The following is a 997,500-nucleotide window of genomic DNA, read 5'->3' on the forward strand; positions in this document are numbered from 1 at the left end:
TTAATTTTTAAGATTTTGACACATTCAGCTCAAATGTACAATCATGCGCTAAAAACGCATTTAAAGCAATAAAAAGGTGATTATGGCTGTCAAACCTAAACCAAACGTTGTGCACTCAAATCTTTTGCTGTATTTAGGTTTATTTTGGCATCCGGATGATGATTCTAGCATGAAATTGCTTGGGCACCTGTTAATTTTTAAGATTTTGACACATTCAGCTCAAATGTACACAATTTGCTGATTATGGCTGTCAAATCTAAACCAAACGTTGTGCACTCAAATCTTTTGCTGTATTTAGTTTATTTTGGCATCCGGATGATGATTCTAGCATGAAATTGCTTGGGCACCTGTTAATTTTTAAGATTTTGACACATTCAGCTCAAATGTACAATCATGCGCTAAAACGCATTTAAAGCAATAAAAAGGTGATTATGGCTGTCAAACCTAAACCAAACGTTGTGCACTCAAATCTTTTGCCTGTATTTAGTTTATTTTGGCATCCGGATGATGATTCTAGCATGAAATTGCTTGGGCACCTGTTAATTTTTAAGATTTTGACACATTCAGCTCAAATGTACACAATAGCTGATTATGGCTGTCAAATCTAAACCAAACGTTGTGCACTCAAATCTTTTGCTGTATTTAGTTTATTTTGGCATCCGGATGATGATTCTAGCATGAAATTGCTTGGGCACCTGTTAATTTTTAAGATTTTGACACATTCAGCTCAAATGTACAATCATGCGCTACAAACGCATTTAAAGCAATAAAAAGGTGGATTATGGCTGTCAAACCTAAACCAACGTTGTGCACTCAAATCTTTTGCTGTATTTAGTTTATTTTGGCATCCGGATGATGATTCTAGCATGAAATTGCTTGGGCACCTGTTAATTTTTAAGATTTTGACACATTCAGCTCAAATGTACACAATTGCTGATTATGGCTGTCAAATCTAAACCAAACGTTGTGCACTCAAATCTTTTGCTGTATTTAGTTTATTTTGGCATCCGGATGATGATTCTAGCATGAAATTGCTTGGGCACCTGTTAATTTTTAAGATTTTGACACATTCAGCTCAAATGTACAATCATGCGCTAAAAACGCATTTAAAGCAATAAAAAGGTGATTATGGCTGTCAAACCTAAACCAAACGTTGTGCACTCAAATCTTTTGCTGTATTTAGTTTATTTTGGCATCCGGATGATGATTCTAGCATGAAATTGCTTGGGCACCTGTTAATTTTTAAGATTTTGACACATTCAGCTCAAATGTACACAATTGCTGATTATGGCTGTCAAATCTAAACCAAACGTTGTGCACTCAAATCTTTTGCTGTATTTAGTTTATTTTGCATCCGGATGATGATTCTAGCATGAAATTGCTTGGGGCACCTGTTAATTTTTAAGATTTTGACACATTCAGCTCAAATGTACAATCATGCGCTACAAACGCATTTAAAGCAATAAAAAGGTGATTATGGCTGTCAAACCTAAACCAAACGTTGTGCACTCAAATCTTTTGCTGTATTTAGTTTATTTTGGCATCCGGATGATGATTCTAGCATGAAATTGCTTGGGCACCTGTTAATTTTAAGATTTTGACACATTCAGCTCAAATGTACAAATGCTGATTATGGCTGTCAAATCTAAACCAAACGTTGTGCACCTCAAATCTTTTGCTGTATTTAGTTTATTTTGGCATCCGGATGATGATTCTAGCATGAAATTGCTTGGGCACCTGTTAATTTTTAAGATTTTGACACATTCAGCTCAAATGTACAATCATGCGCTACAAACGCATTTAAAGCAATAAAAAGGTGATTATGGCTGTCAAACCTAAACCAAACGTTGTGCACTCAAATCTTTTGCTATATTTAGTTTATTTTGGCATCCGGATGATGATTCTAGCATGAAATTGCTTGGGCACCTGTTAATTTTTAAGATTTTGACACATTCAGCTCAAATGTACAATCATGCGCTACAAACGCATTTAAAGCAATAAAAAGGTGATTATGGCTGTCAAACCTAAACCAAACGTTGTGCACTCAAATCTTTTGCTGTATTACTTTATTTTGGCATCCGGATGATGATTCTAGCATGAAATTGCTTGGGCACCTGTTAATTTTTAAGATTTTGACACATTCAGCTCAAATGTACACAATTGCTGATTATGGCTGTCAAATCTAAACCAAACGTTGTGCACTCAAATCTTTTGCTGTATTTAGTTTATTTTGGCATCCGGATGATGATTCTAGCATGAAATTGCTTGGGCACCTGTTAATTTTTAAGATTTTGACACATTCAGCTCAAATGTACAATCATGCGCTACAAACGCATTTAAAGCAATAAAAAGGTGATTATGGCTGTCAAACCTAAACCAAACGTTGTGCACTCAAATCCTTTTGCTGTATTAGTTTATTTTGGCATCCGGATGATGATTCTAGCATGAAATTGCTTGGGCACCTGTTAATTTTTAAGATTTTGACACATTCAGCTCAATGTACACAATTGCTGATTATGGCTGTCAAATCTAAACCAAACGTTGTGCACTCAAATCTTTTGCTGTATTTAGTTTATTTTGGCATCCGGATGATGATTCTAGCATGAAATTGCTTGGGCACCTGTTAATTTTTAAGATTTTGACACATTCAGCTCAAATGTACAATCATGCGCTAAAAACGCATTTAAAGCAATAAAAAGGTGATTATGGCTGTCAAACCTAAACAAACGTTGTGCACTCAAATCTTTTGCTGTATTTAGTTTATTTTGGCATCCGGATGATGATTCTAGCATGAAATTGCTTGGGCACCTGTTAATTTTTAAGATTTTGACACATTCAGCTCAAATGTACACAATTGCTGATTATGGCTGTCAAATCTAAACCAAACGTTGTGCACTCAAATCTTTTGCTGTATTTAGTTTATTTTGGCATCCGGATGATGATTCTAGCATGAAATTGCTTGGGCACCTGTTAATTTTTAAGATTTTGACACATTCAGCTCAAATGTACAATCATGCGCTACAAACGCATTTAAAGCAATAAAAAGGTGATTATGGCTGTCAAACCTAAACCAAACGTTGTGCACTCAAATCTTTTGCTAGTATTTAGTTTATTTTGGCATCCGGATGATGATTCTAGCATGAAATTGCTTGGGCACCTGTTAATTTTTAAGATTTTGACACATTCAGCTCAAATGTACAATCATGCGCTACAAACGCATTTAAAGCAATAAAAAGGTGATTATGGCTGTCAAACCTAAACCAAACGTTGTGCACTCAAATCTTTTGCTGTATTACGTTTATTTTGGCATCCGGATGATGATTCTAGCATGAAATTGCTTGGGCACCTGTTATTTTTAAGATTTTGACACATTCAGCTCAAATGTACACAATTGCTGATTATGGCTGTCAAATCTAAACCAAACGTTGTGCACTCAAATCTTTTGCTGTATTTAGTTTATTTGGCATCCGGATGATGATTCTAGCATGAAATTGCTTGGGCACCTGTTAATTTTTAAGATTTTGACACATTCAGCTCAAATGTACAATCATGCGCTACAAACGCATTTAAAGCAATAAAAAGGTGATTATGGCTGTCAAACCTAAACCAAACGTTGTGCACTCAAATCCTTTTGCTGTATTTAGTTTATTTTGGCATCCGGATGATGATTCTAGCATGAAATTGCTTGGGCACCTGTTAATTTTTAAGATTTTGACACATTCAGCTCAAATGTACACAATTGCTGATTATGGCTGTCAAATCTAAACCAAACGTTGTGCACTCAAATCTTTTGCTGTATTTAGTTTATTTTGGCATCCGGATGATGATTCTAGCATGAAATTGCTTGGGCACCTGTTAATTTTTAAGATTTTGACACATTCAGCTCAAATGTACAATCATGCGCTACAAACGCATTTAAAGCAATAAAAAGGTGATTATGGCTGTCAAACCTAAACCAAACGTTGTGCACTCAAATCTTTTGCTGTATTTAGTTTATTTTGGCATCCGGATGATGATTCTAGCATGAAATTGCTTGGGCACCTGTTAATTTTTAAGATTTTGACACATTCAGCTCAAATGTACACAATTGCTGATTATGGCTGTCAAATCTAAACCAAACGTTGTGCACTCAAATCTTTTGCTGTATTTAGTTTATTTTGGCATCCGGATGATGATTCTAGCATGAAATTGCTTGGGCACCTGTTAATTTTTAAGATTTTGACACATTCAGCTCAAATGTACAATCATGCGCTACAAACGCATTTAAAGCAATAAAAAGGTGATTATGGCTGTCAAACCTAAACCAAACGTTGTGCACTCAAATCTTTTGCTATATTTAGTTTATTTTGGCATCCGGATGATGATTCTAGCATGAAATTGCTTGGGCACCTGTTAATTTTTAAGATTTTGACACATTCAGCTCAAATGTACAATCATGCGCTACAAACGCATTTAAAGCAATAAAAAGGTGATTATGGCTGTCAAACCTAAACCAAACGTTGTGCACTCAAATCTTTTGCTGTATTACTTTATTTTGGCATCCGGATGATGATTCTAGCATGAAATTGCTTGGGCACCTGTTAATTTTTAAGATTTTGACACATTCAGCTCAAATGTACACAATTGCTGATTATGGCTGTCAAATCTAAACCAAACGTTGTGCACTCAAATCTTTTGCTGTATTTAGTTTATTTTGGCATCCGGATGATGATTCTAGCATGAAATTGCTTGGGCACCTGTTAATTTTTAAGATTTTGACACATTCAGCTCAAATGTACAATCATGCGCTACAAACGCATTTAAAGCAATAAAAAGGTGATTATGGCTGTCAAACCTAAACCAAACGTTGTGCACTCAAATCCTTTGCTGTATTTAGTTTATTTTGGCATCCGGATGATGATTCTAGCATGAAATTGCTTGGGCACCTGTTAATTTTTAAGATTTTGACACATTCAGCTCAAATGTACACAATTGCTGATTATGGCTGTCAAATCTAAACCAAACGTTGTGCACTCAAATCTTTTGCTGTATTTAGTTTATTTTGGCATCCGGATGATGATTCTAGCATGAAATTGCTTGGGCACCTGTTAATTTTTAAGATTTTGACACATTCAGCTCAAATGTACAATCATGCGCTACAAACGCATTTAAAGCAATAAAAAGGTGATTATGGCTGTCAAACCTAAACCAAACGTTGTGCACTCAAATCTTTTGCTGTATTTAGTTTATTTTGGCATCCGGATGATGATTCTAGCATGAAATTGCTTGGGCACCTGTTAATTTTTAAGATTTTGACACATTCAGCTCAAATGTACACAATTGCTGATTATGGCTGTCAAATCTAAACCAAACGTTGTGCACTCAAATCTTTTGCTGTATTTAGTTTATTTTGGCATCCGGATGATGATTCTAGCATGAAATTGCTTGGGCACCTGTTAATTTTTAAGATTTTGACACATTCAGCTCAAATGTACAATCATGCGCTACAAACGCATTTAAAGCAATAAAAAGGTGATTATGGCTGTCAAACCTAAACCAAACGTTGTGCACTCAAATCTTTTGCTATATTTAGTTTATTTTGGCATCCGGATGATGATTCTAGCATGAAATTGCTTGGGCACCTGTTAATTTTTAAGATTTTGACACATTCAGCTCAAATGTACAATCATGCGCTACAAACGCATTTAAAGCAATAAAAAGGTGATTATGGCTGTCAAACCTAAACCAAACGTTGTGCACTCAAATCTTTTGCTGTATTACTTTATTTTGGCATCCGGATGATGATTCTAGCATGAAATTGCTTGGGCACCTGTTAATTTTTAAGATTTTGACACATTCAGCTCAAATGTACACAATTGCTGATTATGGCTGCCAAATCTAAACCAAACGTTGTGCACTCAAATCTTTTGCTGTATTTAGTTTATTTTGGCATCCGGATGATGATTCTAGCATGAAATTGCTTGGGCACCTGTTAAATTTTAAGATTTTGACACATTCAGCTCAAATGTACAATCATGCGCTACAAACGCATTTAAAGCAATAAAAAGGTGATTATGGCTGTCAAACCTAAACCAAACGTTGTGCACTCAAATCTTTTGCTGTATTTAGTTTATTTTGGCATCCGGATGATGATTCTAGCATGAAATTGCTTGGGCACCTGTTAATTTTTAAGATTTTGACACATTCAGCTCAAATGTACACAATTGCTGATTATGGCTGTCAAATCTAAACCAAACGTTGTGCACTCAAATCTTTTGCTGTATTTAGTTTATTTTGGCATCCGGATGATGATTCTAGCATGAAATTGCTTGGGCACCTGTTAATTTTTAAGATTTTGACACATTCAGCTCAAATGTACAATCATGCGTTACAAACGCATTTAAAGCAATAAAAAGGTGATTATGGCTGTCAAACCTAAACCAAACGTTGTGCACTCAAATCTTTTGCTGTATTTAGTTTATTTTGGCATCCGGATGATGATTCTAGCATGAAATTGCTTGGGCACCTGTTAATTTTTAAGATTTTGACACATTCAGCTCAAATGTACAATCATGCGCTAAAAACGCATTTAAAGCAATAAAAAGGTGATTATGGCTGTCAAACCTAAACCAAACGTTGTGCACTCAAATCTTTTGCTGTATTTAGTTTATTTTGGCATCCGGATGATGATTCTAGCATGAAATTGCTTGGGCACCTGTTAATTTTTAAGATTTTGACACATTCAGCTCAAATGTACACAATTGCTGATTATGGCTGTCAAATCTAAACCAAACGTTGTGCACTCAAATCTTTTGCTGTATTTAGTTTATTTTGGCATCCGGATGATGATTCTAGCATGAAATTGCTTGGGCACCTGTTAATTTTTAAGATTTTGACACATTCAGCTCAAATGTACAATCATGCGCTAAAAACGCATTTAAAGCAATAAAAAGGTGATTATGGCTGTCAAACCTAAACCAAACGTTGTGCACTCAAATCTTTTGCTGTATTTAGTTTATTTTGGCATCCGGATGATGATTCTAGCATGAAATTGCTTGGGCACCTGTTAATTTTTAAGATTTTGACACATTCAGCTCAAATGTACACAATAGCTGATTATGGCTGTCAAATCTAAACCAAACGTTGTGCACTCAAATCTTTTGCTGTATTTAGTTTATTTTGGCATCCGGATGATGATTCTAGCATGAAATTGCTTGGGCACCTGTTAATTTTTAAGATTTTGACACATTCAGCTCAAATGTACAATCATGCGCTACAAACGCATTTAAAGCAATAAAAAGGTGGATTATGGCTGTCAAACCTAAACCAAACGTTGTGCACTCAAATCTTTTGCTGTATTTAGTTTATTTTGGCATCCGGATGATGATTCTAGCAGGAAATTGCTTGGGCACCTGTTAATTTTTAAGATTTTGACACATTCAGCTCAAATGTACACAATTGCTGATTATGGCTGTCAAATCTAAACCAAACGTTGTGCACTCAAATCTTTTGCTGTATTTAGTTTATTTTGGCATCCGGATGATGATTCTAGCATGAAATTGCTTGGGCACCTGTTAATTTTTAAGATTTTGACACATTCAGCTCAAATGTACAATCATGCGCTAAAAACGCATTTAAAGCAATAAAAAGGTGATTATGGCTGTCAAACCTAAACCAAACGTTGTGCACTCAAATCTTTTGCTGTATTTAGTTTATTTTGGCATCCGGATGATGATTCTAGCATGAAATTGCTTGGGCACCTGTTAATTTTTAAGATTTTGACACATTCAGCTCAAATGTACACAATTGCTGATTATGGCTGTCAAATCTAAACCAAACGTTGTGCACTCAAATCTTTTGCTGTATTTAGTTTATTTTGGCATCCGGATGATGATTCTAGCATGAAATTGCTTGGGCACCTGTTAATTTTTAAGATTTTGACACATTCAGCTCAAATGTACAATCATGCGCTAAAAACGCATTTAAAGCAATAAAAAGGTGATTATGGCTGTCAAACCTAAACCAAACGTTGTGCACTCAAATCTTTTGCTGTATTTAGTTTATTTTGGCATCCGGATGATGATTCTAGCATGAAATTGCTTGGGCACCTGTTAATTTTTAAGATTTTGACACATTCAGCTCAAATGTACACAATTGCTGATTATGGCTGTCAAATCTAAACCAAACGTTGTGCACTCAAATCTTTTGCTGTATTTAGTTTATTTTGGCATCCGGATGATGATTCTAGCATGAAATTGCTTGGGCACCTGTTAATTTTTAAGATTTTGACACATTCAGCTCAAATGTACAATCATGCGTTACAAACGCATTTAAAGCAATAAAAAGGTGATTATGGCTGTCAAACCTAAACCAAACGTTGTGCACTCAAATCTTTTGCTGTATTTAGTTTATTTTGGCATCCGGATGATGATTCTAGCATGAAATTGCTTGGGCACCTGTTAATTTTTAAGATTTTGACACATTCAGCTCAAATGTACAATCATGCGCTAAAAACGCATTTAAAGCAATAAAAAGGTGATTATGGCTGTCAAACCTAAACCAAACGTTGTGCACTCAAATCTTTTGCTGTATTTAGTTTATTTTGGCATCCGGATGATGATTCTAGCATGAAATTGCTTGGGCACCTGTTAATTTTTAAGATTTTGACACATTCAGCTCAAATGTACACAATTGCTGATTATGGCTGTCAAATCTAAACCAAACGTTGTGCACTCAAATCTTTTGCTGTATTTAGTTTATTTTGGCATCCGGATGATGATTCTAGCATGAAATTGCTTGGGCACCTGTTAATTTTTAAGATTTTGACACATTCAGCTCAAATGTACAATCATGCGCTAAAAACGCATTTAAAGCAATAAAAAGGTGATTATGGCTGTCAAACCTAAACCAAACGTTGTGCACTCAAATCTTTTGCTGTATTTAGTTTATTTTGGCATCCGGATGATGATTCTAGCATGAAATTGCTTGGGCACCTGTTAATTTTTAAGATTTTGACACATTCAGCTCAAATGTACACAATAGCTGATTATGGCTGTCAAATCTAAACCAAACGTTGTGCACTCAAATCTTTTGCTGTATTTAGTTTATTTTGGCATCCGGATGATGATTCTAGCATGAAATTGCTTGGGCACCTGTTAATTTTTAAGATTTTGACACATTCAGCTCAAATGTACAATCATGCGCTACAAACGCATTTAAAGCAATAAAAAGGTGGATTATGGCTGTCAAACCTAAACCAAACGTTGTGCACTCAAATCTTTTGCTGTATTTAGTTTATTTTGGCATCCGGATGATGATTCTAGCAGGAAATTGCTTGGGCACCTGTTAATTTTTAAGATTTTGACACATTCAGCTCAAATGTACACAATTGCTGATTATGGCTGTCAAATCTAAACCAAACGTTGTGCACTCAAATCTTTTGCTGTATTTAGTTTATTTTGGCATCCGGATGATGATTCTAGCATGAAATTGCTTGGGCACCTGTTAATTTTTAAGATTTTGACACATTCAGCTCAAATGTACAATCATGCGCTAAAAACGCATTTAAAGCAATAAAAAGGTGATTATGGCTGTCAAACCTAAACCAAACGTTGTGCACTCAAATCTTTTGCTGTATTTAGTTTATTTTGGCATCCGGATGATGATTCTAGCATGAAATTGCTTGGGCACCTGTTAATTTTTAAGATTTTGACACATTCAGCTCAAATGTACACAATTGCTGATTATGGCTGTCAAATCTAAACCAAACGTTGTGCACTCAAATCTTTTGCTGTATTTAGTTTATTTTGGCATCCGGATGATGATTCTAGCATGAAATTGCTTGGGCACCTGTTAATTTTTAAGATTTTGACACATTCAGCTCAAATGTACAATCATGCGCTAAAAACGCATTTAAAGCAATAAAAAGGTGATTATGGCTGTCAAACCTAAACCAAACGTTGTGCACTCAAATCTTTTGCTGTATTTAGTTTATTTTGGCATCCGGATGATGATTCTAGCATGAAATTGCTTGGGCACCTGTTAATTTTTAAGATTTTGACACATTCAGCTCAAATGTACAATCATGCGCTACAAACGCATTTAAAGCAATAAAAAGGTGATTATGGCTGTCAAACCTAAACCAAACGTTGTGCACTCAAATCTTTTGCTATATTTAGTTTATTTTGGCATCCGGATGATGATTCTAGCATGAAATTGCTTGGGCACCTGTTAATTTTTAAGATTTTGACACATTCAGCTCAAATGTACAATCATGCGCTACAAACGCATTTAAAGCAATAAAAAGGTGATTATGGCTGTCAAACCTAAACCAAACGTTGTGCACTCAAATCTTTTGCTATATTTAGTTTATTTTGGCATCCGGATGATGATTCTAGCATGAAATTGCTTGGGCACCTGTTAATTTTTAAGATTTTGACACATTCAGCTCAAATGTACAATCATGCGCTACAAACGCATTTAAAGCAATAAAAAGGTGATTATGGCTGTCAAACCTAAACCAAACGTTGTGCACTCAAATCTTTTGCTGTATTACTTTATTTTGGCATCCGGATGATGATTCTAGCATGAAATTGCTTGGGCACCTGTTAATTTTTAAGATTTTGACACATTCAGCTCAAATGTACACAATTGCTGATTATGGCTGTCAAATCTAAACCAAACGTTGTGCACTCAAATCTTTTGCTGTATTTAGTTTATTTTGGCATCCGGATGATGATTCTAGCATGAAATTGCTTGGGCACCTGTTAATTTTTAAGATTTTGACACATTCAGCTCAAATGTACAATCATGCGCTACAAACGCATTTAAAGCAATAAAAAGGTGATTATGGCTGTCAAACCTAAACCAAACGTTGTGCACTCAAATCCTTTGCTGTATTTAGTTTATTTTGGCATCCGGATGATGATTCTAGCATGAAATTGCTTGGGCACCTGTTAATTTTTAAGATTTTGACACATTCAGCTCAAATGTACACAATTGCTGATTATGGCTGTCAAATCTAAACCAAACGTTGTGCACTCAAATCTTTTGCTGTATTTAGTTTATTTTGGCATCCGGATGATGATTCTAGCATGAAATTGCTTGGGCACCTGTTAATTTTTAAGATTTTGACACATTCAGCTCAAATGTACAATCATGCGCTACAAACGCATTTAAAGCAATAAAAAGGTGATTATGGCTGTCAAACCTAAACCAAACGTTGTGCACTCAAATCTTTTGCTGTATTTAGTTTATTTTGGCATCCGGATGATGATTCTAGCATGAAATTGCTTGGGCACCTGTTAATTTTTAAGATTTTGACACATTCAGCTCAAATGTACACAATTGCTGATTATGGCTGTCAAATCTAAACCAAACGTTGTGCACTCAAATCTTTTGCTGTATTTAGTTTATTTTGGCATCCGGATGATGATTCTAGCATGAAATTGCTTGGGCACCTGTTAATTTTTAAGATTTTGACACATTCAGCTCAAATGTACAATCATGCGCTACAAACGCATTTAAAGCAATAAAAAGGTGATTATGGCTGTCAAACCTAAACCAAACGTTGTGCACTCAAATCTTTTGCTATATTTAGTTTATTTTGGCATCCGGATGATGATTCTAGCATGAAATTGCTTGGGCACCTGTTAATTTTTAAGATTTTGACACATTCAGCTCAAATGTACAATCATGCGCTACAAACGCATTTAAAGCAATAAAAAGGTGATTATGGCTGTCAAACCTAAACCAAACGTTGTGCACTCAAATCTTTTGCTGTATTTAGTTTATTTTGGCATCCGGATGATGATTCTAGCATGAAATTGCTTGGGCACCTGTTAATTTTTAAGATTTTGACACATTCAGCTCAAATGTACACAATTGCTGATTATGGCTGTCAAATCTAAACCAAACGTTGTGCACTCAAATCTTTTGCTGTATTTAGTTTATTTTGGCATCCGGATGATGATTCTAGCATGAAATTGCTTGGGCACCTGTTAATTTTTAAGATTTTGACACATTCAGCTCAAATGTACAATCATGCGCTACAAACGCATTTAAAGCAATAAAAAGGTGATTATGGCTGTCAAACCTAAACCAAACGTTGTGCACTCAAATCTTTTGCTATATTTAGTTTATTTTGGCATCCGGATGATGATTCTAGCATGAAATTGCTTGGGCACCTGTTAATTTTTAAGATTTTGACACATTCAGCTCAAATGTACAATCATGCGCTACAAACGCATTTAAAGCAATAAAAAGGTGATTATGGCTGTCAAACCTAAACCAAACGTTGTGCACTCAAATCTTTTGCTGTATTACTTTATTTTGGCATCCGGATGATGATTCTAGCATGAAATTGCTTGGGCACCTGTTAATTTTTAAGATTTTGACACATTCAGCTCAAATGTACACAATTGCTGATTATGGCTGTCAAATCTAAACCAAACGTTGTGCACTCAAATCTTTTGCTGTATTTAGTTTATTTTGGCATCCGGATGATGATTCTAGCATGAAATTGCTTGGGCACCTGTTAATTTTTAAGATTTTGACACATTCAGCTCAAATGTACAATCATGCGCTACAAACGCATTTAAAGCAATAAAAAGGTGATTATGGCTGTCAAACCTAAACCAAACGTTGTGCACTCAAATCTTTTGCTGTATTTAGTTTATTTTGGCATCCGGATGATGATTCTAGCATGAAATTGCTTGGGCACCTGTTAATTTTTAAGATTTTGACACATTCAGCTCAAATGTACACAATTGCTGATTATGGCTGTCAAATCTAAACCAAACGTTGTGCACTCAAATCTTTTGCTGTATTTAGTTTATTTTGGCATCCGGATGATGATTCTAGCATGAAATTGCTTGGGCACCTGTTAATTTTTAAGATTTTGACACATTCAGCTCAAATGTACAATCATGCGTTACAAACGCATTTAAAGCAATAAAAAGGTGATTATGGCTGTCAAACCTAAACCAAACGTTGTGCACTCAAATCTTTTGCTGTATTTAGTTTATTTTGGCATCCGGATGATGATTCTAGCATGAAATTGCTTGGGCACCTGTTAATTTTTAAGATTTTGACACATTCAGCTCAAATGTACAATCATGCGCTAAAAACGCATTTAAAGCAATAAAAAGGTGATTATGGCTGTCAAACCTAAACCAAACGTTGTGCACTCAAATCTTTTGCTGTATTTAGTTTATTTTGGCATCCGGATGATGATTCTAGCATGAAATTGCTTGGGCACCTGTTAATTTTTAAGATTTTGACACATTCAGCTCAAATGTACACAATTGCTGATTATGACTGTCAAATCTAAACCAAACGTTGTGCACTCAAATCTTTTGCTGTATTTAGTTTATTTTGGCATCCGGATGATGATTCTAGCATGAAATTGCTTGGGCACCTGTTAATTTTTAAGATTTTGACACATTCAGCTCAAATGTACAATCATGCGCTAAAAACGCATTTAAAGCAATAAAAAGGTGATTATGGCTGTCAAACCTAAACCAAACGTTGTGCACTCAAATCTTTTGCTGTATTTAGTTTATTTTGGCATCCGGATGATGATTCTAGCATGAAATTGCTTGGGCACCTGTTAATTTTTAAGATTTTGACACATTCAGCTCAAATGTACACAATAGCTGATTATGGCTGTCAAATCTAAACCAAACGTTGTGCACTCAAATCTTTTGCTGTATTTAGTTTATTTTGGCATCCGGATGATGATTCTAGCATGAAATTGCTTGGGCACCTGTTAATTTTTAAGATTTTGACACATTCAGCTCAAATGTACAATCATGCGCTAAAAACGTATTTAAAGCAATAAAAAGGTGATTATGGCTGTCAAACCTAAACCAAACGTTGTGCACTCAAATCTTTTGCTGTATTTAGTTTATTTTGGCATCCGGATGATGATTCTAGCATGAAATTGCTTGGGCACCTGTTAATTTTTAAGATTTTGACACATTCAGCTCAAATGTACACAATTGCTGATTATGGCTGTCAAATCTAAACCAAACGTTGTGCACTCAAATCTTTTGCTGTATTTAGTTTATTTTGGCATCCGGATGATGATTCTAGCATGAAATTGCTTGGGCACCTGTTAATTTTTAAGATTTTGACACATTCAGCTCAAATGTACAATCATGCGCTACAAACGCATTTAAAGCAATAAAAAGGTGATTATGGCTGTCAAACCTAAACCAAACGTTGTGCACTCAAATCTTTTGCTGTATTTAGTTTATTTTGGCATCCGGATGATGATTCTAGCAGGAAATTGCTTGGGCACCTGTTAATTTTTAAGATTTTGACACATTCAGCTCAAATGTACACAATTGCTGATTATGGCTGTCAAATCTAAACCAAACGTTGTGCACTCAAATCTTTTGCTGTATTTAGTTTATTTTGGCATCCGGATGATGATTCTAGCATGAAATTGCTTGGGCACCTGTTAATTTTTAAGATTTTGACACATTCAGCTCAAATGTACAATCATGCGCTACAAACGCATTTAAAGCAATAAAAAGGTGATTATGGCTGTCAAACCTAAACCAAACGTTGTGCACTCAAATCTTTTGCTGTATTACTTTATTTTGGCATCCGGATGATGATTCTAGCATGAAATTGCTTGGGCACCTGTTAATTTTTAAGATTTTGACACATTCAGCTCAAATGTACACAATTGCTGATTATGGCTGTCAAATCTAAACCAAACGTTGTGCACTCAAATCTTTTGCTGTATTTAGTTTATTTTGGCATCCGGATGATGATTCTAGCATGAAATTGCTTGGGCACCTGTTAATTTTTAAGATTTTGACACATTCAGCTCAAATGTACAATCATGCGCTACAAACGCATTTAAAGCAATAAAAAGGTGATTATGGCTGTCAAACCTAAACCAAACGTTGTGCACTCAAATCTTTTGCTATATTTAGTTTATTTTGGCATCCGGATGATGATTCTAGCATGAAATTGCTTGGGCACCTGTTAATTTTTAAGATTTTGACACATTCAGCTCAAATGTACAATCATGCGCTACAAACGCATTTAAAGCAATAAAAAGGTGATTATGGCTGTCAAACCTAAACCAAACGTTGTGCACTCAAATCTTTTGCTGTATTACTTTATTTTGGCATCCGGATGATGATTCTAGCATGAAATTGCTTGGGCACCTGTTAATTTTTAAGATTTTGACACATTCAGCTCAAATGTACACAATTGCTGATTATGGCTGTCAAATCTAAACCAAACGTTGTGCACTCAAATCTTTTGCTGTATTTAGTTTATTTTGGCATCCGGATGATGATTCTAGCATGAAATTGCTTGGGCACCTGTTAATTTTTAAGATTTTGACACATTCAGCTCAAATGTACAATCATGCGCTACAAACGCATTTAAAGCAATAAAAAGGTGAATATGGCTGTCAAACCTAAACCAAACGTTGTGCACTCAAATCTTTTGCTGTATTTAGTTTATTTTGGCATCCGGATGATGATTCTAGCATGAAATTGCTTGGGCACCTGTTAATTTTTAAGATTTTGACACATTCAGCTCAAATGTACACAATTGCTGATTATGGCTGTCAAATCTAAACCAAACGTTATGCACTCAAATCTTTTGCTGTATTTAGTTTATTTTGGCATCCGGATGATGATTCTAGCATGAAATTGCTTGGGCACCTGTTAATTTTTAAGATTTTGACACATTCAGCTCAAATGTACAATCATGCGCTACAAACGCATTTAAAGCAATAAAAAGGTGATTATGGCTGTCAAACCTAAACCAAACGTTGTGCACTCAAATCTTTTGCTGTATTTAGTTTATTTTGGCATCCGGATGATGATTCTAGCATGAAATTGCTTGGGCACCTGTTAATTTTTAAGATTTTGACACATTCAGCTCAAATGTACACAATAGCTGATTATGGCTGTCAAATCTAAACCAAACGTTGTGCACTCAAATCTTTTGCTGTATTTAGTTTATTTTGGCATCCGGATGATGATTCTAGCATGAAATTGCTTGGGCACCTGTTAATTTTTAAGATTTTGACACATTCAGCTCAAATGTACAATCATGCGCTACAAACGCATTTAAAGCAATAAAAAGGTGATTATGGCTGTCAAACCTAAACCAAACGTTGTGCACTCAAATCTTTTGCTGTATTACTTTATTTTGGCATCCGGATGATGATTCTAGCATGAAATTGCTTGGGCACCTGTTAATTTTTAAGATTTTGACACATTCAGCTCAAATGTACACAATTGCTGATTATGGCTGTCAAATCTAAACCAAACGTTGTGCACTCAAATCTTTTGCTGTATTTAGTTTATTTTGGCATCCGGATGATGATTCTAGCATGAAATTGCTTGGGCACCTGTTAATTTTTAAGATTTTGACACATTCAGCTCAAATGTACAATCATGCGCTAAAAACGCATTTAAAGCAATAAAAAGGTGATTATGGCTGTCAAACCTAAACCAAACGTTGTGCACTCAAATCTTTTGCTGTATTTAGTTTATTTTGGCATCCGGATGATGATTCTAGCATGAAATTGCTTGGGCACCTGTTAATTTTTAAGATTTTGACACATTCAGCTCAAATGTACACAATTGCTGATTATGGCTATCAAATCTAAACCAAACGTTGTGCACTCAAACCTTTTGCTGTATTTAGTTTATTTTGGCATCCGGATGATGATTCTAGCATGAAATTGCTTGGGCACCTGTTAATTTTTAAGATTTTGACACATTCAGCTCAAATGTACAATCATGCGCTACAAACGCATTTAAAGCAATAAAAAGGTGATTATGGCTGTCAAACCTAAACCAAACGTTGTGCACTCAAATCTTTTGCTGTATTTAGTTTATTTTGGCATCCGGATGATGATTCTAGCATGAAATTGCTTGGGCACCTGTTAATTTTTAAGATTTTGACACATTCAGCTCAAATGTACACAATTGCTGATTATGGCTGTCAAATCTAAACCAAACGTTGTGCACTCAAATCTTTTGCTGTATTTAGTTTATTTTGGCATCCGGATGATGATTCTAGCATGAAATTGCTTGGGCACCTGTTAATTTTTAAGATTTTGACACATTCAGCTCAAATGTACAATCATGCGCTACAAACGCATTTAAAGCAATAAAAAGGTGATTATGGCTGTCAAACCTAAACCAAACGTTGTGCACTCAAATCTTTTGCTATATTTAGTTTATTTTGGCATCCGGATGATGATTCTAGCATGAAATTGCTTGGGCACCTGTTAATTTTTAAGATTTTGACACATTCTGCTCAAATGTACAATCATGCGCAAAAACGCATTTAAAGCAATAAAAAGATGATTATGGCTGTCAAACCTAAACCAAACGTTGTGCACTCAAATCTTTTGCTCTATTTAGTTTATTTTGGCATCCGGATGATGATTCTAGCATGAAATTGCTTGGGCACCTGTTAATTTTTAAGATTTTGACACGTACAGCTCAAATGTACACAATTGCTGATTATGGCTGTCAAATCTAAACCAAAGGTTGTGCACTCAAATCTTTTGCTGTATTTAGTTTATTTTGGCATCCGGATGATGATTCTAGCATGAAATTGTTTGGGCACCTGTTAATTTTTAAGATTTTGACACATTTAGCTCAAATGTACAATCATGCGCTAAAAACGCATTTAAAGCAATAAAAAGGTGATTATGGCTGTCAAACCTAAACCAAACGTTGTGCACTCAAATCTTTTGCTGTATTTAGTTTATTTTGGCATCCGGATGATGATTCTAGCATGAAATTGCTTGGGCACCTGTTAATTTTTAAGATTTTGACACATTCAGCTCAAATGTACATAATTGCTGATTATGGCTGTCAAATCTAAACCAAACGTTGTGCACTCAACTCTTTTGCTGTATTTAGTTTATTTTGGCATCCGGATGATGATTCTAGCATGAAATTGCTTGGGCACCTGTTAATTTTTACGATTTTGACACATTCAGCTCAAATGTACACAATTGCTGTTTATGGCTGTCAAATCTAAACCAAACGTTGTGCACTCAAATCTTTTGCTGTATTTAGTTTATTTTGGCATCCGGATGATGATTCTAGCATGAAATTGCTTGGGCACCTGTTAATTTTTAAGATTTTGACACATTCAGCTCAAATGTACAATCATGCGCTAAAAACGCATTTAGAGCAATTAAAAGATGATTATGGCTGTCAAACCTAAACCAAACGTGCACTAAAACCTTTTGCTGTATTTAGTTTATTTTGGCAACCGGATGATGATTCTAGCATGAAATTGCTTGGGCACCTGTTAATTTTTAAGATTTTGACACATTCAGCTCAAATGTACACAATTGCTGTTTATGGCTGTCAAATCTAAACCAAACGTTGTGCACTCAAATCTTTTGCTGTATTTAGTTTATTTTGGCATCCGGATGATGATTCTAGCATGAAATTGCTTGGGCACCTGTTAATTTTTAAGATTTTGACACATTCAGCTCAAATGTACAATCATGCGCTAAAAACGCATTTAGAGCAATTAAAAGATGATTATGGCTGTCAAACCTAAACCAAACGTGCACTAAAACCTTTTGCTGTATTTAGTTTATTTTGGCAACCGGATGATGATTCTAGCATGAAATTGCTTGGGCACCTGTTAATTTTTAAGATTTTGACACATTCAGCTCAAATGTACACAATTGCTGTTTATGGCTGTCAAATCTAAACCAAACGTTGTGCACTCAAATCTTTTGCTGTATTTAGTTTATTTTGGCATCCGGATGATGATTCTAGCATGAAATTGCTTGGGCACCTGTTAATTTTTAAGATTTTGACACATTCATCTCAAATGTACAATCATGCGCTAAAAACGCATTTAAAGCAATAAAAAGGTGATTATGGCTGTCAAACCTAAACCAAACGTTGTGCACTCAAATCTTTTGCTGTATTTAGTTTATTTTGGCATCCGGATGATGATTCTAGCATGAAATTGCTTGGGCACATGTTAATTTTTAAGATTTTGACACATTCAGCTCAAATGTACACAATTGCTGATTATGGCTGTCAAATCTAAACCAAACGTTGTGCACTCAAATCTTTTGCTGTATTTAGTTTATTTTGGCATCCGGATGATGATTCTAGCATGAAATTGCTTGGGCACCTGTTAATTTTTAAGATTTTGACACATTCAGCTCAAATGTACAATCATGCGCTAAAAACGCTTTTAAAGCAATAAAAAGGTGATTATGGCTGTCAAACCTAAACCAAACGTTGTGCACTCAAATCTTTTGCTGTATTTAGTTTATTTTGGCATCCGGATGATGATTCTAGCATGAAATTGCTTGGGCACCTGTTAATTTTTAAGATTTTGACACATTCAGCTCAAATGTACACAATTGCTGATTATGGCTGTCAAATCTAAACCAAACGTTGTGCACTCAAATCTTTTGCTGTATTTAGTTTATTTTGGCATCCGGATGATGATTCTAGCATGAAATTGCTTGGGCACCTGTTAATTTTTAAGATTTTGACACATTCAGCTCAAATGTACAATCATGCGCTACAAACGCATTTAAAGCAATAAAAAGGTGATTATGGCTGTCAAACCTAAACCAAACGTTGTGCACTCAAATCTTTTGCTGTATTTAGTTTATTTTGGCATCCGGATGATGATTCTAGCAGGAAATTGCTTGGGCACCTGTTAATTTTTAAGATTTTGACACATTCAGCTCAAATGTACACAATTGCTGATTATGGCTGTCAAATCTAAACCAAACGTTGTGCACTCAAATCTTTTGCTGTATTTAGTTTATTTTGGCATCCGGATGATGATTCTAGCATGAAATTGCTTGGGCACCTGTTAATTTTTAAGATTTTGACACATTCAGCTCAAATGTACAATCATGCGCTACAAACGCATTTAAAGCAATAAAAAGGTGATTATGGCTGTCAAACCTAAACCAAACGTTGTGCACTCAAATCTTTTGCTGTATTACTTTATTTTGGCATCCGGATGATGATTCTAGCATGAAATTGCTTGGGCACCTGTTAATTTTTAAGATTTTGACACATTCAGCTCAAATGTACACAATTGCTGATTATGGCTGTCAAATCTAAACCAAACGTTGTGCACTCAAATCTTTTGCTGTATTTAGTTTATTTTGGCATCCGGATGATGATTCTAGCATGAAATTGCTTGGGCACCTGTTAATTTTTAAGATTTTGACACATTCAGCTCAAATGTACAATCATGCGCTAAAAACGCATTTAAAGCAATAAAAAGGTGATTATGGCTGTCAAACCTAAACCAAACGTTGTGCACTCAAATCTTTTGCTGTATTTAGTTTATTTTGGCATCCGGATGATGATTCTAGCATGAAATTGCTTGGGCACCTGTTAATTTTTAAGATTTTGACACATTCAGCTCAAATGTACACAATTGCTGATTATGGCTGTCAAATCTAAACCAAACGTTGTGCACTCAAATCTTTTGCTGTATTTAGTTTATTTTGGCATCCGGATGATGATTCTAGCATGAAATTGCTTGGGCACCTGTTAATTTTTAAGATTTTGACACATTCAGCTCAAATGTACAATCATGCGCTACAAACGCATTTAAAGCAATAAAAAGGTGATTATGGCTGTCAAACCTAAACCAAACGTTGTGCACTCAAATCTTTTGCTGTATTTAGTTTATTTTGGCATCCGGATGATGATTCTAGCATGAAATTGCTTGGGCACCTGTTAATTTTTAAGATTTTGACACATTCAGCTCAAATGTACACAATTGCTGATTATGGCTGTCAAATCTAAACCAAACGTTGTGCACTCAAATCTTTTGCTGTATTTAGTTTATTTTGGCATCCGGATGATGATTCTAGCATGAAATTGCTTGGGCACCTGTTAATTTTTAAGATTTTGACACATTCAGCTCAAATGTACAATCATGCGTTACAAACGCATTTAAAGCAATAAAAAGGTGATTATGGCTGTCAAACCTAAACCAAACGTTGTGCACTCAAATCTTTTGCTATATTTAGTTTATTTCGGCATCCGGATGATGATTCTAGCATGAAATTGCTTGGGCACCTGTTAATTTTTAAGATTTTGACACATTCAGCTCAAATGTACAATCATGCGCTACAAACGCATTTAAAGCAATAAAAAGGTGATTATGGCTGTCAAACCTAAACCAAACGTTGTGCACTCAAATCTTTTGCTGTATTACTTTATTTTGGCATCCGGATGATGATTCTAGCATGAAATTGCTTGGGCACCTGTTAATTTTTAAGATTTTGACACATTCAGCTCAAATGTACACAATTGCTGATTATGGCTGTCAAATCTAAACCAAACGTTGTGCACTCAAATCTTTTGCTGTATTTAGTTTATTTTGGCATCCGGATGATGATTCTAGCATGAAATTGCTTGGGCACCTGTTAATTTTTAAGATTTTGACACATTCAGCTCAAATGTACAATCATGCGCTACAAACGCATTTAAAGCAATAAAAAGGTGATTATGGCTGTCAAACCTAAACCAAACGTTGTGCACTCAAATCTTTTGCTGTATTTAGTTTATTTTGGCATCCGGATGATGATTCTAGCATGAAATTGCTTGGGCACCTGTTAATTTTTAAGATTTTGACACATTCAGCTCAAATGTACACAATTGCTGATTATGGCTGTCAAATCTAAACCAAACGTTGTGCACTCAAATCTTTTGCTGTATTTAGTTTATTTTGGCATCCGGATGATGATTCTAGCATGAAATTGCTTGGGCACCTGTTAATTTTTAAGATTTTGACACATTCAGCTCAAATGTACAATCATGCGCTACAAACGCATTTAAAGCAATAAAAAGGTGATTATGGCTGTCAAACCTAAACCAAACGTTGTGCACTCAAATCTTTTGCTGTATTTAGTTTATTTTGGCATCCGGATGATGATTCTAGCATGAAATTGCTTGGGCACCTGTTAATTTTTAAGATTTTGACACATTCAGCTCAAATGTACAATCATGCGCTAAAAACGCATTTAAAGCAATAAAAAGGTGATTATGGCTGTCAAACCTAAACCAAACGTTGTGCACTCAAATCTTTTGCTGTATTTAGTTTATTTTGGCATCCGGATGATGATTCTAGCATGAAATTGCTTGGGCACCTGTTAATTTTTAAGATTTTGACACATTCAGCTCAAATGTACACAATTGCTGATTATGGCTGTCAAATCTAAACCAAACGTTGTGCACTCAAATCTTTTGCTGTATTTAGTTTATTTTGGCATCCGGATGATGATTCTAGCATGAAATTGCTTGGGCACCTGTTAATTTTTAAGATTTTGACACATTCAGCTCAAATGTACAATCATGCGCTAAAAACGCATTTAAAGCAATAAAAAGGTGATTATGGCTGTCAAACCTAAACCAAACGTTGTGCACTCAAATCTTTTGCTGTATTTAGTTTATTTTGGCATCCGGATGATGATTCTAGCATGAAATTGCTTGGGCACCTGTTAATTTTTAAGATTTTGACACATTCAGCTCAAATGTACAATCATGCGCTACAAACGCATTTAAAGCAATAAAAAGGTGATTATGGCTGTCAAACCTAAACCAAACGTTGTGCACTCAAATCTTTTGCTGTATTTAGTTTATTTTGGCATCCGGATGATGATTCTAGCAGGAAATTGCTTGGGCACCTGTTAATTTTTAAGATTTTGACACATTCAGCTCAAATGTACACAATTGCTGATTATGGCTGTCAAATCTAAACCAAACGTTGTGCACTCAAATCTTTTGCTTTATTTAGTTTATTTTGGCATCCGGATGATGATTCTAGCATGAAATTGCTTGGGCACCTGTTAATTTTTAAGATTTTGACACATTCAGCTCAAATGTACAATCATGCGCTAAAAACGCATTTAAAGCAATAAAAAGGTGATTATGGCTGTCAAACCTAAACCAAACGTTGTGCACTCAAATCTTTTGCTGTATTTAGTTTATTTTGGCATCCGGATGATGATTCTAGCATGAAATTGCTTGGGCACCTGTTAATTTTTAAGATTTTGACACATTCAGCTCAAATGTACACAATTGCTGATTATGGCTGTCAAATCTAAACCAAACGTTGTGCACTCAAATCTTTTGCTGTATTTAGTTTATTTTGGCATCCGGATGATGATTCTAGCATGAAATTGCTTGGGCACCTGTTAATTTTTAAGATTTTGACACATTCAGCTCAAATGTACAATCATGCGCTACAAACGCATTTAAAGCAATAAAAAGGTGATTATGGCTGTCAAACCTAAACCAAACGTTGTGCACTCAAATCCTTTGCTGTATTTAGTTTATTTTGGCATCCGGATGATGATTCTAGCAGGAAATTGCTTGGGCACCTGTTAATTTTTAAGATTTTGACACATTCAGCTCAAATGTACACAATTGCTGATTATGGCTGTCAAATCTAAACCAAACGTTGTGCACTCAAATCTTTTGCTGTATTTAGTTTATTTTGGCATCCGGATGATGATTCTAGCATGAAATTGCTTGGGCACCTGTTAATTTTTAAGATTTTGACACATTCAGCTCAAATGTACAATCATGCGCTACAAACGCATTTAAAGCAATAAAAAGGTGATTATGGCTGTCAAACCTAAACCAAACGTTGTGCACTCAAATCTTTTGCTGTATTACTTTATTTTGGCATCCGGATGATGATTCTAGCATGAAATTGCTTGGGCACCTGTTAATTTTTAAGATTTTGACACATTCAGCTCAAATGTACACAATTGCTGATTATGGCTGTCAAATCTAAACCAAACGTTGTGCACTCAAATCTTTTGCTGTATTTAGTTTATTTTGGCATCCGGATGATGATTCTAGCATGAAATTGCTTGGGCACCTGTTAATTTTTAAGATTTTGACACATTCAGCTCAAATGTACAATCATGCGCTACAAACGCATTTAAAGCAATAAAAAGGTGATTATGGCTGTCAAACCTAAACCAAACGTTGTGCACTCAAATCTTTTGCTGTATTTAGTTTATTTTGGCATCCGGATGATGATTCTAGCATGAAATTGCTTGGGCACCTGTTAATTTTTAAGATTTTGACACATTCAGCTCAAATGTACACAATTGCTGATTATGGCTGTCAAATCTAAACCAAACGTTGTGCACTCAAATCTTTTGCTGTATTTAGTTTATTTTGGCATCCGGATGATGATTCTAGCATGAAATTGCTTGGGCACCTGTTAATTTTTAAGATTTTGACACATTCAGCTCAAATGTACAATCATGCGCTACAAACGCATTTAAAGCAATAAAAAGGTGATTATGGCTGTCAAACCTAAACCAAACGTTGTGCACTCAAATCTTTTGCTATATTTAGTTTATTTCGGCATCCGGATGATGATTCTAGCATGAAATTGCTTGGGCACCTGTTAATTTTTAAGATTTTGACACATTCAGCTCAAATGTACAATCATGCGCTACAAACGCATTTAAAGCAATAAAAAGGTGATTATGGCTGTCAAACCTAAACCAAACGTTGTGCACTCAAATCTTTTGCTGTATTACTTTATTTTGGCATCCGGATGATGATTCTAGCATGAAATTGCTTGGGCACCTGTTAATTTTTAAGATTTTGACACATTCAGCTCAAATGTACACAATTGCTGATTATGGCTGTCAAATCTAAACCAAACGTTGTGCACTCAAATCTTTTGCTGTATTTAGTTTATTTTGGCATCCGGATGATGATTCTAGCATGAAATTGCTTGGGCACCTGTTAATTTTTAAGATTTTGACACATTCAGCTCAAATGTACAATCATGCGCTACAAACGCATTTAAAGCAATAAAAAGGTGATTATGGCTGTCAAACCTAAACCAAACGTTGTGCACTCAAATCTTTTGCTGTATTTAGTTTATTTTGGCATCCGGATGATGATTCTAGCATGAAATTGCTTGGGCACCTGTTAATTTTTAAGATTTTGACACATTCAGCTCAAATGTACACAATTGCTGATTATGGCTGTCAAATCTAAACCAAACGTTGTGCACTCAAATCTTTTGCTGTATTTAGTTTATTTTGGCATCCGGATGATGATTCTAGCATGAAATTGCTTGGGCACCTGTTAATTTTTAAGATTTTGACACATTCAGCTCAAATGTACAATCATGCGCTACAAACGCATTTAAAGCAATAAAAAGGTGATTATGGCTGTCAAACCTAAACCAAACGTTGTGCACTCAAATCTTTTGCTGTATTTAGTTTATTTTGGCATCCGGATGATGATTCTAGCATGAAATTGCTTGGGCACCTGTTAATTTTTAAGATTTTGACACATTCAGCTCAAATGTACAATCATGCGCTAAAAACGCATTTAAAGCAATAAAAAGGTGATTATGGCTGTCAAACCTAAACCAAACGTTGTGCACTCAAATCTTTTGCTGTATTTAGTTTATTTTGGCATCCGGATGATGATTCTAGCATGAAATTGCTTGGGCACCTGTTAATTTTTAAGATTTTGACACATTCAGCTCAAATGTACACAATTGCTGATTATGGCTGTCAAATCTAAACCAAACGTTGTGCACTCAAATCTTTTGCTGTATTTAGTTTATTTTGGCATCCGGATGATGATTCTAGCATGAAATTGCTTGGGCACCTGTTAATTTTTAAGATTTTGACACATTCAGCTCAAATGTACAATCATGCGCTAAAAACGCATTTAAAGCAATAAAAAGGTGATTATGGCTGTCAAACCTAAACCAAACGTTGTGCACTCAAATCTTTTGCTGTATTTAGTTTATTTTGGCATCCGGATGATGATTCTAGCATGAAATTGCTTGGGCACCTGTTAATTTTTAAGATTTTGACACATTCAGCTCAAATGTACAATCATGCGCTACAAACGCATTTAAAGCAATAAAAAGGTGATTATGGCTGTCAAACCTAAACCAAACGTTGTGCACTCAAATCTTTTGCTGTATTTAGTTTATTTTGGCATCCGGATGATGATTCTAGCAGGAAATTGCTTGGGCACCTGTTAATTTTTAAGATTTTGACACATTCAGCTCAAATGTACACAATTGCTGATTATGGCTGTCAAATCTAAACCAAACGTTGTGCACTCAAATCTTTTGCTGTATTTAGTTTATTTTGGCATCCGGATGATGATTCTAGCATGAAATTGCTTGGGCACCTGTTAATTTTTAAGATTTTGACACATTCAGCTCAAATGTACAATCATGCGCTAAAAACGCATTTAAAGCAATAAAAAGGTGATTATGGCTGTCAAACCTAAACCAAACGTTGTGCACTCAAATCTTTTGCTGTATTTAGTTTATTTTGGCATCCGGATGATGATTCTAGCATGAAATTGCTTGGGCACCTGTTAATTTTTAAGATTTTGACACATTCAGCTCAAATGTACACAATTGCTGATTATGGCTGTCAAATCTAAACCAAACGTTGTGCACTCAAATCTTTTGCTGTATTTAGTTTATTTTGGCATCCGGATGATGATTCTAGCATGAAATTGCTTGGGCACCTGTTAATTTTTAAGATTTTGACACATTCAGCTCAAATGTACAATCATGCGCTACAAACGCATTTAAAGCAATAAAAAGGTGATTATGGCTGTCAAACCTAAACCAAACGTTGTGCACTCAAATCTTTTGCTGTATTTAGTTTATTTTGGCATCCGGATGATGATTCTAGCAGGAAATTGCTTGGGCACCTGTTAATTTTTAAGATTTTGACACATTCAGCTCAAATGTACACAATTGCTGATTATGGCTGTCAAATCTAAACCAAACGTTGTGCACTCAAATCTTTTGCTGTATTTAGTTTATTTTGGCATCCGGATGATGATTCTAGCATGAAATTGCTTGGGCACCTGTTAATTTTTAAGATTTTGACACATTCAGCTCAAATGTACAATCATGCGCTACAAACGCATTTAAAGCAATAAAAAGGTGATTATGGCTGTCAAACCTAAACCAAACGTTGTGCACTCAAATCTTTTGCTGTATTACTTTATTTTGGCATCCGGATGATGATTCTAGCATGAAATTGCTTGGGCACCTGTTAATTTTTAAGATTTTGACACATTCAGCTCAAATGTACACAATTGCTGATTATGGCTGTCAAATCTAAACCAAACGTTGTGCACTCAAATCTTTTGCTGTATTTAGTTTATTTTGGCATCCGGATGATGATTCTAGCATGAAATTGCTTGGGCACCTGTTAATTTTTAAGATTTTGACACATTCAGCTCAAATGTACAATCATGCGCTACAAACGCATTTAAAGCAATAAAAAGGTGATTATGGCTGTCAAACCTAAACCAAACGTTGTGCACTCAAATCTTTTGCTGTATTTAGTTTATTTTGGCATCCGGATGATGATTCTAGCATGAAATTGCTTGGGCACCTGTTAATTTTTAAGATTTTGACACATTCAGCTCAAATGTACACAATTGCTGATTATGGCTGTCAAATCTAAACCAAACGTTGTGCACTCAAATCTTTTGCTGTATTTAGTTTATTTTGGCATCCGGATGATGATTCTAGCATGAAATTGCTTGGGCACCTGTTAATTTTTAAGATTTTGACACATTCAGCTCAAATGTACAATCATGCGCTACAAACGCATTTAAAGCAATAAAAAGGTGATTATGGCTGTCAAACCTAAACCAAACGTTGTGCACTCAAATCTTTTGCTATATTTAGTTTATTTCGGCATCCGGATGATGATTCTAGCATGAAATTGCTTGGGCACCTGTTAATTTTTAAGATTTTGACACATTCAGCTCAAATGTACAATCATGCGCTACAAACGCATTTAAAGCAATAAAAAGGTGATTATGGCTGTCAAACCTAAACCAAACGTTGTGCACTCAAATCTTTTGCTGTATTACTTTATTTTGGCATCCGGATGATGATTCTAGCATGAAATTGCTTGGGCACCTGTTAATTTTTAAGATTTTGACACATTCAGCTCAAATGTACACAATTGCTGATTATGGCTGTCAAATCTAAACCAAACGTTGTGCACTCAAATCTTTTGCTGTATTTAGTTTATTTTGGCATCCGGATGATGATTCTAGCATGAAATTGCTTGGGCACCTGTTAATTTTTAAGATTTTGACACATTCAGCTCAAATGTACAATCATGCGCTACAAACGCATTTAAAGCAATAAAAAGGTGATTATGGCTGTCAAACCTAAACCAAACGTTGTGCACTCAAATCTTTTGCTGTATTTAGTTTATTTTGGCATCCGGATGATGATTCTAGCATGAAATTGCTTGGGCACCTGTTAATTTTTAAGATTTTGACACATTCAGCTCAAATGTACACAATTGCTGATTATGGCTGTCAAATCTAAACCAAACGTTGTGCACTCAAATCTTTTGCTGTATTTAGTTTATTTTGGCATCCGGATGATGATTCTAGCATGAAATTGCTTGGGCACCTGTTAATTTTTAAGATTTTGACACATTCAGCTCAAATGTACAATCATGCGCTACAAACGCATTTAAAGCAATAAAAAGGTGATTATGGCTGTCAAACCTAAACCAAACGTTGTGCACTCAAATCTTTTGCTGTATTTAGTTTATTTTGGCATCCGGATGATGATTCTAGCATGAAATTGCTTGGGCACCTGTTAATTTTTAAGATTTTGACACATTCAGCTCAAATGTACAATCATGCGCTAAAAACGCATTTAAAGCAATAAAAAGGTGATTATGGCTGTCAAACCTAAACCAAACGTTGTGCACTCAAATCTTTTGCTGTATTTAGTTTATTTTGGCATCCGGATGATGATTCTAGCATGAAATTGCTTGGGCACCTGTTAATTTTTAAGATTTTGACACATTCAGCTCAAATGTACACAATTGCTGATTATGGCTGTCAAATCTAAACCAAACGTTGTGCACTCAAATCTTTTGCTGTATTTAGTTTATTTTGGCATCCGGATGATGATTCTAGCATGAAATTGCTTGGGCACCTGTTAATTTTTAAGATTTTGACACATTCAGCTCAAATGTACAATCATGCGCTAAAAACGCATTTAAAGCAATAAAAAGGTGATTATGGCTGTCAAACCTAAACCAAACGTTGTGCACTCAAATCTTTTGCTGTATTTAGTTTATTTTGGCATCCGGATGATGATTCTAGCATGAAATTGCTTGGGCACCTGTTAATTTTTAAGATTTTGACACATTCAGCTCAAATGTACAATCATGCGCTACAAACGCATTTAAAGCAATAAAAAGGTGATTATGGCTGTCAAACCTAAACCAAACGTTGTGCACTCAAATCTTTTGCTGTATTTAGTTTATTTTGGCATCCGGATGATGATTCTAGCAGGAAATTGCTTGGGCACCTGTTAATTTTTAAGATTTTGACACATTCAGCTCAAATGTACACAATTGCTGATTATGGCTGTCAAATCTAAACCAAACGTTGTGCACTCAAATCTTTTGCTGTATTTAGTTTATTTTGGCATCCGGATGATGATTCTAGCATGAAATTGCTTGGGCACCTGTTAATTTTTAAGATTTTGACACATTCAGCTCAAATGTACAATCATGCGCTACAAACGCATTTAAAGCAATAAAAAGGTGATTATGGCTGTCAAACCTAAACCAAACGTTGTGCACTCAAATCTTTTGCTGTATTACTTTATTTTGGCATCCGGATGATGATTCTAGCATGAAATTGCTTGGGCACCTGTTAATTTTTAAGATTTTGACACATTCAGCTCAAATGTACACAATTGCTGATTATGGCTGTCAAATCTAAACCAAACGTTGTGCACTCAAATCTTTTGCTGTATTTAGTTTATTTTGGCATCCGGATGATGATTCTAGCATGAAATTGCTTGGGCACCTGTTAATTTTTAAGATTTTGACACATTCAGCTCAAATGTACAATCATGCGCTAAAAACGCATTTAAAGCAATAAAAAGGTGATTATGGCTGTCAAACCTAAACCAAACGTTGTGCACTCAAATCTTTTGCTGTATTTAGTTTATTTTGGCATCCGGATGATGATTCTAGCATGAAATTGCTTGGGCACCTGTTAATTTTTAAGATTTTGACACATTCAGCTCAAATGTACACAATTGCTGATTATGGCTGTCAAATCTAAACCAAACGTTGTGCACTCAAATCTTTTGCTGTATTTAGTTTATTTTGGCATCCGGATGATGATTCTAGCATGAAATTGCTTGGGCACCTGTTAATTTTTAAGATTTTGACACATTCAGCTCAAATGTACAATCATGCGCTACAAACGCATTTAAAGCAATAAAAAGGTGATTATGGCTGTCAAACCTAAACCAAACGTTGTGCACTCAAATCTTTTGCTGTATTTAGTTTATTTTGGCATCCGGATGATGATTCTAGCAGGAAATTGCTTGGGCACCTGTTAATTTTTAAGATTTTGACACATTCAGCTCAAATGTACACAATTGCTGATTATGGCTGTCAAATCTAAACCAAACGTTGTGCACTCAAATCTTTTGCTGTATTTAGTTTATTTTGGCATCCGGATGATGATTCTAGCATGAAATTGCTTGGGCACCTGTTAATTTTTAAGATTTTGACACATTCAGCTCAAATGTACAATCATGCGCTACAAACGCATTTAAAGCAATAAAAAGGTGATTATGGCTGTCAAACCTAAACCAAACGTTGTGCACTCAAATCTTTTGCTGTATTACTTTATTTTGGCATCCGGATGATGATTCTAGAATGAAATTGCTTGGGCACCTGTTAATTTTTAAGATTTTGACACATTCAGCTCAAATGTACACAATTGCTAATTATGGCTGTCAAATCTAAACCAAACGTTGTGCACTCAAATCTTTTGCTGTATTTAGTTTATTTTGGCATCCGGATGATGATTCTAGCATGAAATTGCTTGGGCACCTGTTAATTTTTAAGATTTTGACACATTCAGCTCAAATGTACACAATTGCTGATTATGGCTGTCAAATCTAAACCAAACGTTGTGCACTCAAATCTTTTGCTGTATTTAGTTTATTTTGGCATCCGGATGATGATTCTAGCATGAAATTGCTTGGGCACCTGTTAATTTTTAAGATTTTGACACATTCAGCTCAAATGTACAATCATGCGCTACAAACGCATTTAAAGCAATAAAAAGGTGATTATGGCTGTCAAACCTAAACCAAACGTTGTGCACTCAAATCTTTTGCTATATTTAGTTTATTTTGGCATCCGGATGATGATTCTAGCATGAAATTGCTTGGGCACCTGTTAATTTTTAAGATTTTGACACATTCTGCTCAAATGTACAATCATGCGCAAAAACGCATTTAAAGCAATAAAAAGATGATTATGGCTGTCAAACCTAAACCAAACGTTGTGCACTCAAATCTTTTGCTCTATTTAGTTTATTTTGGCATCCGGATGATGATTCTAGCATGAAATTGCTTGGGCACCTGTTAATTTTTAAGATTTTGACACGTACAGCTCAAATGTACACAATTGCTGATTATGGCTGTCAAATCTAAACCAAAGGTTGTGCACTCAAATCTTTTGCTGTATTTAGTTTATTTTGGCATCCGGATGATGATTCTAGCATGAAATTGTTTGGGCACCTGTTAATTTTTAAGATTTTGACACATTTAGCTCAAATGTACAATCATGCGCTAAAAACGCATTTAAAGCAATAAAAAGGTGATTATGGCTGTCAAACCTAAACCAAACGTTGTGCACTCAAATCTTTTGCTGTATTTAGTTTATTTTGGCATCCGGATGATGATTCTAGCATGAAATTGCTTGGGCACCTGTTAATTTTTAAGATTTTGACACATTCAGCTCAAATGTACATAATTGCTGATTATGGCTGTCAAATCTAAACCAAACGTTGTGCACTCAACTCTTTTGCTGTATTTAGTTTATTTTGGCATCCGGATGATGATTCTAGCATGAAATTGCTTGGGCACCTGTTAATTTTTACGATTTTGACACATTCAGCTCAAATGTACACAATTGCTGTTTATGGCTGTCAAATCTAAACCAAACGTTGTGCACTCAAATCTTTTGCTGTATTTAGTTTATTTTGGCATCCGGATGATGATTCTAGCATGAAATTGCTTGGGCACCTGTTAATTTTTAAGATTTTGACACATTCAGCTCAAATGTACAATCATGCGCTAAAAACGCATTTAGAGCAATTAAAAGATGATTATGGCTGTCAAACCTAAACCAAACGTGCACTAAAACCTTTTGCTGTATTTAGTTTATTTTGGCAACCGGATGATGATTCTAGCATGAAATTGCTTGGGCACCTGTTAATTTTTAAGATTTTGACACATTCAGCTCAAATGTACACAATTGCTGTTTATGGCTGTCAAATCTAAACCAAACGTTGTGCACTCAAATCTTTTGCTGTATTTAGTTTATTTTGGCATCCGGATGATGATTCTAGCATGAAATTGCTTGGGCACCTGTTAATTTTTAAGATTTTGACACATTCAGCTCAAATGTACAATCATGCGCTAAAAACGCATTTAGAGCAATTAAAAGATGATTATGGCTGTCAAACCTAAACCAAACGTGCACTAAAACCTTTTGCTGTATTTAGTTTATTTTGGCAACCGGATGATGATTCTAGCATGAAATTGCTTGGGCACCTGTTAATTTTTAAGATTTTGACACATTCAGCTCAAATGTACACAATTGCTGTTTATGGCTGTCAAATCTAAACCAAACGTTGTGCACTCAAATCTTTTGCTGTATTTAGTTTATTTTGGCATCCGGATGATGATTCTAGCATGAAATTGCTTGGGCACCTGTTAATTTTTAAGATTTTGACACATTCATCTCAAATGTACAATCATGCGCTAAAAACGCATTTAAAGCAATAAAAAGGTGATTATGGCTGTCAAACCTAAACCAAACGTTGTGCACTCAAATCTTTTGCTGTATTTAGTTTATTTTGGCATCCGGATGATGATTCTAGCATGAAATTGCTTGGGCACATGTTAATTTTTAAGATTTTGACACATTCAGCTCAAATGTACACAATTGCTGATTATGGCTGTCAAATCTAAACCAAACGTTGTGCACTCAAATCTTTTGCTGTATTTAGTTTATTTTGGCATCCGGATGATGATTCTAGCATGAAATTGCTTGGGCACCTGTTAATTTTTAAGATTTTGACACATTCAGCTCAAATGTACAATCATGCGCTAAAAACGCATTTAAAGCAATAAAAAGGTGATTATGGCTGTCAAACCTAAACCAAACGTTGTGCACTCAAATCTTTTGCTGTATTTAGTTTATTTTGGCATCCGGATGATGATTCTAGCATGAAATTGCTTGGGCACCTGTTAATTTTTAAGATTTTGACACATTCAGCTCAAATGTACACAATTGCTGATTATGGCTGTCAAATCTAAACCAAACGTTGTGCACTCAAATCTTTTGCTGTATTTAGTTTATTTTGGCATCCGGATGATGATTCTAGCATGAAATTGCTTGGGCACCTGTTAATTTTTAAGATTTTGACACATTCAGCTCAAATGTACAATCATGCGCTACAAACGCATTTAAAGCAATAAAAAGGTGATTATGGCTGTCAAACCTAAACCAAACGTTGTGCACTCAAATCTTTTGCTGTATTTAGTTTATTTTGGCATCCGGATGATGATTCTAGCAGGAAATTGCTTGGGCACCTGTTAATTTTTAAGATTTTGACACATTCAGCTCAAATGTACACAATTGCTGATTATGGCTGTCAAATCTAAACCAAACGTTGTGCACTCAAATCTTTTGCTGTATTTAGTTTATTTTGGCATCCGGATGATGATTCTAGCATGAAATTGCTTGGGCACCTGTTAATTTTTAAGATTTTGACACATTCAGCTCAAATGTACAATCATGCGCTACAAACGCATTTAAAGCAATAAAAAGGTGATTATGGCTGTCAAACCTAAACCAAACGTTGTGCACTCAAATCTTTTGCTGTATTACTTTATTTTGGCATCCGGATGATGATTCTAGCATGAAATTGCTTGGGCACCTGTTAATTTTTAAGATTTTGACACATTCAGCTCAAATGTACACAATTGCTGATTATGGCTGTCAAATCTAAACCAAACGTTGTGCACTCAAATCTTTTGCTGTATTTAGTTTATTTTGGCATCCGGATGATGATTCTAGCATGAAATTGCTTGGGCACCTGTTAATTTTTAAGATTTTGACACATTCAGCTCAAATGTACAATCATGCGCTACAAACGCATTTAAAGCAATAAAAAGGTGATTATGGCTGTCAAACCTAAACCAAACGTTGTGCACTCAAATCTTTTGCTGTATTTAGTTTATTTTGGCATCCGGATGATGATTCTAGCAGGAAATTGCTTGGGCACCTGTTAATTTTTAAGATTTTGACACATTCAGCTCAAATGTACACAATTGCTGATTATGGCTGTCAAATCTAAACCAAACGTTGTGCACTCAAATCTTTTGCTGTATTTAGTTTATTTTGGCATCCGGATGATGATTCTAGCATGAAATTGCTTGGGCACCTGTTAATTTTTAAGATTTTGACACATTCAGCTCAAATGTACAATCATGCGCTACAAACGCATTTAAAGCAATAAAAAGGTGATTATGGCTGTCAAACCTAAACCAAACGTTGTGCACTCAAATCTTTTGCTGTATTACTTTATTTTGGCATCCGGATGATGATTCTAGCATGAAATTGCTTGGGCACCTGTTAATTTTTAAGATTTTGACACATTCAGCTCAAATGTACACAATTGCTGATTATGGCTGTCAAATCTAAACCAAACGTTGTGCACTCAAATCTTTTGCTGTATTTAGTTTATTTTGGCATCCGGATGATGATTCTAGCATGAAATTGCTTGGGCACCTGTTAATTTTTAAGATTTTTACACATTCAGCTCAAATGTACAATCATGCGCTAAAAACGCATTTAAAGCAATAAAAAGGTGATTATGGCTGTCAAACCTAAACCAAACGTTGTGCACTCAAATCTTTTGCTGTATTTAGTTTATTTTGGCATCCGGATGATGATTCTAGCATGAAATTGCTTGGGCACCTGTTAATTTTTAAGATTTTGACACATTCAGCTCAAATGTACACAATTGCTGATTATGGCTGTCAAATCTAAACCAAACGTTGTGCACTCAAATCTTTTGCTGTATTTAGTTTATTTTGGCATCCGGATGATGATTCTAGCATGAAATTGCTTGGGCACCTGTTAATTTTTAAGATTTTGACACATTCAGCTCAAATGTACAATCATGCGCTACAAACGCATTTAAAGCAATAAAAAGGTGATTATGGCTGTCAAACCTAAACCAAACGTTGTGCACTCAAATCTTTTGCTGTATTTAGTTTATTTTGGCATCCGGATGATGATTCTAGCATGAAATTGCTTGGGCACCTGTTAATTTTTAAGATTTTGACACATTCAGCTCAAATGTACACAATTGCTGATTATGGCTGTCAAATCTAAACCAAACGTTGTGCACTCAAATCTTTTGCTGTATTTAGTTTATTTTGGCATCCGGATGATGATTCTAGCATGAAATTGCTTGGGCACCTGTTAATTTTTAAGATTTTGACACATTCAGCTCAAATGTACAATCATGCGCTACAAACGCATTTAAAGCAATAAAAAGGTGATTATGGCTGTCAAACCTAAACCAAACGTTGTGCACTCAAATCTTTTGCTATATTTAGTTTATTTCGGCATCCGGATGATGATTCTAGCATGAAATTGCTTGGGCACCTGTTAATTTTTAAGATTTTGACACATTCAGCTCAAATGTACAATCATGCGCTACAAACGCATTTAAAGCAATAAAAAGGTGATTATGGCTGTCAAACCTAAACCAAACGTTGTGCACTCAAATCTTTTGCTGTATTACTTTATTTTGGCATCCGGATGATGATTCTAGCATGAAATTGCTTGGGCACCTGTTAATTTTTAAGATTTTGACACATTCAGCTCAAATGTACACAATTGCTGATTATGGCTGTCAAATCTAAACCAAACGTTGTGCACTCAAATCTTTTGCTGTATTTAGTTTATTTTGGCATCCGGATGATGATTCTAGCATGAAATTGCTTGGGCACCTGTTAATTTTTAAGATTTTGACACATTCAGCTCAAATGTACAATCATGCGCTACAAACGCATTTAAAGCAATAAAAAGGTGATTATGGCTGTCAAACCTAAATCAAACGTTGTGCACTCAAATCTTTTGCTGTATTTAGTTTATTTTGGCATCCGGATGATGATTCTAGCATGAAATTGCTTGGGCACCTGTTAATTTTTAAGATTTTGACACATTCAGCTCAAATGTACAATCATGCGCTACAAACGCATTTAAAGCAATAAAAAGGTGATTATGGCTGTCAAACCTAAACCAAACGTTGTGCACTCAAATCTTTTGCTGTATTTAGTTTATTTTGGCATCCGGATGATGATTCTAGCATGAAATTGCTTGGGCACCTGTTAATTTTTAAGATTTTGACACATTCAGCTCAAATGTACAATCATGCGCTAAAAACGCATTTAAAGCAATAAAAAGGTGATTATGGCTGTCAAACCTAAACCAAACGTTGTGCACTCAAATCTTTTGCTGTATTTAGTTTATTTTGGCATCCGGATGATGATTCTAGCATGAAATTGCTTGGGCACCTGTTAATTTTTAAGATTTTGACACATTCAGCTCAAATGTACAATCATGCGCTACAAACGCATTTAAAGCAATAAAAAGGTGATTATGGCTGTCAAACCTAAACCAAACGTTGTGCACTCAAATCTTTTGCTGTATTTAGTTTATTTTGGCATCCGGATGATGATTCTAGCATGAAATTGCTTGGGCACCTGTTAATTTTTAAGATTTTGACACATTCAGCTCAAATGTACACAATTGCTGATTATGGCTGTCAAATCTAAACCAAACGTTGTGCACTCAAATCTTTTGCTGTATTTAGTTTATTTTGGCATCCGGATGATGATTCTAGCATGAAATTGCTTGGGCACCTGTTAATTTTTAAGATTTTGACACATTCAGCTCAAATGTACAATCATGCGCTACAAACGCATTTAAAGCAATAAAAAGGTGATTATGGCTGTCAAACCTAAACCAAACGTTGTGCACTCAAATCTTTTGCTATATTTAGTTTATTTCGGCATCCGGATGATGATTCTAGCATGAAATTGCTTGGGCACCTGTTAATTTTTAAGATTTTGACACATTCAGCTCAAATGTACAATCATGCGCTACAAACGCATTTAAAGCAATAAAAAGGTGATTATGGCTGTCAAACCTAAACCAAACGTTGTGCACTCAAATCTTTTGCTGTATTTAGTTTATTTTGGCATCCGGATGATGATTCTAGCAGGAAATTGCTTGGGCACCTGTTAATTTTTAAGATTTTGACACATTCAGCTCAAATGTACACAATTGCTCATTATGGCTGTCAAATCTAAACCAAACGTTGTGCACTCAAATCTTTTGCTGTATTTAGTTTATTTTGGCATCCGGATGATGATTCTAGCATGAAATTGCTTGGGCACCTGTTAATTTTTAAGATTTTGACACATTCAGCTCAAATGTACAATCATGCGCTACAAACGCATTTAAAGCAATAAAAAGGTGATTATGGCTGTCAAACCTAAACCAAACGTTGTGCACTCAAATCTTTTGCTGTATTTAGTTTATTTTGGCATCCGGATGATGATTCTAGCATGAAATTGCTTGGGCACCTGTTAATTTTTAAGATTTTGACACATTCAGCTCAAATGTACACAATTGCTGATTATGGCTGTCAAATCTAAACCAAACGTTGTGCACTCAAATCTTTTGCTGTATTTAGTTTATTTTGGCATCCGGATGATGATTCTAGCATGAAATTGCTTGGGCACCTGTTAATTTTTACGATTTTGACACATTCAGCTCAAATGTACACAATTGCTGTTTATGGCTGTCAAATCTAAACCAAACGTTGTGCACTCAAATCTTTTGCTGTATTTAGTTTATTTTGGCATCCGGATGATGATTCTAGCATGAAATTGCTTGGGCACCTGTTAATTTTTAAGATTTTGACACATTCAGCTCAAATGTACAATCATGCGCTAAAAACGCATTTAAAGCAATAAAAAGGTGATTATGGCTGTCAAACCTAAACCAAACGTTGTGCACTCAAATCTTTTGCTGTATTTAGTTTATTTTGGCATCCGGATGATGATTCTAGCATGAAATTGCTTGGGCACCTGTTAATTTTTAAGATTTTGACACATTCAGCTCAAATGTACACAATTGCTGATTATGGCTGTCAAATCTAAACCAAACGTTGTGCACTCAAATCTTTTGCTGTATTTAGTTTATTTTGGCATCCGGATGATGATTCTAGCATGAAATTGCTTGGGCACCTGTTAATTTTTAAGATTTTGACACATTCAGCTCAAATGTACAATCATGCGCTAAAAACGCATTTAAAGCAATAAAAAGGTGATTATGGCTGTCAAACCTAAACCAAACGTTGTGCACTCAAATCTTTTGCTGTATTTAGTTTATTTTGGCATCCGGATGATGATTCTAGCATGAAATTGCTTGGGCACCTGTTAATTTTTAAGATTTTGACACATTCAGCTCAAATGTACAATCATGCGCTACAAACGCATTTAAAGCAATAAAAAGGTGATTATGGCTGTCAAACCTAAACCAAACGTTGTGCACTCAAATCTTTTGCTGTATTACTTTATTTTGGCATCCGGATGATGATTCTAGCATGAAATTGCTTGGGCACCTGTTAATTTTTAAGATTTTGACACATTCAGCTCAAATGTACACAATTGCTGATTATGGCTGTCAAATCTAAACCAAACGTTGTGCACTCAAATCTTTTGCTGTATTTAGTTTATTTTGGCATCCGGATGATGATTCTAGCATGAAATTGCTTGGGCACCTGTTAATTTTTAAGATTTTTACACATTCAGCTCAAATGTACAATCATGCGCTAAAAACGCATTTAAAGCAATAAAAAGGTGATTATGGCTGTCAAACCTAAACCAAACGTTGTGCACTCAAATCTTTTGCTGTATTTAGTTTATTTTGGCATCCGGATGATGATTCTAGCATGAAATTGCTTGGGCACCTGTTAATTTTTAAGATTTTGACACATTCAGCTCAAATGTACACAATTGCTGATTATGGCTGTCAAATCTAAACCAAACGTTGTGCACTCAAATCTTTTGCTGTATTTAGTTTATTTTGGCATCCGGATGATGATTCTAGCATGAAATTGCTTGGGCACCTGTTAATTTTTAAGATTTTGACACATTCAGCTCAAATGTACAATCATGCGCTACAAACGCATTTAAAGCAATAAAAAGGTGATTATGGCTGTCAAACCTAAACCAAACGTTGTGCACTCAAATCTTTTGCTGTATTTAGTTTATTTTGGCATCCGGATGATGATTCTAGCATGAAATTGCTTGGGCACCTGTTAATTTTTAAGATTTTGACACATTCAGCTCAAATGTACACAATTGCTGATTATGGCTGTCAAATCTAAACCAAACGTTGTGCACTCAAATCTTTTGCTGTATTTAGTTTATTTTGGCATCCGGATGATGATTCTAGCATGAAATTGCTTGGGCACCTGTTAATTTTTAAGATTTTGACACATTCAGCTCAAATGTACAATCATGCGCTACAAACGCATTTAAAGCAATAAAAAGGTGATTATGGCTGTCAAACCTAAACCAAACGTTGTGCACTCAAATCTTTTGCTATATTTAGTTTATTTCGGCATCCGGATGATGATTCTAGCATGAAATTGCTTGGGCACCTGTTAATTTTTAAGATTTTGACACATTCAGCTCAAATGTACAATCATGCGCTACAAACGCATTTAAAGCAATAAAAAGGTGATTATGGCTGTCAAACCTAAACCAAACGTTGTGCACTCAAATCTTTTGCTGTATTACTTTATTTTGGCATCCGGATGATGATTCTAGCATGAAATTGCTTGGGCACCTGTTAATTTTTAAGATTTTGACACATTCAGCTCAAATGTACACAATTGCTGATTATGGCTGTCAAATCTAAACCAAACGTTGTGCACTCAAATCTTTTGCTGTATTTAGTTTATTTTGGCATCCGGATGATGATTCTAGCATGAAATTGCTTGGGCACCTGTTAATTTTTAAGATTTTGACACATTCAGCTCAAATGTACAATCATGCGCTACAAACGCATTTAAAGCAATAAAAAGGTGATTATGGCTGTCAAACCTAAATCAAACGTTGTGCACTCAAATCTTTTGCTGTATTTAGTTTATTTTGGCATCCGGATGATGATTCTAGCATGAAATTGCTTGGGCACCTGTTAATTTTTAAGATTTTGACACATTCAGCTCAAATGTACAATCATGCGCTACAAACGCATTTAAAGCAATAAAAAGGTGATTATGGCTGTCAAACCTAAACCAAACGTTGTGCACTCAAATCTTTTGCTGTATTTAGTTTATTTTGGCATCCGGATGATGATTCTAGCATGAAATTGCTTGGGCACCTGTTAATTTTTAAGATTTTGACACATTCAGCTCAAATGTACAATCATGCGCTAAAAACGCATTTAAAGCAATAAAAAGGTGATTATGGCTGTCAAACCTAAACCAAACGTTGTGCACTCAAATCTTTTGCTGTATTTAGTTTATTTTGGCATCCGGATGATGATTCTAGCATGAAATTGCTTGGGCACCTGTTAATTTTTAAGATTTTGACACATTCAGCTCAAATGTACAATCATGCGCTACAAACGCATTTAAAGCAATAAAAAGGTGATTATGGCTGTCAAACCTAAACCAAACGTTGTGCACTCAAATCTTTTGCTGTATTTAGTTTATTTTGGCATCCGGATGATGATTCTAGCATGAAATTGCTTGGGCACCTGTTAATTTTTAAGATTTTGACACATTCAGCTCAAATGTACACAATTGCTGATTATGGCTGTCAAATCTAAACCAAACGTTGTGCACTCAAATCTTTTGCTGTATTTAGTTTATTTTGGCATCCGGATGATGATTCTAGCATGAAATTGCTTGGGCACCTGTTAATTTTTAAGATTTTGACACATTCAGCTCAAATGTACAATCATGCGCTAAAAACGCATTTAGAGCAATTAAAAGATGATTATGGCTGTCAAACCTAAACCAAACGTGCACTAAAACCTTTTGCTGTATTTAGTTTATTTTGGCAACCGGATGATGATTCTAGCATGAAATTGCTTGGGCACCTGTTAATTTTTAAGATTTTGACACATTCAGCTCAAATGTACACAATTGCTGTTTATGGCTGTCAAATCTAAACCAAACGTTGTGCACTCAAATCTTTTGCTGTATTTAGTTTATTTTGGCATCCGGATGATGATTCTAGCATGAAATTGCTTGGGCACCTGTTAATTTTTAAGATTTTGACACATTCAGCTCAAATGTACAATCATGCGCTAAAAACGCATTTAGAGCAATTAAAAGATGATTATGGCTGTCAAACCTAAACCAAACGACGTTGTGCACTCAAATCTTTTGCTGTATTTAGTTTATTTTGGCATCCGGATGATGATTCTAGCATGAAATTGCTTGGGCACCTGTTAATTTTTAAGATTTTGACACATTCAGCTCAAATGTACAATCATGCGCTACAAACGCATTTAAAGCAATAAAAAGGTGATTATGGCTGTCAAACCTAAACCAAACGTTGTGCACTCAAATCTTTTGCTGTATTTAGTTTATTTTGGCATCCGGATGATGATTCTAGCATGAAATTGCTTGGGCACCTGTTAATTTTTAAGATTTTGACACATTCAGCTCAAATGTACACAATTGCTGATTATGGCTGTCAAATCTAAACCAAACGTTGTGCACTCAAATCTTTTGCTGTATTTAGTTTATTTTGGCATCCGGATGATGATTCTAGCATGAAATTGCTTGGGCACCTGTTAATTTTTAAGATTTTGACACATTCAGCTCAAATGTACAATCATGCGCTACAAACGCATTTAAAGCAATAAAAAGGTGATTATGGCTGTCAAACCTAAACCAAACGTTGTGCACTCAAATCTTTTGCTGTATTTAGTTTATTTTGGCATCCGGATGATGATTCTAGCATGAAATTGCTTGGGCACCTGTTAATTTTTAAGATTTTGACACATTCAGCTCAAATGTACAATCATGCGCTAAAAACGCATTTAAAGCAATAAAAAGGTGATTATGGCTGTCAAACCTAAACCAAACGTTGTGCACTCAAATCTTTTGCTGTATTTAGTTTATTTTGGCATCCGGATGATGATTCTAGCATGAAATTGCTTGGGCACCTGTTAATTTTTAAGATTTTGACACATTCAGCTCAAATGTACACAATTGCTGATTATGGCTGTCAAATCTAAACCAAACGTTGTGCACTCAAATCTTTTGCTGTATTTAGTTTATTTTGGCATCCGGATGATGATTCTAGCATGAAATTGCTTGGGCACCTGTTAATTTTTAAGATTTTGACACATTCAGCTCAAATGTACAATCATGCGCTACAAACGCATTTAAAGCAATAAAAAGGTGATTATGGCTGTCAAACCTAAACCAAACGTTGTGCACTCAAATCTTTTGCTGTATTTAGTTTATTTTGGCATCCGGATGATGATTCTAGCAGGAAATTGCTTGGGCACCTGTTAATTTTTAAGATTTTGACACATTCAGCTCAAATGTACACAATTGCTGATTATGGCTGTCAAATCTAAACCAAACGTTGTGCACTCAAATCTTTTGCTGTATTTAGTTTATTTTGGCATCCGGATGATGATTCTAGCATGAAATTGCTTGGGCACCTGTTAATTTTTAAGATTTTGACACATTCAGCTCAAATGTACAATCATGCGCTAAAAACGCATTTAAAGCAATAAAAAGGTGATTATGGCTGTCAAACCTAAACCAAACGTTGTGCACTCAAATCTTTTGCTGTATTTAGTTTATTTTGGCATCCGGATGATGATTCTAGCATGAAATTGCTTGGGCACCTGTTAATTTTTAAGATTTTGACACATTCAGCTCAAATGTACACAATTGCTGATTATGGCTGTCAAATCTAAACCAAACGTTGTGCACTCAAATCTTTTGCTGTATTTAGTTTATTTTGGCATCCGGATGATGATTCTAGCATGAAATTGCTTGGGCACCTGTTAATTTTTAAGATTTTGACACATTCAGCTCAAATGTACAATCATGCGCTACAAACGCATTTAAAGCAATAAAAAGGTGATTATGGCTGTCAAACCTAAACCAAACGTTGTGCACTCAAATCTTTTGCTGTATTTAGTTTATTTTGGCATCCGGATGATGATTCTAGCAGGAAATTGCTTGGGCACCTGTTATTTTTTAAGATTTTGACACATTCAGCTCAAATGTACACAATTGCTGATTATGGCTGTCAAATCTAAACCAAACGTTGTGCACTCAAATCTTTTGCTGTATTTAGTTTATTTTGGCATCCGGATGATGATTCTAGCATGAAATTGCTTGGGCACCTGTTAATTTTTAAGATTTTGACACATTCAGCTCAAATGTACAATCATGCGCTACAAACGCATTTAAAGCAATAAAAAGGTGATTATGGCTGTCAAACCTAAACCAAACGTTGTGCACTCAAATCTTTTGCTGTATTTAGTTTATTTTGGCATCCGGATGATGATTCTAGCAGGAAATTGCTTGGGCACCTGTTAATTTTTAAGATTTTGACACATTCAGCTCAAATGTACACAATTGCTGATTATGGCTGTCAAATCTAAACCAAACGTTGTGCACTCAAATCTTTTGCTGTATTTAGTTTATTTTGGCATCCGGATGATGATTCTAGCATGAAATTGCTTGGGCACCTGTTAATTTTTAAGATTTTGACACATTCAGCTCAAATGTACAATCATGCGCTACAAACGCATTTAAAGCAATAAAAAGGTGATTATGGCTGTCAAACCTAAACCAAACGTTGTGCACTCAAATCTTTTGCTGTATTACTTTATTTTGGCATCCGGATGATGATTCTAGCATGAAATTGCTTGGGCACCTGTTAATTTTTAAGATTTTGACACATTCAGCTCAAATGTACACAATTGCTGATTATGGCTGTCAAATCTAAACCAAACGTTGTGCACTCAAATCTTTTGCTGTATTTAGTTTATTTTGGCATCCGGATGATGATTCTAGCATGAAATTGCTTGGGCACCTGTTAATTTTTAAGATTTTGACACATTCAGCTCAAATGTACAATCATGCGCTAAAAACGCATTTAAAGCAATAAAAAGGTGATTATGGCTGTCAAACCTAAACCAAACGTTGTGCACTCAAATCTTTTGCTGTATTTAGTTTATTTTGGCATCCGGATGATGATTCTAGCATGAAATTGCTTGGGCACCTGTTAATTTTTAAGATTTTGACATTCAGCTCAAATGTACACAATTGCTGATTATGGCTGTCAAATCTAAACCAAACGTTGTGCACTCAAATCTTTTGCTGTATTTAGTTTATTTTGGCATCCGGATGATGATTCTAGCATGAAATTGCTTGGGCACCTGTTAATTTTTAAGATTTTGACACATTCAGCTCAAATGTACAATCATGCGCTACAAACGCATTTAAAGCAATAAAAAGGTGATTATGGCTGTCAAACCTAAACCAAACGTTGTGCACTCAAATCTTTTGCTGTATTTAGTTTATTTTGGCATCCGGATGATGATTCTAGCATGAAATTGCTTGGGCACCTGTTAATTTTTAAGATTTTGACACATTCAGCTCAAATGTACACAATTGCTGATTATGGCTGTCAAATCTAAACCAAACGTTGTGCACTCAAATCTTTTGCTGTATTTAGTTTATTTTGGCATCCGGATGATGATTCTAGCATGAAATTGCTTGGGCACCTGTTAATTTTTTAAGATTTTGACACATTCAGCTCAAATGTACAATCATGCGCTACAAACGCATTTAAAGCAATAAAAAGGTGATTATGGCTGTCAAACCTAAACCAAACGTTGTGCACTCAAATCTTTTGCTATATTTAGTTTATTTCGGCATCCGGATGATGATTCTAGCATGAAATTGCTTGGGCACCTGTTAATTTTTAAGATTTTGACACATTCAGCTCAAATGTACAATCATGCGCTACAAACGCATTTAAAGCAATAAAAAGGTGATTATGGCTGTCAAACCTAAACCAAACGTTGTGCACTCAAATCTTTTGCTGTATTACTTTATTTTGGCATCCGGATGATGATTCTAGCATGAAATTGCTTGGGCACCTGTTAATTTTTAAGATTTTGACACATTCAGCTCAAATGTACACAATTGCTGATTATGGCTGTCAAATCTAAACCAAACGTTGTGCACTCAAATCTTTTGCTGTATTTAGTTTATTTTGGCATCCGGATGATGATTCTAGCATGAAATTGCTTGGGCACCTGTTAATTTTTAAGATTTTGACACATTCAGCTCAAATGTACAATCATGCGCTACAAACGCATTTAAAGCAATAAAAAGGTGATTATGGCTGTCAAACCTAAACCAAACGTTGTGCACTCAAATCTTTTGCTGTATTTAGTTTATTTTGGCATCCGGATGATGATTCTAGCATGAAATTGCTTGGGCACCTGTTAATTTTTAAGATTTTGACACATTCAGCTCAAATGTACACAATTGCTGATTATGGCTGTCAAATCTAAACCAAACGTTGTGCACTCAAATCTTTTGCTGTATTTAGTTTATTTTGGCATCCGGATGATGATTCTAGCATGAAATTGCTTGGGCACCTGTTAATTTTTTAAGATTTTGACACATTCAGCTCAAATGTACAATCATGCGCTACAAACGCATTTAAAGCAATAAAAAGGTGATTATGGCTGTCAAACCTAAACCAAACGTTGTGCACTCAAATCTTTTGCTATATTTAGTTTATTTCGGCATCCGGATGATGATTCTAGCATGAAATTGCTTGGGCACCTGTTAATTTTTAAGATTTTGACACATTCAGCTCAAATGTACAATCATGCGCTACAAACGCATTTAAAGCAATAAAAAGGTGATTATGGCTGTCAAACCTAAACCAAACGTTGTGCACTCAAATCTTTTGCTGTATTACTTTATTTTGGCATCCGGATGATGATTCTAGCATGAAATTGCTTGGGCACCTGTTAATTTTTAAGATTTTGACACATTCAGCTCAAATGTACACAATTGCTGATTATGGCTGTCAAATCTAAACCAAACGTTGTGCACTCAAATCTTTTGCTGTATTTAGTTTATTTTGGCATCCGGATGATGATTCTAGCATGAAATTGCTTGGGCACCTGTTAATTTTTAAGATTTTGACACATTCAGCTCAAATGTACAATCATGCGCTACAAACGCATTTAAAGCAATAAAAAGGTGATTATGGCTGTCAAACCTAAACCAAACGTTGTGCACTCAAATCTTTTGCTGTATTTAGTTTATTTTGGCATCCGGATGATGATTCTAGCATGAAATTGCTTGGGCACCTGTTAATTTTTAAGATTTTGACACATTCAGCTCAAATGTACAATCATGCGCTAAAAACGCATTTAAAGCAATAAAAAGGTGATTATGGCTGTCAAACCTAAACCAAACGTTGTGCACTCAAATCTTTTGCTGTATTTAGTTTATTTTGGCATCCGGATGATGATTCTAGCATGAAATTGCTTGGGCACCTGTTAATTTTTAAGATTTTGACACATTCAGCTCAAATGTACACAATTGCTGATTATGGCTGTCAAATCTAAACCAAACGTTGTGCACTCAAATCTTTTGCTGTATTTAGTTTATTTTGGCATCCGGATGATGATTCTAGCATGAAATTGCTTGGGCACCTGTTAATTTTTAAGATTTTGACACATTCAGCTCAAATGTACAATCATGCGCTAAAAACGCATTTAAAGCAATAAAAAGGTGATTATGGCTGTCAAACCTAAACCAAACGTTGTGCACTCAAATCTTTTGCTGTATTTAGTTTATTTTGGCATCCGGATGATGATTCTAGCATGAAATTGCTTGGGCACCTGTTAATTTTTAAGATTTTGACACATTCAGCTCAAATGTACAATCATGCGCTACAAACGCATTTAAAGCAATAAAAAGGTGATTATGGCTGTCAAACCTAAACCAAACGTTGTGCACTCAAATCTTTTGCTGTATTTAGTTTATTTTGGCATCCGGATGATGATTCTAGCAGGAAATTGCTTGGGCACCTGTTAATTTTTAAGATTTTGACACATTCAGCTCAAATGTACACAATTGCTGATTATGGCTGTCAAATCTAAACCAAACGTTGTGCACTCAAATCTTTTGCTGTATTTAGTTTATTTTGGCATCCGGATGATGATTCTAGCATGAAATTGCTTGGGCACCTGTTAATTTTTAAGATTTTGACACATTCAGCTCAAATGTACAATCATGCGCTAAAAACGCATTTAAAGCAATAAAAAGGTGATTATGGCTGTCAAACCTAAACCAAACGTTGTGCACTCAAATCTTTTGCTGTATTTAGTTTATTTTGGCATCCGGATGATGATTCTAGCATGAAATTGCTTGGGCACCTGTTAATTTTTAAGATTTTGACACATTCAGCTCAAATGTACACAATTGCTGATTATGGCTGTCAAATCTAAACCAAACGTTGTGCACTCAAATCTTTTGCTGTATTTAGTTTATTTTGGCATCCGGATGATGATTCTAGCATGAAATTGCTTGGGCACCTGTTAATTTTTAAGATTTTGACACATTCAGCTCAAATGTACAATCATGCGCTACAAACGCATTTAAAGCAATAAAAAGGTGATTATGGCTGTCAAACCTAAACCAAACGTTGTGCACTCAAATCTTTTGCTGTATTTAGTTTATTTTGGCATCCGGATGATGATTCTAGCATGAAATTGCTTGGGCACCTGTTAATTTTTAAGATTTTGACACATTCAGCTCAAATGTACAATCATGCGCTAAAAACGCATTTAAAGCAATAAAAAGGTGATTATGGCTGTCAAACCTAAACCAAACGTTGTGCACTCAAATCTTTTGCTGTATTTAGTTTATTTTGGCATCCGGATGATGATTCTAGCATGAAATTGCTTGGGCACCTGTTAATTTTTAAGATTTTGACACATTCAGCTCAAATGTACACAATTGCTGATTATGGCTGTCAAATCTAAACCAAACGTTGTGCACTCAAATCTTTTGCTGTATTTAGTTTATTTTGGCATCCGGATGATGATTCTAGCATGAAATTGCTTGGGCACCTGTTAATTTTTAAGATTTTGACACATTCAGCTCAAATGTACAATCATGCGCTACAAACGCATTTAAAGCAATAAAAAGGTGATTATGGCTGTCAAACCTAAACCAAACGTTGTGCACTCAAATCTTTTGCTGTATTTAGTTTATTTTGGCATCCGGATGATGATTCTAGCAGGAAATTGCTTGGGCACCTGTTAATTTTTAAGATTTTGACACATTCAGCTCAAATGTACACAATTGCTGATTATGGCTGTCAAATCTAAACCAAACGTTGTGCACTCAAATCTTTTGCTGTATTTAGTTTATTTTGGCATCCGGATGATGATTCTAGCATGAAATTGCTTGGGCACCTGTTAATTTTTAAGATTTTGACACATTCAGCTCAAATGTACAATCATGCGCTAAAAACGCATTTAAAGCAATAAAAAGGTGATTATGGCTGTCAAACCTAAACCAAACGTTGTGCACTCAAATCTTTTGCTGTATTTAGTTTATTTTGGCATCCGGATGATGATTCTAGCATGAAATTGCTTGGGCACCTGTTAATTTTTAAGATTTTGACACATTCAGCTCAAATGTACACAATTGCTGATTATGGCTGTCAAATCTAAACCAAACGTTGTGCACTCAAATCTTTTGCTGTATTTAGTTTATTTTGGCATCCGGATGATGATTCTAGCATGAAATTGCTTGGGCACCTGTTAATTTTTAAGATTTTGACACATTCAGCTCAAATGTACAATCATGCGCTACAAACGCATTTAAAGCAATAAAAAGGTGATTATGGCTGTCAAACCTAAACCAAACGTTGTGCACTCAAATATTTTGCTGTATTTAGTTTATTTTGGCATCCGGATGATGATTCTAGCAGGAAATTGCTTGGGCACCTGTTATTTTTTAAGATTTTGACACATTCAGCTCAAATGTACACAATTGCTGATTATGGCTGTCAAATCTAAACCAAACGTTGTGCACTCAAATCTTTTGCTGTATTTAGTTTATTTTGGCATCCGGATGATGATTCTAGCATGAAATTGCTTGGGCACCTGTTAATTTTTAAGATTTTGACACATTCAGCTCAAATGTACAATCATGCGCTACAAACGCATTTAAAGCAATAAAAAGGTGATTATGGCTGTCAAACCTAAACCAAACGTTGTGCACTCAAATCTTTTGCTGTATTTAGTTTATTTTGGCATCCGGATGATGATTCTAGCAGGAAATTGCTTGGGCACCTGTTAATTTTTAAGATTTTGACACATTCAGCTCAAATGTACACAATTGCTGATTATGGCTGTCAAATCTAAACCAAACGTTGTGCACTCAAATCTTTTGCTGTATTTAGTTTATTTTGGCATCCGGATGATGATTCTAGCATGAAATTGCTTGGGCACCTGTTAATTTTTAAGATTTTGACACATTCAGCTCAAATGTACAATCATGCGCTACAAACGCATTTAAAGCAATAAAAAGGTGATTATGGCTGTCAAACCTAAACCAAACGTTGTGCACTCAAATCTTTTGCTGTATTACTTTATTTTGGCATCCGGATGATGATTCTAGCATGAAATTGCTTGGGCACCTGTTAATTTTTAAGATTTTGACACATTCAGCTCAAATGTACACAATTGCTGATTATGGCTGTCAAATCTAAACCAAACGTTGTGCACTCAAATCTTTTGCTGTATTTAGTTTATTTTGGCATCCGGATGATGATTCTAGCATGAAATTGCTTGGGCACCTGTTAATTTTTAAGATTTTGACACATTCAGCTCAAATGTACAATCATGCGCTAAAAACGCATTTAAAGCAATAAAAAGGTGATTATGGCTGTCAAACCTAAACCAAACGTTGTGCACTCAAATCTTTTGCTGTATTTAGTTTATTTTGGCATCCGGATGATGATTCTAGCATGAAATTGCTTGGGCACCTGTTAATTTTTAAGATTTTGACATTCAGCTCAAATGTACACAATTGCTGATTATGGCTGTCAAATCTAAACCAAACGTTGTGCACTCAAATCTTTTGCTGTATTTAGTTTATTTTGGCATCCGGATGATGATTCTAGCATGAAATTGCTTGGGCACCTGTTAATTTTTAAGATTTTGACACATTCAGCTCAAATGTACAATCATGCGCTACAAACGCATTTAAAGCAATAAAAAGGTGATTATGGCTGTCAAACCTAAACCAAACGTTGTGCACTCAAATCTTTTGCTGTATTTAGTTTATTTTGGCATCCGGATGATGATTCTAGCATGAAATTGCTTGGGCACCTGTTAATTTTTAAGATTTTGACACATTCAGCTCAAATGTACACAATTGCTGATTATGGCTGTCAAATCTAAACCAAACGTTGTGCACTCAAATCTTTTGCTGTATTTAGTTTATTTTGGCATCCGGATGATGATTCTAGCATGAAATTGCTTGGGCACCTGTTAATTTTTTAAGATTTTGACACATTCAGCTCAAATGTACAATCATGCGCTACAAACGCATTTAAAGCAATAAAAAGGTGATTATGGCTGTCAAACCTAAACCAAACGTTGTGCACTCAAATCTTTTGCTATATTTAGTTTATTTCGGCATCCGGATGATGATTCTAGCATGAAATTGCTTGGGCACCTGTTAATTTTTAAGATTTTGACACATTCAGCTCAAATGTACAATCATGCGCTACAAACGCATTTAAAGCAATAAAAAGGTGATTATGGCTGTCAAACCTAAACCAAACGTTGTGCACTCAAATCTTTTGCTGTATTACTTTATTTTGGCATCCGGATGATGATTCTAGCATGAAATTGCTTGGGCACCTGTTAATTTTTAAGATTTTGACACATTCAGCTCAAATGTACACAATTGCTGATTATGGCTGTCAAATCTAAACCAAACGTTGTGCACTCAAATCTTTTGCTGTATTTAGTTTATTTTGGCATCCGGATGATGATTCTAGCATGAAATTGCTTGGGCACCTGTTAATTTTTAAGATTTTGACACATTCAGCTCAAATGTACAATCATGCGCTACAAACGCATTTAAAGCAATAAAAAGGTGATTATGGCTGTCAAACCTAAACCAAACGTTGTGCACTCAAATCTTTTGCTGTATTTAGTTTATTTTGGCATCCGGATGATGATTCTAGCATGAAATTGCTTGGGCACCTGTTAATTTTTAAGATTTTGACACATTCAGCTCAAATGTACACAATTGCTGATTATGGCTGTCAAATCTAAACCAAACGTTGTGCACTCAAATCTTTTGCTGTATTTAGTTTATTTTGGCATCCGGATGATGATTCTAGCATGAAATTGCTTGGGCACCTGTTAATTTTTTAAGATTTTGACACATTCAGCTCAAATGTACAATCATGCGCTACAAACGCATTTAAAGCAATAAAAAGGTGATTATGGCTGTCAAACCTAAACCAAACGTTGTGCACTCAAATCTTTTGCTATATTTAGTTTATTTCGGCATCCGGATGATGATTCTAGCATGAAATTGCTTGGGCACCTGTTAATTTTTAAGATTTTGACACATTCAGCTCAAATGTACAATCATGCGCTACAAACGCATTTAAAGCAATAAAAAGGTGATTATGGCTGTCAAACCTAAACCAAACGTTGTGCACTCAAATCTTTTGCTGTATTACTTTATTTTGGCATCCGGATGATGATTCTAGCATGAAATTGCTTGGGCACCTGTTAATTTTTAAGATTTTGACACATTCAGCTCAAATGTACACAATTGCTGATTATGGCTGTCAAATCTAAACCAAACGTTGTGCACTCAAATCTTTTGCTGTATTTAGTTTATTTTGGCATCCGGATGATGATTCTAGCATGAAATTGCTTGGGCACCTGTTAATTTTTAAGATTTTGACACATTCAGCTCAAATGTACAATCATGCGCTACAAACGCATTTAAAGCAATAAAAAGGTGATTATGGCTGTCAAACCTAAACCAAACGTTGTGCACTCAAATCTTTTGCTGTATTTAGTTTATTTTGGCATCCGGATGATGATTCTAGCATGAAATTGCTTGGGCACCTGTTAATTTTTAAGATTTTGACACATTCAGCTCAAATGTACAATCATGCGCTAAAAACGCATTTAAAGCAATAAAAAGGTGATTATGGCTGTCAAACCTAAACCAAACGTTGTGCACTCAAATCTTTTGCTGTATTTAGTTTATTTTGGCATCCGGATGATGATTCTAGCATGAAATTGCTTGGGCACCTGTTAATTTTTAAGATTTTGACACATTCAGCTCAAATGTACACAATTGCTGATTATGGCTGTCAAATCTAAACCAAACGTTGTGCACTCAAATCTTTTGCTGTATTTAGTTTATTTTGGCATCCGGATGATGATTCTAGCATGAAATTGCTTGGGCACCTGTTAATTTTTAAGATTTTGACACATTCAGCTCAAATGTACAATCATGCGCTAAAAACGCATTTAAAGCAATAAAAAGGTGATTATGGCTGTCAAACCTAAACCAAACGTTGTGCACTCAAATCTTTTGCTGTATTTAGTTTATTTTGGCATCCGGATGATGATTCTAGCATGAAATTGCTTGGGCACCTGTTAATTTTTAAGATTTTGACACATTCAGCTCAAATGTACAATCATGCGCTACAAACGCATTTAAAGCAATAAAAAGGTGATTATGGCTGTCAAACCTAAACCAAACGTTGTGCACTCAAATCTTTTGCTGTATTTAGTTTATTTTGGCATCCGGATGATGATTCTAGCAGGAAATTGCTTGGGCACCTGTTAATTTTTAAGATTTTGACACATTCAGCTCAAATGTACACAATTGCTGATTATGGCTGTCAAATCTAAACCAAACGTTGTGCACTCAAATCTTTTGCTGTATTTAGTTTATTTTGGCATCCGGATGATGATTCTAGCATGAAATTGCTTGGGCACCTGTTAATTTTTAAGATTTTGACACATTCAGCTCAAATGTACAATCATGCGCTAAAAACGCATTTAAAGCAATAAAAAGGTGATTATGGCTGTCAAACCTAAACCAAACGTTGTGCACTCAAATCTTTTGCTGTATTTAGTTTATTTTGGCATCCGGATGATGATTCTAGCATGAAATTGCTTGGGCACCTGTTAATTTTTAAGATTTTGACACATTCAGCTCAAATGTACACAATTGCTGATTATGGCTGTCAAATCTAAACCAAACGTTGTGCACTCAAATCTTTTGCTGTATTTAGTTTATTTTGGCATCCGGATGATGATTCTAGCATGAAATTGCTTGGGCACCTGTTAATTTTTAAGATTTTGACACATTCAGCTCAAATGTACAATCATGCGCTACAAACGCATTTAAAGCAATAAAAAGGTGATTATGGCTGTCAAACCTAAACCAAACGTTGTGCACTCAAATCTTTTGCTGTATTTAGTTTATTTTGGCATCCGGATGATGATTCTAGCATGAAATTGCTTGGGCACCTGTTAATTTTTAAGATTTTGACACATTCAGCTCAAATGTACACAATTGCTGATTATGGCTGTCAAATCTAAACCAAACGTTGTGCACTCAAATCTTTTGCTGTATTTAGTTTATTTTGGCATCCGGATGATGATTCTAGCATGAAATTGCTTGGGCACCTGTTAATTTTTAAGATTTTGACACATTCAGCTCAAATGTACAATCATGCGCTACAAACGCATTTAAAGCAATAAAAAGGTGATTATGGCTGTCAAACCTAAACCAAACGTTGTGCACTCAAATCTTTTGCTGTATTTAGTTTATTTTGGCATCCGGATGATGATTCTAGCAGGAAATTGCTTGGGCACCTGTTAATTTTTAAGATTTTGACACATTCAGCTCAAATGTACACAATTGCTGATTATGGCTGTCAAATCTAAACCAAACGTTGTGCACTCAAATCTTTTGCTGTATTTAGTTTATTTTGGCATCCGGATGATGATTCTAGCATGAAATTGCTTGGGCACCTGTTAATTTTTAAGATTTTGACACATTCAGCTCAAATGTACAATCATGCGCTACAAACGCATTTAAAGCAATAAAAAGGTGATTATGGCTGTCAAACCTAAACCAAACGTTGTGCACTCAAATCTTTTGCTGTATTACTTTATTTTGGCATCCGGATGATGATTCTAGCATGAAATTGCTTGGGCACCTGTTAATTTTTAAGATTTTGACACATTCAGCTCAAATGTACACAATTGCTGATTATGGCTGTCAAATCTAAACCAAACGTTGTGCACTCAAATCTTTTGCTGTATTTAGTTTATTTTGGCATCCGGATGATGATTCTAGCATGAAATTGCTTGGGCACCTGTTAATTTTTAAGATTTTGACACATTCAGCTCAAATGTACAATCATGCGCTAAAAACGCATTTAAAGCAATAAAAAGGTGATTATGGCTGTCAAACCTAAACCAAACGTTGTGCACTCAAATCTTTTGCTGTATTTAGTTTATTTTGGCATCCGGATGATGATTCTAGCATGAAATTGCTTGGGCACCTGTTAATTTTTAAGATTTTGACACATTCAGCTCAAATGTACACAATTGCTGATTATGGCTGTCAAATCTAAACCAAACGTTGTGCACTCAAATCTTTTGCTGTATTTAGTTTATTTTGGCATCCGGATGATGATTCTAGCATGAAATTGCTTGGGCACCTGTTAATTTTTAAGATTTTGACACATTCAGCTCAAATGTACAATCATGCGCTACAAACGCATTTAAAGCAATAAAAAGGTGATTATGGCTGTCAAACCTAAACCAAACGTTGTGCACTCAAATCTTTTGCTGTATTTAGTTTATTTTGGCATCCGGATGATGATTCTAGCATGAAATTGCTTGGGCACCTGTTAATTTTTAAGATTTTGACACATTCAGCTCAAATGTACACAATTGCTGATTATGGCTGTCAAATCTAAACCAAACGTTGTGCACTCAAATCTTTTGCTGTATTTAGTTTATTTTGGCATCCGGATGATGATTCTAGCATGAAATTGCTTGGGCACCTGTTAATTTTTTAAGATTTTGACACATTCAGCTCAAATGTACAATCATGCGCTACAAACGCATTTAAAGCAATAAAAAGGTGATTATGGCTGTCAAACCTAAACCAAACGTTGTGCACTCAAATCTTTTGCTATATTTAGTTTATTTCGGCATCCGGATGATGATTCTAGCATGAAATTGCTTGGGCACCTGTTAATTTTTAAGATTTTGACACATTCAGCTCAAATGTACAATCATGCGCTACAAACGCATTTAAAGCAATAAAAAGGTGATTATGGCTGTCAAACCTAAACCAAACGTTGTGCACTCAAATCTTTTGCTGTATTACTTTATTTTGGCATCCGGATGATGATTCTAGCATGAAATTGCTTGGGCACCTGTTAATTTTTAAGATTTTGACACATTCAGCTCAAATGTACACAATTGCTGATTATGGCTGTCAAATCTAAACCAAACGTTGTGCACTCAAATCTTTTGCTGTATTTAGTTTATTTTGGCATCCGGATGATGATTCTAGCATGAAATTGCTTGGGCACCTGTTAATTTTTAAGATTTTGACACATTCAGCTCAAATGTACAATCATGCGCTACAAACGCATTTAAAGCAATAAAAAGGTGATTATGGCTGTCAAACCTAAACCAAACGTTGTGCACTCAAATCTTTTGCTGTATTTAGTTTATTTTGGCATCCGGATGATGATTCTAGCATGAAATTGCTTGGGCACCTGTTAATTTTTAAGATTTTGACACATTCAGCTCAAATGTACACAATTGCTGATTATGGCTGTCAAATCTAAACCAAACGTTGTGCACTCAAATCTTTTGCTGTATTTAGTTTATTTTGGCATCCGGATGATGATTCTAGCATGAAATTGCTTGGGCACCTTTTAATTTTTAAGATTTTGACACATTCAGCTCAAATGTACAATCATGCGCTACAAACGCATTTAAAGCAATAAAAAGGTGATTATGGCTGTCAAACCTAAACCAAACGTTGTGCACTCAAATCTTTTGCTGTATTTAGTTTATTTTGGCATCCGGATGATGATTCTAGCATGAAATTGCTTGGGCACCTGTTAATTTTTAAGATTTTGACACATTCAGCTCAAATGTACAATCATGCGCTAAAAACGCATTTAAAGCAATAAAAAGGTGATTATGGCTGTCAAACCTAAACCAAACGTTGTGCACTCAAATCTTTTGCTGTATTTAGTTTATTTTGGCATCCGGATGATGATTCTAGCATGAAATTGCTTGGGCACCTGTTAATTTTTAAGATTTTGACACATTCAGCTCAAATGTACACAATTGCTGATTATGGCTGTCAAATCTAAACCAAACGTTGTGCACTCAAATCTTTTGCTGTATTTAGTTTATTTTGGCATCCGGATGATGATTCTAGCATGAAATTGCTTGGGCACCTGTTAATTTTTAAGATTTTGACACATTCAGCTCAAATGTACAATCATGCGCTAAAAACGCATTTAAAGCAATAAAAAGGTGATTATGGCTGTCAAACCTAAACCAAACGTTGTGCACTCAAATCTTTTGCTGTATTTAGTTTATTTTGGCATCCGGATGATGATTCTAGCATGAAATTGCTTGGGCACCTGTTAATTTTTAAGATTTTGACACATTCAGCTCAAATGTACAATCATGCGCTACAAACGCATTTAAAGCAATAAAAAGGTGATTATGGCTGTCAAACCTAAACCAAACGTTGTGCACTCAAATCTTTTGCTGTATTTAGTTTATTTTGGCATCCGGATGATGATTCTAGCAGGAAATTGCTTGGGCACCTGTTAATTTTTAAGATTTTGACACATTCAGCTCAAATGTACACAATTGCTGATTATGGCTGTCAAATCTAAACCAAACGTTGTGCACTCAAATCTTTTGCTGTATTTAGTTTATTTTGGCATCCGGATGATGATTCTAGCATGAAATTGCTTGGGCACCTGTTAATTTTTAAGATTTTGACACATTCAGCTCAAATGTACAATCATGCGCTAAAAACGCATTTAAAGCAATAAAAAGGTGATTATGGCTGTCAAACCTAAACCAAACGTTGTGCACTCAAATCTTTTGCTGTATTTAGTTTATTTTGGCATCCGGATGATGATTCTAGCATGAAATTGCTTGGGCACCTGTTAATTTTTAAGATTTTGACACATTCAGCTCAAATGTACACAATTGCTGATTATGGCTGTCAAATCTAAACCAAACGTTGTGCACTCAAATCTTTTGCTGTATTTAGTTTATTTTGGCATCCGGATGATGATTCTAGCATGAAATTGCTTGGGCACCTGTTAATTTTTAAGATTTTGACACATTCAGCTCAAATGTACAATCATGCGCTACAAACGCATTTAAAGCAATAAAAAGGTGATTATGGCTGTCAAACCTAAACCAAACGTTGTGCACTCAAATCTTTTGCTGTATTTAGTTTATTTTGGCATCCGGATGATGATTCTAGCATGAAATTGCTTGGGCACCTGTTAATTTTTAAGATTTTGACACATTCAGCTCAAATGTACACAATTGCTGATTATGGCTGTCAAATCTAAACCAAACGTTGTGCACTCAAATCTTTTGCTGTATTTAGTTTATTTTGGCATCCGGATGATGATTCTAGCATGAAATTGCTTGGGCACCTGTTAATTTTTAAGATTTTGACACATTCAGCTCAAATGTACAATCATGCGCTACAAACGCATTTAAAGCAATAAAAAGGTGATTATGGCTGTCAAACCTAAACCAAACGTTGTGCACTCAAATCTTTTGCTGTATTTAGTTTATTTTGGCATCCGGATGATGATTCTAGCAGGAAATTGCTTGGGCACCTGTTAATTTTTAAGATTTTGACACATTCAGCTCAAATGTACACAATTGCTGATTATGGCTGTCAAATCTAAACCAAACGTTGTGCACTCAAATCTTTTGCTGTATTTAGTTTATTTTGGCATCCGGATGATGATTCTAGCATGAAATTGCTTGGGCACCTGTTAATTTTTAAGATTTTGACACATTCAGCTCAAATGTACAATCATGCGCTACAAACGCATTTAAAGCAATAAAAAGGTGATTATGGCTGTCAAACCTAAACCAAACGTTGTGCACTCAAATCTTTTGCTGTATTACTTTATTTTGGCATCCGGATGATGATTCTAGCATGAAATTGCTTGGGCACCTGTTAATTTTTAAGATTTTGACACATTCAGCTCAAATGTACACAATTGCTGATTATGGCTGTCAAATCTAAACCAAACGTTGTGCACTCAAATCTTTTGCTGTATTTAGTTTATTTTGGCATCCGGATGATGATTCTAGCATGAAATTGCTTGGGCACCTGTTAATTTTTAAGATTTTGACACATTCAGCTCAAATGTACAATCATGCGCTAAAAACGCATTTAAAGCAATAAAAAGGTGATTATGGCTGTCAAACCTAAACCAAACGTTGTGCACTCAAATCTTTTGCTGTATTTAGTTTATTTTGGCATCCGGATGATGATTCTAGCATGAAATTGCTTGGGCACCTGTTAATTTTTAAGATTTTGACACATTCAGCTCAAATGTACACAATTGCTGATTATGGCTGTCAAATCTAAACCAAACGTTGTGCACTCAAATCTTTTGCTGTATTTAGTTTATTTTGGCATCCGGATGATGATTCTAGCATGAAATTGCTTGGGCACCTGTTAATTTTTAAGATTTTGACACATTCAGCTCAAATGTACAATCATGCGCTAAAAACGCATTTAAAGCAATAAAAAGGTGATTATGGCTGTCAAACCTAAACCAAACGTTGTGCACTCAAATCTTTTGCTGTATTTAGTTTATTTTGGCATCCGGATGATGATTCTAGCATGAAATTGCTTGGGCACCTGTTAATTTTTAAGATTTTGACACATTCAGCTCAAATGTACAATCATGCGCTACAAACGCATTTAAAGCAATAAAAAGGTGATTATGGCTGTCAAACCTAAACCAAACGTTGTGCACTCAAATCTTTTGCTGTATTTAGTTTATTTTGGCATCCGGATGATGATTCTAGCATGAAATTGCTTGGGCACCTGTTAATTTTTAAGATTTTGACACATTCAGCTCAAATGTACAATCATGCGCTACAAACGCATTTAAAGCAATAAAAAAGGTGATTATGGCTGTCAAACCTAAACCAAACGTTGTGCACTCAAATCTTTTGCTGTATTTAGTTTATTTTGGCATCCGGATGATGATTCTAGCATGAAATTGCTTGGGCACCTGTTAATTTTTAAGATTTTGACACATTCAGCTCAAATGTACACAATTGCTGATTATGGCTGTCAAACCTAAACCAAACGTTGTGCACTCAAATCTTTTGCTGTATTTAGTTTATTTTGGCATCCGGATGATGATTCTAGCATGAAATTGCTTGGGCACCTGTTAATTTTTAAGATTTTGACACATTCAGCTCAAATGTACACAATTGCTGATTATGGCTGTCAAATCTAAACCAAACGTTGTGCACTCAAATCTTTTGCTGTATTTAGTTTATTTTGGCATCCGGATGATGATTCTAGCATGAAATTGCTTGGGCACCTGTTAATTTTTACGATTTTGACACATTCAGCTCAAATGTACACAATTGCTGATTATGGCTGTCAAATCTAAACCAAACGTTGTGCACTCAAATCTTTTGCTGTATTTAGTTTATTTTGGCATCCGGATGATGATTCTAGCATGAAATTGCTTGGGCACCTGTTAATTTTTAAGATTTTGACACATTCAGCTCAAATGTACAATCATGCGCTAAAAACGCATTTAAAGCAATAAACAGGTGATTATGGCTGTCAAACCTAAACCAAACGTTGTGCACTCAAATCTTTTGCTGTATTTAGTTTATTTTGGCATCCGGATGATGATTCTAGCATGAAATTGCTTGGGCACCTGTTAATTTTTAAGATTTTGACACATTCAGCTCAAATGTACACAATTGTGATTATGGCTGTCAAATCTAAACCAAACGTTGTGCACTCAAATCTTTTGCTGTATTTAGTTTATTTTGGCATCCGGATGATGATTCTAGCATGAAATTGCTTGGGCACCTGTTAATTTTTAAGATTTTGACACATTCTGCTCAAATGTACAATCATGCGCAAAAACGCATTTAAAGCAATAAAAAGATGATTATGGCTGTCAAACCTAAACCAAACGTTGTGCACTCAAATCTTTTGCTCTATTTAGTTTATTTTGGCATCCGGATGATGATTCTAGCATGAAATTGCTTGGGCACCTGTTAATTTTTAAGATTTTGACACGTACAGCTCAAATGTACACAATTGCTGATTATGGCTGTCAAATCTAAACCAAAGGTTGTGCACTCAAATCTTTTGCTGTATTTAGTTTATTTTGGCATCCGGATGATGATTCTAGCATGAAATTGCTTGGGCACCTGTTAATTTTTAAGATTTTGACACATTCAGCTCAAATGTACAATCATGCGCTACAAACGCATTTAAAGCAATAAAAAGGTGATTATGGCTGTCAAACCTAAACCAAACGTTGTGCACTCAAATCTTTTGCTGTATTTAGTTTATTTTGGCATCCGGATGATGATTCTAGCATGAAATTGCTTGGGCACCTGTTAATTTTTAAGATTTTGACACATTCAGCTCAAATGTACACAAAAGCTGATTATGGCTGTCAAATCTAAACCAAACGTTGTGCACTCAAATCTTTTGCTGTATTTAGTTTATTTTGGCATCCGGATGATGATTCTAGCATGAAATTGCTTGGGCACCTGTTAATTTTTAAGATTTTGACACATTCAGCTCAAATGTACAATCATGCGCTACAAACGCATTTAAAGCAATAAAAAGGTGATTATGGCTGTCAAACCTAAACCAAACATTGTGCACTCAAATCTTTTGCTGTATTTAGTTTATTTTGGCATCCGGATGATGATTCTAGCATGAAATTGCTTGGGCACCTGTTAATTTTTAAGATTTTGACACATTCAGCTCAAATGTACAATCATGCGCTACAAACGCATTTAAAGCAATAAAAAAGGTGATTATGGCTGTCAAACCTAAACCAAACGTTGTGCACTCAAATCTTTTGCTGTATTTAGTTTATTTTGGCATCCGGATGATGATTCTAGCATGAAATTGCTTGGGCACCTGTTAATTTTTAAGATTTTGACACATTCAGCTCAAATGTACACAATTGCTGATTATGGCTGTCAAACCTAAACCAAACGTTGTGCACTCAAATCTTTTGCTGTATTTAGTTTATTTTGGCATCCGGATGATGATTCTAGCATGAAATTGCTTGGGCACCTGTTAATTTTTAAGATTTTGACACATTCAGCTCAAATGTACAATCATGCGCTAAAAACGCATTTAAAGCAATAAAAAGGTGATTATGGCTGTCAAACCTAAACCAAACGTTGTGCACTCAAATCTTTTGCTGTATTTAGTTTATTTTGGCATCCGGATGATGATTCTAGCATGAAATTGCTTGGGCACCTGTTAATTTTTAAGATTTTGACACATTCAGCTCAAATGTACACAATTGCTGATTATGGCTGTCAAATCTAAACCAAACGTTGTGCACTCAAATCTTTTGCTGTATTTAGTTTATTTTGGCATCCGGATGATGATTCTAGCATGAAATTGCTTGGGCACCTGTTAATTTTTAAGATTTTGACACATTCAGCTCAAATGTACAATCATGCGCTACAAACGCATTTAAAGCAATAAAAAGGTGATTATGGCTGTCAAACCTAAACCAAACGTTGTGCACTCAAATCTTTTGCTGTATTTAGTTTATTTTGGCATCCGGATGATGATTCTAGCATGAAATTGCTTGGGCACCTGTTAATTTTTAAGATTTTGACACATTCAGCTCAAATGTACACAATTGCTGATTATGGCTGTCAAATCTAAACCAAACGTTGTGCACTCAAATCTTTTGCTGTATTTAGTTTATTTTGGCATCCGGATGATGATTCTAGCATGAAATTGCTTGGGCACCTGTTAATTTTTAAGATTTTGACACATTCAGCTCAAATGTACAATCATGCGCTACAAACGCATTTAAAGCAATAAAAAGGTGATTATGGCTGTCAAACCTAAACCAAACGTTGTGCACTCAAATCTTTTGCTGTATTTAGTTTATTTTGGCATCCGGATGATGATTCTAGCAGGAAATTGCTTGGGCACCTGTTAATTTTTAAGATTTTGACACATTCAGCTCAAATGTACACAATTGCTGATTATGGCTGTCAAATCTAAACCAAACGTTGTGCACTCAAATCTTTTGCTGTATTTAGTTTATTTTGGCATCCGGATGATGATTCTAGCATGAAATTGCTTGGGCACCTGTTAATTTTTAAGATTTTGACACATTCAGCTCAAATGTACAATCATGCGCTACAAACGCATTTAAAGCAATAAAAAGGTGATTATGGCTGTCAAACCTAAACCAAACGTTGTGCACTCAAATCTTTTGCTGTATTACTTTATTTTGGCATCCGGATGATGATTCTAGCATGAAATTGCTTGGGCACCTGTTAATTTTTAAGATTTTGACACATTCAGCTCAAATGTACACAATTGCTGATTATGGCTGTCAAATCTAAACCAAACGTTGTGCACTCAAATCTTTTGCTGTATTTAGTTTATTTTGGCATCCGGATGATGATTCTAGCATGAAATTGCTTGGGCACCTGTTAATTTTTAAGATTTTGACACATTCAGCTCAAATGTACAATCATGCGCTAAAAACGCATTTAAAGCAATAAAAAGGTGATTATGGCTGTCAAACCTAAACCAAACGTTGTGCACTCAAATCTTTTGCTGTATTTAGTTTATTTTGGCATCCGGATGATGATTCTAGCATGAAATTGCTTGGGCACCTGTTAATTTTTAAGATTTTGACACATTCAGCTCAAATGTACAATCATGCGCTACAAACGCATTTAAAGCAATAAAAAGGTGATTATGGCTGTCAAACCTAAACCAAACGTTGTGCACTCAAATCTTTTGCTGTATTTAGTTTATTTTGGCATCCGGATGATGATTCTAGCATGAAATTGCTTGGGCACCTGTTAATTTTTAAGATTTTGACACATTCAGCTCAAATGTACAATCATGCGCTACAAACGCATTTAAAGCAATAAAAAAGGTGATTATGGCTGTCAAACCTAAACCAAACGTTGTGCACTCAAATCTTTTGCTGTATTTAGTTTATTTTGGCATCCGGATGATGATTCTAGCATGAAATTGCTTGGGCACCTGTTAATTTTTAAGATTTTGACACATTCAGCTCAAATGTACACAATTGCTGATTATGGCTGTCAAACCTAAACCAAACGTTGTGCACTCAAATCTTTTGCTGTATTTAGTTTATTTTGGCATCCGGATGATGATTCTAGCATGAAATTGCTTGGGCACCTGTTAATTTTTAAGATTTTGACACATTCAGCTCAAATGTACACAATTGCTGATTATGGCTGTCAAATCTAAACCAAACGTTGTGCACTCAAATCTTTTGCTGTATTTAGTTTATTTTGGCATCCGGATGATGATTCTAGCATGAAATTGCTTGGGCACCTGTTAATTTTTACGATTTTGACACATTCAGCTCAAATGTACACAATTGCTGATTATGGCTGTCAAATCTAAACCAAACGTTGTGCACTCAAATCTTTTGCTGTATTTAGTTTATTTTGGCATCCGGATGATGATTCTAGCATGAAATTGCTTGGGCACCTGTTAATTTTTAAGATTTTGACACATTCAGCTCAAATGTACAATCATGCGCTAAAAACGCATTTAAAGCAATAAACAGGTGATTATGGCTGTCAAACCTAAACCAAACGTTGTGCACTCAAATCTTTTGCTGTATTTAGTTTATTTTGGCATCCGGATGATGATTCTAGCATGAAATTGCTTGGGCACCTGTTAATTTTTAAGATTTTGACACATTCAGCTCAAATGTACACAATTGTGATTATGGCTGTCAAATCTAAACCAAACGTTGTGCACTCAAATCTTTTGCTGTATTTAGTTTATTTTGGCATCCGGATGATGATTCTAGCATGAAATTGCTTGGGCACCTGTTAATTTTTAAGATTTTGACACATTCTGCTCAAATGTACAATCATGCGCAAAAACGCATTTAAAGCAATAAAAAGATGATTATGGCTGTCAAACCTAAACCAAACGTTGTGCACTCAAATCTTTTGCTCTATTTAGTTTATTTTGGCATCCGGATGATGATTCTAGCATGAAATTGCTTGGGCACCTGTTAATTTTTAAGATTTTGACACGTACAGCTCAAATGTACACAATTGCTGATTATGGCTGTCAAATCTAAACCAAAGGTTGTGCACTCAAATCTTTTGCTGTATTTAGTTTATTTTGGCATCCGGATGATGATTCTAGCATGAAATTGCTTGGGCACCTGTTAATTTTTAAGATTTTGACACATTCAGCTCAAATGTACAATCATGCGCTACAAACGCATTTAAAGCAATAAAAAGGTGATTATGGCTGTCAAACCTAAACCAAACGTTGTGCACTCAAATCTTTTGCTGTATTTAGTTTATTTTGGCATCCGGATGATGATTCTAGCATGAAATTGCTTGGGCACCTGTTAATTTTTAAGATTTTGACACATTCAGCTCAAATGTACACAAAAGCTGATTATGGCTGTCAAATCTAAACCAAACGTTGTGCACTCAAATCTTTTGCTGTATTTAGTTTATTTTGGCATCCGGATGATGATTCTAGCATGAAATTGCTTGGGCACCTGTTAATTTTTAAGATTTTGACACATTCAGCTCAAATGTACAATCATGCGCTACAAACGCATTTAAAGCAATAAAAAGGTGATTATGGCTGTCAAACCTAAACCAAACATTGTGCACTCAAATCTTTTGCTGTATTTAGTTTATTTTGGCATCCGGATGATGATTCTAGCATGAAATTGCTTGGGCACCTGTTAATTTTTAAGATTTTGACACATTCAGCTCAAATGTACAATCATGCGCTACAAACGCATTTAAAGCAATAAAAAAGGTGATTATGGCTGTCAAACCTAAACCAAACGTTGTGCACTCAAATCTTTTGCTGTATTTAGTTTATTTTGGCATCCGGATGATGATTCTAGCATGAAATTGCTTGGGCACCTGTTAATTTTTAAGATTTTGACACATTCAGCTCAAATGTACACAATTGCTGATTATGGCTGTCAAACCTAAACCAAACGTTGTGCACTCAAATCTTTTGCTGTATTTAGTTTATTTTGGCATCCGGATGATGATTCTAGCATGAAATTGCTTGGGCACCTGTTAATTTTTAAGATTTTGACACATTCAGCTCAAATGTACAATCATGCGCTAAAAACGCATTTAAAGCAATAAAAAGGTGATTATGGCTGTCAAACCTAAACCAAACGTTGTGCACTCAAATCTTTTGCTGTATTTAGTTTATTTTGGCATCCGGATGATGATTCTAGCATGAAATTGCTTGGGCACCTGTTAATTTTTAAGATTTTGACACATTCAGCTCAAATGTACACAATTGCTGATTATGGCTGTCAAATCTAAACCAAACGTTGTGCACTCAAATCTTTTGCTGTATTTAGTTTATTTTGGCATCCGGATGATGATTCTAGCATGAAATTGCTTGGGCACCTGTTAATTTTTAAGATTTTGACACATTCAGCTCAAATGTACAATCATGCGCTAAAAACGCATTTAAAGCAATAAAAAGGTGATTATGGCTGTCAAACCTAAACCAAACGTTGTGCACTCAAATCTTTTGCTGTATTTAGTTTATTTTGGCATCCGGATGATGATTCTAGCTTGAAATTGCTTGGGCACCTGTTAATTTTTAAGATTTTGACACATTCAGCTCAAATGTACACAATTGCTGATTATGGCTGTCAAATCTAAACCAAACGTTGTGCACTCAAATCTTTTGCTGTATTTAGTTTATTTTGGCATCCGGATGATGATTCTAGCATGAAATTGCTTGGGCACCTGTTAATTTTTAAGATTTTGACACATTCAGCTCAAATGTACAATCATGCGCTACAAACGCATTTAAAGCAATAAAAAGGTGATTATGGCTGTCAAACCTAAACCAAACGTTGTGCACTCAAATCTTTTGCTGTATTTAGTTTATTTTGGCATCCGGATGATGATTCTAGCAGGAAATTGCTTGGGCACCTGTTAATTTTTAAGATTTTGACACATTCAGCTCAAATGTACACAATTGCTGATTATGGCTGTCAAATCTAAACCAAACGTTGTGCACTCAAATCTTTTGCTGTATTTAGTTTATTTTGGCATCCGGATGATGATTCTAGCATGAAATTGCTTGGGCACCTGTTAATTTTTAAGATTTTGACACATTCAGCTCAAATGTACAATCATGCGCTACAAACGCATTTAAAGCAATAAAAAGGTGATTATGGCTGTCAAACCTAAACCAAACGTTGTGCACTCAAATCTTTTGCTGTATTACTTTATTTTGGCATCCGGATGATGATTCTAGCATGAAATTGCTTGGGCACCTGTTAATTTTTAAGATTTTGACACATTCAGCTCAAATGTACACAATTGCTGATTATGGCTGTCAAATCTAAACCAAACGTTGTGCACTCAAATCTTTTGCTGTATTTAGTTTATTTTGGCATCCGGATGATGATTCTAGCATGAAATTGCTTGGGCACCTGTTAATTTTTAAGATTTTGACACATTCAGCTCAAATGTACAATCATGCGCTAAAAACGCATTTAAAGCAATAAAAAGGTGATTATGGCTGTCAAACCTAAACCAAACGTTGTGCACTCAAATCTTTTGCTGTATTTAGTTTATTTTGGCATCCGGATGATGATTCTAGCATGAAATTGCTTGGGCACCTGTTAATTTTTAAGATTTTGACACATTCAGCTCAAATGTACACAATTGCTGATTATGGCTGTCAAATCTAAACCAAACGTTGTGCACTCAAATCTTTTGCTGTATTTAGTTTATTTTGGCATCCGGATGATGATTCTAGCATGAAATTGCTTGGGCACCTGTTAATTTTTAAGATTTTGACACATTCAGCTCAAATGTACAATCATGCGCTAAAAACGCATTTAAAGCAATAAAAAGGTGATTATGGCTGTCAAACCTAAACCAAACGTTGTGCACTCAAATCTTTTGCTGTATTTAGTTTATTTTGGCATCCGGATGATGATTCTAGCATGAAATTGCTTGGGCACCTGTTAATTTTTAAGATTTTGACACATTCAGCTCAAATGTACAATCATGCGCTACAAACGCATTTAAAGCAATAAAAAGGTGATTATGGCTGTCAAACCTAAACCAAACGTTGTGCACTCAAATCTTTTGCTGTATTTAGTTTATTTTGGCATCCGGATGATGATTCTAGCATGAAATTGCTTGGGCACCTGTTAATTTTTAAGATTTTGACACATTCAGCTCAAATGTACAATCATGCGCTACAAACGCATTTAAAGCAATAAAAAAGGTGATTATGGCTGTCAAACCTAAACCAAACGTTGTGCACTCAAATCTTTTGCTGTATTTAGTTTATTTTGGCATCCGGATGATGATTCTAGCATGAAATTGCTTGGGCACCTGTTAATTTTTAAGATTTTGACACATTCAGCTCAAATGTACAATCATGCGCTACAAACGCATTTAAAGCAATAAAAAGGTGATTATGGCTGTCAAACCTAAACCAAACGTTGTGCACTCAAATCTTTTGCTGTATTTAGTTTATTTTGGCATCCGGATGATGATTCTAGCATGAAATTGCTTGGGCACCTGTTAATTTTTAAGATTTTGACACATTCAGCTCAAATGTACACAAAAGCTGATTATGGCTGTCAAATCTAAACCAAACGTTGTGCACTCAAATCTTTTGCTGTATTTAGTTTATTTTGGCATCCGGATGATGATTCTAGCATGAAATTGCTTGGGCACCTGTTAATTTTTAAGATTTTGACACATTCAGCTCAAATGTACAATCATGCGCTACAAACGCATTTAAAGCAATAAAAAGGTGATTATGGCTGTCAAACCTAAACCAAACGTTGTGCACTCACATCTTTTGCTGTATTACTTTATTTTGGCATCCGGATGATGATTCTAGCATGAAATTGCTTGGGCACCTGTTAATTTTTAAGATTTTGACACATTCAGCTCAAATGTACACAATTGCTGATTATGGCTGTCAAATCTAAACCAAACGTTGTGCACTCAAATCTTTTGCTGTATTTAGTTTATTTTGGCATCCGGATGATGATTCTAGCATGAAATTGCTTGGGCACCTGTTAATTTTTAAGATTTTGACACATTCAGCTCAAATGTACAATCATGCGCTACAAACGCATTTAAAGCAATAAAAAGGTGATTATGGCTGTCAAACCTAAACCAAACATTGTGCACTCAAATCTTTTGCTGTATTTAGTTTATTTTGGCATCCGGATGATGATTCTAGCATGAAATTGCTTGGGCACCTGTTAATTTTTAAGATTTTGACACATTCAGCTCAAATGTACAATCATGCGCTACAAACGCATTTAAAGCAATAAAAAAGGTGATTATGGCTGTCAAACCTAAACCAAACGTTGTGCACTCAAATCTTTTGCTGTATTTAGTTTATTTTGGCATCCGGATGATGATTCTAGCATGAAATTGCTTGGGCACCTGTTAATTTTTAAGATTTTGACACATTCAGCTCAAATGTACACAATTGCTGATTATGGCTGTCAAACCTAAACCAAACGTTGTGCACTCAAATCTTTTGCTGTATTTAGTTTATTTTGGCATCCGGATGATGATTCTAGCATGAAATTGCTTGGGCACCTGTTAATTTTTAAGATTTTGACACATTCAGCTCAAATGTACAATCATGCGCTAAAAACGCATTTAAAGCAATAAAAAGGTGATTATGGCTGTCAAACCTAAACCAAACGTTGTGCACTCAAATCTTTTGCTGTATTTAGTTTATTTTGGCATCCGGATGATGATTCTAGCATGAAATTGCTTGGGCACCTGTTAATTTTTAAGATTTTGACACATTCAGCTCAAATGTACACAATTGCTGATTATGGCTGTCAAATCTAAACCAAACGTTGTGCACTCAAATCTTTTGCTGTATTTAGTTTATTTTGGCATCCGGATGATGATTCTAGCATGAAATTGCTTGGGCACCTGTTAATTTTTAAGATTTTGACACATTCAGCTCAAATGTACAATCATGCGCTAAAAACGCATTTAAAGCAATAAAAAGGTGATTATGGCTGTCAAACCTAAACCAAACGTTGTGCACTCAAATCTTTTGCTGTATTTAGTTTATTTTGGCATCCGGATGATGATTCTAGCATGAAATTGCTTGGGCACCTGTTAATTTTTAAGATTTTGACACATTCAGCTCAAATGTACACAATTGCTGATTATGGCTGTCAAATCTAAACCAAACGTTGTGCACTCAAATCTTTTGCTGTATTTAGTTTATTTTGGCATCCGGATGATGATTCTAGCATGAAATTGCTTGGGCACCTGTTAATTTTTAAGATTTTGACACATTCAGCTCAAATGTACAATCATGCGCTACAAACGCATTTAAAGCAATAAAAAGGTGATTATGGCTGTCAAACCTAAACCAAACGTTGTGCACTCAAATCTTTTGCTGTATTTAGTTTATTTTGGCATCCGGATGATGATTCTAGCAGGAAATTGCTTGGGCACCTGTTAATTTTTAAGATTTTGACACATTCAGCTCAAATGTACACAATTGCTGATTATGGCTGTCAAATCTAAACCAAACGTTGTGCACTCAAATCTTTTGCTGTATTTAGTTTATTTTGGCATCCGGATGATGATTCTAGCATGAAATTGCTTGGGCACCTGTTAATTTTTAAGATTTTGACACATTCAGCTCAAATGTACAATCATGCGCTACAAACGCATTTAAAGCAATAAAAAGGTGATTATGGCTGTCAAACCTAAACCAAACGTTGTGCACTCAAATCTTTTGCTGTATTACTTTATTTTGGCATCCGGATGATGATTCTAGCATGAAATTGCTTGGGCACCTGTTAATTTTTAAGATTTTGACACATTCAGCTCAAATGTACACAATTGCTGATTATGGCTGTCAAATCTAAACCAAACGTTGTGCACTCAAATCTTTTGCTGTATTTAGTTTATTTTGGCATCCGGATGATGATTCTAGCATGAAATTGCTTGGGCACCTGTTAATTTTTAAGATTTTGACACATTCAGCTCAAATGTACAATCATGCGCTAAAAACGCATTTAAAGCAATAAAAAGGTGATTATGGCTGTCAAACCTAAACCAAACGTTGTGCACTCAAATCTTTTGCTGTATTTAGTTTATTTTGGCATCCGGATGATGATTCTAGCATGAAATTGCTTGGGCACCTGTTAATTTTTAAGATTTTGACACATTCAGCTCAAATGTACACAATTGCTGATTATGGCTGTCAAATCTAAACCAAACGTTGTGCACTCAAATCTTTTGCTGTATTTAGTTTATTTTGGCATCCGGATGATGATTCTAGCATGAAATTGCTTGGGCACCTGTTAATTTTTAAGATTTTGACACATTCAGCTCAAATGTACAATCATGCGCTAAAAACGCATTTAAAGCAATAAAAAGGTGATTATGGCTGTCAAACCTAAACCAAACGTTGTGCACTCAAATCTTTTGCTGTATTTAGTTTATTTTGGCATCCGGATGATGATTCTAGCATGAAATTGCTTGGGCACCTGTTAATTTTTAAGATTTTGACACATTCAGCTCAAATGTACAATCATGCGCTACAAACGCATTTAAAGCAATAAAAAGGTGATTATGGCTGTCAAACCTAAACCAAACGTTGTGCACTCAAATCTTTTGCTGTATTTAGTTTATTTTGGCATCCGGATGATGATTCTAGCATGAAATTGCTTGGGCACCTGTTAATTTTTAAGATTTTGACACATTCAGCTCAAATGTACAATCATGCGCTACAAACGCATTTAAAGCAATAAAAAAGGTGATTATGGCTGTCAAACCTAAACCAAACGTTGTGCACTCAAATCTTTTGCTGTATTTAGTTTATTTTGGCATCCGGATGATGATTCTAGCATGAAATTGCTTGGGCACCTGTTAATTTTTAAGATTTTGACACATTCAGCTCAAATGTACACAATTGCTGATTATGGCTGTCAAACCTAAACCAAACGTTGTGCACTCAAATCTTTTGCTGTATTTAGTTTATTTTGGCATCCGGATGATGATTCTAGCATGAAATTGCTTGGGCACCTGTTAATTTTTAAGATTTTGACACATTCAGCTCAAATGTACAATCATGCGCTAAAAACGCATTTAAAGCAATAAAAAGGTGATTATGGCTGTCAAACCTAAACCAAACGTTGTGCACTCAAATCTTTTGCTGTATTTAGTTTATTTTGGCATCCGGATGATGATTCTAGCATGAAATTGCTTGGGCACCTGTTAATTTTTAAGATTTTGACACATTCAGCTCAAATGTACACAATTGCTGATTATGGCTGTCAAATCTAAACCAAACGTTGTGCACTCAAATCTTTTGCTGTATTTAGTTTATTTTGGCATCCGGATGATGATTCTAGCATGAAATTGCTTGGGCACCTGTTAATTTTTAAGATTTTGACACATTCAGCTCAAATGTACACAATTGCTGATTATGGCTGTCAAATCTAAACCAAACGTTGTGCACTCAAATCTTTTGCTGTATTTAGTTTATTTTGGCATCCGGATGATGATTCTAGCATGAAATTGCTTGGGCACCTGTTAATTTTTAAGATTTTGACACATTCAGCTCAAATGTACAATCATGCGCTAAAAACGCATTTAAAGCAATAAACAGGTGATTATGGCTGTCAAACCTAAACCAAACGTTGTGCACTCAAATCTTTTGCTGTATTTAGTTTATTTTGGCATCCGGATGATGATTCTAGCATGAAATTGCTTGGGCACCTGTTAATTTTTAAGATTTTGACACATTCAGCTCAAATGTACACAATTGTGATTATGGCTGTCAAATCTAAACCAAACGTTGTGCACTCAAATCTTTTGCTGTATTTAGTTTATTTTGGCATCCGGATGATGATTCTAGCATGAAATTGCTTGGGCACCTGTTAATTTTTAAGATTTTGACACATTCTGCTCAAATGTACAATCATGCGCAAAAACGCATTTAAAGCAATAAAAAGATGATTATGGCTGTCAAACCTAAACCAAACGTTGTGCACTCAAATCTTTTGCTCTATTTAGTTTATTTTGGCATCCGGATGATGATTCTAGCATGAAATTGCTTGGGCACCTGTTAATTTTTAAGATTTTGACACGTACAGCTCAAATGTACACAATTGCTGATTATGGCTGTCAAATCTAAACCAAAGGTTGTGCACTCAAATCTTTTGCTGTATTTAGTTTATTTTGGCATCCGGATGATGATTCTAGCATGAAATTGCTTGGGCACCTGTTAATTTTTAAGATTTTGACACATTCAGCTCAAATGTACAATCATGCGCTACAAACGCATTTAAAGCAATAAAAAGGTGATTATGGCTGTCAAACCTAAACCAAACGTTGTGCACTCAAATCTTTTGCTGTATTTAGTTTATTTTGGCATCCGGATGATGATTCTAGCATGAAATTGCTTGGGCACCTGTTAATTTTTAAGATTTTGACACATTCAGCTCAAATGTACACAAAAGCTGATTATGGCTGTCAAATCTAAACCAAACGTTGTGCACTCAAATCTTTTGCTGTATTTAGTTTATTTTGGCATCCGGATGATGATTCTAGCATGAAATTGCTTGGGCACCTGTTAATTTTTAAGATTTTGACACATTCAGCTCAAATGTACAATCATGCGCTACAAACGCATTTAAAGCAATAAAAAGGTGATTATGGCTGTCAAACCTAAACCAAACGTTGTGCACTCACATCTTTTGCTGTATTACTTTATTTTGGCATCCGGATGATGATTCTAGCATGAAATTGCTTGGGCACCTGTTAATTTTTAAGATTTTGACACATTCAGCTCAAATGTACACAATTGCTGATTATGGCTGTCAAATCTAAACCAAACGTTGTGCACTCAAATCTTTTGCTGTATTTAGTTTATTTTGGCATCCGGATGATGATTCTAGCATGAAATTGCTTGGGCACCTGTTAATTTTTAAGATTTTGACACATTCAGCTCAAATGTACAATCATGCGCTACAAACGCATTTAAAGCAATAAAAAGGTGATTATGGCTGTCAAACCTAAACCAAACATTGTGCACTCAAATCTTTTGCTGTATTTAGTTTATTTTGGCATCCGGATGATGATTCTAGCATGAAATTGCTTGGGCACCTGTTAATTTTTAAGATTTTGACACATTCAGCTCAAATGTACAATCATGCGCTACAAACGCATTTAAAGCAATAAAAAAGGTGATTATGGCTGTCAAACCTAAACCAAACGTTGTGCACTCAAATCTTTTGCTGTATTTAGTTTATTTTGGCATCCGGATGATGATTCTAGCATGAAATTGCTTGGGCACCTGTTAATTTTTAAGATTTTGACACATTCAGCTCAAATGTACACAATTGCTGATTATGGCTGTCAAACCTAAACCAAACGTTGTGCACTCAAATCTTTTGCTGTATTTAGTTTATTTTGGCATCCGGATGATGATTCTAGCATGAAATTGCTTGGGCACCTGTTAATTTTTAAGATTTTGACACATTCAGCTCAAATGTACAATCATGCGCTAAAAACGCATTTAAAGCAATAAAAAGGTGATTATGGCTGTCAAACCTAAACCAAACGTTGTGCACTCAAATCTTTTGCTGTATTTAGTTTATTTTGGCATCCGGATGATGATTCTAGCATGAAATTGCTTGGGCACCTGTTAATTTTTAAGATTTTGACACATTCAGCTCAAATGTACACAATTGCTGATTATGGCTGTCAAATCTAAACCAAACGTTGTGCACTCAAATCTTTTGCTGTATTTAGTTTATTTTGGCATCCGGATGATGATTCTAGCATGAAATTGCTTGGGCACCTGTTAATTTTTAAGATTTTGACACATTCAGCTCAAATGTACAATCATGCGCTAAAAACGCATTTAAAGCAATAAACAGGTGATTATGGCTGTCAAACCTAAACCAAACGTTGTGCACTCAAATCTTTTGCTGTATTTAGTTTATTTTGGCATCCGGATGATGATTCTAGCATGAAATTGCTTGGGCACCTGTTAATTTTTAAGATTTTGACACATTCAGCTCAAATGTACACAATTGTGATTATGGCTGTCAAATCTAAACCAAACGTTGTGCACTCAAATCTTTTGCTGTATTTAGTTTATTTTGGCATCCGGATGATGATTCTAGCATGAAATTGCTTGGGCACCTGTTAATTTTTAAGATTTTGACACATTCTGCTCAAATGTACAATCATGCGCAAAAACGCATTTAAAGCAATAAAAAGATGATTATGGCTGTCAAACCTAAACCAAACGTTGTGCACTCAAATCTTTTGCTCTATTTAGTTTATTTTGGCATCCGGATGATGATTCTAGCATGAAATTGCTTGGGCACCTGTTAATTTTTAAGATTTTGACACGTACAGCTCAAATGTACACAATTGCTGATTATGGCTGTCAAATCTAAACCAAAGGTTGTGCACTCAAATCTTTTGCTGTATTTAGTTTATTTTGGCATCCGGATGATGATTCTAGCATGAAATTGCTTGGGCACCTGTTAATTTTTAAGATTTTGACACATTCAGCTCAAATGTACAATCATGCGCTACAAACGCATTTAAAGCAATAAAAAGGTGATTATGGCTGTCAAACCTAAACCAAACGTTGTGCACTCAAATCTTTTGCTGTATTTAGTTTATTTTGGCATCCGGATGATGATTCTAGCATGAAATTGCTTGGGCACCTGTTAATTTTTAAGATTTTGACACATTCAGCTCAAATGTACAATCATGCGCTACAAACGCATTTAAAGCAATAAAAAGGTGATTATGGCTGTCAAACCTAAACCAAACGTTGTGCACTCACATCTTTTGCTGTATTACTTTATTTTGGCATCCGGATGATGATTCTAGCATGAAATTGCTTGGGCACCTGTTAATTTTTAAGATTTTGACACATTCAGCTAAAATGTACACAATTGCTGATTATGGCTGTCAAATCTAAACCAAACGTTGTGCACTCAAATCTTTTGCTGTATTTAGTTTATTTTGGCATCCGGATGATGATTCTAGCATGAAATTGCTTGGGCACCTGTTAATTTTTAAGATTTTGACACATTCAGCTCAAATGTACAATCATGCGCTACAAACGCATTTAAAGCAATAAAAAAGGTGATTATGGCTGTCAAACCTAAACCAAACGTTGTGCACTCAAATCTTTTGCTGTATTTAGTTTATTTTGGCATCCGGATGATGATTCTAGCATGAAATTGCTTGGGCACCTGTTAATTTTTAAGATTTTGACACATTCAGCTCAAATGTACACAATTGCTGATTATGGCTGTCAAACCTAAACCAAACGTTGTGCACTCAAATCTTTTGCTGTATTTAGTTTATTTTGGCATCCGGATGATGATTCTAGCATGAAATTGCTTGGGCACCTGTTAATTTTTAAGATTTTGACACATTCAGCTCAAATGTACAATCATGCGCTAAAAACGCATTTAAAGCAATAAAAAGGTGATTATGGCTGTCAAACCTAAACCAAACGTTGTGCACTCAAATCTTTTGCTGTATTTAGTTTATTTTGGCATCCGGATGATGATTCTAGCATGAAATTGCTTGGGCACCTGTTAATTTTTAAGATTTTGACACATTCAGCTCAAATGTACACAATTGCTGATTATGGCTGTCAAATCTAAACCAAACGTTGTGCACTCAAATCTTTTGCTGTATTTAGTTTATTTTGGCATCCGGATGATGATTCTAGCATGAAATTGCTTGGGCACCTGTTAATTTTTAAGATTTTGACACATTCAGCTCAAATGTACAATCATGCGCTAAAAACGCATTTAAAGCAATAAAAAGGTGATTATGGCTGTCAAACCTAAACCAAACGTTGTGCACTCAAATCTTTTGCTGTATTTAGTTTATTTTGGCATCCGGATGATGATTCTAGCATGAAATTGCTTGGGCACCTGTTAATTTTTAAGATTTTGACACATTCAGCTCAAATGTACACAATTGCTGATTATGGCTGTCAAATCTAAACCAAACGTTGTGCACTCAAATATTTTGCTGTATTTAGTTTATTTTGGCATCCGGATGATGATTCTAGCATGAAATTGCTTGGGCACCTGTTAATTTTTAAGATTTTGACACATTCAACTCAAATGTACACAATTGCTGATTATGGCTGTCAAATCTAAACCAAACGTTGTGCACTCAAATCTTTTGCTGTATTTAGTTTATTTTGGCATCCGGATGATGATTCTAGCATGAAATTGCTTGGGCACCTGTTAATTTTTAAGATTTTGACACATTCAGCTCAAATGTACAATCATGCGCTAAAAACGCATTTAAAGCAATAAACAGGTGATTATGGCTGTCAAACCTAAACCAAACGTTGTGCACTCAAATCTTTTGCTGTATTTAGTTTATTTTGGCATCCGGATGATGATTCTAGCATGAAATTGCTTGGGCACCTGTTAATTTTTAAGATTTTGACACATTCAGCTCAAATGTACACAATTGTGATTATGGCTGTCAAATCTAAACCAAACGTTGTGCACTCAAATCTTTTGCTGTATTTAGTTTATTTTGGCATCCGGATGATGATTCTAGCATGAAATTGCTTGGGCACCTGTTAATTTTTAAGATTTTGACACATTCAGCTCAAATGTACAATCATGCGCTACAAACGCATTTAAAGCAATAAAAAGGTGATTATGGCTGTCAAACCTAAACCAAACGTTGTGCACTCAAATCTTTTGCTGTATTTAGTTTATTTTGGCATCCGGATGATGATTCTAGCATGAAATTGCTTGGGCACCTGTTAATTTTTAAGATTTTGACACATTCAGCTCAAATGTACACAAAAGCTGATTATGGCTGTCAAATCTAAACCAAACGTTGTGCACTCAAATCTTTTGCTGTATTTAGTTTATTTTGGCATCCGGATGATGATTCTAGCATGAAATTGCTTGGGCACCTGTTAATTTTTAAGATTTTGACACATTCAGCTCAAATGTACAATCATGCGCTACAAACGCATTTAAAGCAATAAAAAGGTGATTATGGCTGTCAAACCTAAACCAAACGTTGTGCACTCAAATCTTTTGCTGTATTACTTTATTTTGGCATCCGGATGATGATTCTAGCATGAAATTGCTTGGGCACCTGTTAATTTTTAAGATTTTGACACATTCAGCTCAAATGTACACAATTGCTGATTATGGCTGTCAAATCTAAACCAAACGTTGTGCACTCAAATCTTTTGCTGTATTTAGTTTATTTTGGCATCCGGATGATGATTCTAGCATGAAATTGCTTGGGCACCTGTTAATTTTTAAGATTTTGACACATTCAGCTCAAATGTACAATCATGCGCTAAAAACGCATTTAAAGCAATAAAAAGGTGATTATGGCTGTCAAACCTAAACCAAACGTTGTGCACTCAAATCTTTTGCTGTATTTAGTTTATTTTGGCATCCGGATGATGATTCTAGCATGAAATTGCTTGGGCACCTGTTAATTTTTAAGATTTTGACACATTCAGCTCAAATGTACACAATTGGTGATTATGGCTGTCAAATCTAAACCAAACGTTGTGCACTCAAATCTTTTGCTGTATTTAGTTTATTTTGGCATCCGGATGATGATTCTAGCATGAAATTGCTTGGGCACCTGTTAATTTTTAAGATTTTGACACATTCAGCTCAAATGTACAATCATGCGCTACAAACGCATTTAAAGCAATAAAAAGGTGATTATGGCTGTCAAACCTAAACCAAACGTTGTGCACTCAAATCTTTTGCTATATTTAGTTTATTTTGGCATCCGGATGATGATTCTAGCATGAAATTGCTTGGGCACCTGTTAATTTTTAAGATTTTGACACATTCTGCTCAAATGTACAATCATGCGCAAAAACGCATTTAAAGCAATAAAAAGATGATTATGGCTGTCAAACCTAAACCAAACGTTGTGCACTCAAATCTTTTGCTCTATTTAGTTTATTTTGGCATCCGGATGATGATTCTAGCATGAAATTGCTTGGGCACCTGTTAATTTTTAAGATTTTGACACGTACAGCTCAAATGTACACAATTGCTGATTATGGCTGTCAAATCTAAACCAAAGGTTGTGCACTCAAATCTTTTGCTGTATTTAGTTTATTTTGGCATCCGGATGATGATTCTAGCATGAAATTGCTTGGGCACCTGTTAATTTTTAAGATTTTGACACATTCAGCTCAAATGTACATAATTGCTGATTATGGCTGTCAAATCTAAACCAAACGTTGTGCACTCAACTCTTTTGCTGTATTTAGTTTATTTTGGCATCCGGATGATGATTCTAGCATGAAATTGCTTGGGCACCTGTTAATTTTTACGATTTTGACACATTCAGCTCAAATGTACACAATTGCTGTTTATGGCTGTCAAATCTAAACCAAACGTTGTGCACTCAAATCTTTTGCTGTATTTAGTTTATTTTGGCATCCGGATGATGATTCTAGCATGAAATTGCTTGGGCACCTGTTAATTTTTAAGATTTTGACACATTCAGCTCAAATGTACAATCATGCGCTAAAAACGCATTTAGAGCAATTAAAAGATGATTATGGCTGTCAAACCTAAACCAAACGTGCACTAAAACCTTTTGCTGTATTTAGTTTATTTTGGCAACCGGATGATGATTCTAGCATGAAATTGCTTGGGCACCTGTTAATTTTTAAGATTTTGACACATTCAGCTCAAATGTACACAATTGCTGTTTATGGCTGTCAAATCTAAACCAAACGTTGTGCACTCAAATCTTTTGCTGTATTTAGTTTATTTTGGCATCCGGATGATGATTCTAGCATGAAATTGCTTGGGCACCTGTTAATTTTTAAGATTTTGACACATTCAGCTCAAATGTACAATCATGCGCTAAAAACGCATTTAGAGCAATTAAAAGATGATTATGGCTGTCAAACCTAAACCAAACGTGCACTAAAACCTTTTGCTGTATTTAGTTTATTTTGGCAACCGGATGATGATTCTAGCATGAAATTGCTTGGGCACCTGTTAATTTTTAAGATTTTGACACATTCAGCTCAAATGTACACAATTGCTGTTTATGGCTGTCAAATCTAAACCAAACGTTGTGCACTCAAATCTTTTGCTGTATTTAGTTTATTTTGGCATCCGGATGATGATTCTAGCATGAAATTGCTTGGGCACCTGTTAATTTTTAAGATTTTGACACATTCATCTCAAATGTACAATCATGCGCTAAAAACGCATTTAAAGCAATAAAAAGGTGATTATGGCTGTCAAACCTAAACCAAACGTTGTGCACTCAAATCTTTTGCTGTATTTAGTTTATTTTGGCATCCGGATGATGATTCTAGCATGAAATTGCTTGGGCACATGTTAATTTTTAAGATTTTGACACATTCAGCTCAAATGTACACAATTGCTGATTATGGCTGTCAAATCTAAACCAAACGTTGTGCACTCAAATCTTTTGCTGTATTTAGTTTATTTTGGCATCCGGATGATGATTCTAGCATGAAATTGCTTGGGCACCTGTTAATTTTTAAGATTTTGACACATTCAGCTCAAATGTACAATCATGCGCTAAAAACGCATTTAAAGCAATAAAAAGGTGATTATGGCTGTCAAACCTAAACCAAACGTTGTGCACTCAAATCTTTTGCTGTATTTAGTTTATTTTGGCATCCGGATGATGATTCTAGCATGAAATTGCTTGGGCACCTGTTAATTTTTAAGATTTTGACACATTCAGCTCAAATGTACAATCATGCGCTACAAACGCATTTAAAGCAATAAAAAGGTGATTATGGCTGTCAAACCTAAACCAAACGTTGTGCACTCAAATCTTTTGCTGTATTTAGTTTATTTTGGCATCCGGATGATGATTCTAGCATGAAATTGCTTGGGCACCTGTTAATTTTTAAGATTTTGACACATTCATCTCAAATGTACAATCATGCGCTAAAAACGCATTTAAAGCAATAAAAAGGTGATTATGGCTGTCAAACCTAAACCAAACGTTGTGCACTCAAATCTTTTGCTGTATTTAGTTTATTTTGGCATCCGGATGATGATTCTAGCATGAAATTGCTTGGGCACCTGTTAATTTTTAAGATTTTGACACATTCAGCTCAAATGTACAATCATGCGCTACAAACGCATTTAAAGCAATAAAAAGGTGATTATGGCTGTCAAACCTAAACCAAACGTTGTGCACTCAAATCTTTTGCTGTATTTAGTTTATTTTGGCATCCGGATGATGATTCTAGCATGAAATTGCTTGGGCACCTGTTAATTTTTAAGATTTTGACACATTCAGCTCAAATGTACACAATTGGTGATTATGGCTGTCAAATCTAAACCAAACGTTGTGCACTCAAATCTTTTGCTGTATTTAGTTTATTTTGGCATCCGGATGATGATTCTAGCATGAAATTGCTTGGGCACCTGTTAATTTTTAAGATTTTGACACATTCAGCTCAAATGTACAATCATGCGCTACAAACGCATTTAAAGCAATAAAAAGGTGATTATGGCTGTCAAACCTAAACCAAACGTTGTGCACTCAAATCTTTTGCTATATTTAGTTTATTTTGGCATCCGGATGATGATTCTAGCATGAAATTGCTTGGGCACCTGTTAATTTTTAAGATTTTGACACATTCTGCTCAAATGTACAATCATGCGCAAAAACGCATTTAAAGCAATAAAAAGATGATTATGGCTGTCAAACCTAAACCAAACGTTGTGCACTCAAATCTTTTGCTCTATTTAGTTTATTTTGGCATCCGGATGATGATTCTAGCATGAAATTGCTTGGGCACCTGTTAATTTTTAAGATTTTGACACGTACAGCTCAAATGTACACAATTGCTGATTATGGCTGTCAAATCTAAACCAAAGGTTGTGCACTCAAATCTTTTGCTGTATTTAGTTTATTTTGGCATCCGGATGATGATTCTAGCATGAAATTGCTTGGGCACCTGTTAATTTTTAAGATTTTGACACATTCAGCTCAAATGTACATAATTGCTGATTATGGCTGTCAAATCTAAACCAAACGTTGTGCACTCAACTCTTTTGCTGTATTTAGTTTATTTTGGCATCCGGATGATGATTCTAGCATGAAATTGCTTGGGCACCTGTTAATTTTTACGATTTTGACACATTCAGCTCAAATGTACACAATTGCTGTTTATGGCTGTCAAATCTAAACCAAACGTTGTGCACTCAAATCTTTTGCTGTATTTAGTTTATTTTGGCATCCGGATGATGATTCTAGCATGAAATTGCTTGGGCACCTGTTAATTTTTAAGATTTTGACACATTCAGCTCAAATGTACAATCATGCGCTAAAAACGCATTTAGAGCAATTAAAAGATGATTATGGCTGTCAAACCTAAACCAAACGTGCACTAAAACCTTTTGCTGTATTTAGTTTATTTTGGCAACCGGATGATGATTCTAGCATGAAATTGCTTGGGCACCTGTTAATTTTTAAGATTTTGACACATTCAGCTCAAATGTACACAATTGCTGTTTATGGCTGTCAAATCTAAACCAAACGTTGTGCACTCAAATCTTTTGCTGTATTTAGTTTATTTTGGCATCCGGATGATGATTCTAGCATGAAATTGCTTGGGCACCTGTTAATTTTTAAGATTTTGACACATTCAGCTCAAATGTACAATCATGCGCTAAAAACGCATTTAGAGCAATTAAAAGATGATTATGGCTGTCAAACCTAAACCAAACGTGCACTAAAACCTTTTGCTGTATTTAGTTTATTTTGGCAACCGGATGATGATTCTAGCATGAAATTGCTTGGGCACCTGTTAATTTTTAAGATTTTGACACATTCAGCTCAAATGTACACAATTGCTGTTTATGGCTGTCAAATCTAAACCAAACGTTGTGCACTCAAATCTTTTGCTGTATTTAGTTTATTTTGGCATCCGGATGATGATTCTAGCATGAAATTGCTTGGGCACCTGTTAATTTTTAAGATTTTGACACATTCATCTCAAATGTACAATCATGCGCTAAAAACGCATTTAAAGCAATAAAAAGGTGATTATGGCTGTCAAACCTAAACCAAACGTTGTGCACTCAAATCTTTTGCTGTATTTAGTTTATTTTGGCATCCGGATGATGATTCTAGCATGAAATTGCTTGGGCACATGTTAATTTTTAAGATTTTGACACATTCAGCTCAAATGTACACAATTGCTGATTATGGCTGTCAAATCTAAACCAAACGTTGTGCACTCAAATCTTTTGCTGTATTTAGTTTATTTTGGCATCCGGATGATGATTCTAGCATGAAATTGCTTGGGCACCTGTTAATTTTTAAGATTTTGACACATTCAGCTCAAATGTACAATCATGCGCTAAAAACGCATTTAAAGCAATAAAAAGGTGATTATGGCTGTCAAACCTAAACCAAACGTTGTGCACTCAAATCTTTTGCTGTATTTAGTTTATTTTGGCATCCGGATGATGATTCTAGCATGAAATTGCTTGGGCACCTGTTAATTTTTAAGATTTTGACACATTCAGCTCAAATGTACAATCATGCGCTACAAACGCATTTAAAGCAATAAAAAGGTGATTATGGCTGTCAAACCTAAACCAAACGTTGTGCACTCAAATCTTTTGCTGTATTTAGTTTATTTTGGCATCCGGATGATGATTCTAGCATGAAATTGCTTGGGCACCTGTTAATTTTTAAGATTTTGACACATTCATCTCAAATGTACAATCATGCGCTAAAAACGCATTTAAAGCAATAAAAAGGTGATTATGGCTGTCAAACCTAAACCAAACGTTGTGCACTCAAATCTTTTGCTGTATTTAGTTTATTTTGGCATCCGGATGATGATTCTAGCATGAAATTGCTTGGGCACATGTTAATTTTTAAGATTTTGACACATTCAGCTCAAATGTACACAATTGCTGATTATGGCTGTCAAATCTAAACCAAACGTTGTGCACTCAAATCTTTTGCTGTATTTAGTTTATTTTGGCATCCGAATGATGATTCTAGCATGAAATTGCTTGGGCACCTGTTAATTTTTAAGATTTTGACACATTCAGCTCAAATGTACAATCATGCGCTAAAAACGCATTTAAAGCAATAAAAAGGTGATTATGGCTGTCAAACCTAAACCAAACGTTGTGCACTCAAATCTTTTGCTGTATTTAGTTTATTTTGGCATCCGGATGATGATTCTAGCATGAAATTGCTTGGGCACCTGTTAATTTTTAAGATTTTGACACATTCAGCTCAAATGTACACAATTGCTGATTATGGCTGTCAAATCTAAACCAAACGTTGTGCACTCAAATCTTTTGCTGTATTTAGTTTATTTTGGCATCCGGATGATGATTCTAGCATGAAATTGCTTGGGCACCTGTTAATTTTTAAGATTTTGACACATTCAGCTCAAATGTACAATCATGCGCTACAAACGCATTTAAAGCAATAAAAAGGTGATTATGGCTGTCAAACCTAAACCAAACGTTGTGCACTCAAATCTTTTGCTGTATTTAGTTTATTTTGGCATCCGGATGATGATTCTAGCAGGAAATTGCTTGGGCACCTGTTAATTTTTAAGATTTTGACACATTCAGCTCAAATGTACACAATTGCTGATTATGGCTGTCAAATCTAAACCAAACGTTGTGCACTCAAATCTTTTGCTGTATTTAGTTTATTTTGGCATCCGGATGATGATTCTAGCATGAAATTGCTTGGGCACCTGTTAATTTTTAAGATTTTGACACATTCAGCTCAAATGTACAATCATGCGCTACAAACGCATTTAAAGCAATAAAAAGGTGATTATGGCTGTCAAACCTAAACCAAACGTTGTGCACTCAAATCTTTTGCTGTATTACTTTATTTTGGCATCCGGATGATGATTCTAGCATGAAATTGCTTGGGCACCTGTTAATTTTTAAGATTTTGACACATTCAGCTCAAATGTACACAATTGCTGATTATGGCTGTCAAATCTAAACCAAACGTTGTGCACTCAAATCTTTTGCTGTATTTAGTTTATTTTGGCATCCGGATGATGATTCTAGCATGAAATTGCTTGGGCACCTGTTAATTTTTAAGATTTTGACACATTCAGCTCAAATGTACAATCATGCGCTAAAAACGCATTTAAAGCAATAAAAAGGTGATTATGGCTGTCAAACCTAAACCAAACGTTGTGCACTCAAATCTTTTGCTGTATTTAGTTTATTTTGGCATCCGGATGATGATTCTAGCATGAAATTGCTTGGGCACCTGTTAATTTTTAAGATTTTGACACATTCAGCTCAAATGTACACAATTGCTGATTATGGCTGTCAAATCTAAACCAAACGTTGTGCACTCAAATCTTTTGCTGTATTTAGTTTATTTTGGCATCCGGATGATGATTCTAGCATGAAATTGCTTGGGCACCTGTTAATTTTTAAGATTTTGACACATTCAGCTCAAATGTACAATCATGCGCTACAAACGCATTTAAAGCAATAAAAAGGTGATTATGGCTGTCAAACCTAAACCAAACGTTGTGCACTCAAATCTTTTGCTGTATTTAGTTTATTTTGGCATCCGGATGATGATTCTAGCATGAAATTGCTTGGGCACCTGTTAATTTTTAAGATTTTGACACATTCAGCTCAAATGTACACAATTGCTGATTATGGCTGTCAAATCTAAACCAAACGTTGTGCACTCAAATCTTTTGCTGTATTTAGTTTATTTTGACATCCGGATGATGATTCTAGCATGAAATTGCTTGGGCACCTGTTAATTTTTAAGATTTTGACACATTCAGCTCAAATGTACAATCATGCGCTACAAACGCATTTAAAGCAATAAAAAGGTGATTATGGCTGTCAAACCTAAACCAAACGTTGTGCACTCAAATCTTTTGCTATATTTAGTTTATTTTGGCATCCGGATGATGATTCTAGCATGAAATTGCTTGGGCACCTGTTAATTTTTAAGATTTTGACACATTCAGCTCAAATGTACAATCATGCGCTACAAACGCATTTAAAGCAATAAAAAGGTGATTATGGCTGTCAAACCTAAACCAAACGTTGTGCACTCAAATCTTTTGCTGTATTACTTTATTTTGGCATCCGGATGATGATTCTAGCATGAAATTGCTTGGGCACCTGTTAATTTTTAAGATTTTGACACATTCAGCTCAAATGTACACAATTGCTGATTATGGCTGTCAAATCTAAACCAAACGTTGTGCACTCAAATCTTTTGCTGTATTTAGTTTATTTTGGCATCCGGATGATGATTCTAGCATGAAATTGCTTGGGCACCTGTTAATTTTTAAGATTTTGACACATTCAGCTCAAATGTACAATCATGCGCTACAAACGCATTTAAAGCAATAAAAAGGTGATTATGGCTGTCAAACCTAAACCAAACGTTGTGCACTCAAATCTTTTGCTGTATTTAGTTTATTTTGGCATCCGGATGATGATTCTAGCATGAAATTGCTTGGGCACCTGTTAATTTTTAAGATTTTGACACATTCAGCTCAAATGTACACAATTGCTGATTATGGCTGTCAAATCTAAACCAAACGTTGTGCACTCAAATCTTTTGCTGTATTTAGTTTATTTTGGCATCCGGATGATGATTCTAGCATGAAATTGCTTGGGCACCTGTTAATTTTTAAGATTTTGACACATTCAGCTCAAATGTACAATCATGCGCTACAAACGCATTTAAAGCAATAAAAAGGTGATTATGGCTGTCAAACCTAAACCAAACGTTGTGCACTCAAATCTTTTGCTGTATTTAGTTTATTTTGGCATCCGGATGATGATTTTAGCATGAAATTGCTTGGGCACCTGTTAATTTTTAAGATTTTGACACATTCAGCTCAAATGTACACAATTGCTGATTATGGCTGTCAAATCTAAACCAAACGTTGTGCACTCAAATCTTTTGCTGTATTTAGGATATTTTGGCATCCGGATGATGATTCTAGCATGAAATTGCTTGGGCACCTGTTAATTTTTAAGATTTTGACACATTCAGCTCAAATGTACAATCATGCGCTACAAACGCATTTAAAGCAATAAAAAGGTGATTATGGCTGTCAAACCTAAACCAAACGTTGTGCACTCAAATCTTTTGCTATATTTAGTTTATTTTGGCATCCGGATGATGATTCTAGCATGAAATTGCTTGGGCACCTGTTAATTTTTAAGATTTTGACACATTCAGCTCAAATGTACAATCATGCGCTACAAACGCATTTAAAGCAATAAAAAGGTGATTATGGCTGTCAAACCTAAACCAAACGTTGTGCACTCAAATCTTTTGCTGTATTACTTTATTTTGGCATCCGGATGATGATTCTAGCATGAAATTGCTTGGGCACCTGTTAATTTTTAAGATTTTGACACATTCAGCTCAAATGTACACAATTGCTGATTATGGCTGTCAAATCTAAACCAAACGTTGTGCACTCAAATCTTTTGCTGTATTTAGTTTATTTTGGCATCCGGATGATGATTCTAGCATGAAATTGCTTGGGCACCTGTTAATTTTTAAGATTTTGACACATTCAGCTCAAATGTACAATCATGCGCTACAAACGCATTTAAAGCAATAAAAAGGTGATTATGGCTGTCAAACCTAAACCAAACGTTGTGCACTCAAATCTTTTGCTGTATTTAGTTTATTTTGGCATCCGGATGATGATTCTAGCATGAAATTGCTTGGGCACCTGTTAATTTTTAAGATTTTGACACATTCAGCTCAAATGTACACAATTGCTGATTATGGCTGTCAAATCTAAACCAAACGTTGTGCACTCAAATCTTTTGCTGTATTTAGTTTATTTTGGCATCCGGATGATGATTCTAGCATGAAATTGCTTGGGCACCTGTTAATTTTTAAGATTTTGACACATTCAGCTCAAATGTACAATCATGCGCTACAAACGCATTTAAAGCAATAAAAAGGTCATTATGGCTGTCAAACCTAAACCAAACGTTGTGCACTCAAATCTTTTGCTGTATTTAGTTTATTTTGGCATCCGGATGATGATTCTAGCATGAAATTGCTTGGGCACCTGTTAATTTTTAAGATTTTGACACATTCAGCTCAAATGTACACAATTGCTGATTATGGCTGTCAAATCTAAACCAAACGTTGTGCACTCAAATCTTTTGCTGTATTTAGTTTATTTTGGCATCCGGATGATGATTCTAGCATGAAATTGCTTGGGCACCTGTTAATTTTTAAGATTTTGACACATTCAGCTCAAATGTACAATCATGCGCTACAAACGCATTTAAAGCAATAAAAAGGTGATTATGGCTGTCAAACCTAAACCAAACGTTGTGCACTCAAATCTTTTGCTGTATTTAGTTTATTTTGGCATCCGGATGATGATTCTAGCATGAAATTGCTTGGGCACCTGTTAATTTTTAAGATTTTGACACATTCAGCTCAAATGTACAATCATGCGCTACAAACGCATTTAAAGCAATAAAAAGGTGATTATGGCTGTCAAACCTAAACCAAACGTTGTGCACTCAAATCTTTTGCTGTATTTAGTTTATTTTGGCATCCGGATGATGATTCTAGCATGAAATTGCTTGGGCACCTGTTAATTTTTAAGATTTTGACACATTCATCTCAAATGTACAATCATGCGCTAAAAACGCATTTAAAGCAATAAAAAGGTGATTATGGCTGTCAAACCTAAACCAAACGTTGTGCACTCAAATCTTTTGCTGTATTTAGTTTATTTTGGCATCCGGATGATGATTCTAGCATGAAATTGCTTGGGCACATGTTAATTTTTAAGATTTTGACACATTCAGCTCAAATGTACACAATTGCTGATTATGGCTGTCAAATCTAAACCAAACGTTGTGCACTCAAATCTTTTGCTGTATTTAGTTTATTTTGGCATCCGAATGATGATTCTAGCATGAAATTGCTTGGGCACCTGTTAATTTTTAAGATTTTGACACATTCAGCTCAAATGTACAATCATGCGCTAAAAACGCATTTAAAGCAATAAAAAGGTGATTATGGCTGTCAAACCTAAACCAAACGTTGTGCACTCAAATCTTTTGCTGTATTTAGTTTATTTTGGCATCCGGATGATGATTCTAGCATGAAATTGCTTGGGCACCTGTTAATTTTTAAGATTTTGACACATTCAGCTCAAATGTACACAATTGCTGATTATGGCTGTCAAATCTAAACCAAACGTTGTGCACTCAAATCTTTTGCTGTATTTAGTTTATTTTGGCATCCGGATGATGATTCTAGCATGAAATTGCTTGGGCACCTGTTAATTTTTAAGATTTTGACACATTCAGCTCAAATGTACAATCATGCGCTACAAACGCATTTAAAGCAATAAAAAGGTGATTATGGCTGTCAAACCTAAACCAAACGTTGTGCACTCAAATCTTTTGCTGTATTTAGTTTATTTTGGCATCCGGATGATGATTCTAGCAGGAAATTGCTTGGGCACCTGTTAATTTTTAAGATTTTGACACATTCAGCTCAAATGTACACAATTGCTGATTATGGCTGTCAAATCTAAACCAAACGTTGTGCACTCAAATCTTTTGCTGTATTTAGTTTATTTTGGCATCCGGATGATGATTCTAGCATGAAATTGCTTGGGCACCTGTTAATTTTTAAGATTTTGACACATTCAGCTCAAATGTACAATCATGCGCTACAAACGCATTTAAAGCAATAAAAAGGTGATTATGGCTGTCAAACCTAAACCAAACGTTGTGCACTCAAATCTTTTGCTGTATTACTTTATTTTGGCATCCGGATGATGATTCTAGCATGAAATTGCTTGGGCACCTGTTAATTTTTAAGATTTTGACACATTCAGCTCAAATGTACACAATTGCTGATTATGGCTGTCAAATCTAAACCAAACGTTGTGCACTCAAATCTTTTGCTGTATTTAGTTTATTTTGGCATCCGGATGATGATTCTAGCATGAAATTGCTTGGGCACCTGTTAATTTTTAAGATTTTGACACATTCAGCTCAAATGTACAATCATGCGCTAAAAACGCATTTAAAGCAATAAAAAGGTGATTATGGCTGTCAAACCTAAACCAAACGTTGTGCACTCAAATCTTTTGCTGTATTTAGTTTATTTTGGCATCCGGATGATGATTCTAGCATGAAATTGCTTGGGCACCTGTTAATTTTTAAGATTTTGACACATTCAGCTCAAATGTACACAATTGCTGATTATGGCTGTCAAATCTAAACCAAACGTTGTGCACTCAAATCTTTTGCTGTATTTAGTTTATTTTGGCATCCGGATGATGATTCTAGCATGAAATTGCTTGGGCACCTGTTAATTTTTAAGATTTTGACACATTCAGCTCAAATGTACAATCATGCGCTACAAACGCATTTAAAGCAATAAAAAGGTGATTATGGCTGTCAAACCTAAACCAAACGTTGTGCACTCAAATCTTTTGCTGTATTTAGTTTATTTTGGCATCCGGATGATGATTCTAGCATGAAATTGCTTGGGCACCTGTTAATTTTTAAGATTTTGACACATTCAGCTCAAATGTACACAATTGCTGATTATGGCTGTCAAATCTAAACCAAACGTTGTGCACTCAAATCTTTTGCTGTATTTAGTTTATTTTGACATCCGGATGATGATTCTAGCATGAAATTGCTTGGGCACCTGTTAATTTTTAAGATTTTGACACATTCAGCTCAAATGTACAATCATGCGCTACAAACGCATTTAAAGCAATAAAAAGGTGATTATGGCTGTCAAACCTAAACCAAACGTTGTGCACTCAAATCTTTTGCTATATTTAGTTTATTTTGGCATCCGGATGATGATTCTAGCATGAAATTGCTTGGGCACCTGTTAATTTTTAAGATTTTGACACATTCAGCTCAAATGTACAATCATGCGCTACAAACGCATTTAAAGCAATAAAAAGGTGATTATGGCTGTCAAACCTAAACCAAACGTTGTGCACTCAAATCTTTTGCTGTATTACTTTATTTTGGCATCCGGATGATGATTCTAGCATGAAATTGCTTGGGCACCTGTTAATTTTTAAGATTTTGACACATTCAGCTCAAATGTACACAATTGCTGATTATGGCTGTCAAATCTAAACCAAACGTTGTGCACTCAAATCTTTTGCTGTATTTAGTTTATTTTGGCATCCGGATGATGATTCTAGCATGAAATTGCTTGGGCACCTGTTAATTTTTAAGATTTTGACACATTCAGCTCAAATGTACAATCATGCGCTACAAACGCATTTAAAGCAATAAAAAGGTGATTATGGCTGTCAAACCTAAACCAAACGTTGTGCACTCAAATCTTTTGCTGTATTTAGTTTATTTTGGCATCCGGATGATGATTCTAGCATGAAATTGCTTGGGCACCTGTTAATTTTTAAGATTTTGACACATTCAGCTCAAATGTACACAATTGCTGATTATGGCTGTCAAATCTAAACCAAACGTTGTGCACTCAAATCTTTTGCTGTATTTAGTTTATTTTGGCATCCGGATGATGATTCTAGCATGAAATTGCTTGGGCACCTGTTAATTTTTAAGATTTTGACACATTCAGCTCAAATGTACAATCATGCGCTACAAACGCATTTAAAGCAATAAAAAGGTGATTATGGCTGTCAAACCTAAACCAAACGTTGTGCACTCAAATCTTTTGCTGTATTTAGTTTATTTTGGCATCCGGATGATGATTTTAGCATGAAATTGCTTGGGCACCTGTTAATTTTTAAGATTTTGACACATTCAGCTCAAATGTACACAATTGCTGATTATGGCTGTCAAATCTAAACCAAACGTTGTGCACTCAAATCTTTTGCTGTATTTAGGATATTTTGGCATCCGGATGATGATTCTAGCATGAAATTGCTTGGGCACCTGTTAATTTTTAAGATTTTGACACATTCAGCTCAAATGTACAATCATGCGCTACAAACGCATTTAAAGCAATAAAAAGGTGATTATGGCTGTCAAACCTAAACCAAACGTTGTGCACTCAAATCTTTTGCTATATTTAGTTTATTTTGGCATCCGGATGATGATTCTAGCATGAAATTGCTTGGGCACCTGTTAATTTTTAAGATTTTGACACATTCAGCTCAAATGTACAATCATGCGCTACAAACGCATTTAAAGCAATAAAAAGGTGATTATGGCTGTCAAACCTAAACCAAACGTTGTGCACTCAAATCTTTTGCTGTATTACTTTATTTTGGCATCCGGATGATGATTCTAGCATGAAATTGCTTGGGCACCTGTTAATTTTTAAGATTTTGACACATTCAGCTCAAATGTACACAATTGCTGATTATGGCTGTCAAATCTAAACCAAACGTTGTGCACTCAAATCTTTTGCTGTATTTAGTTTATTTTGGCATCCGGATGATGATTCTAGCATGAAATTGCTTGGGCACCTGTTAATTTTTAAGATTTTGACACATTCAGCTCAAATGTACAATCATGCGCTACAAACGCATTTAAAGCAATAAAAAGGTGATTATGGCTGTCAAACCTAAACCAAACGTTGTGCACTCAAATCTTTTGCTGTATTTAGTTTATTTTGGCATCCGGATGATGATTCTAGCATGAAATTGCTTGGGCACCTGTTAATTTTTAAGATTTTGACACATTCAGCTCAAATGTACACAATTGCTGATTATGGCTGTCAAATCTAAACCAAACGTTGTGCACTCAAATCTTTTGCTGTATTTAGTTTATTTTGGCATCCGGATGATGATTCTAGCATGAAATTGCTTGGGCACCTGTTAATTTTTAAGATTTTGACACATTCAGCTCAAATGTACAATCATGCGCTACAAACGCATTTAAAGCAATAAAAAGGTCATTATGGCTGTCAAACCTAAACCAAACGTTGTGCACTCAAATCTTTTGCTGTATTTAGTTTATTTTGGCATCCGGATGATGATTCTAGCATGAAATTGCTTGGGCACCTGTTAATTTTTAAGATTTTGACACATTCAGCTCAAATGTACACAATTGCTGATTATGGCTGTCAAATCTAAACCAAACGTTGTGCACTCAAATCTTTTGCTGTATTTAGTTTATTTTGGCATCCGGATGATGATTCTAGCATGAAATTGCTTGGGCACCTGTTAATTTTTAAGATTTTGACACATTCAGCTCAAATGTACAATCATGCGCTACAAACGCATTTAAAGCAATAAAAAGGTGATTATGGCTGTCAAACCTAAACCAAACGTTGTGCACTCAAATCTTTTGCTATATTTAGTTTATTTTGGCATCCGGATGATGATTCTAGCATGAAATTGCTTGGGCACCTGTTAATTTTTAAGATTTTGACACATTCAGCTCAAATGTACAATCATGCGCTAAAAACGCATTTAAAGCAATAAAAAGGTGATTATGGCTGTCAAACCTAAACCAAACGTTGTGCACTCAAATCTTTTGCTGTATTTAGTTTATTTTGGCATCCGGATGATGATTCTAGCATGAAATTGCTTGGGCACCTGTTAATTTTTAAGATTTTGACACATTCAGCTCAAATGTACACAATTGCTGATTATGGCTGTCAAATCTAAACCAAACGTTGTGCACTCAAATCTTTTGCTGTATTTAGTTTATTTTGGCATCCGGATGATGATTCTAGCATGAAATTGCTTGGGCACCTGTTAATTTTTAAGATTTTGACACATTCAGCTCAAATGTACAATCATGCGCTACAAACGCATTTAAAGCAATAAAAAGGTGATTATGGCTGTCAAACCTAAACCAAACGTTGTGCACTCAAATCTTTTGCTGTATTTAGTTTATTTTGGCATCCGGATGATGATTCTAGCATGAAATTGCTTGGGCACCTGTTAATTTTTAAGATTTTGACACATTCAGCTCAAATGTACACAATTGCTGATTATGGCTGTCAAATCTAAACCAAACGTTGTGCACTCAAATCTTTTGCTGTATTTAGTTTATTTTGGCATCCGGATGATGATTCTAGCATGAAATTGCTTGGGCACCTGTTAATTTTTAAGATTTTGACACATTCAGCTCAAATGTACAATCATGCGCTACAAACGCATTTAAAGCAATAAAAAGGTGATTATGGCTGTCAAACCTAAACCAAACGTTGTGCACTCAAATCTTTTGCTGTATTTAGTTTATTTTGGCATCCGGATGATGATTCTAGCATGAAATTGCTTGGGCACCTGTTAATTTTTAAGATTTTGACACATTCAGCTCAAATGTACACAATTGCTGATTATGGCTGTCAAATCTAAACCAAACGTTGTGCACTCAAATCTTTTGCTGTATTTAGTTTATTTTGGCATCCGGATGATGATTCTAGCATGAAATTGCTTGGGCACCTGTTAATTTTTAAGATTTTGACACATTCAGCTCAAATGTACAATCATGCGCTACAAACGCATTTAAAGCAATAAAAAGGTGATTATGGCTGTCAAACCTAAACCAAACGTTGTGCACTCAAATCTTTTGCTGTATTTAGTTTATTTTGGCATCCGGATGATGATTTTAGCATGAAATTGCTTGGGCACCTGTTAATTTTTAAGATTTTGACACATTCAGCTCAAATGTACACAATTGCTGATTATGGCTGTCAAATCTAAACCAAACGTTGTGCACTCAAATCTTTTGCTGTATTTAGGATATTTTGGCATCCGGATGATGATTCTAGCATGAAATTGCTTGGGCACCTGTTAATTTTTAAGATTTTGACACATTCAGCTCAAATGTACAATCATGCGCTACAAACGCATTTAAAGCAATAAAAAGGTGATTATGGCTGTCAAACCTAAACCAAACGTTGTGCACTCAAATCTTTTGCTATATTTAGTTTATTTTGGCATCCGGATGATGATTCTAGCATGAAATTGCTTGGGCACCTGTTAATTTTTAAGATTTTGACACATTCAGCTCAAATGTACAATCATGCGCTACAAACGCATTTAAAGCAATAAAAAGGTGATTATGGCTGTCAAACCTAAACCAAACGTTGTGCACTCAAATCTTTTGCTGTATTACTTTATTTTGGCATCCGGATGATGATTCTAGCATGAAATTGCTTGGGCACCTGTTAATTTTTAAGATTTTGACACATTCAGCTCAAATGTACACAATTGCTGATTATGGCTGTCAAATCTAAACCAAACGTTGTGCACTCAAATCTTTTGCTGTATTTAGTTTATTTTGGCATCCGGATGATGATTCTAGCATGAAATTGCTTGGGCACCTGTTAATTTTTAAGATTTTGACACATTCAGCTCAAATGTACAATCATGCGCTACAAACGCATTTAAAGCAATAAAAAGGTGATTATGGCTGTCAAACCTAAACCAAACGTTGTGCACTCAAATCTTTTGCTGTATTTAGTTTATTTTGGCATCCGGATGATGATTCTAGCATGAAATTGCTTGGGCACCTGTTAATTTTTAAGATTTTGACACATTCAGCTCAAATGTACACAATTGCTGATTATGGCTGTCAAATCTAAACCAAACGTTGTGCACTCAAATCTTTTGCTGTATTTAGTTTATTTTGGCATCCGGATGATGATTCTAGCATGAAATTGCTTGGGCACCTGTTAATTTTTAAGATTTTGACACATTCAGCTCAAATGTACAATCATGCGCTACAAACGCATTTAAAGCAATAAAAAGGTCATTATGGCTGTCAAACCTAAACCAAACGTTGTGCACTCAAATCTTTTGCTGTATTTAGTTTATTTTGGCATCCGGATGATGATTCTAGCAGGAAATTGCTTGGGCACCTGTTAATTTTTAAGATTTTGACACATTCAGCTCAAATGTACACAATTGCTGATTATGGCTGTCAAATCTAAACCAAACGTTGTGCACTCAAATCTTTTGCTGTATTTAGTTTATTTTGGCATCCGGATGATGATTCTAGCATGAAATTGCTTGGGCACCTGTTAATTTTTAAGATTTTGACACATTCAGCTCAAATGTACAATCATGCGCTACAAACGCATTTAAAGCAATAAAAAGGTGATTATGGCTGTCAAACCTAAACCAAACGTTGTGCACTCAAATCTTTTGCTGTATTTTGTTTATTTTGGCATCCGGATGATGATTCTAGCATGAAATTGCTTGGGCACCTGTTAATTTTTAAGATTTTGACACATTCAGCTCAAATGTACAATCATGCGCTACAAACGCATTTAAAGCAATAAAAAGGTGATTATGGCTGTCAAACCTAAACCAAACGTTGTGCACTCAAATCTTTTGCTGTATTACTTTATTTTGGCATCCGGATGATGATTCTAGCATGAAATTGCTTGGGCACCTGTTAATTTTTAAGATTTTGACACATTCAGCTCAAATGTACACAATTGCTGATTATGGCTGTCAAATCTAAACCAAACGTTGTGCACTCAAATCTTTTGCTGTATTTAGTTTATTTTGGCATCCGGATGATGATTCTAGCATGAAATTGCTTGGGCACCTGTTAATTTTTAAGATTTTGACACATTCAGCTCAAATGTACAATCATGCGCTAAAAACGCATTTAAAGCAATAAAAAGGTGATTATGGCTGTCAAACCTAAACCAAACGTTGTGCACTCAAATCTTTTGCTGTATTTTGTTTATTTTGGCATCCGGATGATGATTCTAGCATGAAATTGCTTGGGCACCTGTTAATTTTTAAGATTTTGACACATTCAGCTCAAATGTACACAATTGCTGATTATGGCTGTCAAATCTAAACCAAACGTTGTGCACTCAAATCTTTTGCTGTATTTAGTTTATTTTGGCATCCGGATGATGATTCTAGCATGAAATTGCTTGGGCACCTGTTAATTTTTAAGATTTTGACACATTCAGCTCAAATGTACAATCATGCGCTACAAACGCATTTAAAGCAATAAAAAGGTGATTATGGCTGTCAAACCTAAACCAAACGTTGTGCACTCAAATCTTTTGCTGTATTTAGTTTATTTTGGCATCCGGATGATGATTCTAGCATGAAATTGCTTGGGCACCTGTTAATTTTTAAGATTTTGACACATTCAGCTCAAATGTACACAATTGCTGATTATGGCTGTCAAATCTAAACCAAACGTTGTGCACTCAAATCTTTTGCTGTATTTAGTTTATTTTGGCATCCGGATGATGATTCTAGCATGAAATTGCTTGGGCACCTGTTAATTTTTAAGATTTTGACACATTCAGCTCAAATGTACAATCATGCGCTACAAACGCATTTAAAGCAATAAAAAGGTGATTATGGCTGTCAAACCTAAACCAAACGTTGTGCACTCAAATCTTTTGCTGTATTTAGTTTATTTTGGCATCCGGATGATGATTCTAGCATGAAATTGCTTGGGCACCTGTTAATTTTTAAGATTTTGACACATTCAGCTCAAATGTACACAATTGCTGATTATGGCTGTCAAATCTAAACCAAACGTTGTGCACTCAAATCTTTTGCTGTATTTAGTTTATTTTGGCATCCGGATGATGATTCTAGCATGAAATTGCTTGGGCACCTGTTAATTTTTAAGATTTTGACACATTCAGCTCAAATGTACAATCATGCGCTACAAACGCATTTAAAGCAATAAAAAGGTGATTATGGCTGTCAAACCTAAACCAAACGTTGTGCACTCAAATCTTTTGCTGTATTTAGTTTATTTTGGCATCCGGATGATGATTTTAGCATGAAATTGCTTGGGCACCTGTTAATTTTTAAGATTTTGACACATTCAGCTCAAATGTACACAATTGCTGATTATGGCTGTCAAATCTAAACCAAACGTTGTGCACTCAAATCTTTTGCTGTATTTAGGATATTTTGGCATCCGGATGATGATTCTAGCATGAAATTGCTTGGGCACCTGTTAATTTTTAAGATTTTGACACATTCAGCTCAAATGTACAATCATGCGCTACAAACGCATTTAAAGCAATAAAAAGGTGATTATGGCTGTCAAACCTAAACCAAACGTTGTGCACTCAAATCTTTTGCTATATTTAGTTTATTTTGGCATCCGGATGATGATTCTAGCATGAAATTGCTTGGGCACCTGTTAATTTTTAAGATTTTGACACATTCAGCTCAAATGTACAATCATGCGCTACAAACGCATTTAAAGCAATAAAAAGGTGATTATGGCTGTCAAACCTAAACCAAACGTTGTGCACTCAAATCTTTTGCTGTATTACTTTATTTTGGCATCCGGATGATGATTCTAGCATGAAATTGCTTGGGCACCTGTTAATTTTTAAGATTTTGACACATTCAGCTCAAATGTACACAATTGCTGATTATGGCTGTCAAATCTAAACCAAACGTTGTGCACTCAAATCTTTTGCTGTATTTAGTTTATTTTGGCATCCGGATGATGATTCTAGCATGAAATTGCTTGGGCACCTGTTAATTTTTAAGATTTTGACACATTCAGCTCAAATGTACAATCATGCGCTACAAACGCATTTAAAGCAATAAAAAGGTGATTATGGCTGTCAAACCTAAACCAAACGTTGTGCACTCAAATCTTTTGCTGTATTTAGTTTATTTTGGCATCCGGATGATGATTCTAGCATGAAATTGCTTGGGCACCTGTTAATTTTTAAGATTTTGACACATTCAGCTCAAATGTACACAATTGCTGATTATGGCTGTCAAATCTAAACCAAACGTTGTGCACTCAAATCTTTTGCTGTATTTAGTTTATTTTGGCATCCGGATGATGATTCTAGCATGAAATTGCTTGGGCACCTGTTAATTTTTAAGATTTTGACACATTCAGCTCAAATGTACAATCATGCGCTACAAACGCATTTAAAGCAATAAAAAGGTCATTATGGCTGTCAAACCTAAACCAAACGTTGTGCACTCAAATCTTTTGCTGTATTTAGTTTATTTTGGCATCCGGATGATGATTCTAGCATGAAATTGCTTGGGCACCTGTTAATTTTTAAGATTTTGACACATTCAGCTCAAATGTACACAATTGCTGATTATGGCTGTCAAATCTAAACCAAACGTTGTGCACTCAAATCTTTTGCTGTATTTAGTTTATTTTGGCATCCGGATGATGATTCTAGCATGAAATTGCTTGGGCACCTGTTAATTTTTAAGATTTTGACACATTCAGCTCAAATGTACAATCATGCGCTACAAACGCATTTAAAGCAATAAAAAGGTGATTATGGCTGTCAAACCTAAACCAAACGTTGTGCACTCAAATCTTTTGCTATATTTAGTTTATTTTGGCATCCGGATGATGATTCTAGCATGAAATTGCTTGGGCACCTGTTAATTTTTAAGATTTTGACACATTCAGCTCAAATGTACAATCATGCGCTAAAAACGCATTTAAAGCAATAAAAAGGTGATTATGGCTGTCAAACCTAAACCAAACGTTGTGCACTCAAATCTTTTGCTGTATTTAGTTTATTTTGGCATCCGGATGATGATTCTAGCATGAAATTGCTTGGGCACCTGTTAATTTTTAAGATTTTGACACATTCAGCTCAAATGTACACAATTGCTGATTATGGCTGTCAAATCTAAACCAAACGTTGTGCACTCAAATCTTTTGCTGTATTTAGTTTATTTTGGCATCCGGATGATGATTCTAGCATGAAATTGCTTGGGCACCTGTTAATTTTTAAGATTTTGACACATTCAGCTCAAATGTACAATCATGCGCTACAAACGCATTTAAAGCAATAAAAAGGTGATTATGGCTGTCAAACCTAAACCAAACGTTGTGCACTCAAATCTTTTGCTGTATTTAGTTTATTTTGGCATCCGGATGATGATTCTAGCATGAAATTGCTTGGGCACCTGTTAATTTTTAAGATTTTGACACATTCAGCTCAAATGTACACAATTGCTGATTATGGCTGTCAAATCTAAACCAAACGTTGTGCACTCAAATCTTTTGCTGTATTTAGTTTATTTTGGCATCCGGATGATGATTCTAGCATGAAATTGCTTGGGCACCTGTTAATTTTTAAGATTTTGACACATTCAGCTCAAATGTACAATCATGCGCTACAAACGCATTTAAAGCAATAAAAAGGTGATTATGGCTGTCAAACCTAAACCAAACGTTGTGCACTCAAATCTTTTGCTGTATTTAGTTTATTTTGGCATCCGGATGATGATTCTAGCATGAAATTGCTTGGGCACCTGTTAATTTTTAAGATTTTGACACATTCAGCTCAAATGTACAATCATGCGCTAAAAACGCATTTAAAGCAATAAAAAGGTGATTATGGCTGTCAAACCTAAACCAAAAATTGTGCACTCAAATCTTTTGCTGTATTTAGTTTATTTTGGCATCCGGATGATGATTCTAGCATGAAATTGCTTGGGCACCTGTTAATTTTTAAGATTTTGACACATTCAGCTCAAATGTACACAATTGCTGATTATGGCTGTCAAATCTAAACCAAACGTTGTGCACTCAAATCTTTTGCTGTATTTAGTTTATTTTGGCATCCGGATGATGATTCTAGCATGAAATTGCTTGGGCACCTGTTAATTTTTAAGATTTTGACACATTCAGCTCAAATGTACAATCATGCGCTAAAAACGCATTTAAAGCAATAAAAAGGTGATTATGGCTGTCAAACCTAAACCAAACGTTGTGCACTCAAATCTTTTGCTGTATTTAGTTTATTTTGGCATCCGGATGATGATTCTAGCATGAAATTGCTTGGGCACCTGTTAATTTTTAAGATTTTGACACATTCAGCTCAAATGTACACAATAGCTGATTATGGCTGTCAAATCTAAACCAAACGTTGTGCACTCAAATCTTTTGCTGTATTTAGTTTATTTTGGCATCCGGATGATGATTCTAGCATGAAATTGCTTGGGCACCTGTTAATTTTTAAGATTTTGACACATTCAGCTCAAATGTACAATCATGCGCTACAAACGCATTTAAAGCAATAAAAAGGTGATTATGGCTGTCAAACCTAAACCAAACGTTGTGCACTCAAATCTTTTGCTGTATTTAGTTTATTTTGGCATCCGGATGATGATTCTAGCAGGAAATTGCTTGGGCACCTGTTAATTTTTAAGATTTTGACACATTCAGCTCAAATGTACACAATTGCTGATTATGGCTGTCAAATCTAAACCAAACGTTGTGCACTCAAATCTTTTGCTGTATTTAGTTTATTTTGGCATCCGGATGATGATTCTAGCATGAAATTGCTTGGGCACCTGTTAATTTTTAAGATTTTGACACATTCAGCTCAAATGTACAATCATGCGCTACAAACGCATTTAAAGCAATAAAAAGGTGATTATGGCTGTCAAACCTAAACCAAACGTTGTGCACTCAAATCTTTTGCTGTATTTAGTTTATTTTGGCATCCGGATGATGATTCTAGCAGGAAATTGCTTGGGCACCTGTTAATTTTTAAGATTTTGACACATTCAGCTCAAATGTACACAATTGCTGATTATGGCTGTCAAATCTAAACCAAACGTTGTGCACTCAAATCTTTTGCTGTATTTAGTTTATTTTGGCATCCGGATGATGATTCTAGCATGAAATTGCTTGGGCACCTGTTAATTTTTAAGATTTTGACACATTCAGCTCAAATGTACAATCATGCGCTACAAACGCATTTAAAGCAATAAAAAGGTGATTATGGCTGTCAAACCTAAACCAAACGTTGTGCACTCAAATCTTTTGCTGTATTACTTTATTTTGGCATCCGGATGATGATTCTAGCATGAAATTGCTTGGGCACCTGTTAATTTTTAAGATTTTGACACATTCAGCTCAAATGTACACAATTGCTGATTATGGCTGTCAAATCTAAACCAAACGTTGTGCACTCAAATCTTTTGCTGTATTTAGTTTATTTTGGCATCCGGATGATGATTCTAGCATGAAATTGCTTGGGCACCTGTTAATTTTTAAGATTTTGACACATTCAGCTCAAATGTACACAATTGCTGATTATGGCTGTCAAATCTAAACCAAACGTTGTGCACTCAAATCTTTTGCTGTATTTAGTTTATTTTGGCATCCGGATGATGATTCTAGCATGAAATTGCTTGGGCACCTGTTAATTTTTAAGATTTTGACACATTCAGCTCAAATGTACAATCATGCGCTAAAAACGCATTTAAAGCAATAAAAAGGTGATTATGGCTGTCAAACCTAAACCAAACGTTGTGCACTCAAATCTTTTGCTGTATTTAGTTTATTTTGGCATCCGGATGATGATTCTAGCATGAAATTGCTTGGGCACCTGTTAATTTTTAAGATTTTGACACATTCAGCTCAAATGTACACAATTGCTGATTATGGCTGTCAAATCTAAACCAAACGTTGTGCACTCAAATCTTTTGCTGTATTTAGTTTATTTTGGCATCCGGATGATGATTCTAGCATGAAATTGCTTGGGCACCTGTTAATTTTTAAGATTTTGACACATTCAGCTCAAATGTACAATCATGCGCTACAAACGCATTTAAAGCAATAAAAAGGTGATTATGGCTGTCAAACCTAAACCAAACGTTGTGCACTCAAATCTTTTGCTGTATTTAGTTTATTTTGGCATCCGGATGATGATTCTAGCAGGAAATTGCTTGGGCACCTGTTAATTTTTAAGATTTTGACACATTCAGCTCAAATGTACACAATTGCTGATTATGGCTGTCAAATCTAAACCAAACGTTGTGCACTCAAATCTTTTGCTGTATTTAGTTTATTTTGGCATCCGGATGATGATTCTAGCATGAAATTGCTTGGGCACCTGTTAATTTTTAAGATTTTGACACATTCAGCTCAAATGTACAATCATGCGCTACAAACGCATTTAAAGCAATAAAAAGGTGATTATGGCTGTCAAACCTAAACCAAACGTTGTGCACTCAAATCTTTTGCTGTATTACTTTATTTTGGCATCCGGATGATGATTCTAGCATGAAATTGCTTGGGCACCTGTTAATTTTTAAGATTTTGACACATTCAGCTCAAATGTACACAATTGCTGATTATGGCTGTCAAATCTAAACCAAACGTTGTGCACTCAAATCTTTTGCTGTATTTAGTTTATTTTGGCATCCGGATGATGATTCTAGCATGAAATTGCTTGGGCACCTGTTAATTTTTAAGATTTTGACACATTCAGCTCAAATGTACAATCATGCGCTAAAAACGCATTTAAAGCAATAAAAAGGTGATTATGGCTGTCAAACCTAAACCAAACGTTGTGCACTCAAATCTTTTGCTGTATTTAGTTTATTTTGGCATCCGGATGATGATTCTAGCATGAAATTGCTTGGGCACCTGTTAATTTTTAAGATTTTGACACATTCAGCTCAAATGTACACAATTGCTGATTATGGCTGTCAAATCTAAACCAAACGTTGTGCACTCAAATCTTTTGCTGTATTTAGTTTATTTTGGCATCCGGATGATGATTCTAGCATGAAATTGCTTGGGCACCTGTTAATTTTTAAGATTTTGACACATTCAGCTCAAATGTACAATCATGCGCTAAAAACGCATTTAAAGCAATAAAAAGGTGATTATGGCTGTCAAACCTAAACCAAACGTTGTGCACTCAAATCTTTGGCTGTATTTAGTTTATTTTGGCATCCGGATGATGATTCTAGCATGAAATTGCTTGGGCACCTGTTAATTTTTAAGATTTTGACACATTCAGCTCAAATGTACACAATTGCTGATTATGGCTGTCAAATCTAAACCAAACGTTGTGCACTCAAATCTTTTGCTGTATTTAGTTTATTTTGGCATCCGGATGATGATTCTAGCATGAAATTGCTTGGGCACCTGTTAATTTTTAAGATTTTGACACATTCAGCTCAAATGTACAATCATGCGCTAAAAACGCATTTAAAGCAATAAAAAGGTGATTATGGCTGTCAAACCTAAACCAAACGTTGTGCACTCAAATCTTTTGCTGTATTTAGTTTATTTTGGCATCCGGATGATGATTCTAGCATGAAATTGCTTGGGCACCTGTTAATTTTTAAGATTTTGACACATTCAGCTCAAATGTACAATCATGCGCTACAAACGCATTTAAAGCAATAAAAAGGTGATTATGGCTGTCAAACCTAAACCAAACGTTGTGCACTCAAATCTTTTGCTGTATTTAGTTTATTTTGGCATCCGGATGATGATTCTAGCATGAAATTGCTTGGGCACCTGTTAATTTTTAAGATTTTGACACATTCAGCTCAAATGTACAATCATGCGCTACAAACGCATTTAAAGCAATAAAAAAGGTGATTATGGCTGTCAAACCTAAACCAAACGTTGTGCACTCAAATCTTTTGCTGTATTTAGTTTATTTTGGCATCCGGATGATGATTCTAGCATGAAATTGCTTGGGCACCTGTTAATTTTTAAGATTTTGACACATTCAGCTCAAATGTACACAATTGCTGATTATGGCTGTCAAACCTAAACCAAACGTTGTGCACTCAAATCTTTTGCTGTATTTAGTTTATTTTGGCATCCGGATGATGATTCTAGCATGAAATTGCTTGGGCACCTGTTAATTTTTAAGATTTTGACACATTCAGCTCAAATGTACAATCATGCGCTAAAAACGCATTTAAAGCAATAAAAAGGTGATTATGGCTGTCAAACCTAAACCAAACGTTGTGCACTCAAATCTTTTGCTGTATTTAGTTTATTTTGGCATCCGGATGATGATTCTAGCATGAAATTGCTTGGGCACCTGTTAATTTTTAAGATTTTGACACATTCAGCTCAAATGTACACAATTGCTGATTATGGCTGTCAAATCTAAACCAAACGTTGTGCACTCAAATCTTTTGCTGTATTTAGTTTATTTTGGCATCCGGATGATGATTCTAGCATGAAATTGCTTGGGCACCTGTTAATTTTTAAGATTTTGACACATTCAACTCAAATGTACACAATTGCTGATTATGGCTGTCAAATCTAAACCAAACGTTGTGCACTCAAATCTTTTGCTGTATTTAGTTTATTTTGGCATCCGGATGATGATTCTAGCATGAAATTGCTTGGGCACCTGTTAATTTTTAAGATTTTGACACATTCAGCTCAAATGTACAATCATGCGCTAAAAACGCATTTAAAGCAATAAACAGGTGATTATGGCTGTCAAACCTAAACCAAACGTTGTGCACTCAAATCTTTTGCTGTATTTAGTTTATTTTGGCATCCGGATGATGATTCTAGCATGAAATTGCTTGGGCACCTGTTAATTTTTAAGATTTTGACACATTCAGCTCAAATGTACACAATTGTGATTATGGCTGTCAAATCTAAACCAAACGTTGTGCACTCAAATCTTTTGCTGTATTTAGTTTATTTTGGCATCCGGATGATGATTCTAGCATGAAATTGCTTGGGCACCTGTTAATTTTTAAGATTTTGACACATTCTGCTCAAATGTACAATCATGCGCAAAAACGCATTTAAAGCAATAAAAAGATGATTATGGCTGTCAAACCTAAACCAAACGTTGTGCACTCAAATCTTTTGCTCTATTTAGTTTATTTTGGCATCCGGATGATGATTCTAGCATGAAATTGCTTGGGCACCTGTTTATTTTTAAGATTTTGACACGTACAGCTCAAATGTACACAATTGCTGATTATGGCTGTCAAATCTAAACCAAAGGTTGTGCACTCAAATCTTTTGCTGTATTTAGTTTATTTTGGCATCCGGATGATGATTCTAGCATGAAATTGTTTGGGCACCTGTTAATTTTTAAGATTTTGACACATTTAGCTCAAATGTACAATCATGCGCTAAAAACGCATTTAAAGCAATAAAAAGGTGATTATGGCTGTCAAACCTAAACCAAACGTTGTGCACTCAAATCTTTTGCTGTATTTAGTTTATTTTGGCATCCGGATGATGATTCTAGCATGAAATTGCTTGGGCACCTGTTAATTTTTAAGATTTTGACACATTCACCTCAAATGTACATAATTGCTGATTATGGCTGTCAAATCTAAACCAAACGTTGTGCACTCAACTCTTTTGCTGTATTTAGTTTATTTTGGCATCCGGATGATGATTCTAGCATGAAATTGCTTGGGCACCTGTTAATTTTTACGATTTTGACACATTCAGCTCAAATGTACACAATTGCTGTTTATGGCTGTCAAATCTAAACCAAACGTTGTGCACTCAAATCTTTTGCTGTATTTAGTTTATTTTGGCATCCGGATGATGATTCTAGCATGAAATTGCTTGGGCACCTGTTAATTTTTAAGATTTTGACACATTCAGCTCAAATGTACAATCATGCGCTAAAAACGCATTTAGAGCAATTAAAAGATGATTATGGCTGTCAAACCTAAACCAAACGTGCACTAAAACCTTTTGCTGTATTTAGTTTATTTTGGCAACCGGATGATGATTCTAGCATGAAATTGCTTGGGCACCTGTTAATTTTTAAGATTTTGACACATTCAGCTCAAATGTACACAATTGCTGTTTATGGCTGTCAAATCTAAACCAAACGTTGTGCACTCAAATCTTTTGCTGTATTTAGTTTATTTTGGCATCCGGATGATGATTCTAGCATGAAATTGCTTGGGCACCTGTTAATTTTTAAGATTTTGACACATTCAGCTCAAATGTACAATCATGCGCTAAAAACGCATTTAGAGCAATTAAAAGATGATTATGGCTGTCAAACCTAAACCAAACGTGCACTAAAACCTTTTGCTGTATTTAGTTTATTTTGGCAACCGGATGATGATTCTAGCATGAAATTGCTTGGGCACCTGTTAATTTTTAAGATTTTGACACATTCAGCTCAAATGTACACAATTGCTGTTTATGGCTGTCAAATCTAAACCAAACGTTGTGCACTCAAATCTTTTGCTGTATTTAGTTTATTTTGGCATCCGGATGATGATTCTAGCATGAAATTGCTTGGGCACCTGTTAATTTTTAAGATTTTGACACATTCAGCTCAAATGTACAATCATGCGCTAAAAACGCATTTAAAGCAATAAAAAGGTGATTATGGCTGTCAAACCTAAACCAAACGTTGTGCACTCAAATCTTTTGCTGTATTTAGTTTATTTTGGCATCGGGATGATGATTCTAGCATGAAATTGCTTGGGCACCTGTTAATTTTTAAGATTTTGACACATTCAGCTCAAATGTACACAATTGCTGATTATGGCTGTCAAATCTAAACCAAACGTTGTGCACTCAAATCTTTTGCTATATTTAGTTTATTTTGGCATCCGGATGATGATTCTAGCATGAAATTGCTTGGGCACCTGTTAATTTTTAAGATCTTGACACATTCAGCTCAAATGTACACAATTGCTGATTATGGCTGTCAAATCTAAACCAAACGTTGTGCACTCAAATCTTTTGCTGTATTTAGTTTATTTTGGCATCCGGATGATGATTCTAGCATGAAATTGCTTGGGCACCTGTTAATTTTTAAGATTTTGACACATTCAGCTCAAATGTACAATCATGCGCTAAAAACGCATTTAAAGCAATAAAAAGGTGATTATGGCTGTCAAACCTAAACCAAACGTTGTGCACTCAAATCTTTTGCTGTATTTAGTTTATTTTGGCATCCGGATGATGATTCTAGCATGAAATTGCTTGGGCACCTGTTAATTTTTAAGATTTTGACACATTCAGCTCAAATGTACAAACAATCATGCGCTAAAAACGCATTTAAAGCAATAAAAAGGTGATTATGGCTGTCAAACCTAAACCAAACGTTGTGCACTCAAATCTTTTGCTGTATTTAGTTTATTTTGGCATCCGGATGATGATTCTAGCATGAAATTGCTTGGGCACCTGTTAATTTTTAAGATTTTGACACATTCAGCTCAAATGTACACAATTGCTGATTATGGCTGTCAAACCTAAACCAAACGTTGTGCACTCAAATCTTTTGCTGTATTTAGTTTATTTTGGCATCCGGATGATGATTCTAGCATGAAATTGCTTGGGCACCTGTTAATTTTTAAGATTTTGACACATTCAGCTCAAATGTACACAATTGCTGATTATGGCTGTCAAATCTAAACCAAACGTTGTGCACTCAAATCTTTTGCTGTATTTAGTTTATTTTGGCATCCGGATGATGATTCTAGCATGAAATTGCTTGGGCACCTGTTAATTTTTAAGATTTTGACACATTCAACTCAAATGTACACAATTGCTGATTATGGCTGTCAAATCTAAACCAAACGTTGTGCACTCAAATCTTTTGCTGTATTTAGTTTATTTTGGCATCCGGATGATGATTCTAGCATGAAATTGCTTGGGCACCTGTTAATTTTTAAGATTTTGACACATTCAACTCAAATGTACACAATTGCTGATTATGGCTGTCAAATCTAAACCAAACGTTGTGCACTCAAATCTTTTGCTGTATTTAGTTTATTTTGGCATCCGGATGATGATTCTAGCATGAAATTGCTTGGGCACCTGTTAATTTTTAAGATTTTGACACATTCAGCTCAAATGTACAATCATGCGCTAAAAACGCATTTAAAGCAATAAACAGGTGATTATGGCTGTCAAACCTAAACCAAACGTTGTGCACTCAAATCTTTTGCTGTATTTAGTTTATTTTGGCATCCGGATGATGATTCTAGCATGAAATTGCTTGGGCACCTGTTAATTTTTAAGATTTTGACACATTCAGCTCAAATGTACACAATTGTGATTATGGCTGTCAAATCTAAACCAAACGTTGTGCACTCAAATCTTTTGCTGTATTTAGTTTATTTTGGCATCCGGATGATGATTCTAGCATGAAATTGCTTGGGCACCTGTTAATTTTTAAGATTTTGACACATTCTGCTCAAATGTACAATCATGCGCAAAAACGCATTTAAAGCAATAAAAAGATGATTATGGCTGTCAAACCTAAACCAAACGTTGTGCACTCAAATCTTTTGCTCTATTTAGTTTATTTTGGCATCCGGATGATGATTCTAGCATGAAATTGCTTGGGCACCTGTTTATTTTTAAGATTTTGACACGTACAGCTCAAATGTACACAATTGCTGATTATGGCTGTCAAATCTAAACCAAAGGTTGTGCACTCAAATCTTTTGCTGTATTTAGTTTATTTTGGCATCCGGATGATGATTCTAGCATGAAATTGTTTGGGCACCTGTTAATTTTTAAGATTTTGACACATTTAGCTCAAATGTACAATCATGCGCTAAAAACGCATTTAAAGCAATAAAAAGGTGATTATGGCTGTCAAACCTAAACCAAACGTTGTGCACTCAAATCTTTTGCTGTATTTAGTTTATTTTGGCATCCGGATGATGATTCTAGCATGAAATTGCTTGGGCACCTGTTAATTTTTAAGATTTTGACACATTCACCTCAAATGTACATAATTGCTGATTATGGCTGTCAAATCTAAACCAAACGTTGTGCACTCAACTCTTTTGCTGTATTTTGTTTATTTTGGCATCCGGATGATGATTCTAGCATGAAATTGCTTGGGCACCTGTTAATTTTTACGATTTTGACACATTCAGCTCAAATGTACACAATTGCTGTTTATGGCTGTCAAATCTAAACCAAACGTTGTGCACTCAAATCTTTTGCTGTATTTAGTTTATTTTGGCATCCGGATGATGATTCTAGCATGAAATTGCTTGGGCACCTGTTAATTTTTAAGATTTTGACACATTCAGCTCAAATGTACAATCATGCGCTAAAAACGCATTTAGAGCAATTAAAAGATGATTATGGCTGTCAAACCTAAACCAAACGTGCACTAAAACCTTTTGCTGTATTTAGTTTATTTTGGCAACCGGATGATGATTCTAGCATGAAATTGCTTGGGCACCTGTTAATTTTTAAGATTTTGACACATTCAGCTCAAATGTACACAATTGCTGTTTATGGCTGTCAAATCAAAACCAAACGTTGTGCACTCAAATCTTTTGCTGTATTTAGTTTATTTTGGCATCCGGATGATGATTCTAGCATGAAATTGCTTGGGCACCTGTTAATTTTTAAGATTTTGACACATTCAGCTCAAATGTACAATCATGCGCTAAAAACGCATTTAGAGCAATTAAAAGATGATTATGGCTGTCAAACCTAAACCAAACGTGCACTAAAACCTTTTGCTGTATTTAGTTTATTTTGGCAACCGGATGATGATTCTAGCATGAAATTGCTTGGGCACCTGTTAATTTTTAAGATTTTGACACATTCAGCTCAAATGTACACAATTGCTGTTTATGGCTGTCAAATCTAAACCAAACGTTGTGCACTCAAATCTTTTGCTGTATTTAGTTTATTTTGGCATCCGGATGATGATTCTAGCATGAAATTGCTTGGGCACCTGTTAATTTTTAAGATTTTGACACATTCAGCTCAAATGTACAATCATGCGCTAAAAACGCATTTAAAGCAATAAAAAGGTGATTATGGCTGTCAAACCTAAACCAAACGTTGTGCACTCAAATCTTTTGCTGTATTTAGTTTATTTTGGCATCCGGATGATGATTCTAGCATGAAATTGCTTGGGCACCTGTTAATTTTTAAGATTTTGACACATTCAGCTCAAATGTACACAATTGCTGATTATGGCTGTCAAATCTAAACCAAACGTTGTGCACTCAAATCTTTTGCTATATTTAGTTTATTTTGGCATCCGGATGATGATTCTAGCATGAAATTGCTTGGGCACCTGTTAATTTTTAAGATCTTGACACATTCAGCTCAAATGTACACAATTGCTGATTATGGCTGTCAAATCTAAACCAAACGTTGTGCACTCAAATCTTTTGCTGTATTTAGTTTATTTTGGCATCCGGATGATGATTCTAGCATGAAATTGCTTGGGCACCTGTTAATTTTTAAGATTTTGACACATTCAGCTCAAATGTACAATCATGCGCTAAAAACGCATTTAAAGCAATAAAAAGGTGATTATGGCTGTCAAACCTAAACCAAACGTTGTGCACTCAAATCTTTTGCTGTATTTAGTTTATTTTGGCATCCGGATGATGATTCTAGCATGAAATTGCTTGGGCACCTGTTAATTTTTAAGATTTTGACACATTCAGCTCAAATGTACAAACAATCATGCGCTAAAAACGCATTTAAAGCAATAAAAAGGTGATTATGGCTGTCAAACCTAAACCAAACGTTGTGCACTCAAATCTTTTGCTGTATTTAGTTTATTTTGGCATCCGGATGATGATTCTAGCATGAAATTGCTTGGGCACCTGTTAATTTTTAAGATTTTGACACATTCAGCTCAAATGTACACAATTGCTGATTATGGCTGTCAAACCTAAACCAAACGTTGTGCACTCAAATCTTTTGCTGTATTTAGTTTATTTTGGCATCCGGATGATGATTCTAGCATGAAATTGCTTGGGCACCTGTTAATTTTTAAGATTTTGACACATTCAGCTCAAATGTACACAATTGCTGATTATGGCTGTCAAATCTAAACCAAACGTTGTGCACTCAAATCTTTTGCTGTATTTAGTTTATTTTGGCATCCGGATGATGATTCTAGCATGAAATTGCTTGGGCACCTGTTAATTTTTAAGATTTTGACACATTCAACTCAAATGTACACAATTGCTGATTATGGCTGTCAAATCTAAACCAAACGTTGTGCACTCAAATCTTTTGCTGTATTTAGTTTATTTTGGCATCCGGATGATGATTCTAGCATGAAATTGCTTGGGCACCTGTTAATTTTTAAGATTTTGACACATTCAGCTCAAATGTACAATCATGCGCTAAAAACGCATTTAAAGCAATAAACAGGTGATTATGGCTGTCAAACCTAAACCAAACGTTGTGCACTCAAATCTTTTGCTGTATTTAGTTTATTTTGGCATCCGGATGATGATTCTAGCATGAAATTGCTTGGGCACCTGTTAATTTTTAAGATTTTGACACATTCAGCTCAAATGTACACAATTGTGATTATGGCTGTCAAATCTAAACCAAACGTTGTGCACTCAAATCTTTTGCTGTATTTAGTTTATTTTGGCATCCGGATGATGATTCTAGCATGAAATTGCTTGGGCACCTGTTAATTTTTAAGATTTTGACACATTCTGCTCAAATGTACAATCATGCGCAAAAACGCATTTAAAGCAATAAAAAGATGATTATGGCTGTCAAACCTAAACCAAACGTTGTGCACTCAAATCTTTTGCTCTATTTAGTTTATTTTGGCATCCGGATGATGATTCTAGCATGAAATTGCTTGGGCACCTGTTTATTTTTAAGATTTTGACACGTACAGCTCAAATGTACACAATTGCTGATTATGGCTGTCAAATCTAAACCAAAGGTTGTGCACTCAAATCTTTTGCTGTATTTAGTTTATTTTGGCATCCGGATGATGATTCTAGCATGAAATTGTTTGGGCACCTGTTAATTTTTAAGATTTTGACACATTTAGCTCAAATGTACAATCATGCGCTAAAAACGCATTTAAAGCAATAAAAAGGTGATTATGGCTGTCAAACCTAAACCAAACGTTGTGCACTCAAATCTTTTGCTGTATTTAGTTTATTTTGGCATCCGGATGATGATTCTAGCATGAAATTGCTTGGGCACCTGTTAATTTTTAAGATTTTGACACATTCAGCTCAAATGTACATAATTGCTGATTATGGCTGTCAAATCTAAACCAAACGTTGTGCACTCAACTCTTTTGCTGTATTTAGTTTATTTTGGCATCCGGATGATGATTCTAGCATGAAATTGCTTGGGCACCTGTTAATTTTTACGATTTTGACACATTCAGCTCAAATGTACACAATTGCTGTTTATGGCTGTCAAATCTAAACCAAACGTTGTGCACTCAAATCTTTTGCTGTATTTAGTTTATTTTGGCATCCGGATGATGATTCTAGCATGAAATTGCTTGGGCACCTGTTAATTTTTAAGATTTTGACACATTCAGCTCAAATGTACAATCATGCGCTAAAAACGCATTTAAAGCAATAAAAAGGTGATTATGGCTGTCAAACCTAAACCAAACGTTGTGCACTCAAATCTTTTGCTGTATTTAGTTTATTTTGGCATCGGGATGATGATTCTAGCATGAAATTGCTTGGGCACCTGTTAATTTTTAAGATTTTGACACATTCAGCTCAAATGTACACAATTGCTGATTATGGCTGTCAAATCTAAACCAAACGTTGTGCACTCAAATCTTTTGCTATATTTAGTTTATTTTGGCATCCGGATGATGATTCTAGCATGAAATTGCTTGGGCACCTGTTAATTTTTAAGATCTTGACACATTCAGCTCAAATGTACACAATTGCTGATTATGGCTGTCAAATCTAAACCAAACGTTGTGCACTCAAATCTTTTGCTGTATTTAGTTTATTTTGGCATCCGGATGATGATTCTAGCATGAAATTGCTTGGGCACCTGTTAATTTTTAAGATTTTGACACATTCAGCTCAAATGTACAATCATGCGCTAAAAACGCATTTAAAGCAATAAAAAGGTGATTATGGCTGTCAAACCTAAACCAAACGTTGTGCACTCAAATCTTTTGCTGTATTTAGTTTATTTTGGCATCCGGATGATGATTCTAGCATGAAATTGCTTGGGCACCTGTTAATTTTTAAGATTTTGACACATTCAGCTCAAATGTACAAACAATCATGCGCTAAAAACGCATTTAAAGCAATAAAAAGGTGATTATGGCTGTCAAACCTAAACCAAACGTTGTGCACTCAAATCTTTTGCTGTATTTAGTTTATTTTGGCATCCGGATGATGATTCTAGCATGAAATTGCTTGGGCACCTGTTAATTTTTAAGATTTTGACACATTCAGCTCAAATGTACACAATTGCTGATTATGGCTGTCAAACCTAAACCAAACGTTGTGCACTCAAATCTTTTGCTGTATTTAGTTTATTTTGGCATCCGGATGATGATTCTAGCATGAAATTGCTTGGGCACCTGTTAATTTTTAAGATTTTGACACATTCAGCTCAAATGTACACAATTGCTGATTATGGCTGTCAAATCTAAACCAAACGTTGTGCACTCAAATCTTTTGCTGTATTTAGTTTATTTTGGCATCCGGATGATGATTCTAGCATGAAATTGCTTGGGCACCTGTTAATTTTTAAGATTTTTACACATTCAGCTCAAATGTACAATCATGCGCTACAAACGCATTTAAAGCAATAAAAAAGGTGATTATGGCTGTCAAACCTAAACCAAACGTTGTGCACTCAAATCTTTTGCTGTATTTAGTTTATTTTGGCATCCGGATGATGATTCTAGCATGAAATTGCTTGGGCACCTGTTAATTTTTAAGATTTTGACACATTCAGCTCAAATGTACACAATTGCTGATTATGGCTGTCAAATCTAAACCAAACGTTGTGCACTCAAATCTTTTGCTGTATTTAGTTTATTTTGGCATCCGGATGATGATTCTAGCATGAAATTGCTTGGGCACCTGTTAATTTTTAAGATTTTGACACATTCAGCTCAAATGTACAATCATGCGCTACAAACGCATTTAAAGCAATAAAAAGGTGATTATGGCTGTCAAACCTAAACCAAACGTTGTGCACTCAAATCTTTTGCTGTATTTAGTTTATTTTGGCATCCGGATGATGATTCTAGCATGAAATTGCTTGGGCACCTGTTAATTTTTAAGATTTTGACACATTCAGCTCAAATGTACACAATTGCTGATTATGGCTGTCAAATCTAAACCAAACGTTGTGCACTCAAATCTTTTGCTGTATTTAGTTTATTTTGGCATCCGGATGATGATTCTAGCATGAAATTGCTTGGGCACCTGTTAATTTTTAAGATTTTGACACATTCAGCTCAAATGTACACAATTGTGATTATGGCTGTGAAATCTAAACCAAACGTTGTGCACTCAAATCTTTTGCTGTATTTAGTTTATTTTGGCATCCGGATGATGATTCTAGCATGAAATTGCTTGGGCACCTGTTAATTTTTAAGATTTTGACACATTCTGCTCAAATGTACAATCATGCGCAAAAACGCATTTAAAGCAATAAAAAGATGATTATGGCTGTCAAACCTAAACCAAACGTTGTGCACTCAAATCTTTTGCTCTATTTAGTTTATTTTGGCATCCGGATGATGATTCTAGCATGAAATTGCTTGGGCACCTGTTTATTTTTAAGATTTTGACACGTACAGCTCAAATGTACACAATTGCTGATTATGGCTGTCAAATCTAAACCAAAGGTTGTGCACTCAAATCTTTTGCTGTATTTAGTTTATTTTGGCATCCGGATGATGATTCTAGCATGAAATTGTTTGGGCACCTGTTAATTTTTAAGATTTTGACACATTTAGCTCAAATGTACAATCATGCGCTAAAAACGCATTTAAAGCAATAAAAAGGTGATTATGGCTGTCAAACCTAAACCAAACGTTGTGCACTCAAATCTTTTGCTGTATTTAGTTTATTTTGGCATCCGGATGATGATTCTAGCATGAAATTGCTTGGGCACCTGTTAATTTTTAAGATTTTGACACATTCAGCTCAAATGTACATAATTGCTGATTATGGCTGTCAAATCTAAACCAAACGTTGTGCACTCAACTCTTTTGCTGTATTTAGTTTATTTTGGCATCCGGATGATGATTCTAGCATGAAATTGCTTGGGCACCTGTTAATTTTTACGATTTTGACACATTCAGCTCAAATGTACACAATTGCTGTTTATGGCTGTCAAATCTAAACCAAACGTTGTGCACTCAAATCTTTTGCTGTATTTAGTTTATTTTGGCATCCGGATGATGATTCTAGCATGAAATTGCTTGGGCACCTGTTAATTTTTAAGATTTTGACACATTCAGCTCAAATGTACAATCATGCGCTAAAAACGCATTTAGAGCAATTAAAAGATGATTATGGCTGTCAAACCTAAACCAAACGTGCACTAAAACCTTTTGCTGTATTTAGTTTATTTTGGCAACCGGATGAGGATTCTAGCATGAAATTGCTTGGGCACCTGTTAATTTTTAAGATTTTGACACATTCAGCTCAAATGTACACAATTGCTGTTTATGGCTGTCAAATCTAAACCAAACGTTGTGCACTCAAATCTTTTGCTGTATTTAGTTTATTTTGGCATCCGGATGATGATTCTAGCATGAAATTGCTTGGGCACCTGTTAATTTTTAAGATTTTGACACATTCAGCTCAAATGTACAATCATGCGCTAAAAACGCATTTAAAGCAATAAAAAGGTGATTATGGCTGTCAAACCTAAACCAAACGTTGTGCACTCAAATCTTTTGCTGTATTTAGTTTATTTTGGCATCGGGATGATGATTCTAGCATGAAATTGCTTGGGCACCTGTTAATTTTTAAGATTTTGACACATTCAGCTCAAATGTACACAATTGCTGATTATGGCTGTCAAATCTAAACCAAACGTTGTGCACTCAAATCTTTTGCTATATTTAGTTTATTTTGGCATCCGGATGATGATTCTAGCATGAAATTGCTTGGGCACCTGTTAATTTTTAAGATCTTGACACATTCAGCTCAAATGTACACAATTGCTGATTATGGCTGTCAAATCTAAACCAAACGTTGTGCACTCAAATCTTTTGCTGTATTTAGTTTATTTTGGCATCCGGATGATGATTCTAGCATGAAATTGCTTGGGCACCTGTTAATTTTTAAGATTTTGACACATTCAGCTCAAATGTACAATCATGCGCTAAAAACGCATTTAAAGCAATAAAAAGGTGATTATGGCTGTCAAACCTAAACCAAACGTTGTGCACTCAAATCTTTTGCTGTATTTAGTTTATTTTGGCATCCGGATGATGATTCTAGCATGAAATTGCTTGGGCACCTGTTAATTTTTAAGATTTTGACACATTCAGCTCAAATGTACACAATTGCTGATTATGGCTGTCAAATCTAAACCAAACGTTGTGCACTCAAATCTTTTGCTGTATTTAGTTTATTTTGGCATCAGGATGATGATTCTAGCATGAAATTGCTTGGGCACCTGTTAATTTTTAAGATTTTGACACATTCAGCTCAAATGTACAATCATGCGCTAAAAACGCATTTAAAGCAATAAAAAGGTGATTATGGCTGTCAAACCTAAACCAAACGTTGTGCACTCAAATCTTTTGCTGTATTTAGTTTATTTTGGCATCCGGATGATGATTCTAGCATGAAATTGCTTGGGCACCTGTTAATTTTTAAGATTTTGACACATTCAGCTCAAATGTACAATCATGCGCTACAAACGCATTTAAAGCAATAAAAAGGTGATTATGGCTGTCAAACCTAAACCAAACGTTGTGCACTCAAATCTTTTGCTGTATTTAGTTTATTTTGGCATCCGGATGATGATTCTAGCATGAAATTGCTTGGGCACCTGTTAATTTTTAAGATTTTGACACATTCAGCTCAAATGTACAATCATGCGCTAAAAACGCATTTAAAGCAATAAAAAGGTGATTATGGCTGTCAAACCTAAACCAAACGTTGTGCACTCAAATCTTTTGCTGTATTTAGTTTATTTTGGCATCCGGATGATGATTCTAGCATGAAATTGCTTGGGCACCTGTTAATTTTTAAGATTTTGACACATTCAGCTCAAATGTACACAATTGCTGATTATGGCTGTCAAACCTAAACCAAACGTTGTGCACTCAAATCTTTTGCTGTATTTAGTTTATTTTGGCATCCGGATGATGATTCTAGCATGAAATTGCTTGGGCACCTGTTAATTTTTAAGATTTTGACACATTCAGCTCAAATGTACACAATTGCTGATTATGGCTGTCAAATCTAAACCAAACGTTGTGCACTCAAATCTTTTGCTGTATTTAGTTTATTTTGGCATCCGGATGATGATTCTAGCATGAAATTGCTTGGGCACCTGTTAATTTTTAAGATTTTTACACATTCAGCTCAAATGTACAATCATGCGCTACAAACGCATTTAAAGCAATAAAAAAGGTGATTATGGCTGTCAAACCTAAACCAAACGTTGTGCACTCAAATCTTTTGCTGTATTTAGTTTATTTTGGCATCCGGATGATGATTCTAGCATGAAATTGCTTGGGCACCTGTTAATTTTTAAGATTTTGACACATTCAGCTCAAATGTACACAATTGCTGATTATGGCTGTCAAATCTAAACCAAACGTTGTGCACTCAAATCTTTTGCTGTATTTAGTTTATTTTGGCATCCGGATGATGATTCTAGCATGAAATTGCTTGGGCACCTGTTAATTTTTAAGATTTTGACACATTCAGCTCAAATGTACAATCATGCGCTACAAACGCATTTAAAGCAATAAAAAGGTGATTATGGCTGTCAAACCTAAACCAAACGTTGTGCACTCAAATCTTTTGCTGTATTTAGTTTATTTTGGCATCCGGATGATGATTCTAGCATGAAATTGCTTGGGCACCTGTTAATTTTTAAGATTTTGACACATTCAGCTCAAATGTACACAATTGCTGATTATGGCTGTCAAATCTAAACCAAACGTTGTGCACTCAAATCTTTTGCTGTATTTAGTTTATTTTGGCATCCGGATGATGATTCTAGCATGAAATTGCTTGGGCACCTGTTAATTTTTAAGATTTTGACACATTCAGCTCAAATGTACAATCATGCGCTACAAACGCATTTAAAGCAATAAAAAAGGTGATTATGGCTGTCAAACCTAAACCAAACGTTGTGCACTCAAATCTTTTGCTGTATTTAGTTTATTTTGGCATCCGGATGATGATTCTAGCATGAAATTGCTTGGGCACCTGTTAATTTTTAAGATTTTGACACATTCAGCTCAAATGTACACAATTGCTGATTATGGCTGTCAAACCTAAACCAAACGTTGTGCACTCAAATCTTTTGCTGTATTTAGTTTATTTTGGCATCCGGATGATGATTCTAGCATGAAATTGCTTGGGCACCTGTTAATTTTTAAGATTTTGACACATTCAGCTCAAATGTACAATCATGCGCTAAAAACGCATTTAAAGCAATAAAAAGGTGATTATGGCTGTCAAACCTAAACCAAACGTTGTGCACTCAAATCTTTTGCTGTATTTAGTTTATTTTGGCATCCGGATGATGATTCTAGCATGAAATTGCTTGGGCACCTGTTAATTTTTAAGATTTTGACACATTCAGCTCAAATGTACACAATTGCTGATTATGGCTGTCAAATCTAAACCAAACGTTGTGCACTCAAATCTTTTGCTGTATTTAGTTTATTTTGGCATCCGGATGATGATTCTAGCATGAAATTGTTTGGGCACCTGTTAATTTTTAAGATTTTGACACATTTAGCTCAAATGTACAATCATGCGCTAAAAACGCATTTAAAGCAATAAAAAGGTGATTATGGCTGTCAAACCTAAACCAAACGTTGTGCACTCAAATCTTTTGCTGTATTTAGTTTATTTTGGCATCCGGATGATGATTCTAGCATGAAATTGCTTGGGCACCTGTTAATTTTTAAGATTTTGACACATTCAGCTCAAATGTACATAATTGCTGATTATGGCTGTCAAATCTAAACCAAACGTTGTGCACTCAACTCTTTTGCTGTATTTAGTTTATTTTGGCATCCGGATGATGATTCTAGCATGAAATTGCTTGGGCACCTGTTAATTTTTACGATTTTGACACATTCAGCTCAAATGTACACAATTGCTGTTTATGGCTGTCAAATCTAAACCAAACGTTGTGCACTCAAATCTTTTGCTGTATTTAGTTTATTTTGGCATCCGGATGATGATTCTAGCATGAAATTGCTTGGGCACCTGTTAATTTTTAAGATTTTGACACATTCAGCTCAAATGTACAATCATGCGCTAAAAACGCATTTAGAGCAATTAAAAGATGATTATGGCTGTCAAACCTAAACCAAACGTGCACTAAAACCTTTTGCTGTATTTAGTTTATTTTGGCAACCGGATGATGATTCTACCATGAAATTGCTTGGGCACCTGTTAATTTTTAAGATTTTGACACATTCAGCTCAAATGTACACAATTGCTGTTTATGGCTGTCAAATCTAAACCAAACGTTGTGCACTCAAATCTTTTGCTGTATTTAGTTTATTTTGGCATCCGGATGATGATTCTAGCATGAAATTGCTTGGGCACCTGTTAATTTTTAAGATTTTGACACATTCAGCTCAAATGTACAATCATGCGCTAAAAACGCATTTAGAGCAATTAAAAGATGATTATGGCTGTCAAACCTAAACCAAACGTGCACTAAAACCTTTTGCTGTATTTAGTTTATTTTGGCAACCGGATGATGATTCTACCATGAAATTGCTTGGGCACCTGTTAATTTTTAAGATTTTGACACATTCAGCTCAAATGTACACAATTGCTGTTTATGGCTGTCAAATCTAAACCAAACGTTGTGCACTCAAATCTTTTGCTGTATTTAGTTTATTTTGGCATCCGGATGATGATTCTAGCATGAAATTGCTTGGGCACCTGTTAATTTTTAAGATTTTGACACATTCAGCTCAAATGTACAATCATGCGCTAAAAACGCATTTAGAGCAATTAAAAGATGATTATGGCTGTCAAACCTAAACCAAACGTGCACTAAAACCTTTTGCTGTATTTAGTTTATTTTGGCAACCGGATGATGATTCTAGCATGAAATTGCTTGGGCACCTGTTAATTTTTAAGATTTTGACACATTCAGCTCAAATGTACACAATTGCTGTTTATGGCTGTCAAATCTAAACCAAACGTTGTGCACTCAAATTTTTTGCTGTATTTAGTTTATTTTGGCATCCGGATGATGATTCTAGCATGAAATTGCTTGGGCACCTGTAAATTTTTAAGATTTTGACACATTCAGCTCAAATGTACAATCATGCGCTAAAAACGCATTTAAAGCAATAAAAAGGTGATTATGGCTGTCAAACCTAAACCAAACGTTGTGCACTCAAATCTTTTGCTGTATTTAGTTTATTTTGGCATCCGGATGATGATTCTAGCATGAAATTGCTTGGGCACCTGTTAATTTTTAAGATTTTGACACATTCAGCTCAAATGTACAATCATGCGCTAAAAACGCATTTAGAGCAATTAAAAGATGATTATGGCTGTCAAACCTAAACCAAACGTGCACTAAAACCTTTTGCTGTATTTAGTTTATTTTGGCAACCGGATGATGATTCTAGCATGAAATTGCTTGGGCACCTGTTAATTTTTAAGATTTTGACACATTCAGCTCAAATGTACACAATTGCTGTTTATGGCTGTCAAATCTAAACCAAACGTTGTGCACTCAAATCTTTTGCTGTATTTAGTTTATTTTGGCATCCGGATGATGATTCTAGCATGAAATTGCTTGGGCACCTGTTAATTTTTAAGATTTTGACACATTCAGCTCAAATGTACAATCATGCGCTAAAAACGCATTTAAAGCAATAAAAAGGTGATTATGGCTGTCAAACCTAAACCAAACGTTGTGCACTCAAATCTTTTGCTGTATTTAGTTTATTTTGGCATCGGGATGATGATTCTAGCATGAAATTGCTTGGGCACCTGTTAATTTTTAAGATTTTGACACATTCAGCTCAAATGTACACAATTGCTGATTATGGCTGTCAAATCTAAACCAAACGTTGTGCACTCAAATCTTTTGCTATATTTAGTTTATTTTGGCATCCGGATGATGATTCTAGCATGAAATTGCTTGGGCACCTGTTAATTTTTAAGATTTTGACACATTCAGCTCAAATGTACACAATTGCTGATTATGGCTGTCAAATCTAAACCAAACGTTGTGCACTCAAATCTTTTGCTGTATTTAGTTTATTTTGGCATCCGGATGATGATTCTAGCATGAAATTGCTTGGGCACCTGTTAATTTTTAAGATTTTGACACATTCAGCTCAAATGTACAATCATGCGCTAAAAACGCATTTAAAGCAATAAAAAGGTGATTATGGCTGTCAAACCTAAACCAAACGTTGTGCACTCAAATCTTTTGCTGTATTTAGTTTATTTTGGCATCCGGATGATGATTCTAGCATGAAATTGCTTGGGCACCTGTTAATTTTTAAGATTTTGACACATTCAGCTCAAATGTACACAATTGCTGATTATGGCTGTCAAACCTAAACCAAACGTTGTGCACTCAAATCTTTTGCTGTATTTAGTTTATTTTGGCATCCGGATGATGATTCTAGCATGAAATTGCTTGGGCACCTGTTAATTTTTAAGATTTTGACACATTCAGCTCAAATGTACACAATTGCTGATTATGGCTGTCAAATCTAAACCAAACGTTGTGCACTCAAATCTTTTGCTGTATTTAGTTTATTTTGGCATCCGGATGATGATTCTAGCATGAAATTGCTTGGGCACCTGTTAATTTTTAAGATTTTTACACATTCAGCTCAAATGTACAATCATGCGCTACAAACGCATTTAAAGCAATAAAAAAGGTGATTATGGCTGTCAAACCTAAACCAAACGTTGTGCACTCAAATCTTTTGCTGTATTTAGTTTATTTTGGCATCCGGATGATGATTCTAGCATGAAATTGCTTGGGCACCTGTTAATTTTTAAGATTTTGACACATTCAGCTCAAATGTACACAATTGCTGATTATGGCTGTCAAATCTAAACCAAACGTTGTGCACTCAAATCTTTTGCTGTATTTAGTTTATTTTGGCATCCGGATGATGATTCTAGCATGAAATTGCTTGGGCACCTGTTAATTTTTAAGATTTTGACACATTCAGCTCAAATGTACAATCATGCGCTACAAACGCATTTAAAGCAATAAAAAGGTGATTATGGCTGTCAAACCTAAACCAAACGTTGTGCACTCAAATCTTTTGCTGTATTTAGTTTATTTTGGCATCCGGATGATGATTCTAGCATGAAATTGCTTGGGCACCTGTTAATTTTTAAGATTTTGACACATTCAGCTCAAATGTACACAATTGCTGATTATGGCTGTCAAATCTAAACCAAACGTTGTGCACTCAAATCTTTTGCTGTATTTAGTTTATTTTGGCATCCGGATGATGATTCTAGCATGAAATTGCTTGGGCACCTGTTAATTTTTAAGATTTTGACACATTCAGCTCAAATGTACAATCATGCGCTACAAACGCATTTAAAGCAATAAAAAAGGTGATTATGGCTGTCAAACCTAAACCAAACGTTGTGCACTCAAATCTTTTGCTGTATTTAGTTTATTTTGGCATCCGGATGATGATTCTAGCATGAAATTGCTTGGGCACCTGTTAATTTTTAAGATTTTGACACATTCAGCTCAAATGTACACAATTGCTGATTATGGCTGTCAAACCTAAACCAAACGTTGTGCACTCAAATCTTTTGCTGTATTTAGTTTATTTTGGCATCCGGATGATGATTCTAGCATGAAATTGCTTGGGCACCTGTTAATTTTTAAGATTTTGACACATTCAGCTCAAATGTACAATCATGCGCTAAAAACGCATTTAAAGCAATAAAAAGGTGATTATGGCTGTCAAACCTAAACCAAACGTTGTGCACTCAAATCTTTTGCTGTATTTAGTTTATTTTGGCATCCGGATGATGATTCTAGCATGAAATTGCTTGGGCACCTGTTAATTTTTAAGATTTTGACACATTCAGCTCAAATGTACACAATTGCTGATTATGGCTGTCAAATCTAAACCAAACGTTGTGCACTCAAATCTTTTGCTGTATTTAGTTTATTTTGGCATCCGGATGATGATTCTAGCATGAAATTGCTTGGGCACCTGTTAATTTTTAAGATTTTGACACATTCAGCTCAAATGTACACAATTGCTGATTATGGCTGTCAAATCTAAACCAAACGTTGTGCACTCAAATCTTTTGCTGTATTTAGTTTATTTTGGCATCCGGATGATGATTCTAGCATGAAATTGCTTGGGCACCTGTTAATTTTTAAGATTTTGACACATTCAGCTCAAATGTACAATCATGCGCTAAAAACGCATTTAAAGCAATAAAAAGGTGATTATGGCTGTCAAACCTAAACCAAACGTTGTGCACTCAAATCTTTTGCTGTATTTAGTTTATTTTGGCATCCGGATGATGATTCTAGCATGAAATTGCTTGGGCACCTGTTAATTTTTAAGATTTTGACACATTCAGCTCAAATGTACACAATTGCTGATTATGGCTGTCAAATCTAAACCAAACGTTGTGCACTCAAATCTTTTGCTGTATTTAGTTTATTTTGGCATCCGGATGATGATTCTAGCATGAAATTGCTTGGGCACCTGTTAATTTTTAAGATTTTGACACATTCAGCTCAAATGTACACAATTGTGATTATGGCTGTCAAATCTAAACCAAACGTTGTGCACTCAAATCTTTTGCTGTATTTAGTTTATTTTGGCATCCGGATGATGATTCTAGCATGAAATTGCTTGGGCACCTGTTAATTTTTAAGATTTTGACACATTCTGCTCAAATGTACAATCATGCGCAAAAACGCATTTAAAGCAATAAAAAGATGATTATGGCTGTCAAACCTAAACCAAACGTTGTGCACTCAAATCTTTTGCTCTATTTAGTTTATTTTGGCATCCGGATGATGATTCTAGCATGAAATTGCTTGGGCACCTGTTAATTTTTAAGATTTTGACACGTACAGCTCAAATGTACACAATTGCTGATTATGGCTGTCAAATCTAAACCAAAGGTTGTGCACTCAAATCTTTTGCTGTATTTAGTTTATTTTGGCATCCGGATGATGATTCTAGCATGAAATTGTTTGGGCACCTGTTAATTTTTAAGATTTTGACACATTTAGCTCAAATGTACAATCATGCGCTAAAAACGCATTTAAAGCAATAAAAAGGTGATTATGGCTGTCAAACCTAAACCAAACGTTGTGCACTCAAATCTTTTGCTGTATTTAGTTTATTTTGGCATCCGGATGATGATTCTAGCATGAAATTGCTTGGGCACCTGTTAATTTTTAAGATTTTGACACATTCAGCTCAAATGTACATAATTGCTGATTATGGCTGTCAAATCTAAACCAAACGTTGTGCACTCAACTCTTTTGCTGTATTTAGTTTATTTTGGCATCCGGATGATGATTCTAGCATGAAATTGCTTGGGCACCTGTTAATTTTTACGATTTTGACACATTCAGCTCAAATGTACACAATTGCTGTTTATGGCTGTCAAATCTAAACCAAACGTTGTGCACTCAAATCTTTTGCTGTATTTAGTTTATTTTGGCATCCGGATGATGATTCTAGCATGAAATTGCTTGGGCACCTGTTAATTTTTAAGATTTTGACACATTCAGCTCAAATCTACAATCATGCGCTAAAAACGCATTTAGAGCAATTAAAAGATGATTATGGCTGTCAAACCTAAACCAAACGTGCACTAAAACCTTTTGCTGTATTTAGTTTATTTTGGCAACCGGATGATGATTCTAGCATGAAATTGCTTGGGCACCTGTTAATTTTTAAGATTTTGACACATTAAGCTCAAATGTACACAATTGCTGTTTATGGCTGTCAAATCTAAACCAAACGTTGTGCACTCAAATCTTTTGCTGTATTTAGTTTATTTTGGCATCCGGATGATGATTCTAGCATGAAATTGCTTGGGCACCTGTTAATTTTTAAGATTTTGACACATTCAGCTCAAATGTACAATCATGCGCTAAAAACGCATTTAGAGCAATTAAAAGATGATTATGGCTGTCAAACCTAAACCAAACGTGCACTAAAACCTTTTGCTGTATTTAGTTTATTTTGGCAACCGGATGATGATTCTAGCATGAAATTGCTTGGGCACCTGTTAATTTTTAAGATTTTGACACATTCAGCTCAAATGTACACAATTGCTGTTTATGGCTGTCAAATCTAAACCAAACGTTGTGCACTCAAATCTTTTGCTGTATTTAGTTTATTTTGGCATCCGGATGATGATTCTAGCATGAAATTGCTTGGGCACCTGTTAATTTTTAAGATTTTGACACATTCAGCTCAAATGTACAATCATGCGCTAAAAAGGCATTTAAAGCAATAAAAAGATGTTTATGGCTGTCAAACCTAAACCAAACGTTGTGCACTCAAATCTTTTGCTGTATTTAGTTTATTTTGGCATCCGGATGATGATTCTAGCATGAAATTGCTTGGGCACCTGTTAATTTTTAAGATTTTGACACATTCAGCTCAAATGTACAATCATGCGCTAAAAACGCATTTAAAGCAATAAAAAGGTGATTATGGCTGTCAAACCTAAACCAAACGTTGTGCACTAAAACCTTTTGCTGTATTTAGTTAATTTTGGCACCCGGATGATGATTCTAGCATGAAATTGCTTGGGCATCTGTTAATTTTTAAGATTTTGACACATTCAGCTCAAATGTACACAATTGCTGATTATGGCTGTCAAATCTAAACCAAACGTTGTGCACTCAAATCTTTTGCTGTATTTAGTTTATTTTGGCATCCGAATGATGATTCTAGCCTGAAATTGCTTGGGCACCTGTTAATTTTTAAGATTTTGACACATTCAGCTCAAATGTACAATCATGCGCTAAAAACGCATTTAGAGCAATTAAAAGATGATTATGGCTGTCAAACCTAAACCAAACGTGCACTAAAACCTTTTGCTGTATTTAGTTTATTTTGGCAACCGGATGATGATTCTAGCATGAAATTGCTTGGGCACCTGTTAATTTTTAAGATTTTGACACATTCAGCTCAAATGTACACAATTGCTGTTTATGGCTGTCAAATCTAAACCAAACGTTGTGCACTCAAATCTTTTGCTGTATTTAGTTTATTTTGGCATCCGGATGATGATTCTAGCATGAAATTGCTTGGGCACGTGTTAATTTTTAAGATTTTGACACATTCAGCTCAAATGTACAATCATGCGCTAAAAAGGCATTTAAAGCAATAAAAAGATGTTTATGGCTGTCAAACCTAAACCAAACGTTGTGCACTCAAATCTTTTGCTGTATTTAGTTTATTTTGGCATCCGGATGATGATTCTAGCATGAAATTGCTTGGGCACCTGTTAATTTTTAAGATTTTTACAAATTCAGCTCAAATGTACAATCATGCGCTAAAAACGCATTTAAAGCAATAAAAAGGTGATTATGGCTGTCAAACCTAAACCAAACGTTGTGCACTAAAACCTTTTGCTGTATTTAGTTAATTTTGGCATCCGGATGATGATTCTAGCATGAAATTGCTTGGGCACCTGTTAATTTTTAAGATTTTGACACATTCAGCTCAAATGTACACAATTGCTGATTATGGCTGTCAAATCTAAACCAAACGTTGTGCACTCAAATCTTTTGCTGTATTTAGTTTATTTTGGCATCCGAATGATGATTCTAGCCTGAAATTGCTTGGGCACCTGTTAATTTTTAAGATTTTGACACATTCAGCTCAAATGTACACAATTGTTGATTATGGCTGTCAAATCTAAACCAAAGGTTGTGCACTCAAATCTTTTGCTGTATTTAGTTTATTTTGGCATCCGGATGATGATTCTAGCATGAAATTGCTTGGGCACCTGCTAATTTTTAAGATTTTGACACATTTAGCTCAAATGTACAATCATGCGCTAAAAACGCATTTAAAGCAATAAAAAGGTGATTATGGCTGTCAAACCTAAACCAAACGTTGTGCACTCAAATCTTTTGCTGTATTTAGTTTAATTTGGGATCCGGATGATGATTCTAGCATAAAATTGCTTGGGCACCTGTTAATTTTTAAGATTTTGACACATTCAGCTCAAATGTACACAATTGCTGATAATGGCTTTCAAATCTAAACCAAACGTTGTGCACTCAAATCTTTTGCTGTATTTAGTTTATTTTGGCATCCGGATGATGATTCTAGCATGAAATTGCTTGGGCACCTGTTAATTTTTAAGATTTTGACACATTCAGCTCAAATGTACAATCATGCGCTAAAAACGCATTTAAAGCAATAAAAAGGTGATTATGGCTGTCAAACCTAAACCAAACGTTGTGCACTCAAATCTTTTACTGTATTTAGTTTATTTTGGCATCCGGATGATGATTCTAGCATGAAATTGCTTGGGCACCTGTTCATTTTTAAGATTTTGACACATTCAGCTCAAATGTACACAATTGTGATTATGGCTGTCAAATCTAAACCAAACGTTGTGCACTCAAATCTTTTGCTGTATTTAGTTTATTTTGGCATCCGGATGATGATTCTAGCATGAAATTGCTTGGGCACCTGTTAATTTTTAAGATTTTGACACATTCTGCTCAAATGTACAATCATGCGCAAAAACGCATTTAAAGCAATAAAAAGATGATTATGGCTGTCAAACCTAAACCAAACGTTGTGCACTCAAATCTTTTGCTCTATTTAGTTTATTTTGGCATCCGGATGATGATTCTAGCATGAAATTGCTTGGGCACCTGTTAATTTTTAAGATTTTGACACGTTCAGCTCAAATGTACACAATTGCTGATTATGGCTGTCAAATCTAAACCAAAGGTTGTGCACTCAAATCTTTTGCTGTATTTAGTTTATTTTGGCATCCGGATGATGATTCTAGCATGAAATTGTTTGGGCACCTGTTAATTTTTAAGATTTTGACACATTTAGCTCAAATGTACAATCATGCGCTAAAAACGCATTTAAAGCAATAAAAAGGTGATTATGGCTGTCAAACCTAAACCAAACGTTGTGCACTCAAATCTTTTGCTGTATTTAGTTTATTTTGGCATCCGGATGATGATTCTAGCATGAAATTGCTTGGGCACCTGTTAATTTTTAAGATTTTGACACATTCAGCTCAAATGTACATAATTGCTGATTATGGCTGTCAAATCTAAACCAAACGTTGTGCACTCAACTCTTTTGCTGTATTTAGTTTATTTTGGCATCCGGATGATGATTCTAGCATGAAATTGCTTGGGCACCTGTTAATTTTTAAGATTTTGACACATTCAGCTCAAATGTACACAATTGCTGTTTATGGCTGTCAAATCTAAACCAAACGTTGTGCACTCAAATCTTTTGCTGTATTTAGTTTATTTTGGCATCCGGATGATGATTCTAGCATGAAATTGCTTGGGCACCTGTTAATTTTTAAGATTTTGACACATTCTGCTCAAATGTACAATCATGCGCAAAAACGCATTTAAAGCAATAAAAAGATGATTATGGCTGTCAAACCTAAACCAAACGTTGTGCACTCAAATCTTTTGCTCTATTTAGTTTATTTTGACATCCGGATGATGATTCTAGCATGAAATTGCTTGGGCACCTGTTAATTTTTAAGATTTTGACACGTTCAGCTCAAATGTACACAATTGCTGATTATGGCTGTCAAATCTAAACCAAAGGTTGTGCACTCAAATCTTTTGCTGTATTTAGTTTATTTTGGCATCCGGATGATGATTCTAGCATGAAATTGTTTGGGCACCTGTTAATTTTTAAGATTTTGACACATTCAGCTCAAATGTACAATCATGCGCTAAAAACGCATTTAGAGCAATTAAAAGATGATTATGGCTGTCAAACCTAAACCAAACGTGCACTAAAACCTTTTGCTGTATTTAGTTTATTTTGGCAACCGGATGATGATTCTAGCATGAAATTGCTTGGGCACCTGTTAATTTTTAAGATTTTGACACATTCAGCTCAAATGTACACAATTGCTGTTTATGGCTGTCAAATCTAAACCAAACGTTGTGCACTCAAATCTTTTGCTGTATTTAGTTTATTTTGGCATCCGGATGATGATTCTAGCATGAAATTGCTTGGGCACCTGTTAATTTTTAAGATTTTGACACATTCAGCTCAAATGTACAATCATGCGCTAAAAAGGCATTTAAAGCAATAAAAAGATGTTTATGGCTGTCAAACCTAAACCAAACGTTGTGCACTCAAATCTTTTGCTGTATTTAGTTTATTTTGGCATCCGGATGATGATTCTAGCATGAAATTGCTTGGGCACCTGTTAATTTTTAAGATTTTGACACATTCAGCTCAAGTGTACAATCATGCGCTAAAAACGCATTTAGAGCAATTAAAAGATGATTATGGCTGTCAAACCTAAACCAAACGTGCACTAAAACCTTTTGCTGTATTTAGTTTATTTTGGCAACCGGATGATGATTCTAGCATGAAATTGCTTGGGCACCTGTTAATTTTTAAGATTTTGACACATTCAGCTCAAATGTACACAATTGCTGTTTATGGCTGTCAAATCTAAACCAAACGTTGTGCACTCAAATCTTTTGCTGTATTTAGTTTATTTTGGCATCCGGATGATGATTCTAGCATGAAATTGCTTGGGCACCTGTTAATTTTTAAGATTTTGACACATTCAGCTCAAATGTACAATCATGCGCTAAAAAGGCATTTAAAGCAATAAAAAGATGTTTATGGCTGTCAAACCTAAACCAAACGTTGTGCACTCAAATCTTTTGCTGTATTTAGTTTATTTTGGCATCCGGATGATGATTCTAGCATGAAATTGCTTGGGCACCTGTTAATTTTTAAGATTTTTACACATTCAGCTCAAATGTACAATCATGCGCTAAAAACGCATTTAAAGCAATAAAAAGGTGATTATGGCTGTCAAACCTAAACCAAACGTTGTGCACTAAAACCTTTTGCTGTATTTAGTTAATTTTGGCATCCGGATGATGATTCTAGCATGAAATTGCTTGGGCACCTGTTAATTTTTAAGATTTTGACACATTCAGCTCAAATGTACACAATTGCTGATTATGGCTGTCAAATCTAAACCAAACGTTGTGCACTCAAATCTTTTGCTGTATTTAGTGTATTTTGGCATCCGGATGATGATTCTAGCATGAAATTGCTTGGGCACCTGTTAATTTTTAAGATTTTGACACATTCAGCTCAAATGTACACAATTGTGATTATGGCTGTCAAATCTAAACCAAACGTTGTGCACTCAAATCTTTTGCTGTATTTAGTTTATTTTGGCATCCGGATGATGATTCTAGCATGAAATTGCTTGGGCACCTGTTAATTTTTAAGATTTTTACACATTCAGCTCAAATGTACAATCATGCGCTAAAAACGCATTTAAAGCAATAAAAAGGTGATTATGGCTGTCAAACCTAAACCAAACGTTGTGCACTAAAACCTTTTGCTGTATTTAGTTAATTTTGGCATCCGGATGATGATTCTAGCATGAAATTGCTTGGGCACCTGTTAATTTTTAAGATTTTGACACATTCAGCTCAAATGTACACAATTGCTGATTATGGCTGTCAAATCTAAACCAAACGTTGTGCACTCAAATCTTTTGCTGTATTTAGTTTATTTTGGCATCCGAATGATGATTCTAGCCTGAAATTGCTTGGGCACCTGTTAATTTTTAAGATTTTGACACATTCAGCTCAAATGTTCACAATTGTTGATTATGGCTGTCAAATCTAAACCAAAGGTTGTGCACTCAAATCTTTTGCTGTATTTAGTTTATTTTGGCATCCGGATGATGATTCTAGCATGAAATTGCTTGGGCACCTGCTAATTTTTAAGATTTTGACACATTTAGCTCAAATGTACAATCATGCGCTAAAAACGCATTTAAAGCAATAAAAAGGTGATTATGGCTGTCAAACCTAAACCAAACGTTGTGCACTCAAATCTTTTGCTGTATTTAGTTTAATTTGGGATCCGGATGATGATTCTAGCATAAAATTGCTTGGGCACCTGTTAATTTTTAAGATTTTGACACATTCAGCTCAAATGTACACAATTGCTGATAATGGCTTTCAAATCTAAACCAAACGTTGTGCACTCAAATCTTTTGCTGTATTTAGTTTATTTTGGCATCCGGATGATGATTCTAGCATGAAATTGCTTGGGCACCTGTTAATTTTTAAGATTTTGACACATTCAGCTCAAATGTACAATCATGCGCTAAAAACGCATTTAAAGAAATAAAAAGGTGATTATGGCTGTCAAACCTAAACCAAACGTTGTGCACTCAAATCTTTTGCTGTATTTAGTTTATTTTGGCATCCGGATGATGATTCTAGCATGAAATTGCTTGGGCACCTGTTAATTTTTAAGATTTTGACACATTCAGCTCAAATGTACAATCATGCGCTAAAAAGGCATTTAAAGCAATAAAAAGATGTTTATGGCTGTCAAACCTAAACCAAACGTTGTGCACTCAAATCTTTTGCTGTATTTAGTTTATTTTGGCATCCGGATGATGATTCTAGCATGAAATTGCTTGGGCACCTGTTAATTTTTAAGATTTTGACACATTCAGCTCAAGTGTACAATCATGCGCTAAAAACGCATTTAGAGCAATTAAAAGATGATTATGGCTGTCAAACCTAAACCAAACGTGCACTAAAACCTTTTGCTGTATTTAGTTTATTTTGGCAACCGGATGATGATTCTAGCATGAAATTGCTTGGGCACCTGTTAATTTTTAAGATTTTGACACATTCAGCTCAAATGTACACAATTGCTGTTTATGGCTGTCAAATCTAAACCAAACGTTGTGCACTCAAATCTTTTGCTGTATTTAGTTTATTTTGGCATCCGGATGATGATTCTAGCATGAAATTGCTTGGGCACCTGTTAATTTTTAAGATTTTGACACATTCAGCTCAAATGTACAATCATGCGCTAAAAAGGCATTTAAAGCAATAAAAAGATGTTTATGGCTGTCAAACCTAAACCAAACGTTGTGCACTCAAATCTTTTGCTGTATTTAGTTTATTTTGGCATCCGGATGATGATTCTAGCATGAAATTGCTTGGGCACCTGTTAATTTTTAAGATTTTTACACATTCAGCTCAAATGTACAATCATGCGCTAAAAACGCATTTAAAGCAATAAAAAGGTGATTATGGCTGTCAAACCTAAACCAAACGTTGTGCACTAAAACCTTTTGCTGTATTTAGTTAATTTTGGCATCCGGATGATGATTCTAGCATGAAATTGCTTGGGCACCTGTTAATTTTTAAGATTTTGACACATTCAGCTCAAATGTACACAATTGCTGATTATGGCTGTCAAATCTAAACCAAACGTTGTGCACTCAAATCTTTTGCTGTATTTAGTGTATTTTGGCATCCGGATGATGATTCTAGCATGAAATTGCTTGGGCACCTGTTAATTTTTAAGATTTTGACACATTCAGCTCAAATGTACACAATTGTGATTATGGCTGTCAAATCTAAACCAAACGTTGTGCACTCAAATCTTTTGCTGTATTTAGTTTATTTTGGCATCCGGATGATGATTCTAGCATGAAATTGCTTGGGCACCTGTTAATTTTTAAGATTTTTACACATTCAGCTCAAATGTACAATCATGCGCTAAAAACGCATTTAAAGCAATAAAAAGGTGATTATGGCTGTCAAACCTAAACCAAACGTTGTGCACTAAAACCTTTTGCTGTATTTAGTTAATTTTGGCATCCGGATGATGATTCTAGCATGAAATTGCTTGGGCACCTGTTAATTTTTAAGATTTTGACACATTCAGCTCAAATGTACACAATTGCTGATTATGGCTGTCAAATCTAAACCAAACGTTGTGCACTCAAATCTTTTGCTGTATTTAGTTTATTTTGGCATCCGAATGATGATTCTAGCCTGAAATTGCTTGGGCACCTGTTAATTTTTAAGATTTTGACACATTCAGCTCAAATGTTCACAATTGTTGATTATGGCTGTCAAATCTAAACCAAAGGTTGTGCACTCAAATCTTTTGCTGTATTTAGTTTATTTTGGCATCCGGATGATGATTCTAGCATGAAATTGCTTGGGCACCTGCTAATTTTTAAGATTTTGACACATTTAGCTCAAATGTACAATCATGCGCTAAAAACGCATTTAAAGCAATAAAAAGGTGATTATGGCTGTCAAACCTAAACCAAACGTTGTGCACTCAAATCTTTTGCTGTATTTAGTTTAATTTGGGATCCGGATGATGATTCTAGCATAAAATTGCTTGGGCACCTGTTAATTTTTAAGATTTTGACACATTCAGCTCAAATGTACACAATTGCTGATAATGGCTTTCAAATCTAAACCAAACGTTGTGCACTCAAATCTTTTGCTGTATTTAGTTTATTTTGGCATCCGGATGATGATTCTAGCATGAAATTGCTTGGGCACCTGTTAATTTTTAAGATTTTGACACATTCAGCTCAAATGTACAATCATGCGCTAAAAACGCATTTAAAGAAATAAAAAGGTGATTATGGCTGTCAAACCTAAACCAAACGTTGTGCACTCAAATCTTTTGCTGTATTTAGTTTATTTTGGCATCCGGATGATGATTCTAGCATGAAATTGCTTGGGCACCTGTTAATTTTTAAGATTTTGACACATTCTGCTCAAATGTACAATCATGCGCAAAAACGCATTTAAAGCAATAAAAAGATGATTATGGCTGTCAAACCTAAACCAAACGTGCACTCAAATCTTTTGCTCTATTTAGTTTATTTTGGCATCCGGATGATGATTCTAGCATGAAATTGCTTGGGCACCTGTTAATTTTTAAGATTTTGACACATTCAGCTCAAATGTACACAATTGCTGATTATGGCTGTCAAATCTAAACCAAAGGTTGTGCACTCAAATCTTTTGCTGTATTTAGTTTATTTTGGCATCCGGATGATGATTCTAGCATGAAATTGTTTGGGCACCTGTTAATTTTTAAGATTTTGACACATTTAGCTCAAATGTACAATCATGCGCTAAAAACGCATTTAAAGCAATAAAAAGGTGATTATGGCTGTCAAACCTAAACCAAACGTTGTGCACTCAAATCTTTTGCTGTATTTAGTTTATTTTGGCATCCGGATGATGATTCTAGCATGAAACTGCTTTGGCACCTGTTAATTTTTAAGATTTTGACACATTCAGCTCAAATGTACATAATTGCTGATTATGGCTGTCAAATCTAAACCAAACGTTGTGCACTCAACTCTTTTTCTGTATTTAGTTTATTTTGGCATCCGGATGATGATTCTAGCATGAAATTGCTTGGGCACCTGTTAATTTTTAAGATTTTGACACATTCAGCTCAAATGTACACAATTGCTGTTTATGGCTGTCAAATCTAAACCAAACGTTGTGCACTCAAATCTTTTGCTGTATTTAGTTTATTTTGGCATCCGGATGATGATTCTAGCATGAAATTGCTTGGGCACCTGTTAATTTTTAAGATTTTGACACATTCAGCTCAAATGTACAATCATGCGCTAAAAACGCATTTAGAGCAATTAAAAGATGATTATGGCTGTCAAACCTAAACCAAACGTTGTGCACTAAAACCTTTTGCTGTATTTAGTTTATTTTGGCATCCGGATGATGATTCTAGCATGAAATTGCTTGGGCACCTGTTAATTTTTAAGATTTTGACACATTCAGCTCAAATGTACATAATTGCTGATTATGGCTGTCAAATCTAAACCAAACGTTGTGCACTCAACTCTTTTGCTGTATTTAGTTTATTTTGGCATCCGGATGATGATTCTAGCATGAAATTGCTTGGGCACCTGTTAATTTTTAAGATTTTGACACATTCAGCTCAAATGTACACAATTGCTGTTTATGACTGTCAAATCTAAACCAAACGTTGTGCACTCAAATCTTTTGCTGTATTTAGTTTATTTTGGCATCCGGATGATGATTCTAGCATGAAATTGCTTGGGCACCTGTTAATTTTTAAGATTTTGACACATTCAGCTCAAATGTACAATCATGCGCTAAAAACGCATTTAGAGCAATTAAAAGATGATTATGGCTGTCAAACCTAAACCAAACGTTGTGCACTAAAACCTTTTGCTGTATTTAGTTTATTTTGGCAACCGGATGATGATTCTAGCATGAAATTGCTTGGGCACCTGTTAATTTTTAAGATTTTGACACATTCAGCTCAAATGTACACAATTGTGATTATGGCTGTCAAATCTAAACCAAACGTTGTGCACTCAAATCTTTTGCTGTATTTAGTTTATTTTGGCATCCGGATGATGATTCTGGCATTAAATTGCTTGGGCACCTGTTAATTTTTAAGATTTTGACACATTTAGCTCAAATGTACAATCATGCGCTAAAAACGCATTTAAAGCAATAAAAAGGTGATTATGGCTGTCAAACCTAAACCAAACGTTGTGCACTCCAATCCTTTGCTGTATTTAGTTTATTTTGGCATCCGGATGATGATTCTAGCATGAAACTGCTTGGGCACCTGTTAATTTTTAAGATTTTGACACATTCAGCTCAAATGTACATAATTGCTGATTATGGCTGTCAAATCTAAACCAAACGTTGTGCACTCAACTCTTTTTCTGTATTTAGTTTATTTTGGCATCCGGATGATGATTCTAGCATGAAATTGCTTGGGCACCTGTTAATTTTTAAGATTTTGACACATTCAGCTCAAATGTACACAATTGCTGTTTATGGCTGTCAAATCTAAACCAAACGTTGTGCACTCAAATCTTTTGCTGTATTTAGTTTATTTTGGCATCCGGATGATGATTCTAGCATGAAATTGCTTGGGCACCTGTTAATTTTTAAGATTTTGACACATTCAGCTCAAATGTACAATCATGCGCTAAAAACGCATTTAGAGCAATTAAAAGATGATTATGGCTGTCAAACCTAAACCAAACGTTGTGCACTAAAACCTTTTGCTGTATTTAGTTTATTTTGGCAACCGGATGATGATTCTAGCATGAAATTGCTTGGGCACCTGTTAATTGTTAAGATTTTGACACATTCAGCTCAAATGTACACAATTGCTGTTGATGGCTGTCAAATCTAAACCAAACGTTGTGCACTCAAATCTTTTGCTGTATTTAGTTTATTTTGGCATCCGGATGATGATTCTAGCATGAAATTGCTTGGGCACCTGTTAATTTTTAAGATTTTGACACATTCAGCTCAAATGTACAATCATGCGCTAAAAAGGCATTTAAAGCAATAAAAAGATGTTTATGGCTGTCAAACCTAAACCAAACGTTGCACTCAAATCTTTTGCTGTATTTAGTTTATTTTGGCATCCGGATGATGATTCTAGCATGAAATTGCTTGGGCACCTGTTAATTTTTAAGATTTTTACACATTCAGCTCAAATGTACAATCATGCGCTAAAAACGCATTTAAAGCAATAAAAAGGTGATTATGGCTGTCAAACCTAAACCAAACGTTGTGCACTAAAACCTTTTGCTGTATTTAGTTTATTTTGGCATCCGGATGATGATTCTAGCATGAAATTGCTTGGGCACCTGTTAATTTTTAAGATTTTGACACATTCAGCTCAAATGTACACAATTGCTGATTATGGCTGTCAAATCTAAACCAAACGTTGTGCACTCAAATCTTTTGCTGTATTTAGTTTATTTTGGCATCCGGATGATGATTCTAGCATGAAATTGCTTGGGCACCTGTTAATTTTTAAGATTTTGACACATTCAGCTCAAATGTACAATCATGCGCTAAAAACGCATTTAAAGCAATAAAAAGGTGATTATGGCTGTCAAACCTAAACCAAACGTTGTGCACTCAAATCTTTTGCTGTATTTAGTTTATTTTGGCATCCGGATGATGATTCTAGCATGAAATTGCTTGGGCACCTGTTAATTTTTAAGATTTTGACACATTCAGCTCAAATGTACACAATTGTGATTATGGCTGTCAAATCTAAACCAAACGTTGTGCACTCAAATCTTTTGCTGTATTTAGTTTATTTTGGCATCCGGATGATGATTCTAGCATGAAATTGCTTGGGCACCTGTTAATTTTTAAGATTTTGACACATTCAGCTCAAATGTACAATCATGCGCTAAAAAGGCATTTAAAGCAATAAAAAGATGTTTATGGCTGTCAAACCTAAACCAAACGTTGTGCACTCAAATCTTTTGCTGTATTTAGTTTATTTTGGCATCCGGATGATGATTCTAGCATGAAATTGCTTGGGCACCTGTTAATTTTTAAGATTTTTACACATTCAGCTCAAATGTACAATCATGCGCTAAAAACGCATTTAAAGCAATAAAAAGGTGATTATGGCTGTCAAACCTAAACCAAACGTTGTGCACTAAAACCTTTTGCTGTATTTAGTTAATTTTGGCATCCGGATGATGATTCTAGCATGAAATTGCTTGGGCACCTGTTAATTTTTAAGATTTTGACACATTCAGCTCAAATGTACACAATTGCTGATTATGGCTGTCAAATCTAAACCAAACGTTGTGCACTCAAATCTTTTGCTGTATTTAGTTTATTTTGGCATCCGAATGATGATTCTAGCCTGAAATTGCTTGGGCACCTGTTAATTTTTAAGATTTTGACACATTCAGCTCAAATGTACACAATTGTTGATTATGGCTGTCAAATCTAAACCAAAGGTTGTGCACTCAAATCTTTTGCTGTATTTAGTTTATTTTGGCATCCGGATGATGATTCTAGCATGAAATTGCTTGGGCACCTGCTAATTTTTAAGATTTTGACACATTTAGCTCAAATGTACAATCATGCGCTAAAAACGCATTTAAAGCAATAAAAAGGTGATTATGGCTGTCAAACCTAAACCAAACGTTGTGCACTCAAATCTTTTGCTGTATTTAGTTTAATTTGGGATCCGGATGATGATTCTAGCATAAAATTGCTTGGGCGCCTGTTAATTTTTAAGATTTTGACACATTCAGCTCAAATGTACACAATTGCTGATAATGGCTTTCAAATCTAAACCAAACGTTGTGCACTCAAATCTTTTGCTGTATTTAGTTTATTTTGGCATCCGGATGATGATTCTAGCATGAAATTGCTTGGGCACCTGTTAATTTTTAAGATTTTGACACATTCAGCTCAAATGTACAATCATGCGCTAAAAACGCATTTAAAGGTGAATGGGGTGATGAGGATTTATTAAACAGAAGGCGTTGTTGAAGGTAGCAGTCCAAGGAACGAGTTGCTGTTCGATGAGCAAGGCCGGAAGCGGAGGGAGTCTAGGCAGGCAAGCGGCAGGGTGCAACAACTGGGGAAAGCAGAGATCAGGTAAGTCCAATGCAATAGGCACAATACAAATAACTAGATAGCTAGAAGCACGAACTCTTTACGGAGTGTGTTGATCTGGCGACGAGGTGGAGTTAGGGACCAGCTTAAATACACAGCACTGATGAAGATGATTGCTTGCACCTGGTCCCAGCTCCACTCGCCGCTTCAATCCTGCTGAGGGACACACCCACACACACACACGCTCAAGGGGCAGAGTCAGGAGACCTGACAGAAACTGTGTTGCTTTTTCACGAACGGAGCAATTAAATTAATTACTGTTACTATCATTACAACGCCGTTAGCGTTACTGATAATGTAAAGTGCCGCATTACAAAAATTTGGTTTAAGGAAGCGCCGCGGTGTCAAGCTTTCACCCAGCTGACAGACAGCTCCACATCAGTTGCAAAAGCTGAGAAGAACGTGACAGTTGAGCATGGGTGGGGCAGGGGACTTAAGTGGTGACGCTGCTTATGATTGGCTAAGAAGTTGTGTGGGCGGGGGTCCCAGCTTAATGTATGCCGCACGCACTTCTATCAAAACACAAGAGAGCTAGGATTGGATCAGAGAGCCTGGGGAATACAAAGGTAGTGTTTTATAACTGGAAGTACAGACAATACTTCTCGCTGATTGAAATTGCTGTTCAGTAGCAACAGCTGGTGACTATGGCTGAACTCACCATTTAAAGGTCAGATTTCACACATTCTCAATTGTTAATTAAGAATTAATTAAGATTCTAAATTGAGATTAACATTTCCATGTTAATCTTGAAACCTTTAGAACACCTTTACAAAGCATAATTTTCATTACAAAGTGGTTATATTGTAGCTGTAAAGCAGTTTAATCACTAAATACAAGTCAGAAGGCTTCCTTGAATCTAGCGTCCTGGCATCCCGGGTGTTTCCGGAGCCGTGACGTTACAGACGACAAAGTTGCCACAGCAGCGTTTGGTTGTATGTGTGGGTTCCCTCCTCCGCCTGGGAGACCCCATGTGGCTTGCATGAAAAGCTTGTGTGTGAGTGTATGAGTGAGTGGTTAAATTTTAAAAAATACATATGCGGTTGTATGCGCTTTGTGTTGAGTTGTTTTCCAGGTCAACGACGGTTTATCGCATCGCATTTGGTTGCACTAATGGTCAAGGGAGTGACAAGAGCTTCTTTAGCTTTCCAAAGGGGGGAAAAAAACTATGTGACCAGTGGATATGAAAAGTCAATCGGCAAGGAAGAAAACATGGTGAGTTATGTTCGCCAACCAAGCAGCTAAAGGTTGTCGCCACATTAACTTTTCATGAACAGCCGACACATTACTATTATTCCCATTAGCACAACGTAGCCGCCTGTTGACGTCTTTCATGCTTTAGTGCTACAGAAAGTTGAGGTTGCTTGAGCAAATACATACAGAACAGAAACAGAAGTGCACAAACATACCAGTCTATATTTCCGATCCGCTCTGCTGTATTGTAGCTTCCTCCATGACACTTTCCACATCTATAACTAATTACTTTTTTTAAAGTAACTTGCCCAACACTGGTGGTGGCCATTCAGCTTGCGAAGGTCACATATGACCAAACTCAGAAAAAATGTGAGCCGCGATTGGTTGTTATTTGAGCCCTGAGTAAATGTGATGTCATTTTCAGTCGACAGCAAGTCGCAAAATGGAGACCACCTTGAGATAACAATGGGTGGATCTTGCTGCTTAATTCATATACCAAAAATACAATATTGATCAGAATGTCGAGTTTAGATTAGTGGGGGCACATACAACAGATTATTCTAAAGAAATTTTGTGGGTTGACTTCACCTTGAAAATGTCATTGACAGTTACATAAATTGTTTGATTGTAGAGACTTTCTTGGGGCATCTGTGGATCCGTTGGTTAGAGAGGGTCGTCCAGTCACCAAAGGGTCAGTGGTTCGATTCTCGGCTCTGTCTGCTGTCAAAGTCCATGGGCAAGACAATGAATCCTAAAATGCCTCTATGTTGGCATTGTAAATGAGACCCTGTTCTCAAATCTTGTTAAACAAAGAAAATCATTATTAAAAGACTGTACTTTTTTTTTTTTTTTTATTAAAAAACAACAACATAATTTTTGTCCAGGTAATGCATTTGTTTGCATTTTGTTTTTAAGACACTTCTGTTGGACCACAAAACTAAAACAATGGCTGTTTTTCATTGGTTAATGGTCACTAAATTTGTAATAGTTGTACCATAAAGTTTGTTCAAATGTATAGTCCTATATTAACCAATTGATAATGAAATATGCTGTTTGCTACCCACTTCCACATTGTGCTTTACAGTATCTTAACATTTTAGAAATGTCTATTGCATCAATACAAAATAAATAAATATTGACTCTGAAAATGATTTGCAAACTTCCCTAATCACAAAACAAGTAATTGCTCAGGACAACTCAAAAAATACTCTTCTGTGATCAGATAAGAGCCCTGACTGGAAGGTAACAGAAGAAGTCATTTTGCTCTTTCCTAACTAGACCATCATTGTGGCAATAAATTGCATCGAGTGGAAGTATTTGTTAAAATCCCTAAACCCAAGGACACATACCATTGAACTACATGCAAAGGATAATTTCTGAAATCTTGGAATGCCTGCAATGTATTTCTGTTCATTGTTCTAGCAACCTGATAACTGATATAGCAAAGTGTGACATGTTTTATTAAAATACTTTTAGCAGGATATGTACACTTTAATATCTCAAAGTTACAAAGTATAAGGACAGACAGAAATGCATTTGTGTGATATTGGTCTTGGAAAGTGAAAAATGTAAAAAAAAATTATTTCCCATCTCATCTTGTTTTTTTTTCTCACTGTTAACTTTAATGTGGAAAAACGGAAGGTGGGACCCAGTTCATGCCTTTCCAGTCACAGTTTGCTGCATGCTACAGGAGGAGTTTTCCATTTCGATGGATCTTTAAAATCTTTCCAAGTCTCTGTTTTGCTGTTGCCATGCCTTTCTTTAGCCGCTTAGCTGTAAAGAGATTAAGATGAGACAATCATATTAGTCTACTTAAGTCATCTCCATTTATATTGCTCTTTTAAACAGCCACAGCTGTCACAAATCACTTGAAGAATACATAAAACATTAACAACTAGAGCTGCGAGCAGCTATAAAGGGCCCTCGCAACCCGGGCCACGTTGGGGTATATGCAAGTCGGGGGACTTGCACGTTGGGGTACTGTTAAATAGACAAGGACCATGGAAAATAGAAATGCATTTGCCGTGCCTTGTGTGTAAAAAGGTGCAGTAAAAGGCCAAAAATGATGCACAATTCCCAAAATAAATTCAAAAGTGTGGACTTTCTGATGTGTGTGCAAAGTTTCATGAAAAGTCGCTCGTTTGATATTCAAAACCAGCATCTGTTTATTTGAAAACATTGCATGGCACAGAGATGGTGTGTGATCAAATAAAAAGCTTTTTGATGACTCTTAATGTGGTGTCGCTGTGCAACACATATGTATTCATGACATAGTGAAGTATTGTGACAGTTTTGTAGGGTCCAGCAAACAGTAAATGTGTGACAGTTATTCAAGAAAAAATGTAGCTTTGAAGCAGGCTAACCAATGACATCATCTAAAGGGGAAAAAAGCACATGAGCAAGCATAGGTATAAGTAGAGGAGAAAAAGAGATGAAAGAAGTGCGAGAGATGGAACAGGAGAGGAATGCAGCTGTTTATGTATAGCTGTTGTAACAGGACAGATTAAATAACACTTTAACCTGGGGTTAACAGCGCCCTAGGACAGATAAACTCTTTAGTGTAAAAGTTTTCTGGGACAGATGAATCCCTTGGGGTCAAAGAGTTTGGGTTAGCACATAGTCTGTCTTAGGATAATGTAACCCCCATGGATGAATTAGTCCTAGGACGCTTTGACCTGCGGGCTAAAACTTCAGGGGGGTTAACCTGTCCTGTTATATTGTGATCATCGTCTTCGTGCATGTCCTCAGTGGCTTCTTCTGTCTGTGTGGCAGCATTTGATACATCTGTAGAACAAAAAAGAATGAAGAATCATGTTAGATCTGTGAAGTTTGGTTGTCTTAGGTGTAGTTTACAGAACAGTCGTGTGCATATTTTTAGCATGGTAGTGTCTTAATACAAATGCATATTATGTAATGCACTGTATATGGATATTACAGATGTAATATTTGACGGTGATCTTATATTCATAGTTTTTGCCCGTTAATAAATAATATAGCTAGTAAGTAATAAGACACGCAAAAATGGTATAGTTGAATCCTCTGGGTCAAAAAGCAATGTTTTAGGATTGTGTGATGAAATGATGAATAAAAGTAAGGATACGACAGGTACATAAATGGTTATGTAAGTGTAAAATTTGGCATGGTGTGTCCAGATACATGCAGGATAAGTATAAAATATTATGGTGTGTGATTGATTTTTTCTTAGTAAAAATTAGTATTGTAAAGGTCAAGTCACAGTATGTCCAAAAATATTTTTTTTAAAAATCTATGGTATAGAAACATCATAATCAGGGGCAAAGACATAAACATAATAATAGTAATTAATAATGATAGAATTTAAATACAATCTTTTCCATGAATATGTCAGTTATTTTGAGAAGATACAGAAAAAAAAGAACTTTGAAGTGTCTATCAGTGGATGAAAGAGGGCAAGATCACAGCATAGCTACATGATATCAGTCACATTTGAAAGTAATCAAGTGTAGTATGTATTCACACTATATACATTGAGAAATTGCGGCTCAATAATCAGTCAGTGTTTTAGTTAACAGTCCAATGTTACCTTCAAGATATTCCTAACAGAAAAAAAGGAACGTGCATTAACAAAAAAATGTAAAAATGTCCATTGTCAAACATGTCATTCATTATACACAATGTGTAGGATGAGGATGCTTGCTGTGTTAGTGTTTGTGTGTCTTCCATGTCATATAGCTTACCATCACGGACAAATGCATCACATGCATCCTTTATATCCAATGCAGTCTGGAGTTCTTTCACAAGCTTGGTTTTGAAGTCTATCTGTTTTTCAAGCGCTCGATTGACTCGAGTCACATGGACTAGTTGGTTCATTTGGGAATGAAGATCAAGGCTGCGCTGGTATAAGTCGTTGCGACTGAAAGCATGATCAATGCATGCATACTGTAATGACAAAGCATTCAATGAAAATCAGTCATGTTAGATTCCATGATTCTAAATAGCAGAGGTAACGTGTTGGTGCAAAACGTTGTGGTCGTGTTGCATGTTACTCAATGGCTGTGTGTGTCAAAACGAGTTTATTTGAAAGAATATACAAATATATACACACGGACATATATATTTATACAGTATAACAGTACCGCATGTATTGGTTTTAAGGAAAGAGTTGAAAAGCAGTGTTCAGAAAAAAGCATAAGACGCACAAAGTACCATTTCACTACATGTAATAAGTTGTCAAGTAGACATGTGAATTAAGTGGTTAAGATAGTGGCTACTGTGCAAGTAAGCTTCAATTGTCTCTAAAAGGTTAGCATATGTGTTCTACATGATATCAATGGCTAGACGTGCTCGAGGAGAAACATTACAAACAGAAAAACACACTAAAGGTGCCTTTAACAAACCTGTTAATAAATGAGAACTTAATACATATATGTATGGCATACTGTATATGATTGAGAAAGTTGTCCTGTTTAGTTTATGTATTGTATACTTACGGAAAAAAGTTGGCAATCTTTGCGTATGGAGATGATTAGAGGGTCTTTATCAAAAGAGAATTTGCTTGTTGATTTGTTCATGTTCTGTAGAAAAGCAAAGGAGTAGAAATAAATACAGTATCATACTTCATAAACATACAAGAAATTTGTAGCTGTATTAACCATTGTTGGTATTTGAAGTGATAATTTAGGAATAGAAGTGTAGTGATTGCAGAATTTATAGAGTGCTTACCTTGTATGACTTTGTAGATGGAAATGTCTTTTGTTGAAAGAGCTCTTTGTTGTCTACTATATATGCAAGGACAAGCATAAGTAGGTGTGGTTATGAAGTACTTGACCATTGAAATAAAGCAGTGGTATCAAATGTATGGACCGTGGTTTGGCTCAGGCCTGCAAAGGGGTTTAATGTGGCACAAGAGATAATCTTGTAAGGTACAAAAAATAATAATAATATAATAGGTATGCCTCTGAGTTTTCACAAATCTAGGTCAAGTCAAGTCATCTTTAGTTATTTTGCGCTTGAATCATCCAATCGGAAATGCTCCATAAAAAATGTATAGAGGGTGCGATTTATTGCAAATTGCACAAGAAATCTCTAAAAATTCATGTTAATGACAAGTCTGATGTGTGTGCAAAGTTTCACGAGTTTTCACACATGTATAGATAAAAAAAAACAAAGCAGCACTTTACTTGGCAACCAATGCATCGCTATAGCAGCAGCGTGCGACAAAATAAAAAACTTTCGATAAATTTGCATCTTAAACATCTTAAGATGAAACACACCAAGTTTGAACACGGTCGGATGAATTTTGTAGGAGGAGTTAAAATATGACCCCTAAAAAAGGCCACAAAAAAAGGCTACAAATCCCATCATAAATCAAAATGGCGGACTTCCTGTTTGGTTTAGCACATGGTTCCAAGAGACTTTTTTGTACATCGTGGGCTCTTATGTATGCCTCTAAATTATCATAGCGCTAGGTGAAACGTACAACCGGGAATGCTTCGTTAAAGAGGAGTTTTTTAGCTCAAAATGTGATGCCCGGCCCCTACGGGACTTCCTGTTGGGTTTAGCACATGGCACCAAGAGACTTTTTTGTACATCGTGGGCTGTTACATTTGTCTCCAAATTTTCGTAGCTCTAGCTGCTTCGTACAACTGGGAATGCTTCATTAAGAAGTAATTTTTTCCTTTGCAAACTGTGCATGCCACGGCAACAGCGTGCGACAAAATAAAAAGCTTTCAATAACTTTTCATCTTCAACATCTTAAGATGAATCACACCAAGTTTGGAGATGATCGGATAAACTCTGTAGGAGGAGTTCGTTAAAATAAGACCCCTATGAAATGGCCCAAAAAATGGCAACACGTTCCAAAGTAAATCAAAATGGGGGACTTCCTGTTCGGTTTAGCATATGGTTCAAAAAGAGTTTTTTGTACCTTGAGGGCTGTTACATATGTCTTCAAATATTGGTAACTCTAGGTGAAATGTACAGCCGGGAATGCTTCATTAAGTTAGAATTTTGAAACACAAAATTTGATGCCTCGCCTCTGGCGGACTTCCTGTTAGGTTTAGCATATGGCACCAACAGGCTTTTTTGTAGATCATAGTCTGTTACATATGTGTACCAATTTTCGTAGCTCTAGATTAAACGTACCACCGGCAATGCTTCGTTAAGTAAGAATTTTGAAACTGTAAATTTGATGCCCCGCCACCGTCATATAGTATGTCAAAAACTTTAGATTTTTTACCATGATGTTGTCCCAGGTGTTGAGATGGTACAGCCCAAGTTTGAAGTCAATCGGGTTAACCGTGTAGGAGAAGCGGGCAAAAGTATGACCCCTGTAAATGTGCAAAAATGGGCCAAAATTGGACATTCAAATACTCATACCTCACTTCCTGTCTATTTTAGGGTACACAAATCAAAGAGGTTTTTGTTCATCTGGATGTGCTACAGGTGCCACACAATTTTCGTAGCCATAGGACAATCGTAGCGGGACAGGGATCCGTTAAACCTATGTAGGTGGCGCTACAGAGCCATTTTTCTGTTATCATGTATGGCGACTTTAAAATATCAAATTTTTCGCCAGACCCGATCTGCGTGTAAAGTTTGGTGAGTTTTCGTTCATGTTTAGTGCCTCAAAAATGTGGTTGTTTGCGGAAAAGAATAATAACAAAGAAAAAGAAGAAGAAGAAGAAGAAGAAGAAGAATAACTAGAGCTGCGAGCAGCTATAAAGGGCCCTCGCAACCCGGGCCACGTTGGGGTATTTGCACGTCGGGGTACTGGCATGTTGGGGTACTGTCAAATAGGAAACCATCTAAATTTTAAACGTTTTTGCCATGCTTTGTGTTTGTAAAGTTTCATGGAAAGGCCAAAAATGATGCACAATTAACAAAATAAAATCAAAATGGATTGGCACATGGCTATATAGAATACTTTTTGAATATATTAGGCATGCCTGCCAATATTCACACATCTAGCTGAATCATATAATCGGAAAGACTTCATAAAAATGTCTAGAGGGCGCTATTGAAGCATTTATTGCAAATTTAATAAGAAATCTCTAAAATATTCATGCTTATGACAAGCCTGATGTGTGTGTAAAGTTTCATGAGTTTTTGCACATGTTTAGACCAAAAAAAAAAAGCAGCATTTTACTTGGCAAACAATGCATCGCCATGAAACGGCGTGCGACAAAATAAATAACTTTCGATAACTTTGTATCTTAAACATCTTAAGATGAAGCACACCAAGTTTGAAGACAGTCGGATAAATTTTGTAGGAGGAGTTCGTTAAAATATGACCCCTAAAAAAGGCCACCAAAAATGGCTACAAATCCCAACGTAAATCAAAATGGTGGACTTCCTGATTGGTTTAGCATATGGCTCCAAGAGACTTTTTTGTACATCCTGAGCTCTTATGTTTGCCTGCAAATTATCATAGCTTTAGGTGAAACGTACAACCGGGAATGCTTCGTTAAAGAGGAGTTTTTTCCTCAAAATGTGATGACCGGCCCCTACGGGACTTCCTGTTGGGTTTAGCACATGGCACCAAGAGACTTTTTTGTACATCGTGGGCTGTTAAATTTGTCTCCAAATTTTCGTAGCTCTAGCTGCTTCGTACAACTGGGAATGCTTCATTAAGAGGGAATTTTTTCCTTTGCAAACTGTGCATGCCACGGCAACAGCGTGCGACGAAATAAAAAGCTTTCAATAACTTTTCATCTTCAACATTTTAAGATGAATCACACCAAGTTTGGAGATGATCGGATAAACTCTGTAGGAGGAGTTCGTTAAAATAAGACCCCTATGAAATGGCCCAAAAAATGGCAACACGTTCCAAAGTAAATCAAAATGGCGGACTTCCTGTTCGGTTTAGCATATGGTTCAAAATGAGTTTTTTGTACCTTGAGGGCTGTTACATATGTCTTCAAATGTTGGTAACTCTAGTTGAAATGTACAGCCGGGAATGCTTCATTAAATAAGAATTTTGAAACACAAAATTTGATGCCTCGCCTCTGGCGGACTTCCTGTTAGGTTTAGCATATGGCACCAACAGGCTTTTTTGTAGATCATAGTCTGTTACATATGTGTACCAATTTTCGTGGCTCTCAATTAAACGTACCACCGGCAATGCTTTGTTAAGTAAGAATTTTGAAACTGTAAATTTGATGCCCCGCCACCGTCATATAGTATGTCAAAAACTTTAGATTTTTTACCATGATGTTGTCCCAGGTGTTGAGATGGTACAGCCCAAGTTTGAAGTCAATCGGGTTAACCGTGTAGGAGAAGCGGGCAAAAGTATGACCCCTGTAAATGTGCAAAAATGGGCCAAAATTGGACATTCAAATACTCATACCTCACTCCCTGTCTATTTTAGGGTACACATATCAAAGAGGTTTTTGTTCATCTGGATGTGCTACAGGTGCCACACAATTTTCGTAGCCATAGGACAATTGTAGCGGGACAGGGATCCGTTAAACCTATGTAGGTGGCGCTACAGAGCCATTTTTCTGTTATCATGTATGGCGACTTTAAAATATCAAATTTTTCGCCAGGCCCGATCTGCGTGTAAAGTTTGGTGAGTTTTCGTTCATGTTTAGTGCCTCAAAAATGTGGTTGTTTGCGGAAAAGAATAATAACAAAGAAAAAGAAGAAGAAGAAGAATAATAACTAGAGCTGCGAGCAGCTATAAAGGGCCCTCGCAACCCGGGCCACGTTGGGGTACTTGCACGTTGGGGTACTGGCACGTTGGGGTACTGTCAAATAGGACAAGGACCATCTAAAATGTTTTTGACAAGCCTTGTGTGTGCAAAGTTTAATTAAAACGCAAAATATTGTGCACAATTCCCAAAATAAATTCAAAATGGCGGACTTCCTTTTAGGTTTAGCATACGGCTACAGAATACTTTTTGTAGGGCTTAAGCTAATAGGTATGCCTCCCAGTTTTCACAAATCTAGGTCAAGTCATCTTTAGTTGTGTATCGCTTGAATCATACAATTGGAAATGCTCCATAAAAATGCATAGAGGGCGCTATTGAGCACAACGTTGGGTTACTTGCACGTCGGGGTACTGGCACGTTGGGGTACTGTTACATGGAACAAGGACCATTTAAAATGTTAGTTTTTTCCATGCCTTGTCTGTGCAAAGTTTCATGAAAAAGGCCAAAAATGATGTATAATTCCCAAAATAAAATCAAAATAGCGGTCTTCCTCTTTGGTTTGGCAAATGGCTACATAATACTTTTTTGTAGGTCTAGCAAAATCATACAATCGGAAATGCTTCGTAAAAATGTCTAGAGGGCGCTATTTATTGCAAATTGCACAATAAATCTCTGAAAATTCATGTTCATGACAAGTCTGATGTGTTTGCAAAGTTTCATGAGTTTTCATGTGTATAAAAAAAAAAAAAGCAGCACTTGACAAACAATGCATTGCTATGGCAACAGCGTGTTACAAAATAAAAAACTTTCGATTACTTTGCATCTTAAACATCTTAAGATGAAACACACCAAGTTTGAAGACAGTCGGATAAATTTTGTAGGAGGGGTTCGTTAAAATATGACCCCTGAAAAAGGCCACAAAAAATGGCAACAAATCCCATCATAAATCAAAATGGCAGACTTCCTGTTTGGTTTAGCACATGGTTCCAAGAGACTTTTTTTTGTACATCATGGGCTCTTATGTATGCCTGCAAATTATCATAGCGCTAGGTGAAACGTACAACCGGGAATGCTTCGTTAAAGAGGAGTTTTTTAGCTCAAAATGTGATGCCCGGCCCCTGGGGGACTTCCTGTTGGGTTTAGCACATGGCACCAAGAGACTTTTTTGTACATCCTGGGCTGTTACATATGTCTACAATTTTTCGTCGCTCTAGCTGCTTCGTACAACTGGGAATGCTTCATTAAGAAGGATTTTTTTCCTTTGCAAAAAGTGCATGCCACGACAACAGCGTGTGATGAAATAAAAAACTTTCAATCACTTTTCATTTTCAACATCTTAAGATGAATCACACCAAGTTTGAAGATGATCGGATAAACTCTGTAGGAGGAGTTTGTTAAAATATGACCCCTATGAAATGGCCAAAAAAAATGGCAACACATTCCAAAGTAAATCAAAATGGCGGACGCCCTGTTAGGCTTGTCTGTGCAAAGTTTAATGAGAAAGGCCAAAAATGATGTATAATTCCCAAAATAAAATCAAAATAGCGGACTTCCTCTTTGGTTTGGCAAATGGCTACATAATACTTTTTTGTAGGTCTAGCATAATCATACAATCGGAAATGCTTCATAAAAATGTCTAGAGGGCGCTATTTATTGCAAATTGCACAATAAATCTCTAAAAATTCATGTTCATGACAAGTCTGATGTGTTTGCAAAGTTTCATGAGTTTTCATGTGTATAAAAAAAAAAAAAAAAAGCAGCACTTGACAACTGTTACATGGAACAAGGACCATTTAAAATGTTAGTTTTTTCCATGCCTTGTCTGTGCAAAGTTTAATGAAAAAGGCCAAAAATGATGTATAATTCCCAAAATAAAATCAAAATAGCGGACTTCCTCTTTGGTTTGGCAAATGGCTACATAATACTTTTTTGTAGGTCTAGCATAATCATACAATCGGAAAGGCTTCATAAAAATGTCTAGAGGGCGCTATTTATTGCAAATTGCACAATAAATCTCTGAAAATTCATGTTCATGACGAGTCTGATGTGTTTGCAAAGTTTCATGAGTTTTCATGTGTATAAAAAAAAAAAGCAGCACTTGACAAACAATGCATTGCTATGGCAACAGCGTGTTACAAAATAAAAAACTTTCGATTACTTTGCATCTTAAACATCTTAAGATGAAACACACCAAGTTTGAAGACAGTCGGATAAATTTTGTAGGAGGGGTTCGTTAAAATATGACCCCTGAAAAAGGCCACAAAAAATGGCAACAAATCCCATCATAAATCAAAATGGCAGACTTCCTGTTTGGTTTAGCACATGGTTCCAAGAGACTTTTTTGTACATCGTGGGCTCTTATGTATGCCTGCAAATTATCATAGCGCTAGGTGAAACGTACAACCGGGAATGCTTTGTTAAAGAGGAATTTTTTAGCTCAAAATGTGATGCCCGGCCCCTGGGGGACTTCCTGTTGCGTTTAGCACATGGCACCAAGAGACATTTTTGTACATCCTGGGCTGTTACATATGTCTACAATTTTTCGTCGCTCTAGCTGCTTCGTACAACTGGGAATGCTTCATTAAGAAGGATTTTTTTCCTTTGCAAAAAGTGCATGCCACGATAACAGCGTGTGACGAAATAAAAAACTTTCAATAACTTTTCATTTTCAACATCTTAAGATGAATCACACCAAGTTTGAAGATGATCGGATAAACTCTGTAGGAGCAGTTTGTTAAAATATGACTCCTATGAAATGGCCAAAAAAAAATGGCAACACATTCCAAAGTAAATCAAAATGGCGGACGTCCTGTTAGGTTTAGCATAAGGTTCAAAAAGAGTTTTTTGTACCTCGAGGGCTGTTATATACCTCTACAAATTTTGGTAACTCTAGGTGAAACGTACAGCCGGGTATGCTTTGTTAAAGAGGAGTTTTTTTTAGCTCAAAATGTGATGCCCGGCCCCTGGGGGACTTCCTGTTGGGTTTAGCACAGGGCACCAAGAGACTTTTTTGTACATCTTGGGCTGTTACATATGTCTACAAATTTTCGTAGCTCTAGCTGCTTCGTACAACTGGCAATGCTTCTTTAAGGATACTTTTTTTCCTTTGCAAACAGTGCATGCCATGACAACAGCGTGCGACGAAATACAAAGCTTTCAATAACTTTTCATCTTCAACATCTTAAGATGAATCACACCAAGTTTGAAGATGATCGGATAAACACTGTAGGAGGAGTTCGTTAAAATAAGACCCCAATGAAATGGCCAAAAAAATGGCAACACGTTCCAAAATAAATCAAAATGGTGGACTTCCTGTTAGGTTTAGCATATGGTTCAAAAAGAGTTTTTTGTAGGTCATAGTCTGTTACATATGTGTACCAATTTTCGTAGCTCTAGATTAAACGTACAACCGGCAATGCCTCGTGAAGTAAGAATTTTTAAACTCTAAATTTGATGCGCCGCCGCTGTCATATAGTATATCAAAAACTTTTCATTTTTCACAATGATGTTGTCCCAGGTGTTGAGATGGTACATCCCAAGTTTGAAGTCAATCGGGTTAACCGTGTAGGAGAAGCGGGCAAAAGTATGACCCCTGTAAATATGCAAAACTGGGCCAAAATTGGACATTTAAATACTCATACCTCACTTTCTGTCTATTTTAGGGTACACACTTCAAAGAGGTTTTTGTTCATTGGGATGTGCTACAGGTGCCACACAATTTTCATAGCCGTCGGACAATCGTAGCAGGACAGGGATCCGTTTAACCTATGTAGGGGGCGCTAAGGAGCCATTTTTCTGTTATCATGTATGGCGACTTTAAAATATCAAATTTTTCGCCAGGCCTGATGTGCGTGTAAAGTTTGGTGAGTTTTCGGTCACGTTTAGTGTCTCAAAAATGCGATTGTTTGCGGAGAAGAATAATAATAAGAATAATAATAATAAGAAGAATTCCTACAAAAACAATAGGGCCTCGCAGCGGCACCGCCGCCGCCGCTGCTCGGGCCCTAATAAGAATTCCTTCAGGAACAATAGGGACCTCGCAGCGGTCGCTGCTCGGGCCCTAATAAGAATTCCTTCAGGAACAATAGGGACCTCGCAGCGGTCGCTGCTCGGGCCCTAATAATGTATTATTGTTACATTGTACATTGTAACAAACATCTTTTTTTCCATTCCTATATAGACTTTGATGTTTTCAGCTGTTATAGATGAAAGCGGGGGATATTAGACAAATTTTGCCGCGTGCATGTGCATCACATCTTTTAAATGCATTAAATCATCAGATAACATCATGTAATTGTTTTAAAAAAAATAAAAAATAAATAAATTAATTAATTAATTCATTCATTCATTCATTCATTCATTAAGAGCTTGTTTTTTTTATCAACTTTGGACACTCTTTTACATTACACTAAATACTGATGAATGACAATAAATTACCTACTTGCTAAATGATGCCTTTTGCTACATTATATCGTGTAGTATTCTTAATATGGCAGTTAGTTTGACTCCCTGCTCCTCATTACCTCACTTCACCTCGACCTCATCTTGTTACCTCGCCTTGTCCTTGGATTTGTTCTAAGTAATTTGTCTTTTACTTATGGATTTTTGTGTGCGCTTTTTGTTTTCATTTTGAACCCTTGCCCTTTTGGTAAATGTTTTCTGTTTCTGTTTATACTTTTTCCACTTTTTCAATTCGTACCCGAACAGTCTGACCAGATGGATATTCAATATTTTTCAATTTGCAGTTCAGATTCTGTCGTAATATAATTCAATTATATTTAATAATTTATAAGCTACTCATTTTCAAGGATTCCTGGCAGAAATTCAAGATTGTTGATTTTTTTTAAATTGAAAGAAATTCAACAGGTAGCATTGAAAGTGTCTTTTTTTTTTTTTTTTTAATTGTGGCTATGAAAAACTTCACTTTCCATGGCCTGTGACTGCATCACAGGTTGATCTCAATTGCCCATCTCATTTGTCTCTAACTGCATAGGTGAGTGTTTGTGTTAGTTCTACTAACAAAACCTCCGTGTCTATGTATAGTGTTCAAATAATTAATCACATTTATGTACATAAAATGGTTTATGCTAACCTATGTAAGCTATATAATTTTAAACTTTGTTACTTTTTTTCCCATCAATATATTTATCTATATTTTAAACATTTTCAACTGCACATGAATGTGCAGGATAACACAACATCTCTCAGACACAAAAGACAATTGTAGTAAAAAAAAACAAAAAGTGACATTGTACATTATTGACACAATAACTGAAATTTTCTCCTGATCATTCAAGTAGGTCAAGGCATCCAGAATCAGTTTTGGACATCCTCTTCGATGTCTGTCAAGTCGGTGTGTTGGGCAAAGAGCATAAATGGTCTCCAAATACTTTCAAACAAGTCCTTTTTCCTTTTTAGTCGATATATGATGCACTCGAATGGAAGTGTCGCTAACATTTGTTTAGTCCACTGCCCAACCTTTGGCCTTTTCTCATTCTTCCAGTGCAATGCAATCAACCTTTTTGCTTGTAATACACACATATCCATGAAAATCTGCTCATTTTTTGTAAACCTTATGTGTTTGGGAAATAAGCCTAAAATTAGAAGTGAAGGTTCTTGTGGTAAATCCTTAAAGATAATATCTTTCACAACTTTCTTTATTTCCATCCAAAATCTTTTAATTTCCCTACATTCCCCAACACAATGGAATAAAGTTCCCTTTTCTTCCCCACATTTTATACACGTATCTGAAATATTTGGATTGTAATTTTACAGGAATAATGTACACATGCATCAGCCATTTGTATTGTAACAATCGTAATTGTGAATAAATAGTTTGCTTATGAGCTTTTCTACAAGCTGATTCCCATTCTTCCAATGACAAATTCAGTTTAAAATCTTTCTTCCAAGCTTCTAATTTCAAGGTTGAATTATCTGAGGAATAGGTCAGCATTTTGTAAAATCGTGCGATGGCTCCCTTTTTTAAATTATTTTTACTAATCACTTCTTCTAGCTTTGACATGGGAGGTTTTGTTAAATTATTTTGCTTCTCTCCAATATAACTTCGAAGTTGCAAATATTTGAAAAAATATTTCCTCTCTATATTGTACTTAAACATAACTATATCAAATGACATCATATAATCTGACCCTGTTGGATATAAATCCTGAATTTTCTCCAGTCCCTTTAGAGCCCATTGCTTAAACACAGCATCAGCCCTTCCAGGGCCAAAGTCCTGATTTCCCCAAATAGGTGTTAGTGGTGACAAAACACCCAGCTCTTTAGTAAACCTCTTAACATCATACCATACCTTAACCATTTTTCTATCTATTGGATTACCTGTTTCCTTAATCAAATTCTTTTCATTATCAGAAAAAAATAAACAGAGGCATTGAGGGGACGAAGGCATTCCATTCCATTTCTGTCCATTGAGGGACATCTGTCTTATTAAAATAGTACCTTATAGTTCTAAGATGAGCTGCCCAATAATACCATAGTATGTTTGGACACCCCAGACCTCCTTCATTGTAGGGCAAGTGAAGAAGGGTCTGTTACAATTCTTATGGGCAAATAAAAGTCCTAGACTAAGGCTCTATTCTAGGACTTTTATTTGCCCATAAGAATTCAAATAGTAATTGTTTTATTTGTTTAAACCAGTCAGTAAGGGTGGCATGGGAATATTCTGAAAAACATAATGCTTTCGGTAGTGTAGTCATTTTGTAAATATTGATTCTACCAACCAGTGATAAGGGAAGAAGCATCCATCTATTTGACATTACTTGTGATTTCTTCTGTGTTTGATAATTACGCTGAACAATCAGGCCTAGATTTGAAAGAATCTGTAAGAATCTGTAAGGTAACAACTGCGGGTGGATTCTCTCTCTATTCTTTGTTTAGCAACAGTATAGAAGATTTAAATCTATTAACAACATACATTGAAATATGACCAAACTCATCAATTGAATTTTCAAAGAAGGAATAGACAAATGTAATCGTGAAAGATATAGTATTACGTCATCCGCATATAATGAAATTCTATGTTGCACATGACCAATTGTGATTCCTGTTATATCTACATGTGACTGTAGAGCTATAGCAAGTGGTTCAATTGCCAAAGTGAAGAGCAAAGGGGATAACGGGCATCCTTGGCGGCATCCACGTCTAATTAGAATTGGTTTAGATACATTTTTAATTTGTTAAGATTTCTGCGGTAGGGTGTAGATACAACAGCCTCACTCATTTCTGAAATATTGGTCCAAAACCAAAGCGTGTCAATACATTGAAAAGATACGGCCACTCCACCCTATCAAACACTTTATCTGCATCCAGGGAAAGGAGGGCCGAATCTGAAGTGTTATCTAATCCTTGAATAACATTGAGGACCCTCCTCACGTTGTGCAACCCTTGATGCCCCAAAACAAAACCATTTTGATCTCTATGAATGATTGATGGGAGAATGTCATGTAGACGAGTTGCTTATAATTTACAGAGTATCTTTAAATCTGAGTGTAGCAGACTTATTGGCCACATGTTCTCACATTTGTTACTAGTTTTTCCCAGCTTAGGCAATAGTATAATTAATGCGCTGGTCATTGATTTGGGGAGTGTACCGTTCCTAAATGCTTCCTGTAACATTTCTAAAATTGGATTAGCTAACTAGTCCTGATTTTTTTTTATAGAAGTCTGTTGGAAATCCATCGGATCCAGCCCTTTTTCCTATGGTCATACAATCTATTACTTTAAGAATTTTCTCTTTGCTAATCTTAGCATCTTAGCAAGTGTTGGCTAATTTCAGGCGTAATGTTCGGTATATTCATATTATCAAGGAAAACATTTTGTGAGTTATCAACTAGATGGCTTTGTGATTCATAAAGTTTTTCATAGTAATTTCTGAATTCTTTATTAATCTCTATCGGGTCCACTACTGTCTCCCCATTTACATTTACTATTGAAGTTATGTTCTTCTGTGCTTCGAGTTGTTTAATTTGCCATGCATAACAGTAGTATATTAGAAGCTGCCCGTTCTGCTGATTTTTTATTATACTGTGCTTTTAACAGCAACAGCTTTTTCTACTAATAAATTGGGTTCTGAGAATACCAGCTCCTAAAGCTTTTTTATTTTTTTCCTTCTAATTGTTGTCTTTTCCTGCATTGCTGCTTTGATTTCGAAGACGTATAAGAAATATGACCCCTAATATAAAGGCTTAAAGGCTTCCCACCTAATACAAGCGGTAGTTTGTGTTGTATTTATACTGAAGTATTCATCAATTTTACTCCCTACATATCCTACAAAAACCTCATCCTTGAGCCATCTTTGGTGTTGACACCATCTAGAAGGGTCCACCAATAAATCTTTATGAACGTATTTTATATTACATGAGGCATGGTCTGAAATTGTAATACTATCATAAGAACAATCCACCATATTGGGAATCAGGCTTGTCGAGATCAGAAAGTAATCTAAGCTAGAATATGTGCTGAACGTACAAGAGTATATGTTACACGAGTGGGATTAAAGTGACGATAAATATCTACCATCTGAAACTCCTTCATAAAATCTTGAATAATTACTGTGCTTTTTTGATGAGTTTGGTCAATTCCAGTTGATCAGTCTAGGACAGGGTTAAGCACACAGTTCCAATCGCCACCTATGATGTTTCTTCCTGGGAGAGAGGAAATAGTCAGAAAAAGAATAAAAAAAATAAAAAAAATCATCATCTGTATTTGGCCTGTATACGTTCACCAAGTTCAGTGTTTCATGTAAGAATAGATCCCTGGATTATCAGATACCTCCCAAATTTGTCTTTTATAACATTTGCTACCTGGAAAGGTATTGATTTATGAATAAGTGTAATAACACCTTGAGCTCTCGGGGTAAATGAAGATGCATAAAGAGACCCTTAATATTACCCTCTTCAAGAGTGGTCTCTTGTGAAAAAAAAAACAAAAAACTATTTTAAAGCCTAGATCTTTTAATTTATTCACAATCTGTTTAATCTTTGCATCTTTTTGTAGGCCCCTACAATTCCAGGAGGTATATTTTAATCTCATTTTTTTTTTGTCATCTAAATAAAATAAAATAACTTATTACACAGTACAAATGTCTGAGAGGTGACAAACGTTAACAGCAATAGAACACCAAAAAAGAAACAAAAAAAATTACAAACAACAAAATAACAACCCACCCATTCCCAGCTATCTGGGTTTTCCCCTGTAGAGCTCTGCTTCCAACTGCTAACATCAACAGATCAATGGATCTACTCTATTGGCAATATTAAATCAATCTGCTGTTCTCCTGCTACACAATTTACCCACGTATCCTTTATAAAACATTGTTTGCCCCTTTTAAACCTAATAAGCCTAACCCTTATATCAATCTACACCATTGTCTCATAATGTTGTAGCATATAAACTTCATTTTATTTTATTTTTTTTAAGTTACTCAAAATAACAACAATATATACTATCAACAACAAAACCCATCTACTAGTAAACCTGTTTCTTCTGATACAAAAATCTTAGACAATGCTTTTTTTTCTTTTTTTTTAAAACCCAAAATAGCAGTAATTTATATTGTCAACAACAAAACCCATCTGCAAGTCAACCCGTTTCTTCTGTGTCCATCTGGATCTTCTGGACAAAAATCTTGGCCTCTGCTGGGGAAGTGAACTTGTGGACTTTCTCCTTGTGTGTCAGCACCAATGTAGCTGGTGAGAGTATGCCATGCCTCACCCCAAGTTTACGCAGTTGATCGGCGAACTGCTTACGCCGTCTGTGCACCACCGTCGCGACATCGATGTAGTACCTCACTCGCTGATTCTTGTAGTAAACATCCTTCTTTGTCTTCGCTGCTTGAAACACTATCTATTTCTGCTTATAGTTGAGAAATCTCATTATTACCGTTCTCGATGGAGCACCGGAATCTCTCTTTGGTCCGACGCAGTGTGCCCTTTCCAAAATAATTTCATACTTGTGAAGTACTCATGCAAATCTCGGTTAAAAAAAAAGAAAAAAAGAAAAAAGAGGGAGCAAGGGAGGCGCGACACTTCGCACTTGTGCGTGAAGCATACTTCTCCTTCACTCTCTACTTCTCTTCTCCAACATGCAAAGCACGGCAGAAGAATTGATTGTACACGGTAGGCGACAACCGAGAGCGAATTACGCGTCGCCTCCCATGTCAAACTGGACACACGGGAAGCGACAAGCAGTTGCTATGGAGGCAGATACTAACGTCATCCTCTAGCGTGGCTTGTTTTGATTGGCTATTAAATTGGAGAGAATCATAGTAAAGGGACGTTCCACTAGTTCGAGGATGAAGATTCACAATACATTACTGGAATATTACTTAACTATTGTTGCTAAGTGTCCTGTTCACGTCACGGAAATCGTTGCGTGAAGTGTCATATAAAACTAGATGGTGAGACCCTGCTAAAATTAAATCCTCCCATTTTGCCGTGTATCGCACTGTCTAGCATGCCCCGCGTTCATTGGCTCATCAATGAAACCTTCGCTGATTGGTTGAAGCCTCAGCGACAGCCTCGGCGACGGGACAAAAGTTGAACATGGTTTATTTATTTTTTATTTTTTAATTTGTTAATGCCTTTATTAATTTCAATATCAACACCCAAACCAACCCACTGAGCACATAGAACAGAACCGTGCTGTCGCGACATGTTTCAACTTTCTAGTATCGCGTCGCGGACCTACGCGTGCGTGTATGCGCGCGATTTTTTACATGCACAAACGTCGCGTGTTGCCGAGGGGGAGGAGGGGAGGCCATTTTTGCCTCGTCGCCTTGCTTCCATAGGAAATGAATGGAGAGCGAGCGACGTCGCCTCCCGTGTGGTGAGCCCCTGAGCCAGCGAGCAGCGGTGAGCATGAATGGCTAGCAACAAGCTACACTACACTCGCTACACTGAGAGGAGAGCAATAAAGAAGTGCAAGCGAGGGGTGTAACCACTACAAATACTTTTCACCATCTAAACAGTGCCACAAATTTAAGTATAAAGTGTGTGTAGCTGCATGCTGCAGGAGCTCCAATCGTAAACCGTCAGTTAGGGTTTGTCATATTTTGTGCTTTTGTAATTATCCTTATTTGCATCTGTTAATTTCTCAGAAAGTGGAAGATATACTGTAATTTTATTTCAGTAAACCATTTATAGTTAACACTGTATATGTGTGTACTTTTCTCGTGAATAGAGCTCAGAAAAAGATCGGCTGATTATAGTTTAGAGGTTATTTTTAAGATATATTTTTATTTAACTGTGCACCTTGTTGAATTGAGTGGATTGAGTAGGGTCAGATGGAAAGCCATATCATGTAAAATGAGATAACAAATTAATGGGCTAGACTCAATTCTTAGTTAGAGACCAATTGGTGTCTGTAGGACCGATAAATCATTCTTTGGCCTCTGGGTGTAGTTCCTCAAAGTAACCACCAGATGCCGCCAAACCTGTACAACTAAGCCACCCACTCAGCATTGCCCGGACATTCCATATAAGATACAAATTGAGTGTAAATAAATGATATCCTGAATTAAGTAATAATACACAACACAATCTATATTCGACAATTGTTAACCTGATTTATGGATCAATGTTTACAGCACATTGAAAGCCAACTATGAAGTTTTGCTGTCTTTCTTTTTCTTTTCTTTTATTTTATTTACAAGCGATACTGTCTTTTATCGCTGATAATATTGCTGTAACTTCATTGAAAAGATTATCTGTATGTATTGTTTGATTTAACAAAGATATATACAAGATGTGCAACAGAGATTAGAATTAACCTGTTAAATTCAAGCTGAGAGAATTTGGGATTTAACATGTCATGTATATACATGTTATTCATGCTTGCTTAATTAATATATCTATGATGTTATTTATTTTAACGTTTATTATTGTCGAATAGAGCTAAGACCTTGACATATTTTCATGTATGACTCATATTTTCATTCAACGTTGTGTGTTCATGACTCATGGGTAAAGTATGTATGACTCATATTTTCATTCAACGTTGTGTATCCATGACACATTTGTAAAGAATGTATGACTTCATGGCTCGTCTGTGGAAAATTACTGAGAATGAGTCCCAACAAGTGCGCTTTGATATTTTTGGAGGCGGAAGGACATTCACCGGAAAAAGTCAGTGGTCTGACCCAAGGGGATAAAAAGCCGTCACCAGCTGCGATCGACGCCCTTTTTTCTTCACCCTGCGATGTGGTCTGGACAGAGTGTATTCCCGAAGAAGGATTATAGCTGCCTGGGACTTTGGATTTTTTACGAAGGACTTGGACCAGCCGTGAATGGAATTATCTTCAATAATTGGTAATGTACAAATCTTTTAGCAATAATGATGTATAATAGGAAGATATGAATGACTAATCGCGTGTTAGGGTAGGGGCCATTTAATACACTCTCATATCTTTAAAATTATTTTTGCCAAAAACATCTTATTGTCAATCAGGTCTTAAGCTTTTCCGAGAAATGATCAATCTTAGAAAGCTTATTGTAAAAGGCTTATATTATTCTTAATCTTCTGTTTTTATTTTATTTTATTTTGATTGAAGTTTTATCATTAAATGTGATTTTTATGATTTATATTGGTTATCTTATTATTGTCAATAAAATTGTTTAAAAGATAATTTTTGAATCAATCATTTTATTGTTTTGTTTTAATCTTTATTTTATTTAGTTTTGATTTTATTTTATTTTTGGACGTTTTATAAGTCCTTATTATTTGTCTTTGATTTGATTTGATTTTTGGACGTTTTATAAGTCCTTATTATTTGTCTTTGATTTTATTTTTATTTTTGGACGTTTTATAAGTCATTATTTGTCTTTGATTTTATTTTTATTTTTGGACGTTTTATAAGTCCTTATTATTTGTCTTTGATTTTATTTTTATTTTTGGACGTTTTATAAGTCCTTATTATTTGTCTTTGATTTTATTTTTATTTTTGGTCGTTTTATAAGACCTTATTATTTGTCTTTGATTTTATTTTTATTTTTGGACGTTTTATAAGTCCTTATTATTTGTCTTTGATTTTATTTTTATTTTTGGTCGTTTTATAAGACCTTATTATTTGTCTTTGATTTTATTTTTATTTTTGGACGTTTTATAAGTCCTTATTATTTGTCTTTGATTTTATTTTTATTTTTGGACGTTTTATAAGTCCTTATTATTTGTCTTTGATTTTATTGTATTTTTTTTGGACATTTTATAAGTCCGCATCAATATTATTTTTTCCCTCTTCGAGGAGGACAACAGCAACGGACGTTTGGGAAAAGGTAAGTGCACTCGAATAACATCTAATGAGTGTCTCCATCTGTATTAATAAAGTCAAATACTCCAGCTTGATATGTAACAAATCCGTATGATTCTAACAAGGATTATTAAATGACTAGGTCAATAACAAATGCAAACAACTTAGAAAAGTGGAGCTGCCAATTTAAGTGAGGTGTTCAGATTATCCTTCCTGGGCTCTTGTGTGTGTGGTTACTCACTCAGGATTGATAGGTGGATGGAAACGGATTGGCCTCATGATAAGAAGACAGTGAACAAACCTAGGTGAATCCACTTTGATATATCGGCTTATCTAATTCCCGTCTCCTCACGCTGACGCCTTAGAGCTGGTGAGGAAAAAGGGGAATTTCTAACCCTTTAATTGGAGAGTCGATCAGGACATATTTCCCGATTTAAGTCCTGCGGGTAAGCGGAAGTTGACATGTGGCGCCCAGACGTGGGGCTCGATTGACTCATTTTTGTCAAAATCGGGATCGATCGAGGCCCAAACCGGAACCCGAGTGAGCGCGGCTCTGAGCGAAGGGCACAGTGCTTGGAGCTGATAGCGAACTCGCTGATAAATTGTCATGTCATACGACCCTGAGCTAACACATAATAGTCTCTTTGATGAATAGTGTTTCATGGAAAAGAGCTTCTTTAATTGTGAAAATCTAGTGTGATTTTTGAGTTGAAGTTGATTGGACTATTTTGTGTTAAAGAAACGGTGACTGGCTCCCCCAGGAGACTTGCACTCTAAAAGAGGTTGAGTGTGAGAAGGCCATTCAAAGTGAATGGGCTTTAACAGCGACCTGCTGCTCTGGTCAGCTGTGAAGGTACTGATAGTGTACTTGGCAGAGCGCGCTGCGCCGCGCTTTCCTGAGGGAGGGGCTGAGTCAAGGGGTGGTTCAGGCCAGTCCACAAAAAGAAGGAGGGCTTGAACAGTTAGAGTTAATGTTGAGAGGCTGCTCGGAGAGAGGCAGTCTCTTTTAGACTTGTGATGTTAAACTATGGTTTGCGCTATTTAGGCTTGCCAGATTGGGTGCGGTTGCCCATTTTATTGGTTTGTTATCTCAGGTATCCATTTGTAGCAAAACTACCATACTCTTTGCTTAGTTATTGCGGGGTGCCTGAAGATATTTATAGTCCCTTATCTTGGATAGCGGACTCAGTGTCAGAGGCTGACGCTGCAAACCTAACCCGGATTCCCTGTCTCTTGCCTTTTCTCCTGGAGTTTTTGAAAAAATTTTACGTTTTCGGTTCCCGACAGGAGTGTCCATTGGCACAAGAAGAAAGTCGTCGAGAACCAAGGAGAAAAGGTAGGGGTTTCCACTAGACTAATGTTCTAGTGGAAGAAGCCTTTTTCGGTTCCTGACAGGAGTGTCCATTGGCACAAGAAGAAAGTTGTCGAGAACCAAGGAGAAAAGGTAGGGGTTTCCACTAGACTAATGTTCTAGTGGAAGCAGCCTTTTTCGGTTCCCTGACAGGAGTGTCCATTGGCACAAGAAGAAAGTCGTCGAGAACCAAGGAGAAAAGGTAGGGGTTTCCACTAGACTAATGTTCTAGTGGAAGCAGCCTTTTTCGGTTCCCTGACAGGAGTGTCCATTGGCACAAGAAGAAAGTCGTCGAGAACCAAGGAGAAAAGGTAGGGGTTTCCACTAGACTAATGTTCTAGTGGAAGCAGCCTTTTTCGGTTCCTGACAGGAGTGTCCATTGGCACAAGAAGAAAGTCGTCGAGAACCAAGGAGAAAAGGTAGGGGTTTCCACTAGACTAATGTTCTAGTGGAAGCAGCCTTTTTCGGTTCCTGACAGGAGTGTCCATTGGCACAAGAAGAAAGTCGTCGAGAACCAAGGAGAAAAGGTAGGGGTTTCCACTAGACTAATGTTCTAGTGGAAGCAGCCTTTTTCGGTTCCTGACAGGAGTGTCCATTGGCACAAGAAGAAAGTCGTCGAGAACCAAGGGGAGAAGGTAGGTGTTTCCACTAGACTAATGTTCTAGTGGAGGCAGCCTTTTTCGGTTCCTAGCAGACGTGTCCATTGGAACAAGAAGACATCCAGATCCCGGAGAAGAGAAGCGGGAAGGATTACAACCGACCCAAAAGGACAACACACCCCACCGTTTGAGAGAGGATATCCGCCGACGAGTAAAGGTAGGAAACCCGAAGGCGGTAGTCCCGATAGAGGTAGAGGCAACGTACACGGGTACGGAGCTGAGTAACCAGGAGCTAAAGTACGTCCCTGAACCCAAAGCGCGCGGGGAAGGCTTCGGAAATAAGAAAGCAAAGCGGGCTATAGAACACGCTTGTGAAGTAATGGAAAGAATAATAGGGAGAAATGGGAGGGGAAAGCCCCCCAGCCCTACAGAGAGGGTAGCAGGTTTAATGCCTGCACCCCATCCTCTAGAACAACCAGATATACCAGTAGTGGTTATGCTACTGGGCGAGGGTGTAGATCGATGGCCACCAGGAGCAAGAAGGCACCTGGAAGTAAACAACCCTTCAATCCGTCCTGCCGACCTCGCAGCTGAGGTGGAAAGGTCGGTGAAGGAAACAGGAGTGTTCGTGACTGAATTTCCCGAAATAATGGGCATAGCAACAGTAGTGGTAAACCACCCCCAAGAGGGATGCACCTCTGGGACGGTGGGCCTTTGGGTCCACTGGTGGACTGTGTTGTTGGATGTGTATAACGTAGTGGAAGTAACTAGCACCGGAGTCCAGTGGGACTCTACGATTAAATCCCTCACCGATAAAATGCATATAAGGGTGGAATTAGCAAATCCCAAGGGGGCTGAAGAATTAAGCTTCAACCTCTGGGAGCAGTCGGGATTTGATCAAAAGCAGAAAGAGTTACAAAAAATGCGGAAAAGGCCAGCTGAGGCCGTTGGTCAAGAGGGCTTTGTTGATATGGGCTCATGTGTCCATGAGGAGGATGCAGGAGCATCAGAAAATGAAAGCCCAGGAAAAATTGTAAAAATGACTCCCCTGATAAGAACGGCGCCCCTGGGTGGGCTGCCGGAGGAAACAAAAAAGGTGTCAATCGGGAATGGTGTAATATTGTGCCACTATGTGGGAAGCCCCTGGCAAATACGGGGGGATGCTATAGTGATAATAACAGATAGATCACTAAAACCGCATAGTAAAGCGCTTGGAAACATTTTAAGGCAGGAAGCGGGACAAGAATATGAATTAGAGGTTAAACAAGAATTACAAAAAGATCATCAGCGGCCAATAATAGCGGCAAAAACTAGTGGCGGGAACACTCCCTACGGCATGATAATACACGTGCCTGGGACAGAGTGGAACCCCAAAATCGATCAGTCACAATATGCGGACGAGATGCCAAAAGCATTGGAGAGGGGGGTCGACAAAGCATTAGGAGAAGGAGCGGAGAGAATAGTGATGGCTGTAAATTGGATTAAAACTGGAAAGATGCAGTGGCAACAGGCTGAGTCCATAGCAGTAGCAGCGTTCACTCTAAGAGCTAAGACTCCTGTAACAACACCATCGGGGGTAGAATTTGTGATAGTAATATCAAAAAAGCAGAGAGAGGAACGAGTTAAATCAGTGACAGACGAGATTTTAACCCGTACTAGACAGATGGATCGTGAACGACGCCAGCTCCAGCAATCAATAAACGGAGAACCCAGGGACTCACCCCAGTCATCATCCCCAGTTAAAACATCTCCCGTGCCTCTCCCGGTAAGTGGAAGGAAGTCAGGAGCTGCCCGGGAGGTGGAGGACGAAGAGCAAGCGGGACCGAGCAGACAAACCCCGAAGGGAAAAAACAAGGCCCCAAGGGGAGCGGTGACCTTTAGCCCCGTCACGTCTACCCCTGGAACAGCACGGGAGCCCTTTTCGGGACAACCCCCCATAACGCCGGTGCCCCTGCCACAGGTTTCGCAAAAAAGGCATATGGGAAATGTAAACCCGATGGGACCGTTAGCGATGCCAGGAGATGGGAGCGAACAGGAAGACGATGAAGAGCAAGCTCCTGTTTCGACCGTGATTGGCGCTAACCCCGCTGACGAAGACCAAGACTCAACCTCATCAGAAGATGACCCGGGCAACCCCGGCCAGAACCCGAAAATAGTTACAAGACCAGTTAGTAAAAGAAAGAAAAATCCTCAACCTACGTTTGACGTGTACCAATCCTCAGCAAGGGTAGCTAGAGATCTTAACCTGGGATGGATCGAGACAAAGGATGGGCGAAAAGCTTACATACCCGAGGCAGGGCAAGTAAATCGCCCCTATCCACCTGCCTGGCTCAATAAGCTAGATAGTAAAATGCCTCTAACTATGCGAATAATTTATCGCGAGGCTATTAACATTTTACAGGCTCCGGCATATACCACATTATTAATTCACCAAGACCTGACTAAGAATTTCAGGGATGGCTACGTGGCGGTGGCACATGATTTTATGTTGAGAAGGCTTAAAAAAGCAATAAATAATAAAGCAAAATGTGAGCTGAGAGCCGACGATGACCTAAATTCAGGTTCTGATAACGATGGAGCAGCGGTTACTGTAACGGTACCAGCCGCCCCAAGAACCTCTTTGAACCAACAGTCCCAATATGTGACACAGCTGGGATCAACTACAATAGTACCAAACCCAGTACCCCAACCACATGACATGGAGGGGGAGGTGCAACAATTTAAGACCTTGAAGGAGTTGGTTCGCCAAAAAGGTAGGCTAGAGACAGCTAAAGAGTATTTAGTTGAGACATGGCCTATGATTAGAGACGCCCCAGGAGGAGATGGTGCTAAGAAACTATGGCTTCAGTACATCATCGCTAGCCCTGTCGGACCAAACGAAACACCACAACAGGTCTACGAAAGATGGGTGGACGGCGAAGATGAGGATGAAGATGCCCATATTAGCAGGGCTAGAGAGCAACTCAAAAGGGATGTTTCACTGCTAAATGTGTGGCACAAAATTAAGGAAGTTATATCACCAAATAGGTATATCAAAGTGCTGCGGATGATTGTCAAGGACAGAGGGAACGAAGCTGTCTTTGTGAAATTGGCCCCAAATAGCACGACGCTGAAAATTGAAGCCTCCGTTAAGAAGTGGGATCGCCTAACTAAGCATAACGCTGAGAAAAGGAGAACCGGACCAGTCGCTAGTCGCACCCGAGGGAGCGAACAGCAGGTCCAGCAGGGAGCTCAGCAACCAGTTCAGACTGTCCCCTACGTGAGACCTCAGCAGCAGAGAACGAACTGGAATCAGAGACAGGCCACCCAGCCAGGAGAGCAGACGAGGCCCCAACCAAGACAACAGCCAGCAGTGCGAAGACCAGGTCCAGCAAATATGCCCAAAGAAGAATTTGACAAACTGAACCCAGAAGAAAGGAAGGCCTTCCTCGAGGCTCGCAAGGCTGCAGCCTCCGGGGGGCCTGGGAAATAATGGAAACAAAGGCACGGGTCACCCTAGAAGGGGTTTACAGAATAGGGGATAACCTTTATGCTAAGGTGGAGGGAGTGCCCTATTTAGTAGACACAGGGGCCGAGGTGTCCATGACCCGTAGAGCCTTAAAACGAATCGGACACCTAAAAGTAATGGTAGCTGATGGCTCGATTGCCAAAATGCCGGTAGGGATTTGGAAGGGAATTGTGTGGGTGTTAGGACCATACAATTTGTTGACATTAAAAGATGCAGAAGAAATGAAGATATCTAAAAATAAAAGGCAAGTTGCGAAAAAGAGATGGGAAAAACTAAAACCTAAATTAGTGAAAGTAGGCCCTACAAAAATAATACCCGACCAAGAATGGTATAAATCAGTAGATGTACCTGCCGTAAAAGCCCAACAAATCCAAGACAGTGTATTAACACTGGAAGGGAAAAAGAAATTAGGTGAAATTCTAGACAAAGCCGCCATCGCACATTTTAAGAATGATTGCGGTGATTTAGGCGCAAATTATGTGCATATTATAATTGGGGGGGTACATCCGCCAGTGAGGCAATATCCCCTCAACCCCGGAGCAGTGGCCGAAATGGAGGTAATTGTAAAAGAATTATTAGCACTTGGCATTATTCGTGAAGAACTAAACCCTATTACCAATAGCCCAATTCAAGCTGTTAAAAAACCTGAAGCGGTAGGAGGGAGATGGAGGCCAGTCATTAACTTTAAAGCTCTAAACCGCCGAACGGTGGCTAACCGAGCGAGCCTCATAAACCCCCAGGCGTCTTTAAAAACATTAAGAGTAAAGAAGTATAAATCATGTATTGACCTTGCAAATGGATTCTTTTCCCTGAGAATTGCCAAAGCATCACAAGGGAAAACAGCGTTTACGCATAAAGGAAAAGCATACGTTTGGCAGAGGTTGCCGCAAGGATATAAGAACTCCCCGAATGTATTTCAATCAGCTGTCTTGCATATTTTGGAAGGTCTCCCAGTCACAGTTTACATCGATGATGTGTTCATCGCTAGTGACACGGAGGAGGAACATTTGGAGATTCTGCAGGCCGTAATCGAACGAGTGACGGAGGCAGGATTAAAACTAAATCTTAAGAAGTGTCAGCTGGCCAGGTTTGAGGTAGATTACTTGGGATTCCAAGTGTCTGAAGACTTGGGGCTGTCGCAAGCGTATCGAGAGAAAATAGAACAGATTTTGCCTCCAACGTCCGAGAACGAGCTACAGAAAATATTAGGACTGTGTAATTATGTTCGAGATCATGTTCCGTATTATCAGAAATTTGCGAGACCCCTTTATGCCCGATTGCGTAAGAATCCTAATGAAAAGAAAACAAAAGATTGGCCTTGGTCAGCTAAAGACCAAGAGAATTTAGAAGGGCTTAAAAACGCAGTAAAAAATGCTATACGCCTCGAACCGAGAAGCTTGGAAGTCAGGTTGGTTGCCGAGATACAATGTGGTGAAGATAATGCAATGGTAAGTGTTAGTAATGAAGGTGCCGGCTTAGTGACACTATGGACTTATACTATAAATAATGTTGAGAAAAAGTTTCCCCAGGAGGAGAGAGAATTAGCGGTTCTTGCTAAATATTGGGGAACATTAAAAGACCTAGCCCAGGGACAAGGCATAAAAGTTATTACGCAGAGTCAAGTACATCGATACCTGCGTAAAGACACACTAGAAAGTACTAAAGCGACGAATGTGAGATGGGGGAGGTGGGAAGATATCCTGCTTGACCCTGACCTAGAGATAGGACCAGCAAAATCCATATCTAAAAAACAGGCGAAAACTGTAAATAGTGAGGAGAGACCATATGAATGGATTCTATACACTGATGGATCCAAAAAGGGTGAAGACCAGTATGCCCACTGGGGCTTCATCCTGAAACACAATGGTAAAGAGATATGCCGCAGGAAAGGTCAGACTCCTGGCAGTGCCCAAGCAGGAGAGGCTACAGCGGTGTTAGAAGGATTGTTGGAGGCCATAAGATTACACGTGAGTCGAGTAAGACTTATAACCGATAGTCACTATTGCGCCCAGGCGCTCAGAGAAGATTTATCCATTTGGGAAGAAAATGGGTTTGAAGGGGCGAGGAGTAAAGAAATCGCTCATGCTGAGTTATGGAAGAAAATAGCCGAGTTAAGGTTAAATATGACTATCGATGTTGTTCACCAGAAAGCCCACGTCAAGGAGGGGGCTCACTGGAGAGGAAATGATGAAATAGATAAATACGTCCAAGAGAGAAGATTGGTAATTGTAGGAGCAGAAAAATGGGACAATACCCCCAAAGGAGGAAAAGTGGTCCCAGATGAGTTTGTGTGTGAGGTGACTAAGGCCGTACATGAAGCGCTAGGCCATGGAGGTGCCTTGCCCACAAAGAGAGAGCTGGAGAAACTGGAACTTTGGATCCCAGAAAAGAAAATCCGTTCAGTTATACGAAATTGCGAGTTGTGTAATAAGTATAATGCAGGACGCCGAGGGCAACGAGTGGACGGATTGACGATTAAAAGCACTGTTCCATGGGCATCAGTTTGCATGGACGTAGCAGGCCCCATGGGAGTAAACGGCACTAAAGGTGAGAAGTATCTTGTTGTGCTTGTAGATTCGATGTCAGGACATTTTGGATTAAAAGCGGTACGTAATGCGAATGCTAATAGCGTACTAAAAACACTGGAAGAGGGTTGTATGTGGTTAGGCATACCGAGAGAGTTAAGAACTGACAATGGAACTCATTTCAAAAACGCTACAATAGACAGGTGGTGTCAAAAGTGGGGAATAATAAGGACTTACTCTCCGCCTTACACCCCTCAAGCTAATGGCGTGGCTGAACGAAACATTGGCCTAGTTAAAAGTTGGCTCGGGAAAAATGCTAATGGAAAAGAATGGAGTGAAAAATTGGTGGAGTTGGTCAAGGACTTGAATGGGAGGAGCAGAGCAGATAGACCTTCCCCTTCAGAAGAGTTAAACCAGCGCCCCTTTGTCGCTCCTGAGGTAGGACGAATGCAAAGTACAGAAAACACTCAGAAAGGAAAGTGCCCATTTCAGGTAGGACAGAGAGTGTGGATAAAATCTCATGGTCCATCTGATAACCAGGCAGTAAAAGCAAAGTATGACCAATCTGACATCATTGAAGAAGTTTTAGACAGAAATACAGTGCGATTAAAAAAGAAGGGACTCCAAGGGGTAGAGCAGCTAAAACCAATGCCAATGGAAGTTGTAGAAGATGTAGCAGAGACGGCGGTTATTGGGATAAGTACAGGGCTGTATGGTTTATTATATGATGTAGGACTATGGTTCCTGCTAGTGTCAGGAATTGTCCTGTCAGCAGTTATAGCTGTTGCAATTATCAAAAGAGGGATCTTGGCATTATCTACCCACCGAAATTATAGAGAGAAAACCTCACCAAATAAGGTTAAAGCTCAGTTATTGGCCAACGAGCTGCAGAAAAAATGGGGGGGCCGACTAAGGGGAAATTATTGAGAAGTGGGGATGGGCTTCAGAAAAGGGCGGGATCGATCCAATTATAGATAAGACGCCCTAGCCCTGACTTCCTCACTTCTCACTGAAATCTTTTGGCGGAACAGTAACCAACAACTAACCATGGCTTGTAATGCTTTGGGTAAAGGTATTATTGGAAGACCAGGCACCCTTCAAAACGTGAGTAATGAAGTGGAATATTGGATAATTTTTTATAATATGGCTTTTTTATTGTTGTGTCGGATATAGCGAACAACTAAGTTAGTAGTGTGGGGAATAATTTTAATTCTCCTTTGGTTATGTCTGGTCGACCACTTGGTTTTAGTAATTTGGGTTTTTATCTATGTATTTTTTTTTTTTTTTACTCTCCCGCCAAGAGGTTCCGCTACTCGGAAGAGCGACCACACCCTCGCTCTCCCGTAGTTGAGGTGTTCCGCATTGATTGAGTAGATGCGGATGGAAACTTAGACCAAGATCAAAATGTATATATTGGGAGCCGCAATATTTTAGGTTTCCCCCAGGTCTAAGAATTATCGAATTGTGTCTATGTGTTTAACAGGATAACCAAGATAAGCCGCGGTGTGTCTTCTGTGGAAGTGATCTCCTCACATCCGCTTGGGTGGTGGGGGATGCTTACTACGGACATTGTTGTTATCCGTTGCCCGCAGTGGATGAGGGTAGAGAAATGTGGCTCATACCAGACGGGCTTTTTCTAAATTTCGTCAGTGATTTTTTCATTGATATCCAGTGTGGTTCCTGGACATGGCCTGGCTTTGCTGACCTCGCGGGCTCAAGTAAGTTGGAAGGTTTGGTTCAAAGTCGCTTGAAAGAGATACGTTATTATTTTAACGTTGAGGGTGAATTTATCGGGGGAACTTTCCCTTTAATGCGCATGATATGGCGCCTGCCTGACGGTGCTCGGCGCTTGACGTTCAACACCTTGGCTGGCTTCTGTGTAGCCGCCACTCCTTTGAGACAGGTCGGATCCAATCGGGATGAGTGGCCCTACGAGCCTGTAACGCCCTCCTCGCCCTTCCTGGACCGGTTTGACGAGCCTGGGGAACCCAGAGCCGCCCGACAGGATGTTCCAGTTGGTAAGGTTGTGCCACTGTTGAGATCACCCTCCCCCACGGTTACATCGACCACTGATGACCTGGAGGGTGTGCAAGGCGAGGATGGGGGTGGAACGGGGTCATCTCCCTCCCTGATGATAGGTGAACTGGGCCTGTGGTCTCCTCTTACTGATCCTCCGTCCGACTCCTTGCCTTCTGAATCCCCGGTGTCTCCGTTGCCGGATGACACAAGGGGGTTGAATGCAGGTGACTGGTTGAATGCAGGTGACTGGTTGGAGCTGGGGGCTTTTGCGGTTGATCAGTTTGGACACCATTGATCTCTAGGAGGGGGTGTTGAATTGAGTGGATTGAGTAGGGTCAGATGGAAAGCCATATCATGTAAAATGAGATAACAAATTAATGGGCTAGACTCAATTCTTAGTTAGAGACCAATTGGTGTCTGTAGGACCGATAAATCATTCTTTGGCCTCTGGGTGTAGTTCCTCAAAGTAACCACCAGATGCCGCCAAACCTGTACAACTAAGCCACCCACTCAGCATTGCCCGGACATTCCATATAAGATACAAATTGAGTGTAAATAAATTATATCCTGAATTAAGTAATAATACACAACACAATCTATATTCGGCAATTGTTAACCTGATTTATGGATCAATGTTTACAGCACATTGAAAGCCAACTATGAAGTTTTGCTGTCTTTCTTTTTCTTTTCTTTTATTTTATTTACAAGCGATACTGTCTTTTATCGCTGATAATATTGCTGTAACTGCATTGAAAAGATTATCTGTATGTATTGTTTGATTTAACAAAGATATATACAAGATGTGCAACAGAGATTAGAATTAACCTGTTAAGTTCAAGCTGAGAGAATTTGGGATTTAACATGTCATGTGTAACAACTATTGCCTAGGTCCATTTCACCCTCTAATTTTTTTTTAAGTTTGCTTCTCCTAAAGCAAATTCTCTGCAGTGCATGAATATTCCACTGCCCAGACAGGATCCAAGCCTGGTCAGCTCGGCAGGTGGCTACCCAGCCACCAACAAAACTCTTTTGAAGCCGCTGACAAAGGAATTTATGCGTCTGCCGAAGGAGTGTATTTCAAGCAGTCTTCTCGGAGCCCGAACAAATGGCTCCAATGGTTTGGAATACACAAATGACCGATCAAAGGAATGTTCATGACTTCTTATCAATCACAAAAGGATACTCTGGCGCCTCGCCCTTCCTGGAACGTCTAGATGGAGCAACAACACCTCCAAGTGGCGAAACTTGGAACTATCCTTAGTGACAATTCACATAAGTAATCGCATTTTACACATTTATATCATGGTAATTCTTGACAGACAACTGAACTACGAATGATTCATGTAATATCTTGTGTGTATGAACATCCTATTTCATGTGTACTCCATAAAGAATGAAAGATAACCAATATCTCTCAGTTCAGTCAGATTAGACAAGTAGAAGTTACCTCACAAGTTAGTTTATGATGCATTAATTACAATGTGTGTTAAACGGGTTGTGTGGGGAAAACTGATTTGCCAGACTGACCAAATTTAATGCCAAATTATTAATCTTTTTAATAATTTTCCTCTGAGAGTCTGCGCGAGCGAACAGAAGGGTGTGCCTTCACCTGCTCGCCCCACCCAGAGACTATAAAAAGGATGAGCAGACCACTGCCCGTTCTCTTGCCCTCTTCCTGCGCTCTTGCCCTCTTCCTGCTCTCACAAGCTCTTCCAAAAAACTCTGGCCCGACTTGCCAGTGGCCCAGCCAGGCTGCTCGAACTCTTTGTTCTAAGAGACTTGCAAACCACGTGGCCTTTTTCTTCCCTAGCAGGATCCGTTAACGAAATCGGATCCTCGCTCCACGCCACGCCAAAGCAAGTCAACTGCAACGCTGACTAAAGACTCTTTCGTTTTTTTTGTTTTTTTTGTTCCACTATCGGTGCTCACCCGCCCGACCTTCTCGGTCCCGGGTACACTTGCAACGCACCGCCGGACTCAAGGTTGTGCACCTAAGCCGCGCACCGCACCTGCTACTCGGTGGCGCTCCGCCGCAGTGCCAACGCACCTCCAACGGCTGGCCTTCCCCGTACGCAGGCGCGTACTGACCGAGCTGCAACACTGGAGCCGGGCAGCCGTCCGGCAGAACCAACCTCGCCAAGTCGACCAACCAATCAAGGGACGAGCCGCGCAACTACGTCAGGCCCCTGGCGTGGCTCCCCTGCTAACCTGTGGAATAAACCTTTTTTTTCTTGCATTTTTCAACGAACATTGACTATTTTTCCCCCTTGTCAAAAGGGCCGCCACTTCTGTTCGTTGCTACGCAACTCCATGTCTCGTAAGTGCGCTTGATTTCTACCTCGGCGTATCCACTGTGTGCCACTTACGTTTGAAACATCACAAATCTGGCAGGTCAAATTTTCTCTTTTCCCTGTTTCTTTATTCATTCGCATTCCTTCCTTATTTTCATTCGCTTTATTTTATTTCTTTTCTTCTGACGGTAGAATAGTTAGATAGGCAGTATTTTGATTCTGTAGTGTAGCAATCGTGAATAAATGCATGTTTTATAAACTTTATTCCGCCTAAATCATCTGTGTTTCCGAGTGGATTATTATTCTTTTGTTAGTACAACGAACCACTGAATATCGAGTGTGGCGACTTTAGATTATCAATGACTGATGAAAGAAGGATTTTGGTCGTTGTTTGCTCCTGTTAACCCAAGCAAATTCAACGTGGTGCCCCAGAGGTTATCGAGGTAAATACCATTTACCTCTGTAACGTCCAGATTATTAATTCGTCCAAAAGACGACCCAATTATCGCTACATAATGGTGCTGGCCGTGTGAGGCTACAAAACATAAGAATATCCACTCGAAAATACAAGACTTTGGACGTGAAAAGTAAAACACATTTCACGTAGGGTACCTAATCATTCGTCTCTGTGTAAGAAGGTAAACATTTCTTCTTACATAGAACTGCACTGACTTTTCCCTTCAGCTTTGAATCAAGCGTCTGTTAAGCCGCCATATTGCGTGTGTCACCACCGCAGTGGTTTGCGATAAGTAAACGAGAGTAACGGGATTGAGTGTTGGAAGTTAGGTAAGAGCCGGTCACCGTTTGAGGAAATGGTGGCTTGTATTTGAAAACGTACGTGATAGAGCTCGAGTTGTGCAACTTTTAGATTTCAGCTGGCTGAATTTGAAGTTGTTTGTCTTTGTGTTGTTGTGTTTCCGGAAATTGTGGGAAGTCACGTGACAGCCTACGTGCGTCGCATTGATCCGACTCGAGTTACGTGCTTCGGAGTAGCTAACCGCGAGCAACGTAAACGACGTCCGAGTCACTTTCCCCGTGTTCCTCCTACACCTAGCTTGTGGGAGAAGTTTGAGTCGTGACTGAGCTTTTGTAGCCGCCGACTCAAAGTTGCAGCTCGTGGCGAGCGGATTAACAGAGCGCTAAGACGTTAGCTGCTTACCTGTACCGTGTACGCATTTCCACAAGGTGGCGCCATAGTCCTTGTGAAGAGCTGTGTGGCTCGTGGAGGCGTGGTTGAGTACCTCCCCCTCCCTTCTCGTTGGCGAGTTTGAGCCACGCCTGCAGACGCCCCGAAGGGGAGTGAGTCCCGCAGGCTGTCAGCTGTCATTCAATGTTTGGAGTGACACAGATCACTCGAGCTTGCTCCACTGTCAATAGACAACTGACGCCCCCCCCACTGCTGCTTTAAGCCGGTGTTCCTGGCTCCGCGATAATTCTGATTCAATGTCACTTCACATTGCTTTTTGAATTGTTTTCCGTGTCGAGCGTTGCACGTAGTGATTGTCGTCACTGTTAGTACGCAAGGATAATAAAAGAATTATCCACGTCCGATTAAACGCAGTTGTAGGCTTAATTGACTGCTTGCGTTTAACGATTATAGTAATAGCCACCGCATTCTAGTCTTTTACGCTGCCTAGCGTGAGAGCAATTACGGTTGCCTCAACAAAACATACTGCTGGGTCAAATTAATATAAAGGAACTATTGACACTGTTGTGTTTTTCTTTTTTTTCTTTTTTCCATATTCCCTCTTATCCAGTTTCATACTAGGCTAACTAGCTGTATTCTCGACTTAACATTCTACTTAATTTAGGGTTTTGTGTTTGTTTAGTTGATTTGGTAGACCTAGTATTATTATTATTATTTCCTTCCCTTTTATTTGTTTTTCTTCTCATTTTTATCCATTATTTTTAATTTTTTCTGTTTTGTTTATTCTTTTGTTTTTGTTTTTCGGTTGTGTCTTAGTTAATAAGAAGGTGTGAGTTCGAATGAGCTATTATTAGAGAGGCAGCTCTAATATTTCTGTACAGTTTTGCAGTTTTTGTGTCCCAAAAACCCCGTCCACAAGACATTTGCATAAAACTGTACTGACACTGTAATCAGTCATTTGACCAAGACTATTAACCCCTTTTAAGTTTATTTTCCCCTTTTTTGCTTTGTTGTTTATTTAATTTAATTTTAATTTCAACTTTTAACTCGACTTCCAAAAAAAAAAAAATTTTTTTTTTTTGAAATTTTTTTTTTGATTTGATTTAGCTTTTGGGATTGACCGCTGTAACATTTCAGAGTTACTCTGTCCCTCATTTAAGCTATTCTTTGCTGAGTGAATCAAGTTGAAGTTAGTATTATAAAAAAATTTTTTCTTCATTTATTATTTTATTTTTGTTGCTGTTTGTTTTTGTTTGTTTTGATAACTGGAATTGATTTTTCACAACTATAGTGTAAGCTGTGGGTTGCATAGCCCACTACAAATCTTTTGCTTTTGTGGCAATTTCCCTTTTGATAATTTGAACCCAGTGTGTATTGTTGACGATAATACTTGATAGCGGTAGTTAGCTAACTGCGTACGCTAATTAACTAACTATTAAACTCTAGTATAAGTTGATCGTCTAAAAGCTATTGACAATATGGCAGCATCCCGAGAGACTTCCAGCCCCTGTGAGAGCTTAGAGACCTTAGCTCAACTGGTGCAGAAGCTGACCAAGGACTTCTTACCTGGATACGCTGAGTCTATTCGGCATGCGGATGTCAATACGCTAAATGATAACCTCGCGCAACTCATGAGCGACGCTGAGACAAAAGCCCTAAAAGACAAATCACTCATTCGAATGCTCGGATGTCTGACTTTGAATCTTGCCGCTCAGTTGAAGCTCAGCGATGCCGAGGATTGTCAAGTGAAACACCAACTTGACATGGCACGACAGCAGAGCCGTGACGCCACGGCACAGCTTGAAGCCGCCCATGACCGAGTGAAGGTCATGGAGACCCAGCTGGACGACGTTAAAGCGCAGCTGGATGAGGCAGAAGCCCGCGCAGATGCGGTACTAGCCGAAAATCTGGGCAGTGATGCAGATGAGTCTGCTTCCACTGACGACTCCCATCAAAAGATTGGTGAGTTAACCCAAGCTCTCGCGTCCGCCGAAGAGACGCATCGAGAGCAAGAACAACTGCTGAGATCCGCGGCAAATGAAATTCACAAACTAAAAGCAGAGGTGACTGACTTGACTGAACGACCGTCAAAAGACCAACTTCGGCTAGCAGAAGCTAATTACTTTCGGGTGAGTTCGTCGCTAGCTCAGTCAACCGATGAAGTGAAGCGCCTCCAAGTTCAGGTACAGACCTTTAGGGAGGAACGTAATGCCGAAGTGGACCGCTCATATGACCTGCGAACCAAATTAGCATTGACTGAAGCCGAGATTACCCGCCTCCGACAATGCCAGCAGGAATATGAGACAGAGTTAGCTCATATTAAACATGAGTTACAACGTGCGCAGCAGTTGCATGAGGTCTCCCGAGGAGCCTCCCGGCCGGGAGCTCCACCCCCACACAGACCTCCTGATCCCAGAGCCACAGCACCACAGCTCAAACTGCCACCTGAGTCCGGAACCGCCTGGAGGACGCCGCCAGTGACCACCGCCGCTTTAGGCCTGGCACCTCCAATGGCCGCCTCCCCACACGCTTTCGGGCCATCAGGTGATGACAGTTTCCAACGTGGACCCATGTCGACTCCCCCGTTGGAGGGACAAATGGGCGTGGCCTGGAAAGATTTGGACAAGCTGGCTCGAAATATAACCAAATTCGAACCGAAACCAGGGGGGTCCCACAACACAACAGAGTACTTGAAAGACATCAACTATCATCTCCAGCGGGTCCCAATGGCAACCGTGGAAGATAAGTTGTACTTGATCAAAATGACGTCCAGCCGAGCAGTCAACAGACTGCTGGAACGGCAGCCCGCTGATGTGTTGTCTGACCCTTTGGCACTGCACCAAGCCATCTCACGCGAGTTTGACGGTTCTCCTGGGTTGTCGGGCATGGAAGCCGCCATGTTCGTCAAACAGGGAAAGCAGGAGGCTCCTCAGGCTTTCTATAGTCGTCTTCGCGATGCCTATTTTGGGACTCGTAACGAGCCCAACATGGAGGAAGATCCTGGTTTTAAAACGTTGTTTGTCCGAAACCTCCAACAAAACCTTAACCACTACTTGGGACTGGCTTTGTGTCCTGAGACACTGAATAGCTCGCAGCTACGTGACTTAGCAGCTAGGGGCTATGCAAAGCTAAAATTATCCACCCCCAAGGCAGGCGACGCAGGAATTTATAAAGTGGACGTGGGTCCTCCTTCAGAGCTGGAGGGAGCTTGCTCCTTTGCTCCGAGGGAAGACCAGACTAAATCAAAAAAGTCAAAACAGTCCCGCGCCCCGCGAAACCGGAAACCGCGCTCCAAAACCGACTACTCGCGTGACGAGAAATCGGACGGAGAAAAGCAAGCTGACGACCGCCGGCGCTCCAAATTTGCTAAAGGTAAGCCCGATCCGCGCTATCATCCAAAACGTGATAAAGTCGAACGCGCGCTAGCAACCGATTCCTGCCGCGAGTCCCGGAACCGCCAAGTCGACTCCGAGACTGACCACAACGCAGTTGCCAACGGCATATTGAAGGCACTCCTGAAATTGTCAAAAGACTCGTCAAAAGACCCGCCTTTATGACTAACCGACGGCCGGACGCCCACTGAAGTGACCCACCAGCAGAGGTCACCAGAGGGGCCTCCAGTAGCCGACACTCAGACGCCGACTAAACTGCCTTCTGACTCAACAATATTGGTACTGCAGGCTGATCCAAATACAGCAGACCCGCATGTATCGGGATCAACCGATGACGTGAGACCGTTCCAACAGCTTTTAGGTGATCTCACCACCAGGGGGATAGCTCGTAAATTCTATCTGAGCGTCACCCTGGAGCGAGCTCTAACCTACGAAGCCCTTGTAGATCCTGCCGCAGACATCACGGTGATGTCCAACACGGTGTTCGAACAACTCCGCGCCGCGTCACAAGCTAACAGTCGACCGCTCCGCCTACGGCGGTGCCCACTCACCGTTAGCGCCTTCTCACCTACTAACACAAAGCTGGAATCTGTCGCGATGGTACACTGGTCTATTGGCCCCATGGAATTCATCCATCCAGTCTATGTGGGACCCATTGAGTCAGTCCCCCTTCTTATTGGCCAAGACCTGTTGTTCCGCTTCCAACCCATCATAGACTACCAGAGACTCCAGATTTGGGCCCAGGTGCGGCAGGCCCTGCCGACATTTCCTTCGGGCCCTGATCAGGCTCAGCTCTGCACTGTGACTCGGGCGCAGCCACCCCACGGGGAAGCAGACGCCCCCACAGGGAGCTGGGACACCACTCAGTCCAAGGCAGGACCCCTCGCGTCCCCGACAAAGGACCGGCTGAGAAGCCATGACACCTTTCTTTGTGACCTTGACCCACCACCGCCTGATGCAGGCTACGCCCCACGCATCATCGGAGGTGTCCACGTGCAAGGTGCACCTGTTCTTGACGCTGTCCTCGCCTTGTGGGCTGACAAGTCAGCCATTTCTGCAGCATTCGCTGACAACTTGCGAGATCTCGACCCGAACATTCTTTTCGTCTCCAAGTCTTGCCGGTTTCCGTTGAACACGGAACCTCCTCTTACAATAACTGCAGTGGGCGTGTGCGCCTTAAACCTTCAGTGGAAGCAGCACTCACTGACCCACTACTTCTTGGTTGTCCCGGACGCGCCTCACACCCTTTTTCTGGGTGCAGATTTGCTTGTTCGTCTTGCCGTCCATGTGGACACCATCAACAACGTGCTTTGGTCCCTCACCAACTCGGAACCTCTAGCTTGTGTTCCCAGTCTTCCAAACATGAAGTCCGGACAGACCATCCCAGATGCTTGCGAAGTCTTAAACGAGGATGAAGTGATCGCTCCGGCGACCACGATCAACATTCCGGTTCGCTTGGTGGCGCGAGCTAACCAGGTCTTGAATGCTAACTCCGCTTTCTTTCAACCTTCATCGGAATTCATGAACCTGTCGTTACTCTTGGAGGCCACGCCCATCGTGGACGCCTCCCTCACCACTCTGATCTTGGTTCACAACCCCCTTTCGTACGACGTTCGCATACCAAAAGCGACCCGTCTGGGCCTACTCATCCGTTCCGACTTCCACGACTTCACTCTAACGGTGCCTGTGGTTGGACACATTCCATCTGACTTGTTCTTGACTGAAGACACCGGTGGCCGAAGACTCACCAGGCCATCTCAGCTTGTTACGGTCAACCCTGCCGGTCCCACCAACGATGAAGACATCGTCCGAGTGGACCTGGGGACAGACCAACAACTGGTGGTTTATGCCTTGAGCGCGTTGCCTCCAACGCCTTCTAGCATTCCCTCTGGAAACCCAGAGAAACCTCAACCAACCACGACTCCAAATGGGGACTTTCAACCGTACCCAGAGTTCGAGGAGCACCTCCAAGAAGTTCTGCACCGCGCCGACGCGCTCCGGTCCGAACAGGACCGCGAACGGTTGCGCACCGTGTTAATGAAATACACAACCTCTTTTGCCAAGGACTCTTTGGATTGCGGGTTGACGGCACTACATGTAGTCCGCATCCCGACTCAGCCCGGCACTCCTCCAACTTTCGTGCGCCAGTACAAGATTCCGATAGCTTCTTACGAACCAGTACAGAAGACTATCGACGCCATGCTGGAAAAGGGCATCATTCGCCCCTGTAACAGCACCTATTCGGCTCCATTGTGGCCAGTCTTGAAGCCAAACGGCACATGGAGACCAACCATTGACTATCGCAAGCTGAACCAACAGGTTCCTCTTTCGCGATGGCCCATGACACAACTTGAACAGGAACTTCCCAAGGTTCGAGAGGCCAAATTCTTCACCACCATCGATGTGGCTTTGGGGTTCTGGACGATCCCAGTAGACCCCAGGGATCAATACAAGTTGGCATTCACCTTTGGCAACAAACAGTACACTTTCAACCGGTGTCCATTCGGCTACGCCAACTCGCCAGCCGAATTTAACATCTTCCTCAACAAGGCGTGCCCTGACGCCGCCGCCAGGGGCAACCTCATTTATGTCGATGACATTATGATGAGGAGCTCCTCTTTGGATGACCATTTGATGGAAATCGACCACGTTCTTGGACAGCTGTCTTCTGCAGGTGCCAAACTGTCCCTCCTGAAAGGTCAGTGGTGTCGCACGAAGGTCAACTACGTGGGGATCTTGGTTGGGCCGAACGGGATTGAACCACAATCCAGCCGTATTCAAGGCCTTCTTGACATCAAAACCCCCACCGATGTGTCAAAATTGCGCAGCTTCCTTGGCGTGTGCAACTATTCGCGCCAGTTCATTGAACACTTTGCTGACATAGCACGCCCTCTTACTAACCTGCTGAAGAAAGACACGCCCTTCGATTGGGGTGACGAACAAAGCAACGCGATGAATATGCTAAAACAAAAGCTGGGCTCCGCCCCCTGTCTCGCGTACCCCGATAGCAACAAGGAATTTTTCTTGGAAGCAGGATTCTCCGACCATTGTTTGAGTGCGGGTCTATACCAAATGTACGACCAGGATAAACGCGTCGTGGCGTACGCCAGTAAAACGTTGAACGGCCCCGAGTTGAAATACTCCGACTGCGAAAAAGCCCTGCTTTCTACAGTATGGGCAATCAAACATTTCTCAAACGACATTGGATGCCAAAAAGTAACGATTGATACTAACCATCATCCGGTTACTTTTCTCAACAACCAACGCATTCGAGACGGTGTCGTAACGAACGCGCGCATTGCCGGCTGGCTTATGGCGTTACAAAGTTACGATGTTCGAGTCCGGTACGCGAAAAACGCAAAGTTACCGCTGGGTACCGATCTAGCGATCTGCCAGAACTGTGTGTCAACTTCCCCGACCCCGCCGACAGACGTCGCCGTGGCACCGATGCCGGAATTCACGCGTCACCGCTATTTTGAGGAACATGTCTGCAAAGACATGCCTACAGCTTACGTGGATGGCTGCTCTTACCACCACCAAACCCAGCTGCAGGCTGGGGTGGGCATCGCTTGGGTCAATGACACACCGTGCAAACCACTGCAATTCCAATTGGGCCCCCACTCTTCTCAATATGCGGAAATCGCTGGCATCCTGATTACACTCAAATTGGCAGTTGAAAACGGTGTCGCGGTGCTGGTTATCTGCACTGACTCAAACTATGCCCGCCTCGCCTTCACCTGTCATCTACCGGTGTGGCGTCGAAATGGTTTCCTTACGTCAGCGAAGAAACCCGTTACACACCGCGACCTCATCTTGACATGCGACCATTTGGTTTCCTCCAATGATATGCATGTCTATTGGAAAAAGGTCCGGGGACACTCAAAAGTCCCAGGACCTGACAAACATTTTAACGACCTAACGGACACGTTAGCCAAACAAGGGGCCCTCAACGGGACTCCTTGGACATTTGATACAGCTTGGCTGCCCACCCAGCCCACCCTGGAGGTCCACGTTCTCACGCGCCGCCGCGCTGCGGCCGCCGCTGAGTCTCGCGACGCCCCCACACAAACCCCTACGGGGCCCGTGGCGTGCGTACCGCCCGTCCGAACCTCCGACTTGGTCGCCCAACAAGCCGGCGACCCCGCGCTTTTCAAAATAATTCAGCACCTTTCTGATCCTGTCGCCAACCCCGTGTCGCCTGACGCGTTGAGTGACGACAGCGACTTCAGAGACTTGCTCTCCGTGCTGCAAAGGCTACGTCTCGTTAAGGGCCTTCTGGTTTATGACTCCGCGTCTCCGCCTGCCCTGCGGTTGGTGGTTCCACGGAGCCAAAGGGGGGTCTTGCTAACATACGCCCACGACGCGCCTTATGCAGGCCACCGCGGATTCAAGGCCACTGTCACCGCACTACAACAGGTGGCATACTGGCCGCGCATGCATAATGATGTAGCAACCTACATCAAAGGATGCCTGGTTTGCTGCCAGTTTCAGCCAGCAAACCCGAGTCACCGAGCACCACTCCAACAGAAAGGAGTCAACTTCCCATGGTCTGATCTCCAAATTGATTGGGTGGGACCACTGGTCAGATCTCTGAACAAATACTTTCTTACAGTAGTTTGCGCGTTCACCAAGTGGGTAGAATGCCTGCCCGCTCCAAACGACACCGCACACACCACTGCATGCCTGCTGATGAACCACGTGTTCTCCCGTTTTGGGTTGCCCTCACGGGTTAACTCAGACAGGGGAACCCACTTCACAGCCGAGGTAATGCAACAACTTTGGCAAATGCTCGGAATCAAGGCCCAGTTGCACATTAGCCATCACCCGCAGTCATCAGGACAGGTGGAGCGGACTTATCGCACCGTGGTAAATTTGCTGAAAAAGTTTGTTGGTTCCAACCATCGGGACTGGGACACCCGACTCCCACTGATCCTCATGGCAATTCGAGCCACCCCTCACGAATCCACAGGGGTGGCCCCCTTTGAAATGATGACCGGACGGCGAATGACGCTCCCCCTGCACCTGATGTATCAGCCAGGAGAAACAAACCTAGCCACGGCATACACGGCCTCCCAGTACTTGGAGGACTTGCAAGCCCACCTCCGAGCCACGTTTGCATTTGCTCAACAACAGCTTAAGCAAAGTGCAGAAGGTCAGAAAACCTACTACGATAGGAAAGCCTCACGAACCGAGTTCGAAATAGGTGATCGAGTATGGTACTACTTGTTCGCGCAACCAAATGCTACTACTCCGCGTGCCCAGAGGGGCATCGCCCGAAAATTTCTTCCCCGGTGGTCAGGACCATACGAAATCGTCGACAAACTGTCACCCGTCGCCTATCAAATTAGGATGAATAAAGGACGTCAGGGGGACCAACTGAGGTGGGTCCACCGAAACCAGATCAAAAGTCACTGCGGTTTTGAACGTCTGAGAACGCAATCGAGCGAATCTCAGGACCAGCATACGCGCGAAACTGACAAAGGGGGGGTCACTAGCTGACTCCGAGTCGGCGACCCAACCGACACCCGCGACAGATGCGACGAACCTGTCGACTCACCCAGCTGACTATGACGACTAAGAGTACTATACGCGGGAAAAGGGGGGGGGGGTTGATACCCCTCTGCACATACTAGACAAAGACAGACTTGTTGACATAGTACCAAGCGAAGCTAACTCGCGTGCTTTTATCTGTTACTAGGAGATGATGCGGACGACGATTCTGATGTTGTGTATGACCGCCGTGGCGAGCCAACCAGGGATGGTTGAACCTGGACCAGCCGCAGGAATTGCCTTGAGAGAACAACCAGGGTTGCTCATGACCAACTGCCGGACTCATACCCAAAGAATATTCGTCAAACTTGACCCACATACAACGTATAGGAAACACTCGGACCATGACGAGAGTGGCACCAGCTGGGCTGGCAAACACTTTGGTATTCGAGCTACGTTCCACGCTGCTGAAGATATTATCCATATGCTACGACAACTCGAGAAATTCGTGGTCACCCAATCCGACCTTAGTGGGGCTCCGAGACGTGAAAAACGATTTATCGGAGGCCTACTCTTGGCGGCCGCGTCAATTGGGAGCCTGTTTAGCATAGGAACATCTACTGTTAACGCCGTTCACTTGAATACTATTCGTAAACAAATTAGCGAACTTCAGGCGGAACTACCAGACATCCGAAGTAATCTGGATCGACAGTCCTCCCAGCTACAAACGCTTGGCGAGACTCTTAAAGGTACGATCCTAGTCCTCAACACACATAGCCTTATGCTGAATCAGACTAAATCGTCCTTGAAATTGCTTGCAACTGTGATTCAAAAAGATATGGCCTACGCTCAAGGCGTGATGATGCTTATGGAGGACCTGCTGCGTGAAGTTAGTTCTTCAGTGGACCAGCTCGCTATGGGAAAGGTTCCCCCGTACCTAGTACCGTTACAATTGGTCCAAGATATTCTTTCTAGAGTTTTAACTAGTCAGGCGACTCCGATTCAAACCCATCTCGCTTTTGCTCTTGGAAGCGCTACCGTATTATATGTTAAACCCCAAGAATATGAAGTAGCTTTTATGATTACTTTGCCGATTATTGATGCACGTAATATCTACCGTCTGAAGGACGTTATTAACGTGGGCGCTTGGAAAGGGGATACTTACGTAAGGGTTGACACGCCTGAGGTGATTGCCTACCACGATTCGAGTCCGAACCTCTATCTGGCCCCAAATTTGCAGATGTGTACGCGCACTAAAGATATCCATTATCTGTGTCCCAGCAAGCCGTTCCTTCGAGATGTAACGGATGGGATTTGTGGTCTCAAACCTTTGGAGGAGGGATCGAAATGTAGAGCCGAGGCCACGCCTCGATACCAAATGACTACAACCCGCGTGGAAATTGTTGGCTCGAAGTGGCTGGTTAACACCCCAGCCTGGACCGCTACTCTGAGCTATGACCAACATGATACCTCGACTAGAATTAATCTGCCGAATCAAACCATGTGGATCGATGTTCCTCGTGATGCCATTCTGCATGTAGATAATATGGCGCTGTACCATTTGGCACCTGAGACTCATCAAAGCGAAATCGAAGTGTCTGACTTCTTTGATCACGACCAACTTAAATTTGATCCCCAGGTACACGACTTGATTCAAGCTGAGGGAACTCAGGCCATAGACTTGACCGCTGTTGAGAATACCCTACAGGCTATTCGTACCACAGCCCGAGCCCCTCCGCCTTCTTTCTCCCAGTCTTGGTCTACAGCCGATAATGCCCTGATAGCCTTGGTTATTCTCGGGTACCTTATGACTTTTGGTATAGCCTACCTGCTCTATAGGAAGGTGCACCAGCTTAATAGCCAGCTACTAGAGTGCTGCGCCAACCAACCTAAGATCTTTCGCCGTAAACGAACACCCCCAGGGGAGAGCCAATCAGATCCACCAGGTGAGGAGATTCTCCTCGACCTCCAGGTGCCTGAAACAGCACCCCCCTCTTCAAAAGAGAGTTAGGGCCCGTGATATAGCCCCGGGTTTTTGAGTTTTAGAAGGCGAAAGCCTCTTTTTCGTTCTCTCTCTCTTTTCTTTAATTTGCTGTTCGTTTTCCCCTAGTTACTCATTATATGACACTAGCCTTATAGCCTTAGGAAAAGTTTTCTTCCTTTTCTTTTGTTTGGAACTTCGCGTCTTGCGTCTTTCCCAGGCCCGCGCCTGTTTTGGGACCCGAGTCCCTCAGTTAGCTGACACAGTACCAAGTTAGACACACACTGTTAACTGAATACACATAGAGACACCTTGAAAACACACAGACATACCCTGCATACACATAACCAGGCAGAGGTTAGGGAAAAGTGGCACCAGTGGTATGTCTTGAGTGTTGCAGCAGAGCGTGAGTGGGACTCCGGCCGTCTGACCGTGGCCTGGACCCTGGCCACGCATCATCTGGACCCGCCAACCTGGACATCCTGAAGATTCATCCCGCTTGACGAAGGGGGGTCTGTAACAACTATTGCCTAGGTCCATTTCACCCTCTAATTTTTTTTTAAGTTTGCTTCTCCTAAAGCAAATTCTCTGCAGTGCATGAATATTCCACTGCCCAGACAGGATCCAAGCCTGGTCAGCTCGGCAGGTGGCTACCCAGCCACCAACAAAACTCTTTTGAAGCCGCTGACCAGGTGACAAAGGAATTTATGCGTCTGCCGAAGGAGTGTATTTCAAACAGTCTTCTCGGAGCCCGAACAAATGGCTCCAATGGTTTGGAATACACAAATGACCGATCAAAGGAATGTTCATGACTTCTTATCAATCACAAAAGGATACTCTGGCGCCTCGCCCTTCCTGGAACGTCTAGATGGAGCAACAACACCTCCAAGTGGCGAAACTTGGAACTATCCTTAGTGACAATTCACATAAGTAATCGCATTTTACACATTTATATCATGGTAATTCTTGACAGACAACTGAACTACGAATGATTCATGTAATATCTTGTGTGTATGAACATCCTATTTCATGTGTACTCCATAAAGAATGAAAGATAACCAATATCTCTCAGTTCAGTCAGATTAGACAAGTAGAAGTTACCTCACAAGTTAGTTTATGATGCATTAATTACAATGTGTGTTAAACGGGTTGTGTGGGGAAAACTGATTTGCCAGACTGACCAAATTTAATGCCAAATTATTAATCTTTTTAATAATTTTCCTCTGAGAGTCTGCACGAGCGAACAGAAGGGTGTGCCTTCACCTGCTCGCCCCACCCAGAGACTATAAAAAGGATGAGCAGACCACTGCCCGTTCTCTTGCCCTCTTCCTGCGCTCTTGCCCTCTTCCTGCTCTCACAAGCTCTTCCAAAAAACTCTGGCCCGACTTGCCAGTGGCCCAGCCAGGCTGCTCGAACTCTTTGTTCTAGGAGACTTGCAAACCACGTGGCCTTTTTCTTCCCTAGCAGGATCCGTTAACGAAATCGGATCCTCGCTCCACGCCACGCCAAAGCAAGTCAACTGCAACGCTGACTAAAGACTCTTTCGTTTTTTTTGTTTTTTTTGTTCCACTATCGGTGCTCACCCGCCCGACCTTCTCGGTCCCGGGTACACTTGCAACGCACCGCCGGACTCAAGGTTGTGCACCTAAGCCGCGCACCGCACCTGCTACTCGGTGGCGCTCCGCCGCAGTGCCAACGCACCTCCAACGGCTGGCCTTCCCCGTACGCAGGCGCGTACTGACCGAGCTGCAACACTGGAGCCGGGCAGCCGTCTGGCAGAACCAACCTCGCCAAGTCGACCAACCAATCAAGGGACGAGCCGCGCAACTACGTCAGGCCCCTGGCGTGGCTCCCCTGCTAACCTGTGGAATAAACCTTTTTTTTCTTGCATTTTTCAACGAACATTGACTATTTTTCCCCCTTGTCAAAAGGGCCGCCACTTCTGTTCGTTGCTACGCAACTCCATGTCTCGTAAGTGCGCTTGATTTCTACCTCGGCGTATCCACTGTGTGCCACTTACGTTTGAAACATCACAAATCTGGCAGGTCAAATTTTCTCTTTTCCCTGTTTCTTTATTCATTCGCATTCCTTCCTTATTTTCATTCGCTTTATTTTATTTATTTTCTTCTGACGGTAGAATAGTTAGATAGGCAGTATTTTGATTCTGTAGTGTAGCAATCGTGAATAAATGCATGTTTTATAAACTTTATTCCGCCTAAGTCATCTGTGTTTCCGAGTGGATTATTATTCTTTTGTTAGTACAACGAACCACTGAATATCGAGTGTGGCGACTTTAGATTATCAATGACTGATGAAAGAAGGATTTTGGTCGTTGTTTGCTCCTGTTAACCCAAGCAAATTCAACGTGGTGCCCCAGAGGTTATCGAGGTAAATACCATTTACCTCTGTAACGTCCAGATTATTAATTCGTCCAAAAGACGACCCAATTATCGCTACACATGTATATACATGTTATTCATGCTTGCTTAATTAATATATCTATGATGTTATTTATTTTAACGTTTATTATTGTCGAATAGAGCTAAGACCTTGACATATTTTCATGTATGACTCATATTTTCATTGAACGTTGTGTGTTCATGACTCATGGGTAAAGTATGTATGACTCATATTTTCATTCAACGTTGTGTATCCATGACACATTTGTAAAGAATGTATGACTTCATGGCTCGTCTGTGGAAAATTACTGAGAATGAGTCCCAACAAGTGCGCTTTGATATTTTTGGAGGCGGAAGGACATTCACCGGAAAAAGTCAGTGGTCTGACCCAAGGGGATAAAAAGCCGTCACCAGCTGCGATCGACGCCCTTTTTTCTTCACCCTGCGATGTGGTCTGGACAGAGTGTATTCCCGAAGAAGGATTATAGCTGCCTGGGACTTTGGATTTTTTACGAAGGACTTGGACCAGCCGTGAATGGAATTATCTTCAATAATTGGTAATGTACAAATCTTTTAGCAATAATGATGTATAATAGGAAGATATGAATGACTAATCGCGTGTTAGGGTAGGGGCCATTTAATACACTCTCATATCTTTAAAATTATTTTTGCCAAAAACATCTTATCTCATCTTATCTCATCTTAAGCTTTTCCGAGAAATGATCAATCTTAGAAAGCTTATTGTAAAAGGTTTATATTATTCTTAATCTTCTGTTTTTATTTTATTTTATTTTGATTGATTTAAAGTTTTATCATTAAATGTGATTTTTATGATTTATATTGGTTATCTTATTATTGTCAATAAAATTGTTTAAAAGATAATTTTTGAATCAATCATTTTATTGTTTTGTTTTAATCTTTATTTTATTTAGTTTTGATTTTATTTTATTTTTGGACATTTTATAAGTCCTTATTATTTGTCTTTGATTTGATTTTATTTTTGGACGTTTTATAAGTCCTTATTATTTGTCTTTGATTTTATTTTTATTTTTGGACGTTTTATAAGTCCTTATTATTTGTCTTTGATTTTATTTTTATTTTTGGACGTTTTATAAGTCCTTATTATTTGTCTTTGATTTTATTTTTATTTTTGGACGTTTTATAAGTCCTTATTATTTGTCTTTGATTTTATTTTTATTTTTGGTCGTTTTATAAGACCTTATTATTTGTCTTTGATTTTATTTTTATTTTTGGACGTTTTATAAGTCCTTATTATTTGTCTTTGATTTTATTTTTATTTTTGGTCGTTTTATAAGACCTTATTATTTGTCTTTGATTTTATTTTTATTTTTGGACGTTTTATAAGTCCTTATTATTTGTCTTTGATTTTATTTTTATTTTTGGACGTTTTATAAGTCCTTATTATTTGTCTTTGATTTTATTGTATTTTTTTTGGACATTTTCTAAGTCCGCATCAATATTATTTTTTCCCTCTTCGAGGAGGACAACAGCAACGGACGTTTGGGAAAAGGTAAGTGCACTCGAATAACATCTAATGAGTGTCTCCATCTGTATTAATAAAGTCAAATACTCCAGCTTGATATGTAACAAATCCGTATGATTCTAACAAGGATTATTAAATGACTAGGTCAATAACAAATGCAAACAACTTAGAAAAGTGGAGCTGCCAATTTAAGTGAGGTGTTCAGATTATCCTTCCTGGGCTCTGTGTGTGTGGTTACTCACTCAGGATTGATAGGTGGATGGAAACAGATTGGCCTCATGATAAGAAGACAGTGAACAAACCTAGGTGAATCCACTTTGATATATCGGCTTATCTAATTCCCGTCTCCTCACGCTGACGCCTTAGAGCTGGTGAGGAAAAAGGGGAATTTCTAACCCTTTAATTGGAGAGTCGATCAGGACATATTTCCCGATTTAAGTCCTGCGGGTAAGCGGAAGTTGACAACCTACAGTCAGAGCTTTAATTTAAAAATGGTTACACAGCATTTATATTTGAACAACTGAGCATTTTTCATGAACCAGGTGAAGAAACCTGCTTATTATTTATTCATTTGATTTAGCCCCTGTTCACTGAAATATCCGGTTTCAATAAAACTATTTGTGACATGTTATATTTAGCTTTGACTCAAAATGTTCTTGCGGAGGGGGAAAAAAAAAAAAAAAAATATATATATATATATATATATATATATATATATATATATATATATATATATATATATATATATATATATATATATATATATATATTATTATATATTATTATTATTTATGTTTTCGTATATCAATGTTAAGCCAAAATATAACGGGATATGAGTTTTGGTCCATATCGCCCTATCCAAGAGTCAAATTTTTCTACTTTAAAATTATAACTTGGATCTAACATTTACAACTAGAATGCCTTTGTGTAATTATAATGTGCTATTTGCCCATATTTATGTTGTTCCAACTTGCTTTAGTGACTTGAATTCTTGTTTGTCATGGTGTAACAACAGCAGCCATTTTGTTGCCGTTGGGGTCAAGTAACTTTCATTTTATGCCTGTTCATCCCCTAAAATGTTTATAGTAGCTCATGTTGAAAACTTGTGTATTTGTCAGCTGGTAACATTTGGTTTTCTCAGCTTCATGTTTGTCATGATGAAAGACCAATGTTTTTGCTAAAAAATTAATACGTTACAAATTACTATCCTTGGTGTGTTGCAACATGTGTACTAAAACTTTTCATACATGCTGGCATGATGAAACAAGCAGTTATAATAATGAATGGGACTTATTTGTCTCATTTCATTCCAAAGACAATCTCTTTGCTTGACACACCTGTGGTGGATATAAAAAAATAAAAAAATAAATAAATTATTTTATATAAAAGTCCTATTCATTAAATTGTTTTATGTTTTAAAGTATTTAGTAGTTGTCGTACCGTAGTTTTGCACTAGAAACTTAAAACTAACTTATACTAAGCATTCCCACATATGTTGTTTCTAACCTTTATTATTATATTATACTTATTGTGGGAATGCTGAAAGCAAGTTTCTAACCTTTATTGTGCTGATTATTATTATTGTGGGATGCTGAAAGCATCCCACATATGTTGTTTCTAACCTTTATTATTATTATTATTATTATTATTATACTTATAGCATTTTATTCTCAACACTTTTTGCAATCAAACTACTCCTACATTATACTTCCGATTTACACCGTTCAAATTTCAACTTAATAATTTGACACAAAATATCTTCACAATAGTGTTTTTGTTTGACCATTTATGAGTTTTTAAAGTTTTAAATGAGCAATTCACATTCAAACCCAAAAACGTTGAATACTTTGCATTTCACTCCCAAACACGTGTACATGTTGTTGTTGTTTTTGTTTTTGTTGTTTTTTTACACAAGAGCAGAGAGAAAGCTTTGACAAGCAGCTTGACAGAAAGTGATGGCTTCAACCATTGGTAGTTATTAGGTTCCATGTTTCAAAATCGGCCAGCAGGTGGCAGCAGAGTATTATCAATCATTCTGCTATTAGCAGTCAGCTAAGCATTCAGCTATTAGCATTCAGCTTTCAGCATCCCACGCAATTTCTTCAGAAATTGCTTAGTCTAGTTGTGGGATGCTGAAAGCTGTTGTTTCTAACCTTTATTATTATTATTGTGGGATGCTGAAAGCATCCCACATATGTTGTTTCTAACCTTTATTATTATTATACTTATACTTAAACTTATTATTATAGCATTTTATTCTCAACACTTTTTGCAATCAAACTACTCCTACATTATACTTCCGATTTACACCGTTCAAATTTCAACTTGCTGACAAAATTCACGCCTTTCGGGCTATTTATCGTTTGACTTCATATTACTTACAGTACTCGCATAATTTAATGTTAAAAATCTACTTTTCCCCATTCAGTTTTAATGGGACTGACACTGAATTTTTTCTAAGTCCCATTTTCCACGCCCACTTCCATACATACAACAGACCATCTTGACTTGCTTTCAGATATTGCTTCGTGGCGCAGTTGGGAGAGTGCATGTACAGTAAGCAGGAGGTCGCAGGTTCAAAGCCCACCGCCGACTGTACATTGCACATATGTCTGTGGCAATTACATAAACAGATATTAAGTATACCAACTGACTATCACACCAGGAAATGCGTTATACTGACATGATCAAACACATGTGTCCCAAATCAGCGCTGATGACTTTCAGCGTCAGGTGACACTTTGAATTACAAATACGCCAATTCGCTCTGCTGCTCACAGGTCCGGTGGCTCACTGGCTTAAGCGCTTGCATAGCAAAGACAGCCCTACGAATGGTTCGCTGGTTCAAACCTCGGATGGAGCAACTTTTGGACATGGACATACTTCTTTTTTTTTTTTAGTTAAAACTAAAACTTTCTTCTTTTCATTTATAATTCAACCATAATTTCTCATTTGTAATTTACAACCAATTTATCTTTCTTTATTTAACATACATTTTATTGCATGTTCAGACACATTCGCTGCTTCCATTTCACAACACTTTAGTGATGCCACCAAGTCTTCTGTGGGTCAGTGGATAGATTGGCAGTGCAGTAGCTCATTGAACAGTAAACAGGAGGTGAGGGTTCAAATTCAATCTAAGACTGGTTGAATTTCAACTTCAGCCTTTTCATTTATAATTCATTCATAATTTCTCATATGTAATTTACAGCCAATGTATCTTTCTTTATTAATTTAACATACGTTTTATTTAATGCATTCTGGTTCAGCAAGACATCTCTCAATTACATTTCACACTTCAATGATAACAATAGCATTCTGCTATTAGCAGTCAGCTTAGCATTCAGCTATTTGCGTCGGCTTTCAGCATCCCACGCAATTTCTTCAGAAATTGCTTAGTCTAGTACTTATTATAGCATTTTATTCTCAACACTTTTTGCAATCAAACTACTCCTACATTATACTTCCGATTTACACCGTTCAAATTTCAACTTGCTGACAAAATTCACGCCTTTCGGGGTATTTATCATTTGACTTCATATTACTTACAGTACTCGCATAATTTAATGTTAAAGATCTACTTTTCCCCATTCAGTTTTAATGGAACTGACACTGAATTTTTTCTAAGTCCCATTTTCCACGCCCACTTCCATACATAGAACAGACCATTATGACCGTCTTTTTGATACTGCTCAGTGGCGCAGTTGGGAGAGTGCATGTACAGTAAGCAGGAGGTCGCAGGTTCAAAGCCCACCGCCGACTGTACATTGCACATATGTCCGTGGCAATTACATAAACGGATATTAAGTATACCAACTGACTATCATACCAGGAATTGTGTTATACTGACATGATCAAACGCATGTGTCCCAAATCAGCGCTGATGACTTTCAGCGTCAGGTGACACTTTGAATTACAAATACGCCAATTCGCTCTGCTGCTCACAGGTCAGGTTAGCTCACGGGGTTAAGCGCTTGAGCCAGTTGCATAGTGAAGACAGTCCTACGTGTGGTTCACCGGTTCAAATCCCCGATGGAGCAACTTTTTTTTTTTTTTTTCTCAGTTTCGTCATAATACAACAAGTTGACATCTATTTCGTTAAATGTCATTTGACAAACCATTTCTTCTAAATTAATCCATATTGCATAATGCATTCTATAATTTCATTGAAGTGATTGAACACGTGGCCCCCATTATTCAGCATCATATGTCACTTTTCAATATAGATACACTGTAAGACATACTTCTTTTTATTTTTTAGTTAAAGCTAAAACTTTCGTCTTTTCATTTATAATTCATCCATAATTTCTCATTTGTAATTTACAACCAATTTATCTTTCTTTATTCATTTAACATACATTTTTTTGAACGTTCGTTCAATGACACATTCGCTGCTTCCATTTCACAACACTTCAACGATGCTACCAAGTCTTCTGTGGGTCAGTGGATAGATTGGCAGTGCAGTAGCTCATTGAACAGTAAACAGGAGGTGAGGGTTTGATACCAGTCTCAGACTGGTTGAATTTAAACTTCAGTCTTTTCATTTATAATTCATTCATAATTTCTCATATGTAATTTACAGCCAATGTATCTTTCTTTATTCATTTAACATACGTTTTATTTAATGCATTCTGGTTCAGCAAGACATCTCTCAATTACATTTCACACTTCAATGATAACAATAGCATTCTGCTATTAGCAGTCAGCTTAGCATTCAGCTATTCGCATTCGGCTTTCAGCATCCCACGCAATTTCTTCAGAAATTGCTTAGTCTAGTTATACTTAATATTATTATTATTATAGCATTTTATTCTCAACACTTTTTGCAATCAAACTACTCCTACATTATACTTCCGATTTACACCGTTCAAATTTCAATTTGCTGACAAAATTCACGCCTTTCGGGGTATTTATCGTTTGACTTCATATTACTTACAGTACTCGCATAATTTAATGTTAAAGATCCACTTTTCCTCATTCAGTTTTAATGGGACTGACACTGAATTTTTTCTAAGTCCCATTTTCCACCCCCACTTCCATACATACAACAGACCATCTTGACTTTCTTTCTGATATTGCTCGGTGGCGCAGTTGGGAGAGTGCATGTACAGTAAGCAGGAGGTCGCAGGTTCAAAGCCCACCGCAGACTGTACATTGCACATATGTCTGTGGCAATTACATAAACGGATATTAAGTATACCAACTGACTATCACACCAGGAAATGCATTATACTGACATGATCAAACACATGTGTCCCAAATCAGCGCTGATGACTTTCAGCGTCAGGTGACATTTTGAATTACAAATACGCCAATTCGCTCTACTGCTCACAGATGAGTGGTTCGCTGGTTCAAACCTCGGACGGAGCAACTTTTGGACATAGACATACTTCTTCTTTTTTTTTAGTTAAAACTAAAACTTTCTTCTTTTCATTTATAATTCAACCATAATTTCTCATTTGTAATTTACAACCAATTTATCTTTCTTTATTTAACATACATTTTATTGCATGTTCAGACACATTCGCTGCTTCCATTTCACAACACTTCAGTGATGCCACCAAGTCTTCTGTGGGTCAGTGGATATATTGGCAGTGCAGTAGCTCATTGAACAGTAAACAGGAGGTGAGGGTTCAAATTCAATCTAAGACTGGTTGAATTTAAACTTCAGTCTTTTCATTTATAATTCATTCATAATTTCTCATATGTAATTTACAGCCAATGTATCTTTCTTTATTAATTTAACATACGTTTTATTTAATGCATTCTGGTTCAGCAAGACATCTCTCAATTACATTTCACACTTCAATGATAACAATAACATTCTGCTATTAGCAGTCAGCTTAGCATTCAGCTATTAGCATTCGGCTTTCAGCATCCCACGCAATTTCTTCAGAAATTGCTTAGTCTAGTTGTGGGATGCTGAAACCTTTATTATTATTGTGGGATGCTGAAAGCATCCCACATATGTTGTTTCTAACCTTTATTATTATTATACTTATACTTAAACTTATTATTATAGCATTTTATTCTCAACACTTTTTGCAATCAAACTACTCCTACATTATACTTCCGATTTACACCGTTCAAATTTCAACTTGCTGACAAAATTCACGCCTTTCGGGCTATTTATCGTTTGACTTCATATTACTTACAGTACTCGCATAATTTAATGTTAAAAATCTACTTTTCCCCATTCAGTTTTAATGGGACTGACACTGAATTTTTTCTAAGTCCCATTTTCCACGCCCACTTCCATACATACAACAGACCATCTTGACTTGCTTTCAGATATTGCTTCGTGGCGCAGTTGGGAGAGTGCATGTACAGTAAGCAGGAGGTCGCAGGTTCAAAGCCCACCGCCGACTGTACATTGCACATATGTCTGTGGCAATTACATAAACAGATATTAAGTATACCAACTGACTATCACACCAGGAAATGCGTTATACTGACATGATCAAACACATGTGTCCCAAATCAGCGCTGATGACTTTCAGCGTCAGGTGACACTTTGAATTACAAATACGCCAATTCGCTCTGCTGCTCACAGGTCCGGTGGCTCACTGGCTTAAGCGCTTGCATAGCAAAGACAGCCCTACGAATGGTTCGCTGGTTCAAACCTCGGATGGAGCAACTTTTGGACATGGACATACTTCTTTTTTTTTTTTAGTTAAAACTAAAACTTTCTTCTTTTCATTTATAATTCAACCATAATTTCTCATTTGTAATTTACAACCAATTTATCTTTCTTTATTTAACATACATTTTATTGCATGTTCAGACACATTCGCTGCTTCCATTTCACAACACTTCAGTGATGCCACCAAGTCTTCTGTGGGTCAGTGGATAGATTGGCAGTGCAGTAGCTCATTGAACAGTAAACAGGAGGTGAGGGTTCAAATTCAATCTCAGACTGGTTGAATTTCAACTTCAGTCTTTTCATTTATAATTCATTCATAATTTCTCATATGTAATTTACAGCCAATGTATCTTTCTTTATTAATTTAACATACGTTTTATTTAATGCATTCTGGTTCAGCAAGACATCTATCAATTACATTTCACACTTCAATGATAACAATAGCATTCTGCTATTAGCAGTCAGCTTAGCATTCAGCTATTTGCGTCGGCTTTCAGCATCCCACGCAATTTCTTCAGAAATTGCTTAGTCTAGTTGTGGGATGCTGAAAGCATCCCACATATGTTGTTTCTAACCTTTATTATTATTATTATTATTATACTTAAACTTATTATTATTATAGCATTTTATTCTCAACACTTTTTGCAATCAAACTACTCCTACATTATACTTCCGATTTACACCGTTCAAATTTCAACTTGCTGACAAAATTCACGCCTTTCGGGCTATTTATCGTTTGACTTCATATTACTTACAGTACTCGCATAATTTAATGTTAAAGATCCACTTTTCCCCATTCAGTTTTAATGGGACTGACACTGAATTTTTTCTAAGTCCCATTTTCCACGCCCACTTCGATTAATACAAACGACCATCTTGACTTGCTTTCAGATATTGCTTCGTGGCGCAGTTGGGAGAGTGCATGTACAGTCAGCAGGAGGTCGCAGGTTCAAAGCCCACCGCCGACTGTACATTGCACATATGTCTGTGGCAATTACATAAACAGATATTAAGTATACCAACTGACTATCACACCAGGAAATGCGTTATACTGACATGATCAAACACATGTGTCCCAAATCAGCGCTGATGACTTTCAGCGTCAGGTGACACTTTGAACTACAAATACGCCAATTTGCTCTGCTGCTTACAGGTCCTGTGGCTCAGTGGCTTAAGCGCTTGCGCAAGGTGAATAGCAAAGACAGCCAGATGAGTGGTTCGCTGGTTCAAACCTCGGATGGAGCAACTTTTGGACATGGACATACTTCTTTTTTTTTTTTAGTTAAAACTAAAACTTTCTTCTTTTCATTTATAATTCAACCATAATTTCTCATTTGTAATTTACAACCAATTTATCTTTCTTTATTTAACATACATTTTATTGCATGTTCAGACACATTCGCTGCTTCCATTTCACAACACTTCAGTGATGCCACCAAGTCTTCTGTGGGTCAGTGGATAGATTGGCAGTGCAGTATCTCATTGAACAGTAAACAGGAGGTGAGGTTTCATATCCAATCTCAGGCTGGTTGAATTTAAACTTCAGTCTTTTCATTTATAATTCATTCATAATTTCTCATATGTAATTTACAGCCAATGTATCTTTCTTTATTAATTTAACATACGTTTTATTTAATGCATTCTGGTTCAGCAAGACATCTCTCAATTACATTTCACACTTCAATGATAACAATAGCATTCTGCTATTAGCAGTCAGCTTAGCATTCAGCTATTTGCGTCGGCTTTCAGCATCCCACGCAATTTCTTCAGAAATTGCTTAGTCTAGTTATACTTATTGTGGGATGCTGAAAGCATCCCACATATGTTGTTTCTAACCTTTATTATTATTATTATTATTATACTTAAACTTATTATTATAGCATTTTATTCTCAACACTTTTTGCAATCAAACTACTCCTACATTATACTTCCGATTTACACCGTTCAAATTTCAACTTGCTGACAAAATTCACGCCTTTCGGGCTATTTATCGTTTGACTTCATATTACTTACTGTACTCGCATAATTTAATGTTAAAAATCTACTTTTCCCCATTCAGTTTTAATGGGACTGACACTGAATTTTTTCTAAGTCCCATTTTCCACGCCCACTTCCATACATAGAACAGACCATCTTGACTTGCTTTCAGATATTGCTTCGTGGCGCAGTTGGGAGAGTGCATGTACAGTAAGCAGGAGGTCCCAGGTTCAAAGCCCACCGCCGACTGTACATTGCACATATGTCTGTGGCAATTACATAAACGGATATTAAGTATACCAACTGACTATCACACCAGGAAATGCGTTATACTGACATGATCAAACACATGTGTCCCAAATCAGCGCTGATGACTTTCAGCGTCAGGTGCATTCTATAATTTCATTGAAGTGATTGAACACGTGACCCCCATTATTCAGAATCATATGTCACTTTTCAATATAGATACACTGTAAGACATACTTCTTTTGTTTTTAGTTAAAGCTAAAACTTTCGTCTTTTCATTTATAATTCATCCATAATTTCTCATTTGTAATTTACAACCAATTTATCTTTCTTCATTCATTTAACATACATTTTATTGCATGTTCAATGACACATTCGCTGCTTCCATTTCACAACACTTCAATGATGCCACCAAGTCTTCTGTGGGTCAGTGGATAGATTGCTATTAGCATTCGGCTTTCAGCATCCCACGCAATTTCTTCAGAAATTGCTTTGTCTAGTTATTATAGCATTTTATTCTCAACACTTTTTGCAATCAAACTACTCCTAAATAATAATTCCGATTTACACCGTTCAAATTTCAACTTGCTGACAAAATTCACGCCTTTCGGGGTATTTATCATTTGACTCCATATTACTTACAGTACTCGCATAATTTAATGTTAAAGATCAACTTTTCCCCATTCAGTTTTAATGGGACTGACACTGAATTTTTTCGAAGTCCCATTTTCCACACCCACTTCCATACATACAACAGACCATCTTGACCAGCTTTATGATACTGCTCATTGGCACAGTTGGGAGTGCATGTACAGTAAGCAGGAGGTCGCAGGTTCAAAGCCCACCGCCGACTGTACATTGCACATATGTCCGTGGCAATTACATAAACGGATATTAAGTATACCAACTGCCTATCATACCAGGAAATGCGTTATAATGACATGATCAAACACGTGTCCCGAATCAGCGCTGATGGCTTTCATCAGGTGACACATTAAAATACAAATACGCCAATTCGCTCTGATGCTCACGGGGTTAAGCGCTTGAGCTAGGTGCATAGCAAACATAATGGCTATTACGTAAACGGATATTAAGTATACCAACTGACTATCATACCAGGAAATGCGTTATACTGACATGGTTAAACACGTGTTCCAAATCAGTGCTGATGGCTCAGCATTAGATGACACTTTGAAAGACAAATACGCCAATTTGTCCTGATTTGCAGCAACCCCCATTCGCTCACAGGGTAAGTAACTTGCCTGCGGTTGCATTTTTACACCCAAGCCCGGGTTCGAACCTCGGTGGGGAATTTTTTTTTTTTGTCACCCCCAACTTTAATTTCAGACATGGATATTTTCTAATTGTTTCACATGATGGAGCAACTTTTCTTTTCTTTTTTTCCCAGTTTCGTCATAATACAACAAGTTAACATCTATTTCGTTAAATGTCCTTTGACAAACTACGTGACCCCATTCTTCAGTATCATATGTCACTTTTCAATATAGATACACTATAAGCCATGAGTTTTGAGCCAGACAAGTTAGGTCAGTGGATAGCTTAGTTGCCTGCCGCATGGAGAACCTGGGTTCGAATACAGTGCGGCTAACTCTTTATTAGTAGGAATGCAATATTTAATACTAATCATTGTCACTAATAATTATTTCACATCCATTACTTTTGATGTCATTTGTCATTATTAAAGTTTTGTTTCTATATTATCCGTTCTATATTCAAGGCAAGGCAAGTTTATTTGTGTAGCACATTTCCCTACACAAGGCAACTTAATGTGCTTTCCACAAGGAAAGACAACACATTAGTATCAACAAACACAGTAGTTAACATTCAGAGCAAAGAAAATAAAAGTAGGTTACATTGACAATGTTAAAACCTTATACAGCAAACTTAAAAAAAAAAAAAAATAGCGCATGGAATTTTAAAATGATAAAAATAAGGGGAAAAAACACAACATTCAAAATTCAATTTCAGTGTAAACAAGCTAACATCTATTTCGTTAAATGTCATTTGACAAACTTTTTTTTTCAAAATTCCTTGCAAAATTGATTACTAAATATAATACTATATATTGTCACGTCACCTACATGTCCATGATAGCTGAATGGTTTAGTCCTCTTCTCCTTCCACTTCATTGGAGAGCTTTATTATGAAGCCATCAACGTGCATACCTCAAAAGTATTTTTTTTAAATATTTTTTACATGTTTGTTGTACTCATATTACTAATTGCGATTTAGTTTTGGTTTTATTTTCAAATGCACTCAACATTTGTTGTTATAAATGTTAAAGGCAACAGTATTTGAGCTAAAAGTTCAAATGTACTATTGGCATAATTGTCTTTTTTGGATTGCACAAGGAATTCTGGTACAAACTGCACTTTAATAAAAGTCGAATGGACTGTTAGTATGTTACCTTTCACGTGTCTTCTTTATTACTAACTTGTACATATATCTCAACAAATTCAAGCTATATGCTAATGATGGTTATATAAGAGTAGCTGCTTGCTTGTCACCCCCTTAAAAATATTGGCCTAAATCGTCAAAATAATAATAATAATAAAAAAAATGCTGGCCACCTTTGATAAAATTGGCTACATCCTTAGTTAAACAGATAGTGTATTATTTTTTGTATATATATAATTATATCCCTGGAATGAAAATGAACACATAATCAGAATGTGTTTCAGTTTTTGGGGTTTTCTGAGGGGGGGAAAAAAAAAAAAAAAGTTGAAAAAAGACTCGGCAATTATTTAAGGAGGCTGACGATCCGATCCGATTAGTCGACTAATCGCGACTACTGTTGGTGACTAGTCGACTAGCAAAATAGTCGTTTTTGGCAGCCCTAGTGGTAAGTATACTTGACCGGGTGCATTACAGAAAACGGAAGTACCCGGTTCGAATCTCGGTGGGGTAATGTTATCCCAACTTTCATTTCAGACATGGACATTGTTCAATTGTTTTACATACAAAATTAATATAATACTAACCCTAAGTGCATCCATCAACTCTGTAAATAAAACGTGGGTTACAGATATCAAGCCCTCGGTGAATCACCTTATTGCTATAAATTTGGAGCAAATCTTCACATGCTTCCTGCGTGGTTGAGCGGATAAATTGCTGAAGCACTAAGAAGTGATCGCACTGATCGCTAAGAACTATGTGGTCACCGGTTCGATCCCAGCAGTGCCCATCTTTTTTTTTTTTTTTTGAGTTAAAACTAAAATCTCTTGATAACAGCCTTTGCTCTTGTCAAAATTGTGGCCTGGTGTAGTGGTAAATGTTAGTGATGTTACGCTCAAAGCAGACACTCGAGACAAGTGTCGAGCGCTGGCGGCAGAAGTATTATAATCGCTCTCGATGGATCTCATGGAACATCTAGTGACGTCACGCTCGAAGCAGACGCTCGGCAAGTGTCGAGCGCTCGCGATGTGTCTCCAATCAGCGTTGCCTTTCAGCATCAGATGACATTTTCAAAGACAAATACGCCAATTCGCTCTGATTTCACCAAGTCAAGTTAGCTCATGTGGGAAGTATACTTAAGCGGGTGCATTTCAAAAACGCGCAAGTCCCTGGTTCAAATCTCGGTGGGGAAATGTTATTTTTTTCCCCCAACTTTGATTTCAGACATGGACATTGTTCACTTGTTTTACATAAAACAGTTAATATTAATATAAATTAATACTAACCCTAAGTGCATCCATCAATTCTGTAAATAAAACGTGGTTACAGATATCAAGCCTTCCGTGAATCACCTGATTGTGTGAGTGTTGGAGCCTGTCCAGCCTCGGGCAGTAGGTGGGCGAACTGAACTGGTTGCCAGCCAATTGCAGTAGTCCGATGATGATCATGAATAATGTTATGAATGGAACGCTGCTGAAGTGACGTGACTTTAATGTGCCATCTGATTGGACGAGGAGTTGTGTTTTGTGCCAAGTAGACTGACATGGCATACTTTTTTTGTGCTGATTTTAGCTTAATTTAGGTGATCATTAGTGTTGTTCCGATACCGTTTTTTTTTTGCCCCCGATACCAATTACATTACCCAGCTTTACAATATCAGCCGATGCCGATACCATACCGATACCTAAGGTTTTTTTTTTTCCCTCGACATGAAAAAGCTGTCTTGCCACTGGTTCAGACCATTCAAGAACCAATAGAATATCTTAGATCGGCATGCAGTGAACCTGTCACATATCAGTGAATGTCATGCCACGAGCAAGACACAAGATGCAGCATCCAAAGTATTATATTAGCGTTGGAATTAATGGTATCTCTTAAAAAAAAGGAATTAATGGTATCGGCATGTTACATGTTAGTACTCACCGATACCGATACCACTGTTTTGATGCAGTATCGGGGCCTCCCCTGATACCAGTATCGGTGTCGGAACAACACTACTGATCATCCCTTTTTAAAACTTTGTAAAACGGCTCCGCAAAGAAAAAAATATTATTTCGAGCCTCGGGCATGGTATATGCAAATTAGAGTCATTTTGAATTAAAAATTATTCATCAGCATACGCAGTGGTGCGAAGAACATGGGCCGCTATGCACGAATACGACAGTGAATTTGCATAGCCTATATGCTCAACTTGTGTGCATACTTGAGTATCAAGACTACACATTTATTAGTGAATGAGGCCCACTGCCACTCAACATGGACACATCAGAACATTGGTCAGCTGCTACAATACGCTGGCATATCAAGTCTTAATCTCTGTGGAGACACACCTTCATTCTCGTGAATGCACACAACTGAGGGCAGGTAAAAATATTAGCGTTGTGAAGCTTATTAGCCCGTAAAAATCCATAAATTAGTCACCTTGTTGTTTAAGCCGCAGGATTTAGTGTGTGAAAACATTTGCGATTTATAGTCCGGAAAATATAATTGTTTGTGTGGTCATAAATTTAAACAGCTAGCCTGTTTTTACATTTTTGATTTAGGTGAAGTTCAGACCACATTTCATGACTAATTTATGCAGAAAAAAAACAAAAAAAAAACTCAAAATGTTCACATGCTTTTCTCCTTCTACTGTTGTAAAAAACTCCACCAGCTTCTACTAATTTGGAACTACAAACTAATCTGACAACAGAATTTTGCATCATCATATAGGAAAGAAGGTTGTGAATATGTATATTGTGTACATTATTTCACAGTCACTCACCTTTAGCATCTGCAGAAACACCACAATCCCCTTTAGTCATAGAGTTGTTGTTCGTAGACGGTTGCCTATGGCTGAGGAACACCCCTGGTGCCATGGGCTGTGACACTCCTGGCAACTTGACTGTTTCGCTGTTCAACTCATGATCTGTAAGGCTGCCATCTTGGCAGTCCTGATTGTGGTTTGGAGAGCTACTATCTTGAGAGATTTTTTGTGACTCCTCCATCACTGGTGTCTTCTTTTTGATTATTTTCCTCTTCTTAGTTTTTTGTTGCTCCTCCTATTGACATTTTTTCCCAATTACTTGATTTTCTGGGCATAATTTGAAATATTATTAAATTACAATTCTAATTATGGCTGAATTTACACACCTGATGAGAAAGCTTTGCTGCTGCAGCAGCCAAGCCTGTTTCTATGGAGGCTACCCGCGCTCCTTCTCTTGCAGGCCTTTCCTGTCGAGGACCTGACGGACCTACACGAGCTTTGAGAACATCGAAATAAAGACTTTTCAATTAAAAAAGAAATGCAGTAAAATGTTAATAGAATGTTATGGACCAACAGTAATCAAGACCTGTAGGGCTGTATGGAATGTCATCACTGTTTTTCCGTTTTTTCGATCTGGATTTGAAAATTGGATTATCCTCCTCAGACTCCAATGATGGATAAACTGATGAAAGATACAACATTTTCCGTTAGAATCATTAGATACTACACACAAGCAATAAAATAATTTTTACTCTTGTTACAATTACCCCCGTTCCAGCCATTTTTTTCTTCCCTCTGTTGGAATGTTTAATCTTTTCCTTTTGTGTGGATTTAACCTCCTGGAGTTCCAGACAATTGGATTAAAGGTTCTTTGAAATGCCAAACAAAGAACACCAAACCCCATTTTTTGTAACACCTCGACATATGGCTAGGACTTTATTCTTCAGGCCCTGCGATGGCCTAGACTTTTGGGCGTTATTCTCCAAATTAGATTTACTGAATCTACATCCTGGCTTCAGACACATTCCTTGGAAATTACATGAACACTGCACCACTTATAATTAATCTCAATTCTACAATTATTGACATATAAACGGACTCTGTATGTAACTGAATGACACCAAGTAATTCATGTTGTTTTCTTTGTGTACAAATGTTAAGCTTACATGTGTAACTCAAAGGAACCATGGGTGTAACTTCTAAAGCAAGTTACTCAGCTGAATAGGGAATTTTGGCAAACTCAATAATAACATATTGTTATGGTTAGCTTTGACATCCTGAGAATGATGTGCGTTTTATGGAAGCACCTAACGTCAATTCTGGCTAATTTTTAAGTACTTTGTACTCCAAAATTGCTTGCTCACCCAAAAAGCCAAGCTTGCTTCTTGAGTACGGAAGGGGCGGAGTTTGGCCACATGGCTACTTTGCATATTGGTATTTTGTTTTTTGCCGGACTTAAAAGCACAGCAGGAACAGAACTCTCTTTCCTGCGGACTCTTTTCCTGAACATCACGCTAAAAACTGCGGTCACTCCTCGGACACTTTAACGCGACCACGTGGCTCCCTCTACTCTGAGCTCGGCCACTCCCCCACCCCCCCAATTAGAATATTGTGATAAAGTCCTTTAATGCCTGTTATACAATTAAAAAAACAAAAATGTCATTCATTACAAATCAACTGAAATATCGCAAGCCTTTTATTATTTTAATATTGCTGATTTTGGCTTACAGCTTAAACAAAACTCAAACACCTTGAATCGTCTAATTAACTCGAAACACTTGCAAGTGTTTCCAAGTGAATCCAAAATGTATGACACTTTTCTTTTTTTTAATTGCATTACATAAAATAAAGGACTTTATCACAATATTCTAATTTTCTGAGACAGTCTTGTATGTATGTATGTATGTGTGACATGTTAAAACATTACAGGATGACAAATTTATAATTGCAATATGAAGGAAATCTGTTAAGATTAAGAGTAAATATTGCGTTGAGAAGGATAAAAAGTAAAACAAAAATGTAAATATTGTGGAACATACAACCATTGAAAATGCTTAAAAAGCTTCATTTATTCTAATATTTTCTTGTTTAGTACACTATTGATGGTTTTTCAGGGATCCCACCACCGTCTGTGATCGAGCGATCTGAGATCGATTGTTTAGGTCTCCATACACCTAGCAGGCGACAGAGGGAGAACTTCCTCACACAGTAAATGTTTGCTGAGGAAGCAACACCACAATCACTGTCGTGATTATTTCTCCCTGTTTTCAGGTATGTTGTGGACTAGAAAGTTAATTTAAGTTGTTAGCCTTTAAACTATAGTACATTGTTCTGAGTGTAGTATCGAATACTGTGTTGGATATATTTGCTTGCTTTCTGTTTGTTATTTGAATGTTCTGTAAATTTTTGCTGACACAGTAAATGTTTGCTGAGGAAGCAACACCACGATCACTGTCGTGATTATTTCTCCCTGTTTTCAGCCAATTCAGGGTACAACATATGTATGTTGCACTCGCTATACGGCTGGACAACCGAATGCGGGAGCGGCAGCGTGTGCGGAACACCGAGCACCCCTACTCTCGTCATCAGCTGGTTGGGAGCGAATCTTGAGGCCCCAGGGGGAATCAAGGACCGGTATGATAGGCCACCGGGAACAAACCCAGCCTCCAGCAAGGAGCCCCTACAGAGTGGAAGAGAGCGGCTCAGCACTGCGGAGCGGCTGCGGCGGGTCCAGACCGGTGACTGCTTCTACTGCGGCCAGACTGGCCACCAGATCACAGATTGTCCACTTCGACCTCCATGCCGAACCAGCCGCCCGACGACGCTAGGGGGCCATCAGCAGACAGAGAGCATGACAGCTGGTCCCGATCCACCGTGTGAGTACATCGAGGACGATACTGAGGTGGTCGACATAGTGTGCGATCTTGAACGTCTTGACTTGAACTCCCAACGGAAATCACGGGTTTTGGCTACCTAGCTAAGATTACCGCGTTGATTGACTCTGGTTCCGATGACTAGTTTTGTTGACCCTGGATTAGTAGAGTTGCTTAAACGTCCTACTTTTGTCCTCTGCAAACCACGACAAATTCTCGATCTTAACGGGCGCCTCCTAGCGGAAATTAAACGTATTACAGCCCCCCTCAGGATAAACTCTCCGGTAATCACAGTGAGTCCCGTCAGTTTTTGATTATGCCCTTGAGCTCAGTCCCACTAGTGTTGGGCCTCCCGTGGCTGAAGTTGCACAATCCTGATATCAATTAGGAAATACCAGTTAATGAGAACAGGAGTGTTTTCAGTCACACACATTGTTTAAAATCAGCAGAGATGAACTTTCCTCCGGCTACAGAAATTGAGTCAGAAGTTATCGATTTAGCGAATGTTCCTCCTGATGCTGATGCTCCATGCTTTAAAGAAGGTATTTAGTAAAGACCGAGCCGAGTCTCTGCAAATCATCGCCTCTATGATTGTGCTATTAACCTGGTTCCTAATGCACCACTACCCAACTCCAAGCTCTATCAAGTATCATAGCCTGAACAGGAAGCACTCCATGAGTATATCTCTTAAGTCACTAGCCGATGGCCTAATTCGCCCCTCTTCTTCCCCAGTTGAGGCTGGGTTTTTCTTTATTCAATTCAATTCTTTATTCCGGACTCAGGGTCCACTCTTAAAAAACAAACAGACAAAACAAGCAAAACAACAAACATACAAAAGGTTAAGAAAATACAGTCGCACATTAAAAAGACAGGCATACCAGTGTTTCCATATGTTTGACTGGTAGCGAATAGCACCATTCAATATTCGTGAGTGACACCAAAATTTCATTTTGAGACTTATTTAGTCTACCAATAAACCTATACATTAAGGTTCTTAGTAGGCCTACAGCTTGCAAAGTGTTCACTCGCGCAGAGACAAACATCTCAGTTGCACTAGTCCAACGAGGCCTTCTCAAGAGCACTCTCAGAGCATCATTATAGGCCACGTGAAGTCTATACATACTTGCTTTTTTATATCTATGCCAAAGGTGAGCTGTATACAGAGGTGTACAAAATGATTTAAACAGGAATAACTTGACATCATCAGAGCATGAACCAAACTTGCGCAGCAACGTATTAGCTTGGGCATACAATACCCTGCATTGTCTGTAGATATCATCATCATCTGCCAAATCAGCTGTGATGATGTGCCCAAGATATTTCACCTTATTTGTTACATGTAATCTCACATTTAACAAATAAAAGTCAGGATAGTTCATGTACTTGTCCTCCCTAGTTCTACTTAGTTCATAATGACACACTTAGTCGTGTTATACTTGATGTCAAAAAGCTCACCATAATCTACACAGATGTTAATAAGATGCTGTAGGCCAGCAGAACTCGGGCTAAAGACAACTAAGTCGTCAGCATACAGTAGATGATTCACAAGCAAATTTCCAGTAAAACAACTAGTTTTACATGTCCTAAGCCTTGTTGAAAGTTCATCCAGATACAGGTTAAATAAAATTGGGGATAAAATACCACCCTACCTGACTCCATTGCTAACACTAAATGGGGCAGACACATCATTCCCCCACTTAACCTGCATAGTTTGCTTACTGTACAGTAAATCAACAGGCGCACAATATATTTGGGAACACCTTTATGTATAAGCTTCATAAACAGCTTTCGGAGATTCACCCTATCAAATGCTTTAGAAGCGTCCTAGAAGCACATAAAAACTGTTAAGTTTTGCCGTTTGTATTTTTTAACAATCTCTTTTAATGCATAGACATACATGTCTGTGCCCATCATAGCCTTAAACCCAAACTGATTATCTGTCGATTTAATCAATACTGATAACCTGTCCAAAAGGATTGTTTCCAAAACTTTTGACACAATGCTGGCCAGAGCTATTGGTCTATAATTGTCAGAATTACACACCTTCCCAGTTTTATCTTTTATGACAGGAACCAATAATACAGTCAACATAGGGTCAGGTAAGAACCCATGTAAGAGGAAGGTGTAAGGCAGATCGAGATCATAGGTGCTAACCTAGTACGAGCGAACTTCAAATGTTCAGCTGTAACCCCATCCTGCCCACATGCCTTATTATCAGCCAGTTTGTTAACAGCTTTGTGGACTTCATTTGGCGTAATTATGTCTGCATGGTCAACATCGAACAGATCACAAGACTCATGCGGAAGACAGTTAAACAATCTGCTGTATTGCTGACGCCACAGCTCTAAGATGTTATCAACTCCAGAGGTGCTATCAATTGCACATGGCAGAGAAGTTTTACAAGTAGTCATATGTTTTACCTCCTTCCAAAAGTCATAAGTGTTGTTACATGAGAGTTTCCTTGCTAATGAGTCAGCTCTCATAGCACGTTCATTTTTAGCTATAAACCGAACCGCATATTTATATTGGGCATTTGTAACACGTTTCTGTTCATAAACCGGCCCATGTCTCGGTTTTCCTGCCAAAAACCACTCCTGAGTAGCCTCTGCAAAATTGTTGGCCACATGTGCATTCCAACTGGGTCGTCCTCTCTTTTTATGGTTTACTTTTTGAAAAGAGTCACTTGCCTTAAGCATCTTTATACATAGCAAGTACAGCATCTCTGTGATTCAGATTTTTACAATTTACATCCCTGCACATCACAGCCTCCTTGGGCAATGAAATCTGCTTTAAACAATTATCTGTATTCACAGAGTAAGAGAAAATTTCCTTTCTCGAAATGGAGCGCCAGTCCACATAAAATGCACCACTTTCATTAATATTAACCTCAGTTAAGGGTAGACACTGACCATTTATTTGCATTTCAAATGGAATGTGATCTGCCGTTGAAAGCTCATAGAATATTTTCATGTCTACCAATGAATCATGTGCATCTTCTGTGGCTATGCAGTAGTCCAACCATGAGGTGCTATGCCAAGCTTCACTAATGTATGAGAAACTACTAGCAGGCAAGAGTACATTAGTTGACAGTATAAAACCATTATCCTCACAATACTGGTGCAAATGATTAGGGAATATTGATGTCATGTCTGCAATATCTGAATTAAAATCACCAATAATAAACACATAAAAAAATGTAAGCCTATTAAAATATTCTGTTTCATTATTATGGCACTCATATGGCATGTATGCAATTAAAATAAGGAAATCCTTACGATTCAGCGTTAGGTGAATTCTTTATTTTATTTTATTTTTTTGAAGAGCTCAGAATTGTTCATTCGGTAGTCTTACCGATTCAACGTCTTGTCATCATTGCTCTTTTTTTTTTTTTTTTTTTTTTTTTTCTTTTTTTTTTGTGTGTGTATGTGTGCGTGCGTTTGCGTGCGTTTGCGTGCGTGCGTTTGCGTGCGTGTGTGCGTTTGCGTGTGTGCGTTTGCGTGCGTTTGCGTGCGTGCGTGTGCGTGCGTGCAAATACGTATAAATTTATACTCATTCATTCACCTAAAACCTTATAAATATCCCATTACCCTTCGCCTTAACCAGGTACTTCAGAATCTTGCCAGAGTCGTGAGATTTAAATGGTCAGGAGACCAGAGAAAAGGTCAGAAAAAAAAGAAATAAAGAGAAAAGAAAGGTAAATCAAAGTGACATCCAGCACCGACCAAACACTTCCTGCCTTCCCCATGATTACAAAATCAAAGTCTTACGCCAACCCCGGAAGCCTCTAAATTCCAGCAAATTTAGCGAGATCTCAAGAGCCCAGAGGAAAAACTAAAGAGAGGAAGGAGGGAAGGATCGATAAGGCAGAGTGAGATCAATAGAAGCCAGTACATCCAATCCATCAAAGTGAAGTCCAGCACCAACAAGACCCCTCCTGCGTGGTTACAAAACCGGAGTCTTATGCCAACCCCAGAAACCTCATACTTCTAATAAATTAAGATCTCAAGTGACCAGAGGAAAAACTAAAGAGAGGAAGGAGGGAAGGATAGATAAAGCAAAGTGAGAACCACAGACACCAGCACCAACTGATTCAAGGGGCTGTGGGAGGGAGAGGGTACTTCTGTTGAGTTTCAGTAGATGCTGGTGCGACGGATCTGGCATGCATAAGGACCACCACCAAAGAAAGAAGCCGTCAACCGCGGTCCAGCAAAGCGAGCAACCCCCCCCCCCCACCCCCCCCGGAATCCCCAGGCCGCGGCAGCACCAAGGCCACCCCCAAGCCACCCGAGCGGACACCGGTCGGCGAGCCGACCCAGACACCCGGAACACCCCCGCCCCAGCCCCGGCCCACACCCCCGAGCCCAAGGCCGCAGAACGAGGCCCAGCGGGCCCCCACAGCGCCCCACCGGTCCCCAGCCCCCATCCCCCCACGACCCCCCCGCACCCCACCCAAACCCGCCATCCACCACGACCCAGGCCCCACCACCCCCGACCCCCAAACCCCCGAACACACCCCGACCCCCAGCACCCAACCCCCCACCCACCCATACCTCCACCCCCCCCCAAACAAGCCGCCCCCCCCCGACGGCCGCCACCCCCCCCCCGCGCACCCGGCCCCCCGCGAGAACCCCCCACCCCCCCCCGGAAACCGGCACCGGGCAGCAGCGCAGAGAGGGAAGATGTGCCCACCCCACCTCCAGCCGCGCGAGATTTGCACAGCGGCGGGAGGGGGGAAGCAGAGGAGGAAGCACCAGGGGAGAAGGCGGAACACCAGAACACCGAGCCCGGTGGGGAGAGGCCCCGGTCGTCACGCCAGAGTACTAGTGACACCTAACCCTGTTACTGAGTCCGCCAGCTCGCCGACTGGCGAGCTCTACCCTTACACCGTGAATGTGGCCCCACCCAGTGTATATACAAGTGTGTGCGTGTGGTGCATTAAAATTGGGAGCAGGTGAGTCGGAGCAGAGGGAAAAAATTTCCCCTACTCCGACACACCCGTATCCCCCCCAAAAAAATGAATATGTATATGTGTGGTGCATTAAAAAAGGGAATGGAGGGACAAAGTGGTGGGGCAGGGACACAAATGGGGGGGACCACAGCGCTGCCAGGCACTGCAGTCCATCCCCTCTGATGGCTCCCCGCCCCAACTCACCCCTCCCCTTGGACGTGAGGTGCATTAAAATTGGAGGGGAGTTGAAGGGTGAAGACGGTGTTTCCACCCTTCCCCACCCCACCAAGAAATGTGTTGTGTGCCCTATGTGTATATTTACAAAGTGTATAGTGCAAGCTAGTGAAGTGAGTAAGAGGAGCGACCAGCGGGGCCTCACCCAACCCGGCGGGTGTAGGTGGCACGCCCGCCCCCCAGCACCCCCACCCCCTGCCGCCCCCCACCTCATCCACCCGGCACCACAATGGGCGGACAGCCAGCGCAGCAGGGCTACCGGACAGCCCACCGGCCACCGGAGCCCGCCCGGGGCGCCAGGAGTTATACCGGAGTGGGGCAGGCCCCAAACCCTCGCCCGGCCCCCGGAGCCCGACGCCCGGGCCGGGGAGGGAGCCCCAGGCCCAGGGAGAGGGGAGGGGGAGGGGCCGCAGGGCAGACAGGGAAGGGGGGGGGGGGGGGGGGGCGGGGGAAGCGGGGAGAAGACGACAAGAAGGCGAAAGGGCGGCTGCAGGGCAGGAGGCGGGGGGGGGAGAGGAGGAGGGAGGGCGACAAGGGAAAAGGGACCGGGAGGCAGAGGAGGATGGGCGGGAGGAGGCGAGGAGGGAGAGGCGACGGGGGGGAGGAAGGGGGAGGGGAGAGGGAACCACGGGGCACACCGGAGGCCCACCCACCCCGAACCGCGCCGCCGGGCACGGAGCAGCGGACCGCGCCGGGACGGCACCGCCCCGGGCACCAGGGGAAGCACCCCAACACCGCACCCCACAGGGGGCCCAGGGAGCGGCCAAGACGCAACCGCCACCGAGCAGACAACGGGGGGGGGGGGGGGGGGGGGGGCAGAACCACCCCCGCCCGACCACAGGGGACGGCGTCAAGAAAATTGACTAATTAGCATGCAGTAACACCAAGTGTTGATGCTTAGTGCCCACTAGAAATAGATCTTAAGGAGTTATTGAGTATAGTGTCGTATAGTGTGGTATGCTCGAGCCCACTAGCAGCAACTAGGTTCCTGACTATATAAAAATAAAAACAATCAGATACAAAATACCAAATACAGGAGCAGCGAAAACAGAAGTTGTAACGATGTGGTGGCTCTCGTTAACAGGCAGAATCTTGGCAGGATTAAGTTGCCAAATTGAGATTAAAATATTCTATGTACATAGACCATATTTGTTTAAATCTTGATACTTGATTTTTATTTAAGGCAGAGATTTTTTCCATTGAGATATAATTTATTAGTAAGTTTAACCAGTGGTCGATATTTAGAGATTGTTTATTTTTCCAATTGACAAGGATTATTTTTTTAGCAATAGTAAGGGCTATAAATATAGATTGAGATTGTTTACATGGTAGCTCAGTTATTGTTAAGTCACCTAGTAAACACAATCTTGGAGATAAAGGAAGCCTACAGTTTAATATATCAGCGAGCTTTCCCAAGATTTTAGTCCAGAAATGCAGCACTGGAGTACATGACCATAAAGCATGAAGATAAGTATCGGCAGTGTTTTGTGAGCACTGGAGACAAATGTCGGAGTCAGAGAGTCCCATTTTTTTCATCATATATTGTGTAATATATGTTCTATGAAGTATCTTATATTGGATAAGTTGCAAATTTGTCTGTTTGGTCATTTTAAATACATTTTCACAGATTTGGGTCCAAAAGTCTGGTTCCGGAACTATAGACAAGTCTTTTTCCCATTTTAAAGTCGGTAAATACGTTTTATTTGTGTATAAAAATAACTTATATATTTTTGATATTTTCTTTATTGTTGTTGGAGAAAGCTTTATAATATCTTTAGCTAAGACAGGCAGTTGGAGCGTATCCTGAAGTGTTGGGATTTGTTTCTTAACCATATTTTTAACTTGCAGATAATGTAAGAAATTTCCCTTTTTTATTTCATATTTCTGGACCAAGTTTGTATACGATATAAACTTATTATCTGAGAAAAGATGATGAAGGTGTGTAATTCCTTTCTGCTCCCATAGGCTTAAATGGAACGACTGATTATTAAGTTGAAAGTCGGGGTTATGCCAAATGGGAGAGAGCCCACAGGGCGCCAATTGGGAGTTTGTAATTTCTAATGCCTTCCACCAGGCAGTCAGGGTGGCGGCTATCATTGGGTTTTTAAAACAATTATGTCGTCTTATTGATTTTGTAATAAAGAGTAAATCTGACAGTCTAAGATTATTACAATCCTTCTGCTCCAATTCCAACCAACAGTTAGTATCTCTGTTGGGTTGTGTCCATAGCACAAGATATTGTAGTTGATTAGCTAAATAATAGTACATAAAGTTTGGTGCCTCTAAACCTCCTTTAGATTTACTTTCCTGAAGAGTAGATAGACTAATTTTGGCTTTTTTTTTATTCCAATAGAATTTTATGATAGCAGAGTCCAGCGATTGGAACCAGTTAGACGTAGGTTTAAATGGAATCATTGAAAATAAATAATTAATCTTTGGTAAAACTTTCATTTTTATAGTAGCTATCCGTCCTATTAAAGAGATCGGAAGATTATTCCAGCGCTCCAGGTCACTACGGATACTATCCAATAATGGTGAAAAATTTAAAGAAGTTAATTCAGTTAACTTAGGTGAAATTTTAACACCTAAGTATTTTAAATTACCTGTAGGAAAGGAGTAGTGTGGATCCTGACTTGTAGGATTCCATGAATTTTCTGTAATAGGTAATAATGTTGATTTTGTCCAGTTAATAGAGTAATCTGATAAGTGAGAGAATTTAGTTATTAATTTAAATGCTTCCCCTAGCGAGATAGCAGGTTCTTCTAAATAGAGTAATATATCATCGGCATATAGATTAATTTTATGTTCTATTGTCCCGGAGTGGATTCCTTGGATCCGTCTATCCTGACGTATAGCTAATGCAAGCGGCTCAATAAATATAGCAAATAATAAAGGAGAAATTGGGCACCCTTGTCTTGTTCCCCTTTGTAAAGTAAAACTCTGTGATGTAATCCCATTAGTAGTAACTGTAGCTTTAGGAGAATCATATAATATTGAGACCCATTGAATGAATGACTCCCCGAAGCCGAATTTATTTAAGACAGCAAAGAGGAAGGACCAGTTAACTTTATCGAATGCTTTTTCTGCATCCAGCGAAATAACAACTGCCTTTTTATCATACCGCTGTGACATACTAATCAAGTTAAAGAGTCTCCTAATATTATTAGTAGAATGACGACCTTTAATAAAACCTGTTTGATCACTATGAATAATTGTCGAGATTACCGTCTCTAATCGAGATGCCAAGGCCTTAGCGATAATTTTAATATCGGTATTAATTAGTGATATCGGTCGGTAACTTGACGGGAGGGTAGGGTCTTTTTCTGGCTTTAATAAAAGTTTAATTGCTGCTATATTCATATCTTGACGTATATCACCTTTACTTTTAATTTCAGTTACTACTCTTAGAAATAATGGAGCAAACATTAACCAGAAATGTTTAAAAAATATAGCCGGAAAGCCGTCTGGACCAGGTGCTCTGCCATTAGGCATACTGTCTAAAGCACGATACAACTCATCTATAGTAAGCGGGGTATCGAGAATATCTTTATGTTCAATAGATAACTGAGGTATATTTAAGCTGTTTAGGAATTCCTCAATATATTCAGGGTTAGGTCTATTAATTTCTGTGTATAGATTTCGATAATAGTTATAAAAAATATGGTTAATTTCTTCTGGTGATTGTGTGCATTCACCATTTATATCTTTAATAGCCGTTATAAGAGATTTTTCCCGATTCCGTTGAAGTTGATTTGCCAGGAATTTACCTGATTTATTATTATGTTCAAAATTATTATATCTCAACTGTTGTATTATAAACTCTGTCTTTTTAGATAACATGTTATCTAACTGTATTTTTATATTCTGTAGTTCTATCCATATTTGATTATTTGGGTTTAATACATATTCATCCGTTAGTTGTTTAATTTTATCTTCCAGGTATTTTTCTAATTTTTGATCCTGTTTCTTTTTATAAGTTGAATATGATATAATTTTCCCTCTAATTACCGCTTTCCCTGCTTCCCAGAGAAGAGATGGAGATATATTTGGAGAGTCATTTATTTCCAAAAAATCTGCCCACTCCCTTCTAATAATTTTATCAAACTCTACGTCTTTCAGTAATGAGATGTTAAAACGCCATATCGGGGGAGGTTTAAAGGTAGAGTCAATTTGTAGAGTGAGGGAGACTGGTGCATGATCACTTATAATTATAGAATGTATTTTTATAGCAGTTTTATCAACAATAGAATTATTTGTAAGGAAAAAATCAATTCTTGAGAATGGTCGGTGCACAGCAGAGAAGAAAGTAAATTCCTTCTTAGTTGGGTTTTGAAGTCTCCAGCCATCGCTGAGGCCAAAATCCTCCATATATTCATCTATTACTTTAGCGGATCGTAATCGCCTTGTATATATCGTATTATTAGAACGATCTATTAACGGGTTCAAGACCGTGTTAAAATCACCTCCAATAATAATAGTAGAATTTGTTGCTAAATCGAGTAACCGAGAGAAAAATTCATGGAAAAAATCAGGGTCATCATTATTTGGGGCATATAAATTACCAATTGTATATACTTTATTAAATATAGTTACCTGGATAATAATATATCGGCCCTCTAAATCTGTTACTATATTATTTAGAGTAAAGAATAAATTCTTATGTATAAGTATAGAGACACCTCTTTGTCTACTATTATAGGAGGCAGAGTAAACTTGACTAAAATTTTTATCTATAAATAATTTTTCTTCTGATTTTTGTAAGTGGGTTTCTTGTAGGAGACAAATATCTGCCTTAAATTTTGAGAGATGGTCTAAAATTTTTATTCTTTTTGCCTGGGAGCGAGCGCCACACACATTCCAGGAGACCAGAACTAATTTCTGCATACAAGCAATATAGACTCAGTCTTATGTATACATCTATATAAGCTGCTTATTAATATTAACATATTGTAGGATAGCAAAAGAGTAATTAGGCAATTTATATAATTTATATAAAGAGAGAGATAGCAAGTAGATAAGTATAATAGTGAAGAAACGTGGGGGGAAGTGAGTGTGAAGGAAATCTGTGGGGGATTCAACATAACAATACACCAGTAAATGGTGACCTAAGCGAGATTATTATTATTATTATTAATTTATTTTTTTTAAGAATATATTTCTATATTATTATTATTATTATTATTATTATTATTATTACTATATAGCCTATGCATAATATAAATTCATATTATATTTCGTAACCCATTATCCATACATATACATACATATACATATACATATATATACATATATACACATATACATACACATACATATACATATACATACGTCAAATAATCACACAATGCTCGGCTCTACCAATTGTCAGTTAGAACAGCCAAGGGGTCGAGGTTGGGTTTCGGAATAGCTGGCCGTCGATATATAATTTATCAACGACCATCGAAGTCCGTTTACCCTCCTGTCTATTTTGTTTCATTATAGGAAACAGTACTTTTCGCCGCTCGTTTATCTCTCTTGGGAATTGATCATTCATCCCGAAAGATGTCCCTTTGAGCTCCCGTCCTTTACTTTTTACCAATTCTTTATGTTTAAAATGTTCGAACTTAGCAATAATAGGACGGGGCTTATTGCCCTTACGAGCTCCGAGCCGGTGTACACGGTGAAAAGAGATATTATTTACCGTCTCCTGTGGGATCTTTAGCGATGATGTCATGAATTTTTTTATCTCACCCTCTGGATTATCTGGAGAATTTTCGGATATACCTGAGAATATTAGATTTTCCCGCATACTACGGGATTGAACATCTAAGACCGTTTCCTTTAGCATTTTATTTTCCTTTTTAATCGTCTCCAACTCGGCTGTGACAGCGACGAGAGAGGAGCGTAGCTCGGAGTTATCGCATTGGAGATCGCTTACCTGTTGGCTAACGAATTCCAAACTTGCCTTTAATTCTTTGACGTCCTCGCGGATAAGACAGAGGACGTCAAGTTTTTTATTTATGGAATCCAGCATACTCACCGATACGTCGGCGGTTGCTAAATCGTCCGTGTCTGTTGACGAGTCATTTTTCCTTTTTTTTTTCGAAGGATTATCCCGACTAGCCGCCGGCTCATCCATCGCGCAGCTATAAAAATGATCGTCAATAAAACGTTCGAGGTCGTCCACACTGGATAATATTTCCGATCTTTCTTAGAAAAGAAAAAAATCGAATTTATCTAATCATTAAATTCGGGTTTAATTAGAAATATAAAGCTAATTCTATTTTAGCAGCAGAGCGCCGCCATGTTAGATTTTCCCAGTCTCGCTACCGGTCACGCGATAGTCACAGCATCTCGCGATGGGAAATGTAGTCGATGTAAACTTCAGAAGTCACCTGATCATGAATCAGGTGTGTTAGTGGCCAGGTGGTGTTAGGTGAATTCTAATACACCAGTCCACTTTAAGTCTTACTATATTAATAAAAGAGTCAAGTTTCTTATTCCAAAGGATGGCAACCCCTCCAGGAACGCACCCGCGTATTATACCATCCCCGATGTCCACACTAGACTCTCCAGTCCCATGAAAGTTCTGATTTACTGAATTCAGACCTTCCAAGTCCCTCTTAGCCAAAAATGTCTCTTGCAAATGCAGCACGTCGCATTGACTCAACAGGTGCTCCACAACAACCCTGCGAGCTATTGCCTCTGCACTCTGCCCCAAGCGGAGGCCACGACAGTTGTAAGAGATAACTTTTAGGTCCATGTCCAGTTTACTGTCCTCCCATTCCACGGGGCAATGAAGCACCGGCTGACTGCGCACTCATCCCAGCTCCGTAGGAGCCATGTGCCATTTTGCTACGTGACTCAAAAAAACGCCGCACATGAGTGCCGACTGGCCAGATCTCCGGATTATACATCTCCTCCACTTCCTTGCACTCGGCTGTAACTTTGAACGAGGCAAATCTACTATTAGCATAGGACAACTTAAAGCATTTCACCTCACGGTGAAATTGACCTTGAAGGTATTCAGCGAGTGTCTCTGCTTCCACGTCAGGTCAGAACTTGCAAGATGCAAAAACACTCACCATTTTTGTCGACACGGTTTTGATGTGGCTCACTACTCCAGTCCCCACAATAGCCACCCGCTGTGACTTACCCGCACCAGAAACAGCGGAGCGCGCTCCCAACTTCCCCGCTCCGAGCTGTCGCTTTCCTCTTTTAACGACAGTCGACCACTTAGGAGAACCAAGAAAATGAGAACTTTCCTCCTTGTGACTTCTTTCACCCCCACTTGCGAGGATTCCACATTCCTCGCTCTCGCTGGAACAAGCAGCACCACCACCGTCGGGCATTGTCACTAGCCTGGATCCAGCAGCCGCCACGTCACAGGAAGGGCCGGCGCCACAGAGGGCATCCAGCACCGCTGGTCCGCATACAGCCAGGCCATCACGCCGTGGCCCGTTCGCAACAGCGGCAGCACTCTCCAGACTTTCCACACGGCGGCTGACATTTGCTGTGATCACATGGAGATCTGCGCATACACCCGTTTGGGCCTTTAGCGTGCCCCCCAATGGCACACACGTCCGCCTGAAGCTGCTCCATTCTCTTGAGCAAGCCGCAAACATCCATGTTTGAGAAAGTCACGGGGGGCAAGTCATCCAAGTAGTGGGATACAAATCGCGGGGCATTATCCCCACATTCATTTAAAATTTTCAGGCAACTCTTGATGTTATTAACATCCTTTTGTGCTCCCTTGTGCGATATTTTACGCTGCGTTGTTGGACACCATTCAAATAAAACTTTCTTCGATGCCTCAATCCACTCGGTGTCAAATGTGTTAACCGCCAATAAGACGATTTCATCTTGGCTCAAAGTCCTCGATTTGACAAAAAGGAAGTTCAAGAGCTCATCCTCTATAACTTTACCATCCACAGTCTGATAGACTTCAGTTTTAAGTCTTGTAGAAGGAGTTGGTGCACATTGTGCAGCACCAGCCGCAGCACCAGCCGCCATCTTTAGTTTCCTACCACAATCAAATATTGATAAGAGAGCCTAGTCTTTACATCCCTGCGTGGATTACCGCGGTTTGAATGAAATAACTATAAAGGATAAATACCCCCTTCCACTGCTGGATTCAGCATTTGCGCCACTACAGTCAGCTACAATATTTACGAAATTGGACTTGCGTAGCGCCTATCATCTGGTTAGCATAAGGGAGGGGGATGAGTGGAAGACGGCATTTAAGACGCCTCTAGGCCACTTTGAATACTTTGTTATGCCTTTTAGACTTACGAACGCGGTGTTCCAAAGGCTAACTAGAGCTGCGAGCAGCAAAAGGGCCCTCGCAGCCCGGGCCACGTTGGGGTACTTGCATGTTGGGGTACTGGCACATTGGGAGCAGAATTTCTTTGAAGATGGCAAAATAATAGAATAGAATAGAATTCAACTTTATTGTCATTGCACTGTCACAAGTTCAGAACAACGAAATGCAGTTTGCATCCATCCAGAAGTTCTTCAGCAAGAATAAATTATATATTTTAAAAATAAGATCGATTTAGTATATACACATTATGGCAGGATACAAATATGTATATAATATTGATAAACAGCAAAATAATTGTATATGACTATCTACAGTATTTACAGATATTTATTTACAGTAGTGCAATTATGATCAGGAGACAGTGTTCAGGAGTCTAACAACAGTAGGGAAGTAGCTATTCTGATATCTAGTGGTCTTAGTCCGGAGGCTCCTGTAACGCCTTCCAGGGGGCATGAGGGTTGTTGAATTGAGTGGATTGAGTAGGGTCAGATGAAACGCCATATCATGTAAAATGAGATAACAAATTAATGGACTAGACTCAATTCTTAGTTAGAGACCAATTGGTGTCTGTAGGACTGAATCATTCTTTGGCCTCTGGGTGTAGTTCCTCAAAGTAACCACCAGATGCCGCCAAACCTGTACAACTAAGCCACCCACTCAGCATTGCCCGGACATTCCATATAAGATACAAATTGAGTGTAAATAAATGATATCCTGAATTAAATAATAATACACAAGACAATCTATATTCGACAATTGTTAACCTGATTTTTGGATCAATGTTTGTAGCACATTGAAAGCCAACTATGAAGTTTTGCTGTCTTTTCTTTTTTTCTCTTTTCTTTTATTTATAAGTGATACTGTCTTTTATCGCTGATAATATTGCTGTAACTGCATTGAAAAGATTATCTGTATGTATTGTTTGATTTAACAAAGATATATACAAGATGTGCAACAGAGATTAGAATTAACCTGTTAAGTGCCGTGAGAGATTTGGGATTTAACATGTCATGTATATATATGTTATTCATGCTGGCTTAATTAATATACATATGATTTTATTGATTCTAACGTTCATCATTGTCGAATAGAGCTGAAGACCTTGACATATTTTCATGTATGACTCATCATTCAACGTTGTGTATCCATGACACATTTGTAAAGAATGTATGACTTCATGACTTCATCTTCATGGCTCGTCTGTGGAAAATTACTGAGAATGAGTCCCAACAAGTGCGCTTTGATATGAGGAGGCGGAAGGACATTTATCGGAAGAAGTCAGTGGTCTGACCCAAGGGGATAAAAAGCCGTCACCAGCTGCGATCGAGGCTCTTCACCCTGCGATGTGGTCTGGACAGAGGGTATTCCCGAAGAAGGATTATAGCTGCCTGTTTGAGGACTTATGATTTTTTTCCGAAGGACTTGGACCAGCCGTGAATGGAATTATCTTCAATAATTGGTAATGTACAAATCTTTTAGCAATAATGATGTATAATAGGAAGATATGAATGACTAATCGCGTGTTAGGGTAGGGGCCATTTAATACACTCTCATATCTTTAAAATTATTTTTGCCAAAAACATCTTATTGTCAATCAGGTCTTAAGCTTTTCCGAGAAATGATCAATCTTAGAAAGCTTATTGTAAAAGGTTTATATTATTCTTAATTTTCTGTTTTTATTTTATTTCATTTTGATTGATTTAGAGTTTTATCATTAAATGTGATTTTTATGATTAATATTGGTTGTCTTATTATTGTCAATAAAATTGTTTAAAAGACAATGTTTGTATCAATCATTTTATTGTTTTTGTCTCTATTCTATTTGGTTTTATTTTATTTATTTTCGGACGTTTTATAAGTCCAAATAAAATGATTGAAAAACTAATTGTGATTTAATTAGTTTATTTTATTTTGTTTTAACTTTTATTTTATTTTTTTTGGACGTTTCATAAGTCCGAGGTCGTTTTATAAGACCTTATTATTTGTCTTTGATTTTATTTTTATATTTGGACGTTTTATAAGTCCTTATTATTTGTTTTGATTTTATTTTTATTTTGGACGTTTTATAAGTCCTTATTATTTGTTTTTGATTTTATTTTTATTTTGGACGTTTTATAAGTCCTTATTATTTGTTTTTGATTTTATTTTTATTTTGGACGTTTTATAAGTCCTTATTATTTGTCTTTGATTTTATTGTATTTTTTTTGGACATTTTATAAGTCCGCATCAATATTTTTTTCCCTCTTCGAGGAGGACAACAGTAACGGACGTTTGGGAAAAGGTAAGTGCACTCGAATAACATCTAATGAGTGTCTCCATCTGTATTAATAAAGTCAAATACTCCAGCTTGATATGTAACAAATCCGTATGATTCTAACAAGGATTATTAAATGACTAGGTCAATAACAAATGCAAACAACTTAGAAAAGTGGAGCTGCCAATTTAAGTGAGGTGTTCAGATTATCCTTCCTGGGCTCTGTGTGTGTGGTTACTCACTCAGGATTGATAGGTGGATGGAAACGGATTGGCCTCATGATAAGAAGACAGTGAACAAACCTAGGTGAATCCACTTTGATATATCGGCTTATCTAATTCCCGTCTCCTCACGCTGACGCCTTAGAGCTGGTGAGGAAAAAGGGGAATTTCTAACCCTTTAATTGGAGAGTCGATCAGGACATATTTCCCGATTTAAGTCCTGCGGGTAAGCGGAAGTTGACAGGGTAAAGTGTCCATGTGCTGGATGACTGGAGTCTTTCGTGATTTTCTTCGCCCTCTTCAGGCACCGCCTCATATAGATGTCCTCAACAGAGGTGAGTGGTGCACCGGCGATGCGCTGGGCGGCTTTAACCACCCTCTGCAAAGCCTTCCGTTTCCATACCAAACTGTGATGCAATTGGTCAAAATACTCTCAATAGTGCAGCGGTAGAAGTTCACCAGAATATGTGAGGACAGATGGTTCTTTCTCAGAGCCCTGAGGAAGAAGAGCCGATGGTGAGCCTTTTTAACCAGCTTGGAGCAGCCAGTTGTCCATGTGAGATCCTCAGAGATATGGACTCCCAGGAACTTGAAGTTGTTCACACGCTCCACCACCATCCCTTTAATGTGGATGGGTGTATGTGGGGCTGCATTCCTCCTGAAGTCCACAATTAGCTCCTTGGTCTTCTCAGTGTTGAGCAGCAAGTCGTTGGAGTCGCACCACTCAGCCAGATGATCCACCTCCTCCCTGTAGGCTGCCTCATCGTTGTCTTTGATGAGGCCAATCACCGTGGTGTCATCTGCAAACTTAATAATGGTATTGGAACCACTGAAAGGTCTGCAGTCATGGGTGTAAAGAGAGTAAAGGAAGGGACTCAACACACAGCCTTGTGGCACGCCGGTATTTATAGTGATGGTAGATGAACAATAATTATCTAGTCGGACATGTTGAGGCCGGCTAGTCAGGAAATCCAGTAACCAGTTGCACATGAGGGGACTGATGCCGAGATCCATAAGTTTTGCAATGAGTTTTGAGGGGCTGACTGTATTGAATGCAGAACTAAAGTCTATGAACAGCATTCTAGCGTAGGTGTTTTTATTATCCAAATGTGAGAGAACAGAGTGCAGCGCTATGGAGACGGCATCCTCTGTGCTCCTGTTCTGCCGATAGGCAAATTGGTGGGGATCCAAGGTGGGGGGAAGACAAGATCTGAGGTGTACCAAGACCAGCCGCTCAAAGCACTTTGCAATGATCGGGGTGAGGGCTACCGGACGGTAGTCACTGAGGCTTGATGGGATGGAGTTTTTGGGTATTGGTACGATGAAGGTGGATTTAAAGCAGGTTGGTACCACAGCATGAGCCAAGGACAGGTTGAATATGTCTGTAAGTACACCTGCCAGCTCACCAGAACACGCTCTAAGAACTCGTCCAGGAATGCCGTCAGGACCCGCAGCCTTGTATACTGTAATCTTGCTCAACATCTCTCCTACATCGTTGGAGGAGAGAGTCAATGGTTGATGGTCCGGAGTCACATCTGCCTTGGTTGCAGTTGTTAGGTTCTTCCTCTCAAAACGAGTATAAAAGTTGTTGAGCTCATTGAGAAATGAGATATCAGAGGAAGCGGGGGAAGGTCTGGTGGTCTTGTAATCTGTGATCGTCTGTAATCCTTGCCACATGCGACGGGGATTGGAGTTGGAGAAGTGCTCTTCTACCTTCTCCTTATAGTGGCGTTTGGCCTTCTTGATGCCCCTCTTCAGATCAGCCCTGGCTGTGCTATAGGCCTGTGCATCCCCTGACCTGAAGGCGCTGTTGCGAGCTTTCAGCAAGAGTCGGACATTCCTATTCATCCAAGGCTTCTGATTAGGGTACATAGTAATCTGTTTCTGGGTGGTGACGCTGTCTATAGTGGTGGAGATGTGGTTCAGTACAGACGAGGCGTACTGATTCAAATCTACGTTGGTGAACACATTCCAGTCTGTGTTTTTGAATCGGTCTTGGAGCACAGCATCTGTCCCAACTGGCCATACCTTTATTGTCCTTACAATTGGTTTCACACGTTGGATGAGTGGTGAATACTGAGGTGTGAGGAACAGGGAGAGATGATCTGATTGCCCGATGTGGGGGAGGGGTGTTGCTTTATATGCTCCAGCCAAATTGGAGTAAACATGATCCAAGATCTTGTCCCCTCTAGTATGGCAGGAGACATGTTGATGGAATCTGGGGAGGACTGTCTTCAAATTGCAGTGGTTAAAGTCACCAGCAACAATGAAAGCACCCTCGGGATGTTTGGCCTGGTGTTTGCTAATAGCGGCATAAAGTTCTTTCATAGCTACTTTAGCATTAGCATCCGGGGGGCTATACACTACAGTGAGTATAATGGAAGTGAATTCTGTAGCGATAATTGGGTCGTCTTTTGGACGAATTAATAATCTGGACGTTACAGAGGTAAATTGTATTTACCTCAATAACCTCTGGGGCACCACGTTTGTTTTTGCTTTGTATTAACAGGAGCAAACAACGACCAAAATCCTTCTTTCATCAGTCATTGATAATCTAAAGTCGCCACACTCGATATTCAGTGGTTCGTTGTACTAACAAAAGAATAATAATCCACTCGGAAACACAGATGACTTAGGCGGAATAAAGTTTATAAAACATGCATTTATTCACGATTGCTACACTACAGAATCAAAATACTGCCTATCTAACTATTCTACCGTCAGAAGAAAAGAAATAAAATAAAGCGAATGAAAATAAGGAAGGAATGCGAATGAATAAAGAAACAGGGAAAAGAGAAAATTTGACCTGCCAGATTTGTGATGTTTCAAACGTAAGTGGCACACAGTGGATACGCCGAGGTAGAAATCAAGCGCACTTACGAGCCCTGGAGTTGCGTAGCAACGAACAGAAGTGGCGGCCTTTTTGACAAGGGGGAAAAAAGAGTCAATGTTCGTTGAAAAATGCAAGGAAAAAAAAAGGTTTATTCCACAGGTTAGCGAGGGAGCCGCGCCAGGGGCCTGACGTAGTTGCGCGGCTCGTCCCTTGATTGGTTGGTCGACTTGGCGAGGTTGGTTCTGCTGGGCAGCTGTCCGAGCTCAGGTGTTGCAGCTCGGTCAGTACGCGCCTGCGTACGGGGAAGGCCAGCCGTTGGAGGTGAGCTAGCACCGCGGCGGGGCACCACCGACTAGCAGTTGAGGTGCTGAGCGGCTGAGGTGCGCAACCTTGAGTCCGGGGTACGTTGCAAGTGTACCCCGGGGCCGCGAAGGTCGGGCGGGTAAGCACCGATAGAGGAACAAAAAAAAATAAACAAAAAAAACCAAAAGAGTCTTTAGTCAGCGTTGCAGTTTGCACTTGCTTTGGCGTGGCGTGGCGCGAGGATCCGATCTCGTTAACGGATCCTGCCAGGAAAGAAAAAGCCACGTGGTTTGCAAGTTTCTTAGACAAAAGAGTTCGAGCAGCCTGGCTGGCCCACTTGCAAGTCGGGCCAGAGTTTTTGGAAGAGGCTTGTGAGAGCAGGAACAGGCAAGAGAGCAGGAGGGCAAAAGAGAGAGCGGGCAGTGGTCTGCTCGTGTTTTTATAGTCTCTGGGTGGGGCGAGCAGGTGAAGGCACACCCTTCTGTTCGCTCGCGCAGACTCTCAGAGGAAAATTATTAAAAAGATTAATAATTTGGCATTAAATTTGGTCAGTCTGGCAAATCAGTTTTCCCACACAACCCGTTTAACACACATTGTAATTAATGCATCATAAACTAACTTGTGAGGTAACTTCTACTTGTCTAATCTGACTGAACTGAGAGACATTGATTATCTTTCATTCTTTATGGAGTACACATGAAATAGGATGTTCATACACACAAAGATATAACATGAATCATTCGTAGTTCAGTTGTCTGTCAAGAATTATCATGATATAAATGTGTAAAATGCGGTTACTTATGTGAATTGTCACTAAGGATAGTTCCAAGTTTCGCCACTTGGAGGTGTTGTTGCTCCATCTAGACGTTCCAGGAAGGGCGAGGCGCCAGAGTATCCTTTTGTGATTGATAAGAAGTCATGAACATTCCTTTGATCGGTCATTTGTGTATTCCAAACCATTGGAGCCATTTGTTCGGGCTCCGAGCAGACTGCTGGAAATACACTCCTTTGGCAGACGCATAAATTCCTTTGTCACCTGGTCAGCGGCTTCAAAAGAGTTTTGTTGGTGGCAAGGACCACCTGTAGAGCTGACCAGGCTGGATCCTGTCTGGGCATTGGCATATTCATGCACTGCAGAGAATTTGCTTCAAGAGAAGCAAACTAAAAAAAAATTAGAGGGTGGAATGGACCTAGGCAATAGTTGTTACAGACCCCCCTTCGTCAAGCGGGATGAATCTTCAGGATGTCCAGGTTGGCGGGTCCAGATGATGCGTGGCCAGGGTCCAGGCCACGGTCAGACGGCCGGAGTCCCACTCACGCTCTGCTGCAACACTCAAGACATACCACTGGTGCCACTTTTCCCTAACCTCTGCCTGGTTATGTGTATGCAGGGTACGTCTGTGTGTTTTCAATGTGTCTCTATGTGTATTCAGTTAACAGTGTGTCTAACTTGGTACTGTGTCAGCTAACTGAGGGACTCGGGTCCCAAAACAGGCGCGGGCCTGGGAAAGACGCAAGACGCGAAATTCCAAACAAAAGAAAAGGAAGAAAACTTTTCCTAAGGCTATAAGGCTAGTATCATATTATGAGTAACTAGGGGAAACGAACAGCAAATTAAAGAAAAGAGAGAGAGAACGAGAAAAGAGGCTGTCGCCTTCTAAAACTCAAAAACCCGGGACTATACTCAGGCCATAACTCTCTTATAAAGACGGGGAGGTTGTCTCAGGCACCTGCGTGTCGGTGCAAATCTCCACCCCTGGGGGTGTTCGTCAAAAAAAAAAAAGTCTTAGGTCGGTTAGCGCGACACTATCGTTGCTAGGTACTTAGCTATCGCGTCTTCCTATGGCGTAATTAAACACCCAAAAAGTCGTGCGTTATCCAAGAATAACTGAAGGGAAAAGGGAAAGAAAGGGAGGAGGGGAGAAAAGGGAGCAAAAGGAAGGAAAAAAAAAAATCAGAGTATCCTTGGCAGTTGCGCTAGACTAAGGGAAGGAAGGCAAAGGGGCTTAGTTAGATTAGCTAGACTCACTAACGCTTTAAAAAGAGTACTCTGACCTGCTTTTGAAGGCCTTAAGTACGGGGGAGCTTTTCATGGCTAGCAAAAACTGATTTCACGCAGCATACCATTCATAAGTATCATAACACCTTGAGTGTACATAATCTTTTGAATTTGAGTTGCAAATCATTTTGTAGTTGTCTAGTCTAGTTCTGCATAATGCTATCGGTGTTACAGCTAGGACCGTATCCTTAAGTGTTGCACCAAGCGTCTGCAAATAAGTAGCAAAACACAGTATGCTAACCTCTCGCAATCAACAAAGACAAGCGGATTAGCGTCGCTCGGTATGGTATCACTGAGGGGTTCGGTAGGTGCAGCGGGGTGTTGACCCCCCTTTTGCACGTGTGATACTTTCAAACATCGTAGTCAGCGAGGTCGGTCGGCGGAATTTGGCACGTCTGTCGAAGGTGGCGGTTGGGTCACTGACTCGGAGTCGGCTGGTGACCCCCCTTTGTCAGTTCCGCACGTATGCTGGTCCTGAGATTCGCTCGATCGCGTTCTCAGACGTTCAAACCCGCAGTGACTTTTGATCTGGTTTCGGTGGACCCATCTCAGTTGGTCCCCCTGACGTCCTTTATTCATCCTAATTTGATAGGCGACGGGTGACAGTTTGTCGACGATTTCATGTGGTCCTGACCACCGGGGAAGAAATTTTCGGGCGATGCCCCTCTGGGCACGCGGAGTATTAGCATTTGGTTGCGCGAACAAGTAATACCATACTCGATCACCTATTTCAAACTCGGTTTGTGAGGCTTTCCTATCGTAGTAGGTTTTCTGACCTTCTGCACTTTGCTTAAGCCGTTGTTGGGCAAATGCAAACGTGGCTCGGAGGTGGGCTTGCAAGTCCTCCACGTACTGGGAGGCCGTGTATGCCGTGGCTAGGTTTGTTTCGCCTGGCTGGTACATCAGGTGCAGGGGGAGCGTCATTCGCCGTCCGGTCATCATTTCAAAAGGGGCCACCCCTGTGGATTCGTGAGGGGTGGCTCGAATTGCCATGAGGATCAGTGGGAGTCGGGTGTCCCAGTCCCGATGGTTGGAAACAACAAACTTTTTCAGCAAATTTACCACGGTGCGATTAGTCCGCTCCACCTGTCCTGATGACTGCGGGTGATGGCTAATATGCAACTGGGCCTTGATTCCGAGCATTTGCCAAAGTTGTTGCATCACCTCGGCTGTGAAGTGGGTTCCCCTGTCTGAGTTAACCCGTGAGGGCAACCCAAAACGGGAGAACACGTGGTTCATCAGCAGGCGTGCAGTGGTGTGTGCGGTGTCGTTTGGAGCAGGCAGGCATTCTACCCACTTGGTGAACGCGCAAACTACTGTAAGAAAGTATTTGTTCCCTCTCAGAGATCTGACCAGTGGTCCCACCCAATCAATTTGGAGATCAGACCATGGGAAGTTGACTCCTTTCTGTTGGAGTGGTGCTCGGTGACTCGGGTTTGCTGGCTGAAACTGGCAGCAAACCAGGCATCCTTTGATGTAGGTTGCTACATCATTATGCATGCGCGGCCAGTATGCCACCTGTTGTAGTGCGGTGACAGTGGCCTTGAATCCGCGGTGGCCTGCATAAGGCGCGTCGTGGGCGTATGTTAGCAAGACCCCCCTTTGGCTCCGTGGAACCACCAACCGCAGGGCAGGTGGAGACCCGGAGTCATAAACCAGAAGGCCCTTAACGAGACGCAGCCTTTGCAGCACGGAGAGCAAGTCTCTGAAGTCGCTGTCGTCACTCAACGCGTCAGGCGACACGGGGTTGGCGACAGGATCAGAAAGGTGCTGAATTATTTTGAAAAGCGCGGGGTCGCCGGCTTGTTGGGCGACCAAGTCGGAGGTTCGGACGGGCGGTACGCACGCCACGGGCCCCGTAGGGGTTTGTGTGGGGGCGTCGCGAGACTCAGCGGCGGCCGCAGCGCGGCGGCGCGTGAGAACGTGGACCTCCAGGGTGGGCTGGGTGGGCAGCCAAGCTGTATCAAATGTCCAAGGAGTCCCGTTGAGGGCCCCTTGTTTGGCTAACGTGTCCGTTAGGTCGTTAAAATGTTTGTCAGGTCCTGGGACTTTTGAGTGTCCCCGGACCTTTTTCCAATAGACATGCATATCATTGGAGGAAACCAAATGGTCACATGTCAAAATGAGGTCGCGGTGTTTAACGGGTTTCTTTGCTGACGTAAGGAAACCATTTCGACGCCACACCGGTAGATGACAGGTGAAGGCGAGGCGGGCATAGTTTGAGTCAGTGCAGATAACCAGCACCGCGACACCGTTTTCAACTGCCAATTTGAGTGTAACCAGGATGCCAGCGATTTCCGCATATTGAGAAGAGTGGGGGCCCAATTGGAATTGCAGTGGTTTGCACGGTGTGTCATTGACCCAAGCGATGCCCACCCCAGCCTGCAGCTGGGTTTGGTGGTGGTAAGAGCAGCCATCCACGTAAGCTGTAGGCATGTCTTTGCAGACATGTTCCTCAAAATAGCGGTGACGCGTGAATTCCGGCATCGGTGCCACGGCGACGTCTGTCGGCGGGGTCGGGGAAGTTGACACACAGTTCTGGCAAATCGCTAGATCGGTACCCAGCGGTAACTTTGCGTTTTTCGCGTACCGGACTCGAACATCGTAACTTTGTAACGCCATAAGCCAGCCGGCAATGCGCGCGTTCGTTACGACACCGTCTCGAATGCGTTGGTTGTTAAGAAAAGTAACCGGATGATGGTTAGTATCAATCGTTACTTTTTGGCATCCAATGTAGTTTGAGAAATGTTTGATTGCCCATACTGTGGAAAGCAGGGCTTTTTCGCAGTCCGAGTATTTTAACTCGGGGCCGTTCAACGTCTTACTGGCGTACGCCACGACGCGTTTATCCTGGTCGTACATTTGGTATAGACCCGCACTCAAACAATGGTCGGAGAATCCTGCTTCCAAGAAAAATTCCTTGTTGCTATCGGGGTACGCGAGACAGGGGGCGGAGCCCAGCTTTTGTTTTAGCATATTCATCGCGTTGCTTTGTTCGTCACCCCAATCGAAGGGCGTGTCTTTCTTCAGCAGGTTAGTAAGAGGGCGTGCTATGTCAGCAAAGTGTTCAATGAACTGGCGCGAATAGTTGCACACGCCAAGGAAGCTGCGCAATTTTGACACATCGGTGGGGGTTTTGATGTCAAGAAGGCCTTGAATACGGCTGGATTGTGGTTCAATCCCGTTCGGCCCAACCAAGATCCCCACGTAGTTGACCTTCGTGCGACACCACTGACCTTTCAGGAGGGACAGTTTGGCACCTGCAGAAGACAGCTGTCCAAGAACGTGGTCGATTTCCATCAAATGGTCATCCAAAGAGGAGCTCCTCATCATAATGTCATCGACATAAATGAGGTTGCCCCTGGCGGCGGCATCAGGGCACGCCTTGTTGAGGAAGATGTTAAATTCGGCTGGCGAGTTGGCGTAGCCGAATGGACACCGGTTGAAAGTGTACTGTTTGTTGCCAAAGGTGAATGCCAACTTGTATTGATCCCTGGGATCTACTGGGATCGTCCAGAACCCCGAAGCCACATCGATGGTGGTGAAGAATTTGGCATCTCGAACCTTGGGAAGTTCCTGTTCAAGTTGTGTCATGGGCCATCGCGAAAGAGGAACCTGTTGGTTCAGTTTGCGATAGTCAATGGTTGGTCTCCATGTACCGTTTGGCTTCAAGACCGGCCACAATGGAGCCGAATAGGTGCTGTTACAGGGGCGAATGATGCCCTTTTCCAGCATGGCGTCGATAGTCTTCTGTACTGGTTCGTAAGAAGCTATCGGAATCTTGTACTGGCGCACGAAAGTTGGAGGAGCGCCGGGCTGAGTCGGGATGCGGACTACATGTAGTGCCGTCAACCCGCAATCCAAGGAGTCCTTGGCAAAAGACGGTGTGTATTTCATTAACACGGTGCGCAAACGTTCGCGGTCCTGTTCGGACCGGAGCGCGTCGGCGCGGTGCAGAACTTCTTGGAGGTGCTCCTCGAACTCTGGGTACGGTTGAAGGTCCCCATTTGGAGTCGTGGTTGGTTGAGGTTTCTCTGGGTTTCCAGAGGGAATGCTCGAGGGCGTTGGAGGCAACGCGCTCAAGGCATAAATCACCAGTTGTTGGTCTGTCCCCAGGTCCACCCGGACGATGTCTTCATCGTTGGTGGGACCGGCAGGGTTGACCGTAACAAGCTGAGATGGCCTGGTGAGTCTTCGGCCACCGGTGTCTTCAGTCAAGAACAAGTCCGATGGGATGTGTCCAACCACAGGCACCGTTAGAGTGAAGTCGTGGAAGTCGGAACGGATGAGCAGGCCCAGACGGGTCGCTTTTGGTATGCGAACGTCGTACGAAAGGGGGTTGTGAACCAAGATCAGAGTGGTGAGAGAGGCGTCCACGATGGGCGTGGCCTCCAAGAGTAACGACAGGTTCATGAATTCCGATGAAGGTTGAAAGAAAGCGGAGCGAGCATTCAAGACCTGGTTAGCTCGTGCCACCAAGCGAACCGGAATGTTGATCGTGGTCGCCGGAGCGATCACTTCATCCTCGTTTAAGACTTCGCAAGCATCTGGGATGGTCTGTCCGGACTTCATGTTTGGAAGACTGGGAACACAAGCTAGAGGTTCCGAGTTGGTGAGGGACCAAAGCACGTTGTTGATGGTGTCCACATGGACGGCAAGACGAACAAGCAAATCTGCACCCACAAAAAGGGTGTGAGGCGCGTCCGGGACAACCAAGAAGTAGTGGGTCAGTGAGTGCTGCTTCCACTGAAGGTTTAAGGCGCACACGCCCACTGCAGTTATTGTAAGAGGAGGTTCCGTGTTCAACGGAAACCGGCAAGACTTGGAGACGAAAAGAATGTTCGGGTCGAGATCTCGCAAGTTGTCAGCGAATGCTGCAGAAATGGCTGATTTGTCAGCCCACAAGGCGAGGACGGCGTCAAGAACAGGTGCACCTTGCACGTGGACACCTCCGATGATGCGTGGGGCGTACCCTGCATCAGGTGGGGGTGGGTCAAGGTCACAAAGAAAGGTGTCGTGGCTTCTCAGCCGGTCCTTTGTCGGGGACGCGAGGGGTCCTGCCTTGGACTGTGTCGTGTCCCAGCTCCCTGTGGGGGCATCTGCTTCCCCGTGGGGTGGCTGCGCCCGAGTCACAGTGCAGAGCTGAGCCTGGTCAGGGCCCGAAGGAAATGTCGGCAGGGCCTGCCGCACCTGGGCCCAAATCTGGAGTCTCTGGTAGTCTATGATGGGTTGGAAGCGGAACAACAGGTCTTGGCCAATAAGAAGGGGGACTGACTCAATGGGTCCCACATAGACTGGATGGATGAATTCCATGGGGCCAATGGACCAGTGTACCATCGCGACAGATTCCAGCTTTGTGTTAGTAGGTGAGAAAGCGCTAACGGTGAGTGGGCACCGCCGTAGGCGGAGCGGTCGACTGTTAGCTTGTGACGCGGCGCGGAGTTGTTCGAACACCGTGTTGGACATCACCGTGATGTCCGCGGCGGGATCTACAAGGGCTTCGTAGGTTAGAGCTCGCTCCAGGGTGACGCTCAGATAGAATTTACGAGCCATCCCCCTGGTGGTGAGGTCACCTAAAAGCTGTTGGAACGGTCTCACGTCATCGGTTGATCGCGATACTTGCGGGTCTACTGTATTTGGATCAGCCTGCAGTACCAATATTGTTGAGTCAGAAGGCAGTTTAGTAGGTGTCTGAGTGTCGGCTACTGGAGGCCCCTCTGGTGACCTCTGCTGGTGGGTCACTTCAGTGGGCATCCGGCCGTCGGTTAGTCATAAAGGCGGGTCTTTTGACGAGTCTTTTGACAATTTCAGGAGTGCCTTCAATATGCCGCTGGCAACTGCGTGGTGGTCAGTCTCGGAGTCGGCTTGGCGGTTCCGGGACTCGCGGCAGGAATCGGTTGCTGGCGCGCGTTCGACTTTATCACGTTTTGGATGATAGCGCGAATCGGGCTTTCCTTTAGCAACTTTGGAGCGCCGGCGGTCGTCAGCTTGCTTTTCTCCGTCCGCTTTCTCGTCACGCGAGTAGTCGGTTTTGGAGCGCGGTTTCCGGTTTCGCGGGGCGCGGGACTGTTTTGACTTTTTGGATTTAGTCTGGTCTTCCCTCGGAGCAAAGGAGCAAGCTCCCTCCAGCTCTGAAGGAGGACCCACGTCCACTTTATAAATTCCTGCGTCGCCTGCCTTGGGGGCGGATAATTTTAGCTTTGCATAGCCCCTAGCTGCTAAGTCACGTAGCTGCGAGCTATTCAGTGTCTCAGGACACAAAGCCAGTCCCAAGTAGTGGTTAAGGTTTTGTTGGAGGTTTCGGACAAACAACGTTTTAAAACCAGAATCTTCCTCCATGTTGGGCTCGTTACGAGTCCCAAAATAGGCATCGCGAAGACGACTATAGAAAGCCTGAGGAGCCTCCTGCTTTCCCTGTTTGACGAACATGGCGACTTCCATGCCCGACAACCCAGGAGAACCGTCAAACTCGCGTGAGATGGCTTGGTGCAGTGCCAAGGGGTCAGACAACACATCAGCGGGCTGCCGTTCCAGCAGTCTGTTGACTGCTCGGCTGGACGTCATTTTGATCAAGTACAACTTATCTTCCACGGTTGCCATTGGGAACCGCTGGAGATGATAGTTGATGTCTTTCAAGTACTCTGTTGTGTTGTGGGACCCCCTGGTTTCGGTTCGAATTTGGTTATATTTCGAGCCAGCTTGTCCAAATCTTTCCAGGCCACGCCCATTTGTCCCTCCAACGGGGGAGTCGACATGGGTCCACGTTGGAAACTGTCATCACCTGATGGCCCGAAAGCGTGTGGGGAGGCGGCCATTGGAGGTGCCAGGCCTAAAGCGGCGGTGGTCACTGGCGGCGTCCTCCAGGCGGTTCCGGACTCAGGTGGCAGTTTGAGCTGTGGTGCTGTGGCTCTGGGATCAGGAGGTCTGTGTGGGGGTGGAGCTCCCGGCCGGGAGGCTCCTCGGGAGACCTCATGCAACTGCTGCGCGCGTTGTAACTCATGTTTAATATGAGCTAACTCTGTCTCATATTCCTGCTGGCATTGTCGGAGGCGGGTAACCTCGGCTTCAGTCAATGCTAATTTGGTTCGCAGGTCATATGAGCGGTCCACTTCGGCATTACGTTCCTCCCTAAAGGCCTGTACCTGAACTTGGAGGCGCTTCACTTCATCGGTTGACTGAGCTAGCGACGAACTAACCCGAAAGTAATTAGCTTCTGCGAGCCGAAGTTGGTCTTTTGACGGTCGTTCAGTCAAGTCAGTCACCTCTACTTTTAGTTTGTGAATTTCATTTGCCGCGGATCTCAGCAATTTTTCTTGCTCTCGATTTGTCTCTTCGGCGGACGCGAGAGCTTGGGTTAACTCACCCATCTTTTGATGGGAGTCGTCAGTGGAAGCAGACTCATCTGCATCACTGCCCAGATTTTCGGCTAGCGCCGCATCTGCGCGGGCTTCTGCCTCATCCAGCTGTGCTTTAACGTCGTCCAGCTGTGTCTCCATGACCTTCACTCGGTCGTGGGCGGCTTCAAGCTGTGCCGTGGCATCACGGCTCTGCTGTCGTGCCATGTCAAGTTGGTGTTTCACTTGACAATCCTCGGCATCGCTCAGCTTCAACTGCGCGGCAAGGTTCAAAGTCAGACATCCGAGCATTCGAATGAGTGACTTGTCCTTTGGGGCTTTTGTCTCAGCGTCACTCATGAGCTGCGCGAGGTTATCATTTAGCGTATTGACATCCGCATGCCGAATAGACTCAGCGTATCCAGGTAAGAAGTCCTTGGTCAGCTTCTGCACCAGTTGAGCTAAGGTCTCTAAGCTCTCACAGGGGCTGGGAGTCTCTCGGGGTGCTGCCATATTGTCAATAGCTTTTAGACGATCAACTTATACTAGCGTTTAATAGTTAGTTAATTAGCGTACGCAGTTAGCTAACTACCGCTATCAAGTATTATCGTCAACAATACACACTGGGTTCAAATTATCAAAAGGGAAATTGCCACAAAAGCAAAAGATTTGTAGTGGGCTATGCAACCCACAGCTTACACTATAGTTGGGAGAAATCAATTCCAGTTATCAAAACAAACAAAAACAAACGGCAACAAAAAATAAAATAATAAATAAAGCAAAATAAAATAAAATAAAATAATAATAATACTAACTTCAACTTGACTCACTCAGCAAAGAATAGCTTAAACGAGGGACAGGGTAACTCTAAAATGTTACAGCGGTCAATCCCAAAAGCTAAATCAAAAAAAAAAATTCAAACAAAAAAATGTTTTTTTTTTTGGAAGTCGAGTTAAAAGTTGAAATTAAAATTAAATTAAATAAACAATAAAACAGAAAAAGGGGGAAATAAACTTAGTCAAATGACTGGTTACAGTGTCAGTACAGTTTCATGCAAATGTCCTGTGGACGGGGTTTTTGGGACACAAAAACTGCAGAACTATACAGAAATATTAGAGCTGCCTCTCTAATAATAGCTCATTCGAACTCACACCTTCTTATTAACTAGACACAACCGAAAAACAAAAACAAAAGAACAAACAAAAACAACAAAGTTAAAAATAATGGATAAAAATGAGAAGAAAACAAATAAAAGGGAAGAAAATAATAATAATAGTACTAGGTCTACCAAACCAACTAAACAAACACAAAACCTGAAATTAAGTGGAATGTTACGTCAAGAATATAGCTAGTTAGCCTAGTATGAAACTGGATAAAAGGGAATACGAAAAAAAAAGAGGAAAAAAAGAAAAACACAATAGTGTAAATAGTTCCTTTGTATTAATTTGACCCAGCAGTATGTTTTGTTGATGCACCCGTAATTACTCTCACGCTAGGCAGCGTAAAAGGCTAGAATGCGGTCAGCTATTACTATAATCCTTAAACGCAAACAGTCAATTAAGCCTACAACTGCGTTTAATCGGACGTGGATAAATTTTTTTATTATCCTTGTGTACTAACGGTGACGACACTCACTAAGTACAACGCTCGACACGGAAAACAATTCAAAAAGCAATGTGAAGTGACATTGAATCAGAATTATCGCGGAGCAAGGACCACCGGCGTTAAAGCAGCAGTGGGGGGGTCAGTTGTCTATTGAAAGCTCAAACGCTGTCTGACAGCTGACAACCTGCGAGACCCGCTCCCTTTCGGGGCGTCTACAGGCGTGGCTCAAACTCGCCAATGAGAAGGGAGGGGGAGGTACTCAACCACGCCTCCACGAGCCACACAGCTCTTCACAAGGACTATGGCGCCACCTTGTGGAAATGCGTACACGGTACAGGTAAGCAGCTAACGTCTTAGCGCTCTGTTAATCCGCTCGCCACGAGCTGAAACTTTGAGTCGGCGGCTACAAAAGCTCAGTCACGACTCAAACTTCTCCCACAAGCTAGGTGTAGGAGGAACACGGGGAAAGTGACTCGGACGTCGTTTACGTTGCTCGCGGTTAGCTACTCCGAAGCACGTAACTCGAGTCGGGTCAACGCGACGCACGTAGGCTGTCACGTGACTTCCCACAATTTCCGGAAACACAACAACACAAAGACAAACAACTTCAAATTCAGCCAGCTGAAATTTAAAAGTTGCACAACTCGAGTTCTATCACGTACGTTTTCAAATACAAGCCACTATTTTTTCAAACGGTGACCGGCTCTTACTTTTATTCCAACAATCAATCCCGTTACTCTCGTTTACTTATAGCACGTCACTCCGTGGTAACACACGCAAGATGGCGGCTAACCAGACGCTCGATTCAAAGCTGAAGGGGAAAGTCAGTGCAGTTCTATGTAAGAAGAAATGTTTACCTTTTTGCACAGAGACAAATGATTAGGTACACTACGTGAAATGCGTTTTACTTTTCACGTCCAAAGTCTTGTGTTTTCGAGTGGATCTTCTTATGTTTTGTAGCCTCACACGGCCGGCACCATTATGTAGCGATAATTGGGTCGTCTTTTGGACGAATTAATAATCTGGACGTTACAGAGGTAAATTGTATTTACCTCAATAACCTCTGGGGCACCACGTTTGTTTTTGCTTTGTATTAACAGGAGCAAACAACGACCAAAATCCTTCTTTCATCAGTCATTGATAATCTAAAGTCGCCACACTCGATATTCAGTGGTTCGTTGTACTAACAAAAGAATAATAATCCACTCGGAAACACAGATGACTTAGGCGGAATAAAGTTTATAAAACATGCATTTATTCACGATTGCTACACTACAGAATCAAAATACTGCCTATCTAACTATTCTACCGTCAGAAGAAAAGAAATAAAATAAAGCGAATGAAAATAAGGAAGGAATGCGAATGAATAAAGAAACAGGGAAAAGAGAAAATTTGACCTGCCAGATTTGTGATGTTTCAAACGTAAGTGGCACACAGTGGATACGCCGAGGTAGAAATCAAGCGCACTTACGAGCCCTGGAGTTGCGTAGCAACGAACAGAAGTGGCGGCCTTTTTGACAAGGGGGAAAAAAGAGTCAATGTTCGTTGAAAAATGCAAGGAAAAAAAAAGGTTTATTCCACAGGTTAGCGAGGGAGCCGCGCCAGGGGCCTGACGTAGTTGCGCGGCTCGTCCCTTGATTGGTTGGTCGACTTGGCGAGGTTGGTTCTGCTGGGCAGCTGTCCGAGCTCAGGTGTTGCAGCTCGGTCAGTACGCGCCTGCGTACGGGGAAGGCCAGCCGTTGGAGGTGAGCTAGCACCGCGGCGGGGCACCACCGACTAGCAGTTGAGGTGCTGAGCGGCTGAGGTGCGCAACCTTGAGTCCGGGGTACGTTGCAAGTGTACCCCGGGGCCGCGAAGGTCGGGCGGGTAAGCACCGATAGAGGAACAAAAAAAAATAAACAAAAAAAACCAAAAGAGTCTTTAGTCAGCGTTGCAGTTTGCACTTGCTTTGGCGTGGCGTGGCGCGAGGATCCGATCTCGTTAACGGATCCTGCCAGGAAAGAAAAAGCCACGTGGTTTGCAAGTTTCTTAGACAAAAGAGTTCGAGCAGCCTGGCTGGCCCACTTGCAAGTCGGGCCAGAGTTTTTGGAAGAGGCTTGTGAGAGCAGGAACAGGCAAGAGAGCAGGAGGGCAAAAGAGAGAGCGGGCAGTGGTCTGCTCGTGTTTTTATAGTCTCTGGGTGGGGCGAGCAGGTGAAGGCACACCCTTCTGTTCGCTCGCGCAGACTCTCAGAGGAAAATTATTAAAAAGATTAATAATTTGGCATTAAATTTGGTCAGTCTGGCAAATCAGTTTTCCCACACAACCCGTTTAACACACATTGTAATTAATGCATCATAAACTAACTTGTGAGGTAACTTCTACTTGTCTAATCTGACTGAACTGAGAGACATTGATTATCTTTCATTCTTTATGGAGTACACATGAAATAGGATGTTCATACACACAAAGATATAACATGAATCATTCGTAGTTCAGTTGTCTGTCAAGAATTATCATGATATAAATGTGTAAAATGCGGTTACTTATGTGAATTGTCACTAAGGATAGTTCCAAGTTTCGCCACTTGGAGGTGTTGTTGCTCCATCTAGACGTTCCAGGAAGGGCGAGGCGCCAGAGTATCCTTTTGTGATTGATAAGAAGTCATGAACATTCCTTTGATCGGTCATTTGTGTATTCCAAACCATTGGAGCCATTTGTTCGGGCTCCGAGCAGACTGCTGGAAATACACTCCTTTGGCAGACGCATAAATTCCTTTGTCACCTGGTCAGCGGCTTCAAAAGAGTTTTGTTGGTGGCAAGGACCACCTGTAGAGCTGACCAGGCTGGATCCTGTCTGGGCATTGGCATATTCATGCACTGCAGAGAATTTGCTTCAAGAGAAGCAAACTAAAAAAAAATTAGAGGGTGGAATGGACCTAGGCAATAGTTGTTACAATTCTCTAGGAAGATAAAAAGGTCTACATTTGACCATTAAAAACTCTACACTAGGTGAGCAATATCTTTCGATCGTGGCAGAGACCATGCACCAAGCTGTGTTAATGTAAATGCACAAACCTCCACCTCTGGTCTTGCCGGAGTCATCTATTGTCCTGTCAGCTCGGTGTAAATGACGTCCTGCTAACTCAATAGCATTGTCCGGGTAGCTATTATTTAGCCACGTTTCAGTAAAAACCATAACATTTGAGTCCATAATCCGTTTATTATTAGCGATGGAGAGTCGTATTTCATCCATTTTATTTGCCAAAGAACGGACATTGGCGAGGAAAATGCTAGGTAGGGGGAGCCGATGTGGTGTTAGCTTTAGCTTAGCTCGTAACCCTCCACGCCGCCCCCGCCTTTGTTTACGTTCTCGGCGCCGTCTGCGTGCACTTCCGCCTGGGCGGGCAGAGTGAGCAGCCTCCGGTGCTCTGGAGATCTCTGGGATGAGTCGGAGATCGGCAATAAAACTGTCAGGAGTTTGAGTCCGAATGTCCAGGAGCTCCTTCCTACTATAGAAGAGCCGCACGGAACAATTCTGGATGAATAATCCAGTCAGCAGTAAGTAAAGAAACGCTAAATAGCAAACTCTGGAGAGACACTGAGCCTCGCGTTGGTCACGCGCCGCCGCCATGTATGGCCTTAAACCTTTACATGTGAATTCTTTTTGCCAGGTGTGATGAATGTGTCAAGCTGAATGGGTTTTGGTGAATGTTAAGATCTGCAAAAATCAGCGTCCTTTTTTATTTTTAGGGAATGATTCGCCCTGATTGGTATATTTTGTAAAAGTATATATACCCATCGTTGCTCATACTCATTGCACAATGTTGTTTTTGTTTTTTGTTTTTTTTGTCCATACAGGCTGTGATGACCCCACACTGTCATCATGCCAGTGGCACTAACTACGCCTGTCTCCCATTCTTTCAATCTTAAGTGCCAGTGATTAGCTGACGTGGAGCACCTGGGCCCATTGCTTCACCTGGCTATATTATGCTGGCCTCGGAGATGTGCCGACGCTCTCGTCACTCCCTGCAGCCGACGCCAGAGCCACACGCAATTTATTTACTTTCTGTTCTACATCATTCAACATGCACCACACTATGTTCACACACTTACATCATGTACACTACTGATATTACAGACAAGACACACGGCATTGTTATTTTTTGATTTTGTATTCTTATTTGTAATAAATTAGTTTGATTAATTTGTAAAAGCGGCTTCCCCTGTCTTTTTGTCATGGTTTTTGAGCCGGGTCATGACAAAGTGGGGGCTCATCCGGGAGATTTTTTCCCATTTTTGTCGCGCAAGTGACATTGCCGTGCTTGAAGTAATTATTACTTGCAGCTTTGGGGTAATTGGTTGCGCGTTTTGGGTTGGGGTTTCCGCTTTTTTGGATGGTGTTTAATTGGTGCTGATGACGGCACGGAAGCGTGTACGTGCGTTAGACAGTTTAGTAGTGTTTGTTTATGTATCGGCAGTGAATACTGGTGCGTCTGGGGCGAGGGGGAGGAGATTTGTAATTCGTTTTCCGCGTGGATCGTGGGCTACAGTTTGTTGCGGGTGGAACGGGAGACCCTCAGGTAAGGCATGTGTTTTTGTGTGTGCTTTAATCGCTTTATGGTGTGGAGTTTTCCCCTGTAGGCTGTAGCGGCGTTCCCCTTTGGGTTCGTTGCATGGGGCTTGGTAGTGTTGTGACGCGTGCGGTTGAAGCTTTGCTTGGGAGCATGTCCGTGGTTCCTGACGGGCGGCTAGCGTGCTAGTCGGTCAGACGGGCCAGCGGTCAGTAGTGCATAAATACCCGCCGCTTAGTCGTTGCATGAAGACTCGGGAGGAGGTAGGTAGTGGGTTTTTTATTAGATAGCGGGAGAGCTCCATACCGACTCGGGTTTCCGAGGGCACACAGTGTTTTTTTTTTTTTTTTTTTCTTGCCTGTCGGCTCCTGTACACGCGTAACGCTGTGGACTCAAATCGATTTTTGGCTTTGTTCCTATTTGTTGAATCATCTTATTAAAGGTGATTTTTTTTTTTAAAGAAGAGGGGGGAAAAAAAGTTAATCGTTGAATAAACGTAATTTAAAATGTATTAAAAAAAAAAAGTTAAAATGTCGGAAGTGGAATTCTTTATTGCGGATCCGTCTGAGGAGAATTTGGAGAAATGTACAAAGGAACAATTGGTGCGACTTGGTGAGCATTATGGTGTTAATTTGGGGGACAAGCGGTTAAAAGAGAATGTTAAGGTGACGTTGAGAAATAAATTGGAAGAAATGGGTGTTTTGGCTATCGATCAGGAAGATCGTCCTTCCGTCTCGTTTTCGGTGTCGACCCAAGGCCCAAACCTTCGAACAGCAGAAGGAACTTCTTCAGCTGCAGTTGCGGCATGATCAATTAAATCGTGAAATGCAAATTAAGAAACAGATTGAAATTGAGCGAATCAGGCAAGAGAAGGAGTGAGAGAGCTCGGTGGGAATATGAGGCGAGTCGTCTCACTAAAACTAAAACGGGCGAGCAACTTGGTGATGCCAAGGAGCCGGAGCCGAGGCATACCTTCGATATAAATAATTTGCGTTTATTGCCGCAATTTAATGACAAGGACCCCGACTCGTTCTTTGTCTTGTTTGATCGGCTGGCAGATGCGAGAGGCTGGCCTGACACTGACTGCGCTCTTATGTTGCAGTGTGTGTTGATTGGGAGGGCGCAGGAGGTGTACTCTTCTTTGAGCGTAGAGGATAGTCGCAGTTCCGATAAAGTTAAGGCGGCCGTCCTGAAGGCATATGAGCTGGTACCTGAGGCATATAGACAACGATTTAGGTAATGGGAGAGGCGTTCTAGCCAAACGTTTGTTGAGTTTGCCAGAGATTTGACATTACATTTTAAGCGTTGGATAATGTCTCTTGATGTTACGACCTTTGATGACTTGTGTGAATTATTGATTTTGGAGCAATTTAAGAATAAGCTTCCATCACGTATTGCCGCGTTTATTAATGAAAGGAGCACAAAAACTGCATCTCATGCCGCTATGATTGCTGACGAGTTCGAGGTACTTTGTAAAACAAATTTTCGCGAACGAAATGTTGCGCGGGGCGATTGTGGCTGGCGGGGAAGGCAGCCGCACGATTTGGGGGAGACATTGCGTCCAGGGGCGATTGGTTCGTTCAAGTCCAGTGATGGGGTGCGCCGCTTTGATAAGGTGGAAAGGATGCGACCTAGTTTTGATAAAGGCAGGATGTGTAATTATTGTCATCAAATGGGCCATTGGAAGGCTGACTGTCCCGTGTTGCAGGCCAGGAGTAAGGTGATCAAACCAAATGTAAAGCCTACAGCGGCAGCAGTGCCTTTCAGTTGCGGGAAGTCTGAACTTTCTGTTGCTGTTTGTGAGCCCGATGTTTGGCTGCTTATGGAGCATTCATTCGGGATGGCTTTGTGTCTCTGGTAGGCAGCAAGCTACCGGTCCCTGTCAAAATATTGAGGGACACAGGGGCTTATGATTCGTACATCGTGGTTTCTGCACTTCCTTTTTCTGACCAGACTGACACAGGAGACCGCATTCTCAGTCGTGGGATGGGTTTGACAGTGCTGCCCATTCCCGTGCACAAAGTGGTTCTCGATTGTGAACTGGTGCGGGGTGAGGTGTCCGTTGGGGTTCGGCCCGCGTTGCCCATAGAGGGAGTCCATTTGATATTGGGCAATGGGTTGGCTGGCAGTAGGGTGTGGTGAGACTCACCCTCTCTACCTTTGACACTCCATTCTGGGGATGATGTGCCCCTGAAGGTTTCTCCTCAACAGGAGATAGTTCCAGCTTGCGTGGTGACACGTGCCATGCTGAAGGCTGTGGCCAGCGAGGATGATGGTGTCATGGTGGAGGTTCCCCCACTGTCCGATTTTCCTCTTGCTGTATCACCCAGTGAGCTGGTTCGAGAGCAGCAGACTGATCCTTCCTTGAAGGAGGTGTTCAGTCGGGTTCTTCCAGTAGCTGCGGTGAAAGACGTGGCCACTGGCTACTGTCTGCAAAATGAGTTGTTATTTCGGAAGTGGATACCCCTCGGTTTTGATTCAGTGGGAGAGGCTGTATTCCAGTTGGTGGTTCCGGCTAAGTACCGTCCCTTGGTGCTGAAGGTGGCCCATGATGATGGTGGACACTTCGGTGTCAGGAAAACATATTTGCATCTTCTGAAACATTTCTTCTGGCCACACATGAAAAGAGATGTTTCTGCTTTTATTAAAACCTGTCATGTGTGTCAGTTGACAGGGAAGCCGAACCAGACTGTGAAGCCCGCCCCCCTGAAGCCGATACCAGCCGTGAGTGAACCTTTTGAACATTTGGTGGTCGACTGTGTTGGCCCTCTGCCAAGTTCCAAATCTGGCAGTAAGTATTTACTTACTGTGATGTGCCAAAGCACGCGTTATCCGGCTGCGTATCCGCTGAGGTCCATCACAGCTAGATCTGTGGTGAAAGCACTTACCCAATTCATTTCTATATTTGGTATCCCCAAAATTGTCCAAAGTGACCAGGGCTCCAATTTTACATCCCATATGTTTGGGCAAGTTTTGAAAATGTTGAAGATAAAACATAACCGGTCCTCAGCTTATCATGCACAAAGTCAAGGTGTACTTGAGAGATTTCATCAGACCCTAAAATCTCTGCTTCGTGCATATTGTACAGAGTTGGACAAGGACTGGGAAGAGGGTCTTCCTTGGTTGATGTTGGCTGCAAGAGAAGCCGTTCAGGAGAGCACGGGGTTTAGCCCCAATGAGCTAGTTTTCGGGCATACTGTGCGTGGGCCACTATCTGTCCTCAAGGAGGATTGGGTTGAAACGGGGCCACCCAAAAACTTGATTGACTTTGTGAATGGTTTTCGCCATCGTTTGTTTGTTGCGGGTGCTTTGGCGAAGGAAAAATTGAATGTGGCCCAGCATAAGATGAAAAAACTGTATGATCGGCATTCTGCGGGACACGAGTTCAGCCCTGGAGATCAAGTATTGGGTCTTGTACCTGTTGTGGGGTCCCCATTCGAGGCGAAGTTCTCAGGCCCTTACAGTGTTGTGGAAAAGTTATCGGATCTCAATTACATAATATCCACACCGGGTCGTAGACAATCCAGAAAGCTATATCATGTTAATTTGCTTAAACCTTACTATAGACGTGAGTCTTGCGCCGTGTTGGGGAGTTCTGAGCCTGTGCGGCCGGCATTTGCCGTGAGCCCTATGTTGGAGGGTTCGGAGGGAGATGGAGTTCCTGAGCCTGATGACAGTTTGATCTATGGCCGTCTGAAAAACTCAGAATCACTTGGAAATTTAGACCAGATTCTGTCACATCTGTCTGAGTCGCAGCGTTGTCAATTATCAGAACTAATTAATGAATATCCATGTCTATTTGGTGATGTGCTATCACGTACCCACTGGATCGAGCATGACATTGATGTCGGTGACGCCCTTCCCATTAAACAAAGATTTTACTGTATGGCATCTGTTAAATTGAAACATCTTGACACTGAAATTAATTATATGATTGAACACCGAATTGCTGAGCCATCATTTTCGAGCTGGGCATCTCCCTGCATCTTGGTGCCAAAAAGTGATAAAACATCTAGGTTCTGTACAGACTTTAGAAAGGTCAATGCGGTTACAAAATCCGATTGTTTTCCATTGCCTAGAATGGACGATTGTATTGATAGAGTTGGTTCAGCTAAATTTGTTAGTAAATTTGACTTGCAGGTTCCCTTGACTAAACGTGCACAGGACATTTCCGCATTTGTTACGTCATCTGGACTATTTTCTTATAACGTGATGCCATTTGGATTGAAAAATGCTCCAGCGACTTTTCAACGACTAATGAATCGCGTGGTAGCTGGCCTGGAGGGTTGTTATTTGGATGACTTGGTTGTTTATAGTGACACCTGGCAGTCACACCTGCAGCGGATTCGAGCGCTCTTTGAAAGGCTTAAGTTGGCGAGGCTTACAGTAAACATGGGTAAGTGCGAATTTGCGAGGGTGACATACCTTGGTCGAGTTGTAGGACAGGGTTGTGTTGCTCCAGTTGAAGCAAAGGTTTCGGCGGTTTCGAAATTCCCTAGGCCTACCACCAAGAAGGAACTGCAGCGATTCTTGGGGTTGGTGGGTTATTATAGGAGTTTCTGTAAGAATTTTTCATCTGTTGTCTTTCCATTAACAGAGTTGCTGAAAGCGAAGGCAAAATTCATCTGGTCTTCTGCATGCCAGCAAGCATTTGAGAATGTAAAGCGCCTACTCTGCTCTTCTCCTGTGCTAGCAGCCCCTTGTTTTGACCGACCATTCATGCTGCAGGTGGATGCCAGCCAAGTGGGTGCTGGAGCGGTTTTGCTGCAACAGGATGACCATGGAGTGGTTAGACCAGTTAATTTCTTTTCAAAGAAATTCAATCATTATCAGAGTAATTATTCTGTTATTGAAAAGGAAACATTAGCTTTGATCTGGACACTGCAACATTTTGATGTTTACGTCAGTGGGGCTCCCCTAGTGGTGTACACTGACCACAACCCTCTGACATTTTTGAAGTCCTTTCGGTCACCTAACCAAAGGTTGGTGAGATGGTCGTTATTTTTGCAAGGTTATGATCTTACCATCTTGCATATCAAGGGTACAGACGACATCATGGCTGATGCACTGTCTCGTGCGCCTGTGCCATGATTGCCTTTTGGTTCCTTTGAGGTCTTTTTGATTGCTGCCTCTTCTGTGTTGTTGTGGCTACTCTGCTCTCCTCTTAATTTGCTTCTCAGGTACCGGGGTTGCTGAGGGTGGACGAGGTTGGCTACGGGACACACAGTGGGGTGAATGCAATCACAAATTTGGTATGGTGTACTAGTTTTTGCTCCTCACAGGTCCTGGTGGTTTGTTTGATCACTGTTGCTGAGGGGTGGGTTTGGATCCGGTGACTCCGTTGCAGCTCTGTTTTTATGGGGTGGGGTGTGATGACCCCACACTGTCATCATGCCAGTGGCACTAACTACACCTGTCTCCCATTCTTTCAATCTTAAGTGCCAGTGATTAGCTGACGTGGAGCACCTGGGCCCATTGCTTCATCTGGGCTATATTATGCTGGCCTTGGAGATGTGCCGACGCTCTCGTCACTCCCTGCAGCCGACGCCAGAGCCACACGCAATTAATTTACTTTCTGTTCTACATCATTCAACATGCACCACACTATGTTCACACACTTACATCATGTACACTACTGATATTACAGACAAGACACACGCCATTGTTATTTTTTGATTTTGTATTCTTATTTGTAATAAATTAGTTTGATTAATTTGTAAAAGCGGTTTCCCCTGTCTTTTTGTCATGGCTTTTGAGCCGGGTCATGACAAGGCTATCAAAAATAAATAAAACAAAATAAAAAAAGTATGTTTGTTTGGATAGGTCTGATGCCAGTGAACATTTTGAGTGGTGGAAAGTAAAATAATATTAATAAACGAATTAATTATCACACTGAGAATGAGTTTACAATTTCTGTAAAAATACCGTAAGTGGGGTATTTATTTTATTTTTATGCCTCAAGGGATAGGGGCGCTGCATATATAACTTAATGTTGTCATAGATATACCTTCTGGCCTCGACTATAAACATACATGTCAAGTTTGGGATTTTTTGGAGCATGTACCGGGGAGTTATTAAGCATATCCTTTTTCATTGCGAAACACAAAATTTGATGCCCTGCCCTCATCATATAGTATTTCGAAAAGTCAAGATTTTTCCCCCTGTCGTTGGCTTACCCGGGATTTACACCGGATGCGGTTGCGGTGCGTTCCGGCGCGTTCCGGCGACGCAAGCAATTAGATTACATTCATTCGAATGGTGCAGTTTACACCGCTTGCGTGTGCGTTGCGTGTCGACTGCGTCTCAGCTGCGGCGTGCCGCAGCCCTTCCGCAAGGATAGACCTATTTTCTATTTTTGCCGGACGCCGCAGCGGTAGGCCTCCGGCAAATGGCAAGCGAGCACAAAACATATCGAGCGGGACAGGAAGACCGACGCAGTTTCAAAATAAATTTCCGGTTACCTTTCAAGATAAAACACTCGCCAGCTCCTATTTCGCAAGCATGTTAGCAAAACGTGATGTGGGCGTAGACGGGCCTGGAGTTAACGTGCGAGGTGCTCATTCACGGTTTAGACAGCACTGAACATGGACGAGGAGAGGTTTATATTGGAGGTAGAAAGCCACAAAATAATAAAAGTCCACCTCTCTTTCTGCTTCTCTGTTGAGCACAGACTTTCCGTGTGTTTGTCGTTGTTTTGAATGGCACATGATCGCGCGCGGTCACACGAGACACGGCGTGAAGTGGTCGGTGACGGAGCTGCCGGACCGCAGCTGTGCGGAGCCGGTGTGGATTGGCCAAAAAATTGACGCGTCCGGAGCACGCAGTCAAGACGCACCACACCACAGCCGCACCGCACACACAACCGGTGTAAACCCGGGGTCAGGTCTTGACATGGTCCAGGTCATGTTTGAAGCAAATTAGATGAAACATGTAGGAGAAGTGGGCAAAAGTAAAAGTAAGTAAGTAAGTAAATGTGTAAAAATTGTTAAAAATGGGATATTCAAAAATTCGTAGCTCACTTCCTGTTCATTTTAGCATATGGGTCCAAGAGACTTTTTTTGTAGGTCTTTGGCTCCCTCATACACCTAATAATTTCCAAAGATATGCTTAAACGTACAACCGGGGCTGCTTCGTTAAAAATGTCTAGGGGGCGCTATTGAATGATTTTTGTAAAAATAGCACAATACACAATAAAATATTGCTAATTTTACCAGGTCAGATGTGTAAAAGTTTCATGAGTTTCTGTGCATGTTTAGACCCTCAAAATTGGCGTTGTTTGTTGGCGAACAGCGCTTAGCCATGCCCACAGCGATTCACGAAAACTCACAAACTTCGTGTTGTGACATCATGAAGGCGGAAACCCTCATCTGAGCAAATATGAGGTAGGTCCAGTTAACGTGGTTGGAGATAAACGTTGAAGAAAAATCGTAAGAAGAAAAATTGCCAGTAGGTGGCGCTATCAGTAAGATGAAATATAAGTTTATAGATGTGTTAAGGGCTGGACTCTCATCAATTGTGTGGAATTTTGAAAAGATAGGATCATCTGGGTCAAGTTAAAGCAGCTTTTATTGTCACGAAAAATCACCAGACTTTGCGGCACCATCACGGCCACGAGCTTTGGCCAAAAGTTACAATATTCGGTGTGGGGCATGATCAACATCTTAAGGCTTTTATGACCAATTTTCAACTGGATCCCTTCAATGAGCTTGGCACAGTAGCAAAAAAACGCAAAGTATGACATTTATTGTTACCTCTAGGTGGCGCTTTATGTATAACTGAATTTTATCATATAGATGTTTTCAGGCCATGACTATTAAGTTGCATGAGAAGTTTGAGATTTTTTGGAGCTTGTACATGGGAGTTATTAAGCATTTGCTCTTTCTGGACAAATGAAATTTTAAAGGCGATATTTGATGCCCCGCCCCTGTCATATAGTATTCCGAAAAGTCAAGATTTTTTGCCCAGTTGTTGTCTCAGGTCTTGAGATGATTAATGCCAAGTTTGAAGTCAATCCGATGAAAAATGTTTGCAAAGGGGGAAAAAGCATGACCACAGTGAATGTGCCAAAATGGACCAAAATTGGACATTCAAAAATTCATAGCTCACTTCCTATACATTTTAGCTACATGGTCCCAATTCACTTTTTGTGCGTCCCGGGGTGCTACACGTGCCTGCCAATTTCCATAGCTCTAGGTCTTGATGCCCCGCCCCCGTCATATAGTATTTGGAAAACTTAAGATTTTTTGCCCAGTTGTTATCTCGGGTCTTGAGATGGCAAGTTTGAAGTCAATTGGATGAAAAATGTTTGCATAGGGGGAAAAAGTATGACCACAGTGAATGTGCCAAAATGGGCCAAAATTGGACATTCAAAAATGTATAGCTCACTTTCTGTACATTTTAGGAAATGGCATCCACTGACTTTTTTTTGTGCGTCTCGGGGTGCTACACGTGCCTGCCAATTTTCGTAGCTCTCGGTCAAACGGGCCGGGATTGGTTTTTATTTTTCTACGCTCGGGGGCGCTATCGAGTTGCGTTGTTATGACAAGTTCATAATATCAAATTTTTCGTCGGGCCCGAAGAGATTGCAAAGTTTGGTGAGTTTTCGTAAATGTTTAGGCCCTCAAAATTGCGATCGTTTTCGGAGAAGAAGAAGAAGAAGAAGAAGCGGAAGAAGAATAATTCTTACAAAAACAAGAGGGACCTCGCAGCGGTCGCTGCTCGGGCCCTAACTAGAGCTGCGAGCAGCTATAAAGGGCACTCGCAACCCGGGCCACGTTGGGGTGCTTGCACGTTGGAGTACTGTGAAATAGGAAACTGTCTAAATTGTCAATGTTTTTGCCATGCTTTGTGTTTGCAACGTTTCATGGAAAGGCCAAAAATGATGCACAATTAACAAAATAAAATCAAAATGGCTTGGATGGTGGCTATAGGATTTTTTTTGTTCGTCTTAGGCTGATAGGTATCCCAATTTTTAAAAACCTAGCTGAATCATACAATCGCAAAAGCTTCATAAAATGTCTAGAGGGCGCTATTGAGCCATTGATTGCAAATTGCACAAGAAATCTCTAACATATTCATGTTCATGACAAGTCTGATGTGTGTTCAAAATTTCATGAGTTTTCGCACATCTTTAGACCAAAAAAAAAAAAAAGTAGCATTTTACTTGGCAAACAATGCATCGCTATGGCAACGGCGTGCGACAAAATAAAAAACTTTCAATAACTTTGCATCTTAAACATCTTAAGATGAAATACACCAAGTTTGAAGACGGTCAGATAAATTTTGTAGGAGGAGTTCGTTAAAATATGACCCCTTAAAAAGGCCATAAAAAATGGCTACAAATCCCAACGTAAATCAAAATGGCGGACTTCCGGTTTGGTTGAGCATATGATTCCAAGAGACTTTTTTTTTTTACGTCGTGGGCTCTTATGTATCCCTCCAAATTATCATAGCGCTAGGTGAAACGTACAACCGGGAATGTTTCGTTAAAGAAGAGCTTTTTTTTTTAGCTCAAAATGTGATGCCTGGCCCCAGGGGACCTCCTGTTGGGTTTAGCACATGACACCCAAAGACTTTTTTGTACATTGTGGGCTGTTACATATGCCTCCAAATTTTTGTAGCTCTAACCGCTTTGTACACCTGGGAATTCTTCATTAAGAAGCATTTTTTTTTCCTTTGCAAAAAGTGCATGCCACGGCAACAGCGTGCGACGAAATAAAAAGCTTTCAATAACTTTTCATCTTTAACATCTTAAGATTAATCACACCAAGTTTGAAGATGATCGGATCAACTGTGTAGGAGGAGTTCGTCAAAATAAGACCCCTATGCCAAAAAAATGGCAACAAGTTCCAAAGTAAGTCAAAATGGCGGACTTCCTGTTAGGTTTAGCATATGGCTCAAAAAGATTTTTTTGCACCTTGAGGGCTGTTACATATGTCTCCAAATTTTCGTAGCTCGAGCTGCTTCGTACAACTGGGAATGCTTCATGAGGAAGGATTTTTTTTCCTTTGCAAACTGTGCATGCCACGGCAGGATCGTGCGACGAAATAAAAAGCTTCCAATAACTTTTCATCTTCAACATCTTAAGATGAATCACACCAAGTTTGAAGATGATCGGATAAACTCTGTAGGAGGAGTTCATTAAAATAAGACCCCTATGAAACGGCCAAAAAAATGGCAACACGTTGCAAATTAAATCAAAATGGCGGACTTCCTGTTAGGTTTAGCACATGGTTCAAAAAGAGTTTTTTGTACCTTGAGGGCTGTTACATATGTTCTCAAATTTTGGTAACTCTAGGTGAAACGTACAATCGGGAATGCTTCATTAACTCTTTGGCCGCCATAAACGTCATGTGACGTTTAGTATAAACCGAGGGTATGCCGCCAAAAACGTTATTTGATGTTAACCATGTTTCTTAATGGAAACGGGTGGAGGAAAGCCTTGGGCAGCTGTGCTCCAAGTATCAAGCTGATCGGGTTACTATAATGAGTATTCCTGGCCACTACATGGCTGTGATGAGTCTTTTGGGCAAGATCGGGTGGAGACAACAGTAGAAGGAGAGAGGCTGCGCTAGAATGTTGATGGGGAGAGAATGGCTAACTTGGCTAAGGGAGTCAAAAAGGCTACAGATGGCAATCAGCTCACGCTTGATCCTTATTTTCAAAGCTCAAAAGCATCGACCAGTGCTCGAGAGCACAGTGCTGGTGAGGTTAAGTCATAGTTGAAGCGGTGACGCGGCCGTTTCGACCACGTCCTAAGGCCCCACCGGCTAGCACTGCTAATAACGTCCTAAAGGCCCCACCGGATAGCGATGCTAACACTGGAGAAAAGTTGTGCACAACGGAGCACGTCTGCACAGATGACGTTTCATCGGACGATGACGACTACTATGGGTCCGATGCAAGACAGTCTTGGACAGTCTTTTGTCCTCCAAAGAACGTGAAGGTAAGCGCTAACATGCTAAGAGATTGCTAGTAAGATTACTTTCCTAACTTTTCGGGCGATCTGCTTGCAGCGTGTGTAAATGTGCTGATATACACTAGAACATCTATTACCTATACAAACGTGAATGTATATTTTATAGATCCTGCTCACAGCAACGTCCGACCGCTGGTTCTACGACAAAGAAAGGTAAAAAAAAAAAAAAAAAAAAAAAACGTTTTCAATTCACCGCAATAATAAAAGAAAAGTCTTCCGATAGTATTGTAATTGTATATGTTTCTTTCAGCTCATACTCATAGTGACCCTTCTCACAGTGAGCAGAACAAAGGTAAAAAGAAAAAGAAAAGATTATCCACTGCACTAATAAAATATTTGATGGTAAACGTCTTCTATAATTTACAGAATGTGCATCAACCAATACATCCAAGAAAAAAAAAGGTAAACTATGCACACACACATTGCATCACACTGCTCTAAAATAATATATGATATTGAAATGTATATTTGCAGATCCCAAAGATTCTGGCTGGCAGCCAACCATCTTCCCCTTTGCTGCAAAACCAGGACTAAGGGATGCTGCAGCAGAGCTGAATTCCCACCTGCCAGCTGACATCCTGGAGCTCTTCATCACGGATGAACTTCTCCAGCACATCGTTCACCATACCAACCTCTACGCAAATCAGTCCATGCAGAAGCAGACCGACAAAACCTGTGGTGCAAGTCCTGCTGCATCCCCCTCGCACGCACGGGATTGCTCCACAATATACCACACAAAAAGAAAAATTGTGTAGTTGAAACATCCACACAATTGTAAATAGTAACACGTACACACACACCACACATGCGCAGTTGCGCACGTGTAAATAGTTTGTAAAGAGTTTCCCAAATAGTTTGTTCGGATTGCTACTATTGAATGTAAATAAACTGTTATTTTGCAATCAAAAAACACTTTTTTATTGTTGGGGTAGTGTTTTATAGAAGTTTAGGTGTTTGTAGAATCACTCATGCAAAAAAAAGTGCCAAATTCACTAGAGTGCATGAAATAACATCGTTTCACAAAAAGCTTGATTTCTCCGTATTTGGGAAGAAAATAGGGGATTTGGGTGAAACGAAGCTGTTTTCTATCTTTGATTACTGAAAATCTGAATAAGGTAGAAACAAACTTTTTTTTTTAGATGAAAGATGAGACTTCAATCTTTCATTTGGTAGTATCCGCGTTTCCATGGTCCTAACACAACATTTTCTGTGGAGCTTGAAAGATCGGTAAAATTCTGTAAATCAGCTGGCACTATGGGGTTACCTTTTCCGAAAATGGCTGGCAGTCAAAGAGTTAAGTAAGAATTTTGAAACGCAAAATTTGATGCCCCGCCTCTGGCGGACTTCCTGTTGGGTTTAGCATATGGCACCAACAGACTTTTTTTTTATCTTTGTAGATCTTAGTCTGTTACCTATGTGTACCAATTTTCGTAGCTCTAGGTTAAACGTACAGCCGATGCTAGCCAATGCTACGTTTAGTAAGAATTTTGAAACTCTAAATTTGATGCCTTGTCCCCGTCATATAGTGTGTCAAAAACTTTCGATTTTTTATTATGATGTTATCCCAGGTGTTGAGATGGTACAGCCCAAGTTTGAAGTCAATCGGGTTAACCGTGTAGAATTCACAATTTCCGATTTCGTAGCCGATTATTCCCACATTATACATTTTCCATTTACTTCCACATTATTCATCCGATTTACTTCATTCCAACTTCAATATATTCCAGTAATTCAGGCCGTGAGCTCTTCCAGCTTTTCAGTTCCATAATTCACAATTTCCGATTTCATTATTCCCACATTCTACACTTTCCATTCAACACCATTCAATATCATTCAACACCATTCAATATCATTCAGTATCATTCAACACCATTCAATATCATACAATATCATTCAACATCATTCAACATTATTCCAAATCATTCCACAGGTATTCATTCAGCTCTCCAGCCTTCACACGCCATTTCTCCAGAAATGGCATTTTCTAGTTTCAAATTGCTCTATCACGGTTTAAATGGGAAGGAAATGGAGTAGGAGTTATCGTGAAGGAGGAGTTTGTGAAGAACGTCCTGGAGGTAAAAAGATAGAGTAGATAGGGTGATGAGCCTGAAGCTAGGAATTGAAGGTGTAATGATCAATGTTCGGGTTGGAGGAGGCCCCGCTGGTCGCTCCTCTTACTCACTTCACTAGTTTTGCACAATACACTTTGTAAATATACACATAGGATACACAACATATTTCTTGTTGGGATGGGAAGGGTGGAAACACCGTCTTCACCCTTCAACTCCCCCCCTAATTTTAATGAACTTCACATCCAGGGGGACGGGCGAGTTGGGGTGGGGAGCCATCAGGGGGGGATAGACTGCAATGCCTGGCACCGCCGTGGTCCCCCATCTGTGTCCCCACACCACAACGTTGTCCCTCTATTTTCTTTTTTAATGCACCACACACATACACATTCATTTTTTTTTTGGGATGCGGGTGGATCGGAGTAGGGGAAATCTTTTCCCTCTGCTCCATCACACCTGCTCCCAATTTTAATGCACCACACGCACACATTTGTATATACACTGGGTGGGGCCACATTCACGGTGTAAGGGTAGAGTTCGCCAGTCGGCGAGCTGGCGGACCCAGTAACAGGGTTAGATCTCACTTGAACGCTGGCGCGACAACCGGGGCCACTTCCCACCGGGCTCGGTGCTCTGGTGTACAGCCCCTCCCCCGGTGCTTCCTCTTCCTTCCCTTCTTCCTCTCTTTAGTTTTTCCTCTGGTCTCTTGAGATCTCTTTAATTTGTTGGAATTTAGAGGTTTCTGGGGTTGGCGTAAGACTCTGATTTTGTAACCATGTGGAAGGCAGGAAGTGTTTGGTTGGTGCTGGATTTTACTTTGATTTATCTTTCTTTTCTTTTTATCTTTTCTGACTTTTTCTCTGGTCTCCTGACCGTCTGAACCTCATGACTCTGGCGAGACTCTTAAGTATCCAGTTAAGGTAAAGGGTAATGGGATTTTTATTAAGTTTTAGGTCGAATTAATGAGTATAAATTTACACGTATTTGCACGCACGCATGCACACGCACGCACGCACAACCCCGCATACACGCACATACACCCCCGCGCACACATGCACACATGCACGTAACAAAAAACAAAAAAACAAAAACAAAAAGAGAGGTAGAGAGCAATGATGATAAGACGAATCAGTAAGACTACCGAATGAACAATTCTGAGCTCTCTCTTAAAAAGAAGAAAAACAAAAATAGAATGTATATAGAAACCCAGCAGAAGTAACATGCAAAAATCAAGGATCACAATGATAGCAAGCATAGCAAAACACACACACAAGAAAACAAGTAAATATTGACAGTCATTCATCATTGCCTGTGCAAGAGAACTAGAGTGCAATAGGCCAGTCTATGAAAAGGAATGTGGGGAAATATACAGAAGAGAGTGAAAAGTTGTGTTGGAGCTGCAACAATGCAAGACCTAACCATAGTTATTACAGTGGCGGATTATGAAGATATAAGATGGATGGGTAGCAGAGAGGGAGGGGGTGTTCATTTAGCAGCCTCACTGCCTGAGGGTAGAGACTATGGGCCAGTCTGGTGGCCCTGGCACGAATGGCCCTATATCTCTTTCCATTATGTTATGTACTCGCTTCAGACAGCGGGTGGTGTAGATGGTGTTAATCTCCGGGAGGCTAGTCCCGATGATTCTCCCTGCTTCCCCAACTTCTGGGTGGTCTGCTGCTCGGCTTTAGTACAGCTAGAAAACCATACTAGAAATCCGCATGTCAGTATGCTGATGATTGCACACTGGCAGAGGTTGATCATGAGCTGCTGAAGAATGTTAGCAAACTTAAGTTTCTTCTATTTGGATATCTCAATATTCACAATAAGGTAATGTAACGATTATCGGCCGGTTGTAACTTTTTGCAAAACCAGTTCCAAAGGAATTCCACTCTTGTGGCCTGGACATGCCACCGTGGGGGGTGGGGAGGACAAGAACATCCCCCACAAACAGCCACACATGTTCTGACTGACACGCGCACACGCACACACACACACACACGTCAGAACAGTAAAAGCCTTCTTAGAAACTTGACTTTCTTATTTTGCAACAGAACAATGAATTATGAAATGTTATGTTTGCCATTTGTGAAATGTTGACTCCATGAAATGTCATAAAAATGTTCCATTGCAGTGGCAGATTCTCCACTAAACTTTCATGTGTATGCACGTTTTAACAATGTAAGCTAGGTAACATTTCATTTGAGGTATTCAATTGTACGTGTTGCATTGGTTGAATTCTGACCTTAGAATCTCAACACACATGGGATCCAGATTCAATCTGATTAGTCTACCAAAACCCTCCCCCAGCTGGTAACTTTCCACTTTGGTCTCACCAGACCCCTGGTGTGGAGGCCGCCGCCCTCCCAATTTAAAAGCACGCTCCCTGCGTGCTGCTCGCTCTTTTCGCTGCTCTTTGGCTCCGCTCTTTTCGCTGCTTCTTCTTCCGGGTCTCCATCGGCGTGGTTGCCAGACAAAGGGCTAGCCCAGCTAGCTTAACCTCCAGCACACGGCAACGCACAGAAGCCATCGCGTGTAGCGACAGGCGCAGCGAAACACGCTGCTTTTAGTCCCTGCAAAGGCTCAACGGATGGTGCTTTTCCCAAGCACCGAGGCCTCAACCAAGAGGGCCTCTTCCCAGCCAGCAGGTTGACCCCGTGACGCTCAGTTGGCCAGCCGGACGACCTGTCTCTCCCTCTCCTGAACTGAACCTTCTCCATTCTATCTTCAAACGGGCTTGGCAAGTCTCCATCCAGGGTCCTGCTTCTCAGACCAACCCCATCTGTAAGTGCAACTGCAGGCCTTCGCCAGATTACAAATTGGTGCAAACTAGGTTGATTGTGGGTCCCATGTTGGGTTGATTTTAGAAATCCATCACCTTGGTTAAGACCGTTTCTCTTTTCTTCTTTTCTTCTCCTTTGATTATTTTTATTATTTTAGTTCTCGTTTCATTTCCTATCATAGTAGTTAGTTTTGCTTCTTTAAATTCTAAGTAGATTATCCCACCTAGGTTAGAGAATAAACGTGCACAAAACTCAACCCCTGGTTTACTGTGTGTGTGTTTCATCAATTTATAGTGACCTCTAAGCTGAACAAAGAACTCACAAAATTGTAGTAAGGGCACAACCTTCATTTTAATGACTGATTCAACGAGGTTCTCATCTGTTATCCTGATAAAATTATCAAAAAGAGATGTGGTGCTCCGCAGGCAAGCTCAACTTAATTTAAATATTAAGTTTGAGTCTCCTTCAATTAATGAGCCAATTGATTATCAATTTAATAATTAACAATTATTGATTTAATAATTAATTGGACCGATTTCCCTTACAGTAACTATTATTATTTAAAAATTACGAACATTGTGTGCTAAAATAGGGAACCGACAGACAGCGGACTGGATTCCAAATAGCCTTACTGAAACAAATTATTAATTAGACCTTGGGCTTTTTAGAACCTGATAATTCTTCCGGCTCTCTCGATAATGAATGATTATATGATTTTTACTTTTTTATATCCCAACTATCCTTTCCTTTTTTCCTTCTATATTTTGATTTTATCTTTATTTAATTTTTGTTATCTGATTTTAATATTTGTATTTTTCCTTTTATTTTTCTTTAATATTTCTTTTTATTCTATTTTTTATATTTTTGATTTTATGATTCTGTGATTTTCTTGATTATCTATTGTACTTCGCACCTGGCTGATACAGTTGGTAATTGATGGAATTTATATGAATTATTATTCTTTATTAAATCTTTTAAATTTATTTTATCGCTATCTCTGGTCATTTTTAAGCTCTTAAGAGCATCCCACCTAACCTCTATACTGAATGTACGACAACGTCTGGGTAGATAAACAAATTTATTGTATTTAATATACAGTTTATTCCGGCAATAGACAAAACAAGCCCATTACCAGGCCTGAACAATTGCAATAATTCCAGGAACACAGCGGCTGTGAGAATGGAGTGATCACTGGAGTGATTATTAGTCTTTGGCTTCGTAAGGTTACTCTTTAAGGACTGATAAGTGAGTGTAGACCGGACTGACTTCAAAGAATTAAAGGCAGTTAGTAACCTAGACGAGTGTGTTCCAACACCGACTTAGAATGAGCTTTTGTCCTCTTATAAGGAAGCATTAGTGCTGTACCAAGAGACAACAGAGAGCTTTGACCCTTTGAAGGAGAGTCTGTCAGGACAAATTTCCCGATTTATGTCCTGGAGGTAAGCGGAATTTAACAGTTGACACCCATTTTTATGACCTGTGATGTATAGTAACGAGAGGGGAGCTGGAATTCTGTGAGATGGGAGCTATTATTTGGCAGGCTTCTTGCTAAGTCAACTGTAATAAGGTACAAGCTAAGAAGTGGCTAGTGTAGTACAGCTATGTCAAACGTGCAATAAGGCCAAGTATGTGGTAATTGCGCTCATTTACAGCACTCTTGGGATGGTAAATTAAGTCATTTTATGTTTTCTATTAAGTGTTTTATGTACATTTTATTTGAAATACATTTGGGATAGAATGAAAAAAAAATATCCACAAGCTATTTCTGTTAAAAGGACTACCGTATTCATTTATTTTTCAGAATATCGGTATGGTTCATGGGCGGCACGGTGTGCGAGTGGTTAGCACGTCCGCCTCCCAGTTCTGAGGACTCCGGTTCGAGTCCAGGTTCCGGCCTTCCTGGGTGGAGTTTGCATGTTCTCCCCGTGCCCGCGTGGGTCTTCTCCGGGTACTCCGGTCTCCTCCAACATTCCAAAGACATGCATTGCAGGTTAATTGGGCGCTCCGAATTGTCCCTAGGTGTGCTTGTGCGTGTGGATGGTTGTTTGTCTCTGTGTGCCCTGCGATTGGCTGGCAACCAGTCCAGGGTGTCCCCCGCCTACTGCCCAGAGCCAGCTGAGATAGGCGCCAGCACCCCCCGCGACCCTTGTGAGGATTAAGCGGTCAAGAAAATGGATGGATGGATGGATGGTATGGTTCATGATTGCAGTTACCAAATTTGATGTGTTTCACGTTTCTGTTTGATTTAATAAGGGCTTAGATCATTTCAAAAATGAAGAAAACTACTGCTGAAATAAAATTTCAGGATTTACATTTTCCTTACAATAGTGCTTAGATATTGAATATGTGGCCTATATGCAAATCAATATTTGATCAGTACAGTTAATAGCCTTGTTTTACAAGGACAAAACAAGTCCGTTACTAGGTCTACAGGATGGTTGTTGACCATTGACAAAAGTTCTGCTGGAGGTGGGCGTTGAAATTCTGACAGGGGACTTCAGACGTTCCCAGCAGACCCTCACAATACATTTGGGTCTGCCAGGTCGGTCTGGCATCTTCCCCCGCCATCGGAGCCAACACACCACCGGGTGGTGATCAGTTGACAGCTCCGCCCTACTCTTCACCCGAGTGTCCAAAACATGCGGACGCAAATCCGATGACACGACTACAAAGTCGATCATCGAACTGCGTCCTAGGGTGTCCTGGTGCCAAGTGCACATATGCACACCCCTATGTTTGAACATGGCATTTGTTATGGACAATCCGTGGCGAGCACAGAAGTCCAGTAACAGAACACTCAGGTTCTGATCAGGGGGGCTGTTCCTCCCACTCACACCTCTCCAGGTCTTACTGTCATTGCCCATGTGAGCGTTGAAGTGCCCAGAAGAATGAGGGAGTCCCCGGGTGGAGTGCTCTCCAGCACACCCTCTAAGGACTCCAAGAAGGCTGGGCACTCTGAACTGCTGTTTGGTGTTGTAGCAACTATGGCCTCTGGCCCAATCCACCCTCTAATTTTTTTTTAAGTTTGCTTCTTCTAAAGCAAATTCTCTGCAGTCGCGTAAATATTCCACTGCCCAGACAGGATCTAAGCTTGGGTAGCTCTGCAGGTGGTCACCCAACCACCAACAAAGCTCTTTTGAAGCCGCTGACCAGGTGACAAAGGAATTTATGCGTCTGCCGAAGGAGTGTATTCAAGCCCGCCTTCTCGGAGCCCGAACAAATGGCTCCAATGATTGGAATATACAAACGACTGATCAAAGGAATGTTTATGAAGTTTCTCATCAACCAGGGGGGACTCTCTGGCGCCACTGTTCCAAACGGGCACTCCTGGAACGTCTAGATGGAGCAACAACACCGTCAAGTGGTGAAACTTGGAACTATCCTTAGTGACATTTCATATAAGTAACCGCATTTTACTCATTTATACCATGACAATTCTTGACAGATAACTGAACTACGAATGATTTATGTTATGTATTTGTGTGTATGAACATCCTATTTCATTCGTACTCCATAAAGAATGAAAGATAATCAATATCTTTCAGTTCAGTCAGATTAGACAAGTAGAAGTTACCTCACAAGTTAGTTTATGATGCATTAATTACGATGTGTGTTAAACGGGTTGTGTGGGAAAACTGATTTGCCAGACTGACCAAATTTAATGCCAAATTATTAATCCCTTTAATAATTTTTTTCTAAAGTCTGCGCGAGCGAACAGAAGGGTGTGCCACCACCTACTGAAGCCCCGCCCATAGACTTTAAAAGGACGAGAAGACCCCTCGCTCTCTCTCTTGCTTCCAAGCCTCTTCCAAAACTCTCTTGCACGACCTGCGAGTGTCCCAGCCTGCTCGAACTCTTTGTTCCAAGAAACTTGCCAACCACGTGGCCTTTTCTTTTCTGGCAGCAACCGTTGCCGAGAGCAGACACTCGCTCCACGCCACGCCAAAGCAGGTGCAAACTGCAACGCTGACCCCAAAGACTCTTTTACTCCCTTTTTCTTTTTTTTTTCTCTTCACCATCGGTGGATTGCCCGCCAGCGGCGGACTCCGCGGCCCCGGCGTACACTTGCAACGTATCGCCGGACTCAAGGTTGTGCACCTAAGCCGCGCACCTCACCTGCTATTCGGTGGCGCCCCGCCGCAGTGCCAGCTCACCTCCAACGGCTGGCCTTCCCCGTACGCAGGCGCGTAGCGAACCGAGCTCCAACACCTGAAGTCGGATAGCTGTCCGGCAGAACCAACCTTGCCGGAGAATCAACCTCGCCGAGTCGCCGACCAATCAAGGGACGAGCCGCGCAACTACGTCAGCCCCCTGAGCGGCTTCCCTTGATCACCTGTGGAATACCCCCTTTTGATTTTCTTGCCTTTTGGAACGAACATTGACTATTTTCCCCCTTTCAAAAGACCGCCCGTTTCTGTTCGCTTCGACGCAACACCTATTCTCGTAAGTCCACGTTCCCCAAATTGGTACCACTGCGTGCAACTTACGTTTGAAACATATCACCAATCTGGCAGGTCGAATTTCTCTTTTCCCTGTTTCCTTATTCATTCGCATTCCTTCCTTATTTTCATTAGCTTTATTTTATTTATTTTCTTCTGACGGTCGAATAGTTAGATAGGCAGCGTTTTGATTATGTAGTGTAGCAATCGTGAATAAATGTATGTTTTATTAACTCTATTCCGCCTAAGTCATCTGTGTTTCCGAGTGGATTATTATTCTTTTATTAGTACAACGAACCACTGAATATCGAGTGTGGCGACTTTAGATTATAAATGACTGATGCAAGAAAGATTTTGGTCGTTGTTTGCTCCTGTTAACCCAAAGCAAAACCAACGTGGTGCCCCGAGAGGTTATCGAGGTAAATATAATTTACCTCTGTAACGTCCAGATTATTAATTCGTCCAAAAGACGACCCAATTATCGCTACATAATAGTGCCGGCCATGTGAGGCTACATAACATAAGAAGACCCACTCGAAAATACAAGACTTTGGATTTGAAAAGTAAAACACATTTCACGTAGTGTACCTAATCATTTGACTAAACATTTCTGCTTACATAGATCTGCACTGACTTTACCCTTCAGCGTTGAATCAAGCGTTTGATAGCCGCCATCTTGCGTGTGTTACCACCGGAGTGGCTTGCTATAAGTAAACGAGAGTAACGGGATTGATTGATGGAAGAAAAGAAAGAGCCGGTCACCGTTTGAGAAAATAGTGGCTTGTATTTGAAAACGTACGTGATAGAACTCGAGTTCTGCAACTTTTAAATTTCAGCTGGCTGAATTTGAAGTTGTTTGTCTTTGTGTGTTGTGTTTCCGGAAATTGTGGGAAGTCAGGTGACAGCCGATGTGCATCGCTTTGACCAGACTCGAGTTACGTGCTTCGGAGTAGCTAACCGCGAGCAACGTAAACGACGTCCGAGTCACTTTCCCCGTGTCCTCCTACACCTAGCTTGTGGGAGAAGTTTGAGTCGTGACTGAGCTTTCTGTAGCCGCCGACTCAAAGTTTCAGCTCGTGGCGAGCGGATGAACAGAGCGCTAAGACGTTAGCTGCTTACCTGTACCGTGTACGCATTTCCACAAGGTGGCGCCATAGTCCTTGTGAAGAGCTGTGTGGCTCGTGGAGGCGTGGTTGAGTACCTCCCCCTCCCTTCTCGTTGGCGAGTTTGAGCCACGCCTGCAGACGCCCCGAAAGGGAGTGAGTCCTGCAGGCTGTCAGCTGTCAGTCAGTGTTTGGAGTGACACAGATCACTCGAGCTTGCTCCACGGTCAATAGACAACTGACCCCCCCCCCCCCCCCCCACTGCTGCTTTAACGCCGGTGGTCCTTGCTCCGCGATAATTCTGATTCAATGTTACTACACATTGCTTTTTGAATTGTTTTTCGTGTCGAGCGTTGTACTAAGTGATTGTAGTCACCGTTAGTACGCAAGGATAATAAAAAATTATCCACGTCCGATTAAACGCATTTGTAGGCTCAATTGACTGCTTGCGTTTAACGATTATAGTAATAGCCGACCGCATTCTAGTCTTTTACGCTGCCTAGCGTGAGAGCAATTACGGTTGCATCAACAAAACATACTGCTGATTCAAATTAATACAAAGGAACTATTTACACTGTTGTGTTTTTCTCCCCCCCCCCTATCTCCTTTTATCCAGTTTTATACTAGGCTAACTAACTGTATTCTTGACTTAACATTCCACTTAATTTCTGGTGTTGTGTTTGTTTAGTTGGTTTGGTAAACCTAGTATTATTATTATTTTCTTCTCTTTTAGTTTTTTTCTTTCATTTTTATCCACATTTTTAATTTTGTTGTTTTTGCTTGTTCTTTTGTTTTTGTTTTTCGGTTGTGGCTAGTTAATAAGAAGGTGTGAGTTCGAACTAACGATTATTTGAGGGGCAGCTCTAATATCTCTGTATAGTTTTGCAGTTTTGTGTCCCAAACCCCGTCCACAAGACATTTGCATAAAACTGTACTGACACTGTAATCAGTCATTTGACTAAGACTATTAACCCCTTTTAAGTTTATTTTCCCCTTTTCTGCTTCGTTGTTTATTTAATTTAATTTTAATTTCAACTTTTAACTCGACTTCCAAAAAAATAATAATTTTTTTTTAATTTTTTTTTTTTGATTTAGCTTTTGGGATTGACCGCTGTAACATTTCAGAGTTACTCTGTCCCTCATTTAAGCTGTTCTTTGCTGAGTGAATCAAGTTGAAGTTAGTATTATTATTTTTATTTTTTTTTATTTTTTTTATTTATTTATTATTTTATTTTTGTTGCTGTGTGTTTTTGTTTGTTTTGAAAACTGGAATTGATTTTTCACAACTATAGTGTAAGCTGTGGGTTGCATAGCCCACTACAAATCTTTTGCTTTTGTGGCAATTTCCCTTTTGATAATTTGAATCCAGTGTGTATTGTTGACGATAATACTTGATAGCGGTAGTTAGCTAACTGCGTACGCTAATTAACTAACTATTAAACGCTAGTATAAGTTTGATCGTCTAAAAGCTATTGATAATATGGCAGCACCCCGAGAGACTCCCAGCCCCTGTGAGAGCTTAGAGACCTTAGCTCAACTGGTGCAGAAGCTGACCAAGGACTTCTTACCTGGATACGCTGAGTCTATTAGGGATGCGGATGTCAATACGCTAAATGATAACCTCGCGCAACTCATGAGCGACGCTGAGACAAAAGCCCCAAAAGACAAATCACTCATTCGAATGCTCGGATGTCTGACTTTGAACCTTGCCGCGCAGTTGAAGCTTAGCGATGCTGAGGACTGTCAAGTGAAACACCAACTTGACATGGCACGACAGCAGAGCCGTGACGCCATGGCACAGCTTGAAGCCGCCCACGACCGAGTGAAGGTCATGGAAACCCAGCTGGATGACGTTAAAGCGCAGCTTGATGAGGCAGAAGCTCGCGCAGATGCGGCGCTAGCCGAAAATCTGGGCAGTGATGCAGATGAGTCTGCTTTCACTCCCGACTCCCATCAAAAGATTGGTGAGTTAACCCAAGCTCTCGCGTCCGCCGAAGAGACAAATCGAGAGCAAGCACAACTGCTGAGATCCGCGGCAAATGAAATTCACAAACTAAAAGCAGAGGTGACTGACTTGACTGAACGACCGTCAAAAGACCAACTTCGGCTAGCAGAAGCTAATTACTTTCGGGTTAGTTCGTCGCTAGCTCAGTCAACCGATGAAGTGAAGCGCCTCCAAGTTCAGGTACAGACCTTTAGGGAGGAACGTAATGCCGAAGTGGACCGCTCATATGACCTGCGAACCAAATTAGCATTGACTGAAGCCGAGGTTACCCGCCTCCGACAGTGCCAGCAGGAATATGAGATAGAGTTAGCTCATATTAAACATGAGTTGCAACGCGCGCAGCAGTTAAATGAGGTCTCCCGAGGAGCCTCCCTGCCGGGAGCTCCACCCCCACACAGACCTCCTGATCCCAGAGCCACAGCACCACAGCTCAAACTGCCACCTGAGTCCGGAACCGCCTGGAGGACGCCGCCAGTGACCACCGCCGTTTTAGGCCTGGCACCGCCAATGGCCGCCTCCCCACACGCTTTCGGGCAATCAGGTGATGACAGTTTCCAACGTGGACCCATGTCGACTCCCCCGTTGGAGAGACAAATGGGCGTGGCCTGGAAAGATTTGGACAAGCTGGCTCGAAACATAGCCAAATTCGAACCGAAACCAGGGGGGTCCCACAACACAGCAGAGTACTTGAAAGACATCAACTATATCATCTCCAGAGGTTCCCAATGGCAACCGTGGAAGATCAGTTGTACTTGATTAAAATGACGTCCAGCCGAGCAGTCAATAGACTGCTGGAACGGCAGCCCGCTGATGTGTTGTCTGACCCCTTGGCACTGCACCAAGCCATCTCACGCGAGTTTGACGGTTCTCCTGGGTTGTCGGGCATGGAAGTCGCCATGTTCGTCAAACAGGGAAAGCAGGAGTCTCCTCAGGCTTTCTATAGTCGTCTTCGCGATGCCTATTTTGGGACTCGTAACGAGCCCAACATGGAGGAAGATCCTGGTTTTAAAACGTTGTTTGTCCGAAACCTCCAACAAAACCTTAACCACTACTTGGGACTGGCTTTGTGTCCTGAGACACTGAATAGCTCGCAGCTACGTGACTTAGCAGCTAGGGGCTATGCAAAGCTAAAATTATCCGCCCCTAAGGTAGGCGACGCAGGAATTTATAAAGTGGACGTGGGTCCTCCTTCAGAGCTGGAGGGAGCTTGCTCCTATGCTCCGAGGGAAGACCAGGCTAAATCAAAAAAGTTAAAACAGTCCCGCGCCCCGCGAAACCGGAAACCACGCTCCAAAACCGACTACTCGCGTGATGAGAAATCGGACGGAGAAAAGCAAGCTGACGACCGCCGGCGCTCCAAATTTGCTAAAGGTAAGCCCGATTTGCGCTATCATCCAAAACGTGATAAAGTCAAACGCGCGCCAGCAACCGATTCCTGCCGCGAGTCCCGGAACCGCCAAGTCGACTCCGAGACTGACCACAACGCAGTTGCCGACGGCATATTGAAGGCACTCCTGAAATTGTCAAAAGACTCGTCAAAAGACCCGCCTTTATGACTAACCGACGGCCGGATGCCCACTGAAGTGACCCACCAGCGGAGGTCACCAGAGGGGCCTCCAGTAGCCGACACTCAGACACCTACTAAACTGCCTTCTGACTCAACAATATTGGTACTGCAGGCTGATCCAAATATAGCAGACCCGCATGTATCGCGATCTACCGATGACGTGAGACCGTTCCAACAGCTTTTAGGTGATCTCACCACCAGGGGGATAGCTCGTAAATTCTATCTGAGCGTCACCCTGGAGCGAGCTCTAACCTACGAAGCCCTTGTAGATCCCGCCGCAGACATCACGGTGATGTCCAACACGGTGTTTGAACAACTCCGCGCCGCGTCACAAGCTAACAGTCGACCCCTCCGCCTACGGCGGTACCCACTTACCGTTAGCGCCTTCTCACCTACTAACACAAAGCTGGAGTCTGTCGCGATGGTACACTGGTCCATTGGCCCCATGGAATTCATCCATCCAGTCTATGTGGGACCCATTGAGTCAGTCCCCCTTCTTATTGGCCAAGACCTGTTGTTCCGCTTCCAACCCATCATAGACTACCAGAGACTCCAGATTTGGGCCCAGGTGCGGCAGGCCCTGCCGACATTTCTTTCGGGCCCTGACCAGGCTCAGCTCTGCACTGGGACTCGGGCGCAGCCACCCCACGGGGAAGCAGACGCCCCCACAGGGAGCTGGGACACCACTCAGTCCAAGGCAGGACCCCTCGCGTCCCCGACAAAGGACCGGCTGAGAAGCCTTGACACCTTCCTTTATGACCTTGACCCACCACCGCCTGATGCAGGGTACGCCCCGCGCATCATCGGAGGTGTCCACGTGCAAGGTGCACCTGTTTTGACGCTGTCCTCGCCTTGTGGGCTGACAAATCAGCCATTTCTGCAGCATTCACTGACAACTTGCGAGATCTCGACCCGAACATTCTTTTCGTCTCCAAGTCTTGCCGGTTTCCGTTGAACACGGAACCCCCTCTCACAATAACTGCACTGGGCGTGTGCGCCTTAAACCTTCAGTGGAAGCAGCGCTCACTGACCCACTACTTCTTGGTTGTCCCGGACGCGCCTCTCACCCTTTTTGTTGGTGCAGATTTGCTTGTTCGTCTTGCCGTCCATGTGGACACCATCAACAACGTGCTTTGGTCCCTCACCAACTCGGAACCTCTAGCTTGTGTTCCCAGTCTTCCAAACATGAAGTCCGGGCAGACCATCCCAGATGCTTGCGAAGTCTTAAACGAGGATGAAATGATCGCTCCAGCGACGACGATCAACATTCCGATTCGCTTGGTGGCGCGAGCTAACCAGGTCTTGAATGCTCGCTCCGCTTTCTTTCAACCTTCATCGGAATTCATGAACCTGTCGTTACTCTTGGAGGCCACGCCCATCGTGGACGCCTCCCATTCTGATCTTGGTTCACAACCCCCTTTCGTACGACATTCGCATACCAAAAGCGACCCGTCTGGGCCTGCTCATCCGTTCCGACTTCCACGACTTCACTCTAACGGTGCCTGTGGTTGGACACATCCCATCTGACTTGTTCTTGACTGAAGACACCGGTGGCCGAAGACTCACCAGGCCATCTCAGCTTGTTATGGTCAACCCTGCCGGTCCCACCAACGATGAAGACATCGTCCGGGTGGACCTGGGGACAGACCAACAACTGGTGATTTATGCCTTGAGCGCGTTGCCTCCAACGCCCCCTAGCATTCCCTCTGGAAACCCAGAGACACCTCAACCAACCACGACTCCAAATGGGGACCTTCAACCGTACCCAGAGTTCGAGGCGCACCTCCAAGAAGTTCTGCACCGCGCCGACACGCTCCGGTCCGAGCAGGACCGCGAACGTTTGCGCACCGTGTTAATGAAATACACACCCTCTTTTGCCAAGGACTCCTTGGATTGCGGGTTGACGGCACTACATGTGGTCCGCATCCCGACTCAGCCCGGCGCTCCTCCAACTTTCGTGCGCCAGTACAAGATTCCGATAGCTTCGAACGAACCAGTACAGAAGACTATCGACGCCATGCTGGAAAAGGGCATCATTCGCCCCTGTAACAGCACCTATTCGGCTCCATTGTGGCCAGTCTTGAAGCCAAACGGCACATGGAGACCAACCATTGACTATCGCAAACTGAACCAACAGGTTCCTCTTTCGCAATGGCCCATGACACAACTTGAACAGGAACTTCCCAAGGTTCGAGATGCCAAATTCTTCACCACCATTGATGTGGCTTCGGGGTTCTGGACGATCCCAGTAGACCCCAGGGATCAATACAAGTTGGCATTCACCTTTGGCAACAAACAGTACACTTTCAACCGGTGTCCATTCGGCTACGCCAACTCGCCAGCCGAATATAACATCTTCCTCAACAAGGCGTGCCCTGACGCCGCCGCCAGGGGCAACCTCATTTATGTCGATGACATTATGATGAGGAGCTCCTCTTTGGATGACCACTTGATGGAAATCGACCACGTTCTTGGACAGCTGTCTTCTGCAGGCGCCAAACTGTCCCTCCTGAAAGGTCAGTGGTGTCGCACGAAGGTCAACTGTGGGGATCTTGGTTGGGCCGAACGGGATTGAACCACAATCCAGCCGTATTCAAGGCCTTCTTGACATCAAAACCCCCACCGATGTGTCAAAATTGCGCAGCTTCCTTGGCGTGTGCAACTATTCACGCCAGTTCATTGAACACTTTGCTGACATAGCACGCCCTCTTACTAACCTGCTGAAGAAAGACACGCCCTTCGATTGGGGTGACGAACAAAACAACGCGATGAATATGCTAAAACAAAAGCTGGGCTCCGCCCCCTGTCTCGCGTACCCCGATAGCAAGGAATTTTTCTTGGAAGCATGATTCTCCGACCATTGTTTGAGTGCAGGTCTATACCAAATGTACGACCAGGATAAACGCGTCGTGGCGTACGCCAGTAAAACGTTGAACGGCCCCGAGTTGAAATACTCCGACTGCGAAAAAGCCCTGCTTTCCACAGTATGGGCAATCAAACATTTCTCAAACTACATTGGATGCCAAAAAGTAACGATTGATACTAACCATCATCCGGTTACTTTTCTTAACAACCAACGTATTCGAGACGGCGTCGTAACGAACGTGCGCATTGCGGGCTGGCTTATGCCGTTACAAAGTTACGATGTTCGAGTCCGGTACACGAAAAACGCAAAGTTACCGCTGGGCACCGATCTAGCGATTTGCCAGAACTGTGTGTCAACTTCCCCGACCCCGCCGACAGACGTCGCCGTGGCACCGATGCCGGAATTCACGCGTCACCGCTATTTTGAGGAACATGTCTGCAAAGACATGCCTACAGCTTACGTGGATGGCTGCTCTTACTACCACCAAACCCAGCTGCAGGCTGGGGTGGGCATCGCTTGGGTCGACGACACACCGTGCAAACCACTGCAATTCCAATTGGGCCCCCACTCTTCTCAATATGCGGAAATCGCTGACATCCTGATTACACTCAAATTGGCAGTTGAACACGGTGTCACGGTGCTGGTTATCTGCACTGACTCAAACTATGCCCGCCTCGCCTTCACCTGTCATCTACCGGTGTGACGTCGAAATGGTCTCCTTACGTAAGCGAAGAAACCCATTAAACACCGCGACCTCATTTTGACATGCGACCATTTGGTTGCCTCCAATGATATGCATGTCTATTGGAAAAAGGTCCGGGGACACTCAAAAGTCCCAGGACCTGACAAACATTTTAACGACCTAACGGACACATTAGCCAAACAAGGGGCCCTAAACGGGACTCCTTGGACATTTGATACAGCTTGGCTGCCCAGCCAGCCCACCCTGGAGGTCCACGTTCTCACGCGCCGCCGCGCTGCGGCCGCCGCTGAGTCTCGCGACGCCCCCACACGAACCCCTACGGGGCCCGTGGCGTGCGTACCGCCCGTCCGAACCTCCGACTTGGTCACCCAACAGGCCGGCGACCCCGCGCTTTTCAAAATAATTCAGCTCCTTTCTGATCCTGTCGCCAACCCCATGTCGCCTGACGCGTTGAGTGACGACAGCGACTTCAAAGACTTGCTCTCCGTGCTGCAAAGGCTGCATCTCGTTAAGGGCCTTCTGGTTTATGACTCCGCGTCTCCGCCTGCCCTGCGGTTGGCGGTTCCACGGAGCCAAAGGGGGGTCTTGCTAACATACGCCCACGACGCGCCTTATGCAGGCCACCGCGGATTCAAGGCCACTGTCACCGCACTACAACAGGTGGCATACTGGCCGCGCATGCATAATGACGTAGCAACCTACATCAAATGATGCCTGGTTTGCTGCCAGTTTCAGCCAGCAAACCCGAGTCACCGAGCACCACTCCAACAGAAAGGAGTCACCTACCCATGGTCTGATCTCCAAATTGATTGGGTGGGACCACTGGTCAGATCTCTGAGAGGGAACAAATACTTTCTTACAGTAGTTTGCGCGTTCACCAAGTGGGTAGAATGCCTGCCTGCTCCAAACGACACCGCACACACCACTGCATGCCTGCTGATGAACCACGTGTTCTCCCGTTTTGGGTTGCCCTCACGGGTTAACTCAGACAGGGGAACCCACTTCACAGCCGAGGTAATGCAACAACTTTGGCAAATGCTCGGAATCAAGGCCCAGTTGCATATTAGCCATCACCCGCAGTCATCAGGACAGGTGGAGCGGACTAACCGCACCGTGGTAAATTTGGTGAAAAAGTTTGTTGTTTCCAACCATCGGGACTGGGACACCCGACTCCCACTGATCCTCATGGCGATTCGAGCCACCCCTCACGAATCCACAAGGGTGGCCCCCTTTGAAATGATGACCGGACGGCGAATGACGCTCCCTCTGCACCTGATGTACCAGCCAGGAGAAACAAACCTAGCCACGGCATACACGGCCTCCCAGTACGTGGAGGACTTGCAAGCCCACCTACGGGCCACGTTTGCATTTGCTCAACAACGGCTTAAGCAAAGTGCAGAAGGTCAGAAAACCTACTACGATAGGAAAGCCTCACGAACCGAGTTCGAAATAGGTGATCGAGTATGGTACTACTTGTTCGCGCAACCAAATGCTACTACTCCGCGTGCCCAGAGGGGCATCGCCCGAAAATTTCTTCCCCGGTGGGCAGGACCATATGAAATCGTCGACAAACTGTCACCCATCGCCTATCAACTGAGGTGGGTCCACCGAAACCAGATTAAGAGTCACTGCGGTTTTGAACGTGATCGAGCGAATCTCAGGACCAGCATGCGCGCGAAACTGACAAAGGGGGGTCACCAGCTGACTCCGAGTCAGCGGCCCAACCGACACCCTCGACAGACGTGCCAAACTCCGTCGACCGACCTAGCTGACTACGATGTTTAAAAGTATTAGACGTGCAAAAGGGGGGTCAACACCCCGCTACACCTACCGAACCCCTATGTGACCCCACACAGAGCGACGCTAATTCGCTTGTCTTTGTTGGTTGCTAGAGGATTGTGTGATATGATGACGACCCTGATATTGTGCATGACCGCCGTGGTGAGTCGGCCAGAAACGGTTGAACCCGGACGTGCAGCGAAAATTGCCTTGATTGAATAACCAGGATTGCTTACGAATGATTGCGAGAAGTTAGCATACTGTGTTTTTCTACTTATTTGCAGACGCTTGGTGCAACACTTAAGGATACGGTCCTAGCTGTAACACCGATAGCATTATGCAGAACTAGACTAGACAACTATAAAACGATTTGCAACTTGAATTCAAAAGATTATGTACACTCAAGGTGTTGTAATACTTATGAATGGTATGCTGCGTGAAATCAGTTTTTGCTAGCTATAAAAAGCTCCCCCGTACTTAAGGCCTTCAAAAGCAGGTCAGAGTACTCTTTTTAAAGCGTTAGTGAGTCTAGCTAATCTAACTAAGCCCCTTTGCCTTCCTTCCCTTAGTCTAGCGCGACTGCCGAGGATACTCTGATTTTTTTTTTTTCTCTTTCGTTTCTTTTTCTCCCCTCCTCCCCTTTTTCCCTTTTCCTTCAGGTATTCTTGGATAGAGCACGACTTTTTGGGTGTTTAATTACGCTATAGGAAGATGCGATAGCTAAGTACCTAGCAACAATAGTGTCGCGCTAACCGACCTAAGACTTTTTTTTTGTGACGAACACCCCCAGGGGTGGAGATTTGCACCGACACGCAGGTGCCTGAAACAGCATCCCCCTCTTCAAAAGAGAGTTAGGGCCCGTAATATGGCCCCGGGTTTTTTAGTTTTAGAAGGCGAAAGCCTCTTTTTCGTTCTCTCTCTCTTTTCTTTAATTTGCTGTTTGTTTTCCCCTAGTTACTCATAATATGATACTAGCCTTATAGCCTTAGGAAAAGTTTTCTTCCTTTTTTTTGTTTGGAATTTCGCGTCTTTGCTTCTTTCCCAGGCCCGCGCCTGTTTTGGGACCCGAGTCCCTCAGTCAGCTGACACAGTACCAAGTTAGACACACCCTGTTGACTGAATATACATAGAGACACCTTGAAAACACACAGACATACCCTGCATACACATAACCAGGCAGAGGTTAGGGAAAAGTTGCACCAGTGGTATGTGTTGAGTGTTGCAGCAGAGCGTGACTGGGACTCCGGCCGTCTGACCGTGGCCTGGACCCTGGCCACGCATCATCTGGACCCGTCAACCTGGACATCCTGAAGATTCATCCCGCTTGACGAAGGGGGGTCTGTAACAACTATGGCCTCTGGCCCAATCCACCCTCTAATTTTTTTTTAAGTTTGCTTCTTCTAAAGCAAATTCTCTGCAGTCGCATAAATATTCCACTGCCCAGACAGGATCTAAGCTTGGGTAGCTCTGCAGGTGGTCACCCAACCACCAACAAAGCTCTTTTGAAGCCGTTGACCAGGTGACAAAGGAATTTATGCGTCTGCCGAAGGAGTGTAATCAAGCCCGCCTTCTCGGAGCCCGAACAAATGGCTCCAATGATTGGAATATACAAACGACTGATCAAAGGAATGTTTATGAAGTTTCTCATCAACCAGGGGGGACTCTCTGGCGCCACTCTTCCAAACGGGCACTCCTGGAACGTCTAGATGGAGCAACAACACCGTCAAGTGGTGAAACTTGGAACTATCCTTAGTGACATTTCATATAAGTAACCGCATTTTACACATTTATACCATGATAATTCTTGACAGATAACTGAACTACGAATGATTTATGTTATGTCTTTGTGTGTATGAACATCCTATTTCATTTGTACTCCATAAAGAATGAAAGATAATCAATATCTTTCAGTTCAGTCAGATTAGACAAGTAGAAGTTACCTCACAAGTTAGTTTATGATGCATTAATTACGATGTGTGTTAAACGGGTTGTGTGGGAAAACTGATTTGCCAGACTGACCAAATTTAATGCCAAATTATTAATCCCTTTAATAATTTTTTTCTAAAGTCTGCGCAAGCGAACAGAAGGGTGTGCCACCACCTATTGAAGCCCCGCCCATAGACTTTAAAAGGACGAGAAGACCCCTCGCTCTCTCTCTTGCTTCCAAGCCTCCAAAACTCTCTTGCACGACCTGCGAGTGTCCCAGCCTGCTCGAACTCTTTGTTCCAAGAAACTTGCCAACCACGTGGCCTTTTCTTTTCTGGCAGCAACCGTTGCCGAGAGCAGACACTCGCTCCACGCCATGCCAAAGCAGGTGCAAACTGCAACGCTGACCCCAAAGACTCTTTTACTCCTTTTTTCCTTTTCACCATCGGTGGATTGCCTGCCAGCGGCGGACTCCGCGGCCCCGGCGTTCACTTGCAACGTATCGCCGGACTCAAGGTTGTGCACCTAAGCCGCGCACCTCACCTGCTATTGGGTGGCGCCCCGCCGCAGTGCCAGCTCACCTCCAACGGCTGGCCTTCCCCGTACGCAGGCGCGTAGCGAACCGAGCTCCAACACCTGAAGTCGCATAGCTGTCCGGCAGAACCAACCTTGCCGGAGAATCAACCTCGCAGAGTCGCCGACCAATCAAGGGACGAGCCGCGCAACTACGTCAGCCCCCTGAGCGGCTTCCCTTGATCACCTGTGGAATACCCCCTTTTGATTTTCTTGCCTTTTGGAACGAACATTGACTATTTTTCCCCCTTTCAAAAGACCGCCCGTTTCTGTTCGCTTCGACGCAACACCTATTCTCGTAAGTCCACATTCCCCAAATTGGTACCACTGCGTGCAACTTACGTTTGAAACATATCACCAATCTGGCAGGTCAAATTTCTCTTTTCCCTGTTCCCTTATTCATTCGCATTCCTTCCTTATTTTCATTAGCTTTATTTTATTTATTTTCTTCTGACGGTAGAATAGTTAGATAAGCAGTGTTTTGATTCTGTAGTGTAGCAATCGTGAATAAATGTATGTTTTATTAACTCTATTCCGCCTAAGTCATCTGTGTTTCCGAGTGGATTATTATTATTTTGTTAGTACAACGAACCACTGAATATCGAGTGTGGCGACTTTAGATTATAAATGACTGATGCAAGAAGGATTTTGGTCGTTGTTTGCTCCTGTTAACCCAAAGCAAAACCGACGTGGTGCCCCTAGAGGTTATCGAGGTAAATATAATTTACCTCTGTAACGTCCAGATTATTAATTCGTCCAAAAGACGACCCAATTATCGCTACAGTGTATATGCACAAACAACAGTCAGGACACGTCCCTCCACCCGAAGGTGGAGGGAGGCTACCCTCTCATCTACCGGGGTGAGCTCCAACACACCACTGAGCCGGGGGGCAATAAGTATGCCCACACCCGCTCTGCGCCTCTCACCGTGAGTAACTCTAGAGTGGAAGAGAGTCCAACCCCTCCCGAGAGGACTGCCCAATCTGTGTGTGGAGGCGAGTCTCATCTGAACCTCTCAGCCTCACACACCAGCTCGGGCTCCTTCCCTGCCAGAGAGGTGACCTTCCATGTCCCAAGAGCCAGCTTCTGTAGCCAGGGATCAGTCCGCCAATGTCTCCGCCCCTGGCTGCCTCCCAGCCTACTCTGCACCCGACCCCATTAGCCCCTCCCACCGGTGGTGAGCCCGTGGGAAAGGGGACCCACGTTGCCTCTTTGGGCTATGTCCGGCTGGGCCCGGCCACCAGGCGCCCGCCAATGAGCCCCACCTCCAGGCTTGGCTCTAGAGGGAGGCCCTGGTGACCCGCGTCCGGGCAGGGGAAATGTGTTTCCATTTTTGTTTTTCATCATAAGGAGTGTTGTGAGCTAGAGGTAAGATCGAACCTAAAAAAATCCAGCCCGAGCCGACCCAGGCACGCGGGCATTAAAGCCCGACCCAGCCCGAGCCCGACCAATTAACTTGATTTGCAGGCCCGAGCCCGAAGCAAACCCAAAATTTCAATTTATCCCATAGTATTTTTGGCAGAAAGAAACGCATGATTTTTTAAGGTTAAAATAATCTACATATTTTTATGATCATGATAAATATATTTGCACAATGAAATAACGCTGGAACACAGAATAAGAGGCCAGGCAAAGAGAGTGCAAGAGAGATCTTGATGCGCACTCGCTTAATTACGTGGAGAAATACTGCAGCGCTGCCTTCTCTGTTTTATCCAAATTATTTATTTACATCAAGTATTCCTTAGTTTAGTATCCACACATCGTTTTAGTATACATTTTTATAAACATATATATATTTTTTTTTTAAAAGTCAGCGAGAAAGAAGCCCGGCCCGACCCGACCCGAACGGAATGATTGACATTTTAGGCCCGACCTGACCCGAATTTCGGGCCGGGTCGGGCTCGGGCTAAAGATCTTACCTCTAGTGTGAGCCGTGTTTAGTCATGAAAATATGGTAAATTAATCGTTATGAGAATAGTTTTTTCATGATAACAAATGGTAGCAGAGAACATGGTAATCAATTGAACATGACGATGTGTTGTCACTTTAGAATAGGGGATAAATAATAGGGGTGGAACAAAAAAAACGATTCGACCGAACCATCGTTCGTCAAGGGGAGCTAAACGACCGTATCAGTAGCAGACTTGTCAATCGATACAAAATCCGCCGGGAATACTTAGATACATTGCTTGTAAAGCTGAGGACCGGATATCGCGTGGCTGTGAATCGGTTGCGAGTGAGGCTTCATGGTTTTCAAAACAATAGCAAGAGTTCTGCGCCGTGCTCTACTTGTTTTGTTTACATTTCAGTAGAATCACTATTCAAGCTCCTTCCGTGTTTACAGAGAGCTAGCAAAGTAGCGCTCAGAGACGCTTCATTCCCCGGATGTTGTAAACATAATGCAAAGACGTTACGCACCTTTTTGGGGGGGGGAGCCTACCGTCAACGCCGTGCTCGCGACACGGCGCGCGCGCGCACAACGAGTGACAACATGTAACTGGAGACAGTTAGCAGAAGCCGGTGCCATACATCTCCCATGGCTCTCGAGTCCTTTCGGTGCACTTGTATGTCCCGGGCCGGCGTTACTGCGCGCGAGCCAAAAAGAATAACTCCCGTGACGATCCAATGCATGGATTCAAACGACACAGGTATGTCCCACAGCCAACACACCAGCTATGCTAAAAGCACACTGCAAGTATCTCATTTCTCAGTTTGTGGCACCCTGTCAATGTCTACAACTAGCATCAGCAGCAGATAGGAGAACTGAGACGTGCCCGCGATTACGTCATCAAACTCAAAATGAACGACAGCCCAAAAAACAAAATATAAACAGTAGTGATTCTGTGGTCATCATCGTGTCTCAGATTAAAAAAACGAAAAAAGATGTCATACATTAACCAAAAATGAATGTGATGGCAAAAGAAAAACAAAAATTGTTATAAACAAAAATTGTTAATTAAAAAGGGAAATGAACTTTTGGAAATATTTTTGCATATATTAAGTGGTTAAAATGTGTTTGATAGATTTATTGTTCCATAAGGTGGCTTCATATTTCTTTTGGCTGGATGGTAGGTTTATTTCATGTCTTAAATTTAGGTTTCTGAAATAATTCACAATGTGCACATATTCTGTTTAATTGTGTTGGTGTCTGTCTAAAGGTTAAATATTTATATTTAACATTAAATTATCAACCTTTTGTTTTCCTGATCCTTATTTTGAAGAGAAACCCCCCCCCCAAAAAAAACAATTATAACTGTCACTAACTACTAATAAATATTTAAACTGATACATTTTTCAGTCATATCGCCCAGCCCTTTGTTGCGGTATATTTAAATAATTGATTCAAAATATAAAATTATAGAAGACATATTTGTTGTTGTTCTTTTTTAACACATTTGTAGATACTGTAAAAATTTGTGGTGTTTTAAGATTAATGTTTACAAGCAACAAATGTCACTATAAGTTTTGAATATTGAAATCAATCATATCGAATCGAAAATTGTATCGTTCCCAAACTTAATCGAACCGTATCAAACCGTTCTGTTCTGAAAGATAATAGTTTTTCAATCGAATCGCAACCTGTGTATCGAGATACATATCGAATCGGCCTCATTTCAGAGATTCCCACCCCTAATAAATAACAATTAGTAAATGTGTTGTTGACGTGAATAGTTTGTTCATGATAACAAATGGTAGCAGAGAACTTGGTAATCTATTGAACATGATGATGTGTTTAGATTAGTGGTTGGATTAGAATTAGATTAATGATTAGAAGTGGATATTTCTTAATAATGAGTTATTAGTTCATAATTCTCCAAACGTAAATGAGTTCATTTGTTTTTTTGTTTTTGTTTTTTTCACTTTCTTTGTTGTTGGTTTCTTGCTCTTTGGTGGAGCCTGATACCTACCCATTGTGTGTTTTGAAATTGCCTGACACAAATAATAAAATACAAATACAATACAATATAATAGCTCATCATGACTTCATCTTTTGTTAATGCATTTACAAGTTATTAGCTAACAATTTGTCAATTATTTATTCCTAATCTTTTATTATTTCCAATTTATTAGTTCAACATGAGTTCTTGTGACTTCATCTTTAACTAATGTATTACAAATGATTAACTAACAATCGTTACTGAATAGGTATTTTTCAACAGCGATTCGAATTCTGTTTGGTACTGCTGCTACAGTTTTCATGTTGGTGATTTGCTTTGCATTTTGTTGCAATATGGACAGATCAACTTCCATCCATTTATTTTCTTAACCGCTTGCTCCTCACAAGGGTCGTGGGGGGTGCTGGAGCCTATCCCAGCCAGCTTCGGGGAGTAAGCAGGGTACACTCTGAACTGGTTGCCAGCTAATTGCAGGGCACACAGAGACGAACAACCATCCACACTAGCGAACACACCTAAGGACAATTCAGAGCGCCCAATTAACCTGCCATGCATGTCTTTGGAATGCGGGAGGCGACCGGAGAACCCAGAGAAGGCCCACGCAGGCACGTGGAGAACATGCAAACTCCACTCAGGAGGGCCTAAGCCTGGACTCGATCTTGCGTCCTCAGCACTGGGAGGCGGACGTGCTAACCAATCAACCACCGTGCCACCCGACAGTTCAACTTATATCTGAATTTTAAAACAAAAAGTCTCTGAAAATAAGGGTTGGCATTTTAAGCATTACATATTTTGCATGTTTGAGTGAAATTCATATTATAGTGAAAAAAATGTCACTACCAAAACCTTTGGGCACAGCTATCTATGTTCATCAATGAACATAAAATGAAATGAAAACAAAAGATAAGCATGTCCACAAGAAAGGTCCACGTACACAGTCCCCACCCCCAACATTAATCTTCTGTGGCTGAATCTCACCTGTGGATTCTCTTGGTCAGGATTATGGAAAGGAACTAAGCGACAGGGATTACTAGTGAAATATTGATAACAACCACGAGGGTAACCTTGAGAGGTGATAACCTGCCTGGAATATTATGTCCATACAATGGACAGAATCAACAGGTTGAGAGCTCAAATCATCCCGTAATTTTTGCAGATTTTTAGTTGACATTCTGGGTCTTTGACGTTTGAAATGAAAGTGAAATGTTTACATGTTGAATCAGTGAAGTGTATTACGTGTATTGGTACTAGGTACTCCTAGCAGCCCATGGACCATGTTTATTTTGGGCCTTACCATAATCTGAGTCTTTAAAGCATGCATCCATGTGATCCTGGTCATCATAGTCGAGACTCTCAATACTGCTGCTCCTCTGAGGTTTCTTCAAGAGGTGTTTAGTAGACTGCTTGCTGTTGCTGCTGCGACCAATGCCAACTCCTCTGCTGACCTTCTTACTAGTCAGTGAACTCTGCATTTGCCAGATATTCTTTGTCTGACTATTACTGCTGCTCCACTGTTGTTCCAAGTTGTCTGATGATGACAGGTTGGCCATAGACAGCATGCCCTGAATGGCCTCCTGTGTGCTGGGAGATGCAGGTGGCTGACTGTGAATGTCAATAAGAAACAGAATACAGAGCCATTACAGAACAGTCACACCTCTGGCAGGGCCATGTAAATATAAAAACTTCTGTCATTGAGCACCATTATAATTTTTCATCATGTATGAGTATACTAAACTGTAAGGGCAAAAACTGTTAATTTGAATGCAATCACATTTTTCGGGGCCAGAAATCACTCTTATTTAATAGATTGCTGGTCCTCCAACTCATACTCATGTGCAACTTCTGGTGGCTGGTAATGCATCTGAGGTATTTATCAATTGCGTCGAAGAACGTCGAAGAAATGAATGAATAAGAAAAATGGAAGAAGTGGAAGAATAAATGGAAGACGAAAAAGAAATAGTAGCCTGTGCTTCCATTCCATTCATTCAGGAGTAGCGGCCCGCCATTCCTGAATCATAGCCACTGTTCCTTCCAATTTCTAATTGTGGGAATGCATGTTGTTTCTAACCTTTATTCGTATTATTATTATTATTGTGGGAATGCACACATGTTATTGAGATTCTTTATTCTTACTTATTGTGGGAATGCTGAAAACATTTAAATACAAATACACCATTAGCCATGAATGTGAATATCTTGCTTAGCTCATGAATAATGTTATGAATGGAAAACTGCTGAAGTGACGTGGCTTTAAGGTGCCATCTGAGTGGACGAGGAGTTGTTTTGTGCCAAGTAGACTGACATGGCATACTTTTTGTGCTGCTTTTAGCTTGAAGTTTGGTAATTAGTGCTGTGAAACGATTAAATTATTTTTTTTCCACAACTGTTTTTATTCTTTTTTTTTTCCCAAAACAATGCAAATACAAGCCAGGATATCATACAATACTTACATAATAAACAAAGAAACAAAAACTGAAAACAAAATAAGCACCCATAACACTAACTAGAGCTTGTATTCTTATACAATTTAAATAACCATAAATACAATCTATTTAACATCATCATTCCTTTATGAATGAAATAAAAGGCTTCAAGTGCTTGAAATTGCTTCAAATATGTCCTTTTTGCCCTTCAACACATATGTCATTCTTTCTAATGGAAGAGTTGCCAACATTTGGCGTTTCCATTGTTCCAACGTTGGTCTGTAACTTTTCTTCCAAGAAAGGGATATGCATCGTTTGGCATTGAGCAAACATAAGTCCAAAAGTATCCGTTCATTGTGAGAAAATGTATGTCTCTCAGGGTAAAGGCCGAACAAAAACAACTTGGGATCTATTGGTACAGATTTAAGGATAATCTTTTCCATTACATTTTTAACTTCCTTCCAAAACAATACTATTTTCTGACATTGCCACATACAATGCAGTAATGTACCCCTATGTTCCACACACGTTGGACAAGTATCTGGAATGTTTGCATTATACCTGTGTAGGTCTACCGGTGTCACATACACCCGCATTAACCATTTAAATTGAATGAGTTGAAGTCGTGTATTAATAGACCTGGTGTGTGCCAGAGTACATGCTCTCTGCCAATCTTTCTCTGACAGAACCAAAGGCAAGTCTAAATTCCAGGCTCTCAACTTATCATTGGAGCTTTCTGAAACATGGGACATTAGAAAATTATACAAGTCAGAAATTATACCCTTTTTTAGCCCATCTCTTGTCAACATTTTTTCTAACGCTGTTCGTGTAGGTTTAATCAACTGATCATTCAGGTTCTGTACCTAAAAAAATTGTCATTACTCAGCTGAAATTTATGTTGTAGCTCCTGGAACCTCATTAGCACCTCAGATTGAGGTAAATAGCAATCTTGGACTGTTTCTATTCCACTGTTGCACCACAATTTAAAGGCAGCATCAACTTTGCCAGGCATAAACTGTTGGTTACCCCAAAGTGATAAAGTAGATAAATTATTTGAATTATGTAGAAATGTCTTAACATTCCCCCATATTCTAATCACATTTTTAAGCTGTGGATTTTTCGTATTTTTTACCAATTTGCCAGTAGAATTTGAATATAAATACGAAGGAATGTTAATTTCAGCCCTTGCGATTCCATTTCTGCCCAATGTGGTAGCTCTGTACTCACAGAATAAGAATAGTAAAACATCATGGATTTTAGCTGCACAGCCCAAAAGTATAGCTGTAAATCCGGACATTTTAGTGCCCCTCGGTCATAAAGCAAATAAAGTAAGGACAATCTAAGTCTAGATCTTCTATTTTGCCATATGAACTGTATCAGCATCTTTCTGAAATGTGCACAAAATCCAGGATGAGGTGGAAGTGGAATATTCTGGAAAATATAGAGAAATTTAGGTAGTATATTCATTTTTACTATGTTAATTCTACCAATCATCGATATTGTTTATGGCATCCATCTATCAATGGAGTCTCTCATTTCTGCCATTATGCGATTATAATTTATTTCTACAAACTGATCGAGTCCGGGCAAAATTTGTAGTCCTAAATAATTGAATTGCGTTACTACATTAAATTGCAGTGCCTCAGGGATCGGATTCAACCTGTCATCAGTATTCAGTAATAAAATGGAAGATTTTTTTTTATTAATTTTATAACACCAAATTTAGATATAATTTGCAATATATATTGTAAGGAGCTGCTCAACTTTGAGAGAAACAAGATAACATCAACAGCAAATAGTGCAATGCAATGATCAGTAGGACCAACAGTTATACCAGTAAGATGAGGATGAGAACGCACCGCAATTGCCAGAGGCTCAATAGCCAGTACAAACAGCAATGGTGAGAGTGGGCAACCTTGCCTACAGCCCCTTTTAATGGCAATGGGCTTTGATAAGTTTCTATTTGTTCTCACTTCAGCAGTAGGGCGAGCATATGAAATTGTAATCCATTTTATAAAATTTGGGCCACATCCAAATGTCTTCAAAACCTCAAAGAGATATGTCCATTCAACCCAGTCGAATGCCTTCTCGGCATCCAACGACAGAAGGGCTGTGTCCGTTACACCCTTGTTACCATAAATTACATTTAACACTCTCCTTACATTATGGAATCCCTGTCTCCCCTTTATAAAACCATTTTGATCCCTGTTAATCAAATTTGGTAACAACAACTGAAGTCGCTCAGCGAGCATTTTAGAAATTATCTTCAAATCTGAATTCAACAAACTAATTGGTCTAAAATTTTCACATTTGTTTAACGGTTTGCCAGGTTTAGGTAAAAGAGTAATCATAGCCATATTTAGTGATGGAGGAAGACTGCCACTTTAATTTGAAGGTCCTTAATTTTAGATTCTAAATGCTGTCTAACTAAACGAGTCTTTTTGCTTTTAGATCCTGTGTAGCTTATAATATGTCCTCTAAGAAAGGCCTTAAATGCTTCCCATTTAATGCTCGCTGATGTTTGGGTTGTATTGATTTCAAAGAAGATATCTATTTGTTCATTCAAATAACCAATTAAATCTACATCATGTAACCACTTGTGTTGAAATTGCCATCTTGAAGGATCTTTTCTCAGTTTATTATCGGAGTAAGTCAGGTAACATGGAGCATGATCTGAGATCACTATGTTATCATAAGAGCAATCAGAAATTTTGTGTTGTAATGCTATAGAAATTAAAAATAGGTCGATCCTAGGTACAAAATGTATTCGAGTAGCAAGAATAAGTTTTAGTGTCAGGGTTCCTTTCTCGCCATACATCTAACAATTTCAGGTCTTTCATAAATCTCTGGATTGTCGTTCTATGGTTATTATGAGTTTGATCTACGCCAGTAGATCTATAACTGGGTTCAAGGCACAGTTTAGATCTCTCCCTATTAAATGTAAACCATTAAGTGAGGACAATGTTTGAAAAAGATCACTATAAAAACTACTATCATCTGCATTAGGCCCGTAAACGTTTGTCAAAACCAGGTGTTCCGATAGGAGAAAAATTTGAAGAATGAGGTATCTTCCTATTTTAGCCTTAATAATATGTACCATGAGTGGAACTGATTCATGAATCAATGTCATCATTCCTCTAGACTGGGACGTAAATGGTGCTGTAAATACATTTCCTTTCCACCTCCTCCTCACAGCTAAGTCAGTCACATCCAGAAGATGAGTTTCGGTAACACTTTATAATAACTACCCGTTATAACTAGTTAATAGACCATTAGTAAACTGTTAATTAATGAGTTATTAATGACTTATTAAATGTTTGTTAACTGTTTGTTAAGGTTTTAAAATGATGTCTATAAATAGTAAAAAAAATATTTTTAAACTGTTAGTTATTGAGCTCTAAATGACTTGTTAACTGTATAGTAATTATTCATAACTATATTTTATAAATTAGTAATACATCGTTAACAAGCTATTAGAAAATTACTTACTAATGACTTGATAAGTATTACTTCATAGTTTGTATAGGTTATTGGGACGTTATTATAAAGTTGCCACTATTCCTCATTTATTACGTGTTAGTAAATGTGGAGTAGTTGCAACTTTAGAATAACGTCCCAATAACATAAATAGAGTAATAACTAATATTTAAGTTGTAGATTAACTCACTTCTTTACAGCAGTTGTTAATAGTTTGTTAACCATCTACTAATACTATACCAGTGAAACTTTGTAGAGGAGCACATGAGTGGAAAAAGTTCAATGGTACGGAAAATTGATATTTAGGCATGGTAAGGCATAGTAATTTTATATTTTAAATTTCACCTTCAAATTCTGTACTTTCAACTTGTTCCACCTGTTTGTTGTTTGACAAAGTTTCATAGTTATTAGTAGATGGTTAACATCTACTATGTAAAGAATTAGCTAATATATAAGTTAAATATTAGTAAGTAGTAGGGGTGTTAAAAAAAAAATCGATTCGGCGATATATCGCGATACTACATCGCGCAATTCTCGAATCGATTCAATAATCGGCAGAGTCGATTTTTTTTATTTTTTTTATTTTTTTTATTTTTTTTTATTTTTTTTTTTATTTTTTTAGGATTCACACCTTGAGCATGGAAGAATGTTATATGAACGGAACATTAAGCCTTAATATTTAATTTTAATGCTGTTCAAACATGAAACAGATTACAACCTCTATAAGACTGAAATTTCAGATAAATAAATAATACATTTTCATATAAATCTTACACTCTACAAGCTTACTGATTAGTATTTTCTAAATTTGAATGAAAAAAATTGCAACAATTGACTTATAAATTCGTATCGGGATTAATCGGTATCGAATCGAATCGTGACCTGTGAATCGTGATACGAATCGAATCGTCAGGTACTAGGCAATTCACACCCCTAGTAAGTAGCTAATTTATACTATTGGGATATTATCGTAAAGTTGCAACTGTTCCTCATTTAATAACAGTTAATAAATGAGGAATAGCTATCACTTTAGAATAACGTCCTAATAACAGATATAAACTATTAACTGATACTTAACAAGTCATTATTAAGTAATTTACTAATAGTTTGTTAACTTAGTCTTACTAATTTATAATATATAGTTACAAATGATTAATATACAGTTAACAAGTCATTTATAACTCAATAACTAACAGTTTAATAATGACATATTAACTGTTTATAGTCATGAGTATAAATCCTTAACAAACAGTTAACAAACATTTAATAAGTCATTAACAACTCATTAATTAACAATCAACTAATGATCTATGAACTACTTATAACGGATAGTTATTATAAAGTGTTACCTGAGTTTCTTGCAAAAATAAAATTTTTGCTTCCATATCTTTTAATCTATTCATAACTTGTTTAACTTTATGAAGCTTCTGGAGGCCTCGGCAATTCCAAGAAACGATTTTAAATTTGCCTACCTGGGAAATGTGATAAATTTAGTAGAATGGTTATTAGGGCCCGAGCAGCGACCGCTGCGAGGTCCCTATTGTTCCTGAAGGAATTCTTATTATTAGGGCCCGAGCAGCGGCGGTGGCGGTGCCGCTGCGAGGCCCTATTGTTTTTCAAGGAATTCTTATTAGGGCCCGAGCAGCGGCGGCGGCGGCGCCGCTGCGAGGCCCTATTGTTTTTCAAGGAATTCTTATTAGGGCCCGAGCAACGGCGGCACCGGCGGCGGTACCGCTGCGAGGCCCTATTGTTTTTGTAGGAATTCTTCTTCTTATTATTCTTCTTCTTCTCCGCAAACAATCGCATTTTTGAGACACTAAACGTGAACGAAAACTCACCAAACTTTACACGCACATCAGGCCTGGTGAAAAATTTGATATTTTAAAGTCGCCATACATGATAACAGAAAAATGGCTCTGTAGCGCCACCTACATAGGTTTAACGGATCCCTGTCCCGCTACGATTGTCCTACGGCTACGAAAATTGTGTGGCACCTGTAGCACATCCAGATGAACAAAAACCTCTTTGATAGTTGTACCCTAAAATAGACAGGAAGTGAGGTATGATCATTTGAATGTCCAATTTTGGCCCATTTTTGCACATTTACAGGGGTCATACTTTTGCCCACTTCTCCTACACGGTTAACCCGATTGAGTTCAAACTTGGGATGTACCATCTCAACACCTGGGACAACACCATGGTAAAAAATCTAAAGTTTTTGACATACTATATGACGGCGGCGGGGCATCAAATTTAGAGTTTCAAAATTCTTACTTAACGTAGTATTGCCGGTTGTACGTTTAACCTAGAGCTACGAAAATTGGTACACATATGTAACAGACTATGATCTACAAAAAAGTCTGTTGGTGCCATATGCTAAACCCAACAGGAAGTCCACCAGAGGCGGGGCATCTAATTTTGTGTTTCAAAATTCTTAATTAAAGAAGCATTCCCGGCTGTACGTTTCACCTAGAGTTACCAAAATTTGAAGACATATGTAACAGCCCTCAAGGTACAAAAAACTCTTTTTGAACCATATGCTAAACCTAACAGGAAGTCCGCCATTTTGATTTACTTTGGAACGTGTTGACATTTTTTGGGCCATTTCATAGGGGTCATATTTTAACGAACTCCTCCTACAGAGTTTATCCCATCATCTTCAAAGTTGGTGTGTTTCATCTTAAGATGTTGAAGATGAAAAGTTATTGAAAGCTTTTTATTTCGTCGCACGCTGTTGTCGTGGTATGCACTGTTTGCAAAGGAAAAAAATCCTTCTTAAAGAAGCATTCCCAGTTGTACGAAGCAGCTAGAGCTACGAAAATTTGTAGACATATGTAACAGCCCACGATGTTAAAAAAAAGTCTCTTGGTGTCAAGTGCTAAACCCAACAGGAAGTCCCCCAGGGGCCGGGCATCACATTTTGAGCTAAAAAACTCCTCTTTAACAACGCATTCCCGGTTGTACGTTTCACCTAGAGCTATGATAATATGCAGGCAAACATAAGAGCTCAGGATGTACAAAAAAGTCTCTTGGAGCCATATGCTAAACCAAACAGGAAGTCCACCATTTTGATTTACGTTGGAATTTGTAGCCATTTTTCGTGGCCTTTTTTAGGGGTCATATTTTAACGAACTCCTCCTACAGAGTTTATCTGATCATCTTCAAAGGTGGTGTGTTTCATCTTAAGATGTTGAAGATGAAAAGATATTGAAAGCTTTTTATTTCGTCGCACGCTGTTGCCGTGGCATGCACAGTTTGCAAAGGAAAAAATTCCTTCTTAATGAAGCATTCCCAGTTGTAAGAAGCAGCAAGAGCTACGAAAATTTGTAGACATATGTAACAGCCCAAGATGTACAAAAAAAGTCTCTTGGTGCCATGTGCTAAACCCAACAGGAAGTCCCCCAGGGGCAGGGCATCACATTTTGAGCTAAAAAAGTCCTCTTTAACGAAGCATTCCCGGTTGTACGTTTCACCTAGCGCTATGATAATTTGCAGGCATACATAAGAACCCACGATCTACAAAAAAAGTCTTTTGGAACCATGTGCTAAACCAAACAGGAAGTCCGCCATTTTGATTTATGATGGGATTTGTAGCCTATTTTTGTGGCCTTTTTTAGGGGTCATATTTTAACTACTCCTACAAAATTCATCCGACCGTCTTCAAACTTGGTGTGTTTCATCTTAAGATGTTTAAGATGCAAAGTTATCAAAAGTTTTTTTATTTTGTCGCACGCTGCTGCTATAGCGATGCATTGGTTGCCAAGTAAAGTGCTGCTTTGTTTTTTTTTTATCTATACATGTGTGAAAACTCGTGAAACTTTGCACACACATCAGACATCACACACACACATTGTAATGAACATGAATTTTTAGAGATTAGGGGTCTTATTTTAACGAACTCCTACAGAGTTTATCCAATCATCTTCAAACTTGGTGTGATTCATCTTAAGATGTTGACGATGAAAATTAATTGAAAGCTTTTTATTTCGTCGCACGCTGTTGTCGTGGCATGCACTTGTTTGCAAAGGAAAAAAAATCCTTCTTAATGAAGCATTCCCAGTTGTACGAAGCAGCTAGAGCTACGGAAATTTGGAGACATATGTAACAGCCCACGATGTACAAAAAAAGTCTCTTGGTGCCATGTACTAAACCCAACAGGAAGTCCCCCATTTTGTGCTAAAAAAAAACCAAACTCCTCTTTAACGAAGCATTCACGGCTGTACGTTTCACCTAGAGCTATGATAATTTGGAGGCATACATAAGAGCCCACGATGTACAAAAAAGTCTCTTGGAACCATATGCTAAACCAAACAGGAAGTCTGACATTTTGATTTACTTTGGTATTTGTAGCCACTTTTTGGGGCCTTTTATAGGGGTCATATTTTCTGCAAAACTTATCACATCGTCTTCATTCTTTGGCATGTTTCATCTTGATTTTTAAGATGAAAAGTTATTGAATTTTTTTATTTTGTCACACACCTTTGCTGTAGCGATGCATTGTTTGCAAAGAATTTTTTTTTTTGAGAGTCTAAACATGGGCAAAAACTCACAAAATCTCTCACAAACATGAATATTTTATAATTTGTTGTGCAATTTGTAATAAATGGCTCAATAGCGCCGTCTAGATATTTTTATGAAGTACATCCGATTATATGGTTCAGCTAGATGTGTGAATAGTCTCTTGAGATCTCGCTAAATTTGCTGGAATTTAGAGGCTTCCGGGGTTGGCGTAAGACTTTGATTTTGTAATCATGGGGAAGGCAGGAAGTGTTTGGTCGGTGCTGGATTTCACTTTGATTTACCTTTCTATTCTCTTTATTTCTTTTTTTTTCTGACCTTTTCTCTGGTCTCCTGACCATTTAAACCTCACGACTCTGGCAAGATTCTGAAGTACCTGGTTAAGGCGAAGGGTAATGGGATATTTATAAGGTTTTAGGTGAATGAATGAGTATAAATTTATACGTATTTGCACGCACGCACACGCACGCACGCACGCGCACGCACGCACGCATACGCACGCAAACGCACACACGCAAACGCACGCACGCACGCAAACGCACGCACACATACACACACAAAAAAAAAAAAGAGCAATGATGACAAGACGTTGAATCGGTAAGACTACCGAATGAACAATTCTGAGCTCTTAAAAAAATAAAAAATAAAAAAATAAAAAAAATAGATGTGTGAATATTGGGAGGCATACCTATCACCCTAATACTTCCAAAAATTATTCTATAGCCATGTGCCAATCCATTTTGATTTTATTTTAATTGTGCATCATTTTTGGCCTTCCATGAAACTTTGCAAACACAAAGCATGTCAAAAACATTTACAATTTAGACGGTTTCCTATGAAACAGTACCCCAACATGCCAGTACCCCGACATGCAAATACCCCAACGTGGCCCGGGTTGCGAGGGCCCTATATAGCTGCTCGCAGCTCTAGTTAGGGCCCGAGCAGCGACCGCTGCGAGGTCCCTATTGTTTTTGTAAAAATTATTATTATTAGGGCCCGAGCAGCGACCGCTGCGAGGTCCCTATTGTTTTTGTAAAAATTATTATTATTATTAGGGCCCGAGCAGCGACCGCTGCGAGGTCCCTATTGTTTTTGTAAAAATTATTATTATTATTAGGGCCCGAGCAGCGGCGGCGGCGGTGCCGCTGCGAGGCCCTATTGTTTTTGTAGGAATTCTTCTTCTTATTATTAGGGCCCGAGCAGCGACCGCTGCGAGGTCCCTATTGTTTTTGTAAAAATTATTATTATTAGGGCCCGAGCAGCGACCGCTGCGAGGTCCCTATTGTTTTTGTAAAAATTATTATTATTATTATTATTATTTATTCTCCGCAAACGATCACGATTTTGGGTACCTAAACATTCACGAAACCTCACCAAACTTTGCACACTCCTCAGGCCCGGCGAAAAATTTGATATTATGAAGTCGTCATAACAACGCGACTCTATAGCGCCCCCTAGCGTAGAAAAATAAAAACCAAGCCCGGCACGTTTGAGCTAGAGCAACAAAAATTGGCAGGCACGTGTAGCACCCCGAGACGCACAAAAAAAGTCTATTGCGACCATGTAGCTAAAATGTACAGGAAATGAGCTATGAAATATTTTATGTCCAATTTTGGCCTATTTTGGCACATTCACTGTGGTCATGCTTTTTCCCCCTTTGCAAACATTTTTCATCCAATTGACTTCAAACTTGGCATTTATCATCTCAAGACCTGAGAGAATAACTGGGCAAAAAGTCTTGCCTTTTCGAAATACTATATGATGGGGGTGGGGCATCAAATATTGCCTTTAAAATTATGATGATAAAATTTAGTTATACATATAGCGCCACCTAGTGGTTACAAAAAATGTCATATTTTACGTTTTTAGCTACTGCGCTGAGCTCGTTGAAGGGATCCAGTTGAAAATTGGTCAGAAAAGCCTTAAGATGTTGATCATGCCCCACACCGAATATTGTAACTTTTCACCAAAGGGCGTGGCCGCTACGGTGCCGCAAATTCTAAAGATTTTTCGTGACAATAAAAGCTGCATTAACTTGACCGAGATGATCCTATCTTCTCAAAATTTCACACATTTGATGAGAGTCCAGCCCTAACGACATCTATGAACTTATATTTCATCTTACTGATAGCGCCACCTAGTGGCAATTTTTTTTCTTACGAATTTTCTTCTACGTTTTTCTCCAAACACGTTAACTGGACCTACCTCATATTTGCTCAGATGAGGGTTTCGGCCTTCACGGTGTCACAACACGAAGTTTGTGAGTTTTCGCGAATTGCTGTGGGCGTGGCTAAGCGCTGTTCGCCAAGAAAACAACGCCAGTTTTGAGGGTCTAAACATGCACAGAAACTCATGAAACTTGGCACACACATCTGGCCTGGTACAATGAGCAATATTTTATTGTTGATTGTGCTATTTTAAAAAAAAAGAATCAATAGCGCCCCCTAGAAATTTTTAACGAAGCAGCCCCGGTTGTACGTTTAAGCAAGAATGACGAATATTTTTAGGTGTATGAGGGAGCCCAAGACCTACATAAAAGTCTCTTGGACCCATATGCTAAAATGAACAGGAAGTGAGCTACGAATTTTTGAATGTCCCATTTTTTATGATTTTTGCACATTTACAGGGGGCATACTTTTGCCCACTTCTTCTCCACGTTTCATCCGACTGAGTTAAGACTTGACTTGGACCATGTCAAGACCTGAGCCAACGACAGGGGGAAAAATTTTGACTTTTCGAAATACTATATGATGAGGGCGGGGCATCAAAATTTGTGTTTCGCAATGAAAAAGGATATGCTTGATAACTCCCCGGTACATGCTCCAAAAAATCCCAAACTTGACATGTATGTTTATCGTCAAGGCCTGAAGTTATCTCTATGACAACATTCAGTTATATATGCAGCGCCACCTAGCCCTTGAGGCATAAAAAAAAATACCCCACATACGGTATTTTGTACAAAAAATGTAAACTCATTCTAAGTGTGATAACTAAGTCATTTATGAATATTCTTTTAGTTTCCACCACTCAAAATGTTCACTGGCATCAGACTTATCCAAACATATATATATTTTTATTTATTTTTGATAGCCTCTATGGACATTAAAAGCAATATCGTGAATGAAGGATATGCTTAATAACTCCACGGTACATGCTCCAAAAAAAATCCCACACTTGACATGTATGCTTATAATCAAGGCCTGAAGGTATCTCTATGACAACATTCAGTTATAAATACAGCGCCACCTAGCCCTTGAGGCTTATATAAAAAAAATAAAAAATACCCCACATACGGTATTTTGTACAAAAAATGTACACTCATTCTAAGTGTGATAACTAAGTCATTTATGAATATTCTTTTAGTTTCCACCACTCAAATTGTTCACTGGCTTCACACCGATCCAAACGTATGTACGTTTCCATTTTGTTGTATTCATTTTTGATTGCCCCTTTGGACAATAAAAGTAACATTGTGCAATGAGTACAACGAGCGATGATGTGTATATACACTTTTACAAAAAATACCAATCAGGGCAACTCATTGCCTAAAAATAAAAAAGGACGCAGATTTTTGCAGGTCTTAACAATCACCAAAACCCGTTGAGCTTGACACACACACTGGCAAAAAAATATTCTACATGTAAACGTTTATTATGCCATTTTCAAAGAAATTTTGCTTCCAATATGCCAGTACCCCAACATGCCAGTGCCCCAACGTGCAAGTACCCCAACGTGCAAGGACCCCAACGTGGCCCGGGCTGCGAGGGCCCTTTATAGCTGCTCGCAGCTCTAGTTATTATTAGGGCCCGAGCAGCGACCGCTGCGAGGTCCCTATTGTTTTTGTAAAAATTATTATTATTATTATTATTATTATTATTATTATTATTATTATTATTATTATTATTATTATTCTTTATTCTCCGCAAACGATCGCGATTTTGGGTACCTAAACATTCACGAAAACTCACCGAACTTTGCACACTCCTCAGGCCCGGCGAAAAATTTGATATTATTAAGTCGTCATAACAATGCGACTCGATAGCGCCCCCTAGCGTAGAAAAATAAAAACCAAGCCCGGCACGTTTGAGCTAGAGCAACAAAAATTGGCAGGCACGTGTAGCACCCCGAGACGCACAAAAAAGTCTATTGGGACCATGTAGCTAAAATGTACAGGAAGTGAGCTATGAATTTTTTAATGTCCAATTTTGGCCTATTTTGGCACATTCTCTGTGGTCATGCTTTTTCCCCCTTTGCAAACATTTTTCATCCAATTGACTTCAAACTTGGCATTTATCATCTCAAGACCTGAGAGAACAACTGGGCAAAACATCTTGCCTTTTTGAAATACTATATGACGGGGGCGGGGCATCAAATATTGCCTTTAAAATTTCATTTGTCCAGAAAGAGCAAATGCTTAATAACTCCCATGTTCAAGCTCCAAAAAATCTCAAACTTCTCAGGCAACGTAATAGTCAGGGCCTGAAAACATCTATATGATAAAATTCAGTTATACATATAGCGCCACCTAGTGGTTACAATAAATGTCATACTTTACGTTTTTAGCTACTGTGCTGAGCTTGTTGAAGGGATCCATTTGAAAATTTGTCAGAAAAGCCTTAAGATGTTGATCATGCCCCATACCGAATATTGTAACTTTTCGCGAAAGGGCGTGGCCGCTACGGTGACGCAAAGTCTGAAGATTTTTCGTGAAAATAAAAGCTGCATTAACTTGACCGAGATGATCCTATCTTCTCAAAATTTCACACATTTTATGAGAGTCCAGCCCTAAAGACATCTACTGACTTATATTTCATCTAACTGATAGCGCCACCTAGTGGCAATTTTTTTTCTTACGAATTTTCTTGTACATTTTTTCTCCAAACACGTTAACTGGACCAACCTCATATTTGCTCAGATGAGGGTTTCGGCCTTCATGATGTCACAACACGAAGTTTGTGAGTTTTCGCGAATCGCTGTGGGCGTGGCTAAGCACTGTTCGCCAAGAAAACAATGCCAGTTTTGAGGGTCTAAACATGCGCAGAAACTCATGAAACTTGGCACACACATCTGGCCTGGTAAAATGAACAATATTTTATTGTTGATTGTGCTATTTTTACAAAAATGGCTCAATAGCGCCCCCTAGAAGTTTTTAACGAAGCAGCCCCGGTTGTACGTTTAAGCAAGAACGACGAATATTTTTAGGTGTATGAGGGAGCCCAAGACCTACAAAAAAGTCTAATGGACCCATATGCTAAAATGAACAGGAAGTGAGCTACGAATTTTTGAATGTCCCATTTTTGACAATTTTTTCACATTCACAGGGGGCAGACTTTTGCCCACTTCTCCTACATGTTTCATCTGACTGAGTTAAGACTTGACCTGGACCATGTCAAGACCTGAGCCAACGACAGGGGGAAAAATCTTGACCTTTCGAAATACTATATGATGAAGGCGGGGCATCAAAATTTGTGTTTCGCACTGAAAAAGGATATGCTTAATAACTCCCCGGTACATGCTCCAAAAAATCCCAAACTTGACATGTATGTTTATCGTCAAGGCCTGAAGCTATCTCTATGACAACATTCAGTTATATATGCAGCGCCACCTAGCCCTTGAGGCATAAAAAAAAAATACCCCACATACGGTATTTTGTACAAAAAATGTAAACTCATTCTAAGTGTGATAACTAAGTCATTTATGAATATTCTTTTAGTTTCCACCACTCAAAATGTTCACTGGCATCAGACTTATCCAAACATATATATATTTTTATGTATTTTTGATGGCCTCTGTGGACATTAAAAGCAATATCGTGAATGAAGGATATGCTTAATAACTCCACGGTACATGCTCCAAAAAAAATCCCACACTTGACATGTATGCTTATAATCAAGGCCTGAAGGTATCTCGATGACAACATTCAGTTATAAATACAGCGCCACCTAGCCCTTGAGGCTTATATAAAAAAAAAAAACCACATACGGTATTTTGTACAAAAAAATTTAAACTCATTCTAAGTGTGACGACTAAGTCATTTCTGAATATTCTTTTAGTTTCCACCACTCAAATTGTTCACTGGCTTCACACCGATCCAAACGTATGTACGTTTCCATTTTGTTTTATTCATTTTTGATTGCCCCTTTGGACAATAAAAGTAACATTGTGCAATGAGTACAACGAGCGATGATGTATATATACACTTTTACAAAAAATACCAATCAGGGCAACTCATTGCCTAAAAATAAAAAAGGACGCTGATTTTTGCAGGTCTTAACAATCACCAAAACCCGTTGAGCTTGACACACACTGGCAAAAAAAATATTCTACATGTAAACGTTTATTATGCCATTTTCAAAGAAATTTTGCTTCCAATATGCCAGTACCCCAACGTGCCAGTACCCCAACGTGCCAGTACCCTAACGTGCAAGTACCCCAACGTGCAAGGACTCCAACGTGGCCCGGGCTGCGAGGGCCCTTTATAGCTGCTCGCAGCTCTAGTTATTCTTTATTCTCCGCAAACAATCGTGATTTTGGGTACCTAAATATTCACGAAAACTCACCGAACTTTGCACACTCCTCAGGTCCGGCGAAAAATTTGATATTATGAAGTCGTTATAACAACGCGACTCTATAGCGCCCCCTAGCGTAGAAAAATAAAAACCAAGCCCGGCACGTTTGAGCAAGAGCAACGAAAATTGGCAGGCACGTGTAGCACCCCGAGACGCACAAAAAAGTCTATTGGGACCATGTAGCTCAAATGTACAGGAAGTGAGCTATGAATTTTTTAATGTCCAATTTTGGCCTATTTTGGCACATTCACTGTGGTCATGCTATTTCCGCCTTTGCAAACATTTTTCATCCAATTGACTTCAAACTTGGCATTTATCATCTCAAGACCTGAGAGAACAGCTGGGCAAAACATCTTGCCTTTTCGAAATACTATATGGCGGGGGCGGAGCATCAAATATTGCCTTTAAAATTTCATTTGTCCAGAAAGAGCAAATGCTTAATAACTCCCATGTTCAAGCTCCAAAAAATCTCAAACTTCTCAGGCAACGTAATTGTCACAGCCTGAAAACATCTATATGATAAAATTCAGTTATACATATAGCGCCACCTAGTGGTAACAATAAATGTCATACTTTACGTTTTTAGCTACTGCGCTGAGCTCGTTGAAGGGATCCAGTTGAAAATTGGTCAGAAAAGCCTTAAGATGTTGATCATGCCCCACACCGAATATTGTAACTTTTCGCCAAAGGGCGTGGCCGCTACGGTGCCGCAAATTCTAAAGATTTTTCGTGACAATAAAAGCTGCATTAACTTGACCGAGATGATCCTATCTTCTCAAAATTTCACACATTTGATGAGAGTCCAGCCCTAACGACATCTATGAACTTATATTTCATCTTACTGATAGCGCCACCTAGTGGCAATTTTTTTTCTTACGAATTTTCTTCTACGTTTTTCTCCAAACACGTTAACTGGACCTACCTCATATTTGCTCAGATGAGGGTTTCGGCCTTCACGGTGTCACAACACGAAGTTTGTGAGTTTTCGCGAATTGCTGTGGGCGTGGCTAAGCGCTGTTCGCCAAGAAAACAACGCTAGTTTTGAGGGTCTAAACATGCACAGAAACTCATGAAACTTGGCACACACATCTGGCCTGGTACAATGAGCAATATTTTATTGTTGATTGTGCTATTTTAAAAAAAAAGAATCAATAGCGCCCCCTAGAAATTTTTAACGAAGCAGCCCCGGTTGTACGTTTAAGCAAGAATGACGAATATTTTTAGGTGTATGAGGGAGCCCAAGACCTACATAAAAGTCTCTTGGACCCATATGCTAAAATGAACAGGAAGTGAGCTACGAATTTTTGAATGTCCCATTTTTTATGATTTTTGCACATTTACAGGGGGCATACTTTTGCCCACTTCTTCTCCACGTTTCATCCGACTGAGTTAAGACTTGACCTGGACCATGTCAAGACCTGAGCCAACGACAGGGGGAACAATTTTGACTTTTCGAAATACTATATGATGAGGGCGGGGCATCAAAATTTGTGTTTCGCAATGAAAAAGGATATGCTTGATAACTCCCCGGTACATGCTCCAAAAAATCCCAAACTTGACATGTATGTTTATCGTCAAGGCCTGAAGTTATCTCTATGACAACATTCAGTTATATATGCAGCGCCACCTAGCCCTTGAGGCATAAAAAAAAAATACCCCACATACGGTATTTTGTACAAAAAATGTAAACTCATTCTAAGTGTGATAACTAAGTCATTTATGAATATTCTTTTAGTTTCCACCTCTCAAAATGTTCACTGGCATCAGACTTATCCAAACATATATATATTTTTATTTATTTTTGATAGCCTCTATGGACAGGTTAATTGGGCGCTCCAAATTGTCCCTAGGTGTGCGTGTGAGTGTGGATGGTTGTTCGTCTCTGTGTGCCCTGCGATTGGTTGGCAACCAGTCCAAGGTGTCCCCCGCCTACTGCCCAGAGCCAGCTGAGATAGGCGCCAGCAGCCCCCGCGACCCTTGTGAGGAATAAGCGGTCAAGAAAATGGATGGATGGATGGATAGCCTCTATGGACATTAAAAGCAATATCGTGAATGAAGGATATGCTTAATAACTCCACGGTACATGCTCCAAAAAAAATCCCACACTTGACATGTATGCTTATAATCAAGGCCTGAAGGTATCTCTATGACAACATTCAGTTATAAATACAGCGCCACCTAGCCCTTGAGGCTTATATAAAAAAAATAAAAAATACCCCACATACGGTATTTTGTACAAAAAATGTACACTCATTCTAAGTGTGATAACTAAGTCATTTATGAATATTCTTTTAGTTTCCACCACTCAAATTGTTCACTGGCTTCACACCGATCCAAACGTATGTACGTTTCCATTTTGTTGTATTCATTTTTGATTGCCCCTTTGGACAATAAAAGTAACATTGTGCAATGAGTACAACGAGCGATGATGTGTATATACACTTTTACAAAAAATACCAATCAGGGCAACTCATTGCCTAAAAATAAAAAAGGACGCAGATTTTTGCAGGTCTTAACAATCACCAAAACCCGTTGAGCTTGACACACACACTGGCAAAAAAATATTCTACATGTAAACGTTTATTATGCCATTTTCAAAGAAATTTTGCTTCCAATATGCCAGTACCCCAACATGCCAGTGCCCCAACGTGCAAGTACCCCAACGTGCAAGGACCCCAACGTGGCCCGGGCTGCGAGGGCCCTTTATAGCTGCTCGCAGCTCTAGTTAGGGCCCGAGCAGCGACCGCTGCGAGGTCCCTATTGTTTTTGTAAAAATTATTATTATTATTATTATTATTAGGGCCCGAGCAGCGACCGCTGCGAGGTCCCTATTGTTTTTGTAAAAATTATTATTAATATTATTATTATTAGGGCCCGAGCAGCGAACGCTGCGAGGTCCCTATTGTTTTTGTAAAAATTATTATTATTATTATTATTATTATTATTATTATTATTATTATTATTATTAGGGCCCGAGCAGCGACCGCTGCGAGGTCCCTATTGTTTTTGTAAAAATTATTCTTCTTCTTCTTCTTCTTCTTCTTCTTCTTCTTCTTCTTTATTCTCCGCAAACGATCGCGATTTTGGGTACCTAAACATTCACGAAAACTCACCGAACTTTGCGCACTCTTCGGGCCCGGCGAAAAATTTGATATTATGAAGGCGTCATAACAACGCGACTCTATAGCGCCCCCTAGCGTAGAAAAATAATAACCAAGCCCGGCACGTTTGAGCTAGAGCAACGAAAATTGGCAGGCACGTGTAACACCCCGAGACGCACAAAAAAGTCTATTGGGACCATGTAGCTAAAATGTACAGGAAATGAGCTATGAATTTTTTAATGTCCAATTTTGGCCTATTTTGGCACATTCACTGTGGTCATGCTTTTTCCCCCTTTGCAAACATTTTTCATCCAGTTGACTTCAAAATTGGCATTTATCATCTCAAGACCTGAGACAACAACTGGGCAAAAAACCTTGACTTTTTGAAATACTATATGACGGGGGCGGGGCATCAAATATTGCCTTGAAAATTTCATTTGTCCAGAAAGAGCAAATGCTTAATAACTCCCATGTTCAAGCTCCGAAAAATCTCAAACTTCTCAGACAACGTAATAGTCACGGCCTGAAAACATCTATATGATAAAATTCAGTTATACATATAGCGCCACCTAGTGGTAACAATAAATGTCATACTTTACGTTTTTAGCTACTGCGCTGAGCTCGTTGAAGGGATCCAGTTGAAAATTGGTCAGAAAAGCCTTAAGATGTTGATCATGCCCCACACCGAATATTGTAACTTTTCGCCAAAGGGCGTGGCCGCTACGGTGACGCAAAATCTGAAGATTTTTCGTGACAATAAAAACTGCATTAACTTGACCGAGATGATCCTATCTTCTCAAAATTTCACACATTTGATGAGAGTCCGGCCCTAAAGACATCTACGAACTTATATTTCATCTTACTGAAAGCGCCACCTAGTGGCATTTTTTTTTTCTTACGAATTTTCTTCTACGTTTTTGTCCAAACACGTTAACTGGACCTACCTCAGATTTGCTCAGATGAGGGTTTCGGCCTTCATGATGTCACAACACGAAGTTTGTGAGTTTTCGTGAATTGCTGTGGGCGTGGCTAAGCGCTGTTCGCCAAGAAAACAACGCCGGTTTTGAGGGTCTAAACATGCACAGAAACTCATGAAACTTGGCACACACATCTGGCCTGGTAAAATTAGCAATATTTTAATGTTGATTGTGCTATTTTTACAAAAATGACTCAATAGCGCCCCCTAGAAAATTTTAACGAAGCAGCCCCGGTTGTACGTTTAAGCAAGAACGACAAATATTTTTAGGTGTATGAGGGAGCCCAAGACCTACAAAAAAGTCTCTTGGACCCATGTGCTAAAATGAACAGGAAGTGAGCTACGAATTTTTGAATGTCCCATTTTTGATGATTTTTGCACATTTACAGGGGGCATACTTTTGCCCACTTCTTCTCCACGTTTCATCCGACTGAGTTAAGACTTGACCTGGACAATGTCAAGACCTGAGCCAACGACAGGGGGGAAAATCTTGACTTTTCGAAATACTATATGATGAGGGCGTGGCATCAAAATTTGTGTTTCGCAATGAAAAAGGATATGCTTGATAACTCCCCGGTACATGCTCCAAAAAATCCCAAACTTGACATGTATGTTTATCGTCAAGGCCTGAAGTTATCTCTATGACAACATTCAGTTATATATGCAGCGCCACCTAGCCCTTGAGGCATAAAAAAAAAATACCCCACATACGGTATTTTGTACAAAAAATGTAAACTCATTCTAAGTGTGATAACTCAGTCATTTATGAATATTCTTTTAGTTTCCACCACTCAAAATGTTCACTGGCATCAGACTTATCCAAACATATATATATTTTTATTTATTTTTGATAGCCTCTATGGACATTAAAAGCAATATCGTGAATGAAGGATATGCTTAATAACTCCACGGTACATGCTCCAAAAAAATCCCACACTTGACATGTATGCTTATAATCAAGGTCTGAAGGTATCTCTATGACAACATTCAGTTATAAATACAGCGCCACCTAGCCCTTGAGGCTTATATAAAAAAAAAGAAAAAATACCCCACATACGGTATTTTGTACAAAAAATGTACACTCATTCTAAGTGTGATAACTAAGTCATTTATGAATATTCTTTTAGTTTCCACCACTCAAATTGTTCACTGGCTTCACACCGATCCAAACGTATGTACGTTTCCATTTTGTTTTATTCATTTTTGATTGCCCCTTTGGACAATAAAAGTAACATTGTGCAATGAGTACAACGAGCGATGATGTGTATATACACTTTTACAAAAAAATACCAATCAGGGCAACTCATTGCCTAAAAATAAAAAAGGACGCTGATTTTTGCAGGTCTTAACAATCACCAAAACCCGTTGAGCTTGACACACACACTGGCAAAAAAATATTCTACATGTAAACGTTTATTATGCCATTTTCAAAGAAATTTTGCTTCCAATATGCCAGTACCCCAACGTGCCAGTACCCCAACGTGCAAGTACCCCAACGTGCAAGGACCCCAATGTGGCCCGGGCTGCGAGGGCCCTTTATAGCTGCTCGCAGCTCTAGTTATTATTAGGGCCCGAGCAGCTACCGCTGCGAGGTCCCTATTGTTTTTCGATCGGATTATTATTATTATTATTATTATTATTATTATTATTATTATTCTCCGTAAACGATCACGATTTTGGGTACCTAAACATTTACGAAAACTCACCAAACTTTGCACACTCCTCAGGCCCGGCGAAAAATTTGATATTATGAAGTCGTCATAACAACGCGACTCTATAGCGCCCCCTAGCATAGAAAAATAAAAACCAAGCCCGGCATGTTTGAGCTAGAGCAACGAAAATTGGCAGGCACGTGTAGCACCCCGAGACGCACAAAAAAGTCTATTGGGACCATGTAGCTCAAATGTACAGGAAGTGAGCTATGAATTTTTTAATGTCCAATTTTGGCCTATTTTGGCACATTCACTGTGGTCATGCTTTTTCCCCCTTTGCAAACATTTTTCATCCAATTGACTTCAAACTTGGCATTTATCATCTCAAGACCTGAGAGAACAACTGGGGAAAAAATCTTGCCTTTTCGAAATACTATATGACGGGGGCGGGGCATCAAATATTGCCTTTAAAATTTCATTTGTCCAGAAAGAGCAAATGCTTAATAACTCCCATGTTCAAGCTCCAAAAAATCTCAAACTTATCAGGCAACTTAATAGTCACGGCCTGAAAACATCTATATGATAAAATTCAGTTATCCATGTAGCGCCACCTAGTGGTAACAATAATTGTCATACTTTACGTTTTTAGCTACTGTGCTGAGCTCGTTGAAGGGATCCAGTTGAAAATTGGTCAGAAAAGCCTTAAGATGTTGATCATGCCCCACACCGAATATTGTAACTTTTCGCCAAAGGGCGTGGCCGCTACGGTGCCGCAAAGTCTGAAGATTTCTCGTGACAACAAAAGCTGCATTAACTTGACCGAGATGATGCTATCTTCTCAAAATTGTACACAATTGATGAGAGTCCAGCCCTAAAGACATCTACAAACTTATATTTCATCTTACTGATAGCGCCACCTACTGGCAATTTTTTTTCTTACGATTTTTCTTCAATGTTTTTCTCCAACCATGTTAACTGGACCTACCTCATATTTGCTCAGATGAGGGTGTCGGCCTTCATGCTGTCACAACACGAAGTTTGTGAGTTTTCGCGAGTCGCTGTGGGCGTGGCTAAGCGCTGTTCGCCAAGAAAACAACGCCAATTTTGAGGGCCTAAACTGGCACAGAAACACACGAAACTTGGCACACACAGCTGGCCTGGCAAAATGAGCAATTTTTTATCGGCGATTGTGCTATTTTTACAAAAATGACTCAATAGCGCCCCCTAGAAATCTTTAACGAAACAGCCCCAGTTGTACGTTTAAGCAAGAACGACGAATATTCTTAGGTGTATGAGGGAGCCCAAGACCTACAAAAAAGTCTCTTGTACCCATATGCTAAAATGAACAGGAAGTGAGCTACGAATTTTTGAATGTCCCATTTTTGACGATTTTTGCACATTCACAGGGGGCAGACTTTTGCCCACTTCTCCTACACGTTTCATCCGACTGAGTTAAGACTTGGCCTGGACCATGTCAAGACCTGAGCCAACGACAGGGGGAAAAATTTTGACTTTTCAAAATACTATATGATGAGGGCGGGGCATCAAAATTTGTGTTTCGCAATGAAAAAGGATATGCTTGATAACTCCCCGGTACATGCTCCAAAAAATCCCAAACTTGACATGTATGTTTATCGTCAAGGCCTGAAGTTATCTCTATGACAACATTCAGTTATATATGCAGCGCCACCTAGCCCTTGAGGCATAAAAAAAAAATACCCCACATACGGTATTTTGTACAAAAAATGTAAACTCATTCTAAGTGTGATAACTAAGTCATTTATGAATATTCTTTTAGTTTCCACCACTCAAAATGTTCACTGGCATCAGACTTATCCAAACATATATATATTTTTATTTATTTTTGATAGCCTTTATGGACATTAAAAGCAATATCGTGAATGAAGGATATGCTTAATAACTCCACGGTACATGCTCCAAAAAAAATCCCACACTTGACATGTATGCTTATAATCAAGGCCTGAAGGCCTATGACAACATTCAGTTATAAATACAGCGCCACCTAGCCCTTGAGGCTTATATAAAAAAATATAAAAAATACCCCACATACGGTATTTTGTACAAAAAATGTACACTCATTCTAAGTGTGATAACTAAGTCATTTATGAATATTCTTTTAGTTTCCACCACTCAAATTGTTCACTGGCTTCACACCGATCCAAACGTATGTACGTTTCCATTTTGTTTTATTCATTTTTGATTGCCCCTTTGGACAATAAAAGTAACATTGTGCAATGAGTACAACGAGCGATGATGTGTATATACACTTTTACAAAAAAAATACCAATCAGGGCAACTCATTGCCTAAAAATAAAAAAGGACGCTGATTTTTGCAGGTCTTAACAATCACCAAAACCCGTTGAGCTTGATACACACACTGGCAAAAAAATATTCTACATGTAAACGTTTATTATGCCATTTTCAAAGAAATTTTGCTTCCAATATGCCAGTACCCCAATGTGCCAGTACCCCAACGTGCAAGTACCCCAACGTGCAAGGACCCCAACGTGGCCCGGGCTGCGAGGGCCCTTTATAGCTGCTCGCAGCTCTAGTTATTAGGGCCCGAGCAGCGACCGCTGCGAGGTCCCTATTGTTTTTGTAAAAATTATTATTATTATTATTAGGGCCCGAGCAGCGACCGCTGCGAGGTCCCTATTGTTTTTGTAAAAATTATTATTATTATTATTATTATTATTATTATTAGGGCCCGAGCAGCGACCGCTGCGAGGTCCCTATTGTTTTTGTAAAAATTATTATTATTATTATTATTATTATTATTATTATTATTAGGGCCCGAGCAGCGACCGCTGCGAGGTCCCTATTGTTTTTGTAAAAATTATTATTATTATTATTATTATTATTATTATTATTATTATTATTAGGGCCCGAGCAGCGACCGCTGCGAGGTCCCTCTTGTTTTTGTAAGAATTATTATTATTCTTCTTCTTCTTCTTCTCCGTAAACGATCGCATTTTTGAGGGCCTAAACATTTACGAAAACTCACCAAACTTTGCAGTCTCTTCGGGCCCGGCGAAAAATTTGATATTATGTAGTTGTCATAACAACGCGACTCTATAGCGCCACCTAGCGTAGAAAAATAAAAACCAATCCCGGCCCGTTTGAGCTAGAGCTACGAAAATTGGCAGGCACGTGTAGCACTACGAGACGCACAAAAAAGTCAGTGGAAGCCATTTCCTAAAATGTACAGGAAGTGAGCTATGAATTTTTTAATGTCCAATTTTGGCCTATTTTGGCACATTCACTGTGGTCATACTTTTTCCCCCTATGCAAACATTTTTCATCCCATTGACTTTAAACTTGGCATTTATCATCTCAAGACTTAAGAGAAAAACTAGGCAAAAAATCTTGCGTTTTCGAAATACTATATGACGGGGGCGGGGCATCAAATATTGCCTTTAAAATTTCATTTGTCCAGAAAGAGCAAATGCTGAATAACTCCCATGTACAAGCTCCAAAAAATCTCAAACTTCTCAGGCAACGTAATAGTCACGGCCTGAAAACACCTATATGAAAAAATTCAGTTATACATATAGCGCCACCTAGTGGTTACAATAAATGTCATACTTTACGTTTTTAGCTACTGTGCTGAGCTCGTTGAAGGGATCCAGTTGAAAATTGGTCAGAAAAGCCTTAAGATGTTGGTGATGCCCCACACCGAATATTGTAACTTTTCGCCAAAGGGCGTGGCCGCTACGGTGACGCAAAGTCTGAAGATTTTTCGTGACAATAAAAGCTGCATGAACTTGACCGAGATGATCCTATCTTCTCAAAATTTCACACATTTGATGAGAGTCCAGCCCTAAAGACATCTACGAACTTATATTTCATCTAACTGATAGCGCCACCTAGTGGCAATTTTTTTTCTTACGAATTTTCTTGTACATTTTTCTCCAAACACGTTAACTGGACCAACCTCATATTTGCTCAGATGGGGGTTTCGGCCTTCATGATGTCACAACACGAAGTATTGTGAGTTTTCGCGAATCGCTGTGGGCGTGGCTAAGCACTGTTCGCCAAGAAAACAACGCTAGTTTTGATGGTCTAAACATGCGCAGAAACTCATGAAACTTGGCACACACATCTGGCCTGGCAAAATGAGCAATATTTTATCATGTATTGTCCTATTTTTACAAAAATGACTCAATAGCGCCCCCTAGAAATTTTTAACGAAGCAGCCCCGATTGTACGTTTAAGCAAGATCTACGAAAATTTTTAGGTGTATGAGGGAGTCCAAGACCTACAAAAAAGTCTCTTGGACCCATGTGCTAAAATGAACAGGAAGTGAGCTATGAATTTTTGAATGTCCCATTTTTGACGATTTTTGCACATTTTCAGGGGGCATACTTTTGCCCACTTCTCCTACACATTTCATCCGACTGACTTTAGACTTGACCTGGACCATGTCAAGACCTGAGCCAACTACAGGCAGAAAAATCTTGACTTTTGGAAATACTATATGATGAGGGCGGGGCATCAAATTTTGTGTTTCGCACCGAAAAAGGATATGCTTAATAACTCCCCGGTACATGCTCCAAAAAATCCCAAACTTGACATGTATGTTTATAGTCAAACCCTGAAGGTATCTCTATGACAAAATTCAGTTATATATGCAGCGCCACCTAGCCCTTCAGGCGTGAAAAAAAAATACCCCACATACGGTATTTTGTACAAAAAATGTCAACTCATTCTAAGTGTGATAACTCCCATGTTCAAGCTCCAAAAAATCTCAAACTTCTCAGGCAACGTAATAGTCACGGCCTGAAAGCATCTATATGATAAAATTCAGTTATACATATAGCGCCACCTAGTGGTAACAATAAATGTCATACTTTACGTTTTTAGCTACTGTGCCGAGCTCGTTGAAGGGATCCAGTTGAAAATTGGTCAGAAAAGCCTTAAGATGTTGATCATGCCCCACACCGAATATTGTAACTTTTCGCCAAAGGGCGTGGCCGCTACGGTGACGCAAAGTCCGAAAATTTTTCGTGACAATAAAAGCTGCATGAACTTGACCCAGATGATCCTATCTTCTCAAAATTTCACACATTTGATGAGAGTCCAGCCCTTAAGACATCTACGAACTTATATTTCATCTCACTGATAGCGCCACCTAGTGGCAATTTTTTTTCTTACGAATTTTCTTGTACATTTTTCTCCAAACACGTTAACTGGACCAACCTCATATTTGCTCAGATGAGGGTTTCGGCCTTCATGATGTCACAACACGAAGTTTGTGAGTTTTCGCGAATCGCTGTGGCCGTGGCTAAGCACTGTTCGCCAAGAAAACAACGCCAGTTTTGAGGGTCTAAACATGCGCAGAAACTCATGAAACTTGGCACACACATCTGGCCTGGTAAAATGAACAATATTTTATTGTTGATTGTACTATTTTTACAAAAATGACTCAATAGCGCCCCCTAGAAATTTTTAACGAAGCAGCCCCGATTCTACGTTTAAGCAAGATCTACGAAAATTTTTACGTGTATGAGGGAGCCAAAGACCTACAAAAAAGTCTCTTGGACCCATATGCTAAAATGAACAGGAAGTGAGGTACGAATTTTTGAATGTCCCATTTTTGACGATTTTTGCACATTTTCAGGGGGCATACTTTTGCCCACTTCTCCTACATGTTTTATCCGACTGACTTATGACTTGACCTGGACCATGCCAAGACCTGAGCCAACAACAGACGGAAAAATCTTGACTTTTGGAAATACTATATGATGAGCGCGGGGCATCAAAATTTGTGTTTCGCACTGAAAAAGGATATGCTTAATAACTCCCCGATACATGCTCCAAAAAATCCCAAACTTGACATGTATGTTTATCGTCAAGGCCTGAAGGTATCTCTATGACAACATTCAGTTATATATGCAGCGCCACCTCGCCCTTGAGGCAAAACAAAAAAATACCCCACATACGGTATTTTGTACAAAAAATGTAAACTCATTCTAAGTGTGATAACTAAGTCATTTATGAATATTCTTTTACTTTCCACCACTCAAAATGTTCACTGGCATTAGACTTATCCAAACATGTACTTTTTTATTTATTTTTGATAGCCTCTAATGGACATTAAAAGCAATATCGTGAATGAAGGATATGCTTAATAACTCCACGGTACATGCTCCAAAAAAATCCCACACTTGACATGTATGTTTAGAGTCAAGGCTTGAAGGTATCCCTATGACAACATTCCATTATATATACAGCGCCACCTAGCCCTAGAGGCATAAAAAAAAATACACCAACTTAACGGTATTTTTACAAAAAAAAAAAAATCCACATGTCAAGGTTTATCATGCCATTTTCAAAGAAATTCTGCTTCCAATGTGCCGTACCTAAACTTGCCAGTACCCCAACGTGCCAGTACCCCAACGTGCAAGTACCCCAACGTGCAAGTACCCCAACGTCGCCCGGGCTGCGAGGGCCCTTTATAGCTGCTCGCAGCTCTAGTTATTATTATTCTTCTTCTTTATTCTCCGCAAACAATCGCGATTTTGGGTACCTAAATATTCACGAAAACTCACCAAACTTTGCACACTCCTCAGGTCCGGCGAAAAATTTGATATTATGAAGTCGTTATAACAACGCGGCTCTATAGCGCCCCCTAGCGTAGAAAAATAAAAACCAAGCCCGACACGTTTGAGCTAGAGCAACGAAAATTGGCAGGCACGTGTAGCACCCCGAGACGCACAAAAAAGTCTATTGGGACCATGTAGCTAAAATGTACAGGAAGTGAGCTATGAATTTTTTAATGTCCAATTTTGGCCTATTTTGGCACATTCACTGTGGTCATGCTTTTTCCCCCTTTGCAAACATTTTTCATCCAATTGACTTCAAACTTGGCATTTATCATCTCAAGACCTAAGAGAACAGCTGGGCAAAACATCTTGCCTTTTCGAAATACTATACGACGGGGGCGGAGCATCAAATATTGCCTTTAAAATTTCATTTGTCCAGAAAGAGCAAATGCTTAATAACTCCCATGTTGAAGCTCCAAAAAATCTCAAACTTCTCAGGCAACGTAATAGTCACGGCCTGAAAACATCTATATGATAAAATTCAGTTATACATATAGCGCCACCTAGTGGTTACAATAAATGTCAAACTTTACGTTTTTAGCTACTGTTCTGAGCTTGTTGAAGGGATCCATTTGAAAATTGGTCAGAAAAGCCTTAAGATGTTGATCATGCCCCACACCGAATATTGTAACTTTTCGCCAAAGGGCGTGGCCGCTACGGTGACGCAAAGTCTGAAGATTTTTCGTGAAAATAAAAGCTGCATTAACTTGACCGAGATGATCCTATCGTCTCAAAATTTCACACATTTGATGAGAGTCCAGCCCTAAAGACATCTACTGACTTATATTTCATCTAACTGATAGCGCCACCTAGTGGCAATTTTTTTTATTACGAATTTTCTTCTACGTTTTTCTCCAAACACGTTAACTGGACCTACCTCATATTTGCTCAGATGAGGGTTTCGGCCTTCATGATGTCACAACACGAAGTTTGTGAGTTTTCGCGAATTGCTGTGGGTGTGGCTAAGCGCTGTTCGCCAAGAAAACAACGCCAGTTTTGAGGGTCTAAACATGCACAGAAACTCATGAAACTTGGCACACACATCTGGCCTGGTAAAATGAGCAATATTTTATTGTTGATTGTGCTATTTTTACAAAAATGACTCAATAGCGCCCCCTAGAAGTTTTTAACGAAGCAGCCCCGGTTGTACGTTTAAGCAAGAACGACGAATATTTTTAGGTGTATGAGGGAGCCCAAGACCTACAAAAAAGTCTCTTGGACCCATATGCTAAAATGAACAGGAAGTGAGCTACGAATTTTTGAATGTCCCATTTTTGACAATTTTTGCACATTCACAGGGGGCAGACTTTTGCCCACTTCTCCTACACGTTTCATTTGACTGAGTTAAGACTTGACCTGGACCATGTCAAGACCTGAGCCAACGACAGGGGGAAAAATCTTGACCTTTCGAAATACTATATGATGAAGGCGGGGCATCAAAATTTGTGTTTCGCACTGAAAAAGGATATGCTTAATAACTCCCCGGTACATGCTCCAAAAAATCCCAAACTTGACATGTATGTTTATCGTCAAGGCCTGAAGCTATCTCTATGACAACATTCAGTTATATATGCAGCGCCACCTAGCCCTTGAGGCATAAAAAAAAAATACCCCACATACGGTATTTTGTACAAAAAATGTACTCTCATTCTAAGTGTGATAACTAAGTCATTTATGAATATTTTTTTAGTTTCCACCACTCAAAATGTTCACTGGCATCAGACTTATCCAAACATATATATATTTTTATTTATTTTTGATAGCCTCTATGGACATTAAAAGCAATATCGTGAATGAAGGATATGCTTAATAACTCCACGGTACATGCTCCAAAAAAAAAATCCCACACTTGACATGTATGCTTATAATCAAGGCCTGAAGGTATCTCTATGACAACATTCAGTTATAAATACAGCGCCACCTAGCCCTTGAGGCTTATATAAAAAAATTAAAAAAATACCCCACATCCGGTATTTTGTACAAAAAATGTACACTCATTCTAAGTGTGATAACTAAGTCATTTATGAATATTCTTTTAGTTTCCACCACTCAAATTGTTCACTGGCTTCACACCGATCCAAACGTATGTACGTTTCCATTTTGTTTTATTCATTTTTGATTGCCCCTTTGGACAATAAAAGTAACATTGTGCAATGAGTACAACGAGCGATGATGTGTATATACACTTTTACAAAAAAATACCAATCAGGGCAACTCATTGCCTAAAAATAAAAAAGGACGCTGATTTTTGCAGGTCTTAACAATCACCAAAACCCGTTGAGCTTGACACACACACTGGCAAAAAAATATTCTACATGTAAACGTTTATTATGCCATTTTCAAAGAAATTTTGCTTCCAATATGCCAGTACCCCAACGTGCCAGTACCCCAACGTGCAAGTACCCCAACGTGCAAGGACCCCAACGTGGCCCGGGCTGCGAGGGCCCTTTATAGCTGCTCGCAGCTCTAGTTATTATTATTCTTCTTCTTCTTCTTCTTCTTCTTTATTCTCCGCAAACGATCGCGATTTTGGGTACCTAAACATTCACGAAAACTCACCGAACTTTGCACACTCCTCAGGCCCGGCGAAAAATTTTATATTATTAAGTCGTCATAACAATAAGACTCGATAGCGCCCCCTAGCGTAGAAAAATAAAAACCAAGCCCGGCACGTTTGAGCTAGAGCAACAAAAATTGGCAGGCACGTGTAGCACCCCGAGACGCACAAAAAAGTCTATTGGGACCATGTAGCTAAAATGTACAGGAAGTGAGCTATGAATTTTTTAATGTCCAATTTTGGCCTATTTTGGCACATTCACTGTGGTCATGCTTTTTCCCCCTTTGCAAACATTTTTCATCCAATTGACTTCAAACTTGGCATTTATCATCTCAAGACCTGAGAGAACAACTGGGCAAAACATCTTGCCTTTTTGAAATACTATATGACGGGGGCGGGGCATCAAATATTGCCTTTAAAATTTCATTTGTCCAGAAAGAGCAAATGCTTAATAACTCCCATGTTCAAGCTCCAAAAAATCTCAAACTTCTCAGGCAACGTAATAGTCACGGCCTGAAAACATCTATATGATAAAATTCAGTTATACATATAGCGCCACCTAGTGGTTACAATAAATGTCATACTTTACGTTTTTAGCTACTGTGCTGAGCTTGTTGAAGGGATCCATTTGAAAATTGGTCAGAAAAGCCTTAAGATGCTGATCATGCCCCACACCGAATATTGTAACTTTTCGCCAAAGGGCGTGGCCGCTACGGTGACGCAAAGTCTGAAGATTTTTCGTGAAAATAAAAGCTGCATTAACTTGACCGAGATGATCCTATCTTCTCAAAATTTCACACATTTGATGAGAGTCCAGCCCTAAAGACATCTATGAACTTATATTTCATCTAACTGATCGCGCCACCTAGTGGCAATTTTTTTTCTTACGAATTTTCTTCTACGTTTTTCTCCAAACACGTTAACTGGACCTACCTCATATTTGCTCAGATGAGGGTTTCGGCCTTCATGATGTCACAACACGAAGTTTGTGAGTTTTCGCGAATTGCTGTGGGTGTGGCTAAGCGCTGTTCGCCAAGAAAACAACGCCAGTTTTGAGGGTCTAAACATGCACAGAAACTCATGAAACTTGGCACACACATCTGGCCTGGTAAAATGAGCAATATTTTATTGTTGATTGTGCTATTTTTACAAAAATGACTCAATAGCGCCCCCTAGAAGTTTTTAACGAAGCAGCCCCGGTTGTACGTTTAAGCAAGAACGCCGAATATTTTTAGGTGTATGAGGGAGCCCAAGACCTACAAAAAAGTCTCTTGGACCCATATGCTAAAATGAACAGGAAGTGAGCTACGAATTTTTGAATGTCCCATTTTTGACGATTTTTGCACATTCACAGGGGGCAGACTTTTGCCCACTTCTCCTACACGTTTCATCTGACTGAGTTAAGACTTGACCTGGACCATGTCAAGACCTGAGCCAACGACAGGGGGAAAAATCTTGACCTTTCGAAATACTATATGATGAAGGCGGGGCATCAAAATTTGTGTTTCGCACTGAAAAAGGATATGCTTAATAACTCCCCGGTACATGCTCCAAAAAATCCCAAACTTGACATGTATGTTTATCGTCAAGGCCTGAAGCTATCTCTATGACAACATTCAGTTATATATGCAGCGCCACCTAGCCCTTGAGGCATAAAAAAAAAATACCCCACATACGGTATTTTGTACAAAAAATGTAAACTCATTCTAAGTGTGATAACTAAGTCATTTATGAATATTCTTTTAATTTCCACCACTCAAAATGTTCACTGGCATCAGACTTATCCAAACATATATATATTTTTATTTATTTTTGATAGCCTCTGTGGACATTAAAAGCAATATCGTGAATGAAGGATATGCTTAATAACTTCACGGTACATGCTCCAAAAAAAATCCCACACTTGACATGTATGCTTATAATCAAGGCCTGAAGGTATCTCGATGACAACATTCAGTTATAAATACAGCGCCACCTAGCCGTTGAGGCTTACATAAAAAAAATAAAAAAAATACCCCACATACGGTATTTTGTACAAAAAATGTACACTCATTCTAAGTGTGATAACTAAGTCATTTATGAATATTCTTTTAGTTTCCACCACTCAAATTGTTCACTGGCTTCACACCGATCCAAACGTATGTACGTTTCCATTTTGTTTTATTCATTTATGATTGCCCCTTTGGACAATAAAAGTAAACATTGTGCAATGAGTACAACGAGCGATGATGTGTATATACACTTTTACAAAAAAATACCAAACAGGGCAACTCATTGCCTAAAAATAAATAAGGACGCTGATTTTTGCAGGTCTTAACAATCACCAAAATCCGTTGAGCTTGACAGACACTGGCAAAAAAAATATTCTACATGTAAATGTTTATTATGCCATTTTCAAAGAAATTTTGCTTCCAATATGCCAGTACCCCAACGTGCAAGGACCCCAACGTGGCCCGGGCTGCGAGGGCCCTTTATAGCTGCTCGCAGCTCTAGTTATTCTTCTTCTTCTTCTTCTTCTTCTTCTTCTTCTTCTTCTTCTTCTTTATTCTCCGCAAACGATCGCGATTTTGGGTACCTAAACATTCACGAAAACTCACCGAACTTTGCACACTCCTCAGGCCCGGCGAAAAATTTTATATTATTAAGTCGTCATAACAATAAGACTCGATAGCGCCCCCTAGCGTAGAAAAATAAAAACCAAGCCCGGCACGTTTGAGCTAGAGCAACAAAAATTGGCAGGCACGTGTAGCACCCCGAGACGCACAAAAAAGTCTATTGGGACCATGTAGCTAAAATGTACAGGAAGTGAGCTATGAATTTTTTAATGTCCAATTTTGGCCTATTTTGGCACATTCACTGTGGTCATGCTTTTTCCCCCTTTGCAAACATTTTTCATCCAATTGACTTCAAACTTGGCATTTATCATCTCAAGACCTGAGAGAACAACTGGGCAAAACATCTTGCCTTTTTGAAATACTATATGACGGGGGCGGGGCATCAAATATTGCCTTTAAAATTTCATTTGTCCAGAAAGAGCAAATGCTTAATAACTCCCATGTTCAAGCTCCAAAAAATCTCAAACTTCTCAGGCAACGTAATAGTCACGGCCTGAAAACATCTATATGATAAAATTCAGTTATACATATAGCGCCACCTAGTGGTTACAATAAATGTCATACTTTACGTTTTTAGCTACTGTGCTGAGCTTGTTGAAGGGATCCATTTGAAAATTGGTCAGAAAAGCCTTAAGATGCTGATCATGCCCCACACCGAATATTGTAACTTTTCGCCAAAGGGCGTGGCCGCTACGGTGACGCAAAGTCTGAAGATTTTTCGTGAAAATAAAAGCTGCATTAACTTGACCGAGATGATCCTATCTTCTCAAAATTTCACACATTTGATGAGAGTCCAGCCCTAAAGACATCTACTGACTTATATTTCATCTAACTGATAGCGCCACCTAGTGGCAATTTTTTTTCTTACGAATTTTCTTCTACGTTTTTCTCCAAACACGTTAACTGAACCTACCTCATATTTGCTCAGATCAGGGTTTCGGCCTTCATGATGTCACAACACGAAGTTTGTGATTTTTCACGAATTGCTGTGGGTGTGGCTAAGCGCTGTTCGCCAAGAAAACAACGCCAGTTTTGAGGGTCTAAACATGCACAGAAACTCATGAAACTTGGCACACACATCTGGCCTGGTAAAATGAGCAATATTTTATTGTTGATTGTGCTATTTTTACAAAAATGACTCAATAGCGCCCCCTAGAAGTTTTTAACGAAGCAGCCCCGGTTGTACGTTTAAGCAAGAACGACGAATATTTTTAGGTGTATGAGGGAGCCCAAGACCTACAAAAAAGTCTCTTGGACCCATATGCTAAAATGAACAGGAAGTGAGCTACGAATTTTTGAATGTCCCATTTTTGACAATTTTTGCACATTCACAGGGGGCAGACTTTTGCCCACTTCTCCTACACGTTTCATCTGACTGAGTTAAGACTTGACCTGGACCATGTCAAGACCTGAGCCAACGACAGGGGGAAAAATCTTGACCTTTCGAAATACTATATGATGAAGGCGGGGCATCAAAATTTGTGTTTCGCACTGAAAAAGGATATGCTTAATAACTCCCCGGTACATGCTCCAAAAAATCCCAAACTTGACATGTATGTTTATCGTCAAGGCCTGAAGCTATCTCTATGACAACATTCAGTTATATATGCAGCGCCACCTAGCCCTTGAGGCATAAAAAAAAAATACCCCACATACGGTATTTTGTACAAAAAATGTAAACTCATTCTAAGTGTGATAACTAAGTCATTTATGAATATTCTTTTAATTTCCACCACTCAAAATGTTCACTGGCATCAGACTTATCCAAACATATATATATTTTTATTTATTTTTGATAGCCTCTGTGGACATTAAAAGCAATATCGTGAATGAAGGATATGCTTAATAACTTCACGGTACATGCTCCAAAAAAAATCCCACACTTGACATGTATGCTTATAATCAAGGCCTGAAGGTATCTCGATGACAACATTCAGTTATAAATACAGCGCCACCTAGCCGTTGAGGCTTATATAAAAAAAAAAAAATAAATACCCCACATACGGTATTTTGTACAAAAAATGTACACTCATTCTAAGTGTGATAACTAAGTCATTTATGAATATTCTTTTAGTTTCCACCACTCAAATTGTTCACTGGCTTCACACCGATCCAAACGTATGTACGTTTCCATTTTGTTTTATTCATTTATGATTGCCCCTTTGGACAATAAAAGTAAACATTGTGCAACTAGAGCTGCGAGCAGCTATAAAGGGCCCTCGCAGCCCGGGCCACGTTGGAGTCCTTGCACGTTGGGGTACTTGCACGTTAGGGTACTGGCACGTTGGGGTACTGGCACGTTGGGGTACTGGCATATTGGAAGCAAAATTTCTTTGAAAATGGCATAATAAACGTTTACATGTAGAATATTTTTTTTGCCAGTGTGTGTCAAGCTCAACGGGTTTTGGTGATTGTTAAGACCTGCAAAAATCAGCGTCCTTTTTTATTTTTAGGCAATGAGTTGCCCTGATTGATATTTTTTGTAAAACTGTATATATACATCATCGCTCGTTGTACTCATTGCACAATGTTACTTTTATTGTCCAAAGGGGCAATCAAAAATGAATAAAACAAAATGGAAACGTACATACGTTTGGATCGGTGTGAAGCCAGTGAACAATTTGAGTGGTGGAAACTAAAAGAATATTCAGAAATGACTTAGTCATCACACTTAGAATGAGTTTAAATTTTTTTGTACAAAATACCGTATGTGGGTTTTTTTTTTTTATATAAGCCTCAAGGGCTAGGTGGCGCTGTATTTATAACTGAATGTTGTCATCGAGATACCTTCAGGCCTTGATTATAAGCATACATGTCAAGTGTGGGATTTTTTTTGGAGCATGTACCGTGGAGTTATTAAGCATATCCTTCATTCACGATATTGCTTTTAATGTCCACAGAGGCTATCAAAAATAAATAAAAAAATATATATGTTTGGATAAGTCTGATGCCAGTGAACATTTTGAGTGGTGGAAACTAAAAGAATATTCATAAATGACTTAGTTATCACACTCAGAATGAGTTGACATTTTTTGTACAAAATACCGTATGTGGGGTATTTTTTTTTTATGCCTCAAGGGCTAGGTGGCGCTGCATATATAACTGAATGTTGTCATAGAGATAGCTTCAGGCCTTGACGATAAACATACATGTCAAGTTTGGGATTTTTTGGAGCATGTACCGGGGAGTTATTAAGCATATCCTTTTTCAGTGCGAAACACAAATTTTGATGCCCCGCCTTCATCATATAGTATTTCGAAAGGTCAAGATTTTTCCCCCTGTCGTTGGCTCAGGACTTGACATGGTCCAGGTCAAGTCTTAACTCAGTCAGATGAAACGTGTAGGAGAAGTGGGCAAAAGTCTGCCCCCTGTGAATGTGCAAAAATTGTCAAAAATGGGACATTCAAAAATTCGTAGCTCACTTCCTGTTCATTTTAGCATATGGGTCCAAGAGACTTTTTTGTAGGTCTTGGGCTCCCTCATACACCTAAAAATATTCGTCGTTCTTGCTTAAACGTACAACCGGGGCTGCTTCGTTAAAAACTTCTAGGGGGCGCTATTGAGTCATTTTTGTAAAAATAGCACAATCAACAATAAAATATTGCTAATTTTACCAGGCCAGATGTGTGTGCCAAGTTTCATGAGTTTCTGTGCATGTTTAGACCCTCAAAACTGGCGTTATTTTCTTGGCGAACAGCGCTTAGCCACACCCACAGCAATTCGCGAAAACTCACAAACTTCGTGTTGTGACATCATGAAGGCCGAAACCCTCATCTGAGCAAATATGAGGTAGGTCCAGTTAACGTGTTTGGAGAAAAACGTAGAAGAAAATTCGTAAGAAAAAAAATTGCCACTAGGTGGCGCTATCAGTTAGATGAAATATAAGTCAGTAGATGTCTTTAGGGCTGGACTCTCATCAAATGTGTGAAATTTTGAGAAGATAGGATCATCTCGGTCAAGTTAATGCAGCTTTTATTTTCACGAAAAATCTTCAGACTTTGCGTCACCGTAGCGGCCACGCCCTTTGGCGAAAAGTTACAATATTCGGTGTGGGGCATGATCAACATCTTAAGGCTTTTCTGACCAATTTTCAAATGGATCCCTTCAACAAGCTCAGCACAGTAGCTAAAAACGTAAAGTATGACATTTATTGTAACCACTAGGTGGCGCTATATGTATAACTGAATTTTATCATATAGATGTTTTCAGGCCGTGACTATTACGTTGCCTGAGAAGTTTGAGATTTTTTGGAGCTTGAACATGGGAGTTATTAAGCATTTGCTCTTTCTGGACAAATGAAATTTTAAAGGCAATATTTGATGCCCCGCCCCCGTCATATAGTATTTCAAAAAGGCAAGATGTTTTGCCCAGTTGTTCTCTCAGGTCTTGAGATGATAAATGCCAAGTTTGAAGTCAATTGGATGAAAAATGTTTGCAAAGGGGGAAAAAGCATGACCACAGTGAATGTGCCAAAATAGGCCAAAATTGGACATAAAAAAATTCATAGCTCACTTCCTGTACATTTTAGCTACATGGTCCCAATAGACTTTTTTGTGCGTCTCGGGGTGCTACACGTGCCTGCCAATTTTTGTTGCTCTAGCTCAAACGTGCCGGGCTTGGTTTTTATTTTTCTACGCTAGGGGGCGCTATCGAGTCGCATTGTTATGACGACTTAATAATATCAAATTTTTCGCCGGGCCTGAGGAGTGTGCAAAGTTCGGTGAGTTTTCGTGAATGTTTAGGTACCCAAAATCGCGATCGTTTGCGGAGAATAAAGAAGAAGAAGAAGAATAATAATAATAACTAGAGCTGCGAGCAGCTATAAAGGGCCCTCGCAGCCCGGGCCACGTTGGGGTCCTTGCACGTTGGGGTACTTGCACGTTGGGGTACTGGCACGTTGGGGTACTGGCATATTGGAAGCAAAATTTCTTTGAAAATGGCATAATAAACGTTTACATGTAGAATATTTTTTTTGCCAGTGTCTGTCAAGCTCAACGGATTTTGGTGATTGTTAAGACCTGCAAAAATCAGCGTCCTTATTTATTTTTAGGCAATGAGTTGCCCTGATTGGTATTTTTTTGTAAAAGTGTATATACACATCATCTCTCGTTGTACTCATTGCACAATGTTTACTTTTATTGTCCAAAGGGGCAATCAAAAATGAATAAAACAAAATGGAAACGTACATACGTTTGGATCGGTGTGAAGCCAGTGAACAATTTGAGTGGTGGAAACTAAAAGAATATTCATAAATGACTTAGTTATCACACTTAGAATGAGTGTACATTTTTTGTACAAAATACCGTATGTGGGGTATTTTTTTAATTTTTTTTATATAAGCCTCAACGGCTAGGTGGCGCTGTATTTATAACTGAATGTTGTCATAGAGATACCTTCAGGCCTTGATTATAAGCATACATGTCAAGTGTGGGATTTTTTTTGGAGCATGTACCGTGGAGTTATTAAGCATATCCTTCATTCACGATATTGCTTTTAATGTCCACAGAGGCTATCAAAAATAAATAAAAATATATATATGTTTGGATAAGTCTGATGCCAGTGAACATTTTGAGTGGTGGAAACTAAAAGAATATTCATAAATGACTTAGTTATCACACTTAGAATGAGTTTACATTTTTTGTACAAAATACCGTATGTGGGGTATTTTTTTTTATGCCTCAAGGGCTAGGTGGCGCTGCATATATAACTGAATGTTGTCATAGAGATAACTTCAGGCCTTGACGATAAACATACATGTCAAGTTTGGGATTTTTTGGAGCATGTACCGGGGAGTTATCAAGCATATCCTTTTTCATTGCGAAACACAAATTTTGATGCCCCGCCCTCATCATATAGTATTTTGAAAAGTCAAAATTTTTCCCCCTGTCGTTGGCTCAGGTCTTGACATGGTCCAGGCCAAGTCTTAACTCAGTCGGATGAAACGTGTAGGAGAAGTGGGCAAAAGTCTGCCCCCTGTGAATGTGCAAAAATCGTCAAAAATGGGACATTCAAAAATTCGTAGCTCACTTCCTGTTCATTTTAGCATATGGGTACAAGAGACTTTTTTGTAGGTCTTGGGCTCCCTCATACACCTAAAAATATTCGTCGTTCTTGCTTAAACGTACAACTGGGGCTGTTTCGTTAAAGATTTCTAGGGGGCGCTATTGAGTCATTTTTGTAAAAATAGCACAATCGCCGATAAAAAATTGCTCATTTTGCCAGGCCAGCTGTGTGTGCCAAGTTTCGTGTGTTTCTGTGCCAGTTTAGGCCCTCAAAATTGGCGTTGTTTTCTTGGCGAACAGCGCTTAGCCACGCCCACAGCGACTCGCGAAAACTCACAAACTTCGTGTTGTGACAGCATGAAGGCCGACACCCTCATCTGAGCAAATATGAGGTAGGTCCAGTTAACATGGTTGGAGAAAAACATTGAAGAAAAATCGTAAGAAAAAAAATTGCCAGTAGGTGGCGCTATCAGTAAGATGAAATATAAGTTTGTAGATGTCTTTAGGGCTGGACTCTCATCAATTGTGTAAAATTTTGAGAAGATAGCATCATCTCGGTCAAGTTAATGCAGCTTTTGTTGTCACGAGAAATCTTCAGACTTTGCGGCACCGTAGCGGCCACGCCCTTTGGCGAAAAGTTACAATATTCGGTGTGGGGCATGATCAACATCTTAAGGCTTTTCTGACCAATTTTCAACTGGATCCCTTCAACGAGCTCAGCACAGTAGCTAAAAACGTAAAGTATGACATTTATTGTAACCACTAGGTGGCGCTATATGTATAACTGAATTTTATCATATAGATGTTTTCAGGCCGTGACTATTACGTTGCCTGAGAAGTTTGAGATTTTTTGGAGCTTGAACATGGGAGTTATTAAGCATTTGCTCTTTCTGGACAAATGAAATTTTAAAGGCAATATTTGATGCCCCGCCCCCGTCATATAGTATTTCAAAAAGGCAAGATGTTTTGCCCAGTTGTTCTCTCAGGTCTTGAGATGATAAATGCCAAGTTTGAAGTCAATTGGATGAAAAATGTTTGCAAAGGGGGAAAAAGCATGACCACAGTGAATGTGCCAAAATAGGCCAAAATTGGACATTAAAAAATTCATAGCTCATTTCCTGTACATTTTAGCTACATGGTCCCAATAGACTTTTTTGTGCGTCTCGGGGTGCTACACGTGCCTGCCAATTTTCGTTGCTCTAGCTCAAACATGCCGGGCTTGGTTTTTATTTTTCTATGCTAGGGGGCGCTATAGAGTCGCGTTGTTATGACGACTTCATAATATCAAATTTTTCGCCGGGCCTGAGGAGTGTGCAAAGTTTGGTGAGTTTTCGTAAATGTTTAGGTACCCAAAATCGTGATCGTTTACGGAGAAGAAGAAGAAGAATAATAATAATAATCCGATCGAAAAACAATAGGGACCTCGCAGCGGTAGCTGCTCGGGCCCTAACTAGAGCTGCGAGCAGCTATAAAGGGCCCTCGCAGCCCGGGCCACGTTGGGGTCCTTGCACGTTGGGGTACTTGCACGTTGGGGTACTGGCACATTCGGGTACTGGCATATTGGAAGCAAAATTTCTTTGAAAATGGCATAATAAACGTTTACATGTAGAATATTTTTTTGCCAGTGTGTGTATCAAGCTCAACGGGTTTTGGTGATTGTTAAGACCTGCAAAAATCAGCGTCCTTTTTTATTATTAGGCAATGAGTTGCCCTGATTGGTATTTTTTTGTAAAAGTGTATATACACATCATCGCTCGTTGTACTCATTGCACAATGTTACTTTTATTGTCCAAAGGGGCAATCAAAAATGAATAAAACGAAATGGAAACGTACATACGTTTGGATCGGTGTGAAGCCAGTGAACAATTTGAGTGGTGGAAACTAAAAGAATATTCATAAATGACTTAGTTATCACACTTAGAATGAGTGTACATTTTTTGTACAAAATACCGTATGTGGGGTATTTTTATTTTTTTTTTATATAAGCCTCAAGGGCTAGGTGGCGCTGTATTTATAACTGAATGTTGTCATAGAGATACCTTCAGGCCTTGATTATAAGCATACATGTCAAGTGTGGGATTTTTTTTTTGAGCATGTACCGTGGATTTATTAAGCATAGCCTTCATTCACGATATTGCTTTTAATGTCCATAGAGGCTATCAAAAATACATAAAACTAAATAACAAAAATATGTATGTTTGGATAAGTCTGATGCCAGTGAACATTTTGAGTGGTGGAAACTAAAAAAATATTCATAAATGACTTAGTTATCACACTTAGAATGAGTGTACATTTTTTGTACAAAATACCGTATGTGGGGTATTTTTTTTTCATGCCTCAAGGGCTAGGTGGCGCTGCATATATAACTGAATGTTGTCATAGAGATAACTTCAGGCCTTGACGATAAACATACATGTCAAGTTTGGGATTTTTTGGAGCATGTACCGGGGAGTTATCAAGCATATCCTTTTTCATTGTGAAACACAAATTTTGATGCCCCGCCCTCATCATATAGTATTTCGAAAAGTCAAAATTTTTCCCCCTGTCGTTGGCTCAGGTCTTGACATGGTCCAGGCCAAGTCTTAACTCAGTCGGATGAAACGTGTAGGAGAAGTGGGCAAAAGTCTGCCCCCTGTGAATGTGCAAAAATCGTCAAAAATGGGACATTCAAAAATTCGTAGCTCACTTCCTGTTCATTTTAGCATATGGGTACAAGAGACGTTTTTGTAGGTCTTGGGCTCCCTCATACACCTAAAAATATTCGGCGTTTTTGCTTAAACGTACAACCGGGGCTGCTTCGTTAAAAATTTCGAGGGGGCGCTATTGAGTCATTTTTGTAAAAATAGCACAATCAACAATAAAATATTGCTCATTTTACCAGGCCAGATGTGTGTGCCAAGTTTCAGGAGTTTCTGTGCATGTTTAGACCCTCAAAACTGGCGTTGTTTTCTTGGCGAACAGCGCTTAGCCACGCCTACAGCAATTCGCGAAAACTCACAAACTTCGTGTTGTGACATCATGAAGGCCGAAACCCTCCTCTGAGCAAATATGAGGTAGGTCCAGTTAACGTGTTTGGAGAAAAACGTAGAAGAAAATTCGTAAGAAGAAAAATTGCCACTAGGTGGCGCTATCAGTTAGATGAAATGTAAGTTAGTAGATGTCTTTAGAGCTGGACTCTCATCAAATGTGTGAAATTTTGAGAAGATAGGATCATCTCGGTCAAGTTAATGCAGCTTTTATTTTCACGAAAAATCTTCAGATTTTGCGTCACCGTAGCGGCCACGCCCTTTGATGAAAAGTTACAATATTCGGTGTGGGGCATGATCAACATCTTAAGGCTTTTCTGACCAATTTTCAAATGGATCCCTTCAACAAGCTCAGCACAGTAGCTAAAAACGTAAAGTATGACATTTATTGTAACCACTAGGTGGCGCTATATGTATAACTGAATTTTGTCATATAGATGTTTTCAGGCTGTGACTATTACGTTGCCTGAGAAGTTTGAGATTTTTTGGAGCTTCAACATGGGAGTTATTAAGCATTTGCTCTTTCTGGACAAATGAAATTTTAAAGGCAATATTTGATGCTCCGCCCCCGTCGTATAGTATTTCGAAAAGGCAAGATGTTTTGCCCAGCTGTTCTCTTAGGTCTTGAGATGATAAATGCCAAGTTTGAAGTCAATTGGATGAAAAATGTTTGCAAAGGGGGAAAAAGCATGACCACAGTGAATGTGCCAAAATAGGCCAAAATTGGACATTAAAAAATTCATAGCTCACTTCCTGTACATTTTAGCTACATGGTCCCAATAGACTTTTTTGTGCGTCTCGGGGTGCTCCACGTGCCTGCCAATTTTCGTTGCTCTAGCTCAAACGTGTCGGGCTTGGTTTTTATTTTTCTACGCTAGGGGGCGCTATAGAGCCGCGTTGTTATAACGACTTCATAATATCAAATTTTTCGCCGGACCTGAGGAGTGTGCAAAGTTTGGTGAGTTTTCGTGAATATTTAGGTACCCAAAATCGCGATTGTTTGCGGAGAATAAAGAAGAAGAAGAAGAAGAAGAAGAATAATAATAATAATAATAATAATAATAATAATAATAATAATAATAATTTTTACAAAAACAATAGGGACCTCGCAGCGGTCGCTGCTCGGGCCCTAATAATAATAATAATAATAATAATAATAATAATAATAATTTTTACAAAAACAATAGGGACCTCGCAGCGGTCGCTGCTCGGGCCCTAATGAGTACAACGAGCGATGATGTGTATATACACTTTTACAAAAAAATACCAAACAGGGCAACTCATTGCCTAAAAATAAATAAGGACGCTGATTTTTGCAGGTCTTAACAATCACCAAAATCCGTTGAGCTTGACAGACACTGGCAAAAAAAATATTCTACATGTAAATGTTTATTATGCCATTTTCAAAGAAATTTTGCTTCCAATATGCCAGTACCCCAACGTGCAAGGACCCCAACGTGGCCCGGGCTGCGAGGGCCCTTTATAGCTGCTCGCAGCTCTAGTTATTCTTCTTCTTCTTCTTCTTCTTCTTCTTCTTCTTCTTCTTCTTCTTCTTTATTCTCCGCAAACGATCGCGATTTTGGGTACCTAAACATTCACGAAAACTCACCGAACTTTGCACACTCCTCAGGCCCGGCGAAAAATTTTATATTATTAAGTCGTCATAACAATAAGACTCGATAGCGCCCCCTAGCGTAGAAAAATAAAAACCAAGCCCGGCACGTTTGAGCTAGAGCAACAAAAATTGGCAGGCACGTGTAGCACCCCGAGACGCACAAAAAAGTCTATTGGGACCATGTAGCTAAAATGTACAGGAAGTGAGCTATGAATTTTTTAATGTCCAATTTTGGCCTATTTTGGCACATTCACTGTGGTCATGCTTTTTCCCCCTTTGCAAACATTTTTCATCCAATTGACTTCAAACTTGGCATTTATCATCTCAAGACCTGAGAGAACAACTGGGCAAAACATCTTGCCTTTTTGAAATACTATATGACGGGGGCGGGGCATCAAATATTGCCTTTAAAATTTCATTTGTCCAGAAAGAGCAAATGCTTAATAACTCCCATGTTCAAGCTCCAAAAAATCTCAAACTTCTCAGGCAACGTAATAGTCACGGCCTGAAAACATCTATATGATAAAATTCAGTTATACATATAGCGCCACCTAGTGGTTACAATAAATGTCATACTTTACGTTTTTAGCTACTGTGCTGAGCTTGTTGAAGGGATCCATTTGAAAATTGGTCAGAAAAGCCTTAAGATGCTGATCATGCCCCACACCGAATATTGTAACTTTTCGCCAAAGGGCGTGGCCGCTACGGTGACGCAAAGTCTGAAGATTTTTCGTGAAAATAAAAGCTGCATTAACTTGACCGAGATGATCCTATCTTCTCAAAATTTCACACATTTGATGAGAGTCCAGCCCTAAAGACATCTACTGACTTATATTTCATCTAACTGATAGCGCCACCTAGTGGCAATTTTTTTTCTTACGAATTTTCTTCTACGTTTTTCTCCAAACACGTTAACTGAACCTACCTCATATTTGCTCAGATCAGGGTTTCGGCCTTCATGATGTCACAACACGAAGTTTGTGATTTTTCACGAATTGCTGTGGGTGTGGCTAAGCGCTGTTCGCCAAGAAAACAACGCCAGTTTTGAGGGTCTAAACATGCACAGAAACTCATGAAACTTGGCACACACATCTGGCCTGGTAAAATGAGCAATATTTTATTGTTGATTGTGCTATTTTTACAAAAATGACTCAATAGCGCCCCCTAGAAGTTTTTAACGAAGCAGCCCCGTTTGTACGTTTAAGCAAGAACGCCGAATATTTTTAGGTGTATGAGGGAGCCCAAGACCTACAAAAAAGTCTCTTGGACCCATATGCTAAAATGAACAGGAAGTGAGCTACGAATTTTTGAATGTCCCATTTTTGACGATTTTTGCACATTCACAGGGGGCAGACTTTTGCCCACTTCTCCTACACGTTTCATCTGACTGAGTTAAGACTTGACCTGGACCATGTCAAGACCTGAGCCAACGACAGGGGGAAAAATCTTGACCTTTCGAAATACTATATGATGAAGGCGGGGCATCAAAATTTGTGTTTCGCACTGAAAAAAGATATGCTTAATAACTCCCCGGTACATGCTCCAAAAAATCCCAAACTTGACATGTATGTTTATCGTCAAGGCCTGAAGCTATCTCTATGACAACATTCAGTTATATATGCAGCGCCACCTAGCCCTTGAGGCATAAAAAAAAAATACCCCACATACGGTATTTTGTACAAAAAATGTAAACTCATTCTAAGTGTGATAACTAAGTCATTTATGAATATTCTTTTAGTTTCCACCACTCAAAATGTTCACTGGCATCAGACTTATCCAAACATATATATATTTTTATTTATTTTTGATAGCCTTTATGGACATTAAAAGCAATATCGTGAATGAAGGATATGCTTAATAACTCCACGGTACATGCTCCAAAAAAAATCCCACACTTGACATGTATGCTTATAATCAAGGCCTGAAGGCCTATGACAACATTCAGTTATAAATACAGCGCCACCTAGCCCTTGAGGCTTATATAAAAAAATATAAAAAATACCCCACATACGGTATTTTGTACAAAAAATGTACACTCATTCTAAGTGTGATAACTAAGTCATTTATGAATATTCTTTTAGTTTCCACCACTCAAATTGTTCACTGGCTTCACACCGATCCAAACGTATGTACGTTTCCATTTTGTTTTATTCATTTTTGATTGCCCCTTTGGACAATAAAAGTAACATTGTGCAATGAGTACAACGAGCGATGATGTGTATATACACTTTTACAAAAAAAATACCAATCAGGGCAACTCATTGCCTAAAAATAAAAAAGGACGCTGATTTTTGCAGGTCTTAACAATCACCAAAACCCGTTGAGCTTGATACACACACTGGCAAAAAAATATTCTACATGTAAACGTTTATTATGCCATTTTCAAAGAAATTTTGCTTCCAATATGCCAGTACCCCAATGTGCCAGTACCCCAACGTGCAAGTACCCCAACGTGCAAGGACCCCAACGTGGCCCGGGCTGCGAGGGCCCTTTATAGCTGCTCGCAGCTCTAGTTATTAGGGCCCGAGCAGCGACCGCTGCGAGGTCCCTATTGTTTTTGTAAAAATTATTATTATTATTATTAGGGCCCGAGCAGCGACCGCTGCGAGGTCCCTATTGTTTTTGTAAAAATTATTATTATTATTATTATTAGGGCCCGAGCAGCGACCGCTGCGAGGTCCCTATTGTTTTTGTAAAAATTATTATTATTATTATTATTATTCTTCTTCTTCTTCTTCTTCTTCTTCTTTATTCTCCGCAAACAATCGCGATTTTGGGTACCTAAATATTCACGAAAACTCACCAAACTTTGCACACTCCTCAGGTCCGGCGAAAAATTTGATATTATGAAGTCGTTATAACAACGCGGCTCTATAGCGCCCCCTAGCGTAGAAAAATAAAAACCAAGCCCGACACGTTTGAGCTAGAGCAACGAAAATTGGCAGGCACGTGTAGCACCCCGAGATGCACAAAAAAGTCTATTGGGACCATGTAGCTAAAATGTACAGGAAGTGAGCTATGAATTTTTTAATGTCCAATTTTGGCCTATTTTGGCACATTCACTGTGGTCATGCTTTTTCCCCCTTTGCAAACATTTTTCATCCAATTGACTTCAAACTTGGCATTTATCATCTCAAGACCTAAGAGAACAGCTGGGCAAAACATCTTGCCTTTTTGAAATACTATACGACGGGGGCGGAGCATCAAATATTGCCTTTAAAATTTCATTTGTCCAGAAAGAGCAAATGCTTAATAACTCCCATGTTGAAGCTCCAAAAAATCTCAAACTTCTCAGGCAACGTAATAGTCACAGCCTGAAAACATCTATATGACAAAATTCAGTTATACATATAGCGCCACCTAGTGGTTACAATAAATGTCATACTTTACGTTTTTAGCTACTGTGCTGAGCTTGTTGAAGGGATCCATTTGAAAATTGGTCAGAAAAGCCTTAAGATGTTGATCATGCCCCACACCGAATATTGTAACTTTTCATCAAAGGGCGTGGCCGCTACGGTGACGCAAAATCTGAAGATTTTTCGTGAAAATAAAAGCTGCATTAACTTGACCGAGATGATCCTATCTTCTCAAAATTTCACACATTTGATGAGAGTCCAGCTCTAAAGACATCTACTAACTTACATTTCATCTAACTGATAGCGCCACCTAGTGGCAATTTTTTTTCTTACGAATTTTCTTCTATGTTTTTCTCCAAACACGTTAACTGGACCTACCTCATATTTGCTCAGAGGAGGGTTTCGGCCTTCATGATGTCACAACACGAAGTTTGTGAGTTTTCGCGAATTGCTGTAGGCGTGGCTAAGCGCTGTTCGCCAAGAAAACAACGCCAGTTTTGAGGGTCTAAACATGCACAGAAACTCCTGAAACTTGGCACACACATCTGGCCTGGTAAAATGAGCAATATTTTATTGTTGATTGTGCTATTTTTACAAAAATGACTCAATAGCGCCCCCTCGAAATTTTTAACGAAGCAGCCCCGGTTGTACGTTTAAGCAAAAACGCCGAATATTTTTAGGTGTATGAGGGAGCCCAAGACCTACAAAAACGTCTCTTGTACCCATATGCTAAAATGAACAGGAAGTGAGCTACGAATTTTTGAATGTCCCATTTTTGACGATTTTTGCGCATTCACAGGGGGCAGACTTTTGCCCACTTCTCCTACACGTTTCATCCGACTGAGTTAAGACTTGGCCTGGACCATGTCAAGACCTGAGCCAACGACAGGGGGAAAAATTTTGACTTTTCGAAATACTATATGATGAGGGCGGGGCATAAAAATTTGTGTTTCACAATGAAAAAGGATATGCTTGATAACTCCCCGGTACATGCTCCAAAAAATCCCAAACTTGACATGTATGTTTATCGTCAAGGCCTGAAGTTATCTCTATGACAACATTCAGTTATATATGCAGCGCCACCTAGCCCTTGAGGCATGATAAAAAATACCCCACATACGGTATTTTGTACAAAAAATGTACACTCATTCTAAGTGTGATAACTAAGTCATTTATGAATATTTTTTTAGTTTCCACCACTCAAAATGTTCACTGGCATCAGACTTATCCAAACATATATATATTTTTATTTATTTTTGATAGCCTCTATGGACATTAAAAGCAATATCGTGAATGAAGGATATGCTTAATAACTCCACGGTACATGCTCCAAAAAAAATCCCACACTTGACATGTATGCTTATAATCAAGGCCTGAAGGTATCTCTATGACAACATTCAGTTATAAATACAGCGCCACCTAGCCCTTGAGGCTTATATAAAAATAAAAAATAAATACCCCACATACGGTATTTTGTACAAAAAATGTACACTCATTCTAAGTGTGATAACTAAGTCATTTATGAATATTCTTTTAGTTTCCACCACTCAAATTGTTCACTGGCTTCACACCGATCCAAACGTATGTACGTTTCCATTTTGTTTTATTCATTTTTGATTGCCCCTTTGGACAATAAAAGTAACATTGTGCAATGAGTACAACGAGCGATGATGTGTATATACACTTTTACAAAAAAATACCAATCAGGGCAACTCATTGCCTAAAAATAAATAAGGACGCTGATTTTTGCAGGTCTTAACAATCACCAAAATCCGTTGAGCTTGACAGACACTGGCAAAAAAAATATTCTACATGTAAACGTTTATTATGCCATTTTCAAAGAAATTTTGCTTCCAATATGCCAGTACCCCAACGTGCCAGTACCCCAACGTGCAAGTACCCCAACGTGCAAGGACCCCAACGTGGCCCGGGCTGCGAGGGCCCTTTATAGCTGCTCGCAGCTCTAGTTATTATTATTCTTCTTCTTCTTCTTCTTCTTCTTCTTCTTCTTTATTCTCCGCAAACGATCGCGATTTTGGGTACCTAAACATTCACGAAAACTCACCGAACTTTGCACACTCCTCAGGCCCGGCGAAAAATTTGATATTATTAAGTCGTCATAACAATGCGACTCGATAGCGCCCCCTAGCGTAGAAAAATATAAACCAAGCCCGGCACGTTTGAGCTAGAGCAACAAAAATTGGCAGGCACGTGTAGCACCCCGAGACGCAAAAAAAAGTCTATTGGGACCATGTAGCTAAAATGTACAGGAAGTGAGCTATGAATTTTTTTATGTCCAATTTTGGCCTATTTTGGCACATTCACTGTGGTCATGCTTTTTCCCCCTTTGCAAACATTTTTCATCCAATTGACTTCAAACTTGGCATTTATCATCTCAAGACCTGAGAGAACAACTGGGCAAAACATCTTGTCTTTTTGAAATACTATATGACGGGGGCGGGGCATCAAATATTGCCTTTAAAATTTCATTTGTCCAGAAAGAGCAAATGCTTAATAACTCCCATGTTCAAGCTCCAAAAAATCTCAAACTTCTCAGGCAACGTAATAGTCACGGCCTGAAAACATCTATATGATCAAATTCAGTTATACATATAGCGCCACCTAGTGGTTACAATAAATGTCATACTTTACGTTTTTAGCTACTGTGCTGAGCTTGTTGAAGGGATCCATTTGAAAATTGGTCAGAAAAGCCTTAAGATGTTGATTATGCCCCACACCGAATATTGTAACTTTTCGCCAAAGGGCGTGGCCGCTACGGTGACGCAAAGTCTGAAGATTTTTCGTGAAAATAAAAGCTGCATTAACTTGACCGAGATGATCCTATCTTCTCAAAATTTCACACATTTGATGAGAGTCCAGCCCTAAAGACATCTATGAACTTATATTTCATCTAACTGATCGCGCCACCTAGTGGCAATTTTTTTTCTTACGAATTTTCTTCTACGTTTTTCTCCAAACACGTTAACTGGACCTACCTCATATTTGCTCAGATGAGGGTTTCGGCCTTCATGATGTCACAACACGAAGTTTGTGAGTTTTCGCGAATTGCTGTGGGTGTGGCTAAGCGCTGTTCGCCAAGAAAACAACGCCAGTTTTGAGGGTCTAAACATGCACAGAAACTCATGAAACTTGGCACACACATCTGGCCTGGTAAAATGAGCAATATTTTATTGTTGATTGTGCTATTTTTACAAAAATGACTCAATAGCGCCCCCTAGAAGTTTTTAACGAAGCAGCCCCGGTTGTACGTTTAAGCAAGAACGCCGAATATTTTTAGGTGTATGAGGGAGCCCAAGACCTACAAAAAAGTCTCTTGGACCCATATGCTAAAATGAACAGGAAGTGAGCTACGAATTTTTGAATGTCCCATTTTTGACAATTTTTGCACATTCACAGGGGGCAGACTTTTGCCCACTTCTCCTACACGTTTCATCTGACTGAGTTAAGACTTGACCTGGACCATGTCAAGACCTGAGCCAACGACAGGGGGAAAAATCTTGACCTTTCGAAATACTATATGATGAAGGCGGGGCATCAAAATTTGTGTTTCGCACTGAAAAAGGATATGCTTAATAACTCCCCGGTACATGCTCCAAAAAATCCCAAACTTGACATGTATGTTTATCGTCAAGGCCTGAAGCTATCTCTATGACAACATTCAGTTATATATGCAGCGCCACCTAGCCCTTGAGGCATAAAAAAAAAATACCCCACATACGGTATTTTGTACAAAAAATGTAAACTCATTCTAAGTGTGATAACTAAGTCATTTATGAATATTCTTTTAATTTCCACCACTCAAAATGTTCACTGGCATCAGACTTATCCAAACATATATATATTTTTATTTATTTTTGATAGCCTCTGTGGACATTAAAAGCAATATCGTGAATGAAGGATATGCTTAATAACTTCACGGTACATGCTCCAAAAAAAATCCCACACTTGACATGTATGCTTATAATCAAGGCCTGAAGGTATCTCGATGACAACATTCAGTTATAAATACAGCGCCACCTAGCCGTTGAGGCTTATATAAAAAAAATAAAAAAAATACCCCACATACGGTATTTTGTACAAAAAATGTACACTCATTCTAAGTGTGATAACTAAGTCATTTATGAATATTCTTTTAGTTTCCACCACTCAAATTGTTCACTGGCTTCACACCGATCCAAACGTATGTACGTTTCCATTTTGTTTTATTCATTTATGATTGCCCCTTTGGACAATAAAAGTAAACATTGTGCAATGAGTACAACGAGCGATGATGTGTATATACACTTTTACAAAAAAATACCAAACAGGGCAACTCATTGCCTAAAAATAAATAAGGACGCTGATTTTTGCAGGTCTTAACAATCACCAAAATCCGTTGAGCTTGACAGACACTGGCAAAAAAAATATTCTACATGTAAATGTTTATTATGCCATTTTCAAAGAAATTTTGCTTCCAATATGCCAGTACCCCAACGTGCAAGGACCCCAACGTGGCCCGGGCTGCGAGGGCCCTTTATAGCTGCTCGCAGCTCTAGTTATTCTTCTTCTTCTTCTTCTTCTTCTTCTTCTTCTTCTTCTTCTTCTTCTTCTTCTTCTTCTTCTTCTTCTTCTTTATTCTCCGCAAACGATCGCGATTTTGGGTACCTAAACATTCACGAAAACTCACCGAACTTTGCACACTCCTCAGGCCCGGCGAAAAATTTTATATTATTAAGTCGTCATAACAATAAGACTCGATAGCGCCCCCTAGCGTAGAAAAATAAAAACCAAGCCCGGCACGTTTGAGCTAGAGCAACAAAAATTGGCAGGCACGTGTAGCACCCCGAGACGCACAAAAAAGTCTATTGGGACCATGTAGCTAAAATGTACAGGAAGTGAGCTATGAATTTTTTAATGTCCAATTTTGGCCTATTTTGGCACATTCACTGTGGTCATGCTTTTTCCCCCTTTGCAAACATTTTTCATCCAATTGACTTCAAACTTGGCATTTATCATCTCAAGACCTGAGAGAACAACTGGGCAAAACATCTTGCCTTTTTGAAATACTATATGACGGGGGCGGGGCATCAAATATTGCCTTTAAAATTTCATTTGTCCAGAAAGAGCAAATGCTTAATAACTCCCATGTTCAAGCTCCAAAAAATCTCAAACTTCTCAGGCAACGTAATAGTCACGGCCTGAAAACATCTATATGATAAAATTCAGTTATACATATAGCGCCACCTAGTGGTTACAATAAATGTCATACTTTACGTTTTTAGCTACTGTGCTGAGCTTGTTGAAGGGATCCATTTGAAAATTGGTCAGAAAAGCCTTAAGATGCTGATCATGCCCCACACCGAATATTGTAACTTTTCGCCAAAGGGCGTGGCCGCTACGGTGACGCAAAGTCTGAAGATTTTTCGTGAAAATAAAAGCTGCATTAACTTGACCGAGATGATCCTATCTTCTCAAAATTTCACACATTTGATGAGAGTCCAGCCCTAAAGACATCTACTGACTTATATTTCATCTAACTGATAGCGCCACCTAGTGGCAATTTTTTTTCTTACGAATTTTCTTCTACGTTTTTCTCCAAACACGTTAACTGAACCTACCTCATATTTGCTCAGATCAGGGTTTCGGCCTTCATGATGTCACAACACGAAGTTTGTGATTTTTCACGAATTGCTGTGGGTGTGGCTAAGCGCTGTTCGCCAAGAAAACAACGCCAGTTTTGAGGGTCTAAACATGCACAGAAACTCATGAAACTTGGCACACACATCTGGCCTGGTAAAATGAGCAATATTTTATTGTTGATTGTGCTATTTTTACAAAAATGACTCAATAGCGCCCCCTAGAAGTTTTTAACGAAGCAGCCCCGGTTGTACGTTTAAGCAAGAACGCCGAATATTTTTAGGTGTATGAGGGAGCCCAAGACCTACAAAAAAGTCTCTTGGACCCATATGCTAAAATGAACAGGAAGTGAGCTACGAATTTTTGAATGTCCCATTTTTGACGATTTTTGCACATTCACAGGGGGCAGACTTTTGCCCACTTCTCCTACACGTTTCATCTGACTGAGTTAAGACTTGACCTGGACCATGTCAAGACCTGAGCCAACGACAGGGGGAAAAATCTTGACCTTTCGAAATACTATATGATGAAGGCGGGGCATCAAAATTTGTGTTTCGCACTGAAAAAGGATATGCTTAATAACTCCCCGGTACATGCTCCAAAAAATCCCAAACTTGACATGTATGTTTATCGTCAAGGCCTGAAGCTATCTCTATGACAACATTCAGTTATATATGCAGCGCCACCTAGCCCTTGAGGCATAAAAAAAAAATACCCCACATACGGTATTTTGTACAAAAAATGTAAACTCATTCTAAGTGTGATAACTAAGTCATTTATGAATATTCTTTTAGTTTCCACCACTCAAAATGTTCACTGGCATCAGACTTATCCAAACATATATATATTTTTATTTATTTTTGATAGCCTCTGTGGACATTAAAAGCAATATCGTGAATGAAGGATATGCTTAATAACTCCACGGTACATGCTCCAAAAAAAATCCCACACTTGACATGTATGCTTATAATCAAGGCCTGAAGGTATCTCGATGACAACATTCAGTTATAAATACAGCGCCACCTAGCCCTTGAGGCTTATATAAAAAAAAAAAAAACCCACATACGGTATTTTGTACGAAAAATGTAAACTCATTCTAAGTGTGATGACTAAGTCATTTATGAATATTCTTTTAGTTTCCACCACTCAAATTGTTCACTGGCTTCACACCGATCCAAACGTATGTACGTTTCCATTTTGTTTTATTCATTTTTGATTGCCCCTTTGGACAATAAAAGTAACATTGTGCAATGAGTACAACGAGCGATGATGTATATATACACTTTTACAAAAAATACCAATCAGGGCAACTCATTGCCTAAAAATAAAAAAGGACGCTGATTTTTGCAGGTCTTAACAATCCCCAAAACCCGTTGAGCTTGACACACACTGGCAAAAAAAATATTCTACATGTAAACGTTTATTATGCCATTTTCAAAGAAATTTTGCTTCCAATATGCCAGTACCCCAACGTGCCAGTACCCTAACGTGCAAGTACCCCAACGTGCAAGGACTCCAACGTGGCCCGGGCTGCGAGGGCCCTTTATAGCTGCTCGCAGCTCTAGTTATTATTCTTCTTCTTCTTCTTCTTTATTCTCCGCAAACGATCGCGATTTTGGGTACCTAAACATTCACGAAAACTCACCGAACTTTGCACACTCCTCAGGCCCGGCGAAAAATTTGATATTATTAAGTCGTCATAACAATGCGACTCGATAGCGCCCCCTAGCGTAGAAAAATAAAAACCAAGCCCGGCACGTTTGAGCTAGAGCAACAAAAATTGGCAGGCACGTTTAGCACCCCGAGACGCACAAAAAAGTCTATTGGGACCATGTAGCTAAAATGTACAGGAAGTGAGCTATGAATTTTTTAATGTCCAATTTTGGCCTATTTTGGCACATTCACTGTGGTCATGCTTTTTCCCCCTTTGCAAACATTTTTCATCCAATTGACTTCAAACTTGGCATTTATCATCTCAAGACCTGAGAGAACAACTGGGCAAAACATCTTGCCTTTTTGAAATACTATATGACGGGGGCGGGGCATCAAATATTGCCTTTAAAATTTCATTTGTCCAGAAAGAGCAAATGCTTAATAACTCCCATGTTCAAGCTCCAAAAAATCTCAAACTTCTCAGGCAACGTAATAGTCACGGCCTGAAAACATCTATATGATAAAATTCAGTTATACATATAGCGCCACCTAGTGGTTACAATAAATGTCATACTTTACGTTTTTAGCTACTGTGCTGAGCTCGTTGAAGGGATCCATTTGAAAATTGGTCAGAAAAGCCTTAAGATGTTGATCATGCCCCACACCGAATATTGTAACTTTTCGCCAAAGGGCGTGGCCGCTACGGTGGCGCAAAGTCTGAAGATTTTTCGTGAAAATAAAAGCTGCATTAACTTGACCGAGATGATCCTATCTTCTCAAAATTTCACACATTTGATGAGAGTCCAGCCCTAAAGACATCTATTGACTTATATTTCATCTAACTGATAGCGCCACCGAGTGGCAATTTCTTTTCTTACGAATTTTCTTCTTCGTTTTTCTCCAAACACGTTAACTGGACCTACCTCATATTTGCCCAGATGAGGGTTTCGGCCTTCATGATGTCACAACACGAAGTTTGTGAGTTTTCGCGAATTGCTGTGGGTGTGGCTAAGCGCTGTTCGCCAAGAAAACAACGCCAGTTTTGAGGGTCTAAACATGCACAGAAACTCATGAAACTTGGCACACACATCTGGCCTGGTAAAATGAGCAATATTTTATTGTTGATTGTGCTATTTTTACAAAAATGACTCAATAGCGCCCCCGAGAATTTTTTAACGAAGCAGCCCCGGTTGTATGTTTAAGCAAGAACGACGAATATTTTTAGGTGTATGAGGGAGCCCAAGACCTACAAAAAAGTCTCTTGGACCCATATGCTAAAATGAACAGGAAGTTAGCTACGAATTTTTGAATGTCCCATTTTTGACTATTTTTGCACATTCACAGGGGGCAGACTTTTGCCCACTTCTCCTACACGTTTCATCTGACTGAGTTAAGACTTGACCTGGACCATGTCAAGACCTGAGCCAACGACAGGGGGAAAAATCTTGACCTTTCGAAATACTATATGATGAAGGCGGGGCATCAAAATTTGTGTTTCGCACTGAAAAAGGACATGCTTAATAACTCCCCGGTACATGCTCCAAAAAATCCCAAACTTGACATGTATGTTTATCGTCAAGGCCTGAAGCTATCTCTATGACAACATTCAGTTATATATGCAGCGCCACCTAGCCCTTGAGGCATAAAAAAAAAATACCCCACATACTGTATTTTGTACAAAAAATGTAAACTCATTCTAAGTGTGATAACTAAGTCATTTATGAATATTCTTTTAGTTTCCACCACTCAAAATGTTCACTGGCATCAGACTTATCCAAACATATATATATTTTTATTTATTTTTGATAGCCTCTGTGGACATTAAAAGCAATATCGTGAATGAAGGATATGCTTAATAACTCCACGGTACATGCTCCAAAAAAAATCCCACACTTGACATGTATGCTTATAATCAAGGCCTGAAGGTATCTCGATGACAACATTCAGTTATAAATACAGCGCCACCTAGCCCTTGAGGCTTATATAAAAAAAAAAAAAACACATACGGTATTTTGTACAAAAAATGTAAACTCATTCTAAGTGTGATGACTAAGTCATTTATGAATATTCTTTTAGTTTCCACCACTCAAATTGTTCACTGGCTTCACACCGATCCAAACGTATGTACGTTTCCATTTTGTTTTATTCATTTTTGATTGCCCCTTTGGACAATAAAAGTAACATTGTGCAATGAGTACAACGAGCGATGATGTATATATACACTTTTACAAAAAATACCAATCAGGGCAACTCATTGCCTAAAAATAAAAAAGGACGCAGATTTTTGCAGGTCTTAACAATCCCCAAAAGCCGTTGAGCTTGATACACACTGGCAAAAAAAATATTCTACATGTAAACGTTTATTATGCCATTTTCAAAGAAATTGTGCTTCCAATATGCCAGTACCCCAACGTGCCAGTACCCTAACGTGCAAGTACCCCAACGTGCAAGGACTCCAACGTGGCCCGGGCTGCGAGGGCCCTTTATAGCTGCTCGCAGCTCTAGTTAGGGCCCGAGCAGCGACCGCTGCGAGGTCCCTATTGTTTTTGTAAAAATTCTTCTTCTTCTTCTTCTTCTTCTTCTTCTTCTTCTTCTTCTTCTTCTTCTTCTTTATTCTCCGCAAACGATCGCGATTTTGGGTACCTAAACATTCACTAAAACTCACCGAACTTTGCACACTCCTCAGGCCCGGCGAAAAATTTGATATTATTAAGTCGTCATAACAATGCGACTCGATAGCGCCCCCTAGCGTAGAAAAATAAAAACCAAGCCCGGCACGTTTGAGCTAGAGCAACAAAAATTGGCAGGCACGTTTAGCACCCCGAGACGCACAAAAAAGTCTATTGGGACCATGTAGCTAAAATGTACAGGAAGTGAGCTATGAATTTTTTAATGTCCAATTTTGGCCTATTTTGGCACATTCACTGTGGTCATGCTTTTTCCCCCTTTGCAAACATTTTTCATCCAATTGACTTCAAACTTGGCATTTATCATCTCAAGACCTGAGAGAACAACTGGGCAAAACATCTTGCCTTTTTGAAATACTATATGACGGGGGCGGGGCATCAAATATTGCCTTTAAAATTTCATTTGTCCAGAAAGAGCAAATGCTTAATAACTCCCATGTTCAAGCTCCAAAAAATCTCAAACTTCTCAGGCAACGTAATAGTCACGGCCTGAAAACATCTATATGATAAAATTCAGTTATACATATAGCGCCACCTAGTGGTTACAATAAATGTCATACTTTACGTTTTTAGCTACTGTGCTGAGCTCGTTGAAGGGATCCATTTGAAAATTGGTCAGAAAAGCCTTAAGATGTTGATCATGCCCCACACCGAATATTGTAACTTTTCGCCAAAGGGCGTGGCCGCTACGGTGGCGCAAAGTCTGAAGATTTTTCGTGAAAATAAAAGCTGCATTAACTTGACCGAGATGATCCTATCTTCTCAAAATTTCACACATTTGATGAGAGTCCAGCCCTAAAGACATCTATTGACTTATATTTCATCTAACTGATAGCGCCACCGAGTGGCAATTTCTTTTCTTACGAATTTTCTTCTTCGTTTTTCTCCAAACACGTTAACTGGACCTACCTCATATTTGCCCAGATGAGGGTTTCGGCCTTCATGATGTCACAACACGAAGTTTGTGAGTTTTCGCGAATTGCTGTGGGTGTGGCTAAGCGCTGTTCGCCAAGAAAACAACGCCAGTTTTGAGGGTCTAAACATGCACAGAAACTCATGAAACTTGGCACACACATCTGGCCTGGTAAAATGAGCAATATTTTATTGTTGATTGTGCTATTTTTACAAAAATGACTCAATAGCGCCCCCGAGAATTTTTTAACGAAGCAGCCCCGGTTGTATGTTTAAGCAAGAACGACGAATATTTTTAGGTGTATGAGGGAGCCCAAGACCTACAAAAAAGTCTCTTGGACCCATATGCTAAAATGAACAGGAAGTTGGCTACGAATTTTTGAATGTCCCATTTTTGACTATTTTTGCACATTCACAGGGGGCAGACTTTTGCCCACTTCTCCTACACGTTTCATATGACTGAGTTAAGACTTGACCTGGACCATGTCAAGACCTGAGCCAACGACAGGGGGAAAAATCTTGACCTTTCGAAATACTATATGATGAAGGCGGGGCATCAAAATGTGTGTTTCGCAATGAAAAAGGATATGCTTGATAACTCCCCGGTACATGCTCCAAAAAATCCCAAACTTGATATGTATGTTTATCGTCAAGGCCTGAAGTTATCTCTATGACAACATTCAGTTATATATGCAGCGCCACCTAGCCCTTGAGGCATGAAAAAAAAATACCCCACATACGGTATTTTGTACAAAAAATGTAAACTCATTCTAAGTGTGATAACTAAGTCATTTATGAATATTCTTTTAGTTTCCACCACTCAAAATGTTCACTGGCATCAGACTTATCCAAACATATATATATTTTTATTTATTTTTGATAGCCTCTATGGACATTAAAAGCAATATCGTGAATGAAGGATATGCTTAATAACTCCACGGTACATGCTCCAAAAAAAAATCCCACACTTGACATGTATGCTTATAATCAAGGCCTGAAGGTATCTCTATGACAACATTCAGTTATAAATACAGCGCCACCTAGCCCTTGAGGCTTATATATAAAAAAAAAAAAAATACCCCACATACGGTATTTTGTACAAAAAATGTACACTCATTCTAAGTGTGATAACTAAGTCATTTATGAATATTCTTTTAGTTTCCACCACTCAAATTGTTCACTGGCTTCACACCGATCCAAACGTATGTACGTTTCCATTTTGTTTTATTCATTTTTGATTGCCCCTTTGGACAATAAAAGTAACATTGTGCAATGAGTACAACGAGCGATGATGTATATATACACTTTTACAAAAAATACCAATCAGGGCAACTCATTGCCTAAAAATAAAAAAGGACGCAGATTTTTGCAGGTCTTAACAATCCCCAAAAGCCGTTGAGCTTGATACACACTGGCAAAAAAAATATTCTACATGTAAACGTTTATTATGCCATTTTCAAAGAAATTTTGCTTCCAATATGCCAGTACCCCAACGTGCCAGTACCCTAACGTGCAAGTACCCCAACGTGCAAGGACTCCAACGTGGCCCGGGCTGCGAGGGCCCTTTATAGCTGCTCGCAGCTCTAGTTAGGGCCCGAGCAGCGGCGGCGGCGGTGCCGCTGCGAGGCCCTATTGTTTTTGTAGGAATTCTTCTTATTAGGGCCCGAGCAGCGGCGGCGGCGGTGCCGCTGCGAGGCCCTATTGTTTTTGTAGGAATTCTTCTTATTATTCTTCTTTTTCTTCTCCGCAAACAATCGCATTTTTGAGACACTAAACGTGAACGAAAACTCACCAAACTTTACACGCACATCAGGCCTGGCGAAAAATTTGATATTTTAAAGTCGCCATACATGATAACAGAAAAATGGCTCCTTAGCGCCCCCTACATAGGTTAAACGGATCCCTGTCCCGCTACGATTGTCCGACGGCTATGAAAATTGTGTGGCACCTGTAGCACATCCCAATGAACAAAAACCTCTTTGAAGTGTGTACCCTAAAATAGACAGAAAGTGAGGTATGAGTATTTAAATGTCCAATTTTTGCCAATTTTTGCACATTTACAGGGGTCATACTTTTGCCCGCTTCTCCTACACGGTTAACCCGATTGACTTCAAACTTGGGATGTACCATCTCAACACCTGGGACAACATCATTGTGAAAAATGAAAAGTTTTTGATATACTATATGACGGTGGCGGCGCATCAAATTTAGAGTTTAAAAATTCTTACTTCACGAAGCATTGCCGGTTGTACGTTTAATCTAGAGCTACGAAAATTGGTACACATATGTCACAGGCTATGACCTACAAAAAACTCTTTTTGAACCATATGCTAAACCTAACATGAAGTCCACCATTTTGATTTATTTTGGAACGTGTTGCCATTTTTTTGGCCATTTCATTGGGGTCTTATTTTAACGAACTCCTCCTACAGTGTTTATCCGATCATCTTCAAACTTGGTGTGATTCATCTTAAGATGTTGAAGATGAAAAGTTATTGAAAGCTTTGTATTTCGTCGCACACTGTTGTCATGGCATGCACTGTTTTTAAAGGAAAAAAAATATCCTTAAAGAAGCATTCCCATTTGTACGAAGCAGCTAGAGCTACGAAAATTTGTAGACATATGTAACAGCCCAAGATGTACAAAAAAGTCTCTTGGTGCCCTGTGCTAAACCCAACAGGAAGTCCCCCAGGGGCCGGGCATCACATTTTGAGCTAAAAAACTCCTCTTTAACAAAGCATACCCGGCTGTACGTTTCACATAGAGTTACCAAAATTTGTAGAGGTATATAACAGCCCTCGAGGTACAAAAAACTCTTTTTGAACCATATGCTAAACCTAACAGGACGTCCGCCATTTTGATTTACTTTGGAATGTGTTGCCATTTTTTTGGGCCATTTCATAGGGGTCATATTTTAACAAACTCCTCCTACAGAGTTTATCCAATCATCTTCAAACTTGGTGTGATTCATCTTAAGATGTTGAAAATGAAAAGTTATTGAAAGTTTTTTATTTCGTCACACGCTGTTATCGTGGCATGCACTTTTTGCAAAGGAAAAAAAATCTTATTAATGAAGCATTCCCAGTTGTACGAAGCAGCTAGAGCGACGAAAAATTGTAGACATATGTAACAGTCCAGGATGTACAAAAAAAGTCTCTTGGTGCCATGTGCTTAACCTAACAGGAAGTCCCCCAGGGGCCGGGCATCACATTTTGAGCTAAAAAACTCCTCTTTAACGAAGCATTCCCGGTTGTACGTTTCACCTAGCGCTATGATAATTTGCAGGCATACATAAGAGCCCACGATGTACAAAAAAGTCTCTTGGAACCATGTGCTAAACCAAACAGGAAGTCTGCCATTTTGATTTATGATGGGATTTGTTGCCATTTTTTGTGGCCTTTTTCAGGGGTCATATTTTAACGAACCCCTCCTACAAAATTTATCCGACTGTCTTCAAACTTGGTGTGTTTCATCTTAAGATGTTTAAGATGCAAAGTAATCGAAAGTTTTTTATTTTGTAACACGCTGTTGCCATAGCAATGCATTGTTTGTCAAGTGCTGCTTTTTTTTTTTTATACACATGAAAACTCATGAAACTTTGCAAACACATCAGACTCGTCATGAACATGAATTTTCAGAGATTTATTGTGCAATTTGCAATAAATAGCGCCCTCTAGACATTTTTATGAAGCCTTTCCGATTGTATGATTATGCTAGACCTACAAAAAAGTATTATGTAGCCATTTGCCAAACCAAAGAGGAAGTCCGCTATTTTGATTTTATTTTGGGAATTATACATCATTTTTGGCCTTTCTCATTAAACTTTGCACAGACAAGCCATGGAAAAAACTAACATTTTAAATGGTCCTTGTTCCATGTAACAGTACCCCAACGTGCCAGTACCCTGACGTGCAAGTAACCCAACGTTGTGCTCAATAGCGCCCTCTATGCAATTTTATGGAGCATTTCCAATTGTATGATTCAAGCGATACACAACTAAAGATGACTTGACCTAGATTTATGAAAACTGGGAGGCATACCTATTAGCTTAAGACCTACAAAAGGTATTCTGTAGCCGTATGCTAAACCTAAAAGGAAGTCCACCATTTTGAATTTATTTTGGGAATTGCACACCATATTTTGCGTTTTGATTAAACTTTGCACACACAAGGCTTGTCAAAAACATTTTAGATGGTCTTGTCCTATTTGACAGTACCCCAACGTGCCAGTACCCCGACGTGCAAGTACCCCAACGTGGCCCGGGTTGCGAGGGCCCTTTATAGCTGCTCGCAGCTCTAGTTATTCTTCTTTTTCTTCTCCGCAAACAATCGCATTTTTGAGACACTAAACGTGAACGAAAACTCACCAAACTTTACACGCACATCAGGCCTGGCGAAAAATTTGATATTTTAAAGTCGCCATACATGATAACAGAAAAATGGCTCTGTAGCGCCACCTACATAGGTTTAACGGATCCCTGTCCCGCTACGATTGTCGTATGGCTACGAAAATTGTGTGGCACCTGTAGCACATCCAGATGAACAAAAACCTCTTTGATATGTGTACCCTAAAATAGACAGGAAGTGAGGTATGAGTATTTGAATGTCCAATTTTGGCCCATTTTTTCACATTTACAGGGGTCATACTTTTGCCCGCTTCTCCTACACGGTTAACCCGATTGACTTCAAACTTGGGCTGTACCATCTCAACACCTGGGACAACATCATGGTAAAAAATCTAAAGTTTTTGACATACTATATGACGGTGGCGGGGCATCAAATTTACAGTTTCAAAATTCTTACTTAACTAAGCATTGCCGGTGGTACGTTTAATTGAGAGCCACGAAAATTGGTACACATATGTAACAGACTATGATCTACAAAAAAGCCTGTTGGTGCCATATGCTAAACCTAACAGGAAGTCCGCCAGAGGCGAGGCATCAAATTTTGTGTTTCAAAATTCTTATTTAATGAAGCATTCCCGGCTGTACATTTCACCTAGAGTTACCAACATTTGAAGACATATGTAACAGCCCTCAAGGTACAAAAAACTCTTTTTGAACCATATGCTAAACCGAACAGGAAGTCCGCCATTTTGATTTACTTTGGAACGTGTTGCCATTTTTTGGGCCATTTCATAGGGGTCTTATTTTAACGAACTCCTCCTACAGAGTTTATCCGATCATCTCCAAACTTGGTGTGATTCATCTTAAAATGTTGAAGATGAAAAGTTATTGAAAGCTTTTTATTTCGTCGCACGCTGTTGCCGTGGCATGCACAGATTGCGAAGGAAAAAATTCCCTCTTAATGAAGCATTCCCAGTTGTACGAAGCAGCGAGAGCTACAAAAATTTGGAGACAAATTTAACAGCCCACGATGTACAAAAAAGTCTCTTGGTGCCATGTGCTAAACCCAACAGGAAGTCCCGTAGGGGCCGGTCATCACATTTTGAGGTAAAAAACTCCTCTTTAACGAAGCATTCCCGGTTGTACGTTTCACCTAGCGCTATGATAATTTAGAGGCATACATAAGAGCCCACGATGTACAAAAAAGTCTCTTGGAACCATCTGCTAAACCAAACAGGAAGTCCGCCATTTTGATTTACGTTGGGATTTGTAGCCATTTTTTGTGGCCTTTTTTAGGGGTCATATTTTAACGAACTCCTCCTACAAAATGTATCCGACTGTCTTCAAACTTGGTGTGCTTCATCTTAAGATGTTTAAGATGCAAAGTTATCGGAAGTTATTTATTTTGTCGCACGCCGTTTCATGGCGATGGATTGTTTGCCAAGTAAAATGCTGCTTTTTTTTTTTGGGTCTAAACATGTGCAAAAACTCATGAAACTTTACACACACATCAGGCTTGTCATAAGCATGAATATTTTAGAGATTTCTTATTAAATTTGCAATAAATGCTTCAATAGCGCCCTCTAGACATTTTTATGAAGTCTTTCCGATTATATGGTTCAGCTAGATGTGTGAATATTGGCAGGCATGCCTAATATATTCAAAAAGTATTCTATATAGCCATGTGCCAATCCATTTTGATTTTATTTTGTTAATTGTGCATCATTTTTGGCCTTTCCATGAAACTTTACAAACACAAAGCATGGCAAAAACGTTTAAAATTTAGATGGTTTCCTATTTGACAGTACCCCAACATGCCAGTACCCCGACGTGCAAATACCCCAACGTGGCCCGGGTTGCGAGGGCCCTTTATAGCTGCTCGCAGCTCTAGTTCTTATTATTATTATTATTCTCCGCAAACGATCACATTTTTGAGACACTAAACGTGACCGAAAACTCACCAAACTTTACACACACATCAGGCCTGGCGAAAAATTTGATATTTTATAGTGGCCATACATGACAAAAGAAAAATGGCTCCTTAGCGCCCCCTACATAGGTTAAACGGATCCCTGTCCCGCTACGATTGTCCGACGGCTATGAAAATTGTGTGGCACCTGTAGCACATCCCAATGAACAAAAACCTCTTTGATGTGTGCACCCTAAAATAGACAGAAAGTGAGGTATGATCATCTGAATGTCCAATTTTGGCCCAGTTTTGCACATTTACATGGATCATACTATTGCCCGCTTCTCCTACACGGTTAACCCGATTGACTTCAAACTTGGGCTGTACCATCTCAACACCTTGGACAACATCATGGTAAAAAATCAAACGTTTTTGACATACTATATGACGGGGACGAGGCATCAAATTTAGAGTTTCAATACCTTTACTTAACAAAGCATTGCTGGTTGTACGTTTATTCTAGAGCTACGAAAATTGGTACACATATGTAACAGACTACGACCTACAAAAACGTCTTTTGGTGCCATATGCTAAACCTAAGAGGAAGTCCGCCAGAAGCAGGGCATCAAATTTGTTGTTTCAAAATTCTTACTTAATGAAGCATTCCCGGCTGTAAGTTTCACTGAGAGTGACCAAAATTTGAAGACATATGTAATAGCCCTCAAGGTACAAAAAACTCTTTTTGAACCATATGCTAAACCTAACAGAAAGTCCACCATTTTGATTTACTTTGGAACGTGTTGCCATTTTTTTGGCCATTTCATAGGGGTCTTATTTTAACGAACTCCTCCTACAGAGTTTATCCCATCATCTTCAAACTTGGTGTGATTCATCTTAAGATGTTGAAGATGAAAACTTCTTGAAAGCTTTTTATTTCGTCGCACGCTGTTGCCGTGGCATGCACTTGTTTGCAAAGGAAAAAAATTATTCTTAAGGAAGAATTCCCAGTTGTACGAAGCAGCTAGAGCTACGTAAATTTGTAGACATATGTAACAGCCCACAATGTACAAAAAAGTCTCCTGGTGCTATGTGCTAAACCCAACAGGAAGTCCCCCAGGGGCCGGGCATCACATTTTGAGCTAAAAAACTCCTCTTTAACGAAGCATTCCCGGTTGTACGTTTTACCTAGAGTTACCAAAATTTGAAGACATATGTAACAGGCCTCGAGGTACAAAAAACTCTTTTAAAACCATATGCTAAACCTAACAGGAAGTCCGCCATTTTGATTTACTTTGGAACCTGTGGCCATTTTTTGGGCCATTTCATAGGGGTCTTATTTTAACGAACTCCTCCTACAGAGTTTATCCGATCATCTTCAAACTTGGTGTGATTCATCTTAAGATGTTGACGATGAAAATTTATTGAAAGCTTTTTATTTCGTCGCACGCTGTTGTCGTGGCATGCACTTGTTTGCAAAGGAAAAAAAATCCTTCTTAATGAAGCATTCCCAGTTGTACGAAGCAGCTAGAGCTACGAAAATTTGGAGACATATGTAACAGCCCACGATGTACAAAAAAAGTCTCTTGGTGCCATGTACTAAACCCAACAGGAAGTCCCCCATTTTGTGCTAAAAAAAAACCCCTCCTCCTTAACGAAGCATTCACGGCTGTACGTTTCACCTAGAGCTATGATAATTTGGAGGCATACATAAGAGCCCACGATGTACAAAAAAGTCTCTTGGAACCATATGCTAAACCAAACAGGAAGTCTGACATTTTGATTTACTTTGGTATTTGTAGCCACTTTTTGGGGCCTTTTATAGGGGTCATATTTTCTGCAAAACTTATCACATCGTCTTCATTCTTTGGCATGTTTCATCTTAAGATATTTAAGTTGAAAAGTTATTGAATTATTTTATTTTGTCACACGCCTTTGCTGTAGCGATGCATTGTTTGCAAAGAAATTTTTTTTTTTGAGAGTCTAAACATGGGCAAAAACTCACAAAATTTTGCACACAGATCAGATCTCTCACGAACATGAATATTTTATAATTTGTTGTGCAATTTGTAATAAATGGCTCAATAGCGCCGTCTCGATATTTTTATGAAGTATATCCGATTATATGGTTCAGCTAGATGTGTGAATATTGGGAGGCATACCTATCAGCCTAATACCTCCAAAAATTATTCTATAGCCATGTGCCAATCCATTTTGATTTTATTTTAATTGTGCATAATTTTTGGCCTTCCATGAAACTTTGCAAACACAAAGCATGTCAAAAACATTTACAATTTAGACGGTTTCCTATGAAACAGTACCCCAACATACCAGTTCCCCGACATGCAAATACCCCAACGTGGCCCGGGTTGCGAGGGCCCTTTATAGCTGCTCGCAGCTCTAGTTATTATTATTATTATTCTTCTCCGTAAACGATCGCATTTTTGAGGGCCTAAACATTTACGAAAACTCACCAAACTTTGCAGTCTCTTCGGGCCCGGCGAAAAATTTGATATTATGTAGTTGTCATAACAACGCGACTCTATAGCGCCACCTAGCGTAGAAAAATAAAAACCAATCCCGGCCCGTTTGAGCTAGAGCTACGAAAATTGGCAGGCACGTGTAGCACTATGAGACGCACAAAAAAGTCAGTGGAAGCCATTTCCTAAAATGTACAGGAAGTGAGCTATGAATTTTTTAATGTCCAATTTTGGCCTATTTTGGCACATTCACTGTGGTCATACTTTTTCCCCCTATGCAAACATTTTTCATCCCATTGACTTTAAACTTGGCATTTATCATCTCAAGACTTAAGAGAAAAACTAGGCAAAAAATCTTGCGTTTTCGAAATACTATATGACGGGGGCGGGGCATCAAATATTGCCTTTAAAATTTCATTTGTCCAGAAAGAGCAAATGCTGAATAACTCCCATGTACAAGCTCCAAAAAATCTAAAACTTCTCAGGCATCTTCTCAAAATTTCACACATTTGATGAGAGTCCAGCCCTAAAGACATCTACTGACTTATATTTCATCTAACTGATAGCGCCACCTAGTGGCAATTTTTTTTCTTACGAATTTTCTTGTACATTTTTCTCCAAACACGTTAACTGGACCAACCTCATATTTGCTCAGATGGGGGTTTCGGCCTTCATGATGTCACAACACGAAGTTTGTGAGTTTTCGCGAATCGCTGTGGGCGTGGCTAAGCACTGTTCGCCAAGAAAACAACGCTAGTTTTGATGGTCTAAACATGCGCAGAAACTCATGAAACTTGGCACACACATCTGGCCTGGCAAAATGAGCAATATTTTATCATGTATTGTCCTATTTTTACAAAAATGACTCAATAGCGCCCCCTAGAAATTTTTAACGAAGCAGCCCCGATTGTACGTTTAAGCAAGATCTACGAAAATTTTTAGGTGTATGAGGGAGTCCAACACCTACAAAAAAGTCTCTTGGACCCATGTGCTAAAATGAACAGGAAGTGAGCTATGAATTTTTGAATGTCCCATTTTTGACGATTTTTGCACATTTTCAGGGGGCATACTTTTGCCCACTTCTCCTACACATTTCATCCGACTGACTTTAGACTTGACCTGGACCATGTCAAGACCTGAGCCAACTACAGGCAGAAAAATCTTGACTTTTGGAAATACTATATGATGAGGGCGGGGTATCAAATTTTGTGTTTCGCACTGAAAAAGGATATGCTTAATAACTCCCCGGTACATGCTCCAAAAAATCCCAAACTTGACATGTATGTTTATAGTCAAAGCCTGAAGGTATCTCTATGACAAAATTCAGTTATATATGCAGCGCCACCTAGCCCTTCAGGCGTGAAAAAAAAATACCCCACATACGGTATTTTGTACAAAAAATGTCAACTCATTCTAAGTGTGATAACTCCCATGTTCAAGCTCCAAAAAATCTCAAACTTCTCAGGCAACGTAATAGTCACGGCCTGAAAGCATCTATATGATAAAATTCAGTTATACATATAGCGCCACCTAGTGGTAACAATAAATGTCATACTTTACGTTTTTAGCTACTGTGCTGAGCTTGTTGAAGGGATCCATTTGAAAATTGGTCAGAAAAGCCTTAAGATGTTGATCATGCCCCACACCGAATATTGTAACTTTTCGCCAAAGGGCGTGGCCTCTACGGTGACGCAAAGTCTGAAGATTTTTCGTGAAAATAAAAGCTGCATTAACTTGACCGAGATGATCCTATCTTCTCAAAATTTCACACATTTGATGAGAGTCCAGCCCTAAAGACATCTACTGACTTATATTTCATCTAACTGATAGCGCCACCTAGTGGCAATTTTTTTTCTTACGAATTTTCTTCTACGTTTTTCTCCAAACACGTTAACTGGACCTACCTCATATTTGCTCAGATGAGGGTTTCGGCCTTCATGATGTCACAACACGAAGTTTGTGAGTTTTCGCGAATTGCTGTGGGTGTGGCTAAGCGCTGTTCTCCAAGAAAACAACGCCAGTTTTGAGGGTCTAAACATGCACAGAAACTCATGAAACTTGGCACACACATCTGGCCTGGTAAAATGAGCCATATTTTATTGTTGATTGTGCTATTTTTTACAAAAATGACTCAATAGCGCCGCCCTAAAAGTTTTTAACAAAGCAGCCCCGGTTGTACGTTTAAGCAAGAACGACGAATATTTTAAGGTGTATGAGGGAGCCCAAGTCCTACAAAAAAGTCTCTTGGACCCATATGCTAAAATGAACAGGAAGTGAGCTATGAATTTTTGAATGTCCCATTTTTTACGATTTTTGCACATTCACAGGGGGCAGACTTTTGCCCACTTCTCCTACACGTTTCATCCGACTGAGTTAAGACTTGGCCTGGACCATGTCAAGACCTGAGCCAACGACAGGGGGAAAAATTTTGACTTTTCGAAATACTATATGATGAGGGCGGGGCATCAAATTTTGTGTTTCGCAATGAAAAAGGATATGCTTGATAACTCCCCGGTACATGCTCCAAAAAATCCCAAACTTGACATGTATGTTTATCGTCAAGGCCTGAAGTTATCTCTGTGACAACATTCAGTTATATATGCAGCGCCACCTAGCCCTTGAGGAATAAAAAAAAAATACCCCACATACGGTATTTTGTACAAAAAATGTACACTCATTCTAAGTGTGATAACGAAGTCATTTCTGAATATTCTTTTAGTTTCCACCACTCAAAATGTTCACTGGCATCAGACTTATCCAAACATATATATATTTTTATTTATTTTTGATAGCCTCTATGGACATTAAAAGCAATATCGTGAATGAAGGATATGCTTAATAACTCCACGGTACATGCTCCAAAAAAAATCCCACACTTGACATGTATGCTTATAATCAAGGCCTGAAGGTATCTCTATGACAACATTCAGTTATAAATACAGCGCCACCTAGCCCTTGAGGCTTATATAAAAAAAAATCAAAATACCCCACATACGGTATTTTGTACAAAAAATGTACACTCATTCTAAGTGTGATAACTAAGTCATTTATGAATATTCTTTTAGTTTCCACCACTCAAATTGTTCACTGGCTTGACACCGATCCAAACGTATGTACGTTTCCATTTTGTTTTATTCATTTTTGATTGCCCCTTTGGACAATAAAAGTAACATTGTGCAATGAGTACAACGAGCGATGATGTGTATATACACTTTTACAAAAAAATACCAATCAGGGCAACTCATTGCCTAAAAATAAAAAAGGACGCTGATTTTTGCAGGTCTTAACAATCACCAAAACCCGTTGAGCTTGACACACACACTGGCAAAAAAATATTCTACATGTAAACGTTTATTATGCCATTTTCAAAGAAATTTTGCTTCCAATATGCCAGTACCCCAATGTGCCAGTACCCCAACATGCAAGTACCACAACGTGCAAGGACCCCAACGTGGCCCGGGCTGCGAGGGCCCTTTATAGCTGCTCGCAGCTCTAGTTATTATTATTATTATTATTAGGGCCCGAGCAGCGACCGCTGCGAGGTCCCTATTGTTTTTGTACAAATTATTATTATTATTATTATTATTATTATTATTATTCTTTATTCTCCGCAAACGATCGCGATTTTGGGTACCTAAACATTCACGAAAACTCACCGAACTTTGCACACTCCTCAGGCCCGGCGAAAAATTTGATATTATTAAGTCGTCATAACAATGAGACTCGATAGCGCCCCCTAGCGTAGAAAAATAAAAACCAAGCCCGGCACGTTTGAGCTAGAGCAACGAAAATTGGCAGGCACGTGTAGCACCCCGAGACGCACAAAAAAGTCTATTGGGACCATGTAGCTAAAATGTACAGGAAGTGAGCTATGAATTTTTTAATGTCCAATTTTGGCCTATTTTGGCACATTCACTGTGGTCATGCTTTTTCCCCCTTTGCAAACATTTTTCATCCAATTGACTTCAAACTTGGCATTTATCATCTCAAGACCTGAGAGAACAACTGGGCAAAACATCTTGCCTTTTTGAAATACTATATGACGAGGGCGGGGCATCAAATATTGCCTTTAAAATTTCATTTGTCCAGAAAGAGCAAATGCTTAATAACTCCCATGTTCAAGCTCCAAAAAATCTCAAACTTCTCAGGCAACGTAATAGTCACGGCCTGAAAACATCTATATGATAAAATTCAGTTATACATATAGCGCCACCTAGTGGTTACAATAAATGTCATACTTTACGTTTTTAGCTACTGTGCTGAGCTTGTTGAAGGGATCCATTTGAAAATTGGTCAGAAAAGCCTTAAGATGTTGATCATGCCCCACACCAAATATTGTAACTTTTCGCCAAAGGGCGTGGCCGCTACGGTGACGCAAAGTCTGAAGATTTTTCGTGAAAATAAAAGCTGCATTAACTTGACCGAGATGATCCTATCTTCTCAAAATTTCACACATTTGATGAGAGTCCAGCCCTAAAGACATCTACTGACTTATATTTCATATAACTGATAGCGCCACCGAGTGGCAATTTTTTTTCTTACGAATTTTCTTCTACGTTTTTCTCCAAACACGTCAACTGGACCTACCTCATATTTGCTCAGATGACGGTTTCGGCCTTCATGATGTCACAACACGAAGTTTGTGAGTTTTCGCGAATTGCTGTGGGCGTGGCTAAGCACTGTTCGCCAAGAAAACAACGCCAGTTTTGAGGGTCTAAACATGCACAGAAACTCATGAAACTTGGCACACACATCTGGCCTGGTAAAATGAACAATATTTTATTGTTGATTGTGCTATTTTTACAAAAATGACTCAATAGCGCCCCCTAGGAATTTTTAATGAAGCAGCCCCGGTTGTACGTTTAAGCAAGATCTACGAAAATTTTTAGGTGTATGAGGGAGCCCAAGACCTACAAAAAAGTCTATTGGACCCATATGCTAAAATGAACAGGAAGTGAGCTACGAATTTTTGAATGTCCAATTTTTGACGATTTTTGCACATTCACAGGGGGCAGACTTTTGCCCACTTCTCCCCCACGTTTCATCTGACTGAGTTAAGACTTGACCTGGACCATGTCAAGACCTGAGCCAACGACAGGGGGAAAAATCTTGACTTTTCGAAATACTATATGATGAAGGCGGGGCATCAAATTTTGTGTTTCGCACTGAAAAAGGATATGCTTAATAACTCCCCGGTACATGCTCCAAAAAATCCCAAACTTGACATGTATGTTTATCGTCAAGGCCTGAAGCTATCTCTATGACAACATTCAGTTATATATGCAGCGTCACCTAGCCCTTGAGGCATAAAAAAAAAAATACCCCACATACGGTATTTTGTACAAAAAATGTAAACTCATTCTAAGTGTGATAACTAAGTCATTTATGAATATTCTTTTAGTTTCCACCACTCAAAATGTTCACTGGCATCAGACTTATCCAAACATATATATATTTTTATTTATTTTTGATAGCCTCTGTGGACATTAAAAGCAATATCGTGAATGAAGGATATGCTTAATAACTCCACGGTACATGCTCCAAAAAAAATCCCACACTTGACATGTATGCTTATAATCAAGGCCTGAAGGTATCTCGATGACAACATTCAGTTATAAATACAGCGCCACCTAGCCCTTGAGGCATAATATATAAAAAAAAAAAAAAAAACACATACGGTATTTTGTACAAAAAATGTAAACTCATTCTAAGTGTGATAACTAAGTCATTTATGAATATTCTTTTAGTTTCCACCACTCAAATTGTTAACTGGCTTCACACCGATCCAAACGTATGTACGTTTCCATTTTGTTTTATTCATTTTTGATTGCCCCTTTGGACAATAAAAGTAACATTGTGCAATGAGTACAACGAGCGATGATGTATATATACACTTTTACAAAAAATACCAATCAGGGCAACTTGTTGCCTAAAAATAAATAAGGACGCTGATTTTTGCAGGTCTTAACAATCACCAAAACCCGTTGAGCTTGACACACACTGGAAAAAAAAATATTCTACATGTAAACGTTTATTATGCCATTTTCAAAGGAATTTTGCTTCCAATATGCCAGTACCCCAACGTGCCAGTACCCTAACGTGCAAGTACCCCAACGTGCAAGGACCCCAACGTGGCCCGGGCTGCGAGGGCCCTTTATAGCTGCTCGCAGCTCTAGTTATTAGGGCCCGAGCAGCGACCGCTGCGAGGTCCCTATTGTTTTTCAAGGAATTCTTATTAGGGCCCGAGCAGCGACCGCTGCGAGGTCCCTATTGTTCCTGAAGGAATTCTTATTAGGGCCCGAGCAGCTACCGCTGCGAGGTCCCTATTGTTTTTCGATCGGATTATTATTATTATTAGGGCCCGAGCAGCGACCGCTGCGAGGTCCCTATTGTTTTTCGTTCGAATTATTATTATTAGGGCCCGAGCAGCGACCGCTGCGAGGTCCCTATTGTTTTTCAAGGAATTCTTATTATTCTTCTTCTTTTTATTTGTTATTATTCTTTTCCGCAAACAATCACATTTTTGAGACACTAAACGTGAACGAAAACTCACCAAACTTTACACACACGTCAGGCCTGGCGAAAAATTTGATATTTTAAAGTCGCCATAGGTGATAACAGAAAAATGGCTCCATAGCGCCACCTACATAGGTTAAACAGATCCCTGGCCCGCTACGATTGTCCGACGGCTATGAAAATTGTGTGGCACCTGTAGCACATCCAGATGAACAAAAACCTCTTTGATGTGTGTACCCTAAAATAGACAGGAAGTGAGATATGAGTATTTAAATGTCCAATTTTGGCCAATTTTTGCACATTTACAGGGGTCATACTTTTGCCTGCTTCTCCTACACGGTTAATCCAATTGACTTCAAACTTGGGATGTACCATCTCAAGACCTGGGACAACACCATGGTAAAAAATCTAAAGTTTTCGACATACTATATGACGGCGGTGGGGCATCAAATTTAGAGTTTCAAAACTCTTACTAAACGTAGTATTGCCGGTTGTATGTTTAACCTAGAGCTACGAAAATTGGTACACATATGTAACAGACTATGACCTACAAAAAAGTCTGTTGGTGCCATATGCTAAACCCAACAGGAAGTCCGCCAGAGGCGGGGCATCAAATTTTGAGTTTCAAAATTCTTACTTAATGAAGCATTCCCGGCTGTACGTTTCACCTAGAGTTACCAAAATTTAAAGACATATGTAACAGCCCTCAAGGTACAAAAAACTCTTTTTGAACCATATGCTAAACCTAACAGAAAGTCCACCATTTTGATTTACTTTGGAACGTGTTCCCATTTTTTGGGCCATTTCATAGGGGTCCTATTTTAATGAACTCCTCTTACAGAGTTTATCCGATCATCTTCAAACTTGGTGTGATTCATCTTAAGATGTTGAAGATGAAAAGTTATTGAAAGCTTTTTATTTCGCTGCACGCTGTTGTCGTGGCATGCACTTGTTTGCAAAGGCAAAAAATTCTTCTTAATGAAGAATTCTCAGTTGTACGAAGCAGCTAGAGCTACGAAAATTTGTAGACATATGTAACAGCCCACGATGTACAAAAAAGTCTCTTGCTGCTTTGTGCTAAACCCAACAGGAAGTCCCGCAAGGGCCGGGCATCACTTTTTGAGCTAAAAAACTCCTCTTTAACGAAGCATTCCCGGTTGTACCTTTCACCTAGCGCTATGATAATTTGGAGGCATACATAAGAGCCCACGATGTACAAAAAAGTCTTTTAGAACCATATGCTAAGCCAAACAGGAAGTCCGGCATTTTGATTTACTTTGCTATTTGTAGCCATTTTTGGAGGGCTTTTTATAGGCCTCATATTTTCTACAAAACTTATCAGATTGTCTTCATTCTTTGGCATGTTTCATCTGAAGTATTGCCGGTTATACGTTTAATCTAGAGCTACGAAAATTGGTACACATATGTAACAGACTATGATCTACAAAAAAGCCTGTTGGTGCCATATGCTAAACCTAACAGGAAGTCCGCCAGAGGCAGGGCATCAAATTTTGCATTTCAAAATTTTTACTTAATGAAGCATTTCCGGCTGTACGTTTCACCTAGAGTGACCAAAATTTGAAGACATATGTAACAGCCCTCGAGGTACAAAAAACTCTTTTTGAACCATATGCTAAACCTAACAGGAAGTCTGCCATTTTGATTTACTTTGGAACATGTTGCCATTTTTTTGGCCATTTCATAGGGGTCTTATTTTAACGAACTCCTCCTACAGAGTTTATCCGATCATCTTCAAACTTGGTGTGATTCATCTTAAGATGTTGCCGATGAAAAGTCATTGAAAGCTTTTTATTTCGTCGCACGCTGTTGTCGTGGCATGCACTGTTGGCAAAGGGAAAAAAAAATCCTTCTTAATGCAGCGTTCCCAGTTGGACGAAGCAGCTCGAGCTACAAAAATTTGTAGACATATGTACACATTTGTCCACATATATATATTTACATATGCATGTAAAAAAATGATGTCAGGCTAAACTAAATGGTTGATTAGGCCCCACACATTTTCACCTTACCATACCCGGCCCTCTTTGCAAAAGGTTTGAACACTCCTGGCCTAAACCTAGGTGTATACTCAAACTATGCACGCACATAAAGCCTGGAACAAAATGTGTAATTTAGAGGGTTCTTGTTTTGTTTTTTGTATTCCTTATATTTCATGTCATTATACTTGACACACTATTTTTACTACTCACTGAATCAGTTATAAGAACATTTAATTGATACAATCCAATCACATCCTAGAGAATTGAAAACACATTCAATCATGAGGTTGTTAAGACACATTTACTTCTGTAGCACTTAACCACAAACAAGTTGCGACATCCCCTGATCTAACCCTCCAACCGGGCAAGGAAAAACTTTCAGGGGTCATATTTTAACGAACCCCTCCTACAAAATTTATCCGACTGTCTTCAAACTTGGTGTGTTTCATCTTAAGATGTTTAAGATGCAAAGTAATCGAAAGTTTTTTATTTTGTAACACGCTGTTGCCATAGCAATGCATTGTTTGTCAAGTGCTGCTTTTTTTTTTTTATACACATGAAAACTCATGGAACTTTGCAAACACATCAGACTTGTCATGAACATGAATTTTCAGAGATTTATTGTGCAATTTGCAATAAATAGCGCCCTCTAGACCTTTTTATGAAGCATTTCCGATTGTATGATTATGCTAGACCTACAAAAAAGTATTATGTAGCCATTTGCCAAACCAAAGAGGAAGTCCGCTATTTTGATTTTATTTTGGGAATTATACATCATTTTTGGCCTTTTTCATTCAACTTTGCACAGACAAGGCATGGAAAAAACTAACATTTTAAATGGTCCTTGTTCCATGTAACAGTTGTCAAGTGCTGCTTTTTTTTTTTTTTATACACATGAAAACTCATGAAACTTTGCAAACACATCAGACTTGTCATGAACATGAATTTTCAGAGATTTATTGTGCAATTTGCAATAAATAGCGCCCTCTAGACATTTTTATGAAGCATTTCCGATTGTATGATTATGCTAGACCTACAAAAAAGTATTATGTAGCCATTTGCCAAACCAAAGAGGAAGTCCGCTATTTTGATTTTATTTTGGGAATTATACATAATTTTTGGCCTTCTTCATTAAACTTTGCACAGACAAGGCATGGAAAAAACTAACATTTTAAATGGTCCTTGTTCCATGTAACAGTACCCCAACGTGCCAGTACCCTGACGTGCAAGTAACCCAACGTTGTGCTCAATAGCGCCCTCTATGCATTTTTATGGAGCATTTCCAATTGTATGATTCAAGCGATACACAACTAAAGATGACTTGACCTAGATTTGTGAAAACTGGGAGGCATACCTATTAGCTTAAGACCTACAAAAAGTATTCTGTAGCCGTATGCTAAACCTAAAAGGAAGTCCGCCATTTTGAATTTATTTTGGGAATTGCGCACCATATTTTGCGTTTTGATTAAACTTTGCACACACAAGGCTTGTCAAAAACATTTTAGATGGTCCTTGTCCTATTTGACAGTACCCCAACGTGCCAGTACCCCGACGTGCAAGTACCCCAACGTGGCACGCCTTTGCTGTAGCGATGCATTGTTTGCAAAGAATTTTTTTTTTTATATGATTCAGCTAGATGTGTGAATATTGGGAGGCATACCTATCAGCCGAATACCTCGACAAAGCATTCCATAGCAATGTGAACAAACACAAAAAGCATGGCAAAACATTTACAATTTAGACGGTTTCTTATGAAACAGTACCCTAACGTGCCAGTACCCCGACGTGCAAATACCCCAACGTGGCACGGGTTGCGAGGGCCCTTTATAGCTGCTCGCAGCTCTAGTTAGGGCCCGAGCAGCGACCGCTGCGAGGTCCCTATTGTTTTTGTAAAAATTATTCTTCTTCTTCTTCTTCTTCTTCTTCTTCTTCTTCTTCTTTATTCTCCGCAAACGATCGCGATTTTGGGTACCTAAACATTCACGAAAACTCACCGAACTTTGCACACTCCTCAGGCCCGGCGAAAAATTTGATATTATTAAGTCGTCATAACAATGCGACTCGATAGCGCCCCCTAGCGTAGAAAAATAAAAACCAAGCCCGGCACGTTTGAGCTAGAGCAACAAAAATTGGCAGGCACGTGTAGCACCCCGAGACGCACAAAAAAGTCTATTGGGACCATGTAGCTAAAATGTACAGGAAGTGAGCTATGAATTTTTTAATGTCCAATTTTGGCCTATTTTGGCACATTCACTGTGGTCATGCTTTTTCCCCCTTTGCAAACATTTTTCATCCAATTGACTTCAAACTTGGCATTTATCATCTCAAGACCTGAGAGAAAAACTGGGCAAAACATCTTGCCTTTTTGAAATACTATATGACGGGGGCGGGGCATCAAATATTGCCTTTAAAATTTCATTTGTCCAGAAAGAGCAAATGCTTAATAACTCCCATGTTCAAGCTCCAAAAAATCTCAAACTTCTCAGGCAACGTAATAGTCACGGCCTGAAAACATCTATATGATAAAATTCAGTTATACATATAGCGCCACCTAGTGGTTACAATAAATGTCATACTTTACGTTTTTAGCTACTGTGCTGAGCTTGTTGAAGGGATCCATTTGAAAATTGGTCAGAAAAGGCTTAAGATGTTGATCATGCCCCACACCGAATATTGTAACTTTTCGCCAAAGGGCGTGGCCGCTACGGTGACGCAAAGTCTGAAGATTTTTCGTGAAAATAAAAGCTGCATTAACTTGACCGAGATGATCCTATCTTCTCAAAATTTCACACATTTGATGAGAGTCCAGCCCTAAAGACATCTACTGACTTATATTTCATCTAACTGATAGCGCCACCTAGTGGCAATTTTTTTTATTACGAATTTTCTTCTACGTTTTTCTCCAAACACGTTAACTGGACCTACCTCATATTTGCTCAGATGAGGGTTTCGGCCTTCATGATGTCACAACACGAAGTTTGTGAGTTTTCGCGAATTGCTGTGGGTGTGGCTAAGCGCTGTTCGCCAAGAAAACAACGCCAGTTTTGAGGGTCTAAACATGCACAGAAACTCATGAAACTTGGCACACACATCTGGCCTGGTAAAATGAGCAATATTTTATTGTTGATTGTGCTATTTTTACAAAAATGACTCAATAGCGCCCCCTAGAAGTTTTTAACGAAGCAGCCCCGGTTGTACGTTTAAGCAAGAATGACGAATATTTTTAGGTTTATGAGGGAGCCCAAGACCTACAAAAAAGTCTCTTGGACCCATATGCTAAAAGGAACAGGAAGTGAGCTACGAATTTTTGAATGTCCCATTTTTGACAATTTTTGCACATTCACAGGGCGCAGACTTTTGCCCACTTCTCCTACACGTTTCATCTGACTGAGTTAAGACTTGACCTGGACCATGTCAAGACCTGAGCCAACGACAGGGGGAAAAATCTTGACCTTTCGAAATACTATATGATGAAGGCGGGGCATCAAAATTTGTGTTTCGCACTGAAAAAGGATATGCTTAATAACTCCCCGGTACATGCTCCAAAAAATCCCAAACTTGACATGTATGTTTATCGTCAAGGCCTGAAGCTATCTCTATGACAACATTCAGTTATATATGCAGCGCCACCTAGCCCTTGAGGCATAAAAAAAAATACCCCACATACGGTATTTTGTACAAAAAATGTAAACTCATTCTAAGTGTGATAACTAAGTCATTTATGAATATTCTTTTAGTTTCCACCACTCAAAATGTTCACTGGCATCAGACTTATCCAAACATATATATATTTTTATTTATTTTTGATAGCCTCTGTGGACATTAAAAGCAATATCGTGAATGAAGGATATGCTTAATAACTCCACGGTACATGCTCCAAAAAAAATCCCACACTTGACATGTATGCTTATAATCAAGGCCTGAAGGTATCTCGATGACAACATTCAGTTATAAATACAGCGCCACCTAGCCCTTGAGGCTTATATAAAAAAAAAAAAACCACATACGGTATTTTGTACAGAAAAATGTAAACTCATTCTAAGTGTGATGACTAAGTCATTTCTGAATATTCTTTTAGTTTCCACCACTCAAATTGTTCACTGGCTTCACACCGATCCAAACGTATGTACGTTTCCATTTTGTTTTATTCATTTTTGATTGCCCCTTTGGACAATAAAAGTAACATTGTGCAATGAGTACAACGAGCGATGATGTATATATACACTTTTACAAAAAATACCAATCAGGGCAACTCATTGCCTAAAAATAAAAAAGGACGCTGATTTTTGCAGGTCTTAACAATCACCAAAACCCGTTGAGCTTGACACACACTGGCAAAAAAAATATTCTACATGTAAACGTTTATTATGCCATTTTCAAAGTAATTTTGCTTCCAATATGCCAGTACCCCAACGTGCCAGTACCCTAACGTGCAAGTACCCCAACGTGCAAGGACTCCAACGTGGCCCGGGCTGCGAGGGCCCTTTATAGCTGCTCGCAGCTCTAGTTATTCTTCTTCTTCTACTTCTTCTTCTTCTTCTTCTTCTTTATTCTCCGCAAACGATCGCGATTTTGGGTACCTAAACATTCACGAAAACTCACCGAACTTTGCACATTCCTCAGGCCCGGCGAAAAATTTGATATTATTAAGTCGTCATAACAATGCGACTCAATAGCGCCCCCTAGCGTAGAAAAATAAAAACCAAGCCGGGCACGTTTGAGCTAGAGCAACAAAAATTGGCAGGCACGTGTAGCACCCCGAGACGCACAAAAAAGTCTATTGGGACCATGTAGCTAAAATGTACAGGAAGTGAGCTATGAATTTTTTAATGTCCAATTTTGGCCTATTTTGGCACATTCACTGTGGTCATGCTTTTTCCCCCTTTGCAAACATTTTTCATCCAATTGACTTCAAACTTGGCATTTATCATCTCAAGACCTGAGAGAAAAACTGGGCAAAACATCTTGCCTTTTTGAAATACTATATGACGGGGGCGGGGCATCAAATATTGCCTTTAAAATTTCATTTGTCCAGAAAGAGCAAATGCTTAATAACTCCCATGTTCAAGCTCCAAAAAATCTCAAACTTCTCAGGCAACGTAATAGTCACGGCCTGAAAACATCTATATGATAAAATTCAGTTATACATATAGCGCCACCTAGTGGTTACAATAAATGTCATACTTTACGTTTTTAGCTACTGTGCTGAGCTTGTTGAAGGGATCCATTTGAAAATTGGTCAGAAAAGGCTTAAGATGTTGATCATGCCCCACACCGAATATTGTAACTTTTCGCCAAAGGGCGTGGCCGCTACGGTGACGCAAAGTCTGAAGATTTTTCGTGAAAATAAAAGCTGCATTAACTTGACCGAGATGATCCTATCTTCTCAAAATTTCACACATTTGATGAGAGTCCAGCCCTAAAGACATCTACTGACTTATATTTCATCTAACTGATAGCGCCACCTAGTGGCAATTTTTTTTATTACGAATTTTCTTCTACGTTTTTCTCCAAACACGTTAACTGGACCTACCTCATATTTGCTCAGATGAGGGTTTCGGCCTTCATGATGTCACAACACGAAGTTTGTGAGTTTTCGCGAATTGCTGTGGGTGTGGCTAAGCGCTGTTCGCCAAGAAAACAACGCCAGTTTTGAGGGTCTAAACATGCACAGAAACTCATGAAACTTGGCACACACATCTGGCCTGGTAAAATGAGCAATATTTTATTGTTGATTGTGCTATTTTTACAAAAATGACTCAATAGCGCCCCCTAGAAGTTTTTAACGAAGCAGCCCCGGTTGTACGTTTAAGCAAGAATGACGAATATTTTTAGGTTTATGAGGGAGCCCAAGACCTACAAAAATGTCTCTTGGACCCATATGCTAAAAGGAACAGGAAGTGAGCTACGAATTTTTGAATGTCCCATTTTTGACAATTTTTGCACATTCACAGGGCGCAGACTTTTGCCCACTTCTCCTACACGTTTCATCTGACTGAGTTAAGACTTGACCTGGACCATGTCAAGACCTGAGCCAACGACAGGGGGAAAAATCTTGACCTTTCGAAATACTATATGATGAAGGCGGGGCATCAAAATTTGTGTTTCGCACTGAAAAAGGATATGCTTAATAACTCCCCGGTACATGCTCCAAAAAATCCCAAACTTGACATGTATGTTTATCGTCAAGGCCTGAAGCTATCTCTATGACAACATTCAGTTATATATGCAGCGCCACCTAGCCCTTGAGGCATAAAAAAAAAATACCCCACATACGGTATTTTGTACAAAAAATGTAAACTCATTCTAAGTGTGATAACTAAGTCATTTATGAATATTCTTTTAGTTTCCACCACTCAAAATGTTCACTGGCATCAGACTTATCCAAACATATATATATTTTTATTTATTTTTGATAGCCTCTGTGGACATTAAAAGCAATATCGTGAATGAAGGATATGCTTAATAACTCCACGGTACATGCTCCAAAAAAAATCCCACACTTGACATGTATGCTTATAATCAAGGCCTGAAGGTATCTCGATGACAACATTCAGTTATAAATACAGCGCCACCTAGCCCTTGAGGCTTATATAAAAAAAAAAAAACCCACATACGGTATTTTGTACAAAAAAATGTAAACTCATTCTAAGTGTGATGACTAAGTCATTTCTGAATATTCTTTTAGTTTCCACCACTCAAATTGTTCACTGGCTTCACACCGATCCAAACGTATGTACGTTTCCATTTTGTTTTATTCATTTTTGATTGCCCCTTTGGACAATAAAAGTAACATTGTGCAATGAGTACAACGAGCGATGATGTATATATACACTTTTACAAAAAATACCAATCAGGGCAACTCATTGCCTAAAAATAAAAAAGGACGCTGATTTTTGCAGGTCTTAACAATCACCAAAACCCGTTGAGCTTGACACACACTGGCAAAAAAAATATTCTACATGTAAACGTTTATTATGCCATTTTCAAAGAAATTTTGCTTCCAATATGCCAGTACCCCAACGTGCCAGTACCCTAACGTGCAAGTACCCCAACGTGCAAGGACTCCAACGTGGCCCGGGCTGCGAGGGCCCTTTATAGCTGCTCGCAGCTCTAGTTATTATTCTTCTTCTTCTTCTTCTTTTTCTTTGTTATTATTCTTTTCCGCAAACAACCACATTTTTGAGGCACTAAACATGAACGAAAACTCACCAAACTTTACACGCAGATCGGGTCTGGCGAAAAATTTGATATTTTAAAGTCGCCATACATGATAACAGAAAAATGGCTCTGTAGCGCCACCTACATAGGTTTAACGGATCCCTGTCCCGCTACGATTGTCCTATGGCTACGAAAATTGTGTGGCACCTGTAGCACATCCAGATGAACAAAAACCTCTTTGATATGTGTACCCTAAAATAGACAGGAAGTGAGGTATGAGTATTTGAATGTCCAATTTTGGCCCATTTTTGCACATTTACAGGGGTCATACTTTTGCCCGCTTCTCCTACACGGTTAACCCGATTGACTTCAAACTTGGGCTGTACCATCTCAACACCTGGGACAACATCATGGTAAAAAATCTAAAGTTTTTGACATACTATATGACGGTGGCGGGGCATCAAATTTACAGTTTCAAAATTCTTACTTAACGAAGCATTGCCGGTGGTACGTTTAATCTAGAGCTACGAAAATTGGTACACATATGTAACAGACTATGATCTACAAAAAAGCCTGTTGGTGCCATATGCTAAACCTAACAGGAAGTCCGCCAGAGGCGAGGCATCAAATTTTGTGTTTCAAAATTCTAACTTAATGAAGCATTCCCGGCTGTACATTTCACCTAGAGTTACCAATATTTGAAGACATATGTAACAGCCCTCAAGGTACAAAAAACTCTTTTTGAACCATATGCTAAACCGAACAGGAAGTCCGCCATTTTGATTTACTTTGGAACGTGTTGCCATTTTTTGGGCCATTTCATAGGGGTCTTATTTTAACGAACTCCTCCTACAGAGTTTATCCGATCATCTCCAAACTTGGTGTGATTCATCTTAAGATGTTGAAGATGAAAAGTTATTGAAAGCTTTTTATTTTGTCGCACGCTGTTGCCGTGGCATGCACAGTTTGCAAAGGAAAAAATTACTTCTTAATGAAGCATTCCCAGTTGTACGAAGCAGCTAGAGCTACGAAAATTTGTAGACAAATGTAACAGCCCACGATGTACAAAAAAGTCTCTTGGTGCCATGTGCTAAACCCAACAGGAAGTCCCGTAGGGGCCGGGCATCACATTTTGAGCTAAAAAACTCCTCTTTAACGAAGCATTCCCGGTTGTACGTTTCACCTAGCGCTATGATAATTTAGAGGCATACATAAGAGCCCACGATGTACAAAAAAGTCTCTTGGAACCATGTGCTAAACCAAACAGGAAGTCCGCCATTTTGATTTATGATGGGATTTGTAGCCTTTTTTTGTGGCCTTTTTTAGGGGTCATATTTTAACTCCTCCTACAAAATTCATTCGACCGTGTTCAAACTTGGTGTGTTTCATCTTAAGATGTTTAAGATGCAAATTTATCGGAAGTTTTTTATTTTGTCGCACGCTGCTGCTATAGCGATGCATTGGTTGCCAAGTAAAGTGCTGCTTTGTTTTTTTTTATCTATACATGTGTGAAAACTCGTGAAACTTTGCACACACATCAGACTTGTCATTAACATGAATTTTTAGAGATTTCTTGTGCAATTTGCAATAAATCGCACCCTCTATACATTTTTTATGGAGCATTTCCGATTGGATGATTCAAACGCGAAATAACTAAAGATGACTTGACCTGACCTAGATTTGTGAAAACTCAGAGGCATACCTATTATATTATTATTATTTTTTGTACCTTACAAGATTATCTCTTGTGCCACATTAAACCCCTTTGCAGGCCTGAGCCAAACCACGGTCCATACATTTGATACCACTGCTTTATTTCAATGGTCAAGTACTTCATAACCACACCTACTTATGCTTGTCCTTGCATATATAGTAGACAACAAAGAGCTCTTTCAACAAAAGACATTTCCATCTACAAAGTCATACAAGGTAAGCACTCTATAAATTCTGCAATCACTACACTTCTATTCCTAAATTATCACTTCAAATACCAACAATGGTTAATACAGCTACAAATTTCTTGTATGTTTATGAAGTATGATACTGTATTTATTTCTACTCCTTTGCTTTTCTACAGAACATGAACAAATCACCAAGCAAATTCTCTTTTGATAAAGACCCTCTAATCATCTCCATACGCAAAGATTGCCAACTTTTTTCCGTAAGTATACAATACATAAACTAAACAGGACAACTTTCTCAATCATATACAGTATGCCATACATATATGTATTAAGTTCTCATTTATTAACAGGTTTGTTAAAGGCACCTTTAGTGTGTTTTTCTGTTTGTAATGTTTCTCCACGAGCACGTCTAGCCATTGATATCTTGTAGAACACATATGCTAACCTTTTAGAGACAATTGAAGCTTACTTGCACAGTAGCCACTATCTTAACCACTTAATTCACATGTCTACTTGACAACTTATTACATGTAGTGAAATGGTACTTTGTGCGTCTTATGCTTTTTTCTGAACACTGCTTTTCAACTCTTTCCTTAAAACCAATACATGCGGTACTGTTATACTGTATAAATATATATGTCCGTGTGTATATATTTGTATATTCTTTCAAATAAACTCGTTTTGACACACACAGCCATTGAGTAACATGCAACACGACCACAACGTTTTGCACCAACACGTTACCTCTGCTATTTAGAATCATGGAATCTAACATGACTGATTTTCATTGAATGCTTTGTCATTACAGTATGCATGCATTGATCATGCTTTCAGTCGCAACGACTTATACCAGCGCAGCCTTGATCTTCATTCCCAAATGAACCAACTAGTCCATGTGACTCGAGTCAATCGAGCACTTGAAAAACAGATAGACTTCAAAACCAAGCTTGTGAAAGAACTCCAGACTGCATTGGATATAAAGGATGCATGTGATGCATTTGTCCGTGATGGTAAGCTATATGACATGGAAGACACACAAACACTAACACAGCAAGCATCCCCATCCTACACATTGTGTATAATGAATGACATGTTTGACAATGGACATTTTTACATTTTTTTGTTAATGCACGTTCCTTTTTTTCTGTTAGGAATATCTTGAAGGTAAAATTGGACTGTTAACTAAAACACTGACTGATTATTGAGCCGCAATTTCTCAATGTATATAATGTGAATACATACTACACTTGATTACTTTCAAATGTGACTGATATCATGTAGCTATGCTGTGATCTTGCCCTCTTTCATCCACTGATAGACACTTCAAAGTTCTTTTTTTTCTGTATCTTCTCAAAATAACTGACATATTCATGGAAAAGATTGTATTTAAATTCTATCATTATTAATTACTATTATTATGTTTATGTCTTTGCCCCTGATTATGATGTTTCTATACCATAGATTTTTTTTTTTTTAATTTTTTTGGACATACAGTGACTTGACCTTTACAATACAAATTTTTACTAAGAAAAAATCAATCACACACCATAATATTTTATACTTATCCTGCATGTATCTGGACACACCATGCCAAATTTTACACTTACATAACCATTTATGTACCTGTCGTATCCTTACTTTTATTCATCATTTCATCACACAATCCTAAAACATTGCTTTTTGACCCAGAGGATTCAACTATACCATTTTTGCGTGTCTTATTACTTACTAGCTATATTATTTATTAACGGGCAAAAACTATGAATATAAGATCACCGTCAAATATTACGTCTGTAATATCCATATACAGTGCATTACATAATATGCATTTGTATTAAGACACTACCATGCTAAAAATATGCACACGACTGTTCTGTAAACTACACCTAAGACAACCAAACTTCACAGATCTAACATGATTCTTCATTCTTTTTTGTTCTACAGATGTATCAAATGTTGCCACACAGACAGAAGAAGCCACTGAGGACATGCACGAAGACGATGATCACAATATAACAGGACAGGTTAACCCCCCTGAAGTTTTAGCCCGCAGGTCAAAGCGTCCTAGGACTAATTCATCCATGGAGGTTACATTATCCTAAGACAGACTATGTGCTAACCCAAACTCTTTGACCCCAAGGGATTCATCTGTCCCAGAAAACTTTTACACTAAAGAGTTTATCTGTCCTAGGGCGCTGTTAACCCCAGGTTAAAGTGTTATTTAATCTGTCCTGTTACAACAGCTATACATAAACAGCTGCATTCCTCTCCTGTTCCATCTCTCGCACTTCTTTCATCTCTTTTTCTGCTCTACTTATACCTATGCTTGCTCATGTGCTTTTTTCCCCTTTAGATGATGTCATTGGTTAGCCTGCTTCAAAGCTAAATTTTTTCTTGAATAACTGTCACACATTTACTGTTTGCTGGACCCTACAAAACTGTCACAATACTTCACTATGTCATGAATACATATGTGTTGCACAGCGACACCACATTAAGAGTCATCAAAAAGCTTTTTATTTGATCACACACCATCTCTGTGCCATGCAATGTTTTCAAATAAACAGATGCTGGTTTTGAATATCAAACGAGCGACTTTTCATGAAACTTTGCACACACATCAGAAAGTCCACACTTTTGAATTTATTTTGGGAATTGTGCATCATTTTTGGCCTTTTACTGCACCTTTTTACACACAAGGCACGGCAAATGCATTTCTATTTTCCATGGTCCTTGTCTATTTAACAGTACCCCAACGTGCAAGTCCCCCGACTTGCATATACCCCAACGTGGCCCGGGTTGCGAGGGCCCTTTATAGCTGCTCGCAGCTCTAGTTATTCTTCTTTTTATTTTTTGTTATTATTCTTTTCCGCAAACAATCACATTTTTGAGACACTAAACGTGAACGAAAACTCACCAAACTTTACACACACGTCAGGCCTGGCGAAAAATTTGATATTTTAAAGTCGCCATAGGTGATAACAGAAAAATGGCTCCATAGCGCCACCTACATAGGTTAAACAGATCCCTGGCCCGCTACGATTGTCCGACGGCTATGAAAATTGTGTGGCACCTGTAGCACATCCAGATGAACAAAAACCTCTTTGATGTGTGTACCCTAAAATAGACAGGAAGTGAGATATGAGTATTTAAATGTCCAATTTTGGCCAATTTTTGCACATTTACAGGGGTCATACTTTTGCCTGCTTCTCCTACACGGTTAATCCAATTGACTTCAAACTTGGGATGTACCATCTCAAGACCTGGGACAACACCATGGTAAAAAATCTAAAGTTTTCGACATACTATATGACGGCGGTGGGGCATCAAATTTAGAGTTTCAAAACTCTTACTAAACGTAGTATTGCCGGTTGTATGTTTAACCTAGAGCTACGAAAATTGGTACACATATGTAACAGACTATGACCTACAAAAAAGTCTGTTGGTGCCATATGCTAAACCCAACAGGAAGTCCGCCAGAGGCGGGGCATCAAATTTTGAGTTTCAAAATTCTTACTTAATGAAGCATTCCCGGCTGTACGTTTCACCTAGAGTTACCAAAATTTAAAGACATATGTAACAGCCCTCAAGGTACAAAAAACTCTTTTTGAACCATATGCTAAACCTAACAGAAAGTCCACCATTTTGATTTACTTTGGAACGTGTTCCCATTTTTTTGGCCATTTCATAGGGGTCCTATTTTAACGAACTCCTCTTACAGAGTTTATCCGATCATCTTCAAACTTGGTGTGATTCATCTTAAGATGTTGAAGATGAAAAGTTATTGAAAGCTTTTTATTTCGCTGCACGCTGTTGTCGTGGCATGCACTTGTTTGCAAAGGAAAAAAATTCTTCTTAATGAAGAATTCTCAGTTGTACGAAGCAGCTAGAGCTACGAAAATTTGTAGACATATGTAACAGCCCACGATGTACAAAAAAGTCTCTTGCTGCTTTGTGCTAAACCCAACAGGAAGTCCCGCAAGGGCCGGGCATCACTTTTTGAGATAAAACACTCTTTAACGAAGCATTCCCGGTTGTACCTTTCACCTAGCGCTATGATAATTTGGAGGCATACATAAGAGCCCACGATGTACAAAAAAGTCTTTTAGAACCATATGCTAAGCCAAACAGGAAGTCCGGCATTTTGATTTACTTTGCTATTTGTAGCCATTTTTTGGGGGCCTTTTATAGGCCTCATATTTTCTACAAAACTTATCAGATTGTCTTCATTCTTTGGCATGTTTCATCTGAAGTATTGCCGGTTATACGTTTAATCTAGAGCTACGAAAATTGGTACACATATGTAACAGACTATGATCTACAAAAAAGCCTGTTGGTGCCATATGCTAAACCTAACAGGAAGTCCGCCAGAGGCAGGGCATCAAATTTTGCATTTCAAAATTTTTACTTAATGAAGCATTTCCGGCTGTACGTTTCACCTAGAGTGACCAAAATTTGAAGACATATGTAACAGCCCTCGAGGTACAAAAAACTCTTTTTGAACCATATGCTAAACCTAACAGGAAGTCTGCCATTTTGATTTACTTTGGAACATGTTGCCATTTTTTTGGCCATTTCATAGGGGTCTTATTTTAACGAACTCCTCCTACAGAGTTTATCCGATCATCTTCAAACTTGGTGTGATTCATCTTAAGATGTTGACGATGAAAAGTTATTGAAAGCTTTTTATTTCGTCGCACGCTGTTGTCGTGGCATGCACTTTTTGCAAAGGAAAAAAATCCTTCTCAATGAAGCATTCCCAGTTGTACGAAGCAGCTAGAGCGACGAAAAATTATAGACATATGTAACAGCCCAGGATGTACAAAAAAGTCTCTTGGTGCCATGTGCTAAACCCAACAGGAAGTCCCCCAGGGGCCGGGCATCACATTTTGAGCTAAAAAAACTCCTCTTTAACGAAGCATTCCCGGTTGTACGTTTCACCTAGCGCTATGATAATTTGCAGGCATACATAAGAGCCCATGATGTACAAAAAAGTCTCTTGGAACCATGTGCTAAACCAAACAGGAAGTCTGCCATTTTGATTTATGATGGGATTTGTTGCCATTTTTTGTGGCCTTTTTCAGGGGTCATATTTTAACGAACCCCTCCTACAAAATTTATCCGACTGTCTTCCACCAACTTGGTGTGTTTCATCTTAAGATGTTTAAGATGCAAAGTAATCGAAAGTTTTTTATTTTGTAACACGCTGTTGCCATAGCAATGCATTGTTTGTCAAGTGCTGTTTTTTTTTTTTTTTTTATACACATGAAAACTCATGAAACTTTGCAAACACATCAGACTTGTCATGAACATGAATTTTCAGAGATTTATTGTGCAATTTGCAATAAATAGCGCCCTCTAGACATTTTTATGAAGCATTTCCGATTGTATGATTATGCTAGACCTACAAAAAAGTATTATGTAGCCATTTGCCAAACCAAAGAGGAAGTCCGCTATTTTGATTTTTTTGGGGAATTATACATCATTTTTGGCCTTTTTCATTAAACTTTGCACAGACAAGGCATGGAAAAAACTAACATTTTAAATGGTCCTTGTTCCATGTAACAGTACCCCAACGTGCCAGTACCCTGACGTGCAAGTAACCCAACGTTGTGCTCAATAGCGCCCTCTATGCATTTTTATGGAGCATTTCCAATTGTATGATTCAAGCGATACACAACTAAAGATGACTTGACCTAGATTTGTGAAAACTGGGAGGCATACCTATTAGCTTAAGACCTACAAAAAGTATTCTGTAGCTAAACCTAAAAGGAAGTCCGCCATTTTGAATTTATTTTGGGAATTGCGCACCATATTTTGCGTTTTGATTCAACTTTGCACACACAAGGCTTGTCAAAAACATTTTAGATGGTGCTTGTCCTATTTGACAGTACCCCAACGTGCCAGTACCCCGACGTGCAAGTACCCCAACGTGGCCCGGGTTGCGAGGGCCCTTTATAGCTGCTCGCAGCTCTAGTTATTCTTCTTCTTCTTCTTCTTCTCCGTAAACGATCGCGATTTTGGGTACCTAAACATTTACGAAAACTCACCAAACTTTGCACACTCCTCAGGCCCGGCGAAAAATTTGATATTATGAAGTCGTCATAACAACGTGACTCTATAGCGCCCCCTAGCATAGAAAAATATAAACCAAGCCCGGCATGTTTGAGCTAGAGCAACGAAAATTGGCAGGCACGTATAGCACCCCGAGACGCACAAAAAAGTCTATTGGGACCATGTAGCTAAAATGTACAGGAAGTGAGCTATGAATTTTTTAATGTCCAATTTTGGCCTATTTTGGCACATTCACTGTGGTCATGCTTTTTCCCCCTTTGCAAACATTTTTCATCCAATTGACTTCAAACTTGGCATTTATCATCTCAAGACCTGAGAGAACAGCTGGGCAAAACATCTTGCCTTTTCGAAATACTATATGACGGGGGCGGAGCATCAAATATTGCCTTTAAAATTTCATTTGTCCAGAAAGAGCAAATGCTTAATAACTCCCATGTTCAAGCTCCAAAAAATCTCAAACTTATCAGGCAACATAATAGTCACGGCCTGAAAACATCTATATGATAAAATTCAGTTATACATTTAGCGCCACCTAGTGGTTACAATAAATGTCATACTTTACGTTTTTAGCTACTGCGCTGAGCTCGTTGAAGGGATCCAGTTGAAAATTGGTCAGAAAAGCCTTAAGATGTTGATCATGCCCCACACTGAATATTGTAACTTTTCGCCAAAGGGCGTGGCCGCTACGGTGACGCAAAGTCTGAAGATTTTTCTTGAAAATAAAAGCTGCATTAACTTGACCGAGATGATCCTATCTTCTCAAAATTTCACACATTTGATGAGAGTCCAGCCCTAAAGACATCTACTGACTTATATTTCATCTAACTGATAGCGCCACCTAGTGGCAATTTTTTTTCTTACGAATTTTCTTCTACGTTTTTCTCCAAACACTTTAACTGGACCTACCTCATATTTGCTCAGATGAGGGTTTCGACCTTCATGATGTCACAACATGAAGTTTGTGAGTTTTCGCGAATTGTTGTGGGTGTGGCTCAGCGCTGTTCGCCAAGAAAACAACGCCAGTTTTGAGGGTCTAAACATGCACAGAAACTCATGAAACTTGGCACACACATCTGGCCTGGTAAAATAAGCAATATTTTATTGTTGATTGTGCTATTTTTACAAAAATGACTCAATAGCGCCCCCTAGAAGTTCTTAACGAAGCAGCCCCGGTTGTACGTTTAAGCAAAAACGACGAATATTTTTAGGTGTATGAGGGAGCCCAAGACCTACAAAAAAGTCTCTTGGACCCATATGCTAAAATGAACAGGAAGTGAGCTACGAATTTTTGAATGTCCCATTTTTGACGATTTTTGCACATTCACAGGGGGCAGACTTTTGCCCACTTCTCCTACACGTTTCATCTGACTGAGTTAAGACTTGACCTGGACCATGTCAAGACCTGAGCCAACGACAGGGGGAAAAATCTTGACCTTTCGAAATACTATATGATGAAGGCGGGGCATCAAAATTTGTGTTTCGCACTGAAAAAGGATATGCTTAATAACTCCCCGGTACATGCTCCAAAAAATCCCAAACTTGACATGTATGTTTATCGTCAAGGCCTGAAGCTATCTCTATGACAACATTCAGTTATATATGCAGCGCCACCTAGCCCTTGAGACATAAAAAAAATACCCCACATACGGTATTTTGTACAAAAAATGTAAACTCATTCTAAGTGTGATAACGAAGTCATTTATGAATATTCTTTTAGTTTCCACCACTCAAAATGTTCACTGGCATCAGACTTATCCAAACATATATATATTTTTATTTATTTTTGATAGCCTCTGTGGACATTAAAAGCAATATCGTGAATGAAGAATATGCTTAATAACTCCACGGTACATGCTCCAAAAAAAATCCCACACTTGACATGTATGCTTATAATCAAGGCCTGAAGGTATCTCTATGACAACATTCAGTTATAAATACAGCGCCACCTAGCCCTTGAGGCTTATATAAAAAAAATAAAAAATACCCCACATACGGTATTTTGTACAAAAAATGTACACTCATTCTAAGTGTGATAACTAAGTCATTTATGAATATTCTTTTAGTTTCCACCACTCAAATTGTTCACTGGCTTCACACCGATCCAAACGTATGTACGTTTCCATTTTGTTTTATTCATTTTTGATTGCCCCTTTGGACAATAAAAGTAACATTGTGCAATGAGTACAACGAGCGATGATGTGGATATACGCTTTTACAAAAAATACCAATCAGGGCAACTCATTGCCTAAAAATAAAAAAGGACGCTGATTTTTGCAGGTCTTAACAATCACCAAAACCCGTTGAGCTTGACACACACACTGGCAAAAAAATATTCTACATGTAAACGTTTATTATGCCATTTTCAAAGAAATTTTGCTTCCAATATGCCAGTACCCCAACGTGCCAGTACCCCAACGTGCAAGTACACCAACGTGCAAGGACCCCAACGTGGCCCGGGCTGCGAGGGCCCTTTATAGCTGCTCGCAGCTCTAGTTATTATTATTATTATTATTATTATTCTTTATTCTCCGCAAACGAACGCGATTTTGGGTACCTAAACATTCACGAAAACTCACCGAACTTTGCACACTCCTCAGGCCCGGCGAAAAATTATTATGAAATTATTATTATGAAGTCGTCATAACAACGCGACTCTATAGCGCCCCCTCACGTAGAAAAATAAAAACCAAGCCCGGCACATTTGAGCAAGAGCAACGAAAATTGGCAGGCACGTGTAGCACCCCGAGACGCACAAAAAAAGTCTATTGGGACCATGTAGCTAAAATGTACAGGAAATGAGCTATGAATTTTTTTATGTCCAATTTTGGCCTATTTTGGCACATTCACTGTGGTCATGCTTTTTCCCCCTCTGCAAAAATCTTTCATCCAATTGACATCAAACTTGGCATTTATCATCTCAAGACCTGAGAGAACAACTGGGCAAAAAGTCTTGCCTTTTCGAAATACTATATGATGGGGGAGGGGCATCAAATATTGTCTTTAAAATTTCATTTGTCCAGAAAGAGCAAATGCTTAATAACTCCCATGTTCAAGCTCCAAAAAATCTCAAACTTCTCAGGCAATGTAATAGTCACGGCCTGAAAACATCTATATGATAAAATTCAGTTATACATATAGCGCCACCTAATGGTAACATTAAATGTCATACTTTATTTTTTTAGCTACTGCGCTGAGCTCTTTGAAGGGATCCAGTTGAAAATTGGTCAGAAAAGCCTTAAGAAGTTGATCATGCCCCACACCGAATATTGTAACTTTCCTATCTTCTCAAAATTTCACACATTTGATGAGAGTCCAGCCCTTAAGACATCTACGAACTTATATTTCATCTTACTGATAGCGCCACCTAGTGGCAATTTTTTTTCTTATGAATTTTCTTGTACATTTTTCTCCAAACACGTTAACTGGACCAACCTCATATTTGCTCAGATGAGGGTTTCGGCCTTCATGATATCACAACACGAAGTTTGTGAGTTTTCGCGAATCGCTGTGGGCGTGGCTAAGCACTGTTCGCCAAGAAAACAACGCCAGTTTTGAGGGTCTAAACATGCGCAGAAACTCATGAAACACACATCTGGCCTGGTAAAATGAACAATATTTTATTGTTGATTGTGCTATTTTTACAAAAATGACTCAATAGCGCCCCCTAGAAATTTTTAACGAAGCAGCCCCGATTGTACGTTTAAGCAAGATCTACGAAAATTTTTACGTGTATGAGGGAGCCAAAGACCTACAAAAAAAGTCTCTTGGACCCATATGCTAAAATGAACAGGAAGTGAGCTACGAATTTTTGAATGTCCCATTTTTGACGATTTTTGCACATTTTCAGGGGGCATACTTTTGCCCACTTCTCCTACACGTTTTATCTGACTGACTTATGACTTGACCTGGACCATGCCAAGACCTGAGCCAACAACAGACGGAAAAATCTTGACTTTTGGAAATACTATATGATGAGGGCGGGGCATCAAAATTCATCCAAAAAGGATATGCTTAATAACTCCCCGATACATGCTCCAAAAAATCCCAAATTTGACATGTATGTTTATCGTCAAGGCCTGAAGTTATCTCTATGACAACATTCAGTTATATATGCAGCGCCACCTAGCCCTTGAGGCATGAAAAAAAAATACCCCACTTACGGTATTTTTACAAAAATTGTAAACACGTTTCGCAATGAAAAAGGATATGCTTAATAACTCCCCGGTGCATGCTCCAAAAAATCCCAAACTTGACAGGTATGTTTATAGTCAAGGCCTGAAAGTATCTCTATGACAACATTCAGTTATATATGCAGCACCACCTCGCCCTTGAGGCAAAACAAAAAAATACCCCACATACGGTATTTTGTACAAAAAATGTAAACTCATTCTAAGTGTGATAACTAAGTCATTTATGAATATTCTTTTAGTTTCCACCACTCAAAATGTTCACTGGCATCAGACTTATCCAAACATGTACTTTTTTATTTATTTTTGATAGCCTCTATGGACATTAAAAGCAATATCGTGAATGAAGGATATGCTTCATGCTCCACGGTACATGCTCCAAAAAAATCCCACACTTGACATGTATGTTTAGAGTCAAGGCTTGAAGGTATCCCTATGACAACATTCCATTATATATACAGCGCCACCTAGCCCTTGAGGCATAAAAAAAAATACACCAACTTAACGGTATTTTTACAAAAAAAAAAAAAAAAAAAATCCACATGTCAAGGTTTATCATGCCATTTTCAAAGAAATTCTGCTTCCAATGTGCCGTACCTAAACTTGCCAGTACCCCAACGTGCCAGTACCCCAACGTGCAAGTACCCCAACGTGGCCCGGGCTGCGAGGGCCCTTTAGAGCTGCTCGCAGCTCTAGTTTAACTTGGTTCTTAAATTATTCTTATAGGGCAGAACAGAACCGGTTGCAAAAACATACAAACAACAATCAAAACGCAAATAATTCCCATCCCATCCCTCCCACTCCCATTTCTGGGACACCCTTCTCCCTTTAATCACCCTGTGATGCATGTATGGGGTAACTTGTTAGAGCCTAACGCTCAGGCCCCCGCCAAACCAAAAATGGAAAATTGAACAACCTGTGTTATTGTATTTCAACCTATCAATAGGCATACAGATAGACAATGTGAGCAAAATAATAATAATAATACAATAAAATATAAAGAAAAAAAAATCACAATAGTGACTACAAAGTTACATAATGTCTAAGAGAAATATTGGTAAATATTCTATTAGGACTCAAATAAAAATACCAAGAAGTGAGAAGACTGTGTGAAGACCTATATGTGTCAATCCCCACTTTACCCGTCTCTCATATAAACAAAACACCCTTTTTCAAATTAATTTGAATCCAATGAAATACCAATATATTACTCACACATCGTTTTCAAAAGTATTTTCCAGTGAGCACGTTTTGAAATAGGAATCTTACTCGCCCTCCGGGGAGACAGTGTGTCTTTTGACGTATGTCATTGCTGCATCCGCATCGGTAAAGGTTTTCTCCACTCCATGAAATGTGCTGTGCTGGAAACATGATGCCGTAGCGGACACCCTCTTTACCACGCAGAACTTGTCTGACCTCGTTGAAGGCAGCTCGAGCTTTGGCAACACTCGCAGTGTAGTCGGGGAATATTGCGATGTCCATCCCGTTGTACTGGAGCCGGTCCCGGGTGCGCGCACGACTCAGGACCTCCGTGCAGTCTCGGTAGTAATGGAGAGCAGCGATGATGGCTTGCCGTCCTTCCGAGCGGGTCCAAGAGCTCTGTGTGAACGGTCCACAAGTACATCCGATCCATCTGCAGCACTTCTTTCAGCAGCTTGGTTACTGCGGCCGTAGTACTCATGCCGTTCCCCTCCGCCACTCCCAAGATTCGGATGTTACATCTCCGCATTCTGCCTTCCATTTCTTCGCATTTGTTTTTTATTCCGGACAGCTCCGCTGTCAACGTTTTCACTGTAGCTTGTAAAGCAGTCACTTCGTAAGACCACGCAGACAAACCAGACTCAATTTCTTTCATACCAGCCTTCACCTGTTCAACATCAGAGCGCAGTGAAGCCACCGCGCCTTGTATGTCTTGCTTCACTGCTGCACTCAGCTCATCTTTTAGGGAATTGAAGTCCGCAGCTACTGCGCTTCTCATCTCTGTCTTGATCACTTGAGCGATATCGGCCTTACCCCGGGTTTACACCGGTTGCGTGTGCGGTGCGGCTGCGGTGCGTCTTGACTGCGTGCTCCGGACACGTCAATTTTTTGGCCAATCCACACCGGCTCCGCACAGCTGCAGTCCGGCAGCTCCGTCGCCGACCACTTCCCGCCGTGTCTCGCGTGACCGCGCGCGATCATGTGCCATTCAAAACAACGACAAACACACAGAAAGTCTGTGCTCAACAGAGAAGCAGAAAGAGAGGTGGACTTTTATTATTTTGTGGCTTTCTACCTCCAATATAAACCTCTCCTCGTCCATGTTCGCTGGTGTCTAAACCGTGAATGAGCACCTCGCACGTTAACTCCAGGCCCGACTACGCCCACATCACGTTTTGCTAGCATGCTTGCGAAATAGGAGCTGGCTAAGTGTTTTATCTTGAAAGGTAACCGGAAATTTATTTTGAAACTGCGTCGGTCTTCCTGTCCCGCTCGATGTGTTTTGTGCTAGCTTGCCATTTGCCGGAGGCCTACCACTGCGGCGTCCGGCAAAAATAGAAAATAGGTCTATCCTTGCGGAAGGGCTGCGGCACCCCGCAGCTGAGCCGCAGTCGACACGCAACGCACACGCAAGCGGTGTAAACGGCACCATTTGAATGAATGTAATCTAATTGCTTGCGTCGCCGGAACGCACCGCAACCACACCGCAACCACATCCGGTGTAAACGCGGGGTTAAGCTACAGCAGGATTTCTGTTTTCAGTGATGTTTGGTCAGCCTTTTCCGGGCCGCAATCACTTGGAGTTGTTGCTGCTAGCATCGAAGCAATGGTAGGTTTTAGCTTAGCAGGTTTGTCGATTTTGCTTTTACGCTGTTTCATCGCAATTTGCGCGTCAATTTTCGTATATCTTGCTCGAACAAGTCTATTTGAAATAGGCTTCATGAAATTTGTTCACCAAAACATGAACTTTAGGCTGAAAATGCAAAGGTTTGACGGGAGCCCAAAAACTCACGTCCTACTCCATAACCTGCTCGACAGCGCCCACGATTAAAATTTTTAATCTGATTAATCACACTTTTTAATTTTGATTAATCATGATTAATCAGCTAAATTACTTGCGTATTCGTGTAATATAAAATAAATACAAAATACCATAATATTTTGACATTAACACATTTTATTATCGGAATGTCATTTGCAAACATTGATTAAATGCATGTACGCAATTGCATGCATGCGTGTATTGCTCAAAATGTAACAGCATCATATCAATTGGGTGCAATTCAGCAATTATTAAGTAATTAAATGCAAATCACTTTTTGTCCCGTCGGGGTGTTTTTTAAAGCAAAATTTACCAACGAGCACACCAACTGGAGTCACCCCGCTCATTTCGTAACAACAGACGTAGGAAATGCCGTGCATTGACCTAATCACTGACCTGTGCAGCCTTCAATGTAACCATCCGCCGTTACGTTCAAGGCTCAATGCGGTCCAAAAAAAAATTGTGCGATTAATATGCGTTAATACGTGATTAATGCGACATTTTTCCGTGATTAATTAATCTATTAACGCTTTAACTTTGATAGCCCTAGTAATAATCCCTTTTTTTTTTATGGAGGGGTATAGGCGTTGCTTATGAATAGATGAAGGAAAAACTTTACTGTACTAGTAAATTATGGTAGGTGACTAATGCTGACTACTGACAGAATGGGTGGATGGGTTTGTATGTCATTTAACTACTACTTAATAATTACTAGTAATACTACTACTCTTTCTACTACTACTACTTTTAATTTTCACATTGTTTATCTTTCTATTTCTTTCATTAGCATTCAGCTTTTAGCATTCAGCTTTCAGCATTCCCACACAATTTCTCCAGAAATTGCACTTAGTCTAGTTATTATTATTATTATTATTATTATTATTATTATTATTATTATTATTGTGGGAATAATTCCCACATATGTTATTGAGATTCTTTATTCTTACTTATTATAACGTTTTTTTTCTCCTCACTTTTTTTTATCTCAAACTACTCCCACATAATACTTCCGATTTACACCGTTCAAATTTCAACTTGCTGACAAAATTCACGCCTTTCAGGGTATATATCGTCTGACTCCACATTACTTACAGTAATCGCACAATTTAATTTTACATAACTTTTTCTCATTCATTTTTAATGGGACTGACACTGAATTTTTTTCTAAGTCCCACTTTCCACGCCCACTTCCATACATACAACTGACTATCATTACCAGCTCTCTGATACTGCTCAGTGGCACAGTTGGGAGAGTGTGTTGTACAGTAACCAGGAGGTTGCAGGTTCAAATCCCACCTCTGACTGTACATTGCAAATGTAATGTGGCAATTATGCTAAGGGATATAAATGTATACCACCTGACTATCATATCAGGAAATGCGTTATACTGAGATTATTAAACGCATGTGTCCCCAATCAGCGCTGATGCCTTTCAGCATCAGATGACACTTATATATTTACAAACGCCAATTAGCTCTGATTTTCAACCAGTCAAGTTAGCTCACGTGGTAAGTATACTTGAGTGGCTGCATTTCAGAAATACGGAAGTCCCTGGTTTGAATCGTGGTGGGGAAATGTTATTCCCCCCCGCCCCACCCCCCCACAACTTTCATTTCAGACATGGACATTGTCCAATTGTTTTACATAAAAAAAATAATATACTAACCCTAAGTGCATCCATCAATTCTGTAAATAAAACGTGATTACAGATATCAAGCCCTCCGTGAATCACCTGATTACTACAAATTTGGAGCAAAGTTTCACATGCTTACTCAACGGTTGAGCTGAGCGGATAGAGCGCTGAAGCACGAACTATGTGGTCACCGGTACGATCCCAGCAGGACCCTCTTTTTTTTTTTTTTTTTAAGTTAAAACTAAAATTTTCTGACAACAGCCATTTGCTCTTTTCAAAATTGTAAAACGTGGCCTGGTGTAGTACGCTCGAAGCAGACGCTCGACACAAGTGTCGAGTGCTCGCGGCAGAAGTATCACAATCGCTCGTCTCGATGGATCTAGTGGAACATCTAGCGACGTCACGCTCAAAGCAGACGCTCGGCAAGTGTCAAGTGACAAGAAGTGTCTTGATACGTTGTTCCGTTGCTGTGCTTCATTCGGTGGAAAAACACGTGATTGCGGAAGCAAGCGTCCACGGGATCCCATTGAAAAGAGACACAATGTTACCATCTGCTGGCCAGAGTTAGTGGGTCTTTTTTTTTTTTTTATGACTGAAATGTTTATTTAGTCACTTGCGTGTACATTTTATCAGCAAAAAACAAAAAACATTTAACATCATTATATTCAATGTCATCTAGTATGACTAAGTTTTTATCAATATTTTCCCATATTTTCTAAGACATTTAAAAACTATTCAATATTTTTCAATTTGCAGTTCAGGTTCTGTTGTAATATAATTCAATTATATTTAATAATTTATAATCTACTAATTTTCAAGGATTCCTGGCAGAAATTAAAAATTGTTGATTTTTTTTTTTTATTGAAATAAATTCAACAGATAGCATTGAAAGTGTCTTTTTTTATTGTGGCTATGAAAAACCAAGGGGTAATCTTCACTTTCCCATGGTCTGTGAATGCATCACAGGTTGATATCAACTGGCCATCTCATTTGTCTGGAACTGCATAGGTGAGCATTTGTGTTTGTGTTAGTTCTCCTAACAAACCTCCGTGTTCTATGTATAGTGTTCAAATAATTTCTAACGTTTACGTACATAAAATGGTTTATGTTAACCTATGTAAGCTATGTAATTTTAAACTTTGTTACTTTTACTTTCATCTGTTTCTGTTTATGTGAAGTCCAAGAGTCACATTTTTCTGCTTTAAGGCTTACATTCGTGGGCATCTCATTTGTTTCTTATTATAAAAAGACGGAGCTTCCTAAATTAGGAGATATTGCAGAAGAAATTCGTATTTTAGATGCTAATTATGCTACTAACCCTTCACCCGCGTTATACAAAAAAAGGTTGCAATTACAATCTCAATATGATTTGTTGTTGACAGGTAAAGTTGAGGTTCAACTTTTGCAAACAAGGCAGCGTTTTTTTTTTTTTTAACATGGTGACAAACCAGGTAAATTATTGGCGTACCAGGGCCGAGCGGTAAGCGCCTCTAGGCTTATTCCTAGGATATCAACTCCAACTGGACAGACCCCAAGCAATGTTCCCTCTAAGCTGTGTGCCTGCGCAATTGCACAGTGCTCTCACCACTTCAGCGCACAGCAAATGTCTTGCAGCGCAGTAAATAAATAAATAAATAAATAAATAAAACAAATTCAAAAAAACCAAAAAAAAACTAACCTGCAGGTGTATTTACTATTTGTATTTTTTAGATTATCTTCCTATAAACAAATTAAAACTTTATATAATATGTGTGGTTAATGGAGTGGGAAAATAAAATGTGACAAAAAAGCTTAAATGCAAGGGGAACAGCCATGTCGTGTTGTGGGACGGAGTGGCTCCGTCCAAAAGGAATGAGCATCACGTCACTACGGTGACGCGAGCCGGCGCGCGTACCACGCACACAACAGGACACCATTCCCACTTCCGTTACAGTTTTAATAGCAGTTTGGGTGCGCACAAAGTTGTTCTACTGCACTTTGAAGCATGCATACATGAGACAAACACACTCAGCACTGACGAGACTGCAGTGACCGCACCATTCAGGAAGTCCAAATATGAGCGCAGTTTACGAGCCTCTTCAATGAGGCTCTTCATGCATTTCAGAAATGTTCACGTTTTACTAAATTACCATTTCCATTATTTTTGAGTGGATGATGTGGGCCCATATGTATAAAAATTGTTTTGAGACTTAATTATGCTTAAAATAACCTGTGATCAAAAACAAGTAACCAACTATAGCTGAATCTTATCGTCTCACATGATGTACAAGTGGTTTGAATTTTTTTGTAACATACATGCATCATGTAATTTATGATCTCAGGTTTTGGACAGGTGTAATACTGGTTTGGCTGCCATGTGCATGTCGGATGTTGTGAAGTGCTTACTGTATATAAATGGACTCAGTTGGGTTTACATTTCACAGCCAATTTTATCCTGATGGCCTTTGTGTTCATTTAATTGTTCATGGTTCTGACAACATGATGCGGACAAGTCTTTGAATAGTCCTCACAGATATAGCTTATAAGAGAAAATTTATATATGCGTTAATTTGAAGTTTGAAGTTTATTGAACATGTAAACATAACATATAAACATAAACAAATAGCAAGTAATAATTAAGAGAAAGAAAAGAAAGAAAAATAAAAAAAAATCATAACAATCATTAGAAATTGTTTCCATGTCCAAAAGGAGTAGGAAGAAGTTAAAAACTTATCTAATCCTACCCCTTATTCTTTACTTCTTATTTCAAACAGTAATTGCGCACACCGCAACAATACATCATCGTACTCGCACATACAACCCTCATCACCCTCATAATGGAATCAAAAGAACATTTCATAACAATGAAATGTGCACGGAGCGCTTCTTGCAGTCTTAGTCGTACAACCATACGCCAGGCACGGCGGCATTTCACTGTGGAGACAGTAAATTAACATGAAAGCGCTGCAGGAAAACGAATATTTTCAAGTTTGGTCGGCTTAGTGGGTGGCAACGTAAGATGGCTGCCGGTGGCTTCACTTCTCGAAATGGTGATACAAGTGGCATTGTGAGTCTGTATATAAGTCCGTGGATGTCGCTCACCGTAATCCATGTATTGCTCAAGAAGTTTGCGTGAATGCACAGCCACACAGAAAATTAGAGGGAACATTGACCCCAAGGATATTTGTAATACTTTCTCCGATTATTACTCCACACATTATTCTTCCAAGATTTTCCCCTGTGAATGGCCAGTGCCCAATCCTCTGGACCGCTTAATTGATCCTCAAGTAGATTTAGACACTTTTGGTAATCTGGTGGTCGCAATAACAGTCGCAGAGATTTCGGAAGCCACAAGTTCCCTACAAAGTTCTAAAGCTCCTGGCCCAGACGGCTACTCCACAGAATTTTTTAAAACCTATTCTGACATACTAGCGCCCATTCTGGCAAGGGTGTTTAACGATGCATTTCATAGAGGTCAATTACCTTCTACGTATTCCAAAGTGTCAATAACCCTGTTGCTTAAGAAGGAAAAAGATCCCTTACTCTGTAGTAGTTATAGACCTATTTCTCTCCTAAATGTGGATTTTAAAATTCTGTCTAAAGTACTCGCTATCCGACTCCAGAAGGTCATTCCCACACTAATTAAACCGGACCAGACCGGTTTCAGTGCAGGTCGACAATCTTTTAACAAAACTGGGCATCTATTGAACATCATTTGTTCTTCTTCAGACTCTAAACCTGCTGAAATTGTGCTTTCGTTAGACGCAGAGAAGGCTTTTGATCGTGTGGAGTGGAGCTACCTTTTTTTTTATTTTGGGAAAATTTGGTTTTGATCCAAAATTTATTAGGTGGATTAAACTTCTTTACACATCCCCTGTATAAGTATTAACGGCGACAAGTCTGACTCGTTTCCTTTATCTCGTGGCACCCGTCAGGGATGCCCTCTCACCGCTCTTGTTCGCTCTTGCCGTAGAGCCCTTAGCACTGTGACTCCGTGGTGAAAATAAATTTGAAGGGATCTCTCGATTTGGCCTTTCTAACAAATTATCTTTATACGCAGACGATCTCCTCCTTTATGTAATAAATCCAGATACATCCCTTCCTGCTATTTTGGGTATTTTGGAACAGTTCAATGCATTATCTGGCTACAAAATTAACTTCGACAAAAGTGAATATTTTTCAATTAACTTACATGCAACGTCCGCCTCCCAGTTCTGAGGTCTCCGGTTCGAGTCCAGGCTCCGGCCTTCCTGGGTGGAGTTTGCATGTTCTCCCCGTGCCCGCGTGGGTCTTCTCCGGGTACTCCGGTCTCCTCCCACATTCCAAAGACATGCATGGCAGGTTAATTGGGCACTCCGAATTGTCCCTAGGTGTGCTTGTGAGTTTGGATGGTTGTTCGTCTCTGTGTGCCCTGCGATTGGCTGGCAACCAGTCCAGGAGGTCCCCCCCCTACTGCCCAGATCCAGCTGAGATAGGCGCCAGCACCCCCCGCGACCCTTCGTGAGGAATAAGCGGCCAAGAAAAAGGATGGGTGGATAACTTACATGCAGAGAGTCTCCCCTCTTCCATACTACCCTTTAAGAAAGTGACTCAACTGAAATACCTTGGCATTATCGTAACAAAGTCACTCTCAGAATTATTTGCCAAAAATTTCCAACCGTTACTTGAGCGTTGCAAATCAGACTTTGCTAGGTGGGCTACTCTCCCTTTGTCATTGCTGGGCCGGATTAAACTTGTTAAAATGACAGTGCTTCCTCGCTTCCTTTCTCTGTTTGAGCATATTCCCATGCTCATTCGTAAATCTTTTTTTTTCTTCACTTGACCAGTTAATTAACTCATTCTGGTGGTGTAATAAACGTGCTCGCATTAAGAGATCGACTCTTCAGCTTCCCAAAACTCTTGGTGGTTTAGCCTTGCCGGACTTTCGTCGATATTATTGGGCAAGCAATATTAGTAAAATCCTTTTTTGGAATTTTGAAATCGGTTCCGATAACAATTCTCCTTGGGTCAGCATGGAATTAGCCTCCTTACCAATTGCATTATGGCCAATAGTTTGCTCTCAATTACCTCTACCACTTAAGCGGGCACCACACAACTCTGTCGTGCTGGAAACATTGAAAATTTGAAGTCAGTTTAGAAGACAATTTGGCCTACACTGTTCATCAACACTTACGCCCGTTTACCGTAATTACCTCTTTCTTCCATCCTGCTCCGATTGAGCTTTTGAATCTTGGTCGAATTGTGGCCTACGGAGCCTTGACAGCATTTATATTGATGGTGTATTTCCCTCATTTACTGACCTTTCAGAAAAATTCAGGCTCCCTCGCTCTCGTCTATTCCATTATTTCCAGATCCGGCATTTTGTCCAAAACCAATTTCCTCATTTCCCTAATCGCCCCCCTGAGACCTTGATAGATTCTCTCCTTTTGCTTAATGCGTCACAAAAATCCCTAACTTCAATATTGTATAATTTAATTTTTAAGATAAATCCAACATTCCTTAACTCTTTGAGATCCGTCTGGGACCAGGACCTTAATATTACAATTTCTGACAAACAGTGGGATCAGATGCTTAATCTCGTGCACTCTTCTTCGATCTGTGCAAGACATCAACTACTGCAGTGCAAGATCTTACGCAGGCGCCATCTCACCAATGCTAGACTAGCAAAAATGTTTCCAGACAAGTCCGACTCATGTAACAGGTGTAAACTTTCCCCAGCTAATCACTTGCACATGTTTTGGTCGTGCCCGAAACTCCATGATTTCTGGCACGCTATTTTCGGTACAATAGGGAAGGTCCTGGGTATTACATTTAACCCTGACCCACTCACTGCCCTTTTTGGAATGTCCCCAGCACTCCCTCAGCCTAAATCTGCACAAACTATTATAGCTTTTACCACCTTGCTTGTGAGGAGGCTCATTCTCCTAAAATGGACTCATTCAACCCCTCCTACACATAATAGGTGGATTCATGAAATTTTACAATGTGTTAAATTTGAGAAGATCAGATTCTCCCTCAAAGGTTCCCTTCAGGCTTTCCACAACACTTGGCAGCCCTTTTTGCTGCATGTAGATAGCTTGCATATTGATGCAGAGAAGAGTTGTTATTGTGTTTATCTTTTTTCAATAATTTGTTTATCCCCACTTTTTAATCTTTAGTTGTACTTACTTATTTATTATTATTATTTGTTATTTTGTTTTATTATTCCCCTTTTTTTTCTTTCAATTTATTATTTAATTATTTTATGCTTTTCCCCTCAGTTTTGGAATGCATGGTGTGAATGTGTGATTTAATGTGTTGTTTCGGTGGGGAATACCATTTGCCTTTCATTTACCTTATTTGGATGGAAATTTGTAGGAATATTTTTTCTCGCTTTGCAAAAGCTAATGGCAACTTGTTTATTAACATGTTTTTTTTGTGTGTTATCCCCCCCTGGTTGTATTCACTAAGAAAATGAAAAACATCAATAAAAATATTTGACAAAAAAAAAAGTGATGTACAGATAGATGTCTTACCCCGGGATTACATCGGATGCGTGTGCGTTGCGTCTCCGCTCCGCTGCGTCTTGACTGTGTGCTCCGGACGTGTCAATTTTTTGTCCAACTCACACCGGCTGCGCACAACTGCGGTCCGGCAGCTCCGTGGCCAACAACTGACCGCCGTGTCTCACGTGATCGCGCGCGATAAAGTGGCATTAAATCAACGACAAAGACACAGAAAGTCTGTGCTCAACAGAGGAGCAGAAAGAGAGGTGGACTTTCTTTGACTGAACTCACCGTCCACTCCTGCTATGACGTTCCATGCAGCATCCCTTTTTAAGTTGTCTTTATAAAAAGGATGTGCCGTGTCATATCTAATTTTGTTGCTTTCCACCTCGGTTATAAATCTCTCCTTGTCCATATTCGCCAATGTTTAAATAGTGAATTAAGCATTAAGCATTATGTTTTGTTGACATGATTGCGAAATAGGAGCTGGCGAGTGTTTTATTCTGAAAAGTAACCGGAAATTTATTTTGAAACCACGTCGGTCTTCCTGTCCTGCTCGATGTGTTCTTTTTTTTTTTTTTTTTTCCTTTAAAAAAAAAAAAAAAAAAGAGCTCAGAATTGTTAATTCGGTAGTCTTACCTATTCAACGTCTTATCATCATTGCTCTTTTTTGTGTGTGTGTGTGTGTATGTGTGCGTGCGTTTGCGTGCGTGTGCGTGCGTTTGCGTGCGTGTGTGCGCGTGCGTGTGCGTGCAAATACGTACAAATTTATACTCATTAATTCACCTAAAACCTGATAAAAATCCCATCACCCTTCACCTTAACCAGGTACTTCAGAGTCTCGCCAGAGTCGTAAGGTTCAAATAGTCAGGAGACCCGAGAAAAGAAAAAAAAGAAAAGAAAGACAACCAAAAGGCGAAAAGGGGCCACTGCAGGGCAGGAGGGGGGGAGGAGGAGGGAGGGCGACAAGGGAAAAGGGACCAGGAGGCAGAGGAGGACGGGCGGGGGGAGGCGAGGAGGGAGAGGCGACAGGGGGGAGGAAGGGGGAGGGGAGAGGGAACCACGGGGCACACCAGAGGCCCACCTGCCCAGAACCGCGCCGCCGGGCACGGAGCAGCGGACCGCGCCGGGACGGCACCGCCCCGGACACCAGGGAAAGCAGCCCAACACGGCACCCCACAGGGGGCCCAGGGAGCGGCCAAGACGCAACCGCCACCGAGCAGACAACGGGGGGGGGGGTGGACAGTGTCAAGAAAATTGACTAACTAGCATGCAGTAACACCAAGTGTTGATGCCTAGTGCCCACTCGAAATAAATCTTAAGGAGTTAGTGAGTATAGTGTCGTTTAGTGTGGTGTACTCGAGCCCACTAGGAGCAACTAGGTTCCTGACTATATAAAAATAAAAACAATCAGTTACAAAATACCAAATACAGAAGCAGCAAATACAGAAGTTATAACGATGTGGTGGCTCTCGTAAACAGGCAGAATCTAGGCAGAATTAAGTTGCCAAATTAAGATTAAAATATTCTATGTACCTAGACCATATTTGTTTAAATCTTGATACTTGATTTTTATTTAAGGCAGAGATTTTTTCCATTTAGATATAATTTATTAGTAGGTTTAACCAGTGGTCGATATTTAGAGATTGTTTATTTTTCCAATGAACAAGGATTATTTTTTTAGCAATAGTAAGGGCTATAAGTATAGATTGAGATTGTTTACATGGTAGCTCAATTATTGTTAAGTCACCTAGTAAACACAATCTTGGAGATAAAGGAAGCCTACAGTTTAACTCTTTGACTGCCAGCCATTTTCGGAAAAGGTAACCCCATCGTGCCAGCTGATTTACAGAATTTTACCGATCTTTCAAGCTCCACAGAAAATGTTGTGTTAGGACTATGGAAACGCGGATACTACCAAATGAAAGATTGAAGTCTCATCTTTCATCTAAAAAAAGTTTGTTTCTACCTTATTCGGAGCTTCAGTAATCAACAATAGAAAACAGCTTCGTTTCACCCAAATCCTCTATTTTCTTCCAAAATACGGAGAAATCAAGCTTTTTGTGAAACGATGTTATTTCATGCACTCTAGTGAATTTGGCACTTTTTTTTTTTTGCATGAGTGATTCTACAAACACCTAAACTTCTATAAAACACTACCCCAACAATAAAAAATGTTTTTTGATTGCAAAATAACAGTTTATTTACATGCAACAGTAGCAATCCGAACAAACAATTTGGAAAACTCTTTGCAAACTATTTACATGTGCGCAACAGTTTTTGTTAGTCTGCTTCTGCATGGACTGATTTGCGTAGAGGTTGGTATGATGAACGATGTGCTGGAGAAGTTCATCCGCGATGAAGAGCTCCAGGATGTCAGCTGGCAGGTGGGAATTCAGCTCTGCTGCAGCATCCCTTGGTCCTGGTTTTGCAGCAAAGGGGAAAATGGTTGGCTGCCAGCCGAATTCATCAACTTCAAGCCAGCCAGATTCTTTGGGATCTGCAAATATACATTTCAATATCATGTATTATTTTAGAGCACTGTGATGCAATTTGTGTGTGTGTGCATGTTTACCTTTTTTTCTTGGATGTATTGGTTGATGCACATTCTGTAAATTATAGAAGACGTTTACCATCAAATATTTTATTAGTGCTGTGGAGAATCTTTTCTTTTTACCTTTGTTCTGCTCACTGTGAGAAGGGTCACTTTGGGCCCTATGAGGAGGAGCTGAAAGAAACATATACAATTACAATACTATCCGAAAGACTTTCCTTTTATTGTTGCGGTGTATTGAAATGTTTTTTTTGTTTTTTGTTTTTTACCTTTCTTTGTCGTAGAACCAGCGGTCGGACGTTGCTGTGAGCACGATCTATAAAATATACATTCCCGTTTGTATAGGTAATAGATGTTTTAGTGTATATCAGCACATTTACACACGCTGCTAGCAGGTCGCCCGAAAGTAATCTTACTAGCAATCTCTTAGCATGTTAGCGCTTACCTTCACGTTCTTTGGAAGACTGTCATGACTGTCTTGCATCGGACCCATAGTAGTCGTCATCGTCCGATGAAACGTCATCTGTGCAGACGTGCTCCGTTGTGCACCACTTTTCTCCGGTGTTAGCATCGCTAGCCGGTGGGGCCTTAGGACGTTATTAGCATCGCTAGCCGGTGGGGCCTTAGGACGTGGTCGAAACGGCCACGTCACCGCTTCAACTATGACTTAACCCCGTCATCACTGTGCTCTTGAGCACTGGTCGATGCTTTTGAGCTTTGAAAATAAGGATCAAGCGTGAGCTGATTGCCATGTGTAGCCTTTTTGACTCCCTTAGCCAAGTTAGCCATTCTCTCCCCCTCAACACTCTAGCTCAGCCTCTTTCCTTCTACTGATGTCTCCTACCCGATCTTGTCCAAAAGACTAATCACAGCCATCTAGTGGCCAGGAATACTCATTATAGTAACCCGATCGGCTTGATACTTGGAGCACAGCTGCCCAAGGCTTTCCTCCACCCGTTTCCATAAAAAAACATAGTTGACGTCAATTGACGTCTATGGCGGCCTATCCTAGGATTATACTGAATGTTTTTAAACGTTTATGGCGGTCAAAGAGTTAATATATCAGCGAGCTTTTCCAAGATTTTAGTCCAGAAATACAGCACTGGAGTACATGACCATAAAGCATGAAGATAAGTATCGGCAGTATTTTGTGAGCACTGGAGACAAATGTTGGAGTCAGAGAGTCCCATTTTTTTCATCATATATTGTGTAATATATGTTCTATGAAGTATCATATATTGGATAAGTTGCAAATTTGTCTGTTTGGTCATTTTAAATACATTTTCACATATTTGGGTCCAAAAGTCTGGTTCCGGAACTATAGACAAGTCTTTTTCCCATTTTAAAGTGGGTAAATACGTTTTGTCTGTGTATAAAAATAACATATATTTTTGATATTTTTTTGTTGTTGTTGGAGAAAGCTTTATAATATCTTTAGCAGTTGGAGCGTATCCTGAAGTGTTGGGATTTGTTTCTTAACCATATTTTTAACTTGCAGATAATGTAAGAAATTTCCGTTTTTTTATTTCAGATTTTTGGACCAAGTTTGTATACGTTACAAACTTATTATCTGAGAAAAGATGATGGAGGTGTGTAATTCCTTTCTGCTCCCATAAACCTAGATGGAACGACTGATTATTAAGTTGAAAGTTGGGGTTATGCCAAATGGGAGAAAGCCCACAGGGCACCATTTGGGATTTTGTCATTTCTAATGCCTTCCACCAGGCAGTCAGGGTGGCGGCTATCATTGGGTTTTTAAAACAATTATGTCGTTTTATCGATTTTGTAATAAAGAGTAAATCTAAGAGTCTAAGGTTATTACAATCCTTCTGCTCCAATTCCAATCAACAGTTAGTATCTCTGTTGGGTTGTGTCCATAGCACAAGTTATTGTAGTTGATTAGCTATATAGTAGTACATAAAGTTTGGTGCCTCTAAACCTCCTTTAGATTTACTTTCCTGAAGAGTAGATAGACAATTTTTTTGCTTTTTTTTTGTTCCAATAGAATTTTGTGATAGCAAAGTCCAGCGATTGGAACCAGTTAGACGTAGGTTTAAATGGAATCATTGAAAATAAATAATTAATCTTTGGTAAAACTTTCATTTTTATAGTAGCTATCCATCCTATTAAAGAGATCGGTTCTGTGCTAGCTTGCCATTTGACGGAGGCCGACGGATGCGTCGTCCGTCAAAAATAGAAAATAGGCCTATCCGTGCGTCGGGCTCCGGCACGACGCAGCTGAGACGCAATCGACACGCAACGCACACACAGCCGGTGTAATTTGAACAAATACATTGAAGCGTTTTTAGTAACAAATGTAGATAGTTACCATGAAGGAGTCCGACATGTTAGAGGCAACAAAAAAAACAAAAAAGTCAGCAATGGGCAACGTGTTCGCTACAGGACCATCTCTAGTACCTTAAAGGCATATATTAGAGGGCAAATTATTTCGTTTACTGCGGGGCTGAAAAGACGGCCTCAAAAGGAGCAGTTGGATCTGATATCCAAAATTCAAGAGATCGATCGACAATATTCACTCAATTAAACCCCTAAGCTATCTAACCAATGATTAGAACTAAAAACGAAGTTTGACCTCCTTACCACTTATCAAACAAAAAAATCTTTTGTTAAAATGTAGAAGCATATTAGAATATGCTTCTACATTTTAACAAAAGATTTTTGAACATAGTGAAAAAACAGGGAAATTACTTGCTAGCCAACTAAAAGGCTAAACAATTTATGACAAGTATCCATCCATCCATCCATTTTCTTGACCGCTTATTCCTCACAAGGGTCGCGGGGGGTGCTGGCGCTTATCTCAGCTGGCTCTGGGCAGTAGGCGGGGGACACCCTGGACTGGTTGCCAGCCAATCGCAGAGCACACAGAGACGAACAACCATCCACACTCACAAGCACACCTAGGGACAATTCAGAGCGCCCAATCAACCTGTCATGCATGTCTTCGGAATGTGGGAGGAGACCGGAATCTCTCAGGCTTGGTTCTCTCCCCCAGTTAATGAATGAGGTATAACGCTTACTGCTAAAAAGGGTAGGGATCCCACACACTGTGCTTCATATAGGCCAATCTCCCTCTTAAAACATTATATGTTAAGCTTCGATAACCTTATCAGGTATTCCAATATCTGTTTGGTGCATAAAATTTGTAATGATGCAGCCCCACCCCCATTAAAAACATTTGTACATCTGCGCTCACAATCAACGAACAAGGTGTCACGGTCTGCTGTGAGGGGAGAGTGCAGCATCCCAAACAGAAAGTCTGCCTTTTCACAGTCGGCCTTTTCTTTTTTTTTTTTTTTTTTTTTTCTTTTTTTTTTTTTTTTTCTTTTTTTTTTTGTGGCCCCACCCAGTGTATATACAAGTGTGTGCGTGTGGTGCATTAAAATTGGGAGCAGGTGAGTCGGAGCAGAGGGAAAAAATTTCCCCTACTCCGACACACCCGTATCCCCCCCAAAAAAATGAATATGTATATGTGTGGTGCATTAAAAAAGGGAATGGAGGGACAAAGTGGTGGGGCAGGGACACAAATGGGGGGGACCACAGCGCTGCCAGGCACTGCAGTCCATCCCCTCTGATGGCTCCCCGCCCCAACTCACCCCTCCCCTTGGACGTGAGGTGCATTAAAATTGGAGGGGAGTTGAAGGGTGAAGACGGTGTTTCCACCCTTCCCCACCCCACCAAGAAATGTGTTGTGTGCCCTATGTGTATATTTACAAAGTGTATAGTGCAAGCAAGTGAAGTGAGTAAGAGGAGCGACCAGCGGGGCCTCACCCAACCCGGCGGGTGTAGGTGGCACGCCCGCCCCCCAGCACCCCCACCCCCTGCCGCCCCCCACCTCATCCACCCGGCACCACAACGGGCGGACAGCCAGCGCAGCAGGGCTACCGGACAGCCCACCGGCCACCGGAGCCCGCCCGGGGCGCCAGGAGTTATACCGGAGTGGGGCAGGCCCCAAACCCTCGCCCGGCCCCCGGAGCCCGACGCCCGGGCCGGGGAGGGAGCCCCAGGCCCAGGGAGAGGGAGGGGGAGGGGCCGCAGGGCAGACAGGGAGGGGGGGGGGGGGGGGGGGGCGGGGGAAGCGGGGAGAAGACGACAAGAAGGCGAAAGGGCGGCTGCAGGGCAGGAGGCGGGGGGGGAGAGGAGGAGGGAGGGCGACAAGGGAAAAGGGACCGGGAGGCAGAGGAGGATGGGCGGGAGGAGGCGAGGAGGGAGAGGCGACGGGGGGGAGGAAGGGGGAGGGGAGAGGGAACCACGGGGCACACCGGAGGCCCACCCACCCACGGCACCGCCCCGGGCACCAGGGGAAGCACCCCAACACCGCACCCCACAGGGGGCCCAGGGAGCGGCCAAGACGCAACCGCCACCGAGCAGACAACGGGGGGGGGGGGGGGGGGGCAGAACCACCCCCGCCCGACCACAGGGGACGGCGTCAAGAAAATTGACTAATTAGCATGCAGTAACACCAAGTGTTGATGCTTAGTGCCCACTAGAAATAGATCTTAAGGAGTTATTGAGTATAGTGTCGTATAGTGTGGTATGCTCGAGCCCACTAGCAGCAACTAGGTTCCTGACTATATAAAAATAAAAACAATCAGATACAAAATACCAAATACAGGAGCAGCGAAAACAGAAGTTGTAACGATGTGGTGGCTCTCGTTAACAGGCAGAATCTTGGCAGGATTAAGTTGCCAAATTGAGATTAAAATATTCTATGTACATAGATCATATTTGTTTAAATCTTGATACTTGATTTTTATTTAAGGCAGAGATTTTTTCCATTGAGATATAATTTATTAGTAAGTTTAACCAGTGGTCGATATTTAGAGATTGTTTATTTTTCCAATTGACAAGGATTATTTTTTTAGCAATAGTAAGGGCTATAAATATAGATTGAGATTGTTTACATGGTAGCTCAGTTATTGTTAAGTCACCTAGTAAACACAATCTTGGAGATAAAGGAAGCCTACAGTTTAATATATCAGCGAGCTTTCCCAAGATTTTAGTCCAGAAATGCAGCACTGGAGTACATGACCATAAAGCATGAAGATAAGTATCGGCAGTGTTTTGTGAGCACTGGAGACAAATGTCGGAGTCAGAGAGTCCCATTTTTTTCATCATATATTGTGTAATATATGTTCTATGAAGTATCTTATATTGGATAAGTTGCAAATTTGTCTGTTTGGTCATTTTAAATACATTTTCACAGATTTGGGTCCAAAAGTCTGGTTCCGGAACTATAGACAAGTCTTTTTCCCATTTTAAAGTCGGTAAATACGTTTTATTTGTGTATAAAAATAACTTATATATTTTTGATATTTTCTTTATTGTTGTTGGAGAAAGCTTTATAATATCTTTAGCTAAGACAGGCAGTTGGAGCGTATCCTGAAGTGTTGGGATTTGTTTCTTAACCATATTTTTAACTTGCAGATAATGTAAGAAATTTCCCTTTTTTATTTCATATTTCTGGACCAAGTTTGTATACGATATAAACTTATTATCTGAGAAAAGATGATGAAGGTGTGTAATTCCTTTCTGCTCCCATAGGCTTAAATGGAACGACTGATTATTAAGTTGAAAGTCGGGGTTATGCCAAATGGGAGAGAGCCCACAGGGCGCCAATTGGGAGTTTGTAATTTCTAATGCCTTCCACCAGGCAGTCAGGGTGGCGGCTATCATTGGGTTTTTAAAACAATTATGTCGTCTTATTGATTTTGTAATAAAGAGTAAATCTGACAGTCTAAGATTATTACAATCCTTCTGCTCCAATTCCAACCAACAGTTAGTATCTCTGTTGGGTTGTGTCCATAGCACAAGATATTGTAGTTGATTAGCTAAATAATAGTACATAAAGTTTGGTGCCTCTAAACCTCCTTTAGATTTACTTTCCTGAAGAGTAGATAGACTAATTTTGGCTTTTTTTTTATTCCAATAGAATTTTATGATAGCAGAGTCCAGCGATTGGAACCAGTTAGACGTAGGTTTAAATGGAATCATTGAAAATAAATAATTAATCTTTGGTAAAACTTTCATTTTTATAGTAGCTATCCGTCCTATTAAAGAGATCGGAAGATTATTCCAGCGCTCCAGGTCACTACGGATACTATCCAATAATGGTGAAAAATTTAAAGAAGTTAATTCAGTTAACTTAGGTGAAATTTTAACACCTAAGTATTTTAAATTACCTGTAGGAAAGGAGTAGTGTGGATCCTGACTTGTAGGATTCCATGAATTTTCTGTAATAGGTAATAATGTTGATTTTGTCCAGTTAATAGAGTAATCTGATAAGTGAGAGAATTTAGTTATTAATTTAAATGCTTCCCCTAGCGAGATAGCAGGTTCTTCTAAATAGAGTAATATATCATCGGCATATAGATTAATTTAAATAAACAGTCGGCCTTTTCTTATAAAGCTATTAAGGAGTGAGACAGGCTCCCCGACCACATGAAAAACAACACAAATTTTTACAGCTTTTCACGTGCAGTCAAAGGCTGGCTCCTTGAACATCAGTCCTGTTCACATTTCTAGTACTTGAGTACGCGTCCATCAGACGATACCCTAGTGGGTACCGTCTGATGGACACAGCCACAAGTATAACTGTGGTTGCTTCAATAGCGAACATACTACGACCACCAGCTCTACAATTTATGTGATTTATGCTTGTTATAGATTTGTAAATTGCTGTTTTGTATAATTCTGCCCCTTTTTATAAGATCTGCAATTTAATATTGTACTACGTATCTGATACTTCATATGTTGGTTGAATGTAATTTGGTACTTCGTATGTTGTTTGTATGCAATTTTTAGCTGTTATGTAATTTTATTTTATGAGGACTACGGATGGAAACTAGCATTGTGCTAAATCTGGTGCATCCATCTTTTTAATGTTACTGCACACTGTCCTTTTTATAAACTACACTTCAAACACAGATGCAAAAGTATTCGCTAAGGCCCTAGCGCAACGGCTGCATGAAAGCTGCCTCATTAATAATAGCACATGATCAGACTGGCTTTATTAGGAACCGACACACCTTCTTTAATGTTCAACGTTTATTTAATATTATATATCCAAGCTCAATACCCCTGAATGTGTGGTTTCACTAGATGCCGAGAAAGCATTTGATCATGTCGAATGGAAATATTTGTTTCAAGTTTTGGAATATTTTGGCTTGGGTCCAAGGATTGCCTCGATTAAATCGTTATATGCTTCCCATGTAGCGAGCAGTGACGGGAGTGGGGTGGTGCCGTCCTCATTTATGAGGTGGCTGAGGAATTGGATGGAGGGCACGCCGAAGACACATTTAGCCAGGTTAATAATCAGTCCACACTGGCTGAGCTTAGAGAAAAGCTGCCGGAGGTGTGAAAGGTGGTCCTCGATAGAGGAGCTGGCCACTAGGACGTCATCCAAGTAGACAAAGACGAAAGGCATGTCCCGGAGAACTCAACTCAACTCAAGTTTATTTATATAGCGCTTTCAAACAGCCTGAACTGTCACAAAGCGCTTTACAGAGAGACAAAAAAACAAACATAACATAAAACATTAACACCAATACAATACAGTCACAACAAATCAACATTCTTCCATCCCTACATACGCTTTGATGTTTGAAGCAGTTTTTAGATGAAAGAGGACAGAACAGAACCCATCATACGCTGAAAAGACTGGGTCACGTTCTTAAAGCCGAATGGCATCCTGAGAAACTCGAACAGTCCGAAAGGTGTTATCACAGCAGTCTTGGGCACATCAGCGGGGTGTACCGGAACTTGGTGATAGCCCCGTACCAAGTCCACCTTGGAAAACAGTTTTGCACCTGCCAGGTGGGCGGAGAAGTCCTGCACGTGCGGGACTGGATAACGATCGGGCGCTGTCATTGAGGCGGCAATAGGCTGGCGTCCCCACACGGTCGCCAGCCACCGTCCGACTTCGAAACCATGTGGAGAGGCGAGGCCCACGTGCTGTCCGAATGACGAATTATGCCAAGGCGTTCCATGTTGGCAAATTCGGACTTACATGTGGTTGATCAGGATTGAGGCATCGGGCCTTAGCATGAACCGGCGGGCCCACAGTCTCGATGTGGTGCTCGACCCCATGATTGGTAAAAGTGGCTGCAAAGGTAGGCGTGGTCAGGCTGGAGAATTCTCAAAGAAGCCACACGAACACGTCGCCCTCTGCGAGCGGGCTGGCGAGGTCCTCAAACGTCTCCACATCGCACCCACAAGCGACCATGGAAAACATTAAAGCATCCACCAGTAGACTGTAGGCACACAAAAAGTCCGCGCCAACAAGGGGAAATGAAATGTCCACAGTGACAAAGTCCCAAGTGAATCACTGCTCGCCAAAACATACATCCACCATCTTTGTGCCGTAGGTTCGAATAGGGGCGTCGTTGGCAGATGACAGGGGTGGGCCGTGAGTGCCCCCGGCAGCATCTTCAGCCGAGGCAGGCAAAACGCTCCTGCGGGCGCCGGAGTCACAAAGGAATTTGCGTCTGGAGAGGGTGTCCATGATAAACAGCAGCCGGCACTTTGAGCCCACACTCACAGCTGAGTGGAGGCGTTGTCGTTTGCCGACACAACAAAAGAGCAAGGGGCGTGGCACCTCTTCGCTTTGGTTCCAAAACATACATGAAAATAGCAGAAACCAGGAGCAGTTCGGCCATTCACGGCAGCGCGTGCCTTACCCCGGGTTTACACCGGATGCGGTTGCGGTGCGGTTGCGGTGCGGTTGCGGTGCGTTCCGGCGACGCAAGCAATTAGATTACATTCATTCGAATGGTGCAGTTTACACCGCTTGCGTGTGCGTTGCGTGTCGACTGCGTCTCAGCTGCGGCGTGCCGCAGCCCTTCCGCAAGGATAGACCTATTTTCTATTTTTGCCGGACGCCGCAGCGGTAGGCCTCCGGCAAATGGCAAGCTAGCACAAAACACATCGAGCGGGACAGGAAGACCGACGCAGTTTCAAAATAAATTTCCGGTTACCTTTCAAGATAAAACACTCGCCAGGTCCTATTTCGCAAGCATGCTAGCAAAACGTGATGTGGGCGTAGACGGGTCTGGAGTTAACGTGCGAGGTGCTCATTCACGGTTTAGACACCAGCGAACATGGACGAGGAGAGGTTTATATTGGAGGTAGAAAGCCACAAAATAATAAAAGTCCACTTCTCTTTCTGCTTCTCTGTTGAGCACAGACTTTCTGTGTGTTTGTCGTTGTTTTTAATGCCACATGATCGCGCGCGGTCATGCGAGACACGGCGGGAAGTGGTCGGCGACGGAGCTGCCGGACCGCAGCTGTGCGGAGCCAGTGTGGATTGGCCAAAAAATTGACGCGTCCGGAGCACACTGTCAAGACGCACCGCACCGCAGCCGCACCGCACACGCAACCGGTGTAAACCCGGGGTTACGAGGTGCAGCTGTGGCTGCCGGAACTGGAACAGCCCGCGCCCTGATTCCCCGGCAAAAGTGGAAGCAGTTGCCGCTTTTCCTCGACCTCGGACGACCCAGGGTCTCCGTGAGTTCCTCGGGATGGGGACTTTTTACCACAGGTTCATCAACCACGCTGCCCACATTTATGCACTCACTTTACGACGCACTTAAGGGCATGGCTCCTAACTGAGGTCGACAGGACAGATGTGAGAGTCAAGGCTTTTAAGAGACGAAAGCTGCGCTGTCCCGAGTGGCCTTGTTGGTAACCACGACGGCCGCCTCATTGCAGTTTCCGAGGCTGATAATTTTAGCGAATTGAGTGACATGGCGAACTCCGTCGTTCTCAAGTTACCGGAATTTTGGGAGTCGGCTGCGGTGACGTGGTTTTTATGAGCTGAAGCTCAGTTCGCCCTCTGTGGAATTACTGATGACGTCACGCGCTACTACCACGTTGTGTCCGCGCTCGGGAGCTCCACAGCGGCTAGAGCCGTGAGTTTTATCACCTCTCCCCTGGCACGGGATATGTACGTGGGACTCAAAGCGTACCTCCTTAAGACCTTCGAGCTTTCACGGCTGGAACGTGCTCGCCGCCTTTTCGCCATCCAGGGCCTGGGGTACAGTAAGCCGTCCGAGCTAATGGAAAAAATGCTGAACCTGCTTGGCGCTGAGGAGCCGAATTTTTTGTTTATTGAATTGTTTTTGTGTCACATGCCTCCTCATGTCCAAACAGCGCTTGCTGACACTACCATCTCCGAGCCACGTGCTCTGGCGGAGGAAGCTGACCGTTTTTTCCTTCTCAGCCTTTTGCACTCGGCCGTGGGCACTTGCCCACTGAGCCCTATTCTTTTTGACATAGCAATTGAACCGCTTGCAATTGCCCTTCTGAACTGCCACTGCATCACTGGTATTAAGAGAAGCTTTACCGAAGCGCCCCAAATGTCGCTGAGCACATCCGGGTGGAGACGTCACTCTCCCTGAGGTGGACGATGGCGGGACAAAGAGTCCGCCAACTGGTTGGCAATGCCTGGGAGAAACACAGACCGCAGGCTGGCAAGGCGGGGAGCGGCCCATTTGAGAAGGCGTCATGAGGTCCGTAGCAGCTGTGCTGACCTCATCCCTCCCTGATGATTGATGTGATATACAGTGGAAGTGTTGTCTGACCCTGCCACGTCTGGCAAAACGTGAATGAGGACCAGATGCACCGCTCACAGTTCCAGTACATTGATGTGAAGCGACCTGTCCAGTGCAGACCAATGACCATGGCATCTGTGGTGACAACTTTGCGACGTGCTGGTACCACCCCCAGCGGAACACCTGCTGACAGAACAGACCTGCGACACCATGGCGCAAGAGCATCCACGAACTGCCCAGACACGCAAAGATGCGTTCGACTGTCCCGTAGAGGATCGAGGCGGAAACTGTTCAGCCACCGTTGCAATGGTCGCAGCGACAGTAGTTCCAGCGGCACCAGGGCCATCAGGGACGTCATTTTTCCCAGCAGATGCAGAAACTGGACATATTGGCATGGAAGAGGGAGACAAGACGCAGCATGTCGTCCACCCTCTGTGGGGAAGGCCGAGCTGTCATGGAGGTGGTGTCTAATGACATTCCGAAGAACAGAGTCCTCTGAGATGGAGCGAGAGAGGATTTCTCCAGGTTGACCTTGAGGCCGAGACCTGGAACATGTTCCAGAAGCACACCTGTGTCTCGGAGTGCCTGAGCTCTGGACGGTGTGCATATCAGCCAGTTTTTCAGATGAGCTCTCTTGGGGGGGAAAAAAAAAAAAAAAAAAAAGAGCACTGTGCATTCCGCGCTATGCGGGACACAGTTGGTCACCCTATTTTACAGCCTTAGAACATTTATAATAAATGTAAAATATAAAGCTATAACTACTTCGCCAATTTTATTTGTTGCGGGTATTTTTTGGAACCAAATCCCAGCGGTAACTAAGGAAACACTGTACACAAGACTTGCGGTGTATTTTCATCAACAATAAAGTTTTGCATGGTTTATAGATCATGTTTGTGTATCCCAGGGGTGTCAAACTCATGTTAGCTGAGGGGCCGCATGGAGGAAAATATATTACCAAGTGGGCCGCATCGGTGAAATATAACTTAAAAACGATTGCCGTCAATTATACGCAGATTTTCGCTATTTGTGTGCCAGCCCTAAATTACAGAGCTCAACTGTAATCATATTGCTCCAAAAAATAATACAAATGCAAATGGAACGCAGCAACACTGAGTTCTGGACATGTTAAATCTACCTGTATTGCATATATATTGTTCCCAGAATGCATTGCGTGGTACAGTTAATAACGTTATATTGGCGCTAATCCTTGTCATATCTATTTGTGTTACCAGTAATTGAATTTGTCGTATTTAACACGCTTGTCGGTCTATGATTTAAATAATAATAATAATAATAATAATAATAATAATAATAATAATAATAATAATGTAACAACTATTGCCTAGGTCCATTCCACCCTCTAATTTTTTTTTGTTTGCTTCTCTTGAAGCAAATTCTCTGCAGTGCATGAATATGCCAATGCCCAGACAGGATCCAGCCTGGTCAGCTCTACAGGTGGTCCTTGCCACCAACAAAACTCTTTTGAAGCCGCTGACCAGATGACAAAGGAATTTATGCGTCTGCCAAAGGAGTGTATTTCCAGCAGTCTGCTCGGAGCCCGAACAAATGGCTCCAATGGTTTGGAATACACAAATGACCGATCAAAGGAATGTTCATGACTTCTTATCAATCACAAAAGGATACTCTGGCGCCTCGCCCTTCCTGGAACGTCTAGATGGAGCAACAACACCTCCAAGTGGCGAAACTTGGAACTATCCTTAGTGACAATTCACATAAGTAACCGCATTTTACACATTCATATCATGATAATTCTTGACAGACAACTGAACTACGAATGATTCATGTTATATCTTTGTGTGTATGAACATCCTATTTCATGTGTACTCCATAAAGAATGAAAGATAATCAATGTCTCTCAGTTCAGTCAGATTAGACAAGTAGAAGTTACCTCACAAGTTAGTTTATGATGCATTAATTACAATGTGTGTTAAACGGGTTGTGTGGGAAAACTGATTTGCCAGACTGACCAAATTTAATGCCAAATTATTAATCTTTTTAATAATTTTCCTCTGAGAGTCTGCGCGAGCGAACAGAAGGGTGTGCCTTCACCTGCTCGCCCCACCCAGAGACTATAAAAACACGAGCAGACCACTGCCCGTTCTCTCTCTTTTTTTGCCTCTTCTTTGCCCTCCTGCTCTCTTGCCCTGTTCCGGCTCTCACAAGCCTCTTCCAAAAACTCTGGCCCGACTTGCAAGTGGGCCAGCCAGGCTGCTCGAACCCTTTGTCTAAGAAACTTGCAAACCACGTGGCTTTTTCTTTCCTGGCAGGATCCGTTAACGAGATCGGATCCTCGCGCCACGCCACGCCAAAGCAAGTGCAAACTGCAACGCTGACTAAAGACTCTTTTGTTTTTTTTTTATTTTTTTTTGTTCCACTATCGGTGCTTACCCGCCCGACCTTCGCGGCCCCGGGGTACACTTGCAACGTACCCCGGACTCAAGGTTGCGCACCTCAGCCGCTCAGCACCTCAACTGCTAGTCGGTGGTGCCCCGCCGCGGTGCTAGCTCACCTCCAACGGCTGGCCTTCCCCGTACGCAGGCGCGTGCTGACCGAGCTGCAACACCTGAGCTCGGACAGCTGCCCAGCAGAACCAACCTCGGCGAGGATCAACCTCGCCGGATCGCCGACCAATCAAGGCACGAGCCGCGCAACGACGTCAGGCCCCTGGCGCGGCTCCCTCGCTAACCTGTGGAATAAACCTTTTTTTTTTTCTTGCATTTTTCAACGAACACTGACTATTTTTCCCCCTTGTCAAAAAGGCCGCCACTTCTGTTCGTTGCTACGCAGCTCCAGGTCTCGTAAGTGCGCTTGATTTCTACCTCGGCGTATCCACTGTGTGCCACTTACGTTTGAAACATCACAAATCTGGCAGGTCAAATTTTCTCTTTTCCCTGTTTCTTTATTCATTCGCATTCCTTCCTTATTTTCATTCGCTTTATTTTATTTCTTTTCTTCTGACGGTAGAATAGTTAGATAGGCAGTATTTTGATTCTGTAGTGTAGCAATCGTGAATAAATGCATGTTTTATAAACTTTATTCCGCCTAAGTCATCTGTGTTTCCGAGTGGATTATTATTCTTTTGTTAGTACAACGAACCACTGAATATCGAGTGTGGCGACTTTAGATTATCAATGACTGATGAAAGAAGGATTTTGGTCGTTGTTTGCTCCTGTTAACACGAAGCAAAAACAAACGTGGTGCCCCAGAGGTTATCGAGGTAAATACAATTTACCTCTGTAACGTCCAGATTATTAATTCGTCCAAAAGACGACCCAATTATCGCTACATAATGGTGCCGGCCGTGTGAGGCTACAAAACATAAGAAGATCCACTCGAAAACACAAGACTTTGGACGTGAAAAGTAAAACGCATTTCACGTAGTGTACCTAATCATTTGTCTCTGTGCAAAAAGGTAAACATTTCTTCTTACATAGAACTGCACTGACTTTCCCCTTCAGCTTTGAATCGAGCGTCTGGTTAGCCGCCATCTTGCGTGTGTTACCACGGAGTGACGTGCTATAAGTAAACGAGAGTAACGGGATTGATTGTTGGAATAAAAGTAAGAGCCGGTCACCGTTTGAAAAAATAGTGGCTTGTATTTGAAAACGTACGTGATAGAACTCGAGTTGTGCAACTTTTAAATTTCAGCTGGCTGAATTTGAAGTTGTTTGTCTTTGTGTTGTTGTGTTTCCGGAAATTGTGGGAAGTCACGTGACAGCCTACGTGCGTCGCGTTGACCCGACTCGAGTTACGTGCTTCGGAGTAGCTAACCGCGAGCAACGTAAACGACGTCCGAGTCACTTTCCCCGTGTTCCTCCTACACCTAGCTTGTGGGAGAAGTTTGAGTCGTGACTGAGCTTTTGTAGCCGCCGACTCAAAGTTTCAGCTCGTGGCGAGCGGATTAACAGAGCGCTAAGACGTTAGCTGCTTACCTGTACCGTGTACGCATTTCCACAAGGTGGCGCCATAGTCCTTGTGAAGAGCTGTGTGGCTCGTGGAGGCGTGGTTGAGTACCTCCCCCTCCCTTCTCATTGGCGAGTTTGAGCCACGCCTGTAGACGCCCCGAAAGGGAGCGGGTCTCGCAGGTTGTCAGCTGTCAGACAGCGTTTGAGCTGTCAATAGACAACTGACCCCCCCACTGCTGCTTTAACGCCGGTGGTCCTTGCTCCGCGATAATTCTGATTCAATGTCACTTCACATTGCTTTTTGAATTGTTTTCCGTGTCGAGCGTTGTACTTAGTGAGTGTCGTCACCGTTAGTACACAAGGATAATAAAAAAAATTTATCCACGTCCGATTAAACGCAGTTGTAGGCTTAATTGACTGTTTGCGTTTAAGGATTATAGTAATAGCTGACCGCATTCTAGCCTTTTACGCTGCCTAGCGTGAGAGTAATTACGGGTGCATCAACAAAACATACTGCTGGGTCAAATTAATACAAAGGAACTATTTACACTATTGTGTTTTTCTTTTTTTCCTCTTTTTTTTTTCGTATTCCCTTTTATCCAGTTTCATACTAGGCTAACTAGCTATATTCTTGACTTAACATTCCACTTAATTTCAGGTTTTGTGTTTGTTTAGTTGGTTTGGTAGACCTAGTACTATTATTATTATTTTCTTCCCTTTTATTTGTTTTCTTCTCATTTTTATCCATTATTTTTAACTTTGTTGTTTTTGTTTGTTCTTTTGTTTTTGTTTTTCGGTTGTGTCTAGTTAATAAGAAGGTGTGAGTTCGAATGAGCTATTATTAGAGAGGCAGCTCTAATATTTCTGTATAGTTCTGCAGTTTTTGTGTCCCAAAAACCCCGTCCACAGGACATTTGCATGAAACTGTACTGACACTGTAACCAGTCATTTGACTAAGACTATTAACCCCTTTTAAGTTTATTTCCCCCTTTTTCTGTTTTATTGTTTATTTAATTTAATTTTAATTTCAACTTTTAACTCGACTTCCAAAAAAAAAAAAAAATAATTTTTTTGTTTGAATTTTTTTTTTGATTTAGCTTTTGGGATTGACCGCTGTAACATTTTAGAGTTACCCTGTCCCTCGTTTAAGCTATTCTTTGCTGAGTGAGTCAAGTTGAAGTTAGTATTATTATTATTTTATTTTATTTTATTTTATTTTGCTTTATTTATTATTTTATTTTTTGTTGCCGTTTGTTTTTGTTTGTTTTGATAACTGGAATTGATTTCTCCCAACTATAGTGTAAGCTGTGGGTTGCATAGCCCACTACAAATCTTTTGCTTTTGTGGCAATTCCCCTTTTGATAATTTGAACCCAGTGTGTATTGTTGACGATAATACTTGATAGCGGTAGTTAGCTAACTGCGTACGCTGATTAACTAACTATTAAACGCTAGTACAAGTGTGATCGTTTAAAAAGCTATTGACAATATGGCATCACTCCGAGAGACTCCCAGCCCCTGTGAGAACCTAGATACCTTGGCTCAACTGGTGCAGAAGCTGACCAAGGACTTCTTACCTGGATACGCTGAGTCTATTAGGGATGCGGATGTCAATACGCTAAATGATAACCTCGCGCAGCTCATGAGTGACGCTGAGACCAAAGCCCCAAAGGACAAGTCACTCATTCGAATGCTCGGATGTCTGACTTTGAACCTTGCCGCACACTTGAAGCTGAGCGATGCCGAGGACTGTCAAGTGAAACACCAACTTGACATGGCACAACAGCAGAGCCGTGATGCCACGGCACAGCTTGAAGCCGCCCACGACCGAGTGAAGGTCATGGAGACCCAGCTGGATGACGTTAAAGCGCAGCTGGATGAGGCAGAAGCCCGCGCAGATGCGGCGCTAGCCGAAAATCTGGGCAGTGATGCAGATGAGTCTGCTTTCACTCCCGACTCCCATCAAAAGATTGGTGAGTTAACCCAAGCTCTCGCGACCGTCGAAGAGACAAATCGAGAGCAAGAAAAACTGCTGAGATCCGCGGCAAATGAAATTCACAAACTAAAAGCAGAGGTGACTGACTTGACTGAACGACCGTCAAAAGACCAACTTCGGCTAGCAGAAGCTAATTACTTTCGGGTTAGTTCGTCGCTAGCTCAGTCAACCGATGAAGTGAAGCGCCTCCAAGTTCAGGTACAGACCTTTAGGGAGGAACGTAATGCCGAAGTGGACCGCTCATATGACCTGCGAACTAAATTAGCATTGACTGAAGCCAAGGTTACCCGCCTCCGACAATGCCAGCAGGAATATGAGGCAGAGTTAGCTCATATTAAACATGAGTTGCAACGCGCGCAGCAGTTGAATGAGGTCTCCCGAGGAGCCTCCCGGCCGGGAGCTCCACCCCCGCACAGACCTCCTGATCCCAGAGCCACAGCACCACAGCTCAAACTGTCACCTGAGTCCGGAACCGCCTGGAGGACGCCGCCGGTGACCACCGCCGCTTTAGGCCTGGCACCGCCGATGGCCGCCTCCCCACACGCTTTAGGGCCATCAGGTGATGACAGTTTCCAACGTGGACCCATGTCGACTCCCCCGTTGGAGGGACAAATGGGCGTGGCCTGGAAAGATTTGGACAAGCTGGCTCGAAACATAGCAAAATTCGAACCGAAACCAGGGGGGTCCCACAACACAACAGAGTATTTGAAAGACATCAACTATCATCTCCAGAGGTTCCCAATGGCAACCGTGGAAGATAAGTTGTACTTGATCAAAATGACGTCCAGCCGAGCAGTCAGCAGACTGCTGGAACGGCAGCCCGCTGATGTGTTGTCTGACCCCTTTGCACTGCACAAAGCCATCTCACGCGAGTTTGACGGTTCTCCTGGGTTGTCGGGCATGGAAGTTGCCATGTTCGTCAAACAGGGAAAGCAGGAGTCTCCTCAGGCTTTCTATAGTCGTCTTCGCGATGCCTACTTTGGGACTCGTAACGAGCCCAACATGGAGGAAGATCCTGGTTTTAAAACATTGTTTGTCCGAAACCTCCAACAAAACCTTAACCACTATTTGGGACTGGCTTTGTGTCCTGAGACACTGAATAGCTCGCAGCTACGTGACTTAGCAGCTAGGGGCTATGCAAAGCTAAAATTATCCGCCCCCAAGGTAGGCGACGCAGGAATTTATAAAGTGGACGTGGGTCCTCCTTCAGAGCTGGAGGGAGCTTGCTCCTTTGCTCCGAGGGAAGACCAGACTAAATCAAAAAAGTCAAAACAGTCCCGCGCCCCGCGAAACCGGAAACCGCGCTCCAAAACCGACTACTCGCGTGACGAGAAATCGGACGGAGAAAAGCAAGCTGACGACCGCCGGCGCTCCAAATTTGCTAAAGGTAAGCCCGATTCGCGCTATCATCCAAAACGTGATAAAGTCGAACGCGCGCCAGCAACCGATTCCTGCCGCGAGTCCCGGAACCGCCAAGCCGACTCCGAGACTGACCACCACGCAGTTGCCAGCGGCATATTGAAGGCACTCCTGAAATTGTCAAAAGACTCGTCAAAAGACCCGCCTTTATGACTAACCGACGGCCGGATGCCCACTGAAGTGACCCACCAGCAGAGGTCACCAGAGGGGCCTCCAGTAGCCGACACTCAGACACCTACTAAACTGCCTTCTGACTCAACAATATTGGTACTGCAGGCTGATCCAAATACAGTAGACCCGCAAGTATCGCGATCAACCGATGACGTGAGACCGTTCCAACAGCTTTTAGGTGACCTCACCACCAGGGGGATGGCTCGTAAATTCTATCTGAGCGTCACCCTGGAGTGAGCTCTAACCTACGAAGCCCTTGTAGATCCCGCCGCGGACATCACGGTGATGTCCAACACGGTGTTCGAACAACTCCGCGCCGCGTCACAAGCTAACAGTCGACCGCTCCGCCTACGGCGGTGCCCACTCACCGTTAGCGCTTTCTCACCTACTAACACAAAGCTGGAATCTGTCGCGATGGTACACTGGTCCATTGGCCCCATGGAATTCATCCATCCAGTCTATGTGGGACCCATTGAGTCAGTCCCCCTTCTTATTGGCCAAGACCTGTTGTTCCGCTTCCAACCCATCATAGACTACCAGAGACTCCAGATTTGGGCCCAGGTGCGGCAGGCCCTGCCGACATTTCCTTCGGGCCCTGACCAGGCTCAGCTCTGCACTGTGACTCGGGCGCAGCCACCCCACGGGGAAGCAGATGCCCCCACAGGGAGCTGGGACACGACACAGTCCAAGGCAGGACCCCTCGCGTCCCCGACAAAGGACCGGCTGAGAAGCCACGACACCTTTCTTTGTGACCTTGACCCACCCCCACCTGATGCAGGGTACGCCCCACGCATCATCGGAGGTGTCCACGTGCAAGGTGCACCTGTTCTTGACGCCGTCCTCGCCTTGTGGGCTGACAAATCAGCCATTTCTGCAGCATTCGCTGACAACTTGCGAGATCTCGACCCGAACATTCTTTTCGTCTCCAAGTCTTGCCGGTTTCCGTTGAACACGGAACCTCCTCTTACAATAACTGCAGTGGGCGTGTGCGCCTTAAACCTTCAGTGGAAGCAGCACTCACTGACCCACTACTTCTTGGTTGTCCCGGTCGTGCCTCACACCCTTTTTGTGGGTGCAGATTTGCTTGTTCGTCTTGCCGTCCATGTGGACACCATCAACAACGTGCTTTGGTCCCTCACCAACTCGGAACCTCTAGCTTGTGTTCCCAGTCTTCCAAACATGAAGTCCGGACAGACCATCCCAGATGCTTGCGAAGTCTTAAACGAGGATGAAGTGATCGCTCCGGCGACCACGATCAACATTCCGGTTCGCTTGGTGGCACGAGCTAACCAGGTCTTGAATGCTCGCTCCGCTTTCTTTAAACCTTCATCGGAATTCATGAACCTGTCGTTACTCTTGGAGGCCACGCCCATCGTGGACGCCTCTCTCACCACTCTGATCTTGGTTCACAACCCCCTTTCGTACGACGTTCGCATACCAAAAGCGACCCGTCTGGGCCTGCTCATCCGTTCCGACTTCCACGACTTCACTCTAACGGTGCCTGTGGTTGGACACATCCCATCGGACTTGTTCTTGACTGAAGACACCGGTGGCCGAAGACTCACCAGGCCATCTCAGCTTGTTACGGTCAACCCTGCCGGTCCCACCAACGATGAAGACATCGTCCGGGTGGACCTGGGGACAGACCAACAACTGGTGATTTATGCCTTGAGTGCGTTGCCTCCAACGCCCTCTAGCATTCCCTCTGGAAACCCAGAGGAACCTCAACCAACCACGACTCCAAATGGGGATCTTCAACCGTACCCAGAGTTCGAGGAGCACCTCCAAGAAGTTCTGCACCGCGCCGACGCGCTCCGGTCCGAACAGGACCGCGAACGGTTGCGCACCGTGTTAATCAAATACACACCGTCTTTTGCCAAGGACTCCTTGGATTGCGGGTTGACGGCACTACATGTAGTCCGCATCCCGACTCAGCCCGGCGCTCCTCCAACTTTCGTGCGCCAGTACAAGATTCCGATAGCTTCTTACGAACCAGTACAGAAGACTATCGACGCCATGCTGGAAAAGGGCATCATTCGCCCCTGTAACAGCACCTATTCGGCTCCATTGTGGCCAGTCTTGAAGCCAAACGGCACATGGAGACCAACCATTGACTATCGCAAGCTGAACCAACAGGTTCCTCTTTCGCGATGGCCCATGACACAACTTGAACAGGAACTTCCCAAGGTTCGAGACGCCAAATTCTTCACCACCATCGATGTGGCTTCGGGGTTCTGGACGATCCCAGTAGACCCCAGGGATCAATACAAGTTGGCATTCACCTTTGGCAACAAACAGTACACTTTCAACCGGTGTCCTTTCGGCTACGCCAACTCGCCAGCCGAATTCAACATCTTCCTCAACAAGGCGTGCCCTGACGCCGCCGCCAGGGGCAACCTCATTTATGTCGATGACATTATGATGAGGAGCTCCTCTTTGGATGACCACTTGATGGAAATCGACCACGTTCTTGGACAGCTGTCTTCTGCAGGCGCCAAACTGTCCCTCCTGAAAGGCCAGTGGTGTCGCACGAAGGTCAACTACGTGGGGATCTTGGTTGGGCCTAACGGGATTGAACCACAATCCAGCCGTATTCAAGGCCTTCTTGACATCAAAACCCCCACCGATGTGTCAAAACTGCGCAGCTTCCTTGGCGTGTGCAACTATTCGCGCCAGTTCATTGAACATTTTGCTGACATAGCACGCCCTCTGACTAACCTGCTGAAGAAAGATACACCCTTCGATTGGGGTGACGAACAAAACAACGCGATGAATATGCTAAAACAAAAGCTGGGCTCCGCCCCCTGTCTCGCGTACCCCGATAGCAACAAGGAATTTTTCTTGGAAGCAGGATTCTCCGACCATTGTTTGAGTGCGGGTCTATACCAAATGTACGACCAGGATAAACGCGTCGTGGCGTACGCCAGTAAAACGTTGAACGGCCCCGAGTTGAAATACTCCGACTGCGAAAAAGCCCTGCTTTCCACAGTATGGGCAATTAAACATTTCTCAAACTACATTGGATGTCAAAAAGTAACGATTGATACTAACCATCATCCGGTTACTTTTCTTAACAACCAACGCATTCGAGACGGTGTCGTAACGAACGCGCGCATTGCCGGCTGGCTTATGGCGTTACAAAGTTACGATGTTCGAGTCCGGTACGCGAAAAACGCAAAGTTACCGCTGGGTACCGATCTAGCAATTTGCCAGAACTGTGTGTCAACTTCCCCGACCCCGCCGACAGACGTCGCCGTGGCACCGATGCCGGAATTCACGCGTCACCGCTATTTTGAGGAACATGTCTGCAAAGACATGCCTACAGCTTACGTGGATGGCTGCTCTTACCACCACCAAACCCAGCTGCAGGCTGGGGTGGGCATCGCTTGGGTCGACGACACACCGTGCAAACCACTGCTATTCCAATTGGGCCCCCACTCTTCTCAATATGCGGAAATCGCTGGCATCCTGATTACACTCAAATTAGCAGTTGAACACGGTGTCACGGTGCTGGTTATCTGCACTGACTCAAACTATGCCCGCCTCGCCTTCACCTGTCATCTACCGGTGTGGCGTCGAAATGGTTTCCTTACGTCAGCGAAGAAACCCGTTAAACACCGCGACCTCATTTTGACATGCGACCATTTGGTTTCCTCCAATGATATGCATGTCTATTGGAAAAAGGTCCGGGGACACTCAAAAGTCCCAGGACCTGACAAACATTTTAACGACCTAACGGACACGTTAGCCAAACAAGGGGCCCTCAACGGGACTCCTTGGACATTTGATACAGCTTGGCTGCCCACCCAGCCCACCCTGGAGGTCCACGTTCTCACGCGCCGCCGCGCTGCGGCCGCCGCTGAGTCTCGCGACGCCCCCACACGGACCCCTACGGGGCCCGTGACGTACGTACCGCCCGTCCGAACCTCCGACTTGGTCGCCCAACAGGCCGGCGACCCCGCGCTTTTCAAAATAATTCAGCACCTTTCTGATCCTGTCGCCAACCCCGTGTCGCCTGACGCGTTGAGTGACGACAGCGACCTCAAAGACTTGCTCTCCGTGCTGCAAAGGCTGCGTCTCGTTAAAGGCCTTCTGGTTTATGACTCCGCGTCTCCGCCTGCCCTGCGGTTGGTGGTTCCACGGAGCCAAAGGGGGGTCTTGCTAACATACGCCCACGACGCGCCTTATGCAGGCCACCGCGGATTCAAGGCCACTGTCACCGCACTACAACAGGTGGCATACTGGCCGCGCATGCATAATGATGTAGCAACCTACATCAAAGGATGCCTGGTTTGCTGCCAGTTTCAGCCAGCAAACCCGAGTCACCGAGCACCACTCCAACAGAAAGGAGTCAACTTCCCATGGTCTGATCTCCAAATTGATTGGGTGGGACCACTGGTCAGATCTCTGAGAGGGAACAAATACTTTCTTACAGTAGTTTGCGCGTTCACCAAGTGGGTAGAATGCCTGCCTGCTCCAAACGACACCGCACACACCACTGCATGCCTGCTGATGAACCACGTGTTCTCCCGTTTTGGGTTGCCCTCACGGGTTAACTCAGACAGGGGAACCCACTTCACAGCCGAGGTGATGCAACAACTTTGGCAAATGCTCGGAATCAAGGCCCAGTTGCATATTAGCCATCACCCGCAGTCATCAGGACAGGTGGAGCGGACTAATCGCACCGTGGTAAATTTGCTGAAAAAGTTTGTTGTTTCCAACCATCGGGACTGGGACACCCGACTCCCACTGATCCTCATGGCAATTCGAGCCACCCCTCACGAATCCACAGGGGTGGCCCCTTTTGAAATGATGACCGGACGGCGAATGACGCTCCCCCTGCACCTGATGTACCAGCCAGGCGAAACAAACCTAGCCACGGCATACACGGCCTCCCAGTACGTGGAGGACTTGCAAGCCCACCTCCGAGCCACGTTTGCATTTGCCCAACAACGGCTTAAGCAAAGTGCAGAAGGTCAGAAAACCTACTACGATAGGAAAGCCTCACAAACCGAGTTTGAAATAGGTGATCGAGTATGGTATTACTTGTTCGCGCAACCAAATGCTAATACTCCGCGTGCCCAGAGGGGCATCGCCCGAAAATTTCTTCCCCGGTGGTCAGGACCACATGAAATCGTCGACAAACTGTCACCCGTCGCCTATCAAATTAGGATGAATAAAGGACGTCAGGGGGACCAACTGAGGTGGGTCCACCGAAACCAGATCAAAAGTCACTGCGGGTTTGAACGTCTGAGAACGCGATCGAGCGAATCTCAGGACCAGCATACGTGCGGAACTGACAAAGGGGGGTCACCAGCCGACTCCGAGTCAGCGACCCAACCGCCACCTTCGACAGACGTGCCAAATTCCGCCGACCGACCTCGCTGACTACGATGTTTGAAAGTATCACACGTGCAAAAGGGGGCTGCACCTACCGAACCCCTCAGTGATACCATACCGAGCGACGCTAATCCGCTTGTCTTTGTTGATTGCGAGAGGTTAGCATACTGTGTTTTGCTACTTATTTGCAGACGCTTGGTGCAACACTTAAGGATACGGTCCTAGCTGTAACACCGATAGCATTATGCAGAACTAGACTAGACAACTACAAAATGATTTGCAACTCAAATTCAAAAGATTATGTACACTCAAGGTGTTATGATACTTATGAATGGTATGCTGCGTGAAATCAGTTTTTGCTAGCCATGAAAAGCTCCCCCGTACTTAAGGCCTTCAAAAGCAGGTCAGAGTACTCTTTTTAAAGCGTTAGTGAGTCTAGCTAATCTAACTAAGCCCCTTTGCCTTCCTTCCCTTAGTCTAGCGCAACTGCCAAGGATACTCTGATTTTTTTTTTTTTTTCCTTCCTTTTGCTCCCTTTTCTCCCCTCCTCCCTTTCTTTCCCTTTTCCCTTCAGTTATTCTTGGATAACGCACGACTTTTTGGGTGTTTAATTACGCCGTAGGAAGACGCGATAGCTAAGTACCTAGCAACGATAGTGTCGCGCTAACCGACCTAAGACCTTTTTTTTTTTGACGAACACCCCCAGGGGTGGAGATTTGCACCGACACGCAGGTGCCTGAGACAACCTCCCCGTCTTTATAAGAGAGTTATGGCCTGAGTATAGTCCCGGGTTTTTGAGTTTTAGAAGGCGACAGCCTCTTTTCTCGTTCTCTCTCTCTTTTCTTTAATTTGCTGTTCGTTTCCCCTAGTTACTCATAATATGATACTAGCCTTATAGCCTTAGGAAAAGTTTTCTTCCTTTTCTTTTGTTTGGAATTTCGCGTCTTGCGTCTTTCCCAGGCCCGCGCCTGTTTTGGGACCCGAGTCCCTCAGTTAGCTGACACAGTACCAAGTTAGACACACTGTTAACTGAATACACATAGAGACACATTGAAAACACACAGACGTACCCTGCATACACATAACCAGGCAGAGGTTAGGGAAAAGTGGCACCAGTGGTATGTCTTGAGTGTTGCAGCAGAGCGTGAGTGGGACTCCGGCCGTCTGACCGTGGCCTGGACCCTGGCCACGCATCATCTGGACCCGCCAACCTGGACATCCTGAAGATTCATCCCGCTTGACGAAGGGGGGTCTGTAACAACTATTGCCTAGGTCCATTCCACCCTCTAATTTTTTTTTGTTTGCTTCTCTTGAAGCAAATTCTCTGCAGTGCATGAATATGCCAATGCCCAGACAGGATCCAGCCTGGTCAGCTCTACAGGTGGTCCTTGCCACCAACAAAACTCTTTTGAAGCCGCTGACCAGGTGACAAAGGAATTTATGCGTCTGCCAAAGGAGTGTATTTCCAGCAGTCTGCTCGGAGCCCGAACAAATGGCTCCAATGGTTTGGAATACACAAATGACCGATCAAAGGAATGTTCATGACTTCTTATCAATCACAAAAGGATACTCTGGCGCCTCGCCCTTCCTGGAACGTCTAGATGGAGCAACAACACCTCCAAGTGGCGAAACTTGGAACTATCCTTAGTGACAATTCACATAAGTAACCGCATTTTACACATTTATATCATGATAATTCTTGACAGACAACTGAACTACGAATGATTCATGTTATATCTTTGTGTGTATGAACATCCTATTTCATGTGTACTCCATAAAGAATGAAAGATAATCAATGTCTCTCAGTTCAGTCAGATTAGACAAGTAGAAGTTACCTCACAAGTTAGTTTATGATGCATTAATTACAATGTGTGTTAAACGGGTTGTGTGGGAAAACTGATTTGCCAGACTGACCAAATTTAATGCCAAATTATTAATCTTTTTAATAATTTTCCTCTGAGAGTCTGCGCGAGCGAACAGAAGGGTGTGCCTTCACCTGCTCGCCCCACCCAGAGACTATAAAAACACGAGCAGACCACTGCCCGTTCTCTCTCTTTTTTTGCCTCTTCTTTGCCCTCCTGCTCTCTTGCCCTGTTCCGGCTCTCACAAGCCTCTTCCAAAAACTCTGGCCCGACTTGCAAGTGGGCCAGCCAGGCTGCTCGAACCCTTTGTCTAAGAAACTTGCAAACCACGTGGCTTTTTCTTTCCTGGCAGGATCCGTTAACGAGATCGGATCCTCGCGCCACGCCACGCCAAAGCAAGTGCAAACTGCAACGCTGACTAAAGACTCTTTTGTTTTTTTTTTAGTTTTTTTTGTTCCACTATCGGTGCTTACCCGCCCGACCTTCGCGGCCCCGGGGTACACTTGCAACGTACCCCGGACTCAAGGTTGCGCACCTCAGCCGCTCAGCACCTCAACTGCTAGTCGGTGGTGCCCCGCCGCGGTGCTAGCTCACCTCCAACGGCTGGCCTTCCCCGTACGCAGGCGCGTGCTGACCGAGCTGCAACACCTGAGCTCGGACAGCTGCCCAGCAGAACCAACCTCGGCGAGGATCAACCTCGCCGGATCGCCGACCAATCAAGGCACGAGCCGCGCAACGACGTCAGGCCCCTGGCGCGGCTCCCTCGCTAACCTGTGGAATAAACCTTTTTTTTTTTCTTGCATTTTTCAACGAACACTGACTATTTTTCCCCCTTGTCAAAAAGGCCGCCACTTCTGTTCGTTGCTACGCAGCTCCAGGTCTCGTAAGTGCGCTTGATTTCTACCTCGGCGTATCCACTGTGTGCCACTTACGTTTGAAACATCACAAATCTGGCAGGTCAAATTTTCTCTTTTCCCTGTTTCTTTATTCATTCGCATTCCTTCCTTATTTTCATTCGCTTTATTTTATTTCTTTTCTTCTGACGGTAGAATAGTTAGATAGGCAGTATTTTGATTCTGTAGTGTAGCAATCGTGAATAAATGCATGTTTTATAAACTTTATTCCGCCTAAGTCATCTGTGTTTCCGAGTGGATTATTATTCTTTTGTTAGTACAACGAACCACTGAATATCGAGTGTGGCGACTTTAGATTATCAATGACTGATGAAAGAAGGATTTTGGTCGTTGTTTGCTCCTGTTAACACGAAGCAAAAACAAACGTGGTGCCCCAGAGGTTATCGAGGTAAATACAATTTACCTCTGTAACGTCCAGATTATTAATTCGTCCAAAAGACGACCCAATTATCGCTACAATAATAATAAAACCATAACTTTAAGTTGTGCGTAAAATAATGACATCCAGTATGATTCCCCCATACAAGTTGCATTGCTCATTTGAGGACTGCTTGTGAAGTTACAATTTTTATATATTCTGATTGCGGCCGACTGATTAATTAGTCCGACATTACAATTATTTTTTTTTAACTTTACAAAATCATCTTGTGGGCCAGATAAAACCACTTTGCGGGCCTGATCCGGCCCGCGGGCCTTATGTTTGACACCACTGGTGTATCCAAATGGTAAAAATAGCAATACAAAGTCAAACTTCTTTTTAACCATTTATTTAGTTTACAGTACCATGTTTTTAAACCACTAAGCAGTGACATGCTTCTGTAAAAGTGCAACGTGCCACAAAACATAACTTACTTTGAACACCAAATAACAAGGAAAACGTCTTCAATAATGACGCACCTGCTGCTCGCCTCTTTTCCACGTGACAATCTATGACTGCTTTTCCCTGACTGCTCACATCCACATCACATCGACAACGTATGCAGAAACCGTGAAACGAATCTCAACTGCTTTTAGCCAGGAAATTGTGCTCTTTCCTCCATTCAATATTAAAAGATGTCCGGCGTTTTGGCATTTTTGATAGCGTTGCCTTTTTGCTGCCTATTTGCTGTTGTCAAAGAAGACGGCAAGGATATGACGTAGTCAGATAGCCACACATGGAGCTTTTACATTTTTTTGAACCAATGATATACGAGATTTTTAACTGAAGCCGCTCTTGGCCAAAAACAGACCAGTTTTGACAAAAGCAAAAGTGGGGTGGGGCTGATGTTGGGTCACATTACTCAAAAAAAACAAAAAAAAACAAAACAGGACAAACCAGTGTCCAGCTTAGGGTTGCGCAGGATACAGGACTGTCTTGCCTAAATCAGGATGGCTGGCCACCCTACTTCAGAGCACTGTGAATTAGCATAGCAATGCTACCAACAATCTACCAATCTAATTAGCATATGAAAAAGATCGCAAAAATGCCTTGTTTACATTTATCGTAGCTATTTTTAGCATTTAGGCTCTATGCCTGTTCTCTGGGACTATTTATATTTGTGGTGCATTTATTTACTTATTTACAATAACTAATGTGCTTTTTTTAAAATTTCTGTTTATTTAGTTTCACTCAACATTGAGCTCATGCTACAGTTGTTCACTGTAAGCTGTCAAGAAGATTGTAATAAAGGAGCAAGATGCTCAGTATCCTTCCTGGCTCATGAATATTGAGTTTGGCTTGCTGTTGACCTGCGGTAACATACACAGAGTATCCAACATGTAGTGATAACAGCACAATCTATATTAAAAACATAAACCTTAAAAACATATTCATTACAGTAGCCTCCTAATGAAGTTAGCAACTCAAGTGTAAAAGTTGCACAGGTTTACAAAGACAGCAAGTAAAGCAGCAGAAAAAAAAAAAAACAACAATACAAAACCAACTGAGGTATGCCTACCTGTTGGTGCTATAGTCTATTCCACCCACTTGCTTGCTGGCCTGCAGTAGGTCAAGAATGCCTGCCACATTGCCACTTTTATTATTTTTTGTGTTTAAGGTGCAGCATTTACCCTCGGTCTTGGTGTTTGTGTCTATATGGAGAGTTTCTTCAGCTGTAGAATCAGCAATCTGATTCTAGAAAAACAAAAACAAATACCAAGTAAACAGACACTCAAAACAAATACTGTGGAACTGTAATTTATAAACTTAATTGGCTCTGTGAGCACGGTTGTAACTTAAGGTCATAAATCGAGGTAATATATCCCATTGAAATGAACGGAAATGCAATTATGCTGGTCCTTGTTTTTTTGTTTTTTTTAAACCAGCATGTGGTTAAAAATAAATATGCAATTCAGAAGTATAAGTACAAGTGAAAATTACGGAGCCCCTCTGGTGCCAGGGTATGATTTTATTTTATTTTGTTTTTGTTTTGCTAATCTATACCCACATTTGACCAAAGACATGCCACAGATGAAATGTTGAACATTGTCTTTAATGTGTCATAAAACACACATTAAGTAAATAAACCCAGGCATCCCATGCAAACCCATTCAGGTTTGAACTTTTTTTGTGCAGGACATGAACAAATAAATCAAAATCAAGCCATTGGCATTTTTTTTTTTTGTCAAATATTTTTATTCGTGTTTTTCATTTTTTAGTGAATACAAACAGGGGGGGATATCACACACAAAACAGGTTGATAAACAAGTTACCATCAGCTTTCGCAAAGCGAGAACAAAAATAAGTCCTACAAATTTCCATCCAAATAAAGTAGACGAAAGATAAATGGTATTTCCCACCAAAACAACACATTCAATCACACATTCACACCATACATTCCAAAACTCAGGGAAAAGAATAAGACAATTAAATAATAAATTGGGGGAAAATAAATAAATAAAATAAAATAATAATAATAATTGAAAAAAGATAACACAAAACAACTCAGCGATTCATTGATTCTCTGCATCATCATGTAAGGTATCTATGTGTAGCAAAAAGGGATGCCAAGTGTTGTGGAAAGCCTGAAGGGAACCTTTGAGGGAGAATCTGATCTTTTCAAGTTTAACACAATGCAAAATTTCGTGAATCCACCTATTATGTGTAGGAGGGGTTGAATGAGTCCATTTTAGGAGAATGAGCCTCCTTGCAAGCAAGGTGGTAAAGGCTATAATGGTTTGTGCAGATTTGAGCCGAGGGAGTGCCGGGGAAATTCCAAAAAGGGCAATGAGTGGGTCAGTGTCCAATGTAATACCCAGGACCTTCCCTATTGTAACGAAAATAGCATGCCAGAAATCATGGAGTTTGGGGCACGACCAAAACATATGCAAGTGATTAGCTGGGGAAAGTTTACACCTGTTACACGAGTCGGATTTATCTGGGAACATTTTTGCTAGCCTAGAATTGGTGAGGTGGCTCCTGTGTAGGATCTTACACTGCAGTAGTCGGTGTCTTGCACAGATCGAGGAAGAGTGCACGAGATTAAGCATCTGATCCCACTGTTTGTCAGAAATTGTAATATTAAGGTCCTGGTCCCAGACGGATCTCAAAGAGTTAAGGAATGTTGGATTTATCTTAAAAATTAAATTATACAATATTGAAGTTATGGATTTTTGCGACGCATTAAGCAAAAGGAGAGAGTCCATCAAGGTCTCAGGGGGGCGATTAGGCAAATGTGGAAATTGGTTTTTGACAAAATGCCGGATCTGGAAATAACTGAATAGACGAGAGCGAGGGAGCCGGAATTTTTCTGAGGTCAATAAATGATGGAAATACACCATCAATATAAATGCTGTCAAGGGTCCGTAGGCCACAGTTTGACCAAGATTCAAAAGCTCAATCGGAGCAAGATGGAAGAAAGAGGTAATTACGGTAAACGGGCGTAAGTCTTGATGAACAGTGTAGGCCAAATTGTCTTCTAAACTGAATCCAAATTTTCACTGTTTCCAAAATGACAGAGTTGTGTGGTGCCCGCTTAAGTGGTAGAGGTAATTGAGATCAAACTATTGACCATAATGCAATTGGTAAGGAGGCTAATTCCATGCTGACCCAAGGAGAATCGTTATCGGAAGAGATTTCAACATTCCAAAACAAGATTTTACTAATATTGCTAGCCCAGTAATATCGACGAAAGTCCGGCAAGGCTAAACCACCAAGAGCTTTGGGAAGCTGAAGAGTCGATCTCTTAATGCGAGCACGTTTATTACACCACAAGAATGAGTTAATTAACTGATCAAGTGTAGAGAAAAAAGATTTACGAATGAGCACGGGAATATGCTCAAACAAATAAAGGAAGCGAGGCAGTACTGTCATCTTAACAAGGTTAAGGCCCAGCAATGAAAAAGGGAGTGTAGCCCACCTGGCAAAGTCTGATTTGCAACGCTCGAGTAACGGTTGAAAATTTTTGGCAAATAATTCTGAGAGTGACTTTGTTACGATAATACCAAGGTACTTCAGTTGAGTCACTTTCTTAAAGGGTAGTATGGAAGAGGGGAGACTCTCTGCATGTAAGTTAATTGGAAAATATTCACTTTTATCAAAGTTAATTTTGTAGCCAGATAATGCATTGAACTGTTCCAAAATATCCAAAATAACAGGAAGGGATGTACCCGGATTCTTTACATAAAGGAGGAGATCGTCCGCGAATAAAGATAATTTATTAGTAAGGCCAAATCGAGAGATCCCTTCAAATTTATTTTCACCACGGAGCCACAGTGCTAAGGGCTCTACGGCAAGTGCGAACAAGAGCGGAGAGAGAGGGCATCCCTGACGGGTGCCACGAGATAAAGGAAACAAATCAGACTTCTCGCCGTTTATACTAATACGAGCTACAGGGGATGTGTAAAGAAGTTTAATCCACAAAATAAATTTCGGATCAAAACCAAATTTTCCCAAAATAAAAAAAAGGCAGCTCCACTCCACACGATCAAAAGCCTTCTCTGCATCTAACGAAAGCACAATTTCAGCAGGTTTAGAGTCTGAAGAAGAGCAAATGATATTCAATAGACGCCTGGTATTGTTAAAAGATTGTCGACCTGCAATGAAACCGGTCTGGTCCGGGCTAATTAGTGTGGGAATGACCTTCTGGAATCGGATAGCTAGTACTTTAGACAGAATTTTAAAATCCACATTTAGGAGAGAAATTGGTCTATAACTACTACACAGTAAGGGATCTTTTTCCTTCTTAAGCAATAGGGTTATCGATGCTTCGGAAAATGTAGGAGGTAATTGACCGCTATGTAATGCATCGTTAAACACCCTTGCCAGAATGGGTGCTAGAATATCAGAATAGGTTTTAAAAAATTCTGCGGAGTAGCCGTCTGGCCCAGGAGCTTTAGAACTTTGTAAGGAACTTATGGCTTCCCGAATCTCTGCGACTGTTATTGCGACTCCCAGACTACCAAAAGTGTCTAAATCTACTTGAGGATAAATTAAGCGGTCAAGAGGATTGGGCACTGGCCATTCACAGGGGAAAATCTTGGAAGAATAATGTGTGGAGTAATAATCGGAGAAAGTATTACAAATATCCTTGGGGTCTGTCAAAACCTGCCCAGTTGGAGTTGATATCCTAGGAATAAGCCTAGAGGCGCTTACCGCTTGGGCCTGGTACGCCAATAATTTACCTGGTTTGTCACCATGTTCAAAAAAACGCTGCCTTGGTTACAAAAGTTGAACCTCAACTTTGCCAGTCAACAACAAATCATATTGAGATTGTAATTGCAACCTTTTTTTGTATAACCCGGGTGAGGGGTTAGTAGACATCTAAAACACGAATTTCTTCTGCAAGATACCCTAATTTAGCAAGCTCCGTCTTTTTATAATAAGAAACAAATGAGATAACCTGACCACGAATATAAGCCTTAAAAGAGTCCCACAGTATATTGCTACTAACATCGGGCCTATCATTAATTTAAAAAAAGAAGTTAATTTAATCAGTAAGAAAATCTTTAAATTTAGCTTCAGAAAGCAACTGGGAATTAAATTTCCAAAATTTATGGGCTGGTCTGCAAAGTGAAAAATTAATATCAATCGATGTTGGAGCGTGATCCGAGATAACTACAGAATGATATTTACAAGTAGTAATACTGTGTAACAATTCATCATCCACAAGGAAAAAATCTATTCGAGAAAAACTGTGATGTACATGAGAAAAGAACGAAAATGTCTTATCAGAGGGGAACTTTGTTCTCCAAGGGTCAGACAATCCCAATTGGTCTGCATGGAATTTCAGGGCAGTGGCTGATTTAGACAGAATTGTGGGTCTGGTGGATGATCTATCGAGTACAGTGTCCTGTACTAAATTAAAGTCACCCCCGATAATGAGAAGGTGGTCTGCAAGATTAGGTAAAGAGGAAAAAAAACTGGTTATGAATTTATTATCGTCCCATGTAGGGGCATAAACTGAGGCCAGAACCACAGAGATATTCATCAGTTTGCCGGAAACTATGACAAAGCGTCCATTGGGATCACTTATAGAGACAGAAGGTTCAAAGGAAATACCCTTGCGTATGACAATGGCAGCACCTCTGACCCTCTCAGTAATCCCTGAGTGAAATAAGTGGCCCATCCAAGAACGTTTCATGCGAAAAATTTCAGAATTGCGGAGGTGGGTTTCCTGCAAAAAGCACAGATCTCCCCCAAGGTGTTGTAGGTGTGACAATACCTTGTTAGACTTGATAATATTATTCATTCCCTTGACATTCCACGAGACAAAGCGTAGGTTGCCATTGGCATTTTTGACGTGAACATATTGTAGCACAGCTTGGATGCTCTGTACTGTATTTAGCGACGCAGACCCAAGCTACTGTGGGATCTGACTTTTGGTGCTGTCTCTTGAACTATTGACCTATTCTAGGCCAAATGTTCAAGTGAAACCCTTTTTATGCTAAACAACTTTATGATTGCTACTTGTGTTTAAATAGCTTAAGGAAATTAAATGCCAGTGTATCCTGACTTGTCACAAAGGGAATCATGTATTTGTTACCCTATAATCATTTATTTTACTTAATTTTGTAACTCTAAGGTGCCAGCTGAAAATACAAGAGATCACATATGCTCAATCATTTAGAACCAGTGTGAAGCGATCCACAGCTGCCAGGCGTCTCTATGTTTGTAAAAGAACGGTAAAGGTGTCAAAAACTTGCAAGTTTACTGCTATCAACTGTTTGGAAAAACTGCTCCTTCACGCTTGAGGGCTAATAAACGAAATGATATCCTGAAAATTTACAACTGTCAGCTGACGGGAAGATGCTCAGAACAAGGATCTCATTACTTTACAACTGTCAGCTGACGGGAAGATGCTCAGAGCAAGGACCTTATTATTTTACAACTGTCAGCTGACGGGAAGATGCTCAGAGCAAGGATCTCATTACTTTGATGTCTGCAAAAGGTTAGTTCTAGCAAATGTATTAGATCATACAATGTAAATGAGAGGTCGCCTTATTTTTTATGTATGAATAAGTCCTTTTGATACCAGTAAAAACCTGTTACTACTTCTGGTCTCAAGAATGGGGGGGAGACGTATAATCTGCTGACCACTTTATAACAATTGGATACCAGTAGAAGTCACAAAACTAAGCTCGCACTACCCCCTAGTGGTCGAAAGCAGATACTATTAGCATTCAGTAAACTGCATCTCATAATAAGTGGGTTTGGCCGAGGCTTTACCTTACCAATAAGATCTAAGCGTGAAGTGGGCAGGCAGGTTTGATAGCCAATCAGGAAAAGAGGTTGTACCATGGATGATGCTTTATAAACTGTTGCATTTCCTGAGATTGTCAGATTTTTTCCATTTGCGCAAATTGAATGGTCTCAGTGTGCTTTTGCCAATAAAGCCGCTTTTTGTTCAGCTTGACTTTGGACTCCTGCCTGTTTTTGTTCTGACTTGCTTTTACTTCCAACTCACAACGCCAAAGGTGGACCTGGTGCATCAGCCTGCCAACAGGTGTTGGAACAGGTGACGCTGCGGCCAGCCTTTCCGGCTCCGGCCTGGCCCGAGAGCTGACATTTTGGTGCCGTGACGACCGGATTTGGACAAAGTTCTGGGAAAAAACGGACAGCGTGTCACGCCAAATCGGTGCGTTACTTCCAGACAAGGCCTACAAAAATTAAGGTAAGCAGACCTTTTATTCTGCTCAATTATTAAAGTCTGGAAACTAACTGCCTGATCACGGCGTGTCTAGCTGTCTGACATATGCCCAGGTCTATTTCGAATTTAGTCAAAAGTAAATTGTAAATTGTAGGAGCTCAAGTCAACCTGACCACGTGCATGTTGTATGTTTGTCTTGTTGTGTGAAAAACGGCCAAAGTATCAAGTAGAAAGTATATCGCTAGCTCTAAGGTGAGCTGCAGCTGTGTGAACCCCAAGGAGGGGAAGTCCAGGATGGACCTTTTTTTTTTGGATGTGAAGGCCTAAAGGTTAGGGTAGAAGTGTTGTTTGCTCTAAGGTGAGCCACAACTTTGTTGTTTTAAATCCCAGGGCGGGTCGTCCGAGGTGGACGTTGTTGAAAGGCCTGAGAGGGGCCAGGAAAAAGTTGTATTGTTAAATTTGTAAGTCCGAGATTGACCCATTGTGATGTGCATTTGACTGGTAACTGAGTACCTACTTGGGTTAAGGTGACCCTATTTTTCGGCCTCAGGGCAGGTTGAGAAGTATTGTGCTAAGTGTGTGAAATCCTGGTGGGCTTCTAGGTCGAGGAAGACCTTATTTTTTGTGTGTGTGTGTCTAAGAGCCTCGGAGTAGGCTAAAGAAATTGTATTGAGCCAAGTGATTGCAGTGTCCCCAGCCAGGAAGGTTTTGGGTCATTAAGATCACTGTGTTTCTGTCTATAACGCCTCAAGAGGTGGCTAGTTCAAGAGGAACTATTGTTGTAGTATCTTTTGGTCTGTGACAGGCAAATTGTGTTAAAAAACGGTGGACCGCTGGTAGGCGGCGGACTTGTGGATAAAAGCGGATTGCTAGCAGGAAAAGCATAACTGAAAGTTGTTTTTTAAGAGTCCAGAAGGGATAATCAAGAAAAAGTTGTTAACTGGAAGAAGGTTGCGTAGTGTTGTCTAGTGGCGTTTGAGCAAAGTTGGATGAAAGTGTGCAGAGGAGTGAGAAGGTCAATGGTTGACGCCTGTGTGCTAGCCAGGTTGGCGAAAGACAAAGGAAGGTTTTCTGAGAAGCTGATATTAAGTAGGTAATGATAGGGAAGTATTGTGGGATGGTGGAAATAGTGTTGGAAAGATTTGTGAATCGCATTGTGAATTATTCTGTGGGTTGCATTGTAAACTGTATGGAAAATTAAGAAATAAAATTGTCGAGCCTGCAGTGGGAGGGATAGAAAGGAAGGAGAGTGCAGAAAGCAATACAGAGACATAATGTTAGCAGAGTGCCTTAGAGAACAAGGGCACATTACACGTGCAAATGAGGGCCCTTGACGGCAAGACGGGAGTTGGACCTGCACCCTGTGCCCACTCCAGAAGGAGGCCAGCATCCACGCCAGAACCCACCGCCCGCTTCCTACACCGCTCCCACGCCCAACCAGGAGGCACTGGTGGACATCCCTGAGACATTTGATCCTCCCCACTACACCAGCCAGTGGAGCACTGAAAGGCCGCTGCAAGGGGCGGACTATGAAAACACTCCAAGATCACCATTTCCTGGCAGGAATACAGCCAGGCCACATGGGCATGGCGGGATACTGCGCAGCGGAAGGGCATACCACCCAAGCAGCGAGCAGGGAGACCCTCACGGTGCCAGCGTCTCCCAGTGCCCACTGGTCACCAGAAGTTATGGAAAGCGCCACTATGTGCCTTGGTCCTTCTGCGACATGATAGGCCTAGCTGACAGGCTGCCTGATTTAACGAACGGGGCTAACAAATGGATCACCGCCCTGGAAGAAAGCACAGCCGGAGTCACGCTGGCCTTGGGAGACATCAAAGCGCTGTTGATGCACCTGGTCGGAAAACATGCAGCGGAAGAGATCCTGGAGAGAGCTGGACTGGATGTGCTGCTGATGGGGAACCAGGCTGATCATGTTGGCTTTAATGGACACCGTGGTGATGTGTGGAAGCAGCTGCGACAATATTATCCAGAAAAAATGGACCCAGCCAAACTGGAGGGCGAGACGTTGAAAGAGGATGAATGCCCCATAAAGTTCCTTCACTCTTTCCAGCGGAAGTGGAGAGAGGAAACAGGCAGCGCCTGGAACTCCAACAGCACCACTGAGAGCCTGTTCAAAGTCATGGTGAAAAAATCAATGCCTGATGAGGTTCAAGGCCGGCTGGACAATGTGGTGGGACTCATGAAAATGGACTGGCCTCTATTCCAAGAGCACCTGGTGCACCATGTGGAGGCCCTGCGGAAAGAAAAACAAAAGGAAGAAGAGGCACATCGTCAGATGAACGCCAAGCTCACCTACTTGCAGCTGACTGAGCTGAGACAAAAGAAGGACAAAGTCAGGACTCAAGCTCCTCTAGTAACGGTGAGAGGTCCCCCGACCCCTGAGCCTCCGGCTCCAACTGTGGCCCAAAATGTGGCCTCCTGCCCCCAGGTGCCCCAAGTAACGGCCTCCATGCCCCAGACGACTGCCTTCACAACACAAGCGCCTGCACCTGTGCCAGCTGCTGTCCTGCCAATCCTCCCACTGGGAGGACCCCTGCTGACTCAGCCTAATGTGCCGCAGACCCTAAACCTTCCCATGCATCCTTCAGTGCCAACTGAAATCCACGTGAACTATAATGAGTCAAGGGATGGAAGAAGCCCGCCTACAAGGGAGACTCACAACCATGGAAGCCGGCGGACACCTGGTCGTGGAAATGCGGGCCAGCAGAGTGTTCCAGCAGGTCACCACAGGGGACCACCGACCTCATTTGCTGACCCCAGGCGCAACGTGGCTCATCGAGGACCAGCACCCCGGGGCACTTCATCCCAGAACCGCTCCCAGGGAAACGAATGCTGGGGCTGCGGCGAGCCAGGCCACCTCAGACGCGACTGTCCCACCAACCCCTGGACGGATCTCAGGGATCCACAATAGGGGGGCCCGGAGAAGCCTGGGGGAGAAATCATCATGGCGCCAGCAGTGACAACGCAACCACAAGATGAGCCCACTGTCCCTGTTGTCATTGAAGGATCAGAGCATGACTTCATGGTGGATACAGGGGCTACCTATTCCTGCGTGGGCTCTGGATTAAAACTCCCCCTATCTGGCTCATCGATTAAGACAATAGGTTTCTCTGGGAAAACACAGCTCATGCCCCTCACTCAACCAATTCCAATGTTGATATCAGGAAGAAAGGTAGTGGCGCTGCTCCTCATCTCTGACCAAACGCCTATCAACCTACTTGGACGAGACATTCTCTGTGCACTAAATTCCAACATCATGTGCACACCAGATGGCATCTGGGTCGAGCTGCCACCAAAAGACTCGCTACCAGCCACCACCCTGATGCCACTCCAGACCCCACGAGAAAAACAGCATTATGCCACTGTATACTCTCTGTTGCTCGTGAAGACTGCACCACTCCTGTCGGACTGGAAATCATGGACTGAATGGATACAAAAAATACTGCCCCATGCAAGGAAGCCATCAATGCCTGAACACTGTACACTCTTCTTTGACGAATTGCAAAACCACAAAGACTATGAGATTTGCTGGAAGGAAATTATGGACAATAATTGCTTCTATGTGCACATAGTCAACATTTATGTAGGACCCCAAGGGGCAGCCGCAGCAATTACACTTCCATTAAGAGCAGCCATATGGTTTCAAGTGCCAAATTCAACACCACACATGACACTTTGTCGAAAAGGGACACAAATCATGGGAGCTTGGCCCCATGGTGAAAGCAGCATTACAAGTTTTTGCATGGCAACATACTGACAATTCGCGCGTCCATATTTCACCCGATAGACAATTTATCAAAATTTCATTTTTTGCTGTCAGTGAAGGCCGCGCTGTGACCACATTGGTACACAGGCCAGCCTTTGTGCAAGCCTCACTGTCAGCAGAACATGAAAGCCTGCTTGGCCAGATACCCTCGCGATTGTGGTCACAACATAAGACAGATATAGGCTTTGTTAAGTCAGCACAGCCAGTTGTTATCAAATTAAAACCAAACGTGACACTGCCCAATAAAAGCCAGTATCCCCTGAAGCCACAAGCAGCCATAGGGATCAAGCCCACTATTGAAGGATTGATAGCAGCAGGGGTCCTGGTCAAAACACAGAGCCCATGTAACACCCCAATTTACCCGGTTCCTAAGCCACGCTCACCTGATTACAGACTCGTGCATGATTTACGACCCATTAATGCCATAGTGGATGCTGAGACTCCCGTGGTGCCGGACCCCCACACCTTGCTTTCTAACATCCCACCTGAATCACTCTGGTATACAGTGATTGATTTGTGTTCAGCATTTTTCAGCGTTCCAGTACACCCAACATCACAATACTTGTTTGCATTCACTTATGAAGGGCAGCAATACACCTACACACGCCTACCACAGGGCTATATTGACAGCCCCACAATCTTCAACAGGGTCCTGTCAGAGGATTTAGGTCACCTGGATGTGAGCAGCACTGTCATCCAGTATATGGATGACATTTTGGTTGCCAGTCCGACAAAAGAATATTGCGAGCGTGATTCATTTACTGTCCTCTTAGCACTTGAAAAGGGAGGGCACAAAGTTAGCAGAGACAAGTTGCAGTTCTGTCAAAAGGAGGTAGACTACTTGGGGAGGAGGCTATGTGGTAACTTGCGAAAAATATCTGCTACTCACCTAGAGGCAATTGCTAAAGCCCCACAGCCAAAGACAGTGAGTCAAATGCTAACTTTTTTGGGAATGACAGGATATAGCAGAGCCTGGATCTGTGACTATGCCATAAAAGCGGCCCCTCTGCGTGAAATGATCCGCGCGGCCGGACAAAACAATGGCTCAGCTAACTTGGAGTGGAATGAAAAAGCCCTTCAAGGATTCTCAATGCTAAAACGTGACCTCCAAGAAGCACCTGCTTTGGGTAACCCTGATTACTCAAAGCCATTCCTCTTGTATGTTGCAGAAAAATCTGGGCATGCATGTGCTGTCTTGATGCAGAATACTCCAACTGGGAAGCAGCCGATTGCTTACTATAGTTCTAAATTAGATAATGTTGAGTTAGGGTTGCCTCCATGCTACCAGGGTTTAGCAGCGGCAGTCTTTGCGTTTCAAAAAGCGGCAGCAATAACTATGGGCCACCCTGTGTCCCTTTTCACCTCACATCAATTGCATGCTTTGCTTACAAGTCCACGTTTTGTGCTGACTCAAGCCCGGCGTACCGGATACGAAGTAATTTTGTCAGCACCTGAGTTAACGATACAACGATGTAATATAGTTAATCCTGCCACTCGCATGATGGTCCCGGAATCAGATGTAACGCATGAGTGTGTCCAATCAACAGAGGAATTTTTTAAACCACGTGATGACCTTCATAATCAACCTATCGAGGCGGATCTCACATACTTTGTTGATGGGTCATGTTTTAAGGATGTAACAGGCAACCATGCGGGTTATGCAGTTGTCCAATTGCACTTGGATGGTTCATTATCCAAAGTGCAGGCGAAAAAGGTTCCGCAACCTTGTTCAGCCCAGCTTGCTGAGCTGATGGTATTGACAGCTGCATGTCAATTGGCACGAGACAAGCGCCTTAATGCATACACAGATTCTGCATATGCTTATGGTGTGTGTCATATTCATGGAAAAATTTGGCAGCAACGAGGCTTTAAGCGAGCTGATGGTACTCCAGTTGTTCATGCAGAAGCGCTTGCCTCCCTTTTGGAAGCCATGATGCTGCCATCAGCTTTGGCTATCATCAAATGTGCTAGCCACCAAAAGAATGACTCTTTGGTTGCCAAGGGGAATAACTATGCAGATGAGGTGGCCAAGGGGGTTGCATCAGTGGGGGCTATGGCCCCCCTGCTGGTTGCGGGTGACTGTGAGCCTTTGACTACATTAGTCTCCCTAATTGAGACCCAGGATGCGGCATCGGTGTATGAAAAGAGTGTTTGGAAGAAGAGGGGCGCTTCCAAATGTTTGACTGATGGCCATCAGAAAGACCTGTGGCGCAGCCCGGAGGGACATTTTGTGTTGCCCCTGTCATTGGTGAAAACAGCAATTTTGGCTGCCCATGGCCAAGATCATTGTCATCGGGGTGAAGTGTTACGCAAGCTAAAAGCGGTTTGGTGGGACCCCTTTCCTGGCAGCCATGGTGGATCGGACTTTACAATCGGCATTGTGTGTGCACAGCACAATGTGAGGAAATCCTTTTCAGCACCACTGGGCCACAGACCTATACCAGAAGGACCGTTTCGGCATCTCATGATGGACCACATCGACATGATTAAACGGGTGAGGGGCTACAGATATGTTCTAGTGGTGATTGACAGGTTTAGTAGGTGGATTGAGGCTGTCCCCACAAAGGGTCCTGATGCCAGTTCTGCTGCTAAATTCTTGTGCAGGGAGGTGTTCCCCAGATTTGGCATCCCTGACCTGATCAGCTCGGATAATGGCCCAGCATTTGTTGCCAACATTGTGAAAATTAACATGAAAATGCTTGGTATAAAACAAAAATTTGGATGTGTCTACCACCCCCAGTCTCAAGGTGTGGTCGAACGTGCTAATGGTACCTTGAAAGCCAAATTAGCCAAAATTAGAGCAAGCAGTAATGGTAAGTTGAATTGGATGGATGCCTTACCGCTAGCTCTCATGTCAATGAGATCACAGTCTAACCACACGACCCATTTAACCCCGCATGAAATGCTAACTGGCCGTCACATGCCTGTGCCCTTTTTGAGGGGCCCGTATGAAGGGCCCCCATTAGAACAGTGTGAAATGGAATTGACCTCCTACCTGCACCACTTAACCCAAATACACAAGGCTATCTCTCGACAGGTAATCGAGACCGCAGAGGACCGACAGGCTGAACTCCAGCCTGACCTACAGCGAGTGGTGCCCGGTGATTGGGTGTACGTGAAGACGTTCAAGCGCAGGTGGAACGAGGCTCGACGTGAAGGTCCTTTCAAGGTCATCTTGTCAACTCCGACTTCTGTCAAAGTCCAAGGTAAATCAGTCTGGTTCCACCTCAACCACTGCTGTCCTGCACCGCGGCCTGAAGGGCCTGCTGAAACGCAACCAGGCCTGGCCAGGGGTGACCACGCCACCCCGCAGGGAGAAGCCAGGTCTCGGACGCCCGTGGCAGCTAGAGAACCCTCTGTGCAGCACGCCCCTAGACGGTCCAGAAGGCTAGCACGGGGGGGCGACTCGTCATCACCTAGTAGTGGCTCGCTACCTCCGCCTCTGAGCCCTAGCTGCGCAAGCGAGTTGGCATCATCTGACAATGAGCAGCCTAGTCCGGGTGCTGCCGCAGGTGATGTTTCCCCCGAGGGGGGAGGAAGTGCAGCTCTCCCACCCCCCACCACAGGAATGGGTGGAGATGCATCAGTTGGAGGAGACATTGGGGCCGGATCAGTTGACGATGGAGGAGCCGGCCCATCCTCCACCCAGACCGGTCAGGCGGATCCAGACCAGGCTGAGCCGAGTCGGGGGTGACTTTGTCCCTTTCTCGACCATTGACCTTGACCCCCTCCGTGAACTGCAGGAATATCAGCCTGACCTTGCTGATCTGGCTGCTAGCCCTGCCGCCCCTGACGTATTTCACCTTTAGCTTAGTGCAGAGTATTAAGGATAGGGAAGTGCGACTTCACCAATGTGCCTTGGCTGCAGGACTTGTAGTTGCAGCACAGGGGGCCTGGGACAATGACTCTGACATAGACCTGACATATGTGAATACTCCCTCTAGCCGCTATACTCTGACTGTAGGACCGACTCATGACAAATTTGCGATGGAGGTGCCGACTAGACAATGTTACGTTTATGGTTCAGTCACACTCATGTGCAATGTCACGCACTGTCTCCCGACTACTGGTTATACAGGCGTTACTATGACTGTAGATGAAGCTTTTACACTGATGCGCGTGGCACACACTCGCTCCCGGCGTGCTGTTAACCTGCCTAATGATGATCATTCTGTTAAAATCTTGGGGCAGGATAGTAGTCTGTTTTATCAATGGATGGTCTATTCAGCCCGACAAATAAGTAAACGCCCCTGTATAACATGTTATAATCGCAAGCGCTTGCCCACTGTGCGGCCGCTGCCGGAATTTAGGGAAAATGATTGTGGTGCTGGATTATGTTTTACGACTTGTGCGCTGTGGTTAGCATCAGGTATTTACCCTGGATGGGTCACAGATAAGTTCCATTGCCCGCGGGTTTTGTCTAAAAATATGTCTTTAGCTGTCCCACCTATGTCGCGTATTGACCGAAATATTGTGCACCCGGTCTGTGTTGCTTTTGGGCTTAAGTATAAAAAAATGTGGATAAAGGCAGCTAACCGTTCAATGGATGGACATCTACAAAGAACCCACACCCTGACTAGTGTCATACCGGGTGGTCGCAGGCTTTGGTCAGTCATAAATTTAGTTAACACAACTGCCCTGTCCCCACTGCAATGTGCGCAGGTCCATGCTGTTAATGGCACTTCTGGAACCCACAGAGTCATCCCTGTTATTGCAGGTGATGCTCCCAGTACCCCACTTGCTGACGTCTTTTGGCTGTGCGATAATGATGATCAAGTTAGGGCTGTAATTCCTGCCCGCTGGCGAGGGTTGTGTGCACCTGTTATGGTGACTGGGCAGTTGACAGTGTTGGCTATTACTAAAAAGGCTGGGAAGAGGTCTGTTTTGCGGCCAACCGCACTCACGGAGCCCGATTCTGTCTATATTTCGTGGGACCAACAGCCAATAGGGGTCCCGGCTTAGCATTCTGCTATTTCTGAATATTGGATTCAGTCCGGCCAAGGCACTGGCTGGATTCCGCACATTGGTCCAATTATTAATTCACAATATATTGCTCGTAATAGTAGATGGGTTAATTACTTGTGGTATAATCAACAACGTTTTATTAACTGGACAGTAATGGCTCTAGAGAATATTCATGAGCAGCTCCATGCTACCACTCTAATGACCTTGCAAAATAGACTCGTGTTGGACACTATGTTAGCCGCAGATAATGGCATTTGTTCTATGATTGGTAATGAAGAATGTTGTGTAGCAATTCCTATGCACACAGGTGAAAAAGGAAACCTCACATTTGTCTTACAACAATTGGTTACGCTGAAAAATGAGCATGTCCATAGTTCAAATTGGAACACTAAAACTGTGTGGCTGGACACACTCGCCAAATGGTTTGGGAGTATGTCTTTCAAGAAGGTTTTGTCCGTCATTGCCTCTGTGCTGGGCCTGCTCCTCTTGCTAGTGTTAATTACCGCCTGTTGTATATTGCCCCTGATCAAAGTGCTAGTTAGGAGATCTATTGATGCCGTAACTCACTTTCCAGTAGTGGTTGATTCTCACGATGCCGACATGCACTTGCCTACTGCCACTTCCTCTTTCCCTTGCGACTCTGTCTATGAAGTTATGACAGATAAATATCTTAACTGATGACTCATAAAATAAATAAAAAACTTAAATTTGGTTTACAGGACATATTGAATGATTTACCCCTCAGCCCCATCCCTTTTTGTCGCTCTACTACCCGATGTGCCCAAAGTAATAAAGTAGTATTTACCCCCTATCACTATATAGGCTCATTCCCCCTTCATGTTGAGGTTAGAGAGGTTGTTATTTATCCCTGGAAATGGTTAAAACATGTTTATGTTTTAAAGGGGGGAATGGCAATTTACACTGACTTATTCCCTGTTCACTACGTGTATGACGTTTTCAGCCAGGACCAATATAAGACTTTGAATACTAGGGCCCTGATAGAGGTGATAACAATAAAGCTAAATGGATATACTATGTTTTCTACACGGAGAAAACTAGTTGCGGACACTATGAGTGATAGACGTCTTCTTATGACTAGATATCTCCAAAAAATTGACCAATATTGCGTGGCGCAGCAGGAAAAAGGGAAGTGGCGGTGGCAGATGCGTTTCTCCTTTATATCCCCCTCACCTAAGCAGGAAGAAGGAGATGGGGGAGACTCCCGGGAACTGGTGGCCGCGCCTGAGTGATGAACTGGCTGGAAGGGGGAGTTACAACATACTCCAACTGGCGGGTCCCCCGATGCCGCTGGGGGAGCCACCATTGAACCCATCCAGGCCTTCCCCGGTACTGCAACCAATCCGTCTGCGGCTGCGGACGCCTTCGGACCCATCGTCCCCTGACTCACCAGTCAATCCACAAAGGCGACCAACTCCACGGCCAGGGTCACAGCCTTGGGGCCCTCCGCCTGGAAGGCAATCACCTGCGCCAAGGCCACAGCCGTCAGGCCTGCCAGCTGATGTTGCTAGGCCCAGCATGTGGTCTCCCCAGGCTCCCACCAGACTCATCCACCTGTTGACTTCTCCCAGTGGATCCTCATCTTATGTGGCCCCCAACCCTCCCCCGCAACCGGGATCAGTAGGGGTGCGAGGAGGTGCTCATCCTGCGTCAGCCTCACACCCGAGGCCAGATGAGGATTTGGCTCCTTGCCGCCATTCTTGGAAGCGGCATAGATTAAGGATGCCCCATGGCTTGTGCTTCCCAAGCTTGGGGCAACAAGGCTACAACTGCGCGACCCTGGCAGTGGAACAGCTGGCTGACATCTCCCGCCTCGAGTTCAGGATCCTGTGCAGCCGGATCCCAGATGACACCAAGGAGCTATACCAAGTGTGGCGCGCTGGCATCATGAAAGCCCGTGCCAGACAGAGAGCTGCCTTTCAGCGTAATCTAGCCAGGCAGCGTGGCCTAGCTGCACAGCCGAATCCTTAGCCTGAAGAGGCCTCACTTCTGACCACCTGTCCTGTCAACCAAGAAAGGATCTGGGTTGACATTTTCAGTTCCCTGCCGACGCCTGCACCGCCCCTGCGACTCTGGTTCACCTCTTCAGTACAGAGGACAACTGGACATCACGACCACACCTTTGCAGTCACTGTTCTAACTGGGGCATAATAATCCCCAGGGCAGTGGGAAATCCTTCCATCACATCTTGCATTATCACTGTTTTGTTGGGGCATAATAATCCCCACGCAGTGTGAAAATCATGATCGGATGGGCGTTGCTGATCCACACACTATCCATCTGGCTCACTCATGAAGGGCACAGAGCCCTTGTTCGCTTACGGACACTTGTCGTCCCACACATGGACATTCGCATTCACACGCACACACGGACTCTCGTCACCTCTGACCCTCTCTATTTCTCTTTTGCATTTACACCCCTCCTTCCACTCATGTCGTCCCCCGGATCATTGCAAACATTTTCACCCCCACCCATTATTAGCCCCACTCTCTCAGCCTATGCACTCCCTGAATCCATACATACACCGCTCATATTTTCTCCTGAACTGTCAACCTTCTGAAAGCCTCCCTCTCCCCTCCTCTTCTTGGACGTTATATTGCATAGCAAATTTTGAGCACTGTTAGCATGTTGCGTGCTCAGCATTTACCTTAGCATGTTAGACATATAACCTTTGTTCTTGTCTTTGATGTGGTTTTACATTGTGCCATTTTATTGTTTTTGTGCTTTGAGATTTCAGTTTGTTCAAAAAAAATAATATATATATATATTCCACACTATGTTAAGTTAGCCCTTTAGATCCACACGATTTTTTATTTTTTATTATTTAGCCCTTTAAAGCTACACTATTTTAATTTTTTTTATGACTTTATGCAATTCTTTATATCTATGCTATTTTCAATTTACCTTTCAAACCTACACTATGTTAATCTGTCCCTTTGGCCGCCAGTCGGCGGATACAACTAATGGCATACAATAATTTCCCCTAGTCTTACTTTTGGTATTGATGTGCTAAACTCTGTTACTTGTAATGAAAATAGCGAGTGTTAACTTGCCTTTTTGCTTGGTTATTGACTACATGACACGGGGCTGTAGGTGTCTAGTAGATCTTTCATTAGTTTAAGGCCCCATGCTCTTACGCAGGTTGACATGTGGCCAGTCCCACGGGTGTTAAGGCTCTAGCCGAGCCGCTTCCAAGTTCCCCCGCACTCTAGGAGGTGCCTGCCCCCTCCGAAGAGTGCACACTCGATCTGTTCGGGTTCAATATTGGTCACTTGCAGAGTTTTACTCATAACACTAGTGTTAATGTGGAGGATTGCAAGTGTCGCTGTATGTAGTTATTTACGCTGTATGATTGGTGTTAGCGGTGCCAATAACTCAGAATTTGTATGCTGGTGTCTGTGTTGTGATTTCATGAACAACTAAGTTGTGCTCCTTGTCATCTTTGTTCATGATGTATTCACATCATGAAAGGGGGAATGTGGGATCTGACTTTTGGTGCTGTCTCTTGAACTATTGACCTATTCTAGGCCAAATGTTCAAGTGAAACCCTTTTTATGCTAAACAACTTTATGATTGCTACTTGTGTTTAAATAGCTTAAGGAAATTAAATGCCAGTGTGTATCTTGACTTGTCACAAAGGGAATCATGTATTTGTTACCCTATAATCATTTATTTTACTTAATTTTGTAACTCTAAGGTGCCAGCTGAAAATACAAGAGATCACATATGCTCAATCATTTAGAACCAGTGTGAAGCGATCCACAGCTGCCAGGCGTCTCTATGTTTGTAAAAGAACGGTAAAGGTGTCAAAAACTTGCAAGTTTACTGCTATCAACTGTTAGGAAAAACTGCTCCTTCACGCTTGAGGGCTAATAAACGAAATGATATCCTGAAAATTTACAACTGTCAGCTGACGGGAAGATGCTCAGAACAAGGATCTCATTACTTTACAACTGTCAGCTGACGGGAAGATGCTCAGAGCAAGGACCTTATTATTTTACAACTGTCAGCTGACGGGAAGATGCTCAGAGCAAGGATCTCATTACTTTGATGTCTGCAAAAGGTTAGTTTTAGCAAATGTATTAGATCATACAATGTAAATGATAGGTCGCCTTATTTTTTATGTATGAATAAGTCCTTTTGATACCAGTAAAAACCTGTTACTACTTCTGGTCTCAAGAATGGGGGGGAGACGTATAATCTGCTGACCACTTTATAACAATTGGATACCAGTAGAAGTCACAAAACTAAGCTCGCACTACCCCCTAGTGGTCGTAAGCAGATACTATTAGCATTCAGTAAACTGCATCTCATAATAAGTGGGTTTGGCCGAGGCTTTACCTTACCAATAAGATCTAAGCGTGAAGTGGGCAGGCAGGTTTGATAGCCAATCAGGAAAAGAGGTTGTACCATGGATGATGCTTTATAAACTGTTGCATTTCCTGAGATTGTCAGATTTTTTCCATTTGCGCAAATTGAATGGTCTCAGTGTGCTTTTGCCAATAAAGCCGCTTTTTGTTCAGCTTGACTTTGGACTCCTGCCTGTTTTTGTTCTGACTTGCTTTTACTTCCAACTCACAACGCCAAAGGTGGACCTGGTGCATCAGCCTGCCAACAGGTGTTGGAACAGGTGACGCTGCGGCCAGCCTTTCCGGCTCCGGCCTGGCCCGAGAGCCGACACTACAACCAAACAGCTCGAAGGCACCATCCCATTGGTTGAACCATTGGTTCAACATCACCTAAGCTTTCTTAGACAGAGGAATCCATTTCCCCTTTTTCTTTTCGTGTTCTACATCCCTCAACAGGTTTGGGCCACCATTCAACACTTTCAGACATTTTTTGCAAAATCCTGTAGTCGTTGCTGTGGTGTATGAGCAATCAGCAACTCTTCGTATTTCTTCCGGGCCACAATAGCCAGCTCACGGATGGGTGCATTGGCGATGATTGTGTTTCGGTCAACACCGACCTTTCGATATGCCACACTCAGCTTTCTATCTTTCTTGTACACCTTAAGGACTTTCTTGTATCTCCTGATGACCTCCTCAAGATGACGTACTGAAAGTAACAGAAATTTCTTTAAGTATTAAAAAAAAACAAAAAACAAAAAAACATACAAGTCGTGAATAAACACAGGGAATTAAATACAGAACCAAAGTGGTTGAAAAAGTAATGAAGATTACATGCAGCAATTGCAGAGTCCAGGAGAGTAAACCCACCAGAGATATTGAGAGATATTGTGATATTATTTTTTTGTTTGTTTTTATCTGTGTTTATCTGTGTTTATCTGTATTGCTTTTATTTTTGTCTACACTGTATTTTAACGCTTACGCCAACAAAGCACTTTGAAGGCAGCCAGACGATGTGATGTCTACATGCCTGATACAATTCAGTTACATTCAATAGATGAATTATAATTTGAATTGAATCCACCCCACAGGATGTTCGACTGAATTTGAATTATAGGAAGTGTAACTTAATTTAATGCAATTCAGAGAAACCAATACTCATCACATATATCAGTGATGAATGAGACAGTGTATTCCAATAGTGTGTTCCATACAAAATGTCCAAAATGTTTGAGCTGTCATTTAAAGGCTTAGATAAAGTAAGGTATTTTGGGAAATGAAGTGCTGTCCTACCATCACAAACTATTTCAAGGTTTTTACAATTTTGATGATCCGTTTTATCTGAGTCCACATTTAATGTCAATGAAAACGATTACTACACTTTACGATTCATTTTAAATTCAAGGACTGAATTGAAAAGTAGGCGTCATTCTCAATTCAATTTTGACTTTTGTACAGCCCTGCCTGACACACATGAGGGTAGCAGGCTTTTTGCTTTCCTCTCTTTACATTTAGGCCTACCTCTCTGCTTGCCATGTCTTTTTTTCTTCTTTTTTTTCTTCCGCTTGTCCTTTTTCTTATGTCTCTGGTGGTGTTTCTTCTTTTTCTTCTTTCGTCTTTTCTTCAATTTCTTGTCTTAAGCTGAAGAATCAGATGATGAAGATGAGGAACTGGATAAAGAGGAGTTGGATGGAGTGGAGGATGCAAAGAACCAAGAGATGAGCTGGCTGAGGGAGATATGTCAGTTGTCCCACTGTCATCTGCATCTACATCATAGAAAATACAATATGAAATGCACTACTATATGATACAACTCAACCTTCATACTGTGTACATTCTTATCAACACTATTTATTACATTTTCAGTTTCCAAGTATCTTTATCAGATGAGCAAACATGTTTTCCCAACAAACTGTTAGGACTACTTACTTTGACCAGAGTTTTGGCGGAGGGAGTCTTCACTGAATTTTTTCTGTGACTGTGTGCTGATTCTTGGCCTCAAAGAGCTTAAGCTGGTTCTCCTTAACTAAAAATAATGTTGGAGCCATTGCCTCAGAATCTGGAATGATAGAATATTAAATTAAAACATCTCTAATCATAAAAGCCATGTGAAGGTAAAAGACATGAGTATCTGGCAATAGATATCTGCACTAGATCTTTGAATAAGTGAACATCATAATCACCAATACATGAATCGACATGTATGTACAGTCTATTTTTATATACTATTATTATTATTATTATTATTATTATTACTATATACTATTATTATTATTATTATTATTATTATTATTATTATTATTATTATTATCCCCTCCGTGAGCCGGCACCTTAACGTGGTGGAGGGGTTTGCATGTCCCAATGATCCTCGGAGCTATGTTGTCTGGGGCTTTATGCCCCTGGCAAGGTCACCCATGGCAAACAGGTCCTAGGTGAGGGGCCAGACTAAGCACGGCTCAGAAGACCCCTTATGAGGAATAATATTAATGGAGGCACGTTTCCCTTGCCCGGACGCGGGTCACCGGGGCCCCCCTCTGGAGCCAGGCCTGGAGGCGGGGCTCGCTGGCGAGCGCTTGGTGGCCGGGCCTGCACCCATGGGGCCCGGCCGGGCACAGCCCGAAGAGGAAACGTGGGTCCCCCCCTCCCACGGGCTCACCACCGGTGACCCAAAGGGGTCGGGTGCAGAGCAGGCTGGGTGGCAGCCAAAGGCGGAGACCTTGGCGGACCTTGGACCTACAGAAACTGGCTCTTGGGACATGGAATGTCACCTCTCTGGCAGAAGCTGGTGTGTGAGGCCGAGAAGTTCCGACTAGACATAGTCGGACTCGCCTCCACACACAGCTTGGCCTCTGGTACCAGTCCTCTTGAGAGGGGTTGGACTCTCTTCCACTCTGGAGTTGCCCACGGTGTGAGGCGCAGAGCAGGTGTGGGCATACTTATTGCCCCCCGGCTCGGCGCCTGTAAGTTGGGGTTTACCCTGGTGGACGAGAGGGTAGCCTCCCTCCGCCTTCGGGTGGGGGGACGGGTCCTGACTGTTGTTTGTGCATATGCACCAAACAGCAGTTCAGAGTACCCACCCTTTTTGGAGTCCTTGGAGGGTGTGCTGGAGAGCGCTCCCTCTGGGGACTCCCTCGTCCTGTTGGGGGACTTCAACGCTCACGTGGGGAATGACAGTGAGACCTGGAGGGGCGTGATTGGGAGGAACGGCCCCCCCGCGGTTGACGGCTTCTTTCTTTGGTGGTGGTCCTTATGCATGCCAGATCCATCGCGCCAGCATCTACTGAAACTCAAACAGAAGTTGCCTCTCCCTCCCACAGCCCCTTGAATCGGTGGGTGCTGGTGTCTGTGGATCTCACTTTGCTTTATCTATCCTTCCCTCCTTCCTCTCTTTAGTTTTTCCTCTGGTCACTTGAGATCTCAGTTTATTGGAAGTTTGAGGTTTCTGGGGTTGGCATAAGACTCTGGTTTTGTAACCACGCAGGAGGGGTTTGGTTGGTGCTGGATTTCACTTTGATGGATTGGATGTACTGGCTTCTATGGATCTCACTCTACCTCATCGATCCTTCCCTCCTTCCTCTCTTTAGTTTTTCCTCTGGTCTCTTGAGATCTCGCTAATTTGCTGGAATTTAGAGGCTTCCGGGGTTGGCGTAAGACTTTGATTTTGTAACCATGGGGAAGGCAGGAAGTGTTTGGTCGGTGCTTGATTTCACTTTGATTTATCTTTCTTTTCTCTTTATTTTTTCTGACCTTTTCTCTGGTTTCCTGACCATTTGAACCTCACGACTCTGGCAAGATTCTGAAGTACCTGGTTAAGGCGAAGGGTAATGGGATATTTATAAGGTTTTAGGTGAATTAATGAGTATAAATTTATACGTATTTGCACGCACACGCACGCGTACGCACGCACGCAAACGCACACACGCAAACGCACGCACACATGCACACACACAAAAAAAAAGAAGAGCATAAGACGTTGAATCGGTAAGACTACCGAATGAACAATTCTGAGCTCTTAAAAAAAAAAAAAAAAAAAAAAAAAGGGAGGAACGGCCCCCCTAATCGGAACCCGAGCGGTGTTCTGTTATTGGACTTCTGTGCTCGTCACGGTTTGTCCATAACGAACACCATGTTCAAGCATAAGGGCGTCCATATGTGCACTTGGCACCAGGACACCCTAGGCCGCAGTTTCGATGATCGAGTTTGTAGTCATGTCATCGGATTTGCGGCCGCATGTTTTGGACACTCGGGTGAAGAGAGGGGCGGAGCTGTCAACTGATCACCACCTGGTGGTGTGTTGGCTCCGATGGTGGGGGAAGATGCCGGTCCGACCTGGCAGACCCAAACGTATATTGTGAGGGTTTGCTGGGACCGTCTGGCGGAATCCCCTGTCAGAAAGAGTTTCAATACCCACCTCCGGCAGAGCTTCTCCCTTGTCTCGGGGGAGGTGGGGGACATTGAGTCCGAATGGGCCATGTTCCGCGCCGCCATTGTTGAGGCGGCCGATCGGAGCTGTGGCCGTAAGGTGGTCGGTGCCTGTCGCGGCGGCAATCCTCGAACCTGCTGGTGGATACCAGCGGCAAGGGATGCCGTCAAGCTGAAGAAGGAGTCCTATCGGGCCTTTTTGGCCTGTCGGAATCCGGAGGCAGTTGACAGGTACCGGATGGCCAAGCGGAACGCGGCTTCGGCGGTTGCTGAGGCAAAAACTCGGACATGGAAAACGACTTCTGGACGGCTTCGAAGAAATTCTGGTCCACCATCCGGCGTCTCAGGAGAGGAAAGCAGTGCACCATTAACACTGTGTATAGTGGCGATGGGGTGCTGCTGACCTCGACTCGGGACGTCGTGAAGCGGTGGGGGGAATACTTCGAAGACCTCCTCAATTCCACCAACACGTCTTCCTTTGAGAAAGCAGAGTCTGGGGACTCTGGGGTGGGCTCTCCTATCTCTGGGGTCGAAGTCACTGAGGTGGTTGGAAAGCTCCTCGGTGGCAGGGCCCCGGGGGTGTATGAGATCCGCCCGGAGTTTCTAAAGACTCTGAATGTTGTGGGGCTGTTGTGGTTGACACGCCTCTACAACATCGCGTGGACATCGGGGACAGTGCCTCTGGATTGGCAGACCGGGGTGGTGGTCCCCCTTTTTAAGAAGGGGGACCGGAGGGTGTGTTCCAACTACAGAGGGATCACACTCCTCAGCCTCCCTGGTAAGGTCTATTCAGGGGTGCTGGAGAGGAGGGTCCGTCGGGAGGTCGAATCTCGGATTCAGGAGGAGCAGTGTGGTTTTCGTCCTGGCCGTGGAACAGTGGACCAGCTCTACACCCTCAGCAGGATCCTCGAGGGTGCGTGGGAGTTCGCTCAACCAGTCCACATGTGTTTTGTGGATTTGGAGAAGGCGTTCGACCGTGTCCCTCTGGGAGTTCTGTGGGGGGTGCTTCGGGAGTATGGGGTGCCGGGCCCCTTGATACGGGCTGTTCGGTCCCTGTACGACCGTTGCCAGAGTTTGGTCCGCATCCGGCAGTAAGTCGGATTCGTTTCCGGTGAGGGTTGGACTCCGCCAAGGTAGCCCTTTGTCATCGATTCTGTTCATAACTTTTATGGACAGGATTTCTAGGCACAGCCGAGGCGTTGAGGGCGTCCGGTTTGGTGGCCTCAGCATTGCATCTCTGCTCTTTGCAGATGATGTGGTGCTGTTGGCTTCATCAAGCCGGGATCTCCAACTCTCACTTGAGCGGTTTTCAGCCGAGTGTGAAGCGGTTGGGATGAAGATCAGCACCTCCAAATCCGAGACCATGGTCCTCAGTCGGAAAAGGGTGGAGTGTCGTCTTCAGGTTGGGGATGAGATCCTGCCCCAAGTAGAGGAGTATCTTGGGGTCTTGTTCACGAGTGAGGGTAGGATTGAGCGGGAGATCGACAGGCGGTTCGGAGTAGCGTCTGCAGTGATGCGGACTCTGTATCGGTCCATCGTGGTAAAGAAAGAGCTGAGCCAAAAGGCAAAGCTATCAATTTACCGGTCGATCTACGTTCCGACCCTCACCTCTGGTCACGAGCTGTGGGTCGTGACCGAAAGAACAAGATCCCGGATGCAAGCGGCCGAAATGAGTTTCCTCCGCGGGGTGTCCGGGCTCTCCCTTACAGATAGGGTGAGAAACTCGACCATCCGGGAGGGACTCAAGAGTCAAGCCGCTGCTCCTCCGCGTTGAGAGGAGCCAGCTGAGGTGGCTCGGGCGTCTGGTTCGGATGCCTCCTGGACGCCTCCCTGGGGAAGGGCATGTCCCACCGGCGGGAGGCCCCGGGGACAACCCAGGACACGCTGGAGAGACTATGTCTCTCGGCTGGCCTGGGAACACCTTGGGATCCCGCTGGAGGAGCTGGTTGAAGTGGCTGGGGAGAGGGAAGTCTGGGTTTCCCTCCTGAAGCTGCTGCCCCCGCGACCCGACCCCGGAAGAAGCGGAAGAAGATGGATGGATGGATTATTATTATTATTATTATTATAGACTTATTATATATACATGCTGTGTATATACATAGAGCTTGACATTATGGCCTTTTGGAATATCTTGATATTGTTACATTAAGTCATGGTATCTTGATAATTTGCCTAACACTTGAATCAAACTTTAGATGCATACAATCACACCAGTATGATGATTCTTGTTTGACTATTTTACAGCCAATTCAGTTATTCTAGGCATTTTTTTTTCCAGCTAGACCAGTCTAGTAAATAACTATAATAAAGAGAGAGAGAGAGAGAGAGAGAGAGAGAGAGAGAGAGAGAGAGAGCTGTAACATTCAACCAACATTGATTAATACATCTAAATACATGATAATATGCAGCCTGTGTTGCTTTTCAAAAGTAACCATTTGAGAAACGACTCATAGCGAGACTAATTGAACTTAAGCACACACATTCGTTTGTGCGCACGCAAACATACACACCAAATTAAACATTGGACAATTCACTAATCTGGTTGTATTATATAGCACAAATCTATCAGTCCATGCTATTCTGATCAAACATCTGTAACGAAACGATAACACGCAGATAGTATGCTTACCGTCACCGCTGTTGTCCATGTGCACGTATTCCACAGGTGAAGTTTTCTTTTTACTGGAAGTACCAGCTGTTGACTTCTTTCTCTTTCTTACGACAATACCTGGATGTATCTCAGTATTTTGCACATTGTTGATGGGAACACAGCTATCAAACATTTTACCGGACCGTGTATTCATTGTTGGAAATCGATGCTAATACTAGCTGCAGCCGCCAAAATGAACTTGCTGTGTGAGTGAAGCCACGAAGGATGGGCGTGTCTATCTTGACTGTCACTCACCAGTGGTGCGAGGTGATTGACAATCAACCAATATGAAGTAGGAGCATGTTAATACAATGTAAGGGAAATCGGTCCAATTAATTATTAAATCAATAATTGTTAATTATTAAATTAATAATCAATTGGCTCATTAATTGAAGGAGACTCAAACTTAATATTCAAATTAAGTTGAGCTTGCCTGCGGAGCACCACATCTCTTTTTGATAATTTTATCAGGATAACAGATGAGAACCTCGTTGAATCAGTCATTAAAATGAAGGTTGTGCCCTTACTACAATTTTGTGAGTTCTTTGTTCAGCTTAGAGGTCACTATAAATTGTTGAAACACACACACAGTAAACCAGGGGTTGAGTTTTGTGCACGTTTATTCTCTAACCTAGGTGGGATAATCTACTTAGAATTTAAAGAAGCAAAACTAACTACTATGATAGGCAATGAAACGAGAACTAAAATAATAAAAATAATCAAAGGAGAAGAAAAGAAGAAAAAACGAAACGGTCTTAGCCAAGGTGATGGATTTCTTAAATCGAACCAACATGGGACCCACAATCAACCTAGTTTGCACCAATTTGTACTAGGGCGAAGGCCTGCAAAGTTGCACTTACAGATGGGGTTGGTCTGAGAAGCAGGACCCTGGATGGAGACTCGCCAAGCCCGTTTGAAGAAGGGATGAAGAAGGTTCAGTTCAGGAGAGGGAGAGACAGGTCGTCCGGCTGGCCAACTGAGCGTCACGGGGTCAACCTGCTGGCTGGGAGAGGCCCTTTTTGGTTTAGGCCTGGTGTGCCTCGAAAGGCACCATCCGTTTGAGCCTTGTGCAGGGACCAAAAGCAGCGTGTTTCGCTGCGCCTGTCGCAACACGCGATGGCTTCTGTGCGTTGCCGTGTGCTGGAGGTTAAGCTAGCTGGGCTAGCCCTTTGTCTGGCAGCCGCGCCGATGGAGACCAGGAAGGAGCCAAGGAGCAGCGAAGAAGCGGGAGCCAAAGAGCAGCGGAAGAGAGAGAGCAGCACGCAGGGAGCGTGCTTTTAAATTGGGAAGGCGGCGGCCTCCACACCAGGGGGGGCCGGTTGAGACCACAGTGGAAAGTTACCAGCTGGGGGAGATTTTTGGTAGACTAATCAGATTGAATCTGGATCCCATGTGTGTTAAGATTCTAAGGTCAGAATTCAACCAATGCAACACGTACAATTGAATACCTCAAATGAAATGTTACCTAGCTTACACTGTTAAAACGTGCATACACATGAAAGTTTAGTGGAGAATCTGCCACTGCAATGGAACATTTTTATGACATTTCATGGAGTCAACATTTCACAAATGGCAAACATAACATTTCATAATTCATTGTTCTGTTGCAAAATAAGAAAGTCAAGTTTCTAAGAAGGCTTTTACTGTTCTGATTTGTGTGTGTGTGCGCGTGCGCGTGTCAATCAGAGCATTTGTGGCTGTTTGTGGGGGATGTTCTTGTCCTCCCCACCCCCCACAGTGGCATGTTCAGGCCACAGGAGCTCAATTCCTTTGGAACTGAGGTTGCAAAAAGTTACAACCGGCCGATAATCGTTACAACAATTATGATTGGCTTGTTTCGACCAATAGCATGATTGAAACGTATTTCATCGGAGGGAAAAGAACAATCTGGCAGGAGCTATGGTAACGTGGATTTGGGACGCTTGTATGCGGAAAGAACACGGGATTTGAACATTCGAAGTCGCTAAAGTCATCTTGTAATTTTGTAGCCATAATGCCAGGTTTAGCCAATGAGCTAAAAGAGCTTATTGAAGTTAGAACTAAATCTAAAAGAAGACACAGACAATTAATCAAATGGATGCAGAAGAAAAGGCTTCCAAGAAGACAGATGAGATGCCAAAAATGCAAACACAAGATGAAATTTAAGGAATCGGTTTATGTGGACAACTATGCATGGTATGTACCGGTACATTTTTATTGCATGAAATGACAACAAACATGGTTATTTTGGTTCACTATTCTAATGAAAATTAATTGTGAGCTAATAAGATTCTCTCCTCGTATGTGTCATGGTTTGGGTTGGGTTTTTGTTATGGTTTCTTTGTTGATCACTTCAGTTGTTTTCCTTGTCAGTGTCTCGTTTTAGTGTGATCATGTTCACCTGTGCTTGTCATCCCACACCCCTGTGTTCAGCCAATCAGTTCCCTCACCCACGTGTGTCTTGTCCAGGTGTCACTTGTTGGGTAATTAGTTTGTGTGTATTTAGTCACCTGTTTTCAGTTGAGTTCTTGTTGGTCCATTGTCGATTCCACGTTTTGCAGTTTCTCCCGTCTTGCCTTGTTATTTGAGTTTGCGTTAATAAAGCCCCTTTTTTGTCTGTACATTGCCTCGGCCTCCTCCCTCTGCCTCCCCTCCACTTGGGTCCTCAATCCCCCACAAGCCTTGACAGAATGGACCAACCAACAATGGACCCGGAGGGTGCAACAAAGTGGTTGCGTAAGGCTGAGGAGATGCGTCTCCTCAGACTTTCAACAGAGGCTTCAGTGAACGAAGCCATGCGACGTCTGGGTTTGGCCAGAGAGGTGTGGGCTGGCGCACTGCAGCCGCCACCCGCTCCAGTTCCTGCTCCGGCGGCGCCAAGCCAGCGGCCGCCATCCGCTTCAGTTCCTGTTCCGGCGGCGTCCGGCCAGCGGCCGCCATCCGCTCCAGTTCCTGTTCCGGCGGCACCCGGCCAGCGACTGCCACCCGCTTCAGTTCCTGTTATGGCGGCGTCCGACCAGCGGCCGCCACCCGCTCCAGTTTCTGCTCCGGCGGCGCCAAGCCAGCGGCCGCCATCCGCTTCAGTTCCTGCTCCGGCGGCGTCCGGCCAGCGGCCGCCACCCGCTCCAGTTCCTGTTCCGGCGGCGTCCGGCCAGCGGCCGCCACCCGCTCCAGTTCCTGTTCCGGCGGCGTCCGGCCAGCGGCCGCCACCCGCTCCAGTTCCTGCTCCAGTGGCTCCCGGCCAGCGGCCGCCACCCGCTCCAGTTCCTGTTCCGGCGGCACCCGGCCAGCGACCGCCACCCGCTTCAGTTCCTGTTCCGGCGGCGTCCGGCCAGCGGCCGCCACCCTCTCCAGTTCCTGTTCCGGCGGCGTCCGGCCAGCGGCCGCCACCCGCTCCAGTTCCTGCTCCGGCGGCTCCCGGCCAGCGGCCGCCACCCACTCCAGTTTCTGCGCCGGCGCCGCCCGGCCAGCGGCCGCCACCCGTTCCAGTTCCTGCTCCAGCGGCGTCTGGCCAGCGGCCGCCTTCTCCAGCCCCAGTTCCGGCAGCGCCCACCCAGCAGCCGCCACCTCCTGCTCCTCACCTGGCGGGGCATGCCCTGTGGCCGCCGCCTCTGCTCCTCTTCAGGCGCCTCGGACGCCCACCTGCACGGCCCCGCCGGGCCTCTCTCGTTGGGCGTCTTGGACGCCCTCCTGCTCGGCCCCGCCGGGTCTCTCTCGTCGGGCGTCTCGGACGCCCTCCTGCTCGGCACCGCCGGGACGCTCTCGTCTGGCGTCATGGACGCCCTCCTGCTCGGCCCTGCCGGGACGTTCTCGTCTGGCGTCATGGACGCCCTCCTGCTCAGCCCCGCCGGGTCTCTCTCGTCGGGCGTCTCGGACGCCCTCCTGCACGGCCCCGCCGGGACGCTCTCGTCTGGCGTCATGGACGCCCTCCTGCTTGTCCCCGCCGGGACGCTCTCGTCTGGCGTCATGGACGCCCTCCTGCTTGGCCCCGCCGGGACGCTCTCGTCTGGCGTCATGGACGCCCTCCTGAACAGCCCTAGTCTGGGCCGGATGGGTGGGCCATGTTTCCGCCTCCATGCCCCCTTCCTCCCACCCTGTTTTTGGGCTTTTGTATTGTCCTGCTTTTGGTTTTGGGACGTCTGGGATCCGTCCTTGAGGGGGGGGTTCTGTCATGGTTTGGGTTGGGTTTTTGTTATGGTTTCTTTGTTGATCACTTCAGTTGTTTTCCTTGTCAGTGTCTCGTTTTAGTGTGATCATGTTCACCTGTGCTTGTCATCCCACACCCCTGTGTTCAGCCAATCAGTTCCCTCACCCACGTGTGTCTTGTCCAGGTGTCACTTGTTGGGTAATTAGTTTGTGTGTATTTAGTCACCTGTTTTCAGTTGAGTTCTTGTTGGTCCATTGTCGATTCCACGTTTTGCAGTTTCTCCCGTCTTGCCTTGTTATTTGAGTTTGCGTTAATAAAGCCCCTTTTTTGTCTGTACATTGCCTCGGCCTCCTCCCTCTGCCTCCCCTCCACTTGGGTCCTCAATCCCCCACAAGCCTTGACAGTATGTGACATTCTTATCTTTATTTGGATGTATTTTCAGGGTTTGCAAAAGCCAGAAACAGAGGGAGGAAACTGAAGAGGTCAATTAGACACAGATCTATCTATATTCAGCAATTCAAAGGTCTCACTCTTAGAAATAATAATAATAATAATAATAAGAAGAAGAAGAATGCATCAGATTTCTATAGCGCTTTTCTGGACACTCAAAGACGCTTTACAATGGATACATTATTCATTCATTCACTCACACATTCACACTCTGGTGGCAGTAAGCGACTTAAGTAGCCACAGCTTCCCTGGGGCAGGCTGACGGAAGCGCAGCTGCCAGTCTGCGCCTGCGGCCCCTCCGACCACCACCAAGCATTTGCACCTTTCAGACACCAGTGTGAGTGACACTGGATGCGCTTTGTGTACAGGTACGCTATGGCATATGTAACAACTATGGCCTCTGGCCCAATCCACCCTCTAATTTTTTTTTAAGTTTGCTTCTTCTAAAGCAAATTCTCTGCAGTCGCATAAATATTCCACTGCCCAGACAGGATCTAAGCTTGGGTAGCTCTGCAGGTGGTCACCCAACCACCAACAAAGCTCTTTTGAAGCCGCTGACCAGGTGACAAAGGAATTTATGCGTCTGCCGAAGGAGTGTATTCAAGCCCGTCTTCTCGGAGCCCGAACAAATGGCTCCAATGATTTGGAATACACAAATGACTGATCAAAGGAATGTTCATGACTTCTTATCAATCACAAAGAATATTCTGGCGCCACCTTTCCAAACGGGCACTCCTGGAACGTCTAGACGGAGCAACAGCACCGTCAAGTGGTGAAACTTGGAACTATCCTTAGTGACATTTCATATAAGTAACCGCATTTTACACATTTATACCATGATAATTCTCGACAGATAACTGAACTACGAATGATTTATGTATGTCTTTGTGTGTATGAACATCCTATTTCATTTGTACTCCAGAAAGAATGAAAGATAATCAATATCTTTCAGTTCAGTCAGATTAGACAAGTAGAAGTTACCTCACAAGTTAGTTTATGATGCATTAATTACGATGTGTGTTAAACGCATTGTGTGGGAAAACTGATTTGCCAGACTGACCAAATTTAATGCCAAATTATTAATCCCTTTAATAATTTTTTTTCTAAAGTCTGCGCGAGCGAACAGAAGGGTGTGCCACCACCTACTGAAGCCCCGCCCATAGACTTTAAAAGGACGAGAAGACCCCTCGCTCGCCCTCTTGCTTCCAAGCCTCTTCCAAAACTCTCTTGCACGACCTGCGAGTGTCCCAGCCTGCTCGAACTCTTTGTTCCAAGGAACTTGCCAACCACGTGGCCTTTTCTTTTCTGGCAGCAACCGTTGCCGAGAGCAGACACTCGCTCCACGCCACGCCAAAGCAGGTGCAAACTGCAACGCTGACCCCAAAGACTCTTTTACTCCTTTTTTTCTTTTTTTTTTCTCTTCACCATCGTTGATTGCCCGCCAGCGGCGGACTCCGCGGCCCCAGGGTACACTTGCAACGTATCGCCGGACTCAAGGTTGTGCACCTAAGCCGCGCACCTCACCTGCTATTCGGTGGCGCCCCGCCGCAGTGCCAGCTCACCTCCAACGGCTGGCCTTCCCCGTACGCAGGCGCGTAGCGAACCGAGCTCCAACACCTGAAGTCGGACAGCTGTCCGGCAGAACCAACCTTGCCGAGTCGCCGACCAATCAAGGGACGAGCCGCGCAACTATGTCAGCCCCCGAGCGGCTCCCTTGCTCACCTGTGGAATAACCCCCTTTTTTTTTTTTTTTCTTTCCTTTTGGAACGAACATTGACTATTTTTCCCCCTTTTTCACAAGACCCTTTTGCTCGCTTCGACGCAAACGATTCTCGTAAGTGTGCGTTTGATTTCTAGCTCGGCGTAGCCACTGTGTGCCACTTACGTTTGAAACATATCACAAATCTGGCAGGTCAAATTTCTCTTTTCCCAATTTCCTTATTCATTCGCATTCCTTCCTTATTTTCATTCGCTATTTTATTTCTCTTCTGACGGTAGAATAGTTAGATAGGCAGTGTTTTGATTCTGTAGCGTAGCAATCGTGAATAAATGTATGTTTTATTAACTCTATTCCGCCTAAGTCATCTGTGTTTCCGAGTGAATTATTATTCTTTTGTTAGTACAACGAACCACTGAATATCGAGTGTGGCGACTTTAGATTATAAATGACTGATGCAAGAAGGATTTTGGTCGTTGTTTGCTCCTGTTAACCCAAAGCAAAACCAACGTGGTGCCCCTAGAGGTTATCGAGGTAAATATAATTTACCTCTGTAACGTCCAGATTATTAATTCGTCCAAAAAACGACCCAATTATCGCTACACATAAGTATATGATTTTAGTCTGACTATGGTGAAAAGTGCTCATTTCAATAGAAACACTGTATAACTGGGCTGTTATAACAGAAATTAGAGCCTATCTAGTAAAGCTTGTGATTATTATGTTATGGCACAGGATCTGGCAATTATTATTAGAAATATAATTTTACAGATATCCTAAAGCAGTGGTCCTCAACCGCGGACCGGTACTGGGCCGTGAGCCACTTTGGACCGGGCAGGCAATACAGTTGAAAGAATAAAAAAGAAAAATCACTGTGTTTCCCAGGCTTTTAAAATTGTTTTATTTTGAAAAGTGACCGGATTCTGTCTGTTTACGACTGACTATTGACACGTCAAGATGCCCAATTCATACTGACTGCGGAAGGGTCGTGGTGAATTTTCCGTATGGCGGCCGCACGGACTGCAATTACCACTTGCATTGCATGTCCGGAAATCTGCACCCGCCAGACCGCAAGATCACAAGGGTTCACGCTGGAAAGTTGAGTTCACGTGATAACAACCGTGTATAGAGAAAGTCCTATTTGTAATAGGGTTGCCAACTGTCTGGCTAAATTGTTATGTCCCGTATGGGACCTCTAAAGTCCCGTAAAATAATCCTCAATTCTTACACGAAATGCCTCAAACGGCATATTTGCCAGTTTTGGACCACGCCGACTCCTGTAGGTTGACAAGCGACAAGGAAGTTGCTCGTAGCCAATAAAATGAGTCGCTGGGTGTCACGTGAAGTAACTTCTTTTCACATTTGGCTTAGATTGACAGCTAAAGTTAACCAATGACAATCGAGATTGGGGGGTGGGGGCGGTCAGACGCGGGTCCTTTGACATGACATACAAATCTACTTCCGCGGTAGCTAGCCAGAACGTGCTCGCCCACCTGCCGAATTACCGCGGACGTCATTTTTATGTAGCAAGCTGGGTCTGCCGTTGCCTTTTTCTGGATTAAAAAAAATGTGATGCAAAGTAACGTATTGCAATGGGAGCCGTCAACACGTCTCGTCCAGGCTGACACAGTTGACATTGCTGGAATTCCTGAACCCTCACGTTATAACGTTCACACAATCACATGTTCAAGTGAGTGGGAAAACTTTTATTTTAATCAGTCAAACCACAAACACACAACACATGCATGCACAATTTGTAGAACATCACACACAGTGATGCTGTTATGTTTTGGGTATGATTTTGGACATAAATGTGAGGAACCAGGGTGAGGAGGCAGAGAGGTCCAAACGGGATTTTAATTAACAGAAAGCTTGCATTGCCACACCTACAGTACCATTGTACCAATAAGTATGAAATGTGTGGGAGAAACTCTAAATGGAGATTTCATTAGTAAGAATGTGAATTTAAATTTTCTTTCGTAATATATTTTTCCAGCTGCTACTCCAAGAGTGGTCTGCATCATCATGTTGTCAGAACCATCAACAATGCAAAGCACACAAGAAAAAACAATCGCAGTGAAATATAAGCCTAACTTCTGCAAGTCACCATTCACAATACAGAATATACGCTGAATGGTTGATGCAAACAATGAAGTTGCTAGGCTCTCATTATCCCATACAGGGATCCTGGCATAAAACACTCACTGATTTTCAGTGGGAAAAATAACAGAATTTGTCAGTAGCAACCTAATTACCGAGCGTGAGTGGCCAGAATATATTATATGTGACTGATACTGATGTAGACAAAGGCATATATATATATATATATATATATATATATATATATATGAATCACTCGTGACAAAACTACAATCACTCACTCGCTGAACTGGTATGGCAGTACGTTCACTCAATGAATCGTACGCGAACGGGAAATGGAAGTAGCACGTTCACTCACTGACTAGTTCGCGAACCGGAAATGGCAACAGCCGCAACACTCATTCACTGAATCGTTCATTCCTGAACCGGAAATGGCAACACGTTCACCCACTGACTCATTCACTCACTGATCCGTTCACGTCTTTGCGAACGGGAAGCTTCCTCAGTGACTCGTTCCTGAACACCAATAGTGAGGCTGCATGTGTAGTAAAATCCCGCCCATGTCTGACGCTAGCTTCTGATTGGTCGTTCGCGAAGACTGACAGCATGAGCGTGGCTGCTCTCAAATGAACTGAGAAGAGAACGAATCACTTCAAGAAGTGACCTGTTCACTCACGTTCACTGAAAAGATTCGTTCTAAAGAACGAATCGGTCGTGACCGACACAACACTAGCTCATATAGTTAAATAAAAATGGAGCTTCGTTCACATTATTGTTATATCTACAAAATCCCCAGTTTTTTTGTTGCTCGTATCATTCATAAGCATTACCATAGTGACATCACCATATTGAAGTGTTGTTGTTACGGTGTTAGTGCTGCTAGGACAGGTACATAAAAATACATCGTGGGTTTGCGTTTGTTGTTGTAGCCTTTTATTAATCAGCCACTGAACCCCCACCCGGGTTGCCAGTCCACGAAAATTGCGGACTTGTGTGAAACGGTCCGTGGTGGAAAAAAGGTTAGGGACCACTGTCCTAAAGTATAATAGTCCCAAATGTGTTGATGGAGCGCTGTAGAATATACCACAAGATGTTTTTTGTCTAAACAGAAGTGGACAATTTTAATATCTTAGGGTGAAGTAAATGCAAGCTTTGTATATCAAATCCAAAATATATTATTTTTTTAATGAAATTACAATATTTGCCCTATTCTATCAGATTTGCACAAGGCCTACATCTACGTCAAGTGGACATGATCAAGGACGACATTTCTAGAAGCTCAACAACCCTGTCCAAGATGGCTCAAAAGCTGTGAGATGTGTGCACTACTGCGATGGACATATATCAGCAAGCAAGTGGCCAGTACATTGGGGGTTGGCATTAGTTTGTCACTGTTGATGAGAGTCATTTCAGACATAAAAGAAAGGCAAGTTTAAAGAAGAATACAGTACACTAATATTTTATGTTAATTGCCGTTCATTACAGAGATTGAATTAATAATAATAATAATAATAATAATAATAATAATAATAATAATAATAATAATAATAATAATAATAATAAAATAAAAATTCAATCAATCAATAAATAAGGAGATTGAATTAAATAAATTAAAGTACAGTAAAGTGCGATATTTGTGTGCCATATCTGTTGGTCCGGCACTTGGGGAGCGACCTTCTACCTTCAACCTTCTACAGAACAGGCTCCTCTGAACGCTGATGACAGTGTGCAGAAGGTGGCTGGTATTGTCCATAATAGCCCGCAGTTTGTCCAGAGTCCTCTTCCCTGCCACTGTCACCAGAGAGTCTAGATTCATGCCGACCACAGAGCCGGCCCGCCAGATAAGCTAGTCCAGTCTGTAAAAGTCCTTCTTGGATATGCTACCCCCCAGCACACCACGGTGTAAAAGAGGACACTGGCAACCACAGAGACTGGTAAAACATCTTCCGAAGTTTGCTGCAGATGTTGAAAGAACGCAGTCTCCTTAGGAAATACATCATGCTTTGTGTCTTCCTGTACAGGTGACTGGTGTGTTTTGTCCAGTCCAGTTTATTGTCCAGCCACAACCCAAGGTATTTGTAACTCTCCACCACCTCCACCTCAGCACCCTCTAACAGGACTGGACGTGGTCCTGGTCTGGACCTCCTAAAGTCAATGACCAGCTCCTTCGCTTTAGAGGTATTGAGCTGTAGGTGGTTGGTGTGGCGCCAAGCAGCAAAGTATCTGACCAGTCTCCGATACTCCTCCTCTCTGTTGTCCTGGATGCACCCAACAATGGCTGTATCGTCGGCGTACTTCTGGACATGACTCATATCTGAGTTGTAGCAGAAGTCCGAGGTGTACAGGGTGAAGAGAACAGGAGCCAGCACTGTGCCTGAGGGGCTCCTGTGTTCCTGACCACTGTGTCAGACGTGATGTCCTTCAGCCCGACATACTGTGGTCTGCAAGTGAGGTAATCGAAGATCCACTTCACCAGGTGGGGGTCCACTCCCAATCCTGCCTAGTTTGTCCCGAGGCAGAGGGGGCTGGATGGTGTTAAAGGCACTGGAGAAGTCCAAAAAGAGGATCCTCACTGTGCCACACACATCCCTTTTCCAGATGGGAGTGGATTCGATGGAGCAGGTAGAGGATGGCATCCTCCACGGCAACCTGAGGTCTGAGGAGGCTGAGGAAGAGCCACTCAAACGTCTTCATCAGATGTGGAGCAGAACGGAGAAGGAAAATGTGTGGAGCCTCAGGGGGACTCAGACAGAGGAGTTACTGGTAGACCATCTCAGAGTTATTGAATGGCATGAGTGGCTTGCACATAAGCATCACAAAGGGCCGTTAGGACGGATAATCCATGACATTGCTATGATGTATGGACATTAAATGTCCCTCTGAAATTCTATTATCTAGGTTTGTCACAGGGGTCGCCAACTCCGGTCCACGAGGGCTCCTATATCCAGCATGTTTGGATGTGAACCATCCTCCAATACAGCTGATTCATATGATCAGCTCATCAGCAAGCTCCCCAGAGGCCTGTTAACGATCCTGACCATTTCAACATTTCAAAGTTGATTAAGAGGAAGGAAACATCCAAAACATGCTGGAAGGGTGCCCTTGAGGACCAGAGTTGGTGGCACCTGGTTTAGCACACAAAGTGTCCAAACCTCATGGGTTTACTATTTTATACTCTTGTTATGCTATGCAATGGCCCAGTGCTTGTGTTACAATACATGAAACATGATATTCAACATTGCATCTGTGGTGTTTCTTTGTTCAAATACAGTACACAGAAAAGTATGTGGGTGGAACAAAATTGAGGTACAAACATTTGATATTTTAAACATCAATTTTCCGTACCCTTGAACTTTTTCCATTCATTTGCTGTTCTACAGAGTTTCACTGGTATCGTATTAGTAGATGCTGCTTTCAAGTTTTTTGAAGTTTTTTAACATACCGTGTCTCAGGAGACAATTTCTTTAACTGGACAAAATCAACACTACTACCTATTACAGAAAATGAATGGAACTCAAGCCAGGACCCGTACTACACCTTTCCCAGAGGTATTTAAGATACTTTGGCACAAAAATCTCACCTAAATCAACTGAATTAACTCATTCAAACTAAAATTTTACGCCACTACTGGATAGCATCTACAGTGACCTGGAGCGCTGGAATACTCTTCCTATCTCTTTAATAGGATGAATAGCCACTATAAAAATGAAAGTTTTACCAAAAATAAACTATTTATTTTCAATGATTCCATTTAAACCTACGTCTAACTAGTTCCATTCGCTGGACTCAGCCATTACGAAATTCTATTGGAATTTAAAAAAAAAAAGAAAAAAAAAGCAAAGATTAGGCTATCTACTCTTCAGAAAAGTAAATACAAAGGGGGTCTACAGGCACCAAACTTCATGTACTACTATATAGCTAATCAACTACAATAGCAGAGCATAAGATATGCTATGGACACAACCCAACAGAGATACCAACTGTTGATTGGAACTAGAGCAGGATGATTGTCATAACCTTAGACTTTCAGACTTAATCTTTATTGCAACATCGATAAAGCGACACAATTGTTTTAAAAACCCAATGATTGCCGCCACCCTGACTGCCTGGTGGAAGGAATTAGAAATGACAAAATCCCAAATGGTGCCCTGTGGGCTTTCTGCCATTTGGCATAACCCCAACTTTCAACTTAACAATCAGTCATTTAATTTAGGTTTGTGGGAGCAGAATGGAATTACACACCTTCAGCATATTTTCTCAGATAATGTTTATATCATATCTAAACTTGGTCCAAAAATATGAAATAAAAAACGGATTTTTTTTTTTTTTTACTGCTTTACTGCTTTGATACTGCTCAGTGGCGCAGTTGGGAGAGTGCATGTACAGTAAGCAGGTCGCAAGTGCATTTAAAGAAACAAGTCCCGGTTCGAATCTCGGTGTGGAAATGTGTTTTTCTCTCTCTCTCTCTCTCTCACCCCCAACTTTCATTTCAATTGTTTTTAGTGCTGTCAAACGATTAAAATTTTTAATCTGATTAATCACACTTTTTAATTTTGATTAATCACGATTAATCAGCTAAATTACATGTGTATTCACGGAATATAAAATAAAGTCAAAATACCGTAATATTTTGACATTAACGCATTTTATTATCTGAATGCCATTTGCAAACATTGATTAAATGCATGTACGCAATTGCGTATTGCTCAAAACGTAACAGCATCATATCAATTGGGTGAAACTCTCTTAAAATATAAATACATAAATTAATTAATTAATTAATTAATTAATTAATTAATAAAAAATTGGGTGCAATTCAGCAATTATTCATTAATTATACACAAATTACTTTTGTTTTATCTAAAGTCCCGTCGGGGTGTTTTTTTAAAGCGAAATTTACCAGCGAGCACACCAACTGGAGTCACCCCGCTCATTTTGGAACGACAGGCGTAGGAAATGTCGCGCATTGACCTAATCACTGACCTGCGCAGCCTTCAATGTAACCATCCGCGGTTACGTTCAAGGCTCAAGTGCGGTCAAAAAAAATTGTGATTAATCTGCGTTAATACGTTATTAATGCGACATTTTTCTGCGATTAATTAATCTATTAACGCTTTAACTTTGACAGCCCTAATTGTTTTACAAAAAAAATAATATACTAACCCTAAGTGCATCCATCAATTCTGTAAATAAATAAAACATAAAAAAATAATACAAAAAATTTAAAAAAAATAAAAAATAAAAAAGCCCTCCGTGAATCACCTTATTACTACAAAATTGGAGCCAAGCTCTATATCCTTCCTCCGTGGTTCAGTTGATAGAATGCTGAGATATGAACCATGAGGGCATCGGTACGATAGCAGTGAGGTGCCTTCAGTTTTTTATTTTATTTTTTTCAGTTAAAACAGAAATCTCTTGACAACAGCCATTTTCTCTTGTCAAAAATTGTAAAACGTGTCCTGGTGAAGTGGTAAATACTTGTAATGTTACACTTGAAGCAGACACTCGGCAAGTGTTGAGCGCTAGCGACAATAAGTGTCAGAATACGATGTTCCGATGCCACCAGATCCCATTGAAAAGAGATACAATGCTGCCATCTGCTGGCCAGAGTTAGTGGGTGTTTTCTTTTTTATTAGGGCCCGAGCAGCGGCGGCGGCGGTGCCGCTGCGAGGCCCTATTGTTTTTGTAGGAATTCTTCTTCTTATTATTATTATTATTATTATTATTATTATTATTATTCTCCGCAAACGATCACATTTTTGAGACACTAAACGTGACCGAAAACTCACCAAACTTTACACGCACATCAGGCCTGGTGAAAAATTTGATATTTTAAAGTCGCCATACATGATAACAGAAAAATGGCTCCTTACATAGGTTAAACGGATCCCTGTCCCGCTACGATTGTCCGACGGCTATGAAAATTATGTGGCACCTGTAGCACATCCCAATGAACAAAAACCTCTTTGAAGTGTGTACCCTAAAATAGACAGAAAGTGAGGTATGAGTATTTAAATGTCCAATTTTTGCCAATTTTTGCACATTTACAGGGGTCATACTTTTGCCCGCTTCTCCTACACGGTTAACCCGATTGACTAAAAACTTGGGATGTACCATCTCAACACCTGGGACAACATCATTGTGAAAAATGAAAAGTTTTTGATATACTATATGACGGCGGCGGCGCATCAAATTTAGAGTTTAAAAATTTTTACGTCACGAAGCATTGCCGGTTGTACGTTTAATCTAGAGCTACGAAAATTGGTACACATATGTAACAGGCTATGACCTACAAAAAACTCTTTTTGAACCATATGCTAAACCTAACAGGAAGTCCACCATTTTGATTTATTTTGGAACGTGTTGCCATTTTTTTGGCCATTTCATTGGGGTCTTATTTTAACGAACTCCTCCTACAGTGTTTATCCGATCATCTTCAAACTTGGTGTGATTCATCCTAAGATGTTGAAGATGAAAAGTTATTGAAAGCTTTGTATTTCGTCGCACGCTGTTGTCATGGCATGCACTGTTTTTAAAGGAAAAAAAACATCCTTAAAGAAGCATTCCCATTTGTACGAAGCAGCTAGAGCTACGAAAATTTGTAGACATATGTAACAGCCCAAGATGTACAAAAAAGTCTCTTGGTGCCCTGTGCTAAACCCAACAGGAAGTCCCCCAGGGGCCGGGCAGCACATTTTGAGCTAAAAAACTCCTCTTTAACAAAGCATACCCGGCTGTACGTTTCACATAGAGTTACCAACATTTGTAGAGGTATATAACAGCCCTCGAGGTACAAAAAACTCTTTTTGAACCATATGCTAAACCTAACAGGACGTCCGCCATTTTGATTTACTTTGGAATGTGTTGCCATTTTTTTTGGCCATTTCATAGGGGTCATATTTTAACAAACCTCCTACAGAGTTTATCCGATCATCTTCAAACTTGGTGTGATTCATCTAAAGATGTTGAAAATGAAAAGTTATTGAAAGTTTTTTATTTCGTCACACGCTGTTGTCGTGGCATGCACTTTTTGCAAAGGAAAAAATTCCTTCTTAATGAAGCATTCCCAGTTGTACGAAGCAGCTAGAGCGACGAAAAATTGTAGACATATGTAACAGCCCAGGATGTACAAAAAAGTCTCTTGGTGCCATGTGCTAAACCCAACAGGAAGTCCCCGAGGGGCCGGGCATCACATTTTGAGCTAAAAAACTCCTCTTTAACGAAGCATTCCCGGTTGTACGTTTCACCTAGCGCTATGATAATTTGCAGGCATACATAAGAGCCCATGATGTACAAAAAAGTCTCTTGGAACCATGTGCTAAACCAAACAGGAAGTCTGCCATTTTGATTTATGATGGGATTTGTTGCCATTTTTTGTGGCCTTTTTCAGGGGTCATATTTTAACGAACCCCTCCTACAAAATTTATCCGACTGTCTTCAAACTTGGTGTGTTTCATCTTAAGATGTTTAAGATGCAAAGTAATCGAAAGTGTTTTATTTTGTAACACGCTGTTGCCATAGCAATGCATTGTTTGTCGAGTGCTGCTTTTTTTTTTATATACACATGAAAACTCATGAAACTTTGCAAACACATCAGACTTGTCATGAACATGAATTTTCAGAGATTTATTGTGCAATTTGCAATAAATAGCGCCCTCTAGACATTTTTATGAAGCATTTCCGATTGTATGATTATGCTAGACCTACAAAAAAGTATTATGTAGCCATTTGCCAAACCAAAGAGGAAGTCCGCTATTTTGATTTTATTTTGGGAATTATACATCATTTTTGGCCTTTTTCATTAAACTTTGCACAGACAAGGCATGGGAAAAACTAACATTTTAAATGGTCCTTGTTCCATGTAACAGTTGTCAAGTGCTGCTTTTTTTTTTTTTATACACATGAAAACTCATGAAACTTTGCAAACACATCAGACTTGTCATGAACATGAATTTTCAGAGATTTATTGTGCAATTTGCAATAAATAGCGCCCTCTAGACATTTTTATGAAGCATTTCCGATTGTATGATTATGCTAGACCTACAAAAAAGTATTATGTAGCCATTTGCCAAACCAAAGAGGAAGTCCGCTATTTTGATTTTATTTTGGGAATTATACATCATTTTTGGCCTTTTTCATTAAACTTTGCACAGACAAGGCATGGAAAAAACTAACATTTTAAATGGTCCTTGTTCCATGTAACAGTTGTCAAGTGCTGCTTTTTTTTTTTTTTATACACATGAAAACTCATGAAACTTTGCAAACACATCAGACTTGTCATGAACATGAATTTTCAGAGATTTATTGTGCAATTTGCAATAAATAGCGCCCTCTAGACATTTTTATGAAGCATTTCCGATTGTATGATTATGCTAGACCTACAAAAAAGTATTATGTAGCCATTTGCCAAACCAAAGAGGAAGTCCGCTATTTTGATTTTATTTTGGGAATTCTACATCATTTTTGGCCTTTTTCATTAAACTTTGCACAGACAAGGCATGGAAAAAACTAACATTTTAAATGGTCCTTGTTCCATGTAACAGTACCCCAACGTGCCAGTACCCTGACGTGCAAGTAACCCAACGTTGTGCTCAATAGCGCCCTCTATGCATTTTTATGGAGCATTTCCAATTGTATGATTCAAGCGATACACAACTAAAGATGACTTGACCTAGATTTGTGAAAACTGGGAGGCATACCTATTAGCTTAAGACCTACAAAAAGTATTCTGTAGCCGTATGCTAAACCTAAAAGGAAGTCCGCCATTTTGAATTTATTTTGGGAATTGCGCACCATATTTTGCGTTTTGATTAAACTTTGCACACACAAGGCTTGTCAAAAACATTTTGGATGGTCCTTGTCCTATTTGACAGTACCCCAACGTGCCAGGACCCCGACGTGCAAGTACCCCAACGTGGCCCGGGTTGCGAGGGCCCTTTATAGCTGCTCGCAGCTCTAGTTATTATTTTAGTTTATTATTTTATTTTAGTGTTTTAAGTGAGCCAGAACACACCGGTACAGAGCTCCGGTACTTCTAAAATTCTCCCTTGAGTGTTCAGGTACTTCTCACCGTGCAAAGAACGTAAAATATTCATCTCATAGGATTAAACCGGAAGTTAAAACTAAAATCTCTTGACAAGAGCCATTTGCTCTTATCGTACTTGTTAGACGCTCAGCTCAGTGCTAAAGCATTTACATTGTCACAGCCACCTCCATGTCCACGATAGTTGAGTGGTAAGTGCATCTACCTTGTGTCACCCAGGCCAACCCATGCGTCGGACCGAACCTTGGGTGGAGCAACCTTTTTTTTTTTTTTTTTTTTTTTTCTTCAGAATTGCAATAATACAACAACTTAACATCTATTTCATTAAATGTCATTTGACAACCTTTTTTTCAAAATTAATCCATATTTTATCCATCAGTTCTGTAAATAAAACGTGGATAGCAAACCCCATCCCCTGATTACTCCAACATAGGAGCAAGGCTTCACATACTCTCTCCGTGGTCCAGTGGATACAGGCGCTGATGTACGAGCCATGAGGTCATGCTTACGATCCCAGGCAGCCCCCCCCCCCCCTTTTATTTATTTATTTTTATTTAAATGCAATGTTTTAAGTTAAAACATAAATCTCATGACAACAGCCTTTTGCTCTTATCAAAATTGTAAAACGTGCCCTGTTGTGGTAAATGGTAGTGATGTTACGCTCAAAGCAGATGCTCAAGAAAACTGTCGTGCGCTCGTGGCAGAAGCATCACAATCGCTCATCTCTTTCTTTTTTTTTTTTTTATTTGCAACACTGACTTTAAGGTGTCATTTGATTGGACGAGGAGTTGTGTTTAGTGCCAAGTAGACTGACATGGCATACTTTTTGTGATGATTTTAGGTGATGTTTGCTGATAATTCATTTTTTTTTTTTTTTTTTTTTTCAGTACCAGCACCCAAAGATGTGAAAGAGGAGTATAGGCATTGCTTATAAATAGATGAATGAACAAAAGACAACAAGTGCTAAGGATAATTTGTTATTCATTTATCATTTAGAAATAATAGCTTTCCCACAGTGGCTGACTTTAAACGGTTTCTTTTTTTGGACAATATTTCACCAGCTTTAGAAAATATTCTACCACAAGGCACAGATGAAGCTGGAGTGCAGAGAAATGCGAGTGCTAGTTTATATAAATTTGGGTAGGCATTTTTGTGTCTCCCAGGCCAGTACAACTAATGGATTTTTCATTCTGTACTGCGTTTGCAATGCACGCCAAATGTCGGACCATTCCCGAAGTGTTACATCGAGTCAGCAGGCCGGCAAGGCTTCACACGTCATCATTTCCGGGTTTTGCCGAAATGACGCGCGCCTCGATACAAGCTTTGTGGAAACGCCCCTCCCATTACTCGACACAAGCTTCGGAGCCTCGGCTCATTTCGTCCCATCACTAGTTATTAGTGTCTTGGCTATAGATTTTTTTTAGTTGTACTTTTGGTCTGTTTTGTTACTTTGCGTGTTATTCCATGGCTTGGTCCATGCGCTTTCTGTTTGCCTAGTGTTGTATTTTATTTTGACACTCTTTGTACACCTTGTATTTGTCCTTGCGCTTTGTGTTATTAAACCTTTTGACTCTTTCTTACCTGATGGTTGTCTGCTCTGTGGCATCCGACACGCACACCTACACACATACCTAACAATCGTTACATCTTTAGTTTCAGATTTAAACTGTTCATCGTCCTAATGCTTTTTTTTTTTTTTTTAAATGTCCAAATATTTTTTTTTTCCCCCACTACAATTCAAACCTTTCCAATTTTAGACTGTTCAGTTTGTTTGTAATGCTCTATTCAGACCAAATGCAGGGTTTCCATACACAATGTAGATCATGCGGTCGAATGCTTAAGGGATAGCGTGGATGAGGCAGGGCCACACACTGAATGTACACATTTGCCTATTCGCCCAAGTTTGAAAATGTTAACTTTGTTATCTAATCTTTTTTCCTGTTTACACCATCTATTTTCTTAATTACTGTGCAACATGGTAACAGATTTCCAGATCTTGAAGACAATTTAAACTGAGAGCATCCAATCGCATATACTTACATACCTTTGACACCAAGGGCTTTGTCTTTGTTTTTTTGGTTGGCTGAATAGGTTCTCTGATTTCTGACAAAACTGCAAAACAATAATCAGAATTAATTAATAAAAACAGATTTTTTTTTTTTTCATTAATGCTTGTTTAGTCACAATCATATCCAAGCGGTCGGTGGATTGATGGTGACATTTAATGAAACTGTCATCACTAGGGATGTAAATGTTTATGCATTTATCCGGAACCGTCTCGGTTTGGATGTCACGGTTTGGTACATACACTCAATAACGAATATGCAAGTTCATTTCCGTATTCGCACTCCCAATCACTTGCCAGTAATGTGCCTAAGGTTAAAAACTTTGCTTTTTTTCTCATACCTTTTGATTAGGGACTTTTAAACAGCTTTAAGTTTGTTTGTTTTTTTATTTTAAACTTCCTTACGCTAAATTTTTTAAAGTTTGCTGAATAATGTTTAATATTGTCATTGTATGTACTTTCTAGTAAATTTTGTACCCTATTTTTATTATTCTTTCTCTGAATGTTAACTACTGTTTGTTGATGCTTATGTGTTGCCTTTCCTTGTGTAAAGCACATTCAGTTGCCTTGTGTATGAAATGTGCTATACAAATAAACTTGCCTTGCCTAAATCTATTTGCCAACCAACAGTAAAACAAACCATGAAGAAGAAAAAACATTTCCGTCATAGCGATCGATGACACCAAAATGGACGAGATTTTAGATTTATTTTTCCAAACTCGATAAATGGACATTTGGATACGCATTTGTTTAAATATGTAAGTAACTTTCATGTGCACTGCTTCTTACCTCTTCTGTCAAGTAGTTTTGAGTCAGCACTCACAAGCGCGCACACACACACACACACACACACACACCCACTAGGGTGTGGACGAAGAAGAGCAGCTTTTGAAAAAAGACTTGGTTACACACGGATCAACAATTCATAGACACACAACTCTATTTAATTTTAGTGAGGCACAGTATTGTTCAGGACTACGAGCTAGCGCTAATGCTAACCAATTCATTGCTTTTGGATGAATGGATGGATGTTTTTGCCCTTAAGAGACTGGTGACCAGCACGAGATATCCGTTTTGAGCGTGACCACCATCGCGAGGCTCTCGAGATTAGGGATGTCCTGATCCGATCACGTGATCGGAAATTGGGCTCGTGGTTGCTGACTCGATCTGAATCGGACGTTGTCTCCCGATCAGGACTCGGATAAATATATGAGGTTATTTTTTATAACTTTTTATTAAATCTAGAGTTGGGCGGTGCCACAGAGTGACACTTCATTTTTCCACACAGTGCATGCGGCATGGCGTCACTTTACTACAGTGACATTAATAATGCCATTGAGCGGCGGGGCTAAACAAGGAAATGGCGCAGAGGTCTTTGAAAGTAGAGATGAAAGTTATCATCTTTAATGTGGAAAGCGGAGGCGGTGTGACTTGCACTGTGTGCAATGTAAGCATTTCGTGTGGTGGAAGGGATATACAGTAGATGTGTTGCTTCTCCGCTGTATCTCATTGACGGACCATTAGGCACTGGCTACTTGGACGTGCTTTGTACCATCCCGACGGATCCAGCTGACAATGAAGATGAACTTTTTTTTAACTTTTCTTTTCTTTGAGTGGAAAAATCAGAAAGTAAAGCTTGAGTAATTTAAATTAATCTCCGAGTTCTAACAAGTTCTAAGTGACTATTTTGGACAAATTGTTGGCCGCTGAAAAGAAACAAAGAATTCATGTTTTTGGACTTTTTGTTATTTTTCCTTTTATACCGAAATGGTACCGACCCATGACCCTTAAAAAATGTAATTTTTCATAGACCAAATTGATTACTGCACTAGCAGCATCTTAACTTGCAACTCATCAAATTGAACAGAAATAAACTAGAGGTTAACCTGGATAAACTGTTATTTACAAATAAGTGATCAACTATTCAGTTCGTCAACTACCACCGGAAGACTCAAAACATATTACTTACAGGAAAGGTCTCTCTTTATGGTGTATTTTTTCCGTCGAATTGGGAATTCGTCAATCTTCAGTTCTCCCTCATCCGAGACATATTCATACTCATCTCTGACTGGCTTCGGTTTGTCCTCTTTTAGGTTTTGCATTGTCCCAAAAATACTTCCAGCAGTCTGAGCTTTCATTGTATTTGAGCTAAAAAGGAAAAGACAGAAAAAAAGAGGAGATGAAGTGGACTTGAATTTCAATGCAATTCAGAGAAACTCATTCTCATCAGTAGTGGTGCAACGGATTACAAAAGTCACGGTTCGGATAGGATCACGGATTTGAGTTTTGGTACCTGCATCTTTCAAATGTCCATAGCAACCAGTACCTTAGGAGAAAAATATTAAACTAAAATTTTCCTGAACTGTTAAATTATCAGTGGAATGTCAATTCTAATCGCAAATAAGGCCATAATCCGAGATTTGAACCCTGTAAACCTTGAGGAAGTTTGACCTCTCAACAGATGAAATCATGCAGCTTCAACTTTGAATATCACATTAAGCCTACAATTCATCTTCTGAGGCATCAGCCAAAGTTTGGTTACTTTATTGTTGCTCCTTATTTTCTTGCTAAAATGAGGTCATATTACCAAAGTGGGAAGTTTGATTTAATAATTTGATGTCAATTAAAATATAATTTGCCATTTGGTGTGGCCTGTGATTAAGTGCTTTATTAATAAATAACTATACCTCAAATGCTTTTGGTCACATAAAGAAAATGAAAATGTTATGATGGTTTAACAGTTTTTTTTGGTGCTTGTTTTGTTTTGTCCCACCCCCACCCAAAGTAATAAATAAGGAACACAACACTATTGTATTTACAAGTCAGTATACTCTATGCACATTTTGGGGTGGGGTGTTGGGGTGACTCGCTTGAGGAGGACCATCGCGATCATTTTTCATCTTTAAGTTTCATTTTTCATAGGCAATGCTCTTTTTTTTTTAATGTCACAATTTTGCATAAAAAATTTCTTTGAATTTTAGTGCTCCTTGCTGTAATTCAAATTTGAAATTCAGTTTTGCTTCCTGTTTGCCAAATCAATTCAAATACAAAAAAAAAAGAATTACAATTCAGGGGTCATCCTCAATTCAATTCTAAATTTCTTTTTTTTGGTGTTTTGCTTCTGTCAAGCTTAATGGGCACCACACACCGGAGCCGACATCACTTGCTCTCAATTCATTTCCTATGGAAGCAGGGCGACAAGGCGACAATTGCCTTCCCCCCTCTCCCTGGTGACACACGACATTCGTGCATGTGAAATTTTGCGCTCTCACACGTAGAGGTGCACGTGGAGGCCAGCGATGGCACAGTCGGCTATCCAGCAAAATGGATGATTTTAGCAGATGTCCTACTATCATTTTGTTAAAAAAAACAAAAAAAACAAACACTTTGTACGATACTTTGCAATGATTTCCGTGATGTCAACAAAGAGGCCGATGCATGGGAGCTTTGTTGGTACTGGGTTAATTTGTCAGGTAAGTTTTCTTTACCATTTTTGTCACATTTAATAATAATGATAATAACTAGAAATGCCATTTCTGGGGAAATGGCGTGTGAAGGCTGGAAAGCTGAATGAATACCTGTGGAATGATTTGGAATAATGTGGAATGATGTTGAATGATATTGAATGATATTGAATGATGTTGAATGATACTAATGACATGGAATGAGCTGAACATACTGAAGTTGGAATGGTTTGAATTCATCCAGAAATCTAGAAGCAGTTGAAGGAAGAAAAATGGCACAGAAGTAAAAATAAATCAGCAAGAAACAAGAAAACAGGGAAGAAATCAAGTAAGAAATGGAGGAAGTAGCAAGTAATCGGGTAAGCAATGGAGTAAAGTTAGAAGAATTAAGTAAGCAATGAAGTAAGGAGGGTAAAATCGAGTAGCAATGGTGTAAGGAGTGGCAAACTTAATAAGCAATGTAGTAATAGTCAACTCTGTTGAAATCAGGTCACATTTGTATTAGTATACTAAGCTAGCATTAGCATGCTAAGTTAATATTAGCAATAGCATGCTAATGTAGCAAATGGAAAATGTAGAATGTGGGAAATAATCGGGTACGAAATCCGGAATTGTGGGTAACGCATGAATTTTGGAACTGAAAAGCTGGAATAGCTCATGGCATGAATTGCTGGAATATATTGAAGCTGGAATGATGTGAATCGGATGAATAATGTGGAAGTACCGTAAAGTGAAAATGTAGAATGTTGGAAATAATCGGGTATGTAATCTGGAATTGTGGGTAAGGTGTCAATTTTGAACCTGAAAAGCTGGAATAGCTCATGGCATGAATTGCTGGAATAAATTGAAGCTGGAATGATGTGAATAGGGTGAAAAATGTGGAATTAAATGTGAAATGTAGAATCTCCCAGTAAGAATAATGGGGAAAAATCGGGTACAAAATCGGGAATTGTGGGTAAGGCGTGAATCGTAGGAATAATAAATAATAATAAAAATAATTGTCCACGAGTCGAGGTAGCATTGTCTTGTCTTTGTTCTAGTTGACGTGTGCAAGCTATGTTAGTAGCATCTAGGTCTAATCAAGTTTCTCTACGTCTAGTCCAAGTTTCTCTACATCTACTCCAAGTTTCTCAACGTCTGGTCAAGTTTCTCAACGTCAGGTCAAGTTTCTCTCATCCAGGCCAAGTGTTCTCTCGCCCACACCAAGTGTTCCTCTCTCCCGTTCACGCCAAGTGTTCCTCTCTCCCGTCCACGCCAAGTGTTCCTCTCTCCCGTCCACGCCAAATGTTCCCCTCACACGTCCAAGCCAAGTGTCTCTGTCTCACCTCCAAGCCAAGTGTCACTCTCACCTCCAAGCCAAGTCTGTGCTTACAAGTCTGTCCAGCCAAGTCTGTCTACATTCTGCCAGGTCTATCCAAGTTCTGCCAAGTCTGTCCACGTTCTGCCAAGTCAGTCCTGCCAAGTCTGTCCACGTCATGCTCAGTCTGTCCACGTTCTGCTAAGTCAGTCCTGCCAAGTCTGTCCACGTCATGCCCATTCTGTCCACGTTTAGTCCAGTTATGTTAACCCTCTTCCCCTTGCCCAGTCAAGCCTTGGTCCCCAGTATTCTCACGTCCCATGACAGTCAGAGCCAAAAGCTAAACATGGAGTGCCAAGTAAGTCAAGAACTAAATGGCTTGCAAGAAACGTACTCACGACTAGACGAATTCAAGGACGCATCTGTTGAGGAAGGACGCATCTGTACTTGCTCCTGCACTCGCTCGTGAATCTAACTACTTGTTGATTTTTGCTTTGGGATTTTTAACTACATTGTTGCAGAATGCCTGGCGGAAAAAGAACTGACGAGAATGAGGAGATAAAATCTTCTCTTAAAAAACTCAATGCAATGGTTGCCGAATTACTTGAAATGAAGAAGAGCATTGAGCCACTTCTTCAGGAAATACAGCAATTGAAGACAGAGACACAGGAAAAAGATCGACGCATTGTTGCCTTGGAACAAAAAGTGGATGGTTTGGAACAAAATCTTCGTATCAACGATGTGATAGTCACAGGTATCGAGATCAAGCCGCGCCGTGGCCCTTCGAGAGCTGCTGCTAGCACGAGCACGGAAGATTCTGACCAATCTTCAGGGAACGAGACTGTGGAACAGCAAGTGACACTTCAACTCAGAGATTTGGGATTAACTCTTGATCCTGCGCACATTCAGATGTGCTTTTCGCTTCCAACTGGAGGGACACGACCACCGGCAGTTCTGATCAGGTTTGTTGACAGAAAGAAAAAGATTGCTCTTCTGAGAGACCGTCACAAGCTTCGTGGGAAACATGTCTACATCAACGAAAACCTCACCAAACGAAATGCTGATATCGCCAAAAAGGCACGACAAATGAGAAAGAATGGACTTATCGAAAGCACGTGGACAAAAGACTGCCGAATTTTTATTCAAACTAAAGATAACTCTGGTCAACTAAAAACACGAATCGTAAAGGAGCTGAGGAATTGGCAGCGCTTGAGAGACAACAGTAATTCACAATATCACAACAACAACATCACTAATTACCCAAAGCTGGAGTTGTATATGATTAGTTGCTGACTTTGCCAAGGCTAACTCTTGTTTATACACCTGCATTGATAACATGTATTGCTGTTCCCGTTTGAATCAAAATATTGTCTGGCTTGAATTCCGTTTGGACATTTGTTGCAACAGTCAAGGCTACATGATAAGGCTGTATTGTGGCTACGATGAAAATGCTGTCAATACGCAAAATGGGGTTGGTGGTCTGGTTCCTGGAATGCGGCTGGTGTGGACCGCTCTGCTGGGTGAGCTAGGCTGGGCAGCGCACAGGAGTCATCAGATCTACAACATGCTAGCAACCAGTGGTGCTACCTGTGCTGAAATTGCTTGAATCGCAATGGGCAGAATGCAAGCCGATCTACTCTCCTGGAAAGCACAACATGTGTGAAAGCTGATCCGAGGTCAGCGAAGGCGCTACTGGTGAAAGAGAAGAATTGCGCTTGCCTTGGCTGCTCGCCTGGCGGGGTGGCCCTGCTGGTGGTGTCTGGGGACCGACTCACCAGTTCCAAAATGACTGGGACTAGCCACAATCTACACACGGACATTCAAGATGAACTGAGTGAGCAGTGTCTGGGATAGTATGGGAATGGATAACGATAAAAATTAATGACTATTCCAAATAATGGATATGACTGATGCGTTATAGTAATGGGTCAATGGGGACGGGTCTCAAATAAGCTTCGGCTTCTACCCGTCAGCCCTTCTTTCGGATGTCAATGTTGCAAATGATGTGATGTGATTGATGTAAGCTGTAATGTGTCCGAAAGGAAAAAATGAATAAACTAAACTAAACTAAACAAAACTAAGCAGCGGAAACTATACCAAAAATGGCGATAAAGAATCGTTGATCAAGCGACATGGAGCAAGGAAGCAAACTATCACTGAGCTATGAAGGCATGCAGATGAATCGTCCGACAAAAAGAATGTGTCTTGCACTGCCCATTTTATAAGGTGTGATTGCCTCTTAGGCTGCTGATTACATCAGGCAATTGCAACACAAAAGGACACAGTCTGAGGGCACAAACATGACAGTACTCAACGGACGCCCCTTGGCGGACCACCTGGCTTCGAGGGGTGGAGGGTGTGCAAGTCACGCATTGACGGATCAAGAATCCAGGAGTGGGGAAACCATTGGCATTCCTCAGGCCCATAGCCTTCCCAGTCTACCAAATACTGTGCACACCGCCCTCTCCGCCTAGAATGAAGAATCTCCCTGACTGTAACCACTGGCTCACCATCAGAGGAAGAGGAGTAGGATGCAACATTGGCCCGCTCAGTGGACAAGCGGCAACTGGCTTGATCAGTGAAACGTGAAATATCGGATGAACTTTGAGAGTCGGTGGGAGCTTGAGCTTGTCAGACTGGATTATCCACAGTCTCAATTTTGAATGGACTGATGAAACGGGGATCCATCTTCCTGGACCCGCTAGTCAAAAGCATATTCCTTGTGGAGAGCCACACTTCCTGACCCGGGTGGTCGTCAGGAGCAGGTAGCCACTGATGATTAGCGATCTATTGATTGCAGTCTGCGGTGCATGAAGGTCAATGGGAAGCCTTTCTGCAGGCAAAAACTGAGCAGACGCTGTTGAACTATGTTGACAATGTCCCTCCTCATCCTAGACCAGCAAAACTTCTGAGTGATGAGGAAATGAGTCCGTCTCCCTCCGCAGTGGCAAGCGACCCGTGAAGCCAGTCCCCATTGAAGCACCTCTGTACGCAGATGGCCCGGACAAAGTGTGTCCAAGACTATTGAAGGCCTGCACTACAGAACTGGGGGAACCAGTCAACATATCTTCATACTCAGCCTGCAGACTGGGAGAGTGCCAACACTCTGGAAAATTGAGCGGCAAAACTGAATTTGAATTGGTAACATATTGTTGAAAAGAGGGACGGGATGCACAAGAAAAACGGAAACTTTGAGATGGGTTTCTGTGATTATAGTGATTCAAGATGCAACAACCTTGTGACTTTAAAGATAAATGCAAGGAGAAGTGCTGCTCTCCCTCCCTCTATGTGTGTGTGTACGGGCAAATGCCGAAATATATATTTAGAACTTTTGGTGGGCACAAGTAACTTTGCTCTGTAAGATGAGTTCTCGCGGTATTTTTTGAGTTCACAAGCTCCCGAGAACTCCCTTGAGGGAACCACAATATTAATCTGGCTATTGCCAGGTTAGGGCACAAGGATAATAAAGAAAATACATAGTGGCGTACACATGATTGTGAGTTAGCTTCAATATTTGACATTTATATACAGAGAGTAATCTCAAGAACTAATCATACTTACCAGATGGCTGACAAAGTAAAGACCTTTAATAATTTGATGATTTGGTCATGGACAAAATAAGGGCCAATTGATTACGGCGGAGGAGCGATCCTCGCCACCCGAAATAAGCAAGCGCGTAAGTCCAAATCATTACAGATTCAAAATGCCAGGGAACAAGTGATTACTTTTTGGATATGACACCCTCCTGCAGCCATAATTTAGTGTAACTGACTTTTTGTGTGTGGGGGTGTGTGTGTGTGTATTGTGTGTCGGGTGCACATGTACATTGTAGGGGATATTTTATTTCTAAGATGATAAGTAAATCCAGTTATTTATTTGAATGTGTTTTACGTGTAATCGGAACTATTGTGTCGTAGTTCTGTTGATTGTGTCATGATTCAGACAAGGGACACACACATACTTTTTTTTTTTTTTTTTTTTTTTTACTAAAGTTTGAGGCATCAACAGGATACTTTCCTGCTCTTGCGTCCAGGAGGCATCCGAACTAGATGCCCGAGCCACCTCAGCTGGCTCCTCTCAACGCGGAGGAGCAGTGGCTCGACTCTGAGTCCCTCCCAGATGACCGAGCTTCTCACCCTATCTCTAAGGGAGAGCCTGGACACCTTGCGGAGGAAACTCATTTTGGCCGCTTGCATCCGGGATCTTGTTCTTTCGGCCACGACCCACAGCTCGTGACCATAGGTGAGGATCGGAACGTAGATCGACCGGTAAATCGAGAGCTTCGCCTTTTGGCTCAGCTCTCTCTTCACCACGACGGACCGATAGAGTCCGCATCACTGCAGACGCTGCTCCCGCTCCATCCTACCCTCACTCGTGAACAAGACCCCAAGATACTTAAACTCATCCACTTGGGGCAGGATCTCATCCCGACCCGGAGAGAACACGCCACCCTTTTCCGACTGAGGACCATGGTCTCGGATTTGGAGGTGCTGATCTTCATCCCAACCGCTTCACACTCGGCTGCGAACCGCTCCAGTGAGAGTTGGAGATCACGGCTTGATGAAGCCAACAGCACCACATCATCTGCAAAGAGCAGAGATGCAATGCTGAGGCCACCAAACCGGACCCCCTCAACGCCTCGGCTGTGCCTAGAAATCCTGTCCATAAAAGTTATGAACAGAATCGTTGACAAAGAGCAACCTTGGCGGAGTCCAACCCTCACTGGAAATGAATCCGACTTACTGCCGGAAATGCGGACCAAACTCTGGCAACGGTTGTACAGGGACCGAACAGCCCGTATCAGGGGGTTCGGTACCCCATACTCCCGAAGCACCCCCCACAGGACTCCCCGAGGGACACGGTCGAACGCCTTCTCCAAATCCACAAAACACATGTGGACTGGTTGAGCAAACTCCCACGCACCCTCGAGGATCCTGTGGAGGGTGTAGAGCTGGTCCACTGCTCCACGGCCAGGACGAAAACCACACTGCTCCTCCTGAATCCGAGATTCGACTTCCCGACGGACCCACCTCTCCAGCACCCCTGAATAGACCTTACCAGGGAGGCTGAGGAGTGTGATCTCTCTGTAGTTGGAACTTCTTAAAAAGGGGGACCACCACCCCGGTCTGCCAATCCAGGGGCACTGTCCCCGATGTCCACGCGATGTTGTAGAGGTGTGTCAACCACGACAGCCCCACAACATCCAGAGTCTTTAGGAACTCCAGGCGGATCTCATCCACCCTCGGGGCCCCGCCACCGAGGAGCTTTCCAACCATCTCAGTGACTTCGACCCCAGAGATAGGAGAGCCCACCTCAGAGTCCCCAGACTCTGCTTCCTCAAAGGAAGACGTGTCGGTGGAATTGAGGAGGTCTTCGAAGTATTCCCCCCACCGCTTCACGACGTCCCAAGTCGAGGTCAGCAGCACCCCATCGCCACTATACAATGGTTAATGGTGCCCTGCTTTCCCCTCCTGAGACGCCGGATGGTGGAGCAGAATTTCTTCGAAGCCGTCCGGAAGTCGTTTTCCATGGCCTCACCGAACTCCTCCCATGCCCGAGTTTTTGCCTCAGCAACCACGGAAGCCGTGATATATATATGTAAAATGCGGCAAATGTCAAAAACTGATTTATAGCCCCCATAAAACCATGATTTATGGCACCCCCCATAAAACTTTATTGCACCCCCCATAAAACTTTATGACACCCCCCATAAAACCATTCATAACCTACCCCTTTGAAGTAAGCCCCGCCCCCTTCCGCCTTCTTAACCAATCAGAAGCCGTTATTTTGAATTAAGCCCCACCCACTTTCCGACTTCTTAACCAATCAGAGGCCGGAAGCCAGCTCCTGTCAAAATTGATTGATGACATTCTACACCCCCCTACCCACCCCCCTCATCGTCTTAACCAATCAGAGGTCGGAAGCCACCCCCCTCATCGGCTTAACCAATCAGAGATCGGAAGCCAGCTCCTGTCAAAATTGATTGATGACCTTCTGCATCCCACAACAACAAGCACATGTTATCCGGTTCCCCCCACCCTTCTGCACCCCTTCAACAAACATATGTTTCCGGTCACCCCCAACACCCTCATCAATTGTATACGTGCTTCCGTTGACCCCCCCCCCCCCACCACCACCACCACACCAACAGCTTTGAAGTCGGAGAGGATGCTCTCCCCACAGTTCTACCATCTGATAACAATAAATTGACATCCTCTTGTTAATAAACTTTTCATCGTGTCACAGGAAGGACACGCCTTTTGAAGTCTTGCAGGAAGCACCCCCCGGCCCTCCCCCATAGCAAGACCCCAGGAGTCGTGATATACCCCCGGTAGATAAGGTTGTGAACCCATCACCCCTCCCCTTCCGTACTCCTGGGAAAGACCCTACCAGCTTTTGAAGTAGCGGGGGGAAGCGCTCCCCACCACCTTAGTGATACTTCACACTAAGTCGTGCGATAGGAAGTGTCCCCCGGCGCCTCTATCGGGCATGTGCGTGCGTGAATGTAAAATAGTACGAGGCTCTCTTAATAGAGTTAAAGTGTTGTGAATATTAAAAAATGTTATCCATTTGTTTTATGTTTTTTAAATAAATAAAAGAAACTTACCGGTGTTTCAGAATATGAAGTCGCGTCTCATTCAAGGGGTTTTTCCTTTTTTTTTTTTTTATAAAATAAAAAATAAAAGGGGCGTCTGTCTCTAACTGAAGGAGTTGGAAATACAGACGAAAAATAGATTATTCGTGCGTAAAGGGCGGTTATTTCCCCCATTTCAGAACCGCGTACTTCTTTTTCTTAGACTAAAAACTTGTGTGTGACTATGTAAAAAGCTAAACGGAGGATGGCGGAGAGGTCTGAGTGTTACACGCAGCGGTAAACGGCGCCATCTAGAGGTCAAAGGATATTACTGCATATGATTAAGAGAGGGAGGTAGGTATTAGAATGTGATAAGTTTGTCTGTATTTTTAATTTTAATTAGAGTGAGGCATGAAATTAATCGGTTGATGTTTTGTGCGTTGTATTTGATAGCAATGTAATAAAGACATTTCGGTAGGATGAACACAATAAAGTTAGTCTACAAAAGAAAACTAGGGTATTAAAATGTTGATAATGAATGTAAAACCTAAAAATTTGATTCAAAGGTATTCAATTTGTAAATTATACATTTTGGATGACGGAACAATGTATGGCATTAGAGTAGCGAAAATTTGTTTACCTTTTTTTTTTTTGTGTGTTTAAAAAAGATAATAATTGTACTAGTTTTAAAAAATACTGATTTCTGGAGAGAATATGTAATCACAAACTCAGGTAGGAACTGCATGTGGACATTATTGGTCAGACATCTGCTTCTTTTTAAAACTAAGAGAATTGAAAGTATGAAACTTTGAGTTTCTTGATACGTTAATAGATTTATACTCTACTTAACCCTTAATCTTAAAGCCGATCTTTGCAACAATTTAACCAAAATCAGCCTCTTATTAGTAGATTAATACCTTAGTCTCTTACAAAGGGTATTCCTGTAAGCCCTTGGCTAATAGTTTTTAGAAAGGATCCACGGTTTGAATTTATGACACCATAGATGTATTTGTACATGAAGAAGGGTGTGTACACTTTTATTTTAATTTTAATTAGAGTGAGGCATGAAATTAATCGGTTGATGTTTTGTGCGTTGTATTTGATAGCAATGTAATAAAGACATTTTGGTAGGATGAACACAATAAAGTTAGTCTACAAAAGTAAATTAGGGTATTAAAATGTTGATAATGAATGTAAAACCTAAAAATTTGATTCAAAGGTATTCAATTTGTAAATTATACATTTTGGATGACGGAACAATGTATGGCATTAGAGTAGCGAAAATTTGTTTACCTCTTTTTTTTTTTTTTTTTGTGTGTGTTTAAAAAAACTAATAAATATACTGTTTTGTTTTTTTGTTTTTCTTAAACTGATTTATGAAAAGGACTTGTAATCACAAACTCAGGCAGGAACTGCATGTGGACAATATTGGTCAGACGTCTGCTTCTTTTTAAAACTAAGAGAATTGAAAGTATGAAACTTTGAGTTTCTTGATACGTTAATAGATTTATACTCTACTTAACCCTTAATCTTAAAGCCGATCTTTGCAACAATTTAACCAAAATCATCTTCTTATCAGTAGATTAACACCTTAGTCTCTTACAAAGGGTATTCCTGTAAGCCCTTGGCTAATAGTTTTTTAGAAAGGATCCACGGCTTGAATTTACGACGCCATAGATGTATTTGTACATGAAGAAGGGTGTGTACACTTTTATTTTAGGGCTGTAGCAATTCAAATTGGAATTTTCCACATTTACCAGATTTAAAGACATACTTAGATGTTATCCTAAATGTTATAAGCGATTCTCTTTGCAACAATTTAACCAAAATCATCTTCTTATCAGTAGATTAACACCTTTGTCTCTTACAAAGGGTATTCCTGTAAGCCCTTGGCTAATAGTTTTTTTTTTAGAAAGGATCCACGGTTTGAATTTATGACGCCATAAATGCAATATGTAAATGAGGAAGGGTGTGTATTGTTTTATTTTAGGGCTGTAGCAATTCAAATTGGAATTTTCCACATTTACCAGATTTAAAGACACACTTATATGTTATCCTAAATGTGATTCACTGTGCAAAATAATAATACTAATGACACTAAATCAAGGCGAGGCGTTGCTCACGTCTAGTTGTAAACCTGCTCTGGGTATATACATTTTCTACAATGTACCACTGAGAATATTTACGAGCTTATAAATAAAATACCAAAGGGGTACCAACATGAAAAATTAAATTTTTGGAGCTCTTAGCTGTGTTAAAATGCTCTTACCTCACCAAATATATGACCGAATTGGAGTTTTCCTCCATTCTCCCCTCTCTGAGAAATTCTGTGCTACAAAACACCAGCCCCACCCAACCTGAGAAAAAAAAAGCTGTAGGCGGTCTTTGACATCATAAGGTTACCCTCTCTCGCGTTTTTGGTGTACGTCTAGCTATGTATTTTATGTTTTTGAGCTGTTGTATATAAGATTGTGTTGTACATAAGAATTTTACCCCCTCTTACGTTTTTGATGCGTTATAAAACTAATAAATGCGCTGATTTTTTTTAAAAAAAGGATTAGACTTAGAGAAGGTGTTGGTGGCACTCTCATGAATAAAGCGCGCAAGTTGTTTTAGCCCCTCTGCAGATGCGTGCACGTATAAAATGTTATTTTTCTGTTTCTAGTTTTGTTACCGCTAGTGCTATAATTTGTGTCTATACGATTTTTATCGGATGTCTCTATGTATTTTTGTTGTTGTTTAAGTTTATGAGGTTTGTATATACGAATGCGCTGTGTGGAAACGGGTTTTAACATCTATCGTTTTTGTAATATTTAAAAAACTAATAAATATACTGTTTTATTGTTTTTCTTAAACTGATTTATGAAAAGGACTTGTAATCGCAAACTCTTTTTTTAAAAGCAGTAACTGATTTAGGAGGTGGAGGGGCAATGTATTATGGGGATCATACTTTTTGAAATCTTTAAACTGTTGATTGTAAGAGTCTTCTATCTTGATGTTAGCCTTTTTATCTGAATATGTATGAATGAAATATCTTCTAATTATTAGCTCGAATTCTTTCAATGGATAGCCCTGTAACCCTTAGGTTAGTAGTTTTTTAGAAAGTATCCGGGCATGAAATATGTTTTTTTTATGTTAGGAATATGGCGCGTACGTGAAGAAGGTACGTCTGGCTATGTATTTTATGTTTTTGAGCTGTTGTATATAAGATTGCGTTGTACATAAGAATTTTACCCCCTCTTACGTTTTGATGCGTTATAAAACTAATAAATGTACTGATTTATTTATTTTTTATTTTTTTTTAAAAGGATTAGGCTTAGAGAAGGTGTTGGTGGCACTCTCATGAGCTGAGTGCGCAAGTTGTTTTAGCCCCTCTGTAGATGCGTACACGTATAAAATGTTATTTTTCTGTTTCTAGTTTTGTTACCGCTAGTGCTATAATTTGTGTCTATACGATTTTTATCGGATATCTCTATGTATTTTTGTTGTTGTTTAAGTTTATGAGGTTTGTATATACGAATGAGCTGTGTGGAAATGGGTTTTATCCTCTTGTCGTTTTTGTAATATTTAAAAAAACTAATAAATATACTGTTTTTTGTTTTTGTTTTTCTTAAACTGATTTATGAAAAGGACTTGTAATCGCAAACTTTTTTTTTAAAAGCAGTAACTGATTTAGGAGGAGGTGGAGGGGCAATGTAATGTGGGGATCATACTTTTTGAAATCTTTAAGCTGTTGTTTGTAAGAGTCTTCTGTCTTGATGTCAGCCTTTTTATTTGATGATGTATGAATGAAATATCTTCTAATTATTACCATGGCTTCTTTCATTGGATACCCTTGTAAGGCTTAGGATTGTAGTTTTTTAGAAAGTATTCGGGTATGAAATATGTTATGTTCGGGACATGGTGCGTACGTGAAGAAGGGTGATGTAGTTTTATTTTTGTTTTGTTTCCGTTTTATTTTTTTTTATTTTTTTAGGGGGATGCAGGCATCGTTTTAAGGTGCCAGGTGTATTTTGTGCAAATAATATATGGATACTTACTTTTTATTTTTGTTACCGATAGTGCTTTGTTTCGTGAAACCCTTATGTTTTGTTTTGTTTCTTGTTTTTTTAACTTACCCTTCGAGGATAAATAAAACGTCTTTAGACTTATCGTTAGCGAAGATGTAGCACGTTTAACACTCTAAATAGTTTTATCGCTGCACGACGTATTCGAGAGTGATCCCAAGTCTTTGTGAGTTTTTTTTTTTTTTTAAATACTTAGAAATACCCATTGTTAAATTAGCCTATAAGATATTATTGAATATGATAGTCTGTAAGATTAGCTATACTAAATCACCCCTGGGTTTAAAACACAAAACTACGAGATTTAATCAGAGCATAACAATCTACCGCGACAATCTTTTTTAATCTTAAAACCGCTCTTTGCAGCAATTTACCTAAACATATAGTGAACAAACGTGTATCTTGTATGACTAAGGGACATTTAACTTTTGATTGAACGATTTATTTATTTTCCTTACGAATCGCGCTTACTTTCCGATGGTACGCGTAGGTAAACAATTTTTACACGCATATTTACACATCGGGACTCTTTAATTTACCTACTACGCGTGGGTTTTGTTTTTTTGTTTTTTGTTTTTGTTTTTGTTTTTTTTGTTTTTTCAGGAATTTGGGAGAACATGCAAAGTCTACCCAACAAGGCCTGAGGCAGGACTCGATCTCACAACCCTTTATGCTAAGAAGCCAGCTAACGTACCGCCTTGATTGTGAAATAACAGCTACGATATTACTTAATTTGAATGAATAATATTATTTAAGACGTCTACCCATCTAACGCTTTAAAAATAGCGACATAATTCAGATAAAAATATTATTCGTACTATATTGTTTTTTTTTTTACAATAGTTTCTGAGTTCTCACAATAGGTGTTCGATGATACTATTTTATAGTTTTATGTTTTTCTTACCGGTATGATTAACTTGTATTACATTTATGACGTTTCGCTATCATCTTAAAACACATTTTTGCATCGTTTTAAGGTGGCCGGTGTATTTTGTACAAATAATATATGGATACTTATTGATTTCTGATCAATTTTTACTCGTACATTTACCTACTTTTGCTTTTAGAAGTATGTTAGTTACTTGTATATGAGTGCGTATTCTAACTTTCCCATTCACTTCTTGGTTCCATTCCATCACCCCTGCGAGACCGGACTTGTCTACTTAATATCACTAAAGTCTGTTCAAAAATCATTGGATACCCTGTCAGAGCCTTATCTTCCTTTTGTGACCGAATCCTGCTCGATCCCTCTCACTCACTTCATCGAATGTTTGAGTGGCTTCCATCATCTCAGCAGGCTGAGACGCCCCACTCTGACGAAGACAGCGGCGGAGAAGGAGGAGGAGGACTACATTTGTCCCCAGATCACTAAAATCTCTTGAACAGCGACCCCCCATCCCTGGGCCAAATTGCGAGAGACTGACTGACACGTAGCACTTTAGTGTGAAGCACGGAGCACTTTCTTTTGTTTTTTTTATTGTTATTTATTATTTTTCGTATTTTTTTATTTTTTATTTATTTTAGTTTTTTTTAATGTTCATTGGTTTCATGTTTTGTTTTTTTAACTTCCCCCTCGACGACAAATAAAAGCGTTTTTGAATTGAATTGAATATTTAATTACTTGTGGTATTTTATTCATTTTTAAGTTATCTGGTTTACTTGGTATCATTTTAAGCTGTATGATGTATTTTATGTTAATATATGGATACTTATGTACACATCTACTTCTTATTCATTTCAGATCCGTTTTTATTCGTATATTTACCTACTTTTGATATTAAGTTTACGATGGCTTAGACTGTTTGAATGCGCTGTATAAAATAAACTCGAGTTGAGTTAGTTAAGTACTGTTTTTTTTTTGTTTTTTTTTTTGTTTTTTATAAAGTCAAATTATTACCTTTATGAAACTTTTTAGTTCTCCTTACGCTTTACTATGAAATGTTTCAAAATACTCGGTCCCTCCAAAACAAAGCAAAACAAAACGTGTTTACACATTTTTACGGATTTAAAAAAATTCTAGGCGTGACTTTGCCGAGTATTAAATGCCCGTTTGTATTTTTATTGAATGCGTACGTATACCGTTAAAATTTGTATTTCATATTTACCTACTCGATTCCTGTATTGACTAATTATTCGTGAGGCTAACGTTTTACAATTTAAAGTTATTCCGAGAGTTTACTCTCTAGCGACGTCTTTACACGCTTTAAACGTCGGCTTAGACCCCTTGTGTCTTTACTGATGAATATTATCGTTAAATGTTTTATCCCGGATTAAAACAGGGGGGACTTATTCAAAGATGTTTTATTTTACGGTAAATGTTTTTTATAATAGTCGCATATTGATTTTAATGTGCGAAGGAATCAAGGAGACTCTCTGACTTTCATTTTAAAAAAAATCTGTTGTTTTAGCGCCACCAACCTTTTTTTTTTTTTTTTTTTTTTTTGGGTAAAAATCCACGCACCCCTCGCCACTTCCTTGCTCCACCGGAGGTATAAAACTCGATAAGAAAACAAACGACAAACATGATTTGAATCCGTACAGATATATTTTTTATTTAGTTACATGGGACGTCAACAAAAAGACATGATTCTAAAAAGGTGATACATTGTAAAGCACATCAAATAAAACATAGGGACGCACCTTGCTTTCAATAACAGTTTGGAAGTATTTCATTTCATTTTTTAGATTAAAACACTCGTCATTGTCGTAACAATATTTAGCACAGTCAATAAACAATATCATGACGATCATCAAATGTCCCGCTTTAATATCATGGTTACACCAATTATTCAATACATATTCCATCGTGTTAATCATGTTTACACGGTTCTTCAAATAACTTGGATGATAAAGATCTTACTATTTAATTCATCAAAATCATTTTCCAACAGTTTTGTTCTCAACGGACGTGTGTGAAATGGTTTTCTCTACAATTTCTATCCAATTATGCAAGCTTTCGAAAAAGATTCCCCCACCTCACAGGTACCAATCTGCGATCAGATATAGCTGTTCATGGCTCAGTCCTCCGTCCCAACAGTTATCGAGAACGATCTTAATTCTGTCTAACACCATACGCTCATGAACGTAGTCGTGTAGCACAAATTCTACGATGCGTTGGACTTCCTCGGTAGTCGTCTCACGATGGGTTATGGTTAAGATACGGTGAATCGTCGACAGAAAACGTCCGTTACACAATAGTTTCATGATACCTTCAAAATTCCTAGCAAGATAATACGGTTCCCGATCATAAAATAAGCAGGGATGTCTTAATTGGCTCGGTAATTTTAAATCACATCCGGAGCAATTCTCTCTGCTATATTTATGGATAGCGCTCATCAACATATAGCTAACAGTCTGCTTAATACAATTATATCTTGCATTTATTACCCAGACATCCGGCGAGTAGTTCCAAACCAATTCACCCTCCCTCTCCTTAGGCCCGGCAGAAGCCTTCGGTAGACTGGTTAGCGAGTCGTCGTCGTCCACGGAGGTCTCGAGAGAGGAAACGTTACTTTCCGTACCGTCCTTAGTCGGGCGATCGTCGGGTTGAGGAGACCCGGGCGGAGGGTTGTTCTCCTCTTCCTCAGCAATAGGGTCTATCATCTGTAAATATAAACGTAGGTAACCCTCCTTTTTTATTATTATTATTACTATCGATGTTAGTAGGCTACATCGATTCGTCAAAAGTAGTTTACCGGGATGGATGCCGTAGACCCGAAGTCAGTAGACGATGTTGAGGATAAGTTGCAAGCGGTCACGGGGCTGGAACTCCGGTAGGGTCCGTCGATAAAGGTTACGTTTGCCTCATCCTCTTCGACGTCCGAACGCTCAGGACTAGATGTTGTAAGATTTGGCGGCTCGCTGAAAGTCTGCATACTTCTGGAGAGTTGTGGGGATGTCCAGATCGTTCTAATTCGATCCCCCGGAGGTGGTGGCACTGCTAAATCTCCTCAAAGATTATTAAACGTTCGCAATGTTAGGTTTTTTTTTCTCGAAGGGGGAGCGGTTAAATACTTTTATTAGCACGAGACCCCCACAGGGGGCGTGGATTTTTACCAAAAAAAAAAAAAAAAAGGTTGGTGGCGCTAAAACAACAGATTTTTTTTTAAATGAAAGTCAGAGAGTCTCCTTGATTCCTTCGCACATTAAAATCAATATGCGACTATTATAAAAAACATTTACCGTAAAATAAAACATCTTTGAATAAGTCCCCCCTGTTTTAATCCGGGATAAAACATTTAACGATAATATTCATCAGTAAAGACACAAGGGGTCTAAGCCGACGTTTAAAGCGTGTAAAGACGTCGCTAGAGAGTAAACTCTCGGAATAACTTTAAATTGTAAAACGTTAGCCTCACGAATAATTAGTCAATACAGGAATCGAGTAGGTAAATATGAAATACAAATTTTAACGGTATACGTACGCATTCAATAAAAATACAAACGGGCATTTAATACTCGGCAAAGTCACGCCTAGAATTTTTTTAAATCCGTAAAAATGTGTAAACACGTTTTGTTTTGCTTTGTTTTGGAGGGACCGAGTATTTTGAAACATTTCATAGTAAAGCGTAAGGAGAACTAAAAAGTTTCATAAAGGTAATAATTTGACTTTATAAAAAAAAAAAAAAAAAAAAAACAGTACCTAACTAACTCAACTCGAGTTTATTTTATACAGCGCATTCAAACAGTCTAAGCCATCGTAAACTTAATATCAAAAGTAGGTAAATATACGAATAAAAACGGATCTGAAATGAATAAGAAGTAGATGTGTACATAAGTATCCATATATTAACATAAAATACATCATACAGCTTAAAATGATACCAAGTAAACCAGATAACTTAAAAATGAATAAAATACCACAAGTAATTAAATATTCAATTCAATTCAAAAACGCTTTTATTTGTCGTCGAGGGGGAAGTTAAAAAAACAAAACATGAAACCAATGAACATAAAAAAAAAATAAAAAAAAATAAAAAATAAAAAAATACGAAAAATAATAAATAACAGTAAAAAAAAACAAAAGAAAGTGCTCCGTGCTTCACACTAAAGTGCTACGTGTCAGTCAGTCTCTCGCAATTTGGCCCAGGGATGGGGGGTCGCTGTTCAAGAGATTTTAGTGATCTGGGGACAAATGTAGTCCTCCTCCTCCTTCTCCGCCGCTGTCTTCGACAGAGTGGGGCGTCTCAGCCTGCTGAGATGATGGAAGCCACTCAAACATTCGATGAAGTGAGTGAGAGGGATTGAGCAGGATTCGGTCACAAAAGGAAGATAAGGCTCTGACAGGGTATCCAATGATTTTTGAACAGACTTTAGTGATATTAAGTAGACGAGTCCGGTCTCGCAGGGGTGATGGAATGGAACCAAGAAGTGAATGGGAAAGTTAGAATACGCACTCATATACAAGTAACTAACATACTTCTAAAAGCAAAAGTAGGTAAATGTACGAGTAAAAATTGATCAGAAATCAATAAGTATCCATATATTATTTGTACAAAATACACCGGCCACCTTAAAACGATGCAAAAATGTGTTTTAAGATGATAGCGAAACGTCATAAATGTAATAAAAGTTAATCATACCGGTAAGAAAAACATAAAACTATAAAATAGTATCATCGAACACCTATTGTGAGAACTCAGAAACTATTGTAAAAAAAAAACAATATAGTACGAATAATATTTTTATCTGAATTATGTCGCTATTTTTAAAGCGTTAGATGGGTAGACGTCTTAAATAATATTATTCATTCAAATTAAGTAATATAGTAGCTGTTATTTCACAATCAAGGCGGTACGTTAGCTGGCTTCTTAGCATAAAGGGTTGTGAGATCGAGTCCTGCCTCAGGCCTTGTTGGGTAGACTTTGCATGTTCTCCCAAATTCCTGAAAAAACAAAAAAAAACAAAAACAAAAACAAAAAACAAAAAAACAAAACCCACGCGTAGTAGGTAAATTAAAGAGTCCCGATGTGTAAATATGCGTGTAAAAATTGTTTACCTACGCGTACCATCGGAAAGTAAGCGCGATTCGTAAGGAAAAAAAATAAATCGTTCAATCAAAAGCTAAATGTCCCTTAGTCATACAAGATACACGTTTGTTCACTATATGTTTAGGTAAATTGCTGCAAAGAGCGGTTTTAAGACTAAAAAAGATTGTCGCGGTAGATTGTTACGCTCTGATTAAATCTCGTAGTTTTGTGTTTTAAACCCAGGGGTGATTTAGTATAGCTAATCTTACAGACTATCATATTCAATAATATCTTATAGGCTAATTTAACAATGGGTATTTCTAAGTATTTAAAAAAAAAAAAACTCACAAAGACTTGGGATCTCTTAGTTCGAATACGTCGTGCAGCGATAAAACTATTTAGAGTGTTAAACGTGCTACATCTTCGCTAACGATAAGTCTAAAGACGTTTTATTTATCCTCGAAGGGTAAGTTAAAAAAACAAGAAACAAAACAAAACATAAGGGTTTCACGAAACAAAGCACTATCGGTAACAAAAATAAAAATTAAGTATCCATATATTATTTGCACAAAATACACCTGGTACCTTAAAACGATGCCTGCATCCCCCTAAAAAAAAAAACTAAACTAAAACGGAAACAAACCAAAAATAAAACTACATCACCCTTCTTCACGTACGCACCATGTCCCGAACATAACATATTTCATACCCGAATACTTTCTAAAAAACTACAATCCTAAGCCTTACAAGGGTATCCAATGAAAGAAGCCATGGTAATAATTAGAAGATATTTCATTCATACATCATCAAATAAAAAGGCTGACATCAAGACAGAAGACTCTTACAAACAACAGCTTAAAGATTTCAAAAAGTATGATCCCCACATTACATTGCCCCTCCACCTCCTCCTAAATCAGTTACTGCTTTTAAAAAAAAAGTTTGCGATTACAAGTCCTTTTCATAAATCAGTTTAAGAAAAACAAAAACAAAAAACAGTATATTTATTAGTTTTTTTAAATATTACAAAAACGACAAGAGGATAAAACCCATTTCCACACAGCTCATTCGTATATACAAACCTCATAAACTTAAACAACAACAAAAATACATAGAGATATCCGATAAAAATCGTATAGACACAAATTATAGCACTAGCGGTAACAAAACTAGAAAGAGAAAAATAACATTTTATACGTGTACGCATCTACAGAGGGGCTAAAACAACTTGCGCACTCAGCTCATGAGAGTGCCACCAACACCTTCTCTAAGCCTAATCCTTTTAAAAAAAAAAAAAAAAAAAAAAAAAAAAAAATCAGTACATTTGTTAGTTTTATAACGCATCAAAACGTAAGAGGGGGTAAAATTCTTATGTACAACGCAATCTTATATACAACAGCTCAAAAACATAAAATACATAGCCAGACGTACCTTCTTCACGTACGCGCCATATTCCTAACATAAAAAAAACATATTTCATACCCATATCCTACCAAAATGTCTTTATTACATTGCTATCAAATACAACGCACAAAACATCAACCGATTAATTTCATGCCTCACTCTAATTAAAATTAAAATTAAAGTGTACACACCCTTCTTCATGTACAAATACATCTATGGTGTCATAAATTCAAACCGTGGATCCTTTCTAAAAACTATTAGCCAAGGGCTTACAGGAATACCCTTTGTAAGAGACTAAGGTATTAATCTACTAATAAGAAGCTGATTTTGGTTAAATTGTTGCAAAGATCGGCTTTAAGATTAAGGGTTAAGTAGAGTATAAATCTATTAACGTATCAAGAAACTCAAAGTTTCATACTTTCAATTCTCTTAGTTTTAAAAAGAAGCAGATGTCTGACCAATAATGTCCACATGCAGTTCCTACCTGAGTTTGTGATTACATATTCTCTCCAGAAATCAGTATTTTTTAAAACTAGTACAATTATTATCTTTTTTAAACACACAAAAAAAAAAAGGTAAACAAATTTTCGCTACTCTAATGCCATACATTGTTCCGTCATCCAAAATGTATAATTTACAAATTGAATACCTTTGAATCAAATTTTCAGGTTTTACATTCATTATCAACATTTTAATACCCTAGTTTACTTTTGTAGACTAACTTTATTGTGTTCATCCTACCGAAATGTCTTTATTACATTGCTATCAAATACAACGCACAAAACATCAACCGATTAATTTCATGCCTCACTCTAATTAAAATTAAAAATACAGACAAACTTATCACATTCTAATACCTACCTCCCTCTCTTAATCATATGCAGTAACATCCTTTGACCTTTAGATGGCGCCGTTTACCGCTGCGTGTAACACTCAGACCTCTCCGCCATCCTCCGTTTAGCTTTTTACATAGTCACACACAAGTTTTTAGTCTAAGAAAAAGAAGTACGCGGTTCTGAAATGGAGAAATAACCGCCCTTTACGCACGAATAATCTATTTTTCGTCTGTATTTCCAACTCCTTCAGTTAGAGACAGACGCCCCTTTTATTTTTTATTTTATTTTAAAAAAAAAAAGGAAAAACCCCTTGAATGAGACGCGACTTCATATTCTGAAACACCGGTAAGTTTCTTTTATTTATTTAAAAAACATAAAACAAATGGATAACATTTTTTAATATTCACAACACTTTAACTCTATTAAGAGAGCCTCGTACTATTTTACATTCACGCACGCACATGCCCGATAGAGGCGCCGGGGGACACTTCCTATCGCACGACTTAGTGTGAAGTATCACTAAGGTGGTGGGGAGCGCTTCCCCCCGCTACTTCAAAAGCTGGTAGGGTCTTTCCCAGGAGTACGGAAGGGGAGGGGTGATGGGTTCACAACCTTATCTACCGGGGGTATATCACGACTCCTGGGGTCTTGCTATGGGGGAGGGCCGGGGGGTGCTTCCTGCAAGACTTCAAAAGGCGTGTCCTTCCTGTGACACGATGAAAAGTTTATTAACAAGAGGATGTCAATTTATTGTTATCAGATGGTAGAACTGTGGGGAGAGCATCCTCTCCGACTTCAAAGCTGTTGGTGTGGTGGTGGTGGTGGTGGGGGGGGGGGGGGGGGGGGTTGTCAACGGAAGCACGTATACAATTGATGAGGGTGTTGGGGGTGACCGGAAACATATGTTTGTTGAAGGGGTGCAGAAGGGTGGGGGGAACCGGATAACATGCGCTTGTTGTTGTGGGATGCAGAAGGTCATCAATCAATTTTGACAGGAGCTGGCTTCCGATCTCTGATTGGTTAAGCCGATGAGGGGGGTGGCTTCCGACCTCTGATTGGTTAAGACGATGAGGGGGGTGGGTAGGGGGGTGTAGAATGTCATCAATCAATTTTGACAGGAGCTGGCTTCCGGCCTCTGATTGGTTAAGAAGTCGGAAAGTGGGTGGGGCTTAATTCAAAATAACGGCTTCTGATTGGTTAAGAAGGCGGAAGGGGGCGGGGCTTACTTCAAAGGGGTAGGTTATGAATGGTTTTATGGGGGGTGTCATAAAGTTTTATGGGGGGTGCAATAAAGTTTTATGGGGGGTGCCATAAATCATGGTTTTATGGGGGCTATAAATCAGTTTTTGACATTTGCCGCATTTTACATATATATGCCGCGTTCCGCTTGGCCATCCGGTACCTGTCAGATGCCTCCGGAGTCCGACAGGCCAAAAAAGCCCGATAGGACTCCTTCTTCAGCTTGACGGAATCCCTTACCGCTGGTGTCCACCAGCGGGTTTGAGGATTGCCGCCACGACAGGCACCGACCACCTTACGGCCACAGCTCCGATCGGCCGCCTCAACAATGGAGGCGCGGAACATGGCCCATTCGGACTCAATGTCCCCCGCCTCCCCCGAGACAAGGGAGAAGCTCTGCTGGAGGTGGGCATTGAAACTCTTTCTGACAGGGGATTCCACCAGACATTCCCAGCAAACCCTCACAATACGTTTGAGTCTGCCAGGTCGGACCGGCATCTTCCCCCACCATCGGAGCCAACACACCACCAGGTGGTGATCAGTTGACAGCTCCGCCCCTCTCTTCACCCGAGTGTCCAAAACATGCGCCCGCAAATCCGATGACACGACTACAAAGTCGATCATCAAACTGCGGCCTAGGGTGTCCTGGTGCCAAGTGCACATATGGACACCCTTATGTTTGAACATGGTGTTCGTTATGGACAATCCGTGACGAGCACAGAAGTCCAATAACAGAACACCGCTCGGGTTCCGATCGGGGGGGCCGTTCCTCCCAATCACGCCCTTCCAAGTCTCACTGTCATTGCCCACGTGAGCGTTGAAGTCCCCCAACAGGACGAGGGAGTCCCCAGGGGGAGCGCTCTCCAGCACACCCTCCAAGGACTCCAAAAATGGTGGGTACTCTGAACTGCTGTTTGGTGCATATGCACAAACAACAGTCAGGACCCGTCCCACCACCCGAAGGCGGAGGGAGGCTACCCTCTCGTCTACCGGGGTGAACCCCAACGTACAGGCGCCGAGCCGGGGGGCAATAAGTATGCCCACACCTGCTCTGCGCCTCTCACCATGGGCAACTCCAGAGTGGAAGATAGTCCAACCCCTCTCGAGAGGACTGGTACCAGAGCCCAAGCCGTGTGTGGAGGCGAGTCCGACTATATCTAGTCGGAACTTCTCGGCCTCACACACCAGCTCGGGCTCCTTCCCTGCCAGAGAGGTGACATTCCATGTCCCGAGAGCCAGCTTCTGTAGCTGGGGATCGGTCCGCCAAGGACTGCCTCCCTGGCTGCCGCCCAGCCTGCTCAGCACCCGACCCCTTTGGCCCCTCCCACTGGTGGTGAGCCCGTGGGAAGGGGGACCCACGTTGCCCTTTCGGGCTGTGCCCGGCCGGGCCCCATGGGTGCACCAGGCGCTCGCGAACTAGCCCCGCCAAACAATGCCACTGAATGAATACAACGGAATCGTTGATATGGAAAATATAAAGTGTTGTTGTTGTCGTTGAACTTTAATATTTAGATTGAAGATGTATTACATTTACAAACTTCTTTTTGAGGATCCAATTGTTTCTTCCCTTTTGTAATGTTCTGCCTTCTATTATTCAAGAAATGATGCAAGAACATCTGTTTTCAGCTGCTTGCTATTTATTCAAGCACAGCCATTTCACAGTTGGTTCCACCTGGTAACTCTATTTCTCTGTCCTAACACAAACATAAAGCTATACTGCCAACTAGTGGATAATGATATTACTGCTATCATTACATCTCCCCTCCAAAGTTTTAACACTCATATTACAAAGCTCCCCCCCCCTTTTAACCATACAAATAACATATACATATAACAATTTTCTTTTCTTTCTTTTTCTTTTTTTTCCAGCTGTCTACCAACAATGCAACACCGTTAATCACAATAATATAACATTTAAATGTTCTGAATAAGTCTGTCCAGTGGTTTTCTAGGTCTTGTTGATCTTCTTAGAGGTTCAGTCATTTGAGAAGTTGCCTGCAGTTGAATTTGGTGTTTCTTCGGTACATTTTCCTGGAGTGCAGGTGTAGGCTTCTCACTGTCCTCATGAGTTTTTAGCAAACTCCTCCTGTTTCTCCTCACTTTTTGTGTCATCTTCGGTTTCCAAAATGTAAGATCTAGGTCCAATCTCACTTAGCACAGTTGCTTTTCTGTTCCAGCAATCAGGTCCCTCGATCCTCACATTGTCCTTTTCACAAAGTGGTTCCAGATATTTTGTTGTTCTGTCATATGCCATTTTCTGTTTGAGCTTGAGCTTCTTTTTGTTGTCAATCCAAATGTTGTTGTCATCACATCCTTGCGGCATCGGTGGAAGTGTGGTGCGAAGCTTACGACTCATAAGTAGCTCAGCAGGTGATGCTCCACACTCCAAAGGTGCAGCTCTGTAACTTAGTAAAGCGAGGAAAGGGTCAGTCTTACCATCTTTGGCTTTCTTCAACAGTCTCTTAACAATTTGTACTGTACTTCCTTTTCTGCCTGACCATTTTCCTGGGGGTACAAAGGACTTGAAGTAACGTGTTTAAATCCGTATTGTTTTTCAAAATGTCTCAACTCTCCACAATCACACTGAGGACCATTGTCACTCACAACACACTGCGGGATTCCGTGTCTTGCAAAAATTCCCTTCATGTGCACAATGATGGACTGTGCGGTGGTGCTGGAGAGATGCACAATCTCAGGATAGTTAGAAAAGTAGTCTATAACAAGAAGGTAGTCCTTGCCATGTAAATGAAACAAATCTGTGCCCACCTTTTGCCAGGGAATTGTTGGAAGGTCAGCTATCAACATTGGCTCCTTGACTTGCTTGTTTTGATGTTTTTGACAGATTTGGCATTTTTGAACCATTTCCTCTATGTCCTTGTTAATACCTGGCCAGTAGATGGCTCGTCGTGCTCTTCTCTTGCATTTCTCTACTCCCAGGTGTTCTTCATGAGGACGTTGAAGCATGTCTGTGGATAATTTGTGGAATAGCCGTTCGACATGCACAACTCTGCTCTCACGGGGAAGAACTGAGGACAGACACCTTTTGACCAGCCACTGTTCATGCATTCCGCCACTTTGTTCAATATTGGATCCATTGCTGTCTCTTCCACAATTTGTTGCAGCATGGCGTCTGTAGCAGGCAAAGAGGCTGTGACCATGTTGATGTGAGCCTCATTCTCCTCTGCTGAGATGCACTCAGTGGCGTCACTGTCGTTCAGGGATGGTGCTGTCGAAAGCGCATCAATCAATCAAGCACTATGAATTTTCCAGGCATATATTTCAGCTCAAAATCATAGCGCTGCAATGTCATCATCATTCTTTGGATTCTAGGAGACATGTCATTGAGGTTTTTCTTCCTAATTGAAATAAGTGGTTTATGATCCGTCTCTGCTGTGAATGTGGGCAGTCCATAAACATATGTGTGAAACTTACTACACCCAAACACTAAACCCAGTGTCTCCTTTTCAATCTGAGCATAGCGTTTTTCAGTTTCAGTCATTGATCTGGATGCATAAGCTACAGGTTGCCATGTTTCCTCACTCATTTGCAGCAGTAAGGCACCTAGCCCATCTTTTGATGCATCAGTACAAATTTTGGTTGGTTTAGTTGGATCAAAGTAGGTAAGAACTGGCTCAGCAGTCACAGTTCTCATGAGTTCTTTCCATTCATTTTCATGTTTTGCTGTCCACTCAAATGTTACATTGTGATGTAGCAGTTCTCTTAGACACTTCGTCTTTGAGGAGAGGTTGGGAATGAACTTACCCAAGAAGTTCATCATCCCCATCGCTCGTAGAAGTCCTTTCTTTTCAGTTGGAGCTGGCATGTCCAGTATAGCTTGCACTTTGGTTTTGTCTGGCATGACTCCATTCGCTGTGGGCTTGTCTCCCAAAAATGTCATTTCTGTTACTCCAAAAAGATTTCTCTCTTTTAAGTTTGAGTCCATTCTTTTCAACTCTTTGTAAGAGCTTTTCAAGTCTCTCATCACGTTGCTTCTTTGTGTTGCCCCAAACAACCAAGTCATCAATGTACACACACACATGTACCTTCCAGACCTTCTATGATTGTCTCCATGACTCTGTGAAAGATCTCCGGTGCAGACTTTATGCCAAACGGAAGCCTCAGAAAGCAGTGACGCCCAAATGGTGTGTTGAAGGTGGTGTACCTGCTGCTTTCCGGGTCAAGCTTCAGCTGCCAAAATCCATGTGAAGCATCCAATTTGCTGAAGTACTTTGCACCTGCCATGTCACTCAGGATCTCTTCACGCTTCGGTATTTGATAATGTTCTCTTTTTATGTTTTCATTTAGATCTTTAGGGTCGAGGCAGACACGCAACTCAGGGGAGTTCCTCTTTTTAACACACGTGATGGAATTCACCCAGTCAGTGGGTTCTTCCACTCCCTCAATGACTCCCAGCTTTGTCATTCTGTTCAGTTATTTTTTAATGCTGGCTTGAGCGGTGCTGGTGCTCTTCTTGGAGCATGCACTACAGGTTTAGCATCTTCTTTGAGCCGTATTTTGTAAGTGCAAGGCAGCATACCGTATCCTTTGAAGACGGAAATATAGTTGTTCACTATACTTGTGCTACTTTCACTTTGTGACATTTTGGTGTTTGTTTTGTCCATTTTTACATCATTGCTGTTGATTTGGTAGATTCTTCTCACCAGTCCAAGGTCTTCGGATGCCTTGTCTCCAAGGATGGACTCCAGTCCACTTAGCACAATTGTGAATATCAAATTATGTTCTTTTTCTTTTGCAGTCACTTTTAGCCCAACATCCCTTTGTTTCTATTGGCTGATTGTTGTATGCTTTTAATGACATGGGCTTGTCTTTGACTTTATTTGGTTTCTCTGCCAGTGATTTCAAGTCATTTTCATTGATGAAGTTTGCCTTGGCTCCGGTGTCAATTTTAAAAGTAACCAGTAGGGGTGTTAAAAAAAAAATCGATTCGGCGATATATCGCGATACTACATCGCGCGATTCTCGAATCGATTCAATAAAAAAAATCGATTTTTTATTTATTTATTTATTTATTTTAAGAGCTCAGAATTGTTCATTCGGTAGTCTTACCGATTCAACGTCTTATCATCATTGCCTTTTTTTTTTGTGTGTGTGTGAATCGATTTTTAAACTTCCATTTTTAATGGAAAAATATTCAACAAAACGTCTGACTTCGGGTTAGGATTCACACCTTGAGCATGGAAGAATGTTATATGAACGGAACATTAAGCCTTAATATTTTATTTTAATGCTGTTCAAACATGAAACAGATTACAACCTCTATAAGACTGACATTTCAGATAAATAAATAATACATTTTCATATAAATCTTACACTCTACAAGCTTACTGATTAGTATTTTCTAAATTTGAATGAAAAAAAATCGCAACAATCGACTTATAAATTCGTATCGGGATTAATCGGTATCGAATCGAATCGTGACCTGTGAATCGTGATACGAATCGAATCTTCACGTACTAGGCAATTCACACCCCTAGTAACCAGTGTCCCATTGACTAGCATAGGTGCAATCCATTTATCTTCTTTTACTGCATTTACTGGATGCTCTCCATCACCTTCGTTCTGGGGATGCACATAGTTTTCCTCACATGACACAATTTTGATTAAAAATGTATCACTTAAATCATCACTGTCATCTGTGTATTCAAGCACTGTGTGTACCTTTTTCTTGGTGCGGCACATTTTTGCATAGTGATTTTGTTTCTTCCACTTTGCACATGTTCTCCCAAATGCAGGACACTGCTTTGGCTTGTGACTCTCTCCACATTTTTTACAATTAAATGGAGCTTGATCATTGTCTCTGTATTTGTCTCCTTGCTTGTACTTGAACCGTGTTTTTTCTTTCTTAGTCACTGCTTTCACGGACTCGTCTTCTTCATAACATGGCGCCGCTTGGAAAGTAAGGGCATGTTGCTTCGCTAGCTCGTTAGCTTGGCATATTTTTATTGCACTTTCCAATGTAAGGTCCGTTGCTCTCAACAGCCTTTCTCTCAGCTTTTCATTAGTCCTGAACACAATCTGATCCTTTATCATCGAGTTTTTTAGGTCGCCAAAGTTGCAGGATTTAGCTTTTATTTTTAGATCGGTGAGAAAATTGTCAAAGGCCTAACTTGGATGTTGCAGCCTTGAACGAAACACATATCTCTCATAAGTTTCGTTTTTCTTAGCAAGACGGTGCTCGTCCAAATTCTGGAGGACCTTTTCAAACTTCTCTTTGTCTTCAGGATCATCATAAACAAACGTGTTGAATAACTCGATAGCCTCCGCTCCGGCAATGGTTAGCAAAAGGGCGCTTTTTCTTTCGTCCGCCCGATTACCCACTCCGACGAGGGAAAGGTAGAGCTGGAATTATTGCTTGAACGCCCGCCAACTTGCGTCCACGTTTCCCGTCATTTTCAGCGGTCCTGGTGGTCCATCTTGCGTCAGTTCTTTTCTTGACCCGCGACCTGGTACCATGTAATGTTCTGCCTTCTATTATTCAAGAAATGATGCAAGAACATCTGTTGTCAGCTGATTGCTATTTATTCAAGCACAGCCATTTCACACTTGGTTCCAACTGGTAACTCTATTTCTCTGTCCTAACACAAACATAAAGCTATACTGCCAATTAGTGGATAATGATATTACTGCTATCATTACACCTTTTTTCTCCCTTTTTCCCAATATTTTTGAATATGAGAGGGAAGTATATTTTTTGATTTTTGAATTTGTAAGTAAAAGTAAGAACAAATATTAAGAGGAAATGTGTTTCCGTTCCTGGAGTTAAAATTTGGAATGTTTTGGATGATATGTTTAAGTTAATGAGTTCTCTGTGCATGTTAACGAAGGGAAAAAAAACTAACAAACCTCGTAATAATAATTTAAGTAGAAAATCTTTAAGACAGAAAATATGTTTTATTATACAATTAGTGAGCGGGTTACCGGAAACAAAAAGCTATTTAAGTAAATAGTTAATGTAGTTTGTTTTTACCGACTGATTTATACTAAATATAAATGAGGATGGATGATAAATGTACCCCAAACACTGACATGACGTGACGACCCTGAAGGTCATGTGGACATCTCATAATATGTCAGGCTGCTAACATCGTGGAAAGCTGTTTTTGACATTACAGGTCTAGGACTGTCATCCACGTCCCACCGTTGGACTCAATCGGGGATTGGGCCCCGAGTGAAACAACATTGATGGGACTGGAAGATCACAATCCATGGACACGACTAACATTTTGCAAATACTGGTAGAATTATGTAACTGGTAGCACTAACCTCTGTGTACAAAAGGCGGACACGCCAAGGCAGAGGTCTCTAAGGGGAAAGCAATTTTTTGGAGTTTTTGAGATACTAATTAGAGAATAAAGCTGTGAAAGAAAGATGGGATTTTGAATGTGTGTGTAATTTGAGTGACACACATTCTCACATGGGGAGGCTGAACCGTTCGCCCATGTGGGCGGCGGCCTAGACAGTATGTGTAGGGACGATTTTGAATAGATCAGTTCCTCTTCCGCATACTAATAGAAGAGGGCTCCACAGCTGTGTACTCGATCTTTCTGGCATCCAGTAAATATTTCAACTGAGAACTCGCAGCATATCCAAGAAGGATTTTTACAGACTGGACAAGCTTATCAGGCGGGCCGGCTCTGTGGTCGGCATGAAGCTAGGGCAGGGCGATAAGGCCAAAATATAAAATCTCGATTTTTTTTTGTTGTCATTCTGGATGATTACGATTTTAATCGATTTTAATCAAAAGTTTTAAAAAAATAAACAAGGTTTGATTTATTCAAAAATTATTCTTGTGCAAAATGTTCAGACAATAATGTACACTAATTTTGAATCAGTTTTAACGTAAATTTAACATAGCTTGTGCAAAAAGCTACTCATATATTTTGCATAACTTAAATGCCACATAGCTTGTGTGAAAAAAAAAAAAAAAACTACTCACAGATTTTGCTCAACTTAAAAGCCATACATAGCTTATACAAAAAAACTACTTATGGCTTTTGCACAACCTAAATGCCACAAAGCTTGTGCAAAAACAAAAAAAAAAACCTACTCATAGCCTTTTGTTCAACTTAAATGCCACATACATAGCTTCAGCAAAAAAAAATAAAAAATACTCATAGCTTATGCTCACCGTAAATGTTACATACATATTTTGTGCAAAAAAAAAAAAAAAAAAACAAAAAAAAAAAAAAAAGAATTCTCATAGCTTTTGCATAACTTAAATGCCACAAGTAGAGCTGGGCGATAAATCAAATTAATTTGATTAATTCGTCCATTGAAAGTGCCATGATGTGAAAATGAGCTAAATCGTGAAATCGAGGTGCTTATAAATAAATACACATCATCTAACCTGGAGTGGCTCGCTTCTGTTTACGCTCGTTGTTTTGGGGTCCTTCGTTTGGTGGCTGGCGCACTTGCTGATGACATCACCCTACTATAGCGAAGCTGCGGTATGTGACATCATCGGTAGGCGCACAGGAGCCCGCAACAGCTGTACAGGCAGTCCACATCACCGCCTGTTTTTTTTTCCATTTCTTTTCACTCACACAAACACGCACAGAAATTAATGAACAAATTAATTAATTAATCTGATGTGTATCGCGCACAAGTTTGAAAGCAAACGCAGGAGTGGAGCTCCGCCGTAACGTCTCCGTGTGAGCCTGACGCAGAAGTATACTGAGGGCTTTACACGGCGGCGAAGCCAACCCACGCCAACCGGCAGCGAAGGAAAGTGACGCTTCCAAATCACCGGGAGCCCCACATCAGCTACTTTGGCCAAACGGTACGCTGCCTACTCGCGCACATTGTCTGCTCCAGAAGACCCCAGAAAAGGGACTCATGTTCGGCTTTTACAAGAGCGACGTAGAGCAAAGTAAAAGCGTGTGCAAGGTTTGCCAAACAGCTATTAAAACGAAAAATAGCAGGCAGCACAACTAACCTCTTCCAGCATTGCGCCAAATGCATCCGAAAGAATGGGAGGAATGCTCACGTCTTTGAGAGTGCGGCGTGGCTAACGCTAGCAAAGATAAGTACACGCACACCATGAAACAACAAACTTGAGCTGTATTTAGTACCGTGGGAAACATTGTGACATGCACCAGAGCTTGACTTTTGCCACAGTCAGTTGACAGGCTAGTTTTGCTTGTCAGGAATTTGAGTTTATTACAATAAAAGGTGGTGCTGATTATTTTTACGCTGTTGATCTTGAAGTTCTGTTATATACAAATGTTATCGTGAGTTGAGTTGTATATTTGCAGAATACTGGATGTGTGGTTTACAATACCTGTTTACAATTGTTAGAACTACTTACTTGTGGCAATTAAGTTATGCAAAAGCTATGAGTAGTTTTTTTTTCACAAGATATGTATGTGACATTTAAGTTGAGCAAAAGATATGAGTAGTTTTTTTGCTCAAGCAATATATGTGGCATTTAAGTTGAATAAAAGGCTATGAGTAGCTTTTTTTGCACAAGCTTTGTGGCATTTAGGTGGTGATGTCACAAATGGAACTGGAGTTGCGAGTCATGCCCCACACAAAGGGGGCGTGGTTAAATGGAGCCCGTATAGAGGCCCGTCTCTTTTTTTCCTCATATCACGTGACCGAAGGCAAACGAGGCCCCGTTTTCAGCGATCACGTGACTGACTCGCATCGTGAGTCGCGCTCCATAAATAGTCGTGGAAAACCCAGGAAGGCTCCCCCGCATGACCCCAAAACAGCGAGCGTAAACAGACGCTCGAGGGAGAGGATGTGTATTTATTTATAAGCACCTCGATTTCACGATTGAACTCATTTTCACATCATGGGACTTTAAATGGACGAATTAATCAAATTAATTCGATTCATCGCCCAGCCCTACATGAATCTAGACTCTCTGGTGACAGTGGCAGAGAAGAGGACTCTGGACAAACTGCTGGATATTATGGACAATATCAGCTACCCTCTGCACACTGTCATCAGTATTCAGAGGAAGCCTGTCCAGTAGAAGGCTGACGCTCCCCAAGTGCCGAACCAACAGACTAAAGAACTCTTTTGTCCACCATGCCATTGTACTCTACAACAACTCACTGTCGGGGAGGAGGATGTAGAGTGCACTTCACTTCACAAATATGGCACTTTACTGTACTGTACTGTATTTAATTTATTTAATTTACTCTCCAGTGTAATAACCTGATTTATTGATTGATTGAATTTTTATTCTTTATTTTATTATTATTATTAATTCAATGTCTGGTGTAATAACCTTAATTATTGATTGATTTAATTATTTTTTATTTAATTATCTGTTCTTATTGCTGCTGGACTTGACGCTGTACAAGATTCAATTGTTACAATCCAGGAAAGTAGTTCTTTTGCCGTCCATTGTTCAGGAGGGGGCGTTCCTATGGCGGAAGTGACGTGACGTGCAAATAGTCAATATAGGGAGCACGAGTGCATCACCCGTCTTACAGGTGCAGTTCATCGGCACCGAAAACGAGAGGTCAGTCTTCCCCTACTGAATCGAATCATCGTTACGGTAAATATACATTGTCATTTGGATATACTACTGGTGACCGGATTTAAAATAGTGAAAGCTTGTGGCCTAAATGTAGTGAGCCTAACAGACCATAATAATTAATATTGTATGAAATTGCATCAGCACGGTTCGAGTGGTTAGCACGTCCGCCTCCCAGTTCTGAGGACTCCGGTTCGAGTCCAGGCTCCGGCCTTCCTGGGTGGAGTTTGCATGTTCTCCCCGTGCCCGCGTGGGTCTTCTCCGGGTACTCCGGTCTCCTCCCACATCCCAAAGACATGCATGACAGGTTAATTGGGCGCTCCGAATTGTCCCGAGGTGTGCTTGTGAGTGTGGATGGTTGTTCGTCTCTGTGTGCCCTGCGATTGGCTGGCAACCAGTCCAGGGTGTCCCCCGCCTACTGTCCAGAGCCAGCTGAGATAGGCACCAGCACCCCCCGCAACCCTTGTGAGGAATAAGCGGTCAAGGAAATGGATGGATGGATGGAAATTGCATCAGGGGCCATGTTAAACCATTCCAAATCTGAAGGTGTTTGGGTCGGAAATGAAAGTTACAAAAAATAAAAATAAATTAATATTCAAATTAAACAAGAAATAAAAATTTTGGGTCTAATTATTTGTAATGAGAACTGTAGTGAAAGAAATTGGCAAGATAAAATTGGAGTAATTAAAGAAGAAACCCAACAATGGGAAAATAAAAATACAACCTATAAATTGAGAATAAATATATGTAACAACTATGGCCTATGGCCCAGTCCACCCTCTAATTTTTTTTTAAGTTTGCTTCTTCTAAAGCAAACTCTCTGCAGTTGCATAAACATTCCACAGCTCAGACAGGATCTAAGCTTGGGTAGCTCTGCAGGTGGTCACCCAACCACCAACAAAGCTCTTTTGAAGCCGCTGACCAGGTGACAAAGGAATTTATGCGTCTGCCGAAGGAGTGTATTCAAGCCCGCCTTCTCGGAGCCCGAACAAATGGCTCCAATGATTGGAATATACAAACGACTGATCAAAGGAATGTTTATGAAGTTTCTCATCAACCAGGGGGGACTCTCTGGCGCCACTGTTCCAAACGGGCACTCCTGGAACGTCTAGATGGAGCAACAACACCGTCAAGTGGTGAAACTTGGAACTATCCTTAGTGACATTTCATATAAGTAACCGCATTTTACTCATTTATACCATGACAATTCTTGACAGATAACTGAACTACGAATGATTTATGTTATGTATTTGTGTGTATGAACATCCTATTTCATTTGTACTCCATAAAGAATGAAAGATAATCAATATCTTTCAGTTCAGTCAGATTAGACAAGTAGAAGTTACCTCACAAGTTAGTTTATGATGCATTAATTACGATGTGTGTTAAACGGGTTGTGTGGGAAAACTGATTTGCCAGACTGACCAAATTTAATGCCAAATTATTAATCCCTTTAATAATTTGCTTTTTTTTTTAAGTCTGCGTGAGCGAACAGAAGGGTTTTCCACCACCTACTAAAGCCCCGCCCATAGACTTTAAAAAGACGAGGGGACCCCCCTCTCGCTCTCTTCTTCCGATGCCTCTACCCGATCGCTCTCTCTCCCGCTTCTTCTACTGAAACATCCTCAGGCCAACTACCTGCAAGTTTCCCAGCCTGCTCCAACTCTTTGTTCCAAGAAACTTGCCAAACACGTGGCCCCCTTTTGTTCCTGGCAGCAACCATTGCCACGAGAGCAGACACTCGCTCCACGCCACGCCAAAGCAGGTGCAAACTGCAACGCTGACCCCAAAGAGACTCTTTTATTCCCTTTTTTCTTGTTTTCCCTTTTTTTCTTCACCATCGGTGACTGTCCGCCAGCAGCGAGCTCCGCGGCCCCGGGGTTCACTTGCAACGTACCGCCGGACTCAAGGTTGTGCACCTAAGCCGCACCGCATCTCACCTGCTATTCGGTGGCGCCCCGCCAGGGCGCAAGCCCACCTCCAACTGCGGGCCTTCCCCGTACGCAGGCACGCCGCGAACCGAGATCCAACACCTGGAGTCGGACAGCTGTTCAGCAGAACAAACCTCGCCGGAGAAACATCTCGCCGCCCAATCAAGGGAAGAGCCGCGCAACTACGTCAGCCCCCGACCGGCTCCCTTGCTCACCTGTGGCATAGCCCCTTTTTTATTTTTCTTGCCTTCTTGAACGGACATTGACTATTTTTCCCCCTTTTCCAAAGACCTCCCGTTTCTGCTCGTTCTACGCAGTATCCATCTTGTAAGTGCACATTTGATTTTCCCCAATTCGGCATACCGCTGTGTGCAACTTACATTTGAAACATATCACAGACCTGGCAAGTTAAATTTCTTTTTTTCCTGTTTCCTTATTCGTTCGCATTCTTTCCCTATTTTGATTAGCTTTATTTGATTTCTTTTCTTCTGAAGGTAGGATAGTTAGATAGGCAGTGTTCTGATTCTGTAGTGTAGCAATCGTGAATAAATGCATGTTTTATTAACTCTATTCTGCCTAAATCATCTGTGTTTCCGAGTGGATTATTATTCTTTTGTTAGTACAACGAACCACTGAATATCGAGTGTGGCGACTTTAGATTATAAATGACTGATGAAGAAAGGATTTTGGTCGTTGCTTGCTCCTGTTAACCCAAAGCAAACGTGGTGCCCCTAGAGGTTATCGAGGTAATTACAATTTACCTCTGTAACGTCCAGATTATTAATTTGTCCAAAAGACGACCAAATTATCGCTACATATAATTACAACATATAATGTCTAAAATTTTATTTCTTGCGAATATCTTTCGAATTATTAAAATGAATAAGATCTGTGTAAATTTAGTATGGGGAACAACACGCAAAGTTACAAAAAGGAACTTTGGAGGCCTTGGAGCGGTTGAATTGGGCTGCAGACTTCAAATAGCTTTTGTTAAAAATATGTACTTGGCTATCTCTAGGAAAGCCCCCTGGATTGGTGACATAGCCCTTTGGAAAAAAAAAGGATAGGAAGAGCCAGACAGGGCCCAGCATATAAATTAATCTTCGGTGATTTTGTTTCCCAATATGAACATTTAAAGCTTGATTGGAATGGTTTAACATGTATAATGATTTTTCAAAAAATAAACAATGTAAAATTTAAGCTGCTAGATAGCAATCAATGTACGGAAGTTATTCGCACATTAAACAAAAAAAAATATTATTATCCCAGAAGGGATGAAAGATGGTTGACTGCTGTCGGCAGGCTTCCTCCTCGGGCTGTTGTATCGTGGTCATGTTATGTAAAGACAAAACAATGTCCTATAGTAAACTGTTCAGAGGATGAAACACAGCAGCATTTATTGATGGACTGTAATAGAGCTCAGCAAGTCTGGGCAATGATGAAAGATATTGGTCTTAAAATTTATGTTAATTATACCACTATTATGGACGACATGATAGAAAAAAAATATACCTTCTAAAGATAAAGAATTATTTCAAATTATTATAACTGCTGTTTGTGCAAAACTGTGGAAAACCAGGTGTGTTAATGAGTATGAAGTATATAAAAATTGAAAGTAACACCGTGGTCAGACAAATTCTCTGTTTTTTAAGAAAAGAAAAAAAAATAAGGACCACAAGAGCTGCAAGAAGCTATAAAGGGCCCTCGCAGCCCGGGCCACGTTGGGGTACTTGCACGTTGGGGTACTTGCATGTTGGGGTTCTCGCATATTAGGGGCAAAATTTCTTTGAACATGCCATGATAAACCTTTACATGTGATTTTTTTTTTTTTTTGCCAGGTGTGATGTGTGTGTCAAGCTCAATGGGTTTTGGTTATTGTGAAGATCTGCAAAAACCAGCGTCCTTTTTTATTTTTAGGGACTGAGTTGACCTGTTTTTTTTTTTTTTTGCAAAGGTATATATACCCATCATCGCTCGTACTCATTGCACAATGTTGCTTTTATTGTCCATAGAGGCGACAAACAAAAATGAAACAAAATAAAAAAAGTACATATGTTTGGATCGGTCTGATACCAGTGAACATCTTGAGTAGTGGAAAGTAAAAGAATATTCATAAATGACTTAGTTATAACACGAGTTCATAAATTTTGTTCAAAATACCGTAAGTGGGGCTGTTGGGTTTTTTTTATGCCTCAAGGACTATGTGGCGCAGTATTTATAACTGAATTTTGTCATAGAGATACCTTCAGGCCTTGACTATAAATATACATGTCAAAGTTTGGGATTTTTTGAAGCATGTACCGGGGAGTTATTAAGCATATCCTTCATTTACGATACTGCTTTTAACGTCCATAAAGGCTATCAAAAATAAATAAAACTAAATAAAAAATATGTGTGTTTGGATAGGTCTGATGACAGTGAACATTTTGAGTGGTGGAAAGTAAAAGAATATTCATAAATGACTTAGTTATCACACTGAAAATGAGTTTACAATTTTTGTAAAAATACCGTAAGTGGGGGATTTTTTTTTCATGCCTCAAGGGTTAGGTGGCGCTGCACATATAACTGAATGTTGTCATAGAGATACCTTCAGGCCTTGACTCTAAACAGACATGTTAAGTTTGGGATTTTTTGGAGCATGTACTGGGGAGTTATTAAGCATATCCTTTTTCAGTGTGAAACAAAAATTTTGATGCCCCGCCCTCATCATATAGTATTTCGAAAAGTCAAGATTTTTCCCCCTGTCGTTGGCTCAGGTCTTGACATGGTCCAGGTCAAGTCTTAACTCAGTCGGATGAAACGTGTAGGAGAAGTGGGCAAAAGTATGCCCCCTGTAAATGTGCAAAAATCGTCAAAAATGGGACATTCAAAAATTCGTAGCTCACCTCCTGTTCATTTTAGCATATGGGTCCAAGAGACTTTTTTTGTAGGTCTTGGGCTCCCTCATACACCTAAAAATATTCGTCGTTCTTGCTTAAACGTACAACCAGGGCTGCTTCGTTAAAAATTTCTAGGGGGCGCTATTGAGTCATTTTTGTAAAAAAACAGCACAATCAACAATAAAATATTGCTCATTTTACCAGGCCAGATGTGTGTGCCAAGTTTCATGAGTTTCTGTGCATATTTATACCCTTAAAACTGGCGTTGTTTTCTTGGCGAACAGCACTTAGCCACGCCCACAGCAATTCGCGAAAACTCACAAACTTCGTGTTGTGACATCATGAACGATGAAACCCTCATATGAGCAAATATGAGGTAGGTCCAGTTAACGTGTTTGGAGAAAAACGTAGAAGAAAATTCATAAGAAAAAAAATGCCACGAGGTGGCGCTATCAGTAAGATGAAATATAAGTTCGTAGATGTCTTTAGGGCTGGACTCTCATCAAATGTGTGAAATTTTGAGAAGATAGGATCATCTCGGTCAAGTTAATGCAGCTTTTATTGTCACGAAAAATCTTCAGACTTTGCGTCACCGTAGCGGCCACGCCCTTTGGCGAAAAGTTACAATATTCGGTGTGGGGCATGATCAACATCTTAAGGCTTTTCTGACCAATTTTCAACTGGATCCCTTCAACGAGGTCAGCACAGTAGTTAAAAACGTAAAGTATGACATTTATTGTTACCACTAGGTGGCGCTATATGTATAACAGAATTTTATCATATAGATGTTTTCAGGCCGTGACTATTACGTTGCCTGAGAAGTTTGAGATTTTTTTGGAGCTTGAACATGGGAGTTATTTAGCATTTGCTCTTTCTGGACAAATGAAATTTTAAAGGCAATATTTGATGCCCCGCCCCCGTCATATAGTATTTCGAAAAGGCAAGTTGTTCTCTCAGGTCTTGAGATGATAAATGCCAAGTTTGAAGTCAATTGTATGAAAAATGTTTGCAGAGGGGGAAAAAGCATGACCACAGTGAATGTGCCAAAATAGGCCAAAATTGGACATTAAAAAATTCATAGCTCACTTCCTGTACATTTTAGCTACATGGTCCCAATAGACTTTTTTTGTGCGTCTCGGTGTGCTACACGTGCCTGCCAATTTTCGTTGCTTAGCTCAAACGTGCCGGGCTTGTTTTTTATTTTTCTACGCTAGGGGGCGCTATAGAGTTGTTATGACGACTTCATAATATCAAATTTTTCGCCGGGCCTGAGGAGTGTGCAAAGTTCGGTGAGTTTTCGTGAATGTTTAGGTACCCAAAATCGCGATCGTTTGAGGAGAATAAAGAAGAAGAAGAAGAAGAAGAAGAAGAAGAGGAAGAAGAAGAAGTAGAAGAAGAAGAAGAAGAAGAAGAAGAAGAAGAAGAAGAAGAAGAATTTTTACAAAAACAATAGGGACCTCGCAGCGGTCGCTGCTCGGGCCCTAATAATAATAATTTTTACAAAAATAATAGGGACCTCGCAGCAGAACTTTTTCCCTTGGCATATTTTACAATTGTAAAATTTTGGACTAATTAGGGCCCGAGCAGCGACCGCTGCGAGGTCCCTATTGTTCCTGAAGGAATTCTTATTAGGGCCCGAGCAGCGGCGGCGGCGGCGGTGCCGCTGCGAGGCCCTATTGTTTTTCAAGGAATTCTTAATATTCTTCTTTTTAGGGCCCGAGCAGCGACCGCTGCGAGGTCCCTATTGTTTTTCAAGGAATTCTTATTAGGGCCCGAGCAGCGGCGGCGGCGGTGCCGCTGCGAGGCCCTATTGTTTTTGTAGGAATTATTATTATTATTATTATTATTATTATTATTATTCTCCGCTAACGATCGCATTTTTGAGACACTAAACGTGACCGAAAACTCACCAAACTTTACACGCACATCAGGCCTGGCGAAAAATTTGATATTTTAAAGTCACCATACATGATAACAGAAAAATGGCTCCTTAGCGCCCCCTACATAGGTTAAACGGATCCCTGTCCCGCTACGATTGTCCGACGGCTATGAAAATTGTGTGGCACCTGTAGCACATCCCAATGAACAAAAACCTCTTTGAAGTGTGTACCCTAAAATAGACAGAAAGTGAGGTATGAGTATTTAAATGTCCAATTTTTGCCAATTTTTGTACATTTACAGGGGTCATACTTTTGCCCGCTTCTCCTACACGGTTAACCCGATTGACTTCAAACTTGGGATGTACCATCTCAACACCTGGGACAACATCATTGTGAAAAATGAAAAGTTTTTGATATACTATATGACGGCGGCGGCACATCAAATTTAGAGTTTAAAAATTCTTACTTCACGAGGCATTGCCGGTTGTACGTTTAATCTAGAGCTACGAAAATTGGTACACATATGTAACAGACTATGACCTACAAAAAACTCTTTTTGAACCATTAGCTAAACCTAACAGGAAGTCCACCATTTTGATTTATTTTGGAACGTGTTGCCATTTTTTTGGCCATTTCATTGGTGCCTTATTTTAACGAACTCCTCCTACAGTGTTTATCCGATCATCTTCAAACTTGGTGTGATTCATCTTAAGATGTTGAAGATGAAAAGTTATTGAAAGCTTTGTATTTCGTCGCACGCTGTTGTCATGGCATGCACTGTTTTTAAAGGAAAAAAAATATCCTTAAAGAAGCATTCCCATTTGTACGAAGCAGCTAGAGCTACGAAAATTTGTAGACATATGTAACAGCCCAAGATGTACAAAAAAGTCTCTTGGTGCCCTGTGCTAAACCCAACAGGAAGTCCCCCAGGGGCCGGGCATCACATTTTGAGCTAAAAAACTCCTCTTTAACAAAGCATACCCGGCTGTACGTTTCACATAGAGTTACCAAAATTTGTAGAGGTATATAACAGCCTTCGAGGTACAAAAAACTCTTTTTGAACCATATGCTAAACCTAACAGGACGTCCGCCATTTTGATTTACTTTGGAATGTGTTGCCATTTTTTTTGGCCATTTCATAGGGGTCATATTTTAACAAACTCCTCCTACAGAGTTTATCCGATCATCTTCAAACTTGGTGTGATTCATCTTAAGATGTTGAAAATGAAAAGTTATTGAAAGTTTTTTATTTCGTCACACGCTGTTGTCGTGGCATGCACTTTTTGCAAAGGAAAAAAATCCTTCTTAATGAAGCATTCCCAGTTGTACGAAGCAGCTAGAGCGACGAAAAATTGTAGACATATGTAACAGCCCAGGATGTACAAAAAAGTCTCTTGGTGCCATGTGCTAAACCCAACAGGAAGTCTCCCAGGGGCCGGGCATCACATTTTGAGCTAATTACTCCTCTTTAACGAAGCATTCCCGGTTGTACGTTTCACCTAGCGCTATGATAATTTGCAGGCATACATAAGAGCCCATGATGTACAAAAAAGTCTCTTGGAACCATGTGCTAAACCAAACAGGTAGTCTGCCATTTTGATTTATGATGGGATTTGTTGCCATTTTTTGTGGCCTTTTTCAGGGGTCATATTTTAACGAACCCCTCCTACAAAATTTTTCCGACTGTCTTCAAACTTGGTGTGTTTCATCTTAAGATGTTTAAGATGCAAAGTAATCGAAAGTTTTTTATTTTGTAACACGCTGTTGCCATAGCAATGCATTGTTTGTCAAGTGCTGCTTTTTTTTTTTATACACATGAAAACTCATGGAACTTTGCAAACACTTCAGACTTGTCATGAACATGAATTTTCAGAGATTTATTGTGCAATTTGCAATAAATAGCGCCCTCTAGACATTTTTATGAAGCATTTCCGATTGTATGATTATGCTAGACCTACAAAAAAGTATTATGTAGCCATTTGCCAAACCAAAGAGGAAGTCCGCTATTTTGATTTTATTTTGGGAATTATACATCATTTTTGGCCTTTTTCATTAAACTTTGCACAGACAAGGCATGGAAAAAACTAACATTTTAAATGGTCCTTGTTCCATGTAACAGTTGTCAAGTGCTGCTTTTTTTTTTTTTTTATACACATGAAAACTCATGAAACTTTGCAAACACATCAGACTTGTCATGAACATGAATTTTCAGAGATTTATTGTGCAATTTGCAATAAATAGCGCCCTCTAGACATTTTTATGAAGCATTTCCGATTGTATGATTATGCTAGACCTACAAAAAAGTATTATGTAGCCATTTGCCAAACCAAAGAGGAAGTCCGCTATTTTGATTTTATTTTGGGAATTATACATCATTTTTGGCCTTTTTCATTAAACTTTGCACAGACAAGGCATGAAAAAAACTAACATTTTAAATGGTCCTTGTTCCATGTAACAGTACCCCAACGTGCCAGTACCCTGACGTGCAAGTAACCCAACGTTGTGCTCAATAGCGCCCTCTATGCATTTTTATGGAGCATTTCCAATTGTATGATTCAAGCGATACACAACTAAAGATGACTTGACTTAACTGGGAGGCATACCTATTAGCTTAAGACCTACAAAAAGTATTCTGTAGCCGTATGCTAAACCTAAAAGGAAGTCCGCCATTTTGAATTTATTTTGGGAATTGCGCACCATATTTTGCGTTTTGATTAAACTTTGCACACACAAGGCTTGTCAAAAACATTTTAGATGGTCCTTGTCCTATTTGACAGTACCCCAACGTGCCAGTACCCCGACGTGCAAGTACCCCAACGTGGCCCGGGTTGCGAGGGCCCTTTATAGCTGCTCGCAGCTCTAGTTATTCTTCTTCTTTTTATTTGTTATTATTCTTTTCCGCAAACAATCACATTTTTGAGACACTAAACGTGAACGAAAACTCACCAAACTTTACACACACGTCAGGCCTGGCGAAAAATTTGATATTTTAAAGTCGCCATAGGTGATAACAGAAAAATGGCTCCATAGCGCCACCTACATAGGTTAAACAGATCCCTGGCCCGCTACGATTGTCCGACGGCTATGAAAATTGTGTGGCACCTGTAGCACATCCAGATGAACAAAAACCTCTTTGATGTGTGTACCCTAAAATAGACAGGAAGTGAGATATGAGTATTTAAATGTCCAATTTTGGCCAATTTTTGCACATTTACAGGGGTCATACTTTTGCCTGCTTCTCCTACACGGGTAATCCAATTGACTTCAAACTTGGGATGTACCATCTCAAGACCTGGGACAACACCATGGTAAAAAATCTAAAGTTTTCGACATACTATATGACGGCGGTGGGGCATCAAATTTAGAGTTTCAAAACTCTTACTAAACGTAGTATTGCCGGTTGTATGTTTAACCTAGAGCTACGAAAATTGGTACACATATGTAACAGACTATGACCTACAAAAAAGTCTGTTGGTGCCATATGCTAAACCCAACAGGAAGTCCGCCAGAGGCGGGGCATCAAATTTTGAGTTTCAAAATTCTTACTTAATGAAGCATTCCCGGCTGTACGTTTCACCTAGAGTTACCAAAATTTAAAGACATATGTAACAGCCCTCAAGGTACAAAAAACTCTTTTTGAACCATATGCTAAACCTAACAGAAAGTCCACCATTTTGATTTACTTTGGAACGTGTTCCCATTTTTTTGGCCATTTCATAGGGGTCCTATTTTAACGAACTCCTCTTACAGAGTTTATCCGATCATCTTCAAACTTGGTGTGATTCATCTTAAGATGTTGAAGATGAAAAGTTATTGAAAGCTTTTTATTTCGCTGCACGCTGTTGTCGTGGCATGCACTTGTTTGCAAAGGAAAAAAATTCTTCTTAATGAAGAATTCTCAGTTGTACGAAGCAGCTAGAGCTACGAAAATTTGTAGACATATGTAACAGCCCACGATGTACAAAAAAGTCTCTTGCTGCTTTGTGCTAAACCCAACAGGAAGTCCCGCAAGGGCCGGGCATCACTTTTTGAGCTAAAAAACTCCTCTTTAACGAAGCATTCCCGGTTGTACCTTTCACCTAGCGCAATGATAATTTGGAGGCATACATAAGAGCCCACGATGTACAAAAAAGTCTTTTAGAACCATATGCTAAGCCAAACAGGAAGTCCGGCATTTTGATTTACTTTGCTATTTGTAGCCATTTTTTGGGGGCCTTTTATAGGCCTCATATTTTCTACAAAACTTATCAGATTGTCTTCATTCTTTGGCATGTTTCATCTGAAGTATTGCCGGTTATACGTTTAATCTAGAGCTACGAAAATTGGTACACATATGTAACAGACTATGATCTACAAAAAAGCCTGTTGGTGCCATATGCTAAACCTAACAGGAAGTCCGCCAGAGGCAGGGCATCAAATTTTGCATTTCAAAATTTTTACTTAATGAAGCATTTCCGGCTGTACGTTTCACCTAGAGTGACCAAAATTTGAAGACATATGTAACAGCCCTCGAGGTACAAAAAACTCTTTTTGAACCATATGCTAAACCTAACAGGAAGTCTGCCATTTTGATTTACTTTGGAACATGTTGCCATTTTTTTGGCCATTTCATAGGGGTCTTATTTTAACGAACTCCTCCTACAGAGTTTATCCGATCATCTTCAAACTTGGTGTGATTCATCTTAAGATGTTGACGATGAAAAGTTATTGAAAGCTTTTTATTTCGTCGCACGCTGTTGTCGTGGCATGCACTGTTGGCAAAGGAAAAAAAAATCCTTCTTAATGCAGCGTTCCCAGTTGGACGAAGCAGCTCGAGCTACAAAAATTTGTAGACATATGTACACATTTGTCCACATATATATATTTACATATGCATGTAAAAAAATTATGTCAGGCTAAACTAAATGGTTGATTAGGCCCCACACATTTTCACCTTACCATACCCGGCCCTCTTTGCAAAAGGTTTGAACACTCCTGGCCTAAACCTAGGTGTATACTCAAACTATGCACGCACATAAAGCCTGGAACAAAATGTGTAATTTAGAGGGTTCTTGTTTTGTTTTTTGTATTCCTTATATTTCATGTCATTATACTTGACACACTATTTTTACTACTCACTGAATCAGTTATAGGAACATTTAATTGATACAATCCAATCACATCCTAGAGAATTGAAAACACATTCAATCATGAGGTTGTTAAGACACATTTACTTCTGTAGCACTTAACCACAAACAAGTTGCGACATCCCCTGATCTAACCCTCCAACCGGGCAAGGAAAAACTTTCAGGGGTCATATTTTAACGAACCCCTCCTACAAAATTTATCCGACTGTCTTCAAACTTGGTGTGTTTCATCTTAAGATGTTTAAGATGCAAAGTAATCGAAAGTTTTTTATTTTGTAACACGCTGTTGCCATAGCAATGCATTGTTTGTCAAGTGCTGCTTTTTTTTTTTTATACACATGAAAACTCATGGAACTTTGCAAACACATCAGACTTGTCATGAACATGAATTTTCAGAGATTTATTGTGCAATTTGCAATAAATAGCGCCCTCTAGACCTTTTTATGAAGCATTTCTGATTGTATGATTATGCTAGACCTACAAAAAAGTATTATGTAGCCATTTGCCAAACCAAAGAGGAAGTCCGCTATTTTGATTTTATTTTGGGAATTATACATCATTTTTGGCCTTTTTCATTCAACTTTGCACAGACAAGGCATGGAAAAAACTAACATTTTAAATGGTCCTTGTTCCATGTAACAGTTGTCAAGTGCTGCTTTTTTTTTTTTTTATACACATGAAAACTCATGAAACTTTGCAAACACATCAGACTTGTCATGAACATGAATTTTCAGAGATTTATTGTGCAATTTGCAATAAATAGCGCCCTCTAGACATTTTTATGAAGCATTTCCGATTGTATGATTATGCTAGACCTACAAAAAAGTATTATGTAGCCATTTGCCAAACCAAAGAGGAAGTCCGCTATTTTGATTTTATTTTGGGAATTATACATCATTTTTGGCCTTTTTCATTCAACTTTGCACAGAAAAGGCATGGAAAAAACTAACATTTTAAATGGTCCTTGTTCCATGTAACAGTTGTCAAGTGCTGCTTTTTTTTTTTTTTATACACATGAAAACTCATGAAACTTTGCAAACACATCAGACTTGTCATGAACATGAATTTTCAGAGATTTATTGTGCAATTTGCAATAAATAGCGCCCTCTAGACATTTTTATGAAGCATTTCCGATTGTATGATTATGCTAGACCTACAAAAAAGTATTATGTAGCCATTTGCCAAACCAAAGAGGAAGTCCGCTATTTTGATTTTATTTTGGGAATTATACATAATTTTTGGCCTTCTTCATTAAACTTTGCACAGACAAGGCATGGAAAAAACTAACATTTTAAATGGTCCTTGTTCCATGTAACAGTACCCCAACGTGCCAGTACCCTGACGTGCAAGTAACCCAACGTTGTGCTCAATAGCGCCCTCTATGCATTTTTATGGAGCATTTCCAATTGTATGATTCAAGCGATACACAACTAAAGATGACTTGACCTAGATTTGTGAAAACTGGGAGGCATACCTATTAGCTTAAGACCTACAAAAAGTATTCTGTAGCCGTATGCTAAACCTAAAAGGAAGTCCGCCATTTTGAATTTATTTTGGGAATTGCGCACCATATTTTGCGTTTTGATTAAACTTTGCACACACAAGGCTTGTCAAAAACATTTTAGATGGTCCTTGTCCTATTTGACAGTACCCCAACGTGCCAGTACCCCGACGTGCAAGTACCCCAACGTGGCACGCCTTTGCTGTAGCGATGCATTGTTTGCAAATATTTTTTTTTTTTATATGATTCAGCTAGATGTGTGAATATTGGGAGGCATACCTATCAGCCGAATACCTCGATAAAGCATTCCATAGCAATGTGAACAAACACAAAAAGCATGGCAAAACATTTACAATTTAGACGGTTTCTTATGAAACAGTACCCTAACGTGCCAGTACCCCGACGTGCAAATACCCCAACGTGGCACGGGTTGCGAGGGCCCTTTATAGCTGCTCGCAGCTCTAGTTCTTTGTTATTATTCTTTTCCGCAAACAATCACATTTTTGAGACACTAAACGTGAACGAAAACTCACCAAACTTTACACACACGTCAGGCCTGGCGAAAAATTTGATATTTTAAAGTCGCCATACGTGATAACAGAAAAATGGCTCCATAGCGCCAACTACATAGGTTTAACGGATCCCTGTCCCGCTACGATTGTCCTATGGCTACGAAAATTGTGTGGCACCTGTAGCACACCCAGGTGAACAAAAACATCTTCGATAGGTGTACCCTAAAATAGACAGGAAGTGAGGTATGATCATTTAAATGTCCAATTTTGGCCCATTTTTTTACATTTACAGGGGTCATACTTTTGCCCGCTTCTCCTACACGGTTAACCCGATTGACTTCAAACTTGGGCTGTACCATCTCAACACCTGGGACAACATCATGGTAAAAAATCTAAAGTTTTTGACATACTATATGACGGGGGCGGGGCATCAAATTTAGAGTTGAAAAATTCCTACTTAACGAAGCATTGCCGGTTGTACGTTTAATCTAGAGCTACGAAAATTTGTACACATATGTAACAGACTATGACCTACAAAAAACTCTTTTTGAACCATATGCTAAACCTAACAGAAAGTCCACCATTTTGATTTACTTTGGAACGTGTTGCCATTTTTTTGGCCATTTCATAGGGGTCTTATTTTAACGAACTCCTCCTACAGAGTTTATCCGATCTTCTTCAAACTTGGTGTGATTCATCTTAAGATGTTGAAGATAAAAAGTTATTGAAAGCTTTTTATTTCGTCGCACGCTGTTGTCGTGGCATGCACTGTTTGCAAAGGAAAAAAATCCTTCTTAAAGAAGCATTCCCAGTTGTACAAAGCAGCTAGAGCTACGAAAATTTGTATACATATGTAACAGCCCAAGATGTACAAAAAAAGTCTCTTGGTGCCCTGTGCTTAACCCAACAGGAAGTCCCCCAGGGGCCGGGCATCACATTTTGAGCTAAAAAACTCCTCTTTAACGAAGCATTCCCGGTTGTACGTTTCACCTAGCGCTATGATAATTTGCAGGCATACATAAGAGCTCAGAATGTACAAAAAAGTCTCTTGGAGCCATATGCTAAACCAAACAGGAAGTCCGTCATTTTGATTTATGATGGGATTTGTAGCCTTTTTTTGTGTTCTTTTTTTTTTTTTAGGAGTCATATTTGAACAAACTCCTACAAAATTCATCCGACCGTAATTCAAACTTGGTGTGTTTCATCTAGATGTTTAAGATGCAAAGTTATCGAAAGTTTTCTATTTTGTCACACGCTGTTGCTATAGCGAGGCATTGTTTGCCAAGTAAAGTGCTGCTTTGTTTTTTTTATCTATACATGTGTGAAAACTTGTGAAACTTTGCACGCCGCACATCAGACTTGTCATGAACGTGAATTTTTAGAGATTTATTGTGCAATTTGCAATAAATAGCGCTCTCTAGACATTTTTATTAAGTATTTCCGATTGTATGATTATGCTAGATTTGTGAAAATTAGGACAGACCCCTATCAGCCTAAGACCTACAAAAAAGTATTATGTCGCCATTTGCTAAACCAAAGAGGAAGTCCGCTATTCTGATTTTATTTTGGGAATTATGCATCATTTTTGGCCTTTTTTATGAAACTTTGCACACACAAGGCATGGAAAAAACATTAACATTTTATATGGTCCTTGTTCCATGTAACAGTACCCCAACGTGCCAGTACCCCGACGTGCAAGTAACCCAACGTTGTGCTCAATAGCGCACTCTATGCATTTTTATGGAGCATTTCCGATTGTATGATTCAAGTACTATATAACTAAAGATGACTTGACTTGACCTAGATTTGTGAAAACTGGGAGGCATACCTATTAGCCTAAGACCAACAAAAAGTATTCTGTAGCCGTATGCTAAACCTAAAAGGAAGTCCGCCATTTTGAATTTATTTTGGGAATTGCGCACCATCTTTGGCCTTTTGATAAAACTTTGCACACACAAGGCTTGTCAAAAACATTTTAGATGGTCCTTGTCCTATTTGACAGTACCCCAACGTGCCAGTCCCCCAATGTGCAAGTACCCCAACGTGGCCCGGGTTGCGAGGGCCCTTTATAGCTGCTCGCAGCTCTAGTTATTCTTCTACTTTTTATTTGTTATTATTCTTTTCCGCAAACAATCACATTTTTGAGACACTAAACGTGAACGAAAACTCACCAAACTTTACACGCAGATCGGGCCTGGCGAAAAATTTGATATTTTAAAGTCGCCATACATGATAACAGAAAAATGGCTCTGTAGCGCCACCTACATAGCTTAAACGGATCCCTGTCCCGATACGATTGTCCTACGGCTATGAAAATTGTGTGGCACCTGTAGCATATCCAGATGAACAAAAACCTCTTTTATATGTGTACCCTAAAATAGACAGGAAGTGAGATATGAGTATTTAAATGTCCAATTTTGGCCCATTTTTGCACATTTACAGGGGTCATACTTTTACCCGCTTCTCCTACACGGTTAATCCGATTGACTTCAAACTTGGGATGTACCATATCAAGACCTGGGACAACACCATGGTAAAAAATCTAAAGTTTTTGACATACTATATGACGGCGGTGGGGCATCAAATTTAGAGTTTCAAAACTCTTACTAAACGTAGCATGGCCCGTTGTACGTTTAACCTTGAGCTACGAAAATTGGTACACATATGTAACAGACTATGATCTACAAAAAAGTCTGATGGTGCCATATGCTAAACCCAACAGGAGGTCCGCCAGAGGTGGGGCATTAAATTTTGAGTTTCAAAATTCTTACTTAATGAAGTATTCCCAGCTGTACGTTTCACCTAGAGTTACCAAAATTTGAAGACATATGTAACAGCCCTCAAGGTTAAAAAAAACTCTTTTTGAACCATATGCTAAACCTAACAGGAAGTCCGCCATTTTGATTTACTTTGGAACGTGTTGCCATTTTTTTTGGCCATTTCATAGGGGTCCTATTTTAACGAACTCCTCCTACAGAGTTTATCCGATCATCTTCAAACTTGGTGTGATTCATCTTAAGATGTTGAAGATGAATAGTTATTGAACGCTTTTTATTTCGCCGCACGCTGTTGTCGTAGCATGCACTTGTTTGCAAAGGAAAAAAAATCTTCTTAATGAAGAATTCCCAGTTGTACGAAGCAGCTATAGCTACGAAAATTTGTAGACATATGTAACAGTCCACGATGTACAAAAAAGTCTCTTGCTGCTTTGTGCTAAACCCAACAGGAAGTCCCGCAGGGGCCGGGCATCACATTTTGAGCTAAAAAACTCCTCTTTAACGAAGCATTCCCGGTTGTACGTTTCACCTAGCGCTATGATAATTTGGAGGCATACATAAGAGCCCACGATGTACAAAAAAAGTCTCTTGGAACCATATGCTAAACCAAACAGGAAGTCCGGCATTTTGATTGACGTCAGGATTTGTAGCCATTTTTTGTGGCCTTTTTTAGGGGTCACATTTTAACGAACTCCTACGAAATTTATCCGACTGTCTTCCAACTTGGTGTGTTTCATCTTAAGATGTTTAAGATGCAAAGTTATCGAAGGTTTTTTTTATTTTGTCGCAAGCCGTTGCCATAGCGATGCATTATTTGCCAAGTAAAATGCTGCTTTTTTTTTGTGTCTAAACGAGCGAAAACTCATGAAACTTTACACACACATCAGACTTGTCATAAACATGAATATTTTAGAGATTTCTTGTGCAATTTGCAATAAATGGCTCAATAGCGCCCAATAGACATTTTTATGAAGCTTTTGGAAATGTATGATTCAGCTAGATTTGTAAAAATTGGGATACCTATCAGCCTAAGACTGACAAAAAAGTTTCTAAAGCCATATGCTAAACCAAACAGGAAGTCTGCCATTTTGATTTACTTTGCTATTTGTAGCCATTTTTTGGGGCCTTTTATAGGCCTCATATTTTCTACAAAACTTATCAGATTGTCTTCATTCTTTGGCGTGTTTCATCTGAAGATATTTAAGATGAAAAGTTCTTGAAATTTTTTGTCACGTCTTTGCTCTAGCGATGAATTGTTTGAAAAGAAAAATGCTTTTTTTTTTTGAGAGTTTAAACATGAGCGAAAACTCAAAACTTTGCACACAGATCAGACCTCTCAAGAACATGAATATTTTAGAGATTTGTTGTGCCATTTGTAATAAATGGCTCAATAGCGCCCTCTAGACATTTTTATGAAGTATTTCCGATTATATGATTCAGCTAGATGTGTGAATATTTGGAGGCACACCTATCAGCCTAATACCTACAAAAATTATTCTATAGCCATGTGCCAAACCATTTTGATTTTATTTTGTTAATTGTGTATCATTTTTGGCCTTTCCATGAAACTTTGCAACCACAAAGCATGGCAAAAACATTTACAATTTAGACGGTTTCCTATGAAACAGTACCCCAACATGCCAGTACCCCGACGTGCAAGTACCCCAACGTGGCCCAGGTTGCGAGGGCCCTTTATAGCTGCTCGCAGCTCTAGTTGAATTTTGTGTTTTAATCGAATGTATATTTTGCGTGTAAATAATGTTTGCTTGTTTTGTATTTGGGTTTTTTAATCTGTTTTGTAAATGATGTGAAACCAAATAAAGTTTTGTAAAAACCTCAACTTCATAATATCAAATTTTTCACCGAGCCCGAGGAGTGTGCAAAGTTTGGTGAGTTTTCGTACATGTTTAGGTCCCCCAAAATACGATTGTTTTCGAAGAAGTAGAAGTGGAAGAAGAAGAAGAAGAAGAAGAAGAAGAATTCAAACAAAAACAGAAGGGACCTCGGGGCCTAATAATTCCTACAAAAACAAGCGGGACCTCACAGCCGTAGATGCTCGGGCCCTAATAACACACATTGAACCGCATATTTGGCACATCTGGATGTTATTCCTCACAACTATAGTACTTACTTATCGTCAGTAACGCACACTGAAATGGCGCTGCCGGAAATAGGGAAGTGAACTAGTGTTCCCTCAAAAAGGGACGCACATGAAACGGAACAAAATTTTGTTCCCCCCAGTCTTTCTGACACAGCCACCCCAATTGTCTGTCAGGATAATTGTTCGTCCTCAGGACGACTGCTGTTATGCCATTATCTTCTTCGCTCAGCCGAGGAAGAGGAATCAAAAGGATGACCGGAGGGAGTAGATCTTCTTCTTTACCTTAACACCAGCTGTGTGTACTCGACAATCTGGAGCAGGGAAAATCTCTGTTATGGTGCCCACTGGCCAGGATGCTCTCGGGAAGCAAGGATCAACGATGAGGGTCAACTGACCAATCCTGAGCTCCTTGGAGTCTGACTGCCACTTTGGACGATCTTGGAGATCTGGTAGGTATTGGCGGACAAAAGATGACCAGAAGTTGTCGGCAAGTACCTGGCTATTCCTCCACCGTCGTCGCCCAAGAAGGTCTTCACTGTCGTAGATAGCTTATGGAAGTGACGAATCTCTGCGTCCCATGAGTAGCATGTTCGACGTTATTGGGTCGGGATCTGCGATATCAATCGAGACATAGCCAAGTGGCTTCGCGTTCAGTATGCATCCTACTTCGATGTGGAGGATGCGCAGAACAGGCTCCGGAATGATTTTCTTCTTCAGGACGACTTTTAGCGAGGCCTTGATTGATCTCATCTCCCTCTCCCATGTTCCCCCGACGTGCGGAGTGGCCGGAGGGTTGAACCAGAACTCTATGTCTGTATGTTGGGAACTGGCTGGTGTCAGGGAGCTGGAGGTTACGTAGCTCTGAGACTGCTTCGATGAAGCTACTCTTCTTGAGCTCGCTGTGATCTGGTTCGGTACATGTGTTGGGAATCTATTCTCTTCCTTCGCTCTTGGATTTCCCTCCCACCCTGGACACTAAAAATCGGTTGTGTGTCATAGAACGAGGATAAGCATCCATCACGGACAAATCTTAACACTTTGTACATTAAAAATAAATGGGAGAGGGCGTCGGGTTTGGTGATACCCGAGGAGACTTTGAGAAATTGTGGCTCGACTGTTGCAAACCACTACCATGTTTTCTGGGAGTGTCCAAAATTGAAAGATTTCTGGGTGGCTATCCAGGCTTCTTTAAATGCTGTATTCAATATGCAAATTCCTCTCAATTTTGAGGTTTTATATCTGGGTCATGTTCCTTTTGTGGAACGGAGGAGTGAAATAAAGTTGCTGCAACTACTTTTGGTGGCAAGCAAGAAAGCAATTACAAGGAGATGGCTTAACCCGAAACAGCCAACACTAGATGATTGGATTGGAATAGTTCTGAAGATATTTAGAATGGAAAAACTGACATAGTGAATTAGACTCCAGAAAGACAAATTCTATCAAATTTGGAATAGTTGGATTACATTCATTTCCCCCAAGAGAGCAGACTTTATTTGATCCCGATCCTCTGCCATGTTAAATCAATGTGGGTTACTTACTTTATTCTTTGACAGCAGCCAGACCCAACGTTTATACATAGTTCTAGATTTTGTTTAAAAAAAAAAAAAAGATCAGCGTTATTTAGATTGATGGGGATACCCATTCCCGACTGTTTTGTTTAAGCGTCTATGTATATTATTTTATTTGAAAAGGTGGAGTGTTGTATTGTGGGACGGTATTCGGATGGCGACTGTCGAAACTGTACTCGCTCAAGAACAGTGGACATCACCTGAGTTTACAGACTCGCTGAACGACCCTCCTGGGTTCACCTATTACACGGCACAAAACAGGTACGATTGACAAACAGCTTGCCAGGTTGTGGAGCGAAGCCTGACTGAATCAAGGTCAGAGACGAAACAAGCATCTTGACTAGCTGTGAAACATCTAACCAAGTCAAAAACAAAAGGAAAAATTCGCATCGTTGTCTACTGCAGCAAGACCTCATTCACTTCGACCGATTGCCGGCAAAATCGAAGTTTTTGGACATTATTTCTGTCAAGCAAGGTAAGAATGAATTTATATTACCTCATAGTTTCAATGTTTTGTTGGCATTTATAGTAAATAGTAAGTCAACAAACATGTGGACGATTAGTTACCCGGAGCTATCGTTAGCCTTTGGCTAAAAACAACAATGGAGACATTACCTTAGCGCAGACGTAGTGGTTTCTGGTCATTTTGGAGTGATTCAACTGGTCGTGTGTGCAAAGCTTGTTCTGTTGACATTTATAGTAAGTCAACAAACGTGTCGATGGTTAGCTACCCGGAGCTATCATTAACCTTTGGTTAAAAACAACAATGGAGAACATTACCTTAATGCAAACATAATAGTTTCTGGTCAGTTTGGAGGGACTTGACTGGTCGTGTGTGTGGTCTTCCATAAAGTCTGATCCAGCGCAGACATGTTTCCTAGTTGTTTGAGGGTTTAGGGAAGGGAATTTACCTCCTTTCAGTGGATCGGGATAACGGCTCTCTCTCTTACACAAGCCGTGACTACAGCAGGACGCCGGTTAGTCGATCAGGATAACGGTTATCACTCTTACACAAGTCGTAACTACAGCATTTAACCATTTTTATTGATTTTTTTTCTTGCCTTAGTCACGGAATGCAACACCGGGAGCGGGATTGCTTTGTTTGTAAGTAACAAAACCGAGCCCCCTGATACGGGCTGTTCCGCAGAGTTTGGTCCGCATTGCCGGCAGTAAGTCGGATTCGTTTGTAGTGAGGGTTGGACTCCGTCAAGGCTGCCCTTTGTCACAGATTCTGTTCATAACTTTTATGGACAGAATTTCTAGGCGCAGCCGAGGTGTTGAGGGGGTCTGGTTTGGTGGCCTCAGCATTGCATCTCTGCTTTTTGCAGATTATGTGGTGCTGTTGGCATCATCAAGCCGTGATCTCCAACTCTCACTGGTTCGCAGCCGAGTGTGAAGCGGTTAGGATGAAGATCAGCACCTCCAAATTCGAGACCATGGTCCTCAGTTGGAAAAGGGTGGTGTGCCCTCTCCAGGTCGGGGTTGATATCCTGCCCCAAGTGGAGGAGTTCAAGTATCTTGGGGTCTTGTTCACAAGTGAGGGCTGGATGGAGCGGCATATCGACAGGCGGATCGATGCAGTGTCTGGAGTGATGCAGACTCTGGTTCGGTCTATTCTGTTGAAGAAACAGCTGAGCCAAAAGGCAAAGCTCTCGATTTACCAGTCGATCTACGTTCCGACCATCACGTATGGCCACGAGCTGTGGGTTGTGACCGAAAGAACAAAATCCAGGATACAAGCGGCAGAAATGAGTTTCCTCCGCAGGGTGTCTGGGCTCTCACTTAGAGATAGGGTAAGAAGCTCGGTAATCTGGGAGGGACTCAGAGTCGAGCCGATGGTCCTCCACATTGAGAGGAGCCAGCTGAGGTAGCTCGGGCATCTGGTTCAGATGCCTCCTGGATGCCTCACTGTAGAGGTGTTCCGGGCATGTTCCACCAGCAGGGGAACCGGGGACGACCCAGGAGACGCTGGAGAAACTATGGGAAATCTGACTTTGCCCCCGTGACCCGACCTCAGATAAGCGGTAGAAGATGGATGGATTGGATGGATGGATGGATGGATGGATGGATGGATGGATGGATGGATGGATCAACGAAGTTCTCATCTGCTATCCTGATAAAATTATCAAAAAGAGATGTGGTGCGCCAAAGGCAAGCTCAAAATTAATTTAATTCCTTCAATTAATGAGTCAATTGATTATTAAGTTAATGATTAACAATTATCGATTTAATAATTAATTGGACCAATTTCCCTTACAATGGACTTCAAGAAAAAAGAAGACACCAACACCGGACAATAAGAACAATAAGATATATGAATATCATTTGCACATTTGTGATCTACCCCAACAATGTTATGTTGTCAAAAAAATGAGACAAAATGCTATATTGTGACATATACAGGTCTTTCTTTTAAATTATACTGTCATTGTGTTTTGCTTTTTTTGGGGGGGAGGGTTACGAATCAAAAGTGTTTGTGATATCAGTACTTGGTGTCACTAACGGTGAAGACTCGATTTAAGTATTCCTATTGGTCTGAAAAAAAGTGCTATCGAACATCCTTAGTTGTATAGTTAGGAAATAATCAAGTGTGGACATGGCATGCTCAAGTTGCTGTTTAGAGCATGACATCCCCGGAAGTCCCCAAAGTCTCCCATTTTTAATTTGCTTTCAAATTTTGCCTCATTTATGGGCCATTTATAGAAGTCATATTTTAACACCCTATTCGAGATTTGATCATCTTCAAACTTTGGGTGTTTCAACTGAAGGTTTTCATTTAATCAAATGTTGTATCTAAATGTGCAAAAACCCATGAAACTTTGCATGTGAGGCATGTGTATGGGAATAATTTATGTATGTTACGTATAATGTGAGGCATGTGTATGGGAATAATTTATGTATGTTACATATAATGTATAGGTTTATTGTACTGCTTAAAAAAATAAAAAAATAAAAAAATAAACACATTTTCCATTAACGTCCTTTCCTACAACCCAGCTTATGATCAACATTAAGCCAGTACCCCAACAAACGCGGACAAAGGCAGCAAGTGTTCTTTATACCTGCTCCCAGCTTTAATTTTGAAAATGTATTGTTATCGTTGTAATTTATTAGATTTTTTTTAAATGACTGATATTATTCGTACTGAACATGGGTTGGACTCAGTAAATACTGAATGGCAAACATGGCCATCCTGTACATACCTCAAGATTTTCTTGTGTGCCAGTGTAAAGCTGACTTTATTGCCTAAAACTGATGTCTTGCCAAATTTGCAATCCTCTTCCATTTTTAGCAGGGAGTCTGGTTTACTATTCTGTGGAGCAAAAAGAAAATAATATCACATAAGCACATACATGATATTCTCACAGTAAATAGGAAACAGATAAATTCCAATCTGCAACACTTTATTATTATAAATTGCTTTCAGTGTTTACATTTTCATTCCTCGAAAATCTCAATCTTGTTGCACTGGTGAGCTATTTTTGGAACAGACCCATGGGCTACTCATTTGATCCTCGGGGACCACCTGGTTCCCTTGGGCACCACGTTGGTGACCCCTGGCTTAGATTAATCACCTCAACACCAGGGACAACACTAGAGAGAACCCCTCGCAGATGACTGAGCTTCTCACCATTTATCTCAAAGGGAAAGCCCGGACACCCTGCGGAGGAAAGACATAACAGATGCTTGTATCCAGGATCTCGTGCTTTTGATTATGACCCAGAGCTAGTGACCATAGGTGAGAGAAGGAACATAGTTGATAAATAAATCCAGAGCTTCGACTTTTAGTTCAGCTGCTCATTCACCACAACAGATTGATAGAGTCATGTTCCAATCTTCCCTCACTCATGAAACAGGACCCCAAGATAACTGACAATTTCGGTCAGGATCTAAGCCCCATCCTGGAGAGGGTGCTACACCATCTTCCAACTGAAGGCCATCCACTGAAGGCCATTCACACTCGGCTGCAAACCCCAACAGTGAGAGTTGGAGATCACAGCTTGATGAAGCCAACATTACCATATCATCTGAGAAAAGCAGAGCTGTAATAGTGAAGCCATCAAACCAGATCTGCTCAATACCTTGGCTGCACGTAGAATTTCTGTCCATAAAGGCTATGTATTCAAGTGGTGACAAAGGGCAGACTTGGCTGAGTCTAACCCTCACTGAAAATCAATGTGAATGTGAATCTGACTTACAGGGACCCAAAAGCCTGTATCAGAGGGTTCGGTACCCTGTACTCACGAAGCACACATCACAGAAGTCCCAGAGGGACAAGGTCGAATGCCTTCTTCAAGTCTGCACAACCCATCCAAACTGGTTGAACAAATTCCCAAGCACCATCAAGGACTCTGCCAACGATGTAAAGCTAGTCCAGTGTTACATGGCCAGGATGAACGGCTCTCTAAAAAGACTCGGTTCCCATTGTTCACATTCAAGAACCGTTCAAAAGACTCGATTTGTTCACGAATGTCACATCACTAGTAAACTCAACGCGGCTGAAAAGGCGGACAAACCAGCGTCCGGTTTAGGGTTGCGCAAGACGCCTGACACATCACTGAAAATTAAGACTGTCTGCCCTAAATCCGGACATCTGGCCACACTAGTACAGATAGACTACTGTAGCTCTCAAAAGAAGCGTGATAAAGTCTGGAAATTATTGGTGGGCACAAGACATCGAATTGTAAGGTCGTTTATGGCAACGTTTATTATTTGTGGTGTAATGCAAGCTAGTTTGCTGCGCCAGTACTAGTGAGAAATTTTGTCCTAAATATGTTTGAATTCCTTTCCAAAAGATGGACAACTTTACAAAGAAGATGAAAGTGTGGAATTATTTGCCTGAATGGATTCCTTCTTTTGAAGGCAATTTTTAATAGTTACAAAGGTTAAAAAACAAACAAAGGCCAATGAACAAACAAACAAAGTGCCACAACAGACTAGAGTGAGTCTGCCAGGTGCGGCAAGATGTCCTGGATCCAATAGGATGGACAAGTTGCTTTTTCACATCAATCTAATACACTCTTCTCTTTGCAACAAGCATAATTGTTCTCAATCTACATGTAGATTGTAATGTCATATATCATATTCTTTTCTGTTGATCACAAAATCAGATATAGCTGCAGAGCAATGGTGCCACACAAAAAATATACAATCTTTACCTAAAACTTAAAGCATGGTGAGTTTAACAAGCATAATTGTTCTTAATTGATCTGTAGATTGCACTAATGTATTATCTTCTCGGCTGTTGATCACATAATCAGATGTAACTGCAGAGCAAGAGTGAAGAGTGCCACAATAAATAAATAAATACATAAATAAATAAAATCCTATCTTTACCTAAAACTTCAAGCATCGTGAGTTTACATTTTATGGAATATGTTTGAGGAAGTAAACTAATACTTAAAAAAATATATATATATATTCCTTACATGTTATATACATATATATATATATATATTAGGGGTGGGAATCTCTGACATGAGGCCCATTCGATATGTATCTCGATACACAAGTTGTGATTCGATTGAAAAACGATTATCTTTCAGAACAGAACGGTTCGATACGGTTCGATTAAGTTTGGGAACGATACAATTTTCGATTCGATACGATTAATTTCAATATTCAAAACTTATAGTGATATTTGTTGCTTGTAAACATTAATCTTAAAACACCACAAATTTTTACAGTATCTACAAATGTGTTAAAAAAGAACAACAACAATGTCTTCTATATTTTTATATATTGAATCAATTATTTAAATGGACCGGAACAAAGGGCTGGGCGATATGACTGAAAAATGTATCAGTTTAAATATTTCTTAGTTGTTATTGACCGTTATAATTGTTTTTTGTTTATTTTTTTTAATTCAAAATCAGGATCAGGAAACAAAAGGCTGATAATTCAATTTGAAATATAAATATTTAACCTTTAAAAAGACACCAACACAATTAAACAGAATATGTCCACATTGTGAAGTATTTCAGAAACATAAATTTAAGACATGAAATAAACCTACCGTCCAGCCAAAAGAAATATGAGGCCACCTTATGGAACAATAAATCAATCAAACACATTTTAACAAATTAATATATCCAAAAATATTTCCAAAAGTGCCCTAACCTTTTTATCAACAATTTTTGTTTTTCTTTGCCATCACATTCATTTTTGGTTAATGTATGACATCTTTTTAGTTTTTTTAATCTGAGACACGATGATGACCACGGAATCACTACTGTTTATGTTTTGTTTTTTTGGGCTGTCGTTCATTTTGCGTTTGATGACGTAATCACGGGCACGTCTCAGTTCTCCTATCTATTGCTCATGCTCGTTGTGTACATTGACAGGGAGCCACAAACTGAGAAATGAGATACTTGCAGTGTGCTTTTAGCATAGCTGGTGTGTTGGCTGTGGGACATACCTGTGTCGTTTGAATCCATGCATTGGATCGTCACGGGAGTTATTCTTTTTGGCTTGCGCGCAGTACCAACGCCGGCCCGGGACATACAAGTACACCGAGAGGCTCGATAGCCATGGGAAATACCGAGATGTGAGGCACCGGCTTCTGCTAACTGTCCCCATTTGCATGTTGTCACTCGTGCGCGACTGCGCGCGTGCCGTGTCGCGAGCACGGCGTTGACGGTAGGCGGCCCCCCCTCCCCCCCAAAAAAGGTGCGTAACGTCTTTGCATTATGTTTACAACATCCGGGGAATGAAGCGTCTCTCTCTGTAAACACGGAAGTAGCTTGAATAGCGATGCTACTGAAATGTAAACAAAACAAGTAGAGCACGGTGCAGAACTCTTGCTATTGTTATGAAAACCATAAAGCCTCACTCGCAACCGATTCACAGCAACGCGATATCCGGTCCACAGCTTTACAAGCAATGTATCTAAGGATTCCCGGCGGATTTTGTATCGGTTGACAAGTCTGCTACCGATACGGCCGTTTAGCTTCCCTTGACGACCGATGGTTCGGTCGAATCGTTTTTTTGTCCCACCCCTAATATATATGCCCTGCGATTGGCTGGCAACCAGTCCAGGGTGTCCCCTGCCTACTGCCCAGAGCCAGCTGAGATAGGCGCCAGCACCCCCCGCAACCCTTGTGAGGAATAAGCGGTCAAGAAAATGGATGGATATATATATATATATATATATATATATATATATATATATATATTAGGGCTGCCAAGATTAGTCGACTAGTCGTGACTACGTCGACGATCAAAACCGTCAACGGCTAATTTAAATAGTCGACTAGTCTGTTTTACATAATATATATCAGCCTTATATTTGTTTTCTCTTCCAAAACTGCCTCAACGGCTCGTTTGACTGCCTGCCGCCCGTCCTCCTGCCTGCTCTTACTAGACGCACATGCGCAGTAGCATTGACGTAACGTCAGCACCAGCTGTACACAGTATGCTCTCATGGCTAACCGACATCGGACTTCGAAGGTTTGGGAACACTAAAGCGGATAATGTTCAATGTAAAATATGCAAGACAGACCTTGCCTCTCACGGCAGTTGAGACGGAAGCAGTGAAGCACCTTTTGTCGAATCCTTCTGACGGCGAGGGACAGTCATCTCAGCCACTCTAAGTTATTTGGATGGTTAGCGTAGCTAAGTGCTAACGTGGATGTTCATTTAAACACACACTGTGTGATAAAACGTGCCCACGTTGGTTACAGCTTTTAAGTCCTCTTCTCCTGCCCAGGGACCTCTTAACCGATGGTATGGGGACTGAGCAGGCAGACTCTCGTTTTCGTTGATTCACACAAACTTTTATTTTAGCACTCCTCAACGACAGACGGTGCACAAGCAAGGTCTTCCGCTCTCCTTCTCTTTCCAAAACAACACCGCCCTCCTGCGCCAAAGTGCGGCACTACAGCACTTAAAGGGCCAGGCTTGGCCTGTAACACAGCGATTTTATGGCTGAATAGTAAATGTGGCAACGATGTCTTAACGCTACGTTAGAGTGCTAACCGTTCCACTTCATTGGAGAGCTTTATTATGAAGCCATCAACGTGCATGCCTCAAAAGTATTTTTTAGATTGTTTACATGTTTATTGTATTCATATTACTAATTAGGGCCCGAGCAGAAACCGCTGCGAGGTCCCTATTGTTTTTGTAAAAATTCTTCTTCTTCTTCTCCTTCTTCTTTATTCTCCGCAAACGATCGCAATTTGGGTACCTAAAACAATCACGAAAACTCACTGAACTTTGCACACTCCTCAGGCCCGGCGAAAAATTATGAAGTTGTCATAACAATGCGACTGTATAGCGCCCCCTAGCATAGAAAAATAAAAACCAAGCCCGGCACGTTTGACCTAGAGCTACGAAAATTGGTAGGCACGTGTAGCACCCCAGGACGCACAAAAAGTAAATTGGGGCCATGTAGCTAAAATGTACAGGAAGTGAGCTATGAATTTTTTAATGTCCAATTTTGGCCTATTTTGGCACATTCACTGTGGTCATGCTTTTTCCCCCTTTGCAAACATTTTTTATCCAATTGACTTCAAACTTGCCATTTATCATCTCAAGACCTGAGAGAACAACTGGGAAAAAAATCTTGCCTTTTTGAAATACTATATGACGGGGGCGGGGCATCAAATATTGCCTTTAAAATTTAATTTGTCCAGAAAGAGCAAATGCTTAATAACTCCCATGTTAAAGCTCCAAAAAATCTCAAACTTCTCAGGCAACCTAATAGTCACGGCCTGAAAACATCTATATGATAAAATTCAGTTATACATATAGCGCCACCTAGTAGTAACAATAAATGTCATACTTTACATTTTTAGCTACTGTGCTGAGCTCGTTGAAGGGATCCAGTTGAAAATTGGTCAGAAAAGCTTTAAGATGTTGATCATGCCCCACACCGAATATTGGCCGCTATGGTGCCGCAAAGTCTGAAGATTTTTCGTGACAATAAAAGCTGCATTAACTTGACCGAGATGATCCTATCTTCTCAAAATTTCACACATTTGATGAGAGTCCAGCCCGAAAGACATCTAAAAACTTATATTTTGTCTTACTGATAGCGCCACCGAGTGGCAATTTTTTTTCTTACAAATTTTCTTCTATGTTTTTCTCCAAACACATGAACTGGACCTACCTCATATTTGCTCAGATGAGGTTTTCGGCCTTCATGATGTCACAACACGAAGTTTGTGAGTTTTCGCGAATCGCTGTGGCCGTGGCTAAGCGCTGTTTGCCAAGAAAACAACGCCAGTTTTGAGCGTCTAAACATGCACAGAAACTCATGAAACTTGGCACACACATCTGGCCTGGTAAAATGAGCAATATTTTATTGTTGATTGTGCTATTTTTACAAAAATGACTCAATAGCGCCTCCTAGAAATTTTTAACGAAGCAGTCCCGGTTGTACGTTTAAGCAAGATCTTTGGAAATTCTTCAGTGTATGAGGGTTCCCAAGACCTACAAAAAAAGTCTCTTGGACACATATGCTAAAATGAACAGGAAGTGAGCTACGAATTTTTGAATGTCCCATTTTTGACGATTTTTGCACATATACAGGGGGCATACTTTTGCCCACTTCTCCTACACGTTTCATCCGACTGAGTTCAGACTTGACCTGGACCATGTCAAGACCTGAGCCAACGACAGGGGGAAAAATCTTGACTTTTCGAAATACTATATGATGAGGGCGGGGCATCAAAATTTGTGTTTCGCACTGAAAAAGGATATGCTTAATAACTCCCCGGTACGTGCTCCAAAAAATCCCAAACTTGACATGTATGTTTATCGTCAAGGCCTGAAGCTATCTCTATTACAACATTCAGTTATACATGCAGCGCCACCTAGCCCTTGAGGCATGAAAAAAAAAATACCCCACTTACGGTATTTTTACAAAAATTGTAAACAGGTTTCCCAATGAAAAAGGATATGCTTGATAACGCCCCGGTACATGCTCCAAAAAATCCCAAACTTAACATGTATGTTTATCGTCAAGGCCTGAAGGTATCTCTATGACAACATTCAGTTATATATGCAGCGCCACCTAGCCCTTGAGGCAGAAAAAAAAATACCCCACTTACGGTATTTTTACAAAAATTGTAAACTCATTCTCAGTGTGATAACTGTCATTTATGAATATTATTTTACTTTCCACCACTCAAAATGTTCACTGGCATCAGACCTATCCAAACATACGTATTTTTTATTTAGTTGTATTTATTTTTGATAGCCTCTATGGACGTTAAAAGCAGTATCGTGAATGAAGGATATGCTTAATAACTCCCCGGTACATGCTTCAAAAAATCCCCAACTTGACATGTATATTTATAGTCAAGGCCTGAAGGTATCTCTATGACAACATTCAGTTATATATGCAGCGCCACATAGCCCTTGAGGCAGAAAAAAAATACTCCACTTACGGTATTTTTACAAAAATTGTAAACTCATTCTCAGTGTGATAACTGTCTTAGTTATAATACTTACAATGAGTTCACAAATTTTGTCCAAAATGCCGTAAGTGTTTTTTTTTTTTTATGCCTCAAGGACTACGTGGCGCTGTATTTATAACTGAATTTTGTCAGAGAGATACCTTCAGGCCTTGACTATAAATATACATGTCAAGTTGGGGATTTTTTGAAGCATGTACCGGGGAGTTATTAAGCATATCCTTCATTCACGATACTGCTTTTAACATCCATAGAGGCTATCAAAAATAAATACAACTAAATAAAAAATACGTATGTTTGGATAGGTCTGATGCCAGTGAACATTTTGAGTGGTGGAAAGCAAAAGAATATTCATAAATGACAGTTACAGTTACATGTCTACAAATTTTCGTAGCTCTAGCTGCTTCGTACAAATGGGAATGCTTCTTTAAGGATATTTTTTTTTCCTTTGCAAACAGTGCATGCCATGACAACAGCGTGCGACGAAATACAAAGCTTTCAATAACTTTTCATCTTCAACATCTTAAGATGAATCACACCAAGTTTAGATGATCGGATAAACACTGTAGGAGGAGTTCGTTAAAATAAGACCCCTGAATATATCAGGGGTCCTGAATATATCCAAGAAATGCTGATTGAGTACAAACCCAGGAGGGCTCTGAGATCTACAGACTTGGGCCAACTAGTGGAACCCAGAGTTCGAAGCAAACATGGTGAAGCTGCATTTAGCTATTATGCTGCACACAGATGGAATAGGCTACCAACAGAAGTGAAGTCAGCCCCGAGTGTAAATGCTTTCAAATCCAGGTTAAAAACTTTGCTTTTTTCTTATACCTTTGATTAGGGACTTTTAAACAGCTTTAATTAAGTGTTTTTTTTGTTTTTGTTTTTTTTTTTAGTAAATTTTGTAACCTATTTTTATTTATTTATTTTTTTCCTCTGAATGTTAACTACTGTTTCTTGATGCTTATGTGTTGTCTTTCCTCGTGTAAAGCACATTGAGTTGCCTTGTGTATGAAATGTGCTATACAAATAAACTTGCCTTGCCTTGCCTTGCCCAATGAAATGGCCAAAAAAATGGCAACAAGTTCCAAAATAAATCAAAATGGTGGACTTCCTGTTAGGTTTAGCATATGGTTCAAAAAGAGTTTTTTGTAGGTCATAGCCTGTTACATATGTGTACCAATTTCCGTAGCTCTAGATTAAACGTACAAAGCAATGCTTCGTGAAGTAAGAATTTTTAAACTCTAAATTTGATGCGCCGCCGCCGTCATATAGTATATCAAAAACTTTAGATTTTTTACAATGATGTTGGTGTTGAGATGGTACATCCCAAGTTTGAAGTCAATCGGGTTAACCGTGTAGGAGAAGCGGGCAAAAGTATGACCCCTGTAAATGTGCAAAAATTGGCAAAAATTGGACATTTAAATACTCATACCTCACTTCCTGTCTATTTTAGGGTACACATATCAAAGAGGTTTTTGTTCATCTGGATGTGCTACGGGTGCCACACAATTTTCGTCGCCATAGGACAATCGTAGCGGGACAGGGATCCGTTTAACCTATGTAGGTGGCGCTATGGAGCCATTTTTCTGTTATCATGTATGGCGACTTTAGAATATAAAATTTTTCGCCAGGCCTGATGTGCGTGTAAAGTTTGGTGAGTTTTCGTTCACGTTTAGCGTCTCAAAAATGCGATTGTTTGCGGAGAATAATAAGAAGAAGAATAACTAGAGCTGCGAGCAGCTATAAAGGGCCCTCGCAACCTGGGCCACGTTGGGGTACTTGCACGTCGGGGTACTGACATGTTGGGGTACTGTTTCATAGGAAACCGTCTAAATTGTAAATGTTTTTGCCATGCTTTGTGCATGCAAAGTTTCATGGAAAGGCCAAAAATGATGCACAATTAACAAAATAAAATCAAAATGGTTTGGCACATGGCTATAGAATATTTTTTGTAGGTATTAGACTGATAGGTGTGCCTCCAAATATTCACACCTAGCTGAATCATATAATCGGAAATACTTCATAAAAATGTCAAGAGGGCGCTATTGAGCCATTTATTACAAATTGCACAACAAATCTCTAAAATATTCATGTTCTTGAGAGGTCTGATCTGTGTGCAAAGTTTTGTTTTCGCTCGTTTAGACAAAAAAAAAAAAAAGCAGCATTTTACTTGGCAAATAATGCATCGCTATGGCAACGGCTTGCGACAAAATAAAAAAAACTTTCGATAACTTTGCATCTTAAACATCTTAAGATGAAACACACCAAGTTGGAAGACAGTCGGATAAATTTCGTAGGAGTTCGTTAAAATGTGACCCCTAAAAAAGGCGTAAATCAAAATGCCGGACTTCCTGTTTGGTTTAGCATATGGTTCTAAGAGACTTTTTTGTACATCGTGGGCTCTTATGTATGCCTCCAAATTATCATAGCGCTAGGTGAAACGTACAACCGGGAATGCTTCGTTAAAGAGGAGTTTTTTAGCTCAAAATGTGATGCCCGGCCCCTGCGGGACTTCCTGTTGGGTTTAGCACAAAGCAGCAAGAGACTTTTTTGTACATCGTGGGCTGTTACATATGTCTACAAATTTTCGTAGCTCTAGCTGCTTCGTACAACTGAGAATTCTTCATTAAGAAGAATTTTTTTCCTTTGCAAACAAGTGCATGCCACGGCAACAGCGTGCGACGAAATAAAAAGCTTTCAATAACTTTTCATCTTCAACATCTTAAGATGAATCACACCAAGTTTGAAGATGATCGGATAAACTCTGTAGGAGGAGTTTGTTAAAATAGGACCCCTATGAAATGGCCCAAAAAATGGCAACACGTTCCAAAGTAAATCAAAATGGCGGACTTCCTGTTAGGTTTAACATATGGTTCAAAAAGAGTGTTTTGTACCTTGAGGGCTGTTACATATGTCTTCAAATTTTGGTAACTCTAGGTGAAACGTACAGCCGGGAATGCTTCATTAAGTAAGAATTTTGAAACTCAAAATTTGATGCCCCGCCTCTGGCGGACTTCCTGTTGGGTTTAGCATATGGCACGAACAGACTTTTTTGTAGATCATAGTCTGTTACATATGTGTACCAATTTTCGTAGCTCAAGGTTAAACGTACAACCGGCAATGCTTCGTTAAGTAAGAATTTTGAAACTGTAAATTTGATGCCCCGCCACCGTCATATAGTATGTCGAAAACTTTTGATTTTTTACCATGATGTTGTCCCAGGTGTTGAGATGGTACAGCCCAAGTTTGAAGTCAATCGGGTTAACCGTGTAGGAGAAGCGGGCAAAAGTATGACCCCTGTAAATGTGCAAAAATTGGCCAAAATTGGACATTTAAATACTCATATCTCACTTCCTGTCTATTTTAGGGTACACAGCTCAAAGAGGTTTTTGTTCATCTGGATATGCTACAGGTGCCACACAATTTTCATAGCCGTAGGACAATCGTAGCGGGACAGGGATCCGTTTAAGCTATGTAGGTGGCGCTACAGAGCCATTTTTCTGTTATCATGTATGGCGACTTTAAAATATCAAATTTTTCGCCAGGCCCGATCTGCGTGTAAAGTTTGGTGAGTTTTCGTTCACGTTTAGTGTCTCAAAAATGTGATTGTTTGCGGAAAAGAATAATAACAAACTAGAGCTGCGAGCAGCTATAAAGGGCCCTCGCAACCCGGGCCACGTTGGGGTATTTGCACGTCGGGGTACTGGCATGTTGGGGTACTGTCAAATAGGAAACCATCTAAATTTTAAACGTTTTTGCCATGCTTTGTGTTTGTAAAGTTTCATGGAAAGGCCAAAAATGATGCACAATTAACAAAATAAAATCAAAATGGATTGGCACATGGCTATATAGAATACTTTTTGAATATATTAGGCATGCCTGCCAATATTCACACATCTAGCTGAATCATATAATCGGAAAGACTTCATAAAAATGTCTAGAGGGCGCTATTGAAGCATTTATTGCAAATTTAATAAGAAATCTCTAAAATATTCATGCTTATGACAAGCCTGATGTGTGTGTAAAGTTTCATGAGTTTTTGCACATGTTTAGACCAAAAAAAAAAAAGCAGCATTTTACTTGGCAAACAATCCATCGCCATGAAACGGCGTGCGACAAAATAAATAACGTCCGATAACTTTGTATCTTAAACATCTTAAGATGAAGCACACCAAGTTTGAAGACAGTCGGATAAATTTTGTAGGAGGAGTTCGTTAAAAATGACCCCTAAAAAAGGCCACAAAAAATGGCTACAAATCCTAACGTAAATCAAAATGGCGGACTTCCTGTTTGGTTTAGCAGATGGTTCCAAGAGACTTTTTTGTACATCGTGGGCTCTTATGTATGCCACTAAATTATCATAGCGCTAGGTGAAACGTACAACCGGGAATGCTTCGTTAAAGAGGAGTTTTTTACCTCAAAATGTGATGACCGGCCCCTACGGGACTTCCTGTTGGGTTTAGCACATGGCACCAAGAGACTTTTTTGTACATCGTGGGCTGTTAAATTTGTCTCCAAATTTTCGTAGCTCTAGCTGCTTCGTACAACTGGGAATGCTTCATTAAGAGGGAATTTTTTCCTTCGCAATCTGTGCATGCCACGGCAACAGGGTGCGACGAAATAAAAAGCTTTCAATAACTTTTCATATTCAACATTTTAAGAGGAATCACACCAAGTTTGGAGAAGATCGGATAAACTCTGTAGGAGGAGTTCGTTAAAATAAGACCCCTATGAAATGGCCCAAAAAATGGCAACACGTTCCAAAGTAAATCAAAATGGCGGACTTCCTGTTCGGTTTAGCATATGGTTCAAAAAGAGTTTTTTGTACCTTGAGGGCTGTTACATATGTCTTCAAATGTTGGTAACTCTAGGTGAAATGTACAGCCGGGAATGCTTCATTAAATAAGAATTTTGAAACACAAAATTTGATGCCTCGCCTCTGGCGGACTTCCTGTTAGGTTTAGCATATGGCACCAACAGGCTTTTTTGTAGATCATAGTCTGTTACATATGTGTACCAATTTTCGTGGCTCTCAATTAAACGTACCACCGGCAATGCTTAGTTAAGTAAGAATTTTGAAACTGTAAATTTGATGCCCCGCCACCGTCATATAGTATGTCAAAAACTTTAGATTTTTTACCATGATGTTGTCCCAGGTGTTGAGATGGTACAGCCCAAGTTTGAAGTCAATCGGGTTAACCGTGTAGGAGAAGCGGGCAAAAGTATGACCCCTGTAAATGTGCAAAAATGGGCCAAAATTGGACATTCAAATACTCATACCTCACTTCCTGTCTATTTTAGGGTACACATATCAAAGAGGTTTTTGTTCATCTGGATGTGCTACAGGTGCCACACAATTTTCGTAGCCATAGGACAATCGTAGCGGGACAGGGATCCGTTAAACCTATGTAGGTGGCGCTACAGAGCCATTTTTCATGTATCATGTATGGCGACTTTAAAATATCAAATTTTTCGCCAGGCCCGATCTCCGTGTAAAGTTTGGTGAGTTTTCGTTCATGTTTAGTGCCTCAAAAATGTGGTTGTTTGCGGAAAAGAATAATAACAAAGAAAAAGAAGAAGAAGAATAATAACTAGAGCTGCGAGCAGCTATAAAGGGCCCTCGCAACCCGTGCCACGTTGGGGTATTTGCACGTCGGGGTACTGGCACGTTAGGGTACTGTTTCATAAGAAACCGTCTAAATTGTAAATGTTTTGCCATGCTTTTTGTGTTTGTTCACATTGCTATGGAATGCTTTGTCGAGGTATTCGGCTGATAGGTATGCCTCCCAATATTCACACATCTAGCTGAATCATATAAAAAAAAAAATTCTTTGCAAACAATGCATCGCTACAGCAAAGGCGTGCCACGTTGGGGTACTTGCACGTCGGGGTACTGGCACGTTGGGGTACTGTCAAATAGGACAAGGACCATCTAAAATGTTTTTGACAAGCCTTGTGTGTGCAAAGTTTAATCAAAACGCAAAATATGGTGTGCAATTCCCAAAATAAATTCAAAATGGCGGACTTCCTTTTAGGTTTAGCATACGGCTACAGAATACTTTTTGTAGGTCTTAAGCTAATAGGTATGCCTCCCAGTTTTCACAAATCTAGGTCAAGTCATCTTTAGTTGTGTATCGCTTGAATCATACAATTGGAAATGCTCCATAAAAATGCATAGAGGGCGCTATTGAGCACAACGTTGGGTTACTTGCACGTCAGGGTACTGGCACGTTGGGGTACTGTTCCATGGAACAAGGACCATTTAAAATGTTAGTTTTTTCCATGCCTTGTCTGTGCAAAGTTTAATGAAGAAGGCCAAAAATGATGTATAATTCCCAAAATAAAATCAAAATAGCGGACTTCCTCTTTGGTTTGGCAAATGGCTACATAATACTTTTTTGTAGGTCTAGCATAATCATACAATCGGAAATGCTTCATAAAAATGTCTAGAGGGCGCTATTTATTGCAAATTGCACAATAAATCTCTGAAAATTCATGTTCATGACAAGTCTGATGTGTTTGCAAAGTTTCATGAGTTTTCATGTGTATAAAAAAAAAAAAAAGCAGCACTTGACAACTGTTACATGGAACAAGGACCATTTAAAATGTTAGTTTTTTCCATGCCTTGTCTTTGCAAAGTTGAATGAAAAAGGCCAAAAATGATGTATAATTCCCAAAATAAAATCAAAATAGCGGACTTCCTCTTTGGTTTGGCAAATGGCTACATAATACTTTTTTGTAGGTCTAGCATAATCATACAATCGGAAATGCTTCATAAAAAGGTCTAGAGGGCGCTATTTATTGCAAATTGCACAATAAATCTCTGAAAATTCATGTTCATGACAAGTCTGATGTGTTTGCAAAGTTCCATGAGTTTTCATGTGTATAAAAAAAAAAGCAGCACTTGACAAACAATGCATTGCTATGGCAACAGCGTGTTACAAAATAAAAAACTTTTGATTACTTTGCATCTTAAACATCTTAAGATGAAACACACCAAGTTTGAAGACAGTCGGATAAATTTTGTAGGAGGGGTTCGTTAAAATATGACCCCTGAAAGTTTTTCCTTGCCCGGTTGGAGGGTTAGATCAGGGGATGTCGCAACTTGTTTGTGGTTAAGTGCTACAGAAGTAAATGTGTCTTAACAACCTCATGATTGAATGTGTTTTCAATTCTCTAGGATGTGATTGGATTGTATCAATTAAATGTTCTTATAACTGATTCAGTGAGTAGTAAAAATAGTGTGTCAAGTATAATGACATGAAATATAAGGAATACAAAAAACAAAACAAGAACCCTCTAAATTACACATTTTGTTCCAGGCTTTATATGCGTGCATAGTTTGAGTATACACCTAGGTTTAGGCCAGGAGTGTTCAAACCTTTTGCAAAGAGGGCCGGGTATGGTAAGGTGAAAATGTGTGGGGCCTAATCAACCATTTAGTTTAGCCTGACATAATTTTTTTACATGCATATGTAAATATATATATGTGGACAAATGTGTACATATGTCTACAAATTTTTGTAGCTCGAGCTGCTTCATCCAACTGGGAACGCTGCATTAAGAAGGATTTTTTTTTTCCTTTGCCAACAGTGCATGCCACGACAACAGCGTGCGACGAAATAAAAAGCTTTCAATAACTTTTCATCGTCAACATCTTAAGATGAATCACACCAAGTTTGAAGATGATCGGATAAACTCTGTAGGAGGAGTTCGTTAAAATAAGACCCCTATGAAATGGCCAAAAAAATGGCAACATGTTCCAAAGTAAATCAAAATGGCAGACTTCCTGTTAGGTTTAGCATATGGTTCAAAAAGAGTTTTTTGTACCTCGAGGGCTGTTACATATGTCTTCAAATTTTGGTCACTCTAGGTGAAACGTACAGCCGGAAATGCTTCATTAAGTAAAAATTTTGAAATGCAAAATTTGATGCCCTGCCTCTGGCGGACTTCCTGTTAGGTTTAGCATATGGCACCAACAGGCTTTTTTGTAGATCATCGTCTGTTACATATGTGTACCAATTTTCGTAGCTCTAGATTAAACGCATAACCGGCGATACTTCAGATGAAACATGCCAAAGAATGAAGACAATCTGATAAGTTTTGTAGAAAATATGAGGCCTATAAAAGGCCCCCAAAAAATGGCTACAAATAGCAAAGTAAATCAAAATGCCGGACTTCCTGTTTGGCTTAGCATATGGTTCTAAAAGACTTTTTTGTACATCGTGGGCTCTTATGTATGCCTCCAAATTATCATAGCGCTAGGTGAAAGGTACAACCGGGAATGCTTCGTTAAAGAGGAGTTTTTTAGCTCAAAAAGTGATGCCCGGCCCTTGCGGGACTTCCTGTTGGGTTTAGCACAAAGCAGCAAGAGACTTTTTTGTACATCGTGGGCTGTTACATATGTCTACAAATTTTCGTAGCTCTAGCTGCTTCGTACAACTGAGAATTCTTCATTAAGAAGAATTTTTTTCCTTTGCAAACAAGTGCATGCCACGACAACAGCGTGCAGCGAAATAAAAAGCTTTCAATAACTTTTCATCTTCAACATCTTAAGATGAATCACACCAAGTTTGAAGATGATCGGATAAACTCTGTAAGAGGAGTTCGTTAAAATAGGACCCCTATGAAATGGCCAAAAAAATGGGAACACGTTCCAAAGTAAATCAAAATGGTGGACTTTCTGTTAGGTTTAGCATATGGTTCAAAAAGAGTTTTTTGTACCTTGAGGGCTGTTACATATGTCTTTAAATTTTGGTAACTCTAGGTGAAACGTACAGCCGGGAATGCTTCATTAAGTAAGAATTTTGAAACTCAAAATTTGATGCCCCGCCTCTGGCGGACTTCCTGTTGGGTTTAGCATATGGCACCAACAGACTTTTTTGTAGGTCATAGTCTGTTACATATGTGTACCAATTTTCGTAGCTCTAGGTTAAACATACAACCGGCAATACTACGTTTAGTAAGAGTTTTGAAACTCTAAATTTGATGCCCCACCGCCGTCATATAGTATGTCGAAAACTTTAGATTTTTTACCATGGTGTTGTCCCAGGTCTTGAGATGGTACATCCCAAGTTTGAAGTCAATTGGATTAACCGTGTAGGAGAAGCAGGCAAAAGTATGACCCCTGTAAATGTGCAAAAATTGGCCAAAATTGGACATTTAAATACTCATATCTCACTTCCTGTCTATTTTAGGGTACACACATCAAAGAGGTTTTTGTTCATCTGGATGTGCTACAGGTGCCACACAATTTTCATAGCCGTCGGACAATCGTAGCGGGCCAGGGATCTGTTTAACCTATGTAGGTGGCGCTATGGAGCCATTTTTCTGTTATCACCTATGGCGACTTTAAAATATCAAATTTTTCGCCAGGCCTGACGTGTGTGTAAAGTTTGGTGAGTTTTCGTTCACGTTTAGTGTCTCAAAAATGTGATTGTTTGCGGAAAAGAATAATAACAAAAAATAAAAAGAAGAATAATAAGAATTCCTTGAAAAACAATAGGGACCTCGCAGCGGTCGCTGCTCGGGCCCTAATAAAAAGAAGAAGAATAACTAGAGCTGCGAGCAGCTATAAAGGGCCCTCGCAACCTGGGCCACGTTGGGGTACTTGCACGTCGGGGTACTGGCATGTTGGGGTACTGTCAAATAGGACAAGGACCATCTAAAATGTTTTTGACAAACCTTGTGTGTACAAAGTTTGATCAAAAAGCCAAAGATGGTTAGCAATTCCCAAAATAAATTCAAAATGGCGGACTTCCTTTTAGGTTTAGCATACGGCTACAGAATACTTTTTGTAGGTCTTAGGCTAATAGGTATGCCTCCCAGTTTTCACAAATCTAGGTCAAGTCATTAGTTATATAGCGCTTGAATCATACAATCGGAAATGCTCCGTAAAAATGTCTAGAGGGCGCGATTTATTGCAAATTGCACAAGAAATCTCTAAAAATTCATGTTCATTACAAGTCTGATGTGTGTGCAAAGTTTCATGAGTTTTCACACGTATAGACAAAAAAAAAATAAGCAGCACTTTACTTGGCAAACATCGCCATGGCAACAGCGTGCGACAAACTAAAAAACTTTCGATAACTTTGCATATTAAACATCTTAAGATGAAAGACACCAAGTTTGAAGACGGTCGGATGAATTTTGTAGGAGTTCATTAAAATATTACCCCTTAGCCCATTCTAAAAAAGAGAACACTGGATGTCTCCCTGCTAGCAAATTATAGACCAATCGCAAACCTTCCCTTCGTAACTAAAATAGTTGAAAAAGTGGTTTTTAATCAACTCAGCAATTTTTTGAGCTTAAACGGACTTTTGGATAAATTCCAGTCAGGTTTCCGACCTCATCACAGTACAGAAACAGCTCTGATTAAAGTACTGAATGATATAAGATTGAGCACTGATGCAGGGAAGGTATCAGTGCTCGTCTTGTTGGACCTCAGTGCAGCATTTGACACGATTTATCATAATATACTGTTAGACAGGCTGGAAACTTGGGTGGGGTTAAATGGAACAGTCCTTAAATGGTTCAGGTCCTATTTGGAGGAAAGGAGTTACTTTGTGACCATTGGAAATTTTGAATCTGATCGAAAGGCCATGACATGTGGGGTCCCTCAAGGGTCAGTCCTTGGACCCCTGTTGTTCAGTCTGTATATGTTACCTTTGGGTCAAATGCTTCAGAACACCGATGTTGACTATCATAGTTATGCAGATGACACACAACTGTATTTATCTATGTCCCCAAATGACAGCAGTTCTATTAACGCATTGTGTCATTCTCTAGAGCAAGTTAACAACTGGATGAACCAAAATTTCCTTCAGCTGAACGAAAACAAAACGGAGCTCATTGTTTTCGGCAATAAAGAAAAGAGGATTGCTGGTCTTTAGAAACTAAAGACCAAGTTTGAAATCTTGGGGTACTAATAGACTCAGATCTGACCTTCAGCAATCATATTAAATTCATCACTAAAACAGCCTTTTACCAGCTGAAAAACATATCCAGACTGAAGGACTGCATGCTTCAAGCAGACCAAGAGAAGCTTATCCATGCTTTTATCTCCAGCAGACTAGATTACTGTAACGGTCTTCTGACTGGACTCTCTCAAAAGAACATGAGACAATTGCAGCTCATTCAGAACGCTGCAGCTCGAGTTCTGACCAAAACAAAAAGATCAGAACATATTACTCCAGTACTTAAGGATTTACATTGGCTCCCTGTCAGCTGTAGAATTGATTTTAAAGTTCTGCTACTCGTCTATAAATCACTAAATGGTTTGGGTCCTGAATATATCCAAGAAATGCTGATTGAGTACAAACCCAGCAGGGCTCTGAGATCTACAGACTTGGGCCAACTAGTGGAACCCAGAGTTCGAAGCAAACATGGTGAAGCTGCATTTAGCTATTATGCTGCACACAGATGGAATAGGCTGCCAACAGAAGTGAAGTCAGCTTCAGTAAATGCTTTCAAATCCAGGTTAAAAACTTTGCTTTTTTCTTATACCTTTGATTAGGGACTTTTAAACAGCTTTAATTATTTATTTATTTATAATTATTATTTAATTAATTGTTTTTTGTTTTTGTTTTTTTGTTTTTTTTTAGTAAATTTTGTAACCTATTTTTATTTATTCATTTGTTTCCTCTGAATGTTAACTACTGTTTCTTGATGCTTATGTGTTGTCTTTCCTCATGAAAGCACATTGAGTTGCCTTGTGTATGAAATGTGCTATACAAATAAACTTGCCTTGCCTTGCCTTGCCTTGCCTAAAAAAGGCCACAAAAAATGGCTACAAATGCCAACGTAAATCAAAATGGCGGACTTCCTATTTGGTTTAGCACATGGCACTCAAAGACTTTTTTTGTACATTGTGGGCTGTTACATATGTCTCCAAATTTTCGTAGCTCTACCTGCTTCGTACAAGTGGGAATGCTTCATTAAGAAGGATTTTTTTCCTTTGCAAACAGTGCATGCCACGACAACAGCGTGCGACGAAAAAAAAAGCTTTCAATAACTTTTCATCTTCAACATCTGAAGATGAATCACACCAAGTTTGAAGATGATCGGATAAACTCTGAAGGAGGGGTTCGTTAAAATAAGACCCCTATGAAATGGCCAAAAAAATGACAATGCGTTCCAAAGTAAATCAAAATGGCGGACTTCCTGTTAGGTTTAGCAAATGGTTCAAAAAGAGTTTTTTGTACCTCGAGGGCTGTTCCATACCTCTTCAAATTTTGGTAACTCTCGGTAAAACGTACAGCCGGGCATGCTTCATTAAGTAAGAATTTTGAAACTCTAAATTTAATGCCTCGCCCCCATCATATAGTATGTCAAAAACTTTAGATTTTTTACCATGATGTTGTCCCAGGTGTTGAGATGGTACAGCCCAAGATTGAAGTCAATCGGGTTAACCGTGTAGGAGAAGCGGGCAAAAGTATGACCCCTGTAAATGTGCAAAAATGGGCCAAAATTGGACATTTAAATGATCATACCTCACTTCCTGTCTATTTTAGGGTACACAGATCAAAGAGGTTTTTGTTCATCTGGATGTGCTACAGGTGCCACACAATTTTCATAGCCGTAGGACAATCGTAGCGGACCTGGGATCCGTTTAACCTATGTAGGGGGCGCTAAGGAGCCATTTTTCTGTTATCATGTATGGCGACTTTAAAATATCAAATTTTTCGCCAGGCCTGACGTGTGTGTAAAGTTTGGTGAGTTTTCGTTCACGTTTAGTGTCTCAAAAATGTGATTGTTTGCGGAGAATAATAATAATAAGAAGAAGAAGAATTCCTACAAAAACAATAGGGCCTCGCAGCGGCACCGCCGCCGGTGCCGCCGCTGCTCGGGCCCTAATAAGAATTCCTTCAGGAACAATAGGGACCTCGCAGCGGTCGCTGCTCGGGCCCTAATAATAACTAGAGCTGCGAGCAGCTATAAAGGGCCCTTGCAACCTGGGCCATGTTGGGGTACTTGCACGTCGGGGTCCTGGCACGTTGCGGTACTGTCAAATAGGACAAGGACGATCTAAAATGTTTTTGACAAGACTTGTGTGTGCAAAGTTTTATCAAAACGCAAAATATGGTGTGCAATTCCCAAAATAAATTCAAAATGGCGGACTTCCTTTTAGGTTTAGCATACGGCTACAGAATACTTTTTGTAGGTCTTAAGCTTATAGGTATGCCTCCCAGTTTTCACAAATCTAGGTCAAGTCATCTTTAGTTGTGTATCGCTTGAATCATACAATTGGAAATGCTCCATAAAAATGCATAGAGGGCGCTATTGAGCACAACGTTGGGTTACTTGCACGTCAGGGTACTGGCACGTTGGGGTACTGTTACATGGAACAAGGACCATTTAAAATGTTAGTTTTTTCCATGCCTTGTCTGTGCAAAGTTTAATAAAAAAGGCCAAAAATGATGTATAATTCCCAAAATAAAATCAAAATAGCGGACTTCCTCTTTGGTTTGGCAAATGGCTACATAATACTTTTTTGTAGGTCAAGCATAATCATACAATCGGAAATGCTTCAAAAAATGTCTAGAGGGCGCTATTTATTGCAAATTGCACAATAAATCTCTAAAAATTCATGTTCATGACAAGTCTGATGTGTTTGCAAAGTTTCATGAGTTTTCACACATGTATAAATAAAAAAAAAAAAGCAGCACTTGGCAAACAATGCATTGCTATGGCAACAGCGTGTGACAAAATAAAAAACTTTCGATTACTTTGCATCTTAAACATCTTAAGATGAAACACACCAAGTTTGAAGACAGTCAGATAAATTTTGTAGGAGGGGTTCGTTAAAATATGACCCCTGAAAAAGGCCACAAAAAATGGCAACAAATCCCATCATAAATCAAAATGGCGGACTTCCTGTTTGGTTTAGCACATGGTTCCAAGAGACTTTTTTGTACATCGTGGGCTCTTATGTATGCCTGCAAATTATCATAGCGCTTGGTGAAACGTACAACCGGGAATGCTTCGTTAAATAGGAGTTTTTTTTAGCTCAAAATGTGATGCCCGGCCCCTGGGGGACTTCCTGTTGGGTTTAGCACATGGCACCAAGAGACTTTTTTTGTACATCCTGGGCTGTTACATATGTCTACAATTTTTCGTCGCTCTAGCTGCTTCGTACAACTGGGGATGCTTCATTAAGAAGGATTTTTTTCCTTTGCAAAAAGTGCATGCCACGACAACAGGGTGTGACGAAATAAAAAACTTTCAATAACTTTTCATTTTCAACATCTTAAGATGAATCACACCAAGTTCGAAGATGATCGGTTAAACTCTGTAGGAGGAGTTTGTTTAAATATGACCCCTATCGCCAAAAAAAATGGCAACACATTCCAAAGTAAATCAAAATGGCGGACGTCCTGTTAGGTTTAGCATATGGTTCAAAAAGAGTTTTTTGTACCTCGAGGGCAAATTTTGGTAACTCTCGGTGAAACGTACAGCCGGGTATGGTTTGTTAAAGGAGTTTTTTAGCTCAAAATGTGATGCCCGGCCCCTGGGGGACTTCCTGTTGGGTTTAGCACAAGGCACCAAGAGACTTTTTTGTACATCTTGGGCTGTTACATATGTCTACAAATTTTCGTAGCTCTAGCTGCTTCGTACAAATGGGAATGCTTCTTTAAGGATATTTTTTTTTCCTTTGCAAACAGTGCATGCCATGACAACAGCGTGCGACGAAATACAAAGCTTTCAATAACTTTTCATCTTCAACATCTTAAGATGAATCACACCAAGTTTGAAGATGATCGGATAAACACTGTAGGAGGAGTTCGTAAAAATAAGACCCCAATGAAATGGCCAAAAAATGGCAACACGTTCCAAAATAAATCAAAATGGTGGACTTCCTGTTAGGTTTAGCATATGGTTCAAAAAGAGTTTTTTGTAGGTCATAGCCTGTTACATATGTGTACCAATTTTCGTAGCTCTAGATTAAACGTACAACCGGCAATGCTTCGTGAAGTAAGAATTTTTAAACTAAATTTGATGCGCCGCCGCCGTCATATAGTATATCAAAAACTTTAGATTTTTTACAATGATGTTGTCCCAGGTGTTGAGATAGTACATCCCAAGTTTGAAGTCAATCGGGTTAACCGTGTAGGAGAAGCGGGCAAAAGTATGACCCCTGTAAATGTGCAAAAATTGGCAAAAATTGGACATTTAAACACTCATACCTCACTTCCTGTCTATTTTAGGGTACACATATCAAAGAGGTTTTTGTTCATCTGGATGTGCTACGGGTGCCACACAATTTTCGTCGCCATAGGACAATCGTAGCGGGACAGGGATCCGTTTAACCTATGCAGGTGGCGCTATGGAGCCATTTTTCTGTTATCATGTATGGCGACTTTAAAATATCAAATTTTTCGCCAGGCCTGATATGCGTGTAAAGTTTGGTGAGTTTTCGTTCACGTTTAGCGTCTCAAAAATGTGATTGTTTGCGGAGAATAATAATAATAATAATAATAATAATAATAATAATAATAATAATAATAATAATAATAATAATAATAATAATAATAATAATAATAATAAGAAGAAGAAGAAGAAGAAGAAGAAGAAGAAGAAGAAGAAGAAGAAGAAGAAGAATTCCTACAAAAACAATAGGGCCTCGCAGCGGCACCGCCGCCGCCGCTGCTCGGGCCCTTATAATAATAATAATAAGAAGAAGAATTCCTACAAAAACAATAGGGCCTCGCAGCGGCACCGCCGCCGCCGCTGCTCGGGCCCTAACTAGCTGCTTCGTACAACTGGGAATGCTTCATTAAGAAGGAATTTGTTCCTTTGCAAACTGTGCATGCCACGGCAACAGCGTGCGACGAAATAAAAAGCTTTCAATAACTTTTCATCTTCAACATCTTAAGATGAATCACACCAAGTTTGGAGATGATCGGAAAAACTCTGTAAGAGGAGTTCGTTAAAATAAACCCCTATGAAATGGCCCAAAAAATGGCAACACGTTCCAAAGTAAATCAAAATGGCGGACTTCCTGTTCGGTTTAGCATTTGGTTCAAAAAGAGTTTTTTGTACCTTGAGGGCTGTTACATATGTCTTCAAATTTTGGTAACTCTAGGTGAAATGTACAGCCGGGAATGCTTCATTAAGTTAGAATTTTGAAACACAAAATTTGATGCCTCGCCTCTGGCGGACTTCCTGTTAGGTTTAGCATATGGCACCAACAGGCTTTTTTGTAGATCATAGTCTGTTACATATGTGTACCAATTTTCATAGCTCTAGGTTAAACGTACCACCCGCAATGCTTCGTTAAGTAAGAATTTTGAAACTGTAAATTTGATGCCCCGCCACCGTCATATAGTATGTCAAAAACTTTTGATTTTTTACCATGATGTTGTCCCAGGTGTTGAGATGGTACAGCCCAAGTTTGAAGTCAATCGGGTTAACCGTGTAGGAGAAACGGGCAAAAGTATGACCCCTGTAAATGTGCAAAAATTGGCAAAAATTGGACATTTAAATACTCATACCTCACTTTCTGTCTACTTTAGGGTACACACTTCAAAGAGGTTTATGTTCATTGGGATGTGCTACAGGTGCCACACAATTTTCATAGCCGTCGGACAATCGTAGCGGGACAGGGATCCGTTTAACCTGTGTAGGTGGCGCTACAGAGCCATTTTTCTGTTATCATGTATGGCGACTTTAAAATATCAAATTTTTCGGCAGGCCCGATCTGCGTGAATAGTTTGGTGAGTTTTCGTTCATGTTTAGTGCCTCAAAAATGTGGTTGTTTGCGGAAAAGAATAATAACAAAGAAAAAGAAGAAGAAGAAGAAGAAGAAGAAGAATAAGAATTCCTTCAGCGGTCGCTGCTCGGGCCCTAATAATAATAAGAATTCCTTCAGGAACAATAGGGACCTCGCAGCAGTCGCTGCTCGGGCCCTAATAAGAAGAAGAAGAATTCCTACAAAAACAATAGGGCCTCCCAGCGGCACCGCCGCCGCCGCTGCTCGGGCCCTAATAACTAGAGCTACGAGCATCTATAAAGGGCCCTTGCAGCCCGGGCCACGTTGGGGTACTTGCACGTTGGGGTACTTGCACGTTGGGGTACTGGCACATTGGAAGCAGAATTTCTTTGACAATGCCATGATAAACCTTTACATTTGGATTTGGATTTATTTATTTTTTGCCAGGTGTGATGAGTGTGTCAAGCTCAATGGGTTTTGGTGATTATTAAGATCTGCAAAAATCAGCGTCTTTAGGCAATGAGTTGCCCTGATTGGTATGTTTTGCAAAAGTACATTTACACATCATCGCTCGTACTCATTGCACAATGTTGCTTTTGTTGTCCATAGAGGCGATCAAAAAAAATGAAACTAAATCTAAAAGTACATATGTTTGGATCGGTCTGATGCCAGTGAACATTTTGAGTGGTGGAAAGTAAAAGAATATTCCTAAATGACTTAGTTATCACACTGAGAATGAGTTTACAATTTTTGTAAAAATACCGTAAGTGGGGAATTTTTTTTCATGCCTCAAGGGCTAGGTGGCGCTACATATATAACTGAATGTTGTCATAGAGATACCTTCAGGCCTTGACGATAAACATACATGTCAAGTTTGGGATTTTTTGGAGCATGTATCGGGGAGTTATTAAGCATATCCTTTTTCAGTGCGAAACACAAATTTTGATGCCCCGCCTTCATCATATAGTATTTCGAAAGGTCAAGATTTTTCCCCCTGTCGTTGGCTCACGTCTTGACATGGTCCAGGTCAAGTCTTAACTCAGTCAGATGAAACGTGTAGGAGAAGTGGGCAAAAGTCTGCCCCCTGTGAATGTGCAAAAATCGTCAAAAATGGGACATTCAAAAATTCGTAGCTCACTTCCTGTTCATTTTAGCATATCGGTCCAAGAGACTTTTTTGTAGGTCTTGGGCTCCCTCATACACCTAAAAATATTCGTCGTTCTTGCTTAAACGTACAACCGGGGCTGCTTCGTTAAAAATTTCGAGGGGGCGCTATTGAGTCATTTTTGTAAAAATAGCACAATCAACAATAAAATATTACTCATTTTACCAGGCCAGATGTGTGTGCCAAGTTTCAGGAGTTTCTGTGCATGTTTAGACCCTCAAAACTGGCGTTGTTTTCTTGGCGAACAGCGCTTAGCCACGCCCACAGCAATTCGCGAAAACTCACAAACTTCATGTTGTGACATCATGAAGGCCGAAACCCTCATCTGAGCAAATATGAGGTAGGCCCAGTTAACGTGTTTGGAGAAAAACGTAGAAGAAAATTCGTAAGAAAAAAAATTGCCACTAGGTGGCGCTATCAGTTAGATGAAATATAAGTCAGTAGATGTCTTTAGGGCTTGGTTTTTATTTTTCTACGCTAGGGGGCGCTATCGAGTCGCATTGTTATGACGACTTAATAATATCAAATTTTTCGCCGGGCCTGAGGAGTGTGCAAAGTTCGGTGAGTTTTCGTGAATGTTTAGGTACCCAAAATCGCGATCGTTTGCGGAGAATAAAGAAGAAGAAGAAGAAGAAGAAGAAGAAGAAGAAGAATAACTAGAGCTGCGAGCAGCTATAAAGGGCCCTCGCAGCCCGGGCCACGTTGGGGTACTTGCACGTTGGGGAACTTGCACATTGGGGTACTGGCACATTGGAAGCAGAATTTCTTTGAAAATGGCATGATAAACATGTAGATTTTTTTTTTTTTTGCCAGGTGTGATGAGTGTGTCAAACTCAATGGGTTTTGGTGATTGTTAAGATCTGCAAAAATCAGCGTCTTTTTTTTTATTTTTAGGCAATGAGTTGCCCTGATTGGTATTTTTCGTAAAAGTATATATACACACATCATCGCTCGTACTCATTGCACAATGTTGCTTTTATTGTCCATAGAGGCGATCAAAAAAAAAAAAAAAAAACTAAATAAAAAATATGTATGTTTGGATCGGTCTGATACCAGTGAACATATTGAGTGGTGGAAAGTAAAAGAATATTCATAAATGACTTAGTTATCACACTTACAATGAGTTTACAATTTTTGCAAAAATACCGTAAGTGAGGCATTTTTTTTTTTTATGCCTCAAGGACTAGGTGGCGCTGTATTTATAACTGAATTTTGTCATAGAGATACCTTCAGGCCTTGACTATAAATATACATTTCAAGTATGGGATTTTTTGGAGCATGTACCTGGGAGTTATTCAGCATAGCCTTCATTCACGATATTGCTTTTAATGTCCATAGAGGCTATCAAAAATACATAAAACTAAATAACAAAAATATGTGTGTTTGGTTAGGTCTGATGCCAGTGAATATTTTGAGTGGTGGAAAGTAAAAGAATATTCCTAAATGACTTAGTTATCACACATAGAATGAGTTTACATTTTTTGTACAAAATACCGTAAGTGGGGTATTTTTTTTTCATGCCTCAAGGGCTAGGTGGCGCTGCATATATAACTGAATGTTGTCATAGAGATACCTTCAGGCCTTGATTATAAGCATACATGTCAAGTGTGGGATGTTTTGGAGCATGTATCGGGGTGTTATTAAGCATATCCTTTTTCAGTGCGAAACACAAATTTTGATGCCCCTCCCTCATCATATAGTATTTCCGAAAGTCAAGATTTTTCCGTCTGTTGTTGGCTCAGGTCTTGGCATGGTCCAGGTCAAGTCATAAGTCAGTCGGATAAAACGTGTAGGAGAAGTGGGCAAAAGTATGCCCCCTGAAAATGTGCAAAAATCGTCAAAAATGGGACATTCAAAAATTCGTAGCTCACTTCCTGTTCATTTTAGCATATGGGTCCAAGAGACTTTTTTGTAGGTCTTTGGCTCCCTCATACACCTAAAAATTTTCGTAGATCTTGCTTAAACGTACAATCGGGGCTGCTTCGTTAAAAATTTCTAGGGGGCGCTATTGAGTCATTTTTGTAAAAATAGGACAATACATGATAAAATATTGCTCATTTTGCCAGGCCAGATGTGTGTGCCAAGTTTCATGACTTTCTGCGCATGTTTAGACCATCAAAACTGGCGTTGTTTTCTTGGCGAACAGTGCTTAGCCACGCCCACAGTGATTCGCGAAAACTCACAAACTTCGTGTTGTGACATCATGAAGGCCGAAACCCTCATCTGAGCAAATATGAGGTTGGTCCAGTTTACGTGTTTGGAGAAAAATGTACAAGAAAATTCGTAAGAAAAAAAATTGCCACTAGGTGGCGCTATCAGTAAGATGAAATATAAGTACGTAGATGTCTTTAGGGCTGGACTCTCATCAAATGTGTGAAATTTTGAGAAGATAGGATCATCTCGGTCAAGTTCATGCAGCTTTTATTGTCACGAAAAATCTTCAGATTTTGCGGCACCGTAGCGGCCACGCCCTTTGGCGAAAAGTTACAATAATCGGTGTGGGGCATGATCAACATCTTAAGGATTTTCTGACCAACTTTCAACTGGATCCCTTCAACGAGCTCAGCGCAGTAGCTAAAAACGTAAAGTATGACATTTATTGTTACCACTAGGTGGTGCTATATGTATAACTGAATTTTATCATATAGATGTTTTCAGGCCGTGACTATTACGTTGCCTGAGAAGTTTGAGATTTTTTGGAGCTTGAACATGGGAGTTATTAAGCATTTGCTCTTTCTGGACAAATGAAATTTTAAAGACAATATTTGATGCCCCGCCCCCGTCATATTGTATTTCTAAAAGGCAAGACTTTTTGCCCAGTTGTTCTCTCAGGTCTTGAGATGATAAATGCCAAGTTTGATGTGAATTGGATGAAAAATGTTTGCAGAGGGGGAAAAAGCATGACCACAGTGAATGTGCCAAAATAGGCCAAAATTGGACATAAAAAAATTCATAGCTCATTTCCTGTACATTTTAGCTACATGGTCCCAATAGACTTTTTTGTGCGTCTCGGGGTGCTACACGTGCCTGCCAATTTTCGTTGCTCTAGCTCAAACGTGCCAGGCTTGATTTTTATTTTTCTACGCTAGGGGGCGCTATAGAGTCGCGTTGTTATGACGACTTCATAATATAAAATTTTTCGCCGGGCCTGAGGATTGTGCAAAGTTTGGTGAGTTTTCGTGAATGTTTAGGTCCTCAAAAATGCGATCGTTTACGGAGAAGAATAATAATAATAATAATAATAATAATAATAATAATAATTCGAACGAAAAACAATAGGGACCTCGCAGCGGTCGCTGCTCGGGCCCTAATAATTCGAACGAAAAACAATAGGGACCTCGCAGCGGTCGCTGCTCGGGCCCTAATAATAATAATAATAATAATAATTTTTACAAAAACAATAGGGACCTCGCAGCGGTCGCTGCTCGGGCCCTAATAATAATTTTTTACAAAAACAATAGGGACCTCGCAGCGGTCGCTGCTCGGGCCCTAATAATAATTTTTACAAAAACAATAGGGACCTCGCAGCAGTCGCTGCTCGGGCCCTAATAATAATAATAATTTTTACAAAAACAATAGGGACCTCGCAGCGGTCGCTGCTCGGGCCCTAATAATAATAATAATAATAATAATAATAATAATAATTTTTACAAAAACAATAGGGACCTCGCAGCGGTCGCTGCTCGGGCCCTAACTAGAGCTGCGAGCAGCTATAAAGGGCCCTCGCAGCCCGGGCCACGTTGGGGTCCTTGCACGTTGGGGTACTGGCACGTTGGGGTACTGGCATATTGGAAGCAAAATTTCTTTGAAAATGGCATAATAAACGTTTACATGTAGAATATTTTTTTGCCAGTGTGTGTGTTAAGCTCAACGGGTTTTGGTGATTGTTAAGACCTGCAAAAATCAGCGTCCTTTTTTATTTTTAGGCAATGAGTTGCCCTGATTGGTATTTTTTTGTAAAAGTGTATATACACATCATCGCTCGTTGTACTCATTGCACAATGTTACTTTTATTGTCCAAAGGGGCAATCAAAAATGAACAAAACAAAATGGAAACGTACATACGTTTGGATCGGTGTGAAGCCAGTGAACAATTTGAGTGGTGGAAACTAAAAGAATATTCATAAATGACTTAGTTATCACACTTAGAATGAGTGTACATTTTTTGTACAAAATACCGTATGTGGGGTATTATTTTATTTTTTTTATATATAAGCCTCAAGGGCTAGGTGGCGCTGCTCGGGCCCTAATAATAATAATAATTATTATTATTATTATTTTTACAAAAACAATAGGGACCTCGCAGCGGTCGCTGCTCGGGCCCTAATAATAATTCTTACAAAAACAATAGGGACCTCGCAGCGGTCGCTGCTCGGGCCCTAATAATAATTCTTACAAAAACAAGAGGGACCTCGCAGCGGTCGCTGCTCGGGCCCTAATAAGAAGAATTCCTACAAAAACAATAGGGCCTCGCAGCGGCACCGCCGCCGCCGCTGCTCGGGCCCTAATAATAAGAATTCCTACAAAAACAATAGGGCCTCGCAGCGGCACCGCCGCCGCCGCTGCTCGGGCCCTAACTAGAGCTGCGAGCAGCTATAAAGGGCCCTCGCAACCCGGGCCACGTTGGGGTATTTGCACGTCGGGGTACTGGCATGTTGGGGTACTGTCAAATAGGAAACCATCTAAATTGTAAACGTTTTTGCCATGCTTTGTGTTTTTAAAGTTTCATGGAAAGGCCAAAAACGATGCACAATTAACAAAATAAAATCAAAATGGATTGGCACATGGCTATATAGAATACTTTTTGAATATATTCGGCATGCCTGCCAATATTCACACATCTAGCTGAATCATATAATCGGAAAGACTTCATAAAAATGTCTAGAGGGCGCTATTGAGCCATTTATTACAAATTGCACAACAAATCTCTAAATAAAATATTCATGTTCCAGACAGGTCTGGTGTGTGTGCAAAGTTTTGTGAGTTTTCACCCATATTTAGACTCTCAAAAAAGCATTTTTCTTCACAAACAATGCATGGCTACAGCAAAGGTGTGTGACAAAATAAAAAAATTCAATAACTTTTCATCTTTCAATAACTTTTTTCAAAAAAAATTTCTTTGCAAACAATGCATCGCTAGAGCAAAGGCGTGACAAAAAATTTCAATAACTTTTCATCTTAAATATCTTAAGATGAAACACGCCAAAGAATGAAGACGATCTGATAAGTTCTGTTGAAAATATGACCCCTATAAAAGGCCCCAAAAAATGGCTACAAATACCAAAGTAAATCAAAATGGCAGACTTCCTTTTTGATTCAGCATATGGCTTTAGAAACCTTTTTGTAAGTCTTAGGCTGATAGGTATCCCAATTTTTACAAATCTAGCTGAATCATAAAACACAAAACATTTGCAAAAGCTTCATAAAAATGTCTAGAGGGCGCTATTGAACCATTTATTGCAAATTGAATAAGAAATCTCTAAAATATTCATGCTGATGACAAGCCTGATGTGTGTGTAAAGTTTCATGAGTTTTTGCACATGTTTAGACCAAAAAAAAAAAGCAGCATTTTACTTGGCAAACAATGCATCGCCATGACAACGGCGTGCGACAAAATAAATAACTTTCGATAACTTTGCATCTTAAACATCTTAAGATGAAGCACACCAAGTTTAAAGACAGTCGGATAAACTTTGTAGGAGGAGTTCGTTAAAATATGACCCCTAAAAAAGGCCACAAAAAATGGCTACAAATCCCAACGTAAATCAAAATGGTGAACTTCCTGATTGGTTTAGCATATGGCTCCAAGAGACTTTTTTGTACATCCTGAGCTCTTATGTTTGCCTGCAAATTATCATAGCTTTAGGTGAAACGTACAACCGGGAATGCTTTGTCTGTTTAATCAAAACGCAAAATATGGTGTGCAATTCCAATGCATTGCTATGGCAACAGCGTGTGACAAAATAAAAAACTTTCGATTACTTTGCATCTTAAACATCTTAAGATGAAACATACCAAGTTTGAAGACAGTCGGATAAATTTTGTAGGAGGGGTTCGTTAAAATATGACCCCTGAAAAAGGCCACAAAAAATGGCAACAAATCCCATCATAAATCAAAGGCGGACTTCCTGTTTGGTTTAGCACATGGTTCCAAGAGACTTTTTTGTACATCGTGGGCTCTTATGTATGCCTGAAAATTATCATAGCGCTAGGTGAAACGTACAACCGGGAATGCTTCGTTAAAAAAGAGGAGTTTTTTAGCTCAAAATGTGATGCCCGGCCCCTGGGGGACTTCCTGTTGCGTTTAGCACATGGCACCAAGAGACATTTTTGTACATCCTGGGCTGTTACATATGTCTACAATTTTTCGTCGCTCTAGCTGCTTCGTACAACTGGGAATGCTTCATTAAGAAGGATTTTTTTCCTTTGCAAAAAGTGCATGCCACGATAACAGCGTGTGACGAAATAAAAAACTTTCAATAACTTTTCATTTTCAACATCTTAAGATGAATCACACCAAGATTGAAGATGATCGGATAAACTCTGTAGGAGGAGTTTGTTAAAATATGACCCCTATGAAATGGCCAAAAAAAATGGCAACACATTCCAAAGTAAATCAAAATGGCGGACGTCCTGTTAGGTTTAGCATATGGTTCAAAAAGAGTTTTTTGTACCTCGAGGGCTGTTATATACCTCTACAAATTTTGGTAACTCTAGGTGAAACGTACAGCCGGGTATGCTTTGTTAAAGAGGAGTTTTTTTTAGCTCAAAATGTGATGCCCGGCCCCTGGGGGACTTCCTGTTGGGTTTAGCACAGGGCACCAAGAGACTTTTTTGTACATCTTGGGCTGTTACATATGTCTACAAATTTTCGTAGCTCTAGCTGCTTCGTACAACTGGCAATGCTTCTTTAAGGATATTTTTTTTCCTTTGCAAACAGTGCATGCCATGACAACAGCGTGCGACGAAATACAAAGTGTTAGAGTTATTGTGTATATATTATTCTATATTTTCTCTTATTACATAGAGTTAATTGTCATGTATTCAGTATTTCACTATCTGTTTGGAGCTGCTGCATGTGTATTCAACCTAAGGATGTCTGGAGTGCGGGAATGAAGAACTTCGCACCAGGACAACAATTGGCCTAAAAGGATTAGTGGTCAAAGAATGTCTCCTGTGTTTCTGACTACTGTAATCACATCAGGACAACAGACAGCATTCAATGATTAGTGGACAAAGGTTGTTACCTGTGTTTCTGACTGATGTAATTGTTTATCACAGTGCTGCTATTTCCCTTAGAGGCAGCATGTGACCTTTTGTTTGTTAGTTTGAATCCCAAATAAAAGAGGAGAAGTGGGAAGTTGTGTCAGAAGGGGATGGGGGCTTGTGATCTGCGCACAACTCTCTGTCAGCTTCTCCTCGCGAGTGATCAAATCCTTGTGTCTTCTCCTTCTTTTTTCTGTTTAATTTTAAATGTTGCAGGTGTAAACTTGACATTAACTTGGTCCTTTTAGCCGGATCCCAGGACGCCTAAAGGATTCCAGTTGCAGAGTCGACCTCCAGGAAGACCGTGGCCACGGCAAATACTACCCTTTTCCGGGACTGGATTTTCGTCTCTGTGACTGGGATCTGGAAGGCTGACGGGAATCCAAAGGACGAGAAGACATCTGGGTGAGAAAAATTTACTTTCCGGGGGAAAGTGTGAGTGAAAAAGATTGCGCGAAGGTACTGACGCAATAGTGTAAAACCTTGTGAATACTAGTCAATGGCAAGTAAAGGGAACGGAGCCCAGTAACGTCCGTGTAAAGAGACGATGGCGGAGTCGTGTACGTACTTAAATTCCGTGAAACGCAGAAAATAAAAGGGCCTTGTGTGAGTGTGTGAAGTGAATGGAAGTGTAGTGTCATTTGATACTTACTTCATTTTAAACATACAGGATTGTAAGTGACAACTCATTGTGGAAGCAAAGGCAAGAATTCTCCGCCCTATTGGGTAGAAGCTTGAGAATTACCACAGTGAGAAATTTATTGTCACCCTGTTATTTAAACCTATCAGTCCCTAGGAAACTCTAGGTTCACGGACTGTACCAAATTTATATAAATGGGGGAAAATAAACAGTAAAAGTGAGCTATAAGATGAACTATCCAGTAAGGACTGGATGTTCATAGAAAAATTAGATCCATCTAAAATATAGCATTTAAATATGTGGATTACAAGATATACTTTTGCTGGCCAGCTTAATTTACAATAGTAAAAATAATAACAATAATAATGGTAATCCACTTACTATATGAAATAAGGAATGAAATGAAAAGGAAAGTTGGAGCTTTAACAGCCTAATGATATCGAGGCATAAGTGTATTGTCTGTAAAAGTGTATGTGTGTGGCTTCTCACTGTGTTTGTCTCTGTGAGCTCTTGTGTATGTGTCTGTGTGTCATATTGTCTAAAGACGACGGCTTAAAAGGGTTTAAATTGTGTATAAGGGGTTGTTAGATCGTGTCTAACATAACTATGTTAAAACGGTGAAATTGAGAAATTTTGGTCTGTATCAAATATGAGGTGCGTGGACCAAAAAGTGGTCCCAGAAGGGGTAATCACCCGGTCCTAAGGTGGAAATTGTGTATTTTTGTTTTTGGATGGTAAAGCTAATTGTTTGAGAGTGAATTAAGTAGGTGATTGATGACAAGTTGTTGAACTTCTGACAGGGAAAAAAAAAATCCTTTTTGTTGGATTGTTTGAGCATGGGAAATTATAAAAGTAAGAGAGAAACGTGAAAGTAGAATTGATTATGGTAGAATTAGAACAACTGGACAAAGAGAAGATGAATTAGTGGATGATTTTAAAGTGGGATTTGTGAAGTGTTAGAACAAGTTGTGGTGGTGTAGATGATGATAAGACAGGAAGGAAGTGTAATGTTAGAGGACACTGAGTTAAGAAATTACCCTCAAAAGTACAAAATAGATAGTTTAAAATGATTAGAGGAGTTAGAAAAGAAAAAAACGGTAAAGGACTGCTGTGTTAGTCATATATATGAAATAATATGATTTTCATGGAAAATTGACAGTGATAGGAAGCAACGTAAGTAATTGATTACATAATTATACAATTTCTATTTTAGGTTTGAATGGTGATTAAAAATTGTGATCAGATGACAGGCAAAATGTGTAGTTATGATGATTATTTAGGTGAATGATTCTTTAAAATAATAATAATAATAATAATAATAATAATAATAACTTTAGGAAGAAGAAGGTTTTATAACATATAATTTAATAACTAAATGTAGTTCTTAAGGGATCTTAACATAATTTTCCATTGTTACGGTTTTTGGATGTATATGATACATAGTATTAATTTGAGGTGTAGTTAAATCACACAACTTTAAGATATGAAAAATGTACTTTTGAATTTGATTATTGATGGCATTAAGTGTTACATTGATGACTGGCATTTGAGAGGATTTGTGGTTATTATTGGGTTAATAACTAAGTGGTACAGATAACGGGTCAGATTTCAAATATCACTATATTTGAAATGTAGTGGAGGAATGATTTAATGATAAGCAATAAACACATTTTTATACCCAATATTATGCTACCTCACTACATTAGGTGGATGTGAAGCTCTGATAGTTGGTTGTACTTTTGAATGTTGATAAAATTAAATAAAAATGGATAGATTTCCAGATAAGTTAAAAGATTGACAGGGAGTGGTAAAATTAGGACTCAGGCGCAGAGATAAGAATTGACCTCTATTTCCCATCGCGAGATGCTGTGACTATCGCGTGACCGGTAGCGAGACTGGGAAAATCTAACATGGCGGCGCTCTGCTGCTAAAATAGAATTAGCTTTATATTTCTAATTAAACCCGAATTTAATGATTAGATAAATTCGATTTTTTTCTTTTCTAAGAAAGATCGGAAATATTATCCAGTGTGGACGACCTCGAACGTTTTATTGACGATCATTTTTATAGCTGCGCGATGGATGAGCCGGCGGCTAGTCGGGATAATCCTTCGAAAAAAAAAAGGAAAAATGACTCGTCAACAGACACGGACGATTTAGCAACCGCCGACGTATCGGTGAGTATGCTGGATTCCATAAATAAAAAACTTGACGTCCTCTGTCTTATCCGCGAGGACGTCAAAGAATTAAAGGCAAGTTTGGAATTCGTTAGCCAACAGGTAAGCGATCTCCAATGCGATAACTCCGAGCTACGCTCCTCTCTCGTCGCTGTCACAGCCGAGTTGGAGACGATTAAAAAGGAAAATAAAATGCTAAAGGAAACGGTCTTAGATGTTCAATCCCGTAGTATGCGGGAAAATCTAATATTCTCAGGTATATCCGAAAATTCTCCAGATAATCCAGAGGGTGAGATAAAAAAATTCATGACATCATCGCTAAAGATCCCACAGGAGACGGTAAATAATATCTCTTTTCACCGTGTACACCGGCTCGGAGCTCGTAAGGGCAATAAGCCCCGTCCTATTATTGCTAAGTTCGAACATTTTAAACATAAAGAATTGGTAAAAAGTAAAGGACGGGAGCTCAAAGGGACATCTTTCGGGATGAATGATCAATTCCCAAGAGAGATAAACGAGCGGCGAAAAGTACTGTTTCCTATAATGAAACAAAATAGACAGGATGGTAAACGGACTTCGATGGTCGTTGATAAATTATATATCGACGGCCAGCTATTCCGAAACCCAACCTCGACCCCTTGGCTGTTCTAACTGACAATTGGTAGAGCCGAGCATTGTGTGATTATTTGACGTATGTATATGTATATGTATGTGTATGTATATGTGTATATATGTATATATATGTATATGTATATGTATGTATATGTATGGATAATGGGTTACGAAATAGAATATGAATTTATATTATGCATAGGCTATATAGTAATAATATTAATAATAATAATAATAATAATATAGAAATATATTCTTAAAAAAAATAAATTAATAATAATAATAATAATCTCGCTTAGGTCACCATTTACTGGTGTATTGTTATGTTGAATCCCCCACAGATTTCCTTCACACTCACTTCCCCCCACGTTTCTTCACTATTATACTTATCTACTTGCTATCTCTCTCTTTATATAAATTATATAAATTGCCTAATTACTCTTTTGCTATCCTACAATATGTTAATATTAATAAGCAGCTTATATAGATGTATACATAAGACTGAGTCTATATTGCTTGTATGCAGAAATTAGTTCTGGTCTCCTGGAATGTGTGTGGCGCTCGCTCCCAGGCAAAAAGAATAAAAATTTTAGACCATCTCTCAAAATTTAAGGCAGATATTTGTCTCCTACAAGAAACCCACTTACAAAAATCAGAAGAAAAATTATTTATAGATAAAAATTTTAGTCAAGTTTACTCTGCCTCCTATAATAGTAGACAAAGAGGTGTCTCTATACTTATACATAAGAATTTATTCTTTACTCTAAATAATATAGTAACAGATTTAGAGGGCCGATATATTATTATCCAGGTAACTATATTTAATAAAGTATATACAATTGGTAATTTATATGCCCCAAATAATGATGACCCTGATTTTTTCCATGAATTTTTCTCTCGGTTACTCGATTTAGCAACAAATTCTACTATTATTATTGGAGGTGATTTTAACACGGTCTTGAACCCGTTAATAGATCGTTCTAATAATACGATATATACAAGGCGATTACGATCCGCTAAAGTAATAGATGAATATATGGAGGATTTTGGCCTCAGCGATGGCTGGAGACTTCAAAACCCAACTAAGAAGGAATTTACTTTCTTCTCTGCTGTGCACCGATCATTCTCAAGAATTGATTTTTTCCTTACAAATAATTCTATTGTTGATAAAACTGCTATAAAAATACATTCTATAATTATAAGTGATCATGCACCAGTCTCCCTCACTTTACAAATTGACTCTACCTTTAAACCTCCCCCGATATGGCGTTTTAACATCTCATTACTGAAAGACGTAGAGTTTGATAAAATTATTAGAAGGGAGTGGGCAGATTTTTTGGAAATAAATGACTCTCCAGATATATCTCCATCTCTTCTCTGGGAAGCAGGGAAAGCGGTAATTAGAGGGAAAATTATATCATATTCAACTTATAAAAAGAAACAGGATCAAAAATTAGAAAAATACCTGGAAGATAAAATTAAACAACTAACGGATGAATATGTATTAAACCCAAATAATCAAATATGGATAGAACTACAGAATATAAAAATACAGTTAGATAACATGTTATCTAAAAAGACAGAGTTTATAATACAACAGTTGAGATATAATAATTTTGAACATAATAATAAATCAGGTAAATTCCTGGCAAATCAACTTCAACGGAATCGGGAAAAATCTCTTATAACGGCTATTAAAGATATAAATGGTGAATGCACACAATCACCAGAAGAAATTAACCATATTTTTTATAACTATTATCGAAATCTATACACAGAAATTAATAGACCTAACCCTGAATATATTGAGGAATTCCTAAACAGCTTAAATATACCTCAGTTATCTATTGAACATAAAGATATTCTCGATACCCCGCTTACTATAGATGAGTTGTATCGTGCTTTAGACAGTATGCCTAATGGCAGAGCACCTGGTCCAGACGGCTTTCCGGCTATATTTTTTAAACATTTCTGGTTAATGTTTGCTCCATTATTTCTAAGAGTAGTAACTGAAATTAAAAGTAAAGGTGATATACGTCAAGATATGAATATAGCAGCAATTAAACTTTTATTAAAGCCAGAAAAAGACCCTACCCTCCCGTCAAGTTACCGACCGATATCACTAATTAATACCGATATTAAAATTATCGCTAAGGCCTTGGCATCTCGATTAGAGACGGTAATCTCGACAATTATTCATAGTGATCAAACAGGTTTTATTAAAGGTCGTCATTCTACTAATAATATTAGGAGACTCTTTAACTTGATTAGTATGTCACAGCGGTATGATAAAAAGGCAGTTGTTATTTCGCTGGATGCAGAAAAAGCATTCGATAAAGTTAACTGGTCCTTCCTCTTTGCTGTCTTAAACAAATTCGGCTTCGGGGAGTCATTCATTCAATGGGTCTCAATATTATATGATTCTCCTAAAGCTACAGTTACTACTAATGGGATTACATCACAGAGTTTTACTTTACAAAGGGGAACAAGACAAGGGTGCCCAATTTCTCCTTTATTATTTGCTATATTTATTGAGCCGCTTGCATTAGCTATACGTCAGGATAGACGGATCCAAGGAATCCACTCCGGGACAATAGAACATAAAATTAATCTATATGCCGATGATATATTACTCTATTTAGAAGAACCTGCTATCTCGCTAGGGGAAGCATTTAAATTAATAACTAAATTCTCTCACTTATCAGATTACTCTATTAACTGGACAAAATCAACATTATTACCTATTACAGAAAATTCATGGAATCCTACAAGTCAGGATCCACACTACTCCTTTCCTACAGGTAATTTAAAATACTTAGGTGTTAAAATTTCACCTAAGTTAACTGAATTAACTTCTTTAAATTTTTCACCATTATTGGATAGTATCCGTAGTGACCTGGAGCGCTGGAATAATCTTCCGATCTCTTTAATAGGACGGATAGCTACTATAAAAATGAAAGTTTTACCAAAGATTAATTATTTATTTTCAATGATTCCATTTAAACCTACGTCTAACTGGTTCCAATCGCTGGACTCTGCTATCATAAAATTCTATTGGAATAAAAAAAAAGCCAAAATTAGTCTATCTACTCTTCAGGAAAGTAAATCTAAAGGAGGTTTAGAGGCACCAAACTTTATGTACTATTATTTAGCTAATCAACTACAATATCTTGTGCTATGGACACAACCCAACAGAGATACTAACTGTTGGTTGGAATTGGAGCAGAAGGATTGTAATAATCTTAGACTGTCAGATTTACTCTTTATTACAAAATCAATAAGACGACATCATTGTTTTAAAAACCCAATGATAGCCGCCACCCTGACTGCCTGGTGGAAGGCATTAGAAATTACAAACTCCCAATTGGCGCCCTGTGGGCTCTCTCCCATTTGGCATAACCCCGACTTTCAACTTAATAATCAGTCGTTCCATTTAAGCCTATGGGAGCAGAAAGGAATTACACACCTTCATCATCTTTTCTCAGATAATAAGTTTATATCGTATACAAACTTGGTCCAGAAATATGAAATAAAAAAGGGAAATTTCTTACATTATCTGCAAGTTAAAAATATGGTTAAGAAACAAATCCCAACACTTCAGGATACGCTCCAACTGCCTGTCTTAGCTAAAGATATTATAAAGCTTTCTCCAACAACAATAAAGAAAATATCAAAAATATATAAGTTATTTTTATACACAAATAAAACGTATTTACCGACTTTAAAATGGGAAAAAGACTTGTCTATAGTTCCGGAACCAGACTTTTGGACCCAAATCTGTGAAAATGTATTTAAAATGACCAAACAGACAAATTTGCAACTTATCCAATATAAGATACTTCATAGAACATATATTACACAATATATGATGAAAAAAATGGGACTCTCTGACTCCGACATTTGTCTCCAGTGCTCACAAAACACTGCCGATACTTATCTTCATGCTTTATGGTCATGTACTCCAGTGCTGCATTTCTGGACTAAAATCTTGGGAAAGCTCGCTGATATATTAAACTGTAGGCTTCCTTTATCTCCAAGATTGTGTTTACTAGGTGACTTAACAATAACTGAGCTACCATGTAAACAATCTCAATCTATATTTATAGCCCTTACTATTGCTAAAAAAATAATCCTTGTCAATTGGAAAAATAAACAATCTCTAAATATCGACCACTGGTTAAACTTACTAATAAATTATATCTCAATGGAAAAAATCTCTGCCTTAAATAAAAATCAAGTATCAAGATTTAAACAAATATGATCTATGTACATAGAATATTTTAATCTCAATTTGGCAACTTAATCCTGCCAAGATTCTGCCTGTTAACGAGAGCCACCACATCGTTACAACTTCTGTTTTCGCTGCTCCTGTATTTGGTATTTTGTATCTGATTGTTTTTATTTTTATATAGTCAGGAACCTAGTTGCTGCTAGTGGGCTCGAGCATACCACACTATACGACACTATACTCAATAACTCCTTAAGATCTATTTCTAGTGGGCACTAAGCATCAACACTTGGTGTTACTGCATGCTAATTAGTCAATTTTCTTGACGCCGTCCCCTGTGGTCGGGCGGGGGTGGTTCTGCCCCCCCCCCCCCCCCCCCCCCGTTGTCTGCTCGGTGGCGGTTGCGTCTTGGCCGCTCCCTGGGCCCCCTGTGGGGTGCGGTGTTGGGGTGCTTCCCCTGGTGCCCGGGGCGGTGCCGTCCCGGCGCGGTCCGCTGCTCCGTGCCCGGCGGCGCGGTTCGGGGTGGGTGGGCCTCCGGTGTGCCCCGTGGTTCCCTCTCCCCTCCCCCTTCCTCCCCCCCGTCGCCTCTCCCTCCTCGCCTCCTCCCGCCCATCCTCCTCTGCCTCCCGGTCCCTTTTCCCTTGTCACCCTCCCTCCTCCTCTCCCCCCCCGCCTCCTGCCCTGCAGCCGCCCTTTCGCCTTCTTGTCGTCTTCTCCCCGCTTCCACCGCCCCCCCCCCCCCCCCCCCCTTCCCTGTCTGCCCTGCGGCCCCTCCCCCTCCCTCTCCCTGGGCCTGGGGCTCCCTCCCCGGCCCGGGCGTCGGGCTCCGGGGGCCGGGCGAGGGTTTGGGGCCTGCCCCACTCCGGTATAACTCCTGGCGCCCCGGGCGGGCTCCGGTGGCCGGTGGGCTGTCCGGTAGCCCTGCTGCGCTGGCTGTCCGCCCATTGTGGTGCCGGGTGGATGAGGTGGGGGGCGGCGGGGGGTGGGGGTGCTGGGGGGCGGGCGTGTCACCTACACCCGCCGGGTTGGGTGAGGCCCCGCTGGTCGCTCCTCTTACTCACTTCACTAGCTTGCACTATACACTTTGTAAATATACACATAGGGCACACAACACATTTCTTGGTGGGGTGGGGAAGGGTGGAAACACCGTCTTCACCCTTCAACTCCCCTCCAATTTTAATGCACCTCACGTCCAAGGGGAGGGGTGAGTTGGGGCGGGGAGTCATCAGAGGGGATGGACTGCAGTGCCTGGCAGCGCTGTGGTCCCCCCCATTTGGGTCCCTGCCCCACCACTTTGTCCCTCCATTCCCTTTTTTAATGCACCACACATATACATATTCATTTTTTTGGGGGGGATACGGGTGTGTCGGAGTAGGGGAAATTTTTTCCCTCTGCTCCGACTCACCTGCTCCCAATTTTAATGCACCACACGCACACACTTGTATATACACTGGGTGGGGCCACATTCACGGTGTAAGGGTAGAGCTCGCCAGTCGGCGAGCTGGCGGACTCAGTAACAGGGTTAGGTGTCACTAGTACTCTGGCGTGACGACCGGGGCCTCTCCCCACCGGGCTCGGTGTTCTGGTGTTCCGCCTTCTCCCCTGGTGCTTCCTCCTCTGCTTCCCCCCTCCCGCCGCTGTGCAAATCTCGCGCGGCTGGAGGTGGGGTGGGCACATCTTCCCTCTCTGCGCTGCTGCCCGGTGCCGGTTTCCGGGGGGGGGGGGGGGGGGGTTCTCGCGGGGGGCCGGGTTCGCGGGGGGGGGGGTGGCGGCCGTCGGGGGGGGGCGGCTTGTTTGGGGGGGGGGGTGGGGGTATGGGTGCTGGGGGTCGGGGTGTGTTCGGGGGTCTGGGGGTCGGGGGTGGTGGGGCCTGGGTCGTGGTGGATGGCGGGTTTGGGTGGGGTGCGGGGGGGTCGTGGGGGGATGGGGGCTGGGGACCGGTGGGGCGCTGTGGGGGCCCGCTGGGCCTCGTTCTGCGGCCTTGGGCTCGGGGGTGTGGGCCGGGGCTGGGGCGGGGGTGTTCCGGGTGTCTGGGTCGGCTCGCCGACCGGTGTCCGCTCGGGTGGCTTGGGGGTGGCCTTGGTGCTGCCGCGGCCTGGGGATTCCGGGGGGGGGGGGGGGGGGGGGGGGGTGCTCGCTTTGCTGGACCGCGGTTGACGGCTTCTTTCTTTGGTGGTGGTCCTTATGCATGCCAGATCCGTCGCGCCAGCATCTACTGAAACTCAACAGAATTACCCTCTCCCTCCCACAGCCCCTTGAATCAGTTGGTGCTGGTGTCTGTGGTTCTCACTTTGCTTTATCTATCCTTCCCTCCTTCCTCTCTTTAGTTTTTCCTCTGGTCACTTGAGATCTTAATTTATTAGAAGTATGAGGTTTCTGGGGTTGGCATAAGACTCCGGTTTTGTAACCACGCAGGAGGAGTCTTGTTGGTGCTGGACTTCACTTTGATGGATTGGATGTACTGGCTTCTATTGATCTCACTCTGCCTTATCGATCCTTCCCTCCTTCCTCTCTTTAGTTTTTCCTCTGGGCTCTTGAGATCTCGCTAAATTTGCTGGAATTTAGAGGCTTCCGGGGTTGGCGTAAGACTTTGATTTTGTAATCATGGGGAAGGCAGGAAGTGTTTTGTCGGTGCTGGATGTCACTTTGATTTACCTTTCTTTTCTCTTTATTTCTTTTTTTTTCTGACCTTTTCTCTGGTCTCCTGACCATTTAAATCTCACGACTCTGGCAAGATTCTGAAGTACCTGGTTAAGGCGAAGGGTAATGGGATATTTATAAGGTTTTAGGTGAATGAATGAGTATAAATTTATACGTATTTGCACGCACGCACACGCACGCACGCAAACGCACGCAAACGCACACACGCAAACGCACGCACGCACGCAAACGCACGCACGCACGCAAACGCACGCAAACGCACGCACACATACACACACAAAAAAAAAAAAAAGAGCAATGATGACAAGACGTTGAATCGGTAAGACTACCGAATGAACAATTCTGAGCTCTTCAAAAAGAAAAAAAAAAAATAAATAAAAAAAAAAAAAAAAAAAGAATTGACCTCTAAGGTATTTATGGATATAAAACACCTCATTCTGAGGGAAAAGCAAAGGCTATAAAATAAAATAAAATAAAATAAAATAATAGCGCTCCAAAAGAGAGGATAGCAAACAGGCCACAGAAAAGTCACTTTTAAACTAAAACTATACTGTGCCTATGAAAAATTTACGAATAAAGGTTTACACAGAAGACAAATGACAATAAGGCTGAGTAATTAAATTAGAAACATTTGGCACAAGACATGAAGTGGGGAGGTGCAGTCTGACCCCTCAGAGAGCGTGACCCTACTCCACTTTCTGTGAACGATTTAGCAAGTCTCTCCTTGCTGTGAAAGATTTATGATTGAAGTGGAACATTCCTATATGTAAAGAGGCAGAACAATTCTTGATTACAGACTTTGGTTAGAAGAGTATGTTTAAATTATGTTAATGAACCCTCTAATGAGTGTATAAAGTTAAGGCAAATGATATAGATTATTTGATAAATAATGCAAATCTGGTCTGCTAAATACTAGTTTAAAGAAATCTGAAACTATGAATTAAGTAAGTAATGATGGTTTTCAGCTATGACTTTATTGTAAAGTGTGTAGAGGCACCATTTGTCAAATTGCCAAATGAGGAAGGCCTTGATATTACACTGATAATAGAAGCTTCTATATGAAAATGCAATGATTTCATGACTTTTTAACAGAGTAAGAATTTAAACCTCATTGACTGAATTTGAAAATACTTACTAGGAGTTAAATGTTCTAAATGTTTCTTACTGTGGTGTTTGCATTTAATAATAGATTTGGTGTGACTCATGCAGATCCAGATGAGAGAACAACATAAAATTGTAAGAAAGAGCCTTTACAATGTTGTTTTGAATATAGTCCTAAAGTTTGTATAAAAGATTGGTTACACGGAAGAGTGTTTTCCTAATTGAATTCCGTTTTAGCTTCTGCTGTGATTGAGTGTGAAATTTAACAAATTCTCCCTCACCAGAACCTGATAAGTAAAATAGGCATTGAAGGGACAAAAGATTATTAAAATGGTTTGAAAGGCAAACATATTATTAGTGGTAAGTTATTTAAAATAAATAAATAGCTGAGATTTGTACTTGATTAAGAAGAAAAAATGGCATTTATAATTGAACTTGAATGTTCTTAAAGGAGCACAATTATTAATAGCTGCTTTTCCACCAACAATCCCAGGATCTTTGAGTTCTGGATAAAGTGAGTTTTTGGTTGTAAAAGTTCAGCAGGGAATTTAGAATTGTGTTTTTACAGTGTCTTAGAGTTCTCTGTAATTAATTTAAATGAGTTTGATTGAGACGAGCTGATGTAAAAATACTGACCCCTCAAAGTAGCCACCCTAGGTTAGCGAGACCCTGCTGCCGAGATAGTACTTGGATGCCCCATGAGGAATTTTTATTACCCTGGTAATTGTTGTTGGTGGAAAAACGGCCATTTATTTGAACAAGGTGAACATAAAAACAAAGATGAAACAAAACCAGTAAGCAGAATTATATTAAATGGGATTAGGCCTAGTCTTAGTGTCTACATTAGATGGGAACATGGTAGTAAAAAGATAAGCTGAGTAGAAAAAGGGATATCGCTATGTGAAAGGTGTAGGATCTTTGCATTTTTACGACGCAGTATATAACCTAAATAAATTCTTAAATGGTAGCTGACGCCTTATTACAAAAAGCGAGGGAATTGATTGTAAAGAAGGGAGATGATAAACTATGTCACTCTGAGCATAAATGTGAGAATGAAAACAATGCCACACCTACGAGTGTCACAGTTGACTACCTGTAAACTGATGATGGGTTTGATGCAGTGACACTGCATATAACAATTATGGCAGAACAAATAGAGATGACAGAACTTTTGTTTTTCTTTAAAACTAAATAGGAAGAACTGTTTAACCTGCTTCCTTATGAATTCATCATTCATTCATTCATTCTGATGTTGGGTTTCTTGACAACATGTAAGTAAGTGGAAATCAGAGCAAACAGATCAGATATCATCTATGCTAAAGATGATTTATTGAAGTAAAATGCTGAATTGGAGATAAATTAGTGCTGATTGAAAATACTAAACATACTAACTGGAAATACATTATTAGATAATTTGGATTCTTGATGAAAATTTGAGGAATGAATAAGTACTATAACAGTACACCCAAATTGTATATTCTGGTCTAAATTTGCACTGGAAGGGAAATATACATACATATATATACATATACATATATGACACACATATATATGTATATTGTTACTACGAGGATATTGTGAATGTCCCACAATACCCTCTCAAGCAATTAGAAATTGTTTGGGTACATTGGGAAGTCAGATTTTGACTTGCATGGACAAAATTCTTTTATGGCATGAAAGAAAATTGAGCTGTGAAATGAAAACCAGCAACAACTTAAAAGAAAGAAGAAATTGGAGAATGATGTAAATAAAGGTATATTACACTTTTGTGCAACAAGGGTGTAATATTTAGATTGTGTTGATTGTAAAGTGGTTATGATGGAGACCCAACGATATACGAAGCAATTTTGTCAGCCCTAAGATTTGAAACAAATTACAAAATGATATCTTAAATGATATTTTAAATTCCTGAGTGAAATTGTGACCTGTTATGAACTTTTGATGTTTGTGATTATGCTGTTTTAAAACGAAAACACCCACAGGTTGATTTGGCTGTGCAATTATACATAAATTGGGTGGATAATTATGCTAACAAATTGTTACTACTGAAATTGAATTGAGATACTGATAACAACGACAATGTCTGACAAATTTTAATAGATCGATGACTGTGAAAAATGCAGTTTGTGATTTAAATTGAACAATGATAGTAGTGGTTTTACGAAGATATTGGAAGGCCATTTAAACGACAATCGATTGCTGACAGGGTTATGAGTTTGTTTAGAATGCATGAAGTAGAATTTAAGCCAGTATTTTATATTAATTGTGTACAGGATGATTGATATTCATGGTGGCTTTGTTATTAACTACATATAACTTTGGGAAAGATGTGTGACATTAAACTTGATTATATGGTTGTAAACAATACAAGATGTAGTATGATACAATTAGTTTTGAAGAAATGCCAGACTATTATTATGCTATGGGTAGACTATAAAATTCTATCCGTCCAAGACATGTAAACTACAGTGTTCTTTCGCAAATTAGGGCCAGAGCGGTGAAGGCTACAGGGCCCCTATTGTTTTAAAATTCCATAGGGAAAAAAAAAACAAAGAAAAAAGTGCTGATTTTGTGGATTTTTGTACAGCTGTGTAATTTTTTGGAAGAGGAAAATGACTGTATGAAGGTTAACCCACTGATATACGAGGGAACACTGTAGTGGAAAAGAAAAAAAGGGAAAATGAAAACCTTTTGTAAATATTATGAAATTATTTTAAATTGCATGCAGCATAAGATTATATGAAGTGGGTTGGATAATGATTTTGAGTTGTGAGCCATAAAGATGTCTCAAAAGTGGGGAGTTGGTAACAATACTGCAATACCGCATGTAAATTTTATATTTTTAATTTTTTAAGTTTTTATGTTTTTGGAATTTTGTTTTAGAATTTTGTTATACATGGAATTGATGTTTCTAATATTCTGAGATTTCTGTTAGTGGCTATGGATTTTATGGAATTGAACAAAAAGTAAGACAATGTCAATATTAACAAGTACTGATTGATGGTCTTAAAAAATTTAACAATGAGTTGAAATTGTTCCAGAAAAACAACTGGATGTTGGCAGAAGCATTGTGTGAACAGATCATGTCTCTATATGACATACTAGTTATTTGGAGTAATGAATGAAAGTTACTTTATATGTTACATTGTTAAGGGAAAAGAGAAAAGAGAGAAAAATACACGATTAAAGCATGGAGATAAGATAATTGATGATTAAGTAATTTGGGAAATTGTAAAAGGAATAAGACAGTTAAGCTCGTTTGAAATTTCGTGTGGTAGACCATTTAAATTTGCCTATTGTAATAACCTGTTAAGCCGTACAGATGAAATAAATTGATTTAAGTGACTATATGAGGAGATTGTTTAAATGATAAGGAAGTGAAAATGTTTAATAAAATGCCAGATGACTCTCTATCTCAGCAGAGGCAAGCCTCCCATCAAGGGTAGTGACTGACTTTGATTAAAGGTCCAGCCCAAGGTGGGAAGGCCCTTGTAAGTGTTGTTGGCCCCGAAGGTTGTGAAGATCGCTGAACGACTCTCCTGGATTCACCTATCACATGGCACAAAACAGGTACCATTGACTAACAGCTTGCCAGGTTGCGGAACGAAGCCTGACAGAAGTGAGGTCAGAGGAGAAACAAGCAGCTTGACTCGCTGTGAAAAGTCTGACCAAGTTAGTCAGTGAAGACTTTGCACATTGTTTGCTACCCTCAAAGTTCCCCCAACCGCTGTGAAGTCCAGGGCCTGTCTACTGTGCATGATGTGTCAGAAGGGACAATTCATGGAGACGAGTCCCTTTCCTGAATCAAATGGAGCGTAAGATGCGATCAGACGCAGTTGGGGCTGTCTTTTTGATTTTGATTTTTGGGGCCATCTTGAAGAGGAAGAGAGACAGCTGGTTGAATTATTAATGCTGAGAATTACATACAGAAGCATTGGATAATGTACACACATTAGAGCAACAACACATTGATTGCACTTTAAAGACGACACGTTGAATTATATTGTGCTTATGATAATTTTACTAATGTGGGGTTTTATGATGGAAAGAGAAATGTTACGTCATGCTCTATGTGGTATTGATAGTGTTGACAAAGGACTTATTTGTGTAATGGGAAAAAATTGTGTTATGCACTGTGATGGTGATGTTTTGCTTTTTTTAACAAATACATGGTATGAGACTTTGAGCAAATATATAATAAACAGGGGGGAATGTTAGAGTTATTGTGTATATATTATTCTATATTTTCTCTTATTACATAGAGTTAATTGTCATGTATTCAGTATTTCACTATCTGTTTGGAGCTGCTGCATGTGTATTCAACCTAAGGATGTCTGGAGTGCGGGAATGAAGAACTTCGCACCAGGACAACAATTGGCCTAAAAGGATTAGTGGTCAAAGAATGTTTCCTGTGTTTCTGACTACTGTAATCACATCAGGACAACAGACAGCATTCAATGATTAGTGGACAAAGGTTGTTACCTGTGTTTCTGACTGATGTAATTGTTTATCACAGTGCTGCTATTTCCACTTTTATTAGAGGCAGTATGTGACCTTTTGTTTGTTAGTTTGAATCCCAAATAAAAGAGGAGAAGTGGGAAGTTGTGTCAGAAGGGGCTGGGGGCTTGTGATCTGCGCACAACTCTCTGTCAGCTTCTCCTCGCGAGTGATCAAATCCTTGTGTCTTCTCCTTCTTTTTTCTGTTTAATTTTAAATGTTGCAGGTGTAAACTTGACACAAAGCTTTCAATAACTTTTCATCTTCAACATCTTAAGATGAATCACACCAAGTTTGAAGATGATCGGATAAACACTGTAGGAGGAGTTCGTTAAAATAAGGCCCCAATGAAATGGCCAAAAAAATGGCAACACGTTCCAAAATAAATCAAAATGGTGGACTTCCTGTTAGGTTTAGCATATGGTTCAAAAATAGTTTTTTGTAGGTCATAGTCTGTTACATATGTGTACCAATTTTCGTAGCTCTAGATTAAACGTACAACCGGCAATGCCTCGTGAAGTAAGAATTTTTAAACTCTAAATTTGATGCGCCGCCGCCGTCATATAGTATATCAAAAACTTTTCATTTTTCACAATGATGTTGTCCCAGGTGTTGAGATGGTACATCCCAAGTTTGAAGTCAATCGGGTTAACCGTGTAGGAGAAGCGGGCAAAAGTATGACCCCTGTAAATGTGCAAAAATTGGCAAAAATTTGACATTTAAATACTCATACCTCACTTTCTGTCTATTTTAGGGTACACACTTCAAAGAGGTTTTTGTTCATTGGGATGTGCTACAGGTGCCACACAATTTTCATAGCCGTCGGACAATCGTAGCGGGACAGGGATCCGTTTAACCTATGTAGGGGGCGCTAAGGAGCCATTTTTCTGTTATCATGTATGGCGACTTTAAAATATCAAATTTTTCGCCAGGCCTGATGTGCGTGTAAAGTTTGGTGAGTTTTCGGTCACGTTTAGTGTCTCAAAAATGTGATCGTTTGCGGAGAATAATAATAATAAGAATAATAATAATAACTAGAGCTGCGAGCAGCTATAAAGGGCCCTCGCAACCTGGGCCACGTTGGGGTACTTGCACGTCGGGGTACTGGCATGTTGGGGTACTGTTTCATAGGAAACCGTCTAAATTGTAAATGTTTTTGCCATGCTTTGTGCTTGCAAAGTTTCATGGAAAGGCCAAAAATGATGCACAATTAACAAAATAAAATCAAAATGGTTTGGCACATGGCTATAGAATAATTTTTGTAGGTATTAGACTGATAGTTATCCCAATTTTTACAAATCTAGCTGAATCATACAATCGCAAAAGCTTCATAAAAAATGTCTAGAGCACTATTGATCCATTTATTGCAAATTGCACAAGAAATCTCTAAAATATTAATGTTCATGACAAGTCTGATGTGTGTGCAAAGTTTCATGAGATTTCGCACATCTTTAAACCAACACACAAAAAAAAGCAGCATTTTACTTGGCAAACAATGCATCGCTATGCCAACGGCGTGCGACAAAATAAAAAACTTTCGATAAGTGTGCATCTTAAACATCTTAAGATGAAACACACCAAGTTGGAAGACAGTCGGATAAATTTCGTAGGAGTTCGTTAAAATGTGACCCCTAAAAAAGGCGTAAATCAAAATGCCGGACTTCCTGTTTGGTTTAGCATATGGTTCTAAGAGACTTTTTTGTACATTGTGGGCTCTTATGTATGCCTCCAAATATTCACACATCTAGCTGAATCATATAATCGGAAATACTTCATCAAAAATGTCTAGAGGGCGCTATTGAGCCATTTATTACAAATTGCACAACAAATCTCTAAAATATTCATGTTCTTGAGAGGTCTGATCTGTGTGCAAAGTTTTGAGTTTTCGCTCATGTTTAGACTTTCAAAAAAAAAAAACATTTTTCTTTGCAAACAATGCATCGCTAGAGCAAAGGCGTGACAAAAAATGTCAATAACTTTTCATCTTAAATATCTTCAGATGAAACACGCCAAAGAATGAAGACAATCTGATAGGTTTTGTAGAAAATATGAGGCCTATAAAAGGCCCCAAAAAATGGCTACAAATAGCAAAGTAAATCAAAATGGCAGACTTCCTGTTTGGTTTAGCATATGGCTTTAGAAACTTTTTTGTCAGTCTTAGGCTGATAGGTATCCCAATTTTTACAAATCTAGCTGAATCATACATTTCCAAAAGCTTCATAAAAATGTCTATAGGGCGCTATTGAGCCATTTATTGCAAATTGCACAAGAAATCTCTAAAATATTCATGTTTATGACAAGTCTGATGTGTGTGTAAAGTTTCATGAGTTTTCGCTCGTTTAGACAAAAAAAAAAAAAAGCAGCATTTTACTTGGCAAATAATGCATCGCTATGGCAACGGCTTGCGACAAAATAAAAAAAACTTTCGATAACTTTGCATCTTAAACATCTTAAGATGAAACACACCAAGTTGGAAGACAGTCGGATAAATTTCGTAGGAGTTCGTTAAAATGTGACCCCTAAAAAAGGCGTAAATCAAAATGCCGGACTTCCTGTTTGGTTTAGCATATGGGTCTAAGAGACTTTTTTTGTACATCGTGGGCTCTTATGTATGCCTCCAAATTATCATAGCGCTAGGTGAAACGTACAACCGGGAATGCTTCATTAAGAAGGATTTTTTTCCTTTGCAAAATGTGCATGCCACGACAACAGCGTGTGACGAAATAAAAAACTTTCAATAACTTTTCATTTTCAACATCTTAAGATGAATCACACCAAGTTTGAAGATGATCGGATAAACTCTGTAGGAGGAGTTTGTTAAAATATGACCCCTATGAAATGGCCAAAAAAAATGGCAACACATTCCAAAGTAAATCAAAATGGCGGACGTCCTGTTAGGTTTAGCATATGGTTCAAAAAGAGTTTTTTGTACCTCGAGGGCTGTTATATACCTCTACAAATGTTGGTAACTCTATGTGAAACGTACAGCCGGGTATGCTTTGTTAAAGAGGAGTTTTTTAGCTCAAAATGTGATGCCCGGCCCCTGGGGGACTTCCTGTTGGGTTTAGCACAGGGCACCAAGAGACTTTTTTGTACATCTTGGGCTGTTACATATGTCTACAAATTTTCGTAGCTCTAGCTGCTTCTTACAAATGGGAATGCTTCTTTAAGGATATATTTTTCCTTTAAAAACAGTGCATGCCATGACAACAGCGTGCGACGAAATACAAAGCTTTCAATAACTTTTCATCTTCAACATCTTAAGATGAATCACACCAAGTTTGAAGATGATCGGATAAACACTGTAGGAGGAGTTAGTTAAAATAAGACCCCAATGAAATGGCCAAAAAAATGGCAACACGTTCCAAAATAAATCAAAATGGTGGACTTCCTGTTAGGTTTAGCATATGGTTCAAAAAGAGTTTTTTGTAGGTCATAGCCTGTTACATATGTGTACCAATTTTCGTAGCTCTAGATTAAACGTACAACCGGCAATGCTTCGTGAAGTAAGAATTTTTAAACTAAATTTGATGCGCCGCCGCCGTCATATAGTATATCAAAAACTTTTCATTTTTCACAATGATGTTGTCCCAGGTGTTGAGATGGTACATCCCAAGTTTGAAGTCAATCGGGTTAACCGTGTAGGAGAAGCGGGCAAAAGTATGACCCCTGTAAATGTGCAAAAATTGGCAAAAATTGGACATTTAAATACTCATACCTCACTTTCTGTCTATTTTAGGGTACACACTTCAAAGAGGTTTTTGTTCATTGGGATGTGCTACAGGTGCCACACAATTTTCATAGCCGTCGGACAATCGTAGCGGGACAGGGATCCGTTTAACCTATGTAGGGGGCGCTAAGGAGCCATTTTTCTGTTATCATGTATGGCGACTTTAAAATATCTAATTTTTCGCCAGGCCTGATGTGCGTGCAAAGTTTGGTGAGTTTTCGGTCACGTTTAGTGTCTCAAAAATGCGATTGTTTGCGGAGAAGAATAATAAGAAGAATAATAATAAGAAGAATTCCTACAAAAACAATAGGGCCTCGCAGCGGCACCGCCGCCGCCGCTGCTCGGGCCCTAATAATAATAAGAATTCCTACAAAAACAATAGGGCCTCGCAGCGGCACCGCCGCCGCCGCTGCTCGGGCCCTAATAATAATAAGAATTCTTTCAGGAACAATAGGGACCTCGCAGCGGTCGCTGCTCGGGCCCTAATAATAATAATAAGAAGAAGAATTCCTACAAAAACAATAGGGCCTCGCAGCGGCACCGCCGCCGCCGCTGCTCGGCCCCTAATAATAATAAGAATTCCTACAAAAACAATAGGGCCTTGTTTGTTGATTTTTTTTTTAAATATATCCATCCATCCATACATACATTTTCTGAACCGCTTGCTCCTCACAAGGGTCACGGGGGGTGCTGGAGCCTATCTCAGCTGGCTATGGGCAGTAGGCGGGGTACATCCTGAACTGGGTACCAGCCAATCACATTAAAAATATATTGAAGTTTAATAATAATAAACTTAGACTTGTGTAAATGCCACAGGTGTAAGCTCTGAAATGTTTTTTGAATGATGTTTCTATCTGATTCAGGAGCTGTGATATCAATTATCTAGTAGGCATTGACAATACTGTTGAATTTCCAGGAAATTCTCTGGTTTTCAGGGATGATTCTAAAGTCACCCATAGGTTTTAGAGGCATGTTTTGGCAGGCCCTTTAGGCCTTACTGGGTTAAGGGGTACAATAGGTGCACATTGCAGGGTACTCCCCTTGTGACAAGCCATTGCACCCTTTAAATCCCAAACTCAGCATTGTTTTTTGACAGGGTAAGCAGAGTTTATTGGTAAACTGTTGCTTCTCTCCAATTAAGGACATCAGAGTCAAATATTGATTTTTTTTATTTTTTACCACTGCAAACTTGAATAATATTCAATATAAATAAATAAATAAATAAATAAATAGAAGATCTCACCTTGTACTTCCACTTTGCTTCATTCTTGTTTTTATTCTGCTCCCTAATTTCAAACTTTTCCACATTATTTTGCTGTAATGTTTCCTTTTCTGGCATTGTCACAATATTCTTCACAGCCTGGAAAAGAAATTACTGCATTACTTGTTATAGTCTCTCATAGAGGTACCTGTAAATGAGATGTAGAACAAGTTAAATGCCACTGCTCACGACCGAAACTAAAATCAACTAAACTATCCATCTGAGCCACTTATCCTAAAATTAAATTCATAAAAATGATTACCTCTGACAAACAACAGTTCCACCGAACATTCTTATCTTTGTAACAGCACATTTCATACAGCTTTTGCAGTGGACTCAGTAAACATACTGTATACTGTTGACAGTATGTGTGTGTGAGCGGCTCTGGCAAAAGGGTCCTAACTGAGATATTGCTTTATTCGAATTCTACACTTAATTCCCTTTAAAATGATATATAATACATGGACAAAAATATAAAAATAAAATTGCTACGTTTGTTTTCATTTTAAGACATGAAGAACCCATTTATTGTGATTGTCAGTTACATAAACAAGTTTTTTGTTTTTTGTTTATTTTATTTATTTTTTTTGGGGGGGGGGGGGGGGTGCTTACATTCTACAATCCAAAGATGCGTGGAGAGAAGCAAAAGAAAACGAAGCATGTCATTCACGTTCGGCGGTAAACTCTTGGGTGCGTTCAATGACCACTCACACAGTTGGATATTTCAAACATACATAGAAAACTCATTCAATGTATCAAACAGAATAAATACTACGTGAGCACTGTAGAGGATACTTGGAATAATTTTGTAATTTATTTGCCAGATCAAAAATCTCTGTCATAGACGCACCAAAATCAGAACAGCCGCATATGGCAACCTAAATAATTTCTCATAAAACTCAGATCCCACCCCCACACCCCCGAAGTATACACATCAGGCTCAAAATATCCCACACTCTATCGGGGTAATATAAATAGGGCTCCGTGCTACATGATTAATTCAAAAGAATTGTGATATCATAATGACATGGAGCTGGGAGCAGGCGAGTGATCAGATGTGATGGAAATGTGCGTGACATCAGAGGAGGTTTCCCCTCTCTTCTGCGGTTTGCAAGTTGAAGATGTAAACAGAAAGTAAAAGAAAAAAGAAGTAAACAATGACAGAACGCGCAGCTAAACAAGCCGTGCCTTGGCGTCATCTTCCCAAGATGAAAAAGATTCGACAAGATGGTGATCTTCTCCGTTTTTCTGGTGGTGTCTCGTGAAGTAAATGAAGAGGCTTGTGAAAAACAGTTAACACAACAATCCTGTTAAAACAAGCTAAGGGAGCAACATGTGGAAAGCTGCATAGGCTGCCGACGTACCATGAGCAGTTTAGCCGCTACTAAGTAGCTGTGCAGCCAGCCACCAGATCAAAGCAGCAATCAATCATATCATCATTTGATCACCCCAACCCGTGTGAATTGCGAATGATTGCTGGTCTGCAAAAACTTTTTTTGAACCAGTCTATGGCGCAACAAAAGGTTGGGGTTGGGTCTTTAAGCCATGCAAACTATTATTGTTGCATGAGAAATGCCTCCCACGCTGCGAAGAAAAATAAAATAAAATTTGGGGCACCATCACCCTTTTAAGCTTAGGCCACCCAAAGGGGTAGCGGCGGCACTGGGATGGAGTGACACAAAAAAACTGGCCCTGTTATTTCAGGCCCGTCAGTGTAGTAGGTTGGAAATACTACATTATATATGGAAGAAAAGAAAAAAAAGAGAAAATCCTATCTCTCTTCTTATTAGACTTTACGTCGGTCTGATCAGATTGATCGTGATCGGCCTATTTTTAACATTTTATGACTGATCGGTGATCAGTCATCTGTACATCTGTACAGACATCTGTAATGTCATAATTTGCCGATCGATCAATGAGGTCATTGATTGGCTCCGCAAATTACATAGCCTACACAATCCTGTTTAGTGTTTCCCCTGTGGACGTTTTGTGCTGAGATCTTACATGTTTGAGTCCAAAAGCTATGTGTGTATTATTTATTTTATGTATTTACGTATTCACTTCCTGTCGCGTGTCTTTTAACGTATTGCGTACGTGATGGTCAGTTAGCTTAGCGAGTTCAGTGAAAAACATGTCTGCGGTGTGGGAATTCTTCGTGCTTTTGGAGACTGATAAAAGTCAAGCTATTTGCAAGCTGTGCAACACTGCAGTGTCTCATGGGGGACAGTCTTCAAAAGCCTTCAATACGACAAATTTAATTAGACACCGACCTGTGTAAGGAACACGAGGACGAGCATGTAGATTTCAAGAAACGCAGCTTGGAAAACTCCAAGCAAACGGCTAAATGGACGCTAAAGGCAAACAATATTAGACAGCGGCCGTGACAATAACAAGGTAAGAGTTGACACGCAGAAATTTATGGAGTTCATCGTGTTGGCCCATCTCCCATTTAATATTGTGGAGAATCTCGCATTTCAGCGTTTGCTACCACACTTTGATCCACGCTATGTCCTCCCCGGGCACACATATCTAGGCGATCCATTCTAAATGAGCTACAAAGGGATGTCTATTCACACGTAGATATGCTCCTAAAAGAAGGCACTCCATTACATTCACTCCCAGCAATCCCCTTCACTCCCAGCTGTTTTACTGGATTTTGACTGATTTTGCAAGGCCCACAGAATATTGTGTTCTATTGCTATTAAAACATGATTTAAGTCTCTTCTTTCATCAGGAAAAACAAAGTATATTTCTATCTGTTTCCGTTTTGCAGCAATTAGCATTAGAATATAAGTTTCATCATTATTCCCAAATCTATTTTGAATTGTGAGTAATTGAGCTTTTTTTCAACATAGTATTGGTTGATCTCCTTTAGTCTGATGCCACCTGCTGGCCGGTTGCTTCAACCGTTCTTTGCAGTTGAGAGGCTGAATCAAAACCTTCTGTATGCTCTAGCATAAAAAAACAAACAAACAAAAGAAACGTATGTCTTTGGGACACTTGGAAGGTATTTCTATGTTTTTGGGAGCAAATGAGTCAGAATGAGAAATGATTTTTGAAAAACGAATCTCATAGTTATGTTAGTAACAACCAAATAAATAATATAGAGCAAACTTTTCATGACAGCCGGGGTTCCTTTTAAAACACACATGCAGGTTCGCAGTTGTGTCAATAGGTAGTGCTACGCTATAGCTATGGATCCACTGGGGACAACAGTTATGTGTTTCCGGTACGCGCCCAGATTAAACGAGTTCTCGTGTGGGAAACACGCTAACTTTGTGTCCTCTCCTCAAATGCTCATGATCTGAAGTCACTACAATTTAAAATTTGGGAGATTTTTGAATTAGTAATAGAATTAATAATCTAACACACAGATGATTCAGACTGGATGGGATTTCTAGAACACACATTTATTTATCAATCTCACAGCATACAGTATAAAAGCACAGTCTAACCTTATGATCCTATCGGGCAATAGAACGGAAATAAGGGGTGGCTAATAACATGAAAAGAAAGCATGCCATCTAACAAAACTAAGATAAAAAGGTGATTTAAATGAAAAAGGAAAACGAAGATGGAATCGAGGTTCAGAGGGGGAAGACCTGAATGGACAGCTATTTCAGCACAACAGTTGCACCAGTGGGGTCGGATTTGCAATAAAGCACAACTTAGGGGTAGAGGTGTTTCTTACGCACAGGGAGGCGAGAGACTGGAAAGTCTGGTTCCACAGTTGAAGAAAATACACTTTAATCCACACCGAATGAGCTGGAGCGCAGCCGGCAGAGCGAGGTCCCCGGTGACGATTAGCGCATGGCTGAACTCCCTTGTGCAGCGAGATTCACTGCAGGAATACCCCCTTGGTTACTTCGGGGCATGGAAGGGTATTTGCTTTGGTCCCAAAGGAGGGACTGAGCAGCAGACGCGAGTTCAGTGCGCATCTCATTGCCGCTGCGAGTGCGTGCTGGTGGTGGACTGGATGTTGCGCAGCTGGTGTGCGTCGGCTCTTCCTGTGGTAGGCGATGTGTAATGCCCAATTCACACCAGCTGCAGTGCGGTGCCAGTGCATCTGCGGTGCGAAACGGATGCGGAAGGTTTTCGCAAGCGTTCTATTTTTCCGGACGCTGCATGCGGATTTTCATGAAGCTGAAGAAATTACACAAATCTATTTTGTACCAGTCAGTACTTTGCCTTCATCCATGACAATAGTGGGAATAACTCAGAATCTTCCCATTAATCTGCCAAGCAAGAAGTTTGCCAGTCTTGTTGCCATATTCATAATTGGGGCTCGAGCAGCGACCGCTGCGAGGTCCCTATTGTTTCTTTAGAAATGATTAGATTCCGAGCAGCGACCGCTGCAAGGTCCCTATTGTTTCTTTAGAAATGAGCAGATTCCGAGCAGCGACCGCTGTGAGGTCTCTACTATTGTTGTTGTACTGATTATTCTTATCATTATTATTAGAGCCCGAGCAGAGACTGCTGTGAGGTCCTTAATGTTTTTCATTCAAATTATTTTTATTATTATTAGGGCCCGTGCAGAGACTGCTATGAGGCCCCTCTTGTTTTTGTAGGAATTAGGGCCAGGGCAGTGACTGCTGTGAGGTCCTTATTGTTTTTCATTCAAATTATTTGTATTATTATTAGGACCCGAGCAGGTAGCGCTGCAAGGTCCCTCTTGCTTTTCTAGGAATTTCTTCTTATTTTTCTTCTTCTTCTTCTTCTTCTTCTTCTTATTATCCGTAAACGATCAACATTTTTGTGGACCTAAACATGTACCAAAACTCACCAAATTTTGCACACTCTTAGGGCCGGGTGAAAAATTTTATGTTATGAATTTGCCATAACAAAATGGCTCTATAGCGCCCCCTAGTGTGGAAAGATATAAGCCAATCCTGGCACGTTTGTCCAAGGACTACGAAAATTGGTAGACACATGTAGCATCCCGGGATGCACAAAAAAGTCAGTGGAAGCCATGTTGTAAAATGCACAGGAAGTGAGTTATGAATTTTTGAATGTCCAATTTTGGCCCATTTTTGAACATTCACTGTGGTCATACTTTTTGCCCCTTTGCCAACAGTTTTCATCTGATTGACTTCAAAGTTGTCATGTATCATCTCAAGACCTGGGATAACAACTGGGGAAAATATATTGAGTTTTCGAAATACTATATCACGGGGGAGGGGCTCAAATATTGGCTTTAAAATTTCATTGGTCCAGAAAGAGGAAATGCTTGATAACTCGGCAGTTCAATCTCCAAAAATCCCAAACTTCACATTTATCTGAACTCTTTGTCTGCCAGGTTCGGCAATTGCCGAACCCGACAAACAGACCGCATAGCGCCACCGACGGGAATTGCCGAAAACTGCGCTTTTAATGGGAATTTACAGAGGAAAGCCTTGACCAGCCGTGGTTGCAGTTTTAAACGGATTCTGTACTGTAATGAATAACTATGGCCATTAGATGGCAGTGACCACTCTCTTTTGCGTCATCTCAACCCACCCCCAATGGGAAGAGGAGGGGGTGTGACGTTAGTGGCTACTGTTTGAAGCATGCAATGCCGATCAAGCTGGCTTCACGGGCTTCCGTGGATCCTAGATGACATGCGGCAAGTCAAAGACATTTTATGATCGACCCAACTCATCAATGGAGGAGTGGAAACAATCCGGGCATGAAAAATATGATTATACAGCAAATCAACATCGTCAGATCCAGCCAGAAATATGCTAAGGTAAGCGCTAGCATGCTACGAGCTAGCTCGCTAACTAGCTTTCACTAGTTCATCAAACGTTTGTGAATAGGTGACAAACAGCATGTGTAACTCTGCTGATATACACAATAACAACCGTTGCCTAACTAATATGAATGTACAATTCACAGATCGTGCATTTTGCTACAAGGTCCGTGCCCAAACGTCCGATCGTCCCAGCCCACTGCAGCTTATCGGGCAGAGGTAAAAAAAATAAATAAAAAATAAAAAAATAAAAAAACATTACACAACTGCAATAAAATAAAAAAAACATTCTGAAAGTAAATATATATAAATATATTTCTATTATTTACAGCTCAGAGAGCCGGGAGGAGTATTGCAACTCCCACCAGATCTAAGAAGAAAAGTAAATACATACAGTATTTGCATCACATTGCTGTAAAATGAATAATTACAATATGATCATTAGGGCCCGAGCAGCGACCGCTGCAAGGTCCCTCTTGTTTTTGTAAGAATTATTAGGGCCCGAGCAGCGACCGCTGCGAGGTCCCTATTGTTTTTGTAAAAATTCTTCTTCTTCTTCTTCTTCTTCTTTATTGCCCGCAAACGATCGCATTTTTGAGGACCTAAACATTTACGAAAACTCACCGAAATTTGCACACTCTTCGGCCCCAGCGAAAAATTTGATATTCTGATGTTGTCATAACAACAAGACTCGACAGCGCCCCCTAGCAAAAAAAATTAAAAACCAATCCCGGTTTGACCGAGAGCTACGAAAATTGGCAGGCACTTGTAGCACCCAGGGACGCACAAAAGGTCAATTGGGACCATGTAGCAAAAATGTACAGGAAGTGAGTTATGAATTTTTGAATGTCCAATTTTGGCCCATTTTTGCACATTCACTGTGGTCATACTTTTCCCCCCTTTGCAAACAGTTTTAATCCAATTGACTTCAAACTTGGCATGTATCATCTCAAGACCTGAGACAACAACTGGGCAAAATATCTTGACTTTTCGGAATACTATATGACGGGGGCGGGGCATCAAATATTGCCTTTAAAATTTCATTTGTCCAGAAAGACAAAATGCTGAATAACTCCCATGTGCAAGCTCCACCTAGTGGTGACAATAAATGTCATACTTTACGTTTTTAGCTACTGTGCCAAGCTCGTTGAAGGAATCCAATTAAAAATTGGTCAGAAAAGTCTTAACATGTTGATCATGCCCCACACCGAATATTGTAACTTTTCGCTAAAGGGTGTGGCCGTTACGGTGCCGCAAAGTCTGAAGATTTTTCATGAGAATAAAAGCTGCATTAACTTGACCCAGATGATCCTATCTTCTCAAAATTTCACACAATTGATGAGAGTCCAGCCCTTAACTCATCTACAAACTTATATTTCATCTTACTGATAGCGCCACCTACTTGCGATTTTTTTTCTTACGATTTTTCTTCAACGTTTTTTTCCAAAATGAGCAATATTTTATCGTAGAATGTGCTATTTTTCCAAAAATGATTCAATAGCGCCCCCTAGAAATTTTTAACGAAGCAGCCCCGCTTGTACGTTTAAGCAAGATCTATGAATATTTTTAGGTGTATGAGGGAGCCAAAGACCTACAAAAAAAAGTCTCTTGGACCCATATACTAAAATGAACAGGAAGTGAGCTCCGAATTTTTGAATGTCACATTTTTTACAATTTTAGCACATTTACAGGGGGCATACTTTTGCCCACTTCTCCTACACGTTTCATCCGACTGACTTCAGACTTGACCTGGACCATGTCAAGACCTGAGTCAACGACAGGGGGAAAAATCTTGACTTTTCGAAATACTATATGATGAGGGCGGGGCATCAAATTTTGTGTTTTCAGATGAAAAAGAATATGCTTAATAACTCCCCGGTACATGCTCCAAAAAATCCCAAACTTGATATGTATGTTTATAGTCAAGGCCTGAAGCTATCTCTATGACAATATTCAGTTATATATGCAGCGCCACTGAGCCCTTGAGGCATGAAAAAAAAATACCCCACTTACGGTATTTCTACAAAAAATGTAAACTCATTCTCATTGGGACCATGTAGCTAAAATGTACAGGAAATGAGCTATGAATTTTTGAATCTCCAATTTTGGCCCATTTTGGCACATTCACTGTGGTCGTATTTTTTCCCTCTTTGCAAACAGTTTTCATCTGATTGACTTCAAACTTGACATGTATCATCTTAAGACCTAAGACAACAACTGGCCAAAAAAAAAATCTTGAGTTTTTGGAATACTATATGACGGGGGCGAGGCATCAAATATCGCCTTTAAAATTTCATTTGTCCAGAAAGAGTACATGCTTAATAACTCCCATGTACAAGCTCCAAAAAATCCCAAACTTCTCATGCAACTTAATAGTCACGGCCTGAAAACATCTATTTCATAAAATTCAGTTATACATATAGCGCCACCTAGTGGTGACAATAAATGTCATAATTTACGTTTTTAGCTACTGTGCCGAGCTCGTTGAAGGGATCCAGTTGAAAATTTGTCAGATACACCTTAACATGTTGATCATGGCCCACACCGAATATTGTAAATTTTTGCCAAAGGGCGTGGCCTATACAGTGCCGCAAAGTCTGATAATTTTTCGTGAGAATAAAAGCTGCTTTAACTTGACCCAGATGGTCCAATCTTCTCAAAATTTCACACATTTGATGAGAGTCCAGCCCTTAAGACATCTACGAACTTATATTTCATCATACTGATAGCGCCACCTAGTGGCAATTTTTTTTCTTAAGATTTTTCTTCTATGTTTTTCTCCAACCACGTTAACTGGACCTACCTCATATTTGCTCAGATGAGGGTTTCGGCCTTCATGATGTCACAACACGAAGTTTGTGAGTTTTCGCGAATCGCTGTGGGAGTGGCTAAGCGCTGTTCGCCAAGAAAACAACACCAGTTTTGAGGGTCTAAACATGCGCAGAAACACATGAAACTTGGCACACACTGGCCTGGTAAAATGAGCAATATTTTATTGTTGATTGTGCTATTTTTACAAAAATGACTCAATAGCGCTCCCTAGATATTTTTAACGACGCAGCCCCGGTTGTACGTTTAAGCAAGATCTTTGGAAATTCTTCGGTGTATGAGGGAGCCCAAGACCTACAAAAAAAGTCTCTTGGACCCATATTCTAAAATGAACAGGAAGTGAGCTACGAATTTTTGAATGTCCCATTTTTTACGATTTTAGCACATTTACAGGGAGCATACTTTTGCCCACTTCTCCTACACGTTTCATCCGACTGACTTCAGACTTGTTCTGGACCACGACAAGACCTGAGCCAACGACAGTGGGAAAAAGACTTTTCAGAATACTATATGATGAGGGCGGAGCATCAAATTTTGTGTTTCGCAATGAAAAAGGATATGCTTAATAACGTAAGTGGGGTTGTTGTTTTTTTATGCCTCAAGGACTAGGTGGCGCTGTATTTATAACTGAATTTTGTCAAAGAAATACCTTCAGGCCTTGACTAGAAATATACATGTCAAGTTTGGGATTTTTTTGAAGCATGTACCGGGGAGTTATTAAGCATATCCTTCATTCACGATACTGCTTTTAACGTCCATAGAGGCGATCAAAAATAAATAAAACTAAATAAAAAATACCTATGTTTGGATAAGTCTGATGCCAGTGAACATTTTGAGTGGTGGAAAGTAAAAGAATATTCATAAATGACTTAGTTATCACACTGAGAATGAGTTTACAATTTTTGTAAAAATACCGTAAGTGGGGTAGTTTTTTTTCATGCCCCAAGGGCTAGGTGGCGCTGCATATATAACTGAATGTTGTCATAGAGATACCTTCAGGCCTTGACGACAAACATACATGTCAAGTTTGGGATTTTTTGGAGCATGTACCGGGGAGTTATTCAGCATATTCTTTTCCAGTGCGAAACACAAAATTTGATGCCCCGCCCTCATCATATAGTATTTCCAAAAGGCAAGACTTTTTGCCCAGTTGTTCTCTCAGGTCTTGAGATGATACATGCCAAGTTTGAAGTCAATCGGATTAAAACTGTTTGCAAAGGGGGGGAAAGTATGACCACAGTGAATGTGCAAAAATGGGCCAAAATTGGACATAAAAAAATTCATAGCTCATTTCCTGTACATTTTAGCTACAGGTTCCCAATAGACTTTTTTTGTGCGTCTCGGAGTGCTACACATGCCTGCCAATTTTCGTTGCTCTAGCTCAAATGTGCCGGGCTTGGTTTTTATTTTTCTACGCTAGGGGGCGCTATCGACTAATGTTGTTATGACAATGTTAGAATATCAAATTTTTCGCCGGGCCTGAGGAGTGTGCAAAGTTCGGTGAGTTTTCGTGATTGTTTAGGTACCCAAAATAGCGATCGTTTGCGGAGAATAAAGAAGACTCCTGCAGAGTTTTTCCCATCATCTTCAAACTTGGTGTGATTCATCTTAAGATTTTGAAGATGAAAAGTTATTGAAAGCTTTTTATTTCGTCGCACGCTGTTGTCGTGGCATTCACTTTTTGCAAAGAAAAAAAATCATTCTTAATGAAGAATTCCCAGTTGTATGAAGCAGCTAGAGCTCCGAAAATTTGTAGACGTATGTAACAGCCCACAATGTTCAAAAAAGTCTCTTGGTGCCATGTGCTAAACCCAACAGGAAGTCCCCCAGGGGCCGGGAGTCACATTTTGAGCTAAAAAACTCCTCTTTAACGAAGCATTCCCGGTTGTACGTTTCACCTAGAGCTATGATAATTTGGAGGCATACATAAGAGCCCACGATGTGCAAAAAAGTCTCTTGGAACCATATGCTAAACCAAACAGGAAGTCCGCCATTTTGATTTACGTTGGGATTTGTAGACATTTTTTGTGGCCTTCTTGAGGGGTCATATTTTAACGAACTCCTCCTACAAAATTTACCCGAATGTCTTCAAACTTGGTGTGTTTCATCTTAAGATGTTTAAGTTGCAAAGTTATCGAAAGTTTTTTATTTTGTCGCACGGCGTTGCCATAGCGATGCATTGCTTGCCAAATAAAATGCTGCTTCTTTTTTTGTTGGTCTAAACATGTGCAAAAACTCATGAAACTTTGCACACACATCAGACTTGTCATGAACATGAATATTTTAGAGATTTCTTGTGCAATTTGCAATAAATGGCTCAATAGCGCCCTCTAGACACTTTTATGAAGCTTTTGCGATTGTATGATTCAGCTAGATTTGTAAAAATTGGGATACCTACCAGCCTAAGACTAACAAAAAAGTATTCTATAGCCATGTGCCAAGCCATTTTGATTTTATTTTGTTAATTGTGCATCACTTTTGGCCTTTCCATGAAACGTTGCAAACAAAGCATGGCAAAAACCTTTACAATTTAGACAGCTTCCTATTTCACAGTACCCCAACATGCCAGAACCCCGACGTGCAAGTAGCCCAACGTGGCCCGGGTTGCGAGGGGCCTTTATAGCTGCTCGCAGCTCTACTTATTATTATTCCGCTTCTTCTTCTTCTTCTTCTTCTTTATTCTCCGCAAACGATCACATTTTTGGGACCCTAAACATTTACGAAAACTCACCAAACTTTGCGCACTCTTCAGGCCTAGCGAAAAATTTGATATTTTGGAGTTGTCATAACAATGCGACTCTATAGCGCCCCCTAGCGTAGAAAAATAAAACCCAATCCCGGCCCGTTTGACCTAGAGCTACGAGAATTGGCAGGCACGTGTAGCACCCCGAGACGCACAAAAAAGTCAGTGGAAGCCTTTTCCTAAAATGTACAGGAAGTGAGCTATGAATTTTTTAACGTCCAATTTTGGCCCATTTTGGCACATTCACTGTGGTCATGCTTTTTCCCCCTCTGCAAACATTTTTCATCCAATTGACTTCAAACTTGCCATTTATCATCTCAAGACCTGAGACAACAACTGGGCAAAAAATCTTGACTTTACGAAATACTATATGACGGTGGCGGGGCATCAAAAATTGCCTTTAAAAATTCATTTGTCCAGAAAGAGAAAATGCTTAATAACTCCCATGTACAAGCTCCAAAAAATCTCAAACTTTTCATGCAACTTAATAGTCACTGCCTGAAAACATCTATATGCTAAAATTCGGTTATACATATAACGCCACCTAGTGGAAACAATAAATGTCATACTTTACGTTTTCAGCTACTGTGCCAAGCTCGTTGAAGGGATCCAGTTGGAAATTGGTCAGAAAAGCCTCAAGATGTTGCTCATGTGCCACACCAAATATTGTAACTTTTCTCCAAAGGTCGTGGCCGTTACAGTGCCGCAAAGTCTGAAGATTTTTCGTGACAATAAAAGCTGCTTTAACTTGACCCAGATGATCCTATCTTCTCAAAATTTCACACATTTGATGAGGCCCCAGCCCTTAAGACATCTACGAACTTATATTTCATCTTACTGGTAGCGCCACCTAATGGCAATTTTTTTTCTTTCGAATTTTATTCAGTTTTTTTTCTCCAACCACGGTAACTGGACTTACCTCATATTTGCTCAGATGAGGATTTCGACCTTCATGATATCACAACACGAAGTTTGTGAGTTTTCGCTAATCGCTGTGGGTGTGGCTAAGCGCTGTTTGCCAAGAAAACGCCAATTTTGAGGGCCTAAACTGGCACAGAAATACATGAAACTTGGCACACACATCTGGCCTGGCAAAATGAGCACTATTTTAGCGTTGATTGTGCTATTTAAAAAAAAAAAAAAAAGACTCAATAGCGCCCCCTAGAAATTTTAATGAAGCAGCCCTGGTTGTACGTTTAAGCAAGATCTACGGAAATTTTTAGGTGTATGAGGGAGCCCAAGACCTACAAAAAAGTCTCTTGGACCCATATGCTAAAATGAACAGGAAGTGAGCTACGAATCTTTGACTGTGCCATTTTTGATGATTTTTGCACATTTACAGGGGGCATACTTTTGCCCACTTCTCCTACACCAGGGGTGGCGAGATCCGGTCCTTGAGGGCCGCATTCCTGCTGGTTTTGGATATTTCCCTTCTTCAACACAGCTGATTCATGATCAGCTCATCAGCAAGCTCTGCAGAATCCTGATAACGAGCCTGTTAATTGGAATCAGCTGCACTTCGAGTAGGGAAATCTATAAAACCTGCAGGACTCCGGCCCTCGAGGACCGCAGTTTGCCACCCCTGTCCTACACGTTTCATCCAACTGACTTCAGACTTGACCTGGATCATGTCAAGACCTGAGCCAACAACAGCGGAAAAAATCTTGACTTTTCGGAATACTACATAATGAGGGCGGGGCATAAAATTTTGTGTTTTCAGATGAAAAAGAATATGCTTAATAACTCCCCGGTACATGCTTCAAAAATTCCCAAACATGACGTATGTTTATAGTCAAGGCCTGAAGGTATCTCAATGACAACATTCAGTTATATATGCAGTGCCACCTAGCCCGAGGGTTGCCCGGAGAACAGACTCTTTGTGCCACCGGTGCTACGTCCAGAGGTCCTACTGTGGGGTCACGGATCCAATATGGCGTGTCACCCTGGAGTCAGCCGCACCAAATACCTTGTTTCCCAGACGTTCTGGTGGCCAGGTATGCAAAAAGACATAAAGGACTTTGTCTCCGCGTGCTCTGTCTGTGCCAGCAGCAAGGCCTCTCATCGTCCTCCGGCAGGCCTTCTTCAACCGCTCCCTATTCCATCCCGGCCGTGGTCCTTGGACTTTGTAACTTGGTTGCCGCTATGCCTGGGCAATTCTGTGGTCCTAATTGTGGTGGACAGATTTTCAAAGTTGGCCCATTTCATTGCCCTTCCAAAGTTACCATCTTCATTAGAGACTGCCAAGCTGTTGGTGCAGCACGTTTTTCGTATTCACGGCATTCCTTCAGACCTCGTTTCGGACAGGGGACCGAAGTTCATTTCTCGAGTATGGAAGGCCTGTTGCAGGGCTGTTGGTGCTTCAGCCAGCCTCTCTTCCGGGTATCACCCCCAGTCCAACGGGCAAACGGAGCGCACAAATCAGGATCTGGAGGCAGCCCTCCGCTGCGTTAGTCACCAGCATCCATCTTCCTGGTCCGCTCATCTCCCTTGGGTGGAGTACGCGCACAATTCCCTGGTGTCCTCCGCAGGGGGTCACCATTTCAAGCGGCCTATGGCTATCAACCTCCGGTGTTTCCCTCACAGGAGAGGGAGGTCTTAGTGCCTTCAATCCAGGACGACTTCAGGCGGGCTCATCGGGTCTGGCGAGATGCCCGAGTTGCCTTGTCATGTACCGCTGCAGGTAACAGACGCCTCGCTGACCGCCGCAGGATTCCCGCGCCAGTTTACCGTCCGGGCCAGGAAGTCTGGCTTTCGACTCGGGAATTACACTTGTCGGGGACATCTAAAAAGATGGGTCCCAAGTTCATCGGGCCCTTTGAGATAGACTCTAATATCAATCCTGCTGCCGTAAGGCTCAAGCTCCCTTCCTCACTCAGGATCCACCCGGTTTTCCACATCTCCCTCCTCAAGCCGGTCTCCGCCTGCCCATTGAGCCCCCCAGTCGTGCCTCCTCCTCCTCCACATTTGGTCGATGGTCAGCCGGCTTTCACTGTTAGATCCATTTTGGACTCCAGGAGGAGGGGCAGGGGTGTTCAGTACCTGATCGATTGGGAGGGGTATGGTCCTGAGGAGTGTTCTTGGGTCCCCCGCTCCTGGATTCTGGATTCATCCATCATCCGCGATTTCCACTCTCGCCATCCTGATCGGCCAGGTAATCCGCCAGGGGGCGTCCTTTGAGGGGGGGTACTGTCTTGTTTGTGTTTCATGCCAGGCTGCTGGGTCACGTGTTTTCTTTTTTGCCTCACAGCTGCTGGTATTCTACTAGGTGGACGGAGTCCTCACCAATTTAGTCAGTATTTAGGTGCTGCAGAAGCTGAAGGACGGCGTCGGATTATTCTCGTCTTGTTGATGTTACTCCTTGTTCCGAGTCCTGACTGTCCTACTCCTCCTGAGACAATTTCATGTGTGTTTTTGCCTTTTCTTGGATAACCACTAGTCTTGTAGTATTTTTGTATCCGACGACGTCCTTCAGCTGGGACTCCGCCCAGCCGCTCTCTTAGTTTGGTATTCTGTTGTACCTTTTGTTAGATAGTTGTTCTTGCCTTAGGCACTCCTTTTGTTCCATTTCCCTCACAAACTCATCGTGCTCCTTTTGTTATTAAATTTTTTGCTACTACTTTCCTGCTCGTCTTCCGTCTGCTTTGGGGTCCAATCAATCCACGCACCCGCAACAGTCACAGTTGCACGAAAAGCAAAAAAAAAACAAAAAAAAAAACAGGCGGTAAGCCACACAGGTCCGTACAACAGCGGCAACTCCATTTTAGTATTTTTTTTCCTCGTCATTTATTTTTGTCGTTTGGCAGTCGGGGTAGTGCCAAAGGAGAAAACAAAAAAAACATTAAAAATAAACATCCACACCAAGCCATCTACGCCAAGTACCCGCATCACGCCACGCCAAGTATCCGCATCACGCCACGCCAAGTATCCACATCACACCACGCCAAGTATCCGCATCACGCCACGCCAAGTCTCCGCATCACGCCACGCCAAGTCAGTCCACGCCAAGTTCGTTATGCCAGTTCTGTCCCCGTTCGTCATGCCACATCTGTCCAGCTTTGTCACGCCAAGTCTGTCCACGCCTGTCTATGTTCTGCCCTGTCTGCCCACGTCATGCCCCATTAGCCCACGTCAAGCCCAGTCTATCCACATCATGACCAGTCTACTCACGATTCAGCCTGTCAATAAAGTCATTGTAATTACTGTCAGTCCTCTTCATGCCTGGTTTTTCCGTCTTTGGGTCCACCCATCACACCCCAAACATAACAGAATGCGCCCACCAACCTGGACCCAGCAGAAGCGTCAATTTACTGTTTCGTCTCTCCGGCAGCCTCTAGTCCCCGTTCTGCCTCTCCGGCGGATTCAAGTCCCCGTTCCGGCTCCGCGCCGGATTCTAGTCCCCGTTCCGGCTCCCCGCCGGCCTCAAGTCCCCGTTCCGGCTCCGCGCCGGCCCCAAATCCCCGTTCCGGCTCCGCGTCGGCTTCAGGCCCCCGTTCCGGCTCCGCGCCGGCTTCAGGCCCCCGTCCCGGCTCCGTGCCGGCTTCAGGCCCCAGTCCCGGCGTCCCGCCGGCTTCAGGCCCTCGTCCCGGCGCCCCGCCGGCTTCAGGCCCCCGGACCGCGCCGGCTTCAGGCCCCCGTCCCGGCTCCGCGCCGGCTTCAGGCCCCCGTCCCGGCGCCCCGCTGACTTCAGGACCCCGTCCCGGCGCCTCGGCAACCCCTGGCCGCTTCGCCTGTGCCGCTGCTGCCGCTTTGGCCCCGGCCGCTTCGCTAGTGCCGCTGCTGTCGCTTCGCCTGTGCCGCTGCTGCCGCTTCAGCCCCTGGCCGCTTCACCTGTGCCTCTGCTGCCGCTTTAGCCCCTGGCCGCTTCGCCTGTGCCGCTGCTGCCACTTCAGCCCCTGGCCGCTTCGCCTGTGCAGCTGCTTCAGCCTGTGGCCGCTACGCCTGCGCCGCCGTCGCCACTGGACACTAAGCCTGCACCAATGACGCCACTGGACACTAAGCCTGCGCCAATTCCGCCACTGGACGTTTCGCCTGCGCCGCTGCCGCCCCTGGACGCTTCGCCTACGCCGCTGCTGCCCCTGGCCATTTCGCCTGTGCTGCTGCAGCCCCTGGCCTCGCTGTCCCTGGCCGACACTGCCCCTGGCCTCTCTGTCCCTGGCCGAAACTGCCCCTGGTCTCTCTGTCCCTGGCCGACGCAACTCCTGGCCTCTCCGCTCCTGGCCGACGCAACCCCTGGCGTCTCAGGTCCCTTCGTCGCGGCCGATATCTGCCGTCTCAAGTCCCCTCGTTGCGGCAGAATTGCCGCCGTCTGAAGTCCCCACGTCGCGGCCGATTGCCGCTATCTCGGGACTCATTGCGGCGGAGTTGCCGCCGTCTCAGGTCCCCTCGTCACGGCCAATGGCCGTCGTCTCAAGTCTCCCTGTCACGTTAGAGCTACAGCCGTCTCAAGCGTCATTGCCTCTGCCCCAGCCAAAGTCCCCAGCGTCATCGCCTCTGCCCCAGCCAAAGTCCCCAGCGTCATCGTCTCTGCCCCAGCCAAAGTCCCAAGCGTCATCGTCTCTGGCCTAGCCAAAGTCCACAGCGTCATCATCTCTGCCCCAGCCAAAGTCCCAAGCTTCATCGTCTCTGCCCCAGCAGATTTATTTATTTTTTTTCTGTCTTTGGGTCCACCCATCAAACCCCAAGCATAACAGAAGCAGGCATGCATGCCCCCCAACAAAATGTTTACTCCATATGAAGGTGAAAGGCTTCACTTCGCTGGCGCTAAACTGCTCTTTTGGACGTCCGCACAAGTTGATCTCCGTTCACATTTATGACTCTGAATTTTTGGCTTTGGGAAACGAATAAAAAACACATCCTTCAGATTTGGACGGTTGTAGTGTCTGGAGTGGTTTCTGCAAGTTCCGTGACAGCTGTGTTTACTCGGCCTGTTGTTTTTCGGAGATAAACAAGAACAAAACAAGCACTATTTGCATGGCTTGTCAATGAGCAAGCTTCTTTTTGACTTCCTTCTGTCTTGAACTGCTGAAGTCACGTGGCCTTGCGGTCTAAAAATAGCATTCGTGCAGTTCTCCATTGCACTTGCGAAGTCGGAAAAAAAGAAGGACCCCAATCACCGACGGACTACAAGTGACGTCACTCTACAATGGTTTCCCCTTTGCAAACACAGACGGTGCATGGCAGTGCTTTTCAAATAGTGGGGCGGGCCCCCCCAGGGGGGCGCGAGGCTCCATCAAGGGGGGCGTGTTTGACCTCGGGGGAACATGCTTTTTTTATTTTTTTATTTTGATTTTTTTTTACTGTCCTAGAATAAAGTGCAATTGCACCTTCACTACATTAGGGGGCAGTGGTGCTCTCATTATTGGCAGAGTGTGCGCAGGGAGCATTCACTCGGTGGTGTAGGGGTTTTGTTTGCACTGAGCATGCGCGCTTTGCACACAGTAAAAAAAATAAAATAAATGAGCACAAATTATTTTATATTTTTGTTTTGCAGGTTAAAGTTTTTTTATATATTGTGCTCCTGAGTTAATGTTGGTGATCAGTTTGAATGCATTATTATTTATTGATTTTATGTAATTTTGTTTGTCCGTATCATATGGTTTGACATGGTCAGTCAAAAAATGTTTATAGTTTAATTAAGGATTGAATTGTATTTTTGAATTTCAGATGCACTTTAAATCTTTTCTGTTACAGTTAATAAAGCTATTCTTTGTTGTAAGTTGGTCCATATTTCTTTCTTTTTTTTATTCTCTTATATGTTAATACGGATACAGTGTTATGCAGAGGTGTGCTTATAACAATTTTATAGACAAATGATACTATTTATAGTCGCGTGGGGGTGGGGGGGGGGGGGTAGATGTTTTCTTCTTACTAGGGGTGGGGTGGGGGGGCATGACAGAAAATAATTGAGAAGCATTGGTGTATGGTAAAACACAATTTACTTGAGTATAAAACTAGATAGCTTTCTTCATTCATAAATATTCGAAATATTCGACATAACATTCGACGTAACACAAAGTACGTGACAGTGAGCCGCTATTGCCCGGCATGAAATTATACGGTGAACTACTGAACTATATGGAATGCTTATGAAATTAGATAAAAATAATAAATGAAGCAAAATTCCCAGGAAGTAAGTTTGCTGGAGGTGAAAAATTAGTTTTAAGAACCAAAATAAAAAACAATTTACCACTATCCGCCATTTTACTTTTATATTTACGTTTACTTTCGCCTCGAACACTTTCAGGTCGGAACTGGGAAAAACCAACTCGAATATATCCGACTTCCGACCATCCTCGAATGCAGCATTCGACCCCTGCACGATCTGTGATCTGTGAGATCGGCCATCTTGGATCGCTATCTACGGCAACTACATAGGCCAAAACATGCTCACACACGCCAAATGAAACAGACACTACGATAGGTACAGGACAGGTGCACGTTTGTTTTTGTTTATCCGTCCATCCATTTTCTTAACCGCTTGCTTCTCACAAAGGTCACGGGGGGTGCTGAAGCCTATCCCAGTCCCAGCTGGCTTCGGGCAGTAGGCGGGGTACACCCTGAACTGGTTGCCACAGGGCAGGGCACACTGCTTTTGTTTATTTATTTATTTTTATTTTTATCAAAGCTGTTTTGTACCCAAGCATGCCTTGTACGAATAGGTAGATTTTAACACATACTGTGTTGGAGCTATATTACAGTGTTCTTTGTTTTTCCTTCTCTTCATGTGATTTCTGAGTTTGACCGCATGGTGGCGCATGTGCCCCCAGGATTAAATGAAGCTCATGGTAATAAGGTGTGTGTGAACCTTGGAGGCAAACGTTTATTTTTATCGTTGTCGGTATGTAAAAAGGATCGGGTTGTCCTTTGGACATGAATGGAAAAGGATAGGATTTTATTTGAATTAAATTATTTTTGACCACACGACCGAACATGGGCTTGATTTTTTGAGGCAACGACATCCGTCCGAAGAGTTCTCACCAGTTCTGTCATGTCTTGTGCCGACAAGCTCTGCTCTCAGGCTGACTTTGTTTTGCAGCAGATTGACCAGCGGGTGGCGCATGAGAGACATACACACCTGAGATGCATCTGTAATCAGCCAGCAGCTGCATTTAAGAAGAGCTCGGGTGGGACACATTTGTCGGACTATTCGCTTGGTCTTTGTCATAGCCCAACAGTAGCATTGACTCCACGACCACGTTTGTGTGTACCAGTTCTCGTTTGCCTGCCTCGTTTAGAGTAAGTTCTTGAATTCCTTGTTTGTACTTTACTTGCTACTGATTCTTTTGGTGCAAGTCCTTTCTGTTCAGTAGTTTCCGCGTTTCGGTGTGCGCTTTTTGCTTATTCTTTCTTGCCTGTTGCAAGATCCTTCTGTTGAACTTTGTTGTGTGCTTTTTTTCATTAAGTAAATCCTTACTGGCTGTCCACGTTTTTGGGATCACCACCCTTGATACGGAACAGGTTCACCCCTACAACAAATGTAGTCTTATTGGAAAGACTCTATATACTGTAATTATGGTTTCTGTGAGAGTGTATACAGTTTATTTTATTGTCTTGAGAACAATGTGTGGCCAATATCATAGCATAGGGGTTGAGGCTGGGTGGGGGTGGGAGGTCATTTAAAACACGCACACACCGCATAACAATGCAGACTCACTGGAAATGTAAGGAGGTCAAAAGTAAAATGTTCATCTATAGGATTAAGTTACTTAGTTACTAGGGGTGTGCCAATACATCGATTATTAGATTCATTGCGGTTTGACACGTAATGATTAGATTACGGTTCATAAATGTTGAAAAACGTATTTTCCCGATTTTAATGACAGAAACACTACCGCTGCTTGTGGAACGAAAGTAAGACATGCTTGCCGCCCAGACACTTAAAGGTGTGACGCACATGGTGAGGAAGTGGCAGTGGAAGTTAATGAGGGACAGATTTTCTCCCCAGAATTAAAAGCTACCTTTTGGAAGCATTTTGGTTTTGATTAATATGTTTTAAAACGATTACTTTTCCATAATTTAATGACGGAACACTACCGCTGCTCGCGTCAAGAAAGTAAAAGACGCCTGCCGCCCGGACACCTAACTGATTGACAAGGTGAGAATTTCTATGGTTTTCTTTTGTTATGTATAGTCAATAATTGGTCTGTAATCTTTAAGAATGGCTATTGTGTGTTGCAAACAAAAAACTGCACGACAGATTTTCTCCTCAGGATTAAAAGCTCTCGTTTGGGCGCATTTCGGTTTTTATCAACATGACAATGGAAAGGGCATTGACAAAAGTTACTCAAGATGTAGAACATGTAAAACCAGGATTATACAGTAACACTTGTTACCGTTTCCTGCTCGGTACCCCCGACCGTGGTCAGGTGGCACAGGGGAGTCACCTGCGGGGGTAACTCCCGTTACACGTCACCAAAAAGTTGGCACCGGGAGACAGAGGGTTCCACTGCAGTAGTCCTTTATTGTGATTTCCTGACATGCTTTATCTACTACAGCGCGTATCGTGATCACTCTCCACTCTTTCGTACCACGGCGCCCTCTCTCACTACCCTCAACACACTAACATGTGACAGCGTCTCTCGCATTTAGAGAAGAAGCCACCGGTTGTGGCATGATAAGTAGGATATGTTTGAGTTCATGGGAAGAGGCTTGCAAATGAATGTCTTTCAGCTTCTGAACGAGGCATATTTTCAAAGCTGCAAAAATAGTGAGCGTGAAGAAGAGCCACCTAAAACTCATTTATATCTATCTATCCCTTCCCTGTGTCCTTTTGTAACTTAACAAGTACTGCTGTTTATATTAAACATGCACACACGTCCATCATATTTTATTAAAAAAAACAAAACTAAGTCTTATGTAGATACATTGCTCTGTATGATTTTTTTTTTTTTTTTTTTTTTTTTTACTTTTTGCTGAAAGGTAAGTGTGCGAATGTTTCACTCTTTACTGACATAGGTTGCATCTACTTCTTTTGGCCACTAGATGTCCGTTACGTTGGTTTCACTGAAGCGCCAAAGCTCTGAATCTATTTCTGCACAATTTGAAAGAAAGCCTCAATGGTTCATGAATCTTCACCCACCCATCTCTAAAAAATTGTTAACCTTATAGATTGGGGACTTCCGGTTTAGCAACTCATGGAGTGAGACGAGGGTACGGGAGCTCCTGCAGATACCTAATGCTTGGGCTTCTTTCGCACACCCTCTAGCTCATTATCTTGGTTCCGTGGATTTTTTCGGACCGTAACTACGTTATAATGCCTACACGGCCAAAGAATACAAGCAACCGGGCGGCTCCGCAAACGAGGCCTGCTCCTGTCGCTTCAACCACGTCTCGGAGTGTTGCGGCGACCCCGCCTCTGAGCGCATCTGCTGGCGCGTCGCCAACTTCTCCGGAAGAAGTTTCTGCTGCCATGAGCATGATTTCGGCGGACTTTAAAGCTGAACTGCTTGTGTGGAGATGGTAGGAGTCTTTAAGGCTGACTTAGAAGAGGCAATGTCGAGCGGTTTGGCTCAAATAAAGTCAGAGCTGCGAAGTTTTAAAGCGGAGCTGAATGCTAACATGGTAGTGATCACGTCGGAGGTGGGCGCACTTAAGGCGACGGTGACTGACATGGAAGGCTCGCTGTCTACATGTACGGATGACGTGGCTTCACTCAAGTCTATAGTGGACACTTTCGTTGCAATTGAATGTTCTTGACAGTAAATGTGAGGATTTGGAGGCGAGGTCTCGCCGCAACAACATCCGCATAGTGGGTCTGTCCGAGGAACACTCAATTAATGCGGCCACGGTTTCCTCACTTCTTAAGGATGCGCTCTCTCTGGACAAAGAACCTGTCGTGGACGGTGCGCATCGATCTCTTCAGCCAAAACCAAAGCCTGGTGAACGTCCCCGCCATATTATTGCACGCATGCATTATTTTGCTGACGCTGTTGACATCTTACAACGTGCCTGTGCTCAGCAGCCGTTTAAGATGAAGGATTCAACTGTCTTCATATTTCCCATCTTACGGCGCGGATGGCTAAGGCACGCACGGCTTTCAACGAGGTGAAACGCCAACTTAAGGACATCCCCGATGTCAAGTTCGGCCTGCTGCATCCAGCTCGTCTCCGGATTACAAGAGGAAATGTCACACGGGAGTTTACGTCACTGAGTGAAGCTGCGGCGTTTGTGAAGACACTTCGATGAGTCCATGAGCTGGTTTGCCGTTATTTTTGTAATTGTTCTGGGTTGTATCACAGCTCGACAACTTTAATCTCATTAATGGCACCTTTTTTCACTGTTTTCTTTTTCTCTTCTTTGTTCTGTATTATTTTGAAACGTTTAGAGGTGCTCAATTTCTTTAGAGGTTTGTGAAGTTTGCGTAGTTTTATATTTTGGAAAATATACAGATATATTAAAGTGTTAAAGATTTACCTGCACATTTAATATTTTTGCCCTGACCTTTTTTTTTTTCTTGTTTTATATTATATTATTGGTATTTGCAGGACCTCCACTTTAGTTGGAACGAGGGGAAGATGGTTCAAGTCCCGGAGTGTACCATTCTGTTTTTGGCTCCATGTGGAGTCTGCACTGGTATCCTGTCATTTTGGGATGGGGTAGTGGTAAATGCTGTAGGTGGTGGGTGGGTGTTTTTTTCTGTTTTTGTTTGGGGTATGTTTGTTATCGACCCCCCCCTTTTTTAATTTATTTTTTTTCCCCTTTCCTTTCTTCCCCCTTCTTTTCCTCCCCTTCCTTTCTTTATGTCCCTAGGGCAGGGGGTTGGGAGTCGGGTTGGCCTTTTGTTTTGAAACATGATGGCTATGGCTCATGATCCAAACACAAAGGTAAATTTTGTTAGTTGGAATATTAGGGGCTTGGGAGGTGCTGTCAAGCGGTGCAGGGTATTCACCCACTTAAAACGTTTGAAGCCTGACATTGTCTTTCTGCAGGAAACTCATATGAGGATTAAAGATCAGGTCAGACTGAAATGCTCCTGGGTTGCTGAAGTTTTCCATTCTAGTTTCAACTCTAAGGCCAGAGGGGTCGCCATCTTGGTCAGTAAATCTGTTTCTTTTACAGCAACTAAAATTATTTCTGACAATGATGGAAGATACCTGATAGTTTTGGGTACTTTTTTTGGGATGCCAGTCTTGCTAGTTAATGTGTACGCACCAAACTTTGACAGTCCTTCTTTTATGAACAAGTTGTTTGAACGTCTGCCTTCTCTAAATGATTTTATTATTATTTTTGGTGGGGACATGAACTGCGCTATTGATCCACAACTGGACCGTTCAAAGCCTGGGTCTACACGATCATTAATGGCTAATGCTCTTTCTAATTTCATGTCCGACAATGGCTGTGTCGATCCCTGGAGGTTCCGTAATCCGAGCGGTAGGGAATACTCTTTCTATTCTCATGTACACAAAACCTTTTCTTGCATAGATTATTTCTTTGTAGATGCCAAATTTATATCAAATGTAACAGATATTTCTCACCATCCAATTGTGGTTTCGGACCATGCGCCCCTGTCCTTAAATGTTCAGTTATCTCCTGGTCGGCGCTATACCTCATATTGGCGATTTAATTCATCACTTTTATCAGATAACAAATTTCACAAATTTATCTCAGATGCAATAGATGATTTTATTGCTAATAATGACTGATTACGAACCAATCTCTAGAGCGTTATTGTGGGAATCTTTAAAGGCTTATTTACGTGGGCAAATAATTTCATATTCAGCACATCTAAAAAAGGTGAGGATGTTACGTGTCCAGACACTTGTAGCGGATTTAAAGTCTGTCGACCAACAGCTTGCAGTCGCCCCCTCTACTGATCTTTTAAAACGTCGTACAGTTTTACAGACAGAATTGGATATTATTACAATAGATGATGCTGAGCGTCTATTGCTTTACACATGTTCTAAATATTACGAATATGGGGATAAATCTGGGAGGTTACTGGCTCACCAGTTACGCCATCAGGCGGCCTCACGCTTGATTCCTTGTATTCAGGATGATACTGGGGCGCTGCATGAGGACCTAAAAGTTATTAATTCTATCTTTTGTTCTTTTTATGAGTCATTGCACAGGTCGGACTTCCCATTAGATCAAGCTGATATGTGCTCATTTTTAGACAAACTTCAAGTTCCTACCGTGAATTCGGAAATGAATAAATCTCTGAACTCAGACTTGACTGTTCAATAATTAAATTCGGCTTTGCAAGGTATGCAAAAATAATAAAGCTCCGGATCCCGATGGTTTTTCGGTTGGATTCTATAAAGCATTTCAGGATAAGCTTATTCCTTTGCTCCATTCAGTTTATATCGAAGCATTGCGGCTTGGATCGCTCCCTCCTACTTTGAGGCAGGCTTCAATTAGTGTGCTTTTAAAAAAGGACAAGGATCCTGAACTTTGTGCCTCCTACAGGCCAATTTCTTTGATGAATGTGGAAACGAAGATTCTTGCGAAGGCTTTGGCATGTCGACTTGAAAAGGTTCTCCCGACTGTCATTTCTGAGGAACAGACTGGCTTCATAATGGGGAGTCAGCTTTATTATAATGTTCGTACTTTATTAGATATTATCTATTCAAAGGATTCTGTGGCTGCACCTGAAGTAGTTATTTCGATTGACGCGGAAAAGGCATTTGATTGAGTCGAGTGGCCGTATCTGCTTGCAGTTTTAACTAAGTTCAGTTTGGGTGAAACATTCATATTATGGATACTCCTTCTTTATACATCTCTATGTGCTAGTATTGTTACTAACAACACTCGATCTGAGTGACTAGGGGTTGCAGGCAGCGATGCCCCCTATCACCCCTCCTCTTCGCCCTTGCTATAGAACCATTGTCTGTTTGTTTGAGGTTGTCTTCTATTTTTAATGGAATTACCAGAAAAAGCTCGGAATTTAAACTATCATTATATGCTGACGATCTGTTGCTCTATATTGTAAACCCAATTAAATCGTGTCCTGCGATCATTTAATTTTTTCACAGGTTTGGCATGTTCTCTGGATATAGAGTCAATATTGGTAAGCGTGAATGTTATCCAGTTAATGAGTTAGGACTTAAGCTTTCTCAGCCTGACATTCCTTTTAAATTGAGCCCTTCGGGGTTTAGGTACCTGGGGGTCGGCATAGCCAGATCTTTCCTCTCCCTCCGTTGTGTAAATTTTTCTCCTCTTTTCACCAAAATGAAGGCAGACTTTCAAAGGTGGCGCTCCCTCCCACTCACTCTGATTGGTCGAATAAATGCCGTTAAAATGACTGTTTTGCCAAAGTTTTTGTTTCAGTGCTTGCCAGTGTTTTTGCCTAAAAGTTTTTTTTAAGACTCAATGATTTCTCATTTTTTGTGGAATGGTAAAGCACCCAGAGTTGGACTGAAAGTACTTCAAAATTGTAAGTTGGGTGGGCTTTCTCTACCAAATTTTCAATTTTATTATTGGGCTGCAAATATAGCTAGAATTACGTTTTGGTCCGGGATTGTTGATGTATCTTGGTGTCACTTGGAGGCACAGTCATGTTCTCCATTTTCTCTTCTTGCCTTGTTGACTGGTCGAGGAACCACGAACCCCTCTGGCCTTACCAACAACCCAGTGGTTATCGCAACCCTTAAGATATGGTTTCAATTTAGGAAGCAGTTTAATTTTTTTGGCTCCCTTAGTGTTGACTCCACTATTAAAGAATCTAGTGTTTAAACCCACACTTACTGACATCACCTTTGTCACATGGCAGGAGAAGGGACTTAAATGTTTTAAAGATCTTTATAAGGATGGGGTGTTTCGGTCTTTCACCGACCTGGTTACCGAATTTGACCTTCTATCCTCCCATCTTTTTCGATATTTTCAGGTGAGGAACTGTGCTAAACCTTTGTTTCCTAACTTCCCTCAACTTCCACCTGAACAACCGTGGGGTGAACTTTTGCAACATGATCCATTACGAAAAGCTTTAACTTCTAAAATTTATGATTCTATTCAGTCTTTTAATGCGTCTGTATTTAGGTCAACAAAGGAAGCATGGGAACGTGAATTGGATTTGTTTTTTGATGATCAGTGGTGGGACTCTGCACTGAGGGTTATTCATACAACTTCTATCTCCGCTCGTTTGACACTGATTCAATTTAAAGTTGTATTTAGATGTCATTATTCTAAGACGAGGCTGTCACGATTTTTCCCCAAATACTATTGATGTTTGTGATAAGTGTGGAAGTTCACCCTGTGATCTTGCGCATATGTTTTGTTTTTTTTCCTGTTCAGCCTTGGCTAACTTCTGGCAAATTTATTTTGATACTTTGTCCAAGGTTCTTTCCAGGCCCATAACCATATCACCTCATGTTGGAATTTTTGGTCTCCCCGACGATTATTTCCGTTATTCAGCTAGGGTTCTGGAGGTTATAGCTTTCACCTCTGTCGTTGTCATGGTTCGGTTCTCAGCCTGTTGTGCTTTTGTGTGTGTGTTCCAGTGCCAACAACGAGGGGGGCGTTCCCCAGCCCCGCACCTGCATCGCGTTGACAATTAGGACTTTAAAAGGACTCCGAGCTGCACAGCAAGCTGTCGGATTATTATTTGCTCACCAGTGTGTCCAAGTGTTCTCCGCGTTTCCAAGTTGGTAAAATCATTGAATCTGTTTTCGTCCTCGGTTAATCTGTATTCACGTGTGTATTTCCGCGTCGCTTTCTGTTGTTTACTTCGCTTTTTGATTATTTCCGCATTTCTATTTCGAGTAGTCCTTGCCGGGTGCAAGTGTTTTGTGTTTGTTACTCTGTCCTTGCCTTTTGCAAGTGTTTTTTGTTACATTCGCGTCCTTGCCGTTTGCAAGTGTTTTATGTTACATTCGTGTTCCTTGCCGGTTGCAAGTGTTATGTATTACTTTCGTGCTCCTTGCCTTTTGCAAGTGTTTTTTGTTAACTTCGTGTTCCTTGCCTTTTGCGAGTGTTTTCTGTTACCTTCGGGTTCCTTGCTGAGTGCAAGTGTTCATTGTGATCCGCGTTATCTTGCCTGCGAGCAAGTTTTGCTTCTCCGGTTGATTCAAAGAATAAACCGTGATTGTTTTCCTTCTCTGAGCCTGCCTTTCTGGGATCCGTTTTTCTTCGACTCAGCCGAGTCGTGTCAGAATAATCCGACCATGGATCCCGCAGACTCGGAAAAGGTGAGACGGGCTTTGGCCAGTCAGGGACAACGGGTCGGGCAAACCGAGACCACCTTGATCGGTCTTCAAGAGGTGGTCGGCAGGCTAGCTCATCGTTGTGAGGAGATGTTCGGAAGACTCGAACAGCTCAGTTCCCGCGGGGTGCAGACCCCGGAGCTTCCGCGTTCGGACACTGCCATGTCGGCGCTCCCGGTTACGCATAGAGAACCTGTTTTGCCCCACCCGTCGCGCTACGATGGACATCCTGGAGGTTGCGGTCAGTTTTTACATCAGTGTTCACTCATTTTCGACCAGCAACCATTTACTTACGCTCTAGATCAGTCCAAAGTAGCGTTCGTTATGAGCCTCCTGACTGGTCAAGCCGCTACCTGGGCTATGGTGGTGAGCAACGCGCGACCAGACCTTCGGTCCTCTTTTCCAAATTTTGTGGGTGAATTTCAACGCGTGTTCGATCATCCGGTTAGGGGGAGAGAGGCCGGGGGTCGGTTGCTAGATTTAGTTCAGGGGGAAAAATCGGTCGCTGATTATTCCATCGAGTTTCGCATACTGGCCGCGGAGAGCGGGTTCGGAGACTGTGCGTTGCGGAGTGTCTTTCGTCGAGGACTGAACACACAGCTCAAGGATGAACTCGCAGTTCGCGACGACACGAGCTCGTTAGAGGGTCTCATTGAACTCACGATCCGTTTGGACAATCGGCTACGGGAACGGGGCCGAGAACGAGCGGTGGAGCGGCATGGAGCAGCCGCGAACGAGGACATGTGCAGACTCTTCCTCAACGACTCCGCCGCCCGCACCCTTCCTGGACCGCCGGACAATGGAGGGGAGCCCATGCAAATGGGTGGTGGCCGTCTGCACCCAGAGGAGCGTCGCCGCGGGTGGCTCGCTGGTGCCTGCCTGTACTGCGGTCAACCGGGGCATCGAGTGGCGTCGTGCCCAGCACGACCTAATCGCAAGACGCGACCGACCGCCCGACTGGGGGGCCGGGCCGATCAGCTCCTGAAGGCCGAGCCGGAAGCGGACCTGGGTAAGCATGAACCGGGGGGAACCGAACTATGCCCGCCGTCGGGGTCTTCTCTTAGTGAGAAACGGCTAGAGTTGTCCGGGGAGCTGTCAGGATACGGGTTGAGTGTGAGGGTGAGTGCATTGATCGACTCTGGGGCAGATGATTGCTTTATAGACCCGGGTGTGGTGGAAGCGTTAGGAAGCCCGGTAGAGGCCTTAGACAGAGTTAAAAAGGTTTTCGACCTCAACGGGCACTTATTGGCGGAGGTCCGACTGTCTACCGGTCCTCTGAACTTGAAACTCTCGGGAAATCACGAGGAGAGAAGGAGGTTTTTTATTATGCCGTCCCGTTCTGCGCCCCTAGTGTTGGGCCTTCCATGGCTTAGAACGCATAATCCGGACATCGACTGGGAAAAGCCGGCTTTAGATAACTGGAGTCCCTTCTGCCATGCCCACTGTCTAAAGTCGGCAGGAGGGGCTACATCGGTACCAGCTAGCTTAACTCCCGAACCGGTATGTCTTGACCACGTCCCCAAGGAGTATCATGATTTGAGTAAGGTTTTTAGTAAAGACCGTGCACGAGCCTTGCCACCCCATCGGCCGTATGATTGTACGATTGACCTGATTCCCGGTGCACCATTGCCAGGTTCACGCTATATCAAGTGTCCCAGCCGGAACAGGACGCTTTACGGGAGTACATTACTGAGTCGCTAGCGTCAGGTCAGATACGCCCGTCCAAGTCTCCCGTAGGAGCTGGATTCTTTTTCATTGAGAAAAAAGATAAGACACTCCGCCCTTGCGTCGACTATCGCGGTCTGAATGATATTACCGTTAAGAATAAATATCCCCTTCCTCTGCTTGACTCAGCATTCGCTCCATTGCAGTCGGCCCGAGTTTTTACTAAACTGGACCTACGAAGCGCCTATCATTTAGTGAGAATACGGGAAGCGGACGAGTGGAAGACTGCATTCAAGACACCACTCGGACACTTTGAATACTGTGTAATGCCGTTTGGACTGACTAATGCCCCCGCCGTGTTCCAGTGTTTAATTAATGACGTCCTTAGAGACATGCTAAACACCTTTTGCTTTGTTTATCTCGACGATATTCTGATTTTCTCACGCGACATTCAGGAGCATAGGCAACATGTCCGCCTGGTCCTCCAGCGTCTCTTGGAGAACCGGCTCTATGTGAAGGCAGAGAAGTGCGAGTTCCACGCCAAGTCTGTACAATTCCTGGGATTCATTATTGAGGGAGGGCAATTACGGGCGGATCCGGTAAAGACTCAAGCCGTGGTCGAGTGGCCGACTCCCAAAAACCGTAAACAGTTACAACGATTTTTAGGATTCGCTAATTTTTATCGTCGCTTTATCAAGGATTATAGCTTACGGGCTGCCCCCCTTACTAAACTGACGTCGAGTAAAGTACCCTTTAGGTGGTCACCTGTTGCTGATGAGGCATTTGGAAAATTGAAACAGCAGTTTGTAAATCCGCCAGTGCTCATCCACGCTAATACAGATTTGTCCTTTGTGGTCGAGGTTGACGCGTCGGATTCAGGAGTGGGGGCGGTCCTGTCCCAGCGGTCGCCAGAAGACGGGAAGCTCCATCCCTGCACCTTCTTCTCCCGGCGACTGAGTCCAGCGGAGGCGAACTACGACGTCGGGAATAGGGAACTTCTGGCTATCGTGCTGGCTCTACAAGAATGGCGACACTGGCTGGAGGGCGCCAAGGAACCCTTTAGGGTGCTGACGGACCACAAGAACCTGGCATACCTTCGGTCAGCCAAAAGACTCAACTCACGGCAAGCACGTTGGGCCTTACTCTTCACAAGGTTCAACTTCGTCGTGGACTACCGCCGAGGATCCAGGAACCAGAAGCCAGACGCCTTGTCCCGGATCCACGATGCGGCCACGCCGGAGGCTGGAACGGAACCGGTCCTACCCGCACATTGCTTTGTGGGGGCAGTTCGATGGGAGGTCGAGAAGCGAGTCATGGAAGCACAGGAAGGGATTGCTGTTCCGGAGGAGTGCCCGGCTGAGAAACTGTTTGTCCCTGAGCCGGTGCGGGCTGAGGTCCTCCAGTGGGGTCACACCTCACGAGTTGCTTGTCACCCGGGAATCAACCGGACTCTTGCCTTGGTCGGCCAGCGGTTTTGGTGGGCCGACATGAAAAAGGACGTCACTGAGTTCGTCAAGGCATGTACCGCTTGCGCGTGCGGGAAATCGTCCCACCAGCCGCCGATGGGACTCTTAAGGCCGCTACCCATCCCGGCGCGGCCTTGGTCGCACATCTCGCTAGACTTTATCACCGGCCTCCCCCGGTCCAGGGGAAACACGGTCATCATGACAGTGGTCGACCGATTTTCAAAACTAACTCACTTTGTTGCCCTCGCCAAACTGCCATCTTCCTGGGAAACTGCACAACTCCTCGTCCGTCATGTTTTCCGTCTTCATGGCATTCCAGTGGACCTGGTGTCCGACCGTGGTCCTCAATTCGTCTCACAGGTCTGGAGGAAATTCTGCAAGCTGTTGGGCGCCACAGTCAGTCTGTCTTCTGGCTATCACCCCCAGACCAACGGCCAAACGGAGAGGGCCAACCAGGACCTAGAAGCAGCTCTAAGATGTGTGTGCCTGCACAATCCGGAATCCTGGTCGTCGCACCTCTCCTGGATCGAGTACGCCACGAACACTCTGCCGTCCTCTGCGACAGGTCTCTCACCCTTCAAGGCGGCGTACGGCTACCAGCCACCTCTGTTCCCTTCTCAAGAAGGTCCCGTCGAACTGCCCACCATCCAGCATCACCTCCGGCGGGCCCACAAGGTATGGCGGGAGACCCGAGCGGCGCTATCCCGTTCTGCGGCCCGCAATAAGGAGATTGCGGACCGTCGGCGGCGTCCGGAGCCTTCGTACCAGCCAGGAGACAAGGTCTGGCTCTCATCCCGGGACATGCGTCTGGCTGGCTGCTCGAAGAAATTGGGTCCGCGCTACATCGGACCCTTCGAAATACTCACCATCATCAACCCTGTAACTGTGAAACTCCGTCTGCCACCTTCACTCAAGGTGCATCCAGTGTTCCACGTTTCCCTCCTCAAGCCAGAGACTCCCAGCCCGCTGAACCCGCCTGCACCCGCGCCGCCGCCTCCCCGAGTGGTCGATGGGGATCCCGTCTACACGGTCAGAGAGATCTTGGACTCCAGGCGCAGGGGCCGGGGCTTCCAGTACCTGGTCGACTGGGAAGGTTACGGACCAGAGGAGCGGCAATGGGTCCCCCGCTCCTGGATCCTTGACCCGTCTTTGCTCGACACTTTCCATGCTGCTCATCCAGATAAGCCAGGTGGTCCGCCAAGGGGCGTCCGTTAAGGGGGGGGTACTGTCATGGTTCGGTTCTCAGCCTGTTGTGCTTTTGTGTGTGTGTTCCAGTGCCAACAACGAGGGGGGCGTTCCCCAGCCCCGCACCTGCATCGCGTTGACAATTAGGACTTTAAAAGGACTCCGAGCTGCACAGCAAGCTGTCGGATTATTATTTGCTCACCAGTGTGTCCAAGTGTTCTCCGCGTTTCCAAGTTGGTAAAATCATTGAATCTGTTTTCGTCCTCGGTTAATCTGTATTCACGTGTGTATTTCCGCGTCGCTTTCTGTTGTTTACTTCGCTTTTTGATTATTTCCGCATTTCTATTTCGAGTAGTCCTTGCCGGGTGCAAGTGTTTTGTGTTTGTTACTCTGTCCTTGCCTTTTGCAAGTGTTTTTTGTTACATTCGCGTCCTTGCCGTTTGCAAGTGTTTTATGTTACATTCGCGTTCCTTGCCGGTTGCAAGTGTTATGTATTACTTTCGTGCTCCTTGCCTTTTGCAAGTGTTTTTTGTTAACTTCGTGTTCCTTGCCTTTTGCGAGTGTTTTCTGTTACCTTCGGGTTCCTTGCTGAGTGCAAGTGTTCATTGTGATCCGCGTTATCTTGCCTGCGAGCAAGTTTTGCTTCTCCGGTTGATTCAAAGAATAAACCGTGATTGTTTTCCTTCTCTGAGCCTGCCTTTCTGGGATCCGTTTTTCTTCGACTCAGCCGAGTCGTGTCAGTCGTTGCTAAACGAAGCCTTCTCCTCAACTGGAAATCAACAAGTGCCCCCTCACACACCCAGTGGGCCAACAATGTCATGTCCTTTTTGAAAGTTGAGAAAATAAGATATTCAAGAAATGGTACTTTGACAAAATTCTTTGACAAGTGGCAACCCTTTATGGACCTCTTCAAGACAGGTTAACGCTCAACGCCCTCCCTTCCCCACTTATTTATTTATTTATTTAAATTAAATTCTGCTTGGTTTTGGTTTGTTTTATTATTATTGTATCTTCTTTTTGCCTGTTTTTTTTTTGTTTAAATGTTAAATAAGCACATTAAAAAATGTGGGTGTATATGACTGTTGTAAATGTTTACATGAATCTGGATGTTCTGCTTTTGGTATACACTTCAATAAAAATATTTAACCAACCTTGTAGATTGGCCATTGATTGGCTTTTGAAAATCAAACCATTTTGTATTTTCTTACAATCTGCGGTTCTGATGGATGGATGATGTTTTTCTATGTTGCCAGAGTAATGAGGTTGGTAGTGGCTACCATATGGAGAAAGAGGGCCTTACAAGGAGCCTGGCACTGATGGAGTCGCGTGGCATCACCATTGACTGCATTGTCACAGATCGTCATCCACAAGTACGAAAGTTTCTCCGGGAGCGAGAGAACACACTACTATGATGTCTGGTACATGGCAAAAGGTATGTATTTAGATTTTCCATCTGTTGATAACACCTCAGTTTACCCCTCCTCAAAGGGTTAGTGTCTGGTTATTATCCTTGACAACATTTTGTCATTCCAAGACATTAATTACATTACCCACTCAGCCAACTTCCACATGCAACATCAAGAATTTTAACATCTGCCTTGCTTCATACACAACCTACTTCCTTGGGAACAGGTGTCATATTCCATGATGATTGTAACTATTATTATTTTTATTTTTTTTATTTTTTATTTTTTAAATGGTCCAGAACTCTGCCACTCAAATCCTTAACCAAACTACATCGTAGATGGTAGTGCAAAAACATATATTTGTATATACATTTCATTTTACTCAATGTATGTTGCTCACACTAAATGTATTGCAAAGAAACTGCATGCGATCAGCAAGACAAAGGGCTGCAAAAAACTCCAGCAGTGGATAAAGAGCATCAACAACCACATTTACTGGACTGCAGCTTCCTGTACATCAGGTCCGGAGAGAATTACCAGATGAAAAGCGATTCTGAACCACGTGCGAGACATACAAGGGGCCTGTCTATACAATTTGTGAGCATGAGATCCACAAGACAACAGACAAGCACAAATGGCTCCAAGCAGACAGCTACACATCTACATTGGGTTTCACCTGTGATCATATTGCACAATAAAATATATTCTCTAAAATTATCTTCCCATTTCGTTTGTAGAAACACCAGCCTTCGACAAGTTGGATAGGAAGCTTAGAAATAAACTGACGCTGAAGGATGTTGTAAAACTAAGTCCTCATGAGCAAACTTCATCCTTGGAATCTTTTCATGCCGTCATCATTCGTTTTGTCCCCCAAAATGTTGTCTCTCTCTTCACTGGAATGCTGTGCAGGTTAAAAAAAAAAAAGACTAGTAGGAAAGCTTCACCTTGGGAATGTGGAAACTGCTAGATGGGACAATTGTATGTTATATTTCTCCAATTTACATGTAGCGCTTTGTTCGTATGTAGTCAGATTGCTTATCTTTATCTTTATGTGAAATAAAAAATGTGTTTCTGAAGTTACAACTTCTGTTTCTTTTGGGTTTTCTTTTTTCAAAACCGAAAATGAGCTGTTTAGTGTGCTAATTTAATTCCCCTGTCCTCTGAAATTGTGAGATTTTCAGCATAAATTTTCATTATTGGTGTGTAATCGACAATCAAATTCCCATTCACGAAGGATTTTCAGTGAAATACCTTTGACACAAGTATGCCCTTCGTAAAATGACAGGCCATTAAAGAGTTTTTACAGCAAATTCAAAATGTTTCTGGACTCAAAAGCCAAAACAGGATGATTGTGGACAACTGTTGACTAAATAAAACAGTTTGTCATTACAACAAGCAACCTCTGGCAGCAGGGTGAGTGTGCATAATTTGCTGTACGATGGTGAGCACCTACTAGCCCCTCCCCCTCACAAACATTAGTTTGCAATGCAATGGAGACAAAGTGCACCTTGAGTGGAATTCATAAGTTCTGCAAAGGGGGAGGGCATGTAGCAGAAGTGAAAAATCCGGTGTCGGCACCAGATGTGAACGGCTGCCAGATTGTATCAGCGTCACCTATCGATGACATTACGCTAAAGGATTGGCTGGAAATTGTCTGTTTACAATTCAATACAGTTATACGAAAAAAATGATGGTTGACTAAACATTGGAAAGAAAATGTCATTTAAATAAAATGTATGGACTAAAATTGTAAATGTTAACTCTCTTAATTCATATGACGTATATGTACGTCATAGGCGTCATTGTCCCCGCCTACACATGACGTATATATACATCATACGGCTTTTTTTTTATGCTAGTACATCATACGGCTTTTTTTTTATGCTAGGGTATACATTAGATTAGGGTCTAACGCAGCTTTTGAGTGAAGGATCAGGCTTGACTGCGACGTTAACAACGGCCAGTGGGTGGCAACAACTAAAAGACAGCCACAGTCACGCAAGGATCACTTTGTAGAAGAAAAAAAATAGTGTACGCGTTGACGGGTGGAGGTGGGCGGGGGTGCGAGGCGGCCGGTTCGGCTAACGCGGAAGCCGCGGAGGAAGAAAGAGAGCGAGCGATGGACAGAAAAACACAACAGTTAACACTAGATGAGTTATTTTCGGCTGTAAAAGCATCGTCATCAAAGGATGATGGCGGCGATCAAGTTTCACGTCGAAGAAACGCGTCGAGCAGCCGTTGAGCGACGCGCCACCGGCCGCGTCAAGCGAGGACGATTACCGGGAGACCGGGAGGACGATCGATCATCACGTCAATCACACCGATTTGGAGGATGACGAGTATAAACCAGATTTGGATCCTGACCTTTCAGAGGAGCGTGTGCCTTCAGATTGGAGATGAAGCAGCAGGGAGCCTTCTCCGAACCCCGCTCCAGAATGAGGAGGTAAGGCCCGCTAACTTGCTAAGTTCCCCTTCGTAGCTCACACGTCACCCCCAATGCCCTCATAAGGCAGTTATAAGCATCATTTGTCCTCCCATAGAATAAAGTTGCCAGTAACACTAATAATACATGTACAAGTCATGCATCTTGTAAATGTAGTGGACAAATATATGGGTGTGTGTGTGTGTGCATGTGCAGAATCGCTAGGTTGATAGACGGACTTGTGTATTGTTATTGTTTTAGTTGTAGTCAAAGTTTTAGTGAGAGGTGGGAAAATGTCAATATGTAGCAAAAAAAAAAAAAAAACACCGATTTGTGTATCCGGTTCGAGTCCAGGCTCGGACCTTCCTGGGTGGAGTTTGCATGTTCTCCCCGTGCCCGCGTGGGTCTTCTCCGGGTACTCCGGTCTCCTCCCACATTCCAAAGACATGCATGGCAGGTTAATTGGGCGCTCCGAATTGTCCCTAGGTGTGCGTGTGAGTGTGGATGGTTGTTCGTCTCTGTGTGCCCTGCGATTGGTTGGCAACCAGTCCAGGGTGTCCCCTGCCTACTGCCCAGAGCCAGCTGAGATAGGCGCCAGCAGCCCCCGCGACCCTTGTGAGGAATAAGCGGTCAAGAAAATGGATGGATGGATGGATTTGTGTATTGTCATTGTTATTATTTGAGTTCTAGTCATAGTTTTAGAGAAAGGTGGGAGAATGTCAATACGTAGCAAAAAAACAACAGATCGACTGTGAACCCTGTGGTAATTTTACACACACATATATATATATATATATATATATATTTTTTTTTTAATCAATTACAGACGCATCCAGCAGCCAGAGAGCTTGGCCTTCCTTTGTTGGTGCAAAGAAAGGTGAATAAATGTAGCCTACTATACTTCATATAGCAGCAATAAAATATTTAATATTTGCAATTGTTTATGGTTCTACAATGTACAGGTGGTGCATCTAGAAGTTGTCGGGATGGTTGGAGCTGGCAGCGAAGCGCATGGCAGCCGAAAGACATCCCACATGCACGGACAGGGACTTATGTACATAGTTCAACTTCTTTAGTTCAATAGTTCTTTATGTTCAATAAACTGTTATTTTTGTTGTTAAAAGCACTTTTTGTAATGTTGTTTTTGTTTTTTTATAGAAGGAAAACATTATTTAGATGTTTGAGCTGTCAGAAGAAAAACTAGCAGTGTTAATAAAGTAAAAGTTGTGCTTGAAATGTCTGTTTTTACAAAAAGCCCTTTTTTCTCCCATTTCTTGGTCAAAAATGGGAATTTTCACAAAACCTAGCCATATTCAAACACTGATAACTACAGAACGGAATAAGATAGTGTAACAACTATTGCCTAGGTCCATTTCACCATCTAATTTTTTTTAAGTTTGCTTCTCCTAAAGCAAATTCTCTGCAGTGCATGAATATTCCACTGCCCAGACAGGATCCAAGCCTGGTCAGCTCGGCAGGTGGCTACCCAGCCACCAACAAAACTCTTTTGAAGCCACTGACCAGGTGACAAAGGAATTTATGCGTCTGCCGAAGGAGTGTATTTCAAGCAGTCTTCTCGGAGCCCGAACAAATGGCTCCAATGGTTTGGAATACACAAATGACCGATCAAAGGAATGTTCCTGACTTCTTATCAATCACAAAAGGATACTCTGGCGCCTCGCCCTTCCTGGAACGTCTAGATGGAGCAACAACACCTCCAAGTGGCGAAACTTGGAACTATCCTTAGTGACAATTCATATAAGTAATCGCATTTTACACATTTATATCATGATAATTCTTGACAGACAACTGAACTACGAATGATTCATGTTATATCTTTGTGTGTATGAACATCCTATTTCATGTGTACTCCATAAAGAATGAAAGATAATCAATGTCTCTCAGTTCAGTCAGATTAGACAAGTAGAAGTTACCTCACAAGTTAGTTTATGATGCATTAATTACAATGTGTGTTAAACGGGTTGTGTGGGAAAACTGATTTGCCAGACTGACCAAATTTAATGCCAAATTATTAACCTTTTTAATAATTTTCCTCTGAGAGTCTGCGCGAGCGAACAGAAGGGTGTGCCTTCACCTGCTCGCCCCACCCAGAAACTATAAAAAGGATGAGCAGACCACTGCCCGCTCTCTTGCCCTCTTCCTGCGCTCTTGCCCTCTTCCTGCTCTCACAAGCTCTTCCAAAAACTCTGGCCCGACTTGCCAGTGGCCCAGCCAGGCTGCTCGAACTCTTTGTTCTAAGAGACTTGCAAACCACGTGGCCTTTTTCTTCCCTAGCAGGATCCGTTAACGAAATCGGATCCTCGCTCCACGCCACGCCAAAGCAAGTCAACTGCAACGCTGACTAAAGACTCTTTCGTTTTTTTGTTCCACTATCGGTGCTCACCCGCCCGACCTTCTCGGTCCCGGGTACACTTGCAACGCACCGCCGGACTCAAGGTTGTGCACCTAAGCCGCGCACCGCACCTGCTACTCGGTGGCGCTCCGCCGCAGTGCCAACGCACCTCCAACGGCTGGCCTTCCCCGTACGCAGGCGCGTACTGACCGAGCTGCAACACTGGAGCCGGGCAGCCGTCCGGCAGAACCAACCTCGCCAAGTCGACCAACCAATCAAGGGACGAGCCGCGCAACTACGTCAGGCCCCTGGCGTGGCCCCCGTGCTAACCTGTGGAATAAACCTTTTTTTTTCTTGCATTTTTCAACGAACATTGACTATTTTTCCCCCTTGTCAAAAAGGCCGCCACTTCTGTTCGTTGCTACGCAACTCCAGGTCTCGTAAGTGCGCTTGATTTCTACCTCGGCGTATCCACTGTGTGCCACTTACGTTTGAAAACATCACAAATCTGGCAGGTCAAATTTTCTCTTTTCCCTGTTTCTTTATTCATTCGCATTCCTTCCTTATTTTCATTCGCTTTATTTTATTTCTTTTCTTCTGACGGTAGAATAGTTAGATAGGCAGTATTTTGATTCTGTAGTGTAGCAATCGTGAATAAATGCATGTTTTATGAACTGTATTCCGCCTAAGTCATCTGTGTTTCCGAGTGGATTATTATTCTTTTGTTAGTACAACGAACCACTGAATATCGAGTGTGGCGACTTTAGATTATCAATGACTGATGAAAGAAGGATTTTGGTCATTGTTTGCTCCTGTTAACCCAAGCAAATTCAACGTGGTGCCCCAGAGGTTATCGAGGTAAATACAATTTACCTCTGTAACGTCCAGATTATTAATTCGTCCAAAAGACGATCCAATTATCGCTACAATAGAAACATCTTTTTTTTTCTGTCGAAAGAAGAGAGTCTAATCTTTCTTTTGGTATGTCCCATGTTTAAATAGCATAATAACTCAATATTCTGTGGGCCTTGCAAGATCAGCCAAAATCCAGGAAAACGGCTGGGATCGAGGGGGGTTGCTCCATTGAAATGGCTGGTAGTCAAAGAGTTAATAAACCTCAGCATATAAAAGCAGGATACTTTAAGATTAAAGAAATAATAAAACAGATTGAAGCGCTTTCACGCTTGCCGTTGAGATCAATATAGCAAAAACAGTCTTCATGATAATCGGAACACAACAATCTAACTGACAATATTTGTCACATCTCAGGCAATTAATGTGTATTTATCATTTATTCAAGCTATTTTATTATTTATTCAATGTATCTTGCTTTTATATTCTTTTATATTCATTTACGTGTTTACTATTTCAGTACATTTTGTTATTTAATGTAGCCGCGAGGGGGCACAAGCCCGGATAAGATACAGAGGGTTGTGTCAGGAAAGGCATCCAACGTAAAACTTTTGCCAAACTAAACATGCGGATCAAATATATGACTTCCATACCGGATCAGTTGTGGCCTGGGTAAACAACGCCCGCCATCAGTGCTGTTGAGAGTAGGGGCTTTGAATGTTGGAAGTATGACAGGAAGAGATCGAGAGCTGGTTGACATTATGCAGAGGAGGAAGATGGGTATACTGTGTGTTCAGGAGACCAGGAGGAAAGGGAGCAAAGTTAGAAGTTTAGGAGCTGTTTTCAAACTGTTCTATCATGGTTTAAATAGGAAGAGAAATGGAGTAGGAGCTATTGTGAAGGTGCCGGTTTCGGGGGGGCTCTTGGGGTTGGGTGGTGGTGTGGGTGGCCGGGGGTGGGGGGGGCTGGGTCGTGGAGGGTGGCGGGTGTAGGTGGGGTTGTGGGGGTTGAGGGGCTGGGGACCGGTAAGGCGCTGTGGGGGCCTGCCGGGCCTCGTTCTGCGGCGTCGGGCTCGTGGGTGCGGGGCGGGGGCGGGGATGCTCCGGGCGTCTGGGTTGGCTCGCCGACCGGTAGCCGCCCGGGTGGCGTGGGGGTGGCCTTGGTGCTGCCACGGCTTGGGGGATTCCGGCGGGGCCGTGCTCGCTTTGCTGGGCCGCGGTCGACGGCTCCTTTCTTTGGTGGCGGTCCTAATGCATGCCAGATCCATCACACCAGCATCTACTGAAATTCAAACAGAATTCGCCTCTCCCCCCCACTGCTCGTTGAATCAGTGGGTGCTGGTGTCTGTGGATCTCACTCTGCTTTATCTATCCTTCCCTACTTCCTCTCTTTAGTTTTTCCACTGGTGTCTTGAGATCTCCTTAATTTGTTGGAATTTAGAGGTTTCTGGGGTTGGCGTAAGACTCTGGTTTTGTAACTATGCGGATGGCAGGAGGTGTTTGCTTGTTGCTGGATTTCACTTTGATGGACTGGATGTGCTGGTTTCTGTGGATCTCACTCTGCCTCATCTATCCTTCCCTCCTTCCTGTCTTTAGTTTTTCCTCTGGTCTCTTGAGATCTCTTTAATTTGTTGAAATATAGAGGTTTCTGGGGTCGGCGTAAGACTCTGATTTTGTAACCATATGGAAGGCAGCAAGTGTTTGGTTGGTGTTGGATTTTACTTTGATTTATCTTTCTTTTCTTTTTATCTTTTATGACCTTTTCTCTGGTCCCCTGACCGTCTGAACTTCACGACTCTGGCGAGACTCTTAAGTATCCGGTTAAGGTGAAGGGTAATGGGATTTTTATTAGGTTTTAGGTGAATTAATGAGTATAAATTTACACGTATTTACACGCACATGCACGCACGCACATACACTCGCATGCACATACGCGCACACGCACGCACACAAACGCAAAAATACGCATGAAAAAAAAAAAAAAAGAGCAAGGATGATAAGACGTTGAATCGGTAAGACAACCGAATAAACAATTCTGAACTCTCTCTAGGAAAAAAATAAAAAGGCATAGAACGTAAAACTTTGGCCAAACTAAACATGCGGATCAAATATATGACTGCCATACCGGATCGGTTGTGGCCTGGGTTAACAATGCCCGCCATCGGTGCTGTTGAGAGTAGGGGCTTTGAATGTTGGAAGTATGACAGGAAAAGGTAGAGAGCTAGTTGACATGATGCAGAGGAGGAAGGTGGACATACTGTGTGTTCAGGAGACCAGGAGGAAAGGGAGCAAAGTTAGAAGTTTAGGAGCTGGTTTCTACGGAGCCCCTCAAGTGATATGGGAAAAAAATAAAAATTAAATATGTTTCTTGTCCGGACGAGAAAGTTTCTTGTTGACATTGAGTCTGTACTGGAAGCAAGTTGAACAGTGGTTTACCATCCGCCGCCGCAAGCTAGCTCTCCTAGTTCCTGCTTGCAGGTGATGTTTCTCGTCCGGACGGCGGTCGTCGGGGGGGTGGTGGTGGGGGGGGGGGGGGGTGCTTGTTTGGGGGGGGTGGAGGTATGGGTGGGTGGGGGTTTGGGTGTTGGGGGTCGGGGTGTGTTCGGGGGTTTGGGGGCCGGGGGTGGTGGGGCCTGGGTCGTGGTGGGTGGCGGGTTTGGGTGGGGTGCGGGGGGGTCGTGGGGGGATGGGGGCTGGGGACCGGTGGGGCGCTGTGGGGCCCCGCTGGGCCTCGTTCTGCGGCCTTGGGCTCGGGGATGTGGGCCGGGGTGTTCCGGGCGTCTGGGTCGGCTCGCCGACCGGTGTCCGCTCGGGTGGCTTGGGGGTGGCCTTGGTGCTGCCGCGGCCTGGGGATTTCGGGGGGGGCGGTGCTCGCTTTGCTGGACCGCGGTTGACGGCTTCTTTCTTTGGTGGTGGTCCTTATGCATGCCAGATCCGTCGCACCAGCATCTACTGAAACTCAACAGAAGTAGCCTCTCCCTCCCACAGCCCCTTGAATCAGTGGGTGCTGGGTCTGTGGATCTCACTTTGCTTTATCTATCCTTCCCTCCTTCCTCTCTTTAGTTTTTCCTCTGGTCACTTGAGATCTCAATTTATTGGAAGTTTGAGGTTTCTGGGGTTGGCATAAGACTCTGGTTTTGTAAGGGGTTTTGTTGGTGCTGGATTTCACTTTGATGGATTGGATGTACTGGCTTCTATGGATCTCACTCTGCCTTATCGATCCTTCCCTCCTTCCTCTCTTTAGTTTTTCCTCTGGTCTCTTGAGATCTCGCTAAATTTGCTGGAATTTAGAGGCTTCCGGGGTTGGCGTAAGACTTTGATTTTGTAATCATGGGGAAGGCAGGAAGTGTTTGGTCGGTGCTGGATTTCACTTTGATTTATCTTTCTTTTCTCTTTATTTTTTTCTGACCTTTTCTCTGGTCTCCTGACCATTTAAACTTCACGACTCTGGCAGGATTCTGAAGTACCTGGTTAAGGCGAAGGGTAATGGGATATTTATAAGGCTTTAGGTGAATTAATGAGTATAAATTTATACGTATTTGCACGCACGCACACGCACGCACGCAAACACGCAAACGCACGCACACACACACAAAAAAAAAAAAAAGAGCAATGATGATAAGACGTTGAATCGGTAAGACTACCGAATGAACAATTCTGAGCTCTTAAAAGAAAAAAAAAAAAAAAAAGGAAGAGAAATGGAGTAGGAGTTAGTGTGAAGGAGGAGTTTGTTAAGTAGGTTATGGAGGTAAAAAGAGTGTCAGATAGTGTGATGAGCCTGAAGCTAGGAATCAAAGGTGTGATGATCAATGTTGTTAGTGGGTATGCGCCACAGGTAGGATCTGAGCTGGAGGATAAGGAGAATTTTTGGTTGGAGCTTGATGAAATGATGCAAGAGCATCCCTAGAAGTGAGAGAGTTGTCATTGGCGCAGACTTCAATGGACATGTTGGTGCAGGAAACAGAGATGAGGAGGTGATGGGCAGGTTTGGTATCCAGGAGAGGAATGCAGAAGGACAGATGGTGATTGACTTTGCAAAAAGGATGGAAATGGCTGTCGTGAATACTTTCTGCCAGAAGAGGCAGAAACATATGGTAACCTACAAGAGTGGAGTTAGAGGTACACAGGTAGACTACATCTTGTGTAGACGGTGTAATCTGAAGGAGATCAAAGACTGCAAAGTAGTGGGAGGTGAGAGTGTAGCCAGACAGCATAGGATGGTTGTGTGTAGGATGACCCTGATGGTGAGGAAGATAAAGAAGGCAAAAGCAGAACAGAAGATGAAATGGTGGAAGCTGAAAAAGTTAGTGTTGTATGACTTTCAGGTAGGAGTTGAGAAAGGCTCGAGATGGTCAGGATGTGCTCCCAGATGACTGGACAACCACAGCAAATGTGATCAGGCAGACAGGTAGGACAGTCCTTGTTATGTCATCTGGAAGGAAAGAAGATAAGGAGACTTGGTGGTGGAATGAGGAAGTGAAGAAGTGAATCCAGAGAAAGAGGTTAGCTAAGAAGAAGTGGGACACTAAGGGGACTGAAGAAAGTAGACAGGAGTACAGGGCAATGTTCGCTCTAAGCTGCGCACGTGCGCAATTGGGCAGTGTTCTGACCACCTCAGCGCACAGCAAATAAATGTCTTGCAGCGCATTAAAAAAAAAAATCCTTACCTGCTAATGTATTTACTGTTTGTATTTTTTATATTATCTTCCGATAAAAAAATGAAGACTTTATATAGTACGTGTGGTTAATGGAGTGGGAAAGAAAAATGTGACTAAAAATCTTAAATGCAAGGGGAACCGCCATGTCGTGTTGTGGGACGGAGCAGCTCCGTCCAAAGTGAACAGGCATCACGTCACTACGGTGACGCCAGGCGGTGTGCGTACCACGCACAAACAGGACACCATTCCCGCTTCACTTCCAGTTTTAATCGCAGTTTGGGTGCGCACACAGTTGTTCTACTGCAGTTTGATGCATGCATACATGATACAAACACTCAGCACTGACGAGACCGACACGCAACCGCGCCATCCAGGAAGTCCAGATATGGCCGTAGTTTACGAGCCTGTTCAATTAGGCTCATCACGCGTTTCAGAAATGTTCACGTTTGAATAAATTACGTTTTCTATTATTTTTGAGTGGATGATGTGGGCCCATATTTATAAAAAATGTTGTGAGACTTAAGTGGCATAGTGAGTCTGTATATAAATATATCCGTGGATGTCGCTCAGTGTCATCCATGGAATGCTCAAAAAGTTTGCGTGAATGCACAGTCACACGGAAAATTAGAGGGAACATTGGTACAGGGAAATACGGCGTAAATTGAAAGTAGAAGTGGCAAAGGCCAAACAAGGGGCTTACAATGACTTGTATGCTAGGACAGTAAGGAGAGAGAAACTGATCTATACAGGTTGGCAAGGCAAAGAGACAGAGATGGGAAGGATGTGCAGCAGGTGAGGGTCATAAAGGATAGGGGTGGAAGAGTGTTGACAGATGCCAGCGGTGTGATGGGGAAGGTGGAAAGAGTACTTTGAAGAGTTGATGAATGTGGAAAATGAGAGAGAATGAAGAGTAGAAAGGGCGACTGTTGTGGACCATGAAGTAGCAAAGATTAGTAAGGATGAGGTGAGAAGGGCACTGAAGAGGATGAAGAATGGAAAGGCACTCGGTCCTGATAATATACCAAAAAAAAACAAAAAAAGACCGATGCAGTATTTGCTTTGAGGATGTTGATTGGGAAGTACAGAGAAGGTCAGAATAAGTCTTTGTAGACCTGGAGAAAGCTTATGACAGGTTTCCCAGAGAGGAACTGTGGTTTTGTATGAGGACGTCAAGAGTGGCAGAGAAGTATGTTCAAGTGGTGCAGGACATGTATGAGTACTGTAAGACAGTGGTGAGGTGTGCTGTAGGTGTGACGGAGGAGTTCAACGTGGAGGTGGGACTACATCAGGGATCAGCTCTGAGCCCCTTCTTGTTCGCAATGGTAATGGACAGGATGACAGACGAGTTTAGACAGGAATCCCCATGGACTATGATGTTTGCAGATGACATAGTGATCTGTAGTGAGAGCAGCGAACAGGTGGAGGAGAAGCTAGAGGCGTGGAGGTTTGCCCTGGAAAGGAGGGGAATGAAGGTTAGCCGTAGCAAGACGGTGTGAATGAGAGGGACCCAAGTGGAAGAGTGAGGTTACAGGGAGAAGAGACCAAGAAGGTGGAGGAGTTTAAGTATTTAGGGTCAACAGTTCAGAGCAAAAAGTGAAGAAGCGTGTGCAGGAAGGCTGGAACGGGTGGAGAAAAGTGTCAGGTGTGATGTGTGATCGAAGAGTTTCAGCTAAAATGAAAGGAAAGGTTTATAAAACTGTGGTGAGACCAGCGATGTTGTTTGGTCTGGAGACAGTGCCACTTCGGAGATAAAGTCAGAGAGGCCAGACTTAGATGGTTTGGACATGTCCAGAGGAGAGCTAGTGAGTATATTGGCAGAAGGATGCTGAGTTTCCAAATGCCAGGTAGAAGATTGAGAGGAAGCCCAAAGATGAGGTTTATGGATAGTTAAAGGGGACATGAAGGTAGTTGGTGTGAGAGCAGAAGATGCAGAGGACAGAGTTAGATGGAGGCAACGGATTCGCTGTGGTGACCCCTGAAGGGAAAAGCCGAAAGAAGTACATTTTGTTATTTAAATTACATCTTTAATATTTTCTTTCCAGTGTTTGATGCCAACTGGCTAATTTCCAGCCAATACTGTAAGCGTTACGTGTTCGTTAGGTGACCCCGATATGATCTGGCAGCCCGATCACATCTGGTACCAACACAAGACTCTATATTAAAGGTGTATTCAAGGATTTATTGTCGCTACGTCTTACAGGTGGATCATCTTCACGGTTGGTTCTTGATAATGTTAATTAATCTGATATAACGACATTGTCGTGCATGCTTGTTCCTAGCTGTGCATGCGCACTTCGAATGTTTGTAGCGTGTAACCGGTGAGCTTCGGACTCAGCCATTCAGCGTTGCAGCTCCCCCGATCCCACCGCATATATTGAAAATGGCTGAGAGCCGCAAGAGGACAACTATCTATGACATAACGTCGGCTGCAGGGACTCATGAAGATGAAGATGAAGGTGAGCCCACACATTCCCGACATTTGATAGGCGTTTTCCCCGGACGAGCAGGAGAGCTGGTAGGGTGGCCTTCCGCAAGTGCATTTTTTCCTTTTTTTAAAGTGACAAACAGACGTTTAGCTTCTACTTTTTGAGAAAATCCTTGAATACACCTTTCAATATCATCTTCCAGTGTGCTTACCTTTGGCTTCATTGACTGCTCCATCTTACTCAAGATATTCTTTGCATGGGACTCCAGAGCTTTGAAACTTGAAAGTTTAGGTGGAGGGGGTGAATCTTGTATCGTTCTAATTTTCTTCTGTCCTCCATCTTTGGCCTTTAGCGTTTTCTGACCCTTGGACATCTTTGGGCATTTGGGTAGTCTATGGGGTTTAGAGAGGTTGAAGGTTTTCTTTCCGACTATCTCCATGCTTAGTGAGGGAACCTGAGCCGGTGAAACAGGATCTTCAGGATCAGAGTGGGGTGATGGGGGGCCCTCGACTGGCAGCGCACTCTTAATGGTTTTAGTTGCAATCTAGAGACAGAGGACAACAACTGAATCATCTTTAGACAAATCAATCATCAGAACATTTACATTTTAAGCTTACTGATCGATTTGGCTTTGAGAGGCTGGTTACTGGTGGCTTGGTTTATACTGTCCATAAGTAATGGTCTACAAGCCAATGGGGTTCTCGAAGAAACAGGACATTAATAAAGAGGTATATTTTCAATTGTATTCAGTAAATGTTTTGCATAAATTGATATAAAGTGTTTCCTTTATCCCCTCCCCAAAGTCAAAGTGTGGATCAGATACTTCCAGCAGCCATTGCCAAATTGCAATTAAAGGTAACCCTTATATGTGTTTACATCTAATGTATGCCACATGTACAACCATGTACACCGCTTACTGCTAATGATATTTAAAGATGTTGATCATGCTGAGACCGAATATTGTACATTTTAGACAAAGGGCGTAGTCATTACGGTGCCGCAAAATCTGATGTGCCGTGACAATAAAAGCTGCTTTGACTTGACCCAGAGGTCCTATTGCCCCACTATTTCACATTTTGTTGACAGTGCAAGGCCGAAGAGGTCCACAAACTTATTTTGCACCATAGTGGTCGTGCTGAAAAAACGTTAAAGAAAAAAAACAAAGAACATATTTGCCAGTAGGTGGTACGACTACAATAAAATGTAAGTTCTTAGATGTCTTCAGGACTGGAACTCTCATCAAATGTATGAAATTTTGAGATGATGGGATTATCTGGGTCAAGTTAAAGCATTGACTCAATACCTTCTGGCTTTTTCAAAACTATTGTGAAATCTCTTCAAATCGATTTCCAAGACATAATTAACTGCTCACTTCTATCAGGTGAGCTTCCTAAATCTCTAAAAGTAGCCGCCGTTAAGCCCATTCTAAAAAAAAGAACGCTGGATGTCTCCCTACTAGCAAATTATAGACCTATGTCAAACTTTCCCTTTTTAACCAAAATTGTTGAAAAGGTTTTTTTTTTTTTTTTTTTTTTTTTTTTAAATCAACTCAGCAAGTTCCTGAGCTCAAATGGACTTTTGATATAAGATTGAGCACTGATGCAGGGAAGGTATCGGTGCTCGTCATATTGGACCTCAGTGCAGCATTTGATACGATTGATCACAATATACTGTTGAACAGGCTGGAAACTTCGGTGGGGTTAAATGGTTCATATCCTACTTGGAGGAAAGGCATTACTTTGTGACCATTGGAAATTTTGAATCTGATCGAATCGCCATGACATGTTGGGTCCCTCGAGGGTCAGTCCTTGGACCCCTGTTGTTCAGTCTGTATATGTTACCTTTGGGTCAAATGCTTCAGAACATCAATATTGACTATCATAGTTATAAAGATGACACACAACTGTATTTATCATTGTCCCCCAAATGACAGCAGTTCAATTAACATATTGTGTCACGACAGCAAATTAACAACTGGATAAACCAAAATTTCCTTGAGCTAAATGAAAACAACACGTAAGTCATTGTTTTCGTCAATAAAGAAAAAGGATTGCTGTTAGAAAACACTTTGAGTCGAGAAACCAAAGGCCAAGTTTAAAATCTTGGGGTGCTAATAGACCTGACTTCCAGCAATCATATCATATCAAGCCTTTTCCATCTGAAAACTTATCTAGACTGAAGGACTGCCTGCTTCAAGCAGACCCAGAAAAGCTTATCCATACTTTTATCTCCAGACTCGATTACTGTAACGGTCTTCTGACTGGACTCTCTCAAAAGAACATCAGCCAATTGTGACTCGAGTTCTGACCAAAACAAAGAAATCAGAACATATCACTCCAGTCCTTAAGGCTTTACACTGGTTCCCAGTTAGCTGTAGAATAGATGTCAAAATTATTCTACTGGTCTATAAATTACTGAATGGTTTGGGTCCTGAATATATTCAAGAAATGCTGACTGAGTACAAAACCCAGCAGGGATCTGAGATCTACAGACTTGGGCTAACTAGTGGAACCCAGAGTTCGAAGCAAACATGGTGAAACTGCATTTAGCTATTTGGGATGTTTTAGCCCCATCTATGTTTAAAATCAACACTAATGGTCAGATGAGGGGGATCGTAATATGCTTATGAACCGAGTCAATATGTGAAGGAATTCAATGTGTGTGTGTGTGTGTGTGTGCATTAGCAAGTAAGTGCCTCTATATTAAGTGTTATTTTAGAGATTGTAAGTTGTTTATATACATTGCTGTTATGTACAAAATCACAATATTGTGCCTTTTCTTTATTATGAGCTTGTTTTTATTTTTTTTTAACAATATTGTGATCTTTTTTTTTCTTTTTTTTTTTAATATCGCCAACCTCCCCACAATATCATGATATTTATCATATCGTGAGCTTCATATAGTGATATCGTATCATGATGTTTGGATATCGTTACATCCCTAATCACAAGTGTCTCACCAAGTATTTTTGCTCGTTTTCAAACTGTTTGAGTATAGCAGGGGTCTCAAACTCAAATTCATTGTGGGCCAAAATTTTTAATTGAACAAAGCCGTGGGTCAATGTTGAACAAATGAATCTTTTAATATGGAACCAAACAAGTTTTGATTTAACAATGAATATTGAACCAAGCAATGCTTATATAACTTAAAAGTACAGGTGTGCAAAATCTATGGAAGCCCAAAAGTGTCAAAATTCAATAAATAAAAAGTGAATAAAAAATGACTTGGTCTGTCAATCAAATGACATGAGCCGGAGCCAGTTACGTATGTAAGCCCAAAAGTTTCAAAATTCAATAAATAAAAAGGTCTTTTTGAAATAACTATCCTTTTGATAAATAACAGACAATTATGTAATATGGACATTAAATTTTAAAATGAGGTGTTAGTATTATTATGAAAAGTGTTGTGCTATTCTTTAATATGTAATATGGCTGGGTTAAACGATTATATTTGTAATCGATTCATCTAGAAAATAGTTTTTCAAAGCATCGATGAATCTAACGGTTCACTTTTAAATGCGATTCGATTCGATTCCGATTCAATTGTCGATTATCTTCCTATAATTTGACCTCTATAGCAATTAATGCTAATTTATCTCCATGAGTAAAACACCATTTTCTTCTTTCCAATATATTTCTATTCAAGTTCAAAAATGAATTTTATTGAACAATACGACAAAGTGCACACAGCTCTAGTGCAATAGAATCCTACAATAATGAAATAATAAAATAAAGCTCTCATAACTAAAACTGCAAAAGCCACAATCTGAACATAAATCTTATCATTTAAAAAAAAAAAAAAAAAAAAAACTAACAGCAGTGGTGACGGCTGCAATTTTCAAAACAACACAGCTCCACCATCACTCTCACGCTTTCTGTGTGCATCTGCTCAGGTGTGTGTGTGTTGTAGTCATGTGTTGTGTTGGAGTGGATGTTCGCATCTCAACATGCTCAGCTGTCAGGCTTGCCCCTTTTTTTTGTTAACTATATTTCCAGTCACTGAAAAAAGCCTTTCATATGGCGTGGTTGTTGCTTGTTTATTAATAGACAGAAATAAAAAAATAAAAAAAAGTTTACGTGTATTTGAAGTGGGTGTCTGTGTCAATTAAAAAAAAAAAGTGTCAGCAACAAGCGAGTGTGTGAGGGTTGTGTGTTAAAGTGGGCAGCGGGTACGTGTTCTGTGTGCGAGGCTGGAGCACAAGTTACGTGGTGCAGTTTGGATGAATGACGGGGGTTACTCATTGCCAACAAGGAAAGAAAAAAAAGTTGAAAACTTACGATGTCTTCTCCACACAAGAAGCTCCGGGGTGCCTCCTCTTAATCGTGGTTGTGCTTTTATGGTATGCCAAGTACTTTGCATTTTTAGGTGTAAAGTACTCCCATACTTCGGACGTCTTATTAGAGGTCTTTTCTTCTCCCCGGACTCGCTGCTACTCGATGCTGCGGTCGCTGCTATTTTTTGATTCAATAACTGTATCCTTGATTGACAGACCAAGAGATTCGGCTGTAAAACGCCATTATGTAAAAGACGACCATTGTGGAAAAGGACATTATGAAATAAAAACTGACTTTGTAAAACGTTTTATTATCTTATAAAACCTTGAAAATAAATTAAATGTCATTATTTTTTAAAAAGTATGACGTTGTTAAAATAATCATTATGAAATATTTAATCAAAATAAAATATTTGTTCCATATTAAAGAAAAGCATTACACTTTTCATAATAATACTCACACCTCATTTTAAAATTTAATGGCCATATTACATAATAGCCTGTTATTTATCAAAAGAATAGTTATTTCAAAAAAACCTTTTTATTTATTGAATTTTGACACTTTTGGGCTTCCATACGTAACTGGCTCCGCCTCATGTCATTTGATTGACAGACCAAGTCATTCGGCGGTAAAACGCCATTATATGTAAAAGAAGACCATTGTGGAAAAGGACATTATGAAATAAAAACTGACTTTGTAAAACAACGTTTTCTTATCTTATAAAACCTTGAAAATAAATTAAATGTCATTATTTTTAATAAGTATGATGTTGTTAAAATGATCATTTTAAAATATTTAACCAAAATAAAATATTTGTTAAATATTAAAGAATAGCATAACACTTTTCATAATAATACTAACACTTCATTTTAAAATTTAATGGCCATATTACATAATAGCCTGTTATTTATCAAAAGAATCGTTATTTCAAAAAGGCCGTTTTATTTATTGAATTTTGACACTTTTGGGCTTCCATAAAAATCGAGTTGCTAATCATACTACTAATAATAACAATAGTAGTAATAATAATAATAAAAAAAAACATACAATGACATTAAATAAAATTTTAATAAAAATTGAATGCCTCCTTTCTGTTTGCAGCCTTCTGAGATAAATGAAATTAGCTTCTTACACAGACTAAGAAATTTGAAAAAAAAAAACAAAAAAAACATACCTATAAAAAAAAATCAACCATTCAGGCCTTGGAGTAGCAAGAAAAAGTGCAAAGACCTAAGCCAGACACCTGGCATCTTTTCATGCCAGTTCATCAATGTTGGGGCTCAGGGTTTGAGCTGAGGAAACCTTCATTATCGAACAAAGGTGTTCTTCAGTCAGACGTGTCCTGTGAGACGTTTTCGTCATCTTCATTGAGGAGAAAAGTTGCTCACACTTGGTCACAAACCTTCATCATGCATTTTTTTTTTTTACAGAGTCTCCCTCATTAAAGGGTCGGGCTGATTTGGCGATTTCTTCTGCCACGATATAACTTGCCTTGACAGCAGCCTCACTTTGTGTTGTCACTTTTGTGAATATTTTCTGCTGTGAAAGCTCTTTTAATTTCCTTTACCTTCTGGCTCCTTTCAGTCGTGTCCATGTCCTTATATTTGTCATGGTGTTTTGTTTCATAGTGTCGTTTAATATTGTACTCCTTGGTTACTGACACATTGGCTCCACAAACAAGACAAAAAGGTCTGTCTTTTCCATACGTAAACAGATATTCCGTCTCCCACCTGTCCAAAAAAGTTCTATTTTCTGCCTTTCTTTTCGCCATTTCTTGGTAGGGTAACACAGTGACAGCTGTCGTTTGAGGTCGCAGTGTGGTCCGGGGGTGAGGAACGGGGATACGGAGTCCACCGGGGGTTTTCGTCGAAGGAGTGTGCACGAAGACGGATCACTACCTTCTTAATACATCCATGACTGCTACCATAGACGTTACTGACACAGAGGAGGGGGCGTGTCTGCCTCTGTTGCGTTGTTTTGACACGCCAAAACAACAGCAGAGCATCACGGGATTTGTAGGAAAAGCGGTGAATGTGGCATAACAGCTCTGCCGCCATGTAATAACGGCGGACCAGCTCTAATATTAATTTGAAATTGCCTCGCGGGCTAAATATAATTACACTGCGGGCCAGAGTTTGACACCTCTGGAGTACAGTAACCCTTGATTATTTATTTATTTTTTAAATATCCATTACATACAATGTTACATACGTAACGTGGCAGCATTCAGTGATTCCATCACATGATATGGACAGTCCGAAACAGTTTGCAGCTCTGTATTAGTCCGCCTCACAGGATTCTGTAGAGATTTGAATAGGTACTCTGTAATTTAATGAATTGAGCTAGCCACCTGATGCATGATATAAGTTTTGACTGAGTATACTTTGTGGTTGTGGTTCTTTGGCCAGGGTAAAGTTGTCACAGCACTGTCCCCGTTTTAACACAACTTATAGTTCCAAATACATTTTTCAATAAGAGGTGGATTAAATACTTAAGACTTAAACGCGCACTGAAGTCTCAGGTCCGAAAGTCATTGCCACTCACGCCGCCCACCACACACCCCCAAACCCCCACTGTGTTTAAGCAATTTATTACTACTGTACTGTATTTGGAGCAAACACAATACACGTACCTCTGAGAGTCTAATCTCTCTAGCAAGATCTTTAATGAGCTGTGAGGGTTTCATGTTTTCTGGAAGCTCATCTTCGTGTTCTAAGAGGGCCTTTCAAAAGAAAAATCCATATCAAAACGTTTATATAATAAGAATGTGATCAACAACTTGTATCCATCCTCTTTTCTCCATACCTGCTTTTTTGTCCATGCTCTGAAGGCTCCGTTGATGATTTTGGCGCCATTTATCAGATATGGGGCTGGCTGCTTATTTTCTTTATGTAAGCCTGCATGAGCAGAAATTGAAAGTTATAGCAGTAGCAGCAGACTAATAGTAGGAAAAGTAGTGCTTACAAATGCAAGTGAAAATATCACAGACAACAGACAAAGTGAAAACCAGAAAATCAAAAAGGGTCCTATTCGTATTGTTAATATACAGGTAAGATTGGTCTTGATTCACACATATGTTGGAATCTTTGTTCAGAAACAACTGGAATTTTTGAATACTTCTTCATCTGTGCATTGTGTGCCAGCCCACATACAGGCACTAAAGCTGGTGAGAGTTGTGAAAACAATGAGTGATCTATCCATTTTCTTCCACTTTTTGTAAGGTGATTGGTTCATTGGGGTATTGTCTGGGCCATAATTCAGTATTAGTTCTCACACATTTTCCTGAAAAGCTCTTATAAACACCTCTGAAATGTTTTTTGCTCATATACACTAGTGAAATGTGTTTATACTGTAGCAATAATTGGGTCGTCGTTTTGACAAATTAATAATTTGGACGGTACTGAGGGGAGTTGTAATTCCCTCAGCAACGTCTTGGGGCACCACATTGAAATTGCTTGGTTTTAGGAGCAAAATAAACAATAAAATTCCTACTATGTTTAATTACGGAGTTCTTTGCTTTAGTAAAAGAACAATTCACTGCAAAACACAATGATTCAAACGAAGATGGAATTTCTAGACAACAAATTTATTTGGTAATCACATACAATATTACTCAGGCTAACCTATTAAAGACAGAAATAAAATGCGAATAAAAGATGAAAAGAAAACATGCAACCTAATGAACTAAGTTAAGAAGTAATAAAAAGGTGAATGAGAAAAAGATGGAAGTGTTTGACTTGTCTAACCTTTTATATTTGTCAAAAGTTGTGCCAGTGGTGGGTCGGATTGGCAATAAAACGCAACTTACTTCAGGCGGGTTTTGGCACGCGAAAGGGTATGACTCTCTGGGAATACTCGCATGGGAAAAAAAAAAAACTGTAATCCAGTCGGAACACTGAGCTAAATAAAGGACTGGATAGCTAATAAGCCAAGGATCTTGAAGTCGCTTGGCCGCCATCTTGCTCCTCCCATGTCCCCATGCACACATGCACCCATGCTCAAGAATGCTTGAGTAAAATGAATAAATTCCAAGTAATAGCCATATCAGAGACATAGCTTGATTATTAGAAAATAAGTGATATAGAAATGGAAGGATATGAACTGTTTGCAATGAACAGGGAAAACAGAAGGGGGGGGCCCATTTGAGAAGTGAGACCCGTAGTAACTGGGCTGACCTCATCCCTCCCTGATGATTGATGTGATACACAGTGGAGGTGTTGCCCGACCGCACCAGAACATGTCTCCCAGCCACGTCTGGCAAAAGGTGAATGAGGGCCAGATGCACCGCTCGCAGTTCCAGCACAGTGATGTGAAGCGATCTGTCCGCAGCAGACCACTGACCCTGAGCTCTGTGTTGCCAAACTGCACCCCAGCCACTCAAACTGGCATTGGTGGTGACTACTTCGCGACGTGCTGGTACCACCCCCAGCGGAAACCCCGTCGACAGAACAGACCTGTGCCTCCACGCCGCAAGAGCATCCATGAACCGCCTGGACACGCGAAGACACGTTTGACGGTTTCGTAGGGGATCGAGGCGGACACTGTTCAGCCACCGTTGCAATGGTCGCAGCTCCTGATCCAGAGCCAGTGCCCTCACCGGGTCGCTAATGACCGTCTCTCGGACCCGATTGGAGAGAGGGGGCCAGCGTCAGAATTGAATCCTGTACCCATGAGTTAAGGTTGAAAGTACCCATGCGTCCGATACGAGGGTAGCCCAGCAACTGAGCTGCCGACAGGAAAAATTACTGACTCCCGGCCCCTCGGGCTCAATCCCTAACCCTCCTGAATTTAGGATTCTGGGAGGGACGATGTGGAGTGCGTTTAGCCCGGGGACGACTGGGTTGGCCTCGCTCAGAGGGACGGTCCCCACAGGCATCTGTACCCTGTCTCCGTGAGGGCCGACGAGCCCCAGATCCCCCTGAATGACTAAAAGTCTGTCCAGGCCGTGACAAAGGGGCGGCTGGAACAGCTGCCGCGCGCCAATGACTTGCAGGAACAAATGGCCTGGTAAGGCTAGCGAACGTCTGCTTTGAGTCATTGGTACACACTGTATATTCAAGTGTTCCTGTCGCGGCCGAGCTGAAAAGTTGGCCCGGAACCACTGGGAGGCGCCGCAGTCATTCTGCTTCTTGGCTCTGATTGAGAAGGACGCAACTTATCGCTCTGCGATTCACTCCCTGTGGCACAGCTGTAACAACAACTCTATTTTTTTTTTTTTTACAACATGCCTAGTGGGAAAAGAACGGAGGATATTGATGAACTAAAGACTATTATCCAAAAAATGGATAAAACCATAATGGAATTAAGTCAGCAGATGAAGGAATCTAACCAACAGATGAACGAATCTAACCAGAAACTGTTGGAAGAGATGAAGGAAGAGATGAAAAACTGTGGGATGTGGTTCAAGCCCAGAAGGAGGAGATGAAAAAGAAACACCTGCAAATTGTCATCTTGCAGGAACAGGTAGATGTACTTGACCAAAAATCTCGTATCAATGATGTTATTATCACCGGCATTAAAGTCAGGCCGCGCACGTATGCACAAGCCGCGGCCAGAAGAAGTGAGGAGGACTCTGATCTAAATCCTGTTAATCAATCAGTGGAGCAACAGGTGATAACCAAACTTCGGGAATTTGAAATAATTGTGAAATCGAAGCACATCCAAGAGTGCTACACTTCCATCTGGAGGGAGAAAACCACCAATGGTCTTCATGAAACTTACAGACAGAAAAAGCAAGATCACACTCCTCGAGCAAGGCAAAAAACTGAAAGGCAAGAATGTCTTTCTAAATGAAAACCTGACCAAAAAGAATGCTGAAATTGCAAGAAAGGCACGCCAACTGAAGAAAGATGGGAAAATTATGGCGACCTGGACCGCCAACTGCAAAGTCCTTATCAAGACACAAGGGAGCTCACCAGAGGAGATCAAAACCAGGGTTATCAAGAGATTACAGGAGCTGGAAGTCTACGACAATTAAATATGTCCCAAACAACTGACTCCACATCACCAAACTACCCAGACTTAGATGATCAATTTGTGGAATATGCCTTGAACGATCCAAATGGAATATTTGACCCTGATTCAAACTCTATAACAACAAAGCGGACAAGTGCCACTATTACACTGATGAACAATTCAACAAATCAATTAATCTCATTGGTAAACTCTCAATAATTCATTTCTAAACTATTGAAATTAGATGATTTAATAAATTATAGGACTATTCAGATAATGTATAAAGCGGCTAGACACTGCCTCCTTTACAATTTATGAATTCGCTTCCAGGCCAAGGAATCAAAATATGATTTGAGAGAGAAACTTGTGATTGTACAGAGATGTTAGAACTACACTGAAGTCATTTTCGATCTCCTGTATTGGTATAAAACTATGGAATTCACTAGATTGGGGACGAACTAGAATACAGACACTAGCTGGATTTAAGAAAAAATATCAAGAATTTGTATTCAACAGTTACAGTGAAGAAAATGTATAACCTGTCTTTTGTTCAGTTCATATGTGGGAGGGCAATAACTCTTGTGTTATCAACAAGGAGGGAGCTTCAACACAGAAATGTAAACATGTCTGAGTATGTTATTGAAGTGCAAGGACAGTTAATCTTGAATCATTAGAAAACAGCATCTGTGCTGAGTGCTGAGAAAAGGACACCCTGTTACAAAAAACTTTTGACAAATCAGTATGGATCTAATTAGCTGGTCTCTAAGTGCGTTTGACAAAATCTTTTCTACGATGAGACCTGGACCTGCTCAGCGTTCATGTCCAAGTGGAACTCGCATGTCTGGATATGCTGAAGAGCCCTGGGCTAAATGGAGACTGTTGTGTCTGACCGCGCTGGATGTTGAAGACGTATACCTGCTGGATGTTCTGGTGGTTACACTGATGCTGCTGGGGATTGGATTCCACTGGCTTTTTCGTACGCTACGAAAAATGTCTGATCGCCAGAAGAATGCAGAGGAAATGGCTGCGGCCACTCTCACTGGCCATCACTGGCCATCACTGGCGTGCAAGCCGGCCGAACTAAGGCCTGTGACGACACTTCTCTGGTGAAAAACGACCTTGCAGCACTTAACCTTGCCATGAACAGAATGAGGAGAGACATGGCCACAAGGTTGCTTGACTTGGAGAGAAAAGCTGGACTGGAGACTGCGATGAACCGGAATCGTGATGAAGACGGATCTGACTGAAGGTGTGGTCACACAAATGGCTTTCATTATGTCCAGTTATCTAAAGCTACTGGACTGAGTTAATCTACATGGTTTCAATCAACAAGTGTTCAACAAACTATTGGAACGAATCTACTGTCTGGAACACAAACTACATGCGACCAAATCATTGGTGAAGATGAGCTGATTGAACTTTTAATAATCTATTTGCCTGAACTAAAAGACTCCGAACGCAATCAACTGGATACTAATATCATGGAAATGATGAACTGAGTGAACATTTATTATCCCTGCTGACTTTTAACTATTAGTTGTTTGATTTTCTGCGTCCTAGTATAGTATGGGGGCGGGAAATTATAAGCTTTATGCTCCTTCCTGCCAGCCCTTTTTCTTTTCGGTTATTACATGTTGAAATTGTATGATGAAATGTTTGATTGTCACAATGCTGTCCGAAAGGAAAAATTAACAAATAAATCAAATCAGTTCCTTCCGTGAGATCTCCCGCAAGGGAGACAGAGCCAGCCAGACCTGTCGGCGTGCTTGTGTGAGCAAAGACATACAACGGCCCTGCTCCCGAGCAAGGAGAGACAAATCCCTCAAAGCCATATTACAAAACGCTGAGGCCTCCTCCACTTCGTCGGCCGCGTTAGCAAGCAGGAGATGAGCCTGTGCATTGGCCAGGCATGCTACAACTGCTGCTGTTATATGACTTGGTTATCAGTTCATCCGTCAGGCGCCACTGAAGGTCAGGGCACCTGGCATCCTCTCTCAAGGCTTCCTCAGCAGAGACGATCAGTGAAGCAACAAAATACTCCACCTTAGGCATATGTTCCAGTCCGATAGGAGCAGGGAACCTTATATTAGCACACGTCCATCCGCAGGGAGCCGAGGAAAACCACTCGGGTTGAACCATCAGGCCTGAAAGTCAGTCAAGAACAGACGAGATTCAGGGATACAAAAGGACTCTGAGTAGTCCATCGGAGTGAGGCCACATTTAGCAGGAGGCTGAGAAAACACCGACGTGTCCAACTCAAGACGTCGGAAGGCGCTGAGCATAACCTTCCGCGCCACTTGCACACCAGCTGCAATCTGCTCTGAAGGAGGAGATGTTGGGGCCGAGGACAGAGTCCCCCTCATCCTCAGCATCCTGGAAACAGGCTCCAGAGGCCGCAATGGAGATTGCCTCATCGTCGACCACGTCCGCAGGGTGGGACAAGTGGGGGGTTGCATCAGGCATGTCCACCTCAGCTACAATCCTCATCCCCGCCGTGGCCTGCGAAGTGGAAGGTGTTTGGCCACTCCACTGCGCCTGCATCACTCTCATAGTCGCTTCCAAATGCCTCATTTGAGAAGCCAACACACACTGTCTTGCTTTTCTTACTTGTGGGGACATGCCCAGGAGAAGCAGACCTGCGTTTAGCTTGGTCACCACGAGGGAGGGGGGGTGGCATCGCCACTCCCAACGATGGCCGCCCCTGGTCGGCCACAGCAGTCTGCTGAGGCAGCACATCCGTCGATGTTGTGGCCACAGGAGGACGGGTCGCTGCCGCCATGTCCGCCCCTGAGCAACAGTCGAGGCAGCAATCAGTGCGACCTTCTTCTGGCAGGAAGGAACCTCCACAGTGTTTACAGCGAGCAGCGTCATCCATAGCAGCCTCCAATCGACGCACAGTCAGTGAGTGCGCGTCGAAATGCTGCTACCTTCGTCTGGGATAGGAGGCAAGCCGCCCCATCACCAACGGAATCAAACGGAGCTCCGCGCAACGACGGCGGCAGATACCGTGAGGAGAGGGCGCCCACACAGCGAGTAAGGAGTCACTCTGTGGCGTCATAAACTAGGAGACGGTGTGATAAACAGCACCTTAGCTAGCCGAAAACATTAAAGCAGCTGGTGCTCCCGGCAAGAGTTGTGTCAGCCATAAAGCACACACTCTGGCCGAAAACAAAACAAGCTAGGAGAGGATACGATCAGCTGTATCATCACTAGTGTTGTTCCAATACCGATACTGGTATCGGCAGAGCGCCGATACTGCATTAAAACAGTGGTATCGGTATCTTGCCATTGGTTCAGAGCATTCAAGGACCAATAAGATATCTTAGATCGGCATGCAGTGAGCATGTCACATATCTGTGAATGTCGTGCACGAGCAAGACACAAAGTGCTGCATCCAAAATCCTATATTAGCGTTGGAATTAATGGTATCGGCATGTTACTTGTGAGTGTAGTCACAGAAAGCTTTTTCATGTTGAGGAAAAAAAAAACTTAGTTATCGGTATGGTATCGGTATCGGCCGATACTGCAAAGCTGGGTATCTGAATCGGGGGCCAAAAAATGGTATCGGAACAACACTAATCATCACCAGCAAGTCATTAACAAAGCAATCCAAACGGCTTTCATTAAAGATGTTGACTTGACTCATATGCACCCCGGACTTGAAGCTGTACACAGCCGAGAGGTGTTAAAAGTGGAGAAATCCCGTAATGATGGCAGGTGAGCTCCAGCCTATCCGTATAAATGACGAAAGAGAAAATGCACCGAACCGGCGCAACCAAGGAGGAACACCCGTAGCCCTGATCAACCAGATGACAGGCTACTCTGGGGCCCTTCACCTTCGTTCTCGGACCCCGCCTTGGGTCCCCGCCTGGGACCTTCGCTTGGTTCTCGACACATTGTGCAGATCCCCCTTTGAGCCGCTGGCGGAGGTGGAGTTACAGTGGTTGTCTCGTAAGACGGCGTTTCTACTTGCGATCGCTTCCGCTAAGCGGATGGGGGAGCTCCACATTCTATCTGTTGTCCAGAATGCCTTCGTTGGCACCCCAACGAGGCAGGAGTCGCATTGTGGCCAAATGCTGCTTTTGTGCCCAAAGTTTTGTCGAGCTCCCACGCCAATCGCCCTATTCGGCTTGCGCGTTTTCCTCCGACGTCAACAGACGGGGATGCCGCGCCAGGCCTTTGCTGTCCTGTGAGGGACGCTCCGTTCTTATTTGGATGCTATGACACACTGCCGTACATGCACCCAGCTGTTTGTGTCTTACGATGGCTCGACTAAGTGGGCCGCTATTTCCAAGCAACGTCTCTCTCAATGGATCGGAGATGTGATTCGACAATCGTACAGTCTTTGGTCGGTCCCTTCCAACGACGGTTCGCAGTCACTCCACCAGGGGTGTGTGTCTACGTCGTGGGCTGCTCTGAGGGGCATGCCCTTGGAGGACATCTGTGCGGCTGCCTCTTGGTCATTGCCCTGCACGTTCTCGAGGTTCTACAGCTTGGGTGTCACCTCTCCTCATCCACTGGACGTGGCTCATGGTCCTGCGGAGGCCCCGTTGTGAGGTACACTTTGCAGGGTCTTCGTGATGTCGCTGGTATTCGGCGTTCTGTGCTGGTTACAGCACCGCCACCTGGCGGTCGGGAGGGACGAAAGTTACGAATGTAACTACGGTTCTATGAGTCCAGAACGACGGCCAGCATTGCTTGTCACTCAGACCCTCGTGTTGATTTACACGAAAAAGTTCTAGAGGATGGGTCCTGGCAACATTCCCTTTTTATATACGGGATTACGTCAGCCGGAACTAGGGACAAGCATATGTTGTTATTCTTGCTCGATGGCGCTGTCGCGATAAGGGGAATTTCGTGCTGGTCACAGCACCGCCACCTGACGGTCGTTCGGGACTCATAGAACCGTAGTTACATTCGTAACTTTTGTTTTAAAATGCAGTAAAATTGAACATCTGACTACTACCATGGACAATGTAATGGAATGTGTAACTATTGAAGTCCACATAAAAAAAAAAACGCATCAAATGTAATTATAAGTTGTATGTATAGGACACCTGGATCATGTCTTGACACATTCAATAATGAACTCGCAGGTATCCTTAGTTACGCAAATGATTAAAAAAAAATGTGAATGTGTGGTGTTTTAACATTGATTTCTTAAATCCAAATGGGCATCAGAAAGCTACACTAATAAATAATATATTCACAAATAAAATTGACCTTAAAATAGAAAATGGACTCCTTATTAATGATATAAGTGATCATCTCCCGGTCTTTGCAATTTTTCATGATTATTTTGATTTAAAAAAAAAAAAAAAAAAAGCAAGCCGATAACTTACACATTAGAAACAAGACTGAGAACACCACGCTACATGGCTGCCTTTATGTTGGATTTAGAAAAATACAACTGGTTTTGAGGTCTATTCAAACAATGATCACAATACTGCATAGAGTGAATTTCAGTCAACCATTATCTCTTTCTCCAATAAACATTTATTAAAAGTCCATTAATTAAAATTACAAGAAAGTATAAACGTCCAAATAAGGCATGGATGACGAAGGGATAGAGAATGCAAGGAAAAAAGAAAAATACTTACAAAAGATTTATTAAATTGAGGACTATGGAACAAAAGATTTATTAAATTGAGGACTATGGAAGCTGAAACAAAGTATAAGACCTATAAAAAATAAACTATTAAATATTATACGAACAAGTAAGAAAGATCATTACCATGCATTATTAGAGCAGAATAAAAGCAATACACAAGAAATATGGAAAATCCAAAGTCACGTAATTAAAAACAGCGTTAAAAAAATAATTATCCAGAATATTTTATAAAAGATAAAAAATATTGTAATTGATGAAATTTCTGACATAGCCAATAATTTTAATGAATATTTAGTTAATGTGGGCAGTAACTTGGCAAACGAAATCCCAGAGCCAAGAAACAAACATGAAATAGATAATTACATTGTAAATAATTCATCCTCTATGTTCCTTAATGAGGACTCGGGTTCGAGTCCATGCTCCGGCCTTCCTGGGTGGAGTTTGCATGTTCTCCCCATGCCTGCATGGGTCTTCTCCGGGCACTCAGGTTAATTGGGCGCTCCGAATTGTCCCTAGGTGTGCTTGTGAGTGTGGGGATGGTTGTTCGTCTCTGTGTGCCCTGCGATTGGCTGGCAACCAGTCCAGGGTGTACCCCGCCTACTGCCCAGAGCCAGCTGAGATAGGCTCCAGCACCCTCCATGACCCTTGTGAGGAATAAGCGGTCAAGAAAATGGATGGATGGATGTTCCTTAATGCTGTTAAACAGATTTAAGACTGTAGCTAATTACAGGGTTCTTGCAGGAATCACTGAGTTAAATTTTAGACCATTTTTAGACCATTATGACAAAAATTTTAGACAAACTTTGAGACCAAGATTTAAAACAAATTCAAATCTTCAAACACACGGAACTTGACATGTCGAGTTTACCTGTAATTTGACTGACAAATGTTTATGCTTAAAAATGACTGCAGTGACGGTCAATAAAACAAAATTTGCAGTGCAGTAGGGTGCACACTAGGTTTTTATTTTTATTATTTTTTTTGTTTTTTATAATATTGCACATGACTAGTAAATATAAAGGCAGAAAACAGCATAATCGACGCATTAAAGTCAGCAAGTGTCAAAAAGAAGGTAGTCTACCCTCAGAATAATTATGTAATTATGAAACTACACGATGTAGGTGCCTGACGTCAAGCGCAAAAAAAACACGTCTATCCCAGTGACAAATTTTAATTTATGGTAGGTGACTACTGCTGACTACTGATTGAAAATGGGTGGATGGGTTTGTATTTGTCATTTAACTACAAGTTGTCACGCTACCATAGGCGGGCCAGTGTCCACTTTGATTTTGCTAAGTCACTTCCTGTTTATTTTGAAATCACTAACCACCCTCTCACCTCAGGTCACTTGCTCTTCCTCCTGCTCTGCTCATTACCGGTCCCCGCCCATGATTGCTTCCACCTGCCACCAATTACCCAGCCATTAAATAGCCATCATCCACCACCTGCAGTTTGCCGAAGTGTCACAAGCAGTGCATGGAAGCGTCCCCACAGCTGTTGAGCCACAGTCCTTATTTTTTGCCTTGCCTTGCCTTGCCTTGCGCCTTGTGTTTGCCCCTCTTTTTCCTCCCCAGCGGAGCGTCTTTAGTTGTCCCTGTTTTGAGTGCCCTTTTTCTCCTCTCCAGTTTGGAGCTCTTTATGTTCAGCGTTTTTCCCTCTGTTAGAGGTGTTTTTTGTTCCTGTAAATAAACTGCAGCCTTTGAGGCCAACTGACCACCTGCGCCTGAGTCCTCCATTCCTACGTCATGTCAGCACACTTAATGGACTCAGCAGGGAAGTTGGAACCTGCACTGCGGAACCAGGCAGCTTGCTTGACGCACCAGGAGGAGTTCCAACAAGCCATGGCCACCCAGATGGGGGAACTTGCTGGACAAATTCAGGACCTGATGATTCAACTAAGAAGCTCCGCATCACTCGCCACGAGACAGGAAGAGCCAGCTGAACCTTCCATTTCGACGTCGGCGTTTGCCCCCCCCCGGAACGATACTCCAGTGAAACAGGACAATGCCAGGCCTACCTGACCGAATGTGACATCCATTTTGAACATTCTCCACAGGCCTTTCCCACAGACCGTTCCCGCGTGGCCTTCATGATTTCTCACCTGACTGGACGAGCCAGAGACTGGGCCAACGCTGAATGGGCACGGGACTCCCCGACCTGCTCAACCGCATCCAGGTTTTGCACAGCTCTCCGCCAAGTTTTTGATCCGGTCAGTATGGATCGAGAGGTGGCTCGAGAACTAAGCTATCTTCGACAAGGCAGAGAATCCGTCAATGATTATGCTATTCTATTCCGAACTTTGGCAGCCAAAAGTGGGTGGAACGCCACAGCACTATATGATCACTTTTTAAAGGGGCTCACTACATCCATGCAAGAACTTTTGCTTCCCATTGACCTATCCGGCGACCTGGACTCATTGATTTCGCTTGCCATCCGCACTGACCATCGGAGGCGAGAGCTCACGCAGATCAGCGGACTCCAAAGGAGACCTCGCCCTGGACCCCTCCAGCATCCACCGGCAAGGGAGTCTCCACGACGTGCGCTTCTCCAGTCACCTAACCCAAGGGAGGTCCGTGGGAATGACGAGGAATCCATGCAGCTCGACCGTGCCCGACTGACGCAAGAGGAACGCCAACGACGTCGCCAGGAGGGTCCGTGCTACTACTGTGGTGAATGTGGTCATTTGGTGGTAGCCTGTCCCATCAAGAGAGTCTCCCCGGTGAGTCCCGACTCCCCCACGCAAATCAAAGCCCGAAAACTCACTCACATCAGGATTGTTTGCCATGCGATCACCACAGATTTGCCAGCCCTCATCGACTCCGGAACCGACGAAAGCCTCATGGATTGGGGACTAGTGAAAAAGCTGCAGGCTGACACAGAGCCGCTCACTACCAACATGCGAGCCAGGGCACTCAATGGCAAGGACTTATTCGTTATCACCCACATCACAGAGCCCCTCGAGGTTCAAGTTAGACAACACACAGAGCACATTCGCGTTCATGTCTTGCGATCCCCGTCACACACTCTGGTTCTGGGACATCCCTGGCTGGGCTTACACAATCCACGTATTGACTGGTGATCCGGGCAAATCTTGGAGGGGGGAATGGACTGTGTGAACCATGGGCTGGAGCAGCCAGCGGCAAATGCACCCTCAGCTGCCGTACACCAGGTGACTCTCACAACCGACAATGACCTGAACACAGTTCCCTCCTGTTATCATCATTTCCGAGAAGTGTTCAACAAAACCAAGGCCATGGCACTCCCTCCACATCTACCCTATGATTGCGCCATCGATCTGATTCCAGGTTCTCCCATCCCCAAAGGTAGACTGTACTCGGTTTCGGGGCCCGCACGCAAAGCCCTCAACGACTATATTGACACGTCCTTGAAAGCCGGACTTATCCGGCCATCTTCATCACCGGCAGGAGCTGGTTTCTTCTTTGTGGGCAAGAAGGATGGCTCCTTGCGACCATGTAATGACTATAGCCCTCTGAACGACATAACTATCAAGAATCGTTATCCTCTGCCCTTGATGTCATCAGTATTCGACCAGTTGCAACAGGCCAAGGTATTCACTAAACTGGACCTCCGGAATGCAGATCACCTTGTCAGGATTCAGGAAGGAGACGAGTGGAAGACCGGTTTCAACACCCGCTGCGGTCACTACGAGTACCTGGTCATGCCATTTGGTCTCACCAACGCACCGGCAGTATTCCAGGCCATGATAAATGATGTGCTCAAAGAATTCATCGACTACTTTGTATACGTTTACCTTGACGACATCCTGATCTACTCACCAGACCTGACAACCCACCAGAAACGTGTGACCCAAGTCCTGCAACGTCTACTCGAACACCAGTTATATGTAAAGGCAGAGAAAAGCCTCTTTCATGTGAACACTCTCTCGTTCCTGGGCTTTGTCGTATCACCTGGGAGGGTCGAGATGGAGTCGGGCAAGGTCAGTACGGTACGGGATTGGCCCACGCCAGAGTCACGAAAGAAGGTTCAACAATAAGGTTCATGATCAAGGTCGCATCTGTTGAGGAAGGACGCATCTGTACTTGCTCCTGCACTCGCTCGTGAATCTAACTACTTTTAAACTATTTTTGCATTGCGATTTTTAACTACATTGTTGCAGAATGCCTGGCGGAAAAAGAGCTGACGAGAATGAGGAGATAAAATCTTCTCTTAAAAAACTCAGTGTAATGGTTGCTGAATTACTTGAAATGAAGAAGAGCATTGAGCCACTTCTTCAGGAAATACAGCAATTGAAGAAAGAGACACAAGAAAAAGATGGACGCATTGTTGCCTTGGAACAAAAAGTGGATGATTTGGAACAAAATCTTCGTATCAACGATGTGATAGTCACAGGTATCGAGATCAAGCCGCGCCGTGGCCCTTCGAGAGCTGCTAGCACGAGCACGGAAGATTCTGACAAATCTTCAGGGAACGAGACTGTGGAACAGCAAGTGACACTTCAACTCAGAGATTTGGGATTAACTCTTGATCCTGCGCACATTCAGATGTGCTTTTCGCTTCCAACTGGAGGGACACGACCACCGGCAGTTCTGATCAGGTTTGTTGACAGAAAGAAAAAGATTGCTCTTCTGAGAGACCGTCACAAGCTTCGTGGGAAACATGTCTACATCAACGAAAACCTCACCAAACGAAATGCTGACATCGCCAAAATGGCGCGACAAATGAGAAAGAATGGACTTATCGAAAGCACGTGGACAAAAGACTGCCGAATTTTCATTCAAACTAAAGATAACTCTGGTCAACTAAAAACACGAATCGTGAAAGGAGCTGAAGAATTGGCAGCGCTTGAGAGACAACAATAATTCACAATATCACAACAACATCGCTAATTACCCAAAGCTGGAGTTGTATATGATTACTTGCTGACTTTGCCAAGGCTAACTCTTGTTTATACACCTGCATTGATAACATGTATTGCTGTTCCCGTTTGAATCTAAATATTGTCTGGCTCGAATTCGGTTTGGACATTTGTTGTAACAGTCAAGGCTACATGATAAGGCTGTTATTGTGGCTACAATGAAACTGCTGTCAATACGCAAAATGCGGCTGGTGGTCTGGTTCCTGGCTGGCGTAGGCCGTTCTGCTGGGTGAGCTAGGCTGGGCAGCGCACAGGAGTCATCAGATCGACAACGTGCTAGCAACCAGTGGTGCTACCTGACCAGAATTGAGGCTGGAATCGCTTGAATTGCAATGGGCAGAATGCAAGCAGATCTACTCTTCTGGAAAGCACAACATGTGTGAAAGCTGATCCGAGGTCAGCGAAGACCCTACTGGTGAAAGAGAAGAATTGCGCTTGCCTTGGCTGCTCGCCTGGCGGGGTGGGCCTGCTGGCGGCGTCTGGGGACCGACTCACCAGTTCCAAATAACTGGGACGAGCCACAATCTACACACGGACATTCAAGATGAACTGAGCGAAGAGTGTCTGGGATAGTATGGGATGGATATCGATAAAAATCAATGACTATTCTAAATAATGTATATGATTGATGTGTTATAGTAATGGGTCGATGGGGACGGGTCTCGAATAAGCTTCGGCTTCTACCCGTCAGCCCTTCTTTCGGATGTCAATGTTGCAAATGATGTGATGTGATTGATGTAAGCTGTAATGTGTCCGAAAGAAAAAAAAAAAAAAAGAATAAACAATTCCTGGGCTTCGCCAATTTTTACCGCCGCTTCATCCGGAACTTAAGCACCATCGCTGCCCCACTACATGCCTTAACCCTCCACAGTTACGCTTCCGCTGGACCGCTGAAGCCAACACCGCCTTTATAGAACTCAAGCAGAGCTTCACCGAGGCACCAATCCTCAAAGTCCCCGATCCAAGACGCCAGTTTGTGGTCGAGGTGGATGCCTCCAATCTCAGAGTTGGAGCCGTCCTATCCCAACACTGTCAGGAGGATGGCAAGGTTCATCCCTGCGCATTTGTCCCGGAGACTGTCCAAGGCCGAACGCAACTAGTGTTGGTGACCGAGAACTTCTGGCGGTAAAAGTCGCCCTCGAGGAATGGAGGCACTGGCTGGAGGGCGCAGAACATCCATACATAATATGGACTGACCACCGAAATCTGGAGTATCTACGCCAGGCCAAGAGACTAAACACCAGACAGGCCCGATGGTCCTTGTTTTTTAACCGATTCTCCTTCTCCTTGACCTACAGGCTGGGAAGCCAGAACATCAAAGCAGATGCATTATCTCGAATCCATGGTCCTGACTCTACAGTGACCTAACCCATCCTGCCCAGGAACTGCGTGATAGGAGCAATGGCATGGCAAATTGAGGAAGATGTCAAGGAGGCCCTCAAGGACACTAGCTCGCCCAAAGAGTGCCCACCACGTAGGCTCTTTGTTCCAGAGACCCTGCGATCCCAGGTGATCCAGGTGTTTATCCTGTCACCCAGGAACCCGCAGGACCCTGTATGCCATCGCCCGGAGGTTCTGGTGGCCGTCTATGGAGGCCTCCGTGCGGGAATATGTTCAAGCTTGCCCAGTTTGTGCCAGGAACAAGGCATCAAACCAACCCCGGATGGGCCTTCTCCAACCACTCCCAGTACCTTCAAGACCCTGGGCCGAAATTTCACTAGACTTTGTTACCGGACTTCCCGCTTCACACGGTAAAACCACCATACTCACAGTTGTCGACCGCCTCTCTAATGGTACGATTAATCCCATTATCCAAGCTACCCTCAGCCAAAAGAACAGCAGAACTCATGATTGACCAAGTATTCCCGGTCCATGGATTCCCTCGCCACATTGTGTCGGACCGCGGAACCTCAATTTGTTTCCCGATTTTGGAAGGAATTCTGCAAAGCTCTAGGGGCCAAGGCGAACCTGACCTCAGGTTACCACCCGGAGGCCAACGGACAAGCAGAATGCCTCAACCAGCAGCTTGAGACCGGACTCCAATGCCTGGTCTCCCAAAACCCCTCGTCATGGAGCAAGAATCTCGTATGGGTCGAACTCGCACATAACTCTCTGCCCACGTCCGCTACAGGCATCACGCCCTTCAAATGTGTTCATGGCTACGATCCTCCCTACTTCGCTGACCTGGAAGAGGAAGCGTCTGTACCCTCGGTCACGCCATGATCCGCAGGTGTCGCCGAATCTGGCCGGCAGCCCGACTGGCGCTACAACGTCAAGGTGACATAGTGAAGAGGGCTGCTGACCGGAAGAGGAGACCCGCGCCTCCGTACCAGCCGGGTCAACGGGTCTGGCTGTCAACCAAAAACCTGCACCTCAAGGTACCATGCCCGTCTGGAGCCGGCCGTAGAGAAGTGGGGGGGCGGGGGGTACTGTCATGCTGCCATAGGCGGGCCAGTGTCCACTTTCACTAACCACCCTCTCACCTGAGGTCACTTGCTCTTCCTCCTGCTCTGCTCATTACCGGTCCCCGCCCATGATTGCTTCCACCTGCCACCAATTACCCAGCCATTAAATAGTTATTATCCACCACCTGCAGTTTGCCGGTGTCACAACCAGTGCATGGAAGCGTCCCCACAGCTCTTGAGCCACAGTTGTTGTTTTTTTGCCTTGCCTTGTTTGCCCCTCTTTTTCCTCCCCAGCGGAGAGTCTTTAGTTTTCCCTGTTTTGAGTGCCCTTTTTCTCCTTTCCAGTTTGGAGCTCTTTATGTTCATCGTTTTTCCCTCTGTTAGAGGTGTTTTTTGTTCCTGTAAATAAACTGCAGCCTTTGAGGCCAACTGATCACCTCCGCCTGAGTCCTCCATTCCTACGTCGTGTCACAAGTTGCTACTTAATAATTACTAGTAATACTAGTACTGTTTCTACTACTACTACTACTACTACTACTAGTAGTAATTAATAGGTAATTACTTTGTACTTTTCAGTTTATCTTTATTTCCTTCATTAGCATTCAGCTATTAGCATTCAGCTATTAGCATTCCCACGCAATTTCTCCAGAAATTGCACTTAGTCTAGTTTATTTAGTTATTTAATTATTCATTCTTTCATTCACTTACTTACTTCTTGTTATTAATTAATTGATGTAAATTTTATTCACTTGTATACTTGCTTGCAATGTTGTGTTCTAATTTTACTTATCGTCTCTCTTATCTTTACTGCATGACCGATTCCTGTGTACAAAACTTTGTAAATAGCAATGCTTGTTTTAAAGTTATTTATAAATAAAGTTAAGTTGAGAAGTGTGTATGAGTGTTTCAATTGTATGTAATAACACATTTCAGTGGTGTTTATAATAGCAATTCAGTTGTGTTTATGAGAGTATTTCAGTTGTATATATGAGTGCATTTCAGTTGTAAGTTTGAAAGCCTTTCAGTATTGTGTGTGAGCAAAAAAAAAAACATTTCGGTAGTGTTTTAAGAGCTTTTCAGTTCTACTTGTGAGAACTAATCCTGAATGATGGCACAGACGGCAACTCATATTGGGGCAGCAGCCTAACCCCTTAAGCCTTCACTCTCTCCAACCACTTTGTTGAGCTCATGCAGGTTGTACTCAAAGAAGAGGCAATCTCTCCAGCCTGTCCTACGTCTTCCACTCAGCGCCCTTCCATGTGGCTGACTGGACCTGAAATATTCCCTCATTTGTGGGCAATACTGCAAAAACTAAGGCTATATCCAAATTTCACAATATTCGGTCTTAGTCATGATCAACATCAACAATAACAGTGCATTACATTCAAATGTAAAACAAGACATTGCTTGTTGCCACTAGGTGGCACAACAAGTATAACAAAATCTTTCATACATAACTCTTCAGGCCGTGACTATTGATATTCATGTGAAGGTTATTATTTTTAGCAGGGGAGGTATTAAGCATTGCCTATTTTGTGGTGAAGTAAATACAGTGAAACACAAAATTTGATGTCCATATACTATTTTGAGAACTCAATTGATACTCAAATTATTCCCCTGTTGTTCTCCCAGGTCTTCAGAGGGTACACCAAGTTTGAATGTTTCAAATTTAGTTTCTCGTGTTACATATTCCATCCCATAAAAAAATATTTGTACTTGAGCAAAAACATTGTGACATCATAAGATGAATATCAGCCAAACATTAAACTTTTCAGCTTTTATCTCCAGCTCTTTATCAGGCGAGAAACCTGCTAGATCAAAACTAGCACGCAAAACACACAACACGCAGGTACATGGATGAAATAGTGGTGGGCAGGGGGGGATAGGGGGACCTTCTATATAGGTTTATGGTACTATTTAAATACTGGTGTTATGTAGCCGTGAGGCAAAGCAAGGCCAGGACCCAGGATGCAGAGCGAGAGACAAAGTCCACAGTTTATTGTTCACAAAAGTATCAACAGAAAATCACCTTGCTCAGGGAAAAAGTTCTATAAAACAACGTAGCAACAAAAAACACCTTGTTCAGGGACAAGAAAACACTAAAGCGCAAAGTAGCAACATAAAACACTAGGGACCAAAGTAGCAACTGAAAGAGTCGTCTTAATAGACCGGTAGAAAGAGAAACAAAAAACCACTACAAGCCGGAGAACAGGAACTAGACTACCCAAGGGTGTGGCAGGAGGAGACAAGCAAACGTAGCAGGTATGGCAAGGGAATCTTTCGGCACAGAACCAAAGGAGGGGCTGGTTAAATAAGTGGTTGGGTCATCAGGCTGATGAGCCCCAGGTGTGGGAGCAGGCCTCTGCCTGCGATGTTGGCGCCACCTCCTGCCACACTCCGGAACTGCAGTGAGAGACAACAGAACCATGACAACTGGCTCCAAATGATTCTTGCTCAGTCAAATACTTTGAAGTATGACGTGAGATCTTAGCAATTTGCTGATTTAATGACTTGGAAAAAAATTTGTAATCTCAGGAGCAGGCACACATTGCAATGAATTTGCAGGTCATCTATTTTTCTATCATAATTAATTTCAGGACATCTTTTTCTAGGTGTATGATTATGTAAGTTGGAATTGTTCCAGTACAGAACATATTACAGACAACTATGGCTTGGGTTTTTACATGAAACTAAAAGTTCACCTTTGAATCGTTCAAGGAGATGGCACCCCACGTACCAGCATGCTGTCTCAAAGTTGGGGAATGGGGTGAGGGTTTTCACCTTCAGTCGCCTCTCAATATCATTTGCTCTACAGAAAATCAATAGAACTACTTTAAGCATAAATTAAGTGTAGAATTTCAAACTGTTACCAACCAAAATGTTAGCAAGGCAGAATTAAGGGTGACTGTGTGTGTGATAAAACAAGTGTTCAGACCTCATCTGCATCTCGACACTCAGGTTGTGGACAAAATGGCCTGAGAATGCCAAGCAGTCAACCGGAGTCAGAATAGCATTGATCCAGCCTGAACAAATGCAGAGATCATTAAAAGGAAACTTATAAAACATTACAACTGTGTATGATATCACAGATAATAACAGAGCTCCACACGTTTTCTTTAATTGTGGTTTTCTGGAGTAGACCGGAGTACCAGTACATTTGCCAAAACAGTGTATGTAGCCTACATTTTCTTATTTTTAAATGTAGCATTAAAATGGCATTATGCAAAATCATGATTTAAAAAAATATGTTTTTAAAAAAAAAACTATGTAAAGGGTTGAAATTGTTTAGAAATATTATATGAATATTGGGCATGTTCACATACGATTGAAAAATAAGATAATACAGAACACTGAAATATGATTTAACATAGCTCATGTGACATGAAGGCAGTGATGCATTTATAACCTGATGGGATGAACAAAGTTTGTCCTTGCTTCAGAGAGCATTTGTAACACTTGTCCACTTGGTCAGCAAAGAACATTTCACTGTGATTGGATGATGACCTCCAGCGCTCATACAGAGAAAGGTTGGCAGAGGTGGGCTTGATGAGAAAGAAAATCTTTTCTCCCTGGAAATACACGACATCCATTTGTTGTACTAACAGTGAAATATTTTCAGGTTTGAAAGAAAATTGGGCAAATCTGAACACGGGTTGACCGCTCCAAAATCAGTTTGTACCTTTAATACATGATACCAGACAGAGGCACCTCCACACTCAATGTGGAAGTCTGTGTAGCTGTCTTTGACACAGATCAGACAGTATTTAGTGACTTTTGGCTTTCCAAGCAGAGCATCTTCAGGCCAGTAGTTTTCAACCCAAGACAAGCTCTGCACAATTTGAGGGCTCTTCACAATACTATTCATCCTGTTCCAGAGAAAAAAAGTTCAAAATAAATTTGGGCATGGATGTCTTTACACTGTCAAAAATGTAGAATATTGTTTAAGTACTCCACTGTGCGTGTACCTTGAGTCAGAGAACTCCAGATTGATTATATTTAATACTTTCTTTCTGTTTGTGCTGTAATAATAATCAACAAACTCTTTAAGCTTCATCTTGCAATGAGTCTGTTTAGTAACATCAACAACATCAACTGCGACATCAGGACCTGAGATGTAAAAAAACAAAACATGACAAAATTACGAATGTTCATGAAAACCTCAGCAAATTTCCATCCATCTTTCCATCTATTTTAACTCATTTGCTCCCAATAACATGTAAATACGTTTTTTCTTTTTGTTTTAAGTGTCCCAAAGACGTATTTATACGTTTTTTTTTGTTTGTTTTTTTGTTTTTTAAATGCTAGAGCATACAGAAGGCTTTGATGTAGCCTCTCAACTGCAAAGAACGGTTGCAGAAATGGTAGTTATTACACAAACGGCCAGCAAGTGGCAGCAGAGCAAAGGAGATCCACCAGGCCCATCAAAAAAATGCTAAATTACTTAGAATTTTAAATAGATTTGTGAAAACTGATGAAACTTTGCTTTCTTCTAATGCTAATTGCTGCAAAATGGAAACAGATAGAAACATACTTTTTTCTTGATGAAAGAAAAATCTTTCTTTTGATAGGTTCCATGCTTTTATAGTAATTGAACACACTATTCTGTGGGCCTTGCAAAATCAGATAAAATTCAGTAAAACAGCCGGGAGCGAACGGGATTGCTTCTGTGGCTGGGAGTGAATGAGTTAAAGTAAAAGAAGAGCCCAGATTTAACGTCATTTGGATCACACATTAATGCCCAATTTGGGTGGAACAATTTTATTTTTATTTTGGCTTGTCTCAGAGGTTGCCACGGGGCCTTTTCATTCTAATGCCTGGTAGAAAAAACATAACGATTTTTCAAATCTTAAAAAGATATTTTATCTTTGCCAGACCCCACAAATAACGATAAAAAAAATGGGCATTTAACAGTTTTGGTCGTATTGTGTGTGGAGTACTCAGATAATCTCATCACAGCGCCGCACACTCAAGTCAACTCAACTCAACTTTATTTATAAAGTGCTTTAAGAACAGGCATTGCTGTATACAAAGTGCTGTACATAAACATAAATATCGGTTGTGCAGTAAAGAATGAGGTAACAAAACAAGAACAAAGCAAACATTTTGAAGTGCATATACATTTTTTTTTACAAGTAAATACATTTTATATCAGTAAATTAATAAGAAGTAGGCGAGTGAATAAAGAAAAATAAATAAGTAGACTAAACATCAAATTCATACACACCACAAAACACCAAAAACAAATCTCATGGTGCACCAAAAGCCAAAGAAAACGTGTTTTAAGACGTGTTTTAAAAGAGGATAAAGAGGGGGGATTGTCTAATATCTAGTGGAAGGTCGTTCCAAAGGGAGGGACCGGCAACAGCAAAGGCTCGATCTCCTCTAAGCCTCCGCTTAGCCCTCGGTACCTCCAATTGAATCTGGTCTGCTGACCTGAGGCACCGGGAAGGTGTGTAAGGGTGCAAGAGCTCGGCGAGATAAGGTGGGGCAAGACCATTGAGAGATTTGAAAACAAATAGAAGAATCTTAACTCTTTGGCCGCCAAAAACGACATATGACGTTTAGTATAAACCTAGGGTATGCCGCCAAAAACATCATTTGACGTTAATTATGTTTTCTAATGGAAACGAGTGGAGGAAAGCCTTGGGCAGCTGTGCTCCAAGTATCAAGCCAATCGGGTTACTATAATGAGTATTCCTGGCCACTAGATGGCTGTGATGAGTCTTTTGGACAAGATCGGGTAGAAGACAACAGTAGAAGGAGAGAGGCTGAGCTAGAGTGTTGAGGGGTAGAGAATGGCTAACTTGGCTAAGGGAGTCAAAAAGGCTACAGATGGCAATCAGCTCTTGCTTGATCCTTATTTTCAAAGCTCAAAAGCATCGACCAGTGCTCAAGAGCACAGTGATGACGGGGTTAAGTCATAGTTGAAGCGGTGATGCGGCCGTTTCGACCACGTCCTAAGGCCCCACCGGCTAGCGATGCTAATAACGTCCTAAGGCCTCACCGGCTAGCGATGCTAACACCGGACAAAATTGGTGCACAACGGAGCACGTCTGCACAGATGACGTTTCATCGGACGATGACGACTACTATGGGTCCGATGCAAGACAGTCTTGGACAGTCTTTTGTCCTCCAAAGAACGTGAAGTTAAGCGCTAACATGCTAAGAGATTGCTAGTAAGATTACTTTCCTAACTTTTCGGGCGATCTGCTAGCAGCGTGTGTAAATGTGCTGATATACACTAGAACATCTATTACCTATACAAACGTGAATGTATATTTTATAGATCGTGCTCACAGCAACGTCCGACCGCTGGTTCTACGACAAAGAAAGGTAAAAAACAAAAAACAAAAAAAAACGTTTTCAATACACCGCAACAATAAAAGAAAAGTCTTCCGATAGTATTGTAATTGTATATGTTTCTTTCAGCTCATACTCATAGGGCCCAAAGTGACCCTTCTCACAGTGAGCAGAACAAAGGTAAAAAGAAAAAGAAAAGATTCTCCACAGCACTAATAAAATATTTGATGGTAAACGTCTTCTATAATTTACAGAATGTGCATCAACCAATACATCCAAGAAAAAAAAGGTAAACATATGCACACACACATTGCATCACACTGCTCTAAAATAATATATGATATTGAAATGTATATTTGCAGATCCCAAGGATTCTGGCTGGCAGCCAAACATCTTCCCCTTTGCTGCAAAACCAGGACTAACCCCGGGTTTTCACTGGATGCGGTTGCGGTGCGGTTGCGGTGCAGTGCGTCTTGACTGCGTGCTCCGGACGGGTCAATTTTTTTGTCAATCCACACCGGCTCCGCACAGCTGCGGTCCGGCAGCTCCGTCGCCGCCCACTTCCCAACGTGTCTCGCGGGACCGCGCGCGCGCGATCATGTGGCATTTCACAACGAGAGGTGGACTTCTTTTGATTTAACATTTTCTTCTTCTTCTGCTATGAGATTCCATGCAGCATCCTTTTTTTTTGGTTGTCCTTGTAAAGTATATTAATAACGAGAGTCGGGTCAGTGCGGGTCCACTCTTTATTTCTGTCTTCCCCGTCCGGCTGCCGCTCAGTACGGCAAGCGAGACGGGCACAACAAGCAATCGCGAACATCAAACTCACAATACATTACAGTCCTTATAAAAAGGATGTGCCGTGTCATATATTATTTTGTGGTTTTCCACCTCCAATATAAACCTCTCCTCGTCCATGTTCGCTGGTGTCTAAACCGTGAATGAGCACATGGCCCGGCGACGCCCACGTCACGTTTTGCTGAAAAACTTGAGAAATAGGAGCTGGCGAGTGTTTTATTGTGAAAGGTAAACGGAAATTTATTTTGAAACTGCCTCGGTCTTCCTGTCCCACTCGATGTGTTTTGTGCTAGCTTGCCATTTGCCGGAGGCCTACCGCTGCGGCGTCCGGCAAAAATAGAAAATAGGTCTATCCTTGCGGAAGGCTTGCGGCACGCCGCAGGCCTTCCGCAGTCGACACGCAACGCACCCGCAAGCGGTGTAAACTGCACCATTCGAATGAATGGAATCTAATTGCTTGCGTCGCCGGACCGCACCGCAACCGCACCGCAACCGCATCCAGTGAAAACCCGGGGTTAGGGACGCTGCAGCAGAGCTGAATTCCCACCTGCCAGCTGACATCCTGGAGCTCTTCATCACGGATGAACTTCTCCAGCACATCGTTCATCATACCAACCTTTACGCAAATCAGACCATGCAGAAGCAGACCGACAAAAACTGTGGCGCAAATCCTGCTGCATCCCCCTTGCACGCAAGGGATTGCTCCACAATATACCACACAAAAAGAAAAGTGTAGTTGAAACATCCACACAATTGTAAATAGTAACACGTATACACGCCACACATGCGCAGTTGCGCACGTGTAAATAGTTTGTAAAGAGTTTTCCAAATTGTTTGTTCGGATTGCTACTATTGAATGTAAATAAACTGTTATTTTGCAATCAAAAAACACTTTTTTTTAATTGTTGGGGTAGTGTTTTATAGAAGTTTAGGTGTTTGTAGAATCACCCGTGCAAAAAAAAAAAGTGCCAAATTCACTAGATTGCATGAAATAACATCATTTCACAAAAAGCTTGATTTCTCCGTATTTTGGAAGAAAATAGAGGATTTGGGTGAAACAAAGCTGTATTCTATTGTTGATTGTTGAAATCTGAATAAGGTAGAAACAAACTTTCAAACAAAATTCTGTAAATCAGCTGACATTATGGGGTTACCTTTTCCGAAAATGGCTGGCAGTCAAAGAGTTAAAGTGGACTCTAAATTTCACAGGCAGCCAGTGAAGAGAGACCAGGATAGGGGTTATGTGTTCCCTCTTCCGGGCACCAGTAAGGAGACGAGCAGCTGCATTTTGGACAAGCTGGAGACGGTGGAGGGAGGACTGGATGATTCCAAAAAGTGCATTACAGTAATCCAGCTGAGATGTAACAAAGGCATGGATTACTGTTTCTAAGATTGTCTTCCACCATCGGTCAAGAATCCAGTACTCCGAGGGAAAGCTCTCACGTGATCACACGTGACTTCACAAACACTTTTTTTTTTTCATATAACTTTATTGAACAATTTTAAACAATACAAAAAATAACACTACACACTACAAACACTATGCAAAAATGTTATTGACAGAGAACAAAACAAACAAACAAAGAAGTTCTCAAAGCGTTCTTGTTGATAGTGACTTCACAAACACGAAAACCAAACACTTCCGAATATGCATCGATGTTTGCCGAATGTTTCTGAAGATGACAGCAGATGGCAGCTGTGTTAAAGTGTTTGCGAGGAAATAATTGTTTTGGAAATGATTTTGTGGTGCCTGGGCAACCCACGTTTATGGAAAAATGACATTGTGTAGGCATACATACAGGCTGTTTAAAAAAAGAAAAAGAAAAAAAAATACACAGAGAAAGAGGGGCTCGAACCTGTGACCACGAACTTGCAGGTTAAAAACACTAACCTCCACCCCATGCAGGACCACACATTGTATTCAAATGAGGAGAATACGGGGTCAATAGTTGAGACAACTTTCCAGCTGGCACAGTGGAACAGAGCAACACCTCCACCTTGAAAACTAGTATGGAGTTAGAATCATGCCAAAACCCCGTAAACATTAAAAACGTGATCTACGTACAAAACGTGATCTACGTACACAAAACGTGATCTACGCACACAAGACCTGATCTACACACACAAAACGTGTAATCTACTCACACAAAACGTAACCTATGCACACAAAACGTGATCTACGCACACAAAACCTGATCCACACACAGAAAGATGCTGCAATACATTCCGTAACTGCAGCAGCATGGTAACAACAAGGCGTCCATATGACCAACAGTTGACCAATCACAGCGTAGTAGTTCTTAATCGAGTTGGCCAAACTCTCTCTCTCTCAATACAGCGGTGATTCAACAGCGCCCCCTGCTGTAAAGTTTACTGACTTTGCACGTGTGGATCTTGGGTTTTCGGCACGTAGAACTGCTCGGCAGAATATCACTGCCAAAAGTCACGTGACTTCGTAGTTGTAGAATTGCTTTTTACGTACGCAAAACATTTTTTTGCACTTGAAAGATATTTTTTGTACTCTAAAGTTTTTCTGTTGTATATTTGAAAGGTTTTTTTTTTTTAATTGAAGATATGCTTCTTTGTGTGTACAGATCATGTTTTGTGTGCGTCGATCACGGAGTTTGTCAAATCAAGTTTATTTATATAGCCCTTAATTACACAAAAGTCTCAAAGGGCTTCACATGACCACAGTTGACAAATAGCAACGACATCCCCTGATCAAACCACAAAAGAGCAAGGAAAAACTTAAAAAAAAAAATAAATATCAGGGAAAAAAAAAAAGAAACCTTGAGAAGAGGCCGCAGATGTGGTAATCCCACTTCCAGGATGACCAGGCTGCAATGGATGCCGAATGGGCAACAATTTACATAGTTTATGATACTAAACATTAGTACTAGAATCGTGCAAAAGTCCATTGAGGAAGTTGAAGCCCTACAAGAAGACGTTGTCAGGGAAATGGGTCATCATCCAAATCCAGCCCGGACGAACGGGGCAGTTATCTTCATGGCAGCAACTTCAAGGTAATGGTCCACCCCGGATCTCATCACGATCAACCAGCGTAGAACCCGTAAAACAGCATCCAAACAGTCACTGACACCTAACTCCCCCTCCAAGCCGTGGAGAAAATAGGGAAAGAAAGCAGCGGATGTTTTAAGTTTTCTAGGTCAGGTGGTAACAAAGAGTTTATCTTTTACAAACCCCCAGAAAAAAAACCCACAAACTGTAAGGTCAGGAGATCTAGGAAGCCAAGCACAAAGCGCATTTTTTATGCTGTCGCTGAAAGACCCATGAGTCTGTCAGTGTCACGTGACAATGATAGAAAACTGGGAAATCTAATCTTTCAAACACCCACTCCCTCATTCTGATTCATACATTTACTTACGAAAGATTTGATCTTGAAATTGGGTCATTCTTTTTGAATCACCCTGTATATTGGTGAAAACTCCTACCATTCTAGAGCGGTTGTTTTAACCAAAGAATCTGTCGGACACATAACTACCAGCTAGATTGGTCAAATTTAACCCTTTTTTGGTAGATTTGACCAATCTTTTTTTAGAGTGTATGAGTGTTGTTGTTTTGTTTTTTTTTTGTTTTTTTGGGGGGGGGGGTTTCCCCCATCGAAGGACAGTTTGGAGTGAATGTGCGTTTCAAATGCACCGAAAGTCAAATATAATTAAATATTTAAGCAGTACAGAATTTACTCAATATTTCAGTGTTTCATAAAATAATAAAAGATGTCATCTCCGAATAAATAAACAAAATAGGCTATATTACCCCGACGCATGTAAATACATTAAAATACAGTACTAATTGGCTACTAAATCATATTTTATTAAACAAAACTGAGCAGGGAGCGTGAGCAATGAGCTCAGATTTGAGTGGCATGGCCGCACTTGTCCCACGTGCTCCATTCACGCAAACGCTCCCTTGTCCTGCCTCTTTTTTTTTTTTTGGCTCTGCCTCCCCGACAACCAGTGCCGACGCGGTTCTCTTTGCTATGACAGCACGCGATGATCGGGTGGTGGCTTGTCAAGTTCGGACTTGTAGTGTGACTACACCTCCGGTCCACGACACAGAGCGAATTTTTCAGCTAATCTAACAACGCGACTGTCGTTAAAGACAAAAAAGTCGTGTAGTTTGAGCTTGGCATTAGCTGGCTGCTCCTCACTTGCAAGATTAACGTATCGTCCTGTGTCATCGTCAGTATCAGTCAGGTGTAAATAGGAAAAAACACAGGACTTGTGCTTGGGACCAATTCTGGCCACTCATGTTCACAATCATGCTCAGTAACTAGGTTGTGACTGACAAATTATGTTTTTGTTTTTTTTCGCTGAAAACGCTTTTCAGTGAGCGTTTTATGCCAGGATCCCTCTATGGCAGGGGTGTCAACCTTATGTTAGCTCAGGGGCCGCATGGAGGAAAATATATTACCAAGTGGGCCGCATCGGGAAAATAATGGTATATAACTTAAAAACGATTGCCGTCAATTATACGCAGATTTTTGCTATTTGTGGGTCAGCCCTATATTACGGAGCTCAACTGTAATCATATTGTTCCAAAAAAATAATACAAATGCAAATAGAATGAGGCAACTCTGAGTTCTGGACGTGTTAAATCACATGTTTTGCATATATATTGTTCCCAGAATGCATTGCGTGGCGCAGTTAATGACGTTATAAGGACGCTAATCCTCGTCATATCTATTTGTTACCAGTAATTTAATTTGTGTCGTATTTAACACGTTTGTCAGTCTATGATTAAAATAATAATAATAATAATAATAATAATACTTATTATTATTGTTATTATTGTTATTATTATTATTATCATTATTATTATTATTAAACAAACCTTAACTTTAAGTTGTGTGTGAAATAATTACACCCAGGACGATTCCCATGTACAAGTTGCATTGCTCATCTGAGGACTGCTTGTGAAATTACAAATTTTATATATTTTGATTGTGGCCGGCTGATTAATTAGTCCGACATTGCATTTTTTTTTTTTAGCTTTACAAAATCATCTCGCGGGCCGGATTAAACCCCTTTGCGGGCCTGAACCGGCCCGCGGGCCTTATGTTTGACACCCCTGCTCTATGGGGATTGAGAGCCTAGCAAAGAACGAACTATTATCTCAGTATCGTGAATCGGGACTTGCAGAAGTTAGGTTTGCATTTAACAGTGACTGGTTTTTCTTGATGGACTTTGCTTTTATTTCAGTGTTGATGCTTCTGACAACATGATGCAGACCAATCTTTGAGTAGCACTCTGAAAAATACCTTATGAAAGAAAATTTATTCATTTATTATTTATATATTTTGTATTTATTGTAGGGCTGTCAAAGTTAAAGCGTTAAAAGATTAATTAATCATAGAATAAAAAAATTTCAACCGCAATTGAGCCTTGAACGTAACCGCGGATGGTTACATTGAAGGCTGCGCAGGTGATTAGGTCAATGCTCGGCATTTCCTACGCCTGTTGTTCCAAAATGAGCGGGGTGACTCCAGTTTGGTGTGCTCGGTGGTAAATTTCGCTTCAAAAAACACCCCAACGCGACTTTAGAGAAAACAAAAGTAATTTGCGTTTAATTAATTAATAATTGCTGAATTGCACCCAATTGATATGATGCTGTTACGTTTTGAGCAATACATGCATGCATGCATTGCGTATATGCACTTAATCAATGTTTGCAAATGACATTCAGATAATAAAATGTGTTAATGTCAAAATATTACGGTATTTTGTATTTATTTTATATTATATTATGCAAATATGCAAGTAATTTAGCTGATTAATCGTGATTAATCAAAATTACGAAGTGTGATTAATCAGATTAAAAATTTTAATCGTTTGACAGCACTAAATTATTTATTATTTATTTATTTATTATTTATTTTCATTTCATTTTCTTCTTAACTCGAGCTGTTTGTACACACGCATTTTGATTGGCTAGCATTGGGCTAGCATCTGATTTACACCCAATTCACACTGGCTGCGAAACGGACGCGGTGCATCTTGCGTACGGTGCCCGTACGGACGCTGCAAGGATACAACGCATTCACGTCTACGTGTCAATTCACACCAGCTGCGGTGCAGTGCGTCTGCGGTGTGGAACTGATGCGGCGATTCGGAAGGTTTCCGCAAGCGTTCTATTTTTTCCGGCCGCCGCATGCGGATTTTCATGAAGCTGAAGAAATAACACGAGCCGGACAGGAAGTCGGGCGTCTCGCATCAAGGTAAATCTAGTATATTTCAAAATAAAACCGTTTGCAAACTCGTTTTTTGGGGAGGGAAGCTAGCTAACTACATAGCATGACATGAGTCGGACATTTAAGACAAAAAAAAATGATCTCAGTATAAATTAAACATGACAAAATAACTATTTAAACACAAAACGTACTTACCCATGGTAGAAGAGCCATGGTTGAAATCCCAGAAATAATGTCCAATAAGCATTACGATGTTACAACAGGCAAGCATGGCTATTGTGTACAAAATAGGACTCTATACACACGGTTGTTATCGCGTGAACTCAACTCTCCAGCGTGAACCCCCGTGATCATGTGGTCGGCGGGTGCAGATTTCACACAATGCACGCGGTGTCAATTGCAGTGCGTGCGGAAGCCGTACGGAAGACGCACCGCATCCTTATGATTTTGGCATAATTCACAGCGGGCGGCATGAATGACACATGCATGCTTCTCTCGTTAAGTACAGAGCTGTATGGATACTCAGCTAGACGTAGCAAGTGTACTCCGTGTGCGTGGTGATGTGAGAGTATGTAAAAGGACGCCCAACAAAGTAATTTGTGTCTTTCAGTCATAATCATCAAAATTGAAATAAATAAAGGTTTGAAATATTTCACACTTTGTGTTTAGTGAGTGAACTGTTATAACATACAAGTTTAACTTTGGAAATATATTATTGAAATAAATGGACATTTCCTCCATATTCATATTTTTCTGGCATGCACCTACCTGTACATGCTCACTTAATTAACATTTTTAAAATGGCGCCTGTCTAGTTAACTCATTCACTCCCAGCCATTTTCACAAAGGCAACCGCCTTCGCTCGTGGCTGTTTTACTGGATTTTGACTGATTTTGCAAGGTCCACAGAATATTGTGTTCTATTGCTATAAAAACATGGAACCTACCAAAAGAAAGACTAGAGTCTCTTCTTTCATCAGGAAGAAAAAGTATATTTCTATCTGTTTCCGTTTTGCAGCAATTAGCTAGGTTTCATCATTATTCACAAATCTGCTTAGAATTGTGGTAAACAGCTTGTTTTCAGCATGCCCCTGGTTGAGCTATTATACTCTGCTGCCACCTGTTGGCCGTTTTTGTCATTACTACAATTTTTCACCCATTCTCTTCAGTTGAGAAGCTGCATCAAAGCCTTCTGTATGCTCTATCATAAATAAATAAATAAATAAATAAATAAAAAATAAAAAACATGAAAAACTAGAAAATGCCATTTCTGGAGAAATGGCATGTGAAGGCTGAAAGGCTAAATAAAAACCCGTGGAATGATTAGGAATAATATTGAATGATGTTGAATGATACTGGAATATATTGAAGTTGGAATGAAGTAAATTGAATGAATAATGTGGAAGTAAATGGAAAATGTAGAACGTGGGAATAATCGGCGACGAAATCGTGAATTGTGGGTAAGGTGTGAATTTTGGAACTGAAAAGCTTGAATAGTTCAAGGCGTGAATTACTGGATTATATTGAAGTTGGAATGAAGTCAGTCCGATGAAAAATGTGAAGTAAATGGAAAATGTAGAATGTGGGAATAATCGGCGACGAAATTGGGAATTGTGGGGAAGGTGTGAATTTTGGAAGTGAAAAGTTGGAAGAGCTCATGGGATGAATTGCTGGAATATATTGAAGCTGGAATGAAGTGAATCGGATGAATAATGTGGAAGTAAATGTGAAATTTTGAATCTCCAATTAAGAATAATGGGGAATAAATCGGGTACGAAATCGGGAATTGTGGGTAAGGCGTGAATCGTAGGAATAAGAAAAATGGAAGCACCCTTGGAACGAATACTCGGAATAGTTTGAAATTGGAACGGAGTGAATCGGATGAAAAATGTGGAAGTAGTAGCGCGCCGAGGAATAAAATGGAATAATAAGAATAACGGAAATGGTGTAAATGGCCTCCAGCCTTCACACAAAAATGTATAAATACGTCTTTGGGTTACTTAACCTTTAATGCCTTTAAAATAGAATGTATTTATACATTTTTGGTTGAGTTAAGAACAATTCCATGATTATTTCATTAATGTAATGACAAATTAAATATTTTTTTACGTTACTACAAACTGAAATCACCAAAAAAGCACTATGTGTTTTGATTGTGTTTAATTTTAGAGGTTCCACAGTACATGGTTAGGAAATGTCAACAGGTACTGTATTTTTTTTTTTTTCGATTTTTTTTTTTTAAAATATTTTTTATTTTTAAATATTTTTTATTTATATTTCTCTATATATATTTACATTTTATATTTATAAATATTTTATATATATATATATATATATATATATTTTTTTTTTAACCCTCTTAAAAAAAACAGGTACTGTATTAACTCCAGCTTCTTATACTGGTACCAGGTATTGCATATGCGAATTCTTACTTTCATGAATTTACATGTATGTTATGTAATAATTCACTTTCGTGAATTACTGGATTATATTGAAGTTGGAATGAAGTCAGTCCGATGAAAAATGTGAAGTAAATGGAAAATGTAGAATGTGGGAATAATCGGCGACGAAATTGGGAATTGTGGGGAAGGTGTGAATTATGTAACATTTACATTATGACAAAAACAGTGTTGACATTACTGCGGCGATAGTTTAAATCCAGATAATCAGTCAAATGTTTTCTTACCAACATAATTTTCAACGTCACTGATGTAGAAGCTGGAAGGTGGCATAGACATGCCCAAACCATCTTTTTTCTGAATCAGGATGGGTTCCTCAAAACCATTGTCTTCCAGGTAATCCATTGTCAGCTGATTCCCACTTAGCTTAACAACGATATCATCAGAACTGGAAACAACACACAGGTGTTAAAGGTTGATGCGATAAATTGCCTTTTAATAACTGTTAAAGCAGTGTAAAGATCTGAAAAGTCAGCAGAGCAAGACAATGTGTTGCGCTTAAGTAGGCGTGTCAATTGGTTTTCATCACAGGCCATGCAGTAATTATGCTTGGTTTCAGAGAGCTGCTAATAACTGTGAAACCTTATATATGTATATGTTGCACTTTGGTTCAATGAAGGTCACAGTTTGGTTCACATTGGGTACATTAAGGGAGTGACATTAAAAAAAAACACACACACACAGCAAAGTCCTCTTTTGGAATTAATTTAGTGATGTTTGAAATGGAACCTGAAAAAAAAGAAAACAGATTGCAATCAACTGAGTTTTGGTGTATCCAATGATTCATATTTAAAAATCTAAATTCCAATGCATGTACCTTTACACCCCTCATAATCGTTCTGTCTAGAGTTCGATACCATTTTTTTCAGATTCGGATAGTCAAATGTTGAGTATACCGATACTAATAATAGTACAGGCGGCAGCAACACATATATATATATATATATATATATATATATATATATATATATATATATATATATATATATATATATATATATATATATATATATATATATATATAAACGGTGGTACATTTTGCTTTAAAAAACACGGGACTTTAGATAAAACAAAAGTAATTTGCGTTTAATTAATTAATAATTGCTGAATTGCGCCCAATTGATATGCGATGCATTTAATCAATGTTTGCAAATGACATTCAGATAAAAAAATGTGTGAATGTCAAAATATTACGTTATTTTGTATTTATTTTATATTACGCAAATACGCAAGTAATTTAGCTGATTAATCGTGATTGATCAAAATTTTAAAGTGTGTTTAATCAGATTAAAAACTTTAATCGTTTGACAGCACTAATTTAAATTAGCAGCATGGAGGAGCTATTTAGACTGTGTCTCACCACTACCACCCGTAACTTGCTTTGAAAGAACACACTCGGTTAGTCCTTAGCACCAACAGGTGTCCATAGGCACTCTGAAACCTCCGTGAGAGTAAAGAGCTGAATGGATGCCGTCTTGTCAGTTGGAGTGAACCCAGGCCTATTTATCTTTAAATGTGAGGCGTATTTTATTCAGCATCTCCACAATATCTCATAAGGGTGAAAGCGAAAGTACCGATGTGTTCGCTGTAACAGTAGAGCGGCCTCAGCTGCGTCATGGCGCATCCGAGAACTTAACAAAATAAAAGCGTCCAACGTCGTGAAAAGCAGTCACCATAACACAATTTAGCAGTAATAAATTCAATTATACTGCATATATTTGTGGGCATTGGCGTCAAGTTGTATTTTATAATTTTAAAATGTGCAGAAAATCGCAAGTTACTTATTGTTTAAAATCACCCCGCTCTTAATATGAAAAGAACACATCGATCGTTTCTGGTTCCTATGCAGTAAAAAGTCGTCATTTTACAATGCACATCCTATTTCACTTAACAAAATAAAAGCATCCGCGAATGCAAATATTTGTGGGGACTGTGTTGTATTTTACAGTTTTAAAAATGTGCAGAATTTCACAAGTTAATTCATGTTAAAAATTAGGCATCTCCTAATATGAAAAGAAAAATGCACTGAGCTGTCACTATTGTCTTTCAAATGCAATTATGACAATTTGTAGTGACAGAAAATGACCAAAACAAGTCAGTCACACTTTGGTTTGGTTTTACAGTACAGTACATATTTTATTTTATTTTTTTTTACTATTTTTTTATTGAATTGTTATGAAATTACTGTATCAATGACTAAAAAATAAAACCATATTTAAATTAGGGGGAAACATTTTTTACATTTTATTGTAAATTTATAATTTATAAATTGAAGTATAAAAAATTTGATTAATGTGCGATTAATAGCCAGGTAATTATTGAAGTCATGCGATTAATTACGATTAAAAATTTTAATCGATTGACACCTTTAATATATATATATATATATATATATATATATATATATATATATATATATGCTGTCAAACGATTACAATTTTTAATCTGATTAATCACACTTTTTAATTTTGATTAATCACGATTAATCAGCTAAATTACTTGCGTATTTGTGTAATATAAAATAAATACCAAATACCGTAATATTTTGACATTAACGCATTTTATTATCTGAATGTCATTTGCAAACATTGATTAAATGCATGTACGCAATTGCATGCATGCGTGTATTGCTCAAAACATCACAGCATCATATCAATTGGGTGCAATTAAGCAATTATTAATTAAACGGAAATTATTATTATTTTTTTAAATCCCGTCGGGCTGTTTTCTAAAGCGAAATTTACCACCGAGCACACCAACTGAAGTCACCCCGCTCATTTTGGAACAACAGGCGTAGGAAATGCTGTGCATTGACCTAATCACTGACCTATGCCTTCTATGTAACCATCCGCCGTTACGTTCAAGGCTCAAGTGTGGTCGAAAAAATAGTGCGATTAATCTGCGTTAATACGTGATATGTATATATATATATATATATATATATATTAGGCCTGGGACGTTTTTGAAAACCGTTCAAGCCGATCGGTTCAACAGTTTCGGTTCAGCCCGTCTGTGTTCCGTTCGGTCGCTCTCACACAAGACTTTTTTTTTTTTTTTTTTCCCCCCAATACGCCATGTTGTTGTGTAGCGTTTCGGCGGCGCGTTTGAAATATCAGCAATGGACTTGGAACGAAAATGCGTGGGGTGGCGTGGAATCGGGACCGAAAGGTGAAAAAAAAAAAAAACATTTCCAAGTACTGGTGAGTCTATTTACTTGCTGTTGAACTGTACCGAGCTAACAGCAGTGATAGTAGACTCGCAAAAGTGCTCTACAGAGCAAGATCTGTTACATAAAACGAACGTCGGAATTACAACTGGCTGGAAATCGTTGTTAATGAATGAGTTGTTTGTTTTGTTTCAAACGGGATCTTGGTTTAACGCGATGATATTCGATATTAGCATAGCAGCACTTAAGTCTTGTAAAACTCGTAGGCAGGTAAATCCCCCTCAAAATAACGGTGGAACGTCTGCAACTAAAGCGCATCTTGTCCGTTTCATTTGAAATCCAGTGTGGTGGTGTTTAGAGAATGTGAATGAAGAGATGAGAATGAGAATCAGCTGAGCTCATTCACACATCATGTACACAGTAATATACACGACATTTTACTCTATCCATATTCGATATGACTTATGACACATCCCTGTCTTTTGTTCATCAAATAAAACTTATTTAATAACTTCATCTTATAATTTGAATACTATAATTATAATTTGATCTGAGAATAATTCAAAGATCCACTCCGGGACAATAGAACATAAAATTAATCTATATGCCGATGATATACTACTCTATTTAGAAGAACCCGCTATCTCGCTAGGGGAAGCATTTAACTTAATAACTAAATTCTCTCACTTATCAGATTACTCTATTAACTGGACAAAATCAACATTATTACCTATTACAGAAAATTCATGGAATCCTACAAGTCAGGATCCACACTACTCCTTTCCTACAGGTAATTTAAAATACTTAGGTGTTAAAATTTCACCAAAGTTAACTGAATTAACTAATTTAAATTTTTTACCATTATTGGATAGTATCCGTAGTGATCTGGAGCGCTGGAATAATCTTCCGATCTCTTTAATAGGACGGATAGCTACTATAAAAATGAAAGTTTTACCAAAGATTAATTATTTATTTTCAATGATTCCATTTAAACCTACGTCTAACTGGTTCCAATCGCTGGACTCTGCTATCATAAAATTCTATTGGAATAAAAAAAAAGCCAAAATTAGTCTATCTACTCTTCAGGAAAGTAAATCTAAAGGAGGTTTAGAGGCACCAAACTTTATGTACTATTATATAGCTAATCAACTACAATATCTTGTGCTATGGACACAACCCAACAGAGATACTAACTGTTGGTTGGAATTGGAGCAGAAGGATTGTAATAATCTTAGACTGTTAGATTTACTCTTTATTACAAAATCAATAAAACGACATAATTGTTTTAAAAACCCAATGATAGCCGCCACCCTGACTGCCTGGTGGAAGGCATTAGAAATTACAAATTCCCAATTGGCGCCCTGTGGGCTCTCTCCCATTTGGCATAACCCCGACTTTCAACTTAATAATCAGTCGTTCCATTTAAGCTTATGGGAGCAGAAAGGAATTACACACCTTCATCATCTTTTCTCAGATAATAAGTTTATATCGTATACAAACTTGGTCCAGAAATATGAAATAAAAAAAGGAAATTTCTTACATTATCTGCAAGTTAAAAGTATGGTTAAGAAACAAATCCCAACACTTCAGGATACACTCCAACTGCCTGTCTTAGCTAAAGATATTATAAAGCTTTCCCCAAAAACAATAAAGAAAATATCAAAAATATATGTTATTTTTATACACAAATAAAACGTATTTACCGACTTTAAAATGGGAAAAAGACTTGTCTATAGTTCCGGAACCAGACTTTTGGACCCAAATCTGTGAAAATGTATTTAAAATGACCAAACAGACAAATTTGCAACTTATCCAATATAAGATACTTCATAGAACATATATTACACAATATATGATGAAAAAAATGGGACTCTCTGACTCCGACATTTGTCTCCAGTGCTCACAAAACACTGCCGATACTTATCTTCATGCTTTATGGTCATGTACTCCAGTGATGCATTTCTGGACTAAAATCTTGGAAAAGCTCGCTGATATATTAAACTGTAGGCTTCCTTTATCTCCAAGATTGTGTTTACTAGGTGACTTAACAATAACTGAGCTACCATGTAAACAATCCCAATCTATATTTATAGCCCTTACTATTGCTAAAAAAATAATCCTTGTCAATTGGAAAAATAAACAATCTCTGAATATCGACCACTGGTTAAACTTACTAATAAATTATATCTCAATGGAAAAAATCTCTGCCTTAAATAAAAATCAAGTATCAAGATTTAAACAAATATGGTCTATGTACATAGAGTATTTTAATCTTAATTTGGCAACTTAATCCTGCCAAGATTCTGCCTGTTAACGAGAGCCACCACATCGTTACAACTTCTGTTTTCGCTGCTTCTGTATTTGGTATTTTGTATGATTGTTTTTATTTTTATATAGTCAGGAACCTAGTTGCTGCTAGTGGGCTCAAGCATACCACACTACACGACACTTTACTCGCTAACTCCTTAAGATTTATTTCTAGTGGGCACTAAGCATCAACACTTGGTGTTACTGCATGCTAATTAGTCAATTTTCTTGACGCCGTCCCCCGTGGTCGGGCGGGGGTGGTTCTGCCCCCCCCGTTGTCTGCTCGGTAGCGGTTGCGTCTTGGCCGCTCCCTGGGCCCCCTGTGGGGTGCGGTGTTGGGGTGCTTTCCCTGGTGCCCGGGGCGGTGCCGTCCCGGCGCGGTCCGCTGCTCCGTGCCCGGCGGCGCGGTTCAGGGCGGGTGGGCCTCTGGTGTGCCCCGTGGCTCCCTCTCCCCTCACCCTTCCTCCCCCCCATCGCCTCTCCCTCCTCGCCTCCTCCCGCCCATCCTCCTCTGCCTCCCGGTCCCTTTTCCCTTGTCGCCCCCCCCCCCCCCCCTCCTGCCCTGCAGCCGCCCTTTCGCCTTCTTGTCGTCTTCCCCCCGCTCCCCCCCCCCCCCTTCCCTGTCTGCCCCCCGCCCCCTCCCCCTCCCTCTCCCTGGGCCTGGGGCTCCCTCCCCGGCCCGGGCGTCGGGCTCCGGGGGCCGGGCGGGGGTTTGAGGCCTGCCCCTCCCCGGTAGAACTCCTGGCGCCCCGGGCGGGCTCCGGTGGCCGGTGGGCTGTCCAGTAGCCCTGCTGCGCTGGCGGCCCGCCTATTGTGGTGCCAGATGGGTGGGGTGGGGGCGGGTGGGGGGGGGGGGGGTGCTGGGGGGCGGGCGTGCCACCTACACCCGCCGGGTTGGGTGAGGCCCCGCTGGTCGCTCCTCTTAATCACTTCACTAGTTTTGCACTATACACTTTGTAAATATACACATAGGGCACACAACACATTTCTTGGTGGGGTGGGGAAGGGTGGAAACACCGTCTTCACCCTTCAACTCCCCTCCAATTTTAATGCACTTCATGTCCAAGGGGAGGGGTGAGTTGGGGCGGGGAGCCATCAGAGGGGATGGACTGCAGTGCCTGGCAGCGCTGTGGTCCCCCCGATCTGTGTCCCTGCCCCACCACTTTGTCCCTCCATTTCCTTTTTTAATGCACCACACATATACATATTCATTTTTTTGGGAGGATGCGGGTGTGTCGGAGTAGGGGAAATTTTTTCCCTCTGCTCCGACTCACCTGCTCCCAATTTTAATGCACCACACACACACACTTGTATATACACTGGGTGGGGGCCACATTCACGGTGTAAGGGTAGAGCTCGCCAGTCGGCGAGCTGGCGGACTCAGTAACAGGGTTAGGTGTCACTAGTACGCTGGCGTGACGACCGGGGCCTCTCCCCACCGGGCTCGGTGTTCTGGTGTTCCGCCTTTTCCCCTGGTGCTTCCTCCTCCGCTTCCCCCCTCCCGCCGCTGGGCGACTCTCGCACGGCTGGAGGTGGGGTGGGCACGTTTTCCCTCTCTGCGCTGCTACCCGGTGCCGGTTTCCGGGGGGGTGGCCTTGGTGCTGCCGCGGCCTGGGGGATTTCGGGGGGGGCGGTGCTCGCTTTGCTGTACCGCGGTTGACGGCTTCTTTCTTTGGTGGTGGTCCTTATGCATGCCAGATCCGTCGCACCAGCATCTACTGAAACTCAACAGAAGTAGCCTCTCCCTCCCACAGCCCCTTGAATCAGTGGGTGCTGGGTCTGTGGATCTCACTTTGCTTTATCTATCCTTCCCTCCTTCCTCTCTTTAGTTTTTCCTCTGGTCACTTGAGATCTCAATTTATTGGAAGTTTGAGGTTTCTGGGGTTGGCATAAGACTCTGGTTTTGTAACCACGCAGGAGGGGTTTTGTTGGTGCTGGATTTCACTTTGATGGATTGGATGTACTGGCTTCTATGGATCTCACTCTGCCTTATCGATCCTTCCCTCCTTCCTCTCTTTAGTTTTTCCTCTGGTCTCTTGAGATCTCGCTAAATTTGCTGGAATTTAGAGGCTTCCGGGGTTGGCGTAAGACTTTGATTTTGTAATCATGGGGAAGGCAGGAAGTGTTTGGTCGGTGCTGGATTTCACTTTTATTTATCTTTCTTTTCTTTTCTCTTTATTTTTTTCTATATATATATATATATATATAGAGAGAGAGAGAGAGATGTCAGTCAATTAAAATTTTTAATCGTAATTAATCATGACTTCAATAATTAACTTACAATGAAATGTACAATATATTTCACATTTTTCATACTCGTGTTAACATGAAACTGGGAAGTTATGTTAACCTAAATATGGTTACAATAAAATGTACAATAAAAAAATTTTTTTTCTAATTTTTCATATTCTTGTTAACCTAAAAGTGAGAAGAAATGTAAACCTAATAGAAACATGGTTGCGTTGTTTTTAGTCACTGGTACGGTAATTTCATAACAATTCATAAAATTGTTTAAAATCCAAAATGCTGTACTGTAAAAAAAAAACCGAGTGTAGCATTGATTTGTGTTGGTCATTTTTCTGTCACTACATGACATGATGGTGTTAGTAAGACAATGGTTACAGCTCAAGAGCTGACTAATTTTTAAAATGAAGTAACTTGTGAAATTCTGCAGATTTTTAAAATTGCAAATAAGTAAATAAATAAATAAATAAATACATACAAAAACTTCAGCCAAGTCCCCACAAATACATGCATTGTTATTTAATTTACTACTGCTAAATTGTGTTACAATGACTCCTTTGCACAACATTCAATGCTTTTATTTTGTCAAGTTCAACACGGATGCACATTGTAAAATGACACAACTTTACTGCATAGGAACCAGACTTGGTCATTGTGTTATTTTCATATTAAGAGCTATGTAAATTTTAACATGAATTAACTTGCAAACTTCTCCACATTTTTAAAATGGCAAAAAACAACCAGTCCCAGCCAGTCCCACAAATATATGCATTAATATTGAATTTATTACAGCTAAATTGTGTTATAGTGACTCCTTTGAACGAAGCTGAATGCTTTTATTTTGTCAAGTTCTCGGATGCGCATTTTAATGTGACGCTCATGCTTTACTGCAGTATTACAATACAGTGCATTTCTATTGGGTAATTGTGACATGGACGTTTATTTTTGACACCCTTAATAATACCACAAATAGCATTTGATTCTGGTTCTATCTGCACCTGGAAAGTTACTAAGTGCATTTAATTGTGTTTAAGCTTGGCCGTCCTCTTGTGGTTGTTTCATGATTAGGAACTAGAAATTACAAGAATAGTAAATTGCCAATACTTTCATACAACTTTAAAGAGGCAGTGTGTAAAAGTTCACCATGGTCACATGGTCCATGTATAAAATAATTATGTGTCTTGCCTTATATTGCACTTAAAGTTGTGTTCCTAAATCCTAACGGCCATATTAGACATTTGAGTTGATCTATATTTTCTAAAATGTAATGGGCAAAAGCATTTTATGAAATAAATGAAGACAAAGCTCCATTTATTTGATTTCATTTTATGTTTTTGCTGATCCGAAAAACAATCTGAGCCGTGACTTTTGTGATCTGTTGCACCACTAGTTGTTTGGGTACAATAACTATGAGGTGGTCAACAAAAAATTAATTGCAGTGTGTCCAAGATTTCTGATGGCGAGGCAACAACTTCAAACTTCTTTCAACATCAGAAGTTGCACAAAATAAGTAAGCTAATATCAGTTTATCGGCTAATTATTGTTGCTAGCTGCATAGTTAATGAGACTGTAAACTCACTGGTAATATATTGTAAACCTGGTGATCTGGTGCACCAGTTTGTGTTCACTTCACTTCCTGACTCCTACTTTTATGGTCACCCGAAAAAATATAATTGATGATGTTAAAATGACACGAAAGGACTTGAAACTCAAAGTGTAGGACTTGTGAATCGCTTGAGACTTGTCAGTCTTGACTTGGGACTTGACTCGGGACTTGAGGGCAAAGACTTGAGACTTACTCCCACCTCTGCCATTAGATGCCGCTATATAATAGAATGCAACTGAAGCGCATGCATTTAGAAGCTTGAGCACGACAGTCACTTGGAGAAACCACACTTTGCAAGCCTCCCACCAATTCTTATTTCGATATATCGATAGGCCTACGTGGTTTTATGTATCGATATTGGGATATGAAAAGGCGTATCGATACGAAATCGAAATATTGATATTTTGAATCCAGCCCTATTTAGGAGAGGAACATAACGTGCAATATGAGGCAGAAACATTCTTATTTTATATATTGTCTATCTGTAAAATAAAAAGGTATTAATGGCTTAAAGTTTTTTCTAAAATCTAAACGGCTGTATTTGACAGTATGAGTTGAATGTTTTTTATTTTTTTTATTTTTTTTTTTATTTAATGGGCAAATGTGTTTTCGGAAATAAATGAAGACAATAATGAAAACCTCAAAGTGCAATTCAAGGCATATTCCATTACTTTAAACATGTGTCATAATTAATATCTAATATGGATACAGTAATTATTATCTCGTGTATTATTCCAATATTTACATCATAGGTGTCAAACTGCAGTCCTTGAGGGCAGCAGTCCTGCAGGTTTTGGAGGTTTCCCACTTTCAACACAGCTGATTCATAAGCTCATCAGCAAGCATTGCAGGAGCCTGATAATTATCCTGATCATTGAATGAGGTGTGTTGGAGTAGAGAAACCTTGAAAACATGCAGGACTCTGGCCCTCGAGGACCGGATCTTGACACATGTGGTCTACATGATGTGTGAACGAGCTCAACTCATGCTCGAAGTAGCTGAGGAATCTTTTTAGTCATCTCTTCATTCATGTTTTTAACACCCCCACACTGGATTTCAAATGAAACAGACAAGATGTACTTTAATTGCAGACTTCTACCTTTACTTTGAGGGGATTTGCGGTACGGTCAACATTTGCCTCCCAAGTCTCGATACCCCAATCCGACATCTGAAGTCGGAAAGTCAGTCGGAATGTGCATCGAAGGACTTTGGGGCGGGCGTCGGCTAGCTGCTTACGAAATGCCAACAGAATATCCTCAGGTTAAACGAAGCTCCCATTTGAAATAAAAAAAACACAGTCATGAACATAGCAATTTCCAACCATTTGTAATTCCATGGTCCGTTTTAAGTACCAGAAAGCTTGCTTTGGATCAATAAAGACTAGGTAGCGATTCCTTAGGAAGCTAACGCCGGTCGTCATCATGAAACCCGAAAAGCCTTTACCTGCACTGCAGCAAGATGACTGGCTGTCCCGCCGCTAGAAGGATATGACGCTCTCCGTAACTATGGATGCCGCCTTAAAGCCTAATTTATGCCTCCACGTTTGCTCTCGCGTCGATTAAGTGCCGCGTCGCTCGTGGCCGGCGGACGTGCACACGTCGCCAATCCTTGGACGCCGTAGATGGCGGGGCGTAGCTCGCTTCTGATTGGTCCGTTCGATGGCATTTTTTCTTTTTTTTCTCTCTCTCTCTCCCCGCCCCCCGCCCAGATAGTTTCCGTGAAGGCAACTGGCGGCGCAAATCGACTTCCCTGCTCGGAGACCACGGCTGTGCATGTGGATATGTGCCTGGGACGAGAGGCGGAAAACAACAATAACAACAACAAAAAACTGTTCGCTAAGCGCACGGCTGTTGTGTTTTGGCGAGTTTACGGCCGACACCGGTGCAAATTGGCAATAATTAATTGCCACGGTGATGAACTTACTCTCCCCCCGGCTTTGTTTCGTGTTTCTGAATTAAATTGAACTTCCTGAATCCATCATAAAATGCAGAGGAATCGCCACTCTGTGGCGGCCCAGCCATAGCGACAGCGGGACTTGGTGTGAAACTCCAGCAGACACAGATGTGTATTGCGCACAAGTCGGAAGGCAAACGCACGAGCGGAGCAACGCCGTAACCCCCCCGTGCGAGCCCGTCGCAGAAGCATACTGAGGCCTTAATGGTGTAGCAAGCGTCGCTGGGAGTCTGAAGACGCTCGCAGCATGCTTTGAAATAGTGTTTAAAGTGCATGTTCTGTGTTAATTATTTCTTTAGTTCGTGGTGTAGATTTTGGTGTACGATTATAGTCTGGGAAAAAAATGCGGTTTTATGGTTTTACAGTTATTCTTATAGACTTTAAATAAAATCACATTAACATTCTTTGAATATGTTTATTTTTAACTACAATAAATAACTGAAATAAAAAATTTTTTAACAAGTTGCTGCCTTTTAAAGCAAATAGCTACAGCACACAAATACCGTGAGTAAAACAATGAAATATTATGGTTTCAGAACTTGAAAGCACAAATTGTCTTTAATTTTAGGTTTATTTTAACAAAGTGAAAATAACTGAATAATAAAAGGTGATACAATTTTTTTTCAGGGGTAACTACTCTGACAACACCGGGGAGGGAGGATGTGTCTTTTGTTCTGTTTTGTTCTCGGCCTTTTGGCTGTTTTTGGCCAGCGCGGATTCACGGGAGTCGTGGATTGGATGGCGATGATGGGGCACTGGGTTCTTCGAGCCAGTCCGACCGACGGCGCGCTTAACGTGTGTGTTCTGATGCATTTTATCGGCTGGGGGGCCGATGGTTGCTATTGACAGGGCATGGTGCGTGTCCGCTTTCCGGTGTTGAGGCGCGCTGCCGCGCTCGGTGTGGCAAAGGTCCCGTTCAAAATGGGTTCACGTATGGGACATGTTACAAGCTACGTTTACAGACAATAAATTTCTGTTTGCCGTTTTCACTCCCTCGTCGTATACGATAAGGAAGCCGAAATTATTCCACAGCACTTCTTCAAACTTTGCTCGCGCTTGTTTTTCCACTTCTGTGTGAACGAGGGGGCGTAACCGCAACATTAGCTCGGGGTGAGACCTTTTCTCCAGCCGGTCTGGCTGCCTTGGATTGCACGCGCGCACACAGTGGCATGTTAGCGTCAATAAATACAAAATTTGTTGCGGACCGAAATCCCGCGGTCCATAAGGTCGTATTGTCCCATACAGGGCGGACCGAACAGTCCGGTCCAAGACCGAGAACTGTTGCATCCTTTACACACACATACACATATATACACACATATATATATATATATATATATATATATATATATATATATATATATATATATATATATATATATATATATATATATATATATATATATATATATCTCCATCCATCCATCTTCTACCGTAGGAGGGAAACCCAGACTTCCCTCTCCCTAGCCACTTCAACCAGCTCCTCCTGCGGGATCCCAAGGCATTCCCAAGCCATCCGAGAGACGTAGTCTCTCCAGCGTGTCCTGGGTCGTCCCCGGGACCTCCCACCGGTGGGACATGCCCGGAACACCTCCCCAGGGAGGCGTCCAGGAGGCATCCGAACAAGATGCCCGAGCCACCTCAGCTGGCTCCTCTCAACACAGAGGAGCAGCGGCTAGACTCCGAGTCCCTCCCGGATGACCGAACTTCTCATCCTTTCTCTAAGGGAGGGCCCGGACACCCTGCGGAGGGAACTTATTTCGGCCGCTTGTATCTAGGATCTTGTTCTTACGATCACGACCCACAGCTCGTGACCATAGGCGAGGGTTGGAACGTGGATCGACCGGTAAATCGAGAGCTTCGTCTTTTGGCTCAGCTCTTTCTTCACCATGACGGACCGATACAGAGTCCGCATCACTGCAGACGCTGCACCGATCCGCCTGTCAATCTCTCGCTCCATCCTACCCTCATTCGTGAACAAGACCCCAAGATACTTGAACTCCTCCACTTGGGGCAGGATCTCATCCCCGACCCGGAGAGGGCACTCCACCCTTTTCCGACTGAGGACCATGGTCTCAGATTTGGAGTTGCTGATCCTCATCTATACTTTTTTCTCCATTTTTTATTTTTTTTGTTTTTAAACAAGTTACTTTTGCACCATATTTACCTCCATGGTATATATTCCTGCAGCGTTTTGTATGAATAGCCGTTCTTTTGAGTGTTAAAAGTGCCGTGAGTAGTACGCTAATTAGCATTCCATTGTGTACTACCTAGGGGTTCACCGATCGATCGTCCGGCCGATGTATCGGCCCCAATTTCCTTAATTTTGCAGGATCAGAGATTGGCCGATTCCTTAAAAATAAACTGATCTTTTCCACCGATCTCATCTCTCTCTTGAGAGATCTGAAAAAGTATCCTCTTCTGCTGAGATGATTAATTAATTGCCTTTTATTTTTAATTGAGATAAATATTTACTGTGCAGTTAAAACAAACTGTTCGCATTATTTCACAGATATTCCATTTTTTCAATATCACAAGATTGGAACACTGAAGGTGGCTGCTTATTTTAAAAAACAAAACAAAAAAAAACAAAAAACGGAATCGGCAAAAATCGAGATTGGCAGGTCAGACTTTTTAAAAGATCGGGGATCGGTTATCGGTCGGAAAATTGTGATCGGTGCACCCCTAGTATTAGCCTTGAGCTAGCTACTATCGGGAAACAAGCTAAACAAAGTGTGTTTTGTATATTTTAGTTTTTCAGTTAACCTCAACTGGAGTGTAATAAATGGCTTGAACCCAGCAACATTGGACTCTTTCTGAGGGGCTGTTTGCTTTCTGCAAAACTCACTCTGCTCAGGGAGGGCAGAATATAACTATAAAAGCTATACAAATGTATAGTTAGCTACATAGAGTAGCAGTGTGGTTTTTGTGGGAAAAGGCACTTTCCTTACAATTCTCCATTTATCATTCTGTCTTGCAAAGATAGGAGTAAAGTATGACAATTTTTTTGCGTGTCTATGGATTGAAGCAGAAATCATTGCCAATCAAATAATTTTGAACCGAAAATCATTTTGAATCGAAAATCGATTCTGAATTGAATCGCAGAGCCAAAAATCAGTATTGAATCAAATCGTGAGGCAGTTCAGAATTCTCACCCCTAATAACTACTGTAGTTTCACGACTATAAGGCACACTTAAAAGTCTTACATTTTCTCATAAATCGACGATGCGCCTAATAGTAAGGTGCGCCTTTTGTGTCCACCAAGTTTCAAAATCTGTAAAGATTATTGTGCAACTTCTGTCTGTGTGGGAGCATTTTTGCTAACATGTTGCTTATATACAGGAAATCCGGCCCTGGTTGAGGACTGGCAGGCATGAGAACCCGAAAGACTCAACTAAAAGATGACGTGATTCTTTCTCTTTCTCATCCCTGCCATACTTCAAGCAGGGCCAGGTTTCCTGTATATAAGATACAGTTGGATGTGTTGGTGCTCACTGCTTTCGCTTTATGGAACTGCTAAAGCGAGTTACGCCACAATTTGTGAATGGATTGTGCATGCTGCTTGGGATAAATGTGTTTGCATGCACTAATCGAGCTTTCGCATCATTTCTCGGGAGCCGCACGGGAACGAGACTGACTCTTGACAATACTGCAATGACGAGAGGGAACCTGGTGTATTTGAAGCAGAACTAGCCCAGCTGTTCGTTTTAGATACAGAGGATGAGAGCTTTGAGTGATTTGTGGATGAGGCTTAATCAAAAGTTAGTCAAGTACATTGTTAAATACTTCAAGTACAACCAAACTAACTGTTAACATTGTTAAATACTTAAAATAAAGTACAACCAAACTCAGGTTTGCGGCACAGCATTTTTAAAAACATACGCTAGCATCGTATGTATGCTAGCGTATGTTTTAGCGTGAAAGCATGCTACCATATGTTTTGAGCAAGCATAGTGTGGTGTGCCTTGGTGTGTTAAATACAGAAATAGCACCCGTTACTTTTAATATGGTGCGCCTTGTGGTCGTGAAAATACGGCAGTTATTAAGAGAAGTCAAGGAACAATAATGATAACTTTTCACAGGCCACATAAAATGAGTTTGGCGCCTGTGCCCCAGAGAGTGGTTTAACTACCTATCTCAAATGTGCAAGAATTTACAGTTTGAATAACACTCCGTTAAGAGTGTGCTTACCTTGGAAATGTTCTACTACGGAGCTCCTTTATGAAAACTTGGCTGCCATTCTGTACAGCTTGGATATCTGTGCTTTGCCAAGTGTCTTGATTGTTCCAATGTTTTTTCCTTTTTACTTAAGACAAAAATGAAAACAACAACAATCAAATCAGTGACTATCAGGCCTTTTCCCGAAATTACAATGAGATACTTGCAATGTTTAAGCTCTTTAAGACATTAATATTCCATGAGGCTGAAAATACTGAAAATTGTCCATCCATCCATCCATCCATCCATCCATCCATCCATCTATCCATCCATCCATCCATCTTCTTCCATCATCTTATCTGAGGTTGGGTCGCGGGGGCAGCAGCTTTAGGAGGGAAACCCAGACTTCCCTCTCCCCAGCCACTTCAACCAGCTCCTCCGGCGGGATCCCAAGACGTTCCCAGGCCAGCCGAGAGACATAGTCTCTCCAGCGTGTCCTGGGTCGCCCCCGGGGCCTCCCGCCGGTGGAACATGCCTAGAACACCTCCCCATGGTGGCGCCCAGGAGGCATCTGAACCAGATACCCGAGCCACCTCAGCTGGCTCCTCTCAACGCGGAGGAGCAACGGCTCGACTCTGAGTCCCTCCCGGATGACCGAGCTTCTCACCCTGTCTCTAAGGGAGAGCCCGGACACCCTGCGGAGGAAACTCATTTCGGCCGCTTGTATCCGGGATCTTGTTCTTTCGACCCACAGCTCGTGACCATAGGTGAGAGTTGGAACATAGATCGACCGGTCCATAAAGTTATGAACAGAATCGGTGACAAAGGGCAACTTGATGGAGTCCAACCCTCACCGGAAACGAATCTGACTTACTACCGGCAATGCGGACCAAACTCTGGCAACGGTCGTACAGGGCCCGAATAGCCCGTATCAGGGGGCCCGTTAACCCGTACTCCCGAAGCACCCCCCCACAGGAATCCCAGAGGGACACGGTCGAACGCCTTCTCCAAATCCACAAAACACATGTGGACTGGTTGAGCGAACTCCCACGCACCCTCGAGGATCCTGCTGAGGGTGTAGAGCTGGTCCACTGATGCACGGCCAGGACGAAAACCACACTGCTCCTCCTGAATCCTGAATACTGAACGTTATATTGTTATTAATTCATTTACACAGACTTAGAACTTTTCAAGACACTCAAAGATATTTTACAGTTTGAAGGTTAAATAAAGGACTGTGAAGTGGTTGAAAGCATGTAAATTGGATTGAATGATTTTTATATTGTGTCAAAAAAAAGGCAACATTGTAAATTGAATTCTGAGTGGTCCTGTCTGAAGCCAGGCATGATTAATAAGAAAGTATTTCTCTCAAAGAATGTGTAGAAGTTGCATTGGTGGATTTGAGTTGCGTGTGTGCAGGCATATGCAGTTGTTTGTCGGGAAATAAGAACTGCCCCAATACATTTCATGTGCCCCCCTAAAGACTGAGGACTGGTCTGGATGGCACTATGTCATGGAGGGAATTTAAGGTGAGGGTTTAAATGTTCGTGTGAATATTTTGTGGGATGAATGCCAGTGAGGCTTCAGGAGGACAGAATTTTGATCATGGATCCGGATGGGTAAACAACTGCAAAATTTCTCGTAGGCATGGGCTCGTCTCAGATTGTGCTGCAACCTTCTGCTACGTTCTCAACAAATCCGAAAAGGCTTACTGGAACGCTTGCTGCTCATTTGCGCTTTCGTGCGCACCGGAGCGGAGGAGGTGTGTCCCTTGGTGAACAAGGAACTTTTGCGAGTCAACAAAAAGTGAGCAGCGTCACTTGTTTCCTGGGACTAAACAGCCATGGCACTATTTTCTCCTTTTTTGAGGTACGTGATAGCACTTTCGCTGTTTTAGTGGCAATCGGGTGGCCGACATTTGTGCTAAAAAGAACTATGGCATTAATAAAAAAAACTGCTGCTAACTCAGTACAGTTCAAAAGCAAGTAAACAGACTTACCAGCACTTTATTGATCATCAATTTGTCACGGCTGGCCGTGTTGTTGCGTTTGGGGTGACAATAGAGAGGACGCTGTGTGTGACGTTGGCCTGTACTCTAAGCCGATTGGCTACCGCAAGGCGAAACACAAAAAAAGTTCAATATTTTGAACTTCGACGAATATGCGAATGTGCAGATTTTCGTCGCGAATGTGCGGATTTTTACTGCTGCGCACCGCGTCCCAATGCGCGAAACGCGTCCTCCGCACCGCCCCACGCACTTTCGTTCAGTTGCGCGTGAACTCCATTGACTACAATGCAAACGCGCCGCCGAATCGCCATCCCTCGCTTTTGGTGGGAACGCAGCATCAGGCTTCTCACCCTATCATTAAGCGGAGAGCCCTGACACCATGGGGAGGAAACTCATTTCAGCCACCTTTATCCGTGATGTTGTTCTTTCTGTCATGACGCACAGCTCGTAACCGTAGGTGAGAGTAGGCACATAATTATCCGGTAAATACAGAGCTTTGCCTTTCGGCTCAGTTCCTTCTTTGCCACAAGAGACCAATAAAGAATCCGCATGCCTGCAAGGATGCGCCGATCCGGCTGCCGATCTCCTGCTGCATTCTTCCCTCACTCACACCCCAAGATACTTGAACTCCTCAAAAGAGGTAACTTCTAGCCTGTTTCATCAAAAGGTCATTTAAGCTCTCGGCCAATTACCGTAGTAACATTGTCCAAGAACCTAACCTGGTCGTTAGCAAGTTTTTCACAATGAACCTCGAGCTTTTCACTGTCCCCGCCTCCTTTCAGACACACACAACATTTCATTTCCTCATTCATAAAGTCCGCTGCGACAAGTCTTTGCGTAAATACGCCTCTAGTCTAGAGCAGGGGTGTCAAACTCATATTAGCTCAGGGGCTGCATGGAGGAAAATATATTACTAAGTGGGCTGACGGTAAAATAAAATAAAATAAAAAATAATAAAAACAATTGCAGTCAATTATACGCAGATTTTTGGGCCAGCTCAACTGTAATCTATTGTTTAAAAAAAATAACACAAATGCAAATGAAACTCGGCAACACTCCGGACGTGTTAAATCTACCTGTTTTGCATATATATAGAATGCATTGTGGGGGACAGTTAATGAAGTTATAAGGACTTTAATCCCTGTCATACGTATTTGTGCTACCAGTAATTGAATTTTGTGTCGTATTTAACACGTTTATGTTGGTCTATGATTTAAAAAAACAAAAACAAAAAAACAAAAACAAAAAACAAAAAAAAAACGTTTTTTTTTTTTAAACAAACCATGCCTTTAAGTTGTGTGTAAAATAATGACTTCCATGGCGATTCCGTGTACAAGTTACATTAATCATCTGAGGACTGCTTGTGAAATTACATCTTTATATAGTTGATTGTGGCTGGCTGATTAATTGGTCCAACATTACAATTTATTTTTTTACTTTACATAGTCGTCTCACGGGCCGGATCCAGCCCGCAGGCCGTATGTTTGACACCCCTGGTCTAGAAGAGCATAAAGTCCACTTTTGTCACAAACATGGCATATCCTTTTGACAATGACCCTATTGATGAAGGTGCCACATTATTGCGCAGAGAATTAAATATTCGTTGCGAGATTGTTATCAGACGGTGCATAGATGTGCTGGCATTTCCAGACAGTTCTTTTTGAGCGGTACTGTTTCACATCACAGTCCATCATCTACATACACAACTTAATCCATCCTTACATTTGCAACATTACTGGCGTCATAGTCATACGCTCATCACAGCATATACTTTGTTGCACTCTGCTTTTTTCTTATAACCGTTTGAATAATGTTTTTATATTTCATCTTAAGTCGTGTGCTTCTCTCCCGCAGGATTGCACGTAAATGAAATGAATTAATGGGCTACCATTCAACAGGTTTCCCCTGTAATATTATTGTGATTCCAAAGGACTACATTTATATTACGCATTGTTCTGACACCAGAGCACCAACGTTCTCCCACGCCGCCTCTACGGGGAGCCGCTGCGGTGTTGCACATTTTTTTTCTAAACACATGTTCAAATTTGCCATATGATCACATTAGGCGCTTTCACACCGCAGGAACTTATGATGGAACTTCCATATGTTCCGGGGGAGTTTGTCCAAAGTTTGCGTTCACACACAAAACCAGTTCCGGGTCTGGGGGGGTCGGAACGGTACTACCTAAGTTCCTAGGCATGAGGAGGGTATTTGGGTGTACCCTGAACGACACAAGGTGGGGGCGTGTTGTCTAGTGTGTTATGATTGGTTGACTGGATGAGGAGGTGTGTCGTTTTGGTTAGATGATTTTTTTTTTTTCCCGCGGTAAAGCCGCCATTTCTTCTTTACTATACTCTATCGGGCGCTACGACTTTTTCTTCAAACATTTCGGCAATGGAAGGATTAAAAAACCGAGAGGTGGACGGACGAGGAAGTACAGGCTCTCCTGAGCAAACATGGGACGAGGAGACCCAACGGCACTTCGAAAGTCCAACAAGAAACGATAATAACCGCGAAGCTAGCAGAGTTAACATTACACACACAAAAGCAGGTGAGGGAAAAACTAAAGAAACTCCAACAGGACTAAAGGAAACCCAAGGACCACAACAACCACAGTGGAAATGACCGCAAAATTAATAAATGTATGAAAGACTGGACGACATTCTCGGCCACCGGATGGGTTGTACCACCAATAGTACAAAGGAGGACTCTGCAATCACCATGCTGGAAGCAATGTGCAAGGACACGGCAGTGTGCGAGGATTCATTGCCAACAGCCTTGCTAACACACGAAGGTAAGACAGAATTGCCTCATGCACATCTTTGTATATATATTTATTTAGGTCGATGCTTGGTCGCAACGTGGCTTTTACACCGCGCTAGCATTAAACTGTTAGCGTAGCATGTTAGATTAAGCTTGGCAAAGTCACGCATCCAGGGCAACTCCGAGCCCATGTAATGTGAAATCATTCCTAAATCAATTAACCTAGTAAACGAAAAGTATTGTAGGCAGCTAACGCCGAAATAGCCCTGCTTTCAGTGACGAAATTGAAAAGCTTCGTGAAAAGGACGTGTGGAAGCTAGGCATACTATTCACTGTTAAAAGCAAAACAACCACTTCGTTTTTTGTTTTTTGTTTTTTTTCCTTAATACAAAGCTCTGCATTCAACGTAACTAAAACGTTTTAACTTGTTAGCCTCATCACCTAACAACTCATAAAAAAAACAAAAAAACAAAAAAAACAACAACAACTCATAAACAGTTCTAGGGAAACTGAAACGTAAGAAAAATAATGTTATGTACTGTGACTTACAGCTGGACCTTCTCTGTGCTCTCCTTTACGTTATGATGCCTCCCTGAACAGTCCTGGTATGTTTCATTTCATTTTATATAACGTCAAAAGCTTCATTTAAAACTTTTAAAGCAACACCCCACTCACAATTAATTTTGCTTCGTTGAATAAGGCAGTGTGTTTGTTTGTTTATTGGACATTATAAACAAATGAGTAGCAGTTAACATTTTAAAAGAAAGAAGAAACTTATTGCAATCATTCATAATAGTTTACATGTTCAAAGGAGTAGAAAGAAGTTAAAAACTTGTCTAGTCCTACCCATTCTTTATATCTACTGACTCATTTCATTAAAAAAAAAAAAAAAAAAAAGAAAAAAAAAAGTACATTACTGGAATGTATTAATTTACTACACATTTTCTTTTACTGGAATGTACTAAAAGAAAATGTGTAATCCTGCTTGTGTAAACAATTGCACCTTAACACATGTGTGCATTTGTCATTAACGTATGTACATGAAATTCATAGGCATACACAATAATAAATCCTCATACTCACATATACAATTTTCATTTCACTCATAATGGTGCATTGAGAAAGGGAAAAAAAAAGTTACATTCCTGCAATTTTACTAGTGTGTATTGCCTAAAAAAGCTTCAAGTGCATGCCGCCATATTTGGCAATGTAGTGTGGCATATTCTGTTCTGTAACTATGAAAAATGAAAGTACATTAACGTGAGTGCCGTGTTTTACCCCTACCTAAATCATTGTACTGTACTCTTACCCCGGGTTTTCACCGGTTGCGGTTGCGGTGCGGTTGCGGTGCGGTTGCGGTGCGGTCCGGCGACGCAAGCAATTAGATTCCATTCATTCGAATGGTGCAGTTTACACCGCTTGCGGGTGCGTTGCGTGTCGACTGCGGAAGGCCTGCGGCGTGCCGCAAGCCTTCCGCAAGGATAGACCTATTTTCTATTTTTGCCGGACGCCGCAGCGGTAGGCCTCCGGCAAATGGCAAGCTAGCACAAAACACATCGAGCGGGACAGGAAGACCGAGGCAGTTTCAAAATAAATTTCCGGTTACCTTTCAGAATAAAACACTCGCCAGCTCCTATTTCGCAAGTTTTTCAGCAAAACGTGACGTGGGCGTCGCCGGGCCATGTGCTCATTCACGGTTTAGACACCAGCGAACATGGACGAGGAGAGGTTTATATTGGAGGTGGAAAACCACAATATAATATATGACACGGCACATCCTTTTTATAAGGACTGTAATGTATTGTGAGTTTGATGTTCGCGATTGCTTGTTGTGCCCGTCTCGCTTGCCGTACTGAGCGGCAGCCGGACGCGGAAGACAGAAATAAAGAGTGGACCTGCACTGACCCGACTCTCGTTATTAATATACTTTACAAGGACAACAAAAAAAGGATGCTGCATGGAATCTCATAGCAGAAGAAGAAGAAAAGGTTAAATCAAAAGAAGTCCACCTCTCTTTCTGCTTCTCTGTTGAGCACAGACTTTCTGTATGTTTGTCGTTGTGAAATGCCACATGATCGCGCGCGCGCGGTCCCGCGAGACACGTTGGGAAGTGGGCGGCGACGGAGCTGCCGGACCGCAGCTGTGCGGAGCCGGTGTGGATTGGCAAAAAAATTGACCCGTCCGGAGCACGCAGTCAAGACGCACCGCACCGCAACCGCACCGCAACCGCACCGCAACCGCATCCGGTGAAAACCCGGGGTTACTCATTGCACGAATCTGTTGAAACCGTTTAAGTCGATGCGTTAGGAAGGTACAAGCGAGGATGGTCCGTCCACAAGCAGAAACTGCGCCACTCGAACAGAGTTTCCTGCCCCTTTGTCAAGTTCGAATAAGTTCAAAGTCATGTAACTGGAAGCTCATCAAAAGTATTTACTGTCACTCATTGTACATTTACATCCCTATAGGTTAGCGGACACGGGACCGAGACCACCTATTTTTGGAATACCTGCACCAATTTGATGAAAAGAAGGGGGAGTCCACGAGTGCAATGTTCTTAGAAGAAATGCAGTTGCACAAGGAGGACCTTGAACTCAGACGCGAGCAGCACAAGGAGGAAGTTGACCTCAGAAGCGAGGAGCGCAAGGAAGATCAACACGTGGCACATGAGCTGGTTGAACAAAGGCACGACAGAGAGTTCCAAATGGGCTTCCTGGCAGTCCTAAACAGACTTGTGGACACAAATAAGCCAAATGCATAAGTAATAAATGCTTTTGTTTTCATATCACTTTTGTGGTTCTGGGTTTTTTTTCCACACGAATAAAAACTTATGCTCAATGAATTCTTTTTAATGTTTTTATTTTTGACAAACAGTAATGCAAACATAATTACAGCGTCCCACCATTCAGAGGTTCTGATGTTCTTCCACTCCCTGCGCGGAACACACCCAGATTGGTAGAAGTGGCAAATCTGAAACAGAAACACAACAAATTAATAAATGTTAATATCTACATTAATTACTTTTGTCCAACAGCCTTGTGATTTACATGACAGAATACCTTAAAATAGCGGAATATGCACCAATTTATGGCCCTATGATAAACCACTGGCTTGAGGCGGCAATCTGACACTTCCAAAATCAGCACTTTTCCCAAAATCCCGGCACCTTTGTTCTAACATTCGTGCATCGTCAAAGAAAGCAAGCCATTTCAACACTTTGGATCGGTCAATCATGTGTTTAACAGAAAAAAACAAAAAAACAAAAAAAACATGCGGACAGACTAACAATACATCCAGGTCCAACGGTATTATGAAATACGCAGCGTACATGTAGCGTGAACAGCAACTCGCCATCAAGCCCTATTTTGCCGTGAATTGCACGAGAACTAGGCAGGAAACACCAGTTTCCAGCGATTGCCCTTTTCATGGCAGAAAGTACGACAAAATATCCACAAACGACCGACGCGCGGGGACACACGCAAGTAGACGTGCAACTGAACGTGCCAGTCATACGATGTGTTTAAGGCACTAATACACTCTGTAACTTCATTTTTTTTTCGTGTTCTCCACCTTGCAAGGGGAGCTCCGTTACATGTTACAGCTTAATTCCGATGTGAAATAAATTTCGTATAAATGTGTGTTTAAACCTTACCAGTGCACGTCTTCGTGCTTGCAGGTTTGACTGTCTTTCCAAGTGAGCAAGTCCTGCCCATTTCTCATCTTGATGTGGTAATACGGCGGGTCCCAATGGTTCTCATCAACCTTTCCCGTGAAGTTCTAATTGCTGCAAACACAACTCTGTACAACATGACAAGGAAAACAAAAAGATGATATGCCTTGTATCATAACAAATGGCGATGGAGGGTCAAAGGTCGCGTTTTTCAACGTCACACTGGTTGTTTGTCATTCAGTTTTACCGGTACCGCCACTTGCTGGACAGGCGGGGTAGTGCTGTTTTTTTTCCTCCCCTGACATACGTCATCAGTCTCATTTGAATAAACTACCCTGCCTGCTTTCATGCCGTGTGAACGCAAACTCGTGGGCCGCTCACAAGTTCTTCGGACCCGGAACTGACTCTACCATGAACTCAAAGTTCCTGGGCTTTTTGGTGTGAAAGCACCTTTCTGAACTCTGAATAGAGTTCAGTTGAGAGGGGTAAAAAACATGTAAGCAGAGGCACTCTGCCGCACTCTGCTTCCCCGTTGCCATGGTGACTCGACGATTCGGGGCTCCACTGATGTGGTCTTTGTAGTGTAGTGGTAACGCCGGGTGAAACTACGCTGCGTTGATAAAACTACCTCAGATCGGCTGTCCTGGAACCGAAAACGCAGAGTTTCCTCTCCCAGTGTATGTCAACTCGCTGTTCAGGGTTAGTTTGGGTGTTTGTTGAACATGCTTTGTGAAATGGACCCCAGGACAACCGTAGATAAACTCATTCCTAATTTAGCTACTAGAGTTCGCCAGACTTGAAGTAGAATCAGCCCCCCATTAATGCACAAATTGCGGTGAAGTTGAATTGATAAAATGAATAATACAAACCCCCACATAATCATATTCAATTCAATAAGTATTTGCTTAAAGCAGTGCTTCTCAAATAGTGGGGCGGGCCCTCCCAGGGGGGCGCGAGGCTCCATCAAGGGGGTTTGACCTCGGGGAACGTGTTTTTTAATTTTTTTTAATTTTGATTTTTTTACTGTCCTAGAATAAAGTGCAATTGCACCTCCACTATATTAGGGTCACGAGCCGGTCGTGAGTCGAAATTTTTCATCCATGGAGGTCCATATTAAATTGGAAATTTGGTTCAATGTTGACGTGACTTGCCACTCGTGAAATGTTATGACAGATCTGCACGCATTGGGGAATGCAAGCTTGGCTTGGAGAGTTCAAATGATCCCGCCCCCTTCCCGCCGCACGCCTCCTGTAACGGAAATGCAGTGGAGGTGGGTGTGGTGTGATAGCTTGCCATGCAGGGCTCATGGAAAAGCGGCAGTGAATTAAAAAAAAAAAGAAGAAAAAAAAGAAGCGGTCTATTGTTGATTATTTTCTAAAACAAAATGAGAATGAGGAGGAGAATGATGGTGGTAAAGGAGGGCCAGCGGAAGGTGCCAAATTAAACGATACAGATGAAAAGGTCAGGGGAACATTGGCCGAGGAGCAGGTGAAGAAAAAAAAAATAGTACTGACTTTTACTGAGCTAAACAAAATAATGTTCACATGAGGTAAGTTATATGAAATTAATGACTGTTGTTGCAGGCAAACACTACCAGGGTTCTTGCAGGAATCACTCAGTGAAATTTTAGACCTTTTTTAGACCTTTTTAGACCACTATGAGAAAAATTTTAGACCAGCTTCGCGACCAACCGAAGACCCCTCAAAAAATAAGGGGGGGATATTTGATTCTCAAAACCATGTCAACTTGCAGGGCCACTACACTAACTTTTCTACTACTAGCACTGGTATGAGTAACATTTTTAGTTGCTCGCACAGCACAGGATTTGGTCGCACCATGTTTTGTGGAGGTGTAGCATGACTTTACGCATACGCAACTCGATATATTTGCAAAATATTTGATTGAAACACAAGTTTTGCCTGCAACAGCAGTGGCTATCAAAACATACGATTCATTTAAATATTGAAAACTTATAGTGACATTTGTTGCTTGTAGACGTTAATCTTAAAACACCACAAATTTTTACGGTATCTTCAAACGTGCTAAAAAAACAACAACAAAAATTTCTTCTATATTTTCATATATTGAATCAATTATTTAAATAGACTGAAACAAAGGGCTGGGCGATATGACTGAAAAATGTATCAGTTTAAATATTTATTAGTTGTTATTGACAGTTATAATTGGTTTGGTTTTTTTATATTCAAAATAAGGATCAGGAAAACAAAAGGCTGATAATTTGAAATATAAATATTTAACCTTTAAAAAGACACAAACACAATATGTGCACAGTGTGAAGTATTTCAGAAACATACAAATTTGAGACATTAAATAAACCTACCGTCCAGCCAAAAGAAATATGAAGCCACCTTATGGAACAATAAATCTATCAAACACATTTTATCCACTTAATATATCCAAAAAATATTGCCAAAAGTAACCTTCCCTTTTTATCAACAATTTTTCTTTTTCTTTTGCCATCACATTCATTTTTGGTTAATGTATGACGTCTTTTTTTTTTTAAATTATTATTATTAATCTGAGACACGATGATGACCACTGAATCACAGCTGTTTTTTTTTTTGTTTTTTTTTCTGTGGTTCATTTTGAGTTTGATGACGTTCATTGCGGGCACGTCTCAGTTCTCCTATCTGCTTGTCATGCTCGTTGTGGACATTGACAGTGAAAAAAAAAAAAGAGACGCTTGCGATGTGCTTTTAGCTTAGCTGGTGTGTTGGCTGTGGGACATACCTGTGTGAAGTTTGAATTCATGCATTGGATCGTCACGGGAGTTATTGTTTTGAGTCGCGCGCAGTACCAACACCGGGACATACAAGTGCACCGAGAGGACTCGATAGTCTTAGCGCCCTAGCGCCAGAAAATCTTCGGGTAAGAGCCTCCTTCTCCGATAAAGTTAGGATTGACCAATCGCTGAGGTACACAGAGAGACGACCCTCTCCGATTGGCTTAGCTCAAACTTTGGCCAAAGTTAGGGATGGACCAATTGCTGAGGTGCACAGAGTGATGAGCAACTCGCATTGGGTGGAAGCTTAATTTTAGAAAATTGGCTCCTTTTCCAAACGTTCACTTCACAATTTCTCCAAGCAATTTCGCCAGCGTCTTGTTTGTGTGGATTAAGATACAACTTCACTCTTTTGGTAAGTAACTACTCCACTTTCTAGACATATTTGCTCGTTTCCCCCTACCCAAATGTTGTCTCGTAGGTAGCTAGCGAGGTGCGATATATTGCTTGCGTAAAACGGACATACGCAATGAAGAGAGTTAATTGCTCTTTCTTCATGACTTCATAAGTGCACATTTTCCCGATCCTTATGTGTGCGTAATGTTTTTTTGGTAGCCATGTTCGTGTGTGTCCGTAAGCTAGCACATACTTGTAATCGATCGATCGCGAATACATGTGTAACCTACTCGTATCACACACGTAAAAGTTGTACTCAGTTTATTCATAAATGTGCATTTTTTCACGATACGTATGCGTGCAAATTTTCTGTCACCATGTGTGTCCGTGTATCTGTAAGTTATTACATAACTTGTAATAGGTATCGAATGTATGCCATGTACAGCCTAATAGTATCACACACACGGATAACTTTTAGTATATGTATTCCTAAATGCACATTTTTCGATACGTGTATGTAAATTGTTTTTATGGGGACATGTTTGAGGTGTATTTGTCGGCGGGGGAGGGTGCCTTCATTTCACTGAAGTCACGTGAACTGGAGCGCCACTGTCGCCGCCGCACCAGGAGTGAGGAGGAGATTGCGCGGCTGATCCAGGAAGTCCTTGACCACTTTTGGGAGGTCAAGGACACACTGGGCAATCTTCTCCTGGACCACGGCCTCATGACCAACATTTGGACCACGCAGCGTCGCCACCTGGCCTGCATCCTGGACCCGCCGGGTGTGACCCTCTACACCCAAACTGGGGAGGTCACAGTAGGTGGGCTCAAGCTGCCTGTGTTCCGGTGTGCACGGGGGTCCACCTCCCTGGAATCATTCCACCTCCACCAGTGCCGCTTCATCCCCAGTAAGTTCAGTGAAATGTGTACTTTGGATGCGTGTTTGCGTCAAAGCTGTTAACTTATGTTCCCTCCCCCCGCATTTGCCACTTTCTGCAGGCACGTCTGCCAATGCCCTTCATTTCCAAGTTTACCTGATGGAGGGCTTGACAAGGTGGAATGAGGACCGAGCCAGGGCTGCCATAGTGGGCGGTAGACGGGACGTGGACTGCTGCTACAACGCGCGGGTGGTGGATGGGTTTCAGCAGGTGCTGCAAGCACATAACATCACCTCCCCGTTGCACACCTACACTCCGCCAGGGACGTACACCGGTAAGGATGATGGACGATTTAGCGGGTTACTCCCGTCCGCTGTCTGACATCTTAAGTTCTGACTCTCACTTGCGTGCAGGAGAGCTAATTGGGGTGGAATACCTCCGGGCGCAGACTGGCGCCACCCTGCTCAAGGCCAGCCTTGCAGCAGATGAGGAGGACTCAGCCGACTGGCAGGACCAGGTGGAGGAGGGCTACCAGTCAGCTAAGGAGGAGGAGGAGGAAGAGGAGCAGGAGCTGGAGTATCACCGCTTGCTGGCCATGTCGGTGGACTCCCAGGGCCAGCAACAAGTCCAGCCGGGGCAGCCGGCAGTGGTAAGTTTCTCTTCTGTCTTTGTGTCGGCCGGTCGCTCTTCTTTCTCTTTTGCATGCGCCACATGTCAAGTTGTCCTTTCAACACAGGAGGAGGAGGAGGACGTCGAAGGGCCTGACGGCAAAGGGGTGTACCAGTTTGTCGTCCGTATGGCCTACGCGCTCGTGGAGCTGCGCAACAAGGGCTACGTCACCCAGGGACAAGTAGCCAAAATAAAAGCCCTGTGGCAGCAGCTCCACGAGCACGACAAGGGTCCCCCTGCGCCTCTTCCGCCCAGAAAGCAGCCCCTGGTCCAGGGCCGCTTTAAGTCCAGGGCGAGCCGGGGGACACACTTGGGCAGCGAGGAGACTGCTAAACGGTACGTGTAAAATGTCACAGCCGGCTGATGGCAATTTTTGTCAAGTGTTTTGGTCCACTAACGTGGCGTGTTCTCTGTGTAGCCTCTTCATCGGGAAAGGGACGGAGGCCGCGCACTCCCCAAGTGCCAGCAGGCTCGTGGAGGCTGTGCTCATCAGGCTGTGCAACGTGCACAGCCAAAATAAAAGCCTGTGCGGCGTCCGCATGAGCCGCTGGGGTCTGGTCCTACGTGACTACGGTCACATCCGAGACCTGTGCAGGTCCAGACCCCTCGTGACCGCGGCTCCGATCCAGCTGGTGGCGATCAATCACCGGACCCTTACCCAATGGTGCGTAGGACTCACTCGCTTGCTTGCCTGCGTCATCGCGACAAGGACAAGCCTTTCGACAAATTTGCAAATGTGTTTCTGCGCAGGCACCACAACAGGAGCAAGGACTTGTACGTGACGAGCGTGTGTGAGTCGCTTCCGGCCCCCAGCGGAGACATGAGCGCAGCGGACGCGCTCCCAGCTGCCAGGCCCTTAATGGACCAGCCGGGGCCGTCCAGAGAGGGCCGACTCTTCGAACACCCGGAGGACACGTCGGGCATGGCGAAAACGTCTTGCCCGACTTGTACGCGGCACGGATGAAGTCTGCCGCTACTTGTGTCTCCGCTGCTGCTTCCGTCAGCGCCACAGCAGCCTCCACCACTGCTGCGCCAACTGCCACCTCCACCACCACAGCCTCCACTAGTGCCACAGCCCCTGCTCCGTCATCCACTCAGAAGAGATTGGTGAATGTGACACCTCGGGTTCAGCAGCGCAAAGTGGCTCATTTCCTGTGCAAAAGTTGTGGCAACCCTGAAACGAAGGAGTTTGGCCACAGCCGGTACAGGAATGAGCACTTCTGCTCCCAGGCAGCGGGACGGTCAGTGGATGACTGGCTGGATGAGAAGAGGAGCCAGGATACCACCAGAAAGGTAACCTTGTCGTGCGTGTGTCTGTGTATATGTTCCTGTCCCTTCTTTTGTTGAGCACTGACAGAGCCTCTGCGTCTTGTCAATGTGAGTGCATTTAACTTGAGGGAAAAGGAAACTTTTCTATTAGATGGCAGAAGGGACATCATTTACCTGTGAATGCTTGTGATATTTTTGTTCTGTGGTGTGGCGTGACATTTTTCAAACATACACTATGTGCCTTGGCTCAAAGGTGCCTACAGAAAAGACAAAAGTCTTTTTGATCAGTTAAAAAAAAAAAAAAAAAAAAAAAAAAAAAAAAAAGGCAACAAGATATCAAAGTTATCTTTGGAAGATCAGTGAAGCACCCAAAGCTTTGGTTCAAGTACACTTTCACAGCCTTCCTTGCTTCCTGCCATCAAGGTGACACTTTGAGTCCTCTTGCTTTGTTCTTACTCACAACAAGTACTTGACTTGACATGTGATTGATGTGGTGACCCCCCCTCTCCCCTGCAGAGTCGGCCCCAGCCACCCACTCAGCCCATCCCGAAGCCTGCTGGACTTCAAAGAACGACGGCTGTGTCTGCTGAAGGGAAAAGAGGGCCCCCCACCACCACCACCACCACCACCACCTCTCACCTGAGGAGCCTCCTTCCAGCACCCCGATCCTCACCCCAGTGAAGCAGGTAGGTGTGTCCTTTTGGAGCACATAAATAGCAGCTGTCTTCAAGACAGCCTTCATTTGACTGACCAGCAGCCAGCAACAACCGCATTTTCCGACCGCATTTTCCAACCGCATTTTCTCCAGAGATGGCTTCATCTGACGAAAAGAACACTTGATAGTGCGTGTCATTTTGGAAACTTTGCTTTATATTTGTGCAGACAGACCTAACTTTTCTTGATGTTTTTGCAGACGTCACTGAGTTGACATCCTATGAGGCAGGATCTCCCCAACCTGGGCCATCCGCCTCCGCTGCTGCTGCTTCTTCTGCCGTGCCAGACAAAGGATCCTCCGCCGCTCGGACCGCAGCCTATGACCAGGCCAAGCGGAGAGGGCCCCGGAGCCGGTGCCGCGTTTGCCGCGGTAGGTGCCACATTTGCGGCGCCTACATGAACCTGCACAGGAAGAGGAAGAGGTCGTCTGAGAGGTCCGAGTCCGAGGCAGACAAAGAAGAACCTGCACCAAAAGAAGAGGGTCCTGCGCCAAGTGGTGTCGGCGCACAAGTCGAGAGCGGTGCACCTACCAGGTGCACCGTGTACAGGAGGAGGATGCGGGCCACCTGGGACCAGCAAATCCTCGCGGCCAACCAGGGCTTCACTTGGGGCAGCCAACCAGGACAGAACTGCCTGTGGTGCGGTGAGCAAAGGACCAGTGCCGGTGGACATGCCTTTTTTATGGGTGACTACTTCTGCCCATCATAACATGGAGACAAAGTGAGTGCTTCCTCTTGGCTGCAAGAGAAATCACTCATGCAGCCACAAAAAAAGACACCACGCACAACTGCGTGGAGGCAGAAGCGGGCCGCACGGGCAGCAGGCCAGGGTGAAGAAGAGGCACCACCGGCAGAGAGGCCAGAAGCCCAAGCCCAAGAGAACGCCTGCCGAAAGGTCCACACCTGCAAAAAGTGTGGCTACCCACTACAGGCGGCTTACGGCCACACATCTTTCCTGAGCAGAGTGCCCGGGTCCTCGAAGAAGCAGCTGGTGCGCTTCTGCACTTTGTTTGAAGGGAAACCTGCTGAACTCTGGCTGGCTTTACAGAGGGAAAAAGACAATGCCCTGCAAGCTGGCCAAGGCACAAATAAATGAACCTTCTGTACAGTTATTTTATATTATTTAATTTTTTCAATAAATAGATGTGAAATGTTTGCTTTGTGTGGTGTCATCCATTCATACATTTGTTTTGACAAGTTATTCACATGTCCTGGCCAGGTTATTATACTGTAACTTTATTTTGACTCTTAATTGCAGGTAGTTTTTACAGCAGTTTTAATATATATAAATAGATATATAAATATAATAAAAGCTTTGTTAATATTTTTACTATGAGCCCCAAAAACCTTGTCTACACAAAACTGCAAATTCTTTACACAACAAATCCATTTAGTTATAACTATATTTATTTGTTTTAAATAAATACATTATAGTGTTTATTTAATGCAAAACAATTACTTGTAAAAATAAATAAATAAATAGCTGCAGGTCATTACACCAAAGCAATAAGAGCGGTGGGTGCAGAAGTGCCGGGTTTGTGAGACATGTGATTGAAGCTTGACATTTGCTTTGTCTTGCCTACTGCAACTAAAATTGCACAAGTTAACTTATGAGAGCCTCTCATCTGCCCAAATGCAGGTTCATTTGCTGCGTCATCAACATCTGTTGCGGTTTGTCCTTAAACCTGGGTGTCTTGGAATAGCTGGACTCCAACCGACCTCTGCCTCCTACTTCCATGTTTGTGGCACAGCTCCACAAGTGCAAAGGTCAGTTGGCAGAACAGATATTTGTTTCTCACCAGCAACTAAAATTGCACAAATTAACTTATAAGAGGCTCTCATCTGCACAAATGCAGGTTCATTTGTTGCGTCGTCCTGGGTGTCTTGGAGAAGCTGGACCCCCCCCCCCCCCCCCCCGACAACTGCCTCCTGCTTCCATGTTTGTGGCACAGCTCCGCAAGTGCAAAGGTCAGTTGGCAGAACAGATATTTGTTTCTCACCAGCAACTAAAATTGCACAAATTAACTTATGAGAGCCTCTCGTCTGCCCAAATGCAGGTTCATTTGCTGCGTCGTCCTGGGTGTCTTGGGGAAGCTGGACTCCCTCCCCCGACCTCTGCCTCCTACTTCCATGTTTGTGGCACAGCTCCGCAAGTGCAAAGGTCAGTTGGCAGAACAGATATTTGTTTCTCACCAGCAATTAAAATTGCACAAATTAACTTATGAGAGCCTCTCGTCTGCCCAAATGCAGGTTCATTTGCTGCGTCGTCCTGGGTGTCTTGGAAAAGCTGGACTCCCCCCGACCTCTGCTTGTGGCACAGCTCCGCAAGTGCAAAGGTGAGCTGGCAGAACAGATATTTGTTTCTATTCTCTGTGCAGCCCCGCATCAAGCCAGCAAACCAGCAACTAAAATTGCACAAGTTAACTTATAAGAGGCTCTCATCTGCCCAAATGCAGGTTCATTTGCTGCGTCGTCCTGGGTGTCTTGGAGAAGCTGGACTCCCCCCCCCCAACCTCTGCCTCCTGCTTCCATGTTTGTGGCACAGCTCCGCAAGTGCAAAGGTGAGCTGGCAGAACAGATATTTGTTTCTCTTCTCTGTGCAGCTTTCTCTCCACAAACACGAGTAGGCTGCTTGGCCACACAGTCGCCCGCATTCATCACAGAGCCAGCGGTTCCGGCAGCTTTTTGGTCATCTGCAGGTTTTTTGTTTTTTTTTAATTGCTTGTTCTTGGCATTGCAATGTGGGTTAGCAAGAGAGTCTCACCCACCACTCCCTCATTGTCCACTGATTGAAAAGTTGAACGGGAGCCGCCATCCATCCGTGACCAGCCCCCAGCACAGACTTGGGTAGGCTGTCTGGCCATACCCATCGCCTAAAGTCATCATACAGCCAGCCAGCAGCTCTGGCAGCTTTTTGGTCATCTGCAGGTAAATTTTCCCTCAATGGGCTTCTTATTTATACATTAAAAAAAGAAAGCAGAACTTGACCTCCTGACTTTTTTTTCACATCCAGCTACTCCACCTGATTCCATGATGTGCCACCTGCAGAGTTGACCACAGCAGCAGACTGAAGCTCGTCCTGTCAGTCCTGGGCAGCAAACTGCATATTGTAACAATGGAAATAAACAAATAAACCCAGCGCTTTGTTTTTATCCCATTGGCAGCAGTTGTGTCGTATGTTTGTAAACGTTGTTGTCTAATATTTCAATCAAAACTGTGGTTATCTGAGGGCCCTTTGGGACTCCAGAAGCCAATCTAAATAAAATGAGCTGTTATTGACTAATCCTGTTTGATTTTTGATTTTTTTTTTTTTACTTGAAGTGCTTGTTGATAAAAGCACTTCACGTTTCAACTGGCAATACGTGAATGGGTTGGAGTTGGATGAAAAAACTTGCTCCGTTCGGCTCGGCGGCGCGCACGTGGCTAATTTGCATCCGCGTGGCTAATTTGGATCGGGGCCTGGGTCGTTCCATCCGACCGGGCCTGTAATTCGGGGTGTGTCGTTCATAGAGGCCCGGCGAGACGGCCGCCCCGGGTCACCGGGCGCTCCCCGGGACCGGACGGCTCGGTGCGCGCCCTCAAAAAGGTACCGTGCGTCGCGCTTCCGCGCCGCGGGTCAGTTCGCTCGGGGGTCAAAAACCCGAACAACGCGGGGTGGTCTTAGTGTTAGCTTGACATGTTGAGCTCGGGATGTCCGCAGAAAGCAACAACGATAATTCCTCCCCCTCCTGTTGTCGTATCTCTCGGCAAAACAAGCCGCCGCCGCCGCGCGTCACATCTCACTTGCACCGCCCCACGTACCTTAGCTCCCGCCCGCCCGAACTACATTGAACTACAATGCAAACGCACCCCCTCAAATGTCTCCACTTTGAGCACGCAAATAACAGAAACAACGCAACACACACATTTTTTGTTTTTTTCTTTCTTTTATAGCAGGCACTTCTCGGAATGTAAGGAACGGATGTGAGAATTTTAGACTTGGGTAAATTAAATGTTAGACCTAGGATGAAAATATGGCTGTTTTTAAAGACATTTTAGGCCTAAAATGTAACTTTCTGAATTTTAGACTTTTTTTTTAGACTTTTTAAGACCCCGCGGGAACCCTGCTCGTGTTCCAATGAAATATTTTGTAAATATATCGAGTTGCGTATGCCTAAGGTCATGCTGCACCTCCACAAAAAATGGCGCGACCAAATCCTGTGCTGTGCGACCAACTAAAAATGTTACTTGCACCAGTGCAACCAGTGGAAAAGTTAGTGTAGAGCCCTGCTGTGGCTTTGCGTCCCGGAGATAGAGGGCCGGCAATTGCCAGATTTCATGCCCGAGGAGGCTCCAGCGTTCTCGGCCGTGCTCCACGGTCCTCCGGCCCGCTCCATGAATACTCCAGCGAGAATATAATTTTAAGAGGTCGTCCTACTGAAGTAATCATCACGAAAACGGGGAAGAGGAGGATTCAACTTAACCAAATGGATAGGTAACAGCAGGACAATGCTCTCCTCAATCCCTGAGCCTGACAGAGCCAAGGAAGTCAAAACCCTAGACTTGGAAAAACAAAGTCTTCCTGTGGAAAGAGCGCTTGGAATAGAGTGGTGCGTAGAAGAGGATGTGTTTAAATTCAAAGTCTGTCTAAAACCCAAGCCAGCAACTAGACGGGGTATCCTCTCTACTGTAAGCTCAGTCTATGACCCACTTGGATTTCTCTCGCCATTTGTATTCACAGCTAAACGCATATTACAAGAACTGTGCAAGCTGGACTGGGGATGGGACGAGGAGGTTCCAGAAGCCATCAAAAAACCATGGCAAAGTTGGTTCACAAGCCTGAAGCTGTTGGAAGACTTTGCCGTCAATCGATGCATCAAGCCGGTGCATTTTGGACTATTCAGACTTCACAGATACACATTTTTTGTGATGCAAGTGAAGTAGGATATGGCGTTGCAGCGTACCTTCGAATTTTAAATGGAAGTGGTGATGTCCATGTTGCCTTTGTATTTGGAAAAGCAAGAGTAGTACCCCTCAAAGCAATAACTGTCCCAAGGATGGAGCTCACTGCAGCAGTTGTTGCCGTACGGATTGACAAGATGGTAATGAATGAAATGGCAATACCTCTTAAAGAATCAATGTTTTGGACTGACAGTACATCAGTGATCAAGTACATCAGGAATGAGAACGTGAGGTTTAAGACCTTTGTGGCTAATCGCGTTGGTGTCATCAGAGAAGCAACACATGTTTCCCAATGGAGATATGTCAGCATGAAGCATAATCCAGCAGACCATGCCTCCCGAGGTCTCCATGCTAAAGCATTTTTGAAATCAACCACTTGGTGCAATGGACCGGATTTCTTGAAAGAACCAGAAGCGGAATGGCCAAAACTTGACCATGAACTTACTTCATCCACGCACAATGAATTTGATGACCCTGAAATAAAGTTACAAATGAAAACCATTACTGTAAACACTTGCACAAACAAATAGACTGATACATCATTTCTCGGATATAGGAAAGTTAAAAAGAGCAACTGCATGGTTTCTGCGCCTAAAAACCATTCTATCCCAACTACGTAAAGAACACAAGGAGCGAAATGCTGTTCAAGGCACTCAAAAGGATATAAAACTACAACCAAAGAGAACTGTTGGCACTCTTACAATTAGAAGAAGCAGAAGAAGCCATAATTCGCTATTGTCAGCAGCAAAGATTTGGAGAGGAACTGAAATCAATTGAAGCTGGTGGGAACGTAAAGAAGAAAAGTTCATTATACAAGCTTGACCCCGCGCTTGAAAAGGGTGTGTTGAGAGTTGGTGAACGATTGAACAAGATGGCAATGCCAGAAGAAACGAGGCACCCTGTCATTCTTCCTAAAGATCACCACATATCCACTTTGATTCTTAGAAGCATACATCAGAAAACTGGATATGGTGGCCGAAATCACATGCTGTCTGTATTGAGGCAAAAATACTGGATTCCCTGTGCAAACTCAATGGCAAGAAAATTCATCTCCGAATGTACTACGTGCCGACGACTTCATGCTACTGCGGGAGAACAAAAGATGGCCGACTTGCCTAAAGATCGAGTAACGCCTGATCTACCACCGTTTACATGTGTAGGAGTTGATTACTTCAGGCCAATAGAAGTAAAGCGTAGAAGGACCATTGTGAAACGCTACAGCGTTATTTTCACCTGCCTTACCAGCAGGGCAGTGCATCTTGAAGTGGCACAGTCAATGGACACTGATTCCTGTATCAATGCATTCAGACGGTTTATTAGCAGAAGGGGCCAAGTATCCGAGATAAGATCCGACAATGGAACAAATTTTATTGCAACAGAAAGAGAATTGAAGGAGGCATTAAAGGATTGGAACCTGAACAAAATTGAACAAGCTCTTCAGCAGAAGAACGTAAAATGGACTTTTAATCCTCCGTATGGAGCCCATTTTGGTGGAATATGGGAGAGATTAATCCGTCTCACTAAGAAAACACTGCTCTCTGTAACAAAACAGCAAACTCTCGACGATGAAGGTCTTGCAACAGTAATGTGTGAAGTGGAAGCAATTCTGAACAGTCGGCCACTAACAACAGTTTCAGAGAATCCGAATGATCTGGAACCCCTGAGTCCTAATCACCTACTCCAACTTAAAGTCAACCCTAGTCTCCCTCCAGGCATATTCCACCCGCACGACTTGGATGTAAGACGCCGCTGGCGGCAAGTCCAGTACATCTCTGACTTATTTTGGACAAGATGGGTGAAAGAGTATCTCCCGCTTATGCAAGAACGGCAGCGATGGAATCGCACCAGAAGAAATTTCATAAAAGGTGACATTGTATTGATTGTAGACTCAAACGCACCACGTGGATCCTGGGTCTTGGGAAAAGTGCTGGAGACACACCCTGGATCTAAAGGGTTGGTGCGTAGCGTACTCCTAAAGACCAAGACTAATACGTTAGAGAGACCAATAACCAAGTTATGTTTGCTCGTTCCTGCCTCAGAGTAAGGCATTATGATAGATGAATGTTTGGTTTGGAAATGATTTAGAATCTTGGCTCCAAAAGATAATTATATATTGTTACAGTGGTGCGTGTAACAATAGGGGCCGGTTTGTTGGAGCCAATATATGTTGAATATGGTTTGGCCTTTTGAAATGTGAATCATGCCACCGAGTGGCCAGGTGTGTTTAAAACAGCACCCTTTAAAGCCACATTGCAGCCTCATGAACAGGCCCCAAGTTGATTGAACCAGGTGTGCTGATTAGGAGCTGAAGTGCAGCAATTTTGTTAACCGCACCTACCTTTTCTTTTTGATTTAGAGGCTACAGTTTATTTTTGATTAAAGTGTTCTGGATTTAATGACTTTATGCACACACATACATACATCACATACATATGCAATCAACACCATTACATATCACACACATAGACATCTGAACAAAGAAGATCCAAAGGAGGACAATGACCGGAAACTGAAGTCATCAAATTTAAGTAAGTTAAGCAAACTTTTATGTCTGTGGGAGCGCATTGGCAATATGCTGACAAAGAATCAAAATGTGGATCTTGTTGGCCTTAACTGAACATTTGATTGTTGAAAAAGGAAATTAAGGCTACAACAGAGGCTATCAAAAATAAATAAAATAGTACGTATGTTTGGACAGGTCTGATGCCAGTGAAAATTTTGAGTGGTGGAAAGTAAAAGAATATTCATAAATGACTTAGTTATCACACTTAGAATGAGTTTACAATTTTTGTAAAAATACCATAAGTGGGGTATTTTTTTTTTTATGCCTCAAGGGCTAGGTGGCGCTACATATACAACTGAATGTTGTCATAGATATACCTTCAGTCCTTGACTATAAACATATATGTGAAGTGTGAGTTATTAAGCATATCCTTTTTCATCTGAAAACACAAAATTTGATGCCCCGCCCTCATCATATAGTATTTCAAAAAGTCAAGAAGTTGCCCTGTCGTTGGCTCAGGTCTTGACATGGTCCAGGTCAAGTTTGAAGCAAATTTGATGAAACATGTAGGAGAAATGGGCAAAAGTATGCCCCCTGTAAATGTGAAAAAATTGTCAAAAATGGGACATTCAAAAATTCGTAGCTCACTTCCTGTTCATTTTAGCATATGGGTCCAAGAGACTTTTTTTTGTAGGTCTTGGGCTCCCTCATACACCTAAAAAATTCCATAGATCTTGCTTAAACGTACAACCGGGGCTGCTTCGTTAAAAATTTCTAGGGGGCGCTATTGAATCATTTTTGTAAAAATAGCACAATCCACGATAAAATATTGCTCATTTTGCCAGGCCAGATGTGTGTGCAACGTTTCATGTGTTTCTGTGCCAGTTTAGGCCCTCAAAATTGGCGTTGTTTTTTTGGCGAACAGCACTTAGCCACGCCCACAGCAATTCGGAAAAACTGACAAACTTCGTGTTGTGACATCATGAAGGCTGAAACCCTCATCTGAGCAAGTATGAGGTAGGTCCAGCTAACGTGGTTGGAGAAAAAACGAAGAAAAATCGTAAGAAAACAAATTGCCACGAGGTGGCACTACCAATAAGATGAAATGTAAGTTCGCAGATGTTTTAAGGGCTGGACTCTTATCAAATGTGTGAAATTTTGAGAAGATAGGATCACCTGGGTCAAGTTAAAGCAGCTTTTATTGTCACGAAAAATCATCACACTTTGCGGCACCGTTAACGGCCACGCCCTTTGGCGAAAAGTTACAATATTCGGTGTGGGGCATAATCAACATCTTAAGGCTTTTGTGACCAATTTTCAACTGGATCCCTTCAACGAGCTTGGTACAGTAGCTAAAAACGTATTACGTAAAGTATGACATTTATTGTCACCACTCGGTGGCACTATATGTATAACTGAATTTTATTAAATAGATGTTTTCAGTCCGTGACTATTAAGTTACATGAGAAGTTTGAGATTGTTTGGAGCTTGTACATGGGAGTTATTTAGCATTTTCTCTTTCTGGACAAATTAAATTTTACAGGCAATATTTGATGCCCCGCCCCTGTCATATAGTATTTTGTAAAGTCAAGATTTTTTGCCCAGTTGTTGTGTCAGGTCTTGAGATGATACATGCCAAGTTTGAAGTCAATCGGATGAAAACTGTTTGCAAAGGGGGAAAAAGTATGACCACAGTTAATGTGCCAAAATGGGCCAAAATTGGACATTCAAAAATTCATAGCGCACTTCCTGTACAATTTAGGAAATGGCTTCCACTAACTTTTTTTGTGCGTCTCGGGGTGCTACACGTGCCTGCCAATTTTCGTAGCTCTCGGTCAAACGTGCCGGGATTGGTTTTTATTTTTCTACGCTAGGGGGCGCTATAGTCGTGTTATTATGTCAACTTCATCATATCAAATTTTTCGCCAGGCCCGAAGTGCGTGCAAAGTTTGGTGAGTTTTCGTAAATGTTTAGGTACTCAAAATGCGATCGTTTGCGGAGAATAAAGAAGAAGAAGAAGAAGATTTTTTACAAACACAAGAGGGACCTCGCAGCGGTCGCTGCTCGGGCCCTAAAAAGCAAACATCCTTCGATCAGTTCTTTACAAAACACCAGGCAAAAAAAACACTTCTAAGAAAGAACATGAACCAAAGAGGGCAAAAAACGAAGAAGAGAGCAAGTTAAAAAGGTAAATGACCATCATTTTTATTCTTTCCTCTATTATTTGTTTCTTACATTATGCACAACTCTCACATTTATTTTGCAATAATCTAATTGTAACATGTATTTGTTACATGGTTTGATGCATTTTTGTGCTTTATAAAACATTTATGTCTGAATTTTGGGAGGCTTGGAACAGATTAGCGCATTTTTATTAATTTATTTAACCTTTATTTAACCTTTATTTAACCAGGATAATCCCGTTGAGATTAAAAACCTCTTTTTCAAGGGAGTCCTGGCCAAGAGGCAGCAAAACAGTTTACATTACGGTTACAAATAAAAGTTTCACTTACAATCACAAACAAATGATATAAAACAGTTACAAATCACTGACACCGTCTCAAATGCTTTTAATCTTGATCTAAAATCGTTCAAAGAATCAAGTTTCGTTAGTTTCCAGTCCTTTTGCAACATGTTCGATGAGAAGGGGCAGAGAAAACAAAAGCCTTTTTCCCAAGCTCAGTGCGGGAAAATGGAACAGAGAGCAACAAAAGATCATAAAAACGCAGACCATAAGAATCAACACCTTTCAATGTGACTAGATTGCAAATATAAGAGGGCAGCAATCCAAGCATGGCCTTGTAAATAAAAGTGTACCAGTGAGTAAACCTCCTGGTGGACAAAGGACGCTATCCCACTCGAGAATACAGTTCACAGTGATGGGTCAAGGCTCTACAATTTGTAACAAACCTCAAAGCAGCATGATATACAGAGTCAATCTTACTCAGACACTGAGCTCAAGTGTTCATGTACAACACATCTCAATAATCTAAAACAGATACAAAAAAAGGTTGCAGTGACAAGGCGCTTTTTGACCTCAAAAGAAAAACAACATTCATTCCGAAATAAAAACCCAGTTTTAGTTTGAGTTTCTTCACCAGGTTCTCAACATAGGGTTTAAAAGTCAAAGTGTCATCAAGCAAAATACAGAGATACTTGTACGAATGAACCACCTCTATTTCATTTCCCTCCAGAGTGGACACTTTGGGGGGAATTTGTGGACTTTCGCTGCAATTTGAAAACAACATCAGTTAAGTTTTGTCTGCATTAAGGACCAGTTTTAGCAGCAGAAGTGTGTGCTGCACAACATTAAAAGCAAAGGTGGGCGTTTCGTCAACATTGACGGAATGTCCGTCAATCCGTCAATGACGGACGTTCATTTTGCTGACGAATGTCGATTGACGGCAATTTTTTAAATAATGACGAACTAATAGTGATGTGTCGGTCACGAACGAATCGAGTCCTTTGAACGGCTCTTCAATGTGAACAATGGGAACCAAGTCTTTATCGAGAGCCGTTCATCCACCTACAAGAGGAGAGGAGGCAGTGCAGGAGAAAAACTGGGCAGGGGCGTGGCGGGGGAGGAGGAGCTGCCGAAGGACTCACCACCTTGTAGAAGTGAGGGGCTAAAAGGTAGATTTGATATGTGTGACAGCTAGTGTGACAGCTAGATAGAAACTCGACTGTCTAGCTGTCACCAGACAGTCAAAATATCGCTGGTGCATTGTACACATGCAGATTCTGGTCAATGTATGTAAAGTGTTGTACACTACACATTTATATTTTCTTACGTTCCAAGTTAATAAAACTTCATTGAATGTTGTTTTTTAGATTATTCCATGTGTCTTAAAAAAAAGAAAAAAAAAAAAGAAACATGAACGGCTCCCGAATGAACAGCTCCCTTGAAAGAGCCAAATGTCCCATCACTACGAACTAAGCATTGGCGGAAGCCCCTTCTGGTGTTGTGTCGGTCACGACCGATTCGTTTTTTAGAACGAATCTTTTCAGTGAACGTGAGTGAACGGGTCATTTCATTTCAAAGTTGGTGGGCATGCATCCGTCAGTCCATCAATGATGGCGGTGCGCCGATGCATGGTGAATGCATGGTGAATGACGGCCAATGACGGATTGATGATTGCAATGTTGTTGAACTTCAGATATTGACGATTGCAATGTTGTTGAACTTCAGATAATGATGACGGAAGATTGACGATTGTCATTCGCAGCTACTGAGACGTAGTCGACACGCAACGCATGTTGTCGATACGCAACGCACACGCAAGCGTTGTAATTCGCATCATTCAAATGAATGGAATCTAATTGGTTGCGTCACCGGAACGCACCGCAGCCGCAACCGGTGTGAGTCCCGGGTTAGACCAACCACAAAATATTTTATCATAAACTCACACAGGGCACACGGTATCTTCACGTCTCTGGAATTTTAAAACCGCTGTTGCAGTTCAAAATTAATAATGTAGTAATTGTAGTACAATAAATCACTGTATGTGATAATAAGAGTCTAGCAAAGAACAAACTTAATTATTTACATCAACCATTCAGAGTATTATCTCAGTATCGTGAATCGGGACTTGCAGAAGTTAGGTTTACATTTCACAAGAATTGTTTTTTTCTGGTGTGCTTCGCTTTCATTTCATTGTTGATGGTTCTGATAACTGGTTCTGATGATGCAGAACAAAATGAGTAGCACTCAGTACCTTATGAGAGAAAATTTATATCCACATTAATTTCTTACTGATGAAATCTGCATTTAGAGCATCTCCCACATTTATTTTATACTTATTGGTGCAACCGTAAAACACACAGTGGTATCTTCGCTGCAGATGAAGAAAAAGTATGCTGTGGAAAAGTCAACTCACTTCATCAACCTAAATCTGATGTTGTTCAGGTTGAACAGTGGCATTGTGACAACTACAAAAGTGCTCAGAAATGTTTACTGTCACTTAAAAGCGGCAGTTCATTCTGAAATCTAAAAGACAATCGGAAAAAAAATTGTGTAGTTCATTTTGCAATTTTTATTCAACTCAAAAGTTCATTTGCAACAAAACCACTCGTCACTTCTGTAAACAACTTTGTCCGAATGAATGACTCTGTGACCAAGCCCCTTCTAACTGGGATTGGCTAGCAGTTGCCTTCATTTGCTTTTTGGATTTAGGGTTGTACGATATGTTATTTTATTTATTTATACTTATTCTATTTACTTATTCACTTCCCTACATCTTGTTATATTTTTTTTAATATATATTTTTTTTGCTTTTATACTTACCTACTTATATTTACAATAATTAATTTTATTTTGTGTTATTTTCTTTCAGCTGTCTCTACTGCAAGACTGATTTCTATTCCATGTACAGCACTTACTATGCAGCAATGGATGTTTTAAAGTGCTTCATAAATAAGGTTGAGTTGAGATATGTCGATAATATAGAGAAACGACATATGGGTGCAGTGAAAAACTAAGCAAAATATCAAACAAAAAGGATGTGTAAACTGCTGTTTTTTCATTAGAACTTAGTGACAGTCATCAACATTAACAAACTTGGCAATAAAAAAAAGAATTCAACTTAAATTGTACCGCAACTGTGCTTTAGTGATAAATAATTTTATGCTCCAAAGTTGTTGTGTATGTGTGACTGCATGGGTCTGTCAACCGCATACTGTGTATTGCTACAATTCGTCCGTGCTGTGTGGCTTGACTAATCAAAGCAAAAGTTTGCCACTCACTTGTAAACACTGTTTAGTGGACCAGTGGATTTCCAGCAAAGTCAACTGTGTCATCCTGGATCGAGGTTTGGCGTTTGGTGGTCATTGTGTCAGCGCCGGCCGGCGAAAGCGCACTACTATCTAACCCGGAAGTATATTTGGCTAATGCACGTCTCCAGAACGTGCGTCTCCCACCACCCCACCCTCCCAATCCCGAATGTCATTGGCTAGCCGTAGTTGTCAATCAAAGCCACATCTGAAAGGATGTATGTGGTTGGCTGGCCATGCTTTACTTGAAACAGAAGGCGCAAATTTACGTGACTGACAAAGGATTATGAAAAAAAAAAACTCCTCTCCCTGTCACCCCTTTTGCTCACGAGCACCCCTAGCATTTGCCTAATCCGCCTAATGGCAGGAGCGCCACTGACCACGAGACTACAGCAAGCCCGCTCTAAAAAGTCAACAATCGCCACTGCTGGTTAGCGCATTCGCCTCCCAGTACTGAGGATGCAATATCGAGTCCAGGCTTGGGTGGAATTACATATTCTCCCCGTGCCTGCTTGGGTCTTCTCCGGGTACTCCGGTCTCCTCCCACATTCCAAAGACATGAATGGCAGGTTAGCAAGCGGTGTAAACTGCACCATTCGAATGAATGTAATCTAATTGCTTGCGTCGCCGGAACGCACCGCAACCGCACCGCAACCGCATCTGGTGTAAACCCGGGGTTAGAAGCTCTCGTCCCTGTGTGACCGTTGTAAGGCAAATCCGTTCAATTAATTATTCAATCAATAATTATTTATCATTAAATGAATAATCAATGGACTCATTAATCGAAGGAGACTCAAACTTAATATTTAAATTAATTTTCAGGGAGCCTGCCGGGATGACAGATGAGAACCTCGTTGAATCAGTTATAAAAATGAAGGTTGAACCCTTTAACAATTTTGGGGCCTATTCACTAAAGGTTTGCGTCGCATTTGCACCACGCTAACTGGGAAAAATGGAGCAATCTGCGAGCGCCTATGTCACTAAAGACGCGCAGATGGGGAAATCCGTCACTAAGTGCTCTGCCGAACAGATTGCGTCACGGTGCGTCGGTGTTATTTGCGCGTATGTAAATTAGGTAATTTGCATACATTTGATGCAAAATATGCCCACCCCAATGCAAATGAGACTCATTGATATGCAGCGTCTAATTCACTAACGCCAGCGCAAATAGCTACACCTCGTTTGCGTGACGCAAATAACGTTTTTGGAAAGCATGTATTAACTGCTGCAATCTCGATCATGACAGCATTGTGTGCCATTTGCAGAACAACATCAACGGCAGATCACGCAGTGGGGAGAGAGAGAGAGAAAGAGAGAGAGAGGGGGAAATATTTCCGTGTTAGTTTAGGACATAACGTAACCCGGGCTGATTGGCAATAGCGGGGAGGCATTTTACGATCATTTTTACGTGCCAGATGCATACTGTACGCCCACGGCAACCTCTGAGAATATATTTTTTAAAAACGATCGCACCAATAATTTGTACTTTATGAATCAATAACGTCGTCGTCGTCCTCTCTGCTCTGCAGAGCTTAATGGCGCTAAACGCTTACTCTTGGTCCAACCTCGCTTTCTGATAATGTCATCTTTCTCGCAACTGTTACTATAACAACCATGTTCTTGGCGCAAATCCGTTGCCATGTGTGGTAAATCTGGTGCAAATTTGCTCCAAGCTATCAGTTTTGTGGGCGTGTTTGCGCCGGTATATGACTAGAGCAATATCCTTAGTGAATAGGTGGGTAACTGGGCGCAGACTGCGGGTGCAGTTGTGGTGCAATATTTCGCGCTATTACCTGACGCAGTGCATTCTTAGTGAATATGCCCCTTTTGTGAGTGCTTTGTTCAGCTTAGAGGTTAATATATATTGATAAAAATACACACGCTTCACAATCAGGTTTTGATTTTGTGCATGTTTATTTTCAAATTATCTATCTATGGGACTTCCTAATCAAGCCAACGGACCCGACATTTAAACTAATTGCTGAACTCAACTGATCTGGTTAATGTCTGCAAAGTTGCACTGAGAGATGGCCTCGTGTTGGCCCGAGACGCGGAGAGCTGTTGACCTGGATTGGAGGTTCACCAAGCCGTTGAAGACAGATGAAAAAGTAAGGTGAAAGTAGAAGTGGCAAAGGCCAAACAAGGGGCCTACGATGAGTTGTATGCTAGGTTGGATAGTAAGGAGGGAGAGACTAGGGATGTAACAATAAGGACAATATCGTGATTTGTGATATTAAAACTGCCACAATGTCATCGTCGTCATGTTCATGATATTTAAAAGGAACACATCTGTTAAAAAAAAAGTGTGAAATGAAGAGGAACGTAATATGTCTGTGAACCGAGTCAATATGTGGAGGAACTCAATGTGTGCGTGCATTAACAAGCGCCTCAATATTGTTATTGTTATTGTAGGTAGTTTATACGCATTGCTGCCATGTGCAAAAGCATAATATTATGTTTTTTTTTGTTTTTTTTAAATATTGTGACCTTTTTTATATATCGCCAACCTCCCCACAATATCGTGATAATTATCATATTGTGAGCTTCATATCGTGTTAATATCGTATCGTGATGTTTGGGTATCGTTATATCCCTAGGAGAGACAGATCTAAACAGGTTGGTATGGCAAAGAGACAGAGATGGGAAGGATGTGCAGCAGGTTAGGGTCATAAAGGATAGGGATGGAAGAGTGTTGACAGATGCCAGTATTGTGATGGGAAGATGGAAAGAGTACTGTGAAGAGTTGATGAATGAGGAAAATGAGAGAGAACGAAGAGTAGAAGGGGTGACTGTTGTGGACCAGGAAGTAGCAAAGATTAGTAAGGATAAAGTGAGAAGGGCATTGAAGAGGATGAAGAGTGGAAAGGCACTCGGTCCTGATGATATACCTGTGGAGGTATGGAAGTGTCTAGGAGAGGTAGCAGTAGAATTTCTGACTGGTTTGTTCAACAAGATCTTAGATAGTGAGAACATGCCTGCGGAATGGAGGAGAAGTGTGCTGCTGGCAATTTTTAAGGACAAGGGAGACATGCAGGACTGTGGCAACTACAGAGGAATAAAGCTGATGAGCCACACAATGAAACTATGGGAAAGAAACTATGGGAAAGAGTAGTGGTAGCTAGACTGAGGGCAGAGGTGAACATTTGTGAGCAGCAGTATGGTTTCATGCCAAAAAAAAAAAAAAAAAAAGGGGTACGACCGATGCAGTATTTGCTTTGAGGATCTTGATTGAGAAGGACAGGGAAGGTCAGAAGGAGCTGCATTGTGTCTTTGTAGACCTGGAGTAAGCCTATGACAGGGTGCCCAGAGAGGAACTGTGGTTTTGTATGAGGAAGTCTGGAGTGGCGGAGAAGTATGTTAAAGTGGTGCAGGACATGTATGAGGACTGTAGGACAGTGGTGAGGTGTGCTGTAGGTGTGACGGAGGAGTTCAAGGTGGAGGTGGGACTACATCAGGGATCAGCTCTGAGCCGCTTCTTGTTCGCAATGGTAATGGACAGGATGACAGATGAGGTTAGACAGGAATCCCCATGGACTATGATGTTTGCAGATGACATAGTGATCTGTAGTGAGAGCAGGGAACAGGTGGAGGAGAAGCTAGAGGCATGGAGGTTTGCCCTGGAAAGGAGGGGAATGAAGGTTAGCCAAAGCAAGACGGAGTGAATGAGAGGGACCCAAGTGGAAGATAGAGGTTACAGGGAGAAGAGACCAAGAAGGTGGAGGAGTTTAAGTATTTAGGGTCAACAGTTCAGAGCAAAAAGTGAAGAAGCGTGTGCAGGAAGGCTGGAACGGGTGGAGAAAAGTGTCAGGTGTGATGTGTGATCGAAGAGTTTCAGCTAAAATGAAAGGAAAGGTTTATAAAACTGTGGTGAGACCAGCGATGTTGTTTGGTCTGGAGACAGTGCCACTGAGGAAAAGACAGGAGACAGAGCTGGAGGTGGCAGAGATGAAGATGCTGAACTTCTCTTTGGGAGTGACCAGGATGGATAGGATCAGGAATGAGTACACCAGAGGCACAGCACATGTTAGAGGCTTTGGTGATAAAGTCAGAGAGGCCAGACTGAGATGGTTTGGACATGTCCAGAAGAGAGATAGTAAGTATATTGGCAGAAGCATGCTGAGTTTCCAAATGCCAGGCAGAAGATCGAGAAGAAGACTAAAGAGGAGGTTTATGGATGTACTTAAAGAAGACATGAAGGTAGTTGGTGTGAGCGCAGAGGATGCAGAGGACAGGGTTAGATGGAGGCAACAGATTCGCTGTGGTGACCCCTGAAGGGAAAAGATGAATACTTATTGTTCCTTATCTTCTCTGCACACATGCACGTTACACAAACACCAAGAAAAGTAGCCTATGCTAAACAATTAACAATCGGGATTAGCATTAGCCCTGAATAAACTCGAATTACTTTGTGTACTTTTCCTGAAAATCACTTCATAGTCCAACATAATGAAAAATCCAATTTGATCACAATATTAATGCACTTAAATAGCGCTTTATCTTCATCATATGTTTACTAAGCCTGACGTATTCACTTGTCTCGTTCAAGCATATTGAGTTGTCGAAGCCTACAATGGCCATTGATGCAGCATACTGTACCGGTACCGCACACGCACAAAAAGGTTTGCCAAATAATCACGTTATGCTCCAAGATCCCGCTCTGTCACCGTATTTCCTTTCCGTCACATTCAAATCCACAACCGTCCGAAGTGAGTTTGTTCCTACCGCCAGCGTTCGTGGAAGTGTGAGTGAGGGGAAAAAAAAAAAAAAAAACTCTGCTTGTGGCGTGACCCGGAAGTCTTGCTCTGTTTATAACAGGAAGTAGATACGCCTTCCTGTTGCTGATGCGTCGGGACACCCGCCATCTTACATGTGTCTGGCGGGCGGCAATAAATGTATTAAAGCTCTTATTTATTTAGCGATTTTAACGCGGATTGTTTTGTTCCAAACATAAGACATGTAGTGATGTTAATTTTCTTCCTTTTCAGTCTAAACAGACCACAAACAAACCCTAAAAAGTATCTTAGTTAGTAGTGGTGAATCGGAGTCGGTCAGCAATAAGTGTCCATGCGGAATCAAATATTAGTTCCGGGTGTCCCGGCAACGTCCAGGTGCCACAAATATGTTTTTAAAAATTATTAAAATAGCTTCGACCATGCATTTTTGCGTCGACTACTTTTTTTGGTCGACTAAAATGACTTGGTCGACTTTTATTCCCAACCCTAGTGGTTTTGCGTTTGTTGTGATAGCCTTTTATTAATCAGCCGCCGAACACCCAAGCACCCTTCTCCCCCCACTGGGTTGCCAGCCCGCGAAAGTTGTTGACTTGTATGAACCGGTCCGTGGTAGAAAAAAGGTTGGGGATTACTGACTAAGACCACTTTGTCCTGCTTTTGAAATCAACAACTTGAGTTAGCTCAAGCCCCCTTCCCACTGAGTTACCAACATTCCCGAACGTTGTAAAAGTTGTTTCGTCAAAGTCAGACAGGGTTTGGAATTGGTCGGAATCAGGCCTGGACTGACTATCGGGCATACCGGAACGATGCTCGGTGGGCCGACTGTTTTGGGGCCAGTCAGCACCGGCCAAAATTCCGGCGCCGACTGGCCGATTGACCAGCCCCGCACCTAGCAGGCAAAGATGAGGGCTATTTATCCCCACACTAAGATCCCTCTGCCTGTCAGATTGAGGGGGCAGCCATTGTTCCACCTCTAAAGCCAATCAAAATGTAGTATGAGAGTGGTGCCAGGAAACCCGCTATTTTAAGGGCAACGAACGAGCTAGAACGGCGATGGAAAGAGAAGCTTTGTGCAAAAAAAAAAAAAAAAAAAAGGAAAGGAAAAAAAAAAAAAAAAAAGAGCATCAGTGTTGATGCAGCCAAATGTGCTAAAATATCTTAAATGTTTGCTGCTGGGGCCTCCACTTCGCTGCCACCAAGGCAGGTGGATGCCTGCGAGCAGCAAGAGATGATGGCTCAAGCTGCTCCTCAAGCAGAAGCCACGGGGCAGGTTTCAGAGGGACAGAATGATAAACAGACTTTTGAAAAAGTACACCTACCGCCACTGTCGGTAAGCAGATTTGGGCTATTCATGCCACCGGTGCCGTTTTTCCTATATTGAACAATCCACTCGACTCGAGGAGTTTCTTCTAACTTGCATGGTGTGAGTCACACCAGCTTGAAAGTAGAGCGTGCTGACCGGAAAAGCCCCTGCTTAGCCTCAGCGGCCGCCGGCTGGTGCCTCTTTGGAGGTTTGCTGAGTAAGGTTTTTTATCAACGTGCAAAATGACAAAATACAACAGAAATTTATAACGTGGAGGACTTCCGGTCTGAGCGGAGCCATGTTAGGACGTGTTTACGCGGAGCTCCTCACCAGAACTAGGCTGATGCCATAAGCAGCTATTAATGTCAGACATTTCGAGGCATATTGTGTTTTGAAATCACCGCGCTGCACAAGACTCCTTTTTTTTTTTTCACTCCACGCCGGCTGAAGTATGTCTAAAAAACTCCGGAAAGCAACGGAAGCAAAAGCTAGCTCTAGGGCTAGCCCAGAAGCTAGCGCTACACTTGCCTACATGCCCGACTCGAGTGGCCAGGAAGCGGTACTTCGAGCTATCTCTGAATTGAGGTCTGAGCTGCTTACCAAGGTGGAGACACAATCCGCTGAATTCCGGGACCAGGTTGATCAATTACGTGCCGAAATTAAGTCAGCCAGTGATAGCTCTAAAGCCAAGAATGAAGCCTTGGGAAAACGGGTAGTTGCTCTCGAGTTGGCGACAAACGACCAATTTGACGTCATCGCTTCTTTGGAGCGAGATATGGCGAATGTGCAGAAGGAACTTGCCGCTCAGAAGCACAAAACGAGGACTTGGAGGCGCGTTTACGCCGTAACAACCTCCGCATCATGGGAATAAAGGAGAAACGGGAGGATGACGAACGCTCGTCGGACTTTATAGCCCGGCTTTTGAAAGAAACGCTGGGCCTCGGCAAACTCTCGTTGCTGGACCGTGCACACCGGACGCTGCGGACGAGACCAAACGACGGGGTTCCGCCGCGAGCTTTTGTCATCAGATGTCATTATTTTCAAGAAAAGGAGGATATGCTGAAGAAAGCTTGGCAGATAAAACGCCTAACTACGCCAGATGGGGATAACATCCGTATTCAACCAGATTATATACAGGCGATGGCCAAACAGCGGGCGGAGTTCAACGAGGTGCGGGGCTTGTTGAGATCATCTGAGGGAATCCGTTATAGCTTGATGTACCCAGCGGTGCTGAAGATAACGACGACGGATGGCGTGTGCAAAAGTTTCCAAGACCCAAAGCAGGCCAAGGACTCCATCATGGAAAATCTGAAGTCTGTAGCCTGAGGAGTGCACAAGAAGCTTAAAGGGGGAAGAAAAGAATAATGGAAGAAGAAAATAAAAATAAATAAATAATAACCATGGAGCCACCATGAAGAAGTCTACATATTCCAGAAAGCCAATAGATTTTATGCATCAACTTTTTTTTTTTTCTTCTTTTTTCCTCCCCCCCCTTTCTCTTTTGCTGTGGCCGTTGGGACTTTCAAGACATATCGGGACCAGGACTTTGCATATTCCATGAGGCCTAAATATTCAGGAAACTCTGAGGATTTTTACTTTTTTTTCCCCCCTCTGTCTCGCTCTCCTCTTTCTCATTGGTCTTTTGACATTGAATCCCTGATTTTACTGGGAACATGTCTCTTCATATTGCGTCAGGGATCACTGAGGTCCCCCCCCCAACCCCCTTTCTTTTCTGCTGTGGCCGTTGGGACTTTCAAGACATATCGGGACCAGGACTTCGCATATTCCATGAGGCCTAAATATTCAGGAAACTCTGAGTATTTATTGATTTATTGTTTTTTTTTTTATTTTATTTATTTTTTTCTTAATAAATGGTATTATTATTACTACTACCGGTATTTTTTTTCTTTTTTTCCTCCTGGCCGGTGGGATGTTGTAGAGAAACTATTTAAGCACGTTAGCGGCCGAAAGGTGGAGGAGGTTTACGGAGATATATTGGCGACAATTTGAAACTATTGAAAGCACATATGAAACGTGGGATTATGACAAAATTTGGTCCGACTCACCTGTTTCCTGGTCACACATCTGCTTTGGGGACAAATTACTCTTTGAAGTGTAAATCCGTGCGTGCTATCGAGTCGCGCCGGGAGTGACGTCATGCAACCGAAAAATTCGCCCTTCGGAGGACTCGGCCTTGTGAATTTGGACACAGGCAGACTATTGCATTACATTTAAGTTTGTAGAAGTACGTCACTCCAAACCAACCCCTCAAAACAATCAACAGTCAACAATCAATAGTTCCATGGGGGAATTATGTCAACAAGCACCACAGCTTATTCTTGATTTATTTTGGGAAATGCAGTGACTTTAGTACAGTGAGACTTGTCCTGTGTGTGAGAATTTCAATGGCATCTGGTCTACTTTTAACAACTGAATATCAGAGCTAACAAAATTCTTCTTTTCAAATCCAGTCTTGGAGAAACATGCAGTCATTCTACGTAGCATACTAGCATTGTAGCACCTAATGGAGCTGTCAGGATGGAACTTACAACTATAGATACTGCGTATACACAAGTGAGATCGGCAAGTATCAAAAAAGATGCAGAATGCAGTATTTATTCGGAGAAGATGAACATGTGGACACAAGTATAAAACTAGGCACTCCCCCTTCTCATTTATAGAAATCCATAACACAATTCTGTTCTGATATGCCTTTTGAGCCTCTGTTCATAACGCTGGACGGTTTTTTCATTAGCCTTCCCGTTTAGCGATCAAGGATAGCCCATTTCAAGACGAGGAACAAGTCAAGGTGGCTGTCGATTGCGCTTGGGAACACCTGAATAAGGCCGCAAAACAATATGACTCAGCGGATTTTATAATGCACAAACTCGATTATTATTATTATTTAATCCTATCCAAATAACAAATATATAGTCACAAGTACTTAGCATTAAAGTGAGCGTTAGAAAGCCGTCAGCATCAGACTGACTCCGGGCTTTGAGCGTGAAGTTATAACCTCCCTGCTTGCAGCCATTTCTTTCCCTTTTCTTGGGCCCTTTCTTTGCGAATGCGATAATAAAAAACTTTTTTTTTTTTTTTTTTTTTATCAGGCCCCCGACACAATTTATGGCACAAGAATTAACCATTAAAAAAAAAAAAAAAAACATCTGCTTCTCTTAAACGTCCTCCAAATGTGCGAAACCATCGAACTCCATGCAAAATAGGGGTGGGACAAAAAAAACGATTCAACCGGATCATCGTTCGTCATGGGGAGCTAAACGACCGTATCGGTAGCAGATTCGTCAATCGATACAAAATCCGCCGGGAATCCTTAGATACATTGCTTGTAAATCTGTGGACCGGATATCGCGTGGCTGTGAATCGGTTGCGAGTGAGGCTTTATGGTTTTAAAAACAATAGCAAGAGTTCTGCGCCGTGCTCTACTTGTTTTGTTTACTTTTCAGTAGCATCACTATTCAAGCTACTTCAGTGTTTACAGACAGCTAGCAAAGTAGCGCTCAGAGACGCTTCATTTCCCGGATGTTGTAAACAATGCAAAGACTTTACGCACCGTTTTGGTGGGTTCCGCCCACCGTCAACGCCGGGCTCGCGACACCTCATGGGATAGTGTGCGCGTGCGCGCGCCACAACGAGTGACAACATGCAACTGGACACAGTTAGAAGAAGCCCGTGCCGTACATCTCGGTATTTCCCATGGCTTTCGAGTCCTCTCGGTGTACTTGTATGTCCAGGTGTTGGTACTGCTCGCGACCCAAAAGAATACAGTAACTCCCGTGACAATCCAATGCATGGATTCAAACTTCACAGGTATGTCCCACAGCCAACACACCAGCTAAGCTAAAAGCACACTGCAAGCATCAATGTACACAACTAGCATGAGCAACAGATAGGAGAACTGAGATGTAATTACGTCATCTAACGACAGCCCCCCCCCCCCCCAAAAAAAAAAAAAAAAAAAAAAAAACATGAACAGTAGTGATTCCGTGGTCATCATTGTGTCTCAGATTTAAAAAAAAAAAAGACGTCATATATTAACCAAAAATGAATGTGAAGCCAAAAGAAATACAAAAATTGTTGATAAAAAGGGAAGGGCACTTTTGGCAATATTTTTGGATATATTAAGTGGTTAAAATGTGTTTGATAGATTTATTGTTCTTTTAGGTGGCTTCATATTTCTTTTGGCTGGACGGTAGGTTTATTTCATGTCTTAAATTTATGTTTCTGAAATACTTCACACTGTGCACATATTCTGTTTAATTGTGTTGGTGTCTTTTTAAATGTTAAATATTTATATTTCAAATTAAATTATCAGCCTTTTGTTTTCCTGATCCTTATTTTGAATAGAAAAAAAAATCAATTATAACTGTCAATAACGACTAATAAATATTTAAACTGATACATTTTTTAGTCATATCGCCCAGCCCTTTGTTGCGGTCTATTTAAATACTTGATTCAATATATAAAATTATAGAAGACATTTTTGTTGTTGTTTTTTTAACACGTTTGAAGACAATGTAAAAATTTGTGGTGTTTTAAGATTAACATCTACAAGCAACAAATGTCACTATGTTTTGAATATTGAAATGAATCGTATCGAATAGAAAATTGTATTGTTCCCAAACTTATCGTTCCCACATTACAGAGTTTTGTCAGATATCAATATGTCTTGTGCTCAAGTAGCCTCTGGACGGGTAGCTGGTGTTTTGCTTCATATACGGGAAAATGGCAGTCTGTGCTCTTAATATTTTGGGGCGGATGGATACAAAATTTATAAATTGGAATACCAGAGGACTTAATCACCCAGTTAAGCGTACTAAAGTGTTTTCTCATTTATTAAAGCTACAAACAGACATAGCATTTTTGACCGAAACTCACTTACTCAACAAAGACCATGACAGACTGAAAAGAGGGGGCTTTTCTCAGGTATTTCATTCCATATTTAATGTTAGGAGCCATTTTAATTCATAGGGATGTACAGTTTATCCAAACAAACACAATGTTGGATAAAAATGGCCGTTTCGTTATTGTCCAAGGACGGCTGTTCAATGTGCCAGTAATACTTGCGTGCATTTTTATGCCCTCAATTGGGATAATGCAAATTTTTTTAGGGATTTTTTTCTCTAGTCTCCCAGAGTTGAACAGTCATCAGCTGATTCTGGGCGGGGACTTAAACTGTGTCCTGGATCCAGGTCTACATGTATGCCACTTAGTAAATCGGCTGAGATGATTAATACATTTCTTGAAGTATATGGGTTGGTCGATGTATGGAGGTATAGAAACCCAACTTCTAGACAATATTCTTTTTTTTTCCCCCAGTACACCAATCATACTCTAGGTTAGACTATTTCTTACTGGACAAGAAACTCCTACCCATGCTGAGGTCCAGTCAATATGAGGCTATTGTTATTTCAGATCATAGTCCAATGACAATGGTGCTTAGTTTTCCAAATAAAGAACCTACACAACGTATCTGGAGACTAAACCCACGGTATTTGTCGGACAAGGATTTCGTTAGTTTCTTGTCCTCTCAGGTTGACTTTTTCCTAGAAACTAATCAAACACCCGATACAAGTCAGTGTAATCTTTGGGAGACGATGAAGGTAAATTTACGTGGACAGATTATTTTCTATACTGTAGGTATGAATAGGAGACAGTCAGCACGTCGGGATGAGCTCATTTCGTTGATTAAGGATATTGATCAAAGAAATTCAGAGTCGCCGTCATCTGACCTCTGAAGGGAGAGAATAGGTTTGCAAGCAGAATTTGACATGTTATCATCTGGAATAGCCGAAGATCTTCACTCGAAAACTCGCCAGGAATTTTACGAACATGTGGAGCGTGCCAGCAAGCTGTTGTGTCATCAGTTGAGTCGATCCGAGGAATCCAGATTTATCACTGAGATTAGCACGCCTGATGAATCGACCACAGATCAAAGGGGCATAAACGAGCAATTTAGGCATTTTTATGAAGACCTTTATACTGCCGAAAACGGTGATAGTAAGAAGTTGGATGCGTTTTTTAATTGTTTGGACATACCAACGGTGAGTCACCAAGACAGGCTGGATCTGGATGGTAACATCTCGGCAACTGAAATTGAGTCGGCTATTAACTCTTTGCTGCAACAGTTTATTTTGTAACAATTAATAGTTTTGATGAATCTCACAAGGTAAGCTTTATGCTGTGTGGTAATACACGATTCGCCATTTCAATGGTGCAACCCCCTTCGATACCAGCCGTTTTCCTGGATTTTGACTGATCTTGCAAGGCCCACAGAATATTGAGTTCTAATGCTATTTAAACATGGGACATACCAAAAGAAAGATTAGACTCTTCTATCGACAGAAAAAAAAGTATATTTCTATCTTATACCGTTCTGTAGTTATCAGTGTTTGAATATGGCTAGGTTTTGTGAAAATTCCCATTTTTGACCAAGAAATGGGAGAAAAAAGGGCTTTTTGTAAAAACAGACATTTCAAGCACAACTTTGACTTTAACACTGCCATTTTTTCTTCTGTGACAGCTCAAACATCTAAATAATGTTTTCCTTCTATAAAACAACAAAAACAACATTACAAAAAGTGCTTTTAACAACAAAAATAACAGTTTGTTGAACATAAAGAACTATTGAACTAAAGAAGTTGAACTATGTACATAAGTCCCTGTCCGTGCATGTGGGATGTCTTTCGGCTGCCATGCGCTTCGCTGCCAGCTCCAGCCATCCCCACAACTTCTAGATGCACCACCTGTACATTGAAGAACCATAAACAATTGCAAATATTATATATTTTATTGCTGCAATATGAAGTATAGTAGGCTACTTTTATTCACCTTTTATTGCACCAAGAAAGGAAGGCCAAGCTCTCTGGCTGCTGGATGCGTCTGTAATTGATAAAAAAAAAAAATATATATATATATATATATATATATATATATGCAAAATTACCACAGGGTTCACAGTCGATCTGTTGTGGGGTTTTTTTTTTTGCTACATATTGACATTTTCCCACCTCTCACTAAAACTTTGACTACAACTAAAACAATAACAATACACAAGTCCGTCTAACAACCTAGCGATTCTGCACACGCACACACACACACACACACCCATATATTTGTCCACTACATTTACAAGATGCATGACTTGTACATGTATTATTAGTGTTACTGGCAACTTTATTCTATGGGAGGACAAATGATGCATATAACTGCCTTATGAGGACATTGGGGGTGACGTGTGAGCTACGAAGGGGAACTTAGCAAGTTAGCGGGCCCTACCTCCACATTCTGGAGCGGGGTTCGGAGAAGGCTCCCTGCTGCTTCATCTCCAATCTGAAGGCACACGCTCCTCTGAAAGGTCAGGATCCAAATCTGGCTTATACTCGTCATCCTCCAAGTCGGTGTGATTGTCGTGATGATCGATCGTCCTCCCGCTCTCCAGGTAGTCGTCCTTGCTTGACGCGGCCGGCGGAGCGTCGCTCAAAGGCTGCTCGACGCGTTTCTTCTACGTGAAACTTGATCGCCGCCATCATCCTTTGATGACGATGCTTTTACAGCCGAAAATAACTCATCTAGTGTTAGCCGTTTTGTTTTTCTGTCCATCGCTCGCACTCTTTCTTCCTCCGTGGCCTCCGCGTTACTCGAACTGGCCACCCCCTCCCACCGGCTGACATACACTTCCTGTTTTTTTTCTTCTACAACGTGATCCTTGCGTGATCGTGGCTGTCTTTTATAGTTGTTGCCACCCGCTGGCCGTTGTTAACGTTGCAGTCAAGCCTGATCCTTCGCTCAAAAGCTGCGTCAGACCCTAATCCTAATGTATACCCTAGGATAAAAAAAGCCTTATGACGTATATATACGTAATGTGTAGGCAGGGACAATGACTCTTATGACGTACATATACATCATATGTAGTAAGAGAGTTAAGCAAATGGAGAGCGGCAAAGTTTCGGAGCACGATGGCTTCCCAATTGAATTCTTTAAAAAGTTTTCGGCCAAACTAGTGCCTCTTTTAAAGGATGTGTTTGCTGAGGCACTTGACGTGGAACGCTTCCACTTACCATGACGCAGGCCATAATTTCTGTGCTTCTTAAGAAAGGGAAAGACCCCTTGAAACGTGAATCGTTCCGGCCTGTGAGCTTGCTTTGCTGTGACTACAAGATCTTAACCAAGGTTTTGGCTAACAGATTGGAGAAGGTGATGCAGACAGTAGTACACCTTGATCAAACTGGGTTTATTACTGGGAACAGATATTGTCTCTTTATGCAGATGATATGGTTCTCTATTTGTCGGACCCATCTGTCTCTGTTCCTAGGGCATTGGGAATTATTTCCTCCTTTGGTGAGATTTCAGGTTATAAGATTAACTATACGAAGTGTACTTTTTCCTATTAATGAAGCATCTTTACGGATGTCCTTTGAATCATATCCACTAATAGAAACCCGTGACACTTTTACATACCTGGGTGTTACAGTAACCCGTAAATACAGCGACTTATTTGTACAAAATTTTAAACCAGCTTTAGACAGGGAAAAGCAGGACTTGATTCAATGGTCAACACTTCCTATATCACTTGTAGGGATGTCACGATACAAGAAATTTAGTAGTCGATGCCGATACCACTGAAATTCCACGATTCTCGATGCCATTTCGATACCACGGTAAAAATAGAAAATAAGCAATAAATTCTGTACTTCAACATACACTCCTTTATCAGAAGTGAACAAACAATGATCCTGTGTGCTTAAACAGAACAATTGGCAAGTAGCTTTAAAGCATTAAATTAAAATACTGCGCATTAATGTATTAAACAATAGAGTGAACAATAAAATAAAAATACTGTGCATGTACTAGCTAAGTACAGTAATAGCACAAATAATGTATAGAGCTTACAACAATCTACTTTGCCATACTATTCAGAAGCCATTTGAAATTAGAGAGAGTCCTTATATGACATAAGGGGTACAAGTGTCTACAAAAATAAATAAATAAATAAATAAATAAATAAATTTAAAAAAAGAAAAAAAAAGAGAAATATTAAGCAAAGGTGTGTTTCTGTAAGAGGTGTTAATTTTTGGAATCATTTTGGTAATGACTTGAAAAGATGCAAGTCAATTGTTGAGTTTAAAAAAAATGTTGAAAAGTAAAGTTCAAGAGCATTATTGTAATGAAAATTGTATATGTGAGTATGAGGATGTATTATTGTGTATGCCTAAGAAATTCATGTACATACGCTACTGACTAATGTACGTATGTTAAAGTGTAATTGTCTACACGAGCAGGATTACACATTCTTTTATTATAATGTATTAATTTACTGTATTTAATAATGAAATAAGTTAAAGATACAAAGAATAAGGAGTAAGACTAGATACATTTTTAACTTCTTCCTCCTACTCCTTTGGACATGTAAACCATCACAAATAATTGCTATGAGTTTCTTCTTTAAATTATTATTTGCTACTTGTTTATGTTTATATGTTATGTTTATATGTTCAATAAACAAACAAACAAACAATAAGTACTAAACACTAAAATACTGTAAAATGAAAAATGCATCACGGAGCATGTAGCATTAAAAAAATAAAAATCTCATACTGTGCTTATTTACCAAACAGTTTATTGAAGTATGCACATATCTCCACTGATATACACTGGACAACTTAAGTATTTCCGAAACTCTGTTTGCAACAAAAGTCTTGAACCTTGATGTCTCATTCTTTATATATTTCAAAACAGAAGTGCTGTCCGTCCAAAACACTGAATCCTTTAAGTCCATCTGTAACTCTTTTCTCCAGAGCTTGTCCATCCTGCTAGCCAACACTGCTGCAGTCAACTCCATACGAGGAATTGTAACGGTTTTGAGAGGAGCCACCCGTGCCTTACCCATCACAAATGCACAGTAGGCCTTTCCGCTTATATTATGGAATAACACGTAAGTCACTGTCCCAAATCCTTCCTCACCCGCATCAGCAAAATGGTGAAGTTGCGCAGAGATGACATCACCGAAGTCCACAGGTTTAAGACATCTATTGACCTGCCAATGTTCTAGATTGTGGAGGTCTTTCAGCCAAGTCATCCATTGTTTGACTACAGAAGGGTTTAATAAATCATCCCATCCCAGATGTTTCCTGCAGAGATTTTGGAGGATTTTCTTGGCGGACAGGACAATAGGTGCAAGAAAACCAAGAGGATCATATATTGAACTGATGACAGAGAGGATACCTCTTCTTGTGAGTGGACGTTCTTTCAAGGTGATCTTGAATTTGAATGCGTCCGACTGCACGCACCACTGCACACCCAAAGCTCGCTCCACAGGTAAAACATCATTGTCCAAATCCAAGTCTTTCACTTCTTTGGCTCTTTCCTCCAAGGAAATTGCAGCAAGGACAGAACGGCTGCTACTGATCCACTTCATGAGTTTAAACCCACCTTTGGCACATAATTCTCTTAGTTCCTTGTAAAGGGATAAAGCTTCCTCTTCAGATGTAGTTGATACCAAACAGTCATCAACATAAAAATGATTTAAGAGAGTGTTAATTGCCATGGTAGTGAAATGATTCCGATTGTCCTCAGCACACTGACGAAGGGCAAAACAGGCACAGCTTGGAGACGATGTGGCACCAAACAAATGTGCCACCATCCTGTACTCAACCAGCTCCTGCTCACAATCTCCATCAGGCCACCATAAGAATCTCAGCAGGTCGCGGTCTTCAGCTGGTACTCGAACCTGATGAAACATAGCCTCTATGTCAGCCACAAGCACCACTGGTTCTTTGCGAAATCTTGTAAGAACACCAGTCAGTTGGCTTGTAAGATCTGGGCCTTGGAGGAGTTGAGAGTTCAAAGACGTCCCCTGGAACGTAGCACCGCAGTCAAAAACCACGCGCAGCTTTCCTTTTCTAGGGTGATACACACCGTGATGGGGTATATACCATACTTTTCCATCACAACGTGTCAACTGTTCTGGTCGTACTCTTTCTGCATATCCATTGTTTAACATTTCAGACATAAATGTCACATATTCCCAGCGAAAAGACGGATCTTTATGAAAGCGTTTTTTGAGACTCAATGCACGCTGTTCTGCAACTGTCTTATTGTTTGGCATTTCAAGGTAACCTTGTTTTACTGGCAAACCAATACTATAATGTCCATCAACAAGCTTAATTGAGTTCGTGACTGACTTTATGAATTGCTCGTCCTCTTTTGACAATCCATCATTCTCGTCAAATGAGTTTTCAGGGAAATCAATCTTTAATTGTTTTTGCCAAAGCTCGTCCAATCTTGCCACTGAGATGTGATTTACTATAATGTCAGGCTGTAAGCATTGATTCTTTATTTTGAAGTCTCCTCTGAGTGGTCCATTCACCGTCCAGCCAAGGATGGTCTTGATGGCGTATGGGCCACCATCTACTGCACGAACAACCTCCCAGGGCTCTAGTGCTTGAGGTGTGTTGGTGCCAATAAGGAGGTCCACTTCTGCGTCAACTTCTGGTATCTGTATATGCCTCAAATGTGGCCAACGTTGAAGATCTTCTGTTCTTGGAATGTTTCCTTGATGAACAGGCATGTCCGTTTGTGTGAAAATCTCCGGTAAATCAACAAAATTGTTGGAGTCCATACCAGCCACTTCCAAATTGGATAGCAGACAGCTGTTTACAACTTTCTCTTGTACCCATTGTCTAAGAAGAATTCCAAGCTTTCGTCCCGTGAGATTAAGTCGATTCATGAGACGCTCAGTACAAAATGAAGCAGTGCTTCCCGGATCCAAAAATGCATAAGTTATCAAAGTTCGGTTCCCCTTTTTGGATTTAACTTGCACCGGTAATATTGACAAGGCACAATCCTGATTACCGGCCCCAGTCAAGCCACTGGACTGGATTGACACCACAGCACCTTCCTTGCCATCTTCTAATCCACCATTGACCTGTGTTGAACTTGTTCGCTTTGTTTTGTGAATATGCAACAATGTAGGGTGCTTTTGATTGCATAGTCTGCACGTCAAACGTTTTTTTGCAATCTTTACTTCTGTGCCCAATTCCAAAACAACCAAAGCACATCCTGTTTTCCTTCAAAAAAGACATTTTTTCTTCTTGTGTCTTTTTGTCCAATAGAAGGCAATTATCCAAAGAATGTCCAGCTCCACAAAACAAACACGGCTTTATAGTAAAGTTCTCTTTTTTTATTTACAGGGTCCAATTTACTTTGTACAGGTGCTATTGTAGTGGCAAAACTACTTCCTCGAGGTTTTGTAGTCGTCCGAACTGTTGCAGCTTTAAACTCTCTTCTTCCAGTTCCTGGTGAATCTTGTATGTCTCCAAAAAGTGGGTCACTTGCAATTCTAACTTGCTTCTCAATGAATTCCACAATGTCATGAAAGGTCGCTCTGCGATGATGCGTTTCTTGCAAAGTGCAAACTGTACTTCTCCACTTATCTCTCAACTTATAGGGCAATTTTTTCACAATAGTTTGCATATTAGTAGGTACATTTAAATCACTCACAGAATTTCCCATTGAGTTACAGCATTCACGTAGCAATAAACTGTAAGCCTGCAATTCCTTGAGATTTTCCCCTTTTATCAAAGGCCATGACAGCACCTTTTCCATGTATGCAGAAGATACTTTAAATGGGTCTCCAAAATGTTCTTGTAGCAAAGCTTTTGCTTTAATGTATCCACGAGCAGGTGGTAGATGTTGGCAACTTCGAACCAAATCCTGAGACTGGCCTTTTGTATATTGCTCAAGGTAATACAAACAATCCTTGTGGCTGGGTGTCCTTTCCTCGATGTTGTGTTCAAATGCTCTAATAAAAGTTTGATATTGTAATGGATCTCCATCAAAAACTTGCAAATCTCTTTTAGGTAGAAGAAAAAGTGATTGCTGTTTGACTAGTGAAGATGTTATTTCGTTCTGCTTCTCTAGTACTGTAATCAAACGTTGATCAGGAGTTTTATCTGCTGTGGGTGCAACTATGTCACGCTGAATGGTGGAAATAGGCTCCTGTTGTGGTGGTAATACTGACAAACTAGCCCCAGGTGTAACAGAGAGAAACTTTGTTTGATGGCGTACTTTAGGTTTCACATCAGCACATTCAGTAGAAACAACATTCTGTGTCATCTTTATCCATGTTGGCTGAGTACTAGTAGTAACTTCAGGCAGAAAAGTTTCAGCATCTACATTTAGCTGCGCATTTCTATTACTTTTTAAATAAGAGTTCATTCCATCAGATTTATCCGAAAGCTGAGAACCTTCCGAAGCCTTTAACACATTCACTCTTGCCATAGACGCTGCCAATTCCATGTCCAAATCCAACGCCTCCATTTTTCTCCTTAATTGTTGCTCTTGTTCTTGTATGACATGCTTTTGCCTCAGTAATTTTTGACGAGCGATAAGAGCGGCAGTCTCGGCTTCTGCTCTTAATCGGGCTGAAGATGTACTGGACACAACAGACTTGGTCAAAACTGTACTACGTTTTTTGTGTGTTTTATTAGATACATTAGAGACACTGTCATTTGGTGCTATATCCACAGCAGAACTTTTCTGGTTCATCAGAGTTCTTAACATACATGCCATATTGTCATCAGTCTTGTTTTTCATATGGATGGATGGATGTTTGTCCAACAGCGCCCTCTGATGGTATATCACAAAACTTTGGCAACTCCAAAAGCCATTTATTTGCCTCTTCCATAAAAGCAGACTTATGCTCTTCAACACTGCTAAACCACATATTTTGTTTTTCTTGTTCATCATGGGGAACCATAGGAATAATGTCATCATGAAGCCTACTTGCCTCATTAAACAAACTAGACATACTTTCAAGACATGATTGAACCTTTTCAGCATTTTCAACATTTTTCATCAGTTCAGTCATTTGTCTTACTATGCCTTTAAGCATCTTTACTTTGGCTTTTCTTTCATCTTGAAGTTTTTCCAGCTTATATTCATATGCTTTAACTGTAAGCTTAGGCTGTCTCTTCCCATCCACTTCCTTAACATTTGAGCTGCCTTCATCCATTGTATTATCCACAAAATGTTCAAAGCTCACCAAAATGTCCACTTGTCTTCAACTTCTGACACAAAATCAGCCTTTTTTTCTTTTTATTTCTCTTTATTTATTTATTTATTTATTTATTTTTTAATTTCAATAAGTCTTTTCACCATTCCAGACATAAACCAAACTTGACTCCAAGTCCCAAACAAGCTGACAGTGCTGACAAGTCCACACACAAAAGATCCAATTGGTGACCAAAATAACTTTCATTCGGACGAAACGTTGAAGCCATACTCAGCGTTGCAGCAGATTCATGAATGAATGCGGACCAGGTTTCCAAATGCGTTCGCATCACTTCTCGTTTAGCGATCTCAAAACATCCTGGATTATCCGTAAATCAGCGCTTCAAACAATAGAAGTTGAATATTTTTGTTGACAAAATATTGCGGCGTCTGGTTGTTAATGACGCCACGGCAGGCTGAGTCATGGGGAGTTTAAACCTTGCTGACGCGCTATATCTTCTTATAGCTCAATGCAATCAACAATATGTACTTATCTCGCCAAACAAAGTACCTTCAATGGACGGCACTGCTCGTTCCTCCACTGGCTCGAAGCAATGTCCTCCTCATTGCAACCCACGGTTCCAAGTTGACTCTTGAGCTTATTCCATTGTCGATTATTTGCTGCGTTTCGCTCCGTTCTGATCCGTTCTGATGCGGTCAACAAAAAATTTCTTCCCCCGCTCACCCCACCAAGTGATCAATGACCAACCCCCACACCACAGGTGAGTCCACTTAATACCTAGACAGACCACTCCCACTGGTGAGTTGTGACACCGTCAATCATCGTGATAGTTAAAACGTGTGGAAAACAAACACACAAACACCCACACCCACACAGGAAGAAACCACCAAAAGGTACTATATGGCTCCTACACGTATTTTGGTCCTATGTATTATGTACAAGAACACACACACACACACACACACACACACACACACACACACACACACACACACACACACACACACACAAACAAAATAACGAATAACGTTTGATATATTATTTGAGGGTGTTTAGTGTTACTTTAGGTGATTCAGTAAATTAGCTGCCCGGCAACTTTACTTAACTTTATTATGCGGGACAGACGAGGCTGAACATAACGCTAACGCTAACGTTACTTCGCAAAGCAGCTCATTGAGTGTGGGGTCATCATACTAACGTTATTAGTTTAGATATGGACAACAATAATAAGACGGGAATTCAAATGCACTTGCCTTGAATTCTTTGTCCAAGTCTGGATGTCCATGTTTCGCTAAGTTGGATGTGTTCCCCTTTCGTCTGGAAACGGTTTCGGCATCTCAATCCCTGCGCATCAACCTCAAATCCAAAGTACTTCTATACGCGACTTTGGTGTTTTTTCTCCTCAACTAATTGAGGGTCCGCTGCAGTTGAAAGCGATGCAGATGTGCGGGCTACTGTCATGTTGCACGCATGTTACTCTACTTCCTTGTTATTGTAGCAGCGGCACGGTAGTCACGTGACGTCATTAGACGTAACGTGGTTGCCAGATATCACGCCCATATCAACCCAGTTTACATGATGTAAGTTTGTGTGAATGAGTGCGTGTGGGATTAAAAATAATAATAATAATAAAATAAATAAACACCCTCAAAACAACACAAAAGACGCGGCCAGATATGCCGCCTCGATACCAAACGGTACTTCGGGTATTGTAGAAAAGGCAGTACCGTCACATTTTCAGAATCTGGTAGGGTTAACTCTACATAATGACTATTATGCCTCGATTTTTAATTTTGTTCCATACAGTACCTGTCTTTATCCCCAAATCCTTTTTTAAAGAGTTGGACAAATATATATCTGTTTTTGTCTGGGACAAAACCATCCAGCGAATAAGGAAGTCATACCTTGAAAGGCCAAAAGAGGCAGGGGGCTTAGCATTACCTAATTTTATACAATACCAGTGGGCAGCTAACATTTACAAACTGAGATGCTGGGTGTCGTCATATTATGAAAGGGATGGGCCCATTTGGGTTGAAATGGAGGGACATTCTGCTCTTCCAGTGTCTTTACCATCTTTAGTTTGTGCACCACTGCCGCTTAGTAAGCAGCGTCTCACAAACAATCCTCTTGTAAGTGGCTCACTAAGAATATGGTCTCAATTTAGAACTCACTTTAAGAAGAAACAGGCTCTAACCTCTCTGCCAATCCTGGGTAATTGATTCAGCCTTCAAAATATGGTTTAGAAAGGGTCTGAAACGGGTTAGTGATGTTTTTAAAGAGGGAGTGTTCCTTTCTTTTGATCAGCTTGTTAACGAATATAATATTCCACGCTTACATTTATTCAGATATTGGTAATTACGTGCCATGGTATGGAAGTATTTCCCTTCTTTTCCGTCACTCTCGCCAAATGACTGGATAGACGGGTTTTGGGACGAAGGTCATAATGTTATATCAGTGAGTGGGTTGTATGAGTCTATCCAAAAAAAACACCTCTCCAACCCATGAAAACATGAAGGCAGCCTGGGAGGAAGAACTGGGGTTTGAACTCTCGAACGACTCTTGGAAAAAGGCGATCAAAAGAATACATGCAAGCTCAATTTGTATTAAGACATGGTCTCCTCCAATTTAGAGTGCTCCACAGGCTCCATCTGTCTAATAGTAAACTTGCCAGGATATATCCGGAGGTTGATCCTGCTTGTTGCCGATGCAGTCAAGCACCAGCTACCCTTTACCATATGTTTTGGGAATGCCCAAAGTTGACACAATTTTGGCCCTTGATTTTTGAAACTTTTTCATACATCTGTAATAATGATATTAGCCCTACTCCTGAAATTGCAATATTTGGGGTGGTCCCTGATCGAGTGACAATATCTGGTACACAATCTGATGCTATTGCCTTTTTGTCTCTATTGGCCAGACGACTAATTTTACTGAACTGGAAATCTGCTAAGCCCCCCACACATTATCGCTGGGTTGGTGACGCGATGACACATCTAAAGCTCGAAAAACTGAGATATTCGATTAGGAGATCAACTCAAAAGTTCTATAGGGTTTGGCAACCGTTTCTGAACTACTTTCACTCAGACTTTTCGTCTAGAAACACGGAAGAAGCTGTCTGATTAACGTGCTCACTGTGATGTTGGATTTTTTTTTTTCTTTCTTTATTATTGTTATTAGTATTATTTTTTACTGTGGTTGTATTTATGTGTGTTTATATTAGAAAAGCCAATAAAAACATTTGAAATAAGAAATTTATAATGTGATGGAGGTACTGCCACATAGCCTACAAAGTCTTTCGACATGGCGATTGATTTGTGTTACTTAATAACTTAATAAATTTTATTTTGATAAGCAATCGGCATTGCTCATCATGAGACATGAATGACATGTTGTAACTGCACCTCCCAAAAGTTTTTCAGCGTTGTAGTTAAATGTGTAGCTAACCTCTATCAAGTGACAAGTGAAAAAAATTGTAGTGAAATAAATAAATTTTTAATCTAAATATTCTGCGATTGGCTGGCAATCACTTCAGGGTGTACCCCGCCTACTGTCCATAGACAGCTGGGATAGGCTCCAGCACCCCCCACGACACTTGTGAGGAGCAAGCTGTTGTGTGCTGAGAGGTCCCAGAATGCAGACACAAATAAGATTTTCTCCATTTATTCACATCGAGACGCAGTACCCCCGACAGTCTTTAATAATCCAACAACGAACACATTTTCCAGACTGCACCCACAGACAGTGAATCGCTAAGGGCCAAAGACAGCATCACATAGGCCCAGACCTCACCCAAAGGACCAAAGGCTGACATCATGAACATCACGCACTGTGCAGAAACTTGTTACACCAGTACCGACGCAGAACAGGCACATTACAGAACTCTGGCGCAGGCCATGACAGTAAAAAAAGAACGTCTCCTGACGTTCTACAGTGTTTAAACGGAAACCCTCACCTGATCTCAGGTAAGAAAATAACACACATGTGACCTAAATCACAAGAGTAAGCGTATCATAATGCGTACACAAGCCCATGACAATAAGACGGTCGCAGAACTTAGGCAGCCGTCCGAAAACTATAGCGGGGAGAGCACGCTGGTTTAGCGCCGCTGGAAGCCGCTGGTTGAAACGCCGCGCTGGCTAAGCGCTGCCGGAGCTGAAGCAGGGGAAAAGTGACGCAGAGAAGAGCTGGCCGCTAGCCGAACGTGTCGTCCGAAACTATAGCGGGGGGCGCACGCCAGTTGAGTGCCGCCGGAAGCCACTGATCGAAATGCTGTCGTCCGCGCCACCGGACCAGAGAGAAGACGTGGAGAAGAGCTGGTCGCTGGTCGATCGCTGTTGTCGGAAACTGACAATATATCAAAAATCATAGATATCGTGTATCGTGATATTATCGATATTGTGAGCCAAATAGTATCGAACAGTATCGAATTGTGGTTTATCCGTATCGTCCCACCCCTAATCGAGACGCAGTACACCCGAACAGTCTTTAACTCTTTGACTGCCAAAAACGTTTAATAACGATAAGTAAGATCGCGATGTATGCCGCCATAAACGTTAAATGACATCAACTACATTTTTGATTTTTTTGTTTTTTTTTAATCACTGGGAAGTGGAACGTCTAAGTGGAGCGCTGCCTGGTCAATGGATTGTGGAATCAAAAACACTAACAATGGCCAGCAGATGGCAGCATTGAATCTCTTTTCAAGGGGCTGCCGGTGTACGGAATTACAATGAAACATGACGGACTCTGATGAAATTGGAATCAAATCAAACGTTTTCAAGGATGGCGTAAATGATCAAAGCCTTTGTCACATTAAACCTAATTTGCAGAGCGTCAGAAAACAAAAATATTCTGTGTCAAAGTGACTGTTATGGAGAATATGTATCCTCACAAAAAGCTTGTTTTCTCATCATTTCAATTTTTTTATGAGATTGTCAACACTTAACGATACTTAATGATCTAATATCGTAATATAGCCTACCCCTAGCTAAGAGGATATTTTTAGTATTAACACCAGTCATAATATTCAATAAAATACATTCAAACTTGTTTTTTTGGTTTTTTTGTCTCTTAGGAAGCCCTTGTTGCTCAGGTTTTGTTGCATGTTCGTTTTCACAAAGTAAGCAATGTGTGAAAATGTACATCTATTTAGTTGTTTTATTATAAACTAATTTGTATTACTTATTTGTAATTTGTAATTGACCTTACCGTGGCACGCCCCTCCCCGACCACATTATGCCCACTCGTACCTGGCTCCAACATTGTTCCGGCAAGATTAGCTAAACAGCATGGCACTGTAACAACAAAGTTGTCAGATCTTACTTGTAATTTGTCGGTCAGGTATTTTCAGGACGCCGATATTTCTCTTCGAAGCAAGCAAAGGGGGCTTTAAATTTTTTTAGTGAAGGATATCTTCACTCCCTCGCCGTTCAGTTTTGCCTAAAAACAAAGGGAAATACGCATCGTTGTCTGCTGCTGCAGATGTAAAGCCCAATTCACACTAAGTGTGGAACGGACGTGGTGCGTTTTCCGTACGGCGGCCGTACGGACGGCGCAAGGACTGCAATTCACACCGCATGCGTTGCGTGTCCGAAAATCTACTCCCGATAGACCATGAGATCACGTGGCGTTCACGCTGGCGAGTTGAGTTCACCTAATAACAACCGTGTATATAGAGTCCTATTTGTAAACAATAGCCACTCTTGCCTGTTTTCACATCGATATGCTTTTTGGACATTATTTCTGGGACTTCTACCATTCCATTTCCATGGGTAAGTACGTTTTGTGTTTAAATAGTGTCATTTTGTCGTGTTTAATTTATTCTGAGCTCATTTTTTGACTTAAATGTCCGACTGATGTCATGCTATGCAGCTAGTTAGCTTCCCTCCCCAAAGAACAAGTTCGCAAACGGTTTTATTTTGAAATATACCGTATTTACCTTCATGCGAGACGCTCGATTTCCAGTCCGGCTCGTGTAATTTCTTCAGCTTCATGAAAATCCGCATGCGGCGTCCAGAAGAAATAGAACGCTTGCGGAAACCTTCCACATCGCCGCAGTCGTTCCCCACCGCAGGCGCACCGCACCGAAGATGGTGTAAATTGACACGTAGACTTGAATGTGTTCTATCCTTGCAGCGTCCGTACGGCCGCCGTACGGAGAACGCACCGCATCCGTTCCGCAGTCAGTGTGAATTGGGCTTAAGGAAAAGACAGTCGCCTCACTCACTTCGACCGATTGTCTGCAAAACCCAAGTTTTTGGACATTATTCCTGTCAACCAAGGTAAGGGGCTCGAGACACGGTAGGCGACAAGCGACAGCTAATTACGTATCGTGTCGCCTCCGATGTCAAACTGCACACGGGAGGCGATGAGGTACTTGTCGCCGCACACGGGAAGCGACAACCAGTTGCGATGGCGGCGGCGACTGACGTCACCCTCTAGTGCGGCTTTTGACAACAGATTTGATTGGCTATTAAATTGGAGGGAATCATTGTAAACGGATGTTCCACTACATAGTTCGAGGATGAAGATTCACAATATATTACTGGACTAACTATTGTTGCTATGTGTCCTGTCCACATCATGGAAATCATTGCGTGAAGTATCATATAAAACTGGATGGTTGGACTGCTAAAATTAGATCCTCCCATTTTGCCATTTATCGCACTGTCTAGCATGCAATGCGTTCATTGGCTCGTCAATAATCTTCGCTGATTGGTTGAAGTCAACAAACAAATGTGGACGGTTAGCTACCCGGAGCTATCGTTAGCCTTTGGCTAAAATCAACAAGGGAGAACATTACCTTCGTGCAGACGTAGTAGTTTCTAGTAATTTTGGAGGCATTCGACTGGTCGTGTGTGTGGTCCTCCACAAAGTTTGATCCAGCACAGACATTTTTTGCAGTTATTTGAAGGTTTAGGGAAGGGAATAAACCGCACAGTGTCTCTCTCGTGTCTCCCTTACACAAGCCGTGACTACGGCGTTTAACAATGTTATTGATTTTTCTTGGCTTTGAACAAGCACGCAATGCACTGCCCGGCGCGGGATTGCTTTTGTTTGACCGCAGCAAACCGCACGTGTCGTCGCAGCAGACATGACGTCTTGCGTCTTGATTGGTTTACTAGGTTATGCGGGCATGGTTTGCGGTAAGGTCAATTCCATCAACATTCATCGTATCCTTTTCTTTTCGTATTCTTAAGGTTGTGCGTTGCCATGAGAAAAGAAGTATTTGGTTTTCTGTGTGTTGGATATTGATAAGATTTGAATGTTATTCGTTTATCAGCTATAACAATCACTCTAACAAGTGATTTATGAATAAATTCTGTCCCATTCATAAATTCACTCTGACGCTCATATACTACGGTGAGAAAGTGCTTGTGTTGAGGCGGAGCGCTCTCTGTTTGGCAAGTGCGGCTCTGTCTGTAGAAGCACATGCATTGAAATCATATTTCAAAAACAAAAATCAAAAGTTAGCTTCGAGACATGTTGAACATATTTTCTACTTTGTATTTCATGTTTTACAAGTGCTCAATGTGCCCCCGCCCACCACGGGCAGCACTGCAAGTCGGTGATATTCCTCCAAAATGCAGCAAGGTGTTGCCACGCGCGGTGCACGGGCATAAGGTGGAGGTTTAAAAAATCAATGGCAAAAAAATAAAGGTTTAAGCCATTTACATGTCAAAATGATGACATACCATGTACGCTGTGATAATGTAGCCGCGAGGGGGCACAAGCCACTGTCTTCTTGTGCCGGTCCCAAGCCCGGATAAATACAGAGGGTGGTATCAGGAAGGGCATCCGATGTAAAACTTTGGCCAAACCAAACATGCGAATCAAATATATTACTTCCATACCGGATCGGTCGTGGCCCGGGTTAACAACGCCCGCCATCGGTGCTGTTGACCTACAGGGTGCCGGTGGAAATTGGACTACTGTTGGTCGAAGAAGGAGAGGAGGAAGGTGCGTTCGTAGGAAGAAAGAGAAGAGGAACACCACTAGTCTAGGACTTAGGGTAGGGACTTTGAATGTTGGGAGTATGACAGGAAAAGGTAGGGAGCTGGTTGACATGATGCAGAGGAGGAAGGTGGACATACTGTGTGTTCAGGAGACCAGGTGGAAAGGGAGCAAAGCCAGAAGTTTAGGAGCTGGTTTCAAATTGTGTTTTCATGGTTTTAATAGGAAGAGAAATGGAGTAGGAGTTATCGTGAAGGAGGAGCTTGTTAAGAACGTCCTGGAGGTAAAAAGAGTGTAAGATAGGGTCATGAGCCTGAAGTTAGGAATCGAAGGCGTGATGATCAACGTTGTTAGTGGGTATGCGCCACAGGTAGGATGTGAGCTGGAGGAGAAGGAGAACTTTTGGTTGGAACTTGATGAAATGATGTAGAGCATCCCTAGAAGTGAGAGAGTTGTCATTGGCGCAGACTTCAATGGACATGTTGGTGCAGGAAACAGAGGAGATGAGGAGGTGATGGGCAGGTTTGGTATCCAGGAGAGGAACACAGAAGGACAGCTGGTGGTTGATTTTGCAAAAAGGATGGAAATGGCCGTCGCGAATACTTTCTTCCAGAAGAGGCAGGAACACAGGGTGACCTACAAGAGTGGAGGTAGAAGTACACAGGTTGGCAAGGCAAAGAGATAGAGATGGGAAGGACGTGCAGCAGGTTAGAGTAATAAAGGATAGGGATGGAAGAGTGTTGACAGATGCCAGCGGTGTGATGGGAAGATGGAAAGAGTACTTTGAAGAGTTGATGAATGAGGAAAATGAGGGAGAACGAAGAGTAGAAGGGGTGATTGTTGTGGACCAGGAAGTAGCAAAGATTAGTAACGATGAAGTGAGAAGGGCATTGAAGAGGATGAAGAGTGGAAAGGCACTCGGTCCTGATGGAGGTATGGAAGTGGAGGTATGGAAGTGTCTAGGAGAGGTAGCAGTAGAATTTCTGACTGGGTTGTTCAACAGATCTTAGATAGTGAGAACATGCCTGAGGAATGGAGGAGGAGTGTGCTGGTGCCCATTTTTAAGAACAAGGGAGACGTGCAGAATTGTGGCAACTACAGAGGAATAAAGCTGATGAGCCACACAATGAAACTATGGGAAAGAGTAGTGGAAGCTAGACTGAGGGCAGATGTGAACATTTGTGAGCAGCGGTATGGTTTCATGCCAAAAAAAAAAAAAAAAAAAAAAAAAAAGAGTACGACAGATACAGTATTTGCTTTGAGGATGTTGGTTGAGAAGTACAGAGAAGGTCAGAATGAGCTGCATTGTGTCTTTGTTGACCTGGAGAAAGCTGATGACAGGGTGCCCAGAGAGGAACTGTAACTGTAGTTTTGTATGAGGAAGTCTGGAGTGGCGGAGAAGTATGTTCAAGTGGTGCAGGACATGTATGAGGACTGTGAGACAGTGGTGAGGTGTGCTGTAGGTGTGATGGAGGAGTTCAAGGTGGAGGTGGGACTACATCAGGGATCAGCTCTGAGCCCCTTCTTGTTCGCAATGGTAATAATGGACAGGATCACAGATGAGGTTAGACAGGAATCCCCATGGACTATGATGTTTGCAGATGACATAGTGATCTGCAGTGAAAGCAGGGAACAGGTGGAAGAGAAGCTAGAGGCGTGGAGGTTTGCCCTGGAAAGGAGGGGAATGAAGGTTAGCCGTAGCAAGACGGTGTGAAGGAGAGGGACCCAAGTGGAAGAGTGAGGTTACAGGGAGAAGAGACCAAGAAGGTGGAGGAGTTTAAGTATTTAGGGTCAACAGTTCAGAGCAAAAAGTGAAGAAGAAGCGTGTGCAGGAAGGCTGGAACGGGTGGAGAAAAGTGTCAGGTGTGATGTGTGATCGAAGAGTTTCAGCTAAAATGAAAGGAAAGGTTTATAAAACTGTGGTGAGACCAGCGATGTTGTTTGGTCTGGAGACAGTGCCACTGAGGAAAAGACAGGAGGCAGAGCTGGAGGTGGCAGAGATGAAGATGCTGAGATTCTCTTTGGGAGTGACCAGGTTGGATAGGATCAGGAATGAGTACATCAGAGGGACAGCATGTTAGAAGCTTTGGAGATAAAGTCAGAGAGGCCAGACTTAGATGGTTTGGACATGTCCAGAGGAGAGATAGTGATTATATTGGAAGAAGGATGCTGAGTTTTCAAATGCCAGGCAGAAGATCGAGAGGAAGACCAAAGAGGAGGTTTATGGATGTAGTTAAAGAGGACATGAAGGTAGTTGGTGTGAGAGCAGAGGATGCAGAGGACAGAGTTAGATGGAGGCAACTGATTCGCTGTGGCGACCCCTGAAGGGAAAAGCCGAAAGAAGAAGAAGAAGACTATGTACGCTGTGATATTTGACTTTATTGTGCAGCGCGTAATTGCGATGACGTGGTGAGTATGGGACAAAACTGCCCTGCGTTTTGGGCTCATTTCCTGGTCTACATTGTGCTATAAAAATGCCAATGGTGTCGTCAAGTATTGACATCATTTGGATAGCACTCCTGCATCTCAGAGTGCATACATAGGCTATTCATCCTTCAGAAAGAAAGGGGGCAGTGGTGAAAACATTTGCGGGCACGCAGCCAACCCGTGTTAATGTGCGCAACCGGTCCGTTATGGTGGCATTTTGAATGAAAAGCGTGACTGATTGTCACTGAAATTTATGGATTCATGTGCTAATGATAGTCTGAAAATATTAGAACGAATCTTGCAGTGTTTTATTAATTGTTCATGTTGTGATGGCTCGACCTCGTTTGCCTGTAGCAAAACATTATGTCACTTTATGTCCAAAAAACACGACAGATCGTCCCCAAAATTTATACATGTACAGACATGTGATAATTGTATTCTGGAAATATTAGAATGAAACAGAAACTCGCAATATTTTAGATGATATTCAAAAGTGTTGCATTATTGTGTGAAGGCTGGAGGCCTTCACGCATATGTTATTCTACACGATTCCTGTTATTCTATTTTATTCCTCGCACTTTTTTGTACCGCTACTACTTCCACATTTTTCATCCGATTCACTCCGTTCCAATTTCAATCTATTCCCAGTATTCGTGCCAAGATCGCTTCCATTTTTCTTATTCCTACGATTCACGCCTTACCCACAATTCCTGATTTTGTACCTGATTTTTCCCCATTAATTCCTATCGGGAGATTCTTCATTTCACATTTACTTCCACATTTTTCATCCAATTCACTTCATTCCAACTTCATTATATTCCACCAATTCACGCCATGAGCTCTTCCAGCTTCTTCAGCTCCAAAATTCACAATTTCCGATTTCGTTGCCGATTTTGCCCACATTCTACATTTTCCATTTACTTCCACATTATTCATCCGATTGAATTTATTCCATCTTCAATATATTCCAGTAATTCACGCCATGAGGTATTCCAAATTATTCCACAGTTTTTCATTCAGCTTTCCAGCCTTCACACGCCATTTCCCTAGAAATGGCATTTTCTAGTTATTATTATTATTATTATTATTATTATTATTATCAGTAGTAGTAGTAGTAGTAGTAGTAGTAGTAGTAGTAGTCGTAGTCGTAGTAGTAGTAGTATCATTTGTATTATTTTATGAATGTGTGGCAGTGCTTCCATCTCAAATATTATAAAAAATATTGTATTTCATTCTAATATTTTTAGCTATGGTTAACATTAGGGGTGGGACGAAACCACGATTCAATACTGTGACGATATTTGGCTCACGATATCGATAATATCACAATGCTTTTTTTTTTTGCTATATTGTCAAAAAAAAAATAGCGATATATCACAATATGTGACTCAAAAAGCCAACAAATGCCCATAAAAACAAAAATGTCTAATTATGCATTTATTCAATGCCAAAATTATGTACAATGTACAAAGTTCTGCATAGTGCCTCACTGCCTCTGAGCCTTTTAACCGTAAACATTGTAAAGTGAGACAAAATAGAGTGCATAAACATTTATAACATAACACTGCACAACTGGACACATTATATCAATCTACCGTCAGTGTATTGATAATTTATTGCAACAGAGGGCGCAACAATATATTGTGATATCGATTTTTTTTCTCCCACCCCTAGTTAACATGTCTACACATACACTCATAAATTTTGGGGACAATCAGGTTTCATTCAGGACACCGTAATGCATGGACCGGTGGTTGGCCGTCGCACTGCAGTCACTTCTACAATTAAATGTATTTTCTTCCTTTCTTTCTCAAAGAAAGAATATGAAACCTGAGATGACGTGATATCGAAATTATGGCAAAGCTTGACGATACAATACTCATTTTTATAGCACACAGGAACTAAGTCCAAAACGAACAGGGCCGTGTTGTTTGCACGCATCACAGCGAAGAGTGATTGGACAGAAATGTCCAATAATTACATCTTAATGAAAAATAATAATTTTAATCTGTTGTGTGGGTCAATTTGACTCAAATTTTAGGTTAATTCGTGCATTGTTTCAAATGTCGCTGTGACATCGCAAACGTCGTAAATATGTCGCAAAATGACAGGGGCGAAAACCTCATATTTTGCAAATTCAACATTCGCAGCATTCAGCAAAGTTCACAGTTCAGTGGGATCGGGGCTTGACTAATATTTATCGCAACTGATTCTTATTCCTCACAAGGGTCGCGGGGGGTGCTGGAGCCTATCTCAGCTGGCTTTTGGGCAGTAGGCGGGATACACCCTGGACTGGTTGCCAGCCAATCGCAGAGCACATATTTCCTAATTGCTATACTAATTTGTATTACAATTATGACATTCCAATATTTGTCTATAACTTCAACGCACCATAAGTTGTTGCACACAAGCATCAGAGTAATCCTCTAGTTCAGGGGTGTCAAACTCAGGTTAGCTCAGGGGCCGCATGGATGAAAAATATATTACCAAGTGGGCCGCATCAGGAAAATAACGATATATAACATAAAAACGATTGCCGTCATTTATACGCAGATATTCGCTATTTGTGGGCCAGCCCTAAATTACGCAACTCAACTGTAATGGTATTGTTCCGAAAAATAACACAGTCACGGACGCAAATGGAACGCGGCAACATTTTGCCTGTATAAATTCTGGACGTGTTAAATCTACCTGTTTTGCATAAATATTGTTCCCAGAAAGCACTGTGTTGCGCAGTTAACTCATTCACTAACTCCTTTTTTCATTTCATTTTTCGCTGTTTTACTGGATTTTGGCTGATTTTGCAAGGCCCACAGAATAGTGTCCTATTGCTATCAAAACATGGAACCTACCAAAACGAAAGATTAGAGTCACTTCTTTAATTAATCAGTTAAAAAAAAAAAAAAAAGGTAATTTCTATCTCTTTCCATTTTGCAGCAATTGGCATTACAATCTAGCAAAGTTTCATCATTATTCACAAATCTGTTTAAAACTGTGGGGGAAAAGAGCTTTTTGCAACATGGCCCAGGTTGATCTCATACTCTGCTGCCACCTGCTGGCCGGTTTTGTACTAACTACCATTCCTTGAAGCATTCTCTTCAGTTCAGAGGCTGCATCAAAGCCTCCTATATGCTCTAGCATTAAAAAAAAAAAACATAAATACGTCTTTGGGAGCATGGTAATATTTAAAATAGAACATATTTATAGGTTTTTGGGAGTAAATGAGTTCATGACGTTATAAGGACGCTAATCCTTGTCATAGCTATTTGTGTTACCAGTAAGTGAATTTGTGTCGAATTTAACATGTTTATGTCGGTCTATGATTAAAATAATAATAATAATAATAATAATAACAATAATAATAATAATAATAATAATAATAATAATAATAATAATAATAAAACAAACCGGAACTTTTAAGTTGCGTGTAAAATAATGACATCCAGGAGGATTCCCCTGTACAAGTTGCATTGCTCATCTGAGGACTGCTTGTGAAATTACAAATTTATATGTTTTTTTTTTTTGTTTTTTTGTTTTTTTAACTTTACAAAATCATCTCGCAGGCTGAATTAAACCCCTTTGTGGGCGTGATCCAGCCCGTGGGCCGTATGTTTGACACCCATGCTGTAGTTTGTTTTCTTCACCAAAGCTGGACACACAAACACTCGTAGCAAACAATCATTTCAAGACATTTTTCTCAAAACAAAATGCTTAACACCTTCAGGACGGTAAGATTGAATGTTGCTTTTTAAAAAAAAAAAAACTGTATCGGCCTACTTCAAGCCAAAAACCAGCCCATGCCTACTAAATAGCAGTTCAAATATTCTCAAATTGATGATTTAATTGTCTTTTTTTTTAAATATTGTACATACATGTGGACTTGCCGTGGGTCTTCTCGCAGTTTGGGCAATGATATATGTCAATATCTGGGGCATCATCTTCATCCACACCAACACAACTGAAAACAAAACAACAAATTACTTCACTCTAAAAGTACATTATATGGTCAAGTTTTTCCTTGCCCTGCTGGCTTTTTGAATAATGGGATGTCACCAATCATTGTCACACTATGATGCTCTTTGAGACTCTTTTGTGAGTTAGCGCTATGAAAAAAAATGACTTTACTCTTGCATTTTCTGTAGGTTTTAACTCCTGTTTAGTTAAGGTTGGTAACAGACATAAACGCATGGGAAATAATCCCTCATGCACAATATTGCTTGTATGTATAGTGGAACCTCTACTTACGAACGTCTCTTCATACGAAATTTTCGAGTTACGAAACTCCTCAACGGGAAAATATTGCCTCTTGTTACGAAAGAAATTTCTAGATACGAAAGGTAAAAATACATTACCGAACGCAACATACTTTCGGCTATGGCTATTTCCTACCATAGGTACCTATGAACGTAAATACTAGATTTGTGCATCGTTCTGGCATCCCATTGGCTAAGAGGAACCTCTACCATAGGTATCTATGAGCGTATACTAGATCGGTGTTTGTGCATGTTTCTGGCATCCCATTGGCTAAGAGGAACCTCTACCATAGGTATGAGCGTATACTAGATCTGTTACGATGGGGGTGTGATGGACGGACCCAGAGGCGGAAAAAACAGGCAGGAAGTAGGATGACAGTAACTAGTGTAACTTTATTGATTGACTGAAACGTGGGGAGACCTGGCGTGACGAACTGGGGCAGAACTGGCATGACGAATGGGGGGAGAACTGGCATAACGAACCTGGACTGACTTATCGTGGACAGATGCGGAGACTTATCGTGGACAGATGCGGAGACTTGGCGTGGACTGGATGACTTGGCAGACTTGGCGTGGACTGGATGACTTGGCAGACTTGGCGTGGCGTGGCAGACTTGGCGTGGCGTGGCAGACTTGGCGTGGCGTGGCAGACTTGGTGTGGCGTGGCAGACTTGGCGTGGCAGACTTGGCGGACTTGGCGTGGCGTGGCAGACTTGGCGTGGCGTGGCAGACTTGGCGAACTTGGCGTGGCGTGGCAGACTTGGCGTGGCGTGGATGACTTGGCAGACTTGGCGTGGCGTGGATGACTTGGCAGACTTGGCATGGCGTGGATGGCTTGGCAGACTTGGCGTGGACTGGATGACTTGACAGACTTGGCGTGGACTGGATGACTTGGCAGACTTGGGAGACTTGACAGACGTGGCGTGGCGTGGCAGACTTGGCAGACTTGGCAAAAAGACAACACTGTGATGCAAACATGCAAACATTCAAAACAACATGCAAACATTCAATGCTCCCACACCCGCGTGAAACAAACGCCACTCCCTTATACCAACACAAATGAGACTAACAGGATACACCTGGGAGACACAGCCGGGAGGGGGAACCAATCAGCAACACACACCAGGAAGGGAAGACACAAGCAGGTGGACAAGGTTAACCATAACAAGACTGGGGAAAAAAAGACAGGAACACCAGACAACCAACACTCACCAAAATAAAACAAACACCCAAACAAACTGAAACGTGACAGTACCCCCCCACCAAGGGACGGCTCCCAGACGTCCCCAAAACAAAAACAAGCCAAAACGGGGAGGGCGGGGACGGGAATGGGAGCCAAACTCTGCCACTAATCAGGGTACGAATATGAGTCTACTTAGGGGCGAAAGACTGCCTTACAAAACTCCATGAAATCTGGATCGGTGGGCGGCCCAGGAGGCGGCATTATTGCGGGCTCAAGGGGTGAAAACAGGGGTGGCGCCGCCAAGGGCCGGTCCCCGCGGTGGGCCCGCCTTTTGCGCCGCCTGGCGCTGGGTCCCAGATCCGCCGCCGTGACTGTGCTGGCCGGGGCGGACCCCAGGCCCGGAGACTTTGACCGGGGCCGAGACGAGGAAGCTGGGGACTTGACCTGGGGCAGAGACGAGGAAGCTGGGGACTTGACCTGGGGAAGAGATGAGGATGCTGGGGACTTGACCTGGGGCAGAGACGAGGAAGCTGGGGACTTGACCTGGGGCAGAGACGAGGAAGCTGGGGACTTGACCTAGGGCAGAGGCGAGGAATCTGGAGAAGGCGGCAACTCTGCCGTGACGAGGGGACCTGAGATGCCAATTGGCCGCAACAAGGAGACCTGAGACGCCAGGGGCTGCATCGCCCCGGAACAGAGAGGCCAGGGGCTGCGTCGGCCAGGGACAGAGAGGCCGGGGCTGCGTCGGCCAGGGACAGAAAGGCCAGGGGCTTCAGCTGGAAAAGACGAAACGGCCAGGGGCGGCATTGGCACATGCGTTGCGGCCGGGGGCTGCAGCGGCACAGGCGTTGCGGCCGGGGGCTGCGGCGGCAGCGGCACAGACGTTGCGGCCTGGGGCTGCGGCGGCAGCGGCACAGGCGTTGCGGCCAGGGGCTGCGGCGGCAGGGGCTGCGGCGGCCGGGGGCTGCGGCGGCAGCGGCACAGGCGTTGCGGCGGGGGGCTGCGGCGGCAGCGGCACAGGCGTTGCGGCCGGGGGCGGCCGAGGCACAGGGACCAGGGCCTGAAGCCGGCGGGGCGCCGGGACGGGGTCCTGAAGCCGGCGGGGCGCCGGGACGGGGTCCTGAGGCCGGCGGGGCGCCAAAACGGGGTCCTGAGGCCGGCGGGGCACCAAAACTGGGACCTGAGGCCGGCAGGGGGCCAAAACGGGGTCTTGAGGCCGGCGGGGCGCCAAAACTGGGACCTGAGGCCGGCAGGGGGCCAAAACGGGGTCTTGAGGCCGGCGGGGCGCCGGGACGAGGTCGCATCGCGATATAAACCCATGGGAATTAAAACGTTTCCATGGTTTCCGCTCCTTGATTTATTTCAATTATAATTATTAGTGTCTTCTTAATAATTCGGCGTCAGTGCCGCGCATAACAATCCGCGCGATTATCCGTAAGGAGTGAATTTAACGTGTTTGACAGATTGACAGCTGGCGACACACGCACGGTTAACTTCCGGTGACGTAGCCATTCATTGACAAAGTTACGTTAGCTGCGTCTTGCTAACAACTTTGCTTGCCAAGTGCTACGATTTTAAAACTTGTGCAAGGTATTTAAACGCTCGTTTTAAGACACATTCTGTGTCACTTACGAGTGACGGAGTTGTTTTGTCTATGCGGTAAAGTTATAAAACTTTATTGATCGAACAAAAAGTACGACTCCTATACTACACACAAGAGCCTCGTTGCGTTTTAAACGCCGACGGCGTCCCCCTGTGGCTATTCACGGTACCGCAGTCGAGGAACTTTTACCAACAAAATTCAAACGCTTGATAACTTTAATTGTTGACTTACCAAAGAGTTTGTTTAAATAATTAACCACCATTTTCAAGTACTTAATTTTGTTTTAATTAAAAGCAACACTCATACAGTAGTGTATAGCTTTTCTCGTTGTATTAAACATGTTTACCCAATTTTTAGGCACTTTTGGAAACCTCAATTGAATTAAATGTAATTTTAATTTAATGTGACTGTCCTCAGTAGACTTTTGTTTCCTAAAACCTGTAACCTCAAATGTATGCTGTGGTTAATAGTAATTTAGCAGACTAAATTGCTTAAGACAACACTTTGTTGAGGGTTCTCAATTATTTAGTGCATTGCCATTTAAAATAATTGGTAACATAGTTGGATACCATCCTTTAATCTGTGCCTTAATAATTTTGGTAAAACATTTTGAATCAACTAATTGAGCCCAAAAAGCTAATCTTTAAGCATTTTCAGCATTGTCTAATTGGCTAACAATTAGTCCTTCCAAATTGAGTAAAGTGAGCTTACGCATATCTTTGATATCATAACGCTACTTTTAACCATGGATGCTTTGCAAAATGCCCTTGCGACCGTGACTAACAATCTCATTCCAGGCTATGCCGACGCGACAGCCAGCGCTAGCGCAGAGATTCTTGACACCAGCATTGCGCAACTCGTTTGCGACACTCAACAAGGATCGTTAACCCACGAAGATATGGCACAAATCCTCAGCCGACTAATGGTGAATTTAGTGGCTAGGTGGAAATTGAGTGACCATGAGCTTGAACAAGTGAAAAGCGTTCTGACAGCAGAACAGCAAATTCACGCCCAAGTTAGCAGTAAGCTAACCGAGTTGGAAGCATGGTTGCATGAATCTGACCACGTGAACTTGGGAAACCAAGTTACAAAATTGACACAGGAACTCAAAGTGAGTACACAAACTGCCCGCACGCATGAACAAAATTGGCATAATGCCACATCGGAAATTCGTGAGCTAAAAGAATGCATTGCAGAACTATCAAATCAGCACACTGAAGCCCATTGGATTGATCTCCAAACTGAGCGTGAATTTGACAAGTACTTGCTAGCTCTCGCGAATGATGAAATTGCGGAATTAACTCAAAAGATTAGACTTTTGAAAATTGAACGCACTGAAGGAAAAAGGCAGACGTTTCGTTTGAAATCTCAGTTGATGGCAATGGAAGAAAAACTCGATTGCAGCATCCATCCTTCAACACTGGCCGGGATGACGAGTCATCCCATGCTGAACCGAAATTACAGCAAGTCCCACAAGGTAACACCAGGTGTCCATTGACGCCGTCCCAAACCACTGCTTTGGAGGTCCCCGTTCAGGACCTGTCTCAGGTGAACTCTCCTTTGCATTTTGATCCACTTGTGGTGCACGCACCTGTTCCTTCTTCAGACGCTGCCACGTTGTCTGATGTGCAGCAGACTTCTGCTGCAAATCTTGGACCTGCTTCTCAGCCACCTGTGCCACTTCCGGTTCCCACTCGCTCCATGGCAAGCACTTCTCCAATTGCCGCTCAACACACACGGGGGCCCCCTCCCTCTGCAGTGTCACTGAGAGGAGCAAGCTCACCTGTCTCTGTGTTTCCACCAAGTAGCACACTTCCGGTTTCGGTACCCCATCTAGGCGCCACGCCTTCTTGTGTGTCTCCAGTTGCTGCCAACCTTCCTTCCCCTGCTCAACAAGCAGATGCTTCTTCACCTCATCATGTGGCGACCCCAGGCATGTCTACAAAAGAGTTAGACACGATTGCCAAGCACATTCAGAAATTTCAGCCAAAACAAGATTGCTCTGATAACACTTCTGTGTACCTCAAAGACCTTGATTTTCATTTGAGGAGATTCCCACAGGCAACAACGGAAGACAAGATTTACCTCATGAAATTGACGTCAACTCGAGAAGTAAGTGATTGGATTGACCGCCAGCCGATCCACATCTTGAATGATTATCGAGCACTGTGTCACGCATTGTCTCGTGAATTTGATGGCCCAGTATCAGCAATGAGCTTTCTTGCTGCCTGGTCAGTAAAACAAGGCCGAAAGGAATCACCCAGCCTGTATTATCGTCGCCTGCGCAAGGCATACTTTGGGCATCGTAACGAACCCAACATGGAAGAACAGGTAGAATTCAAAACACTCTTTCTGAACAACCTCCACCCAAACACAAGCCGCCTCTTGGGCGTGACAACTTGTCCTCGCACGCTAAGTAGTCTAGAGCTACGTGAACTTGCATCCAAGGCCTTTGTGTTTTTACGCGAAAACGCTGCTAAATCAGTGGAATCCTCTGTTTACCATGTTGCAGGTGATTCAGACAAAGTCGAACGACAGTCCGAATCACAGCAAATCGACGATGACATCGCCGCTTCCCCATCAAATCCTGCACAACGGCCTCAAAATGGTTCTCATCAGAAGCACCAGTACGGCCGCAGTGCACCTGCGCGGTTGAGTCATAGCTCCAGCCGTGGTTGTGAACGGGAGAAACCCTTTGCGAAAACAAAACCTTGCAAAAAGAAACCTCCCCGCACAAATAGTCCTCAGGAGCCCCCATCCACGTCAGGTGATTCCTCAATTGACAGCAACATCTGGACAAAAGTTCTTGATGGGCTGCGCAAATTGTCCAACGACAGTCAGCCGACAGCCATCAATGAGCCAGAGGTGTCGGACAACACCGTTCTTTCAGTCCAACTGGATCCAGCACCTTCTTTGCCTTCTGCCAGTGCACCTATTACCGAGTCGAATCAACCATTCAAACAGCTCTTAGGTAACCTCAAGATTAAAGTTCTATTTGAGGACGACACTTGAACAAACATTAGACTATGACGCTTTGGTTGATCCTGGCGCTGACATTACAGTAATGTCCAACACGCTCTTCAACCAACTTCAAGCCATGCTGAAGAACAGTGGCCGGATGCTCTGCCTCAAGCACTGCTCATTGGAGATCGGTGCATTTTCACTTACTAACACCCATCTGGACTCCATGGCAGCGTTACACTGGACGATTGGACCACACAAATTGGTCCACCCTGTGTACGTGTCTGCTGTGGAATCAGTCCCGCTCCTCATTGGTCAAGATCTGCTGGGCCGCTTCAAGCCCCTGATAGATTACGACCGACGTAAAATCTGGTCACAGGTGCGGCAGCCTCTGCCAGCAGCACCGCTTACCAAAACTGCCAATTGTTATGCGGTAAGCCTGACAGAGCCTTCTTGTGAACCTGTTCTGAGTGTACAAAACTCACACAAGGACTCTCACCCAGCTCAAGGGGGGACCATGCCTGTTGTCTCCGAGATGCCCTCAAGAGGTCACCTTCGCAACACCAGCTCTCCCCTCGGCCAAGTTGAACATCCCACTCAGGGTGTGCAACTCTGCCACCTTACGGAACGCGACTTGGATTGCACCTCTGAGCCACGCATGACACAAATTGAGGCCGTTGTCCTCACTTTTGAAGCAAACCATTCAGCTTCACCGCGGACTTTGAACTTGAAATCGCACTTGAAATTGTCATCGAACAACCCAAACAACACAGTGGTTGCTCTTTGCAATCTGCTTGGCGCGTTGTGCCTATTTCTGAGCAAGTTGTTACCAACCCTGCCCACCCTTGCAATGCAGATGGTGCGCGCCACTGCCCTGCCATTCACTGCCCCCGCTTTCGCGCGTGCAGTACTTCTTTTGGGCCACACGTTGTCAGCCTTTGTGCTCAACAACACTTATCTGATTTCAATGAACTTGCAGTCCATTGTTTTTCTCTTGCTTTTGCTCACCGCCGCCGCGTGCCTTCCTCGTTCGCCTGTCGACGGCTCACCTGTTCATGCCAAGACATTCGCTTTTGGTGGTCACCTTTTGCTTCCTCTCATGGGCTTTCTTCTTGCTCCTCCGTGGACCGCACATCTCTGCCGTTCGTGGCTCCACGTAGCCGAAGGGGGGGTCATGACATCATACGCCCATGACATGACACATAGCTGTCAAAGGGAGGTCATCACAACAGGACTGGACCAGCCAATCAGGTCCAACCTCCATGACCTCACTTCCTTGGTTACAATTGAGGGACAAACCTCGCCCATCTTTGTTGACCATCATCAGCAGGTCCAAGATACACCTGTGATTCTTCCTGTGGGTCATCCACAAGATGACTTGGAGCTTTCGGCTCCCACACATCAGGCACCTAGAGGTGCATTTGCCTTTCCAACTGATGCAGGATCCAAACGGTCCCTTTCCAAACAGTGGTTTCAGACACCCTGGCGCCTAATGGCCAACACATTTTTGCTGCTGTTGTGTATGACTGCGCTAATGACATATTTAAAATGGCTAGCGCTAAATCTAACTGCCGCAACGCCATTGAATAGCCAATTCAAGTTGCGCTTCACCCATTCGCACACCCGCACTCATACTTATGACACAATGTGCATAAACAAACATCCTAGAAAGTGTACAGTGACTCAAATGAACTTCAGCAGACTCCCCAAACGACTAAAGCGATTGGTAAGAAATGTGCTTTTAGCTACTGCTTTTATTAGCTTCTTATTTAAAATAAGAACCTTAACTGTTAAGGCTGTTAGTCCAAACACCGTTAACTTGAAAATGGCGAAACACGCGAGTCACGACCGAGATTCCTTGTGCCTAACAACGCGTAGCAAACAAATTACCAATCTACCGTCTCCCGACAAAACAACCAAAAGGACTACGCTAGTCCTCAATCTGCCTAGCATCACGCTAAGCTGAACCAAACTAACCACAAGACTTTGTTTCTTCTTGGTGTCCCAACCTGAGACTTGACATGCTGCACTAATCTGTTTGATACATCAACAGCTCAGTTGTAAGAATGCCTTCTCGGCCTGCATGCTCCCTGAATACAGCTTCCTTTTGCCCTAGAAAGACCTAAAGTCATAGTAAGAACCGAAAGTGTCCCCTTTCAGTCACATTGACATGACATTCCGACACAGGCCTCTAGACAACTATTGGACTTCTATTTTTCACTCTCGTGTTGTTCTCCTGTTGCGTCTGTTACTTTCCCCTTCCACTCTATACACGACACGTAGTGTAGACCTAGAGTGAAAGGTAACATCATCGCCAACTGCCGAGTCTAGCTTTAGCAAAGGGAGGGGAGGGGTGGGGTTTGCACCAACTTTGTACTCTGGTAACTGCATTGTTGTGCTTCACCTGTCCACCTGCCGATGCCACGTCTAGAAGTGCCGACCGAAACGTTCTGTCGAAGAACGTTTCCATCGCCAAAGGGAGGATCTGTAACGATTATCGGCCGGTTGTAACTTTTTGCAACCTCAGTTCCAAAGGAATTCCACTCTTGTGGCCTGGACATGCCACCGTGGGGGGTGGGGAGGACAAGAACATCCCCCACAAACAGCCACACATGTTCTGACTGACACGCGCACACGCACACACACACACACGTCAGAACAGTAAAAGCCTTCTTAGAAACTTGACTTTCTTATTTTGCAACAGAACAATGAATTATGAAATGTTATGTTTGCCATTTGTGAAATGTTGACTCCATGAAATGTCATGAAAATGTTCCATTGCAGTGGCAGATTCTCCACTAAACTTTCATGTGTATGCACGTTTTAACAATGTAAGCTAGGTAACATTTCATTTGAGGTATTCAATTGTACGTGTTGCATTGGTTGAATTCTGACCTTAGAATCTCAACACACATGGGATCCAGATTCAATCTGATTAGTCTACCAAAACCCTCCCCCAGCTGGTAACTTTCCACTTTGGTCTCACCAGACCCCTGGTGTGGAGGCCGCCGCCCTCCCAATTTAAAAGCACGCTCCCTGCGTGCTGCTCTCTCTCTCTTCGCTGCTCTTTGGCTCCGCTCTTTTCGCTGCTTCTCTTTCCGGGTCTCCATCGGCGTGGTTGCCAGACAAAGGGCTAGCCCAGCTAGCTTAACCTCCAGCACACGGCAACGCACAGAAGCCATCGCGTGTAGCGACAGGCACAGCGAAACACGCTGCTTTTAGTCCCTGCAAAGGCTCAACGGATGGTGCTTTTCCCAAGCACCGAGGCCTCAACCAAGCCAGCCAGCAAGTTGACCCCGTGACGCTCAGTTGGCCAGCCGCACGACCTGTCTCTCCCTCTCCTGAACTGAACCTTCTCCATTCTATCTTCAAACGGGCTTGGCAAGTCTCCATCCAGGGTCCTGCTTCTCAGACCAACCCCATCTATAAGTGCAACTGCAGGCCTTCGCCAGATTACAAATTGGTGCAAACTAGGTTGATTGTGGGTCCCATGTTGGGTTGATTTAAGAAATCCATCACCTTGGTTAAGACAGTTTCTCTTTTCTTCTTTTCTTCTCCTTTGATTATTTTTAGTATTTTAGTTCTCGTTTCATTTCCTATCATAGTAGTTAGTTTTGCTTCTTTAAATTCTAAGTAGATTATCCCACCTAGGTTAGAGAATAAACGTGCACAAAACTCAACCCCTGGTTTACTGTGTGTGTGTTTTATCAATTTATAGTGACCTCTAAGCTGAACAAAGAACTCACAAAATTGTAGTAAGGGCACAACCTTCATTTTAATGACTGATTCAACGAGGTTCTCATCTGTTATCCTGATAAAATTATCAAAAAGAGATGTGGTGCTCCGCAGGCAAGCTCAACTTAATTTAAATATTAAGTTTGAGTCTCCTTCAATTAATGAGCCAATTGATTATCAATTTAATAATTAACAATTATTGATTTAATAATTAATTGGACCGATTTCCCTTACAAGGTGTTCCGATGAAAATGTATGATAAATGTATGAACTAACGGCCAACGAATTTGTGCAAAAATTCAAACAATTGGTGATTAATGAAGGCACAGTAAGTTTTTAATTGCGACGAGACGGGCCTTTTTTTTTTCTTTTTTTTTAATGCCTCGCCATACCGGAAGTTTCCATGAAGTTTCAGAATTTGTTTAAAAGAATCGCCCAGAAAAAGTGTTCACCAGTCGGGCGTTTGCTCACTAAGATGATGTTTGCATTGGACATTAACGAAGGATTGTTTATAAAAAAAAATAAAAAAAAATTAAAAAAAAAATCCCAAAAAAAACAAACAAAAAAAAACATCCAAAAAAAAAAAAAAAAAAAAAAAAAACACTTCTGAGAGAGGAGAACATGAACCAGAGGGCAAAAAACGATGAGGACAGCAGTTAAAAAGGTAAATGACCATCATTTTTATTCTATGTTATTTACATTATGCACAACTCTCATTTATTGTGCAATAATCTAATTTTAACATGTATTTGTTACATGTTTTGATGCATTTTTATGCTTTATAAAACATTTATGTCTGAAATTTGGGAGGCTTGGAACGGATTAGGGCATTTACATAGAAAATGCGTCTCTACTTACAAATTTCTCTACTTAAGAACTTTCTTCCGGAACCAATTAATTTCATGCGTAGAGGTACCACTGTATTATCTGTGCAATAACATAGCTTGCAAACAAAATGGCTTCTCGTCCATTAAATGCTAGCTAAGAAACACCACAAATTTCAACATTTTCAGAAAACATTTTGGATATTTCATGAGTTTTTGTTGGGGATGCAACGCTTCACTCAAGCCCCGATTCAATTCGATTTTCAGTTGCCGATCTCATTCAGTTCTATTTTTTAAACAAAAAGGCATTTTGTTACCGAAATGTTTTTATTTAACACCTGCAATTTGTCCTTGTTACAAACAGCAACTTTTTGTAACTTTACAAAAAAAAAAAAAAGTAATTTACGTAAGCTGATCCATAGTGCATATGCAGCCGCAAACAAAATGGCTTCTCGTCCATTAAATGCTAGCTAAGAAACACCACAAATTTCAACATTTTCAGAAAACATCTTGGATATTTCATGAGTTTTTGTTAGGGATGCAACGCTTCACTCAAGCCCCGATTCAATTCAATTTTCAGTTGCCGATCTCATTCAGTTCTATTTTTTAAACAAAAAGGCATTTTGTTACCGAAATGTTTTTATTTAACACCTGCAATTAGTCCTTGTTACAAACAGCAACTTTTTGTAACTTAACAAAAAAAAGTAATTTATGCAAGCTGATCCATAGTACATATGCAGACGGTGTAATAATAAAGAGAACTATTTCACCCCCCCCACCCCCACCCCCCCCACAAAATTCTATTTGTTTTGCTTGTTAGTTTAAAACTATACAGTACTACAATATGTGTACAAAGTAAAATAATGATAATAATAATATCAATCGATCCATTTTCTTGACCGCTTATTCCTCACAAGGGTCGCAGGGGGTGTTGGAGCCTATCTCAGCTGGCTCTGGGCAGTAGGCATTGTACACCCTGGACGACTGGTTACCAACCAATCTCAGATAGTAGTAGTAATATTAATAATAATAATAATAATAATAATAATAATAATATACAAAAAAATCTGTGTACATCAAAGCGATGACGTTGGAGATGCTTGTTCATGTTGCTCGTGTTTCCTTTAACCAATTTTGGACAGGAACGAATTGCCGCGGGATCTTATAACTTTTACCACATAAAAGTGGTAAAAAGCAGTTCTATTTCGTCACTCTCAACCGCCAGAAGGCGGTGCTTAAAAGCACGGAAATCCCCCACGTGCATGCGTCACTCGAGTAATAATCCCAAAAAAGGGACATGTACACCATAGTTCCGGATGACATCATCCCCATGTATAAAATGGGACGGTAACCGGAACACAGCCTCTTGAACCTTCTCGCTGCGGTTCACTCACCGCTGTTCTCGCCCGTCGCTGGTGGCTTTAATTGTGATCAGAGGCGGGTAGAGTAGCCAAAAATTGTACTCAAGTAAGAGTAGCGTTACTTCAAAATAATATTACTTAAGTAAAAGTAAAAAGTAGTCATTAAAAAATTTACTCTAGTAGAAGTAAAAAAGTATTTGCTGAAAAGAATACTCGAGTACTGAGTAACTGCTTGAACATTGTCTGATTTATTTTTTAAAAACAATGTAATCACACAGACGGGGTGAACCCTCTGTTGACACAAAAAATATTATTGTTATTCCGCACGGCGTGTAAGGTAAACATGCTAATTATATGAGGCCATGGGTGTTCGGCTTCGTCCTCTCCCGTTGCTATGTTCCAAACGCCGCCTGTGGGCATTGTTACGTCTGATTGGTAGAATGTTAAGGGAAGGAGGCGTCATGTGATTATTGTTGCTACGTCTGATTGGTGAAACACAGTCATGTGGCAGAACCGCTGTTGGCGTCTCTGGTAAAGATAATGAACAAAAAAAGGGAGCAAAAAAATAAGTAACGACTTTATTGTAGCCAAATATAGCGGAGTAAGAGTAGCGATCCTTCTTCACACATCTACTCAAGTAAAAGTAAAAAGTATTGTGTGGGAAAACTACACTTAGAAGTACATTTAAAAAAAAAAAAAAGTTACTCAAGTACATGTAACGAAGTAAATGTAACTCATTACTACCCACCTCTGCTTGTGATCTTGTCAATCGGGGCTGCGGGTGTCCGCCCCCCTTGGCTGAGACGGCAATATGTGATTGTTTTTTTTTTTGATGGACTCGGGAGATTCCTTCCCTTTCATCAGAATTTCGGCGCCTCATGGATAAGGGGCTCAACCCTCTTCTGGTTTGCGGTATCGTAACCGATGCTTTCGCTACCGTGATTGCCTTTAACTGTCTTGAAGAGAACTTGCCAGGGAAGGTAAAGTCTTTTCGTATCCTCTCCTAAATTGCTACGCTACGCTACTTATTCGGCGGCTGGCCGTGGAGCGACAGCTGCCTTGATGTTTGCTAGCTATGGCATTGTTTATCATGCACTCTGCTAGCTTATGCCGGCACAGACTGTGTTGGTGCGTACGTTGTGTCATCAACCGTTGCCATCTTGCCGGTGATTGTTTTGATTTGCAGTAGCTGAGGGTTACTATCGTGCCCCGACACGCGCCTAGTTTGCAGTGTCGCACCCGATGCTGTCGCTACCGTTGTGTAATTGTGAGACGTATGGATAACCTCCTGCCACAGTTACAGGATTTTGCCACATTCACCACCTCATTGATGTACAGCTTCAAGTCGTTTTGTATGCTACGGGCTGGCGGTGGTACGAATGATCGTACCCTCTCCTAGCTTGTATTGTCTCACTACTTTAGCTTTGATGTGCTTGGCTAGCCAGGGTACCGTTTGTCATAGCAACTGCTAGCTTATGACGGCACAAACGTCCATTTACGTGTCGCTTTGATTACTGTGTGATGTGCTTCGCCTCGCTGACGAAATCGTCCACCATCAATGTGCCTAGCTTCATTTTATTTCGTTAATGACCCGAAAATAGCAGCATGTTGACTTGACACGCACTCACTGCACATCGATTGGTGGCTGCTATGGCTGGCGTTATGGAGGCCGCCGCCGTGGAGTCTCCTTTGTAGATGGAATGAGCTGCTGTCCTAGTGGGAGCGGCGTAGTCCCACTGCTGCGGCCACTCGTTTACCGGCGGCGGCTGTTGACGGTTACATAGCGCCTTCAGCCGGTTGCTGTGCCAGGGGGCGGTCATCGGCGGGGGGGTCATTGGTTCCCAAACCCCCGCAAGCCAGTCAAAGTACTGGTCTGCTTCTCCTGCCCCAGCCCATCAAAGTGAAGGACATCAGCTGCCTTGAGGATGTTTGCTAGCCGGGATATTGATTGCCATACCAACTGCTAGCTTAGGACGGCACAAACGACCACATGCATGTTTGTTTGATTGCTTTGTGGTTTTGTTTAGTTCTACTTGTAAAGTGGGTAGGTGCGAGGCTAGGTACGGCCTCCATCTCCCACATGGGGTCTGCCGCTCTTCACACCAAGTCTGGCGCGCTCCATGCGCGGAGCTTAGGTTCCAACTGTCAACTTATGACGGCACAAACGACCACATACATGGTTATTTGATTGCTTTGTGGTTTCGTTTTGTCTATGTGTAAAGTGGCTGGGTGCGAGGCTAGGGCCGTCTCCATCTCACACATTAGATCTGCCGCTCCCTCACACAAAGTCTGCAGCTCTCCACGCGACTTCTGCTGCTCTCCATGCGCGGCACTTTGTTTTGGTCCGTTAATGATGAGGCTTTGTGCAGCCTCCTCTCCCGCACGGCGTTGTGCCGCTCTCCACACGATGTCTACCGCTCTCCGTGCACGGATCTTCGTTTTGTTCCGCTGGGGAAGGAGCTTGGTGCAGCCTCCTCTCCCACGCGAAGTTTGCCACTCTGCACGGGACTTCTGTCGCTCTCAGTGCGTGGAGCTTTGTCTTGTTCCGTTGGTGATGAGGCTGATTGTCACCTCCTCTCCCACACGGAGTCTGCCGCTCCCTACACGAAGTCTGCCGCCCTAACTGCGCGGCGCTTCGTTTTGCTACCGTTGGTGACGTGGCTGGTTGCCGCCTCCTCTCCCATACGAAGATAGCAGGCAGTTGATTGTGCACACTCCCTGCACGTCGATTGATGGCTGCTCTGGAGGACGCCGCTAGATGTCACCACTGGGGCGGGCCCTTCTACCCCAGAGAAAGCCGCACCGACTGCTGTCTTGATTGTCGTGCAGTTGATGACGCTGCTACAGCAATCCGTCCTCTTTCTCTCTCAACTGCAGCTGATGTTGCACCTTGGAAGGACGCACCGTTGTCGGTGGAGCCAGAACCTGACCACCTCGTGGCCCCTGCAAGGCACACCGCAGATCTGCTTCTCCTGCGGCCCCTGGCCTTTGGAGTGACAAAGGAATGTTCGGGCTGATTATCACTTTTCTGTGCAGTTTTGCCACTTGGTTGCGACTGTGAGGGTGAAGCAAGCTCATTGTAGTGATCAAACCCCTTCCGCTTGTCAGGCCTCTGCAGGGACGTTGTTCGCTGCAGTGGTGGCCGTGCCGGACGCAACCCGCCGGTTGCCCTTCCAGGCTGACGATGTTGCCGAGGTACCGTCTCCATTGCAATCTCAGGAACTTGTGCCCAGGAATCTGTGGACGTGCTGCACCTTCGGAGGTAGACTGTGTTTTCCACTGCTCATGCTTCTCCTCCTAAGCGCCTTTTCAGCTGAAGTGGATTTGGGGCAGGCTGTGGGGCGGCTCTCGCCTCCTATCCCAGACGAAGATAGCAGCATATCGACGCGCACTCACTAACTGCGCATCGATTGAGGGCTGCTATTGATTCTCTGTTTGATCCAGTTGGTGACGGGGCGGCTCTTGCCTCCTATCCCAGTCGAAAATAGCAACAGAGCGACGCGCACTCACTGACTGAGCGTCGATTGAAGGCTGCTATGGAAGACACTGCTCGCTGTAATCACTGTGGAGGTTCCTTCCTGCCTGAAGTCGCACTGACTGCTGCCTCAACTGTCGCTCAGTAGCTGACCTCCTGTGTGTCTCCGGGTGTCTGGTGGCTTCATGGTTGCTCCGTGTGCCACATCAATCATCAGGAAGGTACGTCATCAGGTACGGCGGGAGGTGGTGAGCGACATTTAGAGTCGCTTCGGCAGGGTGACTGTCGCTCTCCTGGCCTCCGGGGAGGCCACTCACCGCACCACAATTGGAGTTGCTTCGGCAGGGTGAGTGTCGTGGCCTCCGAGGAGTTAGGAGGAATTAATTGTCCCCTCTGGTTTTCTCTGCGGGGGCAGCCTCACCTCCTCATTCATCTGACCTCTCTGTGGGTCCTTCTGGAGGTTCACATAATGCTGTTGGTGCCCCCATTTTTGGCCTGCCCGGTTGTGATTCACCCTCCTCCACAGTCTCTGCTCCTCCAGCCCGGGGTCTCTGGCCGTCAACTCTGCCTGCGTGTGGGTTGGCCTTATGAGGGTCGTGACCTGTTGCTGACAATGTGTTCGTCTTCTGTCAGGCATACGATCCTTAACTCTTTAACTACCAGCCATTTCAATGGAGCAACCCCCCTCGATACCAGTCGTTTTCCTGCATTTTGGCTGATCTTGCAAGGCCCACAGAATATTGAGTTCTAATGCTATTTAAACATGGGACATACCAAAAAAAAAGATTAGACTCTCTTCTTTCGTATTTTTCTATCTTATTCTGTTCTTTAGTTATCAGTGTTTGAATATGGCTAGGTTTTGTGAAAATTCAGTTTTTGACCAAGAAATGGGAGAAAAAGGACATTTCAAGCACAACTTTGACTTTAACACTGCTATTTTTTCTTCTGTGACACCTAATACATCTAAATAATGTTTTCCTTCTATAAAAAAAAACAACAACATTACAAAAGGTGCTTTTGACAACAAAAATAACAGTTTATTGAACATAAAGAACTATTGAACTATGTACATAAGTGCCTGACCGAGCATGTGGGATGTATTTCGGCTGCCATCCGCTTTGCTGCCAGCTCCAGCCATCCCCACAACTTCTAGATGCACCACCTGTACATTGTAGAACCATAAACAATTGCAAATATTAGATATTTTATTGAAGACCCTTTATGATGAATGACATTAATGGAGGCACGTTGCCCTTGCCCGGACACGGGTCACCGGGGCCCCCCTCTGGAGCCAGGCCTGGAGGCGGGGCTCGCTGGCGAGCGCCTGGTGGGCCTGCACCCATGGGGCCCGGCCGGGCACAGCCCGGAGGAAACGTGCGTCCCCCTTCCCACGGGCTCACCACCGGTGGGAGGGGCCAAAGGGGTCGGGTGCAGAGCAGGCTGGGTGGCAGCCAAAGGCGGAGACCTTGGCGGACCGATCCCCAGCTACAGAAGCTGGCTCTCGGGACATGGAATGTCACCTCTCTGGCAGGGAAGGAGCCCGAGCTGTTGTGTGAGGCCGAGAAGTTCCGACTAGACATAGTCAGACTCGCCTCCACACACGGCTTGGGCTCTGGTACCAGTCCTCTCGAGAGGGGTTGGACTCTCTTCCACTCTGGAGTCGCCCACTGTGAGAGGCGCAGAGCAGGTGTGGGCATACTTATTGCCCCCCGGCTTGGCGCCTGTACGTTGGGGTTCACCCCGGTAGACGAGAGGGTAGCATCCCTCCGCCTTCGGGTGCGGGGACGGGTCCTGACTGTTGTTTGTGCATATGCGCCAAGCAGCAGTTCAGAGTACCCACCCTTTTTGGAGTGCTTGGAGGGTGTGCTGGAGAGCGCTCCCCCTGGGGACTCCCTCGTCCTGCTGGGGGACTTCAACGCTCACGTGGGCAATGACAGTGAGACCTGGAGGGGCGTGATTGAGAGGAACGGCCCCCCTGATCGGAACCCGAGCGGTGTTCTGTTATTGGACTTCTGTGCTCGTCACGGTTTGTCCATAACGAACACCATGTTCAAACATAAGGGTGTCCATATGTGCACTTGGCACCAGGACACCCTAGGCCGCAGTTCGATGATCGACTTTGTAGTCGTGTCGACGGATTTGCGGCCGCATGTTTTGGACACTCGAGTGAAGAGAGGGGCGGAGCTGTCAACTGATCACCACCTGGTGGTGTGTTGGCTCCGATGGTGGGGGAAGATGCCGGTCCGACCTGGCAGACCCAAACGTATTGTGAGGGTTTGCTGGGAACGTCTGGCGGAATCCCCTGTCAGAAAGAGTTTCAATGCCCACCTCCGGCAGAGCTTCTCCCTTGTCTCGGGGGAGGCGGGGGACATTGAGTCCGAATGGGCCATGTTCCGCTCCTCCATTGTTGAGGCGGCCGATCGGAGCTGTGGCCGTAAGGTGGTTGGTGCCTGTCGCGGCTGCAATTCTCGAACCCGCTGGTGGACACCAGCGGTAAGGGATGCTGTCAAGCTGAAGAAGGAGTCCTATCGGGCCTTTTTGGCCTGTGGGACTCCGGAGACAGCTGACAGGTACCGGATGGCCAAGCGGAACGCGGCTTTGGTGGTTGCTGAGGCAAAAACTCGGACATGGGAGGAGTTTGGTGAGGCCATGGAAAACGACTTCCGGACGGCTTCGAGGAAATTCTGGTCCACCATCCGGCGTCTCAGGAGAGGAAAGCAGTGCACCATTAACACTGTGTATATTGGCGACGGGGTGCTGTTGACCTCGACTCGGGACGTCGTGAAGGAATACTTCGAAGACCTCCTCAATTCCACCGACACGTCTTCCTTTGAGGAAGCAGAGTCTGGGGACTCTGAGGTGGGCTCTCCTAAATCTGGGGTCGAAGTCACTGAGGTGGTTGGAAAGCTCCTCGGTGGCAGGGCGGATGAGATCCGCCCGGAGTTCCAAAAGACTCTGGGGGGTGCTTCGGGAGTACGGGGTACCGGGCCCCCTGATACGGGCTGTTCGGTCCCTGTACGACCGTTGCCAGAGTTTGGTCCGCATTGCCGGCAGTAAGTCGGATTCGTTTCCTGTGAGGGTTGGACTCCGCCAAGGTTGCCCTTTGTAACCGATTCTGTTCAGAACTTTTATGGACAGAATTTCAAGGCGCAGCCGAGGCGTTGAGGGGTTCCGGTTTGGTGGCCTCAGCATTGCATCTCTGCTCTTTGCAGATGATGTGGTGCTGTTGGCTTCATCAAGCCGGGGCCTCCAACTCTCACTGGAGCGGTTCGCAGCCGAGTGTGAAGCGGTTGGGATGGGGATCAGCACCTCCAAATCTGAGACCATGGTCCTCAGTCGGAAAAGGGTGGAGTGTCGTCTTCAGGTCTGGGATGAGATCCTGCCCCAAGTGGAGGAGTTCAAGTATCTTGGGGTCTTGTTCACGAGTGAGGGTAGGATGGAGCGGGAGATCGACAGGCGGATCGGTGCAGCATCTGCAGTGATGCGGACTCTGTATCGGTCCGTCGTGGTAAAGAAAGAGCTGAGCCAAAAGGCAAAGCTCTCGATTTACCTGTCGATCTACGTTCCGACCCTCACCTATGGTCACGAGCTGTGGGTCGTGACCGAAAGAACGAGATCCCGGATACAAGCGGCCGAAATGAGTTTCCTCCACAGGGTGTCCGGGCTCTCCCGGTCATCCGGGAGGGACTCAAGAGTCGAGCCGCTGCTCCTCCGCGTTGAGAGGAGCCAGCTGAGGTGGCTCGGGCATCTGGTTCGGATGCCTCCTGGACGCCTCCCTGGGGAGGTGTTCCGGGCATGTCCCACCGGTGGGAGGCCCCGGGGACGACCAAGGACACGCTGGAGAGACTATGTCTCTCGGCTGGCCTGGGAACGCCTTGGGATCCTGCCGGAGGAGCTGGTTGAAGTGGCTGGGGAGAGGGAAGTCTGGGTTTCCCTCCTGAAGCTGCTGCCCCCGCGACCCGACCCCGGATAAGCGGAAGAAGATGGATGGATGGATGGATGGATGGATGGATGGATGGAGATATTTTATTGCTACAATATGAAGTATAGTAGGCTACGTTTATTCACCTTTCTTTGCACCAACAAAGGAAGGCCAAGCTCTCTGGTTGCTGGATGCATCTGTAATTGATACAAATATATATATATATATTTGTAAAATTACCACAGGGCTCACAGTCGATCTGTTTTTTTTTTTGCTACATATTGACATTCTCCCACCTCTCTCTAAAACTATGACTAGAACTAAAACAGTAACAATGACAAGACACAAATCGGTCTGGTTTTTTTGGGGGGTTTTTTTTGCTACATATTGACATTTCCCCACCTCTCACTAAAACTTTGACTACAACTAAAACAATAACAATACACAAGTCCGTCTATCAACCTAGCGATTCTGCACATGCACACACACACTTATATATTTGTCCACTACATTTACAAGATGCACGAATTGTACATGTATTTTTAGTGTGACTGGCAACTTTATTCTATGTGAGGACAAAATGATGCATGATGCCTTATGAGGGCATTGGGGGTGACGTGTGAGCTACGAAGGGGAACTTAGCAAGTTAGCGGGCCTTACCTCCTCGTTCGGAGAAGACTCCCTGCTGCTTCATCTCCAATCTGAAGGCACACGCTCATCTGAAAGGTCAGGATCCGTCATCCTCCAAATCGGTGTGATTGTCGTGATGATCAATCGTCCTCCCGGTCTCCCGGTAATCGTCCTCGCTTGATGCGGCCGGTGGCGCGTCGCTCAACGGCTGCTCGACGCGTTTCTTCGACGTGAAACTTGATCGCCGCCATCATCCTTTGATGATGATGCTTTTACAGCCGAAAATAACTCATCTAGTGTTAACTGTTTTGGTTTTCTGTCCATCGCTGGCACTCTTTCTTCCTCCGCGGCTTCCGCGTTAGCCGAACCGGCCACCTCGCACCCCCGCCCCCCTCCACCCGTCAACGCATACACTTCCTGTTTTTTTTTCTTCTACAACGTGATCCTTGCGTGATCGTGGCTGTCTTTTATATTGTTGCCACCCGCTGGCCGTTGTTAACATCGCAGTCAAGCCTGATCCTTCACTCAAAAGCTGCGTCAGAACCTAATGTATACCCTAGCATAAAAAAAGCCTTATGACGTATATATACGTCATGTGTAGGCGGGGACAATGACGCTTATGACGTACATATACGTCATATGTATTAAGAGAGTAATGTCTTGGATCTTTCCGCTCGGTCGCGGTGTGCTAACTGGTAGAAATTGCTTTCAGAGTGGTGACTCGGGTGGATCTCGAAATGTGCCCACTTCCGGCGGTTTGGAATTTCTGTTTTACAGCAATGTGTGATTGTTTTACATAAGAGGCACATAAGAGGTGTGCCTCTTCTACAGTCATGGTTTTCGTGTTGGCCATTTTGGTCTGCCATGTTACTGTGGATGGCAGCTCTGCGGGATGCCATAGCCTTGTGGCCTCCGTCCTCAGAGAGGCCCTTCGGCCTTTTTCGTGAACCCGTGTCACGGGTTCGTTTTAAGAGGGGGAAAAATGATGGCGCAGTCGAAAAAATTCATTGAGTGGGTTCTTTTTATTTACCCCAACACAGCATCCAAAAAGGTGAAAAAATATTTACAGTGCAAGTCCAATGCAGACAAAAACAATTTCAAAAATATTTACAACTTCTTTTTGGTCATTTCCACAACTTACTGTTGACAGCTCTGCCCTCACCATCAGACTCCTCTCCCACAAATAACTTCCGACTCCCTTAAATACCCTATAGCCCCTCCCCCTGGACAAACCATTTAGAAATTAAACAAAAAGTAACAAAAAGCAGCTAAACCATGTGTAAATGGACAATATCTACAGCATATATTCCTCATAAAAAAAAAAAATCCCCCATTCACTACCCGTAATTTCTTCCCTCAAACAGAAAGCAATTCACCTAATAGATCTACTACTGTGATGGTTCATTCCAAAGTCAGGTGACAGCTGAAGCGCGGCAAAATATGCTATTTAAGTTCAATGCAGGAAGTGTTTCGGTTTGGTCCAGTGTTCATTGTCCCACGACCCCGCAGAATGCGGGCGAGCGTCCACGGCATGGCATCACGCGCCGGCGCAGAGCGCACCCCCCCCCCCCCCCCCAGCACCAACAACCGCGAAGACAAAAGAGTCCGGGTGAGGGGTAAGCAGTTTATGCAGATATCCACTACGGGGAATACGTGTAGGCTGTGTGGAAAACAGTTTAGGCGGAGCTCGTCTCCGCGGAACGAGGGGCAAGCTGCGCGCGCTCACGTAGGCTGCTCCTCTCAGCTAGACGGCAGCGTGCCCCGTCGGAGAGTGACGGACAGTTACTGGCGCCCCGTCACACCCGCCTCATGTCCCACGCTTGGTCCTGACGCACGTCGCTGATTCCCTTTCATGCCGTGGAAGTGAAACTTCTTTGGTTGTCTCGTGAAGCTTCGTTTCGGTGGGCGATCTCATCAGCTACTCTCATGGGAAAGCTCCTCGCCCTGTTTGTTGGCCCCGTGGGCCTTCATCAGCTCCCCGTCGGGGCAGGGGTTGTCATGTGGCCGGGAGCAGTTTAATTTTTCTCCCCAGGGCTTTGTTGTCCTGTGTGGACGGGCCACTTATCTTTGGAGACTAGGGTGTGTTTCGTAACTCCACCCAACTCCTCTTGCGATGACCTGCGAGAGGTGCAAATGTTTCCAAGCGACCACTCTTCCAGGAGTGTTTCCACATCATGGTCAGGGCTAAAAGATGTACCCTTGAGGGGTGGCGGTGCGGCTGCTTGCAGGTCTTTGCCTTGCACGTTTTAGCTGTCGCCTCTCCTCTTCCTCTGGCTGAGGCTCTCAGTCCTTTGTTTGCCCATGACCATGGGCTTTGGATGAGTTTTGTACGGCTGCTTCCTGGTCGTCGCCTTGCACGCTCTCCGGTTTCATCACCTTGGTTGTCACCTGTCCTCGTCCACTGGATGTAGTTCTGGGTCCTTGGGAGGCCCCTCTGTGAGGTTTGCTTTCCAGGGTCCTTGTGACGTCGCTGGTATTCAGTGTTCCGTGCTTTTAAGCACCGCCTACTGGTGGTCAAGAGGGACGAAATAGAACGTAAGTTACGAATGTAACTACGGTTCTATGAGTCCCGAACAACCGCCAGCATTGCTTGTCACTCAGAGTCCTCGTGTGTTTTGCACAAGAAGGTTCTGAGAGGCTGTGTTCCGGTTTCCGTCCCATTTTATACATGGGGATGATGTCTTGTATAGACCATGTCGCGCTAATTACATCATGTATCACGCCTCTCGCTCTTGTTGACCAGCATCTTAAAAAAAAAAAAAAAACACGGCTTAACCGAAGCTTGGTCCGCCCCTCACTACTGTCTAGACTAGCACGTAACAATCAACATGTCCTCCTCACCAGTGTGGTGGTTTTTCTCCATGGCAGAAGATCAAAACATTTTCAGCAAGGATTGGAAGAGGGGGAAAGAAGGCTTTTGCTCATCTGAAAATCCATCATCATGGCAGAGCCGTTTTGAACGAACGAAGGAGACACAGAGACAGCAGCTAATGTTGCTAGGCTAACGGCGCTAAGCTAACAAGCCAGCAGCAACAAATCTAAAGGCGGAATGATAATTACCATCCAGACGACTTTTGGCAAGCACAGAGGAGAGAAAGCGGAGCAGAGCCGTTTTGAACGAACTTGAATGAGGCACAGCTGTAGCAGCTAATTTTGCTACTAGGCTAACGGCGCTAAGTTAAGAAGCCAGCAAGGCAGCAACAACATATCTAAAGCCATTAACGCCAAAGTTATGGCTTTCATAGCGCTAGACAAGCAGCCGTTTGTTTTTTTTGTAGCTATTAACTTCACAAGTTAATAGCACATTTGGAGCCACGTTGCATCCTCCGAAGTGGCCACAGCTTGATTGACAAGAATCTCACCGCAGTTCGGGGCAGAGGTGGGTAGAGTAGCCAAAAATTGTACTCAAGTAAGAGTAGCGTTACTTCAAAATAATATTACTCAAGTAATAATAAAAAGTAGTCATTAAAAAATTTACTCAAGTAAAAGTAAAAAAGTATTCGCAGAAAAGAATACCCAAGTACTGAGTAACTGCTTGAACATTGTCTGATTTATTTTTTAAAAACAATGTAATCAGACAGACAAAAACATTCATTCTTGTTGGTGTGAACCCTCTGTTGACAAAAAATATCAGTTTACAGGTGTGTAAGCTATTGAAATCACACATTCAGTTCAATTTGCAAAGTTAAATTAAGTTAACTATATTAGAGTAGGATTTCTGATGATTAATGTATTAAATCTGAGTGTACACCTGAAGATATTGTGGTCACTACATTTCTGTAAATACCCATCCAGTAGAACAATTAGAAACTTGTACTTTTTAGGCTAAATCTTTTTTGTTTACATAAGCTATCATTGCTACACTGAATAAGAATGCCTTAACGTTGATATGTTTTCTTACCAGGTTCTGGCATTGCATGGAGTCAAGTGTTTATCTGTTACCTAAACTATCTTTACCGTTAATAATTTGTGACACTTAGTGGCTACTGCCAATTCATGCCTCCATATAACATGTATCGTGATCTGTTTCGTTTATGGCAACAGTTAGTGTTTGCAAAAGAGTCTATGTGAAAAGGTCCTTTTCAACACTTAAGACAAATACCTGCCTAAATACAGCAAAAAGGGAACTTAGGTCAAAATTACCGCGACATGTTAACTCAGGTTCGATGTGGAATTTTTCTATGCCAAAATGTCCGTTTGTTTTGGCAGACACATAAAACACCGCATTTTGAGGCTGTTATTGCGCATGGCATGTCAGGCAAACATGCTAATTATTTGAGGCCATGGGTGTTCGGTTTCATCCTCTCCCGCTGCCATGTTCCAAATGTCGACAGTGTTTCTGTCTGCCTGTGGTCCCATGACTGCATTGTTACGTCTGATTGGTAGAATGTTAAGGGAAGGAGTCGTCATGTGATTATTGTTGCTACGTCTGATTAGTGAAATGCAGTCATGTGGCAGAACCGCTGTTGGCGTCTCTAGTAAAGATAATGAACGAATAAAGGAGAAAAAAAAAGTAACGACTTTAGTGTAGCAAATATAGCGCCGTAAGACTAGTGATCTTTTGTCACACATCATTATTTTGTTTAGCTCATTAAAAGTCAGTACTTTTTTTCCCTTCACCTGCTCCTCGGCTGTCCTCGCTCCAAAGCTTCTAGATTTCACCAGCTAGACAGCGAGTTAATGATGTTCCAAATAACCAGACTTCGTTTTCCTTTTGTGCTGTTAATTTGAACAATGGCCTCTGACCATTACCCTCTTTAGGTCGTCGTAAAACTAGAAAATAAAATAACAATGTAATATTAGCTAACTATACACGGCACCTTTTCATGCTAATAGCACATTGCACATTCAACAGTCTCTAAATGTCCTAATTAACTATAATAAATCCATCCATCCATCCATCCATTTTCTTGACCGCTTATTCCTCACAAGGGTCGCGGGGGCTGCTGGCGCCTATCTCAGCTGGCTCTGGGCAGTAGCCGGGGGACACCCTGGACTGGTTGCCAACCAATCGCAGGGCACACAGAGACGAACAACCATCCACACTCACACGCACACCTAGGGACAATTCGGAGCGCCCAATTAACCTGCCATGCATGTTTTTGGAATGTGGGAGGAGACCGGAGTACCCGGAGAAGACCCACGCGGGCACGGGGAGAACATGCAAACTCCACTATAATAAATCGACAGTGTTTTTATATTGACATCGCATGTACTAACGGACAATTCTCGTCCAAAGCAACAACAAAAATAAGATCCAACAGTCTGCGTAACAATGAACGTGTCGGCGTTCCGTGCTGCCACATTGGAGTGGTGTGTTGTCTTTTTTTTACTCAACAAAAACGGTAAACCTAGCAACCACAGGAGGGCACTTAAAGACTGCACAAATTCAAACTAAAACTTCTGAAGGGCAGAATAATCTGTATTGTTTGGTTTGGCACATTCCGCTGGCCCTCCTTTATCACTATCATTCTCCTCCTCATTCTCATTCTGTTTTAGAAAATAATCAATAGACCGCTTCATTTTTTTTTTTTTCATTCGCTGCCGCTTTTCCCTGAACCCCGCACGACAAGCTACCACACCACAACCGCCTCCAATGCCTTTCAGTTACAGTCGGCGTGCGGCGGGAAGGGGGCGGGATCATTTCAACTCTCCAAGCCAAGCTTGCACTCCCCAATGCGTGCGGATCTGCCCTAACATTTCACGAGTGGCAAGTCATGCCAACATTGAACCATATTTACAATTTCATATGGACCACCATGGATGAAATATTGAGATTCACGACCGGCTCGCTAGTCGCGAAGCTATTTGTGAATTGAGAGGTCCTGCTGCTGGCGTTCTCATTTAAGTTAATGTAGGGCTGCACGATATTGGAAAAACATGCGATATGCGATATACTTGCTGAACATAGCGATATCGATATTATTGCGATATTTAACATTTACCGAAGGAAATTACATTTTTATTACCTAATGAAAGAAAAACATTTTTCATGGGGCAAAATAAGCAACCTTCATGTAATCTTAGTTAATTAATTGTAATTATGTCTTGATAATTTTCAACTATTGAATGGCGATGCACATTTTAGTTAGCATCTGACTGGTCAAATTCATATAAAAAGCATAAAATTCCATATAAAACTTATTGCGTGCCTTTGCGATATGCATATTGCAAGGGCCAATATCGCGATATCGATATTTTTTCGATATATTGTGCAGCCCTAAATGGGAACACACGACTGCAATTTTTTTTTTTTTACCACAAACATTACAAATCCAACCACAACTACCTTTTAAATAAATATAGTTCAGCGTTGTTGTAAAAGATTATTATATTGATTGCATATACCATATTTTTATGACTTTGGTGAAGAACGGCGGGCGCCTTTGATTCTCTCACGCAAACAAGGATATGGGCGTTGCTCTATGCATTGCTGTCGGATGACCAGCACTGCAGAACCACTGCCGAAATGGTTCTAAACTGCGGTTGCAATGGAACCGCTCGGCCCCGAAAGAGTCCCATGGAGGTATCCGGGGACAAAAAATGCCGCTTCCGGGTGGAACCGGTCCGGTGGAAAAGAGCCATATTACATATGTTTGTATGTAAATTGTTGTCTGCGCGGTGCGCGTGTACACGTATGCTGTGCCGAGCAGGAAGTAGCCAGCCAATCACATTGCAGCGGGTCATGTTTCACTCAAATACTATTGGATTGAGTCAGCGGACGGCGGCGCGCTCTCGTTGCTAGTATGGGAGAACCAGCGGAGGACACAGCGACTTTCGAATGTACGTTTTAAACATAGTTCATAGAGAGCATTAATGCACTCGCGCCGCGCGAGCGGCATTTTTGTTCACGAGCATGCACTTGAAAGTTGCCCGCATTTGCGAGTGAAATGCTCGCACTGTCGAGCCCTGAAAACACTGATCTTTGAATTATTCTCAGATCAAATTATCATTATACTATTAAAATTGGAAGATGGAGTTATTAAATGAGTTTTATTTTATGAACATAAGACATGAACATAAGGGATGTGTCATAAGTCATATCTAATATAGATAGCGTAAATGTCGTGTATATTATTACTCTGTTTACATGATGTGTGAATGAACTCAGCTGATTCTCAAAGTATGCACCTCATCTCTTCTCATCTTCTCAGATGAAACGGACAAAATGTATAAGATATTTTGAGGGGATTTACGGTGTGGTCATTATGCCAACTAGTTTTACAAGACTTAAGTCGTGCTATGCTAACATCGAATATCATCACGTTAAACCAAGTTCCCGTTTGAAACAAAACACACAACTCAGTCAGTAACATAGCGATTTCCAGCCAGTTGTAATTCCGACGTTCGTTTTATTTACCAGAAAGCTTGCGTTGGATTAGAAGACGCAAGCGATGTCACTTGGTGAACAACTACAGTGCTCTGTAGCGCACTTCAACGAGTCTCTAAAAGCAACCCTTGATCTATCGTTTATCCGGTGTGCTTTGTTCTAACCATTAAAATCAGCATCATCACTCACTCAGCATACTTAGCCATGCTAGCTAGCTAGCTAACTCTGATAGTCCGATACATGACTCATTCATGAAGCTGTTATTGGCAGTCAAAACACAAATAGAATGAAGCTGTTAGAATGAAGTTTTGTTTGGTTGTTTGTTTGTTTGTTACTCATACAGAAACCTTTGCATTCGCTTCACATACTGTACAAGAAGGACTGGGAATCGAAACACGACCTGCTTCCCCTACATCTTGGATGTTTGAAGTAGAGCTTAAATTCATGATAATTCTGTGATTATTATTTATTGGTCCTGGTTCTTTAATGTACGAGTCAAGTTGAAAAAGTGGGAGAATCTGAGTAATAAGTATACTTTTTGCAATTACACTGACTAGATTTTCTCTTTCAGAGTGCGAGCTGACCAAGGGGTAGAAAATGTAGACATAGCGAGGTGCATGTTTACTGTAAGAGGAACAGGTCAGGGCAGTTTTATTGCTGGAAAACGCGTACATAACCAGAGGTAATTACACATAACTGGTAGAACATTTTAGAAATTTTATAATGCATATTACTGAATATTAGTATAAATTAGAAACTGAAATTTCATAATTTTATAAAATGATTACAGCCATATTTGTGTTGCTCTATGCTTTCTACTTGGATGCATGCAAAATCATTGTGTGTAAGCTTGTAAAAAGTATTGAAAAGATCCTCTCCCTTCTTTGTAATCGTAGGGTGGAACGTCTTTGGAGAGACCTTTGGAGTGTAACATGCAATTATTATACGATAGTATACTTCACGGATTGGAGTAAGAGGGCTTCCTTGACCTGTCAAATTCTGTTCACCTCTACTGTGTTCACCATATCGACATACCACGACTTCGATCCGATTTGAAACTTTTCACGTTGCGCACTTAGGGAAGTCTGACTCCAAATCAGCTATGGGTGATTGGGATGCTGCAAGCATTGGTTCCAGAGCCAGACCTGGTGCAGGTATGAATGAAGTCGGTGAAGTAGTTGCTAGGAAGGTTCAGATGAAGAATCTAATCTACTTTTGTATGTAAAGGTTTCTTGTAATTGAATTCAAAACATCTTCCCAGTATTGTTTATTGCACAAAGCAGTCATTTCTGACCTTTGATGTACAGTTGAGGGACATTTAAATTTATGTCACAAATGAAAATAAATTCCTGTGTAAAGCAGTTTTGACTTTTATTTCAGGAAAACATGCATATGAACTAACAATCAGTCAATTATTCAGCATTTTATACATTTTATACATACATTTCTTTCAAGAAAGGATCCATAAGAAATTGGCCTGCCAACAAGAAATCTAGAAAGCTCAGAAAATTAACTGTTAAACTTAAAACAAACATTGTGGTCGGAACAGCCTGTTATTACCCAAAAACAATGGCACAAAATTTGATAGCAGTCAGTACATGTGATTTAAAAGAATGACAATCGCCCATATGAGCAGTTGGAAACGTAAATGGTGTTGGTGCAGGGGGTAAACATAATGTGTGACCTGGCATGTGTACCTCACAATTGTGGTCAAAGTTTATTGTTATTTTAAATTGCTCTCTGTCTGAAATAAGCGGGTGCTTGTGGCCCTGCCCAGTTATCCACAGCTTCACCTCAGGAACAGAGGTGACCCACCACCAACTTCATCTTCTGCATCTAAAAAGTAAAGAAAAGTGTGCTGGAATTAAGTACCAAACATGTACAGTTGTTTTTTTTCTTATCAGACAAGGTTATGTTTGACACATGTTTTGAACATTATTCAAACAGGAAAACTACAACGAAACAATCACAGGAACTAAATTTATTTGTGACCGGTGTGGTGTTGTCTTGCCTGTTTCACTACTCCACTAGGTGGCAGTACTATACACTTGATTTGTATGTGCGCATGCCGAAGGAGATGGAAGGAGAGAGAATAAAGTAGAAGCTAGCTACGTGGAAAGTGCCTCCTTCTTCTCTGCACCTGCTACAACACTATACAACAAAAGCAAAAGGCAAAAGGCAAAAGGGTCCACATGTGCAAAAAATAAAAATAAAAATCTAAATTGAGATGTTGATATATTTGAATTCTGCACTTAATTCCCTTTAAAATGATATATAATACATGGATGTAGCTGAAAGATTGACAAAGTTACAGCAGTATTTACTTTTATTAGTATTTATGATACATTATTACATTAGTCTACATTGCATACCAACGTGGTCTGAGTAGAGGAGCGGATTGCTCCGCGTGGGTATCGCGGCTGTATCCCTCTCTAGAGTTCGACATGGTTTAGTCAAGTGTGTGAATTTAGCAATTTGAATTCAAATTAGACAACGATTCATTAAGAAAACGATCCTGGTGTATATCTCTGTCTGTTTGGATGACAACTCGCTGGTAACCGGACCGATGACAACATAGCTTCTACTCCATTAGGTAGGATGACTTCTGTTCACGTTCGTGTTGAATTGTGTTTAGACTTTTTTTGGTTGCTATGTCATCCATCCATCCATTAGCAGATTCGCTTATCCTCACAATATTTATATAAATCAGGAACGAATTACGTCTGAGGCTAGGAGAGTCGGGTTGTTTTTAAAAAAGTGTGTAAGACGCAATGCTAGCTAGCTCCAGGCTAAAAACACGCCCCCTAGTTACGAGGCATACTGTCTAATAATTGCTTATTTTCATACCCTTCTATTACAATTTTGACTTTTGTGCTGCTTGGAAATGAAACTAGAGACCTCAATGAAGCTATTTGTGGAGAAATCTCAAAATGTACAAAAAATGTCCAACTGGCTTATATCGGCCATATCTCTTGATTAAGCCTCCCGACATGCGGACCTTTTTGCTGGAACGGGTCACATTTATATCATGCAATGTCAGTCACTTCATCTGTATTTCAAACACCCAAGAGATGATAAATGTAGCAGAGGCTACTTATTTCAATGACCATTCTCATAAGTGATTAATAATTAACATTGTATTAATGTAATAATAATAATAATAATAATAATAATAATAATAATAATAATAATGTAATAAAATAATAAGGAATACGCATAATAAAAGCTATCGCAGCAGGCCATTTATTTGCACCGTTTCTAGTACCAGCAAAACTACAAAACATCACAATTAATGACGAGACTAACCAAAATCAAACGGTTACTAGACCTGTACCCTAGTAGTAGTAGTGTCACCGCTTGGACGGCCCATGAGTACACCTATTACTCAGATTCCCCCACTTTTTCAACTTGATTTGTACAGTAAACAACCAGGACCGATAAATAATAATCACAGAATTATCACGAATTTAATCTCTACTTCAAACATCCATGCAAGTGTCTTTATGAGTAAAACCAACAACAAAACTTCATACTAACAGCTATCCCAATGAGCTGTATATTTGTGTTTCGACTGCCAACTACATAGCTTCATGAATAAGTCATGTATCGGATGATCAGAGTTAGCTAGCTAAGCATGGCTAAGCAATGCTAAGAGTGATTACGCTAATTGTAATGATTAGAACAATGCGCCGGATAAACGATAAATCAAGGGTTGCTTTTGATAAATGTAAGATGTAACTAAAACAGAAAACTAGGGGGAAGAAAAGTAATATTTACCTCGATGCCGGCGGTGACTGTACTGAATGAGCCAGTGAAAGTCAGACGGACGTTGTCACACCACCATTCCTAGCTGACCAATGAACATTGTCGCAGCGGCTTCCAAGCTGACCAATGAAAGGGCTTCTATCATCGGTTGAGCGGAGGACCCCGCCCACACACCACAGAAAAAGATTTGCAACCAATAAACAGATTTCAATTAAAAAAAAAAGATCCGCAACCAAAAAACAGATTCGCAAGCAAAAATCAGATTTGCAACTAAAAGTCAGGCATTGCAAACAAAACCAAAAAAAAATTGCTTGCAAAAGTTTTTATTTTAACTCATTCACTGCCTTTGACAAGTATACTTGTCAATTGTATTTTTTAGAGCGGTGCTAAATGGGGGCGAATCTGAGCATGCGCCACTGTAAATATCAAACTTGGAAACAACTTTACTGATGCCCAACCACCGGTAGATGACATCATTGCCCCATTTTATAGGAAATAAACACAGTTTCAGAGTCCATGGGAGAAATGGCTGTATTTTGGCAAACCTACATTTTTCTGCTGTCAATTATAAAAGAACGGGACGGGACAAAAAGTAGGGAGTCTATTCTGTTATTTGGTAGATTCGGTTTATATATAATTATTGAATGTAATATCACGTGAGTATTGGAAATGTAAAAAATTTCTATAATGACTGGCAGTGAATGAGTTCTATTAATTTTGTTTGGAATGTTTTTTTGTTTGCATTTTTTTTTTATTTGAAATCCCTTTTTTGTTTGATTGAAATTTATTTGAGGTTGCAAATCCCCTTTTTTTGTTTGATTGAAAGGTTTTTTTTGTTACTGCAAATCCCTTTTTTGTTTGATTGAAATTTATTTGAGGTTGCAAATCCCCTTTTTTGTTTGATTGAAAGTTTTTTTTTTTTATTGCAAATCCCTTTTTTTGTTTGATTGAAAATAAAAGACACAAATTTCTCTCCAAAGACTTGAGTCCCGTAAAATAGGTTTAACACCGTCAATGCATATTAAACAGCCATAAGACAGAAAAGACCAGACAAATATATAAAAAATATATATTATTTTCATTTGTTTGATTTTTTTTATTTGGTATTGGAGTAATCCAAAAGTAATTAAGTACAGTAGGCTATTCAAGTTACATTACTTTAATATTATGGTTTATTTTGGATTACGTTACTAATTAAATTTTTTAACATGTAACTAGTAACTGTATGGGAATACATTTTTAAAGTAACAGTCCTAAGCTCTGCTTGTAGTGCAGTGTTTCCAAAAGCAGGGGTACATATTTTCATTTAATAATAAGTTGTGGTACGTTTTGCTTTTAGAGAATCTTCAACTCGTAAGAGGGGGTACTGATGGTATGACAAAAAGGTTTGGGGTACACTTAAAAAATAAAAAAATAAAAAAGGTTGGGAACGCGTCCTGTTGTAGTGAGCTATTTCACAAGATGAAACACTGTAAACTAAGTGTACATTTTTTCCATAGCCAGAATGGCATTATACGTGCCCAAAATAAAGCCAAGTACAAGCGGAAAGCTAGTAGCAAGATTTGAGGGAATGGTTTAATTGCGAAAACAGTTTCGCAATTAAACCTCGATAAACTCGATGTTGTCGAACACTCACAGATCCAAGAACAACAGCAAGCTCACTACATACAACCTATGTTTCGGAATACGTTCACATTTTAACCGCTGAAGCGAAACCCGAGGTGGGCCATTGTCAGCGCCACATATTGCAGTCTCACAGGAAAAGCTGCTCGGGGCTCGGCGAGTGCTGTGGTCATGATCGTTTTCTTATAAATCACTGAGTGAAACACTCCAATCATGGAACAATATGTCGCAAACGTTAAACAAAAGAAACAGAACAAGCGACATAGCATACATGTAAATAAAAAGCGAGTACTGTACGTCGAGCGAGGCTCTCCCGTTACCGTCCCCTCTCATCTGGGCGAAGCGTGCACGTCAAATTTAGTACTTAAACTCATGTAAATGGCGAAGCCCAGTCATAAATAACACAATTAAGACACAACAATGTTCTTGATTACTGTAATATGTTTTGAGTTATTTACGAAATATCCACAACCCCGCTCAGCTCTAACTCCGCCTTCGTCTCCGAGCAGCCTCTCTTCAAAGCTGTCAAGCACAGTATGGACACCGTTTTCGTTTAGCTTCCTCAAATGCAAACAACCGCCAAATTGCATGACATTGAACAAAGTGCTTTACCTGCCGTGAAACCAGTCTTTGCAAGCATCGCACTCAATCATAAATTGGGTCACGTCGTAAGGTAATCTGCAGATGCAATAGATGGGTACAGTCGCCATGTTCGATTCACAAACCGCGTGTGTGCGCGCGCGCGCGCGCGTGTGTGTGTGTGTGTGTGTGTGTGTGTGTGTGTGTGTGTTCTTGTACATAATACATAGTGAGGACCAAAATACGTCTTTATCCAACAGAATGAGGACATTTTTGTGAAGTGAGGACATTTTGGCCGGTCCTCACTTTGCAAGACCTCTTTTTGAAGGTCAAGACTTGGTTTTAGAGTTTAGGTTTGAATTGGGTTATGGTTGGGGTTAGGGTAAGGGTTAGGTTTAGGCAATCATTTTTGATGGTTGCGGTTAGGGTAAGGCTCCAGGAAATGCATTATGTCAATGGATGTCCTCACAAAGATATATGTACAAGGATGTGTGTGTGTGTGTGTGTGTGTGTGTGTGTGTGTGTGTGTGTGTGTGTGTGTGTGTGTGTGTGTGTGTGTGTGTGTGTGTGTGTGTGTGTGTGTGTGTGTGTTGCACGCGCACGCGCGCGCGAGGTTTTGCGGGCCGGGCTGATGGGGGTTGGAGTAAAGGGTCCTGTGTTCCTTGACCGAATATATGTGACCGATTCTGGATAAGGATACTGGATTGTAATAGAGCTCAGCAAGTCTGTGGTCTTAAAATTGATGTTAATTATACCACTATGGCTTGATAGAAAATAATATACCTACAAAAGAAAAATAATTATTTCAAATTATTATAACTGTTGTTTGTGTAAAATTGTGGAAAACCAGGTGTGCTATGTGTATGAAGAATATATTAATTGATAGTAACACCGTGGCCAGGCAAATTCTCTGTCATTTAAGAAAAGAAAAAAATAAGGACAAAAAGAGCCTTTTTCCTTGGCGTATTTTACAATTCTAAAATTTTTGATGTATTGTATTTTTTGTGTGTGTTTTAAATGATTACACAAATGATATATATTGTGTGCACTGGAAAAAAATTAAAGCACCAAGTAAATGTGACATTAATATATACGTATGTATAGTTAATACAAATGTAGAATATCATCAGGATGAGTATTTGATTTGACAGCATCACAATTTATTAGTAAAAATCCACCAGAAATCTTTGTGTACAATACTCATACTAAAATTAAGTTTATGTCTTTAAAATAAATTAGTATTTGGATCGCAAATTACATTGTTTAAATGTTTGTAATAATAATTGTATATGTTTCCACAAGATTTTTGAGAATGCACTACAAATATCAATTAGCTTGAAGTATATGTAATTATCAAACAAGTCAACTAAATTTTATTGGACAGTAACTTATGTGAAAAAAATCAAGTACCGTCCGGATAAAGTGACGTCATTTCCTGGAGGCAGGCATGGCAGGGCATGCGCAAATGTGTTGGCGGGCAGAGCGGATTTTATTTGAGAATCAACTTGACCTGACCGTTCCTGATTTTTCATTTCATTCGATGGATGGAAGTGTGGAAGTGTAATAAAATCCAAAATATCTATGCCATGTTCACACTACAGCCCAATTCTGATTTTGTTTTTGAAACAAGAAGCATTAAGTTGATATTTGTGGCAGTCCGGCTGACAGTTTATTTATTCCAGGAAGCAATGTCGTGACGTCATCTTTATTAAATGTCTTAAACTCTCCGTACGTTGCCTCATTTCCCCAAAATATTTTTACCTTCTCCGCTGTCACTACTTTGGCGATATGAGACGAAAAGGAACGGATTTACATGTAAATCCATGTGATAAGGCAGTCTTCTCAAATTGTGCCCCCCCCCCCAGGGGGGAGCGAGACTCCATCAAGGGGGGCGCGTCCTTGACCTCGGGGAACATGCTTTTTTATTTTTTTATTTAGATTTTATTTTTTTAACCTACTAGAATAAAGTGCAATTGCACCTCAACTACATTAGGGGGCAGTGGCGCTCTGATTATTGGCAGAGTATGCGCAAGGAGCATTCACTCGGTGGTGTAGGGGTTTCGTTTGCATTGAGCATGCGCACTTTACACACAGCAGAAAAAAATCAGCACAAATTATTTTATATTTTTGTTATGCAGGTTAAAGTTTTTTTGTTTTGTTTTTAAACCCTGGAGAACCCAAGAACCCTTTTCTTCTTTGGAAAATTATGAATTATACATTAAATGACTGCTATAAATTCACTGAACACCAAAATATATGTTTTTTCAATTTTAACCCTTTATTCCCTAATTTAGGATTAGGGCGAAATTTTACCCTTTGGGATTTAGGGGTATCATTTCGAAAAATCAGAATAACAGAAACTGTCAGTAAACTATTTCGAATTTAAGAAAATAATCAATCAAATACATAGCTACATTGAACAATATAATTTTTTGGTTTTATTTGTTGCAATTTAGAACTGGATTTTGAATGTACAAACACACTTTGGCCAATGGAAACAAGACCACAGGGACAAAATCACTGCTTGGGGGGGGCAACACCATTGGTCCTTCTTCTCCAAAAATCTGAGGAGGAGCTAGGAGTTGATGGCCTACCCCACTTTCTTGCTGTTCCAACTTCAACCAAAACCTTGAGCAACCAAACCCTGAAACTTGCGAAGCTTGAGAACTTTAGATCCAGTGATTTCCTGTGCCTCACAATCACGCTGATAAAGGAGCCATGCATTGATCACCGCAACAGACATGGAGTGCCAGAAAAGTATCATATACCAACGACGGGTCCTGATGGGAAATTTACAGCGTGCAAGATGCGCATCCAGCATGTCAACGCCTCCCATGGAAGTGTTGTACTTTTTGATGTTAGGTTGATCTATGTAGGTGTACTCTTTCTTTCTTTCTTTTTTTTTTGGACTTGTCCCAGCACCTAGCTTTTCTCAAAGGTTCCGGTCCAGCATATGTTGACATCAAACTGACTGCTACCGTGTCTTGCCATTTCAAACAAACTGTGTTGGTATTGAACTCTAATTGATAATCATAGGATCCACGACCTTTCTTGGACAGATCTTTGTCAGGTATCAGCTTGCACTTGGACATACGGTTTTTCCTCACAGTTCCTGTGTAGTAGAGTCCCTTTGCCAATAATTTCTCAATGAGGGGTGTCATATAATGATGTAACATTTATGTTTGTGCATATATTATAGCTGCATGGTAATTCGGTGTCAATAACTCGCGGAGTCTCGCGAGAGAGGTGTGCGCAGGCGCGTGGAGTTCCGGTGGTCAATAAAGAAACGCCTCTTTTGCCGTCTTTTACATGGTGTCGGAAGTGAACTAGAAACAATGGCAAAGTTTACTCCACCGATGAGCTTCCCCTTCGATAAGCCTGGTGAGTGGCCAGACTGGAGGCAGCGTTTTGTGAGATTTAGGACCGCTACGAAACTCGACAGAGAAGATGGCGCGGTGCAAGTAAGCAGCCTGATTTACGCCATGGGTAGCGAGGCCGAAAACATCTACAGGTCGTTTGCCTTCAACGAAGAGGGACACAGGAATGACTTTGAACGGGTGCTTGGCAAGTTCGATGAGTACTTTGTGCCGCGGAGAAACGTGATACATGAACGAGCATGTTTTCACCAGCGGGCGCAACTGCCGGGTGAGAAGGCGGAGACATTCATCCGGGCCTTGTACGAACTGTCGGAGCATTGTGACTTCGGTGCGACCCGAGAAGAGAATATCCGCGACAGGATCGTCGTGGGAATATTAGACAAAGAAGTTTCACGTAAGCTGCAGCTGACAAACGACCTGACGCTCGCGCTGACCATTGAGACCGTCAGGCAGTCTGAGGCAGTGGCGTCTCAAATCAGCATGCAGGGAGAAACATCGGTGATGGTACGTGAAGTCACTAGCAAATACCAAAAGCACACCAAAGGCCACGGTAAGCAAAGAGAAGGACATTATGGACAATGTGGTAAATGCGGGAAAGCTAGGCATGACAAAAATGAAAATTGCCCCGCTAAGAAATCTGTGTGTAACTCGTGCAACAAAGTTGGACATTGGAGCAGAGTGTGTAGGAATAAGAAAGCGGTGAGTGAGGTCACACAGCAGGCAGTGGCTGTGACGAAACCAGAAGGGGCTTCTGAGCAATGGGCCGTCAAGTTGTTGCTGGGATCTGCACCAGTTGTGTTTAAAATTGACACGGGGGCAGACGTGAACGTCATTTGTGAACAGACCTATCACTCGCTTCACGAAAACACACAACTCCAGCCTGCTGATATTCCACTCGACAGCCCAGGGGGGGAATTGCAGTGCTTAGGGCAGATTCAAAGCACAGTAAGCTACAAGGGCAAAACTTACCCAATCACAGTCTATGTTATCCGTGGGCGCACAGTGAATAACCTCCTCAGCCGACCAATGTCAGTGAAGATGAATTTGGTGAGGAGAGTGGATGAGGTGGTGACCAACCAAGGCCACATTCATGCATATGGTGAGCACGGGACCTTAAAGACCGAACCAGTGAAAATCCAACTAAAAGACAATGCTCAGCCATATGCTGTGCACACAGCACGGCGTGTTCCTCTCCCGATGATGCAACGAGTGAAAGATGAGCTACAGAGGATGGAGCAGAATGGCATAATAGAGAGGGTTACGCAGCCCACAGACTGGTGTGCACCCATGGTGCCAGTCCTGAAGAAAAGTACAGGCAAAGCCCGCATCTGCGTCGACCTTAAAAGGCTGAATGAAGCTGTTAAAAGAGAACGGTACATTTTGCCTACTGCAGAAGAGATCATCGCTAAACTAAGCGGAGCTACAGTCTTTTCCTCTCTGGATGCAGCCAGTGGGTTTTTCCAGATACCCCTCCACCCAGACTGCTGTAAGCTCACTACGTTCATCACACCGTTTGGCCGCTTCAACTTCAAACAACTCCCGTTTGGAATCACAAGTGCACCTGAGATCTTCCAGAGGAAGATGATGGAGACTCTTCAGGGCCTGCAAGGTGTGGAGGTCTTCATGGATGATGTCCTGGTGTACGGGGCCACAGAGGAGGAACATGATGACCGCTTAGAAAAGGTAATGCAACGCATTGAATCTGCTGGCTTAAAGCTCAACAAAGAGAAGTGTTCAATCAAACAGAGCCAGCTGAGGTTCCTTGGACACCTCATTGACGGGTCTGGTATCCGGCCCGATCCCGACAAAGTGGAGGCTATTCGGCAGCTGTCACCACCAGCTGATGTGAAAGAGCTGAAGAGGATTTTGGGAATGGTGAATTACCTGGGAAGGTACATTCCAAACCTCTCTACGGTGGGCCAGCCAATGCATGAGCTCCTAAAGAACGATGCTGTATGGACATGGAGTCATGCTCAACAAACGGCTTTCGAGAACATTAAACACATGCTAACAACTGCACCGGTGCTTGCCTACTACGACGTGAGCAAGCCAACAGCTGTGTCGGCTGACGCTAGTAGTTTTGGACTGGGTGGTGTGCTACTCCAACTCCAAGGAGGTCACTGGAAGCCAGTAGCATATTGCTCCCGCAGGCTCAGTGATGCAGAATCTCGCTACGGACAGATAGAAAAGGAGCCGTTAGCAGGAGTCTGGGCATGCGAGAAGTTTGACAGGTACCTTAATGGGCTGGAACAGTTTAAGCTCATAACTGATCACAAGCCGCTTGTGCCTCTCATTAATAGCCGGAGCTTGGACAATGTACCCTTACGTTGCCAGCGTCTCCTCATGAGGCTCATGAGGTTCAACCCCGTCGCCGAATATGCTCCTGGGAAAACCCTGATTGTTGCGGACACGCTGTCACGCAGCCCGATTACTAACATTAGCACATCAGATGAAACGCACAGTGATGTAGCCTGCTATGTGGATAGTGTGGTGGAAGGGATCCCAGCATCTGCAAGCAAGTTGGATGAAATCAGGGTAGCAACAGCCGCTGATACCGAACTGCTTTGTGTGACATCGCTCATAGAGAAAGGATGGCCTTAGCACATCAGTAAAGTGCCAGTAGATGCTAGAGCGTATGTTCAAGTCAAGTCTGAGTTGTCAGTGCACGATGGCTTAGTTCTGAGAGGATGTAGGATTGTTGTGCCACGATCGATGAGAGATGAAGTACTTCAGAAAATTCACGAAGGACATCAAGGCCTTATCAAATGTAGGCAGAGAGCAGGTTCATCAGTGTGGTGGCCTGGACTTTCGTCAGAAATAAGCAAACTTGTGACATCATGTCAAGTGTGTCATGAAATGAGAAGAACTCAACAGAAGGAGCCACTCCTATCCACACCGCTTCCGGAGCGACCCTGGAAGAGAGTAGCTATGGACCTCTGTGAATTTAAACAACACCACTACCTTGTTGTCTCAGACTACTATTCGAGATTCATTGAAATACTACACGTGCCATCCACAACAAGCACGCAGATGATCAAAAAGCTGAGGTTAGTTTTCGCTAGATTTGGAATTCCAAATGAAGTAGTAAGTGACAATGGTCCCCAGTTCACAAGTACTGAATTTCAGGAGTTTGCGAAGCAACTCGACTTCCAACATTTCACGTCCAGTCCTCATCATCCGCAGGGCAACGGGCACGCAGAGAGGGCTGTGCAGACGGCGAAGAAGATTTTAAAGCAGGAGGATCCTGTCATGGCGCTTATGTGCTATCGAGCTACTCCCTGTTCCACCACAGGGTACAGTCCGGCTGAGTTATTGATGGGGAGGAAAATCAGAACAACACTCCCGACCCTGGAGAGAAACCTCAGACCAAAGTGGCCCAGCAGGACGGCCGTGGAGGAAACAGACAAGAAGGAAAAGGCGAAGCAAGCTCATTACTTCAACCGTCGCCATGGAGCCAGAACCTTGCCTGCCCTACAGCCAGGGGATCAGGTATATTCCAAATTGGACCATGAGAAGTCTTGGTGTTTTCCAGCGGTGGTCTCACGGGAGAGCACGACACCAAGATCGTTCATCATCCGGACGCCACAAGGGGCAGAGTTGAGGCGGAATCGCCGTCATCTTCATCCCAGGCCGGTTCCCCAGCCTGTTCCAGCAGCACCCGAGGAATGCAAGGCAACAGACACCCACTCTGCCAGCACCGACATAGTGGACACTGTTCCTGTTCGTCAGGGTGTGTTTACATCCTCAAGTTCCTCACCTACTCAGGTGGTAACCCGTTCGGGGCGGGTGAGCAAACCTGTCAACAGGCTTGACCTGTGATGACAGCGAGTCACATGGCCTTTGGGTGGGGAGAAGGAGGAAATGATGCGAAAAGGAGAATGGAAATTTGAATGTGGAAAAAAAAAAAAAAAAGAAAACTATAAGGAGAAAATGTTGGAAAAGTTGAAATTTGTGTTAGTTTTGACAATGTCGATATTATTTGTATGCAGAACTAATTTATGTTGGTGCAAATTTAAGTTGACTCATTTCTTTAATAGAAGAAACAGTGGTACATTATGCTAGTGATAACTGGTATCTGCTGTCCAGCATAAGATTTATTTTGTTATTGGAAATAACACAAAAGAGGGGGAGATGTCATATAATGATGTAACATTTATGTTTGTGCATATATTATAGCTGCATGGTAATTCAGTGTCAATAACTCGCGGAGTCTCGCGAGAGAGGTGTGCGCAGGCGCGTGGAGTTCCGGTGGTCAATAAAGAAACGTGTTAGAAAGACGAGAGCCTCTTTTGCCGTCTTTTACAAGGGGCATGGAAGTGAAGAAATTGTCAGCAAAAATCAGGATATGTACTTTCTCTGCTAGCAATTCGCCTAACTTCACTACAATGTCTCCACCAACTCCTAACTGACTTTTTTTTTTTGAAAGCAGGTGAACTTACCTGCTGCATTTTTGTGGTTCGGTTTGTCTACAATAAAACAGTCATGTGTTGAAACAGCTAATGTACGTGTTTAATCAATTGGTTCATGCGGGTGGTGATTTGTCAATCAGTGCTTTGGAATTGCAAGGAAGTGACATTATGACATACTTCTGTGTCTAATGTATAAAAATGTGTTGAGTGTTTCGCAAATCACTATGTGTATTGTTCTGCAAAAAGTGTTTAGCCAACGTTATGCTTACAGTGGTGAAAATCTGGTCCATCGTTTTGCTCCTTCAGTGTAAAGGGGATGATAATTATGTAATTCTTTTGTTTTGTTTATGCAATTGTAAACAATTGTAATATTAAAGTATAGAAACTCCCTTTAGTTGTTGTGTAATTATTGTACATAAAATATCTGCCTAAGCATTGCAGGACTACAGACTGCCCCTTCCAATGGCATTGATTTTCTACTATATGTCAATTACCCACTTTAAAAAAAAACAAGCAAAAAACACAATTAACTCAAGACAGTAGCGACATTCCGCTCACCTGCGGCTGCAGTGAAGAGCTGTTGCTCTGATCGGTCATTTTTCTAGAAGGCAAAAAAAAAGATAAAGTACATTATGGAGTCAAATGCGTACATAATACCGACTCGGTGCATCTTCCCCCTCCTGTAGGCCTACCTGTCAATGGCGCATTTGTCAGTTTTATGAATTCGTTTTTTAGCCAACTAGCCTAAGAAATTATAAATTTAACCCACACTGGAGCAGCGCTCTGCTGTATTTTTGGAATATTATTAAGTTGTATAGTTGCTCATTGTTGTCATATAACCACATTATTCCAAAGCAGGAGATGCAATTACTAACGACTTGACTGCTTTAGCATTGAAACAAATGCCAGCTAGCTAGAAAGCTAAATATGTGACGCTAATCATGAAAACAGGTTGGCTGACCAGCGCTTAGATAACAGTATTTGAAAGAATAATGGTTAGTCATAATACTTACCGTGTAATAGCCAAAAACCAAAAGAGACTGCAGTCTTCCGAATATGTGTTGACGATGTGTCCTGCTTGTACGCTCCCGCGAGTCCCGCCACCTTCGTTCGCTGAACCAATGAGGTTCCGCTTCACCGCGCTCAAATCCTTCTGACTTGATTGGTCAAAATAACCCTGCATTGCACCAGAGCCCGCCCCTTTCTCTACAAGTTCAAATCACCGCGCTCTACGAGTATGAATCATTCTGCTACAACTTGTAGCTGTCAAATATGGTGCAAAAGTCACGTGACTGGATAGCAGCAGAAAAAGCACTCGTGACTCCTTGTGGCGACTTTTTTGACTACAATTTGTCTTTTCTACAGGTACAAATCGTGATTTTTACTGATACAAAATACTTTCTACAGGTACAATTATATTTTTTTTACACGTACAATTTTTTTTAGACGTACAATTTTTTTTTTTTAGGTCCATTTTTTTTTTAACGTCCCTTTTTTTAAGAACACCTTTTGTATTTTACAGGTACACATTTTTTTTTACAGGTACAATTTTTTTTTTTATGCACATTTATTTTTATTTTTTTTACGTAAAATTTTTTTTTACGTACATTTTATTTTTTTACAGGTACAAATCACGCCTTTTACAAATAAAAATTTCATTTTTTTTCCCAGCACCTAGCTTTTCTCAAAGGTTCTGGTCCAGCATATGTTGACATCAAACTGACTGCTATCGTGTCTTGCCATTTCAAACAAACTGTGTTGGTATTGAACTACAATTGATAATCATAGGATCCACGACCTTTCTTGGACAGGTCTTTGTCAGGTATCAGGTTGCACTTGGACGTACGGTTTTTCCTCACAGTTCCTGTGTAGTAGATTCCATTTGCCAATAATTTCTCAATGAGGGGCATGGAAGTGAAGAAATTGTCAGCAAAAATCAGGAAATGTACTTTCTCTGCAAGCAATTCGCCTAACTTCACTACAATGTCTCCACCAACTCCTGACTTTTTTTTTTTTGCCCTTTTTGTCCATTGCCACCACCTTTTCCTTGATATATGTCAAAGTCGTGCAAGAGGCCAGTGACACAACAGCGCGCCCTCACTTTGAATGCATGGCTTTCCTTTGATATATTGCCTTATGCCACCAAATTGACCTTTTTATGGCACCATCATCTCATCAATGGATTGTTTTTGTCGAAGAGCAATAAAAATATATTACACAAATGAAGTAATTTCAAGTCTTTAGCCAAATATAAGACTGTCACCATTCTCTGTGACAAATTCACCAGAACCAATGTGGCTGACATTTTTTACCCCATACACCCAAAGTGTCATTTTTGTCCCATTGTTTTTTGAACTAGCTCAGATTTACTAATTTATCAATATATATATATATATATGTATATATATATATATATATATATATATATATATATATATATATATATATATATATATATATATATATATATATATATATATAGTGGCAGATAACGCGGGCTGAGGGCTGAGCATGTCACGGTTCCGGTGCGGGGTGGGGACCCAAATGCAGAAAAACAAAATGAATGAGTTGACAAAGTTTTATTGCAATTGTGGACGGCCAGAAAGTGGTTGCAGTCCGTTGGGTGCTGGGGGCTGGTTCTGGTTGGCGAGGCGTGGGTCAAGGTCAGGGTCTGCGGGCAGGAAGACAGGCTGAAAAGGAGGACAAAAATGCGAGTCAGGAAAGGTAAGTAAAAGTTGATTTCAAGGTCTAGCTGGATGTACCAACTCGTTCAGGAGTTGTGACGATCTGGCGGTGTGGTGGAGTCAGAGGCTGGCTTAAGTAGGCTGCTGATAAATTGGACACACCTGCTGCTTGACTCCAATGCACCACACCTGGAAGACACACGCACACTCAGCGGGCTGGGCCCGCAGGCCTGACAGTACCCCCTCCCCCACGAGCACCACCAGGTGCAGCACGGCCCAGGCGACCAGGATGGGCACGATGGAAGTCGCGGATCAGCGACTTGCACAGGACCTGGCGAGCAGGGATCCAGCTGCGCTCCTCTGGTCCGTAACCCTCCCAGTCTACTAAATACTGGAGGCCGCGACCGCGGCGACGAACGTCCAGGAGGCGGCGTACCGTGTAGGCGGGATGTCCATCAATTATGAGAGGAGCTGGCGGTGGCGGCACAGGTGGGGACAGAGGGCTAGATGAAACAGGTTTTATCTGAGAGACATGAAAAGTGGGGTGAACACGGAGAGAGGTCGGGATCTTGAGACGCACAGCAGAGGGATTGATCACAGCCGCAATCTCAAAGGGGCCGATGAAACGAGGGGACAGCTTCTTGGATTCCGCCTTTAGCGGGAGGTTCCTCGTACTTAGCCACACCTTCTGGCCGACAGCATAGGAAGGTGCAGGAATGCGGCGACGGTTGGCGTGTACCTGTGTTCTGGCAGATGACCGGAGTAAGGTGGAGCGGGCTTGCCTCCAGACCCTGGAGCATAGGCGCATGTGGCTTTGCACAGATGGAACGGAGAGGTCAGGGACCTGAGAGGGAAACAGTGGTGGTTGGTAGCCCAGAGAACACTGAAAAGGGGACATACCTGAGGAGGCGTTGGGTAGGGAATTATGGGCGTACTCTACCCAAGCGAGCTGAGTGCTCCATGAAGCAGGATGGGACTGTGAGATGCAGCGGAGGGTGGTCTCCAGTTGCTGATTGGTACGTTCACATTGACCATTAGTTTGTGGATGGTAACCGGACGAGAGGCTCAGGCCAATGCCTAATGCAGCACAAAAGGCCCTCCAGACCTGTGAAGTGAACTGGGGCCCCCTGTCCGACACAATGTCTGAAGGGATGCCATGTAGACGGAAGACATGTTGGACTAACTGGTCAGCGGTTTCCTTGGCAGTTGGGAGCTTGGGAAGAGCAAGAAAGTGGGCTGCTTTGGAAAACCTGTCAACAATGGTGAGAACTACTGTGTTACCTCTTGACGGCGGAAATCCGGTAACAAAGTCCAGGGCAATGTGGGACCACGGGCGTTTGGGAATAGGAAGCGGGCGGAGCAGGCCAGAGCTAGGTTTGGATGAGGTTTTGTTCTGGGCACATACCGTGCATGCCGAGACGAACAAGCGGGTGTCCTCCTCCATCGTGGGCCACCAAAAATTTTGGCGGAGGAAGGCCAGCGTCCTGCGGATTCCCGGGTGGCAGGTAAGTCGCGAGGAGTGGGCCCACTGTAGAACCTGGGAACGGACAGGGTCAGGGACAAACAGGCGGTTCTGCGGAGCCCGGGGGGGTACAGTCAGTCCAACCTGGGCCCTCCTCACCAGGGCTTCAATTTCAAAAGTGACAGACCCAACAAAACAGGTGGAAGGCAGGATAGGGCCGGGATCTGACCTGGTGCCCTCTGCTGCAAACTGGCGGGATAGGGCATCCGGTTTTGTATTCTGAGACCCTGGGCGGTAGGACAGGGTGAATGCGAACCGATCAAAGAATAAGGCCCACCTGGCTTGACGTGAGCTTAGTCTCTTGGCAGAGCGGATGTACTCCAGATTCTTGTGGTCTGTCCATACAACAAATGGCTGCTCGGCCCCTTCCAGGAGGTGTCTCCATTCCTCCAATGCCGCCTTCACCGCCAGGAGTTCCCGGTCACCAATTCCATAGTTCCTCTCGGCTGGAGAGAGCCTGCGGGAATAGAAGGCACATGGGTGGACCTTACCATCCTCCAGAGACCGCTGGGACAAAACCGCTCCGACCCCCACCTCCGAGGCATCCACCTCAACTATGAATTGCCTCTGCGGATCTGGATGGACAAGCACAGGAGCAGTGGTGAACATACGTTTGAGCTCGCTAAAGGCCAGGGCAGCTTCCTCAGACCACTTGAAAGGCACCACTGTGGACGTAAGGGCGGTAAGAGGAGCTGCGGCGCGACTGTAGTCCTTGATGAATCGGCGATAGAAGTTGGCAAAACCAAGGAAGCGTTGCAGCTCCCTTCTGGATGTGGGTCTGGGCCATTCGGTGACTGCAGTCGTCTTAGCGGGGTCCATTTGGAGCTGTCCCTCAGCAATTACATAGCCCAGAAAGGTGGTCTTGGTTACATGGAAGTCACACTTTTCAGCTTTCACAAAAAGCTTATTTTCAAGGAGTCTCTGGAGAACTTGGCGTACGTGTCTTTTATGTTCGGAGTCAGAACTTGAGAAAATCAAGATGTCGTCAAGATATACAAAGACGAACCTCCCAATCATGTCACGCAGAACATCATTGACCAGGGCCTGGAAGACAGCGGGGGCGTTAGTTAAGCCAAAAGGCATGACCAGATATTCGTAGTGCCCTCTATGTGTGTTAAATGCTGTCTTCCATTCGTCGCCCTGCCGGATACGGACAAGATGGTAGGCCTGGCGCAAGTCCAACTTGGTAAAAATGGTGGCTCCATGAAGAGGTGAGAATGCGGAGTCCATCAGGGGCAGGGGATATTTGTTCTTTATGGTGATGTCATTCAGACCACGATAGTCTACACAAGGGCGGAGCGTCTTGTCCTTTTTGTCCACAAAGAAAAACCCAGCTCCCACTGGTGACGATGAGGGCCGGATAATACCTGCTGCCAGTGATTCGTTGATATAGGAATCTGCTGCTTCTCTCTCCGGCCGTGAAATGTTGTAAAGCCGGCTTCGTGGAAGTGGCGCTCCGGGCTGGAGGTTGATAGCGCAGTCGTATGGTCGGTGAGGGGGCAGAGAAGAAGCATGGTGTTTGCTGAAGACCAATGCAAGGTCGTGATAATCAGCAGGGACGCAGGACAGGTCGGGTGGTTCTTGTTGGTTTTGGCCACTGGGTGGCACAACAGCAGACAGCAAGCAATTTCCATGGCAGTAATTGCTCCAAGAAATGATGTTGGGCACTGTCCAGTCAATATGTGGGTTGTGGAGCTTGAGCCATGGCATGCCCAACACTATGGGAACTTGGAGGGAGTCAAATACATGTAGACTGATTACCTCTTGGTGATTACTCGAGAGCTTGAGTACAACTGGTACTGTTTGTTGTCTGACATGGGAGATCAGTGCACCGTTTAGGGCTGTGGCATCCAAAGGAGTGGTCAAGGTTTGCAGGTCTATAGCCATTTGTTCCACCAGTCGGTGATCAATTAGGTTCTCATCGGCTCCGGAGTCTACAAGGGCTGACACAGGCAGAGACATATTACCCCAGCAGAGGGTGGCAGAGAGCATAAAACGGTTAGAAGCAGGGGAACTCATAACGGGACTCACCAATACGTTCCCCATTACTGGTGAGTCAGTCCTTTTGGCCGGGAGGGGCACTGAGCGATGTAGTGGCCGCTGGCTCCACAGTATAGGCACAGGTTAGATGAACGTCTGCGCGCCCTCTCCAAGTCCGACAGACGAGCTCGTCCCAGCTGCATAGGAACACTGCCGGTGTCTGGGGACGGGCCCGAACCGGAAGCCGGAGCCGGTGGCATTGGAGGTGGATCAAACATGGATGGCCCAGCAGTGGGCGGGAACATGGGCGGAGTCTGTGGTTTGGCATGGCGCTCTCTTTTGCGCTCCCGGAGGCGACAATCAAGCTTTATGGCCAAGTCAACGAGCGAGTCGAGACAGCTCGGATCATCCCTCGAGGCCAATTCGTCCTTGATGTTTTCATTTAATGCTCCCCGGAAGACTTCCTGGAGCGCTTCATCATTGAAGTTGCTCTCAGCGGCGAGAGTCCGGAACGAAACTGAGAACTCTGCCACGCTACGAGCACCCTGTCGTAGCGACATGAGGCGTCTTGCAGCCTCCCTCCCACGGACCGGGTGGTCGAAGACCTTCCTCATTTCTTTCGTAAAGGCGGAATAGGTTGTGCAAGCAAGGGACTGTTTGTCCCACTCCGCAGTGGCCCATGCTAGAGCCGCGCCACGGAGGCAGCCTATGAGGTAAGCTATCTTAGCGTGGTCGGAAGCATATGACAGGGGCTGCTGACTGAAGACTAGAGAACACTGGACTAGAAAGGGACGGCAAGCTCCTAAATCACCATCATAAGGGGCCGGTGTGGGCACGTACGGTTCTTTAATGACATGGGGAGGAGGTGCGGCGGGCGTGGCAGGTGTAGCTGCGGATTGTCTTTGTGTCTGAAAGGCCGCATGTTGCTGTTGGAGGGTCGTGAGGGCTTGTGAGAATTCACGTACCTGTCCAATCAAAAAGTTCAGGGCATTGTTATGTTGGTCCAAAAGCAAGCCTTGTCCGGTCAGGGTCTGACGAACGGAATCGTTCTCTGCTGGGTCCATGGCGGGCCAGATCGTGCTGTCACGGTTCCGGTGCGGGGTGGGGACCCAAATGCAGAAAAACAAAATGAATGAGTTGACAAAGTTTTATTGCAATTGTGGACGGCCAGAAAGTGGTTGCAGTCCGTTGGGTGCTGGGGGCTGGTTCTGGTTGGCGAGGCGTGGGTCAAGGTCAGGGTCTGCGGGCAGGAAGACAGGCTGAAAAGGAGGACAAAAATGCGAGTCAGGAAAGGTAAGTAAAAGTTGATTTCAAGGTCTAGCTGGATGTACCAACTCGTTCAGGAGTTGTGACGATCTGGCGGTGTGGTGGAGTCAGAGGCTGGCTTAAGTAGGCTGCTGATAAATTGGACACACCTGCTGCTTGACTCCAATGCACCACACCTGGAAGACACACGCACACTCAGCGGGCTGGGCCCGCAGGCCTGACAGAGCAGATGCCACCAAAAAACAAAATATTAATGATGTCACTAACATGAATGATATGAACTTGTAGCGTGTATTAACAAATGAATGCGGCGATGCAATGATTGTTGAGATAATCGATATGTCACACAGAACTGATATGTCACACAACACTGGTCTGAAATATCTTTGGTATAGTGTCAACTTCATTAGCGTTTAAACATGCCCCATAATTGGTTAATAAACTTGTGAACCAGAAGCCAGCATAAAACACAACACATACATCCATTTATGGTAAACACAGTTGCACACACACACAGCACACACTCATTTGTCATAACACATATGGAGTAAATAACGTTTAGACCTGTCATCATGAGATAGCAAGAAAGGTGGTTTTGACATGTCACCATGAGATGGCAAGAAATGTGGTTTTGACATAACATGTGTTTTATTTTGAGTGTGGTTTGAGTTTTATGTTCATATTAATCAGTATTGGTGTGGTGTATTTTGAGCAATAAGTTGTGTAAAGCTTTGAAGGGATTTTATTCACAAATAGGAAGTATGGTTTATTTTAAAAAACATAAATGTTTTGTCAGTATAAAAAATTAGACCTTGTCTACAAATGTGTCACAAAAATCATGCTGTTAAAGGAACTGAAAAGAGGTTGTAAGCACTAAGACATTTAGAACTCAGCAGGGATGGGGGGTCGCTTTTCAAGAGATTTTAGTGATCTGGGGACAAATGTAGTCCTCCTCCTCCTTCTCCGCCGCTGTCTTCGTCAGAGTGGGGCGTCTCAGCCTGCTGAGATGATGGAAGCCACTCAAACATTCGATGAAGTGAGTGAGAGGGATCGAGCAGGATTCGGTCACAAAAGGAAGATAAGGCTCTGACAGGGTATCCAATGATTTTTGAACAGACTTTAGTGATATTAAGTAGACGAGTCCGGTCTCGCAGGGGTGATGGAATGGAACCAAGAAGTGAATGGGAAAGTTAGAATACGCACTCATATACAAGTAACTAACATACGCCTAAAAGCAAAAGTAGGTAAATGTACGAGTAAAAATTGATCAGAAATCAATAAGTATCCATATATTATTTGTACAAAATACACCGGCCACCTTAAAACGATGCAAAGATGTGTTTTAAGATGATAGCGAAACGTCATAAATGTAATACAAGTTCATCATACCGGTAAGAAAAACATAAAACTATAAAATAGTATCATCGAACACCTATTGTGAGAACTCAGAAACTATTGTAAAAAAAAAAACAATATAGTACGAATAATATTTTTATCTGAATTATGTCGCTATTTTTAAAGCGTTAGATGGGTAGTGTCAACTTCCGCTTACCCGCAGGACTTAAATCGGGAAATATGTCCTGATCGACTCTCCAATTAAAGGGTTAGAAATTCCCCTTTTTCCTCACCAGCTCTAAGGCGTCAGCGTGAGGAGACGGGAATTAGATAAGCCGATATATCAAAGTGGATTCACCTAGGTTTGTTCACTGTCTTCTTATCATGAGGCCAATCCGTTTCCATCCACCTATCAATCCTGAGTGAGTAACCACACACACAGAGCCCAGGAAGGATAATCTGAACACCTCACTTAAATTGGCAGCTCCACTTTTCTAAGTTGTTTGCATTTGTTATTGACCTAGTAATTTAATAATCCTTGTTAGGATCATACGGATTTGTTACTTATCAAGCAGGAGTATTTGACTCAATAATACAGATGGAAGCATTGGTCAGAGGTTATTCAAATACATTTACCTTCTTCCAAAAGTCCAATGCTGTTGTCCTTCTTGGAGGAAGAAAAAATAATAATGATGCGGACTTATAAAATGTCCAAAATAAAAATTAAAAAGAAACAAATAAAATAATTAATCCACAACTGGTTCTTCAATTATTTCATATGGACTTATAGAACGTCCTTGGACTTATATAACGTCCAAAAAGAAAAGAATAAAAATAAAATCAAAGACAAATAATAAGGTCTTATAAAACGACCTTGGACTCATAAAACGTCCAAAAAATAAATATAATAAAAGTTAAAACAAACCAAACAAACTAATTAAATCACAATTAGTTTTTCAATCATTTTATTTGGACTTATAAAACGTCCTTGGACTTATATAACGTCCAAAAATAAATAAAATAAAGGTTAAAACAAACCAAACAAACTAATTAAATCACAATTAGTTTTTCAATCATTTTATTTGGACTTATAAAACGTCCTTGGACTTATATAACGTCCAAAAATAAATAAAACCAAAACCAAATAAAATAGAGACAAAACAATAAAATGATTGATACAAATATTGTCTTTTAAACAATTTAATTGACAATAATAAGACAACCAATATTAATCATAACAATCACATTTAATGATAAAACCTTAAATCAATAAAAATAAAATAAAATAAAAACAGGAGATCAAGAATAATATAACCTTTTACTAACGTTTTCTAAGATTGATCATTTCTCGGAAAAGCTTAAGACCTGATTCACAATAAGATGTTTTTGGCTAAAAATAATTTTAAAGATATGAGAGTGTATTAAATGGCCCCTACCCTAACACGCGATTAGTCATTCATATCTTCCTATTATACATCATTATTGCTAAAAGATTTGTACATTACCAATCATTGAAGATAATTCCATTCACGGCTAGTCCAAGTCCTTCGGAAAAAAATCGTAAGTCCTCAAACAGGCATAAATCCATCTTCAGAAATACTCTCCATCCAGACCAGATCGCAGGGTAAAAAAGGGCGTCGATCGCAGCTGGTGACGGCTTTTTATCCCCTTGGGTCATATCACTGACTTCTTCCGGTAAATGTCCTTCCGCCTCCTCATATCAAAGCGCGCTTGTTGAGACTCATTCTCAGTAATTTTCCATAGATGAGTCATAAGTCATACATTCTTTACAAATGTGTCATGGATACACAACGTTGAATGATGAGTCATACATGAAAATATGTCAAAGGTCTTCAGCTCTATTCGACAATAATAAACGTTAGAATCAATAAAATCATATGTATATTAATTAAGCAAGCATGAATAACATATATATACATGACATGTTAAATCCCAAATTCTCTCAGGGCACTTAACAGGTTAATTCTAATCTCTGTTGCACATCTTGTATGTCATGTTGAGAAACAATTCATACAGTTAATCTTTTCAATGCAGTTACAGCAACATTATCAGCGATAAAAGACAGTATCACTTATAAATAAAAGAAAAGAAAAAAAAAAGAAAAGAAAAACAAAACGTCATAGTTGGACTCAATGTGCTATAACCATTGCTCCATAAATCAGGTTAACAATTGTCGAATATAGATTGTGTTGTGTATTTTATTACTTAATTCAGGATATCATTTATTTACACTAATTTATATCTGGCCTTATAAGGAATGTGTGTCCGGGCAATGCTGAGTGGGCGGCTTAGTTGTACAGGTTTGGCGGCATCTGGTGGTTACCTTGAGGAACTACACCCAGAGGCCAAAGAATAATTATCGGTCTTACAGACACCCATTGGTCTCTAACTAAAAATTGAGTCTAGCCCATTAATTTGTTATCTCATTTTACATGATATGGCGTTTCATCTGACTACTCCATCTACTCAACTCAACACCCCCGCCTAGAGATCAATGGTGTCTATACCTATCAACCTCGCGAGCCCGCCGTCACCCAGCTGCAACCAGTCACCCTCATCCACCCCCCCCCCCATGTCATCCGACAACGGAGACACAGGGGATTCAGAATGCAAGGTGTCTGACGGAGGGTCAGCAAGAGGAGACCATAGGCCCAGTTCCCTTATCATCAGGGAGGGAGATGACCCCGTTCCACCCCCATCCTCGCCCGGCACACCCTCCAGGTCATCGGTGCTCGATGAAACCGTGGGGGAGGGTGTTCTCGACAGTGGCATAACCTTACCAACTGGAGCATCCCGTCGGGCGGCACTGGGTTCCCCAGGCTCGTCAACCCGGTCCAGGAAGTGCGAAGTGGGCGTTACTGGCTCGTAGGGCCACTCATCCTCAACCCGACTGGATCCGACCTGTCTCAACGGGGTGGCGGCTACACAAAAGCCAGCCAAGGTGTTGAATGTCAAGCGCCGAGTACCGTCAGGCAGGCGCCATATCATGCGCATTAAAGGGAAAGTTCTCCCAATGAGTTCCCCCTCATTGTTAACATGATAACGTACCTCTTTCAGGCGACTTTGAACCAAACCTTCCAACTTACTTGAACCCGCGAGGTCAGCAAAGCCAGGCCACACCCAGGAACCACACTGGATATCGATAAAAAAAATCACTGACAAAGTTTAAAAATAGCCCGTCTGGGATGAGCCACATTTCTCTTCTCTCATCCTCCGTGGGCAACGAGTAACAACAATGACCATAATACTCATCCCTCACCACCCAAGCGGATGTGAGGAGGTCATCTCCGCAGAAGACACACTGCGGCTTATCTTGGTTATCCTGTTAAACACATAAAAAAAAAAAAAATCGACAATTCTTAGACCCGAGGGAAACCTAAAATATTGCGGCTCCCAATATATACATTCTAATCTTAGTCTAAGTTTCCATCCGCATCTACTCCATCGATGCAGAACACCTCTACTAGGGAGAGCGAGGGTGTGTTCGCTCTTCCGAGTAGCGGAACCTCTTGGCGGGAGAGTAAAAAAATAATAAAAAAATAAAAATACATAGATCAAACCCAATTTACTAACCCCAAGTGGCCGACCAGACATAACCAAAGGAGAATTAAAATGATTCCCCACACTATTAACTTAGTTGTTCGCTATATCCGACACAACAATAAAAAAAGCCATATTATTATCCGATATTCCACTTTATTACTCACATTTTGCAGAGCGCCTGGTCTCCCAATGAGGCCTTTCCCCGTAGCATTCCAAGCCATGGTTAGTTGATGTTTTCTGTTCCACCAAGAGGTTTCAATGAGAAGTGAGGAACTCAGGGCTAGGGCGTCCTATTTAGGATCGGGTCGATCCCACCCTTTTCTGATGCCCATCCTTACTCCTCAATAGTTTCCCATTAGTTGGCCCCCCCATTTTTCTGCAGCTCGTTGGCCAATAACTAAATTTTGACCTTATTTGGTAAGGCTTTGTCTTAATTTTGGCGGGCAGATAATGCCAAGGTCCCTCTTTTGATAACTGCAACCTCTATAACTGCTGACAGGACAATTCCTGACTCTAGCAGGAACCATCCTTTTCCTTATGATTATATTCATCACTGTGTCCACAATGCAGCCATCCTTCAACAAATTCGTGGCAGGTGCAAGATAGTGATGGCAAAAAAAACCCCGTAAAACAGTGAAGTCCTACTAAAAATGCTTCACACACACATCGGGGCCTCAGGATGATTCATTCCTTTGACTACGCCATCATGTGGACAAAAATATATAACATGCTTGGTGCATGCAATAAAATGGTGGGATATATATCATGCTTCAAAAACAAAAACATATTTAAAAAATGTTTTACCATAAATTATTCTATATTACTTTGTCTATGTTTACACTTAGACAACAAACAAAAATATAAAATGGGATAAAATAAAATCCTTATTCCTTTCTATTTAAAAACAATAGATTTTCCAAAATTTTTGGATTCAGGAGGCTTATTCATTTTACAAAAAATTTTCACCTGCTTAAAAACTCTTCTACATGTTACTGATAAAACAGGGATACATCGATATAAAATAACAAGTTTATATAAAATTTGGACACATATATTTCTGTGATCCCAAGATTAAAGGGGACTTTCAACTACAGACAAAAATATAAATTTTATATGTTGTCTCCTTTTATCTCATTTTATCATTAAAATCTGTTAAAATAATACCACAATTACAGTGCATTACCTTCTAAGGTGAGATCTACTCAAAGTGCACCTAACCAAAAAAATCTCTTTCTTGCTAGTTCCATCACAAAAACTCGAATCAAATGCAAAAGCAAAAAGATATATATCACAATAAGGGACCCAAAAAAAATAGTGGGGAATCCATAGCAAACCTAGCTAATCCTTCCCTGAGTCAATCACGTGATACACCTGCTTCATGGGGCTTCAAACGTCACCACGTACGTCATCAATACACTCATTGACATGCCATTTAACCCACTCATAAACCCCCCATCCATCTTCAGGGATTCATCCAAAAAAACACATCACTAGTGCCAGGGTCATAACTCTTATCAAATCCCAACCAATCAAACCCTATAACTATATCCCCCTTACAAAGGGTCTTCCTAAATGCGTGACCTTCTAAGATCTGCATAACAAAATCAGGGATCATTCTCAATCCTACCATTGGTCAATTTTATCAAAATCACCCTTTGGGGCATTATATAATTCATCCGATATAAAAATACGTTGAGCCTACATCTGTGCCCAGACCACTTTTAACACATTTATTCCCATAGATTTATTAAAGATTATTTCAATATCTCTATTCCTTGTTCCCATATCCATAAAAAAATCATTTAGCCATACTTCATGTTTCACTACTATTTCCTTTTGATCTAATACCTTTCATCAGGGACTCAGGATTCAACTTACATCACCCCTTAGCCTTATCTCAAAATTATAATTCTCTTACCCTCATCTGCATAACAAAACATATGATAGGTCTCAAAACAATATTTCATCATATTCCAATCACCATGACTACTATTACACGACTGGGCCTTTTCTAACATTAACTTACATCCTGATAGTCACGTTATTACTAATTTTTCTATAATATTAACACAAGCTTTTCAAGTTTTACAAGCCCAAATAGCTTAAAAAAAATTCAGGTGTCCTACCTGATGATGGAGTAGGAATACCTGGCAGGTAATCAGTGGTCCTGTTGGTCCCTGGCTCCTCGCACCGAAAGGTTATACTGTTCCAACATGGTTCCCATGCCGGGCGAAAGTCGATACATGTGTAATTCCGTGGGGCCGCGGGGTAGGTGAAGTCAGGGGCACCATAGTCTGTCTTCACCCAATATCCACCTGTTGCATCCGGCAGTCCTGCACAATATTCGCTGAGGTACCAAACAGGTTCCTCCTTCCCGATCTGGACCCAGTTCTTTCTAATCATTCTTTGTTCTTGCTTCTCCAGACATAACAAAGTAATATTGACTGTAAAGTCGCTTGTTATGTTATCAACTCGTAGAATCACTGGATGTACACACTTGCTTTTTGATTTTGCAGGATATGTAGTACTTCTTCTCAAAACCTCTAGGGTTTCATTATAATCTGTATTGTTGAAGGTGCGAAGATAGGAATTTATTACTGCTATCTTCTCCCTTCTCCATCCCACCTCACAGGGTTTTTCCTCGACAGCACCGCAGGCTCCCTTCTCCCTTCTCCATTCTTCATAAACATGCTTCATTTCCACTTTCCAGCACGTCTGGTTGATTACTTTAGTGGTGCCATGTCGTATTTCTACCAGGTCGAGGGGATTAATCGGGGCTGTGCCAGCGATGCTAGATTTTTGACTCATCAAATAATATATCAAAAATATTATCACGACACAAAGTTGGATAGTCACCAAAACTCTTCCATACCTCCAATTTGGTCTCTGGCGGTCGACACGAATGTTCATGTACACTCTGTCAGCTTCAGGTTGAACTTCAGGTTGTTCATAAACTGTATCCGATGGATCTTCATTCACTGGAGTCTCATAATAGTTCTCTGTCCTTCTGCGCTTCGGTTGGTGTGTAATTGTTCCTCCATTGTAGTAGACATGCGGCCCTTCTCCTACCTCTAAGGTCAGAGGGTGAGGCAAATTCAGAGTCGTAGGTCGAGGTAGGTCATACATCGGGTTTCCGTATCCAGGCGGATTCCATCCTCGTTCTCCCTCCATCTTGTAGCTCCGTTTCATGCTTTCTCCTTTTGATCTTGTCCTCTAAAAAACTGTTGAGTTTTAATATCTCCTTAGCTCCTCCTCCCTTTCCTGGGGGTTGGCTTTCATTACACAATTATCTTATCTTTTTACAAAAATGTATTTTCTTTTAATATAGGCGAGTTTTTTAATTTATTGATAATCAATTTTCCTAGCTTCTTTTCTTTTTTTTCTTTTTGGCTATGTAAGGGAAATCGGTCCAATTAATTATTAAATCAATAATTGTTAATTATTAAATTAATAATCAATTGGCTCATTAATTGAAGGAGACTCAAACTTAATATTTAAATTAAGTTGAGCTTGCCTGCGGAGCACCACATCTCTTTTTGATAATTTTATCAGGATAACAGATGAGAATTAAAATGAAGGTTGTGCCCTTACTACAATTTTGTGAGTTCTTTGTTCAGCTTAGAGGTCACTATAAATTGTTGAAACACACACACAGTAAACCAGGGGTTGAGTTTTGTGCACGTTTATTCTCTAACCTAGGTGGGATAATCTACTTAGAATTTAAAGAATCAAAACTAACTACTATGATAGGCAATGAAACGAGAACTAAAATAATAAAAATAATCAAAGGAGAAGAAAAGAAGAAAAAAAGAAACGGTCTTAGCCAAGGTGATGGATTTCTTAAATCGAACCAACATGGGACCCACAATCAACCTAGTTTGCACCAATTTGTACTAGGGCGAAGGCCTGCAAAGTTGCACTTACAGAGGGGGTTGGTCTCAGAAGCAGGACCCTGGATGGAGACTCGCCAAGCTCGTTTGAAGAAGGGATGAAGAAGGTTCAGTTCAGGAGAGGGAGAGACAGGTCGTCCGGCTGGCCAACAGAGCGTCACGGGGTCAACCTGCTGGCTGGGAAGGGCCCTTTTTTGGTTGAGGCCTAGTGTGCCTGGAAAGGCACCATCCGTTTGAGCCTTGTGCAGGGACCAAAAGCAGCGTGTTTCGCTGCGCCTGTCGCAACACGCGATGGCTTCTGTGCGTTGCCGTGTGCTGGAGGTTAAGCTAGCTGGGCTAGCCCTTTGTCTGGCAGCCGCGCCGATGGAGACCAGGAAGGAGCCAAGAGGAGCCAAAGCAGCGGAAGAGAGGGAGCAGCACGCAGGGAGCGTGCTTTTAAATTGGGAAGGCGGCGGCCTCCACACCAGGGGTCTGGTGACCAAAGTGGAAAGTTACCAGCTGGGGGAGGATTTTGGAAGACTAATGAGATTGAATCTGGATCCCATGTGTGTTAAGATTCTAAGGTCAGAATTCAACCAATGCAACACGTACAATTGAATACCTCAAATAAAATGTTACCTAGCTTACACTGTTAAAACGTGCATACACATGAAAGTTTAGTGGAGAATCTGCCACTGCAATGGAACATTTTCATGACATTTCATGGAGTCAACATTTCACAAATGGCAAACATAACATTTCATAATTCATTGTTCTGTTGCAAAATAAGAAAGTCAAGTTTCTAAGAAGGCTTTTACTGTCCTGATTTGTGTGTGTGTGCGCGTGCGCATGTCAGTCAGAGCATGTGTGGCTGTTTGTGGGGGATGTTCTTGTGCTCCCCACCCCCCACAGTGGCATGTTCAGGCCACAGGAGCTCAATTCCTTTGGAACTGAGGTTGCAAAAAGTTACAACCGGCCGATAATCGTTACAGATCCTCCCTTTGGCGATGGAAACGTTCTTCGACAGAACGTTTCGGTCGGCACTTCTAGACGTGGCATCGGCAGGTGGACAGGTGAAGCACAACAATGCAGTTACCAGAGTACAAAGTTGGTGCAAACCCACCCCTCCCCTCCCTTTGCTAAAGCTAGACTCGGCAGTTGGCTATGATGTTATCTTTCCCTCTAGGTCTACACTACGTGTCGTGTATAGAGTGGAAGGGGAAAGTAACAGACGCAACAGGAGAAGAACACGAGAGTGAAAAATAGAAGTCCAATAGTTGTCTAGAGGCCTGTGTAGGAATGTCATGTCAATGTGACTGAAAGGGGGCACTTTCGGTTCTTACTATGACTTTGGATCTTCCTAGGGCAAAAGAAAGCTGTATTAAGGGAGCATGCAGGCCGAGAGGACGTTCTCACAACTGAGCTGTTGATGTATCAAACAGATTAGTGCAGCATGTCAAGTCTCAGCGCGGTCACACCTTGCGTGTGAGCGTGCTCTGGTTGGGACACCGAGAAGAAACAAACTGTCTCGTGGTTAGTTTGGTTCAGCTTAGCGTGATGCTAGGCAGATTGAGGACTAGCGTAGTCCTTTTGGTTGTTTTGTCGGGAGACGGTAGATTGGTAATTTGTTTGCTACGCGTTGTTAGGCAAAAGGAATCTCGGTCGTGACTCGCGTGTTTTGCCATTTTAAAGTTAACGGTGTTTGGACTAACAGCGTTAACAGTTAAGGTTCTTATTTTAAATAAGAAGCTAATAAAAGCAGTAGCTAAAAGCACATTTCTTACCAATCGCTTTAGTCGTTTGGGGAGTCTGCTGAAGATCATTTGAGTCACTGTACACTTTCTAGGAAGTTTGTTTATGCACATGGTGTCATACGTATGAGTGCAGGTGTGCGAATGGGTGAAGCACAAATTTAATTGGCTATTCAATGGCGTTATGGCGGTTAGGTTTGGCCCTAGCCACTTTAAATATGTCGTTAGCGCATTCATACACAACAGCAGCAAAAATGTGTTAGCCATTAGGCGCCAGGGTGTCTGAAACCACTGTTTGGGAAGGGACCGTTTGGGTCCTGCATCAGTTGGAAAGGCAAATGCACCCATAGGTGCCTGATGGGTGGGAGCTAAAAGCTCCAAGTCATCTTGGATGAACCACAGGAAGAATCACAGGTGTATCTTGTACCTGCTGATGGTGGTCAACAAAGGTGGGCGAGGTTCGTCCCTCAATTGTAACCAAGGAAGTGAGGTCATGGAGGTTGGACCTGATTGGCTGGTCCAGTCCTGTTGTGATGACCTCCCTTTGACAGCTATGTGTCATGTCATGGGCGTATGATGTCATGACCCCCCCTTCGGCTACGTGGAGCCACGAACGGCAGAGATGTGCGGTCCACGGAGGAGCAAGAAGAAAGCCCATGACAGGAAGCAAAAGGTGACCCCCAAAAGCGAATGTCTTGGCCGTCGACAGGCGAACGAGGAAGGCACGCGGCGGCGGTGAGCCACACAATGAGCAAAAGCAAGAGAAGAACAATGGACTGCAAGTTCATTGAAATCAGATAAGTGTTGTTGAGCACAAAGGCTGACAACGTGTGGCCCAAAAGAAGTACTGCAGGCGCGAAAGCGGGGGCAGTGAATGGCAGGGCAGTGGTGCGCACCATCTGCATTGCAAGGGTGGGCAGGGTGGGTAACAAATTGCTCAGAAATAGGCACAATGCGCCAAGCAGATTGCAAAGAACAACCACTGTGTTGTTTGGGTTGTTCGGTGACAATTTCAAGTGCGATTTCAAGTTCAAAGTCCGCGGTGAAGCTGAATGGTTTGCTTCAAAAGTGAGGACAACGGCCTCAATTTGTGTCATACGTAGCTCAGAGGTGCAATCCAAGTCGCGTTCCGTAAGGTGGCAGAGTTGTACACCCTGAGTGGGACGTTCAACTTGGCCGAGGGGAGAGCTGGTGTTGCGAAGGTGACCTCTTGAGGGCATCTCGGGGACAACAGGCATGGTCCCCCCTTGAGCTGGGTGAGAGTCCTGGTGTGAGTTTTGTACACTCCGAACAGGTTCACAAGAAGTCTCTGTTAGGCTTACCGCATAACAATTGGCAGTTTTGGTCAGCGGTGCTGCTGGCAGAGGCTGCCGCACCTGTGACCAGATTTTGCGTCGGTCGTAATCTATCAGGGGCTTGAAGCGGCCCAGCAGATCTTGACCAATGAGGAGCGGGACTGATTCCACAGCAGACACGTACACAGGGTGGACCAATTTGTGTGGTCCAATCGTCCAGTGTAACGTTGCCATGGAGTCCAGATGGGTGTTAGTCAGTGCAAATGCACCGATCTCCAATGAGCAGTGGTTGACGCGGAGCGTCCGGCCACTGTTCTTCAGCATGGCTTGAAGTTGGTTGAAGAGCGTGTTGGACATTACTGTAATGTCAGCGCCAGGATCAACCAAAGCGTCATAGTCTAATGTTTGTTCAAGTGTCGTCCTCAAATAGAACTTACGCGATGCACCTTTAATCTTGAGGTTACCTAAGAGCTGTTTGAATGGTTGATTCGACTCGGTAACAGGTGCACTGGCAGAAGGCAAAGAAGGTGCTGGATCCAGTTGGACTGAAAGAACGGTGTTGTCCGACACCTCTGGCTCATTGATGGCTGTCGGCTGACAGCCCATCAAGAACTTTTGTCCAGATGCTGCTGTCAATTGAGGAGTCACCTGACGTGGATGGGGGCTCCTGAGGACTATTTGTGCGGGGAGGTTTCTTTTTGCGAGGTTTTGTTTTCGCAAAGGGTTTCTCCCGTTCACAACCACGGCTGGAGCTATGACTCAACCGCGCAGGTGCACTGCGGCCGTACTGGTGCTTCTGATGAGAACCATTTTGAGGCCGTTTTGCAGGATTTGATGGGGAAGTGGCGATGTCATCGTCGCTTTCCTGTGATTCGGACTGTCGTTCGACTTCGTCTGAATCACCTGCAACATGGTAAACAGAGGATTCCACTGACTTAGCAGCGTTTTCGCGTAAAAACACAAAGGCCTTGGATGCAAGTTCACGTAGCTCTAGGCTACTTAGCGTGCGAGGACAAGTTGTCACGCCCAAGAGGCGGCTTGTGTTTGGGTGGAGGTTGTTCAAAAATAGTGTTTTGAATTCTACCTGTTCTTCCATGTTGGGTTCGTTACGATGCCCAAAGTATGCCTTGCGCAGGCGACTATAATACAGGCTGGGTGATTCCTTTCGGCCTTGTTTTACTGACCAGGCAGCAAGAAAGCTCATTGCTGATACTGGGCCATCAAATTCACGAGACAATGCGTGACACAGTGCTCGATAATCATTCAAGATGTGGATCGGCTGGCGGTCGATCCAATCACTTACTTCTCGAGTTGACGTCAATTTCATGAGGTAAATCTTGTCTTCCGTTGTTGCCTGTGGGAATCTCCTCAAATGAAAATCAAGGTCTTTGAGGTACACAGAAGTGTTATCAGAGCAATCTTGTTTTGGCTGAAATTTCTGAATGTGCTTGGCAATCGTGTCTAACTCTTTTGTAGACATGCCTGGTTGCGCCACATGATGAGGTGAAGAAGCATCTGCTTGTTGAGCAGGAGAAGGAAGGTTGGCAGCAACTGGAGACACACAAGAAGGCGTGGCGCCTAGCGGGGGTGCCGAAACAAGAAGTGTGCTTCTTGGTAGAAGCACAGAGACAGGTGGGCTTGCTCCTCTCAGTGACACTGCAGAGGGAGGGGGCCCCTGTGTGTGTTGAGCAGCCCTTGGAGACGTGCTTGCCATGGAGCGAGTAGGAAGCGGAAGTAGCACAGGTGGCTGAGAAACAGGTCCAAGATTTGCAGAGGAAGTCTGCAGCACATCAGACAACGTGGCAGCGTCTGAAAAAGGAACAGGTGCGTGCACCACAAGTGGATCAAAATGCAAAGGAGAGTTCACCTGAGACAGGTCCTGAACGGGGACCTCCAAAGCAGTGGTTTGGGACGGCGTCAATGGACACCTGGTGTTACCTTGTGGGACTTGCTGTAATTTCGGTTCAGCATGGGGTGACTCGTCATCCCGGCCAGTGTTGAAGGATGGATGCTGCAATCGCCGGAGTTTTTCTTCCATTGCCATCAACTCAGATTTCAAACGAAACGTCTGCCTTTTTCCTTCAATGCGTTCATTTTTCAAAAGTCTAATCTTTTGAGTTAATTCCGCAATTTCATCATTCGCGAGAGCTAGCAAGTACTTGTCAAATTCATGCTCAGTTTGGAGATCCATCCAATGGGCTTCAGTGGGCTGATTTGATAGTTCTACAATGCATTCTTTTAGCTCACGAATTTCAGATGTGGCATTATGCCAATTTTGTTCATGCGTGCGGGCAGTTTGTGTACTCACTTTAAGTTCCTGTGTCAATTTTGTAACTTGGTTTCCCAAGTTCACGCGGTCAGATTCATGCAACCATGCTTCCAACTCTGTTAGCTTGCTGCTAACTTGGGCGTGAATTTGCTGTTCTGCTGTCAGAACGCTTTTCACTTGTTCGAGTTCATGGTCACTCAATTTCCACCTAGCCACTAAATTCACCATTAGTCGGCTGAGGATTTGTGCCATATCTTCGTGGGTTAACGACCCTTGTTGAGCGTCGCAAACGAGTTGCGCAATGTTGGTGTCAAGAATCTCTGCGCTAGCGCTGGCTGTCGCATCGGCATAGCCTGGAATGAGATTGTTAGTCACGGTCGCAAGGGCATTTTCCAAAGCATCCATTGTTAAAAGCAGCGTTATGATATCAAAGATATGCGTAAGCTCACTTTACTCAATTTGGAAGGACTAATTGTTAGCCAATTAGACAATGCTGGAAATGCTTAATGCTTAAAGATTGGCTTTTTGGGCCCAATTAGTTGATTCAAAATGTTTTACCAAAATTCTTAAGGCACAGATTAAAGGATGGTATCCAAATATGTTACCAATTATTTTAAATGGCAATGCATTAAATAATTGAGGACCCTCAACAAAGTATTGTGTTAAGCAATTTAGTCTGTTAAATTACTATTAACCACAGCATACGTTTGAGGTTACAGGTTTTAGGAAACAAAAGTCTACTAAGGACAGTCACATTAAATTAAAATTACATTTAATTCAATAGAGGTTTCCAAAAGTGCCTAAAAATTGGGTAAACACTTTTACTACAACGAGAAAAGCTATACACTACTAGTTGAGTGTTGCTTTTAATTAAAACAAAATTAAGTACTTGAAAACGGTGGTTAATTATTTAAACAAACTCTTTGGTTAGTCAATAATTAAAGTTATCAAGCGTTTTAATTTTGTTGGCAAAAGTTCCTCGACTGCGGTACCGTGAATAGCCACAGGAGGACGCCGTCGGCGTTTAAAACGCAACGAGGCTCCTGTGTGTAGTATAGAGTCGTACTTTTGTTCGATCAATAAAGTTTTATGACTTTACCGCATAGACAAAACAACTCCGTCGCTCGTAAGTGACACATAATGTGTCTTAAAACGAGTGTTTAAATACCTTGCACAAGTTTTAAAATCGTAGCACTTGGCAAGCAAAGTTGTTAGCAAGACGCCGCTAACGTAAACTTTGTCAATGAGTGGCACGTCACCGGAAGTTGCGCGTGCGTGTGTCGCCAGCTGTCAATCTGTCAAACACGTTAAATTCACTCCTTACGGATAATCGCGCGTGTTGTTATGCGCGGCACTGACGGCGAATTATCAAGAAGACACTAATAATTATAATTTAAATAAATCAAGGAGCGGAAACCACGGAAACGTTTTAATTCCCACGGGTTTATATCGCGATACTAGTATCCTGTAAGGACTCGCTTCGAGGGGAAAGAGAAAACTACTACTTCCTGTAAGACGGTGTTAATTCATTAAACACGACGGAATTAATGAAGATTAAAAAGTGCAAAACGTACAAAAATATTAACCCTAAACTCACTGTTAACACTTGGTGAAACAGGAGTAGGAAAAATATTATAATGTAACGTTTAAGAGTGGCGAAGACACGTGATGTTAAATTGTCTTAAATCCAGTAAGAATCATAGGTTAGGACGGTACAGTAGTAATTTAAATCCCTCGATTAGTTTCAAATCACGGTAACTTGATTATTTAAATTATAAAGTGCTTTGAATGCGATGTTGAAGAAGGCAGACAGTAGGCTCACGGGGGGAGAGGGGGGCTGCGATGTGTCCCTCTTCACACGTGAGTTGCTAGAAAGCAGGAGTCAACTATACTAGCTGTAGTTTGGCAGCTGGCCGTGTAGCAATATGAGTATTAAGCAAACAGTATACTTTAGTGTTAATCAGATGGAAATCTAATTTCAACAATTTAAGCGAACTGTATAACTAGTTATTCAGTGCTACAATTTGGCAGAGACTGGGCTCTCAGTGGGGGGTCACGTGGTGAGACGTGATCCTCTCTTGGAGGCCACAGCCAAATGAGGAGCGACTTGGAAGTCTGGCCGTTGGGCCCGCCCCTCAAATTAGTTTATTGGTCGACTGGTTTCAAGGGGTGGTTACCTGAATCCCAGTTAAGTTAAGGATACGCCTCCAAAGATGGCGGATCTTAACACGTGTGTTTTACACAAAAGGCTAGCAGTTTTAGCACCATGTGCCTTACGCTAAACCCGACAAAAGGGAGTCAACTTAACACCTTGAGAAGTGTGCTGTGACTCAAATGGTGGTCTGAATGCAGAATTTCGTGCACTAGACTATTTCCTCAGCCTAAAGGCTTGTAACGTAATCAGGTAGCTAAGCTGATTGCGCCACGTGAGGTTTGGAATATATTTTTAACCCAATCAGAATTCGTGACGAGTTAGAAAAACATTCCCAGGCCTAAAAGTTTTGCATGCAATAAAAAAAATGTGATCGTTACTCTTCCACTTTTGTGTGTGTAACATTCACATAGTCGACAAATTCATTCTCTTCTCTTTTTTTTTTTTTTTTTTTTTAAAGGGTTAAAAAAAAAATAAAAAAAAAAAAATTCAATCTCTTCTCAATAACTAGTCGTTAGACTGTTATTTAGTGCTTCAAATACACTGCTTTTATACAGCGGATTGGCTCTGGCATAAAGTTTTAGTTAGGTTGCTATGGAAACGAGCTGAAATTTTCCCAGAAGAACACGCTGCACTAAGCTGTTTTTGGATTGTTACATGTGTGTGTTTCACAAAATATGTAACATAAATTGGCCTCACCAAAGGGGCACCATTATGTAAGGGAAATCGGTCCAATTAATTATTAAATCAATAATTGTTAATTATTAAATTAATAATCAATTGGCTCATTAATTGAAGGAGACTCAAACTTAATATTTAAATTAAGTTGAGCTTGCCTGCGGAGCACCACATCTCTTTTTGATAATTTTATCAGGATAACAGATGAGAACCTCGTTGAATCAGTCATTAAAATGAAGGTTGTGCCCTTACTACAATTTTGTGAGTTCTTTGTTCAGCTTAGAGGTCACTATAAATTGTTGAAACACACACACAGTAAACCAGGGGTTGAGTTTTGTGCACGTTTATTCTCTAACCTAGGTGGGATAATCTACTTAGAATTTAAAGAATCAAAACTAACGACTATGATAGGCAATGAAACGAGAACTAAAATAATAAAAATAATCAAAGGAGAAGAAAAGAAGAAAAAAAGAAACGGTCTTAGCCAAGGTGATGGATTTCTTAAATCGAACCAACATGGGACCCACAATCAACCTAGTTTGCACCAATTTGTACTAGGGCGAAGGCCTGCAAAGTTGCACTTACAGAGGGGGTTGGTCTCAGAAGCAGGACCCTGGATGGAGACTCGCCAAGCTCGTTTGAAGAAGGGATGAAGAAGGTTCAGTTCAGGAGAGGGAGAGACAGGTCGTCCGGCTGGCCAACTGAGCGTCACGGGGTCAACCTGCTGGCTGGGAAGGGCCCTTTTTTGGTTGAGGCCTAGTGTGCCTGGAAAGGCACCATCCGTTTGAGCCTTGTGCAGGGACCAAAAGCAGCGTGTTTCGCTGCGCCTGTCGCAACACGCGATGGCTTCTGTGCGTTGCCGTGTGCTGGAGGTTAAGCTAGCTGGGCTAGCCCTTTGTCTGGCAGCCGCGCCGATGGAGACCAGGAAGGAGCCAAGAGGAGCCAAAGCAGCGGAAGAGAGGGAGCAGCACGCAGGGAGCGTGCTTTTAAATTGGGAAGGCGGCGGCCTCCACACCAGGGGTCTGGTGACCAAAGTGGAAAGTTACCAGCTGGGGGAGGATTTTGGAAGACTAATGAGATTGAATCTGGATCCCATGTGTGTTAAGATTCTAAGGTCAGAATTCAACCAATGCAACACGTACAATTGAATACCTCAAATAAAATGTTACCTAGCTTACACTGTTAAAACGTGCATACACATGAAAGTTTAGTGGAGAATCTGCCACTGCAATGGAACATTTTCATGACATTTCATGGAGTCAACATTTCACAAATGGCAAACATAACATTTCATAATTCATTGTTCTGTTGCAAAATAAGAAAGTCAAGTTTCTAAGAAGGCTTTTACTGTCCTGATTTGTGTGTGTGTGCGCGTGCGCATGTCAGTCAGAGCATGTGTGGCTGTTTGTGGGGGATGTTCTTGTGCTCCCCACCCCCCACAGTGGCATGTTCAGGCCACAGGAGCTCAATTCCTTTGGAACTGAGGTTGCAAAAAGTTACAACCGGCCGATAATCGTTACAACTACTTATCTTCATCATGTCTGGCCCGCAATTCAGCCAATCTTTCTTGCATCTGATTTCTTAAAAACTCTTGATAATCAAACAACAGGGCCGTCGAGGGTCCTGGTGGCTTCTCCTGTTCAAAATTCACGGGGGTTTGGTTGGACCTCTGTATCTTGGCTTCTGCTTCCGCGATTCCTTTTTCCAATTTTCTAATCCTTTCTTTCATTTCTCCTCTCAAGGAGGCTTCTTCATGGAAGTGTTGAATTAAAGACACCCAATATGGCCTAAATTGACCAAGATCTCGAAAGAGATTACATAAAATCGGTACTAATCCTTGTAAGATATTCTCTACTAGTTCTTTACTTGTTTCTAACCTGGTTATCCGGTTCTTCAGTTCAGCAATCTCGTCTTCCATCTCATTCTTGTTGTTGTTTCTCTGAAGATGTGGAAGGCCGTGGACCCTGGCGTCTGTTCCAAAGGTGTGACAAAGATATGTTGAGGTTCAGGTGTTCTCTTACCTCATCATCCTCACTGTCTTTGCTCAAGTCAAACTTGAATTTTCTCTCTTCTGGCTCCTCCTTGTCAGGGGAGGCGCTCTCTCCCTTGGCTGGCCCTTCCTTCGATTCCGCCTTTGACCTCACGGCTGGAGTTCCCAATACTTTTCCCATCTCCATTTATTCCTCCTCCTCCTGGCGGTCAGTTGTTATAGAGCCGTGCCTGAAATCTCGGGTCAGAACTGGTGGAGATGCAACATTATTTTCCAACAAAAGACAACTAATCAAACAAACCAGACAATTCAATTCTGATTTTAAATATTATGTTAAATTATAACCATTAACCATTCTCTAAAAATAAATTTAATAACACAATTTTTGCTTTTAAAAATTACAATAACACAAGCCAACTAACAATAAATTTTCCATTTATATTGATAAAAATCTCTGCCACTACAAAACAAACTCCTAATTAAAACACCAACAAAAACCTAACATTTCCTTTTTTTATATCAAAACAAATAATTTTATCAAAATAACATCATTAACTTTATACTAATATATTTTGTGCTTTCTCTCAAGCTACACATCCTCTCATTTATCTCCATCGGCCAATAGATCAACAAATCAAAACTTAACGACTTTATCGGGGTTTCTGCTCTGATTAGCTGCCACCCTTCAGCTACCCCAGCTCTTATTCGGTTAACCTTTCCCTATCCTCATCCTACAATGTTGACAATACAATATGCTCTCTCCGTCCCACAAACCTTCACAATACTGTGCCTCCATAGTCTCTTACAGGTCTAAATCCCACTGAGCATGCACTTTTATCCTAGGTAGACCCTTTATTCTACCATATCCACATATCTATGTTTCAAATATTTTAGCCGTGCCTACCTCGCTCAAATCCGACGTAAGCTCATCCAACCAGCCTTCGTCGGATATCTGTTCCATATTCCACTACAAATTACACAGGTCAAGATAGCTGCTTGCCAACTAAAACCTTCTACTCCATTAACAATATATCCTCTTACTACATTTATCCAAAAATTAAATGCCCTTCCAACCCTTATTTCCGCACGATGATAGCTCCTTTCACCATAACAGCTTGACAAAGGCCGGAGTGGCTGCTTCCATTTTTTAATTATTTGTCTTACTCCTTAACTTCAGGCTGGATTAACTGGCATTGGTTTCAGCTGCTTTACCCCTTGGAGTCCCCTTTTTTTTCCCCTCCTTTTTTAATTGCACTATATTTCTATCTAGAACTTCATCACTGATGTCAATTTGGTCATACTTCGCTTTTAATCCCAAATGTCCTGACATCACATTTACAAGCACAATAAAATACTTTTCACCCTTAGTGTCGTTCACCCCCCATGGGGCCTGCTACGTCCATGCAAACTAATGCCCATGGAACATTGCTTTTAATCATCAACCCGTCCACTCGTTGTCCCAAGCATCCTGCCTTATACACAACTCGCAATTTCATATAACTGAACGGATTTTCTTTTCTGGGACCCAAAGTTCCAGTTTCTCCAGCTCCCTCTTTGTGGGCAAGGCCCTTACATGGCTAGCACTTCACGTAGGCCTTAATAACCTCCCACACAAACTCATCTGGGACCACTTTTCCTCCTTTGGGAGTATTGTCCCATTTCTCTGCTCCTACAATATTTATAGCCTGTTTTACTCTCTTATTGTAGGAGTGGAGCTATCAATTTCCGAAGCCTTCCCGTGGCCTTTGGGTTCAGGGACGTACTTTAGCTCCTGGCTACTCAGCTCCGTACCCGTGTACATTGCCTCTACTTCTACCGGGACTACCGCCTTCGGGTTTCCTACCTTTACTCGCAGGCGGATGTCCTCTCTCGAACGGTGGGGTGTGTTATTTCCTTTAGATCGGTTGCTCCTTCCCGCTTCTCTTTTCCGGGAGGTGGATCTCTTCTTGTGTCCATGGACACTCCTGTTCTGCAACCGAAAAAGGCTGCCTCCACTAGAACATTAGTCTAGTGGAAACACCTACCTTCTCTCCTTGGTTCTCGACGACTTTCTTCTTGTGCCAATGGACACTCCTGTCAGGAACCGAAAAAGGCTGCTTCCACTAGAACATTAGTCTAGTGGAAACCCCTACCTTTTCTCCTTGGTTCTCGACGACTTTCTTCTTGTGCCAATGGACACTTCTGTCAGGAACCGAAAAAGGCTGCTTCCACTAGAACATTAGTCTAGTGGAAACCCCTACCCTTTCTCCTTGGTTCTCGACGACTTTCTTCTTGTGCCAATGGACACTCCTGTCGGGATACCGAAAACTTACAGTTTTCTCAAAAACACAAGGAGAAAAGGCAGAGGGTGGGGGATCAGGGATAGATTTATAGCGGCAGCCTCTGTCAATGCATCCGCTATCCAAGAAAAGGGACTATAAATGGCTCCCGACACCCCACAATAACCAAGCAAAGAATATGGTAGTTTTGCTAAAAATGGATACTTGAGATGACAAACAAATAAAATGGGCCACCGTGCCCAAGATGGTAAGCCTATATAGCGTAAAGCATAGTTTAACATCACAAGGTTTGAAGAAACTGCCTCTCTCCGAGCAGCCTCTCAACATTAACTCTGTTCAAGCCCTCCTTCTCTTTGTGGACAGGCCTGAACCACCCCTTAACTCAGCCCTCCCCTCAGGAAAGCGCGACGCAGCGCGCTCTGCTAAGTACACTAAGTACACTATCAGTAGCTTCACAGCTGACCAGAACAGCAGGTTGCTGTTAAAACCCATTCACTTTGAATGGCTTTCCTCACACTCAACCTCTCTTAGAGTGCAAGTCTCCTGGGGGAGCCAGTCACCGTTCCTTTAACACAAAATAATACAATCAACTTCAACTCAAAAATCACACTAGACTTCCACAATTAAAGAAGTTCTTTTCCATGAAACACTATTCATCAAAGAGACTATTTTGTGTTAACTCAGGGTCGTATGACATGACAATTTATCAGCGAGTTCGCTATCAGCTCTAAGCTCTGTGCCCTCCGCTCAGAGCCGCAAGCCTCGTTCACTCGGGTTCCTGTTTTGGGCCTCGATCGATCCCGATTTTGACAAAAATGAGTCAATCGAAGCCCCACGATATGGGCGCCACATGTCAACTTCCGCTTACCCGCAGGACTTAAATCGGGAAATATGTCCTGATCGACTCTCCAGTTAAAGGGTTAGAAATTCCCCTTTTTACTCACCAGCTCGAAGGCGTAAGCGTGAGGAGACGGGAATTAGATAAGCCGATATATCAAAGTGGATTCACCTAGGTTTGTTCACTGTCTTCTTATCATGAGGCCAATCCGTTTCCATCCACCTATCAATCCTGAGTGAGTAACCACACACACAGAGCCCAGGAAGGATAATCTGAACACCTCACTTAAATTGGCAGCTCCACTTTTCTAAGTTGTTTGCATTTGTTATTGACCTAGTAATTTAATAATCCTTGTTAGGATCATACGGATTTGTTACTTATCAAGCAGGAGTATTTGACTCAATAATACAGATGGAAGCATTGGTCAGAGGTTATTCAAATACATTTACCTTCTTCCAAAAGTCCAATGCTGTTGTCCTTCTTGGAGGAAGAAAAAATAATAATGATGCGGACTTAAAAAAATGTCCAAAATAAAAATTAAAAAGAAACAAATAAAATAATTAATCCACAACTGGTTCTTCAATTATTTCATATGGACTTATAGAACGTCCTTGGACTTATATAACGTCCAAAAAGAAAAGAATAAAAATAAAATCAAAGACAAATAATAAGGTCTTATAAAACGACCTTGGACTCATAAAACGTCCAAAAAATAAATATAATAAAAGTTAAAACAAACCAAACAAACTAATTAAATCACAATTAGTTTTTCAATCATTTTATTTGGACTTATAAAACGTCCTTGAACTTATATAACGTCCAAAAATAAATAAAATAAAGGTTAAAACAAACCAAACAAACTAATTAAATCACAATTAGTTTTTCAATCATTTTATTTGGACTTATAAAACGTCCTTGGACTTATATAACGTCCAAAAATAAACAAAACCAAAACCAAATAAAATAGAGACAAAACAATAAAATGATTGATACAAACATTGTCTTTTAAACAATTTTATTGACAATAATAAGACAACCAATATTAATCATAACAATCACATTTAATGATAAAACCTTAAATCAATAAAAATAAAATAAAATAAAAACAGGAGATCAAGAATAATATAACCTTTTACAAACGTTTTCTAAGATTGATCATTTCTCGGAAAAGCTTAAGACCTGATTCACAATAAGATGTTTTTGGCTAAAAATAATTTTAAAGATATGAGAGTGTATTAAATGGCCCCTACCCTAACACGCGATTAGTCATTCATATCTTCCTATTATACATCATTATTGCTAAAAGATTTGTACATTACCAATCATTGAAGATAATTCCATTCACGGCTAGTCCAAGTCCTTCGGAAAAAAATCGTAAGTCCTCAAACAGGCATAAATCCATCTTCAGAAATACTCTCCATCCAGACCAGATCGCAGGGTAAAAAAGGGCGTCGATCGCAGCTGGTGACGGCTTTTTATCCCCTTGGGTCATATCACTGACTTCTTCCGGTAAATGTCCTTCCGCCTCCTTATATCAAAGCGCGCTTGTTGAGACTCATTCTCAGTAATTTTCCATAGATGAGTCATAAGTCATACATTCTTTACAAATGTGTCATGGATACACAACGTTGAATGATGAGTCATACATGAAAATATGTCAAAGGTCTTCAGCTCTATTCGACAATAATAAACGTTAGAATCAATAAAATCATATGTATATTAATTAAGCAAGCATGAATAACATATATATACATGACATGTTAAATCCCAAATTCTCTCAGGGCACTTAACAGGTTAATTCTAATCTCTGTTGCACATCTTGTATGTCATGTTGAGAAACAATTCATACAGTTAATCTTTTCAATGCAGTTACAGCAATATTATCAGCGATAAAAGACAGTATCACTTATAAATAAAAGAAAAGAAAAAAAAAAGAAAAGAAAAACAAAACGTCATAGTTGGACTCAATGTGCTATAACCATTGCTCCATAAATCAGGTTAACAATTGTCGAATATAGATTGTGTTGTGTATTTTATTACTTAATTCAGGATATCATTTATTTACACTAATTTATATCTAGCCTTATAAGGAATGTGTGTCCGGGCAATGCTGAGTGGGCGGCTTAGTTGTACAGGTTTGGCGGCATCTGGTGGTTACCTTGAGGAACTACACCCAGAGGCCAAAGAATAATTATCGGTCTTACAGACACCCATTGGTCTCTAACTAAAAATTGAGTCTAGCCCATTAATTTGTTATCTCATTTTACATGATATGGCGTTTCATCTGACTCTACTCCATCTACTCAACTCAACAGTAGACGTCTTAAATAATATTATTCATTCAAATTAAGTAATATAGTAGCTGTTATTTCACAATCAGGGCGGTACGTTAGCTGGCTTCTTAGCATAAAGGGTTGTGAGATCGAGTCCTGCCTCAGACCTTGTTGGGTAGACTTTGCTTGTTCTCCCAAATTCCTGAAAAAAACACACAAAAAAACAACAAAAAAAACAAAACAAAACCCACACGTAGTAGGTAAATTAAAGAGTCCCGATGTGTAAATATGCATGTAAAAATTGTTTACCTACGCGTACCATCGGAAAGTAAGCGCGATTCGTAAGGAAAAAAAAATAAAAAGTTAAATGTCTCTTGGTCATACAAGATACACGTTTGTTCACTATATGTTTAGGTAAATTGCTGCAAAGAGCGGTTTTAAGATTAAAAAAGATCGTCGCGGTAGATTTCTACGCTCTGATTAAATCTCGTAGTTTTGTGTTTTAAACCCTGGGGTGATTTAGTATAGCTAATCTTACAGACTATCATATTCAATAATATCTTATAGGCAAATTTAACAATGGGTATTTCTAAGTATTTAAAAGAAAAAAAAACTCACAAAGACTTGGGATCTCTTAGTTCGAATACGTCGTGCAGCGATAAAACTATTTAGAGTGTTAAACGTGCTACATCTTCGCTAGCGATAAGTCTAAAGACGTTTTATTTATCCTCGAAGGGTAAGATAGAAAAACAAGAAACAAAACAAAACATAAGGGTTTCACGAAACAAAGCACTATCGGTAACAAAAATAAAAAGTAAGTATCCATATATTATTTGCGCAAAATACACCTGGCACCTTAAAACGATGCCTGCATCCCCCTAAAAACTAAAACGGAAACAAAACAAAAATAAAACTACATCACCCTTCTTCACGTACGCACCATGTCCCGAACATAATAAAAACATATTTCATACCCGAATACTTTCTAAAAAACTACAATCCTAAGCCTTACAGGGGTATCCATTGAAAGAAGCCATGGTAATAATAATTAGAAGATATTTCATTCATACATCATCAAATAAAAAGGCTAACATCAAGACAGAAGACTCTTACAAACAACAGCTTAAAGATTTCAAAAACAGTATATTTATTAGTTTTTTTTAATATTGCAAGACCGTTAGATCGTAAAACCCTTTTTCACACAGCGCATTCGTATATACAAACCTCATAAACTTAAACAACAACAAAAATACATAGAGACATCCGATAAAAATCGTATAGACACAAATTATAGCACTAGCGGTAACAAAACTAGAAACAGAAAAATAACCGTTTATACAAGTACACATAGAAATAAAAAGTAAGTATCCCTATATTATTTGCACAAAATACACCTGGCACCTTAAAACGATGCCTTCACCCATCTAAAAAACTAAAACGGAAACAAAGCAAAAATAAAACTACATCATCCTTCTTCACGTACGCACCATGTCCCGAACATAATAAAAACATATTTCATACCCGAATACTTTCTAAAAAACTACAATCCTAAGCCTTACAGGGCTATCCATTGAAAGAATCCGAGCTAATAATTAGAAGATATTTCATTCATACATAATCAGATAAAAACTAAAACGGAAACAAAGCAAAAATAAAACTACATCATCCTTCTTCACGTACGCGCCATATTCCTAACAGAATAAAAACATATTTCATACCCAGATACTTTCTAAAAAACTACAATCCTAAGCCTTACAGGGCTATCCATTGAAAGAATCCGAGCTAATAATTAGAAGATATTTCATTCATACATATTCAGATAAAAAGGCTAACATCAAGATAGAAGACTCTTACAATCAACAGCTTAAAGATTTCAAAAAGTATGATCCCCACAATACATTCCCCCCTCCACCTCCTAAATCAGTTACTGCTTTTAAAAAAAAAAAGAGTTTGCGATTACAAGTCCTTTTCATAAATCAGTTTAAGAAAAACAAAAAAAAACAAAACAGTATATTTATTAGTTTTTTTTAAATATTACAAAAACGATAAGAGGATAAAACCCATTTCCACACAGCTCATTCGTATATACAAACCTCATAAACTTAAACTACAACAAAAATACATAGAGACATCCGATAAAAATCGTATAGACACAAATTATAGCACTAGCGGTAACAAAACTAGAAACAGAAAAATAACATTTTATACGTGTACGCATCTGCAGAGAGGCTAAAACAACTTGCGCACTCAGCTCATGAGAGTGCCACCAACACCATCTCTAAGCCTAATCCTTTAAAAAAAAAAAAAAATCAGTACATTTATTAGTTTTATAACGCATCAAAAACGTAAGAGGGGTAAAATTTTTATGTACAACGCAATCTTATATACAACAACTCAAAAACATAAAATACATCGCTAGACGTACCTTCTTCACGTACGTGCCATATTCCTAACATAATAAAAACATATTTCATACCCGGATACTTTCTAAAAAACTACTAACCTAAGGGTTACAGGGCTATCCATTAAAAGAATCCGAGCTAATAATTAGAAGATATTTCATTCATAGATATTCAGATAAAAAGGCTAACATCAAGATAGAAGACTCTTACAATCAACAGCTTAAAGATTTCAAAAAGTATGATCCCCACAATACATTCCCCCTCCACCTCCTAAATCAGTTACTGCTTTAAAAAAAAAAAAAAGAGTTTGCGATTACAAGTCCTTTTCATAAATCAGTTTAACAAAAACATAAAAACAAAACAGTATATTTATTAGTTTTTTTTAAATATTACAAAAACGATAAGAGGATAAAACCCATTTCCACACAGCTCATTCGTATATACAAACCTCATAAACTTAAACAACAACAAAAATACATAGAGACATCCGATAAAAATTGTATAGACACAAATTATAGCACTAGCGGTAACAAAACTAGAAACAGAAAAATAAAATTTTATACGTCTACGCATCTGCAGAGGGGCTAAAACAACTTGCGCGCTCTGCTCATGAGAGTGCCACCAACACCTTCTCTAAGCCTAATCCTTTTTTTAAAAAAAAAATCAGTACATTTATTAGTTTTGTAACGCATCAAAAACGTAAGAGAGGGTAAAATTCTTATGTACAACGCAATCTTATATACAACAGCTCAAAAACATAAAATACATAGCTTAGACGTACAACAAAAACGTGAGAAATGGTAACCTTATGATGTCAAAGACCGCCAACAGCTTGTTTTCTCAGGTATACCCTTTGTAAGAGACTAAGGTGTTAATCTACTAATAAGAAGCTGATTTTGGTTAAATTGTTGCAAAGATCGGCTTTAAGATTAAGGGTTAAGTAGAGTATAAATCTATTAACGTATCAAGAAACTCAAAGTTTCATACTTTCAATTCTCTTAGTTTTAAAAAGAAGCAGATGTCTGACCAATAATGTCCACATGCAGTTCCTGCCTGAGTTTGTGATGACATATTCTCTCCAGAAATCAGTATTTTTTTAAACTAGTACAATTATTATCTTTTTTAAACACACAAAAAAAAGGTAAACAAATTTTCGCTACTCTAATGCCATACATTGTTCCGTCATCCAAAATGTATAATTTACAAATTGAATACCTTTGAATCAAATTTTTAGGTTTTACATTCATTATCAACATTTTAATACCCTAGTTTACTTTTGTAGACAAAATTATACTAACTTTATTGTGTTCATCCTACCGAGATTTCTTTATTACATTGCTATCAAATACAACGCACAAAACATCAACCGATTAATTTCACGCCTCACTCTAATTAAAATAAAAATAAAAGTGTACACACCCTTCTTCATGTACAAATACATCTATGGTGTCATAAATTCAAACCGTGGATCCTTTCTAAAAAACTATTAGCCAAGGGCTTACAGGAATACCCTTTGTAAGAGACTAAGGTGTTAATCTACTAATAAGAAGCTGATTTTGGTTAAATTGTTGCAAAGATCGGCTTTAAGATTAAGGGTTAAGTAGAGTATAAATCTATTAACGTATCAAGAAACTCAAAGTTTCATACTTTCAATTCTCTTAGTTTTAAAAAGAAGCAGATGTCTGACCAATAATGTCCACATGCAGTTCCTACCTGAGTTTGTGATTACATATTCTCTCCAGAAATCAGTATTTTTTAAAACTAGTACAATTATTATCTTTTTTAAACACACAAAAAAAAGGTAAACAAATTTTCGCTACTCTAATGCCATACATTGTTCCGTCATCCAAAATGTATAATTTACAAATTGAATACCTTTGAATCAAATTTTTAGGTTTTACATTCATTATCAACATTTTAATACCCTAATTTACTTTTGTAGACTAACTTTATTGTGTTCATCCTACCAAAATGTCTTTATTACATTGTTATCAAATACAATGCACAAAACATCAACCGATTAATTTCACGCCTCACTCTATTTAAAATTAAAAATACAGACAAACTTATCACATTCTAATACCTACCTCCCTCTCTTAATCATAGGCTGTAACATCCTTAGACCTTTAGATGGCGCCGTTTACCGCGGCGTGTAACACTCAGACCTCTCCGCCATCCTCCGTTTAGCTTTTTACATAGTCACACAGGTTTTTAGTCTAGGAAAAAGGGGGGAATGCGGTTCTGAAATGGGTTAAATAGCCGTCCTATACGCACGAATAATCTATTTTTCGTCTGTATTTCCAACTCCATCGGTTAGAGACAGACGCCCCTTTTATTTTTTATTTTATTTTTTTAAAAAAAAGGAAAAACCCCTTGAATGAGACGCGACTTCATATTCTGAAACACCGGTAAGTTTCTTTTATTTATTTAAAAAACATAAAACAAATGGATAACATTTTTTAATATTCACAACACTTTAACTCTATTAAGAGAGCCTCGTACTATTTTACATTCACGCACGCACATGCCCGATAGAGGGGGCTGTGGTGGGGGTTCCCGGGTGCGAAGTTTGGCCGTGGTGTTGAGGGGGCTCGCCGCTTCCCACGGTTGGTACCCGGTCTACTTCAAAGGGGGTGAAGCTTTATCAGTATTCGTGTGAAAATTTCATGAATACAAGGGCGCTACTTCAAAAGCTGGTAAGATCCTTCCTGCAAGATGAAAAAAAAGTTTTTTAACAAGAGGTTGACGATTTATGGGGGTCTTGCAAAAGTGGGGAGAGCGCTTCCTCCCCGACTTCAAAGGTGTTGGTTTGGTGGTGGTGGTGGGGGGTCGACGGAAGCACGTATACAATTGGTGGGGGTGTTGGGGTGACCGGAAACATATGTTGGTTGAAGGGGTGCAGAAGGGTGGGGGGAACCGGATAACATGTGTTTGTTGGGGGGGTGCAGGATGTCATCAATCAATTTTGACAGGAGCCGTCTTCCGGCTTCTGATTGGCTAGGACGATGAGGGGGGTGGGGAGGGGGGTGCAGGATGTCATCAATCAATTTTGACAGGAGCCGTCTTCCGGCTTCTGATTGGCTAGGACGATGAGGGGGGTGGGGAGGGGGGTGCAGGATGTCATCAATCAATTTTGACAGGAGCCGTCTTCCGGCTTCTGATTGGCTAGGACGATGAGGGGGGTGGGGAGGGGGGTGCAAAATGTCATCAATCAATTTTGCATTCTACTTCAATTTTCTTTCTAAGTGCAACCGATCATAGGGAAAGGAGCCGCTGTAAAAAGAGTGTGATTAGATTTATATCCTTAAATCATTAAAGGTTACTCTTTAAGGGTGTTAATCTAATGGAAGCCGGGGCTGACATTCTAAAACTAGGGCGGTGAGAACCTAAACGAATCCTTTTCGACGCCAGCTTGAAGCGCCCCCGTCATCTCTGTAAATCCCGTGTTACTACGGTTTGAGATAAAAGGGGGGCCTTAACCCTTTGTAACGGAGAGTTGGCCAGGTAAGCGAGATCAGACAATAGTTATTGTGTAATGTCAGGGCTACAGGCGAGCTAGGCGGTCGCCCAGGGCGCCATCTTGTGGAGGGGGCGCCAAATTGCAGAAAGGAAAAAAAATAAAATTTAAAAAACACAAACACAACCCCCCCCCCCCCCCCCCCACCCCCGCCCCCGTGTTTTCTAACATAAAATATGTTATATAGTAAATAGATTTTATTAAGTTCCTTTTTTTTATTACTTCTATTTCAAATAAATGACTGTGTGTTCACGACCTGCTGTCCTGGCGCCCTGAACCTGACCCGCTGCTGCCGCTTGCAATGAAAGGTAGGGGGAGGGGTCGTATATCATCTCAGAGTGTAGTGGCAGCACTTTAGAAAGATAGATAGATGGTTAGCACACTTGTGTTGTTTATACATTGACATCGACAACAATGAAAACGTCCAAGCCTTCAGGTGCTGCATTAAGAAAGCGGCGAAAGGAGGAGGAGGAAAAACGGGCCCAGGGTAGAGGTATGTATGTCAGTCAATCATCATTGTTTATAAAATAAACACGAAAATAGCGTTAGTATTTTAGCTTGCTTGTAACTTGTTTACTGCACCATTACATCCATGCTAGTAGCTACTTTGCACACAAGAGTGGGGCAATGCTTGCTGAGTTTAAACTAAAACAGCCATTAAGTCCAGATACCTGCAAATGGATTTGCATAAGTCATTGTTTCACATAACCACATTAATTTATTAATTTATTGAAAATAAAATTTATGTGCTGGTTTAATGTAAAAATCTATATAGTAAATAAAAAATTTTCAACTAGATGCACTGAGAAAATATTTGCAGCCACAACAAGCACCTGCAGAAGCTGTGGTAAACAATCCTTCAGTGTCATCTTCACCAAAGGCTACTGAATGTAAGTGCATGAATGGTGCATTTAATACAAACAGCCATAATTTCTTACATTGTATTCAATCATAATGCAAATGGATTTGTTTTCCCTGCTTTAGCACCAAAATAATTTGAAGTGATGTATTTTGTTTGATGTACAGCTGAAGCAACAGCCAGTCAAGCACCAATCAGCAGTACTTTGAGTGACACAAAGCTCGATCTTCTAGATCCAGGTGACTATTTCAGATATATCAGCTATTGCTGCATCATGTACAGTGCTCAGCATATATGAGTACACCCTTTGAAAAATGTAAAGATTTTGTTCAATATCTCCCCGCGACCCTTGTGAGGAATAAGCGGTCAAGAAAATGGATGGATGGATGGATGGATGGATGTTCAATATCTCAATAAACATAAGAACAATTTCCAAAATATTGACAAAATGTTTTCTGTAGAATATGCACTTGACTCACAACATGAAAGTAAGGTTGTAATAGGATGCATAGATTACAAAATCTTCAATTTAATCAAATTAACTAATGCAAAAAAAAAATAAAAAATGCAACCCACAACAACGACTACATCTAGGATTTTCTATGATCTCAATGACTGTTATGGGTAGCAACATGTCTGCTAGGCCTGGAATTAACAAGCCTTTTTCTCGGGGTCTACTTATTTGTGCAATATGTACTCTAATAAATTAAAAAATAAAATAAAATAAATAAAAATAAAATAAAATAAAAACTCTGAGCAGAGATGCAGTCATTTCCGACCTGGCCAAAATCCAATATGTCAACCATGGAACTTTTAACTTTTCTAGAGGAGAAAAAACTTAGAGAAATCTATCCCAACATGTGTGTAGCACTCAGAGTGGCTGCTACCATATCAGTGACTGTAGCATCAGCTGAGAGATGCTTTTCCAAGCTTAAACTAAAAAAAAACTATTTAAGGTCTACCATGTCACAAGAACGGCTAACTGGACTGGCACTTATCAGCATCAATCAAGAAGTATCCAGGCAGCTATCCTTTGACGCACCAATTGATGCCTTTGCTGCAAGGAGCTCCCGGCATGCACTATTTTAAATATTTGCCGTTATGTTCCTAAGTTATTTAGTGAAGTTTTTTTGCACACTATTCACATTATCTGTGAATCACCTTATTGCCAAAGTTTTACGATATATCGACGTTTGTAGATTGATACATTTACTATTTTTTGTATCTTACACAATTATTAATGTAGATAGTGAAAACATTTTGAGGTTTTAAATACTGTCATTTTGCAAAAATTGCAATAAAAAGTTGCATTGCATTCTACTTCTGTTATTTTTGTTATTTTTATTTGTTTGTGGAATTTGGTATTTATTGCGTGGTGTGCTATTAAATATAATATATCTATAATTTTTTGTGTGTTTTTTTTTTATGGGATTTGGGGCTACCATGTACATTTTCGCCTAGGGTACCAAATCATGTAGGGCCTGTGTAATGTAGTGTAATTGTGATTTCGGAGATATATTTGCCCATAACTTCAATTGAGAATCTAAAGCATACTGTATTAGTGTATTAGTGTTGAAAATAGTTTTCTCAAAATTAATTTTCGGCAGGGAATAACTTTCTGGACGTAACCGCTGGCTGTACCGTAAGCCCTGATCGACTGGTCCATTGTGTAATTGGGTGCACAAGAATTTACAGGCTGCTACGTTTTCCACGGAAACTCGACAAGCAAGCAGCCTTTGCATATTCTATGCAGTATGCAGTCAAGTTACTTTAATCTAGCTAATACAATGTTTTGTTGGAAATGTGGTGACATATCGTAAGTAGTATCATCAATTATTTTATTTTTTTTAATTTTGTTTTTGTTTGTGTCACACTAGATCAACAGCCAAACTCGAGGGGTTCCAGAACCATATTCTGATGTATACAAGCATTCATGCACCGTTAAAATACATCACCCACCTGCAAGAAAAAAAAATATCAACGGGAGTGTAACAACTATGGCCTATGGCCCAATCCACCCTCTAATTTTTTTTTTTTTAAAGTTTGCTTCTTCTAAAGCAAATTCTCTGCAGTCGCATAAATATTCCACTGCCCAGACAGGATCTAAGCTTGGGTAGCTCTGCAGGTGGTCACCCAACCACCAACAAAGCTCTTTTGAAGCCACTGACCAGGTGACAAAGGAATTTATGCGTCTGCCGAAGGAGTGTATTCAAGCCCGTCTTCTCGGAGCCCGAACAAATGGCTCCAATGATTTGGAATACACAAATGACTGATCAAAGGAATGTTCATGACTTCTTATCAATCACAAAGGATATTCTGGCGCCACCTTTCCAAACGGGCACTCCTGGAACGTCTAGACGGAGCAAAGCACCGTCAAGTGGTGAAACTTGGAACTATCCTTAGTGACATTTCATATAAGTAACCGCATTTTACACATTTATACCATGATAATTCTCGACAGATAACTGAACTACGAATGATTCATGTTATGTCTTTGTGTGTATGAACATCCTATTTCATTTGTACTCCATAAAGAATGAAAGATAATCAATATCTTTCAGTTCAGTCAGATTAGACAAGTAGAAGTTACCTCACAAGTTAGTTTATGATGCATTAATTACGATGTGTGTTAAACGGGTTGTGTGGGAAAACTGATTTGCCAGACTGACCAAATTTAATGCCAAATTATTAATCCCTTTAATAATTTTTTTTTTTAAGTCAACTTACGTTTGAAACATATCAAGATCTGGCAGGTCAAATTTCTCTTTTCCCTGTTTCCTTATCCATTCGCATTCCTTCCTTATTTTCATTAGATTTATTTTATTTCTTTTCTTCTGACGGTAGAATAGTTAGATAGGCAGTGTTTTAATTCTGTAGTGTAGCAATCGTGAATAAATGTATGTTTTATTAACTTTATTCCGCCTAAGTCATCTGTGTTTCCGAGTGGATTATTATTCTTTTGTTAGTACAACGAACCACTGAATATCGAGTGTGGCGACTTTAGATTATAAATGACTGATGCAAGAAGGATTTTGGTCGTTGTTTGCTCCTGTTAACCCAAAGCAAAACCAACGTGGTGCCCCTAGAGGTTATCGAGGTAAATATAATTTACCTCTGTAACGTCCAGATTATTAATTCGTCCAAAAGACGACCCAATTATCGCTACAGGAGAGTCAGCAGCCAAATTGGAATGCCCCGAATGAGGACACTTTGGATGGAGGACCCCAGAAGGCTTCGGTGTTGTACCACCAGTATCTCCACCTACCATATCTTAGCTGCAACAAACTGAAGTCAGCCGACGTCTTGGTATGTCATTTACATATGGACGGCATTACACACTACATAAACTTTTTGTGTGAAGCAATACGGAATGGTCACATGTACAAGCACCACTTGTTTTACACAGGACCTGCTGACCAGGTGTCTGAAGCCATGGAGTGACTCCTCCCTCACTTTCCTCAGCAAGCCTTTGAAGAATATGATATCATCGTTGGTGGGAACATGCCCTCACTCTATAACATGTACTTGTGCAGTCAAGGAGCATGGCAAATTTAATAAAACCAGCAAACATTGAAGTGACTTAATTATTACTGCAGTCTGTTTACACAATCAATGGACAACCCTTCCTTAGTTTTGCCCCAATAAAATCATAGAGTCGGCGAAAAGTAGCGTTACAGATCATACTATGTGTTCAGGAGAGCTTGAGGAATGTTGCAATGTTAAAGGGGGACAATGTCAACACAAAAAAAAACATCATGGTATTGAGGTAATCAGATATTTTAGCTGTGTACAACACATACCTGCTCTGTAACACTACTTTTGGCCCAAACCTGTATGTCTATTTTCCATATATTGAAATGCGCAGCGTATTGGTAAATTTCTGGAACAACTGCAATTCATGTAGCTCATTGTATTCTAACAGCATTTTTTTTTTTTGTAGACTTTTATTTTACTTTATTTTATTTATTCATTTTCATGTACTGTACCTTACATTCATTGGCCAATGAAGAATTCCTTGTCATTGCAAGCATTTATAATAATTCTCCAGGCTTTTGATGTTTCACATTTCTGGACATGTAAAATAGTGTTAGGTTAGGTGTCGAATGAACACTGCATGTTGACGCCAAAGGAAATATAATTTTTTAGTTATTCAAAATGTACAAATTAACACACAACAACAATATACAAGTTATACAAACTACAACAACCAGTGTCAGACATGGAGTTATTATATGCCAGGCAAAAAACCTTTGTATTATCCTCGAGGATCTGGGAAAGTGTCACTTATTTGCCACAAGTGCACCAAGGTAATGCAGTCTGGGGATCCAGGTACAGGAAAATCATGGTGGTGCTGATGTGCCAGCAATGTGTCAAAAAGTATTTCTTGGTGTCTGTCTATCAGCTGGACTTGGATAGCTTCATGTTCCTCCAGGGTCATTTCCTGTACGAGTCTCTACAAGAAGGTAACAATTGTATGTCAGATGAGGTACCAAACAATGAACTGAAAGTCACTGAGCCAATGAAGTACATTATTACATGAACAAGACTATTTGTGAAAGCCATGTAAATTCCTGCACATCGAAGTACAAGGAAGCCATTGTATCTTCAATCAAAACTAATTAAGTTGCTTAGTGATATTTATTAGGTCAAATTGTTCAACATGGTGACAAATCGATATCTGAGTAAAGGGTTTCAAATGTTTTTGTAAGCAGCACTTTTCTGAGTGGTTAGTAGCAACAAGACACGGGGGGAGATTTACGAGTCTGAGTTGCAGATGTGTAGTTCAGTTAACACCATTATTTTGTACGATATACTAAACATATCAACAAACGATGTAATCTAAATACCACATATTCCAGCAAAGGTATGTTTTGAGCCATTCACATGCATGCTCGAATGGATTATTTTTCCATGCTGACATAATTGTACGTTACCAACCAGACACCGCGTTCTCTTCCTCGTCGTCACCCTCGCCGCCTCCTCGCCCTCTTTGAGATGGTCCAAATGTCTATAAAACATATAACTATGTGTTCTCTGTTGCATGGTTTAGTTCACTAACAAACATGAACATAGATAGCCATTAGCATTAGCTGACGTACAGTATTTCCTAACAATGCCGACAAAAATATTACTTCTGAAATTAAATGACTAAATCACAAATTTAGGGATCTGTACAGTATGTCTAACAAATGCAATTCACTTACGTCATCACTCGAGGGAATACCAAAAGTCGTTTGCGTTCTGTTCTGGTGAAATCGGTGGTAGGCTGGCGAAGTATGGTCTCTCTGGGACGCCGTAGTTCGTGTGCTTAAAATCATTGCATTATCTTGTTTGACCGATAGATGGCGGTCGTGAGCTACACACTGGGGCTTTAAAGTCTCTTCTTTCATCAGGAAAAAAAATGGCTACATGGCTCTGGTTGATCTCCTTTGCTCTGCTGCCACCTGCTGGCCATCCATCCATCCATCAATCCATCCATCCATCTTCTTCCGCTTATCCGGGGTCGGGTCGCGGGGGCAGCAGCTTCAGGAGGGAAACCCAGACTTCCCTCTCCCCAGCCACTTCAACCAGCTCCTCCGGCAGGATCCCAAGGCGTTCCCAGGCCAGCCGAGAGACATAGTCTCTCCAGCGTGTCCTGGGTCGTCCCCGGGGCCTCCCGCCAGTGGGACATGCCCGGAACACCTCCCCAGGGAGGCGTCCAGGAGGCATCCGCACCAGATGCCCGAGCCACCTCAGCTGGCTCCTCTCAACGCGGAGGAGCAGCGGCTCGCCTCTGAGTCCCTCCCAGATGACCGAGCTTCTCACCCTATCTCTAAGGGAGAGCCCGGACACCCTGCGGAGGAAACTCATTTCGGCCGCTTGTATCCGGGATCTCGTTCTTTCGGTCACGACCCACAGCTCGTGACCCTAGTTGAGGGTCGGAACGTAGCTCGACCGGTAAATTGAGAGCTTTGCCTTTTGGCTCAGCTCTTTCTTTACCACGATGGACCGATACAGAGTCCGCATCACTGCATACGCTGCTCCGATCCGCCTGTCGATCTCCCGCTCCATCCTACCCTCACTCGTGAACAAGACCCCAAGATACTTGAACTCGTCCACTTGGGGCAGGATCCCATCCCCGACCTGAAGACGACACTCCCTGTGGTGGCTTGTTTGGGGGGGGGGGGGGGGGGGGGGGGGGGGGGGGGTTGGAGGTGTGGGTGGATGGGAGGGGGGGTTGGGGGTCGGGGTGTGTTCGGAGGTTTGGGGGCCGGGCCACCCGGGTCGTGGTGGGTGGCTGGTTTGGGTGGGGTGCGTGGGGGGGGGGGGACTGGGGACCGGTGGGGCGCTGTGGGGGCCCGCCGGGCCTCGTTCTGCGGCCTTGGGCTCGGGGGGGTGGGCCGGGGCGGGGGCGGGGGTCTTCCGGGCGTCTGGGTTGGCTCGCCGACCGGTGTCCGCCTGGGTGGCGTGGGGGTGGCCCTGGTGCTGCCGCGATTTGGGGGATTCCGGGGGGGCTTTGCTGGGCCGCGGTTGACGGCTCCTTTCTTTGGTGGCGGTCCTTATACATGCCAGATCCATCACACCAGCATCTACTGAAATTCAAACAGAATTCGCCTCTCCCTCTCACTGCTTGTTGAATCAGTGGGTGCTGATGTCTGTGGATCAAACTTTGCTTTATCTATCCTTCCCTCCTTCCTCTCTTTAGTTTTTCCTCTGGTCACTTGAGATCTCCTCAATTTGTTGGAATTTAGAGGCTTCTGGGGTTGGCGTAAGACTCTGGTTTTGTAACCACGCAGGAGGTGTTTGGTTGGTGCTGGATTTCACTTTGAATGACTGGATGTACTGGTTTCTGTGGGTCTCACTCTGCCTCATCGATTCTTCCCTCCTTCCTCTCTTTAGTTTTTCCTCTGGTCTCTTGAGATCTCTTTAATTTGTTGAAATTTAGAGGCTTCTGGTGCTGGCGTAAGACTTTGTTTTTGTAACCATGGGGAAGGCAGGAAGTGTTTGGTCGGTGCTGGATTTCACTTTGATTGATCTTTCTTTTCTTTTTATCTTTTCTGACCTTTTCTCTGGTCTCCTGACCGTTTGAACCTCACGGCTCTGGCGAGACTCTGAAGTATCTGGTTGTGGTGAAGGGAAATGAGATTTTTATGAGGTTTTAGGGGAATTAATGAGTATAAATTTACATGTATTTGCACGCACACGCACACACGCACGCAAACGCATGCACACAAACGCACAGCACGCAAACGCATGCACACAAACGCACACATACGCGTTAAAAAAAAAAAAAAAAAAAAAAAAAGAGAGCAATGATGATAAGACGTTGAATCGGTAAGACTACCGAATGAACAATTCTGAGCTCTCGGAAAAAAAAAACAAATATACATAGACCCCTTCAAAGTTTGTAAACTATGTGATGCAATTTAAAGGGCGGGGCTTAGCTGGAGGCAACAACAACTCAGTGGCGTGTGGTTCTAACACCGGTCAGCATATTTTCACAGAAAGTTCACGCTGGAAAGGACGCGGAAAACGGCCATTTGAGTTTTAATATGTGAGTAAACTGACTCCCAACGAATGTGAATGTTACTTTAAAAAGTTAACTCTGACTGATGGGCCGATATTTACTGACCCCTACGCACTCCCGCACTGGATAGATGATTTAACGGGACTACCCACCGTGCAATGGCCGGACATTTAAATCTACCTTATAGAAAAACTAAGCATTTATACTCAAGATAAACTGAAGGCCTATAAATCATTACATGTCTACAACTAACTACGTCTTGAATTGACATGTTCAAAATTTAAAATATAACAACTTGAGCGAGGATTTTTGTGTCGTGCGGTCGCAAGTGCTGCCACGTCAATGACAGGGACAGAAGACGAGGATATACGAGGCATGTACCCTCCTACAAAAAGTTTACAAGAAATTATTGGAACCATTGTGGGGGCTTTCGCGTCGACAAAACTGAAACATACAGCTAACGTTTGATTTGCTAGCGGTTAGCATTCGCGCATGTAGCATGTAAACACAGACTTTTTGTGAGTCCGTGCATGTAAAAAGAATCCCATAAATAATGACTAACTTAAGTAATTTTAATCACAACTAAGTCTAGTCTACATCATTGTCCAGGTTTAATCTTACCTGATATGAAGTGTGCGCTGCAAACAGGAGCATTGTTGATGATAGCCTCAGTCCAGTCCTTTCGCGTTAAACCACAGCCGTCTGCGATTACTCGACTGGCAGAGGCTGGGATGCGATAGAATTTCAAGTTTTTGTTGGTGCCTTTACGGTTCTGGCAACCAAAAACACAACAAGACGACATTTTCTACAGACAATCAGCATTGTTTACTTCGAGCTGCACTTCCGTTGCCTGCAGCGGTAAGTTGTTTTTGCATCCAGTAAACACCGTGACGTCATCGCCAGATAGGCCGTGAAGGGGTCTTTATGATGTGTCCATTACAACAGGAGGAGCAATGTAAAGCTCCTGTGTCATCTGTGAGCAGAGTTGCTTACTATTGCATTTGTAACAGACGTGTGTGTAGAGTTCAATAAAGAGGCTCCATCGACTGTTTTCCAGGATTTATTTGCTGTAGAAGACAACGCGATACACTGTTTGTCTTCTTCCTCATCTGCACATCTGCTTCCCTCTTCAAGTAGTGTCGCAATGTCAATATGCACTTCTTTTCCAAAATGAATAATGCACATTCATATAAAAAGGAAAAGTTATAGTAAACACAAATATACAAAGATAATCACAAAAACAGTATTTTTAAATGTTGTTTCAATCTCACAAAGAAAAAGGACCCATAAATGAGAGAACAATGCCACCCACTGGCCAAAGTGAAACAGTGCACATTGTGTGAAGCACAACAAACAACGACAAACATACTGATAATCAAATAAAGACCATACCTGTAGAAGACAAAGCGATACATTGTTTGTCTTCTTCCTCATCTGCACATCTGCTTCCTAAACAACAAATCTGCTTCCTAAAAAAATTATCCATATTTACGGTGCAAAATAACCACTTTCTCAGCGACAGTCATACATAAAAAAAAAATAAGGATTCGCGCCAAAACGGCGACACAGAAAATCGTCCATCGTCAACGGAATTAACACAAAAGATCCCAGTATCGTAACATCATATCACACATTTAACAGTAGCACCAACATTAATGGCTCAATTCTTATAAGAAATGATGTAACAAAGTAACAACTCCCCTCACACATGACTCACCCTCTTCAAGTAGTGTCACAATGTGAGGGGAAGCGGAAACGGTTACGGAAGCCTAAAAGGCTGAACGGAAGCAGAATGCGCAGATTACCTAAAAAACAAAACACTGATAAATTAAAAAAAAAAAATGTCTCATTGAGATTAAATTCACAAATATAACAGGAATGAAAAAAATGTAGCCGTGAGGGGGCACAAGCCAGTGTCTTCTTGTGCCGGTCCCAAGCCCGGATAAATACAGAGGGTTGTGTCAGGAAGGGCATCCGACGTAAAACTTTGGCCAAACCAAACATGCGAATCAAATATATGACTTCTATACCACGGATCGGTCGTGGCCCAGGTTAACAACGACCGCCATCGGTGCTGTTGACCTACAGGGTGCCGGTGGAAATTGGACAACTGTTGGTCGAAGAAGGAGAGGAGGAAGGTGTGTTCGTAGGAAGAAAGAGAAGAGGAACACCACTAGTCTAGGACTTAGAGTAGGGACTTTGAATGTTGGGAGTATGACAGGAAAAGGTAGGGAGCTGCACCACAGGTAGGATGTGAGCTGAAGGAGAAGGAGAACTTTTGGTTGGAACTTGATGAAATGATGCAGAGCATCCCTAGAAGTGAGAGAGTTGTCATTGGCGCAGACATCAATGGACATGTTGGTGCAGGAAACAGAGGAGATGAGGAGGTGATGGGCAGGTTTGGTATCCAGGAGAGGAATGCAGAAGGACAGCTGGTGGTTGATTTTGCAAAAAGGATGGAAATGGCTGTCGCGAATACTTTCTTCCAGAAGAGGCAGGAACATAGGGTGACCTACAGGAGTGGAGGTAGAAGTACACAGGTAGACTACATCTTGTGTAGATGGTGTAATTTGAAGGAGATCAGCGACTGCAAAGTGGTGGTAGGTGAGAGTGTAGCCAGACAGCATAGGATGGTTGTGTGTAGGATGACTCTGGTGGTGAGGAAGACAAAGAGGCCAAGGGCAGAGCCAAGGACGAAATGGTGGAAGCTGAAAAAGGAAGAGTGTTGTATGACTTTCAGAAAGGAGTTGAGAAAGGCTCTGGGTGGTGAGGATGTTCTCCCAGATGACTGGACAACTACAGCAAATGTGATCAGGCAGACAGGTAGGACAGTCCTTGGTGTGTCATCTGGAAGGAAAGGAGATAAGGAGACTTGGTGGTGGAATGAGGAGATGCAGAAGTGGATCCAGAGAAAGAGGTTAGCTAAGAAGAAGTGGGACATTGAGAAGACTGAAGAAAGTAGGAAGGAGTACAGGGAAATACAGCGTAAGGTGAAAGTAGAAGTTGCAAAGGCCAAACAAGGGGCTTACGATGACTTGTATGCTAGGTTGGACAGTAAGGAGGGAGGGAGAGACTGAGCTATACAGGTTGGCAAGACAAAGAGATAGAGTTGGGAAGGACCTGCAGCAGGTTAGAGTAATAAAGGATAGAGATGGAAGAGTGTTGACAGATGCCAGCGGTGTGATGGGAAGATGGAAAGAGTACTCTGAAGAGTTGGTGAATGAGGGAAATGAGAGAGAACGAAGAGTAGAAGGGGCGACTGTTGTGGACCAGAAAGTAGCAAAGATTAGTAAGGATGAAGTGAGAACGGCATTGAAGAGTGGAAAGGCACTCGGTCCTAATGATATACCTGTGGAGGTAGGGAAGTGTCTAGGAGAGGTAGCAGTAGAATTTCTGACTGGGTTGTTCAACATGATCTTAGATAGTGAGAAAATGCCTGAGGAATGGAGGAGGAGTGTGCTGGTGCCCATTTTTAAGAACAAGGGAGACGTGCAGAATTGTGGCAACTACAGAGGAATAAAGCTGATGAGCCACACAATGAAACTATGGGAAAGAGTAGTGGTAGCTAGACTGAGGGCAGATGTGAACATTTGTGAGCCGCAGTATGGTTTCATGCCAAAAAAATAAAAAAATAAAAAAAATAAAAAAGTATGACAGATGCAGTATTTGCTTTGATGATGTTTATTGAAAAGGACAGAGAAGGTTGGAAGGAGCTGTATTGTGTCTTTGTTGACCTGGAAAAAGCTTATGACAGGGTGCCCAGAGAGGAACTGTGGTTTTGTATGAGGAAGTCTGGAGTGGCGGAGAAGTATGTTCAAGTGGTGCAGGACATGTATGAGGACTGTAAGACAGTGGTGAGGTGTGCTGGAGGTGTGACGGAGGAGTTCAAGGTGGAGGTGGGACTACATCAGGGATCAGCTCTGAGCCCATTCTTGTTCGCAAAGGTAATGGACAGGATGACAGATGAGGTTAGACAGGAATCCCCATGGTCTATGATGTTTGCAGAAGACATAGTGATCTGTAGTGAGAGCAGGGAACAGGTGGAGGAGAAGCGAGAGGCGTGGAGGTTTGCCCTGGAAAGGAGGGGAATGAAGGTTAGCCGTAGCAAGACGGTGTGAAGGAGAGGGACCCAAGTGGAAGAGTGAGGTTACAGGGAGAAGAGACCAAGAAGGTGGAGGAGTTTAAGTATTTAGGGTCTACAGTCCAGAGCAATGGAGAGTGTGGAAAAGAAGTGAACAAGCGTGTGCAGGCAGGCTGGAACGGGTGGAGAAAAGTGTTAGGTGTGATGTGTGATCGAAGAGTTTCAGCTAAAATGAAAGGAAAGGTTTATAAAACTGTGGTGAGACCAGCGATGTTGTTTGGTCTGGAGACAGTGCCACTGAGGAAGAGACAGGAGGCAGAGCTGGAGGTGGCAGAGATGAAGATGCTGAGATTCTCTTTGGGAGTGACCAGGTTGGATAGGATCAGGAATGAGTACATCAGAGGGACAGCACATGTTAGAAGCTTTGGAGATAAAGTCAGAGAGGCCAGACTTAGATGGTTTGGACATGTCCAGAGGAGGCCAGACTTAGATGGTTTGGACATGTCCAGAGGAGAGATAGTGACTATATTGGAAGAAGGATGCTGAGTTTTCAAATGCCAGGCAGAAGATCGATGCATTGATGCATGGGGCCATCTAGTGGATGAATATTGCACTTACATGAGCCAGAGTGGTGGTGACAAGATGGCTGGCAACATGCTGTTTTGTTGAGCTGGAAATCAATCCAAACAAAACCATCTTCTCAGCAAACCATCAGATGGTAAACTTGTGGGTTTTTTTTTTGTTAATCTATTTCATATCATGTTGCAGAATGCCTAGGAGTATGTTATATATATATATATATATATATATATATATATATATACATACATATATATAAATTGATAAATTAGTAAATCTGAGCTAGTTCAAAAAACAATGGGACAAAAATGACACTTTGGGTGTATGGGGTAAAAAATGTCAGCCACATTGGTTCTGGTGAATTTGTCACAGAGAATGGTGACAGTCTTTTATTTGGCTAAAAACTTGAAATTAGTTCATTTGTGTAATATATTTTTATTGCTCTTCGACAAAAACAATCCATTGATGAGATGATGGTGCCATACAAAGGTAAATTTGGTGGCATAAGGCAATATATCAAAGGAAAGCCATGCATTCAAAGTGTGGGCGCGCTGTTGTGTCACTGGCCTCTTGCACGACTTTGACATATCCATACATCCATCCATTTTCTTGACCGCTTATTCCTCACAAGGGGGGTGCTGGCGCCTATCTCAGCTGGCTCTGGGGAGTAGGCGGGGGACACCCTGGACTGGTTGCCAGCCAATCGCAGGGCACACTTAGACGAACAGCCATCCACGCACACAAGCACACCTAGGGACAATTCGGAGCGCCCAATTAACCTGCTGTGCATGTCTTTGGAATTTTGGAGGAGACCGGAGTACCCGGAGAAGACCCACGCGGGCACGGGGAGAACATGCAAACTCCACCCAGGAAGGCCGGAGCCTGGACTCGAACCCGAGTCCTCAGAACTGGGAGGCGGACATGCTTACCACTCGACCACCGTGCCGCACTTTGACATATATCAAGGAAAAGGTGGTGGCAATGGACAAAAAGGACAAAAAAAAGGAGTTGGTGGAGACATTGTAGTGAAGTTAGACGAATTGCTTGCAGACAAAGTACATTTCCTGATTTTTGCTGACAATTTCTTCACTTCCATGCCCCTCATTGAGAAATAATTGGCAAAGGGAATCTACTACACAGGAACTGTGAGGAAAAACCGTATGTCCAAGTGCAACCTGATACCTGACAAAGACCTGTCCAAGAAAGGTCGTGGATCCTATGATTATCAATTGGAGTTCAATACCAACACAGTTTGTTTGAAATGGCAAGACACGATAGCAGTCAGTTTGATGTCAACATATGCTGGACCAGAACCTTTGAGAAAAGCTAGGTGCTGGGACAAGTCCCAAAAAAAAAAAAAAAAAAAAAAAAGAAAGGAAGAGTACACCTACATAGATCAACCTAACATCAAAGAGTACAACACTTCCATGGGAGGCGTTGACATGCTGGATGCGCATCTTGCACGCTGTAAATTTCCCATCAGGACCCGTCGTTGGTATATGATACTTTTCTGGCACTCCATGTCTGTTGCGGTGATCAATGCATGGCTCCTTTACCAGCGTGATTGTGAGGCACAGGAAATCACTGGATCTAAAGTTCTCAAGCTTCGCAAGTTTCAGGGTTTGGTTGCTCAAGGTTTTGGTTGAAGTTGGAACAGCAAGAAAGCGGGGTAGGCCATCAACTCCGAGCTCCTCCTCAGATTTTTGGAGAAGAAGGACCAATGGTGTTGCCCCCCCCAAGCAGTGATTTTGTCCCTGTGGTCTTGTTTCCATTGGCCAAAGTGTGTTTGTACATTCAAAATCCAGTTCTAAATTGCAACAAATAAAACCAAAAAATATATTGTTCAATGTAGCTGTGTATTTGATTGATTATTTTCTTAAATTCTAAATAGTTTACTGACAGTTTCTGTTATTCTGATTTTTCGAAATGATACCCCTAAATCCCAAAGGGTCAAATTTCGCCCTAATCCTAAATTAGAGAATAAAGGGTTAAAATTGAAAAAACATATATTTTGGTGTTCAGTGCTCGTGCCTTTTCTCGGTCGTTGCTGTCAGGATCGAACACTTGGCGCAAGGCTGCTTGAAAATCCTGGACACTCTAGCAGACCGAGGACCGCCTGGCCCATTCCACAGTTGCCCAGGCTTTGGCCCGCCCAGTCAGATGTGACACCATGAAGGCCATCCGGGACCGGGCTGTGGAAAATGCCTGTGGAGAATGTTCGAAGTGAATGTCACATACCGTGAGGAAAGTCTGACCTCGTCCAGGTTCACCGGAGTATCGTTCTGGGGAGGCCAGTCTCAATCCTACTCCGGTGAATGACGTGGTTGGAACGGAGAGTTCGGGCTGGGGTTGCTGTCTTGTGGTGGATGGAGCCCGGTGCCGCATGTAGCTCACCAGCTCATGGACCTGGTTCGACAGCTCCCCTAGCTGCGAAACCATGGCTTGCTGAACCTTTTCTTGGTTCTCAAGTCGGACCTCCTGGCTCTGAAGTGCAGCCTCGACCTTCCCTGCTGGGTCCATGCTGGCCGAAGTGTACTGACACGACGTGGAGAGGTAGGACTCAGACGCAGGGAGAAGGTAGGCCACCAAGGCAACAGATTTATTAACCGACAGCAGCTGTCTCCTCTCAACCAGAGAGGAGAAAGGGGAATCAAAAAGTGGAGAACAAAAAACGCTCCACTGGGGAGGAAAAACAGGCACAAGGTACAGGGGACAACTAAAGGCGCTCCGCTGGGGAGGAAAACAGGCTCAAGGCACAGGGGGAAACTAAGGACGCTCCGCTGGGGAGGAAAAGGCACAAAAACAAGGCAAAAAGGCAAGGCTAGTGATGTCACAAATGGAACTGGAGTCGCGAGTCATGCCCCGCACAAAGGGGACGTGGTTAAATGGAGCCCGTATCGAGGCCCGTCTCTTTTTTTCCTCATATCACGTGACCGAAGGCAAACGAGGCCCCCTTTTCAGCGATCACGTGACTGACTCGCATCGTGAGTCGCGCTCCATAAATAGTCGCGGAAAACCCAGGAAGGGTCCCCCGCATGACCGTCTGACGTCACGTGAGTCTTGGATCATTGCTGCGCTACTGCTTAAGAATGGAGCCACCCAAAATGCGAAGGACTTCACCAGTTTGGGAGCATTTCGAACAGATATCTCCCAACAAGGTATAAACAGACATCTGTACCAGTTGGCACTTCAGTTCCTTTGCACACCTGCTTCCTCTCTCCCCTGCGAGAGGGTTTTCTCAAAGGCAGGGGAAATCATATCCAAAAAAAGGAATCGACTGAGCCCCAACACAGTCAAAATGATTTTATTCCTTAACAAAAATCAATAAAATACACCATTCCCTCTATCCAATGTGTGTCCCAGTTACACAAGCACATCAAGTAACTGAACATACAACTGACAAATATACGGACAATATTTAATGGACAAAACTTCCATTATTTTGTGCACAGATTTACTGATTTGTTGCCTGTGAACCACATAACATCTGCGTTACACCAATGACCAGCAGATGTCAGCACTCCTAATTGAGCTATTAAATGAGGCCTCGACTGATCAGCCTTTTGGCGAAGCAAATGGCCCAAAAGACTCGATACATTCATGTGGCTTCATCCCGCCATCACTAGGCAAGGCAACAGGATCGAGGACTCGAGGACTGTGGAACGCTTCCATGCACTGACGTAACACTTCGGCAAACTGAGGGAGAAGGCTGATGGCTTTTATTGCAGGGGATAATTGGTGGCAGGTGGCGATAATCATGGGCGGGGACCGGTAATGAGCGGGCAGCAGGAAGGGCAAGTGACCTGAGGTGAGAAGGGAATTAGTGATTTCAAAATAAACAGGAAACATGAGCACAAAAATAAAAGCATGATCCGCCACGCCGGTGGCGGCGTGACAGTTTTCTTAATAGCTAAAATCAACTTGTTTCACTTCCTCAGCTATGGTAGCATTTTTCCCTTTATCTTTGGTCTAAAGACTGTATTTTTATACCCAGCTCAAATATAGTGCAAAGCTCAGTCTATTCTGCACATTGTTGGATTTTATTGTATTTGACAACTCCTTTCCTGGCCAATGATAATGGCTCTCCTCATTATTTCAATTCAGTGCAGTAAGGCACACAGCCTACATACATACAATTGTGAATGGCTGAATATGCGTGGCACGAAGTTCACGTAACTGAAGCTGAGTGATGAATGCTATTTTGAATAAACAGATGTTAAAATTCAATTAATAACAAACATACTGCAGCAACTTAATTTTCTAACCTAAATGAATTTTTTTAAATATTTCGTACCAGTCAAGAACAACAACAAAAACAAACTACAGAAACACTATTACTTTGTGATTGGATGGTTTATGGTGAAGACGGAATTTACTCCTACTGCCACGACCAGTTTACTTTTTGGAGACTGTCATACGTGTCGGCCGGATAGAATCAGATTGCAATTGCCATAATGTGTTATTGTGCGGAAGCAATCAATGATGTCTAACATTTAATCCGCAAATCATAACAATATAATCGATCACCAATATTATATAAATGCGAAATATTAACCGATTGTGAAAATTTTGATCAGATTGATGTAAAGTCTATTATAAACAAGTACTCGGGGTGTGAATTGCCTAGTATCTAGCGATTCAATCCGTATCACGATTCATAGGTCATGATTCGATTTGATACCGATTAATCCCTATAAGAATCTGTAAGTCGATATTTGTGATTTATTTATTTTTTGTTGTTAATCCTCAAATTTAGAAAATACTAATCAGTAAACTTGTACATTTACACTGTAAGATTTGTATGATAATGTATTGAACTGAAACTTCAACACTGTATTTAACAAACAGGTTGCAATCTTTTTTTTAATGTTTGAACAGCATTAAAATAAAAATATTAAGGCTTAATGCTATTGTTTAATATAACATTCTTCCTTGCTTCATTGAAACCATCTTGTAACGCCACTTGATATTTTTAGAAAAATGCATATAATTGATGCATATGCATATGGAACATCTCTTACGGGGGAACATGCCCAAGAACCCTTCTACAGTGGTTGGGTTGTTCTCAACTTTTTATGTTCTTATTCCTGACCAATTCTAATGTGTGATTATTATTATTTAAGAATCAGCGTGCGCGTCATGACACTGATAAAAATGCGTTATACAGTGCTTTCACAATCTTTACTTAGACAAGGCACAGTTCATATTGTGAAAAAATTATGGCATACCACTTAGCATGATTCACTTAGAGTGGAAACACAAGTTCAATATGTAACTTCTGTAATCAAGTTGAAGTGAATTTGACAGTTATGGGGTATATGCCACGGAGGAGGCTGGACTCGCACAACAAGGGTGGAAGTGCAATTATTGGGACGTGACCTAGATGCCGCAACAGTAACTGGAAAAAGCGGAGGTGTCTGACTTACGGAAGATTGTAGTCTCTACCCCATAGGCCTACATGCTACTATATGCGGTGGTTGACATAAATCAATTTGAAAAATACCTTTTGATAATATAAAATACATACATTTTCATCCTAATAATTGACATTGGATTTTTTTCCACTGAAAACCTGATGATATCTCACTGCGCACTTGTTGGAAATCATAGGGTTAACATATCAAAGTCATTGTAATGGCAACAATTTTTTTAGTCAGATTACTTCTTTTTTAAAACTCCTGTCACAGGCGCCTGCCTATGAAAATTGGGCTGTTTCAGTGGAACTGTCAAGTTTGTCTTGTGAAATTTCTACTCATCTGATTTAATATTTTCCATAGACGAAGGATGGTTGTGAAGACGAAACGGTCCCAACAGCAGAAGATGATTTTGAAGTAAATGGTGAGGTAAGCGCTCAGTGTATTTGTGTAATGGTCGTGTTGCATTCAAATGTCAGGAACTGCTATAGTTTGTTATATACTGTATTCAACAGTAATGTTACTTTTATTTTACTTTATGAATCTATGTCTCCATCTGCTTGGTACTTTTAGGGCTCCTGTCCAATTTCTGGAGATGTATTTCCTGCGGAAATTGTTGCATACCATGCAAGTTCATGTGGTGACAGGTGTGACAGACATGAATTCAGAGATATCAAAATTGCATGAGAATACTCACAAAATACTACAATTCATCTATTAATTCTAATGGTGTTTGAAATTTAAAGCATGACTTTCCCTTCAATGTAAATTGGCAGGTACTTTTTCTAGATATAAATTTTACATAATTTGACACATGACCACTATGTATGAAGCCCTGTCTTTTTTGTTAGGATACAAATGTGATACTCAAACTGTATAAAAGCTGTTTTTGCTTTTTTTTGTACTATGTGTGCTAAAACGTGTTTATTCATTCATTTTCAAGATTTACATGTGGTAGCTCCACTTCTGCATAATCACATTTGCATAGTGACCTCATGACTCAAAGCAGCACTGGTGCAACAGTTGTCTCTGCCTGCTCATCACCCGATATAACATCAACAGCTACCCTGTCAACAGACAATACCGTGTTACAGTCCAGACCTGATGAAATGGATGACATAGGTTAGTATTTGTCTAATGTTGTATGCTGCTTTTTTCCCCCTAGATGAATAATGAAATTATTGGTGACAGTAAAAAACAAAACAAAAAAAAACATATCACATTGAAAGATGTTAAATGTCAATATTCATAACAGTGATGTAAAATTTGTCCATCTTACCAAAAATCTGACAATTTTTGAGTTAACTTTGTAAGTAGCAGCCGACCAATACAGAAGGCAGTGTCTGCAAACCAAAGAAGATGAGCCATGCCTAAAAATAATAATCGACATTGGAGAAGACGTATTGGACCAGGAAGCCAGAATCTTCCATTTTTACAAGAGTCCCAATATAGATTGGGCCAAACCATTTCAAGCTAAACTAAAAGGTGCAGTAAACAAACCTCAACTCAAACATGTAGTTGTTGAGTACTATATTCATAACATGATTTGCTTCTATACATTTGCTGGGGTGCAAATAATTAGCATGTTAGTGCACATGAACACCAGAATAAACTACAACAGAAAACTACAATAATGTAGTCCATGTGAAATGTCATTGCACTTTTCCACAGTAGGAACACACCAAGCCAGCCTAAATACTAAGTCAAGTCAGCTGCCACAAAGATGGCTTCCGATAGCCAATTTCAAAGTAAAAGGAATAGATTTACATTTAGTCTTAGTTGTTAAACTAACACTTTAAATTTTTATTGTGAAGTTCACACTTGCGGCGTATTAGCTGGCTGTGATAGCTGGCATGACTACCCTACCTCCTTGCTAACGGTTGCATTTGCATAAAGATATGGCTGAAGGCGTCATACAAGTGCTGCCAAAAGGACAGTCATCTGTGTATTACTGTACTGTGGCTACGGCAGTCATTCAAATATGTAATTATGCGAAAGTGGTCCGTGGTGCAAAAAGTAGTGGATAACTAGTAATCCAGTTTTATTTGAAATGGCAGTGCCACTAAATTAGGTTGAAAACACTGACCTGTATATATAACTGGATAGCCGGTAGCCCATACACACCCTAGCAAGCGGTTGAAGCCACAGGGCGGCCATCCTACCCCTCCCATCCCACGAACAGACTACTGTAAAAGACAGTGACTTCTCTGGGAAAAGGATGATAAAGAATCAGTAGATGCTTCATATAAGCCATGTAATCAAGCAATTTTCAGCAATTATCTCATAATAAATCAGACAAAGTGAAGGTAGGCCCATGTACTCCATTGGCGATATGGTCTCGCCTTGACATGAGTAAAATGTTTTCGTTTTCACTGTAAAGTAAATTTGTCTTGGGGTTGGCAAGCCTCAGTTCAGTGGTATGGTGGTTGTCGACTAACTCAAGGTCATGGGTTAGATCCACAACCCATATCATGTCGAAGTGTCCTTGAGAAAGGCACTGAACACCCAGTTTCTCCTGATGCTGCATCATCAGTAGGTAAATGTGAATTTAGTGTTTAATGCTTTGAGTACCGAAGGTAGAAATGCGCTATACAAGTGAATGACCATTTACCATTGTCATGTAGCGATTTAACTCATTTGCTCCCAATAACGTGTAAATACGTTTTTTTAATGTTCTGTGTCCCAAAGACGTATTTATACGTTTTTTTTGTTTTTTTTATGCTAGACATACAGAAGGCTTTGATTCAGCCCCTCAACTACAAAGAACGGTTGCAGAAATGGTAGTTATTACACAAACGGCCAGCAGGTGGCAGCAGAGCAAAGGAGATCAACCAGGACCATCTAGAAAAAAAGCTCAATTACTTACAATTTTGAATAGATTTGTGAAAACTGATGAAACTTAGCTCTCTTTTAATGCTAATTGCTGCAAAACGGAAACAGATAGAAACATATTTTTTTTCCTGATGAAAGAAGAGACTTTAATCTTTCTTTTGATAGGTTCCATGCTTTTATAGAAATAGAACACAATATTCTGTGGGCCTTGCAAAATCAGTCAGAATCCAGTAAAACAGCCGGGAGCGAATGGGACTATTTCTGTAAAAATGGCTGGGAGTGAATGAGTTAAGGGGAAGTCAACCCCAAAAAAACCTTGACAATAATATGTTCATGCAACCCCACTAGTCTAAACATGGTATTCAGGTTAATATTGCAGCCATTTTTCCACTTGAGGTTGAGTGAAAAATGACATCACAGTTCCTCAGGTAACAACCAATCACAGCTCAGCTTCAGAAAACAGGTAAGCCCTGAGCAACTGTGATGTCAACTTCAGTCGACAGCAAGTGGCAAAATGACCACAAATGATGGATACAAATTAGTAGATTTTGCTTTATAACTCATATTCCACAAATGTAATATTAATCAGAATGTCATGTTTGTACTAATGAGGTCACATATAACATTATTTTCAAGAAATGTTTAAGGTTGACTTCCTTAATGCTTAAAAAAAATTTAAATTACAGAAATATAAAATTAGCGCCAATAATTAACTCAATATATTGCCACTTCAAGGGGAGGGAATACATCTATTTTCTATCCCGCTTATCCTCCCTATAGTTATGTGCTAGCTAGAGCCAATTATAGTTTTTGTCATGTTGCTGGGCTCTCAGTGTGTTTTCCTTGTCTCACAGTGCCTGATTAATGAGAGGGGCGTGTCCCCTGCACCACACCTGCAGGGCATCACCTATTAGGCCTTCATAAGGACTGGGACTCCTTGCAGCCACTGTCGGGTCGTTGCTCCGTCTGCTCACAGCCATCGTCTAGTGTTTCTACTGTTTTTTGCCTTCGCTAATTATTATTATAGTCCAAGATTCTCGATTTTCATCTACGTAAGTTTTGCTACGTCTCTTTTTGTTCCCACTTTTATGTGGCGTGTTTCATAGCTATAGTAAGTTGTTGCTTTCTTGTGTTTGCGGTTTGTAGCCTTCGGGTCTTTTTGTGTTGTGTTAATTTCCCTCCTTGCAATTTGCAAGCACCTTTTGTTAACCTTTTTCCTGGCTGTGTCCAGCGCTTTATGTTCATATTCACGTGTTTTGGTGAATAAAACCTCTCGCTTACTCCTCTGTGTTCTGTGATTCTGGGATCCACTCTCCGGTCGCACCGGAACCTTAACAGAACGACCCGACCATGGATCCTACAGAACACAAGGAGGTCCGTCACGCATTGGCCAGCCAAAATCGCCGAGTGAGTCAGCAGGAGTCCACCATCTCTGTGCTCAGGGAGATGGTCACCTTGCTGGCCCACCGGCTGGAGGAAGTCGGTGCCCAGGTTGGACAGTTGGGGGCTGGCGGCAGAACAGACGCCTCCGCTGCTGTCGGTCCCGCCAACCCACCGGTAACACTTAGGGAGCCAAATCTCGCACATCCGTCACGCTATGGGGGGGAGCCTGGGGATTGCGGCACCTTTCTTCGTCATTGCTCCCTAATTTTCGAACAACAGCCACTCACCTATCATAACGACAACTCGCGAGTGGCTTTCGTGATGAGTCTTTTGACTGGCCGAGCGGCAACCTGGGCCATGGCCGTGAGCAACACCTAAAAGCATCTTTTGCTCTGTGTTACGCCGCGTGTTTTGACCATCCTATTCGAGGCAGGGAAGCCGGTAATCAGCTCGTGGACTGTACTCGGGGCCATCACTCCGTAGCTGACTATGCTATTACGTTCCGCTCGCTGGCCGCTGAGAGCTGCTTTAATGAGCCCTCCATGTGTGTTCTTTTCCGTCGTGGACTCAATTCTCGCGTTAAAGATGAACTGGCCTTACGGGACGAAACTGGAAGCTTGGAGGAGCTCATTGCTCTATCCATTCGCTTGGATAACAGGATCCGTGAGAGACAGCGGGAGAAGGACTTGGAACGTTCGTCCGAATCAGCCAACCCTGCCAGGCATGGACATGTTGGTGACGTCGGCTCTCAGGTTGTTGCTGCAGCCCCAGTGTGGGCACTTCCCGAGGCGGGGCAGGAACCCATGCAACTGGGAGCTGGCCGGCTTCGGGCTGAGGAGAGGAGACGCCGGGCCCGATAGGGAGCATGCTACTACTGCGGATTGCGGGGCCATCTGGTGGCACAGTGTCCTCAGCTGTCGGCTCGTCACTCCACACGACTTGTCAGGATGGGCAGTCAGCAGGCTACAGACGGACCCAAGTCAACCATAGTTTCACACACCACAACACCGTGTGAGTACAACCATGCTGCCTCAATCACGCATTCCTCTGAGACTAAGAGACTTGAGCTCCCGGGAGAGGTCGCTTTTAATTGTAAAAGAATTAAGGTGGTGGCCCTGGTCGATTCCGGGGCAGACGGTAATTTTGTTGATCCAAGTGTAATAGCGGCCCTGGGTTACTAGCCTACAGCCTTACCGAAGGAACGTAGGGTTTACGACCTCAACGGGCGCCTTCTGGGGGTAGTAACTCACACCACTGAGCCTTTGTGTTTATGTCTTTTAGGAAACCATGTCGAGTCTCTCAGTTTTTTGATTGTCGTCACGATCGGCACCAGTGGTGTTGGGCTTGCCTTGGCTAAAGTTACATAACCCCGAGATTAATTGGGCTAAACCCTCACTTGAAAACTGGAGCGTTTACTGTCACGCACATTGCCTGCGGGCTTCTGAGGGGGGCAGTTGTCTGCCTGCTATTTCCTCAGAGGAAACTCTTTGTCTAGACAACGTACCACCTGAATACCATGATTTGAGTAAAGTCTTCAGTGAAGAGAGGACACAGACGTTACCGCCCCATCGCCCCTACGACTGTGCTATTTAATTCCTAATATGCCACTTCCTAGTTCCCGGCTGTACCATGTTATCCAACCTGAGCTGGCAGCCCTCCGGGAGTATATTTCAAGCGCACTAGCGGCAGGGCATATACGGCCATCCACCTCCCCTATGGGAGCTGGGTTCTTCTTTGTTGATAAGAAGGATAAATCACTTCGCCCCTGTGTAGATTATCGTGGCCTAAACGAAATGACTGTAAAGAATAAGTTACCGTTGCTGGATTCAGCTTTCGCTTCCCTCCAAGCCGCCAAAATATTCTCAAAATTAGATTTACGCAGTGCCTACTACCTTATCCGTGTCAGGGAGGGGGATGAGTGGAAAACTGCCTTTAAGACTCCCCTGGGTCACTTCGAATATTTGGTGATGCCTTTGCAACAGTTTCAGATTTTGGTGTACAATTATAGTCTGAGAAAAATAATGTGTTTTTTCTTATAGAAATAAAAAAAAATCACATCAGCATTTGTTTTAAAATGTATATTTTAATATATATATTTTAAATTGCTTCCTTTTTAAAACAAATACAGCAGATTTGAAATAGACGGCTCATATGCTCTGAAAATAGGGCATGGGCACTATATAACAAGTGGACGTTCTGTACCCTTTTTTTCATATTAAAAAAAAAAATCATCTTATTCTTTTATATTTCAATTTCTTTCCTTTTCAATCATATTTACAAGTGAAATGTTCATCCACAGCCTTTAAAATGGCGATGTGTGCAGTTTACTGCTACACGTGGGCATTTTGCTGCCAAATGCAAAGCAACGTTTCTTGGGAGTAGCAAGATGGCGGCCCCGCAGCTTCAAAAGTCTCAACCTATGACCTATCCAGCGGGTAGATGAGGGAGGGGGTGTTCACGGGAGCTCCCCGCCCAGCTGCGGCCCATGCCCCAGGCCCAACGCACCAGAACAATGATACAATTATAGCTCTCTTTGTGCAAGAGCCAGGATACAACATTGATTATTTGCCAGCCAATCTAACTATGCACACTTGCAATCATGCGTGATTATTTTTACTGTGGGATTACAATGCTGCAACAACAGCAATCCCACATGAACATATGAAAACATGAAAAATACAGATTAGAAGGCCAGAGCCTAGATGGAAACCCTTGACCTGGAAGATGGATGCGATAACCAGTTGTCCACTGTGCCGTCCATAGCAGGAAATAATGCAAATTAATGTGTAATATTATTGCTGCAAGTCCAATAATTCCCATTAGTTGCTTGTGTTTTTAGGAGATGTTGCCATTGGAGAAGGAGTAAACAGACACTTCTTCAGCATGACAATGACCAAATTACAAAATGGATTCCAACTTGATTGTGGTAAGTGTAAAAGCATCCTATAGACTCTTTGCCAAATCCACTAAAGGTTGTTGAAAGGCAAAATAGAACAAACATGTTAGATAATTGACTCATGATCTTATGAGACTGAATACTAATGGAAAATTACGTGCACCAACATGGCAGACAGTTCTATTTCGTCCCTCCTGACTGCCAGGTGGCGGTGCTGAAAACAGCATGGAAAAAAAAACCTGACACTTCATCGACAATCTAAACATGTCCACCTCGCTAATGTATGTCATGACCTTTTTATCAAAGTGACTGTCAATGTTCTTGGACGTAAAGTTGACGGATATACGCTAATTTTCACCGTCAACAACATTGGAGCCCACTAATTTGGCACCAATAATTTCCTGCCATGTTTAGATTAAGTCAGGTCACGAAAGGATCTTTATTCTGTGGTTGTTATTATTAAACATAAATTGGAAAAAAAAAAAAAAAACAAAAAAAACTTCTTTTTGTTTTTTTCTAGGAACCGCATGCGGCACTTTGCTGTTTGAAGGCCAACCAGATCATTTAATTCCTGCCACTTCTCAAGTATTTGCACAAAATTACCTGTTTGTCATGGCGGGAAGAATGATTGGACATTCTTTCCTTCATGGGGGCCCTCATCTGTTAGGCGTTAGCCCAGCAGTAATTCATGTGTTGCTTGGTAAATCACCACAGACAGCGACAATCATGTTAGAAGATGTTGCAGACTTGGACATCAGGGAGACCATACGCCCGGTAAGTACGGTTAAGTGCAATGTAATCCATTGGAAAACATTGTCATTCAATGAAAAAATACGGACTACACTTTTACGTAATTTATTGTAGAGATAGACCTGGCTGATTATCAGAGCTGATATTAGGACATTGTGATGAATATCGGTATCGGGCTTTTTCAAAATCTGATGGTATATAAGGTAAATCTAAAACCATTTTAATCTCAGGGAGTTATTTATTTAGCTTTCCAGTTAACTTTATGAGATGCTACTGACCCTGAGAACCATCAATTGTCTAAGATTAAAACTAAAAAAAAAAACTTCTACGTTTTGAAATGTCTGAAAAATGTTCAATAAATATACTTTAAGACATTACAACAGAATCAAGACTGGCATTTGTATTTAAAAAAAATTTTGATGCCAATAGTTCCCCACCCCTTTTTACTGATAATGAATATAGGCTTCAAATATCGGTTATTGGCCTCCTTGACAACTAGTAATCGGCATCGGCCCTGAAAAAAAACATACCGGTCTATCTCTAGTTTATTGTAAATGTGCTGTATTTTATTTTTAAAGCTCTTTGAGAATCAAGAATCTACAGGAAAGGAAGCAACAAGTGAGACAGGAGAACTCTGAGTGTCAGAGAAGGGCTATCAACGACCTGGCGCTGGCATGGGACATGCCTATATTAACAGATAGTAACAGGACCTGGCTCCTTCACAATCTTCTTCAGCATACGGTAAGTGTGGCTGACTAGCGTTTTATCCATTAAGGGTTGTCCAATCTAACAGATTTAATGCTTTGATTAATGTACATTTTGCACATTGCCTCTGTATATGTAACTGGATAGCCGATAAGCCAAGACTTTTGAAGCTGCCATATTACTCCTCCCAAGGAATGTTTCTCAGCATACGATCCTGTAGGAGGATCCTTTGTTGACAATTTTTGGCACATGTGCGGTTCGTTGTGTGGCAGAAAATGATAGCGGGCTCAAGGCTTCAAGGCGAGCAACAGGTCAGGGTGGCTGTCAATCTTGCTTTGGAACACCTGACTGAGACCGCAATAACTATATGACTCAGCAGATTATATACTGTACAAACTTGATTTATTATTTAATTCAATGGCTTGCATGGGCATGTATGCAATATATACAGATCAGCGTTTGAATGTGCACAGAGTAATAAAAGAATTGAATTTAATGCATGTATGACTTTACTTTTGAGTCCCTTCATCCATACTTCACTCACCAATGTGTTACTTTAAGGTGCTCGACCGAAACTTCCGCCAACTCAAACAGCTGAAGCAGGGACTGAAAGAAAGTCTCATTATGCTGTTATTGGAGTCTCGACCTGATGTGGTGGCATTCGTTTTTTCCGAGAGAATCAAAGTCTGAGTGCAGTGTGGAGGTATTCAACAACGCATGTCTTGTAAATCTTTGGAGCAGATTCAGTAAAGATTTGCGTAGCTTTTGCGCTGCGCTAACTGGTCAAAATGGAGCTACCAAGAGCGTCTAATCCACTAAACTCGTGCAGAAATGTGTGGGGAAATTCATCATTAGCTGTGCTGCCGACTAGAATGCGCCCCATTGCGCCGGTGATTTTTGTGCGTGCATAAATGAGGTAATTTGCATACATTTAGCGGAGAAATGGACCACCTCTATTTCAATGAGGCTCATTGATAAACAGCATCTAATTCACTAATGCCAGTGCAAATAGCCACACGGAGTTTGAGTGATGCAAACGTTTGTGGAAGCCTGGCGTAAACTTGCCGCTTCCTTGATCCAGTGGATCATGACAGCAGTGGTGGCATAAAGGTATTACCTGTCTTCCGGCTGATCACGCAGAGAGGAGAGAGATTCTTTGTTGATTTATGACATAGCCCGGGCTGATCAGCAATTGCAATTTTGCGATCATTTTTACGGCAATAGCAATTTTGCGATCATTTTTACATGCCAGATGCATACTGTATGCCCACGTCAATATCTGAAGCTATATTTTTAAAAAATGATAGCAGCAATAATTTGTACTTTACAGAAATAATGATTTTGTTGTCTTCCTCTCTACAGCTTAATGGAGATAAATGAGGAAAACACTTCGGCACCTTTTTTTTTGGGGGGGGGGGGGGGGTTAGGATTTTCTTTGTATTGTATTATGGATGTTTTAATCAACACTTTTAGTTGCATCGTAATGTATGAAAGGAGCTCCATAAAGTTTGAGTTGATGTTTAAAAAAGATTTAATGCAAGTACTCTCCTCAATTACATGCACATAGCCTGCCCGTATATCACTGTGGTGAACGGTGTGTGCACGTAGCAAATGTTTCTTTTTTTCATTGAGATTAGTTCAAGGTTGCGAAGAGGTTTGCCAGACACTCGCAACCATTTATGGTTCCCATCAAAATTTCAACATATTCACAATTTCTTTGCGATTTACATAGAATATTTGGGTCCGTAAAAAGAGTTTGCAAGTGGCTTTAGAACATCTTTGCAACCTTGGAAATAAAAAAAAACTGACAACAAAGCAAAACTTGCTACATGCGCAGTCCATTGCAAGCAAGCCTTTGACGCTCAGTGAGATATGTATCCAAATGAGAGGGAGACTGTTTGCTTCGGTAGCAAATATTCATGAGCATATGTTCAGTTATGCAAACATTTGCCGTTTTTAATGTTTTTTCCTTGTTCCAAGGAAATTTTGATTTGCAATCATTTTCAGCTAACAATTACAACCTTGAACAAAGCCTGCCGAAAAATCAACATTGTTCCCCTCAGCAGGACGCGGCTTTAATTGTTAGGCTGTTTAGACCACGCCATCAGCCGTCACACAATTATCACCCACGTGTGGACTGACCATTTGTATAGATTAGAGAGAAAAGTATGAAATTCACCAAATTGTGACATGGAATGTATTGGTTTAATTCCAGCTATGATGCCATAATGATTGTGTTCATTTGCTGTCCTAGGTTGTTTTGGACCTAATCAAATGGCCTGAGGAATCTGGGATGGACGATAAAGATGGTTACTCCACTGACAGTCAATGTAGAATAATGGGCTATTTGCGTCAGTTTGTGAGAACAGGTAAATTATATTTTGGTATTTGTTAACCATTTTGTAATGCATAAATGCAGAGTTTTAAACTTAAAGTGTTTTTGTTTTAAACCATTTTTTCTTGTTTATAAACACAAGTTGTATCATGAGTATGAAGCATAAGCATACACATAATGCTATAAGGCATAATTTTTATCAGTTATTCATAGGAACATCTGTGATTGGATTTTCTTAATCATCCTCCAGCAGCGATATTGTATTTATTTATTTATTTAATTATTTTGCTAGATGTTGCACAACCTCTGTTCAAGTAATCAGTTTCTCAAAAAGATAAATAAAAAAAATATAAAAACAGTAACATAACTGTAATCTAATTGATGAGTGTTAATAGCATGCACAACGTAGATTCTATTTTTTTTTTTCTTTTGCTTGTTTTTAGTGTCACAAGAGAATCTTAAAATGCTCCTGAAGTTCTGGGTGGGATGGGAGATACCCATGCCAGATATGAAAGTGGAGGTGGTGAGACCGCTCTCACCACCTCCACTTTCATATGGGGTCAACCTGCTGGCTGGGGAGAGGCCCTCTTGGTGGAGGCCTCAGGGTGCTTGGGAAAAGCACCATCCGTTGAGCCTTTGCAGGGACTAAAAGCAGCGTGTTTCGCTGCGCCTGTCGCTACACGCGATGGCTTCTGTGCATTGCGGTGTGCTGGAGGTTAAGCTAGCTGGGCTAGCCCTTTGTCTGGCAGCCGCGCCGATGGAGACCAGGAAAGAGCCAAGAGGAACCAAGGAGCAGTGAAGAGAGCGGGAGCCAAAGAGCAGCGAAGAAGAGAGCGAGCAGCACGCAGGGAGCGTGCTTTTAAATTGGGAGGGCGGCGGCCTCCACCCCAGGGGTCTGGTGAAACCAAAGTGGAAAGTTACCAGCTTAGAGAGGGTTTTGGTAGAGACTAATCAGATTGAATCTGGATCCCATGTTTGTTGAAATTCTAAGGTCAAAATTCAATCAATGCAACACGTACAATTGAATACCTCAAATGAAATGTTACCTAGCTTACATTGTTAAAACGTGCATACACATGAAAGTTTAGTGGAGAATCTGCCACTGCAATGGAACATTTTCATGACATTTCATGGAGTCAACATTTCACAAATGGCAAACATAACATTTCATAATTCATTGTTCTGTTGCAAAATAAGAAAGTCAAGTTTCTAAGAAGGCTTTTACTGTTCTGGCGTGTGTGTGTGTGTGTGTGTGTGTGCGTGTGCGCGTGTCAGTCAGAACATGTGTGGCTGTTTGTGTGGGATGTTCTTGTCCTCCCCACCCCCACGGTGGCATGTCCAGGCCACAAGATTGGACTTCCTTTGGAACTGAGGTTGCAAAAAGTTACAACCGGTCGATAATCGTTACAGATCCTCCCTTTGGCGATGGAAACGTTCTTCGACAGAACGTTTCGGTCGGCACTTCTAGACGTGGCATCGGCAGGTGGACAGGTGAAGCACAACAATGCAGTTACCAGAGTACAAAGTTGGTGCAAACCCACCCCTCCCCTCCCTTTGCTAAAGCTAGACTCGGCAGTTGGCTATGATGTTATCTTTCCCTCTAGGTCTACACTACGTGTCGTGTATAGAGTGGAAGGGGAAAGTAACAGACGCAACAGGAGAAGAACACGAGAGTGAAAAATAGAAGTTCAATAGTTGTCTAGAGGCCTGTGTAGGAATGTCATGTCAATGTGACTGAAAGGGGGCACTTTCGGTTCTTACTATGACTTTGGGTCTTTCTAGGGCAAAAGAAAGCTGTATTAAGGGAGCATGCAGGCCGAGAAGACGTTCTCACAACTGAGCTGTTGATGTATCAAACAGATTAGTGCAGCATGTCAAGTCTCAGCGCGGTCACACCTTGCGTGTGAGCGTGCTCTGGTTGGGACACCGGGAAGAAACAAAGTCTTGTGGTTAGTTTGGTTCAGCTTAGCGTGATGCTAGTCAGATTGAGGACTAGCGTAGTCCTTTTGGTTATTTTGTTGGGAGACGGTAGATTGGTCATTTGTTTGCTACGCGTTGTTCGGCAAAAGGAATCTCGGTCGTGACTCGCGTGTTTTTCCATTTTCAAGTTAACGGTGTTTGGACTAACAGCGTTAACAGTTAAGGTTCTTATTTTAAATAAGAAGCTAATAAAAGCAGTAGCTAAAAGCACATTCTTTACCAATCGCTTTAGTCGTTTGGGGAGTCTGCTGAAGTTCATTTGAGTCACTGTACACGTTCTAGGAAGTTTGTTTATGCACATGGTGTCATAAGTATGAGTGCAGGAATGCGAATGGGTGAAGCACAAATTTAATTGGCTATTCAATGGCGATATGGCGGTTAGGTTTGGCCCTAGCCACTTTAAATATGTCGTTAGCGCATTCATACACAACAGCAGCAAAAATGTGTTAGCCATTAGGCGCCAGGGTGTCTGAAACCACTGTTTGGAAAGGGACCGTTTGGGTCCTGCATCAGTTGGAAAGGCAAATGCATCCATAGGTGCCTGATGGGTGGGAGCCAAAAGCTCCAAGTCATCTTGAGGATGAACCACAGGAAGAATCACAAGTGTATCTTGTACCTGCTGATGATGGTCAACAAAGATGGGCGAGGTTCGTCCCTCAATTGTAACCAAGGAAGTGAGGTCATGGAGGTTGGACCTGATTGGCTGGTCCAGTCCTGTTGTGATGACCTCCCTTTGACAGCTATGTGTCATGTCATGGGCGTATGATGTCATGACCCCCCCTTCGGCTACGTGGAGCCACGAACGGCAGAGATGTGCGGTCCACGGAGGAGCAAGAAGAAAGCCCATGACAGGAAGCAAAAGGTGACCACCAAAAGCGAATGTCTTGGCATGAACAAATGAGCCGTCGACAGGCGAACGAGGAAGGCACGCGGCGGCGGTGAGCCACACAATGAGCAAGAGAAGAACAATGGACTGCAAGTTCATTGAAATCAGATAAGTGTTGTTGAGCACAAAGGCTGACAACGTGTGGCCCAAAAGAAGTACTGCAGGCGCGAAAGCGGGGGCAGTGAATGGCAGGGCAGTGGCGCGTACCATCTGCATTGCAAGGGTGGGCAGGGGGGTTAACAACTTGCTCAGAAATAGGCACAACGCGCCAAGCAGATTGCAAAGAACAACCACTGTGTTGTTTGGGTTGTTCGATGACAATTTCAAGTGCGATTTCAAGTTCAAAGTCCGCGGTGAAGCTGAATGGTTTGCTTCAAAAGTGAGGACAACGGCCTCAATTTGTGTCATGCGTAGCTCAGAGGTGCAATCCAAGTCGCATTCCGTAAGGTGGCAGAGTTGCACACCCTGAGTGGGATGTTCAACTTGGCCGAGGGGAGAGGTGGTGTTGCGAAGGTGACCTCTTGAGGGCATCTCGGGGACAACAGGCATGGTCCCCCCTTGAGCTGGGTGAGAGTCCTGGTGTGAGTTTTGTACACTCCGAACAGGTTCACAAGAAGTCTCTGTTAGGCTTACCGCATAACAATTGGAAGTTTTGGTCAGCGGTGCTGCTGGCAGAGGCTGCCGCACCTGTGACCAGATTTTGCGTCGGTCGTAATCTATCAGGGGCTTCAAGCGGCCCAGCAGATCTTGACCAATGAGGAGCGGGACTGATTCCACAGCAGACACGTACACAGGGTGGACCAATTTGTGTGGTCAAATCGTCCAGTGTAACGTTGCCATGGAGTCCAGATGGGTGTTAGTCAGTGCAAACGCACCGATCTCCAATGAGCAGTGGTTGAGGCGGAGCATCCGGCCACTGTTCTTCAGCATGGCTTGAAGTTGGTTGAAGAGCGTGTTGGACATTACTGTAATGTCAGCGCCAGGATCAACCAAAGCGTCATAGACTAATGTTTGTTCAAGTGTCGTCCTCAAATAGAACTTACGCGATGCACCTTTAATCTTGAGGTTACCTAAGAGCTGTTTGAATGGTTGATTCGACTCGGTAACAGGTGCACTGGCAGAAGGCAAAGAAGTTGCTGGATCCAGCTGGACTGCAAGAACGGTGTTGTCCGACACCTCTGGCTCATTGATGGCTGTCGGCTGACTGTCGTTGGACAATTTGCGCAGCCCATCAAGAACTTTTGTCCAGATGTTGCTGTCAATTGAGGAATCACCTGACGTGGATGGGGGCTCCTGAGGACTATTTGTGCGGGGAGGTTTCTTTTTGCGAGGTTTTGTTTTCGCAAAGGGTTTCTCCCGTTCACAACCACGGCTGGAGCTATGACTCAACCGCGCAGGTGCACTGCGGCCGTACTGGTGCTTCTGATGAGAACCATTTTGAGGCCGTTGTGCAGGATTTGATGGGGGAGCGGCGATGTCATCGTCGCTTTGCTCTGATTCGGACTGTCGTTCGACTTCGTCTGAATCACCTGCAACATGGTAAACAGAGGATTCCACTGATTTAGCAGCGTTTTCGCGTAAAAACACAAAGGCCTTGGATGCAAGTTCACGTAGCTCTCGGCTACTTAGCGTGCGAGGACAAGTTGTCACGCCCAAGAGGCGGCTTGTGTTTGGGTGGAGGTTGTTCAGAAAGAGTGTTTTGAATTCTACCTGTTCTTCCATGTTGGGTTCGTTACGATGCCCAAAGTATGCCTTGCGCAGGCGACTATAATACAGGCTGGGTGATTCCTTTCGGCCTTGTTTTACTGACCAGGCAGCAAGAAAGCTCATTGCTGATACTGGGCCATCAAATTCACGAGACAATGCGTGACACAGTGCTCGATAATCATTCAAGATGTGGATCGGCTGGCGGTCGATCCAATCACTTACTTCTCGAGTGGACGTCAATTTCATGAGGTAAATCTTGTCTTCCGTTGTTGCCTGTGGGAATCTCCTCAAATGAAAATCAAGGTCTTTGAGGTACACAGAAGTGTTATCAGAGCAATCTTGTTTTGGCTGAAATTTCTGAATGTGCTTGGCAATCATGTCTAACTCTTTTGTAGACATGCCTGGTTGCGCCACATGATGAGGTGAAGAAGCATCTGCTCGTTGAGCAGGAGAAGGAAGGTTGGCAGCAACTGGAGACGCACAAGAAGGCGTAGCGCCTAGCGGGGGTGCCGAAACAAGAACTGTGCTTCTTGGTGGAAGCACAGAGCCAGGTGAGCTTGCTCCTCTCAGTGACACTGCAGAGGGAGGGGGCCCCTGTGTGTGTTGAGCAGCACTTGGAGACGTGCTTGCCATGGAGCGAGTAGGAACCGGAAGTGGCACAGGTGGCTGAGAAACAGGTCCAAGATTTGCAGAGGAAGTCTGCAGCACATCAGACAACGTGGCAGCGTCTGAAAAAAGAACAGGTGCGTGCACCACAAGTGGATCAAAATGCAAAGGAGAGTTCACCTGAGACAGGTCCTGAACGGGGACCTCCACAGCAGTGGTTTGGGACGGCGTCAATGGACACCTGGTGTTACCTTGTGGGACTTGCTGTAATTTCGGTTCAGCATGGGATGACTCGTCATCCCGGCCAGTGTTGAAGGATGGATGCTGCAATCGCCGGAGTTTTTCTTCCATTGCCATCAACTCAGATTTCAAACGAAACGTCTGCCTTTTTCCTTCAATGCGTTCTTTTTTTCAAAAGTCTAATCTTTTGAGTTAATTCCGCAATTTCATCATTCGCGAGAGCTAGCAAGTACTTGTCAAATTCACGCTCAGTTTGGAGATCAATCCAATGGGCTTCAGTGTGCTGATTTGATAGTTCTGCAATGCATTCTTTTAGCTCACGAATTTCAGATGTGGCATTATGCCAATTTTGTTCATGCGTGCGGGCAGTTCGTGTACTCACTTTGAGTTCCTGTGTCAATTTTGTAACTTGGTTTCCCAAGTCCACGCGGTCAGATTCATGCAACCATGCTTCCAACTCGGTTAGCTTGCTGCTAACTTGGGCGTGAATTTGCTGTTCTGCTGTCAGAACGCTTTTCACTTGTTCAAGCTCATGGTCACTCAATTTCCACCTAGCCACTAAATTCACCATTAGTCGGCTGAGGATTTGTGCCATATCTTCGTGGGTTAACGATCCTTGTTGAGCGTCGCAAACGAGTTGCGCAATGTTGGTGTCAAGAATCTCTGCACTAGCGCTGGCTGTCGCGTCGGCATAGCCTGGAATGAGATTGTTAGTCACGGTCGCAAGGGCATTTTGCAAAGCATCCATGGTTAAAAGTAGCGTTATGATATCAAAGATATGCGTAAGCTCACTTTACTCAATTTGGAAGGACTAATTGTTAGCCAATTAGACAATGCTGAAAATGCTTAAAGATTAGCTTTTTGGGCTCAATTAGTTGATTCAAAATGTTTTACCAAAATTATTAAGGCACAGATTAAAGGATGGTATCCAACTATGTTACCAATTATTTTAAATGGAAATGCACTAAATAATTGAGAACCCTCAACAAAGTGTTGTCTTAAGCAATTTAGTCTGCTAAATTACTATTAACCACAGCATACATTTGAGGTTACAGGTTTTAGGAAACAAAAGTCTACTGAGGCCAGTCACATTAAATTACAATTACATTTAATTCAATTGAGGTTTCCAAAAGTGCCTAAAAATGAGGTAAACATGTTTAATACAACGAGAAAAGCTATACACTACTGTATGAGTGTTGCTTTTAATTAAAACAAAATTAAGTACTTGAAAATGGTGGTTAATTATTTAAACAAACTCTTTGGTAAGTCAACAATTAAAGTTATCAAGCGTTTTAATTTTGTTGGTAAAAGTTCCTGGACTGCGGTACCGTGAATAGCCACAGGGGGACGCCGTCGGCGTTTAAAACGCAACGAGGCTCCTGTGTGTAGTATAGGAGTCGTACTTTTTGTTCGATCAATAAAGTTGTATAACTTTACCGCATAGACAAAACAACTCCGTCACTCGTAAGTGACACAGAATGTGTCTTAAAACGAGCGTTTAAATACCTTGCACAAGTTTTAAAATCGTAGCACTTGGCAAGCAAAGTTGTTAGCAAGACGCAGCTAACGTAACTTTGTCAATGAATGGCTACGTCACCGGAAGTTAACCGTGCGTGTGTCGCCAGCTGTCAATCTGTCAAACACGTTAAATTCACTCCTTACGGATAATCGCGCGGATTGTTATGCGCGGCACTGTGATGTATCAATAAAATTAACACATTTTCCATTAATTTAGGATGTTTACTAAGAATAGAAATTATCAGAATGCATGTAGGACTAAAGACAGTGAAAATATAATTGTTTAAAAAAAAAGTGGTAAAGTGTCTCATTTTACCCCAGCTACGGGGTAAACTAAGACAAAACCCAAATTTCAGTGGGGTAAATTGATCCTGCTTGGGGTAAAATGATCCACTTACTTTTTTCACTCTGAATCAAGCCTAACAACACCTGTTGTAAAAGTCAGAATCCTAATAACTAGTTAAACAACCATTGATTCCGGAATTAATGTTGGAATAATTTAAAAATCATGGACACTGGTCAATTAAGCCATTATTCCCTAAACATTTGAAGGTAACTGAACAAAAACAAATACTGTAACAAAAATATTCAAAATGTTTTATTTAACAATCAAACAAGAGGAAGAACCATTTTTACAGTTGGGATCAGAACTCGGGACCCTTAGAGCTATCTCTGGTCTGAAAATCAGGGAAAAGAACAAACTGAAAGAAGTAGAGCAGCCTGTGACTCAGAAAACAGGAGTAGAACTCAGACGAGGACATCTGACACTATTGCAAAACCTATTCTACATTCCAACCCTGAAGGTTGCACGGAAAGCTGAAGAGTTGCTCTCTTCGTGTGGTTCCTCCAGGCCTTGTAGGTTGTGGCAGCTTCCTCACAACATCGCTTTTAGGAACATGTGCAACATCATTTGTGTGAGGTGGGAGGGTGAGCAGAACAATACCATTGCTCTTTGCCATTTCTACTGCCTTGAGTGAGATGTGAGCTTTAAGATTATCCATGATTAGCAGCATGGGCTGGTCAGGGGTGCAGTTAGTGTGCTTTATCAGGTGATCAAGGAACTCAGTCCAGGTATCTTCATTCATCCATCCTGTCCTGGTGGAGGTACCCTTGGCTCCAGGAGGTGCATTGATCATGAAGCATTCCTTAAACTTTACTCTGGGAAAGACAAACATGGGAGGTGTATCATTCCCAATAGCATTCACTGCACACACCAGAGTCACCAGTTCCCCTCTCTCAGCCGATGTGACAGAGCCAACTTGCTTTTTCCCTCTTTGTGTCACAACCTGAATCAAATAGAAAATTCAGAATCAGTTGCATCTTCAATTTGTAGGCTACTACTGGGAAAAAAAGGTTTACAATGTCTGGTTTCAGTTTATTCATTTTATCCAGTTTATCCAATTCAGGCAACCATATTACAAATTGCAATTTAAGCATTGTTTCAGTAACTAGCTGCTTATTATTACACGCTACACATCAGTCTTGTGTGTGTTTATCGTATGGCTTACCTGCTGAGGCTTTTGTACTGTATAGACACCTGTTTCATCCACATTAAAAATTTTGTGTGGGGCAAATTTATGCCTGTAAAGAGTGGAGGAAAAGAGAGAAATAGATAAGAATTCAAACTTAATCTCAGAGATAAAGCCTTAATAAAATATTTGCAATTAAAAAATAATTATGTTACCTGTCCATGACTACTGCCAGGTTATCAAAGAACTCCCCAACGGTTGTTTTGTTGAACGCAGTGGCCCTTCCAAGGGATTTTGCTTCTGGAGTTCGGACAGAAAGATGGCGACGTGCTAGGAAGCTCCGAAACCATTCTTGACCTATAGACAATCCATTAGTTAAAGAGTTAGCCTCTTTGGGAAGATCAGCTTAGTTAACTTATTGTACTAAATCATATGATCTTTTGCACACTCTGACCTACCTGCACACTGCACCTCCTTCCAATTAGGAGGGATAACAACATTGTTTTTTTCTGCATATTCAAATGCAAGTTGACGACACTTAGCTGGAGAGAGGCCATGGAACTGTTCAGCAAGTTCTTTCAGGTGTTTGGAAAGTTCTTCCTCCATCTCATCAGTGAAAATTCTCTTTGCCTGAGCCACTGCACCCCAAGCTACTGATTTCACATCCCCTTTCTCCTTTTTCTTTATGAATCTTAGGAGACTTTGTAGAGGTTTCCTCCGGCCACTAGGGGTCACTGGGGTACTGAGTTTGTTGTGCTGCCGACAGGACACGTTGTTACAGTGCTGCCGACTTCATGTTGAGCTGCTGACGTTGTTCATGTGAGTCTAATTAATGTTTAATGTGTGATTATCAGTTAGGTGGTGATTCTTAATGTTGTCCACCTGTTTTATGTAAGTATAGCCATTATATATATGTTTGTGCCTCTGCAGGGCTCCTTCATCGCTGTCAATAAATGATATTTGACATTGAGGAGTGTGTTTCTTCATGAAGGAGCCATGAACAACGTCAGCAGCTCAACATGAAGTCGGCAGCACTGTAACAACGTGTCCTGTCGGCAGCACAACAAACTCAGTACCCCAGTGACCCCTAGTGGCCGGAGGAAACCTCTACAGACTTGACTTGTCAATATTTCGATCCCTTGAAACTGCTCTTAAAGACTTATTTCCCTCCTTGACCTCTGTGGCTGCAATTTTCATCTCTTCAAGGGAGGTATTGCCCCAGGTTGTCTTCCTGTTGTATTTCCTTGGCATGATGGCTTTTTTAAAAACTGTTTCTGACATGAAAAACAAAACATGAATGAAAAGTGAAATCATGTATGAGAAGGGGAAAAATGAGACACCGTCTTACTTTGCCCCATGGCATTTGTCTCACTTAAATCCACCACCACCATTTTATAAAGAACAACCTCTCTTGACAACACAGACTAATCTTTAGCTAGCACTGTCACATCATTTTATAAGTTGATAGTTCAACAATATGTGGGATATACGTTTTTCCACTTGAGTCAAATAGCTTTAGTGCAACAGTTGATTAAGTTCAAAGCAAAAAAAAGTACTTTTACATCCCAAAAATATATTTTTGTCTAAAACACATGCTTACCTCAGCACAATCAAGTCATCTTCTTCATGGCCAAGCTGAAATGGGAGGGGCTTGATACCAAATTGATCACATGACCACAGATGTGCTCTTTTTTTTAGATACAGGTGGTGTCTCACATTACCCAGTGTCTCACAATACCTCACTCTCCCCTATCCTGTAAGGACTCGCGTCGAGGGGAAAGGGAAACTACTACTTACTGTAAGACGGTGTTAATTCATTAAACATGACGGAATTAATGAAGATTAAAAAGTGCAAAACTTACAAAAATATTAACCCTAAACTCAGTGTTAACACTTGGTGAAACAGGAGTAGGGAAGATATTATAATGTAACGTTTAAGAGTGGCGAAGACACGTGATGTTAAATTGTCTTAAATCTAGTAAAAAAATCATAGATTAGGACGGTACAGTAGTAATTTAAATCCCTCGATTAGTTTCAAATCACGGTAACTTGATTATTTAAATTATAAAGTGCTTTGAATGCGATGTTGAAGAAGGCAGACAGTAGGTTCACGGGGGGAGGGGGGCTGCGATGTGTCCCTCTTCACACGTGAGTTGGTAGAAGGCAGGAGTCAACTATATTGGCTGTAGTTTGGCAGCTGGCCGTGTAGCAATATGAATATTAAGCAAACAGTTGACTTTAAGTGTTAATCAGATGGACATCTAATTACAACAATTTAAGCAAACTATATTACTAGTGTTTCAATGCTACAATTTGGCAGAGACTGGGCTCTCAGTGGGGGGTCACGTGGTGAGATGTGATCCTCTTGGAGTCCACAGTCAAATGAGGAGCGACTTAGAAGTCTGGCTGTTGGGCCCGCCCCTCAAATTAGTTTATTGGTCGACTGGTCTCAAGGGGTGGTTACCTGAATCCCAGTTAAGTTAAGGATACGCCTACAAAGATGGCGGATCTTAACACGTGTGTTTTACACAAAAGGCTAGCAGTTTTAGCACCATGTGCCTTACGCTAACCAACAAAAGGGAGTCAACTTAACACCTTGAGAAGTGTGCTGTGACTCAAATGGTGGTCTGAATGCAGAATTTCGTGCACTCGACTATTTCCTCAGCCTAAAGGCTTGTAACGTAATCAGGTAGCTAAGCTGATTGCGCCACGTGAGGTTTGGAATGTATTTTTAACCCAGTCAGAATTCGTGACGAGCTAGAAAAAGCATTCCCAGGCCTAAAAGTTTTGCATGCAATAAAAAAAATGTGATCGTTACTCTTCCACTTTTGTGTGTGTAACATTCACATAGTCGACAAATTCATTCTCTTCTCAATAACTAGTCGTTAGACTGTTATTAAGCACTTCAAATACACTGCTTTTATACAGCGGATTGGCTCTGGCATAAAGTTTTAGTTAGGTTGCTATAGAAACGAGAAACGCTGCACTAAGCTGTTTTTGGATTGTTACATGTGTGTGTTTCACAAAATATGTAACATAAATTGGCCTCACCAAAGGGGCACCATTATGTAAGGGAAATCGGTCCAATTAATTATTAAATCAATAATTGTTAATTATTAAATTAATAATCAATTGGCTCATTAATTGAAGGAGACTCAAACTTAATATTTAAATTAAGTTGAGCTTGCCTGCGGAGCACCACATCTCTTTTTGATAATTTTATCAGGATAACAGATGAGAACCTCGTTGAATCAGTCATTAAAATGAAGGTTGTGCCCTTACTACAATTTTGTGAGTTCTTTGTTCAGCTTAGAGGTCACTATAAATTGATGAAACACACACACAGTAAACCAGGGGTTGAGTTTTGTGCACGTTTATTCTCTAACCTAGGTGGGATAATCTACTTAGAATTTAAAGAAGCAAAACTAACTACTATGATAGGAAATGAAACGAGAACTAAAATAATAAAAATAATCAAAGGGGAAGAAAAGAAGAAAAGAGAAACGGTCTTAACCAAGGTGATGGATTCCTTGAATCAACCAACATGGGACCCACAATCAACCTAGTTTGCACCAATTTGTACTAGGGCGAAGGCCTGCAAAGTTGCACTTCCAGATGGGGTTGATCTGAGAAGCAGGACCCTGGATGGAGACTCGCCAAGCCCGTTTGAAGATAGAATGGGGAAGGTTCAGTTCAGGAGAGGAAGAGACAGGTCGTCCGGCTGGCCAACTGAGCGTCACGGGGTCAACCTGCTGGCTAGGGAGAGGACCTCTTGGTGGAGGCCTCAGGGTGCTTGGGAAAAGCACCATCCGTTGAGCCTTTGCAGGGACTAAAAGCAGCGTGTTTCGCTGCGCCTGTCGCTACACGCGATGGCTTCTGTGCATTGCCGTGTGCTGGAGGTTAAGCTAGCTGGGCTAGCCCTTTGTCTGGCAGCCGCGCCGATGGAGACCAGGAAAGAGCCAAGAGGAGCCAAGGAGCAGTGAAGAGAGCGGGAGCCAAAGAGCAGCGAAGAAGAGAGCGAGCAGCACGCAGGGAGCGTGCTTTTAAATTGGGAGGGCGGCAGCCTCCACCCCAGGGGTCTGGTGAAACCAAAGTGGAAAGTTACCAGCTTAGAGAGGGTTTTGGTAGAGACTAATCAGATTGAATCTGGATCCCATGTTTGTTGAAATTCTAAGGTCAGAATTCAATCAATGCAACACGTACAATTGAATACCTCAAATGAAATGTTACCTAGCTTACATTGTTAAAACGTGCATACACATGAAAGTTTAGTGGAGAATCTGCCACTGCAATGGAACATTTTCATGACATTTCATGGAGTCAACATTTCACAAATGGCAAACATAACATTTCATAATTCATTGTTCTGTTGCAAAATAAGAAAGTCAAGTTTCTAAGAAGGCTTTTACTGTTCTGACGTGTGTGTGTGTGTGTGTGTGCGTGTGCGCGTGTCAGTCAGAACATGTGTGGCTGTTTGTGGGGGATGTTCTTGTCCTCCCCACCCCCACGGTGGCATGTCCAGGCCACAAGAGTGGACTTCCTTTGGAACTGAGGTTGCAAAAAGTTACAACCGGTCGATAATCGTTACAGTACTAAATCAGAAAATGTCATTTACAGCAGCACTGTTTCTAACAAATAACAGCCTCGAAGTGCTTGGCTAGACCCTACCCATATACTGTGCATGTACTTCAGTGCAGCCAAATAATGGTCTACTCCCATGCATGTTGATGGTCCTGCTGGATCCACAGCACCATGGAGTCCAGCCAGTTCTTGGGATGTCAAAGGGCAGTCATTTTCAGGCACATGGACATATAAGAGTTGGTGTCGCTGAACACAAAGCCACTACTCTCCCAGTTTATCAGGGGGATGTCCAAATCCTTTAGTTGATGTGAAAAACATCACACACATACAAATAATATACAAAATAAAGGTAAAGACTTTTGCTGTGTTCTTTTTAAATCACCCTTAATTTCTCATTACAGTAAAACCTCCGCTGACGAACGCTTAAGCTCACGAACTTTTCGCCTCAAGAACATTAAATTCGCGAGCATATAGTCTCTGCTGACGAACTAGTTTTCGGCGGACGAACCAAACCACGCGGTCGAACAGCGCCACGGTGGCGGCCACGAGAAGCTGACGCACGCTCACGGCGTCCCAGTTCGTCACCCCCTTTCTTTGAGTGCGGACGTGGTTTGTGTTTGATAGACATTTTGGACCATATTGAGTGTACTTTTGCTATTATGGGACCGAAAAAGACCCCACCACAGGCTAGTGTTAAGCCTAATGCTGCATTCTCACCAAAAGCGAGGGACGGCGATTCGGCGGCGCGTTTGCATTGTAGTCAATGGAGTTCGCGCCACTAAAAAAAGCGAAAGTGCTATCACATACCTCAAAATAGGAGAAAATAGTGCCACGGCTATTTAGTCCCAGGAAAGAAGTGAAAGTAGTTGGCGGTGCTCACTTTTTGTTGACTCGCTAAAGTGCTCCACTTCCTTGTTCACCAAGGGACACGCCTCCTCCGCTCCGGTGAGCACGAAAGTGCAAATGAGCGGCAACCGTTCCATAAACACTCTCCGCGGTGAAACGCTCGCGAATGAAGTAAGTCTGCTACCATCCTTAAGAACTACCATCACAAAGGTAAATTAAACGACTTTTTTATACAGTACAGTTTATTTATTTAAAGCCGCAGTGTGTAGCTCACGACCGCCATCTATCGGTCAAACAAGATAATGCAATGATTTTAAGCACACGAACTACGGCGTCCCAGAGAGACCCTACTTCAACAGCCTACCACAAATTTCACCGGAACAGAACGCAAACAACTTCTGGTATTCCCTCGAGTGATGACGTAAGTGAATTGCATTTGTTAGACATACTGTACAGGTCCCTAATATTTGTGATTTAGTCATTTAATTTCAGAATTAATATTTTTGTCGGCATTGTTAGGAAATACTGTACGTCAGCTAATGATAATGGCTATCTATGTTCATATTTGTTAGTGCAACTAAACCATGCAACAGAGAACACACAGTTATGTTATATGTTTTATAGACATGTGGACCATCTCAAAGAGGGCGAGGAGGGGGCGAGGGAGACGACGAGGGAGAGAACGCGGAAGAGAACGCGGTGTCTCGTAACGTACAATTATGTCATCATGGAAAAATAATTCCATTCGAGCATGCATGTGAATGGCTCAAAACATACCTTTGCTTGGAATATGTGGTATTTAGATTACATCGTTTGCTGATATGTTTAGTATATCGTACAAAAATAATGGTGCTAACTGAACTACACATCTGCAACTCAGACTCGTAAACCCCCCGTGTCTTGTTGCTACTAACCACTCAGAAAAGTGCTGCTTACAAAAACATTTGAAACCCTTTACTCAGATATCGATTTGTCACCATGTTGAACAATTTTACCTAATAAATATCACTAAGCAACTTAATTAGTTTTGATTGAAGATACAACAGCTTCCTTGTACTTCGATGTGCAGGAATTTACATGGCTTTCACAAATAGTCTTGCTCATGTAATAATGCACTTCATTGGCTCAGTGACTTTCAGTTCATTGTTTGGTACCTCATCTGACATACAATTGTTACCTTCTTGCAGAGACTCGTACAGGAAATGACCATGGAGGAACATGAAGATATCCAAGTCCAGCTGATAGACTGACACCAAGAAATACTTTTTGGCACATTGCTGACACATCAGCACCACCATGATTTCCTGTACCTGGATCCCAGACTGCAGCACCTTGGTGACTTGTGGCAAATAAGTGACACTTTCCCAGATCCTCGAGGACAATACAAAGGTTTTTAACCTGGCATATAATTAGTCCATGTCTGACACTTGTTGTTGTAGTTTGTATAACTTGTATATTGTTGTTGTGTGTTAATTTGTACATTTTGAATAACTAAAAAATACTATTTCCTTTGGCGTCAACATGCAGTGTTCATTCGACACCTAAACTAACACTATTTTACATGACCAGAAATGTAAAACATCAAAAGCCTGGAGAATTATTATAAATGCTTGCAATGACAAGGAATTCTTCATTGGCCAATGAATGTAAGGTACAGTACATAAAAATGAATAAATAAAATAAAGTAAAATAAAAGTCTACATGAAATGAACATATTAACTAAAAAAAAAAAAAAAATGCTGTTAGAATATAATGAGCTACATGAATTGCAGTTGTTCCAGAAATTTACCAATACGCTGTGCATTTCAAAATATGGAAAATAGACATACAGGTTTGGGCCAAAAGTAGTGTTACAGAGCAGGTATGTGTTGTACACAGCTAAAATATCTGATTAACTCAATACCATGATGTTTTTGTGTGTGTGTGTGTGTGTGTAGGTGTGTGTGTGTGTGTAGGTGTATGTGTGTGTGTGTGTGTGTGGGTGTGGGTGTGTGTGTGTGTGTGTGTGTGTGTGTGTGTGTGTGTGTGTGTGTGTGTGTGTAGGGGTGTGTGTGTGTGTGGGTGTGTGTGTGTGTGTGTGTGTGTGCTGACATTGTCCCCCATTAACATTGCAACATTCCTCAAACTCTCCCGAACACATAGTATGATCTGTAACACTACTTTTCGCCTACTCTATGATGTTATTGGGGCAAAATTAAGGAAGGCTTGTCCATTGATTGTGTGAACAGACTGCAGTAAAAATGAAGTCACTTCAATGTTTGCTGGTTTTATTAAGTTTTACATGCTCCTTGACTGTACAAGTACATGTTATGGAGTGAGGGCATGTTCCCACCAACGATGATATCATATTCTTCAAAGGCTTGCTGAGGAAAGTGAGGGAGGAGTCACTCCATGGCTTCAGACACCTGGTCAGCAGGACCTGTGTGAATCAAGTGGTGCTTGTACATGTGACCATTCCGTATTGCTTCACACAAAAAGTTAATGTAGTGTGCAATGCCGTCCATATGTAAATGACATACCGTCGGCTGACTTCAGTTTGTTGCAGCTCAGATATGATAGGTGGAGATACTGGTGGTACAACACCAAAGCCTTCTGGGGTCCTCCATTCAAGTGTCCTCATTCGGGGCATTCCAATTTGGCTGCTGACTCTCCCCTTGATTTTTTTTTTTCTTGCAGGTCGGTGATGTATTTAAACGGTGCATGAATGCTTGTATATATCAGAATATGGTTCTGGAACCCCTCAAGTTTGGCTGTTGATCTAGTGTGACACAAACAAAAACAAAATTATAAAATAAAATAAAATAATTGATGATACTACTATATGTCACCAACTTTCCAACAAAGCCCCCAAAATAGAGGTAAGATCTTTAGTTTTTGGGCCCAAAACATTGTATTAGCTAGATAAAAGTAACTTGACTGCATACTGCATAGAATATGCAAAGGCTGCTTGCTTGTCGAGTTTCCGTGGAAAACGTAGCAGCCTGTAAATTCTTGTGCACCCAATTACACAATGGACCAGTACACACTTGAGTGAGAGAGTTCAGACTCTAGCAGTGCTTACGGTACAGCCAGCATTTAAGTCCAGAAAGTTATTCCCTGCCGAAAATTAATTTCGAGAACACTATTTTCACCAACCACAACGAAAATAATAATTTTCAACTCCTCCACTAATACAGTATGCTTTAGATTCTCCATTGAAGTTATGGGCAAATATACCTCCGAAATCACAGTTACATTACATTACACAATAACTTGCGCATTTACTCTAAATATAACGTGCCAGCGGGAATCTTTTTTTTTTTCAAAGCAAGTAGCTACATAACGAAATCGTTCGAGTGGTGCGGAGTTGCTAATCAACAGCTACAGTGATCGTAAAACAACGGTACGAACATCGTATTAATTAGTACGGTGTATACTTTTTCTCTCGCTCTCAAAACGTAAACACAAATGTACTCTTACTTACCGGTCAAGTAGAAAGCAGTCGAAGGCACCGGCACGTCCCAAACCTAGTCTGTTCCTCATTTCTCTCCATCTGGCAAATGCGGCTACAATATAAACTCTTGTTTTGTCGCGCTGAAATAAAATAAATTCCCAAAGCAATTGTGATGCTTGCTAATGCTCTCTTCGGGGACCGGAAACTCTTCTTCTTTGTGTACATGCGGTCGCCATACAAACCGGAAGTGCGTCTGCAAAGGCGTTCCAAAAACGCGTTAAGAAATGGAGCGCTGAAATTTGTCGTTGACGGCACCCGTAGCAGAAAGATGGCGGCAAAACATGGCGGACACTAGCAGGCGAGGCGCGGTCATGTAAAATAATTAGTGATTTATATACTTACCGTTATATTTTAAAAAAGTATGTTTATGCGATACAACATATCTTTTTACTTACTACTAACACAAACATTTTTTTTTTTTAAATGAATGACTTTTTATTTCACCACTAGATGCCACTGTATAATACTGAGTGTACCTTTAATTACAATACAATAGCACATTTATTATATATAAAATAAGGTATATTTTAGTGTAGTTTTAAGGCTTATTTAGTAGAAAATTATGTTTTATAGGGACCTGGGAACGGATTATTCTCATTTTAATGGTTTCTTATGGGAAATAAATGTTCGGAAGACGAACTTTTCGCCTTACACACACTTTCTGGTAACCAATTATGTTCGTGAGCTGAGGTATCACTGTAATTTAAATTATTTGAATATAAGTGTGGGCCTACTGCCCATAGCCAACTAAGAAAATGGATGGTTGGAATATTTGTTTCATTTACTCCATTTATCTTTTTTTTTTTTTTTTTTTTTTTTAAAACTACTTTGTTGATAATAGGAAATTGCACTGCCAAAATTTAACACAACTTACAATTTAACAAAAGCAAACACTCATTCAAACTAAGAAAAGGATAATACCACATATTCACTTATAAAATATAAGTACTGTAGGGCTGCAAGTGACAATAATCGCAGTAATTGAGTCAGATCAATTAAATATTTTCATACCTTCATTCCATAATGACATTAAATTAAAAATGTACAGTGCAGAAAATGCACAAATTCATCATGATTCAGTTATTTTTGTCATTAGCATGTAAGATCATACCTTTTTAAAGTGAAAGCAGATGTTTGCAAATGTCTTATTTTGAGGAAGCAGAAACAAAGTCACTTTAGGGGGGAAACATTTGCCATTGAAATGCTGAAATGTCAAGGATACAATTCAAACATGCTCTCAAAATAATTAATCAATTAATTGGATAGCCAAGTAGTGGTTATCTATGTCTTCTTTCTTGAAAAAGGGAAGAAAAAAAAAACAATTACATTGACTTGACAGAATTGAACGTCTTTGGCGAGATGTCTCCACAGCAGGCACTTGCCTCTACTACACTGTGCTGCACCCGCTGGAGGAAGATGATCTCCTGGAACTGTGCAGCAACATTCACCTTTTCTGCTGCCATTATGTCTTCATTCCACGCTTACAAGCCCAGCTTGATGTTTTTAAAGATGGCTGGGACAATCATCCCGTGAGTAGTGAGGGAAATCGTACCCCGAACCAACTGTGGCAAATGGGACTGCACCATAATTTACAAGAGTCTAATGATGGTGTAAGTACTTAACATTTGGTACACAAAATGTACTTTACACTTGAAACAATCATTGGCTTTATTTTGGGCACGTATAATGCCATTCTGGCTGTGGAAAAAATGTACACTTAGTTTACAGTGTTTCATCTTGTGAAATAGCTCACTACAACAGGATGCGTTCCCAACCTTTTTTATTTTTTTATTTTTTAAGTGTACCCCAAACCTTTTTGTCATACCATCAGTACCCCCTCTTACGAGTTGAAGATTCTCCAAAAGCAAAACGTACCACAACTGATTATTAAATGAAAATATGTACCCCTGCTTTTGGAAACACTGCACTACAAGCAGAGCTTGGGACTGTTACTTACAGTTACTAGTTACATGTTAAAAAATGTAATTAGTAACGTAATCCAAAATAAACCATAATATTAAAGTAATGTAACTTGAATAGCCTACTGTACTTAATTACTTTTGGATTACTCCAATACCAAATAAAAAAATAAAACAAATGAAAATAATATATATTTTTATATATTTGTCTGGTCTTTTCTGTATTATGGCTGTTTAATATGCATTGACGGCGTTAAACCGTTTTACGGGGCTCAAGTCTTTGGAGAGAAATTTGTGTCTTTTATTTTCAATCAAACAAAAAAAGGGATTTGCAATAAAAAAAAAAAAACTTTCAATCAAACAAAAAAAAAAGGGGGGATTTGCAACCTCAAATAAATTTCAATCAAACAAAAATGGGATTTGCAATCCAAAAAAAAAACTTTCAAACAAAAAAAGGGGATTTGCAACCTCAAATAAATTTCAATCAAACAAAAAAGGGATTTGCAATAACAAAAAAACTTTCAATCAAACAAAAAAAGGGGATTTGCAACCTCAAATAAATTTCAATCAAACAAAAAAGGGATTTCACATTAAAAAAAAATGCAAACAAAAAAAAACATTCCAAACAAAATTAATAGATTGGTATTAAAATAAAAACTTTTGCAAGCAATTTTTTGGGGGTTTTGTTTGCAATGCCTGACTTTTAGTTGCAAATCTGATTTTTGCTTGCGAATCTGTTTTTTGGTTGCGGATCTGTTTTTTTGATTGAAATCTGTTTATTGGTTGCAAATCTTTTTCTGTGGTGTGTGGGCGGGGTCCTCCGCTCAACCGATGATAGAAGCCCTTTCATTGGTCAGCTTGGAAGCCGCTGCGACAATGTTCATTGGTCAGCTAGGAATGGGGGTGTGACAACGTCCGTCTGACTTTCACTGGCTCATTCAGTACAGTCACCGCCGGCATCGAGGTAAATATTACTTTTCTTCCCCCTAGTTTTCTGTTTTAGTTATATCTTACATTTATCAAAAGCAACCCTTGATCTATCGTTTATCCGGTGCATTGTTCTAATCATTACAATTAGCGTAATCACTCTCTCAGCATTGCTTAGCCATGCTTAGCTAGCTAACTCTGATCATCCGATACATGACTTATTCATGAAGCTAAGTAGTTGGCAGTCAAAACACAAATATACAGCTCATTGGGATAGCTGTTAGTATGAAGTTTTGTTGTTGGTTTTACTCATAAAGACACTTGCATGGATGTTTGAAGTAGAGATTAAATTCGTGATAATTCTGGGATTATTATTTATTGGTCCTGGTTGTTTACTGTACAAATCAAGTTGAAAAAGTGGGGGAATCTGAGTAATAGGTGTACTCATGGGCCGTCCAAGCGGTGACACTACTACTACTAGGGTACAGGTCACGTAACCGTTTGCTTTTGGTTAGTCTCGTCATTAACTGTGATGTTTTGTCGTTTTGCTGGTACTAGAAACGGTGCAAATAAATGGCCTGCTGCGATAGCTTTTATTATGCATATTCCTTATTATTTTATTACATTAAATTACATTATTATTATTATTACATTAATACAATGTTAATTATTAATCACTTATGAGAATCTCTGGTCATTGAAATAAGTAGCCTCTGATACATTTATCATCTCTTGGGTGTTTGAAATACAGATGAAGTGATTGACATTGCATAATATAAATGTGACCCGCTCCAGCAAAAAGGTCCGCATGTCGGGAGGCTTAATCAAGAGATATGGCCGATATTAGCCAGTTGGACATTTTTTGTACATTTTGAGATTTCTCCACAAATAGCTTCATTGAGGTCTCTAGTTTCATTTCCAATCAGCACAAAAGTCAAAATTGTAATAGAAGGGTATGAAAATAAGCAATTATTAGACAGTTTGACTCGTAACTAGGGGGCGTGTTTTTAGCCTGGAGCTAGCTAGCATTGCGTCTTACACACTTTTTTAAAAACAACCCGACTCTTAGCCTCAGACGTAACTCGTTCCTGATTTATATAAATATTGTGAGGATAAGCAAATCTGCTAATGGATGGATGGATGACATAGCAACCAAAAAAAGTCGAAACACAATTCAACACGAACGTGAACAGAAGTCATCCTACCTAATGGAGTAGTAAAAGCTATGTTGTCATCGGTCCGGTTACCGGCGAATTGTCATCCAAACAGACAGAGATATACACCGGGATCGTTTTCTTAATGAATCGTTGTCTAATTTGAATTCAAATTGCTAAATTCACACAGTTGACTAAACCATGTCGAACTCTAGAGAGGGATACAGCCGCGATACCCCCGCGGAGCAATCCGCTCCTCTACTCAGACCACGTTGGTTAAAAGTTGTGACATACTTAGTGCCTAGTATGCAATGTAGACTAATGTAATAATGTATCGTAAATACTAATAAAAGTAAATACTGCTGTAACTTTGCCAATCTTACAGCTACATCCATGTATTATATATCATTTTAAAGGGAATTAAGTGCAGAATTCAGATATATCAATATCTCAATTTTGATTTTTGATTTTTTTTTGCACATGTGGACCCTTTTGCCAGAAGGACTTTGGTGAAGTTGGTGGTGGTTCACCTCTGTTCCTGAGGTGAAGCTGTGGATAACTGGGCAGGGCCACAAGCACCTGCTTATGTCAGACTGAGAGCAACTTAAAATAACAATAAACTCTGACCACAATTGTGAGGTACACATGCCAGGTCACACATTATGTTTACCCCCTGCACCAACACCATTACGTTTCGAACTGCTCATATTGGCGATTGCCATTTTTTTTAAATCACATCTACTGACTGCTATCAAATTTTGTGCCATTGTTTTTGGGTAATTACAGGCTGTTCCGACCACAATGTTTGTTTTAAGTTTAACAGTTAATTTTCTGAGCTTTCTAGATTTCTTGTTGGCAGGCCAATTTCTTATGGATCCTTTCTTGAAAGAAATGTATGTATAAAATGTATAAAATGCTGAATAATTGACTGATTGTTAGTTCATATGCATGTTTTCCTGAAATAAAAGTCAAAACTGCTTTACACAGGAATTTATTTTCATTTGTGACATAAATTTAAATGTCCCTCAACTGTACATCAAAGGTCAGAAATGACTGCTTTGTGCAATAAACAATACTGGGAAGATGTTTTGAATTCAATTACAAGAAGCCTTTACATACAAAAGTAGATTAGATTCTTCATCTGAACCTTCCTAGCAACTACTTCACCGACTTCATTCATACCTGCACCAGGTCTGGCTCTGGAACCAATGCTTGCAGCATCCCAATCACCCATAGCTGATTTGGAGTCAGACTTCCCTAAGTGCGACACGTGAAAAGTTTCAAATCGGATCGAAGTCGTGGTATGTCGATATGGTGAACACAGTAGAGGTGAACAGAATTTGACGGGTCAAGGAAGCCCTCTTACTCCAATCCGTGAAGTATACTATCGTATAATAATTGCATGTTACACTCCAAAGGTCTCTCCAAAGACGTTCCACCCTACGATTACAAAGAAGGGAGAGGATCTTTTCAATACTTTTTACAAGCTTACACACAATGATTTTGCATGCATCCAAGTAGAAAGCATAGAGCAACACAAATATGGCTGTAATCATTTTATAAAATTATGAAATTTCAGTTTCTAATTTATACTAATATTCAGTAATATGGCATGAAAGTTAAGAGGATGCACAGCTAAGACACACGAGGAGGAACACAAGGAAACAGTCGTGTTGTTCGGCGTAAAAGTGAGTAAAAGTTCATTGCTATAGGCTGTAGCACTCTTGATTATATGCACTCATGAAAAAAACCCCGACGGTGGTTGGATAATACTGAAGAGGTCGCATATTTTTTTATTATTTCTACGAGTACTAGTAGTAAATATCGTCGGTGCAGCCGGTGCGTCACACCGGGGCCCATGACGAGAGAGAGGGAGAGAGAGAGAGAGACCACACACACACAACTTATTTTTGTTATTACGTGCAGTTAGTGGGATTCAAATCTCTGACAAAATACTTTATTTGGTGCCCTAGTGATCATTTTGCATATATTCAGATTTAAAAGCTTTGAAACAGAATGTATTTTTGTGTTATTTTTAGTGTTTAATGTAAATGTCACCGGCGGCACGGTGGTTAGCGCGTCCTCCTCCCAGTTCTGAGGACTCGGGTTCGAGTCCAGGCTCCAGCCTTCCTGGGTGGAGTTTGCATGTTCTCCCCGTGCCTGCGTGGGTCTTTTCCGGGTACTCCGGTCTCCTCCCACATTCCAAAGACATGCATGGCAGGTTAATTGGGCACTCCGAATTGTCCCTAGGTGTGTGTGAGCGTGGATGGTTGTTGGTCTCCGTTTGCCCTGTGATTGGCTGGCAACCTTGGCGGAGTCCAACCCTCACTGGAAGCGAGTCCAACTTACTGCCGGTAATGCGGACCAAACTCTGGCAACGGTCGTACAGGGACCAAACAGCCCGTATCAGGGGGCTCAGTACCCCATACTCCCGAAACAACCCCCACAGGATATAATATATACATCATTTATTTAAGGCAAGTTGAAAAATGTCTGATGTCCTGTTGTTTATGTTTAACACATTTAAAACATCATAAATCATCCTCTTTCTACGAAGTATTGTCTCAAATGTTCTCTAATTTTAATATTGTAAATGTATAGGAACGTATGGCGAGTAGTCTTGGTCTATTGGCTGTCCAGTAATATATGCAGATCAGAGCTGCTGCTTATTGACGTAGAAGAAGAAAATTTAACAGCAGAAGAAGAGTGTCTTTCGAGTGAAGGCAAAACAAGCTCAAGGGAAACAAACTAAGGTTGCATTTTGTTTCGCAACTTGTGTAAAATAAACACATAAAGGAAGGTCAGATTAAGACTTGATTTCTGGTTTTCATTGTCCAATTTTAAATGAGAAACAGCTCATTCTCGTTCAATTGAGACAGCAACACTGCCTCCCCGTGGACGGAGTAGGAACGGGCCTGAAACACGTGAATATCTGAGTGCCTGTGTGTGTGAAAATCTCGAAAACAGCGTGATGTTTGTCTCAAAAATAAATGCGTGTGCGCGACGATCCACAAACACACTTTCGACAACTCGCAAGCAAAAGTCATGAGAAATGCACACACAAAATTTAAAAACGTAAAAATCACGGATGTATTTGTGGATCTCAGAAACACAATTTATTTGTGTGAATATTTTTGAGACAAATCTCTCCCCATAGAGACAACAAATTGAGCGCGTTGTCTCGCACGTGTAATGGGCCGCCCCATTCAAAGGGAACTAATTTGTTTTGTGTTGATGTGAAAGTGAAGGTAGATGTTTTGAACTCATGAATGCAAAGGTGAAAGTATATGGAATCAGATTTGTGCCAAAAAGAATCAAGCAAAACTTCTTGAAGCGAAAACAAAACTAAAAGGAGTCAAGCAAAATTGCTTGAAGTGTAAACAAAACTTTTAGTTTCAAGCAAAACCTTTTGAAGTGCAAACAAAAATTAAGACTTGAGAAAAATGTTTGTCCTCGATGACATCATTTTTCATTTACGCTTCCTGGTTTTCCCTTTACGCTCCCTCGTTTTTCGTTTACGTCCCCTTGTTTGCTCTTCCTTCTTTTGCGTTGACGTTCAGAGTTTTGCTTCTGACTTTTGGCACAAACCTCACACAGATTTGTGCCAAAAAGAATCAAAAAAAACTTTTTGAAGCGTAAACAAAACTACAAGGAGTCAAGCAAAATTGCTTGAAGTGTAAACAAAACTTTTAGTGTCAAACAAAAATTTTTGAAGTGCAAACAAAAACTATGAGTTCGAAAAACGTTTGCTCTCGATGATATCATTTCTCACTTACGCTCCCTGTTTTTTGTTTACGCTCCCTCGATTTTTGTTTACGCTCCCTCGATTTTCGTTTACGCTCCATCGATTGCGCTTCCTCATTTTGCGTTGAAGCTCAGACTTTTGCTTTTGACTTTTCACGGGTGGGCGGGCTTAATAGAGAATGCATTTTCATTGGCTGGTTGTTCTTGAGTGACAACTCAGTGGCCCGGATGTATCAATGCCACGGATTTTTACTTGTAAAGCGGTGATCTATGCTTTTCTATGTTCCGTCAGAACAGTGTATTGCGCATGTGCGGCGGCCATTTTGCTTTGAGACAAACAATGCAGCGATACTCCGGCGTGGACGTGTGTTTTTACGAGCCACATCTCAAGTAATGTGTATCGACTCGTTTTTTCATCCTAAATATCCTAAATAGATGTATTATGTTTACAACGAACCTCTGCTGCTTTGGTGTCTGCTGGCGTGTGACTGGCTATTATGGTGACCGTGATCGAAGGAAGGCATCCATCCATCCATCCATCTTCTTCCGCTTATCTGAGGTCGGGTCGCGGGGGCAGCAGCTTTAGGAGGGAAACTCAGACCTCCCTCTCCCCAGCCACTTCAACCAGCTCCTCCGGCGGGATCCCAAGGCGTTCCCAGGCCAGCCGAGAGACATAGTCTCTCCAGCGTGTCCTGGGTCTTCCCCGGGGCCTCCCGCCGGTGGGACATGCCCGGAACACCTCTCCAGGGAGGCGTCCAGGAGGCATCCGAACCAGATGCCCGAGCCACCTCAGCTGGCTCCTCTCAACACGGAGGAGCAGCGGCTCGACTCTGAGCCCCTCCCGGATGACCGAGCTTCTCACCCTATCTCTAAGGGAGAGCCTGGACACCCTGCGGAGGAAACTCATTTCGGCCGCTTGTATCCGGGATCTCGTTTTTTCGGTCACGATCCACAGCTCGTGACCATAGGTGAGGGTCCGAACGTAGATCGACCGGTAAATCGAGAGCTTCGCCTTTTGGCTCAGCTCTCTCTTCACCACGACGGACCGATAGAGTCCGCATCACTGCAGACGCTGCACCGATCCGCCTGTCGATCTCCCGCTCCATCCTGCCCTCACTCGTGAACAAGACCCCAAGATACTTAAACTCCTCCACTTGGGGCAGGATCTCATCCCCGACCCGGAGAGGACACGGCACCCTTTTCCGACTGAGGACCATGGTCTCGGATTTGGAGGTGCTGATCCTCATCCCAACCGCTTCACACTCGGCTGCGAACCGCTCCAGTGAGAGTTGGAGATCACGGCTTGATCAAGCCAACAGCACCACATCATCTGCAAAAAGCAGAGATGCAATGCTGAGGCCACCAAACCGGACCCCCTCAACGCCTCGGCTGCGCCTAGAAATCCTGTCCATAAAAGTTATGAACAGAATCGGTGACAAAGGGCAACCTTGGCGGAGTCCAACCCTCACTAGAAACGAATCCGACTTACTGCCGGAAATACGGACCAAACTCTAGCAACGGTTGTACAGGGACCGAACAGCCCGTATCAGGGGGTTCGGTACCCCATACTCCCGAAGCACCCCCCACAGGACTCCCCGAGGGACACGGTCGAACGCCTTCTCCAAATCCACAAAACACATGTGGACTGGTTGAGCAAACTCTCACGCACCCTCGAGGATCCTGCTGTGGGTGTAGAGCTGGTCCACTGTTCCACGGCCAGGACGAAAACCACACTGCTCCTCCTGAATCCGAGATTCGACTTCCCGACGGACCCTCCTCTCCAGCACCCATGAATAGACCTTACCAGGGAGGCTGAGGAGTGTGATCCCTCTGTAGTTGGAACACACCCTCCGGTCCCCCTTCTTAAAAAGGGGGACTACGACCCCGGTCTGCCAATCCAGAGGCACTGTCCCCGATGTCCACGCGATTTTGTAGAGGCGTGTCAACCACGACAGCCCCACAACATCCAGAGTCTTTAGGAACTACGGGCGGTTCTCATCCGCCCTGCCACCGAGGAGCTTTCCAACCACCTCAGTGACTTCCACCCCAGAGATAGGAGAGCCCACCTCAGAGTCCCCAGACTCTGCTTCCTCAAAGGAAGAATTGGTGGAATCGGTGGAACTGAGGAGGTCTTCGAAGTATTCCCCCCACCGCTTCACGACGTCCCGAGTCGAGGTCAGCAGCACCCCATCGCCACTATACACAGTGTTAATGGTGCACTGCTTTCCCCTCCCAAGACGCCGGATGGTGGACCAGAATTTCTTCGAAGCAGTCCGGAAGTCGTTTTCCATGGCCTCACCGAACTTCTCCCATGTCCGAGTTTTTGCCTCAGCAACGGCCGAAGCCGCATTCCGCTTGGCCATCCGGTACCTGTCAACTGCCTCCGGAGTCCGACAGGCCAAAAAGGCCCGATAGGACTCCTTCAGCTTGACATCCCTTACCGCTGGTGTCCACCAGCGGGTTCGAGGATTGCCGCCGCGACAGGCACCGACCACCTTACGGCCACAGCTCCGGCCGGCCGCCTCAACAATGGAAGCGCGGAACATGGCCCATTCGGACTCAATGTCCCCCCGCCTCCCCCGAGACAAGGGCGAAGCTCTGCCGGAGGTGGGCATTGAAACTCTTTATGACAGGGGATTCCGCCAGACGTTCCCAGCAAACCCTCACAATACGTTTGGGTCTGCCAGGTCGGACCGGCATCTTCCCCCACCATCGGAGCCAACACACCACCAGGTGGTGATCAGTTGACAGCTCCGCCCCTCTCTTCACCCGAGTGTCCAAAACATGCGGCCGCAAATCCGATGACACGACTACAAAGTCGATCATCGAACTGCGGACTAGGGTGTCCTGGTGCCAAGTGCAGATATGGACGCCCTTATGTTTGAACATGGTGTTCGTTATGGACAATCTGTGACGAGCACAGAAGTCCAATAACAGAACACCGCTCGGGTTCCGATCGGGGGAGCCGTTCCTCCCAATCACGCCTCTCCAGGTCTCACTGTCATTGCCCACGTGAGCGTTGAAGTCCCCCAGCAGGACGAGGGAGTCCCCAGGGGAGCGCTCTCCAGCACACCCTCCAAGGACTCCAAAAAGGGTGGGTACTCTGAACTGCTGTTTGGTGTATATGCACAAACAACAGTCAGGACCCGTCCCCCTACCCGAAGGCGGAGGGAGGCTACCCTCTCGTCCACCGGGGTGAACCCCAACGTACAAGCGCCGAGCCGGGGGGCAATAAGTATACCCACACCTGCTCTGCACCTCTCACCATGGGCAACTCCAGAGTGGAAGAGAGTCCAACCCCTCTCGAGAGGGCTGGTACCAGAGCCCAAGCTGTGTGTGGAGGCGAGTCCGACTATATCTAGTCGGAACGTCTCGGCCTCACACACCAGCTCGGGCTCCTTCCCTGCCAGAGAGGTGACATTCCATGTCCCAAGAGCCAGCTTCTGTAGCCGGGGATCGGTCCGCCAAGGTCTCACCTAGGACCTGTTTGCCATGGGTGACCCTGCCAGGGGCATAAAGCCCCAGACAACATAGCTCCTAGGATCATTGGGACACGCAAACCCCTCCACCACGGTAAGGTGCCGGCTCACGGAGGGGCGAAGGAAGGCAGCTCTGCATTAAAACTTTACCATGGCCCGGGAGACATTTGGGAGAGTGAAAGATGTCACCGAAGGCACATATATGTATGTGTTCTCTTTATTTCGTCGATGGAAATGGACCAACAGCTGAAAATCCAGACCCAATAACCAGTGATTGCAGTGTCTGTGCAGGTATGTGTAACGTTCTCAGCAGCGAGGCATGATAGTGAATTGCAAATGCACGTACGTACCAAAAATGTGTTTCGTACGTACAAAATGTGTTTCGTACGTACCAAAAATGTGTTTCGTGCGTACAAAATGTGTTTCGTGCGTACAAAACAGTCCTCGCGCACGCTTGCTACGTCTCTCCTCAACACGTACGAAACTTTGATTTACGCTTGCGATGCAAGGGTCGAGGCGTAATATTTGTGCCACAATTCTTAACCAATCAGGAGTCGGACAGGAGAGCAAATCCTGATTGGCTGTTTAATATCCAATCAGGCAGAACTTTGACAACGTGTCGTCACGCCGCGTTGCATCATGGGCGCTTCTTCGATTTTTTTTTTTTTTTTTTTTTTTTTTTTACTAGCACTCGGTGCTTTCCTGTTTGTATTTTATCTGCATTTCTGCTGACTTTTATTTACTTAACAAAAGTTTTGTTATATTACGGGGTGAAGCAGCTCCCAACTGCTTTCTTGCTTAGCGGAAGACAAGTTTTAGCCCTCATGGGACCGTTGGATGACCGTTGGGGGGGACGCTAACTTCCGAATCGAAGACTACATTTTCATAACGGTAAGTAGCATCTTTTAACTTGGCCACACACAGGCTTCCAAGACAATCAAAATTGTATGTAATAGTTACATACACGACATTGGCAATGGATGTGCATAGTTATGATGAAGAAAAAAAAATCGCCACCCCCTTTCTTTATTTTCTTATGCATTTTTAGTGCCTAGTGCCACCAAATGTATATCGTGTAACTAACAGACAGAAAAAAACATTGAATGTCCAAAAGCACTGTTAACACAATGCCATAGTTACTGATTTGTAAGTACGCTAGTGATATTGATTAGAAAATCGTGGAAAATTACGAGATATCAGCTCTTGAATTCAATTCACGAGTTAATTTTGTTGTCATTACCTGTATACTTGTGCACATAAATGCCATCTCAAACAAATCACTAAAGCAGCCTTTTACCACCTAAAAGACTTCGACCGAAGGGTTGCATGCTCCATACCAGAAGAACCTGACTCATGCTTTTATTTCCAGTAGACTTGATTATTGCAAAGGTCTTCTGACTGTTCTCCCTCAAAAGAGCTTCACATTATAGCTGCAGAGGTTATGAAGTGGTTACCCTTAGTTGTACTAGACATTTACCATGAACAAGAAACTGTAGAAACATGGATGGTCACATTTTTTTCCCATAACTACATGAAGAGGGATGGATATGATTGTTTCACGTTTTACAATTAATAACCTTGAGCTTTTGTTTGTTTCCAATTTACCAGGTAAACCAATCCAGATTGGGCATCGTTTCTATATCCGGGTCACAGTCATCAATACGATGTCTAAGGATAGAGAGTACAGCTGAGATGGATGGGACGGCGATGGATGGCTCCACAATAGCAGTCTACCATGCCTACTGTGTGTAAAACTTGAAATAAAAACTGCAAAGATGCACTGTAACTGAGGACGATTCATTTGATTTAAAAACAAAATGTACAGTTTGCTGTTTGTTGATCGATAATGCATCATTAAGTGTCAATTACAAATACAATGTGTAATATATTTTCATCTGTGGAACCTCTTGGGTCTTGCATTCTCAATACATCATCGTGAGTACAGTACTCTGAGGTCTTCTTGGTCAATGATGGGCAAATGTGCAGTGTGTGCACTTCCGCACTTTAATCTTGAAACCATAAATGTGTCATGTACTGCATTGGCACTGTACCTGCAATAGTATTTTGGTTATTGTTTACAGGTTGTTCCGAATACAGTGTGTGTGACACTTTTTATTTTTCTAATTGTCAATGATACTGTTTGCAAGACACATTTAAATAAGTTCAGTAAAAGTGTCGACAACTTACAGGAGAAAAAATATTTTAAAAATGTTTGATTTGGTATGCTTCAAAACAGGCCATTACAACTATTCGAACTTCAAATTATGATAGTCCAATGTTAATGGCATTCTTCAGGAGCTCTTGATTTCTCTGCTGTCAAGCTCAAGCTTCACGTTCTGACTCTTCCTACAGACATTTTAATGACTAAGTCAAATTGGTCTCATCAGCTGGCTCAAAAACGTCAGGAATTAGGGCTGCAAAAAATTGGAAAATCATGCAATACGCGATTTTGCTGAATATAGCAATAGATATTGCAATATTTAATATGGATCTAAAAAAATGACTGATGATGATTTTATTATCTAATGAACAAATTATATTTCTCATGCAGTAAAATGTATTCAGAGTTATTTAATTGTAATGACTTCAATAATGTTCAACTAGTGGATGGTGGTGCACATTTTAGCAAGTGGCTGACTGGTCAAATTCAGATAAAAGCAAAAAATTCCATATGAAACTTATTGCATGTCTGTTATATGCATATTGCATGGGCCAATAGCGCGATATCAATATTTTTTCCACTCCACTTCATCTTCTGCTTCTCGTGGTGTTTTTGACACTTCTGTTGTGGTGTCATCAGGTGCATTCTGGGTCCTTTGTCATCTTTGTTGCCTGGTAATAAAAACAAAACCCAAGGTTAGCGCTCAGATTTTTAATTGTCTATATGTTGTTATGGAAAAATGACAAGATCAACCATGTTTCTCACATTAGTAAAACAATTATTTTGGGCAAACATGTTTATTTCAACAGCTGCTAGTCATGGTGTATGGTTGTCTTGTCACCAAAATGAATTCAATTCTTACGTCAATAACTATGGCATTGGACTGTCAAACACAGTGCTCTTATGTATTCAATGTTTTCTGTTATTCACGATATACCTTTAGTGGTACCAGGCACTAATTACTAAAGAAAAATGGATGGTCTAACATTTTCTTTTCTACTTCTTATACAACGCCACTCATGATGGCATGCATTGTTTAAGATTGTAATGATAGTAGCACAATCAAAAGAGGACAAAACTATAGGATTTACTGACTTAAATACAGTACAGTATTTTGTAACTTACCATAATGAAAACGTAAGTAGCAGGTTAGCCTCTTCTCTTTTTTTTTCTTCTATTTTATGCCGTCATCCAACATCACCATGAGCGCTAAAACTTGTTTTCCCTCCTTCTTCCGCTAAGCAGGAAAGCAGTTAGGAGCTGATTCATCCCGTAACATAACAAAACTTCGATTAAGTAAATAAAAATCAGCAGAAATACAGACAAAAAGTCAAACAGGAAAGGACCGAGTGCTTGTTTAAAAAAAAAAAAAAAAAAAAGAAAAATCGAAGAAGCGCCCATGATGCAACGCAGCGTGACGACACGTTGTCAAAGTTCTGCCTGATTGGATATTAAACAGCCAAGCAGGATTTGCTTTCCTGTCCGACTCCTGATTGGTTAAGAATTGTGGCACAAATATCACGCCTCGACCCTTGCATCGCAAGCGTAAATCAAAGTTTCGTACGTGTTGAGGAGAGACGAAGCAAGCGTGCGCGAGGACTGTTTTGTACGCACGAAACACATTTTGTACGTACGAAACACATTTTTGGTACGTACGAAACACATTTTGTACGTACGAAACACATTTTGTACGTACGAAACACATTTTGTTACGCACGGAATTGTGGCACAAATCTAACGCCATAAATTATCGTTGTTTCTTTCTGCGGACATCCCGAGCTCAACATGTCAAGCTAACACTACCGGGACCAAAACAAACAGGCAGGGTGGTGAACGACGAACTTGCGGCACGGGATAGTGTGTGCGCGCACGCGTCACAGCGAGTGTCAACATGCACAGTAGTTGGCTATCGAGTCCTCTCGGTGCACTTGTATGTCCCGGTGTGTATGGCGTTAGATTTGTGCCACAATTCCGTGCGTAACAAAATGTGTTTCGTACGTACAAAATGTGTTTCGTACGTACCAAAAATGTGTTTCGTACGTACAAAATGTGTTTCGTGCGTACAAAACCGTCCTCGCGCACGCTTGCTACGTCTCTCCTCAACACGTACGAAACTTTGATTTACGCTTGCGATGCAAGGGTCGAGGCGTAATATTTGTGCCACAATTCTTAACCAATCAGGAGTCGGACAGGAGAGCAAATCCTGATTGGCTGTTTAATATCCAATCAGGCAAAACTTTGACAACGTGTCGTCACGCCGCGTTGCATCATGGGCGCTTCTTCGATTTTTTTTTTGGTTTTGTTTTGTTTACTAGCACTCGGTGCTTTCCTGTTTGTATTTTATCTGCATTTCTGCTGACTTTTATTTACTTAACAAAAGTTTTGTTATATTACGGGGTGAAGCAGCTCCCAACTGCTTTCCTGCTTAGCGGAAGACAAGTTTTAGCCCTCATGGGACCGTTGGATGACCGTTGGGGGGGACGCTAACTTCCGAATCGAAGACTACTTTCAACATTTTCATAACGGTAAGTAGCATAAAAATAGCATCTTTTAACTTGGCCACTATCACACACAGGCTTCCAAGACAATCAAAATTGTACGTAATAGTTACATACACGACATTGGCAATGGATGTGCATAGTTCTGATGAAGAAAAAAAAATCGCCACCCCCTTTCTTTATTTTCTTATGCATTTTTAGTGCCTATAGTGCCACCAAATGTATATCGTGTAACTAACAGACAGAAAAAAACATGGAATGTCCAAAAGCACTGTTAACACAATGCCATAGTTACTGATTTTTAAGTACGTTAGTGATATTGATTAGAAAATCGTGGAAAATTACGAGATATCAGCTCTTGAATTCAATTCACGAGTTAATTTTGTTGTCATTACCTGTATACTTGTGCACATAAATGCCATCTCAAACAAATCACTAAAGCAGCCTTTTACCACCTAAAAGACTTCGACCGAAGGGTTGCATGCTCCATACCAGAAGAACCTGACTCATGCTTTTATTTCCAGTAGACTTGATTATTGCAAAGGTCTTCTGACTGTTCTCCCTCAAAAGAGCATCATATTATAGCTGCAGAGGTTATGAAGTGGTTACCCTTAGTTGTACTAGACATTTAACATGAACAAGAAACTGTAGAAACATGGATGGTCACATTGTTTTCCCATAACTACATGAAGATGGATGGATATGATTGTTTCACGTTTTACAATTAATAACCTTGAGCTTTTGTTTGTTTCCAATTTACCAGGTAAACCAATCCAGATTGCGCATCGTTTCTATATCCGGGTCACAGTCATCAATAAGATGTCTAAGGATAGAGAGTACAGCTGAGATGGATGGGACGGCGATGGATGGCTCCACAATAGCAGTCTACCATGCCTACTGTGTGTAAAACTTGAAATAAAAACTGCAAAGATGCACTGTAACTGAGGACGATTCATTTGATTTAAAAACAAAATGTACAGTTTGCTGTTTGTTGATCGATAATGCATCATTAAGTGTCAATTACAAATACAATGTGTAATATATTTTCATCTGTGGAACCTCTTGGGTCTTGCATTCTCAATACATCATCGTGAGTACAGTACTCTGAGGTCTTCTTGGTCAATGATGGGCAAATGTGCAGTGTGTGCACTTCCGCACTTTAATCTTGAAACCATAAATGTGTCATGTACTGCATTGACACTGTACCTGCAATAGTATTTTGGTTATTGTTTACAGGTTGTTCCGAATACAGTGTGTGTGACACTTTTTATTTTTCTAATTGTCAATGATACTGTTTGCAAGACACATTTAAATAAGTTCAGTAAAAGTGTCGACAACTTACAGGAGAAAAAATATTTTAAAAATGTTTGATTTGGTATGCTGCAAAACAGGCCATTACAACTATTCGAACTTCAAATTATGATAGTCCAATGTTAATGTTGTCATTCTTCAGGAGCGCTTGATTTCTCTGCTGTCAAGCTCAAGCTTCACGTTCTGACTCTTCCTACAGACATTTTAATGACTAAGTCAAATTGGTCTCATCAGCTGGCTCAAAAACGTCAGGAATTAGGGCTGCACAAAATTGGAAAATCATGCAATACGCGATTTTGCTGAATATAGCAATAGATATTGCAATATTTAATATGGATCTAAAGAAATGACTGATGATGATTTTATTATCTAATGAACAAATTATATTTCTCATGCAGTAAAATGTATTCAGAGTTATTTAATTGTAATGACTTCAATAATGTTCAACTAGTGGATGGTGGTGCACATTTTAGCAAGTGGCTGACTGGTCAAATTCAGATAAAAGCAAAAAATTCCATATGAAACTTATTACATGTCTGTTATATGCATATTGCATGGGCCAATAGCGCGATATCAATATTTTTTCCACTCCACTTCTTCATCTTCTGCTTCTCGTGGTGTTTTTGACACTTCTGTTGTGGTGTCATCAGGTGCATTCTGGGTCCTTTGTCATCTTTGTTGCCTGGTAATAAAAACAAAACCCAAGGTTAGCGCTCAGATTTTTAATTGTCTATCTGTTGTTATGGAAAAATGACAAGATCAACCATGTTTCTCACATTAGTAAAACAATTATTTTGGGCAAACATGTTTATTTCAACAGCTGCTAGTCATGGTGTATGGTTGTCTTGTAACCAAAATGAATTCAATTCTTACGTCAATAACTATGGCATTGGACTGCCAAACACAGTGCTCTTATGTATTCAATGTTTTCTGTTATTCACGATATACCTTTAGTGGTACCAGGCACTAATTACTAAAGAAAAATGGATGGTCTAACATTTTCTTTTCTACTTCTTATACAACGCCACTCATGATGGCATGCATTGTTTAAGATTGTAATGATAGTAGCACGATCAAAAGAGGACAAAACTATAGGATTTACTGACTTAAATACAGTACAGTATTTTGTAACTTACCATAATGAAAACGTAAGTAGCAGGTTAGCCTCTTCTCTTTTTTTTTCTACTATTTTATGCCGTCATCCAACATCACCATGAGCGCTAAAACTTGTTTTCCCTCCTTCTTCCGCTAAGCAGGAAAGCAGTTAGGAGCTGATTCATCCCGTAACATAACAAAACTTCTATTAAGTAAATAAAAGTCAGCAGAAATACAGACAAAAATTCTAACAGGAAAGGACCGAGTGCTTGTTTAAAAAAAAAATAAAAAAATCGAAGAAGCGCCCATGATGCAACGCGGCGTGACGACACGTTGTCAAAATTCTGCCTGATTGGATATTAAACAGCCAATCAGGATTTGCTTTCCTGTCCGACTCCTGATTGGTTAAGAATTGTGGCACAAATATCACGCCTCGACCCTTGCATCGCAAGCGTAAATCAAAGTTTCGTACGTGTTGAGGAGAGACGAAGCAAGCGTGCGCGAGGACTGTTTTGTACGCACGAAATACATTTTGTACGTACGAAACACATTTTTGGTACGTACGAAACACATTTTGTACGTACGAAACACATTTTTGGTACGTACAAAACACATTTTGTACGTACGAAACACATTTTGTTACGCACGGAATTGTGGCACAAATCTAACGCCATACCGGTGTTGGTACTGCGCGCGACTCAAAACAATAACTCCCGTGACGATCCAATGCATGGATTCAAACTTCACACAGGTATGTCCCACAGCCAACACACCAGCTAAAATAAAAGCACATCTCTTTTTCTTTTTTTTTCCTGTCAATGTACACAACTAGCATGACAAGCAGATAGGAGAACTTTTTTTTTTTTTTTTTTTTTTTTTTAAATACCCACCCTCACACAGGCCACATACATGGGCCTCTCCCAGGCGGAGGGTCGAACTCACGCCAACCGGCACCAAAGGCAAGTGACGGTTGCAGATAGGAGAACTTTTTTTTTTTTTTTTTTTTTTTTTTAATATGCTTTTATTAACACAGTTCAACACAGCTTTACATTTAAGAATACGTCTTACATACATAAAAGATATGAAAATCGTTATACAGTTTAAAGATAGAAAAATACAAAAAATAAAAAAATAAACATTGACATGAACCCAGGTCAACCATCATTGGATATTACACAAACGCAGCATCATAAGAGAAAGACTTCTAACAGATTTGACAGTTTACTGCTTTTCTTATTGTTGATCAATAGATTTCAATTCCAAAATGAAGCACACAAATCTGGAGTTGGACTTAGAAAACCTTTGTTTGTGAATAAAAAACTTAGCATAAATAATAACAAAATTAAGTAAATATTCAAAGTTTTTGTCTTCTGAGTTACTATAGTAGCAAACTACATCTTTTAGATTAAGATTGTAAGAGGTTTTAGAAGCTTTAAAGAAAAAAGCCACTAAATCACACCTAAAACTGTTTAGTAATCACACATTCATAAAATAAATGAGATACAGTTTCAACTTCATTTTCACAAAAAGAACAAAGGTTGCTAATATCGGCAAATTTGGATATAAAGCAGATAGGAGAACTGAGAACTGAGACGTGCCCGCAATGACGTCATCAAACTCAAAATGAACCACGGCAAAAAAAATAAAAAAATAAAACAAAACAAAAAAAAACAGCAGTGATTCCGTGGTCATCATCGTGTCTCAGTTTTAACATAAAAAAATAAAAAAATAAAATAAAATAAAAAGACGTCATACATTAACCAAAAATGAATGTGATGGCAAAAGAAAAACAAAAATTGTTGATAAAAAGGCAATATTCTTTGGATATATTAAGTGGTTAAAATGTGTTTGATAGATTTATTGTTCCAGAAGGTGGCTTCATATTTCTTTTGGCTGAACGGTAGGTTTATTTCATGTCTCAAATGTTTATGTTTCTAAAATACTTGTGTGCACATATTATGTTTGTGTCTTTTTAAATGTTAAATATTTATATTTCAAATTATCAGCCTTTTGTTTTATTGATCCTTATTTTGAATAGAAAATAAAACAATTATAACTATATAAATATAAATAATAATAATATAAATATTTAAATTGATACATTTTTCAATCATATCGCCCAGCCCTTTGTTGCGGTCTATTCAAATAATTGATGCAATATATGAAAATATAGGAGACATTTTTGTTGTTTTTTAACACGTTTGAAGACACCGTAAAAATTTGTGGTGTTTTAAGATTAACGTCTACAAGCAACAAATGTCACTGTAAGTTTTGAATATTTAAATGAATCGTCTGTTTTGATAGCCACTGCTGTTGCAGGCAAAACTTGTGTTTCAATCAAATATTTTGCAAATATATCGAGTTGCGTATGCGTAAAGTCATGCTACACCTCCACAAAAAATGGTGCGACCAAATCCTGTGCTGTGCGAGCAACTAAAAATGTTACTCACACCAGTGCTAGTAGTAGAAAAGTTAGTGTAGTGCCCTGCAAGTTGACATGGTTTTGAGAATCAAATATGTACCCCCCCCCCCCCCACCCCCTCCCAAAAAAGTGTGTGTGTGTGTGTGTGGGGGGGGGGGGGGGGGGGGGGTCCTTCGGTCGGTCGTGAAGTTGGTCTAAAATTTTTCTCATAGTGGTCTAAAAAGGTCTAAAATTTCACTGAGTGATTCCTGCAAGAAACCTGAATCATGTATGCTTTCATCCATCCATTTTCTTGACCGCTTATTCCTCACAAGGGTCGCGGGGGGTGCTGGCGCCTATCTCAGCTGGCTCTGGGCAGTAGGCAGGGGACACCCTGTACTGGTTGCCAGCCAATCGCAGTCATGTATGCTTTGCAAACAGTAAATCAAGGCACCAATGCTGTCATTACTCATAGTTCTGAAGTTTTGAAAAAAAAAAAAAAAAAAAACTCTTTACTAACTTATTTTAACTTTTAGTATATTTACTAGTGTTGTTCCGATGCCGTTTTTTTTGCCCCCGATACCGATACCCAGCTTTGCAGTATCAGCCGATGCCATGCCGATACTTAAGGTTTTTTTTCCTCAACATGAAAAGGCTGTCCTGCCATTGGTTCAGAGCATTCAAGGGCAAATAGGACATCTTAGATTGGCATGCAGTTATCATATCACATATCAGTGAATGTCGTGCACGAGCAAGACACAAGATTCTGCATCCAAAACCCTATATTAGGAATTAATGATATCGGCATGTTACTTGTGAGTACTCACGATACCACTATTTTAATGCAGTGTCGGCGCCTCTGCCAATATTAGTATCGGAACAACACTAATAATTACTCGAGTGCCTTTGACATGTCTGTCAGTGTTGCAGAGATGTGAGCAGTGTCATTGTCAGCAAGCCATTTTGTTAACATAACGAGGACACATGTTATTATGGCTTGTTGTTTTTGTTGTCTTGAACATAATCTCAAAAGTATGAATATCTTGCTACTAGGTGGAGGAAATAGCCCGTCAAAGGATAACCCACTTCATCAGCCAGCAGTCAAGCAAGTCAGCTGATCTTCAAATAAACGCTGACACAACAGCCCTTCTGGACCTTTCATCAAATAAAACATTTCAAATTCATCTGGTTTATTGAATGACACATTCTTCACTTTGAATACAGCATTTTATTTTTATTTTTTTCTGTAAATCTTGATATGGTTTAACTTGTACTCAGTATTTCAAACTCAAAATTGGAAGATGTCTTGGAAGCATAATTTCTTCATTTTCTGGGCAAAGGTACAGTGACATTCTCTCCAAACAGCAAACAGGATCTTCAGATGCTGGACTTGACTGCACCTTGATGTCATACCATTTGCCACCGTCTCACTGATGGATCAATGGGTAGTTCTACTTCGTTCCTCGTCGACCGTCAGAGGTGGTGCTGAACAGCATGCAGTGTCTCCTCCACGCACACACAGACAATAATGCATACCAAAGAGACATGTTGCTAGAGTGTCCTCCAAGTGACTCAGCGTATGACTGCATGCTGGCACCTGTACAAACAAAATATTTATGCCATAAATAAATAATGATTTCTAAAACTGTCAGGTAAAGGTCCAGTATATTTCCCCCTTTATGTTAGATGGGTCATTATCAAAACACAATCATCATCCTCCATAGGTTAACTTTTAGCTTTGTCTTGTGAACCAGAAGAGAAAATATTGATCACATCAGAATATTAGTAACACTGATAGACATAATACAGACATTGCATAAATGTTTCAATTTGTATTTTTATTTGGCTTTGGCGTTATGTTGAAGCCAAAATTTTTTTGAATTTCACTGCAAAACTCGTTTTAACAACATATGGGTGTATGGGAATTTAAGTTGGCCTAAGTGAGATGAACAAATTACCATAAATAAAAACAGCAACTATATAATCAACTAACATCTAATGAAAGGGTGTCGAGTTTATCTAGTAAGATCAAGTAGACCGGTGGCTTTTTTTTTTTTTTTTTTAAAGACCGTATAAGAAAAAGTGCAGGACCAAGTTGTTTGTATTTTACACTACCCATAAGACAATGAATGGCCCAGGTAAAACAAAATCCATTATGGACAGAAACTAACAGCCAAAAAGAAGGCTTCAAAATTGTGACTTCAATATGTTTAGTCTCGTGAAGATTAGCAACACGACATTAGCTTACTGGACCGCACCGTATATGATCGTACAATAAATCTTGACTTTCTACTAAAATCATCGAGAACAAACATTTTTCTAAAGTCTTAATTTTGTTTGTACTGTACTTCAAAAAGTTTTGCTTGGAACTAAAAGTTTTGTTTACACTTCAAGCAATTTTGCTTGACTCCTTTTAGTTTTGTTTACGCTTCAAGAAGTTTTGCTTGATTCTTTTTGGCACAAATCTGATTCCATAAAAGTATTATGTTACGTTCAATTAAATATAACTACCGCCCCATTCGAAGGAAACACATTTGTTTTGTTGAAAGTCAAAGTATTTGTTTTGTGTTGATATTAGGGGTGGGAATCTCTGACATGAGGCCGATTCGATATGTATCTCGATACACAAGTTGGGATTCGATTGAAAAACGATTATCTTTCAGAACAGAACGGTTCGATACGGTTCGATTAAGTTTGGGAACGATACAATTTTCGATTCGATACGATTAATTTCAATATTCAAAACTTATAGTGACATTTGTTGTTTGTAAACATTAATCTTAAAACACCACAAATTTTTACAGTATCTACAAATGTGTTAAAAAAGAACAACAACAATGTCTTCTATATTTTTATATATTGAATCAATTATTTAGGACCGGAACAAAGGGCTGGGCGATATGACTGAAAAATGTATCAGTTTAAATATTTATTAGTCGTTATTGACAGTTATAATTGTTTTTTTTTTAATTCAAAATCAGGAAAACAAAAGGCTGATAATTCAATTTGAAATATAAATATTTAACCTTTAAAAAGACACCAACACAATTAAACAGAATATGTCCACATTGTGAAGTATTTCAGAAACATAAATTTAAGACATGAAATAAACCTACCGTCCAGCCAAAAGAAATATGAATCCACCTTATGGAACAATAAATCTATCGAACACATTTTAACCACTTAATATATCCAAAAATATTTCCAAAAGTGCCCTTCCCTTTTTATCAACAATTTTTGTTTTTCTTTGCCATCACATTCATTTTTGGTTAATGTATGACATCTTTTTTGTTTTTTTAATCTGAGACACGATGATGACCACGGAATCACCACTGTTTATGTTTTGTTTTTTGGGCTGTCGTTCATTTTGAGTTTGATGACGTAATCGCGGGCACGTCTCAGTTCTCCTATCTGCTGCTCATGCTAGTTGTATACGTATATAATAATATAAATGTGATTTTTTTTTTGTAGATTTATTTTGATATAAACCGGAATAATGACGTTTGAAAGTATGTCACACAGAAGTGACGTCATCTAGTAGCAGCCAATAGAAAAGCACCTTCAGATGACGTTGCTCCCATGCTGTTTTTTTAAATATTGCGCACAAGTAATACACATTAAAAAAAAACTAATACTAATACTGAAACTAACAAACTAAACTAAAATTAAGCATTTTTTAAAGAACTAAACTAATAAAAACTAGCAGAACCACCCTGAGAACTAATAAAAACTAACTAAAATGAAAAATTCCCAAACTATAATAATTAGGGATGGCCGAGTACCGATACCAGGTATCGGTATCGGGTCGATACCAGCCTTTTTTCAAGTACTCGAGTACTCGTGACGCAGACGAGTACAAGCGACCGATGGCAGAGGGGGAAGACGTGAAATGAGTCCTCCTTGCCTGTAACTGGCGCTAGCTTGCAGCAGTTTTTCACCAAAACTGGAAATACTTCAAAATTGTGAATCTTAAACTAAGAGCATTTTTGTGTTTTATTTTGAGCTTTAAGACTATTGAAGAGTGACTGTGCTGTTTTTTTGTTTTGTTTTTTTGTTTTTTTGTTTTTTTTTGTGGGGGGGGGGGATTAAAGGAAATACATTTGTTTAAAAATATATTTTAGTGATTTTTTTTATTTGTCAAAATGTACTACTGGTATCAGCAGTTGCTATCGGTATCGGTGAGTACTGAGGGTCTGAGTATCGGTATTGGTCTGAAAAAAAGTGGTATCGAACATCCCTAATAATAACCCTACTGCCATATATAATAAATTGGTTTATATACTGTAGCATTTTTTAAATATGCAAAAGCACAAATAAATTATTTGTACAATTTTTAGGACTAAACACAAATTCTCTTCATAACATTATGAGGCCCTTGCGTTCTTCTAAGTTTCTCTATGTGGCCCTCAAATGAAAAAGTTTGGACACCCCTGATTTAATGTGTCAAATGAAAGAAGGGCTTGGATCCGTTTTTTGAGTGTAGGTGGTGTTTTATTTGGCATCATCGGCAATTTACATAAGATAACATATAAGTTAACCTTACACAATTTAAAATATAAAATGGAGCTTTTCTTCATTTCATGACTCATTTTCATTACTGTCAGTGTCAAACTTATCATGCGAGTGACTTGCTGTTGCAACACCTAATTTTATTGGGCAAACCAAAAAGACCAACAATTTCACCTCTATTCCTCCCATTTTTCCTTTTCTTTTTTTCTTCCCCTTGCTCTGGATAGTTTTGTCATTTTGACATGTTCACAAAGTCCTCTGGGACAGGGCCTTTTGCACTGGTAGCACTGGTGGTACCAACTTTTTCAGTTGGTTGCATTGTACAGGATTCTGTCAGACTGACCCTTTTTACAACATGACCATATTTTCTGATGTATGTTAATTTGCATACCGTAGTTTCACATGACTAGAATGACAGTGACTCAAAATATATTTGCTTGTTTTTTTTGTTTTTGTTTTTTTTTTGTTTATAACTGTAACCAGAACTGTCTGCATCAAGCAGAGGTTGGCAAAACAGCTCAATTATTTGATTATTTGATGCAACTTTAAAAGATGACATTGAGGAAAAAAGGATTAGCTTTTTTTGTGAACAATTTGTTCAACACAGAAGGTCCAGCTCTTAAAGTGAGGCCTCCATATCCTCTTCTTTTTTGGAAAAGCAAAGCTTCACAGCCTGCCTAGCATCATAATAAATCAAAACGTGTTTCCCAACCGGGGGCACATGAGCACGTTGCAGAAGGTGTGTCGACACTCATTGATCTTTTAATAGCCAGACAAAGAAAGTCTCATTGATTTTTTTCCCCTTGCATTTCCTGGTTTCCTGGCTAGGATACAAATAACAAAATAACAAAAAAACAAACAAAAAAACTAAAATTGTAGTTTATATAAACCTGTGCCAAACAGCACCACTAGCCAAACTGTGACAAAATTCGTTTTGGGTACAAAGTCATGTGGAATCTATTTTGGGGGATATTTATCGGCAATTCCAAAATAAATTTTCACACCAAGCATGCTCAATTGGCCACAAACAATAAATAGGTCGTCGTAAAACATACAAACGATGACCACTATGTCAGGATTCAAATGCCATCTGGTGTCCTTCTTTTGGTAAGCTGCAAAGCATGGAGGAAGATTTTGAATTTCTCACACTTCCATCTGCTCTGACCCTTTTTACAGTATAGACATCAACCTCTGACATCCCTGTGGACTGGCAAATATCCCCTGTTGTCATAAAAAGGACATCCTGCAGTAGACAAGTGACTAGTGCGTTCAGATATGGAAGCCCAAAAGTGTCAAAATTCAATAAATAAAAAGGTCATTTTGAAATAACTATCCTGTAGATAAATAACAGACAATTATGTAATATGGCCATTACATTTTAAAATGAGGTGTTAGTATTATTATGAAAAGTGTTATACTATTCTTTAATATGTAACATATACATTTTATTTTGATTAAATATTTCATAATGATTATTTTAACAACGTCATTCTTTAAAAAAAAATTAATGACATTTAATTTATTTTTCAAGGTTTTATAAGATAATAAAACATTGTTATATATTATTAAAGGACGGCAAACGTCAAAAACTGATTTATGGCCCCCTAGAACCATTCAGAAGCCGTTATTTTGAATTAAGCCCCGCCCCTTCCGCCTTCTTAGCCAATCAGAAACCGTTATTTTGAATTAAGCCCCGCCCACTTCCGCCTTCTTAGCCAATCAGAAGCCGTTATTTTGAATTAAGCACCTCCCCCTAACCAATCAGAAGCGGGGGGACCACCTGTCAAAATTTGACAGATGCCCCGCCCCCCAACCAATCAGAACCCGTTATTTTGAATTAACCCCCGCCCCCTCACCGCCCCCCTAGCCAATCAGAAGCCGAGGACAGCTCCTGTCAAAATTGATTGATGACATCCTGCACCCCCCAACAAACATATGTTTTCCAGTCCCCCCTCCCTTCCCCCTCACAACCCGAGCCAATCAGAAGCCGAGGACAGCTCCTGTCAAAATTGATTGATGACATCCTGCACCCCCAACAAACATATGTTTTCCGGTCCCCCCTCCCTTCCCCCCTCACAACCCTAGCCAATCAGAAGCCGAAGACAGCTCCTGTCAAAATTGATTGATGACATCCTGCACCCCCAGCAAACATATGTTTCCGGATACCCCTCTCCCCCCTAGCAAGACCCCCCATAGTTCTACCGTCTGCTAACCATAAATCGTTTTCGTCCTGATAAAAAACTTTTCATCGTGTCACAGGAAGGACACGCCTTTTGAAGTCTTGCAGGAAGCACCCCCCGGCCCTCCCCCATTGCAAGACCCCAGGAGTCATGATATAGCCCCGGTAGATAAGGTTGTGAACCCATCACCCCTCCCCTTCCGTACTCCTGGGAAGGACCCTACCAGCTTTTGAAGTCGTGGAGGAAGCGCTCCCCACCACCTTAGTGATACTTCACACTAAGTCGTGCGATAGGAAGCGTCCCCCGGCGCCTCTATCGGGCATGTGCGTGCGTGAATGTAAAATAGTACGAGGGTCTCTTAATCGAGTTAAAGTGTTGTGAATATTAAAAAATGTAATCTATTTACTTCTTGTTTTTTAAATAAATAAATAAAAGAAACTTACCGGTGTTTCAGAATATGAAGTTGCGTCTCCTTCGATGGGTTTTTTCTTTTTTTAAAAATAAAATAAAAAAATAAAGGGCGTCTGTTTCTAACCGAAGGAGTTGGAGAGGGGGGAAATACAGACGAAAAAATAGATTATTCGTGCGTATCCGCATTCCCCCCTTTTTCCTAGACTAAAAACTTGTGTGACTATGTAAAAAGCTAAACGGAGGATGGCGGAGAGGTGTGACTCCCTCACGCTGCGGTAAACGGCGCCATCTAAAGGTCTAAGGATGTTACAGCCTATGATTAAGAGAGGGAGGTAGGTATTAGAATGTGATAAGTTTGTCTGTATTTTTAATTTTAAATAGAGTGAGGCATGAAATTAATCGGTTGATGTTTTGTGCGTTGTATTTGATAGCAATGTAATAAAGACATTTTGGTAGGATGAACACAATAAAGTTAGTCTACAAAAGTAAATTAGGGTATTAAAATGTTGATAATGAATGTAAAACCTAAAAATTTGATTCAAAGGTATTCAATTTGTAAATTATACATTTTGGATGACGGAACAATGTATGGCATTAGAGTAGCCTTTAAATATTAAGTGGGGTTAATTTTAAATTTTTGGCGACGGCAGATCGAAACTAGCATCGTACTAAATCCCCCGCAGCCATCTTTTTAATGTTACTGAACACTGTCCCTATATTAAACCAAACTCAACTCATTTACGTTTCGGTTACAAATTATATGTTTTATTTTTATATGGTATCTATTACAAGACGATGGATGCTAGAATTTGTACATTTTATATATATGTGATGTTTATAGGTATGCTTAGACGTGTATGTTTTTATTATTTTATGTTTATGATGTGTATAAGAGTACGCTGTTTGGGGAGGGACGTGAAAATTTGTTTACCTTTTTTTTTTTTTTTTTTTTTGTGCGTGTTTAAAAAAGATAATATTTGTACTAGTTTAAAAAAATACTGATTTCTGGAGAGAATATGTAATCACAAACTCAGGCAGGAACTGCATGTGGACATTATTGGTCAGACGTCTGCTTCTTTTTAAAACTAAGAGAATTGAAAGTATGAAACTTTGAGTTTCTTGATACGTTAATAGATTTATACTCTACTTAACCCTTAATCTTTAATCTTAAAGCCGATCTTTGCAACAATTTAACCAAAATCATCTTCTTATTAGTAGATTAACACCTTAGTCTCTTACAAAGGGTATTCCTGTAAGCCCTTGGTTAATAGTTTTTTAGAAAGGATCCACGGTTTGAATTTATGACACCATAGATGTATTTGTACATGAAGAAGGGTGTGTACACTTTTATTTTAGGGCTGTAGCAATTCAAAATGGAATTTTCCACATTTACCAGATTTAAAGACATACTTATATGTTATCCTAAATGTGATTCACTGTGCAAAATAATAATACTAATGACACTAAATCACGAAAATACAAATAATTCCTACAAAACAAAAGAGGAACCTCACGTCGAGGCGTTGCTCACGTTCTAGTTGTAAATCTGCTTTGGGGATATACATTTTCTACAAATGTACCACTGAGAATATTTACGAGCTTGTAAATAAAATACTAAAGGGTTACCAACATGAAAAATTAAATTTTCGGAGCTTTTAGCTGTGTTAAAATGCTCTTACCTCACCAAATACATCACCGAATTGGAGTTTTCCTCCATTCTCCCCTCTCTGAGAAATTCCGGTCTACAAAACACCAACCCCACCCAACCTGAGAAAACAAGCTGTAGGCGGTCTTTGACATCATAAGGTTACCCTCTCTCATGTTTTTGTTGTACGTCTAGCTATGTATTTTATGTTTTTGGGCTGTTGTATATAAGATTGTGTTGTACATAAGAATTTCACCCCCTCTTACGTTTTTGATGCGTTATAAAACTAATAAATGTACTGATTTTTTTTTAAAAAGGATTAGGCTTAGAGAAGGTGTTGGTGGCACTCTCATGAGCTGAGTGCGCAAGTTGTTTTAGCCCCTCTGCAGATGCGTAGTTGCGTACACGTATAAAATGTTATTTTTCTGTTTCTAGTTTTGTTACCGCTAGTGCTATAATTTGTGTCTATACGATTTTTATCGGATGTCTCTATGTATTTTTGTTGTTGTTTAAGTTTATGAGGTTTGTATATACAGGGCGGCACGGTGGTCGAGTGGTTAGCACGTCCGCTTCCCAGTTCTGAGGTCTCCGGTTCGAGTCCAGGCTCGGACCTTCCTGGGTGGAGTTTGCATGTTCTCCCCGTGCCCGCGTGGGTCTTCTCCGGGTACTCCGGTCTCCTCCCACATTCCAAAGACATGCATGGCAGGTTAATCGGGCGCTCCGAATTGTCCCTAGGTGTGCGTGTGAGTGTGGATGGTTGTTCGTCTCTGTGTGCCCTGCGGTTGGTTGGCAACCAGTCCAGGGTGTCCCCCCGCCTACTGCCCAGAGCCAGCTGAGATAGGCGCCAGCAGCCCCCGCGACCCTTGTGAGGAATAAGCGGTCAAGAAAATGGATGGATGGATGGAAGATTTGTATATACGAATGCGCTGCGTGGAAACGGGTTTTAACATCTATCGTTTTTGTAATATTTAAAAAACTAATAAATATACTGTTTTTTTGTTTTTCTTAAACTGATTTATGAAAAGGACTTGTAATCACAAACTCTTTTTTTTTTAAAAGCAGTAACTGATTTAGGAGGTGGAGGGGGAATGTATTGTGGGGATCATACTTTTTGAAATCTTTAAGCTGTTGATTGTAAGAGTCTTCTATCTTGATGTTAGCCTTTTTATCTGAATATGTATGAATGAAATATCTTCTAATTATTAGCTCGGATTCTTTTAATGGATAGCCCTGTAACCCTTAGGTTAGTAGTTTTTTAGAAAGTATCCGGATATGAAATATGTTTTTATTATGTTAGGAATATGGCGCGTACGTAAAGAAGGTACGTCTAGCTATGTATTTTATGTTTTTGAGTTGTTGTATATAAGATTGCGTTGTACATAAGAATTTTACCCCCTCTTACGTTTTTGATGCGTTATAAAACTAATAAATGTACTGATTTTTTTTTTTTAAAAGGATTAGGCTTAGAGAAGGTGTTGGTGGCACTCTCATGAGCTGAGTGCGCAAGTTGTTTTAGCCTCTCTGCAGATGCGTACACGTATAAAATGTTATTTTTCTGTTTCTAGTTTTGTTACCGCTAGTGCTATAATTTGTGTCTATACGATTTTTATCGGATGTCTCTATGTATTTTTGTTGTAGTTTAAGTTTATGAGGTTTGTATATACGAATGAGCTGTGTGGAAATGGGTTTTATCCTCTTATCGTTTTTGTAATATTTAAAAAAAACTAATAAATATACTGTTTTGTTTTTTTGTTTTTCTTAAACTGATTTATGAAAAGGACTTGTAATCGCAAACTCTTTTTTTTTTTTTTAAAGCAGTAACTGATTTAGGAGGAGGAGGGGGAATGTATTGTGTGGATCATACTTTTTGAAATCTTTAAGCTGTTGATTGTAAGAGTCTTCTATCTTGATGTTAGCCTTTTTATCTGAATATGTATGAATGAAATATCTTCTAATTATTAGCTCGGATTCTTTCAATGGATAGCCCTGTAAGGCTTAGGATTGTAGTTTTTTAGAAAGTTTCTGGGTATGAAATATGTTTTTATTATGTTAGGAATATGGCGCGTACGTGAAGAAGGATGATGTAGTTTTATTTTTGCTTTGTTTCCGTTTTACTTTTTATCTGATTATGTATGAATGAAATATCTTCTAATTATTAGCTCGGATTCTTTCAATGGATAGCCCTGTAAGGCTTAGGATTGTAGTTTTTTAGAAAGTATTCGGGTATGAAATATGTTTTTATTATGTTCGGGACATGGTGCGTACGTGAAGAAGGGTGATTTAGTTTTATTTTTGTTTTGTTTCCGTTTTAGTTTTTTAGGGGGATGCAGGCATCGTTTTAAGGTGCCAGGTGTATTTTGCGCAAATAATATATGGATACTTACTTTTTATTTTTGTTACCGATAGTGCTTTGTTTCGTGAAACCCTTATGTTTTGTTTTGTTTCTTTTTTTTTAACTTACCCTTCGAGGATAAATAAAACATCTTTAGACTTATCGCTAGCGAAGATGTAGCACGTTTAACACTCTAAATAGTTTTATCGCTGCACGACGTATTCGAACTAAGAGATCCCAAGTCTTTGTGAGTTTTTTTTTTTCTTTTAAATACTTAGAAATACCCATTGTTAAATTAGCCTAGAAGATATTATTGAATATGATAGTCTGTAAGATTAGCTATACTAAATCACCCCTGGGTTTAAAACACAAAACTACGAGATTTAATCAGAGCGTAACAATCTACCGCGACGATCTTTTTTAATCTTAAAACCGCTCTTTGCAGCAATTTACCTAAACATATAGTGAACAAACGTGTATCTTGTATGACTAAGAGACATTTAACTTTTGATTGAACGATTTATTTTTTCCTTACGAATCGCGCTTACTTTCCGATGGTACGCGTAGGTAAACAATTTTTACACGCATATTTACACATCGGGACTCTTTAATTTACCTACTACGCTCGTTTTTTTTTGTTTTTTTTCAGGAATTTGGGAGAACACGCAAAGTCTACCCAACAAGGCCTGAGGCAGGACTCGATCTCACAACCCTTTATGCTAAGAAGCCAGCTAACGTACCGCCCTGATTGTGAAATAACAGCTACTATATTACTTAATTTGAATGAATAATATTATTTAAGACGTCTACCCATCTAACGCTTTAAAAATAGCGACATAATTCAGATAAAAATATTATTCGTACTATATTGTTTTTTTTTACAATAGTTTCTGAGTTCTCACAATAGGTGTTCGATGATACTATTTTATAGTTTTATGTTTTTCTTACCGGTATGATTAACTTGTATTACATTTATGACGTTTCGCTATCATCTTAAAACACATCTTTGCATCGTTTTAAGGTGGCCGGTGTATTTTGTACAAATAATATATGGATACTTATTGATTTCTGATCAATTTTTACTCGTACATTTACCTACTTTTGCTTTTAGGCGTATGTTAGTTACTTGTATATGAGTGCGTATTCTAACTTTCCCATTCACTTCTTGGTTCCATTCCATCACCCCTGCGAGACCGGACTCGTCTACTTAATATCACTAAAGTCTGTTCAAAAATCATTGGACAACCTGTCAGAGCCATATCTTCCTTTTGTGACCGAATCCTGCTCGATCCCTCTCACTCACTTCATCGAATGTTTGAGTGGCTTCCATCATCTCAGCAGGCTGAGACGCCCCACTCTGACAAACACACCGGCGAAGAAGGAGGAGGACTACATTTGTCCCCAGATCACTAAAATCTCTTGAACAGTGACCCCCCACCCCTGGGCCAAATTGCGACAGACTGACTGACACGTAACACTTTAGTGTGAAGCACGGAGCACTTTCTTTTGTTTGTTTTTTATTGTTATTTATTATTTTTCGTATTTTTATTTATTTATTTTTATTTTTTTTAAATGTTCATTGGTTTCATGTTTTGTTTTTTTAACTCCCCTCCTACAATTTAAAGTTATTCCGAGAGTTTACTCTCTAGCGACGTCTTTACACGCTTTAAACGTCGGCTTAGACCCCGTGTGTCTTTACTGACGAATATTATCGTTAAATGTTTTATCCCGGATTAAAACAGGGGGGACTTATTCAAAGAGGTTTTATTTTACGGTAAATGTTTTTATAATAGTCGCATATTGATTTTAATGTGCGAAGGAATCAAGGAGACTCTCTGACTTTCATTTAAAAAAAAATCTGTTGTTTTAGCGCCACCAACCTTTTTTTTTGGGGGGTAAAAATCCACGCCCCCTGTGGGGGTCTCGTGCTAATAAAGACCGCTCGGCCGTCATCTAACACTCCCCCTTCGAGAAAAAAAAAAACTAACATTGCGAACGTTTAATAATCTTTGAGGAGATTTAGCAGTGTCACCATCTCCGGGGGATCGAGTTAGAACGATCTGGACATCCCCACGACTCTCCAGAAGTATGCAGATTTTCAGCGAGCCGCCAAATCTTACAACATCTAGTCCTGAGCGTTCGGACGTCGAAGAGGATGAGGCAAACGTAACCTTTATCGACGGACCCTACCGGAGTTCCAGCCCCGTGACCGCTTGCAACTTACCCTCAACATCGTCTACTGACTTCGGGTCTACGGCATCCATCCCGGTAAACTACTTTTGACGAATCGATGTAGCCTACTAACATCGATAATAATAATAATAATAATAAAAAATGAGGGTTACCTACGTTTATATTTACAGATGATAGACCCTATTGCTGAGGAAGAGGAGAACAACCCTCCGCCCGGGTCTCCTCAACCCGACGATCGCCCGACTGAGGACGTTACGGAAAGTAACGTTTCCTCTCTTGAGACCTCCGCGGACGACGACGACTCGCTAACCAGTCTGCCGAAGGCTTCTGCCGGGCCTAAGGAGCGGGAGGGTGAATTGGTTTGGGACTACTCGCCGGACGTCTGGGTAATAAATACAAGATATAATTGTATTAAGCAGACTGTTAGATATATGTTGATGAGCGCTATCCATAAATATAGCAGAGAGAATTGCTCCGGATGTGATTTAAAATTACTGAGTCAATTAAGACATCCCTGCTTATTTTATGATCGGGAACCGTATTATCTTGCTAGGAATTTTGAAGGTATCATGAAACTACTGTGTAACGGACGTTTTCTGTCGACGATTCACCGTATCTTAACCATAACCCATCGTGAGACGACTACCGAGGAAGTCCAACGTATCGTAGAATTTGTGCTACACGACTACGTTCATGAGCGTATGGTGTTAGACAGAATTAAGATCGTTCTCGATAACTGTTGGGACGGAAGACTGAGCCATGAACAGCTAGATCTGATCGCAGATTGGTACCTGTGAGGTGGGGGAATCTTTTTCGAAAGCTTTCATAATTGGATAGAAAATGTAGAGAAAACCATTTCACACACGTCCGTTGAGAACAAAACGGTCGGAAAATGATTTTGATGAATGAAATAGTAAGATCTTTATCATCCAAGTTATTTGAAGAACCGTGTAAACATGACTAACACGATGGAATATGTATTGAATAATTGGTGTAACCATGATATTAAAGCGGGACATTTGATGACCGTCATGATATTGTTTATTGACTGTGCTAAATATTGTTACGACAACGACGAGTCTTTTAATCTAAAAAATGAAATGAAAAACTTCCAAACTGTTATTGAAAGCAAGGTGCGTCCCTATGTTTTATTTGATGTGCTTTACAATGTATCACCTTTTTAGAATCATGTCTTTTTGTTGACGTCCCATGTAACTAAATAAAAAATATATCTGTATGGATTAAAATCATGTTTGTCGTTTGTTTTCTTATCGAGTTTTATACCTCCGGTGGAGCAAGGAAGTGGCGAGGGGTGTGTGAATAGGAATTTAAAAAACTATCAAACTTCTAGTGATAAAGACTTCTTTAGTTTCTCTTTTAAAAAAAAAAAAAAAAAAAAAAAGTTGGTGGCGCTAAAACAACAGATTTAAAAAAAAATGAAAGTCAGAGAGTCTCCTTGATTCCTTCGCACATTAAAATCAATATGCGACTATTATAAAAACATTTACCGTAAAATAAAACATCTTTGAATAAGTCCCCCCTGTTTTAATCCGGGATAAAACATTTAACGATAATATTCGTCAGTAAAGACACAAGGGGTCTAAGCCGACGTTTAAAGCGTGTAAAGACGTCGCTAGAGAGTAAACTCTCGGAATAACTTTAAATTGTAAAACGTTAGCCTCACGAATAATTAGTCAATACAGGAATCGAGTAGGTAAATATGAATTACAAATTTTAACGGTATACGTACGCATTCAATAAAAATACAAGCGGGCATTTAATACTCGGCAAAGTCCCGCCTAGAATTTTTTTAAATCCGTAAAAATGTGTAAACACGTTTTGTTTTGCTTTGTTTTGGAGGGACCGAGTATTTTGAAACATTTCATAGTAAAGCGTAAGGAGAACTAAAAAGTTTCATAAAGGTAATAATTTGACTTTATAAAAAAAAACAAAAAAAAACAAACAAAAAAAACAGTACCTAACTAACTCAACTCGAGTTTATTTTATACAGCGCATTCAAACAGTCTAAGCCATCGTAAACTTAATATCAAAAGTAGGTAAATATACGAATAAAAACGGATCTGAAATGAATAAGAAGTAGATGTGTACATAAGTATCCATATATTATTAACATAAAATACATCATACAGCTTAAAATGATACCAAGTAAACCAGATAACTTAAAAATGAATAAAATACCACAAGTAATTAAATATTCAATTCAATTCAAAAACGCTTTTATTTGTCCTCGAGGGGGGGGGGGGGGGGGGGGGGGAGTTAAAAAAACAAAACATGAAACCAATGAACATTTAAAAAAATAAAAAAAATAAAAAAAAAATACGAAAAATAATAAATAACAATAAAAAACAAACAAAAGAAAGTGCTCCGTGCTTCACACTAAAGTGCTACGTGTCAGTCAGTCTGTCGCAATTTGGCCCAGGGGTGGGGGGTCACTGTTCAAGAGATTTTAGTGATCTGGGGACAAATGTAGTCCTCCTCCTTCTTCGCCGGTGTGTTCGTCAGAGTGGGGCGTCTCAGCCTGCTGAGATGATGGAAGCCACTCAAACATTCGATGAAGTGAGTGAGAGGGATCGAGCAGGATTCGGTCACAAAAGGAAGATAAGGCTCTGACAGGGTGTCCAATGATTTTTGAACAGACTTTAGTGATATTAAGTAGACGAGTCCGGTCTCGCAGGGGTGATGGAATGGAACCAAGAAGTGAATGGGAAAGTTAGAATACGCACTCATATACAAGTAACTAACATACGCCTAAAAGCAAAAGTAGGTAAATGTACGAGTAAAAATTGATCAGAAATCAATAAGTATCCATATATTATTTGTACAAAATACACCGGCCACCTTAAAACGATGCAAAGATGTGTTTTAAGATGATAGCGAAACGTCATAAATGTAATACAAGTTAACCATACCGGTAAGAAAAACATAAAACTATAAAATAGTATCATCGAACACCTATTGTGAGAACTCAGAAACTATTGTAAAAAAAAACAATATAGTACGAATAATATTTTTATCTGAATTATGTCGCTATTTTTAAAGCGTTAGATGGGTAGACGTCTTAAATAATATTATTCATTCAAATTAAGTAATATAGTAGCTGTTATTTCACAATCAGGGCGGTACGTTAGCTGGCTTCTTAGCATAAAGGGTTGTGAGATCGAGTCCTGCCTCAGGCCTTGTTGGGTAGACTTTGCGTGTTCTCCCAAATTCCTGAAAAAAACAAAAAAACAAAACAAAAACAAAAACACGCGTAGTAGGTAAATTAAAGAGTCCCGATGTGTAAATATGCGTGTAAAAATTGTTTACCTACGCGTACCATCGGAAAGTAAGCGCGATTCGTAAGGAAAAAATAAATCATTCAATCAAAAGTTAAATGTCTCTTAGTCATACAAGATACACGTTTGTTCACTATATGTTTAAGTAAATTGCTGCAAAGAGCGGTTTTAAGATTAAAAAAGATCGTCGCGGTAGATTGTTACGCTCTGATTAAATCTCGTAGTTTTGTGTTTTAAACCCAGGGGTGATTTAGTATAGCTAATCTTACAGACTGTCATATTCAATAATATCTTATAGGCTAATTTAACAATGGGTATTTCTAAGTATTTAAAAGAAAAAAAAAACTCACAAAGACTTGGGATCTCTTAGTTCGAATACGTCGTGCAGCGATAAAACTATTTAGAGTGTTAAACGTGCTACATCTTCGCTAGCGATAAGTCTAAAGACGTTTTATTTATCCTCGAAGGGTAAGTTAAAAAACAAGAAACAAAACAAAACATAAGGGTTTCACGAAACAAAGCACTATCGGTAACAAAAATAAAAAGTAAGTATCCATATATTATTTGCGCAAAATACACCTGGCACCTTAAAACGATGCCTGCATCCCCCTAAAAAACTAAAACGGAAACAAAACAAAAATAAAACGAAATCACCCTTCTTCACGAACGCACCATGTCCCGAACATAATAAAAACATATTTCATACCCGAATACTTTCTAAAAAACTACAATCCTAAGCCTTACAGGGGTATCCATTGAAAGAAGCCATGGTAATAATTAGAAGATATTTCATTCATACATCATCAAATAAAAAGGCTAACATCAAGACAGAAGACTCTTACAAACAACAGCTTAAAGATTTCAAAAACAGTATATTTATTAGTTTTTTTTAATATTACAAGACCGTTAGATCGTAAAACCCTTTTTCACACAGCGCATTCGTATATACAAACCTCATAAACTTAAACAACAACAAAAATACATAGAGACATCCGATAAAAATCGTATAGACACAAATTATAGCACTAGCGGTAACAAAACTAGAAACAGAAAAACAACCGTTTATATAAGTACACATAGAAATAAAAAGTAAGTATCCCTATATTATTTGCACAAAATACACCTGGCACCTTAAAACGATGCCTTCACCCATCTAAAAAACTAAAACGGAAACAAAGCAAAAATAAAACTACATCATCCTTCTTCACGTACGCACCATGTCCCGAACATAATAAAAACATATTTCATACCCGAATACTTTCTAAAAAAACTACAATCCTAAGCCTTACAGGGCTATCCATTGAAAGAATCCGAGCTAATAATTAGAAGATATTTCATTCATACATAATCAGATAAAAAGTAAAACGGAAACAAAGCAAAAATAAAACTACATCATCCTTCTTCACGTACGCGCCATATTCCTAACAGAATAAAAACATATTTCATACCCAGATACTTTCTAAAAAACTACAATCCTAAGCCTTACAGGGCTATCCATTGAAAGAATCCGAGCTAATAATTAGAAGATATTTCATTCATACATATTCAGATAAAAAAGCTAACATCAAGATAGAAGACTCTTACAATCAACAGCTTAAAGATTTCAAAAAGTATGATCCCCACAATACATTCCCCCTCCTCCTCCTAAATCAGTTACTGCTTTAAAAAAAAAAAAAAAGAGTTTACGATTACAAGTCCTTTTCATAAATCAGTTTAAGAAAAACAAAAAAACAAAACAGTATATTTATTTGTTTTTTTTAAATATTACAAAAACGATAAGAGGATAAAACCCATTTCTACACAGCTCATTCGTATATACAAACCTCATAAACTTAAACAACAACAAAAATACATAGAGACATCCGATAAAAATCGTATAGACACAAATTATAGCACTAGCGGTAACAAAACTAGAAACAGAAAAATAACATTTTATACGTGTACGCATCTGCAGAGAGGCTAAAACAACTTGCGCACTCAGCTCATGAGAGTGCCACCAACACCTTCTCTAAGCCTAATCCTTTTAAAAAAAAAAAATCAGTACATTTATTAGTTTTATAACGCATCAAAAACGTAAGAGGGGGTAAAATTCTTATGTACAACGCAATCTTATATACAACAACTCAAAAACATAAAATACATAGCTAGACGTACCTTCTTCACGTACGCGCCATATTCCTAACATAATAAAAACATATTTCATACCCGGATACTTTCTAAAAAACTACTAACCTAAGGGTTACAGGGCTATCCATTAAAAGAATCCGAGCTAATAATTAGAAGATATTTCATTCATACATATTCAGATAAAAAGGCTAACATCAAGATAGAAGACTCTTACAATCAACAGCTTAAAGATTTCAAAAAGTATGATCCCCACAATACATTCCCCCTCCACCTCCTAAATCAGTTACTGCTTTTAAAAAAAAGAGTTTGTGATTACAAGTCCTTTTCATAAATCAGTTTAAGAAAAACAAAAAAACAGTATATTTATTAGTTTTTTAAATATTACAAAAACGATAATGTTAAAACCCGTTTCCACGCAGCGCATTCGTATATACAAACCTCATAAACTTAAACAACAACAAAAATACATAGAGACATCCGATAAAAATCGTATAGACACAAATTATAGCACTAGCGGTAACAAAACTAGAAACAGAAAAATAACATTTTATACGTGTACGCATCTGCAGAGGGGCAAAAACAACTTGCGCACTCAGCTCATGAGAGTGCCACCAACACCTTCTCTAAGCCTAATCCTTTTTAAAAAAAAAAATCAGTACATTTATTAGTTTTATAACGCATCAAAAACGTAAGAGGGGGTGAAATTCTTATGTACAACACAATCTTATATACAACAGCCCAAAAACATAAAATACATAGCTAGACGTACAACAAAAACGTGAGAGAGGGTAACCTTATGATGTCAAAGACCGCCTCCAGCTTGTTTTCTCAGGTTGGGTGGGGTTGGTGTTTTGTAGACCGGAATTTCTCAGATAGGGGAGAATGGAGGAAAACTCCAATTCGGTGATGTATTTGGTGAGGTAAGAGCATTTTAACACAGCTAAAAGCTCCGAAAATTTAATTTTTCATGTTGGTAACCCTTTAGTATTTTATTTACAAGCTCGTAAATATTCTCAGTGGTACATTTGTAGAAAATGTATATCCCCAAAGCAGATTTACAACTAGAACGTGAGCAACGCCTCGACGTGAGGTTCCTCTTTTGTTTTGTAGGAATTATTTGTATTTTCGTGATTTAGTGTCATTAGTATTATTATTTTGCACAGTGAATCACATTTAGGATAACATATAAGTATGTCTTTAAATCTGGTAAATGTGGAAAATTCCATTTTGAATTGCTACAGCCCTAAAATAAAAGTGTACACACCCTTCTTCATGTACAAATACATCTATGGTGTCATAAATTCAAACCGTGGATCCTTTCTAAAAAACTATTAACCAAGGGCTTACAGGAATACCCTTTGTAAGAGACTAAGGTGTTAATCTACTAATAAGAAGATGATTTTGGTTAAATTGTTGCAAAGATCGGCTTTAAGATTAAAGATTAAGGGTTAAGTAGAGTATAAATCTATTAACGTATCAAGAAACTCAAAGTTTCATACTTTCAATTCTCTTAGTTTTAAAAAGAAGCAGACGTCTGACCAATAATGTCCACATGCAGTTCCTGCCTGAGTTTGTGATTACATATTCTCTCCAGAAATCAGTATTTTTTTAAACTAGTACAAATATTATCTTTATTAAACACAAAAAAAAAAAAAAAAAAGGTAAACAAATTTTCACGTCCCTCCCCAAACAGCGTACTCTTATACACATCATAAACATAAAATAATAAAAACATACACGTCTAAGCATACCTATAAACATCACATATATATAAAATGTACAAATTCTAGCATCCATCGTCTTGTAATAGATACCATATAAAAATAAAACATATCATTTGTAACCGAAACGTAAATGAGTTGAGTTTGGTTTAGTATAGGGACAGTGTTCAGTAACATTAAAAAGATGGCTGCGGGGGATTTAGTACGATGCTAGTTTCGATCTGCCGTCGCCAAAAATTTAAAATTAACCCCACTTAATATTTAAAGGCTACTCTAATGCCATACATTGTTCCGTCATCCAAAATGTATAATTTACAAATTGAATACCTTTGAATCAAATTTTTAGGTTTTACATTCATTATCAACATTTTAATACCCTAATTTACTTTTGTAGACTAACCCTATTGTGTTCATCCTACCAAAATGTCTTTATTACATTGCTATCAAATACAACGCACAAAACATCAACCAATTAATTTCATGCCTCACTCTATTTAAAATTAAAAATACAGACAAACTTATCACATTCTAATACCTACCTACCTCTCTTAATCATAGGCTGTAACATCCTTAGACCTTTAGATGGCGCCGTTTACCGCAGCGTGAGGGAGTCACACCTCTCCGCCATCCTCCGTTTAGCTTTTTACATAGTCACACAAGTTTTTAGTCTAGGAAAAAGGGGGGAATGCGGTTCTGAAATGGGTTAAATAGCCGTCCTATACGCACGAATAATCTATTTTTTCGTCTGTATTTCCCCCCTCTCCAACTCCTTCGGTTAGAAACAGACGCCCTTTATTTTTTTATTTTATTTAAAAAAAAAGAAAAAACCCATCGAAGGAGACGCAACTTCATATTCTGAAACACCGGTAAGTTTCTTTTATTTATTTATTTAAAAAACAAGAAGTAAATAGATTACATTTTTTAATATTCACACTTTAACTCGATTAAGAAACCCTCGTACTATTTTACATTCACGCACGCACATGCCCGATAGAGGCGCCGGGGGACGCTTCCTATCGCACGACTTAGTGTGAAGTATCACTAAGGTGGTGGGGAGCGCTTCCTCCACGACTTCAAAAGCTGGTAGGGTCCTTCCCAGGAGTACGGAAGTGGAGGGGTGATGGGTTCACAACCTTATCTACCTATATCATGACTCCTGGGGTCTTGCAATGGGGGAGGGCCGGGGGGTGCTTCCTTGCAAGACTTCAAAAGGCGTGTCCTTCCTGTGACACGATGAAAAGTTTTTTATCAGGACGAAAACGATTTATGGTTAGCAGACGGTAGAACTATGGGGGGTCTTGCTAGGGGGGAGAGGGGTATCCGGAAACATATGTTTGCTGGGGGTGCAGGATGTCATCAATCAATTTTGACAGGAGCTGTCTTCGGCTTCTGATTGGCTAGGGTTGTGAGGGGGGACGGGAGGGGGGACCGGAAAACATATGTTTGTTGGGGGTGCAGGATGTCATCAATCAATTTTGACAGGAGCTGTCCTCGGCTTCTGATTGGCTAGGGTTGTGAGGGGGAAGGGAGGGGGGACCGGAAAACATATGTTTGTTGGGGGGTGCAGGATGTCATCAATCAATTTTGACAGGAGCTGTCCTCGGCTTCTGATTGGCTAGGGGGGCGGTGAGGTGGCGGGGGTTAATTCAAAATAACGGGTTCTGATTGGTTGGGGGGCGGAGCATCTGTCAAATTTTGACAGGTGGTCCCCCAGCTTCTGAATGGTTAGGGGGAGGTGCTTAATTCAAAATAACGGCTTCTGATTGGCTAAGAAGGCGGAAGTGGGCGGGGCTTAATTCAAAATAACGGTTTCTGATTGGCTAAGAAGGCGGAAGGGGGCGGGGCTTAATTCAAAATAACGGCTTCTGATTGGTTCTAGGGGGCCATAAATCAGTTTTTGACGTTTGCCGTCCTTTAATAATATATGTTGTTTTACAAAGTCGGTTTTTATTTCATAATGTCCCTTTTCCACAATGGTCGTCTTTTACATAATGGCGTTTTACAGCTGAATGTCTTGGCCTGTCAATCAAAGTCAGTGGGTGGGACCACCTGTGTGAGCCGAGATCGCCGTGACGCCTACCCCGTAGCCTGACGCAGAAGTTTAACAAGGCCTTTACGTTATGATCCGATTCTAAACGATTTGCTACTTCTTGGAGTACTTCTGAAAGTGACTTATCTTCCTCATCCATGCTTTAGCAAGCCTGTGACCGCCATGGCTCCTCATCAGGCGCTAAACTCTCCACGCGTGAATTGATACTGCAAGTGTCATGTCTGTATAAGGGACTCAGCCAATCACGTAACTGTCTCCGCCTCATGTCATTTGATTGACAAACCCAGTCATTCGGCTGTAAAAAACCATTCTATAAAAGAAGACCATTGTGGAAAAGGACATTATGAAATAAAAATCGACTTTGTAAAACAAAGTTTTCTTATCTTAGAAAACCTTGAAAAATAAATTAAATGTCTTTAAAAAAAAAAAAAAAAAAGAATGACGTTGTTAAAATAATCATTATGAAATATTTAATCAAAATAAAATATTTTATGAACACTTTTCATAATAATACTAACGCCTCATTTTAAAATTTAATGGCCATATTACATAATTGTCTGTTATTTATCTACAGGATAGTTATTTCAAAATGACCTTTTTATTTATTGAATTTTGACACTTTTGGGCTTCCATATTCAGACATCATCTCTCCACTCCCACTCTTGTATTAGATTGAATGGTGAGACAAATATGTCAGTGACATCTTGCAAGAATGCCGCCAGAAAACGTTACTTGGAAATGTCACCCTTTTTAGTTGTCTTGTACAAACGGCCACCGTTGGCCATAGCCGACGCCAAAAAACAGGAACAATTCGCCGAGGGGCGAGCATTAGAAGCAATGAACTGAAGCAGCTAACACAAACGTAACATACCTCCGACACCGCGAGACCTGTGTTGCGTTTACTGACACTCGGATATGAGTGCTAAACCGAATGAATGGAAAAATATAATGATAAAAAAGGAGAACCATTTTAGAGATCCATGTCTCAAATGGGCGGGCACAATCATCTTGGTGGGCGAGCACGGACCCCTATGGCCCGCCCATGGTGACGGGTGTGCCTGCCATGCATGTCTTTGGAATGTGGGAGGAGACAGGAGTACCCGGAGAAGACCCACACAGACACGGGGAGAACATGCAAACTCCACCCAGGAAGGCCGGAGCCTGGACTCGAACCCGAGTCCTCAGAACTGGGAGGCGGACGTGCTAACCAGTCATTCACCGTGCCGCCCGAACTCAAAACATTAAATAGTAAAATAACATTATGATGATCTAATCTTTATAAAAGTTGCACTGGCCCAGTCAGAGCAGAGATATTCGGGTAGCCTAACACAGACCTCGGGACCATGGACCACTGTTAATGTACAGCCACGTAAAATATCGTGTAATACTGCGCATTCTGTTCCTTTGTAATGTTCACTAGTATGTTTTTCTTTTCTTCTCATGTTCATTCTTCAGTGTGATGGAGGTGTCACCTTTTTATAACAGGAATGCCTTTGCAAGATTTTGAACTTTTCACCTATTTATCTCACCTTTATTTATCATTTATTTTTCATTTATCAATTATTTATCCCTGAAGAGTCAGGTAATGTGGATGTCCTCATGTGAATAAAATTTGTTTAAACTTGAGTTGCAATCCATTTTCTTTTTTCCAGTAATTTCAGTTTACATGAAATCCAATATGATGAAATTAAGGGCTATTGATTACATTAAAGCCCAAAATAAAGGCTATAAATTATGTCTTAATTTAAGGCTATTAAAGTGAACAATAAAAGCTACTAAGTTCCACTGAAAATAACATTACAGAAGTGTTTATGTGTATCTAAGAAATTAGCAGGCAGATTTGATACAGCATCTTAACAATAGAATGACAAATATGCTTAACACGACTTGTTTTGATTTGTTTACTTTTATATAAGATGTAAAACAAAATGTAGAATAAAATCTGATTTCCACTGAAATTTTTTTTAAATTTTTTAAACGCATATCTTAAAAAAAAATTAACATGCATATTTGCTAGATTAGATTTGCTAAATTAGAATGACAAATATGCCTACAATGACTTGTTTTGATTTGTAATGACTTTCTATTAAAAAAAAATAAATAAAACTACCTTAGCCATTTAATACGTTCGATTTATTATTAAACTGAATCAAGAGTAAAATCTAATCATTTCCACTGAAAATATATTTATAATTTTTTATACATACAGTAAAAATAAGCAGATTTGCTAGAATGTCCTAAAATAGAACAACATATGCCTACAATGACTTGTTTTGATTTGTATTAACTTTCATATCAGATGGAAAAACAAAACCATTTTAGTCATTTAATGCTTTCGATTTCTTATTAAAATGAATTTAGAATACTCCAAAATCAACATTTGAACAATTTTGACACATTCGCCTCAAATGTACAATCAGGCGCTAAAAACTAATTTGGAGGCAGAAAAAGCTGATATTGGCCGTCAAACCTAAACCAAACGTTGTGCACTCACATCTCTTGCTGTATTTAGTTTCTTCTAGCATCCGGATGATGATTCTAGCATGAAATTGTTTGGGCACCTGTTAATTTGTAAGATTTTGACACAATCACCTCAAATTTACAATCAGGCGCTAAAAAGCTGATAATGCCTGTCAAACCTAAACCAAACGTTGTGCAGTCTGAATTACATAAATTGAATTTGTGCTGTTCATTTTGAATACCTGGATTTAAAAACTGAATTTGAATTATCTACATTGAATTTGCATTTTTTAGTTTGAATCACTGAAGTGAAAAACTGAATCTGTATTGTAAAATTTGAATGTGGAAAAAAATGTCAATATTCCGTATATGTTCACACTCAGTTTTGCAAATACAAATTCAAACTTTCTCAATTCAAATTCAGTTCGTTTGACAAACATCCGGTACACTTATTAACTATTAAAAGGCAACGCAAGTAAATGATTTAAAACAAACAGAAAATATCTATAAAACTGTTTGCAACTGGTTTGGTTTTGGTAGACATATACAAATCACAACACCTATAAATGCTAAACTATAGTCAAGATGTAACTGTTAATTTGGTGACATTGACCGGACTTCCTTTGGACCACAGTGGTTGTTTCGACAGAGTAACTAGAAGAGTGGGGTACCCTGTTAGCATCATAAATAGTACTACTGAAATTTCCAGGGTGCCACATTGTCATTTGTAAAGAACTGATCCATGGATGGATGTTGTTTGTTTGTTTTTTTTAACAATCCCTCGGAAATGTCCAATGCAAACATCATCTTAGTGAGCAAACGCCCGACTGGTGAACACTTTTTCTGGGCGATTCTTTTAAACAAATTCTGAAACTTCATGGAAACTTCCGGTATGGCGAGGCATCTTTTTCCCCCCCCAAAAAAAAGCCCGTCTCCTCGCAATTAAAAACTTACTGTGCCTTCATCAATCACCAATTGTTTGATTTTTTGCACAAATTCGTTGGCCGTTAGTTCATACATTTACGAACACCACATGGGCCGCGGGACGAATGATGAGGACGCTGTATAGACACCGATCTAGTATACGCTCATACCTATATTAGAGGTTCCTCTTAGCCAATGGGATGCCAGAACGTTGCACAAACACCGATCTACTTACGAACGTCTCTTCATACGAAATTTTCGAGTTACGAAACGCCTCAACGGGAAAATATTGCCTCTTGTTCCGAAATAAATTTCTCGATACGAAAGGTAAAAATACATGACCGAACGCAACATACTTTCGGCTATGGCTATTTCCTACCATAGGTACCTTTGAGCGTAAATACTAGATCGGTGTTTGTGCATCATTCTGGCATCCCATTGGCTAAGAGGAACCTTAACGATAGATATGAGCGTATACTAGATCGGTGTTTGTGCATGTTTCTGGCATCCCATTGGCTAAGAGGAACCTTTACCATAGATATGAGCGTATACTAGATCGGTGTCTATACAGCGTCCTCATCATTCATCCCACGGCCCATGTGGTGTTCCGATAGTTTTTCGTAAATGTATGAACTAACGGCCAACGAATTTGTGCAAAAATTCAAACAATTGGTGATTGATGAAGGCACAGTAAGTTTTTAATTGCGACGAGACGGGCCTTTTTTTTTGGAAAAAGTTGCCTCGCCATACCGGAAGTTTCCATGAAGTTTCAGAATTTGTTTAAAAGAATCGCCCAGAAAAAGTGTTCACCAGTCGGGCGTTTGCTCACTAAGATGATGTTTGCCTTGGACATTTACAAGGATAGTTTTTTTTTTTTTAAACAAACAAAAACAAAAAAAAACATCCATGGATCAGTTCTTTACAAAACACCAGGCAAAAAAAAAAAAAAAAAAAAAAAACACTTCTGAGAGAGGAGAACATGAACCAAAGAGGGCAAAAAACGATGAGGACAGCAGTTAAAAAGGTAAATGACCATCATTTTTATTCTTTACTCTATTCTTTGTTATTTACATTATGTACAACTCATTTATTGTGCAATAATCTAATTGTAACATGTATTTGTTACATGTTTTGATGCATTTTTATGCTTTATAAAACATTTATGTCTGAATTTTGGGAGGCTTGGAACGGATTAGGGCATTTACATGGAAAATGCCCTAATCCGTTTCTACTTAAGAACTTTCTTCCAGAACCAATTAACTCATTCACTGCCAGTCATTATAGAAAATTTTTACATTTCCAATACTCACGTGATATTACATTCAATAATTATATATAAACCGAATCTACCAAATAACAGAATAGACTCCCTACTTTTTGTCCCGTCCCGTTCTTTTATAATTGACAGCAGAAAAATGTAGGTTTGCCAAAATACAGCCATTTCTCCCATGGACTCTGAAACTGTGTTTATTTCCTATAAAATGGGGCAATGATGTCATCTACCGGTGGTTGGGCATCAGTAAAGTTGTTTCCAAGTTTGATATTTACAGTGGAGCATGCTCAGATTCGCCCCCATTTAGCACCGCTCTAAAAAATACAATTGACAAGTATACTTGTCAAAGGCAGTGAATGAGTTAATTTCGTAAGTAGAGGTACCACTGTATATATATATATATATATATATATATATATATATATATATATATATATATATATATATATATATATATATATATATATATATATATATATATATATATATATGTGTTAGGGCTGTCAAAGTTAAAGCGTTAATAGATTAATTAATCACAGAAAAATGTCGCATTAATCACGTATTAACGCATATTAATCGCACTATTTTTTTCGACCACACTTGAGCCTTGAATGTAACCGCGGATGGTTACATTGAAGGCTGCACAGGTCAGTGATTAGGTCAATGCACGGCATTTCCTACGCCTGTTGTTCCAAAATGAGCGGGGTGACTCCAGTTGGTGTGCTCGGTGGTAAATTTCGCTTTTAAAAACACCCCGACGGGACTTTGGATAAAACAAAAGTAATTTGCATTTAATTATTTAATAATTGCTGAATTGCACCCAATTGATATGATACTGTTACGTTTTGAGCAATACACGCATGCATGGCAATTGCATACATGCATTTAATCAATGTTTGCAAATGACACTCATATAATAAAATGCATTAATGTCAAAATATTACAGTATTTTGTATTTATTTTATATTAGGCGAATACGCGAGTAATTTAGTTGATTAATCGTGATTAATCAAAATTAAAAATTAAAAAGTGGGATAAATCAGATTAAAAATTATAATCGTTTGACAGCACTAATATATATATATATATATATATATATATATATATATATATATATATATATATATATATATATATATATATATATACATATATATACATAATAGGCGAGTACCTGTACTTAATTTTTTCCACTTAAAACACTGCCTGGAGGGCATGAAGACAAGGAATATAATTGGAAGGAAATCAAAAACTTTATTTTGGGTCCTTTGGACGTATCTTTAGTTCCGTCGAAATCAAAATTGATATCTGTCAATGCAAAATAAATGCTTTTCACAATAAAACCGTTCTCCTGTTTTGAATTGATATTATTATTACTTTCAATGAAGTGGTGATTGCAACCCTTTTTACAGTGTGGGCCGGCACTGATTGTGTACACCACTTATCCTGCGGGATCGCAGGGTGCTGCAGCCATCCCACCTTCAAATACTGAATATGTTTTTTATTGCAATCAGAAATGCTCGTTTCTTTTCTAATCACAAGTGCTGCATGCATTGGCTACCGTATTAGTCACTAAAGTGACCAGATCACCTTAGCCTGTTGCTCGAAGCAAACGGCGAGAAGAGGTGGAGCCATGGACCCTTAAAACCCGTTAGTCAGCCTACTCATGATCTACTGATAAAAGGCCTGTCCAACGTCATCCCTCCCATCAGTAAGCATGATCACGAAGGACTGGTGAGTTGATTTTAATTGCACATTTAGTTGTACTCGTCGGCCTATATTTGGCCTACAAGTTTCGTGGAAAAACAGAAGAGGACGCTGCGGCTATTTTTGTTCTGTCCCTCAAGAAGGCACATTTGATGTAGCATCAACGCCCGGACTTATACTCACCGCATTGGGAATATGAGAGCTGATTAGTTTGAGCAATAAAGAGGCTCCCCACAGCACTGACCATGCAGCATCCTTTGGAATTTGGGGCACTTCGCTGTCCTCCGGAAGTTCAACCCGATCACGGGACGCATCGGTACCGGAGTTTCATGATTGAAGAAATCCTCAACGATCACGCTGAACACAAAGTTGCGGCTCCGACCAGAGAACTCCTCAAGGTCCACGCGCTTCTCTCTGCTCGAGCATTCCGCAACCAAATGGGTAAGAACAAACTTAGGCGGCCAAGTTGAATATGAACATTTGGAGGCCAACATAAAGGTATCTGAGTGCTTCAATTCTATCAATACCCCCCTCCCCCAACGCACCCCCATGAAATAGGCTATGCAAAATAATTTGAAACGCAAACTGTTGTAGTTTAGCACACACACACACACACACACACACACACACACACACACCCGCCCGCACACACACACACGCAACCCCCCACAGAATTACCAATGCAATCAAGTCCACCATATGACCAACTAACCCAAATTATATTGGACAAAACATTTAAATATGCGAATCGGATAGGCCAATAGTCTCCATCACCACAACAAAGGTTTCAATAGATGACCGGTGGACGTATGTGTTCGACATTCATGCTATATATTTTTGTTTTCTTTTGGAAGACACGTAATTAAATCCAAATATCTTTGTTGCTACAATTTCCGTTGGCAACATATGAATAGCAATATAAGTATACTGAATAAATGAATATGAATAGCAATATAACTGAATTGGATATCCTTGATATGATATGAATATAGCATAGAAGTGAATAACGCCTACATTTAGAGAAGATTAAGACATATTGCATGAATTACATGGAAGCTATAATTACCTCTTCTGCGCCTTTGCACACAAAAGATAAATAAAATAAGGTTCTCGTTTCTGAAATTTCCAACAGAGAATATTTGTCCCTTTATTTGACTCTGGTTTATTTGACCACATCACGGGCCAACGAGAGTTCCGCTTATAGTTATTTAAATCCCTGTAATTAGCCTGAATGACGCTAATGACGACAGTGTCAAATAGTTTCAACAAAACAAAACACGCAACTTTTTCGTTTGTTTTGTTTGGAGCCAAAACGATGTGATGACTTATACAGATATGTTACCACATCAAGGATCCAACGAAAGTTCCGTTTATAATTATTTATTTAGATTTACAATGACCCTATATATTACGCTAATGGCGGCATAGATAGTTTTAACAAAACATAAACACGCACAATCAACTTTTTCGTTAGTTTTGTTTGGAGCCAAAACATGTGATGACTTTTACCAGTTGTTCTCAAATGGGGGTACGTGAAGATTTTAAAATACATTTAAAAAGCAACATTCATGCAAAAATCATTTAAAAATAATTAGAACATTTTGTAAATATTTCAGGAAGATCTAAGTTAATAAAATAAAAATGAAATTCAGTCGGCTATTAAATTTCACTGTCCTCTGGATCGCCTGTCAATTACTTGAAAATCTGATTAATTAAAATGAATGATTTCTGTTTGAGAACAGATCTTCACTATGATCTCAAAGGAGGACACTTAATGGTGATCATTTTTTTCTGTGCACAATCTTTATTTATAACTGAGTTAATTATTTCCTTTTTAAGTTTATTATTGTAGTCTTTTGATTTCCAAATAGTTCAACTGTACAAATGAAGTTCCAAAGTTTAATAAATCATAAAACGATGTCACCGCACTTTTTTTTTTTTAAACCCAAAATGTTTTTCACTGTTGGGGTACTTTGGCTGACAAATTTTTTTTTTAACAAGGGGTACAACACTGAAAAAAGTTTGCGAACCAATGTTATTGGTTGCATTGTAAAAGTCAAAAGGAAGGTGGTGGTGGGGGGCGTAATATCCCATGTTGATATTTCCCCATTCTCTTTTGAAAGCGTTTAAGGCTGACGGGACGATCATGAAGTTCCCCTTGTCCCCGCTGCCTTGCTCACTGAGCTCCCCAATCGGCTCCCCATTATCGGCGGCTGCAAACCTGCAGGTCGGCGTGTCATCTCACCACCTGCCGCTTGCGCTTGACCTTCACCTCCGGGGGAAATTGGACCACGGTTCCGACAGAGCCAGCAAAAGCAAGAAGGGCCGCCGAAGTCGAACCGTCTTCACCGAACTACAGTTAATGGGTCTAGAAAAACGCTTTGAGAAGCAGAAATATCTGTCTACCCCCGATAGGTGAGTGACGAGAGCGAATCAAAAATATAGTCAGGGAAAATAAAATTCATAGTTGGACAGGGGCCGAGACAAGTTCATAGTTAACTGCTGACTTATTTTGAAAATTGTCATTTTATTTGAATGTCTCTTCCAGAATAGACCTTGCTGAGTCTTTGGGTCTCAGTCAACTCCAAGTCAAAACATGGTACCAGAACAGAAGGATGAAATGGAAAAAAATTGTAAGTTTACCACTACATTAGCATTAAATGTAACATACATTTACGCCGGTAGGACTGTACAAAAGTTTTTTCCCCCACATTTACACACGTACCCACGCGCAGACACACGCACGCACGCACACACACACACACATACACATATATATATATATATATATATATATATATATATATATATATATATCTCAAGGCCTCAGTTAGCCGAGTCTTCAGATCAACCACTTACGTTGGAACGCTTTCTCCTTTCCTTTAAAAACAAACAAAACAAAAAACAAACAAACAAAAAAAAAAAAACCCAACACATTTTAAGCAAATAAGAGCCGACAAATCCGAAACCTTGATTGTGACGTATAGTCTGGCTCTGGCAAAAACAAAAAAAGATTGTACCTTTCGAGAGAAACCAAATTGTGCCAGTTCCCGAGATATATTTTGTAAAGTGACACATTGAGATCAAACACAAAATGTAGATTTGTTGTGATTGTATTGCTGTTAATGTTTTACGATATATATATATATATATATATATATATATATATATATATATATATATACACACACACATACATATATATATGTATGTATGTATTGTATTGTATGGGTTTCTAGAAAGCGCATTGTGACAGCTAAGGCTGTTTGAAAGCGTTCTAAAGGTGACTTATTAACAAGTAACTGAATTATCTATAATTATTCATCGAATATTTTCGAATATTTTAGTTATGAATTGCGCTCTTTGCATTGTTGCAAATATAAAATTAAAAAAAAAGCTCTAAAACCACTTTCTCTTTTCTCCTGTCAACCACCATTGTAAGTACAATGCAGGCAAATTACGTAATTTTGGTATTTATTCTGCTAGAAGACGGCATTATCAGGACCCCCACCCTCCTCCGTATATGTTACCAAAGGGGGGAGCGTGCATGGGGGCAATAGAGCGTGTTATTGTGTTATGATTACGTTGCACTATGTCATGCTTTTTGGGATATCTCCGCAAATAGCAGACCATTTAATAAAAAAAAAAAATGCGGCGAAAAGCGCATGGTCTGGAAAAATGGCCTGTTCTCACCTATTCCCAAATTCACGAATGTTATATAGCGTTTTTATTGAGTCTGGACAATTTGAATGAGAAAACAATAATAATTGTACTGACAGTTTTTTTGTTTTGTTTTGTTTTTTAAAAAACAAAAAACAACCAACTGTGTAGAATTAAAAATACCCTAAATCAATTGTAATTGCCTGTCTTGTATCTGAAATGTTCCTGCTAATTTTGGAATTTCAGGTGCTGCAGGGGGGAGGTCTGCACTCGCCAACTAAACCAAAAGGCCGTCCAAAGAAGAATTCAATTCCGAGCAGCGAGCAACTCTCTGAGCAAAAAAGATTTTCTTCTGGCACCGAATACCAGTCTGAAGGCTACAACTCTCATTCCGAGAACACTCTGGAAGAAGGACTTCATTGAGTCGCATTGTAAACACAATTTGAATGGTGATGTGGTCAAGAAGAAAAGTGAAGCTGAGCTCCGCAAGCTGGCAGTTTTGGTCGCCGACTGTCTATCTCAAACAGACATCGTTGGACAACTTGGGCTGTACATAGATCCCGTATAGTGAAAAGCTTTACGCCGCTTATGTTAGAAAACTGCGAATCGTTTCCTTTTTTTTCTTTTTTAAAATGTACACTCTAAAAACAGATTGGTCAAAAAAAAATAATTTGACCAATCTAGCTGGTAGATATGTGTCCGACACATCCTTTGGTTAAAACAACCATTCCAGAATAGTAGGTGTTTTCAACCAATATACAGGGCTGTCTCAGAATATTAGAATATTGTGATAAAGCCCTTTATTTTCTGTAATGCAATTTAAAAAACAAAATTGTCATACATTCTGGATTCACTTGGAAACACTTCCAGGTGTTTTGAGTTAAATAGACGATTCAAGTGATTAGTTGAATAGCGTACTAGTATACTGTTTGATGATATTCTAATATTTTGAGATAGGATATTTGAGTTTTGTTTAAGCTGTAAGCCATAATCAGCAATATTAAAATAATAAAAAAATTCATTAGAAATTTTATTATTTATATATCATCAATAGTAACATATTAAAATAATAAAAGGATTCATGGATCCATTACAAATGTTATTTATATTTCTCAGCAATATTAACATTTTAAAATAACAAAAGGATTCATTACAAATTTTATTATGTATATATCAGCAATATTAAAATATTTAAACAATAAAAGGATTCATTAAAATTTTAGTATTTATATATCAGCAATATTAAAATATTTAAACAATAAAAGGATTCATTAAAATTTTATTTATATATCAGCAATATTAAAATATTAAAATAATAAAAGGATTCATTAAAATTTTAGTATTTATATATCAGCAATATTAAATTATTAAAAGGATTCATGGATTCATTAGAAATGTTACTTATATTTCTCAGCAATATTAAAATAACAAAAGGATTAATTACAAATTTTATTATGTATATATCAGCAATATTAAAATATTTAAATAATAAAAGGATTCATTACAATTTTATTTATATATCAGCAATATTAAATTATTAAAATAATAAAAGGATTCATTAAAATTTTAGTATTTATATATCAGCAATATTAAAATATTAATATAATAAAAGGATTCATTACAAATGTTATTATTTTAATATTGCTGATTATGGCTTCTTAAACAAAACTTATATCCCATCTCAAAATATTAGAATATCATGAAAAAGTATACTAGTAGGCTATTCAACTAATCACTTGGATCGTCGAATGAACTCGAAACACCTGCAAGTGTTTCGAAGTGAATCCAGAAAGTATGACATTTTTGTTTTTTTAATTGTATTACAGAAAATAAAGGACTTTATCACAATATTCTCATTTTCCGAGACTGTCCTGTATTGGTGATTGGGCCAACCGATATAAAATTGGCCATTCTGACCAAGAGATTGGTTAATCTGTATGAGAAGATGACATTTTTTTTCTTTCAGGAATCTTGCCGGTCACGGGATTCCTGAAAGAAAAAGAAAAAAAGTACCACTGATTGTCACACCCACCTACAGTGGGGTGAAATTCGTACTCCTCATTTGAGTCATCAACTGAGAGAGTTGTGAGCAGCAGCAGGGGCCGCGTTCGGGAATCATTTGGTGACCCAATTCCAACCCATAATGCTGAGTGTCAAGCAGGGAGGCTATGATTCCACTTTTATAGTCTTTGGTATGACCCAGCCAAGGACTGAACCCACAACCTCCCAGTCGCAGGGAGGACACTTTACCACTCGGTCACTGAGCTAAAACAAAATTGGTACGCCCGTAACCACCCGGAATGGTCAATGTCTGACCAATCTAAGACAACATGAACTTAACCTACTAGATTGGTAGTTTTTTTTTTTTTTTTTAACCAATCAATTTTTAGAGTGCAAATCAAATATGTCCACTTCAACCTCTGAAAATATCAAAACAATTGCGCAGATATTTTAGATTTAAAATGGGCCTACAAAACCCGTTTGCTGGCCTCCGTTTTTCATTTTCGTTGCTGAAATTGCATTGCTTTGCGTTATGTGATTTTTTTTTTTACGATTAAATATGACGGGTCACATACTGACCGACGAACATTGTTGTTGAGAAATGAACAAACAACATAACCGACGTTCAGCTTTTCACATCAGGATCGCAGTTTTGCGATACGCTTCCTCCGATGAACTAAATTGTGACTGATGAGAAGGCGAAACATTTGCAGTACAACTGTATATGTCGATCTTCTTTACCTGATGCATTTAATCTGTGTATAGACTGTCATGAACAAGTATTAAATATATTTTCGCTAATATTATTCATCCATCCATTTTCTATCCTCACTGGGTCGCGGGTAGCATAGCAGCTATAATTTTAGGTGAGATGCACGACGTATAGTAGTCTATAGGATTGGTCGTCAGCCAATCAAAGACAAACAAAATGATCACATTCGCATTGACAATTGAGTCTTCAATTAAGCTAATAAGGTGCGTGCGTGCACTGTAAAAAAAAAAAAAAAAAAAGTCTGTCGATTTTACGGTAAAAAAAAAAAAAACTGTTAAAATGCAACAGTCAAAAGCTGTAAAATCCAAAATGGGATATTACGGAAATAAATATATTGAATTACCGTAAATTGAGAAATTATACTTAACTGTAATTTTTACAGTGAGAATATGCCAAAAACACTTATTTCTGTTAAAATTAAAAATAAAAAAATTAATAAAAAATACCGCAAATTCACAAAAGAGTAATTGCTGTTAAATTAACGACATTATTCTGTCAAAATTATTATTTATTTGATTTGTAAGTTTGAATTTACAGCAGGGGTGTCCAAACTATGGCCCGGGGGCCATTTGCGGCCCGCCGTCCATTTTTCAGTGGCCCGCGACATATGCTAAAAATGGCATTTGACTCAGTTCAAATAAAATAAAAACAAAAATGTTTGGAGATGGTCAAAGTAAGAAGGGAGGGTATTGAAAAACAGGTGTCATTAAAGGTTATTTTAGTGAACTAAAACTAATGAAAAAACTAAAACTAAAATTAAAAAAACAATATTGTTACCGAAATAAAATAAAAACGAAAATGCTTTTTAAAAAACGAAAACGAACTGAAACTCCATTTTATGCTTACAAAACTATCTAAAATTATAATTATAGCAAACGTCCTTCGTTTTAGTCTTTGGCAATTCATTTAATGCATGAGCCTTTGGGGATGATTTTAAATGTGATTTTTAGTAGATTTATTTTGATATAAACCGAAATAATGACGTTTGAAAGAATGTCACACAGAAGTGACGTCATCTAGTAGCAGCCAATACAAAAGTACCTTCAGATGACGTCGCTCCCATGCTGTTTTTTAAATATTGCGCACAAGTCATACACATTTAAAAAACAAAAAAACTAATACTAATACTGAAACTAACAAACTAAACTAAAACTAAGCATTTTTTTAAAGAACTAAATAATAAAAACTAACAGAACCACCCTGAAAACTAATAAAAACTAACTAAAATGAAAAATTCCAAAACTATAATAACCCTACTGCCATATTACAAATAAATTGGTTTATATACTGTAGCATTTTTTCTCTCGTTTGCAAAAGCACAAATGAATTATTTGTACAATTTTTAGGACTAAACACAATTTCTCTTCATAACATTATGTGGCCCTTGCGTCCTGATTTTCTGTATTTATTGTATGTACGCCCCTGATTTACAGTCTAAAACTGTTAATCATTTTGAAGAAATATACCTTCATTTTTACAGTAAAAATGTGTTAAAAATATGGTCTGTTGTAATGTCTGAATGAAAACTCGTGTTAATTTCAATGAAAAACATTACAAGTTTGCAAACTTTTTTTTTTTTTTAAATAGGTTCATTTCAAGCAGCACAAAAACTAGTTTACGTCGAGCGAGGCCTCCATAAACACACTTTAGGCTAATAGTAATATTACATCACAATGTGAAATGTTGGGCATTGTGATTATTGGGCCCGGCTGATTAATTGGACTGCTGATGAAACATAACCTACAAAACATTAGCCAAAATCATCAACCATTTGATAGATTTTTATGTAGTGAACTATATATCCATGGCAATCCTTTCATAAGGTGCAATTTCTGACAGTATGTATATGTTGGTAAAGTTTATATTATTGCTTAGACTGCATTAATATTGTGCTGTTATGCATTATACATTTATTTTCTCACACAGGTTGGGTCGTATATGATGACTTTATCAATTAGTGTTTGAAGCCTGTACTTATTTTACACACTTACCTGCTGTCATCGACCGAGAAAAATACAATTATTGTTCAGTGCATTATTATAATGCTGGAAGCATTCCCAGAAAAATTGGGATGATTATTGTTTATTGTGGAAATGCTGAAAGCATTCCCACTTAGGTTGTTTCTAACCTTTATTGCGGGAACGCTTCCAGCATTCCCACAATAAGTAGGGCACTGCATGCCAAGGTGGCGCTTGAGTGACATTTTTTTGTTTTGTTTTATTTTTGCATTTTTACATTGGATAACATTAGTGTTACGCCCGGCAAGGGGAAGGGAAGTAACACAATAACAGAAAAATATAGAGTGGATAAACACTGGGTCGACTTTAACAGCTTAGTAGTTTTAATTGAAGTTTTAGACAGGGGTTTGACAAGGGAGTGAAAGTGGAAGGTGAACACACAATAACCGCATTTGACAGAGCGGAGGAGAAACAACAATAGCAAAAGGGAAATAATACCAGAATACACAACGAGCACGAAATGGGGTACCCAGCTCACGGGTTTAACGAGTGTCTCAAAACAAGAGCCAACAACAAAAGAGACACCAACGAGGAGAGCTGCACTGTAAGTTCCAGCCGCCCCGAGGAGCGGCAACGCAGCGCTTTTTATTGTGGAGCAGTCCGGCCAGGTGGTAGTCGGCGATTGGCGGAGAGGGCTGGAGCTGCTCCACCGAGGGCGTAGGGGCGGACGGCCACCGCCCAGGACGTCGCGCCAGCACATCCGTCCAATCAGCGCGTCGCGCTGGCACAGTCGTCCAATTCGGGTGTCGCGCTGGCGCATTCAAGCTGCAGTCCCATTATACTAGCACCAGCCGACACAAACACACACATACATAATAGGAGAGCGGAGCCGGCGGCGGGCCCGAGCCGACAGCCGTAACAATTAGTTCCACTTTTCCATAAATGAAAAGCACACCACATTCACATTGATTGTTTGAGTCCTGTGCTGCTCATCACCTGCTGCTGCGACCCGGTGACATCGCACGCTACTTTCAGATAACACTTTTCCATATAAATTTGAACTTGCTTCAAAAATTCACGCCTCCCGAGTTCAAGTGTTCCTCCAGCCATCCATCTTCCACCGCTGATCCGAGGTCGGGTCGTGGGGGCAGCAGCTTTAGGAGGGAAACCCAGACTTCCCTCTCCCCAGCCACTTCAAACAGTTCCACCGGGAGGATCCCAAAGCGCTCCCAGGCCAGTCGAGAGACAGTCTCTCCAGCGTGTCCTGGGTCGTCCCCGGGGCCTCCTGCCAGTGGGACATGGCCGGAACACCTCTCCAGGGAGGCGTCCAGGAGGCATCCGAACCAGATGCCCGAGGTCAGCAGCACCCCATCTCCACTATACACAGTGTTAACAGTGCATTGCTTTCCTCTCCCGAAACGCCGGATGATGGACCAGAATTTCCTCGAAGCCGTGCGGAAGTCATTTTTTATGGTCTCACCAAACTCTTCCCATGTCCGAGTTTTGCCTCAGCAACCGCCAAAGCCGCGTTACGCTTGGCCAGCCGGTACCTGTCAGCTGCCTCCGGAGTCACACAGGCCAAAAAGGCCCGATTGGACTCTTTCTTCAGCTTGAGAGCATCCATTACCGCTGGTGTCCACCAGCGGGTTCGGGGATTGCCGCTGCGACAGGCACCGGCCACCTTATGGCCACAGCTCTGATTGGCTGCCTTCACAATGGAGGCGCGGAACATGGCCCACTTGGACTCAATGTACCCCACTTACCCGGGACAAGGGAGAAGTTCTGCCGGAGGTGGGCATTGAAACTCTTTCTGACAGGGGATTCAACCAGACGACGTTCCCAGCAAACCCTCACAATATGTTTGGGTCTGCCAGGTTGGACCGGCATCTTCCCCCACCATCGGAGCCAACACACCACCAGGTGGTGATCAGTTGACAGCTCCGCCCCTCTCTTCACCCGGGTGTCCAAATCCCATGACATGCCTACAAAGTCGATTATCGAACTGAGGCCTAGGGTGTCCTGGTGGCACATATGGACACCCCTATGTTTGAATACGGTGTTCGTTATGGACACAAAAGTACAATAACAGAACACCGCTCGGGTTTTGATCGGGGGGGTGGGTGGGGGTCCCTCCCAATCACGCTCTTCCTGGTCTTACTGTCATTGCCCAGGACAAGGAAGTCCCCAGGGGGAGCGCTCTCCAGCACATCCTTCAAGGACTCCAAAAAGGATGGGTATTCTGAATTGCTGTTTGATGCATATGCACAAACAACAGTCAGGACCCGTCCCCCCCAACTGAAGACGGATAGATGCTACCCTCCGGGGGTAAACCCTTCAGAACGTACAGGCGCCAAGCCGAACGGCAATAAGTATGCCCACACCTGCTCTGCGCCTCTCACCATGGGCAACTCCAGAGTGGAAGAGTCCAACCCCTCTCAAGAGGATTGGTACCAAAGCCCAAGCCGTGTGTGGAGGAGAGTCCGGAATTTCTCTGCCTCACACACCAGGTCGGGCTCCTTCTTCACCAGAGAAGTGACATTCCATGTCCCAAGAGCAAGCTTCTGTAGCCGGGGATCGGACCGCCAAAGTTCCCGCCTTTGGCAGCTACCCAGCTCGCTACGCACCCGACCTCTTTGGCCCCTCCTACAGGTGGTGAGCCCATAGGAAGGTGCACCCACGTTGCCTTTTCAGGCTATGCCCGGCCGGGCCCCATGGGTGAAGGCCACCAGACGCTCACTTTCGAGGCCCGCCTCCAGGCCTGGCTCCAGAGGGGGGCCCCGGTGACCCGCGTCTGGACAAGGGACTGTGATCCAATATTTATTCTCATCATCAGAGGTCATTGAGCCGCTCACCTAGGACCTGTTTGCCATGGGTGACCCTGCCAGGGGCATACAGCCCCAGACATTATAGTTCAAATGCTCCTTTTATTCATTTAATCTTTTAACTTTTAATACTTTGTAATTTTCATGTAATTTATCTTTCAATTTAGTTCATAATCATTCAGCTTCGCATTCAGCTATTGGCATTCAGCTTAGCATGCAGCTATTAGCGTTCAGCTTCTCGCATTCCCACACGCAGAAATTGCGCTTCGTCTAGTTATATAATTTCCAACTATATCATGCCATGTTTAATACTTGAATGGTGATTCTGCATTATTTTGTACTTCAACTTAATTTCAATGAAGACTAAATCTGTGTGGGTTTTTTGTGTGTGCACTTTTGTTTATTCCAAATTAATCCTAAATTCAGAGTTTGTTATTGTGAACTTAACTTAATGCAGAATGACTTTTCAAAGTCAGATTTAAACAAAAGGTCTTTCTTTGAAATTATCTGTCATTGGTTTAATAGAAGTTTTATGCATTAAAAGTATTAATGGTCTCGTTTACTTGGGATCAGTAACTGTGTACTCAAGTGTTGAGTACTCCTACTGGTATCAGTCTGGAAAAAAAGTGGCTAATGTAAATTTAATTTATAGAATTAAAGCTATCTGAATTATTTTTAAAGCATCTCAAAACACAGCTGGTTGATGCAATAACATCTCCTGCAAATTTAATTTAATTTAAAGCATATGAAATTCTGGGAAAGATTATAAAACCACCTCGAGTATTTTTCTACTGTTTGGGGTTGATCGTTTATTATAAATGTGCCAAATTTCAAATAAGCCAATCAGCGCATTGTATCTGACTCGCTTGTCCAACGCGAGACAGGACACTGAGAGCTGACTTCACTTCACCCGTTCAAGTCTACAGGAGCTTCGTCATCAACGGTCCGGATTTTTTTGGAATTTTCCTCATCCAGAAGTTGAACCTGCCTACATTTAACGCTGTAAGTAAATGAACACAGTTCTATTTCGTCCCTCCCGACCTCCAGAAGGCAGAATGCCTTTAAGCACTGAATGTTCCTTTCGCGCATGCGCAGTTCGAGTAATGCATACCAAATTAGTCACCTGAGAACCCTGGGTGACCCTAGAAGGGTATAAATTCCGGTGTCTCCTCTTTTCTTCTCGCGTGGCATATGCATACGACAGATTTTCGAAGAGATTAAGGGGACATTTTACTTTGATTAATTAATCTATTAACGCTTTAACTTTGACAGCCCTAATATATATATATATATATATATATATATATATATATATATATACCCCCCCCCCCACACACACACACACACAGAAAACACTTATACACTTATTACAGTGGAACCTCTACTTACGAACGTCTCTTCATACGAAATTTTCGAGTTACGAAACGCCTCAATGGGAAAATATTGCCTCTTGTTACGAAATAAATTTCTCGATGCGAAAGGTAAAAATACATGACCGAACGCAACATACTTTCGGCTATGGCTATTTCCTACCATAGGTACCTATCAGCGTAAATACTAGATCGGTGTTTGTGCAACGTTCTGGCATCCCATTCGCTAAGAGGAACCTCTACCATAGATATCTATGAGCGTATACTAGATCGGTGTTTGTGCATGTTTCTGGCATCCTATTGGCTAAGAGGAACCTCTATCATAGGTATGAGCGTATACTAGATCGGTGTCTATACAGCGTCCTCATCATTCATCCCACGGCCCATGTGGTGTTCCGATAGTTTTTCGTAAATGTATGAACTAACGGCCAACGAATTTGTGCAAAAATTCAAACAATTGGTGATTGATGAAGGCACAGTAAGTTTTTAATTGCGACGAGACGGGCCTTTTTTTTTTCTTTTTCTTTTTTAAAAGATGCCTTGCCATACCGGAAGTTTCCATGAAGTTTCAGAATTTGTTTAAAAGAATCGCCCAGAAAAAGTGTTCACCAGTCGGGCGTTTGCTCACTAAGATGATGTTTGCCTTGGACATTTCCGAAGGATTGTTTAAAAAAAAAATATTAAAAAAAAAATCCATGGATCAGTTCTTTACAAAACACCAGGCAAAAACAAAACAAAACAAAAAAACACTTCTGAGAGAGGAGAACATGAAAAAGAGGACAAAAACCGATGAGGACAGCAGTTAAAAAGGTAAATGACCTTCATTTTTATTCTTTACTCTATTCTTTGTTTTTTACATTATGCACAACTCTCATTTATTGTGCAATAATCTCATTGTAACATGTTTTGATGCATTTTTATGCTTTATAAAACATTTATGTCTGAAATTTGGGAGGCTTGGAACGGATTAGGGCATTTACATGGAAAATGCGTCTCTACTTACAAAATTTTCTACTTAAGAACTTTCTTCCAGAACCAATTAATTTCGTAAGTAGAGCTACCACTGTACATGGCCCCCCCAAGAAGAGAACGACGCAGCGACGACTCGCTTCGTTGGTTGGGCGCCTTCAGGCTGAGTTAGCAGAGGCGAGGTCTCTTCTGCAGGACCGTCACCCTCCCGCTCTTACGGAGGTGCCGGGACCACCTGCCCCTCCCGTGCCACGACCATCCACCCCGCCCATGCTGGTGCTTCCTCCAGAGGAGGACGCCATTTCATCCATTGCTTCTGCGTCCTTTTTTCACGATGATGACCATGACCCGGGGTCTGTGCTTTTGGGACCGAACTCTCTGGCGTCTGATCGGAGCTCGTCCAGTGAGGCGGGGGATGGTTCTATACAGGCTGTCCTGCGCAATGCGCAGCCCTGCAGGCTTTTGCCCTCATGACCAGGGAACACGGCCGACTGATGTCCTTCCTACTGCAGGCGCAGCGCCAGGTGTGGCTGGCGCAGTCCCCCTTGACGGAAGCCTCTAGGAGGGCCCTCCGTAGTGTTCCTGTACAGCCGGGGGAGCTTTTTGGTTCGGCCGCTGTGGGTGCGCTGGAAAGGACTGGCTCATGAGACCAGGAAGCAGCTTTCCAGCCTCAATAGGGCCCTGTCCCCCCCACAGAGTAGGCCTGGGGCCCGCCTTACTTTTCCTCGCTTTCCTCAGCCCCAGCCTACCGAGACTTATGGCGCCCAGCAACCCCCACAGAGGCCCGTCGGGGACTTTCGCTCCTCCGCCCGCTTGCCTTCAAGGCAACCACGGGCTGCAGGCCCCACCCACCGTCCCTCTCGGGCCCCTAGGGGCCGGAGGGCCAGGAACTGAGGCCTTGGGGCCGGCCGTCAGACATTTTTCCCACCAGCAGCTCAGTTACTGGGCTGCTCGTGCCTTGGACCTGTGGGTGGTATCCATCTTGACCCACGGGTACGAGCTGCAGTTCTGACGCCGGCCCCCTGTTTCCTGTCGGGTCAGGGTGACTCTCATCGCCGACCCGGCAAAAGCCTTGGCACAGGACCAGGAGCTGTCCGCCCTCCTGCCAAGAACGCGATCAAGGCTGTGGACCCTCTGGCACAGTCAGGGGGCTTCTACTCGACGTACTTCCTTGTCCCAAAGAAGACCGGTGGATAGCGACCGATACTGGACCTGAGGGGGGTCAACATCTCAAGGTATTGCCATTCCACATGCTAACCATGAACACGTCTTGCAGTCGGTCCCCCGGGGAGAATGGTTCACGTCCATAGACCTAAAGGACGCCTACTTCCACGTCCCCATCGCACCTCGACACCTTCGATTTCTACGTTTTGCCTACAAGGGCCATCACTGGCAGTTCCGTGTGCTCCCCTTCGGGCTCTCCCTCGTCCCACGGGTCTTCACTCGGTTTGTGAAGGCTGCTGTTGCGCCTCTGCAGTCTGTGGGCATGAAGGTGCTGCCGTACCTCGACGACTGGCTCCTCTACGCGTCGTCGCGGGCTCAGGTGATCCGGGACACCCCCGATCTCCTGTCACATGTGGCCCGGTTGGGCATCAGGGTCAACTTGCCCAAGTCCTCTCTGGTCCGCTCTCAGCGGACGGACTTCATTGGTGTGACGTTGGACACCATGATGATGAGGGCCCACCCATCTCCTCGCCGAGTCGACAACACTCTTCGCCTCTTTCGGGGGGGGCAGGCTGCTGCCTTACGTTGCCTACTTGTGGCTTTTGGGCAAGCTGACGTCCATAACGGCTGTGGTCCCGCTGGGCCTGCTGTCATTGCGCCCTCTACAGAGGTGGCTTAACGGCTTCCACTTGGATGCCAAGTGGCACCGCCACCTGAGGCTCAGGGTGTCGCATCGGTGCCTCCTCGCCCTGGCACCTTGTAGAGACAGGGCTTTTCTGTTGAGCGTTGTCCCGCTGGGTGTTGCCCCGGGCCGCCGCGATCACCGGTCACCACGGATGCCAGCCTCACGGGCTGAGGTGCTGTCTGGCAGCACAGGACGGCTCAGGGATGTTGGTTTGTGCGTGACAGGGGCGAGCCCATCAATGTGCTGGAGCTGCGGGTGGTGCACCTGGCACTCATGCACTTCTTGCCATACCTGAGGGGACGGAATGTTCTCATACGGTCGGACAACACCATGACAGTGTTTCACATAGGCCATCAGGGCGGCGTCAGGTCCGCCCGTCTGTTGGAAACCTCCCAGCACCTTCTCAGGTGGGCTGCTCCGCGTCTGGCCAGTGTGCAGGCCGCCTATCTGCCGGGGGATCGTAACCAACTCTCTCTCCCGTCGGGGTCTTCCTCCGGGAGAGTGGCGCCTCCACCCAGAGGTGGTATGCATGGTTTGGAGTCGCTTCGGCACAGCGGAAGTCGATCTCTTTGCCTCCGAGGACTCGACCCACTGCCCGCTTTGGTTTTCCCTGAGCGAGGCCACCAGCCCTCTGGGTCTGGATGCATTGGCACAGCCGTGGCCGGATTGCCTTCTCTAAGCCTTTCCTGCACTCCCTCTGATATGACTGACGCTTCGGATGGTTCTTCAGGAGGGGCACAAACTGTTGCTGGTGGCCCACTTCTGGCCGGCCCGGACGTGGTTCCCCCTGCTCCGTCAATTGTGCGTCTCCCCGACAGGGAGGATCTGTTGTCTTAACAGGGAGGTCGGGTTTGGCATCCCGACCCTCGGTGCCTCCTCCTGTGTGTTTGGTCACTGAAAGGCCCCGACCGCTGCTGACCAGCTGTGCAGAATCGGTCAGGCGGACCATCCTTAATGCGAGGGCACCATCCAATCGGCTAAAGTATGCCAACAGGTGGAAGTTGTTTGTAGCGTGGTGCGGAGACTGCGGGGTGGACCCTGTTTCGTGTTCGATCCCCACCATTCTGGATTTCTTGCATGCCGACATGTCAGTGCTAATGGAGGCTCCGTGGGGAGCCATGAGCTGGTGTCCTTGTTCCTCAGAGGGGCTCTGCGTCTTTGTGGCCAAACACTGCCTTCATTCCCAAAGTGTTGTCTGGCTCTCGTAACCAGCCTCTACGGCTTATGCATTATGTACCCCTTTCTGCTGAGGGCGGGGACAGGCCAGAACTCTTGTGTCCGGTAAGGGCCTTGCTGTTAGGACCCGTTCCTCCACCCCATGAGGCCTGCCCTTTCTCTCTCCCTCTCTCTCTCTCTCTGTGTCAAAGCGGGCGTGGCAAAGAGGCTGTGTGACTGGAGCAGAGGCCAGGTGCAGGCAATCAGCAATCACCACCCTATAAAGACCAGCATGGGACTGCACCTCGGCGCCAGATTGACACTCGCTGTTTAGCAGTCTGTTGTTTCCAGCATTTTACGCTTGTCTTCCCTCAGAATCATCATTAATCCTTCTCGTCCCACAGGCACCTGCTCTGGACCACTCCTCTCCTGCCCGCCTATGACACGCTTCCACCAACCTGCCACAGACGCACGCCTGCTTGCCCACCTGCTTGCCCGCCTGCTTGCCTACCTGCCTGCCAGCCTGCTTGTCTACCTGCCTGCCAGCCAGCCTGTCAGCCTGCCTGCCTACCTGCTTGTCTGCCACCCTATTGGCCAACGTTCCTACCTGTCCTATAATTCATTAAAGAAACAGTGTATCTTGCTCACCTTCCTTGTCTGCATTTGGGTCCTCACCCCGCGCCACAGGCAACCCCGACAGTTCGATCTGGCCAGGCATGGATCCCGCAGACATGGACCCGGCTCGTCGTTCCCAAAACGCGCAAGATTTGGTGCTGGACCAGCATGGCCAAGCTCTCCACTTGCTTATGGACAAGGTAAAGGAATTTTCTGTTTCCAGAACCAGTTACCAGCCTTACAATCCGCCAGTTCATATGTTTCTTTGCCTAAGAGCGCTGGTTCCGCCTCTCCGCCTCCAATCGCCGGGGAGCCCTATGTTCCTCCTCCCACCCCATATAGCGGGGACTTGGGGCCTTTTTGGTACAGTGTTCTATTTTCTTTGAACAACAGCCCCACACATATAGCTCCGACAGGGCAAAAATAGCTTATCTGATCGGCTGTCTCCGGGGCGCAGTCTTGGAATGGGCATCTGCCGAATGGGAGCGGCAATCAGCGGTGTGTTCGCGCTATTTCGAGTTCACGGAGGAAATGCGCAAAGTTTTCGATCATCCCGTACGCGGTAAGGAGGCTGCTAAAAGGCTCATGTCTATCCGTCAGGGGACCCGCAATGTGGCAGAATTCGCTATCGAATTTAGAACGCTAGTCACGGAAAGTAAATTCAATGACGAGGCACTCCAGGAAGTGTTCCTCTGCGCATTAAGTGAGTCCCTCAAGGATTAATTGGCGACTCGCGACGAACCTCGTAACCTAGACCACCTAATCGCCCTGGCTATCAAGCTTGATAGTCGTCTCCGGGAACGTCAGAGACAGTGCCGCCCAGCTCCGTCTGCCAGGACCACTTCCCCATTGTCCTCGCTGCCTCGTCTCTCCAGCCCGCCTCTAGACACACCCGCACCACCTGCCGACACCTCAGAGCCGATGCAGTTAGGACGTGCTAAACTCACACCACAGGAGAAGGCAAGGCGCATTAATGATCGGCAGTTCCTCCTCACACCATCTTCAGCTTGTTGCCACCCTAACCAGTCCCAAACCTTGTCAGCATTAGTAGATTGCGGCGCTGATGCTATTTTATTCATAGTTAATTATAGTTAATAGTTAAATAGTTAAATAGTTAATTGATTATCTAATTGATAGCCACCTAGCCCAAAAGATGAAAATTGCATGGGTGTCCAAATCCCATGACATGCCTACAGTCGATTATCGAACTGAGGCCTAGGGTGTCCTGGTGGCACATATGGACACCCCTATGTTTGAATACGGTGTTCGTTATGGACACAGAAGTACAATAACAGAACACCGCTCGGGTTTTGATCGGGGGGGTGGGTGGGGGTCCCTCCCAATCACGCCCTTCCTGGTCTTACTGTCATTGCCCAGGACAAGGAAGTCCCCAGGGGGAGCGCTCTCCAGCACATCCTTCAAGGACTCCAAAAAGGATGGGTATTCTGAATTGCTGTTTGATGCATATGCACAAACAACAGTCAGGACCCGTCCCCCCCAACTGAAGACGGATAGATGCTACCCTCCGGGGGTAAACCCTTCAGAACGTACAGGCGCCAAGCCGAACGGCAATAAGTATGCCCACACCTGCTCTGCGCCTCTCACCATGGGCAACTCCAGAGTGGAAGAGTCCAACCCCTCTCAAGAGGATTGGTACCAAAGCCCAAGCCGTGTGTGGAGGAGAGTCCGGAATTTCTCTGCCTCACACACCAGGTCGGGCTCCTTCTTCACCAGAGAAGTGACATTCCATGTTCCAAGAGCAAGCTTCTGTAGCTGGGGATCGGACCGCCAAAGTTCCCGCCTTTGGCAGCTACCCAGCTCGCTACGCACCCGACCTCTTTGGCCCCTCCTACAGGTGGTGAGCCCATAGGAAGGTGCACCCACGTTGCCTTTTCAGGCTATGCCCCATGGGTGAAGGCCACCAGACGCTCACTTTCGAGGCCCGCCTCCAGGCCTGGCTCCAGAGGGGGGCCCCGGTGACCCGCGTCTGGACAAGGGACTGTGATCCAATATTTATTCTCATCATCAGAGGTCATTGAGCCGCTCACCTAGGACCTGTTTGCCATGGGTGACCCTGCCAGGGGCATACAGCCCCAGACATTATAGTTCAAATGCTCCTTTTATTCATTTAATCTTTTAACTTTTAATACTTTGTAATTTTCATGTAATTTATCTTTCAATTTAGTTCATAATCATTCAGCTTCGCATTCAGCTATTGGCATTCAGCTTAGCATGCAGCTATTAGCGTTCAGCTTCTCGCATTCCCACACGCAGAAATTGCGCTTCGTCTAGTTATATAATTTCCAACTATATCATGCCATGTTTAATACTTGAATGGTGATTCTGCATTATTTTGTACTTCAACTTAATTTCAATGAAGACTAAATCTGTGTGGGTTTTTTGTGTGTGCACTTTTGTTTATTCCAAATTAATCCTAAATTCAGAGTTTGTTATTGTGAACTTAACTTAATGCAGAATGACTTTTCAAAGTCAGATTTAAACAAAAGGTCTTTCTTTGAAATTATCTGTCATTGGTTTAATAGAAGTTTTATGCATTAAAAGTATTAATGGTCTCGTTTACTTGGGATCAGTAACTGTGTACTCAAGTGTTGAGTACTCCTACTGGTATCAGTCTGGAAAAAAAGTGGCTAATGTAAATTTAATTTATAGAATTAAAGCTATCTGAATTATTTTTAAAGCATCTCAAAACACAGCTGGTTGATGCAATAACATCTCCTGCAAATTTAATTTAATTTAAAGCATATGAAATTCTGGGAAAGATTATAAAACCACCTCGAGTATTTTTCTACTGTTTGGGGTTGATCGTTTATTATAAATGTGCCAAATTTCAAATAAGCCAATCAGCGCATTGTATCTGACTCGCTTGTCCAACGCGAGACAGGACACTGAGAGCTGACTTCACTTCACCCGTTCAAGTCTACAGGAGCTTCGTCATCAACGGTCCGGATTTTTTTGGAATTTTCCTCATCCAGAAGTTGAACCTGCCTACATTTAACGCTGTAAGTAAATGAACACAGTTCTATTTCGTCCCTCCCGACCTCCAGAAGGCAGAATGCCTTTAAGCACTGAATGTTCCTTTCGCGCATGCGCAGTTCGAGTAATGCATACCAAATTAGTCACCTGAGAACCCTGGGTGACCCTAGAAGGGTATAAATTCCGGTGTCTCCTCTTTTCTTCTCGCGTGGCATATGCATACGACAGATTTTCGAAGAGATTAAGGGGACATTTTACTTTGATTAATTAATCTATTAACGCTTTAACTTTGACAGCCCTAATATATATATATATATATATATATATATATATATATATACCCCCCCCCCCACACACACACACACACAGAAAACACTTATACACTTATTACAGTGGAACCTCTACTTACGAACGTCTCTTCATACGAAATTTTCGAGTTACGAAACGCCTCAATGGGAAAATATTGCCTCTTGTTACGAAATAAATTTCTCGATGCGAAAGGTAAAAATACATGACCGAACGCAACATACTTTCGGCTATGGCTATTTCCTACCATAGGTACCTATCAGCGTAAATACTAGATCGGTGTTTGTGCAACGTTCTGGCATCCCATTCGCTAAGAGGAACCTCTACCATAGATATCTATGAGCGTATACTAGATCGGTGTTTGTGCATGTTTCTGGCATCCTATTGGCTAAGAGGAACCTCTATCATAGGTATGAGCGTATACTAGATCGGTGTCTATACAGCGTCCTCATCATTCATCCCACGGCCCATGTGGTGTTCCGATAGTTTTTCGTAAATGTATGAACTAACGGCCAACGAATTTGTGCAAAAATTCAAACAATTGGTGATTGATGAAGGCACAGTAAGTTTTTAATTGCGACGAGACGGGCCTTTTTTTTTTTTTAAAAGATGCCTCGCCATACCGGAAGTTTCCATGAAGTTTCAGAATTTGTTTAAAAGAATCGCCCAGAAAAAGTGTTCACCAGTCGGGCGTTTGCTCACTAAGATGATGTTTGCCTTGGACATTTCCGAAGGATTGTTTAAAAAAAAAATATTAAAAAAAAAATCCATGGATCAGTTCTTTACAAAACACCAGGCAAAAACAAAACAAAACAAAAAAACACTTCTGAGAGAGGAGAACATGAAAAAGAGGACAAAAACCGATGAGGACAGCAGTTAAAAAGGTAAATGACCTTCATTTTTATTCTTTACTCTATTCTTTGTTTTTTACATTATGCACAACTCTCATTTATTGTGCAATAATCTCATTGTAACATGTTTTGATGCATTTTTATGCTTTATAAAACATTTATGTCTGAAATTTGGGAGGCTTGGAACGGATTAGGGCATTTACATGGAAAATGCGTCTCTACTTACAAAATTTTCTACTTAAGAACTTTCTTCCAGAACCAATTAATTTTGTAAGTAGAGCTACCACTGTACATGGCCCCCCCAAGAAGAGAGCGACGCAGCGACGACTCGCTTCGTTGGTTGGGCGCCTTCAGGCTGAGTTAGCAGAGGTGAGGTCTCTTCTGCAGGACCGTCACCCTCCCGCTCTTACGGAGGTGCCGGGACCACCTGCCCCTCCCGTGCCATCCACCCCGCCCATGCTGGTGCTTCCTCCAGAGGAGGACGCCATTTCCTCCATTGCTTCTGCGTCCTTTTTTCACGATGATGACCATGACCCGGGGTCTGTGCTTTTGGGACCGAACTCTCTGGCGTCCGATCGGAGCTCGTCCAGTGAGGCGGGGGATGGTTCTATACAGGCTGTCCTGCGCAATGCGCAGCCCTCCAGGCTTTTGCCCTCATGACCAGGGAACACGGCCGACTGATGTCCTTCCTACTGCAGGCGCAGCGCCAGGTGTGGCTGGCGCAGTCCCCCTTGACGGAAGCCTCTAGGAGGGCCCTCCGTAGTGTTCCTGTACAGCCGGGGGAGCTTTTTGGTTCGGCCGCTGTGGGTGCGCTGGAAAGGACTGGCTCATGAGACCAGGAAGCAGCTTTCCAGCCTCAATAGGGCCCTGTCCCCCCCACAGAGTAGGCCTGGGGCCCGCCTTACTTTTCCTCGCTTTCCTCAGCCCCAGCCTACCGAGACCTATGGCGCCCAGCAACCCCCACAGAGGCCCGTCGGGGACTTTCGCTCCTCCGCCCGCTTGCCTTCAAGGCAACCACGGGCTGCAGGCCCCACCCACCGTCCCTCTCGGGCCCCTAGGGGCCGGAGGGCCAGAAACTGAGGCCTTGGGGCCGGCCGTCAGACATTTTTCCCACCAGCAGCTCAGTTACTGGGCTGCTCGTGCCTCGGACCTGTGGGTGGTCTCCATCTTGACCCACAGGTACGAGCTGCAGTTCTGACGCCGGCCCCCTGTTTCCTGTCGGGTCAGGGTGACTCTCATCGCCGACCCGGCAAAAGCCTCGGCACAGGACCAGGAGCTGTCCGCCCTCCTGCCAAGAACGTGATCGAGGCTGTGGACCCTCTGGCACAGTCAGGGGGCTTCTACTCGACGTACTTCCTTGTCCCAAAGAAGACCGGTGGATAGCGACCGATACTGGACCTGAGGGGGGTCAACATCTCAAGGTATTGCCATTCCACATGCTAACCATGAACACGTCTTGCAGTCGGTCCCCCGGGGAGAATGGTTCACGTCCATAGACCTAAAGGACGCCTACTTCCACGTCCCCATCGCACCTCGACACCTTCGATTTCTACGTTTTGCCTACAAGGGCCATCACTGGCAGTTCCGTGTGCTCCCCTTCTGGCTCTCCCTCGTCCCACGGGTCTTCACTTGGTTTGTGAAGGCTGCTGTTGCGCCTCTGCAGTCTGTGGGCATGAAGGTGCTGCCGTACCTCGACGACTGGCTCCTCTACGCGCCGTCGCGGGCTCAGGTGATCCGGGACACCCCCGATCTCCTGTCACATGTGGCCCGGTTGGGCATCAGGGTCAACTTGCCCAAGTCCTCTCTGGTCCGCTCTCAGCGGACGGACTTCATTGGTGTGACGTTGGACACCATGATGATGAGGGCCCACCCATCTCCTCGCCGAGTCGACAACGCTCTTCGCCTCTTTCGGGGGGGCAGGCTGCTGCCTTACGTTGCCTACTTGTGGCTTTTGGGCAAGCTGACGTCCATAACGGCTGTGGTCCCGCTGGGCCTGCTGTCATTGCGCCCTCTACAGAGGTGGCTTAACGGCTTCCACTTGGACGCCAAGTGGCACCGCCACCTGAGGCTCAGGGTGTCCCATCGGTGCCTCCTCGCCCTGGCACCTTGTAGAGACAGGGCTTTTCTGTTGAGCGTTGTCCCACTGGGTGTTGCCCCGGGCCGCCGCGATCACCGGTCACCACGGATGCCAGCCTCACGGGCTGAGGTGCTGTCTGGCAGCACAGGACGGCTCAGGGATGTTGGTTTGTGCGCGACAGGGGCGAGCCCATCAATGTGCTGGAGCTGCGGGTGGTGCACCTGGCACTCATGCACTTCTTGCCATACCTGAGGGGACGGAATGTGCTCATACGGTCGGACAACACCATGACAGTGTTTCACATAGGCCATCAGGGCGGCGTCAGGTCCGCCCGTCTGTTGGAAACCTCCCAGCACCTTCTCAGGTGGGCTGCTCCGCGTCTGGCCAGTCTGCAGGCCGCCTATCTGCCGGGGGATCGTAACCAACTCTCTCTCCCGTCGGGGTCTTCCTCCGGGAGAGTGGCGCCTCCACCCAGAGGTGGTATGCATGGTTTGGAGTCGCTTCGGCACAGCGGAAGTCGATCTCTTTGCCTCCGAGGACTCGACCCACTGCCCGCTTTGGTTTTCCCTGAGCGAGGCCACCAGCCCTCTGGGTCTGGATGCATTGGCACAGCCGTGGCCGGATTGCCTTCTCTAAGCCTTTCCTGCACTCCCTCTGATATGACGGACGCTTCGGAGGGTTCTTCAGGAGGGGCACAAACTGTTGCTGGTGGCCCACTTCTGGCCGGCCCGGACGTGGTTCCCCCTGCTCCGTCAATTGTGCGTCTCCCCGACAGGGAGGATCTGTTGTCTTAACAGGGAGGTCGGGTTTGGCATCCCGACCCTCAGTGCCTCCTCCTGTGTGTTTGGTCACTGAAAGGCCCCGACCGCTGCTGACCAGCTGTGCAGAATCGGTCAGGCGGACCATCCTTAATGCGAGGGCACCATCCACTCGGCTAAAGAATGCCAACAGGTGGAAGTTGTTTGTAGCGTGGTGCGGAGACTGCGGGGTGGACCCTGTTTCGTGTTCGATCCCCACCATTCTGGATTTCTTGCATGCCGACATGTCAGTGCTAATGGAGGCTCCGTGGGGAGCCATGAGCTGGTGCCCTTGTTCCTCAGAGGGGCTCTGCGTCTTTGTGGCCAAACACTGCCTTCATTCCCAAAGTGTTGTCTGTCTCTCGTAACCAGCCTCTACGGCTTATGCATTATGTACCCCTTTCTGCTGAGGGCGGGGACAGGCCAGAACTCTTGTGTCCGGTAAGGGCCTTGCTGTTAGGACCCGTTCCTCCGCCCCATGAGGCCTGCCCTTTCTCTCTCCCTCTCTCTCTCTCTCTGTGTCAAAGCGGGCGTGGCAAAGAGGCTGTGTGACTGGAGCAGAGGCCAGGTGCAGACAATCAGCAATCTCCACCCTATAAAGACCAGCATGGGACTGCACCTTGGCGCCAGATTGACACTCGCTGTTTAGCAGTCTGTTGTTTCCAGCATTTTACGCTTGTCTTCCCTCAGAATCATCATTAATCCTTCTCGTCCCACAGGCACCTGCTCTGGACCACTCCTCGCCTGCCCGCCTATGACACGCTTCCACCAACCTGCCACAGACGCACGCCTGCTTGCCCACCTGCTTGCCCGCCTGCTTGCCTACCTGCCTGCCAGCCTGCTTGTCTACCTGCCTGCCAGCCAGCCTGTCAGCCTGCCTGCCTACCTGCTTGTCTGCCACCCTATTGGCCAACGTTCCTACCTGTCCTATAATTCATTAAAGAAACAGTGTATCTTGCTCACCTTCCTTGTCTGCATTTGGGTCCTCACCCCGCGCCACAGGCAACCCCGACAGTTTGATCTGGCCAGGCATGGATCCCGCAGACATGGACCCGGCTCGTCGTTCCCAAAACGCGCAAGATTTGGTGCTGGACCAGCATGGCCAAGCTCTCCACTTGCTTATGGACAAGGTAAAGGAATTTTCTGTTTCCAGAACCAGTTCATATGTTTCTTTGCCTAGGAGCGCTGGTTCCGCCTCTCCGCCTCCAATCGCCCGGGAGCCCTATGTTCCTCCTCCCACCCCATATAGCGGGGACTTGGGGTCATGCCGGGCCTTTTTGGTACAGTGTTCTATTTTCTTTGAACAACAGCCCCACACATATAGCTCCGACAGGGCAAAAATAGCTTATCTGATCGGCTGTCTCCGGGGCGCAGTCTTGGAATGGGCATCTGCCGAATGGGAGCGGCAATCAGCGGTGTGTTCGCGCTATTTCGAGTTCACGGAGGAAATGCGCAAAGTTTTCGATCATCCCGTACGCGGTAAGGAGGCTGCTAAAAGGCTCATGTCTATCCGTCAGGGGACCCGCAATGTGGCAGAATTCGCTATCGAATTTAGAACGCTAGTCACGGAAAGTAAATTCAATGACGAGGCACTCCAGGAAGTGTTCCTCTGCGCATTAAGTGAGTCCCTCAAGGATTAATTGGCGACTCGCGACGAACCTCGTAACCTAGACCACCTAATCGCCCTGGCTATCAAGCTTGATAGTCGTCTCCGGGAACGTCAGAGACAGTGCCGCCCAGCTCCGTCTGCCAGGACCACTTCCCCATTGTCCTCGCTGCCTCGTCTCTCCAGCCCGCCTCTAGACACACCCGCACCACCTGCCGACACCTCAGAGCCGATGCAGTTAGGACGTGCTAAACTCACACCACAGGAGAAGGCAAGGCGCATTAATGATCGGCAGTTCCTCCTCACACCATCTTCAGCTTGTTGCCACCCTAACCAGTCCCAAACCTTGTCAGCATTAGTAGATTGCGGCGCTGATGCTATTTTATTCATAGTTAATTATAGTTAATAGTTAAATAGTTAAATAGTTAATTGATTATCTAATTGATAGCCACCTAGCCCAAAAGATGAAAATTGCAACCAGCCCACTAGCGCCTCCCTTCCGAACTATAGCCCTCAACGGTCGTTTTTTTGGCTCAGGTAGAACGGAAGACGGAGCCGGTAACCCTCCAACTCTCAGGCAACCACCGCGATCATCACTGGTGCTCGGATTACCTTGGCTTAAAACCCAAAACCCGGACATTGACTGGACAGCCCCTCGCATCACTGCATGGAGCTCTTTCTGTCACAGTCATTGTTTGCAATCAGCCGTAGCACCCGTTCCAGGGTTGAAGGAGCCCGATCCCCCTGACCTCGCCTCAGTGCCCGAGTGTTACCACGACTTGGCCCCAGTCTTCTCCAAGGATCGCACCATGGCATTACCTGCTCATCGCCCTTATGACTGCGCCATCGACCTTCTGCCAGGTAGGGCTGGGTATTGCCGCCAACCTCACGATACGATACGTATCACGATACAGGGGTCACGATACAATACGTATCGCGATACATATGTATCCCAATACTTGATCTTCAAGGCGATACGTATCCTGATATATTACATTAATTTTCTTGTATTTTATAATAACAGTCATATGTATACCTAAAGGATATGTTTGTTATGCTGACTGACAAAAATATTTTGGTTAGCAGCTCTTCTGGTTTACCACCAAGCGGCATGCCTGGTCTAAAATACGTGCAGAGCAAGGAGCAGCTTTTACAGACACACCGGGAACATTTATTAATATGCATGAGCTGATATGAGCAAAAATACCAAAGTATTAAAATTACAGCTCTAAAATATGCTTATTTGAAATATTTGGGGAAATAAAAACAACATTTTTTCATGTCGCACATTCTATTTCGTTTTTAAACAAAATATAGAAAAATTGGTGCATTAAGACACGTCCCATGTTAAGTTTATTTGTAAATAAATGTTGCTATTCTTCCTCTGCTTTCATTTTTCTTCGCAAGACACAGTGTCCAATCACTGGTGAGCTATTTTTGCATTAATTGAAGTCAATTAACTTCAAAGACGCTGCTGGTTTTTATTTTTTTAGGTACAATGCAAGCTGCAAAGGCAAACGTTAACTGCCTATTTAAAGTTAACGAGCAATATCGATTCTGACGCCTGCATATCGATACATGTATTGTAATGATGCTCGCAACGATATATTGCCGTATCAATTTTTTGAGCACACCCCTACTGCCAGGGGCTACTCTTCCAAAGGGTCTATACAACATCTCTCGGACGGAAAGGGAGGCCATGGAGAATTACATCAACAATTCCCTGGCTGCAGGTATCATCCGCCCCTCCTCCTCTCCGGTTGGGGCAGGGTTTTTCTTTGTTGGAAAAAGACAAAACCTTGCGACCCTGCATCGACTACCAGGGCCTCACCTATATTACCGTTAAGAACAAATACCCTATTCCTTTAATTGAGTCAATTTTTACTCCTCTCCAGGGAGCTACTATATTCTCAAAGCTTGACTTGCGTAATGCCTACCATCTCGTCCGCATTCGGGAAGGAGATGAGTGAAAAACTGCCGTTAACACTCCGCTCGGTCATTACGAATATCTGGTTATGCCTTTCGGGCTGACAAATGCTCCTGCCGTGTTTCAAGCCTTAGTTAACGATGTCCTCCGAGATGTGCTCAACAAATATGTCTTTGTTTACCTGGATGACTTTTTGATATTTTCTCAGTCCTTGTCAGAACACGTGAAGCGCGTACGACTGGTGCTCCAGAGATTTCTGGAGAACAAGCTGAAAAGTGTGAGTTCTACGTAGCCAAGACATCCTTCCTTGGCTACATAATCGCAGAGGGCGACTTACGCATGGACCCAGCAAAAGTAATCGCGGTCACAGAGTGGCCCAAGCCCACCCACCGCAAGCAACTGCAGCGATTCCTCGGGTTTGCCAACTTTTACCGCAAGTTCATTAGGAATTACAGTCCAGTTGCAGCCCCTCTAACACCCCTTACGTCCACTGCGGTCCCTTTCCATTGGTCTGAAAATGCTGAGGCTGCATTCAGCACCCTCAAGACTCGTTTCACTTCTGCCCCTGTATTGATCCATCCGGACCTCACCCGCCAATTCATCGTGGAAGTGGACGCGTCGGAAACAGGAGTAGGGGCAGTCCTGTCCCAGCGGCTCCCCAAGGATGGTAAAATTGTTTCTATATAATACATGTTTAAACATTTCGGAGACAGTGTAACAATCGTTTCATTAGTTTGACTGACTTCAGAAAAATGTGGCGAGCCTTGGCGCTAACTAAAACTGGATACGACTATGTACTGAAATCTCTCGCTAACCGCGCTTTTTGTGGAGCGGGCTAATGGCATACGTCTATGTGCTGAAACCTCTTATATGCTAACCTGTTCGTGTTTATTGGCTGTTATTATTACCTCAGTGAGTGTGACCTTGAGACATGTATACTTGTAACATGTGGAGAAAACGTTCTGTAAAGTCATACGTTTTACATTGCAAACTGCACCGTAATGAACCCCGACATATTTTTAAATGTGTTGGAAAAAGTTGCAAACAAGTGTTTTCAGTCTATGCAGCTTTAAAGTCCCACTTCTATCGTCACCACAATTACTCCACTAATTGTTAGTATACTAACAATTAGCCAAGATGTGAACTTAAACGCCATTAAAATGCACTGTTACACTTTGTGAACACCAGTGTGATGGAACAAAACAATTGGTTGCTCACTTACCCGGAATTTACACCGGATGCGGCTGCGGTGCGGCTGCGGTGTGTTCCGGCGACGCAACCAATTAGATTCCATTCATTTGAATGGTGCAAATTACACCGGTTGCATGTGCGTTGCGTGTCGACTGCGTGTCAACTGTGGCGTGCCGCAGCCCTCCCGCAGGGATAGACCTATTTTCTATTTTTGCTGGATGCCGCATCCGTCGGCCTCCAGCAAATGGCAAGCAAGCACAAAACACATCGAGCGGGACAGGAAGACCGACGCAGTTTCAAAATAAATTTCCGGTTACCTTTCAGAATAAAACACTCGCCAGCTCCTATTTCACAAGCATGTCAGCAAAACGTGATGTGGGAGTAGCCGGGCCTGGAGTTAAAGACCAAATGTGAAGTAAGGGTCGCCAACCATGTTTTTGAGTAATACCAATGGCTAAACAATTGTAAGCATATTTTCGTTATTTTTTTTAACGCAACCCTTTCAGGTTCTTAGTTTAACCCATAGCAACGCCCTTGACAACGAAAATGCTTTTCTTCGACAATCTTCGGAAATTTTCGGAAATGACGTCACACCGGGAAGTTGCGAGAGAAGTCGGCCATTGAACTGCATTGTTGCATTGTTACTCTTTAAGATGTCCCGGCGATGTGTGGCGATGTGTTGTTCTCAAGCTAAAGAAAATTTGTATGAGTGGCCAAAAGATAACAGGGCACATAAATGGACAACTTTCGTTTGCACGAAGCGAATGAATTTCACGCCATCGTCGAGGAGTGTTCTCTGTTACAAACACTTCGAAGATGCCTGCTTCCTCAACCGGTCTGCTGATGATAAAGGATTTGCAAAAAAAGTAAGTGTGATTACAATTATTTAGAAAAAACGTGGAATTTATAGATAGATCACTGATGACTTTGACAAAGCAGAGCTTCCAACAGTTGTGGAATGAACAGTAGAAGCTAGCGACGTTAACCGAAAGCTAACGTCTTGGTGCTATTCATATCAACGATGAGTAATAATGGCAGTGAGACAAATTGTTCTGGAAGTAAATTTCAATAGGTTGGCAGCATTGCTTTGTTGATGAAAGAACATGACACGTCCTTTTGAAAAACTGCCAATCATATGTCAATCTTACTGCATTTTTATGAGTCATTAAATAATTAAATATTTGGTAAGGCAGGGTTAGATGAAATGTGATAGTTTGTTTTTGTTTTTTGTTTTTTTTTGCCGGTAGGTTTTATAGGTTTTATGAGCGACGCATATTTTTAGTGTCTCCTTATGTTTCTGCAGGTTATTGCTTAATGCATCTGCTGTCCCAACAATTCACCTGCCTCCACAAGACCAGCAGCAGATTCAAAATCCACCTGCCCAGCGTGCAGCAGCAGCTAACCGAAGCGAGCCGTAGCTGAGGCTATCACCTCTGCAGCTGCCTCCGAACAAGAGATGGCTGATTACGAGGGTCAGTTATTCCAGGATCAATCCTGTTCAAACAGCCAAGATGATGAAGTTATGCCACCACATAGTTTGGATAAAAGTAAGTTAGGTGGAGTTGTTTTTGTCACTATGTACTTACCAGGTATTTATTTATATTTTTATTCTTAGAGTTGTTGCTAGTTTAACCTGAAAAATAGAAATATTGTCATACCTTATATCTGTAATATATATGTAAAGGACGGCAAATGTCAAAAAGTGATTTATTGCCCCCCATAAATAGCCCTTTGAAGTAAGCCCCGCCCCCTTCCGGCATCTTATCCAATCAGAAGCCGTTATTTTGAATTAAGCCCTACCCACTTGCCACCTTCTTAACCAATCAGAACCCCAGGACGGCTTCTGTCAAAAATGATTGATGACATTCTGCACCCCCCACCCCACCCCCCTCATCGTCTTAACCAATCAGAGGTTGGAAGCCACCCCCCTCATCGTCCTAGCCAATCAGAACCCCAGGACGGCTTCTGTCAAAAATGATTGATGACATTCTGTTTCCCACAACATCAAACACATGTTTTCCGGTCCCCCCACCCCCTTTAACAAACATAGGGTTCCGGTCACCCCCCACCGATTGTATACGTACTTCCTTTGAACCCCCCAAACAGTAGCTTTGTTGTTTTCCGGTCCCCCCACCCCTTTAACAAACAATTGATTCCGGTCACCCCCCACCGATTGTCTACGTACTTCCTTTGAACCCCCAAACAGTAGCTTTGTTGTCCAGGTGATAAAAAACTTTTTTTTTATCTTACAGGAAGGATCCTACCAGCTTTTGAAGTATTATGGGGAAAACGAGCCCTTGTATTCAGGAAATTTTTCACACGAATACTGATAAAATGTACCAAACGGTGGGAAACGACCAATCTTCACACCCCGGATGGGCCTGCGTGAATGTAAATTAGTATGAGGCTCACTTAATCTAGTTAAAGTGAATATTAAAAATGTTATCCATTTGTTTTATGTTTTTTAAATAAATAAAAAGAGACTTACCGATGCTTCTGAATACGTAGTCGTGTCTCATTCAATAGGGTTTTTCTTTTTTAAAAAATAAAAAAAATTGTGACTAGGAGCTAGTGAGTTGTGACCCCCTCAAGCCGCGGTAAACGGCGCCATCTATTGGGCAAAGGATGTTACTGCATATGGTTATTGAGGGAGCGACACAAGGAGGAGCTACACATTCCTCTTAAACATATAATCTACGTTTTCACCGTATCGCGTCATCAGTTCAACCCTACCTTGGATTTACCAAGAAGTTTGTCTTTTGGGGTCTCTGAAAAAAACGGCAATCAAGATGGTGAAAGGTAATGATCTTTTTATTATTATTTTTATCGGTTTATTTGTATAGAAGATATAAAACTATTTCGCTATTATTTTTCATATCTTACAGATACTGTTACAACGACCGCTCAAGTGTATGATGCTCGTGAGTTTACTAAATTTTAATTATTCGTATTATTCTTCTTAATTTAATATAGGAAATTGTTTTAAAAGGTCCTCAGCAGTTCGACTTTAGCGACGACGATTTTACAAAGGAGGATTACGGTAAGAATCTGTGTTTAGTCTAAAATTGTAGTATATTGAATTTTAATGTATATTTTGTTTTTATTTTCTAGATTCTATAAAAGCAAAGGAGCTTTCAGTTCTGCACAAAGAGTTACAATCGTTTCCTTTACTCTGGAGAAATCCAACGGGAGAGGTCAGTGTTTTGGCTGACGAGGACTCGAGGCCGGTCGCGAGCGGAAGAGGCGAAGAAGAACCGGGAGCTGTTTCCGACGACGCCGGGAGCGCTAACGCACTGGAAGCGGCTCCTATTCCCCTCGTTTCAGGCCGAGCCAGGATAAATATTAGCAGATACGTGACAACGAGTGGTGAGCGATTGATATTTATTATTAAAGAGAATTATATAATAAGATAAAACGCCTTCGTTTATTGTTATAGTAGAAATATGAAACGACGTAATGTTTTGAAATACTACATTACCCATAATGCATAGAGACCAGATTGTTTTGTTTTACTTTTTTAAGATAAAAGCAATCTATTTATACCGATAAAATGAATATACTATTTTACAGATAGTGAAGGGGTCTCTGCCGAGGATGGTGGTCAAGCCGTTGAGTCGACGTTGGAAACAGCCCCCGGAGAAACCGACGAGCGAGCATCGACAGGGCGTCGCAGGACGAGAAGACACCGACCGAATCCAACCGAACGGGGGTGCCGAACAAGATGCAGCTTTCATCAGGAAGTTTGTATTCGTGAGCGGATAGAGGCGGCCAGGCGCATTACACGTTTAGAAACGACTATGCGTATTGTACAATCTATTATTAATAATTTTTAAAACCTTACAATGGAACGCTATGATATGCCTGAGACGTGTAATATACCGACCGAATTGGAGGAAATTGTAAATCAGATAAATGGTCCCTTTGCGTCTATAAGACAAATTGATGATTTTGAAGACTTCTTCAGCCCTCTAGACGCGGCTCTGGCTAGACTTAACCGAGCAAATTCAAACGGAGATGAAAATCATGAAGTACAGACACATGTTATTTCAGATAACGATGTAGCTAATGAAATATCACTCCCATCCGCTCTGGCATTTGGTGACGGATTGGGAATAGACGATTCATATGAAATACAACCCGCTGTGCATATCATAACCGAACCGCCTCAATCCAACCAGCAGGTGGCACACATAGACGAAGCACAACACATAGTCGAAGCACAACAACCAATTGTGCCACATTCAAATGAAACACAGCAACACCAATTACATAATTTGACGCATTCATATGAAATACAACCTGCTGTGCATTTCATAACCGAACCGCCTCAATCCAACCAACAGGTGGCACACATAGACGAAGCACAACAACCAATTGTGTCACAATCAAATGAAACACAGCAACACCAATTACATAATTTGACGCATTCAAATGAAATACAACCTGCTGTGCATTTCATAACCGAACCACCTCAATCCAACCAGCAGGTGGCACACATAGACGAAGCACAACAACCAATTGTGCCACATTCAAATGAAACACAGCAACACCAATTACATAATTTGACGCATTCAAATGAAATACAACCCGCTGTGCATTTCATAACCGAACCGCCTCAATCCAACCAACAGGTGGCACACATAGTCGAAGCACAACAACCAATTGTGCCACAATCAAATGAAACACAGCAACACCAATTACATAATTTGACGCATTCAAATGAAATACAACCCGCTGTGCATTTCATAACCGAACCGCCTCAATCCAACCAGCAGGTGGCACACATAGTCGAAGCACAACAACCAAATGTGCCACAATCAAATGAAACACAGCATCAACAACCACCTCCGGTACGCATATATGAAAATCAGGCAATAGATGAGGATGTACAGGATGGTGCGGGAGGCATTATTAGAACGAGGAGACCCGTTTTTAATAATACAGAATTCCGTAAACGTATTTATACACGCGAGTCCGATGAGCCCCTTGATTTTGCGACTTTTTATACAAATATAGGAGAAAATATAAACGAACTAATTGACGAGGTAACTAGATCAACACGTCCTGGTGATATCGTACAAGTAGAATTAATTAGCGGTGATAGGAACGCTAATTGTTATCTGCGTCTTACCGACGATCCAAATATTTTAAACGATGAAGTTAATAATTTATTGGAAAATATAGCTCAATCTAATATAGAGATTTTAGCTAGCGATGAGATTCAAATGATAGTACAAGTTGTCCCGGATATGCACGGCGGAGGCGGTATCAGACGCAAGCTACAGTTAACTACAAACGAAGAAATTTTGAGAAAAAAACGAAATTGTTTGTATTTGACCCACAATGAAAATAACAAACTATGTTTTGCACTAGCATTAGCCTTCTTGCTGGACGGGTCGTTAACCGCGACCCAGGCTATGCAGAAAGCAGAGCATCTACAAAATTGCGTGGGGCTAAGCAGTCAAACATCCGTCAGTCTGCGAGACGTGCATAGATTCGAGACCTACATTAAACGAAAAATCGTAATTCTTTACAGAAACGATGATTGTAGGCCCATGTCTTTTTTTTGAAACGCATTATCCAAAATCAGAGGATACTCTGTTTTTGTTATTGCTGAATGAACATTATTATGGCATAAAAACGATCGAACGTTTTATCGGACAGGGTTTACTTTTACTTACACTGCTACAAGGGGCATTCAGACTGGCGACTTCATAATTGTGAAGGACGGTGCGCGATCTGTCTCAACCCCTCATGTACACAACAACGGCGAAAAATCGTTATTTGTCACGATTGTAACAGATCGTGTCTAAACGATGAATGTTATGCTAAGCATAAAGAAGGCGAATTGCGACCTATGGAAAAAATGTCACAAATGCGGCCTATTGTACTACAAATCAAAACATGCGTGTATACAGCCCCGATGTGTTATGTGTAAACAGGTGCTGCCGGAAGGGGGCGACGCGGTGCTTAATCCACATCATTGTTACATGCAACCCCTCAAAAACGAGCAGATATGCAAACAAATAATCTACTATGATTTTGAAACTTGCGTAGGGGCGGACGGTAACCATAAAGCATATCTGGTATGCGCAAAATTAAACGGCCTTGAAAAAGAATGGTTAGGGGATGATTGCGTGCAACGTTTCATCGAATACTTCAGAAATCCACGCTTCAAAGGTGCTACCTTTATAGCCCATAATGCACGAGCCTTTGATTCATACATCTTAATTAACAAGATGATCTGCATGGGGGTTAAACCCGAAATTATTATGCAGGGCAGCAAAATCATCTGTTTCACAGATACCGACTATAATATGAGATATATCGATTCGATATCTTTTCTTACAATGGCTCTGAGCAAATTCCCGAAATCGCTAGGTTTCGAAGATCAGGTAAAGGGTTATTTTCCACACGCATTTAGCTCTTTTAAAAATCTGGACTATGTAGGTCCATATCCTGATTCAAAATTTTATGGTGTGGAACGCATGACGTCATCGCAACGAGCTGAATTTTTTAATTGGTATGAAAAAGTGCGATGCGGAACCTTTAATTTTACAGAGCAGGCGCTGCTGTATTGTAAAAACGACGTTAACATTTTAGCGACGGGTTGTGAGAAATTCAGGGAGGAATTTTTAAACAGTACAGGAATAGACCCGTTTAAAGCCGTGACGATCGCATCAGCGTGCATGAAAGTTTTTCGCAGTAAATTCTTAATTCCTAACACGCTAGCAATTACCCCGACCGATAATTATAGACGACAGTTCAAAGCATTCTCTCACGACTCAATTCAATACTTGATGTGGATAATGCATAGCCAAAATATTGATATCACGCACGCCCTCAACAGAGGCGAGATGAAGATCGGTCGATATTTTGTAGATGGGTATGCGAATGTAAACGGCGAACAGTGGGTGTTCGAATATCTGGGATGTTTTTATCACGGATGCGTCGAATGTTTCGACCCAAATCAAATTTGTCCTATGACTAAAAGACCTTTCCATGAAAAATTTGACGCTACTGAAAAGAGAATGCACGAGCTAACTCATAATCACGGCGTTAAACTTTTTGTCATGAGAGAACATGTATGGCAACGAATGAAACAGACTGATCCGAGAGTGAGAGAGTTTCTGCGCGAATCAAAATTCCCTGAACCTCTCAATCCTCGCAATGCTCTTTTTGGAGGTAGAACCAATGCTTTTGTTTTACGGTACACAGCCGCGCCTGATGAACGTGTATTGTACGTTGATGTCACCTCTCTGTATCCTTTTGTCAACAGCACCTGTCAATACCCTCTCGGGCATCCCGTTATCATTCACAGAGACTTTGGTGACCTCAGAAAGTATTTTGGGTTCATCAAAGCCGTTGTTCTACCTCCGAAAAAATTGTATTTCCCTCTTCTTCCTCATAAAACAGCTAGAGGTAAACTTGTGTTTACGCTTTGCAGAACATGCGCAGAACTTAACAACCAAGATAGCGCGTGTACTCATGATAACAAAGAAAGAGAGTTGGCAGGTGTATGGACGACGCCCGAGTTCATCAAAGCTTTAGATCTAGGCTACACCGTCTCACAAGTTGATGAAGTATGGCATTTTAATGACTCGAGTAATGATGTTTTCAAACAATACATGAACACCTTTCTCAAAGGAAAGCAGGAATCTTCGGGCTACCCCTCACACATCATAGATGACGCCGGGCGAGAGAAATACATCTCCGACTACTTGAAGCACCAGGGTATTCAACTCGACGCTAGCAAGATAGCGCCAAACCCGGCCAAAAGACAGGTTTCAAAGCTATGCATGAATTCGACGTGGGGCAAACTCGGACAGCGTGAAAATTTAAATCAAACAGAGATTGTAAAAAATCCGGATCGTTTTTTCAACCTGCTGTTCTCAGGGATGTACGAGGTGAAATTTTTTCACTTCCTTAACGATGATGTTTCTCTGGTACAGTACAAATACAGCAAAAGCGCTCAAACACCCTCCTCACCGACGTCCAACATCTTCATCGCGTGCCTAACAACCTCCTATGCCCGTTTAATAATGTATGGGTATTTGGAACAACTGCAAAACAGAGTACTTTATACAGACACGGATAGTTTGATCTATACTGTGAAACAGGGTGAAAGCACTCTCCCATTAGGTGATCTTTTGGGTGATCTGACAGATGAATTAGATAATGACACCATCCAAGAATTTGTCTCCGCAGGTCCGAAAAGCTACGCTTATCAGACCAGAAGCAAGAGGAAATTGGTCATGAAGGTGAAAGGCATTACGCAGACGCATGACACCTCTCAAATCATCAATTTTGACAGCGTGAAGGAGCTGGTTGACGGGTACGTCGACAGCATGGGGGCGCGACCAGGGGTGCTTCAAGCCCCTCATTTCAACATTGTGCGAGATAAGAAGGGGTTTCATTTGAAAAACACTTCATTTATGAAAAAGTTTAAGGTGGTTTACGACAAACGTCGGTTGCTTCCAGGCGGTCGTAGCGTTCCATTTGGTTTTTGATGTGCTTGTGTTTTTGTTTGTGATTGTGACTGTGTCGGAGCAAAAAATAAATAAATAAATTAAAAAAATAATAATAATAAATAAAATAAATAAATAAATATGAATCCGAACCACATTGATTTTGATACTAGATTAGAAACACCATTTTCATGTCTGGTCGCCGGTCCAAGCGGGTGCGGCAAGACATTTTTTGTGAAAAGTATTTTGGAAAATTGTGAACATGTCATGAAGTCACCTCCTGAGAATATCGTCTGGATTTATAATTCTTACCAGGAAATGTATGATGAACTTGAAAAAAAACTGAATAAAAAGATAAAGTTTGTAAAAGGTCTCCCGGAATGCTTTGAGGACGAATCTCTCTTTCCAGTCCATCTTTCGCACCTGATCATCTTGGATGACGTCATCTTCGAGGCGAGCGATCACCCGGAAGTGGTAAACATTTTTACCCAATACAGACATCATCGGAAAATGAGCGTCATGTTGCTCACTCAAAACATTTTCCATCAAGGGAAGTATAGCAGAACAATCAGTTTAAACAGTAATTACATTATACTGTTTAAAAACCCTCGCGACAAATTACAGGCGAGTGTTTTGGCTAATCAAATCTACCCCACGCGTAAAAAGTACTTTTTGGAATGTTATGAGGACGCCACAAAAAACGCTCATGGGTATTTATTGGTAGATCTTACCCCCGCGTCACCAGATCGATTTAGATTGAGAACCGGTGTGTTACACGGGGAGTGGCCCGCAGTATATTTACCCAAAAGCTCGTAAGATGTCAAAACTTTAAAAAAAAAACGCCCCGCTTCTTAAATTATTGTTTCGTGCCCTCCCTAGCAAACGTAAACAAATTCTCAAACAAGCCCCCAAAGCCCTAGTGAAAGCGCTCTGTGAGATTGCTTTAAATCTCTTAAAAGGGCATATTCCTCTAAAACCGTCTCAATATAAGAAGCTGAAGAGGAGAAAGAAGTTTATTCGGATATTGGCTGATAAAAAAAACAGTCTCAGAAAGAAGCGTATGACTTTAGTTCAAAAAGGTGGTTTCATACTCCCTCTACTGGCCGCTTTTGCACCTGTCCTAGGCAGCATCGTCACAGGTCTAGTAAACAAATAAAACATGAGTTTGAAAACAGCTCAGAAAATGTTTTTAGTTTCCCCGCACCAACTGGAACGTTTAAGCAGACCCACACCCAATATTCGGGAGACAGCACAGGATGATTTGGATGTTAGAATGAGAGAGTTATTAGACGATCGTTCTATAACGCAATATGAAAAACTAAGAAGATATCAAACTCTATTGCAACGGTATTTAGGACTGCTTAAACAAAGAGATCGTGAGTTGGTTCCGGTGGCTTTGACAGTTCCTAATCCGCGGGGGGGTTTTGAACGGGGAGGAGGAGGCGCGGAAAAGAAGGACGAGGAGGAGGTGGGGGGAGAGGCGGGGGGAAGTGTCAAGACGAATGCGGATGAATGGGGTGAAATATAACAAACTATTCCGCAACGTCACCGCAAAAACGCCGAATATGTTTTAAGAAAAATATCGTCTCGTGAAGAAAAGGCATGGAATCAACGGGGGGAGTTTATCTCTAACGGTAGACCCGTCAGAGGCTCACATACGACCGATTTAGTCAAACATCTTATTGTAAACGGAAAGAAGATCAACGAGCGAGGGTTACTGGGTTGGACGGAATTCTTGCAACTAATATCGGAGCTTAATATACCCGAGACTATAGTATCGAACCCCCACGCCAGAGAGCGTTTAAGATTAATAAAAAACGAATCTATTTCTAAGCAAAGTGACGATGACGTAATATCCGGCGGTAGAAGGAAGAGGAAGAGGAAGCAGAAAATCATCAAATGGGAGGATTATTAATTTTACACCTATCATCGAGAAAAGGAGAATAAACACACCCACTCGCATCTTTTGTATCTTTTTGTATATGAATTTTATTGAATAAAATATTTGAAAAAGACATCATGAGCATTGACATTTTTTTTTAAATATATCTAAACAACATGAAATTTGACCGCCGCACATCGTCCTGGGAAACATCCTCCGACTTTCCACGTACGTTGCAACCATAACATCATTCATAACTACATCGTCATAATAATGGGTTAAAACCTCGCGGTAAGATTCACCACATCCTCGGGCTGATAAATAATAAACACAATGCTGACCACATACTGTCGAGAGTTCGTGCTGTAATTGGCGGTCGTGGTGAAATATCCGGTCGGAATGTTTTTTTAAGAAACGGTTTATACTCTCGGGGTAATAATAAAAATCCGGAGGGAATCCGAAAGAATCGAAGAACGTAGCCGTGCCGTCGCCTTCTAACGACAGCGCCACCCAGTGTTCGCCGGAAAGATGGCGAGGGTGCGTATTAACAATAAAGAAGGCGGGGGTAGGGGGCGCTAATATGTCAGTCAACTCATCTTCGGCGAAGACGCCTTGGAATCTTTCCCCCTGAATTTGCCTCATCAGACGCTCCAAATCACGGCCGTTCATCTTTTAATAATAGTCGATCAAAACTTCTCTTTTTGAATTAATTTCTATAATGCTGTCGTAAGCGGCATAAACGATAAGGGTTGCTGTATGGGGGAGAGGATTTCTAAATCTCATATCTAGTCTTACGACACCGTTGGAGACGGGTGATAATGCCTCTGTATCGGAGGTTGGGCTTAGGTTAAAAACAAAAAGCGCGTAGCCATTTTGAAAGTCCTGCAAGTCTAAAAACAGGGGCAAATCTTTCAGATACCTTCCGGTTGCTTCATATAAATTATGGAATTCACGCACAGAGTTCCCCGTTGCAAAAAGCGGTTGAAAAGGTTTATTTGGGACCTGAGTGCCGTCTCTCGATAGTGCTAAATATTCAATATCGTGATGAGCGAAATTAAAGGGGTTTAAATCTCTTCTGCCCACAAAAGCGTTATGATTAACGAGAGCCAGGACGACACTTTTTGGCATAGTTCCTAGAAAGAGGTTGTCTTGATGACATATCCTTGAATTTTGAGGGATGGAATAAGTTTTTATGTTGACTCTCGTAACCGGATATAAGGCATTCCCCTTATTGAGAGCTGAGGCGTGACCCAGCGTCACCGCTGGGGAGACGCATACTTTTTTAATAAACAGCGACGCACCCATAATTTTCAAACGTGTATCGCTGTCAGGTGCACTCATCAGACAGAAATCATCGCTCGCTCTTGTCAGCTTCAACCTTAAATCCACGTTATTCAAAAGGTGTCTCTCGCAGAAAAATATATCCGTATGAATCGGGCCGATGACGTCAAATTCTTTTGAATTCTGTATTAGACGAGCCCGTCTAACAAAGCCTTCGTTTACCCCGTCCCCTTCGACGGCTAGCGAGTCCATAACACCTCTCGTATCTTTAAAAAACATCCCCGCCGTAAATTGACTTTTCAGCGTATCCCCGGAGAAATTTAATAACGTCTCTATTATAGCCCTATAGGGATGCGAGGCGCTATATTGTGAAATTAAACGGTCGCCGAGGGTGACGTCAACTTGGCTAAAAATAGTATTCAGAGGAAAATTAATTATACTAACGCGTTCGTTAGGGGCGTTATGGCGGTTAGGTTTGGCCCTAGCCACTTTAAATATGTCGTTAGCGCATTCCTACACAACAGCAGCAAAAATGTGTTAGCCATTAGGCGCCAGGGTGTCTGAAACCACTGTTTGGAAAGTGACCGTTTGGGTCCTGCATCAGTTGGAAAGGCAAATGCACCCATAGGTGCCTGATGGGTGGGAGCCAAAAGCTCCAAGTCATCTTGGATGAACCACAAGAAGAATCAAAGGTGTATCTTGTACCTGCTGATGGTGGTCAACAAAGGTGGGCGAGGTTCGTCCCTCAATTGTAACCAAGGAAGTGAGGTCATGGAGGTTGGACCTGATTGGCTGGTCCAGTCCTGTTGTGATGACCTCCCTTTGACAGCTATGTGTCATGTCATGGGCGTATGATGTCATGACCCCCCCTTCGGCTACGTGGAGCCACGAACGGCAGAGATGTGCGGTCCACGGAGGAGCAAGAAGAAAGCCCATGACAGGAAGCAAAAGGTGACCACCAAAAGCGAATGTCTTGGCATGAACAGGTGAGCCGTCGACAGGCGAACGAGGAAGACACGCGGCGGCGGTGAGCCACACAATGAGCAAAAGCAAGAGAAGAACAATGGACTGCAAGTTCATTGAAATCAGATAAGTGTTGTTGAGCACAAAGGCTGACAACGTGTGGCCCAAAAGAAGTACTGCACGCGCGAAAGCGGGGGCAGTGAATGGCAGGACAGTGGTGTGCACCATCTGCATTGCAAGGGTGGGCAGGGTGGGTAACAAATTGCTCAGAAATAGGCACAACGCGCCAAGCAGATTGTAAAGAACAACCACTGTGTTGTTTGGGTTGTTCGATGACAATTTCAAGTGCGATTTCAAGTTCAAAGTCCGCGGTGAAGCTGAATGGTTTGCTTCAAAAGTGAGGACAACGGCCTCAATTTGTGTCATGCGTAGCTCAGAGGTGCAATCCAAGTCGCGTTCCGTAAGGTGGCAGAGTTGCACACCCTGAGTGGGATGTTCAACTTGGCCGAGGGGAGAGCTGGTGTTGCGAAGGTGACCTCTTGAGGGCATCTCGGGGACAACAGGCATGGTCCCCCCTTGAGTTGGGTGAGAGTCCTGGTGTGAGTTTTGTACACTCAGAACAGGTTCACAAGAAGTCTCTGTTAGGCTTACCGCATAACAATTGGCAGTTTTGGTCAGCGGTGCTGCAGGCAGAGGCTGCCGCACCTGTGACCAGATTTTGCGTCGGTCGTAATCTATCAGGGGCTTGAAGCGGCCCAGCAGATCTTGACCAATGAGGAGCGGGACTGATTCCACAGCAGACACGTACACAGGGTGGACCAATTTGTGTGGTCCAATCGTCCAGTGTAACGTTGCCATGGAGTCCAGATGGGTGTTAGTCAGTGCAAATGCACCGATCTCCAATGAGCAGTGGTTGACGCGGAGCGTCCGGCCACTGTTCTTCAGCATGGCTTGAAGTTGGTTGAAGAGCGTGTTGGACATTACTGTAATGTCAGCGCCAGGATCAACCAAAGCGTCATAGTCTAATGTTTGTTCAAGTGTCGTCCTCAAATAGAACTTACGTGATGCACCTTTAATCTTGAGGTTACCTAAGAGCTGTTTGAATGGTTGATTCGACTCGGTAACAGGTGCACTGGCAGAAGGCAAAGAAGGTGCTGGATCCAGTTGGACTGAAAGAACGGTGTTGTCCGACACCTCTGGCTCATTGATGGCTGTCGGCTGACTGTCGTTGGACAATTTGCGCAGCCCATCAAGAACTTTTGTCCAGATGTTGCTGTCAATTGAGGAGTCACCTGACGTGGATGGGGGCTCCTGAGGACTATTTGTGCGGGGAGGTTTCTTTTTGCGAGGTTTTGTTTTCGCAAAGGGTTTCTCCCGTCCACAACCACGGCTGGAGCTATGACTCAACCGCGCAGGTGCACTGCGGCCGTACTGGTGCTGCTGATGAGAACCATTTTGAGGCCGTTGTGCAGGATTTGATGGGGAAGCGGCGATGTCATCGTCGCTTTGCTGTGATTCGGACTGTCGTTCGACCTCGTCTGAACCACCTGCAACATGGTAAACAGAGGATTCCACTGATTTAGCAGCGTTTTTGCGTAAAAACACAAAGGCCTTGGATGCAAGTTCACGTAGCTCTAGGCTACTTAGCGTGCGAGGACAAGTTGTCACGCCCAAGAGGCGGCTTGTGTTTGGGTGGAGGTTGTTCAAAAATAGTGTTTTGAATTCTACCTGTTCTTCCATGTTGGGTTCGTTACGATGCCCAAAGTATGCCTTGCGCAGGCGACTATAATACAGGCTGGGTGATTCCTTTCGGCCTTGTTTTACTGACCAGGCAGCAAGAAAGCTCATTGCTGATACTGGGCCATCAAATTCACGAGACAATGCGTGACACAGTGCTCGATAATCATTCAAGATGTGGATCGGCTGGCGGTCGATCCAATCACTTACTTCTCGAGTGGACGTCAATTTCATGAGGTAAATCTTGTCTTCCGTTGTTGCCTGTGGGAATCTCCTCAAATGAAAATCAAGGTCTTTGAGGTACACAGAAGTGTTATCAGAGCAATCTTGTTTTGGCTGAAATTTCTGAATGTGCTTGGCAATCGTGTCTAACTCTTTTGTAGACATGCCTGGTTGCGCCACATGATGAGGTGAAGAAGCATCTGCTTGTTGAGCAGCAGAAGGAAGGTTGGCAGCAACTGGAGACACACAAGAAGGCGTGGCGCCTAGCGGGGGTGCCGAAACAAGAAGTGTGCTTCTTGGTAGAAGCACAGAGACACTGCGAGGCGCTATATTGTGAAATTAAACGGTCGCCGAGGGTGACGTCAACTTGGCTAAAAATAGTATTCAGAGGAAAATTAATTATACTAACGCGTTCGTTAGGGGCGATGTTAGACCCGTCTCGTCGCGTTATTTTTAAGCGCAGGTGCAATAGCGTATCCGCCAAGTCAAGATATTTCGACCCATCACCGGGGATGAAAAATTCGATAGGGGATTGGTCGCCAAGGGCTGACAGGGGCAAAATCTCAATATACTGACTCTGTTCTATTGAGAGCTGCGTCATGGGAGGTGAAAATAAATCTAATTCGGACATGGTACATTCTTGCGACTTGTGGTGTAAGAGGGCCATTTTTCTTTAAGAGAAAATATCCACGCTGTTTCTCATACGCTTTCTTTTTCGAACTGATTTTCTTTTAGTACTGCGCTTGCGTTTTTTATGCGTCTTAATCCTGCGCCCCACTGCAGAGGGAGGGGGCCCCTGTGTGTGTTGAGCAGCCCTTGGAGACGTGCTTGCCATGGAGCGAGTAGGAAGCGGAAGTAGCACAGGTGGCTGAGAAACATGTCCAAGATTTGCAGAGGAAGTCTGCAGCACATCAGACAACGTGGCAGCGTCTGAAAAAGGAACAGGTGCGTGCACCACAAGTGGATCAAAATGCAAAGGAGAGTTCACCTGAGACAGGTCCTGAACGGGGACCTCCAAAGTAGTGGTTTGGGACGGCGTCAATGGACACCTGGTGTTACCTTGTGGGACTTGCTGTAATTTCGGTTCAGCATGGGGTGACTCGTCATCCCGGCCAGTGTTGAAGGATGGATGCTGCAATCGCCGGAGTTTTTCTTCCATTGCCATCAACTCAGATTTCAAACGAAACGTCTGCCTTTTTCCTTCAATGCGTTCATTTTTCAAAAGTCTAATCTTTTGAGTTAATTCCGCAATTTCATCATTCGCGAGAGCTAGCAAGTACTTGTCAAATTCATGCTCAGTTTGGAGATCAATCCAATGGGCTTCAGTGGGCTGATTTGATAGTTCTACAATGCATTCTTTTAGCTCACGAATTTCAGATGTGGCATTATGCCAATTTTGTTCATACGTGCGGGCAGTTTGTGTACTCACTTTAAGTTCCTGTGTCAATTTTGTAACTTGGTTTCCCAAGTTCACGCGGTCAGATTCATGCAACCATGCTTCCAACTCTGTTAGCTTGCTGCTAACTTGGGCGTGAATTTGCTGTTCTGCTGTCAGAACGCTTTTCACTTGTTCGAGTTCATGGTCACTCAATTTCCACCTAGCCACTAAATTCACCATTAGTCGGCTGAGGATTTGTGCCATATCTTCGTGGGTTAACGACCCTTGTTGAGCGTCGCAAACGAGTTGCGCAATGTTGGTGTCAAGAATCTCTGCGCTAGCGCTGGCTGTCGCGTCGGCATAGCCTGGAATGAGATTGTTAGTCACGGTCGCAAGGGCATTTTCCAAAGCATCCATTGTTAAAAGTAGCGTTATGATATCCAAGATATGCGTAAGCTCACTTTACTCAATTTGGAAGGACTAATTGTTAGCCAATTAGACAATGCTGGAAATGCTTAATGCTTAAAGATTGGCTTTTTGGGCCCAATTAGTTGATTCAAAATGTTTTACCAAAATTCTTAAGGCACAGATTAAAGGATGGTATCCAAATATGTTACCAATTATTTTAAATGGCAATGCATTAAATAATTGAGGACCCTCAACAAAGTATTGTGTTAAGCAATTTAGTCTGTTAAATTACTATTAACCACAGCATACGTTTGAGGTTACAGGTTTTAGGAAACAAAAGTCTACTAAGGACAGTCACATTAAATTAAAATTACATTTAATTCAATAGAGGTTTCCAAAAGTGCCTAAAAATTCGGTAAACACTTTTACTACAACGAGAAAAGCTATACACTACTAGTTGAGTGTTGCTTTTAATTAAAACAAAATTAAGTACTTGAAAACGGTGGTTAATTATTTAAACAAACTCTTTGGTTAGTCAATAATTAAAGTTATCAAGCGTTTTAATTTTGTTGGCAAAAGTTCCTCGACTGCGGTACCGTGAATAGCCACAGGAGGACGCCGTCGGCGTTTAAAACGCAACGAGGCTCCTGTGTGTAGTATAGAGTCGTACTTTTGTTCGATCAATAAAGTTTTATGACTTTACCGCATAGACAAAACAACTCCGTCGCTCGTAAGTGACACAGAATGTGTCTTAAAACGAGTGTTTAAATACCTTGCACAAGTTTTAAAATCGTAGCACTTGGCAAGCAAAGTTGTTAGCAAGACGCCGCTAACGTAAACTTTGTCAATGAGTGGCACGTCACCGGAAGTTGCGCGTGCGTGTGTCGCCAGCTGTCAATCTGTCAAACACGTTAAATTCACTCCTTACGGATAATCGCGCGTGTTGTTATGCGCGGCACTGACGCCGAATTATCAAGAAGACACTAATAATTATAATTTAAATAAATCAAGGAGCGGAAACCACGGAAACGTTTTAATTCCCACTGGTTTATATCGCGATACTAGTATCCTGTAAGGACTCGCTTCGAGGGGAAAGAGAAAACTACTACTTCCTGTAAGACGGTGTTAATTCATTAAACACGACGGAATTAATGAAGATTAAAAAGTGCAAAACGTACAAAAATATTAACCCTAAACTCAATGTTAACACTTGGTGAAACAGGAGTAAGAAAAATATTATAATGTAACGTTTAAGAGTGGTGAAGACACGTGATGTTAAATTGTCTTAAATCCAGTAAGAATCATAGGTTAGGACGGTACAGTAGTAATTTAAATCCCTCGATTAGTTTCAAATCACGGTAACTTGATTATTTAAATTATAAAGTGCTTTGAATGCGATGTTGAAGAAGGCAGACAGTAGGCTCACGGGGGGAGAGGGGGGCTGCGATGTGTCCCTCTTCACACGCGAGTTGCTAGAAAGCAGGAGTCAACTATACTAGCTGTAGTTTGGCAGCTGGCTGTGTAGCAATATGAGTATTAAGCAAACAGTACACTTTAGTGTTAATCAGATGGAAATCTAATTTCAACAATTTAAGCGAACTGTATATTCAGTGCTACAATTTGGCAGAGACTGGGCTCTCAGTGGGGGGTCACGTGGTGAGACGTGATCCTCTCTTGGAGGCCACAGCCAAATGAGGAGCGACTTGGAAGTCTGGCCGTTGGGCCCGCCCCTCAAATTAGTTTATTGGTCGACTGGTTTCAAGGGGTGGTTACCTGAATCCCAGTTAAGTTAAGGATACGCCTCCAAAGATGGCCGATCTTAACACGTGTGTTTTACACAAAAGGCTAGCAGTTTTAGCACCATGTGCCTTACGCTAAACCCGACAAAAGGGAGTCAACTTAACACCTTGAGAAGTGTGCTGTGACTCAAATGGTGGTCTGAATGCAGAATTTCGTGCACTAGACTATTTCCTCAGCCTAAAGGCTTGTAACGTAATCAGGTAGCTAAGCTGATTGCGCCACGTGAGGTTTGGAATATATTTTTAACCCAATCAGAATTCGTGACGAGTTAGAAAAAACATTCCCAGGCCTAAAAGTTTTGCATGCAATAAAAAAAATGTGATCGTTACTCTTCCACTTTTGTGTGTGTAACATTCACATAGTCGACAAATTCATTCTCTTCTCAATAACTAGTCGTTAGACTGTTATTTAGTGCTTCAAATACACTGCTTTTATACAGCGGATTGGCTCTGGCATAAAGTTTTAGTTAGGTTGCTATGGAAACGAGCTGAAATTTTCCCAGAAGAACACGCTGCACTAAGCTGTTTTTGGATTGTTACATGTGTGTGTTTCACAAAATATGTAACATAAATTGGCCTCACCAAAGGGGCACCATTATGTAAGGGAAATCGGTCCAATTAATTATTAAATCAATAATTGTTAATTATTAAATTAATAATCAATTGGCTCATTAATTGAAGGAGACTCAAACTTAATATTCAAATTAAGTTGAGCTTGCCTGCGGAGCACCACATCTCTTTTTGATAATTTTATCAGGATAACAGATGAGAACCTCGTTGAATCAGTCATTAAAATGAAGGTTGTGCCCTTACTACAATTTTGTGAGTTCTTTGTTCAGCTTAGAGGTCACTATAAATTGTTGAAACACACACACAGTAAACCAGGGGTTGAGTTTTGTGCACGTTTATTCTCTAACCTAGGTGGGATAATCTACTTAGAATTTAAAGAAGCAAAACTAACTACTATGATAGGCAATGAAACGAGAACTAAAATAATAAAAATAATCAAAGGAGAAGAAAAGAAGAAAAAAGGAAACGGTCTTAGCCAAGGTGATGGGTTTCTTAAATCGAACCAACATGGGACCCACAATCAACCTAGTTTGCACCAATTTGTACTAGGGCGAAGGCCTGCAAAGTTGCACTTACAGAGGGGGTTGGTCTCAGAAGCAGGACCCTGGATGGAGACTCGCCAAGCCCGTTTGAAGAAGGGATGAAGAAGGTTCAGTTCAGGAGAGGGAGAGACAGGTCGTCCGGCTGGCCAACTGAGCGTCACGGGGTCAACCTGCTGGCTGGGAAGGGCCCTTTTTGGTTGAGGCCTGGTGTGCCTGGAAAGGCACCATCCGTTTGAGCCTTGTGCAGGGACCAAAAGCAGCGTGTTTCGCTGCGCCTGTCGCAACACGCGATGACTTCTGTGCGTTGCCGTGTGCTGGAGGTTAAGCTAGCTGGGCTAGCCCTTTGTCTGGCAGCCGCGCCGATGGAGACCAGGAAGGAGCCAAGGAGCAGCGAAGAAGCGGGAGCCAAAGAGCAGCGGAAGAGAGGGAGCAGCAAGCAGGGAGCGTGCTTTTAAATTGGGAGGGCGGCGGCCTCCACACCAGGGGGGCCGGTTGAGACCACAGTGGAAAGTTACCAGCTGGGGGAGGTTTTTGGTTGACTCATCAGATTGAATCTGGATCCCATGTGTGTTAAGATTCTAAGGTCAGAATTCAACCAATGCAACACGTACAATTGAATACCTCAAATAAAATGTTACCTAGCTTACACTGTTAAAACGTGCATACACATGAAAGTTTAGTGGAGAATCTGCCACTGCAATGGAACATTTTCATGACATTTCATGGAGTCAACATTTCACAAATGGCAAACATAACATTTCATAATTCATTGTTCTGTTGCAAAATAAGAAAGTCAAGTTTCTAAGAAGGCTTTTACTGTCCTGATTTGTGTGTGTGTGCGCGTGCGCGTGTCAGTCAGAGCATGTGTGGCTGTTTGTGGGGGATGTTCTTGTGTCTTCCCACCCCCCACAGTGGCATGTTCAGGCCACAGGAGCTCAATTCCTTTGGAACTGAGGTTGCAAAAAGTTACAACCGGCCGATAATCGTTACATCAGCCTACAATAATAGTATTCATTCTAGCATTAAAATGAGGCCGAATGAAGTGAACGCCGAAACGACTCGAAAAGCATTTTTCAATTTATACGGAAACATCCCGGTAGGCGGAAAGATTAAAATGAATTTTAAAAAAGGAGATATTGTACGAATATCAAAATTAAGAGGGGTTTTCGATAAGAAATATGAACAGAGCTTCACCGATGAATATTTCACAATTACTAAATGTATTCCACGAGCGCCCCCTGTCTACAAACTAGCAGATTACGATGGCGAGGAAATAGAAGGGTCATTTTATGAGCAAGAACTGCAAAAGGTCAATATTTCAAAAGATTATGCTTTTCAAATTGAAAAAATTATTAAAAGGCGAAAGGTTAACGGACGGATTCAATATCTAATCCGTTGGAAGGGCTGGCCGGAAAAATTTAATAGCTGGGTGCACGCGTCACAGGTTGTAAATATTTAAAATTAACGGAAATATACAATATAAATCATACGTTAATATGGATCCCATTAACGAAGGAGGTTTCTACGTAACTCTCCCGTCAAATTCAAGCATGGATATGTTTAAGGATAATACAATTGCGCAATACAGAGTTAATCTGGCCCGTCATTTAGATCTGGTCAAGGGGGAGTGGGAAGTGGGCCTAACGGAAATTTCATACCCACGCAGCTGGGTAAACATTCCTGAAGAACACACGTCGTTTTTCTTAACGAATACAAAAACGTCCGCCCAATACGTTCTAGACGTTAAACCCGGGGACTATGATAATCTCGAAATGGTGGGACAGGCGGTAGAGGGCGCTATAAAAAATAAAATAGGCCCTTTCATTTTATTAAATTTCAACCCCTTGAAAAGATCATTTTTTTTCTTCACGGCGAAAGACGGCTACAAGATTCGGTCCGTGGGTCCTCTAGCTTATATTCTGGGCATGAAAGATGGCGAATGGTTTACTATTGAATTAAAATCGACTGTTGCCCCTCATCCCGCGGATATAAACGCTGGACAATATTATCTGTATTTATATACGGATGTAATTCGACACCAGGCGGTTGGTGACGCATCCGCTCCGCTATTGAGAGCAGTCCCTGTTTTAGGCCGATACGGGGAGATTATTTATAAAAATTTCAACCCGGCTTATTATCATCCTGTTAGTAAAAAGCACATCGAAGATATAGCGATACAAATTAAGACGAATCAAAATCAACCCGTTGGTTTCCGTTTTGGGAAGGTCATTTTAACGTTACACTTTAGACCTCGATAGATCATGGTTATTATGACGTCACATCCGGACCCCTACCGCTTCGTTCAATATTATGAACATCAGACCGGAAGCGGTATACCAGGGTTCCAAGGTGCGCCCGTGCAATACGGCCGCGGATTAGGATCTATTTTTGCAAAATTATTTCGTTTCGTAGCCCCCTTAGTTAAAAGAGGTTTGAACGTGGCCAAACCGCATTTACAGTCAGCGGCTAAAAATATTGCCACGGATGTCGCAGGGCGTGTTATGGAAAGAATGAGTCAGAAGAAGGGGGTTAACCAAGACGGCTCGGGCCTAGTCGTACTGGCGCGGCGTCCGGCCTCTAGGCCTGTGGGGCGCAGGATTAAGACGCATAAAAAACGCAAGCGCAGTACTAAAAGAAAATCAGTTCGAAAAAGAAAGCGTATGAGAAACAGCGTGGATATTTTCTCTTAAAGAAAAATGGCCCTCTTACACCACAAGTCGCAAGAATGTACCATGTCCGAATTAGATTTATTTTCACCTCCCATGACGCAGCTCTCAATAGAACAGAGTCAGTATATTGAGATTTTGCCCCTGTCAGCCCTTGGCGACCAATCCCCTATCGAATTTTTCATCCCCGGTGATGGGTCGAAATATCTTGACTTGGCGGATACGCTATTGCACCTGCGCTTAAAAATAACGCGACGAGACGGGTCTAACATCGCCCCTAACGAACGCGTTAGTATAATTAATTTTCCTCTGAATACTATTTTTAGCCAAGTTGACGTCACCCTCGGCGACCGTTTAATTTCACAATATAGCGCCTCGCAGTGTCTCTGTGCTTCTACCAAGAAGCACACTTCTTGTTTCGGCACCCCCGCTAGGCGCCACGCCTTCTTGTGTGTCTCCAGTTGCTGCCAACCTTCCTTCTGCTGCTCAACAAGCAGATGCTTCTTCACCTCATCATGTGGCGCAACCAGGCATGTCTACAAAAGAGTTAGACACGATTGCCAAGCACATTCAGAAATTTCAGCCAAAACAAGATTGCTCTGATAACACTTCTGTGTACCTCAAAGACCTTGATTTTCATTTGAGGAGATTCCCACAGGCAACAACGGAAGACAAGATTTACCTCATGAAATTGACGTCCACTCGAGAAGTAAGTGATTGGATCGACCGCCAGCCGATCCACATCTTGAATGATTATCGAGCACTGTGTCACGCATTGTCTCGTGAATTTGATGGCCCAGTATCAGCAATGAGCTTTCTTGCTGCCTGGTCAGTAAAACAAGGCCGAAAGGAATCACCCAGCCTGTATTATAGTCGCCTGCGCAAGGCATACTTTGGGCATCGTAACGAACCCAACATGGAAGAACAGGTAGAATTCAAAACACTATTTTTGAACAACCTCCACCCAAACACAAGCCGCCTCTTGGGCGTGACAACTTGTCCTCGCACGCTAAGTAGCCTAGAGCTACGTGAACTTGCATCCAAGGCCTTTGTGTTTTTACGCAAAAACGCTGCTAAATCAGTGGAATCCTCTGTTTACCATGTTGCAGGTGGTTCAGACGAGGTCGAACGACAGTCCGAATCACAGCAAAGCGACGATGACATCGCCGCTTCCCCATCAAATCCTGCACAACGGCCTCAAAATGGTTCTCATCAGCAGCACCAGTACGGCCGCAGTGCACCTGCGCGGTTGAGTCATAGCTCCAGCCGTGGTTGTGGACGGGAGAAACCCTTTGCGAAAACAAAACCTCGCAAAAAGAAACCTCCCCGCACAAATAGTCCTCAGGAGCCCCCATCCACGTCAGGTGACTCCTCAATTGACAGCAACATCTGGACAAAAGTTCTTGATGGGCTGCGCAAATTGTCCAACGACAGTCAGCCGACAGCCATCAATGAGCCAGAGGTGTCGGACAACACCGTTCTTTCAGTCCAACTGGATCCAGCACCTTCTTTGCCTTCTGCCAGTGCACCTGTTACCGAGTCGAATCAACCATTCAAACAGCTCTTAGGTAACCTCAAGATTAAAGGTGCATCACGTAAGTTCTATTTGAGGACGACACTTGAACAAACATTAGACTATGACGCTTTGGTTGATCCTGGCGCTGACATTACAGTAATGTCCAACACGCTCTTCAACCAACTTCAAGCCATGCTGAAGAACAGTGGCCGGACGCTCCGCGTCAACCACTGCTCATTGGAGATCGGTGCATTTGCACTGACTAACACCCATCTGGACTCCATGGCAACGTTACACTGGACGATTGGACCACACAAATTGGTCCACCCTGTGTACGTGTCTGCTGTGGAATCAGTCCCGCTCCTCATTGGTCAAGATCTGCTGGGCCGCTTCAAGCCCCTGATAGATTACGACCGACGCAAAATCTGGTCACAGGTGCGGCAGCCTCTGCCTGCAGCACCGCTGACCAAAACTGCCAATTGTTATGCGGTAAGCCTAACAGAGACTTCTTGTGAACCTGTTCTGAGTGTACAAAACTCACACCAGGACTCTCACCCAACTCAAGGGGGGACCATGCCTGTTGTCCCCGAGATGCCCTCAAGAGGTCACCTTCGCAACACCAGCTCTCCCCTCGGCCAAGTTGAACATCCCACTCAGGGTGTGCAACTCTGCCACCTTACGGAACGCGACTTGGATTGCACCTCTGAGCTACGCATGACACAAATTGAGGCCGTTGTCCTCACTTTTGAAGCAAACCATTCAGCTTCACCGCGGACTTTGAACTTGAAATCGCACTTGAAATTGTCATCGAACAACCCAAACAACACAGTGGTTGTTCTTTACAATCTGCTTGGCGCGTTGTGCCTATTTCTGAGCAATTTGTTACCCACCCTGCCCACCCTTGCAATGCAGATGGTGCACACCACTGTCCTGCCATTCACTGCCCCCGCTTTCGCGCGTGCAGTACTTCTTTTGGGCCACACGTTGTCAGCCTTTGTGCTCAACAACACTTATCTGATTTCAATGAACTTGCAGTCCATTGTTCTTCTCTTGCTTTTGCTCATTGTGTGGCTCACCGCCGCCGCGTGTCTTCCTCGTTCGCCTGTCGACGGCTCACCTGTTCATGCCAAGACATTCGCTTTTGGTGGTCACCTTTTGCTTCCTGTCATGGGCTTTCTTCTTGCTCCTCCGTGGACCGCACATCTCTGCCGTTCGTGGCTCCACGTAGCCGAAGGGGGGGTCATGACATCATACGCCCATGACATGACACATAGCTGTCAAAGGGAGGTCATCACAACAGGACTGGACCAGCCAATCAGGTCCAACCTCCATGACCTCACTTCCTTGGTTACAATTGAGGGACGAACCTCGCCCACCTTTGTTGACCACCATCAGCAGGTACAAGATACACCTTTGATTCTTCTTGTGGTTCATCCAAGATGACTTGGAGCTTTTGGCTCCCACCCATCAGGCACCTATGGGTGCATTTGCCTTTCCAACTGATGCAGGACCCAAACGGTCACTTTCCAAACAGTGGTTTCAGACACCCTGGCGCCTAATGGCTAACACATTTTTGCTGCTGTTGTGTAGGAATGCGCTAACGACATATTTAAAGTGGCTAGGGCCAAACCTAACCGCCATAACGCCATTGAATAGCCAATTAAATTGGTGCTTCACCCATTCGCACACCTGCACTCATACGTATGACACCATGTGCATAAACAAACTTCCTAGAAAGTGTACAGTGACTCAAATGATCTTCAGCAGACTCCCCAAACGACTAAAGCGATTGGTAAGAAATGTGCTTTTAGCTACTGCTTTTATTAGCTTCTTATTTAAAATAAGAACCTTAACTGTTAACGCTGTTAGTCCAAACACCGTTAACTTTAAAATGGCAAAACACGCGAGTCACGACCGAGATTCCTTTTGCCTAACAACGCGTAGCAAACAAATTACCAATCTACCGTCTCCCGACAAAACAACCAAAAGGACTACGCTAGTCCTCAATCTGCCTAGCATCACGCTAAGCTGAACCAAACTAACCACGAGACAGTTTGTTTCTTCTCGGTGTCCCAACCAGAGCACGCTCACACGCAAGGTGTGACCGTGCTGAGACCTGACATGCTGCACTAATCTGTTTGATACATCAACAGCTCAGTTGTGAGAACGTCTTCTCGGCCTGCATGCTCCCTTAATACAGCTTTCTTTTGCCCTAAAAAGATCCAAAGTCATAGTAAGAACCGAAAGTGCCCCCTTTCAGTCACATTGACATGACATTCCTACACAGGCCTCTAGACAACTATTGGACTTCTATATTTCACTCTCGTGTTCTTCTCCTGTTGCGTCTGTTACTTTCCCCTTCCACTCTATACACGACACGTAGTGTAGACCTAGAGGGAAAGATAACATCATAGCCAACTGCCGAGTCTAGCTTTAGCAAAGGGAGGGGAGGGGTGGGTTTGCACCAACTTTGTACTCTGGTAACTGCATTGTTGTGCTTCACCTGTCCACCTGCCGATGCCACGTCTAGAAGTGCCGACCGAAACATTCTGTCGAAGAACGTTTCCATCGCCAAAGGGAGGATCTGTAACGATTATCGGCCGGTTGTAACTTTTTGCAACCTCAGTTCCAAAGGAATTGAGCTCCTGTGGCCTGAACATGCCACTGTGGGGGGTGGGAAGACACAAGAACATCCCCCACAAACAGCCACACATGCTCTGACTGACACGCGCACGCGCACACACACACAAATCAGGACAGTAAAAGCCTTCTTAGAAACTTGACTTTCTTATTTTGCAACAGAACAATGAATTATGAAATGTTATGTTTGCCATTTGTGAAATGTTGACTCCATGAAATGTCATGAAAATGTTCCATTGCAGTGGCAGATTCTCCACTAAACTTTCATGTGTATGCACGTTTTAACAGTGTAAGCTAGGTAACATTTTATTTGAGGTATTCAATTGTACGTGTTGCATTGGTTGAATTCTGACCTTAGAATCTTAACACACATGGGATCCAGATTCAATCTGATGAGTCAACCAAAAACCTCCCCCAGCTGGTAACTTTCCACTGTGGTATCAACCGGCCCCCCTGGTGTGGAGGCCGCCGCCCTCCCAATTTAAAAGCACGCTCCCTGCTTGCTGCTCCCTCTCTTCCGCTGCTCTTTGGCTCCCGCTTCTTCGCTGCTCCTTGGCTCCTTCCTGGTCTCCATCGGCGCAGCTGCCAGACAAAGGGCTAGCCCAGCTAGCTTAACCTCCAGCACACGGCAACGCACAGAAGCCATCGCGTGTTGCGACAGGCGCAGCGAAACACGCTGCTTTTGGTCCCTGCACAAGGCTCAAACGGATGGTGCCTTTCCAGGCACACCAGGCCTCAACCAAAAAGGGCCCTTCCCAGCCAGCAGGTTGACCCCGTGACGCTCAGTTGGCCAGCCGGACGACCTGTCTCTCCCTCTCCTGAACTGAACCTTCTTCATCCCTTCTTCAAACGGGCTTGGCGAGTCTCCATCCAGGGTCCTGCTTCTGAGACCAACCCCCTCTGTAAGTGCAACTTTGCAGGCCTTCGCCCTAGTACAAATTGGTGCAAACTAGGTTGATTGTGGGTCCCATGTTGGTTCGATTTAAGAAACCCATCACCTTGGCTAAGACCGTTTCCTTTTTTCTTCTTTTCTTCTCCTTTGATTATTTTTATTATTTTAGTTCTCGTTTCATTGCCTATCATAGTAGTTAGTTTTGCTTCTTTAAATTCTAAGTAGATTATCCCACCTAGGTTAGAGAATAAACGTGCACAAAACTCAACCCCTGGTTTACTGTGTGTGTGTTTCAACAATTTATAGTGACCTCTAAGCTGAACAAAGAACTCACAAAATTGTAGTAAGGGCACAACCTTCATTTTAATGACTGATTCAACGAGGTTCTCATCTGTTATCCTGATAAAATTATCAAAAAGAGATGTGGTGCTCCGCAGGCAAGCTCAACTTAATTTGAATATTAAGTTTGAGTCTCCTTCAATTAATGAGCCAATTGATTATTAATTTAATAATTAACAATTATTGATTTAATAATTAATTGGACCGATTTCCCTTACACTGATATGAGTTCTTGTAAAATATCTATATATCTGTGGGTATTTTTCGCCGTAAAATAACGCCACATCCTAGTTTTCAACGTCCGATTAAATCTTTCCACCGTTTGGGCTTTTGTGTCGCTGTGCGTTGCAAAGTGAATGATCCGATGTTTTTTCATTAATTTAGTAAAACGGGTATTAAAAAATTATTTTCCTTGATCCGTTTGTAATTTTTTAGGACCGCCGCTCTCGGCGAAGACTGATTCAAAGGCCTCCGTCACCCTCATCGCTGATTTATCTTTCAATACGCGGGCGTACGCTCGCTTTGAAAAAATATCAATAACGGTCAATAAATATTTATTATTGTCGTTGTAGGATGCTAACGCTTGCATGTCACACAGATCGGCCTGGAACTGTCTCAGAGGCCCCGTAATAAATACTCTATTTCTAGGGAAATTAATACGGGCTGGTTTATGTAACGAATACGTATCATGTTGAGATAAATATTCTTTAACTTTATCACGTTTTATTTTTTTATTCGAGGTCTCCTGGAGACCTATATGGAGACGATCTACACCCCCATAACTGGATGGCTGTTTGGGATCAAAGTATAGCTCTTTCAAACGCCTGCCCTCCTCCATCCTCATCTCTCTCTTAATGGTTAATAAAGGTTGTGTCTATAATTTTATACACATTTAAATATTTTTAATAGGTGGTAAAATTAATTTGCATCGTTATATTTCAATGCATTATTTACCGTGTGTGCGTGTGTGTGTGTGTGTGTGTGTGTGTGTGTGTGTGTGTGTGTGCGTTATAAAACAAGGCCTACTACTCCCCTCCTTCCGCATCTCTCCTAATGGTTAATAAAGGTTATGTCTATAATTTTATACACAATTAAATATTTTATTAGATAGTAAAATAAACAGTTAAAATTAATTTGCATCGTTATATTTCAATGCATTATTTACCGTGTGTGTGTGTGTGTGTCATAAAACAAAGCCTACGCATAGACTTTTTTTTTTTTTTTTATTCAATGGATAATAAAAAACACAAGAATACATAATTCTAAAAACTAAAAAAAAACCACAAAACATACATTTTCAAAAAGTAAAAACATACATTTTCAAAAAGTGAGTATACATGATTTATTTTTATTTTTTTTAATTCAAAGGATAATATCAAAACACATAATTTTAAAAACTATAAAAAACATAAAACATACATTTTAAATCAACGAATAATAAAAAACACGTAATTCTAAAAAACTAAGAAAAACATACATTTTCAAAAAGTGAGTATACATGATTTTTAAAATCAAAGGATAACAAAACACATAATTCTAAAAAACTAAGAAAAACATACATTTTCAAAAAGTGAGTATACATGATTTTTTTTTTTTTTTTTTATTCAATGGATAATAAAAAACACAATTCTAAAAACTATAAAAAGTAAAAACACAAAACATACATTTTCAACCTCACGGGTGTAGAAAAAATTATGGATTAACATAGTAAAGCACTCTAAACAAGATACGGGGATGTACTTTGCGTTCGATAAAGCTTTTAAATTGTTTCATTTCAATCACCATATTACGAGGAATATTATTATCTTCACAGTATCGTGCGCAATCTATGAATAGAGCAATGAGGGTAATCACTTGCCCAGCTTTGACAGGATCACCCCTCCATTCGCACGTGGCATAATCCAGAGTATCAGTAATATTGTGGTGACTTATTTCAACAACGCGTTTTACATACTCCCCCCAGGATTGCCCAAACAAGGTGGGGGCCAAAGTCCTGACTTTATCAATTACTAAAACCAGGCGTTTGACACGTTTGGAATCATCATCATCGTCATCAAGATCATCATCGTCATCTTCATCGCATTTGTGTATAGCTTTCTCTATAATTTCTATCCAATTATCAATGCCGTAGTAATAATTGATTTGCATTTTTCTTAGAAAATTACCCATCGCGATCGTACAGCCCCCGGATCAAGTCAGGGATTGCGAAGGGGAGGTATCCGTCCTAGGTGGTGGAAAGAACGGCTGTGATTCTGTCTAAAATCAAGCGTTCATGTACGTAGTCGTGTAGCACCGATTCGATGATGCGTTTTACGTCTGCGTCTGAGGAAGGGTGATTCGTGACTGTTACAACTCTGTGGATTGTTGATCTAAAATGCCCGTTACATAATTCTCCGATAATGGCGTCGAAATTCACCCCAAAATAATACGGGCGTCTGGGTGCGTTAAAACAGGTGTGGTTGTTTCGACATATGTATGAATAAAAACACCCTTCGCACGTTTTTCTACTATATCTGAGGATAGCGATCCTTAGCATGTAGCTAACAGCCTGTTTAATACATTGATATCTCGCGTTGTTCACCCACATGAACGGAGTCTGTGTCCAATCCAACAAAGTGTCTCGTTCGTTGCGCGGCTGCGGAGGCGGTGGAGGGATGGCGTCCGCCGGTAATCCTGGAAGCATAACGTTAGATGATGACGCGTCGTCGAAAGTTCCAAACATAGATACTCCCCTAGTATCGGGGTTAGCCTTACCGTTTGGGAATTCCCACGTCGTTGCCGCCGGTGAAGGGTGAAAGGCTGAATCTGATGAGAAATTCCACACAGGCCGATCCGGTGTCTCGGAAGCTGACGAAGATTCGCTGGAAAGAGCCCACGCTGGAATCCCGTGTGCTACCGGCGAACTGCTCTCCCCACGCCACGTGTCGTTTGTGACCGAAAGCGTTTGTGCTAGCGGTGGAAGATTCTCTTTTCCACACGCCCCGTTGACGTCATCGCACGGCCCAGCGTTGGAGCATGCGCAGAGACCCTCCTCCGCCGCCGCCTCCTCCTTAGCGGAAGTCAGGCCTCCGTAACATTCCGCCGACGTTGACGGGCGGGGACCCCCGCCAATCGGCTCGTCCTTCCGGACAACCGCAAAATGAGCATCGTAAGGTCCTACCGTGCTCACGATTTGGTAGACCCCGGATGAATGAGGGCCGGGAGGGACGTCCATCGGGCAGTCTCCTCGCTGGACGGGTGTCCCAAGAAAGGTGACGTCCGCAACGTTTTCTTCAATATCCGAGCATTCGGGACTCGAGGTGATTAGAATAGGAGCAGGATCAAAGCAGGAACGCATACCTTCGCTGTTTGTAGAAAATAGCACCGGAGAAGTTGTCTGCGCCGGTGGCGGTGTGCTTCCTTCTCGTTCATCGGTGGGGCGCATGATCGGAGGCATTTCTTGTTGCGTATCAAACGAATGTAGATGGCTAATACCTTGCTGGGGGGCGCGTACTATTTTTATACTTGTAGAGGCGGGAAAAGGTGGTTCGGGTGTAAGGAGGGGGGTGTCGGCAGACTGTAGATAATCAAATTTCAGAGTTTTTCTCCCCCCGTGTCAGACGATTGTAGATAGTTATTACCTTGTTGGGGGGTAGTACTTTTTTTTATGCTTACAAGGGGTGGGGGGGGGGGGGGGGGGTATGTTAGGTGTGAGGTGTAGAGGGAGGGAGGGAGGGAGGGGGAATGTCGGCTGACTGTGGTTAATCAAATTTCAGAGTTTTTCTCACCCCGATGAGATTCAACCACAATCTGCTATTAGAATACAAGGTAGAAATTCTCTCAGACTCGCTCAGCATGTGGTCCCGCCAATCAGACCACGGTACGCTTACAATTTTATAAAAAACACCACATTCTGTATTGAATGATTCCAACGTAAAATACATATGGTCGGGCTCCCTACACCCCCTCGTGGTTTTTGATGGACATTCTTCATCTCTTTTAACGTGCTCAATCTTTACTCGAAAGTACCACCGTCCGTTTGGAGCTGTTCTACTAATCCATGTAAAACACAGAATCTCACCAACCTGGCCGTGCTGATCCGAATGTATTGATGCGTACTCTTTAAAGTTCCTGGGGATAAGTTCGTTGATCACACCCCAATCGTTTGAATTCAGTGTGCCGAAGCCAGTGGCCGGCGTTGTCTTGATCCCGTCATATTCCATAAAAATACACAATTCCCCCATCTCGTACAAAAAACGATACCCCCAAAATGCATCATCCAAAGACCACTTCTTCTCCAAATCCCCGTCAGCAGGTTTTTGAACACGACGTAAAAACATTCTATGTTTACGAGGTGTCCTCTGGGGATTCAGCACCTGCATTAAAACACATGTCTCACCTATTACACGATGATTGGGTTCTGACATTTTGTTTCAGCTGTCACCGCTCAAATGAAAAAGAAAAATCGAATCTCCTCCGTTAGTCAGTCTAAAAACACACCCACTGTTTTAAATCCATCCCACCCAAATACCACGTGGTATTTAATCTAAAAAAAGAAAAAGTACAAACGTCGCCTCATTTATTTTTATTTATTTTTGAGAAAGAAAGCCCAGGACCATATGCAGTAACATCCTTTGCCCAATAGATGGCGCCGTTTACCGCGGCTTGAGGGGGTCGCAACTCACTAGCTCCTAGTCACAATTTTTTTTATTTTTAAAAAAAGAAAAACCCTATTGAATGAGACACGACTACGTATTCAGAAGCATCGGTAAGTCTCTTTTTATTTATTTAAAAAACATAAAACAAATGGATAACATTTTTAATATTCACTTTAACTAGATTAAGTGAGCCTCATACTAATTTACATTCACGCAGGCCCATCCGGGGTGTGAAGATTGGTCGTTTCCCACCGTTTGGTACATTTTATCAGTATTCGTGTGAAAAATTTCCTGAATACAAGGGCTCGTTTTCCCCATAATACTTCAAAAGCTGGTAGGATCCTTCCTGTAAGATAAAAAAAAAGTTTTTTATCACCTGGACAACAAAGCTACTGTTTGGGGGTTCAAAGGAAGTACGTAGACAATCGGTGGGGGGTGACCGGAATCAATTGTTTGTTAAAGGGGTGGGGGGACCGGAAAACAACAAAGCTACTGTTTGGGGGGTTCAAAGGAAGTACGTATACAATCGGTGGGGGGTGACCGGAACCCTATGTTTGTTAAAGGGGGTGGGGGGACCGGAAAACATGTGTTTGATGTTGTGGGAAACAGAATGTCATCAATCATTTTTGATAGAAGCCGTCCTGGGGTTCTGATTGGCTAGGACGATGAGGGGGGTGGCTTCCAACCTCTGATTGGTTAAGACGATGAGGGGGGTGGGGTGGGGGGTGCAGAATGTCATCAATCATTTTTGACAGAAGCCGTCCTGGGGTTCTGATTGGTTAAGAAGGTGGCAAGTGGGTAGGGCTTAATTCAAAATAACGGCTTCTGATTGGCTAAGATGCCGGAAGGGGGCGGGGCTTACTTCAAAGGGCTATTTATGGGGGGCAATAAATCACTTTTTGACATTTGCCGTCCTTTACATATATATTCTGTAGAACAACCAAACATCTGTCACACGCCAACTAACATTTATAACAAATTAAGGAAATGAAATTCATTTGAAGCTACTGAAGTCAATGTCGCAGTGGTGGAACTCCTGACAAAGACCATGTTTGTCAACGATGTCATGAAGATGTCTCACCTCGGACAGACCAGTGGTGTGGAAGCTTTTCACAGTGTGGTGAATCACTTTGCCCCAAAGATGTACAACTTCTCGTACAAAGGAATGAAAAGCAGGTGCGTTTAAGAAAACTTTGATATGTATGAAATGGAGACTATAGTGATGAGGGGGAAAGTAACGTAATGAAGCACTTGCTTTGTGGCTCCTCTAGATGGTGCTCTTGGCTTAAACCTAACAGCTAGTGCAATGGAAATTTATTAAATTTCCACTGCATCTGTTCAACCAAAAATGCCATCTCAAAGAATCGAAAAAATATATATATATATATATATATATATATATATATATATATATACATGTATATATATACACATATATATATATATATATATATATATATATATATATATATATATATATATACACATATATATATATATATATATATATATATATATATATATATATATATATATGTATGTATGTATGTATATATATATATATATATATATATATATATATATATATGTATGTATGTATATATATATATATATATATATATAATGTGCTTCTTCAAGTGTGATTTGTCCATGACTAGTAGAACATATGTATGAAATGTAGAACTTTGAGATAGGCTATAAAGCTATTTCATCACAATGTGACAATTTGTTAATAAGGCAATTTGTGTTCAATTCCAGAATCATTCTCGCTGCTATGCATTATAATGAAAATGCTGGGAGACCACAGAAAGTGACGAAGGAAGGAATACACTCCTACTGCATCGTTTATCCCAAAAAAAGAGTGGTGGCTATTCTCTGAGAAAGATATTGGTGGATGAAACTTATGGTAAGTTATGAAACAAAAGCAATTCCAGGCAGATACATTACTGAGTGTAACCCATATGTCACCCAAATATTTATCATCCCAATTTTTTTTTTTTGTAGACTATGTGAATGACTGCCTTTCAGAGGCGATGAAAGTGATTGACGTTCCAAATAAGTACAAAACCGGTGATGTGGTAGTCGAGCCACAATTTCTTACAGCAGCAGTGAACAGACCGGACAAGTCAAATGTTATTGCTGAGCACCATACGAGATTCCTCAGGAAATAAAGAATCACATTCCTTGTATTAAGTTGTCCTCATTTGTTTATTTTTATTATGATGCAACCAGTCCAAATCACAGTTCTGGAACATTTCTCTGTGAAACACGAAACCCTTTGAATACAGCTGACTCCTCTTCTCCTGGTGGTGGAAAATGTGCCCTGATACAAGTCACTGCAACATGCTGGGAGCAGAACACGGTTGTCCAGAACAAGAAACTTCCAGCACCAGCACACCAATTGTCTGTAGGCAATATGTCTACACTTGGCATCCTGTGGCCCATCAAATGCCTTGCCTTTGTACTGCTGCTTGTAGGTCATCCATGCCACCTATAATCCATATGGGTCTAGGCACACAGCATTGAATCCAGGATGATCAGTGATGCAGTCCAGTACCTGATTGAAGTGTTCCTCTCCTTGTAGACGTACTTCTTGAATTTCATGGCAGCAAACACATTCTACAGCTGTAGGCATTTGCTGGCAATTACCACAAGTACACCTGAAATTTCTATTAAAATAAATAAATAATGAAAAATTGTAAAATACTGAGCGATGACACCATGAGTGTATTGCTATACCAATCAGTCAATAATTCTGTTTATGGAAACATTTGTTTCAAAATATACAAGTACGTGGACGGAATCATGTACAAAAGTAAGAAATAGTCATTGATAAATCTCTCAAGTACAAGTAAAAAAAAAAAAATTGCTGAAAAGAATACTCAAGTACTGAGTCGCTGCTTGAACATAAAGTCTGATTTATTTAAAAAAAAAAAAAAAATGTCATCAGACAAAAATATAAAATTATGTGCAAATGCTGGCATCTTCAAATCATAAAAAAATACCACTGCCTATATATATATCTTACCAATCTTGTAATCTCGACGGGTCTTGTCTCCATTCCATGTCAGGTGTCTGGGCGCATTATCAGCATCCTGATTAGCATCTGGCTCGTACATGTAAGGTCCAACGTATAAAATGCCAACCTCCTCCTCTTCCTCCAACTCTTTAAAAACTTGGTTCTCCTCATTTTTGCTCAACCTATCGCTGACATCGCTGTCTGAATCGACGTTTGAGTGGCTTTGTATAGCGTCTGCATGGAGCGCTGCCATCGCTGTTCCCGGTGTGACGTATCACTTCTGGGTTTGTCGCCCGCCAGGCTCGAACTTCGGAAAAGCGATTATTTCGTCAAATATATAACATATAAATTATTTTTTCATACTTTATTTGTTGGTCAGTGTTTCAATGCTTCAATTGTGACCCTATATGGTATTTTATGAAATTACTTCACATTTGGTCTTTAACGGGCGAGTTGCTCATTCACGGTTTAGACACCAGCGAACATGGACGAGGAGGGGTTTATATTGGACCCAACCATGCGAATCAAATATAGGATTTCCATTCCGGATCGGTCGTGGCCCGGGTTAACAACGCCCGCCATCGGTGCTGTTGACTAGGGATGGGGGAGTACCGATATCAGGTATCGGTGTCGGGCCGATACCAGCCTTTTTTCAAGTACTCGAGTACTTGTGACGCAGACTAGTACAAGCGACCGATGGCAGAGGGGGAAGACGTTAAGTGAGTCCTGCTTGCCTGTAACTGACGCTAGCTTGCAGTTTTTCACCAAAACTTCACCGGTTTGGAAATACTTCAAAATTGTGAATCTTAAACTAAAAGAGCATGTTTGTGTTTTATTTTGAGCATTAAGACTATTGAAGAGTGACTGTGTTTTTTTTTTTTGTCAAAATTAAAGGAAATATATTTGTTTAAAAATATCTTTTAGTGATTTTTTTTATTTGTCAAAATCTACTGCTGGTATCCGCAGTTGATATCGGTATCGGTAAGTACTGAGGGTCTGAGTATTGGTATCGGTATCGGTCTGAAAAAAAGTGGTATCGAACATCCCTAGAGCCGGCGGTAGTCCTACTGTTGGTCGACGAAGGAGAGGAGGAAGGTGTGTTTGTAGGAAGGAAGAGAAGAGGAACACCATGAGTCTAGGACTTAGAGTAGGGACTTTGAATGTTGGAAGTATGACAGGAAAAAGTAGAGAGCTGGTTGACATGATGCAGAGGAGGAAGGTGGACATACTGTGTGTTCAGGAGACCAGGTGGAAAGGGAGCAAAGCTACAAGTTTAGGAGCTGGTTTCAAACTGTTCTATCATGGTAAAAAGAGTGTCAGATAGGGTGATGAGCCTGAACCTAGGAATCGAAGGTGTGATGATCAATTTTGTTAGTGGGTATGCGCCACAGGTAGGATGTGGGCTGGAGGAGAAGGAGAACTTTTGGTTGGAGCTTGATGAAATGATGCTGTGCCAAGCTCGTTGAAGGGATCCAGTTGAAAATTGGTCAGAAAAGCCTTAAGATGTTGATCATGCCCCACACCGAATATTGTAACATTTCGCCAAAGGGCGTGGCCGTTACGGTGCCGCAAAGTCTGAAGATTTTTCGTGACAATAAAAGCTGCTTTAACTTGACCCATATGATCCTATCATCTCGAAATTTCACACATTTGATGAGAGTCCAGCCCTTAAGACATCTACGAACTTCTATTTCATTTTACTGATAGCGCCACGTCGTGGCAATTTTTTTTCTTACGATTTTTATTCAACGTTTATCTCCAACCACGTTAACTGGACCTACCTCATATTTGTTCAGATGAGGGTTTCCGCCTTCATGATGTCACAACATAAAGTTTGTGAGTTTTCGTGAATCGCTGTGGGCGTGGCTAGACACTGTTCGCCAGAAAACAACGCCAATTTTGAGGGTCGAAACATGCACAGAAACTCATGAAACTTGGCACACACATCTGGCCTGGTAAAATGAGCAATATTTTATCGTGTTTTGTACTATTTTTCAAAAAATGACTCAATAGCGCCCCCTAGAATTTTTTAACGAAGCAGTCCCGCTTGTACGTTGAAGCAAGATCTTCGGAAATTTTTAGATGTATGAGGGAGCCCGAGACCTCCAAAAAAAGTCTCTTGGTCCCATATGCTAAAATAAACAGGAAGTGAGCTACGAATTTTTGAATGTCCCATTTTTGACGATCTTTGCACATTTACAGGGGGCATACTTTTGACCACTTCTCCTACACGTTTCATCCGACTGACTTCAGACTTGACCTGGACCATGTCAAGACCTGAGCCAACGACTGGGGGAAAAATCTTGACTTTTCGAAATACTATATGATGAGGGCGGGGCATCAAATTTTGTGTTTCGCAATGAAAAAGGATATGCTCAATAACTCCCCGGTACATGCTCCAAAAAATCCCAAACTTGACATGTATGTTTATAGTCAAGGCCTGAAGGTATCTCTACGACAATATTCAGTTATATATGCAGTGCCACCTAGCCCTTGAGGCATAACAAAAAAATACCCCACTTGAGGTATTTTTACAAAAAATGTAAACTCATTCGAAGTGTGATAACTAAGTCATTTATGAATATTATTTTACTTGCCACCACTCAAAATGTTCACTGGTATCAGACCTACCCAAACATACATATTTTTGTTATTTATCCATCCATCCATCCATTTTCTTGACCGCTTATTCCTCACAAGGGCCGCGGGGGCTGCTGGTGCCTATCTCAGCTGGCTCTGGGCAGTAGGCGGGGGACACCCTGGACTGGTTGCCAACCAATCGCAGGGCACACAGAGACGAACATTCATCCACACTCACACGCACACCTAGGGACAATTCGGAGCGCCCAATTAACCTGCCATGCATGTCTTTGGAATGTGGGAGGAGACCGGAGTACCCGGAGAAGACCCACGCGGGCACGGGGAGAACATGCAAACTCCACCCAGGAAGGTCCGGGCCTGGACTCTGTCAACTTCCGCTTACCCGCAGGACTTAAATCGGGAAATATGTCCTGATCGACTCTCCAATTAAAGGGTTAGAAATTCCCCTTTTTCCTCACCAGCTCTAAGGCGTCAGCGTGAGGAGACGGGAATTAGATAAGCCGATATATCAAAGTGGATTCACCTAGGTTTGTTCACTGTCTTCTTATCATGAGGCCAATCCGTTTTCATCCACCTATCAATCCTGAGTGAATAGCCACACACAGAGCCCAGGATTAATAATCTGAACACCTCACTTACATTGGCAGCTCCACTTCTCTGAGTTGTTTGCATTTGTTATTGACCTAGTAATTTAATAATCCTTGTTAGGATCATACGGATTTGTTACATATCAAGCTGGAGTATTTGACTTTATTAATACAGATGGAGACACTCATTAGATGTTATTCGAGTGCACTTACCTTTTTCCGGACGTCCGATGCTGTTGTCCGTCTTGAAGAAAAATAATGCGGACTTATAAAATGTCCTTGGACTCATAAAACGTCCAAAAGGAATAAAATAAAACTTAAAACAAAACAAATAAACTAATTAATTTACAATTAGTTTTTCAATTATTTTATTTGGACTTGTAAAATGTCCTGGGACTCATAAAACGTCCAAAAGGAATAAAATAAAACTTAAAACAAAACAAATAAACTAATTAATTTACAATTAGTTTTTCAATTATTTTATTTGGTCTTATAAAATGACCTTGGACTCATAAAACGTCCAAAAAAAAATAAAATAAAACTTAAAACAAAACAAATAAACTAATTGATTCAAAAATTGTCTTTTAACAATTTTATTGACAATAATAAGATAACCAATATAAATCATAAAAGTCACATTTAATAATAAGACCTTAAATCAATAAAAATAAAATAAAATAGGAAACAGGAGATCAAAAATAATATTTAAACCTTTTATAAGAGCTTCCTAAGATTGATCATTTCTCGAAAAAGCTCAGGACCTGATTCACAATAAGATGTTTTGGCTAACAATAATTTAAAGATATGAGAGTGTATTAAATGCCCCCCCTACACGCGATTAGTCATTCATACCTTTCCCCTTAAACATCTTAATAAAAAAAGTTTTGTACTTTACCCAATCAGTGAAGAAAGTTCCATTCACGGCTAAAGAGTCAATGATCCTTCGTAAAAACCTGAGTCCCAAACAGCCGTAAATCCTATCTTCTTAAACACACAGACCACATCGCAGGGTGAAGAAAAAAGGGCGTCGATCCCAGCTGGTGACGACTTTTTATCACTTTGGGTCATATCACTGATTTCTTCCGGTGAGTGTCCTTCCGCATCTCATATCAATGCGCACTTGTTGAGACTCATTCTCAGTAATTTTCCACAGATGAGTCATGAGGATGAGTCATAAATACTTTACAACTGAGTCATAGATACACAACGTTGAATAAAAATATGTCAAAGGTCTTAGCTCTATTCGACAATGATAAACGTTAAAATAAATAACATCATAGATATATTAATTAAGCAAGCATGAATAACATGTATATACATGACATGTTAATCCCAAATTCTCTCAGGGAACTTAACAGGTTAATTCTAGTTCTTGTTTCACATCTTGTATATCATTGTTGAGAGAACAAACAATACATACAGGTAATCTTTTTCAATGCAGTTACAGCAATGTTATCAGCGATAACAGACAGTATCGCTTGTAAATAAAAGAAAAGAAAAGAAAAGAAAAGACAGCAAAACTTCATAGTTGGCCTCAATGTAATCAATGATTACAGAATCATTGATCCAAAAATCAGGTTGTCGAATATAGATTGTGTTGTGTGTATTATTACTTAATTCAGGATACCATTTATTTACACTAAATTCGTGTTAGGCCATTGCCCTTGTATGGGATGTCCGGTCTTTGTTGAGCAGGAGGCTTGGTTGTACAGGTTTGGCGGCATCTGGTGGTTACTTTGAGGAACTACACCCAGAGGCCAAAGTTTGATTCTCCGTCCTACAGACACCAATTGGTCTCTAACTAAGAATTGAGTCTAGCCCATTAATTTGTTATCTCATTTTACATGATATGGTGTTTCATCTGACCCTACTCAATCTACTCAATTCAACACCCCCTCCTAGAGATCAATGGTGTCCAAACTGATCAACCGCAAAAGCCCCCAGCTCCAACCATTCAACCCCCTTATGTCATCCGGCAACGGAGACACCGAGGATTCAGAAGGCAAGGAGTCTGGCGGAGGAACAGTAAGAGGAGACCACAGGCCAAGCTCACTTATCATCAGGGAGGGAGATGATCCCGTTCCACCCCCATCCTCGCCTTGCACACCCTCCAGGTCATCAGTGGTCGATGTAACCGTGGGGGAGGGTGATCTCAACAGTGGCATAACCTTACCAACTGGAACATCCTGTCGGGCGGCACTGGGTTCCCCAGGCTCGTCAACCCGGTCCAGGAAGGGCGAGGAGGGCGTTACAGGCTCGTAGGGCCACTCATCCCGATTAGGTCCGACCTGTCTCAAAGGAGTGGCGGCTACACAGAAGCCAGCCGAGGTGTTGAAAGTCAAGCGCCGAGTACCGTCAGGCAGGCGCCATATCATGCGCATTAAAGGGAAAGTTCTCCCGATGATTTCACCCTCATCGTTAAAATAATAACGTATCTCTTTCAAGCGACTTTGAACCAAACCTTCCAACTTACTTGAGCCCGCGAGGTCAGCAAAGCCAGGCCATACCCAGGAACCACACTGGATATCAATGAAGAGATCACTGACGAAATTTAGAAAAAGCCCGTCTGGTATGAGCCACATTTCTCTACTCTCATCCTCTGCGGGCAAAGGATAGCAGCAGTGTCCGTAGTAAGCGTCCCCCACCACCCAAGCGGACGTGAGGAGATCGCTTCCACAGAAGACACATCGCGGCTTATCCTGGTTATCCTGTTAAACACACATACACAATTCGACAATTCTTAGACCTGGGGGGGGAACCTAAAATATCGCGGCTCCCAGTATATACATTATGATCTTGGTCTAAGTTTCCATTCGCATCTACTCCATCAATGCGGAACACCTCTACCACGGGAGAGCGAGGGTGTGGTCGCTCTTCCGAGTAGCGGAACCTCTTGGCGGGAGAGTAAAAAAGAAATACATAGATAAAAACCCAAATTACTAAAACCAAGTGGTCGACCAGACATAACCAAAGGAGAATTAAAATTATTCCCCACACTATTAATTTAGTTGTTCGCTATATCCGACACAACAATAAAAAAGCCATATTATAAAATTTATCCAATATTCCACTTCATTACTCACGTTTTGAAGGGTGCCTGGTCTTTCAATAATACCTTTACCCAAAGCATTACAAGCCATGGTTAGTTGTTGGTTACTGTTCCGCCAAAAGATTTCAGTGAGAAGTGAGGAAGTCAGGGCTAGGGCGTCTTATTTATAATTGGGTCGATCCCGCCCTTTTCTGAAGCCCATCCTCACTTCTCAATAATTTCCCCCCTCGGCCCCCCCATTTTTTCTGCAGCTCGTTGGCCAATAACTGAGCTTTAACCTTATTTGGTGAGGTTTTCTCTTTATAATTTTGGTGGGTAGATAATGCCAAGGTCCCTCTTTTGATAACTGCAACAGCTATAACTGCTGACAGGACAATTCCTGACACTAGCAGGAACCATACTCCTACATCATATAATAAACCATACAGCCCTGTACTTATCCCAATAACCGCCGTCTCCGCTACATCTTCTACAACTTCCACGGCTGTAGTGGCCACAGTTTTTACTACACCTTTTATTGCCAATCCTATCCTCTCATACCAAGTACATACATGTTCCCCCTTATGATCATATTCGTCCCTGTGTCCACAATGCAGCCATCTTTCAGCAGGTCCGTGGCATGTGCCAGGGCCATAAATCTTATTAAATCCCAACCAATCAAACCCTGTAACTATATCCCCCTTACAAAGGGTCTTCCTAAATGCGTGACCTTCTAAGATCTGCATAATAGAGTCAGGAGGCTTGGGGATCATTCTTAATCCTACCATTTTGGATAAGTCATGATCTTTGTCCCATCGCGTACAATATTCTCTACCTGCAGCTTGGCTCCGGATCCATTGATTACGATTATCCTTGATCCATACTGCCCCCTCATAGTTGGCATAATCCTCATCGCGATAACGTACATTACAAAAATTCTGAAATCGGGAGACTTTATAACAGGGTATACGTGCTAATACAATTGTACATTCATTAAAATTTTCCACGGACTCTCCCCCCTTACACAACATTTCCCATGGTCTTGGATTAGCGTATAAGGCTGGTCTTTCAACGTCAGGCCAAATATCGTTCTCTTTAGAGTACACCGTCGCCATATATTGATATTTAACCCAATAATTCTCCGACTCTCCTAAGCAAGGTATCACATCCTGAACCATCTCATCTTTATTGAGCCCCCACCATGTCTTACTTTCATCTCTCGTGTGTCCTTCTTTCCATGCTTGTAGAACTCCTTTAATCGTTAGGTTTGTGTTCAACCCTGTACAGTTATATATCCAATGAGTCAAAGGTGGCGTTCCTGTCTCCACCAAGGGGCATCGCGGTGAAATTCCACTTATCCACTCCTTCCTATGCAATCTGTTATACATTCTTAATGCTACACATTGGTCAATTTTATCAAAGTCACCTTTTGGGACATTATGTAAATCATCCGGTGTAGGAATACGTTGAGCCCACATCCGTGCCCATACTACTTTTAACACATTTATTCCCAAAGTTTTATTAAAGGTTGATTTCAATATAAATGTACCTCTTTTCCATATCCATGGAAAGGAATCATTTAGCCATACTTCATGTTTCACTTCTATTTTCTTTTGATCTAATGCATTTCCGGCATATAATCTAATAAAGGGACTCAGGATTAAATTTACATCACCCCTAAACCCTATATCGGAGAGTGTAATTCTATTACCCTCATCCGCATAACAAAACATATGATAGGGCTCAAAACAATATTTCATCATATTCCAATCACAATGACTATTATTATACGACTGGGCCTTTTCTAACATTAACTTGCATCCTGGCCGTCGCGTTATTACTAATTTTTTCTGTGATATTGGTACAGGCTTTTCAAGTTTTGCAAACCCACGTAGCTTAAGAAATTTAGGTGACCTACCTGATGATGGAGTAGGAATACCTGGCAGGTAATCAGTGGTCCCGTTGGTCCCTGGCTCCTCGCACCGAAAGGTTATACAGTTCCAACATGGTTCCCATGCCGGGCGAAATTCGGTACAAGTGTCATTTCGTGGGGCCGCCGGGTAGGTGAAGTCAGGGGCGTCATGGCCTGTCTTCAGCCAGTATCCACCTGTTGCATCTGGCAGTCCTGCACAATATTCGTTGAAGTACCAAGCAGGTTCTTCCTTCCCGATCTGGACCCAGTTATTTCTGATGATTCTTTGTTCTTGCTTCTCCAGACATAATAAGGTAATGTTGACTGTGAAGTCGCTTGTTGTGTTATCAACTCGTAGAATCACTGGATGTGCACACTTGCTTTTTGATTTCGCAGGGTATGTGGTACTTCTTCTCAAAACCTATAGGGTTTCATTATAATATGTGCTATTGAAGGTGCGAAGATAGGAATTTATTACTGCTATCTTCTCCCTTCTCCATCCTACCTCACAGGGTTTTTCCTCTCCGGCACCACAGGCTCCCTTCTTCCTTCTCCATTCCTCACAAACATGCTTCACCTCCACCTTCCAGCACGTCTGGTTGGTTATTTTAGTGGTGCCATGCCGTATTTCTACTAGGTCGATGGGATTAATTGGGGCCATGCTATCGATGCTAGATCTTCGTCTCATCCCTACTCGCAGCGCCAACACACTATATATTAAAAGTATTACTGCGAAGCAAAGTATGGTAGTCATCAAATCTCTTCCATACCTCCAATTTTGTCGCTGGCGGTTGACACGAAAGTTCATGTACACTCTGTCAGCTCCAGGTTGTTCATAAACTGTGTCCGGTGGGTCTTCATTTACTGGAGTCCCATAATAGTTCTCTGACTTTTTGCGCTTCGGTTGGCGTGTAATTGTTCCTCCATTGTAGTAGACATGCGGCCCTTCTCCTACCTCTAGAGTCAGGGGGTGAGGCACGTTTAGAGTCGCAGGTCGAGGTATGTCATACATCGGGGTTCCGTATCCAGGCGGATTCCACCCTTGCCGCTCGAGACGTCCCCTTGCCTTGGCTGAACAAAGTTTTCCTGGTATTACTAGCTTCCTACAACCTTGCTCTTCCTCCATCTCGTAGCTCCGTTTCATGCTTTCTTCTTTTGGTCTTGTCCTTTAAGGACTGTTGCGTTTTGACATCTCATTAGCTCCTCCTCCTTTTCTTGGGGGTTGGCCTTCATTATTTTTACTTTGATCCAGTATCCTGGGTCAGACCTCGTATCTTGTTGAGGCGACACCACTGGGCTCACCCTTACTACTGCTGTTTTAGCCTTCTATTCCATTTTATCCAATGTAGCGTACATTAACACATTACTACTACACACACTACTAATATTTATTACCCTTTCTTGTGGGACGTCAGGTAATGTTTCCATCGGAATATCCCCTCGGGCTAACACACCATTGATTACTGTGGCCCAGGGTACCCTTGGTTCAACTACACACTTAGGTTCAACATATATTAGAGTTGGCGTCGCCTCTGAGCCAACAATAAGCGGAATCGGGCGATACTCACCTCCTTCTGGCGGCCAGTTGTTGTAAAGCAGCGCCTGAAATCTCGGGTCGACCATCCTTTCGTTTATCTCCATAGGCCAATAGGTCAGCAAATCGGAACTCAGCGACTTTATCAGGGTTTCTGCTCTAGTTAGCTGCCACCCTTCGGCCTCCCCAGCTCTTATTAGTGAACCTCTCCCCATTCTCATCCTACAATGTTGACAATACAGTATGCTCTCTCCGTCCCACAAACATTCACAATACTGTGCCTCCATATTCTCTTGCGGGGCCAAATCCCACTGCGCATACAATTTTATTCTAGGTAGGCTCTTTATTCTACAATATCCACATACCTGTATTTCAAGTACCTTAGCCGAGCCTATCTCACTCAAATCCGGATTAAGACCATCTAACCGGCCTTCGTCGGATATATTCCACTGGCTCATCGACTCCTCGCTCCCACCACAAATTATGGAGGTCAAGATGGCCGATTGCCAACTAAAACCTTCTATTCTATTACTAATATATCCTCTTACTGCATTTATCCAAAGATTAAATGCCCTACCAACCATTATTTCCTTTTCAGTCCTCCGCGCGATGACTGCTCCTTTTACCATAGCGAGCTTGACAAAGGGTGGAGTGGCTTGTTCCATTTTTTAATTATTTGTCTTACTCCTTAGCTTCAGGCTGAATTAACTGGTATCGGTTTTAGCTGCTCTACCCCTTGGAGTCCCTTGTTTTTCAATCGCACTGTATTTCTGTCTAAAACTTCTTCAATAATGTCAGATTGGTCATACTTCGCTTTTACTGCCTGGCTATCAGATGGACCATGAGATTTTATCCACACTCTCTGTCCTACCTGCAATGGGCACTTTCCCTTCTGAGTGTTATCTGTACTTTGCATCCGTCCTACCTCAGGAGCGACAAAGGGGCGCTGGTTTAATTCCTCTGAAGGGGAAGGTCTATCTGCTCTGCTCCTCCCATTCAGGTCCTTGACCAACTCCACCAATTTTTCACTCCATTCTTTTCCATTAGCATTTTTCCCGAGGCAACTTTTAACTAGGCCAATGGTTCTTTCAGCCACTCCATTAGCTTGAGGGGTGTAAGGCGGAGAATAAGTTCTTATTATTCCCCACTTTTGACACCACCTGTCTATTGTAGCGTTTTTGAAATGAGTTCCATTGTCAGTTCTTAACTCCCTCGGTATGCCTAACCACATACAACCCTCTTCCAGTGTCTTCAGTACGCTATTAGCATTCGCATTACGTACCGCTTTTAATCCAAAATGTCCTGACATCGAATCAAGAAGCACAACAAGATACTTCTCACCTTTAGTGCCGTTTACTCCAATGGGGCCTGCTACGTCCATGCAAACTGATGCCCATGGAACAGTGCTTTTGATCGTCAATCCGTCCACTCGTTGCCCTCGGCGTCCTGCATTATACTTATTACACAACTCGCAATTTCGTATAACTGAACGGATTTTCTTTTCTGGGATCCAAAGTTCCAGTTTCTCCAGCTCCCTCTTTGTGGGCAAGGCACTTACATGGCCTAGCGCTTCATGTACGGCCTTAGTAACCTCACACACAAGCTCATTTGGGACCACTTTTCCTCCTTTGGGGGTATTGTCCCATTTTTCTGTTCCTACAATTACCAATCTTCTCTCCTGGACGTATTTATCTATTTCATCATTTCCTCTCCAGTGAGCCCCCTCTTTAGCGTGGGCTTTCTGGTGAACAACATCGATAGTCATATCTAACCTTAACTCGGCTATTTTCTTCCATAACTCAGCATGAGCAATTTCCTTACTCCTCGCTCCTTCAAACCCATTCTCTTCCCAAATGGATAAGTCCTCTTTGAGCGCCTGAGCGCAATAGTGACTATCGGTTATAAGTCTGACTCGACTCACGTGTAGTCTTATGGCCTCTAACAATCCTTCTAACACCACTGTAGCCTCTCCTGCTTGGGCACTGCCAGGAGTCTGACCTTTCCAGCGGCTTATCTCTTTACCATTGTGTTTCAGGATGAAGCCCCAGTGGGCATGCTGGTCTTCACCCTTTTTGGATCCATCTGTGTATAGAATCCATTCATATGGTTTCTCCTCACCATTTACGGTTTTCACCTGTTTTTTAGATATGGATTTTGCTGGTGCTATCTCTAAATCAGGGTCAAGCAGGATATCTTCCCACCTCCCCCATCTCACATTAGTTGCTTTAGTACTTTCCAGCGTGTCTTTACGCAGGTATCGATGTACTTGACTCTGCGTAATAACTTTTATACCTTGTCCTTGGGCTAGATCTTTTAATGTTCCCCAATATTTAGCAAGAACCGCTAATTCTCTCTCCGCCTGGGGAAACTTTTTCTCAACATTATTTATAGTGTAAGTCCATAGTGTCACTAAGCCAGCACCTTCATTACTAACACTCACCATTGCATTATCTTCGTCACATTGTATCTCGGCAACTAACCTAACTTCCAAGCTTCTCGGTTCGAAGCGTATAGCATTTTTTACTGCATTTTTGAGCCCTTCTAAATTCTCTTGGTCTTTAGCCGACCATGGCCAATTTTTTGTTTTCTTTTCATTCGGAATTTTACGCAATCGGGCATAAAGGGGTCTCGCAAATTTCTGATAATATGGAACATAATCTCGAACATAATTACACAGTCCTAATATTTTCTGTAGCTCGTTCTCGGACGTTAGAGGCAAAATCTGTTCTATTTTCTCTCGATACGCTTGCGACAGCCCCAAGTCTTCAGACACTTGGATTCCCAAGTAATCTACCTGAAACCTGGCAAGCTGACACTTCTTAAGATTTAGTTTTAATCCTGCCTCCGTCACTCGTTCGATTGCGGCCTGCAGAATCTCCAAATGTTCCTCCTCCGTGTCACTAGCGATGAACACATCATCGATGTAAACTGTGACTGGGAGACCTTCCAGAATATGCAAAACAGCTGATTGAAATACATTTGGGGAGTTCTTATATCCTTGCGGCAACCGCTGCCAAACGTATGCTTTTCCTTTATGCGTAAACGCTGTTTTCCCTTGTGATGCTTTGGCAATTCTCAGGGAAAAAAATCAATTTGCAAGGTCAATACATGATTTATACTTCTTTACTCTTAATGTTTTTAAAGACGCCTGGGGGTTTATGAGGTTCGCTCGGTTAGCCACCGTTCGGCGGTTTAGAGCTTTAAAGTTAATGACTGGCCTCCATCCCCCTCCTACCGCTTCAGGTTTTTTAACAGCTTGAATTGGGCTATTGGTAATAGGGTTTAGTTCTTCACGAACAATGCCAAGTGCTAATAATTCTTTTACAATTACCTCCATTTCGGCCACTGCTCCGGGGTTGAGGGGATATTGCCTTACTGGCGGATGTACCCCCCCAATTATAATATGCACATAATTTGCGCCTAAATCACCGCAATCATTCTTAAAATGTGCGATGGCGGCTTTGTCTAGAATTTCACCTAATTTCTTTTTCCCTTCCAGTGTTAATACACTGTCTTGAATTTGTTGGGCTTTTACAGCAGGTACATCTACTGATTTATACCATTCTTGGTCGGGTATTGTTTTTGTAGGGCCTACTTTCACCAATTTCGGTTTTAGTTTTTCCCATCTCTTTTTCGCAACTTGCCTTTTACTTTTAGGTATTTTCATTTATTCTGCATCTTTTAATGTCAACAAATTGTATGGTCCAAACACCCACACAATTCCCTTCCAAATTCCTACCGGCATTTTGGCAATCGAGCCATCAGCTACCATTACTTTTAGGTGTCCAATTCGTTTTAAGGCTTTACGGGTCATGGACACCTCGGCCCCTGTGTCTACTAAATAGGGCACTCCCTCCACCTTAGCATAAAGGTTATCCCCTATTCTGTAAACCCCTTCTAGGGTGACCCGTGCCTTCGTTTCCATTATTTCCCAGGCCCCCCGGAGGCTGCAGCCTTGCGAGCCTCGAGGAAGGCCTTCCTTTCTTCTGGGTTCAGTTTGTCAAATTCTTCTTTGGGCATATATGCTGGACCTGGTCTTCGCACTGCTGGCTGTTGTCTTGGTTGGGGCCTCGCCTGCTGTCCTGGCTGGGTGGCCTGTCTCTGATTCCCGTTCGTTCTCTGTTGCTGAGGTCTCACGTAGGGGACAGTCTGAACTGGTTGCTGAGCTCCCTGCTGGACCTGCTGTTCGTTCCCTCGGGTGCGACTAGCGACTGGTCCGGTTCTCCTTTTCTCAGCGTTATGCTTAGTTAGGCGATCCCACTTCTTAACGGAGGCTTCAATTTTCAGCATCGTGCTATTTGGGGCCATTTTCACAAATACAGCTTCGTTCCCTCTGTCCTTGACAATCACCCGCAGCACTTTGATATACCTATTTGGAGATATAACTTCCTTAATTTTGTGCCACACATTTAGCAGTGAAACGTCCCTTTTGAGTTGCTCTCTAGCCCTGCTAATATAGGCATCTTCATCCTCATCTTCGCCGTCCACCCATCTTTCGTAGACCTGTTGTGGTGTTTCGTTTGGTCCGACAGGGCTAGCAATGATGTACTGAAGCCATAGTTTCTTAGCACCATCTCCTCCTGGGGCGTCTCTAATCATAGGCCATGTCTCAACTAAATACTCTTTAGCTGTCTCTAGCCTACCTTTTTGGCGAACCAACTCCTTCAAGGTCTTAAATTGTTGCACATCACCCTCCATGTCATGTGGTTGGGGTACAGGGTTTGGTACTATTGTAGTTGATCCCAGCTGTGTCACATATTGGGACTGTTGGTTCAAAGAGGTTCTTGGGGCGGCTGGTACCGTTACAGTAACCGCTGCTCCATCATTATCCGAATCTGAATTTAGGTCATCGTCGGCTCTCAGCTCACATTTTGCTTTATTATTTATTGCTTTTTTAAGCCTTCTCAACATAAAATCATGTGCCACCGCCACGTAGCCATCCCTGAAATTCTTAGTCAGGTCTTGGTGAATTAATAATGTGGTATATGGCGGAGCCTGTAAAATGTTAACAGCCTCGCGATAAATTATTCGCATAGTTAGAGGCATTTTACTATCTAGCTTATTGAGCCAGGCAGGTGGATAGGGGCGATTTACTTGCCCTGCCTCGGGTATGTAAGCTTTTCGCCCATCCTTTGTCTCGATCCATCCCAGGTTAAGATCTCTAGCTACCCTTGCTGAGGATTGGTACACGTCAAACGTAGGTTGAGGATTTTTCTTTCTTTTACTAACTGGTCTTGTAACTATTTTCGGGTTCTGGCCAGGGTTGCCCGGGTCATCTTCTGATGAGGTTGAGTCTTGGTCTTCGTCAGCGGGGTTAGCGCCAATCACGGTCGAAACAGGAGCTTGCTCTTCATCGTCTTCCTCTTCGCTCCCATCTCCTGGCATCGCTAACGGTCCCATCGGGTTTACATTTCCCATATGCCTTTTTTGCGAAACCTGTGGCAGGGGCACCGGCGTCATGGGGGGTTGTCCCGGAAAGGGCTCCCGTGCTGTTCCAGGGGTAGACGTGACGGGGCTAAAGGTCACCGTTCCCCTTGGGGCTTTGTTTTTTCCCTTTGGGGTTTGTTTGCTCGGGCCCGCTTGTTCTTCATCTTCTATCACCCGGGCAGCTCCTGACATCCCTCCATTTACTGGGGAAGGCACGGGAGTTGTTTTAACTGGGGATGGTGACTGGGGCGAGTCCCTGGGTTCTCCATTTGTTAATTGCTGGAGTTGGCGTCGTTCACGTTCCATCTGTCTAGTACGGGTTAAAATCTCGTCTGTCACTGATTTAACTCGTTCCTCTCTCTGCTTTTTTGATATCACTATCACAAATTATACTCCCGATGGTGTCGTTACAGGAGTCTTAGCTCTTAAAGTGAACGCTGCTACTGCTATGGACTCAGCCTGTCGCCACTGCATCTTTCCAGTTTTAATCCAATTTACAGCCATCACTATTCTCTCCGCTCCTTCTCCTAACGCTTTGTCGACCCCCCTCTCCAATGCTTTTGCCATCTCGTCCGCATATTGTGACTGATCGATTTTGGGGTTCCACTCTGTCCCTGGCACGTGTATTATCATGCCGTAGGGAGTGTTCCCGCCACTAGTTTTTGCCGCTATTATTGGCCGCTGATCATCTTTTTGTAATTCTTGTTTAACCTCTAATTCATATTCTTGTCCCGCTTCCTGCCGTAAAATGTTTCCAAGCGCTTTACTATGCGGTTTTAGTGATCTATCTGTTATTATCACTATAGCATCCCCCCGTATTTGCCAGGGGCTTCCCACATAGTGGCACAATATTACACCATTCCCGATTGAAACCCTTTTTGTTTCCTCCGGCAGCCCACCCAGGGGCGCCGTTCTTATCAGGGGAGTCATTTTTACAATTTTTTCTGGGCTTTCATTTTCTGATGCTCCTGCATCCTCTTCATGGACACATGAGCCCATATCAACAAAGCCCTCTTCACCAACGGCCTCAGCTGGCCATTTCCGCATTTTTTGTAACTCTTTCAACTTCGGTTGCTCCCAGGGGTTGAGGCTTAATGCTTCAGTCCCATTGGGATTTGCTAATTCCACCCTTATCTGCATTTTCTCAGCGAGGGTTTTTATCGTCGGGTCCCACTGGACTCCGGTACTAACTACTTCCACTACGTTATACACATCCAACAACACAGTCCACCAGTGGACCCAAAGGCCCACCGTCCCAGGGGTGCATCCATCCTGGGGGTGGTTTATTACTATTGTTGCTATGCCCATTACTTCGGGAAATTCACTCACGAACACTCCCGTTTCCTTCACCGACCTTCCCACCTCCGCTGGGAGGTCCGTCGGACGGATTGAAGGATTGCTTACTTCCAGGTGCCTTCTTGCTCCTGGTGGCCATCGATCTACACCTTCGCCCAGTAGCATAACCACTACTGGTATATCTGGTTGTTCTAGAGGATGGGGTGCAGGCATTAACCCTGCTACCCTCTCTGTAGGGCTGGGGGGCTTTCCCCTCCCATTTCTCCCTATTATTCTTTCCATTACTTCACTAGCGTGTTTTATAGCCCGCTTTGCTTTCTTATTGTAGGAGTGGAGCTATCAATTTCCGAAGCCTTCCCGTGCGCTTTTTGGGTTCAGGGACGTACTTTAGCTCCTGGCTACTCAGCTCCGTACCCGTGTACGTTGCCCCTACCTCTATCGGGACTACCGCCTTCGGGTTTCCTACCTTTACTCGTCGGCGGATGTCCTCTCTCAAACGGTGGGGTGTGTTATTCTTTTAGGTCGGTTGCAATCCTTCCCGCTTCTCCTTTCCGGGATGTGGTTTTCTTCTTGTGTCAATGGACACTCCTGTTATGGAACCGAAAAAGGCTGCCTCCACTAGAACATTAGTCTAGTGGAAACACCTACCTTCTCTCCTTGGTTCTCGACGACTTCCTTCTTGTGCCAATGGAGACTCCTGTCAGGGTACCGAAAAAGGCTGCTTCCACTAGAACATTAGCCTAGTGGAAACACCTACCTTTTCTCCTTGGTTCTCGACGACTTTCTTCTTGTGCCAATGGACACTCCTGTCGGGGAACCGAAAAAGGCTGCTTCCACTAGAACATTAGCCTAGTGGAAACACCTACCTTTTCTCCTTGGTTCTCGACGACTTTCTTCTTGTGCCAATGGACACTCCTGTCGGGGAACCGAAAAAGGCTGCTTCCACTAGAACATTAGCCTAGTGGAAACACCTACCTTTTCTCCTTGGTTCTCGACGACTTTCTTCTTGTGCCAATGGACACTCCTGTCGGGGAACCGAAACTTAAAATTTTTTCAAAAACTCCAGGAGAAAAGGCAAGAGACAGGGAATCAGGGTTAGGTTTGCAGCGTCAGCCTCTGACACTGAGTCCGCTATCCAAGAAAAGGGACTATAAATATTTTCAGGCACCCCGCAATAACTAAGCAAAGAGTATGGTAGTTTTGCTACAAATGGATACCTGAGATAACAAACCAATAAAATGGGCAACCGCACCCAGTATGGAAAGCCTAAATAGCGCAAACCATAGTTTAACATCACAAGTTTAGAAGAGACTGCCTCTCTCCGAGCAGCCTCTCAACATTAACTCTGTTCAAGCCCTCCTTCTTTTTGTGGACAGGCCTGAACCACCCCTTAACTCAGCCCCCCCCCTCAGGAAAGCGCGATGCAGCGCGCTCGGCCAAGTACACTATCAGTACCTTCACAGCTGACCAGAGCTGTTAAAGCTCATTCACTTTGAATGGCTTTCTCACACTCAACCTCTCTTAGAGTGCAAGTCTCCTGGGGAGCCAGTCACCGTTCCTTTAACACAAAATAGTACAATCAACTTCAATTCAAAAATCACACTAGATTTTCACAACTAAAGAAGTTCTTTTCCATGAAACACCATTCATCAAAGAGACTATTTTGTGCTAGCTCAGGGTCGTATGACATGACAATTTATCAGCAAGTTCGCTATCAGCTCTAAGCACTGTGCCGTCCGCTCAGAGCCGCGCTCACTCGGGTTCCTGTTTGGGCTTCGATCGATCCCGATTTTGACAAAAATGAGTCAATCGGAGCCCCACGTTGGGCGCCACATGTCAACTTCCGCTTACCCGCAGGACAAATCGGGAAATATGTCCTGATCGACTCTCCAATTAAAGGGTTAGAAATTCCCCTTTTTCCTCACCAGCTCTAAGGCGTCAGCGTGAGGAGACGGGAATTAGATAAGCCGATATATCAAAGTGGATTCACCTAGGTTTGTTCACTGTCTTCTTATCATGAGGCCAATCCGTTTTCATCCACCTATCAATCCTGAGTGAATAGCCACACACAGAGCCCAGGATTAATAATCTGAACACCTCACTTACATTGGCAGCTCCACTTCTCTGAGTTGTTTGCATTTGTTATTGACCTAGTAATTTAATAATCCTTGTTAGGATCATACGGATTTGTTACATATCAAGCTGGAGTATTTGACTTTATTAATACAGATGGAGACACTCAGATGTTATTCGAGTGCACTTACCTTTTTCCGGACGTCCGATGCTGTTGTCCGTCTTGAAGAAAAATAATGCGGACTTATAAAATGTCCTTGGACTCATAAAACGTCCAAAAGGAATAAAATAAAACTTAAAACAAAACAAATAAACTAATTAATTTACAATTAGTTTTTCAATTATTTTATTTGGACTTATAAAATGTCCTGGGACTCATAAAACGTCCAAAAGGAATAAAATAAAACTTAAAACAAAACAAATAAACTAATTAATTTACAATTAGTTTTTCAATTATTTTATTTGGTCTTATAAAATGACCTTGGACTCATAAAACGTCCAAAAAAAAAGAAAATAAAACTTAAAACAAAACAAATAAACTAATTGATTCAAAAATTGTCTTTTAACAATTTTATTGACAATAATAAGATAACCAATATAAATCATAAAAGTCACATTTAATAATAAGACCTTAAATCAATAAAAATAAAATAAAATAGGAAACAGGAGATCAAAAATAATATTTAAACCTTTTATAAGAGCTTCCTAAGATTGATCATTTCTCGAAAAAGCTCAAGACCTGATTCACAATAAGATGTTTTGGCTAACAATAATTTAAAGATATGAGAGTGTATTAAATGCCCCCCCACCCCCCCCACCCCTACATGCGATTAGTCATTCATACCTTTCCCCTTAAACATCTTATTAAAAAAAGTTTTGTACTTTACCCAATCAGTGAAGAAAGTTCCATTCACGGCTAAAGAGTCAAAGATCCTTCGTAAAAACCTGAGTCCCAAACAGCCGTAAATCCTATCTTCTTAAACACACTCCATCCAGACCACATCGCAGGGTGAAGAAAAAAGGGAGTCGATCCCAGCTGGTGACGACTTTTTATCACTTTGGGTCATATCACTGATTTCTTCCGGTGAGTGTCCTTCCGCATCTCATATCAATGCGCACTTGTTGAGACTCATTCTCAGTAATTTTCCACAGATGAGTCATGAGGATGAGTCATAAATACTTTACAACTGAGTCATAGATACACAACGTTGAATAAAAATATGTCAAAGGTCTTAGCTCTATTCGACAATGATAAACGTTAAAATAAATAACATCATAGATATATTAATTAAGCAAGCATGAATAACATGTATATACATGACATGTTAATCCCAAATTCTCTCAGGGAACTTAACAGGTTAATTCTAGTTCTTGTTTCACATCATGTATATCATTGTTGAGAGAACAAACAATACATACAGGTAATCTTTTTCAATGCAGTTACAGCAATGTTATCAGCGATAACAGACAGTATCGCTTGTAAATAAAAGAAAAGAAAAGAAAAGAAAAGACAGCAAAACTTCATAGTTGGCCTCAATGTGCTGTAATCATTGATCCAAAAATCAGGTTAACAATTGTCGAATATAGATTGTGTTGTGTGTATTATTACTTAATTCAGGATACCATTTATTTACACTAAATTCGTGTTAGGCCATTGCCCTTGTATGGGATGTCCGGTCTTTGTTGAGCAGGAGGCTTGGTTGTACAGGTTTGGCGGCATCTGGTGGTTACTTTGAGGAACTACACCCAGAGGCCAAAGTTTGATTCTCAGTCCTACAGACACCAATTGGTCTCTAACTAAGAATTGAGTCTAGCCCATTAATTTGTTATCTCATTTTACATGATATGGTGTTTCATCTGACCCTACTCAATCTACTCAATTCAACAACTCGAACCGGAGACCTCAGAACTGGGAAGCGGACGTGCTAACCACTCGACTACCGTGCCGCCCTTTTTTGTTATTTAGTTTTATTTATTTTTGATAGCCTCTCTGGACATTAAAAGCAATATCGTGAATGAAGGATATGCTTAATAACTCCCAGGTACATGCTTCAAAAAATCCCATACTTGAAATGTATATTTATAGTCAAGGTCTGAAGGTATCTCTATTACAAAATTCAGTTATAAATACAGCGCCACCTAGTCCTTGAGGCATAAAAAAAAAAAATGCCCCACTTACGGTATTTTTTGCAAAAATTGTAAACACATTCTAAGTGTGATACCTAACCCCGGGTTTTCACTGGATGCGGTTGCGGTGCGGTTGCGGTGCAAGCAATCGTGAACATCAAGCTCACAATACATTACAGTCCTTATAAAAAGGATGTGCCGTGTCATATATTATTTTGTGGTTTTCCACCTCCAATATAAACCTCTCCTCGTCCATGTTCGCTGGTGTCTAAACCGTGAATGAGCACATGGCCCGGCGACGCCCACGTCACATTTTGCTGAAAAACTTGTGAAATAGGAGCTGGCGAGTGTTTTATTCTGAAAGGTAACCGGAAATTTATTTTGAAACTGCCTCGGTCTTCCTGTCCCGCTCGATGTGTTTTGTGCTAGCTTGCCATTTGCCGGAGGCCTACCGCTGCGGCGTCCGGCAAAAATAGAAAATAGGTCTATCCTTGCGGAAGGCTTCCGCAGTCGACACGCAACGCACCCGCAAGCGGTGTAAACTGCACCATTCGAATGAATGGAATCTAATTGCTTGCGTCGCCGGACCGCACCGCAACCGCACCGCAACCGCACAGCAACCGCACAGCAACCGCAACCGGTGAAAACCCGGGGTAAGTCATTTATGAATATTATTTTACTTTCCACCACTCAAAATGTTCACTGGCATCAGACCGATCCAAACATATTTACTTTTTTATTTAGTTTCATATTTTTTTGATCGCCTCTATGGACAATAAAAGCAACATTGTGCAATGAGTACGAGCGATGATGTGTATATGTACTTTTGCAAAAAATACCAATCAAGGCAACTCATTGCCTTAAAATTAAAAAAAAAATACGCTGATTTTTGCAAATCTTAACAATCACCAAAACCCATTGAGCTTGACACACTCATCACACCTGGCAAAAAAAAAAAAAAAATTAGAGCTGCAAGCAGCTATAAAGGGCCCTCGCAGCCCGGGCCACGTTGGGGTACTTGCACGTTGGGGTACTCGCACATTGGGAGTAGAATTTCTTTGAAAATGGCATAATAAACCTTTACATGTGGATTTTTCTTTT

General features: G+C 41.3%; 5 protein-coding genes and 9 long non-coding RNA genes across 28 annotated transcripts; 9 read left to right on the plus strand and 5 right to left on the minus strand.

The window, feature by feature from the left end:
- Positions 1-141,488: 141,488 nt before the first annotated feature.
- On the minus strand, positions 141,489-770,470 carry phf2 (PHD finger protein 2). Of its 13 annotated transcripts, XR_013284755.1 has the most exons (26): positions 770,335-770,438; positions 737,794-738,255; positions 736,930-737,015; positions 674,324-674,438; positions 659,083-659,243; positions 647,054-647,195; positions 646,768-646,954; positions 646,495-646,657; positions 646,024-646,111; positions 645,791-645,897; positions 627,026-627,117; positions 626,853-626,942; positions 620,158-620,490; positions 574,061-574,177; positions 520,810-520,919; positions 463,947-464,125; positions 461,957-462,024; positions 416,160-416,335; positions 279,673-279,980; positions 204,763-204,858; positions 204,563-204,672; positions 204,195-204,471; positions 144,751-144,908; positions 144,519-144,602; positions 143,766-143,967; positions 142,190-142,833 (listed from the first exon to the last, which is right to left on the minus strand). XR_013284755.1 is itself a non-coding variant. In XM_077530645.1 (23 exons), the coding sequence occupies exons 2-23, from the start codon at positions 741,927-741,929 to the stop codon at positions 141,734-141,736; spliced, it is 3,144 nt and encodes a 1,047-aa protein (XP_077386771.1). In that variant the 5' UTR covers positions 741,930-742,035; positions 770,335-770,470; the 3' UTR covers positions 141,489-141,733. The 13 variants fall into 13 exon arrangements, 12 of the variants coding, with proteins under 12 accessions (XP_077386771.1, XP_077386764.1, XP_077386776.1 ...); XM_077530645.1 differs by lacking the exons at positions 142,190-142,833; positions 143,766-143,967; positions 144,519-144,602; positions 144,751-144,908; positions 737,794-738,255 and adding exons at positions 141,489-141,822; positions 741,880-742,035 and having other exon boundaries at positions 770,335-770,470; XM_077530638.1 differs by lacking the exons at positions 142,190-142,833; positions 143,766-143,967; positions 144,519-144,602; positions 144,751-144,908 and adding an exon at positions 141,489-141,822.
- Positions 387,261-390,612, minus strand: LOC144024402 (uncharacterized). Of its 2 annotated transcripts, XR_013284760.1 has the most exons (5): positions 388,473-390,612; positions 388,297-388,343; positions 388,151-388,201; positions 388,049-388,082; positions 387,261-387,973 (listed from the first exon to the last, which is right to left on the minus strand). It is a non-coding gene; the product is annotated as an uncharacterized LOC144024402 (long non-coding RNA). The 2 variants fall into 2 exon arrangements; XR_013284759.1 differs by having other exon boundaries at positions 388,297-390,612.
- On the plus strand, positions 648,855-650,665 carry LOC144024124 (uncharacterized). The gene is made up of 5 exons (XR_013284684.1): positions 648,855-649,264; positions 649,375-649,421; positions 649,518-649,568; positions 649,643-649,677; positions 649,751-650,665. It is a non-coding gene; the product is annotated as an uncharacterized LOC144024124 (long non-coding RNA).
- On the plus strand, positions 678,883-681,843 carry LOC144024400 (uncharacterized). The gene is made up of 3 exons (XR_013284757.1): positions 678,883-679,092; positions 679,613-679,666; positions 681,527-681,843. It is a non-coding gene; the product is annotated as an uncharacterized LOC144024400 (long non-coding RNA).
- Positions 685,280-689,316, plus strand: LOC144024398 (uncharacterized). 2 transcript variants are annotated; one of them, XM_077530653.1, is made up of 8 exons: positions 685,280-685,886; positions 686,495-686,775; positions 686,867-687,079; positions 687,159-687,394; positions 687,482-687,750; positions 687,833-688,078; positions 688,165-688,707; positions 689,200-689,316. In XM_077530653.1, the coding sequence occupies exons 2-7, from the start codon at positions 686,592-686,594 to the stop codon at positions 688,376-688,378; spliced, it is 1,362 nt and encodes a 453-aa protein (XP_077386779.1). In that variant the 5' UTR covers positions 685,280-685,886; positions 686,495-686,591; the 3' UTR covers positions 688,379-688,707; positions 689,200-689,316. The 2 variants fall into 2 exon arrangements, with proteins under 2 accessions (XP_077386779.1, XP_077386778.1); XM_077530652.1 differs by having other exon boundaries at positions 685,280-686,775.
- Positions 688,625-692,654, plus strand: LOC144024583 (uncharacterized). Its single transcript, XM_077531032.1, has 9 exons — positions 688,625-688,707; positions 689,276-689,369; positions 691,036-691,163; positions 691,253-691,364; positions 691,454-691,557; positions 691,647-691,732; positions 691,853-692,095; positions 692,194-692,324; positions 692,410-692,654. Exons 1-8 carry the CDS (start codon positions 688,625-688,627, stop codon positions 692,271-692,273), a joined length of 930 nt encoding a protein of 309 aa, XP_077387158.1. The 3' UTR covers positions 692,274-692,324; positions 692,410-692,654.
- Positions 714,610-716,968, minus strand: LOC144024403 (uncharacterized). Its single transcript, XR_013284761.1, has 3 exons — positions 715,942-716,968; positions 715,495-715,545; positions 714,610-715,409 (listed from the first exon to the last, which is right to left on the minus strand). It is a non-coding gene; the product is annotated as an uncharacterized LOC144024403 (long non-coding RNA).
- Positions 770,471-816,547: 46,077 nt separating the features above from the next.
- On the plus strand, positions 816,548-819,472 carry LOC144024404 (uncharacterized). The gene is made up of 3 exons (XR_013284762.1): positions 816,548-816,641; positions 816,778-816,849; positions 818,488-819,472. It is a non-coding gene; the product is annotated as an uncharacterized LOC144024404 (long non-coding RNA).
- Positions 819,473-820,739: 1,267 nt separating this feature from the next.
- Positions 820,740-822,756, minus strand: LOC144024401 (uncharacterized). Its single transcript, XR_013284758.1, has 3 exons — positions 821,815-822,756; positions 821,549-821,618; positions 820,740-821,063 (listed from the first exon to the last, which is right to left on the minus strand). It is a non-coding gene; the product is annotated as an uncharacterized LOC144024401 (long non-coding RNA).
- Positions 822,757-874,317: 51,561 nt separating this feature from the next.
- LOC144024362 (uncharacterized) lies at positions 874,318-875,544 on the plus strand. Its single transcript, XR_013284746.1, has 2 exons — positions 874,318-874,532; positions 875,250-875,544. It is a non-coding gene; the product is annotated as an uncharacterized LOC144024362 (long non-coding RNA).
- Positions 875,545-878,104: 2,560 nt separating this feature from the next.
- On the plus strand, positions 878,105-879,402 carry LOC144024361 (uncharacterized). Its single transcript, XR_013284745.1, has 2 exons — positions 878,105-878,327; positions 879,064-879,402. It is a non-coding gene; the product is annotated as an uncharacterized LOC144024361 (long non-coding RNA).
- Positions 879,403-879,905: 503 nt separating this feature from the next.
- Positions 879,906-880,798, minus strand: LOC144024363 (uncharacterized). Its single transcript, XR_013284747.1, has 2 exons — positions 880,748-880,798; positions 879,906-880,293 (listed from the first exon to the last, which is right to left on the minus strand). It is a non-coding gene; the product is annotated as an uncharacterized LOC144024363 (long non-coding RNA).
- Positions 880,799-912,180: 31,382 nt separating this feature from the next.
- barx1 (BARX homeobox 1) lies at positions 912,181-916,036 on the plus strand. The gene is made up of 4 exons (XM_077530637.1): positions 912,181-912,376; positions 914,059-914,350; positions 914,484-914,568; positions 915,842-916,036. Exons 1-4 carry the CDS (start codon positions 912,181-912,183, stop codon positions 916,016-916,018), a joined length of 750 nt encoding a protein of 249 aa, XP_077386763.1. The 3' UTR covers positions 916,019-916,036.
- Positions 916,037-930,854: 14,818 nt separating this feature from the next.
- Positions 930,855-936,189, plus strand: LOC144023573 (uncharacterized). Its single transcript, XM_077529203.1, is given in 8 exon segments — positions 930,855-930,964; positions 932,009-932,126; positions 933,612-933,846; positions 933,894-934,060; positions 934,437-934,616; positions 934,720-935,418; positions 935,421-935,758; positions 935,760-936,189. Coding segments are annotated over 8 exon segments (2,277 nt in total).
- The last annotated feature ends 61,311 nt before the right edge of the window (positions 936,190-997,500 follow it).

The sequence above is a fragment of the Festucalex cinctus genome, chromosome 8, assembly GCF_051991245.1.
Source record: "Festucalex cinctus isolate MCC-2025b chromosome 8, RoL_Fcin_1.0, whole genome shotgun sequence".
Taxonomy (NCBI): domain Eukaryota; kingdom Metazoa; phylum Chordata; class Actinopteri; order Syngnathiformes; family Syngnathidae; genus Festucalex; species Festucalex cinctus.

What these genes read in the sequence shown, in the direction of transcription:
- barx1 (XM_077530637.1), top strand. Translation starts at nt 912,181, where the DNA reads ATGCAGCATCCTTTGGAATTTGGGGCACTTCGCTGTCCTCCGGAAGTT. An exon ending in AGCATTCCGCAACCAAATGG is followed by an intron (nt 912,377 to 914,058) that starts GTAAGAACAAAC and finishes CTCTTTTGAAAG; the next exon opens with CGTTTAAGGCTGACGGGACG. An exon ending in GGATGAAATGGAAAAAAATT is followed by an intron (nt 914,569 to 915,841) that starts GTAAGTTTACCA and finishes TTGGAATTTCAG; the next exon opens with GTGCTGCAGGGGGGAGGTCT.
- phf2 (XM_077530638.1), bottom strand. Translation starts at nt 770,432, where the DNA reads ATGGCGACTGTACCCATCTATTGCATCTGCAGATTACCTTACGACGTG. An exon ending in AGTGTCGAGATGCAGATGAG is followed by an intron (nt 645,898 to 646,023) that starts GTCTGAACACTT and finishes GATTTTCTGTAG; the next exon opens with AGCAAATGATATTGAGAGGC. An exon ending in CAAAGCCCTTGGTGTCAAAG is followed by an intron (nt 416,336 to 461,956) that starts GTATGTAAGTAT and finishes TTGTTTTTCTAG; the next exon opens with AATCAGATTGCTGATTCTAC.
- LOC144024398 (XM_077530652.1), top strand. Translation starts at nt 686,361, where the DNA reads ATGCACATTTTTCGATACGTGTATGTAAATTGTTTTTATGGGGACATG. An exon ending in AGCCGGGGCAGCCGGCAGTG is followed by an intron (nt 687,395 to 687,481) that starts GTAAGTTTCTCT and finishes CTTTCAACACAG; the next exon opens with GAGGAGGAGGAGGACGTCGA. An exon ending in AGCGAGGAGACTGCTAAACG is followed by an intron (nt 687,751 to 687,832) that starts GTACGTGTAAAA and finishes TTCTCTGTGTAG; the next exon opens with CCTCTTCATCGGGAAAGGGA.
- LOC144024583 (XM_077531032.1), top strand. Translation starts at nt 688,625, where the DNA reads ATGAGCACTTCTGCTCCCAGGCAGCGGGACGGTCAGTGGATGACTGGC. An exon ending in TCCTCACCCCAGTGAAGCAG is followed by an intron (nt 689,370 to 691,035) that starts GTAGGTGTGTCC and finishes GCCCAAATGCAG; the next exon opens with GTTCATTTGCTGCGTCATCA. An exon ending in ACAGCTCCGCAAGTGCAAAG is followed by an intron (nt 691,558 to 691,646) that starts GTCAGTTGGCAG and finishes GCCCAAATGCAG; the next exon opens with GTTCATTTGCTGCGTCGTCC.